General features: G+C 42.4%; 8 protein-coding genes, 7 long non-coding RNA genes and 1 other non-coding gene across 43 annotated transcripts; 7 read left to right on the forward strand and 9 right to left on the reverse strand.

The window, feature by feature from the left end:
• Positions 1 to 21,597: 21,597 nt before the first annotated feature.
• Positions 21,598 to 167,888, forward strand: SLC16A10 (solute carrier family 16 member 10). Of its 3 annotated transcripts, XM_065590257.1 has the most exons (8): positions 22,404 to 22,542; positions 49,293 to 49,548; positions 50,103 to 55,084; positions 92,354 to 92,498; positions 112,864 to 113,302; positions 149,498 to 149,641; positions 154,190 to 154,418; positions 157,843 to 167,888. In XM_065590257.1, exons 3-8 carry the CDS (start codon positions 55,006 to 55,008, stop codon positions 158,076 to 158,078), a joined length of 1,272 nt encoding a protein of 423 aa, XP_065446329.1. In that variant the 5' UTR covers positions 22,404 to 22,542; positions 49,293 to 49,548; positions 50,103 to 55,005; the 3' UTR covers positions 158,079 to 167,888. The 3 variants fall into 3 exon arrangements, with proteins under 3 accessions (XP_005287663.2, XP_065446330.1, XP_065446329.1); XM_065590258.1 differs by lacking the exon at positions 50,103 to 55,084 and having other exon boundaries at positions 22,190 to 22,542; XM_005287606.5 differs by lacking the exons at positions 49,293 to 49,548; positions 50,103 to 55,084 and having other exon boundaries at positions 21,598 to 22,542.
• LOC122174429 (uncharacterized) lies at positions 22,546 to 34,575 on the forward strand. The gene is made up of 2 exons (XR_010600097.1): positions 22,546 to 22,676; positions 29,936 to 34,575. It is a non-coding gene; the product is annotated as an uncharacterized LOC122174429 (long non-coding RNA).
• Positions 167,889 to 179,966: 12,078 nt separating the features above from the next.
• On the forward strand, positions 179,967 to 188,131 carry MFSD4B (major facilitator superfamily domain containing 4B). Of its 6 annotated transcripts, XM_065590252.1 has the most exons (5): positions 180,173 to 180,359; positions 180,764 to 180,810; positions 182,612 to 182,780; positions 184,762 to 184,878; positions 186,067 to 188,131. In XM_065590252.1, exons 1-5 carry the CDS (start codon positions 180,317 to 180,319, stop codon positions 187,299 to 187,301), a joined length of 1,611 nt encoding a protein of 536 aa, XP_065446324.1. In that variant the 5' UTR covers positions 180,173 to 180,316; the 3' UTR covers positions 187,302 to 188,131. The 6 variants fall into 6 exon arrangements, with proteins under 6 accessions (XP_023958226.2, XP_042713632.2, XP_008163153.2 ...); XM_042857698.2 differs by lacking the exon at positions 180,764 to 180,810 and having other exon boundaries at positions 179,972 to 180,251; XM_008164931.4 differs by lacking the exon at positions 180,764 to 180,810 and having other exon boundaries at positions 179,974 to 180,359.
• Positions 188,132 to 198,148: 10,017 nt separating this feature from the next.
• On the reverse strand, positions 198,149 to 439,995 carry REV3L (REV3 like, DNA directed polymerase zeta catalytic subunit). Of its 3 annotated transcripts, XM_005287599.4 has the most exons (32): positions 439,857 to 439,995; positions 335,101 to 335,290; positions 323,757 to 323,831; positions 320,269 to 320,429; positions 313,880 to 313,976; positions 297,523 to 297,617; positions 296,775 to 296,879; positions 295,579 to 295,663; positions 295,343 to 295,491; positions 294,684 to 294,809; positions 289,901 to 290,138; positions 286,984 to 287,126; positions 279,017 to 283,202; positions 276,655 to 277,628; positions 275,938 to 276,020; positions 274,449 to 274,574; positions 268,564 to 268,756; positions 265,932 to 266,043; positions 256,439 to 256,554; positions 254,809 to 254,927; positions 253,915 to 254,033; positions 251,555 to 251,696; positions 246,528 to 246,772; positions 236,185 to 236,293; positions 230,287 to 230,493; positions 228,592 to 228,701; positions 225,927 to 226,041; positions 219,098 to 219,235; positions 217,123 to 217,313; positions 215,820 to 216,066; positions 213,201 to 213,410; positions 198,149 to 199,306 (listed from the first exon to the last, which is right to left on the reverse strand). In XM_005287599.4, exons 1-32 carry the CDS (start codon positions 439,993 to 439,995, stop codon positions 199,166 to 199,168), a joined length of 9,486 nt encoding a protein of 3,161 aa, XP_005287656.2. In that variant the 3' UTR covers positions 198,149 to 199,165. The 3 variants fall into 3 exon arrangements, 2 of the variants coding, with proteins under 2 accessions (XP_005287656.2, XP_023958208.2); XR_010600094.1 differs by lacking the exon at positions 228,592 to 228,701; XM_024102440.3 differs by lacking the exons at positions 335,101 to 335,290; positions 439,857 to 439,995 and adding an exon at positions 325,141 to 325,282.
• LOC135982635 (uncharacterized) lies at positions 424,112 to 432,269 on the reverse strand. Its single transcript, XR_010600098.1, has 2 exons — positions 429,332 to 432,269; positions 424,112 to 426,481 (listed from the first exon to the last, which is right to left on the reverse strand). It is a non-coding gene; the product is annotated as an uncharacterized LOC135982635 (long non-coding RNA).
• A 532-nt stretch (positions 439,996 to 440,527) lies between the features above and the next one.
• Positions 440,528 to 559,639, forward strand: LOC122174430 (uncharacterized). 3 transcript variants are annotated; one of them, XR_010600095.1, is made up of 5 exons: positions 440,528 to 440,644; positions 449,313 to 449,377; positions 478,362 to 478,547; positions 480,690 to 480,860; positions 545,569 to 545,886. It is a non-coding gene; the product is annotated as an uncharacterized LOC122174430 (long non-coding RNA). The 3 variants fall into 3 exon arrangements; XR_006176219.2 differs by lacking the exons at positions 440,528 to 440,644; positions 545,569 to 545,886 and adding an exon at positions 554,921 to 559,639 and having other exon boundaries at positions 441,048 to 449,377; XR_006176218.2 differs by lacking the exon at positions 440,528 to 440,644 and having other exon boundaries at positions 441,048 to 449,377.
• Positions 453,396 to 461,312, reverse strand: LOC122174432 (uncharacterized). Of its 2 annotated transcripts, XR_006176221.2 has the most exons (4): positions 460,912 to 461,312; positions 458,436 to 458,637; positions 457,465 to 457,661; positions 453,396 to 454,711 (listed from the first exon to the last, which is right to left on the reverse strand). It is a non-coding gene; the product is annotated as an uncharacterized LOC122174432 (long non-coding RNA). The 2 variants fall into 2 exon arrangements; XR_010600096.1 differs by lacking the exon at positions 460,912 to 461,312 and having other exon boundaries at positions 458,436 to 458,777.
• On the reverse strand, positions 485,653 to 497,795 carry LOC122174431 (uncharacterized). Its single transcript, XR_006176220.2, has 3 exons — positions 497,148 to 497,795; positions 496,548 to 496,644; positions 485,653 to 490,493 (listed from the first exon to the last, which is right to left on the reverse strand). It is a non-coding gene; the product is annotated as an uncharacterized LOC122174431 (long non-coding RNA).
• Positions 507,069 to 545,662, reverse strand: TRAF3IP2 (TRAF3 interacting protein 2). 8 transcript variants are annotated; one of them, XM_065590255.1, is made up of 12 exons: positions 545,423 to 545,627; positions 545,070 to 545,295; positions 534,833 to 534,919; positions 534,377 to 534,639; positions 533,851 to 534,004; positions 523,672 to 523,861; positions 520,800 to 520,993; positions 519,032 to 519,120; positions 516,839 to 516,907; positions 514,525 to 514,641; positions 513,377 to 513,451; positions 507,069 to 507,663 (listed from the first exon to the last, which is right to left on the reverse strand). In XM_065590255.1, exons 3-12 carry the CDS (start codon positions 534,846 to 534,848, stop codon positions 507,517 to 507,519), a joined length of 1,314 nt encoding a protein of 437 aa, XP_065446327.1. In that variant the 5' UTR covers positions 534,849 to 534,919; positions 545,070 to 545,295; positions 545,423 to 545,627; the 3' UTR covers positions 507,069 to 507,516. The 8 variants fall into 8 exon arrangements, 7 of the variants coding, with proteins under 7 accessions (XP_065446327.1, XP_008163160.1, XP_065446326.1 ...); XM_008164938.4 differs by lacking the exon at positions 545,070 to 545,295 and having other exon boundaries at positions 545,423 to 545,637; XM_065590254.1 differs by having other exon boundaries at positions 533,851 to 534,639.
• Positions 559,640 to 559,672: 33 nt separating the features above from the next.
• On the reverse strand, positions 559,673 to 747,847 carry FYN (FYN proto-oncogene, Src family tyrosine kinase). Of its 6 annotated transcripts, XM_065590250.1 has the most exons (15): positions 747,404 to 747,833; positions 715,785 to 715,982; positions 660,004 to 660,063; positions 605,937 to 606,194; positions 605,277 to 605,373; positions 601,294 to 601,392; positions 600,001 to 600,104; positions 595,946 to 596,095; positions 591,229 to 591,393; positions 590,626 to 590,781; positions 587,237 to 587,416; positions 582,607 to 582,683; positions 582,351 to 582,504; positions 568,926 to 569,057; positions 559,673 to 561,261 (listed from the first exon to the last, which is right to left on the reverse strand). In XM_065590250.1, the coding sequence occupies exons 4-15, from the start codon at positions 606,181 to 606,183 to the stop codon at positions 561,053 to 561,055; spliced, it is 1,770 nt and encodes a 589-aa protein (XP_065446322.1). In that variant the 5' UTR covers positions 606,184 to 606,194; positions 660,004 to 660,063; positions 715,785 to 715,982; positions 747,404 to 747,833; the 3' UTR covers positions 559,673 to 561,052. The 6 variants fall into 6 exon arrangements, 5 of the variants coding, with proteins under 5 accessions (XP_065446322.1, XP_042713635.1, XP_008163162.1 ...); XM_042857701.2 differs by lacking the exon at positions 715,785 to 715,982 and having other exon boundaries at positions 747,404 to 747,832; XM_008164940.4 differs by lacking the exons at positions 591,229 to 591,393; positions 715,785 to 715,982 and having other exon boundaries at positions 747,404 to 747,828.
• Positions 747,848 to 759,560: 11,713 nt separating this feature from the next.
• Positions 759,561 to 810,419, reverse strand: LOC135982041 (uncharacterized). The gene is made up of 4 exons (XR_010599241.1): positions 810,162 to 810,419; positions 806,770 to 806,941; positions 804,967 to 805,006; positions 759,561 to 761,547 (listed from the first exon to the last, which is right to left on the reverse strand). It is a non-coding gene; the product is annotated as an uncharacterized LOC135982041 (long non-coding RNA).
• Positions 810,420 to 849,791: 39,372 nt separating this feature from the next.
• CCN6 (cellular communication network factor 6) lies at positions 849,792 to 861,544 on the forward strand. Of its 3 annotated transcripts, XR_010599580.1 has the most exons (6): positions 849,792 to 849,960; positions 854,541 to 854,835; positions 855,299 to 855,520; positions 858,859 to 858,922; positions 859,580 to 859,773; positions 860,103 to 861,544. XR_010599580.1 is itself a non-coding variant. In XM_008164945.4 (5 exons), exons 1-5 carry the CDS (start codon positions 849,910 to 849,912, stop codon positions 860,382 to 860,384), a joined length of 1,044 nt encoding a protein of 347 aa, XP_008163167.2. In that variant the 5' UTR covers positions 849,796 to 849,909; the 3' UTR covers positions 860,385 to 861,544. The 3 variants fall into 3 exon arrangements, 2 of the variants coding, with proteins under 2 accessions (XP_008163167.2, XP_042713638.2); XM_008164945.4 differs by lacking the exon at positions 858,859 to 858,922 and having other exon boundaries at positions 849,796 to 849,960; XM_042857704.2 differs by lacking the exon at positions 858,859 to 858,922 and having other exon boundaries at positions 849,813 to 849,960; positions 854,552 to 854,812.
• TUBE1 (tubulin epsilon 1) lies at positions 860,956 to 888,099 on the reverse strand. Of its 2 annotated transcripts, XM_005287586.4 has the most exons (12): positions 887,598 to 888,099; positions 887,447 to 887,520; positions 884,670 to 884,722; positions 879,788 to 879,845; positions 879,017 to 879,132; positions 878,287 to 878,408; positions 876,074 to 876,261; positions 873,837 to 874,012; positions 871,186 to 871,326; positions 869,182 to 869,322; positions 865,587 to 865,761; positions 860,956 to 862,728 (listed from the first exon to the last, which is right to left on the reverse strand). In XM_005287586.4, the coding sequence occupies exons 1-12, from the start codon at positions 887,620 to 887,622 to the stop codon at positions 862,570 to 862,572; spliced, it is 1,428 nt and encodes a 475-aa protein (XP_005287643.3). In that variant the 5' UTR covers positions 887,623 to 888,099; the 3' UTR covers positions 860,956 to 862,569. The 2 variants fall into 2 exon arrangements, with proteins under 2 accessions (XP_005287643.3, XP_042713637.2); XM_042857703.2 differs by lacking the exon at positions 871,186 to 871,326 and having other exon boundaries at positions 861,686 to 862,728; positions 887,598 to 888,098.
• On the forward strand, positions 886,967 to 892,711 carry LOC122174433 (uncharacterized). The gene is made up of 2 exons (XR_006176223.2): positions 886,967 to 887,106; positions 889,105 to 892,711. It is a non-coding gene; the product is annotated as an uncharacterized LOC122174433 (long non-coding RNA).
• LAMA4 (laminin subunit alpha 4) lies at positions 892,165 to 1,022,734 on the reverse strand. Its single transcript, XM_008164946.4, has 38 exons — positions 1,022,133 to 1,022,734; positions 990,941 to 991,042; positions 980,535 to 980,659; positions 973,219 to 973,299; positions 968,028 to 968,242; positions 957,199 to 957,285; positions 955,739 to 955,890; positions 955,429 to 955,539; positions 951,196 to 951,307; positions 946,621 to 946,788; positions 945,092 to 945,285; positions 940,883 to 940,999; positions 938,530 to 938,678; positions 936,094 to 936,235; positions 934,162 to 934,258; positions 933,106 to 933,222; positions 931,502 to 931,687; positions 931,020 to 931,159; positions 928,949 to 929,122; positions 926,338 to 926,480; positions 924,296 to 924,458; positions 922,105 to 922,238; positions 920,988 to 921,159; positions 917,985 to 918,116; positions 916,848 to 916,990; positions 913,661 to 913,799; positions 911,503 to 911,640; positions 909,709 to 909,842; positions 907,717 to 907,881; positions 906,282 to 906,435; positions 904,863 to 905,053; positions 902,542 to 902,731; positions 901,553 to 901,708; positions 899,690 to 899,849; positions 897,914 to 898,044; positions 895,397 to 895,490; positions 894,916 to 895,035; positions 892,165 to 892,787 (listed from the first exon to the last, which is right to left on the reverse strand). Exons 1-38 carry the CDS (start codon positions 1,022,331 to 1,022,333, stop codon positions 892,642 to 892,644), a joined length of 5,475 nt encoding a protein of 1,824 aa, XP_008163168.2. The 5' UTR covers positions 1,022,334 to 1,022,734; the 3' UTR covers positions 892,165 to 892,641.
• A 21,529-nt stretch (positions 1,022,735 to 1,044,263) lies between these two features.
• TRNAK-UUU (transfer RNA lysine (anticodon UUU)) lies at positions 1,044,264 to 1,044,337 on the forward strand. Its single transcript has one exon. It is a non-coding gene; the product is annotated as a tRNA-Lys (tRNA).
• Positions 1,044,338 to 1,153,433: the final 109,096 nt, after the last annotated feature.

Raw genomic sequence — 1,153,433 nt, forward strand, 5'->3', positions numbered from 1 at the left:
CTAGCAAACAGTAAGTCTTGGGGAAAAGGTATGTTAAATGTTGGTATATAAGAAGCAAAGCTTTTTGTCAAACTTTGTACTGTGTACAACTATGCCAGAATTTGGTTAGAGCCAGCTGTACCAGACTTATAATGGATTCCAGGAACTAAACTTGAAGATTTTGTTGTTCTATGAAAAAGAGGAACAGGATAAACTTTTCAACCTGATGGGTAGAAAAGCTAGTTTCCATATGTCTTAATTCAATCAAGAAAGCAAATCTGAGTGCAAAGAAAGGACACAAAAATTGTTAATATGTGACTTGAGGAGGGTCGGGGCGATGTTTAGTTGTTAAAGCAAGGGTCTGTAATTTAGGAGGTCTAGGTTCCATTCCTGACTCTGCCGGTGTGACCTTGAACAAGACACCTCACTTTTCTGATGTGTTTTCTCCAACTTTAAAATTTGGATGATGATTGTCTCTGCGTGGCATTTTGGGGTCTTAAAAAGGTGCTACATATAGGAAATTAAAAGTATCACTGTTGTTACCAGTGTTCTGCATAGAGCACAGCTTCAAAAAATAAGCAAACAAACAAACAGGAACACTCTGAGAACAGGCCTTTTAGGCCTTCTCCATACATCATATGCGATATAAAAAGAAGGGCACAGCTGCCCCGCCCTCCGTTTGTTGGTCACCTTAGTGGTCCATGCTACAAAAACATTGTAGCAACACTGTCTTAAGGCATGTTAGTCCTATGATCTTGGGGATCTCAAGAGATTTTGAATGTCTAAAAAATAACTACTCCTATTTATTTGACACATAAGGAATTTGCCACAGAAATTTAATGTCTCAGATGAGGTGCTTCACAGCAAGCTTTGTTGTACTTTTAACTTTTGAGTGTTCCTGTTTGCTTGCCATAGTATATTATAGAAGAATGTCCCCATAGAATTTTAGAACGCAGCTTGTTTTAGTAAAATGTTGGGTTTTTTTTTTTTGCTCCTGCAGATTCAAATCCCAGTGGAGCTCTTAATGAAAGCAAGTGTGGGAATTGTTGCTTCTGTTTACTTAATATAGTCTGAGTCTCCAGTGTGAAGTGCTCATGTGACAAAGTGGCTTGTTGGTTTAGAGTTATGGTTCATTTGTCAGGTATAAGAAATCTAGATCCAGATAATCCCTCTAAGCTCTCTGCCTCAGTTGGCTTACTATTGAGGCTTAGTAGGATTCAAAAAAGAATTAGATATTTATATGAATAATAAGAATATCTGCAGTTGCATTAGGTAGGATTATCATTCATAAGTGATATAAACCCTCTTTCTAAGGACATAACCCCAGACAGTTAGCAGCTGGTTTACAGTGAAACTGGAGCTGGTCAGAAAATGCAATTTCTGTTATACAGGAAATTCCAACCCATGCCCCTTGTCAAGCAAGTGCTACTTAGGTAATGGTGAAGGACTCACTCAGTCCTTCTGTCATACAACAGTTCCACTGGCCTTGATTCACAGAATCAGAGCAACAAAACTTTATTCTTCCTGCCCCAATAACAGAGAAAACTGGGGATCCCACACCAGCCAAAGTAACCACTTTCAGTTGCTGTTGTTTCATGCCAGGCGAGTGGGTGTGCCTATGCAAACAAGATCAGCCCCTGGAGTTCTTTTCCACACTCGCCATAATTCACCACCAGATGTCAGGGTAGAGCTCATCCTGACTCTGCTTACACCTATATTAACCATCAAAACATATATAAGTATATAGCCAGTAAAAAAGACCAGCGTTCAAGGATGCCTGTTGGTTCAGGTTGAAAGTGGTGACATGTGGACTGTGAGTGGTAGAGGGGACATGGTTGAGGTTGAAAATGAGTGCTGAAGTGCAGATGTAGTAGGGGTCTTGAATAATGAAACTGCTAATTTCCTTCCCTTTCATGGTGTGTCTGTATTTGGGCTATGCAATCTGGCAACATTAATTCACATTTTGTGCATGCGTTAATATATGCATGCACATATGGATTAGAATATTTTAAATTTCTCTGGAATTCTGTGTACAACAGCACCTCTCCTGTAGAGATAATGAAAAATCTAGGACTGTACTGGTATCGTACTATTTTTGGACTATGACAACAAAATGAAAAGGATGCTTCTTTCCACTGAAACAATCTGTGATGATATTTCTGTAGCCCCATAAAGGTACATTATGCTTCTCAAACCTGTACAATACATTCTCTGTTTTGAAAAGTTTATGATCTATGTTGATTGAAACAGGATGTGTGAGTTGTAGCAACAAACAGCTGTGGACAAAAGTAGAACAAGAGATAAAACAATAAAATTATAGGGTTGCTTTGGTATGCGGACATCTTGATGGTTCCAGATTATTTATTTTATTTTATTTTATCTTTGGGGGGAAAAGCAGTTACTGTAACCTTGGAAAAATCTCTCTTGTGTACCATCTAGTTACATTTCTTTATCTACCCAAGTTAAAGCATTTTTCAACATTTGATAGTTGCCACTGTTTTTACTGTTTCTACAGAAACATTCTCTTAAGTGTCTTAATGCAAAGAATCTTTCTAAATCTTTCCACTTTGCATGGCTGAAGACTACATTGTTAATAATAAAGTGCAGCTTAAATGGTGAAACTGAAAGCTCAGGCCACTTTTTGACCCCTAGTCAACATATTTAGGCTACCTATGGGTTAGCTCTGTTACTGGAAACTAAGGACTTGTCTACATTAGAAAATGTTGTTGTGTTTAAACAGAACTGAGAACATTCAAGTTAACTGAAATGATGACCTTTTGCAGTCAGTTTAGACTAGAACAAGCTGTGTTTAGCATCATATCAGCTAATCTGTGTTCTGTAAACACAATAATGTTTTCTTATGTAGACAAGTTCTAACGGAGGCAAAGGGTATATATGGTAGCTCTTACACCCCTGAAAACTTGGGTTCAAACATAATTTAGGTTGCAGTTGAAATGAATTTACTCCTGCTTCTACCTAGTATTACTGTTGTATATTTCAAAAGTACAAAAGTTGAAGTTAATTTCCAGAAGAGAAAAGACCAATCAGTTTCCTATGGCATCAACAAAAAATGAATAAAAAACAACAAAATTCCTGGCAAAGTCACAGATCCCAGAAATTATTTTCCTCCTCTCCACTTCTTTTGCCCACTTCCAGAGCAGAACTGACCAACTTCTATCTCCTTCAGTGTTGCTGGTTCAGTTGCTCTGAGTCCCATTTTCTTGCTTTCGTGTTGTACCTGGGATGGAGAAGAATTTAATGTTTCCTATAAATAATTCCTTATTCCCTGGGCTGAAGTCGTCATCTAAGCTTAACCAGTACAATTAGATACAAAAAAAACCCCAAAGCAATCTGAGTCAGAAACAACTCCCAGATCTCCCAGCAGATGGCAGTTATTGCTCTTCTTATTCAATGTTATGAAAAGGAAAGAGATTTGTGTAGACAGACTTTAAGCCAGGGGTGGGCAAAGTCTTTGGCCCGAGGGCCACATCTGGGTATGGAAATTGTATGGTGCGCCATGAATGCTCACAAAATTGGGGGTTGGGTGTGGGACGGGGTGCGGGCTCTGGGATGGGGCTGGATATGAGGGGTTGGAGGTGCAGGAGGGTGCTCTGGGCTGGGACTGAGCGGTTCGGCGGGCAGGAGGGGGATCAGGGCTGGGGCAGGAGCGGGGGTGTTGGAGGGGGTCAGGGGTGCAGGCTCTGGGCAGCTCTTGCCTCAGGCAGCTCCCAGAAGCAGAGGCATGTCCCACTTCCGGTTCCTATGCGGCAGGACGGCCAGGTGGGCTGTGTGCTGCCCCTGCAGCTCCCGTTGGCTGTGGTTCCCAGCCAATGGGAGCTGCAGGGACAGCGTGCAGAGCCCCTTGCCTGCTGCTACGTGTAGGAGCTGGTCAGGGAACGTGCTGCTGCTTCCGGGAGCAGTGTGGAGCGGAGAAAGCTCCCCGGCTGGAGCACCGGAGCGGGGCAAGTCCCAAACACCGCTTCCCAGTGGCAGCTCGAGGGCCGGATTAAAATGTCTGACAGGCCAAATGCACCCCCTGGGCTGTAGTTTGCCCACCCCTGCTTTAAGCCTAGGAAAAATAAGTACAGTAGATCAGAATCATTTATGTTTCTTTTAGATTAAGACACTTCTGAAAATTGAATTCAGCTTCCCTATCGTTCCCGAATAGCTGAGGCTTTGAAATAAATATCACTATTCGTTAAAGAAAACTATGTTACAATACTTATAACAAGGTTAAAAGTCAATTATTCATTCAGTCTTTAACACAACTTGCTATGCTGTGGTACTGCGTGGTACACACTGACTATAATCTCGAGCCCTCTTGCAATATGTTGTAATTTCTGCTTTGCTTCCTCACACTCCCATCATAATGCCACAGTGTTTATAGAATGTATTGAGTGGAGCCGTACATTTCCATTGCATCCTTGAAGGGTCCCAGTATAGTCTTAAACAAAAGCACCTGAAATCAAGATAAATATTGAACTCTTGGGTGCGTGTGAATGTGTCCCATTAACTTAGCTGATTTAGAGGGCAGAATTTAACTCCAGAAATAAACATACCATTCAAGCAAAGCAGTATTACACAATTTGTAGTAAACATATGGAATGGATTGCCAGAGAAGACTGCCAAAATGCATGTCCCAGAGAGAGCTAGATTTGTTGTTGAATGAGGGGAATGATTCAAGGATATGGTGAAAAAGCAGTAAAATGGGAATGAGATTAATCATAAAAGGGATGGCATACTGAGATAATTTCTTTCTTCAGCCTATTTTTTAATTGTTCTTACACTTGAGCTGCTATTTAGAGTGTATGGCAATGATGGTGTTAAAGGAATGCTGTGAATGCATATTATAATTTGTGTAGTTGTGAAAATGTGCAAAATATAATTTAATTCAATAAGATTTTGTAATCAGTACTGGCTCCATAAGGTAGAAATCATAAGGTATGAAAAATTAAGCATGCAAGGGACCCACTTTAAAGTTTCCAACTAAAATGTTGGAATGTATGATGGACTAACAAACTCCAGAATTTAATTATATTTTTAAATCAATACTTGCTTAATGGTCTAGTAATAGCTCCCCCTATGTATAGGGGAAGTCCAAATCTGGGACTACAACTCAGTCTTTAGCCCTCATACTGGCTGAGCCTGAGAGTATAGTAGCAGATGTGTATATTAGGGGTGAAAAGCTTCTTGCCTCACACTCTGGTGACTTTTCTGACTTGAGAGGCATGAACAGGATCGGAAGCAAGCTTAATCTTGCTTTGCTTGGCTGGAAGTTTAGTTGGCCCTGGCATGAGACTGAGGGGTGGAGAGAGTAAAGAAGGAAAAGTGGTAGAGATAGGAATGTGGAGTCCTTCTAAGAAGATAGTGTTTTGTAGTTAGGCGATGAATCTCCCAAACTGCTTACAGTATGTTTTTTGTCTTCCTGTCACATCAATATGACCAAACTAAGTAGAACAAAATTTAATGACAAAACTAATTCCAGATTTGAGAACATGAATCCTAATTATGAATTCTGTTTTGTGAATGCTGTTTATTATTGTAACCTTCACTGTGGATTAGAGTTTTTTTTGTAGCAGAGGCTTGATACCCATGATGGGTATCAAGCCTCTATATCTGAGAAGCTTTTTGTGACTAATCAAGGGCCATCAACATTGAAGGACTCTTCCTTACTGGAACAATGGGTTTTCTATCAGTGGGACCATTGACTTTAAAGCTGATAGGAGTGGAGTGGAGGGTGGAGCTTATGTATAGAGAGCCTGAACCCCCTTCCCCCCCACATCTTGTAGCACATAGGGAAACAGATGACAAAGTTGGTTTTTAAAAGGGGTGCTTCTCTAAGAAAGGGATGCCATTCCACACCCAGAAGCAAGATAGCCAGGCCAACAAGGCTGGAAAGGCTGCCTGGCCTAAGCACTCAAACCAAATCCAGGACTCACAGGGCTGGTGAGATCTGATCAGACGATTGTATTCAGGAGTTTGTTGTTTTCCATGGATCTGTAATGCTCTTGGACTTTGAATTAGGTGTTTATGGATAAGAAATTCTCTTGCTTTACTGCCACTTTGTCCCTGAGAATGTAACTAGGAAACCAGCCCTCCTACATCCAGGTGGACTCTGGGGGCAAGAGGGACATGTCTAAGTAACTGAGGACTCAAACGGGCTGTGGGCTGCTTTTGAGAGACCAGGGCCTAGGTATGGTGATCAGTTTCTACCCAAGCCCAAGGGGCTTAGAATCAGGTGGGATGCAGTGGTTGGATTCAGTCACAACAGACTGGTGTCTAACCAGAGAGCAGAACTGGGCCAGGCTGTAACAGTTGGAGCTCTTAATAAATATCCTTGAGGTCCCAAAACAAAACCAGGTTTGATATTTCCTGATATTGCTAAGCAAATAATGGCTTTTTATAAAAGAAAAAAAATCAACCCTTTCAGTTTGTCCTTGTGTTCATGATATATATATATATATAAAAGAACAAACTCAAGTTTTAAAGAATACTTCAGAGGTAACCTGCAAAGGATCAGTTTTTCGCTGAAAAGTGACTAAAAGCTACATTGTGAAGTTACATATTTTTATCTCAATGGTTCTATATCAAATATGCTCATTTCACAAGTGGAAAAGTTGTTGTTTTTTTTAAGTGCCAGCCTTGAAAACTCAGTCTGGAAACTGAAAGCCAGGCTGCCTTCTTGGCTCATATATCACCAACAATAAAGATTCTGTAATCAAAACATGGGTAACAATTCTGTTAATGATACATGAATCAGAATGAATCAGCAATGCTAACATAAGTCAAAAGTGATTTTAAAATTTATTTTATCCCATAAAACAGATAGGAGACTGAATATGTGCAGGGAAGCAGATCTGTTGAATAAGGGTAGTCTACAGTGCAGCTGGAGGGAGCATGCCTCCCAGCACAGATAGACAGACTTGCGCTAGCTCTGCTCATGCTAGCATGCTTAAAAATAGTAGTGTGGACATTGCAGCATGGGTGGCAGCAAGGACTAGTCACCTAAGCTCAGACCCAGAGTTGAGCTGCCAGTGCCACAATGTCCACACTGCTATTTTTAGTGCATTAGCTCAAGCAGAACTAGTGTGAGTCTGTCTGCCTGGGTGGGAGGCGCGCTCCTAGTTGCAGTGGAGACGTATCTTATAAGGGTGCCATTTTTACTTAGGTTCTGTCTACATTTGAGAAACTTGCACCAACATGTAATACATCAATATAGCTACACTCAGTGGTGAGCTGGAGCCGGTTTGCGCGAACCGGTTGTTAAATTTAGAAGCTGGTTTAGAACTGGTTGTTAAAGGGGTGGGCAAACTCTGGCCCGTGGGCCCATCCTGTCCGGCCCGCCTGAGCTCCCAGCTGGGGAGGGTCCCCCAGCCCCTCCCCCGCCTTCCCCCCTCTCGCAGAGCCTCAGCGTGCCGTGCTGCCCTCGCCAGCGCTGTGGACCACTCCTGGGCAGCTCTGCAGCTCCTGCCGCTTTGAGCGGCATGGTAAGGGGGTGGGTCTGCGAGCTCCAGTGGGTCGCACGGCATCCATACACTCTGCCCTGAGCAGCATGGTAAGGGGGCCGGGCCGGGGCTGGAAGGAGGGGTTGGATAAGGGGCAGGCAGCAGTTGGAGGGGGCGGAGGTTCTGAGGGGGCAGTCAGGAGATGGGGAACGGGGGGGCGTTGGGTAGGCATGGGAGTTCCAGGAGTCTGTCAGGGTGGTGGTGGATGGGGTCGGGGCAGTCAGGAGCCCAGGGAGTGGGGAGAGTTGGGTAGGGGGTGGGGTCCTGGGGGGCAGTTAGGGTAGGGGGGTCTCAGGCTTGTACTCACCGGGCGGCGCTTAATAACCGGTTCCCTACCGGGTCTTCAGTGGCACTTCGGCGGCGGGTCCTTCACTCGCTCCGGGTCTTCAGCAGCGCTGAAGGACCCGCTGCCAAAGTGCCGCCAAAGTCCCAGAGCGAGCGAAGGACCCGCCGCTGAAGTGCCGCTGAAGACCTGGTAGGGAACCGGTTATTATGATTTTGGCAGCTCATCACTGGCTACACTATTACAAAACAGAATGTAAATGGCTATGTGATCTAAAGAGGGGTTTTCACTGGTTCATCTTAATCCAATGAACTGCCCCAAGATAAGCAGTGCAGTATAGTACTTCTATATATTAAGGGTTTACTCTATATTAAGGATCTAGTTACACTGGTGAAAATTACTCTTATGTAGACAGGCCTCAGAGCTTGTCTACATACAATTACCGAGAAGAATGACTAAGACTTTAAATATGCTACACTGAGAGATTAGAAAACGGTTGAAAACTAATAAAATCTTTTTTTTTTTTTTAACCCTGCTAGATTGTGGTGAATTCATATGGGTTCTCTGAAATTATTTTTGATTTCACCCTGACATTTGGGGGTGGAAGGAGAGGAGACTCCATCTTGGTTGCTCGTTGTCTTAGATTCTAATATTTTATAAAATACAAAGAGCCACCTAACTTGTCCATCATATTTTATCCTGGATGATAATTCAGTTGAAAACTACAGAATACAGTTTCCTGTGCCACATCCAGCAGGCTTTTATATTATTGTAACTCATAATTTTTCACTCTCTTGCAGGTCATAAATAACTCAGGAAGATCACCATGGGAGGGGGGGAAGGATAGCTCAGTGGTTTGAGTATTGGCCTGCTAAACCCAGGGTTGTGAGTTCAGTCCTTGAGGGGGCCACTTGAGGATCTGGGGCAAAATCAGTACTTGGTCCTGCTAGTGAAGGCAGGGGGCTGGACTAGATGACATTTCAAGGTCCCTTCCAGTTCTAGGAGATGGGATATCTCCATTTATTAATAATAATAATTATTATTATAACACAGATTGCTTTTTGAAGGATAAAATTAGTCACAAATCATATTTACATTTCCTAGGAGGGTAAGTATAATGAAGCAAGACTGTGGTTTTCTGGGCATGATCCCAATTTATTTGCCACTATAATTATACGCTCTTTGAGTTAGTGTACGTCCTATATTTGTGTGCATGTTTTTTTTGTCCACTGATAAACTGTTGAGTCTGAAGGAATGACATCCCAATTTCAGCTAGATATGACATTGGGACAGTCCTATTAATCTGGTCCTCTGGTAATCCTTATTAGTGAGAACTCTGACAAGAACAATACATTATCTTTCCTAATTGCTATTTCAACCTTTTTAGACAGGAAAATAGATAATGTAGTTAAAGCTACAATTCCTTTTGGAGGTTGACTAGTGTAAATATGTACTGGATTAACACTTTTCACTGTTTCTTTACTAATTTATCTTATTTCAATACCTTTGGGAAAGAGTTTCTCTGTCAGGCTACTGACTGTAGTTTTATGAAAGATACACACTTACATTTGGGTCCCAACCTGAATAAATCTTATGCACATTCTTAACTTTTAAGCAAATGGGACTACTCATGTGCTTAAAGCTAAGCAAGTACATAAATCTCTGTGGAATCAGGGCTTTAGGATGTGACTTGCAGCAAAACAATTTTTTCCCTGTCGTATCAAGAGTTCTTTTTCTGAAAAAATCAAGAGCCATTTGACATACAAGTACCAACCTCCATTTTGTTCACCTCAAAAGCCATAGTATAGTAGTTACAAACAGAATGAAGCATCTCCACATGCTCTTTGCTAATGCATGTAAACTATTTCAAAGTAGCTGAGGTAGAATGGAGTGGTTGTAAAATAATCTACCAATTGTGATGAGTTCAGATTTTCCACTAAATAAAAATAGTGACATTTGAGGGTAAACTCAGTTGGATCACATCTTTTTCAGATTTATTTTTAAAATGACTTGTCATAAATTTGATTTTTCTCTTGTCGTGTCAAATCACATTTTAAATCAATATTTCAGGCTTACAGCCAAGAAAAAGGCTGAAAGCTAGACTTACTATAATTAATGGACAAGGACCACCCTTCTCACACTTTTTTATATATTGATACTGTAGTGAGTCGGTGTGGGGAAGAGCCCATCCGGAGGCCAGAGTGGGCGGAGCTAGGGAGTTCTGAGGGTCGCCTCAGAGGGTCAGGCGGCAACCCGGAAGTACAAAGCCGGGCCCTGAGAACTCAGTCAGGCCTCAGCAGCCGGAGAGACCAGATGTCTCCAGCCTAGCTCGGGGCTGGGAAACCTCCGTGGCCCGGAGTGACCGCCAGGAGCTGCTGGGCCTGCCCTGCGCCCGCTACCCCGAGGAGCCGCCGGGCCTGCCTGGCACCTCCTATCCGGAGGAGCTCCTGGACTTGCCAAATGATCCCTGGCCGGATGAACCCATGGTCCAGGATCCCCCTGAGGCCGACGCCAGCTAGGGTGACCAGACGTCCCGATTTTATCGGGACTGTCCCGATATTTCCTTGTTTGTCCCGCGTCCCGACCGACGTGCGGTTGGGACACTGGACAAACAAGGAAATGCGCCGGAGCCTGGAGCCCGGAAGTGCTCGCGCCCCCCTACCCCGACCCCGCCCCCTCCTCCCCCGATTGGCTCCCTCCCCGAATCCCCGCCTCTTCCCCGGGATCACCATTCCTCCTCCCTCTGCAAGCGCTGGAGGGAGGCCCGGGAGACTATGGGGAAGCGAGACTCAGAGGAAGCGCGGGGCCGGGGTGAGTAAGAGTCCGGCCTGGTCCCCAGCAGGCAGGACTCAGTTGGGTGGTAGGGAGAGGAGGGGAGCGGCCCGCGGGGCCAGGCGGCGGCTGTTCTCACCCCCGGGCAGCGGGACACGGGAGCAGCCGCTGCTGCAGCTCCCACTGCCGCGGGGGGAGGAAGCGGCCATGGCGCTTGGCGGCTGCGGCTCTGGCTCCCCCGAACCCCCCGGGCCGGGGCATGCTGCGGGGACCCAGTAGCGCGCACGCTGCGCCCAGCACAGCCCCTGGCCAATCGCGTCTGGGCTGCTGCCCAGCTGGTGCTATCGCACGGCGGCCCCGGGGTGGAGGCATCAGCAGCCCAGCCCCGTTCGTTCCCCTGCGGGACCCGAGCGGAACGGGGGGGCTGGGGCCTGCTGCCCCCACTCCGGGGCCGCCGCGCGATAGCACCAGCTGGGCAGTAGCCCAGAGGCGCCTGGCCAGGGGCTGGGCTGGGCGCAGCGTGCGCGCTACTGGGTCCCCGCAGCAGGCCCCGGCTCGGGGGGTTCGGGGGCGCCAGAGCCACAGCCGCCAAGCGCCATGGCCGCTTCCTCCCCCCGCGGCAGTGGGAGCTGCAGCAGCGGCTGCTCCCGAGTCCCGCTGCCTGGGGGTGAGAACAGCCACCGCCTGGCCCCACGGGCCGCCTGCCTACTCTCCCTACCACCCAACTGAGTCCTGCCTGCTCGGGACCAGGCCGGACTCTTACTCACCCCGGCCCCGCGCTTCCCCTGAGTCTCGCTTCCCCTGAGTCTCCCGGGCCTCCCTCCAGCGCTTGCGGAGGAAGGTTTTTGTTTGTTTGTTTGTTTTTTGCCCCCCCCCCGCGTTACCCTCCCCCCCCCCCCCCCCCGCGTCCCGATATTTGACTTGGGTGATCTGGTCACCCTAACGCCAGCACCCAGGTAGACCCAGAGGGGGAGTGTGGAAGTAGCCCGGGGGCAGCCGACACCAGTCTGGCTGCAGCACTGCCAGAGCCGATGTCAGTGTGTTGCGGCCAGGATCCCCACTGACGAAGCAGCGGGTGTTCTGCCACTGCTAGGGCCCCGGGCTGGGACGCAGTGGAGTGGGAGGCCTGCATTCCCCCTGCCACGCAACCTGTAGGTGGCAGTCTCCCCCTCTCCCAGGCCTGTTGAGGCTCAGGCCTATTACTGTGGCTCAGCCCTGCCTGAGGGCCTGAGCTCTGCCTCAGCGCTTGTTGCCCCACCCTGACCTAGGACCTAGGCTTAAATACTTTATTTACTGCGGCTCAGCCCTGCCTCAGGGCCTGAGCTCTGCTTCAGCGTTTGTTGCCCCGCACTGACCTAGGGCCTGGGCTCAATACTTTGTTTACTGTTGCTCAACCCTGACTAAGGGTCTGAGCCCTGACCTAACGCTGGTGCCCGCTCTGAGCCGGGTTCGGGTTTCCTGTATCTTTCAGGACTGCAGGGGCTGCCGGGCGAGACCCTGCAGCCAGACAAAGCACTCAAGCCCCAGCAGGTAGTGAGTCGGTGTGGCTCCCCGTCGCCCCGGAGCGGGTCGAGCCCCGGCCAACTCCTGTACAATACATATATTTTTAGAGTCGATTAATGGTATGAAACTCATACCAGCACCAAGATTATATATTACAACCACAAGTTTATAATACATATAGTTTATATTTACATTAGATATGACTGTTGTATGTCCATCTACAACCTTGAAGTATTGGTTGATATATTTAATATCATTAACTTTTTAAAATAATTTCTTGTGTTTTTCCAAAAATAACTGGTATTTCTTTAACAAATACAAAATCTGTCTAATATGTAGTTTGTAGACCCTAGCACATTTTCCACATGAAAGACTTGAGTAACAGTTTTAATATTTGTATTCCCTCATTTAGATATGCGCTCATGTTCATCCACTAAGTAAAAAGTGCTGATGCTGGAAATTATCTAGTGAAATGAGGCCACTAACATCTGCATAGTCCTTGATTTCTACTTACAATAGAACCACCTTTCAAAGTGACAAAGAAGAAATGGATACACCGTTAAAATAAAGTTTAGTTTAATTTTAAAGAGAAATTAGATATTACCAATAAGCAATGGAATAAAAACACTGATTATGTCTATTATTGTTGATTTGTCACTTAGGTAGTATCAATAGTGCTAGTTGCTCTGTGCTGTTTGGACTTCCTGAGATGTGAAAGGTCAGCTGGGCAAAGAACCAACACCCATGGACCTAAACAAGGGTTGCATTGAGATGATTTGACAAGCTGGTCCTCTTCTCTGGTGACTGTCATCTTGGTCTCTAAACTTTTCCTTTAAAACAAAATTAAGTTTTTTGGTTTTTTTTGTTCTTATGGTTGCAAAGATGACCTTCAGAATGTGAAATCTATGTAAATCAATGCAGTGCTAACCAAATCTACAGCCTGAAACAAAAGCTCTGAGAGATATGAACAGCCCCCATTCATCTGAATGAGATGTTAACTTTGAACATTTGTCAACATTTTTAGGTATTTCACTGCTGAGAAAAGGAGATGGTCTATCATGCTATGATAATCTGTACAACATATTCAGAATAGGGTCATCTCATTTTTATGGCACAAGTGAGAAGAGCTTTAGAGACAATAACCACTTTTTTTTCCAGTCTGCCCATGGGTGTACAGGCCCAGTTGACTGATGTATCTCAGCTTTTTTGGTAAAAACAAAGACTTTCTACTATCAGAGGCTTGAACAAAAATAGTTGAATATTTCCTTCAGCTTGGTTTCTAAATGACTGCAACCAAAAAAGTGGCCTTGTACAATGAAAGATTTGTAGGGTCAAGAGTGCTTTTACAGTTAGTACTGTCTCTTTCAGGGAGGGCACACTACAGCCCGCGGGCCAGATCCAGCCTGTCAGGGCGTTTGATCCGGCCTGCGGGATTGCCAGCCCCGTGGCATAGCGAAGCTAAAGCAGGCTCCCTGCCTGTCCTGGCTCCTTGGGGGAGAGGGGGAGCAGAGGGCTCTGTGTGCTGCCCTCACCTGCAGTTCTTCTGCCTCAAGCTACTTCTCAGCAGGAGCCCAGTCTGAAGTATCAGTAAAATGTTCCCTCCCACTGAGAGATACATAAACACCATTCACTGAATGAGGCATTATCTAATGTTGATCTCCTCACAGTTGGTGACGCCACATGTTTTTGTGCATTACCTGTTATCCTGTGTACCTTTGCTATCTGAGTTGGGCCAAATCTTGCTGTTGAATAGGTTCATTACTATCAGTTAAAAACAACTACAAAAAGTCTTAATTTAAAAATTAAGAGGATGCATGACTCTATCTAAGGAACCACACAATTTTGTTGTAGCCCCTTGTCCTCCTTTCACCCCCCTCCCTTACTTTGCTTTTTCTTGTCTATTTGTCAAAAATTTCCCTCAATAAGTACAATACAAATTTAGATTGTAAACTTTGCAGCACCGACTGAGTCTTCTATGTGTTTTGTAAAGAGCCTAACATTTTTCTGGGTTCAGTGAAACAATAATACATATATCTCACATTGCCTGTAGTTCTGTGTATATGTGAAGGTAGAACTGGGTTCTCAAAATGTGTACTCTTCAGAGTTAAAACAAAAAAGAGTCTTTGTGGCACCTTAGAGACTAACAAATTTATTTGGGCATAAGCTTTCGTGGGTTAAAACTCACTTCATCAGATGCATGGAGTGAAAAATACAGTAAGCAGTAGATGGGATTTGCCTTATCAAGTGTGGGGGTCAGTGCTAACGAGGCCAATTCAATTAAGGTGGAAGTGGCCTATTCTCAACAATTGACAAGAAGGTGTGAGTATCAGCAGAGGGAAAATTACTTTTTGTAGTGACCCATCCACTCCCAATCTTTATTCAGACCTAATTTGATGGTGTCCAGTTTGCAAATTAATTCCAGTTCTGCAGTTTCTCATTGAAGTCTGTTTTTGAAGTTTTTTTGTTGAAGAATTGCTTTGCATTCTTTACATTTGTAAAGTGCCATGCATACTTACAACACTCTATACATAAAATGACTTGTCTAAAACCTGTTTTGAAATATCAGTTTCTATATTTACTTATATCGATATGTAAATATTTACTAAATAATGTATATTGGCTGTTCACTGAAGCTTTTCTAACACCAGGAAGAGATTCTGCATGTCAAAGCTTTCACATTATTGATCTGTTTTCAAATAGGAAATTTTCAAACAGGAAAATTAATGAACATTAATAGTGACTTGGCTGGAATTTCAGGTGGGTTTGGGGAAATGCCATTTACAAGATAAAGTTTTGGTGTCCTCATCTCAGTATACTTGTTTAAAAAAGAGAGCTCACGTTTTCCTGATTTGATAGGGATAAACAGTTTGGGCGTATATAATATAGAAAACATATTTCATTCTCCCTGTGGACTCAAGAATATCAAAGTATTTAAAAAAAATCAAACCTATCTTACCAAAACATTATTAAGAAAGATCTAGTTTTTAATTACTGTTAAAATGTATAAATAAGGAGCTACTTATTAAGTCCAATATTATACTTGGTGCTGTACAAGACACAAAATACAGTCAGTCTGCCCCAAAGAGTTTACAATCTAAACAAGACAGACATAAACTGGACAGGATGGACTGTTAAGTATGGAAGAAGGAAAGACTAAATAGCTATTTTCTTGAGTTACATGGAAATGAGTCTTTTGTAAGATGTGATTTATGTCCATGTTTATGATTTGAATTTTGTCCATGTTACATTGTAATAAACAATGTTGTAGTTCTAGTGAGGCATGGTTCAGGTGCTTGGCTACAAGCCCAGAAGTCATGGTTTTGAGACTTGCTTGATATAACGCTACTTCCAGTCCACCCAGCTGTAAGTGGGTACCTGATCCATTGGGTTAGGGGAGTGAAAGGCAGTTGGATGTGGTGCTAGCTACATAACTCCCTTACGTACCACCGGATATGGAAACTGATGTGCCTTAACCTTGTCAGCCCAAAGATCTAAATGCAGCTTCTGGCGGACTTTGATTTTTTTGTTTTGTTTTTCTTTTATTTTTAATAATTCTAGTTTTCCAGGTTGTGGTCTCTTCCCACTCATATTCTCCCTTGGACAATATCTTTTTAGGTCTCAGGCTATCTATTCTCACATGATTTCCTCTTCTACCTCTCCTTCACTTGGCCTGGTCTGCAGGAGGAAATTGTACTGACTTTAACTAAAATGGTTCTAAATTATTTTAACTCCTTTTAAATTCTAACTGTTAAAACAGATTTAGTTAAATCAGTACAATTTTCTTTTGTAGACAAGGTAGTTGCTTCTGTCCCTACTACTTAAGGCTGTTCTTTGTAATGGTTTTTGTTCAGATTTACATTCCTCTTTCTACCTGCTACTTGGGCTGGATTAACCATTAGCTCCAGGTCTCCAACAAGGCTGGCCTTTCCCCATTCCTGTCTTGTCTGAATAATCTCATTCATTTTCACTCTTGGAAAAAAATGCCTTTTTGATAGCAAGAAAATCAACTGAAATGCCAATATTTTTATTTAGAGTTATCGGAATTACAAAAAGCTTAAAAATGATTGAGATCAAACCTGTCAAAACTCAGCTTGCAAAGTAAATTTTCAGCTGAAGTTAGTGACTAAGAATAGTCTAATTCTAGAAGTGCAAAGAGAGGACCACTTTTCACCAACTTGGGACTGCTAGAGAAATACCTGAGATCCTCAGACTTGGAAGAAAGGAGACTTAGTTATTGATAGTTGCTCTTGCGTACATTGTGCTACTGGAACAAAGTTGCCACATAGATCATATTACTACTTCTAGAATGACTTTGTGTCAGATTTTAAGGAAGGGCCTGTATATTCTAACTTCTAACAATATAAATTAAGCAGTATTTTAGACTAAGACAAATAGCAGCAGCCCAGTAAGGTATAGAGGATTGCAGGGTTGAACAATACAAATTATTAGAAAGGTATATTTTTCGTATCTTGATCATGCTTTTAATATGTAGTTTTCTAATATACACGTTAAAATGATGTTACATTGTTAATCTCAGCAGCTCTTCTTTAATTAACAGAATCTTGCTTTTGGAAAATCACCTTCGATAATCACCATAATATAGTGAGGAAGGGAAAGCTAGTTATTTGATATTAATCAGAAGAGCAAATTTACCTAACTACTTGAAAATCTCAGTTATTAAAATAACTAACCAAAGTAAAAATCACACACACATGGTTTTAGAAGGCCTAATATGGAAAATATTTATAATTTCTTTTTAGAGAAAAATATGGGTGTAACCAATGACATTGTTTAAGAGAACAGAAATATGAAACACCAAAATATGAATATCCAATACATTTGTCTGGTTATGTGAAGAAAACTTGGAAAACGAATTATTTTATTTGAGGACTGTCCAAAAATAGAAGAATGTGTTGTGGTCCTTGCCCCAAATTAAACTGAACACGGAGAATTCAGTTCATGGCCCCATTTCAGCAAAACACTTAAATTACATGGGTAATCTGACTACCCACATGCTTAAGGTTAGGCATATGTTTAAATGGTTTGTGGAACAGAGCCTATATAATCAGTCAGTTTAAAGGCCAATCTAGAATTCTGTCCTCACTCATGTGCAACCCAAAACTGATTTCAAATAAATGGGGGAAATAAGGCTATAATTTGATCTAAAAGGAGGATTTCAAAATGCTCTACTTGTTCCTGCCTCATCTATTCAGAGCCAAGTTATGTTATCCCTGAGTGATTTTTTTTAGAAGGGAAGTTGTTAAACAGCTTGTATACAAAGACATAATGCAGGTGCCCCTTTTGTATTATGAATTATTTTGAACAGCTTTAAACCTGCAATAGTTTTTTTCAGTAGAAACTTTAAATTTGTCCCTATCCTTCCTGCTACAGGTTTTTCAGATTTTCAAAGTTTAAAAAAACAGGACATCAGTGTGGCTCCCAAGATGTTAACTATCAGTATCCACAGGGTTTTGGTGGGGGAAGAGAGAAGTTGGCATGAAGGTGAGGAAGAAAAGCACTCTTCCTGGTCAACTACATTCATCCTTTTCAAAATGGAAAAATTAGGACATTTTACTTTAAAGGGCAGGTTTGGAGAAAAGAGTACATATCTTTCTAGGATTTCTTTATTGTTCTTTCTCAGTCTCAGTTACTTCTCTATCTTTTCCATACCTTAATTCACTTACAACCTCAATTCCCTCCATTCATGCAAAACCCTGTCAACCCAACGTGTACACCTTCTGGGACAGATGCCCCCCCAAACCTCTTGCTCTTGACCAGCAACCTGCTCCAGGCTCAGAACCCTTCCTGCTTCCACCCAACCTTGAGATTTGGGAAATCATTCCCCAGGATCAGAACCCTTTCTCTTCCACCTGAATCCACTGCCTTTAGAGTCTGAAATCTCCTGACCCCTCTTCCCAAAATCAGACTCAGAAGAACCCTTCCCTCACACCTGGACCCCACTCCCTCTTACCAAGCCTCCCATAGTTCAGAGTCACTTCTCTTCCTCCCATCCATGTTTTGCCTAGAGAACAAGGAGCTGAGGCAGCAGACACAGACTGGCTGGATGAAGCTGGGAATATTGCAGGGGTTATAATCTGTTTTGAAGGGTCTAATTTGAATTACCATCACAGAAGCCTGTATTCCCTGCTCTGCACTTGTCCCCTTTGCTGCCAGCAGCCTACCTGCTGCTAGGCCTCCTGGTAGGGCTTCAGGCAGGGCCGGCTTTAGGCCGATTCAGCCGATTCGGCTGAATTGGGCCCCGCGCCAAGAGGGCCCCGCGCTGCAGCTGTCCACCCCGCCCCCAGCTCACTTCCCCGGCCCTTCCTCCCCTCCCCTGAACGCCCCGCCCCCTCCCCTGCTTCCCGTGAATCAGAGATTCGCGGGAAGTCTGTAAAGAAGCAGGGGCGGGCCAGCAGCACAAGATAAGCTGGGGTGGGGGTGGGGGTGGTGGGGGCGCGAGAAGGGCTCCAGGGAGGCGCGGCCCGTTCCCGCAGGCCCCAGCGGCTCTGGCCCGGCCCGGTCCCCGCGGCTCGGGTCGGCTCCGGGCCGGTCCCCGCGGCGCGGCTCGGGTCCCGTCCCCCCCCCCCGCGGCGCGGCTCGGGTCTCCCCCCGTCCCCCCCCCCGCGGCGCAGCGCGGCTCCTCCTGTCCCGCAGCGCGGGTCTCCTGTCCCGCGGCCCCCCTGCGGCGCGGGTCTCCCCCCGTCCTGCGGCGCGGCTCGGGTCTCTCTCCCCCCCCGTCCCCCCCGCGGCGCGGCTCGGGTCTCTCTCCCCCCCCGTCCTCCCCGCGGCGCGGCTCAGGTCTCTCTCCCCCCCCGTCCCGGCGTGGCTCGATTCCTGGGGGCGGGGCTTGCAGCAAGCCCCGCTCCCAGGAATCGGGCCCCGCTCTTGCTAAAGCCGGCCCTGGCTTCAGGCCTGCTAATTATCACACATCTTGCATTAAACTATGCATTTGCCAGCCCGGTCATGTCTCACTACAGACCCCCTCAACTGTCACGCTATAGAATTTTCAGCATTTTTTTCTATGGGCCATTAGTGGTCACTGTGACAGAGGAACTGCAGGCAGCAAAATGCTGCCTCTTCCACTGGTGCTGCTCCTTCTGCTGAATCCAAGCCAGCATGCAACCAGACATGCCAAACCCATGAAAAAAATGCAGAAATTGGGCTAGTTTTTGGCTTGTTGCTTGTTTGGCTTGTAGCTTGTTGCTTTTTTTTTTTTTTTTTTTAATCGGCTCCCAGCAAGGGGAGGCAAGAAGGGGCAAAGGGGGGGTGAGAGAGTTGGGGTGCATAGCGGGCCCACCACAATCCCAGACTGCACGCTGTGGGGATCTAGTCACATAGAATGTTTGGGTTCTTAGGGATTGGCTTGTTTTGAAATGGGATTAGCTTGATTTTTTGGCTTATTGTGAAAGTCGGGATGCTTATTTACCGCATGAAAGTTGGCAACTGTGCATGCAGCAGTTGGAAAGAGGAGCCACAGGCTGATGCAGGAGTGCTCAATATCTATAGATATGTAAATAGTTAAGGAGCCAGTGGATGGTGCTCAAGAATACATACAATAGTTCTTGGGTGTTGTAGGGCCGATAAAACTTATCGCGTGCTGCAAATGTTATCCACTAGCAGCATTTTATTCAGCAACTAACAGAGGCATCTGCAGCCAGCTGCTCCAGCTCCCACCAGCAAGGGAGGTTAGTGAGAGAAGAAGGTCCAGGGTAAGGAGGGAAGAGAGACTGGGTTAAGCAGGTGGGGGCAGAGGATGGAGGACAAAGACTAGGGCCAGGTCTACACTAGACTTAAATATGCGTAACTATGCTGCTTGGGGGTGCAAAAAATCCACACCCCGAGCAATGTAGCTATACTGACCTAACCCCCTGTATAGATAGTGCTATGTTGATGGGAGACCTTCTCCGGTCGTCATAGCTAGTGTCTCTCATGGAGGTGGATTAACTACACCGACAAGAGAGCATCTTTACTTAAGTGCTGCAGCGGCGCCAATGCGGCATTTTAAGTGTAGACCTGCCATAGTGTTAGAGCAACAGGTCAACTATTTGCTTATAAGCCCAGCTGTCATATCAGGAGCAACGGCTGTCTCTGCAAAATACCCGCTGCAGCCCTCTGTGCAGCAAGATTATGTGATAAGACAAGGTGGCCAAACCACCAGCCTAGGTGAGACAGACAGGCACTGCTATTTTAGTCTAACATATGCCTCAGAGTGGAGTGCAGGGGGGGAGAGAAGGGGGGTGCTAAGGAAAGAGGTGATAAGTTCAAGTAAAATGTTAAACCGCATCCTGTTATGTATCCATTCCCTTGCCCCTCTCTCAATCTGCATACAATGCCCTTTGAAATGTTCCTTCCGCATATACATATAAGGTATGCATGCTAAGTTGTTTGTTGCTAGGTATAAAAAAAGCTGCTCTGTACTTGTAAGGGGCTCTCTCTCTGGCATTAGCCGAGGAGAGCACCCACTCAGCTGACTGGTCAATAAAAACTTAAAGCCGTCTTCTAGACTCCCGTGCCTCCTTGGGGTAATTGGGCAGCTCCAGGGGGAAACGAGCCCATTTGGCTAACAATAGGTAAGAGTGTGGGCAGCAGAACTGGCAGCAGAGGATGACAGGGAAAAACAAAAGGGGATAGGGTTTAAGTAGGGGAAGCCACTCTGTGTTTTCCTAACCTCCCAGAAGAAACCCTCCCCAGGTTCAATCCATCAACCCCCTCCAAGCAACTTCACATCCTCCCCAGCCCAAACTCTCTCCAGAACTAGCTCTCCTGACCCTCACCATGCTGGCTCCCATGCCCTGCCACCTTCTTGTGAGGTGCAGGCTTCTGCTCTTTTTGCCCCCAATCCTTCCTGGGAGGAAGGTGGGTGAGGGAAGTGAGGTGTAGGAAAATTCCCTGTGTAGGAAATAGTGACACGTTTGCACTAAGGAGAAATATTGCATGCCACGCGTGATGTCACAACATTTTACGTAAGAGCAGGGCCGATGGCCTTGCTGTGGCCAGCCCCAGGCTAGGGAAAAGTGCCAGCTGTCATTGTAGGTCAAGGAAGCCGCGGCACCTGCCAAAGAGGGGCGTGAAACAGTGCTAGTAGTTCCTTTCTTGTGGTCAGCAGGTGGTATAGCACCTTGCAGTACAGAGGCAGCAGTCACGCAGTGTATTGTGGCAGTAGTGCCTACAGTGTGGCTGACCGTAGTGAGGAGTCATAGCCCCGCTCTTTAACAGAGAGGGAAATACTAAGAGGCTGCCTCCTTTCCCCCCAGTCCTGTGCCGTGAAGGAGGCGGGAATCTGGTAGGAAAGGCTAGGGAGGCAGAGTTAGAGAGGATGGGAAGCAGCATGGCGGGCAGAGATACAACTCCTGGGGACAAGAGGGAGAGTCAGAGCGAAGCACGTGCATAGTCACAGAGGCAGCTGTGGCACTTCCTGATTTTCTGAGGGGAGTTGTTGGGTTAGTGTTAAGGGGGCCGTGTCCGTGGCGTTGTTGCTGCGATTTTCCCGGCCCAGGGGCGGTGCATCCTTGACCCTGAGAATTCATGGGGGGTGGGGGGGGGCGAGTAGCCTCCCTCCTGTTAGGCTGCTGGCCTGATTTCTCCCTCCCACCCTGAGGTGAATCCAGCGCCTCCTCGCGGGGGTGGGGGAAGGGCCTCGGGGCTCCCTCTTGCTGCGCGCGAGCGGCAACCGTTAACTCCCAACTCCCCATCTCGCCGCGCGCACACCCCCGCCCCGGGCACTCAGCACAGCAGCCGCCGGAGCCTGTGACACGCAGCGGCCCCGCCCCCACCGTGTCCGGGGAGGGGGCGTGGCCGCGCCCCTGTCCCATCCAATCGGAGACGCGGTAAGGGGGGATATCCTGCTGTCAGACACCCCCTCCCCCGAGAGGTGCCCCTTCAAAATAACCTGGCGAGCCAGGGGCCGGCGTGTGTGAGGGGACGGGGCAGGGAGAGGTTTCGTACCGCCGGGGCTGCACGGTAATAAAGGGGCTTCCCGCTCGGCGCCGCGGGATGTTCCCAGCCGCCCTGCTGGGCTAGCGGGAGCGCAGCAGCCCCTTCAGGCAGCCGGAGGGAAGCCGCCGCTGCCCCTTCTTGTGGGAGGGGGCTGTCGCCTGTCCCCTCGCCCCGGCTGCGTGCGGCTGAGGGAGCCCGCGGGGATGACGCTGAGCGAGAAGCTGGAGACGCAGGGAGTTGGGGGCGCTCCCGACGCTTCTGTTACCCCCTTGCCCTGCCCGGCGCTGCGGGAGCAGCAGGGCGCCCAGGCGGCGGCTGGGGAGCCGAGGCAAGAGAACCGAGAGGGGTGTCCAGGCGGCCAGTCCGCTCTGCTGATGGCGGGTCCCCAGGAGGGGCAGCAGGGGGCCGAGGCCCCTGAGGGCGGCTGGGGCTGGGTGGTGATGCTGGCCGCCATGTGGTGCAACGGTGCGGTGTTCGGCATCCAGAACTCGTGCGGCGTCCTCTTCGTCTCCATGCTGAGAGAGTTCGGCTCGCAGGACGACAAGCAGCTGGTGTTCAAGACAGGTGAGCGGGGAAGCCCCTTTCCCGCCGTGCCCCGTCCTCGCCACTGCCACCCCCCTCCTCGCTGCGCCCCGCCACTACACGCGAACCCCTGTGTGCATGTGAGACGTCTCTGGCAGTCCCCAGGTTATGTGATGGTTAGTGACCACCTATGTGAGAATCAGTATCGGAGGGTGGGTCTGTCTACAGTGTTTGAGCAAAAAAGCTTCTTTCTTTAACGTGTTGTAAAAACCTAGTGTGGGCAGGATAAGGTAAATGTGCAACTTGCCCTGTCTACACTAGGATTGTTAGTTGGCACATTATAAACACCTTTTCCTTAGTGGAGACAGAGAGATGTAATTTGGCAATTTGAATGTCCAAAAATATTCTTCCCTTGAAACAACAGGGAGCAAAATCTTCCATCTTTAGAAGGAGAGAGATTGTACCTTCTGTCCTGGCTCTATAAAATGAGCCTTGGGAGAGCAGGAGTCTGTGTGAGAGGCAGCAGGGAGAAAATTGCTGGAGAAAGGTGTAGGTATCGTAATCTAGACACTTGTCATTATCTTTATTGGAGATTTTTTTGCGTTGGGGGAAAAACATCTATTTCAAATTGTGCTTAGGTGAATGTTATAATTATTTCTCTCACTCTGGCTGATCTAGCAGTGGCAAAACCAACTGATAAATGAATCCAAAACAGTGTATAGCAGTATTTGAAGTATTTTGAGGTTAGGCTTAGGCCTTGTCTATACTGCAGGCACTACAGTGGCATAGCTACCAGAGGTAGACATTTTTGCTGTAGGAACACCAATTTCCCAAGCAATTTCCTCTCACAAGGTCAACAGAAGCATTCTTTCCTTGACCTTGCTGTGTCTGCACCCAGGATTGGGTTGGCATAGCTATGGTTCTCAGGAGGTATAGATTTTTCACAACCCTGGGTGTCATAGCTGTGTCAACCTACATTTTAGGTGTGTAGACCAGGCCTCAGAGGTTGTAAAGGATTTTTTTAAAAAAATTAAATTATGTACCTGATATTGGACTCTGAGATATGCAGGATTTTCATATGAGTCTTACTAAAATCCCAAACGTAAACTTAATTTTAGTAAACACTGAAGAAATGCTAGTGTCAGACACCTCCAATCACATTCTTTCTTAAATCTGCTGTTACTAAACTGAAATGCTCTATATAGAAATGTGCTTTAAAAAAATACTTGAAAGAATAATTGCTTCAAATGAATGTTGGGTTCCTCAGGATCCCCAGTGCTATAACATCACAAACTGAACACACACAGTCTTCTATTTTGACTGTAATGAAATCTGTAGTTGTTTTTGGAATGTCCTTTAAAAGAGAGATCAGTGATAACGTTTCTTGCTTAAATTACCAATGTTGTTACTCTGCTTTACTAAAATAAGTTTTAGCTAATGTAGTAAGAGTCCCACTGAGGAGCAAGCCCTTCAGAATATTCTTGCTGGGTAGAGAGACCCTATGGATCTCTGGCTGAAAGAACTGGCAGTGGTCTGGCTCTCTTGACTTTAGGATTATTTGGGACCAAAACTGGGATGGAGGGAGAGACACGCTTGTATACCCTCCCTTCCACTTTTTTCTTCCTGATTTCAGCATTTAAAAGAAGAAAGCTTTGTGCTAAAACTCATTTGCCTCAATTTTCTTAGCATAGTCTGAAGTGAGTAGGAAAGGCTTGGGGAGTCCAATTAGAAAAGTGCCAGCAGTGAAATGTGAGTTTTAGAATTGAAGTCTAGCCTCCTACTTCTCAGGTCAGCAGTAGTAGGGTGTGAGAATAGGAAGAATTCTGGATATCAAGATATGACTACACAAAGGATAACCCCTTACGCTGGTATGTTTACACTGCAGTTAGACACTTGCTGCTAGCCTGTGCCAACTGACTGGGACTTGCAGGGCTCGGGCTGTAGGGCGGTTTAATTGCAGTATAGATGTTTGGGCTTGGCCTGCAGTCTAGGGCTCTGGGACCCTCCCACCTTACAGGGTCCTAGAGCCTAGGCTCCAGCCCAAGCCCAAATGTCTACACCACAGTTAAACAGCTCCACAGCCTGAGCCCTGTGAGCCCAAGTCATCTGGCATGGGCCAGCCCACAATCTTTTTTTTTTTTTTTAAGTGCCATGTAGATGCAGTCTATGCAGATGGAAGACTTTTTTTGTTTGTTTGGTGTAGGAATACCATTTCCCCCAAACAGTGGTAGCTACATCAATAGAAGTAGTCTTCCTTCAGAATAGCAGTGTCTACACTGGATATTAGGTCAGCATAACTAGATTGGTCAGGGATGTGGTTTTCCCCCCCCCAACCCCTCATAACGTAGCTGTGTTGACCTAACTTTTAAGTGTAGGCCTGGCCTCAGAGGAAGTCAGCATAACCAAGCTGATGCAGCATCCAGATTGCCATAGAAGGGAATTGGAGTCAGGAAAGTCAGATGGTGTTTAAAAGACAGCTTGGGAAAGGGGAAGAGTAACCGAAGAATAAAAATAGTTCCTCTTTTAAAGGGATGGAGAAAATTTAGAATGCTCAAAGACCATGCAAATGTGTACAATATCTAATCACTCTATATAAAGAGACTAGATAAAGTGTAATTCTAAGATGGCATTTAGAAGCTGAGCCTATGGTTAGGTCCTTATGGATTCTGTGACTGTGGAATTTGCAATGGAATTCAGCCCTTCCCACAGAATTGTGATCCAGAATCTCAACTCTTACTTTAATTAATAAAAAATAAATAAATAAAAAAAATCTAGCCCTTATAGTTTCGAAGATAACTTTGAGAATGTGAACTGTGCAACCCAATGCCTGTCTGAGTTTGCAAAGAACCTGAAACAATGGTTCTAAGAGATGTGAACATCCCAAATCATCTCATTTGGAACCTCATGGACTCTGATTGTGTGGCTGTAGAATCTAGCATTTTTCCAAGATTCTACAGAATCAAGCACTTTTGCTGCTACTGGGCACCCAACATCTTGTGTTGTCTCCCTGCCCCGCTGGGACATAGCAAGCAGCAGCTGTTGACCTGCACCTTTTCCCACAAAGTCGAATTAAATGGATTATAGTGCTACCTTACTGTTTCATAGAACCAGGCAAGGGTGGTTGGGTGATGTATGTGCCAAGGAGCCAGAGCTTGAGTTTAGTTTGCAGCCAGGGAGTGAAAGGAGCCAATAGTGCAGGCTGGCCAGTTAGGCTGCCTAGAGAATGCAGCAGCAGCTGAGGCCTGAGGAGGTAAGAAGATGAACAGATTAACTTTCCTCCAGAATTTAGGTGTCTTACCTGCAAAATTTTGTTCCATTGTGCCACAGTTTACATGCACCTTGCTTATAGGGATCAAGAACCTTTCTTAAAGGGACATTGTTAGACTTCACACTGTGACGGGTTGGATCACAGAAACCCCTTTGGAAGCTGCCACCCGATGCGCAAAGACTACCCCTGCTCCTGTTTTCCCTGCCAGCTCAGGACTCCAGCACCCTGTCTTGCTGAGCCAGACACTCCTGTTTGGCTCCAGACACAGATCCAGGGTCTGAATCACTTGTCCCAAAGCTGCAAGTTTACCTGAAAACAGCTCACAGTAGTGTGCTTGTCTTTAGCACTCAGATGCCCAACTCCCAATGAGGTCTAAACCCAGATAAATCCGTTTTACCCTGCATAAAGCTTATGCAGGGCAAACTCATAAATTGTTCGCCCTCTATAACACTGATAGAGAGATATGCACAGTTGTTTGCTCCCCCAGGTATTAATACATACTCTGAGTAAATTACTAAATAAAAAGTGATTTTATTAAATACAGACAGTAGGATTTAAGTGGTTCAAAGTAGTAACAGACAGAACAAAGTAAGTCACCAAGCAAAATAAAATAAAATGCGCAAATCTATGCCTAATCAAACTAAATACAGATAATCTCACCCTCAGAGATGTTTCAGTAAGTTTTTCTCAGACTGGACACCTTCCAGGCCTGGGCACAATTCTTTCCCCTGGTACAGCTCTTGTTGCAGCTCAGGTGGTAGCTAGGGGATTCTTCATGATGGCTTCTCTCTCTCTCTGTTCTCTTCCCCCCTTTATATATCTTTTGCATAAGGCGGGAACTCTTTGTCTCTCTGTGTTTCCACCCCCCCTCACTGGAAAAGCACCAGGTTAAAGATGGATTCCAGTTCAGGTGACATGATCACATGTCACTGCAAGACTTCATTACTCACTTGCCAGCACACACATATACAGGAAGACTCACAGGTAAATACAGCCATCTGCAGACAATGGGAGTCAAGATTCCAAACCATCATTAATGGTCCACACTTTACACAATTACAATAGGCCCTCAGAGTTACATTTTATATTTCTAGTTTTAGATACAAGAGTGGTACATTTATACAAATCAGATGATCACACTCAGTAGATTATAAGCTTTGTAATGGTACCTTACAAGAGACCTTTTGCATGAGGCATATCCCAGTTACTTACATTCACTTATTACCGTATTTTCTCTAAAACTATCTCAGTTACATTATATTGACTTATTATCAAGTTTTTATAAAACCATATAGACTGCACAACGTCACACACACTTCTGATTAAAAGTATGCTAGGTACATAACTTTCAAATAATACCCATTGTTACTATGATTTGAAAGATACTGGTGAAAGTCTTTCAGGTTTTTTAGTATTCCGTGATTTTTTTTTTTTTTTTTCATACAGCACTTTTGTTGTTTTCCTTGTATAATCAGTCACTTTCTCCCTCTGTGTAAAGATCCTTTATAAGCATCAGCGAGATGCAGAAAAATATTATACATTTTCTTTTAAAAATAAAATCAGGGCATACTGTTTAAAGGACACTCTATCAGACAGGAATTTTACAAATACTATTCCATTTAAAAATGCAAGTTGATAGTATCCTTTAAAACGCTCTTTTAAAATAAATCCTTTTCTTCTTCTTGGAAATTGCATGTTATCTGTATGTGGAATGGAAAAGGGGAATGGTAATGGAGTATGGAGGCTCTTAATGCTTAGTCTGTAGTTCAGATCTTTTGCAGGTCTGTAGTGATAAAAAGCAGTTATCTGATGGTTGTTGCTTGACGTAAGTCAAAGGAGTGGAGGATACCAGTCCATCTTGCATTATAAGAGAACACCATTTGGTACCTGTGCTAACATTCATCATAGAGAGATTTGCAAGGTGAATTACCCAGTCACATCTAGGTCTTGTCTACATTAGTGATATTTGACATGCTAACAACTGTTGGAACCTGAAACATACCATGTATCTGCACGGGTGTGCTGTACTTGCTCTGAAAAGACCAACAGTGACATCTGTCACCATGTTGATCAGCACTGGCAGGTTCAGTGCCAGCATAGACAGCAGTGACTGGCATAAGAGTTTCACTGATTTAATTAGTCCTTCTGTGACCATCCACAGTGTATTGGGCGCTGCTTCTGTAGCTCAGCTTGTCCATCTTCTGGTCCAAGGGCAAGATTTCTGAAATCCTTCACTTATACAAATAGCTCTGCACATCCTCTAGATCTCAGTGTGCACTATTTATGAATAGTATTGACTTCTTTGCAACTGCTGTGTGTTAACAAGTCCACCTCAGAATATGTCTCAGAAGAAGACAACATTGTATAAGCGTGCTGCCAGCTGGCCTAAGGCAATGATCCAGGTGCTTGTAAATATCTACCTTAGGTAGGCTCTGTAAGCTGTAACATCCTGGTATACGGCTTTGTGTCTGAACAATTGCACACCTATGGAGGCTGAGATAATGGTGGACAACATCCAGACACTTGAAAATGGGCTGTTGAGGGACCTGCAGGATGGGGAGGAGAATTCCGTCTCCATTGGCCTCTCTGACCTGGGGCCCAGTGATACCTGATAATCTGAAGAGGTCTTGGAATCACAGCAGAGACTTGCAGGCTGGAGAGGACAATGATCCTGGAGGCCAGGGGACGTCTACACAAGGTAACTATTTCACTGATCAGAGTTGGTTTTGTATGCTAGAGGAACAGTTTTCTGGAATCTAATGAAGACTGGAAGTCTCCCCTCCAGTAAAATTTGGCTTCAGTGCCACGGGTGCAAGGAGCAGGTCCTCTTTTTCAAATGCCAGAATATAGAAAATCTCAGGAGAATTGTGTTGTAATAGGTCATGTATTTGGCATGAAGTCTGAGGCTGTGCATTACATTGTACCATTACAATTATACCAATAAAGTAGACCAGTGTACCCATACAGCTATCTGGTTTTATCTTACTGAAATTGTGTTTTAATCCTGCCTTTCTGCTTAATGTATGAAATAAAGGCATGCACATATGTGAGGATAAAATAGTTTCTCTACCACAGGAATTAGCTAGGAATCGTAGCTATGCCCAACCAGCAAATGCAGGAGGGCAGTCCTATAAAGATAACTGTTAAGCTTGGCATAATTTTTCCCCCTGTCACATGTAATAATCTCAAAAAAATGTTTGGTTAAACAAGTGCAATATCTTGTCAATCAAATTAGTGAGTAATGTTAACTCTCACCTGTGCTCACAAAGAAATTTGTCAAGTATCAGAGGGTTAGCCGTGTTTGTTGCTTTTTACAGATCCAGACTAAGAGTCTTATGGCACTTTTATAGAGTCGACTAACAGATGTATTGGGTATTCACCCACGAAAGCTTATGCTCCACTTTGTCAGATGAATGTAGTGGAAATTTCCAGGGGCAGGTATAAATATGCAGGCAAGAATCAGTCTAGCAATAACGAGGTTAGTTCAATCAGGGAGGATGAGGTCCTCTTCTAGCAGCTACCTCAACTGCTAGAAGAGGACCTCATCCTCCCTGATTGAACTAACCTCGTTATCTCTAAACTGACTCTCGCCTGCATATTTGTACCTGCCCCTGGAAACTTCCACTACATTAATCTGATGAAGTGGGTATTCACCCACGAAAGCTTATGCTCCAATACGTCTGTTAGTCTAAAAGGTGCCACAGGACTCTTTGTCGCTTTTTATGAAATTTGTCTCTATCCAGTTCTGGAGCATGTTCTCTGCACTAATCATTGAAAGTATCTCATCTGCAAACTTGTCAACTGTACACCTGCTTGCTTGAATGGGTCTCTCCCTTTCCTTGCTAGAACTTGTATCACACATTTTCCCCCCTCCCCGCCCCCCGGTGCCTGTTAACTGGCAACAAGTAATTCTCGTTTAGCCCATTGGTAGTGTGCATGTGTTCCAACCCTGCTCTGTATGCAGTTTTCCATCTCCCTCAAATCCTGTGCTTTGAGCTAATGTGAAATTTTGGAGATTTCAAGGGCTTCTTTACCATTTTGAATCACAGGACTGAATATCTTGTAATAAGGCACTGAAATTTGAAAGTAAACTATTTTTATTGTATTTCTTGGTATTCCGAGGACTGTCATAAATCCAATATTCTTTTACTTTTTTCCTCATTTCAGAGACCACTTCTGCAACAAAGGTGTAAGTGGGAAATGCTGGCATGTTACATAGAAGGACTTGGGAGCACAAGTGACAGTGTTTGGCAAATCGAAGGACAAGGAGATGAGCCAAAAGAAGATCTGTTCCTCAGCCTTCAGAGGGATGTGAAAAGAAACTGACAGAATTTAAGTTCAAGGATGAAAATTCTACCATTTTTGAATGCCACGGCAGACCTAGATAGGCAGAGAGAATCCATTATGGACTCCATATATCCTGATACAGTAATGGGGGACTGCAAGAGCTCTACTGTAAGGGGGTACATGCAACATCAAAGGCAGCTTGGTCAGTTAACCCATTCATGGGTCCCTGCACCTGTTCAGTATGTTCAGTATTCTTGGCATAGTGCTGTGATATAGGACAGGCGAAGCTCTTATTGAACTGCACAATGTTCACCTGCTCCTTCCTGTAAGGCCCAAAACACTCCATTCCTGCCTGTAAGATGGACATGAATTTCATGCCTCAGTAGGCCAGAAAACAGAATAGAGTTGGTTACTGTAGATGGCCTGCATGTTTGAGAGAAATAATGCCAAATCAATTTTAAGTACAACTGTACTTTTTTTCCTTTTGAAGACCAAAACTGTTTCATTAATCCATTACCTTCCTCAACCAAAACTATAAATTCAGAAAAATACTTCTGTTTCATGAGGTCAAAGCTTATGTGGGAAAATATATTTAGTAGCATAAAATGCATAATTAAATGTTAGCTACTTAGCTGCCTCAGTGAAGTCCATACCCTCCCCCCCAATGTGTTCTGTGGAAGGGTTTAAGTGTATTAACCATTGTCTTACCGTTGTAACATTGTGGTTCACTGTTTGTAACAAGAGTAGGCTTGTGTAACTTTATGGGAACAACTACCATAAAACCCTTTTAACCATTTATTAAATACATAATGTAAAAACTTGTCCGTCTGACATTGACATTAAGGTAATGGAGTGGCTGATATGGAACTCAATTAATAATGAATTAAAGGCGGGTAATATAGTTACTTTCCATGAACCCATAGTAATTGGAATTAAGTCCTATCAAACTATCAACCAAATTTTTAATGGCATCAAAAAGTTAAAGGTAATAGCATTGATCCAATCTATTTAGACTTCTGTCAGGTGTTTGACGTGGTGCTGCATGACATTTTTGATTTTAAACAAATTGGGATACAAAATTAACATGGCACACATTAATGGATTAAAAACTGGCTAACTGATCTGTCACAAAATGTCATTAACGGAATCATCATTGAACGAGTGAGTTTCTAGTGGGGCCATGCAGGGATGGTTCTTGGCTCTATGCTATTTAACATCTAACATATTTTTATCTGTGATCTGCAAGAATACTTAAAATAATCACTGATAAAGTTTGCAAATGACAAGCAATGGGGGGGGGGGGGGTTTAAATCGTCATCTCATTAACATTTTTTTTAGTCCCCTCTAATTTTGCAGTCTCCTTCTAGACCTTATGTGATTAGTATTCTATTCCATGTGATGTTTTCTTCATCTCATTCCTTATGCATCCTAATACCTTGTTTGCTTTTATTTTTTAAAATCACCATTGAGCAGAGATCTTCATTGAGCTGTCTATAGTCAGGCCTAGGTGCATTTTATGAGTTGATAGCTAATTTAGAACCGTGTAAGCTGTATGAGCAGTTAAACTGTCTTCCTCCTCTGTGACTGACTTTGCATTTATCAACTATTTGTATTAGTATAGTGTCTAGGAGCCCTAATAATTTCCATTTTCCAAATTCAGTTGGAGTGTGGAAAGTGAAGCAGAGAGAGCTAGCAACTTGTCAGACCTCACATACTGTAGCAAATAACTGGCAAAATGGGGAATATTGCTTTCTTGACACATCCTGATTCCAACCAAGCTGCTTCTATAAGAGTTCCAGTGCCTAACCACTGTTGTAAATCACGATCTATGCTAATATCTATTTAATTCTATATGAAGCAGCATATCAATACATCATATTCCATAAGTATTAAAGGTGTTTTTCCCCCATGTTTGCTGGTCACCTTGGCCACCTGTATGATCCCATAGAGGTGTGCTTTAACGCAGGATAAAATATTGACATCAGCAGAATACTCAAAACAACCTGGAGTCCTGAAACTTCCTTTTAGTATAGTGCAGAATCACCAAATGATGACTACAAAATACTACATACTTGGGGCGGGGGAAGCTTGTCCATGAACTTTATCTTTATCTGCAAACTATTAAGTATTAACTGTAATAAAAGGTAAATGGGTTTCTCACTACTGCTCAATGCATTACATTGAATGTTAAGGGTCCAAACCGTACAGATAAAATGCATGCATTGACTGGTACAAATTCACTAAAATCTGACCCTTAACAGCACTATGAGCCACTATTGCAAACCCTGAGATGAGAGCTATGTACCAGCAACTCCTGTTAAAGGTGTTGAGCCCTCACAATTCCCAGTAACTCAAGAGAGGTTTAAAAAATATAGAGGTGTAAAATTGTTGAACTGTAATTGATAAACACTGAGGGAAGGCACTTAATCTTTATGGTCCTTTCTATGCTATAGTTACAAATGTCAACACATTATAACAACTTTATTTTGCATGTGTAGATTAGAGCAGTCTGTTATCTCACTGGGCATAGCTGTGTTGTAATTGTAGTGCAGATGGGGGTCCAAAATGATAGATATCTAAATAGGCTTCCAGACTTGTACATTGTGCTAGTAATGTACCAAACTGGTAAGTTCAGTTGGCATTTTAAACTGGTGGATGAGGCTAACGCACACTGTGTGTGTGTAATATATATACATTTTTTTATTTTATTTTTTGGTGTGGGGTGGAGAGATGGGGCACTTGAGTTGGCAACGTGATCCTCCTTCATTGGAAGTGTTGTCATTTTTCTTTAAAGCAAATAGAATTAGATCCAAGAAACTAAACAGCTGCAGTACATATTTTGGAAGGTCATTAGGGAAAACCTATAATGGAGAGGTTTTAAAATTTCTTCTGTTGAGCCATTTGAAAAGAGATCATACTTGAGAATTCCTTTTAAATTTTTTAAAATATTGTTTCTTCCAGCTCCTAAAATCCAAATCATGAAACTTGGGTTCTCTTCTGTTTCATATTGGACTTTTTTGTTTGTTGCTGAAGTAGTGGCTTTGGCCCTTTATACTTTCTATTTTTAAGCATGCACTCATGGGGATAGCTATTTCTGAGAGCATATCTAAAGGTATTCAGTATATTTGCACAGGAAGCCTTTTTTCAGTGAATCTCATATAAGATGATTTTTTTCTTATTCTCAAACCAGAGTCTATTAAAGTTGTTTATACAATTGGGGCTTTAAAATAGTCAGTGGGAAAACTTAACACTGAACTCCAGAGTTAAAAGAAATTAAATCTCCATATTTATAATTTCTGTAACTGCTGGGTGCATGCAGTAGTTTGGAAAATTAAATCAGCCCTAAGAAGTTTTCTGGTGGCTTGAATAAAATGTACAAGCCTGAGATGTGTGTTTTTAATCCTATCAAAACAATCCTAATTCTCACAAATTGAAGTGCAGGTTGCCAACAAATTTATACCTCTATGCTTTTTAAAATCTCATAGACAAAGTACAGCAGTTTAATGAACCTATATACTTTCACACAGTGAGATAGCTGACCCTTAAAAGGGGGCGGGCGGGCGCAGAGTCAGCTAGCTGTAGTGGGAAGGGAGGGATAGGATGCCATGTAGAAGACTGACAAGAGCAGTATTAGGCTGTGTATCCCCAGTCAGTCTTACTCAGTATGCCTTTCCTCTGCTGTTTAGGGTGTGGTGTGGTGTTTTTTTTTTTTTTTTTTTTTTTTTAAACGCTGGCAAGTGCCACATTGTATGCTGTTAATGCTACCCCTGAGATGTAGAATAGCTTTCTATATATTTATAGCATGCCTCTTGAAATGCCCCTCATTTCAAGTGATCTCATTCATCTTATTCTCAAAGTTACCAGTACCACAAACTTCTTGTCCTTGACTTTTCACTTCTAAAAATATTTACAACAGAAATGAGATTTAAAAGATAGTTATACACTGAAGGAATGAGTCCCATGTCAGTGGGAGTTTCCTGCATGAATAACTTTTTTGTGTTCCTTGTCATGTGAAAGATTCAAAATATTTCACATTTGGGCTGTAGTAGGTTGAGAGCTGTGTTACAGCAAACTAACATTTTACTTGGCTTTTAAGTAAATCTTAATGCATTTTTATTGAAACCTTTAAATTTTTTTAATAGAGAAAATCAGAAACATGTTTCTTAAGGAAAATGGGTGTAATGTACTATGTCAACTCTGCTTGTTGTACCCCAAGACTTCTGCTTGTTTTCCAAGCTGATGCTATAGTGCAGTACTGAGGGACCCATAGATACCCAGTTAGCAGGAGTGATCAGTGCACACAATTCCTCCACAGAGATCCCACCCTTGCTGGTCTGGTACCAAGCTCAAAGTCTGATACTGTTTTTCCATTAGATTGTCATCCGTGATTTCAGTTTCTACTGCTCTTTGTAGCTGTTAGTGATCACAAATGTTCTTTGACCTTTATGTGATTTCTGTATTGTGCAATTGTATAATATACACCCTAACTTTTTACATTAAAAAAACTGTAGCAAAATCAATAGAAGAGGGCTTATTCTTAAATCCTTTTAGCTGAACATACTTTCAGTACATTATCAAAATACCTTGAAGTAAATATTTGTTTACTGATTTGATTCTTTTAGTGAGCACTACATTTGGGTATTTTAAAAAAATGAACACTCACGAGAAGCATTTAAAATCTACTAAATGACAATTGTGAAGTAATATTCTTTACCCTATGTATAAAAATTATATGGTATATCTGTGCTGATAACTCCTCAACTGGAGTATTGCAGCCAAGTCTGGGTGCCACATTTCAGGAAAGCTCGAGAGGAGAGCACAAAAATGATTAAAGGCCTAGAAAACAACCTGTAAGGAAAGACTGAAAAAAATTGGTTTGTTTAGTGTGGAGAAGATAGCTGAAAACTGTTGCGTTCCTCCTCAGTCATGTAAAAGGTTGTTACAAGGAGGAGGGTGAAAATTGTTCTCCTTAACCTCTGAGGATAGGACAAGAAGCAACGGGCTTAAATTACAGCCAGAGAGGTTTAGGTTGGACAGTAGGAAAAAATTCCTGACTGTCAGGGTAATTAAGCACTGGACAAATTGCCTAGGGAGGATGTGGAATCTCCATCATTAGAGGTTTTTAAGAACATGTGGGCAAACTTTTTGGCCAAGGGCCACATCTGGGAATAGAAATTGTATGGTGGGCCATGAATGCTCACAAAATTGGGGTTATGGTGCGGGAGGGGGTGGGGGAGTGGGGCGCGGGGTGGTGGTGGTGAGGGCTCTGGAGTGGTGCTGGGGAAGAGGAGTTTGGGGTGTAGGAGGGTGCTCTGGACTGGGATTGATGGGTTTGGAGGGTGGGAGGAGGATCAGGGTTGGTGCAGGGGATTGGGGCATGAGGGGAGGCTCAGGGGTGCAGGCTCTGGGCAGTGCTTACCTCAAGCGATTCCTGAAAGCAATGGCATGTCCCTTCTCCGGCTCCTACGTAGAGGTGTGGCCAGGCGTCTCTTTACACTGCCCTGTCTGCAGGCAGCACCCCTGCAGTTCCCATTGGCTGTGGTTCCTGGCCAATGGGAGCTGCAGGGGTGGTGCTTGCGGTGGGGGTAGCGTGCAGAGCGCAGCCCCCTGGGTGCCCCATGCATAGGAGTCAGAGGGGGGACATGCCACTGCTTCCGGGAGCTGCGTGGAGCATCCCCCAAGGCGTGCCAGAGTGGGGCAAGCCCCAGACCCTACTCCCCAGCGAGAGCTCAAGGGCCGGATTAAAACAGCTGATGGTCTAGATCCATCCTGCAAGCCGTAGTTTGCCCAGCCCTGGGTTAGACAAACACCTGCCAGGAATGGTCTAGTTATTATGTAGTCCTGACTTTAGTGCAGGGGACTGGACTAGATGACCTATTGAGGTCCCTTTCAGTCAAACACTTCTATGATTTTGTGTGCTGCATGATGAGGGTTTGCCTCCCATTGCCAGTCCCTTATGAAAATGACTGTTCTTGCATTTAGAAAAACAACTTAAGAATTTTTGTACCAAGAGATTTTACTATGAACTATTGAGAATCTAGTGGAACTACAAACAAATGCCATGGAAGATAATCTCTGATAACATTTTGCTATAGTAAAGAAGACTGTTGAGAACTGTATTTTGACAGCATTAAACTAGAAATGGTCAACACTTTTGATTATGGTTGTGTGGGTTAAGGAATAAAACTGAGATTGAAATATTGAGTCTTAAAGCCAAGGCATTTGTGCATGATTTACTGGTAAAATGACCTGGAATGTTTCACAACAGAAGCCTGTTTTTACACAGCTTTTCACAGGCTGTATATCCAGCATGTACAAAATTTGACATTAGCCATGTTACTATGTCTAGGAGTATGTTGTACTTCACTCTTCACTTATGGTACATGATAGTAATTCATTTAGTTTCTGTGACTCAGTTGCTGTTGGGGTAGTAAATGCTTCATTTGTCACTAAATCAGGCATGTGGCAACCAATGGCACCATAATATTCAGTGTACTACTGATGGTCCATTTCTAATTTTCCCCTAATATCCAGTGTGTGTTCGGCATCTGGGCTCAGTCCTGCAAAGTGCTGAGTAACAACTGGAGGTGATGAGCACCTTGCTAGATTGAGCCATTCTAGAAAATGATTTCTCTGGTCTTCTAAGATTTTGTTTACTTTTTAGCTAAATTCTTCATGGGCAACTACTTTACTTCTCTCTCCAGCATTGCTTTTGTGTTTTTTGCCTTACACAAATGAAGAGGAAAGGCACCTGATTTTCCACTTGCAACAGCTCTTTCAAGATATCCATTATTGGGTTTTTCTGATCTGTCTGTGTTCAGCTCTGGCCTCTGCCTGCAGTTGAGTTGCCCACAGTGTTCTACACTTTTGCCAGTGCTCAGGCACATTGTAACCAGAGAAGTGGATGAAGATGAAATGTCTCCTTATCATTTTAGTAGTTTTTTCCATTATTCTAATGACAATATATTTTTAAAAATGCTTTAATAAAGGCAAATTGTAATCCATTTCAATCAGAAAGAAAATAAGGTACAAGTAACATTTAATCTAATTAGTGTATCTTCCTACTCTAATTGTGATGACTGTGAGCATCTGGTGGCAACTGAGCATGAACTGTGAAAAAAGTCAAAGCAACCTAATCCCCATTATTTTTGCTCACTGAAGAGGATAAATAAATTACCAGGCACTAATCTTTGGATAATTGCTCTGATTTGAGTTGGAGATCTTAATTCTGATATAAATTAGTTCTGTAAGATTGTAGAACTGTTAAAACTAGTGGACTGTTCAAAAAAGCCTAATAGATGAGTGAATGCCATGAGCCTTCATTTTTGTTCTCATTATAACAGTTATAGTGAAACCCTGGAATCCATGTATTAGAGAGAGATACTACTGTCTTCATTTGAACGTTACCAAAACGACACCAATTTTCAATTGCATTTTACATGCATGATCATAAACCAAAATAGAATATTTTTGGAAAGTTTGAGGGCAAGGCATTTGTGGAATAAGAATCCATAATGAAGTATATTTCAATTCAGTATACAACCCATGCTCAGTGTGGCTCTCTGTCAGACCTGGGTCTTCTAGCTCAGGCAGTGTAGAGACTCATGCTTTTATATTCAGAGGTCCAGACATCTTCTCCAGGGACATTGTTACGTATGGAATTTTCCCAACTTTTTGAGGTTTCACATACCTTAAACAGCTTGGTGTTCAAACTCCACATTTTGTTTTAGTCTGTTCTCAAGGAGAACTGGTGCCTTTGGCTAATTTTGGACACTTTGGCTGTATCTTAAAGTTGTTAGCTGAGGCAGCCTCATGAGGTCCAAGAGGTGTGCCAGCTGTTCACACGTTCCGTAGAATGCTCACAGTTGCAAGTTTCCTAAAGTAAATACTGGAACATTTGGAGTGGTATGGGCAATATTTTGCTTGTAAACACGAGTTGCAGTCTTCATACAGTCTTTATCCATGTGTATTTTAGGATGCTCACACTGTATGCCGTAACTCTGTTGTAAATATTTCCCTGATTCAAATTTATTTACATTTATTGCTGCTACACGTGTCAAGACCAGACTATAAATCATTTCTAAATTACTGACATTCCCATATACACAACTCATGAATCTAGATTTAGTTGAAAATACATATCAAGACCTTTAGGGAAATAGATCTTTCTAAAGGAATATGACTGTAAAAAAACCGGACCCTTTAAAACCTGAAAATTAAGGTGGCAGTTCATGATCTGAAAGTATAGAAATGCACATAAGAGGACCCAAACACTCTGAACTGTTTTGTCAATCAACATTCAAAACTGGGAGATAACTGAATGCCTTAACAGCACTTATCACATCAGTGACACTTAAAAAGCAAACTACTTTCCCCACCCTTTAGTACTTGTGTGCAGAAGTCCTCTTAAAAGAAATCAACTTTAAAAATTGGGCTTATACCTTTGTTTGCTTATTTGTGATATGTATTGATTTCCTGAAAGGTTGTTTTTACATTAAAAATTTGAGTTTAGTTTATTCTGATTTTCCAGGAAAAACAAGGAACTTAGGAATTGCCTTCCTGGAGCAGACCCTCAATCCATCTAGTCCAATAAGAACAAATAAAAATTAGCAGGCTTCCGACACCTGATACCGTGCTAGTGAAACCTTATTTTTAGAGAGGGAGAAAGAGCGCTTTATTCTGATTAAGTAGAACTAATTTGTATTTTTGTCGTCTATATACTTAACTCAAGTGCCTGAAAAACATTTTGGAGAAAAGATACCTTTGTGAAGGAAATTTCTACCCCTTCAATTAAATGGCTGAAGGAGCTTATAATCCATGCTGAACACCTACAAGGAGGCCTTTAGTAAAAGTAGGAAAAATGAAACATTATGTTGCTCAACTTGTTAGTTAATTTAATTATACTCTAAAGTAGTATGTAAACTATGCATTTGGCTTTTGATTGCTGTGACAAACTTCTTTAAATCCATCTGCAGTCATGGGGAGGGGGGTGTTTGGGGGGGGGGGGGAGAGAGGGATCAAGCTTTTAGACCTCTACCTAAAATAGTGACCAAATTCAGGACATTTCTTCATTTCCCTAAATATATGGGGTTTCCCATGTAAGTGTTGAGATAGGGGGCATGGATCAGTGTTGACATTGCGCTTCCTCGTCAGTACCTAGCCTGAGCCAGGGAAGCTAATAATCTGACCAGTGTACCAAATGTGGTGACGAATCCTGGTCACATGCTACCTGAGACACATCACACATATGCTAAGAAGAAGTGTAGAGACTTCAAAGATAACTGCTTGTGTGTATGTGTGTGTGTGCGCACGCACGCTGGGGTTTTTTATTACCAGTTTAAGTCCAGATCTCAGCTGGTGCAAAAAGTCATAGCTCTATTAACTTCAGTTGAGCTATGACAATTTACACAAGGTGGAGATCTGGTCCTGATTCTGTAATTAGACATATTGAATAGAATCTCTATTTTACACTCCAGATTTCTTCTAACAGCACATGGAGAACTCTTACACTACAGTAGAGATCCCCAAACTGTGGGGTGTATGTCCCCACCCCGGAGGCATGGAGGAAAATTTGTGTGTGTGCGTGCAGCTGGGGGGACCAGCCCCCCACAGGGGGTGGGGAGGGAGCACCACCCAGCTCTGCTTCTGACCCTGGCCCTGGCTGCTGGCCCTAGCTTCGGCCCCCTTACCTATGGCTATGTTCCCACCCCTCCCAGAGCTGTGGCCCTGTTCCCAGCCCCTGTTCCGGGCGGGGGGTGGGGGAGGAAGAGCGTGGACAGGGGTAAGTGGGGGGCATGAGTTAAAAAGTTTGGGGACCACTGCCCTAGAGAGAAGAGTAGCCCAACATGAAATGCTACTCCATATTTAATAAAGAAACATTCTTCCTACCTGAGTCTCATGATAATGCTAGAATTTCTTTGTATGACCACCCCTTTGATTCCAAAGGCCAGTGTTGGTTAGTGAAATGTTTTTACAAACCAGTTGTAAAAGTTTTTTACTATATACTCTCAGGCTAGATTTGCAAAAGCAGATTCTTTCTTTGTACATGAATAGGCCCAAGTACACACACAAATAAATAATAGATTATTGCCTTTGAAAGTTACTTTAAGAGCTAGATTTACAAAAGGACTTGGGTGCCTTAATTGCAGAATCAGACGTCACGGGGATTTTCAAAAACCTGCCCTGAAACCTACAGGCACTTAAAATCACTCAGTGCCTCACTTTTTGCAGTAAAAGCTCTCTAGGCATCTATGTTTCTACCTATGTGCACTGCAGCCCCATATCAGGCATCTGGATGCCAGTATGATGCATGAACTAGGGGACGATAGGCAGAGGAATGCCTAACTTGCCTGTGGTAAGGCTTACCAATATAGTAAGCCTGTTCAAACCCCATCTGCTGGGTTGGGCCCCTATAGACAAGTGTACCCAAAATGGAGGAGTACCGCCTCCTTCAACTTTTAGTCCAGTGATTATGGTTCAAACCTCGGATGTGCGAGACTCCTGATTCAGGTCCCTCCATCATCTGAGGGGTAGAAGGGATTTAAACTGGGATCTGCCACTTCTCAGGTGAGTACCCTAACCACTGGGATATTTTTATATGAGCTCCCTTACTCTCTCTTGTTGAATCTGTTCCACTTTGGGTAAATCATGAAATAATCACTTGGGGGTGTGGTGAAGTGAGAGAGAGGGTGCAAGCAAGCATGAGAATGACTCAGTAGGCTGGTGACTGGTGGTTAGAGCACTCACCTGGGAGGTGAGACTCAGAATTCACAAAAAGAACAGGAGTACTTGTGGCACCTTAGAGACTAACGAATTTATTTGAGCATAAGCTTTCGTGGGCTACAGCCCACTTCATCGGATGCATAGAATGGAACACACAGAAGATATTTATACATACAGAGAACATGAAAAGGTGGAAGTAGCCATACCAACTGTAAGAGGCCAATCAATTGAGATGAGCTATCATCAGCAGGAGAAAAAAAACTTTTGGAGAAAAAAACTATCAGCCGTCCCCAGCATAGTCAGTTTCCCCTCACACCTTTTAGTGACTGTCTGGCTCATTTCCTTTTGATGTGGCAACATCTAATTTTGAGTCTTGGACATCATCTCAGCCGGTACATGAGTCCCTGTCTATCCCCTCTCCAAAACCCCCTTCCCTGTACCTTTTTAGAGACCTCTCTCAAGAGTAGTCTCAGACAGCAAGTAGACTCCTAATCCAAATAGGGGTGATAGAGCTGATACCTCCTCACCATGGGGAAGGGCTTTCACTCCAAATATTTCCTAATCCCCAAAAAGACAGGGAGTTGGACAACCATCCTGGATGTCAAGCAGTTGAATATCTTCATCCACCACTCAAAATTCATGATTATTGTAGCCACTATAATTCCCTCCCTGAATGTTAATGACTGTTTTACAGCTCTCAATTTTAAAGGATATTTATCTTCTTATAATGTCCACTCAGTGCACAGGAAATTTCTGTGTTTTATGGTGGGTTCGGCGCACTTCCAGTAGAAGTTGCTCTCCTTCGGCCTTTCAGTGGCTACAAGGACCTTTACAAAGGTTATGGCCATTATAGCAATGCATCTGTGCTGTCACAGCTACTATGTTTCCCTAGGGACTATAGAATTTATAGGAACAGTTTTGGACTTGGTTGTGGGCAGGGCCTACTTGCCACAGGACAGATTCTTTGTGATGAAAGACCTCCATATCCAGCTTTAACTCAGCCCGCTGATGACATTTAGGTCCTGCTTGCTCCTCCTAGGCACACATGACATTGTGCACGTGACCCCCCTTCACGTGGCTTTATCAGAGTGGCCTCCAGGCCTGGCTGAGGAAGGCCTACATTCTGACAGGGACTCCTTGGACAAGAATCTCACTTACTCCCAGCATCCAGGAATCTCTTGTGGTGGGAGAAGAGAGACTGTGGGGGTGGGGTGTCTCTCTCTTTCCACCCCACCGACAAGAACATTTGTTATGGACACTTCTGTTCTATGCTGGGGAGCACACCTGGATCACTGTGTAGCCCAGGGCTCCTCAAGCTTGCAGCAACGTATGGAGTAAGCAAGCTATTCTTGCCTTTCTTCCAATCCATTCATATCCACGTCTGATCGAATAATATGACCACTGTTATATAAACAAACAGGTGAGCCAAAGTCCTCACCGTTCTACAGAGAGGTGGTATAGCTCTGGAATTAGTGGATCTGACATCAGATCACTCTCTCAGCAATGCATCTATCAGGGGTAATTAACTCCCTAGCAGGCACTTTCATGAGAATCATGAGTGGGAGTTCCATTAGTCAGTGACCCAGCAGATATTTCATTTGCAGGGCTTCCTATCTTGGGACTGCTTTGAAACTTAGGCAAACAAGAAGTGCCCAGTTTACTGCTCTTGGAACACATAGGGATGCTGCTTCAGAGGGGATGCCTTCTTAGTGCAATGGTTATTATACCTGTTGATGTATTCCTTCCCTCCCATACCCCTCCAACCACACCTCCCCAGTAAAAAAAGATGGACAAAGCAACAATAATCTTAACTCCTTGGTGGCCAAGGCAATTCTGGTTCACGGTGGCAGATGGCAACTTGTCCATGTATTCACCTATGGATGTTTCTGAATCTGCTGTCACGGAACGGGGTCAGGACCAACCATCCCAACCTGGGATCCCTCCATCTGGCAGCCTGGCTTTTGAATGGGCAATGGACATAGAGAAATCCTGCTTGAAGGAAGTCCAAGCCATCCTTAGTAGCAGGGAGCTCTCAATAAGGAAATGTTCTGCTGTCAAATAGAAGCACTTTCCCTGTGGTGCCATGAGCATCAACTGCTTCTAGAGGAGGCCACTGTTCCCTCTCCTACTCTCATTGAAATCTTTGGACTTCTCACTAAGTTCACTGTGTGTAATTTAGCAGCCGACAGGTGTGGAGGAGCATGTGGTTCGGACTGACACATCGCTTAGGGGAGGATCTATTAATGGAGATTCTCTATGTCCTAGCAAGGAGGAGAGGATGGAAGATGATAAAATACAAGTAAAGTATCGGGGGGTAGCTGTGTTAGTCTGGATCTGTAAAAAGCGACAAAGAGTCCTGTGGCACCTTATAGACTAACAGATGTATTGGAGCATAAGCTTTCGTGGGTGAATACCCACTTCATCAGACGCATGTACGTGTATTCACCCACGAAAGCTTATGCTCCAATACGTCTGTTAGTCTATAAGGTGCCACAGGACTCTGTCGCAAAATACAGGTAGAATCTGATGAAAAATAGTCAAATGGGACTTTTTTCCCATTCAATTACATCATGTAATGGCAGACAGCTAAAAAGTGACAAGTTTTTAAAGTGCTTATATACGAATGCTACAAGTCTAAATAGTATGAGTGAACTAGAGTGCTTTGTATTAAATGATGATATTGATATAATAGGCATCACAGAAACTTGGTGGAATGAGGATAATCAATGGGACACAGTAATACCAGGGTACAAAATATATCGCAAGGACAGAATAGTTTGTGCTGGTGGGGGAGTGGCATTGTATGTGAAAGAAAGTGTAGAATCAAATGAAATAAAAATCTTAAATGAACCAAACTGTACCATAAAATCTCTGGATAGTAATTCTAGGCTTTAATAAGAATATAGCAGTAGGGATATATTACCGACCACCTGACCAGGATGGTGATAGTGGCTGTGAAATGCTCAGGGAGATGAGAGGCTATTAAAATAAAAAACTCAATAGTAATGGGGGATTTCAACTATCCCCATATTGCCTGGGTACATGTCACTTCAGGATGGGGTGCAGAGATAAAGTTTCTTGACACCTTAAATGACTGCTTCTCAGAGCAGCTAGTCCTGGAACCCACAAGGGGAGAGGCAGTTCGTGATTCAGTCCTAAGTGGAGCACAGGATCTGATCCAACAGGTAAATATAGTTGGACCATTTGGTAATAGTGACCGTAATATAATTAAATTTAACATCCCTGTGGTGGGGGAAACACCACAGCAGCCCAATACTGTAGCATTTAATTTCAGAAAGGGGAACTACACAAAAATGAGGAGGTTAGTTAAAGAGAAATTAAAAGGTACAGTGCCAAAAGTGAAATCCCTGCAAGCTGCATGGAAACTTTTTTTAAAGACCCCATAATCGAGGCTCAACTTAAATGTATACCCCAAATTAAAACGCATAGTAAGAACCAGGAAAGTGCCACCATGGCTAAACAGCAAAGTAAAAAACAGTGAGAGGCAAAAAGGCACCCTTTAAACAGTGGAAGTTGAATTCTAGTGAGGAAAATAGAAAGGTGCATCAATTCTGGCAAGTGAAGTGTAAAAATATAATTAGGAAGGCCAAAAAAAAAAAATGAAGAACAGCTAGCCAAAGACTCAGAGTAATAGCAAAACATTTTTAAGTACATCAGAAGCAGGAAGCCTGCTAAGCAAACAGTGGGGCCACTGGGCGATCGAAATGCTAAAGGAGCACTCAAGGACAAAAGGTCATTGCAGAGAAACTAAATTAATTCTTTGCATCAGTCTTCACGGCTGAGGATGTTAGTGAGATTCCCAAACCTGAGCCATTCTTTTTAGGTGACAAAACTGTCATTAGAGGAGGTTTTGGAACAAATTGATAACCTAAACAGTAATAAGTCACCAGGACCAGATGGTATTCACCCAAGAGTTCTGAAGGAACTCAAATGTGAAATTGCAGAACTACTAACTGTAGTCTGTAACCTATCATTTAAATCTGATTCTGTACCAAATGACTGGAGGATAGCTATTGTGATGCCAATTTTTAAAAAGGGCTCCAGAGGTGATCCCAGCAATTACAGGCAAACTGGTTGAAACTATAGTAAAGAACAAAATTGTCAGACACATAGATGAACATAATTTGTTGGGGAAGTCAACATGGTTTTTGTAAAGGGAAATTGTGCCTCACCAATCTACTAGAATTCTTTGGCAGAGTTGAGAGGGGAGTAGCATCTCACCTCTGCCCAGCTACTGCAGTCTGGAGAAGGGGTAATGCCCCTTTGTCATGAATTTGGTATCACGTCATTTTCTGACAAACTTACTCCTGGGGGAATTCTGCACTATGCGCAATGCAGAATTTTGGAGAAATTAATGTTTTTTTCGCAGATTTTCCTTTTCCTGACAGAAATGGGTTGCAGTGCTGCTGGCCACCACTAGGAGGTGCTAGACCTGGCAGAGCCCAGCTCGCACATAGAGGACACTGTGGGGTCGAAAGTGAGGAGTAAAGAGTTCCTAGTAGCTGCAGTTTCCTGCATGCCATGAGGGAAGGAGACGGCAGTGCGCAGGAAACTCCACACAAGCCTGAGACTGAGCATCAGGCTGTTTCTCCCTCTGGATCACTGAACTCTGAGGGATGCGGGGCGGGGGACAAGGCTGGGCTCTAGGGGGTGAGAGAGGTGGGTGTCTGGGCTGTGGGGGGGGTTGCCCTGCGACTGGGTTCTGTGGTGGTAGGAAGGCTGGTGTCTGGCCTGGAGGGAGGGGTCACGGCTGTGCTCTGGCAAGGAGGGATTGTGGGTGTCTGGCCCCCTGGCTGGGCTCTGACGGAGTGGAGAGGGGGCAGAGAAACAGGAACTGGGTTGTCATAGGGTATTTTTAAACTCTCTACTCCTGGGGGAATTTTTGTGTCTTTGTATTGTCACAGACATGCTTACTGACCGGTATTTTGAAATAAATTACCAAAATAATTGAAAATGGTGTGATTATATAGTGGTGTTTGGACACCCAAAATTTGCAGACTTCTTAATTTTTTGGTGCAGAATACCCCAGGAGTACTTACTGCCCTAAATTCTCTCCTTGCTGCAGCTGTTCATAGCTCTGAAGAAACCTCCCTCTTTGCTCTGCCTCTTTCAGCTTAAGCCTTTCTAGGGTTTGTGGTTGATTTGGCGTAGAATCTGTAAATAGGATTATTTCCTCTTTTGGGATTTTAATGGTGGCCTTGTGCATTTGCAGGGTTTAGTTCAGGGATCGGCAACCTTTGGCACGCGGCCCGCCTGGTGTGCCGGGCCGGTTTGTTTACCTGCCGTGTCCGCAGGTTTGGCCGATCATGGCTCCCACTGGCCGCAGTATGCTGCTCCAGGCCAATGGGGGCTGTGGGAAGCGGCGCGGGCTGAGGGATGTGCTGGCCGCTGCTTCCTGCAGCCCCCATTGGCCTGGAGCGATGAACTGCAGCCAGTGGGAGCCGCGATCAGCCGAACCTGCCGACACAGCAGGTAAACAAACCGGTTCGGCCCGCCAGGGTGCTTTCCCTGGTGGGCCGCGTGCCAAAGGTTGCTGATCCCTGGTTTAGTTTGTTAAAAGCTATTTTAAACAGCATGTGGTATGTGACAGGAGAATATCTGCAGTGGCCCCCAGAACACAAGATCCCTCTTACTTCTAGGCCAGTGGTTCCCAAATTGGGGTTCGTGAAATGTTACAGTGGGTTCTCGGGGGGGGGGGGGGGGGGGGAAATGTCCTAATGGTGGACAGAGCCGTCCCTAGGAACTCCGGGCAGCATGGGGCCAGCAACCTGGAGCCCCTGGACTTCCAAGAGCTAAGCAGATCAAAGGAAGAATATCTATCACACCGAGAAGATTTAAACTTCAAGACTCCTTAAAAGAAACGGAGAGGGAGGTGGATATTTTTTGCTGTTTTTAAAATTAAATAGGCGGCTAGTATTGTTTTTAAAATTATTATGAAGAACAAGTTTAAAGCCTTGTTGTAACGTGCGTTGTTTGCCTGGACTGCTCAAGACCTGAATGCTTGTGTAGGAGGAACTCTGAGTTGGCTTCTTAAATACCTTCATGCTGTTTCACATCTGATACTCCTTGATGAAACATAGGAGCCTTGTCTTATAACAGGCTTATTCAAAGTGATACAAGCTACGAAAGTGAGATCTTGGAAAAGTGTTGCTGTTTTCATAATGTAATAAAAATACTGTAATGATTAATAAGATAGAGTATGTAGATGTTCTAGAACCATTATCTGTTTTCAAATGGATGAGGAGAGGGAGGAAGCAATTTTCTGGGAAAATAAGTTACTTGGGATATGAAATGCCCATGACACTTGACTCTTTATTGTATACCCATGACTTTTGTTGTTTCCACCTGTGACTTTTTCCTTGATCAGCCCTATCTATGACCTGTGCGTTAACCTATTATAAGAATTTAATCAGTGCAAAGGTTGTAAGATCTCCCCCCCCTGCTTTTATTAAATGTATTATCAGTGTAGTGGAGGCAGGTTTGATTTTTTTGTAAATCAAAGCAATTTAAATAATTGATTAAAATTAGTTTTACAAAGCCTCAGCCTAATCTGAAAATTTATGCTATTGCAACATTAATTAAAAATATATAATGTAAACTACTGATGCTTATTTAAAAAAAAAGTCTCTACAGGTAGGTTATCTATCTTGAGCTTTTAAATGGCCATTGAAAAAACAAAATACTGAAAATTAAGGCCCTGGTCCTGCAAACATGCTAGTATGGGAGTAACTGCTAATGTGAATAGTCCCATTGATCTCAGTGGAACTCAAGTTTAATTTGGAATACTCATGCTGAAAGTTATGCATGTTGTGATAAACTCAGGACAGACAGCTGCAAGGGCGGGGTAGAAAACAGAGAGGAGGGCATTTTACCCTTCTGGGACTATCAACTGAGGAGGGGTGACTACAGGTCAATCAGGTTCAGCTGAGAAGGGGTTACCAGAGATCAATTAGGATCAGCTGAGAGTTATCTGAGGACAATTAGGATCAGCTGATTCCAACTAAGGGCTGCCTGAGACCTTTTTAAACCCTCCCCTGTTGGGGGAGAAAAGGGGAGAAATCAAGCTGCCAGTAGGCGAGGAGTAGCAAGACAGCAAGCCTCACCAGGAGGGGAGGCTACATCCCCTCCCATAAGGGAGAAAAAAAAACAAGCCTAAAAGACTGACAGAGAAGGGGCAGACTGCCCCCGTGCAGCCAAGAGGGACTGTTTTACCCCAAGCCAGTCTCGCCAAGGCTAAAAACAGCTGAGGCTGGTGAGACCGAGAAGGTGCCTTGCCACAATGTGTATACGTTTGCAGAATCAGGGCCTACAGATTGTTTGGTTTGTTTTAATCAAAACAAACATTTCTGTTTTGGATTTATAAAGTAGCGTACAATTTGTCAATATGAAACAAAACTACAGTACTTAATTGGTAACAATGAAAAAGTTGTTTAGAGTTTTATCCTGAATCCTTCCTGTCCTATCAAATGTCATTTAGGGCATGAACAAACTCTGTCCTCCCTAACTATCCTGTGTCCCTCTGTATGTCCTCTGTTTTGTTAAATTCCATTGAGTCTTCCCTCTGAATACAGTCTGACAGAGGGATACGTTTGGTCAGCCCCTTTTACATATTCCTTCAGCTACCTAATGGCACACCTGCTATGGTAGATGCTCTGGCTTCATTTTTAACGTGTCCCAGATATTTCCATCTCCTCTTCTGGATAACTTTGGAGATAAAGTTTCATTGCATTAACACCATTCAAAATTGTGAACTTTTTATGCACACCATCTCAAACAGTATTAACACATCAATATTAATGTTGTAATTATTTTAAATATAATTAAAATCCATGATCTAGAAATTAAGTCAGTTACTACTGACTCCCATTATTCAAATTCACTGAGCTGTCAGGGCTTTCAGAATTAAAATGCTTGAAGGAAAACCACCTTTTAAACTGTATTTATTCTCATGTGCTTTCTAATGTTTGTGTGCACCAAAACAATGGAAATACTCAGTGAAGACCAGCAGAAGAAGCTGTATCACTTAACAGTTTAGACACTACTTTCCTGACAACATAGTTTTCTCCCAGAGTATGGATTTCAGATTTCCTCCACTGAATAGTTAATAGGACTGTCAAGCAATTAAAAAAATTAATTGCATGATTAAACAATAATAGAATACCACTTATTTAAATATTTTGGATGTTTTCCACATTTTCAAATATATTGATTTCAATTTCAACACAGAATACAAAGTGTACAGTGCTCACTTTATATTTATTTTTTATTATAAATATTTGCACTGTAAAAATAAAAATGGTATTTTTCAATTCACTTAATACAAGTACTGTAGTGCAATCTCTTTATCATGAAAGTTGAACTTACAAATGTAGAATTGTTTTATTTTTGAATGCAGTTATTTTTTGTACAATGTAAAACTTTAGAGTCTAGAAGTCTACTCAGTCCTACTTGTTTGTCTGAGCGATTGGCTAAACAAGTTTGTTTATATGTGCAGGAGACAATGCTGCCCGCTTCTTGTTTACAAAGTCACCTGAAAGTGAGAACAGGCGTTCACATGGCACTGTTGTAGCTGGCGTTGCAAGATATTTACGTGCCAAATGCGCTAAAGATTCATATGTCCCTTGATGCGTCAACCACCATTCCAGAGGACATGCATCCAGGCTGATGATGGGTTCTGCTCAACAATCCAAAGCAGTGCAGACTGACGCATGTTCATTTTGATCATCTGAGTCAGATGCCACCAGCAAAAGGTTGATTTTCTTTTTTGGTGGTTTGGGTTCTGTAGTTTCTGCATCAGTGTGTTACTCTTCTAAGATTTCTGAAAGCATGCTCCACACCTCATCCCTTTCAGATTTTGGAAGGCACTTCAGATTTTTAAATCTTGGGTCAAGTGCTGTAGCTATCTTTAGAAATCTCACATTGGTGCCTTCTTTGCATTTTGTTAAATCTGCAGTGAAAGTGTTCTTAAAATGAACAACATATGCTGGGTCATCCAAAAAGTGTTCCACTGCTTTTTTTTTTTTCATATTTCAAGTAGTATGGTCATCTTCCTATTTATATTTGATAGCTACAAAGTGGTGGTTGCATAACTAATTTAATTATGTAAGCACCAATCACTAGATTGTAACTAGATTCGGATGGGTGGACCCCTGCATCTGCATGAAGCCCTGCATTCATGTCATAGCAGTTTGGGACCATAGATCACCTGATCTCTCCCTTTCCAAGTGTTTTCACTATAAATTTATAATGTGTGAAGAATAGCTATATGTTCTTTGAGTGATGACGTGTGTCCATTTCACTTCAGGAATGGACGTGCCTGAAGCCAGAGATCTTTTTTCTCATAGCAGTACCTTTTGGGACAGTGCATGTGCCTTCCGCGTGATTGTGCTGGTTGCCAATGATATAAAGTTGAGGAGTTGTCCAACCCTTCCTCATTTCCTTCTAACCATCCTTGGTTGGTAGTCAGAATGGGCATGCCTACTCACACAAATCTTTTTTTTTTCTCTTAGGAATTTTTTTTATAAACTTTTGTAAATAGTTAGATTACTTCTTTTAGAATTATTTTAGGTAGTGGCACTTGTTTCTTAAATTTTTTATTTTGATTTTCAGACTTGTACTTAGTGTTGTTGACGCTTGGTACTGCGAGATGCCTAAGTCCCTGGGCTTTAAGCACTGTTCTGGCTGTAATAGGTCAATGCCAGTCAGTGATGCTCACTCCTGTAGACTGAAGTGTTTGGGTGAGGTGCATGTTTGGGATGGGTGCCTAGTTTGCAGCGTGGTCAAGACTAGGACCAAAATATCTAGAGAGGTGAGGCTTTGTTGCATGCTGATGGAAGCAGTCTGGAATCCTCCCTCAGAATCCAGCCATTTGGTATGTGAACCTCATGGACTCTTCTCCATCGTGGAGTACACATCCGGATATTGCTATTTCCCCACATTCAGAAAGAAAGCCTCATTCTTCTTCCTTGGTATCATGCAAGAGACGGAAGAAATCTGATGACCCCCTTGCTACTAAATCTAAGACCTTCCTCATTTAGGAGATCTTGGTCTCCTGTGGGACCTTTCTGGAGAAAGTAGAGTACTAAAGTTAGAGCACCAGCTCCAGTGGGCACTCCCCAGTACAGCATGCTTCCTTGGCTGCTCAAAGTCACTGAAAATGGTGCCCACGTCAGTACCATTCAGACTGACTGCTTTGCTGACACCATCTGCAATGTTTTTGTCACTCCAGCATGTGTCTGTGCATACAGTGCTCTTAGTAGCATATGTGGTGGCTAAAGATTTGCTTTGCCTTTCGGTACCAGATTCTTTGATTATACAGGAGGTAGAGCTATCAGTAGCGTTTACTTCTTTGCAAGCTCTGGCACCATCTACATCCTCTGTGTCGATTCATTCAACTTTGTCTTTGAGGAAGGACTCCATGCATCTGCAACGCTAAATGTTCAGTACCCTCCCTGGGTCAGCCTCTGATCCTTCCCCTCGTACTCACCATGTCTGAATGCAGATCTCAATGGCTGGTTTCTCCTACACTGCCTGGTATTGCACTTTCATGGGCCTCTGACTATTTCTGCTCTTCTTTGGATTCTGAGGTGGAATCTTGCACATCCCAGTCCTATTAAAAGAGGTTATGTAATTCATCCTCCTCCTCATGGAGATCTAGGTCTTGGTACCAATACGCATGCAAGCAGATCCAGAGACCAGGGGCCCTAGGTTACTTTTAACTAAGGCCCAGTACCTTATCAGTGGCTGTTTTGCAACTCATAGGGCATGCCATTAGCTTCCTGTGCTTTCATGATATCTTGCTTGGTTAAGTCACCTCCAAGGAAAGATTCCTGGTGCAGTTCCCATTACTGATAGTTCCAGAGGTTTTACAGCCAGATCCAGATCCAGCTGCTTCAGTCTCATTGCCGCCACCAGTTCAGGACATTGTTATGCAGCCACTCCTGAATATGTGTTCTCTCCTGATGAGGCGACTGTCAGAATCATCATCCTCAATTCAGGGTGATAAGACGTACCAAGAATTATTATAGTGGCTAGTTCTCTTGGAATACAAATTGAGATGGTCCAGGAGAATCCATTTCAATTGGTGGATATCACGTATATTTCAGGACCTGGTAGAGCTACTCTACCAATTAAAGAAGCCATCTTGGATCATACAAAAATGTTGTGGAAGAGATTATGATTGCCACCCACCGCTAAGAGAACAGAGAAGAGTAGATACCAAGTGCCATCCCAGGGTCATGAACATTTCTGTTTGCACCCTACTGCAGGCTCATTGGTGGTGACTGCATTCCATCCCTAAAAATTAAAGAAAACTAGATCTTTTTGGAAGAAACATTTATTCAACGTCAGGGTTACACTCCTGGTAGGATACAAATCACCAGGTTGTCTTGGCTAGATATCATTTCACAATCTGGGACAGTGACTAAATGTGTAGACCAATTGCCAGATGTTAAACAGGAATACCTAAACATGATTAACAAGTGGCAACCTTGGATGATGGTGGCTCTGCATCTAGAGTGATACTTGTGGTTATGATGCAATGCTCCTCATGGGTGTAATCTTCTGGGGTGCCAGTAGAGGTCCAGTTGACAACTGTGTGTCCCTTTTGAGGGTCAGTTTTGTTTTTTAGGGAAAATAGAAAGCACTGAGGAACTAGGATATATCTCGGAGTTTCTCTTTTCCCTCCTTATCCCCCCCACCCCTCAACCCTTTCCTCCCAGCCCTTTTCAGGGACTAATTTCACAAAACTGTTCTTATTTAAGAAGTAAGTTTATCTTAAAATTGGGGGCTATAGAAGAGATACAACCTTAATATCAGGGAAGGGAATTCTATTCCCAGTATTTTCTCAGCCCAAAATGCAAAGGAGGCATCAGACCTTCAAAGCATAAACAAATACATAAATAAATAGACATTTTCACATGATCACTTTAGTTTCCATTATCCCATCTCTAGATCCTGATGACTGGTATGCAGCCCTTGACCTAAAGGAGGCTTACTTCCATGTGGCCATTCACCAGAGGCACAGGAGGTTTCTAAGGTTCTTCATAGCCAACATTCATTATCAGTTCAAAGTCCTCCTTTTTGGTCTGTCTTCAGCACCCCTTGAGTCTTTACTGCAGGGCAGTGGTGGCAGCCCATCTCAGAAAGGCTGGTGCTAACTTCACCTCAGGAGTATGCAGAGGTAGGTCAAGTCATTTTATTGTCCATCTCATCAGCTGGACATACTGACTTAATGTGCCTGGAAATGTCTTGATATCCCAAGATTGGTGGATGGAACCTGTGCCAATATATGTAAAGAGGTCCTTTTTTTTCCCAACTCTGCTCTCAGTGGCTCTGGTCATGGATGCCTCATCCTTGAGTTGGGGAACCCTCTGACCCCCCCCCCCCACCCACTGGGGATACCTCTAGACTCTGGGGATTTGGTCAGATCAAGAACTTTCTCCACATAAATGCTCAATAACTTTGAGCAATTCACCTGGTGTTGCGGGCCTTCCTTCTGCACATCAAGGGAGGCACAAAATGGGTCCTCATGGATGACACTGCTGCTATGTTTTAGTTGAACAGTCTTATGGTTGCCAGGGGGGCTATAGATCTCTGGGTTTGTTGCATCAAAATGCAATTGCACTTAAAGCTTCCCACCTATTAGGTATTCAGAATTGCTTGGTGGATCATCTCAACAGATAATTCAGCAGGAATCACAAATGGCCCCACAGACTGGACATAGTGAGATCCATCTTTCAAACTTGAGGGATGCAACTCAACTGAACAGGAAGTGTCACCTGTTTGTTCCGTGATAGGTCACAGCCTGGGATCTATGTCAGACACTTTCCTATCTTCATGAAAGAAAAAACTAATATATACCTTTCTTCCCAATCATCTGATTTCAAGAGTGTTGTATAAACTCTGGCAAGGTCAGACCCTTATAATGTCCGCTAATAGCATCAGCCTGGCCTCATCAGAATTGGTTCTCAGACCTCCTGAGTCTCTCAATCCAGGATCCTATAACTCTACCTTAGGCCCTGGATGTAATTCTGCAAAACCACAGTCAGATGCTAAATCCCAACCTGTCCTACCTTCACCTGACCGCGTGGATGATCAACGGTTAACACTTTGTGAAACTGAGTGTTCTTTAGAAAGGGCTCTCTATTAGTCCCCTGTGGGTTCACTTGGTTGCTATTTCTGCTTTACATTCTCCTATAAAAGGAAAGCAATTTTTTCTATTCCAATGACGGATTTTTATTTATTTATTTATTTATTGGAAGGGTTTGGAGAGAGCCCATGCCACTACAGGATCTGGATCTAATCTTGTCGGCGCTAATGGATCCATCTTTTGAGCCTATGGCATATTCCCCGTTACATCTCTCCATAAAAGTAGCATTCCCGGTAGCAACAGCTACAAATGTTAGCTACTGACCCCACATGTACAGTTTTCTATAAAGACACAGTCTATTTGAGTCCTCACCCTAAATATCTGACTAAAGTGTCAGATTTCCATCTTAATCAAGCTATCTACTTGCCAACCTTTTTTCCAAAGCCTTGCTCTCGTAGGAATGAGGAAAATGTCCATACTTTGAATGTCCACTGGGCACTGGCCTTTTACTTGGACAGGACTAAACAATTTAAGTTGTCTCCTCAGCTGTTCATTTCCTTTGCTAACAGAATGAAGGGTCATCCAGTCTCCTCTCAGAGAATATCTTTCTGGATTTCATCCTGCATCCTGTTATGCTATTACCTTACTAAAGTTCCTGCATTTGAGAAAGTCTCATTACATTCCACAAGAGCATTGGGTCAGGTAACCATCAGTGATATTTGCAGGGTTGCAGCCTGGTCATCAGTACATACTTTCAGTAGTCATTATGCTATCTCCGAAGCCTCAAGAGATGATGCCAGGGTCGGGACAACTGTGTTGCAGTCCTTGTTCAGGTAGAATCCAAAACTTTCCACCTCATCCACTGCCTAAGGTGGAACGGACATGTGCAGTCACTTAAAGCAAAAACAGTTACTAACCTGTTCTGTAACTTGTTCAAGATATGTTGTACATGTCCATTCCACAACCCACCCTCCTTCCTGTCTACATCGGAGTCTGATGGGATTCTTGCAAGAAGCAACTGAGGGAGGGTTGGCTCCGCCCCTTTATACCTTTGGCTGACCACATGAGCATATAGAGGGCACGTGCACTGCTCTGATGAGTACTGCTATGGGAAAATATGGTGCATTGGGAACGCACACATCTGAAGCGGAATGGACATGTTCAACACATCTCAAAGAACAACAATTACAGAACAGGTAAGTAACTGTTTTTACTACTGTGACGGGTTGGGTCATAGAAACCCCCTTGGGAACTGCCACCTGACGTGCTGGGACTACCTATGAGCCCATTTTCCCTGGCAGCTTGGGACTTCAGTACCTTGCCTGGTTGTGCCAGACATACTAGCCTGCTACACACACAGACCCAGGTCTGAACCGTGTCCCCCACAAGCTGCAGGCTTAACTGAAAACAGCTTAAGAAATTCTCCTGCACCCAGATACCCGGTTTCCAATGGGATCCAAACCCCAAATAAATCCGTTTTACTATGTATAAAGTTTATACAGGGTAACCTCATAAATTGTTCGCCCTCTAGAACACTGATAGAGAGAGATGCACAGCTGTTTGCTCCCCCAGGAATTAATTGCTTGCTCTGGGTTAATTAATAAGTAAAAGTGATTTTATTAAATATAAAAAGTAGGATTTAAGTGGTTCCAAGTAATAACAGACAGAACAAAGTAAATTACCAAGCAAAATAAAATATAACACGCAAGTCTAAGCCTAATACAGAAAGAAACTAAATGCAGGTAAATTTCACACTCAGAGATGTTCCAATAAGCTTCTTTTATGGACTAGACTTCCTCCTAGTCTGAGTCCAGCAATCATTCACACCCCTGTAGTTACTGTCCTTTGTTCCAGCTTCTTTCAGGCATCTCTCTGGGGTGGAGAGGCTATCTTTTGTGCCAGCTGAAGACAAAATTGAGGGGTTTCCCAGGGCCTTATGTAGTCTCTCTTGTGGGTGGAAACCCCTTGTGTTTCCTATGCAGAATCACAGCTACAAGATGGAGTTTTGGAGTCACATGGGTGAATCACATGGGCAAATCGCATGTCCATGCATGACTCAGTTCTTTACAGGCGAACCATTGCTTACATGTTAGTTTGAACGTTCCCAGGAAAGCTCGGATGTGGTTTGGCATCTCTCAAAGTCCATTGTCAGCTTAAGTGTTTCTTGATTGGGCACTTACTGAGAATAGTCTTTTCTCAAGAAGCTGACCAAATGCTTCACTGTGGCTACTTAAAATCAAACAAGTATATAGCCAATATTCATAACTTCGAATAGAAAAATGATACACACCTACAGACAGCATAATTATAACCAGCAAACTACAACCTTTCCATAGATAACCCACTTCTTGGCCTCCTCTGTACAAGACCAGGTGCAACCATGATCTATACGGTCACAGTTCCTGTTAATAACGTCACAACTACATTAAGATCTTGTAGAACTCTTCTCATTTTAGCTGTATTGGCTACATTATCTGTTACAACTTAGTCATGTGAATTTTACAGTTAAAGTATATGAAAGAGAATGTCATTACAAATTGTAGCCAAATCCCATGAATGTGGATGACCCAAACAAGTCTTCCCTTAGCAATTATTGTAGCACTCATAATACTAAATGTCCATACTGTCCAAATATACTCATACGCTCAACAGGTAATTGTTGAAAACATTTAATATTCTCTCCTTAAAACCTGTCAACCAGAAGATGTTCAGCTACTGCAAGCTCTGATGGAAGATTGTAGTCTGTTCAAAGCATTTCAGCTTTTTTGAATGGAGGTTCAATATATCAGAAGGTAATGTTGGTTACAAATATAGCATGGACTGTTTGCTTATCAATTTTGTGTGCTCTTACAATAGAGGACATTAACAAGGTGAAGGAGCTAGTCTTTTTAATGTAGATGAGCTTTTAAACTGTGAAACTTCTTCAGGAAAAAAAGCTCCATGTCAAACTTGAAATCCTGTTAACAATTAGGAAATTAATTAAAAAAGTACAAGACAACCTCTTTTTACATTCTTCTCATAGTTCTTTAGCAATTTAAGACTATCAATATATAATCAGATATAAATTAAAAAAATTCTTTGATTTAAATCCAGTTTTATTAAATAATCACTTTTATCTATGCTGTTCAGAGATGGCATTTTTTAAAAATGCTTTTAGTTACCATTTGGCCTTCGGGAGTACTGTCATCATTTTAACAAATGATGATAAAACAAATATAGCACCCCAGACACATGAGTCTTATTTTTTAGTAAATACTCTTTATTTTACATTCAGACAAGGAAGTATGAAATACAAATATTTGGAAATTCTTTTCCATGTAGCGCTTAGTAGGCTGCAGCCAGAGTAATTCTTGGTGCTGCTTCCAGGGAGCTGGGATATGAGGTCTCTGGCTGGGTGGGAGGTGGAGGGAAGACAGCAGTTCCGGCTCCCTGATGGCATGATGTGAAGGGATGTATGTGAAGGGAATCCTTGCATAATTTTTTCCCCCCAAGAGTGCCTTACTTGAGGTTTTACCATTGGAGAGGATGATCCTTTTTTTGTTCCTAACCCACTTGATACCATGTCGACACTGAAGCCCCACAGTGGCATAGCTGTGGCACTGGAGCATCATCATGTAGATGCTTTCTACATTGACAGAAAGGGTTTCTGTTGATGTAGTTAATCCACCTCTCCAAGGTCTGGTCTACACTGGGGGGGATCTATCTAAGATACCCAACTTCAGCTATGAGAATAGTGTAGCAGAAGTCGACATATCTTAGATCAACTTACCTCCCATCCTCACGGCGCGGGATCGACGGCGCGGCTCCCCGGTCAACTCTGCTTCCGCCTCTCGCCCTGGTGGAGTTCTGGAGTTGACGGGGAGCGCGTTCGGGGATCGATTTATTGTGTCTAGACAAGACGCGATAAATCGATCCCTGATAGATCGATTGCTACCCGCTGATCCAGTGGGCAGTGTGGACGTACCCCAAGAGGCAATACCTTGGTCGATGGGAGAATTTTTTCGTTGATGTAGTCATCTTTACACTGGGTGTTAGGTTAACCCAACTACAATTCTCGGTGTGCAAAATTTTTCACAGCCCAAGCAAGGTGGCTGGCTTGATCTAATTTTTAAGTTTACACTAGCACTGAGACTTGTAAGGTTAGTAATGTCAGCAGAGTGTGGAAACGTATATCTTTTCCATCACACTATTTAGTCACAACTGTCAAGGCAAGATAAGATAGTACCACTTTGTTGTCTTGAGTCTTATTTCTACATTTGGGTGCTTTTTGCTTTCCTGCCCCCTTCAGTTCTTTATTTCATTACTATTCTTAAATACGAAGAATTACGTTTTTCATATATAACTATTTGTTTAAAGCCTTCACTTTCATTGTAGGTTTTCTTTTAGTAATGTCTGAAGACTCTCTAACTTTCGTCTGAAATTGGAGTGAATTGAATCTTTTGAAAGGGAGGAAATAACAGCATTGCCTTGAGCCAAGGACAGTGCTGGCTGGTGCTGTGCAAACTTCATTATGTAGTTTTTGCCAATCAGCCTCACTCCTGACCTGAAACACCCCTGCTGTTTGAGCCAGGGCTTCTTGAGAGGAGATTATTGAGTTTGACTAATTATTATTTAAGAAAAATAACTTATTGTCTTGATTAGTTTAATAATTTGTATTGTAAAGAGTATTAAACTGCTTTCTTTACTGGTAAATTATTACTTTTATTTTAGGTCATTTTTACTGGATTGTATAGTAGGTTATCAGTTAGATAGGGGTTACTTTAGGTTACAAGGGGCATGTTACATTCCAGTGTGTAGTTAATTGGTAGGCACTGCAGGAGGCTTATATTAAGGTTTTGTCAAGAATGCACTAGAACACAACAGCTCTAAATAAACTGTTGCACAAAGCTGTCTGAATCTATATCTTAAGTATAAGAGCGGTCAGAGTAATTAGGAAAATTTGACATTTGGGGGTGAATGAATTAAATCTGACACATGAAAGAAAGTTGAATTTGAGTTGGTTTGAAATACAAATTGCTGAATCAGCATATTGTACTGGGTTGTGGTGATAAACCTTATCTGGTAAAGTTTTTAGTTTTTGTTTTAAGGTGTAGTCAGTATAATTTGAAATTGCTCAGAGCCAAATTGTAGTAGTAAAAAAGGAGTATCTAATTTTCTTGATGTGGCCATGGGTATAGTCTGTCATACTGAAATCTGTCCCTCGGCATGTAATCTAAGGGGTATTTAATTAACACTCATTTAGCATTGTTTTTCCCCAAATTGTATTCCAAAAGATGTATTAACAATGCATTCTAGCAGTAGATTTCCCTTTCTGGCTGCATATGTTCAGGTCCCTATTCTGCGAGGAACTTCCCATCAGTAACTTCTCCATAATGTGTACTTCAGTATTTCTTAGGTTCTTAAGCCTGCTAGGTACCTAGGGCGAAATCATCAGGGCCAAATTCATCCCTGTGTGTGAGGCTTTAACGACTCTATGAAACCTATGCTGACAGAGCCCCCTAGTGTAGATGCAGCCTACACAGCCAGAAGGAGTTTTTACCTCCCCAAATTATCTTAGCTATATTGACAGAAGCACTCTTCCATTGAAAGAACTGCATCTACACTGGGAGTTTTGTCTACTTAGCTATATCATTAAAAAAGCGGGGGGTGTGTGCTTTTTTTTTTTTTTTTTTTCTTAAACATGCCGATACAACTTTAAGTGTAAACCAAGCCTCAGTGGAGATAAGTGCTTAGATCAGGGTGGAGGCCTCTATTATCCTGTGGTTTGGTGGAGGGTTAGCTTAGCCTCAAAAAGAGATTAGAGCAGCCCTGATGGCTTCCCTAGCTTGTGTTTCAGCTGCAGCAGTACTTGTGGGACATTCTGGCAGCTTCAAGGCTGATAACTGGGCCTTAGGAATGCTCTGGCAATGTTCTTGGCACTGAGACATCCTTCAGAGGCAGGTGCAGATCTAACACCACCAAATGTATGCTTATTAGGGGTTCTGTCTATGCGTGGGGGAATAGGTATAAGAACCATTACAGTGGTAAAGGGCCACAATACACTAATGAATTCAGCTGATACAGAAGGGAGGCTTTTTCCTGGGGCCTTGTCATGATAGAAAAGCCCTCTGCTTCATGCTCATTAAAACATGGGTTAAAACAACTGAAGCATTAGCTGGCTGTGTTGTGGCTTGGAGCCTACACTGCAACATGGCCAACTCATGTAGCATCACATGTATTAGTCTGTCTTTTATTGAGCTTTCAGAAGACTTTTCATTTGTGTTAACTGTTAAACCAACTCAGTTGAGCTGAGAAGAAGAGTGACAATACCATACCATGCCACCCTCATTTCTGCGCTGCTGCCTTCAGAGCTGGGCAGTGCTGCCACGAGCGGCAGTGCTGCCACGAGCAGCAGTGCAGAAGCAAGGGTAGCAGCTCCGCAACTCCCCCACTACAATAACCTTGTGACCCCTTCCAACTCCTTTTTGGGTCAGGACCCCTACAATTATAACTCCAGGGAATTTCAGATTTAAATATCTGAAATCATGAAATTTACTATTTTTAAAATCTAGTACTGTGGAACTGACTTGATATTGCTCTCAGCAAAGCTATACTTGTGAATTACTATAGCTATGTACTTTAAATAAATTCTATGAACACTATGTAATCCCCACACCTCCTGGGTGTGGTGTTCTGTTCCATGGTGTTCTAAGTGGCACCAAGACCATTTAGAGAGATATTAATGAGTCTGCTCTACAGCCTTACTAATAAGCTTTCACTTTTGTTTTAAGAAGTTGCATTGTTATTTCAGAGTGGCTTTCTCTGTGTGTGCTTATGTATGTGTTTTAAATCAGTTGCCTCATTTTAATGAACTGGGGCAAGAAACTCCCAGCTCCAACAGTGAATTTTTCTGTGGTCTTGACCAAGTCACTTAACCTCTCTACCTCAGTTACTGTTTCTTCCCCTTATCCTAGGCACTGGGGTTGGGTCTTCCACCCCTTTGTCTGTCTGAGGTGGCACTAAGGTAAGGTCTACTTTGCTTACCATCTTCTTTGATCGATGGATCCATTGCTTCCTTGGCTTTCCTTAGGATCTCTGTCTTACCACCCGTTCCAACTATGCTATCTTCACTAGGTCTCCTGCATTCATTTTCTGCATGTGTCCAATTCAGCAAAGTTATACTTCCTGGATTTTGTCAGTCCCGTCATGGACTTTGCTTCCAATCTAATACTTTCAATTCAAAATCTGTCTCTTCCTGTAACTCCTCTTACATAAAGACTTCTCATCTCAAACACTGTAGGCATTGAACTTGCCATCTATTTATCACCTGTGCTTCTTCACCATACAGCATTGTGAGGCATAGCATTGTTCTGTACAGTTGGGCGTTTAGTCTCAGAGGCATATGCTTGTTGTACACAACCCTGAGATGAATACCACACTCTTCCAGTACTCCCCAGTCTGGACTGTATCTCGTGTTCAAGTTCGCTGCCTTCTGTGACCCAGCTGCCAAGGTATTTGAACTAGTCAGTCTGTAATATGTATTGGACCAAGATAGATTTGCAGCCTTTTTCGCCCAAGACTTTCATCTGGTCCACCATCGCTTCATTAGGTTCAACTGCCTTACCGTTCTTTATTTTCTGGACTGCATTTCTTACCACCTTTTCTGCTATGTCAGGCTCTGGTACCACATTAAGATATCTGACCTAAAGGGGTTTGCCTTATTTGAGAGAGAGAGACAAAGTATTTTTTCCACCTCTCCTTTTTTTGTTCGGGTGTTACTAACAGTCTCCCTGATCATCATTTTACAAATGTTACAGTACCATCCTCTTTTCCTTTTGAGTCTCATAGACTCATAGACTTTAAGGTCAGAAGGGACCATTATGATCATCTAGTCTGACCTCCCGCATGACGCAGGCCACAAAGCCGTCCCAACCCTTTCCCTTTTTCTCATTTTTTGCAGTGCTATAGATCTTTTTGCCAGCCAACTGTAGGTTTTTCACAAGCTTTCAGTATACAAGTTGTCTAGGGCACTCTCTTTGGCCTTCTTCACTTCTTGCTTGGCAGTTTGCTTTGCTTCTTTTTATACATTTTCATTTACACCTGATAGAATAACTTTTTTACTTTTATATGCCATTTTCTTGTTCAGGATTGCTACTTGCACTTCATTGGTCTACCATCACTCCTCTCTTTACCTTCATTTTCCCCATCTTCATCGTTCACAAACCTCTTCCACCACCAGAATCCATATTCTTTTGACATGGTTCCACTTCTCTTCAGCCAATGCCAAATATATTTCTGGACACTTACACCATACTGCTTGTACAGACTTCTCTGCCACATGTCTCCTTAACTTCCCATGCTTGAATCTTGTTTCTTTTGAGCTTAGCTCCTTCCTTGTCCAACACTCTACCACATACTTTGCCACAAAAAGTTTGTGTTGCACCTCTGTCATCTTTCTAGGTATCACTTTTCAGTTCATAACTTAACTCTAATGAGATTTCCTCATCAACATCATATCAATCTGGCTTTTGTATCCACTGCTGATGTATGTAACCAAATGACTCACCTCTTTTGGAACCATGACTATTATCTGTTGACAATACACTTGTTTAGTAGTGCTTTCCTTTCCTCTTTTGTAGTGCTGAGGCTGCATTTTCCTGAACACATTTCATATTCCCTTCTGTTTTTGTCTGTTTGGATTCAGATCACCCAGCACGAACAGCAGTTCCTCAAGGGCTGCTGTGTCTGCTAATATCTGCAAGCCTTTGTGGAAACTCTCCTCTTTTTCATTACTTTCTTGTTGAGGCACATGTGCTGATATTTAACTTGGACTCGTACAACCTCCAGTCTGTCACTTACTCTGATAGCTTCTAACGCAGTCTTCCTAGCTCTCCTCTCACTATCTCTTCAACTTCATCATGCCCCTTTTGTCACCTGCATAGAAGTGTTTGAAATCTAAGTTCAATTTCTTTGTGAAGTTACATGTCCATCATGTTTCCTGTAGTCACAGAACATTCATACCTTTCCATACGATCATATCAGCTACTTCCATATCTTTTCCCTGTCAAACTGGATACATTCAGTGTTGCTGTTTTCATGATATTGGACTTCTTTGGCTGAAAACAGTAATCTGCACAATCTGACTCTTTGCTCGACTGTTAGTCCCCTTGACCCCCTAGAGGACAGTTCAGATGCTGTCTGCCAGAAATCCTGTTGTCCCAGGACTGCTAGGCTTGAGGCAGGAGAACTTCTAGCATAGGGCAGTCCTTCCACTGTTGCATTGACATAGTCACCTTGCACCAATAAGTACTATAGTGTATTGATTGGTGTCCCTGATGTACACTAGAGTGAGAGGGTCTTTTCCCCAGTTAGACTAAGTACATGCCCATTCTCTTCCCACCTTTTTGCCATTGACCTGGTGGACTGCCAAAAGGAGGTGCTGGTGTCATTGTGGCCCAGCACCAGGCTTCATTTAACCCATGGATGGGTGTTTGAGTTTTCCTTCTCCTAGGTAGGCTAAAGGGCCCTACCTATCTGGTTATTCTAAAGGTGCCAGATACCTGCCTTTCACATCCCCACTGGTACGTGAATGGGAGCCTGGCAGTCAGAGGCTATCATAGTTGGTAGCCTTTTTATAGGCATTCTGTGCATTGGGAGCTTATCCTCAGTCCCACACGAGCCATAGTAGCCCTTTTGGGAAGCTCTACCTCAGTTACTACATATTTAAAATTGGGATATTTACTTAACCACCTCACAATGATGGGTTGATTCGTTACTGTAGTCTATACTTTGAAGCTGAGCTGTAGGTATTAATCTAATTATTGTATCTTCTTAGAATTATATACTTGGCAAGTGATATTTTTACCAATTCAATCCTTGTATAGGATATTCAGCTATCTCCTAGGAAATAGTAGAAAACTGCACCAGTAAAAACTTTTATCATTTACATTTTTTCTTTACTTGTTAAGACTCATATTATTTCAATTTATTTTCCCCCATGTGAAATTAAACTCTTTGACCATCAGTTCATATCGTATTTAAAAGAAGAAAAGTTGATTCTAAAGAAATAAAATGGACAAATGAAAATCTTAATTCCAGGAGTTAAGTCCCTTTTTCTAGAGGGGAGTGAGAAAGAGCAAATCATGCTATTTTTTTTCCACACGAAATTCTTATTAAACTAAAAGGGAGTTCTTTGCAATAAGGTAGGATTTGACCCTAGACAATTAAGCACAGCTACTTACTTCAGTTCCTCCTCCTTGCTTGGACAAGGAATATTTTTTCTCCCCTTGTGATTACTGATTACTTTGAAGTTACGCTCATGTCATGGAGAATAGAGCAGGGGATAGAGAAGATCAACCTGGCCCAGACCCTAAAAATCTGCACAGTATTGAAAATGATTTGAGGGAAAAAAAACTTCATTTTAAATGTCCACTTTGTTTGGCATACTACATAGTCCTGGCATAGAACTGCCAGTGTTAAATATAATATCACTATATTTCTCCTTCATTAATTTTGTTGCTTGTATCTTTACATCAAGCCCATACCTTCAGACATCTCATATCAGGGATGTTTGTTTCAACTTTGCAGTTTAAGGTTACATGCTTGTCTTCTTGATGAATGATGCTTTAAAGAGAGTAGTAATATTTGAACAGTTCATCTTTTTACCAAAAAATCCTTTTGATTTAAAACAGTTCCTATTTATCTACTGGCTGTTTTAAATTCCATTTATTATACAAAGTTGTTTAATTCTTGGACTGAATAAATTGTATTGTACCCCTAAAGTTAAAATAAAGATTTTACCTGCTAGCTGTAACTTACGATGTGAAATGAGAGAAATAAGCAATCAAAATCAAATAGTTATACACACATTTTTGAAAATTCTTTTCTAAAATAATTTGGGAGGGCTGAGTTGCTCAGGGGATTGTTAGGATAGGATAAAGAGTTCTTAATGTTGAGACCGCAAATTAAAATCCAAGTTGGCAGTGATCAGAAATTGTTACTATATGATGGTTCGGTGCTTTTCCCAGCAGACTGGTATCCCTGTCACAGACAAATCATTGTGATATCTTGTTGGTAGTCTTATCAGAGAGGTCAAGAATGTAATGAGCTGGAACACTAAACTATCTTGATTTCTAGAGGTGGTCCCACTAGGTCAGGCTTTTGAGGCACATTAGCATGGCAGCATGGGGACTGCTTCTATTTTTAAATATTTTTATATTAGCAATTCACTTAAATTATGAAGCTTCCTTGTCTGAATTTTGAGGTGTACTTTACTCTAGAAATGTGAAAGCCTTAATTTAAAGTGAAAACAGCTTACAACATCTGTGGCAATATGTTTATCTATAAACGTTGAAACTGTAACAAATAAATGAAAACAAAAAATTTAACTTCATCTGCTTTTGGGCAACAACTGATAGAGTATTCTTTTCTCAGTATTCATCTAGTACTGGCACAATTCTAGCCATAATAGTATAAACACAGTGGTAAAAATGCTGGAGGCGGAGCTGCATTTGTGCACAGACCAGAGTTAAAAGAATTCTGTAAAATTCAGTGTACGTGGAAACCCTGGGCAAGAGACTGAGTGCAGTGTTCATGAGGGCTGAATCTACACTAGAAAACCTTGTGAGCATTTTTCTTATTGGCGCTACCAACAGCAGAAGTTGTAATGTGGATGGCATGTCAGCACTTTTACTGCTGGTTTTTTTTTTTTGTATGATGATTAAAACCTCTGTGTCCATTTATATCAGTTTTCATTATTCCTGGCACTAATCCAGTTGTACTCCTACAGAAAAACACTTCCAATTTGCCTTATTTGAAGCAAGGGCATGTGTGGTTGCTATGCAAGAGAAAAAAAGGATCATAAATCCATCTAACAGACATTGTCTAGTGAATGATTCCCATAGTATTGATTAGAACTTCCTAATCTCTTTTGGATATTTTCAGCTAGTTTAGGAAGATAACTGAGCTAGCAGTTTTCTTACTTAATTTTACTAAGAGCCCTAAAACTGTTGTACAGAAATAGTACATAATGACACTGAGCTTGAAATAACTCTTAAAAGCATATTTTCATTCAGTACTTCAGAGAAATATTGCATCCTAAAATAGTGCATTTGGTTATGGTTGTTTTGTTTTGTTTTTTTAAAGTACATATAAAGTACAAGAGTCTTTCGAGTGCAACAATCTCGGAATCTGAAAAGCCCAGGCATTGGTGGAAAAAGGTGGGAGTGACTGAGCCAGCAGCATGATTGGACTCCTTTGGACTCCTGTTTGTTTTAAGAACATAGCAGAACATTTTTTGAGCTTTTGATTAGTTTTTGATGCTAGTGAGATCCTCCAAAGAGCACAAGAAGTGTTCTTGTACATGGATTCTTTCTAATGGCACCTTTTAAAGTAATTTCAGTTAGTTAAATGCTAACAAGGAATCATAGTTTTGGCAAGTGAATAATAATAGATTAATCTAGGTAAAGTGATAAATACTAGCATATTTATGAAATATAAAAGGCACTTGGCAAACTCAGCCAAAAATGAACCCCTTCCAAAACCACTGTTTTTTTATTTGTATGCTTTTTTACAAAATATTCTTCTTTTGCTGAAAGAATATATTCTCTAGATGTAGTCCAATATTTTTGAGAACTGAGTAGACTTAATTTTCCTATGAAAAATAAAAATTAAAACTTCACCATTGCAACATTAACTTAGTATCATGAGGAAAAGCCATTGTAATACTGAACGTATGCTACAGGATTTGTTATGGGTCTATGCAGAATTTGCTGCATCTCAAATACTCCTCTAGTGAAACTGGTAGTTTTGCCTCAAACCAGTTTTTGTTTAAAAAAAAATTACAAAACATATTAGTAGCCATGTTGTCTTATTTTATTAAATCAATAAAGGCCACTTGTTTAGGTTTTAAACATCTTCCTACAGTGTTTGTAGCCCAAATGTCACAGCATGGTGCTAGTTATGAGTAACTGAAAATGAAGTTGTCTAGCAAATAACTATAGACAAACTTTAAACTTAATTCCCCCTCATTGTACAAGCTGAGTAAAGTTTAAAACCTTAAATAGTAAATGAAATTGTGAAAATTGTTAATTTTTAAAATTCTTTGTTTTTAATAGCAACAGAGGGTCCTGTGGCACCTTTAAGACTAACAGATGTATTGGAGCATAAGCTTTCGTGGGTGAATGCCCACTTCGTCAGATGCATGCTCCAATATATCTGTTAGTCTTAAAGGTGCCACAGGACTCTCTGTTGCTTTTTACAAATCCAAAGTAACATGGCTACCCCTTTGATACTTGTTTTTAATAGTGTGTTACTTTATGTATTCTTGAGAGAGTACATATTTTCACACCAATATAACTCAAATATGTGACTCAATTTTTCTCAAGTCCTTACACACTTTCTTTTTTTTTAATGTGGCAGGAAGGCAGTTTCAGCAAAGAAGAATTTTCCAGCAAGGCAGAAGTACATGAAAATGGTGTTTCTTACTTAAAGAAACCCAAACAAATAAGACCTCTCTCAATGTGATGTACATTATAGCTTTTACAAGTTAAAGTTATATACTAAGCATTGCACTAATTTATAATTTTTATTATACGTATTGCAGTAGTGCATAGGAGCCCCAGTCAGGATCAGGGCCCCATTGCGCTAGGCATTGTGCAAACATGTAGTGAAACATGTTCTCTTCCCTGAGAATTTACAGTTTAATTTTAAGACTAGACAGCATAGGCTTAAATGGTGTGAGGGAGAAGGGATAGGTAATTAAAGGGCAATAGTGGTAGGTTCGTGTGGTTGCTTATGCACAAGCTGATGAGTCACGCCTGCAGGTTGTAAACTGTCACATGGTGGCTTTAGATAATGGGTCTATCGCATACACTGTCTTTTCTACTTGCCTTTACTATACTTTCCATAAAAATATATTTTTCTCCACTTTTTTCTATTTATGTGAAAATAGTGAAATTTTTAAAGAACATATTTCTAATATTTAAGTGCTTACAAAGTAAACAGTTAGTATACTCAGGTTATTTGTTCAAATTTTCAAAAGTGGGTGGGTAATGAGACATGTATCGGTCTTTTCATTATTTACGAATTTAAGAGTATAAAACCACATTTGGTTCTCATATAGTCTTTAAAATAAAAGGAAAATGGGAATGATGCACTTAGTACATCCCCATGTTTACATAGACAGATGTATTTCTGGTGACCTGACAAGTTTCTGTTGGGATAGGTTATAATATTTATTAATTGCATTGGTGTATATGTAGCAAATACTTTATTTTTGAAACTAGGTATTTACACAAATAAGGTTTTTAAATAAATAAAATTAAGAATAAAATGTAAGCAATTTGATCAAGCATACCTAACTGGAATAAGTTGATACCATATGATTGAATTGTTTATTTAAAATGTAACTTATCTATCTGAAGCTGATCACTTAATGCATAAAAATTGCATTTATACTTGCAAAGAGAAGACTCTGCCTTAGACTTTAGCATTTAAACTCTAATATTAATACTTGTACATGCAAACATTGAATCTATCTCCCCTTATAAGTATTCTCACACTTCTTATCAAACTGTCTGTACTGGGCTATCTTGATTATCACTTCAAAAGTTTTTTTCTCTTACTTAATTGGCCTCTCAGAGTTGGTAAGACAACTCCCACCTGTTCATGCTCTCTGTATGTGTGTATATATATATCTCCTCAATATATGTTTCACTCTATATGCATCCGAAGAAGTGGGCTGTAGTCCACGAAAGCTTATGCTCTAATAAATTTGTTAGTCTCTAAGGTGCCACATGTACTCCTGTTCTTTTGGCGGATACAGACTAACGCGGCTGCTACTCTGAAACCTGTAAAAAACCTGTTGTTTATCAAACTGACATCTAATATTTTTGAGTTAAACTGTAATGGTCTGGGTTTGAGATAGTCAGATTTGGTAGCTGGAACTGGTGTCAAGAACAGGTATCAAGTGTCGAAGCTGGCCATAGAATTGGGACTAGGGGTAGGGCACTACTGAAACCAGGGTGTGGGGACAGGCTGTGGGTCAAAACCAAGGTCAGAATCCATAGACAAGCCAAATCAGGGTTGTAGGTAGAGTGCAGATGCAGGCCACTAGTTGAAGCTGGGTCGGAGTCAGTCCGAGGGTCTGGGGCTTAGGATGCAGGCACAGGACTGGAGCGGGTCAGTAACAGGGCTGGAGTAGGCCATGGATAGGGCTGAAGTGGGCTGGAATAAGGCTGGGGCAGGAACAGGAACTGGATCCAGGGCTGCAGGCTGGAAGCCTAGGGAGCCTGTAACACCATGAGGCAGCAGCAGGAGGGTTCCTGGCCAAGTAGTGTGCTGTTACACAGACTAACTTGCATCTCTGATGTGGTCAGTGAATAGTTATGCCAGGAGGCATGTGACCTAGGCTTAGGGTTGCTACCCATCCAGGTTTTACCCGGACAGTCAGGTTTTTGGCTTCTGCGTCCAAGTGTTATTTAGGGTTGTCAGGTGCTTGGTTTTCAACCGGACAGATCTGTTGAAAAGGGGACTCAGCAACTCTAAATGGTGCCCAAACCCAATGTCTGGTTACTGTAAGGTGAGGGGAGGTGTCAGGTCATTAGCCTGTGCCAGTCCCTGCTCAGCTGGGGCAGCCTCCTACCTGCAGGCAGGCTCCTTGGGGTGATCCAATGAGTGACTGGGGGTGGAGGTGAGAGGAGCAAGCAGTGGGGGCGGGGCCTCAGGGAAGAGGCAGGGTGGGGCTGCAGTGGAAGAGGCGGAGGAGGGGACAGGGCCTCAGGGGTCCAGTTACCAGCATTTAGAAAAGTGGCAACTGGTGTTGTCAACCCTCCAGGAATTAAAGATTAATCTTTAATTAAAGATTGTTATGTGATGAAACCTCCATGAACACATCCAACCAAAACTGGCAACCCTAGGCCTTGCCTAGGGATAGGCTGCTGCTGCATGCCTGAGAACTGATTCACTGCAGGCTTTGCTTATGTGGGATGAGTCTGTGCAGCTGAGTTGTTGTAGCATGCCTGAGCGATGAGTTACTGCAGGCTCTGTTGGAGGGATGAGTCATGGCAGCTGAGTGAGAAGCTCAGGTCTGGCTGAGGGTTTGCCTCACATCAACATTCCTATCTTTACTTAAACTAACTCTAAGGCTACTGCTCCTGGTGAAATATTGGAAGACACAGTATGTCTTATAATTGTTAGATTTGTATAAGTGTAATCAGAAACAACATTAATATTGGCCTAGAGTAACTTTTTACAGTGCCATTTTTTGTGGGCTCATAGAGAACTCCGACATGAATTTAGTGATTTCACTGCTCCTGAGCCCTGTCTACACTACAAGTGCAACAAGGTTTCAAACATTTCTATCAGATCTAGAGGAAAAAACAGCTGTGTATAACCAGATGTTAACCACGTTTTTGACTTCTCAACTACCACACTAACTCTGTTTATATCAGTGCATCCTGGAAAAATAGGGGCACTCCCCCATAGTAGGCTGTAAAATGCCCTTGAAGACATACTCAGAGAGAGACACCAACAGCACATAGGGGAATAGACTTCACTCTCCTTTTTCACAGAGGAAACCAAAAGTAGTAAGGCTGTCCAAGCACTGGCGTATTGAGGTGGTCCTTTCTACACTGCAAAAACTGTTTTAATATTGAATATTACATATCCATTGTTTCATTAGTAATAACTAATGCTGCTATCAGGCAGCATATTCTGTTCTGTATAGGTTCTTCTACTGCCCTCATCACCATAGTATCTGGGTATTTGCCAGTAGTGCATTAAGCAACATGGTTAACAAAAGTCACATGTGGTTCATTTTCCTTATCATTCTCTACCCAGTGGGGAGATTTTGTGTGCAGTGTAATGTTTTGGCAGCTGTATGTATATTTTTAAAAAGCTATGTCTTTATATTAGTGACGGTGAGGTTGAAGAAGTGCATTTTGTGCTTGTAGAGGAAGGTTGCAAGGTCTGTGGTAGTTTTTTAGTTCCTGTGGGAGTTTGTTCTAAATCTGGGACTAGCACCTGGAGAGCTCTGTCTTCTGCACAGACAAGCTTTAACCATGAGGTGGAAAGTTTCATTGTGGTCCAAGAGCAGAGTTGTCAACCATAATCCTAATCCTTGGCCCTTTAGGTGATCTTTTAGATATTCAGAGCCCAGGCCATTCAGTACCTTGAAGATAAGGACCAAGACCTTGAACTTGGCTTGATTGCTCTATGGGAGCTGATGTAGCAAGTGGAGCATAGGTTTGATGTGCTCTCAGTAGTTTGTTACTGAGGCGGTACATTGCCACATTTTGAATTAGTTGGCATTTCCTTAGGGCTGCTGGCATTATGTCCAGGTTACATTGTCATAGTACAGCTCAGAGGTGATTTGAAAGTGTATGCAACTGAGGCAAAGCGATTGTCCACTAGGATGTGATTGAGTCTCCTAGCCAACTGGAAATGGAAGGTAGGGATCTTTACTGAGTCTGCATAGAGGTCAGTGTTCATTTGATAGCAGCTTGGGCATCACATGCAATTCTGAGCGCCAGGTATCACACCAAACTAGAACCTGAAATCTGATCCTCTTTCTTCAGTCCCACTCTTCATTCTGCATTCTGGGCAAGGACCTCTATTTAGTTGTATAAAGTGAAGTTCATATCTCTGGCACTGTGTAACTCATTTCTTCAGGGTGCAGGAACTGTGGGGAGGAGAATGAATGATGCTGGTTTTGATTAAGAACTGCAAGATTTGGACCTTAATATCTTGTTTATGCCACAACTTTAAGTGTTAATCTGCAGTTTTTTGCTGCACATCAATTAACACTCGTTATCCAAGCTGCAGTAATAGCATGCATGTGGAATGATGTGCCCTCTGTCAATGTGCATCATTGTGTACACATAGTGGCGCTTTGCTACAAACTGAGCGTGTGGCATTCTTGGAAGGTATCCCATGCTCCTTGGCTTCATTGCTGAATAGTGCACATTCTGGGATGTCTTTCGCTGCACATTGTAGGATACATAGCAGAAGCCAGGCTAGCTCAGATTTTTTAAAAAATCCCATGATTCATCTGCCTCCCCCACACCCAGTACTTCATTAATGGCTGGACTAGTGCCATATTTAAAATGCTGCTGGCCAGCATGGACCCAATAATGCTCCACAACATTATGCTGGCAACCTTAAATATGCAGAGGTTGCTTGGGCAGTATTTCAGTATTCAGAGCCAGATGGAATGCGGCTTGGGATTTTGCCTGCCACACCACTGAGCAGATGATGTGACAGTAGCAGGAGGTAATCCAGAAGCAAGAGGGTCTTCAGTGGTGGTGGAACTGGGGGACAAATGAGGAAGAAGAGGACACTGAGGACCTGATAGTAGAAGATGGATAACTGGAGCAGCTTCACAGTGTGCAATGCCATTTCTGGCATCTTCAGCACCCATTGATGGGAAAGGATTGTTCTGCAGACCTGGAATGATCAGCAGTGGTGAGAGAATTTCAAGATGGGGAAAGCAACCTTTCTGGAGATATGTGCTGAACTACCCCTAGAGCTACAGCAGCAGCGTACCAACACACAGTGCCTCGTACCCATGGAAAAGTGGGTCACAATTGCTGTCTGGAAGCTGGCCACCCCAAATGCTATCAGACCATACTGAACCATTTTGGCCCACAGTCATGCAAATGTTTGTTGCCATGGAAGTAGTACTATTGCACCAGGTTGTAAAACTTGGTAATCCTCAGGAGTGTTGATGACTTTGCATGCCTGAGATTTCCAAACTCTATTGAGGCATTTGATGGGACCTATGTGCGCTCCCCCCACCTCAGGACTCATCATTTCTCCATGGTGCTTCAATGCCTTGTTGACCACTGTGGCAGGTTAACAGACATAAATGGTCTGAAAGGGTCTGCAATGCTAGGATCTTTTGGAACTGAGCTCTGTTTAAATTAATGGAGAAAGGACTGTGTGCGCCCGGGAACACTATGGACATGAATAGTGGGAACATTGCTCCAGTTATCCTACAAGACCTGGCTTATCCTCTATTTCTCTGGTTAAGAAAGCTATTTGGAGACTGCTTGGACAGAAGGAAGGAAGGAACTGTTTAACTACTGCCTTAGTAGTTGCAGAGTGACTGCGGAGTATGTATTTGGCCATTTGAAATGGAGCTGGCTCTCTGTTTGTGGAATAGGTTGGAAACTGCAGAAACCTCCTTCCGCCCTCAAGGATGATAGCATCATGTTCTATTTTGCACCATATTTGTGAGTATAAGGGAGAAAACCTTAGGAAGGTGTGGGATGCTGAGGTGCAGAGACTTCCTCAATTGTTTGAGCAGCTAGCAAGGTGTCTAATACAAAATGTAGATAGCTGGGGCAATATTGTCAGGGATGCCTATTGCTCTTATTTTGAGTCTGAGCTCTGAAACTGTGCAGATGTACATCCACACTTACATGCTGATGTTCCCCTCACAGAATCTGCTTCCTCAATCCCAGTCTGGGTTGCCGCCTGGGAATTTGGGTTGGTTGCTGTGGGGGCGGGAATTGGGCTCACCTTCTACTTGGCCAACATCCAGGACCTGAGTCTGGCTTTCTGTGGAGATCTCTTCACTGGCCTCCTCATGCTCATCCCCTGATGAGTCTTGCTGGTCATTCCCAGGGAGAAGGTGACCAGTACGCTCCACAAGTTGTGTGGGTTGGGTGGTCATGTAGTTACATAAGCCTGTCCTGCTCCTCAAAAAATGGACAGGTTACCTGTCCCCTGCTGGATTTTTTTTTTCCTGTTGGCTCTAGTTTTAATGTAAGTGCTCCTGAGCTGTTTGCTCTTTAACTGGCACTCTTCAGCATCTTGGTCATGGCCCCTCATGAACATCTGCCTAGCAATGTTTACCAAAAGAACTTTATTCTGGTGGCTGGCCACGAGAGCTTCCTACACCAATGCTTCTCCTCAGATGCTGATGAGATCCAGAGTACGGTGTGGCTCCGAGCAACTGCTTGAGGCATGTTGTAGGGCTTCTGGAATATTATCACAGCTATTGTGATAAGCTGGAATCCAGGAGTGAATGGACAAAATCACCAGCTCTTAAAAGGGGGGTGGACCCTGAGGAAATCTGGTCAACTTGACCCCAGAGCAAGGGATGGCACACAGGAAAACAGACAGGCCAATAATGGTTGTTCGCAAAGCAATGTGGGATAGCTGTTGGAAGACTGCCAAAGTAGTTCAGGACAACATTGCATTCACATTAACATTAGACTGGACTAACTTGCTTTGCAGCAAATTTAAAGTTCTCAATAAATGCGGAGTCAGTGCACTATATTGTATTGCATCATGTGTACACAAGCACATTCAAAGTGGGTTAACAGGAAAAATTGTGGATTCTCTCTCTCTCTCTGACATGCACACTCTAACACACACATACACAAACCCTAAAACTGCTAGTAGTCAGATTTCAGAGTTTCCTGGGTCATTAGTTAAAAATGTGATTATCTTTATAAACTACCTCAAAGGTAGTCAGCAGAAAACGGTTCTCCCTATGACTCCTAAAGGAAAAACTGATTAAAAGTATTTTTTATCTATTTGTTCCTTGTTTGTTCTTCCTACCACAGCATTTTCAGACTTTAATAGGTGTCAAAGGTCAAACTCAGTTTGTCATGCAATCGAAGTGCATATATTTTGCTGTTAATTATTAAGACTACAGCTTCCTTTGAAGGATCTGAAGGTTCAATATATTTATAATGTGGCACTTGCAATATTATGACCGAGGATGCATTTTAATTTTATGCTTTTATTTTCAGCTGTTTCTAACTTTTTTGGGTGGGAAATTACTACTTGGGATAAATTTTTCATGCTTGTCTGTTCAAAGGCTATTTTTTTTTTTTAAGTTTGTAGAAAATCTGTTCCTCTTTTGAGGTTTTATATTAGGGTTTCTCAGACTTTATTGCAGCACCACCCCCTTCTGACAATAAAAATTATTACATGACCCTGGGAAGGAGGGACTGAAGCCTGAGCCCTCCTAGTCCGGGCGCTGGTGGGGGGCTGAATCTGAAGCTTGAGAGCTTCAGCCCTGAGCACGCAGGACTGTAACCTGAGGCCCCCCCTCCCAGGAATGAAACCCTCAGGCTTTGGCTTCAGCCATGGGCAGAGAGACTTTGGCCAGCCCTGGAAACCCCATTAAGACGGGGTAGTGACCCATTTTGGGGTCTCGACTCACAGTTTGAGAACTGCTATTCTATAGCACAGAAAATATTTTTTCTTAAGAAACTTTCCAGGTGCTTATTTTGTACTCAAACCTTAACAAAATGTTTAAAAGATAAAGCTTGACGTTGATGAAATTCCCCACCATGTTGGCATTGGAGGCTCCAAGACAGAGATTTCTTGGTGATTTAATATCTACAAACAATGATTCTTCTGAATTTGCTTTGGATTTCATGACAATCATGAGAATTACCCCCAGTGGTTGTTGACTAACAGACAGCTGGTAGCACTGAATGTTTGTGTTGGGACTGGGGGCTGTGCAAATGGATATAATACCCATGTTATGGACCAAACATTGGCTTCTACATATTGAGTCTAGTGTACATCTTTCCTATAGGGCAACAGAGCTATTTGATGCCTCACTCTTAGAATTCAACAGAACTAGTGTTTTACTGACTGCTTTAGGGGAGAAATATGGCTTCTCTGACAGACTGCTGTGGATGGCTACAGTGATCCCTTGTACTTACCAGTCAATAGAATGGTCTTTAAATGGTATTCCCCTGGGTTCATTTTTACAGTTCATCTGGGTTTACAATAACTGAAGGTTGGAAGGAAAATGGCTGACATGCTCTTTGTAGAAATCTTGTGCCAAATCTGATTGATTACATAATTATTATTATTATTTTTTTAATTTTTATACAGTGACTGTGCGGGAGCAAAAAAGTTTGCCTTCACTAAAGAAATTCACATGTGCTAACATGAACATAAATGAAGGGCAGGCAAATTATGAAACTGGAGTAGGAGGTGGTTGGTAACTTGTTGGCATATGATCTCCTCTCTCCAGAGACACACCACCTCAAATCTCCAACCAATAAGATTTGTTTGTTTTTTTGATCTCCATCTAATTATTCTGAGTAGTTTGGCCAGTTGCAGATCCATTATCTTCCAAACTTGCTTGTTTGAAGGTCATTGATATGTTGTTCTAGATAGGACCTTTAATTTATTTTATGTTAATTGTAAAATGTATTAAGGAAATAGTATAAATCACATACAGTATTTCCTGATCCATGGCTATAGTACCACTTATTTTGCACATGCATAAAGTGATTGTGAGTCCTTGAAAACTAGGAATGTCCCCATTTTAGGCCCTGTCTATATGTCTAGCTATCTTACAGAATAAGTGTTTTATCACTTGTGTTTACAACCTCCTGCAGATTGGTCACTGGGTGAGTGCTATTAACAGCAGTGCCTCAAAGACCAATGTAGCATCCCCCGTATCTGTAAACATGTTGACAACTTGGCACTTCAGGAGCTCCCTTTGAGCCCCTGGCCCCAAATGACTTCTGAAGCCAGCCTTCTTCTCATATAAATCTAAGTCAATAGGGAGTCAGACTCATTCTGGGTCTGGGCATTGCTGTTAATGGCAACTGAACCGCACAGCCACCATATACGGTCAACTGCTTGCTGTCTTTGAGTTAGGATCTGTACTTTCACCATCTTCCCTGCATTAGGGTGAGCAGGAGAGTGACAGGGAGCAAAGGGGAGCCAATTTCTGAATAGGGAAAATTAGGAAATTAAAAGTGAATGTGATTTTAGTGGTTTAGAGATTGAGAGATCGGGAATGTAGAGAAATGGATGGGGAGAGGAAGGAAGAGCTCAGGAGAAAAGTGTGAAAAAGGCCAAACAAAGATTTTGAAAATGTATGATTGAAAAATCTAGGAGGATGAGAATAGAGGAAACTAAAGTAAGAAAATCAAAGTAATATCGTGCATTGCAATCCACATCCCTACAATCCAGTCTTTTATGACAGGTGTCTCTCACTTTCACTTTGGAAATATTATCCTACACATGTATATTTTCTTCTAGGGTTGGATAGCTTTTCTGGGTAAATAAAAGAATATAATTTTGCATAGTAGAGAATCACTGACAGGTTTAATGAGGTGATTGTTAGTTTTGAAATTTCAACATTTATTTATATTTGAATTAAAGTGCAGTTTATGAATCTCAATGACTGCACTTCTTTGTATTTTTCTTTATAAGGCTGAGGATGTTAGGGAGATTCCCAAACCTGAGCTGGCTTTTGTAGGTGACAAATCTGAGGAACTGTCACGGGTTGAAGTGTCACGAGAGGAGGTTTTGGAATTAATTGAGAAACTTAACATTAACAAGTCACCAGGACCAGATGGCATTCACCCAAGAGTTCTGAAAACTCAAATGTGAAGTTGCAGAACTGTTAACTAAGGTTTGTAACCTGTCCTTTAAATCGGCTTCTGTACCCAATGACTGGAAGTTAGCTAATGTAACGCCAATATTTAAAAAGGGCTCTAGAGGTGATCCCGGCAATTACAGACCAGTAAGTCTAACGTCTGTACCGGGCAAATTAGTCGAAACAATAGCTAAGAATAAAATTGTCCGACACATAGAAAAACATAAACTGTTGAGCAATAGTCAACATGGTTTCTGTAAAGAGAAATCGTGTCTTACTAATCTATTAGAATTCTTTGAAGGGGTCAACAAACATGTGGACAAGGGGGAGCCAGTGGACATAGTGTACTTAGATTTCCAGAAAGCCTTTGACAAGGTCCCTCACCAAAGGCTCTTATGTAAATTAAGCTGCCATGGGATAAAAGGGAAGGTCCTTTCATGGATTGAGAACTGGTTAAAAGACAGGGAACAAAAGGTAGGAATAAATGGTAAATTCTCAGAATGGAGAGGGGTAACTAGTGATGTTCCCCAAGGGTCAGTCCTAGGACCGATCCTATTCAACTTATTCATAAATGATCTGGAGAAAGGGGTAAACAGTGAGGTGGCAAAGTTTGCAGACGATACTAAACTGCTCAAGATAGTTAAAACCAAAGCAGACTGTGAAGAACTTCAAAAAGATCTCACAAAACTAAGTGATTGGGCAACAAAATGGCAAATGAAATTTAATGTGGATAAATGACATTGACAAATTAGAAAATTGGTCTGAAATCAACAAGATGAAATTCAATAAAGACAAGTGCAAAGTTTGCAATTCAGAAGGAAAAATCAAATGCACAACTACAAAATGGTGAGTAACTGGCTAGGCAGTAGTATTGCTGAAAAGGATCTGGGGCTATAGTGGATCACAACTTGAATATGAGTCAACAATGTGATGCAGTTGCAAAATATCATTCTGGAGTGTATTAACAGGAGTGTTGTATTTAAGGCATGGAAGGTGAATGTCCTGCTCTGCTTGGCACTGGTGAGGCCTCAGCTGGAGTACTGTGCCCAGTTCTGGGCATCATACTTCAAGAAAGATTAATGTGGATAAATGTAAAGTAATGTACATTGGAAAAAATAACCCCAACTATACATACAATATGATGGGGGCTAGTTTAGCTACAACTAATCAGGAAAGAGATCTTGGAGTCATCGTGGATAGTTCTCTGAAGACGTCCATGCAGTGTGCAGCGGCAGTCAAAAAAGCAAAAGGATGTTTGGAATCATTAAAAAAGGGATAGAGAATAAGATGGAGAATACCTTATTGCCCTTATATAAATCCATGGTATGCCCACATCTTGAATAATGTGTACAGATGTGGTTTCCTCATCTGAAAAAAGCTATACTGGCATTAGAAAAGGTTCAGAGAAGGACAACTAAAATGATTAGGGGTTTGGAACGGGTCCCATATGAGGAGAGATTAAAGAGGCTAGGACTTTTTAGCTTGGAAAAGAGGAGACTAAGGGGGGATATGATAGAGGTATATAAAATCATGAGTGGTGTGGAGAAAGTGAATAAGGAAAAGTTATTTACTTGTTCCCATAATATAAGAACTAGAGGCCACCAAACGAAATTAATGGGCGGCAGGTTTCAAACAAATAAAAGGAAGTTTTTCTTCACATAGTGCACAGTCAACCTGTGGAACTTCTTGCCTGAGGAGGTTGTGAAGGCAAGGACTATAACAGGGTTTAAAAGAGAACTAGATAAATTCATGGAGATTAAGTCCATTAATGGCTATTAGCCAGGATGGGTAAGGAATGGTGTCTGTTTGTCACCTAGCCTCTGTTTGTCAGAGGGTGGAGATGGATGGCAGGAGAGAGATCACTTGATCATTACCCATTAGGTTCACTCCCACTGGGGCACCTGGTATTGGTCACTGTTGGTAGACGGGATACTGGGCTGGATGGCCCTTTGGTCTGACCCAGTATGGCCATTCTTATGTAAGATGTGGATAAATTGGAGAGAGTCAAGGTGAAAGCAACAAAAATGTAAAAGGTTTAGAAAACTGACCTATGAGGGAATATTTAAAAAAGAACCGGGCATGTTTAGTCTTGAGAAAAGAAGTCAGGGGAGGGAATCCGATAAGCCTTCAAATATGTTCAGGGCTGTTATACAGAGGACAGTGATCATTTGTTCTCCATGTCCACTGAAGGTAGGATAAGAAGTAATGGGCTTAATCTGTGGCAAGGGAGATTTAGGTTAGATATTAGAAAAAACTTTCTAACTATAAGGGTAGTTAAGATCTGGAATAGGTACTAAGGGAAGCTGTGGAATCCTCATCACTGGAAGTGTTTAAGAATAGGTTAGACACAAACCTGTCAAGTATGGTTTATTTGGTCCTGCCTCAGTGCAGGGTGCTGGACTTGATGACCTCTCAAGCTCCCTTTTAGTCCTAGGTTTCTATGATTATATAAGATGCACATTCCAACAAAGTGCATAAAGGATGTTTATTAGAATTGGCTGAAACTCAGGATTTCTGGTTTTCAGGTAACTTTGATATTTTGAATTTTCTTGTGAACTGGAAATTCTGGGGGTTGGGGGAGAGCTTCCAGAAACATAGTGTTTCTGAAATAAAATGTGTACCCTGGGATCCAAGCATCTTCTGACTGACAAGAATATCAGTTTCACTGCTGCGGTTCAAATATCCAGGGCTACCTGCTCGGGAGCCAGCTGGCCCAGCTGCCTGGAAGCCCCGCCAGCAGTCTGCATGGTGAAGCAGTGCTAGAGCCACAGACCCTGGAAGCCCATCCCAGGACTGCCTGGCTACCAGCTCTCTGACAGGGAGCTTGGAAGCCCTGAGACCCTCAGCTGGAGCTGGGGTTCTTGGGGCTTCCAGATTGCCTTCCGTGCATGTGGCAGTCAAGCCCCAGTTAGAGACGGGACTTTCAGGCTCCCAGCTCCACACCATGGCGCCTGAAAGCCCTGGCATGGCAAGGCTGCCTCAGTGCCACAGACCCTGGAAGCCTAGACTCCCCAGTAGTCCACCAGCCAAGCTGGCGGGGAGCCAGGCAGGCTTCCAGTGGATTGCTGCTTGAGATGTGACCAAAATGCATTTAACTGAAACTGTTTTTGCAAAACACTGTGGGTTCAACTAATCTTTTTTGTTGGAAAATTTCCAATCAGCTCTAGTGTTTAATATGGAATCAGGAATTCCATTCATAGTGTATTGCAGGTAAGGGTGTGCTTTGAGTTGTACTGGAAATGGGAGGCTTGAGTCTGGGCTGAATATATTTAGGTCACTGTAACAGAGTGACTTGACCCTTAATGGCTGTTGAGCCCGGAGGGCTAGCAAACCCTGATTACTGAGGAGGCACACCTGGATTGGGACAGATAATTCACTATAAAGAGCAGAAGGGGGGCTGTACTGAAGAAGGAAGCTCAGGAATCTGCAGGAAGTAAGAAAGACTTCTCCAGGGAAGACCCTCATACCAGGGCATTTGAAAACCAAAGCAAGAAACCTGAGGCTTCAGCCAGAGAATGGCCTGCCAATGCAGCAAAGGCCCCAGGCAGGAAGGCTTAGGAGTAGGGTGAATTGGAGACTGTTGGGAGTGAGCAGGCTCCAGCAGAAAGACCTGAGACATGGGGTTTCCCTACTGAGAATACAGGCAGGAAAAGCCTGGGGGTGACCCAAGAAGAGGGTAAAACTGGAGAACTGTATTTTGGAACTTTGAGTTTTATTTTGGAGCTTTATTTATGTGAATAAATTCATACCCCTTAGAAGGGGTGGTGAATGAACTAGAAAAGCCTATGTGGAATTTAAGGATCCCTTTGAGGGAGAAATTGTTAGCAGGGCACTGCAGAGGCACCCCTGGCCCTGATGGGGTGCGTGGGAGGCAGCAGACCACACTACAGTCACCTAGATAAAGAACTTTGTCTCTAGAAAGGTCAGGGGAAAGGAGAGCAAGTTGTGATTGTCAGAATATGGTCTGCCAACCAACCTACTGAACAGTATTAGAACTGGCCTTGGAAGAAGCTGCTTGCTCTTAGAGGTTTTGAGATAATGTTTAAAAAGGGTGAAGGCAAGGGTAAAATGGAAAAATACACTAAATTCTCAACAGTAGAATTAATTTGAAGCTGACATTGTTGACACAAATTCCATAGTAAAGACATGAGAGATTTATACTTTATATCAGCATTCAGTAGATAAACATGAAAGCCCTGAGAATTCATCATAAGGCAAGAGAATGTTTTTGAAACATTATTTTTGCTGGCATGTTAACCTCAATTCGTAGTTGCAAAGCTAGCCAACTATTCCATGTCCTTTTTTTATTAGTGTTAAGTTTGACAAAATTTATGTAAAGTACTTGCAGGACTACCACTAATTCTTTTGAATCCTACACCTCTCATTTTATTTTTTTGAATGTATTCCTTAATTATTGTTGCCTAAGATATTATTGACCTGGTTCTTCTTCGAGTAGTGTCCCTTTGGGGTGCTCCATTTCAGCTGTGTTGTGTTCAGCTGGATTTAAGGGGCATGTGCACCCCAAAATGTAATCAAGCCAATTGCAACCATATTGTGTGCATTCAGCCACCATAAATTAATAAAATAAAACACCACATAGTTAAGGGTTAATTAAAAAATAGACTTTTAAAGGCAAGATTAAACTAGCTGGCAGTTTCTACTAATCAAAATCATTAAATAAAACTAAGAAAAAAAAGTAAATAAAAGAACTTAAGTCTAAGTGCCTCTAATATTAAAACATTATTAAAAAAATAAAGAAGTAATACTCCAATAGGGGTCATTATAACCTATGTGTTTTATAAAAGTGATAAAGAACTAGCTAATACAGTGTATTTTAAAGTCCTCTGAAGCCAGCCTGAAAGATGTTTTTTCTAACACCTTTTCTTCCCAGTGGGTGAGCAACTGGCCACTGCGTACCTGCTGTTAATTACTCAATACTGTTCCACTCTGGGAATGTTAAATATCTGAAATGCTCTAAACATCCTTGAGGAGGCTCATCTCCACCAAGTGTAATATCTGTTGCTCCTTCCACCCCTGTCCGAGCAGAGCAAGAGCTCCAACTGAGAAAATACCTCATGGAGAAAGTCATGAGACCCCTGTCAGATCCAGACCAGGGAAGGAGGAGACAGATCCATCAGTACTGGCAGTACCAACAGGCGTATCATCTTCCTCACCCAATGAGCCAGTTGCCCCATCTTAATCATTCTGACCAGATGACTATAGGCAATATTAAAAACTATTGCAGAGGGTAGTGGCAGAACTTCAGTTCCCATTAGAAGAAGTTCACGTTATGGAGCATAAGCTCTTGGATATCCTGCAGCCCATGTGCCCCAGTCAGGTAGCTCTCCTGGTGAATGAAGCCATTGTGGAACCAGACAGAGTGGTATAGCTGCATCAGAAACATGTGCTTCTATCCCTAAAATATCTGAGAAACATTACTTTGTGCTTGAGAGAGGCAACGTTGGTTCTACCCCCAACTCCCTAGCAGTACAAGCAGCTATGGAAAGATCCAGACAGCAATACTCGAAAAACTCCCCTGTGGAGTAAGGGAGGGAGATGCCTTGATCTTTGAAGAGAAAGGTTTTCACGTCCACCAACCTCCATATCAGAATCTCTAACTACCAAGCCCTGTGAGTGAAGTATGATTTTATGAACTATTCAAAGTTCCTGGAGTTCAGAGACAAACTCCCTCAAGAGGACAGGGACCAATTCCAAGCCTTTGAGGAGGGTAGACTCATGACTAAAACCTCATTGCAAGTCACAGTGGATGCAACTGATATTGCATCAAGAGCTATAGTGACTGCATTAGTAATGCATCAAAAGTGGTGGCTTCACTCTTCAGAGTTCCCCAGGGAGGTTCAGAACACCACTGAGGAATTGTCCTTTGATGAAACCAATCTCTTTAATGAGAAAACAGATGAGTCTTTGCTCTTGTTCAGACTCCAGGACAGCCCTCTGGTCTTTAGACATTTATTCCCTGGCCCCGAAGAGGAAGCATCGTAAACAGGTTGCAGAAGAGGCCTTGGCTTATACACCTTTTTACCCCCACCGACCATACGAACTGCCATGCAAGCATCAGAGTGTGCCACTGCCATGCATCTATTGTGTCTCCTCCCTCCATTTGTGCTGCCTGGTAGTGTGTGAGGCTACATTAACAACAAAAACTGAGGACTCCTAGTTGTTTTTGTGGATACAGACTAACACGGCTACCCCTCTGATACTTGATACATTAACAACAATGTGTTAACCCTTAAGGGCTCAGCCAAGTGCTAGTTCATAATTTAGCGGCAAGGCATTCCCTGGGAAATATCCCACCCTCTGACTCCACCAACTCAAGCAAGCTTCACAATCATCATTGCTGTGTACAGTATTAAATAGTTTGTTTAAAACTTTGTGTGTGTGTGTGTGTGTGTGTGTGTGTATATATATATATATATATATATATATATATATATATATATATATATATATATATATAATATGTCTTTTGTCTGGTGGAAAAAAATTTCCCTGAAACCTACCCCTCCCCCATTTTCATGAATTCTTATGGGGAAATTGGATTCGCTTAACATTATCTTGCTTAAAATAGCATTTTTCAGGAACATAACTACAACATTAAGCGAGGAGTTATTGTACTCTGATTCCTACACATGGGCATGATCCTGAACTTGTCTGCAGCAAAGGGCTACCTCCTTGCAGACAGAATCTATGCCACAAGCAGTCTGATAAACTAAGTCACTCAAATCCATGACCAACAGTCAGGTTTGTCTTTCTTTGCTAGGCCACATAGCCTCCTGCACTTACGTAACACCTTTTACTAGGCTAATTATCTATTGTCTGCAAGCCTGGGTCAGGTCGGTGTATGTGCTAAATGGACACAGCATGAACACTATGGTGATAATTCCCATCAACCTCACTCCCTGGGAAGAGGGAGGAGGGATTGGAGCTGGTACACCGAGAGAGAAGGAGAACCAGATGGGTTAGGAAGCAGTCCAGAGAAGGAGCAGTGTGGGTTGAGAGTGAAAGGACCAGAACTGCTGAGCTAAGGGTCCCTGGACTCAAACCCAGAGTAGAGGGCAGGGCCAGGTGCCCCAGCCAGCCACTGAGGGAGTAGCACCATGGGGTAGTGAGATGGAAGACTGCCTAGGGCTGCTAGGGAGAAGGAACTTTGTTTGCCCAGAGTCACTACCCTTGCTATCACCAGGTCTTTCATTGCCCTGGCAAATTGGATCACAGCAGCCCCCACAGTAGATTTGCCCACTCCAAATTGATTCCCGACTGACCGGTAGCTGTCTGGCGTTGCAAGCTTCCACAGGGCTATCGCCACTCGCTTCTCAACTGTGAGGGCTGCTCTCATCTTGGTATCCTGGCGTTTCAGGGCAGGGGAAAGCAAGTCACAAAGTTCCATGAAAGTGCCCTTACGCATGCGAAAGTTTCGCAGCCACTGGGAATCGTCCCATACCTGCAGCACGATGCGGTCCCACCAGTCTGTGCTTGTTTCCCGGGCCCAGAATTGGCGTTCCACGGTATCAACCTGCCCCAGTAACACCATGATTTCCACATTGCTGGGGCCTGTGCCTTGTGAGAGGTCTATGGCCATGTCAATTTCCTCATCACTCTCGTCGCCGCGCTGCAATCGCCTCCTCGCCTGGTCCGGGTTTCGCCTTGGCATGTTCTGGCTCTGCATATACTCCAGGACAATGCGCGTGGTGTTCATAGTGCTCATAATTGCCGCGGTGATCTGAGCGGGCTCCATGATCCCAGTGCTAGCTATGGCGCCTGGTCAGAAAAAAGGCGCGAAAGTAGTATCTGATGGACCAGGAGAAGGAGGGAGGGAGGGAGGGCCGAGTGACGACATGGCGTACAGGTACAGGAACAGGGAGAAACACAAACAACTGTCACACAGAATGGTGCCCCCAAAGATTAAACTGGAAACCCTGGGCTTAGCAGGCCGTTGATTTCACGGAGGAAGGGGAAGCAAATGAACACAGAACAAATCTATTTTTTACATCTTAAGGTGGCAGCCGACGCTGCAGCATGAGTGACAGCCATACCAATACGACGACGACGGGTACCAATCATAAAATACCATCATCTGCCAAAAGGCAAGGGGCTGCTGCTGTGTAGCAATGCAGCCCCACGTCTGCCAGCCCCACGTCCGCCAGCACCCAGCATCGCCCTCGGCCTCTTCTGGGTGCTTAGCAGACAATACGCAATTGGCAGAAAATAGTATATTATGACTGGTAACCGTCATCATCAAAACAGTAGCATGTCTGCCCAGGTGGCCATGATTGACAGCAATACCAGTATGACGACGATGGGTACCAGTCATAATATACCATCGCCTGGAAGGGGCTGGTGCAATGCAGCACTACGGCTGCCAGCCCCACGGCTATCACTCATGCTACACTGTCTACCGCCAAAAGGCAGTTAGCAGCTGCTGCTGTGTAGCAATGCAGTCCCACGTCTGCCGGCACCCAGAGGACATATGGTGACGGTGAGCTCAGCTGAGCTGAGCGGGCTCCATGCTTGCCGTGGTATGTTGTCTGCACAGGTAACCCAGGTAAATAGGTGCGAATCTATTGTCTGCCGTTGCTGTGACGAGGGGGGAGGGGCCTGACGACATGTACCCAGAACCGCCCGCGACACTGTTTTGCATCATCCGGGCATTGGGATCTCAACCCAGAATTCCAAGGGGCGGCGGAGACTGCGGGAACTGTGGGATAGCTGTGGGATAGCTACCCATAGTGCAATGCTCCGGAAGTCGACGCTAGCCTCGTACTGTGGACGCGGTCTGCCGACTAGAGCACCTAGAGCATTTTATGTGTGGACATACACAATCGGCTGTATACAACCGATTTCAATAAAACCGGCTTCTATAAATTCGAACTAATTTCGTAGTGTAGACATACCCTAAGGAGTTGTTCTGGTATAACTGTACCAGAACAGTTAAAGTGGTACAAGTTGTGTGTGTAGACAAGGCCTTGGAGTTCCAGCAAGTGAATGTCTTTTTGTTTTGATTTTTTGTTATGGCTAATGAAAACATCCACATTAACTTTAGGATTGCATTTAAAACAAACCAAACAAAAAACCTTCCAAACATTTGGAAGGGAATGAACTCCCTCCCCTTTCCTGCTTGTGATATAAAACAACCTCTGACTCATGGAGAGTGGGAAGAAAAAATCTCTATGGATTTATTCTGTAATTTCCCATTTTCAGGTTTCTTGCATGTTCTTCAAAACATCTGGTGCTGGCCACTGCTGGAGACAGGGTTCTCAATTAGATGGACTGTAGATCTGATTTCTAAATGGCAGTTGCTGTTTTCCTATGTCAAGTAAAGAGAATGGAATAGTATGGTTAGTTTCCTAGCAGTAAAACCTCACCAATATCAGTTCTTGTTCTACTAGTGCTGGATGGGTTAATTCAGTAGTTAAATGTTCTCTGTAATATGTTAAATGATTTGTAGCTCACCCAGGCTTTGCACATCTCCTGTTGTCTTGTCCAGGAAGGCAATCTCTTTCTGACTCAGCTTGTAGGGATGCTGGCTACAGACAGTTAAGTTCTCTATTCGAGTTTCCACTACATTCATGTGCAGGCAATAGCAGTTTTGGTGAGACGAACTCTGCTGATTGAATAAATACTCTCTAGTTTGTGGTCATCAGTTAAACTTAACATGATCCAATATGTTTGGCGTTTTAATCCTGAAAAATTCCAGTGAAGAGTGGTAATCTTGACTTCATATGTAATTTTTTTTAAAAAAGACATTTTTGGCAATTCCTCTCCACTCTCCCCTCCCCTGTCTTATAATATCAATTAACATGCATAATTTTCAATGATTTTGGCATTGTGTTTTGTTTTCTTAGGAAGTAGAAGTGGGTGGCAACCTAGGCAGCAGTGACCATGAGATGGTTGAGTTCAGGATCCTGAAGAAAGGAGTAGCAAAATACGGACCCCGGATTTCAGAAAAGCAGACACTCCTTTAGGGAATTGATGGGCAGGATCCCCAGGCAGGCTAATATGAGGAGCAAGGAGTCAAGGAGAGCTGGCTGTATTTTAAAGAAGCCTTATTGAGGGTGCAGGAACAAACCATCCCAAAGTGCAGAAAGAATAGCAAATATGGCAGGCGACCAGCTTGGCTTAACAGTGAAATCTTCGATGAGCTTAAACTCGAAAAAGGAAGCTTACAAGAAGTGGAAATTTGGACAGATGACTAGGGAGGAGTATAAAGATATTGCTAGAGCATGCAGGGGTCTAATCAGGAAGGCCAAGGCACAACTGGAGTTGCAGCTAGAAAGGGATGTGAAGGGTAACAAGAAGGATTTCTACAGGTATGTTAACAACAAGAAGAAGGTCAGGGAAAGTGTGGGACCCTTACTGAATGGGGGAGGCAACATAGTGACAGATGATGTAGAAAAAGCTGAAGTACTTAACACTTTTTTTTGCCTCGGACTTCACAGACAAGGGCAGCTCCCAGACTACTGCACTGGGCAACACAGCATGGGGAGTAGGTGAGCAGGCCTCAGTGGTGAAAGAACAAGTTAAGGACTATTTAGAAAAGCTGGACATGCAACTCCCCATGTGGACACTCTTTGGAAGTGACCTAAACTAATCTGGAAAGAGGGATTCTTACTTTGAAATAAGGGCTTGTCTTCACTACCCGCCCGGATCGGCGGGTAGAAATCGATCTCTCGGGGAATCAATTTATCGCGTCTCATCGGGACGCGATAATCGATCCCCGAATCGACGCGCGTACTCCACCAGCCCAGGTAGGAGTAAGCACCGTCGATGGGGGAGCCACGGCGGTCGATTTGCCTCCGTCCTCACTGTGGGGTAAGTCGGATCAGATGCGTCGAATTCAGCTACGCTATTCCCGTAGCTGAATTTGCGTATCTGAAATCGATCCCCCCCTCCCCCCCATAGTGTAGACGTAGCCTAAGTATGTCCACAACAGGAGTTATAGTGGTACAATTATAGTGGCATAATTATGTTGGTAAATTTTCCCATGTGGACAAACCCTAAGTATCCATCCTCCATGGGCTCTATGCTCTTTTGTTCTAGATTGGCAGCAATGTTTTTTATGTGTTAATTGTCCTCACTCCAGGTGTTAACCGATGGGCCCTGCTGATCAGCTTCTTTCCCTTCCTCCCAGCGCCTCCCACCCGCTGCAATCAGCTGTTCAGCAGCATGCAGGAGGCGCTGGGGGCAGGGAAGGGGAGGAGCAGGGGCAGGAAGAGGTGGAGGGAGGGAGGGGTGCACTCGGGGTAGGGGGCAGAGCAGGAAGAGGCAGGGCTGGGAGAAGGGTGGAGTGGGGTGGGGCTAGGGTAGAGCAGAGGTCGAGCACCCCTGGGAACTCAGTCTGTGCCTCTGGTTCTGAACATTTCAGACCCTTTTATTCTAGAACAGCGTTTGAGACCTAATCATGTGAGGTGAGTTCATTGCTGTCTTGGAGTAGAAAATCACAAGTTAAAGAAGAGGCATGGAGCAGAGAGTAAACTATGGCGCAGAGTGAGCTAAGAAAGTTACCTTGGAAGAAAGTCAAGCAATTAAGTTTGAATGCTAGATTGATCTCTGGGGGGAAAAATTGCAAAAAATGTTTGTAGGTTGATTGTATTACTGGTGCAGGTAACATCCAATTTTACTTAACATATTAAATTTATCCAGCTTTCAATTTCTGCCACTTTTAAGGTACATGTTGAAATATTAACTATAGAGGACTGGAGAAGGGCAAGGTTAATGCCTGTCTTTAAAAGGGGAACAAAGTGGACCTGGGGAATTATATGCCAGTCAGCCTAATTTTGATACCTGGAAAGATACTGGAACAATTACTAAACAATCAATTTGTAAGCACCTAGAAAATAATAGGGTGATAGATAATGGCCAACATGGATTTGTCAAGAATAAATCATGCAAATGTCTTTCTTTGACAGGTTTATTGGCCTAGTGCTGAGGTCCACAAAGTGTGGGGTGTGCCCCCCTCAGGGGTGTGGAGGAATGTCTGGTGGGCATGGCAGGGCATGGCCAGGCCCCACGGGGGGCGGGGAGGGAGCGCCACCCAGCCCCTCCCCGCCCCGCCCCCAATTCTGCTCTGGTCCTGCCCCCAGCTGCGCCCCCGGCTCCTGGCCCTGTGCCTGGCCCTGTCCTCAACCTCAGCATGACTCTGCTCCTGGCCTGGGGGCAAGGCTGGGAACGGAGCCTCACCTTGCCGCAGGCCCGGCTGTCAGCTCCGCTCCTGCCCCCAGCCTCGGCCCCTGGCCGTGGCCCCATTCCCGGACCCACCCCCAGCTGCAGTCCCAGCCTTGGCCCCCTTACCCTGGTACATGTCTTAGAATCATAGAATATCTGGGTTGGAAGGGACCTCAAGAGGTCATCTAGTCCAACCCCCTGCTCAAAGCAGGACCAATTCCCAACTAAATCATCCCAGCCAGGGCTTTGTCAAGCCGGGCCTTAAAAACCTCCAAGGAAGGAGACTCCACCACCTCCCTAGGTAACTCATTCCAGTGTTTCACCACCCTCCTAGTGAAATAGTTTTTCCTAATATCCAACCTGGACCTTCCCCACTGCATCTTGAGACCATTGCTCCTTGTTCTGTCATCTGCCACCACTGAGAACAGCCGAGCTCCATCCTCTTTGGAACCCCCCTTCAGGTAGTTGAAGGCTGCTATCAAATCCCCCCTCATTCTTCTCTTCTGCAGACTAAACAATCCCAGTTCCCTCAGCCTCTCCTCATAAGTCATGTGCTCCAGACCCCTAATCATTTTTGTTGCCCTCCGTTGGACTCTTTCCAATTTTTCCACATCCTTCTTGTAGTGTGGGGCCCAAAACTGGACACAGTATTCCAGATGAGGCCTCACCAATGTCGAATAAAGGGGAACGATCACGTTCCTCGATCTGCTGGCAATGCCCCTACTTATACAGCCCAAAATGCCGTTAGCCTTCTTGGCAACAAGAGCACACTGTTGACTCATATCCAGCTTCTCGTCCACTGTGACCCCTAGGTCCTTTTCTGCAGAACTGCTACCTAGCCATTCGGTCCCTAGTCTGTAGCAGTGCATGGGATTCTTCCGTCCTAAGTGCAGGACTCTGCACTTGTCCTTGTTGAACCTCATCAGGTTTTTTTTGGCCCAATCCTCTAATTTGTCTAGGTCCCTCTGTATCCGATCCCTACCCTCTAGTGTATCTACCACACCTCCTAGTTTAGTGTCATCTGCTAACTTGCTGAGAGTGCAGTCCACACTATCCTCCAGATCATTAATAAAGATATTAAACAAAACCGGCCCCAGGACCGACCCTTGGGGCACTCCGCTTGAAACCGGCTGCCAACTAGACATGGAGCCATTGATCACTACCCGTTGAGCCCGACGATCTAGCCAGCTTTCTATCCACCTTACAGTCCATTCATCCAGCCCATACTTCTTTAACTTGGCGGCAAGAATACTGTGGGAGACCGTATCAAAAGCTCTTCCCCACCTCCCCCCCCCACACTCACGGCCCCACTCCTGGCTCCAGCTCTGGAGGGGAAAAGGGGGCCGGGAAAGGGGGAATGAGACCCTCAAAAGTTTGGGGACTGCTGGTCTAGTGGATAGGGAGAAGCCATAATATGTTTTATCTTTATTTTCATAAGGCGTGTGAGACAGTCCCACATGATGTTAGGGAAATGTAGTCTAGATGAAATTACTATAAGGTACCCACCGTAACAGGTTGAAAGACAGGACTCAAAGAGTAATTGTCAATGGTTTGCTGTCAGACTGCGAGGGCATATCTAGTGTGGCCCTGCAGGGGTCTGTTCTGGGTCTGGTACAATTAAATATTTTCATTAATGACTTGGATATTGAGGTGAAGAGTATGCTTCTAAAATTTGAAGATGACACCCAGCTAGGAGGGATTGCAAGCACTTTGAAGGCCTGGATTAGAATTCAAAACAATCCTGACAAATTAGAGAATTGGTCTGAATTCAATACAATGAAATTAAGTGAAGTGCAAAGTACTTCACTTGGGACGGAAAAATCAAATGCACAGCTACAAAATGGAGAACAACTGCCTAGGCAGTAGTACTGCTGACTAGGCTCTGGGGGTTATAGCAGATCACCTGTTGAACATGAGCCAACAATATGATGTGGTTGCCAAAAAGGCTAATATCTTTGAGACACAAAGGTGGGTGAGGTCATATATTTTATTGTACCAACTTCTGTTAATGAGAGAGACAAGCTTTCAGGTATGTTTGGTCTTGAGAAAAGAAGACTGAAGAGGGCCTTGTCTACAGTCTTCAAATATGTTAAGGACTGTTACCAAGGGGATGGTGATCAATTTTTTTTTTCATGTCAACTAAAGGAAGTACAAGAGGAAATCAGATTAATCTGCAGCAAGGGACATTTAGGTTAGAATGTTAGGGACGATTAAGTTAGAATTATAGTTAGAAATAGTTAAGTATCGGAATAGGTTGCAGGTTGTAGAATCCCCGTCACTTAAAGTATTTTAAGGTGAGGTTAGACACACACTGCCAGAGATGATCTAGGTGTATGCTGGTCCCCCGGGGGAGGGGGGGAAGGGGTAGACTAGATGACCTCTTGACACAAGCACCAACTTTTCCTTTTTGCTGGGGGTGCTCAACCCTTGCTTCGCCATGAGGCCCTGCCCCCACTCCGCCCCTTCCCTCAAGGCTTTGCCCTTGTCCCACCTCTTCCTGCCCCCATTCCCCGAGGCTCCCACTCAACCGCCTCTTTGCCCTCCCCCAATCCCCTCCCTAAGCCACCAAACAGCTGTTTGGCAGTGGCACCCCCTATCAGCTTCTTTGGTGGCGGGACAGTCCCTATCAGCTGCTGGGCAGTGGTGGCAGCGCCCCCGCCATCAGCTGATGAGTGGGGACAAGGACCAGCTGTGGCCGGTGGATGCTGAGCACCCACTATTTTTTTCCATGGGTGCTCCAGCCTGGAGCACTGACAGAGTTGCGCCTATGCCTCTTGAGGTCTCTTCCAGCCCTGTATTTCTTTCATTCTATTTTTGCCATATGCTTCCATGTTGTTTCCATTAAAACAAAACTATTACAATCTGTTCTCACATCATATAATTGAAAGCTTGAATCAATCTCTTATTCCTAATGCCAACCCTGTGTTTTCTGCAGCCTGGGTGAGTTCCCTGTCCATGGGAATGATTTTCTTCTGCTCTCCCTTAGTCAGTGTATTCACAGACATATTTGGTTGTCGAATAATAGCCGTTGTTGGAGCTGCAGTGGGGTTTGTTGGACTTCTTTTAAGCTCTTTTGTAAGGTAAGAATTCTGCTTTCTTCCTTTGATATTATATCTATGATGGCAGGTACTCTTGCTATATTCACTGTCATAAATGAATATTTTGTGCTCAGTTATGTGTAACCTATGCCAATTCAGTGTGTTGCTTGTCCTCCTCAAGTAGTGGCTATGCTAAACAGAGGTTCATGAGTCTGCTGCTGGCTTTGAACCAGCACAGCAGGACCTATTAGGTCGGGCACTAGAGGCTCATGCTTTAAGATCCAGAGGTCCCAATTTCACTTCTCACTGCCAATGACCCATAGCCATAGCATTATGTATGATAAACATTACAGATTGTAAAAAGCAACAGAGGGTCCTGTGGCACCTTTGAGACTAACAGAAGTACTGGGAGCATAAGCTTTCGTGGGTAAGAACCTCACTTCTTCAGATGCAAGACTTGCATCTGAAGAAGTGAGGTTCTTACCCACGAAAGCTTATGCTCCCAGTACTTCTGTTAGTCTCAAAGGTGCCACAGGACCCTCTGTTGCTTTTTACAGATTCAGACTAACACGGCTACCCCTCTGATACATTACAGATTGTGCAACTCTACTATCTGGGTGCAAGGAAACTTGTTTTATTCTTTCATAAACTACGTTGTTTGACATTATCAGACATAAATCTTCCTCCTTTTACATGGTTAAATTTGTAAATACTACCAAATAAATTAAAGCAAAACTGTTGAAACATTTTAGTAAATTAAAAAAGCCTGAAAACTTTTGTTTTAAGGTTCTGCAATTAACTTTAACTCTGATCCTGTATCAACTCATCCTCTATCCAGAAACTTCCTTTCTCTCAACCATCAAGTCTAATCTATAATTTTTCTCTTGACTCCAAAACTTCATCTCATATGTTAAATATACAGATCCAAGTAACTCCTCATTTTAGCCACAGACCCTCCTTCAGACTACCTGAAGTTTGTGGCAAAATGTGAATATCTTTACCAGTATAGACCTTTTAATACTTACACAGTACTTTTCATATTAAACATTTTACCAACATTAACATACAGTACAGAAGCAATACTGTTCCCCATCATTCCTGTGTGAAAGTGTTAACCAATTCTACTCCATCCACCCTCTTTGGCTCTAGAAAGCTCACTGTATTTACATCATTCATTTCCCCTTTGAATCGAAGACCTTATCTCTCTTCCCCCCCACCTCCCCACACACACTTTTATCCATCCTCACATTGCTTGCTGATGCCAGAGTGACATGATCACCAGAATATGCTGAGGCACATACATCGAATCTATTACTTTTTCACTCCTATGCAGTGTAGTTGTAACTGTGTTGGTCCCAGAATATTAGAGAGACAACGTGGGTGAGGACAGTAATGTTGGTCCAATAAAAGAGATTACCTCACCTACTTCGTCTCTTTTTCACTTGTTAACAGATACGAAAAGTTTGTAGAGTTGTAATATTTACACTAGTTCTTCATTAAGTAAAGGTGAAGAGAACACACAGGGTCAGTTAAGGTTATTTTTAGCAACTCAGAGGGCCGCTGTCAACTTAAAAATTAGATTTTAAAATACATTTTTATTTTCTATTGACAACACTTCAGAAATATCAGTGAAATTTGTCTTCAAATTGGATTTATTTTTCTAAAATTTTACAACCTGTTTTCATTTGATGAATCACAAGAAATTGAAGAGCATTTGGCACATGGTATTTGTTATGTAAATTAGCACAAGCGTATCTTGTATCATGTTCGTGAACTGGTATGGAACCTGCATGTACTCAAGGTCTCCCTAATCTCCACACATTGTGCCCCTCACAATACCATATGGTTGACCAACAAACCAGTCATGAAGCACTTCTCTTCTGCAGAAGGGGCCTTTGATTCACCCTGAATCTCATTCCCCTGAAGCGATTATATGGTCTAGTGCAGCCTTTCTCAAACTCAGGTCCATGGACCCCTGGGGTCTCTGAGGGTACTCCAGGGGGTCCATGGGCCCTGCTGATCAACTCCTCCTCCTCCCTCTATCTCCCAGAGGCTACTGAAGCCAAACCGGGAGATTTTAGGTGCTAAAAGTCTGGTGGGGCTAAGGCAGGCTTCCTGCCTACCCTGGCTCCATGCCACACTTGGAAGTGGCTGGCACGTCCCTGTGGCCCTTGGGGGGAGCCAGGGGGTCTCTGTGCACTGCCCCTGCCCCGAGTGCTGACTCCTCAGCTCCCATTGGCGGGAACTGCAGCCAATGTGAGCTGTGGGGACGGTGCCTGCAGGCAGGGGCAGCACACAGAGACCCTCTGGCCCCCCGCCTAGGAGCTGCTGACAGAGAGATGTGCCGGTCGTTTTCAGGAGCCGCCTGAGGTAAGCGCCACCTGGCCAGAGCCCTCACTCCTTCTTGCACCCCAACCCTTCCCCAGCCCAGAGCCTGCACCCCGAACCTCCTCCTGTGCCCAAACTCCCTCCCACACCCCAACTCCCCTGCCCCAGCCTGGTGAAAGTGAGTGAGGTGGAGGAGAGCGAGCGACAGAGGGAGGGGAGATGGAGTGAGTGGGAGTTGGGAAGAGGTGGGGTGGGGCTGGAGCTTGGGAGAAAGGATGGAGTGGGGGCCAGGCCTGGGGCTGAGTGGGGGGAGCTTGGGGGTCCCTGAAAAATTTTACATCAAAATGGGGGTCCTCGGGTTGCTAAAGTTTGAGAACCGCTGGTCTAGTATATGCACACTGGGGGATTGAGAAACTGGGAACCAGTTCTTTCTCATACACCACTAGGAAAGGGGGCCCAGGGAACCAAATCACTTCTTTTAATTCCTTCCAGGGAAAAAGGTGTGGGGCTCATAAATAGGGTGACCAGATGTCCTGATTTTATAGGGACAGTCCTGATTTTTTGGGGCTTTGTCTTATATAGGTGCCTATTATCCCCCCCCCCCATCCCGATTTTCCACACTAGCTGTTTGGTCACCCTACTCATAAATAATTCTGTTTCTCTTAATTATCCTGACTCCACAACCACCTAAACAGGTAGGGAGATATTCAAGAGCCAGATTGCAGGAGGAGCTTGATACATTAGTGATACCATGTGCTCTCTGACACTTGCAGGAGGGGCATACTCTTATTGGCTATGCTCTTTGTGCTCCTAGGTTGGTGATTATATATGTTCTGGAAATGTTTATTATTTTTAACAACAAAACAAAAGATCCCCTCAGGGCTGCCCAGAGGGGGGGCAAGTGGGGCAATTTGCCCCAGGCCCCGGGCCTTACAGGATCCCCCACGAGAATATAGTATTCTATAGTATTGCAACTTTTTTTTATGGAAGGGGCCCCCGAAATTGCTTTGCCCCAGGCCCCCTGAATCCTCTGGGCGGCCCTGGATCCCCTTAGGTTTAAAGTAAACAACAAAACACACAAAAGGTCCTGTGGCACCTTTAAGACTAACAGAAAGGTGCCACAGGACCCTCTGTTGCTCTTTACAGATTCAGACTAACACCGCTACCCCTCTGATACTTAACAAAACACACAGTTTCCCAAGTCAGTTAACTAATAAATTAAGCTGTCAGTGTGGCTTAAGATCCAAATGTTTAGTTTAACATATTTTATTAGATATTCTGGGGTAGATTTTCAAAGGTCTCTCTCTCACTGAAAGTCAATGGGAATGAGGTACCTGTGGTTTGTGTCTTTGTAAATCTTCCCTCAATACTGTGTTAATTTGATATGTATTCCTAATCATAATTCCATTTTAATTAAGCATTTTTGGGTCCAGGAATGCGTTGTTACTTTCCTCTGAAACCAGATACATTTCCTCTCTGTATTTCCTTGGTATCCATTGCGACTTAAAGATGGAAGAAGCAGGTGGAAGGAAGTGAATTTTTAAAGATATCGAATTAGCTTACTTGAACTTTGCTTTAATACTGTTCTTCAGTCTGTAAAATGACTTATGCCTATGATCTAATCAAAAAGTAGATGAAGGCATAGTTTAGATGTAGAAAAGTACAGTATGCATTTGCTCTAAAAATAAACTTCATGCAGCCAATCAATGTGGCTATGATTGTGTTACATCTGTTATTTTTAATATGAAACCTATCCACTAAGAGGCAAAGATGTAGGAAGTGTGCATGTAGGAGAAATATTTTACTATATGTATGTTGTGTGCATTTAACGCTTTCAAAGGAAACTAATGCTGGAGATATGATTTATCATTTACAAAAGTGGTTCTGGTTTGTCATGATCAGATTATACCCTTTCTGATGCTTATTAGTTTCTCTTTCTTTTATTTTTCACTGATTGATGGTCATAAAAGCTAATCAGTCTTGCTTGTTTACTCTTTTGTCTTATTTTGCTGCTGTTGATCCCCTTTCATAAAATATGGGTCATAAATTGATCTGCAGAGCTTAGAACAGCAAACTTCTTATGGGGGTAGTACATTGTGCAAGTATTCCCTCCTATACACTCTCTTCTCACCCCCCCCCACCTCAGGTACATTATTAGTCAAATAGAATTTTTTGAGACGTTCTGCAGTTCCATAGAATGTTTACAGAGGTATAAAGAAGAACAGGAGTACTTGTGGCACCTTAGAGACTAACAAATTTATTAGAGCATAAGCTTTCGTGGACTACAGCCCACTTCTTCGGTGCATCCGAAGAAGTGGGCTGTAGTCCACGAAAGCTTATGCTTTAATAAATTTGTTAGTCTCTAAGGTGCCACAAGTACTCCTGTTCTTCTTTTTGCGAATACAGACTAATACGGCTGCTACTCTGAAACCTACAGAGGTATACTGTGGCAAGAAGGAGGTGACACAGGCAGCTTTCTGTCCTACGATGAAAAACAACTCAGTGTTTATGCACTTATATTATTTGGAAAAAAACTCCTAGGTACTGTTACAATGAACCCATTTATTAGTAAAGACTTAAAATATATTTTTAATTGCTAAAATTTTGTTCAGTAATGGAACGCAACTAGGGCTGTGTACAATGGGATTATAGAGCTTTGCAAATGGTCACATAATTTACCTGTTTTAGCCAATATGCTTCATATATCCACAAAACTGATTCTTCAAGTAGTGTCCCTATGGGTGCTCCATTCTAGATGAGCCTGCACCCCCCTGCAACTTTGATTGTAGATTTTTCAGAGCAGTGTCTGTTAAGTCTGTGCATGCGAGTTACTCAGTCTTATGCTCCGAGCTCTTGTGATATAGCACTGCCTCGGCGAACAGCCCTCAGTTCCTTCTCAACTGCCTCGGCTTGAGACGGAGCCTCAGTCTGTGCCGAGTTTTACCTCAACTGTGTCCCCTTAGCTCTTTTAATAGTTAGTTTATTATAGTTGTTCCTAGTGGTATTTAGTAGTTAGTACTTAGTAGTTTTAGTTGTAGTAGTTTTAAAAAACAAAACACCTTTTTATATATAGCTAATAGATAAACTCTGAAACTTTCTTTACTGGAAGGGCATGCCCAGTTCCCCAAGTTTCAAATGTTGCCTGTTGTTCTGGGAGGCAATCCTGGTGAATGATGAACACTCCCAGTGCATCTGTTGCCTCAGGGATTCTCATATTTCCCAAAAGTGCCACTTCTATCTGGCATTAAAATCTAGAGCCAGAAAAAATAGGGAGATCAAACGTCAACTCCTCATGATGGAGAGCTCACTGTGCCCTGCCTCTGACCCTGGGCAGGGGACTTCCTCCCCCCATACGCTGGTCTCCAGGTAAGTTCACTGCCTCCACTATCTCCCCATCATACTCGTTGAGTGCATCTAAGAGAGAGACCCAAAATTCCTCTCAAAAGACTTCCCAAGACTTCTCTCAAGTTCTCCATGACACTTCACCACCATAGAGTGATTGGAAGAAGAGGATTCTTATGAAGATCTTTCCTCGGTCTCCCCAATATCTGTGCAATGCTCTTTTCTCCATTCATATAGAGATTCTTTTCCAGAGGTCTCTGAGGAGATTGATATCACTCATGAGAGATGGCTATAACCACCATTTCACTGGTATGAACACCCATGGATGCCTCCACTCATGCCATATGCACCACCTCCTCAGTCATACTGGGATCATTGGATGACCTATTACTAGCAATTCTCTAGGGCCTTGAGCACCACCCATCACAGAGATAGACAACCTTCATCACCCTCCCTCTCTAGGAAACTGGAATCTCTGGAAGAAATCTTTGTGGAACTGGAAGGTAGGGCTGATGAAGGTGTCTCTCCGCTGGCCAGCATCTCTTCTTCATCCCTGGCTGAAGCAGTTACGCCACATCCTCCATCCCTGGCAGACAATTGCAAGTAGTTTCAGGACCTTGTTAAGAGACAAGGAGGTCAAAGAATCACATCATAAGCTGCTTGACATCCTTCATACAGCTTCATGTACCCGCATTGCCTTGCCTGTTAATGAGGCCCTACTGGACCCTGCAAAGGTTATCTAGCACACCCCAGCCACAATTCCATCTACATGCAAGAGAGCAGATAAGAAATATTATGTTCTGTCTATGAACTCCGAATTTTTATCCTCTCATCCCTCTCCTAACTCTTTGGTGGCTGATGCAGTTAACAAACATGGGAGGCAGTACTGCACTAAATCCGCACCTTATAACAAGGATCATAAGTGCCTGGTCCTGTTTTGTAGAAAATCATACTCATCAGCTACTTTACAATTCAAAATAGTCAACTATCAGGCTTTAATGGCAAAATTCAGTCATACAAATTATACCAAGCAGAACGCATTTATTGAGCATCTGCCAGCAGAACATAGAGAGCAATTCCAGGCAATTATTGAAGAAGGCAGCTGCTTGCCAGGACATCTCTGCAAATCTTCCTTGATGCTGCTGATACTGCTGCTCACTTGATTTCTACATTGGTATTATGAGGAGGGCCTCCTGGCTCCAGCTTTCAGGATTTCCAAAGGAGGTCCACAATACAGTCGAGGACTTCCCCTTTGATGGTACTAAACTATTTGCTGATGACATGGACAAATCTCTGCACACATTAAAGGACTCCAGGGCTACTTTATGTTCTCTTGGGATATATACACCTGCCCACAAGAGAAAGTTTTGTAAGTCCCAGATGGCCCAGAGATTTTGTCTCGCCCAATCTCGATCACCCAAAGGTCATACTAACCGCAATGCAAGAAACAGAGGTTCTAGAGAAGAAAATCTTTTGACCTTGCAGCTTTCCACCTCCAAGCACCATTCTTACCAGCTACATCGATTCACCTGCCTTCCTCTGTTCAGCGACTGCCTTTACCACTTATAGTGGGCTTGGGAGTCCATCACTATGGACAAGTGGGTTTTGGAGATCACCTCCACAGGGTACTCCATGCACTTTACCTCTCTTCTGCCTGTTAACCCCCCTTCCCTGTCCCTCCTCAGGGACCCCATTCATGAGAACCTGCTATAACAGGAAATACTCTTTTCTACTGTTGGGTGCTATAAAACCAGTTTCCATACAGTACAGAAGAGAGGGGTTTTATTCCAGATATTTCCTGGTTCCAAAAAAGAATGGCAGTTGGAGACCCATCCTAGATTTAAGGCTACTGAACACCTTTGAGGGCAAAAAAATTCAAAATGGTGATGCTCACAGCAATAATTCTGTCACTGGACCAAGGGAATTGGTTCTCATCCCTCAGCGTTCAGGATGCACATTTCCATATAGCGATCCACCCATCCCACAAAAGATACCTACGTTTCACTGTCTGTCAGGACCATTTTCGGTACAGTGTGCTCCCTTTTGGCCTATAATCTGCCCCAGGGATCTTTTCAAAGGTCATGCTAGTAGTAGTGGCGCACCTCCGCAGAAAAAGAATTCTGGTGTTCCTTTACCTTGACTTCTGAAAGGTTACTCCCTGGACGTAATTTCATGGCAATTTGCAAAGCCACCTCAAACCCTGTGCAAAAGTTAAAATTTATACACGCTCAGCTTGATTCAGTAGTAGCAAGAGCCCACCTCCCAATGCACAGATTCAGGCCCTATCCAGCGTAGTCAACATAATCCAGATCAGCCCTCAAACCCTGGTCAAGAACGATCTTCAGCAGTAGGGGCATATGGCAGTTAGTACTTTTTATTATACACCATGCAAGACTGCTAATGTGATGTCTTCAAGGGTGGCTCAAGACTGTTTATTCATTGAACAGACACAGTCTAACTACACTACTTTCCATACCCACTAGGGCTGTCGATTAACCACAGTTAACTCACATGATTAATTAAAAAAAATTAATCACAGTTTTAATTGCACTATTAAGCAATAGAATACCAAGTGAAATTTTATTAAATATTTTTAGATATTTTTCTACATTTTCAAATATATTGATTTCAATTACAACACCGAATACAAAGTGTACAGTGCTCACTCTATATTATTATTTTTGATTACTAATATTTGCACTGTAAAGAACATAAAATAAATAGTATTTTTCAATTCACCTTATACAAGTACTGTAGTGCAATCTCTTTATTGTGAAAGTGCAATTTACAAATGTAAATTTTTTTTGTTACATAACTGCACTCAAAAAAACTTTAGAGCCTATAAGTCCACTCAGTCCTACTTCTTGTTCAGCCAGTCATGAAGACAAACAACAGGTTTCACTGCTCTACAGCCAAAATGCTTCTGAAATAAATGTAGTCAAACTTTACTAATTCTGGGTCACTGAGAACGAAAATGATGCTTAAAATTGTTGATTGGCTCTAGTTTTCAAGATATGCTATTGGGTCAGTATATACAACCCTTGACTTGGGAATGGTGAAAGATAAGTGAGTTATAAAGGGAAGGGATCTCAATTTAAACCAGAAATGACTAAAATACATCTTTGACTGGATCTATGAATAAATCTATTACTGGGTTTGGACAGTACTTGCTTTTTAGGCAAAACAATGAATGATGCAATCTGCAGCTGGTATTGCATCATACATGATATGAATTGCATCATGTTATTCCTAGAAGTCATGGATGATGCAATCATAACGAAGCTTACATCACTCTGCTGAACAAATTGCCCTATATCCGCTCTAGAAATCATACAGTGTCGTGCTCTCTTAATTGTCAGTGTTTGATTTTGCAAAGGGACACATTTCTGTTTAGCCAAAGTGAGCAGAGATGCCTCATACTTGTGTGAACAGTGCAGATAACTTCTGCTATGTTTGTGGTGAAGTGACTTTTGCATCACAAAAGTGCAGTATAACCACTATGGTTAAGAAAGCCTATCACCTTTCTTTTGGCTGCAAAACTGGAGATCAGGACAAGAGGTAGGCCCCACACATATGCTGCAACACTTGTGCTACAAATCTTCGCCAGTGGTTGAACAGGAAAAGGAAATCTATGCCTTTTGCAGTGCCAATGATTTGGAGAGAGCCAAACAGATCATACCAGCAATTGTTACTTCTGCAGTTGGGAAGGGTGTGTCAAAGAAGAAAAAGTGGACTGTGCATTATCCCAACATTCCATCAGCTATACGCCCAGTACCTCACGGAGAAGGACTGCTGGTTCCTGATGCACCAGAATCATTTTCACTTGAGTCAGATGAGGAAGAGGAAGAGGATGAAACTTCTGGTCCTGAACCATCAATGGCACAGGACCCACATTTTCTCCCATCCTCCTCCTCTGAACCACACCTCAGAACACAAGGTGAACTGAATGACCTTGTCAGGGATTTGGAACTACCCAAGAGTAAGGCAGAGCTGTTGGGCTCCAGACTACAGCAGTGGAATCTCCTGGCAGGTGATGTTAGGGTTTCCATGTTCCATGACCGTCAAAAGGATCTTGTCCCATTCTTCTTCATGGAAGGTGATCTTGTAGCCTGCAACAACATCGATGGTGTGATGGCAGCCCTCAACATCGTTCACGATCCAGATGCGTGGAGACTGTTCATTGATTCATCGAAGACGAGTCTTAAAGCTGTTTTACTGCATAATGGCAATGTTTTGCCATCAATTCCAGTTGGTCATGCAGGCCATATGAAGGAAACCTATGACAACATGAAACAACTTTTGAGGTGCATAAACTATGACCAACATCAGTGGCAGCTTTGTGGCGATTTGAAGGTTGTTGCTCTCTTGCTTGGTCTGCAGACTGGATACACAAAGTACTGCTGTTTTCTCTGCGAATGGGATAGTCGTGCAAGAGATTCCCACTACATCAAGAAAGATTGGCCACTCCAACAGTCATTGGAGCCTGGGAGGAAAAGTGTTCAGCATCCACCACTTGTTGAATCAAGGAAGATTTTCTTACCACCCTTACACATCAAGCTGGGTCTGATGAAGAACTTTGTCAAGGCCATTGACAAAACACAAGCAGCTTTCAAGTACCTCCGTGGAAAATTTCCAAGGTTAAGTGAAGCTAAGATAAAGGAAGGTGTCTTTGTTGGTCCTCAGATTTGTGAACTTCTTCGAGATGATGCATTTGACCATGCACTGCGTGGCAAGGAAAAGACGGCATGGAAAGCTTTCCAGTTAGTGGCAATAAATTTTCTCGGAAACAACAAGGCAGACAACTACAGGTTGGTGGAAAACCTCTTCAAGGCATACAAAAGCCTTGGTTGCAACATGTCACTAAAGATACATTTTTTGCACTCTCATCTAGATTTTTTTCCACCAAACTGCGGAGCAGTGAGCGACGAGCACGGCGAGCGATTTCACCAGGACATTGCAACAATGGAGAAATGCTATCAGGGCAAATGGAACGCATTGATGCTTGCAGACTATTGCTGGACAGTGACAAGAGATGGTCCATTTAATGAATACAAGAGACAAGCTAAGAAGCGCCGAGTAGACACTGAATAGGACTAAACTATGTACATAATAGTTTTTTGCCTTTTGTTTCATAATAAATTTTATTTATATAACCCTTTTGCTGATTTTTAAAGTGTTACATAAACAGGACAGGTGAAATATTATCCTGTAAAGCAACCATAAACACATGAAAAGACCTAGGCTTACAATTTATGATTAAAACTCTACTATCTACACAATATACATAGACATAAAATATAAAAACTTAAATATCCTAGAAACAGTAGCCAATCAGTTGTTTTAATTGTCATATTTGAATTCAGCACATCAAAATACATAATAAATAGCATATTTTATCTCTGAAGCAGACGACTTCTCAAAAATTGTAGACCAGTGTTTTTTACATAATTCTACATTTGTAAATTCAGCTTTCATGTTAGATTGCACTACAGTACTTGCAACGGGGGAATTGAAAAATACAATTTCTTTTATTTTTTACAGTGCAAATATTTTTAATCAAAAATAAATATAAACTTAGCACTGTACACTTTGTACTCTGTGTTGTAATTGAAATCAATATATTTGAAAATGTAGAAAACATCCAAAAATATTTAAATAAATGGTATTCTATTAACAGCGCGATTAATCACAATTAATGTTTTTAATTGCTTGACAGCTCCAATACCCACCTTCGTAAAGAAATCTCTCAATTGATGGAAATAGCCTCACAATGTTTGTGCACGAGTCCTTTTCACCTGCCCTCCCCGAGCAGTTATCATAATAACAGATGCATCCCTCTTGGGGTGGGGAGCTCATCTAGACACCCACATGTGTCTAGATGGACCAGGGCAGTTGGGTGCCTCAAGAAACCACTCTGCACATCAACCTTCTGGAAATCAGGGCAGTCAGATATGCCTGTCTCCAGTTTCTGCCGTTAATCAGAGACAAGCCACATAAAGGTCATGATGGACCATGTCATGCATGTTCTATATGAACCAGCAAGGAGGGGGTAAGATTCCCCTCCCTCTGCACAAAGGCTGTCAAGCTTTGGAATTAGTGCATAAGAACATAAGAATGGCCATACTGGGTCAGACCAAAGGTCCATCCAGCCCAGTATGCTGTCTGCCGACAGTGGCCAATGCCAGGTGCCCCAGAGGGAGTGAACCTAAGAGGTAATGATCTAGTGATCTCTCTTCTGCCATCCATCTCCACCCTCTGACAAACAGAGGCTAGGGACACCATACACAATCTGATTGTCATCATAGTAGCTTACCTTCTAGGAGTTCAAAATGTGATCACAGACACACTCATCAGGCTCTTCTCTCAAAACCAGTAGTGGGAGATAGATTCCACCATACTTCACCACATATTCCGGCAATGGGGCATTCCTCAAATAGTCCTGGTCACTATGGCAATAAACAAGAAATGCACCCAGTTCTGCTCCAGAGTGCAAGCTGGGTCACTGATCCTTGGGGGATACCTTTCACCTTCTGTGCTCGTTGGGTCTACTATACCAGTGGTTTTCAAACTGCGGGTTGGGTCGTGGAATGTAAGGCACTGGGTCGCGGCGGCTCTGGTCAGCACTGCCGACCGGGCCATTAAAAGCCCCATCGGTGGGGCTGCCTGGCTAAGACAAGTTAGTCCCTACCTGTTCTGACACTGCACTGTGCCCTGGAAGCAGCCAGCAGCAGGTCCAGCTCCTATGTGGGGGGGGCCATAGGGCTCCGCGTGCTGCCCCGAGCACCGGCTCCGCACTCCGCCCCTGCCCCGAGCACCGGCTCTGCACTCCCATTGGCCAGTTCCTGGCCAATGGGAGTTGGGGCTGATGTGTGCCTGCAGGCCTCTGCCTAGGAGCCGGACCTGGCTTTGTCCTTTCTTATTTTGAGTAGAATTTTGCCACTCTTGGGTCGCCTCACGGTCCGCAGTGCTAGGACAGGCAGGAAGCCTGCTTTTGCACCTCTGCTGCACCGCTGACTGGGAGCCACCTGAGGTAAGCCTGTGCCCCAAACTCGTGCCCCAATTCCCTGCCCCACCTGAGGCCCCCTGAAACGCAGAGTCCCTGTATCCCAAATCCCCCATCCCCGAGTCCCCTCCCACACTGCAAACACGTCATTCCTGGCCCCACCCCACAGCCCTCATCCCCGCACCGCAACCTCCTCACTTAGCCCTGAGTCCCTCCCAAACCCCTCATCCCGAGCTCCGTTGGGTTGCGGGCATCAACAATTTTCTTCAACTGGGTCACCAGGAAAAAAGTTTGAAACCCACTAGTATATGCATTTCTCCAACTCCTCTAATATCCAAAATTCTACTCAAAATAAGAAAGGACAAAGCCAGAGTTATTTTAACAGTCCCAACCTGGCCTAGGCAAACATAGTGTCCTTATCTGATACATCTGGCCGTTTATTCCCCAATCACTCTCTAGGCCATTCCTCATCTCCTCTCCCAGGAAGATGGGAAGATCCTTTACTGCAATCTCTGAGTTTTTTTGCCTCAAAGTGTGGCTTGTTGATGGTTCATGAGATTAGAAACAACCTATTCAGAGGAAGTAAAAATATTCTGGGGGAGGGGGAATTCTGTGCAACTGCACACACGCAGAATTTATGTGCCATGCAGAATTTCCCACTCCCCCCGCAGAAAATACATTCTGCTGGAAAGGTGCTGTAGTTGTTCCTTTTGCCCACCAGGGGCTGCTGTGGCACCGGAACAGAGAGCCGCTGCTCTCAGGCTGGAGCAGCCCCAGCTGCGGATAGGGAAGAGAGAGAAGTTGTGTTCCTCACAACATCCTGCCTGTGGGGCCAGGTCAGGAGGCACAGGATGTGGAGGAATGACAATATGGGGTTGCTGGAGTGGGGATCAGAGACGTGAGTTCAGAATGGCTAGTGGGGGGAACAGACTAGGGTGGGGACTGAATGGAAGCAGGAACACATGAGGACAGGGTGAAGGGGTGCAGGAACACTTGAGGATGGGAGAGGGGTGTAGGGCCACATGGGAGACAGGAGAGAAGGTGTGCAGGGACATATGGGGGGAGAGGGTGGTTCAGTGGGAGCAGAAGGGAGGGGGCCCAGGGCCACATGGGGAGGGGATGGCTGAGTGGGGGCGCAGAGACACATGTGGGGAGGAGGCAGCTGAGTGGGGACCCAGAGACACATGAGGACAGGGGATGCAGGTATATATGGGGCTGGGGAGAAGGAGTGGCTGAGTGGGAGTGCAAGGACAGATAGGGACAGGAGCAGATGGGCCTGACTGTAAGAGAGAGGCTTGGGGTCATCCAGGGTCTGCATGATGGAGGCTCCCTAACAATTCCTCCCTGTCCCAAAATACCTGTTCCATACTTCTCCCACCTACACCCAATAACCCTTCAAGTTCACACTCATGCTCCTTCCCAGCAATTACTTCCCTCTCCCATAGCTCCTCCCTTACCCCTGACTCCCCTAAGCCTTTGCAGTGCTTCTGAAGGGTTCAGGAAATACATTTCTGTATTGTAGTTTAAATGAATTAATATGCCTAGTAAGGAATTTTTGTCAAAAAACATTTCCTGAATCTTTTTTGTTGTCTGCATCATTACAGACATAGTTGCTGACAGGTATTTTGAAATAAATTACCAAAACAATTGGAACTGGCATGATTATATTGTGTTATTTTGACAAATAAAATATGCAGAATTTTTCAGAATTTTAAAATATTTTGTGCAGAATTTTTATTTATTTTTGTACAGCATTCCCACAGGAGTATAAAAAAAAAGGTGCTATTACACAGCAGAAAACAGTCTACACACTACACCCCCACTTACAAAAATGGACAAGATTTGCCTGCTGGTATGACTTCAAACACATTCCACCCGTAGTCTCATCACCATCAGGTGCATTAGACTACACCCTAGAACTTAAAAACTTGGGGCTGTCATTGAGTTCCACTGGAGTACACATGGTGGCCATCATGGCTTTCCATTCTCCAATAGACAGTTATTCTGTATTTTCCCACCCAATGATGATGAGGTTCCTCAGGGAGCTCAGAAATCTCTTTCCACTAGTCAAACATCCTAGTCCAGTTTGGGACCTCAATCTGGTTTTTAAATGCCTACAAGATCTCAGTTTGAATCGATGGCTACCTGCTCCCACCTACATTTGTTGATGAAAACAGCATTTCTGGTAGTCATCATGTCAGCTTGACATGTTGAGGAAATATGTGCCCTTATGGCATATCCCCCTTCCACAGCACTTTTCAAAGACAAGGACACATTACAACCACACCAAAAATACCTTCCTAGCTCCATATTAATCAACTCATTCATCTCCCAATTTTCTACCCTAAACCTCACCTAGATAAAGAGGAGGCCCAGTTGCACCCATTTGATGACCGGCACAGTTGCACCCATTTGATGTCAGCCTTCTATCTTGATAATATTAATCCTTTCAGAAAGACTCAAAATTATTTATTTCAATTGCAGACAGATGAAAAGGGTCTGCTGTGTCTAAACAAAGTCTTTCCAATTAGATTTTCAACTGCATTAGTTGTAGCTACCAGTGTTGTAGTCTCTAAGGACTCTGACATACGAACTCACTCTACGAGGTCTATTTCCACTTCTACAGCCCTTCTCATAAATGTTCCCATTACTGAAATATGTAGAGCCGCAATGGAGGCCTCTATACGTACCATTGCTGAGCACTATGCAATAACTCATGACTTGGTTTCCAATGCTGCATTTGGCTCTGAGTTGAGTCGAGTATTGACAAAAATATGGCAAAGCCACCTCCTCCTTAAAGGGAACTGCTCAGTAGTCACCTAGAATGGAGCACCCTTAGGGACACTACTTGAAGAAGAAGAAGAAATGCTTACTCATGTAGTGTAGTAACTGGCTCTTTGAGATGCGTGTCTCTATGGGAGCTTCACTTAAGGTGATCAAATGTCCTGATTTTATAGGAACAGTCCAGATTTTTGGGTCTTTTCCTATTGCCCCCCAACCCCTGTCCCGATTTTTCACATTTGTTGTCTGGTCCCCCTGCTTCACTACCCATCCTCCTTCCCCTCAGCTTTGGAGTTCTCTGCTATGAAGCCATGTGGTAGAGAAGGAACTGAGGGCAGTTCACCCTCACAGTGCTATATAACAGCACAGAGTATGAGACTGAGTAAGATGCATGTGGAGGCCAAATGGACACTGCTATGAGAAATCCCTGCTCAAAGATGCGGGGGCACAACGGCACCTAGAATGGAGCAGCCTTAGGGGCACACATCTCAAAGAACCACAGTTACTTCATAGAGTGAGTAACCATTTCTTCTCTTCTCTTTTCTATCATCTAGCTCCTCATATTAGTGTTCACTACTATTTTGCCTTCCTTTTTCATGTTTGTGAGACTGTTACCCATAGGAGGGTACTCAGTAGATTCTTGCTGCTTAGGGTGACCATATTTCCCAAAGGGAAATAGGACAGCACACGGGACTGGTCTGAGCTGCTCGCCCGAGCCCTCCTCCCCACATGGGGCTGGCGTCGTTGCTTGCCCCCCAGGCAAGGCTGGCGTTGCTGCTCACTTGAGCCTTGCCCGCCCTCCCTGTGCGAGGCTGATGCTGATGTTGCTGCTTGTTCGAGCCCTGCCTGCCTGAGCCCTGCCGCCCCACCTGCATGGGGCTGGTGTTGCAGCTTGCTAGAGCCCTGCATGTACTGAACCCTGCCCCTCCCCCCACGCGGGGCTGATATTGGCATAGCTGCTCGCTCGAGCCCTGCATGCCACCTACCTTCCCCCCCTGCGCAGAACTGGTATCTCCCTTTCATCCCTCACCTGTTCCACTTCAAGTCACTTTTTTGACAAAAGTGGGCATTTGTTCGATTTGCTCTTGTCAACTGAGCAAATGAGACAAATGCCAACTTTTGCTATAAGTCAGGATGGCCAGGACAGAGCTTAAAAAAAGGACTGTCCTATCCAAAACGGGACGTATGGTCACCCTACTGCTGCTGCCCTTTAAAAGGACAGAGTGGGAGGCAGAGGGAAGAGACCCTTTTTGATTCAGGATACCAGGAAAAGCAGTAAGGATAAGAGCAACTGGATAGTAAATAGTAAGACTGATTCATTTTTATGACCATCAATCAGTACTTAAGAGTTTTTTTTTCTGAATAGTTTAATTAATGCATAACATGGAGCTGTTTTTCATCTTAGAACAGAAAGCTGCCCTGTGTCACCTCTTTCTTGCCAGAGTATATCTCTGCAAACATTCCTTGGAAATGCAGAATTTCTGTTTGACTAATAAGGTACTTTAGGTGGGGAAAAGTGAGAGTGTGTGTGTGCAGAGAGGGAATACTTGCACAATTTACTACCCATAATAAAAAGTTTGCTGCTCTAAGTTCTGCAGATCAATCTGTGACCCATATTGCAGGAAAGGTAACCAACAGCAGCAAGATAAGAAGAAATAGTAAACAAATAAGACATGATTGGTTTTTATGACCATCAATCAGTGAAAAATAACTGAGAAAATAATTAAAGAGAAAGTAATAAAGCACCGAAAGGGGTATAATCTGATAATGACAAACCAGAACCACTTTTGCAAATGGTAAATCATATCTCCAGCGTGAGATTCCTTTGGAAGAGTTAACAAATACACACAACATACATATAGTAAAACATTTCTGCTACATGCACACATTTTAAATTTTTGCCTCTTCATGGATAGGTTTCATATTTAAAAGAACAGATGTAACACAATCAGTAAATTATAGCCACGTTTAATGGCTGCATGTCATTTCGTTTTTTTAGAGCAAATACATACTGTACTTTTCTACTACTAAATTATGCCTTGGTCTACTTTTTGATTAGATCGTAGGCATGAGTCATTTTACAGACTGAAGAACAGTATTAGTTCTAAGATACCGCATAGAACACCAGGCCCTGAATACATCTATTTAGAAAAGATTAGGCTGCCATCTTTTGGCAGAAGGAAAGGAACAAAAAACTTTATTAACAAACACAGATAAGATGTATTGTGCCATCGGACTCTCCTGTTTGATTTTAATATAATAATTCCAAGACCCATAGTCCTCAGAGTATATTAATGCTTTTTGCAGGCCAGTACTATCCCAACTGTAGTTGTCCTCTTATGGCTTACACCTTTTATCCTAGTCTAGGTATTTTAAAAACACGTTAGCCAATGTGTTTTAACTAATACATTCTAAAATTCTAGGGTTCACTGCCACTGGGTTTCATATTTTAAAATACAATTTGCTCTGTCTGCACTATAGTTTTTAAAAGTTTTACTTAAAATGTGTTAATGAACTGTTTTGTAAAATGCATCTTTCATCCTTGTCTAGACAACCTCCTGAAATAAGAGCTTGGTACTTGACTTCTAACAGAGAGTACTTGACTCCCTAACAGAATTCTAATGCGGAATTCACTATTGTAATCTCTCCTCTGCAGGGTGGAAAAAAAATCAATGATTTAAAAAAATAAATAAAAAAAATCAGATTTTTTTTAATTTAAGTTGGATTTTTTGGATAGGGTTTTTTTCTTCGAAAAGCATTTTATCTAAAGATAGATACATTATAGCTCAAAGATATCTCATCATGTAATAGGGATTATAAATTCTAATTCTATAGTATGAGACAATATATTCATGTAATGTTTAAGAAAATTTTTGTAAATGAGTTCCAATAGTTCATGGATTAGGGACCCAATTTTATGGGGTTCCACAGGCTTCTGTATAGATTAATTTAGGTTAATCTTTGTATCTACCCAATGGGACTCTGCTCAGTCTAGAAGATACCATCAGAGATGCTCAGTTTTGCAGTCCTCAAACTGTGGATTTGTGTCTACAGACATGCTTGTTAACAGCACAAATGTTTTAAATAAATAAATAATAACAGAGAAATAACAGACCTCAACTCTATTGTCCCACTGCAAATTTGTGTACAGAGAGTCAATCCCTTACCTTTCTCTAAAAGAACAAAGTTTCAAAAAGTTCAATGAATTAGAAGATTGTTGGGGGCGGAATAGATCTGGACAAGGAGAAGAAGTCTGGAGATAAATGTGAGAAGCGAAGGACATATGTTTGTTTTGTTAAAATATTATATGTTTGCGATTGAAGAAAAAAATCCAGAATACTTAATGTTGTTGTTTTAGTTAAATAAAACCATTTAAATGTCTGTCTGCTGATGTTCTCCTCCTAATACAGCATGGCAAGAAAATCCTCCAAATACTAATGATTAACCTGTTGAATTGGAGATAGTTCACCTCCCAATGACTTCATAAATATATGCTTCAATTACCTTTGGTAAATGAAATAACCAAACATTCATTCATTTTCTGATATAGCTGTAAAACTAATCTGAAAAGTTTTCAAAATAAATCACTGTTTAAAAATGTATAGTGTGTACCTTTTAAAAATGAAACCTACATCTATCTCTGCGTTGTGAAGAATATGTATTAAGGTTATAACAATCAACAAGAATGCTCTTTTATGTAGAAAACCATGATTAAATCGAGTCTTCCTGACTAGTGATTTAAATCAATTTAATTTAAATCAAATCCACCCTGCTCCTCTGTGTTGCAGCTGTCTCAATCTCCTGGAGATGAAAATATATTTTCATTACTTTGCTTGTATTCTCTTTATTAATTATATCCATATTCTCTGGTGCATGAATCTTTTTGGTGGCAGCCTAATCTTACTTGTGTAGCAAGAGAATGGCTCTGTTCTCACTTCATTGTATTTTGTGGTGGAAATCTCTGCCACAAGGAACAAACCATAGTGCTGCTCGTTCCTAATATAAACTGGAGTAAGATTGTCGTTCTCTTTTAATAGATTTTTCCCATTACTTTTTTTGGCCTGTACTATACCTGTATATGTAAATATAAATGCTGGAAAACACTGATGTAGAAAAGTGAAATAACTTTGAATATTTTGTTATGGTTAAAGGGATGTTGTCAGGTGAAAAATCATACTTAACAAAATCTGACCAGTTATACATAACCCATTATACTAAAATTTGAAATAATTTTCTAGTTTTATTCCTCACAATTAATAGTGTTCATTTACTTCTTTCATTATTGTACTTTCCTTGTGGACCATAAAAATAGACATCCGGTTCACTTTTTGGCCCTCAAGCATTCTCATAATGTTGCAAAGTTTGGGTTGCAAACATAGTAGGGAAATGCTTAAATCCAAACAAAATAGTATTTTCATTGGATTTAAAAACAAATAAACCACAGATGTTACTGAACTTATGTTTTGGGTCTAACTTGACCTGAGAATATCTCTTAAAGAATATTAAGTGTACTTTCAATCAGATCTGGTCAATGAAAGATTATGAAATATTCTCTGATTTTCCCACTTAACTATTGTGTGCTTGAGTTGATAGAATTTACTTCTACGTAAATAAGTATAAACTATATTACACCTCTATCCCGATATAACGCTGTCCTTGGGAGCCAAAAAATCTTACCGTGTTATAGGTGAAACCGCGTTATATCGAACTTGCTTTGATCCGCTGGAGAGCGCAGCCCCGCCCCCCCCCCCCCCCGAGCACTGCTTTACTGCATTATATCCGAATTCATGTTATATCGGGTCGCATTATATCGGGGTAGAGGTGTAATATTTTATTCTGCAATCACATATTTGGAAGATTAACTCTTTTATATGTTACTGTTGAATATGAGCATTCACAATGTTGCATGTAACATACTAATGCAATTTTCAACCTTTTTTTCTTTTCATATAGCACCATTGAACCTCTGTATTTCACCTATGGAATCTTATTTGCCTGTGGTTGTTCATTTGCATACCAGCCATCCTTGGTCATTCTGGGGCACTATTTCAAGAAGCGCCTTGGACTAGTGAATGGCATCGTCACTGCTGGCAGCAGCTTGTTCACTGTGTCACTGCCTTTCCTTTTAAGAGTGTTGATTGATTCAGTTGGCCTGTACAACACTTTAAGGGTCCTGTGCATCCTTATGTTTGTTCTTTTCCTGGCTGGCTTCACTTACAAACCCCTCATTTCCAGTGCAAGTGACAAAGAGGGTGGAAAGAAGGGCATGTTGAGATTTCCTCCTGCAAAGAAGATTTTCAGTTTCTCCATTTTCAAGGTTACGGGTTATCGAATCTGGGCTTTTGGAATCCCTGCTGCACTTTTTGGATACTTTGTGCCTTATGTTCACTTGGTAAGTGCACATCTTTTACTATGTTTAGTTTATTTAAAAAATCTATTCCCTTTATATTCTGAAAATCACTGGTATTAGGAATATCTAACACCAAAGTTGTACTGTGGAGGATCACGTGGCTTGTGTTCTAATGTTGTCTGCAATTAGGAGACATTCTAGCTGTCAATCTTTACACTCTCTTAGTCTGGAGCCAGTTTAATTTTTAGTTCCTTATTTTCTCCCCTGAGGTTGTATAGAGGGGGAAAAGGAAAAGTATTTTAACTGCACAAGAAAGCCTCTGAGTAGTATTCTGTTTCACTTCAAATGAATTTTGTACTATTGACTGAACAAAATTGTTTAGTTTTTTTTAAGGCCCTGAACAGTAAACTTTGCCAATTACACTGTATATTTATGTATCATTTGAGTGAGGATAGTGACTGGATGTTGCATATTAGAGTTCAGAGCAGTACTGAGAATATACTTTAGAATATACAAATATTATGCTTTGGATTTATTGGATACTTTAATAAAAAACACTCCTGCAGATAACAAAATAGGGAGATTTTGATCATGAATGTAATGAAAGAATTAAAATATATTGCTGAAAAAGGTTGATTTCTAGTCCATGCTTAATTTCCCATTTTGATTGATATGTCAGCAGTATTATTAACTAGAGCTTTGCTAAAAATTTGCACTGCCAGTACATCAATTTTTTAATAATTATTTGCTAGTTTTGTTAGAAGTAAAATATTTGGGCTATATCTTGCCTTTCCCTTTGAAATTTCGTAATAATAAATATGAAAAAGGAAATTCCAAATTTCTTATAACTCCAGTAATAACATTCCATTCTCATTTTCATGGGTTTATAACTGCCAGGGTTAGTGCTCCATTAGGATAGTTCCTATCTCTACAATAACTAATAGAACCTGGAGCTATGGTGCCATAGAAGCTGTCCGTCATCTACGTCTTGTGCATGTACTTCAGTTACTTTGTCTCTACAGCAAAAAAAATTACTGCTCTTTCACTTTCTTCTCCGCCTACAAAGTTCTTACTCTAATGATATTTGGTGCAACTTGGAGGCACCTTATATGAACTTCATCCAACTGGCCAAGCATCACATTTCTTAGTGAGTTATTTTTGAGCAGCTTCCTAACTGGGGCTGTCGAGCCTGAAGTGATGGACTTGCAAAGCAAAGGACTTAGGCCTGTTCTACACTTAAAAAAAATTAGATTCACCTAGCTGCCATGCTCAGGGCTGCGAAAAAATTCTAACTTCTAGTGCAGACATGGGTAGGTTGATGAAATAGTGGGTAGGTCGATGAAATTTCTGTTGACATAGCTACCACCTCTCAGAGAGATGGATTAACTACACTTTGGAAGAACCCTTCCGTCGATGTTGGAAGCATATGCATTACAGCGGCATAGGTTCAGTGCCGTAGGTATGCCACTGTAGCATCTGTAGTGTAGGCATATCTTTAAAAAAAATGAATCAGAAGGGATGAATTGATTATTCCATTCCACAGCCTCTTCAGCAAATTCACACTAAGAATGTTTGATAAAGAGCAGCCACTACTAGGTTTGCCATCTATCATGGAAAAAATCAGGATTGCTTCAGTTTTCATTAATTTGTCTGACATAAGTAAGTAACTTGATGCAAAAAGAGTTTTATTTAAAATATGCCTATATACAACATAGTGGGTGACAAATTATGATGTCATGATGTTGTACCACTTTGTGGCAGTGAATGCATCAAGTACATGAAATGATTCTGCATGAAAAATGTCACTGCTGGTATTAAATTAATGTATTATAAGCAGGCAATTATTTGAATTTTTGATTGACCAAAAATTGTGACTTGTTTTTGGTTACTTCGTTATAATTGTATTATTAGTGGTTTTACTGTGTGCCTATTTTTATGTAGACTGTATTTCTTCAAAATAGTGAGTAAATCCTTTTTTTAAACAAATCCCCATGTAGTGTAATTGCAGACTAGATACCACATCAGGCAGAAATAGTGAGGCACTGGACTTCTGTTCGCTTTGAGTTTTCCAGCTGCTCCAGTAAATGACAGCGCTCAAGAGGCAAGCAAAATAAATTTTAAAAAAATCTAATTTGATGCCTTCCTTGTATGTGTGAGGAACTAGCAATAACCAAATACATGAAAATTACTAAACACACCTTAAAACTTCTTCAGAATTCTGAAAGACAAAGCTAACATATCTGCCATCACTAAGGTAAATTGGGTTATACAAAATACAGGCAAAAATTATGACAATCCGTTAACTAGCCAAAAGTACTGCATAAGAGATTCTCAGCTCTATTAGGATGCTTGTAAATGGGTGTTGCTTGGGCCCAAGATTTGATTGAACCCACAAGTAGAGTTGGGGGGGAAAAGAGACAGCTTACTGATTTAAAATAGTTTATTCTGTTTATTATGTGCTTTCATATATATAGATGGTCGGCTTTTGCAGTATGGTCTCTTCTTTATCATATAGGGGTAAATTATGGCTCAAACTGAGGGATAGGGATCCAGTATAAAAAAGCAACTTGTGATCTATGCTGCTGTTAATGGTATTATACTTTCTGTTGATGCCTTGGAAAGAGTTATGTAAAGGTAGGTATAAAATGTAAGATTTATAAAATGATCTTGAAATGGCAATATCAAGGGTTTCCTCCCATGTGATATCCTAAAACCCAATATTTGGATCTTTTGTACAAATATCTAGAAACATACCCTGCCTTAATTTAACATCAGTATTAAAATGCTATGAATTTCAATAGGTTTGGTCAATCTACCACATTTGGGGGGAAACTTCTCCATTTCTGAGGAATTTACACTATCAGAATAACTGACAAATGATCCAGAGAAAAAAATCCAAGCATTCTTTTAATAGAGTTTTCATAAAATCCTTAATTTGTTGTACTCTCTGCTTTGCCTGTAAACCTGCAAGGAAAATCAGTCCTAAACAGCATCCAACACTTGGAAGCAATCGTTCCATTCCAGTGCAAAACAAATTCTTTCTTTTTTTACTTAACAGATTGTTACTGAAAGAAATGGGGAAGTCTTCTGCCTGTTTTACACTTTTCTCCTTTAAACATCTGGATTAAGGAAACAAAATTTTGGATGGAAATCTGTATCTTAAATTATTATTTATATTGTATTAGCACCCAGAGGCTCCAATAGGGATCAAGGCCCCATTTATAGTAGGTGCTTTGCAAAGACACAGTCCCATCCCTGTAGAATTTACAGTGTAAGGCAAGATGTGACAAATGAATCACAAACAATGGGAGGCGAGGGGAGGGAGCAGTATAGTCTATATAACTGTGACTTATTACTGTATAGGTATTTTTATGGATCTTATCAATGTAATATCTGTTTACCTACATGCAAAATTTGATGGTTCTGAATTAAACACTTCAATTGATGATCACTAGCATTTCAGAAAACCTGGCATTCAAACACCATAGTTGATTAATCTCTGGTTCTAGTCATGTTAGAAGCAAAGAAAGTCAGGAGGAAGCAAGCCAGCAATAAATATATTGTTATGCTAAAATCTTAATGTTTTGTGAATAAGCAATGCTATATCCATTGTAAAAGCAGTGTAATACGTATGCTTTCAGGATCGGTAAACTTTTCTAAACCTTGGGCTTGGATCATTGATCAGAAACAGAGTGTTTTAATATGTACCTGAAAGAGTACCCATTTGTGAAAGATATATTTTATGATAATTATTTTACATATAAGCCTAAAGGACTCCTCCATTCCCAATAACTCTTTTGACCAAATCCAAATGTTGTAACATCACAAGATACACACGTGCAGTCTTTTGATCCCCCTGGAGTTAAATGGATGGTCAATTTATGAATATCTGTCTGTTTAAATAATCCCTAACAAACATGGATCAGTTTAAAATATGTGCTAGTAAGAATTATAGAAAAAATGATTTGCAGATTTACGTACTTGCCTGGGTTAGTGCTGTCACTTTCTGCAGAATACACCTCTACCTCGATATAACGCGACCCGATATAACACAAATTCGGATATAACGCGGTAAAGCAGTGCTCCGAGGGGGGGTGGGACTGTGCACTCCGGTGGATCAAAGCAAGTTCAATATAACGCGGTTTCACCTATAACACGGTAAGATTTTTTGGCTCCCGAGGACAGCGTTATATCGCGGTAGAGGTGTATAAGGTTTTGTTTTAAAAAAAAATGTTTCTAGCTCATCTGGTTAAGAAAATAACCTTCCAAACACAAATCAAGGTTAAGTTGATGCAATGCCATCTTTTTAAGTCTGCATGCACATAGTGTAGTGCTTTTGCTTCTAAGAGCTTCCACAAGCTGCAGCAGAATGAAAACTGACTACAGTTTTGTGAGTTTACAGCTGTCATTCAAATCCTTCTGGCCAGCAATGAAACTAAGAAGAATGAGGTCAATTTCATTTTGCTGTATTGTTGGAGATCGAGACACAAACAGCGGATAAGACACAGGAATTATTACTAAGGCTACATTTTAGTCATGGGTATTTTTAGTAGAAGTCATGGACAGGTCACAAGCAGTAAACAAAAATTCACAGCCTGTGACCTGTCCAGGACTTCTACTATATACCCCTGACTAAATCTTGGGGGGGGGGGGGCAGCTATGGGGTGCGCTGCAGATGCTGGGGGGAGGGAAGGGAGTGCAGCCTGGCACCTCTGCTGGTGCTGGGGGTGGGGTAGCGGGGTTGGCAGGCAGGGCTGTTCTTACCCATACGCAAAGTACACAGCTGCATAGGGTACCGGAAAATGTGGGCCTGGAAACCAGGAAATCTGGTGCCCTGCGCAGCTGTGTGCTGCTCCAGCCCCTGCTCTGGCTCTTCCCCAGGCCCCCCGCCCTGCTCCACCCCGCTACGCCCCAGCCCCAGCCCCAGCCCCACCCCCACTCCACTGAGCTCTGCAGCAGGGCTGGGCCTGCACTCACCAGTGGCAGGAAATGCAGTGACCCAGACCCAGCAGCGCTGCCGGTGAGTGCTGGGGGGTGGTTCCCCCGCTGCCCCCCCAAGCAAGCCCGCCCCCTCCCAAGGAGGCCTGCGGCCAGCCCCCCTGCAGAGGCCTCCCCCCCCTCTGTGGGGGGGAGTTGGAAGGCTGTGTAAAGCCCCAGAATTGCTAGGAAAGGCCCTGCTGCAAGGCTCCCTACCCGGCTCTGTGCCTCCCTGGAATTGGTGACATCCCCCTCCCTCAGATGGTAGGCAGAGGTGTGGCCAGGCAGCTCTGCGTGCTGCCTCCACCCCAAGAAACACAGCCAATAGGAGCTGGGGGGTGGCCCCTGCAGGCGGGGGAATCGTGCAGAGACCCCTGGCCGTGCCTCCACCTAGGAGCAGGGGGAGGGGATGTCACCGCTTCAAGGGAGCCCCCCCCCAAACTCCTGCTGGGGCAAGGGGGGCACAGTGGTCCGAGACTGCCCCAGCAACAGCTGGTGCGGCTGGTGCAGGGACTGCCTGAGCTGTTCAGGCGGCCCCCAGGCCAGGCTCATCAGCTGCTGCAGAAGTCATGGAGGGCACAGAAAATCTGTGATTTCCATGACTTCCATGACAAACTTGCAGCCTGAATTATTATTAGGGATAGGAACTTAAAAATGGGTTGGGGAATGGTTATAGTAACAGAACACCCCCCCCCCCTTGCAGGAGCAAATTGAGAGGCATAGAGCACTGTGGATAACCCACACACTCAACAGCCTAGGGGGGAGTGGAGGGGAAGAGCAGTTAAGCAGCAGCAAATCCCACACACTCTGGCAGCCAAGAGATGCTAGTAGGAAATTGAAGAAATGCTCCTTCTCTCTTCCAGCGGCCAGAGAGAGGTGGGGAGAGTGGCTTCAAATTATCTGACGACTTCTAACCTGAGGCTAATACAAAAAATGGGGAGTTCACAAGCAGAGTGTAAGACTAACACCCTGAAACAAATCTCAGCATCTTCCCTTTTCCCAACAGTTGGAGGGATATGGAGGCTGGCTTCTTACCTTGATGTTGCCCCTGAAAAGGGTTTCCATCCCAGCTTCACCCCATGTTTTGTATCCATCTGTGGCTAGTAGGGTTAGTCCTTTGGTTATTGGGTATCAGTAAAATTTCCTAGCCCTTTGTTTGGATGCATGGATTGTCATGTTGGGCAAGAGAGAGAGAGATGATGGGATAAATTAGAAATGAGAAGTATGTTACTGAGATAAGTGTTGGGGGAGAAATGGAAAAAGGAGAGGGAAATCTATGTCAGGAGATAGAGAATGCAATGTAGGGAAAAGAAAAGAGGAGTAGTAGAGAAAATTGCAGAAAAATCTGTGTTGCTGTCTAATACAGGATGAAAGACAAGTGAAGTAAAGACAGGCAAAGCAGTTTTAACAAAGGCAAGGGATGGATTAAGTAGGGCTGGTCAAACAGTACTGCATAATTATCTGATGAAACTCGCTGGTATTTGTCAGATAGTTTATTTGATAATTTGTTGTGGTATCCAAAATTATATTCAGCAAATGCATCACATTAATGCTAGTAGAATTTGTCAAATACATTTAATTAATAGTTTACAAGCCCTTATATTTAAACTCTTATACTGTCAACCAATTTACTATTTAAAGTTACAATTAATTACAGTGCATAGCTGTTTTATGTCTTTAAATTAAATGGGACATGGCTTTGGGATGAGGTGTGGTGACAAAAGTCCAAATGTAAGTATAAAAGAGTGACTTTGACAGAGGGGTGGAAGGTGAGGTGGAGAGGAATGATAAATTCTAATAGGATCATAGAAGAAACAAGAGGGAGAACAGTGGAGAATCTGCTCAAGATCTTAGCTGTCTATTCACAAATGCAAAGAGTATGGGGAATAAACAGGAATAACTGGAATTCTTAGTACACAAGCAAAATTATTACTTAATTGGCACCACAGAGGTTTGGTGGGATAAATATTATGGCTGGAATATTGATATAGAGGAGTATAGCTTGATCAGGAAGGACAGACAGAGGAAAAGGGAGAAAGTGTTGCGTTGTACTAGAATGTATGAACTTGTTCCGAGGTCCAGAAGGAGCTCTGAGGAAGGCCAGTTGCATGTGTCTGAATGAAGATAAAAGGGGAAAAAATCGGGGGCAACATCATGTTAGATGTCTAGTAGAAACAACCAAAACAGGAGGATGAAGGTGGATGAAGCATTTCTAGGAAAAATAACACATATTCAAAACACAAGACCTAGAAGACTTTAACTACCAAAATATCTGTTGGAAAAATAATACAGCAAAACACAGAAAGTCTAGTATGTTCATGAAAAGTGTTGCGGGGGAGGGAGAAGAGACAACTTCTTGTTTCAGAAGGTGGAAGAAGAAACCAGGAGGGCAGCCATTTTAGACTTGATTCTGACTAACAGAGAGAAATTGGTAGCGAACTGAATGAGGAGGGCAACTTGGGTGAAAGTGATCCTGAAATCTTCAAGCTTCATGAGTCTAAGGCCTGGTCTACACTGTAGGGGAGGGGGGAGAATCGATCTAAGTTACGCAACTTCAGCTACGTGAATAACGTAGCTGAAATCAACGTACTCAGACCTACTCACCATGGTGTTTTCACTGCGGTGAGTTGACTGCTGCCGCTCCCCCGTCGACTCTGCCTGCGCCTCTCCCGGTGGTGGAGTACAGAAGTGGATGGGAGAGCGTTCGGGGGTCGATTTTATTGCGTCTAGACTAGATGTGATAAATTGACCCCTGCTGAATCGATCACTGCCTGCCAATCCGGCGGGTAGTGTAGACATACCCTAAGGAAAGGAAGGAATGAGAACAGTAGAATGAGGACAGTGAACTTCAAAAAAGCCTCAACAAACTTAGATAACTAGTAGGTAAGGTTACGTGGGAAGAAAATCTAAGGGATAAAGGAGTTCAGGAGAGTTGTCAGTCTCAAGATGTTTCCTGAATAATTAATGATGTTCTTGCTAGACCTAATAGGAAGACAGCATCATTTCAAATAGCTGCATTTATTTATTTGTATTACCACAATGCCTAGGAGCCCTAATTATGGACCAGGACCCCATTGTGCTAGGCGCTGAGCGAACAAACAGAACAAAAAGTTGATCTCTCCCTGCCCAAAGAGCTTATAATCCAACTATAAGACAAGAGACAGCAGATGGATTCAGATAGACAGATGGGAGAGTACAAGGAACTAATGAGACGATCAGCATGATTACTGATGCACTGATACCATAGCATTGTATGCATTGTTTAGTCTGTTGTCTTCTGGAAGATACTGGAATCATATCTCATTGCATGGGCTATTTAATCAATTACTTTCCTGTTCTGCTCAAGCATTTTCAACAACAACAATTGGATCCTATGTCAGAGACCTAGTTTAATTTCTTCTTTGAGTGATTGCTCATGTCCATTCGACAGTAGGTGTGTGTGCTCGCCCCGTGCACCGGTACCGGGCGTTTTTCCCTTAGCAGTACCCGTAGGGGAGCGCCCCTAGCAACCCCCAGAGTAGCGCCACCATGGCGCAGTATAAGGGGCGCTGCGCACTTCCCAACCCCCAGTTCCTTTTTGCCGCCAGTGACGGTGCTTTGGAACTGCTGTGCTCCAGCTCTTCTCTATAGCCTTCCCTGTTTGGACTGTTGTTTAGTTCTGTGGCTAGTTAGTACCTGTAGTTTTAAAAGTATGTGTGTGTGTGTATATGTATATATATAGAAGAGCTTGTAATAACTGCGCCTGGGTCAGGGCATGCCCCAGGCTTTAAGTCGTGCGGCACTTGTAAACGGCCTATGCCCCCCTGCACACTAGTTGCTTACGCTGTCTTGGAGAAACCCACGTCAGCGACCGCTGCAAAATTTGCAGATTGTTTAAGCCCTGGACTAAGAAGGAGCGAGATATACAGCTCTGAGCCATATTGATGAAGTTGGCCCTGACCCCGATACCGCTGCACCGCTCCGAGTTGGCACCGAGCACTGTAGCATCGGTGCGCGGCGACCCAGTGGTGCCTTCCACCAGCCGGCACCGCTCCCCATCTACAGGATGCTCTAAGAAGACGAAGAAGCGATCTTCTCCGTCAAGACACCGGAACAACGCTGGGGGCAAGCTTAGACCTGCACTGGGCAGCTCTCGATCCCCCTTGCCCTTGCGGCCTCTGACTCGGGTAGAGCAGAGTAGCCCAGCCCACTCTGAGCTGACCTCCTCGGATGCCAGTGGCCACATACAGGTGCCCTCCATGCCGGAGGCCCTACAGGTGGCTCGAGACATAATGTCTCTTCCGATACCAGCTGCATCGACCCCAGCAGCTCCCCGGTCCAGAGGCAAACCAGCGCTAGGACCACCGCAGTCGCCACCCGGGCGGTACCGCTTACAGTCGCGGGAAGGATCCCGACGCCACTCTTCACCGAATGACCACCCCGCTTGCAGCTCGCACCAGTCTCTGCTGACCTCCACCCAATTGTCTGGCTGGGTGTCGAGCAACAGGGACTCGAGGCACCGCTCCACATCTAGGGAGCGCAGGCCTCAAGGTCAGAGCACGCCCTGCCAGGACTAGGACTGACAGCACCGGAGGTTGCCAACTCTGAGAAGCCGGCATAGCCCCTTGTGGTACGGATGTCGACGCTGCTGGCACTCTTCGTCCCCGTTGTGGTCCCTGGCACGGCTCGGCTCCCGCAGCCCCAGGCGTAGATCGCCGGCAACCGGCCGCCACAGATCTGCCTGACGGAGCTGTTTGCGGAGCAGCCGCTACAGATGGTATTCCTGCTCCTGTATACCGGACTCACGGTCTCGGGCCCGGCACCGCTCACGGCACCACTACTCATCCCCATCCCTGGATAGTGGTCATTCGTGCACCAGCCCAGCCTCCACTCAGAGCCGGCAGTGGACCAGATGAGTCCGGCGGGGCAGCCTGCTCCGACAGTGCTGCAGCAAATGCAATGGCACCAGGCTCCTTGGCCAGTGTCCTGGTACCAGTGGACCCCATGGGCCCCGATGCAGACCCCGCAGGTGGCTCGCTCGGTAGCCAGGGCGTCAGACAGACCATTAGCCTCCATCTCTTAACCCCCCAGGAGGGGGTCAGCGGAGCGCTTCTCCCTGGCCCCGCATTCAGAAGGGGACCAGGCGCTGGGGACTACACAGCTGTTTGTTGCCATTGCTGAACAAATGAAGGGTCGGCGATCTCTACTCAGTGGCTCTCCAGCTGGATCACTTCATGTATCTGTACTTGTTATGATCTGGTGGGAGTTTCCCCACCACCAATTGTAAGAGCGCACTCAACAAGTGCGCAAGCCTCGTCAGCCACCTTTCTAGCTCACATCCCTATTCAGGACATTTGTAGAGCTGCAACATGGTCATCGGTGCACAGGTTCACCTCGCATTATACGATTGTCTCCCAGGCCAGGCGGACGCCGGGTTTGGCAGAGCAGTGCTCCATCCCGAGTGTCTGTGAACTCCTAACCACCTCCAACAGGTATAGCTTGGGAATCATCTACCGTGGAATGCACATGAGCAATCACTCAAAGAAGAAAAGACAGTTACCTTTTCTATAACTGGTGTTCTTTGAGATGTGTTACTCATGTCCATTCCACATCCCACCCTCCTTCCCCACTGTCGGAGTTTTCTGGCAAGAAGGAACTGGGGATGGGGGGAGCGCGCCGCGCCCCATATACCGTGCCATGGTGGCGCCACTCCAGGGGTCGCTAGGGGCGCTCCCCTACAGGTATTGCTAAGGGAAAAAATTACGGCACCGGTGCACATGGCGAACACGCACACCTATTGTGGAACGGACATGAGCAACACATCTCGAAGAACACCAGTTACGGAAAAGGTAACTGTCTTTTCTTAATTATCTTTAACCTCTGGCTCCAGAACTACGGGACAGGAAGGCACTTTGACAGATTGGATTGAGATTACATTTCCTGTAGATCCAGCCTTCAGTCTTCCACTTCATTTCCAGCAATGTTACCCTCAACATGATTCTGGTGCATTGGCTTAGTGCTGCTCTTCAGTACCACAGACCCCACACTATATCATGCACTCCTAAAGTGTAAACTGAAGATGCCTATGCATAACTTGTTAGAGATGATGGGATCATAGAACAAGATGATATAGCTGGCTGTAGCCTTTCTGATTGCTGCTATGTTGGCCAGACTGATCTTAAGAATCAGAGAAACCATTCTTACAGTTCTTAGTAACCCAGATTATCATGAATGTATCTCCCAAACTTGTCCCAGAATTTACCTCCTCTTTTTTGAATTAGGCTTGCCTCCTCCTTCACATGTACTCTAAATTTCATCATCCTAAAGAAATATTAAATTACATAAGACGAGAAAGTGGTTTAATAACTGAACATTTGAAAACAGAATTAAGAGCCTTAAGACATCAATTGCTAAATGGGTAAAACTATATACCAAGGAAAGTTACTTAAAATGTCAGTCTATGGAAATATATTTGAGAATACACTAGTAGATCAGTGTTGGAGAGCACCACATTAACAGTATAGGTTTTGCCCTCTATTACTAGACATAATGCAGATGCTTCCTTTGGTCAAAGAGGTCATTTAAGATTCAGATTTTTCTATTTTACTTTTCTCTACCCTTGAGCTCATACTGCTTGCTTATCCACATCCCTAACATAATTGCTAAATAGGTTAAGATACTGTACAAGCATACAAGAAAGAGTAGTATCTTGTTTGTATATCCATCAAACCAAAGGATACTGCCTTCTGTTTGTTATAGAATTGTTACTATTATTAATAATGTCAAATATTTTTTAAAATTATATACTTGGAAAATTCTACTGGAATACAGGCTTGAGACTTGGACAAATGACAGCTTGTAGTGGTGCCAAAACTCTTGAGCTTCTTCTGTTGTCACGGATGGCCAGCAATAACCCTAACGTAGCCTCCAGACTGCTAGTTGTACAAGCCCCAAGAAAACAAATCTACAGGTAAAATCACTTGCTTAGCAAAGTGAATTGCTGTATATCTGTTTTTTTTTCTTCTACATGTTCTGATTTCTGTCAAAAAGGAGGATCCAGGGTGTGAAACTAGCAGTAAGAAACAAAAGAGAAGCTTATTGCAGTATAGTCAATAATAGACTTAGCCAAGTCTTTAAAAGTTTGTCAGAAAGATTCTAGGTACAGTATTAAGTCTACTAGCCAAAGACTGCTATGACCAGGTAAGGGAGCCTATCAGTTGTCCATGGTAAGAAGACCTAATCCCTACCCCAACTACTAAATTTAAATAAGTAAAAGGCAGATGATGTGCTAGCTAGCATTTCTACCAAAGTGCTGTCCATGCTCAGGAATTCATGTCTTATATCAGCCAGTGCTTGGGAGAGCTGGTGAATTTGAAACAGACACAGGTACCTGTTATTGAAAAGGAGATTTTTCTTTCTCCACCTCACTTCCTATCCAGATCAAATATACAAGTGGATTTTTCAAGCCCTAGATATGTTTTTTACAGGGTTGGGGTACTAATAACTTTTAAAAACAATTGATATCATGCACTTTAACATTATTGCAAGCTATTTTACAGGGAATTGATAGTTCGAGGATTACTATTGGAATAAATACACCTTTAATCCTCTAGGTTCCCATTTCAAAGGCAGCCTAAATCAGTAGTGACTGAAAGCAGTTTCTCATCTAATGATTGTTCAGAACCCAATGGGAAATTAATTTAGCTGTTCAATTTTCAGCAGCCAATTGTCCACATCAGAAAAGCCCTACTCTTAGCACTAATTGACTTTTCTTATTGGCAGTCTTTGCATAGACCAAGGACTGACTAAGCATGGAAACTGAACTACTCTCGCCTGTGGAAATAGTTCCTACTGATTAGGGATTAGGGACATTTATGGGGAGGTGTGTTTAATCCCTGTGACATTTCTTTGCGTTGTACTTCTTCTATTGATAAATAAATGAGTTTGTTCTCCAAGTCTGCCAGTCCATCACTAAAATTCTCATCTCTCTTCCTCCCCCTCCCCAAAAAGCAGGTAGGAGTAACTCCCCCACCCAGTGTCATCCTTGTTGTCTTTTTAAAAAAAATAATTTATCTTACTTTAGGTAAAATGTGAGGTAATAGCAGTGAAAGCAGATATGTAGCATTCTACATTGTCTATAAAATGCTGCTCTTAGTTTTTAGTCCTTGGTGTAGTCATGTGAAATAGCATATTGCTTTGAATTGATGCTGCATGCTGCAGCTGCACTTTTTGAGGTATGACCAATATGAAGGCACTGTTAACTATTAAAGATAGTCCTGATAGACAGAGCTTCCCACTCGTATAGCATCTGTCTCTGTCCAGCTGTTTCAAAGAAATTTAGAGCTACTGAAGATGCTGTTTAGAATTCTGCCAGGGAAACGTTTCTGACTTCAATGATAGTATTATTTGTGGTAGATGTTTCTGTGAAGGTGTATGGCCCATTATAGTAGCAACCACACCATAGTGTCAACATTTGTTCAGAGCGACTATCAGCCGATGCAGAGAGCATAGGGGAGATTCACAATAATTAAGTCTATGATTTAGTCATGGGTATTTTTAGTAAAAGTCATGGACAAGTCACAGGCAATAAACAAAAATTCATGGCCCATGACCTGTCCCATGACTTATATTATAAATACCCCCTGACTAATTTTTGGGGGGCCACTGCTGCAGGGAGGAAAAGCCAGGAGGCCACTGCTGGTGGAGGGCAGGGCCAGCTGCTGCTCTGGCCACCTTGGGGATGGCTACTGTGTGTGTGTGTGGGTGCCAATGGCTGCTCCGGCCGCCCCGGGACCACTGCTGGACGGGGGGAAAGGGGAGAATGGGACGGGGGACGACACAGCTGCTTGGGCGGTCCCTGGAGCCGCCTGAGCAGCAGCTGGCTGCAGGAGCTGCTCCAGCAGCGGCCAGTGTGGCTGTCCCCAGGGCCACCTGAGTAGCTGGCCCCAGAGCCAGCTGCTTGGGTGGCCATGGGGTCAGCCACACTGGCTGCTGCAGAAGTCACAGAGGTCATGGAAAGTCATGGAATCCATGACTTCTGCGACCTCTGTGACAGATACAGTGCCCTAATGATAATGCCATCTTTACACTGCTGTTAAAATACTTCATTGTCTATAGTGCTCTCACAGGTTCCAACTTTTTACCTAAAATATTGACGTGTTGCTAGAAGCTTTTAAAGTAACTCTGTAGAATTAGCAGATCACTTGAAAATAATGGGTAAGTTGCAGGTTCAGTTTAACATTGGCTGTTAATAAATGCTTTTACTTTCTAATGACTGTCTCTCCCTTCTAGTACAACAAAGTGTTTAAAACTTTTCAGTTCATGTCTTGAATGCAGGCTTGGTAATTTCTGAGAGAGTTCAACTGCAAATATTGCATACTTAAAATAATAATGCATAAAGCATTTTTCCAAATGCCATTATAAGAACATAAAAACATAAGAATGGCTGTACTGGGTCAGACCAAAGGTCCATCCAGCCCAGTATCCTGTCTACCGACAGTGGTCAATGCCAGGTGCCCCAGAGGGAATGAACCTAACAGGTAATGATCAAGTGATCTCTCTCCTGCCATCCATCACCACCCTCTGACAAACAGAGGCTAGGGACACTATTCCTTACCTATCCTGGCTAATAGCCATTAATGGACTTAACCTCCATGAATTTATCCAGTTCTCTTTTAAACCCTGTTATAGTCCTAGCCTTCACAACTTCCTCAGGCAAGGAATTCCACAGGTTGACTGTGCACTGTGTGAAGAAGGAACTTCCTTTTATTTATTTTAAACCTGCTGTCCATTAATTTCATTTGGTGGCCAATAGTTCTTATATTATGGGAACAAGTAAATAACTTTTCCTTATTCAATAAATAACTTCTTTCCTTATATTAATAATTTCAAAAATATTTGTTTCCATTTTACAGAAGGTGAAACTGAAGTAGAATTCATGACTTATGTTGCACACTTGGTTTGTAAAAAATGTCTGGTAAATAGTGCCATTAAACTATATCTTGATATTATTTATCTTCCTAGTTCAGTTAACTTTGTTCCACAAGAGCTCAGAATTTTATTCTGTAAATTTATTTCAGAGAAAAGGTTACTCTTAAAAGATGCTTTCATTTCTGTTAGAAAAAGGCTAGACTTAGTGTTTAAATGCAGCTGCAGAATTGCCTTACACAAATCAATCTTCTATACATTTTTCAGAAAATAGCTGGTGTCTGTCAAAAAGTTGTTTGAGACTCCACACCACTGCTATTCTTTACAGAAATGGAAAATTGTAAAATAACCCCACTAAGAACAACTTTCAGTATTCCTTTACTACTCAAATATTAATTCCACTGTGTAAGACTTTTTGTGAACCAACAATGTTACTGCACAAATGTACTTTAAAACAAGTCCAGAAGCTATATACATTTTTGTGTGAAACAGATATCCTTTATCTATTGATTCAGTGGCTTGTCTAGATTATTTCTGCCTTTTAAAAAAAACTTAATAAACCTGTAGTCTCTGTCATCCTGTTCATTCCCTTGACTCCTGTTCAAGGAGTTGTACATTTTTTAATTTTTTTTTTTAGTTTTCCTGCATCATTCATTTTCTTGGTACCCATGACTTCTTTTCTTTGAGAGGCTCTACAACCAGCCTCTTTCCTAGAAAGTACAATATGAAGATACATTTCAAATGTTGTTCAGTACTCATAGGTGATTGTATGTTAAACAGCTATATCTTCATATTGTAGGTAATTTGAAAAAGTTAAAACCACTCAGATTTTTCCACAAGCATGGCTGTCAAATATAAGCGCTATTCTCTTTCTTTCTCATCTGCTTTATCTACCACATTTCAGTCTCACACAAAGTTCTGACAAGGGCTTTAGTGTTATACACTTCCAGTATGGTTATATGGCTATTTCTAATGGACCAGCTCTTCAATGGCTCCTATGCTTTACTTGCTTTTCTAATCTTTGATTTATCTCCCTTCAGATTTCAACATCTGCTCCAATTTGATTGCCCAGGTTAGTGAAATTTACCCCCTTTGTCCAGTTCTGTAACTATCCTGCATACTTATTCCTGCCCCAGTATTCATCAGTGTTGACCTGGCAATGTTTGTTCTTGGTTAGTTTGGCTACTTTTCTTTTGAAAGTCACACATTCTCTGTATTTTATTAAGGTGAAGTAGAAAAACTTAAGGAAATAAAATTCAGTTCCTACAAAATATTTCCTCCATATTAGTAATTTTTATGAAAGTACAGTTAAACTATAGTCTCCGTACAAGCAACAGAAGAGAAGAAAAGTCACAAATGCAAAAAGTATAAAACTCAAAGGTAAATCCAATGATTGGATCCTACAAAAATGGAAGTAAACAAAAGTCAGTGGAAAGAAGTAACCATTTATTTTAGGTTGTGGATGTACCCAGGTGTATAAAACAAGCAGATGTCTAAGGATAAGAGTAAATTCATCTTCATCAGGCATGCAGGATCAACAAATCAGAAGGTGTCAGTTCTGTTAATTATCAACTATTTCACTGCTGTGGAACTAGACATACTGAAGTTAATGTATTGTGATTTCATTTATTAAGGTTTCTCTGACCACATACTTTTAAAAAATGTTTTGATAATATAAGCCACTGATAGAAGATTGATTAGCAAGCGGTGTATACAATTTCAAGACCTGGAACTAAAGTGTAAAAGTGTGTGCTCTTATTTTTCACAAAATACTATACAAAAGGTGTTAGCTCTAACCTAGGTTTTTGGGTGCTTAATCTAAACAATTTTCCCATATTCTTTAAAAAAAAAAAAGAGAGAGAGAGAGAGAGAAATAGCCCATGAGGAAGTTTTCAAAATACATTTTTATGAAAAAGCTGATATTTGCATTTTCTTATGCTTTTTTTGGTCTTATGATGTGTGAATGCAAAGTTTTACATTTTAAAAAAAGTATTTCCTTCCCTTTTTATTTCCTCCCCATGAGTCTTTGAAAACTGGAAAGCACAGCTGACTTGTCTTCATTTATCTTCATACTTAATTAGATTATTGTCATTGCCAAAATTGAGCTTAGATCATTATTGACTTCAGGCTTGTTTCTGGTGCTTATCAAGGATCTTTGGCTACAGCCTTTTACAGGAATTAGGAACAAAAATAATACTATTGTGGTGGACATTTGTGCTGATTTCAGTTGTGTGAGATAATTCATGTGGAAAACAAATCCTAAGTAGTAGCATATTAAGTAATGATGGAGAAATTTCAAAAGGTTCAGAGATTTGATTTGGTTCTGAAAAGCGTACAATTTGCTTCTCCAAACAATATAAATCTCTTTGAGTTATGTAACATTAGTCTTGAAATCTCATAAGAACAAGATTTCCTGTAATATCTTTCTACTTCTGATTGGGTCAGAAATCTCACAAGAACATCCTTTTCACCAGTATTTTGGCACTTTGGTTCTGGTTCCAGTGGGAGCTTGAAAGTGCGGAGCTGTGTGAAAATTATAAATATAATAGGAGATGGAAAGGGATGTGGTTAAGATTTGGTTCAAGGTCTGGGTCAGTTTTTATTTTATTTTAGCCAAATAGGTTTGCCCATCTGTTGTGGGGTCCACTCACTGCTGGGGCGCTTCCTCGTGGCTGGTCTGGGGATTAGCTCTTTCCAGGTCCAACATCCCCTTTCTGCCACTCATCCGGCCATCTCTCTCTTGCTTGCGCTCTCTCTCTCTCTGCAACTCGGAGTGCTCTCCTTTTGTGGCTTATCCCTCTGGCCAGGTCACTAAAGTCCTCCTCTTCCGGGGTATCACAGTCTCTCCATACACACTATCTCCAGTAGTCTTCCCATCCAGAGTCCAGACTGTGCCGCTTCCCCCAGTGGCTGGTAGGGGAATCCAGGCCCACCCTCTTCTACGGGTTCCAGCCCAGGGCCCCTACAACCAGCGGCTAGGGTCTACACTGTCTCACACCTTGCTGTTGTTTCTCTGGACTGCTTCCTATGTTGCCTCTAACAGGCTCCTTCTCCACCCTCCTCTGAAAATGCTCTTCCCTCTGGGCCAATGCTCTTTCCCCTTCTCTCCCTAGGCTCAGAGAGAATAACTGCAGACCTCTTTCCTCCCGTCCCTTTCTGCTGCCAGCTTCATACTAGCCTAGCCTGTTGCTTCTCAGCTGGCTCCCATCATCATTCAGGGGATTATTTAGGCCATGTGATTCCCCTCAGCCTCATTAACCCTTTCAAAGCTACTGTGGTGTGAACACCCCATCACACCATCTATGATTTGTATGTCTTCGGTACTCATATGGCCCTTATTACATAGTATCAGACCACCTCACAATTTTTAATGTATCCACACTACACTCTTGTGAGTTGGAGAAGTACTATCATTCTCATTTTACAGACAGGGAACTGAGGCTCAGAAAGACTAAGCGACTTGTTCAGGGTTGCACAGGAAGTTTATGGTGGAGCAGGGGCCTGAACCCAGATCTCCCAAGTCTGAAGCTAGTGCCCTAAGTATTGGACCATCATTCTTCTCCTTGATCGACTATACAAGTGTAACAATAAATTGATCAGATTGAGTAGGAAACTACAGACTCATTCTACAAATATAGGTAGTAGGAAGTCTTTTAAATTCCTCTTACAAAAAAGGTATATGCAACATAAAATCAAAGATTAAAAATTTAGAGCATAAACTTCTGAAATTATTGCAAGCAATGAAATATTACAAATGGACAGGTTTACATGTTTTGGATTAACTTTGTTCGCAAACAATTTATGGGCTTGTCAACACAAATATATAGTTTGCAGCAAGCTGGGGTGTGAATCTACTTTATTCCAGCCTGCCACACTCACTGACTAACTGTGTAGATCCTGTTGAAATGCAGTAACAGTTACTTAATGTGCTTTGATGTAGTTCCATTTCAAAGTGAGATAGATCAAAGCACACTAACGTACTGCTATTGCACATCAGCAGGATCCACATGGACACTGAGGCTTGGTCTACACTAAACCCCCAAATCGAACTAAGGTACGCAACTTCAGCTACGTGAATAACGTAGCTGAAGTCGACGTACCTTAGTTCGAACTTACCGCCGTCCAGACCCGGCAGGCAGGCTCCCCCGTCGACTCCGCGTACTCCTCGCGGCGAGCAGGATTACCGGAGTCGACGGGGAGCACTTCTGAGTTCGATTTATCGCGTCCAGACTAGACGCGATAAATCGAACCCAGAAGTTCAATTGCCTGCCGCCGAACCAGCGCGGTAAGTATAGACAAGCCCTTAGTGTGCAACTGACTAGTGTGGGATAGATTTACAGTGAACTAAAACTTTGTGTAGACAAGCCCTAAGTAACTAAATTCTTATAAAAGGAGGAGGATGTAGAACTGTCAAATATGAATACCCAAAAGAGTGCTAAGCAAAATAAAGCACACAACAGAAGAAAAGTTGTGAGGTTGGTTTCATACTGAAAAGGGAAGAATCTGTGGGAATTAGAGGAAAATAACAACAGTGCACCATTTTCCTGGCCTAGAAGCAATGCAGGAAAATGAGTTGACCCCTAAACCAGTGCCAAGTGAACTTCTTTTATTGAGCTAGTTGACTGCCATTGTGTTCACCTACATAGAAAAGATTAATTGTGGTTACAGAAGAGACAAATGTGATCTCTGGCATAACACAGGCCATGTAATTTCACACAGCAATTCCCGTATCAAATCCAATAACTTGATTCTTCTTTGAGTGATGGTCCCTATGTGTATTCCAAACGTGGGTGTGCATGCGCGCCATGCACTCGACTCCAGAATTGTTTCTTACCAGTGTCTGTTGACCCACACGTGCATAGTGTGTCTCCTCTTGCTTGCAGCCGAGGGTATAATAGGTAGTGTGAGTTGATAGCTCTCCAGTTCCCTTTTGCTGCTGCATGGCCTGAGTCAGAACTCTCTGTTCCTTCATGCTCTTAGTTTTTCCTGAGAGTGACTTACTTCTGCTTCAGTGTACATAGTTATCTATAGTCTTCTCTATTGTTAGTTAGCTAAGTTAGTATAGTTTCTTTTCCCTGTCTGGGAGCCTGTATCTTCCCCCTTTGCCCCAGGGCCTATGCCCCAGATCCCAGGTTTTAAAAACTGTCTCCTGCCTGTGCTCATTCTCTGTGAATGACAAGGACCAACAGTGTCTCTACAGGGTCGACAAGGCACACATCATGGCTCACTGCTCCATCGGCAAGTCCTTTCTGCTCCGCACCCAGGATGCCCACAAACACTGCCTCATGGAAGAAGCCACCTGGAGGAAGCCATGAAACCAAGGCCAAACTCTGATCTAGGCCTGGGAAACTCTCCTCTACAGCACCGTGCATGCCCCAATGGTATCAAGGACAAGTCCCAGTATGAGAATAAAAAACACTCTCACGGGCACAAGAGCAGATCCCCACCGTGGACTGCTCCCAAGTGTATCGTTTCCTCCCTGAGACAGCATTCTTTCTCTCAATAGTACTGGTCTGATCCTGTAAGGACCTACTGACTACTAAGTCCATGGAGGCACCAGATTTGATGGTACTGACCCCTCACACTCCAAGACAGAGTAAGACTTATACCTCTTTGGAGAATATCTTCGCCCTGCCATGCCAACAATCTCCTCTGCTTTTGGGTCCAGTCCTTTTGAGGGGCATTTAAACACCAGAGGAGGAATCCACCTTGAGGAGAAAGAGCTACTCCCCTTCTCCATCCACAAGTTGGAGTATCCATCCACTGGCATTGACAGTACTACCTATGGAACCAGATCTGACCTTTTCATCGGGTGAATCAGATGTCTAGGACACACCATCATATTCACAAAGGGAGGTTAGTTGGACTGGATTTCTAGACTGTCTTAGACCTGTCCTCTGCCTAAACAGGATTATCATCTGTGGAACCACTGAAGTGCCCCTATCCACAACCAGTTTTCATCATACTGGTACTATTGGGGCCCATGGGATCCTTCTGCATGGCACCCTGGATCTGTGTGAGAGTCTCACCAGCCCTCTTTGCCTAGATAATAGGAAACAGCTCTGCCAGAGTATATGGAGGAGGAAGACATTGAGCTGGATCCTTCGGTACTGACAGTATCTACAGGCTTTTCATCCTCGTGTGATGAGGCAAGCACTCTATCTTCGCCATCCCCGCCTGTTGACCACAGGCAATACCAAGAACTCTTGTGGAGGCTGGCAGCTAAACTCCAGATCCTGCTTGAGGAGATCCATGATAATGCAACATAAGCTCCCGGACATCCTGCAGCCCGACACACCCCTACCCTCAAAAGGACTGAGAGACGATACTTTGTGCCTGTGAAAAGTGCAGAAGTTTTGTTCACCCACCCTGTCCCCAAATCCCTAGTAGTATAAGCAGCCAATAAAAGATCCAGCAACAACACCATAAGACCACAACTGCAGACAAGTGTTCTAAACACCGTAACCTGCTGGCGAGGAAAGTATTTGCATCCACTATGCTCCAGTTTAGAATAATAAATTAGTCCTGTTAGCTAAGTATTATTTTATGAACTAGTCCAAGTTCTTGGAGTTTAAAGATAAAATTCCTCAGGAGGATAGGGCTCAATTCCAAGCCCTTAATAAAGAGGGTATACTCGTGGCCAAAACTTTGCTCCAAGCTGCAGTGGACACAGCCAATGTCGTATGTCAAGCTGTAGCGACCATAATAGTAATGCAATATGAATCATGGCTTTGCTCTTCAGGGTTCCCCAGAGAGGTTCAGAATACTATTGAGGATTTGCCCTTTGACAAGACCGATTCTTTTAATGAGAATACAGATGAGTCTTTGCATTCATTAAAAGACTCTAGGACAACTCTTCACTTCCTGGGCCTTTATACCCTGGACCCAAAAGAGGAAATATCACAAACAGGTGTATAAATGAAGGCCTCTCCCAGAGTCTTTCTTCCGCCAACAACCATACGAACCACTGTGCAAGCATCAGAAGTTTCAAAGACCGAGGTATGCAGCCTCGTCCACCTCAACATCAACCAGCCAACCTCATTCACCACCCAATGGTTACTTTTGACAGGACGCTCAAGAGTTGCAAACCATCACTGATGCCATCCCCAACTCTTCCTGAATCTTTGATGGCTGCCTGCTATATTTCCTCCACAAATGGAGGGCTATAACAATGGACAAGTGGGTAATTGATATCATCCTCTTCGGCTGCACTGTCAAGTTTCTTTACCCAGCTCCCCTCAGTTTTATAGTAGACATGGTGAGCTTTAGAATTGCGAGGCTCACATCTGTGAGTGTTGCAAGATCTGTAGGTCGTTCAAGCCTCGGATGAAGCGAGAATGTGATATCCGACTCCGGGCCCTTCTTATGGAGTCGGCACTGGCCCCGGCACCGACCCATCAACCCAACCCAGCGCCGGGCACCGCTTCTTTGGTGCGCAGTGAGGCCCCATCTACCAGTCAGCACCGCTCCCTGACTAAGAAGCAAGGGAAGACACAGCGGCACCGAGACAAGGATAGGGGTGAGGCCAGACCCGAGTTGGGCAGCCCACGATCCTCATCGGGACCTAGACCTCCGACTCGAGTTGAGTGGAGTAGTCCGGTCCAATCCGTGTGGGCCTCTCCTGAAGTGAGGATGCCTTCGATGCCGGAGGCAGCCCAGGCCGCGCGCGACATCCTCGCCCTACCGGTGCCGGGAGCGTCACCTCAGTCGGGCCCCCGGTCCCGAGGGAAACCGCCCTTGGGCGCACAGCAGCCCTCCCCGGGTTGAATGACCTGCCCGAAGCCCGCGGCAAACTTCCACCCCGTGGGCCGGGTCTCCTGGGAGCGAGTTGGACTCTTCTGTTTGGAGGGACCGCAGGCACCAGGACAAGAGGCGACGCCGCTCCTCTTCTAGTCGGAGTGAGAGGAGCAGGTCTCGACGCCGACGGCACCGGCTCTCATACTGCAGCGCCTGCCGCGATAGAAGCCGCACTCAGAGTGCATCACGGGAATCCCTGGCACTGCGGCGTCGTAGCCGCGGTCACCAACGAGAGTGAAGAGACAGTACCTCTGACATTTACCTCTCCTCATCGTCGAGATCGAAATCTCGGGGCCGGAGACGTCATGGCCGGGACCGGTCCAGCCGATCGTACAGCACCGTGCGCTCGTCGATGACCTTGGCGTCAGCGCCCAGCCGCCCCTCTCCGGCCCGCACCGCACGGCAGGAGCAAGAGGCCCCACACGACTTAGTGGCAGGGGGCACCCTGGCAAGGACAATGGTGCCAGTGGGCACCGTGGCCCCAGGCGCCCGCACTGGCGAGACCCCGTTCCATGGCTGGGGCCTCTCAGGTCCATTCGGCGTCTCCGCCTCGGCACCGTGACCAGTCCACGGACACCGAACCACCGGCACCGACCCCGGGACCGGACCTGGGGTTCGACCCAACGGTGCCGCCGGACATTGTAGACACGGCGCCAGCTGCCTCCTCGGCACCAGACGAGTCCATTGCGGCGCCACCTCCTGTCTCTCAGGAAGACTTTAAGGCTCATCAGGAGCTCCTTAGACGGGTGGCATCAAACCTCCAGCTCCAGGCCGAGGAGATGGAGGAGCCCTCAGACACCTTGTTTAATGTCCTGACCTCTTCGGCACCGGGCCGTGTGGCCCTTCCTCTGCACCAAGGGGTGGCCAATATTTCTACCGGACTTTGGCAGACTTTGGCCTCCCGGGGGCCTATTTCTAAGAAGGCCGAACGAAAGTATTTTGTGCCCGCAAAGGGGCACGAATACCTCTATACCCACCCGGGCCCGAACTCTCTGGTGGTAGAGTCCGTTCGCCACCGGCAGAGGCATGGCCAGCCCACGCCTAACCCCAAGGACAAGGACGCTAGGAGACTTGACACCTTTGGAAAAAAGATTTATTCCTCGGCAAGTTTCCAGCTCAGAGTGGCTAACCACCAGGCGCTGCTGAGCCGATGATTTTAATCTGTGGGGGTCCCTCCCAAAGTTTGAACCCCTCCTCCAGGACAAGGACAAGAGGGAGTTCCGGGCCTTGGTTGACGAGGGTGCGGCGGCAGCCAAGGCAGCTCTCCAGGCGGCTTTGGATGCGGCGGACACAGCGGCCCGTTCGAAGGCTTCTGCCATCTCCATGCGATGGGCTGTCGCTGTCAGGGCTGTCCATGGAGTCCCAGTCCATCATGCAGGACCTGCTGTTCGATGGGAAGGCCCTGTTTGCAGACCAGACCGACACTCGTCTGCACGGGATGAAGGACTCCCGCACCACCCTGCAGACGCTAGGCCTGTATGTCCTGCCCGCCAAGGACAAGCCCAGACCTCAGCTCCCCCAATTCGGGGCAGATACGAGCCCCCCCCTAAAAGGCAGAGGGAGCGGAGGCGTAGGTCCCAGCGCCAATCCCGTTCGGCCCCACATCCTGGCCCCCCGAAGGGCAAGAGGCCAGGGAAGAGGCGTTTTTGACTCGTTGCGGGGGGTCACTGGGCCTGTTGCCAAGGAAGCCCCCCAGTTAATAAAGTTGAGTTTTGTCAACCATTTATCTGCCTTCCGGCTCCAATGGTCCGGTATACCGTCAGGCCGATGGGTCCTCAGCACCATCTCCCAAGGGTACAGGTTGCAGTTCGTTTCACCCCCTCCACACCATCCTCCGTCCAGGGAGCTGCCCGGGGACCCGGAACATGCCCTCCTCCTAAGCCGGGAGGTAGCGCGCCTCCTCGCCCTGGGGGCTGTGGAGAGAGTACCTCGGGAATTTCAGGGCAAAGGGTTTTACTCCAGGTATTTCCTGATCCCGAAGGCAAAGGGCGGGCTCAGGCCCATCCTTGATCTGCGGAATCTCAACCAGTTCCTAGTTCGTTGCAAGTTCCGCATGGTGTCCCTGGCCTCTATTATTCCATCTCTAGACCCAGGGGATTGGTTCACGGCCCTGGACCTCCAGGATGCGTATTTTCACATCCATATTTTCGAGGGTCACAGGCACTTCCTCCGTTTCCTGGTGGGTCAGGACCATTACCAGTTTACAGTTCTTCCCTTTGGCCTTTCTACGGCCCCCAGGGTCTTTACAAAATGCATGGCGGTGGTGGCGGCCCACCTCAGGAGGAAGGGGCTGCAGATCTTCCCCGACCTGGATAACTGACTGCTCAAGGGCAAGTCTCGATCTCAGGTGCAGGAGCAGATGAACTTCCTGCTAGACATCTGCGCGGCTCTAGGCCTAGTGGTAAACGAGGAGAAATCCACGTTACTCCCGGTTCAGCACATACACTTCATAGGGGCGCTGTTTGACTCCCGGGTGGCCATGACCTCCCTCCCATGGGACTGATTCGAGGCACTCAAAGGTCTCATCGCCTCAGTCACGGCCTTCCCAGTAACTACGACACGGGTGTGCCTCAAAATACTGGGCCATATGGCAGCATGCACCTATGTGGTGCGACATGCCAGGCTCAGGATGAGGCCCCTCCAACTCTGGCTGGCCTCCCGGTATTCCCAGGACAGGGATGGCCTGGACAAGGTCATCACGTTGCCAACCACGATGGTGGCAGACCTGCAATGGTGGTCCCTCCAGAGCAACATGCTTCGGGGTATCCCCTTTTGAGAACCCCCTCCCTCACTAGATCTGGTGTCGGATGCCTCGGATCTGGGATGGGGAGCCTATGTGGGAGGCTTCCGGACCCAGGGCATGTGGTCTCACGAGGAACTGGCCCTGCACATAAATGTCAGGGAGCTCAGGGCCGTGCGCCAGGCGTGCGTGGCCTTCCACCAGCACATAGAGGGGAAGGTGGTCAGAGTCCTCACGGACAATACGAATGCAATGTATTATGTCAACAGACAAGGGGGCACGCGTTCCGTGCCTTGTGCCAGGAAGCCCAGCTCCTGTGGGAGTTCTGTATAGCCCACGACATCCTACTGAGGGCTTTTTACCTGCCCAGCAAGAGCAACACGCTCACGGATCACCTGAGCAGGGTCTTCTTCCAACAGCACGAGTGGTCCCTGCACAGGGAGGTGGCCAGGTGCCTCTTCCTAGAGTGGGGTACTCCCCAGGTAGACCTGTTCGCCACCGCCCAGAATCGCCTGTGTCCACGATTCTGCTCCAGGGCGGGAGAGGGCGAGGGTGCGATATCAGACACGTTCCTGCTCCCATGGTCGGGGCCCCTGTTTTACGCCTTCCTGCCCTTCCCCCGATAGGCAGGGTCCTACACAAGGTGAAGTCAGACGGATTATCCTCATAGCCCCGGACTGGACCTGTCAGCATTGGTACGGGACCCTACTGCAACTCTTAGCGGCCCCCCCACGCAGGCTGCCGCTCTGCCCGGACCTCCTCTCTCAGGAGGAAGGACGTCTCCTCCACCCCAACCTGGCCGCGCTCCACTTGACAGCGTGGCTGCTCCGTGTTTGAATGAGGAGGAAGGCAGGTGTTCTGAGGATGTGAGACAGGTCCTCCTGGAAAGTAGGAAACCGTCCACATGTCGAACCTACCTGGCCAACTGGTATCGGTTCTCCATGTGGGTGAGGGAGAGGGGCTCCTCTTCCGCGTCTATCCAGCTCGTCCTCGATTACCTACTGTTCCTTAGGACCCAAGGGCTGGCGCCCTCCTCGGTCAGGGTGCACCTGGCGGCCATTTTGGCTTTCCACCCCCCGGTGCAGGGCCACTCGGTGTTTTCACATCACATGACGTCCCGGTTTCTAAAAGGGTTAGGTCGGGTATTCCCCTACTCTAGAACCCCAGTCCCGCTCTGGGACCTGAACCTAGTGCTCTCCCGCCTCACAGGGCCCCCCTTGGGCCACGTGTTCTTGGTCCCACTTATCGTGGAAAGTGGCGTTCCTGGTGGCTGTCACCACAGCCTGCCGGGTCTCTGAGCTCAGGGCCCTGACCTCCGAGCCCCCATACATGGTCTTCCATAAGGACAAGGTTCAGCTCCGCCCTCACCCTGTCTTTTTGCCGAAGGTAGTCTAGGCTTTCCACATGGATCAGGATATTTTCCTACCAGTCCTCTGTCCTAAGCCCCATTCCTCTAATAAGGAACACCGCCTGCACATGTTAGATGTGCGCAGAGCGCTAGCTTTTTACCTAGACAGAACCAGTCCATTTAAGAAGTCCCCCCAGCTGTTCATTGCATCAGCCGAGCGCATGAGGGGGCGACCGGTCTCCAGCCAGCAGATCTCCCGCTGGATCACCTCGTGCATTCGCACGTGTTACGACCTGGCAGGGGTGCCCCCGCCTCCTATAGTGAAGGCTCATTCGACGAGAGCTCAGGCTTCATCAGCGGCCTATGTGGCTCACGTCCCTATTCAGGACATATGTAGGGCTGCTACATGGTCCTCTGTCCACACCTTCTCCTCGCACTATGTGATCGTCTCCCAAACGCGGGATGATGCAGGGTTTGGTAGGGCGGTACTCCGCCCGGGTAATCCTTAAAATTTAAACCTCCTACCTACCTCCATCAGGTATCACTTGGAGTCACCTATAGTGCAATACACATGAACAATCACTCGAAGAAGAAAGGACAGTTACCTGTTCCATAACTGGCATTCTTCGAGATGTGTTGCTCAGGTGTATTCCACATCCCACCCTCCTTCCCCTCTGTCGGAGTTGTCTGGCAAGAAGGAACTGAGGGTGAGGGGAGCATGCAGCCAACCTTTAAGGCGCAATATACAGGCGCCACTCCAGGGGTCGCAGCGGTGCTCCCCCAGTATGGGTACTGCTAAGGGAAAAACTTCCGGCACCGGTGCACGTGGCGAGCACGCACACCTATAGTGGAATACACCTGAGCAACACATCTCGAAGAACGCCAGTTACGGGACTGGTAACTGTCCTTTCATTTGAGTCTACATTTTATAAAGCAGTGAGCAAGCAACCAGGGAGCCTTGCAAGAGACCTTTTGCATAAAGCATATTCCAGTTATATTAGAGTCATTATATTCATATACTCATTAGCATATTTCCATAAAACACATGGAGTGCAATGTCACAATTATAACATTTACAGTTACTCTAAATGTTAACATGTCCTATTGATCTCTGAATTAACAGAATATAGCGACAGACAGGAACCATTTGGTTAGATTGTCAGCCTCTAACAATATATATGTAAATACAAAAAATACAATCATTATCTACTAATATGTTTCTAAAGGTTGAATCTGGGTTAGTTAGCCTGCTAGTGCTTCACTCCTTCTGGCTCAATGTCACACCTCCATTGTCTACAGTCCTGGTTTCAGTCTGTTTACTTGCCAGACAGAGACAGCATGGATACCAAGGTGCCAATCTTTGCCAGTGTCCTATCTTCCTTGCCTGATGGACAAACATGAAACACATTCATGCCAGAGTCCCTTTCCTCCCATGTACACCCAACACAACCATAACTATGAGTGCATCCTTCATATGCTGGAGAGCCCACATGGGTGACCACACAACACAACGTGCATGGACACCTTAGGAGGCCAGGATGCATATCAGTCTCTTGAAACTAAGAGCAGTCAGTAAGCCTGCAATGGATTTCTCTCTCAGATCGTCCTGACATGTCCAGATAACATCAGAGAACATGATGGCTGTCTTTTATATAAACAAACAAATGAGGACTGAAATCTCTTCCTCTCTGTGTAGAGACGATTCAATTATGGAACTAGTGTATCTGGAACCACATCACACACTTGGGAACATACCTCCCAGGTGCATAAAACTCACTAGTGGATAATCTCTCAGTAGGCACTTTTTTTTACTGACCATGAGTGGGAGATGCACAATTCAGTGTTAAATGAAATCTTCACTTATTGGAAACACTATTTTGGGACTTGTTCATCTCAGTGATGAACAAGATGTTCAACATCTACTGCTCCACAGCAGCACTAAATTGGGACTCCAAGAGAAATGCTCTTCTGCTGTCCTGGACAGACCACCTGAGCTACGCTTTTTCTCCCACCCACTGGTACTCCAGGTCCTGCAGAAGATTCCTCATGACAAAGCCTGAGTCATTCTCATTGCACCCAAATGGCCTTGACAATTCTGGTTTACGGACCTCGTACAAATATCAGCCTGTTCTCCTGTAGGCATCCGACCCTTCCCCAATCTACTAACTCAGTAGAATAGTGGATCAGACATCCCAACCCTGACTCTTTCACCTCATGGCATAGTATTTGGATGGGTTCAGACTTAGAGCATTCATGTTCAAGGGCCATTCAAACTATTCTCAATCACAGCAGAAAAGACTCCACCAGAAAATGCTACCTAGTTAAAAGGAGGCATTTCTCCACCTGTACGCAACAAAACCAGTTATACCCAGAGACAGCAGGTATTCCTGCTATTCTAAACTACCTCCTCATTCTCAAGACATCAGGCCTTTCTGTTAGCTTGTTGTGGGTCCATCTAGCAGCAATTAGTACCTTTCACCCTAGGGTAGAGGGCTATTTATTCTGTTTTGACACACCTGATAACTAGATTCCTTAAGGGCTTCACTAGGACCTTCCCACCATGGTGAAGTCAATGCAGTGGGGCCTCAATCTCATACTCTCAATACTTAACCAAGCCACCCATTGAAATACTGACCATACATTCAATGTCCCGTCTTCCGCATTGCCATCACATCAGTCAGGAGGGTGTATGAGTTTCAGGCACTTATAACTGATCCACCATACACTACTTTTCAAAAAAAGAATGTATCCCTTCAGTTCTACCTGAAACTTATCCCTGAGGTAATTTCAGAGTCCTGTATGAAGCAATCAATTCAGTTACTGGTTTTGTTTCCAAAACCTCATGCCTCTTGTGAGGAGAGGAGGCATCATTCTCTTGATGTCAAATGAGCTTTGGCATTCTATCTGCAACAAAGAAAAGCAATTAGAAAAATGCCTAGATTTGTTGCCTTAGTAGTACAAACTCAGGGACAAGCGACATCTGCTGAGAGACTCTCTCTGTGGATTTCTGGCTGTATATTCCTTTGCTATTAGTTGGCACGTCTCTCTCCCCAAGATGTGCTGAAGGCCCATTACATTACAGCACAGTTTACTTCAGTAGTATCTCCATGAGAAGTGCCTGTGCTGGATGTCTGTAAGGCGATAGCCTGGAGTTCTATCCACACCTTCACAAAGCATTAAGCTTTAGTCCAAGCCTCTTCTGCAGATGCAGCCTTTGGAATGGTAGTACTACTGACATCTATAACATCTGCATCCTCACTCCCCCTGCTATTTGTCTACTGCTTACCAGTCAGCTACGTGTGGAATACACCTAGGGACCAGCACTAAAAGAAGAAATGGAAATTACTTACTTGTCACTGGATGTTCTTTGAGATGTGTGGTCCCTGTCTGTATTCCACTACCTGCCCTCCTTCCCCTCTGCTTCAGATCATGACTGGATTTGCAGTAGCGAAGCAACAAGAGATCAAGCCACACTTCACTTCATATCCTTTGTGCTGAACACGAGGAGCTCCAGGGCACAAGCCTGGACCAGTTGATGCTGCTTGCAAGATTTCTGGTCTCAGGCACATGATGCATATGTGTCTCCCAACGAAAGATGTGTGGAGTTCAGATTGGGATCACACATTGAAAAATCTCCAGTTACAGGTAAGTAACCTCCATTTCCCTGATCTCAAGTCATTTAGGTTTTTAAAAAGAGTGTTGTGACGGGGTGGATCACAGAAACCCCCTTGGGAGCTGCCCCCCAATGTACCAAGACTACCTCTGTTCCTGTTTTCCCTGCCAGTTCAGGACTCCAGCACCCTGTCTTGCTGAGCCAGACGCTCCCGTCTGCTCCAACACAGACCCAGGGTCTGAATCACTTGTCCCAAAGCTGCAAGTTTACCTGAAAACAGCTCACAAAAGTGTGCTTGTCTTTAGCACTCAGATGCCCAACTCCCAATGGGATCTAAACCCAAATAAATCCGTTTTACCCTGTATAAAGCTTATACAGGGCAAACTCATAAATTGTTCGATCTCTATAACACTGATAGAGAGATATGCACAACTGTTTGCTCCCCCAGGTATTAATACATACTCTGAGTAAATTACTAAATAAAAAGTGATTTTATTAAATACAGAAAGTAGGATTTAAGTGGTTCCAAGTAGTAACAGACAGAACAAAGTAAATCACCAAGCAAAATAAAATAAAATGCGCAAATCTATGTCTAATCAAACTAAATACAGATAAGTTCCTCACCAGTTCCAGAATGCTCCCTTTTACAGGCTAATCTCCTTTTAGCCTGGGTCCAGCAATCACGCACACCCCCTGTAGTTACTGTCCTTTGTTCCAGTTTCCTTCAAGTATCGTGGCGGGGATGGAGAGGCTCCTTCTTTAGCCAGCTGAAGACAAAATGGAGGGGTTTTCCACAGGTTTAAATAGACTTTCTCTTGTGGGTGGAGACCCCACTCCTCACTCCTATGCAAAGTCCAGCTCCAAGATGGAGTTCTGGAGTCACCTGGGCAAGTCACATGTCTCTGCATGACTCAGTCTTTACAGGCCGAAGCCATTGTCCACATGGTATCTTGTATGTCTCCAGGAAGACTTCTTATGTGGATTGGAGCATTCCAAGATGCATTGTTCCCCAAGTGCTTCCTGATCAGGTACTTAACCTTGCGAATTCCTTCCTAAAGAAACTGACCAAATGCCTCACAAACTTACTTAGAAACCAAGCAAGTATACAACCCATATTCTTAACCTCAAGTAGAAAATGATATATGTGTACAAATAGGATGAATAGATATAGTAGACCATAACCTTTACGGAGATATGTTACATGGCACAGACAGCACAAAACATATTCCAGTTATGTCATACATACATTTATAAGCACACACACACACACCGCATAAAGCCTTATGGGGTACACTGTCTCACTTCCCTGATCTCAAGTCATTTAGGTTTTTAAAAAGAGTGTAGACAAACATCTGTCAGGGATGGTCTAGGTACACTTGTTCCTACCTCTGCGTGTGGATGGGGTGGGTGGGGATGGATTAGATGACCTCTTAGGGACCCTTCCAGCCCTACATTTCTATGATTCTTGTAGCTCTTGTTCTGAACCCTTTTTAATATGTCCACATTCCTTTTGAAGTGTGGATACAAAAACTTCACAGTGTATTCCAATAATGGTCTCTTTAATGCTATATACCAGGGATCAGCAGCCTTTGGCACACAGCCCACCAGGATAAGCACCCTGGCGGGCCAGCCTGGTTTGTTTACCTGCCACATCCGCAGGTTCGGCCAATTGCAGCTCCCACTGGCCACGGTTCGCCGCTCCAGGCCAATGGGGGCAGCAGGAAGCGACGGCCGGCACATCTCTCGGCCCGTGCTGCTTCCCACTTACCTTGGCGGGTCGCATGCCAAAGGTTGCCGATCCCTGCTATATACCGTGGTATTAACACCTCCCTACTTTTACTCAATGTTATCTTGCTTATACAGCCAAGGATCATATTTGCTTTCTTAGCCACTGCATGCTGTTAGGAGCTCAAGTTCAATTGGCTATCCACCAGGACCCCTAAGTCCTTTTCTGTGTGACTGCTTTCCAAATTGGGATGCCGTCTTGTAAACATAACCTGTGTTCTTTGTTGCTAAATAGTAGACCTTGCATTTAGCTGTATTAAAATACATTGTCCAAGTGAGCCTAGTTTACCGTGCAATCCAGATTACTCTGTAGAACTGACCTTTCCTTATTATTTACCGCTCCTCCAAATTTTGTGTCTTCTGCAAATTTTAATTTCTTTCAGATCATTTGATACAAATATTGAATAACATTGTGCCAAGAACTGACAATTGTTTGAGTGGACCCCCACTAGATATACACCAACTGGATGGTGATATCCCATTGTGTCTTCTGATTGTGGCTGTCTTCTGCCACAATCAGGTTTCCCCAGTACTCTACCATCTCCTACAGTCTTGTTCCATGACACAGACTGTAAATGTTGGATTTTCATGTGTATGTGTATGTTGTAACATGTTGGCAGCAAACTTTGTAAAATATTTTTTAAAATGTATTACGTGTCTCCTTATGATTCCCCCCCCCCCCCCCATTTCCATCCCTTGACTCCATTGTTCATTCCTTTTTGTGTATATCTTGGTGTAAATTTTGCTTTCTGTTTCAACTTTTGTTTTAATCTAATTTTTCTAAGTTTAATAATTTCTAAAATTCTTAGTTTCCTCTTCAGATTATTCTTCTGATCACTCATTTCTCTTCAAGAACTTTTTCTGACTCTGTGACATACTGGGGCACAATCCAGACTAGTGAGGGGCATTGTCACCCCTGCCCTGCAACTTTTGGTGCCTTACAATGTCTTGCTGTAGTAGCTCCCATCTGGGCTGCTCACAAACAGCCTTCAAGCATGCAAGCCACACCCTGGATATCTGTGTGTGACTGCGGCCTACCAGCTACGTCCTGACTCTTGCCAACCTGGGTTATACTGCAGGATGACCCCAACGCACACCCCAGTCCCAGATCTTCTACCAGGAATGTATGTCGTGTACTGTCCAGCCCTCTCCTGAACACTACAAATATATTAAGTTCATTATTCCTTTAAGAGACTAATATGCCAGTTTGTTATCTTAAATAGTTACCAAGACATTTCAATCTAAAAATGGTGGATTAGATAAAACAGTAAAAAAAAAGTTTAATAACGACAAAGAGAGAGATTTTGAGTAGAAATAATTAAGCATAAAAGTCAGAAATGGTTACAAGAAAAATAAAGATAAAATGCTTACTAGTGCCTAACTTAACAAACTATATTAGATTCAAGCAAAGTTTCTCACCACATGCTGCAGCAGATTATTGACCAAATTAATTTTCCTAACATCCTGGAGAAGTAGGTATTCTCATTTTATAAATGGGGAAACTGAGGCATTTTCCAATGTCAGATTGTGTATCCAAGTAACAAGATAGAAAAAAAGTTGGTGTCAGAACCATGTTCACAGCTGCTGATTCCTAGGCCTGTATTCAGACCACAACTTTTTTTTCTATCCATGCTTTTCCTCATGTGTGTCTGTCCTTAATCCATGTTCATTCAATCTTCTCTATACTATTCTCCATATTGTTCCATTTTTCCCATTCAGAAATTATCTTCAATCCAGTAGGATTTTACTCTTGCTGCAGAAGTCTGGGGACAGAGAGTGCCTCTTGTGTCTCCTGCACAATAGATGTGTGGTCTTTCTGGATCCTCTCACCCACTTGCTGCAAGGCACCCCACTCTGACTAATCAGTGTTGCCAACTCTTGTGATATTTTTGAAAGACTCATGATATGTGGCATTTTTTCTTAACGCCCCAGCTCCTTGAGTCAAGTCATTATGTGAAAATATCATCTTTAAGTAAGTTTTTAGCCCTCATGATTGAGAAATAAAGCTTGAAACTGTGACCAGAGTATATTGTGAAGGCTCAGAGACTAGACGGTAAATAAAAAGAACCCAAAACTTATTTTTAAGCCAATCTCCTGATTTTTTTTAAGTCCTGACTGTCACGCTGTCTGGAGTGGCTCACGACTGAGAGTGCCTACCTCAGGGCAGACATCCCAAACTGGTGGTGTGTTTTATAATTAGATTTCACCAAGCCAGGGACAAATATGAACTCCTGGGTCACTGTAACAATCTTACCATGGAGCCACAGACAGTCCCTTTAGACTCTCCAGTCCATCTTGCCACCCAGACAAACTGGACTTTGTGATAAAATGGTTACTTACATAAAAAATGACATCACATTTAGGTTGTTTCCAGTCCCAAGAAACCAGTCACTTTCCCCAGATCAATTGGTACGCTAGATCAGTGGTTCACAAACTGTGGGTCATGACTCCATTTTAATGGGGTCGCCAGGGTGGGCTTAGACTTGCTGGGTCCTGGAGCCTAAGCCAAAGCCCGAACCCCACCACCCAGGACCGAAGCCTGAGCCCCACCACCTGGATGCACCCTTTGGCTTCAGCCCTGGGCAGCGGGGCTCAGGTTACAGGCCCCTTGCCTGAGGCTGAAGCCCTTTGGCTTTGCATCCTCCTGCCCAGGGTGGTGGGGCTTGGGGTTTGGCTTCACCACCGAAGGCAGCGGGGCTCAGGCAGGCTCAGGCTTTGGTCCTCCATATGTCGTAATTTTTGTTGTCCGAAGGGGGTCACGGTGCAATGAAGTTTGAGAACCCCTGCACTAGCTTTTACACCAAAGACAATGCTGGTAGCCAGTTCTGTAGTAAACTAAGTAAAGGTTTATTAGCTAAGAAAAGGAAACGAGAGTTATTGAGAGGTTAAAGAAGGTAAAATATATGCACAAGTGAGTCACAGTTTGTAATTCCAAATGCTGGAAGTTATGTAATAAACTGCCAGTTTTTCAAAAGTCTTTTCAAGGTACACAGATTGTCTCTGGGGATCTCCACTTTGTATCAGGTACACTTCCCTGTAAGAGTCCAATCAGCACAGAGATGCAGGATCTTTCCTTGAATCCACACTTAGAGCTTCTCACTGAAAACAAGCTGACAGAGTCACTACCCACGTGGGCTTTTCCTTTGATGATGGAGTGAGGAATGAATTTTGAGTCTTTGACCTCCGATCATCACACATGATGACCACTTGCTTAAAAATTAACACTTTTCTGTTAAAGTTCTTTATTTGCATTCCACAAGGCTTCTTTCTTGTTTGATGGGTTATTTAGTTACAGGGGTGTATACAATGTAAATGTTTGCTACTGTGTTATAACGGGGATACAGATAAGTGAAAACAATGCAAGTAACATCCCACTAGTTTTCATGAAGTTTAAACACCAAAGGCTCTTATACATTTAACAAGCACTTTGATCTATATACTAATACACAAGTGAATTGGCCTGGGGCTCTGGCATGAGCTGGCACCTGGTCTGCCAGCATCACACTGATTCATGACTTTTGAAAGGGTTGGAATTAGAAATACTACTAATACAGCAGGGGTCTCTTATGTCTACAATCTCCACTCTGCTCTCAGCCAATTGGCAAGGACAGCTCCTGTCTCAGAGAAAAGAGCATTGTGGTGATATTCCCCAACTGTGCTTTACGTTCAGACCTGACAGTGTGAGCAATACTGACCAGGGAAGCAACGAGTTCTTTGGGAGTATAGGTCCTGGATCCCCAAGTTCACCTTTTGCTTTGTTGGGTCAAGCAAGCCTTGTAATTGAATAACTGTGAATAGAATAGAACTGACCAGCACCCTTTTAAATAATTTCTATTGTCAATATCTCATGTGGCATTGATCAAACAGTTAAAAAAAATTATTTATCATCCCTCCAAAACAGAATTGGTGAACTTTTTGAGAATTAAAACATGGTTGAAAGCAGTATGTATGTATATGTGGGGGGAGGGAGAGTTATAAATTGTTTTTCAAAGATTTCTTATTCTTATAATTCTATTTCCACAACATTTTCTCTGCCCGTCCCCCTCTTTTTCTTTTTCTTTTTTTAAACAGATGAAACATGTAAAAGAGAGGCTTGGTGAAAATGTACAAGAAGAGGTGCTTCTGCTGTGTCTTGGTATCACTTCAGGAGTCGGCCGATTGATCTTCGGCAGAGTTGCAGACTATATTCCTGGTGCAAAAAAAGTTTATTTACAGGTACAGCTTCTGCATGATGATTCAGTGGACTAACTGTCAGCTTTGTGTACCTTTTATTATTTTGCTAGTTAATATTTTTGGCAATAAGATCCGAGCTGGTGATTAAAGCTATGCAAAACCATTCATTTTCATTTTAAATATACAGTATGTGTGCAATGAAAGTCACAAATGAGGTGCACATGTTTGCTGCTACTAACAAATGTAAATTTTTGCTGCAGGAAAATTGCAGACTTGCCCTATTGTGAAATGCAATTTTCATGAGAAATTTCAGAGAAAAAACACTTCTTTTTCTGTGAAATAGCAAGACTTTTGTGCATTCCAAAACTGACTATGGTTTTTGCCTTCCTGAAACCAGAATTGTCCACTAGTTTCTCCAGCATTTTTTTGAGTACAACTCTAGTGGCGACACATGAAGTCGTGTGCCCCTCATAATAACTTGTGTGATTGCATGAAACCTTACTTTTTTGAGGCAAATGTCACTGTTTTTGGTATGAGATCTTCCTGCTGTATGCATTACTTTTCCTCTGAGTTAGAGAGCATTTCAAAGCAGGCAGCTTGTCTGCCCTGCCAACTAGAAGAGGGCACTATACTTACAGGAAAATGCATTTGTCTAGATACATAATAGAAAACTACCTAGAAAATGTTACGTGATTCCTTTTTATTTAAAACAGCTTTTAATGTCACATACACATGTAATGTAAATGTATCTGGACAAATGATAATCTTGGGAAAACATGCAAGATTCAGGCTTTTTAGCACAGTGTATTCTTACTAGTAGCTGAAAGCTCATGCTGTTGAACAGGTGTAATTCATAAAGACATGAATGATTTTTTTTTTAAAGCCAAAAATGGCTGAGAACTTAAAAATTGAATGGTAACAGACCACGAATCCCAGTGATGATTGAACCTGGAGATATTCTAAACAAGAAGATCTCCCAGCCTGCTCGTAGGTGTTTCTCCATCACTTCGCACTCTGTGCTGACGTTTTAGGCTTCAGAATAACATTCCAGGCTTCAGAATGATATTCCTGGAATCCTTTTTTATAGATTAAACCATTCAGATCCTTGAAAGTTTGGTTTGCAAGGGAGTTTATGAACTACACCCTACAATTTGGTCTGCAGGAACTGGAAGTGAACAAAATTCCTTTAAGTTTTTTAAATTCAAACCTTTAGGAAGAATGTATATGCAGTTACCAATACCAGGGTCCTCCAGGACTAAGTGCATGAGTCTCTAAAGCTTAGAACCCCTTTTTACCTTTGTTTTTGAAGGAGAAGGAGCTGGTGATCTACCTCAGTCTTTCCTCCTAGAGGCAGGTGGCCATAGATCTCATGCTGTTTGGAGATTTTAAGTGGCCGCTTCCTTCCCAGTAGCGTGCTCAGGGGGGCAGAAGTTACGGGAACGGATGCCTTTGTGAGCCCTTTGATGAAGGTTTCTGAGGGAACAGGATGTGCTAAGGACCCTTGCTTTTAATAGTGAGAAAACTCTTCTGTTGCTAGCTGGTTCTGTTGAGCTGAAGTTCAGAGACATGCTGTAATCTATTTAGCATAGTAGCTAGAGAACTGTTTTGGGGTTCCCTAACAACTACATGCTAGAAAACATACCCTATAATACCTAGGGTATGGATGCTAGAGAAGGGTTTCCTAGTCATACTGCACTAAAGAGTCAACTAGTGTCATTTGGCAGCAAGTTATGTTTTCCCTATTCCTTAATGTCCTATTCCCATGCTAATAAGACCTTGTAGATATGTACCTTAAAGACCCCAATGGAGGAAGTGGCTGTTTGTCATCCCCAAAAACCCCAAGGAAGTGGCAAAAGGAGCCACTTGGCCCATGCAGAAAGGACAAGGAAGCGTATTACTGCCCCTCAAGCCTACAAAGACACCTAAATTTGGGGAGAGAGTGGAGGCTCACAGGTTTTCCAGCTGTGCAAACAATTTTGTTTCATATTCATGAACAAAGTTTTTTGAAAGCCTTGGAAAATATGAGTAGGTTTGAGGTCTAATGCAAATATTTTGCACAGCTGTAGTTCTGAAGGGTTTTTAGGTAGTATTAACTACTTCAAAAAAGAATGGGAAGAGAAACTTATTCAGAAATAACAAGAGAGACATCTAATGGATTTTAATTGCACTGCATTCAATGGACAGTGCTGCTGTGGAAGACTGCCTTTCTGTAGATGGACAGATCTTCGTTACCATGGCTATGTACGTTTACTCACATTTAAGAGATTCAAATGGGGAGGATGAAGGAACAACCGAACATATTTTTGGACTGATTTCTAACCTACTGTAACACTTAGGAGATTTTATTATTGCTATGAGCAGAAAAGAAAAGTTGCACGTAGTTTAAAAGGCACCACAATCTTATCTCTTCATCTGATAGTTGTCAAACTTGCAATAATACTCATTAAGTTCTGTAGCTGAATCATTTACTTTGAAGCATCAGTTGTTACTCCAAGATTTCCTTTTCTTTAGATGGCTAGGGTAAAAACTCTGACATTCTCTTCCAGAACATAGATTTTACTAATTAAATGACTACGGATCTTCTGTTTCAACTAATTTAAAGAGAGGAGACAGGTATGCTCTCTCTGTCTCATTAAGCCAGTTTCCTGCATCTGTCTCTTCTGCCTCAAAGCAGAACTTTTAAGAGGGGAAGTGAGTATTCACCGTCTCTCCAAAGTGGTATGCTAGTTTTTGAAACAGTCCACCAGTAAATTCAGCATTCCTTCATCCTTCACATTTGTATCTCTTAATTGAGATAGTAGATATGGATAATCATGGTAATTGAGATTTCTTTGGCTACAAAAAGACAGGCAGTATTTTACAACAGTATTATCCATAATGTGTACAATGTGCCAGTATCTAACATCTTCAGTAACTCTAGTTATGAATTAAATGGTTGACTAATGCAACTAGATATCTACTTTCCACTAAGATTCTACCATCTGGAAATGATTTACAAGGATTCTCCTTTACAAATTTTTAGCTATCTGCTACATTTTCTTTATCCTTCTTTAGGAAGTTGCTTTGTTTTGTAGAAGTTTGCTTCCTAAACAAGTTGTTTGGTTCCATGACAATGCAACCTGAGTCTTTTAGCCTATCAGAGTTAGTGTTTTATTTTCACTTCTGCTTTAACTACAGCAAGCAAAATACACTTGAGTATAACCCTAACTGTAAGATCAACCAGTGTGTGTTTATGGTTTTGTTTTTTATTTTGTTTTATTTTGGGGGGAGGGGCAGGACACCTGGAACTTGAGGTCTATTTTGGGTAGTGGGAGACAAAAAGAAGAGATATAAAGCTTTCTGAATCTATCTTTCCACCATGGGCTAGTTATTTGCCCTTGGCTCTATGTAAAATGTATTTCCACACTATAACTTTTCCAATTAACCGTGATTGTGATAAGGGATTCTTATCCTATTCTGTGTTTCTCAGCCTTTTACTATTTAACTATTAAATGTCACAGATAAGATGGATTAATCTTTGTCTATACTTGAATGATTGGTTAATCTGAACTTTGTCTAAAATGGTCACTGTTTTTTCCTCGTCCAATGGAAGTTGCTTTGGAACACAACCTAGAGGCTTATTGACAATGTTTTTATGTAACCACAGCTTTTATAGGAGCAAAATTGGACTGCTTTTAGAAGAGCAATATTGGACTACATCAGCAGTCCTCTGCTTACACTCAGCCATGATTCTATCTCCTAAAGAGGTGATCTAGTACTAGAATTTGCCAGACCTATTTTTGCCACTGTTTTAGTTAAACCTGCTGAAAAACAAGTCTAATTGAAGCAGTGGCAAAAATTAATCTGGCCAGCAATGTCTTGTCTACACTTTGGCTCCCAAGAGTTCTGCAGAAGTGGCCTTAGAACTAGTGGGAATTCTTTTGTAAATTTCCCTAGTGTAAACATTGCCTAAAAAGTCTTCTGTGGTTTATGGGACATAACAGGATTGGGAAATGCTCCTCCATGAAAAACTCTTTCCTCTGTTCTGGCATTTCTATGAAAAGTACTGATCTCTGCAGATAATTCGCAACACCCCAATTCCCTGAATACGCTACATCATGTTACAATGCCTGAAAGAAATTTATACTCCTGGTGGAATTATGCACCGCTGCGCAATGCAGAATTTGCACAGAAATTAATGTTCTATGCAGAATATCCTTTCCCCCCACACAAATGGGTTGCAGAGCTGTTAGCTGCTGCTAGAGCTGCTGGACCTGGCAGAGCCCAGCTCTCCAGCTCGCAAATAGAAGACACTGCCAGGATGGGGAGGAGGAGCTGGATAGTTCCCAGCAGCTGCAGATTTTTTAAAAATGTCGATGTGCATGGAAACTGAGTCATCCATCATTACTGTGGAGTAAGTAGTAGAAACTTTGGCAGGAAGCAAGGAACTGTTTTGTGGTTCTTTTTGTTTTTTTGGTTTTTTTTTATACAATAAATATAGGTAACCAATTTAATTCCTCACAGTTGTTATGAAGCCTGCATTTACTCCCTATTTTACAACTTTCATTGATTTGATGTGATTTTTTTTTTAACTTTTTTGACATTGTCTAGGTGATATCATTCTTCTTAATTGGCCTGATGTCCATGATGATTCCACTGTGCAATTCCTTGGGAAGTCTCATTGCTGTCTGCCTCTTCATGGGTCTGTTTGATGGCTGCTTCATTTGTATCATGGCTCCTATTGCCTTTGAACTAGTTGGTGCACAGGATGTCTCCCAGGCCATAGGATTCCTGTTAGGACTCATGTCAGTACCTATGATAGTTGGTCCACCCATTGCAGGTAAATGTTGGGACAGTCTGTAGTCTGTTTATCTAACATTGATCTATTTACATTAAATTTGATTTCTCAAATATTTATTTTCTGAATTCAAGATGAGATACAAGCTTTTAAGATGAGACAAATGCTGAAGGTTAGTTGTGTATCATTTTGTTTGCTCTAAAATGTATGGTAGGGTATCTTCTTTCCCTGGATTATTGATTTACCTTTAGTTTTCCTAGTTTACTTTTGTCCTTGAATTCTTATTTGTCCTTGGTATCTTCAAACACATAGGTATAACAGTTTGCCCTCTCAAAAGGAAACACAGGCTTTCAGGTTGGATTTAATGATCTGATATTTTCCCCATTTCTGAGTGTACAAGCCATAACCTGTAGTCCTCTGATCATATGTGCAACCAACTTAGAGTGCGTCTACACTGCACACCATTGATAGCAGCATATAGGGTCTGTATAACTACCTGCTACAGTGAAAGACAGGCTCCATCCACATTGTGATGTGTAGCTATATGTGTCGGTGAAAGGCTTTGGCGGGGGGAAGCAGTGGGGAAAGGTTTTGCAGTGGGGAACTGCCAGATTCTTTCCCTGCTGTCTCCCACTGCCAGAACCTTTCCCCTCTGCTGGAGTCTTTCATTGTGACAGGGAAAGGCTCCTGCAATGGGCAGGCAATGGGTAACTATCCTGCTAAAAATAGCATTGTAGACAGGAGAAGGCACTGCTTGGGTGAGTAGGATACATACTCAAAGGGTTCAGGCGTGGCCTTATTGTACCCACCTAAGCTGTGCCTCACAATCTACATTGCTGTTTATACCTGTGCTAGAGGGGCATGTTATGTGTGTACTGTACACATCGCTGAAAGGAAGGTGCAGTGTAGACATACTTTTAGAGACTATAAGCAATTTTCACTGTTTTCTGAAATTTCCATATGCATATGTGAGGAGAGAGGCTGCAGTTCACTTAATTGCTTCTTAAAAACAAAAGTATTGGCTCCAAAGGGTATGTCTACACGGCAATAAAATACTCACAGCTGGGTGTGTTTTACTGCAGTGTAAACATACCCAAAGAGTCTAGTTCCTGGGTAGTAGAATGGTTGGCATAACGCACATCCTTGCAGATGGGGTTTTAAAGTTTGTGTGTGGTATAAAAAGGGTAATGTTGTTTAGGCTGTATAGGTCTGAAAAGAACACAAGTTCCCCAGAAAAATAAAATCTTATATTGTTCCTTTTTATACAGTCTTTAGCATTCATTCATTTTGCTTGCACTCAATCTGATTGGGGCCTTTGTATGCTACTATAATATCAATATTTAATAATAATTAAAAAGGTTGACTAGTAGGATGTAATTTAATTGAGAACTATTGTAGGATAATAATAAACAAATATTTAAACTAGACTAAATTAAAATTTTGCTCAAATTACTTTAATCAAACTATCATTGATATTTAGGGCATGTCTACACTTACCTCTGGAGCGATCAATCCAACGGGGGTCGATTTATTGCGTCTCGTGAAGACATGATAAATCGACCGCCGAGCGCTCTCCCGTCGACTCCGGTACTCCACCAGAATGAGAAGCGTAAGTGGAGTTGACGGGGCAGCAGTTGACCTACCGCAGTGAGGACACTGCGGTAAGTAGCTCTAAGTCCGTCGGCTTCAGCTACACTATTTTTGTAGCTGAAGTTGCGTGACTTAGACTGACTTAGCTCGCTGCCCTCTCCCTTGCCCCATCTCCCCCCGTGTAGACCAGGCCTTATGTAGCCTGCTAACATCATTCTATTACTACATATGTTTTTTAAATCTTTGCCTGCGTTAAAAAATTTAGTTTACTTTTATGACAGAAATGACATTAATTGTAGTGCAAGATACCTCATTCTAAGGCCAAAAGAAGCGAAATATGATTTTACACTTGGACATATTTTTCAAGATTAAAATGTTAGTTTTTGTTCAGTAAAATGTACTAATAAACAAAATGTTCATTATACTTTTTAATATTCACTTTTACAATTTCAGCATTTATTTGTTTCTTTGTGAAAGTAAAGATTATGACTTTTAGGGTGAAGGTTTCTCTCTAGAGAGAAGTCAACTTATTTTAATCTTTCTATTTCTAAATTATGTCCCATTAGGTGAGTAATGCAGGACAACAAACTTCAGTGTTTTTTCCCGTGATACACAATATAAACATGACAATCTTTGGGAAAGGGTTTGTAGCTCAGAGGGCACATGATTCCCAGGTTTAGCCTAGGAGCAAACAGATAGACCAGAAGAAAAAGATTATCCTGTGACTTAAGGCACTGAGGTGCAGGAGACCTAGAATCTTGTCCTGTGATCTGTCACAGATATCCTATATGATGTTGGGCAAATCACTTAAGCCAGAATTTGGAGAATTTCTAGTGGGCTCCCATAGCAATTGATTCTCAGCCAAAGATTGTTTAATATTTTTATATCTGGAAGAAAATATAAAATCATTGTTGATAGTTTGCAGATGATACAGATTGGTGAGCTGCCAAATAATGACAAAGGCAGTGGTACAGATTGATCTGGATTGCTTGGTAAATTGAGTGCAATCAAATGCATATTAATCTAGCCAAATGCAGATAATACATCTAGGAACAAAGAATTTAGGCACTATTTACATAATTGGAGGAGTATATCTTAGAAAGCATTGACCATGACAAGAATCACGGGGCCATTGCTGAAAACCAGCTGATTGTGAGCTCCAAATATGGTGCTCTGCTAACCTGATCTTTGGATGTAACAGTATGGAAATACTGAGCAGCATTAGGAAGGCGATATTAACTCTTTTTATGTGGCGGTGGTTATACCACTGCTGAAATAATGTATCCAGGTCTGGTGTCAACACTTTAATGGGATATTGAATAGTTGGAGAGGATTCACAAAAGAGCCACAAGCATGATTTGTCATCTGGAAAGCTCACTTTACAAAGCAAGACTGAAGGAGTGCAATCTGTTTAGCATATGTGATGTAATGTTTAAGAGCCAGTTTGATCAAAGACTGTTACCACCTGCAGAGGGAGACAATATCTTATTTAATTTATCAGACAAAGACATAACAAGATTCAGTGGCTAGAAGTTTAAATCAAAAGTTCAAAATGGAAATAAGATGCATGGTTTTAACAGTGAGGGTAATTAACCATTAGAACAGATTTTCAAGGGTAAATTCTTCATCACTTGGAGTCTTTAAATCATGACTGGATCTTGTTCTAAAAGATATGCCCTAGTTCAGCCACCTGTTATTGGACTAGATAAATAAATCATTAGGTGAAATTGTATACCTGTGCTATGCTAGAGGCCAGACTAGATGATCATAAATAGTTCCTTCTAGCCTTAAAGTCTCTGAATCTATGAATAAGCATGCTTTGAATAAAACCGCAGCAGCTACATTACATATTAGTGATAATTCTCTATTTCCCCAGGTATACTGCGTGACTACCTAGGTACCTATGATGTAGCATTTTACCTGGCTGGAGTTCCCCCCATGATTGGAGGAATTATATTATCTTTCATCCCATGGGTTCACGAAAAGAAGAAGGCAAAAGAGAAAGAAAAAGCTGTTGATGAAGAAACAACTAAGAAAATGCTGGAAAATGAAAGCACTTCAGCCTCTGGCACAGCAGAAAAGCCCAGTAAAGAATCTGAATCTGTTATTTGATGCTTTATCTTTCCACTGGACTAAATTAATTTTTACAGGAGCTAGATAAGAATTCTGGCTTTGAGTTGAAAATAGCATATTATTTTTAATGGAATGTGTGCTCAGATTGCAGAACAAAACTGCTAAGCGCTAAGAATCTTTTGTACCACTGAGTAGCTTTCTTAGGAGTCCCTGAGTCTAGTTTCAATCCATATTTTTATAGCATTTGAGGTTTTATAGTATCAGTGTGCACCTGCTAGTGATTCTGCGTTTAAGGAGATTATTGTTCTAATCTATCAGAGCATGCTTCTGGAAGTGTGAAAGCTGTTTAGTTTGATTCATTGGCCCTTCCAGGATGGCTTCAATAATTTTAGTCCATCAAGTAGAGGCAAATTCTTGTGTTGTTTTCCTGGAATTTCTAGTACCTCTTATGACTGACTTTTGTTTTAATTTCTTATGCCATTTTAACACTTTTTAAAATTCTATATTATGATAATGAATAGTCATCTTTTTTTGATCCTCTAAACTCTAATCCTTGCTGAAATTATCTTGCTTTGGGAGCTAAATTATTTAACAGATCCTCAGTTTTACTTTCTCTTAATACTCCAACCTGTTTCATTTGCTTAAACCTACTCTGGATCACTTTTACCTTTATTTCTCAGTAGCCTGAACATAGAACATTTTAGGATAAGTTTGTGATAATAAATATATTAAACACTCAAAAAGTGAAGGGTATGAACTCACACAAGCAAATAAATTCAGAATTAAGGCTGTTAAACCATTATTAAGTCATCCTTTGTCCCCAGTGCTACAGTGAATCTAGTTCTTTTTCAGTTAAACGTCAGAATAGCTTAGTCTTAAAACCATACGAAGTGCAATACTTGGGTACAAGACCATGAGATAGACAAAGCCCGAATTCTGAATTTCTGTGGTTTTTTTCAGGATTTGACTCTTCAAAAAACAACAAAAAGACATCTTTAAGGGATACATTTTAAGTGTGCAATACGATCAATTGTTCATACCAATAAATGGAAATATATTATACATAAGAGCTATTAAAGCAACATTAAACAAATTGGGAAGAGATTTTGCACTAAGTGAATATGCAGCTTTATTATGGGCCTTTAAAATTTTGCACATGTGATCCAACTCCATCTTTTCAAGAAATTGTAGAGAAACTGTTTGCATGCACGATTCCTTATCCTTAACATATCTCTTATTACTTGTGTACTCGTAGGTATTATATATAGTTTGTCAAACCCATACTTCTGAAACATCTATTTTTCTGAAAATTATTTAAAAAAAATATAAACAAAACAGAGTGCTTTTCAGTTTATCATGATTACGCTTGCAAATATATTGTCTCTGGATTTGCATTGACAATGCAATGGAACACTTAAATAGATATTCATTACCCAGGCACACTCATCGCCATCTATTTTAGTTTTCCTGTGTTAGGTGTGCCTTAACAAACAAGCTATTAAGTGTTATCTGTTGAAAATGTTACAAAAAAATTCCATTGAAAGTAATTACATAAGCATCCTAATTATTAAGAGACAGATTCTGTAACCCTTATTCACAATTGCTTAGTATTATTGATTCATTTCAGTTTCTACTCAACATGAGCAAGGCTGTCAGAATCTGGCATTAAAATGAGAAATGGTAAAATGATATTTATACCCTTGGGAAAGATTTTCAGAAATGCCTAAGAAATTTAAGACTCTAAATGGGACTTGGGCTCCTAAATCTCTCACGTACTTCTGAAAATCTCCTTTCATTGTAAGTAATGTTGCTAGTTCAAATTCCCACGATTCTTTCATTACAGAAATTACATTAGCAATCACATTATTCTTGTTCTTGTGTTTCCTTCCAGGCAATATCATTCAATATTGCATATTTTCATTACAGTACACACTGATAATGCATAGAAACCTACGTGGAAACCATTGTATTCATTTCAGTTGACTTTGAAATGAAAAATTAATATTTATCACAGTGCTGACAGTTTCAAAAATTGACACAAAAGTGGGGTAATGGTAAATAATGCTAAAGAGTGATCCAAATCACTCTGCAGAGTGGGGTCATTTGAAAAACATGTTTTAATACAAGCAAACGCAAGGTCATACATCTAGGAACAAAGAATGTGTGTCACTATTACAGGATGACATGACTGCATTTTGGAAAGTAATTACTCTGAAAAGGACTTGAGAGTTGTGATGAACTGAATGTGAGACGTGGTGACTAAGAGCTAAAATCGTCTTGGAATGTATAAATGGGAATATTGAGTAAAAATAGAGAGGTGGCATTAGTTATGTGGATAGCATTAGATTGATCATTGTTGGTATACTGAATCCAGTTCTGGTATTCACATTTTAAAAAGAATGTTGAAAAATGGGAAAAGCTACTTAGATAGGCATGAAGTCACTTTCTTTTGAAAGCTTATCCAACCTCTGGCAAGATAAACAATAGCAATCGTCTCCCTTTCACATGTATTCACTGTTGTACATGATCTGGGCATACGGATTTTGAAATTCCCAACTGAGATTCTGGATATCAGACAGCCGATGCATTCAGTACTTGAATGTTGTAGCTTTGGCTTATAGAAATCGGTTTGCTCATTAGGTACTCAGATACTACAATGATAGGCATGGTATAAGAATCTAATTGTAATAGATTTATGACTTTGGTTCCAGAATCAAACACAGGATGTATGCAATGGAATGTAGAAGAACATTTTCAAATGCAATTTTTTGTCTGAACACCCAGTAGTTGAGGAAATTTAATTTAGATCCTTATTTTTTAATAATGATATAAGTATAGCATCATTATAATTCCACATAGTGTTTTTATTAGGTAATCTTGGCTGACATTTTCAATATGCCTTTTATTCTTATATACGAAAGGTGTCAAAACATTTTTAAGAATTTCAGAATTGTGCATAGTAATCTTAGACTGGCTATATTTTATACTACTGTGCATGCTAATATTGAAGACACTGACAAGTGTCTTTGTAAACATATTTTGTGTATTATTTTGACACCAATTAACATTCATATTGCTAGCATTAACTCCATGCTTTCTAAATCTGATTAGTTAGAAACATAAGGATTGAATGTCTCTTGTTATTCATGGTGCTAAAATAATTGTAATCAAAATCTCAATTACTCAGAATAAAGTAGAGTAACTGTAGTTCATAAGTGGCCCTATTTAGTATCATGGGTATCCTTGTAGATCACCTTATGTTTTCATATGATATACTCCTGTCTCATATGTTTGCATTTGTGAATAGAAAAAAACCTTATTGCTTAATTACCTATTTACAGTAGTATTCTGATTAGATATGCTCCATTTAACTTGGATTTATATTTAATTTTAAATTAATACATGGTGCAGCCTCTGACTCACTTTAATCCCACTGGGTAAATTTTAAAATCACCTTGAATGGTTTAGGAGCCTAAGTCATTAACTTTCATTTAGGCACTTTTTTTTTTTTTTTACCCACTATCAATATTTTCCCTCCTATGATTTAATAGGGTTTTACAAAACATACCAGTTATATGATGGGAAGGTTGTATGTAAAAAAGAGACAAGTAAAATTAGACTACGGGAGACACTGTTGTAAACTAGCAAATTATGATGGAATAACCTTCCCTAACATTTTTAGGATTTCTGCACATTTTGATGCATAAAGTAAAGCTGCTGTTAAACTGTCAAAGTACTGTTTATCACCCAACCAGTACTTTAATCTTGGCTGGCTTTGGCAGTACAAAAGAGAAAGTATTTCCTCATGAATAACTTTTAATAAATCATAGAAATTAATTTAGACCTTTCCTCAGTATTAGGGATATAAATTTTCCCCTTAACAAACACGGCTCTTGAAGGTAATAAAAGGAAAAACCAATTCTGCATTCATGCTGGCGTTGTCACCTGGACTGAAGGAATCTTTCTATTCTCCCAGCCTGATAGCAACCTAGTCTCCAAGTGTAAAATTTTCAAAAGTTCAATGGGACATAGGCTCCTAAATCACTAGGCATGTTTTTGAAATTTTTACTGTTTTCTTTTAAAACTCCCAGGCAGTGAGACATTAATCAGAGCAGCACTCTCCACTCACATGTACCAGGTGAAGTGGGATTATCACCATTGATGCACCAAGAGCTGACACTAGGTGTCACTGGCATTGCCAGATCCTCTCTATTTCCAATTAGGGGAAGACAAATTAACTGGACCCTTTCCTCCTACCTCCCACGTCAATCACACTGATAGGGTTGGTGGAAGATTAAAATGAACTAATGAGAACTACCATCACATGGGATGAGAAATGCCCCTTAACGGCATTCAGTAGCAGTACAGACAAGGTACTGTGAATATAACAATTCCATGTCTTTGTCCCCAGTTATGGTCCATAATCTAAGCTTTTATTTTAAAAAATTGTTTCTACTTCTTATGCTTACAAAGAGAACACTGTAGATGTGAACTGAGTGTAAACCAAAGTAGTATTGTCTTCCTGACTCTGCAGATGACCTGAAACAATAATTCTAAGCAATGTGTACTGCCCCATGTATCTCAGTGATTTTGAAGCCTATTACCATTTCAGTGTCAGCATTTCCTCCATTTCACTGAAATATCTAGCTAATTTTCTTATACACAATCCTGAACTACATGATGCCAAAAGCCCCAACTATTCCATACCCAGATGCCAAATCTCCATCTTCTGCCTTTCAGTTTCTAAGACGCAGCTTATACATTATGGATACAAAAATCTCTAGCATACTGAAAAACGATAGTGTGGGGACAATGTACATTTTAATATCAAAATAATTAGCAGGGGATACTCTTCTGATCATGATAATCATCATATTTAATTTATTTTAACATCTCCGTTTTTAATTTAAATGAAGGTGCTGCAGAATTTCCAGTCTGCAGCAGAGTCCAAACACTTTGCTGTTAAGTAGATTTTATTCTGTTTGCTTGGTTTTGTTTCATTCCTTTTCAGAGAAAAGCCTCAAACCTTTTGATACCAAAGATACTTCTCCATTTTTGGGGAGGGGTCTGGAGAAGAGAGTCTTTTCTTTTTGACACATTGAAGAATTTCAGATGCTCATGTCCCATGCTACAAGCCTGTGGATTGGCAGTGACTGTGAGTACCAGAAGTGTGAGCATCATGAACATGAATTGTCCCGAGGCTCTTCAGTATTGCATTTATCATGAATTTGAATAATTCCTGTGTAAGTAACCATTGGTAGAAGCTGATGCTTTTTGGTACAATATAGTTCAAACTACAAATTGTGGTGCATGTTTCTGAAACTTTGACCAGACTTCCTCATGTCTGTGTTTTGAAACTTGAATTGAAATATCCTTTAAGCTAAATCCCAGCCACTAAACATTGCACATCCATATGCTTTGGCTTAACGCTATACATTCAGCCTATCCCTCCTAATGCACAGATTTATGGTAAACTCCGGAATAGTCCCTGTCCAATATTTTTACATTATAAACCAGTTACATAAAGAAAGAACTTTTAGAAGTTTATTTAGCTTTGTATTGAACCAAAGATCTGTAAATATGAAAGATATCTTATTTTAAATAGCTTATGCAATTTCAACTCATGTATATTTATAAAAAATATTTAAATCTATTTTTCAATATTGCTGTGGGCAGTACTGCTTTCAGTAGTTATGTATGACATTGCTTGATGACAACTGCTAAACTTAAACAAATGCAAAACAAATTTCACTCTTATTTCTACAATATAAAAATATTGTACTACTAGACAGTTGTAAAATTGGAAAACCATTGAAAATTACAGTTTCTATGTATATTATCAATTATGGACTACATCATAAATATTGATATAGTGTGCTAGAAGTTTTAAAAGGGATTGATCCAAAAGATAGTTGTATACCCTTTGGAACAGCAGGACAGAAATGAGTAGTCTTGGCAGAGCTGTGTGGTAAAGCCTGTACAGTGTCTAACCACACCAGGCCTGGCTCAAAGCCAGCACTCAGGTCCCTCATTTTCATGATAACCAATTTCAGGCAAAACTACATAAAACACTTACTTTTTTAAAAGTTCAACAGAAGATAAAATGAAAATAAATAAAAGTTCCCCAAATGCAAGAAACCCATGAAACCTCCTACTGGTATCATTTCCCTTGTATTTCTTTCAGTAAGTCTTTTTTGTAGTTGAATTTATCATGCAAGCTAATGAACAAGAAGATTAATACATAGGCTTCTAATAAAATATAATTTGTTTTGTACATGATTTTTAACATCACTTAAATGAATCCCTTTTATGTAAAGCGTTAATTGTCACATTTTCCTATAAATATTCAAAAATAAGCTGCAGAAATCTGATGTTTAGGTCTTCTGATCTAACATATATCAAAAAGGCAAACTGGGTGTGAACAGCCAGATTTAAATGTCATTTTACCTCGTATTTGCTGTAGCTAAACATGTTCTTTCTTGTTTATATGCATTCATTCCCTCAGACTATCCCAAACTGGGGCTGTAAAAACGAGTTGCTTAGCACCCTCTTTGGAAGCAGTATTATGTTGCTAGAGTCCAGAACTACATCCACTTGCTGTTATATCCCAGCACAGACTTCTGCAGTGAGCAACTCAGAGGGTTACAAAATATATGTAGATCCCAGTGAATGCTTTTCCTCATGATAGCATTAAAAAAAAAAAAAGCCCTCTCTGAAAGCCTGATTCTGAAACCCTTTTACTCCATTCAGTAGTACCTTACTCCACAAACAGTCCCATAGTACTTAATGGGAGTAACATAGACAATGCTAGGCCCTGAGTGAGTGGCTAGCTGAGTTTACTTCTGTCCGTAGCATAAATAAAACCTACTTTTAAATAGAAGGCGTACAAGCAAAAACATTAGATACATTTTGCACATGTTGTAATGCTTGAATGATGCTGGGAATTTGAACTAGCACGGTAACTAAATAATTTTTGCATGGTGTCAAGTATCAGGGGGTAGCCGTGTTAGTCTGTATCCACAAAACAACAAGGAGTCCGGTGGCACCTTAAAGACTAACAGCTTTATTTGGGCATAAGCTTTTGTGGGTAAAAAACCCACTTCTTCAGATGCATGGAGTGAAAATTACAGATGCAGACATTATTATACTGACACCAAAAGCTTATGCCCAAATAAAGCTGTTAGTCTTTAAGGTGCCACCGGACTCCTTGTTGTTTTTTTAAATAATTTTTGCCTTATTGATAATCGTGGTTTCAAAATCATTTTTTAAAAGGCCTGCCAACCACTGTTGGCAATGATTGAAAAGTGTGTGAGAGTAGACTCGGCTGGCAGTCCTTATCATGACGATTTGTTTATTTGGAAAGGTCTGCCAGTTAACTCAAGTAGCAATGAAACACACTGTCAGTGCCACTTGACCTATTGCTTCCATCAGCAAGAAATCAGTGACAATGTACTTTGCAGAAACATTTTCCTAGACTCACATGGTTAGTGCATTTCTCTGTGTGCTAGATAATGACTACTGTATTCAGCCTTCAAAAAATGCTTCTAAACTGCAGATATGAATTTCAGTATTTTTGCAACCAAGCAGGACACATTTCATGGTTAAACATACTAATACATTCAACATATACACAGAAGGATGCTTCATCAATGACTTCCACTGGGATCTTCCAGAACGCTTAACATTCCTTTTAGGGATGACTACTGAATCTGAATCTATCAAAATTAGATGTTGGAAAATCTCTTGCCCCTAGAAAGAAAGGAGATGTAGTAGTCAGATGCTGAAAAAATGAATGTCTGCTGACTTTATTACTGAACAGCAAAAAGTTAGTAGAAGTTAGTATTTATTTTTATTTACTTGTGATTGGTCATGTTCTTCACCAGATGCTCTAACTGGCCAATTATTAAAGGGACATAGTCAAATATATTTTAATAATTTAGTAATATTTTTGTACTTTTTCTATTTTTTTGAATACTGCTTAGAATATTGAAAGTTATATTGCTTCCCCTACTAGCTTAATATTTCTCCTTTGTATTCCCGTTCCTAGTTCATGAAATATAAGCAGACATGGAAATAGGTGATTTCCTCTTTTTGATGGAAACATTGTTGATGTCAGCAAGTTTTAAGGAAAAGGGATTGTGAATTAACAGTGCTGTTTCTCCTGATGCGGAACCAGAACAAAAAACTTTTTGTAGGTCAGGGATTATTTTTTTTACTAATTTTTAATTTTTCAGCAACAAAAATAGCAGATTAAAAATAGACTCTCCAGAGGTTTTTTACCTGCTATAAGAATTTTGAAATACATTGTATCGAATTTTGGGCATGAACATGAACATCCACTTAAATCCTTTGCGACTTATTGTCAACACTAATCTTGATAAACTCTTCCACTGTTTACATAAAAAGTAATTCCAAAATGAGACTATTATAGCTTTAGTAAGTAAATGTGTATAAGTTTCTTAGCAACCCAACTGTTGACCTAAAGATACTCTTTGCCAGTGCATTGACAAAAATGTCAATCTGATTTTATTAATTTCTTTGCCTAATTTATTTTTATATGAAAATGTTTATGCACATAAACAATGCCAAAATAATGAATTCCAAGAAAGCCTTTAGTAAGCATCATGTGAATCAAAACTCAGGGCTACAGAATAACTTTTTTTAGTCAAATAATGTGAAATTATACCTTTGCTATGTTATAGTTTTAAGTGCTTTTGCTATTTTTACATAACATTTTGGATAGGTTTCCCCCCTAAATTTTCAAAAGCGTTCACATCTAGGCCCATAAATGCAATGGCCAAAATTCTGAAAATCTGGCAACTTTATTTAGGTGCCTGTCACATGAGCTCTTTTGAAAATCTAGCTCTCAGTCTCCATCATTAAATCATTTAATATCTTATGACTTTTAACCAGTTAAAGTATTTAATGTTAAAAGTGCATAAGTGTATTCACATATGCTAACTGCATGTAAAAGACCATGGAGGTAAGTTAAAAAAGTTTTGATAAACTGTTAATCTTTTTTCCCCTCCATGCATATGGACACCTCTCATCATTTATGAGTGAAATTTATGTGTACCTGGAAGGATGAATGGACCCTTTAAAAATCAAACAACTTTAATTTGAAGATACTTCCATTTTTAAATGAAACTGTCAAAGTGTTGGGATAAAATGTTGTCTTGTTTAAACATCTGTCTAATGTGAACTGTAAGGTGTACATCTCCAGTATATGTAAAAAATTATTTTAATATTCCTTTAGCATGTATCCAAAAGGGTACATCTGGTATAAAACAAATTGACAATATTACTGAATAGGACAATGGCTTTGGTTTTATTTTCAGCATAAACTGGTATAACACTGAAGTTGTAGTGGCTATCAGAGACATGAACATTTTGATATTACTTTATCTGAGAACTGAGTTATTCCTTTATTTCTTTTCTATCCTCAAAAATTAGAAAAGAAAATATGTTTGTTTTGAGCGCGCACGTGTACATTCAGAGCATGCTGTACACCCAAACTCTCTGGCTCTGCTTTTCTTTCTCCAGAATATGAAGGTACTGGCAGAAATGTTTAAATGTAGATTTCTGTGCTGAGTGATATCGCTGCTCTTGATCTTACTTGGTATTTTAGAATTTTCCTCTTTACATTTTAGTGCATTTTATTAAGTTTTTAAGGCCATGATTCTTACGTTATCCATTTTGTAATATGCAATTGAATGTAGAAGAAATAAATCACTTTAGCAAAATGAACTGTTTTAACCATTTGGGGTTGACAGACTCCTACAATGAAAAAATGTGAAACCTCTCCTCCTCATCCGAAAAAATTGCAATAAATTTTTTTAATGCAAACTGCATACGCTTGTGTGGTTATATGTGTCTATATGTAAAATTCCTCAGAAAATGAAATTCAAATAGAGGAATAATACTCTACACAAGAAGCATAAAGTGGTAATTTAAAAATGAACACAGCATACTGAACTATAGTCTTATAGAGGGAGGGTAGCATATCCGGAGTACAACACTGATCCAAAGAATGTCATTGGCTCATCGTTTCATAAGTTCAGAATCAAATTCAAAACTGCTGGGGGCGAGGGCGGATGCTCTAGTCACTTGAATATGGAGTCATACCCTCTTTCTCTCCCTCTGGCAGGTGGCCTCTGAGCACGCTTGCCAGATCAGGCCCTGCATGCAAGTTAGGCATCTGAATGCCTATCTTCTCCCTATTTGTGAATCACTCTGGGGATTAGGTGGGAAATAGGTGTCCGGATGCCTAAAATGAGGCAGCAGGCAGAAGCAGAAACATAGGCACCAAGGGAACTTTTAACCAGAAAACAGGCACTGAGTTTTGGTGCCTACCAGTTCAGCAGGAGTTTTGTGGGTCACAGAGGAGCCAAAACTGAGACCAAAGGGCCCAAGTCTGGAGTTTGGGCACCTATATATATTTTGTGGATCTGGGCCATAAAGTTCAAATGATCTGACTAAAACTTTCCTTCCCCCTCAGCTTACTCTCTGCTGACTTGTCATATTTCCCTAGTTCTCCAGTTTCCACAAGTTTTCCATCTTAGAAAGGATGTGGATTTTAAATGTAAAAACAAAACAACAACAAAAACCTGTCTGACTTTTACACAATATAGAGAAACAAACAAGTGCACACCTAACTTTATTTTTCCTTTCTAGGTCACCTTTAATAGAAAAGTTTGTTAACCATGCCATATGGCACCCATCCCCACCCAAAGCAGTACATACTTTTCCTCCTGACTCTGAATGTGAATAGGAATAGCATGACTATGCTGTAACCTTTATGCAATCTAATAAATTCTTGTCTGAACTGATATTTTTTCCTCCCTTTATAGTCCGCATACTGCTAGCAGATAAGCAGAGCATTTTCTATGATCTTGGGACTCCTTGACCCAATCTTGCAGCCATTGAAGCAAATGGGAGTTTTGCCATTGTCTTCAATAGGATGAAGATTTGCCTCTGACTGTACTAGTCCAATGTATATATAAATTGTAGCATGATCAGAAACAGTAACTGGGAATATTTATGAAATTATGTAAACATATGGGAAATAAGGTGTGTGAATAATATTAATGACAATATAATGGATGTCATTTAATAAAGGAATTAAGTAATTCTTATGTCAGAGAACGTTCCTTAATCATTGTAGGTATAAAAAAGTATTCCTCAACCTTCATTATTATTTTTTTCCTTTAGTTCCCATTAGGATATATAACTGAGAAAGGAGAATGGCATACCCTGCCAGAATAGGATTCTTAAACATTAAAGAACAGATAGAGTAAAATATGCTAATTATAAATACCATGTTACCAGTGGTCAGATATGCTGATAGGTAACCTAGAAAGGTAAAATGTGTTCTAATTAGGATACCTATCCCTGTGGCATGGGATATGTGACACCTTGGCACCCCAATATTCACCACTGTCATGTAATTAGGATATGTTTTGTACAAAGTATGCCTTGTGAGGTATCATTCTAAAAGTCTTGATCTGCTAGATGTTAATATCTCGTTGGATTTTATGTGCTATCGTATGTGAAGTTACCAAGTTTGGCTTATATGTGTTACTGAAACATGTTGTGAGGTTGAAAACACCCACAAGCAGCCTTTTAGGTACAACAGTAAAAAGGCCAAACAATGTTAATGGCTTATTGAGGAAATGCACGCAAGCACAAGGAGGAGTCCTTGTGGCACCTTAGAGACTAACAAATTTATTTGGGCATAAGCTTTCGTGGGCTATCACCCACTTCAGCAGATGCATGGATTGGAAAATACAGTAAGCAGGTATAAATATAGACCACATGAAAAGATGGGAGTTGTCTTACCACGTGAGGGGGTCAGTGCTAACAACACCAATACAATTAGGGTGGATGTGGCCCATTCCAAACAGTTGACAAGAAGGGGTGAATATCAACAGAGGGAAAATTATTTTTTGTAGTGACCCAGCCACTCCTAATCTTTATTCAGGCCTAATTTGATGGTGTCAAGTTTGCAAATTAATTCAAGATCTGCAGTTTCTCGCTGAAGTCTGTTTTTGAAGTTTTTTTGTTGAAGAATGGCGACTTTTAAGTCTGTTATTGAGTGTCCAGGGAGATTGAAGTGCTCTCCTAGTTGTTTTTGAATGTTACAATTCTTGATGTCTGATTTGTGTCCATTTATTCTTTTGTGTAGAGACTGTCCGGTTTGGCCATTGTACATGGCAGAGGGGCATGATGGCATATATCACATTGGTAGATGTGCAGGTGAATCTTGGGAGATAGGCCAGTCCTCACTTACAGACAGCCCCCCAACCTGAAGCAAATACCCACCAGCAACTACACACCACACAACAGAAACATTAACTCAGGAACCAACCCCTGCAACAAACCCCGTTGCCAACTCTGTCCGCATATATATTCAAGGGACACCATCATAGGATCTAACCACATGAGCCACACCATCAAGGGCTCATTCACCTGCACATCTACCAATGTGATATATGCCATCATGTGCCAGCAATGCCCCCTGCCATGTACATGCCCCTCTAACCCAAATCTCTCTTGATGCAGATTAATGCCATTACTTCTTGTCGTAGCTTCAGAAGACAAGGAGAACTGATCACTGCCCTCTTTGTAACAGCCCTTATCATATTTGAAGACTGTTACCTGGTCCTCCTTCAGTTGCCTTTTGTCAAGATTAAACGTGCCAAGTTTTTCTACCTTTCCTCATAGGTCTGGTTTTCAAAACCTTTTATCATTTTTGTTGCTCTTCTCTGGACTCTCTACAATTTGTCCATATATTTTTTTTAAAGCATGGCACCTGGAATTGGACACAGTACTCCAGTTAAGGCCTCACCGGTGGTGAGGAAAGATGGACAATTACCTCCTGTCTTACCTATGACGTTCCTTTTAATACACCCCAGAATGATTAGCCTTTTTTGTGACTGCATCACATTGTTGACTCATATATTCAATTTGTGATCCACCCAGATACTTTTCAGCAATACTACCGCCTACCCAGTTATTTTCCATTTTGAGGCTGTGCCTTTGATTCCCCCTTCCTAAGTTTAGTACTTTGCACTTGTTTTTATTGAATTTCATCTTGTTAATTTCAGACCAATTCTCTAATTTGTCAAGGTTATTTGTTTGAAATTTTAATCCTGTCCTCCAAAGTGCTTGCAACCCCTCCCAGCTTGGTGCCATCTGCAGATTTTTATAAGCATATTGTCCACTCCTTCTCCAAGTCATTAATGAAAATACTGAAAAGTACCAGAACAAGGACGGACCCTGGCGGAACCCCACTAGCTATGCCCTCCCAGTTTGACAGCGAACCATTGATAACTCCTCTTTGATTACAGTCTTTCAACCAGTTGTGCATCCACCTTGTCATACGTTCATCTAGACCACATTTCCCTAGTTTGCTTATGAGGACATCATGTGGGACTATGTCAAAAGTCTTACTGAAATCAAGGTATATCATGTCTATTGCTTCCTCCCTATCCACTAGGCCAGTAACCTAGAAGAAAGAGCGTAAATGTGGAACTCTCACTGTAGGAGAGAAGGCTGGCCAGGGCCAGACTTTGCCTAGCAAATTTACTGGAGGAAAAGGAAGAGTTTGTTTATGTTGCTTCATTCTTGTTTTGAACTTTGAGTGCCTGGAAGGGGTAGAACTGTAAATTACCAAGCTGGAGAGTTAAGTCTGTGCAACCCAGAATACAGTGGAGGTTGGGTGAAGCAGTGAAAATCAGCAAGGAAACACGCTGAGTGGCTGCAGCACAACATAATGCCAGAAATGGGGTGCTCTGGTAAGAACATGCTATAAAACATGGTGGAGAATATGGGCAGGCAATTGACCACTGGAATTGAGGGGAAATGGAAGCCAGTGAGTATTGACTGATGTTCCACCCAGTTTGGGTAACTTGGAAAGATGGAGGAGATGACATGCCTGCTGGTGATGATGCAGCGGCAGCAAGAACAGCAGCAACACACCCAGACCCTGCTCCTGTAATTGATGGAAAGCCTGTAGAAACAGCAAGCAGCACAATTTACTGCTCAGCAGTGGTGGTAGGAGGCCCAGCAACAGGAGTGGTTGTGGAAGCAGCTGGGCTGAAAAGCTCCGGGGACTTCAGTTGGTATTGGAGAGGGTAGTTCAAGCTGTCTGGTAATGCTGGAGCCAGAGAATGACCAGGAGGCCTTCCTCTGTATCTTTGAATGAGTGGTCAGTGCATTGGGAAGAGTCTACCTGGGTGGCTCTGACGGGCGAGGCACAGGCAGTCTACTGAGTGGTGAGCAACAAGCAGGCAAACTCCTAGCCTGTGGTGAAGGCTGATCTCTTGGATAGACTGAAACTGTCTCTGAAGCATACAGCACCATTTCTGGGATGAACTCTTCCCATGGAGAGCATAACCACAGGTAGTTGCTCAGAGATTATGGGACCTCGCTGCCTGGTAGTTATGCCCAGAGACTAGTTCCATAGAGAAAATCACAGACCAGGTGATTCTAGACCAAGTTCTTGAAGGTTCTACTGATGGGAGCCTACAGCTGAGGAAGGCAAGCCCAAACTGCCTCGGCAGGTGAGGCTGTTGAGTGGGCAAAGCCTATTTTGAGGCCAAAGGAGCTGAATGATGTGGCAGACCAAGTGATTCACTCTGGAAGAGGGGCTACCCCAATCTGGGGCATCACAAGGAAACTCTCAAATAGAGAGGGTCCAAAGTATCCCAAACAGGGGGATGTGCAGAAGCTACCCAGGGCCCTGGTGAGTCCCACACTCTGGGGGCAGGCGAGAAGTCCAGTAGTGTGCTTCAGATGAAGTACACCTGGGGATATTAGGTGAGAATGCCAGATAATGGAGTGTGATTACCTGGGTGGTTGTTACAGCCACATTTTTGTCCTGGGTCCTCCCTGAATGGCATTGGGACCTAGCCATATGTGATACTGCTCGGGCTGGGAGGTGGAAAGCCTTGTGGACTGAGGTTGTGGGCACACCACTGTCCAGGAAAATGAGGTTTTGGTGGAGAAGATGGATTGGCATGTCCATGTACACTGCCTGTGTGTATATGTTATTGACATGGGTCTATCTCAAAGAGGGGGTTGAGCAGGAGGTACAGAGCTGGAGAGGATGGTTACATGTCAGGATTGTAAAGGATCTTCTGTGGCTGGTGATGTTTCAGTGGCTAGAGTAAACCCACACAATGAACCTAACTGTGCAGTACTGCACTGTGTGGGAAATCTGCTGGGCTTCAGCTGGTGATCAGCTTAAGCCCTGGAACCCGAAGACTGATTGCTTGAAGGGAAAGTTAAAATCCCTGTGACTGCAATGAAGTATCTGGGTTACTCCCTTCTAGGATAAGTTTGTTAGTCTGATATGATAAAAAGGTCAATGGACCAAGGATTTTCCAGAGGTATAAAGAAAAATCATAGCTCGTGAGGCAGCCCTCCATGTTACTGATGAGGTCCCTCTTTCCCATTGTAATAGGGATCCCTCAGAAGCCATGCTGCCGTTAGGTAGCCACTTGTATCCTAACAGCGTCCTTTGCCCCATCCCTGCAGTGTGGATGGCCAGGAGAGTGGGTACTATACAATACGCACACACACACACCGGAATTAATGATGATAGTTAGCATTTAACTCTAATTCTGAAGGATTTCTGGTCCATGGATTAAAACTATTTACCTCTCTTGCTGCTCTTAAATTTATTGCTCTAGCTCAAATTGTACAGGTCTGTGCTGTAGATTTAAAGTTCCTCCTGGGTCCAAGACTGCTGATGGCTCATGCACAGGGAGGATGGCAATGTAGTTCTGTATGATGAAATTAATTTTCTCAGTTTGCTTAAAAAAACCCAAAACCTAGGAAATTACATACAAGAACCATTAGAACATTCAACCTGTAAAGCCAAGCTCTCAGAAGTTCGGAAATGCCAGAATTAAGGTAGCCTGTGCGATCTTACTTTAACCCCCCCCTTATGTGTATGTGTTATGGTGCAGACTTTAATTACATGAGCACATACCATTTGTTCTATAATACCTCTCTATCTTATGCAGTGCCCAGGCCAGACAGTGAATGAGACAGAAGGTTGCAAGAAGAGAAGGGGCATTTTCTTGTACCTAACACTGGACTGTGTCCCAGAAGAGGGGTTCTGCTTCTACCTCTTGACACTAACTGATGTTTGTCAAAATGATAACATCTATGGGCAGAAGAGGCTGGATTAAAGTTACACAAATAGGAAATGCCAGAACTAACACTAACTTTTGAGCGCTTGACTTTGCAACCTTTATGCTCTTTTAACATAGGTGAGGTGTGGGGTTTTTTTTTTGTATGTTGTATGATAAAAGCAAGAAATCATCTATACTGTATTTATTTGTATTGTGCTTGTACCTACAGGCCCTAGCCTCACTGTGCTAGATGCTATAAACATACAACAAAGCTGCTGTCCTTGCCCTGAAGAGCTTGTGATCTAAATACAAGACAAGAGATAATGGATATAGTAAACAGCTGTAACACTGAGACCGTAAAACTTATGGTGTAAAGAGGAGTAAGCCGAGGAAAGGCACAATCCTGCAGGTACTCACCAGCATAACATAAAAAAGAACTACAAAAATATCAAAACATAAGAGGTCCTGCTAGAGAAGTAATGTAATGCCCTGATTTACAAAGGGCATTGGTGCTGGCTATAGCACAATGTGGAGGTGATTCAAAAGGTAATTTCCTTTAGCTTTCCAATCAGATATAGGAAAACCTGTCTTGAATAGTCACAAGGGTCTGTGGCCTATTGGTATAGGTGGAACAAAACTTTACTACAATACACTGGGAATACTTTCTGGTGGTCTCAAGGTAGGATACTGGATAAAAAGGTTGGTCTCAGACAAGTTTTACTGTATCAAATTTGACCTATGGGGCTGTCATAAATTATGTAACTCATTTGGGGTATGTCTTTAATCTTGTGAATTTGGTCCATTATTTACAAAGTGTTACAAGGGGTGGGAAGGTCTTGAAAATTTTTCTTAAAGGTTATGTAATTTATGGACAGCCCCTGTGACCTTTGGCAGTGTGGACTGCCAGTCAAGGACTGAATAAGGAGGAAGAGCTCTATTCTCATGCAGAACAGAGCTGTGGCATACTGGATGGTATAGAGAAGCCTTTACTGCCACTGTCTCTGCTAGAAAATAAAAATTGTAAGGAAAGCTCCTATAGAATGAGGTGAGCAATAAATAATATTTATATGGCCATGGAAGCTCCTCAAATACATTCTGGAAGGATTTAGTAATGGGGAAGCTAAATATATTGGGTGGGATTATTTTATTGGAATTTGGCTCTAGGACAGAATATATTGGGTGGGATTATTTTATTGGAATTTGGCTCTAGGACACCTGGCAGGTGCGACCACCAGAAACATAATATGACACTTAACATAGGAAACAAAGACCAGTTTGTTAAGTAATCTGAGACTGAGTACAAGAGTCATTTCTCAAGTTATTATTAGCACAACAGTTTAATAAAATAAACTGTAACCTTTTTTGTCTCCATTCCAGTTTGCATAAAATAATATTGAAAGTATAAATTAGCTGAATATGGTAGCCTATTGTTCAAAAAGTCAATACAATAAAATAAAACCACACAACTAAAGTATTTGAATCTGAAAGGATATTCTGCCACATTCACTTCAGGTTATCTGGGTTTTGGACTCTCCTATCGAGGAAAGAAAATGAGGCAAGATTTTAAGGAATTAACGTTGTTTGAGGATTAGAAAGCCTTTTTTCCAGAAATGGTGGCACCTGTAGCTTCCTCAGACTTCAAATGAAGCGGTGGATGCTCAGCCCCTCTAAGAAACATAAAGCTATAAATTGATGTACTGTTAAGGCTTGATTTTCAAAGCTATCCAGACAATCACATCTAAATTGAATGAACAACTAGCGAGACTGCGTGTGCAAGCAGAGTATTTCTACACACAGATTCATATTTGCTTATTTGCAAGTACTCAGTTTGCACACAATCATTGATAATCGTATGCACAATGTGCTATGCTATGTTAGCATCTATAGTTGTGAAAATCAGGCCTTCAATGCCCTATGTTATATTCAAACATAATACCATTGCCTAAGGGGAAGTTATTCAGGAATAAGGTAAGATGTACATTTAAAACACTATTGCTAGCTGGAAGAACTCCCTGTGTGGACTCTTATTATGGAAGCTATTCTACTGTGTTATTCTATAGCTATAATGGAAAACTGTAGTTATTTAGAAACAGCTATGCCAGTCAATTTCCCCATGTACACAAGCCCTAAGAGAGAGACAAATCTTTCAGACACTGTTATTCAAAAGCTCACTCTCTGTACAGGTAAAATATATATCAAATTATGGCAGTTTAGATTAGGGCTAGGTGTTTCCATACCTGAGCGTGTGGGAACCTCCCTTTCTGTAAATATACACTATATAATATCTCTGTGTGTGCATGCTCTTGTAGAGAGTTAGTGTGTTTAGTTCCTAATATGAAGTTTAAGACTTTGGAATGCAGACTTGTACTCAGAATAACTGTAGGTACAGTGTGGTCCAAAATGGTATTTGCTGGGTTAATCAGGGTGAGCACATGAAAGGGGGAGATGTTATATTTACTTTAGCTCACAAACGGTATATGCAAGCCACTGGAATACAAGGAAGCCAAGTAACTACATCACTTGTAATCTTTCCTTATAAACTGAATGTAATTCTACTGTAAACAGTGGCTTTCAAAGTATTCAGGAATAATTCAGTCAGAAAACTGTTGATTTTTTTCCCTCCAGTAGTCTCTGTTCACAACCCCTTATGGTTCTGTTCTATAATAGTTTCCATTATAACTCCATTTCCAGCCATATAACTGTCTGAAATGTACACCTTTCATACTGAAATTTTCCGAACCAAAGGGTAAATAATTATTTAACCAAAGGGTAAATAATTCTAGAAAGTTTGAGGGGGAAAAATGTTTAATTTGTTTTTGAGTGAGATTAGAGTGAAAAAAGATACTTTCCCCATTACAAAACATGATCTCTTTTTTTTTTTGTAAATAACTTGATAGTTGAAATAGCTGAGAACCAAGAGTTGAAATTAGGCATGGAAATTGGCTTCCCTAAGGAGGGCTTTTAAGGGTTCTGATGGAAAAAAATGGTTTTAATTTACTGGACTATGAGCCTCTGGAAATCACACTGTTTGAACACGTCATAGATCTTGCATGAAGTGTTGTTGTAGCCATGTTACAGTATATTAGAGAGATAAGGTGGGTGAAGTAATATTTTTTTATTGGACCAGCTTCTGTTGGTGAGAGAGACAAGCTTTCCAGCTTACACAGAGCTGATGTGGCAGCTATGTAAATGCATATTTAAGTTTATCCCTGTTCAGCAAAGGACTAAAACCCTATTGACTTTAAGGGGACTTGAAAGTGTGTCCTCAACAGTTAATTATGTGTTTGTGGACTTTGTGGAAGTGGTGCTTTATTGAATCTGTCTATTGCACACCTTTTCAGTGAAACTCCCTTCTTATTCCCATTTATGGGTAAGGTAAGAAAGGCACAGAACTGGCACTGCTAACATTTTGGAAAGAGTCCATGAATTTTGGTTGCTTTATTGTTTAAGAGCTCTGCTGCTGCCATGCCTCTCGAGTGTCTCAGCAGCTGTGTCTAAAGCACTGAGCAGCTGGAACACTCAATTATTTTAGCTACTAGTGAGTGCTCATTACTGCTAAAAACAAGTCCTAGGTGTTGTAAATTAGGCACACACAATGAGTAAGTGCTCTTGGAAAACTTATGCCTGTCAGTGACTTGCCCAACCCACTTCCCAAAGGAAGTTTGTGCCAGGGTTAGGAACAGAGCTTGGAGCAGGGCTCCTCAACAATTACAGGTGGGGGCTGTTACCTATCTGCAAAATGACAGGTTTCAGAGTAGCAACTGTGTTAGTCTGTATCTGCAAAAAGAACAGGAGTACTTGTGGCACCTTAGAGACTAACACATTTATTTGAGCATAAGCTTTCGTGGGCTACAGCCCACTTCATCAGATGTACAGAATGGAACATATAGTAAGAAGATATATATACATACAGAGAACATGAAAAAGTGGAAGTAGCCATACCAACTGTAAGAGGCTAATTAATTAAGATGAGCTACTGTGAGCCCCTCGCGCACAGTAGGGGGCAGGAGAAAAAATTTTTTTTGTGGTGATGATCAAGATGGCCCATTTTAGACAGTTGACAAGAAGGTGTGAGGATACTTAACATGGGGAAATAGATTCAATATGTGTAATGACCCAGCCACTCCCAGTCTCTATTCAAACCCAAGTGAATGGTATCTAGTTTGCACATTAATTCAAGCTCAGCAGTTTCTCATTGGAGTCTGTTTTTGAAGCTTTTCTGTTGCAAAATTGCCACCTTTAATTCTGTTACTGAGTGACCAGAGAGGTTGAAGTGTTCTCCTACTGGTTTTTGAATGTTATGATTCCTGATGTCAGATTTGTGTCCATTTATTCTTTTGCGTAGAGACTGTCTGGTTTGGCCAATGTACATGGCAGAGGGGCATTGCTGGCACATGATGGCATATATCACATTGGTAGATATGCAGGTGAAGGAGCCCCTGATGGTGTGGCTAATGTGATTAGATCCTATGATGGTGTCATTTGAATAAATATGTGGACAGAGTTGGCATTGGGCTTTGTTGCAAGGATAGGTTCCTGGGTTCGTGTTTTTGTTGTGTGGTTGCTGGTGAGTATTTGCTTCAGGTTGGGAGGCTGTCTGTAAGCGAGGACTGCTCTGTCTCCCAAGATTTGTGAGAGTGAGGGATCATCTTTCAGGATAGGTTGTAGATCTTTGATGATGTGCTGGAGAGGTTTTAGTTGAGGGCTGAAGGTGATGGCTAGTGGCGTTTTGTTATTTTCTTTGTTGGGCCTGTCCTGTAGTAGATGACGTCTGTGTACTCTTCTGGCTCTGTCAATCAGTTTTTTTCACTTCAGAAGGTGGGTATTGTAGTTTTAAGAAGGCTTGATAGAGATCTTGTAGGTGTTTGTCTCTGTCTGAGGGATTGGAGAAAATGTGTTTGTATCTTAAAGCTTGGCTGTAGAAAATGGATCGTGTGTTGTGGCCTGGATGGAAGCTGGAGGCATGTAGGTAAGTATAGCGGTCAGTAGGTTTCTGGTATAGGGTGGTGTTTATGTGACCATTGCTTATTAGCACAGTAGTGTCAAGGAAATGGACCGCTTGTGTGGACTGGTCCAGGCTGAGGTTGATGGTGGGATGGAAATTGTTGAAATCATGGTGGAATTCCTCAAGGGCTTGTTTTCCATGGGTCCAGATGATGAAGATGTCATCAATGTAGTGCAAATAGAGTAGGTACTTTAGGGGACGAGAGTAGGGGCCTTACCCTGCAGCAAGCACACACTAGGGCTTGCCCCTCGCGCACAGTAGGGGGCGGGTAAGCGAGACAGGGGCCGAGACTCCCCTCCTCGGCCAGCAGGCTCAGCTGAGGCCTTTGGTGTCATTGCACCGTGGTGCTTTGTCTGGCACATGGGCAGGGCCGGCTCTGGCTTTTTTGCCGCCCCAGGCAAAAAAGCCGCCGGCCGCCCCCGCCCCACCCTGCGTGGGGGGGGGGGGGGAGGAAGGCAGGCAACCGGAGCCTGGGGGGGAGGGCGGCGAGAGCGCCGCCACGGGCGGGGCGGTACAATGCCGGCCGCTGCCAGTCCGCCCCCGAGGTTGCCAGGGTGGCCAGGTGCACAGTCACGTGCCTCGCGCACGGCCGCTGTTTTGGGTGGTTTGTGCTCACGTGCCCACAAAGCGAAAACGAGGTTGGTGAATAGGGAGGGGTGGGCGAATCTGCCGCCATTTTGTACCCGGGCCAAGCGCCCTCCCGGGTCCCCCGGCTGCCAGGCAACGTCCATACGCGGGCAGCGACTGCGAGCCAGTCACCGCCTCTCAGCTCCCGGCGTGCACCGCGTCTCCCCGCCCCACCTACCGCGGTGCACGCTGGGAGTTGTAGTCCCTGGCTCGTTCCGCGCGTCACGTTAGTGGAGACGCCGGTGTCTCGGTGTCTGCGGCCCGTGGGGGCGGGGCCGTCCCGGCCCGCTCCCCGCACTCGGAGCCATGGCCGGCGCCGGCAGGAAGAAGCAGGTTCGCTTCGCCCGGCCGGAGGCGGAGGACACGCGGCGGGGCGGCGAGGGGCCGGCGGCGGCGGCGGAGCAGAGTCTCCTCCCGGAGCCCGCGCCGCGGCCTGAGGTGATCGTAGCCGGCGGCGGCGGCGGCAGGAGCCGGGGCGGGGAGGGAGCGGCGCTGCTGCTGCGATGGTGCATCTCCGGGGTGCTGTGCTCCGCCTTCCTGGGCCTGGTGAGCGGGGCTGGGCCCGGGCTGGAGCTCCCCTTCCGCCTTGCGGGCACCGACGGCCCGGGGGAGCCCCTGTGCTGGGGGTGGACCTGGTGAAGGTGATGGTTTGACGCAGCCCCTTCTCCCGCGGGGCTAGTGAGAACAGGACCTGCAGTACTGGGGCAGAGCAATGGTCCCTCTAGCCCCATATCTGGTCTCTGACGGGGCCGCGGCCAGCTGCTTCAGCGAGGACCCGAACAGGGTAATTAGTGATAGAGCCACCCCCTGTTGTCCAGTCCCAGCTACTGATACATGGAGGTTTAGGGATACCCAGAGCATGGGGCTGCATCTCTGACTATCTTGGCTAATTGCTATTGCTGGACCTATGCTCCATGAATGTATGTATTTTTTTTTTACCCCTGTTATAGTTTTGGCCTTTGCAACATCCCCTGGCAACGAGTTCCACAGGATACCGGTGGGCTGTGTGAAGAAATACTACCTTATGTTTGTTTTAAATCTGCTATCTATTAATTTCATTGGGTGACCCCTGGTTCTTGTGTTATGTAGAGGGATAAATAACACTGCTTTATTCATTCTCTCCACACCATTCAGATAGTAATAAACTAATGAGTCAGCACAGAGAGTATTGATAGAGCCCTAGGGTTCAAATCAGCCATGTGGGCTTCCTGGTAATTTCTAGATAGTTTCACCTGCCTGTGAGACAAACCAAGCCCAAAATACTATCTCAGCTGCTTGAGGAGTAATGTTTCTGTAGCATTGGATTGTATAAGAACCTTTATTTTGCACAGCATTGAGCACACTGCTGGTACTGAAATGATGACTGTCCCAGACAGCTAAGTTTTCCTTTGGTATTGTTCTCACGATGAGGTACTGTGAAACTCACTTGGGTGCGCCACAAGCTTATTCCAAAGGTGACTGCAAGCGAAACTTAAATTTCACTTGGTGCTTTTCACACAGTTAAAAGAAAACGTGTATGTAAATTTAGAGATGATCTCGCTAGAACAGATTTGGATTACATCAAGTGATATTTTAATATTTATTATTCATTAGTAAGGCTAAGATTTTGTCCTGGATATTTTTAGTAAAAGTCAGGGACAGGTCACGGGCAAAAAAGAAAAATTAATGGAAGCCATGACTTGTCCCTGACTTTTACTAAAAATATCCGGGACAAAATGGGGATCTGCGTATCCCCAAACCACCTGAAGTGGGGCAGCTGTGCAGGGGACTGCGGGGTACCCCTACTACCTGCAGCTCTGGGGGTTGTCCACTGCCTATGGAGGCTGAGAGCTGTGGGGTGCCCCCGGCTCCCATGTCACCCCCACAGGGGCCAGAGGCTCATGGTGAGCCGGGAGCCCGGGGGTTCCCCCGCCACGGCTGGGAGTTCCCATGCTGCCTCCACTGCCTGCGAGCTTGGGGGTTCCCCGCCACCCCGGATGGCCGCCAGAGGCAGCAGGGGTATCCACAGCTCCTGGCCCTGTGGGCGGCGGGGGACCGTGCAGCTCCCAATTGCTGAAGTCATGGAGGTCGCTGGAAGTCACGGAGTCTTGTGACTTCCACGACCTCCGGGACTAAATTGTAGCCTTACTCATTAGAAGTATTACCATGGTACCTAGGAGTCATAGTCCAGGACCAGAACTCAATTGTGCTGTACAAAAACAGACAAAAAGACTATCCCTGCCTTGAAGAGCTTGCTGTGTAAGGCTGTGTCTATACTGCCGCTTTCAGCGCTAAAACTTTAGTCGTTCAGGGGTGTGAAAAAACACCCCCCTGAGTGACAAATGGTTTAGAGCTTAAAAGCGCCAGTATAGACAGCGCTCTATCACCGGGAGCCACACTCCTGGTGATAAAGCTACCACCCCTCGTTTGGGGTGGTTATTTTTTATCGCCGGGAGAGGTCTCCCCCAGTGATAAATCGTGACTACACTGCCCACCTCACAGCGCTGCTGTGAGACATACCCTAAGTAACCTGCCAACCTATTTCGGGCTTGTCTTAGGTGAAATTCCTTACCTAGCTGTAAGTTAAATTGATAACTGGCACTCTGAAACCAAAATAAGAGTGCCCCCAACATAAGACTGCATTGTTTAACTAAATCAGTTTCTAAAGTGACTTAATTAAAATGGTATAATTTTTGTTTGCAGACAAAGTCTTAGTAACATAATATGAACTATATCATTTCTTGCTGCTGGTGAGAGTTTATTTTGTTAACCTTCTGCCCTCTAAAATGAACAAACAAAAGATCCTCACTGTTTTTCAGGGTATGAGCATTGCTATCCTGGGACCTACATTTCAAGATTTGGCTGCAAATGTGAATAAAAATGTCAGTGATATTTACTACATTTTTGTGGGTCGTTCTCTGGGGTACCTTGGTGGTTCAGTGATTGGAGGGATTATCTTTGACTGCATGAACCCTCATCTCCTCTTGGGTAAGTGTACTCAAAATAATTCTTTTGTATGTGACGAATGTATAGCTTGATGAATCTCTAATATCTTTATTAAGTGTCATAACCTGCACTATTTCCAGAGGGCTTGGTATAGTAACAAATTGTGAAAGTTGTGTTCAAAAATATATCTCAAGCCAGCTTTCATCTCCCTTATCTTGGTGTGTCATGCAAGTATCCTGTTGGCCTTTACCCCGGAGTCTTGCACGATGAAAGTTGCATGTATACTATCACCAGCATTGTCATACTCCTTTAAAAATATTGTACACTGCTGCAGGAGTGATGTAATTTAAAAACTATGAAATTCTGTTTCTAGTTGTCAGTTTCATTCCTGTCTCCTTTTATTGCAAAAGACCACATCTATCTCTATCAGAACTGAATAAAAGATGCCTTTTGCTGAAACAAAGAGAAGCAGAGTTGGATTTTTTTTTCTATGTCAAATGGCTGGTTCTGAGAATATTTATATAAAACAAATCAAATTTGAAAATGGCCACATCACAAGCTACATGAGAAAAATGAGAGAAGCTCAGCTGAGACTCGCGTTTGATCACCTGTAGTGCTGTCAGTGATACCATTTCACACAGTTGAGTTACAACTTCTACAAAAAAAAAAATGTTGCAAACTCAACCTCTGTTAAAATACACTGCACCCGCTAAAATTGTTCGCCTGTTCCATTAAACCCTGACATGCACAAAATTTATAAATAAAGTCTATTACCAATCTTCTGCTTCTCATTGATTCTCATTTATCTGTCAGACAGGAGGCAAGTAAGTAATCTGAAGACAAATTTATCTGAAACAGAGATTTCTGAACTAATAAAGCAAAATCTTTCATGCTTATTATATTCAAAAGTAAGGTGAACTGATGGCAAGCTCTAAACACAGTTATCTGTAGAACTATTTCTTAGGTTTTGCCTTAATTTTTCATGTGTTGTCAATTTGAGAAATAATTCGCATGCTTTCAATTTTCAATTGGATAAGCAATGGAGAAAAGATCGCATCTCATAGGTTGACTAAGTTTAAATTTAATAAATTCTGTTAACAGAGCTTATTCTTTTTGAAACTCTACAATGAATTAGGAGCCTATTTATGATGTGGGCATATAACTTACTAATGTTAATGGAAGCTAAACTTGTGCATTGAGAGTAATTGGAGAAAATAGAAGAACAGGAGTACTTGTGGCACCTTAGAGACTAACAAATTTATTAGAGCATAAGCTTTCGTGGACTACAGCCCACTTCTTCGGATGCATCCGAAGAAGTGGGCTGTAGTCCACGAAAGCTTATGCTCTAATAAATTTGTTAGTCTCTAAGGTGCCACAAGTACTCCTGTTCTTCTTTTTGCGGATACAGACTAACACGGCTGTTACTCTGAAACCTGGAGAAAATAGTTCAGTTGAGAACTTCCTAGTGTGATCACTAGAGCTGGTCAGAGGATGACATTTCAGTTTTGTGAAGAATTTGACACTTGAAAATTTGACTTTGTTTTGAATTGAAATGAAACTGAAAATTTTTGAAATCTTCCAATCTAAAATAAGCTGTGCTCTGTGATCAAAATGTCTTGGTTTGACAGAACCAGAATGTTTCATTTTGGTTTTTATTTTATATTACTATCTAGTAATACGAAATAATTTTTTTTAAACAGTCACTTCAAAATGAAAAACTAAAACCTTTTGTTCCAAAAATCTCAAAACATCCCATTTTACATTGTCAGAACTTTTTTTCAGTTTTTCTCAAAAAGTAAATTTTGCTCAAATTAGGCTCGATTTTGTGAAGTATTTTGATTTTAACAGGCAATTTCTGAGGAAAAAATGGTTTCATCTAAGTCTTTTCAACCAGCTGTCATGAACACTAATTCAGTCTATCATAAAACACAGATTTAATTATAATAAATTGACTGTTTTGGATCTCTGTAGAAGTCATGCTGAAAACTGGAGCTTCAGTATGGATTTTGGATTACCTTTATAGGGTTAACCATGTTGGGAACAGCAGTTGGTCTTTATGCCATACCATGGTGTAAGAAAGCGCTATTGTTAACTGCCCTGATGTCAGTCATTGGCACTTCCATGGGTGTTCTAGACACAGGTAAGTGAACTGATCCTCTTCCTGCTGCAGGAAGTCCTGTGGATTGAATGAGTCATTGGGAGTCTGTCAACTCCCTTTGTATCTATCTGAGAGAATTGTTCGCACTCATGAGGTGCTAGAGATCCACAAGAGCTGAGTTTATGCTCATCATTAGGACTTCCAGTTTGTGTGGCAAGCATGTTGTGTTGTCAGTATAGGCTTAGGGCCTGCTAAAATACTTAAATTTCGCTTAGTGAAGGAGGAGGAATATGTATGTTTTGTTTTCTAGCATGCATGGTATATGTATGCTAAACTAAATTTGTGTTCATATCCATTGTCACTTGCCGTTAAAGTTACTCTCTCTCGCTGTTACTACAGTAACATCATCCATACTGAAGACAGTAAGAGCAGTTTTTTTCCTGAGTGTGATGCAAATGGTGAGGTAAATGCCAGGCTGGAATAATCTCTAGAATGAATCTGTTGGTGTATCCCTGACTGTATGTGGGATGGCATGGAAAGATTGCCAAGTACACCTTTATCCCGATATAACGCTGTCCTCGGGAGCCAAAAAATCTTACCACGTTATAGGTAAAACTGTGTTATATTGAACTTGCTTTAATCCGCCAGCGTGCGCAGCCCCGCTCTCCCGGAGCGCTGCTTTATCGTGTTATATCGGGTCGCGTTATATCGGGGTAGAGGTATATTCCTCAATTAACTACTTATTCAACCCATTTGTGTGACTGAGTGAGTGAGCAGCTCTAATGCAAATTTGATGCTATCTGTTGAGAAGAGAGCCTAGGACTGAGTGTCACAAACAGCCTAGGATCTTCTGTCAAAGATTTATCTGAGCTTTATCTGGAATGCCATAATAGTGCCAAATGGAACACTGTTTGAAATGAGCTAGTTCTTGTTCTTGAGATAAAAAGGTAAAAAAAATGGCATGTGCAGTGGAACCTTCTACTGCTTAATTTTTATAAGCAGAGTTTCACTCTAGCTAGATTTGCAGTTTGCACATTTCATGCCCTGAAAAAGGTAATGACCTTTGATTCCATATATTATAAAATAAGTTCTTTATAATCTGCTTCCACTGTAGATTGTTCTGACAGATTGTCTAGATATATATTAACTAAATAACTGATTGGGAAGAAACCATACGGTATCTTAAGTTTCCGTATTAAATAAATGGATCCTCATTTCTTTAATCTGCAGGTGGAAATGTCCTTGCATTGAATGTATGGAGAGCAGAGGTTGGACCACATATGCAGGCCTTACACTTCAGTTTTGCACTGGGTGCCTTTGTGGCCCCAATCCTGACAAAAATGGCATTGGGCAGCTTCATATCTCCTAAAGTCCAAACAGAAGATGAAAATACAAACCATTCTGTTCTGAGTGATATACCTAACACACGGTCTGGATCAGCAATGAAACTGCATTCTAATGTGAGCTTTATGTGGTCCTACATTGTCATAGGGACCTATATTTTGATAGTTTCTATGTTGTTTGTTGTTCTGTATTCAAGGACCGGCTCAGCACGAGATAAAGCAAAAGCTTCTCTGCAGAAATGCCAAATTGCCAAATACCACTATGCCCTTCTCATTCTCCTTTTCCTTTTCTTCTTTTGCTATGTAGGAGCAGAGGTCACCTATGGCTCTTACATTTTCAATTATGCAGAGGTTTATGCAGACATGAAAGAAAGTGAAGCAGCTGGTTTGAACTCCCTTTTTTGGGGAGCATTTGCAGCTTGCAGAGGACTGGCCATCTGTTTTGCTACCTGTTTCTACCCTGGTACTATGATTCTGCTGAGTGTCATAGGTTCCACTGTCTCTTCTCTGTTCCTGGCACTGTTGAGTAAGCATCCAATTTCGCTCTGGGTTGGGACAGCAGTGTATGGTGCTTCAATGGCTACCATCTTTCCCAGTGGCATTTCCTGGATTGAACAGTACACCACCATACAAGGAAAGTCTGCTTCTCTCTTTGTAGTTGGTGCTGCCTTGGGGGAGATGTGCTTTCCAGCAGTAGTTGGGTTTCTTGAAGGAAAACTTCACAATGTCCCTGTGATGATGTATGCTGCATTGGGAACATCTGTAATGACAGCAGTACTATTTCCTGTGATGTATAAATTAGCCACTTCTCCCAGTGAGAGTAAGTTAAAAGATGGTGGTGGGAGCGAAGACCAGAAAGCTTTGTTGTCCAACTTTGAACTTAATGAAGATGAGGAAGATGAAGAGGATGCAGGAGAATGGAATGAAGCAGACTTCGAAGTAATTGAAATGAATGATACAGTGAGAAACTCTGTGGTAGAGACATCTCAAAAGATCCCAGGGGAATCCCCAGCTAAAGTGTCCATGCAGCCACATTCAAATATATTTAGTTCTTCTCCAGTGATTGCTCTTAGCTCCCCAGGGAGAAAGCAATTCAATACAGACAGAGAGAAGAATGATTAAAGTAAAATCTAGACTGCTTACTTGAAATGACTGCCTGGCTTCTGTAAGGTAATAAACAATCAAATTAGCTGTGATTCAGAATTTTAATAGTGGTACAAAGCCAAGTGTTTCCACCTCTGTGCTTGCCAAATCCCAGTTTATGCTTATTCATTTTAGTCTGCAACCATGCATCCTGGAGTGAAAAAGAATAGTAAAGAGGGAGTCCATGGTAATATGATCAGGTGTTGTGTCATGGAACTAAAAGCAATTTAGACTAAACGTATGGGAAACATTTCTTAAATGTGAGGCTCTAAACAATTTCTCAAAGAAAGTGGTGGGCACCCTAATGTAACTTAAAGTGATACTGGTCAGAGTATTTTAACCATATTTTTAGAACTATCCTGCATTGCCAGGAATAGACCAGGACACACAGCGATCTTAATTGATCACCCTCATACAAATCAGAGAAGAACCTTGAACTTCTTGAATCTAGTGAAGGGGATATTTCCATGGCACTTAAAGTCTAGTATGTAACATAAACCATGACATTACTGGTAAGTTAAACAACAAGGTGTCGGTTGTGTCCTTGTCCTTTTGGGAAAGTGGAAAAGTTGATAGCCCAACAGCTTTAGTTAATGGATGTATTGTTGACCTTGACTGGGAATTTCCTGGTTTTGTCATTTTTATGTAATGTTGTTTAAACATAGATTTCTGTGTTTAGTTGATTTTAAATCATGGAAACATCAAATGTGTTACACTGGAATAAAATATTTATTTAGGGAGGTTTTTAAAAATGTGTATTATGTACTCTTTCCAAGGTTGCTTTGAAGAATAAAACGATTTGTCACACATCTGCATTTTTTTATTTTGAGAGGGTGGAGATAGAGGACAAAGGAGTTTTAAAAGGTAGTTGTGCTGATCTGCTATAATTTTTAATTCTTGATTGTTGAGCCATTATTAGCTACTCTTTAATCAGTGGTTGATGATAAACTACTGGTATCACAGGCAGTATACACAGTAGTGTAATTACTTTGCATATACCAAAGCTAAATTTCAAAGGCAATTTTACCTTTTTAGTAACCAATAACCCCTAATCCATAGTATTGACGGAAGCCCTTAACTCTCAAACCAAATTGTTCAAACAAAAGTTTTAAAGATATGTTCTGGCTTTCCCTGAAGTTAATAGCAAAAATCCAGTGGGAGAATACATATCTTTTCAAAGCGAAATGTACAAAACTGTGTAAAGCTTAGCCTGTGGCATACTTCAATAGCTGTTTACTTACCTCTGGAAAATTAATAGGTTACAATTACTAATGAAACTTTCCCTTTTCTAACAGCCACAGTATTGAGTGCAATCCAAGTTCTGAAAGGTACCAGAAGGTGACCTGTAACTGCTTCTTTTGTGCAAGTTGGACTGGTGCCCTCTGCTTTTTACGCTGGTAACATTGTAATGTTTCAGATACTTTGAGATAATGTATTTGGATGCTGCCTTAAGAGAAGGTCCATGTTTTGCACAGATGAGGTACAGTGGAGTGTTTCATGTAGTATTTATCAACATCTTGGGTGTGTAAGATTGGAAATACCATGCTGGGGGAGGGAGGAAACGCTGAGTGCTAGCAAATAAATAAATCACCATAATGCCAAGAACAGACAAATATAGAAAGTGTTGCTTAGAATTAATTTGGAGCCTTCCATTTAATGCAGTCCGTCTATTTGAAAACCCAGATTTTGAAGGCAGCTTTCTCTGAGGCTGCATGATCAAAACTTGCTTTTTGTATTGCTTATTGGATAGTTAAGACTTTTGCTGGTAATTTACTTTCGTAGTATGGGTTGCAGTTTGTTTATTTACATTTGGAGCGTTTCTGTTATGTGGTACTGGATCTTTTTCTTAGACGTTTGGGTTTATGACTGACTGCTTCCCCTCTTCTCCTCCTTCCCCTCCCCAACAAATTTCACTTTCCGCTGAAATCTGAGGGGAAGAAATAGAGCAAGACCTAGCCATACTGGAAAACTTTTGCAGTTTATGGTAAGAGACAATGAAATCTTGAAGACACTTCCCCCTCCCCACTACACCATAACGTTAGTGTAAATGCCAGTGTATTGCCTGTTTTCCTGCAAAAGAGGGGAGCGGGATAAGATAATTGGATACTGACAGAAGACACATTTTAATAACGGACTGGTTCTGCACCTTGAGTTGTCTGTTCAGAAGGGTATATTTTACCTACCTGGGTCTGTGAGTGAACACTGGTAGGTAATCTGACTAGGGTTTTTTTTTTTTTTAAATTCATATCTTCATAGCTTCTGTTGTAGTATCACACCTGCTATATCAATGCATTGCTAAACTTGGATTATGCTGTTTCAGTTGTTGCATGAAAGCTCTCTCCTTCTCTTACTTAACAGTGTAATGCTTGTAAATATTTAAGGACCATATTCTATCCTTGGATACATATGGCTGCCCATAAAGTCAATGGAAGCAGCTCTCCATATGCATTTACAGTATTAGAGTTTGAAATGCAGATCAGTATAGAAAATAACAGCTGAACTGCAATGGTAGAGATCTTGGCTTAAATAAGGAAGTCTAGGATAAGCTTTTGTGTCATATTCTGAAATGCTATTGAAATTCTACACTAATAAAGCACTTACCATTTAATACTATTTATGCATAATAATTGGAAAGCATGAATACTCTGTGCAACATGTGTGCATGGATGGCAAAAATCCCACAAATGACTTTGAAAACAAGCATATTAACAAAGGTGGTGAGTCTCTCATACGTCGTGCTTTTTTCCAGACTTTTTACAAAGGGGTGTAATAATAGATCTATTGTTGCTGCAGGATCCTGAACAGAAATGGTTACAGCAACAGCAAACCTGACAGTCAGGCTGTCCATGCATGTGTGTTGTTTGAAACAAAACAGGCTTGACTACCTTTTAGAGGCGTTTTAGACTTTTTTTTGTCAATCAACTGGGTTTTTACTAAAAGTGTCACTCAAGCTTTAACCATTACTGGTTTTAAAGAGGAGCTTTTACTTGACATAAAATCTAAACACATGATGATGATGAATCATCAGTTCTATTTTTTTTTTTTTTTTATAAACACTGTTTGGTGTATCCTCTTGCAAGAAAGTGCAGGCTTTGGACACTAAGTCTAGAGCATCTCTTTTGGCATCTCCATTCTTTACAGCCAGTGATCTTGTAGCCAGAGGAAAAATTTTGAAACCCTTCTGACGAACATGTGTATTTTTAAAAAAACATTTAAACTGAATAGGAATCAAGAATTTCATTCCTCTCTCCCATCAACATTAGAACAAGCATGAAACAAAGCAGTAGGGCCAGTGCTGGGAGACTGGAAGGCTAAATTAACTTTTTTTTTTATTTTTGTGCTAAGGGAGGGATAAAGTGAGGATGAGGAAGACAAAAAGAAAAGGCAATTTGTAATACTGAAGAGGGAGGTAATGTAAGCAAGGTCATTCCCAAGCATGTCTAATCAGTTTATAGACTAGTAGTGAAAATGAAATCCAAGCTCCATGGAGAAACTTGGGCTCCGTAATCTGAAACTTACTTTGTTTATGATCATAGCTGCTTTCTTCACAGTGTAGCGAGATTACATAACGAGGTTTTATTTCAAGTTCACTGTATAAATTTCTGCATGATGCATGCACCTAAATAATACTTTATATATATTTATAATATATATCATATAAATAATCAGAGGGTTCCCCTGTGATACAATACAAGAGTGGCAATGTGTAACGCTTTTCCTCAGTCACCGGACAATTGATGGAAAAGTTGAAACTAAGAGATGTGATATATGGACAAAAAAACCAAATCTGTAGTGTAGGTCATCAACTGCTTTGACTAATGTCATGTGGATATCTAGAATCAAGTTATATATTTAAAAATTACTTAGTAATAAGCTTGTCTGTAAGCCATTCCTAAAACGTTGAGATTGGCTGCTAGCACCCAGTGAAATGTTTTGCGGTATTTTTATTGCGCGATCACCTTCTCTTCAAATTTGAGCGTTTTAGTTATTGTGCAATGAAAACATTAACTAAAATGGTGATGGTAAGTACTTGCACAACAGCCAGCTTTCCCTCACTACCCCCTTTTCAACAACTGTATTTAAATGTATCTAGGCAGATTTGTACATCAGGTACATACTGTTAAATGTAAAATATACTAAAGAAAGACCAGCCAGGATGTATGTCAGTTTAGATTGATTAAGAAACTATGGTAATTAGTGGCATGCTGCATTAGAATATCACAAGTTTCCTCTGCTGTCATCTTAAGATCCAACAACTATATGAAAGTTGCAGCCTTATGTCAGTCACTCTGTTGGGGGATTTCTGGGCTTTTTGTTAGGTGGAAAACACAAGTTACTGATGTTTACTTAAATTCAAGTAACTTTAGTATATTTGAATGTTAAAAGCTTCCTGGTTAAACTGCAATACCTAAGTGCCTTCTTTGTCATTTATTCAGTCAGTAAGTGTTTAATTAGGACTTTAGTTGTGAATTTGATCAGAAGCTTAAGAGACAAAGTATTTTATACTAGAAACAACCAGTGTTCTTCATATTTGTATTGGTTAACTTGATTATTTGGCAATACAGTTGTCATTTTAAGAAACCCTTAAGTGTCAGTGATCATCTTTAAATAGTACAACATTCAGTTATAGGCTTGGGGAAGCTGTTATGCTCAATGATAGCTAACTGAATTAATAGCAGTTGCTTATGTCATTGAGAATCACTGGTACAGACTGAAGAAAGAGGAAAACACTATAAACATTTGCACATCAGTGCAATAAGATCTGTCCCCTTCCTACATAGTTAAGGTGGACAGCTGCAGCAAATTGTCATCTATTAGTATGTTTTCATTTAGCCTGAAGATTGGCAATGTCCATTTAAAAAAACAGAATGCAATACTGTTTAAGATGAAGCATTTAAATGGTAAGGAACAATGTGAAGGTATTTTTGGTATTTGCACTTTTATCCCATAAATGAGACCGCACAAAGGTAGTATTCTCAAGTAGGCAACAGTTCTTGGTGGTTTTTCTGTAATTCCAGTCTTGCTGTTGCTACTGCTTATGCAATGATCTACACTTAAATTAATTCAGTTTTTTCCATACTTTTACCCTTTTGTGTATGGTGGGTTTTTTGATTTAATAGATTTAGGTTGAAAACTGCTTGATGTTTACATGACTGTGTAATGTGAAGTTTATTGGATAAACTGTTTCTTGAATGTAATAAATTACTCCTGTTTGTAAATTAGAGCATCTTTTTACAATAAAACTTGTACTGTGTTTCTGAAAGCTAGTCAGGCTTTACATTTCCAATAAATAAAGGCCTATGACCTGTTTCTAGTAAAGTAGAAATAGTTACCATTTCCAACAGAAGCCTCCCAGTTTTGAAATTTCCACTTCTTTTTTCCCCTCTCCTTCCATTCCCACCCCCCTCAGACTAATAGAAGAAAAAATGGTTTAAAGAAAACTAGTTTTTGTTATTGAGACACCTTTTTCTCCTGTACAGGCAGAAACATGGTAAGTTTTAAACAAAAATTAGTAATTGTTTAAGAATGCTTTGAGGTCCCCCAAAATCCACAGTTGTGTGGTAATGAAAGGAGTTGGTTAAAAAGGGTAGCAATAAAAACAATGAGTTAAGAACTGAGTGCAAATAGATGTTAACCAATCAACCTCTAAAATTATCAGTCATCAATCATGATGCAGAAATGAGACAAGCTATGCGAGGTAATATCTTTTATTAGACCAACTTCTCTATAATATCCTGGGACCAGCATGACAACACTGCATCCATGATACAGAAGTAGGCCATCAGTAATTAGGGAGGATGTTAAATGCTTTTAAATCAGCACAGCTTGATAACTTGCACGAAAGAGTACTAAATTGTGGCAAAGTTCTGTTCTTCTTTGAGTGTGCATGTGCTCTTAAGATACTGCAGCCATAACTATTTGGATGATGCTTTTACTGTCTGTACTGATCAAAGCTTCTAAGATGAAGTCTGACACTCCAACATACTGAAGTAATTCATAGTCAGTGGGCTTCTCAAGAAATGTGACAAAAGTGAGAATTCTTTGTAATATTTTTATGAACTAGCCATATGACTTTGTATCCACTCTCTCACTACCTTGAGGGGGAAAGAATTCTTTCCCTGGGAGAGGTGTTTGAGACATACAGCTATGAGGACTGGCTGGAATCAACACATTTGAATGGAAGACCCTACCCAGACAGTGGAAACCTCCATGACTGAAGATTGACTCCTACAGCATATTATTTCCTTAAATGTAGACAAGGTTGAAGATTGGAGATGGAAAAGGGCTGTGATAAGAAGATTCTCAAACATGATGGACTCTTGCTTAAGCTTACCTTTCTCATGCTAATGGAAGGACTCTTCAATGCTGTACACCAGTTGACTATTGAAAAGACTTCTTGGTGCCACTGCAAATACTAAGGAAAGTGCATTATGCTCTCTGCTGGTAATTTCACTCTCAGGACTCCAACTTCAGTCAGACTTGCTGCAGAGAAGCAGTGGTTGTTGGAGCCCAAAGGCTTCATCTCTGAGTTGTGCCCACAGGTCTCCTGTGTGGCTCCTTGCGGTCCAGCAAACTGAAGGGGGGAATCCTAGGCAGTTGTTTACAGGCTAGGGTATAGCCCCAGCCCCTGTAAATCCATGGCAGAGCAGGTGCTGAGACTTTGCAGGTTTTAAAAAGGGTAAATGGAATGCTCCAGGTACCCTATAGGTCACTCAGCCTGACATCAATCCTTGGCACACTCAGTGATTACTGCCTGTGTACCTTCCAAATTAAATGTTGGTAGCATAATTAATGCCAGTTAAGATGGGCTTTATGGAAAATAGTCTTGTCAAACTCTGTTTGGATGAGATCACAAGTTTGGTTGATACAGAGAGGGATAACATAATATACTTGAACTTCTAAGGCATTTGATTTAATCCTACATATTCAGATAAAAAAAGCACTATACAAAAAATCAATATAGCCCATATCCAGTAGAGTGGGGCAAACCCAGGCATGCAAGGTTTTAGTACAGCCACATGGAAAGTCATACATTTAAGAAAAGAAAACGCTTACCACATAAAGATGGAATGCACTGATAGAAAAAGGGTAATAAATATCCAGTTGAACATGAGGGCCTGGTACAATATTGTATCTAAGCAGATGAATATCAAACAGGAATATAGAGAAAGTATTATCTCTGTATATGAAACCATTACTAGACTACTTCTGGTGTCCATATTTCAAAAGGGGCCTATGAGAATGATTTGTTTACTGGAAAACATACTTTATAGTAAGTGCGAAGATGCTCAATTTAATTTAAGAGAAGGTGACCTGATCATGGTCCTACAAGTAGCTACATGGGCATGAGATTTCCAATAGAGGATGGCTCTTTACCAGAAAAAGGCATAATGAAATTCAACAGTTGGAAGATAAAGCTAGACTAATTTGGAGTAGAAACAAGGTGCAGAGTTTTAGTACTGATGCTAATTAACCAGTGGAAGAACTTGCCTAGGGAAGTGGTAGACTCTCCACCACCCAAAGATCTTAATTTAAGACTGATTCAAAAAATCATGAGGTATGAAATTTCTCAAAGTTTCTTGTCAAATTATTAAAAGGTTAATGCCTCCCCCAATGGAATTTAGAGGTAGTCCAGTATTGTTGCTGGAGGCACTACAACTAAGCTCTGCCCTTCAGCTCAGACCACCTGTTCTTCCACTGCCAGAGAAACAACCAATTACTAGCATTGATAATGTAAATTAATCTTAAAACAATATGTTGGTCTTCCTTTAGAAATAAAATTAAATTTAAAGTCTGGTTATTTACCAGGTGACCAGTATGCACTGAATTTGGAGAGATGCTGCTAACAGAAAGAAAGAGACATCTCATTCTGCTGCACAGCTTCTCTCCTCATTCACTAATAATGGTAAGTAGCAAGGAATGAATCCCAGAAGTAGGGGGTGAAAGGATAAGTAGAGTTTAATTATTATAGTAGGCAGGAATGGAAGTTCCCCTCAATATAAAGCAAGAACTTTATAAACCATGTGGGAACCAATCCACTAACAGTTTTCTACCAAAGGCTGTCGTTGCAATGCAAACATACTTGTAGATCTTCCTCTGATGAGGCTCATATATCCCTGCTCCCCACCCAGGCATTCCTGTGAATAGTTTCCCATACCTAGCATGCCAACTGGTGCAAAACTTTACATCTTGTGTGCAGCAACTTTGAGGGCTCTTTCAAGGGGGGGGGGGGGGAATATAGGTGCAGTTGCTCTGAAACAGCAACAGCTGGTATGGCTGGTACTCATGTTTCTAAAGGGCTTAGTTGTAGGACTCCAGCCAAGCCTCCTGGAGAAACTCGAGTGTAGCTGAGATCACCAGAACTTTGGGATTATTATTACATTTCTATCACAACAGCAGAGAGCGATCAGGTGCGACGGGCACTGCACAAAGAGACAGTCTTGCCCCAGAGGGCATTTTGTTTCCCCTCACACCTGAAATGCAAATTTGACCAGATCTATACATGAAATATCCTGGTCAAGTTCTCTCTGAGACCTGTGTGTCACAGGTCAATGGAGAATCCATGCTGAACTATCTCTCTCTTCCGATGCCCACACTATCTGTAGGTGTTCCTGGTTGGGAATGTAGGAGTTTCTGCTTCAAGAGGTTTGTTATTTTTTGCATGTACAATGTGGAGTCCTTGGCTCTCTATCAAGTCCAAAATACCTTATAGGCCACTGGAGGACTTCAACTCTTCTTTTTCCTCTTTTCTGTATTCTTTATGTGAGCTGTTTTGAAAGACAACAGATTTTTCTCTGCCCAGGACATTATTTCCATTGCTCCCGAGAAGCTTTGATCTCTGGTTACGGAAAAGAGATAAATACTCATGCCTCAGTCGTAAGCCAGTAGGAGGTAGGGGGAGACTTCTTCTGCAAGTACCATAATTGCCTGCTATATGTTTCACCTTTCACCGTTGACTGGTGCAGCTGGTACTGGCCACTGTCATAGACAGGATACTGGGCTCAATGGACCACTACTTCAATCTCGTGGTTTCTTTTTTCTTTCTCTCTTTTTTTTAAAAAGATGTCAAAATGAACTAAAAGTACGATTACTATGATATTTTTTGAAAGTCTGTTGTCCAAGTATGCTTACTTCCATAATGGGTCTACGGTGAAAGCTGGGTTGGCTTTCAACATATTGTTTGTACTTCCCTGCACACGAGGCATTTGAATGTGCGCTGAGAATGACCCTCATTTTGTATTGCATCACATGCATGATTCTATGTCCTCAGGTGGAATTTCTGCAGGTGCATTTTGAGAAACCCAATCAATAGTGAAACTAATGCATGGCACCAGCAAGCCCAGCCCCTTGAGATAATTGGACTGCTGATGCCCTTCAGGAAATGATTGATACAATGAAATTTTGGATCTTCAACATTATGGCCAGAGCCATGCCTGTTTTGACCTCTGGGAGAATAATTCTCTGCATTGGGATCAAAAGCTCCTTTTGCTTTTTGGAGAACTGATAGCTATGAATTCTTTCAGGCAGCTGTTGAGTTAAGAATGGCTCTTTTTCTCTGGACAGTCCTGATGAGGGACCTGATAACAGTCTTCAAATATGTTAAGGGCTGTTAAAAAGAGGATGGTGATCAATTATTCTCCAGGTCCACTAAAGGCAAGACAAGAAGTTTTAATCTGTGGCAAGGGAGATTTAGGTTAGATATGAAAAAACTTTGTAACTTTAAGGATTTGACTCTAAGCCCCATTTCTTGGCAGGGGTGAGGGCCAAATGACTGGAACAGGCAAGTCATAATTCACTCTCTGTAGCCTGTAAATGCTACTTCATGAAGGGAACACCACTTCGATTTAAACCAGATGTTTCTAGGACAGCTCTGCCATGCCAGAGTCGGGGAAGAGGAGTCAGTCAGGGAGGTACTACAGTAGCAGATCCAGGTGGTTGAAACCATCATTCTGCTATTTACCCAATCAGAAAGAAGGAGAAGAAAGATTGTAAATTGCAACTGTATGAAAATGAATAAAAATAAAGGTTTTAAAACAAAATGGTTAGGAGAAACTGAACCACCAACTTGTTCCACCACAGGAGATAGAAAATATCATGGCCTGAGCTGAAGGATTGAATCTTAGTCCTGGAGCCTCCATCAACACCAGTGGACTACCTCCAAATTCCATTGGTGGAGGATATTAACCATTAGTAATGAATGTAAGGAGAAGTTGTGCAACAGAATGGATATCTTTCTAAAACACTGAGTTATAGGACAAATAGAAGTTATGGGCGAGATGCCTGGATTACAAGTTGATATTTGGTGACCTGTATTATACAGGTGATCAGACTAGATGCTAATAATTGTCCTTTATAGTCTTAAAATCTATCAATCTATGACTTTCCTAAGCAAGCATCTCCATAACCAAGTACTGTTTAGGATCAGAGACTTCCAATGAAACAATTTTACAATATTTTGCTTCTAACAGCTTCCTGTCTCTGCAATACTTGTAAATAATGTACTCTTCATTGCTGATTTTATGATAGACCTTGAAAAAAAGATGACAATGAGGATTTGTGAACAGCCGCTTTTCTTTCTTGAGTTTTGAGCTGATTTTTCTCCCAGATAGCTAAAATATTAAAACCAAAGGCTCTGCTTGTTACCCTGTGATAGGTAGATTGACCCATGAGAATAGCAACTGTATGAAACAATATTACTGTTTTGACCCAGTGGAAGAAAGACAAGTCTGCTAATTAGCTGGTTTCCCTCATTCAGCACATGCATGCTATTGAATGAAGCGATGACTTGGACTGCAAATGTGTTAAGTTTAAAAAATGCATATAGATTTACCATAGCTCATATTTTATTCAATTTTAATATGGTTTCCATTATTAACTTCTAAAACAAAATGATTTCCAGTTTAGAAAACAATGCACTGACCACATAATTCCTTTTTCATTTTATACAGTTATACAAATATTCTAAATACACGTTTTGTCAAGATGATGGCAAATAAGATTTAACTGTACAGTACACGAGGAAAGAAAATATTTTAAGCATATTTAGAAGCAATAGAAATGTCTATACAAAAGAAGCAAAAATGGAATAAAATTTCTTATATTTAAAGTATTGCAACAGTCCCACAGGTTTGTAACAAAAATGTCTTTGCACAGTTCCTCACAATGCCCCATTAATAGCTAAAGCAAGACAGCAATTTATAGAAAATAATGTTTAAAAATGCTACACAATACTACTGTTTGCACAGTTTGATCAAAATAACAAATCTACTTGGAATCAAGCAAAACTTAGGAGGAAATATACCAACAAACTTTAAAATTATCTGTATAAAATTCATTGCACATTATTTTACTCAGTTGTTTGAAAAGTAAAAAAGTGTATTTACAAAATATTTCGCAGACAAAATTATAAAGTGAATGAATAATATATCTATAAGTAACACGTCTTGATACTGACTGTTCAAGAACACACACTAATGGTTTCATTGTTTCAAGAGGTTTTTCAGTGCTCCTTCCACAGCAAACCACTGGGAAGTAAACTTGACTTCTACTTTGAAATGGATTTACAAGATGTTACACATAGCTATTTCAACATCTGCATTATAAAACAGTATGTTAAAAAGGTGAAAGAATGAAGGAATTTGTACATCTTAAAAAGTGAATAGATCAGTAAGTGTATTTCTCATTTAGTTAAGATAATTGTTCCATTATTCTTCAGATAGTAAACCAACAGCTAAAATGGAAATCTTGGACTAGATGAACATTGAAAAAGCACCATGCACAACAGTTTTAGTGTAGTAAACACTGAAAAAAAATAGCACCTGGAATCTTGTAACACAGATCATTTAAAACTGGTCGAGTAGTTGTCGGAGATATGGTGCCTTTGATAACTCTCGGCTCACTCTGGATAGCTTGAAAAGTACTGGACAGTTCAGAGAAACACACTGGATCTGTCGATCAAAGCAACCTGTACAGTTCTTGCATATCTAGATATATTAAAAAAAGAAAACAGCTTCTTTTAAATTACATTTCATAATAGAGGACTATTATAAATCAAGCATAAATAAGACTCAGATGAATCTTTTCCTTTTAAGTGAATTTAGTTCCAATTACCAGCCTAAAGTCCAATCAACAGAACAGGTAAAGCTCTGTCAGTGACAGATGCCCCACAACATTGTTCAATTTTGAGCAGAGGGATCAAGTGACAATTGCAGTCCCAATGCTACCATACTGTCTCTTCTGAAACGGTCCAAATGTCAATTGTGACAGTGGTGTCTGGGATGTGGGCATCATCCAGTGTGAACTGGACTGAGACCAACAACTAGTTACACAGCTCATTTTCAGTCTCATTTCCCAAATTTTACTACCATCTGGTGGTAAATGGGAGAAATCAGTCAAATACATTACAAATTACTTTCAAAATATTAGGATATGATTATCGTAATGACTAAAAATTGCTCTTTAACAGTGGGGACTTAAACAAAATCAAAGGTATTTCAAGCCATGATTATATGTAAACAAGTATCTACCCTTTTTAATGTTTTGCTGCGTGAATTACTTATGTAATTGAGATATTTGGTTGAACAAAGCTGTAGCAATAGGGGCAAACTGCCATGGTACAGCCATGCGATCTCTAATGCTCCAATTGCAAATCTTAACACACTCACCACTCTGTTCCTTTTAGTTCTAACCCCTTGTCCTTTTCTGCCCTTCTGAAGATCTCCTAAACCTGTTTCCAATTACACTTCAGTTTCCTTTTACATTTGATCCTTACTGCATTCACATCTGACTCTGCATAGTTTAAACAACTTTAAAAATCAAAGGGAAGCAACTTCCTCCATTCCTAAAAATCTGTTCAACTCCGTGTCTCCAGTATCATCAAGCCCAAGCAGTAAAAAATATTGTGACTTAGCACCCCCACACCCATGAAATTCTAAAAAATAATAAATGTGGGTTCTTTTTATTTGTCTTCTGGTTTTTAAGCCTCTAGAATTAATGTTTAAAGCTTTTATCTATAACCTCAAGAGCTAAAAACTTAAAATTTTGTTTTAAAAAAAGCTGAGATTCTCACATAATCACAGGACTCCAGGAGGTGGGGCTTAAGCAAAACACCAAATATTGCAAGACTCACAATAAAATCTCAAAAGTTGGTAAAACTGGGTCTACTACAATTAAACAGTGATAGCAGCAGGTGGGACAAAGTGATGAGCCCCTGTATTACTTGGTTCTGAATTCTCCCAGAAGTCAATTAAGTGCTTCTACACAGAACATACAGAGGACTAGATTTTTCACTCAATCCTATTGGAACTGAGAACCAGCAACCCACTCAGGCAAGTATGCATTAGTGCTCAAGTTCTGAGGAAGGGAAGGTAAAACTACTACAGAAACAGCTGTAAATTAGCTGACTCAGGACATTCTTAATGTGATTTTCAAATACAGCATTCATGTGAATCCTTAGAGACCATGACATGAACTTAAGTTAGATCCTGTTTGTTCTAGACCTTCAACTGTATTAAATAGTTTTTAAGATGGTCCACACTAGTTCTTTATAAACACAATTTAATTGAACTGTGGGCAAGGGACCAAACTGTTTAAAAAGTATTAAAGCCCGTTTCTAAATTCAGTTTAAGTATAGTTTGGATCCAGGCAAATGGTTTTTAAACTGAGTTTTATAAATTAGGCTAAGGTAGTTAAGATTCAGTGGAGCTCAGTTTTGCTGCTAGCTTTGCTATATGTTTGTACCCTAGTGCTCAACTTTCAGCGCCTACAGACCTTTATGGTTAAAGTAAAAGGAATGCTCTCAAATAGGTACAAAATACCGTCAAGGACCTTCCCTTCAAGGGAACCCAGGTTGTTTAGTGATGCCATAGAAGAGTCCCATCATTCTCTTAAAGACTCCCACCAGACATAATAATTGTCTTTCCCTACCTGAATGATTGGCTCCTGAAAGGTCACTCATTTCTCAAGGTAGAGACAGCAACCAGCATAGTCCTACCTCTGTTCCTTCCACTCATTCGGCCTCCACCTTGTTGACTAATGTATGCTGGCTAGCATATAAATGTATATGCACACCCATATATCTAAGTATGCATTAGGCACTAATAACATTAAGCACAAATACTATAACAGTGATGTAGCCTAAACTGGCTTATACCATAATCCTGTTCACTTATGCTCAGTATCCTATAACTCCTTGCATTAGCTGAAGTAAACTTTGGCTTAAGTAAATAGGAAAACTGTCAGCATGAGGACATAGAACAGGGGTGGCCAAACTTCTGACCCACTGAGTTGCATACGACAATCTTCAGAAGTTCAAGAGCTGGGGTGTGCCTGCCGGGGCTCAGGGTTTCAGCCCCGCTCCTGCTGAAGCCCCAAGCCCCAGCAGGAGTGCACCACTGAGCTGAAGCCCTGAGCCCCTCCTCCCTGCTAGGCAGAAGTCCCTACCCTGAGGTCCCAAGCTCTCCCCCACCTCCCACTCCCAGTCTGGTAGGTGGAGAATGGGGGGAGGGGGCTCCATTAGCTGCACTCTGTAAAAGATCTGCATGTGGCTCATGAGCCATGGTTTGGCTCCCCCTGACATATAATTATTTCCTCATAGCAACAGATAAGGAGTTACCGTCACAAACCTATTTATCCTGATATAAGCCTACGTGGTATCTTCACTCCCCTTAGTACCTAGAATGCATGTGCTCAGAACAAAAGAAAAAGGGGTACACCAAGGTACCAGAAACAAACAAGGTAAAAAGCTGATTAATTGAATCCAATTCCAAGTGACGTATCTAGTACCTTTTACTAGTAAACAAAGTAAGCTTTAGGGATGTAACTTTGAAGAGCACACCTTCTGCGTATGGTGAACCTAACACTGCTGCATAGGACTTCTCTTTGGAGACTGGTATCATATAGAACCTTTTTCCTGTACCATATTAATAAACCTGACTGACATCAGTTATTTGGTTTCTTGAGTATATTTCATAACAAAGTGTGGCCAAACAATTCAGTATATAATTTATCAACAGCCTCAACACGGGAAAGTCTACCTTCACACCGACTCAACAATTAGACTTCACTGGGGCCATTCTGGACTTCTCCGCTGCAAGAGTATACTTGCTCAAGGACATACTTTGGATGGGAGCCTCCCAGGGCATGCCGGAGGACTGTAGCCAAGAAGCTTAGTACATGACTACTGCTGTAGCCATGGAACGTACAGCTACATCGGTGACATCAAGCTAAGCCTGGAGAGATGCCTTGGCAATTGTCTGGCCTTCTGTTAGGAGGGCTTGAAATTGTTCCCTTTGATCCTGTGGCGGGTTTTCAATAGAAGATAAAAACTTTGAATAGTTTGTAAAATCATATTTTGCCATCAGAGCTCATTAATTGGCTACCCTGAACTGCAGAGACGCTGAAGAGTAGTTCTTGTGCTCCAGAAGGTCCAGTCTTTTTACCTCTTTGTCAGAAGGCATTGAGTGGGGTCAATGTTGCTTGTTCCAGTCATTAAGGGCCTCAACAACCAGGAAGTTGAGTGTAGTGTGGGAGAAAAAAATACTCCAAGCCTTTAGGTGGGATGTAGTATTTTTTGTCAACACACTTACAGCTATGCACTATAGTAGCTGAAATTTGCTATACTGTACTTACTGGGGACAACAGAGCATTTAATTTTTGCCCTGAGGGTATGTCTGAAGAATGTCTAACAGGGAATGGTGGGGTTCTTGTATCTCCTCCAATTAAATTTGTAAGGTCTTTGCTATATGTTTCATAAGGTCTTGAAAGGCACTGACATCACCGGCGTAAGACAGTGGGGGAGGCATGACAGTCTCATCTGGTAAGGCAGATTTGTGGGAAGAGAAGGTTACTTACTGTAGCTGGAGGTTCTTTGAGATGTGTGGTCCTTATCTAGATTCCAAACGTGGGTGTGCATGCGTGCCATGCACTGTAACTGTTCATAGTAGTGTCCGTCGACCTGCATGTATGTTTTGCGTTAGCCACTAGGCATATCAGAGGCTTTAAGAGGCTGTGCGGATCGACGCTGCTCCAGTTCCCTCTTACCAGCCTGGAGCAGAGGGGATGGAGAGCAGGACTGGAATCCAGATAGGGACCACACATCTCAAAGAACCTCCAGTTACAGTAAGTAACCTTCTCTTCTTTGAGTGATGGTCCCTATGTGGATTCCAAACGTGGGAGAATAGTGAGCAGTACTCAGTGTGTGTGTGGGGGGTGGGGGATGCACAAAGGCTCTCCAGAAGTAACAGTCTGAAGGACAGCTTGGCCAACAGCTGCATCTGCAGCAGGAGCAAGGGCATAATGGTCGGTAAAGTTAGGGATGGAGGACCAAGTGGTCACCCGGCAAATGTCCTGCCAGGGGATGTATGCAAGGAAAGCCGACATGGCGGCATGAGCCTGCATGGAGTGGGCTGTGACCCCTGGTGGGGGAGGGGATGCCAGAGAGCATGTAACAGTCTGCAATGCAGTGGGAGAGACATTGCATGGAAAGAGCATGGTCGTGACAGTGTTTGGTGATGGTGATGAAGAGACGAGCGGAGGTGCGGAAGGTATGGATGCGCTGGAGGTTAAAGGCTAGCGCCCAATGTACATTGAGGGAGTGCAGCGTGCATTCCCTGGTGGAGGCATGTGGTTTAGGATAGATGATAGGTAAGTGTATGCACTGGTTGAGGTGGAATGAGGAGACCAATTTGGGATGAAGGCATAGGGAGACAGTGAAGGGCGGGTCTGCCATCATGGCTGCCAGTTCGCTGACACGTCATGCAGAGGTGATGGCAACCAAGAAGATCATCTTCATAGAGGTGAGCAAGGGAGCAGGTCAACAGGGATTCAAAGGGTGGCTTAGTGATGGTGGAGAGAAAAAGATTGAGGTTCCAGGCAGGGGCAGGTTTCCACACCAAGGGAAAAGCATTGAGGAGACTGCGGAGGAAGTGGGTGGCAGCTGGATGCGTGAAAATGGAGAACCCATCTACAGGTGGAAGGAAGGCACTGACTGCCACTAGGTGGACGCGAATGGAGGAGTGAGCAAGGCCTGAGTGACGGAGCTGGAAAAGGTAATCCAGGAGAACCGGAATGGAGACGGAGTCCGGGGAAAGGTTGTGGCAGTACGCCCAGGGACTAAAGCAGCGCTACTTGGTGTGGTAGCAAGTATGGGTAGATTGGACATCTACTGTGCATGCGGACGTCACGTACGGGGGCAGAACATGCAGCATCTATGCATGAGCCTCATCCGAATAGCATGCGTGAATTGGAGAGGACCAGGGTTGGGGTGTTCAAGGCGGCCGTGGGCTTGCGTAAGGAGATCAGGGAGCAGGGGAAGGTCAATCAGGGAATGAGTGGAGGGAGGGATGAAGGAGGTCTGGAAACTAATACTGGCGGGGCCAAGCAGGGGCCACAAGAAGAACCATCGCCTGATCCCGGCAAATTTTGTGCAGGACCTAGGGGAGCAGGGGAATGGGCAGGAAAGTGTAATGGAGCTTGTTGGTACAGGGAACGAGAAGGGCATCTCCCTGTGAGCTGGACCCAGGGCTCCCCCAGAGTAGAAGAGGGGAAGTTTGTGATTGGTCATTGTGATGAAGAGGTCCCTTTGAGGTGTGCCCGACTAGCAAAAGATGGAGGGGAGCGTGGGGTTGTGGAATTCCCACTCATGATTCACATGGAAGGAGTGACTGGTCCGTAAGGGAGTTGCTCACACTTGGAAGATGTACAGCATGGAGAGAGATGTCATGCCGGAGGCACCAGTTCCAAAGGAGGATGGCCTCCACGCAGAGGGACTGGCTCCGCCCTGCTTGTTGACATAGATGACAGCCACCATGTTGTTGGATAACACTTAAGATATGGCAGTCATGGAGAAGTGTCAGAAAGGCCCAGCAAGCAAAGTGGATGGTACGTGATCTTGCCCCAACTGTAGGTGAACAGGGCCAGATAACCACCAAAAGTAATCGGTAGTGGAATCAGAAGAACGGAGTAGGGTTCGTGGTTCTTGTGTAAAGAGTCAAAAGCTTTGTCTGGGGGTTCGTTGCAGAAGGGAAGACGTGGCTGAGATAGAGGCAGTGGAATGTCGTGGATGATGCAAGCGAGGACGGAGGTGAGAGGGCTCAGGTTGGCGCTGTGGATAGGGCTGATAGGAGGTGTGGGGATGGAGTTGGAAAGACGACCAGTGCTACCTGCAGGTAGGGGCAGGGTTATAGAGGCCCAGCAATTGAAGGGTGACCTGAGAATCCTTAAGGGAATAGAGGGATTCATCAGTTTTATCACTGAAGAACTTTGGTTGTCAAAAAGGAGGTCCTCAAGTGTAGTTTGGACCTCCTTCGGGAAACCGCTGGACTGCAGCCAGGAGTCATGGTGGAGGACTAGTACGGAAGCCAGTGAGCAGAAGGCGGTATCAGCAGCATCGACCATGGCCTGAAGGGCCACCTTGGCGACTAATTTTCCCTCCTCTGTGAGGCATTGGAAATCCTGATGCTTATCAGGGGTCAGGAAGGCTTGGAAGTCTGCAATCTGAGTATAGGAAAGAAAGTCGTATTTTGCAAGAATGGCCTAGTAACTGGCAATGTGGAACTGGAGGCCCGCAGAGGAACTTCTTAGCTGTCTAGTCTGGGGGCGGGGTGTGTGGAACGAAGAGGGTGCTGGAGGGCACGTTCCGTGGCCACCTAGACCACCAAGGAATTTGGAGGAAGGTGGGACAAGAAGGAGTTCGTACCCTTAGCTGGCACAAAGTGTCTACACTCAGTCTGTTTTGGACTGGGGGGGTGCAGGAGGCTGGAGTGTGCCAAACTGCTTGTGCCAGGTGGAGGATGGCACCGTGTATTGGCAAGGCAATGCGGGAGGGACCAGGGGGCTGCAGAATGACCAAGAACTGATCATGGGGGTCCTGTACATCTTCCACAGGGAAGTTGAGGACAGCGGCCATGTGGCAGACAAGGTCCTGGTACTGGGCATGGTCATCCAGAGGGGAAAGGGAAGGTGGGATGTACGCATCATCAGGTGATGAAGAAGTGCCAGCAGGGACCAAGGGAATCAACGATGCCAGCGGTACGGAGGGTGCTGGGAGAGCTGAAGCGTCGCGGGGATCCTCACAGGCAGAAGGTGGATTGACGGGAGGTGAAGACTGGTGGTGGTGTGGGTGTGAAGAGAGTCTTTGGCTGCAGTACGGGTCCCAGTGTACCAGTATGGCCAAGTGTAGGGGTTGCCAGGCATTGGCAGTCCCTGCAGGTAGGCAAGCCACAGATTGGCCACTGGGCCATAGTGAGACAGATAGGGTTGGCAGCGGGGATCTGGGCTGTAGGAACAGGCTGGTGAGAAGGCTGGGTCCTGTTGGGAGGACCAGTCAGACTTTGAAAATGGATCTGGTAGGGGTGGGACTGCCAGTGCCAGCAGAGCCATCAGTGTGGAGTGGAACAAAGGAGGGTGGTCCACAAGCAGGAGAGGTTCCACGGCCGGAGATGGAGGACTGAGAACCTGTGGTGCAGAGAGCTGAGGGGAGCCAGCGAAAGGCAGCAGTAGTTCGACTGTTGGTGTTGGGGGGAAAGTGTCCCGGAGTGCACAGGACCAGGTGGTCCCAGTGGTGTGGACGGCACTGGAGGTGACAGCGGCTGGGCGGACACCATGGCCGGTGTTGTTGCAGCTCGATGTTTGGATTTATGCTCTGAACAAGGCTTCTTCAGAGCAGAAGCCTCAGAGTCAATGCGCGACTTCTCACCCAACTTGGTGCAGCTCGGGAAAGGCCAGGAGAATCACCCACCGTTGGTGCCAGTCTGCTTTCCAATGGCTCTGCCAGTGCCAGATCCGAAGGGGTAAGTGGCCACATCGCTTCTTCCATAAGGAACTTAGGGAGACGAAGCTCCCAGGCCTGGGACAGAAAGGATCGGCAGATGGAGCAGCGAGCGGTAATATGGGCTTTGTCCAAGCAGTAAAGGCAGCATTGGTGTTCGTCGCTTACAAAGAAGGAGTGAGGGCATGAAACAGTAGTTAAAACCAGCTTGTCCGGGCATAGTTCCTGGCTGGGGGAGAGAGTCCCACAAGGGAACAAGTCCAAAGGGTAACAACTATCTAAAAAACGGACAACTAACTACAACTATGAAAAAGAACTATGTACAAGGCAAAAAGGCGAAAAACACAGTACTTCTAGCAAGATAGGAGCACCGAGGAACAGGGGTTCCGACTCTGGCCATGTGGCAGTAAGAAGGAACTGGAGCAGCGTTGACCCATGCAGCCTCTTAAAGCTTCGGACACACCACGTGGCTGACGGACGATACATACGTGGGACAATGGACACTACTATGAACAGTTCCGGCTCTGGTGCACAGCACGCATGTGCACCCACGTTTGGAATCCACATGGGACCATCACTCGAAGAAGGAGGGGTTTCTTCTTCCTCAGTTGGCTCTTGCTCCTCTGTAAGGTCTTCTGTGGAGCAGGACCCAAAGGCAGCGGTTGTTGCTCCTCACGTGCCCTCTTATGAGATGGGATCCTGTAGAACTGTTTGCCATAAGAGACCCATGGGTTTCAATAAGCCCAATGATGGGCATAAGTGAAGGGGACAGGGTCCCAAGATCCTTGCCATGGTTGCCAGGTGTCTTTTCTGCTGGGATTTTCCTCTTCAGGATGTCCTTCAAGGATGGGAGGCTGGAAGGTGGAGGAATCTTGTACGAACACCTTGGAAACCTCCCATATCTACTGGAGGAGCAAGTGGTGCTGGTACCATGGTCAAGTCGGCACCAGGGCCCAAAAGGCATCTTGTAATTGCATCAGTACAGAGGTCGGTAGTTGGATGGTAGGCTGGTAGGCTGAAGGATATTGCATTGGTACTGGTCAAAAATGTCTCTCTCTACCCTTAAAGAGTTTGTGTGGGGCTAATGACAGTGTTGGTACTGGAGGACAAGTCACCTCTGAAGATGGTAGGCTCAGAGGGTAAGCAAGCTCTAGGAAGTGAGTTGGTACCAGCAGAGTGTGTCCTTCAGTACCCCTCAGTAACGGTGATTCAGGGTCCCTCAAGGTTCTCATGGAACAGAGCCTGGACAGTACCGGTGACCTGGGTAGGGACCTTCAAAGGGCAGTATGTCAGGTAGTACTGGAGATGGTACTGAAGAGTGATCGGTGTGCTCTTCAAGAGTTCTTCATAGCTCTTCATGGCTATAGAAGACGGTACCAACAACAATTTCGGGTTGGTTCTGGAGTCCTTGTGTATTGAAGGGACTAGGTCTGGGGTCCGTGCCACTCTATATCATTTACCCAATGTCTTCTCAGTATGTGGTGGGTGTGATAAATGAAGCGGGGGGGATAGCTCCCTTTTATGGACACTGACAGTGAGTGTGACAGAATGTACTCATGTGTCCACCCTAATGTTCCCTCAATTTTTTTCCATCCATGTGTGGAATAAATTTGGTTATGTGCACCACCAGTAGAAACAAAAAACCTAGATATTATATTTTTAATAACTTAAATAGGGATAATTACTCCAGCCAGGACAGGTTAGGCATTTTAGAACTCACTACTCAAAGAATTAAATTTAAGTATAAGAGAAATAAAAATTCTGAAATGCATAGACCAGTCAAAACACTAAAATAACACACTTTGAAAGAATAAAATTACAGAGAATATATGTGCATTGCAGGAAGTACCAAGAAGTAACAACAGTAATACAAGTATGTGTTGGAAGGTGAGTGTGACACAGAGAATGTGTGTGTTTGACGCAGTGTTTGTGTGTGCGTACGTGACTGTGTGTGACACAGAGACAGTGTGTAACAGAGAGTGTGACAGAGACTGTGTGTGTGTGTGACACGGACACACAGACAGTGTGTGTGCTGGCTGCTGGGAAAGTTTCTGAGAGATGCCCTGCGTGGTCTCTTTAAGACACTCACTGAAAGCTCTCCTGCTCTGTCCTGAGCCCTGATATCTCTCCTCCCCTGCTCTGCAGAGATGGGATACATGGGCAGGGGGGGATTGAGGGAGAGAGAATGTGTGAGAGACTGTGAGCTGGCTGCTGGGAAAATCTCAGAAACAGACCACTGTCTCTTTAAGAAAGGCACGCAGCCACTCTGAGTCCTGAGCCAGGCTGTCCCCCCGTCTCTCCCCTGCTCTGCGGAGATCAGGTACAGGGGCGGGGATTAGAACACTCTGACATCAGCACCCTCCTCCCCCATGCCCCCTGCACAGCCAGCAGGGTGGTCCCGAAAGCCACTGCAGGATGGTGCAACGTGGCGGGAGGGGCACCTGAACACATGCTGCTGGCTGTGCGCGCTCTCCTAATCAGCTGGGTGGCAACTCACAGGGAACACGGGTCCACACCCCACACACTATTGTGATAATCTGTGTACAAAGTATGCTGTGTGAGGTATCATTTGAACACTCATAATTTGCTGGTCATTATTGTCCTAATAAAATATGTGTGGCAACATTGTATATGAAGTTATAAGATTCCACTGAATTGTATTATTAACACATGTTCCAAACTGAGGTTGACAAAGAGGTCTGTCTCAAAGAAAGGAGGCTGGAAGGTGGAGGAATCTTGTACAAATACCTTGGAAACCTCCCATATCTACTGGAGGAGCAAGTGATGCTGGTACCGTGGTCTCTGTGTGTGCTCTGCTTAATTTGAATGTAAGCTGTAAACAGAGTCATCAAGTAAGAAGGGAAACAAAGGACCTTTAAACAGGTAAGGAAAAAGCAGCAGGGAACATCCTTCCATATAGACCCTGTCTCCTGAATCTCAGATGAAAGTATTTTTCAAGAGGAGGACTGACAATATAAAAAGGAGGTACAAACACACAAAGACACCCCCCTCTCTCTCCGTGCCCATCATGTTCACAGCCCCCAAAGGAAGCATTTGTTGAACTTTGGGAGAAGGGGTCCTGACCTAAGAAGTCTGGTCAGTCAGACTGCTGAAAGCATATGGTGAGAAACTTTACTTGAATCTGATAGAGTTTAAGTTAGGGACCAGTAGCATTTTACCTTTATTTTCTTGTAACCATTTCTGACTTTTATGTCTCATTACTTGTATTAATTAAAATCTCTCATAAACTTGTTTGATCTAATCCAATGTGTTTAAATTGAAGTGTCTGGGAAAGTCCATTTCGGGTGGTAAGCAGTGTGCATATTATTTCTATTAAATTAACAACAGATTTTATATAAAGTTGCATTGGCCAGAAGGGATGAACATACATTTCTGGGGAAAAAGCTAAGACTGGGAGTGTGTTGGGGTCACCTGGCTGTATAACGAAGGCTGGTAATAGCTAAGATGTGGCTGGCCGGCTGCAGCCGACATACAGACCTAGCAGGGACTGACTTGCATGCTGGAGGCGGTTTGTGAGCAGTCCTGGCTGGAGAGAGGGCAGGAGTGACACAACTACTCCTTAGTAGGACTGCATCCTGGTATGTCACAGCATGGTCTTCTTAGCCAGTGCTGTGGTCTCCATATCAGTGGGGATGGGAGCCTCAGCGGTACCTTTATGAGGATGCGTTTCTCTTCTTTCATCCCATTCTGGAGAAAGAGGTCGTTTCTTCTTTGAGGGCCTCAATCTGGGTAGTCAATAGGCAGACCGCTTGCCAAATCTTTTGGTAAAGTCAGATGCTTTTGAGCAGGCCCTGAAATCTTTTTATTTACTTATCATTATTCTTATTTTTATATTATTATTATTTTCTCTGGAGTCTGGTCTTTGACCAAGAAATCTGGACTTTGACCAAAAAATAACTGTCTAATCCCTGGCCTAGATGATTCTGGAAGTCCCCCAATGTCTTTGTTTACTGTCACAGCGGAAACAGTTGTTGGGGCTCTCTGAGCAGCCGGCTCCAAAGGATAGGGAGGTAAATTGGATCTTGCAGCTCTCAGAGATCACTGCATCCACAGGAGTTTAGTCTGTCCTGCCTCAATTTCTTAGATCTGTTTTCAAAACCTGAGCAGATCTTACATTTGGAGGGGATGAGAGTCTCTCCCAGGAAACGGAGGCAGCTTGAATGACTGTCACTGTGGGGGAAAGACTTATGGCAGATCTGGCAGGGTTTGAAGCCCAGGGTGTTATACATAACCTGTTCCTGAGGCTGTGGATCAAGGCCCAAGAAAACAAAAGGGCCCAGAGCAGGCAAAGGAAAAAAGGGAACTGCCCCCTCCCCCAAACACAAACTGTGCTAAGTAACACAAAAAAAAACCCAACCAAAAAACCAAAAAAAACCCCAAAAAACCCAAAACCCAAAACAAACAAAACACACCCCTCCCCCCAACAAATAAGCAAGATAGGTAGCAAGCTGCACCGCTAGCTGTTGGACACTGTGATGCTCCATCTCAAGCTGCAGGTGGTGGGTCTGCCCCTCCCTATATACTCTGTTACCAGGGCATAAAGCGTCTAGGGCACAGGCATGGACCCATGGACACTGCTGCTGAAAATCTCCAATGTGTGTGCACATCCAGGCCTGGAGCACCCATGGAGACACTACTAGACAAAGTGGGTTTTACATTGCTTTCTGAAAGCTCTTGAGATTTGTGATCATTCTGGGAATGAGCTGCACATTCCTGGGCTAGTCTCTGAGGAAGCTCTGCTTCCCGCCCACAAACCTAATTCGATTAGAAGTCCCATTGTTCCAGTCAAGTAATGATCACACAGGGTGAAATGGCCCAGAGGGAGTTTGAGTGAATCCCATAGTGAGCTTTGATGATGACTGAATCTTGACTTTGAACAAGCTTTCCTTGGGAACTCAGGGAAGACAATGTAGCACTGGGGTGATGCGTTCTTGGCAGCATGTGCTGTTGGGTATGCAGGTTGCTGAATGCTAAACCAATCAGAGCTTAAACAGTCAGCAATTATATTGATCTCTGATCCCAACCCTAGGGGATGCTAACAGTCGGACTCCCTCTTCGCCCATTCTGTGCCCTTTGATCTATGGCAAAGATCCTGACGACACAGGGCAGCAACAGTTGAGTTGATTTTGTAACGGACACTGCTGCTGCCACCACACATGTATTTCATTATCCCTATTTGAAACAGAAACATAGCTGTTCTATGATAAAACCATAACTCGTTAACAAACAGCTCAGGGACTCCAAACCATTCTCAAATATATAATTCCCCCATTACAACTCTGTGCACTGCTCCTAAATCCCAGTGCCAGAACATATCAATAAATGTTTAAATTACACTCTGTATTTTTTTTGATAAGTTAGACAGAGTGGAACTACCTGCTTTACTGACTGTACCTACAAACTGAATGTTTAGTTTCATCCAAGAACCTTTACCTTGAGATTTAAATCAAGCAACAGTCTCATTGGGATATAGGAGCTTTTTGTGACACCTTCCCATTATTTCTAAACAGGAAGATGATGATTAGTGCCCCCCACAGATTTACTTAGCCCCTTCCCATATCCCTGTCAGCCTCAGATATGTATTGTTTTTCTGACACGCAAACACTTCTTGTTGCTATTTGAAGTAAAACTGGAAATTAATCAGTTATTTTGGTACAAAATGCCTGTGTTTTGGATGGGTCTCCATAACTTTTGCCATTTTCACCACAAAAAAAATTCTAACATTCATGATCTTTTGCTAAGAAGAATGGAGATGAAAGACAAACATCTTGTTCTAAGCATTTTTTTCAGTGTTGTGCAATGCCAGGTGACTATAGTGCCAGATGCTATATAAAAATATTAGACAAAGATACAAATATAGGAAGATAGCACCCAGTATGATGCAGCTGGACTGTGCTTTCTGTTTCAATTTAGTTTCAGAACTACTGAGTATTTTAATATTAAAGGGCACCCACTAAAATGTTGCCCTGTGATGATCTTTACCCTCAGGGAAAAAGTTCAGCCACTTTTTAAGTTAATTCTGCGTCTCTGTATTGTGGGCAGCTGACTAAATGGTCAATGACAAAATACTGTGTCTACTTTATTCCTACCTTGACCAGTTGTTCCTGCTTACGCTCCAACTCTCGGATTTCTTGGCTGAGAATCACCGCCACATGCTGTGGCTGGCTTCTGCATTTACTACAGATCCCATGCTGTGTCAGTTCATCACACACAGGACAGTGTAAGGTAGTGAAATACTGGGAGATTGTGCCTTTTCGGCCTTCCAGCTCGGTGCGGGCAGTGGAGGCAGCTCTCTGGATCTATAAAAAAATTTGAGAGAGGAGGAACTCTTAAGTCGGCTGCTATATTTATGCCTGAGTCATTCATCAGATTTTTAAGGTGTATAAATTTAACAGGATCTGCAGAGCTTGGGCTCATGTGTTAGTTATTATCAAGAACTAAGTCTCTCCATCTGAAGTATATGACTTATGTCTAAGTGCTTCAATATGTGGTAAGCTACATATACAGAGACCACCCATACACTCTGAGCTGTTTCACAGCCAAGCTCAGCATGAGGCAACAGCAGAAAGAATCAGTAACAGAATTACATGCTAGACATATTCCTAGACAGGAGGAACTCATCTTGCCAACCTACAGTCACAAATCGGTTTAGCTGGTATTTTGAAAAGGTTTTTCTTAGGTGCTGGTCTAACTCATTTCTGAGTACGCCCATGGTTGCAGTTTCAATTGTTCTCATTTCACATATTAGAGACAGGGAAATTTTAGGCCCCAAATGTAACACAGTGAACAGAAGTTAACAGTTTTTTTCCTCTTCAGTGTTCCACCTCTCTTCCACCAAGTTTAGTTTCCAAGTACTAATGCAATTCCCCGTCTCACACTTTTCATGTCCATTCACTGGTGATTTTAGCCCAAACACCTAGGCATACATTAAGAAAAAAGAAGTCTCTAGGATCCACCAAAATGTCAGGTTTACTCTTAAATATTAGGGTTGCTGTCCAATTCCTGGCAGAGTCTTCCACCTAGCCCTCTTCCCCATGCCCTGGACAGACTTTTCCTCCTACTCTAGCCCTCACCCCAGACCAACTTTTATTGAGCTTGGCCCTCGCCTCCTCCCCTCACTGCATACACATACCTCTCCCCTCTCAAGGTACTTCACCCAGCTCCACAGCCTTGAAGAAAGTAAGCACTCTGCATACAAGGCTCACCGGCACTGCCTCTGCCTCCTCTCATCTAAATACTGCCACAAAACTTTTCTTGAGCTTTTAATCCATCACTATGGAGATAGGGAGCTCTTGAGAGCTGTGTTGTCCAGTATTCAATAGGGTGGGATACGGGGAGGTAGCGTGTACAGGTGATTCTTGTAGTGAATGTACCAAAAAGCCAGAAGAGAACATTGTCTACCACATGGTAGGAAAAACTAGAACATAATGAAAAAACAAGGGGAATTTTGAGGTTTCTGGTCATGGCAGGGTCTGATCTCTGGGGTACACAACAAAGGTGTAAAATGCACCAGGTTCCACAAAGCGGTGAAGAGCAGCCAGTTGTTATAAGAATGAAGAACCTCCCCACTACCCAGAGAGAGCACTGGGAAAGGGACAAGTTTCCCAGGGACTTGGCACTGTGGAGCCACAAGTTCTACTGGAGCAATCTCTTGAAGGTACACCTCTACCCCAATATAACACGAATTTGGATATAGTGTGGTAAAGCAGTGCTCCGGGGGTGGGGCGGGGCTGCGCACTCCAGCGGATCAAAGCAAGTTCGATATAATGCGGTTTCACCTATAACACGGTAAGATTTTTTGGCTCCCAAGGACAGCGTTATATGGTGGTAGAGGTGTATAGCTTGTGTGACTCTCACGGTGGATTGATCAGGACATGGGAAAGAAGCAGAAGTGAAAGTACAGCTTGTACAGTCATTATTAGCATAAAAACAAAACAACTGACATTTTTAATAATGATTCTATTGAGTGACAATTAAACAATACAACACATTACGGTGGGGTGCCGGTCTCTCCATAGTTAAGGGTAAAGCTAACTTTTTGAATAAGCACAATTTTTTACCCTCCTTATCTTCAGCAAAAACAAAACAATCCACCCAACATTTCACTTACTACATCTCAACCCAGGGTAGATTTTCCCCCCTGAATATTCCTGGGCAAATCACAGAGTTTCAGAGACATCAGGGTTTAAAATTTCCTGTCATTCACTTTTTAAATATTTTCCTGCTATTTTTGGTGCATCATCTCTCCTAAACATATTGATGTAGAAATATAAGCTTTCCTTTTCCAAGAGAGCCAGATAAGTACATGGGCCTTTCATAGGGTTTGAGTGGATGCATGCAGGCATTAGAGAGAAAATTAAAAGATGAATGCAAATGCAAAACCAGATCCATATCCAGATATGTTAACAAAGAACACATGTAGTATATACTTAGATTCTTTGGAATTAATTTTGGAAAAGACCAGGAAACACAGCTGATGATATGGATAGGACCAACCTTGAATATAAGAGCTGCAACGGAAACTAATTTTACTAAGCGAAAGAACTGCAGAGGGTTTAAGTGATTTAATTTATACACTCAGGCACCAAATTATTACCTTGCAAAATAAATCACCCCTGCTGTTACCTCACATAGAGCTCTTTGTTTAAAAAAGAGTAATCAAATTCAAGTACCACCCAGATACAATGAGTATTATCTGACACACTTACTCTTGGCAATTCATGATACCAGCTGAAAACATCTATGCCAATTAGCGAGAAAATTCTAGCCAGGGGTGGAAGAATTTGTTTGGTGATGTAGTACGTGGCATTCAACCTCAGGTTGGTATCTTGTAGGACCTCAATGGGCCGCCTCACCAGTTGAATAAGAGGCAATCCTGGCATGCCATACACAATGACATAGGGTACTCTTTCCCCAACTCGAGGCTCAGAACGACGGTCATATGCAAGCATCCTCCTGTTTAAAAAAAAAAAAAGTCTTCACAATGTATCTTAAAATTAAATACTAGCAAGTGAAACAAATAGGTATTTAAATCAGGGCATCCAAACTTGACCCAACTGAAGGTCATATCGACAGCTCTCCCGAAGTCTGAGTTCTGCCCCTAACAAGCATAAAAAGGAGCACGCTGCAAGCTGTCTTGACCTTTAAGACAGAGGTATGTTCCACATGGAATACAGGTCGTAGCAAACTATGCTCCATCTTGATCCAAACAGCCCCACCTCCAGAAGTAACAGGAGGGTGGCCACAGGTCATATTTGGTTTACAGGTCACCTTTTGACTACCCCTAAGTTAAAGGAACACTTTATAAAAGAGCAGCCACTACATTAAAATGAGCACAAATGACCAGAGTGCAAAGGACTTTATATTCTTGAGCTAAGAGCACAGTTTTATTTTTTGGTATCCATTTTAATTTACTAGGAAAAATATGGCCATAAGTTTAAGAAATTTTGTACTGAATATAAGGAAAAATTCAAGTGATTGGCAAAATATGTTGAACCGGTTCATATGCAGCTGACCTTTTATTGTCAAAAAATCAGTATGATGAAGTACACGCTAAAAACAAGCGGGATTGCTGTTTAATATCACAAACTATGGCAGAAGAGAGGCTTAACAGTATTAAAATGAGAGAATTCACTAGCAACATTTTTTCTACAAAATTAATCTACTGCCAATGAGAGGCACCAAATGACCTCCAAGATCGAAGTCCTTTATACACAGAACAGTCAGTAACAGCATAGGTTTCACTATTCTGCCTTGACAGTAGGCCTTGTTCTTGACCTTGAGTGATAATCTCTAGTAGGAAGGAAGAAACTGGGTTTCCATGATTATTCAATCCTTGATCTCTCTCTTCGGAGACACCCAACTAGGGCTAGTACTAATTGCTATGGTCGTCTGTGATGTAGACATATGCTCTCTGAGAAGTGGGCTGAGAACCACAACCAGACGCACAAAAGATTAAGGAAACAGGTGTCTGATAAATCCACAATTAGCACTTTTAGGCTTCTCATTTACCTTGTAATTTCTAGGGCTGGTACACAGGCTCCAGGTCTGTAACTGGAACTCCCTCTGTATTCCTTTGCAAAGATGAAATCTTGCATGCTGGCTTTGCCTTCTAGTAATTTCATGCATTGATTCTGAACATACTGTTTGATCTGACTTATGTCACGTGTTTCAAATAGCAGCTTGATAGAACGCTCAAGTATCTTCAAAACAAAAGGAGAGATATGAAAAATCTGTATTTTCTCGTTCAACATTAGTAAAAGGAATTTAAGTTATATAAAGAAATATTTTATAATATATCAGGGGTAGGCAACCTATAGCACACGTGCCAAAGGCGGCATGTGAGCTGATTTTCAGTGGCACTCACATTGCCCGGGTCCTGGCCACCAGTCCAGGGGGGTCTCTGCATTTTAATTTAATTTTAAATGAAGCTTCTTAAACATTTTAAAAACTTTATTTACTTCACATACAACAATAGTTTAGTTATACATTATAGACTTATAGAAAGAGACCTAAAAACATTGAAATGTATTACTGGCATGCAAAACCTTAAATTAAGAGTGAATAAATGAAGACTTGACACACCACTTCTGAAAGGTTGCTGACCCTTGTAATATATATTCAGTATAAATTCAAAAACATACATTTGTTTAAAAAAAGTACCAATTTTTGTTTTTCTCTAAGATACCCCTGAGTATCTTCCATCTCTTTATTTGTATTTTACAAAGCAAAGAAAACCTTAAAAAGAGCACTGTATATGGAATTTATATGGCAAATGCCACTACACTATATAGAAAGATTTTTCTTAATTTTGAAATAGAATATTACGTATGACACCTTTCAGTATCCTCCTCCACTCTTCAAAGGTGCTAAATAAATGCACCATACGAAAAGCTGTTTCTCAATTTATTTGAGGTTAACAATATTTTCCATACTACTTGTTCCTTTCTCGCAACACATATTTTTCTAATGAAAGAATTATCTATCACTTACAGAGTCATCAGCAAGGAGTATGTTGTGGGAACAACATAAAAAATAACTGATGTTTTGGAGTTCAGCAAAAGTAGGTCAGCAGAAAGATTAACAAAAATGTTCACAGGGTGCTAGACAATATTACAAGTATTCTGTTGGAAGTGGCTACATAAAACATAATTGTTTCCATTCTAGTACCCCATTTTTAGTCATTCAACTTTTTGGCATTTTCACCTTTCAGGCTCACATTTTCCATGCCTTGTCTCTGCCTGAAGGTGATTTTTTTCCCCAACAGTTGAAGAGTTTTTGAGTATGGATAGAGTGAAAAAGATATTCTCCCACTTTAAAAATACTCTTGCCACCTTTTTCTGAGTAGCTCTACAGAAAAAACAGCTTGGGTTAAAAGATAAAATATGGCACAGAAATAGCCCTTACTGAGGAGGGCTTTTTTACTTTAAAAAAATAAAAAAACAAATTCAGAATAGACAAATAAGAAAGGACACCCTCAGCATGAACTCTTGGCTAAACTAGCTGTGTAGTGAGAAGTGTGGTAGAATAGCTACTATTTGGCAGAGACACCAGAGGGTGGTAGAATCCCTCATGAACACCTTGAAAGGTGCAAAGCATTTGAGACAGGCTCCTGATCACCTTGGAAGGGGAGAAGTTCCAAGGACAGCCTTCTGCAGACATTGTAAGGACCTGAGGGAAGGATCATATGTGCTCTAATGAGTTAATGCAATAAAGAAGTTTTGCATAGTGTAAGGTGCTAAAGGACTGTGTGCTGGTTTTGTGGGATGTTGCAGTGTCCTGTAATACCATGTAGCAGTCCTCAGTTCAGTTCAGAAATCCAGGTCTTGCACTACTCGTGCAATGTAGAAAACCCCGAAGAACAAAGACAGATCTTGTCTCCAGAGTTAGAATTTTTACGGGGGCATGTATTGAAATGATTTTTGAGGACTGCAGTGGCACAACATACTGTATTTGTAAAACTTGAAAGAATTTATGTGTATTTTACCTTGGAAACAGCAGGACAAGAATCTCTTCGAACTGTCTCTATGCCTTTTGCATCAAATACTGGGTCCTTTTGGTCCAGTGCTTCATACATGTATCCCACATACCTCTTCTTGGTTTGCAAGACACAAGGCAAATACACCTGTAGTGTTAAAAACATGTAGCCTCTTTATACTGTTATTCATTGGCAGCATAACAGGATTGCATGTTTAGAGGTTTTTCTAAGGAAATGTTAATTTTGACTTTTTTACCTTTTGTTTCCTCACAAACACAAATAAAAAGTAAGTTAAAGGAACATTAAAGGTCCACAGGAAAAGCGTAGGTTCAGACGGTCATTCCACACTTAACTAACCTTATACTCTATCTATATATTGCCACATGTGATATGCAAACTGAGGATCCTGTAATATTCAGGCACACAAAGTCACATACAGTCTAACAGTGACAGCCATCACTCTGAATTCTTTTGCCATTCTAAGTCATAAGGAAAAGTTATTTACCTTACAGTAACTTAAGTTCTTTGAGATGTGTGGTCCTTATCGGTATTCCATTGTGGGGTGCTGAGACTGGAAGATTTTTCATTAGCAGTATCTTTTGGTCTGTGCTTGTGCCCTACACCTTCTCATGCACGACACCAAGGGCATAAGGGGAAGCGCAGACTGACTGACTGACTCTCCAGTTCTTCTCTACTGTAAATCACCTTAGGAAAGGGGCCGTAGGAGAGGGGAAGAAGGGTGGGTAGTGGAATACACATAGGAACCACACATCTCAGAAGAACTCCAGGTGCTCTACAAGGTAAGTTATCTTCCTTTCTTCTTCAAGTGATGTGTATTCCACTGTGGGTAATTCACAAGCAGTACTCACAGAGGAGGAGAGTGCACAGGCTGCATGGATGCTGTATTGAAGGATGCATCTGCTGAAGAACCTGGTACGAGGACAAAAAGTCTAGTAAAGCTATGCATAGAACCCCACACTGCGGCTCTACAGATCTCCAGGAGGTGAACAGCCTGAATAAAAGCCACCGAGGTAGCTTCTGCTCTGGTCAAGTGGGCCTTCACACCACGAGGGACAGCGTTTATGTAAGCTCATAGTAAAGTGGGATGCAACCCGAAATCCATTGAGAAAGTTTCTGTGAAAAGATTGCTTTCCCCTTCATCCACTCAGCAATGGAAAGGAATAGTCCAGGAGATTTCCCAAAGGGTTTTGTCTCTGCAGGTAGAAAGCTAAGTTAAGGCTTGATGGATATCCAGAAAATGGAGCTTCCTGTCTTCTCTGGTGATGTAAGGCTTTAGGTAGAAAAAAGGTACATATCTGAGCTGATTAAAGTGGAATTCTGAGGGAAACTTTGGAATGAACTTGGGGTGTAACCTCCAAAAAACCTTATTCTTATGGAAGACCACGTAGGGAAGGTCTGCCATAAGGGCCTCAAACTCACCTACTCTTCTGGCAGAAGTGACTGCTGTCATGAAGGCACCTTCATAAACAGATGAAGAAGGGAGCATGAGGCTAGAGCAGGGGTTCTCAAACTTCATTGCTCTGTGATCCCCTTCTGACAAGAAAAATTACTACACGATCCCAGGAGGAGGTACTGAAGCCTGAGTCCACCTGATTCCCACTGACCCGGGTGGGGGAGCCAAAGCCAAAGCCTGAGCTCCACTGCCCTGGGCAGCGTAGGTGTCAAAGCTGAAGGCCAAGGGCTTCAGCCCCAGCCAGGGGGCTGTAACCTGAGCCCCGCTGCCCTGGGCTGAATCCCTCAGGCTTTGGCCCTGGGTGGTGGCGCTTGGGATTCAGCCCTGAGCCCCAGTAAGTCTAAGCCAGCCCTGGCAACTCCATTAAAATGGGGTTGCGACTATGGGGTCCCGACCCACAGTTGGAGAGCCGCTTGGCTAGAGGTTTGAATGGAGTATTCACGAGTGCTGACAATACTAGACGGAGATCCCAAGTTGGCATTGGTTTTAGTACCAGATGAAACATTCTGTCAAGGCCTTTCAAAAATCTCACAGTTGTAGGGTGGGTGAAGAGCACAGTTTCCCACTGGAGGATGGAAGGCATTAATTGCTGCCAGATGTACACACAGCAAGCTGAGAGATAGACTCAACTTCTTTAGAGAAAGGAGTAGTCCAAGAGGGTAGAGATTCTCATGAATCTTCTAAAGGTATCTAATGACATTGGCACCAAAGGAAAATCCACTTAGTAGCATAACATTCCCTCATAGAGATTTTCCTGCTAAAACTGAGGATGGAGTGTATCATCTACAAACATGTCCTCTCTAAGCTTGTCATACATCCAAATACCAAACAGGGAAAGGTATGCTGGGTTGGGATTGGTGGTCTTTTATTGTCCTGAGTCAGTAAGTTCAGATGCTGGATGCATGGATGTGAGGCCATCTGCACAATGCTTGTGAACCAAAACCAAAACTACTTCTGCCACCAGGGTAACTGACAGTTTGTCCTGCTTGATTTTCCTCATGGTAAGAAGGGAATGGGTGGGGAAGCATACATCAGGGGCTCTAACCACTATACTAGGAATGGGTCCCCGAGCTGCTTGGGAACAGTAGTTTGGGTATTTCTTGTTCTCTTGGGACATGAAGAAATCCCCACTGCTGGAAAATACAATGTAACACCAAGTTGTGACGTTTCTACTCATGGTCTCTGTAGAAGTGCTACTGAGGCTGTCCACCAAGGTGTGCATTGCTCCTGGGAGATGCACTGCCAGGAGGGTAATCTGGTGTTGCATACACTAATTCCAGAGTCTGATCGCCACTGTGCAAAGAAGCAGACTTTGATACTCCCAGTTTGTAGATGTAGTATACAGTAGTCAAATTGTCTGACATAACCTGAATGTGTAGCCATGTGATTTAGTAGGACCACACTGTTGTCTGAGGGCTCAATCAAAGTTGGTTGATGAGGTCCCTGAGAGCTTGGAATCTGTGGAGTAAGTATACTTTGGCTGTAATTGAATCCAAAGTTACTCCAATAAAGATTATAGTTTGCATGGGTACTAACGTGGACTTTTCTAGGTTTACTTGGAGTCCTAAGGATTGAAGGAGGCTGAGAGAGAAAGGACCACCGACTGTCCTAGTATGACCGACATATGTGCAGCTAGTTATCAAAGTAGGGAAATACTGGGGTGCCATGGTGACACAGGTATGCCACCACCATGGATGGCACCTTTGTGAAAACCCTTGGGGCTGTCAAGAGACCGAAGGGAAGCACTTTGCATTGATAATTGGTCTAGGTCCACTGTAAAGTGCAGGAATCTCCTGTTCGCTGGATGAATGTCTATGTGGAAAAAGGCATCTTTCAAATCAAGAGCTGCAAACCAGTCATCTTTGTTTAGAGAGGGGATTATTGAGGCCAGGGTGATCATTCTGAATCTTGAATGGCATATGAAGATATTCAATTGTCTGAGATCCAGACTGGGTTTCCAGCCTCCCTTCTTTTTAGGGATGAAGAAATATCTTGAATAAAAGCCCGTCCCGCTCTACTATAGTGAGAGTAGGGAGTCTGCGCCTCCTATCTGAGAGTCCCTTGTGACATGGGTCCTTCAAGAGGGACAGGGGGATTTTTTTTTTTTTAAAGGGATGTACAGAAATTCTATTTTATAGCCAGTGTTGACCATCTCTGGTACCCATCTGTCCGATGTGATATGATGCCACACTGGGGAGAAACGGGCCAGATGGTCACCAATGGTGTTGGGGGAACTGGTTGGCAGCTCTCAAAGGTCCCATCAAAAATGTCTTTGTGGGAGCCTGGGACTGGGAAGAGAACAATGGAGGGATGTTCTGTCTGTTGCACTACACTCTCTGGCATTTCCTGGCTGTTCCACTACACCAGGCTCATAGGCCGTCTGGTGGTAATAGGGTTGAGGAGCAACATGTTGTTTGCATGGAGGCAGTTTTGAGTATTTTCTCTGAGGTGCTGGAGTGTATATACCTAAGTGGAGGGTTGCACAAGAGTCCTTACGGGTATGCAGTGACTCATCCATTTTGTCACCGAACAGGTTGTTGCCCTCTAAGAGGAGGTTCTCCACAGGAGTTTGAACTTCCTTTGGAAACCCAGAGGATTGAAGCCATGAAGCTTGTCTTGTGATGATCAAAGTTGCCATGGAATGAGGAACTGTGTCCTTGACTGAAGCTTGCAGGGATGATCTATCTATCAGCTTACCCTAGTTGATGATGGCCTGGAATTGTGGTCTAAATTCCTGGGGTAGTTTGTCAGTGAATACAGAAAAATTATAATGAATAAAATCATATTTAGACACCAAGGCTAAGAATTCACAAAGTGGAAACGTATGCTAGCTGAGGTGAAATTCTTTCTTATGAAGAGGTCCATCTTTTAGTGTCCTTGTCAGAGGGAGTACAGTCTGTTATGTTCAGTGATGGCCTGACATACTAGGGAGTTCAGGGGGCGAAAACAAGTATTCTACCCCTTTAGACAGGTCAAAGTACTTCTTCCCCATCCTTTTTGGAATGGGGCGCAAAAGTAGGTATGGGATGCCAGATTATTTTGACCAGCACTAATATGACCTCATTGATTGGAAGTGCCATCTTGCTAGGACCTGCAGTCAGGAGGATATTCAGCAACTTGTGAATTATGTATTGAACTTCCTCCAGGGGAAACTCCACTGCATCCATGATTTTCCTCAGGAGGTCCTGAAACGGTTTATAGTCTTTGGATGGCGATGGTGAGGCCACTGCTACTGCATTGTCAGGAGATGAGGACAAAAGTGCTGCAGAAGCGAGTAGGTCCATTTGCTCAGGTTGTTCTTCTGCCTCATAGTGCTCCTAAGAGGGCTGGGGGTTCTCTTCTATGAGGTAACCTCTGTCTGAACTCCTTCTCTGATCCCCTGAAATTGGGAGGTCTCAAATACAGATCCCGGGAACCCCAATAGGGCCAGTGAGAGGGATCATATGGATAAGGAGGTATCCCCAGGGGGAAGAGTACTGTTGGTCCTGAGCCAGGCAGTGTGTTCTATGGGAGTAAGACGACGCCTAGGAAACTCTGGAACCCTTGTCGGGGCTGATCTCATGTCATGGTATGGTCAGTGAAACCACTGACTTCAGTCTCATCCTCACTGGAGGAGTATGAGTCCTCAGATTCCACAGGCCTTGTAACTCTAGGCTGATTGACCATACTGGTGAATGATGAACTGACACCGCAGACACCACTAGTAGTCACCTTATCAGTGAGTATTGGTGACGGTGGATCAGAATACATAGCCAAATTGTTGAGGATAGAACACCATTGTTGAGGATAGAACATCGAGCCATAGAGGATGGAGGGGGGGAGGGGATTCTGCATTTTGGCAGAGCCAACAGTGCCAATTTAGGTCACACGATGAGCGTTGGTACCACTGAATCCTTTTCCTTGCTGATGGACTCTACTGTTGGTTCAGTTGATGACTGCTCCCTTCTTTGCCTTGCTAGTGATAGGGCTGGGCCAGCTCCTTTGGTGATTGGTGGTTTTGGAACACTCTTGGCTCCCCATGAGCCAAGTTGGATCAGTGCTCCCCATGAGCTCCTGACATATCCATACTGGAGCATGGAGTCTCATCAGATTTGGAGGACATAAGGGAGAAAGTCTTCTTCTTAGATAAGGACTAGAGAGAGAATTTCTCTCACTTTTCATGTGATTGCTTGCTCTTACCCTCCTCCCATCTGCTCTGCCTGCTAGAGTCCTTATAGCTCTGCCCTCTGATGTTCCAGAGCTAGGGAGCACTGTGCTTGGTGGGGCACTTCTCGGCACCTCTGGCCGATGTACAGTGGGTCATCAGACCCCGGGTCGGACTAGGGCCTCATCCAGCACTCCATCAGATATCTTCTGAGCTGGAACTCACAAGAGTGCTGGGTTTGGAGCCGAAAGGAACAACAAATATTGCACTTGGAGGGAATGTGGGACTACCCAAGCAGTATAAGCAAATGTCATGGAAGTCACTCACTGGGAACAACGGGGGGGGGGGGGGGGGAGGCTGCACAGGGCTTGAAGTGGGGATCTTGGGCATTCTAGGTACCCCAAATGATAGAGGAAACCCCATACTAATTATCTACAAAAGGTCAACTACAGAAAAAAACCTGAATTTGAGGCAGGAATGCTAGCAAAGCTGTGGACACCACAGGGGTTTGGTCTGAGACTTGGGTGGTAGAAAGGAACTGGAGAGGCAATTGGCCCATGCTTTCCCTTACGTCCTCAGTTTGGAGCACAAGAAGATGCAGGGCACAGGCATGGACAAACAGACACTGCTAATGAAAAAATCTTCCAGTTTCAGTTGCAAGGACCACGTGCGCACCCCACAGTGGACTACATATAGGGATCATCACTTGAAGAACCACCAGACTCTCAATATTGTTTTATTGAATTGTGCTGCCTCTCCCTCTCTAAAAATAAATTAGTTTAAAATACTAAATGAAAAGACAATCTCAACAATATAGTGGCACTTGAACTGATTTAACCCTTACCATTCACCATGTCAATACAAGTGAAGGAGACACATTTATGAAAACAACAAACTTTTACTAAAGACAGTCTCCACTGCTCTTTTGGACGTGCAATAATATTAGAATTATTTTGATTCACAGTGCGTTCAGGAACCTGTTCTCTGTGGGTGATTGGGATCAATATGTCTACATTTTCTCTGCAGACTTCCTCTGACAACTGCAGGACAACGAAATGCAGCTGAAAGGACTGCTGGCTGTACACTCAAAGAAACACCCACGATTCTGTTAAGTCACTGATCAAAATCGAAACCTTATTGATCAGCTGACCCCCTAACATGTTTAAAGAGATAACATTTTCTATCCAGACATTTGGGGTAAAGTGTATTTTCCCTTTTACCTTTTCAAATTTCAGTTTTACTGGTTTTGGGTTGGTAGCTGTTACAGCTTCAGCAATTTCTTGGCCAATCTTGAAAGACTGCTCCTTAGTGGCTCCTTTCAACAGTACAAACATGCTAAAAAGATAAAAGTAGAAATAGGAAGTAAGGACACCATTACTTCAATATATATCCTGGAATGGGTTTACAAGCTATAATACATTTGCCAGTATCTTGACTGGGAAACAGGGACATATGTGGTTGACAAAATTCATTGAGATTGTCCACCAGTCTACTCAGTGACACATCCTCGACTTCTCACAGCAACCCCATCCCCTCCAGCTTTCTTTACTTCATTTTCTTGCTTATCTCTCCCCCCCGCCCCCCGGTGGCCTATGCATCCCAGTTCATCCACTGAATAGATTTTTACATTTCTGGGTCCAAGACATGCAACCCAGCCCCAAGTCCCATGACATCAGGGACACAAGATTCTATGCTGTATCTGGGATCTGAAAGTGCTAGGCTGTGGGCGGTTGAGCTAGAAAATTCTATATGGAGGAGGGATAAAGAATATAAATGATACTAAGCAGTTTATTCAGTATAAATTTAGTAGAGAAGTGGCTGTGCAGAAGGGGTCAAATTGGAATGGCACTTGATGGCTTGGTGAGCTGGTTCTCATTTGGAGGAGGAGATTTGGTGCTCCGGAACTTCAGCTTTTAAAAAAAATATTGAATCTCTAAGTCCTTATGGCTGTGAAGATAACCAGATAAAAATCTGTACACCAAATGCAAACTGATGCAATAATATCTGCAGACAACCTGAAACAAGAACTGAGCAGTGTGAATAGTCACCCTTGCTCAATCCACAATTCATGCATCTAATTTTGGCTTCTTATTTCAGTGGGCAGAACTTCAGAGGGAATAAAACCTTTTATCTCCATCTGATCCTTCCTATACAGATCACAAATCACCAGAATCCAGAAAAAGCAAACCATTAGGAATAGTACCAGATTACAGTTTGAATCCTATTGCCATTACAAATATACTGTTTTTAAAAAAACTATGTAAGTACAGTACTAGATAGATATGTTTGTAGCAGACATTGTCTAGAGTCACTGTAGACCTTCCATCTAAGGAGAAAGACCGTATCAAAAAGTAGTGTATGCTCTAATTACAGGAAATGTGCATACTACCTTTAGAGACCAGAATACACCAATAAATATATGCATAAAATAAAGAATCCCCACAATAACAAGTTAACTCGTGTCTCACACCTGCCTACCATGGGTAAATGAAAAGGATTTTCTTCCTTGCTGACAGTGCCCCTATTTCTCATTAATTTGGAGGCAAAAAAGCACCCAAAGCTTTTTATTAAAAAATAAATAAATCAGGAAAATAATAAATGTACTTTAAGTTACTCCAGACAACGGAATGGAGAACTTCACAGCCTGCTGGACCAGACCTATTTCTCACCATCACTTGCATAGTTCAAGCACCTGTGGTCAGGTCACTACGGCTAAAAGTTCGTCGAGCTTGAGAAACCCCCTAAGTCTTGAGAATAGGTAGGGTGTGCATGTCTTTACAAACACTGGATAGGTGAAACTTGCCTAAATCTGCTTAAATGCCTTTGCAAAGGGAAACACTTTTTGCAGTGGGCCTTCTATGTATAAAATTACCAATATCGACGAGAAGACATGTAGTGAAATGCATGGAAGATTTGGGATCTCTATTTCTTAGCACTGAAACCTGAACAGCTGATACCATATTACTAAAGGACTAGTCATACCACAGGGTTAAAGATAATTTTTCAATGGCTAAAGTTACTGTGATCATGAGCACTAAACAGAACAGGAGAAGATTAGACACTTTTTATGTACCAGGCTGTAGTTATCTTCAGTAATTGGAAGAGTTCTCTCCTCTTGCTCATTTTCACTGTTAAAATGAACAAAGGTCCTGAGCAGAGTGTTGTCATTATTTTATATAAGAAAAGCTCCTTGTCCCACTCTCTGTAAAATTACCATAATGATCTTTGGCATGTTGAGAGGTTTAATGGTCAATTTTTCTTTATTGAAAGCCAGCCAGAAAATGTATTAGTATAACAATTAGTTATGAAGTGCAAGTTGGTTTCATTTTAAAATAGAGTGCAAATACTTCATCCAGGGCCAACATTAGACTAAGATCACAGACGCACTCACCAAAGGCACCTGGTTCAAAAGGGGCAGCTCTGACCTGGCCACACCCCCATCACACCAGTTAAGAAATATATTAGCAGGGCACTGGTCCCTTTAAGAGTGTGTACCCTCCACCCCTGCACTAACAGCAGTGGTTGGGAGTCAAACAGCAACCACCAAACAGTTTTTGACGGACTGGTGGGATAGAAGGGGGTCTCTATCCCTATTAGCAGCAGCTTGGGAGCTGCCATGGTAGCCCAGCTGACCCTATCTGACAGCTTTGCAAAGGGGGAGAGCCAGCCCAGGCTCCACAAAAGTAACTTAACAGTCTGAACTGAAATATGTATTGAACTGTATGTTTAATGCAACAGGCAAATATAATTTATTAAAACAGAAAAACAGATCCATGGAGACCTGCTGTAAGCTTTTGAATGCAAATCATGGTGATAGCTTCCTTTGTGACGTGGAAAGGAAGAAAACCATTTCACATAGCATCAGAAGCAGCAGCTATTAATTACCTGTCAGTATCGCCATATACAACCCGAGCGCCCCATTTTTTCGTATCATTCACCAGTTTTATAGCTCGCTCCAAGGTCTCTCTGGCTTTATGGACAATACTATCCCCAATCTGCAAATAAAGATACACTGAAAATCTTTCCTGCTGTGCTACTGCATTCAAAACAACCCGTGTAAATCAGCATCACTCTGAATCCATCTCTGCATTAACATCATCATGCAAAGTAAACAACTGCATTTGCTGGTTTAAAAAAAATCAACAATAGAAGGAAAATTCTGAAAACTGATTTACCGTAAACATAAATCTACAAAACAGGGAAGAATTCAGGAAAGAGCAACAAAAATGATTATGGTGGTGGAGGGATTAATTTAGAAGGAAAGATTACATCTTTAGCTTACCTAAATAAGTGAAGGGCAGTTATAACCAGCTACAGATATTTAAAAGGTTCAAGTACCAAGGAAGAGGATTGCTTAGAATGCTCTCTGAGGCTCCAGCTAGGAGCACTGGGATAAAATTGTGCTAAGGAAAATGTAGACTGGATATCAGGAAAAACCTTGCAGGAATTGCTATTCATAGTTTAATAAATCTCCCTAATGAAGTGGTGAAAGTCCCATCTCTTGAGTCATTTAAAACTAGACTATGCACCTGAGAATGTACTGTATGGAGCAAATGTGCATTAACAAAGAGATGGACATGATGACCTACAAGGTCTTTTTCTTTCTCATTTCAATTATTCATTAAAAGCAGAGGCTACTTGGACAGACACAAACGTATCAGGTTTCAGTTTCTAATGGAAGTAAATGATGAAAATGCTGCTGTTGTCAACTTCTTTCCTGTACACAGAAAATATATTCATTTTGATCACAAGGTTTCCTTTTTCCTTTTTATTAATTCATGCTTTAAGAGTAAACCAAGTGATATATTATCTCCTTAATATTACATACCATTCTTAGCTTTGTAAGTGCATGTTGAGGAACAGTTACACTCACAAGGGTGTGATTCTAGCCCTTACTCGGCCAAAACTCCCCACTGAAATCATTTAGGAGTTTTCTTGAGTAAGGGTCTTCAGGGTAAGGTCCTAAATGTCTAATTAAGGTACATATGTAACTTTATTTGTAAGACATTGTGCGGTAAACAAACCAGCAGAATAAATTTCAATTTATTTTAATGAAGGCTGAAATAAGTTAATATGGAATGTACATAATTTGTTACATTATTACTTATTCAAAAATCAGGAGAAAGCACATTTGTTCCATACAGTCTACATTTTCCTTAGCACAATTATATCCCAGTACTCCTAGCTGTAACCTCTGTGAGCATTCTAAGCAATCCTCCCCCTTCCTTGGTACTTAAACCTTTCAGTTTACTCTAGTTTTTGGATTGTACTGGTTGTTGTTTTTTTAAAAGGACTGAAACAGCTACATTGAATTGTTTTACTTTGATGGTTGGAACTCTAGTCCAATCCATCTTTATGAAAATACTAATTCTAAGTAGTTTATCACTACAAAATGGATTTCAAAATATTAAGCTCACAACTGAAACCAAGGTTTTTTTTGGTACTTTAAGAGAAAAAACAGCATTTATGGTAGCATTTAGATTAAATGCATGTTTCAAACAATGACATTACATTATCTCGTGCTGCTTTAACAACAGTCTCTTTCCTAAATCCCTTTTGCATTTTATCTGCATCCCTTACCTCTATACATGGCATTCTTCCAGAAAAGTTAGCAGAAGTATAACCAAATGTGACATTAGCTATCAGTTTAAGACCCAGCTGACGTGCCTCAAGCATTCGAGTGATAGCTTTGTCATGCTTGTAAGCCTTTATTGACTGCTTCACCATTATCCTGGTCTTCAAAATTTCTTCCAACATTCTTGGCAACACACCCTTTCTTACTGAAGGCTACCGAAAAAGGAATGAAGAGAAACAAAATGTTTAAAGATTTCAGAGTGGTAGCCGTATTAGTCTGTGGCACCTTAGAGACGAACACATTTATTTGGGCATAAGCTTTCGTGGGCTAAAACCCACTTCCTCAGATGCATGGAGTGGAAAATACAGTAGGAAGATATATATATACACACAGAAAACATGAAAAGATGGAGGTTGCCATACCAACTCTAACGAGACAAATCAATTAAGGTGGGCTATTATCAGCAAGAGAAAAAAACTTTTGTATGGCAACCCCCATCTTTTCATGTTCTCTGTAATATCTATATCTATATCTATATATCTTCCTACTGTATTTTTCACTCCATGCATCTGAGGAAGTGGGTTTTAGCCCACGAAAGCTTATGCCCAAATAATTTTTTTAGCCTCTAAAATGCTTAAAAAAAGCCAACTGAAACAGAATGCAGGAATTAGTAGTTAGCCTTTGACATGAATATACATTAATAGTGAGGTGTTCTAGCAATCAGTACTTTGGCTGGCTTTGTCAATATACTTAATCTGAAAGGGAAGCAAAGTTTGTGAGGGCAGCGTTAATGTTATTTTTCTGAATTTGCAATGGACAATGTGATATTGTGCACTTGTACATATATTTAAAAGATTGTAATAACTGGGATAGGATTTGACTATTTTACTACCTTTCTTTATTTGTTGACATTTAAATATTCAGGATTTTTTTAAACTGTAATATTCCTTGGAATACTTACCTTTTAACTTAAAGTTTTTGTTTTACATTAAATATTTTTCTTGGTGACAAGCTGAAACAGTTTGGGGCCATGAATGTACATTAGCTATAGTCAGCTGGGTCTACACATGACATAAAATGAAAACAGTGGAATTCAAACTAATTATCTTCATCTCCAAAAGCACAGGCTTTTCTGAGCAGCAGTAGCAGAAAAAATGGTACCCAGCTTTTGTAACTGTTGTTCTTCAAGATGTGTTGCTCATGTCCATTCCATTGAACGTGTGCGTGCGCCCATGTGCGCGGTCTTCTGAGACTTTTGCCTTAGCGGTATCCGTAGGGATGGCTATGCGCCCTCTAGAGTGCTGCGCTCATGGTGCGGTATATTAGATGCCTCCGTCCCTACGCCCACTTGGTTCCTTCTTGCCGACAACTCTGACAGAGGGGTAGGAGGCCGGGTAATGGAATGGACATGAGCAACACACCTAGAACAGTTACGAAAGGTGGGTAACTTTTTTCTTATTCGAGTGCTTGCTCATGTCGATTCCATTGTGGTTGACTCACAGGCAGAATCCTCAGAGGTGGGCTTAGAGTTCACAGCTTTGCTGATTGGAGCATTGCTCTGCCAAAACCAGTGTCATCTCGAGCTTGCTGGGTCAGCCCATAGTGCACAGCGAACGTGTGAACGGACGACCAGGTCGCAACCCGACAAATTTCTTGGATTGGCACCTGAGCGAGGAAGGCTGTCGAGGAAGCCTTCATCCTAGTTGAGTGAGCCATCATGACAGCTGGTGAGGGCACCTTTGCTAGCTCTTAACAGTAGCAGATACAGGCCGTGATCCAGGACGAGAGTCTCTGGGCTGACTCCTGTCAATGACAGCCACGAACAACTGCGTTGACTTATGGAACAGCTTTGTTCTATCAATGTAGAAGGCCAGAGCCTGCCTGATGTCCAGCGTATGCGGCCTGCGCTCCTCATCTGTTGCATGAGGCTTCGGACATAGGACCCGTAAGTAAATATCTTGGCCTGTGTGGAAGTGGGAAATGACCTTGGGCAGAAAGGTTGGGTACGGACACAATTGGACTTTGTCCCATAAGAAGACTGTATAAGGTGGCTCCGACATAAGCGCCCTGATATCAGACACCCGACAGGCCGAAGTTATAGCGACCAAGAAGGCGACCTTCCAGGAGAGAACCAGAGGGAGCAGGACGCCAAGGGCTCAAAGGGGGGACCCATGAGCCTTGACAATACAAGATTCAGGTCCCAAGGAGAGACTGGGTCCCTGACATGTGGGTAAAGATGCTCTGGACCTTTCAGGAACTCTGCCGTCATGAGATTGCCAAAGACCGACTTGCCTTGAAAAGGAGGGTGGAATGAGGAAATGGCTGCCAAGTGTACCTTGACCGAGGACGACAAGCCCTGGAGCTTGAGGTGGAGCAGATAGTCCAGGATGTCCTGCAGCGAGGCCTCCTCTGCACAAATGAGCCAATCCGAGGCCCAAAATGTGAAGTGTTTCCACTTTGTCACATAGGTAGCCCTGGTGGAGGACTTCCTGCTTCCCAACAGAACCCACTGGACACTAGCAGAGCACTGCCGCTCCTCCCCACTCAGCCACGCAGCAGCCAGGCTGTCAAGTGCAGCACCTCCAGGAGCGACCATTTGTGGCAAGACTAGAAGGACCTGCTGAGGTGATTTGCCAGGATGTTCCTGGTTCCAGGCAGATGGGCCACTACCTGGAAGATGATGTGCTGTACACAGGAGTCCCAGAGGCTGAGCACTTCCCGACAAAGGGCCAAGGACCTGGCTACACCCTGCCTGTTGATGTAATACATCACGGCCGTATCGTCTGTGAGGACCTGAATCGCCTTCCCCTTCAGATGGGGCAAGACCGCTCTGAGTTCCCTGATGTTGATGTGCAAGGCTAAGTCGTGCTGCAGGCAACATCCCTAGGTGTTGAGCTCTCCCAGGTGGGCCCCCCACCCTAGATCTGATGTGTCCGAGACCAAATTGAGCAAAGGAGATGGGGTCACAAAGGGAATGCCTTGCAACACCAACTCGGGGTCCCACCACCAGTCTAAAGAAAGTGGGACATTGCTCGGCATCGTGACCACTCGGTCCAGAGGGTGCCTGCTGGGAATGTAAACCGAGACCAGCCATGTTTGTAGGGGCCTCAGATGAAGTTGGGCATGGCTGACCACATATGTACATGCGGCCATGTGGCCCAACAGTTACAGGCACGTATGGGCCATGATGAACGGGTGGGCCTTTATGTGGGAGATTAAGTCTGCCACGGCCCGAAACCGTGCCTCCAGAAGGAAGACCCTGGCTTGCGTGGAGTCGTGAACTTCCCCGATAAACTCTATACATTGTACTGGCGTTAACGTGGACTTCTCTATGTTTATCAACAGGCCTAGGCTGAGACAGGTGGAGCGAACCAGATCGAGGCCTCTTTGCACCCAGCCAGTTGTCGAGATACAGGAACAGATGGATCCCACGCCGCCTGAGGTAAGCCGCTACTGGTGCCATGCACTTGGTGAACACTCTTGTGGCCGACGATAGGCCAAAAGTGAGTGCTGTGAACTGGAAATGGCGCCCTCCAACTATAAAACGGAGGAAACGCCTATGTCCCGGGAATATGGAAACATGGAAATAAGCATCCTGCAAGTCGAGAGCGGTGTACCAGTCTCCCGGATCCAGGGAAGGAATAATGGAAGCACGGAAACCATGCGGAACCTCAACTTCTTGAGAGACTTGCTGAGGCACCGCAGGTCCAAGATGGGTCTTAGGCCCCCTTTGGCCTTCAGGATTAGGAAATAACGAGAGCAGAAACCTCTTCCGTGCATGTCCCGAGGAACCTCCTCCACCGCCCCCAGGCACAGGAGCTTTTTGACCTCCTGAATGAAGAATTGCTTGTGAGAGGAGTCTCTGAAGAGGAATGGGGAAGGAGGGGGGGGGGAGAGAGAGGGGTGGCTGTGAACTGTAGGGTATAGACCTGGGATACTATATCCAAGACCCAGTGGTCCGAGGTTACCCTTGACAAGCCCAAGCGGAAAGATTGAAGACAATTCAGGAAGGGGTGGGAGGGAACCTGGGGAACTGACTGAGGTGTTGCTCCCGGGCACACCCTCAAAATGAACGCTTCTGGCCCCCAGGGTGTTTAAAGGGCCCAGGCTTTGCAGGTGAGCAGGAAGAAGAGGGGTGATGCCTGCTGAAGCTACTGTCCCTTCTTCTTACAGAACTCTGGCGGGGCTCCCAAGGTCTTGGTACTGGGGGCAGCTGGAAGGGCTTTCAAGCAGCCTGTGGCTTAGGTATGCCCAACGAATGAAGAGTGGCCTTTGTATCCTTCACCCCATGCAGCCTGGCATCTGTCTGCTCGGAGAAGAGACCAACCCCATTGAATGGGAGGTCTTGGATTGAATTCTGCATCTCTTGAGAGAAGCCTGCCGTTTGTAGCCATGAGCTATGCCTCATCACCACCGCTGACGTGATTACCTGAGCCGCAGAATCCGCTACATCCCAGGCCATTTGTAGGGAGCACCTGGCTGCTGCCGTGCCTTCCTCCATCAGGGTGCCGAACTCCTGGGCTAACCCTCATGGGAGGGACTCCTGGAACTTACGGAGAGTATCCCACAAATTAAAGTTGTACCTACTCAGGAGAGCCTGGTGGTTTGCCAGCTGGAACTGTATGCTGCCGGTAGAATAAATTTTTCTCCCAAAGAGATGCAGTCTTTTGGCCTCTTTGTTCTTGGGAGTAGAGGAGGACTGGAGCTGTTTGTCCTTTTTGTTGGCCGCAGAGATGACCAACGAGCCCAAGGGCGGATGGGTGTATAAACACTCGAACCCTTTAGCCGGGACAAAGTATTTTTTCTCTGCCCTTTTGGAAGTGGGAGGGATAGACGATGGAGTTTGCCACAGGGCCTTGGCAATCTTTAAGACCCCCTTCGTGGATTGGCAATGCGAGGCAGGCGGGGTGGAAGCGGAGAGGATACTGAACAATGAGTCAGTCTGCTCAGCCATCTCCTCTACCTCTAAGCCCAGATTGTCCGCCACTCTCCGGAGCAGAGCCTGATGCTCCTTGAGTCATCGGATGGACTAGTTCTCGAAGGGCTTGCCACCGCCTCGTCTGGGGACGACGACGATGATTGGGTTACTGGAGGAGGATCTGTGGCTTCTTCAGGAGAGGGAAGTTTTGGGATGGGTACCACTTCCTCAACCCCAGCCTCCGAGCGATTAGCATGCACTGAGCCAGGTGCCGTTGGTGGCGTCTGCTGTTGCTCCGAGGTGGCAGCTGAAGATTGCTGGGAAGGGGGCGTAGCCATAACTAGCATTCCCCACGAGCCCCAATAAGGCCACTGGGCTGGTGGCCACTGTCCTTGGTGCCACTGCTGCGATGTTGCGGTCGATGCAGTGTCGGGACCCCAATCACGCTCGTGGGATCTGGGTGAGGGGCTAAACCGAGCTCTCTGGGCCACGGGCAGTAAAAAGGAACTGAGGGGGTGCAGGGACAGTGGTGCCTGAAATGAGCACAGCACTTCAGAGGGCGCCACAGCCGTCCCTATGGATATTGCTAAGACAAAAGTCTCTGATGACCGCGCACACACCTACAATGGAATCAACATAAGCAAGCACTCGAAGAAGAACTGTTACACATAGGTAACTGTGATTCCAGTATGATTAAGAAGTACAAATACATCACTGCACTGCATGAACAGAAATATAATTTCAATAATAGAGGAAATGAGCCTTTACTGAAACCCAATAAAAGTAAAACTGTGCAACTATCATATTTATTTCCTGAATTGTCAAAATACCAATCCTGTGATTTGTACTGGCAAGTGCTGGAAGACGACACACTGACAAACAGAAAATATTTTTTCTCTTGCTAAACCAGCAGTGTGTTTAATCTTGGACTAACCAACAAACTAAAAGTGAAAATGTCGGTCATTGAGCAATGAAATCTCAGTACCTTGACAAAAGCCACTCCATTAGGTGACACTGTGATATCATGCCGAATCTGATAAAGTAAGTCAGGAGGTACTCTGAGGGATGTGCAGCCAAATTTAAACTCATCAAATCTAGTAAAGAAGAAAATTAAATAAGGATACAAAATGATCAATTAATTTACATTCAAAATAATTGAAAGTATGAGTCTACACTAAAATATTGACAGCACCAACACAAATAGTATGGTTACAGCCACAGACTACTATGAACAAGCCTACCACAATTTAAAGTTTTTTAATTACAAGTGACATTCTTTCAAAGCAAAGGAGCAATGTGTGTCCAAATTCTATGCTGAAACTGATTTGTCAATCTGTTCTGCACATATCACCATGGTACTCAGAGGCCAATTTCCCAGAGGCATGTAATCTTGATCTAAACTCAGCTAGAAATTGCACGTGCTTTATTGGGTAATCTATATAATCTTTCTATAAATCGTTTAAGATTTCAAATCGGAAACTTGTAGAGTTGCCAACCCTCCCAGATTGGCCGGGAGTCTCCCGGAATCAGGCTCAATCTCCCGGAGGCTACTGAAGCCAATCCGGGAGATTTTAGGCCACCAAAAGTCCAGCGTCACAGAGGGGCTAAGGCAGGATACCTACCTGCTCTGACTCTGCGCGGCTCCAGGAAGTGGCTGGCATGTCCGGCTCCTAGGCACAGGGGCATCCGGGGGGGTCTCTGCACACTGCCCTTGCCCTGAGCGCCAACTCTGCAGCTCCCATTGGCTGGGAACCACGGCCAATGGGAGCTGCAGCGGCGGTGCCTGCAGGCACGGGCAGTACACGGAGCCACCTGACTGCCCCGAGCCTAGGAGCCAGACATGCTGGTCACTTCCCGGGAGCCACCTGAGGTAAGCGCCACTTGGCTGGAGCCCGAACCCCCTCCTGCATGCACTCCAACCCCCTGTCCCATCCCTGAGATCCATCCCACACCCGAGCCCTCTCCCATATCCAAACTCCCTCTCAGAGCTCGCACTCCTTCCTGCACCCCAACCTCCTGGCCAAGGCTCAGCCTGGAGCCCCCTCTCACACTCCGAACCCCTCGGCCCCATCCCCCAGTCCAGAGCCCACACCCCCTCCCACACCTCAACCCCTTGCCCCAGCCTGGTGAAAGTGAGAGAGAGTGGGGGACAGCGAGCAACGGGGGTGGGGTGGGGTGGTGGCAGGCGGTATGGAGTTAGTGGGGGCAGGGCCTTGGGGAAGGGGCAGGGCAAGGGTGTCTGGGTTGTATGATTAGACAGTTGGCAACCCTAGAAACTTGAGAAACTTTATACTTAAGCCTGGTCATAATTTTAAATAGCTCCCAACTCTTCCAACTATTGTTCCACAAAGATATTTACAATTAAAACAAGCAGCAGTTTTTTTTAAAAATAACTAATCAACAATTTGGTTTCTAAAAAAGGAAATGTACTGTACTGAATAATTAAGTGTGGCCTTAGATTTGGATCATTAAGGTATCAGTAAGGAAAACTACAGCTTTTATACTAAAAGAAAAACAACAACATATTGCCATATATCCTGTACATATAAAGGAGGAAAAAGGGGATACTCACCTTCTCGTAACTGTTCTTCGAGATGTGCTGCTCATATCCATTCCAATTAGGTGTGTGCGCACCGCGTGCACAGTTGTCGGAAAGTTTTTCCCCTAGCAGCACCCGTCGGGTCGGCTGTGGAGCCCCCTGGAGTGGGCACCTTCATGGTGCTCAATACATGACTCTGCCGACCCGGTGCCTCCTCAGTTCCTTCTTGACAGTTACTCCAACAGAGGGGAAGGCGGGTGGGTTTGGAATGGATATGCGCAACACATCTCGAAGAACAACAGTTACGAGAAGGTGAGTAACTGTTTTTTCTTCTTCAAGTGATTGCTCGTATCGATTCCAATTAGGTGACTCCCGCGCCTTACCTAGGCATTGGGGTCGGAGTTATGGAATCGCTGATTGAAGCACCACTCTGCTGAAAGCTGCATCATCTCTGGCATGCCGGATGATGGCATAATGAGAGGTGAACATATGCACTGAGGACCAAGTTGCTGCTCTGCAGATTTCTTGTATTGGGACCTAGGCCAGGAATGCCACTGATGAGGCCTAGGCCCTACTGGAGTGTGCCGTAAGAGCCGGGGCTGGTATTTTGGCCAGCTCGTAGCACGTGTGAATGCATGACGTGATCCAGTAAGATATTCTTTGAGATAGACCGGGAATCCTTTCATTCAGTCTGCCACTGCCATGAACAACTGGTTCGACTTCCTGAATGGCTTAGTGCGCTCAGTGTAGAAGGCTAGTGCTCACTGAACATCCAGGGAGTGCAGCCTCTGCTCATGGCTACTGGCATGAGGCTTAGGATAAAAAACAGGCAGGAAAATGTCCTGACTAGCGTGGAAGTGTGACACAACCTTAGGAAGAAAGGCCAGGTGAAGTCTGAGTTGCACCTTATCCCTGGGGAAAACCATATAAGGTGGGTCTGAGGTAAAGGCCTTTAACTCAGACACCCTCTTTGCTGATGTAATGGCAACCAGAAAGGCTACCTTCCACGACAGATAGAGAAGGGAGCAAGTCACCAGCGGTTCAAATGGGGGCCCCATTAGCTTGGAGAGGACCAGATTAAGGTCCCATGCAGGGACAGGCTGTCTGATCTGGGGACGTAGCCATTCCAGACCCTTGAGGAACTGACCAACCTTAGGGTTGACGAAGACGGAGTATCCAGACGCTCCCAGGTGGAAAGATGAAATAGCAGTGAGGTGTACCTTTATGGAGGATGCTGCCAGGCCTTGCTGTTTCAGATGCAGAAGGTACTCTAAGATGAGAGGTACAGGTGCCTGAAGAGGGGGTGTATGATGCTGGTCACACCAACAAGTAAATTTTTTCCACTTTGCCAGATATGTGGCGCTAGTGGAGGGCTTCCTGCTGCCGAGTAAGACCCTTAGTTACCAGTTCTGAGCACAGAAGCTCCATGAGGTTCAGCCATGAAGCTTCCAAGCCATGAGGTGGAGAGACTGGATGTTGGGGTAATTAAGACAACCGTGGTCCTGGAGTGATCAGGTCGGGGAGGAGAGCCAACATGATCAGGGCAATCACTGACAGTTCCAGGAGCGTGGTGTACCAATGTCGTCCAGGCCACGCTGTTGCCACAAGAATTATCTCTGCCCAGTCCCTGCGGACCTTGAATAGGACCTTGTGCACGAGAGGGAACAGGGGAAAGGCATAGAGCAGGCAGCCTTCCCAGGGTAGCAGGAATGCATCCGTGGCTGAGCCTGGACTGTGTTTCTGGAAGGAGTAGTACATTGGGCACTTTCTGTTGCTCCGGGTGGCGAACAGATCGACCTGGGGAAACCCCCACCTTTGGAAGATGAAGTGTATGATATCCGGCCAGATGGACCACTCGTGATTGTGGAAAGACCTGCTGAGGTGGTCCGCCAGTGCGTTCTGAACTCCTGGTAGATAGGATGCTTCCAGGTGAATGGAGTGGGTTATGCAGAACTCCCACAGCCGGAGGGCTTCCTGACATAGGGGAGAGGACTGGGCTCCACCCTGCTTGTTGATGTAAAACATGGCAGTGATGTTGTCCGTCAGAACTGCTACGCATTGACCTTGTAGTTGGGCCTGAAAGGTCTGGCATGCTAGTCACACTGCCCGCAGGTCCTTGATATTGATATGGAGGGAGAACTCGTCCTGCGACCAAAGGGCCTGTGTTTGGAGGTCTCCCAAATGCACACCCCACCCCAGAGCTGATGCGTCCGTTACTAGGAACAAGGAGGGCTGAGGGCTATTGAAGGGGACTCCTTCGCACACTGTGCGAGGATCGAGCCACCACTGAAGGGACTCAAACACCTGCCCTGGCACCGTGACCACTGAATTCAGGCTGTCGCGTCCTGAGCAATAGGCCAAAGTGAACCACACCTGTAGAGGCCTAAGCCTCAGTCTGGCATGCCAGGTCACGTAAGTGCAGGCTGCCATGTGGCTGAGGAGACTCAGGCATCCCCTTGCTGTAGTGGTGGGGTATTGCCTGAGGCCTTGACTGAGGTCCATCATAGCTTGGAATTGGGACTCTGACAAAAGTGCTCTTGCCCAAACCGAGTCCAACACCGCCCCAATGAATTCTATTCTTTGGGTCAGTGACAAGGCTGACTTGTTCAAGTTGAGGAGGAGACCCAGTCTCTCGAATGTGGATCTGACCAATCGGACTGAGACTCCACCTGTCCCCAGCGTGGCCCCTAAGCAGCCAGTTGTCGAGTATACCTGCACCTGCCTCTGACGGAGGAAAGTGGCCACGACTGACATGCACTCGGTGAACACTCGGGGGGCTGCTGAGAGGCCGAATGGAAGGACCGTAAATTGATAATGTCTGTGGTCGACCACGAATCGTAGGAATCATCTGTGTGCAGGCCGAATAGCTACATGGAAATACGTGTCTTTCATGTCAAGGGCAGTGTACCAGTCTCCCGGACTCAGAGAAGGGATAATTGTGCCCAGGGAGACCATGCAGAACTTCAACTTTACTATGAACTTGTCGAGTCCTCGCAGACCTAGAATGGGTCTGAGACCCCCCCTTGGCTTTGGGGACTAGGAAGTATCAGGAATAGAATCCCTTGCCCCCGAGGAATCTCCTCTACCGCTCTCATGGCGAGGAGTGTCCGCACCTCCTGGATAAGGAATTGCTCGTGAGAAGAGTCCCTGAAGAGAGACAGCCAAGGGTGTTGGGAGGGAGGGTAGGAGCTGAATTGGAGAGACTATCCCACTTCTACTGTACAGAGAACCCAGTGATCCGAAGTTATTTTGGACCAAACACAGTGGATGTGGGACAGACAATTCAAGAAAGATGGGGAAGGATCTGGAATTGTGACTGGTGCGCTGCCCTTGGGTGCACCTTCGAAAGGCCTGCTTTGAACCCGATGATGGTTTAGTCGGGCCCTGGCCCTGCCCAGGCTGGAGGGTTTGAAGGCTTGCGTCTGCCATTCCTGCCCCTTCTCCTATAAAAGCCCTGCCTCGGCCGACAAGGATAGGAGCGCTGCTATTGCTGCTGAGGCTTGAAATGTTTACATTGGGTTTTCATAGATGCTAGGACTGTAAGGGACCTCGAGAGGTCATCGAGTCCAGTCCCCTGCCCTCATGGCAGGACCAAATACTGTCTAGACTATCCCTGATAGACATTTATCTAACCTACTCTTAAATATCTCCAGAGATGGAGATTCCACAACCTCCCGAGGCAATTTATTCCAGTGTTTAACCATCCTGACAGTTAGGACCTTTTTCCTAATGTCCAACCTAAACCTCCCTTGCTGCAGTTTAAGCCCATTGCTTCTTGTTCTATCCTTAGAGGCTAAGGTGAACAAGTTTTCTCCCTCTTCCTTATGACACCCTTTTAGATACCTTAAAACTGTTATCATGTCCCCTCTCAGTCTTCTCTTTTCCAAACTAAACAAACCCAATTCTTTCAGCCTTCATTCATAGGTCATGTTTTCAAGACCTTTAATCATTCTTGTTGCTCTTCTCTGGCCCATCTCCAATTTCTCCACATCTTTCTTGAAATGCGGCGCCCAGAACTGGACACAATACTCCAGCTGAGGCCTAACCAGCGCAGAGTAGAGCAGAAGAATGACTTCTCGTGTCTTGCTCACAACACACCTGTTAATGCATCCCAGAATCATGTTTGCTTTTTTTGCAATAGCATCACACTGTTGACTCATATTTAGCTTGTGGTCCACTATAACCCCTAGATCCCTTTCTGCCATACTCCTTCCTAGACAGTCTCTTCCCATTCTGTATGTGTGAAACTGATTGTTCCTTCCTAAGTGGAGCACTTTGCATTTGTCTTTGTTAAACTTCATCCTGTTTACCTCAGACCATTTCTCCAATTTGTCCAGATCATTTTGAATTATGAACCCATCCTCCAAAGCAGTTGCAATCCCTCCCAGTTTGGTATCATCTGCAAACTTAATAAGCGTACTTTCTATGCCAATATCTAAGTCATTGATGAAGATCTTGAACAGAGCTGGACCCAAAACAGACCCCTGCGGAACCTCACTTGTTATACCTTTCCAGCAAGATTGGGAACCATTAATAACTACTCTCTGAGTACGGTTATCCAGCCAGTTATGCACCCACCTTATAGTAGCTCCATCTAAATTGTATTTGTCTAGTTTATCGATAAGAATATCATGCGAGATCGTATCAAATGCCTTACTAAAGTCTAGGTATACCACATCCACCGCTTCTCCCTTATCCACAAGACTCGTTATCCTATCAAAGAAAGCTATCAGATTGGTTTGACACGATTTGTTCTTTACAAATCCATGCTGGTTATTCCCTATCACCTTACCACTTTCCAAGTGTTTGCAGATGATTTCCTTAATTACTTGCTCCATTATCTTCCCTGGCACAGAAGTTAAACTAACTGGTCTGTTGTTTCCTGGGTTGTTTTTATTTCCCTTTTTATAGATGGGCAGTATGTTTGCCCTTTTCCAGTCTTCTGGAATCTCTCCCGTCTCCCATGATTTTCCAAAGATAATAGCTAGAGACTCAGATACCTCCTCTATTAGCTCCTTGAGTATTCTAGGATGCATTTCATCAGGCCCTGGTGACTTGCAGGCATCTAACTTTTCTAAGTGATTTTTAACTTGTTCTTTAAGTGAGGCCACCTATGATAAAGTCCACAAGAGACAGAAAATATGGTCCTAAAGACGGTCCTTTACAGGCTTGTCTTGATCACCTCCATCATCTCCTCTGTGTTTGGATGCGTCTATTGCCCCTGGAGGATTGATGCCAATGTTTGCTGCAACACATGCACTGTAAATTTCATTCCATTTTTCATGCAATTGTTCAGTGAGAAGAGAAAGAGTGTCTCTTTCAACATCAAGTGTAGTGTCTCAGTGCTGAAGGACCAGATTCTTTTCACTGATGGGGATTAGAATTTTCAGCCACACTGAGGCGAACAGAACACTTTTAATTTTTGACATGTATTTTACTAGTCCAGCAATATCATTTCTGCTTTTAGCAGTCAGGCTCAATTCAGACAACTCATTCTATGTCACTTGTAAGCCTTTTAGGTTCTTGGCAAAAGAATGCACACAATCAATACATGCAGTCCTCCGTGTACTACACATTGAATGGAGTTGATCAGGAACATTGCCGGGGTGTGCATACCCAAGGATTTCATGGTAGTCCTGGAGTCCTTTAGGACTATGCAACCAAGAGTCAGTCTGTTCCACAAGCAGAACTGCCCCATCAAAAGGCAGGTTCTGCCTGGTCTGCTGAACCTCGGGTGGGAGTTCCGAGGCCTGCAGCCATGAGCTACACCTCATGGCGATACCGGAGGACAAGGTGCGTGCCACTGAATCCGCAGCATTCAGTGAGGCCTGTGCCACTGCCTTGCCCTCCTCCACTATCACTCCACACTCCTCCTGGGACTCTGTTGGCTCCAGCTCCTTAAACTTGAGCATCGAGTTCCAGGAGTTGAAGCTGTATCTACTTAGAATTGCCTGCTGGTTGGCAATACTGAGTTGCAACCCTCGCCCCGTGGAATACACTTTGTGCTCAAACAAATCTGGGCGCTTGGCGTCCTTGGACTTAGTTGCTGGGGCTTGTTGTCCCTGCCTCTCCTTTTCATTTACTGCAGCCACCACCAACGAGCAAGGCTGCAGGTGTGTGAAGAGGTATTCGTACCCCTTAGATAGGATGAAAGATTTCCTCTCCACACCCTTCGCGGTGGGAGGGATGGAGGCCGGGGTCTGCCAAATGGTCTTAGCATTGGCCTATATAGTCTTGATGAGGCGTAGAGCCACCCTCGACGGGCCTTCTGGGGCCAGGATGTCAACCCTGAGGTCCTCTGACTCCATCACCTCCTCGGTCTGCAGGCCCATATTTCACACACCCTGCAAAGGAGGTCCTGGTGGGCAAGGCTGTCTATGGGGGGCGGTCCAGATATGGACGTGCCTGAAACCCTAACCCTCTTAGTCTCCATGGGCCTCCTGTCCCGCCTCTCTGCTGGGGCCAACCATACCTGGCTCAGGAACTGGGGTTGGTTCCAGGGGAAGTAGTGTGACCAGTACCTCCTCAGCACCCCTAGGGGTGGGGCAACTGGCTGAGGCCTTCGGCACCCATGGTTCAGAGGCTGCCGAATGCAAACGTTTGGACTGGGCGCCCTGGGCCTGGTGGTACACCCACGGGGTCCAAAATGGCCACTGCGTTAGTCCTTGTCACTGTGCAGGCCATGGTCCTGCCCCCACCTCAGGCTTCCATGGCCTGACCAATGCCGGCCCCGCTCTGAGTATCTAGACCCTGTCTCCGAGTCTGAAGACAGGGACTGGGACCACGATGGACAGGTTGGTGCCGAGCGGAGCTGGACTGGGGGGCTGGAGAGTGGTGTAGTGGGGCTGGGGAGCAGTGCTGCAATCTGGACTGGTACCGAGATCGGTGTTTGTGTGGGGACACTGACTGGGATGACTGCTGCTGGGAGTGGGACCTGCTGCGCAACGGGGATCGGTGTGAGGATCGCCATCATGAGCGCTGGCGCGACCTGGAGCGGTACCGTGAGTGGCGCCTAGACTCCGAGCGGCGCCAAGATCCACTGACAGTGCTGAGGGACGAAGCATTGCCGGTTTGCCTTGAGACAGTGCTACACGTTGTGGTACTGGAGGTTTGGCTTGAAGGACCAGGGATCGCGGTGCCCTCATGGTGATGAGGTCCCTTGCGGCCTCAAAGGTGTCCAGGTGGATAGCAATTCCACCTCCTCAATGACCTGGCTCAGGGAGTCCAACAGCATCGGACTCGACAGTCCCCCTTGTGGGGCCGAAGTTGACGGTGCTGGCTCCAAAGTCTTTGGCCCTGGGTGCTCCTCTCTGGGACATGCCCCATTGGCTGGCTCCAAAGGGGTGGGTCTCTGAGTCGGAGATCCACTCCTCCCCTGCTTCCGGTGCGTTGGGGAATGGGACTGGTGCCGGGTCGATCCCGCTGGTTTCGGTGCCGGTGCTGTGGGTCTCTCCCAGAGTCCTTCCGCATTGCTGCTTTTATCACTGGTGCTGGGTGCTGTGCACTGATGAGCTCAGTGCCCGGTCTTGCCGCACCGATGTAGGTTGCAGTCTAAGTGCCACCTCCATGAGAAGCTGCTTGAGGCGAAAGTCTCGCTCTTTTTTTTTTTTTTCTGGGGCGAAACCCTTTATAAATCCTGCACTTCTCTGCTTGGTGTGCTTCCCTCAAAAACTTTAAGAAAGCGTTGTGGGGGGTCGCCAGTTGGCCTGGGCTTCTTGCAGGGCTTAAACCCTTGGGATTTACGCAGACCCCAAGTCCCAACGGGGAACGCGATCAGGGTGAAGGGGAAGACCCCCAACGGCTATCTGCTGTAACAACCAAAACCACTAAAGCTAAATATAACGAGGCTAGGAAAAACGAGGAGAGCTTGCTAAGCAAGTCACTGCAGTTACAACAACCATCACTGGCAGTAAGAAGGAACTGAGGAAGCGCTGGGTTTGCAAGGTCATATATTAAGCGCCATGAAGGCACCACTCCAGGGGGCTCTATAGCCGACCCGACGGGTGCTGCTATGGGAAAAACTTTCCAACGACTGTGCACACGGTGCACTCACATCTAATTGGAATCAATATGAGCAATCATTTGAAGAAGAATGTTAGTTCAGTTTGGAAAATGTCTAAAGGAATTTAGATATCACATTTTAATTTCTTAGGGTAGGTCTACACTTACCCGATAGTTCGGCGGCGAGCGATCGAACTTCTGGGTTCGACTTATCGCATCTTGTCTGGACGCGATAAGTCGAACCCGGAAGTGCTCGCCGTCGACTGCGGTACTCCAGCTAGACGAGAGGAGTACCGCGGAGTTGACGGGGGAGCCTGCCTGCCGCGTGTGGACCGAGGCAAGTTCGAACTAAGGTCCTTCGAACTTCAGCTACGTTATTCACGTAGCTGAAGTTGCGTACCTTAGTTCGAATTAGGGGGTTAGTGTAGACCTGGCCTTAGACTAAAACCTTTGAATTATAGTGGCAAAAATTTTGTATTTTATAAACACATTCATACTGTTATGGCAAAATACAGGAGACCAACAAGACTATTTCGACTCTGATTCACCCTTAAACAGTCAGAGTCCAATTTTCAAAGATAATTGTTATAGCATAGCACTCATAATTGCATATTTTAAAAAAATTATTGGTGAAACTTAACACGATTTTTTATTGTAACCCTTTGAGATTATATTCACTCTCAACTTCCATGGTCTTCAATGAAAGATGAGGGTTCTCAGCACCTTACAAAAGATGCTCAATTCCTGACAGGATCAAAGTTTATATGAGCAAGAAAAATAAAACTTACTTTCCTAAGTTCTCAATATGTCCCAGGCAGGTTGAAAAACAGTAATTGTATGCTATCACAATAGAAGGATATAATGACTGGAAATCTAGTACAAGAACAGTGTTACTGTAGAAGCGGGACTCTGGCTCCATTATTAAGGGAATACACTGTGGGGCTTTCATTTGAGCTCGCTGCTGGATACTAGGTGTCACAGGGATGTAATTCATTGGTTTAGCAATACGCAGCATCATTGACTCCACACGATACTGAAAAACAAAATGTAATATACAATTATAATTAATATTTCTAAAGTATTATAGCCACATGAATATGCATTTGGGCTGTGCTGCCCTTAAACCAGAGATAGCAAGTTTTGCAAAAGAATATAGTCACACTAATTTTTATTTTTAATGTACACCTTTCTAACATATGTGCCGGAATTCTTTTTGTGTTTCTATGCCTTTTAGGGATAAGTACTGAAACACTGCACTTTTGATGTACATCTACTAGCTGCAAAATGAATGCTCAAATCAATACATGACATACATGTGGTTATGACCACTTCCAGTGTGCAAGTTCTTACCAAGGCTGTATTTTTGTTAGGTTCAAAGACTGTTGTGCAAAAACAACCAAGAGAACATACAATTCTTAACTTGCCATTTTCAACAGAAAATTGTGCAAGAACCTTATTCCATAATGACCAAGAAAATTTAAATGTATTAATGTGATCTGTATCATGTTAATAATTGTATTCCACAAAACAACTTTTACTGTTAGACTTAATAATAAATACTCAGGTTTATGTAGCACTTTATAATGCAAGGTAAGTGTAATTCAGTCTGCTTTACACACACAGAAACAGGCATGGAGCAGTGGTCTCCAAAGTGGGGTGCACGCACCCCAGCAGGTATGCAAGAGGATCCTTGGGGGTGCACGGCAGGAGAAGCGCTTTTTTTTTTCTTTGTCAGGCGGGAGTCCGAATGGCTTATTTATCTATTTATTTATTTATTTTTGCTTCGGCAAAAATGGGCAGGGGGTGCGTGCTCAAAAATTTTTTACTGATAGGGGTGCGCGATCAAAAAAGTTTGGAGACCACTGGCATAGAGAAATGATTTGCCCAAATTCGCTCCTCAGGGTCAGTAGTAGAGCCAGGAATAGAACCCAAGTCAGCCTTCTGACTCGCAGGCCCATTCCTATCCATTGGATCACACTGCCTCCTTTATGCTGCTTGGGGAGCATAGGCAAGATAATAAAGCATGGCAAAGTTGAGTACTTCTACCTTGCCCAAACTAATATGACAACACCACCAGCAGTATGAGACTTATGGACAGGTGTAGGCACTAAGATTTTAAAAAAGAACCTCAGAATTCTCTCTCTATAAAAATGCTCTGAGATCCTTTGAAAGAGTCTATAAAAGTGCAAAGTACTATAATTTTAAGATTTGGATTTATTTAGGAAATGAAGGTTACTTACTTGTAACCAGAGTTCTTCAAGATGACTCTGCACAGTCACGTTTATAGATATCGTAATGCCTACTGGTGCACTTAAAAACTGAGGGATTATCTAATTCGTCTTTGAAAGTTTATTTGGCAGCTATCTCAGCTTACCATATTTTGGTTGAATGTAGATTGCCATTAGTGCTTGATTTGGTTAAGAAATTTATGAAATAATTATGTAATATGCATGCCCTTTTGAGCAATCCTGTCCCTCCTTGGGTTGTTAATTTGGTCTAGTGTGTACTTGTGAAATCATCTTCTGAATCCTTAGCTGAGTGTTGTTTGTATTATTTGTCTATTACGACAGCATTCATTATTGCAATGACATCAGCCAGAAGTGTGAGTGAATTAAATGTCTTGATGGCTGAGCCACCTTTTATTTATAGGCAACCATTGATCCACTGGGTCATGGTGTACATGTAAAAGTCTAGTCTTTTATGTCTTTTCATGAAGATAAGGTGGTTCTGAGGCCTGATCCCATGTTTTTGCCAAGAGAGTTTTCTGAATTTCACATCAATCAGACAATTAATTTGCTGGTATTTTCCCAAAACTGCATACTAAGAAAGGGGAATCTGTTTTACATACTTTGGATTCAAAAAGAGCCCTTGCACATTATTTAAATAGAACTAAAGTTTTTGAAATATCATTTAAATTATTCATGATTTATGCTAACAATCATATGAGTTATTCTGTCTCCTGCAGATTATTTCTAGGTAGATTAAACAATGTCCTGTTAATGTCATACATTAGCAGGTATTCCTGCACCTATGCCAGTATGCTCTCATTCCACCAGAGCAGTGTCTTTTGCTTGCCTTAAGCAAGTCCCTGTTACTGAAATTTGTAGGGTTGCAACCTGCAGTTCTGTATACACTTTTACTAAACATACATTCGATATGGCTTCTAGGGCTGATGATAATTTGGTATAGGGATGCTTCAGTCTCTATTCAGTTAGGACTCTGTTCCCTCCTCCATGTTATTTCCAGCACTGCTTATCAAACTACTCATAAATGGTAGTACTATGCTTAGCCACTGAAAGAAGAAATGATGGTTACTTTGTAACTGGAGTTCTTCATGATGGCTCTGCAAATTCACACTTCCCAACCACCTTCCCCTCTGTCTCAGAGTCCCTTTGTTCTGTGCCTCTGGGTTGGTAGCAGAAGAAACAGATGGTAGAGAGCTCTGTGCCCCCTTATATAGCCTCTTCCTCAAAATGTTCAGAGATGCTGAGGGGACAGGGAGGAGGAAGCAGTGAGCACTCAGAACACACTGCTTAGAGATGTGAAAATATGAAAACCCTTCAGAGGGTATCTGATATAATTTGTTTGCCTTCTTGGAAATAAGCTTGCAAGAGACAAGAATGGACCACACAGTCTTAACAGGCTGCAGCAGACAATCGTGGTTTGGTAATGACACCCTACTCTTGGAGGAAGCCCCAAGAAAACACCAGATGGGAGTTTCCTCCCTAGTTACTGAAGGTAAGTTCAACGTGGACATCATGTGATCCATAAGGTCATGAAACTATAGAGCAGGGATCGGCAACCTTTGGCACATGGCCCGCCAGGGAAATCCGCTGGCGGGCCGGGCCAGTTTATTTACCTGCAGCGTTCGCAGGTTCGGCCAATTGCAGCTCCCACTGCCATTCCAGGCCAATGGGGGCTGTGGGAAGTGGCGTGGGATGTACATCATCCTTTTCTTCAGTTCAGCCATAATCCAAAACCAAGCTACTAACTAACCTATCTATACTTATCTCAAACTATACTAAACAATTAACAAGACACTAAGAATGCAGAAACGGCACCCAATCCAAATGGATCGGTTCACTTGCATCTTTGGCATGTGGTTGGAAGGAACTGAGATGGCAGAGGGCTCTGCACCTCCTTATATAATCTTGATCTGAGCATGTTTGGAGATGCTGACAGGAGGAGGGGGTGCATGAGCGCTCGAAAAGACGCCGCGTGGAGAAGGTTCTACTATTAGGCACCACTAGGCAGAATACCCATAAGAGGGATAATGCAGAGCCACTCAAATAATAATAATATATATACATTTATATGGGAAAATAATACATATAGATAATATAGAGAGGCAAAGTTGATTACTTCTACCTGGCCCAAACTGATATAACAATACCACCAGTAGCATTATAAAGAAGATCCTCATGACCCTCTGAGGGTCTTCCACTCCTACAGCACTTTAGAGGGGACCATTGTGGTGAACAACAGCAGGATATCTTGCTGGTCTGCCCATGCCTTTAGGAATAAGACCTTCTCTGCCTCCTAGTCACCCTCCTCAGTGTAATGTCATCAATAGTTAGAATAGCCTAAAGGGGACACAGAGAAGATTACTATCCAGCCCTTACCCTCGTACCCTGGTGACCCCCCCTCACTCTTCATTTCAGCCCCTTCCCTCCCCAGTCAGGAACAGCCTGAAGTGCAAGCCCCAAGTTGGAGAATGCACATTCTGACTTGGCAACAACCTGGATCTATACAAGTATCACCAAGACACAACTTTAATTGCAAATCCTAAACCAGGGAAGACACATACTGAGGCAGCAACAACCCACACCCATACAACTACTGCCAAGACACAGCATTGGCTGCAAGCCACAAACACTGCCCTTAAGCGCACATGGCTAAGGAGAGCAAGGATCAACATCATCTCCCAAGACTGGGATAAACCTCAGGGGATAGAATTCAGAAATAGCAGATTAATTCAGTGTGCAATAAACTCCCTGTGCAGACGAGCCCTCAGAGTAATGAAATGCCAAAGTTCAAATTGCCTGTGCCAGCTTGACTCTGCCCCAGCACATATACATTACAATACAGTCCTTAATTACATGATTACATAAGATTTTGTTCCTAGACGTCCTCTGCCTCATTCAGCAGCTAGGCTGAAAGGTGTACAGTGGAGATTTCACTGTTCAACATCTGGCCCTCTGCCTCATGTACTACATATTCAACCATTTCACTGATGTTTTCAAGAAACATTTGCTTGACAGTAATAGATTATTGTGTCCTGAACAATTTGTGCACTAAGTAAAATCATGGTTCCTGCAATGTACATCTAACTTAGCTTCTGCAGAGCTCTTCCTCATTAGAATATGTAATTTTGAACATATTTCACACACCTCTGCACATCTAAGAAAGTCCTCTCAACTTTCTTGAGCATGATGAACCATTTTTCTCAACAACTTTTAAAAGAAATGTCACTTTTAGGCTAAGATCAAGCATGGAAAATTTCAGCCCTAAAAGTAACATTAAAGTTATTATAAGCAACAGCAAGAGGTCCTTTAGAATGAATATGTTTGGGCAACTCTAACTGTAGACAACGCTACACAATATGTCTATAAAACAGAATGTTCAATGTGGCCACATTATCGCTGCTTTTGAATTTCCTGACTTTCTTTAATTTAATATTTCAACCACTGTGTTGCACAATGTAATCCTCCATATTTAACAAAAAATAACCGATAACAAAGTATAAATAAGGCACAAAACAAACTTTGCACACAATATTTTCCATTCAAAAAGTGTCAGGAAAGTTCAAACTTACCTGTGAACCTCTCGTTAGTACATGCAAGAACTGAATTCCAAAAAGCCTTGCCATTTCACTTGTTCTACCAATCAAGTCTAGCTGTTCTAACATTTGGAGATTCCCACGGACACGGCTCATGTAGTGATCAACCATTTTCCATCTGTGAAAGCAAACACCTAGGTTATAAACAGCAGGGAGCCAGGAAGTTTGATCAGGAACAAAGATTGCTGTTCTTTTTACTGAAAAAATGTATACTCTGACCAGGTGTTACAGATGGGAAAATGTGTTTCTTGGTTTCCCATGAGACATATTTATAGGATTCTTTCAAAATTGTGACAAAGGCACTCTGACACCCCAATCAGGTGTTAAAGGGCTATCACAGGCTTAAGCAGCCATTCTCCAGCAACAGGAAGGAGTGAATAAGAAATTTACATTTCATCATAGTGACGGTTTAACCCTCACATCCACAAGAGACTTGTCACCTACACCCCAGCGGGGGGTAATCCACAAAAGGGGGAGGGTATAAGAATGGAGGACACACAGAACACAAATGGCTTATCTCCTCCTTCATCTCTGCTCATGACATCAATGACTCTCAAAGAACTGAAATAAGGGGCTGGGGTAGGGGAGTCCCAGACTGAAAGGAGACCCAGCCTGTGAAATTTACTGCAGCGTATGGTGAGAAAAACCCTTGTTTTTTAGTTCATTTAGCTTGTTAAGTTAGGTACTAGCTTGCATTTTACTCTTATTTTCTTTTGTAACACATCCTGACTTTTATGCATCATCACTTGTAATCACTTAAAATCTATCTTTCTGTAATTAATAAACTTATTTTATTATTTTATCTTAACCAGTGTGTTTGGATTTGTGCGTGTGGGAAACTCTGTGTGGGATAACAAGGCTGGTGCATGTATCATTTTCCTTTGATGAAACGATGGACTTTCTATGAGCTTGCATTGTTCAGTAGTGTACTGGACAATACAAGATTCACATTTCTGGAGAACAAGGCTGAGACTAAGAATTTGCAGATGTCGCTGTATATGTAATTCATGAGTAAGGCTGCGAGTTTTTCATGAGTAAGGCAGCTCAGGCAGTCCCTGTGCCTGTCGCACCAGCCGCTGCTGGGGCAGTCTCAGGCCACCGCACCCCCCATCCCCCAGCAGCAGCAGGAATTTTGGTGTGGAAGAGGGCAGGGGGTTGGGGCACGGGACAGGGTGAGGTGGGCTCTGGGCAGCGTTTACCTGGGGGTATTCCCAGAAGTGGCGACATCCCCCTCGCTCAGCTCCTAGACGGAAATGTGGCCAGGCAGCTCTGCATGCTGCCTCTGTCTGCAGGCACTGCCCCCGCACCTCCCATTGGCTGCGGTTCCTAGCCAATAGGAGCTGTGAAGCCGAAGCTCTGGGCGGAAGTAGTGCACAGAGCTGCCTGGCCATGCCTCTGCCTGGGAGCTGAGCAAGGGGGATGACCCTGCTTTTGGGGAGGCGCGGAGTCAGGTAGAGAGCCTCCTGGCCCCGCCAACCCTCCACCCCCAAAGCGCCTCTGGGCCAACTCCCCCTCTTCTCCCCCCCCACTTCAAGATTTATTCAGGGGTATATAGTATATATCAGTAGTTCTCAAACTTTTGTACTGTTGACCCCTTTCACATAGCAAGCCTCTGAGTGCGACCCCCCCCCAAAATTAAAAACACTTTTTAATATATTTAACGCCATTATAAATGCTGGATGAAAAGCAGGGTTTGGGGTGGAGGCTGACAGCTTGTGACCCCCCATGTAATAACCTCATGACCCCCTGAGGGGTCCTGAACCCCCGTTTGAGAACTCCTGGTATATATAGTAGAATTCATGGACAGATCACGTGCTGTGAATTTCTGTTTACTGCCCGTGAGCTGTCCATGACTTTTACTAAAAATACCCATGATTAAAATGTAGCCTTATTCATGGTCAGATCGCTCATGTATTTAGCTGGGAGTAAATGTGCATGCTATAGGCTGTGTGAGCAGACCATGAGTGGATTTTCTTACAACAAAACAGTATAAAAGGCACCCCAGGTTAGAGAATTAAGGGGACACAGTTGTTCAATGATCCAGATTGTACCTTGGGTAATGTCACAACAATGAAAGCTGGAAAGGAGGGATAGCTCATTACAAGTCCTTTGATAAACACTGTATGCTAAGTTAAGTGCTCTATAGGAAGTAACAAAAGACTTTAATACAGCACACCATGCCTGTTCACGTTTCTCAAAGCTGCAACTTGCAATCTTGTTTTGTTTTTTCCACAGTTGCTTTTTTATAAATAATATAGGAAAGCCATACCATACTAAGTTGCGAATCTTGCTTAAAAATATTCTCATAGCAATGGATTCCTCAGATCATTCATTACCTGTAGATATCTGTCTTGTTGTCAAACCAATCAGACAAAACTCGAGAGGTAAATAGAGGAAAACGCTGATGAAGAACATGAAAACCCACATTTTCAAATGTGTAGTTAGTTAGAGTCACCTAGAAAAATACAAAAGACTTGATAATGATCTTATATTTTTATAATGCCTTCCTTTCAGAAGACTCCTAAAGCTTTTCACACACTTTAACAATAAATTTATGAACTACAAATAGGAATTTGTTATCTCTGATGTGCAGTTACCCAGTAGGTAAAATCATAGCAAATATTTAACAGCCCACTGCAACAACACAACTGTTCATGACAGAAAGGGAAGAATAAATATCTTTCTCCAAATGAAAGTACAGGTGGTAAATAGACTGCAATTACCAAATTAGAACTTGCCCAGGAGTGGGTTACAAGAGGGACCTAATGAGAAGGTTAAACGTAATGTAATAGAACAGCAAAACAGTGATGGGGTACGATAGCTCAAAACAGTTCCACAGACTTCAAATATTTCTTTTAGTAAAAGTAGCATACTAGCTATCTTGCTAGGGACCAGTAAGCTGTTCTCGAGACACATCTTGGACACAAAGAAGCAAAAAGAAACACTGTTAAGAAACATTAGTGAAAATCAAAAGGCAAGGACTTCAGTATTTTACATTTCAAAACACATTATATGTCTGTTTCTGAAAATAACGTCTTTTATCTAAAAAGGGATTTTAAAAACTGTACAACAACTTACATGGAAATAAGCACATACTATAGCACAAGTCCCTTCATAAAGTTTCTCAACAAAAGATTCCTTAAAAGTTTATGATTAAAAATAATTAAAAACCAATTTCTCTCTCTTCTAATCTATTTTGAAAATATACATTTTAACTTATTTTACTTTACCTCATTTCTCATCATTCTCCAAAGATTTAGGATAATTCGTCCAACAATATGTATTTCACTCATTGTATCTGACCCATATTCATCTTGCTCAGCTGCAAATCTGTTCTCTTTCTTATCATCTAATGACATGAAAAGAGGATATATTTAGACAATTTATAATATAGTCAACATTACTGCAAGCTATTTCTCTGAGAAGTTCTAGGAGCTTCCTAGGAAAACAGCTTGAATGCATTTAAAATGTGTAGTAGCAGAACTGGAGTTCAAAACCTGAGCATGTGTAGGTATATATATATATATTTTCCATTACTCATTAAAAAAGGTTTTTAGTTACCAAAAAACCCCCAAAATCTTTAAACCAAATTCATGACCCCTTAATTTTTCCTCTAGTATGTATGCCCATTTGAGACTACAGCTTAGTCTAGTTTTATTGAACTGTCCACTGCAAGTCTTTATTCTTAAGGGAAATATATTGGATCAGAGTTGCTGAAATGTTATTTGCATTTGATACTGCAGTATAAAAAGGAGGAACACTCCCTATCCTAAACGGCTTCCCCTTGTGATAAAGTCTTGCACTACTGGGTGGAGGGTCTGAGAGAGGAGTATGCATAAAACCTTTTACACTGTGACAGTGGGAAAGGAGGCATAAGACTTTGCTGGTGCAAAGTAAGGCCTTGGCTACACTTACCCGCTAGTTCGGCGGCTGGCAATCGAACTTCTGGGTTCGACTTATCGCGTCTAGTCTGGACGCGATAAGTCGAACCCGGAAGTGCTCGCCGTCGACTGCGGTACTCCAGCTCGCCGAGAGGAGTACCGCAGAGTCGACGGGGGAGCCTGCCTGCCAAGTGTGGACCAAGGTAAGTTCGAACTAAGGTACTTCGACTTCAGCTACGTTATTCACGTAGCTGAAGTTGCGTACCTTAGTTCGAATTAGGGGGGTAGTGTAGACCAAGCCTAAGAGAAAGGGAGATAGGAAGAAAGATTGCAAAGCTGTATGGAGAAGTATTTTACTCTTGATATTTTAGGCATCATTCTATCATGGGGAGAAAGGCAAAGTGGATGAGGTAATATTTTTTTATTGGACCAACTTCTGCTGATGAGAGAGACAAGCTTTCAAGCTACACAGAGCTCTTCTTCAGCTCTGGGAAAGGTACTCAGTGTGTCACAGCTAAATACAAGATCAAACACATAGTTTTGTATATGTAGTTGGCATATATTCTGAGGGACGATTCAAGATATTACCTCACCCACCTTGTGTCTCTAATATCCTGGGACTGACATGGCTACAACACCACTGTATACATGGGCAGAAAGGGAAAGATGACCTCCTTACTCTCAATTTTTTTGATTCTTTGAAGTGCTGCAGCATCACAGAGGTGTTCAGAGGTAAGCTAAGATCTTTTCCTAATCTTCCCCCAACTTTGGGGCCAAAACCCATTCAACATAAAAAATAAAATAAAATAAACCATCACTGAAGAAAACCCATACTTCCTAATTTTTTTAACTTTTGTGGTTGCACCTATGTACCTGCCTAATAGCAGATATCCACCAAACAAAAAATACATTAAAAGCATATTACCTTTTACCTAATGATATCAGCAGGAGCTGTATTAGTATCTATAATGTAACCCACCTGGTACACGAGAGATCATCTGGCATAAATCAACACTTAGTGCAGCAGCCCTCTGTAAGAGGTAACCCCAGGAATGCATTTGGACTTCATATCCTAACATAATATCTGGGTCATATCTAAAAATGGGAAAAAAGAAAATAAGCTTCATAATATCAATACATTTTTTTGTGGGACAGTGTGGGCTTGATCCTGCTCGTGCTGAAGTCAACAACAAACCCACCAACCATTTCAATGAAAGCTTGGTTTGGTTCTTCATTGACCACACACACAAATCTTGGAGATTTAATAAATAAAATATATTTTATTATAAACAATATTATTGACAGAATAATTGCTAACCTTTGTTTTTTTTAAAAAAAGAAACAAAATAGGGATCTCACCAGTTTTTTGGAAAGCAATATTATGTTGACCATACATGAAATTTGACTAGTGGGACAAGACATAACAATTAAATTGTGGTCCAGTAACTTCAACAAACTTGTTGCGAGCAGTCTGACAGAGTATAAACAGATTAGTATGGCAAAATACTCCTATATTGCTTCCTTGAGAGGAAATTAATCCTGAATCTGTCTGGAATGTTGGTACACTTTTTAGAGTAGAGGAGAGAAGGGTAGTTTTGCAGCTAAAAACACAAAACTAGATTCTCATGAGATCAGAGTTCTATTCCAGGCTCTGCTACAGACTTCTTATATAATCTTGGGCAAGTCTCTTAACCATTCTGTACCTGTTTCCTCATCTGCAAAGCAGAGCTCATTCTCCTACCACTACTACCTATATCTTCTCCTGCAAAACCTCTAGTTCTATAGGAGAAAACATTTTGGATTTTTCTATTAAAAATGCTTGTACGCTTTGCAGTTACCAATGTTTCACTATTATTGTCTTGTATTTTATAATAATTAATCAGAGATCATTTCTAATGGTAAAACTTTATATTGGAAGGCTTGATACTAACTGCCAATTCGGAGAAATTTCTGTGAGTTGTCAAAACTGAAATATGGAAACAGGCATCCAAAAAAATTACAGAAGCAAGTTAATTCCCCGGGTGTGTGTGTCTACTGCCTCTGTTTGCACAGAGAACCACTGGGACTTTTTTTTTTTTTTTAAGCTCCCTCAATTATTTTTGAATAACAATATTTTGTTTCATATGAACCATGAGCCATGACTCATTTTTACTTCAATTGTGAATAACAGTGGGATACTTCAGAAAATTATTGCAAATCCCTTTGAAATTATTAGTCTGAGATAACATCTGAACCTATTAGCTTTGCATCTATCACTTTAGTTGGGCTCTTACACAAATGGATACAAGTTCTACCTGAAATATTCTATACATACTAGTTTGTAAAACTTGTGATCCTCCCTACCTCCTTCTGTACAGTAGTGGCATTGATTTGATTTTGAGACAATTTATTTTACGTTATTATTTTTATTTTAAATTTTCTAACAGTTCAGAGGTGTTCTAAGAGGTAAGCTAAGATCTTTAGCACTTTGGGACAAAAGTTTTTTTGTGTAACATAGCAGTTACAGTTTGCCACTTGTCTTTGATAGCAGAAGGTTCTTTGCTTCTGGACTTAGGAAATGTGGATCAAGATGACTGAATTCTGATCTCTTTTCGAGTTGTGATGACTGGCTTGCAATGAGTGGTAAGAAAATATATCTACTTGGAACTTCTCCCAAGCAAATGGATGATGCTAGCTTAGAGCTCCTTATAGTGACAGAATAACATGCTAAAAGAATTAGTGTCATTTGTTGCTTTAGAGAATGTAACCATCAAGGTTCCAAAATTGTAAATATTTTCCACCTAAGTGGGGAAAAAAAAGATTTCTTTGATGTTCTTAAATAATGATAAATTTAACCTTACAGGGTGACCAACTTTCATATTAATTCTGGCACCTATTTTAGCAGTGGGATTTCCCAATGTGAGAATTGGTTACTCAGTCTAGTAGGTTTTCTTGAACGGACAGAGGGTAATTTGTTAAATTTATTTTCATATTTGAAAAATGGTGTCACATTGTCAAATGTGGGAAGGGCAATAGCTTTCACCCAAATCACCTTGTTATGATAAAGGCAGGCTCCACAGTCAAGCCCTTACTTGAATGAAAGAATTTCCAGGAAATGTCTAAGTGTTGCATTAAGTAATGTTCATGACTCAAGGAGGTTGCCCTTCTCTTTGAGTCAGTACAGAACAGATACCCCCATTAGAAGGCACTGAGCTGCAGAAGAGGCACTCTTCAGTATGAAATATAAGACCAATTTCCTCAGCAATAGTGGTAAATGAAGGTTCTGTCTTCCCTTCTTCAGCAATACTTCTAGTGTAAAAAGTGACAGAATGACAATGGATCTGTTATCTCTCAAATCAAATCAAATCCTTTTTTTGCCTACACAGGTTAAGTGGTAGAAAGATTTTCTACATCACTAACAGAGCTTAATACCGGTAGTTTGTGGAATTCTGATATACTCTTCTTTACTTCCTCTGACAATATTTAAGAGTTTAGCTTCTGTTTATCTTTCAAGAGATTGTGTGTACAGTCAATACCATAGTTTCCTGGCTGGAAGATTATGTTGAGAGATTTACCAGTTTTTCAGTCAGAATAGATATATTAGGAGTCTGGCTCAATATGTGTCATTACTCTGACAACCTCATATTCATTGCACCTTAAACATTCCCTGGGAACAGAAAATTCCTTTCTTCAACAAAGGCAGCCCTACCTACTATTCTTTGGGAAAACAGTCAAGCAATTCCTTTGATTACTAAGGGTAGGTCTACACTTACCCGGTAGTTCGTCGGCGAGCGATCGAACTTCTGGGTTCGACTTATCGCGTCTTGTCTGGACGCGATAAGTCGAACCCGGAAGTGCTCGCCGTCGACTGCGGTTCTCCAGCTAGACGAGAGGAGTACCGCGGAGTTGACGGGGGAGCCTGCCTGCCGTGTGTGGACCGAGGTAAGTTCGAACTAAGGTACTTCAAACTTCAGCTACGTTATTCACGTAGCTGAAATTGCGTACCTTAGTTCGAATTAGGGGGTTAGTGTAGACCTGGCCTAACAGAGATAAAAATGTTGGCTATGATGCTGAAGAAAATTTCTTTCATCGCATTTACAAAGAAAATAACTGAGAAAAAGGGTCATCCATAGCTCATGCTTTAATTGCTCAGTTTTAAATTTCTTTTTCATGCTACCCTTTAATTGGTTTATGTGGGATTTTGTCTTGTAGTTTCCGTTCTCAAAAAGCCCACGGTGTCTTCTTCACTAGTCAAGCAATCTTATTGAGAGACACACTATTTGGGCCAGTTTTTGTACCAGCTAGAAACTAATGAGTTCTAGTAACTGAAAGCTGTTGACTGGGAAAAAAGTGAGTGAGATGGTAGGCATGCAGGCTACATGGTCTGAGGTAGGCCAGTACAGAGTACCTTCTGGCTGATACCATTGGCAAAATAAAAAGAGGGGCATCAAAACTATCTTGGCATGCCATTGCCAATCTTTCTGCAGAGATGGAAAGTAGCATTTGTACTGGCAGGATTTAAACATGCAATATTTGTAACAATCCAATCATCTTGGCTGTAGAGAGAAGAAATATGATCATTTTCCTCTCTAGAGGGAAAGAGTCACTCTGTACTAGTTTTGCTGCTATGTCATCTCCTCTTTCTTTCCATTCTGTAGTAAACATTTATTTTTATTTCAGTGAATTGTTTCTTCTTTTCTTAATGTAAGTTTTTCCTGACTGCTCATTTTCCTCCAGCTAATATAGAGGCAAATGAAGGAAAGAGTGCAGGCCAGACCTACAATACAGACAGAAGAAGGAGTTGTCTAGGGCTGCAAAATATTTAGTGAACAGTAACTGCATAATTGAAAACTCTGGGGAGCTTTTTCCAGTTTTCCTTGGGCAACAAAACTCATAGAGCTGGTACTGGAAAGTAAGAAGGGACTCTTAGAGCAAGATGCTACTGACCCAGGAAAAATTATCTGAGTGAAGTTTATTTTAAGGCAGATGTAGGGGATTTTTCCCCTTGCAACTTGATGTTAAATCTTCTTGACCTCCTGAAATGGTTCTAGGGCACTTATGAGAAACAAAATAAAATATTATGTGTCTAATATGAAAATTTGGTTAATTCAATGTTTATGCAGCCCTTTACATGTAAAAGCACTATGGATAAGACTTAAGTGCTAAGAATTATTGTTGGCAATTATATGGCAAAACCTGCTACAATTTTAAAAAGTGACTTTCCCATACAATCTTCAAGGAGACTGTGTTCTCTTATATCCTGGTATATTATATTTCATATCTTCTCTCAGAAGCCACTCCCTGCTTTCTCACTCTGGGAGAGGGAGAAGGGGAGCAGATGGCTGGTGGAACATGCAGCAGTGAATCCACTGACTCTGTCCATGCTCCTTCTATTCCTGATTTCCTTAGCTCTGTGTCATGCGGAGGAGTATGCATTCCTGTGTAAACTCCCCAAATCCTGCTTCTCCCCCTCTAAGCAGCAGAGCAGCATCTTTTCCATTGTATTTAGGGACCTCTATACCTGCACCAGAGGGGCAGCATTTCCCTTAAATGTGAAAGAAAGATGCCCATAACATTTAATTTCTCTTTCATGGGAATCCACTGCTCCATCAGGCCTGGCAAACTGTTACGTTTTTCCATCCTTTTCAAGTCGTTGAGGCAAAATGGCTCGCAATTTTAGCCTTCCCTTATCTTCTCTAGAAGCCTGTTTTAGAGCATCCTCTAGTGGTTTGCCTATTGAATTGCAGGCACAGCTCTTCCAAGTCTTCTACTTTTGGGTCCTTAGATAAGAAGATCTCTTAGTTCTTTTCAGGTACACTTTTCCAGTTTTCTCCCTCTCCCTGCAGACTAGCCTCCATTTGATAGGAAGATGGTCTATCTGAGTGGGACAGGGATTCCTTTAGCTTAACAGCAGATCCCCAGGCTCCGTATCAGCAGAAGTTGAGCTGTCCCAACAGCAACTCCGAAGAACCTCGAGTTCCTGCACTCGCCTCTCTGTGCTGGTAGATTGTCTTCATTGGTTCCGCAAAGTTGGGGAGGGGCTGCTTTATAGCTGGTATCTGGCTTCTTGGCACATTTTATGCCCAAGTCCTCATTTTTTGACTGAGCATCATCTCCACATCACTGCAGCCAACACAGGACAGGTCAAAGAGGGAATTCTGGGCTCCGTGTGAGTTCCCTCCCACCCCAAGACTGCTCCTAGCACCTCAAGGAGGGCCTTAGTAACTGTGACTCACTCCCACTGAAATTTACTCTTCAGTTTCTCTGAGAATTCACCCTCCCAGGCTGTGTCTGCTCAGAGATAGTTTCCTGTACCTCCTGAATCTCATACCTCATGTTATTCAATATCTCGATAACCTTCTAGAATGAGGAGGATTTGCTGGTTCCCTCTCCTCCCAAGTGCCTCCCTTTACCGGTCTCCACAAAGAGTTAAGCCATGCAGATACCCCGAGTTCTGAGTGCTCCTACTCTCCTCAGACAGCTCATGCTCCAGCAGTCTCTCAGGACAGCTGGAATCTGCAGTAAAAATAAAAACATTTCGCCAAAATCAACTCTTCTGTAACACCCTTAACATGAAGAAACAGGCAGCTGCAGCTCAAACATACGGACACACCATTTTTAGGAGCACCCTTTGAGGTGAAACTTCTCAAGTTTTAGAAAAAATTCTGAAAAAAAATCGATCAAATTTTGATAAAATTATGCCTAGCCAATCCTCATCTAGATCCTAGAATGTGCTTCAGCTCTTTTTGCTATAGCTTTCAGTAATACCAGAGCTGTCAGTGATTTCATCCACTGTGTCCCATCAAGGCCAAGAACTAATAAGAGGGCGTTATGCCAGAGAGGATCCTCTCCAAGGCAACGAAACCATGCCAACTCATGTTTGCCTTCCCCTTGACGGAACGTTCAAGAAATTCTTTGCAACACGGGCTGGTTTCATTTCAGACAGATGAGCTCTCAATATTATGAGAAAAGATCTCTTCAATAACTTTTGAGCACCACTAATCTTTCCATCATTTCCTTTGCCACAAGACCTTGTGAAAACCAAAAGGTATTCTAGATAGTATCTCAAAAACTCGCTCCTTTAGCATAATCTCCCAGTTCTAACAGAAGCAGCTTTGGTTTCTATTCCAACTTCTTTGGGGGTATTCAAAATATCTTGACGTTTTCAGCATAGAAACACTTGTGCTTTATGATTCAGGAGAAACACCCAGGATGTCTTATGCACCATGGGCCTCAAGAAGGCTTATCTTCACATGTCAATATGCCCCATCATTGAAAAATGTCAATGCTTTACCATCAAGGACAACCAATTGCCTTTCAGCCTTTCATCTGCTCCACAGGCATTTACCAAACAGATGGTTATCTTGGTGGTCAATCTGAGATGAGGGTATTCAGATCTACCACTGTGGATGAACTATTGACATAGATGCAATTGTATGAGGCTTCACAGTTGCTGAATTTTCTGGAGTAATACTGGAGATGAATCTGAAACGAGTGCTCTAATTACATCACAAGAGCTCTTAATTCTGCGGACCACTTTTCAAAACTGACATTGGACTAGTGGTGTTGCCTGAAGAAAAAAAAATTCAGGAAAAAAGTTAGGACCTCACTCATTTATTGTTCTTCACTCTACAGGTTTCAACATACTAATGCTTCCAGCTAGTTTTCTGGGTGATGTTCCACCTCCACTCCTTCATAATGGAACTATCAAAATTCATGAAACAGATCTGCTGTCAGTCCCAACCAATAGATGCTGAGCTCCCTCTCTTGCTAGAGACTCCCAGGTCATTTGTTAAGGGCAAACCATTGGCAGATCCAACAGCAATCTGTATGATAAACAACATATTGTTCAGAGGCAAAACTCATATGGGTTTGCATACAACAGAAAGCAAATAGTCCCGTCCCCACACAGGAGTCCTAGCCTGGCACCAATGCCATGGATCTGCAAATGATGGGGAATGCATCAGTCAGCTTTCTTTGATATGTTCTTCCAGAGTTCATAACCAACCATGTGGAAAGTGATGAAACCACTGTGGCTCATTCTCAATCACCAAGGCAGAACAAGAAGCAAAATCCTAAACATAGGTCTGGAAGACTTCTACTGCACATCTGGATGTCTCCCTCAATGTCACATACATCTGGAGGAAGACTAAGAAATAAGCCAGTTGGCTCTGCTGCTGTGGGATGGACCTGGGAACTGTACTATTAAGTCCTTGATTGCTTGGAGATGGTTCTTCCCACAAGTAGATTTGTTTGCTGTCCAATGCACCAGGAAGTTAAAAAATTTTGTTCCTGGCAGCGGCAACTCACAAGCCTACCGAACAGATGTGCTTGTCATTCCCATTGTCAGGTCTCCAGAGTTATGCTCTTCTACAAAGACAGTCAGAAAGATCAACAAGAAGAAACGTGCAGTCATACTGATTATTCCATTTTGGTCCAAAGCTGCTATAGTTCCCCGACTAATGCAAAGGTCAGTATGCCAGCCAGGGACTTTATCAGCTTCTTAGAAATTAATTCATGAAAGTCTTCTATCTCACCCAGATCTTGAATCTCTGAGAGTTGTTCCCTGGATTCTGAACAGTAACGTTTCCTATAATATGATCTGGTTGATTTCCTCCTCAACTCCATGAAATCCTTCATCAGTTGGTCTTACAAGGTCAACAGGAGAATCTGGGATTTGTGGTTCACTAAGCAGAAAAACCCTCTAACACTGGCAACAAAAGACTTTTTGAAATTTTTCCCAGTACTAAGTGTTCTCACTAAAGCTCCCTTTGAGCCCCAAGAGAAAATTCTGTCTGCTAATCTTAGTTCATCTTCCTTTCAGTGATCACGTCAGCAAGAATATTCCCTCTCAAGCACCTTTACTCCCCCCCACTGAAAGTAGTAATTGAGGCTAACCACTGATTTTGCATACAAAAATCTCACAGACTTCCATTTAATCTTATCAATATTCTTATACTCTTTCTGCCCAAAGTCTACACATGCTGAAAGAGAAAACAGATACATACAAAGGATGTTTCTAAATAGTAAAATTCTATTTGCACAGAACTACACATACAGGAAGTTTGATGCCCTACTGGTAGTATACAGGGGAAAGGTGGGACACAGAAGGATAGTGTAAGACATCATAGTCCTTTCTCTCTCTCTATATATATATATGTATGGATTAAGTCTAATCTTCAAGGAATACAAGTTACCTAAAGCCATTTCTGAGGATAAATGCTGACTCCAACAGATGTACTAGCACACTGTGGGCAAAGAGACAGAGCCTCTTATGAAGAGATTTGCCAGGCAAGCTATCTGGTTGTTGGCACATTCCTTCACAAAGCACTACAAAATCAGTATCCTTTCTTCATCCAGTGATGCCTTCAGATGTACAAATGTTGAGTCTTCCATTGGTGATCTTCATGAATAAATCAAAACTTCTAACTGCTGTGATATCTTTGACATGTTGTTTGCATGCTGGCATTTGATTTCTTTTTAAATTTCCTCCCAATTCTTGGGGGATTTTTTTTTTAAACTGCTTGCTACTTCCAGTGGTTTCCCAAGGCAGATGGAGCACCAGATTTCCAAGAAAGATATAGATAAAATTAGTTTCCTTACCTGTAATTTTGTCTTCTCTGAACAGGTATCCGCTGCTCTGTCAGGACCCACCCTATGTTGGTTGCTTTCAGCAACTCTTTTTGTATTCTGGCTTCATGGGGTTGGTCAATGTCATTCTCCTCAGAGGTTTTCTGGTTGGAGAGAGAGAGAATTGCAAATGTACTCTGCCTAGTACACATTTTGTCTTCAGAATGTACTCCAGCCAGATGATTCAGGGTTTAGTCTGCTTATTTTTTCTTGTGACTATGACTTTCGCAGCTTTGGCAGTAGGGCCTTGCGGAGAGATGTGCCTGCAGTTCCAAGGTTACACCACCAGAGGGTGCTGTAAAGCAGGCGTTCAAAACTTGGAAGAGAAAAACCCTGCAGTTTTCCAAGCCTAATAGAGCAAGGGATTCCCATTCAGAGAAGACAAATTTATGGGTAAGGAAACTAGTTTTTATCTACAGGTTATGCTCATCAACCCATATAAATTTCTGTGTGGAAAGTATTTTGCCACAAAGAACCTGCAAAAACGTCTTCCTATCTTGGGGTTTTCTATAGTTCTCATCACCGTAATATTGAATATTTTGAGAGTTCAAGACTGAAATGTGTATACTGGACTCGGGGATTAAGAGGAAAGGTTATACATTTACAGGATTACTTACTGATAGGAGTGTTTAGGTTGGGGGCTTTAACTCAGCTGACTAAAAGGCTCTTATTATATGCCTTGTATAAGAGGGAAGGAAAAACAGATGTTTTTATTCAAGAGACCACCATGCTTGTCCATTCTAGAAATGAGCCTTTGGGGAAAAACAATAACAATCAATATTTGAGAGACGGGCAGGGGCTGAAAGAACTAAATCTGCTGTACCATGCCTGAAAAATAAAAGCAGAACACACAGATATGCTACCTTTGTACAATATTCACTACTTCCTGGAAAAGAGCTTTCTCGTCAGCAGTATAAGTGACTTCTACTCCTGTAATTCCAGATCTTGTGAGCAAAGGGGCCTGGTCTCTGCTACCTAGAAAACAAGTGAAATAATCATTAATTATTAGGACAAACTCCATAACTCCAGTCTCTCTTATTCTTTAAAATAAAAGATACAACTCAAATCCTTTGAACAGAGAAAATCATTTCTGTCTCTACAAAGTACATTCATATCTGTCTTAATATTGATTAAAAACTACTAATACAATTAATCCTTCTCTGGATTATTTTTGTTCTCAAAGGTGGGTTTTAGGCATAAGTTTTCCCTTTTTTCCCTTTGCAAATTGTTCCATAAAGAAGAGAGAATTTTCTAGAAATTCCCAAAGATAAGCAAATTTGATTCAAAGAAAAATGTTAGCATTTTACATCCACAACAGTCAGGCTAAGAACTACACCTCTACCCCGATATAACGTGACCCGATATAACATGAATTCGGATATAATGCAGTAAAGCAGTGCTCTGGGGGACGGGGCTGCGCACTCCGGTGGATCAAAGCAAGTTCGATATAACGCGGTTTCACCTATAACACGGTAAGATTTTTTGGCTCCCAAGGACAGCGTTATATTGAGGTAGAGGTGTATATTTGAAGAAAAATGTTAAAGAACTGTACTGCATCTTATGTTTTATATTCTTTATGCAAAATATCTATTTTAATTAACTACATTACACTTGTTTAGACTGGTTCTTTGCAAAGTGCTTTGAATATGAAAAGCCCTATACAACATAGTACACTTTTTAAAACACCAAAAACCTCCCACTGACTCTAGGAAATAAAAAATAACCAATTAGAGAGGAAGTGGAATGAAGCAGATCAACAATGTGTCTTCAAAATTCCCTTACATAACAGATCATAACATCTCTGATTAAAAACAATGAACTGGAGTTTTAAAAGAAGCTTGATAAAAGATGAATACATTAGACCACATTAGCTCAAAAAAATAAGTCTGTGCATTTTCAGAGTTAATTAGAAATACAGGCTGCCACTTAAAATGCACTAATGTACAATGACGTGCAGCTCAGTCTCCAGTCACTCCTCCAGGAGTTCGACAAGCTCTTCACTAAGAAAACAGCGAGAGCACGTTCCAATAAAAGGAAGAAAGATCATCACAACATTGACATGAACTACCTTTTTTTAATCACTAAATAAATTCTGCAGATCAGTATGTCTGATTTTTCAATATACTTCTAGTCTTATGCACAGAGAGTTTTCTCATAATATTTCAGAGCAGTTCCTAAGGAGCCATGACAGCCTCTCATGACAACTCTCACTCAGTACAATAATGGAGTTAATTAAAAATACTAACGAAGAAACAAATACCAGAATAAGTTACATTAAAAGTAATATTAGGGACTTCACCTAAACCCATAAAATTCCTGCAATATCTTAACAAAGAAGCAGGTGAAGGATGGAACTGTTGCCTTAAGACTAAAATTCCTTTTCATTGGTAGGTTTTAGGCTACGCCTTTATTGTTAGACAGTATTTTGTGGTTTAATATACAGCTCTAATGCCACTTTTTTTTTTTTTTTTTTAATTCCCCAGAATACATCCTAAAAGAAACAGGACTTTTTTTAATAGTCTAAACCAGTGGTACTCAACCTTTAACAGCTGGAGAGCCACTTCACCATTAAATGGAGTTGCAGAGCACCTTAAAATCAAGTACCGACATTGTGATCTTTGTGTCATGATGTTTCCTCAATGTCTGATGATGATGCAGTGTCACATCATCATCATATATTGACACACCATGACACGACACATCATCCCCTCTCCCAGCAGCACTCTCTCTCTTCATCCCCTCCTGGCTGCTGGGAAGAAGGAGTGGCAGTCTCTCCCCGTTCTGCCCCCCGGCTGCTGGGTGGGAGGTGATCTCTACTCTTACCTGTGGGGGGATCCCAGCAGCTCCTTTTCTTTCCCCCTTTGGGAGGGAGAACTTCAGCGACTCCCACACTGCTGGTCCATTTGCTCAGTGCTCCCCGCGCTGCCTGATAGAGTGGAGCGCCGATCAGATGCCTACATTGCGAGAGCCGCCTGTAGGGCCATGAAGAGCCACATCCGGCTCTAGAGCCACAGGTTGAGTATCACTGGTCTAAACAAAGCCAAAAAGGTACAATACAATAAGGGCCCCTGTTCAGATCCTAAAAGGATCAGATAAAACCACAAATATAACCCTTAAGTAAAATATTAAACATACTGTCTTGATTTAACATTTTCTATTTGTAGCTAGCCAGCAATTTCAGCAGGAGACTAAGGCAAATTTTCCTCTTTACACCTTTAGAACACTGCAGGAGCTTGCTCACAAGTACACAAACACAGGTCTACTGCATACATGTATCATATCTGTGGTTTACAATCCATGCGATGGTTCATAGGAAGATATAAGCAGGAAAACTCTACCTATGCTTAATATGGCCTTTCATCCAATACTCACAAGAGGAAATTAAATGTGATAAAACAATACTATAGAACCATATTTGATCATTGCTTGCTAATGCTTCATTTTTACAAGATACAGATTTTGGTAAAGTACTCTAAGAAAAAAAAAAATAGGAACCTTGGCTTGAGATTGTTCTGTCTTTATCAATCACTATAGCACCAGTGATTTCTCTTTTGTCAGTATTTGGCAGTGCTGTGTCAGATGAGATGCAGAAGAATAAAGCACAGATAGGATCAAACTCAGGGTCTGGCTCCAAGTCTCGTCTGGTTCGAGCATGTAACTCCATACTGATTAGTGTAAGGTTTTGGACCTACATTAAAAAAAAACAAAACCCAAGTACAAGTTTATATTTTGTGGCTCTCTTCAAACAATTGAATTTCACACAGTTTTGAAAGAAGCAGATTATTCATACAAATGAAATCATTATAAGCAAGGGTCCAATACATTTATATAAAACTACTTACACATCAGAGGTAAAAAACAGCTGACTAAGCCTACATTTTTAGAATCTGTTTTAAAAAAAATATTAATTGTTTTGTGCAAGGTTACCAGTAGACGACTGTATTTTTAAGTAAACTAACTTGGAATAATTATTACATATTGAATGTTTGTTTTCTAATGGGTACTGTTCTCATGGTCTTAAGTCTTGCTTAAACATTTCAAATAGCAATACCAAGAACATGAAAGTTACATAATCCATAATATTAAATTATAACACTTTTCACTTCCGTATCATTTTCCATCAGAGAATCTCAAACTGCTTTACAAATCTTATTGAATTTAGCCTCAACATTTGTGTGCAACAAAGTTCCACCTCAGCTGGGGAAACAGGCATAGAGAGATTAAGTGACAGAGTCTTAAACAAAATACTCGGGGCCACAAGACCATCCTTCCATTTAGTTGGTCAATGGGCATACAAAAACTTGGTAATTCTACACTATAACATGAATTTAGGGTTATTCCATGTATTTTTTGTATTTTCCATTTTCTCTGCAAAATGACATTTTCATTTTGAAAAAAGAAATGTAGGTATTTGTTAATAAATTCCTTCCTTATCCCATATAGTTGGAAATCTAGCTTTAAAAAAAGAAAAAGCTTAGAAGCTTTAAGGAAGAAAAAAAAAATCCTGTTTTTTCTAGAATGCACAATAGCTAGCATCCAAAAGACTCACAGATTCCCCCTCCTGGTTGAACAAGGAGCGCCCACTGGGGAAGAATATGAGAAGACACAGGTAGTACTCCTTTGTTTTATAACGGAAGGTCATTTCAAGTACAAAAGTCTGTTTGCTTGTTTGCAGATTAAGGGGATAAAAAACTGGGTATGGAAGAATCAGAGGACTTGAGTTGAAGTGACTCTAGCAGGTAGGCGAAGATCAGGACAAGGAAGCAGCAGAGTATTGGACACAAGAGGGACAAGGGAGTAGCAAACGGTTGGAGGTGGTGGGAAGAGGGAAAACTCCAAACACAGTTCTTCCTCTCTTTTCTCAATGCCTTTGAAATTAATGTATCAGGTAATACTTCTTAGTACTTACACACAATGGTTACAGGCTTGGCACTATACATAAATCTGGTCTAAGCAGATACAGCTACAGTATCAGTCTATCAACAGATTCAGGAAAACAGTACATTTGGAATATTTTCTTCAAAACCAAAAACTTAATTTGTAAAAGTGAAAGTTAAAATTAAGCTGAAACTCACTGTGGTTCTACTAGTAATCGGGACAGTGCACTATACTGCTCAGGGTTCCTGCTACTCCCTGAGTCCTACTTCTTGCATCATCAGTCAACAAAGTGGAAGTACTGGGCTTTTTCAGTAAGAAAGAAACAATTTACTGAATCAAAATGGATTGTAGAGTTTTTTTATAATACTTTTTGTGCAGTACTATGTATCTTGCCCTTCTGGTTATGATCCTTCTAAATTTGAAATAAAACAGTTCTGGCTTTCTGAGTAATAATTTAAATGTCAAGTTTAGCCTAAATAGATAATTAGAGTAATTTAGCATCCACCAAATATATTTTATGTATTATTTGATAAGTTTCAAAAGATATTCCCATCAAAATGAGACTGCATGATCTGAAGGTGCAAATAAATGAATATTTGATTTTTTGTTCTTCTTTAGAGCTCAACATAGGAGTTAAAGAGAACAAAACCCAGAAGATTATAGGGAGTTTAGAAACTCTATTGGTGAAGATCTTGGTGACAGGACTGAACATTATCCAAAAGTTTCCACAGAATTTATCAGAGTTTTTGGCAGATTTCTAGTGGCACAGAATCATCAGAGAAGTTATACAGTAAAAGCTCTTTTATCCGGCACTTCACCAACTGGCAAGCTCTATAAACCGGCATTTCTGATCTGCATTGAAAGTCCAGTTTATAGTGCAGTTAGTGTGGGGCCAGTAGGGGGTTGGGGCATGGGAGGGGCTGCGGGGCGTGCTCTGGGAGGGAGTTTGGGTCCGGGAGGGGGCTTGTGGCAGGGGGTTGGGCTTGGGAAGGGTTCGGGGTGCCAGATGGGGCTCACGCTCACCTCTGGGGGCTCCTCGCAAGTGGCTCCCCGTCTTTGCTGTTGCTGGCGGAGGCGCGGCCAGGCAGCTCTGCAGGCCCGCTGCCTCTGTCCCCTGTCCCTGAGGGCTGACTCCGCGGCTCCCAGCCCATTGGCTGGGAACTGAGGCCAATGGGAGCTGCAGGGGTCGGCGCCTGCAGACGGATGCGGAGTGCCTGCTTGCAGAGCTGCCCGGCCGCGCCCCCGTCAGGAGCAGCAGGGACGGGGAACCGCCAGAGGTGAGCGCCCTCCCCATCCAGCACCCTGAGCCCCCTGCCAGACCCCTGCCCCAAGCCCCCTCCCAGACCCAAACTCCCTCCCAGAGTGTGTGCCCTACAGCCCCCCTGCACACCAGTGGCCTAACCGAACAAGTTTTTTGCAAGAATCATGGTAAAGGGGAGTTCTAAAGAGGGATTTGAAGGTAGATAAGGTAGTTTTGTAGATGCTTACAGGGGAATGCCTCCTAAATGTGAGGGACAGCATGAGAGAAAGCACAAAGGTGTTTGTTTGAAAATGTAATAAGTGGGTGATGGAAGCTGGCATCAATGGGTTAATCAGAGGCAAGTGTCGACAGCTCAAGAGCAAATAGGATGCTAGGGAGGGTGGCGATGACTATGAAGGCCCAAAGTCTTCAAAGTGAATACAAGTAGCTTATGTCTGATGCAATGGGGGGAGCAATGAAAGAATGCAAAGAGAGGGATGATATGGTCAAAGTGACAAACTAGGAAAATGATCTTTGCATCAGAATTCTGAATTGATATGAGCAGAGCAAGTCTGCATTTGTCAAGGCCAGATAGTAGGATGTTGCAGTAATCAAGATGCAAGACAAGAGCCTGGATGAGAGTTTTACTTTGTGGATAGATAGGAAAGGTTATAACTTGGAGATGTTATGCAGAAAGAACTGACAAGATTTAAACATAGCCAGGATGAACGGACCTAGAGAGAGGTCTAAATTGAAAATTACGCCCAGGTTACAGGCCTGAGTGACAGGCAGGATGGTGGTGTGGTCCACAGAAATCAAGAAAAGAGCTAGTGGGAGGACTTGGCAGGGAAGATAAAGAGGCTTTGTTTTACCCATGTTGCTCTTGAACTGATGGCTGCACATCCATGAGGAAATGAGAGACAGACCGAGATTTTAGTTTGGACAGAAGACAGATCTGGAGTAGAGAGGTAGATCTGTGAACCATCAGCATACAGCCAGTAGTTGAAGTTGTGTTTAGATAAGAGATTACTATGAGATACTGTGGCAAGGGAGAAGAGAAGGGGACCAAAGACAGAGCCCAGTAGAACCCCCACCGAAAAGTTGGAGGGTGAATGAGGAGGCTACTCTGAAGGACACGCTGAAGGAGTGATTACATTTCAGCCTAAGTGATCATTCAAAAGCATTTTGGCCCAAATTCACAGTAACACTTAAGCACTTTAACTTCATGAGGACTACTCACTTGCTTAAAGTACAGTAACTCCTCACTTAAAGTCGTCCTGGTTACCTTTGTTAGGTTGCTGATCAATTAGGAAACATGCTTATTTAAAGTTGTGTAATGCTCCCTTCTAACATTGTTTGGCAGCCGCTGGCTTCGTCCACTGCTTGCAGGAAGAGCAGCCTGTTGCAGCTAGCTGGTGGGGGCTTGTAACCACGGTGGACCGGCACCCCCCTGTCAGCTCCCCTAAGTTGCCTGTGCTGCAGCCGCCCAGCAGACTATCAATCGGCAATTCAGCTGTCCCTCCCCCCACTGCCATGTACTGTTCCTGCCCTCTGTCTTGGAGCTGCTCCCAGAGACTCCTGCTTGCTATGCAGTGGGGGAAGAAAGGGGGCTAATGTCAGGGTGTCCCCCTCCCCCCTGCTCCCCACTTACCCCTTCTCCCTATAGAGCAGGGAGGGGACACAGACAAAGAGAGACTTGTGTGAGAGACTACATTAACAAAAATGTGTTAACCCTTGAGGGCTCAGCCAAGTGCTAGCTCATCATTTAGTAGCAAGGCATTCCCTGGGAAATATCCCTCCCTCTTCCACCCTCTAACTTCACCACCTCAACCAAGCTTCACAATCATCACAGCCGTGAACAGTATTAAATTGTTTGTTTAAAACGTATACTGTGTGTATATCTATATAATATATAGTTTTTTGTCTGGCAAAAAAAATTTCCCTGGAACCTAACCCCCCCCATTTACATTAATTCTTATGGGGAAATTGGGTTCGCTTAACATCGTTTTGCTTAAAGTCGCATTTTTCAGGTACATAACTACAACATTAAGTGAGGAGTTACTGTATGAAGGGGTGATGGAACCGGGGATGGGGATTAGGGGCAGTCAGCACCCCGGCAGTAGAAATGTTGTGTAAGCGGATCCAAGTTTTTGGACCCACATGTTACACTCCTATACATTCTGGGAAGCAATGTTCCCTGTAAACTGCACACACACACAGGGGGCAGAAGCAAGAGCAGGATGTGGAAGGGCTAGAGTAACTGCTGCAGGGCCTGGGATCAGGCTGGGAAGCAGGTAGGAACTGATGTGATTGGGTCAGGGCTGAGAGCAGCTACCCACAGCAGCTGGTGAGAGACACGTGAACAACTAGAACCCTGCACCACCCTGAGTCTTGAGCTGTTCCTCTCCACCCTGTCCATACAAGTCTCCCCATGCACAGCATACACGCCACTCCTATGTCTCCACCTCCTGCCCCCATTCAAAGTAAGCTTCTGACACCTCTGCATGTATGTCTTATGCTGAATAGGAATCTTTACCCTTTCCTTCTCAGTAAGGGCAATATCAAAAATAAAAATTCAACAGAGGAGTGTGGCCTAGTGGTTAACAGAAAGGATTGAGAGTCAGGCTATGGATATTGTATTCCTGGTTCTGCAACTGCCATCCTTTGTAATCTTGGACTAGCCATAAAAGGAAGACAGTTAACTTAAAAAAAAAAAAAAGTCTGAATTTTTTTCCATTGTCATAACACCTAAGATTACTGTAACTGATAGATTAAACTATTGCCTTTACTCTCTTTTGAGTTTGTTTACTTTGTACATTTGACAGCACTTTGTATATTTTCTGTTAGTCTTTTATAAAGCAATAGATAAGAGGAAAAACAGTTTAAAAACATTAAAAATACCCAGATTAGTGATGGTTTAGGGGGTTATGCAGTATCTAAAACTACTTTTAACTCGTTAGATTTCAAGTTAATAGAAGCCCTTTAAACATCTATAGTTTAGTTTCCTCTATAGGGAAATGGGAATAATAATTACTTTGCCAAAAAAGGTGTTGTGAGACTTAATTCAATACTGTTAAAAGGAAAGAACTTTGAGAGCCTCAGACAGAAGTTACTATAGAAGCTTTATTAAAAATTAGAAATACCAAACCCTGATTAACAAGGATAGAATTCAACAATATTTCTCCCTTCAAACTCCTCCTTCCTTAAATAAAATTATAAAGCATGAATAAAGTTATGAATCTTTGGTGTTGCAGCAAGTTACCTCATGTAAAGCCTTTGCTTCCTGCAGGTTTTGCACACTGACTTTAAAACCGTAAGAGTTGTTTAAAGATGGTCCTTCAATCTGAGAAGTTTCTTTCTTTGGGGCATTGAGAGCAGCAAACTGATTCTATTGAAAGAAATATATGCAGCAAAAAGATGAAAATCTACAGATTAATATATTTACGTTTCATTCTTCAGGTTACTGTTTTCCTATTTAGCAACCTAAAGTTAAAAGCTCCTCTACAACAATTATAAGGAAACTTTCACTTAGCCCTCGTCAACACGACGAGTTAGGATACATCTACACAGCAAAAAAACAAAACAAAACCAAACCCCAGAGCAGCAAGTCTCAGAGCCTGAGTCAACTGACTTGGGCTTGTACCACAGGGATAAAGATAACTGTAGATGTTTGGGCTCGGGCTGGAGCCCAGGTAATAAGACCCCAGCAGGGTCTCAGTACCAGGGTTCCAGACTGAGCCCAAATGTCTACATGGCTATTTTTAGCCTCACAGTACACACCCAGCCAGTTGACCTGAGCTCTGAGACTCACTGACAGTTATTATTTTTATTTTGCTGTGGAGACGTACCCTTAGTGTGTAACAAACCAGGATGTGAATCTACAGTGCAACATCTTGCCACGCACTAACTCACCATGTAGACAAGACCTTATCCTACCTTCTTGTGTCAGTTTCCAATAGGAAACCAAACCAACTGTTGTATCAACTTCCCTTTTTGGTCTAATTTTAATGAAATCTCATAGTGTAACAGAATTTAAAAAAAGGGGCAAGTGCCTCTTCAATTTCAACTTTCAGAAGGTTTCAAAGCCACGAAAAAATACATTATAAAGGGAATTTTGGTCAACATGTGGTACTTATAAACTGAGCAATGAAGTAGTCACTTTTGCATTGATCAAGCCTGTATAATAGATTCATCTAGAAGCACCTATTTACATACTGTATAATTTCATCTCTTGGTTGTGTGTTTGTTTATATATACATGCACTTATTCTCACTATTGTATATTGACACTAAAATTTTAACATTGAAACAACAAATAAAGTTTGTAATGATCAATTTTTTACAAAAAAATCATAAGAATATATAGAAAGAGAGACATTTTAGGATTTGATGTGATCAAATAACATGTTTATCACTTTGCTCTCATTATTCCTTTTGTATTTGTATCCTTATAATTCCTATTTAGTTACCATGATTACTCTGTCTAGTGTGTATGTTTATTACACATGCACACACACAGATAACCATAATTTCCCAGATCACAACAGCAAAAACAAAGCAAAAGCCCATGAAAAATAGACAATTTATTACAGATTCTACAAATTCTAAAAATTGAAAAGGTCAAAATATAAGTACAAGTGAGATAAAGGTACTTGTTTATCTTGACACATGGACTATTTTTGCTTCTGAACTTGAAAGCGCACTTAAATGTAATTTAATAAACATGAATCTTTGTTTCCAATTCTTATTTACCTTCACTTGTGTTGTTAAAAGTACTCTTCGAAGAGTGTCAGAGTTACTACCTCTTCTATGATTCAATTTCTGCATCTTTGGTTCTGTAAAAACATAGAACAAATGCAAATGTCATTTAGTTTCCCCCAAACATTCTCAGAAAACTGAACTACCTACCAGGATACAGAAAATTCTTCTATCTAATATAATGTGCACAAATTGATCACCTCCAGTCCAAAGAACAGCTTTGACAGGCTAGTGTGTTTTACAGACTATATGGCACTGTATAATAAGACAAAAACACATGGTTATCTTGGACAGTCTTAAAATTTAAGATATTTAATATTTATATTCTAATTTCAAAGTAAGTATGTGTTTGAAACATACCAGCGACTTAAGCAAAAAAGACTGAATGACTCAAAAATACTCTACATTTAATTTCAATTATGTTGTTCATGTTTTAACCATCACTTTAGAATTCATATTCTAGCCACAGTACCACAGTTCTTAAGATGTTCTGACACTCAAATCTTAATTCATAATTGAATAATTACTTTCACTGGATAAACGCTTGTGAAATATATCTCTTTAAAAAATAAAAACATGTTTAACTTGCCTTCCCTGTAGAGAGATGGTTATTTTTCAATTATTTCAAAGTATATTAATCTCTTTTCCTATTATTTGCACGAAATGTTTTTGTACTCTTCTTGTTGTACCTGGCTTAATTAATAAATTTACCTGTTGATAAAGGAGTAAAATCAAGTGCTTCAGCTATTCTTTCTTGACATTTTCTCTGTACAATGGGTGTGCTATGTAGGCAAACTGATTCAGAATTTCCAGCATCTTCTCTGACCAGAAGTGGAGATGTGCTGAAGGATGCCCGACCTTCATCTTTGACATGTTTCTGTACATTCTCACTGTGTGCTGTGCCATTTTCTTCCACAGGAGACGAAATTATGTTCTGACTCTGCCAGTCTGCATCTTCTAAACTAGATGGTTTGGAATCTGGGGATGCTGCTTGTTGCCAAGGAGGAAGCACTGGTGAATCTGGTGAACTATAATTGACATAATAATCATCATCCTCTTCTTCTTTATCAAGTTCTATTGCTGAAGGAGCAAGCAGCAATGTCCTGCTTTCAGATGGAGTTTTACTGGGTTCTATGGTATTTGTAGAAATCTGTACAGTATTAATATATTTATCACAAGTTTCCTTGGTCTGTGTTGGTGTAGGATCTGCCTGTGAAACAGGAGCATCTTTTGTAGGCACAATAGGTATGCTGTCTTGCAGGCTAGGTAAACTGAAATTCTTAGCTGTTTTTACCACTTCAGTAGGCTGATCTATAGGCAATGCTATGGACCTGAAATTCTCTGCTGCTTTCTCAGTGTCAACAGACTGATCCTTAGGCAACTTCTTGATATGCTCATACTCTTCTTTGGCATGAAGCCACGTCTGAACCTGTTGGCGACTTGGTGCGCATTTACACGGCATGATGACTATTTTTTTATCTTTGCTAGTTTTATGGCTATTAATTTCTCCTTTGCCAGCAATGGAATGACAATTACGTGGCGGTGAACCTGGTCTAGCACTTTGTGTCATGGCTGAAAATGCAGTCTTCCAGAGGCGTAGTCCTTCCAATGAGAAATCTCCCTCAAACTCATGCAGATCATTTGGAAGTCTAGTTTCTACTGTGAGAAGCCGTCCTCCAATCTCCCTGTAAAGAGAATATTTTAAACTATTATTCTGCCCTAAACTGGAAATCTACTGAGAGTAACTCCTTTCTTTCTTTCTAGTGGAGGGATGGGAGTTTCTGAATCACTCTTGGTGCCCCAAGGATCTCTTCCAAATGCTACCTGCTTTACCTTTTATCTTCCACACTACATATCCTATAACAATCATCAACTTTTCAAAAGAGGAGTGACGTAGTTCCATCCAGACTCTCTCAAACACTCTCCTGAATCAGCAAGAGAAATCACTAAAGGAAATCACTTTTCCCTCAGAGATAGAGCATGCCACCTCCACACAGCTCTCAACTCCTATTAGTTCAAGAATGTGAGAACAAACCGGAGTCTCTAACATCATGGAGAGTTGTTCAGTATAGTATTTTAAACTACTGGAAAGGCCATTTTTCACACGAAAACAAAATTACATTTTAACTGTCGGTAATAATATATTTGCAAAGACAGTAGCTTGATGTTTTGAGGTAGAAAATATTAAAACATGATGTAGTTCCAGGAAGGAAGCAGAAATCCCATTTGGTTAAAGAATCACAGGTGAAGGACCACTAAGCTTTCTGATCCTGATATAAAATGCCAATGAATTTCTGGAAGAAGCAGCTGTTAGTACATTTAGTACAGAATTAGTAAAGGTAACACATGTACAGCTTCAGCATTGTGAGGAAGCATCCCTTAGTACACTGTGAATATATGACCAGTTTCACTACTTACATACATCATAGCATGGTCAACAATTGTCATCAATTAAAGGTATGGGGTATCTATACACTTGTCAGAATTACAGGCAGTCCTCAAGATTAAAACCAGGAAGAGTCCTGATAGCTGTAATCTCTAGAGCAGGAATGGACAACAGGTGGACTGCGGGCCAAATATGGACCACCAGACGCTTTTGAATTGACTACAAACTCTTTTTATTTACTTACTATCATTATTGCTATTGTGGTGTGAAAAATGTTTCTCTGGAGTCTGGACCTTGACTATACCTTGACCAAGAAATTTGGACCTTACAAAAAATAATGGACTATCCCTGCTCTATAGCAAGTCACATGGGCAGATGTCTTCCTTCACCAAAGGAGAAGATAGCAGCTCATTCTTCCTTTGATCAGCAAAATTGGCACAGCAAAATTGGCATGTGGCATTAAAGTGGGTAATGGTAAGGGAAGGACAATTATTTTATTTAACTACAGAGTTAAAACAAAAGCCTTGGAATTTATGTTTATCACTTCAAATCTTTTACATCTGAGAGTGAAAAATTCCTAAATATAGTTAAAATTAGCTTTAGGAATACATGTAGTTAGATTTAACATAATTACAAATATACATACATATAGAAATGCCTTGTAATAAAAGTGTACAGACAAATTACCTTGGCTTTTCTGGTGCATCAGACGGATTGCTGCAAAATGGTTCTTGGTAAATTGTTTCGGCAAGGTCATGATCTAGCAAAGTTGCCATGATTTCTTCACGACTTGGTGGGGACATGAGAGGTTTAAGAATGTGAGCAGTACGAGGCGTAAAACTTCCATTCTTTGACTGTGAGGGAGAACTGGTTGATCTTGGTGAACTATCTGGAGTTGGAGTTAATCCTTCATTGTTTCTTGAAACATACAACTCTAAATCCTCAGAAGCTACATCCACGAGCTCACCATCCGGAGAAGACAATACGGAAGTAAAAGAGGTATTAATTGAACCAAGTGGCTGACATGATTCAAAAGTGGTTTCTTTTCTAGTGCAGCTTTGAATGAAGTCTGAACAGCTTGACTGTGGAAGGCTAAGAAATACCTCTTTATTTACTGGATTTCTATTCAACTTGAATTTCTCATTTACATAGTCCCCTGCCTGTTGCGTACAGAAAATATCTACTGATGAGCTAGTTCGAGACGCTGAAGGATGAACATTGTTTCTCCACTGACCACGGCGATGGTTCTCATTGTTATCCATAGAGGTTTTCTCAAAAAGTTCAGGACTTAGAGCACCAGATGTTATCCATGTACTTGGGTCTGAAGAGCGATGTTTTTCTTCCTCACATTTTTGGCTATTATGACTGAAAAGTTCATTTTCTGCTGTTTGTCCAGGAAAAAGATCCTGAACTGCATCACTCAAAAACTTCTGTGGCAGACTTTGATCTGCTGGGACAAACTGACTTGCAGAGTACAAACTACAAAATCCAGTCTGCCCTATGGTATTAATATCAAAATTGTAATTATGGTCTGGTGACAGGCTGTCTTCAAGTGAGTAACAGCTTTCAAAGCCTGGGTCTGAAAAAAAAATGGGGCTGTCATCAGATATAAAATGGTCAATCTGATTAGTGTTATGCTGGTTTGAAGAATCCACTTTTAAAGATTTGGGAGCTTTTTCTTTAGGTTTTGTATTTCTGGGAGTGCGAGACTTTCTTGATGATGTGACTGACTGTGATCTTTTAATTGCTTTATGCTGTTCAGGAGAGCAAGAAATACTTTTGTTTATCTGAGGGGAAGCTGATAATGGCTCTTGCAAAATACCTGCATGTTGTGCTTTTTGCTGTCTCTTTTGTAGTAACTCTTTTAGAACAGCTAATCCAGACTGTCCTTCACTGAATGCTGATGGGGTCATTACAGTCCTGTTTTCACAGTGGGAGACAGTTTTTGTTTGCGAGATGGTTTCTGACAAAGACCGATGTTTTATTCTTTCAGGTTTAAAATGAGACATATCAAAAATAAATCCTCTCTGTTTTTGCTCCCATTTTAGCTGTTTCACTGGACTCCTTAAAGAAGTTACAAAACAGTTCTTAGGCAACTGAAGAGATCCATGGCTTTCCTCAGATGATTTAAGTATAGAAGAAGCATGTTTTGATGCTTCTGGTAAGCACACAATCTGCTGTTGATTATTGTCTTTACAATGTAAAAAATTAGTGGTATGCAACTGATCTGTCTTCTTTGTATCTAGAAAGCTATGAGTTTCATTTAATTTTCCAACTGATGACAAGTATCTATTCTGTGAATTTATAATCTCTTCTGTCTTTGTAGATGTTTTATCTTTAGAGATACATACATTCTGTGTTACCTGAGATGAGTGGTTAGATGGGTCAAATATATTATTTTGAATCAAACTAGATTCCTTCATTCGAAACACAGCATTTTGACTCTTAGACCTTTGGGAGTTAATTTTTGTTATTTCCCTTCCAGGTATCACAGGAGCAGAAATGACAGATGAATGAAGATTTTCTCTTGGAGTAGACAAACCTTGTAAATCCACAGGCTTATCAGTTTCCAGCAATGGATGAAAACAGCCAGATGAATTTCCTTGTACATCAGCTATTGAGGGGAGCTGTGTTGATGGTAGATGTCCTGTTGAATAGCCAGTCAGAGGAACATCTTTCTGAGTAAGAAGTGGTTGTGAGCTGCCAAAGTTGTGAGTAATTTCAGGCAGATCTTGATGTTTCAGCACAAATTTAACTTCTGCAGCAGAACAAGTATTTCCTTTTTCATCTTTAACTGTCATACGCTTTCTTGACATTTTTTCAGCTATTTTTTGTCTCTGTTTTGTCCTAGGTTTCTTCTTTCCATCATTTGCTGTTTTATTAGTCTGATTAATCTTGTTCCTTTTCTTAGTAGCTACAGTAGCAAATTTCTTCTTACATTTCTTAACCTGAGTTTTTGCTCGACTATTTTTTCCTACAATGGAATTAACAGTCTTGCTGATATACATGTTAGGACTCTTAATAAGTAAAGCTTCTTTGTCTAGTCCATTCATAATTTCTTCTGCTTTTGGATCAGTGGGAGACCAGCAGCGAGGGGGAGATGCATTTACTGGGCTTATGCTTCTCTCAGAGAGAAAACCTAATTTAGACATAACGTCACTATAATGATAGTCACAGTCTTCAGCTTCAGCATTATAAGATGGTGAAGGGGGAGAAAGGATTGCATGAGTTCTTTTTCTGAAAGATAAAGTTCTTTTAATATTTTTACTACTTGCTTTTTGTGGTTTTCCAACTTTTTTCTTAGCTGACTTATGTTTTGCTTTCCTTCTGTGACTTTTCTTTGGTGTTAATGGATAAATAGGATATTTGGTTGCAGGGGAGTCAGGAACGTTTGGCCAAAAGTCCTTTAAAGGTGCAAGCTTTTTATATAGGTTCATCTTTTCTTCTGTAAGTATCACTTGTTCCTCACTAGAGTCTATTTTTCCTATTTTAACAAGCATATTTTTTCTGCCTCTAAATCTATTAATTATAATGTATTTGATAATAACAGGTGGCAGTTTTTTAGAGAGTTTTCTACGTTTTCGAGATTTCTGAGACCCATCCAAACTTTCAACACTTTCTATGGGCTGAGGTAGGCTAATTTTTGAGTTGTGCATGACAAAACTTGATTCACTGTCTTCAGTCTCATAATTTACTTTTCGTTTAGTTCGGAGTGTATATTTATTCCCACATAATCCAAATGACTGCTCTGTTTCCAGGGATCCATCTCTAAATTGGCAGTCAATACAATTAGCATTATTTGTAGGCATTTTGTTTTCAAAAGCACCATGAGGAACTTGAACTAAATCGCTAGGTAATGTACTGTCCTTGTCAGGAATGTTACTGCAAGCATCATCTCGTGGATAGCAGCTTTCCTTCATGGATGCAATATCACTGACACCTGCAGGCTCCTGATGATTGCCAAGACCCAGTTTCTTTTTATTCAGCTTTAACCTGGATTGTCTGTTGCCCTGCTGTAATTTATACGTCACAGGAGCTAATTTTTGTGGTCGGCTGAGACAATTAGAAAGAACCACACTGGGAAAAAACATATAATGTGCTGCTTGTTGACTGAGGCTTGGTTTTTCTGTCTTATGCTCCTGAAATTCTTCATACCTAATTTTAAGTTTATTAAGGCTACCTTCTTCATCAGTGCTACTTTCAACAGAATGCCCTGCAGTTCGATTCCCTCCTGAGCAAGACACCAATTCACAACTTTCTGTTACCGTTGAAGGGAAAAAGCTACCTGTGCTGCTGGATTTTTCATTTGCTTCAGAGGGTATTTTATTTTTGGAGAGGCTTAACTCTGAAAAACTGAATGAGTTTTTACTCAACACACTATCACCAATGTGGCAGCTCATATGCATAAAAGAGGCATCATCTTTTTCTACCTTTCTGATGCTGGTGTATTTCCTACTTGGTATCTGTCTGCTCACCGATGAAATATCTTCTTCATAGTCAAAAATATTATTTTCACATGAAGAAACTGGAAGAATATCCTTATTACTTTCCTTGTGAGAGTTTTCAGAATGGGCGCTATTGCTGAATGATGTTGGACATTTTGCAGCATAAGTGCTTTCTTTTGTGAGAGAATGGACTGAAAGATCAGGTCTTGCTTCAGTGTTTGGTTGTGAAAGCTCTTCTACTAAATCTTCATTATTCAAAACATGGGAAGAAAGGGCACTTGTGTGTTTACACTGAAAAGTAATCTTAGCGGAAGATGGGGGTTCTAGCGTAGTAGCATCTTTGTGAAACATCGAGGTCTTTACGGACATTTTACTTGTTGCAATTATGGAGGAGTGAGTTCGAGAACTTTCATTATTCAAAGGATTGTCTGGAATGGAAGAAAAGCAATTATTTTTACTTTTTTCCCCCCTATTTCAAAATATTCCCCCTATCTTAAGATATTAACCGTTTAAAGATACCTCTATGAAAGGAACTCCCATAAAAAATCCAAATCATATTTTATTTATGGGCAAGATTGTTATGACAATGATTATGGCTACGTTTTAGGCACGGGTATTTTTAGTAAAAGTAGTGGACAGGTCACGGGCAGTAAACAAAAATTCACAGCCTGTGACCTGTTAATGACTTGTACTATAAACCCTGACTAAATCTTGGGTGCTTTGGGGCAGAGGGCAGCCCAGGGGCACTGCGGGGGCTCGGGGTGGAGGTGGGAGTTTGGCGGGGCTGGTAGGCTCCTAGGTGTAGGGGTGGCCAGGGGGCTCCGTGTGCTACCCCCACCCCGAGCGCTGGCTCCACAGCTCCCACTTGCTAGGAGTCACGGCCAATGAGAACTGCAGAGGCGGTGCCTGCAGATGGAGGCAGCATGCAGAGCCACTTGGCCAGGCCTACACATAGGAGCCAAGGGACATGTTGCCACTTCCAGGGAGCCCCCCGAGGTAAGCACTGCCCAGAGCCCTCACCCCCTCCTGCACTCCAACCCCCTGCCTCAGCTCTCTTCCCAGAGGTGAAAGTAGAAATAGGGACTTACCGGTACGGGGCTGGGTTGGGGCTGGCTCTGGCCCCCAGAAGGGCCGGGACCTCGGGCGGAAGGGGCAGGGATGGGGGGGGGGGGAGGGAATCAGAGCCAGCCCCGGCAAGTGCCCTTCCCTCCCCCGCCGGTGTAGCAGCGACAGCCGGGAGCTCCGGCAGCAGTTTAAAGGGCCATGGGCTCGGCCGCTGCTGCCGCCCTGGGCCCTTTAAACTGCTGCCGGAGCCCCCAGCTGCCGCTGCTACCCCAGGGCTCCGGCGGCTATTTAAAGGGCCCGGGGCTCCTCCGCCTCTACCGCCCCGGGCCCTTTAGATAGCCGCCGGAGCCTGCCGGAGCCCTGGGGTAGCAGCGGCAGCCGGGGGCTCCAGCAGCGGTTTAAAGGGCCGTGGCCGTGGAGGTAGCGGGAACCCCTGGCCCTTTAAATAGCTCCCGGAGCCCCACTGCTACTCCAGGGTTCTGGGGACTATTTAAAGGGCCCAGGACCCCCCTGCTTCTACCGCCCCGGCCCATTAAATAGCCCCCGGAGCAGCGGCGGTGGGGCTCCGGTGGCTATTTAAAGGGCCCAGGGCAGTAGAGGCAGCGGGAGCCCCGGCCCTCTAAATAGTCCCCAGAGTATTTAAAGGGCCTTGGGAAGCCGGGCCGCCCCAGTACGGCACACCGGCTCTTGCCGGTACGCCGTACCGGGGTGTACCGGCTTACTTTCACCTCTGCCTCTCCCACACCCAAACTCCTGCTGCTGCTGCTGCAGTGGAAGGGGCACGGTGGCCCAAGACTGCCCAAGCAGCGGCTGGTGCAGGTGGCCCAGGGGCTACCCGAGCTGTTCAGGCAGCCCCTGGGCCAGCTGCACCGGTCACTGCAGAAATCATGGAAGTCCCGGAAAGTCACAGAATCCATGATTTCCATGACCTCCAGGACAGACTCGCAGACTTAGCTATGATGCATATGAGCATGGGGGTTGTCATACCAGATCAGATCATTTAAACAATTAGTTCAGTAGCCATTCTGCCAGTTATCCCTAAATACTATATATATATACACACACACATGCCAAATTTTCAAACCAGTGACAGATTTTAGGCTTCTAAATCTACCTATAGATACCTAAATACAAGTGGCCTGATTTTCAGGAGTGCTGACCTACCAATGCCAGTGATGTCAAGGAAGCTGTACATGCTCACTATCTTTGAAAATCAGGCTTCTTATTAGGATTACTAAATTTAGCACTTGAGACTTAATTTCAGATTTTGAGATTTAGCTATAGTCATTTGCTTTGCTCCTGTTTCAACTTGCATTATTTATTTTCTGTGTCTATCTCCATGCATTACCATAAATCATGGAAACCCAATGAAGGATTTGTTTGATTATTCAGATAAAAAGATAACAATAGGGTAACATTCAAGAGAAGAACGCCAGACAGCTCATCAGCTGAATAATTGAAGAGTTTGCCAAAGGGTCATTATTTACTGTTAAGTAGTAAATACATGGTATACAACCTCTCTCTTACCTGTGATTGTATACTATTACTTTCAAATTTGCAATGCAATGAGGCACCGTCACAACATATTATCATAACCCTTCATGGATTATTTTAAAATATATTTCTAAAATGCAAAATCATTCCAGAAAGGATATGTTTAAAAAGAGTGTTTAAAAACCAAATTATTGCCTCACTGAACACATGCAAATTGCATTAATTGTATAGAGATTTGTGCACATGCATAGGAGGGCAAAATTTGCACCCAAGGGAGGTAATTAGTAAGAATTTCATGATAACCAGCTAGATTTCAGACTAAGAGATACGGTGTTGTAGAGTTTGAATTTAATCTGCAATTTCAAGTTTGTAGTCCATTTAGTATAATTAATACAGTATCTCAAAACTATATTAAAAAAATGTTGATGTAACCATGTTGGTCTCAGAATATGAGACACACAAGCAGGTGAAGTAATATCTTTTACTGGCCCAACTTCTGTTGGTGGAAGGTACAAGGTTTGTGTCACTCTGCTTCTTTCCCCAGACCTGAAGAAGAGCATCTTGAAAACTTGCACCTTCCACCAGCAGAAGTTGGTCCAATAAAAGATATTACCTCACCCACCTTGTCTCTCTCATTAAAGAAAAATGACTACTATTAATTAGAAAAAAAACTAAAGCAAATACTTCATCTTAATATTAGGATCCCTTTGCCACAGAACCAAGTATTTGTTCATGTGTATTTTTTTATATATATATATATATAATAAAAATAATGTGATCTATATATTATCTTTATATAAGTATATTGAACTCTGTGTGTGTGTGTGTGTGTATTTCCTTACCTTGTTCAACATACTTATATAAAGATAATATATAGATCACACTACTAAAAGTAAGTAGAAAATAATATTTAGATATTCTCTTATCATCAAACTCAGACTACCCACACTATGAATTGAGGTCATTTCAGACCTTTTTTAATTTTTGCAGAGGTAATGAGGGTAAGGGGAGAATATTTTTTTTTAAATTCTGAAACTTGAAACTTCTTCCTTGCTAACTTGTTCCTGCTTGCCGTTCCACGGTTTTAAACTCATGCAATTTCAGGATATAGATATGCAATATATTGAATGAAATGCAGGCTGAAAGTGAGTTGCACTGTATTAATTATGGGTGGTATATAACTGAAAAACAGTACATAGGGAGTCTGGATTCTTTCACAAGTTTACTAAATTCAATATACTTACAGTGAAATCCTGGCAGACTTAAACGGTCTCATGAAAGTAGTAATTTCTATATTGAGTATGCATAATAAAAATTTTAAACAGAAAAATCCCTATGGTAACTGGATGAGCTTTACCTTCTCCTTTAAGACTAACAGAAGACCCTCTTTACTCAGACCATAACAAAAAGCAGCAGGGTGGGAGAAGGAAGGTACAGTTGGGAGAATCAGAAGCCTTTTATGAATAATCATCTTATAAGCCAATTTACAGTATTTAAGGGACATTTCCTGCAATGTGTTGAGAGCACCTCCCTCCCACTGACTTGGGAGTTGAAAGCAATCAGATCTTCCAGGATTGGTACATAGATCAGGAAACCACTTATGTTCCAAGAAGTAACTCAATTTTTAAAGTAGTTTTACCATTTACTTACCACCGTTTTCATCTGCAGTTCCATCTAACTGAGGTATAGAGAGATTAGCTAGAAGCAAACTGTTACCACTCCATTCCATTTCTTCTTCTGAAGATGAATCCTCCTCTTCAGTTGAGCTTCTATGCATATTTTTGCTCACTGACCTAAAGAAAATTAAGCAACCCTGATAAGAGCAGGATATTTTAGACTCTGAAAAGAATTATGGTGGAGGTAAGTGGGAATGTCTTTTCAGGGACGAGAGGCAAGGCAAATATATTTGTCAGATATTTCATTGAGACACAAGAATACTGTTCTGTGGTTTTACTGTGATATCCACTACCATAATGGTAGTCAGGAAAATGTAGACAAGATCTGTGGCACCTGAGTGATACTTTGATTTTGTATCATACGGATTCCAATTTGACAGTGCTTAATAGCAACTGAAAGTCTGAAGGAAACTGAGTGGTCTGTGTGAGATGAGCTGGTGCTCTGTCTAGCTTGTGATGCATCTATTTCAGTAATGGCTTGTTGTTGTTTTTTAAATAAGTCACTGAGGCTGCCAAGCTAGTACTTTTCCAGACCTGAAAAAGAGCTCTGTGTAGCTCAAAAGCTTGTTTCTTTCACAAACAGAAGTTGGTCTAATAAAAGATATTACTTTACCCACCTTCTCTCTCTCTACTATCCTAGAACCAACATGGCTACAACAACAATGTAAACAAAATGAGTACTAGCATAGGACAAAAAAAAAAAAAGATGGGTGGAAAAAAGGTTCACCTAAAGTTTAAGAAAGACATTGGGGGAGGGAGCGGAGAATCAGAAAATAAATAACGCAGAAGCTCTGCGTTAGAGATTTTTTTTCTTTAAAATACAGCAATCCATAGTGTTCCATACAGCTAAGCTATTTGGTGGCTCCAAAACAGAACACTAGAAAAACTATTAAGCAATTTAAAATTTTATGAAAATAAAAAGGGATACAAAACCTATCTTAATAGAAATGTTTTTAAAATATTTTATAATTTTGTATACCAGAATGGCATTATGGGTTACTAGCCTGAAAATGTAAATAAATAGTAATTTATAAACTCATAGGAATGCAAAAAAAAAAAAAAAAAAAAGTGAAATCTGTCCACTGAATCATTTTTTGTACTAATATAACAAAGTATTAAGATTAAATACTTTGAAAAGAGTGATGTCCAAAAAAAGGGAAATATTTTTATCCAGTTTTCCTTTTGACAATATTTTGAAGGAGGAAAAAGTAATATCAGATAGGAAAAAAGGCTTTGTGTCCAAAAAGTATGGGAACTGGGAGTCAGGTAATCCAAGTTCTATTCCCATGTCTAATAGAGTTTTTCTGTATGTCATCAGGAAAATCAGTTAATCTCTCCATGCCTCAATTCTTCCATCTTAAAAATGGGGATCTTAATTATTTCCTACCTCAGAAGAGAGTTGTTAGAATTAATATATTAATATTTGTAAAGTGCCTTGAGTTTCTTCAATGGAACTCAAATACTCAAAGACCTGATCAGAATTTGGGTGGAGAAATGCTGGATATAACTTCCTTCGGGGCCTGTCAATACTGACAAAAGAGGTCAATACAGAATGACACAAGGCGCTCCAGGAGTCCTTTATCTTAAAGAATCAGCCTACTGTTCAGGGACGTCCAAACTTTTTGGCCTGAGGGCCGCCATCAGGTTTAGTAAATTGTATGGAGGACCGGTTAGGGGAGGGGGTCGTGGCCTGGCTCCCACCTCCTACCTGCCCCCCCTCCGGGACTCCTGCCCCGTTCCCTGATGGCTCCTCTGGGACCCTTGCCCCATCCACACCCTCCCGCTCCCTGTCCCTGACTGCCCCCGGACCCCAGCCGCCCCATCCAACCCCTCCTCTCATTCCTGATGGCCCCCCCGGGACCCCTGCCCCATCCAACCACCCCTTCTCCCTGTCCCCTGACTGCTCCCTGCCCCCCCATCCAACCTCCCCTCCTTCCTGACTGCCCCCCGGGACCCCTGTCCCCATTCAACCCGTTTCCCCCCCAACCACCATCCACACCCCTGCTCCCTGACCACTACCCCGAACTCCCCTGCCCTCTATCCAACCCCCCCCCCCGTCTCCTACCCCCTTACCGCGCTGCCTGGAGCACCAGGGGCTGGTGGTGCTACAGCCGCGCCGCCCGGCTGGACCCGGGCCACGCTGCCACTGCCACCGTGCAGCACAGAGACCGGGTCAGGCAGGGCTCTGCAGCTGCGTTGCCCCAGGAGCTCACAGCCCTGCCGCCCAGAGCATTGCACCGGCGGCAGAGCGAGCGAGCTGAGGCTGCAGGCGAGGGGGAACAGCGGGGGAGGGGCCGGGGGTGAGCCTTCCGGGCCAGGAGCTCGGGGGCTGGGCAGGACGGTCCCGCGGGCTGTAGTTTGACCACCCCTGCTACTGCTGGTGGTCCAGAAAAGAAGTGTGCACTGTAAGATTTAATCATTGACCTCAAGGTGAATGGGAACACGTGGTGCTATTGTTGGACTGTCAGATCAGTCTTTACAAATGTATTTCCTAAATTGACTCCAGGTACATCAAGTGTCAAACATATACAGTAAGGCTCTAAACTGATTATAATGGAAAGGATGACAGATCAGGAACATAGATACAGGAAAAAGTTACCTTAAAATATGTTCTCAACAGCAAAATTAGAGGCTTGGATACAAAAAACATGCATATAAAACTGATTATCAAGTGTTACCACTTTAAAAGCCATATCCAGCCTGAGAGCTACCCGGATCTCCCAATGCTCAACGGGAGTCCCTTCTGTAAGTCAGAGATAGTGTATGAGTATTTAAGTCACTTCATTTAGAGTTACATATTCACAGGAGTTGAAAACATGAAGTATTTGGGAAAAAGGACAAATATTTCTTTAAAAAAAGGAAAAAGCCTGTTTTCCATGTCAAATACATACCTTCTTTTTTCCCCATGCTCTTCATTGCTGCTATCCCATCTTTGGGACATTAGCAAACTGAGTTCCATCTCTTCCTTTTCAATCTGTGGTTCATTTTCTTCATCATCACTGTTCTGGAGATTTCTGTAGCTTCCAAGAGAATGGTTTTGAGATAACATTCTGTGTCCTCCCATTTGATACCCATCATCCTCCAAGCCAGCCAACAGGTGTATCATGGCCTGATCAGAACTACTGTCCACTGCAAAAAAAAGCCCACACATACATAATTTTTACCTACATTTTATCCTACTTGTAAATGAATGTTTAGTTATAGTTTCTCAGTAAAATAACTTTAAAATACAATTCCTAACCATTTTTAATCAATTAATTAGGTAGTGATGGGAGTTGGTGGAGGCACCAGAAACACAGCTCTCTTCATGGCCACCTTATTTTCCATTTCCCTGTTTTACATCACCCTCCCTCCCTGTCAGGCTCCAATCCTGACAGCCTTATACCTATTCCTTACATTTCTTCCTTCTTGCTCTGGTTATACTAATTTCACTCTCAGCAATGCTCCTTTCTCTCCAATTCCTTCCACCCCCTCACACTTGGTGAAAAAGGCTCTCTCCCTTCATTGCAGCAGTTGAAGTCATCTGCTTTTGCTCTCTTCTCTTCCTAAGTAACTTAACCTCTCTTGCCTAATCAATTCCCAGGCTGCCAACTCCCACTGACTCCAGTTCACATTCAATTCCCTCCTCAAACACTCTTCTCTGCTTTTCCTCCTATACTCGTCTGCACCCTTCACTGTCCAAGATTTTGCCTACTTTTAAAAAAAGCAAAATTGAAAGCATCCAGGAAGAATATTCCTCCTCTCCTTCCACCCCTAATTCCTTCTTTCTATTGAGGAGATCTATTTTCTACTATTTGCCATTAATCCCACAAGCTGTTCCCCTGATCCCATCTTTCTCTGTATATAGAAATATACCTATCTCATAGAACTGGAAGGGACCCCGAAGGGTCATCGAGTCCAGCCCCCTACCTTCACTAGCAGGACCAAGTACTGATTTTTCCCCAGATCCCTAAGTGGCGCCCTCAAGGATTGAACTCACAACCCTGGGTTTAGCAGGCCAATGTTCAAACCACTGAGCTCTCTCTCCTTTCATCCTAGGTTTTCCTCTCTCTCCCATATCTTTACATGTTCTCAATCCTTGGGCTGCTTTGTCTCTGCCTTCAACTAAAGAATCATAAAAATGTAGGGCTGAAAGGAATCTCGAGAGGTCATCTAGTCCAGCCCTCCATAATGTGGCAGGACGAAGTATACTTAGACCAGGGGTTCTCAAACTGGGGGACGGGATGGCTGAGGGGGTCATGAGGTTATTATGTGGGGGGTTGTGAGAGGACAGCCTCCACCCCAAACCCCACTTTGCCCTCCAGCATGGTGGCACTAATGGTGTTAAATATATAAAAAGTGTTTTTAATTTATAAGGGGGGGGTCGCACTCAGAGGCTTGCTATGTGAAAGGGGTCACTAGTACAAAAGTTTGAGAATCACTGACCTAGACCATACCTGACAGGTGCTTGTCTAACCTATCCTTAAAAGCCTTCAATGATGGGGATTCTTCAACCTCTCTTGGTAACCTATTCCAAATACTTAACTATCCTTATAGTTAAAAAAGTGCTGCAGATTAAGCCCATTGCTTCTTGTACTACCTTCAATGGACATGGAAAGCAATGGATCATCATTCTCTCGGTAACAGCTCTTAACGTACTCGAAGACTGTTATCAGGTCCCCATTCAATCTTCTTTTCTCTAGACTATACATACCCAGGTTTTTTCCCTAGCCTTTCCTCATAGATCAGGTTTTCTAAACTTTTCATCATTTTTGTTGCTCTCCTCTGAACTCTTTCCAATTTGTTTACATCTTCCTTAAAGTGTGGCACCCAGAACTGGAAACAGTACTCCAGTTTCAGAGGGTTAGCCGTGTTTGCTGCTTTTACAGATCCAGACTAAGAGTCCTGTGGCACCTTATAGACTAACAGATGTATTGGAACATGAACGTTCATGGGTGAATGCATCCGACGAAGTGGGTATCCACCCACTCCAATACATCTCTTAGTCTATAAGGTGCCACAGGACTCTTTGCTGCTAGTACTCCAGTTGAGGCTTCACTAGTGTCAAATACAGTGGAACAATTCTCTTCTCTCTCTTAGATACGACACTCCTGAAAATACAGCCCAGAATATTAGGCCTTTTCTACACTGCAGAGTTTTGTCAGCAAAAGGCAGCTTCTGGTGGCAAAACATTGAAGGTGTACACACTGCAATGCCACTATTGGCGACAAAATAAAACCACCTTGACGAGAGACAAAGGGCTTTTTGCAGCGAAGTTAAAGTGACAGTGTCAGTATAAACACTGCCATTCGTCCCAAAGAGCGTGCAGATGCTCCCCCAGTATTCCACAATGCCCGCCGTGACTGCTCTGCCTCACAGTTTTGAACTCATCTGTCCTGCAGGCATGTACCCCTCCCCTTTCAAAGCTCTATGAAGTTCTGACAGCTCAGCATGCTGCTCTGCTCTGGGGAAAAAAGAGCAAATCGTTAATGTGGAATGCTGTTGTCTCCTGCACTAGGAACACAGAAGCAGGCAGGCAGGGGCGGGTGTGTGTGTGAGACTGCTGTGCAGAGCCAAGGAGGGAGGTGGGGGCCTGATGTCCAGGGTGTCCCCCTCCCCCTGCCTCAGAACTGGCTGCTTTCAGCAGCTGAGACAGCATATTCACTGTCCCCCCAGCATACACATTCTCTCACATATACCCCACCCACACACACTGTCTCTCCCCCACCACACACTTGCTGTCACACGCTCCCCCACCCACTCCTCCCCACTTCAGTTGAAAAGCGGTTGGCAATCTTAATAGGATACCCATGGAACAATGGGATTAAGAAACCTGCATCACGTGACACTGTACCTGCCCCATGAGGCAGTGCAAACCCTTCCAAAAGCACCCTGTGGCCAATTAAACAGTGGGATAACTACCCACAATGCACTGCTCTCTATATTGATGCAAGAGCTACTACTGTGGATACAATCTGCCGACACAAGAAGCGTAATGTGGACATGAAACAGTGGTTTAATTAAAGCGACATAACTTTTGGCAACAAAACTCTGCAGCCTAGACATAGCCTTAGCCTTAGCCTTTTTTGCAGCTGCACCACTTTGTTGACTCATATTTAGGGCCCCACCAAATTCATGGCCATGAAAAACGCGTCACAGACTGTGAAATCTGGCCTCCCCCCATTAACGATTTAGAGACTCTAATACAGTGTTATACATAGGACCCTACCAAATTCACAGCCATGAAAAACGCGTCATGGACTGTGAAATCTGGTCTTTTGTGTGATTTTACCCAATACTATACAGATTTAAAGGAGGAGACTACCGTTTCTCAAATTGGGGATCCTGATCCAAAAGGGAGTTGCGGGGTGTGTGTGTCAGAAGGTTATTTTAGGTGGGGAGGGTGTCACGGTATTGCCACCCTTAGTTCTGCGCTGCCTTTGTAGCTGGGTGACTATGAAAGCAGCATCCCACCAGAAGCAGCACAGAAGTAAGCGTGACAATACCTTACCATGCCACCCTTACTTCTGTGCTGCTGCCTTCAGAGCTGGGCGGCCAGAGAGTGGTGGCTGCTGACTGAGGGCCCAGCTCTACAGGCAGCAGCGCAGAAGTAAAGGTGGCAATACCATACCATGCCATCCTTACTTCTATGCTGCTGGTGGTGGCAATTCTGCCTTCAGAGCTGGGTTCCCAGACAGCAGCCACCACTCTCCAACTGCCCAGCTTTGAAGGCAGCACCAGCAGCAGCGCAGAATTATGGGTAGCAGTATCACAACCCCCACTTACAATAACCTTGTGATCCCCTCCCCACCTCTACACAACTCCTTTTTGGGTCAGGATCCCTAAAAGTACACCACCTTGAAATTTCAGATTTAAATAGCTGAAATCATGAAATTTGCTATTTTTAAAATCCTATGTCCATGAAATTGACAAAAGTGGACCCTGACCTTGGTAGGGCCCTACTCATATTCAATTTGTGATCCACTATAACCCCCAGATCCTTTTCAGCAGTACTAACATCTAGCCAGTTATTCCCTATTATTTGTAGCTGTGCATTTGACTTCCTTCTTAAGTTCAGTACTTTGCAGATGTCTGTATTGAATTTCATCTTGTTAATTTCAATTCAAATTCCTTTAATTTATCAAGATCCTTTTTTATCCACTTATCTTGGGGAAAAATTCTTCCCATCCCCACCACTTGTCTCTCTGATTACCATCCACCAATACCTCCAGGGAGCCGGTCTGTTAAAGCCAGCCTATGAGAGTTCTCTCTCGCCCCAAACCCAGAGAAAGAGAGCTGAGAAGAGTGTGAGCAATATAGGCAGGGGAGAGAACAGGCCAGCCAGGCCCCCTTTCTCTCTGACCCAAATTTTGGGACTCCAGAATCTCCTCAAGCATCCCCACACCTTTTAGAAACATATGGAACAGGAACTCCTCCCAGCACCTCTAGTTGCTTGACCTGGAAAATGACATTTTGAATTAGAGCAGCAGCAGCAGCAGAGCAGTCTTTACAAACCAGCTGGATTGGTGAGAGATTATAGAAGGCGACACTGGAAGGCAACCTTCTAAACTGCAAACTCCTTGGGTTAAGGAGTCTGCCTTCCTCTGGGTTTGATACAGAACTAAATACACTGAGGGAATGGCAACAGTTGCCCAGTAGCAAAGAATGTATTATTCATGTCCTGGTTATACTCACTGAAAACTGCAGTCTGATTCAGTCTCTGAGACAGTGGATGAAAACTCTGACTATTTTCCATGACGTTTAAAATCGCTTCTTCATTAATAAGCGCATCCTCCTCTTTATTAGTATCCCTATTAGGTTCTTTAAAAAATTAGACAAAACTTGAAGGAGTAATATACATCAGTGTTTCAATATGAAAGCAAAACAATTTCTAAAAATCAGTTTGTGGCTATTAAACATTCAAGTATTTACAAATTATTTTAAAAGACTTCTAAAAAGTTTCTGTGGTTCTATCAACTATGAACATTTTGATCCACAAAATGTCTTTGTGGTGATGAAAATCCTGCAGATTTTGTGACTTGCTTCACATTCTTTGCACTGCTCAGGTAGCACAAAGAAAAACTAGCTCCCCAGTCAGATATGCTACTGACACAGAGAGGACCCAAATGCATGTAGAGAGATGGCATAGCTGGCTCCTAAGTACCCCTGGTGAAGAGTTTACTTTACTAGTGTTACAAGGAGCTAAAGTGAGGGCAAAGGTACTGTTTAGTTCAGGCAGTCTATAACGAAGAGTCAAATCCTGCTCGATTTATTCATACATAAAGTTCCAATGGCCTAAATATGTGAATGTGTAAGGCTTGGTCCCTAAAATTAATGTCACTGAAAATACTCACCTGTGTTCAGCTGCTTATCTTTGTGCACTTCCACCATATTGGCTGGTGAACATGGAACTGCTTTAGGAGAAAGTACCTCTGAATGTAGTGTTAACTCAGCAGAAAACTCCTCTGATCCATTACTGTAGTCCACTGAGCCTGACAATGTTCTATTTAATTTAAAAAAAAAATCTTTAAAATGACTATTCAGGTTAGTACAAAAGGTTATAAATCATGGGAAATGGCTGACTACTTACACAGAGAAGTCACTTTGCTTGAGGATTTCCTTAAGTCTCTTTTGAAAGATTTTTTCACTCTCTGTTGTTGGCACAAATCCACGATCTTTAAGATTTAAAAAAAAAAAAAGGTTTGTTATTTGGAGTTTTTACTCTGATCTATCAACACAAAGTAACTTGTGTATGACTGCTAGGATGATCGCTTATATTAGCAACTCACTAATAATCTTTTGAAAAAATATATTTGCTTAAAACCAGTTCAAATTTGAGTGTTACAACTGTGATCAGAAACCAAAGAAAGACAGTACAACCATAACCAATGCAGCTATTATTCCTGGGGGAATTCTGCGCCACTGCACACGTGCAGAATCAATTAACCGTGCATATTTTTAATTTTTTGTGCAGAAAAAGGCTTCTGCCAGAAAGTTGCTGCAGTTCCACCTTTTGCCCCATCTGAGAACAGTCTCATTCACTGCACAACCTTGATTAATTCTAAGAGTACAGTTTTCCCTGTGCAATTAATTTTTAACCTGACCAAAACAATGTATTTTTCTCCTACCCTGGTTCTGAGAAATAACTACACTGTTTTAACTGAAACTTTGCCAGAAAAAGAAAAAACAGTTTTAGGAAGACACCCATAGCCTGGAAAACATCAGTCCAAATGGGTTGTGTGTGTGTGTGTGGGGGGGGGGTAATGGGGCAATTTGCCCCGGGCCCCACAGGGGCCCCATGAGCCCTGGCCCGGCGGCAGACCGGGTCTTCGGCGGCATTTCGGCGGTGGGTCCTTCAGTGCTGCCGAAGACACGGAGCGACTGAAGGGCCTCCCGCCGCTGAAATGCCGCCGAAGACCCGGACCGCCGCTGGGAGCGTACAAGCGCTGCAGCTCCCCCGCTTTGCCCTAGGCCCCCTGAATCCTCTGGGCGCCCCTGGAATATAGGGTATTATAATGGAAAGTGTCAGGCAACCTTAACTTTATTATACACAGCACAGGCAACAACCTGTGCTGTGTATATTATATTCTGTTAATTAATATGATTTTGAATCAAATTTTAATATTTTAAAATACAAATATTGGATAATGCTCTTTCAATAAAATAATAACAATAAATCTCAAAAAACCTGAAACTTAATACATTAACTTCAGCTCTGTATCCTACTCACCTCTCCTATAAAAATGTTCTATAGACAAACTGCACATCACTGTACACTTCATTTACCTTGTGAATCAGACGGACTAATCTGAGAAGATTCATTCTTCTCTCTCCGGCGCTGCTTTTCATCTTCCCATATAGCTTGCAAACCAGGGTTCCTCCCAATCTGGGCTGGAATATGCCAGAATACATCAAGGAAAGGTTGTCAGGGTGAAGAAACAAATTCTTTAAATAACTCTGACAATGGCATATTGTTCCACTAATAGCTTTGCATCAGTCCGCTGCTGTTCATTGCAAGCCATACCTTGCCTAGACATGCTGGTGTAATGCAAAGTTCCGGCATAATTCCTCTATTTATTCCCTAGTAATCCTTGCTTTTGAAGACTCTTACTACTTAGTTGTGTGGACAAAAGCATAGCTTCTTTTGGCACCCATGCCAATGTTCATTCAGTGGTCATTAAACAAGTTGTGGAAGAACCAAAATAACTGGAATTTTACATCCTTTTCTTACAGGCCAAAAAAGCCTACTGAGCCCCATTACCGAGAGTCTGTGTTGTTCCTGCGATGCTTGGCTATTCTTCTAATCCCCTGCTTTCTCCTCTCTCCAATATCCATTTTATAGTTCTTGTTTATCATAGAGTTTCGTACTGCTGCCCATGACTAGAGTATCTGAGCACCTTATTATTTATATTGCATGCAGTATATCAGATGCCTCAATCAGGGTTTAAGCCTCGTTGTGCTAGGCATTATAATAATATGACAATATAAATCCCTGCCCTGAAGAGCATTACATACAGAATAATTAGCAATTCACCTTCAACATCCAATCGATTCAAAATATCAGCAGCTACTGCATCCACCTCCAATTCGCAGGTACTCTGTGGTTCAACACCATCTAATATTAACGAGCTGCAATAAAATAAATATCACATAGTCAGATGGGTTAATTTGATAATGATTTTTCTTGTGAATTTTTTAAAATAAAACTCTCTCCTTTACTTGGAGTGGCAACCAAAATAGTTGCAGGGAAAAATTACTATGCTAATTCAGTCCACGTAACTATCAATTATTATTGCCATTTACTATAAGTTTTTAAATCAATACACACATACTTATTTCTAATTTGGATACATACAGATGTCCCAATACCGAGATCATTTTTGGGGGAGGAAGCGAAGATGCCATTTCTGAAATACTGTGGCAGTGAGGCTTTTAAATGGATTTCAAATGTGAAAATAACCGGGTACATATTTGAATAGAATTTGCTTTTAACAGGAGAATATTCTTACTGCTAATTTCTTTCTGGGATGCAGATTCCACTGTTGTAGAACAGAGAGTAGCTCCTTTTATATGCAGATTAGGCAGGGGAGCAGCTAGTAAGCAGCTCTCATTTGTCACCTTTCATCTAGAGTAATACTATTCTCTCCATTGCTCTCTCATCAGTTTGGACAGAATCCATGTTGGTGGAATCCAGGACCCAGAAAGGAATTAGCAGTAAGAAAATTCTCCTTTCTGGGTCAGAGTTCTATAGTGCAAAACAAGTAGGGACTGGTTCAGCATTTTCCATTAAGTATAAAGAAAAACAATGCAAAAGATGCCCTATTTCCCAAACCCCACATAAATAAACTGCTTCTCTGGGATAATGTAACAAGAAACAATCAAATAAAAAAAAACTACCAGGGTCCCAAACCAACTAAACAAACTAAGGACTACTAGCTAGGAGAAGGTCTAGTATGAGATCAGGAATGGATCCTGTTATTGCCTGATGGTTTGGACACTGCAGCAGAACATGTCCACTTTCCTGTTGTGCCTTTTATTGAACAGTTCTATTTGGATAAGGCCCCACAAAGCCACTTGCAACTGGAATATGCAGTTCTCCAAGACGCATTGCTTGGGTGAATCCTTTGATGAATGAACCAGTCTACTTGTATATTTTCTTTCTCGGGCACAAAGAGAGCCTCAAACATATTAGCTGTATAGTTGGCATACAAAATACTAAGGGGTAAAGACGTAGAGTTGACAAATAAATTAATCTCTGGACCCATCTCCCAAGAGAAAATATTCTAGGAAGCAAAGGTCATCATTGCTTTACTGAAATGTTCTCTGAAAAATATTTACCTCAGATTCCATCTGTTGAGCTCCACCTTAAAAAACAGCTAGCAGCCTAGAAGGTTCCAGGGAATGTGAACAAAAGCTGGTTCACATACAAACTCCCTTCTGATAAAGTCATACCCAGCTAGCCTATGAGGGAGGGATAGCTCAGTGGTTTGAGCATTGGCCTGCTAAACCCAGGGTTGAGAGTTCAATCCTTGAGGGGCCACTTAGGAATCTGGGGTCAGTACTTGGCCCTGCTAGTGAAGGCAGGGGGCTGGACTCGATGACTTTTCGGGATCCCTTCCAGTTCTATGAGATAAATTAATATATGGAGATATACCTAATATGAAGATCTGCTCTGCTGGGGCCCAATTAAGACAATTTCTTTACAGCAGTTCTTGCTCCCCTCTCCCTGAAACTAAATTCTAGAAAAGGCCTGATTTATCAAGATATAAAACACTGAGGTAGCATCTCTTCCTTATCCTGATTCTATCTGTGTTTTAGAGAAAAAGGAGGGTGAGTCCACCAACAGGTCCTTCCAAATCCAGTGTGGGAGTTCAGCTGGTCTGAGCCCCCCGAAGTGCAAGCTCCCAGGTGAAGGGCATGTAAGCTATGGCCCAGTGCTTTGACAGGTCATCAGAAGTCACTTCAGAATGCAGGCTTGAGCCACAGCAGAGGGGGTTTGCTAAAGTAGGCTGAAGGTGCTTCTAAACCAGTGCAACTTTTTGCCCTCTTCTCTTGTACCCTGAGCTCATGCTACCTCCCTACTCCAAAAATAGCAAGGCCTACAAGTAAAAAAAAACAAAAAAACCCAAGCTTTACTGCTCTAAAAGGCAGAGACTGTAATATGTTCTTTTTCTTAGGAGGCAGGAAAAAGATTGAGGAGAGAAAAGGGGAAGTCTGAAGTTAGCTGAAGGTTATCAAAATGTGAACTTGTCATTGGCTGCTATTGGTCTAATTTTCTTGAGAGAAGCTACACATCTGTTTTGTGCCAGCAGAACTGGGACCCAGAAATAGCACTTCTACACACTTTATGAACTGCTTTGGAATACCTAATCCATGAATTTGTTATCAGCAGCACATTGATTATAGAGGCAACAGTAGTCATTAAGCACTAGTTTCTATAATAAAAGCATTGGAAACCAAATACCTTGCTTTGGGAGGGCTATTTATATAGCAAACAGACATGAAGCTATAGCCACTTTGGCACTGTCACCTATATTCCTCTTCCACTTATGGAGAAATAATCTTGGTTACAATATCACTTATTTCCTTATTTTGGGGAAATATCCTGGGATCTAAAATAGAACTCCATTCAACTCTTCTCTAACTGATGTAAAGACGTATGTTAAACAGCTCATCTGAAAAATGGAATATCCCCTTAATAATATATTGCAGTCTCTACTCTTGGTATGAACCAGACAACCGTTCTAAACCTTTAAAGCCAAATACACCAGTGGACAGGAACCTAGAAAGTGACCCTTAATACAGACTGTTCACCGTTATGCACATGACAACATTATCTCCTATAACTTGGAAGAAATGCATAACTTCCAGTTTTTTTATTTTAAAAAGAACATACAATAGGTAACTCTACAAATACATTTTAAAGAGAGACAGAAGAGTTTCTGCTTTGGTAGCAATATAAAAAGAGAACATCCCAAGCAGGGCCGGCTCCAGGGTTTTGGCCACCCCAAGCAGCCAAACAAAACAAAACAAAAAGCCGCGATCGCGATCTGTGGCGGCAATTTGGCGGAAGGTCCTTTGCTCCGAGCAGGAGTGAGGGACCGTCTGCTGAATTGCCGCCGAACAGCTGGATGTGCCGTCCCTCTCTGAAGTGGCCGCCCCAAGCACCTGCTTGGTAAGCTGGTGCCTGGAGCCGGCCCTGATCCCAAGCATGAACAGATTTCCAAATAACCACAAATTCACTTCCATACAACTTTTAGTAGAAAGTACAGTTAAAGAAATATTTGAGATTTCAGCAATATGAGAAGTTTATCTAGGAATTACAGAAGTGTTCTATAGTTCCCCTTTAAATAGACAGAATCAAACACAAGTTGCAGGTCTATAACTTCTTGTTTCAAATGATGAATTCCTGATGGTGCTAAAAACGATGATTGTCACTCTTCAGATCCACATCAGACCTCAGCATAATTGCCGATTTCATCATTTAAACAATGCTATAATGTTGAAGATAAAAGTAATAATGATAACATTTTCCCTTCATTAATTTTGCTATCCTTTAAAATGAAATATAAATGAATTTGCAATACTGTATCTAAAAGTTTGTCATGCTGATATGAGTACCAGTTAGTATCATTCTCTTTTCTTATGGGGCTATTATGGATGCTAATTAACTAGTTACACCATAGTATTCAAGATTAATGTTTTTCCCCACTGCATTTTTAAATTCAGTTATGAATTGTAGTAAGTACATCAGGACTATTAGTCTTTTCAGAACTTTGTATATCAAATGGAACAGTCAAGTGGCTTGGTATTAATACATTTGGTACAAGTTTAATAAAATGAAGAGGATGGAGGGGAGACTGCATTCTTCGTTTGTGACATACTCAGACCTAGCATCAGTGATTGAAAACCAATTTATTCTTTCATTAACAATGGTTTAAACATCAAAGAAAAAAGCGTATCATAGAATCATAGAATATCAGGGTTGGAAAGGACCTCAGGAGGTCATCTAGTCCAACCCCCTGCTCAAAGCAGGACAAATCCCCAACTAAATCATCCCAGCCAGGGCTTTGTCAAGCCTGACCTTAAAAACCTCTAAGGAAGGAGATTCCACCACCTCCCTAGGTAACCCATTCCAGTGCTTCACCACCCTCCTAGTGAAAAAGTTGTTTCTAATATCCAACCTAAACCTCCTCCACTGCAACTTGAGACCATTACTCCTCGTTCTGTCATCTGGTACCACTGAGAACAGTCTAGATCTAGCCTCTCTGGAACCCCCTTTCAAGTAGTTGAAAGCGGCTATCAAATCCCCCCTCATTCTTCTCTTCTGCAGACTAAACAATCACAGTTCCCTCAGCCTCTCCTCATAAGTCATGTGCTCCAGCCCCCTAATCATTTTTGTTGCTCTCCGTTGGGCTCTTTCCTATTTTTCCACATCCTTCTTGTGGTGTGGGGCCCAAAACTGGACACAGTATTCCAGATGAGGCCTCACCAATGCAGAATAGAAGGGAATGATCATGTCCCTCGATCTGCTGGCAATGCCTCTACTTATACAGCCCAAAATGCCATTAGCCTTCTTGGCAACAAGGGCACATTGTCAACTCATATCCAGCTTCTCATCCATTGTAACCCCTAGGTCCTTTTCTGCAGAACTGCTGCCTAGCTATTCGGTCCCTAGTCTGTAGCAATGCATGGGATTCTTCCGTCCTAAGTGCAGGACTCTGCACTTGTCCTTGTTGAACCTCATCAGATTTCTTTTGGCTCAATCCTCTAACTTGTCTAGGTCCCTCTGTATCCTATCCCTACCCTCCAACATATCTACCATCCCTCCCAGTTTAGTGTCATCTGCAGTAGTATTCCAATCAAATGATTAAAGTTCTTCTGATTGTTAAATTATTTTAAAAAGTAGGAGGGAGATACTTGGTTGTCATATTGTCAGCATCAAAAGGGGTCTGTTTTCATTAGGTTAATTGCTGCTAACAGAAGGGTCAAAAATAATTGTTAAATTATCTCTCCTCCACCCATTCTGGGATGTTGCAACTCTGAGTTTCAAATTATCCCCCAATTCCACATTTTAAATATGCAATCTGATACACACATACATACACACACACACACACACACACACACCCCATTGTGCACATAAACCTCTCAAAGCTATGTATAGTAGCCATCAACATTTTGATTAAGGCAAAATTCACCATACTGCTCTTCTTATCAGGCTTGCTCTATAATTAGCTATAGAAATATCCCTCATCAAAGGCTCTTAAGCAAAGTAAGTAGTCATGGATAAGAGGGAAGGTCCTCTTATGGATCAATAACTGGTTAAAAGATAGGAAACAAAGGGTAGGAATAATTGTTCAGTTTTCTCAGTGGAGAGAGGTAAATAGTGTGGTCACCCAATGATCTGTACTTGAACCAATGCTGTTCAACATATTCATAAGTGATCTGGACAAAAGGGTAAACAGTGAAGTGGCAAAGTTGGCAGACCATACAAAATTACTCAAGATAGTTAAATCCAAAGCTGACTGATAAGAGTTACAAAGGGATCTCACAAAACTGGGTCACTGGGCAACAAAATGGTAGATGAAATTAAATGCTGATAAATGCACATTGGAAAACATAATCCCAACTATACATACAAAATGTTGGGGTCTAAATTTGTTGTTACCATTCAATGAAGAGATCGTGGGGTCATTGTGGATAGTTTTCTGAAAAGATCTATACTTAAGTATAGTGGTAGTCAAAAAGCTAAGAGAATTGTAGGAACCATTAGGAAAGTGACAGATAAGAAGAAAGAAAATATAATGCAACTATATAAATCCATGGTACACCCACACTTTGAATACTGCGTACAGTTCTGATTGCCTCACCTCAAAAAAGATACACTAGAACTGGAAAAAGTACAAAGGGCAACAAAAATTATTAGGGATATGGAACAGTTTCCATATGAGGAGAGATTAAAAAGACTGGGACTGATCATCTTAGAAAAGAGAAGACTAAGGAGGGATATGATGGAGGTCTATAAAATAATGAATTGTGTGCAAAAAGTGAATAGAGAAGTGTTATTTACCCCTTCACATAACACACGAACCAGGGGTCACCCAATGAAATTAACAGGCAGCAGGTTTAAAACAAAGGAAGTACTTTTTCATACAACGCACAGGCAACCTGTTGCCAAAGGATGCTGTGAAGGCCAAAAATATAACTGGATTAAAAATAAAATTAGATAAATCCGTGGAGGATAGGTCTATTCATGGCTATTGGCCAGGCTGGACATGAATGCAACCCCATGTTCTGGGTGTCCCCAAGCCTCTGACTGCCAGAAGGTGGGAGTGGACAAGAGGGGATGGATCACTTGATAATTGCCCTGTTCTGTTCATTCCCTCTGAAGCATCTGGCACTGACCACCACTGCTGGAAGACAGGATACTGGACTAGATGGACCACAGGTCTGACCCAGTATGGCCATTTTTATGTTCATGTTAATATAAGATACTTTCTCACTTAAGGGGCTAGGCACACTTTCTGAAAGATTCTCAAACCCTGTTACTCACGCAGTCTCTAGACTGTAAATCAAACTGGATAGTTTATCACATTACCACTAATCCAGTAAATTGACTATGAAATCTTATGTCAGATATAATTAAATTTTTATGTGGTTAGAAGTGCTTCTTGGTAGCTGAGTGTAACTCTCTAAGAAAATAATACAATTTCTGTTAAAGAGAAAGAACAGGAATTTCAAATTTAAGACTGATGGAAAGGCCCTTCAGAGTTCATAATGATGCAGAAAAGGCAGAATCAATAAATATTACTGTTCTGTATTTGGAAAGAAGCTGGATGGGTGATATATTCACAACTTACAGTGATAAATATTATCTATTCCAAAAGTAACTAGGAAGCACGTTAAACAGAAAATACTAAGGTTAAACATTTTTAAAATATGCAGAAACCAATAATTTGCACCAAGAGTTTTAAAAATTGACTGAGTAACACTCTCATCCACTGATGTTGATATTTAACAAATTTTAGAATACTGAGCTAGCTGCAGAGGACTGGAAAAAACTAATTTTTGCCAATTTTTAATAAGAATAAACAGGATAACTTGTATAACCAGGATGGATGCTTTATATCAGAGTGAATAAATCATTGATTTCAATCCTGATTTAAATCAGGAAGCAGGAAACCTTGATTTACATCATTGCTTTACATCTTGTCTCGCATTTGTACTTTTTAGTTATTTTTCAAGAGGCAAGCATTACAGGGGTCATTCAAGGCAGCAACTAAACACTGCCTGGCCAAATGCATCACAAAGACACATTACTGTGACTCATTGTCAAAATACTTCTTCAAAGCCTCCCTGATTCAAATAGCCCCCCTAATTGCCCTGGTATTGGACTGCTTAAAATCAGCAGCCAACCAATCCATCTCATCACTCTACCCCTAGGTAGAAACATTTCCCCCCTCACTTTGCAAATGTTATGCAATGCACAGTAGGCTGCTATGACCATCGGAATATTTTCCTCAATGAGGTCAAACCTGCCAAAAAGGCAGCGCCAGTGACTTTTTAAATCTGCCAAAGGCACATTCAACAGTCATTCGGTGCCTGTTGTTGAAGCACTCTTTGCTTCTGTCTCGGTTCCCCCTTACTTCCATGAACCATGGGAGCAAGGGGATGGCGGGGTTTCCCAGGATCATTATGAGCATATGCCCATCCCCCATAGCAATCTTCTGGAAAGAAATCCCAGTGTGCAGCTTTCTATACAGTCCAGTGTTCCTAAAGATGCATGCATCTTGAATTTTTCCTGAACAATCTGCATTGATGTCCGTGAAATGGCCCTGGTGATCCACCAGTGCCGGCAAGACCGTGGAGAAGTAGACCTTTCAGTTGATGTATCCATCACAAGATGGTCTGGCGCCAAAATTGGGATATGCATTCAATCTATTGCCCTGCCACGGAATCCCATTGCTGCAAAACCATCAATTATTTCATGCACATTACCCAGAGTTACAGTCCTTCATAGCAGAAGGCGATTAACAGCCCAGCACACTTGCATCACCGCAAACTCCACAGTGGACTTTCTAACCCCAAACTGACTTGTAACTGACTGATAGCAGTCTGGATTTGCTAGCTTCCACACAGCAATCACCACTCGCTTTTCCACTGTGAGGGCAGCCCTCATTCTGGTGGTCCTTGTGCCGCAGGGCAGGGGCGAGTTCTGCACACAGTTCCAGAAAGGTGGCTTTGCGCATCCAAAAGTTCTGCAGCCACTGCTCATCATCCCATACATGCATCACAATGTGATCTCACTACTCAGTGCTTATTTCCCAAGCCCAATACCGACAGTCCACCAAGTGCAGCTGCTCCGTGAATGCCAGCAGCAATCTTGAATTGTTTCTTTCCATTACACAGGGCAGGGCAGGCACCACAGATTCTCTGTTTCCCAGCTCATAAAATACTGCAAGACTAACCATGTTGTGTTCTTAATGCTCATCATCAGACTGGTCAGCAGTTCAGGATCCATGCTTTAAGGCAGAGATCACAGGCGCACAGTTTACAGGGCCATTTAAAAACGGCATGAAACTCAGTCAGAAGCTCATGGAACGATGGGATGGAAAGAACTGCATCATTGGACAATGAACATGTCTGCGTGATGCATTGCGATTCATTCTGAGATCTCCCAGTGGCAGAGGGTGGCAAGTTGCACAGTGGGATAGCTACCCCTGATGCAACGCTCTCTCTGTTGATGCAAGAGCACTGACTGGGGACGGGCTCCGCTGACAAAAGGAGCATTGTGTGGACATGCATAACGGATGTAATTGAAGTGGCATATGATAGTTGACGTAACTTAAGTTGACTTAACTCTGTAGTGTAAACAAGGCATTAGTCATATACTGGAAGAGGAATACAAGTTTTCCTGCTTTTTCAACTCTCAATTACTTTCTTAACTTTAAATAAATTAGTCATTGAACTGAAAGAGTTGAATAAACTGAAAAGAAGAAAATACTTTCTCTGCATCTGCAGAAGAGGCTACTGCTGTCAAAAGCTGACCTTCAAACAACTCCCCTACCTCTCCAAGCTCATCATCAGAAGCAAGCTCCCCACCTACAGACCAGGATACATCCACTCAAAGTGGCCCCAGACCTTGCCAGAATAACAAGCCTGCAGACATATTTCCAATGCTACAATGATCAACACCCCCTTACAACACACCTTTCAAGATCCATGGATCCTAAATCTGCCTATCGTAACATGTGGGTATACCTTATCCAGAGCACTAAAGGCCCCAATAACAACTATTATAGCAACCACACACCACACCATAACAACTCTTACTCAGGAACCAATCCATGCAACAAACCTCGATGCCAACTCTGCCCACATATCTACACCAGCGAAACCATCACAGAACCTAACCAGATCAGCTACAACATCACCGGTTCATTCACCTGCACGTTCACCAATGTTATATATGCCATCATGTGCCAGCAATGCCCCTCTGCTATGTACATCGGCCAAACTGGATAGTCCCTACGTAAAAGGATAAATGGACACAAGTCAGATATTAGGAATGGCAATATACAAAAACCTGTAGGAGAACACTTCAACCTCCCTGGCCACACAATAGCAGATGTAAAAGTAGCCATCTTACAGCAAAAAAACTTCAGGACCAGACTTCAAAGAGAAACTGCTGAGCTTCAGTTCATTTGCAAATTTGACACCACCAGCTCAGGATTAAACAAAGACTGTGAATGGCTAGCTAACAACAAAAGCAGTTTCTCCTCCCTTGGTGTTCACACCTCAACTGTTAGAAGAGGGCCTCACCCTCCCTGATTGAACTAACCTCGTTATCTCCAGACTGATTCTTGCCTGCATATTTATACCTGCCTCTGGAAATTTCCATTACATGCGTCGGACGAAGTGGGTATTCACCCACAAAAGCTTATGCTCCAATACATCTGTTAGTCTTTAAGGTGCCACAAGACTCTTTGTTGCTTTTTACAGATCCAGACTAACATGGCTACCCCTCTGATAAATAACAACTATGTGGGTGAAACCAGACAATCACTACGCTCTTGAATGAACTCACACAGGAAAATGATAAAAGACAAAAAAACATCCTATCACCTGTGGGTGAACACTTTTCACAAAGTGATCACTCTATATCTGACCTATCGGTCCTCATCTTCAAAATAAACCTGCACAACACTTTCAAAAGATGAGCCTGAAGAGCTTAAATTCATAATTCTGCTAGACACTAAAAATCATGGACAGAGCAGAGGCTGGATTTTTGGCTTATTACCACAACCCCTACCTCACCCCCCTTTTTTGTCCTATGACTACAGAGGTATTAACAGGCCACTCCACCTTGAATGCTTCCTTAGAATATGTGCTAACTACCTATGCTAAACAATCTGTTCCACTTTGTATTTAGCTGTGATGCTCAGAGTACCTTTCCCAGGCCGGAAGAAAAGGCTCTGTGTAACTTGAAAGCTTGTCTCTCTGACCAATAGATAGATGTTGGTCCAATAAAAGATATTGCCTCACCTACCTTGTCTCGCTAATATCCTGGGACCAACATCACTGCATAAAAGCTCGTTTAGTACTTCAGCAAACTTTGGTTCCATGTGCTCAGTTAGTGACTTCTACCAGTTCAATGATCTGACTCTTTAAAACTTTGGCAGCAAATATATATTGCTTAATATTTTTTATTTAATTTAAAATATTTTAATAAATTATTGTAAGTTTAGGCCTTAACATAAGTTGTCAATTTCAAATTTAATTTTAAATAGATTTTTGAAAAGAAAAACGCATTTAATTTGAAATTTAAAAAAATCAAATTTTTATTTAAAAAAAATAATCAATTATCTTCCCTGTGAGTAATGATAGGTTGGTTAGCTTGACATTGATCTCAAGAAAAAGCATGGAAAAGTTGATGAGATGTAATTAGTAAAGAATTAAAGGCTGGCAGCATAATTAATGCCAATCAATGCGGTTTTATGGAAAATATATCTTGCCAGACAACCTGAAATTTTTGAGGCGATCACAAGTTTGGTTGACAAATCATATACTTAAACTTCTCTAAGGGATTTGACTTAGTACTGTACAACATTCTGATTAAAAAATTAGAACTATACAAAAATCGATGCAGCACATATTAAATTGATTTAAACTGGCTAACTGATAGTTATTGGAACAATTTACATAGATATGTTTTGGATCTTCAATCACTTGTAGTCTTTAAATCAAGATTGGATGTCCTTCTAAAATGATATACTTTAACTCAACCAGAAGTTCTGGGCTTGATGTAGGTATCACTTGATAAAATTCTATGGCTTGTATTATGCAAGCCAGAATAGATTATTATAATAGTGCCTTCAGGCCTTAAACTCTATGAATCTGAGTGATTGATAGAGTGCTTGATCTTATTATGGATTTTTGTGGCTATTTTCACCAGAAGAATTTTTTTTTAAATGGGAAAATTTTACCATTTACTCTCCTGCTAATCTGAGTGCTCAGAATAACTAAATAATCTCAGCCTAACTAAACTAGAGTCTTGGGAAGAAGGAACATAAAGACAGTAGATGGTAAACCAAGTTGAGGTTAACAAGGAGAAGAGTAGACTCAATTTCAGAATATTTTAAATTTTAAAATGACGGTGTGATGCTGCATTTTACACCATATGGGAGCCAAAATTCATAGGATTAACATTGAGTTTAAATTATGGACAGCAGATAAGCAACAGTTAGGAGATGTTCAGAATTCCCTGATAAATCAAGGTCTCCTGCTATGCCTCAATTTTATTTAAGCACAGCTTTCTAGTCTAAAGCAGTGGATATGTATCATAGACCATTTCCATCTTCTTTATACTTTAATGTATTCATATAGATATAGGGCAGTATACTACATTGGGATTTTAATGGGACACTATAAGCTTTTTTAAGCTCCAAAATATACCGTCCTCCAAAATAAATCCCACTCAACATACCTGGATCATTCTGTGATTAATCGGACTGCCACAGGATTATCACAATTTCTATTAAAACCAATGCTGTAAAACAAATTTTCCAGCTAGTTACACTTCCAGAAAAAGTAGACGTTCAGGGACAATTCCTAGCTATTATCACTTACACAAAGTGCCACCAGCAAGCACTGAAAATGCTCTCTGGTGACTGGTCCAGGACCATTGCTTAGAAAACTTTATTAGATATTAAAGTATTTATAATGGATTGGCAAATTGTTTCTAGTTCTGGCAGGTTTTGAAATATAAGACCTTAACATTTTTCAGCATCTCCTATATCCATTTTTTCCCTCAAAATCTGCAGTATTATTGGTTAATAACAAGACTTAACGAGCGGATTTGTGTCTTTGTGCAAGGGGAACTACTGCAAAGTTTAAAGGCTTCTCAAGGCCATTGCTGCTGTTATTGTGCGCAATTCCTCTTTCCAAGTCCAAGAAACGCTACAACAGCACACCTGAGTTAAGTGGAGAAAATATCAAACTATCTTTTTCTCTCTAAATCAGGTATCTTTATCACATTACATAAATAGGTCTTTGTAGTTCCTGATGAAGAATCTCCTGATGAGGAACTGCTTATTGCATCAACAGCAGCATGGGATTCTAGCAGCCTCTCAAATGACTTTGCCCTTTTACTGCAGTTCCCACTTCTAGAAAATACTAACTTTTTGAATTTTGATGAAATACTGATAAGTTTCAATAGCTGACATTCAATAAATATTTTTTCAGTATCTTTAGCGATATAAATACTTTAGAATACAATTATTCTGATTAATAGAGTGTGAAAGACATAACTTTTTTAAATATTATTTTTGCATAAAGTCCTGGATTTTGAGATTAATGCCTTACCACCATTTGAAATCTAGGTGTTTACATTTTTTAAATGGCATATAGCTTTAGCTTTAGCTGTAATAATTCTCAAGATATACACTGTCAGGTGAGAATTGAAAGTGGAGGTAAGGTATGATAGAAATCAGAGCAGTGTGATTCTTCTGTTTAATATCTCACAAACTATCAGAACTAAAGCTAAAAACTCTTGTTTTTCCAATGGTGTATTGCACTACTTCTCCACCATGGGTTGCAACTCCTGGAGGGGGTGGGGAGTGGGTAAAGAGTCAGCAAAGGCAACAAGGAGGATTGTGAGGCTTTGAACAAATTTTTACAGCTCTAAAGCAAAAGAAATGAAGTTTTGAGAATAACGTCTGTACAACCAAAGCTTCAAAGTTTGTGAGGTCACATTTAGTAGTTGTAGGAGTAGTTGTATTATACCGAGTTACTGAATCATTTTTTACTCTTGCTTTTATAGAAAATGTCAGGGGATTGTGAAAATTTTTGACTTTGTATAAGGGGCCACCAATCTGTAAAGGATGAGAAAGACGGATTTCATTAATATCTGTAGTGGTTAGTGAAATATCAGAAGTTAACGTAGTTACTAGTTCCTTCCACCAGCAGTGCTATTTTGAAATTGGTGAAGGACTTAAAAATAGCAAGCCATTGACCTCAGACCATTGTCATGTTTAATCCTTGGCCAGATGAAAACCCTCAGATTCAATCATCTACACTAAAAAAATCCCTATGGCTGGCTTTACTAACTAAGCAGAAAGCACAAATCTTTTTCTAGGTGAAGATATGCCCCCTGACAGGGTAGATCTGCAAATAAGGGAATAGCAAGACCTGTAATATCTGTATTGGGTTCACATATCATGACCTCCGTTGCCAGTTTGGCGGCATTATTATAGCAAAGCTCTGTCATTTTTATTTCTCTTTAAAAATTTCTGCTTTAAAATGGAAGAAAGAGAAAACTCGTGCACCTAAAATCTGTTCCACCAGAATGAGGAGTACTCTTGAAAAACTACATCTGGAGCAGAAGATTCACTTTTTTTGGCACTTGTGGCCAGCTTCTATAATCTGAAGACCCTCGTGTTTTACATGTCACATTTCTTGGACAGACTGACTGATGACTGAGATCAGTAACTACTGTATTTTGTTTTCCTGTGACACAGAAAACTTGCAGGGCTTTGAGATGCCCTTCCAGGCAATTCAACTTTTTTCTTCCAGAAGTCTCGCTTTCCCTATCACCAACTGCTGATCAGGACTGCCAGTTCCCAGGGTTACTGAACCTCTGATCCCTTTGTAGCCTTCTTGAAGGTACCCCACTTAGGTACCTTCTCAGGCCTCTAACAGTCAACTTTCTCCAGGCAGGATCCCACAATCCTCTCTCTTCAGACCAAGGACTTAGGCTGCAGACTACCGCAATTCACTGCAATTATCTCAGCAGGTCTGACTTTAGTACAGGACTTTTATTTCTGAACCTGCATTTCTGTTCTCTCAGGGGCAATGACAGAGTTAGCCAGTGACCAGCCAACTTTTATAAAGCAAAGTATTATTATTGCAGACTAAAAGAATTACAGCGATAACATCTTAAAAAACAATAAACAGCTTCTGCAAGTGTAGGTTGCCGGGCAGTCATCCGTCTTCCATATGGAGACTGCTAGGATTTAAAGTACTTTACATACTCCGCATGGTCTGCCTCTCTTGGTCACAAGTCTAGTGTCAGTTCTTGGACTGAGGATGAGTGACCCGCTTCCTGAGAAGAGCAGTCTCTTTTTACAGTTTACAGTGCTTTGTATGCAGGCCTATTGAACCAAGTCAAACCAGTATATGCTATTTCCCAGGACAGAGGGTGTAAGGGGAGGGCAGGAGTGACACTTCCACAAAATTGTTACCTGCATTAGGGATGTACGTTAATTATCCGCCCAGTGTTTTTAGTTCCTGCAGGAACTAGTCAGGAATATAATCACTAAATAAAGATATGTATAACATTTATAAAGTTGATATAATAGTCTTTAAATATTCCGTGTGTCCATCACATCTGTCACAAGGACAATGGCCAATGATTTGTCCTGTGATCTGATTAAAATGCATAAGGATGGATGCACAAGGAATAATCTGAATTGGCAGAGAATTTCTGTAAATGCTCTCAATTCTTGAACGTGTGCATTTAATAGATCTGAATAGTTGACAATGCTAGACCCCTAGGTACCACACTTGGGCTGTAGCAAGTGGTTCTCCAAAGTCAAGGAGTGATGGATCCCTGGCACTGAACTTGGTCAGCCAGGACTAATCCCGTGACTGGTGCTACTTAAACCAGGCAACTAGATGCTATAGTGAGTGGATCTCCAAAGTTGATGCTGGATTTACAGATGGCCAGACCTAGTAAACCAAACTCAAAGAGGCTCATACATCAACAGGAATGTGAGGTGGCTCTTCAACTTTTGTGGGTTTAGATGATCTCTGAGGCTCTACAGGCACCTGCCTTTCTTCTCTTCAGAAAAGCTGACTAACTATAGATAAAAATAGTCCTCAAAGGGCAGAAAGAAATAAAAAATGATAAAAGAAATATTGAGAACATCACATATGATTCAAGCTCACTGCACCATAAGCGATTAGAAGGAACTGAAGAATGGTTGACGTCACTCCCTTTATACCCTCAAAATCCTTCGCCCAGTGAGGAGGGAGAGATGAGTGGTACCAGCACAGTCTTCACCAGAAGATTCTGGAAGCTCACACCACAGGTACCTTGATCCATACAAGTAGGAATATGCAGAAGCCACTCAAAGAGGAATGAAAGGAAAGGAATGATCTCAAGCTTTCTGAAAATGTGAGCAGATACAAGACCTGTGAAAAAGTTTAGAAGGTGGCTCAGGGAATGAACCTGCTGTGGTACATTAAATAGCTCTAAGCAGCATGAGGTATTTTCCACTCTCTTTTTCTGTAAACTGTTGCAAACATCTTTACAAGCAACTGACTAAAGACTGGGAAACTCATGGAAGACTAGAAGCGTGCAAGAGACTTTAAAGCTCTGAATGGTTGCTGCTATCTTTAGGAAACAGCAGATAAGTGTAGTTTGATGGTCCACTATTCACATTACTACAGGGGTGATTATAAAAATTTGAATTTATCAATGAAGATGTAAATATTCTCTGAAATAACTTGTTTTTATTTGATCTTTAATCAAATGCCAATAGTTGGAAAGTTTATTTTAAAAATAACTGACATCTGAATTTTACATTTGTATTTCAAGTTTTATACTACAGTGAGTTTTTACAACCAAGTAACAAAATCCTGAAAAAGAGATGATGGTTAAATGAGTCCTCGTCATACAAAACTAAAGTAACACAAAATTATTACCTATGTCGTGACTAATTTTTGCATTCTTTGCACAAAGAAAAATGGCATACTGGGATAATTAAAATTAAACACTGGAATTCAGAGGTCATTCAGGGTGAATATATTTAACTGCCCATAAGTTTCTGTCTTCTCTACACATTAGTGTATTATTATTTTTTAAAAAGTTGTTTAGAAATGCTGACCTTGGTATTTCATCCTCTTCCCATCGAAAAAAAGTTCCAGTAATGGAATTTTCTGGCAAATGATCTTTGTAACATCCAATTCCACCTAAAGTATCACCTAAAAACAGAAACATATAAGGAAGCACGTTAGTTTTACAATACTTTACATTTTTATTTGCACACTTAATTACCCTTTTAAAGTCATAGGTTTGCACTAGCAATACGAATGCTTTGAAAGAAGGAAAGAAATGCTTTACAACATAGGCTTCAAAAAGGAATCACACCACCGTTTACCTTACTGATAATTTCTCTACCTATGAATAGATTCATGTGGACACACACTAAAAAAAGAAAAACAAATATCCACAGCATACAATGAAATCATTAAAATTAAAGTTGTAAACTACTTTTCTTTTTTGCTTTTTAAGTGCACTTCCAGGGAAATTATTTGTCATCTCTGATCTAACCTCCCTAAAGATTCCCAAATGCCTGGGGCCTCAGCCAAGCTCCCAATAGAAATCAGATACCAGATAAAACTCTAAACATTACTTAGCACTTTTTGTCTTTCTTATGCCCTGAACGGAAAGAGAATATACAATGTATTCCAGATGTGGTGTCCATAACAGTAAGTAGAAATCTGCAGTGAAAGCAGATGGTGTCTGACCTGCAGATAAAGAAAGGACTGTATAAGTTTGCTCAGAGGTTTCAGTTTAAGGAATTGTGCTCCAGGGTCAAGCTGGGGGAAGTACCCTCTGAAGATTTACTACCTTCCCTGTGGTCTCCTTCTGGAACTTAACTCTTCAGACGAAGGAACGATGAAGCACACACAGGCAGTGGCACTAGAAGCAACAGTTTTGCTTTTGCTGTTTGACAAAAACAGCAAAAACACACTCTAAAAAGATCAGTCAAGTCTTCCACTTCCACACTAAAGATCAGCTTGAATTTTGGATTTTCTCAACTTTTATTGCCTTGTGGCACACACCAACATTTTTTTTTAATTTAATTTATATCCTTCAACAAGAAAATCTTCCATATTTGTTAACAAAGATCTATTAGTGATCCAGGAGACAAGTATCAGTCCCTTGGGTAAATATATACTTAAATGAATGTAAATACTCTTTTTCTTCTCCAAAATTAGTTGCATGTTCACTGATACTCACCATGCATCATTTAGAGAAACAGCTTCATACATATTTTCACACACACACTCAATAGGACTCAGTAAGCATTTATGTGTTTTAAAGGTATAGTACTGAAACTGCTAAATAAGTATTTAATAAACAAACATTTTACCTGTAGACCAGGTACTAGGAAAAATAGAATTTTATTTTGAAAATGTATTTTCTTGAAACAATAATGGTTTTAAAGCATTCTTGCCCCTACATTTTTTTTTTTAACAACCTCCATTTGCAAATAAATGAAAAAAGTAAGGGCCATTTTCAGTAATAATCCAATCTGAGTCTATTTTTAAGAAGTTATTTGTGAAGATTTAAGGGGACCCCTATAGTCCTCTTGCCACTCCTGGAATAAAGTCTAGCCCTACAGCAGGGGTGGGCAAACTTTTTGGCCGAAGGGCCACATCTGGGTATGGAAATTGTATGGCAGGCCATGAATGCTCACAAAATTGGGGGTTGGGGTGCACAAGGGGGTGAGGGCTCCAGCTGGGGATGCAGGCTCTGGGGTGCAGTAGGGTGGGACCGAGGGGTTTGGAGGGCAGGATGGGGCTCAGGACTGGGGCAGGGGGTTGGGGCGCTGGAGGGGGTCAGAGGTGCAGGCTCTGGGCAGCGCTTACCTCAAGCAGCTCCCGAAAGCAGCGGCATGTCCCCCCTCTGGCTCCTACATGGAGGCATGGCCAGGCGGATCTGCTGTACACTGCCTCGTCTGCAGCTCCCATTGGCCGTGGTTGCTTGGGGCGGGAACAGCATGCGGAGCCCTCTGGCTGCTCCACATGTAGGAGCTGGAAGGGGGACATGCTGCTGCTTCTGGGAACATATATGGAGCGGAGCAAGCCCTGGACCCCACTCCCCGGCAGGAGCTTGAGGGCTGGATTCGGCCCCTGGGCCGTAGTTTGCCCACCCCTGCCTTACAGCGATGTCCGAGAACCCCTAGGGTTCATGGCAAAAGAGGAAACTTAACTGCTGAAGATTCCGAGTCTTCAGCAGGTATGGCGGGGGCACCGTCCCCCTCACTAATACACCCAACTGAGCAGGAGGGAACAGACATGCACCTCCACCCGATATAACGCGGTCCTCAGGAGCCAAAAAATCTCACCGCCTTATAGGTGAGACCGCATTATATTGGGTTCAGGCCAGTACACCGTGCCGGACTGGACGGGCTTCCCCGGCGGTGATTTAAAGGGCCCGCTGCTCCAGCCGCTGCGGGGAGCCCCGATCCCTTTAAATCACCGCCGGGGCTCTGGCAGTGGGGCTCGGGTGGGGATTTAAAGGAGCCTCTGGCCCTTTAAATCACTGCCTGAGCCTGGCTGAGTAGCAGAACTGCCTGTGTAAATCAACCATCTTGGTTTGATTCCCACAAACACAGTTAGGTACAGGACTGATATTGGATTTGCTTCTCCCTGCCAGGACAATCTGTGGTACTGCCCACAGGGGAAGAAGAAACGGGCATGTGCTTCTTTTGGCTACACCCACTCTCCCCTTCCAACCTCTCCTCCATTCAGGAACTAGATCTCTCACACTTAAAGGTGGGAGAGAAATTAACGGGCTAGCCTGACACAGTTGTTTTTTGTTCACCCTTCCAGGTGATAAGACTAAAAATAGCAGACCTGACAAGGAGCTGAGAGGCTAGGCAGAGCCTGTCTGAAGCAAGAGGCAGAGAAAGAGATTAGAGCCCCGAAGACTTGTTTCCACAGGTAATGAAACTGGCCACAACTCTTTGAGCCCACCTACAAGCCAAGTGCGACATCTGAACGTTGTTTTCCTCTCCCCACATTTAGACAAGTAGACCTCTGAAGGGAGGACAGAAGAAGAGAGTGTTCCCTACACCTAAATTCCCCGTAAGCTGTGCAGCCACGGAGCAGGCTACCAAGGGCTGTGCAGGTGGGAAGAGGTGTCCCTCCCCCAGCCCGGCCTAGCCAGCCCTGTCAGAGCTGCCGTGGCCATGGAGAGGTGCCACTCCCCTGGCTCAGCCCAGCCGGAGCTACCACTTCGGGGGGGGGGGGGGGGGGCCTCCCCCGGCCCAGCCCCACCAGAGCTGCCACGGCCGGGGAGAGGTGCCCTTCCCCCAGCCCAGTCCAGCTGGAGCTGCTGGGGAGAGGTGCCTCACACCTGGCCCCAAGAGAGAGGGCTGGAGGGAGTCCTCTCTCCCCGCTGCAGCCCCAGGGCAGCCTGCACCCCAAACCCCTCACCCCCATCGTAGAGCCCACCCCCTCAGCTGGAGCCCCCAACTCCTAGTGATTTTAACAATCCAGGGTACCATTTGTTCCACTTCCACCAGCCTCTCTCTATTTCTGTCTATGTCCCTTGCTCTGCAGAAGTTTCTCAGTGTTTCCCCTTGACTCCGTTTTTTCTGTCATTGGCAGTTCTATCTCAGCAACTGTTTTGTCTTTTTCTTAGCTTCTTTCCTCCCTTCCCATCAGACCCAGTCTTAAAATGCCACATTGAAGGCTGTTCGTTAGTTTCCCACATGATGCAGGAGAGCTTGCTCAGTGTAAAATTGATGGGATTCTGAGCCTCTACTGTACATCCAGGCTACCTCAAGAGGAGACTACTGTCATGGTTTTGTCATTTAAAAATGATGAACCTGAAGGAGAACAGCATGTTGCTTTAATATTGGAAAATGTAGTGGGGTTATCCCCCACATCCCAACCTCCTGCCCCAGCCCTGAGCCCCCTCCCACACCCCGAACCCCTCATCCCTGGCCCCATCCCAGCCTCACCCCCTGCACCTCAACCCTCTGCCCCAGCCCTGAGCCCCCTCCTGCACCCCGAACCCCTCATCCCTGGCCCCATCCCAGCCTCACCCCACTGCACCCCAACCCTCTGCCCCCCAGCCCAGAGCCCCCTCCCACACTCTGAACCCCTTGGCCCCACCGCGCCACACATTACCTCCATATTGGTGCACATAACAAAATGAATTATGCACACGGACGTAAAAATTAGAGGGAACATTGCCCTACACCCTATTTGCCTGCCTCTGTGAGGCTCTTTTGGTATCTTGGGGAGAATGCAAGTACCTGATCCTGCTTCTCCCCTATTCCTCCCAATGACTGGATGTAGGGCCCCATAGATTATTCCCCTTGAAGATCTTTTCATTTTAGCTGAGCTGCAGTCCTCTGACCTCTCACTGCTCCAGACATATAGAACAGCAAGAGGGTGGAATTATTCCTGAGCGTGGAAAGGTTAAGGGTTCCAAGAGCTTTTCAGATACATTTAAAATAAATGGCTGTAAGGGGCTTCATAACAGGGTGTGTCTGCCTGTCTCAGGGTGGATAAAAAGTGATGATTTTTTTTAAGTCAGTTTTTTTATTTAAATAATTTTTTAAAAAATTTTGTTGTTTAAACTATACTTTTTTATTTTTTAAAATAAACTAATTTAAAATTAAATCCAATTTTAATTCAAATATGTTTAGGCCTAAACTCATGAGAATCTCTTAAAACATTTAAATAAAAAATATATATACTGAATCCATGGGCCTCTATCAAAAACTTTTGAGTTAAAGGCTGCTTTTCAATATACAGAAAGAATCGGGGAAAATATCGAACTTTTAACGTCAAGCTTCATAAATATGGCACAATATGTCATGTACTATATTAAAGGCTTGTTTTGTTTAATAAAAAAAAAGTTATTTACTGTTTTGTGTGTTTAATTAAATTCCAGTTACCATCCTAATGCAGCTTGACACAAATCATGAGCAAAAAGTTAGTTACTTTGGGAATGTCTACACTGGAAACTTCAAAGCACTGCCGTGGAAACGCTCCCGCGGCAGTGCTTTGAAGTGCGAGTGTGGTCATGCGCAAGCGCTAGGAGAGAGCTCTCTCAGTGCTCCTGGTAATCCACCTCCATGAGGGGATTAGCTCCCAGCGCTCGTAGCCTGTCTACACTAGCGCTTTAAAGCGCTCAGACAAGCCCTTAGTAAATAAGCAATATATCATTCACCATCTTCTAACATTCTAAAAATGTACATTGAATAAGATTCTGAAAATATTAAGTTATATAACTGCTTAAATAGATAAAGTACCCTCTTCGGTATCAAAACGATGTACCAAATCTAGTGTAGAGGCTCTATTTAGTTGTAAATGAACACATTTTAATAGTTATATTAACCAATGAGACTGCGTCTTTCTTTCAAAAATAACTGAAGTAAAAAGAAACAGTTGATTTAAATCGACACTTTCTACTTGGTGATTTAAAATGCCTTAAATTAAGGCGTGTGTGTGTGTGTGTGTGTAAGTAAAAATAAAAAGGAAACAACAATTTAAAATCATATAGATTACTATTTACCATTTCTATAATAATTTGTAACAATTCCTTTAAACCTTTGTAGCTCTGACAGATAAATACACAACTCTACATTTTTGTTTAAGTAATGCACCAAAAATGGACAGTAGTTATTTTCTAAATCTCAGTCATTTTGTCTCTCCCTTTCTCCCGACCCATCAAAATACTAAAAGCATTTATAACACATCATCAATTAATCATTTGCAAATTATACTTTTATGTCAGAGGAATTTGATGTTACCCAAAAGTACAACATGCCAAACCGATTTTTCAAAAGGAGAGTTAAAAATGTCTCCCTTTCTCAGACATATGTATTTCAAATTTCAACCGGGAGAAAACAGCAGTGGTATAATTAATTAGAAGCACTTTCATTAAAAATGTTGTCAGAGGATAATAACATAACCTAGCTATACCTTTATGAATGTGCCACTACAATAAAGAACAAACCACAAAGGATCTAGGGCACAACTGAAAGAATGAACACCAAAAGTATTTAAACAATGCAATCAAGCAACTAACCTCTACATGAATTCTTCAACTAAAGATAAACTGTGGTACAAGCTGAAAAAGCTTCCCTTATAATTTTGGGCTGGAAAACAGGTGCCTAACTTTTGTGACTTGACATTCAAATCCACATCTGTCATAGGCAGCATATGCCTTGATAGTTATGCAACAGCTCACATGTCTCTAAGTGGCCCTTTCCCCACTCTATTTTGCTCTTTAAATCCAGAAAACATGCACAAATTAGAACGAGAGAAAGCTCAAAGTGAATTTTGATGAAGAAGGCAAAGCTATAAATGAACAATATATAGTACACAGATAATACACAACTGTATTTAAGACAGAGCAAACAATGGCAAAATCAGAAACCTAATGTTGGTTCCATTTGGAAGTAGTGGTTTGAACCTACAAGACAATTATTTATGATTTAGCCTTGAGAAATAAACACCTTACTTCTTCTCTTTGCCTTTCTGAATTTGACAGCAGCCAGGTTTATTAAATTCATTCCATACAGGTTGTAGTCTATAAACAGTTGCAGGAGGTAGGGAATATGAGCTTCATGAGGCTGGTAAAATTTATTCATTATGGCTCCACCTTGTAAAAGCTCACATACTCTAAAGTTAAAAACAAATTGAAACATGTTGAAAAGTTACACCATCTTATTGGGTTTATCAATTAAAATCACAATAAATAATTAAAAGTTCCACAATATATTTGATTTTACTAACATTATAAATGCTGCAAACGTCTACATTTTAACAAATGTCCTTAACAAAACTGGTCTACCCTAATAATAATTCAGTATCTGAAAATAAGCACAGAGGAGCTGTAGCTGTCCAATTATAAAAATCCCTACAGAAGCACATAGCAATAGTTCTGGGGACTGATCCAAGGCCCCCAGAGATCCATGGAAAGCTTTGCATTGACCTCAATGGCCCAAGGACAGTTGGATAACTAAATGTTATTTGTGACTTTGAAAATCTCCCCTGTGGTCCTTTGCCATATTAACAAACAAGTCATAAATGTTTGAAAATTACAAACACTGCATGCGTAATACAGTACTCTAACTTTTTAACAAAGCAACCTTTGTGATGCAGCATATATCTGCAGACATGTATTTTCTTCAAAGATCTGTACATTAAAACAAACATATCTACCTTTGAATAATTACAAACATATGCAATTAATTTATCTGAATGTCAGAATGGTATCTGCATTTGTAAAGGGAATCAGTGTATTTATTTGACTATATAATACAATAAAATGTTATCTAAAAATCAAAACTAGGAAATTAAAGGAAGAAACTATGATAAGATAACATAGTTCAAATACGAATGATTAAAATCTAAAAGTTTCAATATATGGTTCCCACAGCAATTGTAACTCAGCCACATTGCGCATATAGAATATATTAAAACAAACTTAACATCATACGAAAAAGCCTTGCAAAATTCTATTATCCTACTTATTTGGACCAAACAACTTTCTGGACAATCATTAACATAATGATTCTGTGTCAGGCCAATGGTCCATCTACCCCATCTCTGACAGTGGCCAGTGCCAGACGCTTCTGGCAGTTGGAGGTTTAGGGACATCTGGAGCATGGGATTGTATCCTTGACCATCTTAGCTAATAGCTATTGATGAACTATCATATTAGTTTTTTCATAATCATAAATTAGATTTTAGTAAGGTTAACATATGATACAAAATATTACATAGATCCAAAGGATTTCAGTTATGCTATGAACTATAAAGACTGAATTTCCTGTGGTTTGTGCAATTAATCTCTATCTTAAATGTTGCATGAACTGTTCTTTGTATTTAACAAACATGTTACATTACTGATTTATACCAAATTATCTGATTTTTCCAGATCATTTTAAATTCTGTGATTGGATACCAGAATTTAAATCCTTTTAACAAGCATTTTATTGATGAAAATTTACCTCATAGTACTTGAAATATCACTATGTTAAATTCAATCCTGTTTTAACTCCATTGATTTAAACAGAGTTACAACAAGAATGATTTTACCTAATGTACTTAAGTCTGAATAGACAATTAATTGCAGCTACAATTCATGTTTTATTTCCCATGCATAAGCTATTCCTTAAGACTATTCTCATGCTTAAAATCAGGTACATGCTTACATACTTTCCTGAATTGGGGGTAATAATGACTAATATTTAGGCCTGTCAAGCTATTAAAAAAAATTAATCGCGATTAATCATGCAATTTAAAAAAATCACAAGTAATCGTGCAATTAATCACGCTGTTAAACAATAACAGAATACCATTTATTTAAATATTTTTGGATGTTTTCTACATTTTCAAATATATTGATTTCAATTACAACACAGAATACAAAGTGCACAGTGCTCTCTTTATATTTATTTTTGATTACAAATATTTGCACTGTAAAAAACAAAAGAAATAGTACTTTTCAATTCACCTAATACAAATACTGTAGTGCAATCTCTTTATCAGGAAAGTTGAAATTACAAATGTAGAATTATGTACAAAAATAAAACAAGGTAAAACTTTAGAGCCTACAAGTCCACTCAGTCCTACTGCTTGTTCAGCCAATCACTCAAACAAGTTTGTTTACATTTGCAGGAGATAATGCTGCCCGCTTCTCGTTTACAATGTTACCTGAAAGTGAGAACAGACATTCGCATGGCACTGTTGTAGCCGGCATCGCAAGATATTTACGTGCCAGATGCACTAAAGATTCACATGTCCCTTCATGCTTCAACCACCATTCCAGAATACATGCAAACATGCTGAGGACGGGGTCTGCTCGATAACGATCCAAAGCAGTGCAGCAACATGTCCATTTTCATCATCTGAGTCAGTTGCCACCAGCAGAAGGTTGATTTTCTTTTTTGGTGGTTTGGGTTCTGTAGATTCCGCATTGGAGTGTTGCTCTTTTAAAACTTCTGAAAGCATGCTCCACATCTTGTTCCTCTCAGATTTTGGAAGGAACTTCAGATTCTTAAACCTTGGGTCGAGTACTGTAGCTATCTTTAGAAATCTCACATTGGTACCTTCTTTGCGTTTTGTCAAATCTGCAGTGAATGTGTTCTTAAAATGAACAACATGTGCTGGGTCATCATCCAAGACTGCCAAAACATGAAATATATGGCAGAATACAGGTAAAACAGAGCAGGAGACATACAATTCTCCCCCAAGGAATTCAGTCACATGGAAGCATGTCCTCTGGAACAGTGGCCGAAGCATGAAGGGGCATGCGAATGTTTAGCATCTCTTGCACATAAATACCTTGCAACACCGGCTACAAAAGTGCCATGTGAACACCTGTTCTCACTTTTAGGTGACATTGTAAATAAGAAGAGGACAGCATTATCTCCTGTAAAATGTAAACAAACTTGTTTGTCTTAGCGACTGGCTGAACAAGAAGTAGGACTGAATGGACTTGTAGCCTCTAAAGTCTTACATTATTTTGTTTTTGAGTGCAGTTATGTAACAAAAAAAATCTACATTTGTAAGTTGCACTTTCATGATAAAGAGATTGCACTACAGTACTTGTATGAGGAGAACTGAAAAATCCAGTTTCTTTTGTTTATCATTTTTACAGTGCAAATATTTGTAATAAAACAGAATATAAAACGAGCACTGTACACTTTGTATTCTGTGTTGTAATTAAAATCAATATATTTGAAAATGTAGAAAAACTTCCAAAATATTTAATCCATTTCAATTGGTATTCTATTGTTTAACAGTGCAATTAAAACTGCGATTAATTTTTTTAATCGCATGAGTTAACTGTGATTAATCGACAGCCCTACTAATATTGTTATTATCTTAAATGTACATGTTTCTTCCAAATGCAAATACATGGAATAGTCATTTCACCTCCCTTTTTGGTTCATAAGCCACAGTGAACACTGTTGAGAGTTCAATTTTATATAGCCTTACCTTTTCACCATTGAAGGATTGTAAAGATAGATCTTCATAAACTCTCTCTCCTTTTCATGATAACCATAAAAAGGCCTGGAGAGCAATAAAACAAACAAAAAGATTACTGATTATATTGTAGTAATATTTACACTTAAATTCTCTCTCTATTTTATGTTTACCTTTCTCCACTCTAGAAGATAGGTTGGGCATTACACGTCTGGTGTTTTAGTCACAATTTATATATATTTATTTACACTTCCCAAACGAAACACAATCTTTGTTAATTTAGAAGTAAAATTGCTCAACTGCAAACTCCACCAAAGCAATTACTAAAAATTTGGTAAACTGCTAGTTAAGATAATATTTGCACCCAGGACCATCAAAAGCCATGAGTCCGGTCACCCCATTATAATCCAAATGCACTCATCTCAACATCATCTTTCAGTTCCAATGCACAGTCTTCCCTAAGGCATATATCCAATTCCTCAAAATCTTAATTCCAACCTAATATTTTCGTTAGGTACTAATAAAACATTGTAGGTTTCTAAACTGAAAATATGTTGGTCTATAAAATATCGGACTCTTGCTGAGGTCAGGAGTTCCGATGTGTGAGGATGGGGGATTAAGGACATAAAAGAGAAGTGGTGGAAGGGCCATCAATATCCTGACTCCATACCATCCCTAACAGAAATTTCAATCCAACAATCTTGGTCAGGTGGGTCAACCTAGGAATCCTGTTCAGTTTGGCCACAGGAGGTTTGCCAGAGAGAGAGAGAGAGAGAGAAGCTGCCCGCTTTTGTTCTGAAGCACTTTGGATGGCAAATGTCTCCTCCTTCCTGCTTGTTGGGGAAGGGAGAAAGAGAAACAACACTGGGAGCTAGACTGTGGGCTTTTTTGTTCTTTTGACTTGGGGGGAGGTTGGACAAGGAGCCCAGGTAAGATGGAAGACTGAGAATGGATGAGGAGCCCAATGGTGGGGTTGACAGGGACAGAACAGACTGGGACTGGCTAGGCAAGGAGACTGGGGGTAGGATATTAGGATGAGGAGCCCCAAGAGGGAAACTGGGACTGGTAGCCAGGGTGTGCAGGGACTTTGAAAAATAGCTCAGGGCTGGTTGGGTAAGGGATATTGGGACTATGTGAAGAGTCTGGGATGAAAGACTGGAGATTGGGACTGTCTGAGCGATGGGACAGGGAGATTAGGCTAGACAGGAAGAAGCTAGATGGGACGGGGTAGAAGGGATTGTTGGCACAACAGCGCCCTAGTTTCCAGAACCTAAAATTGAACACAAGATTCAACAGTCTCAACATTCCTTTGCTATCAGCAAATAGCTGTGAAACCCACTGGAGAAGTGTATCTCTCTATCCCCTGTAGTGTATGAGCCACGTAAAAGATGCTAACCTACTACTTCTGTCTGTTACTCTGTTAGCTCAAGTGGCAGAGGTCTGTGGGATGGTTCTAAAGGTTCCAATCCTGTTCATGACCCATGTGCATGTCAACCTGATGCCACGTGATGGATTTTTCAGTTTCCTTTTTTTTAAACCTAGAAAATTACATACAACATTAAAAGAACATTAAGATTGCAAAGCTAAGCACTGTGAAGTTAGGAAATGCCTGAATTAAGGTTACCTGTGCACTCTTTATTTGGCCCTATTATGTGTATGCATTGAGATACAGTTTTAGTTACACACTCACATTCTATTTTTCTCTACGGTACTCCTGTCTCATTCAGTGCACAGAATAGATCATGCTCGGGGGATGAATTAGAGTTGTGTAGTGAAGGAGGCTGCTGTCTGTAGGACCCCTGTCTCATTTGTTGCAGAAACTGGGGAAGGTGTGCAGTGAATGAGGTAGGGGACTGCTGGAAGAGAAAGAATGGTCTCCTGGTTAAGGAAGTTGAATGCCACCATGGAAGAACTGGATTCTACTCCTGCCTCTATTACAGTTCTTGTGATGCTAAGCAAGTCACAACTTTGTAAGTGGTCACTAACTGTGTATTCCTCATTTTCTGGGCGCCCAACTTGCGACTCTGGGGTCTGATTTGCAGGAGTCCTCAGCACTCACAACTTCAACTTAAGTCAATGAAGCTGTAAGTGCTTACTTTAGACCTTAGTTCATCCCGTGCTTTGCTGCACATTGGGCTACCCACATTTGCCATCCTTGCCTGTCAACTGCCCTTCTCTCCAAATCTTCCCATTTCATGTTGAGGTGCTTGATGTTGTTCAGAACTGTTCATTTCCATGTTATTCGCGGTCTTCCTCTCTTTCTTGCGTTTTCTGGTTTCCATTCAAGGGTGGTATTTGGTAAGTGTTCTTTTTCCATTCTCAGCACATGTCCCAGCCACTGATGTCTTCTTTTGTAGATTATTTTTGAGAGGGTACCTTGTCCAGTCATTTTTCTGACTTCTTCATTCGTCTTCCTATCTCTATATGTTATGCCCAATACTCTTCTCAGACATTTGTGATGAAATGCATCCAGCTTTTGTGTATCTTTCTTGGTAAATGCCATGTCTCATTGCTATATGTTGTGATGGTGATAATTGCTTTGTACACATTCAGCTGTAAGTGCTACATAATATTAAATACACTGAAAAAGCAGACCCTAGGCATTTCAAATTGGGTACCCAAACTTAGAGGACACTTTTGACCTTAAATGCTCTGTGCCTCTGTTTCCCATCTGTAAAATGGACATAATATCACATCATCTCACAGCGGTGTTGTGCAAATAAATTATTAATGTTTGTGAAGTACTCACCTGAGCATCCACATTGCATTGTAAACCAGGGCTTACAATTGCTGGACCCGGGCTAACATGTCCATACTGCATTATGCAGACCTTCTGACTCGAGTTTGTGGCTTGAGCTACACTGCAAAATGACAGGGCTTGGACCCAAGTTTCAGCAGGACTTGGGCTCTGACTCTCTCCACCCAGTTCCTGAGTGCTTTCTGACCCAAGTCAGACTGATTTGTGCATGGACGGAAGAGCAGTTTGAGTTCAAACCTGAGTCAGAGCCCAGGCTTAGTGTGCAGTGTAGACATATCCTAATAATTCTGTTTTCTGAGCAGGGTGTGAAAACTGTAGGGTAATAATAACTTGGACTACACACTGAACAATGAAAAAACACAAAATCTACAATAGCTGCTCTTTCAGTGAACACCTCTATCCAGTGCACTGAATAAGGCAGGGATCCTGTGGAAGAACTTGTATGTGATCATGTAATTAAATTTTATTGAAGGAATATTAGGACTCTCAGAAACTATACAAAAACCACTCACAACACAAAAGGGCCAGTTTCTTCAAGAACGCAACTGACTTCTTCCAGAAACTCTGAACAACATTAACAACCTTCCTCAGAACACCATCCTTGCCACCATGGATGTTATCTCCCTATCCACCAACATCCCTCACAATGACAGCATCACAACCTGCCTTGAACATCTACAGGTTAATGGACAACATACAGATATCCATCCCAAACACATCTCCAAACTCATACATTTAATCCTCTCACATACAACTTTACATTTAACAACAAACACTTTGTCCAAACAATGTGAACAGCCATCGGTACAAGGATGGCTCCCGAATATGCCAAGCTCTTCAAGGGCCACCTTGAGGAAGAATTTCTGGAAAAATGCACCACAAAACCAATGATATACCTGAGATAAATTGATATTTTCATCCTCTGGACAGATGACCTAACCTACCTCATCCATTTCTACCACAACTTCAACCACCACCATCCATCCCTCAAAGTCTTGCTAGAACACTCCCACAACAGCATCAGCTTCCTGGACACCATGGTCAGCTTCAACAATGGAATTCTACAGACAACTATATACAAGAAACCGACAGATCAACAGACTACCCTCCAAAGATCCAGTAACTGCCCCAGACACAGCAAGAAATCTGTTATCTACAGCCAGGCTCTCAGATATTACAGAATATGCTTCAAGGAGAAAGTCTGGAATACACATCACAATACACTTTAGATTGCCTTCGCCAAACAAGAACATTTCAGAGTAGTAGACCACAGCGTGAAATGGGCCACGCAAATACCCTAAGAGAACATGGTTCAATACAAAAAAACAAAAAAAAAGCCCACCAACCGCACACCTTCAGTTGTCACTTACCACCCCACATTGGAACCCAGACGGGGACTAAGTCCTGAAAGAAATCTTTTCCAAACCACCTCTTTTGGTCTAAAAGCAACCTGCCGACCTCATCATCAGAAGCAAGTTCACCACAGACCAGGACATTTCAACTCAAACAGCACCAGACACTGCCAGAAGAACAGATGTTACTCCTGGGGGAATTCTGCAACTCTGTGCATGCGCAGAATTCATGTCTGGCGCAGATTTTTTTTTCCCCTGCAGAAAATACATTCTGCCCAAGAAGTGCTGCAGTTCTATCTTTCACCCACCAAAGGCCACTGTGGTACCAAAACAGCCAGCAGTGTTGATCATAGCACCCTGTCTGTGGAGCCAGGTTAGGACAGACAGAGTGGGGCACACGGAGCTGCTGTGGGGGTTAGAGACTGAGGTTCAGAAGGGTTAGTGGGGGGACAGAATGGGGGACAGGATGGGGCAAGGGCTCAGGAGCTAGTGGGGTGATAGCATTGAGCCAGGGAGAGAATGGGAGAGGTGCTGCAGTGCCACATGGGAACAGGGGGGAGAAGGGGTTCAGGATCACCTGGGAACAGGGGGTAGGGGGCTGCAGGGACACATGGGGAAGAGAGGCAGATGTGCCTGACTGAATGGGAGAGACTTGGGGTCAGCCAGGGTCAGCTAAAATTGTCTTGGGAAGTAGGGGCTCTCTCAATGACCATAGCTTTGTCCTTTTTGATCTTGGGTATAATCCTGGAGATCAGAGGAATTGGTGCTAAGGCATACAAGAATTTTCAAAACCACGGAAGAAGAAAGGAAGGGCATTCACACTTCCTCTAGAGGAAAAGTCCTTGCACTCGATGTTGTCCCACATGGCAAAGAAGTCTAATGATGGGAGTTCCCAACTGGTGAAATATTAGGTCTAGAATGGATTTCTGCATTTGTGGCAGGTTACCACATTCTTGCTCAGGAAGTCTACCAGGTTTGTGCTGATCCCTAGTAGATGCAGAGCTACCTGAGTCATTCCATGCTGGCACCGTTCCCAGAAGCTGATTGCACTTATAAAAAAAAAAGGGGGGGGGGTGATCAAATGATTCCCTGCTTGTTTCTGTAGTGTGTCGCCAACATGTTGCCCATCAGAATCTACACTATGGCATTTCGGAGGACAGGTAGGAAAGCCATGCAAGCCAGTGTGATGGTTCTCAGCTCCAAGATGTTCATGTAATTTTAGATCATCCTAAGACCACGAACCTTGCATATAAAAGTGATTCAAGTGCGCATCCCATCCTGTCCCAGATGTGTCTGTGACTAGCATCACTGCTGAGGAAGGGACCAAGGAGAGTTGTCCTTTTCTTATGTTCATTGGATATAACCACGACTCGTGTTCCAACAGGATATGAGGCAGGACCGTGACTTGTTTGCTCACAAGATGTCTGGATGGAGAACAGACTTTCTCAGTCAGCACTGCAGAGGCCATAGGCAAAGTCTGTCAAGCAGTGTCACATATGTGCACGTGATCATATTGCCAAGGCTGCGGGGCCCCTGACACATACATACAGTTGTCGTCAATCTTGTCCACAAGTTGTATGCTATCAACTGAAGAGACTGGAACTGGTCCTCTGGTAGGAAACCTTTTACCAGACTAGAGTTGAGCCATGAATTTTACTGTCTGTGCAGTACAAGACACAACTTCTTGGTTCACCAGGAGTTCCAACTGGGAGAACAGGTAGAGGAAGCGATCCAGAGCTGCTTTGGTCTCATCCTGGGACTTGCCTCTGATCAGCCAGTTGTCTAAGTAAAGTAAATATGGATTCCTTGTTTCCTTTGCGTGCTATGGCCAGACACTTGGTAAACACTCTCAGTGCTGTAGGAAGTCCAAAGGGTAGAACACACTATTGATAATGGCTGGGACCCACTCTGAATTTTTGGCATTTCTTGTGGGCTGGATGTGGCGAAGTGGAAGCACACCTCCTGCAAATCTAGAGCCGTGAGCCAGTCTTGAGCTTGGAGTGATGGGATGATGGAGGCAAGTATTACCATTCTGAACTTGAGACAGTGCGTATGTATGTGTTGAATCTTCTCAGGTCTAGGGTAGGATGAAGACCTCTTTTAGTCTTTGGAATAAAGAAATACTGCAGTAGAAGCCTCTTTCCCTATATTCCTAGGGAACTTCCTCTATGGCTCCTAGACAAAGCAAAGAAGCCATTTCAGTTTGTAATAGACTCTTGTTAGAGGGGTCCCTGAAAAGGGACAGTGAAAAGGAGTGCATATGTGGTAGCCACAGGTGATGATCTCCAGCACCTATCTGCCTGCTGTTACAGCAGACCACGCCTGGTGGAATGGGGAAAAGCAGCTTCCAAAAGTCATTCTCTGGGGACTGGTTCCTGTAAAGGCTTTGACTGTTCCATCAAATTTTCTGATGGAGCATCACGGCAAAATGTGGGGCCAAAGCCAAAGAGGGTTAATGCCACTTGTTCTACCGTGGGTGTTTCCTGGCCTGATACTCCATCTGCCTGGGGTAAGATGGGGTATGTGGTCTCTGCTGGTGCAATGATTGAGGGTGGTACACCTTTTGATAGGGTGGGGGAGGGCAAATTCCCAGTGAGCGTAAGGCTGGGAATCTTTCAGTACATGTAGGATGCTATCAGTCAGTTCAATGAGCAGCTCCAAGCCCTCCAAAGTAAAGTCCTTAATCGTGGCTTGTTAGTTGGGAGGGATACTCGAGGCTTGAAGCCATGCATGGTCACCACAATGATCTGGCCACCTGGCCACAGTGTCAAAGACATCCATTACTGCCTGTAGAACTGTCTTGGCCACAAGTTGGCTTTCTTTTATAACACTCAGACTCTAAGGTCAGAAGGGACCATTATGATCATCTAGTCTGACCTCCCGCATGATGCGGGCCACAAAACCTGACCCACCCACTCCTGGAAGAATTCTCTCCCTTGACTTAGCTGTTGAACTCCCCAAATCATTATTTAAAGACTTCAAGTTGCTCAGAATCCTCCAGCAAGCAACCCCTGCCCCATGCTGCGGAGGAAGGCGAAAAACCTCCAGGGCCTCTGCCAATCTACCCTGGAGGAAAATTCCTTCCCGACCCCAAATATGGCGATCAGCTGAACCCCGAGCATGCGGGCAAGATTCTCTAGCCAGACCTTCTGCAAAAGTTCTCTGTAGTAACTTTTAATATCCCATCATTGACCATTGTTATCGACCTATTGAATAAAATCACTGTATCCCATCAAACCATCCCCTCCATAAACTTATCAAGCTTGATCTTAAAGCCAGAGAGGTCTTTCACCCCCACTGTTTCCCTCGGAAGGCTGTTCCAAAACTTCACCCCTCTGATGGTTAGAAACCTTCGTCTAATTTCAAGCCTACACGTTCAGCTCCCCTCTGATTTTGTGAGAGAGCTAAGCCAGGAATGGTGTAATTCTGTCTCATGTTAACAAATCATATTTGGCCAGCAATGCCTGGGAGTTAGCCACCCTCCACTGGAGCAAGGCCAGCGTGTATGACTTTCTTCCAAAAAGATCTTTGTCGTTAGGTGTGTTTTTGGTGGGCCTTGACTTCTCTTGGACACTCAAGGGAACCAAGGTTGGGGTGGATGTAATAGTTCTTGAACCTCCAGGTGGTACCATGTTATAGGGAATTCATGTTTTAGTGGCTGGCATTTGCCGTAAGACTTTTGCCAGATCTAGAAGGCCTTCATTTATGAGAAGAGCAATTCCGGCTGGACCAATGGCCAACAAAATATCAAACAGCTTGTGAGACTTCACAGAGGTGACTGAAGTCTCAGTCTCCAGGGTATCGGTGATATGCACCAGGAGCTCCTGGAAGTCTTTGAAATTGTGCAGTGCCAGTATTGGTGCCAAAGCTATTGCCTCATCTGGGGATGAGGAGTCGTCGTTGGGCAGTGAGAAGTCTCATTCAATTCTGAATTTCCTTCCTCTGTATTCCGGTAACTGAGGTTTTGCTAGCAAAGCCATAGAGAGAAGGAAACCTCCTCCTCTTCTGAGATGGTGGGGACCACATCCTAGAGGCCTGGGAAGATAGGCCTCAATAACTCCAGTAGTGTCGCTATGGCATTCTCTATGGTTATGAAGGACTGGTGAATTGTTGGATGGATCAATACTAGTCCTGGTGTGCCTATGGTTGAGGTCTGTAGAGATATTCCAGCAAAAAGGTATGTCTTGGGGATGGTGAAGAGGAGTCCACCTGAATCATGGGTGGCACCAACTGGTAAAGCACTATCAGTACCGAGGACTGCGTCAATGGTGCTGCATATCTCGGTACCTAACACTCCTCCAGAGCACTCTGAGTCTGTGTTGTTGGTGATGGAGTCAAAATCACTGGGGGTACTTCCAGTACCAGAAGAGCCTGCTGTGCAGCAGTCTGCTCCTTTCTACTCACCTCCCTGTCATACTTGGACATACCAGCTTGTCTCCCAAAGTTTTTCTGTATCCCTCTTTATGGGAGGACACAGAGCTCCTTGTTGAGCTCCTGCCCCCATACTAGATCCAACACTAACTCTCACAGATTGCTCCTGCAGATGGAATTCCAGCCTCACATCCCTCTGGGATGTCAGACTCTCCCAAGCAGAATATCTTCTGTGCCCATCTTTCAGTGGAATCAGTCCACTGCATGACAAACAAGGTTTTCCTGTAGGTTTTGAGTCCACCCTATTTTAAATTTCTATACTGGGGGAGGGTTTTTGTACAGAAGGGTCTGCAAGCAACTTTTGGCTTGACAAGTAAATAAAAGAATAAAAGTCAATCTGAAATATCTCAGAAGATTTTAAGAAGGTTTCTTGAGAAGTTTAGTCCGAGCTAAAGTCCAGTGGGTCGGACGCTAGCTAGGTTCCATCTCACCACAGGTAGTAAGAGGGAACTGAGGGTTGGTTATGGCTGCCCAATCCTTTATGTCCTTGTATGTGAACACAAAAAGGCACAGGATACATGCATGGCCCCAATGGACATCGTTATTCAAAAAATCTGGTCTCTGCATTGAGGTGAGGTGCATCTACTCCCTAAAGTGAGATCCACAATAACACCTACTCAAAGAACTATTGGATTGTTCTTCGTTTCAGACAGGCAACCAGTAGATACAGTCAGTGTTCAAAGATTATCCTTCCTTTAACTCTGACTCTGCCTGCTTGTCTCTTCCACATTTTGAAATGTAGGTAGTAAATATTTACCTTAATTGTCCTTCCTACAGCAAGGAAGGCATGCAAGAACATCTGCAGGGCTTGGATTTGAGAAGGTAAAATTACAGAGCTCTCAGCACCTAAAGCATCTACCATTTGCATTCAGAACCTGGCTTGAAGTTACAACAAAAGAGCTGCCAAGCTGCTAAAGAGAGGGACATGGGATCTGTTACTCTATCCCTGCAGCTTTCTGGCTGTGTTGCAGGATGGAGGAGGAGGACAAAGACAGAATGGTTGTCTTCACTAGATTACTCTGCTTAGTTTTCAATTTTGGTTCCTCCTCTCCAGTGAATAGCTCCAGTGCTTGTCTTCTTCTGCTAATCATATCTTTTGTAAGAAACCAGATATAGGAAAGGATCAGATTAATAGTTTCACTGCTGCTCAAGTTTCTCACAGCAACAGTGGAAGCCAATAATACAGTGATCAGATTTAGTACTGCTGTAGCCTATGTAAGCTCTGAGCAGTAACATAGGCACTGTCTGCAGTCTTCAGAAGGAACCATTGCAATGGTTCACTCTGGGAAGGTTATCTTGATAAGTATAATTGCTATGAACTAGGGACTGCCAAAAGTGCACCCTACTGGCTGGCTAGGCCAGTGTTGAACGCTTTTAAAAATGTCACCCTTTTTTCTAGATGAAAACAGATTTTGCATAAATTGTTTTGTATAAGCGCGTACGTTCATCCAGAAAAGCTTCTTCTTCATCATGGATGAGTAAATTTTTCAATCCCTGGTTACGTGAGTCAAATAAATAGTGAATAAGAGAATCCTTAAATGTTAACATCTGGTAATAATAATCCTAACAATTCTTGGAACAGCAAAAACGTGCACTAAATAAGAAGTAAGCAAACATTGTTGTCCTGGGCCATATGTGCATGTCCTAGGGCCCTGTTTCAAGGCTTGGACTATCTACAGTGTCTGGTGACCAAGCATCACAAGATAATAGAGTGATATTTCCTATAAGAGGGAGCCTGTGCAGTCTGACGGGGAGAAACCTGCAGGATTGCCCCTGCAAGAGACCCATCGTCAGAAGGGATGTGGAAAGGGGCTCTCCATACCAACCGGATGGAAAGACCTGGCTGTAGCAATCTGACATAAAGGACAAAAAAAACCCAGAGTCCTGCATGGATACAAAACTTGTATCTGCATCCGATCTGCTATCCGCAAACATGCTCCGCAGATATCCAGATCTGCAGGGCTCTAGATATAAAATTTGGATCCGAGTCCATCCATGATCCACAAACATGGTCAGCAGATATAAAGCAGACATCTGCAGATTTGCAGGGCTCAACAAAAAAGCAGGAGACCTAAGAGGAAGAGGCTTTCTTTAGGAAACACCAAATAGCAGGACCTAAGTTTTGGTAAGGAACTACTGAAACCAGCAAGAGGTTGAAAGAACTGTAGAGTTTGGAAAAATACTGGCTTTTATTTACAGTAGAGCCTCAGAGTTACGAACATCAGAGTTACGAACTGACTGGTCAACCACACACCTCATTTGGAACTGAAAGTACGCAATCAGGCAGCAGCAGAGATTAAAAAAAAGCAAATACAGTACAATACTGTGTTAAACAAACAACTAAATAATAGAGAAAGTTTTAAATTTTTTTGACAAGGTAAGGAAACTGTTTCTGTGCTTGTTTCACTTAAATTAAGATGGTTAAAGGCAGTACTGTACTGTGTTAAACATAAAGTACTAAAAAAATAAAGGGAAAGCAGCTGCATTTACTCAATGTTGAGTTGTAAATTTTTGAAAGAAACAATAACGTTTTGTTCTGTTATGAACATTTTAGAGTTACAAATAACTTCCATTCCTCAGGTGTTGTAACTAAGAGGTTCTACTGTATGTTGACATTAAATTGTTATTTTACTACAGTTATGTTATTTTAATAAACCAGACCCCAAGAAGGGATGCTGTTAGATGCATATAAGCATGTGTAGTTACTGGTGAGTTCAAGGACAAACTGAGGCAGTGGACCTCCCAATGCCAAACAGGTATGCTGACCCTTCTACATAAACAAAACTAACAATAACATAATGTAAGTTATACTTACATTCCAGATACTAATGACACTTTGAACACATGTTGAACAGTAGAAGATGGATTGCCTAAAGCCACATTGAGTGCTCGGTCAATGCTGAATGCCACCTGACGAAGATAGTGTTCTGACTGCTTCCCATAACCATCATATGGCACGTAGAGATAAGGAAAGATACCATGTAAATGGAGACAAGTCTTCTGACCTAGAAAGAAAAAGAAAGTCAAGCTTAGCAGCTTTTTCATGTAATAACAGATGTAAAAATATTCTGTACAGTCATCCAACTAACACGAATATAAAATCCACATACTTGGGTTACTAGGTGTCCCAAGTGGAACCAAAGCTATAATGTAATGTAAGTTTGGATATGCAGCTTCTACCTGCTTAATAATCGATAAACGGGGTACCTTCTGCTTAAAAAAATAACTTACCAACTGTAAACAGGGGGGCTTTTTAAAAAACTATTTAACTATCAATTGAAATTGTCCTCTACAGTATTGTTCAGCAAGGTAAGATTTCTCAAATGAAGAAGAGAGGCACAAAAAGGCCCAGGGAAAATAAGATGATATTCTTTCTTGAGGAATTATTTTTCCAGGAAGGACTCAGGAAAACTAAAAATAAATTCTCGTATTGACTGTCTCTAAACCTGGTATTTAATTTTTTCCAAAACTACTAGAAAATATTCTGTTGCATTTGATGCAGGGAAAAAAAGACAGCAATACAACCATAAGATGATAAAATCCTATATACACTTCACAATATTAAACAATTAAAAGAAAATCAATCATGATACTGCCAGTAACATGGGGAATGTATTTCCACTGAGATATTTTCACACATATCAAAAATCTATTGAAAACTCTATTTAAATACTCCAGATTTGTGCTCCAAAAACAAGTCCCGGGAAAAGGGACCGCAGGGAAGTCGTACCAGCACACAGTCCCTAATGCCCCTCTCCCAACACCCTGAGTTACCCCCGGGCTGCACACAACCCCCAGTACCTCTCTCCCTGCACCCTGAGCTACCCCCTGCCTGCACATAGCCCAGCTACCCTCCTCCCTGCACCCTGAGTTACCCCCTGCCTGCATATAGCCCAGCTACCCTCCTCTCTGCACCCTCCTGCCTGCGCACAGCCCCTAGCTACCCCCGCCCTGCACCCTAAGCTGTTTTCAAACTTTTTGAGCTAAACCCTCCACCTTTGAGTTATAATTTTGGGTTGCATGCCCCCGCCCCCTCCTCCCCAACCCAGACAGGCTGGGTGGCCTGCTGAGGTGAGTCGGGGGTGGAGGTGCTGCTCCCTCCCTGCACCCCGCCATGCGGAGATGGCTCGAGCCCCACTGGTCCCTGCCCCCCCAAAATAGAAGTCAAACTACACCTATGCCCAAGGCCCCTGCCCCGAGATCCCCCACCCCCACCCCAACCCCGGCAGGCCCTGGAGTTTTTATAGCATGTCGAGGTAGGCCTCACAGAGAAAAAGGTTGAGAACCCCTGCTATAAATGGCTCTACTTTTGCTAACAGGCTGTTATGTCCTATTCCAAAAGAAATTAGCTATAACAACTGAGATATTACCTAACACTGTCTTTCTTAAGTACATTGTGTCAGGGAAGATCAAGTGTGTAATACCCATATCTTAGGAAAGTTTAAGAAGCGAGAGACTATCATATAGGGACAGGACAACAGTGATTTGCATCCTCCATTATGCAATGTTCCATCTTGAACAAACAGTCTCCCATAGTTCCACAGAACTACAACTTGCAATTACAGCTAGCACACCTTTATTTTTAATACACAACTTGCTCATATTTATTTCTAAATGAATAGAAGGAGTTACTGTTTTTATTTAGAAAATAGCAAATCTTTCTAATCTGCTTTATTCCTTCTTCAAATAAGTCATGTGTTGTAACTGCTGCCTGCTAACATCACTAATCTGGCTACTGCAAGCAGAAAATATTTCAAGAATTCAGGCAGTTAACTAGTCACTTTCAATAAGCCACAACCACTTCATTGTTAGTACATGTAGTTACATTATTTTGATGTTTCATTTAAACTACAATAGAATATGATCTACATGAAATATAAGGTAGTACTGGAGATAAGGTTTGTCCAATTTACCTGATACATTAAGCAGTAAAGTAGTTAGTTATGTAAGTGTAAATGGTGCTGGTGGCGGGGGAGAGAGACAGTGAAGAAAGGAAGCCATCCAAGTTAAAAAATGACAAGGAGAAATATTTACTTGTGCTGACAATAGATCTCTACTTCTCCACAGCGGAATACTATAACATGAGCATAGAAGATGTCTGCCAGTGTACCTCTATGCTGTTTTGGAGTTATCACTTACCACTTCTATGGTAAGAAGTAAATTCAGTCCCTGTGCCCATTCATAGATTTTCCCCTCCCTATTGAGACTGCTAATAAAGATTTAAATTAAGGCTAGGTGTGATGTCAGCTTTGAAGTGTAGCTGTACATTCATTAGGAAATGGATGTAGACCAATTATTTGTTTCACACTCTTCTCAGTAGCCATCAGATAACAATTTTGGGAAACTACTGAACTGTGATGGATTTAAATCTATGACCTTCAGGTGAAAAACTCTTTAACCCCTTATTGATTTTTTTTTTAAATTTACATTAACATGATTAGTTCCACTGTTCAGGAATTGTTTTTATGCTGTCAACACATTTATTAAATCAAAGCAAATGCAATACAGAACAGATTAAGTTACATAATGAAGAATGTCAGCTATATACATACATATTCAAGGACCACATTCTGCTGTTACATTGGTGTAACCCTGAGGATCTCCTTTGTAGCAACAGAGCAAAACTGCAACTCTGAGCAGAATTTTGCACACTGCTTATGTATGAAGTGCCTAGATACCACTGTGATTTGTATGCAAAGTACTCAGATGTAAGATGTTCTACGATAGGACTGCAGCAAGATAATATTCAAATGCAATAAGTAAAACCAACATATATTTTATTAGTATTACAATGAAAGGTCTCAATCCCTGGCTCCGGTCAAGATGTGCTCAGAGTACATGAGGCGGTGGGGGCAATGCCACTGATCTTTAGGAATGCCAGGAGCCAGTTTGGCCCTCAGCTTAATTATTATTTGTTTCAGTGTAGTGCATAGGAGCCCTAAGTCATGGACCCGGACTTCATTGTGCTATATGCTCCCTGCCCCAAACAGCTTACATTCTAAACTCATTGCTCCAGCTTTTCCACTGGTCAGCAAATAAGCACCCGGGACACTTGTTCCATCAACTGAGGCCAGGTCTACACTAACCCCCTAATTCGAACTAAGGTACGGAACTTCAGCTACGTGAATAACGTAGCTGAAGTTCAAAGTACCTTAGTTCGAACTTACCTTGGTCCACACTCGGCAGGCAGGCTCCCCCGTCGACTCCGCGGTACTCCTCTCGCTGAGCTGGAGTACCGCAGTCGACGGCGAGCACTTCCGGGTTCGACTTATCGCGTCCAGACTAGACGCGATAAGTCGAACCCAGAAGTTCGATCGCTCGCCGCCGAACTACCGGGTAAGTGTAGCCAAGGCCTGAGAAATGCCTCCTGCAGGCATACCCTTGATATACCCTGTACATGGGAGTTTCCCCATGCTGGGATACTTTATTGACTTTATAGATTGGTATAGAGATTTTGTTTAATATTTTCATCTATATTTAATTCTGCCCATCCTCGGAAACTGTTTGAACATCTTAAAAAAAAGATGTGTTTAACTTCTGATTCATGTATAATGTGCTTATTATTAGTAGTACCACCACAGCAGTGGAAATAGAAACTAAGGAATCTTTTGTGATAGACCCAGACCAGTGGGGTACAGGAGTCTGGTAGAGGGCAAATATACTGTGACTGGGTGAGTAGTTTTCTGTTCCCTGAGTAACCAGATCAGGGGCTGCACTAGAGTAATCAGGAACCTGCTAGAACCAGTTAAGGCAGGCAGGCTAATTAGGACACCTGGTGCCAATTAAGAAGAAGCTGCTAGAATCAATTAAGGCAGGCTAATCAGGGCAGCTGGGTTTTAAAAAGGAACTCACTTCAGTTTGTGGTGCGAGTGTGAGGAACTGGGAGCAAGAGGTGCAAGGAGCTGAGAGTGAGAGGGTGTGTTGCTGGAGGACTGAGAAGCACAAGCGTTATCAGACACCAGGAGGAAGGTGTTTGGAGGAGGCCATGGGGAAGTAGCCCAGGGAGTTGTAACTGTCATGCAGCTGTTACAGGAGGCACTACAGACAGCTGCAGTCCACAGGGTCCTAGGCTGGAACCCGGAGTAGAGGACGGGCCCGGGTTCCCCCCAAACCTCCCAATTGACCTGCACTGTGGGTTCTTCCAGAGGGGAAGGCCTCTGGGCTGTTCCCCAACCCACATGATGAATCTCTGAGGCAAGAAAATCCACCAATAAGTGCAGGACCCACCAAGAAAGAGGAGGAACTTTGTCACACTTTTAAGTGGAAAAACTCACTGCTCTCCATTTTGGGGTAGAGGTAATTATTAATAGGATGTACACAATTGGGGATGCTGCTCATCTATGTGGTTGTAGCTGACCTAGGTTTTAGAAAGGGGTAAAATACATGAGATTCTTTTCACTTAACAGGATAGATCTGCTACAGCTCGCTGACAATATTATTGAACATATTTGCTGCATAAAAGTTATATATTTTCTAAATGAAAAAAATGTAGTGTTGATGTAATATACCTACGACTTCTGAAAGGCATTTGACTTGATAATGCACATTTTGATTAAAAACAATACAAAACTGACATGGCACAGACAAAATGGATTAAAATCTGGCTAACTGACATGTCTCAATATGTAACTGTTAATGGGGAATTATCACTGAGTGTGGTTCTGATGGGGTCCTGCAAGGATTGGCTCTGGGCCCTTACACTCTTTGAAATTATCAGTGTCCTGGAAGAAAACAAACACAATCTAGGACAGGGGTCAGCAACCTATGGCACGCGTGCCAAAGACGGCACACGAGACGATTTTTAATGGCACGCTGCTACCTGCCGGGGGGCGGCCAGGATCCCGGCAGGCAGCAGCGTGCCATTAAAAATCCTGCACGGCCCGTTCTTCTCCGCCCCTCCCGCCGGCATTTGCATATGCTTTCCTGACCTCCGTCACGTACGGTGGGAGGTTGTGTTTCTGGGTTAGCGTGTCCATACCGCTACCTGGTGTCCGTGGAGTCTGAGCGGCCCCAGAAGTGGCCCCGGCAGCGGGGGCAGGAAGAGGGACCCGGCCCCACAGGAGTTGCAGCACCCGCGAGGCCTGTAAGTGGGGAAGGGTCCTGGGTCCCAGCTGCGCCATGTGCCTGCCCGCCCCGAGCATGGCCGGCCCTGCTCCCTGGACTCAGGCAGGCTGCCCCGGGGTTGGAGCCCTAGTGCCGGGATGAGCTCGGCTCTGTACTGGGGCAGGCCGCATCCCACAGCCCGAACCCAAGCCCGGGGGCTGCTTGGGGCCGGCGGCCGGGACCCCAGCAGGCAGCAGCGTGCCATTAAAAATCGGCTCGCGTGCCGTCTTTGGCACGTATGCCATAGGTTGCTGACCCCTGTCCTAGATCCTGGACCCTGGGAACAGCTGGGTCGCGCCTCTTTCCCCACCCCAGGTCATTGGACCCCGCTCCCCTCCGGCATTGAGGGCAGAACCCAGGAGTCCGGAGCCCTAGTCTCCGTTCTGCCCCCCAACCCCTCGAACAACTAGAGCCCAGCTGGAAACCTAGGAATCCAGAGTCCTCGCTCCCAGCACTCCTCCCATGAGCGTCAGACACCAGCCCCTTCCTGGAGCCCAGGAGTCCCAACTCCCACCCCACTCCCCAAGCCACTGCCCTGATCCCTGCACCCCACTCACACACACCCAGCCCTGATCCCTGCACCCCCTCACACACCGCCAGTCCCCTGCCCTGACCCCTGCACCCCCCCCACAACCCCATCCCTGACTTCAGCACCCTGACACATACCCAGCCTCCCCACACCCCATGCCATGACTCCTGCCTCCCCCTCACATGCCCTCTGCCATGACTCTTGCACCCTCCTCACACACCCCCAGCCCCCTGCCCTGACTCTTGCACCCCCCACATCCCCACCCTGAGCACCAAATGGGAGCTGCCCAGGTAAGCACTCCACACCCAAACTTCTGCCCCAACCCTGAGCCCCCTCCCTTATTCTAGCTCCTGGCCAGACCCTACACCCCAACCCCCAGCCTGCTCCTTCACCCCCAGCTCTGTGCTCAGTGCACTCCCACCCTCAGCTCAGTGCAAAGAGAGAGGAAGAGAATGGGCTCAAACCAGGGAGAAGGTAGGTACCCACTCTATGTGGGCAAGGCCGGGACCCCAGACCGGCAGGGGGTTGAGCGGCAGCGGGCTGAGCCACTCAGCCCACTGCCAGTCTGGGGTCCCGGCCTCCGGCCCCGCTCAGTCCGCTGCCGGCCCCCAGTTCTGGCTGCCAGCCCCTTGCCAGCCGGGGTCCCAGCCGCCGGTCCCATTCAGCCTGTTGCTGGCCTAGGTGAATGGAACCCCAGGCTGGCAGCAGACTGAGCGGGCCGGCGGCGTAAGATCAGCATTTTAATTTAATTTTAAATGAAGCTTCTTAAACATTTTGAAAAGCTTGTTTACTTTACATACGACAATAGGTATATTTCTATATAACTAAACTATCACATAGAACTGGAAGGGACCCTGAAAGGTCATCAAGTCCAGCCCCCTGCCTTCACTAGCAGGACCAAGTACTGATTTTGCCCTAGATCCCTAAGTGGCCCCCTCAAGGCTTGAACTCACAACCCTGGGTTTAGCAGGTCAATGCTCAAACTACTGAGCTATCCCTCCCCCCATTTAATATAGACCGAGAGACCTTCTAAAAAACGTTAAAATGTATTACTAGCACGCAAAACCTTAAATTAGAGTGAATAAATGAAGACTTGGCACACCACTTCTGAACGGTAGATCTAGGAGATAACAAAGGTATAACAAGAACCAATGGCTGGAAGTTGAAGATATTCAATTTAGACTAGAAATATGGCATAAGTTTTAAAACAGTGACGGTAATTAACCATTGGAAAACGGTTACCTACCTTTCGTAACTGTTGTTCTTCGAGATGTGTTGCTCGTGTCCATTCCAAGTATGTGTGCGCGCACAACTTGCATAGTCACCAGAAGGTTTTTCTCCTAGCGGTATCTGTCAGGTTGGCTCTGGAGCTCCCTAGAATCGCACCTTCATGGCAGTGTATATAGGTCCCTGCCAACCCGCCGCTTCTTCAGTTCCTTCTTGCTGGATACTCAGAGAGGGGAGGCAGGTGGCTCTTGGAATGGACATAAGCAACACATCTCGAAGAACAACAGTTACAAAAGGTAGGTAATGTTTTTTAATTCTTCGAGTGATTGCTCACATCAATGCCAAGTAAATGACTCCAAAGTAGTCCCTAGGAGGAAGAGTCAGAGTTCACCGAGTCGTAGACTGTAGCACTGTTCTGCCAAATGCAGCATCGTCTCTAGTCTGCTGTGTGATGGCGTAGTGAGATGTAAAGGTGCAAACAGATGACCACATCACCCTCCTGCAGATATCTTGAATAGGAACCTGGGCCAGGAACGCTGCAGACGAAGCTTGCACTCTTATGGAGTGCACCATTAATGCTGGAGCTGGTATCTTTGTTAAGTCGTAGCATTCCCTGATACAGGCCGTTATCCATGAAGAGATTCTTTGGGATGACACTGGGAGCCCCTTCATCTGCTCAGCCATTGCAATAAAGAGCTGTGTTGATTTCTAAGATGGCTTTGTCCGCTTGATATAAAAAGCTAACTCTCATCTGACATCCAGGGAATGGAGCATCCATTCCTGGTTATTAGCATGTGGCTTAGGGAAGAATGCTGGAAGAAAAATGTCCTGATTCGCGTTAAATTGCAAGACCACCTTTGGGAGGAAAACTGGGTGCGGCAACAACTGCACCTTGTCTTTATAAAACACAGTGTAAGGTGGCTCGGACGTCAGGGCCTTGAGCTCAGACACACTCCTGGCTGACGTTATAGCCACTAGGAATGTCATCTTCCAAGGAAAGTAAAGGAGATAGCATGTTGCTAGAGGCTCGAATGGAGGGCCCATCAGCCTTGAGAGAACCAGGCTGAGCACCAGGCTTGCAGGTTGAGCCACCACTGGAGGGACTCGAGGACCTGAGGAGTGAGTGTGACCAGTCTGTCTATGTGGTCTCAGTTTGGCCTGTATACCCAGGCTAGCCAAACCTAAAGGGGACAGAACCGCAGATCTGGCATGCTGTACCACATACGTGCAAGCAGCCATATGCCGGAGTAGTCCCAGGCAATTCCTTGCCGTAGTGGTGGGAAATCTTCTGAGATCCTCTCTGATGGCACTTCATGGTGAGGAAGCAAGATTCCAGGAGGAATGCTCTGGCCTGATTGGAGTCCAGGAGGGCTCTGATGAATTCTATCCTTTGCGTGGGGGTTATGGTTGAATTTGCCATGTTCAGAATGAGCCTGAGCTTGTGGAAGGTCGACCGCTTCAGGCTCACGTGGTCCTCCACTTGGCACAGGAGCAGCCCTTGATTAGCCAGTCATCTAGGTTCAGAAATACTTGCACTTGCTGCTTCCGTAGGAAGGCTGCCATGCACTTGGTGAACACACCTGAGGGGCTGCTGAGAGGCCGAAGGGGAGGACCATGAACTGATAGTGGGTGTTGCTGACCAAGAATCGAAGGAACCATCTGTGGAACAGCATTGTGGACACGTGAAAGTACATGTTCTTCAAGTCGAGGGCAGCGTACCACTCCCCCAGATCCAGGGAGAGAATGATGGAAGCCAGGGAGACCATGCAAAACTTTAACTTCTTCATCAATCTGTTTAGGTTTCGTAGGTCTAAAATAGGCCTGAGCCCATCCTTGGCCTTGGTGATTAGGAAATAATGGGAGTAGAACCCCTGCCCCTGAACTCCAGAGGCACCTCCTCTACCACCCCAAGTTGTAGGAACTAGAAGTTGCTTGTGAGAGGGATGGGGAGGGTGGGTGAGAAGGCGGAAGGAACCAGAATTGGAGAGAATATCCCAATTCTACCGTGCTCAAGACCCATCGATCTGAGGTTATTTGAGCCCAGGCACGGTAGAAATGGAATAGATGATTCACAAAGGGAGGAAAAGGATCCGGTATTTAATCTGGTGCGTTGCCCCGGGGCGTACCTTCAAAAGTTTGGCTTAGAGGCTGAGGACTGCTTTGCTGCACCCTAGTCCTTACCAGAGGAGGACTGAGGGTCTCCTTCTCTTACTCCTGCGCCACTTCCTCTGGGGTGGGGTGGGGGTGGCATATGCAGCCGCAGGACCTTAAGGGTTGCCCACGAGTCCTTCAGGCTGTGGAGCCTACTGTCTGTTTGCGCTGAAAAGAGTCCTGAACAGTCAAAAGGCAAGTCCTGGATGGTGTTTTGGACTTCATGTGGGAGTACCAAGACTTGAAGCCATGAGCTGCGTCTCATGGCTATTGCGGTTGCCATAGTCTGAGTAGCCGAGTCCGTCGAGTCCAGGGAGGCTTGTAAGGAGGCCTTCGAGACTACCTTGCCCTCCTCCAGTTCAGCCGCAAATTCGGAGTGGGAGTCTGCCAGTAGCAGTTCCTGGGACTTGGACAAGGTGTTCCAGGAATTGTAGCAATAGCAGCTCAGGCTCGCCTGCTGGTTGGCTAAGCAAAGCTGGAGCCCCCCGGTAGAATACACCTTTCTACCGAAGAGATCCAGCTTCTTCACCTCTTTAGACTTAGGAGTCGGTCCCGACTATTCCTGTCTCTCTTTCTGGTTGGCTGCCTCCACCACCAGAATACCCAAGCTCTACCCCTGGATAGTTTTAATGAGGGGCAAAGCCACACTCGAAGGGCCTTTAGGGACCAGAATGTCCACCATAGGGTCCGTCTCCTCTGAGACCTCCTCCGCCTGCATGTCGGGGTTTTGAGGCACCCTTCTGAGCAGTTCCTGGTGTGCCCTGGTGTCCATGGCAGGCAGTTTGGTGGAAGTGCCCTCCACCGCTTCAACTGGGGAGAATGAGGATGATGTCCGCGAGGGCAACAGGTCTTCCTGCCCCTCTGGTTTGCAGGGATCCCCCTGTGTCAAGACACCTTGTGCGGTGCCAGGGGTGGTGCTGGTTCCCAGGCCGGTGCCCACCTCAGTACCAGTCCTGGTGCAGGGACCCGCATTGGTCTCGGTGCCAACCTGCGTGCCCATCTCCTGCCCTCGCGGAGGTTTCCTGGGCCAAAGTCACTGATGGAGGGACTTGCGCCTCCAAAAGGGATCTGGACCCCGGCCCTTGGGCTTGGTGGTAAGCCCATAGTGTCCAGAAGGGCCATTGAGCTGGCGCCTGCCATTGCGGAGGCCAGGACATCACGGGTAGAAGTTGCCCTTCTTCCTGCTTTGAGCAGCGCCACGAATGGTGCCGGTTCTGCTGAGAAGCGTATGACTCTGCCTCTGAGTTCCTTGAATAGTCCGACCTCAGCAACCAGGGCAGTGGTACCGAGGCAAAGGAGAGTGGTGCCGCAACATTGTCGGCTTGCCTCTCGAGGCCACAGTGCTCCTCTGTGGCACCAGTATGGGGGACTGCGCCGTCATCGCGATAAGGTTCCTAGCCGCCTCCTAGGTGTCCGGTGTGGAAGGGAGATCTATGTCCTCCTCCTGACACTCCCACACCGGGGAGACCACAAGAACCTGACTCGACGTACCTCCCTGTGAGGCCGGAGTCAATGGTGCCGGCAGAGTCGTAGCCAGAACAGGGTGTCCCGACGTGGGACACACCCCGCTGGTGCCTGCTCGCTCCACTACTTTAGTGGAAGAGCTCCCTCTATCAGTCGTCTTCTTGTGGAGCACTGGCGAATGGGAACAGTGCTGGGCACTCGCACTGGAAGAGGTCTTCGGCACCTGGGAATGGCGGTGCCGACAGTCCCTGGAGCCAGACTCCTTTTCTTGATGCCGTGGCCTCCCTTACCGAGGCTGGCGCGCTCCGCACCAAAGTGCTGGACTTGGGGTCGGACGCCGCCTTGGGATGAAGGGCTGATTCCATAAGGAGCAGTTTCAGCCTAAAGTCCCTTTCTTTTTTGGTCCTTTGTCTCAAGCCTCTGCAGATCTTGCACTTATCTGTTTGGTGTGCCTCTCCCAGACATTTCAGACAGGAGTCATGTGAGAATCACTTTGGCATAGGCTTCAGACAGGACCTGCATGGCTTGAAACTCAGACTGAGACAAGCTCCGGTTTCCGGGAGGGGAAACGTGATGGGGGGGGAGGGGCGGGGAAGGCTTCCACCTGAAACTTACTAAACTAACTATACTATTTACACTACAGTAATTATAAGTTTTTAACTATTTATAGGTAACACTGAACAGAAGTCCACTAGGGGATTGCTTGCTGTTTGCAAGAGAAGCTGCTTCAACGACCGTAACTGGTGGTAAGAAGGAACTGAAGAGGTGGCAGATCGGCAGGGACCTATATACACTGCCATGAAGGTGCGACTCCAGGGGGCTCTACAGCTGACCCGACAGGTACCCACTAGGGAAAAAACCTTCCAGCGACTGTGCAAGCGACACGCACACACCTACCTGGAATCAACATGAGCAAGCACTTGAAAAAAAACAATTTATTAAGGGTTGTGGTAGATTCTCCAACATTGGATATTTTGAAACCAAGGCTGGCTGTTTTTCTAAAGGATAGGGTTCTAGTTCAAATAAATTAATTTGGGGGAAGTTCTATGGCATGTGTTTTGCAGGTCAGACTAGGTGATCACAATGGTACCTTCTAGTCTCAGAATCTATGAAAATAAATCTGGCTTCTACAGTGTTTCATACAAAGTATCATCAAATGCACTATATATATCCTGTGACTGATATGGCAATCTCCTGCAATATCCTTGGAAAATCTTATTGAATACAATTTAAGTATCTTTATTTTCCCCTTAGTGATTCAGCAAGGGAACTCACTCTCAGGTTTTTTGCTCCCTAGGTGTTGACTTTCTTCAGTGGAGACCAGCATCTTTCTCCCTCCTGACCAGGGTATTTCCAGGCTGAACATTTCCCTACCTTCACTGTGTTATTCCCAGAAAAAAACATCTGCCTAAATAGGCCTTCTTACTTTCTGTCTTCAGAGAATAATCACAGTAATAGCCAATAGTTATAAGCTACCACACTGTTCTTTCTAAGTATATTTTATTCTTAAGGTAAAAGCACTAGAGAAAACATTTTTAAAAATCCAACAAAACCTAAATGCATGCTAATAAGGTTAACAGACATCACACTTCTTTCCCACCATATCCACAAGGGTTCTTAGTCAATGTCAGTCCTTCCAACTCTGCCTCATGGACTGGGGCCCTCTCTGGACCAGAGATGCTGTCTATTTGCTGCATCAGAACAAAGCCACTGAGTCATCTTAAACTCAGGATATTTATTCAAAAGTCCTTTCTTTGTCTGTTTGGTCACTGGACAATCCAGAATGGGTCTCTGAACTTTCTCCTGTAACAGCAGACAAAGAATCCCCCATCTCAGGGCAACGCTTCAAAGGCTGACTCTGTAGGTGAGGGGTTGCAATCCCCTACTCTCCAGTAGTTCCTAGGAATTCCACTTCATACATGTTGTTCCAAAAGATCAATCATGTCTGGTACATTATTCAGCATTGTCTTTTGAAGTTCACATTATCTCGCAGAGATCGCATTAATCCTTATCCCACAATAGTACACAAACATGTGCATTTTCAATACAATGGACCCCAAACGTATTAAACATAATTCAATAAGGTTTAACTTAATTCCATAATGTTTGCCTACGATATTGCAGAATATTGTCATATCTGTCACATAGGGTTTGAAGGACTGACTCCTACCAGAGTCCTTGCTGAATTTGGGTGGAAGGAGGTGATCTCTAGTAAGCGTCAGAGAGGTAGCCGTGTTTGTTTGTATCCACAAAAACAACGAGGAGTCCGGTGGCACCTTAAAGACTAATAGATTTATTTGGGCATAAGATTTTGTGGGTAAAAAAAAGTGAAGAAGTGGGTTTTTTGCCCAAATAAATCTGTTAACCTTTAAGGTGCCACCAGACTTCTCGTTGTTTTTCTAGTAAGCTCATTAGTGTGTAGGTTCTTTTATTGGTTTTGATGTTTTCTCTGTAATGCTTTCATCTTCAGGATAACAGTGCTTGCTTAGAAAGAGCTGTGTTGTAACTCATAACAGGGCAATTATGTTGTTTAAAGCCGAGAGAGAGCAAAGTGCAGAGGCTGGCCTGTTTAGGAAGTCTGGCTTGCTGGGAGTAATACTGTGTAGGCAGTGAACTGTGCAGCCTGAGAAAATACCTCATTTGAGAGGGAGATGTGGATCTCTACCCAAGAGAGGTGATAGTTGAGGGACTTAGAGCTTAGAGTGGGTGTGCTTAGCTGTCTAAACTTTCATAGTGACTCTGTTTTGTTTGCATGTACATTAGGATAACATTCATACACGGCTGATATGTTAATATGCATTGTTTTATTTAGCCAAACACCTAATAAGACTTTAAACAAAAGACAACAAAACCAAAGTTATCATTGAAACTAGGTCCAAATAAGAATTTCGGGAAACATGTGTTTTTCAGATTCATGTAATAAATCCAGTTGATGTTTATTAGCTGTAGCCAAAATGAAAGCTGTGACCTTTAAAATGAAAACAGTTTTCATTTTAAAGTCAGTTTTGGCAGGAATGGTGATGTACAGTTTTTTATAGGACATTGACAACCATAAAAACAAAGTTTAAAATAAAATGGAAAACCTATCTTGAATGACAACAAATTATGTTCTCCATACAGTGATGTTGTTAAAAAAAAAAAAAAAAACAGGATAAACTAGGTAATACTTAAAAAAAAAAGGAAGAAGAGACATTATAATCTAAACTCACTTTTGAAAAGCTTTACATTTTCACCACAAATTATATAGACTGTTAACTAAATATAAAACCACCCAATATTACTACTTGTAATGAAACCTAAGAACTGATGCATTTATTTCAACTGCAACTATTAATCAATGAACATAATTTCCCAGTCAAAAATGCCACTTTATAAATCAAACAAACTTTTCTCACATAAAAGTTCACCTCTTTATATGCCTTTCACATCCCCCTTCATACTCCGATGCAAAATTCCAATTGAAAGAAGATTTAAACTACTGTTTACAAGTAGGGAAATCATATGAAATATACACACTGATTTGCATTTTTCTATTTTAATAAAAGAAAGTTTAAGTTACTACTCATCTAAGGCAATTGTTTGTCTAACTGCTGACAACATACGTGGGCCTTATGGAACTATTTGCTTTTAGACTAATTAGTCCTAACTAGGAAGATTGGGAATTTTCTGACAAAACAGAGTTTTCTTGGAAAATGCCAATTTGTCGAATCCAAAATGTTTTGCGGAAACATATTGGGTTTGACAGACATTTGATGAACCCTATGCGGGGGAGGGGGGGGCTCTCATAGCTTCTAGGCTCCCTGCTATGGAACCAAGAGGGTTCTTGGGGCTTCCAGCTGTGAAGCTGGGAGCCTGAAAGCTGTCCACAGCTCCTAAGCAGCCCTACCATTCAGACTGCCTGTGGCCAGGTTGCCCATGTCCCACAAACTGTTAAGCCACCTGCTGTGAAAGTTTTGCAGGGTGGAGAGCCAGCTGGCCCTGGAATCCGGAAGCCCTGAACTCCCCAACCTTGCTGTCCTGGAGCTCAGACCCTGGCAGCTACTGAATGAAATTGATAGGATTCTTGTCAGTTTTTCTGCTGCTATTGTGTGGTAGGCAGTGGTGAAACTGACAAAATTATCTCAATTTCACTCAACAGGTGTCAGGTTCCCAAAGGAGCACCTTTTTGTTTCGGAAACACCATATGTTGATGTTTCTGAAACAAAAGTTTTGGGGTGTTGTTTTTTGTTTTAAATTTCCAGGTCAGAGGATTTTCCAAAAATTTGGTTTTGGTCTGAATCTGAACAAAACCAAATTTTAAAATATCTAAGTTTCCCACAAACCAGAAATTCTGAGTTTTGACCAGCTCTAGTCCTCACTTGTGTACCACTGTATTTAGCTACACTCACTCAGAAAACATAATTTTTATTTGTAAATCATGTTACTATATCTCTGATCCCACCAGTCTTGGAACGTTGAGCCATTTGCTTTTATCTGCTTTCACCAGACAAAAGAGAAGTTAGTGGTCCCCAAACTGGGGGGCATAGAGGAACATTTGGGAGGGCACACGGTGAGATCCAGGCCAGCCCCCGGGGGGGGGAGGGAAGGGAAGGAGTGCCCTCATCCCTGCTCCGCTCTCAGCCATAGCACAGCTCCAGCCGCAGCTCCACTACGCCCCCTATCCAACTCCCCCCCACTCCACAGCTGCAGCTCCACTCTACCCCCAGCCCAGCTCTGCCCTCATTTCCTCTTCACACCCAGGCCATCTCTACGTCTAGCCCCAGCTCCTCCGCCATCCCCAGTTCTGCCCTCAGATCCACCTTAGCCTAAGCTCCTCAGGGAGTCAACTGTAAAGAAAAGGGCTGGGGGGAGGGGCCACAGACAGATTCCATTACTGGTAAGGAGAGGGCAACAGGAAAAGTTTGGGCACCACTGAGATAAATAGTAGTATTAAATTGCACAAAATGTTTTGGTAATGAGTACTCTGGAGCCCAAATTGGAGTGTGGTGTGTCTGGTTTTCATTGTACCAGCTGGCAGATTCTAGCTCTGAAGCTGGCATTGTGGCCATAGAGGATCATATGGGGAATCCACTGGTGGAATAAAGCTGAGATAGAGGCTCCCAAGCCACCCCCACTCCCTGATGCCTGTGTAAGGGGCATGCCCAGGCTTCCCTACATCCAGCTAATCTGTGGCTGACAAACTAATTTCTTGGAGCCTTGGCTACTCTGAGTGATTCAAGGGGACCATCCAGCACACAGTTGGCACAGGACTGAGGGAGCACAAAGACTATCTTTACACAACCTCTGCCCTCCCCTTCCCCTGAGTTGCATCGTGTGTTCCTCAGTCATAGGCAAGGATCTAGGCCCAACTCTCATCCTCATGTGAATTCCCCCAGATGAAGTCTCCCATAGCATTCAAGAGACAAATGCTAAGGAGGATAGTCTGAGAATAATATAACTGGTGCAGGGCTTGAAAAATCCACCAAGTGGATACAAGGGGCATGCAGTTTTTGCAGAATTTAAGCTTTTAATTCTTCCAGCCCTTATGGCTGAAAGATAATCTTCCAAATATGAACTGATGTAGCGAGATCAAGTGTCTTTCTGAGCCCACAAGCAGCTCCAGTGACTGCTACAGCTGCTGCTCACGGCTTTGCCAATCAGAGTACAGTTAACAGGGCGAAGAACAGAATCCTGTAACAGGTCAGGAACCATATACATTTCATGCTATTTCTGCTTGTGAGTAGTATGGATAGAGGCATGTATTGACATAATTCACAGAGGACCACCAACCATAAAAACATAGGCTCCTTACTGGTGAGTTTACTCTCTCTATGCACTGGAAGGATCCCCAGCTTTCTTAGCTGCATTTGGAGAACCAATGAAAACCATGCATTGTCTTTGATAAGGTAGGAGAGAAATACAGTTTGTAGTATCACTCCCTCAGCATATCCTTGATGTCTTTGTGGAAAGGAAACATAATGGGTATTTACTGGGCAGGGCAGAATCTGGGCCTTAATATCCTCTGTGGGTGGTTCAATAAAGTCTACCTTGAACACAACAGCTACAGCAAATGGGATGCTTTTATGTGTTTTATTTTTTAATTGAGGGGGGTAGGCTTTATATCAATAAGAATTAATGTTGTTATGTTAGCTCTAGCATGTCAATTAGACATTTTCTGAATTTCCTCTTTTGGAATTTGCAAGTGTAGACATATAGTTTGATTCTTACGGCCTGTCCAGTGACCGTTCAAAATTCAAAAACTAAAACTACAGCACACCATCAATCCATTTTCCTGCTCAAAAGCCCATCAGTGGCTCAGGAACTGCATGAAGCAGGAAACTGATGAGTGTTGTTCATTAGAAACAGAAAAAGTAAGGTGACTAAAACACCCCTGAGAGCATTACTGGAAGAAAATCTTGAATTAAGTGAGTTAAAAGGTACTGCTTCTTCACTTCATTGAACACTTGCCAAATTATCGTCTATTAACTTAGACCAATGTGCAGATACTGCTGAGTCATTATTTCAAAAGTAATATGGATTTAAAGGCCGTTAAGGGGGATGGAGAGTGGGGGGAAGGGGGCGCAAAAATGAGCTTCTAAGATGCAAAAAAACACACATGAAAAAAGTAACAGAATACTACTTATCCTAGTTCAAATGCTTAAATATCAAACAAATCGAAGTATAGTATTCTGGGTGCCGGAGATAAAAGGTAAAAAACATATACCAATATTTGGAAAATGGCTGCCATATGTATTAATGTTATTTGATCAACACCCATTCTATAATCAATTTACTTTTCTCTTAGAAAAAAAGAGTCTACACATAGCCAGCCATAAACACCAGAGAAGAGCAGTAAAGTTAACTAAAGCTGAAGTCACTAGGATAGAGAACTGCAATCACAGAGCAGCAAAATATGAAGGGAGCTTCCATTTTACGCAGGTGGGGAGAGAAAAATGAGGACTAATGTCTTCTGACCTCTGGAATGCCCAGGCACTCGCAACCAGCTGGTGATATGGTTCAGACAGCACTGGAATGTAAATTGCAAATATGAACACATGATGTGCCAGAGCTACAAAATATGCAGACTAAGGATTATCATAATGGTACCTTTGGAGAAAAACTTTTTCATAATTTAAAACTGGATTCTGCTCAAGCTTTCAAAAAATTATCTTCCTACCTGTTGAGATCAAGCATGGTAAATTTCAACCCAAAATTAAAAAAATAAGGTATTTATGAAAGAGTGAAAATGACTGGAAATAAGTCTGTAATTGCAAAGACTCAGGCTATCAGTGTGTTTTAGTATAAAAAGTGCTAAGCATAAAAGGTCTCTTTCATACTTTTGAAGATATTGTAGAGCCAAAATTTCAATGAATAGAGACCAACTTGAACGTGTAACAATGCACCCCTAATTGCATGTGTAGGCTGGTGCAATTGTAAATGCAGGTATGCAAACATGTAGAGAATTTGGGCACGCTTCCTTAAAAATCTACCTTTATATGCAATTTGGATTTTGAAATCCACTTAATAAAATTAATAGATTCATAGATTATAGGACTGGAAGGGACCTCGAGAGGTCATCGAGTCCAGTCCCCTGCCCGCATGGCAGGACCAAATACTGTCTAGACCATCCCTGATAGACATTTATGACAGTCAAAAGACTATACAGTAGTATATCCTCATGAAACTATCTTGAATTTCATACTCTGTTTATTCCCAAGTATCCAATTTCCTTCTTTACAACATCTCTGAACGGTCTGTAAACCATATCCATGATGTTTTCCTAGTGTCATTAGCTACTCAGTCCCTGTTGGCATCTCTCAATTTCCAATATCTAATCAGGTTAGACCCTACTCTCATTACAATAGGACATAACTGTTTATATGAATTACTCATAACTATTTATTTATTTCCCATCCTATAATCTTTACTGGATATATCACAGCTCCCACTAAATCCAAGTTCTTAAGTTTATATTCCTAGATCAATTTGGAGGTATATTTTGTACTAGCATTTTCTCACATGTATCTTGCTCTTATTCACTTCATATTTGTTGGCATCCTATTTCTGGAACACAACAGAAACTTTAACTCCATATACTCTATTTTAGAATTTAGCAAGATATAGGAAAAGTGCAGTTTGCTATCAGAGAAAAGTTTCAGTGCCTGTCTAGTCTGAAATTTAGCCTGTGCTACCATAGATCAGGGTGATCCCATTATAAGGAGCCAAACTAAGCTACAGGGAAATAGTGTACCAAATGTGTTGCTATAGGTATATGAGCACTTAGTCACATTATATTTAAGTTCTCCCTAGAATTATTGTTTTAATTGTTTGATTATCATCTGTTTTTTGCAGAATGTTAACAACATATCAGGAAAAAAAGCAGCAGCACTCCTGGAAAAAAAACTCATTTTTAGAAAGATTTTTGTTCATATAGAAAGCTCATGCACAAAAACAGTTTAATTTTTAAACTCTGAAATCTATGAAAAACTCTGCATAATTATTTTTCAAACAGAAACACTAGTTGACACAGACAATGTAGTAACAAATTGCATATGGAGGGTATATGCCAACTTTGCTACTGTAGGATGCAGAAGAATCTAGATGCCAACAAGGAAGTTGCTTCCTTTAGCAATAATAGCAAAGCAAAAGGAGACGATAAGAGATGTGTGTGTTCTCAAGAGATTTTTAGGTTCTCTAAGTTAATTACATAACACCCCACTAGATTAACAGTAGGGTTGAAGATGGCAGCTGTAAAGTAGAAACCTGCCTCGCCTAGTCCCTGCAGAGCAAAGATCCTATTAAAACAAGTTCGTAAAAAATAATTCTGCAAATGCATATTTTAAAGAATAACTATGAGAAAAGCAAGTCGTTAAAGGCCAATAAAAATGTGATGCAAAGGTGTTTTTTTTTAAACGTAAACATGACACTTAACATTTCTTCTGGTCTTCACTGCAGTGTTAGCTTGAGGTATAACTAGTGTTGCCTCAACCCAACTCCTCTGTACACAAAAATTTCTAGCTAAAGTTGTGTGTTACTTTAAACTTGATGTAGCTGGCTGGTAAAGGTATGGGTCGAAAGCGCACAAGTGTTGCTGACACCTTCGCTAGTAATGCAGTGGGGATGTAGGTACTCTCTCCATGCTGCTAATACAAACTCTACAGCTCTGGATTCCATGACCACTCTCTCTCTCTCAAACTAGACTAACAGGAGAGGAGTAAACTTGAATGTAGATAACTTGAGCTAACACTGTAGTAAAGATAAGTCCTTAGTATGTCAACTAGAGAGAAAAATATACTTTGAGGCTTAACTGTTTGCTACATCACTCACAGATAGAAATTAGCACTTAATCTTCTAGAGTCCAAAAGACTTTCAAACGTATGTCACATTCACATAAATACTTCAGAATGCCAAATTCAGAAAGTTAAAAATATGAACCTCCATACAAAAACTACTGAAACGAAAACCTCCAACAGGCATTTTATAATTCTAACCAACAAACTTATTCCAAGTCAAATCGCAAACACTATGCTCCTGTAAAATAGGCACAGAAGATTACATTATTGCACCTGTCAGGGGCTTAGCTAGGGATTCCTAGTTTGGGGATTCTGTTTTAACTTTTGGTTTTTATTTTTGGCTACTTTAGAGCCTTGTATCATCCTAAAAACTTATTTGGGGGGGGGGAGGGCATTTGAATTTTGACTGCATAAATTTGAGTAATGAAATATATAATTGTCAATTAAATACTTATAATTTATTTTTAAAGTCTTATATATTTGCATCCTACACTGCCCAAACTGTGTAACCACACAAAAAGCAATGTATTACACTGCCACATGTGACTAAGAAGTTAGCTGTATGAACAGGACAGTGAATAGGACTGAATTGTCTTGAAATTCCCTTGAAAGAAATTTTATCTTTTTCTATTTTTTTGCCCTATGTTTATTTTTTAGGAACCGATTCTTGAAAGACTATGATCAATGTTGTTTGACTGGCTGTTTTACGTGGTTTGACCTGAAAATCAGAATCCCTAGATTTAACATTTGCAAATCCTTTTAATACTCTCGAATAAAAAGCCTTACATGTACTAAGTATTTTTATTAAAAAACACCTTGATAATCAAACTGTTAACACAATATACATATCTCCTCAAAACTATTTTATTAGTATTACCCATTATTATATTATGGTAGTACCCACTTAGACACTTTATGAAAGACAATTGACAGGGTACATGTCACCTCAGGACGGGATGCAGAGATAATGTTTCTTGACACCTTAAATGACTGCTTCTTGGAGCAGCTAGTCCTAGAACCCACCAGAGAGGCAATTCTTGATTTAGTCCTAAGCAGAGCCCAGGATCTGGTCCAAGAGGTGAATATAGCTGGACCGCTTGGTAATAGTGACCATAATATAATTAAATTTAACATCCCTCTGGTGAGGAAAACACCACAGTGGCCCAACAGTGTAGCCTTTAAATTTTAGAAAGGGGGACTACACAAAAAGGAGGAACTTAGTTAAACAGAAATTAAAAGGTACAGTGTCAAAAGTGAAATCCCTGCAAGCTGCATGGAAACTTTTTAAAGACACCATAACAGAGGCTCAACTTAAATGTATACACCAAATTAGAAAACATAGCAAGAGAACAAAAAAAGTGCCACCGTGGCTAAACAACAAAGTAAAGAAGCAGTGAGAGGCAAAAAGGCATCCTTTAAAAAGTGGAAGTTAAATCCTAGTGAGGCAAATAGAAAGGAGCATAAACTCTGGCAAATGAAATGTAAACATATAATTAGGAAGGCCAAAAAAGAATATGAAAAACAGCTAGTCAAAGACTCAAAAAGTAATAGCAACAATTTTTTAAAGTACATCAGAAGCAGGAAGCCTGCTAAACAACCAGTGGGGCCACTGGACAATCGAGATGCTAAAGGAGCACTCAAGGACAATAAGGCCATTAGAGCAACTAAGTAAATTCTTTGTATTGGTCTTCAAGGCTGAGGATGTGAGGGAGATTCCCAAACTTGAGCCATTCTTTTTAAGTGACAAAGATGAGGAACTGTCGCAGATTGAGGTGTCATTAGAGGAGGTTTTGGAAAAAATTGATAAACTAAACAGTAATAAGTCACCAGAACCAGATGGTATTCACCCAAGAGTTCTGAAGGAACTCAAATGTGAAATTGCAGAACTACTAATTGTAGTCTGTAACCTATCATTTAAATCAGCCTCTGTACCAAATGACTGGAGGATAGCTAACGTGATGTCAATTTTTAAAGAGGGCTCCAGAGGTGATCCCAGCAGTCACAGGCCGGTAAGCCTGATTTCAGTACTGGGCAAACTGGTTGAAACTATAGTAAGGAACAAAATTGTCAGACACAGATGAACCTAATTTGTTGGGGAAGAGTTAACGTAGTTTCTGTAAAGGGAAATCACGCCTCACCAATCTACTAGCTGTTTGCCAGAAGCCTCTCTTTGCCACTGTCGGAAGACAGATTACTGGGCTAGAAGGACCTCTGGTCTGACCCAGTAGGGCTGTTCTTATGTTCAGCTAATTGCAATTCCAGATCAATAAAACCCCCAAACTTGCAACACTACTAGCCAATGTAATTGCTTAAAGGAAAAACATTTAATAGAAGAGTATGGGGAAGACTCCTCCATATATTCAAAAAAGAGGGTTTACCTGAAGTATCATATTCTATTAATCTATTTCTCTGTAGACACCCATCTTAAAGAAACTGGGTGTGAAGGGTGCTGCAAAAAAACAGCTACAAGTGGAAGGAATGTGCCATAAGGCTCCTATAACACTAAGACTTGGACCAAGAAGAAGATACAATATAACCCTGGATGGGAGACAAAAAAAACAAACAAAAAAACCCAACCCAGATTCTTGTCTTTTCAAGACCACTATGAAGATCAAGTTCTCAGAATCCCTTGGAAAAAAACTCAGATTTGTGTACAGTTTCTACATTTTAAGACAAGCTCTCCTGAATATTCATGCTCTAGAAGGAAAAACCTCTCAGGTTCCAGAACAAGAGCTCAGGTGTTGTAGGTCTGGGAGTCTGAGGATCCTGAATAGAAATTTACCTCAGTCCAGTCCAAGGATGCTAACACACTTGTAGTAATCTGAGAAACTATGGGTGCGTGGGCCACTAATTTCTGTTAATTGATGGAGGACTCAAATGATTTAGTTCTTATTCTCATGTGTCCAGTTGATATATGCTTAGTCCCTGGACATATAGGTTGTTCGTTAGCTCAAAAACAGGTTGTTTTAATCATTAGACACCTTTTGTTGTGAGCTCCTCAGATCACAGACTGTCCATAATGATGGTTTGGTAAGTATCCAGTATATACAGCAGAATGTAAGTAATTAACAAAACTTCCTACCCCAGGAAGCATAATTTCCCTTGTTTCATTCAGGATTTTAAACCTGCACTTTCTTATCCCAGCTTGGAAGTGTAGAGCTGGGAATGAGCACTCACACTTGAAGCCTCTTGATTGTGTAGTAATGCTCTTTCAACTTGAAAGTGTTGCTGAAGTAGTTTTACACATATGAAACAAAATGGTGTACTCTCCTCCCTTGATGTTAACCTTTTAGTTCAGGATCACAGACTTCTGGATCATCCACTGAATTGGAAACCTGATGGTATGAGCCACTGGACACTCAAAGTTTCTTGGTTGAAAGCTGTTGTCAGGCTCAAAATGTCCAGTTAGGCTCAATTACAAGTTATAAAGGGAAGTTGGAAGGGGAAAAGCTTAATTGCTTTTGGATTCTACCTGCAGAATCCATCTATTTCTGTTTATTGTCACATGTTGATTAGCTGCATGCACTACACTGCTCAGGTGCATTGATAAGAAAAACAACCAGCAGCTATGGTAAAAAGGCAGGCTAATATGCCTACTCTGACCTAAGCAAGGCCAAACAGAAAACAAGTCTTCTGGTACTGATAAACTAGGAGTATGGGCTAGATCCCTCTGTTGCATTCTGTGAAAAAGAAAAAACAGAGTGCAAAGGTAAAAAAAAGGAATTGGACTAGCCCACACTTGAAGGAGTCAGGGGAATGGAGGGTTAACTGGCACCAGTGGGCCAGACCACTCTGCTAACTTACTAAGAAAAAGCCGGTGGAAAGAATAAGAAGAGTTGGAAAATAGCAGGCGAGGCCATGCAGCACAAACCAACATCTAAGAGAGAGAGAGAGAGAGAGAGAGAACAGTGACCGAACACAGAATCCTCAGGTTGCCCTGATGTAATGGTAACTGGTACCAAGTATGGAGAAGATGAGCCATTTGAGCATGGAGGAGGGGGGAGGAAAGGGAGATTGTTTTTTAAAACTGTGGTTTTGGTTTAAAAGCCTGTGGGAGTAAAAGCTGTCCTGAGAGGGAGCAAGGCTGACAGAACCACTGAGGGCAGGGGTTCAAGATACTGACCTCGAACAGGACTAGCTAAGACCCTTCCTGGAACAATTTGGGTAAAAAATACTAGGTTACCATGGTACTCTGAAAGGGGTGATGGTGGTTGGGGTCCTGTGCCATGGGTTTTTCCTGTCCCTCCGATTTACCAGTCTCCTGGAGACACACCTGGATGCCATATTACCCCAGTACAAACAGAAAAAAGCAGCCAAGGACCTCTTGTTTGTTACATCCAAAATCCCAGGTCCTGCTTGTGAATTTCTGTCCCAAGCAGCTTAAGGCAAAGTGAACACTGTTGTAGAATGGAAAGCCAGTGCATTATTGCATAGCCATGCAGTGTGCAGGAACCCCCTTGATCTTAACTGTGGGGTGACCCTACTTCATTGTGTGTTTTCTCCTCAAATACCAGTTTTCCAGCAGACTTCTGTTTTCCAAATATCCTCCCACAACCAGCAGGGCAACGAGGCGAGGGAAAAAAAAATAAAAAAAAATACAGTGCACCCTCGTTATAACACCCTTCATAATAATGAATCTTCAGACATAATGAACCCAGTCCCTGGATCCCAACTCCAGCCCTGGTGCTGCGTCAGGGGCTGGAGGAGCCGTCAGCCCCCATCCCACCTCTCCCCACCCCACGGCAGGTCTCTTTTGCTATAATGAACCTCTGGCTATAATGAACAAATGGCTTGGATCCCTAGGGGCACATTATAGTGAGGGTGTGCTGTAACAGAAAAAGCTCCTGTCTGAAGACAGAGAAAGGAGAAGCCTGGGGAAGCCTCCTGCTTCTTTGAGCAGAGGCAAGACACTGGGGAGTTAGCAATGCAATCAGTTCTTTGAACGCCTCTAACTGCTGGCAGTACACTGGGAAGCGAGAAAGAGAGGATTTAAAAAAAAAAAAAATAGAGGAGTCTCATGCTTGGAAACTTAGGAAGAACAACCCAGTTGTAACAGATGATGGAGGACCAGCTACCCATGAGGAAAAAAAGAAAAAAAAATCTAGATCTTTGTTTATAAAATCCTTCCTGCTGCTTCTTGCCCTGCTTATGTGTGGAGAGAGAATGTTTCTCCTTTCTACTGAACTCTATGAGCGTCCTGTCCAAAGGGTCACCAAATAAATTTGTGTCTTCTGAATTCTGAAGACAAAGTAACTGTTTTGGCCTGGCCATCTCCTGCACCAGGGATAATATCCCTAGCTAAAAATTTGACACAGTTAATGGGGACTTCTGTCTCAAGTGAGTTGCTATACATTTCTTGTGTTAATTAAATTTCACTTCCTCTTCTTTCCATGAATACTGCAAAAGGTGTTGCAAGAATGTATACTTGTATAATTTCTGTTTCAAAGTCCTTCCTCCCCCACACTTCTGAGATCAATCTCTCTATGTGTGGTCAGTCTGATTCTTAAAGGAAGGCCTATCTATTGAAAGGATGCACTCTTATTTTTATTAAGCTATACAATAACTTCAATATCTGGCAATTAAAGTAGCCTTCCCTTACAAGCAGTTCTCCACTTAGCCTTACTTCTCCTTCTTGTAGACACGTGCATTAACTCCTTCTCTTCAGATTGAAAATATTTACCTTTGCTTTTGTTATCTGGTTTATTTTCTGCCTTATCCTTCTTATCGCCTATGGAAGAGTATAGCATTTAGTGAAGACTGGTGCACATACCTTCCAAAGGAGAAAATAGTTTTACCTGTGTTAAACGACCACTCTGAAATGGAGTTGACAGTACAACTTAAGCTGATGATCAACAAGAAATATTAAATAGTAATCAGTGTAACGCCACAGCTCCGGAGCTGCTCCGGGCTCCGCTCCAAAGCCCTGGAAAGGAGTGCAGAATGCCACTCTTGTTGGCGGAGTCAGCTTGTAGATGGAGTGAGGCGTTGCGAGGCAGACTGGATCAAGTTTTGTGATGACCGGTGTCAGAGGAGGAAAGAATCTGCTGCTCCAATTCAGAGCCCTACCTGTGGACGGGACTGTCACTCGCATATCGGACTCAGCAGCCATCAAAGAATGCATTGGCGCATACACCATGCTCTGTAAAGAGTGATGGTATCATTGATGGGTCCAAAAGAAGTATGATCTAGTCCTCTGCCTCTTTGCTTTCAGCTATCCCATGCACAGTTCCAAATGGAGAAAAAGGCACTTAAATTAGCGCAAAATTTTGAATCTTCCAAGTTTGATTTTACATCTGATATTTGTTTGTTTAGATTGTAAACTTTCTTGAGGCACAGACTGCATCATTTAAAGCACCTAGCACTCTGACAGTTAAGAAAAATAATAAAAAGTTAGAACAGAGGTTTTCAAACTGTGGTCCGCGAGCTCCATTCAGGTGGTCCACGGATAGTTCCCTCTAATTAGTGGAGCCGCGCAGGCATGGCTCCATTAATTAGGTGCCTGGACCCTGGAGAAGACACACATGTAAGGTGAGGTGGTGGCCTTGGGGAGAATAGCGGATAGATGGGAGGGGGCAGCAGGGGGGAATTTGGGACATGCAGGGCTGCAGCGGCCAGAGACAGAGGCGACTTTCCCTAGCTCCAGGACTATAGCTGCCAGGGAGAGATGGCCCTGCTTCCCAGCTTCAGCTCTGTGACTGCTGTGGCAGGGGGAGAGACCTCCCTCCTTCCCAGCACCAGCTCAGGGCCTGCCGGGGCGGGAGAGAGAGGGAGAGACCTTCCTCCTTCCCAGCCCCAGCGGGGGAGAGAGGGCATATCCATCGCATTAGAAAGGTAAGACTACTGATATTAAAATACAAGTTGTGTGCTTTTATTTGTAGAACAAAAATAGCGCTTTTATCCAAAGCACTTTACAATAGTTAGCTAACAGTGCAAACAACATTTGGAAAGATCATTAAGTGGTCCGCCGAGACCCTCAGCAATTTTCAAGTGGTCTGCGAAAAAGAAGTTTGAGAACCACTGAGTTAGAATATTTCTATCATGATTACCTTGGTGTTTTTCTGAATCCAGTTAAGCCATGTTTTGCCAATGAAAATTAGTTGTCCATTGAAGAAAATTGTGAGATTCTGTACCTGTGTAGCCATGTTTTTACTTGTTTAGGTTTTTTAAAGTTTAAGATTAGTGAGTAAACAATATTCAGTAGACGTAGTTGGAAAACTTTTGTCAATGTTTTTCAGTGAAATAGTGAAGATATTCAGAAACATTTCTGTAAAATGTATTTATGATTTGAACCAGCTGTAATATAGATAGTCTTATTTGACCTTCTAGCATCAGGTATCTTATTGTAATTTACTAAAACAGGTCAGTCCTTCAAACCCATACTTAAGTGAGTAAAGGTTTTTATCAAATCCATATTACTTACTGGAAATTGATCAAATGCTGAATTCTTTCATCCCTTTTCAATGTGATATGTGTGGATTTAACCATAACATTTCCATCTATTCGAGTGTTCAGTGGGTATTGTATTTATTTCCAGGGGATGTTGAAGATTAACTGTTTTAAAGCATTTTATGACTCTTGGGTGAAAGGTGCTATGTATGTGCAAAATAATATTTGTTTGCTTTAGCAGTGAAAATATAGGAGTATGTTTTTGATTAAAAATAGATTACAGTATGGGGGCGGGAGGGATAGCTCAGTGGTTTGAGCAGTGGCCTGCTAAACCCAGGGTTGTGAGTTCAATCCTTGAGGGGGCCACTTAGGGATCGGGGGCAAAATCAGTTCTTGGTCCTGCTAGTGAAGGCAGGGGGTTGGACTTGATGACCTTTCAGGGTCCCTTCCAGTTCTAGGAGATCGGTATATCTCCATATATTATTTATATTATATTAGTATATTTTATGTACACTTTTAATTTTTTGATTTAGGAAGATGTCTGTCTCCCCTCCTCTCTCTCCCCCCCCCCCTTCACTGAGAAGGGAGATTATAAAGTAGATTTTATTTCAATGTTTTATTTTGGCTCCCACTTAAGTGTTAGTTAACTGGCTTCTTAGTCAAAATATTTGTAGTGGTGATACCCACCACCATCACCTGAAGGAAAAAAAGAGTTTCAGCAGTCTCTTCTTTTAATTTTGTTCTCTCCCAACAGGTTATTTTTTGTTTGTTTCTTGTGTGTTTGTTTATTCCCACACACTTTCTTGTCTTTGTCTATCATGAAGTAAAGTCTTCGAGGCTTCACCCAACTCTTACCCTATTAGCTTTGTAAGACCCCCTACTCCCATTCCAGTAAAAAATCCCTCACTGCAGTGAACTCAGAGGATGCTGTGCATGCTCAGCACCTCTGAAAATTAGCATTAGTCACTAACAATGGAATTTTTTGTCTGTCTTTACAATGACTAATGTTAAAATGCACCCCTCCTCAAATTTCATTTTTAATGCCTTTTTGTGTTCTTATACATTTTGTACAATGTGTAAATTAATGAATTTAGAAGCTGGCTTTCAGTAATACAGCTAGAGTGTTTCTGTTTTATTCTTTACACTTTGTGATACTAACTAAATTCCTACCTTCCTATCTCTTGGTTTATTTTGGAATATGATGTTCCACTTTCTCATCTTGAATCGTGCATCCATCCCCCCTCTTTTCATCTTCTGTAAAGTCTGTCTCTTGGCAGCCCTTGAAGGATTTCATGGCTTTTTGTCTGTTCTAGTCTTTCTTTTTTCAAAGAACGCCGCTCTTTGTAGCACACTTATCTTGGACTCTCTACGTAGTCACTGATTGATAACACAAACTCATTGTTCTAGTTCTTTACTGAATTAGAATGGCAGGATTTTTATGTCTAGATTCTGGATTAAAGCTTTTAGAATTTTCTAACACTGCATAAGAAGCATAGATACAAGTTTGTTTCACGTGTACATCTGTTTTCATGTGGTTGTCTTCGATTTAGCCATTAACCCTCAGACCTGGGATTTAGCTCACGTGGCATGGATCTGTGTTTCATTTGCAACGACATTGTGTTTACAATATGATGTGATGCTGGCAGACCAAGTGCCAGCTCATGCCAAGGTCCCCATGCATCCATAGAATACAGACAAATACATAGCTAGAATCAGTCTGGCTCATCTGTGTGTTAGTATTGTTGAAACAGATATAAGAATTATAAGACTATCAAATGCTTGTGAGTTGCATATATTAATCTCATGTAGAACATCTGTATCCCATATTGTAAGGTAATATTTGAGCATTTGCTTTTGTAAGGCTCTCTAACAGTAAATCACCAGACAGGAGAGAGATATTAACTAGTGTGAAAAGCTGGTCTCTAAGGGAAGGTGTTATGTCCTGCCTGACAAGGATGGCCCATCAACACCAGATGAACTAGAGTGGAACATTAAAGAGAACAAAACTTTGTTGTTTACTCTCCCTCCCTCCCCCTAATCAAGATGAGTCTTGAAAGTGGATTCCTCCCATCAGCTGAGTTTGCAGCTCAGGAAAGAAGAGGGGAAGGAAATAACTGCTCCCCCCCCCCCAATGGAGCAACTGTTTTTATGCTGCTTGGACTCTGAGGGGCAAAGATTACTAGGCACAAGTAAAAGATCCCCAGTGCTTAGCCTGGGTTAGTCCTGAAGGAGACACAGCTTGCTTACTATAGAACAGGTATTGGCAACCTTTGACTCAAGGCCCGTCAGGGAAATCCGCTGGCGGGCTGGGACGCTGCAAGTAAACAAACCGTCCCAGCCCGCCAGCGGATTTCCCTGACATGCCATGTGCCAAAGGTTGCCAATCCATGTTATAGAAGCTTCAATTACTTTTTGAAATTTAAGATTGGAATTCATTTGTGTATATATGTTTACCTGCTTTAACCTTGTAAATAACTCTCTTGTTTCCTTTTCATATATAATAAATGTTTACATAGTTTATAATAGGAGTGGCTACCAGATCTAAAGTGCAATTGACCTGGAGTAAGTGACTGGTCCTTTGGGACTGGGAGTAACCTGAATATTGCTGTGATCCTTGGTATAAGGGACGCTCTATTACACAGATATGCTCACTTGGATGGCAAGACAGATTGGAGTACCCAACCAAAGGGGACTGTCTGTGTCTCCGTAGTTAGGCCGTTATAGTGCTTGAGGAGTTTATACTTGATAATTGGTTGGTGAAATCTAAATATAGAACTCACAGCCAATTTGTGGTTTATTCCCAGGTTCTTAACAGTCTCCTTTGAGATTGCTACTCGTGCTCTTGAGCCACTGCTGTGTTTCTTCTTATTTTGTTTTTTTTAAGGCATTTTCTGAATGTGTGTCTATAAGTATCTGTCACTGATGCATCATCACCATGCACCTACTCTGTTTCCTAGTATTATCTATCCTGCTATTAGTTTAACTCAGGGGTTCTCAAACTGGGGGTCGGGACCCCTCAGGGAGTCGTGAGGTTATTACATGGAGGGATCGCGAGCTGTCAACCTGCACCCCAAACCCTGCTTTGCATCCAGCATTTATAATGGTGTTAAATATATAAAAAAGTGTTTTTAATTTATAAGGGGGGTTGCACTCAGAGGCTTCCTATCTGAAAGGGGTCACCAGTACAAAAGTTTGAGAACCACTGGTTTAACTCTACTGCTTTCAGGACGTTCAAAATTTGAAACTGCTTATTGGCTTCTGCTGCCTTTAAAACAATATCTCAATCCCAAATATAACTGAAAAAGGAAGGGGGAAAAGATGGAAGTATAGTTTCATATTTTAAGATGTGTTGTATATGTCCAAAGTATTTAAAATAGCAAAACAAGAGGGTAATCTGTTTATCCAGCAGTAATACAATGTGCTGCTTTGTGGAAAATCACTACTCGAAATTTGTTTTGTATCCATTCTCTCTCCCTCCCCTCCACCCCTTCACAGGCCAGTAGGGGTATAAAGGCTGCAGAGGCAGCTTGTGGTATGGAGCTCATGTCGCTCTCAAATTGTCTTAAGAGCAATGATTGGCTGTGCAGGGCATGTCCAATCCCCATCAGCCAGGACAGTAGGTATGATTCAGTGATCTGAGAGAGAGGGATGTTTAGGGGAAAATAAGAGGATTCTTGGGGTCCAAGAAATGTTCAGATGATTAGTACCTCCTGCCAGGAGGACTTGGGTAGGAAAACAAAATAACATGTGCAATTATTGATTTTATTAATGTAGGTTATTTTGATTCTTGAGACAGTTATATATTATGATATACCACTTGTCTGGTTTAATGACCCTAATCACATGTATTAATTTATATGCTGCTCTTTTATGTGTAAAATCACTTATCCCTAAGGAGTCACAAGTGGTATGTTTTGCGTGATGTAGCAAAGAATTAAGTGGTGGAGGCGTTACATGTCCAAAGTCTCTAAAACATGCAGAAAACTATATGTGGCAATATTTAAAATATAATTTAAAAGATTATTAATTTGTCTTAATATTTATTAGAACTGGACAAGGATTTTTTGCCTTTTTTTTACTAAGAAGTTGATCTTTTTGAAAATGTTCATACCCCTCCACCCTCCAATTTCCTGACCAGTTCTGTTGCTGGGTGGAATTTTTTGTCTACTTTCATTGAAAAGCATGAAAAAAATTTCAGCCTGTTATAACATATGCAGGAGAAGGAAGTATATTTTGATTGTATACACTGATTACTATTTAATATTTCTTGCCATCTTATTAGAAGAATTTTATGCAAGCATCTGATATGAAAACTGTTTAGTCTTTTGATATGTTTGGTGTAAGCTGTCCATGTTTCTGAGCCATATTGATGAGTGGATAAAACACATCTTATAAATATGGATTTTCCACTTTAGTTGACAATTTATTGTTCCAGGCTCTGTCTTGCAAAAGATCAAAGTTCCTGGCTGCTTTGCCAATTCTACTAGTAAACTCAGCATCAAGATCTACTTTGCTGGTAACAGTAGAGCCAAGGTAGCAAAATTGGTCATCAACATCTAGATGAACACCATCTAAGGTGCCATCTGGAACCAGTTCTGAAGAGCCTTGATGCACGATAGCAGTCTTTTTCAAGCTCATTGCTAGCCCAAAGATTTTGCATAAATCAGAAAACTTAGTAATAAGATGCTGTAGGACATCAACACGATGAGCCACAAGAGCTGCATCATCTGCAAACTACAGATCTTTTATGATGATCTCCTTCACCTTTGTCTTAGCTCTTAGCCTTGCAATGTTAAACAAACCTCCTAGTCTAGTGGTAAGATAGACACCCTCTTGAACATCACAGAACACATATTAAAGCAAGAATGAGAAATAAATATTAAACAATGTAGAAGCCAGTACTCAACCCTGCTTCACTGCACTGATGATGTTAAATGAGTCAGACACTCGGTTTTCATACATTACAATTACCTTCATGCCATCATGTAAGGATTTCACAAGGTTTAGCATTATAGGTACATGGGATAGTTGAAAGCAAAGAGGCAGAGGACTACATTATACTTCTTTTGGAGCCATCAAATCCTATTTAATTGGTTAAAGGAGTCACTGTGGAACAATCTGAGTCACTTAATCCAACACCAAAATCTATAGCAAGGTCTCACCATGTAACCTCATCAGACATACTCAAACTATTTAATAGTTTGGACAACCTATTACCATATTGTCTGTGGACAGCTCACCCTCATTAACAATTGCATTGTCTGTCTCCCCACACATCTGTGATAGTTTGACATCAATATGGCAATGACAGTCATGTGGCAACTACAACTGCTTGCATGGAAAAATAATATTAAGAAACTTAAAAAAAAACCACTTTATTTAATGTAGTAAGTGTTTTGTCCGTTTTAGACAAAAAGTCTGCAGTGAAAAGCCTGAACACCTGTACAAGCAGCTAGAAGAAAGGAGGAGCAGCCAATACTAGGGGCTTGTCTTCACTAAGGAGTAAATTGGTGCTGCTGCGATCGATGCAGCAGGCATCGATGCAGCAGGTCTAGTGAAGACGCCATAAGTCAATGGGAGAGCGATCTCCCATGGACTTCAGAACTCCACCTCCCCGAGAGGCAGAAGCTATGTCGACAGGAGAACATCTCCCGTCAACACAGCGTGGTGCAGACACCACTGTAAGCCGATCTAAGCTACATTGACTTAATTTACGTACCTTAAGTAACTGAACTAGATCGTGTAACTTAGATCGACTTACCTCGTTAGTGTAGACCAGGCCTTAGTGACCAACGAACTCTCTGCAGACCAGTAACAAGTGCTCCATGGAGTAGAGACCGCGTTTGGGAACCTTTGCTTTGCAGAGCTCTTTTTCTCTATTAGTCCAAGAATCAAAGGATCAGGGATAGGTATAAAACCTATGTCTCTTATATGGTAGGGCAGAACAAACCTAGCTTTTTTAAAATAATGTTAATTTCCAGGTATGTGGCTTATTTTATTTCCATGTAAAAGGGGGGTGGGGTTAGCGAAGTCTTTCCATATTCTAGTTTACACACAGGTTAAATCATGGAAATGACCAAAAACAATTAAGTTATTTTGGGCTGAATTTTTTCAGTCTATCTTTAATGACAGAAATGTAGTATATGAAATAGTTACCAAAACTGATGAATTAGGGAAAAATTATCATGTATAGGACCCTACCAAATCCACGGCCATGAAAAATGTGTCACACACCGTGAAATCTGGTCTTTTGTGTACCCTATACCAGTGTTCTCAATCTATTTATCATTGTGGGCCCTATGCGGCCCACAAAGTGTTACCTTGGCTGCAGATTGAGAATCTTACTTAACCCCCTCTCCCCCACACACAAACCCTTATGCTTAGCACCCTCTGCCCAGAAACCCCTCCACAGAGTGGGGCCAGGAGCAGAGAGCTTGGTGTGGGCCATGGGGCAGCTGGGAGCCCGCTGGGTGACAGGGCAGCCGGGAAGACCGGAACCCGCAGCCTTTGGTCCCAACCCAAAACAGGGTTATGGGGGGGTCCCAAGGTTATTGTAGAGGGGGTCGCGGTATTGCCACCTTTACCTCTGCACTGTCTTCAGAGCTGGGTGGCCAGAGAGTGGCAGCTGCTGGCCAGGCACCCAGCTCTAAAGGCAGCACCTCACCAGCAGCTGTGCAGAAGTAAGGGTGGCAATACCATACCGTTCCACCCTTACTTCTGTGCTGCTGCCTTCAGATCTGGGCAGCCAGGAAGTGGTGGCTGCTGGCTGAGGACCTAGCTATGAAGGCAGTAGCGCAGAAGTAAGGTTGGCAATAGCATACCATACCATCCTTACTTCTGCGCTGCTGGGCTCCTGGCCAGCAGCCACCACTCTCTGGTCACCCAGCTCTGAAGGCAGTGCTACCACCAGCAGCAGCAGAGAAGTAAGGGTGGCAATACCATGACCCCCATACAATAACATTACATTCCCCCCACCCCCACCCCAGGTCCCCTTTTGGGTCAGGACTCCTACACAGGGCTGCCGGGGGGGGGGGGAGAAGGGGGCAAGTGGGGCAATTTGCCCCAGGCCCCGCAGGGGCCCCCACGAGAATGTTGGCGACTCCCCCATGCCTCCGCCTTCTCCCATCCCCCGGTGCCTCAGTACGCTGCGTCCAGGAGCGGCCCTGGACACCACTGCAGCGGCATGGCTCGGACGGGACGTGAGCTCCTGCCGCTCGGAGACGCGTGGTAAGGAGGCGGGGCTGCAAGCTCCAGTGGGCCGAGCGGCAAGAACTCCTGGACGCGGCTTGCTGAGGCTCTGGGAGAGAGGGGAGGCGGCATGGTAAGCCCCTCTGAGCCAGGCACCCCCCAACCCCCAGCTCCGAGCCCAGCCCCTCTGAGCCAGGCACCCCCTGACCCCATCCCCCCCCCATCCCTGACCCCCAGCTCCGAGCCCAACCCCTCTGAGCCGGGCACCCCCTGACCCCATTCCCTCCCCAACCCTGACCCCCAGCTCCGAGCCCAGCCCCTCTGAGCCAGGCACCCCCCCGACCCCATCCCCCTCCAGCCCTGACCCCCAGCTCCGAGCCCAGCCCCTCTGAGCTGGGCACCCCCCAACCCAGAGCCCAGCTCCCCACCCAGCCCTGGGCAACAGTAGCGCCACCCCCAGGCAGAGACAGCCCATTGGCACCAACCATCACCATCACCCAGCGACAGCCCATTATGTAATTGCAAATGTATACATACCATTAAAGCATTTAATGTTTTTAAATAATGTATTTTGTGTATTTTCAAATTATTAAAAATTAATTTTTGAATGTATTTCACTGGTTATCTTTTACATTTCCACACAAAGCAAACCATATATGTTACTATAGTATTGCAACTTTTTTTTATGGAAGGGGCCCCTAAAATTGCTTTGCCCCAGGCCCCCTGAATCCTCTGGGCGGCCCTGCTCCTACAATCACAACACCATGAAATATGAAATTTAAATATCTGAAATCATGACATTTACAATTTTTGAAATCCTATGACTGTGAAATTGCCCAAAATGGACCATGAATTTGGTAGGGCCCTACTTATAGGAGACATTAGGTTTCGTGTTTTCCATATACATGATTAATTATGGCATCTCAATACATTACAGCAAATACTGTTGCTAAGAGAAAATCTTAACGGCTACTTTGCAGACAAAACAGATCCTTTACAAATTAAGGCTCCGGATCCTACAAAGAATAGCATGTGCTTAACTTATGTGCTGTGAGTTGTTCCACTGAAGCCAATGCTGGGGAAAGTTAAGCATGTGCCTAAGGGCTTGTCTACACTGTCAAGTTTCTGCGCTGAAAAGCAGCTTTTTGTGCTCAAACTAGAGACGTGTACCAAGCCAATTTGTGTGCAGAAACTCCTCAGTTGTAGCGCTGCAAAAAAACCACCTCGACGAGAGTCATAAGGCTATTTGCGCAGAGGCTCCAGCGCTCTATTGCCAGTGTACACACTTGATTGCTTTCTGCGCTGTAACTGGCCTCTGGAGCTGTCCCATAATGCCTCAAGTTACCACTCTGCTCATTGTTTTGAACTCGGCTGCCCTGAAAACATGCACCCCTCCCCTTTCAACATACCATTTCTGACAGCCATTGCGTGCTGTGCTGATCTGCTCAGGGACACAAAGCAAACCATTAATGTGGAATGCTCGTGCTGTTGAACAGAGGCAGGTGTTTGTGTGTGTGTGTGAGAGAGAGAGAGAAAAATTGCCTCAGGACTGGTTGCTTCCTGCAGCTGTCTGAACTTACAAGACAGTGTCCTGACAGTCTATCTGTCCCCCAAAACACACACACTCTCTCCCCCCCCCATACACACACACAGACACAGACACACACACTCTCTCCTTCCCCCACCCCCCATCCCCACTTCAGTTAAAAGCAGCTGGCAATGTAGTAGGATACCCATGGAACAATGGGATTGGGAAACCTGCATCATGTGACGCTATGTCTGCCCCATAAGACATTGTAAACCCCTCCCAAAACACTCTGCAGCCAATTGCACAGTGGGATAGCTACCACAATGCACTGCTGTCTTTGCCGTTGCAAGAGCTGCTAATGTGGATGCGTTCCAGCGTCACAAGGAGCACAGTGTGGACACACACCAGTGGTTTAATTTCAATGTTTTAATAAAAGTGGTATAATTTGTGGTGCAGAAACTTGCCAGTGTACACAGATCCTAGGTCTTTGCAGGATCAGGGTCTAACTGGATCTTCAATGTTGATACTTGTCAGTGCCTGGTTATGTCTGATCCATTGGCATTTTTGAGACCAGGCAGCTTAATGGTTAGAAAATTATTCCCTGCCTCTGTTCAAGATTTACCTTATTCAAGTGAGGATACGAGCAACTCTCTTTGCAAAATACAGCAGACTCCTAAAAAAAAAAATATCTTTCCCATTTCTTAATGTCTTCAATCCATTCTCTTATCTATAAAATACTATTAAATGTGTCTCCTGTAGAACATTAATGGCCTCTAACTCATGTTAATGCAGTCAGGGACTAATCAAAATAACAGGTTTCAGAGTAGCAGCCGTGTTAGTCTGTATCCGCAAAAAGAAGAACAGGAGTACTTGTGGCACCTTAGAGACTAACAAATTTATTAGAGCATAAGCTTTCGTGGACTACAGCCCACTTCTTCGGATGCATATGCATATGCATCCGAAGAAGTGGGCTGTAGTCCACGAAAGCTTATGCTCTAAGGCATCCGAAGAAGTGGGCTGTAGTCCACGAAAGCTTATGCTCTAATAAATTTGTTAGTCTCTAAGGTGCCACAAGTACTCCTGTTCTTCTTTAATCAAAATAAGGCATAATTTGCCTTCCTGAAAGCTGAATATATCAACCATGTTAGCAATACTCTCTCAGTGGCAGATAAAACAAGGACGGAAGTTTTACTTTTAAGTTTGTATCTGATACCTCAGTTACACCAATTGAAAACTAATGACTATTTCCCCTTTTGCTCTTGACTGACAGATAGCATTAATAAAGCAAAAGTTGCCAAGAGGAGAAGCAGCTTAATATCACCTCCTACATCGCCTAACTTTTAAATCCATTTTAACAATGAAGGTTATTTGTATAATTACAAATGGTAACAGAACACAGAGATTTTTAACCTGAATATGTAGGAACAACAAAGTTTAACTGAAATTTCACCAAATACTTTGAAATGTCAAGAATTCAGGATGGGCATTCCAACATAATATAAATGAAACATGGAATGTAAATTAACATGCAAAATTACCATTTCTACACCCTTAGTTTCACTAGGCCAGAACAGATAGAATCCTACTTGCTAATCCTTGAACTTTGGGCATTAGATAGAATTTTTTTTCTAATCTGGACTATAAAAACAACTCTAAGAACTCTGGGACCAAAAGCCTGATCCACTGAAGTAAAGTACCTACTTATTACATTCAGGTAGGGAGGAATGAAGATCAGACCAAGAAAAAAATCACTCCTCTACACTTGCTTTGCATCATCTGACCTTTGAAAACAATTATGGCTGGTTGAATGTTTTTTCATAGGTAGCTGGGCTTTCTGACTCAACTCACCTAAAAGACCTCTGAAATGATCTTTTCCATTGTGTGAAAGTGGTTATCCAAAAGCACAAATAATTTAGCCTATAGGCCTGAAAGACTTAATTACAGATGGAGCTGGCATCTAAACCTATAATTAAAGTTGCCTAACACTTTCATGACAAGTGGGTATAACTTTGTCAAAAACTTTCCTGGTGTCTGCCTCGGGCTGATTTTATTTATTTATTTAACGTTTAGGTTAAAATGGTTCAGCCATTTCTAAGAACAAGACTAGGGGGAAATATGTTGTTTTACCCACATTAAAAAATTCTTAACATCATTTTGAGAAGCTCTAGCAGTTCAAGGCTTTGGAGCAGAGACTTGAAATTTGGCAGGGATGTGCCTTTTGCCATTGCTGTGCTGGCTGGACTGCACAGGTACCAAACCCACAGACTGACTGAGCCTGCTCCGTTACAATGCTGCAGGGGCACAGCAGGATTTTTCCTGTAATTGTTCCTCCCAGCTGCTAGAGACCACTGTAGAACTGAGCACCAGAACCAAGAGTGGGGAAACTGTCTCTCTTATGTTCTCAGTGGCCCTATGCTGGTGTGCAAGCAGCATGGAGAAGGAAGAAACTGCTTAGCTAATGCTTGAAGACCTGAGGGGGAAAATAGGGTCAGGAACAGAGGGAGAAAATGGGCAAGAGAAGAGTGGCAGAATGGGGTTCGGACAGAAGAGGTACAGAGGAAAACAGGTACGGGAGGACAGAAGCAGAAGAAGCCAGGAGCAGGCTGGCTTAGGGTTACCAGATAGCAACTGTGAAAAAACGGGATGGGGGGGGGTAACAGGTGCCTAGATAAGAAAAAGTCTCCAAAAATGGGACTGTCCCTTTAAAAATGGGACATCTGGTCACCATAGGCTGGCTGGAACTAGGGCAGAAAAGAATTTATAACTATTAGACCACACTCCTTAACAGAACATGGAATTGAACCCAAAATTCCCTACTCTTTACATTCTTCTGTTGTCAGCAAATCTGGTCATTAGTGGTAGCGGTGGGAAGACTATGCTGTGGATCTAGATGTCCAGCCCTGCCATGTCATACTGTATGCAGTTGAACTGGAAAATATCTGCCAGTCTCCAAGGCATCCATGGTATCCATTTTTAAAAAATTTCCATAAAGCTGCGGAGGAAAGAAAACCGCACAGCACATCAGTTTTTCACTTTACTATGGCTCCGCCATTCCTGATACTTTTCTTCTCCATTTCCAACCAAGCGCTACAAGCAGAGACACAGATTTTACATGCCAAAAATGAGTTTAAATATTTAATTTCTGTCCCTCGCCCCCCCCAAAAAATACTGAAAAATTAATGCTGAATTTAGTAGAACTGAGGGCCATTAGCCTTAAGCCCTAAATATTTGAATTCAAGATGTTGTTTCTAGTATTTACAAAAGTGGCTGACATGAAATGTAAACAGAAAGATCATTCTTTTAGAAAAAGGAACTCAACTGCAACTTTAAGGCTATGTCTACACAGCAAAGAAAAATCTGCAGTTGGCCCATGCCAGCCAGCTCAGGTTCATGGGGCTCAGTCTGAGGGGCTGTTTCACTGTTGTGTGGACTTCCAGGCTCAGGCTGAAGCCCGGGCTCTAGGACCCTGCGATGAGCAACAGCAATTAAACAGCCCCACAGCCCAAGTGCCGCAATCCCAAGTTGGCTGGCCCAGGCCAGCCGCAGGTTTTTCTTTGCTATGTAGACATTCCCTAAAATGTTCAACATATTTAAAGGAAGAAAGAAAGAATTCCAGCACTGTCACATACTTAAAACAGGGGAAAGAGATTTAGACAATAAGTACAAAAACACAAATATAATTTATGCTTGGTCTTTCTATAGCTCTCCTTTATTTGTTCAGGAATGTTTGGTTGAAATAAGTTCTGCAAATATCTGAAACCACCAACATGCCAGTTAAGCATCTTGTTGTAAAATACGATATATTTAGATCAGACTGTAGCCATACTTGAGGTCATAGTCTCAATTTAACCAGTCATAGTAAGGTTTTACTATTTATTGTTAAAACTAAATACTCATCACAGACCCACTTATTGTATAAACAGCTATTTTACAATAGCCTTTGCAAACAGACATAGGAGATGCGTACCAAAGGAGGAGGGGGAATCTACAAAGAGAATCCTCTTCCAAGACACAACTATCCTTCCAGATCAACTAAGGGCTTGTCTTCACATACACTGGTGCAGCTGCGCTGCTTTAGTGAAGATGGTACTACACCGACAGGAGAGCTTCTCATGTCAGCATAGTTAATCCACCTCCCTGTGAGGTGGTAGCTGTGTTGACGGGAGAAGCTCTCCCATCAACATAGTGCTGTCTACACAGGGCGTTCAGTCACCCCTGAGCATCACAGTTGTACCAATATAGGTCGAAAGTGTAGACCTGGCCTAAGCAACTCAGTGTTTAAAGCAAGCAGTTTTTAAGACCAACATAATTTTAGAGTAATCACACTGCCTACTGGAAGCCAAATGCAATTATTTTAAAATAGAAGTGGGAATGCAATATTCTACTTCTAATCCAGTACAGAGTTTTAGCACTACAATTTTACATCTTTTGCTATATGTTTATCAAATGATGTAGGCAGAGAGAATAAATGAATAGTCAATCAATGTGGAAAGATGTGCATATACGTTTCAAGGATATGGAATCATTACATACTAGAAATTAGCAAATTGAATCAATGTTTCTAAGTCACTTGAAGCAGGTGTCCTGAAAGGAATACATGGGTTTAAAATGGAAACAATGAAAAATTTAATTGCTCTCAAAATTAATACAAACTTGGAAAAAAGTGTATATAGTTCTACAGTGTCTCTCAAAAACAATCTAGTTACTGCCATTTTTCGAATGAGTGCTTAATATAAAAAACCCTAAACAATTAAAATAAATGCATGTGAAAGAGTTCTGAAATAAATTAGTGTATTGCTATAAATTGAAAAACTGATCCCATGCTGCAGAATTATAGAATCAAACAGACATATATGAACAAAACAGCCAACAGCTACTGGATCAGAACTAAAAGTTATCCAGTAACTGAAATAGTGGAAACCAAAGCAGTGTAATTCCAATAATCCCAACTGAGGATTCAAAAGAGACAGATCATTATGGCTAACCCTTCCAAAAGATGCCAATTTCTTAGGGCTTGTCTACATTGCATTGCAGTGCACACTATGGAGGTGAGAAATGCAGAGTGCACCAAAGTGCTGCGATCTAACTGCCATATGTGGACATTGCCTTACACGAAAGGACAGTTACCTGTTCCGTAACGGGCGTTCTTCGAGATGTGTTGCTCCTGTCTATTCCACAGTAGGTGTGCGTGCTCGCCACGTGCACCGGTGCTGGAAGTTTTTCCCTTAGCAGTACCCATACTGGGGGAGCACCGCTGCGACCCCTGGAGTGGTGCCGACATATCGCGCCATAAAGGGGGGCTGCATGCTCCCCCCCACCCTCAGTTCCTTTTTGCCAGACAACTCCGACAGAGGGGAAGGAGGGTGGGATGTGGAATAGACAGGAGCAACACATCTCGAAGAACGCCAGTTACGGAACAGGTAACTGTCCTTTCTTCTTCGAGTGATTGCTCCTGTGTATTTCACAGTAGGTGACTCCAAGCTATACCTAACGGAGGTGGGTAGGAGTTCTAAATGATAAGTGTTAAGGGTTACCCGGGCGGAGCACCGCCCTACCAAACCCGGTGTTATCCCTTGCTTGGGAGACGATCGCACAGTGCGATGAAAAAGTGTGGACAGAGGACCGCGTAGCAGCCCTGCAGATGTCCTGAATAAGGACATGAGCCATATAGGCAGCCGACGAGGCCTGAGCTCTCGTCGAGTGCGCCTTGACAATAGGAGGTGGTGGAACCCCAGCCAGGTCATAACACGTGCGTATGCACGAAGTGATCCAGCAGGAGATCCGCTGGGTGGAAACTGGTTGCCCTCTCATGTGCTCGGCCATAGCAATGAAAAGCTGAGGGGATTTCCGGAATGGCCTTATTCGGTCTAAGTAAAAGACCAGCGCTCTCCGCACATCTAGCATGTGTAGGCGTCGTTCCTCATTGGAGGAATGGGGCTTAGGACACAGGACTGGCAGAAAAATGTCCTGGTCCATATGAAACGCGGAGACCACCTTCGGCAGGAAGGCCGGGTGCAGGCGAAGCTGGACCTTCCCCTTATGGAAAACAGTGTATGGGGGTTCAGAGGTCAGTGCCCTAATCTCCGACACCCTGCAGGCTGAGGTGATAGCCACCAAAAACGCCAATTTCTCCGATAAATGGGACCAAGAGCACATGGCCAGGGGTTCAAAGGGTGGCCCCGTGAGGCGCAACAGTACCAGGTTCAGGTCCCACGGTGGGACCGGGGGTCTAGCATAAGGGAACGCTCTGTCCAAACCCTTTAAAAACCTGGAAGTCATATGGTGGGAGAACACGGACTGTCCCGCCACCGGAGGGTGGAAGGCCAAGATGTCCGCCAGGTGCACCCTGATCGAGGAGGGGGCCAGCCCTTGGGTCCTAAGGGACAGGAGATAGTCCAGGACCAGCTGGAGCGGAGCCGACGCAGGGGAAGAACCTCTCTCCCTCGCCCATATGGAGAACTGATGCCACTTAGCCAGGTAGGACCTCCGTATGGATGGCTTCCTGCTCTCAAACAGGACCCGTCTAACAGCCTCAGTACACCTCCCCTCCTCCGCATCTAGCCACGGAGCAGCCACGCTGTCAGGTGGAGCGGGGCCAGGTTGGGATGGAGGAGACGACCTCCCTCCTGGGAGAGGCGGTCCGGGCGGCAGCGGCAGCCTGCGAGGGGGGGCCACCAATAATTGCAGTAGGGTTCCATACCAGTGTTGACGGGCCCAATCCGAGGCTATCAGGATAATCCTTGCCCCGTCTGATTTCACCTTCTGTAGGACCCTGCCTATGAGGGGGAAAGGCGGGAAGGCGTACATCAGGGGCCCCGACCAATTGAGCAGGAACGCGTCCATCATGGCCCCGTCCGAGGCATCTGACACTAAATCTAGTGAGGGAGGGGGCTCTCGGAAGGGGATACCCCGGAGCATGTTGCTCGGGAGGGACCACCATTGCAGGTCTGTCACCACCATCGGTGGCACCGTGATGACCTTGTCCAGGCCATCCCTGGCCTGGGAGTACCGGGAGGCCAACCAGAATTGGAGGGGCCGCATCCAGAGCCTGGCATGTCGCACCACCGAGGTGCATGCGGCCATGTGGCCGAGGATTTGAAGGCACACCCAAGCCGTGGTCACTGGGAAGGCCGTGACCGAGGCGATGAGGCCTTTAAGCGCCTCGAACCTGTCCCTTGGAAGGGAGGCCGTGGCCGCCTGGGAATCTAACAGCGCTCTTATGAATTCTATGCGCTGGACCAGTACTAACGTGGATTTCTCCTCGTTTACCACTAGGCTTAGCAGGTGTGTAGCAGGAAGGATATCTGCTGCTGCACCTGGGACCGGGACTTGTCCTTGAGCAGCCAGTCGTCCAGGTAGGGAAAGATCTGCAGCCCTCTCCTCCTGAGGTGGGCCGCTACCATCGCCATACACTTCGTGAAGACCCTGGGAGCTGTCGAGAGGCCAAAGGGGAGGACTGTAAACTGGTAGTGGTCCTGACCCACCAGGAAACGGAGGAAGCGCCTGTGACCCTCAAAAACGTGGATGTGAAAGTACGCATCCTGGAGGTCCAGTGCTACAAACCAATCCCCTGGGTCTAGGGAGGGAATAACAGAGGCTAGGGACACCATGCGGAATTTGCAGCCTACCAAGAACTGGTTGAGCTTCCGCAGATCGAGGATGGGCCGAAGCTCGCCCTTCGCCTTCGGGATGAGGAAATACCTGGAATAGAATCCCTTGCCCCGGAATTCCCAAGGTACCCTCTCCACGGCTCCCAGGGAGAGGAAGCGCTGTAACTCCTGATCTAGAAGGAGCGCATGTTCTGGGTCCTCCGCCGACTCCCTGGCCGGAGGGCAATTGGGAGGGGGTTAAAGAAACTGCAACCTGTACCCCAGGGATATAGTGTTGCGGACCCAGCGGTGCGTAGTAATACGGAACCATTGCAGACTGAAGGCAAGTACACGATTGGCAAACCTGAACTTTATTAACTGTGGGGGGGGGGGGGTTAACCTGGCAACAGACCTGGCGACCCCCCGCAAGCAGTCAAAAACGCCGCTTCCCCAGCCTCCTGGCCTTAGGGGGCCCCGGAAGAGGGGCCGAACAGGATTGGTGTTGTGACCGGCGCCTCTGCTCCCGCTGCTTCTTAGGCAGGGGCTCATATCTGCCCCGAGCCTGTGGAGCGGAGGTGTGAGGCCTGGGCTTGTCCTTGGCCGGCGGGACGTACAGGCCCAGCGTCTGCAGGGTGGTACAGGAGTCTGTCATCCCGTGCAGACGGGTGTCTGTTTGATCAGCAAACAGGGCCCAACCGTCGAATGGAAGGTCCTGCATGATCGACTGAGACTCAGCCGATAGACCAGAGAGCGAAAGCCAGGACGCTCTTCCCATTGAACGAGCGGCCGTGTCCGCCGCATCGGAGGCCGCCTGGAGCGCTGCTTTAGCCACCGCTGTACCTTCATCAGTCAGAGCCCAAAACTCCTTCCTGTCTTTCTCATGGAGGGAGGGCTCTAACTTGGGAAGGGATCCTCAAAGGTTAAAATCATATCTGCTCAAGAGTGCCTGGTGGTTGGCCACTCTGAGCTGAAAACTCGCAGACGAATAAACCTTTCTTCCAAAGGAGTCCAGCCTGCGAGCATCTTTGTCCTTAGGGGTGGGAGCGGGTTGGCCGTGTCTCTCCCGGTGGTTAACGGACTCCACCACTAGAGAGTTTGGAGCTGGGTGAGAGTAGAGATACTCGTGCCCCTTTGTGGGCATAAAGTACTTCCATTCAGCCTTTTTGGAAATAGGGCCGAGGGATGCAGGAGTCTGCCAGAGGCCAGTAGTGATATTGGCCACCCCTTGATGGAGGGGGAGGGCCATGTGTCCCGGCGTCGAGGAGGTAAGGACATTGAACAACGTGTCCGATGGTTCCTCCATCTCCTCAGCCTGGAGCTGGAGGTTTGATGCTACCCTCCTGAGAAGCTCCTGGTGGGCCTTGAAATCCTCCTGAGAGACCGGAGGAAGGGCAGCCACAGAACATTCAGTGCCGAGGAGGTCGGTGCCACGGTGTTGTCGGCACCCGGCGGTACCGGTAGCTCGACGTCCTGACCCTGGGCCCGAGTCAGTGCCGGAGGGTCGGTGCCCACTGCCTCATCACGGTCCATTGGCTGGGCTCGGGACGCTCCCGCCACGGAGTGGGGTCCCGGCGGTGCCGGTGCCTGGGGCCACGGTGCCCACTGGCACCACTGTCCCTGCCAGGGAATGGCCTGGCCCCTGGGACGCAAGGGCCGGCTGGTCCTGCGGTACCGAACGCCTCGAGGATGGGCGGCTGCGTGCCGAGGCGGAGGTCCGGGACAAATGCACGGTGCCGTACGAACGGCTGGAGCAGTCCTGAACATGACGTCTCTGGCCCCTGGAGGAGGACAGGTAGGAGTCGGGAGTGCTGTCTCTGTATTCCCTCCGGCGCCCAAGACTATGATGCCTCGGTGCCTGGGACTCCCGTGACAAACGCCGAGCGTGGCACCTTCCACGGTGGGTGTCGGAGTATGAACGTCTGTGCCGCCGCCGCCGAGACCTGTCCCTGCGGGCAAGGCTCGAAGAGGAGCAGCGACGTCTTTTAGTGCCACCCCTATGGTCTCCCAGAGAGGAGGAGGTAAGCTCACTCACAGACAACCCTGCTCGCGGCGTGGAGGCGCGCCTTGGTCCGTGGTTCGGCCCTTCAACGCGGGACGGTGCCTCGACCTCGGAGATGCCCGGAGAAGGTTGATGGGCATTCAGCGGTGGCTTCCCACGGGATCGGGGGCCCGACTGAGGCGGCGCTCCCAACACCGGAAGTGTCAATGTCGTACGCGGCCTGAGCTGCCTCCGGCGTCGAAGGCATTCTCACCTCTGGCGAGGCGTGCGTGGACAGCACCGGACTACTCCGCTCCACCCGAGTCGGAGGTCTCTGTCCTGATGGGGATCGTGGACTGCCCAACGCAGGTCTGGCCTCACCCTGTTCTTTCTCACAGCGCCTTTGAGTCTTCCCTTGCTTCTGAGCGGGGGAGCGGTGCCGGCTCGTCGGTGCGCAGCGAGGCGCTGACGCGGTACCGGGCACGGAATCCGGACGGCGCACCAGAAGCGCTTCGCTACCCGCCGAAGATGAGGTGCCCTGCGCTGGATTGGCTCGATGCGCTGGTGCCGGGGCCAATGCCGACTCCATTATGAGAGCTCGGAGTCGGATCTCATGCTCCTTCTTTGTTCGCAGCTTGAAGGAACAGCAAATCTTACACCTCTCACTAAGGTGAGCCTCGCCCAGACAGCGAAGACACTGGATGTGGGGATCGCTTCTGGGCATAGAGTTGCGACAATTCTCGCACAACTTGAAGCCTGGGTCACGGGGCATGCCCCGAGCCAGGCACCAACAAAAGAAAGTTCAGCAAAAAATTTCAGTGAGACCGGACGCCACTAAGGCTATAAACGCTGCAACCAAGGCTGGAGCACAAAGTTCCGACTACCTTCACTGGCGGCAAGAAGGAACTGAGGGTGGGGGGAGCACGCAGCCCCCTTTATGGCGCGATATGTCGGCGCCACTCCAGGGATCGCAGCGGTGCTCCCCCACTATGGATGCTGCTAAGGGGAAAACTTCCGGCACCGGTGCACGTGGCGAGCACGCACACCTACTGTGGAATACACAGCAGCAATCACTCGAAGAAGAATGAAAAGGTACCTAGCTCGCATTAACATAGTTCTCTTTCAAACAGGAATATGTTAACACAAACTAGCTCTCTTTTAGTTTGTGTCAGCAGCATACACAGAGGGCAGTTAGACAGCAACACTTTGGTGCACTCTGCAATCCACACTCCTATTGCCTTAGACATGCAAAAGAGAACAAGCCCCATTAACAATACTTGTAAGAAGTTTGTTAACAATGACTTGCCATGTGACAGGCTTATGTTTTCCTTCAGAAACAACTGAGATTAATCAACTAATAATTAACATCCATACTCAATTGGAAGGCATATATATTTAGAGATATGTATTACAAAATATACATTGGAAAACCAAGTATCTTTATTCCTGTTAAGCAAGAACCTTTTCTTAATCTCATTTGCAGCTCAATAACTATCAAAAGTAGATAAATCTAATACTAATCTAACTAAGGGAGTCAGAAGGGCTTGTCTACATGAGAAAGTTGCACAAGCGTAACTCTCCTTTCTCCAGTAGAAGCTGCCTTATATTAGTTTCATTTGCAGTTTATATTGAGACAATTAAAACAAATAAACTTAATTATTCAGTGGGAGTTATATTGCCTAGGGAATTATACTGCCTAGGGAAGTAATGGAATCTCCTTCACTGGAGGTTTTCAAGAAGAGGCTGGATAGTCATCTGTCTTGGATGGTTAATCCTGCATCTTGGCAAGCGTTAGACTAGCTGACCCTTGCTAACCCTGTGGTTCTATGATACTGGTGTTAGGGCAATGCAGACCATTTCAATATAACAACAGCGATTCTATTAGTCCTCCCACTGCTATTCCCAGTGCATTGGTTCACGTCTGAAGTGATCTGTCTGGTTGCCTGCCCACACTCATCTGCGCCAGGTTGATACAGATTAGATATCCTCCTTCCATTTAAATACCACTTGCAAATAAAGACCTTTTGGCATCTGCGCCTTTTCTTTCCTTTTTTTTTTTTAAGTACTTGGACCCTAAAACAACTGCCACACTATGTTTTGTCCTTCCATGAGGTCATGTAAACAGGTTTCTGGACTTCCTTGCCCTCTGAGGAGAGGAGCACAGCCAGTCTCATCTCCTCAGTAGTCATCGTAATGTTAAATTTACCTGTGGCTATCAGAGCAAATAAAGATGATGGGCTTCCAGTGACAGAGCAAAGCCAAAGAGCTGTGCAGAGCCATAAAAATACAAGGGAGAGCACCACCATCTCTAGCAACTTGCCTGTTCACATGCACCTCCAATTATTTTTGCCCAGGAGGCCACCACTAATCCCTGGTTTGTGAGGGACAGTCTGAAGGCTGAAAGGCCAGCAGTACATACCTGAGTCAAATCACACCTCTTCTATGCGCCAGAGAACCAACTGGATAACCAAGAAGCAACAGAAAATGATGATGAGGGGACCTCATCCAGTAAGTTTTTGGTGTTATACTTAATCAATATGTCTTATTTATGCAGGTATGGAGGAGTTTGGGGAATTTTCTTCTATATTCTGATTGCATGCTGCGTGCCTGTTTGCAGTCAGGTGGCTTTAACTATAGGAGAGAACACAAGTGTCTATCTCTATGCAGCACCTTACATATCTGACAAGTCACCATTCTTCCTCCCTACCACCTTTCTCTATTAAACTGAGCTCTAAAAACACCTGAATACCCAATACTCACCACATCCCACCACAGATAGGTTAGTCTCAGCACCACCACCACATGGCCAGGCACAAAACAGATGTGCTAATGGCCAGAAATGGTAAGACAGCCACCACATCATATTAGAAACTTGTTTATTGATACAGAAAAAGTGGAAGTATATCACTGACAAAGGCATTTAGCTACAATTTGATCATTGCCCTGATATAACATTTCAAGCACTGCATTGCATTTATCACAGAAGAAAAGGTATCTGAGGTTATACAACTATCACTGCAATCATGTCAAACATTGGAATGGGGGTACATAACAGTTTACACATGCACTGCATTGAAGACTACAGACGGTACATATTTTACAACTGTGAAACATGCTATTTATTTTAAGGTGTACTTTTTGCACATCAGGTGGCATAATAGCAGCACATTTGGAACAGACAGTAGTCAAATCTGGTGCACAGGTTACAAGACAAAGCAAGTTTCCTGGGGCCATATAACTGAGATTTCCTTCTATTCTAGCAATCTCTCTGGTGAAACCATCCTGGTAAACAACAGAGCTACATATCTCTGCATAGCTGGCCCCTCATCCTCTTAAACCTTAGGGTGAATATCCTCCAAAGTTGGGAAGCTCTGCTAACTTGCAACTGCAGTTACTAATGTTCCCTATGTGATCTATCAAGCCCCCTACCCCAAGCACCCATCAAAAAAGGAATTAGAAAAGATACACTACACCAAAGCATAGCATCCCATTTTTCTGGGAATTAATTAAAAAGCTGCTAACCAAGACAGAGGTTCAAGACTGATAGGATATTTAGGAAAAGAAATTTTGAAAATGGGGGAAACTGGTGAAAAGAACATTTTTTTCCTGTTGCCATGGTGGCCACATTTGCCATTACAAGTTACACTAAGGCTCCTCTGTTTTATAGCACCTGCCTTTATATGCCTGCTACAGAGAGGGTTGCTATCTACTGCTGAACTCCTTGCCAATTTTGGCAGAAGAAAAAAAGATTGAGGAGGAAATATTCAGTAAATTCAGTTTGGATCTCTGCAGTCTGCCAAGTCGACAGATGAATGGAGAAAACTGTTCATTGCCCATAATAAGCAGGAGAGAAGAAAAAAAAGACAGGGAGCAAAGATGGAAGCTGGCAAGGAAATAAATAGAGCAAACAGAAAAAAAGATAGGGAAATGAAGTAGAAGATACTGGATATGAAAAAGTGGCAGGCTACTTCGGTAAAGACTGCTGTAACTAATTTCTCTCATATCCCAACTCCATCAAAACCAGGTACTGCATCCTGTGGAAACAAAGTATTGGGAGCCCAGTGTCACTCTCACAACCAAAAGGGAGAGATTGTTCTCCCCTCTTCCCCTCCTTCCCCCGCAATTCCATGCCCCAAGATAAAGAATACTTATGAACATGATAAATCCTTACAATGTACCTTGCCACAGGAGCGCAAAACTGCCTCAGCACTTAGGTTGTGTTTGGGAGGATGACAAAGAGGGGGCTGCTTCTGTTTGTGTTTTTTTAGGCATGCCATATTTTGCTAAGGAAACTGTTTCTGGTTGTTTCAGGTCCTGGCTTTGACTTGCTGTGAATGTGGCCTGCATGTCCCTGCTAAACATACCATGTAGAGGAAGACACCTGGAGTGAGATGTGTCTGTTGGTGGAGTCCTTCAGGAAGCAGGTAAAAGAGCCGGAGGCAGCATAGCGTGCAGGAGCATGAGGACTTCATTGACAGGATGGAGGATGCTAGGTGACTAGAAAAGGCTACAGGGGCACCAGAGAATGAAGGAAAACCAGCTGCTCTGTAGGGAAGAGACTGGCTGCTGGCAGGCCTCCACCCTTCACCTAGGACTCTTTTCCATCCAAGAACTTGTATGTTGTACTGGCAACAGGAGGAAAGGAGCACACCCCAATAGCTTATGAAGAGGAGCCATCTGCCCCCAATGCTGGGAGGCTCACAGCCATGACCTCCAAGAGGAGGCAGCGAAGGGTTGTGGTGGTTGGGGACTCCTTTCTGAGGAGTATGGGGCATCCATGTGCTGACTTGACCTCATGTCCCGGGAAGTGTGCTGCTTGCCAGGAGCCTGCATCAGAGATATTACAGAAAGGTTGCCAATGCTCATCGATCCCTCTGACCCCTATCCCATTCTGCTCATCCATGTGGACACTATTGATATTGCCAGGTATGACTCTGAGCAGATCAGCAATGACTACAGGGCTCTGATAGTGAGGGTGAAGGAGTCAGGGGTGCAGGTTGTGTTCTCGTTCATCTTTCTGGCTAACGGCCCAGGCAGGAACATGCACATCCTAGAGATTAATGCATCGCTGCTCAGATGATGTCAATGGGAGGACTTTGGCTTCCTCAACCATGTTCTGCTGTTCTGCTAGGAGGACTGCTGGGAAGAGCTGGGGTCCAACTGATCAAGAAGATCATCATCTTTGGAAACCCACTCGCCAATCTAGTGAGGAGGGTGTTAAACAAGATTAAAGAGGGCAGATGACAAAAGTCCACAGGAAGGTATGTAAAAAGATGAGATTATCAGAGGGCTAGATGTTGGGAGGGGGAGGGAGGAAATGGAAAATTATAATAAGGGTCATAGGAACAAGAGGGAAAACAGTAGGGGGAAATCTACTCAACATCTTAGATATCTATTAACAAATGCAGGCAACACGGGAAATAAACAAGAAAAACTGGAAAAAACAGTTACTGTTCAATAACTGTTCTTTGAGATGTGTTGCATTTGTCTATTCCATTTTGTGTGTCTGTGCACTAGTCCACCGAGCACTTTTACCCATAGTAGCACCCGTTGGGATGGCACATGCGACCTCTGCATGCTTGTGCTACCAGTCTAAAGTATGAAGGGAAGCAGCTCCCCCAATCAGTTCTTTCACAACAGAAGGCAGTATCTGGAGTGACTCCAACGCAAAGGATAAAGTAGGTGGGTCATGGAATGGACATGTTCTTCGAGATACACTGCACAGCAATTACCGAACAGGCACATAACAGTTTTTTGTCCTTCAAGTGCTTGCACATGTCCATTCCATTTTATGTGACTCAGAAACAGTTCCAGATGGAGGAAGGTATCAGAGTCCACCGAAATAAGCACTGCAGCACTACTCTCCCATACTAAGTATCATCTCTAGAGGCCTGGGAGTGTGTGTAATGGGCAGTGAACATATGAACCAAAGACCAAGTGACAGCTGTGCAAATGTCAGTGATGGGATCATGACTCAGGAAAGCTGCTGGAGCTTGCAGTGTGTGTTAAAACTCTGGGGAAGAGGTACTGTAGCAATGCTATAGCACAAATGAATGCAGGAGGAGATCTAGGAAGATATCTTCTCAGAGGTAACAGGTTTTCTTCATTCTATCAGCAACACAGTCAAAAAACTTGAGGATTATTCTAAACTCCTTAGTTCTCTTCAGGTAAAATACCAGTGCCCTGCAGACAGCCAAAACATGAAGTTTCTTCTCAACTTTGTGAGAATGGGGTTTCAGAACAAAGTTTAGTTAAGTATACAGTCTCGTTCATATAAAATCTAAAACCATGTAAGAAAGAAATTTGGGGGGAGGACACAAGCCAACTTTGTCCATGCAAGAGACCGTATAAGCAGAGTCAGCCATCAAAGCCTGAAGCTCCATAATTCCGTAATAGCTACTAAGAATGCTACCTTCATTGAGAGATGAGACAAGAAGCACGTAGTCATAGGTTCACAAGGGAGTCCCATTAGCACCAAGAGAACTAAATTTAGATCACAGAATGGCACTGGATCGCTAATAGATGGAAAAAGTCTGTCCTAACCTTTCAGGAACCTAACAGTCTTCCCATCTTCCATCTATAGGAGCATGGAATGCTGAGATGGCAGCCAAGTGAACCCGCAGGGAACTGATCAAAAGGCCACTTTTTATTAGGTGAAGCAAATAATTCCAAATAAACTGAACAGAAGCCCCTGAAAGGGAGATATCCTTCTGCTGGGACCACATTGAAAACATCTTCCATTTCATGAGGTAAGTGTAGTTGGTGGTGGACTTTCTGCTATTCCAAAGAACATTCTGTACTGCAATAGAAAAGACTGTTACCCACCTTTCCGTAACTGTTGTTCTTCAAGATGTGTTGCTCATGTCCATTCCATTCTAGGGTTGTGTGTGCCCATATGCGCGGTCATCGGAGATTTTTGCTTTTGCAGTATCCATAGGCCTAGCCGTGGCTCTCCCTTGAGTGTCATGCGCTGGTATATCAGGCGTCGCTGGCCCTACACTCTCTCGGTTCTTTCTTGCCGAAAACTCCGACAGAGGGACAGGAGGGTGGTAATGGAACGGATATAAGCAACACATCTTAAAGAACAACAGTTACAAAAAGGTGGGTAACCATCTTTTCTTCTTTGAGTGCTTGCTCATGTCAAATTGATTCTAGGTAACTCACAAGCAGTATCAATGGAGGTGGGCTCAGAGTTCACCGTCTTGCAGCTTGCAGCACTGCTCTGCCAAAGCCAGCGTCATCTCGAGCTTGCTGGGTCAGCGCATAATGAGACACGAATGTGTGGATGGACAACCAGGTAGCAGCCCGACAGATCTCTTAGATCAGTGCCTGTGCCAGGAAGGTTGCCAATGATACCTGTGCCCTAGTCGAGTGTGCCGTCACGATAACCGGAGGAGGCACCTGAACCAGCTCATAACAGTAGCAGATGCAGGCTGTGATCCAGGACGAAATCCTCTGAGCAGACACTGGGCGACCTTTCATCCTGTCTGCCACTGCAACGAACAACTGCTATGACTTACAGAGCAGCTTTGTTCTATCTATGTAGAAGGCCAGCGCCCTCCGGATGTCGAGGGAGGAGAGGAGGGAAGAGGGGGGGGAGGGGAGAGGGAACCCTGCATTCCTCATCTGATGCATGAGGCTTTGGAAAGAAGACCGGTAAGTATATGTCCTGGCCAGTATGAAACTGGGAAATGACCTTAGGCAGAAATGCTGGGTGTGGACGCAGCTGGACCTTGTCCTTGTAGAGGACTGTATAGGGCAGCTCCGAGGTGAGCGTCCTGATCTCAGACACCCTCCAGGCCAATGTTATCACGACCAGGAACGAAGCCTTCCAAGAGAGAGCAGGAAGCCAAAGGCTCAAAGGGAGACCTCATGAGCCTTGGCAGCACAAGATTCATGGGGAGAGACCAGGTCCCAGACGTGCAGATAGAGGTGCTCCAGACCCTTTAAAAACCATACTGTCATATGATGGATGAAGATAGACCTGCCTTGGAATGGAGGATGGAATGCCGAAATGGCAGCCAGGTGGACCTTGATCAAAGAGAGGGACAAACCGTGGAGCTTGAGGTGCAGCAAATAATCCAAGATGTTCTGCAGCAGGGCCTGTTTGGCCCAGGTACGCCACTCTAAGGCACAACACATGAACCTTTTCTTCTTGGCTGGGTAGGTCGCCCTGATGGAGCGTTTCCAGCTGCCAGCAAGACCTGCTGAACATGGGTCGAGCATGCCTGTTTGTCCACGCTTAGCCACGCAGTAGTCAAGCCGTCTGGTGCAGCACTGCCAGGTTTGGGTGCAACAGGCTGCCATGATTCTGGGACAGCAGATCCAGCCGAAGCAGCAGCTGTAGTGGGGCAACTGCCGAAAGGCTCAGCAACGTACCGAACCAGTGCTGGCGAGGCCATGTGGGGGGCTACCAGGATAATCTTTGCTCTGTCTTGCTTGACTTTCACAAGGACCCAGTGAATTAACAGCACATGGGTGCACAATCTTCTCATGGTTTGTTTTATTTGAATATCGTTATCAATAAAAAAAATCTTAAATTGTTTATTTGCAAACTTACAGGTAACTTTAATTAAATATATTTCAGTAGTTTAGGGGGAAAAAAATCATATTTTTAAGTTAATCTCCCCACAGAAACTTCAAGGATTCACATTACACAATTATGCAAATGTCTCCTAAAGATTTATTCTTTAACAATCACTTCTGGAAGGTGGGCAGTCACAACCTCCTACTACATTAAATAAAGAGATAATACATTTACTAAATTGACACACAAGAGGTCCTGTCTACCCTAGGACACTGAAAACAGAGTTATTAAGAAGTTAATTATTACATTTAGCTCCTCAGCTCCTTATTCCCAAAATATAAGCATTAGGCTTCCCTGACCCTGGCACCCCAGGTGGTAGTAACAATGATTAAATGGTTACTTGTGTCTGATTGCTCAAGTGAGCTGAAAGTCTCTCCACCTCTTCTTACCAGTCATCACTGAGAGCCTCACCTTTGCTCTCATACAATAAGTACTGGTAACATGTGGCACTCAGAAGCCTCAAGTCATTTCATGAGACACTTCTATCTCCCCTTCAGCTATCCAAATGCACAGACATTGTAGTGCTATTCAGAGTGAAGTTAAATAGTTTCTTTCTCCTGTCCAAATTTCCTATGCAAAGGTTCATAACACGGGGCAGCAGAAGGCTAGACTGCCTAAAATGACAGTTGGTACCTCAATGCCATTGATGTGCATATGTGACTGGGAGCAAAAGCATCTGCACTCTACAGCCATGCACACCTCCATCATGAACAGCTCCTCCCGGAGATTTTCCAACACCAAACTGGTTACCCACTGACTGGTCGGAACAGGAGGTGGCAAACTTCTAGATGTCAACTGCCATGTGTTCTCCACAGAGGGGGACTCTCCTTTTGGTTGTCTGGCACTGCAAGGGCCGCACAGGCTTTCAGGAAAGTGGCTTTCCACACTCTTAAGTTCTGCAGTCACTGCTGGTCATCAACAGGTCTGAATTACTATCCTGTTCCACCAGTCCATGCTCATTGGATGGGCCTAGAAGCAGCACTTCACTGAATTAAAATACTCAAAGAACAGGTCATACAGGAGCATCTGCTTACAATCCTACTTTGCTTCCTGGAATAGGTGCATAAATATCATACTGGCTATGGTCATCTGCAGTGTGATTCAGGAATGTCTGGCAGAGTGAAATCCACTGCAACAGTATCATGCTATTCATATCAAGGATAGACTGGATCTCAGCATTCATCGGTATATCTATGTTAGCAGACATCTATGTAAATGGAACAGACTAGCAAGAACCAGATAAGTTATGTAAAACAACAGGAGGACTCAAGGGAGTTTGACCTCAAAGTCCCACAGTTTCTCTGGGTTAGCATCCCACATTATCCAAAATAAGCATAGTCTAGTAGCAGCACTTAGCACCGGGGATATCCACCCAAAGTGCAATGCTCTTCTACCAATAAAGCTCTATGTTATGTAAAACATAATGATGTACAAGCAAAGTGGTTTAAACCAGTTCACACACAGTTGTGTAGTTTCACAACATCTTTCATTAGATTAAATAGATTTTAAGGCCAGAAGGAACCATCTGATCTTCTGTTCTCATGTATAACACAGACCATGAAATTTCATCCAGTTACTCCTGTACTGAGTCCAATAACTTGTGTTTGACTAAAACAAACTCCAGAAAGACAGTTTTTGTTTTTTTTAAACGTCAAGCAATGGAGAATCTACCACTTCCTTTGGTCATATGTTTCAATAGTTTATTACCTTCACTGTTAAAAATTTGTACCTTTTTTTCTAATTTGAATTTGTCGGTCTAATTTGAATTTAACTTCCTGACATTGGTTTTTGTTCTGCCTTTCTCTGCTAAAGAGCTCTTTAGCACCTAGTATTTTTTCCCTGTGAACGTACTTATGCACCATAATCAAGTTATCTCACCATATCTTTTTGATATAGTAAACAGATTGAGATTCTTAAAACTCTCACTGTAAAGTATTTTTCCTTGTCCTCCAATCATTTTTGTGACTCTTTTCCTGCACCCTCTTGTTTTTCAAACATCCTTTTAAAAACGTGGATACCAGAACTGTACACAGAATTCCTGTATCAGACTCACCAATGCTGAATACAAAGGAAAGCTATCTCCTTACACTCTGTTTATACATAAAGAATTGCTTAGCCCTTTTTGCTGCAGCATCACACTGGAAGTTCATGTTCAGTTACTTGTCCTCTATGTCCCCTAAATCCTTTTCAGTCACTGCTTTCAAGGACACAATACCCCATGCTGTAAGTATGGCCTGCATCTGTGTTCCCTCTAAGCTGTGTGGTCGGGCGACCGCACAGGAGTGATTCAAGTGCCACACACTTGATTAGCAGATCCGCATACATCCTGCCAGCAGTGTGTGTTCAGGTGTCCTTCCCCCTGCTGCTTTGCAGCCACATTGCTCCTACTCTCTGCGTTGGAGCCCCTGCTGCTCCTGGGACCCTCCTGCTGGCTGTGCAGAGCAGGGGGAAGTGGGGTGCTGATGCCAGGGTGTTCCCCTTTCCCCGCCCCTGTACCCCATCTCAGCAGAGCAGAGGAGAGGAGACAGGGGTCGGGACTTGGAGCAGGAGAGGGTCTGAGGTCTGACCAAACCTCCGAGTGGTAAGTGAGTGCCTTAAAGAGACAGCGCACGGTCTCTCTCAGAGACTTCCCCAGCAGCCAGCACACACATTCTGTCTCTCTCTCTCACACACACACACACACACACACACACACTCTCCCCCTCTCCCCCCTGCTCATGTACCCCATCTCCACAGGGCAGGGCAGGGCAGGGCAGGGGAGACAGGGCTCAGGAGAAGCAGGAGAACTTTCAGTGAGAGTGCCGTAAAGAGGCGCAGGGCGTCTCTCAGAAACTTCCCCAGCAGCCAGCACACACACAGTCTTTCACACTCACCTCCAAACACATACTTGTGTTATTGTTATTTGTTGTTACTTCTTGGTATTTCCTGCAATGCACATATATTTTCTGTAATTTTATTCTTTCAAAGTGTGTTATTTTAGTTTTTTTGACTGGTCTATGCATTTCATAATTTTTATTTCTCTCTTATACTTACATTTAATTCTTTGACTAGTGAGTTCTAAAATGCCTATCCTGTCCGGGCTGGAGTAATTATCCCTATGGTAATTTTTAAAAAAATATATATTACCATATATACTCGTTCATAAGCCAAATTTTTTTTAGTAAAAAAGGGAAGCACCAGAGAAGGGGGTCGGCTTATGAACGGGTATAGAGACGGAGAGGTGGGACACAGCCCCTCCCCCCAACAGAGAGCAAGGAGAGGCAGCAGAGCCAGAAGGGAAGAGGCGGGGCCAGAGTCTCTCCGCTTCTGGCCATGCTGCTCTCCCCCCTGCCTCCAAAGCAGCTGCAGCTCCAGGGCTGGCAGGCTGCAGCCGTGCCGCTCGGCCCCACCCTCCAGAGCGGGCTGTGGCTGTGCCGCCTGGCCCGCCGGAGCACACTGCGGCCATGCCGCCCGGCCCAGCCCACTGGAACATGCTGCGGCTGAGCCACCTGGTCTGGCCTACCAGAGCAGGCTGCGGCCGCGCCGCCCAGCCTGCCGGAACAGCTCCAGCCAGGCCGGAGACATCCTCCCCTGGCCCTCCCCAGATAAGGTGGGAAGGGATGGGATGGGGAGAGTGTGGGTGTCCCAGGCTAGGGGTTGGGTCATGTGGGGGGTGGTCACAGGGGTTACTCCCCTGACCCCCAGCTTCTCCCCCCCAAAATTTTTTCCCACCAGTTGCTGTCCTGGCCCATCAGGGTAAGCAGCTGGCCCGCCGGGACACTTTGTTTACTTAGGTTTACCTCCGTGCCTACAGACACTCGAGGTAAACAAACCATCTTGGCCACCAGCGGCTTATCCTTATGGTCCGGGAGCCAAAGTTTGCTGACCCCTGAATTATAGGGTCAGCTTATGAACGGGTCATAAAAAAACATTTCCATTTTTACTTATCCATCTTGGGGGGGTCGGCTTATAAACGAACTGGCTTATGATCGAGTATACACAGTATATCTAGGATTTTTGTTTCTACTGGTGGCGCACATCCGCACATTACCTCGGTGCACGTAACAGAATTTGTTCTGCACGTGGATGGAAAAAATTAGAGGGAACATTGGCCTGCATTCTTTGTTCCTAGATGTAGGACCTTGCATTTGACTACATTAAAACACATTTTGTTTTAATAGCCCAGCTTACCAAGCAATCCACATCACTCTGTAAAATTGTTCTGTCATTATTATTTATCGTTCCTCCAATCATTGTGTTATCTGCAGATTTTATCAGCAATGATTTTATATTGCATCTATATAAACTACACTGGTGCAATTTTCTTATATAGACTACCTTAGTCATGAGACATTTTTCACAGCAACAAATACTGAGGTAATATCCAACAGCTTCTCATGGGAAACAACATTTACTCCATCAGAAGAAGAGCTTTCACTTTCTTCCAATGTATATAGACACAGAGGGAAAAAACCCTGTCTCAAGCCTGAAACGCCAATTTGTATTCTGAAACATGTATTATTACTATAATTATGACATATAACATCCTTACCATTAAAATGCCTGGATTCAAAATGTTACCAGAAAGTTTCCACCGTGAATTTCACCCATTGCAGTGATAATTTTTTTACCACCAAACACCTCCTCTTTGCCATCTACTCGGAGAAAGTTACTTAGTTTAATATTAGCACAGTTTAAAACGAATGTTGGTGATCACTAACCCAGAGACCAGGCAATGTGCTCAGAAAAAAAGTGTCATGGAAAAAAATTTGAAAAGAAATAACAATGTAGAAAAGCTGAACAAGAACATGCATTAACTCTGATATCATACATGGGGGCTTTACCTATGTAAAGCCATTTTAGCAATATTGCTCCAAGAAGACAGTCAACATCAAATTTTAAAACGTTGAACTGTCAAGAATCTAATAATCATCAGCTCAATGAAAAAAGAAAAATAAAAGGGCTTATTCACTAAACAAGGGCTTCACTGCATGCCATTTAGGTATTTGGACTAGGGCTGTCAATTAATCGCAGTTAACTCACATGATTAACTAAAAAAAAAAAAAAAAAAATCAATCGCCAATAAAAAATTAATCGCGATTAATCTTTTGTTTAACAGTGCGATTAAAACTGCTAATGCCAATAAAAATATATCAAATATTTTGGATGTTTTTCTACATTTTCATATATGTTGTATTTTGTGTTGTAACTGAAATCAAAGTGTATTATTTTTATTACAAATATTTGCACTGTAAAATGATAAGAAATAGTATTTTGCAAGTAACCTCATACAAATACTGTGGTGCAATTTTTGTCGTGAAAGTGGAACTTACAAATGTAGATTTTTTTTTATTACATAACTGCACTCAAAAACAAAACAATGTAAAACTTCAGAGCCTACAAGTCCACTCATCCTACTGCTTGTTCAGCCAATTGCTAAGACGAACAGGAGATAATGCTGCCCTCTTCTTATTTACAATGTCACCAGAAAGGAGAACAGACATTTGCGTGGCACTTTTGTAGCCGGCATTGCAAGGTATTTACGTGCCAGATATGCTAAGCATTCGCATGCCCCTTCATGCTTCGGCCACCATTCTAGAGGACATGCTTCCATGCTGGTGACGCTCATTAAAAAAAATAATGTGTTAATTAAATTAATGACTGAACTCCTTGGGGGAGAATTGTACGTCCCCTGCTCTGTTTTACCAACATTCTGCCATATATTTCATGTTATAGCAGTCTCGGGTGATGACCCAGCACATGTTCATTTTAAGAACTCTTTCACTGCAGATTTGACAAAATGCAAAGAAGGTACCAATATGAGATTTCTAAGGATACATACAGCACTCAACCCAAGGTTTAAGACTCTGAAGTGCCTTCCAAAATCTGAGAGGGATGAGATGTGGAGCATACTTTCAGAAGTCTTAAAAGAGCAACACTCTGATGCAGAAACTACAGAACCCAAACCACGAAAAAAGAAAATCAACCTTCTGCTGGTGGCATCTGACTCAGATAATGAAAATGAACATGCGTCAGTCCACACTGCTTTGGATTGTTATCGAGCAGAACCTGTCATCAGCATGGACACATGTCCCCTGGAATGGTGGTTGAAGCATGAAAGGACATAGGAATCTTTAGTGTATCTGGCATGTAAATATCTTGTGACACCGACTACAACAGTGCCATGAGAACACCTGTTCTCACTTTGAGGTGACATTGTAAACAAGAAGTGGGCAGCATTATCTCCTGCAAATGTAAACAAACTTGTTTGTCTGAGCGATTGGCTGAACAAGAAGTACGACTGAGTGGACTTACAGGCTCTAAAATTTTACATTGTTTTATTTTTGAATGCAGTTTTTTTTGTACATAATTCTACATTTGTAAGTTCAACTTTCATGAGAAAGAGATTGCACTATAGTACTTGTATTAGGTGAACTGAAAAATACTGTTTCTTTTGTTTTTTTACAGTGCAAATACTTGTAATCAAAAATAAATATAAAATGAGCACTGTACACTTTGTATTCTGTGTTGTAATTGAAATCAATATATTAAAATGTAAAAAACATCCAAAAATGTTTAAATAAATAGTATTCTATTATTCTTTAACAGTGCGATGAATCTTTTTAATCGCGCGATTAATCGCGATGAATCTTTTTAATCGCTTGACAGCCTTAATTTGGATAGCAATGGTTGTGTTTAAAATTTTATTTTAAAAGAGCACTGCCAAATTCCTAGCCTTAAAGGTCAGTAATTTTTACATTTATGTTGAAATTATCCTTGTTAAAAAATCTTTAACATTCATTATACGACAGAAAACAACAAATGCAAGTCTGTTAAGGGTATGCTCTGCATCTTAAACAAGTTGTTAAATGTCGACAATCAAATATAACTTAATCTGAACTAAGCAAATGCTATTAAGTGTTGGATGTTTGTCTTTGTTCCATGATTGAAGATTTAATCACATACTGGTTTAATAGCAAGTCTCCTGTCAAACTTAAATACTACTGACTTCTAAGGATTATTTGAGTGCAACAGCTGTTGTGTGTCATCACGGGCAACTACAATACAAATCTGGAAACTGCACTAGAGTCCTCTCTAATTTTACCTGATTAAAACTGTGGCCTGTCATCCAGATCTTAGTATTCAACTGACAATTACCTGTGTCCACTGTATTTTTCAGGCAAGTCATAAGTCATTCCTGATCTACTAACTAGCCACGATTGAGAAAATATTGTTTCATGAGAACATAAACAAACCCTGTACCCTGTGTCTTAAATGTTTAATATTCAATAAATTGTAAAACATTTGCTGATTTTTCAATATTCTGAACTCTAGCAACTAAGAATTTTGACCATCATGATACAGAAATGTTTGCAATATAAAAGTCAAACCCAGTGTTTTTTCACATTTATTTTGCCATCAGGCATAAAAAACTAAAGAGTCAGAACACCACATTACGCATTACCAACTGAAGTGTGCCATCTCAGCAACCAACCCAAAAAACATGGCAGCAGCAGTGTGCCATAGTGCTCCAGATCCAGTAGTTTTCTATTTAGATTCTCTCCTTGAAAGAATTTGCTTTTAGGACAATCTCTTCTCCCTCATGTGGTACTGCCAACCCCAAGTTTACAAAAAACATGACTTTTTTAAATTGTGGGTCTTTTCATTGGACATCTAGTTTCTGAGCCTATATAGTTCACATTTTCTAGATTTCCTCCATAACTATGAAGACTGGGAATAGTGTTTTTGGTCTTGTTGTTTTCAATGAAAGTAGAGATTCTCATGTAATTACTTGAGCCCAGGACCTGGGGCTTTAAAATAGAACATCAAATACTGTGAGAATTGAGCTCTGTTGCCATAGAATGGGGAGAGAGATTTCGTTTTTACTTAAAACAAAATTATGTATCTAAAATTCTTTAAAAAAAAATCAAATGTAAACCATACTATATTCTACCCAGACAAATTCTATACTATCTAGATGTTTTCAATCTAGATGTTTTACTATCTAGATTATTTAGATGAATTATCTATATGTATTTAATATTCTTAACAAGATTATTGTATCTCTAAGATCTTAACATGACAGAGCACTTTCTGAAACAAGAAATATGCTAATAAGGATGTGTCTATATTTGAGCTGGGAGGTGTGATACCCACACTAGCACTACTTGAGCTAATGCCTCAAAATAGCAGTGTCTACGATGACACAGGCAGCATATCAGACAAGCAGCACAAATATGCCCTGAGCGTGTCTGGCGGGATTGTACTCTGAGCTGCTAACCTGAACAGCCACTTGTGCTGCTGTGAACACACTGCTATTTTTAAGCATTAACGCAAGCACAGCTAGCTCAAGTATGTCTACCAGAGCTGGGAATCACGCCTCTCAGCTCAACTGTACACATACCCTCAGAGACAATCTCATAGATACTGAATATTTTCTGGCTACTCACGCTTTTAAATTTACAAAAAATCCTACACCTATCTCTCCAAGTCAGATAGCAAGGCCTCATGTTCATAAGAACATAAAAATGGGTCAGACCAATGGTCCATCTAGTCCAGTATCCTGTCTTCTACCAGTGGCCAATGCCAGATGCTTCAAAGGGGATGAATAGAATAAGGTGATCATCAAGTATTCCATCCCTTGTCACCCAGCTTCAACAGCTGGCAGTCAGAGGCTTAAGGATACCCAGAGCATGGGGTTGCATCCCTGACCATCTTGACTAATAGTCATTGCTGGACCTACCCTCATGAACTTAACTAATTCTTTTTCAAACCCAGTTATATTTTTGCAACATCCTCTAGCAACAAGTTCCACATGATGACTATACGTTGAGTGAAGAAGTACTTTCTTTTGTTTGTTTTAAACTAGCTGCCTATTAATTTCATTGAGTGCCCGCTGGTTCTTGTGTTATGTGAAGGGGTAAATAAAACTTCCATATTCTCTTTATCCACATCAGTAAAGATTTTATAGACCTCTATCATAGGCCCCCTTAGTCATCTCTTTTCCAAGTTGAAAAGTCCCAGTCTTTTTAATTTCTCTTCATACAGAAACTGTTCCATGCCCTTAATCATTGTTGTTGCCTTTTTCAGTACTTTTTGCCTTTCTAATGCATCTTTTTTGAGACAGAGCAACCAGAACTGCACATGGTATTCAAAGCATAGGCGTACCATGGATTTATACAGTGGCATGATATTTACTGTCTTATTAGCTATCAATTTCCTTATGATTCCTAACATTCTGTTAGCTTTTTTGACTGCCGCTGCACGTTGAGTGGATGTTTTCAGAGAACTATCCATACTGACTCCAAGAGCTTTTTCTTGAGTGGTAACAGCTAATTTAGACACCATCATTTTGTATGTATACTTGGGATTATGTTTTCCAATATGCCTTACTTTGCATTTATCAACACTGAATTTCATCTGCCATTTTCTTGCTCAGTCACCCAATTTTATGAAATCTCTTTGTAACTTTTCACAGTCTGCTTTGGACTTAACTATCTTGACTAATTTTGTCTTGTCTGCAAACTTTGCCACCTCACTATTTGCCCCATTTTCCAAATTGGTGAGGTATGATTTCCCTTTACAAAAACTATGTTGACTCTCCCCAGCAAATCGTGATCATCTATGTGTCTAATTCTGTTCTTTACTGTAGTTTCACTTAATTTGCTCAGTACTGAAGTTAGGTTTACGGGCCTGTAATTGCCGGGATCGCTTCTGGAGTCTTTTTATAAAAACTGACAGATTAGCAATGCTCCAGTTATCTGGTACAGAAGCTGATTTAAGTGATAGCTAAGCCCCTTCATTTTCAGTTTAAACCGATTTTTGCCAAAAAATTCCTGGGTTTTACGGAAGTATTATTCCATTTTTTCAGATTTTCACCCTACTTTTGTATCATTCAAATATTTGAAAAATAACTTGTTTTATTAGGAAAACAATATATTGCATGAGATATATGTATTACGATAATACATTAGTCTGTGTGTATATGCAAAACTGCCCGTTGAAGTAAGGCTATGTATTAGTCTAGAAGATAAACAGGCACATGCTATGAAGTGGCGTGTGCATCTGAACGTACCAATGAATCTCATGCCCACCACGTATACATTTGCAGCTGTTAGCAGATAATGGTTTAAACATTTGACACACTAAAATGGGAAGAAAAGAAAATCTGGATCAGACTACGATTTCAGAACACAAGGAAGTATTCGAAAGTTAAAAAAAAAAAACAGGAGAAAAGGATGAAGCTAAGTGTATGCGCTATAAATAGTGTGGCCCAATTATTAAATGTAAATATTTATAGGCTAATAGTTCTAAGTCTACAACCTTAAACAGTTTATTCAAATGAAAAGTTTTATATCTAATCCCCAAATATATTGTTTTCTTAAACTCAGGAGGTGGCATTGTGATTTGAGTTCTGTTTTAGTTCTTCAGCAAACCACATTGATGAACGGAATTCAAAGGATTAATTGACTGAATACCTTTTTCCCCATCTATCCGTCCACCAAAAATAACCCCAATATGTACGCAGAAAAATTATTAATTTTTTTTGCACTGATTTTCACCTGTTTTTGTTGTGGTGGCAAAAAACACTGACAGATTCCCAGGGAAAAATAAATAAAATAAAAACTGAAAATGAAGGGCCCTAGTGATAGGTTACATATATCAGTTAGTATTTCTGCAATTTCTTATATGAGTTCCTTCCGAACTCTTGGCCAGAATACCATCTGGTCCTTTACTGGAAAAAATGACTATATTTAGCAAGTCAAAGTTTATACATCTCCAATGGAAGTATCCTAAATTAACACTATGTTATTACATGAAAACTTTCTCAAACTTTTGAAAACAGACACATTTCAGAAAAATAAAACTAATTATGACTACCCTTCAAACTCTTGTCACGTGTTGTGTAAGGTGTACGCACACCAGGGAGGGATAGCTCAGTGGTTTGGGCATTGGCCTGCTAAACCCAGGGTTGTGAGTTCAATCCTTGAGGGGGCCACTTAGTGATCTGGGGGGAAAAAGAAAAAAAAAATCTGTCAGGGACAGTACTTGGTCCTGCTAGTGAAGGGAGGGGACTGGACTTGATGACCTTTCAAGGTCCTTCCAGTTCTATGAGATAGGAATATCTCCATATATTATTTTTTTATTTTATTATTAAAGGCAGGGCCTCACTCCTTTATTTGAAATTATTTTAAAAGTATATAAATATATATATGTATGTGTGCATCTGTGCTTACACAAACACACACTTTAAGTAAATAAATACTTAGTAAACATGTTTTGAAGTAGTTTATTTTAGTGGCCTCTAGTGTACTGGCTTCTCATCCCGGGGCTCATAGAAGAAACAGAGGAGTGTTTGCTCAGATTTTTCCTTCACAGACTCTATTCCTTCAACAGCTGATGCTGGATTATGACAGTGATCATCTTCCCAACTGCGGCAGATCTATTTGGAAAGAATGGTAGACTCTAGCAACAGGTCAGAGGTTACTGGAAACAATATGGGGAAACAATGATTGGTAACCTTCTGATCGTCAGGGGAGTGACTGCCCTAAATAGCCTTGAAAAGTACTTTCTTCCCACTGACATACATCCATATTCTCCCTAAAACTTTTTATCCCAGGGTATAGGAAAACTGTAAGGAAGCCATCATTTAAGCCCTTCTCAGAGATGTCCTTGTTTAATTTTCCAGTGATATGTTTTCACTGCATTTAACCTAAATCTGGACGCCCAGGCTAGCTTATGCCAGATGAGAGTGTCCACACTGCAAAGCCACACTGGCGCAATACCTGAGTTGCTGTATAACAGGTGCTGTACTCAAATATGTGAAGCACAAGGACTTCTGGGGCATCGCCCAGTGTTCTCAGCACAGCACTAAAATGAGCTGCTCTATCAACTGTTTTGCAATTGATTGTGGGAGAACTTATCTATTCTTCCCAGGCCACTGTATGGAAGTGGTCTTACTCCACCAACTCAGTAAACCAAATCACTTCTGTCTTAGCATGCTCTAGAGTTCTGTCCACGGCTACAGTGACATGACAAAGCATGGCGCCAACTCAGGATGATTACCTATCCCAGATGTTGGCATTAGGGCAACTTATTTTAGCAACAGGAGGCAGATGCAAGACATGAGAGCATTTCAGCAGAGACCTGTTGCCTGAGAAGACAGTGGCAGGTGTTTCTGATGAGACCACACTGGCTGCATGTGGACATGCAGAAGTAGGGACAGCTGATGCAGGTTTTAATAGCTGTAGAGTCTCTCCCACCCCATGATGATAGGCAGCTCTGGGGCAGGACCATGAGCACAGTCTGGTGGACTACATTGTCACATAGACTTGATATGACCAGCAGTGGGTCCAAAATTTCGTAATGAGAAAGGCCATCTTCCTGAAGCTGTGCAAAGAGCTACGCTCAGCCCTTCAGCACCAGGATACACAGATGAGAGAGACCATACCAGTCCAGAAACAGGAAGCTGGCTATCCAACTACTACAGGATGGTGGTCAGTTTGATTTTGGCAAGTCAAATGTCAGTGCTGTGGTGATGGAGGCTTGCAAGGCAATTATTGCTATTTGTTCATGGGTGGTGAAGATTCCTACTGTCCCCAAATAGCAGGCTTTGAGTGGATGGAGTTCCCAAACTGTGTTGGGGCCATCTACTGTGCCCACTGTCTCCTCCCTCTTCCTCATCACCTGAATGGGTAGAGGACAAAGTTCCACTTGTGCAGAAGCAGTTGGCAAAATGTGGTGCCACAGCACTAACTTCCCTCAGCCCCTGTTATCTATTCTACTCCAGCAACAAGGGAAGGAGCCAAGGCCTGGTCCATACTTGAATCTAGTTTATTTTTTGTGATGCTTCATTATTTAGTATTACTATATATTATGATGTTGCTGTTTCTTTTTGGATTTATTGTATTTAAATATTTGCCAAAGGTTTCTAATGTTTTATAAATCTAAAAAAATGAAATACAAACTTGTGATTAGTTTCAACTGAGCAGCTGATGGTCAGTAACCAACATCAGCCCCAAGTAGACAAGGAAAATTGAAATTTGCACCTGTTTAACTTAACCTAGTTTCAAGCAGGGGTAAATGTAACTGGTTCAAATCACTGTTTTTCCTTATCTACAGTTATTTCCACAAGTACAATTACATTGATAGCTGAATTCCAAAGTATACACAGAGCCCAAGGTGTTGGACTGAGGTCTGGTATACTAGAAAGAGACCTGGTCCTGACAGTTGTGTAAACAACAGGTGCAGCTAAACCAAAGCTGTACGTGCTTTATCTACACTTGTAGCTAAACCATATTCAGCAGTGGTTCAGCTTCACCCATCCTGACAACCACTGTCAACACCAGGCAATTTTCCTAGTGTAAATAAACCCAGAGCACATATGCTGGAGCAGCTGTTATTGCCCACCTCTCTCCCCTCATTGTTTGGGCTGACCAGCTATCAGTGAGAAGAATGACTCCATGCCCAATCCCACGTTACACCCATCCCTTCCCAGATGTTGGGTTGGAGTCATTATAGTGGGAGTGGAAGAAAGAATGAAAAAAAGGAACTACTCTGGAGGGAAGGGAGAATGACTATGGCAACAACAACAAAAGTGAAGGAATCCCGTTAAAGTTCTGGCAGCATATCACCATGCCCTCTTTTTTCCCCCTCCCATGGATGTATTGTATTTGCCCCCAGTTGCATGTTGTGCTTACCTTCCTTCAAAGAGTTGGACATGACTAAATTTGGAGTTAGTTAATTCTGCTCCTGAGCTAGCTAGGGGGAAAAAAAAAAACCAAACAAACACTCTGTAGAGCTAGTCTAAATTTTCAGAATCTCAAGTTTAACCAACAAAAGCCCTAGATTTTTTAAATGATAGCTTTAAAGGTGGTTCACAATCCCAAAAATTATCTAATGCATCTTTCTCCCTTCTACCTCACCAAAGGACTGGCCTACCATATCTACATGTTGCCAGAACATCACAGAATCTTTTTTTTTTTAAATCTCAGATGCTCTCCAAATAGAGATAGCTGGCCATCATAATTTTTGTTACAGGTGTTGATGTACAGGAAGTAAAGAACCAATCTACCAGATGCCAGGTGGAGTCTTTAGGGCTGACAGGAAGAAGAAGAAAAAAAAAGAGAAGCTTTCAAGCCACACAGAGCTCTTCTTCAAGTCTAGGAAAGATCATCAGAATGTCATAGCTAAATACAAGGTGGAACAGATTGTTAAGCATAAGCATTTTAACCTATGTTGCAAGAGACCATTCAAGGTGAAGTGGGCAATTAACGCTTCCACAGCCAAAGGACAAAAGGAGATTAGTGCAATATAGATTGTTGTAATGAGACATAAAACCAGTGTCTCGGTTGTGTCCATAATTGTTAGTGTTCTAAACTGAAAAGTGACTTTTAAAAAAAAGACAACCAATGGGTTTTTTGTTTGTGTCTCAGTTAAGCTACTTTAAGCTTGTTCACCTTGCAAGTAAAAAGATGGAGTTTTTTGAGTGCTATACCATGAAGACTCTTTCAGTAAGTAGTACATAGAGTACAAGTATACCGAGAGAGACTATTTTCTCTGCTGGCTGCAATACTTGACCTTTGCCCTCAGACCAAACGTCACATCAAAAGATGTGTATAATTGTCTGCACAACTAGATAGCCTGTCATCTGTTTCACCCCTCCCCACCCTCAGTGTCTTTTCTTAAGATGCTGTGGAAAAGCCATGATTTTCCACACTTGTGTTCTCAGCACAGAGTAAGGAGAATTATCCCTAAGAATCAGAAACATTCAGTTCTGGTGCATAAGTCAAAAGTATATGGTTACTCAGCTAGTGTGTCACAGCTACAATATCTTCCTCGTGTCTTGTTCATTTTTTTTCTGCTGCTCCCAAGAACAATGTGAAGACATGCAGCAGAGATCTTGTTCAGCTTTGCAAGAGGTTATTCACAACCCAAGTCCTAACACAGAAATGGCTCAGGGCACTTTATTTACTGTTTCCAGACCACAGAGGTCAATCACCAATCCACCAAATTGACTTACAAGTCTACTTTGTAAATCTTGGTTTTCATCTCTCCCTGGGCAGACAGTACACAGAGATAGGAAGCTTTGTTCTTCCCAAGACAGAAGAATGTCTCTCTGGGATAAGGATGATGATCTTCTTTCTAGTTATTTTTGAAAACCCCAGAAGACATGTTTGAGTCTCTACCATGTCACTACCAGGAAAATCTGTTATCCACAGAAGGAACACTGTTCCAGCCCTCAGTGGATCATTTTATTCCAGCTGGTGGATGCTGAGCTCTCTCTCTCGCTTACCAATATCCATTCCCTGAACTGACTGAGGAGGATACCTTCAAAAATATGTTTCTCTGTACTCACTGGTTGTGAGAGTGAAAAATATACAATCAGAGCTAGATTTCTGCCAATGGATGAGATAGGGTGAGATTTGATGGAGATACCTGGAATTATTGGATCAGTCTCACGTGAACTCTGGATCACTGAACCATACCTGTGTAGATCAGAATTTCCCAATGGGCAACAATCAGAACTGAATTTTTGTTTCTGTGACCCCACTTGTTTTCCTTTATGGCCATCTTTTATTAACATTTTTCTGAGCTGATATCTTGTACCTGATAATATTCATTCTTAGCCCAGATCTACTATTCACTTCCCTGTCACAATGTGCCTGTCCTCAATTTAAGGTACTTCAGGAACCATACCACTCTGTTTGCTTCAGTATTCTCTCTGTACAGAACTCTGATTTGAAAAATTGTCCAGGAAAAGATATGTGGATTTTTTCCTTCTTCCGTAAAGCAAGTATTATTGCTACCATGATCCTGGAAGAGATGCTGGGAGCACATCAAGTTAAATTATAATGATCTAAATTAGGAAAAGAAAAACCTGCCATTCATTTGCAAAAAACAGAAATAATCTGTGGGACAGTCAAAACGTGAAGGTAAGTCTCCTTTAGGACTTTCAGATGGCACCTTGGCTTTGTTTGTCCTTGATTCTCTGAGGTTAGAAATAGAATGGGGAGTGAGTTATATTGAGCAGAAGTAGATAGGAGTTTTCAATCATATCATGGCATTTCTATCATTGCTGTGACTGAGATTAGGGCAAACCTGTTTGTGTAATTCGGCTACAGGTAACTCTTTTGTTCATAAACTGCAACAACATGGCACCAACTGGGCTTGTTGGGAGTCATGCAGATAGCTAAAGCAACAGAGGGCAGCTACTGACCTCACCTTAGCACCCTGCACTTGTTCTACCTACCACATGCAAAGAGGTATTTTCTCCTATTGTACTTCAGAGATTGCTTCAACTTGCCATATGACTTGAATTGCTTTTTACAGTCTGGGTCAGCAGACATGATTTAAGTCAACTTTTCCAATGATTCTGAATAGCCTCAGCTTTCCCTAAAGTTTCTCACTGTATTGTTAAGATAACTGGAAATTGATACTTGAGGTTATATGTTCAGACAAATCAAAGTCCTATGTATATACATGAAACAGATTTGTATCCCACTATCTTTTTCAGAGAGAAGTTCTTAGGAAATGGGAATTTTATGTTGAGAGGAGAACCACACCAACAATATTGTCTACCCATGTTAGCACTGCTTGTGAAAGCATGTGGAGGCACTTAGGGTGTCTGATCACAGTTCATATTTATTTATTTTTTGCTGGCCTGATGCCACCTGAGAGTTTTCATACCCAAAGGAGGGGAACTGAGGTGATGCCTGTCTGGACTTGCACTAGACTGCCCGTGAAGGGCCTACAGAGCGAAGAGGCCACTCTTTCAGGTAAAAATCTCCGAAGTTAGAATTGCCAAGTCCCTGACCACCTGGGAAAATATCACTATTGAAGGGAAATGTGGATATCAGGTTAAATTTGCAATGGAACCTTCTGGCCTTAGAAAATAGAGGCTCAGGGAGGGCTAGAAATAAATAAAGGGTGGGACAAGCCAAGAAGCCATTTACTGCCTGATTGTTCTTCCAAAGCTGGGCTGCTGGCCTTTTCAACCTTCCACAGCCATCTCCTGAAAGTAGAGAAGGTGCAGTCAGTGGAAGGGTGGAGGTGAAGGTGAGGGATGGCCTGGTAACCTGAAACAGAACCTGGGAACAATAACCTGGACATTAAGGCATGATGACCAACAGCTGGAAATGACAGTCCAATAGTTAGGACACAGCAATCCACAGCAGCAGCTGGTAACAACAGCTAAATACTTCCCAGTCTTTTAGAGTGGTAGGAAATCTCCATCACTTTATTACATCTTCCCAGGGCACATGAGGAGGGATATAGAACTATAGCTTGTCTAGGGCAGTTGCACACCTCTTATGCATAATTTCACAACACTCAGTACACTCTGCCTGAAAGTCTATCCTCTGTGTTTTTTTCTGAAATATATTTTATTATTTGATGCTCTCACTCTGATTTGGAGTGCTGGCCTTCCTCCCCACTAAGGAAGAAGAAGTGTGTGTGTGTGTGTGTGTGTGTGTGTGCGCGCACACCTACCTAGAGGAATAAGCACAGGTCTGTTTTTTCTGCACTTATCTGCCATATTGCACTTTGTTATGGGAGCCAAATTTAGGATTATCTGCCTTACTGCATTCCATGAAGGTGAGCAAAGGAAATAGCACTGATTTTGTATACTCAGTTGTTTCCCATTTGGGAGTTTTCCCCTAATAATCCTGCTTCAGAGAGTGGAGTGAAATCAGGCTCAGATCATTCCAAAACCACTTCAAGTAACTAGCATTCTCCTTCTTCTCATAAGGCTGGATTTATTTGTCTCCTCACTTCCACATGGTCCCATTCTGAGTCTCTCAAGGAAGTTAATGGCTGGGGCTCAAGAATGAGCTCCCCAGAAATGCTACCCCTATTACATTGGATCCAGATGGGTCTGTGTTTCTCCTGGAGGTCTCCGTCTGGGATTTGAGTAAGGAATTCTCTGTGGAAGGGTTATGCTAAAAAAGTGGCCCCAAGGTAAGGGAGGTGGGTCTGAAGGCGCCTTATCCCACCGCATTGGTAATGTCCACGCTGTGCCCAATGACCTCCATCCATGAGCAAGTGGAGAGGGAGGAAGAGGCTGAGTTCCACACAAAGGTGTGGCTGCTGGTGCAGGCTATAGGGACTTAGGCAGGATCTTCCTTTTGACATGTTGCCCGTTCATGGATTGCTCCCCTGCCTTGTAGCTAGATCTTTTCCAATCCTGCCTGTGGAAGAGGGTGGAGGCAAACCCACCCAGACTGAGCTGCACCTTATCCAGCAGAGGCACCCTATCTAAGTCTGCCTGGCTCTTTTCCTGTTTGGGGAGTAGAGCTGAGGTGACCACACACAGACTGGGCTGTGAGGGAAAACACCTCTGCCTACAGAGCCAACCAAGCTCTCCAGTGAGACACTTGATAAGGGGGTAAAGCAGGAGACACAGACCCTTCTGTATCTCTTTTTTTCAGCCTAGCTCTCTCCATGTCATGACCAGGGCATGGGCAGTCTGACCCAATGATCAAAGCAGATGTCAGGAGACAGCTGAATCAGTTACCAGGAGTTCAGAGTCCAAGGCAAGCCAGAGGGCAAAATCAAGAGTCAGGTGTCAGGAGGCAGGCAGGGTCAGCTTACCAGGAGATCAGTAGCAAGAAGCAGGAGAAGCAGTCCTAAGCAGGGAGATCCCAGTTGCATGGACAACTTCCTGTTCCTGTGCTGGTTATATAGAAAAGCTGTGAACCAGTCAGGACCCCCAGAGTTCTGCCAATTGGATTCCAGAACTGGAGTCCTCTGTCAGTGTTCAGCTTCTATTCTGGCAATGGTTAACTGGTCATTGGGTGGTAGGTTGAAACTTACTAGCTCCTAAGAGCCCCGTGGACCTGTGTTCAAGACTCGCAGGTCCTGACACTCCCTGCAGCTGTTTGCCATTGCAAACAACTCAGAATGGGAAGCAGACCTAAGTGAAAAACTTCCTCAAGAGGCTAACACAACCTGGGACTTGGACAGATTATTGAACAAAGTATTTAATTATTTTTAGTTTAAAATTTTAAAATAAAGTTTGGAATTTCCCTCAGAAAAGCTCTGCAACATGGAGGTCACATTAAGCCACTGCCTGCTGTGAAGGCAAATAAAAGAAGGGAAACTTTAAGGGGCAAGGCATTCCCCTGCTGCCAGTGACTTACAGGTTTATTTTTGTCACCAAGCTGAAAGCAGGCTGAAGTACCCCCTGTTGCCCTTATCAAGATGAAGAATTCCTCTTTCCAATATGCATTACCTTGCATTTGTCAACATTTAATTTCATTTGCCATGGTGTTGTCCATACACCTAACTTTCTCAGGTGCCTCTAAAATTCCTCAGTCTTCTACTGTCTTCAGTAATCAAAATAATTGCATTATATGCAAGTTTCCTTTATAGCTTCAGCCTTTTGAAAACTAAATCAGCGATTTTCCTTTATACATTATTTTATTGCACATTCAAAGAATTCTAAGAGATTAGTGATGCACAATTTTCCTATGCAGACGTTCTACTAGTTAGTCCCCATGACCTAGAAGTTTTAGAATGCTACTTCTAATGATCATTTCAATAAACTTGCCAGGTATGAAAATGAGGTTTACTGGCCTAACTCCCAATATATCAAGTCAATCCCTTTTTAAAAAATAGGCACAATATTTCCAACCTACTAATCCTCCAGTACAGTAATGGAATTCAGTGAAAGACTGCATGTTTTAACAGCTGTCACTGTATGCTTAAATTCCTTCAGAACATCTGTATTATCTGGTCTTGGTGACTCAATGCTCCTTAATTTTATCCATTTGATCCAGCACCTCTTCTTTTGACACCTCAATCCCTGATAGTACCTCATCTTTATTGCCAGAAAAGAGTAGGTATCTCCTACCAACATTCTGTGGTAAAGAATGATGTGAATGGCTGTCCAAGCTCTAGTTTCAAAGTTATGACTATTCTATTTCCCCCCCTTATCTCTCTCACTCCTCCTTTCGCTTCATTCCTTATGCTCATTCATTAACACCAGCTTTCCACCACAAACTCACCTTTCCATACTCTCTCTTTTTCGTTCCCCAGACTGAGAGAGAATTTAGTGGAGAGGCAGCAATAATGAATGGTGAGGTAGGGAATGGAAGAGGAAGGATGGGGAATGAGTGAATGAAGAGGTAGACAATGTGTGGGGAAGGGATTCAGAGAGACTATGCTCAGATTTTAAGCCTGCGCTCAGGCAGCCATTCATAAAACAGATGGGGGGAAAGGGGTAGAAAAAGACCAGGACCTAGGATTGAGGAAACTTGGATTCAATCCCTGGCTCTGTCACAAACTTCCTACAAGACCATGGGCAAATCATTTACACTGTGACTCAAGTCCCCTACTTGCTAAATACTTCCCTAGCTCACAGGGGTGCTAGGAGAATAAGTTAACTAGTAATTATTATTTAACTTTATTACAGAAGTGCCCGGAAGCCTCAACTAAGATTAGGGCACCATTGTGGTAGGCACTATACAAACACATAATAAGTCAGTTCCTGCCCTTGGGAGTTCACAATCTACATAGATCAGTAGTTCTCAAACTTATTTGATTGCCCCCCCCCCTTTGTCTGTAGTCATTTATCTCCCTTCCCCTCTCCCTCCCCCCCCTTCCCCCTCCCCCCCCCCCCCCCCCCCCCCCAAGTCTATATACCTCCACCCAGCTCTGAAGGCAGAGCATAGAGCAGCGGATGCTGGCCAAATGTCCAGCTCTGAAGTACAGTGCCGTGCCAGCAGCAGCACAGAAGTAAGGATGGCAATGTGAAAAGTGATATTTGTCAATATTACTTTTCATAGCAGACTTAGCGCCCTATTGCCACCCTTACTTCTGTGCTGATGCTGCCACCCCAGGGCTGACAGCCAGAGCTCCACTGACTCCAGATGAGGGATTTTGGGGTGGGGAGAAGGAAGCCTGATTGAAGGAAGGCTGCATCCCAGTAGGGAATGAGGGGAGGGGAGGAGAGCTTGAGCCCTAGGGCTCCAGGTGTCCCTTTTATCCCCACCTCCTGGGTGTGCACAGCTCTTCTGCATGAGCCCCAGCCACCCAGGGCTGACAGACAGAGCTCTTAAAATTTTTTGTAAAAAGGCAGCATACAGCTCGCGCCTCCCTTGACACGTTCCCGCCCATAGTTTGAGAACTGCTGACATAGACAAAACAGAGTGGGAGAAAAGAAGTACTATTATCCCCAAAGATATTAAAAGGACTTGTCCAAGGTTACTTAAGAAGTGAAAAAGCTAGGCCTTGAAATCAGCAATGCATGACTGTACAGTGCCTTAACCACAAGACCATTCTTTGTCTCAATGTTATGGTGGGCCTCTAGATACTACAGTGATGGACGCCATGACCAGGAACAAATGTTCATGTTTTGGATCATATGTTTGTGCAATGTCCAGATTAGCACTTACAATCATGTTAGTTAACTTGAGTTAACTCGCAATCAGTTAACTTGAGTTACAACACAACCAAAAACTAATCCAGACAAAAGTACAGAAAGACTGAAATATCTTCTCTTGACAACGGAACAAGATTATAAGAAAAATTCCATCTGCACACTCGGAAAACAACTTCATGGCATCTCACAGTCTATGAGTAGTCTTAAACCTGTGTTGAGGAGGAGGGATAAAGAGAATTAAATCTTGCAGGATTCCAAATGCAAGAGACCATGATGACTTTCTGGGATGTAACTCAGAAGAACAAGCGGATCCAGCAAAGTGCTACATTTTGGGGCAGGGAGGGGGAGGGGTGGACGACAGAAGGTTTAGAATCATTGTGACACTGGCAGACCAGGTGTCAGTTCTTGCCAAGGCTTTAGGCTTCAGCTGAGTACAGACAAATTCACGGTTGGAAACTAATTTGTATGTTAGTATGATTACAATGGGTATAGGACTTATAACAATGTGTTTAGATTTTTTGAAATGCTTGTAAGTTGCTGCATGCATTAATCTCACTTATAAATATCTTTATCACATGCTACAAGGTAATATTTAAGTTTTTGTTTTGTATCTGTACAAAAAATGTTTGCTCTGAAACTGTGAACCCAGTCAGGGGATATCATCTCCTGCCATTAAGCCAGCCTATCAAAACTAAATGGAGCATGGTGGGACATCACAATACAAAGACTTTGTTAACTGCACCTTCACGCCCACGAAGAGGCTATGTATAAAAGGGCTCGTCCCATCAGCTTAAATTCTGGAAGAAAAAAAAAATAGCTGACAAGAAAATGTTTCATCTTTAGCTGTCTGGATTTTCACAGTGCCAGAGCTAAGAAACAGAAATCGAGATCTCCACCGTCAACCTGAGTTAATCTTAAAAGACATTCAGAGCTGACAGATTACTACAACTGTCAACTTTTGAAACCATAGTAATTTATTTGAGTATACAGTAGAACCTCAGAATTATGAACGTCTCGGGAATGAAGGCTGTTCGTAACTCTGAAATGTTTGTAACTCTGAACAAAACGTTTTGGTTGTTCTTTCAAAAGTTTACAACTGAACAGTGACTTAATACAGCTTTGAAACTTTACTATGAAGAAGAAAATGCTGCTTTTAACCATCTTAATTTAAATGAAACAAACACAGAAACAGTTTCCTTGCTTTGTCAAAAAAAAGTTAAATTTTCCTTTTTTTTTTTTTAAGTAGTTTACATTTAACATAGCACTGTACTGTGTTTGTTTTTGCCTCTGCTGCTGCCTGATTGCGTACTTCCGGTTCCAAATGAGGTGTGTGGTTGACTGGTCAGTTCGTAACTCTGGTGTTCGCAACTCTAAGGTTCTAGTGTATGTTTGCCTGCTTTAACCATGTAAAAACTCTCATTTCTTTTCTTTATTAATAAATCCTTAGATAGTTTACTGTAGTACTGGCTACAAGCATTGTCTTTAGTATGAGATCTAAGATACATATTGAACTGGGGTAAGTGACTGGTCTCTTGGGACTGGGAGCAACCTGAATGTTTTGTGATCTTTGATGTATAGCAACCATCTATCACTAAATCCAGCTTGCCTGCGTGACAAGATAGATTGGAATTCCCAAGGGAACTGTCTGTCATTCCATGATAAGACTGTTATAGTGCTTTAGGAGCTAACATTTGTTACTGGGTTGGTGAAATCTAATTATAGAACATACAACCAGTTTGGAATTTCTGCCCTGCTTCTTGACAGTCTGTCCTGAGACTGGCACTCATGGTCATGAGCCATTCCAGACAGCATGACAATCATCATCAACAGTACAAAAGGTTGCTGGGAAATCTAATTCTAGGAAAGGCAATTTGCTTTTTCTGGAAGGCCAAGAGGTTTCTCATCAATGCCAGGTGCACTGTCCTACTCTGAAGCTGGATTGTTAGGGTTCTAGGACGGCACTTGAAACTATTTGCCTTTACACACCATTAATTTTTGCAGAATAAAAAACCTTTTTAAACAAAATAATTAAGTTTCTAGTCCTTTGACTGTAAAGATAACCTTCCAAATGAGAATCAACATTGTCTTCTTAAGTCTGGAGAAGAAATGCTCCTCTGCCTCTTCTGCTGCTGTTCATAGATTACTCCTGAGGGAATTCTGCTCCACTGCGTGGGGACAGAACACATGTCCCACGCAGAAAAATGACATTCTAGCAGGAAAGCAAAGGGAAGACACAAAACCGTTCATGTGCCCCTCCCCGGCTGGGCAGGTGTGTTGTTTTGGGCGCCCGCAGCAGCCAACGAAGAGTTAAATCACTGCAGGGGGCAGGGCAGGGCTGGGGACACCCCAGGTCAAACCCATCCAGGGCCGGATCAGACCCACCCCCCATCCATTTGTGCATCCAGACCCTCCCGCCAAGTCTCACCTCCCCCACACCCAAACCCACCCCACCGAATCACCCACATCCAAACCCCCACTTCACTGAGCTTTATCCCCTACATCTGGAACCCCGCTGCACTCAGACACCCCTGCTGAACTGCACCCCCCTACATCCGGCCCTGGGGCTTGGGATGCGCCAGGCTCAGCTGCTAGTCCCAGCTGCGCTGGGGGAGGAGAGCATTTCCCATGTACAGAGTGGCTGGGGTCAGGTCAGATCCACCCACAGAAACCTCCCCTGGCTCCACACCCTGCTTTCTGTCCCTGGGCTGGTCCACACTAAGCCCCCACTTCGAACTAAGATACGCAACTTCAGCTACGTTATTCACGTAGCTGAAGTCGAACTATCTATCTTAGTTCAAACTTACCCCGGGTCCACACGCGGCAGGCAGGCTCCCCCGTCGACTCCGCGTACTCCTCTCGCCGAGCAGGAGTACCGGCGTCGACGGCGAGCACTTCCGGGATCGATCCCAGAAGATCGATTGCTTACCCGGAGGTAAGTATAGACGTATCCCCTATTGCTCCTCAGTCGCTGGGAGAGCGGTCACAGTACAGGGAGCTGCTCCCCCTTCTGCCCAAGCCAAACCTTCCACCAAGCCTCACCTCCCACACCCAGAACCCCACACTAAGCCCCCCACATCCAAACCCCCACCCTGGCCACACCCAGCCCCCTCCATCAGCCCCTCCCCTGCATCCGAACCCCCACCCCTTCACCCAGACTGCCCCCTGCCCCTGGACACACACCCACACTGAGCCCCACCCCTTTGCATCCAGAGCTCCACACCTACACCAAGACAACTCCCCGAGCCCCCTGCACTCAAACCCCCACCCCGATGAGCCCCACCGCCTATGCACCTGGAACACCCTGATGAACCCCCTGCACCCAGAGCCCCCTGCCAAGCCCCACATCCTCCCAGCTAAACCCCAAACACCTTCACCTGGACCCCCCTGTAGAGTCCCATTGCCTCTGCACCTGGAACCCCCTCAACGAGCCCCTGTGCATCCAGATCCCTCCCCCACCCAGATGCCCCAGTGAGCCACCCGCACCCAGATTGCACCACACAGAGCCCTCTCATCCCACACCTGGATCCTTTCAGGCCAAGCCTGCCTGCCCACATCTGGTGCACCTGACACGGAGGGGCAGGGCCCGGGGTGTTTCTAGGGCAGGCCCAGCCCTTGTGCTGTGTCAGAGTCAGGTGCCGCCGAGTCCATGTCTGGGGTGGGGTTGGGGGGAGCTTCATAGTGATCTCCCACCTCTGTGCAGTCAATGGCCTGTGCTCCCCACTGCCATGCTGGAGCCTCCACATTTATTTATTGACAAATAAAATTTGCAGAATTTTTAAAAATTGGCACAGAATTCCCTCAGGAGTAAAAGATGCTCTCCAAGCAGCACTCACTCCAAACCCATGTGGCTGTAACAACCACACTCAAATACTTCTGACAAAGACACGCTTATCATTTTCCAACAAGACTGTTTGCCAAGTTTCCCTGTCTAGGACTTTCTTTTTTAAACAAAAGGAACAGTGTTAGTCAAACCATGTTAAAGATTATCCTTAAAATCGTTTGTTAATATAGGTGGAAATGTACTTGTATGGAAACGAGACAAAACATGCTACACTGTTACCATGTTTAAAAACTGTTTCACACTATATTACATGTCATTGTGTCTACAGGAGCTAAAAAAGCTAGGAAAGGAAACTACTATGGCTTCTTCGCTATTTCAAACAAGTAATTAGCAACTGTTATTGCAAGAGCTCTGTTGACTCTTATGATGCAACAATAAGATGGTGTAGCAAGCTCAAGTTGATATATAAATATAGCCATATTAATTTAAGTCCCATTCAAAAGACATGGTGGAAAAGATTAGCCAAGTGGAAAAAAACAAATTCAACATGAAAAATACTAGGCCAACAAAAAACTTTTAAGAGTGAGGTTCATCTAGTTAAGAAAAGACAGTCTTACACAGAGTTATTTTAGAAAGCCACACCATGCTCATCACTGAAAAACATGCACTACATCAAAAGGAGACCTTAAAATAAATATCTAATAAGCAGAGTGCTTTCAATTCATGTAAATATGCCAAGAGGTCTTTGGGCATGTGGTGCTCAGGAATTAAAAATGTTTTCTACACAAGACAATAATAATCAAGGTATAATAGACTGTTCATTATTATTATTTGTGATACAATAGTGGCTTGAGGCCCCCCCCCCCATCGAAGACTGGAGTCCCATTGTGCACTGAGCAAAGACAGAACAAAAATCCCTAACCCAAAGAGCTTCATATTTTATTGTTGGTCAACATTACCTTAGAAATGTTATTTAAGGATGAGTTGTAACCACTGTATGGAAATAGTTAATCTGTATCATTATCCTGAACACAAAAAAGAACAAGTTTAAAAAAGCATCGTCTATGTATTGCTAAGAACTCCCTGCCTGCATATTTCTTAAATTGTGAAGTACCTTAGAAAGCTGTCTGGGAGGTACCGGCTACAACAAAATGACAAGGTTCTTTCAATTTTCCAGAGTGAGTGAAAGAAATTTAATTCCAGAAAGGCAAGCAGGGGAACCCTAACAAGTAAATACTTAAGTGTTTAATCATCAATCTGAAAGTAATTTAGAAACAGGCAAGAAGGGGAAAACACTTTATCCCATGCCACCATCCTTCACTTAGAGATCTAGAGGTAGGATCCTACCAAAATTCATGGCCATGAAAAATGCATCACGAACCATGAAATCTGGTCCTCCCCCCCAAATTTGGTCTTTTGTGTGTTTTTACCTTATACTATACGGATTTCATGGGGGAGACCAGCATTTCTCAAATTGGGGGTCCTGACCCAAAAGGGAGTTGCAGGGAGTCTCAAGGTTATTTAGGGGGAAGGGAGGGGGTCGCAGTAATTACTTCGGTTCTGCCTTCAGAGCTGGGTGGCTGGAGAGCAGCGGCTGTTGGCCGGGCGCCCAGCTCTGAAGGCATTGCCCCATCAGCAGCAGCACAGAAGTAAGGGTGACAGTACCATACCATGCCCTTCTTCCTTCCTTCTGCATTGCTGCTGATGGCGGCTCTGCCTTCAGAGCTGGGCTCCCAGACAGCAGCCGCAGCTCTCCAGCTGCCGAGCTCTGAAGGCAGCACCACCGCCAGGAGTGCAGAAGTAACAGTAGCAGTACTGCAACCTCCCCTCCCCACATAATAAACTTGCGACCCCCCCCACACACACACAATTCCTTTTTGGGTCAGGACCCTACAATTACACCATCATGAAATTTCAGATTTAAATAGCTGAAATCATGAAATTTACATTTTTTAAAATCTCATGACCGTGAAATTGATCAAAATGGACAATGAATTTGGTAGGGCCCTATCTAAAGCCACATAATCCGGAATGCCTGCTCTTACAATATTGCTTTAAAAGTGCAGCTGCTCAAATTTGCATGAAGTTTTATAGCACAAAATAACATTTTGGTAAGGAGGTGCTTGGAATGTTTGTGTGTAATATACTACAACGAACAGGATGTTGTAGGAAGGATTGTCTTGTAATTAAGGCACCTGACTGAGTCTCAAGAGACCTGGGTTAAATTCCAGGCTCTCCCAGACTTCCTGGGTGACCTTGTCCAAGTCACTTAATCTCGCTGAGTATGTCTGCACTGCAATTAGACACCCACTGCTGGCCCATGCCAGCTGACTCAGGCTGATGGGGCTCAGGCTGCAGGGCTGTTTAACTGCAGTGTAGAGTTCCAGGCTCGAGCAGCAGGCCAAGCTCTGGGCCCTCCCGACTCACAAGGTCTTAAAGCCCAGGCTCCAGCCCGAGCCCAGAAGTCTACACTGCAATTAAACAACCCCACAGCCTGAGCCCCATGAGCCTGAGTTAGCTGGCATGGCCCAGCCATGGGTTTTTAATTGCAGGGTAGACATACCCTCTGTTCCTCAGTTCCACGTCTGTAAAATAGAAATCATTTCTCTAGCTCACAAGGGTGTTATAAGAATAAATTCATTCATTAAATGTATAAGAGACACTTAAATACTATGGAAATTATGGTCATATGAGAAGCTATTACAATATAACCCTTTACATATAAAGGCCTTCTAGAATAGCTCAAAACCTCGAGGAACAATTTCAAATAAAGGGAAGAACAAGTCAGAGAGCTTTGTAAAGGCAGTGTACCTAATTTCCAACCCAAGAACATAGTGGGATACATTCAGCACTACCCTAAAAAGCTAGCCTGACTGCATTCTTATCCTGTACAACCCAGCAACAGTATAACCCATTTTATGGTAAATTTCAATTAGCCAGAATTGAAAGTAATTACCACCATTTAGATACAAGTTTGGTGGGTTCAGATGTGTCAGGTCTTTTTGTTGGGTTATTTTTATGAAGGGGTTGGGCTCTCTGATTCTGGCATTGGTAGTTTGTTATGGGGGTTATAAATTTTGTAACTTCTGTATGAAATTGTGTATTTTAATCAGCTCTCAGACTTTGGGATGAAAACTAAAAAACAAAAGTCAAAATTATTCAGTATAATCCTAATCAAAAAATCCAAATTATATGACTGCATGAACATGAAAGACAGCACTACCTAATAGTCATTGTCACAAAGAACCTTCCTAATAACTTGAAAAGTCTTATCGGGGCTCCAACCCCAAGATTCTAGTCGCTCAAGTATGTAGCTCCCATTGACACAGAGTTAAATATACACCGCTACCTCGATATAATGCAACCCGATATAACACGAATTTGGATATAACACGGTAAAGCAGTGCTCCGGGGGGGCGGGGCTGCACACTCCGGTGGATCAAAGCAAGTTCAATATAATGCGGTTTCACCTATAACACGGTAAGATTTTCTCGCTCACGAGGACAGCATTATAACGAGGTAGAGGTGTACATATGAAGACTTCCATGAGAGTTGTGGTTGCTGACTACCTCTGAAAAAAAATCAGACTCTGAGCTTCTAGAATCATACTAAACATTTGGACAGTCAATGGAACTACACTTATTTACATCAACTGAGGGTCTGTCCATTGAGGTGTACATAAAAATAGTCTCCAAACCATCAAGAATTTTACCTGCTAACAAAGAATGCCTTAAATACAAAAGGATGGGCCATTTAGAAATGGTCTCATCCTTAAGACTGTTTTAATGCAGTTTCTTGTTATTGCTGCTGTTTAATATCAAGGGATCAAGATTTCTCAGTACAAACGACAAAAACAAATATCTGTTCTCCCACTGGAAAAACCAAGAAAATTAGACCCATTTCTAAATAAGTATTAATGTATTTCTCTTCTTGTCTTTAGGGTGAAGAGCTCATTTTCCTTTCCTTTCCATTTTGTACCTTTAGAGTTTGTGGATTTTAAATATAGACAGTGTGTCCCCCTCTCTCACGTCAGGCTAGTTCTTCAATAATAAACCTGAAAGTGTGGAATTTTGCTCACTATTTTCCATACTGTACACTATATGTTACATTAAATTATTTATCAGGAGGTTGTTTATTTACATTATAACTGTTTTGTTTTACACTCTTCTTAGTTTATATTCGACCTTCTACAATTAACAAAAAATTCCACCCATTACAATTCCCTTTGGGCATAAAGTCTTTTGTCCAAGTCTAGATCCCATTACCTGGAAATAACACTAAACTTGCACAGCAATGATAAATGCAAATGTTCGTGAGAAACAAGAAAACCAGTCTCATTCTTTTTTTTAGATCTGAAATTAAGTATAAAGTTCAGGAACGACAAACAATGGTGTCCAATTGCAACTGAGCAATTTGGAAAGTGTTTGCATTTCCTGAATAGGAAAGGAGCCACTGATTCCACTATGCAACTGCAAAGACAGTCAGAAACAGCAGCAGTTTTCACCACAGACATGACTGTGTTATATTCCTGACCGTCAACTCAGAATTTAACATACTAAACAAGGAACTACCCCAACTCAGATTTGCTTCTAATTTTAAGATGAGCATATACAGAAACTATTTGCCAGAAAAACAACTGCTTCATGCTGTTGGCTCCTTATCCTTTTATCTGGCTGTTCTCCAATATCAACTGAGAGGTTTCCCTGTTCCAAATGCTGGTAGCTAGTGAAACATGGGTCGATGAACAAAACACTTTCCTCCTTGTAAGAGTGTAATGTACCATTATGAGGGATTCTGTTGATCATCAGAGATCATCATAAAATATCCACAATGAACTAGTTTCTTAGACCTTCTACTCCTTTAGATATGTAACCATTTTCCTTATGTTTAATCTTCTGAATTAAGAATACCAGGCTGATCAATGATTACACCTTTACACGGAGTGCCTGGAGAGGGATGCATTTTAAACTTAATGGAAAAGCCCCAATTCTAGCATCTAAACAAAGCCACCAGAGAGCATAGTTCTTCTTTAAAGCCCATACTAGTAATTTTCAGTACACTAATGAAAGGTTTTAAGCTCCCACTCTACAGAGCAAAAAACCCAACCACATTTTATTTATGGACTGTACAAGAACTACTTTACTTCAGAACCTGATTTAATCATGACAATTTCTCTCAAAAGAACAGTTGCGTTTGAGAAGCAATATGTACAAATAACTAAACTTGGCAATGCAAGAGTAGCCAAGGTGGTTTTATTAAAATAAGTAGTTAAATCCAATCTAGTCCAAGCACAGTATTTGGGGGTGTTATGAAAATATCCTACTTTTTAAATAAATAATCTATATTGTGGGAACACACAGAGACCCCATATAGATCAGAGCCCACTATTTTTGGTGATATAAAAATAGGACGCTGGTAGACTAGGTGCCAGCTCCTGCCAAGGCTGTAGGCCTCAGTTGAGCACTGACAAATTCATAGCTGGAAACCAGACCAGCTCATCTGCATGTTAGTATTGTTCAAGATAGGTGTTAGACTTGTAAGGATGTGTTTAGACTCTATAAAATGCTTTTAAATTGCTGCATGCATTAATCTTACTTGTAATGTCTGTATCCCCTGCTATAAGGTAACATGTAACTTTTGCTTTACAACTGTAAAAATGCCTGTTCTGAACTTATAAACTCAGGCAGGAGGATGGTTCCCTACCCATCAAGGACCACTATCAAAACTAAGTGAGCCATTGTGAAGCATCACAATATAAAGACTGGGCTAATGGCACTCTGACACCCGTGAAGGTTCTATGTGCAAGGAAGCTTGTTCCACCAGCTTGAATTCTGGAAAAAGGAAATAAAGATAACGGACATGAAAATTCTTCAACTCTTTGTTGTTTGGATTCTCACAGGGCTGGAGCTAGGAAACAAAAGCAGAGATCTCCAGGGTCAATCTGTCAGTGCTGACAGATTACTACAACTCTGTCATCTTTTGAAACTATAGACTCTAACTCAAGGGTCTCAAACTCAGATGACCCCGAGGGCCGCATGAGGACTAGTGCATTGGCCCAAGGGCCACATCACTGAACTCCCCCTCTCCCCCCGCTGCCTCTGGCCCCGGCCCCACTCCACCCCTTCCAATTAGGCCCTACCCCTGCCCCACCTCTTCCTACCACTTCCCTGCCCCATTCCAGTCCCTTCCCTGAACTCCCCACCCCAACGCTGCCCCCAGGGGGTGCAGAAAGGGTGCAGGGTACAGCGGGGGCTGAGGGCAAGGAGGGGAGGTGCAGAAGGTGTGCAGGGTGCTCAGGGCAGGGAGTTGGTGTGTGGGGTACAAGAGGGGTGCGGCAGGGGGGCAGGGTGCAGCAGGTGGCTCAGGGCAGGGAGTGCAGGAGGGGTGTGGGATGTGGCAGAGGGCTCAGGGCAGGGAATTGGTGTGCAGGCGGGGTGTGGGGAACAAGAGGGGTGCGGCAGGGGGTCGGGGTGCAGGTGGCTCAGGGCAGGGAGTTGGGGGTGCAGGAGGGGTGCGGGATGTGGCAAGGTGCTCAGGGCAGGGAGTTGGGGGTGCAGGAGGGGTTCAGGGTGTGAGCTCCAGCCTGGTGCCGCTTACCTAGAGTGGCTCTGGGGTGGTAGCGGCGCTCACTGGGGCCAGAGCAGGCTCCCTGCCTGCCTTGGCCCCGGCTCCGTGCTGCTCCGTTCTAGGAAGCAGCTGGAACCATGTCCCTGCAGCCCCTGGGGGAGAGGGAGGGGCTCAGGCTTCCCTGCTTGTGCAGCTCTTGCCGCTCTTCTAGGTACCTCCCACGAAGCTCCCATTGGCCACAGTTCCCTATTTCCAGCCAATGGGAGCTGTGGGAGGCGGTACCTGGAAGGAGGCAATGCCAGAGGGGTAGGGGGGAGGGGCACGCGCGGGGAGCTTGGCGGGCGACACACAAGAGCCCTATGGGCCGTGTGTTTGAGACCCCTGCTCTAACTCATGTGTGTGTATGTTCCCTGCTTTAGCTGTAAATAACTCATTTCTTTTTCCTAGTTAATAAATCCTTAGTGAGTTTTCTATAGGATTGGCTAAAGCAGTGTCTATGGTGGGAGATCTAAGGTACAAACTGATCTGGGGTAAGAGACTCATCTCTTGGGACGGGGAAATAACCTGAATATTTTGTGATCTTTGATGTAAGTGATCATTTATCACTAAGTCCAGCTTGCCTGGGTAGATAGACTGGACTGTCCAAGGGGTCTGTCTGTGACACCATGGCAAGACTGTTATAGTACTTTAGGAGTTCACATTTGTTACTGAGTTGGTGAAATCTAATTATAGAAGATACCACCCGTTTGGGGCATATGCCCTGAGGTTGGCACTCAGGGTTGTGAACCTCTCCAAAACAGCATGGCAATAAACACATATGAAGACTTGGGTGAAATCCTGGCCCATCTCATTTAAATGCAGTCAGGATTTCACACACAGGCCTGGTCTACATTTAAAAATTAGATCAATCTAGCTACGATGCTCAGAGCTGTGAGAAATTTCACACCCAGACATCCATCGTAAGGTTGACCTAACCCCTCACTTAGATGCAACTAGGCCAACAGAAGAATTCTTCTCTCAACCTAGATTGTTGTATTTTAAAGTACTGTACACCAATTGCGGGATTTGCCTAACTCCTGTCAGTGTATTACCATAACATATGAGATACCTTCTTCTAGCATTTGTGAGCCACTGCCAGTCAGTGGATCATGTGTAATGAGAAAAGCCCAAGTTACAGTCTTAGAGATTCACTCTATGACTTCACTCTCTGCTTCTGTTCTATTTCCATCCATGTTATAGCTCCACAACTTTATCTTCCACATGTTTATTCGCAGCATGTGCCCTACTTCCAAAATACCGAATCCTTAAACACTAGGAGGTAAGGATGAGCAATGCTATCATTCACTCTTTAGAAACTAGAGAATTCAATTGCATAATTAAATTAACTGATTTATCAGGAGTAGGATCAAATTAAAAGTTTCATTGCCAGCAGGTTTACATGGGGGAGAATAAAATTGGGAAAACATCAGAGGCTACTATTTGGAGTACGTCACAGAAATAGTTATGTACCTAAATTTCTATACATCTCAGGCTTAGATAAAATCTGTGAGAGACTATTAATGAGAGGGATTGGAACTGGGGCAGATTTATGGCTGACATACAACCTAGTCTCTCAAGGAATGACTGCATCCTCAGGAGAGCACCTTCCCTTTGGTGCAGATAATCTGGTTTGCAATGCAAAAGTCTCAAACCTACTGCTACTTCACGCATGACCTACAGTAGGCCTTGGACTCCATCCTCCTTTCCTCTCCCCCAAAGTAGTGCTTTGTCTGGCATACAACCATGAAATATGGATGTTTCTCTTCGGTCTTTATTGATACAATGGAGTTACTAAATACCGGGCACTACAGATTTTGAGTTCCCCATATATATAGTTTTATGGCCCTGATCCTCCACTCACTCATTCACAAAGTTATGCACATGAATAAGGAATTGCCGGATCAAAGCCATGAACTGGAGAATATTTGAGAGAAGACTGTAGTTTTCCCAGAGTTCTCACCTTGGCACAGTTCTGGGCACTGGAAAGGGAAAAACTGACAAACCCTCTACCCCAACAGGGGACACAACGACTAAGGCTAAGATTTTGTCATAGTTATTTTTAGTAAAAGTCACGGACAAGTCACGGGCAATAAACAAAAATTCACAGAAGCCGTGACCTGTCTGTGACTTTTGCTGCTCTGGCTCCATGGTTTCCCCTGCCATCATGGTGGCTGGGAGCTGTGGGTTCCCCCTTCACCCACTCCCAAAGAGAAAACGGGACACCCCCAGCCACTCACTTGAGGTATCCCTCTTCCCCTCTCCCCACACAAGGCTGTCGCCCATTGCTGGAACCCTGTCACCTGTTGCTAGAACCTTGCCAGGGCCCTACTGGCTGCCAGCTCCAGAGTCCTGCAGCCCCTGGGGCTAAAGCAGCAGAGAATGTCATGGAGGTCTCTGGAAGTCATGGATTCCGTGACTTCCATGATGTCTGTGATATAAACATAGCCTTAACTATGACCTATGTGGCACCTTCCCTTTCCCAAGTCATGTGAGTATTGGGGGGGGAGGGGGGGATTCCAGGGAACAGTCTATACCCCAGTTGACAAAAAAAAACAGAAGCCAGAAGGAAAGGACACAAACAGCCTCAACTGGTACTGCTGCAAGGACCACTGGACAATGACAAAGGCAGTGGTTTCTGACTCGCGACATTCTCTCCTGGGCTGACTGGCTGTTGGTTCCAACTCTATTCTCCAGTCTCTTCACTTCAGGCTCACACTACATGCCTTATATGCTCCTTTACGCCCCCCTTTCCCATGCCTGGTTCCCCTTATGAACCCCGTCCTTTCAATATGTCATCTCCCTTCCATTGTAATTAAGCGAATCCCCTCCTAACAAAATCCCACCCAAAAAATCTCAGAGCTAACACGATGTTTAGAGGCCATCACTTTGTTCACTCTGCTTATTTATTGTATCCCTTTCCTCTATCCTTTTTCTGCCTTGTCTATTTAAGTTGTAAGTTCTTTGGGGCAGGGACTGTCTACTACTCTCTTAAAAGTACCTAAAACAATGGGGCCCAATTCTCACTGGGTCCCACGGCAATACTGTAATAAAAATCAATAATACAGATGAAAAATCATTTGTTTCTTTTGTTAGGCTTCCAACTTTTGGCACCAGCTCATCAAAATTCTGGCTACCAGCATATGTAGTTGTAAATGCTTCAGAGATCCTATTACTCCCTCCCCATCCAACCTGCAACTTTTTTTTAAACACTATATTCAAGATTTAGAAATTCAACTTCTAAATACAATAGGTAGACAAGATAGGTGAAATAATATATTTTATTGAAGAGGAGCTATTTGTAGCTTGAAAGCTTGTCTCTTTCACCAACAGAAGTTGGTCTAATCAAATATTACCTCACCACCTTGTGTTTAATATTCTGGGACCGACATAGCTGCAATACTAAATACACTAGGGTCATCTTTACATAAGAATTAAGTATTTTCTACTTAAAATTTTAGAGCAGGTTGCATTCTTGTAACAGAAGTTAAACAAAAACTATAGTATCAGACTGTTAGAAAAATACCATTTTTAAAGCTTGTCTGGAAAATGTGAGTCCACAAATTTCTTTCCAAATCATATATTAGTAAAAAGAATGGATTGAATTACTGTGGCAAGTTAAATTATTTTATTCACAACATATGCTTTTTTTTTTTTTTTTTTTTAAGTCTGGAAAGTATTGTAGTGTTTTAAAACTACATTTCTTATACAAACTATTTGATTTTTGTGAGTCAAATTATGGCTATATTTTTAATGTTGTTTCTGTGTTTGTATTGAGTCTAAAATCCACCCTCAAACGATGCAGAGCATACAGATCCAAGTATTTTGAGATTTATTACCTTTATATATTCATGCTATATTTGAGAGCATAACCAGCTCATACGATCATGTGTATAGTAGTAGAGTGAACTTTCCTCTCTTTTATCCCTAGAACAGTACTGCTCCAGAGCAGCATTTCCCAAACACTTAAAGCTTTTGTAATTGGTACTCTGGGCTCCTCCTTTCTACATTAAGGGCCAATCCTGTTTCCAGTGATGTCAAATGAAAAACTCCCATTTAACTGAATTTGTCCCATTTTGAATCTATGAAACAGAAGTTTGAAGCTGGTAACGTTCCCTTGTGGATTAGAGCTGACCGGGAAATGGCAGGTATTTGCTTGTGTAGCTGATGTTTTTATGTGGTAACTTGTGGCTCAAACAGATTAGAAACCATTGTTGTAGAGTTAGTTGCTAGTTTAAACATTTTCTGGTAGTGATATTTCTACCTATCTGAATTATTTTTAGAGTCATTCTCTAGGCTTGCCTATATGAACCTTCAGTTCATAGCAAGTTGGGGTGCAAATCTACTGCACATTAGCTTGTCACATGCTAAGTGTCCATGTGGATGTTGATGATGTACACCAGTGGCTTTGATCTACTGTGCTTTGAAACAGGAGTAGTTCCAAATGCATTAGGGAACTACTGATGTGAAGCAGCAGAGTCCAAATCAGACATTAGTGCACAGCAGGCAAGTGTGAGGTAGATTTACATCCCAGTTTGCTGCAAACTAAGTTTTTGTGTAGACAAGTCCTTTATTAACCCAATTTAAAGTAATTTTTTATAACATTTCAAAAAAATGTAACAACCAGATACACCACCCATAAGCCTGTCATATAGTGCACTTTAATTAAAGATGTTTTCACACATATGGTGTCAAAATAATCCTGTTTTTTTTTTTTTTCAGATAGGTTATTCCTATGAGTAGAGGGAAAGTTCTTCCATAATGAACAGACTTTGGGGGAGTAGAGTTGTGCTAAAAAAATACTTTCTAGCTTCTCTGACAATTCTATGACAACACATTTTTATTTACCAATTCCTGTTTAACTATTTAACTCTCTGAATATTAGATATTTTATTTCCAATGAACACTGAGAATGATTTATTACAAGCCTTGTTATAATCTGTGTATTAAGCTCTAAGCAACTTCAGTTATAATGTGAACAAACTGCCTATTGTCAGCTGTGCTTAATTGGGCAGGACTAGAATAGTGTTAGGATCAGATACTACTTGCCTTTCTTAAGAAAGTAATCCCAATGAAAACACTTGTATTTATAAGGCATGATCTGTAAAATGGGGAAATTGAGGTAGTACGGATAAGAGTTTTCAACACAGTGGCAGAGCCAAGAAAAGAACCCAGATCTCCTAATTCCTAGTCTTGTGCTTTAGGCCACACTTCCTCCAGCCAACCATCACAAAAGTCAACAAGACTACCAAGAGAGAAGGTAAGTAGGATGTGGCCAAAGGTTTTCTCCACAACTCCTAAGGGAAATAAGTGCTCTCACCAATACTATAGCAGCCCCTACTTAAGTGCAAGGAAACAGCATCCTGATGGAGACCCTAGTTCTTGACCTTGGCTGTAATCAGGTGGACAGGGATGAGCTCTTGTTGGAGTCCTTTCAGACAGGAAGCACCTTTAGTAAAAAAAAAAAAATAAATAAAAGTGTGGTCCACCCCCAACATAAAGCCATGAGATTAAAGACGCTACTCTTTTTTTCCTCCCCTTGCCTAGAGTTTTGATCAAACCACCAAGAAAGAGTTCTACTAAAAGTCTGGGAGGAGTGAAAGGGGACAAGTGAATAAGCAAATGAATATAAGTAAGAAGCACCCTTGTGATGAAGGAATATTAATTTTAGGATGAATCCTGCTCCCATTTTAGTTAATGGTAGGGTTGCCAACTTTCTAATCGCACAAAACCAAACACCCCTGCCCTGCCCCTTCTCTGAGGCCCCCCACTTACTCCATCCTCCACTTCCCCACTCCCTCTTCCCCTCAATCACTTTCACGGGGCTGGAGAAGGGGTGTTGGCGCCAGCTGGGGGTGGAGGCTCTGGGGTGGGGATGAGGGGTTCGGGGTGTGGGAGAGAGCTCCAGGCTGGGGCAGGCAGTTGGGGTGTGGGGGGGATGACAACTTTGGCTGGGGATACAGGCTCTGGGGTGGGGGCAGGGATGAGGGGTTTGAGGTGCAGGAGGGGGCTCAGGGCTGGGGCCGAGGGGCTCAGAGTGCAGGAATCATAGAATCATAGTTGGAAGGGACCTCAGGAGGTCATCTAGTCCACCCCTTGCTCAAAGCAGGACCAATCTCCAGACAGATTTTTGCCCCAGATCCCTAAATGGCCCCCTCAAGAACTGAACTCTCAACCCTGGGTTTAGCAGGCCAATGCTGAAACCACTGAGCTATCCCTCCTCCCACTGAGTGTCTTGTCTTATACTTAGATTGTAAGCTCTTTGGGGAAGGGACCATCTGTTTATTATATGTTCATACACCAACTAGAACAATGGGTGCCTGGTCCATGACTAGGGCTCCTAGGTGCACTGGTATACAAATGAAGAAAAAGATTAGACTATATAGTGCCTGATCTGGCTCCCACTGAAATCTCTGGAAAAGCCTTCCACTTATATCATAACATATAATAAAATTTGTTATTGTAGCCTTGTGCACAAATTCAACACTATTTTATACATGTATTTACATGCCACTGTAAAAATCAGAAAGTCAAACCAGCTGCCATCAAAGCATGCAGCACAATAAACAAACTCGGTGCCAAAACAGTCAGCAGTCCATGTGCCCAAATGACATATTCAATTATTGCTGGGTATCCATCCCTCTGTTCTCCTTGGCCTTTCTGGCATGTTTTGCACATGCAGGCCATGACTGAACAGGAGTCAATGAATGCATAGGATACATTGGTTCATTCCATGTACTAGAGTTCATTGCCTGTGACATGGTCCAGACACCTCCTGAATTGTCCAAAGAATGCATACTCTGCAGGCTGTAGAGCAAGAGATGATGATGGCACTGGAGCCTCATAGCTATGGGCCTAAAGTAATCACTCAAAAAGCTTTTTCTGCAGCTCTTACTCCCTCAAGAATCTGTCTGCCAATTTCTCCTCATGCTGTACAGATTCTGTCTCTCTTTCCACCCTTTGTGCATCTTATATATTTGACATTCCTTTTGGTTCTTCTGGAACTCTATCTCCCAATCAGTTTTATCTAGCTGCTCTCTCATCAGCCTATCCCAGAGACTCTTTCTCTTTGCTCAGGCTAGATTGGTCCAAACTCCCAGGTTCCTGGTGCCATGTGTTTGCCTTGTGGAGGTGGAAGGGCCTTGGAAAAAGAATGAGAGTACATTATTGTCTGAGCAAGACAAAAGTTATATTTCCAGCCCTGTGAAAGGGACTGCTTTAATTCAAGGTCAAAGGATAACACTTTTTATTAATGGGGTGTATTCACAGAGAAAACGCCGTCGACTTCAGATATCCTTTGGAGCAGCACTGAAAACCATCACTCATCACAGTAAGACTCTCATAAAAAATTCATTTGAAATAATTTTTATATCCCTTCATTTTCTCAAGGTGGAGGTTGGGAGGAGCCTTATGAGTGGTCTAGGTACTATCTATGGTTTTTCAATCCCATCAAGAAGGGCAAGCTGGAGAACATTAATATTCTGGAGGTACCCGAGGGGAATTGTGAAATTTTGTTCCAGGCCAACAAAGGACAGCCACCTTTGTACGCTAAGGAGATATTCAGGCACCTAGTGACCAATCAGCACATCTCGGAATGGAGGGTGCTTGTGAGTTACAGAGGCAGCCCTAATAAGTATGCCCTGCCCCAGAGCACAGCAGACTGTATGGAGTTCTTACTCTGTGAGAATTTCGCTTTCATCACCAGCCACCAATGGGTGACAATTTGCTGTAAAAAATCAACAAGATGCTGATTTAACATGGAAACACAGTACAGCCTCCTTACAAGCACCCTGCATCCACACACAGACCCAACTCGCTACTAGCAATGGAGACTCAACACAAATCGCCACCCTCCGCTGTAACTTGGACTCGTATACTAAAGCTAGTAATGGACCAATTAAACACTCTGGTTTTGTTTTGACTCATAATAGCCACTTTTTAAAAACTCAGTTCACAGGCGGTCTGGGACAGTGCAGGTGTGGCTGATTTATAAGGCGCACTATATTACACGAGCAGGGTATGTGAGGTTGTTCATTGTAGAACCCCAACCCATATTTATAACAATAATTTAGCAACTACTAAAGATTTCATGATAACTGCTTGTTTAACTTTTTCCTCTTTTTGTGGTGTCCATTTTGAAGCCGACATGGCGTCAGGGGGAAGGCGCTAGGGGAATAGCGTGAGTTCCACCCTGAACAGAAGCACACCAAAACCACAACTTATGTTAATAACTTAAAAGGCCCATAAGCCAAAAATCTCTCCCATCCATTAACAGAAACAAATGGTGGCAGAAACTTACCAGACTCCAGCTTCAGCGCTTGTTCTCATACCAGTTCTGCAGTGGACTGCTCCTCAGGACCATTCCCAAACAACTCTTCCAAATATGGACCCAGGATGTGCTGCAGTTGCTCCAGCAGCATAGTCTCCATCCCTCCATCCCATAGTCTCCCCAGTTACCAGCAGCACTAGGGTCACTTATTGCCCTTCATTCGACAACTGACTCTCTCCTCTTGCTGTGCCTGTGATGGGGGCAGAGAGGTTGTAAGGGTAATATCCCTGCTCAGCAGATTGTCATGCACCACTGTGGGCTCAGGCTCAGTACTTGCTACAGTTCTTTCTACCAGACTGATTTCCTCATAAAAGAGGCAGGAAAACAGAGTTCCCAGAAGTTCCATTAGCATCCTTGACTTTGCAGTTCTGTCTTCAGATGCTTGAGTTACTCTCTGTATTGTTCTGCTGTCCAGTCGATCCCAATGCTACCAGGCCCTCAGATATAGTTTTGTAGACATAATCATTTCTTATGCTCTTACAGAAGTTGAACACCTTGCTTGCCTCACACCAGAGGTTAACCAGAATCCATCTATGTTCCTCTAACCAGCAAACAGCATGCAGGATGACTTCTTAGTGCTGGCCATGCTATTGCACATCCACATAGACTGTTTCCAGTTGAGCAGTCCGCATGAAAATGAAGGGTTAAACACAGAGCAGTTGCATTTGAACCAGGCAGTTTCTTTCTGTTCTTGGGAAGCGTGTGGGAAGTTTTGGAAATAAGGGCTGGGAAGGACAGATTCAGAGGACAGTGTCGGTTGACTCTCCAGATCCAAGTCTGGCAACTGAGACCAGAGCTGCGTCCACACTGAAAAATGCCCAAGCTTTGATCCACATCACAGTGGGACTTGAGCTCTGACCCATCCCTCCTATCAGCATCAGCAGGCCTGAGTCCAGAAGGGTTCCTGGACTGAGTCAGACTAATTGCGAACTGCAGCGGGGTTTGGACTTAAACCTGAGTCAGAGCCTAGGCTTATTGTGCTGTGTAGATATACCCTCAGTGGTGAATAAGTCTCCTGGAAATTTCAAAACGCATTAAAAATTACTTCTTTCTATCACGATACTTACATGTCTCATCATTGTGCCAAGAATTAATCTGAGAACAACCAAATTAAACCGAAGTCTGAATGTAAACAAAAGTTTGAACTGTACCACTCTCCTGCCCAATTTCATTCTGGAGGCTCAAACACCAAAACCACGTCTTGGGCATTCCCAATGCTTTTATAAAATTGCCGGCCAGAAGAAAAGGAGTAAGAAAAGAGGAAAGAAACATGGATGGGATAATGTATGTATTTAACAGATCTGATCTGCTGATCCATGTTCTATTATAGTAAATGCTAACTTATAGAGCACTTTTTGTCTACAGATCTCAAAGTGCTTTACAAAGATGGGCAAAGTATACAATTTCCCCTTCTGTGGAGACAGAAGTGCTGAGTTTAAGTGATTTGTCCAAGGTCACAGAGCAATTAAATGAGAGCTGGAACAGAACATACACTTTCTGACTTCTAGGGCTTGCCTATACAAACAAGTAGACTGTGGCAAGGTAGCGTGTGAATCTACACGGCACTAGCCTGCCGTGGTCTAATTGTCCATGTGCACTCCGCTGATGCACAATAGTTTGTTAGAGTGCTCTTTGAAACAGGACTAGTTCAAAGCACATTAACAAACTGTTAATATGCATCAGGATCCACACCCTATTTTACTGAGTTCTAATTCTTCAAGTAGGCAAGCCCTTAGACTCTCATACAATCCAATGGACCACACACTACTATCCTTATATTTTACTGGATATTTTTATACTTTAAAAAAAAAATCAGCTCTATCCCTTGAAATAAATTCTATTAAAAACACCCATGGATGCAAAACAAGTTGTCAACACTGCTTCTGCCACTTTTTCAGATTCATAGAATGAAGTCAGAATTATTTTTCCTTTTAACCCGATTAAACTATTGAGATGTTATCTGAAAACATAGTAAAAACCTGATGCATCCATGACAAGTTATTCATAACTATAAATAGGCCTTAAAAAAATTCAATTCACCCCTGGAGAGAGGAACTTGCCCTGGCAAACAAGGGGCTTTAACATCAATTTCTGTAGATTTCAAGCTTTCATTTATTAGCTCTTATAGTTGCAGAGATACCCTTTAAAAAGTCAAACGCAGCAGCATCTTTCCAAGTCTACAAGCAGCTTCACTGTCTCTACTGTTACTCAGAGTTTCCCCAAACATCAGGAGAATAAGATTAAAAAGACTCTGGCCTGCTTCTGTACCACTATTCATTCTCTAGACAGCAGTGAAACGTCATGGACTATATCCATTTCAGGCTTATTCAGAAAAAGGCAGGCATTAGAGTTACCCGTGGTGGAAGACTGAAAGGACAGACAGATGCTAGGAAATGAACACCAGCTACCCCAAACCTCCTGGCTGCAGCAAGGAGAAGGGGATAGCCTTGTACAGACCATCTCTCGCTTTAGGACAGCTCCCATTGGCCGGGGAACAGCGAACCGCAGCCACTGGGAACTGCGAGTGGCCGTGCCTGCGGATGATTAGTGTAAACCAGAGGTTCCCAAACTTATTTGGCCTACCACCCCCTTTTCAGAAAAAAAATTACTCAGCGCCCCCCTTTTCAGAAAAAAAATTACTCAGCACCCCCCTAGAAATCTACCTTCCTTAAGCGAACAAACAAAGATGCAGTGACAAATTTGCGTTCTTTTATGTATCTATATTTCTACCTACGTCTTACAATATAGTAAAGAAAGATGTGTTATTAGAATATCGCCCACGACATCAGGTATACAGTGGTTTTTGCGTAAGACGGCAAAAGACAACCAAACTAAAATACTAATGAAACTAATAAACTGGGTTTTAGATATATGTATTTGATATTAAATTGTCAAATATCAAACTAAATTTATCAAGAAATAATTAATTTAAAAAAAATCAATATGCAATTAAAAATCAGTTATAGTTTTAATTTAGTTTGCCCTTATTTAAATAATTGTTCCTTATTAACACACGCCTTATTTACCAATTGACACAGATGATTCGATAGATATAAATAAATGTTAATAGTTAACAGTTTTTTTCGATTTCATTCCCCTGTTTTCGTTAATATTGTAATAAAAAATATGACAAATATATTGACTGTACACTTCAAATAGTACTGTACCGACACAAGCCTGCTACGATTTTATTATTAGTAAGCACTAGAGACACAGAAACGTACGGTAGATATGTAAGAAAATGTATAAAAATACTCACGTGTAAATTGCTGTTTTATTGAAACAACAATAATACAATTTGCTTTGTATGTGATCCATAATCCGTAAAGATCGAAGGTACCGAATGTGAATAAAAATTTTTAAATACTTATTGTACTATTGTTAACTGCTTTTTACACCATTCAGAAACAATCTAAATTAGATTTCATACGTCGCCTATTTATAGTATCGTATTGTAAACAAGTCATTACACGCACATATTCCTGCCGATGCATGCTGGACTTCCCGACAATGCGCGACATGCTCGCCTGCCAATACTTGCTTGTTAAGAGCTGTTGGCGGACTTGACACCTGATCGGTTATAATTTGTGAATTTATTTGGAAAATAAAGTAATCACTACAACTTTAACTCTATGTTACACAACAGATGAAACATGTACGAACGGTTTTTCAAAATTTTCTTATATTCTCTTCTTTCTTTATGCTTCCACCGCCCCCTTATTTTTATTCAATGCCCCCCAATTGCACCTGAGGCTACTACTGCCCCCCTGGATCGTTCCAGCGCCCCCCAGGAGGCAGTATCGCCCACTTTGGGAACCTCTGGTGTAAACAAACTGTCTCGCAGGCCGCCAGCGGATTACCCTGACGGGCTGCAGGTTGCCCACCACTGCTTTAGGACACGACAGAAAAGATAAAAAGTTTCTTCTCCCTTGCAACACTTTTAGGGAGGAAGGGAGACAGATATTTAAATTTTAGGAAGCCTGATAACTAGAAGCTGATTGGTAGATGAAGGACCTAGGCAGGTTTCAAGACATAACCTTGATTGAAATCCTAGTGCCTTTCCCCTTCCCAACAGATGAAAGGCTTCAGGACCCTGGTCTTTTCAATCAGTGCTTTGGTCCTAGCCCTTGGACAGTAGGGCCCTTACTTTCATATTCTGTATATCGACCTCTGATTTGCAGGTTTGGTCCCCTAGCTAGCAGGCAACTGGAAAAATTTTAAAGCACCAATTCTGAAGTTTTAGGCATGATAAAAGCATGTTCTACTCCTGGGGAAATTCTGCGCCAAAAATTTAAAAATTTAATGCACAATATTTTAAAATTCTGCATATTTTATTTGTCTAAATTAAGCAATATAATCACACTGGTTTCAATTATTTTTGTAATTTCTTTAAACTACAATACAATGGATGGAGAATGGGAGTGGGGAGCGTTGGAGGAAATCCCCAAACCCCTTTGTCTAATAATGATGTAGCTAGGTTTGACCCTATATTTCTAGTTATTAGTCAACAAATACATCTCTACTCCGACATAAAGCGACCCGATATAACATGAATTCGGATATAATGCAGTAAAGCAGCGCTACGGGGGGGCGGGCCTGCACACTCCAGCGGATCAAAGCAAGTTCAATAGAACGCGGTTTCACCTATAACGTGGAATTTTTGGCTCCCGAGGACAGAGTTATATCGGGGTAGAGGTGTATATGGAGCCATATGCTCAGTGTTACATCATAGGCAACTGAAGAGCAAGTGATGGCTGGGGAATCAAACACACGTTTTATATTGGCCATTGACCATCTCCAGAAAGGTAACAAACAGTTCATGGAGCATATTTTGATAAGAATTTTTTTCAGTCCAAAAATTTAGACTAGTTCTAATCACTAAAGCACAATAAGCATTTATAAGGCCATCCTGTCCCTTTACACCACTCTGACAATGTAAAGGAGCCTTAAAACATTTATACCTGTTTTATACTCCTGTGAGAATTCACAAAGACAATGGGAACAATTCACTAAGTAGGCATGCTGTTACATTCTGCTCTGCCTGAGGGGACAGAGCCTGCCCTACCCCTACCTCCTCAGAAACATTCTAAAGCCCTGCCCCTCCATGCTGAGTGTGCCATAATAGCGAGCAAGAGGGACAGAGTATCACTCTCGCTCACACTAATGACAACCCAGCCCAGCTCTCCTCTCCACCCCCTGTGGTGATTTACACCTCTACCAGCTGCCCCAGACACCTGCACCAACCTGCCTGAGCTGCTGTGGAGGAGCACATGACTGCTCTTGTGGCTTCCCTTTGCTTACCCATCAGAAGTATTTTTTCCTGCGCGTACGCAAAAAAAAAAATCTGTGGAGGACATTAATTCTGCGCATGCGCAGTGACGCAGAATTCCCCCAGGAGTAACAATGTCCATCTATAATACTGAAAAATCAATGAAATTTTGTTTAGCAGTTCTATTTTACTTGATGAATAAAGTAACTAGTGTTATGAAACTTAATACCCATTCAATCTTAAAAGTTCTCTCAAAGTAGCCCTTCTTACATCCAAGAATCCGTATGATCTCAAAATATAACAAAAGCAGTTAAAACCATGAAAAAGTGCTACTTTCATTATACTTCCAATATAGCAACTCGTGTCAACAGATATGCAAGTCAGCTTTAAGCACCAATGAGTGTTAAAATGGAACAACTGGAAGCGAAGGTGTACTTACATAAATGAAGATACTTTAACTATGGTTCACCTTCGGTTTGATGAAAACAGATAGATATGGCGAAAAAAGAAAATAGACTCATTCTCTTTGCTTTGGCTTGAACACATTAAGGTTCTGATTCCTAACCTTTTAAACTCTTTTCTTGATTTAGGACCTGCAACAGGGTCGGCACCTGCCTCTCGCAAGTACCCCCTCTGTTTAGGTGTGTCTGCATCCTTTCAGTTCTTTTCAGCGGGGCGGCAACCACTTCTTGGGAGCGCCCCCCTCCGACCGATGGATCCCTCGCCGGGTTTTCAGCAACTCAGTCCTCAGGGTGAGCCATCTATACCTGTCCCCGTAGCCCTTCCCAGGCTCCAGTCCTCAGTATGACCAACGGGGCCCCTAAATATCCTAACTGGCCAGCTTACATGTGGAGGTTCCTGCCCTGGGGTGGAACAGCACCATCAGGGCTTCCTCCCTTGGGGCTCTTTGCTTGCCCTTTAGTCCTCTGACCCTGGCTCGCCAGCTAGGTCAGTTGGGTGTGTGTGGTGGGGGGAACAGTTCCACAAACAGTCTGTTCCCTGGGCCTGTCTTCAGTGACTCCTGGCAGCAAGCCAGAAGCTATTCCCTTGCTATCCCGATCCCTGCCAGCAACTACCTGCCTTAGCCCTTGCAGCTAGCCAGGGGTACTTCTTGGTCTCCCAGTCCCTGCTAGCAGACTGATCTCGCCAGACCCTTTCAACTCCTTTTATATGCGCCTGCTGGGCTCCCATTGGCTGCTACCTGTAGCCTCTCTGATTGACTGTTTCCTCTGCAGCCACTCTAGCCTGCTTGGAGGACCTCTCCACGACTCCTTTCCTAGGATGGGTGTGGCTAGACCCCCAGACCCTTTGGGCCCAGTCCACCCCATCACAGGACCCAAAAATATTACCATGTTCACCCAGAGGAAATGAGCTCAAGATCTACCCTTCAAATGTCCACAGCAATGGACCCATAAATCCATTTTTAAAAGCATGTAAAGGGGCAGTACTTTTTACCAGAAAGTGTCTATGGGCACAAACTTTTTTACCTCTATGAGCAATTTGCCCCTATTATATATATTATAGTTTGTGTGAAGACTGGCAAAACGATCAATTCATGATACACAACTATGAATGAAACCATGTACAGCAATATAGAATTCCTTCCTCACTCATCTGGCTGTTTGAACACAATCTCCTGTCAGAAGAGAAGGGCATACAGCCAGATCCCACCAACACCCACAGCTACTAGACGATCCAAAATGTGGTGCTGCTAGGACTCCAACTTCTAGAATCTAAATGACTGATTGGTATATGAAAATGGCTTAATCTCCACTGGCTCAGCAGGTGGGCCTTGGAGCCTCCTTTTGAACCCAAGACTCTTAATTAGCTGCACAGTATGATTGTTTCATTTTAAACATACTAAGATTAACGTATCGACAACCAAACTAAAGGTGCAAGCTGTCTATACAAGCATAGTGGCTAGGTGCTATGCACAGTGTTGCAACTTGGGACTTTTTCTACCTGGCTGGCAAGAATATACATTTACCTTAATTAGAAGGGCTGATTTCCTTCATGCAAGCTTATAAAAAAAACCCAAGCATTACTGTTGCTTAAGACTTGAGCTGTAGGTGTGTGCCACTATCTTAGAAGGCCCTCAGAAAAATCATTTTTTTTTTTTTTTTTTTTACATCCATGCTAACATCATGGGTAAATGTTCAAATTCCATTGGATATGCATGGCCGCCAAGTCCCTCCCCCAAACTTCTATAATTTTTTCAACAGTGGGGAGGCAAAAGCGGGCATCTCCACTTCTGCCTCCTCACTGAGGCTGCAGCTGCTCACGGAGGGTTAGCAAACTAGTCCCATCTCAGAGGGATGTGGCGGAGCAGTCCTATTCCATGGAGTTGATGTGGGGGAGTGGCAGGGTGACAAAAGCCACCTGGATGAGCAATGAGAGCCAACTCAGTGAGCAAATGAACCAAATGACACAAGCCAGTCTAGCCCAGCCTGATCCAGGGCAGGGATCAGCTTGCTCCATACTCAGCTTCAGGCCTCTACTGCTGTTTCGTGTCCAGCCAGAGAAGAGAGGGGAGCCATACTGACAACAAGGCAATTTGGAAGCCCTGGCTGGCCCCCACAGCAGCCCTCACAGGCCCATAGGAGACACTGAAGCACCAGCTAGCAAGGAGCTCAGACTGAGATCCATCCCCTGCACAAAGCCACCACTGCACGGAACACAAAGTGTGTGAGGGAACCCTGTCCCAGTGGGGAAGATCAAGGAGTGAGGGCTGGAACCCAGTTTCAGCTCCTCATCAGCCAGTACTACAGTGTCTCCTACAGGCCTGCAGGGGCCTCTGTGAGGCGGGCCGGGTCCAGGCTCCTAAAGGCTGCATTGTCAGTGCCACCTCTTCCCACCCGCACCCTCCCCTCCTAGCTTGTTAGGAAGTAGCAGTGGTGGCCTGGGTCAGAGCTGGCCCACTAACCTACCCCTGCCCCCATCACCACCACCATGAACAGCCACAGCCTCAGTGGGATGCTTCTACCTCCCAGCTGGGCCTTACTTATACACCAGAATAGAAGTCAGTTTACTGATTCTGAATCACATACAGCAATGCATTAGTCAACTTCAAAGTCGAATTTTCTCCCCTTTAAAAAAAGAAGTCATATTTCTAAAAGATGAAATAAAATCTCATTTCATGATAGTTCCACTGTAAACAGTTTCAGAGTTTACTACGCCAAGTCATTTAAATATATTAACGTTGACAGAGAGGTGCTAACAATTGCTTACTTCCAACAACACTTAATTAAAAGAACCTGAATTCCATCTGTTTTTACCATTTAAAGACAAGCAGAACTACAAAATGTATTTCTCAAGTCTTATCAGCAAAAATTATTAAAAGAATGGAAAAGAAAAATAAAGGCAAGCTACTCTTTGTGCTAAAAAGTAACACGGAAATAATAAATAATTAAAGCACCCTTCTTCTGCAGAAGCCAGAGGAAAGTCACCATTAACCAAGCTGAATTAGAAAAAGTTCTGCTATGCAAACACATAGCAAAGTTTATGTCAGAGAAGCAAAAGGATTTCCCAGTATGCTCTGAGTCACTGGACAAAGTGAAGTAGTCTACTGATTACTTTCCATGCCATACTCCTGATATAGCAGATCCTCAACATCATCTTAAAGAAACTATATCAGTCTTCTCTTATGCATTTAAAAAAATAGTAAGCCTGTTCCTTCCAGACAACCTAAGGCTCTAAATTTATGAATAGTGAAACAATTACTCATAGGATTACATAATTACTTTCTCAAAGAAGCTTCCCTCTATCATATGTAGTTTGAAAACTATTGAAATGTACAGCATTTAACAGATTTTGTTATGGGGGAAAATATGAAGCACTGAATGTATGCAAAATGCAAATTACAACAGAAGAGGTGTCGCTATTTTATATCAGCTTATTTTTGTGTTAATTCAACCTATCTACTTTAAAAATTTTAGCTTTAGGTGCATCAGTTTGCATCTGCTTCAATCACCTTACCTTCCTCTGCACCTGAAGAGTGCGCAGAAAAGATAACACTGAAATTCCAAATATGAATAAAGATTGCTATACTATACTAATGGGGGAAAAGACACCTTTATTGTGCACTTTTACTGCAGTTTCTGCCCTCCCTAATGATAAGAGTGTACATTAAATACTCTACTTATAGCACACATCTTTAAAACACACAAATACCTTAGTTCCCAAGGTCAGTATCATAGAACACAAACATTTCAATGTTCTCTAATATTTGTAACAACTGATGAAAAGGAGGCCTTTTTTCATAGTCAATGTTTACTGAAAACTTGCAATAAAGGTTATCCATATTTAGAAAAATATGTTATTGGTAAAGAGAATGTTGGTATTTGGGGGATATACCTTGGAATTGCCATGCTTCTTATCGATTTAAACAATAAGAAGTATAGCTGAAGGGGTAATGAAGAATAAATAGAATGTTACATTAGGAAGTCGCAGGGGCCAACATGTGGCTAGTGGTTAGGACGTTCCCTTCTGCAGTGCAGCACTATTGCCTATTGGTCTGAGCAATTTACAATATACTAGCGTAACAGCAACATAAAAACAACCACTTCACAAGTCTTGTTGCAGAAGTCCCACGTATAGAACTCTGTATTAGGAATCCGTTTAAAGATACAGTACTTATAAATTAACTCAGTATGCACCCCCTCAAAGACACGTATGATTTTTTTTCTTCTATCCATTCACACACAAACGCTGCATCTCTTTCTTTAAAGAGGCAAGCCCCAACACCTCACGGCCTGGGTTACGTACAAATCCCTCTATCCGGAGCAGAGCAGATCCACTGTGTTTTTACAGCTGCGCTTAGTTGTGGTTCACGAGCTACGACCGAGCCTATGTGGGGGCAGCTTCCCCTGTGAGCGGCGCGAATGTAGCGATTTCCTACTCTCGCCGGGCACAAGCCTCTCTGCTCATCCTCGCACCTGCAGATCCCGATCCTGCTCTCAGCGCCCCCTCCCCACCAGCCATGGAGCCTGCAGGGAGCCGCGGTCTATGGAGACCCTGCGGTCCCCACCGGCTCCAGGCAGGTATCACCCCACGCAGCAGCAGCCAGTTCCCGCGGGGTCCCGTCGGGGGAGGGGCGAGGCCGGCGGCGGCAGGTGAGGCACACGCCGCAGCATGCTGGGGCTGAATCACAAAGCGAGCCCTGTGGGGGGCTGGTCCCCGGGCCTAGCGCCGGCGGGGGCTCCGCAGAGGCAGCCGGGGGTCCCTTACCTGCAGGGGTGGCGCCGAAGACTCTCACCACGGGCACCTTCTTGGCCTGGGCCTCTCTGAAGCGGGACTGGCCGGGGTCCAGGCCGGGCAGCGGGCTGCCCATGTAGTAGTCGGCGGTCACGAGCCTCACTGAGAACATGTTCGTCGCCGCCGAGAGCGACCCACGCACTGAGCGAGCGCGGAGCCCACACGGCTCCCCCGCCACCGCCGCAGCAGCGAGCGCAGCCCCCTCCCTCCCGCCGCTCCCCGCCCGCGCGCACACAGACACACGCGCGCACTGAGCAGCCCGAACTGGCTCTAGAAGAGCCTGGCCGGCCGCGAGCGCCTCATGGGCAGAGCAGTCCCTTCCCTCGGCAGCGCGGACGCCTTGGCGGCGGTGCCTCCTCGGCTCCAGCTGTTGTTGCCATGATGATGATGTCACGGACGCAACCACTGGGGGGGGGGGAGAAGGGGGCGGGCGGGGGGAATGTGTTTCTCCCCTTCTGCGCTTCAGCACAGGGTGTTTTTTCCGCTCCCTGGGCAGTGGAAGCCGTGCGGTATCGGTTTATCGACAATCGACCCTAGCGGCTAGGTGACGCTACGGAGTGCCGAGTCATGGATCGGGCTGGGGACTCCTGGGCTAGGATTGGGTTAGGCTGGGTCGGGCCGCCATTTTGGATGCTGAGGCGTCTCGCTGCGGGAAGGTGAGTCGCCGCCCGCTGCTGGGGGAAGGGGCAGTCTCGTGCCGCTGTCACGCACGAGACTGAGGAGGGGAGAAGAAGGAAGAAAGGGGGAGTGGGAGTTCTCAGGTAACGTTTCTCTCGTCGCGTGCGCCCCCTTTGGCTGTAACGGTCACTGCGCGCGGCCCGCGGGAGAGGGAGGAGAGGAAGCGAGCGCAATTCTCAGCCTATAAAAGAGCGGCGGCGGCTGGTGAACGTGCTGCTGGCGGCGGGGAGGAGTCGTGGTGCGGCTGCTGCTGCACGCTGCGGAGGCTGGGCCTCGGCGCCACTGCCAGCCCGGACGCGGCGTTTCCTGCCCCACAGCCCGCTCCGGACGCGCGTTCGCCGCCTCTACGGCAGCCAGTGGCCCGGCTGCAGCCCGCGGAGGGCTGTTGTCAGGCACCGCTGCCGTTAGCGGGGGACCCTTGGGGAGCGGCTCCCTTTGCGCCGCGCGCCTCGGTCTCCTTGCGGTGGAATGATTGCAGGGCGGCCCCACAGCTCCCCGACCTCCCCAGCGCCTCCCCCGGCAATCAGCCGCCCACCCCGCGCCTGAGGGGCCAGGCGCCAGCCCCACTGAGCTCCCCAGGAACCTCCTCCCAGCGAGGAATCCAGCCCTAGGGAGCAGCCTTCCTCAGTGGGAAAGAGACACGGTGCTGACAGCCCACCGAGTGAAACCCTCATAATCATGAGATTGGCTTAAAATCATGACATATTTTTTCCTTAATAAAGTCAGCGCTCGTTTTATTTGCCTTCTGGTTCCTGAGCCCTTAGGCTGGGTCCGGCCCTAATTAAGGCTAGAAATATAGGTCTTTTATAAATAAATAAATAAACGCTGAGATTTTCATTCAATCGCTGTTTCCTAGTTGGGGCCTTAGGAAAAACACCAAATATCACAAGAGCTGACAGCCCTGAGGATCCTCCTGTAAAAAGGCTATGTGTTTCATAGACCTATTCTAGTTTTGTTTGGTAAATGTGTAGATTGAAAGATACAGCAAATGTACAAATCTATAAAATCAGACATAAATCCAGTATGTAAAACATATGCTTTCCACTGAACCTGTGTATGTTTTGGTTTTAGATTTAAACAAAAAGCAGAGCAGGCAATTCCTACTCTTCATTTACTCTCTGAAGTTCACACATCTTGGGTGGATTTTTCAGTCTATTTCTCTATTTGTTGTCTCACTGGGTCAATTTGTTTTCTCTGGGTCACTTTTGTTCCTTTATCTCATTTTCACATAAACCAAAGAAAAAGGTAATGCTACTCAAATTTTCCCATAGTCACAAAGAAATGGGATAGATCTGTCTGGCACACACAATTAATTGACATTAAGAAATTTGATACTTAATTCTGAGATCTAATAAGAATTTAACACACAATTGAGGTGCAGGGCCCATTTCTGTAAGAGCTCTTTGTTTGCTGGGACATCTTTTTAACTATGAGGACTAGAAACGTTTCTTTTTAAGGAAGCTTAAATTCCACAAAAACTGACAGTCACCAGGAAAGTACTAGTGAAACGTCACCAAGTACCAGCTCAGTCTGACCCAGTTTTCATCTTCCTGTTATTGTTCTTTGAACAAATTTTATCCTGCTCCCTATTAACTACTAACTTTTCCTCATTTCCTCCCCTCCACTCACAGGGGGCCTGCAGTCATCACTACACTTTCTTCATTTACTTCTTTCTGAGCCCCTGCTGTCTTCCTGTTAATCTGGCTGATCTTTGCTTTGAGTATCCATCTCATTGAGTATCCTTGCCATCTTTTCCTAACTCAGTGATGGCTTTGAGAGCTAGGCTTCTTTACTTCATCTAACAAGGAACATGAAAGCAGCCAACAGTGTACTCTGAATCTGGAAGAATCGTCGGAAAACTGAGGCTAGGTCTACACTACGGGGGGGGTTGACCTAAGATACGCAACTTCAGCTATGTGAATAGCGTAGCTGAAGTTGCGTATTTTAGATCGATTTACCTGGCTGTGAGGACTGCGGCGAGTCGACCACTGCCACGCTTCCGTCGACTCTGCTTCTGCCTCTTGCCGCAGTGGATTTCTGGAGTCGACGGCAGAGCGATCAGGGATCGATTTTATTACGTCTTCACTAGACGCGATAAGTTGATCTCCAATAGATCGATTGCTACCTGCCAATCCGGCGGATAGTGAAGACGTGCCCTGAGAAAGCAGGACTAGAACAAGAGTAGTGGACACCTAATCTGGAGAAAATTTCCTGTCCAAATGAGCTGTTTTATCCTCAGACTGAAACTGCTATGAATTGCCTTCAGAAGAATTAAGTGACTAGTTTCTTATCCAGTTTTTAAGAGTTTGCTTAAAGTTTTAGTCTCCTAGCCCTACAAAACATTCTACAATTAGCAATTTATCTGCAACTCCCAGACCTGATGAGTTCCACCTTCTCAGATTCAGAGCACTCTTCTCTCTATTTTCATTTTACTTGTGCATTTAAGTGAAGAAGTTAGCCTCAAGGCCATCACTGACGCAGGAGCTCGTTTACAGGGATCCGAGATCCATGAGTACCTGTGACAGCCCTGTCAACCAGCAGCAGATGCAAGATCTATTCCTGGACTTCTGAATTTCAGCTTTATGTGCCTGGACAGTCTCCAATATATGATATACTCATGTTAGTTGAAGTGTATCCTCTAGTTCCTGAAAATTCTGACATCCCAGAGCAGTCACTTCCAAATGGTAACATCGTGATTGGAGAAGCCTCTGCCAACTCCCCATTTTAACCCCATTCTCTAAATGATATATTCTCCCAAATGCCATCTCCAGTTTTCCAATCTAAAGCAAGCCATCTCCTTTGCATGCTGTTCCAGAGTTACCATCTACAGTTGCTAGGCAGCAGCTGTGCTCCTGACCAACATCCACATATTTGTGTGAAAATAATGAAACTTGAATATACAACTGCCACTAATCAAATACTATTAAACAGCTACAATAAATTAATATTAGTATTAGAAATAATAGTATCGACTGTCACCGTAACTAGCTAACTACTGTCTTAAAAGATAGAATATACTCAACAGAAGAAAATAAATGTAGCTGTTTATTTTTATATTTGAACAAAAAACAGGTCAGGCAGTAATTCACCTCTTCTTTTTCCCAATTAGTATTATGTACTTTATAAAAAATCTATAACTGCAGTTCACAATAGAATACTTGTCTAAACTGATTATGCCATCCAGAAATTCAGTCTGGAAAAAACTGGCCTACACTTACAATGTAGGTTGACATAGCGATGTCACTCAGAGGTGTGCAAAATCCACATTATTGAGCAATATAGCTATGCAGACCCAACTCCCAGCGTAGATACAGCTAGGTGCATAGATACATCACTCAGGGAAATGGTGTTCCTACATTGGCAGAAAAATCCCTTCGGTCACTGTGTCTATACTATGGGGATATACCAGCATAGGTATGAAACCATGTCTATGCCGGTATAGCCCCCATAGCATAGAAATACCCTATGATCTCCCTCGTTCAGTCCTTTACTTCATTAAGAGCTTGATCTTGCACATCCAGCAAAGCTCCCACTTATTTCAGTGGTGAAAGATCAGGCCCTAAAGACGGGTAAAATTTTCAAAAAATCTAAGTGATTTGGGAGCTTAGGCCTATACCCACAAAGGAACTTAGGTGTTGCAATGTCCAGTGAGCTCTGGGATATTCTGATGTAGGTCTCCTCAGTCTCTTCTGTTGAAGCTGTTCCACTTTATATAAATAATTCAATATGCATTGGGCCAGAGTGAGTGAGAATGACTCTTAAGATCTGATAGATAGGACATTCACTTGAAAGGTGGGAAACCAGGTTCAAATCCTTTCTCTTCAGGTGGGGGGAACCAGTGTCTTCCCATCTCCTGGGTAAGTTCCCATACCACTGGGCTAATGGTTACCACTGCCATTGCCTCTCTTCCCCCCTTGCCCATTTTGTGTGGAATTAATTATGCTTTCAGAATGCTCCTGATCAGACCTTGCAAGCAAAATGGGCATTGCCCTGCCTATCTTGAAGACTACACCGGGGCTTAGGGGTGGCCTCTCGACAGGCACCTAGACAGAGGCAATGTGTGCACATCCAGCATCAAAAGCTTAGGCATCTAAGGCCTGGTCTACACTAGGAGGTTATGTCGAATTTAGCAGCGTTAAATTGAATTAACCCTGCACCCGTCCACACAACGAAGCCATTTAGTTCGACATAGAGGTCTCTTAAATTTGATTTCTGTACTCCTCCCCAACGAGGGGAGTAGCGCTAAATTCGACATGGCCATGTCGAATTAGGGTAGGTGTGGATGGAAATCGATGCTAATAGCTCCGGGAGCTATCTCACAGTGCACCACTCTGTTGACGCTCTGGACAGCAGTCCGAGCTCGGATGCTCTGAGCAGCCACACAGGAAAAGCCCCGGGAAAATTTGAATTCCTTTTCCTGTCTGGGCAGTTTGAATCTCATTTCCTGTTTGGACATCGTGGCGAGCTCAGCAGCACTGGCAACGATGCAGAGGTGACCATGCAATCTCAGAATAGAAAGAGGGCCCCAGCATGGACTGATCGGGAAGTCTTGGATCTGATCGCTGTGTGGGGTGATGAGTCCGTGCTTTCGGAGCTGCGATCGAAAAGACGGAATGCAGAGATCTACGAGAAGATCTCAAAAGCCATGACAGAGAGAGGGTACAGCCGGGATGCAACGCAGTGCCGCGTGAAAATCAAGGAGCTGAGACAAGCATACCAGAAGACCAAAGAGTCAAACGGACTCTCCGGATCCCTGCCCCAGACATGCCGTTTCTACAAGGCACTGCATTCCATTCTAGGTGCGGCCGCCACCACTACCCCACCACTGACCGTGGACTCTAGGGATGGGATATTGTCGACGGCCGCTTCCTCGGAGATGTTAGCGGACGGGGAAGATGAGGAAGGTGAGAAGGCTCTCATTCCCAAAAATTTGATAAGTCCTTTCCTTCCCGCCTCACCCAAGCCCCCGTCCCAGTTTCATCCCCTAACTATGTAGTTGCTAATAAAAGATACGTTTCTGTTAATTACTGTTTCCATCATGTTCTTTTAGGGGAGAGTGTGTTTGAAGGGGGAAGGGGGCTGGTAATTGGAGAGGACAGTCACCTTTACCAGGGTACAGACACGGGGGCAGGTTCAGCAGAAGGTCACACACACATTGCAGTCACTAGTCACCCTGGTCAGTCTGGGAGGTGGTTTTCATGTTCGGGGGGGGGGGGGTGTCATGTGACTTTGTGGCGGGGGAGGGCGGATAGAGATCTTATGCAGCGGTCCTTATCCTGGATCACAGAGCCACGCAGCAGGGGATCTGTAACCGTCCTCCCCCGCCACAAAGTCAAATAGCCCCCACACACAGAGTCCCGAAAAGGAGGGGTGGCAGGCTCCGTTGAAACAACCAGTCCACCACTGCGGACCACTCAAGGAGCAGGAGCCTGTCATTCCTCGAGTTTAGAAGCGTTCTTTCCATCACTACGCCCGCTCCCCACCACAGTCTGCGTCCCAGTTTCAACACTTTACCACGAAATCCGTAGTAAAGAAAATGGTGTTCATTAACAAAGTTCCATTTCTTTTATTTTTAAACATGTGTTGGAAGGGCGGGGGACAGGGTGAACGGGGTATGTAGCTGGAGAGGATAGTCAACAGTAAGTGGGTAAAGAAACGGGGGCAGGTTCAGCTTCTCTTTAGACAAACTTAATAGTCACAGGTTACCCTGGTCACTGAGGAACCTAGCTTTCAAAGCCTCCCGGATGCACAGCGCGTCCCGCTGGGCTCTTCTAATCGCACGGCTGTCTGGCTGGGCGTAATCAGCGGCCAGGCTATTGGCCTCAACCTCCCACCCCACCATAAAGGTCTCCCCCTTGCTCTCACAGAGATTGTGGAGCACACAGCAAGCTGCAATAACAATGGGGATATTGGTTTCGCTGAGATCAGAGCGAGTCAGTAAGCTTCTCCATCTCCCCTTGAGACGTCCAAAAGCACACTCCACCACCATTCTGCACTTGCTCAGACGGTAGTTGAAGAGTTCTTTTTCAGTGTCCAGGGCGCCTGTATAGGGCTTCATGAGCCAGGGCATTAGCGGGTAGGCTGGGTCCCCGAGGATCACTATAGGCATCTCCACATTCCCAACAGTTATTTTCTGGTTCGGGAAGTAAATACCTTCCTGCAGCCGTCTAAACAGACCAGAGTTCCTGAAAACACAAGCGTCATGAACCTTGCCCGGCCATCCTACGTTGATGTTTGTAAAACGTCCCCTATGGTCCACTAGTGCTTGCAGCACCATTGAAAAGTAGCCCTTTCGGTTAATGTACTGGCTGGCCTGGTGGTCTGGTCCCAGGATAGGGATGTGAGTTCCATCTATAGCCCCACCGCAGTTTGGGAATCCCATCGCGGTGAAGCCATCTATGATGACCTGGACGTTTCCAAGGGTCACTACCTTTGACAGCAGTAGCTCAACGATTGCGTTGGCTACTTGCATCACAGCAACCCCCACGGTAGATTTGCTGACGCCAAAGTGATTCGCAACTGACCGGTAGCTGTCTGGTGTTGCAAGCTTCCAGAGGGCCATGGCCAACCGCCTCTGGACAGTCAGGGCTGCTCGCATCCGAGTGTCCTTGTGCTTCAGGGCAGGGGACAGCAACTCACAAAGTTCCAGGAAAGTTCCCTTACGCATACAAAAGTTTCGCAGCCACTGTGATTCATCTCAGACCTGCAGCACTATGCGGTCCCACCAGTCCGTGCTTGTTTCCCGGGCCCAGAATCGCCGTTCCACAGCATCAGCATGACCCATTGCCACCATGATGTTCATGGCGCGGGGTCACGTGCTTTGTGAGAGGTCTGTGCCACCACTCTCAGACTTCATGTCCTCACCGCGCTGCCGTAGCCTCCTCGCCCAATTTCTCAGCATCTGCCTCTGGAAAAGGTGGATGATAAAGTGTGAGGTGTTGACAACGGCCATAACTGCAGCGATGGTTGCAGCAGGCTCCATGCTCGCAGTGCTGTGGCATCCGCGCTGTCACTCACCAGAAAAGTGCGCGAACTGATTGCCCGCCGGCGCTTTCAGGGAGGGAGGGCGGGAGTGACGGTTGGAGGAGGACAGTTACCCAAAACCACCCTCGACACATTTTTTTCCCCAGCAGGCATTGGGGGCTCGACCCAGAATTCCAATGAGCAGTGGGGACTGCGGGAACTGTGGGATAGCTCCCCACAGTGCACCGCTTCCAATGTCGATGCTTACCCCATTAGTGTGGACTCACAAAGTCGAATTACTGTCCTTAGTGTGGATACACACGTTCGACTTTGTAATATCGATTCCACATATTCGATTTAAGTACAATTGAACTACTCTCGTAGTGTAGACATACCCTAAGGGACTTTTATAGTGAAAATGTAGCCTCTGGGGGATTATAAGTGCCTCCAGAGTTAGGCAGCAGCTGAGTGGAGGTTCTGAGGATCTCAGTGGTGTCTAAGTAGTGCCTAAAGTGGGATTATGGCCTTGTCTACACTTGAAATACTACATCGGCACAGCTACACTGCTACAACTGTGTCACTATAGTGCTTCAGTGTAGACTCTACCACTGATGGGAGGGGTTTTCCCATCGACAATCCACCTCCCCAAAAGGCAGTAACTATGTCGATGGAAGAACTCTTCTGTCAACCTAGCGCTATCTAATCTGGGGGTTAGAACAGTTTAACTACAATGCTCAGGGTGTGGATTTTTCACGCACCTGAATGACATATTTAAGACGACTTAATTTACTAGTATAGGCCAGGCCTTAGATGCCTATGTGCTTTTGGGGATTAAACCCTAAATCTTATTTTCAAAAGTGACATAAACACTTAGGAACCTAAGTCCTAAGAGAGTCTTAGGCCTCATTTTCAAGAGACTTAAGATGGTCTACACTACTCTGAAAACGCTTCAGCAGCACGAGCTGCACTGCAGCAGCTGCACCACTGTAATGTTTAAGTGAGACACTATCTATGCCGATGGAAGGACTTCTCCAGTCAGCGTAGGTTCTCCACCTCCCTGAGCGGCAGTAGTTCCTAGTGCATTAGGGATTAGGTTGGTTTAAATGTGTCATTCAGGACTGTGGATTTTTCACACCTCTGAGCGATGTAGTTATACCAACCTAATTTCCTAGTGCAGACCATCTTAAGTCTCTTGAAAATGTGATTTAGGCTCCTAATTTGCTTAGGTAGTTCTGAAGATTTTATCCTGTTACTAGACCCTGACATACACAAATCTAGAGACAATAAGATCAGGTACCTCACCTGATCTCAGCAGTCAAGCTATTATATGGAGAGAGGGCCCATATATGCTAGGAAATTGACTGTTGAGAATGGATTTCAGCAGTGAGTTTCTGCTGGAGATTCTTTAACTGCTGGAAACAATTTAGCTGTCATTATAGACAGGACAAAATGGTTTTCAACTCTATAATAGAAAACATTATAGAGATTGGTGGACCATGGTATACGTGGCTGTAAAGCGTCCTCTCCGCAATATTAATACAACCATGTCAGGGGACCAGGACGCTACACAGTTTTATGCCCTATAGACACAAACACAGTTTTAAAGGGTTTTTTGTTGTGTGTATAAACACATTGTTTAGGTACACACATACTTTTATGCACATGTGAATATTTGTGTTTGCTTGGATTTGCACTTAGCAATGTTAACTCTAATTCCAAAATAAAGTAAGTTGAATTTAAAGTATATGATCCACAAGAGTAACAGTTCTTTTTCTTCAACATTTTCAGGTCTTATCTCTGCTGACCCTTCAAACATCCATGTCAATGAACCTGCATGCAGGAAAAACACATAAGTATTCAAGAAAATATCATCACCTGAACGGAAAAAATGAAGAATGAAACATTTTTAAAATGCATAACTATCACACATAATTTCTCCTTTTATTTAGAAGTAGGGCTGTCAATTAATTACAGTTAACTCGTGATTAACTAAAAAAAATTAATTGCGATTAAAAAAACTAATCGTGATTAATTGCAGTTTTAATTACACTGTTAATAGAATACTAATTTAAATTTATTAAATATTTTGGATTTTTTTTACCTTTTCATATATATTGATTTCAGTTACAACTCAGAATACAAAGTATATATTATTTTTGATTACTAATATTAACACTGCTAAAGAAATAGTATTTTTCAATTCACCTCATACAAGTACTGTAGTGCAATTTCTTTGTCATGAAAGTGCAACTTACAAATGTAGGAGTTTTTGTTACATAACTGCACTCGAAAACAAAACAATGTAAAACTTTAGAGCATACAAGTCGACTCAGTCCTACTTGTTCAGCCAATCACTAAGACAAATAAGTTTGTGTACATTTACAGGAGATAATGCTGCCCTCTTCTTATTTACAATGTCACCAGAAAGTGAAAACAGGTATTTGCATGGCACTTTTGTAGCCAGCATTGCAAGGTATTTATGTGCCAGATATGCCAACATACATATACCCATTCATGCTTTAGCCACCATTCCAGAGGACATACTTCCATGCTGATGACGCTTGTTAACAAAAAATGTGTTAATTAAATTTGTTGCTGAATTCTTTGGGGGAGAATTGTATGTCCCCTGCTCTGTTTTACCCGCATTCTACAATATATTTCATGTTATAGCAGTCCCAGATGATGACCCAGCACATGTTCATTTTAAGAACACTTTCACTGCAGATTTGACAAAACGCAAAGAAAGTACCAATGTGAGATTTCTAAAGATAGCTAAAGCGCTTGACCCAAGGTTTAAGAATCTGAAGTGCCTTCCAAAATCTGAGTGGGATGAGATGTGGAGCATACTTTCAGAAGTCTTAAAAGAGCAACACTCTGATGCGGAAACGACAGAACCCGAACCACCAAAAAATAAAATCAACCTTCTGCTGGTGGCATCTGACTCAGATAATGAAAATGAACATGCATCAGTCCACACTGCTTTGGATTGTTATCGAGCAGAACCTGTCAGCAGCATGGACGCATGTCCCCTGGAATGGTGATTGAAGCATGAAAGGACATTTTAATCTTTAGTATCTGGCATGTAAATATCTTGTGACACTGGCTACCACAGTGCCATGAGAACACCTGTTCTCACTTTGAGGTGACATTGTAAACAAGAAGCGGGCAGCAATATCTCCTGCAAATGTAAACAAACTTGTTTGTCTGAGCAATTGGCTGAACAAGAAGTAAGACTGAGCGGACTTGCAGGCTCTAAAATTTTACATTGTTTTATTTTTGAATGCAGTTTTTTTGTACATAATTCTACATTTGTAAGTTCAGCTTTCATTAGAAAGAGACTGCACTATAGTATTAGGTGAATTAAAAAATTCTATTTATTTTGTTTTTTACAGTGCAAATACTTGTAATCAAAAATAAATATAAAATGAGCACGGTACACTTTGTATTCTGTGTTGTAATTGAAATCAATATATAAAAATGTAGAAAACATCCAAAAATATTTAAATAAATGTTATTCTATTATTGTTTAACAGTGCAATTAATTGCACAATTAATTGCGCTTAATTTTTTAAATTGTGCAATTATTTCCATTTTTTTTTTTTACTCACTTGATGGACCTATTTAGAAGCATGTGACTTTCAGGCACGTCTTGGTATGGTATGAGGGAAATGGTTGTTATAGTAAACTAGAGGGAAAAGATCCTAAATTATTATACATTAATGCATATATTTTAAGCCCAGTATAGCAAGAATGCATTCATTTTAATTAGGGAATAGCTAACAATGTAGTGACACCAGTATGTAGGGACTGAGTGGGTTAGAATGAGTGATGAATAAAACTTAGATTAAGTTAAATTGAGTAAGTGCATGTTAGATAGTTGAGACAGTCGTCACTGGTGGTAGATGATAGAAAAAATCTTCAGACTACTAGGTGGGTGACAAAGCCAAGTCAGAGTAATATAATTAGATAGCTAATATCTGCTCTGTGTGGCTTGTTCTTTCTCCCATCATCTTGCTGTGGAAAAGTGTGACGGCGTGAGGTTTTATTAATTTTTTTAAATATAAATTATATGCACACTGTGCTACGTGTTTATATAATGCAGGCAAAGTCAAAGAATTGTGCCTTTTGTTGGGAATAGGAAATAGGCATATGCTAGTTCATTCCAATGTCTTGTTCTCCTGCACAGACAAGCACTTATCCTTTTGGTGAACAGTTTCATTGTATCTGTGGTGTGAAATTGTCCGGTGGTCATCGTCCTGGAGCTTTAGGTGGTATTTTAGGTATTCTGGGCCCAGGTCATTGAGAATCTTGAAGACAAGGGTCAAGACCTTGCATTTGACACGGTATTCTGTAGAATGCCAGTTTAGTGAGTAGAGGACTGGTTTCCCTGTGCTTGTAGCTGGTGTTACTGAGGAGATGTGCTACTTTACCTCTACTAGTTGTTGTTTCCTGAGGGAAGATGGTTTCATGCCCAGGTCTGCAGCACTATTTGACCCTATATCAGCATCAACCATCAACCCTTCCCAATATAATTATCTATTCTTAAGTCTCTATATTTATATAATTATATACAAACGTGTGTGTGTTCAGTGTATACACAGACACACACCTTTTGAAAACGGATAGTTCTTCATAAAATTGTCTGTAGAAGAACGTTATTCCTCAGCCTATGCTAAAGAAGAAACTTTTAGTTACATTGATTAATAGCAAAAATTGAACATTAATCCTAAAAAATTCTTCAAATGTAGCCTGTGCAGGAGATTTCAAATGATTTTTTTTAAGCATGTGGGAAATTTGAAGACTCTCCTTTAATGTGTTAGTAAAATAATTTGGGACAAAAAATGGACTGACGTAAGGTGCTAAATTTCTTAAAGAACCCATTTTAATTAATTTTAACCCCCTGAACTAATGAATGGATTTAATTGTACAATCTCAGAAAAATCATTCTGAAATTTTGGTGTGAATACTTGCTATTCTTCATACGTAATACAGTGATTGAATCTCTACTTTAAGTGCAAAACTCAAACTAAACTATGGACGTGTGACTTGTGCTTCCATAATATATATATATATATATATATAATACAAATAATTCACACATATGCACACTACATATATGCTCTACTCTGCGCTGATTAGGCCTCAACTGGGCGTCACATTTCAGGAAAGATGTGGACAAATTGGAGAAAGTCCAGAGAAGAGCAATAAAAATGATTAAAGGTCTAGAAATTGGGTTTGTTTAGTCTGGAAAAGAGAAGACTGAGAGGGGACATGATAACAGTTTTCAAATGCATAAAAGGTTGTTACAAGAAGGACGGAGAAAAATTGTTGTTCTTAATCTCGGAGGTTAGGACAAGAAGCAATGGGCTTAAATTGTAGCAAAGGAGGTTTAGGTTGGACATTAGGAAAAGCTTCCTAACTATCAGGGTGGTTAAGCACTGCAATATATTGCCTAGGGAGGTTGTGGAATCTCCACCATTGGAGACTTTTAAGAGCAGGTTAGACAAACACCTGTCAGGGATGGTCTAGATCAGTGGTTCCCAAACTTGTTCCGCCGCTTGTGCAGGGAAAGCCCTGGCGGGCCAGGCCGGTACTTCCCTCGGCCTGCGCCGCTTCCAGCACCTCCCATTGGCCTAGAGCAGTGAACTGCGGCCACTGGGAGTCGCGATTGGCCAAACCTACGGACGTGGCAGGTAAACAAACCGGCCCGGCCCGTCAAGGGCTTTTCCTGAACAAGCGGCAGAACAAGTTTGGGAACCAGAGGTCTAGAGCAGTGGTCTCCAAAGTGGGGTGCAGAAGAGGATCTTGGGGGGTGCGCAGCAGGAGGAGCTTTTTTTTGGCTTTGTGTCAGTTCGAGCGGGAGGCTTTTTTTTTTTTTTTTTGCTTTGGCAAAATTGGTAGAGCCGGCGCGGCAGGGGGTGCACAATCAAAAAAATTTGGAGACCACTGGTCTAGATAATACTTAGTCCTGCCATGAGTGCAGGGGACTGGACTAGATGACCTCTCGAGGTCCCTTCCAATCCTATGATTCTACATTAAAAAAACTACATTAAAAGAGCAATAGGCTTTCAAGGCCAAGCACTCAAAAGTTAGGAAACATCAGAATTAAGGTTGCCTGTTCAACCACCCCATTCTAGCCTACCCCCATTCCTCACTCCTCTGCAACTAGTATGGCTGCTGCTGTCTCGTCCTCCACACTGCCTGAGAACCAGCAAGGGTACCACTGAACACACAGGGAGAGGCTATCTGCACTCAGTTCCTCGACCCAGCATCACAGTGTCCCATGGAAGCCTGGAGGAAGAATTACAGGGAAATCCTGCGCAGCCTCTGCAACTCTGGGATAGAGCACACCCAATCACTTTCGGTACGTCTTCACTTACCGGAGGGTCCGGCGGCAGGCAATCGATGTTCTGGGATCGATTTATTGCGTCTGGTTAAGACGCGATAAATCGATCCCGGATCGATCCTGGAAGTGCTCGCCGTCGACGCTGGTACTCCAGCTCGCCGAGAGGAGTACGCGGCATCGACGGGGGAGCCTTCCTGCCGCGTCTGGACCCGCGGTAAGTTCGGACTAAGGTACTTAGAATTCAGCTACGTTATTAACGTAGCTGAATTTGCGTACCTTAGTCCGAAGTGGGGGCTTAGTGGGGACCAGGCCTTTGTGGGGATGGTGCATGCACAGTCCAGTTTTTCCAAAGTACGGATGTGCTAGAACTTTTCAACAAAATAGTCTTAAGAATTGTTTTAACACATGGACCAAACAAAATATATTTTTCCTATCTTGTTTTCAGAAATGGCTGAACCATTTTAGCTGAAACTATCCAAAATTACTCAGTTTGACATCCGACATGGAAAAACTCAGCCTAAAAGTTAATATTTGGCAATCTTATAAGAAACTGAATACAGGGTCTTATAATGGAAAGCATCAGGCACTTTGATTATTGGCTCTGCCTATAAATCACATAAGTTCATATTCTGTGTATATATATTTATTAATTGCTGGTTTTATAATAATAAATATGTCTGTTTACAAAAAAACACGTTTCTATGAATTAGCAAGTTGGGTAATGATGGATGAAAAGGGATACATTTTAGACACCACTTTCTTCATACAGCCTGGTCTGTTGGAGAGACGAGGAGATATGTTGCTTGATCTGGTATGTTCAGTTGTGCCTATCCTTCCTCTCCTGCACCAGGCAAAGTGAAAGGAACACTTATTAAATCTGTAGACTCCAAAGAAACATATGTTACTCTAGAGAGTCAGGTTGAGAGTCACTGTTAGAGCAAAAACTTAGAATCACAGAATATTAGATATGGAAAATACCTAGCAGGTCCTTAGTCCATCCCCCTTCAAGCATTGGTGCTTCAAGTACATGCACTCATATGTTGTGTTATCTGGTTTTAAGCTTCTAAGACTTCTGTCATTTTCCTTGGGAAAACATCCCAGAATCTAACACACAGAAATTTTTCCTAATATTCTGACTATATTTTCCCTTTCCTAATTACTCTTACTTATGCATCCTTGTACCTCCCTAAATAATTCTTCTTCCTTGGTGTTTACACCTTTCACATTTTTGCAGAGCAGCTGAATTTTCTGAAATGGTATCATGAAACCTTTAGTCATTACTCTGCCAAGCTGTACTTACTTAGCTTTCTAATCTTTCCTCATGAGTCAGTCGCTCCAAATATTTTTTGTTACTTTTATCTGAACTCCTTCCAGTTTGCAGAGATATTTTTGGTAAAGTGCCCAGAACCTAGTGCAGAATTCCAGGTATGATCATACCAGAACCATATCCAGCGGAACTGCTACCTTCCTGCTCCATGACATGGTACTTGTAAGAGCTTGTCTACAATGGCACCAGTAGTGCCATGGAGCTGGGCCCATGCTCAGAAGGGGCCCCGGCCTGCTCTGCTTGCACTGTGCCTTGAGACCCCGCCAGTCCGCTGGCTCTCCCCCCACCCCTTGCTCCTCTCGCCCTACTTGTCGGCCAGCCAAGGGCTCCTCTCCACCCCCTAGCCCGACCCGCCAGCTTTTCTCTGGCTCCTGGCCAGACCCCAGTGCACCTCCGGCTCCAGGCAGTCTCTGCTTCCCACCAACTTTTAGGCTCCACCTGTCTCCCTGGAGCTGAGCCGCCTGGGACTGATGCAGAAGCCTGGCCACTCTCGGTCAGTTGGGGGGAGGGGGAGACACTGTGGGGGGCTTGGCTGGGCCCCTCAAGCAAGTGGGTCCTGATGGAGCCTGAGCAGGGCAGGCCCTGGCCTGGCTGATCACGCCACTCCCAAGGGGCCAGAGTGATTCCCTGGCCAGCCCTGGCAGCTCAGCCCGACAGACACAGTTGCCTCCCAGCAGGGCCGGTGAGTGGGGCCAGGAGGCAGGGTGCGTGGGAGTGGGTCTCTGGAGGGCCTGGGGTGGGTGCTGCGCTGTGAGGGGGCAGGGAAGATCTCTGTGTGTTGGGGCACTAGGGAGTGGGTGTTCTGTGTGGGGTCCTGGGAAGTTGTGGTGTTGTGCAAGGCGCTGTGCATTTGTGGCAGGGCCGGGGGTGGGGGGGTGCTGGGCATAGCGGGTCTGGGGGGGAGCTTTGGCCATAGGGAATCGGGGTAGGGGGTGTTCTGGTGTTGGGCAGGGGAGCTATGTGTCACCGCATGGGCCCACCCCTGAGGGGAAGGGGCATGCTTGCAGCACAGGGCCGGGTGGGCCATTGTGCGTCTGGCAACTGCCGGTTTGTAAATAGTGCCCTTGCACTGGGCTGGGCAGATGGGGGCTGCCCCTGCCATGCCATATGGCCCCTGGCTGGTCCCTCGCTCTGGGGACTGAGTCCCCCACGCCATGCTCCATTGCCCCCATGGGGGGCCCACAAATATGTTTGGCACCAGGCCCACAAAAGGTTAATCCGGCCCTGCTTGTCTATACTGTGATTTAGTGTGTCGCAAGCAAAGCATTCTAGCCTGCTGTATATTAAGTGGCTATGAGGACCATGCTGCCACACACTAAAGGTTTCATTGTACACTTTGATCTACTTGCTCTTTGAAATTTCAGTAGATGGAAGTGCACTATGGAACTTTTAGTGTGCAGCAGCATGGTCACTTAGTGCACGGCAGGCTAGCTAGAGTGCTGTAGACTCACACTCCGGCTTGCTAAATCATTGTATACACAAGCGCTAAGTATGCAGCTCAAAACTGCGTTGGTCTTTTTGGTGACACCACATTTCAAACTTATGTGTAATTTGCTGTTCATTATTATCCATAGGGTTTTTTCAACATTTTGGCTTTCATATTAATCCCTCCCATTGAATTAGTGTTAGAAATTATTTTTGTTATAGCTTGTGTTTTTCTGAGCCGAATCTCATTTTGTTGTTTTCTGTCTATGTTTTTAACAACTCTATGATATTTTGTACTATATTACTATCTTCAGTGGTGTCTGCAACATGATTTCTTCCAGACCAGTAAAGATGGCAAGTGAAACAAGGCTTCACACCAATGCCTGTAGCACTCCACAAATAGCTACAAGGCTGTATATCATTACCCTTGCTTATTGTTCTTCAGTCAGCTTTCAGTTTACATTAATTTTCTCAATTTGAGTGATCTTCAGAGTAAGGTTTCATGAGATGCTGCTTAAATTCAAACATATAATATCTACACCAAGCATTTTATATTTTTTTTTAAAAGAAGCAAGCTCATCTGATAAGATCTGTTCTTTATAAACCCAGATTGTTTACTACCTAGGATTATGTTATCCTTTAGGGTCAACATTTTCAAACATGGCTGGCCTAAAGCTAGGTCCAGTTTAGGTGCCCAAGTTAGTGGCATTATCTGGATGTCTAAAAAGAGATTTAGCTTAGTTTTGGCACCTGGGTTTGAAAATGTGGTTTGGATGTTCAGAGTTTCCATTTTTTATTAAGAATATAAATTAGAAGCAAGATATTTGGAGCATGAATCATACCTTTGTTTGTGCTTGAATAGCACCTAGCACAGTGGGTTATTGATCCAGCAAGGGGCCTTTGGATGTTACCGAAGTACAAATAATAATAATTGCCAATACAAGTTGTCTTATCTTTTTTGAAGATAGGCACCACATTTGTTTCTCGCCATTCTTATAGCACCTCCTTTGTTCTTCATAAGTTTTTCCAAACTAATAGCCTGCAAGAGAGTGAGAAAGCGTGACTGTTTAGTGAGAAACCTCTTTGAGAAGCTAAGGGTACATTTACAACACAAAAACAAAAAACAACCCCCCCCCACTGGAGCAAATCTCAGAGCTGGGGTCTATAGACTAAGATATATGTTATTGAGCTAAAAATAGCAGTGTAAACATTCCAGTGTGGGGTGTAAGACACACACACGCACACAAACATCTGGTTTCAGAGCGTGAGTGCCACGAGTGAAAACATCTACACAGCTATTTTTAGCGCTGTAGCGTGAGCCCCACAAGCCCAAATCTGTATACCTGGGCTCTGAGACTCAGCACTGCCACGGGAGTTGTTTTTGCAGTGTAGTCATACCCTGAGTAGTGTATACGAGGTAACATTGCCACAGGTGACAAGTTATCTAAGGATTTGCTCTCCATTGTCCAAATCTTCTTTTTAATATATAGTAAGGGGAGAGAAAGAGGATGAAGTGCATGCATTTGAATAACTACAAATGCATCTATCCAAATCTGAACATATCCAGAGTTGTAGAGTGGAAAGGGTCATCTGTTGGTTAGAGCTGGGCAGAACTGAAAGTCTGGACTGCTAGATTCTGTCCCTATCTCTGAGAGGAGAATGTCGTCTAGCAGTTGAAGCAGCAGATATTGTAATCAAGCACACACAGTAGACATTCATTCTGAAAGCAGTGCAGTTAAGTGAGACTTTGTCTGTTATATTGGGTTCTTCTCCTATGTCTGTCTTTAACTATCTCTTGCAACCTCTCACTTACCTTACTTGCAAAACCGATTATTTATATATAGATACAGCTCTCAGAGTTAAGAGTGCTGGTACTCATCCATAGGGAAGAATAGGGAAGGGATGTGCTCTGATATAATTTAGAAATAGCTTCTTAGATGGTTCCCAGAGTGAAGGAAGCTTTCCAAGAAGTGATCACATTCTCACACTCAGGCAACTTTGAACACATTCTTTATCTTTAAAAGGAAACAGAACAGAATCAGTCAGTAAATCAAATGAAGTCCTGGTCTTGTCTGCTGTAATCTTGTAGTGCAAAAACATATTGTTGTAAAATCAGGCGTTAGGGCTGGACATTTGAAACAGGAACTGTCATGGCTGAAACTGTTTTTGTGTTTAGAGAATAGTGGGTAAAAGATCATATGTTTTATAAGATAAGACAATACCTTTTCCATACTTCATGCCTTTTCTTTATTATTCTCTAAAGACAGCTGTTGTGGTGACTGTTCTGTGGAATCTTTAGATACATAGCAATAGGTAGATCATATTTCATTTATTGTGTACAGTAATACCCTCTCCTATAATCACTGCACACTTTCTTTTCGTGTTTATTTTATTTATAAAAATAGAGATTGTGTAGTTTGCCAAAAAATCCCCATCTCATTTTAATTGTTGTCTGTATGCAATGAAATATCTAAAGAGTAAATGTTCCTGCTGCAACTTTGTAGAACTGCTAGTATCAGTTTCCATGGTTGATAAACAGAGCCATCTATCACCTCTGCCAACACTATGATTTGGTCAGTTCCCTAGTTCCAACTTCCTCTCCCTTCCACAGAATTGTTATCTGCATAGAAATATTCAGAAACAGATGGGTGCGTTTTTAGTAATATATATAATTTAGAAATCTATTCAACAAAATAAGAGGCTATTTCAGAGGAACATTCTAAACAATCCATGTTTCCCAGCTTCAGGGTCATATACTGAGGTTTTATACGGATTTAGCTTTCAGTAACAAGCTGAAACTATTATGATGGGGGTTTTTTTTATGTTAAATGGTTTATTTTAGAAGTAAATTCTACTCAACTGGAGAGGGGAAACAGCAGTAACTGTTAAAATGCCATTAAGGGCACCTTCTGAAAACAACCTTTGTCCTTATATTCTGAGGACGTGGGGGGAGTTGAGGGGGCATGATAAGGGCACAACAACTCTGTAAACTTTCTACTTTTTGTTCCAGTAGTGTTATATTTTTCTATGTCAAATATGAACTAAAACAGATTGTTGGTTAGTTTTTTCCTATTTGATTTTAATGTATATTATCACAAAATAGCTTGTTAAAAGAACGTTATTAAGGTTGCAAAATCAAGCACTCAGAAGTTAGAAAACACCAGAATTAAGATTATTTCTGCAACCATAATTTGGCCCCCTTATGCATATACATTATGATACAGTCTCCAATTACAGGATCACATACTATTTTTTTCCACAGGACCCCCTACCTTATTCAGTTCATAGGATAGACCAGTGATTCTCAACCAGGGATCCGGGGCCCCCCTGGGGGGGCCGCAAATGGGTTTTGGGGGGGCCACCAAGCAGGGTCAGTGTTAGACTCACTGGGGCCCAAGGCAGAAAGCCGAAGCTCTACCATGTGGGGCTGAAACCTGGGGCTCTGAACCCTGCCACCTGGGGCTGAAGTCGAAGCCTGAGCAACCTAGCTTTGCGGGGCCCCCTGTGGTGTGAGGCCCAGGGCAATAGCCTTACTTGCTACCCCCTAATGCCAGCTCTGGCTTTTATATGCAGAAAAAAGTTGTGGCATAGCTGGGCAGTGGAGTTTTTTATAACATGTGCGGGGGGGGGTGAGGGGGCTCAGAAAGAAAAAGGTAGACAGTGCTGTCTTACTGAGCAGTTGTTCAATATTTTGTTTTCTCCTCATTGTTCACTGTGTGGGTCTATGGCTTATTTACTGCATACTATTCAAACCCTGTTTTGAAGACAGATTTATTAATTTCCTCAGGGGGTCTGTCTATGCCCCACATCACTCTAGTATCTGAGTGCTTCACAGATATTAATTAATTAATCTTCAGAACACTGCTGTGAAGTGAGAGGGTATTATTTAACCACACTTTACAGATGGGGAATTAAGACACTGTGCGATTAAGATCAAAAAGTGTCCACTAATTTTGGGTGCACAATTTGAAATACCTAGAACCTGATTTTTTTCAGCATTATAGAGTTCTTTATATGTCCAAGCACAGCTCCTATTGACTTCAGTTGCAGCTATGAGCATTCAGCACTTCTGCAAGTCAGACTTCAGGGTATCAAGTCAGGCACCCACTGAATGAGCATGCACAATTAGTGACCACCTGTGAAAGGTTTGGTTTAAGTGACTTGCTTACTATCACACAGGAACTCCAGTGGCAGAAACAGGAATTAGATTCAGATTTCCATGGCAACATTCAACTGCCTTAACCATGAGACCTGCTTTGATCTTCCTGCCTCATTCATTATACACCTACCAGCTTCTGCAACAGATGAGGCAGGGTCTTGCAGACAACAGTTTATAGCACAACACTGATTCATCCCCGGAGAAGGCCATCTGTGCCCTGAATGAGGCGGAGTCCTGTAGAAAAAATAGTATGTGATCATATAAGTAAAGACTGTATCAGAATGCATATGCACAAAGGGGCCAAGTTAAGATTGCACAGGCAACTTTAGTCAGATCAGTACTAGAAGCTGTGATGGGATGGAACGTGCTCAGTGCTCATGGAGTCAGGAAATTTTATCTGTTAAATCAGAGGTCCCCAAACTGTGGGGTGCGGGAGAAACATTCAGAGATGTGTGGTGGGGCCGGGCCAGCCCCCACAGGGGGTGAGGAGGAAGTGCCACTGAGCCCTGCGCCACACCCAGCTCTGATCAGGCCCCGCCCCTAGCCATGACCCAGTCACAGCTCTGCACCTGGCCCTGCCCCAGACTCACCCCCCAGCTGCAGCCCTAGCCTCGGCCCCTTACCCCAGTCCATGTCCCCCTCCCCTCCAGCTGCGGCTCCAGGGAGAGGGGAGGAGGCATGGACAGAGGGAAGGGGGGGCGAGACCACTGTGTTAAATAGTAAGCAATTTCTACTGGCACAGTCAAACACAGAATGCGGTCCTGGTCTAGCACTAAGGCTCATATGCACTATGGTAATACAGATAATAAATAATAATAATAATAATGCGATGTTTTATATTTCCATTGAGTAAGGTCTGAAGCAGTATGTTTGTGTAATTCTCCACATCCTTGATATGACAGAAATGGGAAAACTGTGGTGCCACCAACATTCCCTGTAAACTGCACACACGTGTGGCTGTGCAGCAATCTCCCATATACTGTGCATGTCACAAACCATGCCTCTCACAACTTCCTCTGTCTCTGGGACAGGGCTAGTGACTCCATGCTGCTGGGGATGGAGATGAGAGCGGGACCTGAGGGGCGGAACAGCTGCAGAGGCACTCTGGATCAGGCCAGGGATCGGGTAGGATTGGAACTGGGGTGATCGAGCTGGGACTGGGAAGCAACTACCCATGGCAAGACAGTCACAAACCATTAGGACCCTGCTTCCCAGCCTGGAGCCAGCTGCGCCACCCCCAGCCATGTCTCTGTAGCTCACCTTGCAGAGCACCCACCCCAACATGTCCTATCCCTTACTTGCCCAGCCGCCCAATTCTCCCCGTGGGCACAGGTTCAGCCCTAGCACGGTGGCTGTGTCACACAGCGGCTCCCTGCAGTGGAAGCATTTGGCCCCCCCAGATGGGGTCCTGGTCATACCCTCCTCCTCCTAGGCTGAGCTGGGGCAAGTTCAGTCCTGGCTCGGGGGCCGGGGTGATCCCAAGTGTCAGGAGCTGGTCAGCCAGTGGCTCCCCTGCTTCCTCTTACAACTGTACATCCTGCCAGACATTTCACTCTGATTGAGTTAGGGCATCAGTGTAAGGATCTGAGGTCAGGGCTGGAGTTAAATCAGAGGCATACAGAGAGCCTGATCCTGACACAACTACTCCTGACTCACTAAGTCTCATTTATAAGTCCGTGGGAATACGTGGGAGAGTAAAAGTTTTCAGAATCAGGCTCAGGAACAGTAAAATGGAAAAAAAAATTCAGGGATCATGTGGGTGTAAACGAGGGCAGAATTTGGATCACAATGGGCCAGATTTTCAAAAAAGATAAGCTTCCAAATGAGTGGCAAGACTCCCACTGAGAGCTGCTGGATTCTGAGCTCTTTGAAAATCTGGCCACTTAACTTAGGTGCTTAAATGGGAATGATTGAGCACTGAGGTCTTTTGAAAATGTGGCTTTGGATGTCCATCAGGACTGGTATCAGAGGGGTAGCTGTGTTAGTCTGGATCTGTAAAAAGCAACAGAGAGTCTTGTGGCACCTTTAAGACTAACAGATGTATTAGAGCATAAGCTTTTGTGGGTGAATGCCCACTTCATCGGATGCACTCAATGAAGTTTGGTGTTCTGACATTAAAAGTTTGGAAAATTAGAACTGAAATAAACCAGAGCCTGGTTGATGGGGGAGGAAATGTATTACAAACATTTATGAAAGCAAAAGTATGAAATATAAAAAAATTAAGCTATTAATTACAAGTCAGGTTTGATAAAATGCAGCAAGAAACATGATTTGGTTTCTGACGCCTACCCTCTCTGCAATTTAAATTGTTAGATTTGGTTTTACTGCTGGAGATGTGTCAAAGTGTACATACATAGAAATGCCAGAAAAATATACTCCAGATCATGAAACCTTCAGAAATAAACCACTGACTGTAGCCTGCCAGTAATCCAGCAAGGGAGTCTTAACTTTTTATTTTCTAAATGAATTAATTATAGATTAATTTGAAAAATAGGACATGCTCTGCTTTAAAAAGAAAAATGCAAGATTAGAATGATCAGCAAATAGGGTGACCAGACAGCAAGTGAGAAAAATCGGGACAGGGGGTGGGGGATAATAGATGCCTATATAAGAAAAAGCCCCCAAAATTAGGACTGTCCCTATAAAATTGGGACATCGTCACCCTATCGGCAAATGCTCCCAATGGTCAGCTCAAGAGGGACATTCAGCACAAAGTTAATTTAAATGCTCACGTGAGTTTTCATTCATATGTGGCATGACCTTGCTAAGATATTTTCTTCTCAGTGCACATATACAGTTGTAGCAGTACAGTGACAAGTTAACTCAGTGTAAGAAGACTTTTAAAAAAATAATAAAGGAGAAGGATAAAAATGTAATGCTCAGTGGAGTTTGTAGCCTGTTCAGTGCAAAGAAAATTGAGAAGGGTACATTGGTTGCCATAAGAGCTATGTAAAAGAACAAGTCGAGTGGAATTGTAGCATGGAAACATTTGGCAATTGACTTAAAAGAAAAAAGGGTGGCCAGGTTTGGGGCCCAATCCTACTACCTTACTTACACAAATAGTCCTTAGCTATGTAAGTAGTCCTATTGAAGCCAGTGTGATTTCAATGAATGAATAAGGGGTGCAGGCTCAGGCACTTAAACATAACAACTGTGCTTTAGGCATCCTTAACCAAGGACTTCATGAGCTAGATCCTTGGTTGGGTGAAGGCAGCTTCTCCTGAAACAAAAGTGCCATAAGACTGCCGACCTGACCTCACACTCTTGGAGGATCTCCCCAGCATAGTGGGATGCTTGACTGACACAGTCACTGTAGCATCTCCTACAATATGTCCACCCCTCACCCCCTCAGGTGGTGCCAGAAGCATTACCAGAGGGGAAAGAGGGTTGCGGTGTCCCTATGTTCTGACAAATTTTATCTCTGAGAACAGCCCTTTGGGCAGCCAGTGCAAGTTAGAGCAAGCTGAAGACTGCTCTAAATTTCAGCACGGCACTGGCCCAGCACCAGATTGGCTTAGGATCAAGGGGCAACAAAGATGGGCTTCATAAACAGTGGATATAATAGGCCAACGCAGCCACTGCCAACCTGCCACTGGACGCCTGGGCTGTGGTGGTCCGCCTGCACTCTGCCTCTTCCCATCGCTGCTCCAACCCTTCCCCAAGGACCTCAACACCTGCCGCTGTCTGTCTGAGTCCCTCCTCTCCTCCACTCCACTCCCCCCCTCCAGAGGTACCCGCTGCTCCCCATGTATCTCCTCTCCTCCACCCTCCCATCGCCCACAAGCCCCTGCCATTCATCGCATCCCTGTGGGCAGTGGGGGCCTTGCAGGGAATGGGGGTGGAGAAGAGGAGGAACATGGTGAGTGGCGGAGGCCTTGCGGGAGAAGAGGAGGAACACAATGAGCGGTGGGGGTGGGGCCTGGAGCGGGGGCAGGGATGCAAGCAGAAGAGGCAGGGCCTCGGGCGGAAGAGGCGGAATAGAGAGCTAGTCTTCCCAAGGGGAAGCTTTACCCGCTGCCCATGTTGGGCTTCTCTATCCCACCGTCTAAACTGCACCAAGCTCTCCTTAGAACTGGAGTTGAGAAGAGTTCAGAAGATCTTGTGTGTCCACTTGCGTTCAGCTGGTCAAGTAAAGGTCCAAATCTTCCACTGATTTGAACCTTGTTTAATCATTTACCCATGTGCAAAGTGCAAGTAAAAATGTTATCTAACAAGAGTAGAAGTGTTTTATACTCACTTTGCACAGGTGAAAATGACAACACAAACTGCAAACCTGTAGAAAATCAGGTCAGTGCATTTTATAGTATATCAAATAAAGTTTCTGATCCTGTGAACGCTGCTACATGTGAGCAACTTGTAGCTTCAGTGGGACTACTCATTTGCGTAATCGAACTGATAGGTATCCTGTGTAGTCATATTTTAGATTATTGTCCTTTTCTGTATTATTGCTACAATTCATGTGCCTCTGATGTTACCCTTTGTTCCATATGGGTGATTTACTGAATCTGAAATTGAATACGTTTATATTTAATGGCTTGCACTCCATTCCCATGCCTGTCCAGCACCAAGCCCTTAGAAAGGCATGTCATACAGCATATTTTAAAATGTCAGCACAGCAGAATAGTAGGACACAGAATTTAAGTACAAAGGGTCACAAGGCTTCAGAGGATGTGTGCTGCATGTGCATAGGTATATTCAAGTGGTTAACGGCAGTGGAAAATGTTTTGTGGTTTTTCATTATTTGCATCAAGCTGTCCTCACCTCTTAGATGTTAGAGTGGGTAAATAAAAACCATTATTTTTGCTTGCTCTTCATTAGCATTACCAGACTTAACCGATTCTGCGGGACTACACTTATGCTCACATTTAAAAAAAAAGACTGTTAATCAAAGCAGATTTCAAAGTAAAGCTGTGTGAAAATCTTGGCCTAAAATCTTTTCCCCTCCCCCCTGAAAAATGCAGATTCAAGTCAACGCAAACATTTTAGTAATGTGTGTTGATGTCAGCAAATTGGTTCTGTGGGAAAAAATCAGAAATGTTAGGTAAGGTTCACAAAACAGAGAAGAAGATAGTGGTGATGGTATATGTCCCCGTGGTTAGTCCACTCAGCTGGCTTGTAGAAAACCAGGGTCAAGTCCCTGCTCCAGAGTGCCCTTAATCATCAGTGTACTGGGTATTTCAGGGTGTCCTCTTTCAAATCGCTCCTATTGAAGCTATTCCACTCTGTATAAATAATTATGTATTCACTGGAGCAAGGACTGGAACCCATGTTCCCTTTGCTCTCCATGGTGAATGCCCTAACCATTGGGTTATTACAGTCACACTTACTGGCTCAATGAATATTTAATTATTTATACAAAATGGATCAGCTTCAATAGGAGAGACTGACAGTGCTTTCCCCACTCCTTATCACTGGTACATAATAGTCTAGTGCAGAGATCAGCAACCTTTGGCACATGGCCCATCAGGGAAATCCACTGGCAGAAATCCGGGATGGTTTGTTTACCTGCAGTATCCTCAGGTTCGGCCAATCGCAGCTCCCACTGGCCACAGTTCGCCATTCCAAGCCAATGGGAGCTGCGGGAAGCGACGTGGGCCGACGGATGTGCTGGCCACCGCTTCCCACAGCCCCCGTTGGTCTAGAATGGCGAACGGCGGCAAGTGGGAGCTTCGATTGGCCAAACCTGTGGACGCTGTAGGCAAACAAACTGTCTTGGATTTCTGCCACGGATTTCCCTGACAGGCCGCGTCAAAGGTTGCCGATCCCTGGTCTAGTGGTTAGAGCATTCAGGCTGTGGGATACCTGGGTTCAAGTCTCTGCTGCAGAACAAGGTTTGGAACTTGGGTTTCCCCCATTTTAGGTGAGTGCTCTGGCTATTGGGCATAAGGGGGCATTATCACCACTATCTTCTCAGTTTTGTGACTGTAGCCAGGTGTTTCCAAATTTCATTAGCTTTTTATTAAAAGAAACAGTGAAAAGTTCCTGAAATCAAAACAAAATGTTTAATTGCGGGTTTCTTTCCTGACTTTCCTATTTGTCAAAAATTTCCACAAATGTTTGATTCACGTTGACCCCACACAAAAAAAATTCCCCAATTTTTTGGACCTGTCAGCAATCAAAAAATCAGTTATCCACACAGCACTACTTTATAGTATTAATGACCCACAGCATTTTGATTTAAAATGGCAGTTCAATGATTTTAATGTTTTGCATATTTGCTAGCTCAAAACAGAACTGGTCATTATGTCAGGCATAAAATGTTTTTGGGGCGCTATTTCGTAGTGTGGGATAACAAAGACAAAATGATATACAAAATTAGATTGTTAAAGTTATACAATTATTTTGACAAAGTGGTAGAATAATCATTTTTATTTTTAGAATTATATTAGAATGCTTTAAATACACTCAAATAAATATTATATTTGCATCATGACCTACAGTATTTTAATAAATGTGGATTGAAATATGCCCTTCCTTAAGAAAGCCCATGGAAGAGGCCTGAGGGGGAAACCTTGCTAGATGTGGATGTTGCCAGCACAGAGTGCCCGAGGCAAAGCAACAGTGGGGTTCGTTGCCCGGTGTGCTTCGCGCCAATAAACACACCAGGGGGAGAAGAAAACAAAGTTTATTTGGGATCCCAAAGTGGTGCAAGGAGACTGGCAAGTCTCAAATCAAGCACATTAACAGGAACAGTTTTTCTTCTTTTATACATTTTGCAGTTAAGCCTCACCCCCTCCCTTTCTCCCCCCCATTCCTCCCTCTACCCCTCCCGTCCCTGGTAATAGTTAAGTCATTCTTGGCAGCTATAAGCCTAGCTTGTTAGTAACTTCTTTAAACCGTTATCTTGTCCTTTTTCCCTTCAGCCAGAAACATGCAGGCCTCATTATTACTGCTTGAGCAGGGGGTTGCACACAGATAACTGGTTGCTTACATATTCCAATTGCACCTGGCTTTTGAGGTTGATTAGAGTTTAAACATGGAAGGATAGAGTTTGGTTCACTTAGGCCTTGTGCAGGAAGGCTTCATTGACACTTAGTGGCCTTCCACCCTCCCGAGTTACCTAGGGTGAGGCTTAATGACGTCAACATGGAGTTTCCTCTAAATTTGACCCTTGTAAGAATCAGGACATTGCCTCCCTATAGAAGAAACAGAGGTTTGGCCTCCAAAACCTCTTAGATCAGAGGCGGGCAAACTTTTTGTCCTGAGGGCTGCATCGGGTTTCGTAAATTGTATGGAGGGCCGGTTAGGGGAGGGGGTCGTGGCCCAGCCCTCCGCCCCTCCCACCCCGGGACTCCTGCCCCATCCAACCCCCATGTCCCTGACTGCCCCCGGACCCCCGCTGCCCCATCCAACCCCTCCTCTCATTCCTGACGGACCCCCGGGACCCCTGCCCCATCCAACCACCCCTTTCCCCTGTCCCCTGACTGCCCCTGATTGCGCCCTGCTGCCCCATCCAACCTCCCCTCCTTCCTGACTGCCCCCCCAGGACCCCTGCCCCCCATTCAACCCCCTGTTTCCCCCCGACCCCTATCCACAACCCCTGCCCCCGACCACCACCCTGAACTCCCCTGCCCTCTATCCAACCCCCCCTGCACCCTGCCCCCTTACCGCGCTGCCTGGAGCACCAGTGGCTGGCGGCGCTACAGCCGCGCCGCCTGGCTGGAGCCGGGCCACGCTGCCGCCGCCACTACCACCACTCAGCACAGAGCACCGGGTCAGGCTGGGCTCTGCAGCTGCGCTGCCCCAGGAGCTCACAGCCCCGCCGCCCAGAGCATTGCGCCGGCGGCGGAGCGAGCGAGCTGAGGCTGCGGGGGAGAGGGGACAGCAGGGGATGGGTCGGGGGCTAGCATCCTGGGCCAGGAGTTCCAGGGCCAGACAGGACAGTCCCACTGTGGATGTGGCCCACGGGCCATAGTTTGCCCACCCCGTCTTAGATATTAAGGGAATCTGCTAGCAATGCAGGGCCATCTGCATGGAGCCTCCTGTGCCTCTTCACTGGGTCCTGGCTCCTTGTGCCTCAGCCACAGCTTCTGGACAGCACAGCTCCTATGGAGATGCACTATCAACTCAGCCAGGAACTGCCCGAGAAAGCCCCCTTAACTTCCAAAGAACGTTAATATAGCCTATAGCTCTATGTGAACTTTCATGGGCGATTTCTGAATGTCTCCATGCATAGAACTAGACATGCAGTTCTCAAACTAATTGCACAAAACTGAACACCCTTGCCCTGCCCCTTCCCCGAGGCCTCGTCCCTTCTCTGAGGCCCCGCCCCCACTCACTCCAGCCCCCCTCCCTCCATCGCTCGCTCTCCCCCACCCTCACTCACTTTCACTGGGCTGGGGCAAGGGTTGTGATGCAGGAGGAGGTGAGGGCTCCGGCTGGGGGTGCAGGCTCTGGGGTAGCACTGGGGATGAGGTATTTGGGGTGCAGGAGGGGGCTCAGGGCTGGGGTAAGGAGTTGGGGTTTGAGTGGGGTGCAGGATACAGGCTCTGGGAGGGGGCTCAGGGCTGGGGCAGAGGCCTAGGGTGCAGGAGGGGGTTCCAACCTGGGGCAGGGAATTCGGGGTGTGGGCTCCGGCCGGATGGTGCTTACTTCAGGCGGCGCCTGGTTGGCAGCGCAGCAGGGCTAAGGCAGGCTTCCCTATCCTTCCCTGGCTCTGCACTGCTCCCCGAAGCAGCCAGCATGTCTGGCCCCTGGGTGGAACCAGGTGGCTCTGCATGGTGTGCCCTTTTTTCCTTTTTTTTTAATTTAAAGAGCTCTGGCTGTCATCCCCGAGTGGCTGGGGCTCGTGCAGAAGGGCCATGCACACCCGGGAGGTGGGGATAAAGGGGAAAGCTGGAGCCCCGCCACCTGGGCTCAGGCTCTCCTTCCCCTCCCACAATCCCTCTTCTGGAAGCAGCGGGGCTCTGGCTGTCAGCCCCGGGGTGGCAGCAGCAGCCCAGAAGTAAGGGTGACAACGGGGCACTATCTGCTGTGAAAAGTGATATTGACAAATATCACTTTTCACATTGCCACCCTTACTTCTGTGTTGCTGCAGGTGCGACACTGCTTTCAGAGGTGGGTGATAGTATATGTACTTGGGGCGGGGGGGCATAAACGACTACAGACACAAAAATGGGGGCCGAATTAAATAAGTTTGAGAACTAATGAACTAGAGAATACAATCCTCTCCCTTGTTACCTTGCAACTGGCATTTTTAAAATATTGATTCTCATTCACCTTTATTATGCCGTACTAGTATTGGACACATTTGTGACAGAAATGCCATTCCTAACATTTCTTCTTTCTACATTCCAGGATCATAAGGCCCATTTACCATAACTCTATTCACTTGTCAAGCACTGATACCTTGCAATGTTGTATTAAGTATTTAAAAACTTTTTTGAATATATCAATAGTTGCAGTTTCACTTCTGCCTTTCGTAGCCTGCTAAAGGTTCTTTATATAGTATACCCTGATTTTAATTAATCACCATGGCCCAATCGTGCAACGCACTGAGCACCCTGGACACCCATTGAAGACCATCAGGCCTTCGGTGATGAGTCTTTTTTTAGCTTCAGTTTATATCCTCTTGTTTTTGAGCTAGTGATCTTCCTGAATGCTTTTTGTGGCATCTACCTTCTTTATTTCTCTCTCTAGTGGGTTGGAGGTCATCCCTCCTCCTCAGGCTTGGAGGGAGGTGACTCCGCATCACTACATCACAGCGGTCAAAGTCTATCAGCAGGGGAATTAGCATATCACCAGTCCATGGCCCTGGCCCGTTGGGCAGAGCCTGTCAACAATCAGTCCTTAGCCTAGCCTCATGGCTGGGGCAGACAGCATGTACAGTCAGGGCTCTGGGCCCCATGGTGGGCCAGAGCAGGAGGAAGTCTTCAGCCCAAAGCCAACTGGCTAGGGCAGGCAGCAAGTACAATCTGGCGCTCTGGGCAGGGCAGGGCAGAGCAAGGAGCAGTCTTTAGCTAGCCACCTTCTGGCTAGGGCAGGCAGCAATCAACATAGCCAGGACCATGATCCTCTGGGTGGGACAGGGTAATAGGCAGTCTTTAGCCCAGCGCTCTGGTCGGGGCAGACAGCAATCAATAGAGTCAGGGCTCTGCAGTGGTGCTGAAACAATTTTTATAGTGGGGGTGCTGAAGGCGGAATCCATGTATTTGGATTGTTATTACTACTTCAAGCCAGGTGGTGCAGCAGCACCCCTAGTTCCAGCCCTATGGGGCTCTGACCCTCTGGGTCTAATCTAATGCCCAGCAAATGGCAGACAAACACAGGTTGTTTGACCTAAGGTGGGGAGGCTGCCACCCAACGGGTGGGATTGGCAGCAGGGGGTAAGGGGCCTGGGGTCCACACTACTCCACTGGGTCCCAGCCCAAGGCCCTAACAGTGGTGGAGGATCCCACCACTGGGTCAGCAGGGATCCTGCTGAAACACAATGACTCACACTCTGACAGCAAAACTGGACTAAAAACTGGTTTCCCTGGGCTACTTCCTACCACAGTCCAGGGATAGGGCTCCGTAGTCCACGGGTCCTCCATCTCCTCAGGGTACTTGGCAGCTGGCAGTCCTAGCGGCCCCTCAGGGTACTCATCAGGTGGCAGTCCTGGCAGCTCCTCGGGGTTCTCCTCCAGGAGCAGGGGTTGGTTCATCTCAGTCCCTGCTCAAGGGCCAGCAGCAAAGTGGAGGCATCTGACTCTTTCTCTGGTTCTCTCTCAAGTGAGCTGATCCAGGCTTTGCCTCTTATACTTCTTGTCCCACCTATTGTTTCTGGTGCAAGGAGCAGATCCGGCCTGGCTCCAACCACCAGGGGGCGGCGAGTGGTCCTTCCCTGTCCCCGGGATCAGAGGGAGGCTACTCCGCCTCACTACATTCTTAAATTTTATTTTCCTAAATCCAGATGCAGAGCCAGATCTTCTATTTTTGCACACCCAAAACTCTCACTGACTTGAATGAGAGTTTTGGGAACACAAAGCATGCACATTCAGACTGCTGAATCCACAGTTTGCATATGCCTGTTGTTTTTCACTGGCCTTGTTTGTAACCCACAGTCAGAAATTGGAAAAGTTAATTGAACTAGTGAATCTAAAACAAAATTTTATTAGTTTTTCAATTCAGATTTGTAAGTAGCTAATTTTATTTAATGTATTAAAATAGAAAAAAAAAAGACATTGGGGATATATCACAAATATTTTGGTCCAGATCCTAGCCCATGCTCTGGCTCCTTTGTGTTACCAGAGTATCACAAAGGGCCTAGAACAGGGGCGGGCAAACTTTTTGCCCTGAAGGCCACATCGGTTTCCAAAATTGTATGGAGGGCTGGTTAGGGGAGGCTGTGCCTCCCCAAACAGCCAGGCGTGACCTGGCCCCCACCCCTATCCAACCCCCGCTGTTCCCTGTCCCCTGATGGCGCTCCCGGGACGCCTACCCCATCCACCACCCCTGCTCCCTTCTCCCTGACCGCTCCCGGAACCCCTGCCCCTGACTGCCCCCTGCCGCCCCATCCAACCCCTCCTCTCATTCCTGACTGCCCCCCCAGGACCCCTGCCCCCATTCAACCCCCCTGTTCTCCACCCTCTGACCCCCCCGACCCCTATCCACACCCCCGCCCCCGATAACCCTCTCGAACTCCCCTGCCCTCTATCCAACCCCCTGCACCTTGACCTCTTACCACGCTGCCTGGAGCACCGGTGTCTGGTGGCGCTCCAGCTGCGCTGCCCAGAGCACCGGGTCAGGCGCGGCTCTACAGCTGTGCTGCCCAGCTGCCCAGAGCATTGCGCCGACCGCGCAGTGAGCTGAGGCTGCGGGGGAGGGGAGACCACAGGGGAGGGGCCGGGGGCTAGCCCCCTGGGCCAGGAGCTCAGGGGCTGGGCAGGAGGGTCCCGTGGGCCAGATGTGGCCCACAGGCCATAGTTTGCCCACCTCTGGCCTAGAAAGTGTTAGCGTTCCCCCAAGATCTCTTCCACTTGGTTCCTAGGGTTACCATATCTATTAAATAAAAAAAGAGGACTCTCCACAGGCCCTGGCCCCGCCCATTTCCCCACACACCCAGCCCCGCCCCAACTCCGCCCCTTCCCCACCCTAACTCCGCCCCCTCCTCCCTCCCACTCCCAGCCACGGGGAAAGGGCTGCCCGAGCGCTACCGGCTTCACGGTTTGCCGGGCAGCCCCCAGACCCTGCACCCCCAGCCGGCGCTTGCCCAGCGCAGCTGGAGCCCGGGAGGGGAAGCTCCCAGCCGGGGGCGCAGGGTCTGGAGGCTGCCCTGCAAACCATGAAGCCGGTAGCACTTGGGCTTCGGGCAGCCCCCTTGCCTCCGGACCCTGCGCCCCCAGCCGGGCACTTCCCCTCCCGGGCTCCGGCGGTGCAGGGTCCGGAGGCATGGGGGCTGCCCGAGCGCTACCGGCTTCGGGCAGCCCCCATGCCCGGCTTTTAAACAGAGCCAAAGAGTCAGGGGAGGAGCAGAGCTGCCGCGGCTGGAGGCTCTGCTCCTCCCCTGACTCTTCGGCTCTGTTTAAGAGCCGGTCTGCCCGAGCGCTAACGGCTTCGGGCAGCCCCCATGCCTTCGGACCCTGCGCCCCCGTCCGGGCACTTCCCCTCCTGGGCTCCGGCGGCACAGGGTCCGGAGGTATAGGGGCTGCCCAAAGCCCGTAGTGCTCGGCTCTTAAACAGAGCCGAAGAGTCAGGGAGGAGCAGAGCCGCCGCGGCTGGAGGCTCTGCTCCTCCCCTAACTCTTCGGCTCTGTTTAAGAGCCGAGCTGCCCCAGCGCTACCGGCTTCAGGCAGCCCCCGTGCCTCCGGACCCTGCGCCGCCGGAGCCCGGGAGGGGAAGTGCCCGGCCGGCGGCTGGGGTCCGGAGGCAAGGGGGCTGCCTGAAGCCCATAGCGCTCGGGCAGCTCGGCTCTTAAACAGAGCCGAAGAGTCAGGGGAGGAGCAGAGCCGCCATTTTCCCGGACATGTTCGGCTTTTTGGCAATTCCCCCCGGACGGGGGTTTGAGTGCCGAAAAGCCGGACATGTCCGGGAAAAAGAGGACGTATGGTAACCTTATTGGTTCCTCAAGAACTCAGTTTGACTCCAGTCTTGTCACTCAGGTTCTTTTATTTGGCATACAGCAAAGCTACACTGTGTCGATTAGATTCAAGTGTAGAGGGTGGGTATAGAGCGTACCACACATCCAAAGTTACACAGCAAAACTTTACCTTACATCCATTTTTACTAACACTAATAACACATGCATTCTTAACTATACATTGTATCGTATGCTTCATGATTGGCTTGGTTATTTTTTAGGAACCAATCCCTGGACAGCATGCTCTGTCCATGTATAACCTGATTTTTACATTTCAGGTTTATCTTGTCCGTTGACCCAAGCTCCAGGGTGTTCCTGCTTATCTTAGCTAGCAACAGACATCCTGACTCCAGCATACTGCTTGTTAAGCCACTATTAACAACTTAACCTTTCATACCATGCTGAGGAAGAAATGAGGTCTTACTTATGTCAAGTTACTTATGCCCAGCCAGGCCTACAGAAAGTTGCCTTATAAGAGCAGCTAAGGGAAATCCCCATCTATAATCGGACTCCCCCATCATAGGGTGAGTGTTGGGGCATGATGGGGATTCTATTTCAGTGATCCTTGCCTAGCATAATAGCCCCGAGGGGATTGTTACAAGTTGCTAGAATTTAAAGTAGCCTGAATAGAGTTCTAGTGCAGCTGAGGATCTGGCCCTTTTTGTGGTGGTAAGAAAAATCCATATTTGGAAATATGCATAATTTCAATGCATAGTTGCTCACTCACATGTGGGAAATAAAAAGATGTATTAGTGGCAACATACATTTTTATCTGCAGAGAATATAGTATTCCATATTTATTATAATAATTAACAATGTGAGTAATTGCTCTATGTTGTATCATGAGTTTGTTTACAGACTAATGATAATCTTGATATCCTTAAAAGTAAGACTGAACTCAAGATTTAAGTATGTATTAAGTATGAGCAACACATGCCATCATAGGTAAATTAAATATATCATTGGCCATGTAAAGACTGCAGGAACAGGCCCTAAAAGTAAAAAGTGTAGTGCTTTAGCAGCTTCTGCTCATATAACTGCAGCAACTTAAACTAACAGTCTGAGCTCTAGTGGAAAAACATTTTTTTCAGAAACAAAACACTTTGTTCTTATGTTTTTAATTGAGTGATAGAAAAATACTTCTGTGTGGTCATTCTTGCTAAGAGAGTCAAACCCACAAAATTTTCCATTTTGCACTGTTTCTTTCTTTCTTGGCTAGAAGATGCCTTTATGAACTGGATTTATAAACTATTAGTCTGAGGGGATAAAATGTTTTCTAGAGAGGTTCATCCAGCAGTATACTAGAGCTTCAAGGAATGCCTCCTAACTATGTTTGTTTTTCAAAAGATAAAACCTGCTAGTTAATTGAAGCAGAGCCAAATTCACTGCAGGTAATACTTTGGGGAAATCAATAGTATTACTCCAGAGATTAGTTTGGCCCGTAGTTTTTGGAATATGTCTTATTGTGGTCTCTCGAAATAAGGTTGTTTATAGGTAGACGTTACATGATTCTCAACTTTTTGTGTGGAAAAATTATGAAAAGAATAGACAATACAGTATTTTTACTAAGCCATTTGAGAACACATCTCTGGCTATGCATTCAGGACTAAATAAGGAGCAAGTTCTGTACTAAAAATAGAAACTGAGGTTGGTCCAGCTGCAGCATGAGTTGTAATCCTTGTAGATTTAAGGGGGGGATGGTTGGTTCATGTGAGGACATCCTAATATGGAGACCCAAAATCACCTTTTTCTTGTTCCTAGAAGGCCCTCATATCCTACCTGATATCTTACACTTTGCTGCCTGTTAGCAGAATTGTAACTAATTACTACAGCAGTTTGTTTGATCTATTACTTCACAGATAGAAAAATATTTTTTAAGATTTTAGGGAAAATTATGGCTTGTTTTATGTAGGCTTGCTTGTGTGGAGGACATGGGGAAAAGGGCAGAGAGAGACTTACTGGTACCTTCACAAGAACGGGGCAGAATATGTACCTGCCACTCCCTTGAACATTATGCTAGCATGCCTGCCAATACTCCAGGTATCCAAGAGGGCATAGTCAGCCAACTGGGATGTTTGGACAGGTCTTTAACTTTAACCCTCTCCACAAATGCTGCTGTTGGCAGCAGGCACAACGGAATTGGTGATGCTCCTCCTTTTGGGAACAGCCATAAGGAGCACTGCAGAATGCATTGCTTGTCCACTGATCTCCTAGCTGTCCTACCATGCTGTGTCAGCAGCATGATTCAGAGACTCTCAAATTACCTTGCCATATATTCCCCGATACTTATTGAATGGTTACTGTGTGCTGGTTCTGTTTGGGAAACATAACCATTAAATGTTTGGGTTATAATCAAGTCCCTGTGGACTCCAGTGCAGAGTAAGCTTGATCTAAATTTTGCGGCATTCCAGACTGGAGATGCTGCATTAGCTTCAGATAGTTCATTAAAATCTACATGTAAAAATGTAAGTATGTGAAAATGAATTCAATCAGAAGCGTGTCCCTGCCACTATTTTAATTTGATATTAAATTCAATTTTACACTGTTCCTACGTTTTTAATTTTCAGTGAGCTGCAGAATTTTATATTGAAAATAATATGTAACATGTATGTATTTTGACATGTTGATTACAGAATTTGTCAAGGGGAAACTGAAATTTTGGTAATGGAGTAGGGGACAGTTGGACAGGAGTGCCATTTGGGGAGGGCTGGGGCACCTGCCCCCCTTTCCGAGTTTCATAGCACATTTGGGTGAACTTTGCAGCAGGAGGAAAAATGCTGCCCTCCCCCACACCTCCCCGCTGCCCTGCTTTGCTGCCCTCTGCAGCTGTGCTGCTCCTGCCCCCTGCCATGGAGCCACCAGTGCTTCACTGCTTGGGACCAGGAGCCTGCCTCCTGATCTGCTGTGCAGATCTGGATGGGAGCTGATATTGGGGTGTCCCTCTATCTCTTCCTGTGTGCTCAGTCTCTACTAAGGTGGGGTGGGAGGGACCGAGAGCCTGTCTGTGCTGCTGCCTCTGGCTCAGGAGTGAGTGCTGCTGCTGTACTGAGCAAGCATTCAGGCTCCTGAGTGTTTGGCTTAAAGAGACAGCATGCTGACACACTCAGGCTGGGTCTACACTACCCGCCTGAATCGGCGGGTAGAAATCGACCTCTCGGGGATCGATTTATCGCGTCCCGTTGGGACGCAACAATCAATCCCCGAATCAACGCTCTTACTCCACCAGCGGAGGTGGGAGTAAGCGCCGTCGATGGGAAGCCGCAGAGGTCGATTTTGCCGCCGTCCCTACAGCGGGGTAAGTCGACTGCGATACGTCGAATTCAGCTACGCTATTCGCGTAGCTGAATTTGCGTATCTTAAATCAACACCCCCCTGTAGTGAAGATGTAGCCTCAAGCACACACAGAGTCTTCCACATACACTCCCCCAACACACACTCTTTAACACGCTCCCCCAAACACATTCTCTCTCTCTCTCTCTCACACACACACACACCACACACACACACACACACACAGAGTCTCCCTCACACACTCCCCCCAACACATACACACTTGTATTATTATTATTGTTGTTGTTATTTCTTGGTACTTACAGTCAAAATGTGCAATGCACATCTATTCTCTGTAATTTTATTCTTTCAAAGTTTGTTAAGGTTTACAGTACTGTTATTTTAGTTACAGTAGTTAAATTTAGTTTTTTGACTCATCTGTGAATTTCATTACTTTATTTCTCTTTTATGCTTAAATGTAATTCTTTGAGTAGTGAGTTCTAAAATACCTAACCTGTCCTGGCTTGGGTAATTATCATAATTACTTTTATTACCATATTGTGCTTTGTCATTCATTATTTAAAAGTGGTACAATCAAATAATAGTATCCTTCTAGAATGTAAATTTAGCTTGTACTCATCCTAGCAGTGCCAATTTAAAAAAAAATTATCTAAACACATAACTTTAGACACTGTGCAACTCAAGATTGCTTATTTTCAAATTGTATTTTAGTTATAGGTGTAAAATAACTTAAAATTTGTATGAAAATAAATGTGGTTCCAAGTCTGATACTAATAGTAATGATGGAGTCAAATGTTAGTGAGTTACATACATAATTGTGATCAGCAAACATAAATGCCAAAATAATTAGAAAAATAAATTCCCGTTCTTAATAAAAGAGAAAAAAGCTTAATCGCATATTTTAAAATTAAATAAGTATATGTTTAGTGGAGTGACTAAAACAATTGACTAAAATAGAGGCAGTAACACAGAGTGTGTCTGTTAGAGAAATAAGCAAATTTTAAGCAGATTTTATTTATTTTTATTTATCTCTACTAAAGATAGTGTACAAAGTATCAAACCTATGTTTCTAATATGTTTCTAATATCTGTGTTAAAGCCCCAGAACTGATATCTCCAGGCTTGGGATTGGGAATATTTTGCTGTATTAAATCTCCTGATTGTTCTAAATTTAATATAAATATAAAATATGGCTTTAATTCGTGTTTGTATATTTTTTCTTTCTTTATATAGGAATTAGGTACAGTGCTCCTGTCAGCTAATTTCTAAGTTATTATCTGCAAAAAAATTAGAGTTTTCACGTGCCTCCGTAGCTCCTGGAATCACAGTTAAAGTCCCTTCTCCCCAAAAATCTGAAATGGCGCTCCTGCAGTTGGACCTTTTGACATCTGGGAAAGTGTGGAAAGACAGTTTAAATTTGTGAGTAAACGTATTGATCATCATCATCATCATTTAATAGTTAATATTGTTGACAGTGAAATAACTATCATTATGCTTTGCACACACAACTGGTACTGGTTTAACTAAAATCAATTAAGTTATTGACTTCAACTAAATTGAGATAAGCGTGTCTACTTAGGAGTTTGTACTAGTTTAAATAAGGGCTTGTTAACACACATTTTTTGTATCACTGTCTTGGTTTGAAACCAGCATAGTTAAAATAGGGTTACCATATTTCCACAAGCAAAAAAGAGGAAAAAAGCCCCGCTCTAGCCCCGCCCCTGCCCCACCCCCATCCACTCCCTCCCACTTCTCACCCCCTGATTGCCCCCCTCAGAACCTCCAATTCCCCCCCCCCCCGCTCCTTGTCCCCTGACTGCCCCCTCCTGGGACCCCTGCCACTAACTGCCCCCTAGGAGCCCACCCCCTATCTAAGCCGCCCTGCTTCTTGTCCCCTGACTGCCCCCTCCTGAGAACCCCCTACGACCCTACCTGTCCCCTGACTGCTCCAACCCTTATCCACACCCCCACCCCATATTCACACCCCAGCCCCCAGACAGACCCCCGGGGACTCCCATGCCCTATCCAACTGCTCCCCGCCCCCTGACAGCCCCCCCAGACCCATCTAACCCCCCCTGCTCCCTGTCCCTGACTGTCCCAACCCCTCTCCACACCCCTGCCCCTCTGACAGCCCCCCCCCCAAACTCCCGACCCATTCCACCCCCCCTCCCTGTCCCCTGACCAGGGTCGGCTTTAAAGAGCCCAGGAATCGGGCTGTGCTCTGGCCGGGGTTGCGGGGCTTGGGGCTGGGCTGGCGCGCTCAGCTGGAACTGGGGCCGGCGGTGCTGGGGCCGGGCCCGGGCCGGGGTTGCAGGGCTTGGGGCTGGGCTGGTGCGCTCAGCTGGAACCGGGGCTGGAGCCGGGCCGGGGGTGCTGGGGCCAGAGCCGGGCCCGGGCCGGGGTGCTGGGGCCGGATCCAGGGCCGCCGCCCTGGGGCCGGAACCGCTGGGGCCCGAGCTGGGCCGGAGCCACTGGGGCCACCGGGCGCCGCTCGGCCAGGGCCACGCCTCCCCGGAGCTCTCCTCCTCGCGCCCCCCCCCGCCCCAGCTTACCTGCTGCTGCCTCCCGCTTGCCCCTGCTTCTTTTCACACTTCCCGCAAAGATCTGATTCTCAGGAAGCAGGGGAGGGGGAGGAGCAGGTGGGCGGAGCGTTCAGGGGAGTGGAGGAGGGGGAAGACAGCTGTGGGGCCGGACAGCATGGTAAGGCTGCAGGGGATGGGGGGAGCTGGGAAGAGGCTTTGGGTGTTCAGCGGCGCTTGGCCGCTGCTTTTCTGTCTATTAATAGCCGACTGGGGGGAAATCCCGGACATTTTTAGATTTTTAAAAATCCCTCCCGGACGGCTATTTATAGACCGAAAAGCCGGACATGTCCGGGGAAATCTGGACATATGGTAGCCCTATAAGTTAAAACCCAAACTACCAAAATAGTTAAATCAGTATAAAAACTGTGTAGACCAGACATAAATAAATTTTAAAATGGACTTTGGTGAAATGTAAGTTGTGTGTACACACAATGGCTTAATTTTCAAAGTTAATACCCTATTAAAATGAGTGGAGCAGTTCACATCTTTCAATGCTATTATTCCAGGCTGTCTGTTGGTTTAGGCAGACATCACTACATCAATTTATGATGAGTTCATGGTTTTCTTTGCCATGACAAGGGCTAGAAAAATTGTTTTTTAAATGAAAGCTTGGGCCTTGTCTGTGTTAAAAGTTGCATCGTCTAAGGATGTTTTTCTAAATTGATTTAGTTAAAGAGTACAAAGCCCTTTGTGGGCACACTTAACATTATTTAAACCTGGCTTAGATCACTTTAGTTTAACCAATTTAAAAACACTGTTAGTTAAGCCAATGCAATTTTTAGTATAGACAAAACTTTCGATTTTGGAGCACAATTCTACAGCAAATTCCACTTTCTCAGAATTGCAGAGTACATAGACTATGCTCATAGATATCATTTCAGCAGTTTCACTCATTTCCTAAACTTGTACATGAGGATTATGAAACATGGCAAACAAGAGCCAGCTGACAACTACATTTATTACTTTTTTTCCTTTTTAGAACCTAATCACAAGATCTTCCCTTATCTCTGTGTACCATATGGTAGTCATGGACAGCAGCCAAAAGTCTGTCTTCATCAAATGGCTTATTATTTAAAAGAACAATGTGGCATTAAGGCAACTCATCTTCCATTATTTAAAACATATTCAAAATGCCACTAGTACCATGCAGGTAAGTACAATGTATGATACACTATTGAGTGATGAGGGTTGTGCTATTACAGAAATGATAGGAGATAACACTGACATTAATATCAGGATAAGTAAGTCATTGGTTCCAACTGGATTCCTATTTTTACTGTTAATTTTTAAGTTAATAAAACATAGGCCTTAATTCTGCAAATGCAAGTAGTCTCAGTGGAACTAATGGGAGTAAATGGTTGGTAGGGCTTTCAGGATCTGGCCAAACTTAATGATGAAAGAGATGGGGGGGTGGTTAAAAAAAGTATATAGGAAAAACACCCTTTTGGGTATGAATTAGCTCTAGTGCAAAAATGGTTTCTTAGCAATGAGTTACTTCTTATTATTTGTATTCTGATAGTGCACAATCTGCTAGGCATGTTCTAAGCACACAGGAAAGTACAGTTGCTCTCCTGAACCAATAGTAATCTAAAAAGCAAACAACATATGAATGTCAGGGAAGAGGGAGACAATCAGAACATGTACAGGTGTATACTTTTTAAAAAATGTGAACTAGGGGGTCACACTCTTTATAGCTTCTGTAGGCGGAGCCTATTGCACACAACAGGGGCTACATGCATTCCTCCATCTCCCTACCCCAAGCTCTTTGTGTGCAACCCTCCCATCCGCCCCTATTTCAGGGACTCCTTGAAACTTATCCCACCTCACCCCCCTCATGCTTTGGGCTCTGTGTGTCCCTCATCTCCCCACAGTTAAAGCTCTGTGTGCCCCCATCCTCCTCTCTGCCATATGCCAGGGTTCCCCAATTCCCCCTTCTGCCAGGGTTCTGTGTGCCCCTGATTCCCACCTTCCCCTGTGTGCCAGAGGCTTTGTGTTCCCCACAGTCTCCTCCCATGTTAGGGGCTGCATGTGTGTTCCCAAGTCCTCCATTCCCCAGCCCCATGTCAGGCGCTCTGTGTCCGTCCCCCCAGTCATTATTTTTCTTTCTGTTGGGGAGATACCTTGAACGAGTTATCAAAATGTTAATCTCTATTGCGAGCATAGATCAAAATTAGAAGGGGTATTGTTATGCTGGAAGCCATTAATAAGTGCCATCAACCAGTTGTTTTATATATAGACAAGTGAAGAGGTGCATGAAGCTCTGGCTGTGCCAGTCAGGTGGCAGGTGCTCCCTATGTCCCCCATTTGTCCCCTTTTGATTTTCCCCAAAATCAAAAGGGTTCAGGCCATTGATGTCTGGGAACATTCTCTGAAATTTAGGAATTGATCAGATGTGGTGTTCAAAGGTTATTATGTTACATACACTGAAACAGATAAATGCCATCAAGCTGAGCACAAGGTCTTCACAAGCTTGGTCAATAAATAAATATGCTTCAGTTACCTCCCACTGCCTATCACTCTGAGATATGGCTAAAGATTTGTGCTGATATTCAGACTTCATTCACTGCATCGGACAGAAAACAAACATGTCTCCCTGAAGATATAATAGCAAGACCCAAGCTTAAATTGTCAGCCTTAATTTGATTGTTATTACTCTTATATATTTAAATAATCTTATAATGAGACACAACTTCGTTTAGCCCAAGTCGAAGGAGTGACTTTTAGTTTCCAAATATTTAGGGTGGGGGGAATCTACCACTGAGTTTCTTGGAAGTTAAAGGGGAGAGGAGGAATTAGCAATGATTGAAGCATTTAATAAATATTAATGAATTCAATAATCAAAACCCCTTTTTACTGATGGAGAAAGTGAGGCACAGAAAGGGTAACTGATTTTCACAGGGTCACAGAGGAAGTCTGTTGTGGGGCCTCTTGTCTCCCATTCTTGTGTTTTAACCACAAGACTATCTTTCTTCCCATTTTTACACTAAAATACCTTCAAGACAGAGTGAATTCCCCTTGCTGCTCTGAAACATCAGGTAACTGACAAACACGTAAGTGGAAACAGGTGGCCTCTACACTGTCAAATAACCACATACAACAAAAAGATTTATTTTCTTGTGGGAATTCAGTGGCTTGGAGGATTGGTAACGGGGTGTGGAATAGATCTTGTCGCTATCCAGCCCAGATTGGTAGTGACTAAAACTTATTATCTTCTGGTGGCTGTTTGGTGGCCTCTGTAAAATGAATTGGTGGTCTCAGTCCAGTTTCCAATGGACAAGTATCCACACCATAAAATCTACCAACATAGTTAGCCAGCTCAGTAGAGACCAAGGACTGATCGGGGATGGAGACCAAACTATTCTCTCATTGCTAGAAGTGATCCCACTAAGTGTTCTGCACTGCAGGCTTACCACATGTTTTATATAAGTTTTAGCCCAGACACTGGTACCATCCATCCACACATGAAACCTCAGACATGTGCTTATATGCCTTTTGAATAAATGCTCACATGCGTGACTGGGGGTGTGGGTTAAAGCAGGTTTTGCTTTAAGGTGTGTTCCTACCCACCCACTTTGCAGTGAGGATGCAGCTAAATCGTGTGTTGCTAAGCTTGTGTTTAGATAGTCCTCCAATGGCTTCCCAAATTCCTGGAGCCTGTCTGTTCCAGCCCTTCTAACTACTTACGGTACTTCCCACTCACATCCTATGCACTGAAAGCCACGTATGTGCCTGTTTATATACATCAGCATTTACCCCTTGATTCTATGCCACCTTCTCTATTTCCTGCCCAGCTCAGCCCATCTGTGCAAAACAACATTACAAGCTGCCTACCCAGTGTGCTGCTAGCTGACCAGAGGAGCTCACCAGGTGTCTCATTAACCTCTGGTTTGAGTACAGCAGGGAGTGTGATTTTTAGGAGAAGCAGCCAAAATCTGCATTAGTATGAGACCACCTTGAAGAGACTGGTGGAGGTGGGGATCAGTTGGACTGGTATTCAGTGCAGGGGGCACGTCGAACATATAAAAACCCTCTGTCACAAGGCTAGGGACAGCAATGTCTGTGCTATATCTGTTCTGCTGATAAACAAGGGACTTCAGTCTCCAGGACTGTGAATGTGAAGCCTTCCACAAGCAATGAATCCACATCCAAATTGTAAAAAAGTAAAAGTTTTCATTTCAATTTTGAAGATTATTCCAGGGATGCAGAGTAGCTGCAGGAGATTTCTGGACAAATAAGTTCAGCCTGAGGCAGAATGAACTTTTTCTGCTGATTCCTCATGCAGTTGATGGGGGGATGATGGCATCCCTCAGCTTTTCCCACCTGTTCCCATTCATACACTCAGTGGTTCTGGGCTGCTGCCCCCTTTCTACACAGAAAGGGTGACATCTGCATAGAGGATCATCTCTACTAATGAATCTCCAGGGCACTCTATGGCCTCAAATTCAGGATCTTAGTATTTGTATGCTTTTTGGGGATGTGACTGTATCTGTCATTTGTAAATAAAGCACAGTGCACACTTATGGTGTTATAAAAATGATGTTGTAATAATAATAATTAATAATAAATGAAACTCAGCATTAGAATTTGGCTTACCACCTTTAAATGAGCTAACTTGTGAAATCAAGATTATGACAGACTATGCATTTTGTTCCAAGAAGGGTGATATTTTGTCATAAAGGACTTTTTACCAGAAAATTTACACAGCAAGATATCTTACTAAGCTTAGATACAGTATTCAAACCACACTGGAGTCTGAAGTGTTGGAGATGTGCCATGTCATCTGGCGGAACCTATATTATTTCTTGGGATTCCCCAGTGCAGTCAGAGCTAAATCACTTCTTTGGTAATGTAAGAACTTCCAGCCATACAGCGATTGCAACATGCAAAAGCCAAAAGAAAAAGAGTAAGAAAGAAGAGCAGAAAGCAACTGATGAACAGAATTAATTTAGAACAACATGGCATAAACTATTGCATTCTTTTGACTGTTGCCCTTAGACTCCAAAACTTAAAAGTAGCACAAGGAAACATGATGGTTATTAGGAAAAGAATTTACAAAGATACCAACAAACTAATGTTTTAGACTCATGGGGTTGTCAGGAGTTCGGTTTTCAACTGGAAAATCTGTTAGAAAAGGGGACCTGGCAGTGTCCAGTCAGCACTGCTGACCAGACACTAAAAGGCCAGTTACCAAAGTAACTGCCATCAGCATCCCCACTGCTGGAAGACCAGCAGCTGCTCAGCTGCTGATGGAGAGTTTCAGTGGCAGCTACAGCAGGCTTCTTGCAACCTAGGGAGGCAGCTCCAGCTGAGGAGGGGGCCAGCCTGGGACTGGGGAAGGGGAGCACCCGCAGGTTTGCACCGGCGCTGCGAGCAGAGCAGGCGAGGGGAAGGCAAACTCTGAGCATGCTGCAGGAAAGAAGGGGGCAGCCTGCTACCTGTGGGGTGCGGATGTCGGGAGAGGGGCCGTTTGGAGAGCAGCCTCTGGCCCCACTCCACTCGCCCCCCCGCCAGCTGCAGAGGGGCCTGGGCTTCGCGTGCTGCACGGGGCTACTTCCCCTGAAGGGCCGGGCCGGGCTGCCAATCCAAGCTCCACGCATAGCAAGATCACTGCCCAGGTAGGAGCCGCTCCCTAGGAACTCGGGCCCCCGCATCTTCCAGGTGACAGAAGTTGGCAGACTCCAGCACTTTGCAGCCAGTTTGCCCTAGCCCACTGCTGAGGGAGCCCTGGAGCCGGGGCCCCAAGAGCCCCTCACTGTAGGGTGTGGAGGCACCAGGATCGGCGGCTCGTTAAACCCCTTGGGAGAAGCAAGGTGACCTCAGAACCAATATTTCCATGTACCTTTTTTTGAGCCAGTCAGGGTGGGAGGGAAGGTATTAGAGCAGGGGGACTGGGAGCCAGGATACCTGGGTTCCATCCTCTGCTCTGGGAAAGGAGCGGGGGAAGTGGGTTAGAGTAGGGGAGCTGGGACGGACTCCTGAGCTCTATTCTTGGCTCAGAGAAGTGAAAGGTGTTTTGTGGTTAGAGCGGGGATGGGGATGGAAGTCAGGATTCCTGGGTTCTGTTCCCAGCTCTTCCCCAGACTTCGTGTGTGACTTGAGTGAGTAGCTTATGGAGAGAGCCTCCCCCCGTGCAGGTAACTAGAGGGGTGGGAAGAGTACAGTGGTCCTTGGGCGGGGTGCAGGGCAGGTGGGGGGGAGAGGAGTGAGCAGAGGGTGGGACTTTGGGGGAGGGGTGGAGCAAGAGGTAGGCCTCTAGGTAGGGGGCAAAGCAGGGGCGTCCAGTTTTCAGAAATTGGAAAGTTGGCAACCCTCATATGAAATTGTTCAGTTCTATTACTGCATACAACAATAAAACACAAGGTTCCCCTTAACTTTGCACTCACCCAAATCTTCACTCTCATCTCCTCTACTGCCTCAGATTTGCTACCTATCACCCATGTCTATCTCCTTACATATATCATTTGCTCACTCCGATTTTTGTGCCTTCTTTCATGCCACTTTTTTATGTTTAGAGGAGGCTTCTAGTTGGTGTGCACTAAAATCCCTTTTTCTCTTCCTTTAAAATCTTCTGAAAATCTGTATGGTCCATGAAGCATTCCATTTATTATTCCCATACACCATTCTGAGTTTATATAGTGCCATATTGCGTTGTATTGTACTAGCTCACACTATCACCTGTATGTTCTGTGGGTAAGAACCTGTTTCATTTCTCATCATCAGGTTAAATTTTGCATCTCATTGAGGCTGAAGGTAGCCACCTCAAATAAAAACTACAAATGGTGCAATGCGTACCAACCCATTTATTAGGCAACAAAGGCTGGTGTGAGCACATCACATCAGCACACCACGAACTCCATTGGAACCCTGTTTATTTCCAGATTACATTCAAACAAAACACACACAAACATCTGACTGCACCCTGCATAGTTACACCATGACTCTCTTTGCTGCCAATTCATCCATTGGAATCTCTTCTGGGTACAATCTCTTCTTGTTACCTCTTGTGTGCAGTGGCAAGTTGTAAAGCTATTCGCAGACTCTCTCCTAAGAATGAGTTTATGTTATGGAAAGGTTGGAGAACAACAAAGATAGAGACTAAATTACAATGATCCTTTCCAGAAGACCCATAGGTATGTCAAAAACTAGGTACCAAATTCAGACCTCCACCGAAGTCAGTGGAACTGCATCTGTTGATACAAAGTCTGAATTTGTCAGAATAGGTCAAACTTTACCACTTGATATACCCTTTAATTTCAACGGGAGAGCAGCATGTACGTACGAGCACAGAATTAATTTTTATTTAATTTTAAAATGATCAAATCCAAATGTTATTCTTCCCTTGCCAGCTCTGTGTAGGGATAAAGTGCCATCTTACATATTTATTTTCTTGGAGTGATTCCCAGAAGAATTGTGCTCTGCTCTTTTCTGCCCATATATCACTATCTTTATTTTAAGCTGTATACCCTATGGTTTCAATCCCTGGAGATAGTCCTGTTTAGGAAATATCTAGACAATATTTAGTATATGTGAAAGTGTGACAGTGCCAAAAAGAATCTACTATGGGATACCCCAAAGTGACCAAATTCCAGGTTTCAGAATGAACAACAGGCTAGTTAATTTCCATGTTTTACTTTTGGCTATAGAGCTTCCTCACTTACTACTTTGTGAAGAGACATTGTCAAGGTTACCAGGCCCAGAACAACAACACTTAACACTCATATAGTGCTTTTTGTCTACTGAGTATTAAAACATGAATAAAGTAAACCTCATAATGCACTTTTGAAGTAGTATTATTGCTAAGAAAGAGTCCAAAAGAATAGCAACAGCATATAGAATTACTGGCCTAGTGGATGGGAGGAAATAGTAGATGTAAATATCTTGATTTTAGTAAGGCTTTTGACACAGTCCCACATGATATTCTCATAAGCCAACTAGGGAAATGTGATCTAGATGAAATTATGATAAGGTAGATGCACAACTGGTTGAAAGACTGTACTCAAAGAGGAGTTATCAATGATTCGCTGTCAATCTGGAAAGACATATCCAGTGGGGTCTCACAGGGGTCAGCCCTGGGTCTGGTATTCCCCAGTATTTTCCTTAATGACTTGGATAATGGAGTGGAGAGTATGCTTATAAAATTTGTGGATGACACCAAGATGGGAGGTGTTGCAAGGACTTTGGATGACAGGATTAGAATTCAAAATGACCTTGACAAACTGGAAAATTGGGCTGAAATCAAAAAGATGAAATTCAGTAAAGACAAGTGCAAAGTACTTGCCTTAGGAAGGAAAAAATCAAGTGCACAACTACAAAATGTCTAAAAACGGGCCAGGCGATAGTATGGCTGAAAAGGATCTCGGTTGTATAATGCTTCACAAATTGCATATGAGTCAACAATGAAACGTAGTTTTGAAAAACACTAATATAATTCAGGAGTGTATGGTTAAAAATACTGGGAATGAAAAAAGAAGGCTGAGGGGAGACTTGATAACAGTTAAGGACTGTTCTAAAGAGGATGGTCCTACCTGTAGTGGACATGGAGAACAAATAGTAATAGGCTTAATCTGCAGCAAGGGACATCTGGATGAGATATTAGGAAAAACTTTCTAACAATAAGCATAGTTAACCTCTGGAATAACCTCTGGCTTCCAAGGGTGATTGTGGAATCCCCATCATGCACGTTTTTAAGAAAAGGTTGAACAAACACCTGTCAGGGATGGTCCAGGTTTGGATGGTCCTGCCTCAGTAAAAGGGGCTGGACTTGATGACTTCTTGAGGTACCGTCCAGTCCTACATTTCTATGATTATGCTATGTTGTAATAGGGAGCAACCTCCGTAATATCCTCATTTTACAACTGGGGAAATTGAGACTCAGTAAGATTTAAGCCCACATTTTCAAAAGGGTCCACTAATTCTGGGGGCCCAATTTGAGAGAACAAGTGTCTAAAGATGTGCATGTAAAGCTTGAGGCATCCAAAATGTGCAGAAAAAATAACTTGGACAAGACCACAGAGTTGGAATCAGCGTCAGAGCTGGGATTAGAACTCAGTAATTCCTGGGTCAGATCACATCTTTCTCTCAAAATGTGACCCACTGGTCCTCACCCTTATATTTGTCTTGCTAAACTCATGAACAGTAATTTTATATGGCTGTTTTGAGGATAGGTTTGGCTGCAAGAACATAGCTACCAAAAATGCTTCCTTGATTGTTTTAAAAAAGAAAAACAAAACCCTCCTACAACCCAACAGCAGGCCCAACGTCTCTAAGTAACCTGTGACACCAAACTAAAGAGTCTCTGCAATAGAGGGGTAACATTTGGGAAAGGAATAAAGTACAGTTTCAAAACTTCATAATTTAGTAAGAACTATGAAACAACATCTTCCATAAGATCGTCCTTTTAAAGTGGAAACAATGACATTCAGGGGCCAAGTTTACATTAGATTATAGAATTAAAGTTTATTTCTTCTCTTAAGAGTCATTCTAACAGCATTGTGAAATTCCACAGTTATTGTGTCGCCCTGATTTCATATCAAATTTGCTTAGTTGACAATTAAGATGTTTTTTCTAACTGCTAGCCTTGCAAACTCATCCTGGGCAGCAAAAGAATCAAGCTGGGTCCCTTCTTTCTCATATATCATTATCACTGGAGACCACATTATGTTTTTATTTAATTTTGTGCAAGCCGATTGTCTTCATATTATTTCTTCAGTTACACCTGTGCAATCCCATTAATCTTCAATGTTCAGGTGGAATTGAAGAAATAACATGACCTGCAGGAACTCTATGACTGGTAATTAGTGTCTGGGAAAGTTAAAATCCATCATGATTCTCAAATCCCAGGTTTAGTTTGTAGGGCTGGGAGTCAGAATTTTTTTTTTTTTTTTTTTGGTAAGCGGAGCACATTTGCTAAGAATTCAGTGAGACACAACAAACGTGGAACCCTGTAAAGCTTTAAAATATTCTGATGGGTAGGTCAGAAAGTCAGTTTTTTTGAAAACTTGGATTATACTAAAGTTCTGATCCATCTAACAAATCGAGTTTTCTTCTGTGACTCAGTCACCCATTGCTGGTCATTCCTTCCATATGTAAAACTGAGGAATATCCCATCTTCATCCCGTCTTATCTATACAACAGCATTTGGGTATTGTGAACAGCATTGTGCCCATAGCATGCTTATAAAACCTCTTGTGTCCACGCACGACTGCTTTCAAGGACACACAGCTGTTCACATCACAGCTGTGATTGCAGTTGCTCTGAGCAAGGCTAAGCACTGTTTCATCAGCTACTGAGTCATTCTGCACCACTGTAGTTCCAGAGTAGGTAGGAAATGCAAGGTGCAAGGAGTTCACCGAGTGTGATCGCACATTGCTCTCACTCTCCCTTCAGTGACAGTAGTCAGGTAAGAGCACTCACTCTGTTGCCTGTCAAGCCACTCACCTACTGGCTGCATGCAGGCCTGAGAGCATATGACATGGTATTCTGCGTTATCAGCTCTGCTTTGTTCCTACACTTCTGGCATCCCAACCCCCAAAGCAGCAAAAGACATGAAAAAACAATGCAAAATAAACTACTTTATATGTTTTCAAAATATGCATTTGTGACCTGAACAATTATTTTTAAGATATTCACCTAAACATCATAAAGAACAACAACAACAACAACAAAATCATTGGTTAGTCAGTATAGACACTGAGAGACCTGGACATACAAAGGATTCACTTTTTTGGGAGTTGGCATGGCTGTCCATATGCCATCTCAGCAGCATTTCCCAAAATCCTGAGATCTGGAAAAGGAAAAAAAATCTTATTAGTTAATCCATACATAGGAAGGTAAACCCTGCCCTTCCCTGCTTTCAGCCCTCAAAGCAAATCCACATACCTCACTAGTGCACCAGTCCACACATCTCTCACAACCCCTGCGCGGACCATACCCAAAGATGTCAGCAGCATGTGCAGCTGAAGCTGTTGACTTTTCACCATGACACATGCAAGTGTCAGGGCATAGCCTCTTCCCTTTGATGCATGTGCAGATTATTGTACAACACAGAACAGTTTAAAGCAGTTTGTGACTAGGTATCTGGGATGGACCACACTGAGAATGCCATATCAGGGCAGACTGCAAGAATTAGGCAGACAATCCCCCAAAACGGGTTGTTTATAATTAGATTCACCAACAAAAGTGCTTCTGTAGTACCACACTGGTTAACCAGAAGCCAAACACAATCCCCCCCTTCCAGCTGTTGGCTCCTATCCAGACAAACAGGTCTAAAATAGTGAGGGGTTATTGAAAGCCTAATTCACCATATGTGAGGTTCTTACTAATCCCAAAGGATCAGAAACTTATCTCAGGTCAATATGTATTTCAGCTCTTTTCCAAATATCATGCTGTCAGCCAATCCTTAGTAAACTAACTAAAGATTTATTAATAAAAGAAAAGAAGAGAGTTATAAATGGTTAATAGATTATATACATACAAATAATTGCAAAGTCCTTATATCAGGTCTGTAGCAGTGATGGAATAGACTGCTGGCTTGCAAATGTCTCTTTGGTAACTTCCAAAAGATTGGAAGGTCCACTGTCCATAGTTCAAGATACTCCTTTTAGTTGTATATCCACAGTCCAGAGAATTAGAACAGGAGAGAGACAAAATGGAGGTGTCTTGGCTATCTTTTTTATATCCTTTGCCATGTGCATGGAAATGTACTGTCCCAAACAAAGTCCACAGCCCCGTGTATGGAAATATACTTGCACAAGATGGAGTAGTTCAGGGTCACATGAGCATATCACATGCCCTTTCATGTTTTGCGGAATCACAGGGGGTGGCCATTGGCTAATTGCTGTCTGGGGCATCCACAGGAAGACCTACTAGACAGGATGAGTTTCATCAATGGCCCACTGTGAGAGCTGAGTGTTCTTAATGGGCCATCAATACATGGCTGTCTAGCCCTGGCGTAAATCTATATGGGTGGGGAGGTGTCACCCAGGAATACAACACGGGTTTAAGATAAATATACATAGCCAGTATTCATAATATCAGATACAAAGATGATACATGCATATAAACAGAATAATCATACCTAGCAAATCGTAACTTTTCCATTGATATATCAGTGGTTCTCAACTAGGGAGTAGACAGAGGTCTTCCAGGGGGTATTGAACTCACCTGTACTTGCATCTGAAGAAGTGAGGTTCTTACCCACGAAAGCTTATGCTCCCAATACTTCAGTTAGTCTTAAAGGTGCCACAGGACCCTCTGTTGCTTTTTACAGATTCAGACTAACACGGCTACCCCTCTGATACTGAACTCACCTATATTAATGTTTCTCAACGTGGGGGTTGCGATTCCCCGGGCAGGTGGTGGACAACTTTAGGTAGATTGCAAGTGCAGGGCTGACATTAGGGGTGGCAAGCAGGGCAATTGCCTGGGGCCCTGCACCGCGGAGGGCACCACAAAGCTAAGTTACATGCTTCTGCTCCAGGCGGTGGGGCTCAGACTTCAGACAAGGCTCACAAGTGAAAAACTGGAAATGTAAGTACAATATTTATATTCTAAATTACTTATTTTATAACTATATGGTAAAAATAAGAAAGTTAGCAATTTTTCAGTAATAGTGTCCTGCAACACTTTTGTATTTTTATGTCTGATTTTGTAAGCAAGTAGATTTTAAGTGAGGTGACACTTGGGGTACGCAAGATAAATCAGCCTCCTGACAGGGGTACAGTAGTTTGGAAAGGTTGAGAACCTTTGCCTTACATGACATACTTTGTACAATACGTATGGAAATTGTGTAATAGTGGTAACAACAGTGATATAAATCGGTGGTTCTCAACCAGCCTATGAGGGGGCTACAAGCAGGTTTGGAGGGGGGACTGCCAAAATAAACCAGAGAGCAGGGCCGGCGTTAGATTTGCTGGGGCCCAGGGCAGAAAGCTGGCGCCTCAGCCTCGCTGCTGAAGCCAAAGCCCGAGTAACTTTATTTCACGGGGGCCCTTGTGGTGTGGGACCCTGGGCAGTTGCCCTACTTGCTACCCCCTAACACTGGCCCTGACTTTTAATCTACTAGATATGCAGAAAAACAGTTGTGGCACAGATGGGCCGTGGAGCCTTTATAGCATGTTGGGGGCGGGGGGAAGGAGGGACCTCAGAAAGAAAAAGGTTGAGAACCCAGGATATAAATGGTCACCTTTCTTATAGACAGCATCAACCAGTTATTGGAATCAATCAAAAATGTGAAAAACTGCAAATATATATTATCCATTGTAAAAGGAATGAGTGGACACTGTGCCGTGTCAGATCGCAAGGCTCTTAGGGTCATGTAACCCTGATTTATGTCAGAATACTGGGATCAGGAAATAATGATGCGTCTCTTGCCAACGCTCCTTTGTGTCACACATTTATTTTATGTCACATACATTATGCATGTATTTCTGGGAGCTATGCTGGGAATTGTGAGAGAGGTGCAGTGCTGGGTGTGGGTGCAGTGCACTCTGTTACCCTTAAAAATAGGATGGCAGCTGTGAATGCATTGCACCAGGGGTTCTCAAACGCTGGGTTGGCACCCCCAAGTGGGTCACAATCCCATTTTAATGGGGTCGCCATGGCTGGTGTTAAATTTGCTGGGGCCCAGGGCCGAAGCCCAAGTCCAAGCCCAAGCCCCACTGCCTGAGGCTGAAGCTGAAGCCTGAGTCCCATCACTCAGGGCTAAGGTTACATGCACCCCTCCCAGGACAGAAGCCCTTGATCTTCAGCTTTGGCCCCCCGCCCTGGGCAGTGGACCACGGGCGGCGGGGCTGTCGGGGTCCGTCTTCAGTCCCAACTCCGGGGGTCGCGTAGTAATTTTTATTGTCAGAAGGGGGTCACGGTGCAATGACGTTTGAGAACCGCTACATTGCACCATTGTAGCTTGTACTAGTTCAATCACACTAGTAAAAATTGCAATAGTGCAATTCTCTAGAGTTATTAAAGGTTCTCAGACTGAGCATTAGAAGCATTGTGAATGTAGAGGGGCATGGGCAGGACAAAGCATATCAGATATTGCTGTGTTAAAATGACCATGGGTTCTACAGCCATGAGTTGGGAAGGGCTTCTTATTAATGAGTTGACCTTTGATCTCACAAATGTAACACTTATGTTGTGGGTGAAATACATTTCATACCAGAAGCCTTTTAAATTATTTTTTGTTTAAAAAACAAAAACTGACCTTATAACACTGAATTTGTGCTCAGTTTTTTTCAACAGAAATGAAGCATTTAGAAACATGAATAAATGTTTCACTAGGAAATCTTTTTGCAAATTGGTATTTTTTGAGAAATGAGATCTGGATGTCCTAATGAAGTGTTAAGTCATGGGAGGAAAACTGCACTGGACGGAACTGGATTTCATACTCAGAATATTTTAGTTGGGGTCAGCACAGAAAATCTTATAACATTGGTGTGTTGTATAGTGTGGAAGGAGAAGAATCCTTTGAATTGCGTGATCTTTTCATTCACGTAATCAGTTTGTTATGCACACAGTGATGCCATGGGACTCGGCATTTTAGCTGCTGGGTTTCTCACTGGCAGCATCTGAAGAAGTTCATTATATGCATTTATCACATGATGCACTTCATCAAACAAATGGAACTGGGAGAATAAGTCTTTCTAACAAGATTCTTCAGAGCTCCCTTATAAACCATTTACTGATATACTCTTCCTTGGTCAGGATACAGTGAAGTTCCTTGTCCTGCAGCATATGACACAGGAAGTTCATTATCCCCCATCCAAATTAGATACAGAGAAAGGAAGCCCACACACAAAAAAGAACCACTTACAAAGAAGCAACAGATAATTTGCAAATGCTTTTAGTAAGGAATCTCAAATCAATATATAGTTGGATTAAAAACTCTTCAGGAGAATGGCCTTGTCATCTTATTTTGTTCTGTAAAGTGCCATGCATAACGATGGTGCTATGCAACTAATTTCTGCTACACACTAGTGATACTGAAGAAAATTAACTAATACAAGCATATAAAAAATAAAGGAGTCAAAACTGGAGTTACAGTTATGTATGCTGTTAAATGATACTTACTTTGGGTTGCCAAGAAATCCTTTTAAAGCCTGCTGAATCCTGGTATGTGGTAAGGTTTGAGGTACTTAAACTCCTGCGTGACAAGCTAAATATGCCTACGCACGCTACTTGTGTTTGTACAAGCTGCATCTCTTTATTTTCAATGTACATAGACACTACTCAGTTCACATTCAGATCAGGTAGCATGATTGCTGTTGTGCATCCTTTGATGAACTCAGCTCAGTGTGCAATATCCTAGGTAACGTGCAGAACACTTGCTGAGCTCGCCAACTGATGTAACCTCAGTGTCTGCATTGATGTAATCAGTATCTTTCTGATAAAGATAACTGTAACTTCTTCACACTGCCAGTGTCCTCTCTAAGTTACCTTTCTATATGCTGGCTTTTTAAAGTTTGGATGAATATACTACTCATGAAAGTTAGGGGACTAACAGGGTCTTGGCTCAACAATAATGCAGTGATGCTCTATGCAGGCTTCCCCACCACAGCCTGATAAGCAACACTTCCTGCTTTCCCTATCTTAAAACTTTCTGAGCAGATTAAACTATGATTTTTGTGGTGTGGACAAATAGGGAGTAGGATCAGAGGCTAGATACTCAAACCTGGGTCTCCAGATTAACAGTTCTGTGTACAGGAAATTGCCATTGCAACAAGGGACATCAATCAGTTCAAGAGGAAAGTAGATAAAACATTAAAGAAGGGGAATGTGTGCGGTTGAGAAATATAGGCAAATGGAACCAAAAAGGAAGCAGACATGATGGGCCGCCTGTTTTTTCTCTGTTGTAGCTTGGATGAATGAGGCTGCAGTTCTTGACACTCACTCTATGGCTCAGATGTTTATTTGAGTGATCGAGTGAAACCTTTGTCTCTGGTGCCAGTTCCCAAACTGGCCAGGATTTTCAGTCTCACATATTAGTTTTTCCTATTCCCAGCCAGTTGTGTAAAGGAATGGGAATATTCTCAACTTGATGCATGGGTTTAGTGTTTAATTAGTGTTACTGGAAGGTACGGAACTAATGTTATGTGTTTTCAATAGTGAATATTTCTAATTAAAACGTGTCATACCAGGGCAGCTAATCCTCATACTGTCATAGGTCTATACTTTATAAGTCTCTAGTTTATTGCTATACCAATATAAACATCTTTATACCAGTAAAACTGTGTCTGCTCTAGGGCATTGCACTGCTTTACCTAAACCGATATAGCAGTACAATAACTGTGTAGGCAAGCTCTAAGAAAATACCCCTTTTCCATTGCATTCCTCTTCCCTTCAGGAGTGGTGAACACTAAATTCCTTCTTTTTCCTCCTTCCACTATGTAGTAAGGATTAATATACACATCCTGGGCATCTCTGCCCCTTTGCCCCATGTGGCCAATACCCCATTCCTGTATAATATCCTTACTCTCTCTCACCTCTTCAACATGAGCCATATAGCCATCTTCTCAGTTACCACTATGGCTGTTTGAAGAGACTGCCTCACCCCTCTGAAAGGCAGCCAGCCTTGGTGTTGTCCATATACCTGTACTGCCTGACTCCATGATAAGAAGTGCTCTATATATTGGACCACACTCGTTGAAAGCCAGTATTGAGTGTCTGTGCTTATTAGTGATAGGGATAGTCTGGCTTCCTTAAAGAAGACAAGTTGCCAGTGACCCTAAAACATGATGAGTCCTTGGTCAAGAAACTATTACTTGTGAATAACAACCTTGAAATTAGTGCTTAGTCTCTGCTCTACATCTCTTTTCGAGGAAGTGTTAAAGAGTTCACTCACGGCAAGCACCGCCCAGTGGCCGAGCATACTGTGGCAGGTTCTCTTCTTTCCTGGTGCCCCTCTGTTGATGGTCCCTCTGGTCCTGTGGTCAGGGATGCTGGAACAATTATAGTGGGGGTGCTGAGAGCCATTGAACCAAACTATAAACCCTGTATATGATGGAAACCACTTCAAGCCAGGAGTTGTTGCCACACCTCCCGCACGCCTAGTTTCAGCACCTATGTCTGCGGTGGTCCATCCCTTCTGTGACTCAGCCCTCAGGCAGGTCACATGTTTATGTCTGCCCCTTTTGGGATATATAGACTGCAGCAATGGGGTTGCCCTCTGAGTTAGGTGAGATGGCTCCCCCCCAGGTTGAGTTCTCAGGATCTTGACCCTTCTGTCCTTAGGGCCTTCTCTCCTCTGGACTCTCCAAATCAGGGGAAGGCTTTGACCTTTGGCACCCTCTATAGGGGAATCTGGGCTTACCCTCGCCACTAGGTTCCAACACAGGACCCAGTGTAAAGCAGCTAAGTCTTGCACCAAAGTGTTATAAAGCTGTCTCCTGGATCACTTCCCACCAGTCCCTTCTTTCCCAATGGGTATAGTGTCATTGAATACCTGGAATCAAAGATAAAGTTTCAGGCCTTCTGAGAATCACCAGTCTCTTCCCTGTGTGCTCCTGCAGTGCTCTTCTTCCCAGGCTCTCAGGGTGTAGATCAGTTCACCTCCACTGTCTGCAGCCTACTGAACTGGCTTGTTCTCTTTTTGAGCTCCTCTTGCAAGCTGTGCATACTTTGGAGATGTGGTGGGTGGGTCCCAGAGTAGCCATTTAACCCTTTCCTTACTGCTATGAGGGGTTGTATACCCCATCCCAGGAAAGTTATAGAGCAGGAAGTTGTTGTGATAAGTTTTGTGTGTGTGTCATGTGCACTGAGAAATTAACTGGTCAATAACTCATTTCACATCGGCCACCATACAGCCATCAGATTGTAATGACTTTTGGTCACTACCAACCTGGGCTGGATTAAGTGAGGTGGCCTAAAAATGAAATGCTCTTTAACGTATCATCTCCCCCATACCCAATATCAGACTTTTTAAAAGTGTTTCTTATTAAATCTCTTCAACTTATCAAAAGCACTTGGAAGACTGCAGGCTTTTTCATAGCACACTTCAGCACTCAGTCTCTTGCTTAAACTCTCAAGGCTGAAATTTTTACATCACTGTGATGCCTCTCACCCAGATATGGCAGTCTCAAAGCATTATATTTAGCAGACTTTAACATGATGAAAATAGTATGGATGCATCACAGCAACTATGTGTCAGTCCAAGTAAAAGTAATAGTTAGCTCTAACAAACCCCATCAATGCTGCTGTTTTTGGGATGAGCTACTTTAAAAAAAGAAAAAAAGTCAAGCTCCAAAGAATAAAAATATTTAAGTATATTAATTCAAAATAAATTAGCCGTGTTGTGGGTAGTCTACAACAACATTGTCCTCAAACAAAAAATACTTCTGTTCCCAGTGGGCAGAGAAAATGTGCTACAACCTGCTGGCAATAATTGTTTCAATGCAAATGTAGTGCTTGGTTCTGTTCTCTTTATGGTCATTGCATTAGTTAGACAAGACAAGTGTCTTCAGAAGAGGTGAATAAGATTTCAGAGAGATCTTAGAAAGTTAAGCATAAGTATTTGTGAAGTTCCCATTTATCACTGTAACAATGACTGTCTAGAAGGGACCTGTTACAACACAGTAGGCTGCTGACGTGGTTTAAATAGAGGGCTGTCTTGCAGTGGAGATAGTGCTGAACCATATTTTAACCACATTCCTGACTTATACAACAGACTTGAATTTACAAAGACCTGGAGCATGATTTAGGAAGCTGTTAGGGTTCCATCTATGCTGCAAATCCAGTTTGTGCCAGTGCTACTGTATTATGAAAGCATTATCCTACAATAGTTACAATATCAATTTAAACTGGAAACTTCAAAAGGAGCTGTCTTTAGAAAGCTGGTTACATTTCCCAAACAACAGCCTTTGGTTATTAAACAATGGCAGACTCCTCCAGGTAACCAGACTCCTCTAAGTGAAGGGAGAAAAAAGTCTATACCTTTTGTAATAAAGCCAGGGGATGAAACATGGATGTTTATTTTGAAAGATAACATACACCTGTTCTGTCTGTTGAGTGCTAGGTAACTATTGGAGGCTCATTTTCATCTGTTACCATGGTAAACTCTTTGCACTTCAAGGCCTTACAGCTTTGTTTCCTTTCAAGATGAGGTACTTGCCCTAGCTTTTCCAGAAGCTTTAACCCAATAACATGGAAGTGTGATAATAATAGTAATTTCTCTTCTCCCTCCATCAATATGTCTCATTTGTGTAGCACTGACCTATGGACTGTTTTTCCTTTGAACTCCTTTTTGAAGTTTGCTGCTGCCTGTAGTAGTCATCCTTATTAACATTCCTGGTTCTCCTTTGCCTTCACCCAGTTTCCAGATAGAGAGATAAGGAAGGGCAGGCTGCTAACAATGGTGCTTTTCAGGCAAGCTGCTCTAATGAGCAGGCTTGGTAGTTTATCTTGCTGTCTGTCCAGGCAGGTTACAGGATCTTTGCTTCTTTGTTTTGTTAAATGGTACAAAAGAAACCTGGAAGGTTAAAAAGCCTATGGGGGAAACTGGCAGTTATGGGAAGGACCATCAACAAGAATTTTCGAATACTTTTTCATATGAGCTCTTATTGGCTTGGCTTTTTATCAGAATGGCTGTAAAGTATCCTCACTGGAGATTAGCTATGGAATAGAACCACTGCACTAAGATTTTGTTAAGTGCTGATGACTTGTATCAAAGGCTCATCCCAGTAGTGTAATTTGAGTTTCTTGAAACTTATAACAGGAGAAGAGAGTTACTTCTTTCACAGCTAATTTTATTTATACTCTTATACTACACCCATCACCAGGTTAAATTGGTAGCAAATAAGCCCTCATGTCTTCATCTATATCTTGATTACAGGGACAATGCATACTCCCCCCCTCTCCCCATGAATCCTACTAGCTGGTCTGATAAGCAAACTCAGACATAAAACAGTTGTAAATGTTTAAGAGGCGCCTTTCATCCCCTTCATTACCTGTATCTCAGCTTCTGCTAGGCAATAATGCCAGACTCTTGGGAAATGTACTTATTTACATATGGAATGGCTATATATGTTACTATGCTATTTACATATATAGTTAATAATTTACTTAGACTTTGGCTGCAAATAAACTTTTAATGCTTGCTCTCATTCATTTTTCTTCCCTTCTATGTCTCAGTCTTTTGTCCTCTAACCCATATCCTTTATATTATTTAATGTAAAATGTTTAATTTTTAAATAGTCTCAGTATATTTTGTCTGTCTTTTCCTTTCCTCTTATCTGCTGTTTCTTTCTCTTACTTTTCTTTATCCTTTCTATTCTTTCATTGTTTTTCTCCTCCTTTCTCTCCCTTTTCACAAGTCCTACCATTTCTCTATATTAATAAATATCTTTAAGGGGGTGTGATGAATTGGGACTGTTCTTAATGTGGTATGTGGTCTTTGAATGCTGAGTGGGGAGTGTTGGCTGGGAAGGCAGGGGAGTGTGGCTAGGATGGTCTGCATTGTGGGATGGGAGACTGGCCGGGAGGGAGAATACCTGAGGATGTAACATGAGAACCCAGGAAGGGGTTAGAGGCCAGGTGACACCTTGGCCCGGGAAACTGAACAAAGGGGAGGGGGAGGAGATGGTGGAGAGAGAGAGTTGGGGGCTGGCTGGAGGAATGGCTGGGAGGCAGACGGGGCTCTGACCTCCCAAGGGGGCTGTGGTGCCCTGGGACCCCAAGATGCACCTAATTGTGGGGGGGGGTCCTGTTGTCTGTGTCTGCAAGACCTGTCTTGGACTGTATTCCTGTTGTCTGAATAAACCTTCTGCTTTACTGGCTGGCTGAGAGTCATGGTGAATCGCAGGAAGCCGGGGGTGCAGGGCCTTGTGTCCCCCCACACTCCGTGACAGGGGGACTGCTCACAAGCTGTTTCCTCATCACAATGCCCTCATCATCGTGGTTTGTATCCTTCTAGAATGCTCTAACTAATTTAAAGATCAACAAAGCTTGGGAATTGTTATTTGAAACGGAATCAATGAGAAAATGTCTGAATAAAGGGATTGAGCTCCTTGTGCTTCCTAGACCCTGATCCTTTCTGCCTCTCCCCAATGGTATTGTTTCCAGTAAGATATTATTTTAATACATTTTAAGGACAGAAAAGACCATTATGATCATCTGGTCTGACCTCCTGGCATAAAACAGGCCATAGAATTTCACCCAAGATCAACAAATTGTGGCTGAACTGGAGAATGTCTTTTAGAAAGACATCTAGTCTTGTTTTAAAGACGCCAAGGGTATGTCTACACTGCAATGTAAGATCAACTTTAGAAAAACTTGAGTTAGCCAACTCCAAGTTTGTTAACCTAGGCCTGGAGTGTCTACACACATTTGTAACTCCATGTTAGGAACTGTCGAACCCTGGGTCCCAACCTGAGGCTATAGTGTCTACATTGCACCCACACCCCAGACTTCCTAGCACCCTCCCAAAATGTGGCTGCTCTAGCCCTTTGTTAGTAGTGCAGTGTGGGAAAGCTTGACTGTCCCCCAAACGTGACTGTTCAGAGGCCAAAGAAAGTCAGCCCATGGAATTGTGGGATACTTTTGGTGGATTCCCAGTGCACAAATCCAGTGGGACTGCATCTATACTCCAAAGCTATAAGGCTTGAGCCCTGGATCCTGGTTTGACTCAAGCTCAGACCCTCCACCCCTGTTGGTACCTGGGACCCTGGGTCCGAGCCCTGGGTTAGTACGACTTGTGTGTAGATGGAAGACAGTTTAGGCTTGAGCCTGAATTTGAACCCTGGGTTTACATTGCAGTATAGACATACCCTGAGGATATATCTACACTGCAATTAAACACCCACGGCTGACCCAGGTCAGCTGACTCAGGCTTGAACCTAGCCTCTGGGGCCTCCCCCCTGACAGGGGTCTCCTGTGAACCCAGGCTCCAGTCCAAGCCTGAATGCCTATACTGCAACTTTATAGCCCTGCAGCCCAATCCCTGTGAACCCGAGTCAGCAGACACAGGCCAGCAGCACGTTTCATTGCAGTGTAGATGTACCACAAATGATGAAGAATCTACCACCACCTCAGTGATCTGTTCTAATTGTCAAGATACAAATTTTTAACAGTTATTTCCATTTTTAAATTACCGGGCTTCAGCTGCCTGCAACTGAATCTTGTTATGCTTTTATCTGCTAGTTTAAGGAATCCTGTAATAGCAGATAATGGGAGTATCTTATTTCCCCCTTAACCTAGTGTGACGTTGCACTCTATATGATTTTATGAAAGTATGCTGATGAGTATGAATATAATGAAACTGGAATATGCTTCATGCAAAAGGTCTCGTGTAAGGTATCATTACAAAGCTTATAATCTACTGAGTGTGGTCATCCTATTTGTATAAATGTGTCACTCTTGTATCTAAAACTAGAAATATAAAATATAACTCTGAGGGCCTATTGTAATTATGCAAAGTGTGGGCCATTAATGTGGTTTGGAACCTTGATGGCTCCTATTAACCAGGACAATTGTCTGTAGATGGCTCTGTTTTACTTGTGAGTCTTCCTGTATACTGTGTACTGGCAAGTGGGTAATGAAGTCTTACAGTGACATGTGATCATGTCACCTGAACTAGTGCTTTTCCATTGAGAAATGGGGGGTGGGAACTCAGAGGGAGAAAGGATTCCCACCTTATGCAAAAGATATATAAGTGGATAGAACAGAGAAAAGTGGGGAGCCATCATGAGAAATCCCCTAGGTACCACCTGAGCTGGAACAAGGGCTGTACCAGGTGAAAGGATTGTGCCCAGACTAGGAAGGCGTCCAGTCTGTGAAATAAACTTATTGAAACATCTCTGAGGTGAGATTTTATCTATATTCAGATTTATTACTGTATTAGGCTTAGATTTGCATGTTTTATTTTATTTTACTTGGTAATTCACTTTGTTCTGTCTGTTACTACTTGGAACCATTTAAATCCTACTTTCTGTATTTAATAAAATCACTTTTTACTTATTAATTAACCCAGAGTATGTATTAATACCTGGGGGAGGGGGGCAAACATTTGTGCATATCTCTCTATCAGTGTTATGGGGTGGGGGCAGGGAGCTGCCGCAGGGCTCGGGGAGTGGGTGGAGCAGAGGTGGGGAGCAGCTGCACGGCTCCCCAGGAAGGGGGGGGGGGAAGCTGCCATGGGGGAGGCCCCTCAGGGCGGAGGGGGGGGAGCTGCCGTGGGGGAGGTGCCTCAGGGTGGGGGGGAGTGGGGAGCTGCCGCAGGGCTTGGGGAGGGGGTGGAGCAGAGGTGAGTTGGGGTGGGGAGCTGCCGCACGGCTTCCCGGGCCAGGGGGGAGTGGGGGGCTGCCGCGGGGAGAGAGGCGCGCCTCAGGGTGGAGGGGAGAATGGGGAACTGCCATGGGGGGGGCGCCTCAGGGTGGAGGGGGGGTGGGGAGCTGCCTCGGGGGAGCCCTCAGGGCGGGGGGGGGGAGCTGCCACAGGGCTCGGGGAGGGGGGAGGGGGGAAGGGCGCAAGGTGGAAGTTTCGCCTAGGGCGTGAAACATCCTTGCACTGACCCTGCACTTAGTTAGATAGAATTCTTTATGTAAGAGCCCCTACAAAGAAAATCTGCTTTAGATATATTTGCATTACAGGCCCTCATCTTGCAGCTCCATTTCGGACTGCTTCTCATGCACACAGCAAGGCAGGCCCTGCCAATCTGCATCTCCTTGGAAGGGCAATTAAATATTTTGCCCAGTGTGAAAGGAATATCAGCTTTTTGGTTAAACAGATTTCATTGTTAGTCTGCCCAAAAGCTTTTGTGAAGCTAATTTTGGAAATCACGCTATAATATTGAATAATAAACTTGAGGAGGATCATGCAAAAGTATTTGCATGTCTATAGCTAGGGTTCCATGTCTGTTTTTGTTGATCTCATATTAGGTAGATTCTCTAGGTGCCAACCCTCCATATTTTCTTAGACTATTTTATGGCTCACTAAGTCTTACAAGTGGTGGGATTGTAAAGTTGTGTCTCTGGGCTAGCACAGCGTTGCAGAATAGCGACTGTTCTTTGTCACGTTCTTAGAGTCATATACTTTAAGGTCAGAAAGGACCATTATGATCGTCTAGTCTGACCTGCATAACGCAAGCCAAAGAATCTCACCCACCCATTCCTGTAATAAACCCCTAACCTATGTCTGAAATCATGGTTTAAAGACTTCAAGGTGCAGAGAATCCTCCAGCAAGTGACCCGTTCCCCACGCTGCAGAGGAAGGCGAAAAACCCCCAGGGCCTCTGCCAATCTGCCCTGGAGGAAAATTCCTTCCCGACCCCAAATATGGCTATCAGCTAAACCCTGAGCATGTGGGCAAGACTCACCAGCCAGACACCCAGGAAAGAATTCTCTGTAGTAAGATCTCAGATCCCATTCCATCTAACATCCCATCACAGGCCATTGGGCGTATTTACCGCTAATAGTCAAAGATCAATTAATTGCCAAAATTAGGCTATCCCATCATACCATCCCCTCCATAAACTTGTCAAGCTTAGTCTTGAAGCCAGATATCTCTTTTGCCCCCACTGCTCCCTTTGGAAGGCTGTTCCAGAACTTCACTCCTCTGATGGTTAGAAACCTTCGTCTAACTTCAAGTCTAAACTTCCTGATGGCCAGTTTATATTCATTTGTTCTTGTGTCCACATTGGTACTGAGGTTAAATAGTTCCTCTCCCTCCCTGGTATTTATCCTTCTGATATATTTATAGAAAGCAATCATATCTCCCCTCAGCCTTCTTTTGGTTAGGCTAAACAAGCCAAGCTCTTTGAGTCTGTTTTCATAAGACAGGTTTTCCATTCCTCGGACCATCCTAGTAGCCCTTCTCTGTACCTGTTCCAGTTTGAATTCATCCTTCTTAAACATGCACACAGTATTCCAGATGAGGTCTCACCAGTGCCTTGTATAACAGTACTAACACTTCCTTATTTCTACTGGAAATACCTCGCCTGATGCATCCCAAGACCGCATTAGCTTTTTTCATGGCCATATCACATTAGTGGTTCATAGTCATCCTGTGATCAACCAATACTCTGAGGTCCTTCTCCTCCTCTGTTACTTCCAACTGATGAGTCCCCAACTTCTAACAAAAATTCTTATTATTAATCCCTAAATGCATGACCTTGCACTTTTCACTATTAAATTTCATACTATTACTCCAGTTTACAAGGTCATCCAGATCTTCCTGTATGATATCCCAGTCCTTCTCTGTATTGGCAATACCTCCCAGCTTTGCGTCATCCGCAAACTTTATTAGCACACTCCCACTTTTTGTGCCAAGGTCAGTAATAAAAAGATTAAATAAGATTGGTCTCAAAATCAATCCCTGAGGAACTCCACTAGTAACCTCCTTCCAGCCTGACAGTTCACCTTTCAGTATGACCCGTTGTAGTCTCCCCTTTAACCAGTTCCTTTTCTACCTTAAAATTTTCATATTGATCCCCATCTTTTCCAATTTAAGTAATAATTCCCCATGTGGGGGAATCAATCGAGGTAAATTAGATTCACTGCGTTTCCTTTGTCTAAAAAACCTGTTACCTTCTCAAAGAAGGAGATCAGGTTGGTTTGGCACAATCTACCTTTTGTAAAAATGTTCTTGTTGTAATAAGGGTTAAAGAGCAGCAGCAAAGCTAAAGCCCACTGTAAAAATATTGTAGCATTCTATGGTAATAACTAAAAACATATTAAGCTGTAGTGTTGTGGAATATTATTGTAGAATACAGTAGGTGTTTGTTAGGGACTATACTGTAAGAGAGTAGCACTTTAGTGACTTGGGATCTAAAAGGGCTCTGTCATGCTGGCTGGTGTGGCTCATGTCCATGAGTGTCAACCTTAGAGCAGACTGTCAAAAAGCAGGGTGGAAATCCCAAACTGGTTCTATGTTTCTATAATAAGATTTCACCAACTCAATAACAGGTGTGAACTCCTAAAGTGCTACAGCACTCTTACCATGGAGACAGCCCCCTTGGGCATTCCAGTCTAACTTGCCACCCAGGCAAGCTGGACTATGTGATAGATGATCACTTACACCAAAAATCACAACAATATTCAGGTTACTCCCAGTCCCAAAAGGACCAGTCACTTACCCCAGGCCAATTATATTCAGATCTCAAACTGAAGACAATGCCTGTAGCCAGTCCTGTAATAAACTAACTAAAGATTTATTAACTAAGAAAAGAAATGAGAGTTATTTACAGGGTTAAAACATGAAATACACACACACAAAAACATACATATACTTACAGCCTTAAAATTAAAAAAGGTAACATAAGCTTCTACAATAAGCACCTGTGTATATCCTTTAGGGCTGACCCATGCCAAGCAGCACAGGGATCTCTTGCTTAGGTTTAGAAATCTTTGCCCCTCGGAGTCCAGACAGCATGAAAGAGACCAGTGTCTCCCTGTCAGAGATTTTTATCTCCTTCACCTCAGATTCCAAACTAATGAGATGAGTTCAAGTGCAGGCCTTCCCTTCCTGGGGGGGACTGAGGAATGCAATCAACAAGGTCTCTGTCCTTTGATGCTACACAATGGCTCATTTGGCTTCAGTGGGACATCTTGTGTGCAGGATGAGCACTATACCTTAATTAATGCTTCTTTTCCTGTTTGGTGAGTTATACAATTACAGAGGTTTACAGTGAAAACACTCAATATAACTTTATACCGTTGGCTACAGAGGTTATAAGTGAGATCAATACATGCAGCATCCTACACTGTTCATAAGGTCTAGACACCAAACCCACTCTTATAACATTAATATCTACTTTAACTGTATCTTCCATTGTTGTATGCAGTGTTGTTGTAGCCATGTTGTTCTGAGGACATTACAGAGACAAGGCGGATGAGGTAATATCTTTTATTGGATCAACTTCTGTTGGTGGGAGGGACAAGCTTTCGAGCTACACAGAGCTCTTCTTCAAGTCTGGAAAAAGTACTCAAAAGCGTCAGAGCTAAATACAAGATCTAACAGCGTTCAATACATGCTATGCTAAACTACCTGTTCAATCTTGAATTTAGCTGTGACACTCTGATTACGTTTCCCAGATATGAAGAAGAGCTCTGTATAGCTCAAAAGCTTGTCTCTCTCACCAACAGAAGTTGGTCCAATAAAAGGTATTACCTCACTCACCTTGTCTCTCTATTTTAACTATACTAACTCACAGGTAAGCCAGACTGGTTTCCATCTTTGCATGGTTCAGTGAGGCCTGAGGTCTTGCCATGAGCTGGCACGTGGTCTGCCAGAGTCACAAACTCTCTTATCAAATACAGTGCAAGATAATCTGTTTGAGTAAAAGCTGTATTACTGAACAGTCGCCAGTCCTTTAAGGTTGCTCCCAAAACACCATAAAGCCTCATTTATTTCTCCCCAGCAATAAATAAAACAGTTTTACAAAAAGCAAATATAGTTTATTGTCTATTCCATTGTTTGAGAGCACTGTAATATACAAGAACATCTGGATAACAACAAAAGAAACACTCAGTAAACAGGAAGGCGGAATTGTTTTACACTAATTGCAACATCATTTACAGTAATTACATGCTGTGTGGCAGACTAGTAAAGGAATATTAGAAACATCAATAAAAAATAAAATTGGACATTTTTTCCATTTGCAACGTGTTTAAGAATCGAGAGAGGAATTATGTCTGCTCAGCTTCAGAAAGAGTTGTTTGATGCCGTGGAAAAGTGAGGGAGCTGAGTGTGAATTACCCAAGACAACTTCTTTAGCAGAAAGAGAATCTTCCATCACCAGTAAGGGCCACCTGGAAAAGTCCTGGCTCCCTGCCAACATCAGCCTTTTACAATTACTTGTCATGCACTTTCTGTAAAACTGTTCATAATGGCACAACCTGGAGTGTAGGCAAAGGTCCTACTGGAGGAGCAACATATTCTTCTTCTCTCAGTAACCGCAACAAGATGTTGTTCTTATTTTTTGGCCAGCTATAAATGTGAGTGTTCTGAAGCCAGGTAGGCACATGTTCCTGCAAATGAGAAAAAACAAACCAAAACCATAACCACATAAAATCCCCTGACTGCATATCACTTTCTTGCAGAAACCTCCCAGCAGTGCTATTAGACTCTGCCATACAACCGTCACTGTGTCTCTACTATGGCCATTTCCCACAACACTGACAAGTAATTAGTCACACTTGGATTTTTATTTATTTTTTGAAACAGGTTGAGTCTATGTATTGCTCAGCTGCATAACTCATCACAAAAAACACATGTGTATAACATTTTTATATTAGCATACTATGGCGCTAACCATCATTCATGTTTTAATTTACTTTTCACTGATATCAGTAACTATTAGACCAGGGGTCGGCAACGTTCGGCACGCGGCTTGCCAGGGTAAGCACCCTGGCGGGCCGGGCCAATTTATTTACCTGCTGACGCGGTAGGTTCGGCCGATCGTGGCCCCCACTGGCCGAGGTTTGCCATCCCGGGCCAATGGGGGCGGCGAGAAGCCGCGGCCAGCACATCGCTTGCCCACGCCTCTTCTTGCCGCCCCCATTGGCCCGGGACGGTGAACCGCGGCCAGTGGGGGCCGCGATCGGCCAAACCTGCCGCGTCAGCAGGTAAATAAACTGGCCCGGCCCGCCAGGGTGCTTACCCTGGCAAGCCGCGTGCCGAACGTTGCCGACCTCTGTATTAGACAAATGCCTAAAATGGTCATCACCATAGTATCCAGGCACTATGAACATTTATATAGTGCCACATATTTACATGGTGCTTAATGAACGAAGAGTAAAAATTTCCCCCAGATGGAAGGATGGAAACTGATTATTTAGAACAACAGGTTTGCATATGACTCATGAGAAGTATTAATAAAGTCAACACACTGACTGAGTTTTGTTGGGGTTTTTTCACTCTAGCATTTTGTTTGCCCTCTGATTTTACAAGGTTCATCTGATAGCAGATTGATCTTCTTACAGCCCTTGGTTATCAGGGAATATATAGCAAAACATACCAAAACTACTGTGGACTTTCAAATGCTTTGTGTGTGTTAGCACACAGAAAATCACTGGCTAACATTCCACTGGCATACTGTAAAGGTTATGTTTGTTGTTATTTATAAAACAAATCAATAAAACATATACATATCTATTACTTGTCTATTCTCATTTAGAACATGGGATGAAAATTAATAAGTAACTAAATTCTCCGTTTTGATCCATTGCCTAGCGATACATAGTGTTCTAAACAGCACATTGTTTGGGCATTCGTGTAAGGAATTAAATACTTAATATTTTACCTAAATCACTGAGGTTACCATTCTGTTGGCTTAATGCAAGGGCTGAATCAGCTGCCAGATCTGAGAGCTGGCAAGACCCAGGTTCCCTGTAGTATTATACAAGTAGAGGCTGGAAAAGCCCACTCAGTCTTTGGCTTAAGCTGTTTGTCACAATTTCTTCTCCCTTCAGTATTTATTTAGTTTCATAGTGAAAACTATCTAGACCATTTGGCTCCTTGGTGGTGAACTTTATTCCATATACGAGCAGTTCTCAAATCTTTTCTTATAGGAAACTACTTACTAAGTTCCAGACCCTATAATGTATTATTACCCTTCCAAGCATTGATCCCTTCACCTTCTCATGACAATTGCAGTAATACTGTGCTTGATTACATGAAAAATTATTACCAGGACAGTATAAAGGAAGCAAAATAAAAATGAACTTGGTTTAATATGATGAGTGTGGCTTCCTGTTTACATCATTGCACTTCGCATCTATACTGTTTATTCCCTCTCTACAGGTGTCAGGTTTACATACATTGGTACCCACACCTCCCCATACTTCCTACAGCCCTCCCACTGTATAATCTATACAGGTCACTTTACAGTTTGGTTCTTTCCTGCAGTACATTCACTCCCCTACAATTGTTGTGTCATTAGCATAGGGTTACCATATTTCAGCAAGAAAAAAAGAGGACGGGAGGAGCCCCGCCCTAGCCCCGCCCCTGCCCCTCCCACTTCCCGCCCCCCCAGAACCCCCAACCCTCCCCCCGTTCCTTGTCCCCTGACTGCCCCCTCCTGGGACCCCTGCCCCTAACTGCCCCCCAGGACTCCACTCCCTATCTAAGCCTCCCTGCCTCTTGTCCCCTGACTGCCCCAACCCTTATCCACACCCCCACCCCCAGACAGACCCCTGGGACTCCCACGCCCCATCCAACCACTCCCCACCCCCTGACAGCCCCCCCCAGAACTCCCAACCCATCTAAACCCCTCTGCTCCCTGTCCCCTGACTGCTCCGATCCATCTCCCCACCCCTGCCACCTGACAGCCCCCCCCAGAACTCCCAAACACTCCCCCCCTGCTCCTTGTCCCCTGACTGCCCCCTCCTGGGACCCCTGCTCCTAACTGCCCTCCAGAACCCCACCCCCTACCTAAGACTCCCTGTTCCTTGTCCCCTAACTGCCCCCTCCTAAGACCCCCCCCCAACTGCCCCCCAGGACCCTACCCCCTACCTGTACCCTGACTGCCCAAAACTTTCTCCACTCCCCCCAAAAAGCCCCCCCCCGTTTCTTGACCTCCACCTCCAGAACCTTCCTGCCCCCTGACCTCCTTACCCTGCTGCTCAGAACAGAGTGTTGGGCTCTGTGCAGCCGAGCCGGACACGTGGCTGAGCTCTCCAGCACAACAAAACTTGGTCCCTGGCCCTGCACAACAAAACCCGGTCTGGCCCTGCACAGTGCTGCCGGACTGGGCTGCAAGGGAGCTGCTGGCTCAGAATGCAGGGCGGATCTGGCTCCTCTACAGCTGCTCCGGAGTCCAGCCCGGGACTTCCCTGCAGCCCTCCCAGCCACTCGCTCTGCTAATCCCGGACATTGTGAGTGCTTTACAAATTCCCCCCGGACGCTATTTTTAGCACACAAAAGGAGGACATGTCCGGGGAAATCCGGACGTATGGTAACCCTACATTAGCAAATTTTATGAAGATTGATCTCACCCCAGAGAAACATGAAATAAAGACTACAGTCACAAAGGCTGTAGAGATGGTCCTAAATTTGTAGTTTAATTGAGAAAGGCACCTCTCGAAAACCTAAGAATGTCCTAGACTGGGTTACAATTAGCAGGAAGTGTCATTGCTTGAAGACAGATGTTTCACCACTCTGACAGGGACAGCTCAGCAGGCACCTGGAAACTCTCCTTGGCTAACTCCTTGAGAACCACTGCCATATGCTAGCTAGTCTCACAATACACAAAGTTCAGCCAAAATTAGTTTAAGTGTGCTATTCTTGTGTCTGGCATTAGGCCCAAATAGACCTGTAGCATCCATCTTGTCTATTCACTTCTGAATCTTGTACCATTCTTAGGGTATGTTTACACTTCAAACTGAAGGTCTAAATTCCAGCCCAAGGAGACATACCCACAGTAGCTTTGATCAAGCTAGCATGCTAAAAATAGAGTGTAGCTGCAGCAATGCACGCAGCAGGAGGGGCTAACCACCCTGAGTCCATACCTGGCTTCTTGGAGGGGTACATACTTGAGGTGTCTAGTCCCTCCAGCTGCTCATGACACACGGTCACACTCTGTTTTTAGCATGGTAGTTAAATCAGAGCTAGTGTGAGTATGTCTCCTCAAGCTCGAAAATACACCTTCAGCTCAAAGTATAGACATACCTTAATCTCATTTTTTTAAAATAATACTACAGTATTCTCTTAAATCTTTTTGAATTACTAAAATCTCAAATTCTGCATATATACTAGCTCTCAAAGACTGACAAAAGTTAGGATTAACTCTGCCTTATGGGTATGGGTAGAGCTTTAAAGGCTGTAGATACATGGATAAATAGAAAGAAAACTCAAAGCAATATGCTGTCCTTGATCTGCCCAGAATTCCCACTAATGTCAACCAGGCCCTAAGCTTTAAAAAATTCGAAAGCAGGTGCAGGAACGCCTTCATTCCCATGATTTCACTTTTCTTTCCATTTGAAGAGAAATGCTACTTTGGAAACTTTATGATCTAAAGGTAAAATACTATAGCACCATTCATCCTGAAGGCTCCCAAACGCTTCACAAACTAGAGTCAATTTTTCAAAACTTTGGTGCTTCAAAGTTAGGTGCCTAAATCTATATTTAGGGACCTAAATAAATTATTTGTGTCCACAGATGCTGGGCACACACATCTTCCACTGATGTCCATGCTAGATATAAGTTTCAGCATCTCTAAAAATCAAGCCATTTATTTTGTTGCCTAAATATAGATTTAGGAGTCTAACATTAGGTAGCCAAGTAAATATAAAAGAATCCTTCCATCCACCATTGAAATGCAGAAACCACATGGATCTAATGTGTAGAGCACTGCGCGGAAAAAAAAAAGTATATCCACAGATATGGATATCTGCGGATATAAATTGGTATCTGCGGAGCTGCAGCGGCGAAAGCAGCATGTCGGGTTGCCACTACCAAGAGCCACTGCCCCGCGCTGGCATCTCTTCCGGTGTGGCTGTACCACTCCCAGCCCCACCCACTGGGACTCTGTGCCCAGGCAAAGCTGCTGGTGAGCCTGGTGCCCACCCCAGTGGGTGGGGCTGGGGGCGGTACAGCCACACAGGAGGCGCTGCCGGCAAGGGGCGCTAACTCTTGGGAGCGGCAGTCCGACATGCTGCTGCTTTTGCCGCTGCGGTTCCCGGTAGTGCCCTGCAGCTCCGCGGATAGCGATTTATATCCGTGCATATCTGCATCTGCGGATATAAATTTTGTATGCATGCAGAGCTCTACTCATGTGACAGCTGTTGACAGGCACAACCAAACTGCAGGATAAAACATTTTAGAACAGGAAGTGAAGATGAATACCATATCCATTTGTAATTTCAGCAGGAGTATGTAATTACCCATCTAGAACTTGGAAAAGACAATGTATTTGATATTTCTACTGTCGCAAAAATGTGAGGGAGGTCAGTAAGAATCACATGCGGGAAGGACTTTGATTTTACATCTTATTTCCTATTTTCAAATGAATCTTCAAAAATCAGCAGTGAGGACAGGTGAAACTGCAGGTCTTGCAAAACCTTGTAGTTTGTTTGATGGGCCCACCACAGCTCACATGATGACCTACGATAACTTAGTATTTATTAAGTATCAGAGGGGTAGCCATGTTAGTCTGGATCTGTAAAAAGCAACGAAGAGTCCTGTGGCACCTTATAGTCTTACAGATGTATTGGAGCGTCTGACGAAGTGGGTATTCACCCACGAAAGCTTATGCTCCAATACATCTGTAAGACTATAATGTGCCACAGTACTCTTTGTTGCTTAGTATTTTATTGTTTCTTTGATTTTACTTTCTTAAAAAAAATTGGAAAAACCTCAGTTCCCCATGATCATAAATCTCTCCCATCAAACCCATCAGCATTATCTCGGGGTAAACTGGCAATATAATAAGGTGCAAATATAAGAAGCTTGCTTGCCAGATAACTTATCTCAAACTCAATTAAATTCATTTACTACTCAGGAGAATTTGATTCTGTTTTAGTTATTACACTTATTAAGACCAAATATATCATGTTAACATACTGATTAATGCTATGGTATATGTTTTATTTGTACATAAAAATGAGGACCATTTGAGTAAAATATTGCTCAGGAAATTATTAACCAGCTCTTATAAAGCGCCAAGAAAATGAGTCTTTTTATTCCATTTTGCACATTGACCAAAAATAATACATGATTAATTATATAACAATTTGTTTTTACCTTCTTAGCATTTGGGAAGAGCACAGGAATGAATCTAAAGTTCATGCTTCCTTGTTGGATAAACTCAATCTGCATCTAAAAGAGAACAAATGTGACATTTAATTGAAAAGATTAATCTTATAAAGTTAATTTTTCTGTACACATGTCCAGACTCCTACACATATAGAACATTCACTGCTTATTCAAACTACTCTTCTGTTAAGATATTTGACCTATGGCTAGTCAACCTTCACTTCTAATTACACCAAGCATCATCTGTTTGGCATATTTATATGACTTCTCTTTATACAGAAATAAGAGACACAGGAAAGGATTCTTCAAAGCTTTATTGGCTATTTGCCAGTTATTCAGAACCAAATTATTATATTTTTTGGTTGCACCGAGTAATCCTGTCAAATAAATCTAGAATTGCTTAAGTATGACTTGATAAGAACTGCTATTCAGTTTACAAAGTGGTGAAAGCATTAATTTTAATATTTTCACAATTTGGGTCAATTCTGTGTCCTGGCAAGGATGCTAACTAAACCCCTGTCACATGTAGACTCGGGTTTAATCTGACTTAGGTTCTGATGGAAGTGGTGAGAACTGGAAGTGTTGCCAGGATACTGGGCTTAGCTCCCAAGTGGGGGATGGGTTACCTTTGTATTAGCTCGTTCTGGCTGATCAGTGGAGAGCTTTGGAGAGAAGTATTTTGAGAAGTTTAAATAGGAGGTTAGTTGTGGCAATGTGAGGCCTATAAGGTTATGACATGAGCTCTACAGGGAGCTGACAAGGGAGGAAGAAGCGGGGTGAATTACAGGGAGGAAGGTCAGACAGCATTATATCAGATCATGCTGGGGGAAGGGGCGTGGGAGACCACGTAAAGGGTTTAAGATGATGAACTGGAATATCAAAAAATCCAATTTCATAAAACCACAAAGAATATGGAAGAATAAGGCACACATGATTAAAAGGGTGTTGTATTAATCTTGAACTGCATTTCCTAGCCAGTGATCCTGGGTACAGGATATTGACTAGATGGGAGGCCTTAATGTGAGCACCACAAAAAAAAAAAAAAAAAAAAAGAACATCCATTTGGAGAAAGATTTGCTTTTAAGAGGAAATGATGCAGATTCCTTTTAAAATGGCAAACGCGTGCCCTCACTTACCATCCTGTGGATGTATTTAGTATGTAAGCCATGCTCATCCCTGTCCAGCTGGGATTCAGCCCCTTCAACATCCTGTTTGTATTTTGGACTGATTGCTATGATTATCATCACCATCTTCTGTTAGGGAGAAAAGCACTCATATGAAATTGTGAAATGCACTATGTTTGATAGAGGCTGCTTGGAAACCTGCCAGTTTGTATTTTAAGTGCTCTTGATGTTCTTGGCAAATATCAGAGGATCTCATTCATTCTGGCAAGTGAAATACTGTGAAACTCATCCACACTCTCTCCTCTCTCTTTCTTGCAATTGCTACTTTTACATATAAAACACCTAAATGTCCAGGGATAAGATCAACAGATATTAGTGTTGACTAATTTACAGTTGAAACCACATTAATAAAAAGTAACTTATGTGTAATATAGTTATACCCAGATTTTCAAAAGTGCACATGCTACTACAGTTGTCACTGGGGTCCACACCTGGGATCTTCAGTACCAAAAGTACAGTCCCCTGTCACCTACCACTTGAGCTCCTTCAACTGGGAGAAAGTAGAATACTGTATAGTTGTTGGGGCCAGATACTACAAGGAGTCATGGTAACTTGCACTGGACCAACATATTACATATTTGCTTTTTCACATACCTGGCTTGCATGCACACACTGCCAGATGTGTGCGCACATGTTGGGGATTGGCATGTACCTATGCACACACATGTCCGCACACCCATATTTCTTGCCTAGACTTTCAAAATGTGGGCCTGTCTTCAAGGATCTCAAAGCACTCTGCAACCAGTAATGAATTAAACCTCACAACACCCCTGTTAGGTAGGTAAGCATTACTAACTCCATTTTATGGATGGGGAAGTTGAGGCACAGAGAGGCTAATTGTCTTGACCAAGGTGACATAGTGAGTTAGATGCACAGAGAGTGCACAAACAAATACCCTGTGAAAGAAAGAATGAATCCAAGAAATCCAATGCATTAAGCTGATAGAAATGATAGAAATTAATGCGGTGCTTTCTACTCTGTCAGTGGGTATCTGTCTTTGTTTTTGTTTAAAACAATGATTTGGCTTGATCCCAACAGGGACTGAGGACCCAGAACTCCCATGAATTTCAGAGGAAGTTGTAGATGCTGAAGACTCTCAATATCAGGCCATAAGTTGTAGCATTGTAGTCTTGGCTTTGAAGCAAGCTGCACTTTAGTTTACCTTTACACAGCACATTTATCCATAAAGGCCCCAGCTTCACAAAGTGCTTTACAGACATAGTAATATACAAACTATATATGGGGAACAGGATCACTGCATTCCCCACTGAAATGCAGCTGCCTTTGGGATGAAACAAAGTAATGGCCTTAGCCATGCTTAGAAACACTATACAGTAATTTAGGGCAATATGTGAGGAACAACATATCCAATTGAAACTTCAGACAGAACTTAACTACCAGAGTTCGAGATTGGCTGAAATGCCACAGTTAACACCCCAGCTTGTAGAGAAAGAGCTTTGGGATGTTTAACAAGCAGAAGGAATCGAGATTGTGGTTTTATGTTTCATTACATGCCTCTTTTGCTTGTTTTAGTCTAGAACAGGATGAGGGTACAATCATTTTCTTTTAAATCACAAATCCTAAATTAAGCTATTGATCTATATGTGTTCTATCAATGGAAAACAAATCACCAGTGGATTGGCTAAGGGAGATGTAATGTTCCCCAAAGCTAAGATAGATTAAAAGCAAAGCAGGGCAAAACAACTTCATGCAAATACCCATCTAGCTACTTGTGTTGTGGACCTATTGTTGTACAAAAATGCAGCATCATATTTCACATTCTCTTGTAGAAGCAATGCTGCACCAAATACCCCCAGGTTGGGGACAATGAGAGCATAGGCAGGGAGTGAATGCTCATGAGTCTGGAGCAGGAAAGTTGGAAAGGTTCTTGGGGAGAGAGGGTTGACCACTGGTAGCAGGCAGGCAGATAGGGAGATCAAATCAATCAGCCTTGGGGGGAGGGAGAATGTCATGCTAGGCCTGAGGGAACAGACAAGGAGAAAACTTGTGATGTGGGGAGAGGCAGAGATGGATGAAAAACTTGGTGGAGTGTGGTGGGGGCAAAGAGAACTGAGGAAAAAGAAACAAATTTACTCGTGTTCACTCCACTGTTTAATGAAGGAAGACAAACTCATTCTCAGAGCTGTATGTTCAGTGTAGGTGTGTGCACCTCACATTTTGGTTCTGGTCCCTCACTACTTAAGTATCAACCTTGTGCCATCTCTGTGGGAAAATATCCAGACAAGATTAGATTGTCTTTACGTACATCACCTAGGTAGCGTTCCATCCACTTAATGATGTCAATGCCTCGTACTGTGTCCTCAAATATATCAATCTGTAAGAGAAGGAGAGTTGGAGATTATTACTTCCCCACTGTTTAGCTGCAGGTCCTGAGGGTTGTGAAGATGGGACAGGGACAGGAGAGTTTCCTGGAACATTTGTAAAAAGTTTACCAAACAAATTTTAAAGTCAAATAGTGTACTTAAAGATTCAGAGTCTTAAGTGTTCGCTATTCCTAGGTGAAAGACAGATTAGCATTTACATATCAAAATCATTGCCTTTTTTTTACTTTAATGAAGCTACTTATTACATGCTTTCAGAAAGTCCCAATCAAAGACAGTTATAGTTCAAACCAGAGTGAAACTCCATACAAATTGATGACACTATCCAAAAGTGCTAGTTGGTGTTGAAAATTTAAATCATGATTTTGAGCAGGGGCGGCTCTATGTTTCATGCCTGCAGGAGGTCCGCCGGTCCCACGGCTTCGGCATACCCGCCGCCGAATTGCCGCCGAAAGCTGCGGGATCGGCGGACCTCCCGCAGGCATGCCGCCAAAGGCAGCCTGACTGCCGCCCTCATGGTGACCGGCAGGCCTCCCCCCGTGGCTTGCCGCCCCAGGCACCTGCTTGGTGTGCTGGTGCCTGGAGCCACCCCTAGTTTTGAGAATATTCCTGAAGTGCCTAGTCTGTTCCTCCGCTTCTGTGGCTGTTGAATCTCCCATTTACTGCCCCTACCCCAACCCTTCAAAACCAAACACACACAACACTCTCTCACCCACAGCACACCCCAACCCCCCCAAAAAATTTGCCATTATTTCCCTAAGTTGGCATCATTGCAAAGAATGCATGAATTTATGTCCAAGACTATTTATCAGAAAAGATCCACAGCTTTCTTCCTGCAAAATTTTACAATGAATATCTGAGCGTGGCTCCACACTGTGCTGATCAGCAAGGCTATTGCTATTAGAAGCAGCAATCCAGGCTGCAAAGAGTGCCGAAGGGCAGGGGGCTTCATTGTAATGAATATGATCAGCCTCAATCAACTCTCTGCAAGGTTCATGAGCTCCATAAATTGACAGTCTATGACACTGGTTAATGAAGTACATGTTAACAATTCCAAGGTTTTGGTAGTCTCTGTTTTTCTCTTCTTTAAAAATAATGAGTGAATATATTTGGGTACCTGCTTTGATACCATTTTTCTACATTTGTTACTCTGTCTCCAGAGGTGATATCAACAGTCTTCATATTAATTGGTCATATTTAGAATCAAACTACTATAAATAAGCATAGCTTGAGCCTCTGGAAAAAAGGCTTTGATTCAAGAAAGCAAGCAAGCACATGCTTAACTTCCATTAAGTCCTATTAAGCTTGAAGCCATGTGCTTAAGTGCTTTCCTGAATTGGGGCCAAAGAGTGGAGGTGGGAGAATCAGACAGCTTATGTTCTTGAAATAAGAACAAATGAGTCAAAATTGGCTTCTCTGGATATCAAGTCCTGGAACCTTTGTGGATGATGCTTGTAGAGGTGAGAATTGTGTTAAAGAAAACCCATGAACAGTTAAATGAAAACCTGGATGGCATGTAGGATTGACGGTGGAACACAGAGCCTTTCACACCTCTAAGTCATTGGCTTGAATCCTCCCTAGATATGTAGTGACCAAAAGATCTCACTATCTTATGGTTGTTTCAGTAACCAATGTGAAATATCTGGTGGTTTTTGGTCTTTGTCTGATTTCTAGTGCACAGATGTCCACATCTGAAAAAAACACCTACAAAATTAGCTGTCTCTGCAAAAAGTCCGTGGTTTGGACTGAACGAACATGAAAACCGGATTGATTTTTCCTGCCCAGAGATGGTCAGTCCTAATCAAGGGAGAGGCACATTGATGGAGTAGCACGTGAAAGCTCATATTGATGTCCGCCCTGTACCAAGTTATCAAGAAATGTCTCAAGGACTGTCAGTCTAGCACCTTTCAGAAGCATGAAATTCACTTTTAAAAAGTCAACAAATGAAAATGTGGATAATCTAATCTAAACTTTTCATCTAAAACCCATTTCTCTTTTACCATTCCCTGAATCTACAACATTTAGTGATGCATAGAAAAACATACACCTCTCTATTTAAAAAAATTCTCTCTTTTCTCCTTTATCTGAAAATCATTCTTTCCAGAAGGAATACTCACTGCAGTTTGAAATCCATTTACAAGCAGAAAGTTCACAAATTTCATGACCTCCATAGCTGCATCCACAGAATAGGTTATAAAAACCTTACCTAAGAGAGACATTCATATAAATAAGTGATGAGTCAAAACAGATGATTCAAAGAAAAGGAGACAGTTTCATAACTTTACTTGCTCAGTTGTGAAGTCAGTGAGAGGGAGCTGTGCCTTGTACATTTGACCACTGTGACCAATTAAAGAGTCAGAGAATCATAAATTTTGAGGCCAGAAGAGACTATTACGATACTCTAAGCTAACCTCCTGCAATAACACTGGCTATAGGATTTCACCCAGTAATTCCTGCATCAAGGCCATAACTACTGGTTGAGCTAGAGCATATCCAAAAGTGATATTGATAGTCTAGTTCAGCCCTCAGGCACAATGACATAATGGCTGTAATATGGGATTTTGAAGGTAGATATAAAGATATAAAGTGGTGGAAAATGTAAAGCTCCTATTGAGATGTGGAAGGATCTCACCAGAAATATATATCACCTGTCAATCAATCAACACAATGTTTAAAAGGACACTGACCATTTAAAATCCTAACTTTTCCTTGAAAGAGACATTGGAAGACCATTACAGCACTATTTATAAAAAATGGTATTGTTCTTTTTATTCATAGCCCTGGATCAGGGTTGGTGTGGCGTTTACCACTTCAGCAGGAGTGCTGGGAGGCACAATACGGCTTCTGTGCCACTCCTTTAGAGAGTGCAGTGTGCACTCCTCTGTGTGGGCTGCATTAATTCATTCAGAGTGGGGATTGAAACCATGGCCTGACTGCCTTTCTATCTGCTTGGGGTAGATAGCGCCACTAGAGCACTGTATGGACACCAGTGTGCCAACCTCTCAGCCTTAAATACCTGCACAGGAGCTTAGCCATAATCTGGTCCTAAGTACTGTGAGATAAATAGGATCCGGAGATAGGATTCAAGGATTTGTGTGGCTCATGTGCAGGAAGCAGATTCTCTAGAAATGCTCTGAATTGTATCTATTGCACTGAAATGTCAGGGATTAGAGAACTGAGTAGATTTTTAAAATCTCTATGATTCTTTTAGGAAGTGTTTGGTGATTTCAGTTCCAGCCCCAGATACACAAACTGGGAAAACTCAAAAATATATATATTAAAAAAAAAAAAAGCCATGTAAGAGATGATCATGATTAAGTCAGCTAGTCCCCCATCTGTAAAACGTGGATAATAGCACTATATAATACTAAGTAACATTATTATTATTCTGATAAGGGTTTGCTTTGTAGAAATAGGTGAAGATTCTGAAGGAGGAGGTGGTTCTCATCTTTTCCTTAACTGATCCAACCATCGCTATAGAACAGTCTCTATGCTTTGATTGCTATTATTTCATTATTAAGAACTATAGTGCCTCCTACTTCACAGGGACATCTATTTTAGCAAGAAATCAGCTGGTCCATGAAAATAATCCAAAAAGTGTTTATTTTCTAAAAAACATAATGTCAAGTAATTAATGAGAATTATGTTAATTTGTTTCCAGTTCCAAGAGAATAATTTGTTACACCAAACACAAACACATTCAGGACCTGATGATGTTTAGTGCAAAAAGTCTAGTTCATGTTAAATGTTTTCTTTCTTTGTTGTCTTTGTGTTCTTATGTTGTTTACATTTTTTGTTGCTAAGCATGTAAAGCTGACAGGCTGATGATCACAGACAGCTTTTGAAATAATAAAACCTGACAGAAGAAAATTGCTAACAACTTACGCAACTCTTCTGGCAAATTGCTTGTTCTCAGAGTTCCCCTGGCTGCAGGGTTACTAAGAGGTCTTGGGACAGCAGCTGGGGGCAGAAAATTGTTAACCTGAGGTACGAAGTCAGAAGTACACTGGTAAGCATCATCTTGGGCACATGCCGTGGGTGGCAGCCCTCCATTGGGTAGCTGGTTGTAGAACTGGTTTCTAAAAGAAAAAACAAATGGTGATTTCTTATATATATACACACACACGCAAACATAAAATCTGAGTTCTGTTAAAGACAAACAAATGATTCGTTTTAATAGCAAAGAGAGACTTGGCTTATCAAATATTTACCAAATAAGAACCTAGGACTGAAAATCTGAATTTAAGAGAGATTTTGAAAAGTCACCACTGGCTCAGCTTTTCCTCAGATCTATTTGGGTGTCTTTGGATATGCGTTTCCACTGATACTTCTTGGCTGGAAGTCTACCACGCTGATGTAGTTTATTGCAACGGAAGCACTGACCACAGCAGGTGAATGTAAGAGAAAGGCTGGATCCTTTCATACTTGAAAGCAGCTAATTTGTAAATAAAGGAAGCAAAAAGTATTTTTGGATGAGAAGGGTTAAACTTTCCAAATGGTGCTGGTCTGTGCATACAGTTCTATACATGTGAATATTTGACCATCAAAGTTGCACCTATATAGTCTATAGCCACTACCTAGAAGGTGATATGTGAAAAGAAGCAATGGGTTTAAACTGCAGCAAGGGAGGTCTAGGTTGGACATTAGGAAAAAGTTCCTAACTGTCAGGGTGGTTAAACACTGGAATAAATTGCCTAGGGAGGTTGTGGAATCTCCATCTCTGGAGATATTTAAGAGTAGGTTAGATAAATGTCTATCAGGGATGGTCTAGACAGTATTTGGTCCTGCCGTGTGGGCAGGGGACTGGACTCGGTGACCTCTCGAGGTCCCTTCCAGTCCTAGAATCTATGAATCTATGAATCTATAAAAACTCTTAGGCCTCCGGGACTCAGATGGAGTCTGACCAGAGACATTGGCCTAAGAATCGAAGTCTGAGGTACCCAAACTACAACTCCCATGAGACACCGTGACAGCATTTCCAAACTGAAATATTTTGGTTACGGACCAAAGATCAAAATTGTGAAAAAAAAAAAATTGTATGTGACCAGTTATAATGGATGCGATTGAGGTTTCCATGTTAGAGACTTGTGTTCTGGGCCTGCAGTGATCTTGTATAATGTTTCTAACTAGTTATTTAAAAAAAAAAGAGGGGTAGGGGGAGAGTTTTCAGCAGTTCTTTCCCAGCTGTGTTCTTGGCTGGGGTTTATGGCCTTAGAACACTCACTCTCTCTCTCATTTTTCCCCCTTGTCCCTGCATGTGAATGACAACATTCTGGCTACAACGTATTTTTTGTTGTCAAATTAAAACTTGGTGGATTTGCTTTGGCACCCATTTTCTGTTATGGGTAAAAAGTTATAAGATACTCTATAGATAATCACTATCAATGTATAACTTGTATTCTAGGAATCAGTGCAAAGGAGCAGCAATGTGGCCAAAAGATGTTTTGGATTTATTGCAAAAAGGGTGCAAAGGAAAATGAGACATGCTCCAGAAAAAATCAGTCACAAAAACTCCTATTTTCCACAGCTGCTTACAAACTTTCCAGAACTTCAAATTGACAAATAAATGTCCATTTTTATCACCCATTTTTAAAATTTGACTGAAACGCTCTCAAAGACACTAGATATTCACCATTTTTTCCACTGACAAGTTGAAAATCTCTAATGCAAACTTAATTTGCTACTGCATCTCACTTCGCTCATTATTGCTCTTAATTCTCTGGAGGCAGAGAATGCTATGTAGCCACCACCAGGACTCCAGAGTTCTGTTGCTAGTTCAATTTCTTGCCACAGCCAAGCCACATAGCTGAATATTTTCAAAAATGAATGCCTAAAGTTAATGCACCTTAATTCATACTTCAGCACCTAACTAAAGGTGGCCTGATTTTCAAAGGTGCTGAGTGCCTGCAGCTCACACTGAAGGTAACTTTAGGCAATCAAGTTTGAAAAAAATTCTACCTCATGTTCCCTATCTCTTAAATGAGGATAGCGCATTATATAGCACATTGGGGTTCTGGTCCATGACTAGGGCCCCCAGGAGCTATAGTAGTAGTAATAATAATAACAATAACAATTACAATAATAACAATAATAATACTAATAATAAATAATAAAGACGATGTGAAGCCTAATGAATGAATGTTTGCAAAGTTCTATGAGATCCTCAGATGAAAAGTGCTAGACATTCTATATTTTATTATGTCATGAGAAGTCCATGAACATGCTGGAAGTGTTCATTTAGATAGCTATCAGAATTAAACAAGATTTTCTCTCTTTTCCTCTGAGCTACAGAAGAGATAAGGATGAACTTATTTGTTGCAAATCACTGAGGAATTCAAGACTGGCATATCATAAAACTGGAGGCTAAAGAATGTAACCTCATTGATCTTTGTTCATAAACAGGGTGGGGAGAGGAAGAGTTCTGAAGTTTCAACTAAGATATTTCCAGCTCCTCTTCCTTTTAATCTTCAAGTATTTACACTTATGCACACTTCAGAGTGGAGCAGACACTGGAATAATATTTCAGATAACTGGCTTTGAAGTTCTGGTACCTCACAAAGTCTGTATTTTGCTATGTCCGAGGCCCCGTTGCATGGGAGATAGCAAATAAACTTAACAAATCTCCAAACCAACCTTTCCATACACATGCCAACAAGAAACACTAACATTACAGGCTTTACAAATACTGGTTCCAAACTCCAACAAAACTGTTCTAGAATTTTCAAAGTTTGTGTCCCAATTCTCAAAGCAAACTTACGGAAATCGTGGGCGTACTGGAGAGGAGCATTCTCTTTGTGGAACTCTTTCTCCATTGCATTTAGGAGCACGAGGATTTGAATAGTTATGGATTACTTGCTGGGCAGGATGGATGACTCTCATGCAAGGTCCAGGAACAGGAGGCAGTGGTTGCGAGGGATTTGCGAAATGTTGGTAGGGAGTCCTACCATCTAAGAAATTAATAAAATAAACACAAGGATCTCATCAATTTACTTTTGACTAACTGGAAGTTTTCATATTTCAAACACAACCTGCTTCATTTCTAGGAAAGTTCAAGCTGCCATCAGTAGCAGGTTTAAGAAACATTTTACAGAACAAAGTTCCATGCTTGAACAAATAATGGGGTTCAGCTTTCCACGGTGGGTTGGAATGTTGACAATTAAATGGTGTGAGTTGGTCTTCATCCATATTTAACATGCTTGACTTTTTTGGGGCTATAACCTGAGAAAATGAATCATCTCAACAGTCTCATGAAAGCAGAAGAAAAATCCTGGAACAAATCAGTTTGCAACACTGAGGCTAAACAGACTGAAATTATTGTAAATGAAAAGAGAAAAATTATCTTTCATTTTGTTACTTCATTCTGAATGAATTTGCTGTCTGTCTAACAGTAACCTCTTAAGGCCTTGAGGCTGGTTCTATTGCTATCCTAAAGGAAGTTAACGTGACAATCCTTGCTAAAATAACTTCTTTGCAAAAATGCTATTGGTTTTTTGATGCGCCCATCATAGTATCTATTAATTATTATATTATTATTATTATTTGTATTACGATAGCACCTAGTCATAGACCAGGAGCCCATTGTGCTAGGTGCTGTTCAAAAACAAAACAAAAAGATGGTTCCTGCCTCACAGAGCTTACAATTGAAGTATAAGACAAAAGACAATGGGTGGATACAGACACAAGGGGGAGTACAAGGAGACAATCGATAGGTTACCGTGCACTGAGAACACAGCCTAACTCTTCTCAAGTTTTTTGTGGGCACCACAGAACAGGGGAGGTTTTAATGAGGGATCTGAAGGAGGATGGTAAGTTAATTCCATAAACATCTGCAAAATTATTGCCTTCTAACACATTACATGTGCAGCTGTACAAGCAGTAGATCACAACAAGAGTGGGGGCACAGATGAAGGCCTCTCATTAGAAAGTATTGGTATCCAATCTTCATTGGAGGTGATCTACACAGCCACCCAAGTTTTCATTTTTCAGTTGTGACATTAAGACCTTAGATTTTATTTTTATTGCATTTTGGGGTCTCCAAACTTTTTTGTTCACTTTCTGTGCCGGGGCTGAATGACAATTAGCAGAGCAGGGCACAGCAAAGAAGCACGCAGGCAACTGATAGTAAAGGCAATGAATGCCAGGACACTGCACTACTGTGTGTCATTCCATAGTCTTTCCTCTTTAAGGGTCAAGCATAGCTGGGCAGAGGGGACCACAGACCTAACTGGAGTGGGGAAACTGAACCAAGGCTGTACATTTGAAGAGCTGTGTTGTTGCTGATAAACAGGAAGTAGCTTCTATTGAGCTGCAAGAGGAACAGATGGGGAAAGAGCATCCCACGTCAGGTTCATTGCCAGGAATGGCTCCCTGGCCTAGTGGTGGCACTGGCAGCCACATGCCCTCACCCAACTCATCTCTAGACTTTCACACGTGTAATGGCTGTTTTGGTCTATGCAAAGTATAGTTTAGGCATAAGCTGAAATAGAAAGCAATGGAAGCAACTTGCATCATGGGCAGGGGAAACTGAGTCCATTGCTTCAGTCTCTCTGTTTGTGGACTCCCTAAGATGACACTGCATCAGTTCCCAGTCAGGAGGGAATTATCAGGACTGGAAAATTATTATTTTTTACTAAATTAAAGCTTAAATTATGCAGAAGCAGATGGGACAGGAGTGAAGTGCTAGACATGTTGACAACTCTTGCTATTTTATCACGATTCTTGTGATATTTGGTGGTTTTTTTCAAAACCCTGATATCCTGGAGACATATTATAACATGACAATCTCAGTTTTCATTAAAAAAAAATCAAAGTTTCTAGCCATTGTGCTCACAGAGAAAAGCTTAAAAATGTGACCCAAAAGGCTCAATCACCAGAGGCAAATAAAAATAATCCAGTAGTTACTATTTTTAAAATCTTGCGATTTTTAATCCAAACTTGTGATTTTGGAGTATTTGGGGTGGGCAATACTACTCTAGTAGGTCATATTGGCTCCAACTGACAATTGGACCCTTGTTTGAATCGTATTTGGAGTTCTGTGGGATATTTGTTTATAAATATGAGATTAAAACCCACAAGTAATTGGTGTGTTTGTTAATAAAAGTACTTGATGTTCTTTACATTAGTTCTCTTTTTATTTACATTTGTTTAGTTTAGAACTACACGCTATTTAGAGTCACTATTTCAGTGTCACAAAGCTAAATACTCTATTTTTTCAGCAACTAAATAATGAATGCTTGTATTGCCTCTCATTATGATAAACTCAAGGTAACTTCCTTCCATAGTAAAATGTTAACAGAAACAAAAAACATGGTTATAAACAATTGCCATTTATGGTATTGCCTATTCCAGATGTTAAAAAAGCCAAGGCCCCAAAAATCATGAGAAGGGCTTAAACACAGTGACATTTTTAGACAATCTTTTTGTTTGCCTTCTGGGATTTGAGCCTTTAGAGTACAATGGAATCATGCTTTCAAGCTTTTCTTTTCAGCCACGAGGGCTAGACACTTAAAAAAAATCAGTTATTGCAAGACTTCTGATAAAATTATGAGAGTTGGCAACATTCTATTTATTTGTACCACAGTGGGTCTCCCCCTGCCCCGCCGTCCAATTAGCTGTGTCACTGCTGGGTATGGTTTGAAAAAGCCTGGGGTAATGCAAAATGAAAGTAAACATGTTTTGGGGGATGTTGCTTGTAGCCAGCTCTAGGGGGACAGGCAATGCTGTGTGAGGGATTGGGCTGGCTTAAAGGATTTTAAGACAACATTGTCTCACTTCTTTCATTTGGATACTCCTGATGCTATAATAAATGGAGGTTACTTACTTGTAACACAGAGGGACAATCCCTTGAAGAAGAAATAGAGGTTACTTACCTGTAACTGGAGGTTCTTCAAGGGGTGCGATCCCTATCTGGATATTCCACATGTAGGACACACGCATGTATCTGTATCCAGATTTTTTTTTTTTTTTGCAAGTGGTGTCCTTTGGCCTGTATGTGTGCCACTGTTCACCTCGTGCTCTGAACTGAGGGCATAAAAGGTGGTGAGGGCCGATGCCTCTCCAGTTTCCCATTCATACCTCAGTTAAAACAGTCCGCAGCAGAGGGGACAGAGGGCAGGTAGTGGAATATAGATAGGGACCACACATCTCGAAGAACCTCCAGTTAAGGTAAGTAACCTCTATTTCTTCTTCAAGTGATTGTCCCTCTGTGTATTACACATGTGGGAGTGTAACAATCAGTAGTCAGACTGCAGGTTGGTGCAAGGATCCAGAAGTGATAACTAACTGTAGTGCTGCTATCCCCACAGCTGTATCCACAGTTGACGACTGGATCAGAGTGCAGTGTCTCATAAAGGTATGAAGAGAGTTCCAAATAGCTGCCTTACATATCTCTAGGAGAGGTACATCTCTCAGTTATGCAGCTGAAGTAGCTTACTCTCTAGTGGAATGAACCCTCACCCCCCCGGAGGGGGAATATGAGCTAGTTGGCAACTGTGACTCAATGCATAGGTGTATTCACACCCTGTACACTATTGTAATAATCTTTGTATAAAATATGCTGCGTGAGGTATCATTTGTATTTTAAAGAATCCTTATTGAGGTTGCGGGAACAAACCATCCCGATGCGTAGAAAGAATAGTAAATATGGCAGGCGCCCAGCTTGGCTAAACAGTGAAATCCTTGCTGATCTTAAACACAAAAAAGAAGTTTACAAGAAGTGGAAGATTGGACAAATGACCAGGGAGGAGTATAAAAATATTACTCAGGCATGCAGGAGTGAAATCAGGAAGGCCAAATCATACTTGGAGTTGTGGCTAGCAAGGTATGTTAAGAGTAACAAGAAGGGTTTCTACATGTATGTTAGCAACAAGAAGGAGGTCAGGGAAAGTGTGGGCCCCTTACTGAATGGGGGAGAAAACCTAGTGACAGAGGATGTGGAAAAAGCTAAGGTACTCAATGCTTTTTTTGCCTCTGTCTTCACAAACAAGGTCAGCTCCCAGACTACTGCACTGGGCAGCACAGTATGGGGAGGAGGTGACGAGCCCTCTGTGGAGAAAGAAGTGGTTCAGGACTATTTAGAAAAGCTGGACGAGCACAAGTCCATGGGGCCGGATGCAATGCATCCGAGGGTGCTAAAGGAGTTGGTGGATGTGATTGCAGAGCCATTGGCCATTATCTTTGAAAACTCATGACGATTGGGGGAGGTCCCGGATGACTGGAAAAAGGCTAATGTAGTGCCCATCTTTAAAAAAGGGAAGGAGGAGGATCTGGGGAACTACAGGCCAGTCAGCTTCACCTCAGTCCCTGGAAAAATCATGGAGAAGGTCCTCAAGGAATCAATTTTGAAGCACTTCGAGGAGAGGAAAGTGATCAGGAACAGTCAGCATGGATTCACCAAGAGCAAGTCATGCCTGACTAACCTAATTGCCTTCTGGCTCTGTGGATGAGGGGAAAGCAGTGGACGTGTTATTCCTTGACTTTAGCAAGCTTTTGATACGGTCTCCCACAGTATTCTTGCAAGCAAGTTAAAGAAGTATGGGCTAGATGAATGGACTATAAGGTGGATAGAAAGCTGGCTAGATCATCAGGCTCAACGGGTAGTGATCAATGGCTCCACGTCTAGCTGGCAGCCAATATCAAGCAGAGTGCCCCAAGGATTGGTCCTGGGGCCAGTTTTGTTCAATATCTTCATTAATGATCTGGAGGATGGCATGGATTGTACCCTCAGCAAGTTCACAGATGACACTAAACTGGGAGGAGCGGTAGATACGCTGGAGGGTAGGGATAGGGTACAGAGGGACCTAGACAAATTAGAGGATTGGGCCAAAAGAAATCTGCTTAGGTTCAACAAGGACAAGTACAGAGTCCTGCACTTAGGATGGAAGAATCCCATGCACTGCTACAGACTAGGGACCAAGTGGCTAGGCAGCAGTTCCGCAGAAAAGGACCTAGGGGTTACAGTGGACGAGAAGCTGGATATGAGTCAACAGTGTGCCCTTGTTGCCAAGAAGGCTAATGGCATTTTGGGCTGTATAAGTAGGAGCATTGCCAGCAGATCGAGGGACATGATCATCCCCCTCTATTCGGCATTGGTGAGGCCTCATCTGGAGTACTGTGTCCAGTTTTGGGCTCCACACTACAAGAAGGATGTGGCAAAATTAGAAAGAGTCCAGCGGAGGGCAACAAAAATGATTAGGGGGCTGGAGCACATGATTTATGAGGAGAGGCTGAGGGAACTGGGATTATTTAGTCTGAAGAAGAGAAGAATGAGGGGGATTTGATAGCTGCTTTCAGCTACCTGAAAGGGGGTTCCAAAGAGGATGGATCTAGACTCTTCTCAATGGTAGCAGATGACAGAACAAGGAGTAATGGTCTCAAGTTGCAGTGTGGGAGGTTTAGGTTGGATATTAGGAAAAACGTTTTCACTAGGAGGGTGGTGAAGCACTGGAATAGGCTACCTAGGGAGGTGGTGGAATCTCCTTCCTTAGAGGTTTTTAAGGTCAGGCTTGACAAAGCCCTGGCTGGGATGATTTAGTTGGGGATTGGTCCTGCTTTGAGTAGGGAGTTGGACTAGATGACCTCCTGAGGTCCCTTCCAAACCTGATATGCTATGATTCTATGATTTGAAAACTAACAACTCACTGGTCAATAATATCATGGTGAAATGTGTAGCAATATAATATGTGAACTTATGAACATAAGCTAAAATTATGTCTGAGATGTGTTTATCAGACAAGTTTGGGGAGGGGGTAAACCTGTTTTCAGAGACAAAGGACAAGCTAATGCCTCTAGCCAGATGTCATCATAGCTGATTGGCAATCACTGGTCAAGTGACCATTCTCTGGCAGTGAAGCGGGGCAGGAACAGATCGACCCATATTTTAGCAAGCAATACTGTGGAACTTCTTTCACCACAAGAATCCATGTCTCCATCCTCACAAAAGGAAGGAAATTTATGTAGTGGTAACCCTCAGGAAAATGCATTTCAAAGGGTGACTGGACTATAAAAATCAGAGACAAAAACACCCCAGAAATTCTCTTTCTTTCTCTCCCTATCTCCCTTTCACCTAAAATGACAAAGGAACCAACCTTTGGACTTTGGGAGGGGTTCTGATCTGAGAATTTGGTCAGCCCTGTTGCTGGGACTATGTGATAAGGATTTTACCTTGAACTAAATCTGGTTTGTTACATTTTAGTTACTAGAAAGTGTTTTATCTTTATTTCTCTTATAACCATTTCTGACTTGTACTTGTACTCACTTAAAATCTCTCTCTTTGTAGTTAGATTTACTTGTTTTATTCTTTAAACACGGCATTGGATTAGTTTTGATTAAACTGAATTGTTTTGGTAACTCCAGTTAAAGTAGCAAACTGTTGTATACTGACCCCTTACAGGGGCAACAGAACTTTAATATCTGCACTGTCCAGTAGAAGGCTGGACAGCGCAGAACATATGTTTTGGGGAAATTTGGGGGCTGTCTGTCTGTTGGGGTCACCCTGCAGGTAATAACCAAGGCTCCTGGAATCCAGAGAATGGCTGGTGTGTTGTTGATAGGGCGCTGGGATCAGAGCTTCTGGGCCAGGGCGGTAGCTATACACAGAACTGAAGGCATGATCTGTATGCTGTTTGCCTGTTTCTGAGTGGCCCACTTGGGAGCTACAACAGCAAAGCATTGTGAGGCACCAAAGCTGCAGGGCAAATGGTGACAACTCCCCTCTGGTCTGGATTGCACCCCGGAATGTGATAATATCAAAGGGTAATACAACCAAAGATCCATTTTGAAAATCTCTGTGTCAATATAGCTTGACCCCTTGACCTCTGATATGGAAACAAATAGCTTAGGTTTCTCTCTTAACATCCTTTGTTACTTGCAGATAAAAGGTCAAAGCCCTTCAGATGTCTAGAGAATGTCTAGAGATTCTACAAGATGCCGTTACTTAGCAAAATGGAAGTGGCTGGGTTCTTGGATCTATAAACCTCCTGTCTCTTGTGCGGTGGCTCCTGAGGACAGATCTTGGATGGTACTCTGCAGCTCTCTAGGGAAATCTGGGGATTGTAACCACAAGTATCTCCTCATAACAATTATCAGAGGGAGTAGCCTTTGGGTGCTGTTGTTTGGACTGCTCTATAGACAACTGCACCACCAAAGAGTTAAGTGGTAGGTGAGAGGACAAAAACTCTCCCCCTTTGGGTGGAACAAGGCAATACTTCTTGGCCCTCTTAGGGGTAGGAGCACAAGAAGCAGGAGTGTGACAAACTTCTTTTACTGGGTCGATGATGGCCTAGTTGATGGGGAGGACAACTTGACTGGCTGCAGAATGTCTAGTAAACTGAGCTGAGGCTCCTGGACTTCCTCAAGCTGAATCTGTAGCTCTGGAACCACCCTGTGCATGAGCTTGTGGTATTGTTTAAAGTTGTCTGGAGGAGATGGAGTAACCCCCTTTCCAGTGAAGATGACAAGAGTGCTCCTGGAATTGTTGGATCTGGCTCATCTTTCCCTTTTGAATATTCTGACAGGACCGGTTGCAGGTGTCTGGGCAATGACAAATAGGACTCCTGCACCGATTCTTGGTATCTAGGGTAGGATTTTTGCTGTCTCCAATATTAACAGTAAGATGGATCAACTGGCAGAAGAGGACTCCATGGCATAAGGATACCCCAGAACCCCAGTCTTCTGGGACTCGTCTTGTGCTACCTCTGCCTGATGCAGCAGAGACTCCTGCGGGGCCTCAGAATCATCAGAAGAGGAAGCTGGATCCCTTATCTCCAGTGGAACCGACAGTACCAATGGTTGTGCCTCAAGATGGGATGGGAGAACAACTCTGCCTCACCAGAATTACCTTCCTCTGGTGTCCTGGAATAGAGATGGTCCTGAAGGAAGGGGTGAATGCGGATAGGGAAGAGCAAAGATGTTCTCTGGGGAGATGTAAGTCTCTGATTGCCCATTGGTGGAGTCATTGGAATCGGAGTCTCTCTGGTCACTGTGGTGGTTGGCTCCCTCCATGGCCATGTTGCTACCGGTACTGCATCAGCTCTAGAAGTGGATGGGAGCACCAGGAACTCTTTATCCTGACCCTCCACCATCAGAGCAGATGTTGGAAGTGTCAGATCTGTACCTTTGTGTACCTCCTTCTCCTGTCAAAAAGATTTACTCGGGCCTAAATCCTTAGCACCTACGTGCACTGGCTCTCCTGACTTTGTTGGGGTCGGGAAGGGATCTTTTCTCTTTGAGACAGTTTTATGGGAGTGCCATTTGCTCTCCTCTGAGCCCTTCTCCTTAGGCTTAACAGTCTTAGCCTCTGTTCCCGAGCTCATGCTCAGAGGGGTGCTGCCCTCTTGATAAGACTGATGTATAGTTGGGGGGTTGCCCCTGGCTTGTATCTGATTAGGGCTTCATTGCCTTCTTTGTGAAAAATGCTTTTTGAGTCTCGGGTCCAGACCCTCACAAGTTCTGGGGGAAAAGAGCAGCAGATGCGGCACTTGGCAGAAATATGAGCCTCCCCCAGGCAGTAGAAGTAACACTGATGTTCGTTGCTCGCTGAAAAGGAGTGAGGGCAGGAAACACAGTCTTTGAACTTCAGGACCCAGGGTGTAACCCCAGACTTCTTGGGGGGAGAAGTCCCCCAGAGAGGGGGGAAGGGGAAGGGAAGAAAGTGGGGCAAAACACAATCTAGCTATACTATGTATACTATACTATAAGAACTACTACAACTACTAAAACTAACTATATAAGATATCTTACAGCAATGTTACAGTAAAAAAGGAACCAAGGACACCAAAACTTCCAACTGAAGTCACACGGCGACAAGACAAAGCTGGAGAAGTGTCAGCCTGCACCACCTTTTATAACCCCAGTTTGGAACATGAGGAATCTATGGCACATGTGTGGGCCAATGGACATTGCCTGCAAAAAATTCTGGACTTGTGCATGTGCGTATACCATATGTGGAATACACATAGGGATCACCATTCAAAGAAGAAACATTACTTATCACAATCACAGTAGAATCACGTATCCATGGTTTCTGACATCAAGTGCATCATATAATGAATATGTAAAGTAACAGTCCTTGGGCGAATAGCTTTGCTGAGAGGATTTCTTTGACATCAAAAGCAGTTTTACTGTTCTTTCATGAATGGCAGATAGCAGGTGCTCAGGGCTAGATTACAGCCTGTGAACACAATACACTATATTGTTATTGTCTAGAAAATACATAATAGAATGCAGTAAGTGCAAAGCCTTATTGTGGGCTGTGATTGCCCAATAATCATTTGAAATTTAGAAAGCTGTCAGGAGGTGATTTATGCTGCACTGTGCATGTAACAGGAGGATCACAGTTGCCAGCTTCTTGGTCCCGACCAAATCCATTCCAACCATTTGATGTTTGTCCTTTGGATGTGATTGAAATATTGCTTTGATTTCTCTGTGGGGATCTCCCCCTAGTTCACATTTTAAAACAAACTGTACCCGTTCTGTTAGTGTACAGCTGCACACAATGTGTGTGTGTGGAGGAGGTAGGGAGGGACGAAGGGAAGAAGCAAGGGGATATTACGAATTTAGCTCTTCTTCTCCAGAAAATTAAGTGATGCAAGGAGGAGAGAAATGACCAGAAAATAAAACAGCAGCAAGGAAATTGGAACACAAAATGCATGACTGGGAAAGAATAACTTCTCTGCAGTAGCACCAGCTGTGTTCTGATGAGTGAACTTTGAGGCCTAGCACTGATTTATTTGAATTGAAGGTTCCGCCTTAGCGAATTCACTGACATCATGCTAACATTTAGGAAGATAAAGGGGTTGGCAAAAGGTGTTAGAAAACAATAGATGCATCCTGTGAAGAAAGTACAGTAGGAATACCAACTTATTAAAATATAGTTTGGATCTAAGAGGGCGATACCATAGAAAAGCATATTAAATGCTGGTCAATTACATTAACTTACATGGATTTTGGTGGTGTGGATCAACTGGACAATGGTATCTGAGGTTCCAGTGAGCTTGTGGAGAAACATTATGGTGCAGCATTTGTTGGTATACAGGATACTGCTGAGGTTCAATTCTGAGAAACTCTCTGGATATTAATGGTCCTGGAAGGTCCTGGGGGTTAAACACAGATGTAAGTGGTAACGGAGGTTCTAACTGTCTGATGCCCATGACATCCCAAAGCTGAGAATCATATCCGGTGTCTACAGTTGGCAGGTCGAATGGTGCTCTGTTATTTGATGGCTGATGTGACTGTAAATTCTCTTGGCTTTTGTCATCAAGTGAATTCTGTGAAACATCAGAAAAACTTTTGTTTGATTTACTAGAGTCATGTCCAGTGTCAGGAGAATCAGTTGAAAGCTGAGATCTCAATAGCTTATTTGTTTTCTCCATAGCTAAAAGATGAGACTGAGGTGGGAGCATCCCAGCCTCTGATTCAGTGGAAGCACAGGAAGGCACATCTTTTCCAGAATCCTGATATCTTACCCAAAGACTGCTGTCATAATCCTCCATCGCTTCATTGTGTGGTTCAGGCTGATGATAGTTTGCAAGCTCTGAGGATTTACATAAATGTGACTGATCAGCCAAGGAATTTTGAGACATTTGAGTTGGATATGGTCCTAAAGGTACCAAATTCTCCATATTTTCAACTGAAGGTTTCAAAGCCTCTTCTAGTGAATGTTCTGGAAATGGGGACCAGAATGCAGATTCATCAACTTCAACTGGTATGCTTCGACTCATCACAGTGCCTGAAAAGAGAAGAACAAACAATATAAAACTATCAGGTCATGGTTAATTCTTGGAGTCACTATAAAGACAAACTTATATCTTCAATGTTATGATTCAAGACCACAAAGTGAAAGATCAACAATAAGAATACGTCACAGCTTGGTTGACTTTTGATGAAGAAACAAATGCATTGAGCAATAGCCTTGGACTAACCTGCAATGGAGGCCATTTTGAGTTTTTGTGAAGACTGTGGAAATATGAATCACCTTTCTTAATTTGGTGCCAGGATTTTCTAACAAACTGGAAAACAAGAAAAATTATCCCCTTTGAAACAGTGCAGTTTCATACAGTTAAAAATCCAGAAATAATGACTTTGTATCAGAGATTAACCAGGAATACTGATTAAAGTTCTGAGAATCACATTTCAGAAAACAGAGAAATTTAAGGGTGTTTCTGGTACTTTGTGTTCGTTCCTGCTGAGTCTGGAAGGACAGCCTGTCTTGTGTTATTTCTAGACAGAAAGTTTAGGGTATTCTGATCTGGGGATTTGGTTCAGCTTGCTCCAGAGATGGGACGAACTGCAGGTTTTGGATCCAGACCTGATAATGAGGCCCCACCTTGCTGCCCATGGTCTACACTCTCCTTCTCAGCCAAACTGAAGAACTTTGAGTCCTGAGCCAAACTTAATGATGAAAGCCAGTCTCCGACTGCTGGCTCTTATTTCATCCAAAGCAGTTCATCCATTTGGTTATTACATTGATACTGTTAACTCAGGTTACTGGGAGTTTACAGATATTTTGAAAAGTTTGTTGTTCTTTAAGGTTCCCTTTTTCTGATGATGTAATAACCTAGACTGAATGGCCCAGGTTATATGGAATTTCAGATGCCCTTCTAGAATTCAATAGGGATCCAAATTGTAAGTCATCATTTATGGTGTTGCCAGTAAAACTGTTCCAGCCAAATTACTCTCCTAATGTTTTAATATAGCATTGTCATTACAGTAGCATTATAGTAGCAGCCAGGTCCAAAGCATGCATTGTAACTATACCAACTTTGGGAAATTAGAACTACATGCCCCATTACACAAAACATTCTTTCTATGCTCAACCTAAAGTTATCTGAAAAAAGTACTGATTCTTGGATAGCAGGACCACTCTCAATTGGCCTCTAATATTTCAGAGTGGCCTCAATAGGCTTTCTTTGAAATTATAATGTAAATAAGAAGTCAAATGAAGCTATGTAAGCCAACAGCTTATAAAAGGCTGCAACAGCCAACAACCTAATAGATAATTGGCTGTTACGGGCAAATTCTATATACAGTTCTGGCACCCGCAGGGCTTCCAATGGATAGGGTGAGGAAATAGGGTGATATGAACCACCTCCTTTACAGTTTTACTTCTGTCCTATTGGAAGAAGCCAAAAACCAAACTAGGACAATCAATAAACAGGGGTGGCTCTATGTTTTTTGCCGCCTCAAGCCCGGCAGTCAGGCGTTCCGGTTGCCGTGAGGGCGGGAGTCAGGCAACCTTTGGCAGCATGCCTGTGGGAGGTATGCCGGTCCCGCGGATTTGGCAGCGTTTCTGCGGGTGATCTGCCGGTCCCGCATCTTTGGCATACCCGCCGCCGAATTACCGCTGAAGCTGTGGGACCGGCGGACCTCCCGCAGGCATGCTGCTGAAGGCTGCCTGTCTCCCGCCCTCAAGGCGACTGGAACACCGGCCCCCCACGCCTTGCCACCCCAGACATGCGCTTGCTGCGCTGGTGCCACCCCTGTCAATAAAGATGAATGGGACAAGAACTCATAGCAAAGCAAACGGCAACATCTGCCAACAACGGAATTTGCTTTAAAGCCTTAATAATCATAAGCATACAATATTAAAGAGCTTCTAGTAAACCAAGAAGAAATTTACTTCAGTTACAATATTCAGTAACAAGTACCTTAAATAGAAATGTACTGCAGTTACAATATTTAGTAAAAAGTACATAAAGAGTATGTTCCACTGAACAAAGAATTCAAAACAGTCAAGCAAGATCATTGAGAAATATCATGTTCTGTGTCTGACTGAGAAATGTCTCAACTCCATTCTGGTTTCAGTAGCTCTTTCTCCAAAAATGTGTACCTTTAATTTGAAGAAGTAAAAACATACTCTTTATAGTTAATTCTTGGTCAAACTGGGAAAGAAAAATTGCCAATTCCAGTTCATCTGCTCTAAAATGTCCCCACAAGTCTTGTTCTTTTGCAGTAGCATAAAGGAAATAATACAATGTAAAAACTGAAATAAATCCAATTTGACTTTCCTCAGAGGAAAATCGTTGCTAAAGGGACGTACACGTAGCAAGAGTTCTGGCAGATTTCAGCTCGTTTAACTTTCACATCTTCAAACCCAGCCACTTCAGAGAGTATATATAGCTTATTAAGGTGGTAGGAGCTAATGTGATAAAATCTTCACAAGGCATAGCCACAAGGAAGACCCCAAAATGGAGATTTTAGGCCAGATCCTTAAGTGCTTTGTGGCCAGTGTGTAATACTACTGTATTACATAGGCCAAACCCTACTTGTACCCTCCATGTTGATCAGTTCTCTGTAACTGTGATCCTGAAACAGCATAGAGCCAGTGACGTGACACATATGTCACACAGCAAAACCACCTCTGGCACAGTGAGGTTTCAGGTTGTGGTTCTCTGAAAAGGAGATGTGGCCAGGCAAAACTATTCTCCACAACTCCTAGGCTGTACGTCTAGAGAAAGGGTTTCTCCAAAGTGTATCTTCAGGTTTTTCTACACAGGGTAATTTACCACCATAGTTACATAAATAGTTTATAATTATACCAGTATAACTACGCTGGTAAATTTCCCAATGTAGACAAGCCCTCAGAGCAGTTATTGGGAAGCACTAACACACAGCACATGTAGCTGCTTTGTCAGATACTCAGACACAGGCCAGAGAACAAAGTGGAGTGCTGACTAGACTCCTTTTTATTGCAGGCATCCATGCTTGAAATCCTGACAGTAAGCTCACCAACATCATTCAGTTTTCCTGTGGTTTGTATCCTTTTCCCGTAAGCCATAAACATATGATTGCCACTTTTAGCTGAGTCAGTGTCCTGTGACGGTAATAATGCATGTGACTCTAAAGGGAAAACCTTGAGTTCTCATAGTTGGCACAGGATTAAGATCGGGACTTGCTTTACTCTGTTCTTTGCAATAGTGATGACGTGATAGTTGCCTGGGAAGGTTGGTTATATCAGTGGCTCTCAACCTTTCCAGACTACTGTACCCCTTTCAGAAGTCTGATTTGTTTTGCATGCCCCCAAGTTTCACCTCACTTAAAAAACTACTTGCTTACAAAAATCAGACAAAAATACAAAAGTGTCACCGCACTCTATTACTGAAAAATTGCTTACTTTATTTTTACTGTATAATTATAAAATAAATCAATTGCACTATAAATATTCTGCTTACATTTCAGTATATAGTATAGAGCAGTATAAACAAGTCATTATCTGTATGAAATATTAGTTAGTATTGACTTTGCTAGTGCTTGTTATGTAGCCTGTTGTAAAACTAGGCAAATATCTAGATGAGTTGATGCACCCCCCTGGAAGATCTCTGCACACCTCCAGGGGTACGTGTATTCCTGGTTGAGAACCATGGGGTTATATCACTGCCCCCATCATTCTTGCACTGCGATCGGATGACTTTTCTGGGAATATGGGTTAAGGCCAGGTTTAACAAAGGTATTGAGGCACCTAATGCTGCAGATAGGTGCCTAGTGATATTTACAAAAGTGCCTAAGCAGGCTAGGTGCCAACTCCCATTGAAAGAAATCGCTTGTATGCATATTTAGGCATCTAAATACCTTTGTAAATCTGGCCACAAGGGTCCCCGGCCATGGCGTGCCTGCGTATACTTGCTTTGTGACTGGGGAATTAGTTGGGATGTGTATGATTTGTGGGAAACTTTGGACCAACCCCCAAGTGAAGAAACGACCAGTGTAATGGCATACTTCGCACATGGGTAAAAGCCAGATTAAGGGGCCATAAGGGACATCTCTAGACTTTATTCACATTGCAAACTCTCCTCCCACCATTGAATAGCATCTGTTCTTTCATAAGAAGTTCCCTTTGGTATCCATCTTGGATCATAAAAGGCAATTCTGCATTCAGGGCAGAAGGCTGGGTGTGTGGGGGGTTCAGGGGTCAGGGCAGAAGGCTGGGTGTGTGGGCGGTTCAGGGCAGAGGGCTGGGTGTGTGTGGGGGGGTTCAGGGGTCAGGGCAGAGGGCTGGGGTACTCAGCTTGTGGGGGTGCTCCCAGCCTCCTGCCCTGAACGGCTCATGACAGGGGGCTGGAAGGGATATGCCCTGTTCCACCCCTTCCTCAAGGCCCCGTCCCTACCTCTTCTCTGCCTCCTCTATGGAGTAGGGAGCACACTGCCACTCCTCTCCCTCCCCCTCGCAAGGGTCATCAGCTGATCGGCGCAGAGAAGGAGAGGAAGAGGGGCAGGAAAGCACCACACTGGGGGAATAAGAAGGGGAGGGGGGAAGCTTGGCTGCCGCAGGACCAAGCTTCTGCCTCCTGCCCCCGCAGGGGAGAGCAGTAGGCGGAGGGGCTGAGTGGGGCTGCGGGCCGGGACCCCCCCCCCACACACACCACTCTCCCTTGCGGGGGCAGGAGGCAGAAGCTTGGTCCTGCGGCAGCCAAGCTTCTCCCCTCCCCTTCTTTTTCCCCCAGTGTGGTGCTTTTCTGCCCCTCCTCCTCTCACCGGGCAGGCAGCAGCGTGCCACTCAAAATCGGCTTACATGCCGTGTTTGGCACACATGCCGTAGGTTGCCGACCCCTGGTTTAGGTATACTTGGTCCTGTCTTAGCGCAAGGAGCTGGACTAGATGACCTCTTGAGGTCCCTTCCAGCCCTACATTTCTATGATTCTATCGTCCTCTCTCAGTGGTTTTGGTGGATGAAAGCAGCTTTAAATTGCAGAAGCCCTGTGCAAGAGGCTACCCAAGGGAACCCTATCCACTTTTGGGGTGATGCTGGGCAGCAGGCTCAGTCTGTATTTTGGTGGAAATTTCCAAAAGAAAACCCACATGTGGTTGGCAATGTTGATGATTCAGTAAGTAACATTCTTCCTTCCAAGTCTATACTGAACCAGTGCTTCAGTATGATGTTACTATTCCGCTGGAGGTCCCAGCTTTTGGAAAAGATGTAAAACTGAGAGCTTGATCCTGTTGTTATACATGGCCTCATGCTGTAGATTTTCATGCAATTTCTCTTGACATTTTCTATTTAACATATGCTGAAAGTAGAGCACAAGACAGACAAATAACTTACATGGGCCCCTGTTGTCAAGAACTGAGATAAAGAAGTCCTTCAGCATATCAAAACACCCTCAGCAAACCATGATCTGATTCTTCTTCTAGCACTGAGACAACTGGAGAATGTAGTTTATGACCCAGTCCCATCCTCAAATATATAGACCTATTTTAGGTGGTATTTTCATATTGCCAGAAAGCTCCAAGAATTTAGTATTCCCCCATGATTTATGGTGCCCATATGTCCCGTTTTGGCCAGGACAGTCCCCTTTTTAAGCTCTGTATCGGATGTCACGACTTTTTTTTTTTTTTTTTGGCAAAACTGGGCATTTGTCCCATTTGCTCTTGAGGGGGCTATGGAGGAATGTTCAGGCAAGAGCAAATGGGACAAATGTCCAGTTTTTGCCAAAAAAGTCGTGACGTCCAGGACATTGGCTTGGGTGAGCAGCGACACCAGGCGGCTCAGGCCATACCCACATGGCAGGGCTTGGGCCGGCCTGTGAGCACAGACCATCTCTTACCCGGTGTCCCGTTTTCAGTTTAGGGAACTATGGTCACTCTACCATGGCTATAGTGAAGATTACTGATAACCAGCTTGAATTCTTGCGTGGACTTCTGCAAATTATAAAGTGAGGCCTTTAATAAAGGGAATTAACATTCTAGCAGCAAATTTCATAAAAATAAATGGAAAAAATCCCATTAACAGCCCTTGTCTCCTCTTGTTCCTCCCTCGCTCCATACTCAAAGTTTTATAACATGGGTTATTTTAGTAAATAGCCTTGGAGAGTTTGTCTTAAGTGAGCTGATAGACAGTGGCTCAAGCTCTTGTGACCAAACTCTTCCAAGCTTCCTTGCAACAGTTCCCAGACTGAGAGAAGTTCTTCCATTTCTCCTGCCAGATAAACTGAAAGCTTCAGAGCCAAGGAGTGCTGACTGTGCTGTTGAAACAGTCCTGGACAGCAATGTTCACAATAAAACGACCGCATCATATGCTTGTTCTGGACACAGTTTGCTTTGGATGTCTCTGGTGGGAGTTTCAGGGGAGAAAGTAAGTGGAAAGAAAGGTGGGGAGCAGACACTCACTTTTCCAGGTCAATAGAGCTAGGCCTGAGGTGCAGAATTCAATAGCAGGGCCAAACTCCCTTAACATTCAAGAGAGTTTGTAGCTGGGGGTTAGCTTCAGGCCCAACTTTACAGTTTAAGGATTTCATAATCAACCACAAAGCATTCCATATATTTTCCAATTTTAAGGTCAAGATTCACATCCCCACACAATACCTCCAACTGCCTGGATTTGATTAGACAACTTCTGACAAGGGAAAGGAAGGAACCTGCAACAAAAGAAGGTGCTTGTGCTCTCATTCTTTTTCAGAGGGCTTTGAGAGTTGAAGAGCAATTTGATTAAAGTCATATTTTTGTGTGTTAATCAATAGAAGAGGAAATGTTAGGACAAGGGAGAAACCTCTTCCAGTCTGATATGCAATACATAAATAAAGGGGTGGAAGTTAAACTCATCTGGAAAGGTTTGGAGGTAAATTAACCTTTGCTTCAGCCAGGCACAAGAGGGATGGACAGGAAAGATAGTGCAGTGATTATGAAGTTAGCCTGGGATTCAAAAGACTGGGGTTCTATTCCCCGATCCACCACAGACTTCCTCTGCGACCTTGAGTGAGTCTCAGTCTCTCAGTGCCTACGTTCCCCACCTGTAAAATGGGGATAACTGTATTTCCTAACTCATATGGTGTTGAGAGGATAAATACATTAAGCCTCTGAGATGCTCAGACACTATGGGAATGGGCCATATAAGGCTAAATAGAGAAGTGAAATGCTACAGCTTGCTCTGTAGAAAGATTGGACACAACCTTCCTAAAACTAAGTGCTGCAAACAGGGGAGTCATTTGGGACCTATGATCCAAATGACCAGGGTCAAAGGACAAAATCAAACTGATTGCAGCTCCCACTGGCCGCGGTTCACTGTTCCAGGCCAATGGGGGCTGTGGGAAGCGGCGGCCAGCACATCCCTCGGTCTGTGCCACTTCCCGCAGCCCCCGTTGGCCTGGAACGGCGAATCGCAGCCAGTGGGAGCTGCGATCGGCTGAACTCGCAGACGCTGCAGGTAAACAAACCATCCCGGCCCACCAGCGGATTTCCCTGATGGGCTGCGTGCGGCTGCCAAAGGTTGCCGATCCCTGGTCTAAAACAACAACAACCACGTTATTTAAAATGCTAGTAAATGACAACAACAGGCTTGCATATCACATCAGTAACAAAATGCAAGCTTTTGAAAACAAGGAAATGAATCCTGAACTGCCCACAAAATAAACACACACATGCATATGAACTATAATGAAAAGCATATTTTATCAAAACAACCATAACTTTGACCACTGAATTACTGATTTTAATGTAATTGTGTTTTCTTTATTTCAGTGGCTAAGTGGAATACATTCTCAGCTAACACAGGGCTACATTGGTACCCTTTAGGCACAGCCCAGAAGAGGTGGGAGGTGCATTGCCCCAGGGAAAACACCAAGGCATTCTGGCTTAGAGTCAGAATGCCTCCTGGAGCTTTCCATTGAACAGGGGGTGTGCACACACCACCACCCCACAATGCTGGCTGGTGCACAGGGGGACCAACAGAGCCACAAATCTCCCTAACTCTCCACTCCTCCCTTCCCCTTAAGGGTGGCATGCATCTCCGTGGGGAGTAGCTAGGGTGCTGTCCATGTGCTTTCTTGAGCATAGGACTTGGAATTCTGCCTGGCTCTGATGCTCCACTGAAGAGGTAGCAACACATTGCTTTAGAGCTAGAGGAAGACAAAGATACCAAGTCAGAATTTCAAACCATGGCACTATTATAATGTCATGTAACGTCAAAGGATCTTGATGAATTTTCTTCAAACTTTGCAGAAACAGTCTCCTTTTGCTGCAGAGTAAACATGGCAATTTCCAGGCCAAATCCATTTTCCAAAGTTATGAGGGTGCCAAAATAGGGCTCTATAGTGGAAGCTGGTTTCAAACTTACCTATGGAAATACTGCCACATCTCCTTAATACTATGGGTGCTGAAAAGACAGCAACGTTGTGCGCTGGGTCAACATGAGGCCAACTGTTGGACATTGACATCAGCACAGCACTAGGCAGACATTCCCCCGGTCAGGCTTCCCCCTCAACATGTTTCCTGATAAGGAATGAAGACCCCCTTTGGGTACCCACAGAAGGAGCCATCAGCCCTGGGTAAACACCTACACATAAGCTCCAGCACCTTCTTCCAAGGCATGCAGCCTGCCTTCCAAAGCAAGGCAGCATCATGTAAGAGTTGCTATGGGTCCCCCTTGACTCTTGAAGGCACACAGAACCTAAAGAATTGCAGCTTCCAATGCACCGAGTATAGCAGTATATTGAAGGGCACTCTGGCTGCCATAAGCCAACATCAGAACCACTGTCCCTCAGTTCAACCCTCATACAGACTTCAGCCTGATCACAGCTGCTCCTTAGAGCTCACCAGTGCTGTGTGAAGAGCGGAGGCACATAGGAAACTGACAGGGGAGCAGTGCCTTGGGTCCTAAGAGAGTGAGAGTCCTTTGTGCCAGGCTGCTTGTGCTGGTGCCTGAGTAACTCAGATAAGATGATGCCATAAAAGACCCTGGGTAGATAAACTCTCCTCCGGTTCAAATCCTGCTAGCTCAGAGACTCTCACATTGGAATGGTGTTGTGACCCTGTGCACCAGGTCACAGAGCCACTCACTCAAATTTGGCCCAGTTGCTCCTCTGTTATGCCAGCAGGGAAGGGGCTCTGCTTACACCACCCAGCTCTGGTCGGGGGACAGGGGGTGGGAGTCCGGACCCCCTGGCAAGTTCACGTTCTCAAAAGTGAGAAGGGCACGGCCCCCTCTGTTTCAAAAGTGGGTGGGGAGGGTGAACTCCCCCCTCATCTCTGGCACCCAGCCCTAACACAATAATCAAAGTGCCCTCAGTCCCTCTTTGTACCCAATCCCCACAGTAGGGTAAACTGAAAAACAAGACATTCCCTCCCAAGCACACGACCCTCAGCAGTGCTTGAATTGGCTGAGACACGATTGTGACCTTACGCCATTGTGCTCTGATGCTGCTTAGGATCATGTGATGACTAAGTGTGCCCAGTTCAGCCTCATCCGGCTGAAATTCCTTTTCTTTGATTCAAGACAACAATCTTCAATAGTAGTTTGCAAAACCAAAACAAATTCCCCAAACCAAGAAGTGGCGTGGATAATGCGAAATGTACTCGAGGCCGCATGCTAAACAGCGCTTTGGGGAAATACAAGACAATGAGAGGAAGAACGGAGGTCTTACCAACCTTTCCCCCCTCCTCCAATGACATTTTTTGAGCCTATGGAGCTAGGAAGCATTTTGTTATTTCCTTGCAGATGGCATCAAAGAGTTGGTACAGTCTCTACCTAAGGACTTGTTATTGCTAAGAAGGGTTTGCTGGTTTAGCTAGACCAGCAAACCTGCCTACTATAGATGAAGCTTTTAACTGTCAGTATAGCTCACCCCAGTTCCTTGAGCAAAACAGACTACACCAGCAAAGCATAGTTTTGCTGGCATAACTGAGTCTTACACTACTGCATATATCAGCATAGCTACGTTGGAAAAACATCACCTTCCTGACATTATTATGCTGGTATAAATTTTTAATGTAGATCAGGCCTTAGTCCTTAGAGGAGACCTTAATTTTGCAATACCATGTAATTCCCAGAAACTAGTTGCAGCTGTATTCTGAAAGCGATGTTAACATATCAGTTATACAGCTGATTTTTTAAAATTAATATCAGATCACTTGCAATCTGTTCTGATATTAACATCAGGTTGGAAGTGTTTTATCTTGGTCTATAATCCTATTTCTTCATTAATTTTCCATAATGATTTGCTCTTCAGCCTTTTAGGCAATTCCTAGATTACTGGGAAACAACCCTCATTATGGCCGAGTAGGCAGTGAGGCGTGGGCCTGCGTGGCAGGGAGTGCAAAACCGCTGTCCCAACGGTGCCACAATTCCTCCAGAAGCCCCTGGGGAGCACAGCTGTGTCACCACTCAGAAGAATGCAGGATCCCTGCGTGGGGGGCACAGAGGGGTAGAGGTGAAAGTTCCTTGCAAGTTACCTTCCAGTGGTACACCCGTGCAATGGCCAGCCAGGATCAGGCCCGTCGCTGGCATTTTTCAGACGACTATACAAATGCTTAGGCCCTTAGGACGACATAGAAACACTGCGTATGTCATCCATTTCCAGAGTGTTTACTCACAGACAGTCCTGATCCAAATCTGTAAAGCGAAGCAGCTGAAGCACAGTGAGCTCTTTGCCAAACTCACTGTTTGCTACACTGTTTGCTAAAATGGGCAAAATAAAAAGGAGGTTAGAGCCCAGAAAGAAGAGACAGAAAAACAAGAGGCAAAGTGGGTCAGTGGTTAGTAACAAACAGTGACAGGGAGTAGCAATATCTTTAAGAGCTCTTACCGTGGGGCTAGCAGGGACACACGCTGGACTGACCAAGGGTAGAGAGCGACTGTTGGGCTTTCTCCTGCACACTTTTTTCCTGGGGATCTCTGTTTTCTTTTCTCCCTTTATGCTCCCCTTTCTCTTTCTCTCTCGCTCTCTTTCAGGTAAGTTGCAGAACAGGCTCTGCAGCAGGAAGTAGAACTTGTATGCAAATCACAAATCAGAAGTGGAAAACGTCAGTCTGAAAATCTCTGAGGGGGAGTGAATCAGTAACAGAGGAAAACTACTTTAAAGTTAAAAAGTCCCTTGAAATGTTTCTGTCCTTACAAATCAGGCTGCTGTTTACCCCGCACAGATAAGTAACTGCAGGGGAAACCCAATATGATTTTCAGACATAATATTCATGAGTGGAAAAACTTTCTGATTTTTTTTTTTAAATACTAGAATGTATATTGTCAGTGCCAACAGCTCAAAAATCATGAGTTGGGCCACCAAAAATCACGAGATTGTCTTACAAATCATGTGATTTAAAATGGGTTATTTTTATTTGTGTTCTGGTTCTTGAGTCTTGAAGGTTACACTCAAGTAACATTTTCAAACTTTTCTCCACAACCACGTCTAGGAACATTTGTTGAAAGAAATTAAAGTTGAGATTCTCATGTAGTGACAGAACTCCAGCAGCTGGGACTTTTAATTAAAATATCAAACATGGCAAGAGTTGGCAACATTGCATAGATATTAGAAGCACTTCTGGTATCATCGAGCTTGTCTTCTTGCCAGTCAGGATTTTCTCCACAGTATATTCTCTAGTGCTTTCTCCAATCTAGCTTACATGTCCCCAGGAAACTGGCTTTCACCACTTCCTAGTCCAGTAGATCTCACTGTCAGGCCTATTAGCCTACATTTTCCTTGCTTAATTTCACCCATTCCTCCTACTTATACTCCTAGGTGCCATGTTAATTCATTTCTCCTCTTTGGTGTTTTCACCTTTCCAGTATTTGTAGGCAGCCATCAGGTTCCCCCTGAACTCTAGCTTAGTCAATCTATACATATTTAGCTATCTAAAATCATCCCTCAGAAGTCAACTCCTCCTGCTGCTTGGTTGTTTTTATTGCTCTCTTCTGAACTCCCGCCCATTGATCACTATCTTGGTAAAGAGGCACCCACAACTGAATGCAATATTTCAGATGTGGCCATAGCAGAGAGCAGGGAGGTAACAGAACCTCTGTTTCCTTCCCCTCTCCCCTCCCCCCGGCTCCATGATGCCTTTGCATCAAGTTTCCAGGCACGTCAGTTCTTTGAGTGAGCATTACCTGCCACCTCTTCATAATACAACCCCTAAGTCAGGCAAGTCTTTTCTGCAGCCATGCCACGTTGCAAACTGATGCCTAATTTACTGGCCAGGGGTCTCGTTCAGCATTACTGCTTCTAACCTTATTTTGAAAAGTACAATGGTACTCTACAGTAATAGGTGAAAACACTGTGCCTTATATTAGCAACACTGCCGTGTTTTGGGCTTTTGCTGTAGAATACTGTGGTATATTTCCTGGAGAAGCCCATGTTTCAACCATCCTTCGCTAGACTGAATGGACTTTTTCTGGAGCCCATTATTGCTGTACCTTGATGGGCAGGAAAGATTCCTGCTGAGCATCTTGTAATACTCCCTGTCACACTCCCCTTCCACTAATGGGCTGAGCATGCTGTCTCCCTTAGCTTCCCATATCAGCCTTACACGTGAAAGACGTGTATGGGTCCATAATTGAACCCATATTTCCCCTCTGGGGCATTGCAAAGCAGTAATACTAGGCCACCGGAACAAAGCCAAAATGGCTGATTGCTAATAGTTTCTTCCCTTCTCAGATTAGCATCAGGTCTATGGCTGTTGATGCCCATGGCAAACTGGAAAACACATGCCCTTCACTTCCCACAATCCCTAAACATTTTGCTGCTCCAGGCAACCACCTGTTCTGCCTGTATAATAGAGCCAGCCTTGGATGTGACGAACATTCCTACCAATTAATGTGGCATTAGTAGTGGTGCTATTAGCGTGGCCTTTTAATCAGTTTAAGTTTAAAGCCATCTGTCTGTAACTAAGATGTGGTGTTTTGCTGCATGCCTATTTTTCACAGTGAAAGCCCTTCCTCTGACAGCTGTGAGCTTTGGCATTTTACGGCACTGTTCTGTAGTAAGACTGGGTTTGATCTGAGAACCTTCACAAAGCCATATTTTACAACGTGCAGATTTGATAAGTGCAGCTACAGCGAGGTAATTCTTGGTTGCAGCTGGCTTGCTGGACTAGCTGCAGCATGCGTGCTAAGCACAGACACCCGGTAGGTGTAGGCTCTGGAGTTTCTGGCTGGGCATATCAGTGATGGTGACTCATTCAGGGCAGTTCAGGCAAATACCATATTTACTGATATATAAAGCTAAGCACAATTTCCAGGCAAAACTTTTGGCTTATACACTAATCAAGCAAGGAAAGAGGGGAGCCAGGAGTTCTAATGAGGGGTCCCCTAAGTTACTTCCTATTTAAGGAAGACTCTTCCATAATGTCTTAGCTGAGGAGCACAGGGGCAGTGGGAGAAGAATAAGTTTACATGCAGGACATTTATGTTTGTTAGTGTCTGCAGGGAAGAGAAGAGGATTGGCTTTCTGGGAATTGGTTTATAAGTGAGTATATACGGTAGAGCCTTGCATGTTCATCATCATTGTCTAACTAGGGCAATGAACTGTGAAGGAGACTAAAGAATGTTTATCAATCATTCATGCAGCACATTAACCACTGCTCTGACTCAAGGGCAAGAACTTCAAAGTTATGGCTTTGTGGACATAAATGGCACTGTCTGGGTCCAGACTCTCCATGCTGACCCCTCCCAATCCCAACATCTAGACAGAGTGAACAGGGATTTTCAACAGGTGATATCTAACGTTACTAGCAGTCCTCCCAGCACACCTAAATCCAAAAGCATAAACACCAGGGCTCCCCAACACAAACAGGCATTCAAAGCTGAAAGGGTTCTGAAGTCTGTAACTGTTTTTTGCAAACCTGGTATTTGTAGTTGTCAGATGACAGCCAGCTGCTGAAATGTACAAGGGAAAGTTCTCACTATGAGCTGACAGCTGCCTGCTGGCACCCACAGCCTTTCTGACCCTGCATGTAGGGAAATGAAAATAACTCAGTTTCTGGTGGCCGAGTCATGATTTCACTTCTGTTTCTATGGAAATGGGCATGGACTGGCAGAAGAAAAGGTACATACAGTGTGTGTATATGTGTGCACGCACGCACGTCTGCATAAATACATACATAACACACATAAATGTTTTTAAAAAACATTTTTGAAGGAAATCCACTTAGGTAGTGAAGTTATATTGGAACCCTGCACTTCTCAGGTTACGAAGGGAATCAGACCATTGAAAACAGCATTTTGGCTTCTACGTAAACACTAATTTAGGACTCCGTCTCGTAAACATTTATTACTGGGCACAATGCATAAACCATCGAAGACACTGGGATTACTCAAGGCAGTACATACTTTACCTGGTAGTTCATATTTGCAGGATTGGGCCTAAGGTCATGAATACTTTTATTGTGCACAGTCTTTCTAGGTTTTTTACTATTCAGGAGCCTATTTATAATGGGTAAAGAAGTTTGTGCTTTAGTGCTAATTTTCACTTGTGGGCCACTGAGCCCTAATAGTATTTGATACTTGATGGGGACTGAATAAGCAGGACTCTTATATAATAACAATAAAATAATAAAAATAAAATAAATAATAATAATAAAAGAATAATAAAAGCACAACCCAAAATGTTTCCATCCAAAGGGGAACATCACAAGAATTAATAAATAAAGACTCAAACCCCCCTGCATGGTAGGAAAGTACAATTATCTCCATTTCACAGATGGGGTAACTGATGCCCAGAGGAAGGTATTAACTGCTCTTGTGCAGCTCCCCAGTAGAATACCCCCAACACAAGAGGCCCTCTCTGCTAGAAATGGAGAGATGGTGCCACTGGCTCAATCCTAGCAGGACCATCTAGGGTAGGGAGTCTGTTTGGGGTGGGTGGACATGTGGCAGGGTCTGACCATATGGAACGTGAGGCAAAAGGAGATAGTCACAATCATGGCCACACGTGCAGCAAAAAACATCATTTCATTTTTGGTGCTGCAGCTGATTAGGCGAGTTGAAATGGGGAGGGAAGGGGCAGACACCTGAATTAATATCTGACAGAGTTTTTAAAGTGCTGAAAAAAATTAGATATATTGAACAGAAACCTTCAAAAATCAGCTCCTGATCTCACTCCACTCGGGTGTTAGTACGCCCTGGCCCCAGGCTTGAATGGGAAGAACTGTCCGTGGGCAGAAAGCATCGATACTCTCACCAATGGCATTTATTTGTGTGAAAGTCTTTGTAATACGTGTGCGTCTAGAATCTCTCACCTGAGCAGCAGCAGCAGGAATTCTCTGTTCTGATACTGGTTGTGGAAGTTCTTTATATCTGCACTGTGTACATATTAGAATCAGACGAACACTTTCAATTTTACCCCATGAAAGGATGAAAGGGGCAGAAAACAGCTGAAAGCCTGTCAGAGGGAGAGGAGGTGAACCTAATCAGCACAGCAGTATCCCTCCCCTTATCTTAGATTTTGACATTGTGATTCTGACCGTGGTAGCTACGGTAGCTACACATTGGACCCTCTTTGCTGACTGACGGTTTGGTGCTCTGCAGAGGGCATGGCTGGCAGGGAGGTGGCAGAGCCCTGGATAGCTCACTTTCCACAGCATCAGTAAACCCATGATGAAAAACCCAGGGGTCAATATTGACCTCTCTCTGCAGATTGCCACTCTGAACATGCATCCCCTTTTAGAAGTGGTGTTTGTGATCCAAGCACAGGTGAATGCTCCAAGATCCACAAGTTTGTCCCAGACCTTAGGACATTTAGATGCAGGACTGGAGGACTAGTCTCTGTCCCTTTGTAGCTCGCCAAACCTCACCCACAGGAAGGCAGGATGCTGCAGAAACTTGGTCTGTTTCACTTAATTTGGTCCTTGCAAAGCTTTTTACAAGTGGTGGTATAACCTCACTGAATTTTTTTTTTTAACAAAAACTGCACAAAAGATTATCAGTGCCTGCCAAGGTAATATTATAACTCTAATGGTGAAAACCCCTTTTCCTGAGGGTATACATTGCCATCATCTGTTCTGTCTAGATTGAGAGATTCAATTACATTTGATTCAGCATCTCAGATTAATGAGCACCTGCCCTCTCCTCCCCGAGCCACATCTATTGCCTGTTGCTTTCTAAAGGCCTAATCCTACAGCTTGGAAGTTTTACCATTGACTTCAGTGGAAGCAGGATCATGTCCATAATTCCCATTTGTACAGTATTTCAAGCTGAATGCGACGTGTCATGTTGGACCCTCTGTTCTATAAAATGCATATTCATATTCTAAGAGCAGAACATGACTGGGCTTGATTGACAAGGCAGATAACGGGAAGCCTTTGTATTAGATGTGGCTGGTAGACGACAAGATCTTCAGGATTTGGAATATTTTTCATTTGATGGGAAGAAAATGATACAGTCAAGCATAGTTTCTTTCATTACCACCCTAGTCTGTTTATTCAGAGGACTATTTAGTAACACGTTTTTGCTTCCAACTGATTAACTTTTTAAAGAATAGCAGTCAAGTTATTGAACTTAAAATTAAAATAAAGTAACAATTTGAATTAATAGAGAGAAAATTAATTCACAGAGAGTTTGCGCAGTACCCTTTAGGGTAAATAGGTTTTTAGTTACTTTTCCTAATTCTCCTCTTGGCCACAATATGCCAGGTAATTACCATTTTTGCACTCCCAGGGAAACTGGGACTTCTCTCTTCCCCTTCTGGCTGTTTGAGATTCCTATAGAAATGGTCTTTTAGGCCTTTGCTTTGCTGTTTGCTAGTTATATCCTGGTGTGATACCTAAAAGGAAAAAACACAGTTCCTCTATGTTAATTTATAAGATGCTTCCAATTAATCCTCTCTTAATGATAAAAAACCCTCCTGCCATTTGTTAAAAACTTTCCCCACAGTATTATATATCCTCTTAATTAAGAACAGAAACAAACTAATACCTATTTTATTCCCTCTTGCTTCCAATTAGTCCTCCATTGCTCATTACCCACCAGACACTTGACAATTAACAGAACAAAAATTCCCCAACAACAGGATATATATTTCTTCAGAAATGACATGTCTAGAATAATGAAAGTGACACAGCCTTGGTGTGTAAAGGGGCAAGAGGCAGGAACGTAAAGCCTCCCATGTGGATCAAAGACATATGGAACATATGCAAAGGCTACATAGGTAACATGTCTTTTATACGCTCCATGTATATGAGATCATACAGAGCTGGGTTACAACCCTGCCTAATTTGGAGACACAGGAGCAAAAGAGAGAAATTTGGCTTTCATTTTATAAAAGGGTTCTCTCCCCCCTTGCCCTTGACATTTGCCTTGAAAATGTAAATCAATTGCTTGGTTTGGTAGCTTGTCACTGATTTTTCGTAAAGACCACGGGTTATTCATAGTTCCCCACTAGTCACCCAGAACTGGACTTGGAGGGCTGTGTAAACCATGCACACACCTCCCTCAACTGACTGCATAGCCTCACCCATCTTGAATATCCAAGATCAGTTTCCAGCTCTGGTGCAGTGTTTTCCTGGCTCCTGATAGCAAAACAGCCATCACAAATGACCTCCCAGACAACTGACTGTTGCTCGTGCGGATCCTCTGCTGTGTAGCTAGTGTGACCTGGAGGAGAGGCAGCATGGAATAGGGACCAGGAATCCAGCACTTTCATTCAAGCTTTAAATGATGCCCTCTCTGGTCCTGGGCACGTCACTTATGCTTTCTGCTTAAATGTTCCTACTTGTAAATCTGATCTGTCACAGGTAGAGCCAACAGCAGAGTCAGATATTTAAATGTGTTCGTAAACACCAGCTGTGCGCTAATATTCACCAGAACACACAAAACCTTCTAGGTGCTGGGTGCCTAATGACCCCCAATGCCCTGATTGTTTGCACACTTACCAACATCTTACAAAGTTTGCAAGGGACAATTATGCCCAGACCCCACCACAAGCTGCACTTTTATAGCAGGAGGGGTGGGGGTGGGGGGCGCAATTGGGGCCAAAGATCCCCCTCCACTCGTTCATGATGTAAATTTAGTCCACTAGGTCTGGGGCATATATAAAACAAATCACTTCGCTCAATTTCCCCCAAATCTTCAGACTGAGCCTGTACAGAATAGCGCACCGTGGTGGTCTGAAATTTGTTATATTTCTTGGGGAGGCAGCAAAATATTTGGCAAGCCTGTCCAGTAACGATATATTGAGTCAATTGTATTGCTATGTCAGGGCACTTTTCCCATATTACCCTCCTGCCCCCCAGTAAATGTATAACTTACTGTTATATGGACTTGAGATGCTGATTCGGCAAAGTGGCTGGATGCTTAACTTTAAGCAAATGAGAAGCCTCCATTGATGTGAGACTGCTCACATGCTTAGAGTGAAGGGTGTGCTAGAGTGCTTTGCCGGAGTGCTCAGCACCTTGCAGGACTGAGCCTTGGGGACACAGACACGTCCTTTCCACATGTGGAGCTGTACAGTGGAAGGAGGCGGCATTAGATTTGGATTTATTCTCCATGCAGCCAATAGGGGAAGTGGAGAGTAGCATACACAGTCATTCTTTTTAAGATCTCCCTATATTTTAAAGCTAACCTCACACTCTTTTAATATACTTGTGTGATCAGTTTGGAGTCTCTTGTGAGTATTCTTACCCCTCCCGATGAAAGAAAGAGGGCTAGTGCTCTATTAAGCCAAAATCTGCTTTATTTGATTATAAGCCAGACCTGGCAAGAGAGCAGTGCCATAGATCTTACTATATGTTGACTATTGGAATACAAGTCATTCATGCTTTCACTCCCAATGTAATTTAGAGATCCTACAATCAAGCGGAGTGAGGACAGTCAGAATCCCTCTCTCTAAAGGGAGCATGAGCCAGAGGTTGGGGCCTGACGGATACCCCCTGAGAGAGGAGAGAGAGAAAAAACAAACAACTTTCTACAAAGGAGGAAAAAATCTACATATTAAATCAGACCTGTTTAAAATACTGTTTAGGAAAGTAACAGACAAAACTGAGATAAAAGTGAAGTTCAGCCACACAGGCTGTAGCAGTCACCATCTGAGCCCTTAGTCCCCAATTCTCAGCTGCTTTGAGTCACCTTTCAGTTCTGGGCCCAACTGGGGGGCCCATGGCTGCTCTAACGTAAGCTCAGACACTTGTAGAATAGCTGGAGCATTGTGGCCACACAGTCCTCATGCCACCCCCACCCAGGGTGCACCCTGTAGGCCCTTTATATCAGCTCTGCCCCACCCAGGGATCACTCCTGATGTGGTATTTCCTGGCTGGAGGAATCAGATGGTATAATGGGGCTGGAAGACAGCCTAAACTTGGGGCTTAGTCACAGACATGCGTAGAATTGAAGCGGTCCATAGGCCTTTGGGCAGGCCTGCTGCACAGGGGTGCAGGCCTTTAAGGATCTTGTGAGCAGAAGTGATGATAAACCGTTCAGCAAACTGCACCGAGAGCTACAAACGTGCATTGTACATGGAAGCTGAGAGCAGGGGCTCAGCAGCAACACTGACACCATGAAAAAGCAAACCAGAGCCTTCACTGGTCTGGGACCTTCTCTTTGCTGTGTGTATGTGGGGTGGGAAGTAATCTTATTTCTTTGACCTTCGCTCTTTACACCATTCTGACAGGGCTTAATGCTGAATTATTCCAGAAAATGGGCAGAATGATCAATTCTCTGTCCCGTACCCATATGGCTAACAGTCGTTCAGATTTAGAAAGCACTTTCCCATAGTGAGTCACACTTGCCATTTCCTGCCTTGTCTAAATAATATTCTAGTTAAACAGTGGAGATTGCTACATTCTGGTATGAAAAACTGGAGCACAGACCCACCAACATTGTCATAATCTGATTACATGAATCCCTGGCTGGAGTTAAACACATTGATGCTGCAAGCACAGCTGGTGCTGCAACCTTTAAATCTGTCTGTAAATGACATGATGTACTTTCAACACAGCCTTCAAGCTAGTGACCCATTTTTACCCCCGTAAGGGCAGTCTCCGAATCCACCCTCTTTTCTCCTCTGTCTGCTCCTCCCTGCACACCCATGCCACAGGCCCCAAACTGCAGTTACTCTCCATGGATGGCTGGATGTGCCTCCCTCAGAAGTCTGCTTATATTGCTCTTTGCATCAACCCACCACTACACTGCAGGAGCAGAGCATGCCGCTACCACAACTCTTCTAACCCTCCGTTGTTCTAGGGACAAGAATCAAACACATAAGTACTCGGACACAAAAATTAGAGTCTACTCTGTTGTTAGACTGTCCTCTCCTCTAATCAGTTACTCGTCAGAGTCCATTTTTATGTCTTACAAGTAATTGTTCTCTTGTTTTTCCTAGGATGAATTTCTCAGAGAAAGGGGAAGAATAGGAAGGAATTGATTAGTGTATTTACTGCTTTGAATTTTTAACAACAGCCTCTACCTTTTCTAACACAAATTTGATTTTGTCACTTGCACATATTTTTGCGTACAGATGTGGAGTCCGGTTTGAAGCTCCTTGGAAAAACCAAGGGCCACTAGGTTAGTGACTACTCTACACAGAAACCCTGGCCCCATTCAGGTTAATGAAGAAATTCCCATTGACTTCAATGGTGCCAGGATTTCACCTCATATATTCAATAGAATTCCTTCCCCTCGGTTTGGCTGTGAAAATTTCCAAGGTAACTAGACCTGAGGATTTAGATGGGAGAGATCAAACATCCAATACAGGTGAAATCTCATCTAACATCTGAACCTGCTTTAGTTTGTATAGCTAAACTGTCTCGCTTCCTAAATTAAGATAGTAGGGAGGACTGTTCCAATTAACACTACAGAAATCCTTTCAGTGGTGAATTCCCTGCACGTGAATTAATCACTGGGAATTATAATTGCTTTCTAATGGGACTGTAGAAATGTAACTCTGGAATCACATAGCAAACAGCCTCTAATTATTCTTTTAAGATGGATAGTCCCCTTCCTGTCATGACCTGAGAAAAAGGTAAACATCCTTCCACCTGTACTGTTTGTAACTAACACTCTCTAACCCCCTCTTAATGGTTAATGAGTATAGTACACATATTAAAAGAGGAGTCACTGTGTGATAGCTCTTGTACACTTCCACATTATCTTGATTTTAACCTCTAAGTCCCAATAAGTATTTATACTAATTTAATTATTGCAGTATCTGAGTGCAGGGCAGTTATGTGCTAAACCAACAAATATGAGGCAGTCCTCCATTTACTTTGTAGGTCTGGTGGGTCCATCTTCTTGGCTCTACACTACTTTCAAATTTGTGGACTCCACTAGAGACACCCGCATAGGAATATTCTCCATTTTCAATTATTTTTTTTGATCTATCAGTTAACCAGTTTTTAATCCAATCAATATAGGATACGTTGATTTTCTATAGTGCTAATTTTTTAAAATTCAGAACTTTATGTGGGACTAAGTCAAATGCATTACAGAAGCCTAAGTATGTTATGTCAACACCTTTATCAACCAAATTTATGATCTCATCTTGTAGGAGCTGGATTTTATGAGATTTAATGTATGATTTGATTTCATCCTGTCAGCCACCCTTTTTGAATAGCAGAAAGGAATGACAGACCAGAACAATCCTTATGACTGATTATGGTCACCCTTTTGTTTTAGGATAAGTTATAATGTTTACTATGGTTTCCTATATGTATTACAATATAGGCACTCTAGCTAAATATACATTTCTTTGTTTTAAGGTTTTAGTAAGTAAGAGACAGGATTCTCTATTGTGTCTATGTTAAGTAGATTAGAGGAACATTGAGGGCCTGGGTCTCAATGTAAATTGTCTTGGTTATTGATTATAAAACTTAACAAGGTTTAATTTGCAATGCCTTTTTGCTTGCTATAAAATACTACTGTTTGTATTCTCAATCTGTTTGTGTAGGGTTACCATATGTCCATTTTTTCCCGGACATGTCCGGCTTTTTGGTAATCAAACCCCCGTCCGGGGGGAATTTCCAAAAAGCTGAACATGTCCGGGAAAAAATAGTCCCTGGCTTACCTTAGAGTGGGCGCCGGGGGGCTGCTGTGCTCCCTGACTCCTGGGCTCTGTAAGCGCCGAGCTGCCCAAGCGCTACCAGCTTCGGGCAGCCCCCATGCCTCCAGACCCTGTGCCGCCAGCCGGGCACTTCCCCTCCTGGGCCCCGGGGGCGCAGGGTCCAGAGGCATAGGGACTGCCCGAAGCCGGTAGCGCTCGGGTAGCTCGGCGCTTACAGAGCCCAGGAGTTCAGGGAGCACAGTAGCCGCTGGAGCCCGGGAGGGGAAATGCCCGGCAGGGGGCGCAAAGTCCAGAGGCATTGGGGGCTGCCAGAAGCCCGAGCGCTACTGGCTTCACGGTTTGCCGGGCAGCCTCCCCTCCCAGGCTCTAGCTGCGCTGGGGAAGCGCCGGCCGGGGGCGCAGGGTCTGGGGGCTGCCCGGCAAACCGTGAAGCCAGTAGCGCTTGGGCAGCCCTTTTCGCGTGGCTGGGAGGGAGAAGGAGGAGGAGGAGGAGTTAGGGCGGGGACTTTGGGGAAGGGGTGGAGTTGGGGCAGGGCCAGGGGTGGGAAAGGGGCAGGGCCAGGGCCCCATGGAGTACCCTCTTTTTTTATTTTTTAAATATGGTAACCCTAGTTTGTGTGAATGAGGAATATATGCATCAGGAAAAGATAAGGTGTGAAGGCCATTGTTATAGCCAGAGACAAGGAAGAAGGAGTGAAGAGACTTAAAGGACATCAAAGAACCATCAACATGCATCCATAATGAAGGGCTGATTGGTGACCCTGAGGTAAAAGCTGTCACCCCTAAGGACAATTGATTAAATTGGAACAAAGGACAGGATGACCCTCTCGGAAGTGTATTGGAATGTTTACACCAGTTAAGAAGTAACTGGTAACAAACTGACACAGCAAAATCCATAGGAGAAAATCCTATAAGAACAGGGTGCTTGGCCATGGGACTTTGGGTTTGTCTTGCCACACTCCAGGAGCATCGGATTGCAACCGATAGAGCCCTGCTCCCCTCTGCGACCAATCTGGCTGGCCACTCGATTGATCCAGATTCTGGACTGGTAACTATAAACATCAATGCAGGACTGTGTGCGTATGTGTGTCTGAAAAGCATATGGTAACGGTGGTATTCTCAATAAATGCTGTGCGTATTTACCTTCCTCTATAAAGATCCTGTGTGCTTTGTATGAGCATAACAATCTCATCAAAACACAGCAAAAAGTTTGTTTGACAATACCTATTTCCCACAAAATCATGTTTATTAGCATCAATCATGTTAACATCCTTTACTTCTTTATTGATTGTGTCCCATAACAGCCTTTCCATGATGTTTCCCTGGTTTGATGTCATGCTAACCAGATTATATAGTTATCTAGGTCATCCTAATTATCCTTTCAAAATACTGGCACATTGTCTTTTTTGCCCATACTCTAGAACTTTCCTAATGTTCCAAGGTTTGTTAAAAATCAGCATTAATGGTTGAGAGACTTCCTCGGCTAATTCTTTTAATACTCTTGGATGCAGGCTATCTGATCCTGCAGATTTTAAAACATTGACTGGTGGAAAAGTGTGATTTTTTAAAAATGTAATGGTGTTCCTTTCCAGAAGTTTCAGAACAGTTCTGTGTCTGTCAGTGCCTATTAAAGGACTGTTATTAATTTGTAACTTAAATGTCACCAGCTTGTTTAAATATGTTGCTAATACTTGCTTTGTTTCATGGAGGTAGGAGAGTTTTGTTCTGTTTTAATACTAGCAAGCAGAAGCAGAATAGCTACCAGAGGAAAAGGTCTGAATGTGTCAATCAGCAACTGGAACAGTCTGCATAAAAGTTCTGTGCAGACTAGCCCAGGGCAGCAATGTAGCAGAGTCCAACATGGTGCTCATGGCTTGGCAAGTGACAATCCCAAGATTTAAAAATTAAAAAACAAAAAACAAAAACAAATCAACACAACAATTGTTTCCAACTGGAAATGCATACAAAATCCCAGCCATTCCCAGTGCGTGAATCCCATCCTGTGCGCATGTATTGGGGTACCACAGCTAATAGCACCATGTCCTTAAAAAGAACAGGAAACAAACAGGAAAATGCTTCGTTGTACTTAGTTTGTTAATTGGGGAGCACTATTTAGGATTTGGCTGTGTCAGCAATCAACTGTATCAGAACTCATTGTGCTTTGGCTGGCGTATCAAGATAATTTTTAAACCTCACTTTAAAGATCTCAGCCCTGTAGGTTTTAAGGATGGTGGTGACTGAGGGAGAAAGATGAACATAACTCATTTGGGCAGATTTCTATGAGGAGCCTGGTTAAACAATCCTAAAAATATTCTGTCACCTTGAGTATTCAATTGCTAGAAGGCTAGAAATATCACATGCACAATACACATTACATTAATAGTGCTACAGTTTTTGTGGCAATCACAGCCAAAGTTTTGAGTGATTTTTTTTCACAGAACATTAGCTTGTTTGATAGAAAGCAACATTGCTGTACAGTTTTATACACCAATAAAGGCTAGATTTGTGAGCTGCTTCTTTGAAAGAAACCTTTCAGCCAATGATCAGTATTGCAAACACTGAACAACTCATTCCCTGTATTTCACCAGATTATTGCTTTACTAGCTTAGTAACTGAAAGAAGGCCTATTAAATTAATAGGTGAATATTCAGAATATGACTGTACAACCTAAGAAAGATAAAATATTAAACAATAAAAATTGCATTTCGACCATCAAAATGTATTACTTGACTAAACATGGTTTCAACATCCTTATGCAGTAATAAGACTAACGTTGATCAATTTGTCTATGCATAAAACAATCTTTTCCTGTGACACTTACATGCCCAAATATAAATGACGACATCAAGAGAGCTATTCTAGAATAAATAGCTCTTCCGAACACAGAACTGTGAAATACTCTACATGTTCACCCATCCTTGACATTGAACTCCAGCTGTTTTGAATCATATTAGCTTTGTAGTTTGGACAATGATACCAACAAACAAATGGCCAAGTACACCCCCTATTAAAGGTGATGCCAAAATGGTATTTTTCCCTTCTTCTCTCCATGATTTAAACAAAAGAACAAATATCCAAAGGTAAAATGCTCTCTTTTAATTACTAAATTAAGAAAGTTAAACAGTTTTAAAATGTAAACTTGCAAATAAATCATAACAAAATGTAATTAAGACTTTAAAATTTGCAACTCAGTATTAAAAACTCAATAGAAATAGAAAGGAATTGTTTTTTGGTTAAATGTAAGTCATTCAAGGCTGGTACAAATAGACAGCTGAAAAAGTAATACTTTGTTCTGTGCATCTCCCATGAAATGTAAAGAAGTGCATAGTAATTCCACTGGAGAACTCGCAGACATATAGAAAGTAATTTCATTAGCAGTACAGGACATTTAACACACTTATTTTACAATGGGCAATGTTACACATAAAACAGAAAATCCTAGTTGCATGATAAACAGTTTAGTAGGTGGACATGACTAAAATGCTATGGTTTTAGGATCATTTGAATGTGGTTACAATGTTTATTAAATAAAAGTTTTTGAAACATTTCAGTATACATGTTTGATACAAGAACTTGCAGTTTCAGTCTTCCAGTTCAAAAGGTGATGGTGTGGTTTTTCTTAATTTAAATATCTTCATTTTAATTTGAAGAACAAATCATAACACGCTTGTCAAAGATTGGAAACATTACTGTAAATACAGCACATGATTCCTGAAAGAGCAAAGTTACAACCATCTACAGGTACATAGTCATAAACAAAAAGTGCAATCCAATTGAAAAAATTCATGCTTGGCAAATGCCAAAAATTAGATCACTGGCTTTCAGAATCTCACCAGTGTTTACATGTTTGCAGTAAAATTATCATGTTCTGGGTACTACTGTATCAGCCTGGCTCATTCAATCTGAAATGAGTTTCCTCTGCAACAGAACCCATATACTGTATGTACAGGTATGTATATATATTATATATATATATATATATATATATAAAAAGCAAAAAACAAACACCTGTCCTGATTTTTTTTGTTAAAACATGAAAAAAAAGTTTTAGACAAAGAGGCCACTTTTGGAAAATAATACTTTGAATTGAATTGGGAGGAGACCAGTTAAACTCACATAGGTTTCGCGTTTTTTAAAAAGGAAAGCACAAGGATCAGTTATTGGCACTAAGTTACTATTTACACTGAACAGAGGTTTTGCAGTTTACATAACATCAATACAATGCAGTTTGAGTCTCTGATTAAGAAAAAACAAATGTTTTTCTCCTTGTCATAGAGGACATTCAGATTATTAGGACAAGTGGTCATGGACAAGTTCTGTAGAAGTTCTCAACTTCAGACTCATGTGCATTCTGGTGCTGGAAGATGCTGCACTTTGGCGAAGCCGGTCACTGAGTTGGAAGCTAATGGGCGGCGGGGTGACACCTGATAATGACAGTCGGTGTAGACCAGGAATTTACAAGTTGTCACCAGGCTGATACTGGGGTTCTGTTGCAGTAAAGTAGTCTTCAAGGAAACCCTGCAAATATTCAAAAGTTGGACGTTCTTCTGGGTCTTTTTTCCAGCAGTGGATCATAAGCTCATGCAGGGAGCTGGGACAGTCCTGAGGACATGGCATCCTATAACCACGTTCTACCTGTTCCAAGACTTCACGGTTATTCATACCTACAAAGAGACAATGTGAAATGGTCTCTGTTAAAATACACAGACTTCTCGATGTATAATACATACACTTTTCTCAAGCTTATTCAGTCCTTTTGTAAAAGGAAAACAAAAACAAAAACAGTTCCAGCTTTATAACTACTCCAGTATAAACTGGATCCATTTTCTTCCTAAGCAATGAACTCATCTAAACCACAGATCAGTAAAACGCTGCTCTCAGGAATACCCCCTATACTCCATTTGTATACACTTTGTTACACTCCATTGACTTCAAATGAATTGTCATGAGTGTAACAAAGGGCAGACCGTGGTGATGTGTCAATAGATAGTTGTGCAATCGTCTGTGAAAAGGATTGTTTAGAGTTATTACAGCCTTTTGGTATGCAGAGCTTTTTTTTTCCCTAATCAGAATCCTAAAAGTTTTTTAAAAATATGAAAATTGACTTTTATAAAGGCTCAATTTGAGCTTGCTGAATTTTAAAACAATATTTTTAGTGCTTGCTGGGAATGATGTGGGCAGAATTCAAGAAGAATACCAACAACACTGCTTTTAGACTATCAGATATCACTGACAGCATCGCTAATATTTGTACAGAAGTTTATGGTTATTGGTGACAGATAGTCCCTTGTTCTGCATCTGACTTTGTTCATCCTGTGCTAAATATTAACTGCAGAATTTGCTTTGACAGAAAACTGTAGCGGTTACATATGGGAGTGCAGTTTTAAGGGTATGGGTTAGTGCCAGTGTAGTTTCGAGAACACACCAATGTTCCTTCTATTACTTCCTAGCCAAAAGAGAACAAGTTTGTTCTGATGGAAGAGATGGGTAAAATATAAAAAACAACCCTGCTCGCAAGGAGACCAACTCTCCCTGTAGAGAGACACCTCCTCCATGATCCCGCTCTCGGGCTACAAGATATACTCCCCACTATGTGTTCCACTGCCAGACATCTGCCTTCCTTATCTGTGCCTTGGCTTTCCATTCCTCTCCTCCCCTCCTCCCCCAACAACAGATCATTCCGTTGAATTTTTTTCACCCTAAGTAGTTAAAACATATTAGCAACCTTCACTTCAGCTTAACTAAATTCTTTGATTTTTTCTTGGTTTTGTAATAATTTAAAGGAAAAAGTCCAGTACCTCTGCCATATGGAAGTATTTACCAGAAAATATGTACATTAATTACACCTTAAATGGCAGCTTGGATTCCAGCTTGCTAGTACTGTAACAAGTTTTCTCCCAAGCTATACCTGCAGACTTAGTATCCTTAACCCTGTGGGTCCTGCTGAGAAACTCTGTAGGCATCTCAGACTCTAAACACACTAGGTCAGCCAGACCTTTGGCATATCTTAAAAGTCTGCCACATACCAAATGGCCCTACACATCCAGATGGGCCTCATTTGTCAACATGTAACTTCCAAAATACATGCCACCAGTTTTTGAAAATGGCAAAAAAACCAGTGCTCCACAAGCCCTTCACCAGAAACAAAAGGTGAAGTTTCTAGGTCTCACTGTTTTTGAGACACACCATCAGCGCAGTGAAAATCTGTCATGCAGGCAAAATGTCCATAAGTATTTGTTTCATGCCACCAATGTACATAATACACAAAAGCATAAAGGCAGTTTTTGCCCCAAAGAGATTACAATTGAAAAGACAGGCACGTAAAAGGTGGTATGCCCTGGGAAATACGGAAGCTGGGTGACAAGGTTTTGTGTTTTGAATTACAAATGCCTCTAATTTTTCAAACTCTCATCTGTGAATCAGCTGGGTCAAGTCACCTCACATTTTAGTGTAAAAATCTCTTCAGTGCTTCTTGTCCCTCACAGGCTAAATTATAATTCTTTCAACCTTGAATAAATAAAGTGCCACACATAGGTAAAAAATATTGTTGGTTTACATTCTAGAATTTTTATGTTGGCTGGGTCCCTTCACGTGCAAGGGAAGTACAACACAGATAGCAGCAGCCCCATCATCACTAATTTTCCTCCCAAATGTGAATTAATTAGCATTTTGTTATTCTGGGATATTAGTTCAGTATTTTTATCCAGTGTATTATTTCATGCAGGCCAGTACATGGTGAAACTTGATAGTAGACTATACGCTGTAAGGAAAAGCCTAAGGAGAGAGTGAGGGAGGGGAAGGAGAAACAGTTCTCAACCTCTCTCTTTTTTTTTTTTAAAAACACGTGGGAAAGATTAACAAATTCCATGTACTGTGCTAACTGGAAACATATTGACATTCTCCGTCCACCCCAGAAAATCCAGCTAGAAAACAATGAATCTGGCTATTGCTTGTCATCTTAGTGTTATCCAGAAGAATTCTTCTCACAAAGTCAGACTCAATCAAGCTACCACTGGCATTCATTTCGGAAATTCATATCTCCGCCAATAGCTACAGAATCCATACTTATCCAATCAACTTTACTGTGTTTCAAATGAAATGAGCTATCAATTTAAAAGGGACAGTGCCAAGATAAAAAAAAATCATCTTTGAATCCATGTGTATTACTAGTCAGATATTTGATTTATTGGAATCACTTAAATCATTTTTATTTTGTACTTCTTATGCTGTTTGTTTACTTTCCTACAAAAACTTTTTAATAGGATAAGTGAATCTAGATAGGCCAGTTTCACTGTTTCTTCTACATTAGTACAAGGCTGTTGTATTTCCATTTCTAACAAAGCAGAATATTTAAATGGTTTGTACAGTTCACCTCTCGTCTAAAAAAATCCAACCTTTTAATTTACTTAAACAAATACATACAGTCAGTTGTATCTGTAGTAGGTTTCTAAACCCTTTACAAGTTTTCGCTTACAAAACGTATGTCTGGGAAATAAACTGCTCAATAACATCCTATTTTAGGCAGCAGAAATTTCACTGTCCTGGATTTCAGCTGCATTCAAAATTTTTCTAGAACAAGCATTTGGGCCAGGGAAAACATTTGCCCTTAAGTTCTAAAAGGCAATTTTTCTATTAGCTCCTGATTCCACTATAGGAGTGAGAAAACACATTGCTTTATTGGTGAAGGATGTTGCCATTTTAAGACCACACACCTCTTTCCTGTCTCAGGTTATTAGAGATTTGCATGTGAATCACTAAAGCTGCTGGGAAGCTATACGAATCTGCTGCCCAAAGCTATACAGATCAGAAACAGAGACGCTCTCCCACCTGGTTTACCTAGAAAAGCTCCGACAGAGTTTCTCACTCCCAATCACTTTCCTTTATTTTTGGAGAAAGGGACGGAGTGTCATAAATGGGATTTAAAAGCTCAGTTCTGGCCTGTAGAGAAGTCCCGCTAGCAAACAAAGGGTTTGTTTACACTGGCACTTGACAGCGCTGCAACTTTCTCGCTCAGGAGTGTGAAACCCCCCCGCAAGTTTCAGCGCTGTAAAGTGCCAGTGTAGACAGTGCACCAGCGCTGGGAGCCGTGCTCCCAGCATTGGTAGCTACGCCCCTCGTGTAGGTGGGTTTTTTTTAAGAAGTGCTGGGAGAGCTCTCGCCCAGCTCTCTGCCGCGACTACACAAGCCATGTTAAAGCGCCGCTGCGGCAGCACTTTAACGTTGCCAGTGAAGACGTGCCCAAACTGAGGAAAAGTGCTGCAGGCTGTCTTCCGAGGACTCCCTTGTCAGCCCTGGAGCAGAAGGCAGGATTGAGGGGGGAGGGGCATGCATGCTACAGAGATTGTGGGCAGCACTCAGGGAACAGGTTTCTGTAACTTAGCCCCATAGGGCTGTCTAAATTACAGCAGCAGCCTCTTTAGCCCTAAATCAGGAGGGTGCAGTGATGGCTTTATGCTAGTTTACTCCCCTACTCCTTTTCCCTGGGCTGAGTTTTGTGCTGCGTCTTTTAAAGGCACAGCACATAATCGCACTCTAAATTAAACTGGGATATTTCAGGACACTCATGATTTGTCATATCTTTTCCACAGGTTAATTTAGGTTTCTCTTCCTATGTAGCTCTTACTATGCTGATCCAAAGGGTATCTCTCTTAAATAAAAGCTTTCCCAATTATTGCAGTATACAGCCACGCTGCCTCCTCTGCATGAATTACTTCCCTGTCCCATTAGCCACCCTCTCCACCTTCACATTCCTTCACTATACGTTTCTTCTGAACTACCCATAGAAAGTGAGTTCTAGGTATAGCTGTAACACAACCAACCCCACAGCTAATTTCTCACAATACCTTTTGCGTCTTTTAGACTGTGTCTCACTACTTGCTTAGCATCAATGCGCTTGTACAATACACAAAGTAAAACTATCCCTACTTTGACAATTTTAATCTAAGGCTATGTCTTCACTACCATGGGATAACTAACCCACATAAGCTCACTGCTGTAAAATCTTGCGAAAACAAGGCACTTGAGTTCTACTGTGTGGTACAGTAGGTGAGGTCAACCACAGATGTGAGGAAAAGTGCTGACCTTACCTAGCTACCTAATGGTAAAGACTACGGTGCCTTGTCTCCACTAGGGTTTTACAGCAGGATAGCTAATGCACGTTAGTAAAAAAGCACCTTCTTTGCAGTGAAGACACAGCCATACCCTAAAATCATCAGGGTAAGAACAGTTTAATTTGGGTATTGTACAGTACCCACCTTATTATTGACTCTATATAAACAATAAGGATCCCTCTCTGCTTCATTCGAGGTGCTGCAGGTTTGTAGGCTGAACTGGGTGTTGAACTCCAGTGGTAGACATTGGTGAAGCCAGCTCCTGAGTCCCTTGCATCAATATTTCTTTTTCTCTAGGTGCTCAAAAAACAACCGAACTAGAGAAGCACATCCGGATTGTGTGCGTCTCATACCCTGGTTTACTATACCAAAAATATATACTGAAGTACCTCTGAGAGAAATGCCAATACCAGATCAAACAACTGTATGCTTCAAAGCCAATGTTCTTAGTCAAGGAATTGTGTATATTTATCTCTAAAACGTGATGCCATAGTCACTAAGTAGCATCTGTTAGCTAAAGGTGAAGTACAGTAAATTGCATCATGATGTTGTAATTCTTCACATATCTTTTTCCCAAGTGTGTTATTAAAGGGTTTGAGCAATATGTTTAAATTGCATTTAACTCTGTACAACATAGGAATAAATTTGGCCAACAGCTAAGAAAAACTGACTATTCCCTCAAATGGCTTTGAAACCCTTACTTATGCTATGGGTCAGATTTTAAGAATATGTCCTCTAATAGGCAGAGACATCCACATGTGCTGATAACTACTCAGTTTTTGTGCTGAATGCTATCAACTTTGGGTGTGTGAATGAGGGTGCAAATTTGGAGGCAATTTTGAAAGAGTCCCATCAAAAAGGCCAACTTTCAGTTTTCCAGAAACAAAAGCAGTTGTCGTCTTTGGAAGATGAAACTCAGGCTGAGTCAGCAAAGTTGGCAGGTGGACTGGATAAAAGTTCCAGCTCTGGCCCATCTCAGGGCCTCATTCTTCACTCTGTTACACCAGCATAAAAACCAGGGTAAATCCACAGCAGTCAGTTGCGCTGCACCTCAGTAAAACCAGTGTCAGAGCGAAGGATCAGGCTACTTTTATACTCACATGCCCAAGCTAATATACTGAGCTAGCCACACCCCAAGGAGGACAACCACTGGAAAGGCCAAGAAAGAGGCAGCACCACACTTTCAAACCCCCAAGAAGGAAGAAAATGATCTGTTTTTTAAAAAGGTTTATGTTATCATTTCCTATGTATTTTTTTCCTAAAGCAGAAATAATCCTCATGGCATTAGCCAATATTTTCAAGAACCACTTTGGACATTTTGAGCTAACAGCCAAATGACTGACTCTTCCTCACAGTGAACAGTATCTGATGATGCAAACAGTCCCACTGAAATCCATGGGAGAGTGCCTGTGGATATGTAATTGGTACTATTTGCCGTGAGACATGGTTGCACAATTGGGCCCTTAGCCTTTGTAAACAGAGCTTTGCTATTTTCCAAAGGCCACTCTTGGATGGAATTCTGTACAGGGTTTGATGGCACTGTGGCAGATACTTCTCCAAGTAGAGCATGTACATATGCTGCCATTCCGTGCATGAACATACTAATAGAAATTTTAACACCAGAAGCAGGACAGGCAAGGCAGATGTGCTTGATCAGTGTAGTTGGAATGTGCGGCTGCACTGCCTGATAAAGCAACATTTTAGACAATAATCCTGCTGTACAACAGCCAAAGAATTGTAGCCTCCTACTTCTCAACTGTGGTAAAGAGAAGCAAAATGGAGCACCAGGGTGCTTGATTTGCAGACTGAGGGAGAGAGAATCCCGTACTTCCCATTCATATCCATAATATTTCCCCTTCCTCTGTCCGTCTTCCCTTTTCTGCTCTATGTTGTGCCTTTGGCCAGGAACGGGGAACCACGGCCAATGGGAGCTTTGGGGGAGGTACCGCAGGCGAGGGCAGCACGCGGAGCCCTCTGTCAACCCCAGGGGCCGCAGAGACGTGATGCCGGCCACTTCCAGGAGCGGAGCGGCATGGGGCCAGGGCAGGCAGGGCAGGCAGTCTTAGCCCCACTGCGCACTACTGCCACCCCGGAGCTGCTCTAGGTAAGTGGCGCCGGGCCGGAGCCTGCACTCCGAACCCCTCCTGCATCCTGCACCCCAACCCCCTGCCCTGAGCCCTCCTGCACTCCAAACCCCTCCTGCATCCTGCACCCCAACCCCCTGCCCTGAGCCCTCCTGCACTCCAAACCCCTGCCACACCCCTACTGCACCTCAACCCCCTGCTCTGAGCCCCCTCCTGCACCCCGCACCCCTCCTTCACCCCAATCCCCTGTCCTGAGCCCCCTCGTACACCCCTCACCCCTCCTGTGCCCCAACCCCGTGCCTTGAACCCCTTCCTGCACACCGCACCCCCTCCCACAGCCCTGCACTCCCTCCCGTACCCCAAGCCCCAGCCACAGCCCTATGTTCATGGCCCTGCATGCAATTTCCCCACCCAGATGTGGCCCTCGGGTCAAAAAGTTTGCCCACCCCTGCTCTAGAAGCTGTTTGAGTGAAACTGTCCCTTCTGAAAACATACATAAGCATGTCCATTCATCTCTAATGTAAGTATCACTCCATGGCAGGGTTTCAAAAAGAAAGTAACAGGCCCTCACTTTCCCCTCCCTAGAGAATTTAACCCATTTGTGAACCTGCACTGGACTGGTAGCCACATGTTACATGAATAATTTCTTTCACTTCCATCGGTTTTTATACCCAGGATTGAGATTTAGAAGTATTTTAAAAGAGATTTGGCAACGTCAGGTATCAAAGCTAGAACAACTAGACTGATGTATAAATGGATAAATCCATTCTGTATCTTAACTACTGATGTTAAAAAAAATTGAATGCAAATGCTACTGTGACTTATTTGGGCTAAAATAAAGTATTTTACATTGTCTTTATTATTTTGCTGGAAAAATGATCAATTTAATTGATATTAGTAACAATAAATCAGAATGAAGATAGATTAGATTTACTGTCCAGACACCACCCTTATAATGGCATGGACACATTAGGGCCTCAAATTAGGAAAGTATTTAGGCATATGCACAACTTCAAGCATGTGAGTATAATCCCATCTGAATTCAGTGCAACTACTCATGTGTTAAGTTATGAATGTACTTAAGAACCTTCCTGAATTGAGACCTAGATTAGTATTGTCGACTGCTTTTCTTACCTGGGTATGGCACTCTCCCTTTTGTTACAAGCTCTGTGAGTAATATTCCAAAAGACCATACGTCTGATTTTATTGTGAACCTTCCATACAATGCTGCTTCTGGCGCAGTCCATTTAATGGGGAACTTTGCACCTAATGAAAGAAACAAACAAGTTATGATCAAGATGTGGGCAGTACAGAAGTAACAAATGACGGTTTCATTCTGTGGGTGCTGCAACAGTCAAAGTACTGCATACGGACATTAGCAAATAACTCAGTGGAATATGGTCAAGGCTGTAATGTGTGATTCATGGGTAGAATTTGTGAAGGGAAGGGAAGGCTTAAGAGGGGCTTGTGGGATCATAGAATCATAGAATATCAGGGTTGGAAGAGACCTCAGGAGGTCATCTAGTCCAACCCCCTCCTCAAAGCAGGACCAACCCCAACTAAATCATCCCAGCCAGGGCTTTGTCAAGCCAAGCCTTAAAAACCTCTAAGGATGGAGATTCCACCACCTCCCTAGGTAACCCATTCCAGTGCTTCACCACCCTCCTAGTGAAACAGTGTTTCCTAATATCCAACCTAGACCTCCCCTACTGCAACTTGACACCGTTGCTCCTTGTTCTGTCATCTGCCACCACTGAGAACAGCCGAGCTTAATCCTCTTTGGAACCCCCCTTCAGGTAGTTGAAGGCTGCTATCAAATCCCCCCTCACTCTTCTCTTCTGCAGACTAAATAAGCCCAGTTCCCTCAGCCTCTCCTCGTAAGTCATGTGCCCCAGCCCCCTGCTCATTTTCACTGCCTTCCGCTGGACTCTCTCCAATTTGTCCACATCCTTTCTGTAGTGGGGGGCTCAAAACCGGATGCAATACTCCAGACGTGGCCTCACCAGTGCCGAACAGAGGGGAATAATCACTTCCTTTGGTCTGCTGGCAATGCTCCTACTAATGCAGCCCAATATGCTGTTAGCCTTCTTGGCAACAAGGGCACACTGCTGACTCATATCCAGCTTCTCATCCACTGTAATCTGCAGGTCCTTTTCTGCAGAACTGCTGCCTAGCCACTCGGTCCCTAGTCTGTAGCAGTGCCTGGGATTCTTCAGTCCTAAGTGCAGGACCCTGCACTTGTCCTTGTTGAACCTCATCAGATTTCTTTTGGCCCAATCGTCCAATTTGTCTAGGTCCCTCTGGACCCTATCCCTTCCCTCCAGTCTATCTACCTCTCCCCCCAGCTTAGTGTCATCTGCAAACTTGCTGAGGTGCAATCCATGCCATCCTCCAGGTCATTAATAAAGATGTTGAACAAAACCGGCCCCAGGACCGACCCCTAGGGCACGCTGCTTGATACTGGCTGCCAACTAGATATCGAGCCGTTGATTACTACCCATTGAGCCCGATAATCTAGCCAGCTTTCTATCCACTTTATATTCCATTCATCCAATCCATACTTTTTTAACTTGCTAGCAATACTGTGGGAAACAGTATCAAAAGCTTTGCTAAAGTCAAGGTATATCACATCCACCGCTTTCCCCATATCCACAGAGCCAGTTATCTCATCATAGAAGGCAATCAGGATGGTCAGGCATGACTTGCCCTTGGTGAATCCATGTCAACTGTTCCTGATCACCTTCCTCTCCTCCAAGTGCTTCAAAATGGTTTCCTTGAGGACATGCTCCATGTTTTTTCCAGGGACTGAGGTGAGGCTGTCTCTCTCCCCCAGAGTGCCTGTTAGCATGTTTCTCTTAGAGAAACATTGTCAACAATTTAAACTCAACACTGAGGTTTTATAAAAAAGAAATTTAAAAAACCAACAGAAACTTTTGTGCATGTTTTCTCCCAATAAAAATGTTTTCAATTAACATTTCCCTGCAGCATTCACAACCCAAACATTGCTACGCCATGCTAGTGCATGAGGATAGAAGTGAAATTTATTAGAAAAACACCTTTCTAGACTCACTGTCCAAAGGGAGCAAAAATATAAACAAACAGTAAACCATACATTAAAAAAAATCTAATATGTTACTAGTAACATGCCAGGATTAAAAAAAAATACTGCAAATGAAGTTTCTTTGGATGTGATGTCAGGGCAGAATTTTGGCCTGTGATTTATATCTTGACAGTGTCCTTTTACGTTCTCTGAAAAGTCTGTAGTTATGTGCAGTTCTAATGTGTTCATCCATCATCATAGCATGTAGGAGCCAAGGTGGCAGCAGGGTTGATTTTTTCCCTTTATCAGTGAGTAAAATAATAGGTCTTTAAACATTGATTTATTTGCTTTTCCAATCATTAAAACATTTTTCTACAAAAATGGTGAAGTGTTACTTTTAAAAAAATCTTGCAGTAATAATTAAGTGGCATTACCTTCTTCTGATTCCTAGTGGCCAACACCCTCAAATTGTGAAACATATTGAATTAGTGAGAATTGTTAGCGTTTGCTCATAGAAGTTGTTTATAATATATAAAATATAATAATAATAGAATATAATATATGGAGATATACCTATCTCATAGAACTGGAAGGGACCTTGAAAGGTCATCAAGTCCAGTCCCCTGCCTTCACTAGCAGAACCAATTTTTTTGCCACCGGTTCCCTAAATGGCCCCCTCAAGGATTGACCTCACAACCCTGGGTTTAGCGGGCCAATGCAAAATCACAACTTTGACAAATGACTTCTAGGTAGTTAATTTACTGCACTACTTACAGTAATTTGCTAATACTGTTTTGCTATCTCATTCAGTGATCAGTGCCTTGAATTTTCTCCTGTTCTAAGCAATATGACTTGGGCTCAGAATACAAAGTAGACAAAGTAAATCTTGAGTTCCCTTAATTGGTAAAATGCTAGACATTATTTAAATATATTGTAGGAATAATTTTAAACTCAAGAACTGAATTATTTACAAATTAATACATATTGCTGAAGCAATTGGAACACAGGTTGAGTTGCTTAGGTAAGTCTTGCCAAACTTAAAGACACAGGCCAACATTTTCAAATATGGGAGCCTAAAGTTAGGAACCCTTTTAGATACCCGTATAAACATAGCCTGACTCCACAGTGCTGTGCACCTGCAGCTCCCATTAACTTCAGTGGGACTTGCAGACGCTCAGCATGTCTGAAAGTCAGGCCATTTCATACTTATGTGGGTAAACACAGATCTAGGAGCCTAATTTTAGGCATTCAGGTTTGAAAATTTTGGCTATGAGCACATTCTCTTATGTTATTTCCTTAAGGGACTGGTCTGAGATTACAGAACTTCCTGTCAAAATTTGCAGCGAATCACCTTATCCTCTTCTAAATTATTCCTTAAAATCTATCTTAGTGGTGGTGTCTACAAATCACTGCTGTGTGCAAGGGATCGGAATGGCTGTCTGGACTCCTCATCCTCAGCATTGGCTATAGGAGGCTGGCACCTACCTGGCTTCCCCAATTACTGGCAATGCTGAGGAGTGAGGACTACAAGCCTTGCACAGCTTCCTAGAGAAAGCGTGAAATGCGTATATATAAGGTTTAAATTTTGTATATGTTTGGATTGCTGCTCCAGATGGCCCTGAACTGCTTGAAGATCCACATGTCATGAAGGGCAGGGACTACATTCCATGGTGCTCACGTACATGCAGATGCCAAGGCAGAGGGTCACCACCCTCTGCAAAGTAGTCTTTAGGTCTGGAGGCCTGGACTTTGGGTTATTTATTTCACATATTTAGTTTGTTGATTTTCCTTTTCCTGTTTCACTCTGTAGCTGAACAGTTTCCTGCTCTTGTGTGTCCTGCTAGGATCCAGAGATGGGAATTGTCTGGGTACAGCCCTGGAGGATGGACACCCCACCGGGCTCCTCCACACAGCCCTGTCAATTCCCACTTCATCCTCCTCTTCCCTACCTAATACAGTGTTTCCCCAGGGGATGTACTGGTAGTGGGTGCTGGAGCACCATGGGAAGGTAAGAGGTGGGGAGGGGTTACCTTTCCTGTGTATCCTTTAAAATGTCCCCTCTCCTGACATCCGAGACAGAGAAAGCCAAGTGTAGGGAAATGCTGTTGAGACAACAAATGGACTGTGCCAGGATAACCCCTCAATATCTGGGGATGGGGTGAGACTGGATGTCTGTCTGTAGTGGCTGCTGACTGAATACATTTACTATTTTGTAAATAGGTGGAACATTTATTGTGTTAATAATAATAATACTTTTTTAATGTTGTGTATTTTGCTTTATTTTTTTTGTACCATTTGATGCTGTCAGGGCTGGAGATGAAGACAACGGCTGAGTCCTACCTCGGGTGCTCTTGGGCCTGCAAGGAAGTGGGCAGATGAGTATCCTGACAGATGCTGTGCTCTGAGCTGGCAGAGCCATCACTGAGTGGTGGGGCAGGAGCATTGTGGGATTGCACCGAGAGGCCCAACTATGCTGCTGCAGTTGCGATGCTTGCATTTCCTGTTCACACCAGCACTGCAGTAGTGTAGAGGGCCATGTTGCAGCGACAATGTCTAGCCTGCAATCACAGTGATGGTGTGAAGTGTTTGCTGTACATCACCTTTGTAAGAAGCCGTAGGTGGATAATGTGTTTTTATAGGAGGCTAAGGGATTGCAACACCAAAATGGTGTAGTGTAGACAAGGCTTCTGAGAGCAAGGGGGTGGTTGATCAGCAGTGCTGGTAACCTTGAAGGGGATATGGCCAAGGCCTGGCCTCCCTTTTACAGTGAAAACCAGACAAAACTGCCACTGCTAAATGCACTCCTCCCAATGCCTGCCTATGCCTCACATGGGTACAATGCCTCAAGACACTACAGTTCAGATGCCACCCCAGCACAGTTTTTGATCTAGAAACTGTAACTGAGCCCACAGATTGCAATACATTATTTAAAGTCACAGGCAGGGCTAAGACAGTACATTAAACTAGCCACATTCATGCTGTGAACAAACGTCAGATAAAATATACATTACTGACAAATGTGCTAAGTCGTCTCATGGGCCAGATCCTCATCTGGCATAATATGGTTTATTTCCACTGGTGTGAATGGAACTATGCAGATTTATATCAGAGGGGGATCTGCCTCAGTGGTTTCTGCTGGAACTGTAAGTACTGTGTTTATTAAAAGCTAACAGATCTGTAATGTGACTGACAAACCAATCACTATCTAAATATATTAGGTCAGCACAGTCTGTCCTTACCCAGAAGTCAAGTCTGAATTGATTGCTTTTATCCCCACTTATCAAACCGTTTCTGAATTAATTCTGTGTGAGAGCAGCAATTCTTGTCTGGCTGTGCTGCTTACATCGTGGCCTTCAGACAAACAGCTAGTTCACTGGAGTCAGTGAAGGAAATAAAGTCCATCAGACACATGGATTCTCAGGCCAGTAACTCTATTAAAGAAGGATATTAATAAGAGTCACAGGCCTGGAGGGCCATCCCTAGCCATTTGGGTGCCCTATGCCTCCCTCCCGCAGGGTCTGGGAGGCAGGAGCTGTGGGGAGCCACTTTTGGGGGCCCCTCAGGCCCAGAGTGGCCCAGGGGATTAGTGGGGGGCCAGGAGCAGCCCGCTCCGCTTCCCTCGCCCTGGCCCCAGCTTCCCGCCGGAGTGGTCCTTTCCCCAACCCGAGCGACATGGCTGGGGCCGGGGCAAGGGAAGTGGAGCAGGCTGGGGCTGAGTCTCTCCGCTTTCTGCCACCGGTGAGTGCGGGGGGCCATCCTTTCGCCGCACTCCCTGGCGGTGGGAAGTGGAGCGCCACGGCTGGGAGCTGGCGGAGTAGAGCAGGCTGGGGCTGGGTTGCTCCGCTTCCCGCCGCTGCCGGTGAGTGCAGGGTCACTGGGGGGAGAGGCGAAGTGGGGGCGGAGTAGAGGGGAAGGGTAAGGGGCAGGGTGGGGGGAGTTGTCCACCCCCCAACCCTCCCCCTGGAATGGCTCTGCCCCTTGCAGGGGCGGGGCCAGCCAAGGAATAGGGCTGGTCGCCGGGGCTGGTGCTGCCACGTATGCAGCATGCAGCTGCCTAGGGCACCATGAAATTTGGGGCAATTTGGTGCCCCAAATTTCATGGTGCCCTACGCAGCTGCGAATGCTTGGTATGCCTAAGGACGGCCCTGCAGGCCTGTTACTAAACTCCTTGGATTTCTGGGCAGGATGAGGGAGAAAAGGGTGTCTCCAATCTAGACTGTGTCAGGATCAGAAGGACAGTAAGCCCAATTTAATTCTCCTTTTCCCCAAGCTGCTTTTCATGACAGGAGTATGGTGAGGAGCTGGGTGGAACTCCCAGAATGTATTTTCTCATGCTAAGGAAATCCCTCCAGGCTTTGTTTTGTATTTTTAAATTTAAAACCATAAGAAAAAGAAACAAACAAAATCCGACAATTGAAACTGTGTCCCCACTGTCCCAAAGCTGCTGCTGCTGTATCACTGCACCCTATGCTGAAACAAACTTACTACATGTCACCAACGACAAGCACTGGGCTTGGCAGAGGACACTACCTTTCTTGAGAAAACAAGACTCTGAGGGTATACTTTTTTTTTTTTTTTAAAAAGCTAAAACGATAAACCATGGAAACTATTAGGTCAACTATTAGAGAATTTAGTTCAATGTTAAGTAGCATTTGGGGCTGGAAAGGGAAAGCCACAGAGATAAAAAATGTTGAAGCAAGCACGTAACAGGAAACAAGTCAGTTTTGGTAGACGACTTTGAGTGACAAATGCTGTGTGGGAGGACCGGAGCCAAAAGCGTACTATTAAATCTTGTTTGCTGAGACAAGTAATATGAAATTATGAGCCTGGTAAAACGTTAAAAACGAGAACAAGGTCCTTACCCCATCTCACCTGGGGAAATGGGTCACAGGGGAACTCCAAGTTCTTAACAGAGCTCTGTCTCCCCTACTCTGAACCCCACAGCCTCTTGAACTGGTCACTCTCCTGTCAGTTGAGGTCAATTGAATGGGGTTTCCTTTGAAACCCATCAGTGTTTTTTTCTCAAACACTCAGGGTTTGCTGTTGAGAAAAACGAGTCATTATTCCTTTCCTTCCATGCTACTGCTGGCCCTGGAAATAGGAGATGAAGAACAGGAACCAAACCTTGGATGTTCTGTACCGTAGTATAGTCAATTGCAAACAACGTAGTTTGGTTAGTTGGAGAACCAGGTGCCAGTTCTCTACAAAGGACTGACAGAGCACAAAGAAAACTCCCATTTCAAGAAAAATCAGATACACCAGAGTATTGAGACAAAAATGTATCTGAGAGTTCACAAACAGACATACACGAGCTACAAAAATAGCTCTAGGTGGTCTGGAAGGCATCAGAAAAATCCTTATTGTTTCATCAGTGTTGGAGTAGCATTACCACAAGTGCTGCCAATATATGCAATAGACACATGGACTGGAAAATAAATCCCATTTTACAAAGGACATTTTAAATTTGTTTCAGCTGCTCCTGCTTGTAATAGGAAACACTCCTTCCTAGCAGCTTTCCCAAGCAGTCATGCCATGTGCTGGCTAAGGCTCTACATCACTGATCTGGTTCAAAGTTCAATGGGAACAATGCCCTATGGGAAGTCTCGGGTAGGAAGTGATGCAAGGACTCTGACTCACTGGTCTGCAGGAGAGGAGGCGGCAGTAGGGAGATAATTAACTCTGAAGCTTGCCTTACAAGGCTGACACAAGCCGTGCCATTTAAGACAACTATGCAGAAAAATTAGACTGTGACCCGGAGGAAAGTGATACAATGGCAACTAGCAAAGAGGAGGCAATAGCCTTTCAAATGAGTGTCATTTTAATATACAATTTCTTTCCTTTGATTATTCACTTATGTACTAGAAAAAGCAAGATTTATTTTTTTGACAACAAAGCAAGACAAGAGAAGCCAAATGTTCACTAGAAGCCAAATGATCTTTTCCATATATTCAATGGCAGTACATAGTTTCTAGTCACACTCTTTAAATCACACTGGGTGTGACCATCTGTTTCCTTCTTGATGATTGCTGAGAAATGGTGGATGCATGGACCTAACCGCTTGCTATTTACCTTTCATAAATCATGAGCAGTCAGGCCTCTCTGCTTAAATCCCAAATAAAAATAAACTTTCTGGTCAACAAAATGTTATCACCAGCTGAGAAAGATTCATCTGGACCAAGAATCCCACATGCTAAACCACTGGGGCTTAGATCGTCCCCATCTGTTTCCTCTCAAAATATTTACATGGATCTAAAAGTAACATTTTTTGGGGAGAGGGCAAAGAAATACCCTCCCACCCCGCAAAAAAAAAACCAAACAAAATTAGCTCCCAGAGAAAAGTGGAGAGGAGAGTGTGACCTAAGCTACTTTATTTTAAACTTTAATCTTCGGATTTCACATGGCCCAGCACTTCCTTTCTCCAAAAGGAACTGACAATCTAACTCCCCCCCCTTTCCACTTCTGTGTGTAAAAATCACCACAGAGGCAGTAGCCGTCAAGATAAACAGAGCAGTCCCCAGATACATGCCCTTATAGGATTAGACTGATAGGTCATGGGAAACATGCACAGGCAGCACAACTTCTTTGTGCTACTATGACCCCCACCATATTAGAGCTCAAAACTGAGTTAAGAAACCATGATTAAATTAAATTTAAATCAGATTCCAGGCAAAAGTGTTAGCTTATGAAGGGATTTTAAACCTGTTTCTAAGTCCCTAGGTTCATACTGGTTACTCAAATTGTATTAGAAACCAGGGTAATTGGAACTGAGCAAAACTGAGTCTATACCAGGCATGGCCAAAGGGCGGCTGGTGAGCAGCATGTGGCTCTTTGACAGGTCAACTGTGGCTCTCAGAGCTTGGGGCTTCACTCTGCGGGGGCGGGGGATTTGAACTGGTGCTTGCAGCTTCAGCTCCACTGTGGGAATGGGGTGGGGGTGGTGTGAAGGTTCAGGGTTTCACCCTGCAGCGGGGTGAGCCAGAGCTCACCGCTTCAGCTCCATGGGGGTGGGGCGCTGATGCTCAGGACTTCAGTCCTGCAGGAGGCAGTGCTTAGGGCTTCGGCCCTGCAGGAGGAGGCGAGCCGGTGCTGAGGGTTTCAGCCCTGCAGGTGGCACCTAGGCTCCGGCTTCAGCTGCACATGCTCATTGTAACAGGAAATTGCATTACTGTATTGCTGTGCAGACCTCCAGTGCTGTGATCTCTCTGCATGCTGCACACTACAGGCTGTGTTTACTGTTCATAAGTCGCATTTGAATAGTTTTAGATTTAAGTGTTAACCCTACGTTAATTTTGTGGAGAACAACGACATCTTCAAACTGTAAGAAATGCAAGTATGAAGAAGAAAACCGAAGTTTTCAGCCAGAATGGGAGGAAGATTTTGCATTCGCTAGTTAAGTTGGCAAACCCCTGTGCCTTATCTGCAATGCATCACGCTCTCTCTACAAAGCAAGCAACTTGAAATGTCACTATGAAATGACTCTCAATAACTTTTCATCTAAGTACCCTCCTGGATCAGAATTAAGGAAAAACAAGCTAACCATATTAAAATTACACCTCAACAGTCAACAGACACTACTTTCTGCGTTCAGTAAGGAAGCTGACAACGACTGAAGCTAGTTTTGTTATGGCATGGAATATCGCTCTTGAGAAACATCCGTATTGTGATGGAGAATTTGTTAAGAAAAATATCGGTTGCAATTTTAGATCCAAGTAATACAAAACCTCAACAACTAATACAGCAAATTCCAATTTCACGCCATATTACAGAGAGGTGGATCTCCCAGATCAGTGCAGATGTTGCAAGCTACATGCAAAATGATCTAAAGAATTCTCTAGCATTCAGCCTAGTTGTCGATGAATCCACAGATATTCAAGATAAATCAAACTAGTGATATTATGTTTGCTATGTTTCCGCAGATGTAATTGTGAAAGAAGAAATGTTGGACTTAGTGGCACTAAAAGAAACAACCCGTGATGTTGACATAAATAATGCACTTGACAAAGCATTGACAAATGCTGATGTACCACTGGATAAACTAGCCAGTGTTGCAACGGATGGAGCAACTGCAATGGTGGGAAAAAAAGTAGGCCTTATTGGACTCTTGAAAACTGATCTCAAATTTCTGGAGTTTCTGCCTGTTCATTGCATCATCCACCGTGAACATATCACCGGCAGACACTTCAAGTACGAAAATGTTATGAAAATAGTCTTAGAAACTCAATTTCATCTGCTCAAATGGGAAGACTCATCAACAGTTCAAAAATTTCATTGAAGAGCAGGATCTTGAAGACAAACCTAACAACATCTCTTTCTACTGTATTGTGAGGTATCAACCAACAATGTCTTAAATAGATTTGTGGAACTGTTGGAACCTATCAGTGCTTTCCTTGAAGAAAAGGAAAAGTCCTATCCACAACTGGAAGATGAGTAATGGATGCAGGATCTGATGTTTTTCACGGATATTATGGACCATCTGCAAACTCTCAACTTGGCACTCCAAGGGAAGGATAAGATTATTTCTGACCTTACTCAGACAGTCTTCAGCTTCCAGAATAAGTTAAAGCTTCTGCAAAGAGACAGTGTCAAGGGGCTTCAACCATTTTCCCCATCTCAAGAGTATGTTAAACACATTCCCTGAAATCATAGAAGATCACAAACTTGAGGAATATAGAGGTAAATTACAAGGACTGCTTGATGATTTTCAGGCCAGGTTTGAAGACTTGCAGAAGCTGAGATCCTGCTTTGCCTTTCTTGTAAGCCCATTCACAGTTGATGTGATCAATGACGGCTGTCCAATTCCCAAAACAATGATTACAGAAACATCTACTGTAGAAAAGGAACTACCGGAACTCCAGGAAGACCAGGCTCTAAAGACGATGCATAAATCACAGTCTACAATTGAGTTCTGGAAGCAAGTTCCAGGAACTAAGTATCCTCAACTCAAGAATACTAGTGTGCGACTCATTTCAATTTTTGGCACAAGATACTGCCGTGAATCGCTGTACTCTGTGATGAAGTTCATAAAAATCGAAACATTGTGTAGTCCTTACAAATCAACATCTGACTGAGCGTCTCCGTGCCATGCTGACAATGTATCAACCAGATTTCCAAAGACTTAGGACCAGGATGGAGACCCACAAGGCCTCTAGCTCTAGCAGTAATTAGCCATGATACAGTAAGTAGGATGCTAATATTTTTTAAAATGCATGTGTAAAGGTTGTGCGTGTCTTGCGGCTCTCGAACTTCTGAAGATTATCGTATACGGCTCAGAGGGTCAGTAAGTTTGGCCACCCCTGGTATATACGGTTGCCAAGCTCAGCCAAAATTTACTTTAGAGCAGGATATAGAAGCATTAGCAAAACTAGGAAACCCTTTATACAAGATCTATCTAGAAACCTTCAGCACAGTGCTACCTGGAGTGATCCTGGGACAGTGCAGTTCATGCATCTTCTCTTGCTCAGGGTTCTGCTCTAAGGCACAATCTATATATAAGTATGGCACAGGAGAGGAAGCTGCGGCATCGAAAGGGTAAGCGACTTGCACACTATCACACAATAAGTTTGTGCTGGACACACAGAACTCAGGCATGTATCCTAACCACAGTCCATTCTCTCGCCCCAACTTAACATACTTGCTTGTCTTCACCAGTCCAAACAATCTTTACTCTCTCTGAGTCCAAACTTTTCCCATCCTAACTTTCATCACTTTTTATTATCCTTTAAAAATCGAAGATTATCCACAACATAAATAAAACGAGGGCACGTGGGGCTTCCAGGGATTTCTAATATATGAAAAGAGCTAAGCTATTCTAGGAGATGTAACCCAGAAAGGAAACAGGACATCCAAGGATTTCCTATGAATTCTAAGCTCAGAAAATGTTGTCCAGCAATGTTGCCTAGTAAAACAAATAGTTAGTCATGTCAAAATATACAGTGGGAGCTTTCCAAAGAGGGAAAAAAGTGGTAGTGAAACAAAAAGGAGATCATACATTTTTTTTACGGTGCATTTTTTCCCAAGCTATTTTATGGGCTGGATCCTACTATCTTTACTCAAGCACACCTCTCACACTTCACATATGGGACAGGCTGGAGGGAGTGTACCCTGTATACTGGAATGTGCACTTACAGTTCAAATCAGCATTAGTTAACTCTCTGCATCGGTACTTATCACAGTTTCTTTAAAAGCTCAGTCAGAAAAAGAGAGGCTCTCCCTGTAAGCTGATCTCTCATACCGCTCTCAAATAAGTGGAAAGACACAGTAAGCAACTGTTAGCACTAGTTTGAGTGTAGGCTGGTTAGGGTGCCACATTTCTGCAAACAAGTGCAGCTGACAACAGCTGAAAGAAATTTATAGGGATCTGAATGGCATGGTGGCTTTTGCTCTCACTGAAATATGCAGCACTCTGTGAACTCTTTGGCTCATTTGGTGAACATTTCAGAGCCAGAAAGCAAAAGAAAACTCTTTGCTAAAACAGAGACAGATTCCATACTAGAACAGGGACATTTGGTTAAGATAAAAGCTCTTAATGGGTTATGAAGTATTTAAACCGCCCTACTTTTTGATGACTTATAATATGGTTTAACAAAAGGCCCAAGGGTTAATGGAGTTCAAATATCTGGAGTGGTATTTATTGACATATATTGGGCAAGTACTGCCACTGGACAGACCAAAACTTGCAAACTTGAACACACACTGAAAAATTAGGAATGATTAGTAAAGAATTACTGAGTAGTAAGTGTGTGTGCGTGTGTGTGTGTGTCATGGCTCAGCATGAACATAGGATTTTTAAAAAGGTGCCTTTAAAGGAAGTGCAATAAGGGTTGCTATAAAAACTTACCATCTCAAAGGGTATTGTATATCAGTGGTTGCTCATGCCCAGCAATCTGTGTGGCAGTGGAGAATGGTTTTCATACTAAAAAAACCCCTAAAAGTTCCCAAAGAAAATAATGTTCCTAGACACACAGCTGTATTAAAGAACGAGTACTTGATTAAAGTAACTTACTCCAATGGACTAAAATGGATTAAAAATCAAGAAAAATGAAGTCCAACACAGCAATATTTACCATGGTTAGTGCACACAGGAAGAAAAAATTATTTCATTAGATATGTATATGAACGTATGCCTCAGCTTACACACATATATATTGCTTAGTGCTGTAGGTTTTTTGTTGTTGTTCTTCAGCTTTCCTTGTGAAGATGGGGAGACTAGGGGTGGGGAGGGGAGGAGTTCTCGGTCTGATAGGGCACATGGATGATATTGTTTTCAGTTGAGGGATGGCCAGAATTAGCTAGAGAAATCACAGTTAAGCAATTATTCATTCCTCCTCTCCTGGGCTTTATGTACTACCTCAGCAAAGCTCCCAGCCCTCTATCAGGATTAGGAATTAAAACATGGATTAATATTTGTTTTATAGAAGGTCAAATCCTGAACTTGAAGCAACTTCTTGGTATTTTAGCATGTTTTTTTCTTCATCTGTTTCAAAAACCATATTCAAGGTTACATTTGCTACTGCTCCCACCTTGTCTCGCTGTGTATTCGTTGTCTTCAATCAATCTTGCTAATCCAAAGTCAGCAATCTTGCATATTAGGCCATTCCCCACCAGGATATTTGCAGATCGCAGGTCTCTGTGTATATAATTCATTCGCTCAATGTACGCCATCCCTCCAGCAACCTGTTAGAAGCACAGCTCTCAATAGGCGTGATTTAAAAGTGAAGCCCTACACAGTTGCGGTACAAAACACACACAACTAATTGCTTATAAATTAAAACATACCTGTGCTGCCATGTCCACTAAATTCGGTAACTTTAAGGCTCTTCCTTCTCCATCTTTTAAGAAGTCTAGCAAACTCCCTGCAAATGCAAAAGATAACACTAAGAAAACAAGGTTATTAATGAGGAGGGAGGGATTCAGTTTAGTACACAGTATTTAATAGCAATATTTTTGGTTGAAATGACACTGTGTCAAGTTTCCAGAATTAAGGGAATATTTCAAAAACAGGGCAACTCCCACTTACAGATACATATTAATTGCAAATCAATTCTTGATAAGATGCTACTACTGCTTCACTATATTCTCCTATATATTTGTGGAAGATTATGTAACTAGACCAAAAAAAAAAAAAAAGGAAAAAAAACCCAGTTGTCATGGGTGTCAGGTATCAAAGGCCGGAGTAGGCTGAGCCTCCCCAAACAACTCTGTGTGGCCCCGCCCATACTCCGCCCCCAGACTCCTTCCTGCTTCTCGCGGCGCTCTGCTGCGGCTTTTCCCCCATGGCCCGGGCCCTGGGGGAAGACTCTGGGTGGCTGGAGATGGTGCTAGCGCCACCTGCTTGGTGCTCCAGGGCTGGAGGCACGTGTGTGTGTGTGTGTGAGAGAGAGAGTGAGAGAGAGTGAGAGAGCGCATGCAAGCGCGCTGGTGGCCGGAGATGAGGTGGGGTGGTGGGCTCTGGTGGGGGAAGGGGGTAGGCTGGGTGGGGCCTCGGGCAGAAGGGCCAGGCCGGGCGCTAGCCTCCCTGAGCCCCTGGTTCACCCGTGCCAGTTGTTTTAAATTTTCCTGAATGTTACTGACAAAATACATATGTCTAACTTTTCATGTATGTGCTAATATTCTTTGGAACAACATACCCACTGCTCTGTAAAGACCTGATCTAGCTGAAAACATCCACACAATTCCAAGATAGGATGAATAGTAAGTGGCCAATATGGCTCTCTTAGGAGCTCTTTAGTGATCTGAAAATCCAAAAGGAGTCCCAGAGGCATGGACATGAGCATCCTGGAAATGAATACAATGGCTGCAAATATGGTGTCAACAGGAGAGTTGCTGCTTTCTTGGCCATAGGATGCTGATCCAGGAGAGAGGACTGTTGGGAAGCGATGGGGTCCACCTGAGAGCACCTGCGCACACTGACTCGGCAACAGAATGAGGAGGGCTTTACATCACGTTCAAAGGGGGCAAGTTGACAAAAGCCCCCAGAAAGGTTTTTAAAAAGGTGAGCGTAACAGAGGGCTAAACATTGGGAGAGAAATTGAAACGTCAATAGGGGTCATCAGAGCAACCCTGAGAAATTGAAGAATTGGTCTGAAATCAAAAAGATGAAATTCAATAAAGACAAATGCAAAGTATTACACTTAAAAAGAAAAAAATATCAAATGCACAAATATAAAATGAGGAATAACTGGCTAGGCAGTAGTACTGGTGAAAAAGATCTGGGGTGTTTTGTGCATAACAAATTGAATGAGAGTCAACAACATCATGTAGTTGTGAAATCTGTTAATACACCTCAGGATATTAGCCTGAGTGTCATATGTAAAACACAGCAGGTAATTGTCTCACTCTACTAGGCACTAGTGAGGCCTCAGCTGGAGTACTGTCTCCTGTTCTGGGCTTCACATTTTAAGAAAGTTGTGGACAAACTAGAGAATGTCCAGAGGAGAGCAAACATGATAAAAGGTTTAGACCTATGAAGAAAGGTTAAATTTTTTTGGCATGATTAGTCTTGAGAAAAGAAGTCTGACGGGGCACCCGATAACAGTTTTCAAACATGTTAAGGGCCGTTACAAACAGGACAGTGAGCAGTTGTTCTCTGTGTCCACTGGAGATAAGACAAGAAGTAATCAGCTTAAATTTGCAGCAAGGGAGAGTTAGAAAGTTTTTCCCAATATCTAATCTAACTATGAAGATAGTTAAGTTCTGGAATAGGCTTCCAAGGGAGATTGTGGAATCCTTGCAATTGAAGTTTTTTAAGAACAGGTTACACAAATACCTGTCAGGGATGCTCTAGGTATACTTGGCCCTGCCTCAGTGTGGGGGAGCCGTACTACATGACCTCTCAAGATCCCTTCCAGCTTTACATTTCTATTCTAAGCCATGCAATCCCTGGAAAGTCTCAGATCCTAGTTCAACCTATTCCAAGAGAAATGTCAGGCTGCAGCCTAACAGGCCTACAAGCCTAGCATTCACAGAGGCTAATTTTCCTTAGAAGATAGAAATCAACAGCGCATCTTTTTAAAGTAATATATAATAAGACATTACATTTAAAAGACTGAATTATGCACTTGTTGAAGACAAAGTGGTGTTGAACAGAGGAATGACTAGAGGCAGTGATTAAAGCAGATTGAAACAGGAGAGGGAGCTCACACCGCACCTGCTAAATTGTCTGGGAGTGCTGCTTACTCAAGCTAGGGGAGAAAGTGGGAGTGGAACACAGAGACCTATTGGTGCCAACTGGCAAAGGGATCACTGTTCTTTACAAGCTACTCCTGTCTCAGGCCTGATAAATTCACTACTCCAAATTCACTTTCATGGTGTTTATCTATAAAGGGTGGCATGTGAGGTCTCTACTGAGACCTTGTAAATTATGGATCATGATTGAGTGATAATATGTATGGGTAATATTTATTGAATAATATAACTATACTGAAAATTATGCCCCTATGGTCTTGGAGTGAAAGTGAGTCATCAAAGAATCATATGTCTCAGTGATGGCCCATTCATGTGGCCCATTCATGTCATCCCTCTCTGGCTGGCCAATAATGTAATGTATTGCTTGGTTTTCTACCTTTGCAACCAACACAGAAAAGTCAATGGAAAACCATCAAAGATAAACTGTAAACATTGAAACCACTTGGCAGTGAAAAGGAATGATGAGACACCAAGGGGAATGAATACAGATAAACTGATTCAGTGCATCACAGGGGAAGAAAGACACTCTGATTCCATTCACTGAGGAGATACCTTGATGAGCGGAGGTGCTTCATGAAAGACTATTAGCCCCATGGAGCTAGGACCCAAATGCTGCAGAAGACTGAACTACAGAGTGAGAATCTACTTTATTAGTAATTTACTTTTCCTATTAATAAGTGTAGGCCCTAGTTCATGTTTTATGATTTTGTTTCATATGTAACCGGTTGTTTCCACCACTCACACTTGTGTCTATTTGAATCTCCATTCTCTCAAATAAATTGCCTTTTGTTTTACTATAATTGAACTCAAGTGCTGCATGTGACACAGAATGGTGGGCTAAGGCAAAGCGGGTAAACTGGGGTACATTGTTCCATTGGGAACAGAAGTCCTGGGATCTCTGTGTGTATCCAGTGATTAGGGGCTGAATGCCCCAGGGGGACACTTTGAAGGGATCCTGGGCAGGGGCAAAGGGTTGGTACAGCCCAGAGGAGAGTGCTTGTGTAGCTGACAGGCTGGTTGTGTTAGGGAGCTGACATCCAGCTGCCACAGGCAAGACTCCCTTGCACTGACAGGATGTGGCAACAAGGTGACTCTCAGCCCTGGGTGCCCCAAGAAGCATATCAGGGAGTTCCCCTTTGCTTTCAGCAGAGTAGGGAGAACCATGCCTTCCTGCTCTCACACCTTAACCCTGAATAGGGATGGGAAACCATCTTTGTTTAAAAGCATTTAAGTAAAGAAATTGATTTAATAAATATAGGGAGAGGACAGAAGATTAGGAGTTTCCCCCTGGTTAAATCTTCAACCAAAGCCCCGAACCAAAGGTCCAAAATGGTACAGTCAAAACTGATGGAAAGTCTGAGCCAAAACAGGCTTCATCTTTCAGAAACATTTCTAGAACAGAGAGTTTTCAAGAAAAGCACGTGCTTGGCACTGAGCCTTTAATCATAATAATTTGCCAGGAAAATAAAAATCAACTCCAAATAGATTAAAAGAAACCACTAAAAAAACTGTAAAAGGTATCCTCCATTGTACAATGAAATTCCCTTTAGAACTTGTTCCTTTATTTGGTTCATTTACTTTCCCAAAACAAACGCATCTTTTGGTCTTCCCCTCAGCACTGGTGCAACATTTGACTGACAAGCTAGCTAAAAGTTTTCCCTAGTTCATTTTACTAGATTGTTACCATAGTTAAGTAGCTAAAAGTGTATGTACATATACTTTACAATGATATATAGAGCAGCCTGAAAATTAAGCTGTCTTCTGAGGGCAGTGTGTCCCCTACAAGGCTCAGCACTGCCACAGGAAAAAAAAATCTCAGACTGACAACATGAACACCGACAAGAGATTCAATATGAACATGCTGGTGCCAGGTAGAGTTAGGATATCCTGAAGCAATATAAAGCATAGTTCAATGGTAAAACTTTTGAAACTCCTGTTATCAAGGAGGATAAGATGATATTTTAACTGGAACACTTGTGCTGTACCTGGCTGTTTAACTTTTTTTCAAGCTGTGTGTGACTTGTACAGAAACCATATAAACATTTTCAATTCTTGGGGCCCAATTCAGACCTGGGGTAATAATCTGTGCCTACTTATGCCTAGGACTGAATTTGGCCCAACATTCTTTACACTGTGCACGCACACCCACCCATCCACGGGTGCTTGAACATACAAAAAGACTTGTTATTGATAAGGACCAAGGTCAGCAGCATTGTTTCACCTTTATTCATGTACTCGGTGACAATATAGATGGGCTCTTCAGACACCACAGCATAAAGCTGGACTAGCTTGTCATGCTTTAGCTTCTTCATGATCTGAGCTTCCTCTAGGAAGGATTCTGGGGACATTGTGCCAGGCTTCAGAGTCTTTATTGCCACTTTAGTATTTCCGTTCCATGTACCTACAACCAATCCATAGATATTTTGTTAAGTTAAACATCCTTCTGTCTGGAAAAGAAAACTAACACCTAATTTAAGTGCAGAGTAATTTACAAGGACACCAATATTATTTTTAAAACTGCTTTACTCTTTTTTGTTTACATTTCTTCCTATCAATTTAGTCCTTTTTCGTTATGACAAAGTATTATTTTTCATTACCAATACAGGGACTGATCTCTCCATCCTTACTCAGGCTCTGACATCAGTGCAAGTTTTGCTTGAGTAAGGAATTCAGGATTGAGCTCCTGATGTTGAAATTTACACTTATTTTCCTGCTCATATATGACAGTGTCAGTGATGTCAGTACAGCTTCAGGAATAGGGCTGGCTAGTTCACTACTGCTACATACATTGTCAGAAATAGATACCGACAGAAACTAGTCTGTTACACAGAATCCTTGTAATTACAGGAGTCAGCAAGGAAGGAAACAAAGGCAAATGCTTAATTTTTTTAAACACAGAAATTAGTGGTGCAGGCTCTCCAGACTCGTTCTGCACTGAACACTGACTGTGAAAGTGGCACCATGGGGTTCCATGATCATTGTGTCTCAATAATTTCACATAAAATTTGATCCCTTTATAGAGTTGTTTTTGTGCCTTATTGAACACCACCAAACGACTTAGGTAGACAATTATACTGGGTGAAATTCACTCTGTGTGTGTGGGCAGCAAAAGACCTACATGGTATTTAAGTCCCACTTAAACCTTCAAAATAGGGCAAAAGTAGGACTGATGTGGTGCTGGTACTTTGTTAGGGGTGAATTTTACCCACAATTAGTAAGTAGCAGTGATCAGTCCAAGTGAATAGTATGAATAACCCAAAGGCGAAAATGTTTGCACGTAGTGTTTGCAGAATTATGACTAAATTAGTAAAAATCAAAGCCTGCTTATGTTCAATTTGAAAAAAAAATTGCATGTGTGGGGGAAGACTGCTGAGTTTTTTAAATAAATTGTTCTCTCTGACTACTTGAGTAAACTCTTCTTATTAGTAATCCTGGCTCAGCAGAGTAGCACGTCTCAGTTACATCTTAGCTGCACTTGAAATGCAACCCAGATAAGGTAGTGAAATGCAAGCTGGAAAGAACACTGCTTGACTTTTAGATTTCAGGAAGAATGTTGTAGGGTTGGCAGAAAACGTTACCATTTGTAAAATGGAGTACATTTTATATGGAGTCATTGAGAAACAGAACCACACAGTGCCATTTACAGAGTCACTTCGCGGAATAACCGCACATTTTAAAACACCATGAACATGCACACTAAGGATGGAATCCTAGCCCCATGAAAGTCAATGGAAGTTTTGCCATTGATATCAATGAAGCCAGAATTTTATTCCAACTTCATGCAAAATTAATTGCATATTATCTATTTACTCTTGACTTATTAAACTATCCCAAGACTCATTCTATCAACCTTTAGGATTTGAACGGTTTGTGTTTCCACTGTAAAAATACTTTATCTTCTGTAAATTTCTCCATTTAAAAAAAATCAAAATAAAAAGGTTGTTTAAAAATCCCTAAAACCTTACTAAAATTTTCATTGAAATAGTTATAATTTTTTTTTACTATGATTCGGTATTTTTATCTGCTATTGAGACCACCACTAGCAGTAACTTTCATTACTGGAGATCTGCTTATGTACAGTATTTTGTCTATAGCTGGCTGGCTATTATTAAAATACATTATTAATAGCAAAACCTGAGTAATTTGTTTTAGTATTTAACCAGCTCTAATTTTATGCTGCTTCAGGGTCTATCATAGATTATTACCACACATTACTTCCTCGTTATTATAGACATATTATTTTTCTTAATTGTGCTTGCATTTCTGTCTGTCTGCTAGCTGCACTGTTCAAAACTATGACTGCAGTATATTTAAGTACACCTCTACCCCCATATAACGGTGTCCTTGGGAGCCAAAAAATCTTACCGCGTTATAGGTGAAACCACATTATATCGAACTTGCTTTGATCCGCCAGAGCGTGCAGCCCCGCCCCCCTGGAGCGCTGCTTTACCATGTTATATCGGGTCGCGTTACATGGGGGGTAGAGGTGTACTTGTATTTGGGACACTTCTTATTATATTTGCTGTTAGGGTGACCAGACAGCAAATGTGAAAAATCAGGACAGGGTGTGTGGGGGGGTAATAGGAGCCTATTTAAGAAAAAGACCCCAAAATCGGGACTGCACCATTCCCACAATCAAAGCAGCTGCAAAGTCCCAGTTTAACCAATTAGTTGAGCTGGATTTACAGCTGCTGTGGGTCACTGCAGCAGTACAAAATAGCTAGCCCACACTGGTCCTACTGGCCCATGATTCTTAGGTAATATCATTGCTAATGATGATGTCGTCTTAACATACTGGAAATCTTTTTTATTGGTTTTGATAGGGCTGTGTAGAGTATCATTTAGTGCAAAAACTAACTCACTACTTATAAAATAGCTGTGGTGCTGTATTTTGCTGCTGCTAAGATTTAAAAGTGTACAAATATTTTTTTAAATTATTATTTTATAATCAATAAAAATTGAAGACCAGGTAGAAGGGATTAACTGGGCAAGTGGTAGGAGCAGGGGCACGGCCACTGAATTTACAACTTGCAAAAATCCCTTGGTTTCAAAGCAGCTGTACAGGTCATGACTATGTCCTCCCAATCCCCAGATTTCTTTACTCAGAGGTTATGAACTGCAAACTAAACTAGCAAAGTCAACGACTGGGAAAGCTATTTTGGCAAAATCAGCTATCCCCATATTCACTCTTATTTTTAAAACAGGGAAAGTGACTGTTTTAGGGCCTGATCCTGTAAACAGTTCCCTGTGTGAGGAACTTTACATATGTATGTGTTTTCAGGGTAAGCTGCTTAATTAACAGTTGTGCTTTACACATTCAGTGTCACTTCTATTTCATTATCTTAGTTATTTAGTCATATGAGTAAATTTAAAGCAATTAATAAAATTTAAAGTAATAAATCCCTTATACCAGTAAATGTGAAGGGAAAAAAGTGAACACAATGTTTGCCATAGGGTGATCATAACAGTCAGTCTGATCACATCAACAGATATAAGGTAATACTTCAAACAATTTGATTGTTTTGCTTAAAAATCTCTATTCAAACGGTTTATTTCTTTTAAGATGGCCTTAAAAGATCCATCCAAAACAAAACATATTCTCTGCCTTACCACGCCACACTTCAGCGAAACACCCCTGACCAAGCTTCTGTTCCAGAAATAATGAATCACGTGCAACTTCCCATGCATCTTTAGCCAATCCGACGGTTTGTGGAGTATGATTCGAAGCAATCACAGTTAAGTTAAAACACAAACCATCAGCTTTCTCTATAGGAAAGGAAATTAATAAAAATACTTATAATCCAAAATTATGCATGCATTCAGAAAGATGGAAGGTGATTTGTCCTTCACTGCCATGTTAAGTTTTTGCAAACACTCATATTTGAAACTGAAGGTAGGGAGTTTATGCCAGCTTGCTAAAAGACCCTTTTTATAATTAAGATTAGAACGTGAGCTTTGATGTATTAGTAAGGCTAGGGTAATTTGTCAAAACTGAAACCTTGCGAAATAACATATGATATCAGTTTTCTTTTGCCATAAATTACTTCAGATGTTTGAAACTAAAAATGTTCAAAGTCAAAGACATGTCTAAGACATCTTTCCAAATTAAAAAACAATTTTTTTTCTCTGGACACTTAACATTTTGACTTCCACCTTCCATCTTGTAATTCCCAAACAGGAAGACTATTTTAAAATAATAGTTTCACTCCATACCCATCCATACTTCCCCAAACTGCCCATTTCCCAGTCTCTTGATCAACTGTAGGGATTCTCGTGGAATTTCCCAGACATCTTTGGTTTTGACAGATAGATCAGTAAGCCTTGGCATTCCTTTATGACAGGGGACTACTAAGCGGCAGCAAAGACCCGCAGCTCTCTCTGACGAAGCAGAAATGCAGCAAACAGCAAAGAGGAAAGAAAAAAGTTTGACACATGAAACAAAAATAGTAAGCATAAAAACAATGCTACTTACAACAGCTGTTAGTAGCATAACAAAGCATCTTTGAAGATTAGAAATTGAACACTGGAACATATTCACTTGCGACAGAACAGGAAATATTTTAGTACCTGCTTCTACACTCTTGAACTGAAGCTGATTGCCAATTGTTTTCTTACTTGAGGTAATGCCCTGGTATACTAACTTAGGATTTGTTCCCAATACTGCAATAATGCATGTTCATAATTAATTGGTGCAGTATAGATTAATATATTTATTTAAAAATACCCAATGGTAACCCATAAACTGGTTTATTTATACACTTCACGTGAAATTGAATTACAAAAAAATTAGTAAAGATTGTTTCCGTTTTTCTGAAAACCATTGAATGACAAAAAATTGGCAGGCACTTTATGGCATTGTAGGTTTTTGTATTGCATTCAGCTCTGTGTGATGGCCACCATATTGGCAAACACAACAGGGAAAGAACTGTGAACCTCTAGACCTACAAGCACGAGCTAACAGACGTATTGGAGCATAAGCTTTCGTGGGTGAATACCCACTTCCGAAGTGGGTATTTGCCCACGAAAGCTTATGCTCCAATATGTCTGTTAGTCTATAAGGTGCTACAGGACTCTTTGTTGCTTTTTACAGATCCAGACTAACACAGCTACCCCTCTGATACTTAAGCATGAGCTGTTATAGCTTCAACTATAGCTCTGTAGACAGAGGCTGTAACAACCCATGTGCTCTGTAGATCAACCTACCCACTGGTAGGTTACATCTGCTCCTTTTTGGACAGATTAACACTACTCCTCATTGTAACCTCACTGAAAACTGACTAGCAGCAGACAGGATTGGAACAGGAATGACTCCAATTCATACAATTTTAGGCTCCCTATTCTATTATTATTAATCATTATGATTTATATATTGCTGTAAAGGCACATTGCACTTCCCAAAACAGATCGGACAAGAAGGATCCCTGACCAGATTACATTTACACGTTAACACAGAGACAATAGAACAGGGCAAGGTAGTAGATCACTATTAAACTTAAATTTTCATTCACTTTTGCAACATTCCCTTCTAGGCAGATGAGAAGTTTGTGCACCAGAATGAAATGGGAGGGGTAGAGGCAAAACAAAGCTCTGCCTTCTCAGCTGAAACATCATGGGATAGCAGGAGCTCTCTTTAGGTAGCTGAAGTGGTTTTGCAGAAAACGAAAGGAGAAAGTTTGTACCTCTTTTAGCAAACCATCAAAGACTGCAAATCAGGGAACCTGAGCCAGCAAGTCAGCCTGTTCATTTGGAAGCACCTCCACTGGGAAGGTTAGAATAATGGCTACTCAATAAGTGTTTCTTTAGATGTTTGGAAGCCTCTGCATGAGCTTGGGTGGCTGCAACAGGGAATTTAGGGATCTCATGGTCTTCTGCTCTCCTTTAATAGAGAGGAACCTGTCAGTGCCAGCATCAAAGACATATTTGCTGCTCCAAGGAAACAGACACCGAATGCCTAAGAATAGACCAGACCCACTTTTTCCATGAATAGCCCGTCACTCCGAATGTTATGGCATGGGTGACTGGAATTCAAGTGCCCTGTTAGTGGAAAGTCTGGCTGACTTTAGGCCATCCTGAGTAAGAGCTGGTATTATCTTAGTACCCTTGATCCCTTAGGTTTATCCATGAAACTCAAGGTATTGTACCAGGGATGAGAAGAAATGCCTTGGACCTAAGGGTCCAAGTAGTTATCGTTGTTTAGTGTAAAATCACCTTGAGCATAAGTTATAACCACTCTCTCAGGTAGGCCCATCAGGAAGAAGGAAGAAGAGAAAGCAGGGCAGGGCAGGAATATGGCACACAGAAAACAGAGCATGGATATAACATACAGAAAAAACCCCATGAAAGCTTTTCTTAAAACATGCACTGTTCAAAAAACTTTCATAAAATACATTTGAGTCACTTATTATGAAAAGCTAACACAAGAATTTTCTTAAAAATACATGCTTCTATTTTAAAATATGCCTATTGAAAAGTATGTTGACCTTTTACATAAATATTAGTCAGCGTGTTCAGAGCTTAGGCCTTTAAGTAATAAGTATTGTATATACAATTTGAAGCTAATCATGGAAGATGAAACAATGCATCTTGCACTGCTGGCTAGAGGAAAAAGGTACAATTTCATTAATTATTATGCAATGAAAAGATGTTGAAGGACAGATGAAATATAACCTCCCTCCCAAATGAAGTACTGCAGGAATCATCTTCACTTTTTTTTTTTTGAATCAGCCATTAGTATTTTATATAAATAAAATATGGAGAGTGCTGTATATGTAACACTCAGTGGAAAAATATAGGCAATATAGTATACATAAATGTATACGGAAGTATGAGTACACATTTCAGGTAAATTATTTCTCTCTGTCTTTAATGACACTTTCAGGCAGTCAAAAATTAACATGGAGCACTCCTTGCTCCATACTTTGCTGTAACCTGCTATATATCAGCACTTGCTAATGCTGAGTAAATTCAGGCACTAAAATGTGAGAATTAAATTCAGCAGCTCTGTTGGCTTACAAATGTAACTTTGGCAAAAACTTTTACCACAATAAAATATTACCTTTAATAAGCTCTGCATCAATCCCATGTAACATTTTTGGCCAAATCAACTCAAAGTGCTTTAAACTGGTTTCTTCAGTTGCTTGTTAGTACTAGTGACCAATTGGTACAAATTAATGTTGTCAATGTCAAAAGGTTGTGCAGGATGTGGAATGATTATATGCTTTTTAATTAAAGTGCATGGTGCTGAAACAAGCCAATTAAGAGTAATTTAGAGAAGTATGTGGCTCACTTTTGTGCCTTGTGCCAGCTAGGGGGTGGCCCTTCACAATTATTGCCCATCTTGCCATGCCTGAGGGTCACATTTAATATTGGTGATTACAAACCTTAGGGGAAACAGATTCTTTCTGTATTAAAAGCATGGCATAGCCTGAGAGGGATAGATAATGAGATAGGAGAGCCTTTCACCTTGCTGAATTAAATCCAGTCTAGGAAGGTGGTGCCAGAAAGTTGTTACTATTTAACATCTGTCAGATGGCCTGTGTAAAATGAGTTTGTGGTCTCAATCCACTTTCCATTAAAAAGTGGTGACAACAGAACGCATCACCACAACAATTAATTAGCAGAGGCATGTTGGTAGTTTTGCATGGGGGTCAAGGACTGAATGGGCATGGAGACTGTACTATTTTCCCACCCCACCGTTCAGGCAGAGTGGCAGGGTTGTGTGGGGAAGGCTACACTACAGCTGTTCACGAGCTACCTGGTCTGCAGCTAAACAGAGGACTTGTGCCCTAAATACACACAAACACAGAGTATGATATTCAAAAGGACTCCATGTTGGCTCCACTCTGCTTCTAAGGGCCCATCTACCCAAACCATTAGTTTTCAGCAAGCTGGGGAATTAATCTACACCACACTAGCCTGCCAAGGACCAACTGTCCACCTGCACGCTGCTGACATGCATTAACAGCTCATCAGTTCCCTTTGATCTAGTCCTCTTAGAAATGGGACTAGATCAAAGTGCACTAACGAACTTGTTAACGTGCATCAGCCCTGGACAGACAGTTTGCAGCATGTGGGGTGGATTCACATCCCACTTTGCTATGAACTAAACGTTTGTGTAGACAAGCCCTTAGCCAGTGGGAATTTTAACACTGATTTCAATAAGAGAAGAGCTAGGCCAATGCTGAGTACTTCTGAAAAAAAGTGCACCCTTATTAATTTTTTCTACAAAAAGAAAAGTATTTACCTTTAAAAAAACTGAATTGGCATTATGTGCAGTAGCAACACTGGTTAAAGCCAATCAGAAAATAAAGCAAAAAAGTGATGAAATGGGAAGCGGCTAAATTACAAAGGGAGTCAAAACGTCAGATCTGAATGACCCCGTGCTCTTATAGATTCTGAATCAAAATACTGATCTGATTTTGCTGTTGACCACTAACTCAGTTATAGATATGAATTTTGTTGTTCAAGCTCATCTGTAGTCTAAACCCTGGTAATTGCAAAATTCTTTTTGTTCAGAGAACAAGATGTATCCAGTGCAAATAAGTGAGTTTAAAAAATAATGATTGAAATGCCATGTACCAAGCAGGAATTATTTGGATAATTGTATCACTAGGAAGTTCCCCATAGCCCTGTCCCATAGTTATGCAGTTCACAAAGTACGTAACTTAGATGAGTGCACAAATGCGCTTTGGGGATTTTAGAAAGTAAAAATAACAGGAGAACAGATGAAATTTCACTGCCTATGTACCTTATGAATGGTGTGTAAAACTGCTTATAAATAATGGGAAAGGGATAATAAAGATGCACTGCAGTGAATGAGTCACTTAATAAAAAGACTCCTTAGGACATCTTACAGAGAGAGGCGAGGTCAACAGCAAACATTTTTGTTTTGCAACAGCTGAAAGAATCAGATATTTATCTGCAAAGTTACCTGAATAATGCTGAACTAGCTGCTGAAGAGTTTCAAACTGTGCCCTAGTTGTGATATAATATCCGCCACTGTCAAGTTTACGAATCTTATAATGTTTGACATGGTCTCCTTTCATATCATCCCAATCACGAATAGACAGGGAATAGGCACCTGTTCAAAGTCAGGAGAACAAAAAAAAGTATAAGCAGTCGTTTTTAGGCAATTTTAAAAAAAAAGTGTCAGTCACTTATTATTAGTGAAAATAGACACTGCACAGAAATAGCAAATATTGTACACCTCTACCCAATATAACTCTGTCCTCAGGAGCTAAAAAATCTTACCGAGTTATATCAAACTTGCTTTGATCTGCCAGAGCGCGCAGCCCCGCTCCCCTGGAGTGCTGCTTTACCGCGTTATATCCGAATTCGTGTTATATCGGATCGCGTTATACCAGGGTAGAGGGGTACTTTAAATAAGAACTAGTGAGCCTAACAAATTTACAGTGAGTGCCATTAATCTCTTAGGCCCAGATTATCATTTACACAAAGTCCCCTTTACACTGGCCTAGCAGAAATGAGGGGCCTTTGTGTAAATGAGAATTTATGTCTTAATATTTACTCGTTGAGGTTGTTAAATTTACTTTCCCAATTTTAAGTGTCAGGTTACACTGCAAATACTGTGGTTTAGGTAAATGGCAAAATATGGTAAATGTCGAGATTTTCATGGCACCTGCTGGAGACAGTGCTTTTCATCCAGAAGAATCTCAAATTGCTTTTCAAACATTAACAACCAATTAATAAACTTTAAATGCAGCAATCACTTTGTCCACTACTGCAGTGCAGCCATCTTGGAGAGAGAAAACATGGCAACATTAAGCAAGAACACAGACATGCAAGAATGATGCCCATTGACCATGTCTCTCCAAATCCACAGTAGGACTCTAGGCATTAGACAGAATGGAAAGCAGACATACAAATCTGTCCTCTCCCTTATCAGAGGTGACAACATATCCTACGGCATGAACCAGTTTTCTGACTAAAAGATTAGTGACTTCAGAACTGAAGGCGCTGAGATGATGCATCTTTATTGAAAGCTTAAAGGAGACTTTGTCCGCACAGAATTGATTCAAGCTCATGAGAACCTGCACTGTAATAAACTCTATTGTTCTGGTGCCATTTTTCCTCCTCATAAATGAAGAGGCAATCAGGAATATGCTGGTGGAAGCTGCCCTTTTTTATAGTTTCAGTCTGCCCAATACATGGGATGGGTCACTACAGCCTCCAGGCTTGATGAAAAACAATACTGATTGGCTGTCCATTAGAACTAATTGTACCTTTTGGGATAACCTATAGATTAACTCCTTTCAGCAGTATCACTGGCAAAATGGTGCTTAAAAGCAGCTATGCAACCAGCTTTTCTGCTGGAAAGTATCTCCCCAGCTCCAACCTGGAGACAAGTGCAAGGAGGAGTCAGATATAGAATTTAAAAATTCCTTTGGTCATATTGGATTGCAACAGACTTCCTGTGAGCTGTTCACCACAGATTTCAGCTCCAGTGAGCAAGACCCTCATAGGGCACATCTGCACTGCAAAGAAAAACTTGAGGTGCCGAGTCTCAGAGCCCAGATCAATTGGCTTAGGCTGAGGGGCTAAAAGTAGCAGTATAGACATTCCTGCTCAGGCTGGAGCCTGGCCTCAGAGACTCTCACTATCACTGAGTTTTGAGAATGTCAACGTTGCTATTTTTAGCTCTGCAGCCCGAGCTAATTGACTTGGGCTCTGGGACTTGGTACAGCAGGCTTTTCTTTGCAGTGTAGACACACCCTGAGCCTGCTGCAAGAGCTCTCAAACTCCTGTTATTCATCCTTTAGGATTAGGAAAAACACCACCTGGAAAACTGCCGATGTTTATATACATTTGATTCTGTTTTGTAAGAGAAGGAGACATACTCAGGAGGAGAAAAAGATTTTTGTTAGCATGGAGCAAAAATTGTATATTTAGGAGCTTATTTTTCTGAAGAGATTTCCCTATTGAGATAAATACATCTCTACAAGTTGAGTTCAGAGATTCTTTTTTAAAACAGTTTGGGGGCCAGGGGAATAAACCTGCTCTCAAGCTATGCTTTGTAATGACATTTTTACCTCAGAGTCCTACTCATGCAAGCTTTCCAGGCATAGTTCTTTACCTAGATATTAGGCTTTTGTAAGACTTGCACCACTGGCAACATCTGTATTCTCCTTAGTCACACTCACTATCTGATTAGTATTTTAGATTCTTTAGAAAAATGTAAACATAGTCTTAGGCTCCAGTCCTGCAATCGGATCTGTGTGTACAGCCCCTTGTGGAGTCCCACTGACCTCAGATCCAATGGAAGGACTGGAGAATCTTCATGTATTTCATTGATCAGTAACCTACAGTGTACTTTACTAACTGGGCAATAAGGGACAAATACACACATAGATGTATGGATAAATATTACATATACACAAGCATACATTTATGAACTTTAAAAAAAAAAAAAAACCACATAAAACAAACAGCATGGAGGAGGGGAGAATGATCATACAGACAAGTAGTGATGACATGTCTGGGGAGTCAGGCATTGAAAGGATGAGATGACAGGTTTGATTTATTTATTTTCAAAGTGGGGGGAGTGGGAAAGCTTGACCAAAGAGTGTTAAACTCACTGCTGAAGTCATCGAGCTTTATACTTTTAACGTGATCCTGGCTGATTCATAGATTTTAAGACCAGAAGAGACCATTATGATCATTTTGTCTGACCATTATAACACAGGCCATAGATTTTCAGTGATTCCTACATCAAGTCCGTAAGTTCTTGTTGAGATAGAGTGCATGAAAGTCTTGATTTAAAGACTCCAAGAGATGGAGAATCCACCACTCCATCCTCCAATATGTTTTATTCTTTGATCTGAATGGCAAGTTGGCTATATTTTCTCTTTCACCATCTTCCTGAGATGCTCCATGGATGAGTCGGGAAATAGAAATGTTGACAATGGACGTGAAATTAAATAAAACAACACAAAACCCCTCCATCTTCAACAGAAGCCTGTCCTGCTGATGTAGAAAGCCTCAACAAAGTCATGCAGCAAAGAAAATGACATTGATGTTATAAGCACATCTCTGACAGTTTTCCCCCATGTTAAGGTGTTTTTGTTTCTCCTAGAAAGCTCTAAGAGAAAAAACAGATTCAGCTAAAGGAAATAGTGTGGATGTTCTGAAAAACTATCATTCTGCAAACAAGGTCAAATAACTGTTGTTCAGAACTATACATAAATCTACTCCTGAAGGGTAGAAGCATGCTTATAACAGTCAAGTTTTCAAACTGTAGCCTAGGGTGTCATGCTCTCCATATTTTAATCAGGAGTCAGTGACATGGAACGTCTAGAAGCTATACGGCTATAGAGACTATGAAGACTGTACCTTGACCCTGGTTGCTACGCTACGGGCACTTGTATCTGGCTGCTACACTAAGGGCAAGCTGCAGCGTAATAGCATGGGAAGCTATCCTTTTGAAGCAACAGAATATCAACTCTGACATTCCATTTGGAATTAGGGGCTCTGAAGGAATTATTTGGCACTTGCACCTGAATTATTAAACAGGATGTATCATATAATGAGAGGTCAGCTTGAAAGATATAAATGGTGCTTCTCTTCTAAGTCCTGTAAACAATCTTAGCTCTACCCACTCATGATGCCAACTCTCCACACAATGCTCCTTCTTTTCACATGCTTTTGAAATACTTGAATTTAAAATTGTTAAAAAATTTCTGTGAAATTAAAATTCTAAAGAGATGAGGAAAGTATGGAGAAACACTACCCCCCCCCAAAACCCCTTACTTATATCCATATGAGAAGGTGAGATTTGAACATTTTAATTGTACAGAAATAAATAATGGTTTTCACTGAATTGAGTTGTAGTGATCACTGCAGTCTGACTAGGTGATATCTTTCTATCTCGGTTTCATTCACAAGAGAATCTTGCTGACTTGTCATAACCATGAGCTACAATTTCTGTCTTACACTTACCATTAATATTCATAGAACTGGCCATCTTACCTTTGGTGGTTTCACTTTCACGGATAAGGAAGGTACCTCGTGGGTTTCCAAATGACAACAGCTGTCTCTCAGCATCTTTTCGGCCAAGTTTGCCAAAGTACCACCTTAAAAACATAAGAGGAGCTAAGAAAAATGCTAGATAGGATGCTCAGTAGGGTCACTCGACTTGCAAAGCTCCAAAATAGTAGATCATTGAAGAAAATTACAGATCCCTCTATTGGATCCATTGTGGTCCTCTTACTTTAGGCTTTACCCTGGAACACAAGTGACAGGTAGTGCCATAGAAAGTCTGAAAGAAATAGCCTCTCTTTGGGTTTGGAAAGGTGATCCACATCCACCTCAAGCCTCTGATAATTGCGGATATACAGTGCTTGCCAGAATTTAGACCATTGCATATAGTGGATAGAATGAATGAAAAAAAGGTTGAACACATTTTAAAATGTGCTGCCACTGGAAAGAGAGCTGCAATCAGACTAACTTCTGAGTCAACAGTATATTTTATATTTTGTTTTAAATTGCAGTATAACAGTTTATTGACCCGTGGCTTCTTGATTATACACCCATTTTATCAAAGGCCAATTTTTCTCTTGCACCAGAGCTAAGAAAAATGAATAGAAAGGGCAGATACAACCTAAGAGCGTACCATTTTTTCATGATTCTGTAGGTACTTATGCTCTAAATGCCATTGTGCTAGATTAATTTCTTTTTTCTTAGCACCCAATAATTTAAATTTGTTTGAAATAAAAAAACTCATTAAAATAAGGCAATTTCACAATATAACTTTTCAAATACTGATTGCTCTAACGGCACAACATGCTGATTATGAAATAAATATAGGTCTAAAATGAAGTTCATGGGTTCTTAAAGTGTCAGTCCACAGAGGCTATAGACCCAGCAAACCATGCTTTATTGCCTGCTATAGACTCTGTGGGCCATCATCCCATATTAAAAATTATGGTTGATACAATCTGCCCTGTTTTATGTAAATTACTTGTTCCTGGGGCACTGGCAAGTTAGTTTGGGCAACTCTGGTCTGAAGCAAGAAACTGGTTAGAACAACAGAACAAGGTCTGCTTCATTTGCTGTGATTTCTTCCGTTTTGTTTTGACATTGAAAAATGGCTGAGTTTGTGCTCCTTTTGTTACTAATTACCTAATTATTTATCAGTGCAGCTGAAAACTGAAATAAAAATGATGTAAGTCTCTTGAAAATCACTACAATCAATCAACTCAAATTCTTAAATCTCCTTCAATTACAGTGTTAATATCTCTTTAAAATGAAAAGGAAACATACTCCTCTGCTTGGATGGAGTCGACTGGAGCCACATAATTACTGGGAATGTAACCAGTTTCTCCTGTTGTCAAGGAACGTGCCTCCCACCAGTCTCCTTCACTGAAGAAATAGAGGTGAGAAAGTCAGAGTGAAAAATACAGTTGCAAAGAAAATTATTTGACTGTTAAAGCATGAAGCTGTAGGTAATGCTAAGAATTAATAACAACTCACATTTTTATCATATAGGCATTTTGGAGAGAGAGAATGTGGTACCATTCTAAGCCAAATTAAGACACTTACCCCATGCACCTATTTACATTTTTTTTTAAATTAGTGTTCAGAAGTATAGTTTTTCAAATTCAGCACAGTGGCATAAATGGCTGTTTATTTCCACTCCAACCACCCTCAGTAAGGGCTGAGTTTGACTTGGAGTGTGGAATAATTGGTGTGGGGCCTCTTGTGAGGACCCTGAAACGAAATATCAGATCCAAACTTTTGGGAAAGTTTGAGTCGCGTCCATCTCTAACCATAATAGGAACATCCACACCTTAAGTGGGATGCATTTGATGGATACTCAAGAATGTAACAAGGCCATTTACTTGCCTTGTTACCCAATCTGCAGCTTGGGATAGCCTCTGAAAATTGAGCTCTGTGTTGCTTCTCCTGGTCACCAACAAAGCTATTTTAAATTATAAATGAGTTGGCTACATTTTCAAATCATTGTGCAAGCCACTTCTCCCAAACCTTTCAAAAGAAAGAAAAACAGGGCCATCTCAGTGCAGTGATTGCCCCCTCCCACACAACTTCAGTTTATATCAATAATAGGCAGATGTATAGCATGAAGACAAGAGATGGCCCTTGAAGAAAATCTGCTGTAATGAAATGCAATAGCTTTAGAAAATATTTATTTCTCAGCTTTTTACAGGTTGGGATGATTCATGGTTTAGTGGTCTGAACACAACATTGGGATCCAGGTACTCCTGACTCTAATTCCATTTCGAACAAAGGCTACCTCTACCCTGCGCCAGAGTGTGGACTACAGGGGAGTGAATCGCAGAGCTCACCAAAGCACTGTAATTGTCCTGTGTGGACACTGCTGGTTCGATCTAAAAGGTACCTAGTTTGCATTAAAATGGCCCTCTTTCAAATAGGACGATGTTATCACAAAGTAGGTATCTTTTTGTTAGCATCAGCAATGTCCACTCGGGGCAGTTAGATCTCAACACTTTGGTGCACTCTACAATTCTCATTCCTGTAGTCCACACTCTGGCACAGTGTAGCCAAACTAAAGATTTCTCTTTGTGGCTTTGGACAGTTTATAAACTCTGTCTCTATTTCCAAATCTGTAAAATGGAGATTTAATTAAATTATACAGAATCAACAACTGTGAACTAAAAACCTTAAAGCTTCCAATAAGCGAACGGGAACTACAGAAATCAAATATGGGCAATGCTGTTTTGAACAAGCATTTAAATTATATGAAGATGAACTATTTTAAAACTATTTCTCTGTGAACTAGTTTCTGAGAGAACTTGTAAAATGCTTCATAAGACAGCTCAGAAAACAGCTGAACTTAGTCAAACAGGAGATGTTCTTTTTCATCTTTTGAGCTATTGATTTGTAATCTTAAAAAAAAATCCATATTCTGTTATTCATTTTATGAGTGTGAGTCCCGCCCCCCCGTCTGTTTTCAGTAGGTTGCAGGCAATCTCATCCATAACACAATCTTTATTCTAGAAATTTTGGTTAACACTAACTTGGGTACCTAAAATGATCCACCTAAATAGAAGTACCTGGTTTTCAGGAGTTGTTGAGCACACACAGATATCACTGACTTCATAGAAGCTGTGGGTGTTCAGCAACTCTGAAAATTGGGCCACTTCTGTTTATGTGCCTAACTTTAGGAAGTCAAAGTTTGAAAATCTTGTCCTGTGTCTCCATATAAAATATTTTTGGGAGATGACAAAAAGCTTTTATTAATAAATACAATTAAAATCCTCTATGAAATTGTTGTTTCTATTATTGCATAACAGAGATGTATTAGTTATTTTTTATTTCCAATGTATTATTGCACGTAAATTCCACTAGATGGAGGTATTTTATCGTATCCATAAATATTACATAGTGTATGTCATAAAATGTTCCAAAAGAGAAAAACATAAATCTTTCTCAATGTGCTGGTGAGGAGGGGAATTAAATTACATTTTATCTCAACCTACATCAAATCCAACATTAATTTTAGGGATCCATGAAATAGCTCAGATAAAGTTTATTACTGACCTGAACTTTCACCCAGAAGATTAACCAGACCTGAACCTCTTTTAGATTGAAAAAGAAATCTGTTCAATTGAAAACAAAACCAACTCATTTTTGTGCACCTGTGTGCTTCATGATTCCAAGCAGCAGCAGAAGAGCACAAAAGGGGCTTATCTTGCATTATATCCAGCCTGAACAGGAACATAACAAAAGTATGAATTCTCACAACAAAGCCTGTTCTTGTAAGCTTTCCATCCTGATTTTCAACATTCCAAGAGTGTGGTTAGATATTGAAGGTTCTGAGCATGTAGGGCCTAATCCTGATGGTTACTGAGCACCCACAACTCCTAAGGCAGTCAACGGGTAGCAGATTTTCTCTCTAGAAAACCTTCCTCCACACAATATGTACCAACATCATAATGCATGCATTGCTACCATTCATGAGTGGGTGGAATCTGTTCTTTTACTCTGTCCTACAATGACGCCAAATAATATAGCTTACTGTGAGCTCCCATTGACTTCATTAAGTGGAATGTTTAAGGAATTTATAATAGACTGATTTTTTTGAGAGTTTCAAGCCATGATATAGCTTGCGGCAAGGCTTCAAGGCTAGGATAGCACCAGGCAATGTGAAAAAAGGGGATAATATAAAATCTTTTGTCAGATTTTTTTTGCAATTGCTAATTTAGAAGTGGAGATGTTTTTAAACTGCTGCTCTCTTTACAAGTCTTAACTGAGGCTTTCGTACTTTCATCTACATCAAAGCTCTCCAGCTGCACAGTTTCATAAAATATTCCACAGAACTACCTGACTCTTTTCATTTTAATGGACACTGGGCCAAACTGAGCCCTGAAGTTATTCTATTAAAGTTGGAGTTACATCAGGGATGAATTTGCCCCGCTGTCATAAAACAGAACGTGATACTGCTTTTGTTCCTTACTGTATACTTTTGGATATTAATCCATTTTTATTTCATTATGACAGCAACATTGCCCACAACAGGTAAAGCTTTCTACAAGTTATTCCAATATAGGATTCATAGTAAACTGCCAGCACAGTAATCTTTTAGAAGCAGATTTTAACCCACAAATGAGTATCTTTTCATGGACAGTAGCTAAAATTCATTTTAAGAAATTGGCTTAAAGTGCAGTCCTACAAACATGACTGTAGAAATGGTGCATTATTACTCAACAGATCTGCTCCCTGTGCATATTCAGAGTTTTAGCATCTTACTGTAGTAACAAAAATGTTATTGCTTTTTACTCCTGTTGGCATAAAGAGCTGGACTGTATTCCTTCTTGTGAATAAAGGTTTTTTTTCTTTCAAATTAAACTCTCATGTAAAATATTGAAGATAATGGAATTGCAGAGGTGTGAACATGGCCTAATTTGGCTTGCAGCACTTTTATTACTGGTGGTGATGCACAGAAGCTTGTGCTCTCGGTTCCAAGATTGAATTTGCTGTGAATTCTAAATTCCATTAGCTATGGAAATCACTGAAAGAGACTCACCATGGAACCTCACGATGCCACTTTTCAAAGAAAAATTGCAGTTTTGGAAATTTCCCCCCATAATAAAGTCTGTAAAAAGCAGTGGAAGACAAGCACAAGACCTAAAAAGCATATTTCTTGAATATATGACATCTTTTCTTTTACTGATTATATAAGTTGATAAACAGAACTGTTGACATTATGTTATCTTTAATTATAAAATAGTAATTGACAAGCATGACACCCCATTAAAACTCACGAGCTGTTAAGTATCTGAAATTTTTCTCCTTTCTGAAAACTTAAGTCATCTTCTGTTCTTGCTTCATAGTCATAAAGCGCCACAAAAAGAGTTACACCTGAAAAAGGAGAAGATATCTGAACACTTTCATTGTGATACCATGAAATGTGTGTGCAAAAGGGCTCAGTTTGGTTTGTAATTACTACAGGTAGTTAGGTTACCCCCACTGCTTACAACTAGTAGCTACTATAAGTTAGTACACCTCTACCTTGATAGAACGCTGTCCTCGGGAGCCAAAAAATCTTACCGTGTTATAGGTGAAACCGTGTTATGTTGAACTTGCTTTGATCCACCAGAGTGCGCAGCCTCGCCCCCCCGGGAGCACTGCTTTACCGCATTATATGCAAATTTGTGTTATATCGGGTGGTGTTATTTCGAGGTAGCGGTGTAGTTATATGGTTGAAATTATGGTTATTTTACTCAGTAACTTCAATGCTTAGTGCAGTTTATTTCAATGATTAAATGTCAGAGGTGAATTTTTCCAAAGTCTTTTCCCTAAGTCAATAGGCTCCTTTAGAGCTCAGAGACTACTCTGAAATTAGTTGTACTTTATACTACATAGATACATTTTTAAACAATGTGCTAAAATATACCATGAAATAAGCTTGTATCGGGACCTACCTGTTCCTCCTCTTGTACGCAAAGTCCCAGTATGAGAAGAGGAATTGACACCCCCAAAGACAGTCAGTCCCTGGCCTCCTGTTGCATGGAAGTTGTTGTAGTTTGGAATTGAAGTCACACCAAAACTAGGGTAGTGCTGTGGAGTGGGATCTGTGCCATAGCGATATCCTGAACTCTGAGTTAAACTGCCGTCCCTCTCGTCTGTCAGTTTTGTTGCTTCTTTATCCTTGCATTGCACACAGCCCATTATCTAAAATCCTACAACAAAGAAAGAAGAAGAGAAACGTGTTTTTACAGTGATGCTTGCTGGACCATAGGCACTACTAGGAACTAAGTTAGGCTGACCAGCTCACCACTCGTGAGCAAAAGTTCAATTTTTGCCAATAAATGTAGATTTGTTTGAGGAGGCTCCTGGGGCACTCTTCTCTTAAATCCATATTTAGGCATCTAAAAAGTGGTTTAATTTTCAAAAGTGCTGAGCACCCAATAACTCCCGACTTCACACAGAGGTAACGCAATGGTGATGCCATTATGTGACAGACAGACATGATGAAGCAGGGTAAGAATGACAGAGGGGACATCAAGCCACCAGACCCTAGAGCTATGGAAGAGAGAACTGGCAACAGAAGAGGCTGAAAAATAAAGCTTTCTTGAGTTCAAATCTGTCCAGACTCCCTTAGTCCATATTATGGCAGCTAGTCCAAGCTGCAGCCCAGCTACCCCTGACTACACTGCTATTTTTAACATACTAGCTTGAGCAGAGCCTGCTTGCACTGGGAAGTATGCTTCTAGCTGCAGTGTAGACATACCCAACAAAGTGGAGAGGGGGCTGCAGAGAACTGGTTATGATTCCCTGATTTAGGGCTGCTTATGGAGTATTAATTGGCCTTATCGGATTGGAGAATCCCATCCGTATTTCAAACTAGTGTTATATTGTTCTTTGATACCCTGGAAATACTTCTTCCTTTAAAAAGATGTCCTTACACAACTGTAAGTGCTACCAAGTCATTTCATTTATTTCTCAAACACTACTTTTGCAGACAGAACCATCATTATTCAAATATAAATCTCATTAAAAGCTTGACATTTCAGTGGGAAATTACATTTTCTTAATTGTTTGGAAATTTTCTCCACAATTTTCATTAAATGATAATAAAGTAGGTTTTATTGAAAAGATGCTCTTGTGGACACTCTATAAACATGCTGCCATTACTGCAACTTTGAACAGTGTGAGGTATTAAGAAACTGGAGAATCTCTCAAGAGGTAAAAGTTTCAGTAGAACAACATTTTTCATTTGAAAACATCTGTGGTCATGCAGAGTTTACTACTTTATAATAAGTGACATTTTTCGTGACATTTTTCATTTTTTAAAAATTTCCCCTTTGACAAAAAGGTTGTTGTCCTCCTTCCTTTCTCTCCCGTGTTTTCCTTTTCCCACTTTGGCATGAAGAAAGGTAGGAAGGCAGAGGAGAAAGAAAAAAGAGAAAGGGTTAACCGAAAAAACGTAAAAAAAAAGTTTTTAACTGGAAAAAAAAAAGTACTTTCTCCCAGCAAATTAAAAAAAAAAAAATCTATGAAGATAATGACTGTTTTTCTACCAGCTCTACTAAATACACACAGATCTTAAGCTGGTATAAATTGAAATGGCTCTATTGAAGTTTGAGAGTTTGTGCATTGATTTATAGCAGCTGATGATCTGGCCCTACCTATTTGATTGGCATGTTCAGTTAGTCAAAGAGAGGAAGTTAAAATTACAAATGCCTTAAAAGTAAAATTATTCATGTGAATAATTCTGAAAGAGTGAATAAATTAGAAAATCATACCACCAATGAATACATGTACAGATCTTCAAGACAAATACTTTTGCATGTTAATCATAAACAAATATTAACAGAGGACCTCTGAACTGTGAGTTCTTTCTCCTGTCCCACTCCAGTGGCTTTTTAGCCTATTTACCCCATTATCTTTTCTTGTTAGTGTGCAGCTTGTGAGTCAGAATTGGGTGCAGAATGAAAAAAGGTCTGATGGAGAGGGCTTTTTCTTTCATTTGTCCTTTTCAGCTCAGTTACAATGTCTAGACAGCTCAAGTATAAAGACTGCCTGATTGTAGTACCTTGTAAAGCGTGACAGAGGGTGTAACATACATGCATCTTTTCAAGCCAAGACTTTGAAAAGTTGTCCATTCCTGGCTCAAAGAAACGAACTAGGCAACAAATTATATCATGCATAGTTACATCTGGGAGAATGCACAAACACATTACTGGAAATGATTCAAGATTACTCCTGGGTTTTCACAGATAACAAATATCTCCATTCAACATCACTACTCTAGTTATATCAATGATTGGACTGCAAGAACTAATCTCCTTCGTTACCACAGAACAGACCCACCAAATGTCAGGATTTTCAGTTTTGTAAGGTTGGAAACATGTTCACTAACGACAGACCTGAGATGACCAAACAAAATCTGGAATGTATTGACACCAAATTCTCAAGAGATCAACATACCACATTGTTCATCCAACACGCTGTGCAATTTTGGTAAATGAACAAGTTTCCATTAGGAAATCCAGTATCTCTCGCACATATAATTTACTGGGTCATGTGGTGATTTCATAATTTGTCATTGGTGTTGTTACAAAAGCAAATAAATGGCTTAATAATGGTGAACTTTTCAAATGCAAACAAGCTGCATATGTTTCTGGTTTGTTTCGAAATATACAATTTCATGAGCAATATAAAAAGTTGATATGTTTTATGAGACATTTTAATGACAATTGAAAATATCTACTGTTGGACTTGCCTCTTTCTTGTCCACGTTAACTATCTAGTAACTCCATTGCAGGATACTTAGTGTTAGCCTACCCAAAGAAATTGTTTTTTTTTCAAGTGGCAGAAACATTCTTGTTGAATAAAAAATACAAAATGAATTCTGTCATTATTATTTACACTATTGTAGCACGTTAAACTTCATTACTTTTGATTAATATCTAATTAGTCTCAATCTTCTTTTATCTACTAAAATAACATTACCACACTTTTTCTTGAAGATTATTGATTCTGAAAACTATTGTAGAGAGAAGCCAAGACTAAAGAACAACAAAAGCCACCTACCACTAGGGCAACATTAAAAATAAAAAGCAACAGAGGGTCCTGTGGCACCTTTAAGACTAACAGAAGTATTACTAACTTCTGTTAGTCTTAAAGGTGCCACAGGACCCTCTGTTGCTTTTTACAGATTCAGACTAACACGGCTACCCCTCTGATATTAAAAATAAAATTATCTATTCACAAATTCTGGTTTTACTACGTGGTGTTTTGTTTCAATATTGAGCTCTTCCCCTTACACCCCTCAGATTATTTTTATGGAATGTGGTAGAGATGTAATAATTAAGATGCATTATAATTTTTGAACTTTAGCAAGTAAAGCATTTTCGGGGGAGGAGGGGAGGATTAATCACACACTTTGCTAGAACTATTTCATTTTTATTGAAAAAGAAAAATAGTTTAACAAATGGGTTAGAAACATTGAAAACGTTAATGATAACAAAAATACTTGTGTAAGTTCTTGTGCTTGCTTTCCTCCCACTCTCTACAGCCATACTAATTGTTTCCTGTTAGAAGAGAAGAGCAGCCAAATGAGCTGAATCAGACGTAAGCTGTCTCCTTGCCATGCTACAAAGTTTTGACCAGAAGAGTCAAGAAGCAGGTCAGCGTTATACACAATTACATCTCTCAGTTAATGTCTGCACAGCAGCCCCTGCTTCATGTACATTAAACTAAGGAATATATTTAGGCTTGGAAGCATTTGATTTTTTGGTAAATGTTGATAAACACGGATTTCACTGTACTCATACAAACTGACTAAAAAATATTTCCAATCAATAATTGTTGAAATTTACAGATAGGCAAAGAAAAATGCTGCTTGAGAACTTATTAGAGTTTGACTGAGGATAAAATTTTGACATATGATGACGTGTGTTTTAACAGTTATAAAGCTTTAATTTTTTGAATCTCAGCGTCTACTGTCATTAAATAATTATCTCACCTAGATTTTTAAATTTTCACAGTTGCAGGAAAAAATGAATAAAAATTGAAAACATGCTTAAAATAAACTGATATCAATTTAAATAATAATAATAAATAATAAAATAATAATGATAATTGAATTCTGCCACGACTAAATATGTTTCATATGTAAGTAAAACACTATGGGATATTTGTTTATACCAGAAGTATTCTGACCACATGAGGTTGAGGCATGAGGTTGAAGTGTTGCTTATCACACAGTACATCCGATTTAGGAAAACATCCCTATTCAGGACATCACTTACGCACGTATTTAAGTCTCAATGAAGTCACTGAAACTGAAGTATATACCAAAAGTGAAGCACATGCATTCCACTATGGAAATGACTTGCCTCAGTGCTTATGTTCTGGGGCCTCATTGTGGAGAGCTTCCACTATTTTAGTGGTGGTAGCAGTTATTACTATACCCTAACTGAATTTGATTCATTAGGAACACAGACTGAGTTGTACATGTTAGGTTCCACAGTAGAGGCAGAAACCCCATTTCTTCAAGGGACAGCTATTAGCCAACTCCTTACCAGGAAGGGATGGGGCTTTAGGATGTGATCATACAGTTCAATACTGCAATGGTTTCATTGTTCCCTATTCAGTGGAGCTTTTCCTTTAGTTTCTGAAGTCCAAAGGAAAGGGAACACCAGAGAAATTTCTGTAATATCTTTCACTAAGGCACAAAGGGGTCTTAAAGAAGAAGTTTAATACTTCTTGCTTCTCAAACTACACCAAAGCCGACAAACCATAGCCTACTCTAGTTCCCGTACCTAAAAATCATCAGGAAGAAGTGGCTGGGACCAAGTCTGGAGTGGACATTTACCATGAATGTATTTCTTCAGGCTATTAAAATCTTTATGAAGAGTCTTACAGCCCTCTACTGCAATTCTAAATTCTGGAGACTATACCACAATCTGCTACTCTTAAAATAATGTTCTAGTTGCAAATGCAGCTTTCATTAGAACTGAGGAAGTACTAGATGAAGGAAGATAAGGAGCAGCTCATAGGTCTATTGATGCCATGCCCCTAGGGTGACCAGACAGCAAGTGTGACAAATCGGGATGGCGGTGTGGGGGGTAATAGGAGCCTATATAAGAAAAGACCCAAAAATTGGGACTGTCCCTATAAAATTGGGACATCTGGTCACCCTGCATGCCCCTTACACTCAAATCTATTGCCATGGTGACAGACCCCTACAGCTCAAAACTGAAGCTATTCAATGGGACAAAGACACTGAGATGCAGCAGGGACACATTCTTCCTCTCTCCTGTTTGGTTTTTTATTTTGGCAACTAGAGTTGACCACAAAATAAATTCCTTGGAGAATTTCTTTCAATGGAGAAGGTGAAAAGGCAGGAGGGAGTAAATGATTAACATAACTGCTTATTTTAATTAACTTTTAGAGGCTGATTGGAAATTATGAACAGGGAAACTGGAGAAAGGGCTCTCGGGTTCTAGTGAAGGCCAACTACATAGGAAAAATGAAAATCTGGGCTTTTACTCAGTTTATATAAATGTCCTCATTAACCCAGCCAAAGGCAGCATACAAACACAGAAGTTTAAAAATTTTCCCTCAAGGATATCCTCTTGATATTTGCAGTTTTGCTGAAAGTATCCCAGAATGCATCATTCTGTGACATCAAAGATACCAAATTGAATGAGTTATAGTAGACTTCTCATATACAGAAGGTCACATTCTGGGTTATTGTCCTTCCTGGTTTACTGACAAAGTAGGATTTTTGTCAAGAAGAATTAAAGTAATTTTTAAAAAGTAACCTCAGTCTTTTTGTGTGTGGCATACCACATGCAATCTGGTTCAAGGGGATAAACAAACATTGACATTTGCACTTCATTTAATTCATTCTGCCTTAATTCATCTTTCGGGCCCATTGCAGACTAAAAGTAATGGCCTCAATTTTTAAGAGCAATAAATGATTGTGTGCCTCAATTTTCGGGAATCCAGCTTGACGTGATTTTCAGAAAGTCCTGAGCATCAACTCTGACAATCTTTAAACAGTTGATTCAAGTTGGACACCAAACACAAGGTGTTCAAAGTTGGCCTGAATCTTCAAAAGTGGCTAATCCTTGTAGTACATAAGAACGGCTATACTGGGTCAGACCAAAGGTCCATCTAGCCCAATATCCTGTCTTCTGACAGTGGCCAATGCCAGGTGCCCCAGAGACAATGAACAGAACAAGTAATCATCAAGTGATCCATCCTCTGTCGCCCATTCCCAGCTTCTGGCAAACAGAGATTATGGCCACAATCCTTGCCCATCCTAGCTAATAGCCATTGATGGACCTATCCTCCAGGAACTAATCTAGTTCTTTTTTGAACTGCGTTATAGCGTTGGCCTTCACAACATCCCTGGCAAGGAGTTCCACAGGTTGACAATGCATTGTGTGAAAAAATACTTCCTTTTGTTTGTTTTAAACCTGCTGCCTATTAATTTCATTTGGTGACCCCTAATTCTTGTGTTATGAGAAGAAGTAAATAACACTTCCTTATCTACTTTCTCCACACCAGTCATGATTTTATAGACCTCGATCAGATTCCCCCTTAGGTGTCTTATCCAAGCTGAAAAGTCCCAGTCTTATTAATCTCTCTTTATACAGCAGCCGTTCCATACCCCTAATCATTGTTGTTGCCCTTTTCTGAACCTTTTCCAAGTCCAATATATCTATTTTGAGATGGGGTGACCACATCTGCACGCGGTATTCAAGATGTAGATGTACCATGGATTTATATAGAGGCAATATGATATTTTCTGTCTTATTATCTAACCCTTTCTTAATGATTCCCAACATTCGCTTTTTTGACCATTGCTGCACATTGAGTGGATGTTTTCAGAGAACTACCCACAATGATTCCAAGATCTCTTTCTTGAGTGGTAGCAGCTAATTTAGACCCCATCATTTTATATGTATAGTTGGGATTATGTTTTTCCATGTGCATTACTTTGCATTTATCAATATTGAATTTCATCTGCCATTTTGTTGCCCAGTCACCCAGTTTTGAGAGATCCTTTTGTAGCTCTTCACAGTCTGCCTGGGACTTAAATATCGTGAGAAGTTTTGTATCATCTGCAAATTTTGCCACCTCACTGTTTACCCCTTTTTCCAGATCCTTTATGAATAGAATGGGCCCAGTACAGACCCCTGGGGGACACCACTATTTACCTCTCTCCATTCTGAAAACTGACCATTTATTCCAACCCTTTGTTTATTATCTTTTAACCAGTTACCAATCCATGAGAGAACCTTCCCTCTTATCCCATGACAGCTTCCTTTGCTTAAGAGCCTTTGGTGAGGGACCTTGTCAAAGGCTTTCTGAAAATCTAAAAACACTATGTCCACTGGATCCCCCTCGTCCACATGCTTGCTGATCCCCTCAAAGAATTTTAGTAGATTGGTAGTATCCTTAGCTTGCTCCACTCATTCAGTTTTCTTACATTTACTCTGGTATTCACAGTAGTAACTTTTTTTTTTTTAATCTTGAACGTTTTTTTTTTTTTTAAGTTCTAAACCAGCATAATATATGCAACATAATGGGTTAACTCTCACTACTTTTTTTTTTTAATTCTCCAAAGTTTACTGAAGACCACCTTCATTTTGGTTCTATCAGTGATTCTACAATTTGCAGGAATTAGAGAATACATCATGAAGATGCCCTGCAAATATTAAAATTTAACACCTTTGAACACCATCTACTGTTTCTCAATCTTTTAGAAGGCGTTTTATTATCCATTTATTTTTATACCTGACAGGATCATTGGCAAGCGCCCAATCTTCTGTGACTTTTTAAAGTGTCTGTGACTTGATAATGAGATTTTTAAAGGATACATAGAAAATTAAACAGATATATTGATATTTCTGAGCAAAAGGCCATACATGCCATGGTCAAAACCTTACTGTGCAACAATGAAAAATCAGTGAAGGTGTTTAAACAACAGATTCATGAGAGAAACAGGAACAATAAAAGATCTAGCTGCATGAATTTGATTTTTAAAAGAGCTGTCCTTTAAAGCTCCATCCCCAGGATTTACTGAGTTGTATGAGCACAAAGTTTCAGCATTTTATAATTACCTACTTGCTCGAAGCAACTATGAGTCTCAGTAGCATGAATAAGCTGATAACAAGTGACAATTCACATCTATTGGAGGTACTGCTGGAAGATGTGTCCTAAATGAATTCCTACAGCTGCAGTATGCTGGCCCAAAGCAAAGGTCATTTGATGAGCTGAGTGCTCCTATTATTCTCAGTTGTCTATAAGGAACTCCTGAAAGTTTAATATGAAGGAATTTTCTAAAATGAAGCCAAGGAACATTTTAGGAGAATGAGAAGCTCCTACTACCCCCAACCAGCAGAACTGGTTTCTGAGCTTCAGGGTGCCAAATCCATTGTCATTCTTTGACACTTGAACGGTGGCAAAAGTTGAATCCCCCAGAGAAAACATGGTAAACTGTTGGTATATACATAATACAAGAGAAAGCTAATAATACTAAGGCCTGGTCTACACTAACCCCCCAATTCGAACTAAGATACGCAACTTCAGCTACCTGAATAACGTAGCTGAAGTTCGAAGTACCTTAGTTCGAACTTACCTCGGTCCAGACGTGGCAGGCAGGCTCCCCCTTCGACTTTGCAGTACTCCTCTCGCCGAGCTGGAGTACCGCAGTCGACGACGAGCACTTCCGGGTTCGACTTATCTCGTCCAGACAAGACACGATAAGTCGAACCCAGAAGTTCGATTTGCTTGCCGCCGAACTACCGGGTAAGTGTAGACCTACCCTTAGTTTGCATCATATGCCCTGTAGAGGACTATGGCCTTGCTTGACTGCTTACCTTCTTCCTTTAATGGCATTTTCTCTGTCTCTCATGCCTGACTTTAGTTGTGCCATGTATTTCTGTCCCTGGTCAGCCAGCACTGGAGCCCAGAGATTGGAGAGGATGCATGTATATGAGATAGGTCCTGGGACAAAATGCTACCTGACTGGCCCTCTCTGCCAGAGCGATCAATAGCAGAGATGTCCATGAATACAGATTGGTGGCAACCGAATCAAAGGAGGAACGATTTAGATGATGGTCTGAGAAATATATGTATCTTCCTAATGTTGTATTCAGTGGCGCACCTCTCAGATTCCTGTATTGTTTTAAAGTAAGACTCCAAGGCTATATTCACCATCAGCAAGAGAGGAACAGGAAAGTCAGTGTTCCATCTTGACAGTAGTGGCAAAAACTGACTTCACTTGCTGTGCTTATTTAAGGAACAGTTGTTGTGGTGGAACTGGCCTGTTGCCGAAGGGTTGGAGGTCACCTGGCAAATCCACAAGAAAACACATTAGCACAAAGCATCTGTTTGAGCAGGCGTAATCAAAAACTCCCCAATGCAACAAATGAAAGAAGAGGAGGCTCACCCTCCAAAACTCCAACAAAAGACCACTTTGCCACTTTTTCTAGTTTCTATAGCGTTTCCTTGCCAGATGAGTTTGTGAATGTTATGGTCTCATCTTTTTTAGAAACAGTGAATTCTTTTTCATTCTCTATAGCATGCCAGTTTCAGTCAAAACTGCAGAGTCTTAAAGGAACAGTAACTGGAGTCAAACCTTGTAGATTGTTCTGGGTAGTTGTAGTTTTACTTGATTTATTAAAAGCAAGCACCACTGAAATCCACAGCTCAGAAGGTCTGTAAGTTAGACATGTTCTGCTGCATTGTTCAGAATCCAAGCTTATAAATTGTAATTTTTTTCTTAAAGAAAAGAGGATTTACGTATAGCTACCCTGGCAAAGAATGCCTTCAGTCTTTAAATGAGTGCACTACTTCAGTACGAGGCAGACTTAGTCTAGAGATGAGAATTTCTTTCCTTTATTCTAATGAGTTTTAAAGCCTTATTTAAGGGTTAACACCAATAACTAAGCAAAGTAAACACACTGCTTATTGTATGACATTTTAATTTAAATAATGAATAGAACTCTGGGTGAAATGTTGGTTTAGAGTGTGAAGACACATGTAACAAAAATATCCAAGTTACATTCTAACTATACCCAGCTGTCTGTGCCACTCAGTACGCTGGGCTTAAGAAGGTGGGTGGACAGTGTACAGGAACATTTTGAGCCACTGATTCTAAGGGCTTGTCTACACTTGAAATGCTACAGCAGCACCGCTGTAACACTTTGGCATAGACTCTACCTATGCCGATGAGAGGATTTTCCCATCAACATAGATAATCCACCTCCCTGAAATGTGGTAGCTAGGCTGAGGGAAGAATTCTTCTATCAACCTAGCTCTGTCTATGCTGGGGTTAGGTTGGTTTAATTACGTCGCTCAGGGGTGTGGATTTTTCACACCTCTGTGGGAGGTAACTGGATTGACCTACCTTTTTAGTGTAGGCCAGGCCTAACTTTTAATGTACATTTTAAAAATACTCCTCTTTCCCACTCAACATGCATAGTTGACCTTCAAAAGAACAACCATTAAAAAGGGCAGAATCATTTAATCTCAGAAATAAGTGAAATTGGGGTTCCTACTGATTATTCTCCCCCCCCCCATCAGGAAATAGAAAGATGATTGGAGGTATTTGCCCCTTTGATTTTTTTTTCTTTGCAGATTCACCCTGTTCTGAATTTTTCTCCGTTCTTATTTTTTAGAAACTTCAGGATTAATAAGAGTTTAATTCAATTCATGTGAACTAGTTTGCTTCTTTATAATGTACAAGAGGCAGACAGAAAGATTTTCTTCCCCGCAGAATGTTTTTTTCTGATTGCCTTTTTAACATGAGAAATTCAGGTGTCCCCTATCCTGTTTCTCATGGAAGGCTCTTTGATTGAAGCATTAATAGGATATGACATCAAGGAAACCATGCAAGCTGACACCTGACAGAGAGGTGATTTTTATATTCAGATAATTTAAAACTCTTATTGTTTTTGTTCACACCTATTTGGCTCAAATGCCTGAATAGTTAGCATAAAAACTCTTTTGTTAGGGATTCAGCACCTATCCCCTTTCACCTTGAGATCGAGAGCTCAGTCTATGTATTTAGGTCCTTCAAGGGTAAGCCCTAGAAAATCCCATGTGAAGACCAGATATGACATCCTTTGGGGGAAAAACATCAGTACAGAGCTTTTAAGCTTTTTAATTATAAATACTCTCTCTTTCTCCTACCCACCCAATCATGAAGCAGCCGAAGAACATAGTAGACAGTGAAGACCACAGGAATGATGTGCTGTCTATGCCCAGTTGCATTCTGCACTAACTACAATTTCAAGATTGATTAAAGGTGCAGCCCTATGACCTCAAGGTGATAAAGACCTGCATTAACCATAACAAGGTCTGTATCTGAAAGAAAAGTTTACAGTACATACCAGTAACACACTGGAACAATGACTCTGTCTACACTGAAATGCAGAAACAGTTTAGTACTTCTCTAGCAATAATTATATTTAAAACTCAGCTACTACTCTTGTGGTTTCAAGTCTCCAGAAAACAGTTTTTGTGTCTTTATAGTAACAATTACATTTAAAGATTTGAGCCTGGCCTGGTGTTTTAACCATACCACCAAACTATTGTAAAACATTTAATTTGCAAAAGTTTTCAGGTAACATGAGTTACACCCTGTTTCCTTGATCACTGGCTTAAAATGGATATGCATGGTTCATGGAGATGAGACACATAGTTCAAGCCATTTTAATTGACATTTTCAGAACTGGAAAAACAGTGAAAGAAGAGTTTAAGGCTTACAGTGAAAGACTACTGCCCGTCGATTCAAAGCGTGATCGGTGGTTGAATGTGGAAATGACAGATTGTATCTTATGCAGTGTAGTTGTAGCCATGCCGCGTCCAGGAAATGAGAGACAAGTCAGGTGAGGGTAGTATCTTTTATAGGATTGGGACCAACTTCTGTTGGTGAGAGACAAGCTTTTGAGCCACACAGAGCTCCGTGTGGCTTGAAAGCTTCTCTCTCCCACCAACAGAAGTTGATCAAATAAAAGATATTATCTCATCCACCTTGTCTCTCTAGCAGGGGTGGCTCTATGTATTTTGCCGCCCCAAGCATGGCAGTCAGGTGGCTTTCGACGGCGCGCCTGCTGGAGGTCCGCAGGTCCCACGGCTTTGGCGTACCCGCCGCCAAATTTCCGCTGAAGCCACGGGACTGGCGGACCTCCCGCAGGCATGCCGCCGAAGGCTCCCTGACTGCTGCCCCCACAGCGACCGGCAGGCTGCCCCCCCGCAGCTTGCCACCCCAGGCATGCGCTTGGTGTGCTGGTGCCTGGAGCTGCCCCTGCTCTCTAGAATCTTAGTCTACACTGAATGTTTTCTTGAGGTCTGCCTCCAGCCCACTATTACCTGCACAGTTCCACTAGGAGGACTGCAACGGTGGGAGTGCTAGTGTACACGATCTGCTTGTGCTTCCAGTCCTGTCTCAGTTAGACTAGTGGTTCTCAATCCTCTTTTGGTGTGTGACCTGCAAAATGGCCAAGAAGTCATCCCACAAACCATCACATCCCACAATTTTTGCAGCTGCAAAAAATGATGCATTTCACCTGAACATTTTCAGCCATTTTGTGCAGGGGGAGGGTGTGTGCTACAAGGTGTGGGAGCCAGTGGATGGGGCTGCTTCTCCTTCACTTCTCTCCTGCACAGTGCTCAGCTCCAAAGGCTAGCAAGTGCCACTAAGCCTGACCCAAAACTCCTTGAAGCACTGATTCCCCTGCACTAGAGTTGAGAAAGAAGCTGTTCTGGGATTGGGTGATAGGCAGGAGGGGCACAGCAGGGATGGAGGCAGCAGCCACAGCAGCAGGAGGAAATAAGAAACTGCTTCCCCTTCCAGGTTTCTACTGAGCTCTAGTGACCCAGGGATTTTGACGCTTGGGTTTCCTGTGTCGTGACCCCCATTATCTGAGCAATACCAGCCTAAATCTGCACAGGATGCTGCAGCATGAAAGCTGACCATGCTTATTTAGTTTTCACCGTTGCTACTAGGAACCTGAGGGGCAGCATCGGAACTGACAAGAAATCAGATCAATTTAACTCTCCTGAAACTTCTGAAAGCATGAGCAGCAACAGGGGAAGGCTCACATAGGCACAAGTGCTGGTGGTGACAGAACAGACCCCATGTTCACATCCTATGCACTATGGTAATAATGTTTGTATAAGGTAGGCCTTGTGAGGTATCATTTAAAAAACTCAATTTTCTGATTATTAATATCACGGCAAAATGCATGTGGCAGCGTTATATGTCAAGTTATAAACATAAGCTGAGAACATGACTAAAAGTATGTTTTCCAGATAAGTGTGAAGTGACCAAACGGTTCCTCAGAGACAAAGGGTAAGCTCAGCCAGGTGTAACTAAGGCTGATGCACCATTACCTGCTAAGTGGCCATTTTGGGGCAGGAAAAGGGGCCAGGGGTTAAAAGAAAAAGTCTACATTTTAGCAAAGAAAAAGGATAGAGTTCCCTTCTACACAGCCTGCTCGTCACCTTGCTCCCAGCTGGAAATGCTTCTCAAAGGGGGAGGACAGGACTACAAAAAGGAAGGGGCAGAAACCCCAAGACATCTCTCCCTGCCCATCCCATTGACTGTACCTGAAGAAACTCTCGAGGAGGGGTCCTGACCTGAGAGTTTGGTCAGTAACCTGCTGCAGCATGTGGTAAGAAAACTTTGTTTTGAATCCAATATAGTTTGCTAAGTTAGGCACCTGTAAGCATTTTATCTTTATTTTTTCTTGTAACCATTTCTGGTTTTTGTGTCTCATTCCTTGTACTCACTTAAAAAAAATCTCTCTTAGTAGTTAATAAACTTGTTTTATTGTTTTATCTAATCCAGTGTGTTTAAGTCGAAGTGTCTGGGTAACTCCATTTGGGGTACCAAGTTGTGTGCATATTATTCCCTTTAAGGAATAACCGACTTAATATATTTGTACTGTCCAGGACATACATTTCTGGGGAAAATCTGGGACTGGGATTGTGTTGGGGTCACCCTGTGGTAAATTTTAAGGCTGGTAAGAGGCACGGTGTGGCTGGCTGGCTACAGCATACACAGACATAGCTGGGAGTGACTTACATGCTGGAGGCTGTTTCTGAGCAGTCCAGATTGGAGGCTACAGCAGCAAAGCATTGTAAAGGGCACCCCCATAGGGGTGACACAGCTATTCAGTCTGGACTGAACCCTAGTATGTCACCGTGGTGGGGGAGGCAAGTGTATCCCCCTCCTCAGTTTATTATCCAGTCAGCATCCCCACCCCACATGACTGCAGGACTCCCACATTCTCATTTCTGGCTCTTAATTTCACAATCTTCCCTGTTGTTTAGGTGCTTGTGTTTCTGCGGGAGTGGAGAGTTCCATGAGGGAGGAGGATGACCCACCAATAAGAAGCAGGAAAAAGACCCCATCAGTCATCTCGCAGCAGCTGGTTGGCTCTGGGTTGAGGAGCACAGACAGAGGAGATGGGCCATCAAATTGATCAAGTACTAGCCAGAGGGTGTGAAAAATGGATGCCCTGCTATCCCCACAAGCAAGATCTATGGACAGCAGCCTGACCGGCAGCCCAGCACCTTGCTTTTCCAGATGGTTAGAAGGAAATTTTGTCTTTTCACCCATGCACTGCTCCTGCCTCCAATTTAGTCCTCAGTTTATTAGGTATTTGGTAAATTGTTTTAAAGCCCTGTGTGTGAGCCTTTGGGCAAATGTGGGAGAGGTTCATGGGGTTAGTTAGTTTCAGGAGCCCAAAATGAGTTTGTGTATTTCATGGATCAGTGGGAGCTGTGTGTTCCACATTGCACTAATTAGAGGATGTGAGTGTTACAGCCCCTAACTACAGAGCCTGGCTCTTTAAATTGTAAAGATTTAGGCTTTTAGCTCTGGCAGTCCCCACTTCAATCCCTGATGTGTCAGCCAAGATAGTGTCTGTCACATTTGCAGGGATGGCAGTTAAACAACAACACAAACACCTGAGGCAATGTGATCTGGAGTCATTTTAAGACAGTATATTGGGTCTCCTCCCTGACATAGGTTTGATATAAGTGCCTAGAAACTGCACTTTAGATGTCTGCACCCACAAGGTTACACCACTGTCAAACTGCTGAAAATATCTCTGAAGATCCAGATAACTGAATGGGATGGAGGATGGCTGCTCAGCCCAACCTGCGAGATTATCAAGATTGGCCACAAAGAGCTCTCCAACTGTCCAAAGACGATCCTTGTTGGGGACTGTACGCTAATAAGATTGTAAAAAAACATTCTGCAAGGGACAAGTGGACAATAGGATGGTGTGCTGTCCTCCCAGAGCCAAGACACAAGATCCAGCTGCAAGACTGGATAGGCTTCTGAAGTTGGCAAACAAGGCTTCACTGGTGGTGATGTACATCAGTACTAATGACTGCTTCACAGGATTATAGGCTAGTTCAGGCAACTTGGAAGGCTCCTGAAGGAGAAAAATGTCCAAGTGATCTTCTCAAAGATCCTTTCTGCTCTGCAATGGACAACAGAAGATTCTGGAAGTGAACTGCTGGCTCGGTAAGTGGTGGAGGGTAGACTGTTTTGGTTCACTGGAATACTGGTCCACCTTCTATGGGGAGAGAGGTCTGTACAGTTTGGAAGGTCTCCGACTCAGTAGAATGGGAACCAATCTTCTAGGGGACAGGTACTAGATTAGTCAGGAGGGCATTAAAGTAAAAACCAAAAGGGGAGGGTGAAAAAAAGAAAACAAATGAGTGTTTATTTAGCACAAAATCAAGATGTTAAGCACAAATGAATAAAGGCACCGAAGGATGTAACAAGAAGAAATTCTTTAATTGCCTGTATACTAATGCTAGGAACCTGGGTAACAAACAAGAGAAATTGTAATAGCTCATTTATGAGCATAAATCCAGCCTAATTGGTTACTGAAACCTGGTGGGAAGATTCACTGATTATAATATATTTTGAAAAGAGAAAGTAGGCAAAAGGGGAGGGAAAGTGGCGCACTGTCAAAAATGGCAGAGGCAAGTTGGAAGCAAATGATCTTTTGCACTTGGAAAAAATCCAGATGATGTATTTAATATCACTCTGAGTTACCATTGGAACGGAAACAGCAGCTACTCAAATTAGACATTTTAAAATCAGCAGATCGGGATACTTTGCATCGAAGAGTTATAGGAGAGTTGGCTGAAGAGCTCTCTGGATTGTAAATGTTAATTTTCAGTAAGCGTTGGAACACTGGGGAAGTTCCAGAGGATTGGAAGAAAGCTAATGTGCCATTTTAAAAAAGGATCAGTGGGATACCTCAAGTAATTATAGGCTGTCAGCCTGACTCCCATCCTCGGCAAAATAATGGAATGGGTAATATGGGACTCAGTTAATAAAGAATTAAAGAAGGGCAATATAATTTAGGGGAAAAATGGAAAATAGATCCTGTCAAACTAACTTGATTTTTTTTTAAATGAAATTACAAGCTTGAAGGCATTTGACCTGGTGTTGCACGGCATTTTGATTAAAATATTAAATTACAAAATCAACATGGCACACATTAAATGGATTACAACAGGCTAACTGATAGGCCTCAAAATGTAACTGTAAACAAGGAATCATTATCAAGCAGGTGGCTTTCTGGTGGGGTCCTGCAGTGACTGGTTCTGGCTATATGCTATTTAACATTTTTATCAATGACCTAGAAGAAGATATAAAATTGTTACTTATAAAATTTGTGGATGACAAAGTTTGGGGAGCGATAAATAATGAAGAGGACAGGTAACTAACCGAGCAATCTGGATTGTTTGGTAAGCTAGAAACAATTCAAGAATTTGCATTTCAATACGGCCAAATATAAGGTCATACATCTAAGAACAAAGAATGCAGGCCATACTTACAGAATGGGGGATTATTTCCTGGGAAGTAGTAACTTTTTGGCATCATGTGGATAAATCATCTGAACATAAGTGACTGGATGTATAGACAGGGGAATATTACCTTTGTATTTGGCACTGGTGTGACTTCTGGAATACTGTGTCCAGTTCTGGTGTCAACAATTCAAGAAGGATGTTGATAAATTGGAGTGAATTCAGAAAAGAGCCATGAAAGTGACTAAAGGATTGGAAAACATGATTGCCAATGAAAGTCTCACAGAGCTGAATCTGTTAAGGGGTGACTTGATCACAGGCTACAAGTAACGACATGGGGTTAATCAATCTAGTAGACTAAGCTATTGTAAGTTGAAGCTAGACAAATGCAGACTTGAAATAAAAGGTGCACATTTTTAAACAGAAAGGGTAATTAACTGTTGGAACAATTTACTAAAGATCGTGGTGTATTTGCCATCACTAGAAATTTTAAAATTGAAATTGAATATTTTCCTAAAGATATGCTCTAGTTCAGCCACAACTATTGAGCTTGAAGGAGCAAGAATTATTTCAGGGAAGTCCAGTGGCCTGTATTATACAGGAAGTCAACTTCAGGGATCATAATGGTTTTCTGGCTTTAAAAATCTTGCACCACCAGAGTTAGTGTTCCACTAAAGCCCTCTCTTGGACAACTGTGAATACCTCTCATCTCTCCTGCTCACTGTGTATGAAAGCCCACTAAGGCAGTAGTTTTCAACCTGTTTTCATTTATGGACCCCTACAAAATTTCGAATGGAAGTGCGGACCCCTTTGGAAATCTTAGGCAGTCATATCACTTTTCTCTACACCCTGTTGAGGCAGTTAAGTGATGCCAAAAAAGCTCTCAGCTGTAAAGTCCCAGGGTTGAATTCTAGCAGGTGGGCTGTAAGTCTTAGGGTGGAATTCTCAGTGGAGGGCCCTTGCTATTGAATTTGTTCCCTCATGCAGTCTGCCAATACTTAAATTTGGTGATTTTTAAGGACAAAGTACAAGCTCCTGTTCACTTTGTCTTTCTGAATTTGGGCTCACAGCCAGAGGGTCTTAATCCCATCAATGAGCAGGGGTGGTAAGGGCTGGGGGCAGGGACTGTTGATTGATCTGTGCCAATTGTTGACACCAGATCATTTTAAATTTCTGGAATGAACCTACTTACCACAATTGATTGCTTCAATACAAAAATTCTGTAAATAAAACAAATGGAATAATCTAATTTACTTGAGCTAAAATTTGATTCATACGTTCCATTCCAGAGATTCAAAAAGCATTATTTCATATAAACATTTCATTATATTTAGTCAGTCTCAATTTGTCAGGTTCATTAAAAGGGGAGAATGTGTTTGACACTTTCAGTCACTTTGGAAAAAGATGTCTGCTAAAATACAGCATGTGTCAATTAATAAAAAATACCACTGTACTGTTGCAGAAACATCAAAGTAGTATCCCAATTAAACACAAAATTATTGTCATGGAAAATTTCTGCTACAAAAAGTAAAACTCTGCACACTTGCTAAGCTACAGCAGTAAATGTGGTCACAGTTTTAGGAAGAATGGAAAAACTGTGTAAGCGTGATGACGGTGAACAATCTCTCCTATATCTTGAACAACTATCAACAAGTTTCTTGAGACACAAATTGTGCCATTGGCGATTCTTTTTCAATACTTTTGTTAAGCTTATGTCAGTTTCAGCAGACTGTAAAATGGATCAGATCACAGCCTCAGAACTACTGACAGAATTGTGCTGTATAACAATGGCACAGTGACTATGTTGTATTTAGGTGTATGTCAAGAGGATGCTTTTCTGATTGTTGGATCCCCGCACTGTGCATTTTTATCTCAGTGATCTTTGTTCACCCAGGATCTCTCCCTTTTCCCTGGGTGACTTCCACTCCCTCAGTATAGCCCAGGTGATTCAATGTCCTGTTATACAGGAGTATAATTCTGTGTTCTACAGATTTGTTATTCATGTTAAATGATGTATTATTTGCACCTAGATACCACAGAATAGGTAGGATAGAAAAATTGAATTTACTGCAAGAGACCATGTGGTCCTGGTAAATTTCCTAATCATACATGCATGAGATCTGCACAGAAACACTATTTTTAAAGAGCTCTAAAATACCGTAGAAATTATAAATTCCATATAATAAAAAATAACCCCTGCCTTAAGATAATTCTTGAATCCCAGACACAGAGAGAAAGGAAATTAAATGGGGCATGCAAGACTAACCTTTGTAATACAATCAGACTAGACTGAGAATAACTATGGAAGCTAATGCAATGAAGTCCAAAAGTTGCTATTCTGCAAATCTCAAGAGGCAACAATGACCTTAGGCTGGCTGCAGTTTCTGCCCCAATTCTAGTTTAGCATATTCCAGTCTGACCCTCAAGTGACAATGCTGCTGAAGACCATACTAAGATACAAATACAAGCAATTGTTTTGACATAATTCTTTCCGATGCAAGCAGATCCAATCTGTTGATGTAACAGAAGGACTAAAAGGCTTTATCTACACCCAATTAAAAACATATCTTAGCAGGACTAGAACGACAATGTTAATTCAGTTGTTTAAGAAAGGGAGAATTAACACTATGTTGCGTATCAGTACACAATCATAAAACCACATTCCCACACAAACAAAAAGTATCTAATATACAAGTAGTATTTGTTTTGTACCTTGGATTAATGAATCTCATGAACTACTATGAAAGTGGCCCTTTCCCCATATTATGCTAGAGAGAGTTATTAATTATGACCCCCTGCCTGCCCTTCCAAAAATCCCTCTGTCCTTGTTATGTTCAAGGGACTGCAAGAATGAGCCAAAGCCACTTTCATTAGTATGATCAGTATCAAACACTGTGTCAACACTGGTTTATATAAATGGGCTTTAAATACCTCTTAAGGCCATGTAGATAGTATGCCAACTCACAGCATGTCAGAGCAATGCAGGCAACTCTACTATTGTGATGAGATCACTGAATTTAAGATGTAAATCTTTACATATCTAACTGAAATATACTAAATGAATAATTCAAGGAAGCTAATATGAAAAACATGATCCTTGCATTTATCTATTGTTTCATTTGCTCCAGCTTCAATTTTCATAAACAAACCAATGGCATATATATTCAGATTTGTGTATTATGGTGGGATATCGATAGCCCAACTCTGAACTTTGCTACTTCTGTAGTTATCTGCACAAATTCTCAAAGTTAAACTTGTGAAGTTATCTGTACCACTTCCACCTAGAGTTGCCAACTTTCTAATCGCACAAAACCAAACACCCTTACCCAACCCCTTCTCCAAGTCCCTCTCGCTCACTCCATTTCCTCCTCTCTCTGTTGCTTGCTCTCCCCACCCCCCACTCATTTCTATGGGGCTGGGTCAGGGGCTAGGGATGCAGGAGGGGGTAAGGGCTCTGGCTGGGGGTGTGGGCTCCAGGCTGGGGCCAGAAAAGAGGAGTTTAGGATGGGGGAGGGAGCTCCGGGCTGGGGTAGGGGGTTGGAGTATGGGCTCTGGGGTGGGGCTGGGGATGAGGGGTTTGGAGTGCAGGAGGGAGCTCTAGACTGGGAGGGTGGGGGAAGTGGAGCCGAGAGGTTCGGAGTATGGGAGGGGGCTCCGGGCTGAGGCAGGGAGTTGGGGTGTAGGTTCTGGGGTGGGGCCAGAAATGAGGGGTTCAGGAGGGGGCTCTGGGCAGGGGCAGGAGTGCAGGGGGGGTTGTGGGGGTGCAGGCTCCAGGAGGGAGTTTGGGTGCGGGAGGGGGCTCAGTGCTGGGGCAAGGGTTTGGGAGAGGGTGAGGGCTCCGGGTGGGAGTTTGGGTGTGGGAGGGGGCTCCAGGCTGGGGCAGGGGGGTGGGGCACAGGAAGGGGTGAGGGCTCCAGGCGGTGATTACTTCGGGGGGCTCCCTGGAAGCTATCTAATCAGCATATCAGAATACACACACACAAAATCAAATCCAGCTCTCTCTTGTTTCTTGAACTTCTCAAACTGCCTCCTTATAATAAAGGAAATTTCCAGTGCATCTTGTACACTTGCTCAAAATGTTATAAATGATTCAGAGACATGGTTAAAACATGATTTAGTTTAATCTATATTGTGAACATATATAGGTTTTACCAATGTTAGGGGACAATGGAATTAACATGGGTCCCTCAACATGGTCAACTTTTCAGTACAGTCAGGAACAGCAATAGCATCTTTAGTGTAGACAGGACATAACTGTGTTATAACAATAGTTTATGGTTTGTTATAGGCCAATCTTACTGAAAATGGGCCAAAATAAAGTATCCACCACCATAAAACTAACACAAGAAAATAAAAGATGGCAGTTTATTTCAGGTAAATTTTTAGATGCTAAAATCCAAAAGCAAAGAAAGATAAAATCTCCAAACTAGAGCTGTGCAAGTATTATTACATTTCTATGAAGACACTTTTGTGTGAGATAGGTTTTTTTTTTAGCATTCTTGTTCCTTGCCCCAACATTAGTAGTTATGATAGCCACAGCTGATGTGTCATTAGGCTATTCATACACACTGTTATTTCATACCAGCACTAGCACTTGAGGTTTGAGGTGTATGGAAGTGTTTTTCACATGCTTTAAATTCTCCCAACTAAATATTAATCTGCTATGACTTTCAATTTGCAAGTGACACCTTAGTATCCATTGGATAGCAAAGATTACTGCAGCACTTTTACAACAGGAAATGTTATACTTACAGGAAATAATGCAGGAAAGAAAAGTGATCTAATTTCTATTCTATTCCGCGATTGTAACTTCCTTCTGTAATGTGTAGTGTTGAGAATTTTGTTCCAGAACACAGATATTGTTCCAGGCCAAGATTTTACACACTTAGCCTAAAAATCATGTCTGCAGCTAAACAGTATGCCAAACATCCTTTTGTGTCACATTCCCCTTTGGGTAAGGAATTTAGATAAGTGACTAAAACTTCTCATATAAGGTATTACAATTTTGAGTGGTAGTGTTGGTATCAAATGGATAAACATTTAACAATGAACATATACTCTTAATTCACAGGTATTTGTTGTAATGTTCAAAGCAGAAATAATTTTAAAAGCCTTCTAGGTGATCCTAGAATTCTAGATAGTAAGAAAAATTCAATCATTCTCCCAATTCCCAATGCTTTTATGCAGGATTGGACCCACCTACTGTGTCTACAAAACCATCATTACTATAATGATTGTACAACTTTGTTTTTGTTTCTGTACAACCATTTTTTGTACAGGAAACCAGATGCATGTTTTAAGTCAACTTTCCACTTAAGTTTTGTTTTTATTCTTAGCCCATTTTGTTATTGTGACAGACAATATTAGTAAATGATAAATGGTAAGTGAGCACATGCAACGGCCTACAGCTCTCTCTCTCTCTCCTGTCTACAAGTTAATTGTCAAAGATGGTTTCCACTCTACTTCTGGGCAAAAATAAGCATATGCCAGGTTGCTTTAACTTGGAATTTTGAGCTACAAATGAATTTTGCAAGCTGATCAACCAATGTTTTAAGTCCTTGAAATATCACAACACACACAAAGATACAATATTTTGCAAAATGAGCTGGTGAAAGATTTTGTACAAAACTAAGTGAAAAATGTTTTAATCAACTGTTCAGCTGGAGGCATTACACAGACCTTTCAGGTACTCCTCATTTGAAATGTAAAATGAAACATTCACACTCTATTGGGGGGCTGACTGCAGCTTGCACCTGTCCACTGGTTCAGTGTACAGGCTCCTCCTTCAGAAGAGAAGTGGGTAGGATTATGGGAGAACCCTAGGGCATAGATTTCCCCTCTCCCATTAAGAAGAGGAATCACCCATCTAATTTCCTGAAATACTAAAACCATTTATACCATATCTCACCTTAATTTACACACCTGAAGTGCTTAAATGGCATTTTAAGATGCCTATAAACCAACACAGGATTTGACCCATTAAACATAGGATGCGGGGGGAAGGGGGGCACCTTGTAATTTTAAGTATATCATGATGGCTTCTGTAAGTGAGATGAATTGGACAGAATGCAATTACAGGATGTGAATTAGTGCTTTTGGATATTTAAACTTCAACTCAACAAGCTGTTTAAACACACAGGTAACTTTAAGAATGCGAATAGTCCCAACTGCTTCACTAGCTTGCTGAATTGGGACTTTGGAGGAAAAAGGCAGAATGTGGCTTTGACTATGCTGCGAGAGTGCATCGCTTTCACAAAATCAGTTTCAAAACAGATTTAGTTAAACCAGTGGACATCCATAATATAGCCATACTAAACCAGTCAAGTCCTTGCTTTTATTGATTTAGCTTGTGCTGTAAGTTACTAACTTAAGTTAAATTGATATAAACAATAATTCAAGTGCATCTACATTAGATGTTTGCACTGGTTTAAACAGATCGGTTTTTAAATCAATTTAGTTAACACAGCACACTTTACTAGTATAGACAAGGTCTGTGCTAATTTTTTTAGGAGCATCAACTGCCTCATGATTCTGTTAAATCTCCTACCACTGAGCTTTAAAAAAAAAATCTTCCATCTAAAGGATGGAATGAGTTTCTGCCTTTTGTCAATACCTGTGTATGTCTTTACATTACAAAATTGTATGGTCTTCAGTGTAGTTTTCTTGAACCATGAAAAATGACACTATATTTTTCTTCGTGGTTATTCTGCAGAGTACAGTTTAAAATGCCATCATGAGAGAAGTTAAACAGAACAGTTCCTGACTTTCCTCAGGTTCCCACTAGTGCATTTTGTACTTTTGTGCTCTTGTTCTTGTGTAAGTTCAGCATTGCTTCTAACTATGCTACTGTTTTTTTTAAAGTGATACATATTAGTTAATCTGTTTTCTCTGTAAAGTCTTTTTGAATTCTTTGAAGGGGACAGGAAGGATGTGGGCTCCTTTTCATATTCAAATCAGGCAAATTAGTCTTTGCTTAGTTCCTACAATGCACTGCTTATTTTGCACTTAAACATGAGAAAGGTGGAGGAAAAATTACATTCTAGGTAGGCTAAATATCTCATTTGGCCTGCTCTCAATCTTATTTCAGAAGGAGATAACTTGGGGAGAGTAATGTTATAATTCATTATGTAAAATATGATTAAATAGTTCGCATAAATGGAAAGCGTCCAAGTGGTTTTGGATATATTACACTTGAGAAATGGTTTGAAGACTTCAAGCTGAATATGGAAACCATATTTACACCCGCTAAAATTATCATCAACCTCTCACCCACTCCCTCCAACCACCATTTTATAAATACACCAGCATAACAGAAACATGGTAGGCACTTCACAGGCAAGTAGAACAGTTAAGTCCCTGCCTTTTCAGAATATAAACTCTGAGTAGACACTATGCAGCCAAGAGATAAGACACAACAAAAAGCAGGTGAGTGAGTGGTGAAATATAGCTAGTTTTGTTAACATTTGCTTCAAGGGAGGGCTAGGGTTTACATGTTTCATGGAAGAAGCATGTTTTAAGGAGGGAGCTCACCTCAGGACAAAATGCAGAGACAAAATTTCTCGATACTTTAAATGACTGTTTGTCAGAGGGTGGAGATGGATGGCAGGAGAGAGATCACTTGATCATTGCCTGTTAGGTTCACTCCCTCTGGGACACCTGGCATTGGTCACGGTCGGTGGACAGGATACTGGGCTGGATGGACCTTTGGTCTGACCCAGTATGGCTGTTCTTATGTTCTTATGATCTGGAGGAGGAAAGGGCATTTTTGCCAATATGTGAAAGTGTTGCCCTAAGCACAGTTAATCAGCTGGGGTTCTGTGGGTCGTCAGCCTTGCAACCACTGGAGAGACATGCATTTACTGGGAAACATCACACTATTTTTTTTCTTAGAAGGTTTCAAAGAAGAAAAAAAAACAATGTAAAATTCCAAAGCATGCAGCTTTCCCGTGGACTCCCCGGAATGTGTTGAAATCCTTGAAAGATGTTTCTCTTTATTCTGCTTTTCCTTTTCCCCCAATTCTGACCTCACAGCTTACAGAATGACTGCTTTCCTCTTTGCCTGCTTTCTTTCTCACTGTTGATGCCTCTGAGGCTCGTGGCTGGAGCTGGGAGGCTGCTAAAGAGAAGAAAGCAGTCAGAGCACACAGCAGCACTCCAGCCACCTTCCTGTCCAAAGCGCACACACTTGCACTGGCTCCTTGTGCTCTGTTGCTACCTCCTCTCTGTCCGCCAATGTCAATGGCATTTAATTTATTAAAATTCATTATTAGCCACATATACAAAGCCCCTTGCTCATTTGGATCATGGCAAACGTCCAACACAAATTTCTACTAAAATTCTGGGGTTTGCAGTTTGCTGAAGCAAAAAGTTAACGAGACTCTGTCATTGTTGATGTCAGGGCAATGCCAGGGCTCCATCCCCTCACTGGCTCTACGCTTGAATTGGAGCTAGTGTTGCCCTCAGAGGCAATAGGGCCAGGCTTTCTGGCCAGAAAAAATGCGCTCCAAGCTTCAAAGTTTGGGTTTGTGTGATCTGGGCTGTACTGAAGCTGTGGGAGAGAAGAGGCTGCTAGATTAGAGCAGGACATGGTAAGGGTGGCATCCTGAATGGTGATTTGCTCTTCAGTGGGTTGCTAGGTCATAATAGAACAACTGCCATGGAGTATCCTGCAGCATTTGAACCCACTTACAGGAGTGAATGAAGGGGCCTGAAAAGCCATGTTGTAGAGCTGTCTGGAAAGTTCCTGAATAATAACATGCAGATGAAAACCTGCTGGCCTGACCTTATTTCTAGGGGGCAACAATTGCTTTGTGATAATCAGCTTTCCTTTCTGTCTCTGGCATGAGCTTGGTGGCAGATCAGTTCTCCTCACTGAGGCAGCAGTGGGTTTGGAAGGGATGAGGGAAGATGGCAGCCTGTTTCTTCTATTGCAGGAGTGGACAAACTTACTGACCCTCCAAGCCCTGTACGACAATCTTCAGAAGTTCGAGAGCTGGGACACGCCTGCTGGGGCTCCCCTCTCCACTGGGCAGAAGCCCCTACCCCACCACTCCGCTGCAAGACAGAGGTCTCGAGCTCCCCCGAGTCTGGTAGGCAGAAAATGGAAGGGGGGGACTTCCATAAGCCACACTTTAATGGTAAAAGAGCCACATGTGGCTCACCAGCCACAGTTTGGCCAACCCTGCTCTATTACTATGGATGTTTCCCTAGTTTCCATTGCAGTCTGCTAGAAAAAAAATGGATTTGAAGGTGCCACAGAGTTCTTGGAGCCCTGAATACTATGCAAGGAAGTGTACTTACTGCTAGATTTATTACTTCTGTCATTTGCTCTTTCAGATGATGCTGAAGGGAGGATGGGTTATAAATAAAAAAGAATCACCTTTTTCCCAACAGCAGATTAAACACTCAGGAGTTATCACAACACACTGATGTGCCAATAGTTCAAAGCAGTTTCCCTCTCCCTTTGTTGGATGATAAATTCTTCCTCGTGTTCTACTGCTCTTGTTCCATTGCTACACTCAGTCACCATCTGCCCATGATAGACAGTTGCTGCTGCTGTAAGCATTACTAGCCCATGGCAAGAGTAACTGTCAGAGAGGTGGTGACAGAGGAAAACTGACAACTGGCAGCAGGTAAGCAGTTTTGGTATTCTCAGATTATTTCTTTTATTTCTAGAACTGTATTCAGACACCATCCCATCTGTACCAGAATCCCAGAGTGAAATGCCTGAGCTGGAAGGACAACGAGGAGTCCTTGTGGCACCTTAGAGACTAACACATTTATTTGGGCATAAACTTTCATATAACCCACTTCATCAGATGAAAACTTATGCCCAAATAAATTTGTTAGTCTCTAAGGTGCCACAAGGACTCCTTGTTGTTTTTGCTGATACAGAGTAAGACGGCTACCCCTCTGAAACCTGAGCTGGAAGGATGACTGGTTACCGAACAGAAGGGAGAATAAGAGCAGAGTAGATCTGTACAACATGAAGCAAAACCACTCATTTACACAAACTACAAATAGTTGAAAAATACAACTTGAGAAGAAGCTAGCTGTGACATTTTGGGGATCACCCAGACCAGTAAGGGGCTCTGTCACTGCCGCCCTGTAATTTTGGGTGTCTTTATGCTGTGCAGCTTTGGTTCAGATCAATGACATCAGTACCATCCCGCAACCACAAGGGCTCACCCTGGCATCCCCCAGCTTAGTTACTCCTTGCAGGGAGACACCAATAGTCCTGGGTCTCCCCAAATAAGTCCTCCCTGAGGTCTTAATTACCAGAAACTTGGGACCATTCCCCTCTGGTTTGTCACCCCTCTCCCCAAGTTATCAGCTTCACTTTGGTATACACAGTTTGCACAACAGAGAGCTGCTTGGGGGTAAAAACAAACAAAGATTTATTTAACAGAAAAATCACAGATTCAAGGATAAAGCAGTAAGGAATAGCAGATCTACACGTTATACAGAAAACAAACAAAGATGCATCCTCAGGCTTTACACTTTCAAATTAGATCTACTCCCTTTTCTAATATAAACTACCTATTGCCTCTGAACAGTTTCTCAGCGTACTGTATACCCATAGGGAGGGCCTGGCATTTCACAGACAGCACCTGCCAAGTGATTGTCACTCAGTTTCTGGATATATTTCATTTCAAGTCATTTCCCTTTAATAGGGTTTGCAGGATTTCTCCCCTCCATAAGACTATGGTGATTCATGGTTATTCAAAGCAGACAAAATTCCTCCTTGACTTGATAGCCGGGATGTCTCAATGTCTTGACTAATTATAATGGCCCATCATTTGTCGTTTCTCGGGTTGTATGATCTTAGGTGCTTGGAGCTAGTCTCATCTGGCTAGGGAGGCAGCCCCTCTCGGCCTGACTGCCCACTGTCACATTGTGAGGTGGAGCTGAATGTTGCAGCAGAAATTATGAGCACAGCTCTACACATACACAAATACATGAACTCATAACCTCAGTTTGTATACATCTCTCATCAGGACCATCAAGCTCAGAACATTCCAATCTTTCATAAAATACCTCACTTGACATTTTTATACACAATACCACTATACAACCAGCTGATTCTACTGCTTATTCTTTGGTGTTCAGATCTCCTGTTCTCCCCTTGGGGTGTCTAGAATCTGAGTGTCATATTAGTGTGCTGAGAACTTGGCAATAAAACCTTAAATTAAAACCAACCCACACCCCAATGTTTGTAGACAAAAACCCTTTGATTGCCTCCACAGTGCTCCATCTTCCTTGCTAGTTTTGCTAGCATTTTAGAAATCAACCACCATTCAGCTTCTTCTCACTCCAAAGTGGAAAGTATACTCATAGCTGCTGAATGTTCTGAGCATTAAAAATACAAAATCTACTGTTTTACATGCCAGGCTAAACCTCGAGGGGATTTTTCCCCCCAGGAATGGAAGAGAGTAGGGATTCAAGGGTGGGAGTGAAAAGATGGACTGGGGAGAACAGAGTAAGTGGAGATGGAATGGCTTTGGTGAAGACCAAGGGAAGCTGAAGCAGCAGGCAGGTGTCAAAGTCATGTTGGGAATTTAGGGGGGGTAGAGGGGAGAACAGATACAAACTGCCAGCAGCTTGCACACTTATGAACTGCTGCTGTGCCAGTCAGCAGCTATGTGCTGCTCGTTGTGTGCGAGGGGGTCTGTGTATGGTAGAAGAGGTAAGCCTGCAAGGGGAGGGGCTGCTGAGGTAAACCAATAATGAGTGCAAATGCTAAGAAAGCTTTCTGCACATGGCACAATATTATCTAGTAGTTAGAACAGTGGACTGGGAGTCAGGAGACACTGGGTCCTATTCAGAACTCGTCTACTGATTTGCTGGGTGATTTGCAATGTGACCACCCCGTCTCTGGGCCTCAGTTTACCCATTTACAAAATTGGGATACACACCCATCTCTGCACAAAACATTTGGTGAAAGGCACTGTATACTGAGGCTATATCTTCACTGCCCAAAGGGTGGCTTTTTACAGTGAGATAACTAGGGTTTATAGAGGGATAGCTAATGCATATTAGAGGAGATAAGGCACAGGTAGTTCTTACTCTAATACAGCTGGACGAGGTCAACACTAAACCCACCACCTGTGGTTGACCTCACCTACCTATATCATGGTAAAAACTACCTGTGCCTCATCTCCTCTAGGAATTCACAGTGAGGTAACTAACCTGCAGTAGCCACGTCACTGTAAAAATACACCTTTTTTGGTAGTGAAAACATTCACTGATAATGCTTTGCACTTTCAGGGTGAGTGGCCTATAAGTACATTTCCTTAAGAAGTAAAAAAAAAAAATCAAAATTTCATACGAGTGTTTTTTTAAATGGAAAAATAAGGATAATTTTGGAACAAAGCCCTGCTACAGTAAAAAGTTACAATGTACATTATCGGGTGTGCAAAAGAGAAGAGACAGTGAATGCAGCTTTTAGAAAGGCTGTAACTATCTTCAGATGAATAGCTTTCACTAAACCATTTGGATTATCAAAGCACTAACAAAACTTGGTATGACCTTTTGGCAATGCCAATGACATTTAATTTTAATTGATTGTTGCTGTGTGTATACAGCTAATCATACTAATTACCCACGGGTTTTTAAATGATCAGACTACTGATGGGAAACCAGAGTGTGTGTTCATGTATGCACATGTCTGCAGTGTTTCTACTGTGATCTCTGAAGAAAAGATCTCTAGAAATGATTTGAGTGGAACATTTCTGTTCCTGACCATCACTCCAGGGGTACCAAGCAAGCTCAGTCAGCTTTCAAATTGGGATTTCAGGGAAATGGTGAAGGGTTAGTAATGTTTATATTATAGTGTGAAATGTTGCACAGCAGAAAATCAATGCTGACCTTGCATGAAAGAGAGTAGTTACAAAGCATGTACAAATCTAAAATTTATTTGGAAAGATAGCCATGAAGGTATGTCCAGATTTTCTGTGTGAAACCTTTTCGAGACAAATAGAGGAAGGAAAGGGATTAAAAACCCAAACATGTTATTGTACCCTACTTAAGGGCCAAAAAGTTTTTCACTACATGCATAAAGAGAGGTTGCAAAATAAACATGAATCAAAACATCAATGTGTCCAGTACAGTGTCACTAATTCAATTAAACACTACAGATAGTTATATTACTCCTAGTGCATTTGTCAAATACAGACTTACTATCTTCAAAAATAAGAAATTTAGCTATGAATTGCAATGGAAATCAGACACAGAGGAGATTTAGGCCCAATCTTGAAAACACGTACACATGCTTAACTAAGTCCCACTGAGTTCAACTGCATACATATTTGCAGGACTGAGGTCCTACTGGATTATTTATTCCATTTCCCAGAGGGGCAACACAAGATTATTCCCCATTTACAATAGGACTTTAAAAAGGTGAATTAACTGTCTACACTAATGGAAAAGAGATGTTTCAAATCACATTAGCTATCTAAAATAAAATCCCCTTTTCCCCCAGTCTACTCAGACCCACTGAGTTATGCAGGTTATCACTGAGAAGCAAGCAATATCCCAGACAATTTTAGAAGCCTCAAGATGCTACCTAATTTTTTTTCCCTACAAGTCATAATGTCAATTTTAAGAAGAGCTTTCTTAGAAGCTTCAGGCTAGAAGGAAAATGTTGCATCCCATTAGGGGATATAATAGAATGCAGGTGAAGTGTTTTAAGGTTTGTAGTAATACAAAGTATGTGATAAATTGTATCTCCACTTTTTTGGAAATCATAGTAGACTGTAACTACACTACGAGCTAGGGTGTGATTCATCTGCTTGTGTACACATACTCACGCTTGCTCTCCTTGAGCTAGCAGGCGTATAAACAGCAGCATAGCCGTGGTAGCATAGGCTCAGCCATGCTGAGTACATATCCACTGCAGGTTTGCAGTCATCACTGCTCAGCTACACTTCCACTGCCAATACCAGTGCTACTGTAGCTCCATTGCTACTTATAGTCGCGGTAGCTCAATGACAGCTAGCGTGAGTATGTGTACACAAGCAGGGGAATCACATCCCGAGCTCGTAGTTAGCTATAGCTTCAGATACATGTATACTGATATTCCTTCCCTGGGGACTGCACCTTGATGTGGTGGGAATACTTGTGTGTTCCAATGACCCTGAGAGCTATGCTGGTGGGACTGTAATACCTGATAGAGCCACCTGATCAAAGGGTAGAACTAGATGAAAAGCAGCCCACTGGTTCTCCAGGTTGGTGGCTGAGCGATAGGCCAATAACCTATCCTTGTAAAAAAGTTAAATCATCGAAGCACAACAACATAGCCATATCATACTATTTGCTGGAAGACAGGGAGAGGGGAGCCTTGTTTGTGTACAAAGCAATGTCTGATAGTGCAGTAAGGATTCAGATTAAATTATTACATAATAAACATTCACTACTAGCAGCTACTGGAGCCAGCATACACTGACCACTTCCTCCTACAATCTGACAGGGGTATAATCTCTTATAATCCTGACGTATGCCATTTGAACAGGCCAGGAAATACAGATCAGTCTTATCAGTACTCCCATGTGTCACATCCTTATTCCTCCCCCCACAGGAAAGTACTAGTGTGCAAGAACATGTCTACCATCATTCATACTGACAATTCTGTGAAACTCTTGCATAAAAATAGCAGGAGGGGACTGGAAAACATGGGATTTCCACCAGTTTAAACTGTTATGCACTGATGAAGTCACACAGATTTGAATACACCATGATCTACAGCCGCCAGGCTCTGTTGTTCATATGTTACATCTTGAACTGCCATCTTAAAAGCCTTTGCAAAGGACATTTTTATCATGCTCCTTTGAAGAATTCTATAGTTTCCCAACAGTTCCTAAAATAATAAACATAAGATGTGTAACATCCACAAAATTTTTAAGAAAGAATTGTGATGACTTTAATATTTCCAGTTCATCATAGAAAAACAGCTGGTTAGGTCAGAAGTAATTTATTCTTGGGTAAAATACAGAATGCTACTCTGGAGACTACAGCACAATCTAGGTTCCAATAGCGGTGCCCACCACCATAATATTTGAGCACCTCCTCAATAACCAAAAAACCCACTAGCTTAGTTTGATAAGTATCTAGTTTTTGACCCTACTTCCCTTGAGATTGGGAATAGATTTAATCCAACAGCATTGCAGCTAGTTACCGCAACACAGCATATGAATCAAGAAAAAAGTTCACGGCCATAGGCTGGTCTAGAATAGATAATCCTGGAACAAAACTCAATCACAAAATGATCAAACATAATGAAGAGGAGAAAACGATAAAAGAGAAAAGATAGTCAAAGCACACTCCAAGGGGACTGGTCCCCGACTCTCCAGAATTTTCTGGTTGGTTAGTCACATCAGCCTTACAAAGGCATATGAAGTTTGTTGCTGGCATACTAGTGTCACTGGGGAACTGTCCATTAAAGAACCTTAGAAAACTCTACTATTAAATATTTGCTATGGCGCTGGCATCTACTGCATTCACACCACAAATTAAGAGATTGAGAAAGGATTTTATACAGACTACAAGATCTAAACAATTTGCAAGATAGAGTAGAAGAGCAGAAACAATTTCAAGGGGACCATGAAGCCATATCAGAAACTCCCAGGATTTATCCTTGACATATTGGGAAACTGACTATGCTGATGGGCAGCCCCAAAAGGGAAAAAATTAAATGAAAAATGAAAAAAATATAGGGAGTTGTGATGCTGGTCATATTGAAAGTGATACAGCACTCACTATTTATTAGGTAAAGAAGCTTTATACAGCAACCATCTCTAAAGCTTTTGTTGAAACAAGATAGTGGTCTGAGGTATGGCATGCTTGGAATGGCATCAGTCTGCCTCTGACAATGTTTTTCCATGTGAGAGTTAAGGGAGGAGATGGTGATGAGAAATTATGAAGACCTTTTACTAGATTATCTTTATTTATTAAATTAGAAGCAGAATTACACAGAAATATTATTTAATTTGAAAAACACAGAAGTCACACACATGCAATTTTAATGATGGCAACCATTGCTAGATTGCGTACCAAAGGAAAAATATACCTCCTATAATTTTACAGCCCCCGTAGATATTCAGTGAAGTGTCTAGCAACAAAAGTCAATTGGACACTTCTCCATAGAATCTAAGGCCCTGATCCAGCAAACATTTATGTGCAAGCAGTCTACGACAACTCACATGAATACAAATAAGCATGTGTATAAGTGTTTGCAGGTTTGGGACCTAAATGATGGATTTATCTGACAAATGAGAACATAAAAATGTGCCAGAAAAGAAGATGGCAAGGAAGGACAAAAATAGGATTACAACATTATTCTGTTTAAGTACACATGAGCACACAAAACAATATGGAATTGATGGCACATGTGTCCATCGGTACCATCTCTTGGCTTGAATATTACATCCTTTCCCCTCTGAGCTTGGTCTATTTTTCACCTTTGAGATTGTAAGGTTGTTGGGCAGAAACTGTTTTTCTATGCATCAGTACCACACACAGAACACTTCAGCCACTACTGTAATGTAGCATAAATAATAATATAGTTTTTTGTTTCAAGCATGAGTCTATGCTAAACTTTCTGTTTTTGTTTAAGGATTGAAGTAGGTTTCTCTCTCATTTTAGATTAAAAGATTTCTGAAACTCTGGCTTAATATAGTATAGTCTGGAGAGAAAAAAAAAGACTGAATCATAGTCTATCATTTACATCTGTGCATGCTTATCTCCCAACATCATCTAATGACATGCAGAACTGGTAGCTTGATCCAAACCAAACCTCTCTATATAATTAGAAGCTAGTTAGAGGGCAAAACTTAAGACCGTGATTAAAGCAAACCTTAAAAAAGTAAATGTAAATCAATGTTTGGCATTTGTAAGGGTATTTAGCAGATACTAAAATGGGTTTAATTGAATTCTTAAAAGTAGAGTTATAATGTTGCATATTTCTCCCAGAGAAAAAGTAATTTAGCTCATTTTTAAAGTATCACATTTTATCCACTCAACCATTGTTTCTGTGTTCTGATACAGTCAGCCAAACTAACTGCTTACAGCAAGCTATGACAGAGAACTATGAGACGCAAACAGTATCTACCATCTGTCAGTCCACGTGGAATAAATTCAGAGAGATCATTCTGCTTCAGTGACATAGCTGAATTGCAATTATTGGATCTTCTAGCAGCCCCTCTTATTGCAAGTAAAGTTTATGGATTTCAATATTTATTTGGGGGTGGGTTACATGAGAGGAAAGTGAAAAACAATTGGACTATGCATGATAGTAATCAGAATGCTTGTTAGAAAGAGAGTGCAGGTTGTGTCCTAAGACTGCAGAACTAGGTGAAGGAAGGAAGGAAAGAGAATGACTTTAATAAAATACTGCATAAAATAGCAAAACAGGACCGAGTAAGGCCTTGTCTATGCTGGGTATTTGCCCCCATTACAGCAATCGGTATAGCTGTACTGGTGCAACCTTGACTATAAACTTCATTTTACTGTAGTTTTGGTCTTGAGGTAGTCAGTGGGGTTATACTAAAAGACAGGAAATAAACTTCAAACTTGTGGTGAGATGCAGAAGGAACAAAAAGCACTTGACAGGCGTACTCAGTCCAAGGTGTAGGGCAGTCTGTCTGCTTCAGAGACATGTTATTTTCAATTGGCATTTTGGCCAGGTCCACCAGAAAGCAGGGTAATCAGGAACAGGCATAAAAGGAGGAGTGAACCAAACAGTAACAATATTTTACATTTCAGAATACATCCAAGATCTTTATGTATTATAAAGTAAGCAATTTTAGAAAATTGTTAGAGAGGCTTTTACAATATTTGTTTCTGTCCCTCTCACTGTAAAACCTCATGAATGAAACAGAGTAACTGAAGCAAAACAGTAAAAGGTATAATAAAATGAGAAAACACAAGCACATAAATGTTTAAAGCCTCTAAAATTTATTAAATGAAGTCTTCTCTACGTCAGCATGTTGTGAAACACCTTCTCTGGCTAGATACGAACGCTTTAGTATTGGAAAAGCGGGATTCCCAATCCTCTAATGGTGCTTAAAGCTCTAAAAAAACTGAGTTATTACACTGTATACCACTCATTGTTTCTTTGGTTTAGTTATTTTTGGCATCAGTCCAGGACTGCATACAGTAAATCCAAGCCTTGGACTAGTATAATTTTAAAACCAGGCTCTTCCTTTACCCAGTCTGCCACATTTGGTGAGAAACAATGACATTTATACAGTCGGTTCTTTTTTATGCAAGTTTAGTTTAGTTTAGTTTTTGTTTTTAAAAAGGTGGCAGTGGGAAAACCTGGATAACAGATTACAAGGTTAGATGTCACCTGCAAATGGGCAAAGGGCAGGTAAGAAGATCAGCAGGACAAGATAATACCATTTACTGTATGACTATCTAAATATTGCAGTTAATTCCAGGGCTTTCATGGTGATACATACACCATTCACCAATATAGACTAAACTTATTGAGTAAGGATTTGAAACCTTGATTAAATTCATTACTTATTTTATAAATCTTAGACTCCACTTCAGGACATGGCATCAGAGTGATATTCCTTGCCTTACCAAGTTTGTATGGGACAATTCCTTCATAGTCCACAAATGTTAGGGTGGATTGATTTAAATCACCAAGCAAGAAATTTTGATTTAAATATTGATATTGTCTTTTGCAATTGTACTTTAATTATTTTCTTAAGGAAAGATTGATTCTCATTAGTGGGAGACCACTGACACTTTATTTGAAACGAAATACAACCTTTACACTAAATTCGGTGTTTCTCATTGCTAACTAGGATATACTATATCTATACATATTTATATTAAGCAATTATATAGTTTAACTTCTCTATATTCAGAGTCTTAATTTTTACATTTTTATATTAGAAAATAGTGAATGGTGCATTTCCAATTTACTAGATTAATTTTTCACTTGTGATTTCTGCCACATTCTATTTAGATGTAAATTCTAATTAAAATTTGCACAAAGACAGTATTTTTTTATTAAATAAAACTACCTTAAAAGTGCTAGAAACATGAGAGAAAGTTTATCAAAATATGTTTTGCATTTAAACCAAACTGATTTATTATCTATAAATAGTGAATTGAACGGATTGTTTTCAGTCACCATGTCCTTCAAAATTTTAGAACTAATAAACCTCATACCTAGTTTTTATTTATAGATTGGAAGTTGAAAAAAACAGGAAAGCTCATTTTCAACTTCCAACTGGTTTCTTAACTTTGAATGAACTAGTCATTGCACTGAACAAGTTGAAGAAGATGAAATGAAGAACATATGCTCTCACAGAAGAGTCTACTGCTTTCAAAGGCTGGGTTAGCACTTCTATACAGGCAGGTGACTTTCACCAGTTCAGTAGTTTGACCTTCTTTAAACCTTGATAGCAAACATGTACTGCTTATTTTTTTTGTATTTAATTTAAAAGATTTTAATAGATTATAATAAATTTAGACCATAACATAGGTTGAAAATTTCAAATTTTAAAAATTTAAATAGTTGTAAAAATTAGTTTCCTTAAAAATAAACCTATTTAATTTAAACACCAAAATCTGATTATCTTAAACATCAGGATTATTTAAAAAAATTAAAATAATCAATTTTTATCCATCCTGATAAATGGTTGCTACTTGTTTAGTCAGAAGGGTTGCCGCAGAATAATGCAGGATGCTCTAGGCAATATTCCCAGTTCCAGCTGGCCCAAGGAATGAGAGACCAGGCAGGAATCTCATCTTGCTGAAAGTGCAGCCCCATTTGTTTTTTTTTTGTTGTTGTTTTTTAAATGGATACTATGACACAGCTTTTCAGACACTCTGAAAATTTTCACTAACATATTATCTTCACAAACGTTTTCAGTCTCTGTTCCTGGTCATTCTGGATGCCTTCCCAGGTTTTCATTTATCTTTGAGCTCAGCAAACTGATTAATATAAACTTCATGTCCAAGAATACTCAGTCTTGGTCATCTGTAATGAGATCTCTCTCCCTTATCTTCTCCTGAATACATTTTCACAATTCTCATTTCTCACGCCAAAGAAGAGATTACAAACAAACAGAAAAAAGAAAAGAAGAGGAAAAAAGGAAGGATAGTAAGAAAGCTGAAGTAATATAATAGCGGTGTGTTTAGAATGTGTTACGGTGAAAAATATTTGTGCCCACAAATATTACCACACCCTTCTTGCAGAGATATTATGGGACCAAACGCAAGGTCTGTGAATCCCAAAATACATTTCACAAAAGGCACTACTAATCTCTTACAATAAATCCCATAATTAAGTAAACTTTTTTTGGAAAGCTTACATCACAAACTTCTGTGTCTTTCATCTGGTTTCATGGACCTCAACTATGCTGGACTGAAAAAAAAACCCGCTAAAAGATGCTGAGGCTGATTGTCTTTAAGTGGTCAAGAATTCATATGCTGAATTAAGTGGAATTAATACCGACATAAATTAGAGTAATTCAGACAAAACCAAACACCTAAATTAAACTGATGCATTGCTGCAATACTATGAAGTGTAATGCTAAGTTGTCAGAAAGTGACCAATTTTTGGTTGCCTGTACAACATTAACTCTAACCTCATGTGTGGTCTTATTATATGATCATATCTCTTTTCTACAGAAGTATGCCTGATTCAGTACATTAGAGGGATGATGGGTCAGTGAAGGGGAAGCTGTTTACAGGGCCGGCTGCAGGGTTTTTGCCACCCCACGCAGCAAAACAAAAAAACAAAAACAAAAAAGACTGTGATCACGATCTGCAGCACTTTGGCGGCAGCCCTACCGGTGCCGCTTCATTCTTCGGCAGCAGGTCCTTCGAGAGGGAGTGAGGGACCCGCCACTGAATTGCCTCCGAAGAGCTGGACTTGCCACCCCTCTCCATTGGCCGCCCCAAGCACCTGCTTGCTGAGCTGGTGCCTGGAGCCAGCCCTGGCTGTTTAATATTTCTTTTTAAGCTCAGTGTATAGCCTATACCTCATTTATACCATACCACCAAACCTCTAACGAATAAAGACTTCTGCCTCTATCCCCTTTTATAGCAGGCTGTTCTATGGCCTTCATCACCATAGCATATAAACATCTTTTTTTATAGGCAGGGCTGGTAGCACTGCCTACTAAGGTTGTGTGATATTTCCCATTATAAAATCCAGTTTTCAATTGCCTATATTTGTGACAAACTTTAGCCACTTGGGCTGATATTTCCTATGCCGGGTCTCAGCCTCAGGCTGAATTTTGTTTTAAAAATTTTCAGCCAAAATAATTAAGCTGTTTCTGCGAGCAGGGGTGGCTCGAGGCACCAGTGCAACAAGCGTGTGCCTGGGGCAGCAAGTTGCAGGGGGTGGCCTGCGGTCGCTGTGAGGGCGGCAGGTAAGTGGCTTTCAGCAGCATGGCTGCGGGAGGTCCGCCGGTCCCGCAGCTTCAGCGGCAATTCGGCAGCAGGGATGCCGATGGCGCGGCACCGGCGGACCTCCCGCAGCCATGCCGCCGAATCCGCGTGACCAGCTGACTGCCCGCAGGCATGCCACCAAAAGCCGCCTGCCTGCCGTGTTTGGGGTGGCAAAAAACAGAGCCGCCCCTGTCTGCAAGTGACGGTAGGGAAAGTAAGTTTTGCCCATGTTAAAGAATTCTGGCCATCTTTTCTTTGAGAAGCCTTAGCACCTCCATGCTTTGGAGCAGCGACTGAAAATTTGGCAGACGGGTGACCTTTGTGTCAGGGGAGGGCCTTTTGCGGTCTCTGTGAAAATGCCCTCAAATTTGGCCAAGTTATAACTTTTCAGTTTCAATGTGCTCAGTAGTGGTTTGCTAGAGCTTTGATGCTAAATTTGCCAAAGATTTTGTCCACACTGGGCATGCTCCATCCTAGGGCTGAGGAGGACTTTCCCTGCAATTGCAGCACTGGGCTATGCCACTGTGGAACTGATAGCAAGGAGCCTGTCTGTCCTGTGCTCTCAGTGCTTCCCCATGCCCCTCACTCTGTGTTGGCCCCACATGCACATAGGAGAAGGACCAGGCCTTGTGGGGACAGGGAAGGAGGAGGAGGGAAATTAGAACTGGGAACCAGTGGCATGAGGGGAGAAAAAGGAGACGGGAGGGGCAGGGAGACAGATACAAAAGGCAGCCAGGGTGCAAGGGAGAAGTAAATCTGGGTGCTCAAAGAAACTATGAAAAAGAATCATGGGTGGGATAATGAGACTAAATGAGAAGCCCAGGGAACTGCAGGGAGAGAGAGAGGGAGAGAGAGAGAGAGATACCAATCAGACGAGGAACACGGATCCTGGAAGGGTGAGACAGGGACTGGAGTTGGGATGAGAAGCCTGAAGAGCAGAGACCTGGACTAGTTTATATGAGAACGGGACTGGTATGCGGAGCCAGAGATGGTGCAGAGATAGCAACAGATTGGAGGGGATTGGGCCAAAGGGATCAACATTTGGGAGGGGTGGGAGAGGTAAACAGGCAGAAAAGTCTGTGCCCTCACGAGCACATTCCCCTCCTTCTCTCCCAATTTTCACAGTGAAGAAAGGTAAATGGCAAGAATCTGTACTGGGACCTGTGGTGTTCAACATAATCTTAAATGATCTGGAAATACAATACAAAATTACTCAAGACAGTTAAGTCCAAGGCTAACTGTGAAGAGTTACAAAGGGATCTCACTACACTGGGTGACTGGACAACAAAATGGCAGATGAAATTTAAATTTGATAAATGCAAAATAATGCACATTGGAGAACATAATCCCAACTATAAATACAAACTGATGGAGTCTAAATTACTTGTTACCACTCAAAAAAGATCTTGGCGTCCTTTTGGATGGTTCTCTGAAAACATGCTCTCAATGTGCAGCTGCAGTCAAAAAAGCTAGCCAAATGTTAGGAACCATTAGAAAAGGAAGAAATAATAAGACAGAAAATAGAATGCCACTACATTAAATACATGGTACACTCACACCTGGAATATTGAGTTCAATTCTGGTCGTCCTATCTCAAAAATTATATATTGGAATTGGAAAAGGTACAGAAAAGGGCAACAAAAATGATTAGGGGTATGGAACAGCTTCCATCTGAGGACAGATTAATAAGCCTGGGACTTTTCAGCATGGAAAAGAGATGATTAAGGGGATCTGATGGGGGCTATAAAATCATGACTGGTGTGGGGAAAGTAAATAAGGAAGTGTTATTTACTCTCTCTCTTATAACACAAGAACTAGGGGCTACCAAATGAAATGAATAGGCAGCAGGTTTAAAACAAACAAAAGGAAGTATTTCTTTACACAACACACAGTTAACCTGTGGAACTCTGCCAGATGATTTTGTGAAGACCAAGACTATATAATAGGGTTCAAAAAAGAACTAGGTAAATTCATGGAGGATAGGTCCATCAATAGCTATTAGCCGGGATGAGCAGGGATGCAAAACCATGCTGTGAAGTGTCCCTAGCCTCTGTTTGCCAGAAACTGGGAATGGGCAACAGGGGATGGATCACTTGATAATTACTTCTTTTGTTCATTACCTCTGAAGCACCCAGCATTGGTCACTGTTGGAAAATAGGATACTGACCTAGCTAGACCTTTGGTCTGACCTAGTATGGCTATTCTTATGGACTACTACTAATCTACTCCAGAGCAGTAGATCTAAAGGTTCCAAGCCTGCTGATGAACGACGTGAGTATCAATAAGATGCTACATGGCAAAATTTGGGGTTTTTTGTTTCTGTTTTAAAAAAAAAAAAAAAAACCCCACATAGGAAGTTACTTTTACTTACACACAGACACACAGAAACACACACGTTAGGAAAAAAGCTAAATTTAAAGTTGCTTATGCAAACTGTCCTTGTCCTCTTCTCCCATTAAAAGCACCAAATGGAAACACTTATACTACTAACAACTATGGGTGTGCGTGAGCTGTCTCTTTAAACTTGGACGCAGGGCAGATTTGGAGCTGGTTTCAAGTCAACACATTCAGCCAGGACAATTAATACAAAAAAGAGTATAGCAGGTAGTCTGGAGCTAAGAAAAACAAGGAAACAGCAACCTAAATCTCATTACTCAAGGGCAGTGATTACTCTAGAAAAGGACAGAGAAAAACAACAATGAATGATTGAAACAACTAAAGAAATGGCATGTATAACATATCTAGCCTTACAACAACTCAGGTTGGTTTAGACCGCAAGAGACTTTCACACACAGATCTTCCTGGAGAGGTGAAAAAACCTTTAGCCTCCAGAAGGAGATAGCAAAGTGAAGGTTCCTGGAGCACAAATATGAAAAATTTCAGCCCCCAAATTAATTGCTTTCTAAAGTTAAAAGCCAGTAAAAATAGGGTTGAAAAGTACCAGGTCAGCCATAATTATAAAAATAGCTAATGATTAGTGTAGTCTGGCAAGAATAACTTATTACAAAGCTTGTTGGGAAAACTGCAAAATATAGATGACAAGTCAAAAGTTAGAGGGTTATTTTTGCAGGAAAAGCATTGAAACAGCATCCACTCCCAGTTCTTTACAGGGGATATAAACTTGCTCTCTAATACCGAGCAAGATCTTCATATCTGAAGTACTGTCAAAACTAAGTCACCGCTCTTGGGACATTCAGTGCAATTATTTGCAGCTATGAAAGCTATCCTATAAATCAAGTATCTTTACCTGTGAACATCCAGAGTATTGCAGCTTTTCAGAAAGTAAAAAGACAACAAATATACACTATATGTTCAGTGTCTTTTTCAATAACTTGTTATTTCTGAAGCCAATCAGGCACTACACATACATTGCTCTAATTAAAAAAAAGCCTAGTGTAAAGGAATTTGAGCTTCCTATATGGAAAACACATCTGAAGAGTGTGAAATAGGTGAAGACACACATTTTCCATACATCCGTTTCTAGCTATAGTACCTTAAACAGAAGAATATAGTATGACATATTCAGGAAACGTTTGTTTCTTGGGCAAGACCAAGAAATTGCATTTTTTCATATTGCTCAATTTTCTTTCATCCTGTGAGAGCTTCTGTACCAATCCATGTGTGTGCTTTTAGTTCCTTACAACCAGCATTTGGTCCACCCTCTTCTCATCTCCCCTTCACAAACGAGGCTTATTGTCCCACATGGCATGTCTACATTTTGACTTGGAAAGCATATTTCCAGTTCAAGAAGACATATCCACACTAGCTGTAATTGAGCTAGCATGATAAAAATATATTGTAGCCGTGGCTGTGCAAATTGCAGAAGGGGCTAGCTAACCTGATTACGTACCTGTCCAAGATACTAGGTATGTACTTGGGGCAGCTAGCTGCTTGTGCCACCACAGTTACGCTTCTATTTTTAGGGCACTAGCTCTGATCAAATCAGAAATTACACCTCCAGTGCAAAGTGTAGACATACCTGCAGGTCTGTTGTAATAATTAGACTTAAACTTTTACCCTAATTGTGAGCTCAACTGTAAAAAGTATGTGAAAGGTCATGAAGTGTCACAATAACCAATAATAATAAATTTTGATGGGAGAAGGTATGAAAGGAAGATAAAAAGACTAAATTAGTATAAACAAAAAGGGCCTATTGATATGGTTTAAGGACTACGTTAAATCATTCTTGGTAAAAAAAAGAAGATGTTGAACTGGAAATTAATTAATCAGAATTAGCGTGTTGAATATTAGGTCTAATTGGCGGACAGAATAACGAGGGGCTGACCTATGACTCATTTCCCCCCCTTCTTGGGTTCTTAAAGAGACTCTGGGAAAAAAATATTTCAGCAGTGCTCAACGCATCGCAACTCATCTCGACCTCGGGTGGAAGGGGCAGGGGTTAGCCTCCGTGAATGGGGGGTGCATGCGCCAGTCATGCATCTCACCTTCCTTGACCCCAAGACCGAGGGAGCAGAGCAGACTGAAGGATTTTCTTCTTGAGAACAAAGCCTGATGGCCTTGCTCCTGTTTAAGAATTTTGTTTTCCACCTGCAAGTCCTGAAAGTCATCATATCATCATGACATCCCGTCCTCAGCGGTGATGCCTGATTGCCAGCAACACAGAGACGCGTAAAATCCATTCCCTTTTGTATTACTTTCTGCCCCCCTTCTTTCCTCTTATTCCCCCCCACCACACACACACTCAGCTTTTCATTGAATCCTGCAATCAACTGCGTTGCTTCAACACAGTGAGAGGAGACAGCCACAGTCTTGCCCTGTCTAAGCAGAAAAGACGCAGCCAGATGGTATCCCTGACTGGAATGTGAAACAGGGTCCAAGCAACAGGAGTTCTGGTCGGCCTGCCAGGCAACGCATCCATTCGTAACTGACCAGCCATTCAGTGTTCCAAAAACCATGATTGAAAGCTATGTCCCCCACCCTTGTTATATTTTCTCTCTTATACCTTGTGTGTGTCTCTATCTGCTAAAAACAGGAGCGTCTGAGTAAATTAACCCTTTTGTTTTCATCAAAATGGAAATAAGAGATTGATATTTTTCCCTCTAAAAGATGAGAGACTAATAGGTTTTGATTAAATTTGTTTTGCATAATCACTCAATTTCAGTTTCAGTATAAACTGGTTTTGATTTCTTGTTCTTTCTTGTGTTTGATCAAGAAACTTTCAACTTCAGAATAAGCACTTTCGGGTCTTGGCAAAGAAACGAAGTAAACCATCAGCTCTGTAGAAATCTCCCTCCCCCCCATACTTTGTATCACTAAACTTTAACTCTTTTGACCATTGAGGTCAATACAACAGACCTCAACTGAAACTTCAACAGCTGCACGATGTAATGTGGTAACTCTTGATGGGTTGTTTGCAGTGACTGAACATCAGGTGCTCTATATCTGAAAGCATGAGTCTCTACTGCTTGAGCTAAAAAGACATGTCTTTTAAGCCAAGGGCTCCAGTGAACTCATAAATCTCTTTATGGTCCAGACAGCGGTGGACAGAGGCACACACTGTGTAAGCATGGATTACACTTGGAAAAATTAAGTGGGTAAGTACAAAAGGAAGATAACTAATTTTACGCAAGGACGTTGTGCTAATACTTTAAAGGAGAGGTCTGGACTGGTATGAAAGAGACTTAAAACAGAAAATTAATATGCAAAAAGTATTTCCTTCTTCTGTACCAGTCCAGATAGTTGGGCCTTCCATAGTAGTAAATCTACTTGGGAGGGACTAGCATCTGAGGACAGTTTGCAGCACTTTTCTGCTGAAGGCTGCACTAAATGACACAGGTCAAACCTGTAAATGCCTGGCAGATATCTGTACTAACATCCAGGAAGCAGCTTTACAGAATTCTTATCAAAAGAGGCCACTATTCACCCTGCCCAGAAAGATACCATCAGTCTGTTTGAGTGGGTTTTAAATTCATCTGTGACATCCCTCCCAGCATTAAAGTACACTTCTCTAATCAACTCCTTAATCCATTATGAAATTTTTGATTTGGAGACCAGATGACCTTTTCTAGGACCTTGATGCAAGATGACTAACCTCTGAGCCTCTTAGCTCAGCTGCTATGTCAAGATAAATTCAGAGCGCTCTCTTGATGGCCAGCAATGTAGCCTACCCTTCTTGTAATTCAGTGAATTAGAGTGTAGGAGTGGGCAAGGTTATTTCTTTGTTCAAACAAAATGTAGAAACTGTTCATGGTCTAAATTCAGGCAGAGCCCCACAGGCAAACCTATCTTGAGGGAACATATCATATATGGTCTCTTACAAGATACGACCTGAAGTTCCGTGACTTTTTTGCCTGAACAAGTGGCCACAAGAAACACTATAAGGTAAAGCAGATGGAATTTAGGTGAGGGGCTGTGAGAACAACAGAACCCCAGACTTCAGACAGTAGTAGCAACAGAATGGAACTGGCATGCACACACATCCGGATGGGCTTGCAGAAATTCCAGGATGTCTACAACTGTAGACTGCTAGTAGTCTATTTTCATTCTCCTCCATCTCTAAATAGGTCAGGGAAGTAGATTGTTTTCAAAAGTATAGCATACTAGACTTGGCTAGTGGACATCCCCTAAAATTTGAGACTCAGCTACTTAGCAGCCATGCCATAAAAGTCCAAAGTGAGCTGGGGCTGAGGCAAGTTGCCTAAGCAGATGCTCTGTGACCAGCAGTCCGATGGGTCTTTCCATGGACAGATTTACTAGATCAGCGTACCACACTTCCTTGACCAATTTGAGGCAATAAGGAGGAGTTTTCCTGGGGATCTGGCAATCTCAAGGGCCAGGGAAAAAATAAATGAACTCCAAGTTGAAGCTCCAGTTGATTGCTAATATGCCTGTACTGTTTGATAAGGGGTTTTTAACCTTCTGTAAAAGCTCCTTGTCCTTTTGTTTGGACTCTGAGTTGAGCTAACAAGCTCATGACTGACCCCCATTTTCAAGGCATCTGTTCAAAACACCCTGGGATTGATTTCTCATTCTCCAGGCTTATCAGCACCCTGCACCGCCAGGCTAGAAAGGCCGTGCTCTCTCCATGACAACAGGGGACATACTTCAGCTATCTTGTTGCTCCTGGTGCCCCTTTTCTACAGGCCAATCATGCTCTTTGACTCGACTTAGACTGCTGCATTCTTGTTCTTTGAATGGAAATTTACCAGAGCAGTCCAACCACCTAAGTCTGCCGATGGACCATTTCTTTAAAGTCAAGGACCACTGCCCTTAGACTATGGCTTTGCCCAGATGTACTCCCTAGCTCTTGAGGCGTGACATACATCAAACATTAGCATCTTCCAATCCAGGAAGCCCATGGGCACTGTCAAGGCTGTATTCCCACTTTGAACTTTAGGGTACAAATGTAGGGGCCTGCATGAAAACTTCTAAGCTTAACTACCAGTTTAGCTCTGGTCCGCTGCCACCATTCCAAGGCTAATTTCCTCCCCTGGGTAGCCTTGAGAGACCTTCACCAATTCCCTGGTGAATACAGATCCAAACCCCTTGGATCTAAAACAAGGAGAAATTAACCATTCCCCTCCTTCCTCCCACCAACTCCTGGTGAATCAAGATCCAAACCCCTTGGATTTTAAACAAGGAAAAATCAATCAGGTTCTTAAAAAGAAGGTTTTTAATGAAAGAAAAAGGTAAAAATTATCTCTGTAAAATTAGTATGGAAATAACCTTACAGGGTAATCAAACTTAAAGAGCTCAGAGGACTCCCCTCTAGTCTTAGGTTCAAAGTACAGCAAATAAAGATAAACACTCTAGTAAAAGGTACATTTACAAGTTGAGAAAACAAAGGAAAACTAAGATGCCTTGCCTGGCTATTTACTTACAAGTTTGAAATAGGAGAGACTTGTTTAGAAAGATGTGGAGAACCTGGATTGATGTCTGGTCCCTCTCAGTCCCGAGAGCGAACACACTCACAAACAAAGAACACAAACAAAAGCCTTCCCCCCCCCCCAAGATTTGAAAGTATCTTGTCCCCTTATTGGTCCTTTAGGTCAGATGCCAGCCAGGTTACCTGAGCTTCTTAACCCTTTACAGGGAAAAGGATTTTGGAGTCTCTGGCCAGGAGGGATTTTATAGTACTGTACACAGGACAGCTGTTACCCTTTACTTTATAGTTATGACAGGCACGCGTTGGCTTCTTATAGTTTAGCCAGCATTTGACATAAAGCTGGACTTTTATTGGGATCACTAGCTGCTTGTGTTATCCCTCAGGTCTGTCTTCCATTGTGGTAACAAACCACTGCAGAAGTCTCTTGGGGTAGTGAGCTCACGTTATTACTCTGAGGCTCACTACTCTACATCCTGGGGTCTGTGAGCAATTTTAGTTCAATATTCTTAGTCAGCCTTTCCTTGTGCGTGATATAGCTGCAACAGCACATCATACACGGTTCTCAGTACAAAAGCTAAACTGTCATCAGAAAATTGCTTAAAATAAGAAATATCAATATTGTTTAAGTACATCTGTATAGGTTTTAGAACGCATTTAATTTCTTTGCTAAATTCTGATATTAGCAAAATTTCAGCAAATTTTTTGCTATTATTTCTTATCTTTAATAGCAGATGACGCGCTTTGTATTAGGTTACGCAATCTACCTTTAAATCTATATATTGGCTAATCCAGATCTTTTCATACAAAACAAAGGCATATATCCTTTCTTCGGTCAGGGAAAAAAAATCCAGTGTTCTCAGAGCTCATCTTTGAGTTTTAGATTTACATCTCTGTAGGCAATTCTATATTGGAATCTTCCAACAGCAGAGAATGGAGTAGACCTCCTTTGCAACCTGCATGTCCTTTCTTGAAGGGAATCCCTGCCCAATCTCATGTTGAGCCCAATTTGCAGGGAGAGTAGTGGCTCAGTCTTCTGCTGGTGGTGATTCCATGGGAACAAAAAGAGGAGCTGGGCTTCCTGACACCAAGGTTAGGCCCCTCCTAGAGGCAGCTGCAGGGCTGAGGCCTCGTCTACACTAGCCTGTTATTTCAGAATTAGCTGAGTTATTTAAAAAAAAAAATTCCGTCCACATGACCAAACTTTTTTTCGATTTAATTCGATTTCTTTACTCCACTTCGGCAAGTGGGTAGCGCTTAAATCGAGATCGCAATCCCGGGTTAAAGGTATTGTGGACGCAATTCGACGTTATTGGCCTCCGGGAGCTATCCCAGGACGCTCCCTTGTGACCGCTCTGGTCAACACTCTCAACTGCAATGCACTAGGCAGGTGGGCAGGAAAAGCGCCAGGAACTTTTGAATTTCGATTCCTTTTTGGTAACCAGCAGCACAGGTGACCATCAGCACAGTCCACCATCACAGGTGACCATGCAGAGTCCACCATCACAGGAGATCACGCAGTCCCGGATTCACAGATGAGCTCCAGCATGGTCCGAACGGGAGGTACTGGATCTCATCGCATGCTAGGGAGACGAGTCTGTTATGGCAGAACTACGTTCCAAAAAAAGGAACACAAATACCTATGCTAAAGTCTCCAGGGCCATGACAGAAAGAGGCTACTCCAGGGACACAGAGCAGTGTTGTACAAAAATCAAGGAGCTCAGGCAAGCATACCAAAAAGCCAGGGAGGCAAACGGGCACTCTGGGTCCCAGCCCCATACATTCTGCTTTTACCGTGAGCTGCATGCGATTATGGGGGGGTGATGCCACCACTACCCCACCACTGTCCGTGGACACCTGCAAGAGGGGAGTTGCACAGAGCGAGGAGGAAGGGACATTGGAGGACAAAGAGGAGGAGGAGGACAGTGCACAGGCGGCAAGTGGGGAATCTGTTTTCCCCCCTAGCCAGGAACTAATCTTAACGCTAGATCCAAAAGCCTCCCCTCACTCCCAAGGTGGGCTCCTGTTCCATGACCCTGGAGAAGGTACTTCTGGTGAGTGACAACCTGATCGGAGCCACGCGGTGGGGGGTGGGGGAACTCAGCCGCGCTGGGTTGTTCTTGTTTACAGTAAATGGCTCAGCTCATCCCTACTCTGAGCCTGATCGGAGCCACGCGGTGGGGGGGAGAGGAAGGGGAGTTGTTGTGTGCAGTGATCATCCCAGAGAGCCCACAGGCCCTCCTTTTATATGGCAAACACACCAGGCCTTGCTTGCTGTGGGAAAGGGGGCCCAGCAGTTTGAAAGCATTGAAATTAATGTAGAAGAAGCAGAACCCTGCATGCCCCCCCAGGGGCTGCCTGCAAGATGAATTCTGTTGCCTGGCCGTGTGTGATGGCTTACTCATACCAAAAGTGCCCCCTTTGTTCTCTGCAATGTATTTTTTAAAATACTACCCTCTCCTTTTCTCCTCCCGCAGGTGCAAATGTTTCAACACAGCCCCTATCTACTCCATCCCAGAGGCTGGCCCAGACTACAAGGCGGAAAAAACGAACATGGGATGACATGTTCGCTGAGCTCATGCAGTCCTCCCGCACTGATAGGGCCCAGATGAATGCATGGAGGCAAACAATTGCGGAGTCCCGTAAAGCATTACAGGAACACAAAGAGAGGAGGGAGGCGCGCGATGAGAGCTGGCAGAACGCTACGGTCAAGCTCATGGGGGAGCAAACTGACATGCTCCGTTGCACGGTGGATCTAATGCGGGAAAGGCAGCAAGACCACAGACTTCCGCTGCAGCCCCTACATAATCAAACTCCCTCTTCCCCAAGTTCCATAGACTGCTCACTCAGATGCCCAAGAACACAAGGGGGGAGGCTATGGGGACCCACACACTCAACCCCAGAGGATTGCCCAAGCACCAGAAAGCTGGCATGTGCGAACTTTTAATTCGGTTTCTGGACTTGTCCTTCCCTCCTCCACCCCCCCAACCCAACCCTGCCCCCACAGTCTACCTTCTAATTTCTCTCAATGCATTGTGCATCAAATAATAAAGAACAGTTTTTAAACAATTTTGACTTTATTTCTTTTCATATATATAGAGTGCGCGTAACTTCAAGAGAAACAAACAGAACTGTTACACCGTACACTGGCCAGTCATGAAACTTGCTTTCAAAGTTTCTCTGATGCGCAGCGTGCCCCGCTGCGCTCTTCTAGTTGCCCTGTTGTCTGGTTGTGTGAAATTGGCAGCCAGGCGAGTTGCCTCAACCTGCCACCCCGCCATAAGAGTCTCCCCCTTACTCTCAGATATTGTGGAGCACACAACAAGTCGCAATTACAATTGGTATATTGGTTGTGCTGAGATCTAACCGAGTCAGTAAACTGCGCCAGCGCCCTTTCAAACGTCCAAAAGCACATTCTACCCCATTCTGCACTTGCTCAGCCTATAGTTGAACTACTCCTTACTACTGTCCAGGGTGCCTGTGTACTGCTTCATGAGCCATGGCATTAAGGGGTAGGCTGGGTCCCCAAGGATAACTATAGGCACTTCAACATCCCCAAGAGTAATTTTCTGGTCTGGGAAGTAAGTCCCTTCCTGCAGCTGTTTAAACAAACCAGAGTTCCTGAAGATCCAGCGCACTGAAGCCATCCACAGTGGTCTGCACGTTTCCCAAAGTCACTACCCTTGATAGCAGCTGGTCAATGACTGCGTTGGCTACTTGCAGCACAGCAGCCCCTACGGTAGATTTGCCCACTCCAAAGTGATTCCCGACTGACCGGTAGCTGTCGGGAGTTGCAAAGTTCCACAGTGCTATGGCCACTTGCTTCTCAACAGTGAGGGGTGCTCTCATTTTGGTGTCTTTGCGCTTCAGGGCAGGGGACAGCAAGTCACCAAGTTCCATGAAAGTGGCCCTACGCATACAAAAGTTTCGCAGCCACTGGGAATCATCCCAGACCTGCAACACTATGCGATCCCACCAGTCTGTGCTTGTTTCCTGGGCCCAAAATCGGCGTTCCACGGCATGAACCTGGCCCAATGCCACCATGATCTCCCAATCGCCACATGCCGTTCATCTAGGAATGTCTGTGTCCATGTCCTCATCAGTATAGTAGTCGCACTGTCGTCGCTTCCTCGCCTGGTTTTGCAGGTACTGAACATACTGCTGGATAATGCGCCAAGTATTTACAATGGTCAAAACTGCAGCAGAGATCTGAGCGGACTCTATGTTTGCCACGCAATGGTGCCTGCACGGCTAATCCTTGAAAAAGGGCGCAAAATGAGCTGTTCGGTTCAAGATGGCCGATAAAAGGCGGTAAATGGTTGTCTTCTGTAGCTTCCACGGGAGCCCAGGACAGCTTCCACTGCTTTCTCCAGATTGTCTGTGTGCCTCTGTTCACGATGGCCAAGAAACGGCGGGGAATTGTTGCCTTCTGTAGCTTCCACAGGAGCCCAGCACAGACAATCTGGAGAAAGCAGCGGAAGCTGTGCGTCTCTTTTCACGATGGCCGAGGACATTCGAAGTGGGATTCAACATATCAGGAGACAAGCGGTGCACCGTGCTGCACTGTCTGCTGGCAGCATGGCGTCTGCCGTAGCTTTCATGGAGGGAGGAGCGAATGATGGCACACACCCAGAAAAACCCGCGAGAATGTTTTTGCCCCATCATGCACTGGGAGCTTAACCCACAATTCCAATGGGTGGCAGGGACTGCGGCAACTGTGGAATAGCTACCACAGTGCACCGCTCTGACATTCGATGCTAGCCTCGGTAATGTGGATGCACGCCGCCAAATTCTCGCGCTTTAGTGGGGACGTACCCTGAGTCTACTGCTTTGCTGCAGAGCTTCTGAACTTGGGCTGGAGCGAGAGTATTGTAGAAAGACTACATAATGGGCCTGAGGCGAACAAGAAGACTGGGAGAAGAGAAACCTTTCAGGGCTTTTCTCATGAGCATTTCATTCCCTGGGGGTTTGCGGCATTCAACTAGTGTTACTTCCTCCTACCCTCACAACACCCTGTCGGACCTGGGGTCCTTGCAAGCTGTCAGCCAAGCTGCACTCCCACAAGACTGGCATGTGGGATCAAAAACCTGTAGGTAGTTGGTGCCTCATGTGGTGTTGCCGATAGGATGACTAGATTTTGAAAATGACCTGTCTTGTGAGCATGGGGAGGAGAGGGAGGGTGGGCCCAGCACAAAAGGGGGTTAATCATCTCATTGTTACTTTGTGCTCTCCTGTTTGTCAGATCCACCTGTTGTCTCTTGTCTCATGAAAAAATTGTCAGCTCTTGTGGGATGGGATCATCTTTTTACGATTTGTCTGTTATAGTGCCTAGTTTCTTGGTACTATTGCAATACAAATAATACATATATAACACTTAGTATTTATGTTTCATGGCAAACTGTTGGCTGTGGAGAGGGAGGTTCATGTGAAAGAGCTCTGAAAATTGGAGGTGGCCATTCCTTCCTCTTCCAGCTCCTTATTTCTCTTCATCTTCCCTCCTTTCTAAATAGGATCTAGCACAATTTACAGAAAAGGGAGGGAGAGAACAATTTAACCCTTCATTGGTCTTCTTGCTCTTTTCTCCCAGTCCCTTTATTTTCCACAAGTCACATTCCTTTTAAATTAATCTTTTTCAATCTCATCTTATCCATGTCCTACCATATTTTTGCCATTTATTCTCCTCCTCCATTGTTTTTATGCTTGTTTTCTTTTTCCCCTTTCTCACTTTATTCTGTCATTTTACATTCCTCTCTCATTTACTTTACCCTCTTCTTTCTTCCCTCACTTTCACATGCATTTTCCTTTCATCCCTCTTGCACCCACCAATCACACCCACATCTGATGCCAAAACACATTAATTCCTGGAAGGTGGGTGGTTAGGCAGCTGGCTGAATGAAAGGATTAAATGTCCCTAACCACAAACAGGGAGGTGCACGTGGTAAATGGTGGCAATAAATGATTTACTCCAGGGCAGCAAGAGCAGGTATAGATGAGAGGGAGGAAAGAGCCTCTAGGCGTTGGTGGGAGAAGTGCCTGGGGGAAGGCAGGAGGGAGCTGTTCAGTATGGAGGTTTCTGTAGAAGGGACAGCTGCTTGCCTAAGGCGATGTGTGGTCCTAGAAGCCCTGTTCTGAGTACAGTTGAGAGCAAAGGTTATGTCCCTTGCACAGTGGAGAAGTGAATGGGGGTGCTAGCGGAGATGAAGCAAGTAATGCCAGATGGTGCTCCTGAATGATAAGCTAAACTATTGTTAGGCAATGCCACCTATGGCCTAAAGTCAGCAGTACCACTTAAGGTGCTCACAGGTCACATGCAGCTGATGGAAGAAACAGGAAAAACCCTCGTTTTAGTAAACCCAGTTGAAACAGAGAGCCCTTCCTTCACCCAAAACAGCACATGATCACCCTACCTGCCTACTCCCATCTCTCCTTTTTATTTAGTCTAACCAGCCAACATACTGATGTTCTACTTGCTGGGAGACAAACAAATGAAATATAGGAGCTGACAAGGCCATTATGTAATGGTGCCCCTGGCTGGGTCACCCGTGACTGACAACTGAACCTAGGACCTGAACTCAAAGAAATGCAACAGCTCTGTCTCCTTCTGCTGGGCAGGGAGCAACTGTCCCAATAGTTAACTCCCAGGAGTGACTGAGAGATTTCAGTCCAAAGGATTCTCTCTGATTGAAAACACTGTTGCAAAGGAATGTGCCATCTCTACCTGAACTATAACTTTAGTTTTCTACAGTATTACTGTGATGAATATTGCAACCCCATGCAATATCCTTGGGGACCATACCTTATTAAGTTACTGAATGGCTTATGTATCATTGTGGGCCAGACATCATATGCAACTCCAGGGAGGAAGGTTACCACAGTGTCTCTAGGAACCAAAGACAGTGGGGGTGATTAAGGTAAATCACTTAGGTTGTAAATACCTCCAGAGAGGTACCAACTCGTGGGGAGGCTTACATATATTAAGTTTCCAGAGACTAGCAAAGACATAAAAAGGCTGGGTTTAAATGGACTCAGCCTTTTTTCTGAACCAGCAAAATGGACAGAACCTTCTGTCCAAGGAGGGCCCCCAAATATTGCAGAAAGCTTTGGAAAGACTTTGGCCTACTAGGTATCCATAAGACTGATTCCCAGTATGTTTAACATTTTTTTAAATCTTTGCTTTTATTATGTTTTTTTTGTAATGTTTTTACCTTAAGAATAAATGTGTTAGCTTAGAAAGAGCTGTGTGGTAACATGCAACTGCGAGCAATACACTGCTTTTTCTCTAACAGCTATTAATAAAGTGCAGGCGCTGGCAGTCAGGCTGGCTGGCGATATCACAGGGTAAGGCAGGAGTGTATGCAGGCTTAAAACCACCCTCCCCCGATCAAAAGGCAGTTGGACAAGGGTTCCCTGTTCAGAAATAGGGATGGCTGGAGAACTGACTGGGCACTCTGGGAGTGGAGAACAGAGGTGCGTGACACAGGTGTTATCCTGAAACTGTGACAGTTACCATGCACTTTTTGGGGGGGGGGGGGGGGGGGGGGGGGGGGGGGGGGGGGGGGGGAGAAGGACATTATGTCTTTATGATCCCCCGGCTTTAGGTTTTAGCTTAGAGGCTTTTAAGTACTCTATAACAGCTGCAGCACTAAGCAGAAGCCATTCAGCAATTAAACTGTCAAGTGCATTCCTTGCCTTAAGGCCCAGCATGTTTTTTTTTAAAACATATCTCATTATCTCCTGAAAGTCTCCATAACAATAAATAAATAAATAGAATAGAACAGAATCAGCATTAATGACTGTATCTTTGTAAAGTTAGATTTTCCCCAAGCAAGATAAGTTTTCAAACTGGAAATGAAAAAGGTTCAAACAGTTTCCCTCCACAATCATCACTGTAAAACAAAAGCAATAAAGGCAGCACCACTTACCAGAATGTCCCCCCCAACTAAAGTAAGTTGATATTCACCACATTTCTTCTAAAACAGGTCCTGCAAAAAGAGAGAGAGAGAGAAAGCTTAGTGACTGACTTATTTTCACAACTAAAGCAATGTGAATTATATTACAGTACTTTTTCCCACTTGTACCTTTGCCCCCCTCCATTTTTAGGCAAGAGATAATTGGATTTGATCTTTCACAACTCATTTCCGAAATCCATCAGTTCATCACACAAAACATTAAAATGATTACAGAATCCCTTCAGACCTGCTCAGACAGATCACCGTTACTGACTACTGCTTATTCAAGTTTCAGCGATGTAAGGGCAATAATATGCAACAGGTAGCAGCAGCAATGAAAATCTGCCAATTATTTTAATCGCAAAGGTAAAGCAAAGGAATTGATACGTTGTTTTTTACTGCAGTCTGTCCTAAGCTTTTAGTAGATTTGAAATCCACATGTAAGAAAAGAAATATGTCTAGAAAAATCAATCTTTAGATTTTGTTTGTATGTACAATGGAGTGCAATTAGCAAAAGCTTAAAAAAAACTAGACGGACATGTATCAAGACAGATTTCAGGAACAGTTTGAGAAGCATGGCGAGTAACACTGACAATTGCCACTATTTTGCCAAGACTGAGTAAATTTCAGATGACAGCTATTTTTTCTTCCGGCAAATCATTTGAATGACTCTGAGTGTCCACTAGTAGCAATGTCAAAACAATTTAAAAAAACAAAAAACAAAAAACCCACGCTGGAGGAGAGAGAAATTGCATTTTTATTAGTATACAAATTTGGGGGAGAGAGCACAAGCATGGACTCAAAACTGAGGGGAGGGAAAGGACTCTGCCAACAGTACCTGATGGTTTAGTAAGTGGAAATAGACATGTATGTAACTACATGTCAAAAGTTAGTTTCAGGTTTTTCCCCCTACATCAACACAGTAATGATATAAAGCAGTTTTTAAAAAAACCTTTTCAATGTCTTTGTATTAAGAGTGGGGCTAAATATGGAAAAGAGCGAGTTTTCTAGCTCCTTCATTAGGCAGAAAGGCTTCAGAAGTACAAGCACTGACTCCACGTGCATGCATTCTGATAACAGCTGCTTTGTTAGAAGAATTAGACTAAATACCCAAATCATATGGAAAAATGTTTCATCAGAACCAAAAGAGAAGGGAGAAAATATGCTGAGTTTGCAGCCCAAATAGAAAATCTTCTAAGAAATAGAGAGTACGGGTCCAGATTTTCCAGGATAGAGGTGGCTACGGAGTTAAAGCTGACTGAGTAATTTTACAACTTTGCACGAAAGATTTAAGGGCCTGAATTATTGATGCAACAGCATTGCAGAGGTTACAGTGTTGATTATTACACCAGTAACCTTCCCAAAATCATGGCATGCACATGTGTAAGAGGGGAAGCAGAGATGATTTCCTGGGTTGGATTACCTTTTTCAGATCAGATTATATGACTATCTTTACACAGAAGTAGCTGAAGGAATCTATAGTATGGGAAAATCCTGATTAAAAAAAAAAAGCCTCCAAATCTAAAACTCTATCTCTAAATCACAGGGGTTGGACCTACAATGCTCTGGACCAGAATGGGAAGCAGGTCTACAATACCTTAAGTCTAACTGCTCAGAGTTTGATGTTGTACATAAAGATTTGGCATAAAGGACTCTATCAGGAAAACTGAAAATAAAAGTGGAAAATATTTCCTCTGAAGTATTAGGGTCACAAACACTTGTTATGGATCTTGAAAATAAGACGGGGGGCAAGAGCCCATTTCTGTTAGTTTGGTGGTTGAGAGTAAAATGATCACCAAGTTTATAGCTGGGTGGAATTCCTGAAGACACTAGAAAAGATTGCATTGAAATCATTTTCTGAGACTTGGTTAAGACACTTCTAATTCCAGTACAGTCCATTTCCCTCTTAGCTGCTAGGCATTTGGGTTGGGAAAAAAAAGCAATTAAAAAATCTACTTCTACCGCAAAACAATATGGGTAACGTAAGTACCGAGGCAGTTAAAGTTTTAAGAGGAGAAAGGCTTTTGAATGCTCTTGAATAGAGAGTGTCCCAAATTGGGATGTAGGGTATAGTTATCTTTAAAGACAGGTGAGAGAACAAGATGGTTATTTCAGTTCCTTGCTGACTTTACATTATTGCCTCAAAATTATCAGTCAAAGTTTGTTTGAATTTCTTTACATCTATCTTGTATTTTGTCTGAATGAAGCAATTTTATACTTTGTTCTGCTAGAAGTTAAAGCAATCAAACATTTTTAAAACCTCAGAAAGCAGAAATTGGGGCCTTACAACCAAAACCATGAACTTCTCCCTGAAGTAGTGTGGGCTTCTAAGTCTTTCAAGAATTGGCCTTCTTGTCCTAAAGAGAGATGGCCAAAACCCAGGACATCTCTCATATACCAATCCAGTGAACCAATAGTGGCCAGAAACAGAAGTGCAAGGATTCCCTTTATTTGCTAACAGTCAAACAGTAAAGGAAACTAAAATATTACCTCCTATGGTTTGTTATAGAATCATAGAATCATAGAATATCAGAGTTGGAAGGGACCTCAAGAGGTCATCTAGTCCAACCCCCTGCTCAAAGCAGGACCAATTCCCAGCTAAATCATCCCAGCCAGGGCTTTGTCAAGCCGGGCCTTAAAAACCTCCAAGGAAGGAGACTCCACCACCTCCCTAGGTAACGCATTCCAGTGTTTCACCACCCTCCTAGTGAAATAGTTTTTCCTGATATCCAACCTGGACCTCCCCCACCGCAACTTGAGACCATTGCTCCTTGTTCTGTCATCTGCCACCACTGAGAACAGCCGAGCTCCATCCTCTTTGGAACCCCCCTTCAGGTAGTTGAAGGCTGCTATCAAATCCCCCCTCATTCTTCTCTTCTGGAGACTAAACAATCCCAGTTCTCTCAGCCTCTCCTCATAAGTCATGTGCTCCAGACCCCTAATCATTTTTGTTGCCCTCCGCTGGACTCTTTCCAATTTTTCCACATCCTTCTTGTAGTGTGGGGCCCAAAACTGGACACAGTATTCCAGATGAGGCCTCACCAATGTCGAATAAAGGGGAACGATCACGTTCCTCGATCTGCTGGCAATGCCCCTACTTATACAGCCCAAAATGCCGTTAGCCTTCTTGGCAACAAGAGCACACTGTTGACTCATATCCAGCTTCTCGTCCACTGTGACCCCTAGGTCCTTTTCAGCAGAACTGCTACCTAGCCATTCGGTCCCTAGTCTGTAGCAGTGCATGGGATTCTTCCGTCCTAAGTGCAGGACTCTGCACTTAACCTGATGAGGTTCAACAAGGACTTTTTCTGCCCAATCCTCTAATTTGTCTAGGTCCCTCTGTATCCGATCCCTACCCTCTAGTGTATCTACCACGCCTCCTAGTTTAGTGTCATCTGCAAACTTGCTGAGAGTGCAGTCCACACCATCCTCCAGATCATTAATAAAGATATTAAACAAAACCGGCCCCAGGACCGACCCTTGGGGCACTCCACTTGAAACCGGCTGCCAACTAGACATGGAGCCATTGATCACTACCCGTTGAGCCCGACGATCTAGCCAGCTTTCTATCCACCTTACAGTCCATTCATCCAGCCCATACTTCTTTAACTTGGTGGCAAGAATACTGTGGGAGACAGTATCAAAAGCTTTGCTAAAGTCAAGTATAACGTGAATACTACAGAATTCTCACTATAGCCTTGGATACACTTGGCAGCTTGCACACTGCAGGAACTCGATACACTAAGCCCTCCCTCCCTCAGTGGAACTGGACAGTAGGGTGGGAAAACATTTGAGACACAGGCTTGATAGGTCTTTTTGTTTGACCACAGGTAGGAAATCCTATTTACTCATTTGGGCAGAGTATCTTGTTAAAGGTTCACGAAATGAGACATTTTAGCATGCCTCAAAAAGTTCAGGGATTTTGTCAAGTTTTGTTATTTTGGCCTAATTTTGGAAAGTAATGTAATATGCGGCCTGTCTGTCTCTATTTACAGAGGAAACCTGGTGTTTGGGGAGAAGAAACGAAAGAGATGTGTTTCCTATAAAGGGAAGCAACAGTTCTGGTTACACGGACTTTGGAACCAAATGACGGTGCTGTATAGGTGGTTGAACAGTGGCAGGCTGAGCGCACAAAAGGCTTCTCTAATGATAGAAGTAAAATTTCAAGTTTCTGTAATTTAAGCTTAGAACCTACTTAGAGGACCTGTTTGTAGTGCCTGTACAGATAGACACAAACAGAGTTCATAATTCTTTATTCTACTTCAATACCACCAAAACAACAATCCTTTTAATTGAAGACAATCTGAAATAGAATTCTGATATTGTTAATAGTCTCCAATTACTGACAGGCACCTTTGAGAGGAACTAAACAGACATTGGGAGAGGCAGGGACAGAAAAAGGCAATAACTTGAATACAAGGTCTAAGCCATAGATATTTTGGTCTTCTTCCCCGAACAGTGCTATAAGTAGAGCTGGTCAGGAAATGTTGTTTGGTCCTATTACAAGTTTCAAAAAAAGGTTTTCATTAATTTTTCTTCAGAAGTTTTTGGGTTTGTTGAAAATAAAATTCAGCCCCTCTCTCCCCAACACTGAAATTTCAGTTTTGTGATTTTCAATGAAAACTGAAAAATAAATAGAAAATAATAGACATTTCCCTTAGAAGTGTCTTCTTCTGTGTGACAAAAATAAAGGGTTTTTTTGTTTGAAAAAAGTTTCAAATGACAACTTTTGATCAGCTCTAGCCACAAGGAGGCTAGCAAGGGTCAGTGCATACACAGGAAAAGCATAATGTCAAAAGGGGTACTATCACTACTTGTAGGTATGTAATATGGGGAACCCAAGGAAACTTTAGATCCATTCCCTTCGTCACATTGGGAGAAAAGAATAAGGAGGAGATAGGGTATTGTGAACGACACCACACTATTTGAAAGGTAGAGATCCTCTCTTTAATTCACTCATTTTGATTTTTAATGTATCTAAAAATGTACATATGTTAGTGTGCCTTAAAACGACCTTCTTTATATAATATTTTAATTGGAATTATTCCTGACCCATGTCAGTCTCCTCAAAAAAGCAGCAATAAAAAACGTTAGCGCAATCCACACCATCACATTTTGTTTATTCCATCTATTTTTATTTATTTTTTGCCTTTAGGTGTCCCATACCTTTCCCACCATTAAAGTAAAGTAGCAAAAGCTGGATACTAATATAAGATCATGAAAGTATAAAATATAAATAATGAAAGTTACATACACAACAACAATTTAGTTAGCAATGGCATCCAATATAGCTTTTATACATCATTTATACTACCAAACAGTGGAAGCTATTGTATGGATGGAGCTTAGAGACATGTAGAAGTCTGGTATAAAAATCGTTTTTGAAATTATAACATGTTTTATAAAAGACAAAACCTTTTTTATGGCTATAGCCACTGTGATGGTTACAGCTCACATTAGTGATATTTCCTGTTTCATGAGACCACCTTTACTTATCCACACTCAATATTCAACTAGACCTCTGTCATAGAATCATAGAATATCAGAGTTGGAAGGGACCTCAGGAAGTCATCTGTCCAACGCCCCCTGCTCAAAGCAGGACCAATCCCCAGACAGATTTTTACCCCAGTTCCTTAAATGGCCCTCTCAAGGATTAAACTCACAATCCTGGGTTTAGCAGGCCAATGCTCAAACCACAGAGCTATCCCCCCCCAGGGGGATAGTGTGTCATCAATACCAGACACAGAGTTAACTCCAGTATTAACAATGGAGGAAGACGGCTCACTGACTGACATTAAAATCATGCATCTTTTTAGCACGTGGAAAAGCTCCCATCCACTATGAGCTTTGAATCAAGCCCATAGATGGCAAGCTTAACTTTACTCAAATAAATAATAAACCAAAGAAATTAATGATAGCACTCCAGACAAACTCTGAATGTTCCAACTGAAATATATATACATTTTTAATGAAAATCACCACCAGTTGTCGGTTAAGGCAGTGATGCCAATATGATTTTTGTCACTACTGATAATACAGAGACAAGTGGGTGAGGTATTATCATTTATTGGACCACCTTCTGTTGATGAGAGACAAAAGCTTTCAAGCCACACAGACCAAGGGAAGTGGTCCAATAAAAGAGATCCCCTCACCCATCTTGTGTCTCTAACATCCTGGGACTGACACGGCTACAATACACTGCATGCTACTGATAATGGTAGCTGGTTCTTATTAGTGAGAAAAGACTTTTGATGCAAAAACTTTAGAGAGATCCCTCTGGCTTATCTACTGGAGCAGAAGGATGACCTTATTAACCACTGGACTGGGCCTCTGAGGTCTCGGTTCTGGGACAAGTTTCATGTGGGAAGTCATTTAATCCACCTGTGCCTCAGCTCCCCATCTGTAAGAGGGGGATTTAGGAGGGCAGATTTATTCATGTTTGCTCAGATATTACAGTGAGGAGAGTCATAGAAAAGTCTCCAAATAAATACTGACAAAATACTGCCAGTTTCAATGGCTGGGTTGGATCCGGTTAATAAATAGGCATTATTTAGCCTTACTGGCTGCTCAAAACAACCCAGTCAGAATCTCATATATTTTGGTTCTTATCCTGCTACTTCACATGATTACAATTAGGAGGAAAAAAGATGAAAACAGGTACAAGTTTAAAAGTTTCGTTAGCATTGAGAAACCTGGGTCAGTATCTGCAGTTAGTGAAGGTTCTATTGTAAGATTTGGATCTACTGTATAAAGAAAGGTGGCGTTCACTACTGTGCAAAATACTGACGCTAGTGTATTACAGATTTTAGCATTTTAGTTTAGATTTATTATACCTCTCCATAAACTTACATTCTCTATTTTAAATGAGTGGGTTTTTCCGGATCATATATTCATCTATTAAGTATTACCCTCTCTTCAATAGATTGTAATTGGAGGATGTTAGTACAAATTTTGCTCCACCTTTCCTAGACACACTGGGGTCTCCGTGCTATCCTAGTGACATTGGTATCCCCTATGATTTGTACATTGGCCTTCACATGGCGTGCCCAATTTTATTCAGAATTGAGTGATTTTCTGTGTTCATTGCTTTTCCAAAGCCCACCTACTTTATATTTTTAATCCTATTAACAACAAAAGACACTTCTGAAAAAATACAGAATTGAACACAGAAACCACACACAGGGAAATTATACCTAATTCATACAGAAACTGTACAGCTTAAATTCTGCCAACATAAAGCAATCTAGTACCATACAATGCCAAACTATACATAAAGGACTCTTGTTCTGTGAACATCCGAAAGGTTTCCAACAATAAAACTTTTTTTTTTTTTAAATCAAGGAAACGTTTAGGTTACACAGAGAAACAGAGGCATCCCTGTTAGCTTGAAGCCATTCTTTGATAAATGAGGGTTCCAGATGGCAGGCACATAATATGAAAAAGCCCAGTCATCAGGAGGAGGAATCCAGAGGCAGCAAACAGGGAGCTCCTAAGGGAATTGACTCCCCCATTCTTTCCCCGCTGTGACTGACAAAACCCCGGACATCACCAGCCAAATCCATTAAGACTACCCATTGACTTTTGATGACTCTCCTCTCAGTGGGGATGAAATCCAGAAAGAAAGAGGGCAGTGTCTATAAAGCGGGATAAGTAGGGTACCAGCTTCTTTCAGAAATCCAGTGGTTTTCATAGAATCATTTTGCATCAGCAAACTTCAAGACATGAGCAAGGGCAACTGGTCCCTACCATGCCTCAAAGAAAATGGAGAGACAGGAATAGTATGTTTATCTCCAGCACCATCTCCATAGTATCTAAGCTCTGAATGAGCATTCTCATGGTGCAGGCTACATCTTGGAGAAACAGATCTCAGAGTCCCAATTGCAGTTGTGAGGATCCATCACTCTCGCAATAGCAGCAAGTGTTTATGTAGAAAAAAACTTTAGGAAAATACTTAGGTATTTTTAGATGTGTTTAATTCAATGTTTTGTCATTTTAAAGAGTGTAAATCACTTAAATTAATTAAAATAATTATTATTTATTATTAGAAGCATGTGCTGGTCGATAAAGGAATAGATCAGATGTGACAGAAGATTAAAGAACCAAAAAGTGATTTACACTCTTTAAAAATGACAAAACATTGAATTAAACACATCTAAAAATACCTAAGTATTTTCCTAAAGTTTTTTTTTTCTAAAAACAAACAAACAAACAAACAAAAACAAAAAAAACTTATTCCTTTATCGACCAGCACATGCTTCTTTATCACCTGTGCCATATCCGGCATTCCCCGATCCCTGGCCTGCCACTCCCCCTGCATATGCCTCCCTGTATGGAGCTCCTTTCTCCTCCCACACATGCTGCTTGGCTCTCTTCTCCCCTGGATGCTTCCCTCACACTGATGGCTCCAGCCCCATTGGCATTCCTGCTAGTGTTTCAACTGTTGGCGCACATCTCCAGTTCACCTGGTTGTCCAGTCCCTGGCTCCTTTTCCTTCTCCACCTACATGGCAGGAGCTAAGCAGAATCCTTCTTGTGTTCACCTACTTTTACCGTCATCCATTCTCTTTGCAAGGGAGATCCTTGACATGGGCTGAAGCAGCTGGAAGCATGAAAAAACTGTCACTGCCCACTCTCTAGAGACCACTATTTGAGGACTGCTGATCAAGGTGATGTGTGGATACATGGCAGAGAAGGCTGAAATATGTACAAACAATGAAAAACAAAACAAAAATGAATAGATTGGAATGCCTCAGTGTGAATGAAATGGAAGATATTGTAGATTATACAGTACAGAGAAACTGCAATCACAGCCTGTTTCTAACTTCTGCTTTTTGAAGTATGATTAAAAAGGTCTCATACTCTTAAAATCCCCCTGCTATTCATTTTTCCTTGCTTTTTCTAAATGAAAACATATTTTAGCTGTCTTCTTTTTAAAATGATTGATAAGCAATGTAAAGCATACATGGCTCATGCCATCAGAAGTCTGGCTTGGCAATAAGTTTAGGCTATCTCAAGCAATCAAGGGGCTTAAACAGTCTTTAGAAAAAACTATTGGGGTGTTCAATAATATATGCATTTAGACTGGGATATCCTATAGTTTCCAGCTGTTTCTCCCCTTACTTAGTTGCATACTCAAAAATTGTGTACTCCTCAAATAGTAGGAAAAAGATTTTTATTAACTATGGGAAGAGTGCTTATATTTTTACACCCAGGAAATAAGAGTACTATGCAAAACCAGCCAGCCAACTACTTTTTATGAATGAGGCCCACAGTTCTCAAAATAGATCAGAGTATAACTCTCATAGCTGTCTCTTTGGAATGTTGCTGGGATACTGTAGATGCTCACTGAAAAGGACAATACCCTACCACAGTCATCAGGGCATAAAAATAAAGGGCGTTATACCAGTGGTGCATAACTGAGTTGAGCAGTGTTATAAGTATGGTCATTTATTATTGGTATTAAAAAAGCACCTAGGGCCCTCTTATTACCAGTGTATGAGGCACTGTACAAACACAGAGCAAAAGATATTCCCTGCCCTGAACAAGTTATAGTCTAAGGCCTTGATCCGTCAACGAGTTCTGCATGCATGGGACCCTGGTATTCACGCAGAGCTCACTGCAGGATAAATCCCCAATTATGCATTGCTTCCTGCACCCTTCGGATAATTGTTGGGTGCCAGAATTACTAAGAATTTCCAGTAGTCAGGTATGTTCATAATCACTCCAATTTTTAATAATTATTACAATTTATATTTGAGCATTTATTTGGTAAAAAATTCTATCTTACCATAGCAGAATCTCAAAGCACCCTACAAAATATCAAATAATTTTCATGCCAAAGGGGAGGTAAGGCAACACGATCAGTTCCATATGGCTAAACTAAAGCAAAGACGTTAAGGGGCTTGCCTGAAGTCAGAGTAAGTGTGTGTCAGAACTGGAAATAGACTCCAGGAGGCTTAGCTTCTAGTCGCATGCTCAAATACACTAAGCAATCTTGTCTTTCCCTGCTGTAATCCTAACAATGCAAACGGTTACATTTCACAGCATACAAACAGAGAAGTTAGACAGATACAACAGATGCATTGCAACCTTCCAACAATAGTAACACTATTTCTTAGAATTCAGAACGCACATGAAACAGAGAAACAAAACAGGCTGCTCCCAAAAGCAGAGCTGCACAACTCACCCCACCTTACTTAAAGGTGGCTGTTTGGAAAACGGACACCAATCGCAGGCTTGGCTACAGGGGCTCCCAACCCTGCAAGCAGACACAGGTAAAATCCCTGTTCTTAAAGCAACAGCTTGCAATGCCAACACAGTCCTCAATATACCACAAACTGTTTTTCAAAAATTCTTTTAACTAATTCATGCCTCCCATCATGGGTTTCATGATACTGTCCCCCTAGACTCTCTGTCCTGGGGGAAGTAGAACATTTCCCTTATTCAGTGGTGCCAACAACCATATGCAAGTTGCACACGGTTCGTACCATTGGGAGGGGCAGACCTAGGCACCAGGTTCAGCTGCTCCTGGGCAAGCTCGCCCCATCAGGCATGCTCAGTGGCTGCAGCTATCTTATGTTGTATTGGGAGTGACACTGCATCTGTGTAGGCTGGAATGGAAGGTGGGGGATGTGCATGGCATAGACTCAGTTGGTGAGGCACTGGGTCCAGCGACGCTACATGGATTGGTGGTGACCAACTACATCCCACGTTACCCACAAGAAGTGTTGGAAGTATGGTACTGTAATTAAAAAGTTACACGGGACTGCAACAGAATAGGTATGACACATATTTTAAAAAAAAAAACACGTTTCCCATGAAGTCTAAGGAAAAATTAAAAAAAAAGAAAAAAAAAAAGATTATTCTTTTTCTATAAACAACCACCTACACATGCTCATGTTCCATGATGTGGCATATCAGGCACAGTAAGACTCTTGTTGAAAATTAATTTTGTAAAAATGCACAATTTGCAAATTCATTTCTCTGTTAAGGTGCATTCAGCAGAAGAATGTTAGTGTAACAAAAATTACGCAACATGACTAGACCACATAAAAAACCAAATTGTATGCCAGAAACAAGTTAAAAATACATCAGAGTTCATTTTTACTTAAGTGAATTGTTATAGCAGTCTGCTTACGATCTGGCAATATGGGAAAAAGAGTGCTATTAAGCAGGTGGAACTGAACTTGTCAAGATCAAATGAAGATTATTGAAGGAAGCACTTAAAGGGACACTAAAATAATTTTGTCTACATTTGTTTTACCTATTACTGTTTCAAGTACAACTAAGACTATTATAACTGAAAGATTAGAAAAATCATCTATGTTTCAGTTTTACTTTGTCCATTAGACCAGTGGCTCTCAACCAAGGACAGATGTTTTCCAGTGGGTACTCAGCATTTCTCAACCTGGGGGTTGTGATTCATTAGGGGGTCACGGGATGGGTATAGAGGGGATGCAAATGCAGGGCCAGTGTTATGGGGGCAAGCAGACCAGTTGCTTCTGGCCTCATGCAAAGGTAAGTTACATGCTTCAACCCCAGATAGCAGTGGCGGGCTTCAGCCTTGACATCCAATGCTCCGGCTTCAGACAAGGCTCACAAGTGAAAAACAGCAAGACAAATCAGCCTCCTGAAAGGGGTACAGTAGTCTGGAAAGGTTGAGAACCACTGTATCAGACAGTAATTTGTGTATAGCAAGTATCCCTATTTATCATACAGCAATGGAAGTGAGAAAACAGTTTTAAACTAGAAAAAATGTTGTTGTAAAAACTACTGTATCTGGTGTGGTGTGGGGGAAGGACCAGAGGTAGATGTAGTTCTTTAAACTACTTTAAACTTAATTTAAAAAAAATTGTCTAGATTTTGAATTCACCACCATCTTTTAGAGGGAAAAAAACAGTCACAGCTTTTTGAGAGTTTTCATTCCCAATCACAAACCAAAACCCCTATACAAATGCTTCCAAAATACTCAAACAAAATGAAGAAAACAGGAAATTAATTTTTCAGGACAACACACGAAGTACAAATGAAAAGATTTTGCAGTGACATAATGCTTCAGTACAGAATACATGAATGAGACTGTACATTTAGTTTTTCATTATATCCAAAAAATACAGCAGTTCTCCCCTTAAAAGAGAGTCCCAACATGAATTAGAATAATGCAGTCGTACATGTAATCCTAGGATTGTGCTATATTAGTGTAAACATCTGGATGTCAAAGACCTCATTTTGCTGGCAACTGAACTACAGAATCCTATGGGTTAAAATGTCATACTATTTCCCTAATAATCTGCTCTAAAACAACAAACAACAACAGCAGCAGCAGCTCCTCCCTCACTTTTAGTCCATTACATTAAACAGTGAAAAAACAAAAAGTGGCAGCATTAGCACATAAAAATAAAGTTTAAGGGCAGTACTTTACCCTCTAGTAACCCAGAGCAGAATTTGGCCTATTGTTTTCTGCACATTTCAGATGTGTCCTTGGTTTCCTGCTTAACATTCTTTTATTATTACTACATAACTGTATAAAGCAAGTCTTGTCTCTAAGGGCAATACGTTGCTCACATCCTCATAATGGATTCTTGACTCCGGAATTCTGCTCTCCCTATGTTCATATAATTCTTCTCACTGACGTCAATAGGCGCTTCTGCTGTCTTGATATGTGCCAAAATCAGTCAAAATCTATTCGAGTAATTAAGACCTTGTCTCAATTAGACAATATTTCATAAAATTGCCTATTGTTGCTAGCATTGTTTTATCATGTAGCAGTGGGAACTGGCATGTTAGCCACCCTGTCATCTAGACCTGCTCTGAGCATGGTTAGACAATAGCAATTAAAATGCTGATAGGTATTCAACACTAGCGCACCCATCGCCATCTACGTAACTGCACCGGTGTAGAACAAAAGTGGAAAGTTTTAAAGCACAACTGGTGAAGATGTGAGAGCAATGTTTTGCCCTTAGTTTTGTCCCCTTTTCTACATGCTGTGAATTGCAACACTTAAGTCAGCTAACAAATAGTTAACAAACAAACAAAAACATTGTTATAAGGGCAAACTCCTTTTGTGTCCTCAGTTACTGAACTGACCCAGAACACCGGTAAGTTTCCGCTACTTTCAGTTTTGCAGGTTTAATCAAGTTTATGATGAAAGCCATTATTTTTGAAGCATGGCAAAAAACTCTATAATGTACTGTCAATGATTTACAGTACGAGGCAAGGCAAGGCAAAAACAATTGTGCAAAACGTTTATAAGTCCCCTTTGTATTGCTGAAAGTATCTAGTTTGGACTTAAACAGGAAATGTCACATTTGATTTTGACCTAGAATCAAATATGCTCAGCTTCTGAATACAACACACACCATTCATACAGTGTACTGAACATGAATTCCAACTGCAGAATGTGGGATACCAGAAGCAGAAGACATTTGGGAAAGAACATTCAGAATAGAGAAAATGCATTATTTGCAGTAGTGAAGACTTTTTTTTAAATGGAGTCTGAAAGTCTACACACTGTAGAATGTGTCAGTAAAGTCGGTGGAAGTATACACTCACACGTGCACACAAATTCTATGAAGAAAACAGCATAAGCCACCCAAAGTCACATAACGAGGCAAGAATAATGTGTGTGTGTGTGAGTGAGAGAGATCATACATGTAAAATAAAAAGTTCCCCTAAAAATTCTCACGTGCTCTGGAAAATTCTACAGGATACTGACTGAAATCTGCACTCAGTCATGTCATCAGCACAAACTGACTGGATCTTTTAAATTGTTATTTTTAAAAAACAAAATACAATATCTGAAAGTTATTTCTTGAACATTTAGAGTCTGACCTAGCAGAAAGAAGTCTACGGCTTCCCGGGCTATAAGCCCCTATAGGCTCCAGAAGCTGGCTCTGCACCAGGCTAGACTATACAGCAGAACAGCCCTTCATAGCAGGCTGAACTATAAAACAAAACCATACCTATATGCTAGAAAGCTATTAAACAGAAGAAAGAGCTCATTTACTGAGCTTTGTCTCCTGTGATCCCTGCATTCCCATTCATGACCTGTTCCACTTCCCCTCACCTGTATGGGTGATCAGCTAACAATTCCTGTACTACTACTAGTAGGATGTGGTCCCCCCCAAAAAGGAAAAACAAGGTCAGGTTAGCCTATTTGACATCTACACAACAAGCACTTGGTACGTGGGTGGATGAGTATCGCTCCTATTACCACCAGTTTCTTGAGCCACCCACTTAACATTTGTTTGAGTGGGGGGCCTGGTTAATCTCCATCCAAGAATACTGAAGGAACTAGCATATGAAATTGCAAGTCCAATAGCAAGGATTTTTAATTAATCGTAAATTTGGGGGGTCATGCCCTATGAGTGGAGAATTGCTAATATAGTACTTATTTTTAAGAAAGGGGGGGAGAAAGTGATCCAGGAAACAATATGCCGGTTAATTTGACCCCAATTGTATGCAAGGTCTTGGAACAAATTTTGAAACGGAAAATAGTTAAGGACATAGAGATAAATGGTAATTGGGATAAAATACAACATGGTTTTACAAAAGGTAGATTGTGCCAGACCAACCTGAACTCTTTCTTTGAGAAGATAAATGATTTTCTAGACTAGGGGTGGCCAAACCACGGCTTGGGAGCCACATGCGACTCTTTTACAGTTAAAGTGCTGTTCTCTGGCCCCCCATACTCCTCTCATTCTTCACCTACTACACTGTTTGGGGAAGTTTGAGACTTATGCCCTATGGCAGGGTGGTTGCCTGAGGCCCAGCAGGTGAGCCCCCTGGTGCTGAAGCCCCAAGACTCGCTGACCCCACATGGCAGAAGCCCTGAGCCACTACCATACCGCAGGGCTGAAGCCCCAAGCCCCAGCAGGCACGCCCAGCTCTTTAACTTCTGAAGATTGTCGTATACGGCTCAGAGGGTGAGCAAGTTTGGCCACCCCTGTTCTAGACAAAGGAAATGCAGTAGATCGAATCTACCTGGTTTTCAGTAAGGCATTTGATAGTTCCACATGGGAAATTATTAGTTAAATTGAAGAAGATGGGGATTAATATGGGAGCTGAAGGGTGGATAAGGAACTGGTTAAAGGGAAGACTACAGCTGGTCATACTGAAAGGTGAACTGTTAATCTGAGGTAGGTTACTAGAGGATTCCTCAGGGAACTGTCTCAGGACGAATCTCTCAACGTTTTTGTTAACGATCTTGGCACAAAAAGTGGCAGTGTGCTAATCAAATTTGCGGATACAGGCGAGTCTCATCTTACGCTGGGGTTACGTTCTGCTGTCAGCACGTAAAGCGAAAATCGCGTATAGTCAAAATTACATTGAGTGTAATGGCAGACTGAATTGCCCGCACTACAGTGTAGAAGCGCAGAAAGAACTGACAGGAAGGGGATGCAATGCATGACAGTTTGTTAGCAAGAGTCAGGCTAACTCTAACCCTAATAACGCGAGATTTGTAGAAGCGAGGATTGTGTGAGGCGAGTGGGAAAGAACTGTGTGAGAAGTTGTTGCAACCTTGTGTAGATAATGTGTAGAAAATATTGTATGTAGACTAGAGTCAAAACAAGTGAGAAAAATAAGATATCAAGATGGCCTATGTATAAACAAAATGCAGCTGTTGCTTATTATTGTCTGTAATGAAAGGTATAAAGGTTTGCTGTAATTGTTTACCTGTAGAGAGACCTGTTTAGCTCTCTCCCTCTAAGCAATTGTTAGAGAAAATAAAGTATCTGATTTGCTGTACCCAAACAAAAAGTGAGAACTCTGTTATTCTCTGACAACAGGTACAGTATTTAAATTGCAACAGAGAGTCCTGTGGCACCTTTAAGACTAACAGAAGTTAGTTTAAGACTAAGAGTCTTAAAAGTTAAGATTAACTTCTGTTAGTCTTAAAGGTGCCACAGGACTCTCTGTTGCTTTTTACAGATTCAGACTAACACGGCTACCCCTCTGATACTTGAGTATTTAAATTGTTATTTTTCTCTTTTTTTGTTTTTGCCGACCGCGCAAAGCTGAATTCGCGCATGTTAAATGCGTGTAAGATGAGACTCGCCTGTAACAAAGTTGGGAGGTATTGCCAGTACGGAGGAGGACCATACAAAAAGATCTGGACAGCCTTGAAAATTGCAGTAATAGAAATGGAATGAAATTCAATAGTGCAAAGTCATGCACAAGAATTGTTGCTATAAGCTGGGGACATATCATATGGAAGCAACAGAGGAGGAGAAAGAGCTGGGTGTACTGGTTGATCACAGGATGACTGAGCCACCACTATGATGCGGCCATGAAAAAGGTTAAGCCAAGACTAGGGTGCATCAAATGAGGTATTTCTAGTAGAGACATGGAAGTGTCATTATACAAGGCACTGCTGAGTCCTCATCTGGAGTACTGTGTGCAATTCTGGTTTCCTGTGTTTAAGAAAAAGGAATTCAAACTGGAAGAGGTGCAGAGAAGGGCTTCTAGGATAATCAGAGGAACTGAAAACCCACCTTACAAGAGGAGACTCAAAGAGCTTTACTTTTGTTTAGCCTAATGAAACAAAGGCTGAGGGGAGATAGGATTGCTCTCTATAAATACATCAAAGGGATAAATACCAGGGAGGGAGAGGAGTTATTTAAGTTAAGCACCAATGTGTACACAAGAACAAATGGATATAAACTGGCCATCAACATGTTTAGGCTTGAAATTAGATGACAGTTTCTAACCATCAGAGGAATGAAGTTCTGGAGCAGCCTCCCAAAGGGCATACTGGGGACTAAAACCTAACTGGCTTCAAGACAGACCTTGTTACGTTTATGGAGAGAACGGTATGATGAGACAGCCTATAATGGCATGTAGCCCATCTGCGACTGCTAATAGCAAATATCCACAACATCCAGAGACACGACACTAGATGGGGAGGGCTCTGAGTTATTACAAAGAATTCTTTCCCACGTGTCTGGCTGGAGGGTCTTGCCCACATGCTCAGAGTCCAACTGATCACCATATTTGTGGTTGGAAAGGAATTTTCCCCCACATCATACTGGCAAGAGACCCTGGGTTTGTTTGGGTTTTTTTGCCCTCTGAATCACTTGAGGTTTAAACTAGAGTAAATGGTGGATTCTCTGTAACTTGAAGTCTTTAAACCATGATTTGAGGACTTCAGTAACTCAGCCAGAGGTTCTGGGGTTATTATAGGACCGTGTGGGTGAGTTTCTGTGGCCTACAATGGGCTGGAGGTCAGACTAGATGACCAAGATGGTCTCTTCTGGCCTTAAAGTTTATGAGTCTAGGAGGAGATCTCCTTTACCATCTGTATGAGCTCCAAAACATTACAGTTAGCCAGAAAGTGCCTTTTTGCCCTGTTAAAAATTCTTCTACATAGTTGACTGACTGGCAGAATGTGGATGGGAAATGCACTGAGCGTGCTCAGTACATCTCTCAAAACAAACACATGCATCAGGATTGTCCAATGCAGGAATATGTTTAAATGGAATCTAATTTCATTTCTGAAAAGAGAGTTTAAGGTGATTTCTTAGTGCCTGAACAGGCATAGTGCAGCTACTGGTGGTGAGGTGTATAGGGCTATGTCTGCACTGCAATGTAAGCCCAGAGTGAGTGGGACTGGGGTCAGCTGATCCAGGTTAGAGAACCCAGGACTTGAGCATCTACACTGATGATTAGCCCTACATTAAGAATCTTTTAACTTGGGCTCAAACCGGGGGCTCTGGTGTCCACACGGCAACATTCAGACCTGAGGCAAACTAACCATATCACAGGATTCCTCCTGACATGTGGCGGTTCTAGCCCTTTGGTGCAATGTGGGAAAACCTGACTGCCCATCCTGCGTGTTCTGGGAAGTTTGAACAGCACACCAACACAGCCTGCTGATCAACATGGAGGAGACCCCTTTTCAAGAGCTTCTCTTGCTTGCACTTTCACTCTTGTGTCAGGGATTGGGCAGAGCTTCTGCGAGGTGCTGGTGGATGTTTTGGTGGTGTTTTCTGACCCACCAAAGGCACCTGACAGAGCTTATGGCCACCACCCAGGCATGACAGATTTGCACTGGCTGATGCTTCTCAGTACTCTTGGTATACCTGCCGACGCCCCCTACGTAGGCTGGTGCTTTCGGCGCAGGGCCACAAGGACAGGGTGGGGGAATCACAATGTCATGCAGATGTCAGATGACCAGCAGTGGGTCCAGAACTTTCACATGAAGACATCTACATTTCTGGAGCTTTGTGAGCAGTTTGACCCAACACTCCAGCATAAAGACACATGCATGCAGCCACCATTGCTGGTCCAAAAGTGGGTTGCTATAGCTGTCTGGAAGCTGGCTACACCAAACTGCTATTGTCTGCTGCCAATCAGTTTGATGTAGGAAAGTCGACTGTGGATAAAGTGATGGTGGCAGAGGTTTCTGAGGCAATCAGGTGGGTGGTTTTCACAACATGGCAGGCATAAAAGATATTCCTGAGATGACTGCTGGCTTGGAGAGAGTAGGGTTTCCAAACTGCATTGGGGACACTGATGAGACTCAAGTGCCCACAGATTGTCCTCCTTTGTACTAATCCATTTTTATGCAGGCCTTTGTGCATCACAGAGGTTGATTTATGAATGTCAATGTAGGCTGCCTGGGAAAGTTCACAATGCCAGGGTTTTCCACCTATCAGGAGTCTACATTCATGGACAATCTGGGATACTATTCCCACCAAATGTAACTGTCAAAGTTACAGAGTTACTGTCGCCGCCAATATTCTGGGGGACCCCGCATAGTCCCTTTTGCCTTGGCTTATAAAACCATACCCTGACTTCAGAGGCTGGCAAAAAAGTTTAATTACACTCAGCTGGTGTAGAATGATTGTGAATGTGTTTTGGAAAACTGAAATCCTGTTGGAGGTGTTGACAGATCCATTTGGATTCCAGTGTGATTAATACTTCCACATCACTGTGGCTTGCTGCGCTCTTTGTAATCTTTGTGAAGTCAGAGGTGAGCCATTTCCTCTTGAGGACCTATGACAGCGAGGGGCTACTGAATCGGTATGCTTAACTAGAAAGTGCCCGTACCACAGCTGGAGCTGGATGCACCCGAGCAAGAAAAATCAGGGATTTTTTGTGCTCTCACATTATGGACTTCCATAGTCCAATGGAAGAGGTGGAATAGTACCTTTATGAATGTGCTTGTGGGGGGATGGGGCTTGATTGCCATGCAATCTGCTTGTGAATGATCTGATTATTTATGAAATGGGGGTTGGGTGGGGGATGTTTCACATTATGAATTTATATAAGAAAGTGACTCAAATGTGGATTGCTGTACCCAACTGTATAGAGGAATAGTGTTCAGATACTAATTCCCAATTGTTCCTGATCATGTGCTTAGCTTTATTTCAAATACAGATTGTATGATGAGATTCAGTGATAGCAACAAAAACTTTATTGATGACATAAAAAGCTTTATTTATAAACATGTATTAAAACAGCACAACATTCACCCACTGCCAGGCAGACCTGCTGCCATTAACTCATCAAAACACCAGTTACAACAGAACCTTTCCTAAGCAAAACAAAAAACAAAATGCATGATGTGCAAACTGTGAAACCATGTACACAACAGAAATTCCATACCATTGCATGTCCCCCATTCTCCTTTCCCTTCTTCCCCCATTTTCCTTGCAGTTGGTGCTAGGGGCGAGAGGGGAAGACATCCACAGGAGAGGGAGTCAAGGTGGAGGACTGCATGGGACTAAGTGGCTCTGCCCAGCCACTTATGAGGCATAGTTGCATGGGCCACCCAGACATGGAGTTTTCCAAGCTGTTTGTGGTCTGAGGTACATTGCAGGGGACTCAGGCTGTGCTGTGGGAGAGGGAGCAGGAGCCGGTACTCTTGCAGCAGTGATTGATATGAGTCGCTCCAACAGTTCTCTTTGCTGAGCTCTGTCTTTTTCCCCTAGCTGCCGTTCCTGTTCCAGGAACTGTGAAATAAGTGACTGCTCATGTGCTGAAACCCTGTCCTCAAGCTGTGCAGCCTGAGCCTTTCCTCTTGCCATAAATCCCTCCACTTCTGGTACCGGACCTGCTTGTTGGCCCTGTCAAGAACTTCAACCATATCTTCATCATGGAAATGCTTTCTCTTGGAATGGTCCATGAAGGTACATTGGGCCAGGCTTGTACTGCACTGTGGAGATATTAGGGCCAGCAGAGGTTGAGAGGCCTGGAACAGGACAAGGCACACTGGGTTGTTGTCTCAAATAGCTCAGTGAAGGAGCACAGAAATAATTCTTGTGGAATTTCAAGGACATAAAATGTTACTTTACAAAAATGAATTTCAATATATTGTGACAGGGATGTTGCAGTCCACAGAAGCTGCCTGCACACAGCCTGGTTAGTCACAGTGAAAGAAGTGCAGAGATAATGGTAAATTAAAAACTCAAAGCTGTTTGTTTTCTAAAAATTGCAGAACTATTGGGGGTGGGGTGGGAGGGGGTGGCCAGTGGCCTTACTACAAGCTCTTTTCCCATCATTTCCGGCCTTTCACACTTTGAAGGACATAACTGTTCTTGTGGTGCCTGATTGGCAAAAGGGAGAGGTTATTCAGGGAAATTATGGGAAACCTGCAGTATATGCAGCTGAAGTATTCAAATGTATAGTGACTGAACAGTACATATATGAGTGGAGTGGCTGGTCAGCTACCAACGTGAACCTGGAAAATACAGAATATCAGGGTTGGAAGGGACCTTAGGAGGTCATCTAGTCCAACCCCCTGCTCAAAGCAGGACCAATCCCCAGACAGATTTTTGCCCCAGATCCCTAAATGGCCCCCTCAAGGATTGAACTCACACCCCTAGGTTTAGCAGACTAATGCTCAAACCACTGAGCTATGCCCTTCCCTGAAATGTGACTACCTATCTATCTGGAGTTCCTGCTTCAGTAATAGTTTGCAGCTATCAGCACCCAGAATTGAATCAGAATTAATGAAGGAATCAATAGGATGCTGTGTTAGCGTCTATATAGCTTAGCTGGTTATGGCAGTATGCAGTTCTGCATGTTTGCATGGCCTTCCTCCTCTCCGCCCCCAGCACATTTCCGGACAAAAATTCAAACCCCTGTTGTACTTGGGACAAATGATTTTTTTAATTTATGGACTGCATCTAACTGAAATGGACTAGATTTATAAATTGAACACATTTCTCTATCCCCTCTCCTTCCCGCCCCTGAATTTACTGTTTCCAAACAGCTTGATAGACGGTTGAGTGGTTACAGAGCAGCGAACTTAAAAGTAATGCCAATGTAAGGTTATTTTTAAAAAGCAGGAATGACCCTAGTAAAAATCTGTCTCTCTCCAATAACACCACACCTTAAAGGTGGTCTTTACGGTTTGCATTTCCTGGCTGCCATTGTACTCCATGTGGTGGGGGGAATGGAGAGGAGGGACACTAAGGCTCTAGGATACAATCTGCCATTAGCGGATACATGCTGTTAATCAGCGCTTCTCATAACTTTCGCTTTGGTTCATAGAGTGGAAATCCCTCCTGTTACTGTAACAACAAAACTTTATAATGGTTCCAGAAACTTACTGGGCTCAGGGGTGGTTTCTGTGTCTGCTGCAGGCACCAGAGCAGGCTGTTCCTAAGGAGGTACATCAAACAGCTCCTCTAAGTATGGACCCAGAATGTGCTGCTGCTCTCCTCCTGTTCCAAAGCCTGCTCTGGGGCTCGTTTCATCAACAGAACGACTTCATGAGCCTTACTCGGCACCCGCTGCTGGCTCCTATGAGACCCCATGCTGGATTCTGGGGCCAGCAGGGCACCATCCCTGACCACGTCATCATGTACCATTATTGGGTGCAGTGCCCAGCACCCGGTCAAACTCCAAAAAAAAATAATGGGCATGATGTTGGCAAATTGCATGAAGTGTGGTTCTGGTCCCTGTTTTTTCTGTACTTGCTCTTGAGCAGCTTAATCTGCTCCCTGTGCTGGTCACCAGTCCAGTAAATATGAAAAGATGCCAGTTTCTTCGCTATTTGCTGGTATGTGCAGTCATTGCTGAAACTTTTGCTAAAATGCACAGTTTAAAAAAAGGCATATTCTGGTTAGTCTCCATTGCAAACACAGAAGGCTCTTTGGTGGGGTGTTTGCAACTTGGTGGTCAGAAGACAATGGAAGGGTTAATGCTGACTCTCTGAGCTGCTGCTGTACGCCAAGGGGAGGTTGCTTCTGTTTTCACTGGAGCGGACTGAAGATTCTTAGGAGAGAAGAAGTTGGCCCGTGGAACTGGGACTGGACTCCCAGGATCCCAGTCAAGAGGGGCTGTGTCTACACTGCAAAGCAAAAGGGCTTGAACCCTTATCATAGCTTAACTCTTGCTCAGACCCTCCAGGGTCCTGGGGCACTGGGTCCAAGCCCTGGGCTAGCATGATTTGTGTGTAGATGAAAGGCGGGGGTTAGACTTAAGCTTGATTCTGAGCCCAGGCTTATTTTGCGGTGTAGACATACCCTAGGTGGACACGAGAGAGGTCATAGATGAAGGGGAAAGCAAAGAGGCAGCCTTGCATAGTAAGGGGAATTCAAAGCCAGGAATGTCATAGTCAGCAGATCTTACATTGCCCCAGCAGCTACAGAGGCTTTTATCTCCTGGGTAAGAGCCTTTTGATTTTAGGATTCACAAGTGATCATTTATAAACCCAGTGAGTCTTTCGAGATTTAAATAGCTACAGCTTCTGAGAAAGGCTAATTGGGCACATTTACAGAGAAAAGTGGCAAGATATACTACAATGCAATTTAATTTTTAAATCTCGGCTAACAGACCTAAGCAAATTGTGCTCTAGTGGACCAAAAAAAAAAAAAAAAAAAATCCAACCAGTGTTGCTTTTACTATTAACAATGGAAAGAACTCTTTACAAAGATCAATTCTATGATTACAACAACAATTTGATAGTTTTAGTATATAGATTTCACCCTCAACTCTTCTTTTGGGGCACAGGAGGGCAGGACGGGAGAAGTGCTGATGTCCAAACAGGCACGTACTAATCTGACAGGGACATACTAAGTATTTTGTAGGATTGGAACAAAACCCCTTTTGTAGGTTTCATTAGTGAAAGAATTTATGTTAACACAGTGAGTTATTTATAGCAACTTTCCATAGACCTCAACTGTCCCTTGGTTCCTGTCCTTAGAAAGCTGCGTTTCATAATTTGAGAAATCCTCTTTTAATCTAGAAGAATGGGAAGGGATGGGGGGCTGCAATTCCATGATGCATACCCCACCACTTCCAATTATACCAGATATAGGGTCTCACTGTACTATCAACACAACTGCACAATGTTTGAGCACAGATACAGACCATCACCATTCTTTTGCAGATTTAAATCGTGAGGAGTGAGTTGCAGCGCGCTCTCTCTCTATATATATATATATTATATCAGAGCTGCTCATTTAGAACTTTCAATGCTATTATGTTAATTCTAGTGACACATACTGGATTAACGAAAATTATCATGCCCCTCTCCGGCGCCCAAACCACACACACTAAGTTAAGGCTGTAGGTAACACTAAAACAAACATGCACTACAGTAAAATCCATAAGCATTTAAAGTATGGAAACAAACTGTGATGGGAAAATAGATACGTGTTCAAATGTCCTCAATACCTCTCAAATAAATGCACATTCTGAAAACCACCTTAACTTTTCCCCCATATGCCTTTCCCAACTACAAAACAGCCTCCCCCTTATATCTACTCACCTTGTACCATATGCATTTTGAATGTAAAAAGTATAAATACTCTCACAAACCACTATCAACCCACTTCACAGATCATCTTCCACTTCACATGGCAACTGCTGGCCAAAGAAACACCAACATCTGACGTGTTACCCTAAATATACAAACTGAAATCCACCATTCCTCAGCCTGAACTCAAAACTATGATTAAGAAACTACACATACAGTAATTCATTTTTCACTGTGTGTGTCAGAAATACCATTATTTCTTCATCCATAAGGGGGCAGAAGACCTAGTCCAGGGCCGCCTGGGGTGGGGGGCGCAAGTGGGGCAATTTGCCCCAGGCCCCGGGCCCCACAGGGGCCCCCATAAGAATGTCGGAGGCTCCCCCCCCCCGCCTCTGCCTTCCCCCCATGCCCTGGCGCCTCAGTGCGCCGCGTCCAGGAGCGGCCCTGGACAGCGCTGCAGCAGCGTGGCTCGGGCGGGGCCTGAGGTCCTCCTGCTCAGAACTGCATGGTAATGGGACGGGGCTGCGAGCTCTGGCAGGCCGAGCGGCAGGAGTTCCTGGACGCGGCTCGCTGAGGCTCTGGGCGAGGGGGTGGTGGAGGTAAGCAGCATAGTAAGCCCCTCTGAGCCGGGCACCCCCCGACCCCATCCATCCCCAGCCCTGACTGCCAGCTCCGAGCCCAGCCCCTCTGAGCCCCCAACCCAGAGCCCAGCTCCCCACCCAGCCCTGGGCAACAGTAGCGCCACCCCCAGGCAGCGACAGCCCATTGGCACCAACCATCACCATCACCCAGTGACAGCCCATTGTGTAATTGCAAATGTATACATACCATTAAAGCATTTAATGTTTTTAAATAATGTATTTCGTGTATTTTCAAATTATTAAAAATTAATTTTTGAATGTATTTCACTGGTTATTTTTTACATTTCCAAATACATGTTACTATAGTATTGCAGCTTTTTTTTTATGGAAGGGGACCCCAAAATTGCTTTGCCCCAGGCCCCCTGAATCCTCTGGGCGGCCCTGACCTAGTCTACCCGCCTCCACTCTAAGGATTAAAAATGGCATAACACCTTTTCTATTCACTCCTAAATGAGAGTCCAAGGTCCCATCTTCCAGATTCAGACTACTTTTTCATCTTTAACCAAAGACATGCTGAACAGAAGTGGCTAGCCCTCATGGCATCCCATTCATCAAATCAGGCTAGCAAATACAATAGTTAGTTATGAAGGAGACAAAGGAGCTGACTTGTTTGCAGAATGCATTATGCTCCGATTTCGCAGTCAAGAATTTAAAATATTACTCAAGTTATAGTTATAAGTGTATCCTTGTGAAACGGGTGGTGAGAAGGTTATAGGACAGAATCAAGACTGTTTTTAGAATAATCTACATAATATTTTATGCATGTATAAACTGTAAGTTACAGCGTGCAACTTGCTAAATGCAGGCAGCCATCGACGCCCATGAAGTCAACTTTAATGTAAAGTTATTTCCACAGGAGCGGAAGCGCTCAGCATCCTACAGGACGGGGCCCTTAGATAAGCTATTTGGGGCAGCGATCTGGCACAGCTGTATTTTTTGTAAGCATTCAAAATAATTAATAACGGAAGAAGCCCAACATTCCTTGTGCATTCAGTTTCCCATTGGGGTCAAAAGTGAATTCTGAGCACACAAGAGCCTGAACCTGCAAGAAGCTGACTGAACTCAACTCCCACCTCACATCAATGAGAGGGGAGGGCACAGCAGGATGGGGCCCAACAAATAATAAGCTCCTATTTTGAGGTAGGGAACAATAAAATATTCTACAAAAAAAGTTACTTTGCATAGAGAAAATGTTAATTAATTAGTAATAAAAGCCATTGTCAAAATGTATTGTCAGCTTATTTTACAATATGTGATTTTCTTTTCTTAGTCCTCCATGTAGAGAAGCAACGGACACTGGTTGGTAATGAGCATACTTATCCAACTTTTAAATACTACTGTAGAGTCAGCTTCTAGATTAAATTGAAACTAGCCCTCCGCCCTCCCCACCCACCCCAAATCCTAAATTTGGAGGGGGAGAGTGTTATTTGGAAATAACACTTCTATCATACTACTTTCTCCTCCTCTCCTTCCACTTCTCCCTTGACTTGACAGTTTTCCACCCACTGTCTATCCTAAGATTTTCTCTACAGTGTTTATTTTTTGCTATCCAAGCATGATGAATCGCTCCCACAAGTTTGCCCACAAGATGAACAGCCAGGAAAGAGCTGTGTCAATTACAGGTGCACATCATTTCCTACAAAAGCAACGGTCTTGTTGAAAGTCAGGCCCATATTTAAACATACTGCATTATCATCAATATACAAGAAGTGAAAAAATAAAATACAATAAAGCTCCCCCCAAAAAAACAACTGCCCACCACACACACCGCAAGAGAGAAGTTGCTGTCCTAATCACACCTTCTGTGCCTAAGGAGACAAGGTGGGCAAGATAATATCTTGTATTGGATCTACTTCTGTTGGAGAGAGAAATTTTCGAGCTTACACGGACCTCTTCTTTAGGTCTGGTAAACATACTCAGAGCATCTAGGCACCTCTGTGCCTAGGCATTTCTCCAAAACAAGAGCTGATCTTCCCCAACTGGAGTCCATGAGAATTCTGCCATTGTCTTCAATACAAGCAAGGTTAGGTACATAAGACTTGATTCGGGGAGGTGCGAAGTGTGTGCAGTGCTCACTGAAACCAATTAGTTTCAATACTAATGACCTGCTAGGCTCAAGCTCATAATAGGCAAGTGAAGAAACTATGCTTTATATGCATGCTATACCTCTAGGATGGAAAACTTTTTGGGGGGAGATGGAAGGCGGAAGAAGAGTCAGCTTGGTTTTGTTTCTTGTAAGACTACACTTAACCTCTCCCCCCTTTAAAAACGAAACAAAATCTGAAACTTTTCCTATGCATCTTAAAGTGCAGTTGCACTCCGAAAAGTTACTAAAATGGCACGGTGGGGTTCCATATTTACAGTTTCTTCTATTTCCACATCCAAAAAGATCAGCTTATAAAATGGATGCAATTACAAGAAATGGAATTGCAAAAAAAAAAAAAAAAAAAAAGCAACTAAGGATTCAAGAGTTAAGTTGGTTATTTCTCTAATTCTACCTCATCACTGGTAATAAAAAGATTCCCCAGGCCAAGCAGACCCTCACATCTGTGCTATTCCATTTTGTCCTCAGTGACATGTATGAATTTATGCCTTCTCTTGCAAATGCCTCAAGAACTGAAATTTAGTTTGTTGATGTTGAAGAAAGTAGAATCCATCATACTCTATTGTCTCTGCAATACTATGAATAAAAAGCATCACATTTTAGGACTTTGAACACATAGCAAGTTTTCTGTTGAGTAGAGTGGTCATTTTTGTAATCATAATTCTAAGATCCACACCAAGAATAGATTCCATGATTTCTCCAAAAATTTGCAGCTTGTCCTTCAGACCCTGAACTACATTGTCATAGAATGACAAATCAACCATGCAATAAATTCTAGCATAGTTAGACCGTCTATCCTTCCAACCTCTCAATCACATTTCTTGGTGGTAAAAGTCTACTTAAGTGTACCAACAATGTCTACATTACATTCACGACGTTTGTGGTGGATTCTCCCTCGCTTGAAGTCTTTCAGTCAACACTGGATGTCTTCTTAAAAGAATACGCTAGCTCAAAACAGAAGTTCTACGCTTCATGCAGGAATCACTGATGAAAATCTGCATTACTGGTCTATGTAATGCAGGAGGGCAGACAACATAAATATAATGGTATTTCTGGCCTTAAAGTCTCTGTGGCAATGTGAAATCTGAACCTACATTAAAATCTAATATAAATCACACTGAAAAACTGAAGAAAGCTTTAAAAGATATGCCTCATATTTTAATCTATAGCTATCAGAGGACAATATTAAATAGAAATCAACTAATTACCACTTTACACTTCAGAGACAGACTTATTTTCAAGTCAACCTGTTGTCCAAGACCATTTTAGTATTTGATGTTTAATTTTATAATGAAAATTAGATTGATATGAGTAAATTTGTTTAGAATGTGCAGATTACTACATTTGATATTTACTTTTAAAAGAGAACTTAAAATTCATAATATACTGAGTCCCTTATAATACATTTTTTCCTTTTATTTATAATATTTAATGCTCTCAAAATTGCCTAAAAAGGTTCCTCTTTTATATATCTTAAAATGAAATTAAAAAAATAATTTCTCCTCACCCACTATTTCCAAAAGGCTAGAGGAGAACCATTTGAGGCACTTTATTTACTCTAATTGCAAAGTATCAGAGACTACACAGAACAATAGGCACTGGAAGCTTGTATGTGGGTGTGCACTGGGTTTATGCAACAGTCATAGAAGATACAATAAAAATACCTAAGGTAGAACAGTTCAAATGATACTTTAATAATCCCTATTACAAATCAAGAGGTGGGGATCGGGCAAATCTTTTAGATTCATGAATATCAATACAGCCATTGTGATTCTCACACTTTTCACAGTTGACTCAGATAAAACCAAAATACAATGGCAATTGTAACAAATACCATGCAAACTTCAACGCGTGTTTACACAGTAAAAATATTGTGATTCCTGTACTCCCTAAAGAATTTTAATCAGAAAGAGTGCATAAGATTAGGACAAATCTGCTCCAATGCAACATCCTCTCTTCTTCACTGCGTTAGATACTTTGTGTACTTGACAGGGAGCAGGACCTAATGTATATATTTAGACCACAGACCAATGGGACTCTTTGGTCCCAAACATATGAGTCCCTGGCTACGTGTGTAGAGAAGTCTCCCTTCCATGTTCATACATGACCTTCTCATCCCTCAGCATGGCATGCTTGTATCTATATTGCCGTTGGCTCCCAATTAATACCTGGGATGTGTTTGAGGGAATCAGAGCAATTAATGCTACTTGAAACTGTTCCCTGTTTTTTACATTTTGCCTATGTTTTGGCAGGGGAGGGTGAAGGAAGAGAGAGAGAGAAAAGAGATCATGTTGTGCAGATCAGCTCTTCCTTGGCTCCCTACCCATCCTGCCTTCCAGCCCTTCCACTTCTCCCAGATGGCTCATGATGAGATATGCATGGTTTTTTTGAAGTTGGATTCTGCTATGGAGTGGAGCATGCCCCTCATACACCCACTAGGTTTTTCTTTATTGATGCAATTTTGTTCCTGCCCATGCTGCACAGAAGGCTACAATGACCTGGGTTATTTATTCTGTAGTTTAATGTTGATCTGTGGTAAGCATTCTGAAAGCAGATTCCCAAGAGAATATTACCCAAAGGTAAATAGCACTGGCTCTGTGTTTCGTGACAGCTTCCCCTTAACACTTCCCTAAAAAAAAATCACAAAAATTAACAGCTATCAGTGCCAGTTCTTCACTTTTATTTTTCAAAACTAATGCTATTCTTGGTCCATAGTGAAGCAAAAAAGGAAACTATTTCTTTTTAAAAAGCACGTTAAATTCAAACCAGCTCAACCAATATGTAACATGGGAGAGAGGGGAGAAATTGGACTGAATCATAGCAACTATTGGTTTCATAATGGTAATTGCTGACATTCTTAACAGGCATTTGTATAACCAAAATAGAATTCCTGCAGGGTCTTTCTTCCCTCTTGGCTGAAGCATTTCCATGTACTCACCCACACTTTGGCACTGCAGTACTCAATACACTGTCAGTGAGTGCCCATTACAGATCATCTCTGTAATGCTTTTTTATTTTACAATATATTAATTGTGCCTGCTCTGCCGCCTGATTGTAAAATACATTGGCAAACAACTGTACCTCAATGAATAAAAAGTTTGTTTAACCAAAGAGTAGTTGGAGTTGCTTGACACTGGGGATGAATATACCAATACACCAGCTGATGTATCTTGCAAAGCTGGCTGTACTACGTCTTCTGCACTTACTTGTATGTGCAAAACATAATAAACTACTACTCCGGAAGCCTGCAATTTATCCAAGCAAGATTTTCTCGTTAACTCAAAATAAGTCCTTTTAGATTGTAGTGGATTTAACTTGTCTACCTGTCCCTCAGTTTAAATAAGTCAAAGCATTTTCACAGCTCAATCTTCAGAAGGTGTTTATGGGAGTAAAAAGGGGGGGGGCTATATTCTGCATAAACATTCAAAAATATAAACTCTTGCTAGTATTTATTTAATATGAAACTGTAGACTGATGTAAAAGCCCACATATAGTATTAAATGTAAAATTATGACTAATGCTGTTTGCCATTTGTACTGAAACCTGTGTGAAATCTGATGAACAACTTTAATCTCAAGGATTAAATTTCTGCAAAATGTCAGAGTACTGAAGCCATTTTAAACCAAATCCTCTGTGCTATTAATGTCTTCAACTCTGCAACACTGATTCTATGATTTTAAATATGTATATGATAAATATAGCAATCAGTTGTGCACATTTTCCCGTCTCCTATAGATTTTTACATCATTTGTATTTTAGTGCTTGTGAATTTAAGCCTGCTGTGCCAGCAAATTCAAAAAGTTTCTGCCAGAGTCCTAATGCATTTTGCATCCAGAAATCACAGTTATTGGTGTGAATGGTTACAAGGAGCAGACTCTTCAGTAGGGCAAAAACTGATGCTTTATACTGAAAGACCAAAACTACTAAAAAGATATACCAATGTAGAAGCTCTGCAGAAGCAAGAGGCCCAATTCTGCTTTCTACAAATGTTAATGGCAAAACTTCCTAATGATTTTTATGAGTCAGGCTCAGCCTCAGGAAGTGAATAAACCACCCCAGGCTCACAGATTTTTCTCCAGCTCCCCACCTTTTCATAACAGCAAAATTAATTACAAGCACCACATTTAGAAATCATAACCACTTTATTTCAAGAACACTGTACATACAAAAAAAAAAAAGGTACAGTTAAATGCCTAAACTGTCCTCTAACTCCCATCTGTGCCTTTGAAAATCTCCTAAATAAAAGGGAACATTTGAATAGACAAGAGACCCAACTTATATTCAAACTAATTTTAGATTTTCAAGAAGCTCTCTTTTTACAAATCAAGTTGTTTTCAGTTTCTAAGCCAAAGGTAAATTACAGAACCATGAAGTGCAACAGGAACTAAAAAGGTAGCTCAGTGGAGGACACATCAGTTGTAGCTCAATGCTTCATTCCAGTACAAAAGCTTTATATAGGAATTTAAACTACATAGTTAGCCATAGGGTAACCATTTCTTACACTGGTCTACAATTTTTGAGAAGTCGTCTGCTTCAGAGATAAAATGTGCTATTTATTATGTATTTTGATGTGCTGAATTCAAATATGACAATTAAAACAACTGATTGGCTACTGTTTATAAGATATTTAAATTTTTACATTTTATGTCTATGTATATTGTGTAGATAGTAGAGTTTTAATCATAAATTGTAAACCTAGGTCTTTTCATGTGTTTATGGTTGCTTTACATGATAATATTTCACCTGTCCTGTTTATGTAACACTAAAAATCAGCAAAAGGGTTATATCAATAAAATGTATTATGAAACAAAAGGCAAAAAACTATTATGTTTTTTAGTCCTATTCAGTGTCTACTCGGTGCTTCTTGGCTTGTCTCTTGCATTCATTAAATGGAGCATCTCTTGTCACTGTCCAGCAATAGTCTGCAAGCATTGATGGGCTCCATTTGCCCTGATAGCGTTTCTCCATTGTTGCAATGTCCTGGTGAAATCGCTCGCCGTGCTCGTCGCTCACTGCTCCGCAGTTCGGTGGAAAAAAGTCTAGATGAGAGTGCAAAAAATGTATCTTTAGTTACCTGTTGCAACCAAGGCTTTTGTATGCCTTGAAGAGGTTTTCCACCAAGAACCTGTAGTTGTCTGCCTTGTTGTTTCCGAGAAAATTTATTGCCACGCACTGGAAGGCTTTCCATGCCGTCTTTTCCTTGCCACGCAATGCATAGTCAAATGCATCATCTCGAAGTTCACGAATCTGAGGACCAACAAAGACACCTTCCTTTATCTTAGCTTCACTTAACCTTGGAAATTTTCCACGGAGGTACTTGAAAGCTGCTTGTGCTTTGTCAATGGCCTTGACAAAGTTCTTCATCAGACCCAGCTTGATGTGTAAGGGTGGTAACAAAATCTTCCTTGATTCAACAAGTGGTGGATGCTGAACACTTTTCCTCCCAGGCTCCAATGACTGTCGGAGTGGCCAATCTTTCTTGATGTAGTGGGAATCTCTTGCACAACTATACCATTCACAGAGAAAACAGCAGTACTTTGTGTATCCAGTCTGCAGACCAAGCAAGAGAGCAACAACCTTCAAATCGCCACAAAGCTACCACTGATGTTGGTCACAGTTTATGCACCTCAAAAGTTGTTTCATGTTGTCATAGGTTTCCTTCATATGGACTGCATGACCAACTGGAATTGATGGCAAAACATTGCCATTATGCAGTAAAACAGCTTTAAGACTCGTCTTCGATGAATCAATGAACAGTCTCCACTCATCTGGATCGTGAACGATGTTGAGGGCTGCCATCACACCATCAATGTTGTTGCAGGCTACAAGATCACCTTCCATGAAGAAGAATGGGACAAGATCCTTTTGACGGTCATGGAACATGGAAACCCTAACATCAGCTGCCAGGAGATTCCACTGCTGTAGTCTGGAGCCCAACAGCTCTGCCTTACTCTTGGGTAGTTCCAAATCCCTGACAAGGTCATTCAGTTCACCTTGTGTTATGAGGTGTGGTTCAGAGGAGGAGGATGGGAGAAAATGTGGGTCCTGTGACATTGATGGTTCAGGACCAGAAGTTTCATCCTCTTCCTCGTCTGACTCAAGTGAGAATGATTCTGGTACATCAGGAACCGGCAGTCCTTCTCCATGGGGTACTGGGCGTATAGCTGATGGAATGTTTGGATAATGCACAGTCCACTTTTTCTTCTTTGACACACCTTGCCCAACTGGAGGCACCATGCAGAAGTAACAATTACTGGTATGATCTATTGGCTCTCTCCAAATCATTGGCACTGCAAAAGGCATAGATTTCCTTTTCCTGTTCAACCACTGGTGAAGATTTGTTGCACAAGTGTTGCAGCATATGTGTGGGGCCCACCTCTTGTCCTGATCTCCAATTTTGCAGCCAAAAGAAAGGTGATAGGCTTTCTTAACCATAGTGGTTATAATGCGCTTTTGTGATGCAAAAGTCACTTCACCACAAACATAGCAGAAGTTAACTGCACTGTTCACACAAGTACGAGACATCTCTGCTCACTTTGGCTAAACAGAAATGTGTCCCTTTGCAAAATCAAACACTGACAAATAAGAGCACGACACTGTATGATTTCTAGAGCTGATATAGGGCAATCTGTTCAGCAGAGTGATGTAAGCTTCGTTATGATTGCATCATCCATGACTTCTAGGAATAACATGATGCAATTCATATCATGTATGATGCAATACCAGCTTCAGATTGCATCATTCATTGTTTTGCCTAAAAAGCAAGTACTGTCCAAACCCAGTCATAGATTTATTCATAGAGCCAAAGATGTATTTTAGTCATTTCTCGTTTAAATTGAGATCCCTTCCCTTTATAACTCACTTATCCTCCGCCATTCCCAAGTCAAGGGTCGTATATACTGACCCAGTAGCATATCTTGAAAACTAGAGCCAATCAACAATTTTAAGCATCATTTTCGTTCTCAGTGACCCAGAATTAGTAAAGTTTGACTACATTTATTTCAGAAGCATTTTGGCTGTAGAGCAGTGTTATTAGCAGGCAAAGGATATTGTTCTTCAATGGAGATATCTCCTGTGAAAGACTGAAGAGGACAGGATTCAAATTCAAAACAACTGTGACAAATTAGAGAATTGGTCTGAAATCAACAAGATGAAATTCAATGAGGAAAGCAAAGAGTACTGCATTTAGGAAGGGGAAAAAATGCACAACTACAAAATGGGAAATATCTGTCTAGGCTGTAGTACTGCTGAAAAGAATCGCGGGGTTATAGTGGATCACAAATGGAATGAGAGTCAATGTGATGCAGTAGTGAAAAAGGCAAATATTCTGCGGTGTATTAACAGAAGTGCTGTATGTGACGCACAGGAGGTAGTTGTCCTGCTCTACTCAGCATGGGCAAGGCCTCAGCTAGTGATCTGTAGCTTGGGAACTACACTTCAGGAAAGATGAGGATAAATCGTAGGGAGTCTAGAGAAAAGGAACAAAACTGATGAAAGGTTAAGAAAACCTGACCTATGAGGAAAATTAAAAAACTGGGTATGCTTAGTTTTGAGAAAAGATGACTGGGGGTGTAGGGGAGACCTGATAACAGTCTTCAAGTACGTTAAGGACTTCTATAAAGAGGATGGTATTCAATTGTTCCCTATGTCCACTGATGATAGGACAAGCAGTAATGGATTTAATCTGCAGCAAGGGAGATTTAGGTTAGATATTAGGAAAAAATTTCTAACTATAAGGGTAGTTAGGTTCTAGAGTAAACTTCAAGGGAGGTTGTGGGATCCCTGTCATTTCTAGGGTACTATGCAATGTAGCTTAGATTGAGTCATGGTTTGCATGGTTTTCCCTGGTCATTTAAAGGAACACCAGAGATGCTGAATAAAGAAAGAGTGGTGTAGAAACAAAAATCTCTCAACTCAAAATATTTTGCTCATGTAGAATATTTATCCCCATAGTAATAGTAGGTAGTGTTTGCTATGCAGACTGGCCTAATCAGTATTGTAAGCTCCCTTAACCCCTCCCCTCCCCCTTTTTATAAATTTGCTTCCTCAAAGGCATATTCCCCCTGGTTGAGAAAAAAAATAGGATACTCCTCTCTAGGCCTAGTTCTTTTAAGGAGTTCTCTCAAAAAAAATCCTGCAGGTTAAGAATATGTATGCTTTATTTTTGCCCTTGGTCACAGAGGTCAGGTTTACATGTGCTCTTCTTCAGTAGTATATAATCTGAACAGAAATAAACGGTTCAAATACAAAGAGGTCCATACTCCTTATGCAGACTAAACTCCCACTGAGTCTGGGAGTTTTCCCTACATAAAGAGTACAGAATTAGACCCAACATGTCTTCATGCAATTGAATCCCATTAGGGCACCAGAAACGGGGACAAAAACAAGTCTATAGGACTTTGGATACCATATGGCAGGATTGCACCCCACACACTTTTATGTAAGCTTTTTCATGGTCAGGTTGGAGTGGTTGATATTCCAAATCTACTCAGACTATAGGGAAAAAAAAAAACCATACAGAATGATGGACCACTGTGTTACACCAGTTTTCTTCGAACGTTGGTCCACTAAAGTCAGTGGAATAACACGGATATATTGGTGAATTAGGGTCTCCCGTGGCTTGTCTAGTTCTGCAGCTGCACTGCTATAGTGCTTCAGCATAGACACTGCCTGCACCGACGGGAGGAGTTCTCCGATCGGCATAGGCAACCCATCTCCCCGAGAGGCGGTAGCTAGGTCGATGGAAGAATTCTTCCATTGACCGAGTGCTCTCTACACAGGGACTAAGGTCAGTTTAAATACACTGCTCAGGGGGGGTGGATTTTTTTGTCACATCCCTAAGTGAAGTAGCTGAGTTGACCTAATTTTCTAGTATAGGCCAGCCCTCTTTGTAGAACTAGGCCACCACTGTCAGCTGACAAGGAAGTTCAGAACAATGAAATCAGAGACAGGATCAGTTCTTGGTACACGTACACAGAATGTAACACAAAAACATTAACCCAGCCTCACAGCCCTGGGTTCAAAGAACAGCTGACTTTCAAGTGCTTTCTCTCCCTTCTTGTTTCTGGAGCAGTCATATTCTATGGCAATTTCCTGGAGTACAGCATGAGCCCGAGTTGCTGCAAACTCCTGGCTTGCAAGGAGCAGCGTAGGTCCTCTACCCTGCCACACACCACGTTTAGTTTTTCTAAAAGCATTTGTGGTAACATGCTTAACTAAATAAAATAATAATAATAAAAAAGGTGAGCCAATATACATGAAAGCCAGCATAATGGCAAATGTAGGCCTATGTGCTCAACCACTGCACAGAGCAGAGGGATGCAAATCCATAGGAGCAGCAAGGGAAAAGGGAATCATTTAAATATGCTCCTCTCTGTGAAGATGCTGTCTGACCCTTGCACTGTGCAGAAATGCAGCATTGCAAGTATGTTTTTCACTCTAGACTATGGTAGACCCAGGGACAACTTGAAAGAATTTATGTGACTCAGGTAGTGTTGTTAACTCCCAACTCCCCTCTGCAGACCTGCAGAGCACCAGAAAGAGCTAGTGATCATAGACATCAGTAGTTTCCATCTTACTGCCTTGGGTGGGACCATTTGGCTAGAGGGGAGCCTGTAAGCAACCCAGATACAGGCTGTCCAAAAATATTGGTTAGAGCCAGAACCCAGGAGTCAGAGCCAGAGCCAGAAGTTATTAATCAGAACCAAACAGGTCAAAGCCAAAGCTCAGCACTGGAATCAGAAAGCACAAGTCAGAGCCAAGGATCAGGGCTGGAGTCAGAAACTGGGCAAGGGAGCAGGGTGGGAGCAAGGCTGGGAACAAGGCAGGCACAGGAACGACTGCAGCATTGAGCAGCAAGTGACCAGCTGCTGCTGGGCTTAGAGCATGCCTGCTGGTTCCCTCCAGTCAAATCAGGTGGGTCTGCCAATTGGGCAGTTCTGCTGTAGTTCATCTGTGCTCATTAATCTGCCTAGAAACTGAGCTAGCTCGTCCCAGGCTCAGCTGCAGGCCCTCATTCCTGACTGTCCATCTGTGGAGCTGGCCTGCATCCATGGTGTTGAGGACCGAGATTTCTGGCCTCTGATGAACTTTTGGACCTCACCACTTATTCCCTTGCCCTTCCATTAGTCCTGTGGACCAAAGTGTGTGGGAGGGAAGTTAAAGGAGTAGCAAGAATTGTCTTGGTCTTTGCTTTAATTTTTGCATTGTTTCCATCCATATGCTTCTGCATAGAAAGGAGAATGGCCTTTGTATTTTTCTGGATTGCTGGCAGATTGTAAAGATTAGCACCAAATCAGTAATAGTATTAAAAAAATATTTAACTATTCTTATTCTAGACTACCCTCTGTTCTGAAGATAAATTTTTTTTATGAAAGTTTGTTTCAAAATAAAAGCTAAAAAATATGGTCCTTATTAGGATCAGAAAATCTTCAAAAAATAGAAATGGTTGACAAAGGAAGACATTAAATATGCACCCCACATTTACTAAATTTAATCTGCATTCAAAGTACAATCAAAGCACCTATATACAACTGAATAATGATTAGATTTATGCATAAATCTAAATACTGAAGATTGCATATTTTGTAATTTGACTGTCATGGATAACCATGCAATACTCAGGTTGCAAAACATTGATGTCCATCCACTTTCCTCTTCCCCTACAAGTTAACTTGTGGGTGGAAGCAAGCTAGAAGCCATGATGATCCCTGAGTGCTTGGGGATGGGAGAAGAGGATGACTCATCACTGGCAAGGTCAGCATACATGGCTCTGTTTTAAATCTCTGTAGGGACTCTGAGGATTCCCCAGGACATCCCACAGAACATTGTACCAGCCTGCAGTCTCACCACCTCAGCTTGTGACCTTGTCATATTTCAAACCAAGCAGAATCAGATCTGGTTGCTTCTTGAGAATGTGAGTTCCATTGCCGGTGCTGCAAGAAGTGATGCTGGCAATTCACTAAGTAACACTTCTCTGAGTCAGATGCAAGCCTGTACCTCAGCACAGTGCCGGAGGCAGGGACACAGTAGCTGGTAACAGCGCCAATCTCACCTTTCATAAAAGAATAAACAAACCTAACCTTTTCCAATGCTAAAGTAAATGGTAAAATGGTTGATAGGAAAGAAAGTTTGTCTCATTTTTCCTAAAAACCCATGGGTGATTTAGTCCATCCCCCTCCCACTCCATTACAGCCACCCAGAAGTGACCTTTGAGGTTTGAAATCTGCAGTTGTGCATCTTCCCAATATTTGTCTCCTAAGATAGAGGGGCCACCCAGCCTTCAACCAATGGTACTAGGGCTTCTCTCTGTAAGGCAGAAAATAACCTGCAGTTCAGGAGAATGAATACAAATCCCTGTGGTGAAGGAAGTCCGAGAGCCTCCTATTTCCAAGGCTTTAAGAGCTCTCCTATGAAATAATTTTCAAACACTGGCACCTGTGCAGAGGTTCCATCCCAAGTCGCTGAGTGCCGCTTCTCCTGTGGTAGAGGAGGAAGATGTCAGCCTGAATGGCAGCCTGTCTCTTTCCCCACCTCATTTTGAAAGGAGTCAATAATGGGGGGGAGGGATAGCTCAGTGGTTTGAGCATTGGCCTGCTAAACCCAGGGTTGTGAGTTCAAACCTTGAGGGGGCCACTTAGGGATCTGGGGCAAAATCAGTACTTGGTCCTGCTAGTGAAGGCAGGGGGCTGGACTCTATGACCTTTCAAGGTCCCTTCCAGTTCTAGGAGATAGGATATCTCCATTAATTAAAAAAAAATAAATTAAGTGGCTAAACCAGGGGTTAGCAATGTTTGGCACGCGGCTCGCCAGGGTAAGCACCCTGGCGGGCCGGGCCAGTTTATTTACCTGCTGACGTGGCAGGTTCGGCCGATCGCGGCCCCCACAGGCCGCGGTTCGCCATCCCGGGCCAATGGGGGTGGCGGGAAGCGGCGTGGGCGAGGGATGTGCTGGCTGCGGCTTCCTGCCGACCCCATTGGCCTGGGACGGCGAACCGCGGCCTTGGGGGCCGCGATCGGCTGAACCTGCCACGTCAGCAGGTAAATAAACTGGCCCGGCCCGCCAGGGTGCTTACCCTGGCGAGCCGCGTGCCAAAAGTTGCCGACCCCTGGGCTAAACAATCACCAAGATATCCACCCCCAAAATTTTAAGGCCAATTCTGGATGAAAGTGGGGGCATTGTGCTGCAACAGGTGTGGTTTTTCACATAAATTTTTCAAAGTGAAGTAGTCAGCACTTTGTGGCTATTTAAAGATTTCATAACAACTTTCAAGAATAATTGTGTTTGCTCTAATGTCCTGGGGAAATTGTTCTTGCACTGTTCAGCACCTGCTTGTCTAACATTTCCTCTGTGGCTTCACCAAATGAAGAAGTTATTCATAGCCTGCCCTCCTAATAAAGTCCCAGGCTTGTGCAACACCATAGAGGTTTACATTTCAGAGGCATGGGAGTGATCCCCACACACCACTCACACAATCTACAAAGCACTTTGGGATCCTTTTGGATGAAAGGGATTACATAAATAAGGCTGAGAGGTTTAGACAGAACGGCACTGAGACTGGATATGGCCTCTCGAGATCTATTCCAGCCCTACATTTCTAACTAGCCCATCCTCAGCACAGAGGCCGGACTAAGTATACCTAAACCCTCCCTGACAGGTGTTTAACTTATTCTAAAAACCTCCAAGGATAGGAATTCTACAACCTGCCTTGGTAACTTATTCCAGTACTTAACTATCCTTATTGTTAGAAAACTTTTCCTGATAGCTAACCTAAAACTCCCATGCTGACGATTAAGCCCATTGCTTCTTATCTTACCTTCACTGGACATGGAGGACAATTAATCACGGTCTTCTTTGTAACAGTTAACATATTTGAAGTTATTTCTCAAGACTAAACATACCCACTTTTTTAAAAAAAAACCTTTCCTCAAACGATTTTGAAAACCCCGCTTTATCTTTTTGTTGCTCCCCCGGTCTCTCTACAATTTCCAAAATTGGACACAAAACTCCAGCTGAGGCCTCACCAGTGCCAAGTAGAGGGGAACAATTACTTCTCATATATTATATAGGGCACTTCTAGAATATTAGCCTTTTTTTGCATCTACATCATATTGTTGGTTCATATTCAATTTGTGAACCATTATAATCTCCAGATCCTTTCCTACTGCCTAGATGGTTATTCTCATTTGATTTTTCCTTCTTAAGTGCAGTACTTTGCACTTGTCTTTTTTGATTTCATCTTGATTTCAAACTAAATTTTCCAAATTTACAAGGTGGTTTTGAATTCTAATCCTGTCCTCCAAAGTGCTTGCAACCCTCTCTGCTTGGTGTCTGCAAATTTTATAGGCACTCTCTCCACTCTATTATCCAAGTCATTAATTAAAATGTTGATTAGTACCAGACCCAGGACAGACTCTTGTGGGGCCCCACTAACTACATCCTCCCAGTTTACAGTGAGCCACTGATAACTACTGAGAGACGTAGACATCTAAATATCTGGAGGGAAAACCTAAGATTTTCAAAAGTGACCAGTGATTCTGAGTGCCCAATTTGACATGCCAAGGGACATGATTTCCAGATGGTGGATATTCAACACTTTCTGAAAATCAAGCTCCTTTAAGGAGTCTCATTTTGGGCACCCAAAATCAGAGTTACTCCAAATCACTTGTTACTTTTGAAAATGTTAGCAGGAGTCTCAGGGAAAGCTGTTAGAGTAGAAGGTGGTTAGAGAGGGGGAGCAAAATCTGGGGCCAACATGAAACCCAGATGAGGGGACTCATGGACACCTGTAATATGGATAAGAATCAGTATGACAAAGAGCAAAGTAGAATATTTTCCCTGTATATGATTAGTAAGCCTGTCTGGCTTATTAGACATATCTAAGAATAGAATTGTTCTCTCTGCCACCTTAGCACTCCTGGTTACGCAGCTTTCTTGCTGTGCTGGATCAAGAGATTGCTGCATCATGCCACTAAAGGTATCCCTATAGAGAGGGGGAACGTATTGCTGGGTATTCAAGTGTCAGGTTCATTCTACATGGCTTTCACTTAACAAAACTGGCATGATCCTATCTAGATAAAAGATTCTATTTCACCCATTGTTTAAACTGTTGTAACCTTTCTGCCAGGTGGTTAGCAGCAGCAAAAAGACTAGGTTCAATATATCTAGACCCCTCTCAATAGTTAACTACGCCAGCTGAACTTCCCCCCCAGTGACCTGGGAAAACTAAACTCAGCCTCCCTGGGAGCCTGTAACAGGCAGAGCTTCCCCACACACAAGTTCTCTGAAACTGTACAAACAGTTTCCTCCCTTTATTAGAGGAAAGGGAACAGTCAAACCTGGAAAAACACAGCAACAGAATATATATATAAATATAATTTTATACATTCACACCCTCCCCCCCCCCCAAAAAAAAAAAACCCTTTCCAGTAACTTGGCAGTAGTCCACCACTGGCCACGTTCTTCCCCACCCCCGAAAAGAGAGAATGTCCCACAGATAACAGTCCCTTGACAGAACCACCTCACTCACTCCTCTGCACCAATCCTCATTCATGGATTGGAGCAATGAACAGCGATAGTCCCAGTATCTCTGCAGGTCGGTCTCTAGTCCCAAGGGAACTACTTGCCCACTCCTGCCTGGAAACACCACCACCTAACCTAGGTTCGTGGGTCAATTTTATTAAGCCACTGACCAGGCAGGGCCTCACCAGAGTCCACTCAGCTCTTGCTACCATATTGCCATGGAAGGAGAAACAGGAGCACTTAGGACCTTTGAACAGTGTCCTAGCCCTATTTGGAAGTGAGCTCTTTGCCACAAGGTAGAAAAAGTGCTTTATCCTCTCAGAGGTCTTACCCCCCAAAATGCAACTTCATGTATAGTGACAGTGATCTCAAATGTTACTAAAGGACTTGTGGGTAGGTAGCCTATGCAGATGAGGTTCTCTATGGCAACACTCTTCCCTTTCCCCCTCAATAGAGGGAGTACAGAGCTCTTTCCACTCTGCAGTTTCTGGCCATACATACACATGGAGAAAAGAGGTAATTCTCACAGGAAAGAAGAAAGCCACAATTGGAAAGTCACAAGATTACTCTAGAAATAATTCTAAAGGGATGCAGACAGATTCCTGCTTTAATACTGTTTTTGTTACAATGGATGGGGAAAAACTGAGGCTATGTCTACATTACTGCAGTAAGTCGACCTACACTATGCAACCTTGATGTACCTTAGGTCAAGCTACCATGGGGTCTACACAGCATGGGGGTCGATGGGCTTACCTTACTCTTCTCATCGGGGGTAGAGTACGAGCTCGACTGGAGAGCGATCTGCTGTCGATTTGGCGGGTCTTCAGAAGACCCGCTAAATTGACCAGCGATGGCTCGATCTCAGAGCATCAATCCTGGCTGTAATGTAGATGTAGCCAGAGAGAGGGAAAGTTTAGTGAAAGGTGCCAGAATGAGAGTTGTGGGGACAGATGTCCTCCATTTACACACACAAAAAATACAGCACAGGCAAGGGCAGCAGAAGGGCATCCACTTGGAATTAACATATACCTGGAGGGAGCATCTGTAGCAGTGAATGGATAGTTTAAGCCTTCTGTACAAGATGAAACAGCACCACTTCAGCAATCAGCTGGAAGTAGGGTGACCACCTGTCCCAATTTTATAGGCTGTCCTGATAGGTGCCTGTATAAGAGACAGCCCCAAATATTGCCCCCATATCCTCTCCTGATTTTTCACACTTGCTATCTGGTCACCCTCGTTGGGAGCAATTGGTTTAGTGGAATTGATGCCAACTACAGTTTAGCTGTAAGTGCAGACAAGGGCAAATCATGGTCAGCACCAGTTCTGCTAAGCCAATTGCTGAAACAGCATCATTTCCAGCACTGACAAGACCTCAGGTTCTATGATGATTTAATCTTCAACTTCTGTTAAAACTGCCAACAAGAATGGTAATCAGTGCCAACTGTGGGTGTGTTTCTGTGACATCTGTCCACCAGAAGCTGGACGGAAGCTGAAAGCTCAGGTAACAGTCTGAACAGTCCAGGAAATAGCACCCGCAATCTTCAGTAGTACATAAAAAAAACTTCACACGATAATCTGATAGTAGGTAGATTTAAATGGAATTATCTTGAATGTTTTCTGTTAACATTTTTTATACGCCTACCTTATAACGGTCTAAAGAAGAATCCACAGAGTTTTCATATCAAAGATATATTACTTTGAAAATAAACTAATTGAAGGCCAAGTGATAGATACCATCAGTTTTACACTTAAATTTTCTTTACTGAGTTTCCATTTACAGATAAACTTGATAATGCCTTACAGAATAAACATGTTAGAAACCCTTCTCATGTGTAATGAAGGAAGACTAAAGGTAAACAATAAGAACAGGTCCATTTCACCCAGTATACTGTCTTCCGACAGATGACAGTGCCAGGTGCCCCAGAGGGAATGAACAGAACAGGTAATCATCAAGTGATCCATCCCCTGCCGCCCAATCCCAGCCTCTGGCAAGCAGAGGCTAGGGACACCATTTCTGCCCATCTTGGCTAATAGCCATTGATGGACCTATCTTTCATGAATGTATCCAGTTATTTTTTTTAAACTAGATTAAAAAAATAGTTGCAATTAATTGCAGTTTTAATCGCATAGTTAAAAGAATAGTAATTTAGATTTATTATAAATATTTTTGGATGTTTTTCTACATTTTCAAATATACTGATTTAAATTACAACATAAAACAAACTGTACAGTGGACACTATTTTATTATTTTTTATTACAAATATTTGCACTATAAAAAAAGATATAGTATTTTTCAATTCACCTCATACAAGTCCACTCAGTCCTACTTCTTTGTTCAGCCAATTGCTAAGACAAAGAAGTGTGTTTACATTTACAGAAGATAATGCTGCCGCTTCTTATTTACTATGACACTTGAAAGTGAGAACAGGCATTCGTATTGCACTGTTGTAGCCGGCATTGCAAGGTAGTTACATGCCAGATATGCTAAACATTTGTATGCTCCTTCATGCTCTGGCTGGTAGGCGCTAAAGTTTTACATTATTTTGTTTCTAAGTGCAGTTATATAAAAAAAAATATAATTCTACATTTTATCACGAAAGTGCAATTTACGAGAGATTGCACTACAGTACCTGTATGTCCTGCAAGTCACATAGCAAATGATTCAGGATTAGAAACCAAAATCCTCCTGGCTCTCACATCTTTAATTATGAAATCATACAGTTTCAGGTGGAGTTGCTTGTTCACCTTTCAGGGGAACCATTAAAAAAAGCCAATCACGAAGGAAGGAGGAGACTAGGGAGATGTAGTTTCAGAATCCCTGGATTCCTTAAAAATAGAAATGGGTGATATAAACTCATCTCTATTTTGGCCCAATTGGGGCATGAATAAATTCAGTTTGGCCTAGGTAATAAAGCACTTATCTGGTCCTCTCAGCAGTGAGTTGTATCCAGTTAAAGAGATCCCCATGAGAGCCCTGTGTTTCAATTTCATCTTTAATTTTGAGGACCACTGTGCTGGTTGGTCTTGAGATGGATGTGGGAAGTTCTTGTGTGTGAAGAATTAAGCCTCAATAGGAGATTACTAAGACCACCTCATAAAAGGACTGATAACATAGAAATCTTACTGTATTTTCAAGATTTTTGTTTGGTTGCCTAAGCAACCATCAGATATATAGCATCCTCAAAATCAGTGAGTTCTCCAAGTGTCAGATGCAGAAATGTTCAAAGGCATTTGCTCATTTCTCAGTGACAACGTAAACTTTTTACTTCACCCCCAAAAGCTACATTTAAGACTGCATTTAGTTTAACAATGTCTAAAGGTATTTGGAAAGAGGGTACTGAAACAGTTTAGGCTACTCTAACGTGCTGTGTTAATAGAACAATGTCCGATTTTAAATTCTAAAACACTATATTTTAAATTAAATATTCTCACCAAGGATCACATCTAGCATAATTAATGTTTCCTGAATTCTCAAACTGTGAAGTGAATACAGCATTGTTGAAATTTCAAGCCAATTTAGGTACTATTCATCTCAGTTACATCTATTTACTCAACTCTCATATTTTAAGCCATCCCAGTACCCAAACTGCAGCAGTCTAGATTGAATCATGCATCCCAGATATCCAGTACCTTTAATTAATGTTGTATGAAGTCACTATTAACCAGGAAATACTAAACAGGATTTGGGTTATGAGAACTGTTTTGTGCACAGAAAGTCTAATCCTTTTTCTTTAATCCTAGAATTACACAGTATTTTACCCTATCACTTCTGCTATGGGACATTCACACAGCACTGGAGCATAGCACTAGACAGGGTGTGGAAGAACACCCTACCCTCCTATGGATCAGCATCCCTACACTCCTCCATTACATTCCCTGAAAACTTGTTTTCATTATGTTGAACAGATCCACGAGTAAACAAACACTAAAGAAGCCAATTACATATTTTAGCATGTGCTATATTACAGCACTTCCATACAGAATTCCACCAATTAGCAATATGGATCATAGACTGCCTTATCCGACTCAGAACTTTATAATTACACTATTCAGAACAACTGATTTAATAAGATCTTATCTTTATTCACACAGTTGTGATAAGGTGATGTATTTACACAGCCAGGTGATTTTACAGTTAATTATAGAAACAGATTTCTCGAGTCACGTACATTATACAATGTTTTGTGAAGTGAGAGTATCAAAGATTATGAACTTTGATTTTTGTGGGTTACTTGAAGTCTGCTTACTGGAAAACAGATGAACCTGTAATTTGCCAAACTTATTGAACATTTACTGGAATGGTAAGGGATTAAGAAAATATGGCTTTAGCTGATAGAAAGCTGTTGAGTTAAAAATGAAAACAAATTAAGCAATTAACTTTGACCAAGTGGGAATAAACAGTTTAAAAGTTTTGTAAGATAAGCCTTAACAAAATTGGTTTGAATTAGAGATCACACACACACACACACACACACACACACTCTCACTCTTCACGAAGCTGCTGTAGGGTTCAATCCTGCATCTTGTTTTAGCAAATTCCCATTGCCTTTTGGTTTTGACTATAGGATTTTGCCTTAATATAAAAACAGACAATAAGTTGGGCCAACTATATCCTATGAAAACTTTTACTTCTCCTTCAGAACAAACATATCAGACATCAGTAGACTCAGTGGTGAGCTGGAGTCGGTTCGCACTGGTTCGCACGAACCAGTTGTTAAATTTTGAAGCGGTTTTAGAACCGCTTGTTAACTGGCTTCTCTGCGAGGGAAGCTTTGATCGGCTCCGGCTGGAAAGCGTGTAATTCCTCCTCCCGGCCGCCAGAGGGCGCTGCACTGAGGGAGCCATGTGGGCTGCCTCCTGGCCCTGTTGCTGCTGCTGCTCCTCGGACCTCTGGCCCTGGGGCTCCTGCTGCTGCCTGGTGGGTCCCCGGCTGCTCTGCTGGGCTTGGCCTGCGTCCTGCTGCTCCGAGCTGCTGTCCCCGCCGTGTGAGTACCCACCATGCTGCCCACAGCCGCCCCCTGCCCACAGCCACCCCCTGCGCACCCCTTGCCCACAGCCAGCCCCACGTCCACTGGTGCCCTGCAGTTCCCAGGACAGTAACCCTGCACACCTGCTTCAATGAGGAGGGCAGGGAGCCGCTGGGACTCACACATGTGCACACCCTACAGTGACCAGACAGCAAGTGTGAAAAATCGGGACAGGGGATGGGGGGGTAATAGGAGCCTATACAAGAAAAAGACCCAAAAATCGAGACTGTCCCTATAAAATTGGGACATCTGGTCACCCTAGCATACCCCCAGGGAGTGGCAGGGACCCACACATGTGAAACGGAGCTCATTTCTAGTTCAGGCCCATCTTTTTAAAAAAGAACTTTAGGTAGGGTTAGCATACATCCGTATTTTCCCGGAGATGTCAGGCTTTTTGGTTCTTAAATCGCTGTCCGGGCGGAATTTTTAAAATTTAAAAATTCCTCCCAGGAAAATACAGACGTATGGTAACCCTATTGGTACAAAAAATACATACTGTGGCACGTCCCTTAAATCAGAACTTTTTATAGAGAACTGATTGTTAAGATTTTAGCAGCCCATCACTGAATAGACTCAGTAAAAAAGTAAAGTGCAATAAGATTCTAGATACAAAAAAATCATTTGTGACCCTGTTCTAGAGTTCCCTAAGCTGCAGACTGATTTTTTTTCCCTTGATAATTTCCACAGGAAAGGAACTGCCCATCTGCAGCTGAACTCTCAAAAAGCACACCCAAAGACTTCATTTCAAATCTATTTTTCAGCAGCCTGTGAGGTCACTGCATATGTAGGTGCAAACAATATAGACAAAAAGAACAGTTAACTGTCAAAGTACAAATTCCCAAATTAAACCAGATTGAAAATAGCCACGTGTGCTTTCTATACATGCTGCTTTTAAAGAATTGCCAAGGAAAAGTATTATGACACCATGCTGCTTTGAGAAAGTTCTGCTCTAAAGGCCTGATCCAAAACCCAACGAAGTCAAATTGAAATCTTTCTATTCATTTGAACAAGCTTTAGGTCAAGCCCCAAAATTTCTATAATTCTAAAGACTTAAAACAGAATGGCAAAGAATCCAGATTAGGCTCTTAACTAAAACTGGTGGTTTATTATGCTGTCTTGCATTCTGCAATTCTTAAAATTAGCAGTCATGGCTTTATGCTTCAGAATCTGAACTATCATAAAAAGTTTCTAGCCAAATGTGAACTGTGTGTCACTGAGGGTACATCTACACTACAGGGGGGAGTCGATTTAAGATACGCAAATTCAACTACGTGAATAGCGTAGCTGAATTCGACGTATCGCAGCCGACTTACCCCGCTGTGAGGACGGCGGCAAAATCTACTTCTGCGGCTTCCTGTTGACGGCGCTTACTCCCACCTCCGCTGGTGGAGTAAGAGCGTCGATTCGGGGATCGATTGTCGCGTCCCGACGGGACGCGATAAATCGATCCCCGAGAGGTCGATTTCTACCCGCCGATTCAGGCGGATAGTGTAGACCTAGCCTGATACAGTCTTCCTTAATCCTCAGGGTGTTCCTCTGCTTGACATAAAGATGTATACATGTTCTTTCACCTCTAAACACAATCACATACATTCAGGAATTTACCTACTTCTATCACACACTGTTTAGCTTCAGTATGCAGAGCTCACTGCAGTCACCAGGGACTCATTCCATTCCTCCCACAAGTTCCCTGTGTGCCATCCCATCCCTCTCTATTTCAGGAGCTACCTGCAACTCCTGCATGCCAGGGTCTCTGTCTCATGTGTGCATGCACCTATTCTCTTCCCTCCCTGCTCCCACTCAAATCAGTATTCTGTTTGGGAGATGCACCATTCAGAGTGTCAACATGTTGGGAGACTAGAGAGAGAGATGAGATAGGGGTATCGAGTAGGAGTAGAAAGGTTATTTTACCTTTCTATTTGGCACTGGGGTGACTTGCTGGAATACTACATTCAGTTCTGGGGTGTACAATTCAAGAAGGATGTTGATAAATTGGAGCAGGTTCCAAGAAGAGCCACAAATTAGGTCTATAGCTGCTACATTTTTAAAAGAGATAGTATTGGAGAAGAACCTTGGCTACTCTGAGTTAAACTCAGAATTTGAGTTACATTACAAGGGCTTATAATGTTACAAGTTTTTACTCTCTGGGGCATTAATGTAAGTACATGCTCACAACACTCCATCAAGATTCATACTAACGTCTTAGCACTAACTCTTTTGATAATGGCAACAGAGATAACTGAGCCACTGCACCACAAACCTTGAAGCATAAAAAAGGTCCTAAAGTATTTTTAACAGCATGCATCAGTGCTAGACTTAGGATGTTAAATGACACTTAACTTTTATTTCTCCTAGGGTCTACAAGCTGCCATTTTATTTTAGTCTTAAACATAGGTAAAACAAAGCAGAAGTCAATGGTTTGTCTTTGAGTAGGTTTTTCTGCAATTTTCAGCAGTTGTTCACTTATAGCAAGTATCCTAAAAGGTAATTTCTCAGTTGAAAGCAACAGAAAGAGGATGAAACTTCATTTATTAAAATTGATAGAAAAGAAGTCTCAAAATTAAATTCCCTACAATTCCTCTTAATCTCACCTATCAAATTAGTTAAATTTAAAAAAAAAAAAATTATATACACTCATTAACTACGTAGAGTTCAATTAAATTTCATTATACTATCATTCAACATTTCTTTTCATTTAAAAAAATATTTGTCATCTCAGACACATGCAATAGGTAGATGCCTTTAAAAACTAAACCCAAAAAACACACAAATCACACTGAAACCATTTAAAACCTCATTTCTGGAGCAAATAAGGGACTAAACATCCAGTGTACAACAGGAAGCAGTTTCAAAACACATGGCTTAATTAATACAAGAATTACAATTCAAAACATTTTTCATATAAACAGTATGTCATTTCCATTGCAATTACCTACAAAGAGGAAGCAATTCAAATATATCTACTAAAGGCCAGTTTATGTGCCAGTCTTTGGTTTTGGAAAAATTCTGAATGTTTATGTTGCATGAATTAGGGCCAATTCTGCAGTCACTCTGACTAGGGAAATCTCATTAAGTAACTGGAGATTTGCATGTAGGTGGCCTGCAAGGATCAGGCCTTTATTAGTGAAATCCTGGAAAATAAAGATTACATGCCAAAATTATTTTGAATAGAAAATTGATGGTCAAATTCAATTATGAAAAATCCTCCTGGGTTTTGTGTTGTGAAATCTCTTCAAGCCCCCAAAAGATTTTTCAAAGCTTTCACTGACTAGTGCGGATGTCAACAGAATTTTTATTTGAATGTAGCTTTAAACACCAGGCATAGCACACTGAGGTACAAGTTATGATCTTGAGACGCAACTCCATGACGACATGGGTTAAAGAGTTACAGTGTGAAAACATATACAGATTTATTATGGAGCAACAGAGGGTCCTGTGGCACCTTTAAGACTAACAGAAGTATTGGAGCATAAGCTTTCGTGGGTCTTGCATCTGAAGAAGTGAGGTTCTTACCCACGAAAGCTTATGCTCCCAGTACTTCTGTCAGTCTCAAAGGTGCCACAGGACCCTCTGTAGGTGATTCGTTCACCCACGAAAGCTTATGCTCCAATACTTCTGTTAGTCTTAAAGGTGCCACAGGACCCTCTGTTGCTTTTTACAGGTTCAGACTAACACTGCTACCCCTCTGATACTTATTATGGAGCAGTTATTTTGAGTGTGTGCTAGAGTGTAAGGTTCATCTTGCTTCTCAGGAAAGATTTATACTGGAATAACCAGGAGAAAGGACAAGTGAGAGAGCTAATTATCAGACAGTCAAGATTGCCCAGATCACCGCAGCAACAAGAAGAAAATTACAAGTGCTTGAAAATCCTGAGGAATCTCTTAACATACATTTGCTCCTTAGGAATTCATGATTCTTAACACAACCAAGCTAGACAGCACTGTTTTGCTAGCTTTCTTCCACACAATTACACTTCACTACACAGTTTGTATGTTATATAGGAAACACAAGTCTTCCCTTCCAACAAATCATGAAACAGAACACACAGCCTAGTCAACAACAGGTCTTGTTAATTTTCGTTGATTGGCAGCTCTAGCGAAAGATTTAACCTCTGCCTATCCACAGAACAGTCTTGCTCACCTATTGCTCCAATCAAGGTGCCTTCACTTTTACTTGGCGGTACTACTTATAGGCCTCAGAAGATAGTTCACTCTCCATGCCCATTCCATCCTGGGTGGACAATAAAGGTGATAGTTAGGGGCTACATGTCTAGCACCAATCTGACAGATCAACTAACTTCAGATAGCTTTCAGTCACTAACCACCTTAATACTAGAGCTTCATGGAGGATGGAAGTTCTGTCGCACAAAGCATTCAAAGAATTGAAAGTGTGGCTCCGTTCCAAAACCAAACATTTCAAAATTCTCTGTGAAGGAAAATTCCTAAACAAAATGTTTTGGGGTTGACTGAAACACTGTTGAAACAAACTAAAATGTTTCATTTTGTTTTCATTTTTTATTTTGTACTGCAAGCTAACATAATACAAAATAAGAAAACACCAAACAAATGTTTATGCAAAATGAAATATCAAAGCCTGTTTCAACATTGGGGAAAAGTGTTCTGACAATTATCTCCCAATACAGAATTCTGGTAAAATGACTCAATTTCAATGAAAAAAAAATCTGTCAGAAGTAATTAAATTTACAGCTAGATCTGTATGTTGTATCTGTATATTTCCTGCTCCACCTCAATTAATGAAGCTGGTTAAATTAAGAAGAACTCCAGTGTGTTTTTAGAAGAGGCAGAACTCTTCAGTGTAGGAGGAGCTGCCCTCAGTAATGTCAAGATGGACAGTATAGAATTCTAGCAGTTTCACAGACTTCATGCTAGCAAGACTAAAAGCTAATGGTGCCCAGTGAATGTCACTTCACTTAATATTAAGGCTGTCATGCAATTAATCGCACTGTTAAACAATAGAATACCATTTATTTAAATGTTTTTGGATATTTTCTACAATTTTCAAATATACGTATTGCAATTACAACACAGAATACAAAGTGTACAGTGCTCACTTTATATTTATTTAGGATTACAAATATTTGCACTATAAAAAACACAAGGAATAGTATTTTTCAATTCACCTAATAAAAGTACTGTAGTGCAATCTCTTTATCATAAAAGTTGAACTTACAAATGTAGAATTATATACAAAAAATACATTAAAAAATAAAACAAATGTAAAACCTTTGAGCCTACAAGTCCACTAAGTCCCACTACTTGTTCAGCGAATCGCTCAGACAAACAAGTTTGTTTATATTTGCAGGAGATAATGCTGCCCTGCTTCTTGTTTACAATGTCACCTAAAAGTGAGAAATAGGCATTCACATGGCAGTGTTATAGCCGGCGTCACAAGATATTTACATGCTAGATGCACTGAAGATTCATATGGCCCTTCATGCTTCAACCACCACTCCAGAGGCTGTGCATCCATGCTGATGACTGGTTCTGCTTGATAATGATCCAAAGCTGTGCGGACCGATGCATGTTCATTTTCATCATGTGAGTCAGAGGCCACCAGCAGAAGATTGATTTTCTTTTCTGGTGGTTCAAGGTTCTGTAGTTTCCGCATCAGAGTGTTGTTTTTTTAAGACTTCTGGAAGCTTGCTCCACACCTCGTCCCTCTCAGATTTTTGAAGGCACTTCAGATTTTTAAAGCTTGGGTCCAGTGCTGTAGCTTTCTTTAGAAATCTCATACTGGAACCTTCTTTGCATTTTGTCAAATCTGCAGTGATAGTGTTCTGAAAATGAACATGTGCTGGGTCATCATCCAAGACTGCTATAACATGAAATATATGGCAAAATGCAGGTAAAACAGAGCAGGAGACATACAATTCTCCCCCAAGGAATTCAGTCACAAATTTAATTAACCCTTTTTTTTTTTAAATGAGCATCATCAGCATGGAAGCATTTCATCTGGAACAGTGGCTGAAGCATGAAGGGGCATACAAATGTTTAGCATCTCTGGCATGTAAATACCTTGCAATGCCGGCTACAAAAGTGCCATGTGAACGCCTGTTATCACTTTCAAGTGACGTAAATAAGAAGTGAGCAACAGCATCTCCTGTAAATGTAAACAAACTTGTTTGAGCGATTGGCTGAACAAGAAGTAGGACTGAGTGGACTTGTAGCCTCTAAAGTTTTACATTGTTTTGTTTTGAGTGCAGTTATATAACCAAAAAAACCCTATATTTGTCAATTGCACTTTCAGATAAAGAGATTGCACTACAGTACTTGTACAAGGTGAATTGAAAAATACTATTTCTTTTGTTTATCATTTTTACAGTGCAAATATTTGTAATAAAAAATCATATAAAGTGAGCACTGTACACTTTGTATTCTATGTTATTATTAAAATATATTTGAAAATGTAGAAAACCATCCAAAAATATTTAATAAATTTCAATTGGTATTCATTGTTTAGCCGTGTGATTAAGACTGCGATTAATCACAATTAATTTTCTTAATCGTGTTTTTTTTTAGTTAATCATGTGAGTTAACTGCGATTAATCAACATTCCTAGTTAATACAGATAAAATAGTTAACCAATTTCATCTTAAAAATAAAACTGACTTGCCATGATGCAGTTAGTTTGGTGAGCAAGGTTTATACGAATTATGAACTATAATAAAATCAACTAAAAAGGATGCCCCCTTGGAGATTCTATAGGCACATTCTTTTAGCAATCTAAAGTTTCACTTTCAAATTCACAGAAATATCACACCGATAGTTTTCCCCGAAAACACAAAAGCAAAACACCACCATTTTTTGTGTACACCTCTACCCCAATATAACGTGACCCGATATAACACGAATTCGGATATAACACGGTAAAGCAGTGCTCGGGGGGGGGGGGGCTGCGCACTCTGGCGGATCAAAGCAAGTTCGATATAACCTGGTTTCACCTATAACGCAGTAAGATTTTTTGGCTCCCGAGGACAGCGTTATATCGGGATAGAGGTGTACTTCAACAAAGTAATGAAAATTGATAGGAGAGGGAAAGAGAGGGGAGCAGAGAATTCCTGCATAGGTTATTTAGACCTCATACAAATTTATCTAAGCATTGGAAGTCAGGTTAGAAAGCAAAACAATGTACAATCACAGTACTGTCTAGTATGATTATGTATTCTGGAGCTGGTGAGATACATACATAGCAAAGTACAGTTTTGTCATTTTATCAAACAGCTCTCAAACTGCTAAAAATATTTTAACTCCATCCATAAAAATTACAGAGTACAGTTATGTTTGCCCTGTAATTATTTTTAAAGCTAAATAAGCTTCTCTCTGAAGCAGAAAAGTCTTTTTGAAGTTTTGACCACACAGTCTTTATTTATAGGACCATAGGAATTAAAACCTATTCTACCCAGAGCAAGATCATTTTTGGAAGCACTTGGCTTGCTTCTCAATTGTGTATCCATTTAGCAGGCAGTTGTTTATGAAATTCACACAACACTGGAAGGCAATACTGAGAACTAGTAATGAACAGAGAATACTTGGAGTGTTTCCATTTATAAGCAAATGCCTTGATCTAACTTACTGATCCTGTGATTGGTCTGATACAGGTCATTTCCTCTCCACACCACACTATAGTTTAGAAACATTATGAATCAGACAACAGCATCAGAGAAGATGTCTCTACTCTGTTTTGAATATATTTGTATCTTAAACCTCTTACAGTGTTACAGAGGTCTACTACCCCAAATCCCATCTCTGCAGCTCAGACTGTTTAATTGTACTTTCAGTTGCACTTCTGGAATCACAATGAATTCATGGCACCTTAGAGACTAACAAATTTATTAGAGCATAAGCTTTCGTGGACTACAGCCCACTTCTTCGGATGCATCCGAAGAAGTGGGCTGTAGTCCACGAAAGCTTATACTCTAATAAATTTGTTAGTCTCTAAGGTGCCACAAGTACTCCTGTTCTTCTTTTTGCGGATACAGACTAACACGGTTGCTACTCTGAAATGAATTCATGGAGCTCCACAGGTGCACAAAAACTAAGGAAACAAAAGATAAGAACTCAGGTCCAGATAATGCTTTCCTATGGAAAAATCTGCAAGGAGGGGACAGGGTTAAGATAAAAATTGGTAGCCACAGAACCACAGAAGTGGTGTTTGGCCCCAGTGGAGGAAGCAGGGGCTGTATCCAACTGGCTTGTGAATATCTCAAAGTCTTACAGGGTTCTACATTAACTATATCAGGTCCAGCAAGGACCTATAGACGCCTCAACAAAGACGTCTGCTCAATGGACAGCTATGGTCAAAAGTTAATAAGTTGTTACGATACATGGGCAATAGGATGATGAATAACACTATTGTAATGTTTTGGATAAAATCAATCACGTGGACTCCTCTGGAATACTGTGTTTAGTACTGATCACCTCATCTCAAAACAAATATTACAGATTTAGAGGAGCTCCAGAAAAGGGAGATGAGAATGGTCAAGAGCCTGGAAAAACACTCATGAAAAGACTGAAAATTTTTTTTACCTTAAAAAGTAGATGAATATGAGGAGACATGATAAAAATATATACAATGGTGGTTTAGGGAAGATTTGGGGGGTGGAGGGACAGATACTCCTGAACTATGTCATAATACAAGAACAAGAGGACATTCAATGAAATTTTAGAAGTGGCAAATTCATATCTGAGGAGAAAAATACTCGCTCATACAACATGTAATTCGGCTGGAACGATTGCTACAGGAAGTAGCTGAGACCAAGAATTTATAGATTCAAAGAGAGACTGGTTATTTGTATGGACAATAAGAGTATCCAGAGTTAGCATAATTAGTGCTAACAGAACGTTGGAAGGAATATTAAACCCTGTGCTTCAGGGCTTAAAAGTCAGTCTCTAACTATTAAAGATCACAGTGAGATCTGTGGGTGGCGGGGAAGGCAGGTTATCCCACATCTCCCAACTGTGCGGTTCTTACATCTTCCTCTGAAGCAACTGGGGTCAGTCATTGTTGCAGCCAGGATTCAAGATTAGATGGACCTTGGGTTGATCTGTATGGCAATTCTTGTGTTCCTATATCTTGATGTTCACTTACTCATTAAAACCCAGGGGGCATGTTGACAGGAGAGTGGTTCTCCTCTGGCTTGGTCCATTCCCCTCCACATAGCCATATTCCCCCCATCACCAAGCCCCCCACCCAGCCTTATTCTCCACCCCTGTAAAGAAAAACGGACCGAAGTTCAAAACAATAGTGCTTCTACTGGACTGAGGGACACTGCTGCATTACTTCAACTGCCTACCCCAAACTGATGACGTACCAAGAGAGCAGGTTTTCTGCTCCAATCAAGCCCGCCAAAGAAAGTTAGGTATGACATGACCCCAAGTGAGAGCTAAGGTACAAATTTTGTTGAGTAAAAGAAGTTCTCAGCAAGAATGACAGCATGTCTCAAATAGTCTGCACGGTGCAAAGTGCTCTAGCAACACTCTATAGCTCCGCTAAAGAAAAAAAAACTATAGCTAAAAAACAAATTAATCCGCTTGAGTTCAGTACCTTAGATTCAATTAAAAAACAACAAAAACAAAAAACACATAACGAGGAGTCTTGTGGCACCTTAAAGACTAACAGATTTATTTGGACATAAGCTTTCGTGGGTAAAAAACCCACTTCTTCAGATGCATGGAGTGAAAATTACAGATGCAGGCATTATTATACTGACCCCTGAAGAGAAGGGAGTTACCTTACAAGTGGAGAACCAGCGTTGACAGTGCCAATTCAAACAGGGTGGATGTGGTCCACTCCCAATAATTGATGAGGAGGTGTCAATACCAGGAGAGGGAAAGTTACTTTTGTAGTGAGCCAGCCAGTCCCAGGGAGTCTTTAAGGTGCCACCGGACTCCTCGTGGTTTTTGTGGATGCAGTCTAACACGGCTACCTCCTGATTAAAAAAAATTGTTTAAATGTCTAAAACCAAACTACTAGCACAGTAACAGTAGTCTCACCTACACAATATTTATCATTTGTTTTGCCGTGCTTTTATAGTTTGAACATTCATTCCAGCCACCAAGTCTACAAAGACTGCAGTGCGGTGTCTCAGCTTCACTGATTTTCTGCATCATCCTCATACATACAAAACACAAAATCACAACCCCCCTTTATACATATGCAATATGGTGGAAATTTCAGTTTCAAGAGTCAGACAACCGAAGTAGGGTATAGTTCCTAGAGAAACTAACACAGTCCTCTTGTATATATTTATGTTTTCTATTGCTTTTAGCTTTTCACAGCCTTGGTACACACAACATGTGAACAATGTGACCAAAGTACAGTGCATATTGAGAAACTCTGCATTACAAGTAGCCAAAAATCCCTGGTTGGCAAATTTAAAAATATTTTAGCCATCCACCATCTTCCCTTTCAGCTGGCACCAGAGACCTCCATGCTTTTTTGCAGGACTGGTAGTACCATATTCAGGCTACCTAACATTTCCCATTTTATAACTTTGCCAAACTTTAACGATTTGGGTTAAAATTCTTCATGTGAGTGACGGCCCCAGACTAAATTTTTTGGAAAATTGTAGCCAAAAATAGTTCAGCTTCTTCTGAGAATGAGGCTAGGGAAAAATATGATGTTTTGCTCATGATGAAAAAGATCAAGAAGCCTTTTCTTTGAAAAAGCTTTGGTGCCCCCATGCTTTAGAGCAGGGACTTGAAATTTGATGACAGGTGGCGGGAGGAGGTTGCCTTTGTGTCAGGAATGTGCCTGGCATTCCCAAATTTGAGTCCTTGATCTTGCAAACTTAATGTTACTTTCGTGCAGTTTATGTGTTTACTTATAAGTTCAGTAAAACCCAATAGTGAATGCTCTTATAGTGAAACTCCATTTCAAAAGGCAACCAAACCTCTTACCCTGACCATTGTTTCTCAGTACCTTTCCACTTTAGTTTTAAGGGAATGGATGGGGTGAAAGCAAGGGATAGAATTAGGAATCCTGGGTGTATTTCCACTTCAGCCACTGATCATAAAGGGAGGTACTGGACCCACATCTTCCTGCATCCCTAAATTGGGTATACTATCTACATCACAGAGGCACTGTAAGGCTTAATAAATGTTCTTGAAAGGCTCTGAGATTCTGAAATGAAGTGTGAACACTGAAATATTTGTAAGTATTTGTGCAGAAGTTTAAATACTATATACAATGTCTACCACACTTTAGCAGATTTTCATCCACACGTTTTGGCTTTAATTCATTAAGGATTCAAACTATTTGCACAAAATATATTATGCAATGTTCCGCAGCATCTTTGTTTCCATTTGAAAAGGCATAGTCTCACTTTAGTGCACAAGAGAATTAATCAGTAAGCTTCATTTGCCATTAATAGAAACAGTAGCTGTAAAATCCTTAATCAGATTAAGTACTTATAGCATATATATGCTCTTGAGGACTTGTTTCATTCAGTAGACATTTTATGCTTTTAGTGAATCAGATTCAATATGCAAGAATTTTTAGTCACATGCAAAAATATTTGCACATTTCTCCTGTTTTATCTTAAATACATTTAACAATCATTAACTAGTGTAAGCACTTTTCCAGGAGTCTACAGCTCAATGACTGAAGTAGTTCTATCATGTTTCAGTTAGAAAGGAAAATGATTGCAGCACAGCCAACATTTAAAAGTTGTACATGTAAATTTTTAAATCATGGTCACCTGAACAAATATGAAAACCCCCCACAAACCACGTCCCTGCCCAGTTGGCAGATGGTAATTTTTACAGTTAGAGCCAAATCCTGCCTGCACCGGCCTTCCATTTAAGTCAGAGCTAGACTTACGCATTAAGGCCAGAATCTGATGCCTACTCTCTCAGGTAGGAAGATCGTCATTTTTTCTGCATCGCCATAGCAAAGTTTAAATCACAGTAGCAATAAAATATTCTAACCAGAGGTAGCCATAGTTCAAAATTTTGAATGGGGCATTAACTCACTAGTTACTCATAATGCAAGTTAATTAAATGCATTTTTGAAATTTCCCTTCTGTCTTCTGCCATTGTTTCAGAGCTACTCCTGAAGAGCACTATAGAATCTCGGCCCTGGAGCAGCTGCCCCTCACATGGATCCTTCATCTGGAAGAGCTAGGAAGTTAAATTAAAACCTGAGAGGTGGACAGAATTAGAGTGAAGGAAGATTTTTTTAAACTCTAATTGTACTCATTTTTCTGAATGAGCTAGTGTCGCAGTGCTTCTATGGCAGATCCATCCCTGCCTCCAACCATCTCTCTGATCTATTCCATCACTTCTCCCTTCATTCCTTTCCCATCTCCTGAAATAGCAGAATGCCCCCCTCTTTCCTAAAAACAAATGTTTTTGCCTAAAGTTAGTTTATTTTCCAATGGGATTAACTTAAATTTTAGTGTGAAGATATTTAGAAAAAAAATCATTATCTGCCACTCTATAATGGTTAAATTAAGCAAAAGTTTAATGATATTTCACTGTGAGCATTTCATTTAAGGTACATGTATACCATTGGACAGCGATGCTGCTGTGTTAAATGCACGTTTTATTACATTCAATAAATAGCCAGGGCACCTCTTCTACACTTGTGGTTCAGAAAAGCAGGGCTTGCCCTTTTACCCTGTCAACCAACAATTTTGCCCTTTTGTGGGCTATTGACAATTTGAGAGTATAGAAAGAGATCAATTTTCTACAACTAGACAAACTTTCTTTGTAATGGCAGTTTTCCCTCCATCTTAGACTGAAATGCAAGCATCAGCTCTGAACACCGTGGTAAATGAATTTACATATTGATTTGTAAAAATACAACAAATGTCAAATTGCTAAGCTGCTTTAGGTATTAGGAAGTTAGAGATGCAAGGGATCCATTTTAAATGCAAATTTAAAAACATTTCATATTAGCTATTAAATACTTGCAGAAGTTTCAACTTTTCTGTAGTTGTGCAGAACGCTGGCATTGTTTCAATTCAGGTTTTTATCCCTGGAAGCTGCCATCTTGCAGAACACAGAGGAAAGTGGACTGTTTTTATTTGCTCCCCATGCACAGTTCTGACCCCTCCAACATCCCATCAGGTCACATTCCATATGCCAAACAGATGCCACTCCTCCCCAATTCAGGCTGCAATATTGTTCCTGCTATCTGAACATGAATCTCAGAGGACTTCTGTTCTGAATTCGGTGAAGGAGTTCCCTCTTCACCCCACAGCAGCACCCCCTCCCCAGAGCACTTCCCCATTGTCTCATTCTCCTACCCACACCCTACAACCTTACTTTCCTCTATATCTACATACCAAAGAAGTAGTGCAATTGCCAACTTCCATTTCATCTCCCATTGATTGAGTTACACTGCTAAGTCCTCTAACCCCTTTAATCAAACACCTTTTGAAAATGTATCCCCCTAAAGTGGGTAGGAAGAGAGCTGGAACTATTCAAGCATGATTTTCATATTGGTGTAGTATGATTCTGCATGTCGATAGCACTACAACCCTGGATCCCAAAGCATTTTACATACATCAGTTCTCTAAACACTCCTGGAAGACAGACATGGACCCTGTCATTACTTAATTAATGAAAGGTAGAAAGGTGGAACACAACAATTATTTTTAACACAGGAAGTGAAGGTAGAACACAGCAACTCAACATAGGAAGTGAACATAACTTTGTACAGCTGAAGATGCAGGATATACTTAGTGGAACTGGAACCTAACCAGGATCCCAGGTTAATGCCAATATTCTTCACATACGAGAAAAGGGAACATCTAGTTCACTTAGTGAAAGTTTAATACTTACAAGTGCAGCACCTTCATCTTTTTAACAAGATACTCTCCATTTACCCATTACTTAGGAGTTCAATCCATGTCCACCTCTTCTCTTCTCCCTTTTAGCTCAGTCTTGTCTCACTCCATTGCTCTCATCCCTCACTCTTCCTCCTCTGTCCTTATTCAATCTCTCTCCCTTCCAATTTCATTGCTTTTTTCTCAGTCTGGTCTCACCTCTTGTGCTGCCATATAAAGCAGTTTATTACTGTATTTAATTATAATATTGTCAACCAACCTTTAATTCAATGACGTTACTAGGTACCATGCTTTTGTAAAAGCCTTCTTGGCTTCACACCACTTGTTCTTTCCCATTCTAGATTGCTGCATCTTTTGCTTGTTTCAAGCATGTGTTGCTCCCTGCTTCCCCTTTCTTTCACAGCCCTGCCATCTGTCCCACCCTTTGTGTTTTCTGTCTCACCATCCTTCTCCCAAAAGCTCACCCTCAATCTCTATTTGTTTTTAAAAATTCCAACCCCGAACCGCCTTCTCTCCCTCACCCACCCAAGTCAGCCCATGAGATTCTCCCCCGTGTGCTCCAGTTCAGAGAGCTCCTGAGCAGCTCTGCTGCCCAGCTCCCTCTCAGTCTGGAAGATGCTAGAAGGCTACATGGCCTAAAGAAATAAGTGATTTCTAGCGTCTAGATGGTCTCACTTGTTTCTTCTTCAGGGGATGTTGTGAGTGAAGGCCAAAGTATAGAAAAGAAATTAGCATTTTGAAAAGAATTAGCTAAGTTCACGGAAGATAGGTCCATCAATGGCTATTAGCCAAGATGGTCAGGGATGCAACCCCATGCTCTAGGAGTCCCTAAACTTCTGAGTGCTAGAAGTTGGGATTGGATGACTGGGGATGGATAATTTCCCTGTACGGTTCATTCCCTCTGAAGCATCTGGCACTGGCCACTGTTGGAAGATAGGATACAGAGCTAGATGAATCACTGGTCCAACCCAGTATGGCCGTTCTTATGTTCTGTAGGGCCCGAATTCTCTGGTGTGTAGAGTGGTATCCTGGTGTCTTTCATGTCACTGGGTTGCCCAGAACACAGATACAGTGAAACATTCATTCAAACCAGTTTAACAGAAACAGAGAATAGAAGGCTCAGAATATTGGTAAGGGACTATAATCACTTTCACCTTTAGATTGCTGATCTAGCTATGGAGTAAGTTAGTAAGAAATAGATAGGCCCTGTGACAGGATATATTGACCCTTTGAAAATGAACTAGGCCAAAAGCACCCCTCAATTCCTAACTGGTTCTTGAAGTCAATCCAGTACTGGAGTTTGCATTTCAGCAGTTTTGCAGGACCAGCAGGGGTTAAATTTGTGGGTTTTCTTGGCAGGTGGTCCTTAGTATACTGTCTATTAAGCCAACTGGAACCATATTCCTTTGAAGGCGTCTGCAAGCTCTGAAAGGAACCAGTCATCCCACAGTGAGGATTTTAGTCCAGGCAGCTGGAAGGGGCAAGTCCTTCCAAGCTCTGGACTTCCCCCCACCCCAATTAAGACAAAAATATATATTAAAAAGTAACATAAGCAGCTGAGTGAGGGCTCAAGGTAGGGAGGACCATATTTTATATATACACATTTAAAGTTTTAAGAGCCTAAGATTAGAGGCACCACCCAGGAAGTTGGGAAGACTTTAGCAATCAGAGTGTTGTTGTCTTGATTACAGAAGGAGAAACCTGGGCCGTCTGTTACAGGCCTGAAGCCACCATGTTTGGATTTGTCAAACATTATGGGCTATTACTTGAAGCCCATTTCTTCTAGTAGCCAAAAGAATTGGTGATCCCAGTCAAATTCCTAGTGTAAAGTTGTCTGTCATGACACAGGATATTCTTGTTTACAGTGTCAGAACTGCTGTGGTTCTTAACAATAACTCCAGTTCATGGTTCAGGGAATGCTACATTTGCTTAAGAATAAATTAGGATGCTGTGAACTGTAGCAAAAACTCAATCAAAATACAGAGATTCCTAGCTATAGCTTATTCTCTAATTCCTGAAGAAAAGTTGTGAGTAGAGCTGACTGGATGATGATGATTCCATTTCACTGCAATTTTTAAGGTTTCAAAATTTGTTTTTGTTCCACATTAGACCAAAAATAAAACCTTTGGAACATTTTTGTGAAAATGGAATTGTGACAGGGAACTAGAGGTATATGAGCATGGGTATATCACATTCTACTGGTTGTTGGTTGGGGTTAGATGTGGATGAAATTTTTCGATTGAAACGTTTTTGGCAAGAAATGTAGATTTGGTGATCAAAACATTTTGCAAATGTGTGTCAGTTTCACTGAATTATTTCAGTCAAATTCCCAAACCCCATGTTTCATTTCAACATTTTTTCAATTTTTTTATTCAAAATGACTGTTTCAATATTTTCTTTTAGTTTTCTAAAAATAGCATTAAGTGTTATAAAATGCTCAAAATTGAAACAAAAATGTTTTGTTTTGGGTTGAACAAATTCTTGTTCAACCCAAAATAATTTCTTTTCTATTCTAAATTGCCAATGAACTGAAAAATCCATTACTCAGCCAGCTCTAGTTAAGGTACTGGCCTGTGATATGAGAGAGTCAGGTCCCTCCAGCCTTCCCTACAAAAGTTTCATGGAAACAGACATGTCTCAACAAAAAAGCATATTTTGGTGAAAGGGTTCTGACCAGCTCTCCAAGTGTTAGGCAAAATTTCAAATTTGTACATCTGTCTTTTCAGTGCGTTTTGGGCAGTATATTACATGACTCCAGCATCAACACCTTGGCAATCTTGCTTAATAGCATCTTTCTGAGATCTTGATGCAAGCATATTATTTAATAAAAAAAAAATGTATGAAGAATGACTCTAATCTCTCCTTCACACGCTCTTTTAGCAGACAATAAGTCCGTCCAAAATGCATCACAAAATGATTACAGCATTCCCCCGGCACTGCTACAATGAAATAAAGTAATCAGCAGTTAACCAGTATATTAAAACCTATATAAAATAAATGCAAAGATAAAACGTGCAGACTTTTGGGCCCTTTCTGAATTTTGGGTGATGTTTTCTCTAGCTGCAAAGAACAGAGGTTTCATGCAAATAATAGAAGTTTCATGCAATGTCAGTATCTGCAAAAGCCAAAATGATAAATGTTAAGAAAAAAGGAAATGGCAGAAAGTAGATTATAATATCTACATTATAATGGTCACACATAGTGACAATGGAAAAGACTGATGTTCTGTAGTGTCTGCAGGAAATCAGTCATAGGATGTGCCCATTTGAACCTAGGGTATTAACTTCAATTCTACTTACATGCTGAAATCAGCATTCAGACATTTTACAGTTACAGCCATGAAAAACAGGGCACTTTCTAAATGCCGCTATTGATAGTATTTTGAAAGATAGTTTAAATGAAAGCTCCAAACTAATTATTCCTAGACTTAATTAACATAATGCAAACAGTGCCAGCACTAGGCATAAGTGGACTAAGAAATTGCTTAGGCCGCAAGCAGCTCTATTCCATTTTTAAGTATGTGTTGTGTGGGGAGGCCCCCAAAATATTCCTACTTAGGGCCCGCAATGGGCTAACACCAACTCCAATGCAAAAACCTTTAAAATATATATACTGAAATTGTATTTCTTCAGGGTCTGGTTCATTTTGCTCCAATAAGCAAATGGACTACAAAATCCTTAGTGGCTGATACAAAGGCAATTGGATGTATCCAACAACTCAATAGCTACATCAAGAGGCTTTATCGTAACCTTTTCTCCAAGCACAATGTAAACTTTGTTAGCCACAGATCTTCAAAATGTCATCAATAGCAGCCTGGATACATGAAGTCCAGACACAGAGTTGGCTTTTATTAGCTTGAAAATGCTAATTGGCAAAGGGCATGTTTTTCTTCTTACACGGCATAAGGTGTTTTAATCAAACCTCCAGAGATTTCTGATCCAGAAGCTTTTATATGAAACATAAGCAAGTTCTGCAGGCACAATATTATTTTACAGCTTTAAAAATTAATATTTGTACTACAGTAAAACAGTTAAACAAAGCCAACCACAACCCAAGACCACCCCCCCCCCACAAGTTTTAGGGACACAAATGTTACTTTTCCTCACAGTAATTAAACTAAGGCCTTTCAGTAATTAAACTAAGGCCCAGCAGCATGAGAAGTCTGACATGTTTAATTTAAAAAGCACTTGGACACTGGAAAATGTGGTTGGAGAAAATAATGGCAACAGGCAGCTTAAGTTAGTTGCATTTTCCTTCCCCCCCCCTTTTTTTTTTTAAAGCAGGAGTGTAATAGATTGCAGTATTTCCAGCTATTGTGTGAATGCATCTGCACTGTATCTACTTTCTTTAAATTCTACTGGGATAAATGGCAAAAAGCTAAGTATGTTAAATGTGAATTAAAATACAAAAGAGACGCTTTACTGTCATATCACTTATCAAATAAAGACATATTAAATATCTTTTCCACACAGTCTCTGTGTATCCCAAAATCTTGTTCATTTAACAGCACAAGAGCATTTCACAAAACTTCTATTAACTCTGTGATGAGAACCCCAGATATATTTATCTTTTCCCTTTGGACTCTTGTTCTGAGCCACAAAGAAGTCTAACAAATTAGCTGATTATTTGTTTGTTCTTTTATACATATAGACAGACCCAATTCTGTTTCCAAGGAGCACTGCCACTGATTTTAATGGAAGCTGGATTGGATGCTGAATTCCCAATGAAAATTTCACTGAGAATATGTTCAGCTAACGATCAGTGAGACAATCAGGAAAAAAAATAGTGATCATGTAATTAAAGAAGGTATCATAATACATACGCACAAGGCAATCTTAATTCTGGCATTTCCTAACTTGAGTGCTTGACTTTGTTGTTTTTTCCCTATAAGCGACAAGTGTAAATCTGTATATTAATCATTAAAATAATCAGATTAGTTTAGCCATTATATGGGAGTATTTGTCCGTCTTCCCACTTCCCTTTTTGTTAGCCATAGACACATCAAGATAATTTTTAAATATAATCAGTGGAACGGCTGGGATTTGGGATTTATTTTTTTTAAATGGAAGAGTTCTTCAGTAGTTTGATCTTTTGTAGGTGTATATGGTACATATTAAGAGGGGGGAAACCCCAACCCAAAACAAATTAAAAGCTATATAGTTGAAAGAGTACTTTTACATGCAAAAGGTCTCACTAAAAGAAATACCCATTCTAATCAATTCTGATGTCACAGAAACCCTGTTTTAGGTTCAGCTGACTTTTTCACAGCTACAGCTACATCCTGCCTCTTCGGGAGTGCAGAGAAGAAAAGTCTGCAAACACCCACAGAAAGAACAGCACCAAAATTTCCATTCTGAATAGATTACACCAATTGCCCACAAATGGTTTTCTTGTTACACAGAGGCTGGTTTGTCATGTTTGCCACAATTACTGCACGCAACTGCAAATGTTTAGGTTTCACACCTGCCCACTTCCATCAGCAGTTAGCGCTAAGACCTCTGCTTCTCTTTGTCTAGTGAACTACTTCATATGCTAAGCAATATAAAACCTCACTTCTAAATTTTCCCTATTCTAATGTAATTATTCTATTACACACACACACACACACACACACAAAACCAGTGTTAAAAGAACATTAAGTTTGCAAAGTTAAGTGCCAGAATTAAGGTTGCCTGTGCCACCTTGGTTTGGCCCCCTTGCATATTGCATTATGACACAGACTTTAACTGCATGATCACATACTATTTCTACCCACACACACGAGCCCTGCCTCGTTCAGTGCACAGAAGTCAATGATCTGGGGATAAATTGGGGTTCTGTAGTGAAAGAGACTTGCCTGCAAGCCCCCTGCTTTGCCAGTTGCAAAAGTTGGAAAGTGTGTAGTGAAAGAGGCAGGGGACTGCAGCAAGAGAAAGGAAGGTCTCCTAGTTGAGGCAGCTGAAGGCTGTCCTGGGGAACTGGAATCTACCCCGTCTCTGCCACAGAGTTCCTATGCAATTATGGGCATGTCACTTAAATCAAACTTTTCACGGGTGGGCATCAATTGTGAGTTCCTCATATTCTGGGTGCCTCACTTGAGCCCCCCTCTTTGATTTGGAGCAGTGCTGAGCACTCGCAGCTGCCACTGAAGTCAACAGGAGCTGTGTATTGAACATAAACCGTTATACAATCTAAATAGACTGAAACATCAATTCTTAGGGGCATCAAATCGGGCACCCAAAACTAGCGGATCCTTTCAACCTTAATTTCTGTGTCTCAGTTCTCCAACTGTAAAATGGGGATAGTACCACCCCCTTACCTCACAGTGGTGTTGTGAACATGAATTCATTAACGTTTGTGAAGCAAATACTGTAGTGATGAGCACCATAAAAAATATCTATGAAGAAATTAATAGTTCTGTCTTCAGAGCTGGGTTTGAATAGTGTGCAGTAAATAAGGTTGGGGCAACACTTTGAACAACGAGGAAAAAAATATTGAATAGCTGTTCACTAACTAAGCACCATCCATCCTGTGCACTGAACGAGGCAGGTGTCCTGTGGAAAAAATGGAATGTGATCATGTAATTAAAGTCATATCATAATGCATACACACAATAGGGCAGAATAAAGGATGCATGGGCAACCTTAACTCTTGCATTTCCTAAGTTCTGCTTTACTTTGCAACCTTAATAATATTCTTTTAACAATTTTTTTTCTGTTATTTATTAGGTTTTCTAAGACAGCAAACTGAAAAAATCAGGAGCTCCATCATATAGCATCACAGAGATACCTGCATGGTTAATCAGCTGGCTTCATCCCCACCCCAGCCAGCATCCAATCCTAGTCTCTTTCCCAACCCCAGGCTCCTTGTCCAAACTCTCCCTGCCACCACCACCAGGTTCAGGTCTTGTCCCCTCTGTTTCCCTCCCTACTGCCTGTACCCAGCAGGGGAGCTATTGAGAGCACAAGAGATACAGACTTCCTGCTCTCAATACTAGTGCCAGCAACAGCCAAGCCTGCAGCAGCAATTGCAGAGAAAGTCCTCGGCCCCAGGCTGGAGTTTACTTAGTATGGGCAAAATCTTCAGGAAATTAGTTATGAAGCTCTAGCAAGTCTCACTGAACATGTGTGAACTACAATTTTTCAAAGGCATATAACTCAGCCAAATTTGGGCAGATTTTCACAAGGACAGCAAACGGTACATCCCTGACACAAACGTCACCCCCTGCCAAATATCAAGTCCCTGCTTTAAAGACTTTGGGGGAGGCGGCAATCTAGGAGCCTAAGAAATGATCATTAGGATTTAACATGGACAAAAATGTATTTTTCCTCTAGCTTTGTTCTTGGAAACAGCTGAACCATATTGGCTGTATTCCAAGACCAAAAATAAAATAGAAATGCCTTGGGAAGACATGCAGCACAGACAATTTCAGCTCAAATAGTCAAGTCTGGCAAAATTATAAAACTGAAAAATGAGTCTTCTAATAGCTACCTTAATAAAAGGCAGTGCTATCTGCCCCATGTACAATAATCATACCACAGAAATTTAGGAAAGACCTTTTAGGTCATTTAATCCATCTCCCTTCTCCGCCCCCCACCCAATGCTGAATTATTCTTTTAATTCAGTTTTATCAGTGGTTGGTGCAGTCAAGTTTTAAGGTTTCTAAGTTGCAGTGCTTCAATTTTCCTAATATTCAGTCTAGATTTTCCTTATTAGTTCTAGTTTGAGTATTTTCATGCAACCCATGAAGCAAGACTATAAAACTGATCCCAAAATATATGGCCAAGCCACTAGAAAGGCAATGTATACTGGTTCTACTTGTGTATATGCATAATTATAGTTAACATTCAGATGCCTGGGTAGTAGATGACTGAGTTCCATCACACTGAGCTTTATCTACAGCAAAGGCGCGGGGGGGGGGGGGGGCAGAACAACTGGTGTAAGCGTGACTCATCCATTACATGAGTTTCTTATTAAAATAGGAATGAAAAAACTTTAGATCAGCCATAATACATGATTTTGTGCAACTCTAGGCTGCTATTCTCAGAAAAGCAAGATTTATCAATATCTATCCCTGCACCTACCCTCTCCTATTTCAACATTCCTACATGTTTTGTGGTTGCAGACCTGGTCTGAGTAAACACTGCTAGCGTTTACAGTTTCTATATCCAGTACGGCCATAGCAAATATCTATTTAAATCAAACAGATACTTGGTAGAGATATAGGCATGCCAGTCCCCAGAATGCTCCTCCTGCCCAGAGCTATTTCTGAATGCTGCTGATGTCCACATTTGAAGAGTAGACAGAAAGTCTTAACACACAAAAATCTCTCCCAGTGCTATATCAGCACTACTATTTTTTCTTCAGCAGAAGAAGCAAAGAACCATTATAGAAGTAATGATATTCCTGAACACTTAGCCTCAGTGAAGAAAAAGGTAATGTCTACACTAGGAGTGCTCTATTAATATAAGAATAGTGGTATACTAAACTGCTAAATGGCTGGTAATGTGACTGCAGTTTTATATTAGCAAAGCTATGCTTATTTCCACCACCCCCGCCACCAGCTGCGCATGAAACAAGCTACATAGATAAAAGTGAAATTTTGTGGGTATAACTGCATCTACACTTGAGGCTTTTGATGGCACAACTATGTGCATCAGAGATCCCACCTCTTCACACTCCTGCCAGACATAGCTATGCTAACAGAAGACTGTAGCATAGACCAACTTGCTCAAGCTGGTCTTGCTCTAAAGCAAGAGACTTACAGCAATGAATGACAGAGCTGCCCACTTATATGAAGTGGTTGCAACTAATTGATCTGCTTTACAGGAATACTAGCAACCAATACCAATAGACAGTAAAGACCTAAATTTAAACTGATATAACTACATTGGTGGAAACGCTTGTGGGGTCACTTCTTTGTCTATACGAGAGGCTTTTTTAAGGTTAGTTTAAGTTAACTGGGAACAGGTTTAAACTAAACCAAATTTAGCAGCTCAACCTGAAATATGAATATTCACATAGGGGTTTGCACTGGTTTAACTATGTCAGTTTATAAATGAATTTATGTTAAACTGTTACAACTTTCCCATGTAGACAAGGCCCAAGTGAGACAAAAATGTGCTGATTTTTAGCCCACAAAACAACACTTTAGTGAAAGGAAGTGAAGAAACCAGACTACCTCAAGAAAATTGTGAGGCAACAAGCAATTCATTCGCCCCAAAGACAATAATAATATATGTTTTTAAAATGCTGGGTTCCCCCACCCATTGATTAAATTTCAGCAATAGATGGGGAATTTCTTTTTTTGGTTTTCCTTCTGTCCCAAGGGGATTATTTTAGTTGGCAGGCATCAAAGCGTACCCAGTGTGCAAACCAAATCTGAAGAGAGGTGCCACTGCAGCTAAAAATACAGAGCAAACATGAAAGTTTCACCAAATGTGATACTTACGGTTTAAGGACCCAATCCAAGAATCCTATCCAGCAAAGCTAATGGAAGTTTTGCTAAATTAAAATATGCAGGTGGAAATCCCAGCAGAGGCTAGAATTAAAGATTCTGCCCTCCTTGCCTTTCCCTGCAAGGTACAGAATGCCTTTAACTGCCCACTGAAGTCAAATAGGCATCAAGAGTGCCCAGCACCTCAAAAAGACCAGATAATTTCCTAGTTATTTCCTCAATACAACAGTGAAAAACTGCAATTGAATCTTATTTAGAAAATTAATATCCAACCTCTAGGAAGTGAAGGATAAAAGTTGAGACACAACACTATCCTAAAACATTCTGAATATTAACAATGTGACTTAAAGCTGTTCAGGTCTATAACTCCAAATACTATGGGGCCCAATTCTGCTTACATTTAAGTTATCTATAGCAAAAAATCTGTTTTCAGGCACAAAAGTACTGCAGCTGGCTGGTGGAACAAAAAACTGTTAGATTGCTAGATATGCCCAGAAGGCAAACTGCCCAGCACTTCTTTTTGTATCTTTCACTGGTTACTGATAGCAAGGGGGAGGGGAAGTAACAGAACCCTGTTCATTATTATTTTTTTAAAGAGGACAATTTCCCCCATCTGCACACTCATCACGGAGAGACATAAAAGCAGCAAAGAACATACAAATAAGCCCAGTGACAGAGGGACCCTCCACTGACACTGTTTCCTTGTGCATTGACTATGCATAGTTTTTGCAATAACAAGCCCCTACGTTGGGGGTGGAGGGAGGCTTTTTCTTAGAGAGACCTTGAATCCTACTTTTTGTCGGAAATATTTTTTTAATCTACTACAAATTGAGTCATTTGTCATATCTAACATATCCGATTCAGCAAAATTATAGACAATGCACATTCCTGACCATTTCAGTTATGCACATGTTGAAGCTTGTGTGTGCACTTAAACAGTCCAGGCCAGACATTTTGGACGATTTTAAACTTTAGGGGATTTTTGGGGGGGGAGGAGGGGTGTTCAGTGCAGGACTGTACATATTTTTAGTCACTGGGAAAGCAAGAGCAACCTTCTGGGCCCATGGAGAAAAGTCACACCCATGTCCTTTTAAATAATGCATTTGGGTTCACCCCACCTGCTCTTGCTTGACATGCAGCAATGCCCCTGACCTTATCCACTCTTCATAAGCTATTTGCTTGCCAGAGAGTAACAGCTATTTACAGAGAAAGCACTATATTGACCATGAACATCTGCCAACATTAACAACAATATTTGTAGGATCAGCCTCCATTACACCAGTTTATGCATGTGCATTTTCAGAGCAGTATGTTATAAGCCAAGCATGCAGGACTCATTAGCAACAAAATGACTCTAGCAACTAGTTCTCCACACAGTATATTGAAAATGTACATTATATGCTGAACATATCTAAACCTCAAACTGGAAAAACTTCACTTTAATAAAATTTGAATGCCTTGGAGCCTTTACTGGAAGGTGTTAAAGAAAATTACATTGCTCAGTAAAGAAAAAAAAAAGTTGAGCTTTTCGCTGGCAGTTTCTGTATGGGCAGCAGACGCTGAAGGCCAAAAGGCCTGACTTTATGCCATCTTCAGTATTTCATACTCCAAGTGTTCATAGTCATGAGTCAGGCCCCACAAAAAATCATGACATTTTAAGAAACTTTCTTTTAAATCTTCTGATGTTGTAGCATTTGGGGTTTATGTGTTGAAACTTCTCTCTACAATCATTACAGCTAGAAACTTAAGTAAAATGAAAGCGGATACTCAGAGCTAGTAACACACGTTAAAAACAATACAAAAAAACACAAAAAAACCACAAAACCCCACCATCACCAAGTTCATGATAATTGCAAGTTGCCAATACCACCTCTTTCACTACCAGAAAGTACCCAAAGCTGAGTATTTGACGAGTTCTAAGATATCACGCCTCTAAAATATATCCCCCCCACCCCCACTATCATCATGAACAGAGCATCAATAGCAGTTTTCAAGTGCACCAATCTAACCGAAGATCCTTTTTTTCCCCCTGAGATATTTGGGAAGGAGATGATGAGAAGCATATCTAAACTACTAAGAGAACCCAAAATGATTTTAATATAGTCTTTCCAAAGCAACATTACCTTTTCCATTTCAAATAAAGATGTGTGTGTGTGTTATGTGGAGATAAATATAGAGCTTGTTTTTGTACGATTGAAACAATCTCATTCGAGTATCTAATTTCCAATATTAGCAAAAAACAGAGGCAAGTTATAACTTTACACCAAAGCTAGTCAGGTCAAGATTTCCTTTGTCTTATAGGCTAGGTTATTACTATCTTCCTTGTCAGCTCCAAAGCTTGGAGACTTGAACTGGATCTTTCAGAGAAAGCATTCCTACATTCCCAGCATTGCCATCTATCAGAATTTTATCATCAACCTCATGATATCTGTATTTTTGAGCCCCCACCCCACTCTTAGAAGCTTGCTATTACATGAGAATTTCAGCCCTCATAGTTGCAAAGAAAAACCTGAAAATGTGACCAGGGTGCACCCTAAAGGCTCAAAAGCCAGAAGGCAAATAAAGAGAACAACAACTGCACAACACCAAGAAAAGCCACTTATCCTTTTAAAGTCAGTCTCATAATTTCTGAACACTTGGGGTTGGCAATACTGGATCCCAATCCATACAACTTACAAGAGAAAGTGTTTGCAGGAGCAGTGCCTCAGACACTGAAATGAAGTGCTACTACGGCAGGAAAAGGTATGCAGATATAGAACTGGGAGAAATTATTTGGCCAAAACATTTTTTCAGCAAAGTTACAGATTCAGCAACACTGAAATGTTTCATTAATTTGTTTCAGTTTTACTGAATTTTTAGTGTTGAAAGTCACCTTTCATTTTGATATTTTCCCAATGAAATGCTTCTATTTTTCAGTTCAAAATGACTTTTCATTTTAAAGTTTCCTTCAATTTTATTAAAAGTTTTCAAAAATGTTAAAAAGTCATTTTTAAAGTTGGTTTTAATTTCATTTCTGAGAATTGCCAGCAATAAAGTGCATTAAATAAAAATCATTTATGAAAGATCTGTATAAATCCCATCTATTCAGCTTTTCATCCCCCTACCATCCTTTCCAGTCCTCCTTCTCCTGTCAGTTGCCAAAAAAATTTATCCTGCATTCTTTTTAGTTTGTGTACTCTTCAGGGAAAGTCAGGTTTTGTAACTTGTCTAACATTTAGCTTGTGGCAAAACACTGTATTTAATCAGAATATATAAACAAACAGTAATTCTAAAATCCTCCCTATCCTCTTTTCCACACTCTTTCAGCTCATTGACAAACTGTGACTAAGAAACAGTTTTGTATGAAGTTTTTGTGGCAGCTAAGTCAAAGCTTGCATAAGGTGATGGCCCCCTTCATATATCAAACCTATCCCAAACAAACCTTTATGTGATCTAAAGCATTACCCACATACACAGTACACTAAGGCAATTAATAGACTGACTCCCTAAATCAAGATAAGATATCTGACAGAAAATGACTTCCCTGCTCTGGAAGGCCTACTTGCTCTTAAAAGACAGGCATACTCATACAGGAGCAGAGCTTAGAAAGAAACCATGACAATTATTTGGCCCTCTTTAAGGGCTCTTTGGGAGTTTTGCCCCAGTAACAAGTCAAGATAGGGCCCTTGGTCATACTAAATGGCTGAAATTCCAGGTCTTTCCCACACAGTACAGATGTTGATTTAGCCTTTAACTGAGCTATGGCCCACCATACATCAATACTTCCAAATAACCTGAATGAGCTATTTGATTACATTAATCCCCTTATTAAAGGCCCTCATCTTAACTTCTCTGAGGTCCCTTCATTTTATCCTACAGCAACAATTGTACATTGTAAACATATAATTCTCTACTACTGTGTAAAAATAAAATAAAACTCCAACTTTTTATTTTAATCATCGATGAATATAAGTACTTCTACAGTATTATGACCAAGGCCATTTCAAACACTTCTGCCAATTCAAGTACACCTCTACCTCAATATAACGCTGTCCTCGGGAGCCAAAAAAATCTTACCGCGTTATAGGTGAAACGGCGTTATAATCTAACTTGCTTTGATCCGCCAGAGTGCGCAGCCCCGCCCCTGCGGAGCACTCCTTTACCGCATTATATCAGAATTTGCGTTATATCGGGGTAGAGGTGTACGTAGAAGTTCTTTATATTAAAAGATCAGTTGACTAGAGAAAGGCGAGGTGGGCGGGCAAGAGGGATACAAGGACAGAGACAGATTTGCTTGTGGATAGGAGTTGACAGGACTCCTAGAATAGTTCAATCAGGACCACTATGAAGCTGTCAAAGATAATAAGGGGGAGATGCGAAAGGAAAGCAGTGGCAGCAATAGCCAGAAAGGAACAGGGACTCAGAGGAAGTCCCTGGTGGGACAGAAGGTAAGGGAGCTAGAGAGGATATTGATTTCCCCCCTTTCCCTCCCCCAAACCAAAGCCAAGCCAAACATTCCCTTCCCTACAGCTGCATCCTTTCATGCCTGCCTGGGTGTTTTGGGAGAGAAAGAGGTTCTCTCAATACTGAGTAGAAATAGGGAGCAAAGGAGCAAGCAGGCTTTGGGTCCATGACGCACAGCACTGGCTCAGCACAGCTTTCGCCAAATCATTTTTTATAGGACACATGAGGACTAAAGAGGAAGTAGGCATAAAATACCAACTCAGTCTCCTTGTACGGCTCACTCTCTATCCAAGACTCTCTGCAACAGCAGGTCTGTAGCCTCTCATAACTGACCCAGATTAGAAGGATGGTAGTCATCCTCTGACTGGTATTCACTCAGTATGTCAGGAAACCAAATTTTTATGGCACTTAGGAAATACTGCTGCTGAGTAAGGGTTGTATCTTAAATACATTTTTTTCCTGCACTGAATATTGGGATATGTATTTATGTTAGTCAGATAATATAACATATGCTACTAAAGTTTTGAAACCCTTAAAAACCCTCTGATCAATTAGAATCTCAATATATTACTGTACTATCATTCACAATTTGGGACACTGGAACTGCACGCTTGTTAGATGTGAGGATTCAAACTGTTACTGAATGTGACATTTAAAGTGGACTTACTAAGTATCCTATTCAATAACTATCACAGGGATATAAACAGAACACGCACACAATGCCTCTTTTAGTGGATAATGTATTTTCTTCATTATTTTACTAAAAACAATCACCGTGGTACTAAGTTGTTGCCTCAGTTTATATTACTGCATGCTGCAAGAAAACTGCTTAGTGCAAAATGCCAAGGTTGTGTGCAGCACAATATAAAAACCCAAATGTTTCTGGGTGCAAAGTTACTCATTTTAAACAAACAAACACTGGCATGCTATCCGCCCCTTTAAATAGCAAAAGAGTTTTAAAATGCAATAAGAAAAAACTACAAAGTACATGGAGGGACAAGATCCTCAGCTGGAGTCAATTGTTTGAGCTTCAGCAGCTTCAGTGGAGCTATGACAACTTGTACTGTACCATTGGAGGATGTCTCTCAAAATGCCTGTTAAATTTACTAAATTAAAATTTGGGAAGAAAACTGTACGTTCCAGGAAGAACTCCATAATAGGCCTCTGATAAAAACAACACCCTTCTCCATTCTAGAAACAGACCTCAGTTATACTAACATAGTTAAAGAAAAATCACTACATGAACAGTTAAAAGAAAATCTAAAGTAAAATGCATTATTGTAGGTGACATTTTCTTTTAAAGTGACACTTCAATACTTTTTCACTAGAATGCTCTACAAATCACTTTCCATGTGATATTACCATTTCAGTAATCCTAAACTCTAACTTAAATCTGTTATGTTGGTTTGACTGCCATTTCCTCAGTCAAAACAAGTATTGAATATTAATAAACTGATGGCACTATAAGAAGTTTACACTGTCACAAGTTTGGGATGGCCAGATTACTCACATACATGGTGGAACCATTAGCAAGTCTTCCTAAGCAAGCAGAAATAGGAACTCACCCTGCATTGTCACATAGGTTTTGAGAAGAACATGGAACAAAGTAAGCCTCTCTCTGCTTTTTCATCTTTGGAGTACACCAGCAACTATTTTTCAATTATGTCATTGTACAACATTAAATCAATTTACATAATGATTTGAAATTTATACAATTTGTCAAATACAAGAGCACATATATGGCCTACGTCTGCAGAGTTGCATTACTATATGTAGTATGTCAAAAAGTATTCTCCCTCTCATTGTAACATGATTTGAAAGAAGGATGCAATAGTGTTTAGAAATAAAGTCTTATAACTGCAGTGCAGATTCTTACCATGTTATGGTCTTCTGATCACAAGTCTGGGCAGTTGTTAAAGGTGCAACTCCCTATCAGCATTACAGTAATCCCTCCTCCTGGAGGACAGATACACTGAAGTAATTATATGTATTTTTTATGCCTAATACTAGACTTTAAAACAAGTTTTACTATCAGGTAGTGAGTGTCTTCTAAATTTTAACATAACATGCACAATAAGCATACATTTAACCGTCAATCTTTTTTAGGTCACTTCGCTCGTGCAATAAAGTAAGTTTATTCTTTATATATCACCTCCCCTTCCAGGAGTCAGATGTTGGATCACAGTAAAAAAGACAAAACTCACCATTACTTTTGATAAGTGCAGGATTAGGCCTTAAGTTTTGGCTAAAGAACACATTTTTGCTAAGAAACCAATTAATAAACAAAACAAAAACCCCACCAAATAGTTCTACTGAACTATATTAGCCATAAGAGGATTAAATCTAACTTTAGTAAGATGTAGTTTACATGACACATCATTAAACAGTTCACCACAAAGACATAATTTGGCTGGCTTGTTTGACAAATTCTTATGCATGGAAAAAATATATCCCTACAATGGTTTAAATGAGTGCTCAATGAGATCATCATGAATATTATATTCAAGGGCCTTACACCATCCACTATTCAATTAATCATGTGATAGTAAGTATAAAAATTACAAGACGAACTCCAAACAGCAATTCTCACCATCAAAACTAAAAACTGGGTTGAGGGAAAAAATCAAATACAGCCTTTAATATTCTGCCTACTAATGCATAAATCAAGTCACTTAACTCTTGAAAAAGTTTTGTTTTGTAAAGTTTTGGAAACAATAAAAACATTAAACACATCTTTAAATATCATTACATCAACCAGACCGACACCAGAGGGCCTAAAAATAACTTAAAAAGCAAACCCAATCCCCCCACAACCATCTTCTATTTCTACGTCTTATAGGAGAGCCACTGGAGCTGCTCTCAAACTCACACAGAAATAAATTCTCTTATAAACTGGATGCTTTTACTATTCAATACATAGTGACTGAACAGAGATGATGAGGCACACAGTTTTCCTTACATTTTCTTTAATCTGTAATTTCTTTTGTTCGTTTTGGCATCCCTGCTTGGATGTTAGGACTAGACATTCTGCTCCAGTTTTCAGCATGCCAGTAATGCTGGCTTAAGTGAGCAAGGCTGGCAACTCGAGTGCTTGTCCTCTAGTTCCCCTCATTCATAAAAGGTAGAAGGAAAAGAGATTCTTTTTTCATAAGATTGTTCTCCTGAGGGCTTTTTTCTCAGTCAGCCTTTTCATTTAGTTATCTTTACCACCAAGAAAACCCCTAACTCTGGGAGTTTGAAATCAAAGTTAAGCACTAGCATAAAAAAATCTGAAATTTCTCTTAAGTGTTAATAGAGTCGTTATGATACAATATTATATAATGTAACCACATTATGTGCATTATTAATCTAACACATGCCATTTACTCTACATGTGTTGCATCCAGAGTATAGTACATAGCAGTAAGGATGAGTGCGCTTGTTTGGATCCAAACTTGATTTTTTTTTTTTTTTTTTAAAAACACATGAGAGATTTAAAGTACAAAGAGAATGTTGTCTCACAGCTCTGCTTCCTGAGTTCATCCAGGCCCTAGAAGTACCACAAGAAAGGAAATTCCCAATGATTTCTGACCTGAATATCTTGCGAGCAGTACTGGGTTTACAATAGTGCCGGGGCCACACACAGAAGAGGTCCATAACCAGTACTGGGGCAGCCCAGCCTGGGAGCTCTGTTTGGCCAGGCTGCTGAGTGCACCTGGTCCTGGGGCAGCCGCCGTCTGTGCCCCCAGAGGCTTCGGCTGGACTTTGTGGCTGGCAGCTGGATGCAGAGTCATCGTTGCCCGCGGAGGGGAAGCAAGGTGCCCACTGAGCCCCTTTCCCTGCCTGGAATGACCCTGCGAGGCTCTGGTGGCTGAGGGCTGTGGGTCAGCCCCTTGGCTGCGCCCCTTTCTTTGCAAGATGGGTGCCCCTCTGGGTGAGGTGCAGGGAGGACAGCAGGCCCCCGGAAGAGGGGGGACTCAGCAGCCTGGCACGAGCTGGGGGCACTGGCCCTCCAAGTTCACTCCAAACACGGGTGGGACTTGAACGTCCAACTTTCTCGGTGCCCAGGCCTGGTAAGGGGAAAGTGATTACTCACTAGGCACCTCGTGCTATGGTTGGAAGGGTGCCATCTCTCAGCAAGGCACGGGGCCATGTGCCCGCTGGGCACCCATGCACAGTCTGCCTCCCCAGGGTATGGGTGACCTAAGCAAGTTGGTTGGAAGTCCCAGAGACTGTCTGATCTGTTCTGCTCCCCTTCCCCCGGCTTCCCAAACATGCAGCCCCAACCTCCCTGACTCCTGAAAGGAATATTCAGCAAGGGGGACTCAAAGGGATGGGGAATGCTCCTTGTCAGAGAGAGAAAGATGTTCTGATTTGTGCCCTGACATGATCTGTGACCTTTTAAGGAGCAGCGCCATGAGCCTTGGCTTATTTATGGGGAATGAGAAGAGTGTGATTGCTCCTGTAATCATTTTTAATGCAGATGGGTATGATGGAGTTATTATATTCCAACCAGGCATGGAGAGGAGTGTGTTTCCTTTTTCCTCTCTCTGCTGTGTTCCCATGAGCATTTTCTGTTGAGCTCTTGAACTTGCTTTAAAATAACTGTATTTCACTTCATGCTGAATGGCCTGTGCCCAGCATATCTCAAAGATTGCCTGAAACTCCAGGATGAAGATCATGATTTACAACTTCGCTACTCAGGCACAAGATAATTTTCTACCCATAGGGTAAAGCTTGTCTGTGTGGGAGACAGAGCTGTCTCAGGGGCTGGTCCAAGATTGTGGCACGAAACTCTCACAGGAGCTAAGGACCATCACAAACCTCATCACCTTCAGCTGCAAGTGCAAGGGTCTTGTTAGCAGTTTTTACCCACTGTGTTTTATTTTGTATTTTTTCTTTTACAATTTATTTTATTTTTGCCCTAGGGTAAAATTGATGGTACCCTAGTGGCAGCCACCTCCATCTGCAACTGAAACTTGTAAATATTGCAAATAAACCTGTGCAGCTGTGTCAAAGACAACTTCTGTGTCAATCTCCTGTCTTTTACAATCGTTTCCCTTGGGGGCCCACAAATATGTTTGGCACCAGGCCCACAAAAGGTTAATCTGGCACTGCTTGCAAGCAACTCTATTACTTAGATTTCCAAACTAAAAATATTCATAGGGGATTTGGATGAACTGTGGGGTTTAGGAATTCAAGCCGACCCATTGGAGGGTCTCTCAGCACTAGTTACTGTAGATCACTAATGCTAGAATGTAGTAAAACTGATGGACACAAATAGTACCTTCACACTAAGGATCTTAAAACATTTGTAAAATAAGTTAATTTACCCTTTTTTGTAAAGTAGAAAAGATGGAGGCACAGAATTTAAGATGACTGCGCATTGGCCTGCTAAACCCAGGGTTGAGAGTTCAATCCTTGAGGGGGGTATTTAGGGAACTGGGGTAAAAAACTGTCTGGGGATTGGTCCTGCTTTGAGGAGGGGGTTGGACTAGATGACCTCCTGAGGTCCCTTCCAACCCTGATAATATTCTATGAATAGCTGACTGAGGAAAGAAGCAGCCATGTCTCCTAAACACCCTCTCTCTCATTCGAACAAGCAGATAGCAATATATCCCCATCCACTGGGAAAGTAAAAATATAAGACAGAGAACCTGTTTTAGCATGTTAACAGATTAGAGAGTGAGAGACTCCAAGAGGGCCCATCTACAAGATGGACTAAAAACCAGGTAAAATGCCATTAACCTCACCAATTAAAAAAAACAGAGAGAGAGAGACAGACAGACATTATTTGCAGAAGAGTATAACTTGCCTACTGGAAAGGTAGAGGCCTTTATTCCGAGTCTTACACTTACCCATGTAGATGTGGTTATATCAAACCCATTGCTTCTTAGTGAGGTATTTATAAAGAAAAACCCAGCCATAGTTACAAAGTTTCTCACTCTGAACAATAATGGAGTTAATAGCTCTCATCATACCTGCTGTAATCCTCACAGACAAAGTCAATGAGTTACAGTAGCAATGGAAAAAAGAACAGGAGTACTTGTGGCACCTTGGAGACTAACAAATTTATTAGAGCATTTGTTAGTCTCTAAGGTGCCACAAGTACTCCTGTTGTTTTTGCGGAATCAGACTAATGCGGCTGCTACTCTGAAACCTGTCAGTAGCAATGGTGTCAGCCCGATGACAAAACAATATATCTCACCTTCCTGTCTTATGCTAAGTTGTAAAATAATGACCAGCTGAGGACAACTTATGGGGAATTAATTAGTATAAAGCAAAGTCTAGGGAGAATTAATGTGAATCAAAACTGAACATGTAAAATACTGACAACCTTTACTCCACACTTAACGCTGTCCCATGAGTCATAGGATGTCGGCTGATAAGTTCTCAGTATCAACCTTCACTAATATACTTGTGAAAAAATGTTTCCAAAGCAGGAACTACCTTGACAAATGAAGACCTGACAAATGCATACAACACAAAAATGAGTAAGAATGCAAGCATGTCAGAAATATTCAACACATTTTGAACAGTGCTAATTTATTTATTTATTTTATACTAGAGAAAAATTTAAAGTGCTGTAGAATAGCAGAAGCTGCTAAGACTCTCCTTGGGTTTTAAAAAAAGTCTCTTGGCATTTATACTGTACTCCTCACAACAGTATCAAAGGCCTCAGCCTCAATGTTATCAAATTTACCATTAACCCCAATTTTTGCTATCTTGACAGTATGATCTTTTTTATAAAATGCCAAGATGTGCTATGAACAGTGCAGAAACATCTGGTGGCATACTTCATCTTTTTGCAAACCGATATCTTGGAGATCTTTTAAAGAGTAAATATTAAAATACTAAGTTATTTTTGTACAAATAATGGACCACTTAATTAAAAGAAGGGCTTAATATGTCACAAAATTTACTAGTTGATGCACATCTACTCATCTTCTCTTTACTATGATAGTGATTAAAAACATAGACTAATGATATTTTATTCACTCCAATAGTCCAACCACTACATTCATCTTGGGCTAGTGGATTTGCAGAATTTTGCAAGCCTGATTTAGAGCACTCTCTTTAGTGCTATATCTTCACCAACCAACACCAGAAAAGGTGGGTTTGGGGAACTAAAATATTTTATGTGGAGATTTGATTCCTCAAGCTACCCTGTTGCTGAAGTTCAGGTAATATTTATTCATATTTCATAAATGGAAAAAAAATCAAAGCATTTATAAACTGGGTGATTATCTGGAAAACATCACCCTGAATTGCAAATGCATGCTCATACAATATAAAGGTTTGTAACCATGAATTTGGAATAGCACAAGTGGTATAGCTCTAAGTGAATTCTGCAATTTATGGGAACCTGTTTGTGACAAGACTTTTATCACCCCATATACTCTGTAAACATTACACAGAAATATTTGAGAAATTTTCTTTTTCTGAAATGGCACGTAAGCCATAAGCTGCATTTCACATCTTAGTTCGTATTCCTGACAGTTAAGGGGCAAGATCATTGTTGACATAATTGGACTCAACTTCATTGAATGTGGCCCAAAAACCTATGCTTGAACAACAAAAGTTACATTCTTTGAAGTCTTCATCATTCTAAAATAGAAGAGATGCAGTGAAAGTCCCATTTGTCTTTATATTCTAAATCAGTGGTTTTCAACCTGTGGTCATCAGACCCATGGGGGGGTCTGGAGACTATGTCTAAGGGGACTGCGAAAGGTGACTATGAAAATAAAACTTCAGATCCCAGAAAAGATATTCCATTTTCCTGACTGATCAAAAGTATGTGACTAGCCCCACATCCAGGTTTTGACCAGCAAGTGTTGCTGTTACCATAGAAGCCCACAGTTTAGTACCCTTTCTCACGCTGCGTCAAATGCCATGCCAATCGCATGCAACATTTATATTTGACTTCTATTCAGTCCGTTTTCAGTCTAAGACTTCTATGGTAGCCGTCTGCAGACCACAGGCTGAATTTCCATATGAAGTCCGCACCTCCATTCAGAATGTTTTAAGGGTCCGCAAATGAAAAAAGGTTGAAAACTACTCTTCTAAATAGTAATCCAGCTAACAGACGCTTAAAACTTGCTGATTTGAGTTTGCACATAAATGGAAGCTTTGACAAAAATCTATACAAAAATGGACGCCTAAATCTCTCAAATAAGGACTTAGGAAGAGTCTCTGCCATGAAACTGGATTTCCCCCCCCCCCCCTTCCTTTTTTAAAATATAAGGAAAGGGACTTTCTGTGTTGCATCTACATTCTTCAGACATCACCTCTGCATGAGCCTTCCTTTTCTCTGTTGCTGCTTTTCAGCTCCTTGATCTCTTCACCTCTTCATCCAGGTATCTCCTTGGCCTCTGATGCTTCTCCTACCTTTTTTAGGCTCTCACCTACTTCTATGCACATCATGCTGTTACTGTCAGTTCAGCTTCAGAACAATTTTCAGTCACTTCATTACAAGTGACATAATGTTGTCATTTAGCAAAATATTTTTAAAAGGGCTTCTTAAGGCTTTAGAACTCACACTTTGTGAGTCATCTGAAGCATAAGCCCTATGATTCAAGATTAACATAACCTTGTTTTCACAATGAGGGCTCTAGGTTTTAACTAGCGCCCTATATTTTAGCACTAAGCTACAGAGTTTCCTTTACGCTGTCCTACAAAGTTCTTCACAATTTTTTAGGATAGCGTTGGAAAGTGCAAACTGCAATTAGATGATGTGAAGCACTCTCCCCTGGCAACACAGCTCACTGGACATCCACCTGTTTCAGAGATAAGCATGCCACAGAGGAGCAACTTCCTAACCCCACTTTTTCCAGCTCCTTACAACTACTGCATGCCTACAGCATGGAATGGACATGGATTTATGTGGGCTCAAGAGAAGAGGGAGCACATTATGTTGGCTCTTCTCCTCCCTTTCTGCTACTTTGAGGGATTTTTCATCCTCCCTTCTATTTGCTTGCCTCCAGCCCTCACAACTGCAATACATAGTTTATTTTATTGCCTTGGGTCTCAGCATAAAGCATTGTATTTACAATCCTTGGAGCTGCTCTTTGCTTAAAGATATTTTTGTGTAATTCATTTGCTTACCCACAAAAACTCTACAAAGTTATTTGTGTAGCAGAAGAATGTTTTTAGATATAAGGCTTTGCTGGAGTTAATGTCATCCTCTCAGTTTAAAAAAAGTTTTACGCTAAATAAAGATCTTGGGTCCAACTCTGTGCTAGTCCTTTAGTAGTCTCACTCCCCGTGCTAGGCTTCCACGGTGTTTAAGTTAGAGTTCCATCAATATCGAGTGATATAGGTTCCTAGCCTCCCAGTTCTGAAACTCACTTCCTCTCTTATTCTGAAGTTGCCCAAACAGGTTATTTTTGTGAGCCTCATTTTTATGGGGCATTTTTTGGGGGTGGGGGACATACAGCAGGAACGTTGATTAAGGCATGGAATTCAGGGGGCAAAGCTGGTTGGAAAAATTTCAGACCCATTTTCCAATGGAAAGTGGAATTCCATTTAAATTGAAACTCGTCACAAGATTAGTTTCAATTTTGCAGAAGTTTCATTTCGGAACAAAAAAATCAAAATGTTCTGACAACATCAAAACATCTTGTTCCGGCATTTTTGGAATAAAACTTCCCCCCCCCCCCCCCCGAAACTTAACAAAAAATTTGAAATTATACATTATAAAATAAAAAAAGAGTGCAAGCTGAAACAAAAGGTCTCTCAACTGCCCTGAAACAAAAAAAAAAGCTTAGCAATTTTCCTTTGTGCAGAATTTTGAGGGTTTTGTTCTGATTCGAAATGAAGCTAAATTTCAAAACCCTTTGCAAAATGAATTGTCATCCTTCAGCCAGTGCTAGATAGGAGATGGGGTACTTTTCCTTTGCTGCAAGGCCTACTTAGTTTCTGATGTATATGGTCAAAGTTATTAGTTTTGTGTTTATGGCCCCACTCCTGAAGAGACACGATTACCTTTACAAATAAGGTATTCCCACTAACTTTAATGAGACTGCTAGCATGAGTAAAATTAAGCACATACACAAGTGTATAAGAATCTGGTCTTCCATTTGATGTGGTCAGTGTCAATGGCACCTAAGTCAAATACCTCTTGAGGATATGATATGCCTAACTCTACTTGAAACCAACAGCAGTTACAAGCCTACAGAGCTCTGAAGATCTGGACTATACAGTCTAAGATAGATGCTTTTTTGGACAGTTGCTTATAAATGTAAAGTAAAATAACAGCCTTTTTCATAAGTGCGGAGAACTTTTAGTGCCTGCTGACTTCAGTTAGCATTGCAAGTGCTCAGCATCTCTGAAAAATCATGTACTAAATAAATTGCTGACTTGCAACATATAGATCCAAATCCTGCAAACCCTTATTCACCGAACTAGACCTTAATTGCCAGATCTCAATGAGGCTACTGAGGCAAGGGTTGACAGGGTCAAGCCCTATTTTTGTAGCAGTGACTCAATCACTACAGTGAATTTTTGGGGGGCAGAAAGGGAGGCATTATTAGTTCTCTTACTCTTGAAGAAAGATCATAGTAAGAGTACACAGTGTTAAATGCAGAACTGTGATAAGCTGACACATACAATGCTTTGAACATGTAATAATATTTCATGCAGAACTAACTTCTAACAACTGAAAATATAACACTCATGTGAGGTATACACAACATTAAATCACCATGGAGGGACCACGTAGTTTTAACTTTGTCTAACTGAATTTTTATTAGACCATAAATCCAATGCAAATCATATCATGCCGGTGTTCATTTTAATCAAGCCCATAGAGCCACTGGCCCCACAGGTCCTTTTCATGCTATGCTCCACGTTACTCAGATGCTTCATGCAATGTAATTATTGAACAATTACAACTATATTAAGACAACTGATTTTACAACACTCTTTGTATTTTACTCTGAATTTTTATATTAACTGGTTTTGATTTTTAAAAATCTAATATCAGTGTTAACAGAAGTTAAAAATAACCTTTACTTGTAGTTTTCCATTGTACCCATAGTATCTTCTCTGACAGCTCTGCCTAGTATTTTGTTTCATCTCTATATGCAGGTGTCCTTTATTGCCTAATAAGGACTGTATTCAATCAATCTGAAAACTATTTCCCGTTAAGTTATATTAAAGTTTATAATTAAGTAATATCCCTATGCCATTACACACTTTATCAAAAGATAATATAGCATGACTTCAGTTGTGTGTCCAGAGCTGAGGGTGTATAATAGTGTCAAAGTTAATTAACTCACAAAACACACCCCGATGAAGGAAAACATTACTATTGCACAAACATGGTATTGAAATGAGTTCACAAATGGATACTTTTAAAGATATTTTAGCATGAGTGCTTAATTTTAGCATTGGTGCTCACAGAAAAAACCCTCAAGAACAATCTGAATATTCCAGTGAGCTTCTCACATGAGTTTACAGAACAACAGGAATGAAATAAGCTTAGCCCACATAATAACTGAAAAGGCAGCTATTAAGCCACATTACTTTTAATGGAGAAAAAAAACTGGTCACAAACGTAACAAAATATATTAAAAGTGATTTTTTTTTCCCCAAGATGAATCTCGGCAAGACACGTTTTAAAAAATATTCCGATGTAAGTATCATACATAATTGACATCCATTAGGTTCAACTAATCTTTTTTCTTAGAATATGCATTAAGCATTAAAGGTTTGAGTGAATTCTCTGTTATTCCAAGATCTTCTGCACTTCTGGCTTGGATGATTTCAACTGGTGGGCAAGGGTGGGGGGAACAAGAAAACCACTTTTGGTTAACTTTTAAAAAATCACCATTGTTACAAAAACAACTAAAAAGGTTATAACTGAAATATTAAAAAGACATTTCCTCCCTATATATTCCCCACTTAGTTTGCTTTGTTTATTTAACAGAACTTTATATACAGTTATCTCTGTGTGAGTCTGTCACAGCAGATGAGTGAAAACCCATTTTAAAAAAAATTGGAAAATGTGATTGTAAAACCACAAAACTCAGCATGTGAGTGTAGTGCTGGAAACTACTTTCAATTCATTATTGAAATGGTCTTTATTTCAAGTTAACATGTCCCTTTAATTTGCTGTTCTTTATCTATGGGAACTAGACAAAACCCTAACAAACCCACTTCCTCTACAAACATATAAGCAAAAGATCTTCACCTGCAATTGTTCAGAGCATTGGCAAGGGAGTACCAGTTAAAAGATATTTAGAAAACTGGTGAGTATGACAGCCGTTTGGGTGGTTAGAGGAAGGATGTGGGAGGTAAGGAGGCTGCATACAGGCAGGAAAGCGACAAGGTCTCTAAAACCATTTTCAATACTCTGTGTTTCTTACAAACCTGCTCTGTTATTAATCATTCTAAGAAACAGAATGTATCAAAATGACTGATGAAAAACTGCAGTGTGTTCCCTTGCACTTGACAATATTCTTCTCCTTAAGCATCAGCCCCATCTCTCTCTCCCTCCCCAGTCACTACTGAATGGATCAGGCTATTATGTTCTCATTTTAGAATTAAGGAAATCCACATGGAACAGCAGCAAGGCAAGTTATTGAGGCAGTAGAAACCAGATTTCACATAATTAAAGAAACTTTGACTACATATATACTGTAGCTCTGCAGATGCAGCAAAATGTTGGCACCCGTGGTGTGGCATTTGGTATCTTTCACTAATCTAAATGTGGCTGGAAAGGAATTGAGATCAAATCAGCGGCCTCATCTGGGGAGAGAGAAGCCCCAGGGAACAGAGAAAGAAACAAGAAGCAAACCTCCTTTCAAATCCTACCACCCTTGGGCATTTTGTGCCTCTCTTCACTGAAAGAGCCCTTTGTCACACACACAAATCCTATAAAATCTAAGAGGGATAAAGGGTAGTTTTATTTGTTATTCCCCCCGCCCCCTTTTTCTCTCCCCTAAATTGCAGCAAATAAAGCCCTGTGATGTATCTCAGTTACCTCACTTTCTAGCTCAGTAACTAATAAAGCCTCAGCCTGTAGTTCAAGAGTTAAAATGGGGGTGGGGATAGCAATGGGACAAAACCAAAAACATGCAAATGGTCCAAAGCAAGAGAATGGCAGCATGGGTCAGAGCCCAGCTACACATGAGCATTAATTATTAAATGATTACATCATAGTTAGTATTTAGCTCCTCTAGAGCGCTTCAGATCCACAAAACATTAAACAGAAACGTGAATTGATCAAGCCGCACAGCACCACGGGCTCCCCCCAGCAAGCCTGTTATATTCTGCCAGAACTGGCTTACCCTCGCCCATCATCCTCACCATCAGCAGGGTCACAACAATCCACCCCCAGGGCCAACCCCGCAGCACCCGCAAGATCACCAACAATAAAGCTTCGGTTTTTCTTGGGGGGTAAACTACTACTGGAGGAGGAGCCAAAAACAAACGTTTAAGGAAAAATACATAAAACTGATGCAAGGCTTTTGCATCCGCAGCCTCTCCCCCTCCCCTCCTGGCACCGCTCCCCTTGGCAGGGCTCCAGCTGCACGCCCAGGCCAGGGGGCTCGGGGTGGAGGGCACCTGCAGCAGCGTTGCCCTGACCTCTCCCGAGAAAGCCACCCACACAAAGGAAACAACACAGCAGCGGCCGGCGGCGCAGCATCCCCCTCCCCGGGCCGTAGCCGGGGCCCCGGGGGCTTCGCTCCCTTACCTGAAGCTCAGCGCGGGGCTGGCGCGGCGAAGCCAAGCTCACAGCATCCCCCTCGCGGCGGGGGGCCCTCCCCAGGTGACTCCTCCCCGCCCGCCAACGCCGGCTCTTCCAGGGACCACACGGGCGCAGCAAGGAGCGGGGCGAGCTCCGGCGGCTCCGCGCCCAGGCAGCGAAGACCCCGGGAGCCGAGGCAGCGGCGCGCGGGCTGCAGCCGGGGGAAGGAGGGAGACGGGCGCGCAGGGTCGTCGCTCCGACTCGCCGCGTCCTCCCCTCCCGAGCGACAGCGGCGGAGCCCGGCTCCGGCTCGCTCCCCCGCCTGACAGATGGCGCAACCGCAGCCGCGCCCCCGGCCAACTCGCGCTGCTTCGCCGTAGCCGGGTCCCCCCCGCCCCCGCCGCGGGGGCGGCCCGAGACTGGCAGCCCCAGCCGGCCTATAGCGAGGCGCAGCGGTTGGGGGGGCTGCCGCAGTTATTGGCAGGCGGCGGCAGCAGAGGAGGAGCTGGGGTGCGATGGATTAGGTTGGGCGTCCCCGGCTTGCAGCGGGTGGGTGTCTAGGTGGGGCTGGTGCCTTGGAAGAGCTGTAGTATCAGGCACAGCACCCTTCGTTTGCCGGTCGCTCTCCCCTCTGCTCTGCTGTGCTTTGCAATCCCAGCAATTATCCCTTTCAGTAACACACTGGCGCCGAGGCTGGGGGCACCGGATCGATCTCCATTCTGACTAGTGTAGGGGGCAGGTAGCAAAGTTCAGAGAAGGTTGGAGCAGTGGGGCTGAAAGTAGCGGTGCCGCTGCCACACCCTCTGGCTTGAAGTAGTAATAATAAACACCAAATGTATGGTTTCCCTCATCAGCACCTCCACTATCAAAATTGTGCCAGCCACCCTGGGTTGGAGGCTTTAAACCATCCGCTTCTCCCCAGAAAAAAATGCAGGAGCTCGGAACTGGGGGCTTGGATAGGCCCATTGCGGCTTTAATGACCTTCTTCAAATCAAAGCTGGATTCTGGACCCTCATATATGGGGCGGGGGGAGCAAGTAGGAGGGTGTTGGTTAGGGCCCATCCATATTCTAATATTTTGCAATGTGAGGTTACAGTGTTGCCGGCTCTTTATTGCTCACTTGAAATATTTGGTGTTTTTCTCAAAGCACAAGCCCCGGTGTCCTGTGATTATATGAGACTGTCAGTTCCCATTTATTTTTAAAACAAGTCTCTTGCCTCATGGTGGCAGAGGTAAATATTAAATAAATGTATCCTAAAATTCAGAAACAAGAATGAAAAGAAAAATAACATTCTAGTCAAACAAACAAATAAACAATTTAGGACATTTGATGGCTTGGGATTGGCAATATATAAGCAAATACCACCAGTAAAATGTACTGTTCTCACCAGTACTGTGGTTATAACCATTTTCATGTATTGTGATTATTATTAATGGCAAATATTTAGCACTTATATAATGCCTTTCATCCAAGGATCACAAAGCACTTTATAGAGATTGATATTATTAGGTCATGAACTCTTCCGGACAGAGTTTGTGTCTACTTTTATGTCTATACAGCATGTAGCACAGGGCCCCCTTCCCCACTCTGCTCTTGACTTGGGCTTCCAGGAAGTACAGTAGTGTAAATAAACACACAAGAACTTTGTTTTGGTTGAATAAGGACACACTTCATCAACCATGGAAATAACAAATGAAGGGAAAAGTCTCCTGTGTTCCTTGCCACTCCCACATTGCCTCCTACACTGTCACCAACACTCCAACATTCCTTACGGCTTTCACTTCCACCTCCAACACCTATTGAAAAGCAATATGTATCCCAACTTCAAACTCGCATTATAAAGCAAACCCTTAACAGTAACCTCAGATGCTCTTGTTTCAACAGATGAGTACATCTGACTGTCACACATTCCTTATATTTTAGAGGTTATTCTCCCTTAACATTGCTGAGCTCTCCATTAAGATTCTCTGGGTGAGGGGTGAAATACAGAAGTGGGGAAAAAAGAAAACAAGAGATAAGATCTGCAGGAATAACTTATTTTAAATTTGTATTATATTTAATAAGACTACACCCTCTAAATGTTTCCTCTCGGGTTTCTGATATTTAACCCAGTGAAGCATTTGATCTTATTGATTTATGATGTCAAAAGAATTTCTTGATGGAATTATAGTCTTAATATGTTCAATTTAGGGCTTATTTCCTATCAGGCTGCCCACAGCAGTGTGATTACAAGAATATGTCAGCTTCCTGGATTTCTGTAGAGATGTTTTTTGTCTGTTCATTTTAATTTAGGACCTTGGTGTGCACATAAAGTGATTTTGTATGTGGAGCTCCTTTTGAAACCAATGGGAGTCAGTGAGCACAAAGTGTGGGCTATGTTGGGCCACAGTTGGGCAAAAAATTTTGAACAAAACCATTTTTTTTGCCAAAAAATGCAGATTCGGATCAACCAAAACATTTCACAAATTCATGTGGACTCAAACTGATTTTTTTTCAGAACTGCCAGTGAACTGAAAAATCAGTTATTTGCACAACTTTATACAGGGCCTACGGTGTTGTTGCTTAAGTTATAATTTGAATACAGAAGCGTGAACAAACAAACAAAAATTATCAGGATTTTAAGTAACAGTTCAAATTCCTTCCCGGTCTCAATTAAACCAGTACTTAATATGACTTTTCTATATTTAGGCCTGGTATATACTTAAAAGTTTTAAGAGCATAGCTATGAGCTACAAGCATAGTAATGCATATGAAAAAAATAATCACACTCCAATCTATATAGGTAGGCTGGCAAATACTCTAGTGTAGATGCAATTATACTGGCAAAAAAGTCCTTTTGCCAGTAGAGCTTCTGTTGCTCAAGGATCTTTTATACTTTTAAAAAACTCTGTATAAACTTCATTTCTGCTAAGAGAGTTTGGTGGTATAGTTATTCCAGCAAACCCTTTTTTGTGTAGACACAGCCTTAGTTGCAAGCAACAGTCGTAAACATAAAATAAATTTACTTTTACCGAGTTTATAAACATTAACAAGTTGAACTAATATAGAAGAGAAACAAATACAATGAAAAACAGGTAAACAATAGATGCAATCTTAATCTTAAACTCTAAGGGCTATATTGTGGCTCTAAATCAGTGTTAGTGGTAGGGAGAAGTGTGGAGATGCACTGTCTCAGAAATATTGGGTGAAATCCTGGTTCTGTTGAAGTCAATGGCAAAATTCCCATTGATTTCCAGGAGGCCAAGATTTCATTCATTGTACATGAGGCAGGCACAGTGCTTCAGGGGCGTGTGCAAGGGGGGATCAAGCAGGGGTTAGGGGGGCACAGAACTCGTCTGGCCCCGGGCTGGGGCGGGAGATGACAACTGCTTTGGCCCTGGGACTGTGGGGAGAGATCCAAGTCCTCCGGCTGCTAGGGGAGAGTGAGATCCACCGGCTACGGGGGCGGGGGGGAGGAGGGAAGGAGAGCCTGCTCCACAGGCCGGGGTTTGCAGCAGGGAGACCCAGCTCCTCCTGCTGCCCAGAGAGAGTGAGCTCCTCTAGCTGTGGAGGTGGGGGTGGGGAAGAGCCAGCTCTTCCAGCTGTGGGAGTGGGGGGAGAGCCAGCTCCTCTAGCCGCAGAGGGCACAGAAAATGCCCCTCCAAAAGCAGCCAAATTTTTATTCCTATGCATGCCCCTGCTTTGAAAAGTTGCAATGGGTGCTTTTCTTTCCAGTAGCAGTCTCGCTTTGCTGTGCTAGAGCAATGTGGAAGAAGAATAGAACTATGCCCCTGCAAGCTTTGGGGATTCCAGTGAAGCTAGAAATCCCAGGAGCTTGATCTCAGGCAATGCAATGGCAAGGTTTATGCCTGGCCCCTACAAAGTCGTTCAAGGTGAAGCCTTCTTGTGTCCTGTCCCCTAAACCTCCTCCCTTGCGCACTCTGGCAGGGCCCTGCACAATCTTAACTCTCCAAAAGTTAATAGATCTTGGAGACTACAGCAATTAATCAATAGGCCAAATGCCCTCTTCCCCGCGTGGTGTGGAGTGGAGCAAAACACATACCATTTTTTATTTTAATTTGTATTTTAAAAAAGAAGAATGCCTGTCCCAGGCTTTAGGTGCTTATGCTTTGAATTAAAAATACAATTGCATAAAGAAAATAAAACAAAACCAGCAGCTCTTCATCCCAAACCAGAAACCAGCCAACCAGTCAATGAAAACAGACCCAAACAATACCACATCAGCCACAAGCCTGGGTAAATAGATTTGCTTGGCTATGTGCCCCTGAAAGTTAAATGATTTGGGCTAGTACAGCCAAAATGGATGTGGGGGGGATGAGGGGGAGGGTAGTTCCAAAGTTGAAGGCCAGCCAACTGCCTCGTTCTAGCATCCTGAGGAGTTGCTGTGGTAATTCTTTATGGCAACTCCAGACTATCCTAGGGCTATAGAAACCAGCACTATCCCAGTGAGTTGCCTCCCTGCTGAAGTGCCACTACTGGAGAGGGAAGATTTGATGGTGAGTTGCTTCTTGAAATGGTCTAGCTGTCAGAAGCAGGTAGCTGGCCTAATATACACACTCTATTGGTGTTAGCCCCTGGCCTCCACCACTATTGTGAGCTGACATCAAGACATCTACCTTTAGGAGTCATTGGGGAGATCTGACAGGAGTCCTCCAACTTTAGGGTTACCATATTTCAACAATCAAAAAAGAGGATGGGAGGAGCCCCGCCCTAGCCCCGCCCCATCCTGCCCTAGCCCTGCCCCTTCCACTTCCTCCCACTTCCCACTCCCCTCAGAACCCCCAACCCTCCCCCCCCCACTCCTTGTCCCCTGACTGCCCCCTCCTGAGACCCTCCCCCCATCCTAACTGGCCCCCTAGGACTCTACCCCCTATGTGTCCCCTGACTGCCCCAACCCTTATCCACACCCCCACACCCAGACAGACACAAGGGACTCCCACGCCCCATCCAACCACTCCCCACCCCCTGACAGTCCCCCCCCCCAGAACTCCCGATCCATCTAAACCCCTCTGCTCCCTGTCCCCTGACTGTCCCCTCCTGGGACCCCTGCTCCTAACTGCCCTCCAGAACCCCACCCCCTACCTAAGCCTCCCTGTTCCTTGTCCCCTAACTGCCCCTCCTGAGACCCCCCCCCCACCCTAACTGCCCCCCTAGGATCCTACCCCCTACCTGTACCCTGACTGCCCAAAACCTTACACCCCCAACCCCCAGACGCCCCCCCCGAACTCCCGACCCATCCAACCCTGCTCCCTGTCTCTTGACTGCCCCCTCCAGAACCTCCCTGCCCCTTCTCCGACCCCCTGGTCCCCTTACCGTGCCGCTCAGAACAGAGTGCTGTGGAGCGGCGCGCTGGGCAGCAGGGGAGGGGGAGCAGGAGCAGGAGCAGGGGGAGGAGCTCCAGACTGCCGGAGGCCCGAGGCGAACGGCCGGCCGGCGATCTGCGAATGCAGGGAGGGGGAGGGAGGGAGAGAGAGGAGGGGAGTGATCTCAAGTTGCAGGTGAGAGGAGGGGGAAGCGGAGGAGGGGCTCTGGCTGCCAGAGCCCCGTGTGAGTGGCACGATCTGGCCGGCTGTCCTGTCAGCCGCGCACGCTCTGCATGGGGGGGAAATCCGGACATTTACAAATCCCCCCCGGATGCTATTTTTAACTTTAAAAAGCTGGACATGTTCATCAGAATCCGGCCGAATGGTAACCCTATCCAACTTTTATTTATTTCAAAAAGTACAGCTACATAACTTGCACGGCACCTCTCCCTACATGGTTACTTGCACCAAAACCAACAAAATATTCAGGTTGCTTCCAGTCCCAAGAGACCAATCACTTATCCTAAATCAATTGGTACCCTAGAACTTACACCAAAGAAAATGCCTGTAATCAATCCTGTAATAAACTATCTAACTAGGAAAAAGAAATTAGAGTTATTTACAAGCTAAAGCAAGCAAACATGTACACACAAATGAGTTGTCACCTATGATTCCCAAAAATGACAGCGAGATGGTAATCTGTCAATTCAAAATGTCTTTTAGGATGGACTCTGGAGTAACCCCTGGGGGTTGCTGTGAGAGTTCAAACAGCAAAGAGATTAAACGTTTTCTTGTGACCCTGTTTTATTTTTACATTTGGCCCTCCAGTCCATGAGATGAGCTTCCTTGCACATAGCATTTCCAAGGTGTATATGTTTGGTTTCCAGGTGTGAGTTTGTCAGTTCTTAGCTAACACTTGCAGCTGTGGCTACATCTGGTACTTGGTTTACCAGCATCACACCCTGTGTCCTTTATCTTTCTTATACCTATTTCTGCCTTTACACTGTAAGAGCTATACTGTGAGACAAGGGCTTCTATCCATTCTGATTTTAGTTTTGTATATTTTATCAGCTGTAGACTCACATATGGCTTTCCTGGAGGTAGTCTGCAATCCTCTGCAAAGGTTTTTGGGGAGGGCTGCCTTATTTCTTTTGCCTGGCAGTCTCCTTTTGGTAGTCAGACCTGTTCATGATGACAACAGCATCTTTTACACCTGCATTCTGCCATGTATTTCATATTATAGCAGTCTCGGATGATGACCCAGCACGTTAATTTTAAGAACACTTTCATGCAGATTTGACAAAACGCAAAGAAGGTACCAATATGAGATTTCTAAAGATAGCTACAGCACTCAACCCAAGGTTTAAAAATCTGAAGTGCCTTCCAGAATCTGAGAGGGATGAAGCATGCTTTCAGAATGCTTAAAAGAGCAACTCTCTGATGCGAAAACTACAGAACCCGAACCACCAAAAAAGAAAATCAACCTTCAGCTGGTGGTATAAGATATGAAAGAACACGTGTCAGTCTTCACTGCTTTGGATCGTTATCGAGCAGAACCCGTCATCAGCATATTTAAATACATGGTATTCTATTATTGTTTAACAATGCGATTAATCCTGCGGTTAATCATGATTAATTTTTTAAATCACTTGACAGCACTAATTTTTTGGTGCAGAATTTTTAATTTTTTGGTGCAGAATTCCCCCAGGAGTAACTCTCAATAGTACCTCTGTGTATTGTTTCTTTTGCAGCTGCAAATGTGGCCTTGAGGGAACACTTCATTTTTAATACCTATTGTCTTTTTTTTACCCTTAAGTTTATAAAATAAATCTAAATCCACATTTAGACATGTGACTTCCCATCCATAACTTATTTTCCTATGACTCAAAGTTTTGATGTCATTTAGCTTTTCCTTGATTTTCATTTCTGCATCCACATTGTAACTTCAATGATATCTGTAGTTCTAACTTCATGTGCTATAATTTGCCTATCAGATTCCCAACAATCTTCATATATTTGTGTGGCACTTTCATCATTACAATTCCCATTAACTTTGGCCCAGAAAGTTAGGTCCAGTAATTTCATTCATAGTGTAACTCTCATTTAACTAGAAGCTATCTGTAGCATGTGTAGAGGTGTCAAGGTTCCTTCCCCACTCTGAACTATAGGGTACAGATGTGGGGACCTGCATGAGAACCTCTAAGCTTAACTACCAGCTTAGATCTGGTTTTGCTGCCACCACCCAAATTATTTATGAGTCATTTGGGAAACTCTGTCTACCTCCCCCCAGAATATTTCCCTCCCAAGTACTATAACCCTTCCCTGGGTAGCCTTGAGAGACTTTTTCACCAATTTCCTGGTAAACACAGATCCAAACTCTTGGATCTTAAAACAAGGAAAAATCAATCAGGTTCTTAAAAAGAAGGCTTTTAATTAAAGAAAGAAAGGCAAAAATAATCTCTGTAAAATCAGGATGGAAAATAACTTTACAGGGTAATCAGATTCAAAGAGCCCAGAGGAACCCCCTCTAGCCTTAGGTTCAAAGTTACAGCAAACAGAGATAAACCCTCTAGCAAAAGGAACATTTACAAGTTGAGAAAACAAAGATAAACCTAACATGCCTTGCCTGGCTGTTACTTACAAGTTTGAAATATGAGAGACTTGTTCAGAAGATTTGGAGTGTATGGATTGATGTCTGGTCCCTCTTAGTCCCAAGAGCGAGCAACCCCCAAAACAAAGAGCACAAACAAAAGCCTTCCCCACACCAAGATTTGAAAGTATCTTGTCCCCTTATTGGTCCTTTGGGTCAAGTGTCAGTCAGGTTACCTGAGCTTCTTAACCCTTTACAGGTAAAAGGATTTTGGTGTCTCTGGCCAGGAGGGATTTTATAGTATTGTATGCAGGAGGGCTGTTACCCTTCCCTTTATAGTTATGACAAGAGGTGTTGTAATAAATACACCGTATGCAATTTGTAGTTCCTGGGTTTGCATTAAATCTAATTTTGTAAGTTCTGATTTTGATGCTGATCCAAAAGCTTAGCACCCATAGTCAATAGTCAGTCTGATTAAGGCTCTTTACACCATCAGTTTTCTTATCTGCCCCCAATTAGTTCCAGCAAGACTTTTAACCAGGTTAATCCTTTCTGTACATTTATCTTTAACAAAGTCTATATGATGTTTCCAAAGTAATTTAGTATAAAATATTACAACCTTTTAACTATTTCTGTTTTTTCTCCATATAGATACAGTTCACATTCCTTTGTAATTTTCTTTTTTGTAAAGAGCAGCCCTTTGGTTTTGACAATGGAGAACTTGAAACCCCCACATGTTTCCCCAATCAGAGGTCTATCGTAATGTTTTAATGATTCTTTTTTCTGCCACCTCAGTATTTCTGTTCCTACCTCACAGAGCACTATCATATGTGAATAGAATGACACCTACTTGTTTGGGAGATCATTTATCATAAGATTAAATAAGGTCGAGCTTATAACACATCCTTGGGGGTGTACCATTTTTAATATTATAGATAGTCAATATAACTTTCCAAACTTTGACCTGCCTAGTCCTTTTACTCAAAAAATCTGTAATCCACCCATACATTCTTCCCCTTATCCCTAGTGCACCTACTTGGTACAACAAGCCCTCTCTCCATAGCATGCTATATGCCAGGGGTAGCCAACCTGAGCCTGAGAAGAAGCCAGAATGTACCAATAAACATTGCCAAAGAGCCACAGTAATATGTCAGCAGCCCCGCATCCGCTACCCTGCTCCAGCCTCCAGTGCCTACCACCCGCTGCAATTAGCTGTTTTGCAGTGCACAGGAGGCTCTGGTGGGGAGGGGGGAGGAGTGAGGGCAATGCAGGCTCGGGGGAAGGGACAGAGGCCTTGGGGGAAGGGGTGGAGTGGTGGCAGGACCCGGGGCAGAGCAGGGGGTTGAGCAGTGAGCACCCCACAGCACATTGGAAAGTTAGCATCTGCACAGGCACCAACTTTTTTCAGCGCCAGTCGGTGCTCGCACCCCCCGGCCCCGCCCCCACCCCGCACTCCACTCCTGCCCCAAAGTCTCAGCCCCAACTCCGCCCCTCCCTGCCCCTATTGGATCCCTCCCCAAATCCCTGCCCTGGGCCCGCCTCCTCCCCCAAGTGCACCACATTCCCCCTCCTCCCCCTTCCCTCCCAGGCTTGGTGTGCGAAACAGCTGTTTCGTGGTGCCAAGTGCTGGGAGGGAGGGGGGAGAAGCAGGACACAGCTGCATGCTCAGGGGAGGAGGCGGAGCAGAGGCAGAGGTGAGCTGGGGCGGGGGGGGGGGGGGTGGAGAGCTGCCAGTGGGTGCAGAGCACCCACCAATTTTTCCCCGTGGGTGCTCCAGCCCCGGAGCACCCATGGAGTCGGCGCCTATGAGCATCTGTAGCTCCAGTCTCATAGTCAGCACCTATGCAAGGAGCCACATATGCATGCGGCTCTGAAGCCACAGGTTGGCCACCCCGCTATATGCCATTTCAATATCTAGAAGGACAGCTATCTTGAAACCTTTGTTCCTCATATTTTTGGATTTCAGTTTCTAATTTAACAATGTGATCAATGATGCATCTTCCTCTTCTAAAACCACTCTGCACCTTATCTCACAGACTCATTGTCTTTAAGATCAGACGGGACCATCATGATCATCCAAGTTTGACCTCCTGCACATTACAGGCCACAGAACCTCACTCATCCACTCCTGTAATAGATCCATAACCTCTGGCTGAGTTACTGAAGTCCTCAGATCTTGATTTAAAGACTTCAAGTTACAGAAAATGCACCATTTACACTTGTTTAAACCGGCAAGGTTTGTTGGCTTGTTTAAATCCTTACCCCATGCTGCAGAGGAAGGCGAACCCCCACGCAAAGTCTCTGCCAATCTGACCCAGGGAAAAATTCCTTCCCAACCCAAAATATGGTGATCAGTTAGACCCTGAGCATGTGGGTAAGACCCACCAGCCAGATACCTGGGAAAGAATTCTTTGTAGTAACTCAGAGCCCTCAGATGCAGGTTTCTCAATCCCATCATTTCATGGGCATCCTACTAGGTTTCAAGCTGCTTTTCAACTGCCCTGGTAAACTATGAGCCAGACATGTCTGTCAGAAAGCATGGATTCTGCACTGCTCTTCAATATGGTGCTGTGCATTACATAAGGCTATAAGAGGAACTCAGTGAGGGACTATTTGGCCAAGGGAGGCCTTGAAGGAGCATTTTAACAGTGAGCCACAGTAATGTGTGTTGGTGTAGTGTGATGAGCCTGGCATTGTTTGTTTGCACTGTGCTATGAACCTTGTAATGATTGCTGTGTGTGTGTGTGTGTCTGACTATAACAATGCACATGTGCCTATTGCTATTGTCTGTGATGTTAGCAACAGTCACCATGTGATGGTAAATAATAAAGATAATTTCAGTTTCCACAAGTAGGTTTTTATTCCATACCCATGCAAACATACCTGTATAATGCTGAGGTAAACTTCATACATGCAAGGGAAAGTATCTTTAAAGGGGAGGGAAGAGGGAATTCACAAGCACATACACTGATGGGGCTCTCGCAACTGTGTGCCTGTGAGATTGTTTAATCTCCCAGAGGGTGAAGTGCCTTGGGTACTGCTGTGACCCTGGAAGATACATGAAATGTGGGGGGTAGAGGAGAGGAAGAGTGTAGGGAGAGGTCCTGGGATGCTGTTTCTTTTTTAATTAAGCTTTGTGTGATTGGAGAAGATTTCAGCCAGAATTAAAACAAACCTCAAATATTTGAATTTGTTTCACATGGAGATTATTTACATCTTTATCTATTGATTTGTTGTAGAGTGTTGTAACTCACATGCAACACGCTGTAGTATGAGATGTATAGAGAACTCCCTTGTATTTCTCTCCCACTACCTCCCCCAGTGATTTCTCCTTATATCATGACTTGTGCCCCTGTGCAAAGAGGAAAGGATTTGATCCCTTTGCTTATGATTTCTCTGCAGCTACTAGTGCCTATAAGTTCCGTTGGAAATACATTTAGTAGTATAGTACCATTCCAGTACAGAATTGAGGCAATACATTCAAAAGAGCATATCAGAGCAAAAATAACTATAGGTGCAGTGGAAAGACAGATTTTAGGAATTGGAGGCACTGATCCAGTTTTTTTCTGAAACCTGATTGCTTTTGAGACCTCAAACCACCCCACCCCCTCGTGCTTCCTTTGACAGAGGTGAGAGTCCAACAGATACCACTGTGCCTCTGTGATGGTAGAGATCCAAGTCATATTGTCCAGATTACAAAAGCTCATTCCAATTTTGAATATGTGTAATGTAATGGAAATACATGATCTGTCCACATGACACTGACTCACTTTTAATAATGCTGTACATGCTGCAAGTTGTTTAACGTAATATGTTTACTAAAGTAAAGATGTCTTAAAAACTGGATTTTGTTTTAACACAGAAACCTTCCTCAAGAGAAGTAAATCTATTTTCTTTAATGAATAATCAACAGTAGGCCTACAAAAATTGTGCTAATTTCCTGCTCTTCATCAGTAATTTAACCCTGTGCAGTTTACATCTATATGCAAAAGTGAATGCCAGTGGTATCTGTTTTCACTTGTCCAGGGAAAGTTTTAATTCTGTTTCTTTTCATTCTTCCCTAAAACATGCCCTCTTTTTCTACAGCCCGAGGCTAAATATTCTGACCCCCATCCTGAATGCTCCCCCCAACAGCTCCCCCATATACCACCACCTTGGCCCCAGGCCCCACCTTCCCCCACAGCTCCCACCCTGAATGCGCCCCCCACCAGCTCCCCATACATATACCACCATCCTGACCCCAACCCCCTGCTTGTAGAAATGGCACCAGGGTGACTATTTACCTCCCTTGCCTTCTATATGCCTGATTTTTACAAGCTCTTTGATTTTTGCAAGCCCTTTTCCTCCATGCCCTGAGCATTCTGGCAGTAGATATCAAAATTCCTACAGCTGAAGCAGAGCTGTGCCTGCACAGCCTACTCTCCCCACAGACTCAGGAGATCCATCACCTCCCATGTACTCCCGGTGGGAGTGTGTTCGCTGCGTGGAGCTGGCATGCTCAACTGGGCAGTTGCTATGTGAGCTCGCCACACTAAGCAAACAGGAAGAGCAAGTTCAAAACTTCCTGGGGTTTTAAAAGGGGAGGGGTGTTTACTTATGTACCTGGCTGCAAGGCAGCGGAGTTTAAAATGGTGAGCAGAGTGGTCACGGTGTGCATTATGAGACACGTCCTGGAGGCCAGTTAAGTTCATGTAAGCAACACAGTGTCTACACTGCCACTACATTGACCTAATTACGTTGACTTAAGCGCTACACTTCTTGCAGAGGTAGAGTAATTAAGTCAACATAGCAGGCGAATTATGTCGGTGGGAGGGACATTGTAGTGTAGATATTAACATGATTAGGTCGATGTAAGCTGTTTTACATTGACCTAATTCTATAGTGTAGACCAGGTCCAAGCCTTACTAACACTTTATCTTCTATGCTTTATGTTATCTCATCATTGGTCAGTTCTAATGACACGCCATATATTACCCCCTTTGTTCAGTCAAACACTTTGGTAGATGGCAACTTATTTTAACTTTCCCTAGTGTTTTAGTTTTTAGCAGTTTAGCAGTCTGTTCTTTGTTTTTACATTCAACTAAAAAGATCCCCCATCTCGCAACCTCCTGGCTCGTCCTATATCCCTTATGCTTTTTGTAATCCAGTCAGCTACTTTCACAGGGTTAACATCACCTAATCTTATTTCTTTGGCTAGGGAATGTTACAGTTATAACATTTTGATTTATTTCCTTCTGCAGCTTTGCTTTTTTGCCAATATCATCATCATCATCATCATATGCTTCTTCTTTTTCCCCCTACTTTGTATCCAGTCTCCCTCTCTAATAGATTCTTCTTCAGTTTCCAGAGAGACTTGATTTGGGGTCAGAAAAGCTTCCATCTCCCTCAACCCACCCCCAGTCCTTTCAGCCAGCCTCCAGCCCTCAGTTTAGCAGGAGTTGATTTTTGCTGGGAATGTTAACTGCATTCTGCTGACTCACTGAATCAGGTGGATGATTACCCCAGCTGGATTCAAGGGTAGTAGGAATGGCTCCCTAGAGAGAAGAACTAGGGTATGGGTGGAGCATTTCGGATGGAGAACCCCCTAGGAGCAGCCTAGCCAGGGGGAAAAAGTGTTTGAATTGATCTTTCTTATCTTAGTGCAAAATTTCTGTGTTCCTGTAACTAAACCCCTGGAAGGTGTTAGGTATAAAAAAAATGTTGGTGTTGTTCAATATGTTCAATTAGGTATTTTAATAATGTATTTTTGAAGTAATGTTAAGTAAATCAATGGCTTCAATAGAATTTAATATGGAGTATATGAACTATGACCCTGGGACTCCAACTTAGTAAGCAAACTTGTTTACAACTTAGACAATGGAGTCTTCTGGCTCAAACCGGACTGAACCAGCTTTTCCCGCCTTAGAGATTATATAAGATCTTGCTCAGAGCCTGCACAGGGCTGTCCATTCCAGTGGCAGGGCATGCACGGTCCGGTCTTCCTAACACTCCAGAGCTAGAGAGAAGAGTACCTTCTATCCCGCAGCGAGGTTGAGGAAGGAGAGGTCTGTCATCACTATCCCCGCCACAGTGAACCGAATCCACTTTACCTATGGAGGGTCCTGCTTTCCTGGTGTCCATCATCCCAGAGGGTCTGCCCGCCTGCGACGAAATCCAACAGTCGTCGGAACTCCCCAATAGTCCTCCTCGAAGGCTCTAAATCAGCCAGAGAGTAGAAGGTCCTGGGCTTTGCACCTGTATGTTGTGTCCACTGAGCCTAAATCGTAGGAAAGGTTACTGTATTGGGGTTTCATTTATTGTTTTTCTGAATGCCAAGGGAGGTTTTGTGGGTCTGAGCTTCAAGCTCCTAAAACCAGTCACTGAATCACTGTATGGTTAAGTTTGTTTTCTTTCCCCCTCCCCCCCATTTTTCCCAGTTTTCTGTACCTTTACCCTTAATACACTTACCTTTGTTTGCACCATATTACCTTGTCTTTTCTTCATTTTTATTACATCACACAGGGAGGGAGGGATACCCTTATTGTAAGCTAAATCCACCGGTGACAGACACGGAAGGGAGCCAAGTCAGCTCTTCTGAGAAAAGGGGCTTTCCTTTTCTATCTTTCCCCCTACCATTTCTCGAGTATTTTCTCTCTGAAGCCTTACCTTACTCCCCTTGAGGTAACAAAGGGTGGGGGAAGGGGAGTAAGTTTGGACAGTACATAGTGCATAGACTGTTTGAGAGCAAGTTGTGAGAAATTTGAGAGCAAGTTGTGAGAGTTGGTCCCTTCCAACTCTGATATTCTATGATTCTATTCTATGAAATACACACTCACCAATACATATGTAAAACAAAAGAAAAATATTTCCTCTGCTGTTGTTGTTGTGAAGATTTTGGGTTTCCAGTATAAATCCTCATCTTTCTGATTTCAAAGTATATTTAGTTATGGTCATCCATGCTAATATTTATATTCTAATTGTATTGAACACTAAAGAAGACACAAAATGAGATAGCTCTTTCTCCAAAGATCAAAGGCCTCAGTCCTGCAAGCACTTACTCGTATGCTTAACTGTAAGCACTTTGGTGTGAATGGGACTATTTGTGTGATTAAAGTTAAATATGTGTTTAAGTGTTTGTAAGAGTGGACCTAAAACATAGACACAGAGAACACAGGCTGCCCTGGGAAATCCAGGAATCCATTTTTCTTTTTTTAAATCCACCATTTAAAAAAAAGTATAAATCTAGACCTAATATGAAAAGTTGTAATATAGCCTAAAAGTTCACACTAAAGTAAGAATATTTTTTCAAATTATCTTGCTATATTTACTCACAAACATTTTTAATGTCTTTCACTCAGAGCCATTTTTTATGTTTTTACTGATAGTAAATTTAATGATGGCTGGCAACCCGTGGGACAAGAATACTGGAAATGGGAGCAGACTTGTAATTCAGCCAACGAATATATTCATTCTTCATTTGGGACAGTAACATTCCCTGTAACAAAGACGCAAGAAACTCTCAACATATTATATTGTGAATATTTGTAGAAATTAAACAATTATTATGAAACCATTAATGTTGCCTCTTCTAACACCAGTATCCCACTGCTGACACAATAGATGAGTACTTCGCTAAACTGCACAAAATGGCTGACTCATGCAATTGTCCAGTCTTAAAAGATTAACTAATTTGTGATAGATTAGGGACAAAATATGCAGGAAGCTTGAATGGGAATGCGCAGAGATCCCACGCTTACTCTACCAAGAGCTATAGACATAAAAAATAGTGAACAAGCTCACATCCAAATGCAGAGCATCAGTGGAACAGACACAGAGATAATTCGCCAACCAGTACTAGAACATGTGAAAATACAAGGGAAAACATACCAACATTTGTGCAAAAGCAAAATGCACAAATACAAAGCAGAGTAGACAAACAAAATGCAAAGGATGACCTAATGATACTGTAGTGAAAAACATGATAATGGAAAATGCGCTGCATATTTTGGTCAAATGCAATAATTGTGGCAAGAGAAAACATTATGCCAAAACTTGCAGAAAAGAAAAGCAAAGTAAAAAAAAGTACCATATCAAGGAAGGAAGTAGTGATTCAGAAGATGCTGGAATGTAAGGGTATAATTGGAACTTTGTAGGTGAAATCTATCATGACCCACTTATGCCTCAGAAGAAGGTAATTGGTAGATTTTTTTTTCTGCATATCTGTCATTCATTGCCTTTATAGTAATTATAATACACAAGGCCATGCTTTTCATTCAAATAAAAGTTAGAATTAAGAAACCTGAGTGTCTCAGCCTTGAGGGCGTACGGTAAGCCTCACCCAACAGTACTATGGAATATGCAATCAAAATCCAAGTATGAAAGACTATGTAACTACAGTATCAGCAAAGACATGGCTACATAGGGTATGGTGCATATGTGGCTCTATAGTGTGGACTGTGATGGCAGGCTTAGCTAATGCATGGACATGTGTGTGAGCCAGGACATGGGTGCTCAACCAATGTACATGTAACCTTAACAGTAGATCACAGAAGGAACAGAGGCAGACAAATGGCTGATAAATATTGGAACTGACTCTCAAAACACCACACCCGTAGAAGAACCAAGTGCAAGGCAGACTCCTGTCATCACAAGGAAGACCCACACTTGCTCCAAAATTAAACCACTTGCAAGGTGGTGCCTTTGGGCATGGGCAATACTGAGGTACGAAAGAACGACCCTCACAAACCCAGAGGATGGTATCATAGTTGCCTAGCAAGTTAACAGCTAATAAATTAAAAAAGAGTTGGAGTTGTTAAATTATATATGTGATAATATAAACTTTTAGGGGTATAATAAAATGTTAAGTACACCTCTACCCTGATATAAGGCAACTCGATATAACACGAATTCGGATATAACGTGGTATATATCCGGAAGGGCGGGGCTGCGTGCTCCGGCGGATCAAAGCAAGTTCGATATAACGTGGTTTCACCTATAACGCAGTAAGATTTTTTGGCTCCCGAGGACAGAGTTATATCAGGGTAGAGGTGCATGTAAACAGGTTATGGTAGCAAAATTAAACCTGGATGTCTCAAATAAATGACAAAAGAGATGTTACAATAAATAGCTTTCCATTGGGGAAGTTATAGCCTAGTAAGACATAAGGTCATGTCTAGTGGCTTAGAGAACTCTGCTTGCTGGAAGTGCTTGATGAACATGGACAGCATACGTGGAGGAAGGAATAAAGTCTTGGCTCTCTCCTTTGATGCTCACACACAAAAAAGAGATGTGATGTCTTGTAAGTACTTGAGGGCTAGTCAGAAGGAAAGGGGAAATCATCAGGATGGTCAAAAGGCTCCAGTCAGGGATGTAAAAGGAGACATTGAAGTTAGAGTTTCATAAAGTGTAAGGCCAGAAGGGATCACCAGTACATATTATTTGACCTCTGGTACACCTCTACCCCGATATAACGCGACCCGATATAACACAAATTCAGATATAATGCAGTAAAGCAGCGCTGCGGGGGGAGAGGGCTGTGCCCTCCGGAGGATCAAAGCAAGTTCGATATAATGCAGTTTCACCTATAACACAGTAAGATTTTTTGGCTCCCGAGGACAGCGTTATATCGGGGTAGAGGCGTATATCACTGGCCACTAATTTTCATCCCAAAACCCTATATAAAACTTTAGTTAGAACAAAGCATTTCAGCCCTAGGAGGCTACATTGTGTGCCACAGGCAGAGAATGGCAGAGACCAAAATGCCAAGTCAATGGGAATCTTTCCATTGATTTAATTGAAGGCTGAATTAGATGCACATAGCCTGAAAAAGGAAATATCACACTGAATATTAGGAAATAAATTGTTGCAGTGAGTGCAATTAATTCCACACAGGCAGGGAGCAGAATTTGCCCTGATGTGTTTGTCTGTGTACTGTTAGAGTGCTCTGGGATCCTTTGGAATGAGATATTATTATCTTATTACTACTTTATTATTTAGGATTGGATTTATTTAAAGAGAGAGAGAGAGTAAGTAAGTATTCAAACTCCTTCCTCAGGAGTAGCAGGAGTTTAAGGCAAGAAAATCATTGACACTTCAAACAACAACAGTAGAGCTAGCATTCTTTAATGAATTATTTGGTGACATAATATGACAGTACCCAAGAGATTCACACTTTGAAGATTTTTGTTGTTTAAATTTAAAGAAAGGAAATTGAGGTTGGTGACTGAGTTTGAATCTTGAGCCAGGAGGCCCCCTTAATTGTATCTTCAGGGTATATTGCTTTGTTTTGCTTTGAAGCTGGTGAAACTTACTTTGACAATCGTTGATATGGGGGCATTTTAAGGAAATGCTACTAAAACATTTTGGATAGTGAAATATGATTTGCAGTAATTAGTGGTTCAACACCTCAGATATTTAAAGTCTAAAGGCCAGGTCCTCTGCCTCACTATGGCATCTTTGCACTGCTCTGGTGGTGTCATGAAGCCAGATTAACTGACTCCCTTGGAATTCCCCCAAGATAGGGAGACTCCTTGGGTGGTTCAGACCTGGTGTAACCTTTCTAATAATGTACCCCATGATTATAAAAGGACACTGTCAAGTATGGTAAGCCTAAAATGTTACTTATGTCACCCCATCAGTGTGACATACTATAAGAGTGACTGTAAGTGTGACTACTACATTCATTTATACTGTCCTCCTGAACCCATAACTGCTAGCTTTTCTCCCCAAAATGTGCATTGCCAAAGAACAGAGCTGACAAATATAGCTGGGAAACACTACATAAATAATTCTAGGGTGCTCGTTCTCTCTGCAGTCTCATGCATTTATATGAATGTACTGTTTTTCCCCTACCGGGCCTTGTCTGTTCTGTTCTTGTGAGCACTTACTCTTACTGCTTACACTTTCATAGCACTCTGCATCTTCTAAGTGCTACAAAACATGAACTAATCAACCTTCATGAAATGCCTGTGAAATATGGAAGGTAGCAGATTTAAACATACAATAACAATACATAATTCTAAGTGTGCAGCTAATGGGATTCCTGTACATTTCTATTTACTGTGTATTCACAAAAATGGAAAAGACTTACACAACAGGGTGAAGTGATGGCCAAGGTAGACTAAGGAAAATGCTAGGTGCTTCTAGTCCAAAACAGAGCTCATATCATATCAATAAGCCTAAAAATTTATCTGCCTTGACGATATCCCTTTCAAGATGCTAACTGCTGCAACCCTTATTTATGATATGTTTGGGTTTTAACTGTAATAAAAAATCCCATAATTTACATTTTTAAAAGATTCCTGAAATAGAAAATAAATCATAACAATAATAAGAAGTGAGACTTGTAAATGTTATGGATGCTCCTGTCTGGAAAAACTAACTAGCTTCTAATTCTAAACTGTAGGCTGTAAGAATAAAAGAAAATGAACATCAGTTTTGAAAGAGTAATTTTCTCTAGTGCTCTCTTAAGCACAGTTTTCAATATGTCTTAATAGGACATCCCAATCCTTCACTGGACACTCAAATGGGCACTTACACACATAAATGTCTGTTTTCCATGCCTAAGTGCCAAAGTAAGGCACACCTGATACAGTAACTCCTCACTTAATGTTGTAGTTATGATCCTGAAAAATGCGACTTTAAGTGAAACAATGTTAAGCGAATCCAATTTCCTCATAAGAATTGATGTAAATGGGGGGGGGGTTAGGTTCCAGGAAAATTTTTTTCACCAGACAAAAGACTATATATATATATATATACACACACACACACACAGTATAAGTTTTAAACAAACAATTTAATACTGTACACAGCAATGATGATTGTGAAGCTTGGTTGAGGTGGTGAAGTCAGAGGGTGAAAGAGGGTGGGATATTTCCCACTCGGCTGAGCCCTCAAGGGTTAACACATTGTTGTTAATGTAGCCTCACACTCTACAAGGCAGCATGAATGGAGAGAGGGGAGACATCATGGCAGACGGAGATAGAGACACACACCCTGTATGTGTGAGAGAGATGCGCATTTCCCCTTTAAGTACGCTTACCCCACTCTAAGTACATTGTCTTTTTAAGTAGATCAGCAAGTTGAGACAGCAGCTGCTGCCAGCAAGCTCCCTCCATCCTGAGCCCTGTCCTGTCCCCCACCCTGCTCTATGGAGAAGGGGTAAGCATGGGGCAGGAGCAGGGGAGAGGGGGACACCCTGACATTAGTCCCCCTCTCTCCCCCCCTCCCCCCGCACAGCAAGTAGGAGGCTCTCGGGAGTAGCTCCAAGGCAGAGGGCAGGAGCAGTACATGGCAGTGGGGGGAGGGACAGCTGAATTGCTGGCAATTGATAGCCTGCTGGGCGGCTGCCGCATAGGGAACTTAAGGGAGCAAGGAGCTGATAAGGGGGCTGCCGGTCCACCCTGGTTCCAAGCCCCCACTAGAGTAACCAGACAACAAATGTGAAAAATGGGGACAGGGAGTGGGGGGTAATAGGAGCCTATATAAGAAAAAGACCCCAAAATCGGGACTGTCCCTATAAAATCGGGACATCTGGTCACCCTAGCCCCCACCAGCTAGCTCCAACAGGCTGCTCTTCCTGCAAGCAGTGGACAAAGCAGGCAGCTGCCAAACAACGTTATAAGGGAGCATTGCACAACTTTAAATGAGCATGTTCTCTAATTGATCAGCAACGTAACAAAGAAACATCGTTAACCAGGACGGCTTTAAGTGAGGAGTTACTGTACACTCCCTTTGGAAGTAAATGGGCATGTCTTTCCATTGACTAATGGGAGCTGGATTGAATCCCAGCTGCAGGCTTTGGACAGTCTACTAATGAACCACTGTCTGAAAACAGGTTTATGTATAATTCTCAGACTTACTGGGCCATATTCTCATATACACAAAGGACCTGTTAACTTGCCACTGTGTTGTAAAGGGGCCTTAGTATAAATAAGAATCATACTTTTAATAAATGTTATGCTTTGTTTAACTGCGTGTTGGTTCACTTTCCTAGCAATGAACTGAAGGTATTTTTTTTATTCTTGAATGGGCCACAAATTCATACCTCAAGTAATGGAATGGTGTGTAAAAATCTGGTGTCACCATCAAAGTGCAACTACTTTTGAGTTTTACCCTGAAGGTTCAGAAATATCTTAAGTCCCACAGACACATGGAAGGGAGGGAGAAAGTCTAGTATATATGTTATGTGTTTTAAAAAACACTATTTCTCAGCGCAGCAGATGTCTGTAACACAGACAAGGGATTGATCAGTTTCTGAATGGTTTTACTAAACATGTTTAAAATTGAAACCAAAGAACTAGTGACTAACCCTACTGACCTAGTGGATAGGGTTGAAGCAGTAGATGTGATAATCTTGATTTTAGTAGGTGTGGGTGTACCATGGATTTATATAGTAGCATTATGGTATTTTCTGTCTTATTATTTATCCCTTTCCTAATGGTTCCTAACTTTCTGTTAGCTTTTTTGACTGCAGCTGCTCATTGAATGGATGTTTTCAGAAAAACTATCCACAATGACTCCAAGATCTCTTTCTTGAGTGGTAACAGCTAATTTAGACCCCATCAGTTTGTATGAATAGATGGGATTATGTTTTCCAACGTGCATTACTTCGCATTTATTAACATGGAATTTCATCTGCTGTTTGTTGCGCAGTCACCCAGTTTTGTGAGATCCCTTTGTGGTCAGCTTTGAACTTAATTATCGTGAGTAATTTTGTATCAGATGCAAACATTGCCACCTCACTGTTTACCCCTTTTCCCAGATCATTTATGAATATGTGAACAGTACAGGCCCCAGTACAGATCCTTGGGATACCCTTCTATTTGCCTCCTTTCTTACATTTCTATGATTCTATGAACAATAACAAAGAAAGAGGAGTGGCAATGACAGCATCTGCCAATACCCTGTAGAGAAACAACCTTGCCTCTCCCTGAAAATTTAAGCAGTTTCAGACAGACCAGGGATTAGTGCTCTGGAACAGTCATTAATTGCACAAACCCCATAATGGCTGCAATACCTGCTCAACCCCACCCTCCAGTCAGTCATAAGATTGTTAAAAAAGTTTAAGTACTCCTGATAAGAGAGGTTTCTAAAGAAGTATGAATAGTATAGACAAAAACATTGCACAAAGACTGCATAACAACTTGGCTGTCACCCTCGACAGCAGAAACCCAGCCCCAAGGTGATAACCCAGTGGAGGTACCCTGTTATAATTGTCTTCAATGTGTGCATTGTCACAGGAATGAATGGCTAATGACCTCCAGCTAATGGGCACAAAACCCTCACAAAGCTGTGTAGCCCCACAAGTATGTACCAAATATTCCCTTCTGTGCATTTCCAGCAGCTTTATAAGAGGTGAATGTGTCCTTCGGTACAGGTAGATGTCATCCTCTGCCTCCCTGCTGTGCCAAGATGTGTGCACATATGGCATCCCTGATTTCCCTTGTCTTCTGGGAACCAGGAGCAGTGTAAACATGTGAGATCTACCTGCCTGTACAGAGTTTATAAACCAGATATCCTGAGTTCATTCAGGTGAAAACACTCGCCTTTACCCTCACAATTGCTATGCAGTGTGCTGCAGGAGACAATTCTACAAATGGTGTTAGCCACACTGGCATCCAGACAGATATGCAGACAGTGCCAGCAAGCTTTCCGACTACAAACTGCACACTCCATGACCATTCTGCAGCTTCTTAGCTTGTAACTGAATTCTCTTTTTCCACAGTCATTGATGTCTCGATACAGTTTCATGACCAAAGGCAGGAGTGGGTATTTGGGGTCCTGCAAAATAACAGTTGGCAGAGACACACTGTACAGAACCATATTATTTATGGGGACTAAAGTTCCTTCTTTCCCTTCAAGTACAAGCCTGATCTCCTCAGCACCCTGGCATCATGAACTTTTCCAGCATGCCTTGCAGAATGATTGAATAGTAACCTTTTCAATTCACATACTCAGTTGTCCCTTGTGATGGGTAAAGTATTGGGATATGAGTGCCATCAATAGCCCCAGCACAGTTTGAAAACTCCATCCTCTGAAATCCATCTATTATTTCTGGAACTTTTCTTATGGCATCCACCCCTGGATAGATCACAGTGTTAATTGCCTTACAAACCTGCATAACCCTGATACTGGACTTTCCAACCTCAAAATGGTTGCAACAGACCTATGGCTGCCTGGTAGAAGCCAGGTTCAAGAGGGCAATAGTAACCAACTTCTGAACCAGTATGGCTTCCCTGAATTGAATGTTGTGGTGCTGGAGGGTGGGTGAAAGCTTGTACCACAGCTCAAAGCAAGTCTGTTTCTTCATTTGGAAGTTCTGAAGCTACTGCTAGTCATCCCAGATTTGCAAAACAATGAGATCCCACCACATTGTGCTTGTTCTTCTGCACCAGAAGTGATGGTCAACCAAAGGGTATACCATGACAATAGCGGCATTCACCGTGTCTTTACAGTGTGAGCTGAATGAATTGTCATTGAACCTCCAGGTCAGCTGTCTTTGACACATCAGAAAATGCTGCCCAAATTCCATCCAGCATCTCACCAAGTGCCTTCCCCACCCCATAACTATTTGTACCACAACAAGGAGTAGGTGTGGAACCAGATCATAATCCAATTGCTCATGTCTTCCACCTAGTTTGGCAGTGAATAATAGAGAGAGGTAGTGTGATCAGGAACTGCTACCAGCAAATGTGTGAAGGCAGGGGACAGTACCAACAAAACACAGCAAAACAGTTCCTAGAGTGGCTCCTGGTGATGCACAGAACCCCGGGATACTGCCCTGAAATGGTAGCACTACCGTTGTGTACCTACAGCAGCAGTGTGGATGTGGGTATATGCATGTACGCAGTGTTATACCCATGTCCTGCACAGCATATGTGGATTTTAGGAATAGATATGTGGAGCATGAACACGATCCAGTACCTGAGTATATGTGCAAGTGTAGACATAGCCTCAGTATATAGCTTAGGGAGGTTTGATAATTCTTTCATTTGACGTTATATGGATTCATTTTGTAATTTTAAGTTCCAGTCAAAACCAAGAACTCAAAAGCAATGCTTGGATGAAATGGCCAAGTTTTCCTTGGTTTCAGGTTGAAGCCATATGAAACAGCTATGGTGCACATGTTTATGATGAAGCTGTAAATTCCTCCCCAAATCCCATGGAGATTGAGGTTAGCTCAAAAAGCCTAAATTTGTTGAGAATTCACAAACCTGTTGAATTGATCAGAACTGGATTTGGGGCTTGTAGCAATATCTAATTCCAGCTGAGTTTCTCAAGAAGTTATGTTTCTGAATTAAATGTTTGCATATTATTTACCATGGATTTAGTGGCTTTGGATGATAAATAACAGCAGTGAACACTTCACTAATCTATTTCCGTATTGGGCCAGATTTTCATAGATTCATAGATTCATAGATTCTAGGACTGGAAGGGACCTCGAGAGGTCATCGAGTCCAGTCCCCTGCCCGCATGGCAGGACCAAATACTGTCTAGACCATCCCTGATAGACATTTATCTAACCTACTCTTAAATATCTCCAGAGACGGAGATTCCACAACCTCCCTAGACAATTTGTTCCAGTGTTTAACCACCCTGACAGTTAGGAACTTTTTCCTAATGTCCAACCTAGACCTCCCTTGCTGCAGTTTAAACCCATTGTTTCTGGTTCTATCCTTAGAGGCTAAGGTGAACAAGTTCTCTCCCTCCTCCTTATGACACCCTTTTAGATACCTGAAAACTGCTATCATGTCCCCTCTCAGTCTTCTCTTTTCCAAACTAAACAAACCCAATTCTTTCAGCCTTCCTTCATAGGTCATGTTCTCAAGACCTTTAATCATTCTTGTTGCTCTTCTTTGGACCCTCTCCAATTTCTCCACAAACCCTGAGAAACTCAGGGTTGCATGAAGATTTGTGTGAGCAACTGTATCTCTAATATGCCTGGGAAGCTAGTGTGATTAAGTGCACGTAACCATCTGAGTTCCCATTTGTACACACAGTCAGCCAACTTGCACACACAATCATGATAAAAGTACGTATTTGACACTTAAGTCTACACATGTATTCTCTTAATGATTTTGGGGCTTAGATCATTTGAATTTGACATTCACTTGTAAAGCATTTCAGTTCACTGAAATTAAAAGCTGCAGATATTTTTTTCTTTTGTATGGGTTCCTCCATTTGCTTCTGAGTAGAACTGTGAAGTGATTTTGCTCACTTTAGGGATGATTCCAAGAACCAGGCATCTACCATTTGCAGTACTTGGTAGGACCCATAAGTAGCATCAAAAGAGGGGGCTGATTCTGCTCTCACACCAAATGTACTACAACCTAACCCTACTGAATTCAGTGGAACTACTACTGATATACACTAGTAGTGTAACCAAGAACAGAATTTGGCCCTATAAATTCAGAAGGAGACAGGCAGAAGAGTCTCTGGAAATATGTCATCTATTTTCTTTGCTATTTCAGACCTCAGTTTTCTTATCCATTTAAATTCTTCTTTGAGTCTCAACATTTCATCTATAAAATATTTTCATATTACATTTTTTTAATTCTGCCTACTGCTGTTTTCTAAGTGGCGCATCTGATATAGTATTTGGCTTTTTTCCCCTGTCTTCACATTTGTATGTTTCTTATTTTCTTTTCCCTCTGGTTCCTCCTTCTTCCCTCATTTAATCTGGAATTTTATAAACAAGGCCCTCATTGCTTGGAAACTCAGGGCCAATTTCTAGACCAGGGATGTGATAGCAACAGCATGCAGAATGGAAAATTTCACAATTCTATGGCTTCAGAATCCCTAAGTGGCAATGGGATTCAATTCTCCAATGCTTTTCGATTACAGAAGACAGATGCTTTATGCCATGAAAGCTACTGCCAGATAGAAAGCCGAAGAAGGTCCAGCCCTGGATTCTTTTATAGCCTTTTGCTTACCACTGTGGCTTTTCCAACTAAAGGGATTTGAAAACTCTGTATGCTAACAACCCCACCCAAAATAGAACTAGCACTGCTGACATGAAAAGTTGGAAATCTGTTCATGATTTAGCACTAGGGATGGCACTGGAAAATGATGGATGCGGTGTTGAATTTCATTGAACTAATATTCAAGAAGATACAGTAGGTTTATTTAATGGTATTGGAGGAATGTACTAAAGGAGAAGAAATTAACTGGAATTATGACAAGTGCGCTTGTTACTGTTATTCCTGCGAAAAAGAGACTTCTGGTGAAAATCATCATTCTTCCACAGAAGAAACAAATACTCTGAAATCCTCAAGAGTAGCATGGGGAGTGATATGTCGAGACCAAATAATCTAACACATGACCACATCTCTGCTCAGCACTTTCTTTATCTTCAAACGTTTACAGACAATTTATTTTGTTCTTTTTTATATATATTGTCTGTGAGCTTTGTTCAATTTACTAGTGCTGTCTTTTTAGCTTTGAATTACTTTCCAAAAGATGCAGGTTATTTTATAGCACATTCTTAATTCCCTCTCTCTAAACTTCTGAACAATTTATGCACATCCTTTGATCATGCCCTATTCCAAATGCACTATTGTGACAAACTATAAAAACTATTAAGTTTTCATAGAGATATCTCAGAGTAACCTTTTTCCTCTTACATGTCCCATCAAGCTTACTAACCTTGCCAGTAAAATGGTCATTAGTAGCAGCATTGTGTAGAAAACAAATAGTGCTTCAGACTTTGGTATCACTCCTTCTACACCACCACTGTCCTCTAAGGCTAAAACTAAAATATTTAATCAAATCATCTACAACCTTTTACTCAGCACATTTATCAACATATAAACCAAACTCCAAATATTTCTTAACATTGAAGAGGTTCTCTAGCTGAGAGGGAGCTCACTATTATGATTGATAAAATGGCCTCCCCCAGTAAACAATTTCTCATAGGATATTCCTTCCATGGCAGGATGACTCAATTCTGTACCCTTTCCCATTGCTTTCCTTCTTTGTTTCTTACTTTTCCTGTGTCTTCTTTTCGATATACCTATTTTCATCCATAGTACCCAATATTTTCCCCTCCCAATCTTATAATAATGAGGCAAGGCCTACTGGAATCCATTGGGTCTATCTGTACTACTCCAGCCTTGTATGTCAGGTAGGTTCCACCAAGCTGGGACAGGTGCATTCAAATATAAGCCACTTACAACTTAGATATAAAGCTTCTTCCTCTAAGAGAGTGTAGTGAAGCAGAGTGGCTCCCTCTGGACTGGAAAGTGAGGGACCATTACAGTCCTCTTGGTGGGCGGAGCCAAACCTACCCCATCCCTCTCGCTGGAAGTACCAGGCGGGTAGGAAGTATAAAGGGAAGGCTCTGCAGCTCAGTTGGGTGGGAGCCAGTGGAGGAGACGGACACCTCTGCCCTGCTGTGGCACCTGGGAGCTGAATCTGTGCTCTGCCGCATCCTGCCCCCAGAGGAGATGGACCCAGACAAGGAGTTGCCGGGACTATTGTCGGCCATATACCCAGAGGACCCTGAGGACCAGTGGATACCAGAGGTACCAAACCCCGGAGAGGTAGGAAGTAGTCCAGGGGCAGCCAACGACTGTCTGGCTACAGATCTGACTGCTTCCAGGTCGGTGTGTTGCAGCTGTGGCCGATTCCCCCCCCCAGGCCTTGAATGTCCATGCCAGCACTCTAGACTACCTGCCAGGTGCTCAACCCCTATGGGAGCCCCTAGACTGTGTGGGCACTCACCCTGAGCTGAACCCCAAGACTGGGTATGTTTGCTGGCTGCCGGAGCCCCAAGCTTAGGTAAAGCCTGCTCCCTGCTCTGCCCCGTCCCAAGGGCTAGAGCTATTGACTGGGTATGTTTGCTGTCTGCCTTGGCCCGGAGGCTTAGGCTACAGACTGCTACGAGTCTGGCCCCACCCCAGGGGCTAGGGACCCAGATTGTTAATTGGTGTCAGCCCCAGCTGAGGTGCTGCAGGCTAAGGACTATGTTGGGCATTGCCCCACCAAAGGGTGGGGATAGGAGTCCCAGACTATTGATGTGTGTTTGCTTCTGTTAGACGGGCCCAGAACCATAGACTGCGTATGGCTTGGCCCCGCCAGTGCGGCCCGAGTCCGAAGACTACCACCTCTTACAACGAGGCAGAGCAGCCTCCCTCCCCACTGGAGCACGAGGGACCACTACAGAGAGTACTCTGAAAAATTTATCTTATTTATGATTATCATATCTATTACAATAGTAGCTAGGAACCTGAACCAAAGGAGCAGAGACCCATTGTGTTAGACACTGAACAGACAGTACCTGTCAACAAAACTAGGTGTCAGGCAATGATGTCTGTAATAATTTTTGTATGTGTTCTTCATGTCCAGTATGTTGTAGTACAATAAATATACAAATTAAGGGAGCAACTTTAACATTTCCAGAAAAAATGCTATCCACTAGCCTATTAAAGGCTTAGGTCTGATAGATGTTGGCGAAAGTAGAGATGTTACAGGAAATAAATCCATTTGACAAATCTTTGAGACTGAAATTGCAAAATGGGTGTACATCCAAGAGAGATGTGACAGAAGTGCTGTTCTTTTAGGAAACCAGAAACAGCAATAGCAACAAAAACCTGGGCTGTGGGAGCTGTTCTAATCCTGGAGATACTGACAGAACACCAGCATTCCTCCACTACACAGGTCAGAGAAGCAAACACAGATCCTCTCACCGGAGCAGGAACAAGGCTGTTTGTCCAGAAAATATGTACGAGACAGGAACAACCTGGCTACCTGCCTGAAAGAGATTTTTTAATTTTCACGTTTTTAATTAAGGGCCATGCCTTAAAGCAAGTTTTCATTTAATACATAAACTTCATTTACTTTTGTCCCTGCCCAAAGTAAACAGCATGACCACCAGTCATGCTTAATTAAATAATTCTTGCATCTAATACTGTGGCACTAACTTTCTAGTAGTTCCACATGTTTAGTAAATGAGGGGAAAATAGGAAACCAGATGGTCTATACAAGTTTACCATGAAAACATCTGGATCTCAGGTCTTTCCAGCAGGCAAATTTCTAATGACCTCAAATGTTTCCTTCAAAGAAAATAGCTTATTTAGGACCTTTGTGTTCCTAAGAGATCTGCAGGAAGTTCAGATAGGAAAGAAACCTCAATTTATTTTTAGTCATGGACAAAGCTTCCTTCAAAATACTACACATCTCAGTCTAACAATCTGAACGGCTTTTTGGTGCTACGGATTTTCAAAGTACCCTGTGCCTACCTTTATTTTAACAGGAGTATCAGCAGATCTAAAATAACTATATTTCAATACTCTAACCAAGAAAAGTTGTGGTCAGTTGCTGGACAAAATGCAGAGTAAAATGCCTTTGAACCCCTTCATTTTCTGAATGTGCTCATGCCCAGGGCCCAAGAGACTAATGAAGACAGGAACAAGGTCTGACTGGGAAGTCATTCCAATGTCAACATCCGCTATCTGGGGACCTTTATTTCGGAGAAAAGATCTACTCATGAATGTTTATTATGTGGACTGGGTTAAAAGGCGTAGACCTGCTTTATGGTTGAAGAAATCCAAAGATGTCCCACAAACTAAATGCATACAGATATCAACAATCCCCAGAAGGCCACAGTAGTTAGTGCATTTAGAGACAACCCCTACACCAACCCCTGTGGGCATAAACGACCCCAGACATGGTGAAACCAATGCAGTTTTGATGCACAGTGTAGGTATGTAAGGATTTAGGGATCCTACACACAGGTGCATATCCCCTTCCTGCTCCATTGGGATTCCTAAGGAATGGTTGTTTTCAGGGACTATAAGGCAGGACAGGGTGTTCAGCCTCCAGAGGAGAAGGGCTAAGTGGATCCACAGTTATGGAGACCCATCAGCTGTTATCCCCTTGGAACCTGGGGTGTGGAGGGACAAAGGTGGCATGTAGATTTTTTTCAGTCCTGTGAAAGGAGTAATAGTCACAAAATGACAGGTTTCAGAGTAGCAGCTGTGTTATCGGATCCGATGAAGTGCTACTTCAAAAGCTTATGCTCAAAATAAATTTGTTAGTCTCATATACCTGCCCAGTCTCCTCCTCCGCTTTGCCACTTCCCCCGAGGCCTCAGCCCCGCGCTGCCCCGTCTCCCAAGACCTCCTGCCCTCACACTGCCTCTTTCCCCAAAGCCCCACTTGTGCACTTCCTTTTCCCCCCCTAAGGCCCCACCCTCCACTCACTCCTCTCCGCTCTTTCTTCCTGTTGCTCGCCCTTACAGCTGGTAAAAAGTGGGAAGACATAGACTCCCACTTTTAAAAGTGATGGGAGCCCCCTGGCTCCCCCTGTTCCAGCGCCCCTGGTGGGTACCCTCCTCTTTCCTCTATTATAATGTTTCTGAGACAAACAGCATATTGTTTGGCTGCTGTCCTTTTGATCTGAAGGGGGAAATAAAAATCACTCTACAAATGACATTTCTCTCAGATCTGGCAGTTTGGCAATGGTGTGCATTGGGCACATTCCAGCCTCTTCCAAAAATCTTTGTGCCTGCAATGGGTGGCCAAATGTTAAATCAGGTTTAATCATGAGTGTAAGTCCCATGTGTCTTACCTGGACTCACTAACCCAAACTAAGCAAAAGCTGGCTTGGCGTAAGAGGGAGCAACTGCCTTGGAAGTCTCAAGGTCAAATTCATTGGTGAACATAAACAGGGCTGTAAAGTTATAAGCCAGGTGTAATTTGGTCAGAAAAGCATGAGAATAACAAAGTAGTATAACATACACTGATTTAGTGTTAGGTGTGGGCTCATTGTTGAGCCCTGCTATGACCCCTTTGCATCACTCAATCAGCACAAAATCGACAGAGGGGATTCCCCCAGGGTGTGCATGTGGGTGTATAAAGATGGCATAACCAGCCCTATCTATACCTGCCCAGTCCCCACTGTAAAAAACATGCCTGGATCTCACTGTTCTCTGGCATCCCCTGGCTGCTAGATGGACCCTTGGGTGCCATTGCAGCTGAGGGTGTAGTTTAGACTGGGTGCAGCAGAGGGTTGGTTGTACAGGATGGTTAAAGATAAAACAGCTTCTACACACTGTTTTAACTTATGCCCACACCATCCTCAAAGCTCACAATCTCCAAGCCAACCCTGGCAGAAGGGGGCACAACTCCCATTGACATCACTGAAATTGCTCTGACTCTCACCAGCTCTCAGTTTGGTTCATCTTGTGTGTTCACTGAATGCTAGATCAGTGCATGTTAAACTACTATCCTATGGAGTATCATTTACCTAGGTTCCCATACAACCTATACCCAACAATAAGTCACACCATCCATTTATATCACTGATGAATTTGCTCATCCCACGAAAACCACAGCCGCGGCTTAGCCCAAGGCCACTATGGTCCATAAGCAACAGGTCTGTCATGTGAGCCAAAGGGGGCGTTCCCATGATGGGATCAGTAAGAGCAATGCTAAATTTGTTTCAGCTAGAAGGGTCAATCTGCAAGGATCTGTCCATATTTATAGCTTATTGCAAAAGATGGTCTTAAACCTTGTTGTTATATTCAGTCCCTCATCTTCATCTCTTTTTTCCTTGATACTACTATTATACTCAGAGAAGGAACTGTCCCTTGTAAATATTTTGTGTGTTGTTCTTCAGTGCCTGTGACTTTACTCGTGGTTTTATTTTCTGCCACAACGGCTCACTCTTTTGTGTAGCTGTAGCTCTCAGGGGTATGCAAGAATGATCACAATAGCTTGGAGCTCCAGCTCAGCTCTGAGAAATTTCACATCCTAGTCTGTACTAGCAAAATCAGCTAAAATAGGGATTCAATAAGTTGCACAGTCTGGCAGAATATGTTACAATCAAAGCTGGGAGGTTCTAAAGGCTCACACTGCTTTTGTATGTGTTTTAAGGTAGAATTGTGTACTTTTGCAAGTGAAGGCTGCAAATAGTATGGACTGGATACAAGCAAAGCATAGAAAGGGGCTGTAAACAAACCTCTCTAACAACTGTCAGTGCACTTGAATAACCCCTGTTCCAGTATTGAATCATGCCTACCTCCCACTCCACCATCTACCAGCACCCCCAAACAGAAAAAGCTAAAATATCTGGACATTTTTAAGGTGGACTACTAGGGAATCTTTTAGGGACCAGATTAGGGCCACCAAATTAATCTTCATAGCATAATAATCAGCCATGCCCCTTGAACATTGACTGCTGTGTTTCTGTTTCCAACTGGTCGGTTTCTTCCCCAACCTGTCACCCACTGAAGAAATATAATTTTTAGATAGGTCATAGTTTTTCCATTGATAGACTGTGATGTTCACCACCTTTACCAGGACCTCCATAGGAGAGAGGTAAGAATAATATCGGTACCACTATCAGAGTAAAGTGTGATAATAAATATTTCTGCCATAATGGTGGAAGGGTAAAAAAAGGGGCAAGGAAAGGTTGGAAGCTTTGCAGAAAGAGGCCTTCCTCTGATGTCATCTGGGGTGGTGTTGCTGGCAATGGCTCCCTAAGGTTAGGGAATTAGGGTTGTGGAGTTTGTGACCTAAAAATATCAGGAACAGTTCTGGTTTCTAAGAATGATAACAGGCTTCTCCTTTGAATAAATCAAGATGGTATTGCCGCTGGTGTGTTTACGTTGCAGTTTACTTCCTGGACCATCACCATCAGGGGTAATGATGGGTGAATCTCAGCAGGTGTGGAGGTTTGAGTTGGATAAGCACTATAAATTGCATATAGACACCTTGAACCTTATCCAAGCCCCCTGAGTCCAGAGTAGTGGGCTGGGAATTCCATGAGAACAAGCTCTGAAACATAAAATATCAAAGATATATACAATCATAGAAGATAGAGGTGGAGAAGTCCTAGTAAGAGTACAGGATTATTCACAAAGTAATGTTTCTCGCATGTCTAAGTGTTTGCAAGAGTAGGCCAATAATAACAGCAACTATGTTTCTTTATTTCTAATCTGTCAGTGATTCCTCTTCACACTGAAGCCAAAAATACCACTAAAACAAAGACATCTGTTTTATGTTAGATGTCATCTCTAAGGGAAGTTCTAGGTATGAAGATGTAGTTGAATCAGCCCTGTCACCACTTCTGCTTTCAAACCAGATGGAATCAGAAAATGCAGACGTGCCCTGAAAACAAGCAGGTAAATTCCCCCTTCCTTTCCTGCCAACTCCCAGCTTTTGAGAACAATATAGATAAATCCTGGCTCAGAGTTCCATTTTCCTATTTGGATACAACATCCAATTCTGCATTTATAATAGCTGCCTCAATACTCATTTTACATGACATATCCTGATCTGACTGTTCAAATGCTAATTAGTCTCCCTCTGTGTCTTTGCAGAAATGGAAGGGTGGGGAGAATAGTTGAGTGCATCCTAGAGTGAGCCTCTGCACTGCTAGCATGTTCAGCAACAATTTTATTTTGTTTGAAAATGTTCTAAAAATTCATTGGTTACCAGAGAAATAAAGGGATTTGATTTAGGATGTTGGAGTCCAGAAGTGGAAGTGGTCTAGCGATAATACTTAGTCCTCCCATGAGTGCAGGGGACTGGACTAGATGATCTCTCAAGGTCCCTTCCAGTCCTATGACTCTATGATTAATGCTGGCTATGCTATAGATTACAAAGTGTAACTCAGGAAGTGATATTCCACTCTATAGTATGTTGCAAGCTCACCTAGTGGTATAGAGTGTTAGTTAGATGAGTCAATTGCCAGATAGATATAATGTGACCCTTAATTTTATACTTAGTGTGTACATAATACAGTGATAGGCCTGTCAGAAATGCAGATAGATCTTAAATTTGCAAAATCTCCAAAGGAAGGGCCATTTCTTCATTTACTTGAACACCACAAAGCACGATGAGCGCCAAAACCATCAGTCCAATTGGGGGCCCTGGACTCTACAGCGATAGAAATATAAAAATAATTAGATGATAAAAAGAGTATTTTAATTTAACATGTATTTTTACAGCAGTGATGGGAAATGGGTCAGGATTGATGCACGCTTTTTTAACACTGTGGGGGTGATGAGGACATGACTACAAGCCAAAGGACTCCTTGCTGATGTGATCTTGCCAAATGAGAATGAGGTGAATTTGGATGGAAACTACCAAAAAGATTCAATTTACACGTCACTGTTCCTATAGCAGAGCTGCCGTAGTGTTATGTAAGTGCTCGTGAAATTAGGTATAGGTGAGTCACAAGGGTGTGATGTTTTGCAAATCTCTTATTGTATATTGGCTTTGCACAACTAGTTTGAGTTTGTGACCCTTTTTTCTCCGTAAATTAAAGAGTTGCTTTCAATTTAGAAAAATTATATTTGAAACACACATTTCCTGGCCTATGTTATCAGCAACACCTTTGATGATTAAATCTGAGCTATTTTAAAACTCAAATTTATTTTTCTCTGCTTATGCTCTATGCTTTGCTCTCAGCGTGGATAGTGAAAGCCAGTATCACTTTTTTATGGAGAGTTTCTTTGTAAGGGTCTTCATGCTACAATATTTGTGTTGCAAACATTACACAGTAATGGTATTAAAAAAACCTAACAAAACCTTTCGATTATTCTTCAGTTTTGCAAAATGTGGGGCCAAATATGAGTTAACAGTTGCATTTTAAATACATTTTTATGGGAGATTCAGTTATTTGAAATCATGTTTTTCTACCTAAGGGACGCACTTCATCCTGGCCATATCCTGAAGTACCACAAATTTGCTCTAAAGCAGAAACTGAGGATTCCCCCAGCAGGAGGAATCCGGTGCTGGCATAAATCTGGTGTAGCTGGCTTCATGTCAGCCATTCTAGCCCCCTCTGGAGCAGGGTGTATGCCAGGGCTGACTGGGGATGGGCAGGGCCAAGGCATGTGCTTCACTGATCCCTGGATTCAGGCAGGTGGGGCTAACGTGCAATATGCACCTCTGATCCCTGTCTGGCAGAATACCTTCCCTAGGGGACCATGCTAGCCAGTACCAGTTAGAGCAGCGCTAGGACTGCTCTACCTTCTGCTATGAGCTATTCTGGCTTAGAACCGCCTTTGTCTCCTCCACCCCAGCTGCAGCTGGTATATTACGTAGGATTATGCCTTAGGTATTATAGCTAGAACATCTGTAAAAGACTAGGCTGCTGTAAGGGGTGTCATATCCACAGCATACTGTACATGAGAAATTTATATTTATACTAGAATTTCTTTCCCTGTCCTGCTCCTCTTTTCATGGCTTCTCTGCCAGCAGATGCAACATTATTCGCTGTCGATTTTTCTCTTTCCCCCCCTCTACACATCCACAACCTTTCTTACATGGAATGCGGCCCTGGCAGGGGGTCCGAGGAGGGGCCACTTAATTCCCTGGCAGAGTCACCTAGCAGCAAGAGTCCATCAAGGGGCCCTGAAATCAGACAAAAGTGAGTGTTGCCTGTCCCTGCTTAAAATGTTTCTAAGTCATATGAAACAAATAATAAAGTGGAGTTGTTTCTATGTATTTTAAGCAGGGCTTAGTAACTGTGCTGCTAATAAAGTCTCTTACCTTAACTGATTCATAAAAGACAGTATGTCAGTTTATTGTACAATTTAAAATCCAGGCTTTTCATTGAAGATACTAGAAAAATATTACTGAATTGATAACTTGCCTGACACACACCAGCTTGTCTGAGAAGTTTAAGTGAGGCTTCAATCCCTTCAAATTAATCTTATCCACTCTGCTGTTCTCTCAAGATGCACCAATAATATTATTATTAACAGCTGACTCAGGTTTCCACTTCTGGTTTCATTTGATATTTCAACAGCAGGATTTCACATGCTTGATCACAGAATGACCCTCAACCATTTAAATGGTATTGCATTGCTCTTTGAGACCTGATTTTATTCAAATTTACAGAAGTACTCTTAGATGATTTCTTGGCATACATTTACTTCTGAGCCTTGTAGTACTTAAGCATAAAGTACCAAAGACCTTTATCTAGTAGCACATCCTCTGTTCAGCCTTGTAGTTTGGCCTTGCATCCTACCTCTCAGTGTAGCCTTGGTTTTCATTGCTTTACAGATATGAAACAAGATCTATCTTCTGAGGTCATTATAGAGTATGTATGATTTAAGCCTTGCCAGACTGCACCAATATCATGCATTATATCCAAATCTGGATGTCATGTCACTACATGAAATTGAATGCAAATAAAACAGAGGTCTTATTGTTTAAATTCATCAGGGTGGGTGACTGTAGGATGCTGTTTCCCTCCTGTTAATCCTTTTTGACCATGTGGCTCAGCTTTCATCTTTGAGCATGAGAAACCTGAGGTCTTGATTTTCTTGTATATTGGATAGGTATTTACAGGTGTGCAGAGTGCAGAATGTTAGCATTCAGATTTGATAGCATTTTTCACCCACTGTACACAAGTGTAAGTGACTGCACAAGGTGCAGGGTAATGGAGAATGAGTTACATCTTTCAACGGCCACTTTGGAGCTCTGTTAACAACCTTTTTGTCAATTCAGAAATGTTGCAAGGCTTTTCATTTCTTCACACAATAATATATAATCATTATTTCTGGCTGTCCTCTGACCGGTACATTGAATTTCCAACAAAACCATCCTTCACAGCAGCACTTCATTCTCTGATTTTTAATGACTACAGTGACTTTTAGTAAAATAGCACATCAACTTACAGATCCTTTCATGCACCTACAAATCCAACAATGGCAGTTTTCCGGACTACCTCTGCAACTTTGTTATGTTCACAGACATTTTCTTATGCCACTACAAAGAAATATTTATGTCACGTCCATAGTTTTGAACAACTTATTTCAGGTCTTGAATAGCTGGCAGCTTTGATCTGCATCAGGGGCATTAGCTCCTTGTTAGGTTTGGAAAGCTGGTTCTCATTCTGTTTTTAAAAATTGATTTTGATTTGATAGGACCAAACTGGTTTAGTTAAAGTAAGAGCTGCTCTGAACCATCATTCTTCACACAATATGATTAGATCCTTGTTGGAGATTGACATAAACTAAAGGGCTGTGAGTGACACCCAAACTCCTGCCTTTTACCTACAGTGGAGGCCGATGTGGGAGCAGAGTGAGGTCAGCTGGTTTCAGCAGTGTAACTGAGCATGCTCAGTCTGTATGAGCATGCTCAGTACAAGCCAAGCAGCAAATCTGGGGGGGAGGAAGCACCTCACCCCTCACATGCCCCACCATGCATCACCTCTGGGAAGCTTCATTCTAGAGGTCCACTCTGCTCCCCTTCAGGGTTCAGCACAGTGGCTTGTTCCTTCCACCTACGGTCCTATTGGCAGAGGGCAGCCTGGCAGTTCTCTCCTTAATCAAATTGGGGTCCATGGTTCTTTCTGCTGGGCTTGCTGATCTAACAGTTTATGAATGTAAAAAGCACTCTGGGATTTCCCTACAACTGATGCACCAGGGTGTATGACTGGAATGAATGAGAGCCCACCCTCCTTTTCTAGGGATGCAACAGTCCTTGGCTAGTTAACCCCAAAGGAGGGCAGGTGAGGGGAGCCATGGAAGGGAGGGTGTGGGTGTGATGTTATAAATGTAATATAATATCTCATTGAAAGATGACAGGGCCAGAAAGAGTTAATTAACTCAGACTGACCTGACCCATGGGTGAACCTTAAGGACTGGTTAGGAAGATATGTAAATGAATAGAGCTTTGAAATGCAAGTCTGCATTGTTAGAGATCTCAAGGGTAGATATTTGCTCAGGTCTTGTGATGTAAGCAAACAAGTCTTGTCTATTGCTATAACTTTAATTCAAAGATCAAAAAAGGAATATTAACATTTATGATGATACTTGAGTGAAATAGTATTATTGTCTATATGTCTCTTTGAAGGTTGTGGTAACCTGTATCTGAACTGTTTAATGGATAGATTACCCTGTGCTAATTGCCAGGATGTTTGAGAGAAGGTGAATTAAGCCTATTGTTTTCTCAGGCCGAAAGGCTGCTGGAAATGTATAAGAACCCTGGGACATGATCCTACTTCATCTCAGATCTGCTTTGGGTTTCAAGAGGGGGAAACCTTAAACCACAAGGATTGAGATCCCCAGTCACTGACTGGAGTCACCCTGAATATGGACAATGAACTATATCCTATGGACTATTTCTAAGAGGACTTTTGGCAACTACAAGCTCACCTCTGCTATGTATCTGAACCTCAAGAATTGAATTCAAGTCTGTATGTATATTGATCTTTTAACCAACACTCTCTCTCATTTCTTTTTTAATAAATTTTAGTTTAATTAATAAGAATTGGCTATAGCATGTATTTTGGGTAAGATCTAAGTTATCATTGAACCTGGGTATATGGCTGATCCTTTGGGATTGGAAGAACCTTTCCTTTTATATGATGAAGTAAGATTTTCAGTAATCATCATCAGATCTGACAGGTGTGTCAGGACGGAGGTACTTTAAGGGAATTGCATTGTTTGGACTTCTGAGTAACCAGTGAGGTACTACAGGAGCTGTTTTGTGCTGGCTTGGTAAATCTAATTATTGGAATATCCACCAGCGTTTGCGGTTTGTCTGCCCCATTTTGTTTGCAGTTCACCCTGATTGAGTGACCTCAGCTGGCTCCCACGCGCAGCACCGTCACAGTGGGGTTATAGTGTGTGGGAATCCTGTCCTGGGGTTGAAATTGGGGGAAAGGGATGGGAAGGAGCAAAGGGAACAGCTTCTAAACGTTTAAAATCATTTGGACAAATGTCTGAATTTTTGGGTGCTTATCCATGCACTTTCAAAATCTTTCAAGGTTTGCCCGTTGCTCTGATGTGTCCGGGGTAATGCAAAATGCCCATTTTAAATATAGGTGGACACCTGTGGGCTTACTATAAAATCAGTTTCAGCAATGTAGCTAGGAAAATGTTCTAGTTATAGATTGCATGACAGCTTTCTACAGTACTGCTAAGTGACAATGTGATACCGTAGTGCAAGGTGTTAAATTGTTTGGTGCATTCTCGAAGGGAGTCCCACGTTCTGTCTTACAAAAATACCTATTTGTATATCTTCACTTTACTGCCCAGAATAAGATCTACTATGCAGCTATGTGATGGCACCAACTTCCGCAACGGATTTAACTTATTTTCTAAAAACTTTTAAAAGGAGCTTATGCTTGGCTCAGATTTCATTCTCAGCAATTAATCTCTAAAGCTCTTGCATCTACAAACAACAACCAAAAATGAATTAGGAAGCTAGGATTTTGGAGAACATGGTTAGGATTGATTATAGAGAAAAAATCACTTCCTTTGCCTTTATACAAATCTTGTCCCCCACTTGATATAAATTTTTTTCATAGGGGAAGGGAGCCTAGAAAAGGAAGATTTCATTCTCACATTCACCTCAATCCATCTTTGGGTTTTATGTCTTCATCTTATTTTCCTGGAAACTTCCTTCCTTTTCAACCCTCTCTTCCCAGTTTGCCTGTTTCTCATCTCAGGTTTGCTGCTAGCTGCCCTTTCATTCTTGCCTTGGCCCTCTGTTAAAGTTTCTTTTGAAGAAACCCTTTCTGTTATCCTTTCATACTTTCTCCCGTCCTTCTGCTCCTCTGGTTCACCTTTTATGTTTGCTTTGTGTGTCCCAGTTTTCTGCATTTCAAGGTTTCTGTTGTGAGGAGAGGGGTGGAGGAGGAGAACATGGAATTCAGCAGTATACAATGTTAGTTCTTGTCAGTGGCTAAACTGGGCGCAGAATGAACATTTCAATGAGGTGAATGGAGGAGCTGCTGTGCCGGGGAGGAGCCAGCCAGCAGGGCCTCTTCCCATTTGTACTGCCTGAGGGCAGGCAGAAGGGAAGGCAAAGGGAAGAAGAAAGGGGAGCGGGGAAGCCTGTATTCTATCATTCATCAGTTGTTTATCCAGGTAAAGAAACTGGATATTTGCTACCCTAAGCTAGCCAACTGGCCTGGTTCCTGGTTTGACTGAATTAACACAGGGCTTTGTTTTTTGTTTTGTTTTTAAAAACCTTCTAATCCTAGAGTCTTAGCCATTTCTATTAGGAAACTCATTTGGCAGGTTTTGCCCTAGCAATGAATTGTCCCATTGCAAACAGAAAGAGACTCTTCTGCAGTAGGGATCCCTGGGCCTGCAGCTGTGTTATGGAATCCTTGGATAAATGTGTTTCTCAGTGGGGATTGTTAGGGTTCCTGTATATAAGTGTAAAAGAACCCAAACAAACCAGAATCTCCCAAGCTACATAAGTTAAACTAGAACCTGAGTTTAAAGGAATGGTGTTTGGAGAGAGTTAATTAGCCCAGAGATCATTTTTTTATTGACAAAATAGAGCAATAGGGCTAAATTCTGCTCCAAGTCATGCATGTGTAAATCCAGAGTAACTCCATTGAAGCTGAAATTGGAATTACTATGGATTTACACAGGTATAACTCAAAGCAGAGTCTGGCTCCTATCTGGTACATGTACCAGATAACCCCCAGATTGTATACGAGGGGGAGGCTAAAATCTCTCTTTTTTTTGCACCACCATTGCCTGGCCTGGTAGAGAACAATAACATTAGCCAAGTGATGACACACATTAGATATCAAAGAGAGGCTGAGAGCCAAAGCTCCGAGTGCACTGTTTGCTGGACTTCGCATGGGAGTCATTGGCCTGTGACAAGGCAGAGCCTGTCTGTCCTCCAGACTGGAGGTAGAAAGTATGAAAGCAACCATAGGAATAGGAACATTGGACAGAGGATGAAATGAGTCCTCTAAAATTGTCCTCCTCAAGCCCTTTTAAACATTGCTCCTAGAGACATGGTCCTAGCTTGTCACTCTGACCATTTCATCCCTGTTTGTGTCCCCCAACTGACAACACATTACCGGCTGACAATGAATAGGCAGGTGGTGGGCTGAAACCACTGCTTACTCTGCAAAACAGTCCTCCCACTCTACCCACACCCCATTTGGCTGTTTCATTCACTGTTCACATCTTGTCATATACCAAGACTGTGAGCTCCTGCAGACAGGGACCTTCTTTCATTACTTGTTGGTACAGTGCTTAGAGTAATGAGGCCCAGTTCCTTGATTGGGGCCTCAGGTGCTACAATATTATTACTCTTATTTATTTGTATTAAAGCTAATCATGAGAGGCTAGTGAAAGTGAACCCCTCCAGTAACTTTGCTGTGCTCCATTAATACAGTGCTGTTTCTGGGAATGCATCACAATCTAATGGTTTGCACTGCAAATCTTCTGGTGATTTATTTCCCACTGAGAAAGTCAGAGGGTCTGTCACTGGGTAAGTCATGGGACCTTCAGGGCTTTTGTTTTTCTTATGATAGCCTTCCGTCACTCCCAGTTGCCACATACAAGATGCTGCAGGGTCTAAGCTCCCCAGACTGTTCAGACATAGCTATCAGGTAGATATTTAGGTTCCTGGAAAGCATTATACAAATTCACGCTATTGTCACCAAGCTCTGTATAGACAGATCTGTTTCCATAGTAACTAATGTATTTCAACAAGTAGGGAAAAATCATAGAAGAACTTAAAAGGCAAAAGGAAAAAAAAGCCTGACTTAAAAATAAGCAGTGTAAATAAAATACACGATGGTGTGGGATGCTCTAGAGGTTTTATTGTACTTACTTTGAAGACTTGTGATATTCGGGAATTGCCTCATTCCTCATGAGAAATCAGTCATCCCGAAGTCTCGGCAATGAAAACTAAAACTGTATCCCACACCATTTAAATATATAAATTTGTTTTATATTTACTCACATGTGCCTGCATACATTAATGCAAGAACAATGAGTGTTTGGTGTGCATTTTATAATAGACTTGTCATAAACAAAGTTTTATGAACCAGCCTTTGTGGGTGAAAAAACTTGCATTCTTCCTGCATTCTATCTCTGTTCGCAAAGTGCAGCAGGAACAATGTTAAAATGTCACAAATGTAACAGAACTTGGACAGGGCCGCTCTAGGATCTTCTAGTTTGCCTAAATCTGTCACAAGTGCCACCATCAGTGGTTATAAGAAGTTTGCTGCTGCTAGCTTACCTGTTCTCGGATAGGCATTTTATAAAATCACTACCATTAATCCCTCTAGGTTTGAACTAGAGAGAGCACTGAATCAAAGGGATCAGATAAACTAGACAGGGGTCCAGATTCTCTCCCTCCCTCCCCCCTTGCACAGTTCAGAGAACAGGTAAGGTGTTCAGAGGTGCATGATAAATGAATTTATGACATGATGCCACAATTTTTCACCCATCACCGCCACATGCTTTCTATATGCATAGTCCATAGAACACTGTGTTGAGAGAACATTAAGGTTGCACAGTTCCGTGCTCAGAAACCAGAAATTTCCAGTGATAAGGACACATATGTAACTTTGCATCTGCAGATTTGCACCAGCAGTTACAATGTGTGTAGAAGTCTGAATACTTGCATCACTAATTACCTGACTGTAGAGCCAAATCATATAATTAGAGATGAAAACACTTAGATTTGCATCCACAATTCATTTTACAGACGCAAAAATCAGGGCATACATTTTGAAGGTGAAGGTTGCACCCATAAACAGGGTGGACAGGCTTTAGCCTGTCCAAATATATATATATACTGGTATGTGTGTATATATATATATATATATATATATATACACACACATACCTGAGGAGCATAACAACTACAATTCATATTATGTCTGGTAAACAAAGAAATGATCAGGAAATTTGTTGTAGACTGCACAGCCAGAATGAGGTATATAACAAATAAGACAAAAAGAAAAAAAAATCAAAGCAGAGAGCAGTATATGGGCATATATGCAGAGGTTAAACACTGACTGTATTGAGCCCAGTTAGATGAAGATATTCATCCATGCCCAGATCCATATTCTTTGCCTTGTATGAGATTAAATAAATAATAATGAGACATACAATGTACATGCTCATCCATTTCCAACCCCAATACCCAAGCGGGTCAGAATGATAAAATGACACAACACTATTACAATCAGAACAATCCTTTTCCTTAAGGAATAACATTTATAACAGGAAATCATAATAATTTTAATGGAAGCAAAAACTAAATAGGCAGAAAACTCCCCAGGACTGGGGTTCAGTGCTGCCACCTTCCCAAAGGAATTCTCCCCATTCTTTCTCCCCAGCAGCCACTCTTTGCCTGGGCAAGGGGAAGAGGGACAGCTGAAGTGGAGTTAATCTCTTGTTCGGCATGAACTGAGAGCCTTTGCATGCTTTCAAAGGAAGCCTGACAAATAAAAGGAAAACAAAGAACAAGATGGCAACACCCTAATGGGTATACGACAGGGGTTCTCAAACTGGGAGTCGGGACTCCTCAGGGGGTCACGAGGTTATTACATGGGGGGTCGCGAGCTGTCAGCCTCCACCCCAAACCCCACTTTGCATCCAGCATTTATAATGGTGTTAAATATATAAAAAGTGTTTTTAATTTATAAGGCGGGGGGGTCACACTCAGAAGCTTGCTATTTGAAAGGGGTCACTAGTACAAAAGTTTGAGAACCACTGGTATATAAGATATAAAATTCTTGAGACGTCCGCTGTCACTGGTTTCTGGTAGCAACAATAATATGCAGATTCAAATCAGCATGAAGCGTGCATCAGCATGCTACTTCTCAGCAACTCAGAGGCTAATGCATTATGCCCTCAATAAAGAAATTGCACAGACACAAGTGAATATGGAAAATATGATTCATACAGTCTCCAGAGCAAGGGTTCCTCCATTCTTTATTCCTGAAAACTGCAGATCATTATGTGTAACCACATTACTACTAAAACAGCTGACAGGCTAATGCTGTAAATTGTGGTGCAGTGTATAGGAGCTAACTATTAGGCTTCATCTCATTCTAATCTCTCCATATTTTTCTGAACAATGCTGACAGAGTCCTGTGCATGTTAATTCTCGGACACAGAGCTAGAGTTCTTACAGATTTATTCTTAAAGTGAAATGCAGCATTTCTCCCTTTTTTGGATGGGACTCAGATGCCGTACTACAGCTCCCCCTGCTGCCTGCATGCTTCTCAGTAGCTACAGGAAAGAGTCTGTGATTCTCTTTATCCCAGACAGGCCAGCCTGCCATTTTTTACACTACTGTCAATGGGAAACCAAACCACACTGCTATTCGTTGATTAAACATAAGTTTCTGTACCTTGTCAAGAGGAGGTACTGTAGATCAGATGTGTAAGGGAAACTGTAAGCTGCACTACTGGTAAGACATAATTACTGTAGCTTTTGTCCAGCTGTTATGTTAAGAATTAAGACTTCCTGTGTTAATTTGTGGTTAAGCATGAAGTCATAGAAAGAGCAACATAAATGTAGGGTTGGCAGGGACCACAAGAGATTAGCTAGTCCAGCTCCCTGTGCTGATGCAGGATCAAGTAAACCTAGACCCTCCCTGACAGGTTTTTGTTAAAATCCTCCAATGACGGGGATTCCACAATCTCCCCTGGAAGCCTATTCCAGAGCTTAACTACCCTTACAGTTAGAAAGTTTTCCCTAATATCTAACCTAAATCTCCCTTGTTGAAGATTAAGCCCATTACTTCTTGTACTACTTCAACGGACAGGGAGGACAATTGATCACCATCGTCTTTATAACAGTCATTAACTAAACTTTGATCATTTTTGTTGCTCTCCTCTGGACTCTCTCCAATTTGTCCACATCTTTCTTAAAGCATGGTGCCCAGAATTGGACACAGTGCTCCAGCTGAGGCCGCACCAGTGCTGAGTAGAGCAGGAAAGTTGTCTCCCATGCCTTACATATGACACTCCTGTTAATACACCCCAGAATGACATTAGCCTTTTTTGCAACTGTATCACATTGTTGAGTCATATTCAATTTGTGATCATTATAACCCCAGAGCCTTTTCAGCAGTACTACTGCCTAGCCAGTTATTCCCCATTTTGTAGTGCATTTGATTTTTAATTCCTAAGTGTAGTTCTTTGCACTTACCTTTTTTGAATGTTATCTTGTTGATTTCAGACCAATTCTCCAATTTGTCAAGGTTTTTTGAATTCTAATCCTGTCCTCCAGAGTACTTGCAACCCCTTTCAGCTTTATGTCATCTGCAAATTTTATAAGCATACTCTTCACTCCATTATTCAAGTCATTAATTAAAATATTGACTAGCACCAGACCCAGGACTGACCTCTATGGGACCCTACTAGATATGCTCTCCCAATTTGACAGCAAACTGTTGATAACTACTCTTGGAGTACATTATTCAACCAGTTATGCACTCACCTTTTAGTTATTTCATCTAGCCCATATTTCCGTAGTTTGCTTATCAGAATGATAGTATTACTTCTTAATTTGCTTCCTAAGTATAACTGAAAGAATGACTGACTTTATTGAAGATACAATGTTCCTGTCCAAAACATCAGATTTATAATGCAATCATGACTTTGTAATGTCAATAACTTAGTGTTGTACATACAAGCTATACTGACCCACCAGTAGTTTTGATGTCTATTATCAATATTCACATGAGTTCAAAGTCTACTGCACAAATTCTCAGTAACTTTTGAGCTACTCTTCTTGGGTTAGAGTCAGAGTGTTAGTGAACACAGGAAAAGCTAGACATGAGCTCTTGTTCTAGCAACTGGGGAGTTATGCCAGAAGGAGGGAGCTTGGGGGTCGGGGAAGGTTAAATAGTATAAAGCCCCTTAATAGTCAATTCATGGCTCCGTTTTGTTGTCATAGAGGGTCAGAAACCATCATGAAAGCAAATATTTTTGTTTTTATTTTCCACTCACTCTCATGCTAATTTTTAGTGAGAAACTCAGAGTGTGAGGGAAAGTGCAGAAGAAAATCTCTTTGTATTACTTGGTGCTGTAAGTCATTTGTAGCTCTGCCTCAGGACTCAGAGAAGCACTTAAATATTGTGGAGGAAGGTTTAAAGTACTGGGATTCCATTTCCAGCTCTGCCATGGACTTCTTGTGTGATGTTGGGCAAGTCACTTAAAGCTGGATTTTCAGAAGTGATGAGCACCAGAAGCTCCATTGATTTAAATGTGAATGGGAGTTAAATCCTAGCAATGGGTAGGTAGTAGGCTGGGCTTTCTAAGTGCCTTCCTGAGCTGAGGGTAATCTGAGGAGATTGCCTAATTACAGCAGATGAAGTCAGGTGCAGCTAAGCCATAAAATGGGGCTGGCTCTTTTCAAGCCACTTAGGAAAAATGTAGGATGAGTTGTTCAGTAGAAACCAGAAAAGGGAGCTCTGTAGACATATGCGATTTATCTTAGCTCAACTGTCTGGTTTTGATGTTAAATCCATGAAGAGATTCACATTTTAACACCACCTACCCAAACTTAACATTGCAACCCAATAAAGTTTGCAAACATATATTCAAAGGTCAAAGTAGCAGGATATTGGGGGGAAAAAAAACTTCAGTAAGAAAAGAGGTTTTATCATCTAGTAACTAGTTATTGTTATTTTGACCTTTCACTGTGTATTTGTGAGTTTTATTCTGAGGCAATGCTATGTTTAGCTTGGGCACTACAAGTCAGTAGTGAGTGATGATGGAATATGGCACAGGGGAACTGGCTAAATTCCTCAGCTGTTCATTTCCAGACTTTCTGATGTCTGGAGAGAATGGGATTGTGTTTAAATGATTCCAGAGATCTGAGTTTAATTGCCGCAGACTTACTGTGTGACCTAAGGCAAATAACTTAACCTTTCATTGATTCAGTTCCCCATCTGTAAAATGGGGACATCAGTACTTCCTTTCCCCTCCATGTGTCTATCTTGTGTATTTTCATTGTACCTCTTTGGGGCTGGGACCACCTCTTACTATGTGTTTGGAGAGTGCCTAGCACACTGGGACCATGCTTGCATTGGGGGTTCTAGGTGTTACTGCAATACAAATAATTCAGAAAAGGTGTTTTTTTTTTAAAGATGTGAAATTTTGTATACAAAGTGTAATACTGGGTGTGAGGGTCAGGTGATCTCCACTGAAAGGCACCTTCAACCTTACATGTATTTTAATTGAATGAAGATTTTTGTTTATTAATTTCCCGGGTTTTTTATATGAACACCAAACATTTACATTGGTTGGCCTATGAAGTCTGCAGCAGTGGCGCTCTGCTTTGACAGAAAGGATGAGGCTCAATAAAGCAGGCAACATAAGGCAGAGGTGAGGTTGTGTCGGGGGTGGCTTGAGGGCATGTCAGGGTGGAGCTAAACGCTATTAGCTTATCCCAGCTGCAGAGTTTAGAGTAGATCCCCTGATGCTCTAGTGTCCACCAGAGCTGAGCAGCTGGGGATCAGGGACAAGCTGTCCGCTCCCTGTGGTTGCTGTTTAAAGTGGAAAGCCTAGGCTTGGAACTTTAGACAACTAAGTAACAATGCCAAGCACATCCATAAATTGATGCAATAGACTGTCAGCATGGAGTCAGTTTGGGCATAATAATTAATTGTGAAATAGTACACTCCCCTGTTTTACACTCTCCATGTTACACATGCATTGGGGAATTACTGACACCATTCACCTCTTACTGTCGTCATAAATCCTACACCCTTTATGCCAGAGTCTTAGTTTATAGACGGGGGGGACACCATCACATATGGGAAATGTGATAATTCACATAGCTGCCAAAAGCCTTAGACAGAATCAAATCTGTTCCCAAAAGGCCAGCAGTTAATGGCAGATGCTCTCTTAAATTCCGTCTTTTAAAAGCAAGCACATTTTTTAAATGTACTTTTTCATTTATTTTTTCATCAAGATTATACAAACCCTAAGAAAGGTATGAGTATTGCACACTGATTAAATAGCAATCCTGAACTCAGCTATTACAGATCACTTGCCGTGTTCAGAACACTTTACAAACAGTAGCTAATAATTCTCACCACAGCCCTCGGAGGCGGGTAAGCATTACAATCCTCTTTTGCAGATGTCAAAACTGAGACAGCAAGGTTAGTGCTTCTGTTTTTCCATACACAAAAAGCAACCATGTAATTACAGTCAAAATAACTTTATTTTAGGGGGGGGGGGAACCAAAACAAACCAGAAATAAAGTCTGCATGAGAGAGCACAGTGCGAGTCTCCTTTCTAACATGGTGCATTGACTCTGCCTCATAAAATGGCCGCTGTCCCCACAGATAGCAGACTCCTTACAAACGTGAAGGGACAGTGCAGAGAAAATACACTTTCACAGTTACATATTCACATACACCACAGTAACTCGTTCCAAAGTGGTTGGAACTCCTGGAGTATTAATCCTAGCTCCAACACCAACCTCTTTGGAGCAAGTTACTGTGCTAGATACTATTCTGGTGGCATTAAGGGGATTTAAAGTGGGAGGAAATGCCCCCTTGAGAAAATTCCCTGTGCAAAGGTTCTCCCCAGGGTATACAGAGCTGGCATAACTTATAAGGGCTCTATACGAGCCCTGTTCCCAGCCTTCAGTGTGAGGAAGTGATAGGGACACGATTGGACTGTACAGCACAACAGCTGTTCCCTGTGTCTCAGGGACTGTAGGGAGCCCGGGGGACGCTCTAACTTACACCATGGCTGAGCAGGCCCCCAAACAGCCTCAGAAAATGGAGAGCAAAAGAGTGGCTTAAAGCTTTCTACCCCAAGTACAGGAACAGAGTAATTGAGAATTAGTCCCATAGCGTCCATAACGTATTTCTATAGTGGCACCTGATATCAAAGTAACACTGGCAAAAAAGGAAGGTGGCATATAGGCTGGTGCTGAGTCCTCTGCTTACAAAAGCTTATATGGTAAACCTCCCACAACCCCAGAACACTTAATTTCTCAACAGTGAGCATCTTCTCTTTTCAGCAGAGTGATCACCAGGTAAACCTTAATACTGGTACAAACATTACTTCATTTAACATCCCCGAATCAATTGCATATCTCCATCCCAACGCCAAGTAACATTTGGCCAAATGCTGTGTTGAAACTTTTAATGTACAGCTGAGACCCTACTCCCTCAGCTTTACATCACTTCAAAACAACCCTAACCTTTATTAAATACAAATACCAATTACACATTGAGCAAATTTGGGGAAAATCCCAAAGGACACATAGATTCCAAGGCCAGATGGGACCTCTGTGATCATTTAGTCTGATCTCCTGTAAAACACAGGCCTTAGAACAGTGGTGGGCAACCTGCAGCCCATGGGCCGCACGCGGCCTGTCAGGGTAATCCACTGGTGGGCCGCGAGACAGTTTGTTTACATTTCCACGGCCGCCCTGCAGCTTCCAGTGGCTGTGGTTCGCTGTTCCTGACCAATGGGAGCTGCGGGAAGTGGCAGCCCACCACTGCCTTAGAACTTCCCCAAATTAATTACTAGAGCATCTCTTTTAGAAAAACATCCAATCTTCATTTAAAAATAGTCAGAGATGGAGAATCCATCACAGCCCTTTCATTGCTCTCGCTGTTAAAAATTTACACCTATTTCCAGTCTGAATATGTCTAACTTCAACTTCCAACCATTGGATCGTGTTATACTTTCCTCTGCTAGATTGAAATCCCTTTATTAAATGTTAAGGAAGCACAGTAATTCTTCATGGGTCTTGGAAGAAACAATTGTGGGCAGGGTAAACTCAACAAGTCAACATACATTATTGTCTTCTTGATGAACATGTTTAACTCCCACTAACGTACATGGGAGAGATGTACACAGCAAGAGGACTACATGGAATTTAAAAATAACATGGTCAACTAGGAAATAAACCTTTCTGTCTTTTAACCTTATTTGACTCTTTCAATATGCTCCTTAGTGGAATGAGTCACTATGTTCTAGAAAAGAAAATGATGGTATCACACTCCCTCATCTGCTTGTGTTTGCTAAGGAAATCTGCTCCGCAATTAACTGCTCCCAGATGTATATCCTCCAACTATTATATTATTCTGGATGGCATCTTAAAAACCAAGGTCTTGTCTACTTTGCGTAACGCTCATGAGCCAGTATTTCAGTGAATGGCTGGATGGCACACACATGCAAAATATGGACTCAAATCTCAGAATCCCTAGGACTCAGCCATAGAGAGTAGGAACAGGGAAACATACTAAAGAAGGTCTGTGCACACAACTTTAGAGCTATGGAGAAAGTGCTAGGGGTGTGTGTACATGCTCAGTTTAGAGCTAAGCACAGGTGTACACCTACCAAATATAGGAGTGTGGCTGAGTTCAGAAATGCCCAGTCATTGTTCATTAACACACATCATCAGCAAGGTACACCTCATCTTAGTGGTGTCTCCATTTATTCTCTATTATATACTGTTCCTTCAGTGTGAATAGTGCTTTACAAAAATATAAGACACCCCTTCCCAGAAGAATTTACAGTCTAGAGTTATCCTCTGGCTAGAAATCCTAAGGCCATAGTGACTTTGCTCATGGTTATTATTAGTTATTGGTACTGCAGTAGCACCTAAAAGCCCCATTTAGGGATTAGGGCCCCAGTGCTCAGTGCTGTACAAACATTACAAAACGTGGTCTGTGCCCCACAGAGCTTACAATCTAAGTATGAGACAAGAGTCCACAGGTGGATACAGACAGACCAGACGAGGGGAAGCACATGGTAACAATGAGATTGCTATGAACAGGGGGATAAACAGTGGCTAGGGCCGGCTCCAGGCACCAGCGCAGCAAGGGGAAAGGGGCGGCACATCCGGCTCTTCAGCGGCAATTCGGCGGCGGGTCCGTCAGTCCCTCTCGGAGGGAAGGACCTGCCGCTGAATAGCCGCCAAAGAATGAAGCGGTGGTGGTAGAGCTGCCGCCGAAGTGCCGCTGCTTTTTTTTTTTTCGCTGCTTGGGGCGGCAAAAATGCTGGAGCCAGCCCTGCCAGTGGTCCCAGCACAGCAACTGCCTGATGGCTGCTCAGTGTTTTGTGGCAGAGGAATGTTGTAAGGAAGGATTTGAAGGAGTTCAATGAGGGAGCTTTGCAGAGGTTTCCGAGGAGCTCTTTCCCAAGAATAAGAGATGAGAGCACAAAGGTGCTTGTTGGAAAAAATCTACACAATTATTGTTAACATACTAGTCATGGTATAATATGAAATGGTCTTGTCTGTGTAAAGTGCCTGTTCATCATGGTCTGTGCCCCCTTGTTACTTTGTGCAACATCTGTGCAAGTATTAGCTGTCACCCTTCACTTCAGGGTCTCCTGGATCTCAGCGGCACTGCAGGTACGTATTACATGACATACTTGGGAGAAAAGGAGCTACTTATATGTAAATTATCATTAGACTGGAAATATACTGCAATCACTTCTGCAGCTTGACATCTCCCATGGGCAGAATAGAGTGAGGAAAGTGGGAGAAGTCCATCAAAATGAAATTCAGTTTGGAAACAGTCCAAAGGAGCACTTCTGAGGGAATATCATCTCTTAACATTCTCCAGTGCAAGGGAAAAGCCTGGGAAGCAGTCAGACTGAAAAAGACCTCGGAGCGATAACAGACATGGGATAAACTAGACATAAAATTGTAACATGAAATAGCTGCAAAAATTCCAGTGATTTTTTCAGTTGCATACATAAGGACTAAGAGATCATGAGTGTACAGAGGGATGGGGAAAGGTGTGATGAAATAATTTAAAATCTTGTAATGGTATTGACACTGGAGACGTAGAAGAATTCTTCAGGGTGGTACATATGGGAGTGGGGGAGGGAAAATATAGAGGAGTAATGGGATTACATTAACCCAGCGGTTCTTGAACTGTGGGTCAGGACCCCAAAGTGGGTCGTGACTCCATTTTAATGGGGTCACCAGGGCTGGTTTAGACTTGCTGGGGTCTGGGGCTCAAGCCCAAGACCCACTGCCTGGGGCTGAAGCCCAAGGGTTTCAGCCCTGGGTGGCAGGGCTCAGGTTACAAGCTCTTTCCCTGGGGCTGAAGCCTTGGGGCTTCGGCTTTACCCCCCACCCCTGGGGGTGGTGGGACTCAGGCTTTGGCTTTGGCCCCTTCATCCAGTGCAGTGGAGCTCAGGCAGGTTCAGGATTCAGTTCCTCCTTCTGGGGCTAGGTAGTAATTTTTGTTGTCAGAAGGGAGTCGTGGTGCAATGAAGTTTGAGAACCCCTGCAGTAACCAATGAATAATTTAGGCTGAATATCCTGGAAAATCTTCCTGGCAATGAGAGTATTTAGGCTGTGGGATAGTCTGTGAAGCGGTGGCATTTCCATCACTTGAGACATTAAGTCTATTCTGGACAAAACACTAGAAAATATACTGGAAGAAATAGGCCCTGCTTGGTATAGAGCTGAGCCAGATAACATGATGGGTCTTTCCACGTCCAACTTCTAGGATTCCAAGATGTGTACTCTGATGGTAGAGCAGCCTAATGGCAAAACATTTGCCAGTTCAGTTTCCTTCCTTCTGTGCCATTTGACCCATTGAAAGAACAAAACTGTGAAAATGCAGAGAAAAGAATAAAATGATGACACGTAGCAAGGATGTGAAAAGGAGATGGAAAGGAGATGTAGCTGACAAAATACATTGTTGATAACTCTGTTAAGAATCCCTGGGCAGGATGTGTCACACTAAGATATGCAAAAACATCAGAAATCATGAAGCTACAAAGGAAACAAAACAGGAAACATGTCATGAATCATCAGAAAGTGGGCTCTGGACTGCTTACACTGCTGAGTAAAATAAGTAAAATAAATAACCTACTCAGAGAGGAAAATTACGTGTAAATAACATTATAATATTGTGACACAGACTTACACAAGACAGGAGACTGGAAAGTCAAATTGACACTTTGTTCCTGTTCCTGCCTCATCATGACATTGTGGGAAGGAAGAGGTACAGCAGCATAGTATATGTACAAGTGCAGGATGCCTCACTAAATATACAGGCACGGAGTCTAACTAACAAATACATTAAAAAAAGAAAAGAAAAGAAGAAGAAGTCAGAGAGGCCTAGGAAACCACTGGGCAAGTTGAATGAGAAGCAGCTTCTATTCAGGACGGCTGTGACATTATCTGCGCAGGGCTCTGGTATATCAGCTTCCTGATTGCAACCTCCCTCACAAGTTATTCATTGCTCTGTAACTGTGATTGCAAACTTGATAATAAAAGAAAATACATAGCTGCAGACTTTTCACTGTGCTCTGCAGTTTGGGGCCCTAGAGCACTGTTATTTTAAGATTAGTTTTCCTACCCAGGTTGACTGTTGTGTCTTCATTCTGGGCTGGAAAATCTGAAACACCAATTGTTTGAAGAGGACACCGTACAACAGGTGTGGGCAAACTACGGCCCAAGGGCCGCATCTGGCCCTTCAGATGTTTTAATTCGGCCCTTGAGCACCCGCTGGGGACTAGGGTCTGGGGCTTGCCCTGCTCTGGCGCTCCAGCCAGGGAGCAGAAGAGGGAGCAGGGCCTTGACCCGCTTTGCGTGTGCTGTGGTTCTGCGTGGCTCCCAGAAACAGCAGCATGTTCCCCCTCCAGCTCCTACATGTAGGGGTAGCCAGGGCACTCCGCATGCTGCTCCTGCCCCAAGCGCCACCACTGCAGCTCCCATTGGCTGGGAACCAAGGCTGCAGGGAAAGGGCAGCGCGCAGAGCCGCCTGGCCGCGCCTCCACATAGGAGATGGAGAGGGGATATACCGCTGCTTCCAGGAGCTGCTTGAGGTAAGTGCCGCCTGGAGTCTGCACCTCTGACCCCCCCCCCCCGCCGCACCTCAACCCCCTGCCCCAGCCCTGATTCCCCTCCCGCTCTCTGAACCCCTCGGTCCCAGCCCGGAGCAACCTCCCACACCCCCAACCCCTCATGCCCAGCCCCCGTCCAGAGCCCACACCCCCAGTCGGAGCCATCACCCCCCTCCCCGCACCCCAACCCACTGCCCCTGCCTCCTGCTCCCTGAACTTCTCATTTCTGGTGTCACCCCAGAGCCTGCACCCCCAGCCGGAGCCCTGACCCCTTCCTGCACCCCAACTCCCAATTTTGTGAGCATTCATGGCCCACCATACAATTTCGATACCCAGATGTGCCCTTTGGGCCAAAAACTTTGCCCACCCCTGCCGTACAACCTCTGGTGGCATACCAGTAATTGAACTTTGGTTAATAAGGAACTTTGATTAATTGGTGCTCAGTAAGTCAGCGTTATAGTAGATTGGGTGAGCACATTACATAGTGAGATTCACTAATTTTGGATACATTTGATGCAATTAACATTTAAACTGCTCTTTTGTCTTTTAACTTTACTTCTTCATGCATACTACACTCACAGAGAAAGGACTGATGTCCTTTAACTACCCTTGATTTGCAGCAGAACTCCTCTGGAGTTGCATATGGGCTGAAGGTAGTATTTGGCTCTAAATTCTGGCAGTTAATCAATAGGGGCTGGGCTGTGTCTATCATTATGGAGGCAACCAGCTTACTCACTGCTTACCCTCGCACCCCAAAAAGAGAATGAAAATATTACAAATCTGAACAATATACTGACAACAAAAAAACTGTTCAGTCATTTTCAGACCAGTTCATAGAATATCAGGGTTGGAAGAGACCTCAGGAGATCATTTGGTCCAGCCCCCTACTCAAAGCAGGACCAATCCCCAGACAGATTTTTGCCCCAGATCCCTAAATGGGCCCCTCAAGGATTGAACTCACAACCCTGGGTTTAGCAGGCCAATGCTCAAACCACTGAGTTATCCCTCCCCCTGATAGAAGTAGAGAAATAATTTAAAAAACTTCCTCCCCACCAGCTCTCCGAGCATCTTAAGAACACTTGATTTTCTGCTGCACAGATGGTGTTGATGGGAAGGCTTTGGTACATAGGTATCAAAAAGGGTGACCTTAACAGAGGGCTAAATGTTGTGGGATGAGAATGGAAAATTACAATAGGGTGGTTGGAGCAACAAGAGGGAAAAAAGTGGGGAAATCTGCTCAACATCTTAGATGTACATACGCAAATGCAAGGAGCATGGAGAATAAACAAGAAGAACTGGAAGTCTTAGTACACAAGCTCAGTTATGATTTAATTGGCATCATAGAGACCTGGTGGGATAATTTTCATGACTGGAATATTGTTATAGAGGAGTATAGCTTGTTCAGGAAGGACGGGGGGAAAAGGGAGGAGGTATTGCATTGTACATCAAGAATGTACACCCTTGTTCTGAAGTCCAGAAAGAGGTAAGAGGGAGGACATCTGAAAGTCTGTGGCTTACATCATGGTAGGGATATACTAGAGACAACCAAATCAGGAGAAGGAAGTGGATGAAGCATTTCTGGGACAAATAACGGAAATATCCAAAACACAAGATCTGGCGGACTTTAACTATCCAGATATTTGTTGGAAAAGTAATATAGCTAAACACACAATGTCCAATAAGTTCTAGGAATGTGTTGGAGACAACTTATTGTTTCAGAAGGTGCAGGAAGTAATAAGTATGGCAGCCATTTTAGACTTGATTCTGACTAACATGGAGGAATTGGTTGTGAATCTGAAAGTTGAAGGCAATTTGGGTAAAAGATCATGAAATGATAGATTTAAGGAAGGAGTGAGAGCAGCAGAATATGAACAATGGACTTCAAAAAAGCAGACTTCAACAAACTCAGAACTGGTAGGCAAGAGACCATGTGTGGCCCAATCTATGAATCGTATATTAATTATATTGATTACTTAAGAATTCCCAGTTATCACTATGAGGTTTGACAGTTTCTTGTCTCAAGATCAGGCTCAGTATTATAAAAATTATTGTTTAGTTGGGAACCCCGATGAGCACAGTTGCAACACTCACACTTTCGGAACCCTTCTGTATTTGTAATAGTTTATTAATACATTTAACAAAGTTACAAACACTCTAACCCAGCAAGATAAATAGAGAGAATACAGAATGTACATCTGCACATCCATATACTCACACCATCCCTTGCAGAACAACCTGAAATGTTAGCATTGTCTTCCTCATCACCATCATCAGTGGCCATTATCCTGGCATCTCCCAACGGCTACATCTCTCTCTTCTCCCGCACAGAGACTGGGATTCAACTTTTATAATATGTTACACTGTCTAACGCCACTATGTCTAATGCATATTCAGTAGGGGTTTCTCCCCTCTTCCTTATTTGTATTTCATCACCCTACTAATGTTGGGGTGCTCTTTTCCTATAGGTTAGTATATTAAGGATCTCAACTTATTATCATATACATCAATTTGTTGCCATGACACTCTTGTGGTCAGACATCTGCAGATGTTCCCATCCTAAAATATCCAAAAGCTGGTGTTAGCTCAGGATCCTTTGATGGGCTGGTGTCATTATGGACAAAATTCCCCCTCAAATACTCTACTTTTGGTTCCCCAAAACTTAGAGGTGACCATTAGGCCTTTTATCTGTGCCAAAGTTCATTGACCTCAAACCTTATGCTAACTGCTGAAGCCAATGTCTTACGGGACACAGGCCTGTAGATTCCTTGCATTACAGTAACTCCTCACTTAAGGTTGCAGTTATTTCCTGAAAAATGCAACTTTAAGTGAAACAATGTTAAAGGAATCCAATTTTCCCATAAGATTTAATGTAAATGCGGGGGGTTAGGTTCCATTTTTTTTGAGCAGACAAAAGGCATTATATACTGTACAGTATTGTACTGTACTGTGGTTGGGAAGTGCCCCTGGCTTACCTCACACAGGCACAGCCCGCTGCAGGCAAGGACGCTACAAAGCACTTTCGCAGCAGCAGCAGCAACAGCAGTTCCCCGGAGAAGAACAGGTGCCGACTTTGCCGGGGCTGCTCCAGGACCACCTCTTCCCCTTCCCATTCCACTCCAGGCCCATCGCTTCCCATCCCCACTCCACCTCCTCTCTGGAGCACGACGCATCCCTGCTCCTCCCCCCCCGAAAGTCCTAAGCACTACCAAACAGCTGTTTGGCGGCACTTAGGACTTTCTGGGAGGGAGGGGCAGAAGCGGAGATGCGGCGCTTCCCTGCTCCTCCCACTCCTCCCAGAAAGTCCACGTCTCCACTCCTTCCCCTCCCTCCCGGAAAGTCCTAAGTGGGGAAGCGCTGGGAGGGTGGGGGAGGAGGCGGAGAAGCATCAGCGTAGCTAGTGGGGTGCAGGGGAAGCAGCCGCTTCCCCCGCCTTTCCAAAAGCAGCTGGAGGAGTGAGGGGGGCTCAGGCTGGGGGCCTGCAGCATGGCCGGCAGCCGTGGGGGGGCGGCGGGCACGGCTGGAGGAGTGAGGGGGGGGCACAGGGTTGGCACGGCAGGGACGGAGGAGCCATGGGGGGGAGGGGTGGTGCGGCTGGAGGAGGAGCCAAGGGGGGCGTAGCCAGAGGAGGAGCCAAGAGGGGGTGCCTTTTTTATGTTTGCTCCCCCTCCTCTTAGAAGCTGGCTACGCCACTGCGGAGAAGAGGAACTTGTGCAATGCTCCCTTGTAAAGTCTTCACTCCTCCCCCTCCTTCCCAGAAAGTCCTAAGCGGGGAAGCGCTGGGAGGGAGGGGGAGGAGGCAGAGAAGAGGAACTTGTGCAATGTTCCCTTGTAAAGTCGCTGCTCTTCCACAGAATCTTACAAGCAGTGGACAGAGCAGGCAGCCAGATGACGTTATAAGGGAGCATTGCACAACTTTAAACCAGCATGTTCCCTAATTGAGCAGTGATGTAACTTTGAAACAACATTAAGCGGGAGGACGTTAAGTGAGGAGTTACTGTACTATTGAATAAAATAAAATGCTAAAGCTAGCTCTATGGGATACACATGAGAAGAAAATCTAAGGGAAAAAGGAGTTCAGGAGAGCTGGCAGTTTCTCAGAGACAATATTAAAGGTACAACAGCAAACTATATGGATACAAAGGAAAGATTGGCATCTTACCATTCATCCTATGTGGCTTCATCAGGAGCTCTTCAATGACCTAAAAATGAAAAAGAAATCCTATAAATTGTGGAACATGGACAAATTGCTACAGATGAATAAAAAAATAGTGCAAACATGTAGGGACAGAATTTGAAAGGTTAAGGCACAAAATGAGGTATACTAACAAGGGACAAAAAAGGCAATAAGAAGAGATTCTTTAAATATACTAGAGCAAGAGAAAGATGAAAGCAAGTGTAGGCCCATTACTTAGTGAGGAAGGAGAGCTAATAACACATGACCTCAAGAAGGCTGAGGTGTTTAATGCCTATTTTGCTTTAGTCTTCACTAAAAAGGTTAATTGTGACCAGATACTTAACATAATTAACATTAACAACAAGGGGACACAAGCCAGAATAGGGAAAGAACAACCTAAAGAAAATTTGTGGTGTCCCTGTCATTGGAGGTTTATAAGAGCAGGTTAGACAAACACCTGCTAGCACTGGCCTAGGTATACTTGGTCCTCCCTCTGCATGGGGGGCTGGACTAGCTGCCCTCAAGTTCCCTTCCAGTCCTACATTTCTATGATTCTGTACCCGATTATCCCCTTTTCAAATGTATGTTACATGTAATTAAGTAAATTTAATTTTAATTCATGGTTCAGAATGAGGTATGTAACACAGCCTGCCTTGCCTTTTAGCATGTGTTTTTATTATAATTGTGACCTCTAGTGTGCAGATCTTAGGTGTATGTTTGACATTCGGTGCTTACCAATATAGGGCATTTTTTACCTTATGGGAAGGCTGAGGCTGTTCATAGTGGCCTTTTTGTTTATTTTGGACTTTATTGAAAGAAAAGAAAAGAGAGTTTCCTGGCACCTTGACAATCAGTAATACAACAGTAACACCAGGGAATGCCAGAACCACGTCCTGAACCTGGAATAGCCCAAACCTCATGTTGCAAACAATTGTATTTTTTACTTTGATTTGGTTCTGTGAGAAAATTAATAGCTAATATGGCAGCCAATCAGCATTATTATTTTATTTTTGACACTAGATCTGGATTACATATAAATTAATAGATCTGTGTTAGAAAACCAAACCTCAGCTGCATTTCAGAGGAGGGTGAAGTGTCTTGTGTCTAGTCTGTAAAGTGTATTAGGATTCCTTGGAATGAAATGAGCTAATTAAACGTGTTACCATGTACAGGGTGAATGCATTTCCACCACAGGAATTCTCCTGCAGGAAGAAACTAATGATCCATTTCTAGTTCAGTACCCTGTCTCTGACAATGACCAATGCTGGATGTTTCACAAGAAGCTGGTTTCCTTCATGCATAGGAGGCACTCAGATATTAGGGCATTGGCAGTGACAGTGATCCATTTAATGAAGACAAGAATCCATATAGCTGTAAATTGTACTTGACCTGCAGGGTATTTCCTTCCCACCAGAGTGAATTCCATTGAATCACACTGAGCTCCTGCAACAAAACAAACCACCACAACAAAATACCCCTTCCCGCAGAGCGGATTGAATTTTCCAATTTCAGGACTGTCGGTGACCAAAGATCCTGAATTAGCTGTAAATAAATCTGTAGCAGGTTTAGAAAACTAGACAACTCCTCAAAGATTTTTTTAAAATATTGAAGCATAACCTGCCTTGATTATATTTTTGTCAGTCCATGTCAATAGGTATTTCAGTTCAGTAGCTACTGTTTTTAAACATAATCAATGAAAGCCTATAAAAAGGAATGCTAATATATGCAGTCAGAAGTTGAAGTGGTGGCCAACAAGTTTATACATGATTGTAAATATGCAAACCTCACCTATAAATTGGTTTCTGGATAGTGAATGAATGAGAATTCCTGGAGGAGGAGACCAGGATGGCTGGGTGTGTGAAGAAGACACAATTCAATGTAATCTGCTTCTTGCTGGAAAACGTCTAGTATTAACGTTGCTGAACTGTTCCAAAAATAGATGAGCTTCATCATTAGCCTTCTGAGAAATCAAATAGGAGAGGCATCATTACCCAAATGATATCTCTTAAAAAGGGACTTTCACACTGGGTAAACTTAAAAAAGAACATTTAAACAGAAAGCAATTTTCACTGCCTGTAATTTTCTGTATTCCCTTAACACTCATTGAAATAAAAGCCTTCCTCCCTCGCTAGCCCAATTCTCTCTTTTCTTAATCCAAATGTGAAATCGTAAGACTCAGTGTTTATGACAATAGTTTGTTACTGTGGAGACAGTTATATCGTCATACATTTAGCCTTATGATATTGCCTCTCTGGCTGCAAAGACAAACAGGGAAAGAAAATGTGATAGGAATGAGACCTCATTTAACCAGAAATGTCTATTTTAAATCCTTTTGATTACCACATTTGCAGCTTTTAATAACAGGATCTTTAATACAGACTGTGTACCTAATTACATGCTACTTTGTTCTGCCATTTCAATTGCTTTGAATATAACCTTTGAATGTAAGATCTCTTTTTACTGTGGAATGTTTTGGACTCCCTGCATCCTAACATAATACTGTGACAGTTTCTACAATTTCAGGCCATTGTCCTTCAGTGCAGTGTTATTGGGCTCTCTGGTTCGTTTTATAGCTGAAATCTTCAAAAAAAAAAACTTGAAAAAGAAAGATTTATTGTTGTGCAGATGTGAGAGTGAATCCTTTTGGGATTCTAGGACATCTCCTGCAGTTATGTGAAACATGCTGTATATACAGTCCTCTGATTATCTTCAGGATAGCTGAAGACTCTTTTGTGCAGTGAGATTGCTACACATTTGAAATACGTACATATACTGGTGGATCTGTTGCCCCTGACTGCAGTATGCTCTATCTCTCAAGGTTATACACACACACGGATTTGTAACACAGAAAGTGCAGATAGTTATAGAGACTAAACAGCAAAAGGCTTGAAGAGAAACAACAAAACAAAACACTGCCCCCTCCCCACCCAACAAACCTAACTGTTGCTGGTCCCCAGAAGATACAAAACCATAAGTAATTAAGAGTGGCATGTGCAGGCATCTACATATCTTCACCCTGAGTTCTGTGCCTCTGATCATTGAGCCTGTGGGGCTTCCATTGCCACCAACTCAGTTTCCAAGGGTTCAATCCTTCATGCCCGCTGTACACACAAATGGCATTAACTTCCATGGGATTTCTATGTGGTGAAGCATTTTCTGCCTGCGGAGAGTGAGGGGGAGCAGGAGGCAGATTTAGGGCTTGCAGGAAATGGGGTGCAGTAGGATGTTGGTGGTAGGAGGGAGGCTGAGGACAATGATGCAGGTGGGAGATGGGGGGGATAGCATGGCAGCTCCCCCAGCCTGAGGGTAGGGGTTGGTTAGGAAAGTCCCCTTCAAGCAGCCAGGGGAAGGCAGCGTTGCCAACTTTCATAAACTCAGTTGTGGGATTTTGCTGCCTGCAGGAGGAGCTGTTGTGATAACGTGAGCAGCTTCTCCATTCCTGCTTTTTTCAGGGCTGGGCACATGGACAGACCTCTGTGTGAGAGCCTTGGGACTGAGGACACAGACCTGCCCTGCCACTTAGCCCCGCCCTGTGTGTATGGCCCTAGCACTGAGAGAGGGTCCTGGACAGTGGCAGATTACTGCCTGGGCCCACAGGGCCCATGCCCAGGGGCTCCGGCCATTTTGGGCCCCCAGAAAAATCTCCTCCCACTGTGGCCCCAGGGCTGGAGGAGCTCTCACTCTCTGCCGCAGCCCTGGGGTCATGGCCGGGGGCACAGAACTTCTCTGGTCTCAGGGCCGCAGTGGGTGGGGGCAGAAAGGAGCGAGTGGGGGTTGAGGCCACAGGGAAAGAGGCAGAATGGGGCAGGGCCATGGGCAAAACATGGGTGGGGCTGCAGGAGAAGGGGCAGATGGGGTGGGGTCATGGGTGGGGCCACAGACAGAAGGGGTAGAATGGGGGTGGGGCAGCAGTTCTGGTGTGGCCCCTCCTTGCTTCAGCCCAGGGCCCCAGGATACGTTAATCTGCCTCTGGTCCTGGGCAGTGGAAGGCAGGATATGGGAGAGGCAGGGAAGTGTCCTGCTGAGTCCCAGGCAGAGAAATCCCGGGGGCAGCTGGAGGCAGATAACTGTTGCTACTGGGTCAAGACAATGATAGGAAATGGAGGCAGTTCTCACATCTTAGGGGTGAGGAAAGGGTAAGTAAGTCACCATCTGAGCATCCAGGGAGATGCACGTATTTTTGTGAGCATTAAAGGCTGACTTTTTAATCTGAAATTATCACACACATGGGCAGAGGAAGCGAGGGGAGTTAAAAAGTCAAGACAGACTAAAAATCATAATTTGATTTTAAAAAAACCTTACTATTTTTCAGAGTCTCACACCTGGTTTTTGATCTCTTGAGGTTGGCAATACTTGGACTGATTGTCCCACATATCATCACTGCTAAATGGGTGTTTCAGTCTAGCATCAAATAACTCCAGTGATGGCAATTCCACAACTTCACTTGGCAGTTTTTGCTGCTCTTGAAAATTTGTCTCATCATTTTACCCATATTTTCTCCTTTACAGCCTTAGTTTACTACTTCTCATTCCATCCTTGATGACTAGCTAGAATAATAATCTGGGTAATATTTGTAATATCCTTTTATAGATTCAGTATGTATATCTCCCATGGGACTTCTTTTACACCCAGACTCAACTTTCTCAGTTTTATTAATCTTGTCTCACAGGTCTTATTTTCCAAACATTTTATTATTTTTCTTGCTCTCCTCTTAACTTCCTCCATTTTTCTGTACTTTTTGAATTATTCATGGTGCCCCAAAATGAATTGAGATTAAGGTCTAACCAGGGCAGCCTAACATAGAAAAAAACCCTGCTTGTTTTACATTTTACTAATATTCCTATTCATAAAACCCTTAAAGCACCTGTCCCTGTGTGTGACAGTGCTCCACTGATGACTCCGATTCCGGTTATCATCCACTATAGTTCTATGCCAGGTTATGGTATTGAAGCAATATCCCTGCATTCTATATTCATGCATTTGATTTTTCCTTTAGCTAGGACTCATTTCACATCTTTTTTTTTAAAATCTCATTTTATTGACTGCACCTCATTTCTGCAATTTATCAACATCACATTGTGTTTTAAGCTTGGCCTTTAAAGCATCTTGTGATCACTCCGTTTTATTTCATCTCCAAACTGTATTAGTACACCCTGTACTCCAGGAATTAAAGTACTCACAGAGAGAGGACCTGTAGCTCCTTCTACGTTCCCTCTGGGCCTTGCTTATCACCTCCACTCAACTTGACACTGAACCATTAAGAGTTGCAGGGCCGGCTCCAGGCACCAGCCCACCAAGCTTGTGCTTGGGGCGGCACCTGGAGGGGGGCGGCGCGGTGCTCCGGCTCTGGCCACCGGGGGGAGAGCGGAGCCGCGGCGGGCTCGCCGCCCTCCCCCCGGCACTCTGGCCGCCGGGGACAGTGGAGCCGCGGCCGGGGCTCGCTGCCCTCCCCCCGGGGCTCTGGCCGCCCTCCCCTGCCGTGCTGGGGGAGGGGGGGGGCGGCCGAAGGCTTTTTTGCCTGGGGCGGCAAAAAAGCCAGATCCGGCCCTGAAGAGTTGCTGTCGCTATTTGATATTTCAGTCAAATGTGTCTTTCAAGATATATAATAGCCGCTGAATTTTCTTCAGTTGCAATACTATCCCACTGTATCTCTCCAAGTTTTATCTAAACAGTCTACAACAATTTAAAGATAGCACAAAGTGGGCCCTACATGGCAATATTCTCACAGCCTCCCTTCTCTCTGGCATGTTATGTAGGGGTGGCTTGTTCATTGTGTTAAGGGCTTTTATTTGTTGCCTTTTCCCTGCCTTGCCAAAGAAGGAATGAAGGGCTCAATCCTGTTGGTTGCAGAGCACAGTGGAGAAGTGCAAATCCACAGTAAAGGACAGCCCTTACTCCAAATAAAGTGAGAATAGAAGTGGAAATGGGCAGCATGAGAGTTTAAGGAGCAGGTTGAAAATAGTGTGTGTGTTTGTGGGAGGGGGACAAGGGGAAGAGACCATTAGAAAATGGAATTGGGGAGTAGGAACCTGCTTATACATTTCATCCTTGGCCCTGTAAATCCCCACTCTGGGCCTGGCCCAAAAGTCCCAAAGCCCCAACTGCTTTCTGAGGAAACATTTGAGGACAGAGTAACAAGTTCATTCTTTGTTTCTTTTTAAAGATATTGAGAGAAACTCTTATTTCTTCAGCTGCAAACAGAAGATACTTGCCACTCTGCAGGAAGCTCAGATGTCTGGCTAATCCTTGTGCCATGTATGGTTTTCTGTGCCTACTGAAGCCAGATAGCAAAGGCAGAACCCCAAATATGGACGGCTGTAGCCCTCCACTGCATAAAAAGAAATAAACATTGATGTATATAGACACAATATTTGATGATGTGTTATTTGGTGGGACAGACACAAAGAGATGCTACTAACATTCTTGGAAACTTTCTGTCACCAAATGTGGTTTTAGATAGGATAAGAATTGTTGACTGTAAAAAGAAATTAAAAAGAAAGTCTGCTTATCAGTAAGCAGCATGAGCCTGGGGAGATGGTTTGGCAGGAGTTATTAGTATTACACTTCTAGATGATACTATAGTGATCGGTGAGGAATAAATGCAGAAACAGAGTTTGTGCAAATATGCACATAATGGTGCTTTGCTTCATGACTTGTGAGTTTGCCAGTTATCCTTAACACCTGAAAACAGCTTGCTTGTTCCACTTCATGAGTGTTGTTCTTTTTGCATATGCAACAATTAACTAAATAGAAAGGAATTCAGACTGCTGAGTTATTTTCCTAATAACAAATCTTAGCCATGTATAGTTATTTATTTCTCTGTGTTTCTATTACAAGCCTCTGAATAAGTAATCTAAGCAAATGGGCTTTTTTTTCCAGCTCATGAAATTTAAGTTGCATTAAGTATCTCTGCCACAGACTCCTGGCTTTTCCTTTCTATAGTCTTCCTTGAGAGTATAGAGCAAGAAGGATTATGGAAGCCTATAAAGTTGATTCAGATGAAAGAACATCAGAGAAAAAGGGGGGGGGGGGGCAAAGAAGTCTTCATATTAGTGTATCTAATCAGCCATCTGCCAGTGAGAAAGAGAGTTCAGGTAGGTGGTTGTCTCAACAAAATAAAAAGGCAGTTTGTTTGTAGCATCCAAGAAATTTTTAATTTGGTGGAAAGGTTGGTAGACATCTTCACTTGCCAGAAACCATCGCAAAGCTATTAGACAAGATTTGCTAGTCTCTAATGCTGCATATTTTTTTCTCTCTCATATCTTGAAGCTAACAAAAGGGCCTGGAGTCGGAGACCTCACATCTCTTGAGAATGGTTTTAGTGCTGTAGGAAAATACTTAACTCTCTGTAAACTGGAGATATTAACAGATTTCACACAAACTGTTGATCTTATCAAATAGCATATTAAGACAACTCATGTGCTGAGGCTGGGTAACGTGTCCCCTTTGAGTCTATATCCTGACAGTCATCGTTAGAATGAAATACAGTGAAAGGATGAACTTTTCATAAAAGGTGGCAATGTCAAAGATGTTTAGTAAGGAGGCTAATTGAGGCAGTACATTTGCATAGTTTACCAAATTATCAGACCCTCTCTGAACACTTCAACTGGAAAGCATCAGCTTCAGAATACTCCCACCAACTGCAAATAAGACATATGACAAAGCATCAGTTTTTCTGTTTTATATACACCTTTTGGGTCACTGGAACCCAAAACCTGCATTCCGAACTAGCACTCCTTTGTCCTTCTCTCCTTATTAGGACCTCACATAACAAAATCCCATTGCTTTAAAATGAATTTATCTCCAGGGCAGGGGCGTGGCCACACAGAAAATGAGTGTTATTGGTTATGGGAAATTGGCTGCTGCCCTCTCCCCTATGCAGAGTGCAAGAGCAGAGCATTGCCTGTTGTGATTTCCCCAAGTGGGAGTCAGTAGAAGAGAGGAGTTGGTGGTCACTGTAGGTACTTCAGAAGTTGCTTTGGTTGTTCAAAAGGGAATGGTCCTCCTGCAGAGGGCTCCAAGGAGTAACCATTGCACTACAGATGTTCACAGCAATTCATTGCAAGTTGGAGCCTCGAATTTAAAAGAAACATATAAGAAAAACAAAAATGTTACTGATTTTTTAACATTAATCTTAAATTTTATAATACTGGTTAGAAGGCTGGTCATACTGGTCCTTTATTAATAGGGACTAGCATGGATAGTTAAGTTCCTGATGCTATCGACGTTGAGAGCTTGTTGGCAAAGGCTGCAGCTGCTGTTTGTAAAAGAGCACTTACTGCTCTCAGCAGGCAGACTACAGCTGAAACTGACAAGCAAACATTATCATGCTCAGCTTTGGGCTGCTATTTCCATGGAAACAGAAGACTTCATTCTCCTCCTCCTTACATTGTCAGAAGTCATGAGTAACTCATGAGATACTCAATGGAGATACACCAAAGATTCTTATACCTCACCCACCACTGCAGTATCTGAGCCCCTCTCTGGTATCCGAGGCCCTGAGATGAGATTGGCAACAACAAAGGAAGCAGACATTTTAAAAGAACTTCTTGAAACATTATCACATTAGCTATAATGAGGGTAGGTGTTTGAAGCTTTGGGACTAGATCCTCTGTGATGTTGTTATAGCTTCATCAGTGAAAAGGGTCTGAAGAGCTGGTTGCTAAGGAATACCATTGGTGTCAAGGAATTCCTTGGGTAACGTAAAGGTGGCATAACAGCTCTACACTCTTATGTCTCTCCTTTACAACCCCACTGTAGGTGACCCCCACACGTTCCAGGGGTGCCATTGTTCTCAAACTGTTATCAGCTACTAGAATGCCCATTTGGGACTATGAACAGCTTAGTGTAAATTAGACCTACCCAAACTTAGGCAGGGGGCCATACTGGTTTTTGGCCAGACCCAGAATCAGGGAAATGCAAATATGACTCTAAGCTGAGTTGCTAAGAACTGCTGGCTACCAAATGAGCAGTGAAAGTGCAGTTTTGCAAACAGCACCATCAGTCTTCAGGAACAAACAGTTTAATGCAATTACTGTCATTCTGAAGTTGTGGCAGCACCAAAGGGTGTAATTCAGTATATATTTATATATTGCTGGAGTAGGGATAAACAATTACAAAGTGTTTATAGGGTTTACTGAAAGATTATATTTTAAAAAAATTATCCAGTAATAAATGGAAGCACTATTTTATAAGGGATTTTTAGGGGAGGTCATGCGCGGGGCGGTAGGGGGAAAGGAGGGGATGATGAAATCTTCCATAGTCAAGTTACTTGTGTGACAAGATTATGGTTAGTTGTAATGATAAAAACTCATTTTCCAGATAAACGTTACATAATGTTTCCAAACAAACAATAGCACATGACAGGGTGTGCCATGTATGCCAAGAAATGCAGGCAGCTGGCATAACCACACCACTTGAAGTATGATGTTGCTTTCATTTAAAAATTTGACATTATTAAATTATATACGTAAAGGTTCATTTATTTTCACAAAGATCTTGACAATATTTTAATATAAATCTTTTAAATATAGATCTTGAAGTCTGTAATATATAAACAAAATTCAAGTTTTTATTTGCTACTGGATAATCTAGTTTTGTATAATCTCTCAGAGAACTCTATAAAGACCTATAATTATGTATCCCAACTTCAGATGTGTATAAATATTCAGTATATATCCCTTCTGGAGCTGCTACAGTTATATTGACAAAGATTGCATTCCCTCTGGATTTACACATATCTCTACAGACTGGTGATAGATGTATGGAAGAAAAATTCTACTATTTAGATCCAAAATATGTATGATTACCCACCCTATGGGCAGGTGGCGTATGTGTGTATTCGGTGCAAGGAGCTCCTGGCCCTCAGGGACCGTGTATGGGCTTTGGAGACCAGAGTGGCTGAACTGGAGGAGCTAAGGGAGACAGAGAGGTACATAGATGAGACTTTCCGGGACACAGTAGAACGGTCTCACCCCTGATCTGACAGCCTATGTGCTGTTGAGGAGGAGGAAAGTCCCAGGGAAGGAGAGCATCTAATTGGAGCAGAGGGAAACAATCCCATAGTTGGGCCCCTCCTTCCAGATGATGTTCTGATATCCTCTCACACTGAGGATACCTCTCTGGGGGAGGGAACTCCAGCTATTAGGAAGAGACAGGTATTAGTAATGGGTGATTTGATAATTAGAAACATAGATAGTTGGAGAACCGCATGGTGACTTGCCTGCCTGGTGAGAAGGTTGCGGGTCTCTTGAGACATCTAAATAGACTTCTGTGTAGTTCTGGGGAGGAGTCAGTGGTCATGGTACATGTAGGTACCAATGACATAGGGAAGGGTAGGAGAGAGGTCCTGGATGTCAACTTTAGGCTGGTAGGGAAGAGACTGAAATCCAAGACCTCCATGGTAGCATTCTCTGAGATGCTCCCAGTTCCACGCAGAGGGCCAGTTAGACAGGCAGAACTGCAGAGTCTCAATGCGCGGATGAGATGATGATGTAGGGAGGAGGGATTTAGATTTATTAGGAACTGGGGAAACTTTTGGGAAAGAGGGAGCCTATACAGGAAGGATGGGTTTCACCTAAACCAAAATGGAACCAGATTGCTGGCACTTAACATTAAAAAGGTTGTTGAGCAGTTTTTAAACTAAGGGCTGGGGGAAAGCTGACAGGTGCAGAGGAGCACATGGTTCGGACATCCCTTGGGGAGGGGGATCTATGAATAGAGAATCTCTATGTCCTAGTGAGGACGAGAGGATGGAAAATTATAAAATACCGGCAGGGTCTGATCAGAAACAGTCAAATAAAAAAGAGTCTCATTCAATTACATCGTGTAACGGCAGACAGCTAAAAGGAGACAAGTTTTTAAAGTGCTTATATACCAATGCTAGAAGTCTAAATAATAAAATGGGTGAACTAGAGTGCCTCGTATTAAATGAGGATATTGATATAATGGGCATCACAGAAACTTGGTGGAATGAGGATAATCAATGGGCTACAGTAATACCAGGGTACAAAATATATCAGAAGGACAGAACAGGTTGTGCTGGTGGGGGAGTGGCATTATATGCGAAAGAAAGCGTAGAATCAAATGAAGAAAAAATCGTAAATGAATCAAACTGTACCATAGAATCTCTATGGATAGAAATTCCATGCCCTAATAATAAGAATAGAGCGGTAGAGATATATTACCGACCACATGACCGGGATGGTGATAGTGACTGTGAAATGTTCAGGGAGATTAGAGAGGCTATTAAAATAAAAAACTCAATAATAATAATGGGGGATTTTAATTATCCCCATATTGACTGGGTACATGTCACCTCAGGACAGGATACAGAGATAAAGTTTCTTGACACCTTTAATGACTGCTTCTTGGAGTAGCTGGTCCTGGAACCCACCAGAGGAGAGACAATTCTTGATTTAGTCCTAAGTGAAGCACAGGATCTGGTCCAAGAGGTGAATATAGCTGGTAATAGTGACCATAATATAATTAAATTTAGTATCCCTGTGGCAGGAAAAACACCATAGCGACCCAGCACTGTAGCATTTAATTTCAGAAAGGGGAACTACACAAAAATGAGGAGGTTAGTTCAACAGAAATTAAAGGTTATGGTGCCAAAAGTGAAATCTCTGCAAGATTCGTGGAAACTTTTTAAAGACACCATAATAGAGGCTCAACTTAAATGTATATCCCAAATTAAAAAACATAGTAAGAGAATCAAAAAAGAGCCACCGTGGTTAAACAACAAAGTAAAAGAAGCAGTGAGAGGCAAAAAGGCATCCTTTAAAAGTGAAAGTTAAATCCTAGTGAGGAAAATAGAAAGGAGCATAAACATTGGCAAATGATGTGTAAAAATACAACTAGGAAGGCCAAAAAAGAATTTGAGGAACAGTTAGCCAAAGACTCAAAAACTAATAGCAAATTGTTTTTTAAGTACATCAGAAGCAGGAAGCCTGCTAAACAACCAGTGGGGCCACTGAACGATTGCGGTGCTAAAGGAGCACTTAAGGACGATAAGGCCATTGCAGAGAAACTAACTGAATTCTTTGCATCGGTCTTCATGGCTGAAGATGTGAGGGAGATTCCCAAATCTGAGCCATTCTTTTTAGGTGACAGATCTGAGGAACTGTCCCAGATTGAGGTATCATTAGAGGAGGTTTTGGTACAAATTGATAAATTAAACAGCAATAAGTCACCAGGACCAGATGGTATTCACCCAAGTGTTCTGAAGAAACTCAAATGTGAAATTGCAGAACTACTAACTGTAGTCTGTAACCTATCATTTAAATCAGCCTCTGTACCAAATGACTGGAGGATAGCTAATGTCATGCCAATTTTTAAAAAGGGCTCTAGAGGTGATCCCGGCAATTATAGGCCCGTAAGCCTGACTTCAATACCAGGAAAATTGGTTGAAACTATTATAAAGAACAATATTGTCAGACATATAGATGAACATAATTTGTTGAGGAAGAGTCAACATGGTTTTAGGAAAGGGAAATCATGCCTCACCAATCTACTAGAATTCTTTCAGGGAGTCAACAAGCATGTGGACCAAGAGGATCCAGTGGATATAGTGTACTTAGATTTTCAGAAATCCTTTGACAAGGTCCCTCACCAAAGGCTCTTACACAGAGTAAACTGCCATGGGATAAGAGGGAAGGTCTTCTCATGGATTGGTAACTGGTTAAAAGATAGGAAACAAAGGGTAAGTATAAATGGTCAGTTTTCAGAATGGAGAGAGGTAAATAGTGGTTTCCCCCAGGGGTCTGTTCTGGGACCAATCCTATTCAACATATTCATAAATAATCTAGAAAAAGGGGTAAATAGTGAGGTGGCAAAATTTGCAGACGATACAAAATTACTAAAGATAGTTAAGACTCAGGCAGACAGCAAAGAGCTACAAAAGGATCTCTCAAAACTGGGTGACTGGGAAACAAACAGCAGATGAAATTCCATGTTGATAAATGCGAAGTAATGCACATTGGAAAACATAATTCCAACTATACATATAAAATGATGGGGTCTAAATTAGCTGTTATCACTCAAGAAAGAGATCTTGGAGTCATTGTGGATGGTTCTCTGAAAACATCCACTCAATGTGCAGCGGCAGTCAAAAAAGCGAACAGAATGCTGGGAATAATTACAAAAGGGATAGATAATAGGACAGAAAATATCATGTTGCCTCTATATAAATCCATGGTACGCCCACATCTTGAATACTGTGTGCAGATGTGGTCGCCCCATCTCAAAAAAGATATCTTAGAATTGGAAAAGGTTCAGAAAAGGGCAACAAAAATGATTAGGGGTATGAAACGGCTTCCATATGAGGCGAGATTAATAAGACTGGGACTTTTCAGCTTGGAAAAGAGACGGCTAAGGGGAGATATGACCGAGGTCTATAAAATCATGACTGGTGTAGAGAAAGTAGATAAGGAAGTGTCGTTTACTACTTCTCATAACACAAGAACTAGGGGTCACCAAATGAAATTAATAGGTAGCAGGTTTAAAACAAATAAAAGGAAGTATTTCTTCACACAACGCACAGTCAACCTGTAAACTCCTTGCCTAGGATGATCAGCAGGGCCGGCTCCAGGCACCAGCAAAGGAAGCAGGTGCTTGGGGCGGCCAATGGAAAGGGGTGGCACGTCCAGGTCTTTGGCGGCAATTCGGCGGTGGGTCCTTCAGTCCCTCTTGGAGCGAAGGACCCGCCGCTGAAGAATGAAGCAGCACGGTAGAGCTGCTGCCGAAGTGCTGCCGATCACAGCTTTATTTTTATTTTTATTTTTTTTCCGCTTCACCGCTTGGGGCGGCAAAAAAGCTGGAGCCAGATGTCCTGATTTTATAGGGACAGTCCCAATTTTTGGATCCATTTCTTATATAGGCTTCTATTACCACCCACCCCATCCTGATTTTTCACATTTGCTGTCTGGTCTATCCTTACCAGAGGATGTTGTGAAGACCAAGACCATAACAAGGTTCAAAAAAAGAATTAGATGAATTCATGGAGGATAGGTCCATCAATGGCTATTAGCCAGGATGGGCAGGAATGGTGTCCCCATCCTCTGCCAGAAGCTGGGAATGAGCGACAGGGAATGGATCACTTGATTACCTGTTCTGTTCATTCCCTCTGGGGCACCTGGCATTGGCCACTGTCGGAAGACAGGACACTGGGCTAGATGGACCTTTGGTCTGACCCAGTAGGCCACTCTTATGTTCTTAAATAGCCACCATTGCTGCTTTAACCAGGTATATACTGATCTTTCTGTTCATAAGATATTTATACACCCAAGTAGCACAATCTTACTGGATCATTGTGATTTGGCTGCTGTAAGGGAAGCTGTTGCTTCTTTCTATAGTGGAAAGATCTTCAATTCATAATAAAAAAACACATTCCTTCGCTTCTGAAACATCATCTAGTACATGTGAGTCTTACACGACACTGAGGGTTGGCTGAATACATTGTCAACAATAAGTTTTTTTCTAAACTGACAGTGAAAGAAATGCTTTTCTTGTAATGCATGATATGTAGAGTAGGGGGCTGCCTGAATCATGGACATTAGAGACAACACAGACATCGTAGGTCATTTAGTCCATTCTCCCATCAATGCTGGATGGTTCTTTACAGTATATGCTCTCTTGTTTTGTCTAGCCTAGTTTTAAAAGATTCAAAACACTGGGGCTCACAAGTGCTCTGCTTAAACTGACCACTACTAAAATACGTGACTACAACTGTGATTACAGTTGCTATGGGGTCTTATATTGAGTATTCTTCTCTCGGTGTATGTATGCATGGTGCATGCAATAAGAGGTGTGACTACAGAACATTTGGACATATCCGAGCTATCTTTGATCTAGTGATCTTGAATAACAATAACAGTGAAGCTGCGGAAGCACAGGCTGGATATGAATTCAAACAGCTATCCCATGCTGCCATGGCTTCAGTGCTATTGTTATTGGAGCTAGCTAGATCAAAGCTAGCTCAGGTATGTCTACCTGTGTTGCAGTCACACCTCTGACTGCAGCATAGACTTATGTAATGTGTGCCACTACGATAGCTTGGACTGTAGGCTTTCCTTTTCCTTGCTTCATGACACATTCCTTGTCGTCACTGTGCACATGAAAAATGGCTGCCCATTGATCAAAAACGGCATGTGGAATGTCACTAACAAAGAAAAAAGTGTAGAGTTTCCAAGCTAAAAGAGATGTGTTAGTATTTCATTGAAAGCTACAGTATTGCCCAGCTGAAGTCAAGGGAATTGTAGGCATGGGCGTTTGGAGCCCCAGCAGATCCCCTCAGCTTCCAGTAGATCTGATCTACATGTGAAGGGGAGATGTTCTACACAATTAGTTATTTATATTTAATATTGAAATTTATGCACCTCCCCTTTTTAACTGCTTTCATGTTAATGCCTATCCACCAGTGCCGGGAAATACTAGAGAGAGACAGGGCTGTATTTTACCTTCCAATCCTATGGACTTCACATTTCAGGGGAGTTGCATGGTTGTAAAGGAATGCAGACTTCAGCTCACTACATTAAAATAAACTGCGGTAGCCTCAATAAATAGATGCAGAGTCTAATCCTGTAGAGACTTAGGCATGTGGTTATGGGCATAAAGTTAAATATTCTGACTGAAGTCAATGTGCCTTCTTACATGGAGTAAAGATGCTCAGGTACCCAAGTTTCTGCAGGATCAGTCCCTAGATAATTATCTTCAATTGCTTATTTTTCAGACTCAAGTTCTTACTTTTCCAGGGCATTGTTTCACTAGCGGCAACCCTGAGCTAATGTACAAGGGGTCACACTTTATATTTTTAGTTTATAAAGGATTAATAGATGTTTTAGTAAATGACTAATCAATTGTTATGGATTTTTATAGAATCTAGCAGGCCAATAGGTTGCTGCAACCATCGATTATAACCATCTATAATGCCGCATCTTGTTGTACTTCTAACCATCAACAACCCATACTCCTCATGTCTGTAACATGCCAATAACATCTATTAATCATTTATTAACCCTTTAATAAACTCTTTATAGGTAGACTCAATATAAAGTGTGACTGTATATTCTTAGTAAGGCTAGCTCTCTCTCCAGATATTGCTGTTCACCATTAACATCTACCCTGTTTCCCCGAAAATAAGACATCCTCCGAAAATAAGGCCTACTTACAGTTTTGCCTCTCGTTGTAATATAAGGCATCCCCCCGATAATAAGACCTCCCCGATAATAAGGCATCCACCGATAATAAGGCATTTTTCATTTCTGAAAAATAAGACATCCCCTGAAAATAAGACCTAGCGCATCTTTGGGAGCAAAAATTAATATAAGACACTGTCTTATTTTCGGGGAAACAGGGTAGTTGCAGCATATCGTAGGCATATGTCATGAAAACTCCCTGTTCTCTGCTTACATGGACTATGACAAGAGAACTAACAGTTAAAACAGTTGGATTTTCTGATAATCTGAACTGAATTCCCACAGGAAGAAATAAGATCTCTCAATTTGAAATGACTGTCATGTGTGCAGTGAATCCCTGGGCCCCCATTGACTCTGGTTTCAGTGACAGGTGACAGTTGACAGTCACGGGTGTTTGGGAAGGTGTTTGATACTGTAAGGTTATAACAATGCCAGTGTGCATTTATTACCGGGGCTCTGAATAGTGAGCACTCACTGAACGAATATGAGTTATATAGCACTGTTTGTTTATTTCATCTTGCCATCTTCATCTTCTTTATGAGAGAGAAGTGGATCCATGTTTCCCACATGCCAGCCACGGGCTGGTAAGGAGCAGCTGCTGCTTCTTAACAACAATATTCATTTCTGGATCAATTTCAGCATATTTTCATATAATGTATGTGCTATATTCTTCACTTCTTCTTGGGATGGAGTCTTACAGGTAGCTTTGTCATTTTTCAGTTTCACGTAAAAATCTCTGACCAGCGAGCCTGTCAGTGTACAATCAAGTGAATTTATACTAAGAAATGCCAAGAAATCTGAGAACCTTTTTGGCTGATGATCTGCTAGGTGTGGATTTGGAGGCATACAATACCCTGCAGTCTCCAGGGCTGTGATTATCTCTCGGCATTACTAGTGTTAAAGTTAAAATAATGGCGTCAGCTGTGGCTATAGATAGCTGCAGATACTTTGGTAGACCCCTGTCTGGCAGGTTGCTGCAAGACAACTCACTAGTGCATTCAGGAGTTGAGGACCTCTAAAAATACAAGGCAATGGAGAGATGGGGAAAGTAAGCTTCAGCTTCTCTAGATCAGTTTTGTTTGTAGTTTAATGGGGTTTGAGCCTACAAAATCTGGGATTTACATAACTTTCTATTTGGGAGTCAGAAAATATATGTTCATGATGGCATGCTGGAGGTGCAAAATTTTGCTTTTTGGCTCACCAGAAGTAGTTACTGGGGAAACAAACAAACAAACACACATCACCAAGACATTTTGTGGAATCCTGTGTTTTGTCATGTAAAACTTGCCATACACAAATTGGGATTTTTCCACAGCTCTAACTAAAAAAATATTAGCAAATAAATTATTCAGTTAATTTTGTTTGATAAATAGTATTTGAGCAGTTCTACTAAGTAAGATGGAGGGCAGTTAAATAAATTGGAAGGAATTTAACTTGCTAAAAATGGAAAGATTTTTGAAAGATGGCACAGAAATTCACTACAGGGGTAGGTGCCAAAAATATATATAACGGCACTCTGGGAGGTGAAAAAGAGACACAGAATTTCACTCAAGCTGTAATCACACATGAGACATAGACAGCAGTACAGAGAGAGAGAAAGAGAGAGGTTTAGCCTTGGGGAAACAGTGTGTGCTACTGTGAAGAAAAATATCTTGCAGCTTTTTACTTATTTAATTTCAACAGGAATACAAGCAAAACAATTATAATTATTTCTACTGGATTAATGAGTGGATTTACTAATGGACTTCACCTGTATACCCACTGGTGAGTGGAAGTGGAATCTGGCATTTCAGGATCAATTCCTGAAGTGTGTATTTGATCTTAGCCAATAAATCCTACCAGCTGCTCCACATGGGTGGATCCCTATACTAGTGCCATTAACCACTATTTGCTTTAATGGGCTACACATTGATATAAATGTTGACAAACACAGAGCAGCTTGCAGAATTAAGGCCTTAGATAATACAATGGCATTGTGATGGATGTGCTTTGCCTTGGTAACAGGGGCTGCACCTGTGTGAAAAGCCTAACTATGATAAAAGCAAGACCACCATAACTTTCAAATACAAGAATGCATCTGTTAGGTTGCTCAAAATGGCTGTTCATAAATACTGTAATATTTTGGTGTAAGGTATCTGACTGACCTCTCATTTCTGAGGATTACTAAAGATTCTTCTTTTTTAGCCTGCATCATTACCATTCACAGTCAGCATTAACTCTTCACTGCCTGGCATTTCTCACTGAGGCAAATCCCAACCAACTGGGCTATGTATTTTTATTATTACTTAAACCAGATTAATAGAACAAACACATGCTATTTCAATTTGAAACATTTCACAAAACTTTCTATATTGCATTTTTTGAATAGAAGTCCCCTCTCTTCTCATTTTCCCTATTATAGCTGCTCCATTTTTTCTATGCACATTTTGTTTCCATTTCAGTTTGTCCTGTTGTACAATTTATTAATGAGCTAAAGTGCTTTGCAAATGCGGGCAGCAATTTAGTATTTGCTCCACTCTCCATCTCTTCCAAAGAATTATCCTGAATGATTCCTCTCCAGATTATTAGATGGTATTGAAAATGGGAGTCAAACTTTTCTAATTGGGTGCCACATAATGTCACATTGCCATATATCAAGCTGCGTATTTCTTAATGCTGTCTCAGGGGTCAAAACCTAAAGAGCTCAGTCTGCATGCAGCCAGCTAATGCAGAGAGATTAGAGGGATATATTTTGTTAGAAGATTTCTTAAAGAGCAAATCTAGCTACTTTGGTGCTTACAAAACTGTCCTCCTCCCAGCAGAGTCATAGACTTTATATGACAGTTCAACAGTGTTGTCAAGTGTCAAAATATTATCCTGAATCTTGTGATATTTGGTATTTTTCTTAGAGCCTCAACTTCTGGAATCAAGTGATTACATGAATATCTTTTTCACATTAGAAACAAAGTAAGTTTCTAGCCCTCATGGCTGCAGAGAAAAGCCTGAAAACATGAGCCCAGTGCACCCTAAAGTCTCAGAAACCAGAAGAAAGAAAAAGAACCTACATTTCTGATTTTTAAAATTTCATGATTTAAGACAATCTCATGATATTTTGAGGCCTGAATCATGATTTTTGAACACTTTGGATCGGCAATATTGATTCAAATTAATGGAAATGTCATTTCTTCACTCTGTTTGTTACCATGGGACAGGTTCTTTACAGGTGATTTACTATGGAATTCCTTAGCCACATGGGAGATTGATTCATGACCTCACGCAGCATTCTTATAGCTACTCCACCCAAATCTCTAACAGAACCCAATGGCTATTGTTGTCTTTTTGCGGAGAAGAACGGGTGGCTTGCTATCCTCCTCTGGTGTCTTTAGTGGATGCACCATTCTCCCATCTGGTGTATTTGTGGGGCCACCAGGCGAAGCTATTGCCACCCTAAAACAACATAGTTTGCATTTTTATGCTGCCTTTAATGTGAATTTCTCAATGTGCTCTGCAAACACAGGCATTGCCAAACTGGATGAGACCTGTTGTCTATTTAAGTCCAAATGTCAGTAGAAGGAACAAGAAACCTTATTATGGAGTAACCCACTACAGGGGATGGTTGTTCCTTACCCCTTTCAGTTAGCTTGGTTTCCATCTCTCCAAAGTATTCATATGGTTCCCCAATTACCACAGGATCTCAGCATCTCACAATCTTTAATGTGTTTATGCCTCACAACACACGTGGGAGGAAGGGAATTGCTATTATCCCCATTTTACAGATGGGGAACTAAGACACAGAAAGACTAAGTGACATGACCAAGGTCACATAAGTCTGTGGTGGAATAGGGATTTTAAACAGGTCTTCCAAGTGCCTTAATCACTGGACCATCCTTCATCTCTTTAGGATTATGTTCTGAATCATGAGGATTTGTATTCCTTGTAATTTTTTATCTAATTGTGGATGATTCTATAAGTGTTCACACTTCTTCTAAATCCTGCTCAGCTCTTGGCCTTAGTGATATTCTGGGCAATAAATTCTACATGTTAATTGTTCATTATGTAAAAAGAGAATTTCTGTCTAACAGCTTTAACTCTATCTCCTTTCAGTTTCTTTAGCTGTCCCATAATTCTTGTATTAGGATAAGAGTGAATAGGAACGCCCAATTTACCTCCCCCTATACCAATAGTTATTTTTAAATATCTTTATTATCATGTCCTTCTTATGCATCTTCAATCGCTTTAAACTAAACAGGCTCAGCATTTCAATCTCTTCTCCCACAGTACTCTTTCTACGCCTCTAATAATTTTCATCCTCCATCTCTGAACCACTTCTATTTTTGTGGTATCATTTTCCAACATGGGAACCAAAATGGAACAGATTGTTCAGGGCAAGGATGCACTATCAATTTGTATAATAGCCTATTTTCAGTTTTATTTTCTATCCCACTCCTTATGTAGGTCCTTATGCAAGGTGCCTAAATCCTGGTTTTTAAGCTCCACTGCAATTCACAAAACTCCTGCTCATACACACACACAGAGACATGCTGGCTTTGTGGACTCTATTCTAAGACTCCCCTCTCCCCATTTATCATATAGGAGCCTAGGCACCTAAGTCAGGCTTTGTGGATCATGGTGTTGTCCTAGGTGCCTAAAAGTTAGGCATTGCAATGCTTAGTGGTGGATCCTTACAGAGCCAGACCTGACAGTTTTCACAAGTCCTTTTCAGAAGCTTTTTGAAAGCCTACCTGACAGAGTGACTTACCTTGTTAAATCAATACTAGTGGGTATTTCTCTTCTATCTTCCTAAAAGGTGCTAATGGGAGGGCTACCAGACAACTGTGCATGCAACAAACACAGCTGTTTGCCATGGCTAGTTATTTGTTTGTGCTTAGAGGTCCCTGAGAGAAGAACTCATGAAAGGAAAGGAGTTCCATTCTGCCCTCCCCACCCCAAGAACCTGGGTGGGCTCCATTTTAATGCAACAGTCCACACCGCACACAGAAGCCAGACCTCTTTCTCTTCTTCCCTATTTGAGAACCTGGAAAATAAATGGTAGCAACTTTATCTCCCTGCTGTGATTCTGAAGCACTCAACTGCTGCTCCTTGACAAGTACGGCTATTAGACCCAACCCAGCCCAGCTAGAGCCAATTTAGAGACACTCTAAGGTGGTAATCAGCAGCTCCCTGGAACTGAGGCAATAAGGCAACAAGCCTGCTCTATAAGCCCCATGGAAGAAGCAGCCTGTAGTGTGCCTTGTGGTTTACTTCTGCATAGATTTCCTGGGAAGTGCTTAGGCAGAACCAAGGTTCCAGCTTATCTGGAGGTGCAGAGGTTATGATCTGGGGTGGCACCTGTGGAGACCCTGTAGAAGCCCTTTGCTAGTTTACTAGTTTTTTTCTGATAAATGCTTTGTGGCTTTGACACCTTAAATGAAGTTTGTCTGAGTCATCTGTGGCAAGCCTTCTCCAAGCACTCAGCTCGTTGACTTACTCACAATTACTGAGGTGTCCCAGAAAAAAGCCACAAGGCCCTTTCAGGTCCTTGTGAGAAAAGAAAGTCTTTCTTTGAAGAGAAAACACAGCAGTTCTAAAGTGTTATGGTGTGAGTTGCATTACATTTTAGGATACAGCTGACTGTTCCCATGGGGGAACAAGGAGTCCCTCAACAAAATTAGCAGCTGCTGAGTTCTGAATAAAAGGGACTACTTCACACAAGATAGTCCTGTGGACTTCATTGCCACAGGAGTCACCACCTCAAATAGGAAAAACCCCAAATCTACTCTTTCTAAAAAGGGCTAGATAACGGAGTATAAACAGTAAGAGAGAAAGCAGCAGAGGGTCCTGTGGCACCTTTAAGACTAACAGAAGTATTGGGAGCATAAGCTTTCATGGGTAAGAACCTCACTTCTTCAGATGCAAGATGCTTCTTGCATCTGAAGAAGTGAGGTTCTTACCCACGAAAGCTTATGCTCCCAATACTTCTGTTAGCCTTAAAGGTGCCACAGGACCCTCTGATGCTTTTTACAGATTCAGACTAACACGGCTACCCCTCTGATAGTAAGAGAGAAGGTGCATGAGGTACTATCTTTTATTGGACCAACTTCTGTCGAGAGAGAGAAATTGTTGAGCTTACACAGAACTCTTCTCTCACCAACTACACAGGCAATGGCTGCACTTTGTGGTGGGGGAGCCTAATGCCTGCCTGAGGCTTGCAGATTGTGGGGGAGGCAATGCCACCCCTTGTCCCCTAAACTATGCCCATATTAAAATACGGGGGGGGCGGCATGGCCCCCTGGTTCTGGCACCATTGCACGTGGGCCTACTTTTTCAAGTGACTAGTGATTTTGGGCACTCAACTTGATTTTCAGAGGGTGGGTGCGAAACACTTGCTTTAAATCAAACCCTTGGAAACGAGTCTCCATTGGACACCTAAAATCACCAGTCACATTTGAAAATGCAGGCCATGAGCTTTAGGAAAAAGACTAAGAAATTCATCAGTCCTCAGGCTAACCAAATCTCCCCTCATATTACCACTGTAGAGAGAGACATGCTAATGTGTACATTCTATAAGAGTGAAATTCACCTCAGGGAAGAAGGTTAGTGTAAGACCTATGAATCAGTTGGCTCTCAGATGTATTTTCACAGCTTTCATGGAAGTGAGTGTGTATCTGGGGACAGGATTTGGCCCAGGTCAGGTCTCTAAAATCTGAACCCAGTTGTCTTTAATAACCTCTCTATTCAATACAATGACAAACTTCATAATTCAATGCAAATCTTGCCCATCTGGTCCAAATCCTGTTCAGCCAAGGGTTCAAGAGACAATGGCAGGTGTGTTCTTGGTACAACGAATCCAGCCAGCACAGAGCAGGATCCCACAAGGCTGACTAGCCAATATACTCTATGGTGCTCTTTGTTAATCATTGCATTCGGTGCACACTACTGGGGGCAAAGTTCTGCAGCTGTCACTATATGGTATATGCTCAGTACATTTATTGCACAAGCTGCTCCTTAGGCAGAGGCCTATCTTTTAGTGCAGTCTTGCCTTGGATTTTACACACACACACACACACACACACACACACACACACACACACACACACACACACACACACACACACACACACACACACACACACACACACACACACACACACACACAGTCAGGGCTTGCACATTTGAGAACATGGATGAATGAGATTTTCCTGCCTCTTGATTATCTTATTGAGAATCCAGCAAGAGTCAAGCTCAGGAATAAGGTTCTCTGGGACATTTTGAAACAAGACTATTAAAGACTATTGTTGTGGAGGAAACTATTTTGGGATTCATAGATTCATAGACTCTAGGACTGGAAGGGACCTCGAGAGGTCATCGAGTCCAGTCCCCTGCCCACACGGCAGGACTAAATACTGTCTAGACCATCCCTGATAGACATTTATCAAACCTACACTTAAATATCTCCAGAGATGAAAATTCCACAACCTCCCTAAGCAATTTATTCCAATGTTTAACCACCCTGACATTTAGGAACTTTTTCCTAATGTCCAACCTAAACCTCCCTTGCTGCAGTTTAAGCCCATTGCTTCTTGTTCTATCCTTAGAGGCTAAGATGAACACGTTTTTTTATGACACCCTTTTAGATACCTGAAAACTGCTATCATGTCCCCTCTCAGTCTTCTCTTTTCCAAACTAAACAAACCCAATTCTTTCAGCCTTCTTTCATAGGTCATGTTCTCTAGACCTTTAATCATTCTTGTTGCTCTTCTCTGGACCCTCTCCAATTTCTCCAGATCTTTCTTGAAATGCGGTGCCCAGAACTGGACACAATTCTCCAGTTGAGGCCTAACCAGCGCAGAGTAGAGCGGAAGAATGACTTCTCGTGTCTTGCTCACAACACACCTGTTAATGCATCCCAGAATCACTCTTTTTGCAACAGCATCACACTGTTGACTCATATTTAGCTTGTGGTCCACTATAACCCCTAGATCCCTTTCTGCCATACTCCTTCCTAGACAGTCTCTTCCCATTCTGTATGTGTGAAACTGATTGTTCCTTCCTAAGTGGAGCACTTTGCATTTGTCTTTATTAAACTTCATTCTGTTTACCTCAGACCACTTCTCCAATTTGTCCAGATCATTTTGAATTATGACCCTGTCCTCCAAAGCAGTTGCAATCCCTCCCAGTTTGGTATCATCTGCAAACTTAATAAGCGTACTTTCTATACCAATATCTAAGTCGTTGATGAAGATATTGAACAGAGCCAGTACCAAAACAGACCCTTCGGAACCCCACTCCTTATGCCTTTCCAGCAGGATTGGGAACCATTAATAACAACTCTCTGAGTATGGTTATCCAGACAGTTATGCACCCACCTTATAGTAGCCCCATCTAAGTTGTATTTGCCTAGTTTATCAATAAGAATATCATGCAAGACCATATCAAATGCCTTACTAAAGTCTAGGTATACCACATCCACCGGTCCTCCCCTAGCCACAAGGCTCGTTATCCTATCAAAGAAAGTCATCAGATTAGTTTGACATGATTTGTTCTTTACAAATCCATGCTGGCTATTCCCTATCACCTTACCACCTTCCAAATGTTTGCAGATGATTTCCTTAATTACTTGCTCCATTATCATCCCTGGCACAGAAGTTAAACTAACTGGTCTGTTGTTTCCTGGGTCGTTTTTATTTCCCTTTTTGTAGATGGGCACTATGTTTGCCCTTTTCCAGTCTTCTGGAATCTCTCCTGTCTCCCATGATTTCCCAAAGATAATAGCTAGAGGCTCAGATACCTCCTCTGTTAGCTCCTTGAGTATTCTAGGATGCATTTCATCAGGCCCTGGTGACTTGCAGGCATCTAACTTTTCTAAGAGATTTTTAACTTGTTCTTTTTTTATTTTCTCTTCTAAACCTACCCCCTTCCCATTAGCATTCACTATGTTAGGCATTCCTTCAGACTTCTCCGTGAAGACAGAAACAAAGAAGTCATTAAGCATCTCTGCCATTTCCTAGTTTCCTGTTACTGTTAATCCCTCCTCACTGAGCAGTGGGCCTACCCTGTCTTTGGTCTTCCTCTTGCTTCTAATGTATTGACAAAAAGTCTTCTTGTTTCCCTTTATTCCTGTAGCTAGTTTGAGCTCATTTGTGCCTTTGCCTTGCTAATCTTGCCCCTGCATTCCTGTGCTGTTTGCCTATATTCATCCTTTGTAATTTGTCCTAGTTTCCATTGGAAAAGTCTTTCAAGTGTAAACTTTTCCATTGGAAAAGTCTTTCAAGTGTAAACTAGATATGTGATTCTGGCATTTCTGAGACAGCACAGAATACACATGGCTTTATCTGCAGCAGCTTCCTTTAGCTCCCTGGGGTTTTTCACAGAGGAAATTTTTCTACGTTTTCTCACAGAAATGAGAGTTGTAACAGGAAACTGAATGAGTGCCCCACTGTGAATTTATTATCTTCATTTCTAACATTCCAGGTTTATTAGAGTATTTGAGGGGCTATTTTTCAGTTCTCTTTAATTGTAAATCACCTTGAAGAGAACTAAATATTTTTTTCCGTCTGTTCAGAGCAGACTGAATAAGTGCATTCAGAGTAGTTTGGGGTTAGAACATAGGTGCTAGAACTGGGGGTGCTACTGCACCCCCGGGTTTGAAGTGGTTTCCATTATATCCAAGGTTTACAGTTTGGTTCAATGGCTCTCAGCACCACCACTATACAAATTGTTCCAGCACCCCAGGTTAGAATCTGACAGTTCAATAGTTCTACATATTTCTGGGGCTAAAGCTGCCCCCCCATACACTTAGCATCCAGTCTTTCTGACAAGCGTCTGTATTGTTTTCTTTTACTCAATTGTTTTGGGGAGTGGCTTCTTCTCCCCACAAGCTGAGTAGATCCATGATTTCTTGCTGGCTCCAGGCAGGAGTGTGTCTAGTAGCTCTGTGTGTATAGAGCCAGTCTGGTTAGTTGGAACAAACAAAGGTGGGCTGCTAGGATGTCCACCTTGGTGAGCACATCAGGAAAAGACATTTAAAAATACACAGGGACTTGAATGGGGTTGGGGGGGGGGGAGAGGCTTCTAGTCTCTGTGACCCTTGGGCAGTGGAGATCAAAATTTTGACTGAAGTGGCCACTGCTGCAGGGAGAGGGGAACAGTAGGGAAAAGTGCTGGAGCACTGTGAGAGTCAACACATGTAATGAAATGTCTACACTCACACTGCCTCACCCTAAGTAGGTTGACTGTCGCTCAGGTAGGCGGTGTTATGATGTTGCTGAGTGCTTACATTGGTGGGAGACAAAGTGTTGATGCAAATCTACTTATATCAACAGAACTTTGTAGTGTAGACCAGGTTTTAGTGGCATCTCACTCATTGGAGCCCCTCTGCTCCGGCTCCGTGCCCAGCTACTGCTGTTCTCTTCCACACAGACTTGTACCCAGCTGTAACACCCAGCACTCACATCCTGTTCTGCACATGGCTTTATTCACAGTTCCTGGGGGTTTCTCTCTGCAACTAGTTTCCCAGCAGTTCTTGGCTAGCCATGCCCTGATGCTTCCCAAAAGAGACTAGTCATTTCCTGGATCATGGTCCTTCCTTCTGCCTGGCCAAGAGGAAGGGGCTGTGCAGTGGGAAGGGGGTTGATGGGGATCATCGTGTCACCTTATGAAGTTCACAACACTACATAGCCAAATTCCTGCCTCAGATTTATGAGCATGGACTCTTCTTGCCAGCAGGAGGAATTGCATTTGTGTGTCTGAAGAAAAAATTTGGCCCAGAGCAAGACTCAAACTCAAGTTTTTAAGGATGAAGGAGTAGTGCATTGATCCACTGTTATCTAGCCTCCAGTGTTCTGCACCTCCTGGAAAAGAGAGGAGGGAAGTAGCTCTCAAAGACTTTTCAAAATTACACCACTAAGCTGGGGGGTATTGTGAAAATTATGCAGTACCACAGCAAGCTGCAATAGTGGGCTGCTCATGCCACAAGAGGGTTTATGTACAATAAAATGCATGTCAGGGGATCTTTTCCTAATGCTCTTAAATGCTCAACATTCAGTGGAGCTATCCCAGGTTAAATGCTTTTGGATGAACCGTATGTTAATTTAACAAAATTTTTGAGGTAAATGTCAAGTTAGCTGATACTTACTCAAACTCCGTAGTTATTTTAAAATAAACACTTGATTAAAGGACAAACAGCTCGTCAGATTCCCTTTGCCTTTTCCTTATGCTAAATGGTAGTTTCCAGGAGTAACCTTGGAATTTTTTAAACGCCAATAGATGGCAGGACTGTGCCTAATACAAGATAAAGACTTTCTAAAACATGCATTCAAGGGGATCTGCAAAGGAGATTTTAAAAATTGGGCTTGTTCTCTTTTGTATAAAGAAAGCCTCAAAGGATTTTCTTTCTTTAAATTTTTTTTTTCTTTCCTGCTTGCTTCTGTAACCCTTCTGCTAGGCGAAGCTGGCAGCAACAAGGGCCGGGTTCAATATCTAGGGGTTCCTCTTAACAATACAAAACAGAACCAGCCTGAGCCCCCCCGCACAGTAACCAGGGAAAATTTAACACCACCCCTGGTTGCCTCGAGGAGGCAATACTTCCCCACTTGCAAGCGCTGAGTCTGTGTATAGCAAAGAAAACTTTTGCTAAAAGGGAAGAGGAACCCAGCACTAATTTTGGGAAAATACTACAGTCATAATTCAAAAGCATACGACCATGAGCAGGGCTGGCTCCAGCTGACCAAGCACGTGCTTGGGGAAGCACCTTGGGGTGGGGTGGCGCTTGGGTTTTTATTTATTTATTGGTTTGTTGGGGCAGCGCTGGAGAGTTTTTTTTTTTGTTTCCACAGCGCGGCGCTCGGGGGGGCAGGGGCTGGCACGGCGCTCGGGGGGGGGGCAGGGGCTGGCGCGGCACGGCGCTCGGAGGGGGGCGGGGGCTTGGAGCAGTGCTGGGGGGGCAGGGGCTGGCGCGGCACGGTGCTCGGAGGGGAACGGGGGCTTGGCGCTCGGAGGGGGGCGGGGACTGGCACGGCACGGCACGGCACTCGGAGAACGGCGGGTGCTTGGCGTGGTGCTGGGGGGGCGGGGGCTGGCGTGGCGCTTGGAGGAGGGGGCGGGGGCTTGGTGTGATGATGGGGGAGCGGGGGCTGGCACGGGACTTGGAGGGGAGTGGGGGCTTGGTGCTCGGAGGGGAGTGGGGGCTGGCATGGCACGGCGCTCGGAGGAGGGGCGGGGGCTTTGCGTGGCGCTCAGAGGGGGGGCAGGGGCTGGCATGGCACGGCGCTCAGAGGGGGGCGGGGGCTTGGTGCGGTGCTCGGAGGGGGGCGGGGGCTTCGGGCGGCGTGGCGCTTGGAGGAAGCGGGGCTTTGGGCGGCGTGGCGCTCAGGGCTTCGGGTGGCAGGGTGCTCAGGGGGGGCTGGGATTTCGGCGGCGCTGGGGGGTGTTCGGCTGCGCGGCGCTCGTGGGGGGGGTATGGCGGCGTGGCAGTCACGGGGGGGCGGGGTACGGCGGCGCTCCTCTTTTTTGCCTGGGGCGGCAAAAAAGTTAGAGCCGGCCCTGACCATGAGCAAAACACCCACCCCAGGTTATGTTAGGCAGTGTCCTTTGCCACAGTTTCTCACCTTGTGCGAGGAAGTCTGACAGACAAGTGCTCCTCCACTGCAACTGGCTAACAGGTGCCTCCATTCACTCTGTGTCACTGCCTGCTGCCACCATCGTGACAGTTCTGCCATTGAGTGTTCCACTGCCCTATTGCTTCTGCTGCCACCTGCCTCTACTGCACCCTCTGAGATGCCACATCATGAGGTCCCACCACTTCACCCAGCTCTCCATGATCTCAGCAGGTAACGGGGAACTCAGTGTTTGTGCAGGCTGTGCAGTCTCTCACTGAAATGCTGTCCCACACCTGGTCAAAGGCTTAGCACCTAGACCTGGATATCAGTGATTTCAGCTCTAGTAATCAGTTGAGTCTAATTAGCTGTCTTTAAACAGTGGAGAGGGGAAGGGTCAAATGGTCTCTAGGACTCCTTCGATATAGCCCACACCACTAGGAAGCATTATCTTTGAAAACTCTTGGTGATCGGGGGAAGTCTCGGACAATTGGAAAAAGGCAAATATAGTGCCCATCTTTAAAAAAGGGAAGAAGGGGAATCAAGGGAACTACAGACCGGTCAGCCTCACCTCAGTCCCCAGAAAAATGAAGCAGGTCCTCAAGGAATCCATTCTGAAGCACTTGGAGGAGAGGAAGGTGATCAGGAACAGTCAACATGGATTCACCAAGGGCAAGTCATGCCTGACCAACCTGATTGCCTTCTGTGATGAGATAACTGGCTCTGTGGATACGGGGAAAGTGGTGGACATGATATACCTTGACTTTGGCAAAGCTTTTGATATGGTCTCCTATAGTATTCTTGCCAGCAAGTTAAAGAATTATGAATTGGATAAATGGACTATAAGGTGGATAGAAAGCTGGCTAGATCATCAGGTAGTGATCAACGGCTTGATGTCTAGTTGGCAGCCGGTATTAAGCGGCGTGCCCCAGGAGTCGGTCCTGGCACCAGTTTTGTTCAACATCTTCATTAATGATCTGGATGATGGGATGGATTTCACCTCAGCAAGTTTGCAGATGACACTAAGATGAGTGGAGAGGTAGATATGCTGGAGAGTAGGGATAGGATCCAGAGTGACCTAGACAAATTGGAAGATTGGGCAAAAAGAAATCTGATGAGGTTCAACAAGGACAAGTGCAGAGTCCTGCACTTAGGATGGAAGAATCCCATGCACTGCTACAGGCTGGGGACCGACTGGCTAAGCAGCAGTTCTGCAGAAAAGAACCTGGGGATTACAGTGGATGAGAAGCTGGATATAAATCAACAATGTGCCCTGGGATTATTTGATCTGCAGAAGAGAAAAGTGTGTGTGGGGGGGATTTGATAGCAGCCTTCAACTACTTGAAGGTGGGGTTCCAAAGACAGGGCCGGCTCTGGCTTTTTTGCCGCCCCAGGCAAAAAAGCCTGCTGCTGCTCCCGACCCCCCGGCAGGGAGCGCGGCAGGGGAGGGCACCGAGCCCGGCCGCGGCCCCGCTCTCCCCGGCCGGCCGGAGCGCCAGGGGGAGGGTGGCCCCGCTCTCCTCGCCGGCCCTGATTGGCTGCTCCAGCAAGCCTTCCCCCTACTGGTGGGCTCAATAAGCCCTTTCCTGATTAGAGGGTTCTGTGCAGTCTCCCTGGTGCTACTTTCAACCCCTTCTTCTCCCTGTGTGGGGCAGCCGCCCCACCACAGTGACAAAAACCACACCACATCAGATTGCTCCCAGTCCCAAGAGACCAGTCACCCCAGATCAATTGGTACTCTAGATCTTCCACCAAAGACAACGCTGGTAGCCAATTCTATAGTACACTAACTAAAGGTTTATTGGGTAAGAAAAGGAAATGAGTTATTGAGAGGTTAAAGCAGGTAAAATATATGCACAGGTGAGTCACAGTTTGTAATTCCAAATTGTGGCCGTGATGTAATAAACTGCCTGTCTCCCAAAAGTCTTTTCAGATTGCCTCAGGGGATCTTGGCTTTGCATCTGGTACCTTCCCTGTAAGAGTCCAATCAGTACAGAGATGGAGGAACTTTCCTTGAATCCATATTTATAGCTTCTTGTGGCAGAAAACAAGCTGACAGTGTCATTAGTCATGTGGGCTTTTCTTTGATGACAGAGAGTTAGGAATGCATTTTGAGTCTTTGACCTCTGATCATCACACACAATGCCCATTTTTTTCTAAATTAGCACTTTTCTATTAAAGTTCTTCATTTGCACTCCACAAGGCTTCTTTCTCGTTTGATGGGTTATTTACTTACAGGGGTATATACAATGAAAATGTTTGCTACTGTGTTATAACGGGGATACAGATAAGTGAAAACAATGCAAGTAACATCTCACTAATTTTCATAAAGTTTAAACACCAGATACACTCTTATACATTTAACAATCACTTTGATCTATATACTAATACACAAGTGAATTGGCCTGGGGCTCTGACATAAGCTGGCACCCTGTCTGTCAGCATCACAGGGTACCCCTTCAGTCAGGGCCCTTTACTCAATCAGGATAATAACATTTCATTATCTCTGCATTCAAGCTAAGGTTAAAAAATTATATAATACACAAGTTAAGAAAAGAGTGTCTGTACGTGTGGGTATAGTGCTTAGATTATCCACAAATACAAAGTTGTTTTTGAAAGTCATATGATACATATAGTCAGGGCCAGCTCCAGCTTTTCACCCGCCCCAAGTGGCAAAAAAAAAAAAAAAAAGACAAGCGGCAGCACTTCGACAGCAGCTCAATCACGCTGCTTCTTCGGTGGCAGTTCGGTGGCGGGTCCTTCCTCTCTTCCTCTTCGGCAGCAATTCGGCGGCAGCTCAAAGAGGAAGAGAGGGAATGAGGGACCCGCCGCCGAATTGCCGCTGAAGCCCCGAACGTGCTGCCCCGATACCTTTGAATTCACCACCCCAAGCACCTGTTTCCTATGCTGGTGCCTGGAGCCAGCCCCACATATAGTACATAATCAGCAATAACCCAAATTTAGGTGAATAAATTTAAGAATACAGTTTAGATATTAGCATCCAAGTATTCGGGTACATCACTCATAAAAAGTTGTACAGAGATTTGGTTGTGGAAAGCAAAATATATCACTGAGTGAAGATTGTCCCTCAGTAATTGAGAATTAGGTTGGTTGTCCATTTAGAAAATGCAATCCATGAGGAAAGTATTTCAGTTACTTTTCTGACTGCGCTTCTCATCAGCACTCCAGCTCATCCCTCCTGGTACTGTTGATTACTGGTGATGTGTACTATGTAGATGTCCCTTGACCACCTGATGGTATCCGACACCATGAATTGCCACATCAGCCAAGCATAGTGCTGACCAATTCCGCATTCTCTCGGCACTCGCTCGTTACTGGGGTCCCATGTGCCGAAGGCTCCGACAATCAGTGCGTGTGTCTGAACCTGGTAACTCCTAGCTCTCAAGGTTTTGGCCAGAGGGGCATATTTCTCCACCTTTCGAGCTTGAAGGACACTGTGATGTCCACCATGATGATCTTCTTCCGGTCCTCGTTGGTGGTGATGATGTCCGGTTGCAGTTGGCTGTTGGTTCCGGGGATGGTGGAGTTCACAGCAACCTTCTTTATAGGTGGCGGGATGGCTCTGACCAGGCGATCTTGGATGGTGTTGTGTTGCAGCTGCCAGGCTCTGGAATGGGACTTGCAGCTACACAGGACGTGGGGTAGAGTCTTGTTGGCATAGCCGCACTTCCTACATTGCTTGTCCCAATTCCTGTGGCGGATGGCTCCGTTCAGTGGAATGCAGTTGAGCCGGGCCCTGTGGATAAACCTCCAGTCGGCAAATCAGGTGAAGCTGTCCCTGGGGAGGAAGTGGTTGCTGGCATCCCACTTGCACGTCACCTCGAACGCCTTGCTCTGGTCAGGCTTCCGCTTCAGGTTTTCCACATACTGGCAGCGGATGTCATCCTTCAGCGTCCTCTCCAGCATGGTTCTAGCTTTTGGAGTGAGGATTGTATGGTGATTTGTAACCCAAAATCAGCCAAAATTGATCATTTTGGCAAAGTAGTTCCCTCTGCTAAATTCCTAGGGTGAATAGGTGTGTTTATGCAAATAGCCCTGTTCCTGAAGTTCCCACCCATCTAGCTCATCACTAGATGTTGGGGGGATATGGGGAGGGGAGCTCATTCAGACCTTGCTGACATCCTCCCCCAGCTAAGAATTTGTCATCCCGGCAAATCACACTCCATGTTATATCAAGTCCACTAGATTTCCCAAAGTGTCTGAAGAAGCCAACTATGCATGCTACTAGCCTGTGAGCTAAATGTATTGGTTCTTCACTAACTATAGTGGTCTTCATAGGGTACAAACAAGAAAACAGACAAAATTTGGTAGTTTTGGCTAAGTTTCACTTGGAAGTGTTCAGAGAGACCACACAAGCACAGAGATTCTTATGAAATGAAATGAAATGATGGCCACACAATTTTCCATCAGATACAACAAGAAGTTTTCCTTTTAATAGCTCTTCAATTTTTAGAATCATAAGGGCTCATCCTTTGAAACTGGCAGCAGAGAGCAGTTTTCTCCAATAGGGCAGGGGTAGGGAGGGCGGTCTCAAGCTGTAGGAAAATGGGTTGGGATTGGCTCAACACAGCAGTCCTTTCCCAGCTCCTCTGCCCAGCACAGTACACTTGCCCTTCTCCCTATGATAACATTCCCTTGCCACCAGAGGTGAAAGTAAGCTGGTCCAGTCTGGTATGGCGTACTGGTAAGAGCTGGTACACAGCCAACCATACTGGCAGGCCTGCTGATGAGGGGGGCCAAAAGAAGCAGCATCCCCGAGGCCTGGCAATTCAAAAGGGCCCAGGGCTCCTGGCAGTGGCCAGAGCTCCAGGCCCTTTAAATCACCGCCAGAGCCCCAAGACTCCCAGCTGCTGCCACCGCTACCATGGGGCTCCGGCAGTGATTTAATGGGCTCAGGGCTCCTGGATGCCGCTACTGCTACCGCACCAGTGGCTGGAGCCCCAGGCCCTTTAAATGGCCGCTGGAGCCCCTGGGCTCCCGGCCGCTACTGCAAACCCGGGGCTCCGGCGGCGATTTAAAAGGCCCGGGGCTCCGGTCACTGCTGCGATAGTAGTGGTGGCAGCCGGGAGCCCCAGGCACTTTAAATTGCTGCCGGAGCCCCCAGGTAGCGGTAGCAGTGTCTGGGCGCCCTGGGGTAGTGGTGGTGGTGACTAGAAGCCCCAGGCCCTTTACATTGCCGTCAGAGCCCTCGGTGGCATGGGCTGGGCAGCACTGAAGGGCTGGCTGGGGGGAGTCTGGCCCCAACCCCGCACCTTCCGCCAGAGGCCCTGACCCTTCCGGGGGCCCAGAGCCGCCTCCCCACCTTGCTCAGGACCCCAGTCACCCTGCGAACCAGTAAGTCCCTTAAGTAACTTTCACTTCTGCTTGCCACAAGCCCAAGGAAACAGCCTAGCCTGTGTATCAAGGGTTAATGAGCCTCCTCATTTAAAAAAACAAAAAACATTGAAAATTTCCCCTATATGTTGAAGAGTTGAGGTTTTCTTTCAAAGTTACATGGTGCCAAAATAATCTGAAGATAGAATATTTAGGGTGGGTACTTTTTAAAAAGGTTAATAAAATACATGCTAGCCATGAAAAGATACCGGAACTGATGGTTTATTTCTGAGTTGGAAAAAAATACAACCCTTTTTCTATTTCCTCCCTGCCTACGGAAGGTTTGGTTCAAGAATTGGCTGTAGTCTTGTTTTAATTTCCAGCAGGTATGTTTTTAGCTGGCGCACAAACTAAACGTGTAAATAGCCTGGGTGTTTTGGAAGCTACATTGCTATTTCCTTTTATAATTAATAATGGAAACCTTTTGAGATTTATATGAGCCTCTGTAGAAGCTTCACTTGTCTCCTAAAATGCATGATTAGCTGCCATACTAAAACATTCCTCTCAACTGAGAGCAGTTTACTGGACACGCCTAAAGCCTCACTAACTCATGGCTACATGAGAAAGCTGGTTGAGTCAGTGACTGGCTAGTTCATACAAAAAAGTCTTTTCAGGGTTCACAGTGTGATGAGGAAAGCTGCTTCACAGCTTTAGTTACTCCAAATTTACTCTGCACACAGTGCCATTAAAAAAGAATAAGCAGAAACATGGTGATGTGTGCAGAATTAACCAGAACAAGTACACTCTAGGTCATCTTACTGATGTAACCCTTTTTTTCCAAGCCTATTAGTCCCCTAGGGTTTTTTATTATTATTATTCTTAGTTTTGCTTCCTCATTTCCTGGGGTGCATTTGCTGTGCTGTGCTTCTCAGAAGGTACAGTACAAAATCTGCCCCAGACAACTAGGATGGGGCACAGTGTAATTACAGCAGGCATATATAAAATTATTAGTGATCAGCCAATGCTAAAATCAAAAGCTAAGCTTGTTTCATATAATAGGGCACAAAATGAACCTACAAGGCAAAGCTAAAGTGCATCACAGCTGCATTTTTTAAGACTATCTTTTGCATTCTGTTCTGTAAGAGACTGCATAATGTTCTGCAGTGAGGCAAAGAAAAGACCCTTAAATTAAATAAGAGCAAATGTCAGATTGGGTTGAATTAGATTAATTAGATAAGATACAGACTCAATAACAAAGGAGTTTGACCAAATTCAAGAATGACAGAGGCAATTATTCAAAGAGGAAGACCCTGGGGACAGTTTTTTTGTTGTTTGTTCAGCACCTCGCACAATGGGGTCCTGGTCCATGAATAGGCCCTCCTGGGTGCTACGCCAATACAAGCAATAAAAATAATACTAATAAGAGGCATTATAGAGATCCAAAGGGCTGTTAACACATTTATGCAAATTCATCCCTATTGTGTTACAATTAAGTTCTTCATTCATCATTGTCAGCTATCCCTTGATACGAGGATGTCTGCCAGGGGAAAAGTCAATGATGAGACTTAAGATGGCTAAGGAGTCCAATCCGTGTTATACAGGTTTTTCCACATATGTGACAGGTATTTGCTTGGAGAGACACAACTGCTGGCCGGGATGCTGTACCCTTTCCTTCCTCCTCTGCCATTTCTCAGCCTCTTGAGCACGGTGATTCTCTTCAAAACGGGCTGAGGCTTGATGTATGATGTGATGCCATTGCAGTCTATTGCCAGTCAGCTCTTCCCAATTCGTGGGGTCAATGCCTCCCTTAAGATATACTTTCAGGTGTCTTTGCAGCATTTTCTCTGTCCCCTACAGGTCCTCTTACCATGGCTAAGTTGAGAAAAGAGGACTTGCTTCGGAAGATGAATATCAGCCATCCACACACAATGGCCAACCCAGCAAAGTTGATGTTTCATAATCTTCACCTCAACACTGGTGATGTTAGCTGCAGAGAGAATGCTGGCATTGGTGCGATGGTCTTCCTATCTGATACAGAGAATCTTCCTAAGGCAGCAGTGTTGGTACCACTCCGGATGGTTAAAATGGCTTTGGTATGTCACCCATGTCTCACGCTCATAAAGGAGAGTGGCGATGACTACTGCATGGTAGACCAGGATCTTAGTTTCCATCCGCAGATCTCTGTCAATAAAGACACAATGGAGCAACATTCTGAAGGATGCACTGCCACAATGGATCCTATGTGTAAGCAGGGTCTGAATGAATGCTTCCCTGACAGCTAGCTTGGAGGGGAAGAGATTATGGGTGTGTTTATGTAAATACAGTTTGCTCCTGCTCTATCTGCATATTCATCATTTACAGCTGTGTCAAGGGATCAACTTTGGCTGGTGTGGGGTACAAATGACCTTAGTACTGAATGCAGGGGTAGTGAAATATGGTTACCAATGTTGTAATTACTGTAGGAATATAGGAAAGCAGGACTGTGCTTAACCTGTCCCAAATGAGGGGGGCACCCTCAGTTGAAGGAACCTCATTAAGCTGGGGCTCCAATGTCAGAGCCCTGTGAAAGTAAGAGGGGTGGGGACAGGAGTCCCAGTCAGGAGACTGCACCCCCCGCCGAGTCCTCTCTAGACTGGCTTAACCTATTCTTCCCTCCCCCTTCAAAGAATAGAGTTACATAGGCTTCATTAGGAGCCTCTTTTGTTATTTTAATTGCTCAATCAGAGCTGAAAACGGTTCTGGTAGGACTGTGTTTACGGCCTGCTAAGAGCTAAAATCACTTGAGATGGGGCAGTGTTTCTGCCCAGCCTGCAAAAGAGCTGAAAATCACTGAGAGACTGATGTGCAGAGGTCACAGCAGAGAGGCAGAAGGTGACTGACAGTCATCTGGCAAATGAGTGACCAGCAGGGTGGCAGCGAAGAGGCATGATGAGCAGCCAGCAGGGTGGTGTCAGAGAGGTGTGACGGGCAGCGGTAGAGAGGCATGACGAGCAGCCAGCTGAGTGGGCACGGTGACAGTGGTTCTTGCAGAGAGGTGTAACGAGCAACCAGCAGGGTGGCGGCGGCGAGGCGCGACGAGAGCGGTGAACAGCAGAGTGAGTAAGATGCCTCTTTACCCCCACCGAGGGTGGGAGATGAACTCTGCAGCTGCACCTCTGAACTCTGGGTCTGCACTGACCAAGGGCAGCAACTGTGAGTGGGGTGCAGAGAAGGGTCGGGCATGTGAAAGGGACTTTTGGGTTGCCGGACTTAAGAACCTGAGGGGAAAAGGGCACTGCCCAACCTACTTGGTGGTGGGTCTTTTACTCATGGTTTATGTTTATGAACTCTGTTTGCCGTGTTTTCCCAAATTAACTCTGAGTTACTTCCCTCCTTTTATTAAAAGTTTCTTTTCTAAACTTGGACTCTGTGTTTGTGAGTGGAGAAATATTGCCACTTAAAGGTGCCCAGGGTGGGGTGTAATTTTCCCATGTTACTGGGTGGGAGCTTGAGCTGGTTCTGTGTTGTATCGATGAACCCGGCCCTTGTTGCTGCTGACTCCACCTGGCAGAAAGGTTACATATGTTTGCTCTCCACATCAAGATTGGCTGTTTGGGAGAGGTGGCTACCAAGGTAAGGGAAATGCTCAACGTTTTCCAGGAGTTCACCACTGATGACAGTTTGTGGGAGAAGAGGGGCAACTTGTGGTGGGCAGGCTGGTAGAGCACCTTAGTCTTCCCAATTCTGAGGGAGAGTCCCAGCTATGATAGATGCCTGAGAAAAGATCCAGGGTAGATTGCAAGTCAGCCTTGGTGTGCACGAGGATAGCACAGTTGCCAGCATACTGAATGTCGGTAATAACAGTGCTGGTGATCTTAATTTTAGAATGAAGATGCCGCAGGTTGTAGAGCTGGCTGTCCATGCGATACTAAATCCCAATTTCAGAAGAAAGGTGGTCACGAATAAGAATCAAGATCACGACAAGAACGGTTGGGGCAATACCACAGCCTTGCTTAACACCAGTATGGATAGCGAAGGTGTTTGTCTCCAGTCCATTACAGAGGGACAGTGGCAGTCAGCCCATCACGAAGTAGCCTGAGAATGCGAATGAACTTCAATGGACAACCAAACCGAGACTTCACCTTCTATAATGCTTCACGATTGACGGAATCAATAAGTGCCATAAACAATGGCTGGAGTTGTTCTCTGCACTTCTCTTGGCGTGTGCTGCTTGATGACAAGTACAAAATGATTGGTAAAAAAACAGCTTTTGGAAATAGGATGACCAGATAGCAAGTATGAAAAATCGGGACAGAGTGTGGGGGGTAATAGGCACTATATAAGAAAAAAAAAACGAATATAGGGACTGTTCCTATAAAATCGGGACATCTGATCACCCCATTTGGAAATGTAAACCAAGTTATGACAGAAGCACCAGTGCTGAACTATTTTGAGGTTAAGAGCCTAGGCTTTCAGTCAATATGTGCACACATAGCCTGGAATCCATCTTTTCACATGATCAACTAGAAGCATATGCTTCTAATACTTTGGTTAAAACACAAAATAATCTGCTTAGATTGAAAGAGAAATGTTAGCAACTAGTTTTGGTTGTGAGTAGTTTTGTAAATTAGTTTATGGGCAGAAATCAGTTGCGGTACAAACAGACCATTAGCAGCTGGAAACTCTATTATGGAAGCAATTGTGCAAAGCACCACCTAGATGTCAGAAAATGATTTTGTCATTGCAAAAGAGTTGATTCAAGGTGATAAAGGCCTGGGGTGAAATTCTGACCACAAATAAATCAATGGCAATATTCCTATTGACTTCAGTAGAGCCAGATTTGACTCCTGGAAAGGAGCTTCTTGTATAGACATGCTTTCAAAAGTGCCTATTAAAAATGAAAGCAAGGAGCTACAAGAAAAGAAATTTGAAGGAATGAGGATTCAGGTACTACCCATTTCTGAAACAAAATTTTAAAAGCTCAAAAGAGAAACAAAATGACCCAACCTTACAAGAACTTGAGAGAATATTTCTTGATGAATGGCCATTAGGAAAATCTGAGGCACCTTTAACCATAAGAACTTCACGATGAAATCGTGGCATATGATGGGATTCTTCAAAAAGGATATCATGCCATGATACCACACACCTTGAGGTTGGAAATGTTAAGCAGAATCTGCAGTGCTCATCTGAGTAACGACAACAGTAAGAACAGAATTCAAGATGTCCTATTCTGGCCAGGAATTAATTTGCTCTTGGTGCTAATTTATCCAAGGATGAAATTTGCAAATATAGTAAAGTTGTCATTAATGCTGGCTGTGTTTCTTGAGAAAATATCTAAACATCTTTGGAGCATGACTGTCATGAGCAGGGTGGTTTCTTTGCAAAGCCAGAGTTAGTAAACAGTGTGCAGGAAAATTCCAAAGGAGAGCCAAGTGCAATAAGTTAAAATTGCTTAATGTGCTTTTATTTATTCACCTATTTAGTTTTGTGAGTGAGAAGATATACACAGTCAATTTAACTCAGAGAAAAAGGTAGCTTCTTTTTTTGTACACACCAGCATACAAAGAAAGAAGAAACTGTGGTCAAAACTTTCATACATGGGTGCCAAAAATTGGGCCCCCAAGCCCAAATTTAGGCACTTAAATAAGTGGTCTGATTTTCGGAGAAGATGAGTATCTATTGCTCTCACTGAAGTATCAGCACTTCTTAATAGAAGATCACTTATTTTGGGTGATCTGATATTAAATAGGCACCTAAATCTGTAACCTTCAGATGTCCAAGGCTGAAACCATTGGCCTATATTTCTGAAATACACCAGCTACAAGCAATTGTAATTAACAAATTTCAGTAAAAAATATCTTGGCATTTGGCTAAGATCAGGTTCTATACGGAACAGATCAGGTTCTATACGGAACACATCACAGGACACCGCCAGTACCAGGTTGAGTAACTGAAACCGCCGCCCAGGGAAATAACCCACTTCCTTCCCTGACGAACCAATGGATGCACCCCACTCATCTACTTATTCGCTACACAGACACTGAGTTGGACTCTTAATACATTCCATGGGTGGCGTACCCGAGCCCACTTATCCACTGATGCTTTAAAAACTCCCGCACCCCCATCTGGGTCTATGCTGGTTATGTGATATGTATGTATCTCGTGATCCTTGTAAGCGGTACCTGTAATCCCTCATAACTCAAGCCAGACCCCAGATGTACAGTACCTTCCCTCTTAACTTGTGTATATTTAATTTTAAACATTAACTTTAATAAAATTTGTTTACGATCACTAGATACCTGTATTTATGGGACTGTGCTCTGTGATCTAGGAGGACTTTCCCACCTCTATTTATTATGATTTAACAGATTTACATTGCACATCTTACAGAGAGGAACATGCTTTTCAGAATAACAAGCTATATGTATTGTATTTAGGGATCACTTCATACACCACCAAAATACACGCCCTCTGAAATGGAATTATAATGGCACCAGCCTATACAACAGAACAATTTTAGTTCAGGAAATGAAGAATGCCTTATCTAATTGAATCTCCACAGGAGTGTTAGGCAACGAGAATGCAAGCACCCAAACTACAGTGCAGTCAGGACACAGACATTAACAACCTTAACGCTTGTGTAAAATGCCATAGGACCAATAAAGCATAGTCTCTAATGTCATGCCAGGGCACTGACTGAGTCCAGTCTTCATCAGTCAGAAGAATATTAGTTGCGATGCAGGGCCTCCAAGGTAGGCAGATTAAAGAAGGGGGAGCAAATCCAGCATCCCTACAGCTTCAGTGAGAATATGGAAATGTCCTGAGGGAAAAACAATGTTTAGCACTAGATGCAACATTTTGATCTTAGTGCCCTTAATGGTTTCTGGAAAATGCAGAAAAAGGATCCATGTCTCCCACTTTTTGCACAGTCCAAGGAAGGCAGCAGTATCTCCTGTCAATGTAAACAAACTTATTTGTCTTAGTGATTGGCAGAATAAGAAGTAGGACTAAGAGGACTTGTAGGCTCTAAAGTTTTATATTGTTTTGTTTTTGAGTGCAGTTACATAACAAAAAAAATCTGCATTTGTAAGTTACACTTTCATGATAAAGAGATTGCACTATTTCTATTGTTTATCATTTTTACAGTGCATATATTTGTAATAAAAAATCACAATATAAAGTGAGCATGGTACACTTTGTATTCTGTGTTGTATTTGAAATCAATATTGAAAATGTAGAAAAACATTCAAAAATATTTAATAAATTTCAGTTGGTATTCTATTGTTATAAGTGCGATTAATCATGATTAATTTTTTAAATTGTGATTATTTTTTTTGAGTTAATCACGTGACTTAACTGCGATGAATTGACAACCCTAGTTTTTCTATTACAGTGGTTCCCCCCTAGGGGTCTGCAGACTACATGTAAAGGGTCCGCAAAAGGTTATTGTTTTCAACCCGTGGGCCATGGAATGCAAACTATGTCTAAGATTTCCAAAGGAGTCCACACCTCAATTCAAAATTTGATAGGGGTCCGCAAATGAAAAAAGGTTGAAAAAAACCCACTGTTCAATTAGAAACAGAACTGCAAACCTGTTTCTAAGTACTGCCATCCATGGTCAAATAATAGCTACGCGTGATGCTGCTTGACAAGCCATGGCAACCTAATCAAATGAATATGATTTGGCTTTCTACACTACAATTTTCCTGTGCCATGGATCTTGCTTCTGAAATTGAAATATGTCTATTGGTAGAACTAAAGCTCCTCAAAGCCAGTGCCAACTCTAGAGGCACTCAAAACAAAAAGCCACATGGGGCTCCAAGTTGCAAGTGTGCTCTGGGCTCCTTTTGGCCTTCACAGAAAAAAAATATCATTCCTCATTTCTATGCCCTTTCAGCTTAAAAAAGCCCTCAATTGCTGATGTTTAGCTGCCTGTGTTTTTACCCATATGAGACAGTTCTAGGCTCGTGTTTATGCTTGTGTCTTAATAGTAACTTCTCTTCTCTCTAATGTAAATAAAGACAAGATACAATTGTGTTCATACACTGCCTTTGAAGTGAAAGCCTAAAGTTTTCATTTTTCTAAACGAAATCTGCTTTTAGAAAACTCCTATCTCTGATCTCAACTACGCTATTAAAATCTAGTTTTCTTTAGCCTACCAAAAAACTAAGATTGGCCCTGAGCACAGCTGAGCTAGTTGCCAGTAAGATAGTTACCTATGCACCTATCTGGTGATAAAGCATATTATAATAATGTAGTTAGCTTGGCATGGTGGTAGCTGGCCGGAAGGAACAGGCAGAGGAAGGATGAGTCAACCAAGAACCAACCATTGAGGATTTCAGTCAGATTATGAAACGGGAATTTCTTTTGTCTTCCTCGGCCTTGTCTACACTTGAAAGGATTTCCGGTATAGCTATACCAGCAGGCCCCCTAGTGGAAACGCAGCTTATAGCGGCAAAACAATTCTTTTGTTGATATAGCTTGTACCAGTTCTCCAAACAAAATAAACTGTACCAGCAAAAGGATTTGTTGCCAGTATAACTGCATCTACACTACAATATTTTTTTCCCAATATAAACATTTCATAACAACTCAAACTCCTAATCAACAGTATTATCCAGCAGAACTTTTTGAGTATAGACCTGGTCCTACAGAATTTTAGGCAGTCAGGGTGAGCTCCACAAAGGGTACTTACTGTCACAACCAGGATGTGGACATCTGAACTAATGGTCAGAGCAAGAGTCAGGCCAGGGCAGATACCAAGAGGTCAGAGTCCAAGACAGGACTCAGGTGTCAGGAGGCAGGCAGGGTCAGGCGACCAGGGATTCAGCAGTAGCTGCAAGTATTGCAGGAGAAGCAGTCCTAAGCAGGGGAAACCCACCTGCATGGATAACTTCCTGTCCCTGTGCTTGGTTTAAATAGAAGCTGGGAAGCAATCAGGACCCCACAGTGTTCAGCCCATCGGATCCCAGTATTGGAGTCCTCTGTCAGCATTCTGCTTCTATTCTGACAACTGTTAAACAGGTCACCGAGTGGCAGGTTAGAACTTACTAGCTCTCGGGAGCCCTGTACATCAGCATTCAAGAGCCATGGTCCCTGACATGTAGATGGCTAAGTCCCATTTTTAGGCACCACTGCGATCCACAAAACACCTGCTTGGCTTCCACCTAACCCTGTAGGTGCCTAAAATTCACTCAGCGTCTAAGTTTTTGCAGTGAAAGTTCCCTATGCATCTATGTTTCTGCCTCTGAGCACAGGCACTGCTGCTTCCCTCTAGGCACCCAGACACCTAACTCCCAGCCCCAGATCGATACACAAACCGGGGAAAGAGAGACTGTTGGATGCACATGCGTGTGGGGCTAGAGTCAGTAGGCATGCTCAGAGCCTGCTTAACTCTGTACAAAACAGCCAGGTGTGGGAGGACCTCCCTTATAACACAGTAGTTAGGGTATACCCAGGCTGTGGGAGACCCCCTTGTTCAAGTGCCCCCTTTGCCTGCTGAGAAGGGATTTGAACAAGGAGTTGTCACCTTTCAGGTGCATGCCCTACTAACTCGGCTGTGGGATATTCTGATGTAGGTCTCTATTCTAATTCTATTAAATCATTGGATAATTAATATTTAATTGGGCCAGGAAAAAAATCAGAATGACTCTGAAGCCCAGTGGTTAGGGCACTCATCTGAAAGGTGGCAGAACACTGTTCAAATCCTCATCAGGCAGAGGAGGCCTGGAACTGGGAGTCTCCCACATCCTGGGTAAATACCTAAGCACTGGGCTAAAGGCTATAAGTGAGTGTTGCCCTCCTGGCTGTTTTGTATGGAGTTAGGCAGCCCCTGGGCATGGCTACTGGATTGGGTCCCCCCCATACAACTTAGATGGCTATATGCCTATCTTCCCCTGGTTTATATATCCCAAGCAGAGATAGGTGCCTAGCTCTGTCAGAGTGGCAGGGCCTAGGACATACCCCTCTCCTGGGCATCTCTCATTAGGCAGCTCCCTCCACAGTGTGCTGGCTTTTGTGGATCTCATTCTAAGTGTTTTCTCCCCCATTCATTGTATGGGGCACCTAGGTGCTAAACTCAGGCTCTGTGGATCACAGTGTTGTTCCTGTGATTTGCTAGGTGCCTAAAAGTTAGGTGCAGTGACACTCAGCTTCACAATGCCTAATTAGATTACAGTGTAAACACAGTAATTAAAACATTGGCAGCTGGTCTACACAGGGAGATGCACAGATCAGAGTGCCAGTTTCCCCATCTCTATTCCACTAAATAAACAGTGCAATAGCCCCACTAGTATTGTGCATGGTACACTATATAGCATGTACTATAAATGTTGATATTTCCCATCTCTTAGGGTCTGACCCCATTAGGCATTATGCATCATAGAGGATTAGGCCTCTAAATTTGAGGAACACTGCTTGTACTGCTTCAAGAAAATGTATTACTGGGGCTCTGTCCTTTTAAAATGATCATAACGTCCATGCAATAAGGATTTAAATACAAGCTAAAAAAATCCTCCACGCTTCCAGCAGTTAATTTCACCAATCAGAAGTTTGCCCAACTTGACCTCAGTTAAGACAGGAACAACTTTCTGTCGCTGAACAGGGTGTTAAAACATATCCTGGAAAGTGGCTTAAGAAAATGAAAGATCAGTTGAAAGTCTGAGCACGAAACTGGTTATGCACGAAGTGAAGGATTTCAAGTATGAATGTGTGGGTGTTCTTGCATGTGCTGAGGAAAGAAGGATTTGCAGAGGAGACAAGGGAGAGCTTTGTGTACAGTGCTCACTCTGACACAGCTCAGCCTGTTCTCTATCTCTCGCTTTCACTTCTGACTCTACAGGAACATGCAGTGGCTCCTCATTCTCACTCTCCTCACCATCATTTATATGCAACAGGTAAGTTTTCTCAAAATATTTTTTTCTCCCTTGAGCGGTTAAAACTTTTATTTCCTTCATGACAAAATAAAATTCACACAAGAAAATGCTATGTGCAGAATAGGAAGCCATTTTTTACCACCATGTACAATTTTATTTGCAGCTTATTCATTGCACAGTCACAATTTTGACATTTTCCTCTCACTTCAGTTCATTGCTAAAAAAAAATTAAATTCTCAGTGACTTCAACTCTCTCTCTCTCTTTCTGAGTGCAAATTCTTGTCTGACACAATGTAAGTAAACATCTTTCCCTCATTCATATTCCAGGTACATGCACTGATCTGGCTCTAGGGCTCCATGAGCTAGTTTTGCAAATTAGCAAAGAGCTCTGGTGTTATTAAACTGTTTTAACAACAGAGAAATTCTGCTCTATCTATTCCAGTTTCAAAGGCCAATTCCATTAAAAAAATACCTTGTAACTGTGTTCTTTTCCTCTTCTAATGATGAAGTTTAAATCTCCACATGGACAGTTTTCAAAACAATTATACTTTGGTATTAATTTATTTACCTCATACATAATTTGCTTAATCTTAAAAACCAACCAACCAACCACGCATCAAGAGATTTCCACACAATGGTCTCCTTTTTGAATCTGCCCATAGGATTGGCAAAACATGTGCCGTGGGTTTGTGTGATGTGGACACAATTGTTATAATAGGCTAGGGAAGGAAGAATCATAAAATATTTGGTTTGTCAACTTTAAAAATTTAAAGCCTGCTTGTATCCTAACTTGATAGAACGTTGAAGATTTTTTCAAGTAAACAGTGTTATTCAGTGGCAGCAGAGTTAACCCTACCACAGGATGTTTTCTCATGATTTGTTTTTCTTGCTGTGAAGAGTCACACCCAGGGCTGGTGCAAGGATATTTTGCGCCCTAGGCGAAACTTCCACCTTGTGCCCCCCCTCCCCTGTCCAGCCCCCACCTTCCTACAGCCAAGTTCCCCCCAGGGGCCCAGATGTTCACAAAGTGCAGGGGGCACGGGGGTGTGTGTGCGCAAAGAGGGGGGGGGTAGTATGGGGGCTCTTCCAGGGTGTGAATGTGGCAGAGAGGGGTGTGCATGGGATTGTTGCAGGGGGTGGAGGTGGCCAAGAGGTGGAGGAGCGGGGGTGTAGTGCCAAGGAAGAGATTGCACGGAGGCAAAAGGGGCTTGTTGCAGGAGGTGCAGTGGCAGGGAGGGAGTGGCACAAGGGAGAAGTGGGCAGGAGGGGGTTGTTGCAAGGGGCTGGCAAGTGGGGATGTGTCTGCGCCCGGGGTTGTTGCAGGGGGTGCAGTGGCAGGGAGGGAGTGGCACAAGGGAGGAGTAGGCAGGAGGGGGTTGTTGCAAGGGGCTGGTAGGCTGGGAGGTGTCTGTGCCTGGGGTTGTTGCAGGGGGGTGAAGGTGGCACAGAGGGGTTTGCACAAGGGAGGAGTAGTCAGAAGGGAGCTGGAGGGGGGGTCCAGAGGTTGATGCAGGGGTGAAGGTGACTGTGGTGGCTGGGGGTGGAGAGGTGTTGCTGGGTGGAGGTTGCCCAGAGGCAAAAGTGGCAGGACAGGGTGGGTTGTTGGGGCAGAGGGTGCACAGGGGAGAAGGTAGCTGGTTGGTGGGTGTTCGCGGGGGTGGCACTGGCTGGGGGAGGGGTGCCTGGGTTGCTCCCCCCCCACAAACACCATTCCTCAGGCCAGGGACTGGACCTGCCCACCCCCCGGTGCTCCGCAGGCCCATGCGGCTCCCTGCGGCCCGGCTAGGTACCTTGCAGGCGGAGTAGACACCTAGCTTCTCCGCCGGAAGAGCAGAGCATAGCTGCGCCTTCTTCCCTGCGCCGCAGGCTGAGCTGGGCTCTCCGCGGCGGCACAGGCAGCCAACCCCCCTGCGCCCGAGCCTGCTGCCGCCGCTGCTGAGAACCCCGGGGGTGGCGGGGAGCCTGGCTCGGCCCGCGGTGCGGGGAAGAAGGTGCAGCTGCTAGCGCTAGACTCTCCTCTTCCCCACTCCGCCACTGGCTGCTCCCCTGGGGGGAGGGACTGGCCACGCCACGGGCAGCCCCTCTGGAGCCGGGGAGCAGCAGCAGCCTTGTGCTCCGCTGCTTAAAAAAAAGTTTTTGGGGCACTGCTTTTTTGGCACCCCCAACCACTTGGCGCCCTAGGCGTCCACCTAGTCAGCCTAGTGGTTGCACTGGTCCTGCTCACATCTCTGAGTTGTCCTCTCTTTCTTTTTTTTTGTTTTGTTTAGGTAGAGCAGGTTCAAAGCACATTTTGACTTATAATACAAAAGCTTAAATAACTGCATTAATGTAAGCAATATGCAGGAATTCTGTTAAGAGTACACAGATCCATTTTGAGATAAGAGATACTGATTTTAGTCACACAGACAATATCACAGTGTGTAGTTCAGATCCTAGCCAATTTTTTACAAGATAGATAATATTTTGGGGGAAAAGGTTTCAGCAAATGTTGAGCTGTGCTGATGGGAGTTTCCTAAAGTAACCATCCAGTCACTTATACTGATAAATTTTTAAGAGCATCTGTTTACCTCACAAACTTCTTCCAGAGACAGAAACTTTAAAAAGCTTTAATAACTGGCACCAGAAGTACAAACTAAGCTAACTGTATGGCTGGTTGAAAGGTTAACATAAAGCCTTTCCTTAAAAAAAATCAGTTATAAGAGCTAGTGATTTATCATATTACTACTGTACTACGTTTGTGTGGAGAACGAATGAAAATAAATAATGGAATGATTAATAAATGTGGTGTTTTTAAACTGTGCTTGGTACATGGTAGAGCCTATTGTGAGGTATGGCATAATATTTCAGCTCCCATAGTGGTTGATTTTGTGAACAGGTGTGTATCTTAAAAAATAGTTCTAGTCAAGTGACTATGGAAGCTAGATGTTGGAACCCAGTAAAACTTTATAGGTTTGGTGGAATGTTTGAAAAATGATGATCATAGCTAGAAAAATTACTATAAATATGAAAATCACAGGGGAAAAACCTCATTAGGAAGATCCCCTACTCCCTGTGGTGAACTGGAATTCAGTTATGCGGCTGGTTGTTGTGGCATGCAAAGCAGAGTTCTGCAGCAACTTCCAGTTTAAAAATGGGAATTTGTATTGAATTAAATAGGAAAATGAATAATATAACTAGTACAATAGTCTGCTATAGACTGCCAAAGGTTGTTTTTACTGACCAGACAGTACTGCACTGCAGAATTTGTTTGGAGAAAGAGAAGCTGATTGCATTTAGGGGGGGCCTTAGGTACCCAGAAAAATGAGGAAGATGGATCAGGTTTTTGGCACCTACGTGGTAGCTGAGGCTTTTGTCAGTGGGGAATGCCTGTATCTTCTCTTTCCCTGGCTCTTAATGGGCAAGGTTGGAGGTTTCTTTAAGCTACACGGGTGGAGCTGCTAGTACTCCTTGTTCCCAAATCCCTTAGACCATGGGAATTACTAGCCGCTCTATGGATCCTTCCCCCGTATCAATCTATTCACCACTGCTAAATAAGCACATTAAGGTCTAGGTTTTTATTTAAGACCAGTGAAATAGTTACGGTTGACATTTAAATTGTCATTATGTTTTAGCATTAATACGCCATTGAAATAAACAGAAGCAACGTACCGCTCTCAGAAATAGTTTCAGGCTCACTGTAGACTTCAGAAAACAACACTAATGGCTCATTTCTGGAAGGTTCTCTATTCAATCATGGGCTAGAACCAGTTTTCCTTTAAAGTGAAGACTTAAACTCTGAAGCAGGAGCTAGACTGTGTGGAGTATTGTGTAGAATCATGAGACACACAGGACTTTTGCTTTAGGTCACTCAGCCTACCACCTTGCCATCTCAGTGCTGCCGCCAGTCTGTTAAGATCTCTTTCCTACTTAAGCCCTGGATCCTGCAAACACTCATGTGAGTAAATTTATGCACGTGAACAAATTCGTGAAACTCAGTGGAACTGCTCACATGCGTACCTGTTTGCAGGATCAGCACCCTACAACACATTTTTCCTGCCACTAGCACAGCAAAGCCAACACAACAATGGAAAAGTGACCTGCCTTTTGTTCCTTCGCACACCAACAACCCACTTGTCAAGTAAGCTGTGAGTGCCAAATTTTCAAATACTTGCACCAATGTAAGTGGCAGAAAGATCACTTGACTTCCAGATATCAGAGTGAATTTGTAGGGCTGACAGATACAGTCTATAGATTAGGGCTGAGTACATTTGGTATAACTTCATCAACAGTGTGAAACCCTACAACACCAAATTTAAAACCTTCTCCTGACTAACTACACTAAAAGTTTTATTTTGTTGAAAGAAGAGAGATTAATTTTCTTTGAAATAAACGGTAGGTCAGATTCATTGTTGGTGTAACACTCCAAATGTGCTAAGTTAGTGGTGAATTTGGTCCTTTGTTTCTCATGTACTGCCCCAGCGTCTCTCACTTTTTCATCTTGTGAATTTTTACAAAAGCTTTAGTGGCTTTATGAAACTCACTTCTTTCATCCTTACTAAAGTTTATGGTATACTAACCATGCTTAAAGTAACCCAGCCCTCAAAAGTCCAACCATATGTAAGTTTTTCTGCAGGGCACAAGGCAACGGACAACTAGAAGTGAAGCCTGGGGAAAAATCTGCAGAAGCCAGTGAGGTACATCAGCGTAAAGAGTTTTGTCATTGGCCATGCAAATGCCCCCGTGTGCCAACCTGCACCCCTGGAGTGAGCCTGGTAAAGGATGGTTGCGGATGTTGTAAAATCTGTGCCAAGCAGGCTGGAGAGATCTGTAATGAAGCAGATACCTGTGACCCTCACAAAGGACTTTACTGTGATTACTCTGCAGACAGGCCTAGGTATGAAACAGGAGTATGTGCATGTAAGTTACTCTTTCACATCCTATTCTTGAAACTTCAGGGGGTGATAGGCATGGTTCTTTATAGTCTGACTTAAAAGAAAAAAAACCTTTTAGTTTGGGCTGCACAGTTCCTTGCCTGTAAATTACACCAGCCGTACACTCACTCATTTACTGATGTGTAAGTAAGTATTTTTAAGGGTGTCACCGTTACACCATTTTACACATCAGTCAAAGTGGTCCATTAGGTGTATCCACTCTTATTTATGGAAGCATTTGTGACGGGGTTGAAACAAAGCAGCCATTAAGTATAATTTCTCACAGATAATAGTTGTGTTTGGGTGGAAAAGGGCAGAACTCTCCTCTTACATCTGCAGAACTTCATCAATGCCGGTAATTGGATGATCTTGCCTTACCATTTGGTATCCATTAACTGCATTTTATAGCTTGTAGCTGTGTTAGTAATTTTGCTCTTTACCATTTTCAGATATGATAGCAGTAGGATGTGAGCTCAATGGAGTGTATTATGTCAATGGCCAGGCCTTCCAGCCTACCCCACTTTATAAGTGTCTCTGTGTTAGTGGTGCAATTGGATGTACACCTGTATTCACCTCAAAGGCAGCAGCAAGTCAATGTGTCAAGGTCAACGGCAGAAAAAAGTCTGGACATTCCAACTGTGGCCAATCAACAGGCTACAGATTAACGCCAGGTGTGCATGACTAGAATGGTAAACTATTTTCGTACATGATACGTTTTTAAACTACACATTTATTTAAAAAAAAAAAGAACAAATGGTTTGATATTCTATTTACCGACATCTTGTAGACCCTTCTTATCAATAGAAAATGGAGGATTCTATATTTTGGCTCAGACAGCCTGGTTGGTTATTGACAAAATCTCAGCCATTGCAAGGGGGAAAAAACCCAACTTCCTTCTCTATCTTGGATTCAGTCTATAAGAATATGGAGAAATTTATAATTTTCTGGTTTCTAAACTACTCGTAATATTATCAGGTTCAAATTATAAATCGCCATTTCCAGGTTAAATCATTCGTCCTCTGCTTCTAGGATGAGAAGGAGAATAAAACTAAGGGTAGCCCGAGGCTCAAGAACAAACCAGATTCAAGTTTTGCAGATATATAGGAAGGAGCATGCAAACAAGCGAGCCAGCCCAGGCTATAGCAAATTTATACACACATGCTGATGGTTAACCTCACAAAATCTGGAATTCAGTTTGGACAAGCTTCCAAGAAGTTCAAGTGCTTATGCAAGCTATCCTAAAAAATGGAAGCTTATCCTACATCTAAATGATAAATTTGATACTTAGCCCAGGCATGAAGGATAGCAATTCCTTTTTACAGAATTTATCCAAAACTGGGAATAAAACCATACACAGTAGGAAAGGAACTCAGAAAAGCAACTGAGTTCAAATGAATGAATTGCACACTTTTAGAGAAGGTTGTTAATCTAACCAAGGAGAAACGGAACCATCTGGAATATCTGATAACAAATCATTTAAACCAATTAAAATGTATTAATAAACTGGAATTATAATTTTATATACCTGCAAGACAAGATGTTGCGTCTTCCCAGCACGTTAATAAAACAGAAATCTTAAGGTGCATTTTCAATCATTTTTATTGAGAGCGAAGAGCAACTCCAGCCCTTGCTATGAATTCAGGAATTTGAATAAACTGTGAAACACAATGAGAACAACTGCAAAGCAACTGCTTCCCAGTTGGCTTTCACTTCACAGGGCTGAGCATTCCAGTCCCATGTTTGCAGGGGATGGGAAGGATCACTGGTTGCTATACATGCTGAGGGTCCATGCAGTTATTCAGCTCATACAACACCTCTGATAGACTGTCTTTTCCAAAGACACAGGTGAAGGGGAAAGGCAGCTAATTAGAGCAGCATTTTCACCCACAGACTAAGGCTACATCTACACTACAGGGGGGAGTCGATTTAAGATACGCAAATTCAGCTACGTGAATAGCGTAGCTGAATTCGACATATCGCAGCCGACTTACCCCGCTGTGAGGACCGCGGCAAAATCGACCTCCGCGGCTTCCTGTCGACGGCGCTTACTCCCACCTCCTCTGGTGGAGTAAGAGCGTCGATTAGGGGATCGATTGTCGCGTCCCGACGGGACGCGATAAATCAATCCCCGAGAGGTCAATTTCTACCCGCCGATTCAGGCGGGTAGTGTAGATCTAGCCTAAGAGTTTTTTTCACCCAGTCCTGTAGAAAGGTCTGAAAACCCATAGAGAGTTGGCAGGTCTAAATGGACCCAGAAATTGCTTTTAACCCTTTGCCGGCACATCCATAGAAGAATTTTCCCCATTTGTCAAAGCCTTCCTGGATAGAGACCACTCTGTTCTACAGGGCTCAGTGCACTAGGGATTCCATTTCAGGAACCAGGCCTTTAAATGGAACTTTTCTGGCGTTGATTCTGGTTGAATGCAAAGTCAAGTTTGTTTACATGTCCAGTTTTCATGTATTACCATGATGTTACAATATTTGGGTTACAAACTCCTGGCAGATATTTAAATCTAAATAAAAATGTCCTTTGATTTAAAGAAAATGAGCTTTGTGGGTCACATGCCTATCCATCTTCGATTTCAAACCATGATTTTATAGACCCAAGCCAATAATGAAACACTGCAGCGTGACGGACTCAAAAATTAACTTCTGGAATTAAATTTATAGTTAACCCTCAGCACTACCATATGAGGACCTGGGCTATAATCTACTCCTGGAAGAATTCTGTGCACACAATATATTAAAATTTTGCAAATTTTGTCAAAATAATTCTATATAATCACATCCATTTCAATTATTTTGGTAATTGATTTCAAAATACCTGTCAGCAATTAGGTCTGTAACAATACAGACACACACTTAAATTCTCCCAGGAATAGAGAGTTAAAGAAACCCCCATCACAACCCAGTTGTTTCTCTGCACCCTCCCCGCCTAGAGACCAGCCAGTCACACCCTTCCCCCACAAAGGCCAGCTGTGGGCCCCCCAGCCCAGATACTCACATCCCCTATCCTCCTAGAGCCTAGGGATCCAGAGGGAGAAACAGCCTGATGCTAGGTCCTGGGCTTGCATAGAGTTTCCTGCATGCCAACTCCTTCCTTCAGGACATGCTGGGAACTGCAGCTGCTGGGAATCCTCCAGTTCAAAATCCTCCCAGGCTCTGTCAGGTCCAATGGCCCCTAATGGAGGCCAACATCTCTGCAGCCCATTTCTGTGGGGAAAAAAGAAAATTCTGCACACACAACATTAATTTCTGCAAAATTTTGCATTTCGCAATGGCACAGACTCTCCCCAGGAGTAGCTATAATCCTACATCTTGTTTCTTTATGTCCTGGGCTGACAGGGAGGGAAAGTGATACAAAATAGTGCCCCAGCACTAGGTTGAATATTTTCAGTTACTTTAAACTGAACAGAAACACCTTCAGCCACACTTGAACCTGGAAGTAAGAGCTCTTGGAAGAGAAGTACCACTTAGCCTGAATAAACAGAAGGTCTGTACTATGTGGAGGCCTTATTTATTACGTCTGAAGCACCAGAGATGTACATGGCACTTTACAATACCAATTAAGATTGAGACATGACCCAAAGAACAGGGAGACAACATGGAAAGTGAGGAAGATGGAAGGGACAAAAACAAAACAGAGTAGGAATCCTTGGTAGGAGAAATGCTTTTTTCCTTTCAGAGAAAATCTGAAAATTTGTTTAAAAATGATGTTCTCTCATTAACAATGTAATAATCTACAGTTTAAATTCAATTTGTGCATAGTTTGCATGAAGTCATGCAGTGGCTTGCTAGCTCTAAGACTGTTTTAATTATTTCCTCCTTTCTGTTAATGCTGGTAGCAAATGCTAAGCTTAATTTTATTGCTTTTACTGTTCTTTCAGTTTTTCTGCTTTCCTTAAGCATTTTCTGTTTAGCTAATCCCTAAACAAAGACAGTAGCTATATCATACGTAGAAAATGTACTACATATGAGCAATTATGTAACCTCCCTTTATTTATTGCAGATCTGTGCCAGGCTTTTAATCTGCTTCCTGCACTGAGATTTTTAACCTGCTGTCTACCTTCCAGGTACCCTCATAATTCTGCCCTACCCTCTTAACTACATGTGCAGATTTCAAACCCTGTGAGCCCTTCTTGAGTATTTCATCAAGATTTGCCACAGTGATTTTAAATCTTATTTTATACCTTTACCTTTTTGCATTCCTTTTAGGTAGGGGATTAGATTATTAGCACTAATATTTAGAAATGACTGAAAAAAAATCACTTCTGACATAAAAAAAAGAAAAGTTACATATCAAAAGATTTATTTACATGTGTTCATATAACTTTTCACAGCTGCACCTGGTCTGCAGTCTAAGAAGTTTTTAAAATGTGTTCTTCACTACTCTGGATGTTTTACAAAACAGTTCTTCAGAAGGGATTTTGGGTTCCCATAACATTAATCTGGAGGGCCATAGAACATACGAACAGTCATGCTGAGATTTTCAAAGCCATCTCAGAGATTTGGATGTCAAATTCCAATGTTAATGGAAATTGGTGTCCAAATTTCTTAGGCAGCTTTGCACATCTCAACCTCAGCCTTTTAGGTTTAACGAGAGAAACCACATGAACAGAAATCAAATGCTAAATCACTTTTTCAATTAATGCTACTTTAGGCTATTTTTAAAAGTTCTGTGTCTATCTTGCTGTGTTGCAACATGTATAATATATTGCTCTGTCTCTCAGTTTATAGAAGTCTACCGCTTGTTTTGAAGGAGAAGTGCTTAGTACAGGCAACTTCTTGGACACCTTGTTCCAGAACCTGTGGCATAGGTATATCCAACAGAGTGACCAATGAAAACAGTAAATGTGAAATGAGAAAAGAAGAGAGGTTGTGTTTCATTCAACCTTGTCAGACCAATATATTGAAGACTATAAAGGTAAATTGTAGAGCAAAATGGCTTTCCATTATATGTGAGCCTTCCTGAAATACAAGATTGATCTTGTCTTTATCATGTAGCAGTGAACTACAGAAGTATAATTTTAAAGAAAGCCACAAATCTGAGGATCATTACTGGTAGCCTGCTGTTTTATTACTTTAAAAAATAAATCTCAGTTTCTGACTGGTACAAAGAAAAGTAAGACAGCTTAAAAAAAGTAGATAGTGTTTCAAATGTTACTGCTATTTAAATGCATTTAAAAACCTTTGTTGTTTGTTTTTGGCTTTTTTCATGTGAAGTTTCAAGCTTTGCTTTGTTTTACATTTAAGATTCCAAAAGGAAAAACATGTCAGCCAACATTTCAGCCTCCCAAAGCAGAGAAGCTAGCCTTTTCTGGATGCTCAAGCACACAAAGCTACAAACCTACTTTCTGTGGTGTGTGTCTGGACAAGAGATGTTGCATACCTAACAAATCCAAAATGATCATTGTACAGTTTGACTGCCCCAAAGAAAGCTCCTTTAAGTGGAAGATGATGTGGATCACATCTTGTGTTTGTCAGAGGATTTGTAATGATCCAGGAGATATATTTTCGGGACTCAAGTTATTATAACTTACACCATGGACAGCAGCGTATATCATCAGGATGGCAGCATGCTTATAGTTTGAAGAGTTAGCTAAAGAGAAGACCCTTCCACTGAAACCAAACTTGTTGGCATTCTTCTGTTAAATACCCTGAGAACATGGTTTAAGAAGAACATCTATGTACGTAAAACAAGACACTCCAAAAACGTAAGAATTAAATTGTTTGAAGTGTGAGTATACATTTGAGGAACTTCTAGCTAACATAGGGACAGCCATGGAGGGAAAACTTTTGTAATTAAAAAAAAAATCCACAGGAATGGAGGGGTGAGTTTGCTCCATATTTACACAAAAACTCCTAGAAATAGGTGTTTTCCCTCATCCTCAACAAACATGTAGGTTTAAATTAAACATCCAAGTAACTTAAGATTCCTTTTTCTACTAACTTTTTTTGCTGTAATATCTGATCTATCATTCTTGATCCACAAGATATAGCTACACTGACACAGCATTAGAAAAAGAGATTGATCTTTTGTGAGTTAGAAAAAAACAACATTACATATTGTAGCATACAACTACAAATGAATTTTAAGCTCAGATTCAGTTGTGCACCAATTCTTATATTTTACATTTCTCCAAATGCAGTGAATAAAAGAAACATTATATTTGCGCAGGTACAAATGAAAACGTATTTTTCAAGACATAGATTAGTTCACTTCATTCCTAATGAACTATTTTTCTAGATTTTAATTTTAAATGTATACAATTTGCCTTTTCATTATTTTTCCCCACTCATGACATGCTGACAAAAACAAACTTATAAAAGGAACAAACACTACATATACAATGAAAAGTAACCTCCTGATCTTATGCTGGTCCCACTTTCATTTCTGTTCCCTCTTCATGATATTTTGTTTCTTATTTAACCTAGACTGCAAGCTCCTTGGGGTAGGACCATGGGTGAAGTCCTGGCCTCACTGAAGTCTATGGCAAAACTCCCAGTGACTTCAATGAGGATAGGATTTTACCCTATGTCTTTTGTCATAAAGTGCCAAGTACATTTGTAGTGTTCTATAGGTAAGTTGTTTCACCGGAGTGACTTTCAAAATGCTTTCTTCCTAATAAGAATTGCCTCAACAAATATTTGTCTTGTGTATTTCTGGCCTCATACATTAAAAATTAGAACTAATACTATTGTGTCTGGTCATACTGCCACCAGAGCTCTCTTCAAAGAAACTTGTAATTAAAAAAAAAAAAAAAAGTCATTTGATGGGTCCATTTGTAGTTGCTTAATGCAGTTTTAAGACAAAAGAGTCAGGCTAGGCAGACAAATTCTGAATATCCGCATATTTTATTCTGCAAAAATATAAGAGTTGTTATTAAGACAACTGTTTATAAATATAGTCTGATCATAATACAAAAATCTCTAATTATATATTTAAAATATGCTTCTATTTTAATTAGGTTCTTTTAAGACTATAATCTTCGTTCACCAAACAATCCATATCTTAAGTACATATGATCACAGTTATTGGATAAAGAGGCGGCATACTATGCTAGCCTCTTATCCCCATCAGTACATAAACCAACATTAGTGCAATCTACAGTTCATGAAAGGTGAAGCATTATTATACGATATATTAGGATTGTACTTGATGCATTCGTTTTGTCAAATTATTCTTGATATTGCCAGTTTTAATATCAACTTGGAAAATTTTAGTTCAATTACATCTAAATACAATGATGAAGCAACACTCTAAGTTGTGAATAGTGACACACATCACTTAGACCATCATTTTGGAAATAAATTTTCTAGGATATTAGGAACTTCAGAAATGACACACTAGATGCCTTTCATCTCAAAAAAGGAAATGTAGGATTTCCCTTCCCTAGTGTATCTTATACCCAGGGGACTCTGCTCCAAAGCAGGGATCAATTAGCGCAAGTTGGTCCACGGAGTTCACCAACTCCATTTTGGGCTGTTATAATTCCTCCCTTCTCTCCTCCTGGCAGACGTGATCTCTACTTACTCTGCTAGTGTGCAATATATGTTGGTCCCTTTTCCACAGGCTGAGCACCTGATACAACACTCCCAGTCAGCCTGGAGAGGGACAGTACCAGGAACCCTGTGGAATGATTAGTCCTAGGTGCTTCACAACCCATCCAGTTAGCTTAGGCAGTCTGTTGTTCTGCAAATAATAACAATTCTTCCTCTGTTACATAGCTATCTTCAGTCTTGAGGGATATGTTCTAGGCGCACTTTTAGTGGCATCTAGCTGGTTATACTCCTCTATTAGATCTGACAAGGATGATATGGCTTCGGAGAAACAGCTTTGCTCCATCCCATCAATGTGCAAGTAATGGTGAAGGTGAGCCTATAAGAATATACACAGATTAACTATATCCTTTTATGTGCACAAGAAGTTAGATTAATCTAGCTCAATATACATTATTGTTTAGCCTGCCTTGAAAGGGGACAAGCACTATCATAAATAGATTGAAAGATTGTCTAGATTCACTATATCCTTTGCTGAAATGCTACTTAGCAACTTCCTGCTGCAATACTCTGGGGCATGCCCACACTACAGCTGCTTCAGCGACAACTACAGTGCCAGAGCTGTGTTGCTGTAGACTTTCCCCACATTAATGGAAGGGGTTTTTCCACTGATGTAGGTAATCCATCTGTCTGAGAGGTAGTAGCTAGGTTCTTCCGTTGACCTAGCTGCATCTGCACTGGGGGTTAGGTCAACCGTGCGACAGCGCTCAGGGCATGAATTTTTTCACAGCCCTGAGTGATGTTGCTAGGTTGATCTAATTAATCTTTGGGTGAGTAGGAAGGGGATCTTGAACAATACTGTCAACCAGATCAGTCACATGCCTCATCCTCCATCCTGTCTTACTCTAAATAAAGATCATTAAGGAGGCTTGTTCCTTTGTGTGGAAGCTCGTTGAAAGGATTCACCAATACATAGTTAAGAATCTTAGGCTAAGTCTACACTGCACCGTAGTGCAGACTATTGGGTGTGTGAATTGCAGAACATACCAAAGAGTTGCACACTAACTGCCCTGTGTGGATGCTCCTAGCATGAACTTAAAAAAGTACCTAGTTCACGTTAACATAGTCCTAACAGTTAGGGAACACAAACTAGCAGCATCCATATGGGGCAGTTAGTGCGCAACACTTTGGTACACTTTGCAATTCACTCCCCAATAGTTCACACTATGGCACACTGTAGGCAAGCCCTTCGTGTCACTTCTGACCAAGCCCTTTATATTGAAAGCCAGGTGCCAGTTGTGGTTCAGAAGCGTTTTTTCCAGTGCTGCAAGATATCAAGATAGTAATGGAGTAAAGGCAATAAATGCTTTATTATTGTAATTCCTGATTAGTGGAGTTTACAGCAGAGCTTCTCTACTATTTGCCATGAGTAAAAATGCTGCTGCATTCTGAACTAATTGGTTTGACTGACTGTTGGCTGCTTCTGAAGTGGCAGTTGGTCCATAACATTATTATTTTCAAAAGTCTTTAAGGGCCTAAGTCCTGGGTACTTTAGAGACCCCATCTTTGTGACAGGCAAAAGGGCTGCAGCACATAAAGAAGCCCTAACAACCCTGATTCTGTCTGGGAAAGGTGGCCTCCCGAGACTCCCCTTGAAAGGTTTGGTGTAGAATGGGGGTGGGTGGAGCAGTGCTGTATGTTGCAGAAATTCTGGGCAGTGCTGCAGTCCATAGGATAATCTGGGGAAGCTGCTGTAATTTAGACAAGCCCTCAGGGTTGCCTACATTACGCTGAGGGCCTCTCTGGCCCTTGGAGAAGCCCAGGATTGGGAGGGCACAATGACTCCCCCCCGAGGCTAGAAGTTAAGTGCTTATGTTTATCTGCCACCCACCTTTACAGGACCCAACAAAGCAGGCTGGCAGACAATTGTGGCTTTGTTGTAGTGGGCTGCAGTGTCTGGAATTCACTGAAATTAGTGTTTAGCCAGGACTACACTTAAAATGTAGCTAACTACGACCTAGCTACCTGGCTCAGTTATGTGAAAAATTCAAACCCTGAGTGCCATTTTTAAGCTGATTTAACACCCCAGTGTAAATGCTTGGGGACTGGGAGGTGGATAATGTATATTAACAGAAAACCTCCTTCAGTCCACATAGGAAGCATCAACAGCTCTAGCACCTATAGTGTAGACATGCCCTAAGGTTAATCTTCCCACTTTTTAGGATTCCTTTAAAAACATAGAACTTCCAAAGGTGTTTTAGAACAGTGGTTCTCAACTGGGGTACACGTACCCCTGGGGTGTGCAGAGGTCTTCCAGGGGGTGCATCAACTCATCTAGATATGTTATTTTTCAGTAATAGAGCACTGTGACACACTTGTATTTTTATGTCTGATTTTATAAGCAAGTAGTTTTTAAGTGAGGTGTAACTTGTGGGGTACGCAAGACAAATCAGACTCCTGAAAGGGGCACAGTAGTCTGGAAAGGTTGAGAGCCACTGCTTTAGGATATCCTGTTAACTCAATATAGGGTTCTTTTCCTTTCAGTCTTTTCTTGGGTTATCTGCCCAACTTAGTTTTAGTTGTTAACTTAAACACCACCCTCATTTTAGCTAAGGCTATATGTTTGCCACAGCCACGACTTTCATGAAAAAACTGAAGTCTCAGTCTGTGTTACAAGACAGCTTCATTGGATTTTACAAGTTTGATACAGTGAGTTAGAGTACTTGTGTTAAAAACTTAAAGGTTTTTTGATGATCAATAGCACAGGACTTATAATGACAAACATTAAAAAAAACCCTATGAGCGATAACTTAGTTTACGTTTCTCTCTTTTGCTTTGACAAAGCCACAGCTTTTCCAGTTCCTTTGCCATGGCAAACGAAGAGGCTTAATTGAAGTGTTTTTAGGTATATTTAGAAGTGCTACACTTTTGTAGCATGCTCCCAGCTATACTGGTGGGGTGCAATTCAGATATAGGATGTGTTATCAAGACACTCATTCTGGTGCTACAGGAATACTAATAAAAAAAGATAATGCATTGTTTTCGAAAAGATAGGTCCACAACACTGCTTTGCATTCGGCGTGCAAAGTCTATTGTATCTATATTAAAGCACTATCTTCTTTGTTACAGCTTGCACTGAAATTTGCTTTTCTCCTCCACTTCGCAACAAATAAAATTATAGAAGAGACTACTGCTACTTTAAAGTACACTGGAATGTTATGCTGCTTTTCACCGTACCTTTTTCTTGTACAGCTTCATGAATCTGTCTTTGAGCTCTGTAAAGGTCGGTTTCACACAAGTGTTGTTTGCTAATGCCAACAGTGAGTGAGAATGGCCCACAGGAGGTACTGAACATAGGCCAGTTTTCCAACCTTCTTGATTCCATGAGACAAAATGAAGGGAAGGCTTCAACCTGCAATACATAAATTCATAGCTTAAAATAAGCAAGCAAGCAAAGAGGTACAGTACACAGCACAGTGTTAACAGTTCTGTTTACTTTGCTAAAACAAGCAATCTCAAGGGCACCTGCATATAAAATTTCAGGAAGAAAAAAGCCATTATAATTAGCATTTGGCATAACTTTTTTAGACTTTGTAACATGGAATTTGCAGCTTAATTAATGTAACCTTAAAAACCACAGGAGAATGCTAATTTTAATAATAATTTGTTCGTTTATTTTATATTTCAGTATTAAAAATAAAGCTACCTTCAAGGGACCCGTATCATAAGACACTTCACTCAGTTTCCCATAAAAAAGGGAAGCCTAGCTGCAACCAAAACTAGTCAGACAGTGTAATAAGAATATGCTGTCTATGGCATCTATTGTAAGTTTGTTGACATATTATATAGGCTATTTGCTGGTGCTGGGAGAAAGGACTTATCTCCCAGTAACTGTGGTTCTTCAAGATGTGTTGTCCATATGGATTCCACTCTTGGTGCACATGCACAAGATTGGATTCCTTTGTCCATTGTCTTGGGGCTGCCCCGGTGCCTTAGGTGTCCTCACACCTCAGCACCTGAGGTCATAAAGGGCAGAGCAGGCCCAACCATACTTCATTTCTTTTGTCAATAACAAATCCCAGAGGAGGACTCTGTAGTAGAAGGGAAGGAGGACGGGTCCTGGAGTCCATGTGCATAACACATCTCGAAGAATCACAGTTCCTGTAAGGTTAGTAACCATTCTTCCTTCAGTGACTGTCCACACAGATTTCACTCTTGGTGACTGACTGTTTCTTTGGAGATGGGTACTGGAGTCCTACTTTAAAAATGACTACAGGTCAGCCCTACTAAAATGGGCATCTCATCTGGAAGCCTCTACAGTGAATGAGTTGACTGAGCTCCCGGAGGCTGCCTTACATATTTTCAGTAAGGGACATTCCCCAATCCGGTAGCAGAGGCTGACCTAACTCTAGCAGAATGAGTTCTAATGTAGCTAGCTGTTTCCAACTTGGATAGCTTGTACCATGTTTTTATATAGCTGAAGATCCATTTTGATAGGCAGTATCCTCACAGGTTGACCTTTAACCTTCTCAATAGGGTTGGTAGAATTCAATGTTTTTTAAAATAATTTTGACAGATACTGATATTTATTTTCAAGTATTTTTTATTTTTAGTGATTTAAATTATCACAGTTGTACAAAATTATGGGTTTGAAGCATTTTTTAATTTTTAATCACACAATGTTGTAAATTATGGTGGCGGTCAGATTTAATGACAGTAGCCAATGAGATTAAAAAAAAATTAAAGCTTTATAACTGTTAAAACCCAAATTGTCAATATCCCATGTCAAAATATACAAAGTAAATATCATTAATTCAAACTCTAAGAAGTTTTTAAGCATCATTTTTTACTTTGCTTATCTGTAAATTTTGATTATTACTAGGGCTGTCAATTAATCACAGTTAACTCACACGATTAACTCAAAAAAATTAATCACGATTAAAAAAAATTATCGCAATTCATCACAGTTTTTAATCACACTGTTAAACAATAGACCATCAATTGAAATTTATTCTAAATATTTGTGTACTTTTTCCTACATTTTCAAATATATTTGAAAATACCCCTTCATGCTTCGGCCACCATTCCAGAGGACATGTTTCCATGCTGATGACGCTCGTTAAAAAAAAAAAAAAGTGTTAATTAAATTTGTGACTGAACTCCTTGGGGGACAATTGTATGTGTCCTGCTGTTTTACACCTGCATTCTGCCATATATTTCATGTTATATCAGTCTCAGATGACGACCCAGCACATTTGTTTTAAGAATACTTTCACTGCAGATTTGACAAAACACAAAGAAGGTACTAATGTGAGATTTCTACAGCACTCGACTCAAGTTTTAAGAATCTGAAGTGCCTTCCAAAATCTGAGAGGGACAAGATGTGGACCATGCTGTCAGAAGTCTTAAAAGAGCGACCCTATGATGCGGAAACTACAGAACCCGAACCACCAAAAAAGAAAATCAGCCTCTGTTGGTGGCATCTGACTCTGATGACGAAAATGAACATGCGTTGGTCCGCTCTGCTTTGGATCATTGTTGAGCAGAACCCATCATCAGCATGGAAGCATGTCCTCTGGAATGGTGGCCGAAGCATGAAGGGGCATACGAATGTTTAGCATATCTGGCATGTAAATACTGTGCAATGCCAGCTACCAAAGTGCCATGCGAACACCTGTTCTCACTTTCAGGTGACACTGTAAATAAGAAGTGGGCAGCATTATCTCCCATAAACGTAAACAAATCTGTTTGTCTTAGGGATTGGCTGAACAAGAAGTAGGACTGAGTGAACTTGTAGGCTCTAAAGTTTTACACTGTTTTGTTTTTGAGTGAAGTTACGTAACCAAAAAAAAAAAAAGAAAAAAAAAATATCTACATTTGTAAGTTGCACTTTCATGATAAAGAGATTGAACTACAGTATTTATATGAGGGAATTGAAAAATACTTTAAAAAAAATCTTTTTACAGTGCAAATATTTGTAATGAAAAAATAATATAAAGTAAGCACTGTACACTTTGTATTCTGTGTTGTAATTGAAATTCATATATTTAAAAATGTAGAAAAAAATCCAAAATATTTATAATAAATTTCTATTGGTAGTCTATTATTAACAGGGCAATTAAAACTGATTAATCACGATTAGTATTTTTATCTCACGATTAATCGCAATTACTTTTTTTAATCATTTGACAGCCCTAATAATTACCAATGGAAATATTTGTCACCTGGTTTGCATGTATGATGAAATCAATGCTTACCTACATTTATCAATAAAAAAATGAATCCTTCCAAGCCTATCATCAAAGATCACTAGTTTTGCTTCTGAATGATTTTGTCATTTAAGGTAACATAACAATGCCCTTATTATATCAAGCATATGAAGTTTAGCTTCCCCTGGGATTGAGTGAGGCTTGGGGGGAAAAACTGGGAGATGAACTGAACCATTCTCTCAGCACACATCTTTATGACAGGTATATGACAAGAATGGTGAGGTTTTTTGATGGTATGCAGATAACTATTTGGTAATCACTTGATCATAACCACAAACAGATTTGGCTTGGAAAAGGTCCCATGACTCTTAGAAAGGTTCACTACTTACAAAGCTTATTAACAAATTATGTCATTAGGAAGCACAGAATAGTATTTTCAAGCTCTTTCACTCTCTCTGTTGGTCATTAACATTTCCTCTCTCACGTAACTATAACTAAACTTTTCTTTTTTTGCTGAATTTATTGTTTAAACTTTTTGTATGAATAGGGAGCATCTGTGAGCATCTGACAACAGCTTCTGTAATAAGTATTGGGCACAAACAAGCCATACAAATAGATCAAACCTTTCAATGTTTCTGCGAAGGTCTGAAACCTGTACATTTCCTCGAACCAGAAGTGCACAGGCAAGGTACAAGCTATGCTTTGGGTCTGCTTGAATCAACTGGTGGTCTTTGCTGAAAGCATCTGAAAACATTTGATCCAACCTAAATTAAGAAAAAAAAGGCAGTTATCTACTTTTATTAAACATGTTGAAGTTCTTCACTAATCCTATATCTTGTAATTTAAGAGCAACTGAAATTCATCCACTTCCTTGTTATTTTAAAGTATAAATTGGACAGTCAACAAATTTTTTCAAACAATAGTACAAGCTGGGTGGCCTATTTCAACCTACATCCTCTTATGACCACACATTATTTGCTTTTCTTGGCACTCTTTTCTTTGAGCACCTTAGCATATAAATTACACCAAGTTCAGAAATAGTGGATATGGGGGAGTAAGTTACATGCCAGTAACTTGTGTTGAGTATACCAGTCATGTCCCAGACTTGTGATGAATGTACCAGAGTTGATGCAACCTGAATCTCAGTGGGGAAAAGATGGTTCACGTTACAACAGACTAGACTTCCTTAGATTTAGAGAATAGGGATTTTTTTCTCTGAACTTTGCTCTTTCCAATTTGTTTGCTTTATACATTTGAAAGCATTCTGAGTACTGTCAGATTCCCTTTTGTGTGGCTCTTTCACCCAGTAAAAGGGAAGAGGGAAAAAATTAAGAGAAGGAAAATGTGAATGTAAAGCCATAAGTATTTGCAGATAAAACTGAAAGTATTTCAAATTGATTTTTTTTAGAATTAACTAGATTTCAGTGTCCCTTTACATGAACCATCCTTGTTCCCAGACTTGTGTGTGTGTCAAAGGTTCATTACCTTATTTTACAAAAATTCTATGCCTTTAAAAATATATATAGTATGTGTGTGGGGGGGGAACCCACTGAACCACACTTTCAACTTTATTTCTTAAAGAGTTGTTTGGCACTTAAAAAAATTAAAAGGAAATTTTCCCAAAAGTTCAAATTGGACTGGTTTATGTAATCTGTGAAAGGAGAGCCATGGTTGAACAGATCTTATGGGGCCCAAAGATGTAAAGCTCCTCTACTGTAGCATCTGGAAAGTTCATAAAGGAGTGGAGTCTTGGGAAGAGAGGTACAATTATACTTGGGCATAATATTAAGTAGTAGATGGTGGAAAGAAAGTTTAAAGCTTTATGACTGGAAAGTTGAGCATGTGAAGTTTTTAATGTAGATAAAAGACTCCACCTTCACAAGTCCCCTTCATACCTTCTTTCAGTCCCTGTATACTCCTTTAAGCCGCTTTCATGTGCCCCAGGTCCATTGTATACAATTGGTCCCCACTCTGTGTCCTCTTCCACTTACCTTGCCCAGAATCTCTCTATTAAAGAGCTAACATAATGCTACCCTCCATGCATCCCCCATTCCCTACCAACAGTAGGTACATCTCCCAGTCCACTGCATCCTGCTCCATACCCCATCCTGGAATATCATCACTGCATTTCCCCTTAATCTTCCACCCTCGCATTTACCTGTACAGAGACCCTCCACTAGCACTGCACCACCTTCTATCACTGCTCTAATGGTGGGATTTAATTCCTTGGTGGAAGGTAGAAATACCCCATCACCAAGCTCTTAATAATATATGTCTTTGCAGTTCCGTCGCTGATTTCCAAAGAACCCACTAAAAAGGCACTTCTCCGAAAGGCTAACAAAACATATTTTGAGTTTGTAAGCCAAGCCATTGTGGAGATTGAGCTTAAATAAAACACCATTAAGAACATTTTCAAAGTGAATATCAGGGAAATTTTGGAAATACCACAGTGCTTTTAAATTTCTTTTATTTTTTTCCACAGGCTTCCAAAGAAACTTTTATCCTGGGGTTAGATACAGAATATGCAGTTCTCTTTTGTGGAAGTTACAGGAGTTAAAAATAGGGCTTAAACCAGACCTGAGCTATAGCGTAGCCTCCATTACTCCATAACAGTCTATTTCACCTACCTTCTAGAAGGTACATTAACATCAGCCAATGTATACAGAGGAGTCAAGCTGGAAACCAGGTAATGAAGTCGAGGAAAGGGAACCAAATTCATGCTGATTTCATTAAGATCCATATTAAGGGAACCTTCAAACCTGGCAGAGCTAAAAGTTAATAGTACTATTATACAAACAAAATCATTTACTTACAAAAAAATATGTAGAAGCTTGATATGTTACTGTTATATCCATATTTTTTTCCAGTTGTTCCCTAGAACAGAGAACATCATGGAGAAGAAATATAATGCTTGCAGTGTTGTTGAAGCCATGATGGTCTGACGATATAAAAGACACAAAGTGGGTGAGGTGATTTATTTTATTGGACCAACAACTTCTGTTGGTGAAAGAGACCAGCTTTCGAGCACCACCGAGGCAACCTGTTCCATCTTGCACTTAGCTGTGACTCTCTGATTACCTTTCCAAGACTTGAAGGCGACCTCCGTGGAGCTTGAAAGCTTGTCTCTTTCACCAAGAGAAATTGGTCTAATAACAGATATTACCTCACCCAACTTGTTTCTCCCGTGAATTATAATGTCATTTTACCAACTGCAGAATTGGTGAATCAATCACTATCATGAGAGTAACTGGTTTTTCATACATTTGTACCAATATTCTTCATTTCTCTTAAAAAAAGCCCTGAACATTAACACTAAGCACCCACTGTTTACTGGTTAAGGTACTGCTCTATAGCGAAGTGGTTTTTGGCTGAAGATAAGCCTGAGGTGTGATAACTCCCTTAGGCTACGTCTTCACTACCCGCCTGAATCGGTGGGTAGAAATCGATCTCTCAGGGATCGAATTATCGCGTCTCGTTGGGACGCGACAATTGATCCCCGAATCGACGCTTGTACTTCACCAGAGCAGGTAGGAGTAAGCACCGTCGATGGGGGAGCCGCGGAGGTCGATTTGCCACCGTCCTCACAGCAGGATAAGTCGGCTCGGATACGTCGAATTCAGCTACGCTATTTGCGTAGCTGAATTTGCGTATCTTAAATCTACCCCGCCCCTCTCCCCCCCATAGTGAAGACGTAGCCTTAGTAACTAGACATTTCAGGGTTACTGTTGCAGATCATTTCACATAATTGTAAATAGGGATTAGGCAGTAAGGGCTGCTATACTACTAAACACAATGGGGGATTAACAGGTTAGCCATGGTCATTAACTGGAATAAAGAGAATTGGCTAGCAGGAACATGTACAAAAAGTACATGTTTAACAATGTGTGACCGTATAAAGCTACAGGCAATCTATACCTATACATGTACAAGAATCTTCCCACCAATTCATTTCAACCAAAAGAACTGCATTATGCAAATAAACTGATGACAACAAGAATGGAGAGAAGAGAAGAGGAGTTATGCCTCCGTCTCACTGAGTTTACTGCACTGATAACAGCAGCCACAAAAGGAGAGAAAAAAAAAAAAAAAAAACAATGGGCAGAAAAAATAGTAGAGAGGATGCTAATTCTGATGTCACAATCCTAAACAAAATGTTCACAGGGTAGCAGCAGGTGGTGGGAGATGGAGGGCCAGAGACATGGTATGCTCACAGGATGAAAGAGTTAAGAAACCTGGAAACAAAAAAAGTTTTCATGGGTTTAAAAAAAAAAGTGAAAAGTAATCATTAGACATCAGTTTTAGTAACCAAACCTATTTTAATAATGATTTTGCATAAACTCACACATCTTTTGAACCAATCTGTTACAAAAAGTACTCTTAAAGCATTAGTCCCAATTAACTTCAATGGGAGTTCTTATAGTGATTAGTTTTGTATATTAAACAACTAGTGTTTGGGGGTAGCAGGTATATTCAAGAGGTGGTGTATCACTACTTGAGTAATATTTGTTTATACCCTGTCTTGTATTATTAGGTTCCTATTTTTAATAAAGGTGAAATCGCATTTCTGCTGCATAAATATTTTCTTATATTTGAATGTACTTCAATTTGTCTTTTGAAAAATCATTCATGAATAACTTCTCGCTTTTAAATTTATTTAACACCTACTTGACACACAGCGTAAGGGTCCAAGACCTGAACATCTTAAAAAAATTCTACTTGCCTGTGGTGAGTAATCACTTCCTCCAATGGGCGAGTAAATCATTAAAACAAAACAAAAAAAACAAAACTAGATCTTTAGGGCAAACCATGGATGATAAAAAAAAAAGTTTCTTTTGCCAGGAGCAAGTTTTCATTATAGGTTTACAAAGCTAGGCTAGCAAGTTAGAAGAGTATCAATCCTAAGAATTAAGATGACCTCTTTTTTCCATCTGTACCACAGATTCAATAGGAGAAATCCTGAAGTCAGTGGGGTGTCATTGAAGTCAATGAGAGTTTTGCCATTGACTTCAATGGCACAGGATTTCATTCAATATCCCTTTTAGGGTTTCTACAGTAGTTTCCTCATGCTAAAATGTAAGCCACTTTGCCAAATTATCCCCTGAAGTGGGTTCTTTAGACTACTGTTACAAGACTTGAACAGTGCTTATTAACTCTTAATTACAACAGCTGACTAATACCATACTGAGAATGGATCAATATTTTCTCAAGTGCAGTACATCCATTCTGCATACTATCTCTCGCAGCATTACTTGCATAGTGGAATACTCAGTAAGATTACCTTGTCAGGTTCAGCAGCAAGTTGGCCACAATATTGTTCATAGCATCAAATGGCTTCTCCTGTTCAGTTTTGATACCGCCTGCACTTGAGGTTAACAAGCTGTTTTGTTTCACAGTTGATCCTAGCTTTCCAGAATTGGTCATCTGATGAATTTTACTAACTATAGAAAATAAAGACTTGGAGAGAAGACAAATGAAATAATTATTATAAAAAAAAGCTTCCAGGTACTCCTGTGCACAGAGCTTTCAGATTCAATGTCCCTGTTTGTTTCAGTAAAAACTTTAAATCTAAGAACAAAAATTTAAGCACAGTAGCTCAAGTTAACAGTTTGTGCCTTTGAAGTCTGCTTCACTGTTTGGTCATTCGTAATTGACTAATGTATTTTTGAACTGCTTTTCTTCAAATGTGTCAAGAAAATATGAAGCTTAACTCAAACACAAGTTTAATTTTTATTCAAATACAGAAAAACCTGTGTTTCCTAATAAGGTATTTGTTCTCATATTCATATAATTCAAAAGATTTTTTTCAAATTAAAAAATTCATTTTTGCATGGGGGAAAATTTTGTTTATACAACAATAGCCATATATTGAGAATAAGGATCTTAGAAACAAGGGTTTTTGCAATAATTACCTTAAAGCAGACATAGGAATAAAATTCCCTGCTACAGACCATTTCTGTAAGGAAGGGGAAAAGTACTAGGCAATTTTTAAATAAGGATAAAATTTTCAGAAAAAAACCCCCCCAAAGTAACTTAGGACCCTAAGTAGGGTTGCCAGGTGTCCGGTTTCTGACTGGAAAGTCTGGTCGAAAAGGGAATCTGTCAGTGTCCGGTCTGCACTGCTGACTGGACACTAAAAGTCTCATTACTAGAGTAAACGTGATGATCTTCCCGCCCTCTCGGCAGGGAGGCTTAACAGCTGTTTAGTTGCTGATGGAGAGCCTCAGCCGCGGCTACAGGAGGTCTCTCACAGCTCTGACTGAGGAGGGGGCCGGCCCAGGCCTGGGGAGTGCCCACAGGTTCGCACTGGTGCTGCGAGCAGAGTGGGTGAGGGGAGGGCAAGCTTCAAGCACGATGGAGAGGCTGCGGGGCTCGGATGTCAGGAGAGGGGCCGTGCGCAGAGCAGCCCCTGGATCTGCTTGCCCCACTGCCAGCTGCAGAGGGGCCTGGGCTTGGCATGCTGCACTGTACAGGGCCACTTCCCAACAGGCTGGGCTGCTCATCCACGCTCTGTGCACGGCATGATCACTGCCCAGGTAGGAGCCCGGCTGCCCCCAAGCGCTACTCCCTGGGAACTCGGGTGCCCGCACTCTCCAGGAGGCAGAAGTTGACAGGCTCTGGCATGTTGCAGCCACCCTGCCCCAGCCAAAGCCAAGGTAGCCTGGGAGCCAGGGCCCCAAGAGCCCCTCGCTGTGGGGTGCAGAGGAACCAGGAGCAGAGGCTCATTAAACCCTTCAAGAGAAGTGGGGAGACCCTGGAACCAATATTTCTGTGCAAGTTTTCTGGAGCCAGCCAGGGTGAGTGGGTCACGGCTGCTGCTGTGGGGGAGCAGGGGAGGAGGGGGCTACAAACTATGGGGCAAGTTCCCCAGATGGAGGCGACCAACCACCTGCTCCCAGTTCCATGGACCCAGACAGGCAGGGGACACCAGGGCGTGTTTGGAACCGTCCCTTGCCTCAGTGTTGGGGGCCTGGAGGAACTGGTCAGGGGAGCTAGAAGTCAGGACTCCTGGGTTCTCTCCCTGGCTCTGGGAGGGGTGTGGGGGCTAGTGGGTTAGAGCGGGGGTGGGGGCGGGAAGTCAAGAATCTTGGGTTCTATCCTCAGCTCCAAGTTGTGTGACTTGAGTGAGTGGCTTATGGAAAGAGCGCCCACCACAGGTAACTGATGGGGTCGGCAGAGTGCGGTGGTCCCCAGGCTAGGTGCAGGGGAGGGGAGAGGGAGAAGTGACTGGAGGGCAGGATCTTGGAAGAGAGGGTGAAGTAAAGGGCTGGGCCTCAGGGGGAGGTGGAAGGAGCAGAGTGTCCAGTTTTCCGAAATTGGAAAGTTGGCAACCCTAACCCTAAATCTCATTTTCAAAAGTGACTTAAGGAACTTAATAGCCCAAGCCACTTTGGTTCTTTTTGAAAATAAGTTTCAGGATAACATTTTCCTGTTCATCAATACAGACAAGGAAGAAACACTTCCTCTGTAATGTACACCACAAGAGAAATTGACAAGAATATTAATACTCTCTCTTACTTCATTTTCAATTGGCAGCACACAGTCCGCATGCTCATTAAGTTCCTTCATAGCCAGAACACTATTATATGGAGAAGTAATGACATCATCCTCCCCAGAAGGGTAAACTGAAGTAACAAATCTATATACTTCCGGGAACTCATCTTCAAGCACGTTTAGTACAAAAGTACCAAGACCAGATCCTGTCCCTAAGAATAATTAAGAAAAAAGTTACAATTAAAAGAGATAATGCTTAAAACAACATCCTGAATTATTTAAATCCCCTCTGAAACACAGGATTTCTTTGTACATTACAGACCAGATTTTCATAAGTGCTCAGCACTCAGTCATCACAGTGGGAGTTAGTAGAGCTGGACAGGAAAAGGTTTTTCCATCCTGAACTGGGATAAGAATTTGAAAGCTTGAACATTTTCATGAACAAAAAATCTGAAAACAAATTTTTTTGGGTCAACTGAAGAAATGTTGAAACAATTTCTAAACTTTTTTTTCAAAAATATTTTGAAACGGGAAATTTGTCAGTTTAGCAGGGATCCTGGTCAATTTTCCATCACTGACAATTTTAAAATCAAGACTGGATGTTTTTCTAAAATCTGCTGTAGGAATTATTTTGGGGAAGTTTTATGGCCTGTGTTATATTGGAGGTCAGACTTGATGATCTAGATCCCTTCTGGCTTTGGAATCTATGAAAAATGACCCTTTTCTGTAAAAAGTTTGTTTTGATGAACTGGTGTTTTCTGACTGAAAAACTTTTAGTTGAAAAATTCCAGACCAGCTCTTGTACTAAGCTTTTATGAAATACCCTTAAGTGTTAAATCTAGTCTACTCTGGAACATTTCTTGTGATGGGACATGGCTCTTCTTAGCAAGTTATTCTATTGTCTAGCTAACTTTATTAAAAACATAAGGATGGATATTTATAAAAGATGTGGTTTCGGAATCTTTTTAGAACACTCAAATATTGTATCCGATCAGCATGTATCTCTACTTAAGCCTAAAATACAGATTCAAATAGCCCAATAATGCAGGTAAAAGAGCATCTTCAGCTTGTGTGTGTAGATATATCATCCTGGGAAAAGGCAGGGTATCTCCATAATGAGTTTTGTATAATACAGTTTTTGTATGTTTGAGTGTAATTATAGTCAGCGAGATGACTGCAAGTGGTACTTTCTGGTGTTCAAATTTATTTTTCCTTCAGTGACTTTCTTAAGTTTGCTCGGTTTTCAAGTCAGAACATGATTTCCCCCCCTTTCTTTACTGTCAACATTAAGTTCAAATCAGAGACCTGAAAATTAAGTGGTGTATCTTCTGCCTTGGACAGCTAATATTATGGAATCCTAACAGCTGACAATTTTAATTATGAGGCTGGAGGATGAGGAGAATATAACTGCTTTTCTGCAATGCTGAGAGTAATAATAAGCAGGTTCTCTCAAACTAAGCATATTACACTGAAGACACAGCACAAAGATACATGGAAAATAGGGGTTTATTTTCATATTCAGTTTTCAGATCCTACTCATTTAAACTACCTTCTCTTAATGTAACAGCACTGAAGTTGTTCAAGTTTGGTGCGATTATGCTAACACCAACGTTGTCATTGCACAAGGTTACCCTTGGATACATTTACAATATGGTACTAAGAGAACACTTCATTTATGTTGATAATAATAGGTAAAAAAGTTAGAAGAAAGCACTGTGGGAGCAGGATGATCTGACAATCATGGTCCAAACACTCCAAGGGAGAACAGAAAACCACAGATGGAAACAAAAAAATTAAGCTACCTTGTTATCCTCCCTCAAAACCTTCCTTAAAATTCTGCTTTTCTGTGATGCCTACAAAAATACCTTGAAAATCATTAGGCACTGATCTACTTAGACCTACTGCTTATCATGCTAACCAGTATTGTCTCCTTGTGCCCCCCCCACTTGTCTGTCTGTATGCATCTGTTGTCTCTGATCTTATACTTGGATTGTACGCTCTTTGGGGCAGGGACTGTCTTTTTGTTCTGTGTATACAGTGCCTAACAAAAAGGAGGCCTAGGCGCTATGGTAATATTATTACTACTACCAACTTGACTTAAAGAGTCTTTGTTAATTAAAAAAAATCCCTTACCATGTTACCAGTGTCTTATATTATTAAAGTTAAATTTTTTCAAAATCTAGTTCTTTTTTCACTTGTGGCATTTGCAGACATGCTAACCATGAAAAAACACTTACCACCTCCCATTGAATGAATTACAAAAAAACACTGCAGACAGTCGCAGTGTTCTGCAGTCCTCCTCAGCTTTTCTACAATGTGTTCCCGGTACTGATAGCCATACAGTTTATGACCTACAGCCCTGCAAATATGAGAAATAAGAAAATTTAAATTTCCAGCTTTGTACTCTAATTCTTCCTATTCTTGTCTGTACACACAGTATTGTTACAGATGTGCTAACACCTCAGAAAAATTGGAAATTTGTTCGGTTATCTACTTTATTCAGAGTTTCTCCTCCCTTTTTTGTGACTTGGCGTATATACAAAAAGTCAGGATCTGTGTTGCTTGGAAGTCAGAAATTCATCTGCTCCTGTTATTCACTCCTCACTTGGTCTCCATGCAAGTTGCATAATGTCCCAAACTAGATTATGACCTTCAGTGAAGAATGAGCCGCTGGAACAGGAAAATGCCTAAGACAAATGATCCTTTCTTCATGCAAGTAGGCCAAGTAACAAAAAACAGTGAGGGAAGAGAAACACAGAAGAAATGATATATCAGCAGAATGATTCATAAATAAAATGCTTTTCAAGGTTCTCCTCAAGGTGACAGCAACTCTAAGATTTACTATTAATGTGTGTCAGTTCCCCCCGGTGCAAGAGAATCCTCTAGAAAGACATTGTTATCATTTCCCTTTTCAACTGCCATCTATTAGTAGCTAAAATTGCTTTGCGAAGAAGAGTTTATTCTCACCAGTTGTTCCCTGAACCAGAAACATCTGTGATGAGCTGCTTGCTATCAAAGACATCTCTCAATGGCCCCTGCAGAATTTCATTCACTACACCCTCCTCCATGTCAATCAAGAGAGCCTTAGAGAAAGAAAAATTTTAATTTAGTCAGTATGCCACTCTTTGAAATAGTTACACAAAAGGGATACGAGCACTTGCAAGATAAAAGGTATCTTGTTCCTTTAAAGTTTCAGGCATAAATATCTTATTTTAAAAAAGATACACTATGACTGAGAAGCCGACTCTAGAAAAATTCACCTTGATCTCCTTGTCAGAAGACAAAATTTAATGAAGCATTATTTCAGTTATTGCAACTTTTGTTTATGCTGTTCAAAATTTCAAGGGTTAAATGCATAACATGCTGAATACTTAGTAACAAAAAAAACTGGCACAGATTTTCAAAGATATGTTTCCTCTAGAAAACTTATGTTAACTAAGTGGCTCAAATAAAACCCTTTACTGCCCCCTCCAAACAAACGCCAACTATACATGTGATCTACACAATCATTTTCCTAAATTATACATTTCAAATGATTACTGGCGTCTGCCCGCAAAGTGGACTATAATACTGTTACACTAACCTGGGAACTAAGAAATTTCAGTTTTAGTTTGAGAAGCATGTCTGAAATTGTGCATTTAAGACAAAAGATAAACACAGGAAGTTTAAACCATGAGCTCTTTACAGTCAGTCATAAGTATGCAATGTATACAAAATTATCCTTATAAATTGTCTTACTCGTGCTTTTAAAGAGAAGATTTTTCCTTTGTGAATATCAGCACCATCACCACCATTTCTGGAAAAGGGAGAAATGTTTTATAAGATCAGATCCATTATGGAAGTGATACAGTATTGTTAAAATTCTCTTTCCTTCTCATTGATCTCTGCTGTCCAGAGGTTTGACCCAATGCAAAACAATAATGCTCCTCCTCCTCCCCCCCCCCCCCCCACATATACAACACACTCTACTTGCAAAGTCTCAATGGAAATTCCCTAAAATAAAGTCTTTACAGGATCCTATCCCACTGATAATATCTCAAGGACAACTTCACGTGACACTAAGGTGGTCAGTATGAAATATTTACCATCAGGAACATCCCCCTACTCATTGCTGGCGAAGTAGCTGGATTCTAGCCCTGGGTCTGGGAGAGGAGTGTAGTACATAGTGGTTAGGCAAAGGACAACTAGACTGGTTTAATCACTCTGAAATGCAGTATGGTGCAGTGTGTAATATTCGGGGCTGTCAAAAGAAAAACCTGGATCCTGTGCCTGCAGTGACGTTGCATAAGCTCTCAGCTAATTTATTTTTTTAAAAGATGGGCAGGGTAGTGTTTAGCAGCTCTTCACTATCTTCTGTGTTTCATAATCTAGTTAATAATAATAAAGGTAATGAATTTTATGGGAATTTAAATAGCACTCAGAGGTTACTCTCTTTTTTCTCCAGTTCAGGAACTTCCCCCTAGGCTACAGGGGTATACAGGGCACAGTCAAGGAACTATGATGTGATTGGAATAACAGAGACTCGGTGGGGTAACTCACATGTCTGGAGCACTATCATGGATGGGTATAAACTGTTCAGGAAGGACAGGCGGGGAAGAAAAGGTGGAGGAGTTGCACTGCATGCAAGAGATCAGTATGATTGCTCAGAGCTCCAGTATGAAACTGGAGAAAAGCCTGTGGAGTCTTTGGGGTAAGTTTAGAGATGAGAGCAACAAGGGTGGTGGTCATCTGCTATAGACCACCAGACCAGGAGGATGAGGTAGATGAGGCTTTCTTCGGACAACTCACAGAAGTTTCCAGATCACAGGCCCTGGTTCTTATGGGGAACTTCAATCACCCTGACATCTGCTGGGAGAGCAATACAGCAATGCACAGATAATCCAGGAAGTTTTTGGAGAGTGTTGGGGACAACTTCCTGGTGCAAGTGCTGGAGGAATCAACTATAGCCTGTGCTTCTCTTGACCTGCTGCTCACAAACAGGAAAGAACTGGTATGGGAAGTAGAAATGGGTGGCAACCTGGGCAGCAGTGACCATGAGTTGGTCGAGTTCAGGATCCTGACAAAAGGAAGAAAGGAGAGCAGCAGAATATGGACCCTGGACTTCAGAAAAGCAGACTTTGACTCTCTCAGGGAACAGATGGGCAGGATCCCCTGTGAGGCTAATATGAGGGGAAAGGAGTCCAGGAGAGCTGGCTGTATTTACAAAAAAAAAGCAGCCTTATTATGGGCGCAGGAACAAATCATCCCAATGTGCAGAAAGAATAGCAAATATGACAGGCAACCAGCTTGGCTTAACAGTGAAATCTTTGGTGAGCTTAAACACAAAAGGGAAGCTTACAAGAAGTGGAAACTTGGACAGATGACTAGGGAGGAATAAAAAAATATTGCTCGAGGTTGCAGGAGTGTAATCAGGAAGGCCAAAGCACAACTGGAGTTGCAGTTAGCAAGGGACGTGAAGGGTAACAAGAAGGGTTTCTACAGGTATGTTAGCAACAAGCTGGTGGTCAGGGAAAGTGTGGGACACTTACTGAAAGGGTGAAGCAACCTAGCGACAGATGATGTGGGAAAAGCTGAAGTACTCAATGCTTTTTTTGCCTCGGTCTTCACAGACAAGGTCAGCTCTCAGATTGCTACACTGGGCAGCACAGTATGGGGAAGAGGCAAGCAGCCCTCAGTGGTGAAAGAACAGCTTAAGGACTATTTAGAAAAGCTGGACGTGCACAAGTCCATGGGGCTGGATGCAATGCATCCGAGAGTGCTAAGGGAGTTGGCTGCAGGGCCAGCACTTCCACTAGGCGACCCTAGGCAGTTGCCTAGGGCGGCAGGATTTGGGGGGGCGGCATTTTGCTGCCCTCGGCAGAAATTCAGCAGCGGGGGGTCCTTCCGCTCCGGATCTTCAGCGGAAATTTGGTGGCGGGTCCTTCACTTGCTCCGGGACCTGCCGCTGAAGTGCCCCGAAGATGTGGAGCGGAAGGACCCCCGCCGCCGAAGACCCCAGGCCCCCTGAATGCTCAGAGGAGAAGTGCTACTGCCTAGGGCAGCAAAAACCCTGGCGCTGCTCCTGGTTGGCTGATGTGATTGCAGAACCATTGGCCGTTATCTTTGAAAACTCGTGGCGATCGGGGGAGGTCCCGGACAATTAGAAAAAGGCAAATATAGTGCCCATCTTTAAAAAGGGGAAGAAGGAGAATCTGGGGAACAACAGACCTGTCAGCCTCACCTCAGTCCCTGAAAAAATCATGGAGCAGGTCCTCAAGGAATCCATTTTGAAGAATTTGGAGGACAAGAAGGTGATCAGAAACAGTCAACATGGATTCACCAAGGGCAAGTCATGCCTGATCAACCTGATTGCCTTCTATGATAAGATAACTGGCTCTGGATATGGGGAAAGCGGTGGATGTGATATATCTTGGACTTTTGCAAAGCTTTTGATACGGTTTCCCACAATATTCTTGCCAGCAAGTTAAAGTCGTATGGATTGGATGAACGGACTATAAGGTGGATAGAAAGCTGGCTAGATTGTCGGGCTCAACATGTAGTGATCAACGGCTCGATGTCTAGTTGGCAGCTGGTATCAAGCGGAGTGCCCCAGCGGTCAGTCCTGGAGCCGATTTTGTTCAACATCTTCATTAATGATCTGGATGATGGGATGGATTGCACCTCAGCAAGTTCGCAGATGACACTAAGCTGGGGGGAGAGGTAGATAGATAGAGAGTAGGGACAGGGTCCAGAGTGACCTAGACAAATTGGAGACTTGGGCCAAAAGAAATCTGATGAGGTTCAATAAGGACAAGTGCAGAGTTCTGCACTTAGGATGGAAGAATCCCAGGCACTGCAACAGGCTGGGGACCGACTGGCTAAGCAGCAGTTCTGTAGAAAAGGACCTGGGGATTACAGTGGACGAGAAGCTGGATATGAGTCAACAATGTGCCCTCGTTGCCAAGAGGGCTAATGGCATATTGACATTAGTAGGAGCACTGCCAGCAGATCGAGGGAAGTGATTATTCCCCTCTATTCAGCACTGGTGAGGCCACATCTGGAGCGTTGCATCCAGTTTTGGGCCCCCCACTACAGAAAGGATGTGGACAAATTCAAGAGAGTCCAGCACAGGGCAATGAAAATTATTAGGAGGCTCGGGAACATGACTTATGAGGAGAGGCTGAGGGAACAGCGCTTATTTAGTCTGCAGAAGAGAAGAGTGATGGGGAATTTGATAGAAGCCTTCAACTACCTGAAGGGCGGTTCCAAAGAGGTTGGAGCTCGGCTGTTCTCAGTGGTGGCAGATGACAGAACAAGGAGCAATGGTGTCAAGTTGCAGTAGGGGAGGTCTAGGTTGGATATTTGGAAAAACTATTTCACTAGGACAGTGGTGAAGCACTGGAATGGGTTACCTAGGGAGGTGGTGGTAACCCTCCATCCTTAGAGGTTTTTAAGGCTCGGCTTGACAAAGCCCTTGCTGGGACGATTTAGTCGGGGTTGGTCCTGCTTTGAGCAGGGGGCTGGACTAGATGACCTCCTGAGGCTCTTCCAACCGTAATCTATGATCTGATGAGGTACACATTCTCTCCCTTCCCCTCCCTTCCTGAGTGGGTGATGGCATTTATGCTGCAGCAGATTTGTCATCAAACTAAAATCTCATGTGTTCACCTTAACATACATTTTCTGTTATGGCTAAAAAAAAAGTTATAAAGCAGTCTATGGACAAACATATTGATGTATAACTGGTATTCAAGGAATCAGCATATGAGGAAAACAATGTGGCCAAAGCAGCATGCTTTTTCCTTTATGCCCTTTTTGCAAGGAATCTAAGTGAGTCGATCCAAAATTCAAACAGTACTCAAAATTTATTATCTGTATTTTGGTTTTTGCCATTTCAATGAAGTCTTTACAAAATAAAGGTTTAAAGCCACCGTTAAAATTGAACTTTGTAACCCCATCTTAACTATCTTGCAGCTACTGATTCACCATCATATTAGATAGAAAGCTGCTTAATAGTGTTACAACTAAATACCATGCATGGTAAGCAGTACAACTGTTTTATTCCTTTCATTAAGGAATTAGATGCACATGTGTAAGCAGGGAGGAGTAGCGGGGGTGCCAGTATGGTGGGATAGGTGGGTTTGTTTTTCTTTAAATTCTAGCTATGGATTCTAGGGTTCATGCTAGAACAGGTCAAGTAAATTTTTCAAGGCCTGCATAGATTGTGCTTCTTAAATGAATTCCTCTTGCAAGATCCCCAATCAACATGAAAAATCATAATTATAAAGCCTGACATTTAAATATGACTGAGTGGCTGAAACAGAATACATTTTATTTTAAAGGAAGATTAATGTGCAGTTATTAACGGACTGCTTTTTTTTGGTGGGAGGGAGAAGGGGTGAAGGAGGAGGAAAACACTTTCATAGAATTAGAATAGCAAAGGTCTATATCAAAGAGGAGGACAGACACAATGTATGAAAGTACAAGATGTTAGGATCTCTTTCTAGCACAATTAGTAGTTTGACCTGAAACAGATAAAACTGTAGTTTATTCAGGGCAATAGCAAATAGGGATGGCTGACCTACTGAAATCAATTACTCTGATAAATTTCAAATAGGTCTCTTGATACAGCAAAGCTTACCTGGTATCCACATTTCTAAAGAAGCTGCTTAATGCTTCATCATAAATTCCTTTCTAAAAAACAGAAACGTTGCACAAGATAAGATTTAAGTGTGCAATTTTAGAGATTCTCAATGCTATTTATGGCTAACGATGTATAACAGTATTAAGTTAAAAATATACACAGAATTTTAAATTATGAAAGTAAACAATTCATTCAATAAAAAACATTTTATTCAACGCAATATTTAACAAATCACAACCAATATTATATTTTCTTTAATTTTGTGTTTTTGAAGATTTTTGTATTTTATGAAAATACCCAATACATTTATTAATTAGCATTAAAACTGGCTTTGCTGTTTTACATGTTGTATTTGTTATGGTATTATAGCTGATCCATATCCACTGTACAGCTGCCCACTAAACAGTGGGCTGAAAATGAAAGCGTGTTGCTGTATACAATACTAGAAACATAGGATTTGCCATAATGAATCAGTACTAGCTGCTTTGAAGCAAGGTAGCCAAAAGGACTGTCCACCATTATCTTTATTAACACATTGAAATTTTTCTTTAAATAATGTCTATACAGATCTTGCAAATTGGACACATTTCCATTCAGGGGTCCTCAGCATACTAATTACTGGGCCCATTTATCTGTTACTCTGTCCCTGTGCTGAATATAGGACTGGAGAAGGGACCAATGGTGACTTTAGTGCAACTTTATACTCCTTGTATTTTGGATCCTGAAGGGGGCCTACTTGGATAAGTTAGAGAAACCCCAAGGTTGCTCTGATATACACTCTATTTGCTGTTGACATGAGAAGTAGACAATAGTTGGACCACTGCAGTGTTCCAAATCCACACACTACACAGGGACGTGGAAGGGGAGTGGTGTAGAGATGTTTCACTGATTCTATGTCAATTGGGCAAGCCCCCTGAAGTGGGGGATTCCCCAGGGCTTGTCGCTGCCCCTTTAAGCTGCTAAAGCCACATAATTTGTCTGTGGGACAACAGAGAATTGGGCCCCAAGTGTTCTTTATTTATGTATATTCTCAGCTTTTTTCTAGAAAAATCACTGCTGTTGCCTTGACAGCCAAAGAACGAAACACTTATTTTTTGCAGGACTTTGGAGCGGAGCCCGGAGCTGGAGCGCGGAGCAGCTCTGGAGCAGTGGAGCTGCAGGTTTTTGTACGGAGCTGGAACACAGCTCCAAAGCCCTGCAGTATGGTGGCCTGTTGATTTTTTGGCATTACAATTTTTTTGTTCAAGGTCTACATGTGTTTTGATAACTAAATCACTTTCCAGAGCAATGCTCACATACCTTCATAGACTGTACTATTTGTAATGCCAAAAAAACAACAGGCCACCATTCTGCAAATCAATATTAGTACTATACTGAGAAAATATGCACACTCTTTGGCAGTGACTAGATCTGTCAGAGTACCATGGGCTGGAGATGAGTGTATTTGCCATAGGAGAACTGTAGTAATAAAAATAGTTTGCAGGACTTAAAAAGACTTGCACAGGGAGCACATAGGCTTTAGCAGGACTAAAATTGGCAAACGCATTCCCACAGGCACAGAGAAGGATTGATTTAAATCTCAGAACAAGAGTTGGCAGGTCAAAAGTCAATATATGGCAGTGGGGTTATTTCAGTGACCCAGATACATGTGACTGCAGTGAAATATAAACCATGTCTGTCAGCTCCTGGAGGAACCATGCACCATGGAAGATCTTGCTAGGGCTACAGACCAGACCTTATGTGCCCAACACTGGAAAAACCTATGATTGTGATGGAAGGACACCAGAAGGAGGAAGACTGAAAAGGGAACATAGTAACTGCCATACTGGATCAGATTGGGTGAACCAAGGTACATCTAGTCCAGTATCCTGTCTGCAACAGCAGCCAGCATCAGATACTTCAGAGGAAAGTGGAAGAAACCCATAGCGGGACAATGTAGGATAATCAGCTGCATCATGAAAGGCTCCTTACGGGAAACAATTACATAGTACTTGGAAAAGGAAAAGCAGTACTAACTGCTCAGTCCTGGTTGGAGCTGAAAGTTTGTCAGAAAATCATTCCGATGAAAAATGCCCTTTTCACAAAACCATTTTTTTTTTTCAAGAGAAAATTTCAGTTTACCAAAACATTTCTGTATCTCATCAGGAAAAATCAAAAAGGATGGCTCCTGGTTGGGCCTGGAAGGAAACTGACAAGATACATGTGACTGCTGAGCATGTCAGTTTCACTCCGCAGCTGTCTGGGTCCCGGGCCGGGCGCGACTTTGTTCCACGCATTGGGGTTTCCGTCCCAAAGGAAGATTTTTCGGGAGGCGGAGTTCATGGGAAATTTCGAAGCCACTAATTTCCCCCGCGAACTGGGAAGGCGGCGCGTGGGGCGGCTCCAGCGGCGGGGCGGTGCCAGAGCTGTGGGGGGAACTGCTCCTGTCACCCCGGTGAGATTTCAGACCCCCAAGGACTGCGCTACACGGGTCAGGTCAGGGAGTCCCCCGGCGTCCAGCCCAGTAACCCCCAGGCTGCCCCGGCCCCCGGAGGCGGAGACAGACGCTGTGGAAACACCGCGCGGAGCCGCCGCCGGGGGAGGGGGGGACTAACGGGACCGCAGCGGGGAAGTCGCGCTCGGGGCGGGGGTCCCAGGCTCTGCTCAGAATCAGCGGCCGACACTGCGCGCGCGCTCAGGAAGAACCCGGTCGCCGCTCCCCCAGGGAGCGGACACTGCACCGCCCGCGGCCCGGCAGCTGGGGGTGTGTCAGGGCCGCTCCCGGGGGCCGTTACCTTGTTGACGGCGGCGTGTTCCCTCAGCGCCAGGTCCCAGAAGCGGCAGCCGATCTGGTTCCCGCACTGGCCCACTGCAAAGCAGGAGAGACACGGGTCAGCGGGGCTGGGGCGGGCGGAGGATGGGGGTGGGGGGGTCTCACCGGCTTACCCTGCACCACCACCGACTGGGTCATAGTCGCCGCTCCGGGGGCCGTTACTAGGGGCGCGCGGCAGTAGCTGCGGCTCCACCTCCTCCAACCGGCGAGGAGCTGGCCCCGCCTACTCCGAACTAGGCTTCCGAAAGCCCCGCCCCTCGCGTGGCCGGCTCCGGGCGGGTGAGGCTCACGCAAGCTCTTCCAATTGCCAGGTTCGGCGTGGAAGGTACCATGCGCTCTCACGTCCTCGGCGAGGGCGAGGGCGAGCGCATGCGCAACACCTCTCCCCGCCCACTGGCTTGGTCCCCTCGCCTCCCGCAGATGGAACGTTCCGGGCTGGAACACTCAGAGCGCAGGCTGCTACAGATGGGCAAAGGGAGGGTGGAGCCAGATGGGGCCAAGGGCAGCGCAGGCCTTTGGCTTGCAGCCCTCCAGCCTCCCTAGGCTTGGTTGTTGATATTTTGGCTGCTCTCTGACCCTCCCTGGTCATGCGCCTCTTCAGTGGCACGTGCCACTGAATTCAGAAAAAAGGACACGATCAGCAGAAGTCAGAGTGGGGCAGCACAGAGCATGGTGTGGAGGCAGCATGGCTACCTACAGGATTGAAGCTTTCAGTAAAAAAATTAAAGCTCAATCACACAAGTGCTGCACGCTGATTATTGCCACAGTAGGGGTAAGGTTTATAGCCAATTTTCAGCCTCTAGAGATTAAGTAACTCTTCAGTACATGTTGCCACTAAAATTAAAAATTATGGGCTCAGCCGTTGTCCTTCAAACATGTAATATGCAAATACTCATTCCAAACTTGTTTAATTGTAACACCCCACCAGATGTCACAATGTGATGATCATACTCCCAACTCACCAAGGCCTGAATACGGTATTGGCAACCCCAAAATCATGAGTCAGCCTTAGCCCCCCCCCCCCCCCCAATTATAAGATTATCCCCAAAATCATGAGATTAAAAAAATTATATTGTGATTTTTGGTTTTTTTTTATTTTTTAAAAATAGTCCTTCACTTTGGACAAGCCATGGACTAATGTTTAACCATCTAGCAGTCTAATTCTATGTTTCCATCCTCTATATTGTCTTAATACCTCAAACTGCTGATGGTGTAATACTATACTATACTGAGCCTTCTGAACAAACATTTTTTGGATTCCAGGAGCGAATTATTCTGTTGCTAAGATATAAATGAGTTGACAGGCCACTATATCTTAGCTTCATTTTTTTTATAGTGAGTACACTCGAATCCTAGAGATACATTAGATAACAAAAGAAAAATGCAGTTTGTAACTCAAAGACTTTCAGAAATGTAGCAAATTTCTTATCACTGTCACTTTTAACTGCTTAGACCACATGCTGCTGTAGGGAGATAAGTTGGAATTCATAGTAAGCTTGCGATTAGCTTTGCCTCAGGGCTTTGTTCACTTTACAAAGCTGATATTTTATTGGGGTCATTTGCTTTCAGAAGAATTACTACCACACCTTTAACTTCTTTATTTTTCCTTATCTTTTTCAGGATGTTGTCCACTACCTTGACCTCTTAGGAGGATGGAAGACTGCTCAGTGTCTTCAAACAGTGTCCCTTGGGCAGAGAGATGTCAATCACAGATGAACACATATGCTGACTTCTCTGCCTGCAAATCAAGTATGCTGTACAGGAGTGTTACAGTTCCTTGCAGATATTACTCTGAGCACTTAAGTGTCCCAGAAAAACACTTACAAGAATTCCTTCAAAGTTCTCACAATTTCTAGAGAAGCTGGCCAAGACAGCTGAGTTTGCATTAGTACTGGTCTAGGACTCTTCAGGGGCCCAACATGAGAAAAATAGAAATATAGGACCACCTCTTTAGTAGGGTTGCTATGTCCTTGAACCCAGGCAAGTCATTTGCTATGGGGCAAGGTGGGCAGTTGCCCCCCTCCTCTCCCGCCTTCCTGACCTTTCATAGTTCTATTTGCTCCATTATGTCTTCAACTTTTTGCCCCCTCTGTAATGGAATAGAAAATACCTCATTTAAGATAGCCTGAGCATTAAAGGATCTTATGATCAACACATCTGGTGTGTATAAGCAAGCTCTGTGACCAGTCCATATCTGGCACAGAAGTACATAACATGGTTTTAGAAGTGGGAGATGAATCCAAACCTCCATATGGAGACTATAAACTACTTGTAATCCTCATCAGTAGAAAACCCCTGGATCAAGTACTGCTGAGATGGCAACGTCTTTTGCTAAGGTTAGTGCGATGAAACCCAATCGCTAAATATGTTCATGGGAAAAATCCGGTAGTAGCAGATACTCTGTCACAGAGCCTAGCATTGCTGTGACCTACCCGTGAGCTTGAAGATGATGTAAAGGTGTATGTGGATATGGTGGACTCATACAGACCAGTGTTGGAAAAAGAGATTACATCAGCTACAAAAAGAAACCTCGACAGACATGCAACCTCAGGAAGTTCTACGTTACTTTAGGAATGGCTGGCCCAAGTATCTAAAGGACACTAAGCAAGTGGCATGACTCTGAGACTATTTTGCGCACAGGTGCCAGCTTCCTCCGGGCCCCTGGCCCTGCCCCCACCTGCCCTCTTCCTCTAAGCCCCCACTCCCACTCTGCTGCAGGCTCCACCCCCCATCCCTTCTTCCAACCCCCCACTGCCGCCCCGCCTCTTTTCCCTGCTCTGCTTTTGCCCTGCCTCCTTCCCCCCTCTTCCCACCCAGTTCCACCCCCTTCCCAAGTGCATCCCATCCCCACTCTTCTCCCTCTTCCCCAGTGCCTCCTGCATGCTGCAGAACAGCTGAACTTGGCAGATTGGAGGCGCAGGGAGGGAGGGGGAAGAGTTGATCGGTGAGGCCACTGGTGGGTGGGAGGCGCTGGTTCTTGGAAAGGTTGAGGGTCCATACTGGAGATGGTGGCAGAAACTGGGAATGCCAGGGGAACAAATTTCTCCTCCACCTCAGCCATGTAACGATTCCCTGGAATAGACAATACCATCTGGGGCTCCAGTATTTTTTCTTTGCAGGCCTCCTTTCTTTGGGCAGACATGGCCAGGAAGCCAGAGGGGCTGCTGGGTATCAGTATTAGTGTGGAGGTACAAGGCCTTTCATGCAGGTGGTCCTGGACTCCTGCAGGTCTCTGGGGAGGGTAAATCCTGTACCCCCTGATGGGGTAGAAGATTGAGAAGCGAGCCTCATAGAGAATTCCTCCCCAAGACAAGTGGGGGGGGGGGAAGCTCCTGGGCCTATATATTTCAAAAGGAGTAGGATCAGCCCCCCTCAGCTCGATTAGCTTCTGATAAATTAAAGGTGGAGTAAATTGAATATTAACATTTTTGTGAATTCTAATTGAACTGTGTTTTTTGATTCATGAATGAACTTCAGGTAGCAAGATCTGACTAAGCAGGGAAAGCTGTCATCATTCTTTCCTACAAGGCACATTGAAAGAAAAGCCCCATTACACACCCAGGACAATTTTTGTTTATTCCCAGAGCTCAAACACTTCTTTGGAACAGAAGTGAGCTGGAAGAACATTCTGGGTTTCTGCATACAAATAAAATACACAGTAATGAATATGTAACACCTGTCTTTTACCAACATTTAATAAACAATAGTTGGTATATGCCTAGGAGATGCAAGCATCTGTTATTCTTGGCTATACCTGCCTGGAAGCAGCAGACAACCTGAAAAGGAATTTCAGCAACACCAGTGGTGAATCTGCAAAACAGTGAATCTGCTGTTCTTTTCTGTCCTGCATTGGAGGGTTAGAGATTAGCAGGATGGGGAAGGTTTATGGCAGTTGAGAGGATGGTTGGTAGGAGTGGAAATGTCAGGGAGTCGGGTTTTCTAGGGGACCTGAGCAGAATGTGGCACTTGAAGGCAATTGGCTGAGTGCTTATTGGGATCCAGGATGCGCTAGATTACACTAGGCCTAGCAACTGCGGTACTTTTCCTTCTTGCCTCTGAGTAGTGGACCACTGGATGTGCTACCAAGTACTGTGTCAGAGAAAGGTTGGCATACCACACACACCAACGATCTCACAAGGGGGGATTATTACACTTGTGTGATGGTGTTTCTCCAGATGCTTTGGGACTGATTCTTCTCTGGTTTACACAAGTGTAAATCAGGAGTAATTCTGCTGAAGTCAGTGAAATTACTTGTTATACCACTATAATCAGGTCCTGGATCTTTGTGTATTTATATGTGTATATTGGATATATTAAAATTTAGATGAAAAATGTAATAAAAAACTTTAAATTTTGAAAATTTCAATCAGTCCTTACACACACGTGCATGCACACTCTGCTTCCTATGTGAGGCAGTTTGTCCTAATATTGTTTAGTTTATGTAACAACTATTATGTATATTAAAAACAGTAAGTCCTGCTTCACCTCATGCTAGGATTCAAACTTACATGGTGTCAGATGAGAAAATCACTACAAAGGGTTCCACGAATTCACCTGGAAGTAGAAAGAAATGGGTTCTAATTTTTTTATTGTTTCCAAAAATTCTATGGTCAGCATAGTCCCATTTTAGCTGAGCAAAGAATAAATGAGCTCCATGTAAAAGAATCTTGCACACAATTGTTTACACAGTAAGTCTATTATCTAGCTTTATTCTTTAATGCATATTAGCAATTCTTTTCAAGTTAAACCAAAGTTGGTGATCAAGGGCATTTGTATGGTATGGAATGAAATGATTTAAGGTCTCTCTGGAAAGCAACATATTTAAAATCATTTGCCTTTATTCTGTAATCCATCAGCATTTTCATTGACAGCGTGATAGGGCTTGCTACAAAGATACTGTAAGAATTGTAAAACTTGTTCTTGTGGTTTAGTAAGAGCATTGTAGAAATAACATCTCTGTTTATTCTTCATGTCTTTTCTTTGCACACATAGAGATTTCAAGTGAGTGACCCTAGGCATAACAGCTTTATCATATAAAGACCCTTGATATATTTTCATTTCCCCCCAGCATCGGTAATGGAATAGAACATGGTTTCTTTTGCGTGTTTTTTTCCTTCAGTGCTGTAAAGAAGTTTGCAGTGTTGCTGCTGTGCGGTATCAGGCTGTTGGACACGTGTTGATGCTCACAGCACCACTGACCAGAGCTGCTTTACTGAAACTCACTGGCTTTCCATCAATCACAAAGTTACGAATGCAGCCGGTGAAGGAGCTGCGTGTGGTCAGGCTGGACGTTAGAAGGGACTCTGGACGAACCAAAGAAAAAAGGAGAATTAGAACCAATGACGACAGAAGTACCATTTACAACAATTTTAAATAAAGCTGGCTGAAAACTGGGAGAATGATTTTGAAAATATTTTGAAGTTGTTTCTGTATTGCAGGTTTGAAAGTGACCCATTTTCTGCTTCTTGAAACATGGGTCAGGATATTTTTTACTGAAATTATTTAAAAAAAATCAAAATCATTTCTGAAAAAACTTCTTTTACCAAAACCAGGGTTTTCAGTAAGACCAGCTCAAGTTCTAGCAAAATTCCAAGGGACCAAATCTGGCTCTCTGGTACATACAGGCAATCTCAAATATTTGTATTTTGCAGATAGATTTTAAGAGACCCAAAATCAGTAAAACAGTATTAATAATAATACTTACCTTTTTTATAGCGCTTTCCATCAGTAGATCTCAAAGCGGATTACCAAAGAGGTTAGCATCATTAGCCCCATTTTATGGATGGGGAAACTCAGACCTAGAGAGGTGAGGCAACTCACCCAAATGGCCACTGGCAGAATGGTGACTAGACACTAGGTATTCTGAGTCTCAGTGCAGTGTTCTATTCACTAGGGCACCCTATGATATATCTTGGGTGTAGTCAATACAACAAGAAAACTGGAATAAGCCTAATTCTACAGTATGGTTTTGTATGGGGCTATCAATCAATCATGGTTTGTGAAACTGCCTGATTTAGTAGCATGATTATTACAGCTGGTCAGAAAGTGGAAAAATATTCCCCTCATTTTTAATCAAAATTTGTTTGGATGGAAGTTTTCTGATCAGCTCTAGCAACTGCAAGAAAAGTGATTCTTGAGAGCTAATCAGGCTGCCTTGTACTGCGGTTTAGGGCCTTAAATTTGGGCATTGGGTGTTCCTTTGTAGATCTCAGTCTAATTTTGTAATTTCTTGTGCTATAACTAAATATAACCAAACAAAACAGACGCATAAGGGTAAATGTGTTAGCGGATTCCAGTACTATATCTACATTCAGTTTTATGCTTTGTTTGTTGTAGTGAAGTTCATTATTGGATACTTCTTTTCCAAGATGATGATAATATCATGGAGTCAATATGTAATGTCTCGTTAGTATTTTATAGCTAATGCAGAATTGTAAAGTTCTGTTATCACAGGCCAGAACAGCGTTCACAATTACCACATTATATTACATATCTGGGTAGTTTTTGCGATGATTGTTTAGAAGTTCTAAGAAAATTCCAGTTTAGAATTTATGCATAAAGCTGTGGTTTCCTTCCGACTCATTTCCTCCCTCTCACAGTGTGGGATGAATGAGAGCATCACACTCTTAAACTACTAATCCAAGATAAGGAATATAATAATATAATTGTATTGTTAATGCTATTCTTGATTGACGTTCATGGCACAGAGAAATAATGCTACGTGTTACCAAAGAGAAATGCAGATTTTACAGAAAGTGATTTAAAAGTCAAATTACATCCTGATGACTACAGTTTGCATATGAAAGCGCAACAGAATAATGAAAGTAAATATAGTAATCTTGGCCCACACCACACAGATGGTCTGAGTCACAAAGTCACATTAACAGACATCTGTGCATTGGAAATGGACAGAATAAGAATTTTCATGTTGTGTATTCAATGTTCAAGGGAGTTGTTGCTTGGAGGAGTTGGAAGGAGCCTAGCAATGCAAGACCTGGAGACTAAAGCTATGCGGGAACTGGAATTTCTGTCCCATAGAAAATTTCACATCCCCCTCTCCCCCCCCCCCAAAAAGTTCATTCCAAATTGGAACAAAAAAATGGGAAAAGCAATTTTTTTTTTCAGGGCCAGCAAGCCAGCTCTCCAGATGTCCAGCTGGCTCCCCAACTATCTCCCCAGCTGCCTGAAATGTTTAGATTCCATCAAATCAACAGTTTCTGGTAGAAAACTGTTCTTTCAACTCTCCCTAAGCCGTCAAATTTTACTAGGACATTAGGTCAGTTCTTCAAAATTTGGGATTACGTGAGGAAAACAGAGAGCACAGAAGAAGGATGATTTTCACTATCTAGAAGAAAACTAGACATTTCTGTTTCTGTTTTAAACCGTGTTGGCATTCGGGTACAAAGTTATAACAACTCTGACAAGTCTTACCTGGCACACCTCCAACAAACACAGGCTCCCTCTGGTCAACTGCTTTTGGATTTAGAGGTCCTACTACATGGTTTACCTCAGAGTCCACATCCAGCTGCACCACATTAGAGGCTCTAATCACTAGAATGCAAAGCAAAATCTTGTCAAAAAGAGCCCTAATTATAAAATATATCATTTATGCTTTGTATGACATCTGAAGATGTCTATTGGATCTGCTGTACAGTATAGGCTAGATTGTCTATGGCCCTTGTGTAAGCCTCCCTTGGCTTATAGAGTGCAGGCCCAGGATGCACTACTGTCCTTGGGCATGGACTGCTTCTTCCATGCAAATTTGCTTTGGGGACTTTTCATCCCAAATGCTGGTGAGGAGTTGAAGGCATGATCTCTACTCCCTCTGCTCTGGCCTATGAGAATGGACAACCATGGAGGGAGGATCAGGTTCCACCACCCTTCACAGTGGTAAGATCTGAGATTTACTCACCTGCAATTCTGTGCCACATGCCATCACAGAGACTTTGTTTTGGTGTAACTGAGGTTGAAAAGTCTCTGATTCCGTTATTCAGTTTCACTATAACCTGGGGAAAAAAACAATGTAATTCATACTGTAAAATCTTTTCTTTATTCCCCTCCCATCACTTCCGCCCCCCCCCCCTTTTTTTCACCTTGTTGTTGCACTAATGCTTGGTTCCCACTTTAAACATTTATAACTTTAAAAGTGAATGAACCAATTTCCTTTACACTAATTCTTAAAAGATCTTTAAAATGAACCACGTTTCAAGCTTCTAATTTCAGTAGTTTTTACAACATTTGTGTTCTGAACACAGGGAAAGATTTTTGTTTTGTTTTTTACCCTCAGTTAAAAAAGAATATACCTCAACCAATTTCACTCAGATTTCCAGAACTGCTGCCTTATTGATTATTTTTGTATTACTTAGTGCTTACTACACAAACACTTAGTAAGCGATAGTCCCTGCCCTGAAGAACCTACAATCTAAACAGAGAAGACAGACAAAGGGTAGGAGAAAAGAAGTATTGTTCTCTCCGTTGTATAGATGGGGAATCGAAGCATAGAGAGCTTAAGCGAACTGTCTAAGATCACAAAGGACATCTGTGGCAGAGTTAGGAACTGAATCCAATTCTCCTGAGTCCAGTGCCTTAATTGCAAGATCACCTTTCCCCATAAAGATTGCAATAGCAGTTGTGGAGCAGCTCTGTCTGTGGCAGAGTGCAAGATTCCTTCTGAGGACTCACAACTCATGCACATGCAACCCATTTACTTGAGCTGTGCAAAGGTCCAGAAATTGGCCCTTAGGCTATGTCTACACTGCAACTGGAGGTGTATTTGCAGCTCAGGTAGACATACATGTGCTAGCTTTGATCGATCTAGTACACTAAAATAACAGTATAGCCACGGTGGCATGGGCAACGGCTTGGGCTAACTTCCTGAGTACATACCTAAGTTCTTGGATGGGATTGTATGTGGGCAGCTAGCCTGAGCAGCTGTGGTCACACTGCTATTTGTAGTGCACTAGCTCAATCAAAGCTAGCGCATGTATGTCTACCTGAGCTGGAAATTACACCTCAATTGCAGTGTAGATGTACACATATAATAATCACAGGTTGTCCACTGAAAATGATTAAAAGAAATCACTCAACTTTCATTGTAGAGGAAATGCCAGTGATAATTAGGGAACATTTTTATTTTTGTCTGGAGGGTACCAACATAAGAAACCTCAATAAGCCTCATCCTCTTTTTGCTTCCCCTAGGCCTTGGCCAAGTTTATGGGCATCACTAGCAAAATCAAATTCAAAAGGCTTGGGGAAAGGCCTAATAAAGTGGTCAGGTGAGCTGATGGTGGTGAACTAAGATGGGTGATGGGTTTAAAAGTAAGTGAAAAGGGCTGGCCATTCTGGTTTATCTCCTGCAGAAGTGTCTGTCAATAAACAAAACAGAAAGCAATTTTCAAAAAAGAGAGAGCATTGATTATGTGCTTAAAGAAAAATCACATCAGAAGAATATAGCCATTTGCTAAGGGGGTAACTGCAGGACCATTTTGGTGAGGGTCACTTATGCCTTTCCCTACCCCATCTCATCTGTGACTCCCATCTATATTATATGCATAGTAAAGATCACACTGGACCAGTCATGTATAGATCCATATGTTAACAGTGCCATGACAGTGACATCCTATGCAGCTGCAAAAGGCTCAGAGGTTAATGTCCCCTGTTAATTTATAAAGATCAAAACTTATTACAGCTCTATCCTCCATGCCTCAGTTTCCCATCTTAAAAGTGGGAGAAATGATTCTTTCTTTCTCCAAACATTTGTCTGTCTGGGTGCCTCTCTTATTATGGGTATATATTGCATTTAGCACTATACAACCCCAGTTTTGGTTGGGGTCTCCAGGTGTTACTGTAATACAAACAACAAGCAATAATAGCAACAACTGTTTAGAGACTTAAGCCCACTGTTTTCAATTTATAGTTTTCCAGAACCCTGGGGTGGGGGGAGGAGGATGGGGGGCGCTCTGATTATCAGCCCAAGAGTCGTGGGAGCACCCCCTCAACGTGTCTGCTAAAAAAAGATGAGCACAACTCAGATGTCTCTTTTAACATGCAGTAAATAAAAATGTATTAACTCACCAAGAAAATGAAATCAAGTCACCTTCCTTGGAACTGTTATACATTTTTAATATGCAGATGAAAGAGCAGCACCAAAGTGTCAGTGTTCCTCTTCCCTTTCATCTGTACATTAAATATTAATTGTTGCCAATAAAATAATTTGATTTGATATTGGCTGATAAATATTTATGTACATTAATAGAAGTATCTGGGTTGTGCTTAACTGCTTCTTGTTTAATGGGGTAATATATTTAGAGAGAAAGAAGATTCAAGGAATAGTAAATTTGTTAGACAAAAGCTGCATGTAGCACTGAATCCAAGTACACTGTAGAGGGAACTAGGCAGAACAGTGAAGAAAATGTGACCTTCCTTTTACCTGTCCTTGTTTCATGTGCATATTCAGGTACTCCCCATTCACACTGTGACCATGCATTAGGATTCCCGAACTGCTTCGGGGGCGTATTTCCAAAACAACTTCAAATTTCAGGCCTAAACTGAAGGATTCATCTGAGGGGAGAAAAGTGAGCAGTCACACAATGTTATTTCTATACCCAGGCTAATTGTGAAACTGGACATCTACTACATTGTAGCATACAGTTCTAATGCTGACTTCTGGTTTTAATATCGTCATAGATATTTTAGTCTTGAAGATACTTTTTGACAGCAAAAGGGAAAGTAGAAAATTGAGATGTTCTAGGCAATTTTGCCCCCAGGGCATAAGCCTCACCTCATGCAGCCTCCTTGTGTGAAACTGGCTTGGCGTGAAATTCTGCAGTTCTAACTCAGGCCATATCTATGCGTACAACATATCTATGCGTAATACAAGAACTAGGGGTCATCAAATGAAATTAATAGGCAGCAGGTTTTAAAACAAATAAAAGGAAGTTCTTCTTCACGCAGCGCACAGTCAACTTGTGGAACTCCTTACCTGAGAAGGTTGTGAAGGCTAGGACTATAACAGAGTTTAAAAGAGAACTGGATAAATTCATGGTGGTTAAGTCCATTAATGGCTATTAGCCAGGACGGGTAAGGAATGGTGTCCCTAGCCTCTGTCTGTCAGAGGATGGAGATGGATGGCAGGAGAGAGATCACTTGATCATTGCCTGTTAGGTTCACTCCCTCTGGGGCACCTGGCATTGGCCACTGTCGGTAGACAGGATACTGGGCTGGATGGACCTTTGGTCTGACCCGGTACGGCCTTTCTTATGTTCTTATGTACAACGCTGCAGCAGCATAGCTGTACTGATACAACTGTACCTCTGGAGCCCGTCTGGTGAAGATGCTCTATTCCGACGGGAGAGAGCTCTCCCCTTTGCATAAAACCCCACCTCCGCGAGCGGCATAAGCTATGTTGGCGGGAGAAGCTCTCCCGCCGACATAGCGCAGTGCACACGAGTGCTTATGTCGATGTAAATTATGTTGCTCAGGGGAGTGGAATATTCAGACCCCTGAGTGACATACATTTGGCCAACGTAGGCTGCAGTGTAGACATAGCCTCAGGCAGTGGGAGTTTTGCCTGAGTAGAGACTGCAGGATTCAGTAGCACTAACCCCGTCCTCCAAGCCTGTGGCAGGCTGTGGAGCAGATCAGAAACAGCCAGCAACCCCCCTACTATTCTCTTGAGGTGTTGTGGCCCAGCTTCATCCTCTGCTTGCCTAGTGCCTATTGGCACAATTTGTCCATAAGATACTTCCCAGAACAGAATACTGTTCCATAGCCTTAAATAACTTAAACGATTTTGTTATATATACTGCTAACCCACTTCATGACATACAGGAAATCTTTTCATTTGCCTTTTGAGTTAAGTATTATTTAAAAATTCAGGGGCAGATCCTCAGCTGGTATGGATTGTTTTAGCTCCATTGACTCCAATGAGTCTTTAAGAATTTACACTTCCCCATAGCGAAAAGAAATTTGACACTAGTTAACTTGTAAAATATAATTTTTTACATACTGACATTCTCCACACCAACATTAGGTAAAGGATATATCGTGTTGTTGAACTGATGTATCATGACTCCCTGCACAGTGATGATTAAATTTAAAAAATTCTGCAACTAGATAGAGAGATACCCAACTCTCTCATCCACATGTGAAGTACAGTAAATATTCCAGTCTTATTATTGGATAAATTTGTTCAGTTACACATTACCAAGAATTACATATCCTCCTTCTGATGAAAAGTACGTTCCTGCTTCTGATGGGCCTTCAAAGCAAGGAGTCACACTGAACGTCTGAGAAGCAGAAGTGATTGATCTTCCGTTGAGCTGTAAATTGCTGAGACAACCATTAAAACTGTAGACTGAGTTAATCTGAGGAAACAAAGTGAGTGATTATTAAGTAAAATGCTCCTGGAAGGAAAGTAAGGCTTTCGTCTTTCCCTTTTGATTCAGAGCTCCAGCTGGGGTTGTTTATGAACTGTAGGCATCTGTTTCTCTGTTGCACCATTTCTGCATTAGGCAGGGAAAAGGGAAGGGTGGAGGTATGGGAAGGGACTTTAAACTACCTTTGTGCTCCTCTTACTCTGGGTCCTGCCTGTTCCCCGGTGTCAATCAGACCAACCTCAGATAAGAGCTAACTTGTGTTCTCATGGCCTTCTCTGAGCTTTGGAAAACAAAGAATAGATGGAGCACAGCAGCAGGGCTCCAGCCGCACCCTCTTGCCTTTGGGTGAGGACGGGGCTACACTCTCCATGTGTGGCAGAGCTACTACCTTGGTATGTGCACCCAAGAATTCCCCAGGAGGAATCCTTGTTGCTTTGGGTTTTGCTTTGTCAAGTTTTTGCTCTTCAGCATCCTCCAATGTGTCTCCAATATGTAGGGCAGACTCTTGGCCTTCATGTAGCTATGTAAAGCTCTCAGGTATCTGAGACGACACAAGTGAAAATCACTGCCTGCTTAAAACCTTCATAATTGACATGTACATCGCAGACCATTATTCTTTATTGCTGTGACGAACAATCAACAACATGAATGTCTTTGTCCTAGCTTTCCCTTAGTAAGGTCTACACCCACCTACACATCCACCACACGCCCTCCTACCCAAATTACTAAAAGAAACAAATACAAAAAGACTCAAAGCCAAGCTATTGTATTACCATCTGAGAAGGAAGAAAGTGAAGGAGGGCGTGTTATTGATATCTTTAGTTTTTAGAGTGTTAAGGAGGCTCTCCGATACAACCATAGAGATGATATTAGATTAGACAAAACAGACGAATAATCTGGTTATAATCAATGACATGCTGAAAAGAGTTCTCAGGGTACTGCAGCACATTTGGTTCTTTTGCCACTGAATCGGCTGGGGTGATGTATTTTTGCCAGATTGCACTGCCTGTTCCTTTTTTTTGTTTGTCTATGAGGAAGCAGATTTGAATAGATGGCAAAACAAAATTTCCCTATTCCCTCACCCCTGGAAGCCCACACATTCTTTGTATTGTATGTAGAGTTTATCATAGGCAAATGGGAATAATTTTTGTGGGAGCCCCTTGTTAAAATGTTAGCAGCACCTTTCTGGTGTAACTCGACTATCAAATAGTGTGGTTTTGCTGTGTAACTTCTTTAGAAGGAAAACAAATAAGTCCTAATCCTTGTCTGTGGAGAAGCATCTTTGAACCACTCTGCAGATTCAAAGCCCTAAAGTCAGTTTAAATAGCCATGTGAGAGGGATCATCCCATTTTAGAGGGATCTTCTAGTGATGCAGAGCTGGCAGAATGATTCCTATGCCATCTTTTCCATTCAGCCTGCATAATGGGCATGACCAGAGGAAAGGGGTGTGACTGCTACTTCTGTGGTGCTCGGTGATCCTTGACTGCCATAATGATCACCTGGCTGGTTTAAGGTTTTGCTACGGGTCCAGCCCAGTACATCACCAGCCCAGGATCCAGGAACACAGTGGTGGCTTAGACCCACCTTTCACCCCTGCCCCCAATTTGTGCTGTGTGGTCTTCAGCCACACCTGAGGATCGAGGCCAAAATGTATATTAGTAATTTCAGATACAATATGTGTCTATTTTACCTGGATATTTTTTACAGCTTTTCCTGGAGCCACACCCCCTATATAAAGCGGTCCACTGACTTGCCACGTATTATCAACGGAAGGAAGACTTTCTTCCAATACTCGGAGACCATCAATTATCAAACGACCAGTATCTTTTTCCCGAACAAATATCACCTTGAAAGAGAAAATTTATTCAGTGACAATTTAGCTATTGAAGCAGATGATAATGAAACTGCTGAGGAAACATAACTGTATAGCAGAAGGAGATGAGAACATGAGATAATAGCAGGGTATTAGAGAAGATTGTCTGATTCAAAATTTACAAGCTGGCTGCACACTGGCTGTATTTAAACTGTTAATCTTCTCTGTTGGACAACCATCTCCTCCCATATATAAAAGGCTGGCAATGCAACTTTTGTCTTAACATTTTGTTAAACAAAATAGAACATTGTATATAGCCAAGATATTTACAGAGACAAGGTGAGTGAAGTAATATCTTTTTTTGGACCTCACCCACCTTGTCTTTCTAATATTCCAGAACCAGCGTGGCTACAACAATGCAAAGAATATATTTACACATACATATATATGTCTTATATTACATATATTGTTCACATTTAAGGTGCCCTCACTGCCCTCCCAGCTCCTTTGTCTCAATACTGCTTCAGATCACATAACCTTCTCTTCCAGTTCTAAGCCTTTCCAAACCTTGCTTGTCCTCATTGTTCTGATCACCTCCGCCTCTTCCACTTGGCGGATTACTGTAACTGACTAAACTCCTTAGCCCCCCGTTAATGACTTGGCAAAATACTCAGATCTACGTGGTGGATTTTAAAATGTTAGCAGAAATTTCTCAGCATATACGCAAGTGTATGTGGTTATGGACAAAGACTGACATCCCCATGGAAATGAATTGTCAGATTAGAAGATTCTCCGCTATGGTTTCCTGACGCATGTATCATCATATAATATCACCATCATAACATCAATCACTTTCTTCAACTTACATTGTGCCAAAGCCCATCATTGTACTTTTCTTGGCTTTTAATCCTTAGCTTCTGATGACCAACATTAAACATAAAAATCAGCCGGCCATGGGCAACAAAAAGGGTGATGAAGTTGTTTTCCTCTTGATCAGATGCATAAAAGATCATTCCATGGGATGAGTGAGTTTTCAAACTAATGGAGAACTGTGATCTGTCAAATAAAAACATGTCATTTTAGTAACAGAGCAGATGTGATTGAAGTCACCATGCAGAGAAGGGAGAATTGAGATCTGTCCCCTTATGCCAGAGACTGTAGTCCTTGTTTATGCAAATTATGTTTTAGATGTACATTCTATATGGTTATTCGAATAGAAGGCAGAGCTGATACCAAGCAGAGGAAAATCCATCTCACAAAGAACTAATCTTTTGAAAACCAAAACTGAATCCTAGGGAGTGAATAAAATCAATACAGATCAATCACAAAGACGTATATACGCATTTCTTACATGCTGTGACAGAGTGGTGGACTACAGCAGCTAATCCAGCACTCTGATCCCTACAGCTTCCATGAGTTGCCCCGCACACACCTGAATACGGGGGACTGTGCCAAATTGATAGATTGAGGCTAGGCGGGGGAGAGTTAAAAGCTAATTACCTCATTAACTCAGAAGGGACCAAGGCACAGGAAGAAAGTATGAAAAGGGGGCAAGAAAGGGAAAGAGCTGTAGGCTGGTAGAGCCAAGGCCGTAGGAGGTCTCTCCCCTGCTGGGGTCAGAAGCCTTAGAGTCCCAGGATATTCGTAAAGCTGCTGTACAATCTGCAAAGGTGGTGGACATGAATTTTATAAATAAATCACTGTGTGTTTCCCCTGAAGAAAGTCTCCAAATTGTTTGGTTGGAAAGAGGCTGGAGTGGACCATGCCTGCCACATCCCTGCAGTATTAAAATAAAAAGTCTAATTGCCACAGTGCTTAAAATGTCATCTACATTAGGACTCCCAATATGGCAGGGTTGGGAGAGTTAGTATAGTGGAGGCCTGAGTGTTCACTAGTCCGGTCCTTTGTGTTACAGCAGTGGTGGTGCTGAGTTCCTGCTCTCTCGCATTTCTCATTTAGTCCAAGGGTTAGCTTGGCACCGCTCAGGATTTTCTGTCAGATTTGTTGAAATGCTTAATGTCATATACACTCGCCCACAAGGATACATTTTAAAATGTCAAAGTCATGGGTATTTTTAATCAACATTAAAATCATGAAACCTATGACTTCCATACTTCCATGTTACTTTTTAATAAATACATAAACAAATGCAGCATTAGGGAGGAATAGAATTTGGGTTCTCTTTTGTTGTTGTCTGTCTCACATGTACTACATATTGAACTTCAACATCAAGGTTGCAATAGTTGTTTGTAAAATACTGTATTGAAGTAAAACAAATTCAATGGTTTCATTGTGATTCAATAAATGCCATTCTTCCCTCTGAACCAGTGCCCCAGTATGCTTAGGGGCCACTGTGTTGTTGAATCTGATGTTTTTTGCATAAACGTTAAACCAAGATCCTGATCCCTTGTGGTCATAGACTATTATATAGCGCTTTGTGTGAGAGTATGAGCATTAAATATCCTTGCCATGCAGATTGAACTACACTATATAGGGAATTACCTTCATTACCTACAATTGCACTGCTGTTTGAATAGGACATGGTATCCTTTGCTTCATGTGCTAATCCACCATGCAGTGCTGCTAGACAGCTGCCATGTTCCACTGGGGAACTGGGGAAGTGATTGTTATATAAATACGTTCATTTCAGGCCATGCAATTCTCCCTGATGTCATTATTGCTTATGTGTGCAGAGAGAGACTGTGATATAGCCTGTGGTTGGACATGTGCTTATGGAGGGAGTGCATTATGTAAATATATGATATTGTAATAGTATTAATATTGAGTCAAATCCTGCATTTCTTACTCAGGCTAGGCTCCTATGGGCATTTTTGCTGAGTATTGATTGAGTCAGGACTGCAGGCTTTGGCCTAAGTCTTTTTGCATTGTGATATGGGAGGGATGCAGCTGGCTTGCTCAGAGGTTTAATATATTATTATTAGCAGTATTATTGCACTAGCATCCAAATTGCAATAGGTGCCATACAAGCAGTTAGGGAGGCACAATTTCTCAAGACACAAAGCAGATGAAGAGCCCATGAAAGGGATACAGGATATAAGCACAATAACCAAGGTAATAGCAGCAAGTACATCTTGTTAGTTCCAAGTTCTTTCTTTCTTTGTTTCCATGGCTCTTTTCTCTGAGAGTAAATTGTTTTTATTTCTCAGGTCACTGTGTGATGCTTTACCTGTCACTGAAATTCTTTGGTATGTGGTCAAACTCTTGCCGGCTGTTTGCTATTCCTCCAAACTGGTTTGCATGTTCAATTGCCGTGGGGTTCTTGGACAACTGGCAGTCAGGGTCTCTTTGCACACTCATTTCTTGATCTAAATTTTTGAGGCCACTTGCCTTTGAGGTTCTTTCTTTTTCTCTTCCCACCTTCATACAAAGAAAGCCATTAAACAAGTGTTTAAAGTGGATGTGCATATGATGAGCAGAGACAATACTGTTTACCAACTGGCAGATAATATTTTGCATTGCTTATAAAAATATCTAGAGTTGTTGCAAATCTAATCAATATATCTGTCCCCAAATAATTCTATTGTATTTAATTTTCGGCTCCATGCCCACCACTGATGCAAAGAAACACAGAATTTCTAACTGCTTAGCCAACATATAATGGCAATTCAGTTCTTATGAATTTGCCAGCCTGAGCCCCTTGTGGTGGTCTTTCCTCCTTTTAAGGATGTGAGCTCTGCTGCAATTCAGCATAGCATAGGACCTCAATCTCAGAATACTGGATTAAGGTTCTCATTTACATCGATGCAAGTTGATTATAGTAGGTGGAGTTGCATGGATGTAGCTGAGAGCAAAAACTAGCTCACTGCCTTCACTGCCTTAAGACTAAAGAGGAAACAGGAGAGGGAACTTTCTGTCACACTTTTTAGGAGACCTCAGAAATTTTGTTTTCCAATTCTACTAACTAGGAAAGAATGATATGACTGTTCCCTGAAGCTGAGGCAAATGCAGCCCTGTAAATGTCCCGCAGTAGAAAATTTACAGTGGATTGTCCTTTTGTTTGTTATAAAATCAAACAAACCAACAAAAAAAAACCCCCAAACACGCTAACAACCCCAAACAAAAACTAGCAAATTATACAACTGACACCTTTTTGATCCTTTGGCTAAGAGATCAAGTGTAGTATCAATTTAGTATCTAAGTTCTTGTTGGGAGAACTTGCAGAAGGTTGGATTTGATATGTTCTTTCCCATCTATAACTACTATAATACTATGATGCTCTCTGACTTTTACTACATCTTTTTGTATATCTCCTTTCCCCAGCTAATCCATTGGGCTAGGCATAAAGAAGTCATTTTCATTAGCAGGTAAAAGCGTCAGTAGCTTGTAGAGCATTTTAAAAGTTTCCTTTAAAAATGGGTGAAACTATAATGAAAAAAGTCTTTGATGAATCTTGGAATCTGCAAAATGAGATCATCTGTTTGAAATTATGAAATATTCAAAGGGGCCAAGTCCCATCCTCTGTTATTTTTCAGATGTGTCTTGGAACCACAACAATCTGGCCAGCCTAGGATCATGAGGCAGTATATGTGGACTTCTGCAAACTGTAAATTGATTTCAGAATAGTCACAAGTCAGTTAGTGCTAACCTTTTTATTATGTCTTCCTTTGGCTGTTGAAGAGTTCTTTCCTTTCTTATGGAGAAGGGCAACTGGAGGGGAGTCAACAGGGCATCCATAAAGAGAAGTTTGGACCTTCTCAGGGTACCGCTGGAAATCTTCCACTTCAACCTCTCGATCCAACCTGTGTTTCAAAGAGGGGATAATGTTAAGAACAGCTGACTGAGGTGTAGCAAAAATAGCTTTTTAAAAACAGAATTGAAAAATAATTAAAATATCCAAATTAAGCTAGTATAAAATATATAATTTTTTCACTTGTTATCACCAGGACAACCACAGAGATCTTCTTATTACAAGTTAAATTTTAGAGGTCTGCAACTTCAAATCATGGGGAAAAAGTTGGGCTCATTGTATATATAATATTTTGCCAAGAATAAGGGTAGTGCATAGCTGTGCTGACCCAGAAGCAGACTGACCTTGCTCCATTGGGGAAGCAATCTGTGAAGGACCAATTCTGCTCTGCACATTTCCTAGGTGATCTGGCTGACATGCATGGGGGAAATGGAGCTAAAGTTCTACCTCTTCCTACCAGTGCAGGAGGAGGAGTAGCTGTTCTGTTCTGTCCCCTCCTTGGACTGTGACCTGTGGTGGGTGGCTAGTACAGGGCAAGAGGCAATCTTGCTCTAACTGATATACACGTCAGTCCAATTTCCCTGTATGAATCACCGTCTTGATAATCTGATTTTTGGAAAATAAATCTGACTACATTTAAGTTCATAGTTACTAGTGGGTGGGCACACACACCACAAAACACTCTCCCAGCTGGCATTAGTTGGTATCCTTCTAGGCACTCTCAGCAGAGGGGATGAACAACCCTCTCACCCACACACAGATGGTCCTTCGAGGCTAGCACAGTGGTCGGACAATATGTGCAGCTTGCACAGTTTCTGCCTGTCTTATATCTGTGCTATTCATAAACAAAGGATTTCAGTCTGCAGGACTCTCAATCCGGCACCATTAACCAGCAATACATTTCAGAAAAAAAAATCTAAAAAGGAACATTTTGCAAAATGATTTAGATCCACATTTCAACAAGACCAAACTCCCAGCTCTGAGGCCTTGTGAGATACTGTCATATCCTTTTATTACAAAGATAGAGCTGTAAATTACATTATACAAATGTAAATTATTCTGCAAATTATACATTGCACCAAAGGAATTAGCAAGTATGGTAATGGCTGAGTTACCTCAATAGTTATTTCCACTTCAACAGTTTTTTAATGTAGAAGGGCAGTTCTGAGGCATTTCATAGTAAATTAAAGAAAAAGGCCTTTGTAGACATTGGGTAACCCCACAAAATAAGGTAAAAGATTTCATTGTGAAAATAATCAGTTCTCATTGGTATTTATTTTCTATGTTGTCAGACACAGACTGTTTGATGTGTACTGTTGTGGATGTTACATACCTGATGAAGTAGGCATTGCTTATACACCCAGTGAAATTGGCATATTGAGTACTGATGGGAGAGCCACCAAAGTAGAACTTCTTAGCACTTGCAGGCTTTTGCTCTGTTTTGTCTCTAGCTGGATTCTTTTTGCTATGTTTTTTGTCATCTACTATTAGCTCATATCTGCAAAGAGAAATTTTCCTTTTCACAAACTGATTTTGAAAGAGTTTATTCAGAGTTATTACACAGTGTGTTATATGTGCCAATGTTCCCATAATGCTGAACTCAGCGTCTGATTTCCTAAATGGCAATATCAGAAGACAACCTATTTCCTTCCAGGTATGCAATAAATGGCAGTGGGATTAGCCAGTGTGGTAGCTTGGAGTCCAATGGCCAAAAGCTCCACTGAGATCTTTGAGATACTCCTGATATTCAGAAAGCCACAGTACACTATGGCTAAGACTAATTAAACGAATTGATCACTAGTGAAAGGATGGAACACTATATGGGAAAGTGAGATACCATATACACATCATATCATTTTGGTGTTTAAAATGATATTGTATTGCTTAAGGGTAATCAAATCTCATTCTGCAGCATGTAAACTAATTGCAGCAGAAGTCAGGAAAGATTTCACCTTTTTCATGACAGTCTGTCTATATTTGGAGCATCTGATTCAGGATTGGAAGGGTTAGATATTTATTGGTAAATGTTAAAAAGCGTTGATTTCATCATGCACAGACAAACCGACTAAAAAAAGTTTCCATCTATAATAATTGCAATTTACAGATAGACAAAGTAAGAAGAATGCTGCTTGAGAACTTATTAGAATTTGGTTTAAGGATTTTTACTTTGTATATTTTGACATTTGATGTTGACAGTTTGTGTTTCAGCGATTATAAAACTTTAACTTTTTGAATCTCAGTGTTGATTATCATTAAATAATTGTTGTCTGAGCCAGCGATAGTCTGACCCTCCATAATTTTCCAAAACTGTGAACATTTAAATTGATAAAAATAAAAAGGTGCATAAAATAAACATTGATATTATGTCAAAATTATAAAAAAATAAAACATCAAATTCTGCCAATTCTAGATATTGGTCAATATCAAAAGAAGAATACTGGATCAAACAGACCTAAGTTCTGATCTGGTATGACAGATCCTGAGGTCAAAATGCTCATTGCAGTATGTCAGTCCTCATAATGACTATTTCAGGGCTAAAGTTTCAAAATGTGACCCGAGCACACATGTAATTTTAAGAACAATTTTTCTTAAATGCCATAATAAATTGCAGAGATCACACATGAAAACCTCCATTTAATGCACGAAAACGGTGCAGGCGAGAGCACAGAAAGTATGTGTGGAATGTTTTCCTCTCACAGAGTTGCATATGCACATATGAAGACCAGGAGGAAGACTTTTGGATAATTTGGCTTTCAAATTACAAAAGATTTTTTTTGACTTAAAGTACAATGATGAATAAAACCTTCAAGGAAAATGTTTCAAGATTTATAAAAAGTGGATGTCTTGACTCACTCACTGCTGCCGTCAGGAATCTAGCATGTTTTTGTCAATGCTAAAAATATGAACGTGTTTCCCCATATAGCTATATAATGACTTTTTTGAGTAAAGATACCTTGGTTAATTTAAGTTTTTACTTTGTTTTAACTAAGCAAAGCAATCAGCCCTTCTGAAGAATTAATCACATTCGTTTTTTTAAGGTGCTTTTACAGGTGAGTACAAAAAAGTCAATAAAAAAATTTACAAGAATATTTTTTTTCAAAATGTTAGTGAAAAGACCCTTCCATCTCCAGGCCATGATTCAGCCATTTGGATTTTGGGCTTGTGTTTTTTAACTAAAGAAGTGATAATCTCTTGAAATAGGGCATGCTGTGAGAAAAGCTCCTAAAGTAGGGGCTTTAAGCAACATTAAAAGACATTATGTACATAAAAGAGCTACATATCATATACTATATGTGGTAGCATCAAAGATATTGACCAGCTTTACCTTTCTTGTGAGACAGAGGTAATGATAAAATGGGTTTTGCCATCATTGTAGCGTGTCTCTTTTGACTGAACTTCAGTTCCCATAGCATTTAAAACCACAGCACCATCGTTCATAGAAATGGAGAACATATCTGGCTGAAACACAAAGAAAAACTTGTTTCAGGAGCAGGTATAATACAGTAAGCTTTAAAAGTCACATGAGTTTTCCGCTAATATTTATTTTCCCTTTTGCTTGTCAGATGTGTATTATTGCCATTTTCCCCTGGGTTTTAACTGTGTGCAGAGCAGGGCAGGTAAGAAGTGAGATTTCTTTTTATATTAATGAAAGGTTTCAGATTATCACTTCAAAAGTTTTTTTTTCTCTTAATTAATTGGCCTCTCAGAGGTGGTAAGACAACTCCCACCTGTTTATGCTCTCTGTATGTGTGTATATATATCTCCTCAATATATGTTCCATTCTATATGCATCCGAAGAAGTGGGCTGTAGTCCACGAAAGCTTATGCTCTAATAAATTTGTTAGTCTCTAAGGTGCCACAAGTACTCCTGTTCTTCTTTTTATATTAATGTCGCCCTTTAAACCACAATGCTCTGAGGTCTCATACCTGATTATTTCCCCCTTATCTATGGTACAGATTCCGTCAGTTCAGCAATTTAGGGTGTTTACATTCAATTTGTGATTCTGGGTTTCTCTTTTACAGTACTATGGGATATCTGATACTTCAGGCTAGCCACTGTGGTCAGCCCAGCATATTTATGTTCCTTTTCCCCTAATCAGACTGCAAATATGAACTTTGCTTAAACCTGTTTCTTAATTCACAATTGTCTAGAGATATAATTTACTCTGGGAGTGAGGCATTTGGGACTGCAGCCCCAAACAGCAGGGATAATGTATCTATTCCACTGAAACAGGCATCCATACTATTTGTTTTTAAGGATCATACAGTCTGATCTTGGGAGAAGCTAAGTATCTGAACTCCTATTGGAGAAGAGGATACTTGGCATCTCACTAGATTAGGATCTTAATCCTTTGGGTCAAAATCAGAAGTGATGGGTAAGAAAGTGTTGGTTAGCCTGGTTGACTGCAAGGGACTCTTTCTTAGAACTACTTATACTCACTTATCCACTTGTAAGCGAGTTTAAGCCCCATGCTTCCTTCCATTGTGCACTGCAGAGGGGAGCAGTTAGAGCAGCTTGGCTGCTCATGGCTGCAAGGGGCCTTTCCAGCACTGCTCCTTCTCACCACACAGGCATTCTACGGTGGGGGATGAGATAGGGGTGGGGGCGAAGCCAACTTTTTGGCTGATTTGTGTCACCTGAGGAGGGGTCAGACTGTTGCCCCACCAATTTAAACTCAAGGAGTTCTCTGCTTCATCTTCCCTTCCATGTGTATTTCCCTGGGAAGGGAATATTGCCATTATTATTACTATTATTTATACTGTGGTAGGACCTAGGTGCTCAAATCAGGATTGCAGCCCTATTGTGCTAGATGTAGCACAAACACAGAATGAGACACAAGCTACATTTGTACTACACGCACTGTGTTGAATACAGTTATATGCATACGGTCAAATCCTGTAATCTTTAGTTAGGCAAAAATCCTTTTGATGTCAATGGGATTTTGCCCAAATAAAGACTGAAGGATTTGGTCTATTGGGTATAGAATATGAAAATTAGTCCATAAAGAGGTATTTCTAAATTGTGGATTATTTTTTATTTTTAAGAAACAAAGCAGGAAATGATCATGAAATTCTTCATAGTGCCAGTACATTAAAAAAAAAAAAAAAGCATACTCACTCCTTCAGCATAATGGAATAGCAGCCCATTGGGCTGCAAAGTCCGGAAGTTGAAGCCGCTTTCAAACTCATCAAAGAGTGACATTTTTTGGCTGGAGGAAATGTAGCTTTCTCCATTGAAATATGCTCTGCGGGACATCTGCATGCCAAGTCAACAAAGTCACAAGTGTTCTATAGGAAGTATTTTTAACAATAATAAACAATAGTAATAGAAGCCTCCCTTTTTCTTCAGATTCAGCTGGACCAATTTTCATATGAAAAATTCAGACTTGTCCCCTAGGTTTAAACTGATCTAAATGGAGTGGTATGTTTTGAAAACATTAAGAAAGTAAGAACATAAGAGCAGCCATACTGGGTCAGACCAATGGTCCATCTAGCCCAGTATCCCGTCTTCCAATAATAGCCAATGCCAGGTGATTCAGAGGGAATGAACAGAAGAGGCAATCATCGAGTGATCCATCCCCCCATCTTCCACTCCCGGCTTCTGGCAGGCAGAGGCTAGGGACACAGAGCTTGGGGTTGCATTCCTGACCACCTTGGCTAATAGCCATTGAAGGGCCTATCCTCCATGAACTTAGCTAATTTTTTTTTTAACCCCATTATAGTTTTGGCTTTCACAACATGCCCTTGCCACAAGTTCCACAGGTTGACTGTGCATTGTTTGAAGAAGTACTTCCTTTTTTTTTTTTTTAAACCTGCTGCCTGTTAAGTTCATTGGGTGAAATCAACCCTATCTATTGTTTGAAAGAGTAAATAACACTTCCTTATTCATTTTCTCTATGCCCTTCTCTGTAACTTTTCCAATTCTAATATAGCTTTTTTGAGATGGAGCAACGAGAACTGCATACGGTATTCCTGGTGTGGCCGTTCCATGGATTTATATAGAGTCATTATGATATTTACTGTCTTAGTATCCCTTTCCTGTTGGTTCCGAACAGTCTCTTAGATTTTTTTAAACTATGTAAGTCAAATTGTTCTCTATTTCTTCAGAGACTAAGGGCCTCATTCAAAGCCAATTGAACTCAGGGGAAGTGAAGGTCCTAAATTGAATAAACACAGGGATTTCCCCCCTTGCCTACATTCCCTGCCCCATGAGGACTCTGAATCAATGTTTCTCAGTGAAAATATGAAAATAAATACTGACAAGAGTATGTAACAAAGCTATAGGTTCCCCCTGCTTAAGGTGATATCCACCCTAATTCTGTAATGAGTTCTACAAACACAGATTTCTGCTCCTGCATGAAGTCCTACTGATTTCAATGGGGCTCCGCATGGGTGCAGATGTCCACTTGCAGGATCAAGGCCACGTACATTATCTAGATTTACCAGGTTTCTATTATATTGAACAGAATGATACAAGATGGAGGGTCATTTGTACCAATGCCATCCCATTAAGTTTGATGGTGTTGTAGTTGTATTGGTGAAAGCAAGGGAAGAACTGACCCAAAGGTTCCAACGACAATTTTTTCTTCTTTGGAGTTTTTATGTGGACCCCTGAATGGTTTCCTGGCTAGAAAATGCTTTGACATTTTTGTCTGTTCTGATTGGTTCTAATGCACAAGTTGAAATGACTGCCATGTAGCATCATACATTCTCAAACTTGGTTGCCACTCTGCTTACTGAAACAATCCAACAATAAGAAGAAAAGCCGTAGAGAGGGAAAGCCTCTGTATCCACAATGACCTTTGATTTTTCTCCATGAACAGGATCAGCCTAGAAATATTTGCCCATCTGTCAATACTCCTGGGGAAGTAGTACCATAGATGGGTTAGCATTCTGTTGTTCTTTTTCACATTTACCTTCTGTACTCCTCTGCTATCAAGTACTCCTTTTCTAAGAATATTCTCTTTACTTCACGAAACAAAAATGGAGTAAAGAGGGACTATCTGCCCTCAGAATACAGCACATTATGTATTACAGACTGAATCCTGACATCACAACTTTTGAAATATCAGAGAAAACATGACTATTTTGTACTGCAATTCAGCATAAAAGTTGGGAATCATTTCAGTATGCAATTAAAAAATCAAAATCAATGAGTTAAATATAGTTCCTGGGTTGCAGATTTTTCCTTCCCATTATTTGGAATTAATGTCAAGTTGGCGGTCAGATCCATAGCCAAGAGTTTGCCCTGGCCCCATGCCTGGTGTTGTACTTACAAGTGACTCTTCTGGACAGCCATAACTGATTCCCAGGGTTCCTGGCTCCTCTAACAAGTTGAAATCCTTCTTTTGAAACTGGAAACCCTTCATGCAGCCTTTAAAGCCAGTATTTACTGTGAGGTGTGGGCTAAGATTGCTGGAAAACAATGTCAAACAGACTGCAATTAGTTAACCCTAATCCTCACAAAAGTACTTTTCCCCTTTAGTACGAAGCATTCAGAAAACTTGAAAAACACAAACCTCTTGCCCCAGTCAATCCCAATCCAAGCTCTTTATGTATAGCAAATATTTCCCCATGTTTTATATCCTGAAATGTTAAAATACGTCAACACTCATAAATGTTAAGGAGGGAAATTGGTAAGTATGCTGAAGAAACCATGTGGCGAAATCTTGAGAAGTTTAAAATAGCAACTGAAATTAAAGGATGTGGTATTATTTCTATTTTTAAGAAAGAAAAAATACGGGTTTTGAATTTTACCTTATGAACAAATCTATGAAAGTTATGTTTCAGTTTTTTCTTTATGAACTGCCCCAATAGGCAATTCCATTCTCCTCTCAGGAAACAGACAGGACTCAACTGGCAAAACAAATAATACTAACAGAGGTAATGGATTTGGGACCAAATTCTGATCTCACTTACACGCATGAGTCTTTAATTAAATGGTTTCAAGGTGGTAAATGAGAGCAGAATATAGCCTTCAGTAATCCTTTTAATGCCAGGTTTGAGATTGCTGGTACAGCAATCTGTACTGACTACTCTTTCTCACACATATTTTTCTGTTGTGCTCATCATAATAGTATCTGAGCACCTAACATCACTGAATTTATCCTCATAACACCCTTTGGAGGTAGAAAAGTATTATCATCCCCATTTGACAGATGGGTAGCTGAGGCACAAAGAAAGGTGAGGTGACTTGCTGAAGGTCCCATAGAAAGTTTGTGGTGGAGCCAAGAAATGAAACAGGATCTCTTTAGTCCCAGGCCAGTGCCTTAATCACCTTACCATTGTTCCTCTCTTTATTTGTGGATAAAGGCAGAACTTCAGTTGGTATTTGCATAAAGATGTTAGAAGATACTCAGTTACTGGCACATAATGGTGCTATTTCAGAATTACCTCCATCAACTTCCACCAGGTAAACTAAAGACTGACTGTGCTAATAAACCTCAAATGATATGGAGGTTCAGCCTAGCTCAAGTCTGGATGATTATCAGAAATTATTTGTACTTTCTAAATAATAAGCACAAAGTGCCCGCTCTAATCTCCACTGAAGTCAGGGGAACACTCCCATTGTCTTCTGTGGGACTTGGATCACGTCCTAATAAATAGGTTAAGAGGCTGACCCTTACTCATGTGAGTAGTCCCTTTGATTTGTAACTTCAAATAACTACTTGTCTAGTTAAATATCCCTAGCTGAAAAAAGAATGGTCTGAGAATAAAATATGTGAACGTGATTCCAAATGCATTCATTTGAAGACAAGATAACTGACAGAGGAAAAGGCTACTGGAGTGAGTGAAAATATACTGACTTGGAAGAAAATCAAATTACTTCCCTAAGTCTATTAGCTAGTTGCATAGTAACAAATTCAGTAAAATGTAAATCTCCCCAGGAAAATCAAGTAGATGTCAATGGAAGATAAAGATTGAATTCAGATATTGGCTAGGATGGTTGGCTAATATTTTGCAGGAACAAAGGAATTTCCATACCTATCAGAGCAGTGTTCTATCTCGTCTGCTATCCTGCCTCTGACAATGGCTAGTAGTGGAAGGTGTCAGAATCCCCATAGTGGGAAATTATGGAGTTACCTTCCTATAGAGAGTTTCTTCCTAGCCCTCTGTCACAGTGATCGGTTTATTCCTTGAATTATGATGGTTTATATTTATTGGGCCAGATTCTCAGCTGATGTAAATCAGTGTAGCTCAACTGACTTCAATGGAGCTACATCAATTTACACCACCTCTGAATCTGGTCCATTGTATTTTTATCTTATATAATGTAACTGTGGATGTTTTCATTCTCTGTATAAATATCTAATTTTTAGGACTGTCAATTAATCACAGTTAACTCAAATGATTAACTCAAAATAAATTAACTAGATTAAAAAAATTAGTGGTGATTAATCGCAATTTTAACCACACTGTTAAACTATACAAATAGAATACAAATTTAAATTTATGATAAATATTTGTGGATGTTTTTCTACATTTTTCAAATATATTGATTTCAATTACAACACAATATACAAAATGTACCATACTTTATGCATCTAACCAAATCTTCCTTCTGCTGCTGAAATAGGAGCAGAGAGTGTTCATGGTCCTACTCTCCTTCATTTTAGGAAGTAGGACCTGTACTCCCTAATGGGACTATGCTTGGCCTTTGTCCAATGGCTTCAGGAGAAAGAGAAGGCTCCCTGGGATCTCCCCTCACACCTTTGCACATCGATACAGGGACAGCTACATTTGAGCCCACAGATAAATAGAGACTGATTTGAACTAAGGTTTATAGTGGAAAAAATCCCTTTATCTGAAAATGATTGACAGTGAGATATTATATCTGTGTTCATAAGCTAAAGGCATTTTACTCAAAGAAGAACGCTTGTTGAAAGGAAGGGGGGGTTAGCTTTTCCTATGTGTGTATATCTATCTATCTATTTATATATACACACCTCTACCTCGATATAACACTGTTCTCAGGAGCCAAAAGATCTTACTGCATCATAGGTGAAACCGCGTTATATTGAACTTGCTTTGATCCACCGGAGTGCGCAGCCCTGCCCCCCCGGAGCACTGCTTTACCGCGTTATATCTGAATTCGTGTTATATCGGGTTGCGTGATATCGAGGTAGTGGGGTGCGTGTGTGTGTGTGTATAAATATATATATATATATTTGTTTTCATACACTCTTTAAACATTTATTTTTGTCCCAACTGTACTGCAGTTTCTGTTATCTTCTGCTGAGACTCTTCTGGATCACATGACTAATTTCAGCCATCAGCAGAGCTACAGCCATCTTGGATCAATGTACACATGCCAAGTACTTTATACCTAGAGCTCTGAGCAAAATTAAAATGGAGCCTTAGAAGCTGTTTTTCATGAAGGAGCAAAGGTGGTAAACACACCTTCTTGCAAACCATTGTGCAACAATCAGATGAGTACTGATGGAACCTGGACTGTCAACAAACCTGGACTTCAAGATCTCGGAAGGAGCTCCTCCTATGTAGATATCAGTGAATGGCATTGCTTTCTTTTCATTTTCCACACTTTTTATATGTCGTCTGTCCACCACCAAGATCATCTTCTTAGAATTGTGATATATAACAGAAATCTGAAAGGAGAAATGAACAGTTCAACTCCAAATGTCCAAGAATATTGTCTTTTAGAAGTTATCATGCTGGGTTTGCCAAATTGGCATTTTTAATAAAAGGGAGTCTGTAATTATTGTCTATTGTATTTTTAAAATTTAACAATTATTCTATTCAAAAAGAGGCTTGTGAATCAGTGTGGAGCTGACAAGAATGACTAGTAGTGAGCTCATTTCAATATAATGATTTTTCTAATGGCCAAAAACAAACCAAATCCTTCTTTCATTTGCTTGTAAAAAGTTATCACAGGCCAAATTCTATACAGGTGTAAATGGAGCACTTCCATTGACTTGAGTAGAGAATATGTCTTTAAATCTGCTTTTATTGTTGAAATGTAGGGCTTAGTTCTGCTGACACTTACACAAGTTAAATACCACTGTAACTCCACTTATATCAGTAATCAGATTTCCTAATTTGCACCACGTAAGTGAGAGAAGAATCATGCCCTTACAGTTCAGATTTATTACTGTCATTGTCACAGCTATGATGGCTTGAAGCAAATTCTCTGGAACCCCTAATGCAGGTGCAGACTGTCAGTTTTTGAGTTGCTGAGCTGCCTAAATAAGTGTCTATAGTTCCAACATCAATACTGAATTTCATTTGAGTAATTCCTTTTGTACCGAAATGGGAGTTCAACACTTTGTAATACAATAGCTGCTAAAACTGATTGAGTTAAAATAGTGACACCACATATTTGTGGTTGTAGAGAACAATATTTATGAAGTACTTTCCTCTGGATATATAGTTTTATTCTGACTTTTAATACTTTTTAGTATTAGTATCTTTTTTCTGCCCAGTGTTCCTTGCCACTTCATAGCAAAACTGACACATTTGGTATTCTATAAAGTCTGACCCATCATTTTTTGGTTCTTTAATTATAAGAGCAGCAACCTAGCATTATGCTTTATTATTCTTGGTGTGGCTAGCTAAATAAAAATACTTTCACATCAGTTTTACCTCATGGAATTTTGCATCATTTATCTGAGCCTTCTTCATTGAATCTTCAAGAAGCACAGGGGTAGTGCTGAAGCCAAAGTCATAGCGCAGATACAGGAATCCATTCTGCATCGCTAGACTGAAAAACATACTCTGTACAAAACAAACAGCATTAAAGGAAAGTATATAGACATCATTCTTATGCAAGCAATATAGAGATGGATATATAAGATGATTAGAGATGGTTGAACTATTCATTATGAACAATTTATTCACTGAAACTGGCCTTTTACTTATTTGCAAAATTATCATAATTTTCCTGGATTTTTTTTATTCATAAATTGTTTGATAAATAGTATTGATTTGGAATTCTGGTGAACTACTGTTTGAAACATATACTTATTCAGTATCCTGAATTAGGTTTTCAGGCTGTGTGATTGGTCACCAATGCCACATGCTATGGATTCTATTCTATGGCTGGATAACCAAAACTTTATAGTGACAAGGTGGGTGAGGTAATATCTTTTACTGGACCAACTTCTGTTGGTGAGAGAGACAAGCTTTCGAGCTCATACAGAGTAAACTTGAAAGCTTGTTTCTCTCACCAACAGAAGTTGATCCAGTAAAAGATATTACCTCACTCACCCTGTCTCTCTAATGTCCTGGGATCAACACAGCGACACCAACACGGCATACAAACTTTGTAAGCAGAGCAGCACTCAGAGAAATCATTAAGATAGTGAATTTTTCAGGGGAAAAAATGGGGAGCACTTAAGGGAGAGAGAAACACCAGGACACAGAAGGACTAGGAAATCAAGTCATCCTTGATTTCAAGTTCTGTGGCATAGAATTAGATTGATAAACCATATATAAATGTAAGGGAGTACAGTGGACCAATTTACAGCAGCTGGGGATCTGGCCAGATGTTTATTTTTATATTTTTCTAACATTAATATGACAGTCTCTAATGGAGACAAGAGAACATTAAACCTTAAAAAACACTACAAAAGGAACAGGCCAAACTTGTGAATAAAGTAAAAAGAATTACTTATTTTTGTATATTTATGAGCTGTCCACATAGAACACAACAGTGGTAGCTGGTTTTGTACAATCTAACCAAAAATGTCCATCAACAGAACTGGTCTTCAACAGCTTATGTCCAATACGACTATAGTTTCCATCACAGAATACAGAATTACAAAGTATATACAGTACAATTCAGACACAATTTTGGGAATTTCTGCTCAGAAGAAACCAATTACTGGTCTACTACAGAAGAGTTTTTTGTGTAGCAACTGCTGCTTAAAGCAGAGCTGAGGTTACTGGTGGTGTTCAGATGCTGTAGAGCAATCTGCACTGCAGAAATCTCCTCTATAAGTATCCCTGACGGCAACCACTGCCAAGTAAGCGTTTTAATTAGAATGGAATTAATTCATTGCAGTGAAGTCTGTGCACATACTGTATCAACATACATTTTTACATCCTTCTGAGCCAATATTGGCACACAGGGTGGAATCTTCCATTTCTTTCTGTCATTTGCTGCTGCTTGCAACTGTTCTATGGTGTTGAGATAACCTGTTTTACCCTCCTGGCTAAGGGTTCTTCTTAGGGTTTCTCCTGGGTGCCCTTGTTTTCTCACACTGTCTGGTTTCCACTTGACAGCTTCATGGGAGTCTGTGTGTTGGCATCCGGAGTACATGTCCCAAATATGTCCAGCATTTCCTTCTGATTCTAGTGGAAACGAGTTGCTGGTTGGTGATTTCTCAGACTTCTTCATTGGTGACAAAGTCTTTCCAACCAATACCCAGAATCTTTTGTAGGCACTTATTTTGTGAAGCATCTACTTTCTAACTAACATTTTGGTAGATCTCCGGCTTTCACAGCCATATATTAGCACTGAAATGTTGTTTGAATTAAAATGCATCTGTTTTGTTCTGGTGCTGTGTTTCTTTGATTTCCATACAATGTTGGGTTTAGTAAATGTTGTGGGTGCCTTTCTATTCTTGATGTCACTTCTTTCTTGAGGTCTCTGTTAGCCATTATGGTTCTGTTCAGGCAGGTGAACTGTTCTCCTTTCTTGATATTTTTGCCATATCTACACAATAAATTATTTTCTTTTGCTGTACTAAATTATTTTAACTCACACTGGGCTTGCAAGTTTGAGGAAGAGATGCCTCAAGACACAAGTCTGAGTTTATATTCAAAATATTGTAAAGCTTGAAGATGTTTGGATGTGGGTTTTTTGTTCAGATCATTATAGAGTTAGGGGACAATCTTAAACTTCTGAAAATTTGGGGGTGCTTGGATCCACTATTTTGGTTTAGGATAGTCTCTAATTCCAAGTTACAACAGTAACTAACTGTATTGGTTCAATGAAAGATATTACCCCACCCACCTTGTCGATTGCACTGTATAATAGAGTTCAGCCATCTATCTACCAGGAGACAAATGTTTAGAACTTCATGTCAACTACTATATAGTAACATCTGATAGCACGGACAGTGCATTCACATTTAAATAAAAGTAAAAATACTGGGCCTGATTATCTTCACACTTTAAGCAGTTTCATGTTACTGTAACGCCACTGAAGTGCTCATTAAATTTAAATTAATGGAGATATCCCATCTCCTAGAACTGGAAGGGACCTTGAAAGATCATCATGTCCAGCCCCCTGCCTTCACTAGCAGGACCAAGTACTGATTTTGCCCCAGATCCCTAAGTGGCCCCCTCAAGGATTGAACTCACAACCCTGGGTTTAGCAGGCCAATGCTCAAACCACTGAGCTATCCCTCACCCCTCATTATGCCACTGTGGGAGCAGAATTAGGGCCAGTGAGAGTAAATCAGAGAATACGAGTGGCTTTGTACCCAGTACTTCAGGTCCCTCATGATATGTATGCAGAAGGGAACTTTCTCTTCCAAAATGAAATATAAATCATCAACATTTGGGGGTACTGCATAGTAACTGTGCAGAATAGGCAGAAGAGAAACAGGGGACAGTGTGAGAACAGAATTTTATACTCACTCCATTAACCATCAGGAGAATAAGCCCATTGTCTGTTGGTGTTCGAACTTCTATGTCAAAACGAGTCACCTGGCTGAACTTTCCTCTTCTCTCAATGTTCCTCACCAAACCATAGCCAAAGCCATCAAAGAAATAGCTCACAGCTCGGCTCTGAGTGAAGGCCAGCTTATTCCTAGCATGGAAAAGAACACAGAAGCAAGCAAGAATTAGAGACCATCTATCTCAGAGCATTCTTAGCATTATGACCGCGCACTGAAGATCCAGGGAGTTGTGAACATTTGAGTGTCAGAGTTTACAACACTTTCTTGGAATAGTTATATGTTGGAAACTGGAAAGTTTGGAGGCTCATTATTGGATAGGTGTTAGGGCCACAAACCTTCCTGATTATAGGCGGAAGTATTCTTTTTAAGGGTTATCCAACTCCCATAGAATTCAATGGGAATCCAACATGTACTTTAACTGAAGATGGATTGGGTCCTCAATTATGCAAGGAATGTACCCTTCATACACTGTTATAGAGATATGGTGAATAGGGCTTTTCACTCAAAGTACCATCTCTCTTTAAGAGAGATTTGGAAAAAAAAAATCTTATACTCTAGTTGGTCTCTTCAGATTTATTAAAACCTGCATTTATTTCCAATACTAGAGTTTCTTCCTCTCTGAGTATATAGATATACATCAAAATGCAACACAAAACTATAGTTCCTAACTACTGAATGAAGAAACTTCCCATAAATATTTATGGTAAATGAATCGTACAGTTTCCCTTTAAGTGGAACATTTCTCATTCTTGCTGCAAAGGGCTTAAAAAGAAGAAATTTTTTTACGGAATAGTTCAGGGGCATATGGCACTAATGGTTCTGTGTCAGAGGAGTGAATAAGCCATTTGGGACAATTTGTCAAGATGGAAAATAACAAAGAAAATGTACAATTGTAGAACAGATCAAGCCAGTTGGTCTGAACTACAGTTTAAAGTGGTGAGGTTTATTCAGGAAAGGTCAAGTTAATATTATCCTGAGATTCTTCTCTAAAAGGAGGGAAATGAAGCAGCCTTTCAGGTCTGCGAACATTGCAAGCTATCAAAGAACTTCATTCTAACAGTTGAATTTTTCTCTACCTGGCACAAGGTGGCGATACAGTGGTATTCATATTGTAGATGTGCTTGAAATTGTATAAACTGATTATATCATCATTCAGGGTGGCCAATTCCAAGCAGCCAATGAAACCAGGCAGGTTCAAACTGGGAGGGAGCTGTGCAGAGAAGGAAACAAAGGCGAAAGGGTAAAGTCAGCACATGTATTTTATTCAGGGATGCCAAACTCATTTGTTCATAAGATCAATTTTGTTTTGAAGCTCTTAGCGTTAGGCTATGTCTACACTACAGACCTTACAGCAGCGCAGCTGTATGGTCTCCTGTGTAGCTACTCTATGCTGGCAGGAGAGTGCTCTCCTGCCGGCATAATTAAACCACCCACAACGAACAGCGGTAGCTGTTGTCCACACTGTCCACACCAGTGCTTTTGACAGTGAAACTTATGTCAGGGTGTGTTTTTTCACACCCCTGACCGACAAAAGTTTTGCCAACAAAAGTGCTAGTGTAGACAAAGCTTTAGAGACAAGATGGCTGAGGTATAATCTTATATTGGATCAACTTTTGTTGATGAGAGAGACAAGCTTTCCAGCTTACACAGAGCTCTTCCTCAGGTCTGGGAAACCTACTCAGAGTGTCACAGCTAAATACAAGGTGGAACAAATTGTTTAGCATAAGTAGTTAACACATATTTCAAGGGACCATTCCAGGTAAAGTGGCCTGTTAACACCCCTCTGAAAGTAAGTTAGCCAGATATGGGAAGTGGTGTGTCCAAGCATGGGGAAAGACAGTTATGCTGTGTTCTACAAAGGAGTAATGAATAACTGCTGAAGAGAACAAATGCTTAGATAGGACTACTACAAATGAGAACTTCCACCATAATTTTTAAAGACAAGGGGCAAAAGAAGGAGGAGTTAGATTTTAGGGTAGATTGGATCTTGGGTGCTATGTGATACTATAATGATTTTATGACTAATCCTAGATCTATTTTAGTCAGATTACACAATTTATTATCCAAAGACCTGAAGAAGAGCTCTGTGTAACTTGAAAGCTTGTCTCTTTCACCAACAGAAGTTGGTCCAATAAAAGATATTATATCACCCACCTTGTCTCTCTGATATCCAAAGAACAACATTTCATAACAATCTACATGGAAATATCCCCCAGTATTTTGTGTTCATTTCATTTACACCTCATTGTGGTTTAAAGGCCATTTCATACCACAAGAAAGAAAGAAAAAAAAGAGCATGTGAACTCTAGGAGATTCTCTCATATTCATAGAATTTATCTTTGCCAGTAGCTAAAGTTCAGCAGAGATTATTTTAAATAACTCAACAATGATCACTGCAAATGGAATCTAAATTGCCTTATTAGTGAAAGGAAAAAAATCAAGTGATGTAAAAAAATGAAAGTAAAGTTGGCAGAATTAATGCAGCAGTCTTCCAATATTAAAAAAAAAAAAACTACACTGTAGAATAGGCATAGCAGCAGCAAACATTTCTTCAGCACATTATCTGCCAGTTACAACCAGCATTAATTGGCATATCAGTTGGCTTTTTCCACAGTCATATCAGGTCCTCATTAGGATTTAGTCATTCTGCTGAGCCATCTCTGGTGCACAGATTTACATCCCTGAATAGGTATTTACTGATTAAAATCTTTAAGAGTCTGACTTTTAGAAAACGGTTTTTCCAACTAATTTTCACAGAAGTAGCAAACCATTTACGGCTAATATTAGGAACATATGGATTTCTGCACCATGAATTCTATAGGGTGCCTAACTTGAGGCCACTATCAAATTTCAAATAGGCCATCAAACAGCCATCATACAGGGAAGTTTCTATGCCAGACTTGGCACCCAGTGTTGACAGAGTATAGCAGAAAGCACACATTGTTCAAGTGGGCTACTATGTGTCCATCTAGAACAAGAACTATGTATTTTTTCTCTAATTACATGTCAGAAACATTTTACTGTAGCCAAGATGAATCTGATCAGCTTTTCATTGGAGGACATTCTATGTAGATGGTAGCATTAGCCTTGGTCAGTGCTGCACATTCCAGGGAACTTGTTGAAGAATCGTAATGTGGTATGTGACTTAATAAGGATGTTTCCAGTAACCAAACCTTTCCATTAATGACAAGTTTGTAAAGGAAGTCCCAGCAGCATGGGTTTGATTTATTTAAGTTTCAATATATACAGAAGAGTTATTTGATCTACCTTAAAATTTGAAGGCACTCCACCAACATAGAAGACGGTATTTTTGGGCTCCAAATCCAAAAGGGAGTCAGCACCAGGGACCTCTCCTTTTTTGATAAATTTTTCTTCAGCTGTGCTGCTAGGGCTCGGCACAGTTAGAAATATTTTGCCATGCTTTCCCACCCTGTTGAAGGAATTTGGAGAAAAAGAGGGCTGCATAGTCATAACTTTAGCTTGATGGTTAGATATAAGAAACAGGAAAAGATAATTTAAACAAAGTTTTTTTGGTAGTTTAATGTAAGTATTTTCTCCATCAGAAAAGCATCACCCATCTGGTGTTCTGGCTGGGACCAAAGCGAGAAATTACAGAGATTGGAGTGGATTCTCCTTCCACTTACTACTTGAGCCTGCCCTCTTGGAGTCAATGGAATTTCTACTGACTCCAATGGAAGCAGGATTAGACTCTTAGGCTTGTGCCAATGAATAGCTCCATTGACGTTGCACTAGTGGAAAAAATGGTGGAGAACAGATTCAGGCCCAATTGTTTTTTCTGGTGCTCTTGGGACAAATATTTGGGTCAGGTGTAGGATCAGGAAGAAATGGAGAAAAGATGTTGTTAACTATGGAGGAGACATTTCTGTTTTCTAGCTTTTTTTCACCTTTCCTAAAAAAAAAAAAAAAAGCTATATTAGAGCTGTCAATTAATCTCAGTTAACTCACGCGATTAAAAAAAAATCACGATTAATCGCACTGTTAAACAATAGAATACAAATTGAAATGTATTAAATATTTTTGATGTTCTCATTTGCAGTAGCCCTATCTAAGCATTTGTTCTCTTCAGCAATTATTCATTACTCCTTTGTAGAGCACAGCATGGACGCATATCCTCTGGAATGGTGGTTAAAGCATCAAGGGACATATGAATCTTTAGTGCATCTGGCATGTAAAGATCTTGCGACGCCGGCTACAACAGTGCCGTGAGAACACTTGTTCTCACTTTCAGGTGACATTGTAATAAAGAAGTGAGCAGCATCATCTCCCATAAATGTAAACAAACTTGTTTGTCTTAGCAATTGGCTGAACAAGAAGTAGGACTGAGTGGACTTGTAGGCTCTAAAGTTTTACATTGTTTTATTTTTTGAATACAGGTTGTTTTTGTACATAATTCTACATTTGTAAGTTCAACTTTCATGATAAAGAGATTGCACTACAGTACTTGTATTAGGTAAATTGAAAAATACCATTTCTTTTGTTTTTTACAGTGCAAATATTTATAATAAAAATAAATATAAAGTGAGCACTGTACACTTTGTATTCTGTGTTGTAACTGAAATCAATATATTTGAAAGTGTAGAAAAATATTTAAATAAATGGTATTCTATTATTGTTTAATAGCGCAGTTAATCACACAATTATTTTTTTAATCGCTTGACAGCCCTAATATATATATTTCCAGACTGCCTTTTTGTCCAACCGAAGAAAGAAAGTCTTTTTAAAGTCACTGTTAGCCTGAGGTGAGCATCCTCCTTTTTCTCCTGCAATTGTTTTAAAAACTCTGCCCTGCCTTTACTGTGTTTAGAACATCAAATGTGACACATGCCGTATAGAAGTGAAAATAATCAAAAAAAGGTTCTTAACTCATGATATTGTAGTTTTTCAAGGGATCCCTATTCCCATGGAATTCTGAACAAGATTGGCAGGGCTGGCTATCTCATCAGTTTGCTAAAGACCTAGCTAACCAGCCTTGTCATAATCCCATAAGGTAATGTTAGGGCATGTCTTCACTAGCAACGTTAAAGCACTGCTGCGGCAACGTTTTAATGTGTCTGTGTAGTCTTGGCACCAGCCCTGGGAAAGCTATAAAAAACCCACCTCCGTGAGGGGAGTAGCTACCAGTGTTTTTTCACACTCCAGAGCGAGAAAGTTGCAGCGCTGTAAAGTGGCAGTGTAGACAAGGCCTTAGATAGTTAACAGGCACTGGTGAATTTTACTTGGTCACTTGTGAAATTCTCAAACCAAACTGATCTCATAAGAAATAGAGCAGCTCCACATAAACACTTTACCTCTCAACTTTGACGATACTGAAGTAAGCAGGCCAAGAGCTGATTGGCTTGGAGTCCAGTGGTATCTCCACATCTCGACCTCCCAGATTATAAATATACACCAGGTTGTCATTCTTGATCGCAAGACCCATATAATCTTTTGCCTAAAACACCAATGAGTTGGGATGTCAAGACTACTTGATTCACTCGTAATCCAAAAAAGCTAATAAATGTTAGACAGCTTTAGACAAAAGGGAATATTTATGTACAGTTAATAAACTAAAGCACATCTTCCATTAATTATATAATTTCAGTAGATGGTACTGCACAGGACAAAACTGTCCCAAAAAGTATGGTTTCAAATCCGTTGTGGATGAAGTAATTGCCAGGTTAAATATTTCTAAGATATTTTCTGACTGAAATCTATCACATGCTCTTGCATGTGCCTATTGTTTACTAGGCAGTATCAATATAGGAAGTGGCAACAAAGGCTTGTCCAAGGGCATAGATATGATGCACATAATCAGATTTGCTCTCAGTAGGGAATTTCTTAATTTACATGCACTGTACGCAGAAAATCCTTTAAAAAAAAAAGATTAAAGAGAAAAGCCCTTGACTTCACCTTTCCAAACTAGTAGTTGGCCGAGATTGCACATACTTTGTGAGATGTGTCTTTTTTGTTTTTCTTTAACAGTAAAAATTTAACACAGTTGCTTCACAACACTTTTTGATAACGAGAGTGCAAGCCCTTTCTAAGTGTTCAAAAGTAGATATGAGGCGGGTATTCAAAAGCAGCAGCACATGCCACAGGCAAAGAAGCACTCTTATCTCTAAGACCTTTGAACTGCGAGACTTGAAATCTACATTGTCAGCAGTACTGTGTTGATTACATGTGACCCACGAAAGCCAGGAAGACAGAAGTAATTGCTTCAGAGCAATTCAATAACAGTTGAGTGTGGATGGCAAGTGTATGTAAGCGGGGGAATGGTCCCGCTATTGTGGGGAAATTTCCTGACTTCTGCACTACCCCGGTGAGGTGGGCTAGCGAAAGGATCTGAGTCCCCGCTCCCACTTCCTTTACCCAGAGGCCTCCCTGCCCTTGAGGGCTCCCCTTCCACTCTCCTGTCTGGCTGAGTCCTCATAACCCCAACAAGGCTGGGTCCAGGATTCCTGAGGGGCTCGACCCCCAACCCTGCTGTGGTCACCTAGGACAGGGGCTAGGGTGTCCCCACTCCGGGGTACTCTCTCTGCACTGGGCACCTCCCTGACCCACTGATTATTCCATACAATTTAAAGCAAATACAAGTTGTTTAATTAACAATTAATCTAAAGAAAAGAACAAGGAAAAATGGGAAAGGTTAAAGGAAAACACATCACCCTGCTCTGTGGCAGGGAACATCACAAACAACGTCTCTGGAATGTCAGGGCAGGTCACAGTCTGCTTCTTGTAGGTCCCAGGCCTCCTTCTCAGGCCCTGGCCGTGCTGCAGAGACGCTGTGGGTTGGACACTTGCAATGGTGGTGGCCACACACCTCCGGGCTTTGAGTGGTGGGACCCTTCTTCCCAGCGTCAGCCCCCCGTAGGGTTAAGGTCCCCCTCCCAGTCTGGCCTGCAAGGGCCCTTGTCTGGGGGTGTCTTTCTGTGCTGGGCCCTTTGCCCAGGTTCCCCCTTGGCTGGCCCCACTTGCTCACCACACCTGGCTCTGTGGCTGCAGCTCTGCTCCCAGCACAGGATCTGCTCTCCCCGGGCTGCGTCTCTGGCTCTGTGGCTGCACCTCTGCTCCCAGCACAGGATCTGCTCTCCCTGGGCTGCGTCTCTAGGTCTGTGGCTGCAGCTCTGCTCCCAGCACAGGATCTGCTCTCCCTGGGCTGCGTCTCTGGCCTCTCTGGCTCTGCGGCTGCAGCTCTGCCCCCAGCACAGCTCTACTCTGCAGGCTGCTTCTGTGACTCTGCTCCCAGCTCTGACCTGCTTCCTGGCTGCTTGTCTGGCCCCTCTGGCTCTGGTTGCTACAGCTCTGTTTCCAGGGCAGGGCTGCTCTCTCTGGGCTGTGCTCTGGCTTTGGGGCTGCCGCTCTGCTTCCAGCAGCTTAGCTCGGGCCCCTGCTCTCTCCTTAGCTCGGCCCCACTCTGTCTGACTCAGGCCATTCCAGTTCACATGGAGGACGGGACCCTCTCTGGCCTCCTGATTCCCTGATTAGCCTGCCTGCCCTGTCAATCAGGCTGATCTGGAGCATTGGCCTCTCCCCATTGTACCTGGGGACTGTCAGTCTCAGGCTCCTGATTTGCCATCGACCCTTCCCCTTTTAGTGCTGGGAGGTAGCCAACCAAAACACCCCCACTGAGTGTTAGTAAGGGGGCAACAGTCCCCTTACATGTAGTTTACAGCTGCCAGCCTCTGTATCTCAGTACACCGGGAAATGCAATTTGCTACTTGGATAGAATACTTTATTGGAGAGAGGGAAAAATTGCAAGGATAGTTCACTGCATGTCACTAATGACCAGCATCAGTAAAATATTACTGTGGAAATCCCTGATGGTAGGAAATAGAGAAATGTTGCTGAAAAATCCACATACTTATTTCCACTTCTGTCTTTTTTTTTTTCAGAATAAAGTTAATTAGATTATTTTCTTACATTTTTGTTTCCAAGGTACAGAACAAATCTATCTGGAGATGCTGCCAGCTGTGGTTGGTCTTTCTGAAGTTTCATATACAAGCTCATGGAGGTAAAAGCCTTTAAGTCATCTAGGCTCGTCTTTGGATTAACTTCTACAGCTGATCGGCCTTCAAACTTCATAGAGACTTGAACCTGAAGTGGCAAACATACAAAGTTAGAGACGTTCTGTTCTGAGATTCTGCTATGGGGAAATTTGCAAACATACTCCATCAACAGCTTCCTTGACAAATAATGACAAGTGTCTTGTTGAATCAGGGCTATAATATTATTCTGTACACAACAAACTTCTTGCATATTTTAAAAAATTCTTTCCCAATCATTTATTTCTTTGCTTCAGAAATAGACCTAATTCTCCTCTCACTTTCTCTGGTTTAAATCAGGAGTTACCCCACTGAAGTCAATGGAGTTATACTAGTGTAAAAGTGGTATAAATGAGAGGTTAATCAGGCCAAGAGCATTCATTTTAAGATATCTTTAAACATATTTAAAGCAATGTTTTTACATTTTGAAGAACTGTGTATGTTCTTCAAACTAAACTAAAACTAAAACATATTTAAGGAAAAGTCAAATATTGTAGTTCCTGACTGAGTTTTGGTTTTTCGGACCAAATGTAGATAGTTCAATTTAGGTGGACAGTGTTAAAGGGTATACCAGGCCTTTGTGGTTCCCTGCTGGCGGCCCCGCTGATCCATCCGCAGATCTGGGATAACTGACATCTCGCACTTGAGATGGGTGCAGGTATCATTCCGTGTCACATATCTCCTTGCTGGGGGGGTGGTCTCGCATCCCACTTCTAGTACCATGTTTATGGTGGGTTGCACTTACTTCTTTGAGTGCCCCCCCGGTGTCCGGGTACAATACTATCATTTTCTTCAGCTCCCTGCACCCCCCTGCAGGCTATCAGTCAGACTCAGTGGGTCTTTTGTGGCTTGGTCCTGTGGCCAGGTCACACAGTTCAAACCCCTTTCTGGGGTACAACAAACTCAAATAGAAGTTCCTTGCCCTTCAGGGCCAATGATAAATCAAATGGTTTCTTATCCTTCTGAGGCTTAAATCTTTATCCAGAATTAAGCCAGCAGGGTTCCTCGTGCACACGTTCCCTTGATTGTGGCCAGAAATGGGCCCTGGCCTGGACTGGTTCCTTTGGCTGCGGCCTAGGGAGAGTCCCTCCTCACTTCACTGCCAGGAATTGCTTTGCTAGCAGGCAGCTTCTTTTATTTTAGCTTGCTGTGCCTTGATTGGCTGTTGCTGGTGTCCAGCCCTTTTAGCTGCTGGAGGACCAGATCTCAATGGTTCCCCAAATGGCTGGTCCTGGTCTAATGGCTGGTCTAATACTCGCTGCTCTTTTCTGCTCAGAGAACTGTTTCCTGGGGCAGGGTAAAGTAGAGCAGTGATGCTTCCAGCAGGGTGTCACAAAAACCTGGTACACCATTACAGTCAGAATATTCCAACACTGTACAGATGTATTCTTATACTGACTTCTCAGAATTCATCCAAATGCAACTGAATATATCATTTTCATTTTCACCAACTGTTGTTATAAAGTGTTTGCCAGAAAAATCTCTACACTTTTGCTGTTGCAATTAATGTCACCATGGTGTTAGTATAGTACAGATTTTCTTATGTGAAAAAGGCCTTTTTTAACAAAAAGAAATATTGTGAACTCACAATGTTTGTTACTGAAATGATCACAGTTGCTACTGCTTCTAATTAATGTTGGCAATTGAATAATAAACTAATAGTAAATACCATTTTAGCTTTAAATGATTCTGCTGCAGTGACCACCATTATCAAATTGTCTAATTAACATTACCATCATATTTATGATATTCTGCCATGAAGACCATGTTAATTATTTGCCTGTAAAGATTTTAATTGCTACTAGTGTACTGTGCTCATCCAGTTGTTAGGGAGAGATAACATAATATCAAGGTTCAGACCTGGAATCTAGCCCAGGGAAATGGAGTTGTTAGTAAGATGCATTTGATCATTATCACTCATAACCGAATGTCTGATCCGAGTGTTTTACCTTGCTTGCTACACTCCTAGTCTGAGCAATTAGCTCCCTGATTCGTTGAATGCTGGCAGAAATGTTGTTTGCTGGCAACTTTTGGTCTACTGTACGCAGTTTATCCAGGAGCTGAGGGATGACCTCTGTCAGATTCTTCACTGCAATTAGAAAGGAAACTAAAAGCCCAATTCTCCACTGCATAACATTGTTTTTGTACCAGTGGAATTCAATTTGCATTCCCTTCCCTCTCACTAGTATTTGTTTGCATCACCCACCTGTTGACTTTCAATGAGCCTCAAAAAAATGTGAGTCATTTTTCAAGCACGTGTTATCCAGTAGTTAGAGCAAATAGTAATATAATATGCTGTGAGGTGACAGGGAAAGCAACTCATACCATATTCAATGGTGATACATGTCAATCTACATTTACAGTATAGTGCTTGCAATGAATACCTGCTACAGTAACACTGGGTCTCAATGCCATGTTACAGTTAGTATACCTGCATCCCCAGCTGAATCCACAGCACTGTCATAAGCAACTGCATCATGTTTAAAGTTCTGAAGGTTCTCTGACCAGTTCTTCAGATTCTTAGCCATTGGGGTAGTAGTCTGGGTTACTGCCATGGTAGTATTGACAGCCTCTTGAGTAATGAGTTCAGATTGGTCCAAACGCTGTCTAATATCACCTGTAATATGAATAGAGAACGAGCAGTAATAAATACTATTAAAGTGGCCTACTTCTGACTAATGCTTCAGAAAATGAAAATAAGATTAATGCGAGTTTCGCTTCAACTGTGCTTGAGCTTTCCTCACACAGAGGTAAAAAACAAACCTTAGTTTTATTATTTTTTCAAATTATACAGAGAATTTGAAAACCTTCCCTTGCTTGCTGTTATATTAATGAGTAAGATGTACCAAGTGCCCTTGGCTGATCGTTAGACTGTTACATTTTAAGCTTTTCAGTGAGCTTGATTTGTAATGGCTACTATATCCAAGGCCCTGGGACTAGAATGGATTAAAAACATATTTTATTTTCTGTGACATTGTCAAAGACTATGAAATTTTTTTGTTGAATTTTTTTGGTGAACATTTTCAGGTTATTATAGTAAAACAAAAACTGAGAAGTTTTTCACCCCTGACATTCTCTTTCAGTTTTTTTTAAAACAAGAACCCTGAAAATATCAAATAAACCTGAAATTTTCATATGACAACATACTTTTAGTCAAAAAGCCATTTTTCATTGAAAAACGTTTTGATGAAAAATTGTTGCCCAGCTCCACTTGGGATATACATGGCCCTCAGGACATGGTGAAGAACAGCTGGAAATGCCTAATGGATGCTCATGACCTCTATTTATTTCAAGAATTAAGGGAACACCTAGCTAATCATAAATTGCCAGTGGCAGCCCACCAAAGTATTCAATCTGCCAAGTACAATATACACTTGAATTAAATTTTGATTATTAGTGCAGTAGGTCTACAAATTAATGGAGTATCCAGTCTGTAATAAAGTCAAGAATAACGTGATGGACGGCAACCTTTAGTAAACTGGAGTCCAAGACAAGTCACTGCAGCTTCAGATGATAGGATACGTTATCTCATCATGCTATGGAAAGCACCATAGAATGAGCTGTTGCATTGTCATTGTTAATGGGGATTACGTCACGTTACTTTCTTTAAAAATAATGAACAAAAGAGAAAGAACTAACACGTGTCACCTTGTAACTTTTATATTATATCATCATAATTGCAATTTGGGGAGACAAGAAGTGCTCAGCTTTGCCTTGTGAACAGTTTCTGGCTTTGCCTAAATGACTCATGTGATAAGACTTTGATGACTAATGAGATGTCATTCGAAGTAATTATGTGTCCCGTGCACATCAGAAAGACAATGTGTTTACTGCAGGTTATCTTAATTTTCTGCCTTCATCGGGAAGTTCCAGGAATCTTTCCTACATTTTGAATGGGTTAAAGGCAGACTTGTTTATGAAATCTTATTTTTAAAGATTCAGCCAAATGCTGCTTGAGCTAACCAGAGAGGGGATCTTTATTTTAAATTTCATAGTCAGAAAGTAAAGATAAAGTCGATGTATTTATCTTATAACCTTGTTCTATCGATTGAATTTGTTTCCTGGCTTTCATCAAGCGGCTTTTCAGAGCATCCTTTCTGGCAATTGTTCCAGCAATACGGCGAGTAGTGTCCTCAACAGTTAAATCATTACCTGTAAGGACAGAACAGAAGAAACAATTGAACTTTATGATTTCAAAGAGCACTTAAAAAATCTTGTCTTTAGTGTTACTATGCTGCACAGATATACTGCTGTGCATTTAACAAACACTAGTTACTATAGTGTTTACCCTGATTAACTTTAATATCATGCATTCTAGTGATGTTGGTTTCAGGTGATCTAAATTGCTAAGCAATCTTCCAGCTGATGCTCAACGTTCTCCTGGAAGGTTTCAGAGTAGCAGCCGTGTTAGTCTGTATCCGCAAAAAGAACAGGAGTACTTGTGGCACCTTAGAGACTAACAAGAGTCTTCTCAGGAGAATCTGGAAGCTGTTTCCCTATCTTCATTAAAGATCAACTCTCAAAAAGGGCTTTGATAGCCAGTAACTACTTGGGACAGGTGCTAATATATTACAGTACAAACTTCAAGGTGAGTTTTTATGGAAAGCACAAGAACTTGAAAAATAAAAACAGTAATTTCCATTGTTTTTATAGAAGTTCCATTATTTTCATTGAAGAAATTGCCAGAATCTTTTAAATCTTATCTTATTCCTAACTAGATTTGTAGGGTCCAAAACTGCATTCACTTATGCATGAGAGTAAATGAATGTGTTGACCTCTGTGAGACTACTCAGATGAGTAAAGTTACTCAAATGCATAAATGTTTGCAGGATCAGACCCTTAATCTTTTAATACACCTGTAAATGTGCCCACTGTAAATAACAGAAAACTCTCAGCAGCTTGGCACGACACTAGCTATTCAAATCGTACATTTTCCTTTTCTAACACATTGGATTCTAACTTTGATCAATATGTTATTCTGTTGCAGAAGCATTTCCTCCTTAATGATGTGCTTTTGAAATCTCTTTTCATATACAGAGCTATCGTATTACCAGCAAAGTAGTGAAACCAATAGGAAGGATGTATATTTACTGGCATCTGCTGTCTCTTGTAGTTCCTTGGCTTGATTGAGGAGCCTTTCACTTTCATCTTTATGGTAAATGATCTGAGTATCAATTCCAACTACAGCCTACAAATTCATTTCAAAAAAAGGGTCAGAATCTGCTTGATGAAATGTATCTCTTTATTGTGTCTGCTTTTAGATGACATAATATTTCACACAGGCACAAACTACAAAATTGCTGCTGTTCCATTTTCTCTGTTAAAGTAAAAAGTAGGTGTCTGGATGAGAAAAGAGGCTCAAATGCAAATTTTCTATAGGTTGCAACTGAAGTTTAAAGGAATGTATTTCCTCCAGACAGGCAAACTGAATAATAAATCCGCAGTATAGCACAAATATAATCTATATTAGGCAACTAAGATGTGGCCTAACCAATCGTCATGCTATTCAGATTGCAAGACACTATCTCTGAGAAGGAAGAAGTAGCCATTATCAGTTCCCCAGTAGGGAGATCATCCCCTGGCAGGGAGGAAGAATGGAGCAAGCTGTGGGATAAATAGAAGATGCATAAGATGCTTTTTAATTCTGGAACTTGCTTTCATTGAAGTCAATGGCAAAAGTCTCATTGGCTTCAATGGGTACAAAATTGGGCCAAAAAGGAGCGAGACTGAGAGGGTGAATCTTCCAAGATAAGAGAATGGTTGCTTGCTCTTATATGCAGGGGTTGGGGATCTGCTTCATGAACTGCTTACTCCTTCTCCAAAGTTAGGCTCCCTGGGCCATGACACCTGTGGCAATCTCTCCTCGGTGACTCACTGACCAGAGGATGGAGTTCCTTGGATGAGACATAGGTGGTCAGCCTAGTGTATTGAAGGATGAATTTGTAAACTCTGCAGGGCAGGAACAAAGTCCTCCTATATGTTTTGTAAAGCACTGTGCATACTTACAATGCTGTAAAATAACAAATAATAAGTGTTAGAAAGTCTGAATTCAAATATGGCACAAACATGAATGGCAGCTCAGATGTCAAATCTAATTTTCAGCTAAGTTGTTCTTTTGTGCAGTTTTTCTAGGTGAGCCAAGTGAGGCCCATGGGCTTCCCAATAAAATCATGTACTGGATGGCTCAAGGGGCCAATCCAGTGTAAAACTTGCACATTAAAAGTTATTCTACTTGCAGTACACTATAACCTATATTTAATAATGTCTTAAACTTAAGTACTGCTTTACAGCACACAGAATCCCAAAGAGCTTACAAACTATTCAGGCCAAATTCAGTAGTGATATGTAAGTGGATGTAAGTTATAAAGTAGGGTGAACACTACTTAAACATATGCTTTCTTCTGGCTCTTTGGCACGCAAGTTACACCAACTTAGATTCCTTTTCACATCAGTAGAGCAAGTAAATGATAGTTTAAGAGTGTTTAAGTGACTGTATGGGAATCAATGCTAGGGAAATAGGGGCAGATTCAGCAAAGCACTTTATCCTTGAAGTCAATGGGACATATGATTATGCTTAAGAGCTTTGCTTGTAAGGGATGGCACTATGTATATGCTCACATCAAGTATATGCTTAGCCAGCTTTGCCAAATTTGGGTCAGAGTCTAATCACCACCACCTTCTGCATCACTTCTGATCTATCACTTCAACCACTCCTGAGATGCAGCCTCTCTGGGGGCAAAACATGGCAGCCATTTAACAGCACACAGCAATACTACACAACAGTTTAGGACAGGAAGTGAAGAACACTGTATACTTTTGAAACTACAGGGGAAATTTGGGGTAGCAGAAGTAATTAACCAGTTTGGAATTTGATCAGACAAGAGGGATGAAGCCCCCCTCTTGCAAAAATGTTAATTGACAAATGACGAAGAGCTTGGTTTTACTTTATACCCAAGAGCCCAAAGTCATGCTGGGATCCTGATTCAGTGCAAAGCAGACATGAACATTATGAAAACTACTTACATCACTGAGTCTGTGTGTTGTGTTTAACGCCAGTAATGCAGTTTCATTAGCTTCTTCAATATAAGTAGCGATATTTTCATAGACATTTGAGGCATTTAATGCCTTTTGTACCAACCCATTTGTATCAATACTGTGTAAATTCCTGTTAGAAGGACAGAAGGGAAAAAAAGAAAAAATAATTTGTTTACATCTCTTACTTGTAAAATTATGAGACACAGGAACTTTGGTCTAAATACTACTCTCATTTCTGTACATGCCCATTGACTCCCATCTGATTTCCGTGGATTTGCACATGTGTGAGGATGGAATTAGGCCATTTGACTGGAACTTTCAAAAATGCGCAGCAATAGCCTAACTCTGTTCCGACTGAGGTCAATGGAACTTTTACCATTGACTCCAATGAGAGCAGAGAGAGGCCAGCACTGAGTGCTTTTATGAAGACTACCATTTAGGTGTAGTTTACATATTTCAGTTTCATATAATAATTAAGCTAGCTACTAGGTATATCTAACACATCAATGTATGACCTCAATCCTTCAGCTATTAACAACTTTCAATAGGTTTTTACATTTAATGATGAACAAACCCATGAAAATTCAGAGCTTATGTTTGGTTCAGAGAGGAATTCAAAAACACTTTATCCTAACTTTCCAGATTTAGGGCCTAATCTTGCAAACACATACTTTCAATGGGACTACTCTCAGTAATCAAATTAATCATATATGTAAATGATTGACAGATCAGGGCCTTATTGCATCTCCAGACTGGACTCTCTCATAAGATTTCTGAAATGTCTTGCTAAATGTGTCCAAAGACCAAAATGAAACTATACTAAACAAAATAAAGACAAGCAAAGAAAAACAACAAAACCAGAAGGCATGATTTGAAGACAGACTGTTTTAAGGGATTAAACTTTCACTATTGGATAATCTTTCCAACAAATATCATAGTGTCACATTTCCATCAGTACAATCCATAAAGGTTTCCATTTGCTTTGTATTAAATTCCTGATGTCATGTACTAGATAAAGTGCTACCTATCCATTTCATCCTGTCGTGGGGGCACTCTCTTTCAAATGACTTCAATACCATTAATTAGTAGCTCTCATACCTAACATACCAGTTTTTTGTGGGGGTCTGTTCCAGTTTATGTAAAATTATAGACCAAGGGTAAGCAACGAATGGCATGTGTACCAAAGGCGGCATGCAAGCTGATTTTCAGTGGCACTCACACTGCCCAGGTCCTGGCCACCGGTCTGGGGGGCTCTGCATTTTAATTTAATTTTCAATTAAGCTTCTTAAACATTTAAAAAACCTTATTTACTTTACATACAACAGTAGTTTAGTTATATATTATAGACTTATAGAGAGAGACCTTCTAAAAAGTTAAAATGTATGACTGGCATGTGAAACCTTAAATTAGAGTGAATAAATGAAGACTCAGCACACCACTTCTGAAAGGTTGCTGACTCCTGTTATAGACTATGTAATTTTAAGTTTTTGCATTGTATGGTTTTATAATAAGAAACCACCGGTTTTCTGTGTAATTTTTTTCTCTATTTTCATCTCCTATCTAGGGCTTAAGTATATTAAGAAACAACTGTTAAAATGTATTTAAATTAGATACTTGATGAGCAGTGAAGGATTGATACTGCAAACATTTATGCACATGAATACCTTTACTCAATGATACTGAAAGCAGAATTTGGTGAACATGTTTTCTGCAAGTAATCACTTACAACAGTAATTTTTTCACACATAATCACAATTGTAAATAAATCCATAATTCCCATCTGTCTAGAAGTCACTTTTGTATATATTGGTTAAAATCTAAGTATTTATCATCTGTCAACAGAACAAAAAGGCTTGGGACACCTTTAATGTATGCAACTGGACCAATTCACCTTGACACCATCCATTGGTATTTAAATTACTATAGGTATAGTACATTCAGTTTGAGTCAAAACTACAGCATGCCCTACCTCTCAGTGTAGCTGTAAGGCAATTTTTTATGTGAACCATCTTATTCACATGAACCATTTTATTCTTATGAGCTACATTTGCAATCCCCATTTACATTTGCCAGTATCATATTATTTCTCAGTCATCTACTTTATCTATGCCTCTGTTACTTTGGGATTATAAAGAAATGATTGAAAAAATGTATGAATAAAAAACAGAGGGAATTAAAAAAATATTTTTTTCAAAAAAAAAAAAAAAAATCTAAAATATTAAACAAAATATTGACCAGCTCTAGTTAAAAGACTTTCTCACAGATTGTGATATAATCCCTGGCACATATGACCTTACAATGATGTGTATCTATAGTCAGTATATATAATGTCACTATCTTTTTGCTTGTCTGTTTACCCATCTATCTGTGTGACTAGCAGCTCTTAAAATTAGCACAGTACAATCTGCTGTAGTTAAAATTTACCGGTCCAACTCGTCAGCAAGTCTTTGAAGCTCCTGTGCGTGTTCCATAGCCTGCTGCACCAAATCATCACCAAATCGAGACAAATTGGCTAGCTTTTCTTGTAATTCCTTTTTAGCGCCATCTATTTCTGCATAGAACCCCGACACATTCTAAACAAAATATGGAAGGATAGAAAGAATCTGAAAACAGTAACAAAAATATCCTCTTTACTCTTAACAGTACAGGGTTTTTTGGGTATATTAGGTAACATATATTTTAACTATGATATATTTTAACAGATAAAAAAGAGGGAAGTTGAAAAGGAGGCAAAATACAGATGGGGGTCAAGGTGACTGAAAGGGAGGAGTGTGAAGAGTGAGGCCAGGTCTACACTACCCCCCAATTCGAACTAAGGTACGGAACTTCAGCTACGTGAATAACGTAGCTGAAGTTCGAAGTACCTTAGTTCGAACTTACCTTGGTCCACACTCGGCAGGCAGGCTCCCCCGTCGACTCCGCGGTACTCCTCTCGCCGAGCTGGAGTACCGCAGTCGACGGCGAGCACTTCCGGGTTCGACTTATCGCGTCCAGACTAGACGCGATAAGTCGAACCCAGAAGTTCGATTGCCAGCCGCCGAACTAGCGGGTAAGTGTAGCCAAGGCCTGAGAAAAATAAGCCAAAATATCATAAACAGAGGGACAGTGGATAGATACATGGGAATGAACACATTTGAGAGATGGTCATATCTTCCATTACCTTTGCTGATATTAGTGCCACAGTGATTAGCTGAAATCATCTGAAATTGAGGCTTAATAGGTGGGATAAAAGTGACAGATCCTACTCTACTGATCTGCACTTGAAGGGCTCATCCCATCTGGATCCACAGCACAGAATGAGGGATGGGGTAGGCTCATCCACCTCTGTGGCACTGTCCACCTCCCCATACATGTGGAACCTTTGCACTCCCAGCAGATTGTAACCATAAAAGTAATACAGCCTCGGGCTTATTATGTCTTCTGCATAGCCCCTTTGGGGTTCCTAATTGCAGCTTTAGCCATAGGGAAGTCTCCCTGCTAGTGTAGTTCCTACAGATTGAATTCCCTGGGTCCTGCTAGGGTTGCAGACATATTCTGAACCCTTTTCTGCGGAGGGACAAACCTGGGCCCACTGATGGGATTATGTGGGGGAATTCTCATGGAGGTTTCTTTGCAAAAAGCCAGAATCTGTGCCTCTTCTTAAATTAGAAAGAAAAAAATCATGGTTAAAGAATTCTATTTGCAAAGAAACATCTTATAGTGACCGGCTGATTGAACTACTAATAGGTATGGCAGCATGGATTCAGAAGACTGTGACTACCAACAGTTCATGAATGGTTCTTTATAGAGCCACATGTACATATTGTATCACAACACGAAAAAGATTATGCTTACGGCAGGTCACATGTTTTGGGGGGTTTTCTTGTTTTGCTGTGGTGGTAGTGTTGTGTGGGGTTCTTTTCGTTAAACCAGTTTATCAATGAAAAGTGACTTTTCAACCAAAATGAAAAATTTCAGTTTCAATTTTTTTTGTTAAAAATAAAATAAAATAAATAACCAGAATGAAAAATTTCCACCAAAATTTTGGTCAAAAGTTTCCATTTCTATAAAGAATGGAAACTGAATTTTTTGGGGTAAAGTTCTTCAGTGTTTGGTTATCAGAAACCTCTTCTCAGTTTGCTTCAGGTATTCATAAAAAAGACAAACAAATTACAGAAAATATTAAAAAAACCTCTTCTCACAAAAATAATTGGCATTTTCCAACCACCCTCGTCTATTTTCAGCATTGAAACAAAAAGGCTCAACCTTTTTTACACCATGAAACATTAATCCTCACTTCCTCACACCACTGCTCCACAGAGTAATTGACTTTTAAGAGGATTTGTAGATTGGATGTATAAACATCAAATTCCAACAACTGCTTATCTCTAAGTTGAGATTCAGGGTCTTTAACCTGTTCCTGCCTTCTGCCTGAAATGGACAAAGGTGTTTGTGTGGGGCTTTTTCTTTAACAGACAGAATAGTTCTCTGCTCAGTGCATCTTCTGGCCTCTTGACAGGGCATCCCTTGTGAAGTAACTGAGAAATGCATAACAAAAGGCTTAACTAAAATCTATCCCTAATAAGGTGCTGTTAAAATAACAACATTTTTCTATGGCAGTAAAATTTCATTACAAATATTTCGATTGTGGCAGAAATGATTAGGTTTTATTGGAATATTTGTCAGTACTTCAGCAATGCTACATAGAAAGTGTTCTCCAAGTTTGATATTTTGAATACATGACTTGTTAAAAAAAAAAAGCATGGCATTTAAACCGGTCATACAATCAGACACCTACCTTTATCACATCACTTAATTCTACGCTGAATTGTTGTGGCTCAGCTAAAGTATCTATGGCACTTAGCAGAATACTGTTCAGATCATCAGTTTGCTCCTTCACCTTCTCTTGTTGCTTCTGCAGAAAAAAATAAATCCATATTCAGAAATGTTTTGTGCATTGGTAAAATGCAGTGTTAATGTTCTCTGGTATGTTGTTAATATGAACACTACAGTTGTATTGGTAAAATAAATGAACAGATAACATTAATTAAATGGGAAAAAAGCTAAGATCAAGTTTTGCTCACACTTCTCAAGTTGCATATTATAATATGACATTTCAGTTTGCCTTGTCCTCGTGGAGGACTAGGGCCTTTACAGTAACTCCTCACTTAAAGTCGTCCTGGTTAATGTTGTTTTATTGTTACGTTGCTGATCAATTAGGGAATATACTCGTTTAAAGTTGTGCAATGCTCCCTTCTAACGTCATTTGGCAGCCACCTGCTTTGTCTACTGCTTGCAGGAAGAGCAGCCCATTGCAGCTAGCTGGTGGGGGCTTGGAACCAGGGCCCCCCTATCAGCTCCCTGCTCCCCTAAGTTCCCTGTGCAGCAGCTGCCCAGCAGGCTAGCAATTGCAGCTGTCCCTCCCCCCACTGCCATGTGCTGTTCCTGCTCTCTGCCTTGGAGCTGCTCCCTGAGACTCCTGCTTGCTGTGCGGGGGGGGGAGGGGACGGAGGGAAGGAAGAGGGGGGCTAATGTCAGGGTGTCCCCCTCCCCCCTGCTCCTGCACCCCGCTTACCCCATCATCCATAGAGCAGGGGGGACACACCAGGGCTCAGGACGGAGGGAGCTTGCAGCAGCCGCGGTCTCAGCAAGCTGATCTAATTAACAAGGCAGTGTACTTATAGAGGAAATGCGCATTTCTCCCTCCATTCCTGCTGCCTTATAGAGTGAGAGAGTTAACTCTTGAGGGCTCAGCCAATTGCTAGTTCATCATTTAGCAGTAAGGGAAATATCCCACCCTCTGACTCCTCCACCTCAACCAAGCTTCACAATCATCATCACTGTGTACCAGTATTAAATTGTTTGTTTAAAATAACTCTCTGTGTGTGTGTATATATATATGAGTGTGTCTTTTGTCTGGTGAAAAAAATTTCCCTGGAACCTAACCCCATCATTTACATTAATTCTTATGGGGAAATTGGATTTGCTTAACATTGTTTTGCTTAAAGTCACATTTTTCAGGAACATAACTACAACATTGAGTAAGGAGTTACTGTATTTACAAAAATAAATTTCATTGTTTATTGCAGTTTGAGCAATTATTGGAATGAACCACCCTTACTATACCATCAGAACAGTGCTCTTGCAGTACAAAGACAAATTAAATATGGACTTTTCACAGTGGCATGTAGACTAGTTTGGACTGGAAGGTGTTTTACTATGTACAAATTAGAGATCTGTTTTCCATAACAATAATAAAACTAATGTGAATGTTCTCTTTGGTACAGAATCTGCGTTACTTGTGGAAAGTAATGAAACTCAAACAATAGTTAACAGCAAAGAACAATTATGACCACATCCAACATACTTCAGCCTTCACTTCATGAATATGAGATAAGCTGCAGATCTGCTTCTGCACAGTAATTATAAAACAAAGGAAGAGAGGAACAAAGAAGACTCTGTACATGAGAATCCTAAGCTTCTTATAGAGCAATTCACAAAAACCGAATGCCTGATTTTATATTTAATTATTAAAAGAAAACACTGAGTCCTTAGCTACATACTATTTAGCGATAATGAAAGTCAGAAAGGAAGAATAAAATAATGATCTGATTCCCTGCACTGTTCTCCTGGACATTTGGTGCTTCTTTTCTTACAACATCTCAGGTCCACCAGTTCTAATGCATCCCTACAGCTAACACCCTTGGACTGGCCTTAGAAATCTCTTTTTTACCAAGAAACCTTCTCTTTCTGGGAATTCCTGCATCTTATCTTGCCCATTTTATTTAATACCAAATGCTGTGATTTAAAATCTGGTTCCTGTGACCATGTTGTTCCTCTCTTTGATCATCTATGGGTTTTTTTCTTACCTTCGGCATCAAGTTCAAGTTACTCTTGCCAACCCCAAGAGTTCAAAAGCCATGAGTTGGAATAAAAATATTAAAAAAAAAAAAAAGCACACACGACTGGCCTAAAAATCATGAAGTTTAACCCCCCCCCCCAACAAATCATGTTTTTTAGTTGCTGTCTGGTTTTTGAACTCCTCTGTCCACCCCCAATACATGTGTGACAATTAAAGGGTGAAAATTCAACCTTAAACACATACAAACTGGACACACAAATCTGTAGGCAACAGTTCCCTGGTGTGGCTGCTCCCTGCCAAGTTCCTTCCCTGCCTCCCACTGCCCAGAGGCCATGGCCGGTGCAAGGAAGTTTCGCGCCCTAGGCAAAACTTCCACCTTGCGCCCCCCCAGGCCTGCGGCAGCTCCCCGCCCTCCCTCCACCCTGAGGCACTCTCCCCCTCGCGGCAGCTCCTCCCCTGGCTCGGGGAGCCGTGCAGCAGCTCCCCCGCCACCCTGAGGCACTCCCCCGCGGCAGCTCCCCACCCCCCGGCCCAGGGATCCATGCGGCAGCTCTGACCCAGGGGAACCCCTGGGCTGCCGGCGGCACGCTGACCCAGGGGAACACCTGGGCTGCCTGCGGCGGCTCAGACTCCCTCTCCCTCCCAGCGCAGCGGCTGCTGTTTAAAAAAGAAAAAAAAATTGGGGGCGCCACTTTTTGGTGCCCCCAAATCTTGGCGCCCTAGGCAACCGCCTAGTTGGCCTAAATGGTAGCACCGGCCCTGCCAGAGGCCTTGCTATTCCCTGGCTCTTCACTGACAGCTATCTCCTGTCTCTAGCCTGCAGGAGAGGGGTCTTTTACTTCCAATTTCCCCCTTCCTGGACTGTGAGTGAGTGAGGGAGTGAGTGTGAGTGAGTGTGTGTGAAAAATGGGTGTTTGAGGCTGCTGCTGCCCCCAAGACTGGAGGGGGGCAGCAGCCCTGGGCCTGCTCTGCGGTGCTGTTGGGCACAGGGCCACCCCGCTACTGCAGACAGCAGCTACGATGGCCTGCAGCACATTTGCCTCTAGTGGGCAAACTCTGAAACTACAGACAGCTCTCACAAATTCCTGAGCTGCCTGTGTTTTATCGTGAGATTGTGAGAGTTACCCAAAAATGGGCCAAAGCCATCACGCTCGTGATAAAATCATGAATGCTGGCGACACAGACTCTCATCCTGACTCTCAAGGCACCATTCCTGAATACTTTATTTCAACACTGTTCTTTGCACCTCTTCAATGCATGCGCCAAACAGCCTCACTCTCTTTATTCAAATCCCTCTTTAAATAATTTACTATGTATAGAATGTATTTAAAATAATTAAACCCTGACTGCTTGAAATGTGGATCTTCATCTGAATGTGTATGTGTGCGTGTGTGTGTATGTGTACACACCACTGCCTTCTGCTGAATGGAACAAAAACTGCTTCATTTTCGTATAGGACCTATGCTTATAATACTTAAAGGAAATTCTCCTTTAGTTATAGTGAGGGGGCCTTTTGCTTCTGAAACAGGAAGATCTGAGTTGTATCCTGATTATCCCCCTTAAATTAAGAGTAGCCATGTTGTGCAGCGAAGGGTGAGCCTTGAAATCCTTGCCATGGGTTTTTTGCAATGTATCTCAGATATGTTTGAGCTGTCAAGCCTGTGTCTTGGTTAGCTCCCTGGGGCAGAGACCACGTCTTCATCTTCTGTAGCTCTGGACAGCAGCTAACTTTTCTTAGCACTTATGTAGCTTACATCTAGACTAAGAGTGCCAAATTCATGCCGCAGAACGGACCATTACATTTTTCACTGTGGTCCATGGGCCAGGGGTACGAAGTTAGGGTCATATGAGAAAACAGAAGCACAGAAAGGTAGAGAACTTACCTAAGGTGATACACTTTATCAACTGCAGAGCTGGGAATAGAATCCAGGAGTCCTGACTCCCATTTCTGTGTGTTAGCCATTAGACAGCAATCCCTCTGGTGATGATAACATCAAACCACAATACAGAAACTCACACAGTCAAGTTTCTACACTGTCATTTCTGTAGCTACACATTTTTAGAATCCAACATTTAAAATGTCCTTGTCAGTGAAAATGTGTTGCTCACAGACACACTTACAATATACATGCTGCTGCACAGTACCTCATTCTCTTGGAGTTTGGCAGTATTTTCCTGATTTGTATCCTCTGTTTGCCTGACATAGTCACGAGCCTGGTCCAGAGCCTCCTGTAAGTCTGACAGCTTCATGTTATAGTCATTGAGCTGGTCCAATACGATGGGAAACAGAGATCTGGTGTCATTATACCTCAGCTGCCACTCTTCAACCTGCCTTAGTACTGAGAGAAGAGTCAGAGGTTATTGATTAATCTTTCTGAATTCTTTTGTTCTCTCCCTTCACAGCATGAGTTACCAGTCTAGCTACATGTGACTTTCCAAAAAGATCAAGATCAGGGTATGCTCTTTCTGATGGAGTTTACATATACCAGCATCAGACCAACTTTATGACCTGAGTGGCTGTCCTTAATCAGGGAGTCAGTAAAAACACATTTGCTCGCAGGGAACTTGGGTACTGGCCTATGACACTTAGCTAGACTTTATTTCTAACTATTCTTCTGAATGGGGAAAAAAAACTTGTCTCATTTTAACTTCCTTATAAAAATTTCAAATTACAATTATTTACTATAGAAATGGGCAGGATTGTTTTTTGTTTGTTTACAGTCTCAGCTAACTAGTCCATACTTTTATTCTCTGGATGAAAGAGTACTTATTGTCTTACCTTTCAAGGTGCAATATTCCCAAAATTACCTAGGCCAGGTTAGAAATAATAGTGAGCTAACTGATTCACTACAGTGTGACTCCAGTTTTATGCTGGTGAACCCCACGGAAATCAGTGGAGTTATCCCGGCCTAAGTTTGGAGGCACACAGGATGTGTCTACCGCTGGAGGTATAATTTCCAGATATATTTATACTGCCGCTGGAGGTATGATTTCCAGATATATTTACACTGGATCTGATCAAACTAGTGTACTAAAAATAGCAGTGTAGCTGTGGCGACATGGATGGTGGCACGGGTTAGCCACCTTAGTACACACCTATATTCTCGGATGGGATTGTACTCAGTTGGCTGGCCCATGCCCCTACCCACATCATGGTGGCTATTTTTAGCATGCTTGCTTGACCAAAGCTAGTGTGTGTACATTTACCTGTGCTGGAAATTATACCTCCAGCTGTAGTCTAGATTTATTCATAGTGGTGAATTAGGTCCTGTAAGTCTACATAGTCCTCATTCTGACAGATAATGGCTTACTCTAACCTTTCCCATTTTTTCATGTTTTTCCTTTTGCAATCAGCAATCTTGGGAAAGTGGCATGGTGGTATGGCACAATCACCTTTAACTCCTTGTTCAAGCAGTGATTACTTAATCTACTGCAAACTCTAGATGAAGACTTTTAATGGTTTCACAGATTTCATATGCTTGCCATAATAGCATGTGTTTTCTTAAGCCATGAGTAGTCCAACTGGCCAGCCACTACAGTCAGCATCTATGAGCAGATTCTTCACATAGGTTCAACATCGGGTTACCATGGTCTGATTACTACTGGAACATCGCTGCTATACTGTGCCTTTCCACCAGAATAAACACACAAATAGATGGAGACCTAAAACTCACGCTCTTGTGCAGCATCAGCCTCATCATCAGCAAGCAGCCGCTGATTGGTGAAAGGCTTGCGATACTGCATTTCCCTCAGCATCTCCTCTGCCAAGTTCAGCTTCTGAATGATATCTTCAGTGCTCAGCTCATGCTGGATTCCATAGTATTTCATCTTGCTGCTGATTTCTGAGGACAAAGAAACAGAATGTCACTCCAACATAGTTACAGTGAAGTGAATTTTTTTGGAACACTTTCGTCTCTAGGGCCCTGGTTTGAATCCAGTTCAGGTTGATGGTAGGTGAAATGGGGATGACACAGAGTAAAACTGACACGGATAGTTCTATCCACTAACTTCAGAAACAATGTCTTATGAGTTAGTCTATTTACAACATGTTTCAGAGTATGTTTATCAGATTGTCACAAATATTTCCCAGTGCCTACATATTAATACACATTTGGTTTTTCTTTCCTGCTAAACTATTGTTAGCAATCCAAACTTCTACCACAACTCCCCTTAATATGTCAGAACCATTTGGGTGTACATAGCACAAATGATTCTGGGCAATCGACCAGAATGTTTACACATGTCAGTTCAGCCCTTGCCAAGTCTCTGACATAAGTACATACCAAGCACAGCACCAGGGCATCCTATCTCTGTCAGAGAGGGGGAATAACAAATGGTCCATGGAGGCAGAGAAAAAAGGGAGGCATACAAGAGAAGCAGATAAAAATACAAGAGAGAAAGGAGAGAAAGAAAAGGACAGATGGGAGAGACAGCAAAAGGAGAAATGGAAAAAGAGACAGAAAGAAAAGGATGAAAGCTGACAAGTATTAGGTTTCCAAGACATATGGAGGGACATGACAAGATAGGCAGGGTAGGGAGGAATGCAGGGATTATGGGCATGACACTTCTTTGGGCCTACATTAAGCCTTGAGTCCTCTAGAGTGAAGCGCAGTAGCTGTTCAACAGTGCACACCAGCACTACATAATAGGGCAATAAATGAAAAAGATTAAAGCTCACTACCCAAAGTAACTACCCAAGTAATTGAAATAGTAGTTGGCGAACCCAAGTAGTTGGTGTTTGGATAGGACAATTAAGTTGTACTTAACACCACTTCTTTTCAAAAGGTGCCATGGAACTTCTAATACCCACAACTCGTCAGGATCTCAGTTTTAGGTTTCATGTGAAGAAGGGCACTTCCTACTTTAGAATACCCCTCAAAATTTCAGGCACCCATTCAGTACTGGTATAGAGGGAAGAATGTCCCCTATTGCATCATCTAAACTACTTCCCATAGCACAGAGATTTTGCATAAATGTCCTCCACCCAAGTATTGATCTATACCGACCCTGACTGGAAAGGGGATGTTCAAAGGTCAGGTTAAATCAGTGTTTACATATTGGTATCACATGCAATTTTCCGTTTTGGTCTGTCAATGCTTGAATAACGTAAATGTGCTGTAAGATAGAGCTTGGGCCTTTATGGCACAGGAAACAGGGAAACTTTCAAGTATATTTCATTTGTTTTTTATTGCTTCTTGTAGATACAAAAGGAGGAGCTGCAGTTGGTTCAATTTCAGTTTTATGTGTCCATGTGATAGGAAGGTGCCATCAATATTCTGGAATAGAGATAATAATCTCTGACTGGAGTATCTTTCTTCAGTGCAGTTGTGCTTGGGAAGATGCTCACTGTTGTCACTTGTCCCTATTACTGATAATAAAAACTCTTGAAAATGCAAACAGTCTCTTAGTCCCTAAATCAAAAAGTTATTTCTTCATCTGGGAAAGTATAAAATGGCCTATTTGCTCGTTGTAAAGTGTGTATATTTTGGTATATATGTTGCTGGTGAGAATGCTGTTATTGCAATAGTAATACACAAAGATAGATTTTAGAAGTGTTATCTGCATCTCTAGACAGTCAGTTCACAGATGAGTTGGACTCCAAGACAGTAGATGACAGCTTGTCACAACATTTTAATATGAAGAGTCCCCTTGTTGCACTCTGCTAGTTTTGGGAGACCTTAAGCTTGTTATATTCTTTGCCCGATGTGAAACAGTATCACAGTAACAGCTTATGACACTTTGCAGTAGTCAGTCAGGTTACAAACCTGTACTTTTATTCACTAAAGGCAATGTTTTCTTTGGAAGAAAGGAGAAAGAAAGACAAAAATCTAAGTTCCTTTGCAGAAATGCAATATCTGTATCCAAACTAAATTGAAAACTCCACAGCCTGATGACAACAACTGGCTTGGAGTGGAAACCTCTGTCTGTCCCCTTGAATGAGCTTTAGAGGTTATAGTATTCTTTTCCCTTCGGAGATGCCTGCATGAAATTACTCATATGACAGGAATCTTAACAAAACTAAGATTTATTAAAAAATGAGAGAAAATGGAGCTAAACTAAAAGAAACTTTGCTTAATATAATCTAGATTTACATTTCTCATCAGCTAAACTAGATGAGGCATTCTCCACTTAATTTCAGAGAAGAAAAAGAAAAGCAAAGAGCTAAAAGTAATCCTCTGTCTCTGACCACTCTGGTCTGCTTGCCAGCTTTGTGCTGATGTCTAGAGATGAGTCTTTCTTCCTCACCCAACCTCTTTATCAAGCCCCCGTGGAGCTAGGGCGGATAACCCCTGTTTTCCAAAACACTTTTCTCCAGCTATGTACACACATAAAAGGATTTGGACTCTCCACTTTCTCTAAGAGATGGACCATGAAGACACAGAGATCCTTTAACAATGATTAACACCTGTCTTTCAAAGGCTTAAAAACTTAGCATAGATGTCACTTTTCACATGCCACCTTGGCTGGTTGGATCTAGTTTCAGTTACCCCTCTGGTTCAAGCCCTCCAAGCAATTATTTCTTTTGCAGAGGTGGATTACCCTTTTGTTGCACCCTGGGCCAGAGCAAGTGGGGGGCCCCTCCCCACCCCTTCTGCCTGCAGTCCCCTCCCGCCCCCCTCAGTGCTCCTACCAGGGAAATGGCATTGGGGCTTTGAGGGCTTCCCCTGTTCCCAAGCAGGAGCGCCGGATGGGTGGAGTAGGTTAGGGTGCAGGGGGGCCCATTTTTCCAGGGCTCCCCAGTTGGCCGAGGCCCCTGGGCATGGGTCCCGTTGGCCCAGTGGCTAATCTACAACTGTTCTTTTGTCAGGAAATACGACTTGTGGGTAGGGTGACCAGACAGCAAATGTAAAAAATTGTGACATGGAGGAGGGGTAATAGGAGCCTATATAAGAAAAAGACCCAAAAATCGGGACTGTCCCTATAAAATCGGGACATCTGGTCACCCTACTTGTGGGCATGTCCCCAGACTCTCTGTCATAACACCATTTTGAAAACAAAGAAATAGACACAAAATAAGCCAGATTTTCTGCTTTGGCCAAGCTGAATTCAACACAAGAACAGAGGGGAAGGCATCAAAGATGGTTTTAAGCCACCTTTGTGGCTTCCCAATCCCCAGCTGGCTCAGAGCTAGCACTGTCTCCTGATGGAGTTTACAGCAGAATCTGCACTGACTGCCAGTGGCTTCCAAGAGCTGTCATGGTAACCAAGGATTACTGGATTGCAATGATGCTCTGGTTACACTCCCTACATAGGCTCTGAGAGTGTAGGCAAGGGTGTAGTAACCGTTATGGTGTCTCTAGGTCATCCAAGGGCTCTCCTTGCCAGGTTGAATTCCTCCACTGGCTTTATCTGCCACCTTTGTGGCAGATATGCACTGAAAGAAAATGTCATAGTTTCCCTAACAGAACAAAGAGTCTGTCCAATAAAGTTGAATGACTAACCAAAGACTACACATTAAATCAGTGGCAGAGGTGGGATTCGAATTTAGGATGTCCAGTTTCATATTCAATCCACTAGACCATGCTGTCTCCCCAAATCAGAAGCAAAGAAAAACCATGATGAAAAAAAAATAGATTTATAAAATGGGGTGAAATCCTGGCTCCATTGAGGTTAATGACAAAACTCCCACTGCGAGTGGGGCTGGGATTTCACCCTTGGTTTTAAATATTTTGTTATTTTATTGACACAATTCTTCTAAAAATCACAACCATCTTTCCATATAGAAATTGATTCTAGGGACAGATATATTCTACTTTAGTGCTGCCATGATAAAGAACTACAATTCTCTGTAATGGGTCAACATGGGAAAGCTTTTGTTTGTCTCTGTCTACTAAGCTAGTTATATAGCCTCGGTCTCTATAATATATGGGCATCCACTCTGTTTAATCGAGATAAAAAACAACCAACCAACCATACATACATACAAACAAACATACATACAAACTACAGTCTGTATAATCTTTTAATGTTTCACAAAATAATTGATTTCATATGTACTTGACCTGAGATTTAACTTCCTGAGGGAGATGTCAGGAGGGAGAGAAAAGAAGCGCAGCATGCTATAATGGAGGATACCTGACACACTGGTCACAATAGCTTGTTGAGAGAGACAAATTTTCATCCTGGCTTCATATGCTGTTAAAACCTGATGTCTGATGGTTTTATAACAGTACTCCTGTGACATTTCTCAGTGGAGATTTTATTGATATATTCTTGACACTAAACTGAACCAGAACAATTCTATTTACCTTGGATGTTGTCCCTCATATCACCGAGTTGCTGCACAAGTTGAGTAGCGTGGTTAATGGTCGCCATGGTTTCCTTCTGTATCAGTAGGCCTTTGCTTGATGCTTGATTTCCCTTTCAATAAGCCATGCGAGCACAAGATTAGTCATTTTTTAAAATCCACATGCATGTGTGCGGGTGTGCAGTATAAACATAATTTTTGCCTCTTCCCGATGAAAGTATTGTGTAGGTCCCTTCAGAATATAAAATTATATTTAAAAAAGGTGCTTGACATGAAGGGCTGCCTTTTTGGTATTTTGAGAATTGCAGAATAAGAGATTAATATCTAGCCCATATTTCTCCATCATCTACTGCAATCAAATGGTCATAAATTATGTATGTTCATAAGACTCCCATAAAACATTCTGCTGAGTCTCAAGGGGCCTGTTCCTAGGCACCCATCAACACTGCCTGATTTTGTCAGATGTTTGTTTCCCAAATAACGTAAGTGTACGGACAAAAGTCTAATGTGAGACTCAAGGCCAGTTTTAGGAATCTGTCTCTCCTATAGAGAGATTTTGTTCGCGGGAGGACTCCCAATCCTCTCAGCCTCTCCTCCAGTGGATGAGAAGCTGGATATGAGTCAACAGTGCACGCTGGTTGCCAAGAAGGCCAACGGCATATTGGGCTGCATTAGTAGGAGCATTGCCAGCAGATCGAGGGAAGTGATTATTCCCCTCTATTCGGCACTGGTGAGGCCACATCTGGAGTAATGCGTCCAGTTTTGGGGCCCCCACTACAGAAAGAATGTGGACAAATTGGAGAGAGTCCGGTGGAGGGCAATGAAAATTATTAGGGGGCTAGGGCACATGACTTACGAGGAGAGGCTGAGGGAACTGGGCTTATTTAGTCTGCAGAAGAGAAGAGTGAGGGGGGATTTGATAGCAGCCTTCAACTATCTGAAGGGGGTTCCAAAAAGGATCGAGCTAGGCTGTTCTCAGTGGTGGAAGATGACAGAACAAGGAGCAATGGTCTCAAGTTGCAGTGGGGGAGATCTAGATTGGATATTACGAAAAACTATTTCACTAGGAGGGTGGTGAAGCACTGGAAAGGGTTACCTAGGGAAGTGATGGAATCGCCATCCTTAGAGGTTTTTACGGCCCGGCTTGACAAAGCCCTGGCTGGGATGATTTAGTTGAGGTTGGTCCTGCTTTGAGCAGGGGGTTGGACTAAATGACCTCCTGAGGTCTCTTCCAACCCATATCTTCTATGAGTCCCTTCCTCTAAAACTCAGACAGCCAGTAGGTAGCCAATAAGCTCCCCCCAGCAGAGCCACAGTCATCTGTTACATTTGGGACTGCTCTCTAAATAACACTCTCCTGCCACCGTCACAACTTCTTGGGGTCCTCAAAACTGGCTTTCCAGAGAAGCATTGGTTTAAGATTGAGGGCAGAGGGGATATTAAGATTTACTGTTGTATAATCATCATGGTTCCTAAGAAACTTATTGACTTCAGTTGTCCTTAGATTTGATTTCCGTAGGGAGGTCTCAGGATAGAAAATAAAAGAACCGAGCCTATTGCTATGTTGTCTATTGCTGCTAGGTCTTGTATGCTAATCAACATCTCATGATGGATGGTATCAACGTGCTTAGATTCAGAGGTATGCTTTGGCTTGTAATAGAATTAATTCTCACAGGAAAATTAGGATCTGGGTTCAGGTTTGGACTTTGAATCCCCCTCCCAATATTTTTGAAGACTTGTAGCTCCTGGGAAATCAGTTTTCCTGGGTAAATGATGAGTTTGGTTGAAAAAACAACTTTCATTTCTCTGTCCTGTAATTATTAATAATTGTTATTACCCTATTCTGTAATTCTAGCTGCTCTGATTGATCAGCTGTGGCTAGTACTAACATAGCCACATTATCTTGCAAATAGGTGTTTTCACTTGCGAGAGCACCAGGTGGCGCTTTAAACCAGATAGAAGGCTGAAAATAAGCTTGGAAAGAAAAAATGGGTATCAGTTTAGACAATGGGATGGAGCCTGGCTTCAGTGGGGGCAGAACCAGGAGCAATCCTGGGAAATAGAGCAGGAAGGTATTTTTATCTGAATGAAATAAATAGTTGGGTTCATAGTAAGAGTTTAAATTTTTTATAGATTATTTACTTTGCCTTTGAAGGAAGAACACTATATGGGTCACTATACAGATTTATTATCTTCAGGGTTTCTGCTGTTTTGTTTTATTTTGCTGCTAATTGTTGTTTATTTTAAGGCAATAGCCATTCATGCATTTGCATTTAAATAGTTGTCCTTCTTTAATAACCCCCAAATTCTTCTTAGCCAATTACGGTTTTATATATGCATACGCTAAGAATTACAATGGTACAAGCCGAGACTACAATCAGAATGAGAATAGCAGTGATCTCTTTCAGAAGGGAAGCAGCATTTCCTCTAAAATCAATCAGTATTACAGTGTAAACTAAGGATGCTGTTGCTGAACCCACGAATCCCATTGACTTCATGCAGACTTTGGGTAGGATTTCCAAAGTAACCTACAGGAGTTAAATTATATTCTCCAAATTCCCAGCCAAATTCTGCAGGACAGAGCCTTTAAGCTACTTTACCAGAATTGCATCATACTAGGTCACTATAAATCACATTTATTGTACTAAAACCTCACATACATTTTGTGGTTCTGTTCTGTTTGGAGGGTTTAAACCAGAAACCCAGCCATCACTTAGACATTATGAAGTACACTTGCAAAACTTTGAATGGAAGACACAGTACACCCTTGCAAAACCCATTAAAACTAACAAAGGCTCCTACCCTGATTTCCTTTTTAGTGCTTTGAAAAGAGCAGAAAAGTGATGTATATGGAGGAATTACTATGCTGCTATCTCTACTGTGGATCTTGATCTTCTCTCTTCACTAGCAATCACAAGTTCTGATGTAGGAGACTCCTCACAAAGGAGAGGCCCCAATGGAGAAAGCCCACAAGTAAATTAAATCACTTAAAGACTCAGGGGATGCTGAAATCCAATGACCTCAAAACAAATCCAGTGAAGTACCAGTGAAGATGATGGGAAATCCTATTATCCAGATACACTAAAGATGCCCACAAAACCTAAAGCCTCAATCAAGCTACTTTCAAACCACGGAGGGGGATATTTAGACACACTGAGTGATTTCACAGTAATAGGTGAAGGTGAATTGGTTGAATCAGCTGGTCCTTTTGCAAAGTGCAGAGGAACACAAATAACAGTAAATTTAGTCCTGTAGGGGCCTTCCATTAAGTAAGTACTGATCTCCCACCTCCTTACTCCCTCTCTTTCTTCCTGCCTCTGTGTTGTCCTCTGCTTACTTCTGTGCTTGAGTGTAATAAAAAACATTTTTTACTTGCCTGACAGAATTAAGAAGTGAAGCACAGACTCTGGAACTGTGCCATGAACTCTAATTGTATTCTGCTCTCAGTGAAAATATGGTGATATCACTGAAATTATGAAGGATGTCTGTTAATGACTATTTTTAAAAAAGAGAAAGTATTTTGAGCCCCAGCTGTTCTATTAGGAGATTTCATGTTAGTACTCTGTTAGGCTGCAGTAAGTGTGCCCCTTGAAGTGATGGAATGTAACACTAATTTAATGGTTTTGCAATTGAACATAGATAAAATATGTATGATTATAATTGTGTCAAAACATATCTTGAGTGCTGATCAGGTGCCTTTCTCAGCAGGTACCTGAGAAGCCATTTTTAACTGGCAGTTTTGAAACATGCTTTGAAGTATCTAATCAGTGCTAATTTGAATTTTATAAGATCATCTATGTAAAATATCAGAAAGTACACCAGAATTACTTTAATCTTGATTACTTTGCTCAATTATAAAACAGAATTTGAAATGGAAGTTCAGCATGTCTACCTCAGATCAAAAGTGGTGCCAGTTTAGTAAATGTGGCCTCTGTGAGGGACTATGGGCAATATGTGGAGGACAATGAGCCAGATCGAAAGTTTTCTGAAGCCTATTAACTTCAATGAGCTTCAGATCAGGCCCTATATCCTGTGTTTTCAGGGAGACAGACTGGAGAGGTTATTTCCATTTCCAGTTCCAAGAAGCATCCTTCTTTGTTTCAAAAATAAAACAATCTACTGAGGCCCTTTAAAGTTCCTTTCTTGAAACCCTTTTGCCATAATTGGACAAATCGTAGGCTCACATTGGTTCACCTACTCCATCAGGAGTTCATAATGGGAACTGCAGACAAACCTGTTCTTCAAGTGTCTCTATTTCTAAGAGGAGATTGGCCGTTTCAGTCTCAGAATTATCGATGTGGATCTTCCTAAGTACAGAATGATTTTCTTTTGCTGACAGTTTCATCTGTATGAAAAGAGATTTTTTTAAAAATAGTGTTAATTCAACATAGCTGAAAACAAATTTCTCTATAATGAGTATGGTATGGGCAGCACAGGAATTCAACTATGCTGAAAAGGGTTTGAAATGCTTATGGATGGAGCATTAATTTGTAGGTTAATACTAAACTAAAAAATGAAGCCCATCCAAATAGGGCAATCTGTACCTTGAGGAAGGAAACAGTGGAGTTGAGTTCATTCAAGTGTCTGTGAGCAGCAACACCACTGGAAATGCTCAGCAAAATTGATTTGCTTTCATCATTAGAGAGAATTGCTAATCGGATGTCATCAGTCAAATCCCAAATGCATTTATCACAACCTGACAATAAAATAAGATATGGTCATTTTTCTTTTAACTTCAGTTTCAGTTAAATGGAAAACACTCTTCTTCTTAAAGTTTACTTTGTGCCCTTCGTACCACAGGGGATTCTTCTCTTAGTTATTAATGGAGCCCTTAGGAAACCCATTTTTCTTCATTTTAATCCACCCACTTTCAAGGTCCCACAGTTTAACCACCACACTTCCAGCTGAGGACAGCCAGATGAAACTAGTTTGGGAGCCTGTCAAGGCTGCCTGGTAACCAGTGGGAGGGGTAATAAGAGGCATTTCCTGGCTATGCCGTAGGGACTCAGCAATGCTTGTGGCTTACAGAGCAAGAAATCAGGGCCAAAAAGTGAGTTCACACAATTGTTATAACACAGAAACATATTTGCAGTTATAGTGGAATGTATTCTTTGTTCAGTGACTGGCAGTCATCTGCAGAAGCTGAACTCGATTGACAGTTCAGTTAGGAAGTCAATTCTTAAAGGCACAGTACTAGTATATCCGAATTATGGTTAACGAGAGGGCTACCTATAAAACAAAAGGTTCCAACAGCAACTTTCTCTTGGCTGTGTTACACATTCTGTTTACAACAAAAAAGGTTATACTGCCATTAATAAGGTCAGCATTTAACCACAGTGACAACACTGTGGTACTGGAGACACCTGAGTGTCCCCTCTGCATTTTGAATAGGAGATACCTGCAATATCTCAGAAACTTCGTTATGGTATCTCTTGCTGAATACTGATTTTGCAATGGAGACCATTATATACTGACATACATAGGAATTAATGTTCAAGGCAGCTGAGGAAATATTGCTGCTGGAACCAAAAGTTTTGCATTTCCTGTGTTTTTAGATGATAACTTTTAGGGCCAGAGGCCCATATGCTCCAAGGTATTTAGGCACCTAACTCCCATTGATTGGAAAGAAAGTAAAGTACCTAATTCCCTCTGAGGAACTGGGCAAACTTATTTTTAGGTACTGCCCTGAGTAGAAGACATTGTGCCTGAGGGCCCACAGACTCAGCCTTCTGAGTCATTCATAGTGCTTCAGGGTCTCTCTCTAAGGGCTTGTAAGGTGCTGAGCAATCTCCCCCCAGTCCAGCAAAACAATTAAGCCTGTGTTTAACTTTAAGCACTGGACACTACACACACTTAAAGCTAAGTACAGGCTTAAGTGTTTTGTTGGATCCGGGCCAGAGTGCTCAGCATCTTGCAGGATCAAACCTTAATATGTATTTACAGGCTACTAAATACAGTAAGGTTATTCCATTATTTTTATTGGATGCCTTGCTGTTATTCTTACTGATTGTTGGGCAATCCGTGCCTGTAGGGCCCTCTCCTAGACATTCTCCAGTTAGACTGTCACAGGGTCCTCCTCTGCAATTGCACTCTGTGGAAAAAAGGAGATTTGTAGAATCATTTTCAAAGTGTGCATTCTAGAATACTCAAGGAGTTGACTGAGAAGATATCTGAGCCACTCCCTACTCCTGCACTTACTAAATCACTGTTTGTATTACAATAGTGCTCAGGGTATGTCTACACTGCAATTAAAAACCCATAGCTGGCCCGTGCCCACTGACTTGGGTTCGTGGGGCTCGGGCTCAGGGGCTGTTTAATTGTGGAGTAGACATTTTGGCTTGGCTCTAGGACCCCGCAAGGGCCTAGTTCTACTTCTATTTCACTGTAGCCCATACATGGCTTTCTGTGATTTAAATAGTCCTCATATTTATATCCTACTGTGACTATTCAAGAAGTTTTGAGGAAAATTTTTGTAGTATATTAGCAGTAAACATGATGTGGATGAGGCTTTTTTAAAATAACTAACAAAATCATCAAAAGCACAGGACTTGGTGGTGATGGGGGACTTCAACTACCCAGAAATCTGTTGGGAAAATAACACAGCAGGGCACAGATCATTCAACAAGTTCTTGGAATTTATTGGAGACATTTTTTTTATTTCAGAAGGTGGAGAAAGCTACTGGGGGGAGGCTGTTATAGATTTGATTTTGACAAATAGGGAAGAACTGGTTGAGAATTTGAAAGTGGAAGGTAACTTGTGTGAAAGTGATCATGAAATGGTAGAGTTCATGATTCTAAGGAATGGTAGGAGAGAGAACAGCACAATAAAGACAATGGATTTCAAGAAGGCAGAATTTAGCAAACTCAGGGAGCTGGTAGGTAAAATCCCATGGGAAGCAAGTCTAAGGGGAAAAACAATTGAAGACAGTTGGCAGTTTTTCAGAGATATTATTAAGGGAACAAGAGCAAACTATCCCACTGCATAGGAAAGATATGAAGTATGGCAAGAGACCACCCTGGCTTACCCAGGAGATCTTCAATGATCTAAAACTCAGAAAAGAGTCCTACAAAAAGTGGAAACTCGGTCAAATTACAAAGGATGAATATAAACAAGTAACACAAGTATGTAGGGACAAAATTAGAAAAGCCAAGGCACAAAACGAGATCAAACTAGCTAGGAACATAAAAGGAAACAAGAAAACATTCTACAAATGTATTAGAAGCAAGAGGAAGACCAAGGACAGAGTAGGCCTGTTACTCAATGAAAGACAATAACAAGAAAATGTGCAAACGACAGAGGTGCTTAATGACTTCTTTTTTTCCGTTTTCACCAAGAAGGTTGGTGGCGATTGGACGTCTAAAATAGTGAATGCCAGTAAAAATGAGATAGGATCAGAGTCTAAAATAGGGAAAGAACAAGTCAAAAATTACTTAGACAAGTTAGATGTCTTCAAATGACCAGGGCCTGATGAAATGCATTCTAGAATACTCAAGGAGCTGGCTGAGAAGATATCTGAGCCATTAGCAATTATCTTTGAAAAGTCATGGAAGACGGGAGACATTCCAGAAGACTGGAAAAGGGCAAATATAATGCCCATCTATAAAAAAAGGAAATAAGGACAACCTGGGGAATTACAGAACAGTCAGCTTAACTTCTGTACCCGGAAAGATAATGGAGCAAATAATTAAGCAATCAATTTGAAAACACCTAGAAGATAATAAGGTGATAAGTAACAGTCAGCATGGATTTGTCAAGAACAAATCATGTCAAACCAACCTGATAGCTTTCTTTGACAGGGTAACAAGCCTTGTGGATAGTGTGGAAGCGGTAGATGTGGTAATATCCTGACTTTAGTAAGGCTTTTGATACTGTCTCACATGACCTTCTCATAAACAAACTGGGGAAATACAACCTAGATTGAGCTACTATAAGGTGGGTGCATAACTGGTTGGAAAATTGTTCCCAGAGAGTAGTTATCAGTGGTTCACAGTCACGCTGGAAGGCATAATTAAAGTTAAATTAAAGAGTGGGGTCCCGCAGGGATCGGTTCTGGGTCCGGTTCTGTTCAATATCTTCAGCAGTGATTTAGATAATGGCATAGAGAGTATACTTATAAAGTTTGTGGACGATACCAAACTGGGAGGGGTTGCAAGTGCTTTTGAGGATAGGATTAAAATTCAAAATGATCTGGACAAACTGGAGAAATGGTCTGAAGTAAACAGGATGAAATTCAATAAGGACAAATGCAAAGTGCTCCACTTAGGAAGGAACAATCAGTTGCACACATACAAAATGGGAAATGACTGCCTAGAAAGGAGTACTGCAGAAAGGGATCTGGGGGTCATAGTGGATCATAAGCTAAATATGAGTCAACAGTGTAACGCTGTTGCAAAAAAAGCAAACATCATTCTGGGATGTATTAGCAGGAGTATTTTAAGCAAGACACGAGAAGTAATTCTTCCGCTCTACTCCGCGCTGATTAGGCCTCAACTGGAGTACTGTGTCCAGTTCTGGGCGCCACATTTCAGGAAAGATGTGGACAACTTGGAGAAAGTCCAGGGAAGAGCAACAAAAATGATTAAAGGTCTAGAAAACATGACCTATGAGGGAAGATTGAAAAAATTGGGTTTGTTTAGTCTGGAGAAGAGAAGACTGAGGGGGGACATAATAACAGTTTTCAAGTACATAAAAGGTTGTTACAAGGAGGAGGGAGAAAAATTGTACTTCTTAACCTCTGAAAATAGGACAAGAAGCAATGGGTTAAATTGCAGCAAGGGCGTTTTAGGTTGGACATTAGGAAAAACTTCCTAACTGTCAGAGTGGTAAAGCACTGGAATAAATTGCCTAGGGAGGTGGTGGAATCTCCATCATTGGGGATTTTTAAGAGCAGGTTGGACACACACCTGTCAAGGATGGTCTAGATAATACTTAGTCCTGCCTTGAGTGCAGGGGACTGGACTAGGTGACCTCTTGAGATCCCTTCCAGTTCTATGATGGACTATGTTTATGTGCCTGGAAGTATAAAGTCCAAGTAATAGAGACCCAGTAGCTGGCAGAAACAAAGATTACATAGGTTAAAGAAAATCTCACAATGTCTGCAGCCCCATAACAGTTACAGCTGAGAACAGAATAGGCCAAATTCTAATCTCACACTAGTACGAAAGCACGGGGCACAGACTATCCAACAAATTCTTGGACTGCATTGGAGACAACTTTTTATTTCAGAAGGTGGAAAAAGCTACTAGGGGGGAAGCTGTTCTAGACTTGATTTTAACAAATAGGGAGGAACTCGTTGAGAATGTGAAAGTAGAAGGCAGCCTGGGTGAAAGTGATCATGAAATCATAGAGTTTGCAATTCTAACGAAGGGTAGAAGGGAGAACAGCAAAATAGAGACAATGGATTTCAGGAAGGCAGATTTTGGGAAGCTCAGAGAGCTGATAGGTAAGGTCCCATGGGAATCAAGACTGAGGGGAAAAACAACTGAGGAGAGTTGGCAGTTTTTCAAAGGGACACTATTAAGGGCCCAAAAGCAAGCTATTCCGCTGGTTAGGAAAAATAGAAAATGTGGCAAAAGACCATCTTGGCTTAACCATGAGATCTTGCACGATCTAAAAAATAAAAAGGAGTCATATAAAAAATGGAAACTAGGACAGATTACAAAGGAGGAATATAGGCAAACAACACAGGAATGCAGGGGCAAGATTAGAAAGGCAAAGGCCCAAAATGAGCTCAAACTAGCTACAGGAATAAAAGGAAACAAGAAGACTTTTTATCAATACATTAGAAGCAAGAGGAAGACCAAAGACAGGGTAGGCCCACTGCTTAGTGAAGAGGGAGAAACAGTAACAGGAAACTTGGAAATGGCAGAGATGCTTAATGACTTCTTTGTTTCGGTCTTCACCGAGAAGTCTGAAGCAATGCCTAACATAGTGAATGCTAATGGGAAGGGGGTAGGTTTAGCGGATAAAATAAAAAAAGAACAAGTTAAAAATCACTTAGAAAAGTTAGATGCCTGCAAGTCACCCGGGCCTGATGAAATGCATCCTAGAATACTCAAGGAGCTAATAGAGGAGGTATCTGAGCCTCTAGCTATTATCTTTGGAAAGTCATGGGAGACGGGAGAGATTCCAGAAGACTGGAAAAGGGCAAATATAGTGCCCATCTATAAAAAGGGAAATAAAAACAACCCAGGTAACTACAGACCAGTTAGTTTAACTTCTGTGCCAGGGAAGATAATGGAGCAAGTAATTAAGGAAATCATCTGCAAACACTTGGAAGGTGGTAAGGTGATAGGGAACAGCCAGCATGGATTTGTGAAGAACAAATCATGTCAAACCAATCTGATAGCTTTCTTTGATAGAATAACGAGCCTTGTGGATAAGGGTGAAGCGGTGGATGTGGTATACCTAGACTTTAGTAAGGCATTTGATACGGTCTCGCATGATATTCTTATCGATAAACTAGGCAAATACAAATTAGATGGGGCTACTATAAGGTGGGTGCATAACTGGCTGGATAACCGTACTCAGAGAGTTGTTATTAATGGTTCCCAATCCTGCTGGAAAGGCGTAACGAGTGGGGTTCCGCAGGGGTCTGTTTTGGGACCGGCTCTGTTCAATATCTTCATCAACGACTTAGATATTGGCATAGAAAGTACACTTATTAAGTTTGCGGATGATACCAAACTGGGAGGGATGGCAACTACTTTGGAGGACAGGGTCATAATTCAAAATGATCTGGACAAATTGGAGAAATGGTCTGAGTTAAACAGGATGAAGTTTAACAAAGACAAATGCAAAGTGCTCCACTTAGGAAGGAAAAATCAATTTCACACATACAGAATGGGAAAAGACTGTCTAGGAAGGAGTACGGCAGAAAGGGATCTAGGGGTTATAGTGGACCACAAGCTAAATATGAGTCAACAGTGTGATGCTGTTGCAAAAAAAGCAAACATGATTCTGGGATGCATTAACAGGTGTGTTGTGAGCAAGACACGAGAAGTCATTCTTCCGCTCTACTCTGCTCTGGTTAGGCCTCAGCTGGAGTATTGTGTCCAGTTCTGGGCGCCGCATTTTAAAAAAGATGTGGAGAAATTGGAAAGGGTCCAAAGAAGAGCAACAAGAATGATTAAAGGTCTTGAGAACATGACCTATGAAGGAAGGCTGAAAGAACTGGGTTTGTTTAGTTTGGAGAAGAGAAGACTGAGAGGGGACATGATAGCAGTTTACAGGAATCTAAAAGGGTGTCATGAGGAGGAGGGAGAGAACTTGTTCACCTTAGCCTCTAAGGATAGAACCAGAAACAATGGGTTTAAACTGCAGCAAGGGAGGTCTAGGTTGGACATTAGGAAAAAGTTCCTAACTGTCAGGGTGGTTAAACACTGGAATAAATTGCCTAGGGAGGTTGTGGAATCTCCATCTCTGGAGATATTTAAGAGTAGGTTAGATAAATGTCTATCAGGGATGGTCTAGACAGTATTTGGTCCTGCCATGCGGGCAGGGGACTGGACTCGATGACCTCTCGAGGTCCCTTCCAGTCCTATAATCTATGATTCTATGATTCTATGTTTTGATTTCACTTACAGCAGAGGCATTCCAGAGTAACTTCATTAACAACACTGGAGTTATTCTGCTTTCGTACTAGTGTGAGATTAGAATTTGGCCTATTCTGTTCTCAGCTGTAACTGTTATGGGGCTGCAGACATTGTGAGATTTTCTTTAACCTATGTAATCTTTGTTTCTGCCAGCTACTGGGTCTCTATTACTTGGACTTTATACTTCCAGAATTAGGGTTCGAGAAGTCTAGGTTGGGTTAGAGATGTCCAGGCTGAAGGTCTATTATGTAACAGCAACCTTTTCTGTAACAAAATAATGATATCTGAAGAAGCAATGTCTTCTCTGCTTCTATCACAGGATCCAGACTATTCAAAAAAGTACTTAACACTACCAGGTAATAAGAGTGTAAAGGGTAGATTAGTGACCCAAAACCAAATTGGCATCTTCTTTTAACCCATTAACTTTAATTTGTGACTCAAAGGGTTGTAACAAACCGATTTCAAAAGTAATGCTGATCTGTCACTTTTCATCCAGTTGTTTAGTAAATATTGCAATGTTAATGGAGCATTAAACCTTTCAGTACTCTTATGTCTTATTATTGCAGAAAGCTTCTAAAATTAACAATCGCTGAGGGCAATTTGTTTACTGTCTTGCAGTGGATATGACACATGGCTAATGAATGTGTTGAAAAGCAGATAAAACTTTTTAGACTACTATAGACTTTTCTTTTTGCTTTTGCTCTTATGTCAAAAACACTATCTTGCATAGATACAGCATGTTGCTGTTCCCTCTCCTTGCTGATTCACCCTTTCGTGGTTTTCTACATATTTCTCTTCTCTGTATTTTTTTGTTCTATGCACCCTTTGTAGTGTTTTATGTAAGTCATGCATGTATGCTCCGAGTTTATTCAATTGCCTACTCTCTCTCTCTCTCTCTCTCTCTCTCTCTCTCATATTTTTGCATTTCAAGTAAGTTATATTTATTATTTTATGGGCAATATTTCTCCCCAAAGCATTAACTGAACTTACAAGTAAAAATCTAAACCACCTTGAGAACTCCAAGAAATATAATATGAATGTTTTGATCTCAAGCAGTCATTTTCAGATTAATTTAAGTAGAGTTTATATGTGGCATATAAACCATTTATGGATTGCTTGTCTAAATGTTTGTACAGTGTTTCTGTTCACGCAGTATACTCCTGTTAGTGAAATATGCCACGTTACAATTTTTAGCAGCAGTTAAGATAAAATTAGAGCTGTGAATCTCTCCAAAATGAACATTCCAAAAATTTATTCAAGAGTCAGCTGTAAGATGAACTTTTGCAACCAAGAATAAATAAACAGATTCAGATCAAATAAGAATTGACCCAAACTTTGTTCAAGTCTGAATTTTTCTTGAGATTTGGGGAAAAATGTTGCACCATTCTTAATTTTTTTTCCTGGTTTAGTGAGTACTGAAATACTGCAAGAAAAGCTGTTCTTGGAGCGTGAACCATTGGTGGAAAGCCTAACTGATTTACAGTGGACAGACTCTGCATTTAAATCATTTATGTGCAGAAGGCTAGCACAAGATCTGTGCATGATTGAAATCACATTTAAGCCCTATTTTAACAATTTAAATGTTGAAATGTTGTGACCTTTTGACAGAAGGGTGAATTTCACCCTCCATGCATAGTGATCATTTTTAGAGCTAGTCAAAAATTTTCCGATGGAACACTTTTCTGTTGGTAAACACTGATTTTATACAGCTGAAATGTTCTTCAGGAATGTGTTAATTCCATCAGAACTTTGGATGGAAACCAGGCCTGCCTGCTTGCTTGGTTTCCTGCCAGCCCGTAGTCTCCTGGCTCCCTGAGCAGCAAGGGAAGGCTGCTGCTTGGAGAAGGGGGGAATGAACAACCCCAGGAGGCAACTGCCCAAGGAGTAGGGAAGTTGGGAGCTAGTTGCAAAATTCCATTTTGGTTTTCTTGAAATGGATTTTTCAGAATTTTTCCTTTCACAAAATTTTGATTTTTTTTTACTTCTCATCCAAATTCGGGACAATTTTTCCCAAAAAATCACCATCCTCTTGTGGCCAGTGCTAACCATTTTACCCACCACTGAAACTGCATTCATCTGTAGTATGGAAACACTGTAGCTTCTCTTGAACCAACAAGAATACACAATAGTGTTTAGAGTGGAAAGTGAAGAATAAATTATCAGTCAGGGGAAATCTAGGTAGACTGAGTTGAAATGTAGCCAGGCCACTAAGAAAAATCCTATTCTCACAGAAACTGCTACTCGATCTTTAATGACTATGGCATCAATTTTATGTGGCCCCATTGTGCAGGGTGCAGGATAGACATATACAAAGGCATGATTTACAAGCTAATTTTAAACAAGACACAACAAGTGAATTTAACTAACAATAGGAAGACATGGGAAAGGGAAGATGAGAGTAAAAGTAAGAACAACATGGTGTTTACATAAGCTAGCCATGTGCATAACTAGCTGCATAACATAGCCTATTCCAAGACTACTGTCTGTATTGCTTCTCACACTGGCTGGTATTACAGACATTGTTCAGAATTAGTGTAGTAACTAGTTGGTCACTTTCCAATGGACTGAGAGGGTCACCTCTATGAGACTCCCAGCCTCTGCTAAGCAGAGAAGAAATGTAAGGTCAATATTGGACTTGGGACTTTTGAGTGGTGCACAACAAATGGTACATTGCATACATACTGAGTTACTTGTCTAGTATAAATGAAATGTATTTAGCAGCAGTGAGTTTATACTGTTGTGAGTTGGTTATTGGTTGTTTAAATCTTGTTGATGGATGAGAGTGCAACGTTCAATTAAGATAGCTGTAAGAGACAGTTAAGGGGCGACATCTAAAATAAGGAGTCAGTGGAGTCTAGTCAGAAGGTAATTGCAAGTATGAAGAGGGTTCCTCTGGGCAGTTTCTGACCAGGTGGGTGAGTGGGTGGCGACAAGATAAGAAGGGGCGCAGACAAGAAACCGAGAGAGACTCAGAGGCACAAGAAAGCTAAACTAGGGTTACCATTCGTCCGGATTCTCCCGGACATGTCCGGCTTTTTTCAGTTAAAAATAGCGTCCGGGGGGAATTTGTCAATGTCCGGACTTCCCCCCCCCATGCAGAATGTGCAGGGCTTACAGGGCAGCCGGACGGATGGTGCCACTCGCATGGGGCTCCGGCAGCCAGAGCCCTTCCTCCACTTCCCCCCTCCTCTCTCCTGCAACTTGACACCACTCCCCTCCTCTCCCTCCCTCCCCCTGCCCTGCATTCACAGATCGCCGGCCGTCGCCTCGGCCTCCAGCCGTCTGGAGCTCCGACCCTGCTCCCCTCCCCCGCTGTCGAGCGCGCTGCTCTGCAGCACAGTAAGGGGACCGGGGGTCAGAGAAGCGGCAGGGAGGTTCTGGGGGGGGGGTAGTCAAGAGACAGGGAGCAGGGGGAGGGTTGGATGGGTCAGGAGTTCGGGGGGGGGGCTGTCTGGGGGTTGGGGGCGTAAGGTTTTGGGCAGAGTACAGGTGGGGGGGGTCTCAGGAGGGGGCAGTTAGGGTTGGGGGTCTCAGGAGGGGGCAGTTAGGGGACAAGGCACAGGGAGGCTTAGGTAGGGGGTGGGGTTCTAGAGGGCAGTTAGGAGCAGGGGTCCCAGGAGGGGGCAGTCAGGGGACAAGGAGCGGGGGGAGGGTTTGGGAGTTCTGGGGGGGGGCTGTCAGGGGGCAGGAGTGGGGAGAGGGGTCGGAGCAGTAGGGACAGGGAGCAGAGGGGTTTAGATGGGTCGGGAGTTTTTTGGGGGGGCTGTCAGGGGGTGGGGAGTGGTTGGAAGGGGCGTGGGAGTCCCAGGGGTCTGTCTGGGGGTGTGGGTGTGGATAAGGGTTGGGGCAGTCAGGGGACAGGTAGGGGGTAGAGTCCTAGGGGGCCAGTTAGGATGTGGGGAAGGTCTCAGGAGGGGGCAGTCAGGAGACAAGGAGCAGGGAGGCTTAGGTAGGGGGTGGAGTCCTGGGGGGCAGTTAGGGGCAGGGGTCCCAGGAGGGGGCAGTCAGGGGACAAGGCGTGGGAGGGAGGGTTGGGGGTTCTGAGGGGGCAGGAAGTGGGAGGGAGTGGAAGGGATAGGGGCGGGGCTAGGGCAGGACAGGGGCGGGGCTAGGACGGGGCTCCTCCCGTCCTCTTTTTTGATTGTTGAAATATGGTAACCCTAAGCTAAACTGCAGCCTGTAATCATGGTGTGACCTCGGTGAAGCCTAGAGAGAAATTCTGAGTCAGATTGAGCCTGTATGCTAAGAAACCACTCCTTTTGGTTTTTTTGCTTCCTCCTGCATTGGGAGAAGCAGGACTTTGTGCATTCCTTGTGTGGAAGCAGAGAAAGAACTGTCATGCATTGCATCCCCTTCCTGTCAGTTCTTTCTCTGCTTCCACACTTGTAAATAAATAAGATTGCGTCAAAGAAAATACCAGAATCAACCATCAATTTCTATTCCCAACTTTAACAACCTAGAAGGCCCTGAATTTTGACTAGCTGCTCAGGTCAAAATAACTATAGTTAAGACAGTAGTATACTGCCAAAAACTATAGTGAGACATGAGCTTTAGTTTACTGATATATGGTAATCTGTATTTTCACAGTATACATGTATATGGTAGAAAGATCCGTGGTCGTGTCTATCTATGTATGTGACACCAGAGGTCTCAAGCACCAGTCCATTTCTTGATACATATATGTAGCCTACATGACCTATTCAGATTCTGAAAAATCTAAACTATTATTAAAAAAAAATAATAAATTTCTAGCCTTCATGGTTGTAAAGAAAACCTTCTAAACATGATCAGAGAGTAATGAATATAGAATTGTCTTCCTAAGTGTACAAAGAGCTTGAATCAAAGTTTTGACAAGTGTAAATTACCTAGATACTCATTAATCTCATTGAGCATTTAACTCTGAAGCCTAATAATGACATTTTAATGACCAGTGTTATTATAGAACTGCTGATCTTTTTAGTGGAAGAAATGGGGAATGGGACAATCGTGAAGCACTATCTCTGTAGGGAAGGGATAGCTCAGTGGTATGAGCATTGGCCTGCTAAACCCAGGGTTCTGAGTTCAATCCTTGAGGGGCCCATTTAGGGATCTGGGGCAAAAATCTGTCAGGGATGATACTTGGTCCTGCTTGTGAACGCAGGAAACTGGACTCCATGACCTTTCAAGACCCCTTCTAGTTCTATGAGATAGGTATTTCTCTATATAACTACATGATAGCATATATTACTAATACAATACCTGTACAGTTTTTAGCAATTCTGGCATCTCCATAATAGCCAGGAGCACATTGATCACACTTGAATCCTGTAGTATTGCGCAAGCAGTTGCGGCACTGGCCTGTCACTTCATCACAATCCTCGAAGATTAGGTTAGGATCTGAGTTTCCACTGCAGTCACATTTTTTACAAGTGCTTCCAATCAGCAAGGGATTTCCATAGTAACCTGGAGCACACCTGAGAAGAAATGCAAGTCCAAAATAATCATCACATTCCCCTCTGCAGTATCATTTTTCTGTCCTTACTGGGTCACCAGGAATTGATGGTGACATTCTGCAAGTGCTAGTGAACAAAACTTAAATTATGACAGATGTTGTTTTGTAATTCAATCTAAATCTATCTAGGGATTTATAGCTCTGTGGCATTGAGGAACAAGCACTGCATCCAGAACACTCCTAGTTCTTGATTACTTCAGTCCATATTTTTTTGTGTCTGTTTCTTTAGCAGTGAAAATATTTGCTAAAAACAGTGCTTTTTGAATGCATCACAAAACTATCTTGGCAGGTCACTCAGCAATTCTGGTGTTTATTTTATTCACTAACAACTCCGGACTTCATAAACTATCTTGTATTATATGGGAGATGGGCAGAGGAGGTCAGCTTTCATGTTGCAAAAACAAACCAGGGAAGTCCAAATTCAGAGTTCATTTTATCTCTTTTAACTAAGTTCATAGCAGAAAGGATCTCTCTATGATGGGGCAACTGTAGTTTTGCAAAACCTCAGTCAGATTAAGATAAAACCTAAACGAGATGTTAGTCAAATCCACATTTCATTTTATCAGTATGCTACAAACTTCGGAGATTTGGGCAGATGGTTCTGATTTTGGCCTCTCTCTACATTTGTTTGTTTTGGGTTTTTTTGTGAAAGAAGAAAGGAGTTCTGATTCCCTTGAGCTTCCTCATCAGTGCTTTGACTATACTCACACCCTAAACTCCCACAATAAAATCGTACATAAATTGAAAAGTATTTCCATATAATTCAAACTGACTTTAAACTATTTGGCTGCTTGAATTAATTGCCTTTGTCAGTAAAGTGCATGTCCATGTGCATGAACTAGCAGGATAACCTGATAGTAAGAAAAATGGTCTGTCATTTTGGTGACCCAGAGATAAATAGTAAAGCCATGCTCCATGATTATGTGTCACCATAGCTGCGATCTGAATTCAGTTGTAATGATATACAGCCTGATTCGTCTGTCGTCATCATCATCATCAGTGGAGTTCCACTGTTTTCCATGGAGATACTCCCAAATTTAGACTGGTGTGAGGGCAGAATTAGGCCCATAGTCTCTTATACACATGGGCCCAAGTTTGGAGTGAAAAGAAATTGTGTTCAGCTTCAGGAGTTAGGGACAGTATATCATCTGTGCCACTTCTCTGCATCAAAGAGTGGCAGTTTCCTGAAGGAATTTTGCCATGGTATTACCCTCTCAGTTCAATGTTGCTAGTGGAGCACAGGCATTCCATTGGTAAAGATCGGAATGCTGCTATCTAGTCATGTTGAAAGTCTTTTAAAGGCTTTTCACACCCTCAGCTAGTACCAGCTAGTGGAGCTAGTCAATATTTTTCAAATGTCAACAACATTATGAAGTTTGAAATATAAACAGAAAAAATTCCTCTCATTTTTTGACCATCAGTAGATCTGGTTGAATTTTTTTGTATTTTCACATTTTTTCCTTTAAAAAAATAATCTAGTTAGAGGTTTTTCCATGTGGTCACCCATCTACTAGTAACTGTTGTGTGACTACCAAATCGTTTCATATTGGCCATCGAACAAAACGCCAATAAAAACATTTGGACACTGCTAACATGAGCTAGATTTAAATTAATGGCCTCCAGGTAAAAGACTCGGTATGCCATTACCACAGGCCATTCCTTATAATGAAGATGAGGTGCTCAGTTTTTCTTCTCTGAAATACACCATTTAGTTGAAGTGCAGCTTTGTACATGACAGAAATGTGTAAGGCCATGCAGTTTCATTCCCACTGATGTGTTTGAGGGCATGGAGGTAACTGTTGTTTTTTATGACTGTCTTCCTCACTTCTATTAGCCATAGCTTATCAGCTGGAGTAGCTGTTTAAAATGGACAGAAACTTTCAGAGCTGAAAATGCACATGTGTCACTTTCACTTCCCCATGTCACATAATATAGACTTGGATTGCATCCAACTCCTCTAAATGGTTGGCATTGAATGAGAAAAGCAAGGAAACTTGGACAGAAATACACTGTTCCATCTCCTTACTTTATGCCCAAGAAAAGCTCCACAGAAAAGGTCTTCTCCATTCCTGTCATGTCCCGATAAATGACTCTTCACTGCTAAATAAAAATATTTTCATTTCCATCTGAATTTTCAACGTCTCATTGTTGAAATAATGAAGTTAACAAATTCTCTCTCTTTTAACTCCAGGCATTTTTATTTCCTGTGATTATTGGCGGGTAAGATGTTAACTTTCCCTCTACTAACCGTGCCAATGGAACCTTTCTTCTCTGTCCACCATGTATGCCAAAGCACTTTTTCCATAGAGAATCTTGTAATAATTAGAAAATAACAAAAACTGGATTTCATTTGTTACTGCCGTAACGCCTCATTTTTTAAAGCAATGAACAAAAGGATTTCACTCGCTCACAACTTTACACTTGGGGATTGAAAGGTCATTTTCACAATTCCTAGCAAAAGCCTCCATGGTTTCCCAACATTACATGTTGGCAGCTAACTGAAGAATAAGTCAGGCAGTTCTGTGCCAAGCTTTCCAAGCAGAACAAGAAAACCTCTCACACAGAAGCCAGAGGAAATGAGGCAGCTTGCCTCCCAGTGCGCTACAAGAGCACACATGCTGTTACATCCCTTGACGTCTTGCCGCTTACTACCCTGAAGTGCCAGTCACATTCCTTAGGCCTGTACAGAGGGGCCTGATTCCACCTTGGGCCTTTTGAGGTGCTGGGCAGTCCCCAGGGAGCAAGAAAGTAGGCAGGGATCAGTGTGCTCTGCCCCCACTGTACACCATGTCAGGGGCAGGCATGACATGGGCCTAAAGTAACATTTACATGTGATCTTGTGGTAATTTAAAAGTGCCAGATTAGCAACCTTTATCAGTCTTCCATGTATGCACATGTGGTGGAGTCCAAACAGCCCAGCACTGTGCTGGACATGTATCACCAATATAAAGGCTCTCCTATGGGAGAGAGTAGGGGCATGCATAAGTAGGGGGGGAAGCAGAGGCATGGGGTCCCCCAATAATTGGTGGGGGCACAGAACTCCTCTGGCGCCGGGGCCACAGCAGGTGCTGACAGCTCCTCTGGCCCTGTGGCTTTGGGGGGAGAGTGGGTGAGTGAGCTCCTCCAGACCTGGGGCGACAGGGGGAAGAGCGAGTTCCTCTGGTCCTGGGGCCATGGCCGGGGCACAGAACATTCCCCTCTAAAAGTTTCAAATTTTTATTCCTGCACTCTCCCCTGAGGGAATCATTCTCCACGCCAACTGAATCACTAGTCTGACAACTGAGATTACCAATGAAGAATACTAGCTAGTGCTCAGTGAGCGTGTCCTCTAGGAACAGGATGGTGACCGCCATCTCATTTCATCTAGGCCCCATATATAGCCATCAGAAGGTAAAGACTTTTCATTACTGCTGACATTGATTGGACTGGAATTAACAGCCTAGAAGAGAAAAGATTCATACCCCATTAATAATCACTTAACCAACTTGCCCTCACTGACTTGGGCTAACTGCTTTTTTCTTCTTTTCTTCTCCTTTGCCTGCTTTTATCTTTTTCCTCTGGTACACAAAAAGCTGGCCAGTGGCTATTATAAAGCAAATAAAGTAAGTTGACATTATCCTTTTCTGCCACTCTGAATTGAAAAATGTCTGTTACCCTTTTCACAGAACTTCATTCATTTGTAGTCTAGTGTGACATTTTAATAACCAGTGAGAAATCTCACTGAGCTTTTAATTGTCTATATTGTCCTATGTTTGCATATATGACATTCCAGAAGAATAACAGGATATAGCCAGACTGGAAACAAGTTTATTGCATTTTTATGCTCTCCATCTGCAGTAGCTTTACTTGTAAAATTGTAACTTTGGCCACTTTAAAGGTCCAAAAGGTAGCATATTGACAGTTTGAGTTATTTTATTTAGGAGGTATGCTTTTACTTTGTGACGAAATCTCATTTCTTTCCTTGCTCTTTACACACAACTCTCTCCTTTGGATATTTGGTATCCATTTTCTCCTTCATTCATAGTCCAGTTATGCACTGGTTGCACACAATCTTCCATTAGAGTTAATCGACTGAATTCTCTATAACACCAGCTATTTGATTGGGTACAAAGGATGGGGTGGGGAGCCAGAACCAGATGAGGCTCCCATATCCTGTGCTACTCAGCCCCTTTGTAAATGAGAGCAACTTTAACTTATATCCTCAATGATCTTATGCAAGTGGCAGCGTAAAGGGGTCTCCATTGACTTCAATGGAACGTAACGGATTGACGTCACACTTTCATCATGAATAACGGTATCAGAAGCTGGTACTTCACAAGATTTAAATTGTGTTGTACTATATAGCTCTGTTTGTTTGTATACATTGTCATTCTTGATATGTAGTGGCAGAAATCGTTTGAGGACATATAGACAATCTGAAAAGCAAAGCTGGACCAGGGTTGCTCAGTTCACTTTTTACTGAGATGCATCATTTGAAATGCATTCCAAATTTAAATAATAAATATATATCTGCTTGTTAATAATTTGATCAAATATTATGATTTCCTCTCTGGTTCTGAAAAAAATTCATTGGTAGAACTACTTTTTTTTTTTTTTTTTAGGAAGGCGGTTATAGGAGGCATATTGCTAATTTTAAATTCAGCGGTTAGCTGTATCCAACACATTACAATTCTGTTCCTTTGAAGAAGCTGGTTTCATGAAGATAAAATGCAATAACTAGACAAAAAATACAAAATGCAGGTCTTTCTCCTGCACCTGTTGAAGTCAGTGGCAAACTTCTATTGGTTTCAGTGCAAGATCAGGCCCTTAGGCAGACAGACATAATATAATCCACTGAATGTCGAGCACAGAAAAATTCTCCCCAGTGTGTGAAACTCTCTTAAGGGCTTTGGAACACTGGCAAACTTGACCAGTCATCCATACTGCTCGTCTGCTTACCTTTCACAGTTGAGTCCTGCATAGTTTTCTTTACAGACACAGCGCACTACCCCACTTCTTCTGTGACAGGAGACTGCAAAACTAGAATTGCACATAAAAAATATCAATCAGGGTAGCCAATACTTATTAATAGCTATGCAAACATGCTGTATTTTGTGAACATTTGTTATTTATATAACCTTTGGGCCGATCCTACTTAGTGCTGTAGGATCCCACTGAAGTCAATAGGAGCTGAATGTACACTACACCTGGTCTTTTTATTTTCACCTATAAAAACCATGCATACCTATGGCACTATATAAATCGTAAAAAGATACCGACTTCCTTCCTGCAGCCTAGCTCAGACACACATGCTTCTATACATATATTATAAATAAGGAACTTGCATTCTCTGTATAGCTGCAGAGAGTATACAGTTAATCTTATATTTCCTGTGAACTTGTCTCCTCTATTTTATTTCAGAATGTTTAAACTAACATGTTGCTTTTGAAATATGTTGGATCCAGTTCTTTGGGAACTAAAATCTTATATTTAACCACAGGAAAGGTACAGTATAGGCAGCGGCAGTGCAAGTTTCCTTACACAATCCCCTCAGAATGTCTCAAAGGCATCCTATAGGAATCAGAGTAGATCCCCAGGTGGTGTAAATTGGAATAATTCAATTGATTTCCATTGAAGTCAATGGCGCTATGCTGATTTGCACCATCTGGCGATCTACTCTACCACCTCTAGGAGAGAAAAGGCAGATTAGTCTACAAATCCGTTCAACCCTTGACCTCTGCTGAAACTGCCAGCCAGTGTGCCAGTTAGGTCTGCTTGTGGTGGGGGTTCTGTGCCGGGATTTTTAACAGCATGTTATTCTAACATCATGGCTTTCTTTACCCCGTGTGGTCTTTAATTTTCAGGATCTAGTTTCAGTTTCTTAAAATAAACAAATAACCACATTACAATACGCGAAACAAAAATTCTTTAAAATGTGGGTTGGCCCCTAAAAATGACCACAACTTGGTTAGTAAAGACAGGAAAAGTACCAAACCCTACACAATTAAATCAGGGTGATGTGTCTTAGATACAGTTACAGACAAAAAAAGAGCACACAATTTTAAAGACATTCTTAGTTAGTTTAAAAAATATGGAGCTAGATTCTCTTCTGCATTGACACCCATTCAGCATGGGCAGGAAGCAGGAAGGTTGTTGGGGAATCAGTACAGTTCCATGTTTCTTTAACTACATGCTCCTTGGTTCTTGGCCTAATCTTATTCTAATTTATCTTAGTTGGCTATTGTCCCAAAAGTACTATGTGCCAGGTGAGAACTGGCAGAGAGAGCAGAGTACCACAAAGCGTACTTTTCCCAACACACTGCCGTTGCCTGGCTTAGTGAGTGGTTTGTGTAGGAACTGGCTCTGACAGCTTTATGCCAGTTGAGAGCTCCCCTAGCACAGTGAAATTCTCAGCTGAGCATCTGTGGCCAGATTCCATCCCCGTTATGTAGCTCAGGCTATATAAAGGGGCCAGAAGAGGGGATGAGAATCTGGTCCATGTACTTGTCCCAGGAAAAAGCAACATAAAAAGTGTATAAACAGTTCCTTCATTGTTTCTGTTCCCATCAGTATTTCTAAGCTAATGTTTTCCAGAGTAAAGTCAATGATCTGTTTGGAGACATTTAAAATGAGACTCTCTTGATGAAATTCCCAAATTATCTTCTGTAACATTTTGATGTGAACATGCCAAGAAAATTACAATACTTTGGCAATTTCCCCTCTTCCTGTATACAGGCTAATTTCTTAAAACATTTGAAGTTATTACTTTGTGGATTTAAGTTATGAAGTATGACCAAAGTCTTCCTGGGTCTTTATATTTCTTTAGGTTTATTTTTTTTAAAAGGTCATAACATTTCCTGAGGTTTAAAGTTAAGTAACATCTGCTAGAGTCTGGAGAAGCCTCCATCCAATTTTTCCAAAAAGATGTCATTTCACTTAATGGGAACTATTACAAAAGTTCCCAGGATAGCAGATATGAAGATACTCTGGCGAGACAAAAAACTAAAGTCATACAAATGAATCCCAAGAACAACAGGGAATCTAATGATAATGTCAGCTTAGAGATTTGGATGCAGAGTTGGTCTGTTTGTTTGAGTGCTATGAATCAATTTGTTATGTTATTTTTAGGGATAAAACTTCTGTTGAAAAATGGAGTAGCAAGCAATATCGTCTGTATATTCCCTCTTTAAAGCCTTGGTAGCTTCCTGGTGGAGGCGCCTTCTTGTCTTACTATAAACAGAGTAAGAATAAAGGTGAAATGATAAAAAAGAAAAAAAAGGATGTTTCTTTCTGAACCCTGTTGTTTGAGCCTGAAGATTACAGAGCAGGGGTGGGCAAACTTTTTGGCCCGAGGGCCACATCTGGGTGGGGAAATTGTATGCAGGGCCATGATTGTAGGGTTGGGGCAGGGGGTTGGGGTGTGGGAGGGAGTGCGGAGTGTGAGAGGGGGTGCGGTGTGCAGGAAGGGGCTCAGGGCAAGGGGCTGGGGTGCAGCAGGGGTGTGGGGTGCAGCAGGGGGCTCAGGTAAGGGGGTTGGGGTTCAGGATGGATGCGGCAGGGGACTCAGGGCAGGGGGTTAGGGGCTCAGGGCATGGGGTTGGGGTGTGAGGTGCAGGAGGGGTTCGGGGTGCGGGCTCCGGCCTGGTGCCGCTTAAGTCGAGTGGCTCTGGGGTGACAGCAGTGTGCAGCGGGGCTAAGGCAGGCTCCCTGCCTGCCCTGGCCCTGCGCCGCTCCCAGAAGAGGCCAGCATGTCTGGCAGTGGCTCCTGGGGGTGGAGTGGGGCAGGTGGCTCCGCCATGTGCTGCTCTCCCCTGTGGGTACCACCCATGAAGCTCCCATTGGCTGCAGTTCCCGGTTCCTGGCCAATGGGAGTTGTGGGAGACGGTGCCTGCAGGCGAGGGCAGCGCATGGAGCCCTCTGCCCCTGCCCCCACCCCGTCCTCCAGGAGCCACAGAGACTTGGTGCAGGCTACTTCTGGGAGCGGTGCAGGGACAGGGCAGGCAGGGAGCCTGCCTTAGCCTCGCTGCACCACGGGGCTGGCAATCCTGCGGGCCGGATTGAAAGCCTTGATGGGCCGGATCCAGCCCGTGGGCTGTAGTTTGCCTTCCCCTGTTCTAGAGGTCTCACCTGAGATCATGACCCCTGTGTGCTAGGTGCTGTTTATCCAGACAGTCCTTGCCCATTACAGGCAACCAGGATTTAAACACCAATATGGTGTAAAATGGGCTATAATGTTATTACTTTGAGTTCTGGGCTTCATTCACTCTAGTGGTCTGAAATAGGAGAGGAGTTGAGGTAGTGGGGACTGGTATGGAAAGACAATAAGATTTTCATCACCAACAACGATCAGCAATTTTAGGTTAGTGTCTTTAAACTAGATGTGATTGTTCTTCACTCCCTAAAAAAGGTAATTTAGGCTCAGATATAATCCTTTTGGAAAAACTAATGGGACAATGAACAATAAAGCTGCAGCTGAAAGGAAGGTGTGCAGCCAATTAGGAAAAAAATAATATGCTAGTATAAAGGGGAACAAAGGCCAATTAGGCCCTACACAATAAAAAGTAACAGGAGCCAAATGTTAGATATAACATTCCAGTACATACAGAAAGCATTTAAACAGACATTTTGATATAAGGCTGGCAGACATTCCTTTTCTAACAGTATAGTCATTGCTTATTTAGTAAGTATATGGCTTATTTGAGTGGAAATATAGAATCACTAATAATTAGAGCTCAACCGGAATTTTTTGATTAAAGGCTTTTTCATCGGAAAATGTCAATTTGTTGAAACCAAAAAAAAAAAAACATTTCATGGGAACATATTGGTTTCAATGGAAAAAAGTTTCTTGGGTCCAAGATGAAGTTTCAGAGAAAGACCCAAATAGCCTGGTGGTAAGGGTCCCCATCCGGGAGGTTCAAGTCCCTACTTTGCCTGATGTGGAGAAAGGACTTGAACATGGGTTTTCTACAGCTCAGGTGAGCTTCCTAATCACTGGACTATTGGTTATTCTTCTGAGATGGGTCTCTCTCTCTCTCTCTCTCTCTCTCTTAATTTTTGAAAGGTCTCCATTTCATTCAAAATTGGATTGAAAATAACTGGTGAAACTTCATTTTGTGAAAGAGAATTCTTGTTTAGTGGCCAGCCCTACTAATAACTGTCAAGATCATAGGGTATAAACATAACAATTCTGAGAGTAAAGTTTCAGAGCAATTTAAATACTTCTGAAACACTGTAATCACTCACACTAAGAAAAACAACTTTTTAGTTTTGTAGCTTAGGTTTGAAGTAGATTTAGGGGTTATGGTGCACTTAAAAACTTCAGATTTAATTTGGTATTATTTATTAGTAAGTCCTTGTCATATATGATGTGGAAATAGTGTCACAGGTAAAAGCAAAAACAGATTATTATAATATATGGGCTTGCTCCTGCTCCCATGAAGTCAGAGCTAACACTCCCGTTGAGTTCAGTGGAAGCAGGACCACTTCTTACAGCTATTAGTAATTCTGAGGTTTATAAACTTTAGTAGCAAGATCGCACCAAAATGGGAGGATACTTACAGCCCAGGGATGAAATCCTGGCTCCATTGAAGTCAACAGGAGTTTTGTCATTGATTTTAATAGGGACAGAGTTTCACGCAAAGAGCCCAAATGAAAGACACAAGACAATTACTCAGGCAGAAGCGTAGGGCTTGTCTACACAATGAGTTACTGCTCACCAAGTCAAGATATAAATCTACTCTAGCTTGCCATGTAGTAACTTGCTATGTGGCTCCTGCTACAGTGCAGTGAACATCCTGGAGTAGGGTTTAGCGTTCTGCTGCTTGAAAGTGTAATATGCCAAGCTGCATTCTGGGACTATCACTGCACTTCAGCAATGTCTGTGTGGGTGTTATTCCATGATAAGCTGGTGCACTGTAAATTCACTTGCTGTTCAGTAACTCGCCATGTAAACAAACCCTTAAATGCCAAGATTCATCCCCTTAGCATAAATAATGTTTCTGATAACGTCTGTTTCATGTTTCTGTATTTCTGAGGTAAATATAATTTACAGCAATGAAAGTAAAGCATTAAATTTGTATGGAATGGAGATAAATTTAAGTTTGAAATAAGGGACTCCCGAGTAAAGAAGGGCAATTGGGGGAGATTGGGCCAGATCTTCAGCTAGTATAAATCAGTGTAGCTTCAGTGAAGCCGATGGAGTTACATTGATTTACTTCAGCTGGGGTCAGCTTTATATTTCCATGTTCTCCCAGCACAACTTTAATGCATCTCTATTTTATGGTGCCACAGACAAAACATATGCAAAAGGATATCATGCTATCATGTCCTCCAAAAATCTGGATGTTGTTTAAAGAAACATTGCTTGCAAGCTGAAATGGCTGTTGTGTGGCAAACAGCCATATGAAAAAAATTAAATTTCATTTATTGAACAAAGGAGCTGTCAGACCGTTCTGTTTCTACTTATGTGTTCTTGCTATTGTCTCAGTTACTGAAACATGAATAAATAATACACATGTGAACTCATTCACCTGGCTGGCCTTGCATAAATATAGTAAAATGCAGGTGCTCAGACAATTGTGAAGAAAAAATGGACATCCTTTCTCCTCACTCTCTTGGGCATTCTCTCTAATCCAATCAGGGATGCAATTTTTTAGTCATAGCTATTCTTCATCTTGCAGTCCTCATGTGCATATAGCTCTTATGAAACTCACGAAGTGTTTTGTGGGACTGTGAGCTTTGGCCCAGCTGTGATTTTGAGCCTGTGCCTCTGAGCAGCTGAACAAAATGCAAATTTCTCACTTTGAGGCTGTGCTAAAGAGCAGTCCTATAGCATCTGTAAGACGTACCATGAAATAAAGGGAAAGAAATTCAGTGTAGGAAAGGACTAAAACCTTCTGGTTGAAAGTGGAATGGGAAACAAAGAGAAAGTAGCTGGCTCGCTAAAAAGGTCTTCGACCTACAGTGAAATATTTAGAGGTACATCATCCTGTCAGTGTAATGGGATATGCATAGATATCCATTCAGATGGAATACAGTGATAAGTAATGGAATGCTGATTTCTTCTGCTATGACATTGATGTGCTATTAAAGCTCTCTAATAGAAAGCCACATCTTCTCGATAATTGGTATCTCTGAAACCACAGGGAATAATGACTGCTATAAATGTCCTCTTATTGGCCTGGACCTGCATTTTCTGTCAAGCTTCAGAAATTCATATCCAAAAGCAGGCTATGCATTAGTTGAAATTACAGTTACTGTCTGCCTCTTGCACCACTACTGAAGTTGGATGCATTAATTTAAATAACAGATACTGTGCTTACATTAACCAGGCCAAGCTACCATTTGCTTGGGTCTGTGTTATGTTAGGGCAGTGGTGCCCACACTTTTCCTGTCATGTCCCCCTCCGCTTACCAGTAATGGAATCTGCGCTCCCTCCTGCATTACTGCTCAGGTGGCTCAGCAGAGGAGCTAGAGTTGAAGGCAGAGCTGGGGATGGGGAAGGAGCTGGGGCTAGAGGCAGAGCTGGCCTGGGGGCAGAGAGGGAATGAGAGCAGAGCTGGGCTGCGGGAAGAGCAGGGGGATGGAGTGGAGCTGGGGCTGGAGCTAGGCTGGAGGTGGAGCCGAGCTGCATCTGGGGGCGGACTTGGGCTGGGTGGTGCTCCCTCCCCAACTCCCATGGGAGTTGGGCCAAGCCCTGCCGTGCATCCCCCCAAATGTTCTTTGGCATGCCCCACAGTTTGGGGACCACTGTGCTAGGGTTTTCCCCGATCAGTTTCTGCTTTCCAGATGTCATGGGGAATTTTACATATGAAGAGGTATGGCTTTGAGCTTATTAAAGGCCGCACACTGCTGACAACCCTTCTCATTTAAAAGAGAAAGAGCCCAAAGTTGTTCAAATATTTTCTCCCATTTGTGTATACAGCAATCAATGGGAGAGACTGAAAAAAATATTCACACCTTTTAAATAAAATTCCAGTTGCTAGGTTTAATGTTGGTGGCCTGCGATATACAGGAGGTCAGACAAGATGATTGAATGGTCCCTTCTGGCCTTAAACTCTATGACTCTAAATGTTATTTTCCTTTTTTTCACCTTTTCATTTGGTGATAAGTGTAAACAAGTGAAAATGTTCTTGGTTTTCTATGCTTGAGGGTGCATCAGTCTTTCTCTGACCCCCAGTCTAATAAGGTTTATTGTGCCTGGCTCTGAAAGATGAATGCAGAACAGAAAGTATAAGGATCAGCATAAATAAAATAAAACAAAGTGTTTTACATACTTGGCAACTAATGGCAATGGGCAAGGGCAGGGCTGGCAGGATGTGGGCACTCCTCTGACGATGTCCCCAACATAACCATCCAGACATTTTTCACAGTGCTTTCCAGTGGTGTTTCTCTGGCAGTCCTTCAATAAAGAAGAGTGACAAATGTTAAAGGAAGGTGCTACTTAATTCAGGCCTAGTAGATGACTTTGGCAAGTACTCTGCCAAGCAGAACAAGGACTGGTGCCAGGCCTGAACCCTTCAAGGTATTGAGGGATTAAATGAAAAGTGTTTGTAAGTGGCAGCGTATTACAAATGAAAACATTTGGAACAATTCACTGGTCTGCCTGGGAGTGCTGACAAAGTGGCATACAGGATAAAGCTATCACTATAGCATTCACATGTGCAGGCTCCCTGAGCACAAACTCTGCATCATATATCATCAAAGATGTTGCTAGAATTCACAGGTAGTGGACAGGTCTGTCTAAGCTGAAGGCACTAGAAGGAATGCTGAACTTGCCTGGCACCAAAACAAAGTAAAATTTGCCCACTCGTGTATATATAGTGTAATATATAATTACCAATAGATTCCAGTACATATGCCTGCTTGTTGAGAGAGAAAGGGGTTATTCTTTGGACTTGATGACTGAAAGTGAGTATCAGGGAAAATTGCAGGTTATCGGTAATTAATAGGCTGGTGTTTTTGATTTTTTCCCTGAAATGAAATATGCCTGAATGTTAACGGTTATTTACATATTCGGATTGATCCCTACACATTGCCCTTTAAAGATGCTCAGAACAGAGGAAGCAATAATTAGGAGACTGCCATATTCTTTCTTTCTAAGATATGAAAAAAATAGTTCATGAATTTCAAGATTATTTTTCTGGTGGCATTTCTATGGAATACAAAATAATGGAGCAAAAACTCACTCATCTTCTCAAGAAGTGATTTCATCTCCATTGTGCAACACTTATAGGAAGTAATCTCACCCTGCACAATACATTATACACTATACCTCAGCCAGTGCAAGTTATCATGGATCAACTGAAATCAATATAACTTACAGTAGCTGAGGATTTACCCCAAAATATTTTATTATGATTAGAATACTATGCACTTGTATAATACTTTTATCAAAAGATCTCAAAGCACTCTACAACAATTTTAATCCAGCCCTGCCAAATCCCTGTGAGGCAGGGTAAGTATTATTATCTTACTAATTTTACAGATGGGTAAACTGAGGCACAGAAAGGTTACGTGAATTTCCTATGAGCATATTGCAAGGTAGTGAATGCCATAGAGACAACAACAGAATTAATGAATCCAGGCTCTGCATCTTATGCTTTAGCTACAAGATACCATTTCCATTTCGGGTGGTACCCGGAAGTTATCATCAGAATGCTTTTTTCCAGAGAAACATGCTCTACAGTTGAGTTATTTTAAAAGGGATACCCCAAAGAAGATGGGTGCAATTCTCCACTGCCTTGTACCTAGTGATTTTTGTGATGTGTGTGTTAAATGCTCCCAGATCAGATTTCTATGTACACCATTGGTAGTGTTTTACATCCACTTTGCACTGATTTCGTTCAGATGTAAATGACAATACAAAGTGCAAGGCAATGAAGAATCAACTCCACGACATATACTGTATGGAAAAAACTACTTTGTGTATTGGGTTAGTGTAATAGCTTTGTTCCTCTAGAGAACAACGTTCAAAGTTGGCACGTGTTAAAAGAAATGATCTTGGCTCCTCAGCATATTCTCCAGTAGATATTCAATCACATCACAAAATAACTGTGCAGTTAGTGACTGGCAATCTCTGGGATGACAGGCAAGTTGCAGGTGCATTAGCAGAGCTGCAAGAGGAAGCCTGTGCAGTGCCTGCCAAGCAGTATGTTCGGATTTAGCCTAAGCAATCAAGACTGGCTTTTCACAAGCACCAAATTCAGGGAGGATGAGCTTATTCTATCTAATTTTGAACCCACCCAATGCAGTAGTTTTGAAAGGTCATCTTGAACTCATACCTTACCACACTCTTTGTCCAGGAGACTGTGAAAAGAAGAATGAAAGGACAGAAAATGTCTAATACAAAAAAAAATAGTACCAGCATCTCAGCCATTCTCAGTCATGCTTTGTGTCAGATACAGTACAATGAACCTTTACTTGTTGCCATAAACTGATTATGAGGACACTGATAGGTCATTTTCATTTACCCACATCCAGATGTCACCAGCCTCCTCTGACAGCTACTGTTTATATATTAGAGAGAAGCCAGCCTCTTGTGTGAAAGTTACAAATATACTGCATATTTGGCTGACCATTTAGTCTTCCTTCCTTTGATCTTCAGGCGGATGCAGGTTCTGATAAGAGCAGTCCAAATAATTGTAGATTCTGGGTGAGTCCTGGGAGATGGTCTGAGTTAGTTGCTGCACACGTTTTAGCCACAGTTAGTGATATGTAGCCCAACTATTCCAATGTGCGGCAGTTATCATTATTTATTTGTGTAGAGCTATAATTCCACCATGGAGTTTTACAACAGGTAAAATATGGTAAGCAAAAAACAAACAAACAAACAACAAACTAACAGAACCCCTTCCCCCCCAAATCCTACCACCACCACTTTTCCTGAAGATCTTTATATATATATATATATATATATATATATTTATATTTATATATATATATATATATATATATATACACACACACACACCAACAAGTGCAGTGCAGTGCATTTAGCTTTATAGAGTGGAATACTCTGAATAATTTTACAGGAAGGCTTTTCACAAATGGTGTTTGGAGAGAGCTTGGTGTACATTAAATGGAAGGTTGTTGTAAGCATAAGGGATGGCGTGGAGGGGGAGGAGAAAAGTTTAGTCATACTAGAGGAAGCAGGAATGGGTATAAGAGGAAATGAGGAAACAGCTGAAATATGGGGTGCAAGTGGAAGATCTTAAGGCTAGTGCAATTTAAAGAAGTAGTGGAATTTGGCAATATTCACTGAAGAAGTGTTTTTGATTGACTAGAGGAGAGGGATGAGAGAGTGGGAAATCAAAGTCTATTCTCCAATCAAAGAAGAAGAATGGCCTTGTGGTTAAGGCACCAGACTAAGAATCAGGTCTAAATTCAATTCTTGGCTTTGCCACAGACTTTCTGTTTTACTCTCAGCAAGACACTTAACCTCCTTCTGCCTCAATTGTCCATACATCACATGGGTAGTGTGAGGATAAATTCATTGATGTTTTCCAGGTGCTCAGATGCTACAGTGATGAGCCCAGAAAGAAAGCAGGGAATTCAGTGTTAATATTCATATCTGCAGTGTTCCCCTTCTACTGCAAGGGAGATTGTTAGCACACTCTCTCCCCTAATAAACCCATCAGTTGAGTGCTTGGGACATCTGAAGTGTGGCTGTACTCTGAAAAGTGACTATGTAAAAATGGCATGACCTTGTTCAACAGATCTGAACCTTTTGTGTATCCAGGGTCATATTTTTTACTTTAGTGGCAAAAAAGACAGTCTTTGGCTTCTATAGCACCGCAGAGTCAATGCAGATCCTATACATCTTCTGCAGAATTGTTGACTAAGTTAAGTCTGTGAAACCATTGAAGGGAAAGGTGAAACTGGCGATCATAACTGACTCTCACAGCTCAAGCCACGTTTACAGTTAGAAAATACATCTTCTCTCTTTTAAACTGAGCACATCAGACAGAGAAATAACTGTGAGGGCCAATAAACGCTCCATGATGGCACTTCTATGAAGTCACTTTTCTCCGTAGTAACGCACTTTAAATATAGAGGAGAAGAGCACTCCTGGTCCCAGTGCATAAGCACACAAATCTTTGCATGCATACAGAGCTGTATCCCAGCACTGGTTGGGTCACAAATTCTCCAGTGTGGTATTTGGTTACAACCTCTTCAATCCCAACTTCTCTTTCAAATGAAGTTTTAAAAAAACTATTAAAACATGTCTATTGATATTGGTGTTTAATTTTTTTTCATACAGAAGGAGCAAATAGATGGCTTTCAGTTTTGATTAAGAAAATAAATGCAAAACCAGAAAGAGAAAAATAAATTTTCCATGAGACTCTTCTAGACAGTGTGCACTGAATTAAACGCAAAATTGCTGCCTGTCTCTGCAGACAGAGACCTTAGAAGCTTACAGGTGCAGTTCATGGAATACAAAGGCTGAAAAGTTACACAGGTAAATGCACTGCAATTAAGTTTTTTAAAACACTGGTGTTAATTTTTTTTTAAATACTGTAAGTTAAAATTCTAAGCCAAACGTTTTGCATTTTGCCAAGTTAATACAATCTTTTGCTTTTACAAAACCAAAGTCAACCCAGCAGTGTCCCTTAAAGATTATGGGGAAAAATGTAACAGAAGCCATGGTTCCAAAGGCTTCTAAATGAAGACACCCTCTACAGTATGTAATCATTCATGCACCATTTCATCAACAACAAAGTGGCCTGGAGTGTATTTTCCTATGTTAGAAAATCCCCTGATTTCAGTAGGATCAAGAGTATGTGATCAATAAAATTTGAAAGTTGCATCAAGCCACTAGGAATTCAGATAATGATGTCTCAATTTAAAAGAACATTTTCAACAGAGTGTAATAGGAATCATTTTGCTTGCTAAGAGACATGCTGGTAGCAATTATGAACACACATAAATGGCATGTGAACAAATAAATAATATGGCTGCAGTGAGGAAAGGGCTATGAATTTCTGTATATTCTTTAGATTTACTGATTCAACTATAGAGATGGGCTTGAGCTACAATGTTTGGATCCAGATCCAAACTTCCCCAAGATTTTGATGTGTTTGTGTCCACCTACAATGAAGATAGGGAATATTGCCAGCCCCAAGCATTCAAAAACCAGAGGTCAGGCCCAAAGTGTCATGAGAGTGGCTTAAAAATTGTGAGATTTCATTAACAGGAAGCATTGCTGTGGCCAGCCACAGATATGCTATTGCTCCTTCACTGTGAAGAGCAGACTCTCTACAGGCTGCATGTTTGAGAACTGCACTCCTGTGCCTCTGTATAAGGGGGCGGGGGGGGGGGGAAGTGACACACACAAAGATCTGAGTGTGTGATGATCCTTCATCCCATATCAGATGAAGGACCATGTCTGACTGGTCTATTCCTGCAATCAAAAGAGCCATAGGCAGTCCACCAAGCCCTCTCATAGATATGTATTACCTTTGTCTCCCTCATTGTTGGACAGATGAAATCCATCTGTGCAGAAGGAAAAAGATCAGTTGTAAGATGCAAGGTTATTCTTTAAACCAGAAGTATCTATTAAGCTGCAGAACTGTGCCAATTCCCTGTTGCTTTCCTTTATTATTTGATGGATGGATGGAGATCTATTGGCTACTCTCCAGATCTGCCTTGGCTATCATGTGGAACATATTATCCTCAAAGGCAGAGCTGCCAAATCTCTTCCAACCTTTCCAGTCAGCTGTAAACCCAAACACTTAAACATACAAATCATCCAAATGACAACATGCTCTATTGTTAAAGGATCCATAAGAGGGACAAATGGATCTTAGTAACTCTAGCTTCCCATCCCGTGATCATTTTGTTTTTCTAGTTCCTCCAAATGCTTTCTGCCCTAATCACCAGACACCTCGAATGCATGTGGATCAAATGTACAGCACCTAGAAAAAACCAAAGCATAATATTTCTAGCAACAAATCAATACCCCTACAAAGCTTTATCTCCAGACTCTGCTCTTTTTGCACCATGTAGCCTAATATGATCTCTGTGTAAGGAGCTAACCCTAGACTAATGTTTACTTTCCATTACTAAATATATCCTCAGAAAGGTCACTGGCAACTCATTTCAAAAATACCTTTTCTCCACACAGCCCTCCTTGCCACTTCTTAATTCTCCCACCGCTGCTCTACTCTGCTGAAGTCATTGTCAAACTGCTCTACAGGCAGCACTGGCTGGCCTCCTCTCTCCAGTGTTGCACTACTGTGTTTCAGTGTTGTGGGAGAAGCCTGGTTTGTTGAGCAGGAGCTATGAGTCTCCTCCCAAAGTCCACTCACATACTAAACCAAGAGCAACTTGCTTCTGACAAGCTGCAGGTTGACTGTTTCTGATATATTTGCTACTCAGAAAATTTCAGAGCAGATGACCTTCCATAACCATCATAAATTCATGATCAAATATAAAGGAATTTGAAGAATGGATAGGATTCTTTCATTTTACTATCTGCTTTTGCAAATTCCAGTCTCAGTTTACAATGGAGGAGTTTCGTATGACTAGGTCAGCTCCAGGTTAAAGGGTGCTGGTGAAGGAGAGATTTACTCCCCCAAATCCCATGCAATTTAATCTGCAATAAAGCCCAATTGCTTGAGCATACGTTTCACTCTGTCTGCAGCTGCACCCTGTCCCGCCATTATCAGCTACTGTAAATTCATACATGTAGCAACTGATATGTACATGTAAACCAAAACAAAGGTAGAAAGCACTGCTGTAAACTGGTCTCCTCTCTCAGTCAGAACCAAGGAGGTCACAAACAAGAAGCCTTTGACATTTGTTGAGGGCAATATCCTAAAATCAGCACTGAGAATGGGTGTCTCTCTCTGGTCTTGTGCAGACGCATTACCAATGCGTGTGACACAGCTGACAAATGACGTTTTTTGAGATGAAGCATTATTGTGATAACTATACTCTCATATATCATAAATGCAGTTTAGACTATGCTGACTGCTTTCTTTTCTTCTAATTGGGTGTGTTTCTATATTAGAAATAGATTGAGCAACTGCCCAGTTTTAATTAAAGGATCAAATGATTGATCTGTGCACCAATTTTACACTAACCTATATAAAAGCCATTTTCTATAAGCAATTATTCCTTGTCCTTGGATACCTAATGAGTTTGCTGATTTATTGACTGTGTACATTCAGTTCGCTTTTAGAAACTCCGCAGGATTGATTTATACTTTATAAATAAGGTTGAAGGAGATTTAAAAATAGAACCTTAAAATAACATTGTCATGTTTGTAGAAATTAAAAATATTAACACTGCACTTTGGGGCATCATTAATAAGATTTTAATTTTAATTGATTTCAAATTCAGAGCTGAAGTCAATACAAATTCCATTTGGTTTCTATGCACTGGAGGCCACTATCAACAAATTGATTTTTGAGATTTGTATGGTATGCAGGGCCGGCTCCAGGCACCAGCTTAACAAGCAGGTGCTTGAGGCAGCCAAGGGAGAGGGGCGGCACGTACGGCAATTCGGGGACCTGCCGCCGAACTGCCGCCGCCCGCTCGCAGCTTTTTTTTTTTTCCCCAATTGCCGCCGCCGGTCGCGCTTGCAATCGTGGATTTTTTTTTTTTTTTGCTTGGGGCGGCAGAAATGCTGGAGCCGGCCCTGATGGTATGGAACTCTTAAAGCATTTTTATTGAACATGGTCCTTATAATTCATCCTTTTCTGTGCAGCTTTGGTTTTTTTTTCATTTTCACAATAGCCCAGACCATTTATTCAGTTTTTGTACATTAGTTATTATCTCCACTAGAAGAGAAATAATTGTGTTCTGTGATGATATAGTAACACTTGTAGCTACATGACAACATCATTTCCAGGTTGTCTTTCACCATTTGAAGCACAAAACTTCCAAACTTTGTACTTTTCTACATTTTTACAATTATTTGAAGAATTCTTTTTTGGGAGTTGACTTGACAAATTTAAAAACTTTTTGCTACTTTGCTGGATTTTAGTTACATTTCAGACATTCATCTGGGTAAACGTAGTCACATCAGTGACTCATTGTGATTGTACTGTAAAACACCCTCCTACTATCACTTCTTTGAAGCAGGAACCTAGCTGGAGCAGTGGCTCCCTTACTTGGTTATAAATGGGTGAACAAGAACAATAATAAAGGCCCAGATGTATTCACAGAATCTCTTCCTCTGTGAGCTCCTTTCAGACAGTTTTTACACTAAGCTATTTGGATGCAGAGGACCCTGATTCTGCAAACTGTTACTACCAGGTGTGATGCTTACTAACCTTAGTAGCAGTGGAGTAATTTGCCTACCAACTTGTGAGGAACAAAAACCTGCACCCACAATACCATGAGGCCCCGCCGCTATGAGGATCCCAGTAGTATACATTTCCTATTCCTGCATAATCTTTGGCCAGATTTCCTCCTGTGTTGCTCCAGGTTTGACAGCAGCTGTCATTAGCAGGTGCTGTTAGGACCTTGTCCATTATTTAATGGGCATTGGACCTGGCTCTTCATCTCCAAGTTTCCTTGCTCCCATTAACTTCCTCTGTTTTTTCCCCTCACTGTCTCTTCCTCTCTGACCCAAAATCCATTCATTCTTTCCTTCTTCTTGAAACACTCTCACTGCTCTTCTACTCCTCAACCCCATCACTCTCTTCCCTCCCTTCCTTTTTTTTCTCCCACTCCTCTAAGTCTACCAGCCTTCCCTAACTCTCCCCTTCAAACCACCACAGTCTCACAAGTGTCAATATCCCAACAGCCCCTCAGGCCATCTCTTGTCCTTCTCCATGTTCTCCTCCCTTTCCCATTCTCCTCCTTCCCCCAAGGTCTGCTGGCTGAGCTGTACTGAAAGACTTGTGAAATCCTTCAGAGGTTAGCGCCTAGTATTTTTCTCTAGCAGCTGCTCAGTTCAGTGAGTCTAGTTGTCCCATTGGTTGAATAACACATGTGAGCCACAGACATGTTCCCAGATTACTTTCTGCAGCATGTCAACCACTTTATCTGTTTCTTTTCTACCCTTTGCATCTGCCATGCTTTTCACAAACAACAGCAAACCATAAAGCCATTTAATGCCTCAAGGCTTTTGTATTGTTTTGATTTGATTATTTACTCATCTTCCTCTCCAAATCCCAGTGTTTAAAAGTCCCGTGCATGGAGGGTGTGAGTACCTATGTATACATATATCTGGCAGTATCAAGGATATTTTTCATTTAATCTATATTAAAATACTAAAACAATCAATGTTAATAGAAACAGGGCTGGTGAGTAATTCCAATCCTGAACATACAACTGAGGCCAAAGACAGAATAAGTTACCCTACCTTGGTACTGAACATGCTGTAAAGATCCTCTTCCCACTAGCTTATTAATGGTAAGAAACATGTCCTTTTGAACGTCACAGTATATAACTGTAAAACCTGCCAACTCGATAAAAGCTGCATTTATATACAGTAGCATCTTTTAGTGGTGGATCTCAAAGCACTTTCCAAATATAAATTAAGACTCACAACACCCCAGCGAAGTAAGTTGGTATTATTTTCCCATTTTACAGAGAGATACATTGAGGCACAGAGGGGTTAAGTGAATTGCCAAAAGTAGCAGAGTAAGTCAGTGGTAGAGCCAGGAATTAAACCCAGAAATCCTGACTTACAATCCCCTAGACTAACTAGTAGATGTTTGCTATATTGTTTTAATACAGTACGATATAAAGTCTTCCCCTGTTCTGTTGGTATTTGGCTTTAACTTCCTATAATATTTACTGCTTTTATTGTCTGTTAAATGATGGTGGTTTTGCTGCTTTGGCTTTTGTTCCTAAAGCGATACACTACTACTACTAACCCCAATATTCCATATAAGCCGATAATGAGTGAGACAGAGCATATGGTAGGCTACAATGTTACACTGGAATTCAAGCACGTTCTTTCCTCAATGTATTATTTCAAGCGCCTATCATCGTTAGTCAGCAGCAGGAAGCTAGCTACTGTGAATTGTTAGGTAGAGCTGCTATAGATAACACATGTACATACATACTCGGAGATCACATACAACCATAAGCTGTTTGTATGATATACAACACAGTACAGTGAAAGGGAGAGTTAAAATGAATTTATATTGATATGCTTTTCTCAAAATGTATCCCAAAGCCCTTTCTGTGTTGATAAACTGATTAAAATTCTCTCTTTAGGAATCACTTAATCTTTGAGATGAAATGTAACAACTCTTTAGTGGCTCACCCAAATGCTTCACATCAGTTTAGGGCAGGAAGTTCAGAATATTTTGTGTTTGGAAACTACAGAGATAATTTGGGTTGGCAGAATGTAAGTACCTTCATTGAAATCTGGTCAATGATCCTAGCACCCAGAGATCTTTAATGATGACAAGTGATCGTGATTACATCCTTTTAAATGTAATTCAGAAGAAAGCACCTCTGGTAATGCAGTATAACACTATGCTGGTGTATTGGGATCCAGCATTATTGGTGATATAAGAGTCTCAGCTTTTGATTTACCAACACCACAACCTACAGTAGCTTTTATCCACGTGGTGACTTATCCAAGATCAAGAGAGGAGACTCTGCTAAGTTTTTATCTTGTCAATCAAAATATAATTCATGTTTATGGTGAAACGGAAGGCATCCATGAAATGGGGGACCAGCAGAGAGGGTGAGGATGGCACACATGACTTACCTCACAGATTCCAGATCCATCAAGGCACCTGTTTGCATTACCATTACAGTTACAATGGGAACAATCTCCTGAAGCAGTTTGATAAAATCCTTCTTGGCATTTCTGCAATGAAAAAAATCAAAATAAAATATTTTCTACATATATGAATTTTAGAGTCAGGTTTGGCTAATATTCAGAAACAGGCAAGTATTGCAACAGTCAGGTTTCCTCAGAGAACATGACATAACCCCATCAGAATAGACCACACACACTCTGCTGAACACAGGTAGGGTTTTACCTCCTTCTCCTTTAGTCTTTCTTTCTTGTCCTCTCCTCATTAAAATGACAACATCCATTCTTGTTTCCCCAGGTGGCCATGTGATGAGAAACTTGCAGATTCTTATGGTAAATGTGAGGTGCAAATACAGAAGATAAGCTGACAGAGAATGATTGACTCTAAGGTTTTATAAAAATAGGTGTTTTTGAGGAATGTTTTGAAGGAGAGGAGGTGTCTCATTTCACACATACAGGGCCTGATCCAAAAGTCCACTAAAGTCAATTGGAATCTTTCCATTGGCTTCATTAGGGTTTGGATCAGGCCTATAGAGAAGACAGAAATATACCTATGAAGATTAACGTTCCTCTGAACAAGAGCTAGCTGACAATCTTGGAGCGTGGTTTGTATGGAATTCGGCTACTTACGCCAATATCTATCGATGGGGATGACAGCATGCCCAAGCTATACTATGGTCATTCCAGAAAGTAATTCCTGAAAAGACAGCACGGTTCTGGACGTGCCATATAGAAATTCTATGTTAAAGTCAAAAGAGATGTGAAGAAATTAAATGTGCTTTTGTACAGTTTGTATGCTGACTTTCCTGTAAACCCTCAAATATGTGACGACAACTGGGATACACCTATATATAGGATTATTTTGATAAGTATGTTTATTGAAATTGGACATTAATACATATAACATAATTTCATAGAATAGAAATAGTCTAGTATAGCAACATGTTTTAAATATTAATTATAGCAATAAAATTAGATAATCAGTAAAATAAATACTAATGCGAATAACAAAAAAACTCGAAAATGACATAAGTAAGACTATAAAGTGCACAGGGGCTTTGAGTGGGGTGGTCACAATAGAAAGCCAACCTTGACTCAGGGTCTGAGGCCTCAGTGGGGACCCCGTTAACCCTTGTGGCAAAGAATCCCTCTGCACCATTTGTGTGTGGTGTTACGGCCACTGGGGTTGTGTCACTGTGGATCCTGTGGCCCTTCCCTTTGCTTACCTACAACAATGTCCTAGGTGGGACTGTTGTGAAGACCTACTACCTCAGTGGTGTGTCGTGGATGCAGGGGCCCCCAGAATCCCTATAATATTTCCATCATGGATCTTAAAGTGTCTAGTGCTGGCTTTCTGATTAGCTGAAAGCTGTGCTACATACCACATATACTTGTATATAAACAGAAATAGGATATTTGGCCTAAATGTAAAGGAATTTTTCAGAGAGTCACTTATATAAGGATATGTAAAAGACCTTCTCTTCCCCAACCTGAGGGATTAGTGTAAATATGGTAGTTCAGATGGACTGGCATCTCTCTGGAATGACAAATCCTCTTTTTCCACCTGAGGAATGGATGGACCTGAAGGACTTGCTGATTTGCCTACAGTTCTTGCCTGTGTCCTGGACTTAGGCAGTGCTGGCATCATCAGGTGCTGTGGTGCCTTTCTCCTGTTCTCTTATGTAGCAGTGTACTCCCAGAACAGGATTACATGCATGTACACAAGCCTATATGGCTTATGTGTAGGTCAATTACACTTTTAATTTACAGATAATATACCAATATTGATGGTAAACATAGTTAATCATAAAATGTCCACATCCTCAAACCCCAGAAATCTGTTATTTGCTTAAAAAGACAAATGCATATAAATAGTTCATTTGTGATGCTGAACCTCTTTACTTGATTACGGCTGAGCAGTCCTATTAGCTGGTTGTGGTCCCTTTGTTAAGAGAGACTTAAAGAAGAAGATTCAACAATATTCACTAGTCATCCAGGGATAGGATATATTAACTGTTGAGTACGGTAGAAAGGAAGATTATTAAAAAAAATATAAATTCCCCTGAATATATTTTATTCTTCCATTGTTTGGCTTAGATTTAGAAGGACTATCCCTGAGATGATTTTCATAGTCGGGGTGTGCCCAATTTTCATCCGAAGAAGTGGGCTGTAGTCCACGAAAGCTTATGCTCTAATACATTTGTTAGTCTCTAAGGTGCCACAAGTACTCCTGTTCTTCTTTTTGCCAATTTTCATTGAAGATATCATTGGTTGGCTCTCTGCTGCCTTGCAACTTCTGTACATCATTTATGATTTAGTTCATCAATGATTTAGATAATGGCATAGAGAGCACACTTATAAAGTTTGCGGATGAAACCAAGCTGGGAGGGGTTGCAAGTGCTTTGGAGGGTAGGATTAAAATTCAAAATGAACTGGACAAACTGGAGAAATCGTCTGAAGTAAATAGGATGAAATTCAAAAAGGACAAATGCAAAGTACTCCAATTAGTAAGGAGCAATCAGTTGTACACATACAAAATGGGAAATGACTGCCTAGGAAGGAGTACCGCAGAAAGGGATCTGGGGATCATAGTGGATCAAAAGTTAAATATGAGTCCACAGTGTAACACTGTTGCAAAAAAAGCAAACATCATTTGGGACATACTAGCAGGAGTGTTGTAAGCAAGACACAAGAAGTAATTCTTCTGCTCTACTCCACACTGATATGGCCTCAACTGGAGTACTGTGTCCAGGTCTGGGCACCAGATTTCAGGAAACACGTGGACAAATAGGAGAAAGTCCAGAGAAGAGCAAGAAAAATGATTAAAGGTCTAGAAAACATGTCCTATTGCATTTGTTTCGTCTGGAGAAGAGAAGACTGAAAGGGGACATGATAACAGTTTTCAAGTACATGCTGTGAAGGCCAAGACTATAACCGGGTTCAAACAAGAACCAGATAAATTCATGGAGGATAGCCCCATCAATGGCCATAGCCAGGATGGACAGGGATGGTGTTCTAGCCTCTGTTTGTCAGAAGCTGGGAATGGGCGACAGGGGATGGATCTCTTGATGGTACCTGTTCGGTTCATTCCATCTGGGGCACCTGGCATTGGCCACTGTCAGAAGACAGGATACTGGGCTCGATGGACCTTTGGTCTGACCCAGTATGGCCATTCTTATGTTCTTAAAAGGTTGTTACAAGGAGGAAGGAGAAAAATTGTTCTTTTTAACCTCTGAGGATAGGACAAGAAGCAATGGGCTTAAAATGCAGCAAGGGCAGTTTAGGTTGGACAATAGGAAAAACTTCCTATCAGGGTGGTTAAGCACTGGAATAAATTGCCTATGGAGGCTGTGGAATCTCTATCATTGGAGATTTTTAAGAGCAGGTTAGGCAAACATCTGTCAGGGATGGTCAGATAATACTTAGTCCTGCAATGAGTGAAGGGGATTGGACTAGATGACCTCTCAAGGTCCCTTCCAGTCCTATGATTCTATGATTTACCTCTTGTAAAGTGGTTATAAATTGCTAACAAATCAGAAAGGCAGCATTTCACACTCACTTTGCACTGATATAAATGACTACGCAAGATGCAATGCAGTGCAAAATCAGACCTCATCTTTTTGGTGAACTGTGTTGACTTAGCTTAGAATTAGATTTGCTTTACATAGTTCTCTCTTATTTTCCTGGGTTGCTCTGAAATAGGGATCATTTTCTGTTCCTACCTGTGCCTTACTTTCCATTGTCCTACCCATTGCTCCTCATATCCGTTCCCTAAGATGATTCTCCTTGCCATTCCATTAAATGTTCTCGGTGGATAGTAAGAGACAGTAAGAGAACTGCCCTTGTCTTCTATTCCCCTCTCAAGGATACTGGATGAAGTCTTTTATTCTATCAAACTATCTGCTTATTTTAAATTATAATGGTATCTGACGTGATATTGGCAATAGGAAGGCAAGATTTAGACCTGAAACATTAGCCTAGTTCTACCTGAGAGTACTGGAGCTGGTTCTTTGGCAGAGATGAACATAAATGGAAAACTTAGCTGCCTTTACAATTTTTATACACACTGTTAATTTAATAGCTGGGGGGGGGGATCCTTAATACTATGGCTACATAGGGATATCATAAATATTAGACATTTGTATTGCTTCTTTCAGTAGATGAAACCTAACATGAATTTGCAGAATTGGTTTACGATAGACTAAGAATTTCAGCTGGATGATTGAACCACACACCACGGAAAACAGACAATTAGTTTCCAAATTGAAAACAGATTCTTATTACAAAGCCTTTCTTGGCAGTAGTTCTCTCCTCCCATATAGATCTAAGGCATGTTATGTTCTCTAATGTCATTCAGTTGGTGGGAGGTCTTAACTGATAAATTAGTGCCTGTCTGTGACAAGAACTTGGGGGCAGTCCAGACCAGTAAGGGGTTGTGTCACCACTTGCCCTGCAAACCTGGATGCCTCACAGTGCTTTATTGCAGTAGCTCCCAGCCTGGGATGCTCAGAACCAGCCAAAAAGGCATGCAGGTCACACCCTGTGTACTAAACAGCTCTGGTTCAGTAGTTCTGATCCCAGCAGCCTGCCTACAGGCCCACAGCCCCACTCTGGCTTCCACTAGCCTTAGTTACAACTAGCAAAGTACACCAACAGACTCCCAGTCCTGAATTCCCCCCAAACCATGTCCTCTGCAATGTCCAGCCCTCTCCTGGACAGTTCGGAGAAATAATATGGTTAATTTGTTCCTCTAAGACACAAAAGCACATCCCTGCTTGTTAACTTAACTGGGGTAAATACACTGTTTCATTAAACTCAGCACTGAGTTGGTTTATAGTAAAAATAAAACTAATTTATGAAACAATAGGACATAGATTAAGTGATGCCAAGTAAAAGGAATAAAGTTAGAAAAGGTTACAAGCAAATAAAAATGAAAACACATCTAAATGTCTAAAACTTAATCTAAGCAAATAAAAGTGCTTTGTTTAAGATGTTTTCTCACCTATATTCAGTTCTCAGAGACACTGACCCCCCACCCCCTTTGATTAGTGGATCCATCTTTCTCAGTTTGCAAGAGTTCTATTGCCTTGTGTCCATTTAATGATGGATGCCCAAAGATGGCGTGTGTTTGCTTATATCTTCCACAGTTCAATGACTTTGTTTCAAGAGGCAGGATGACCTCATGCTGTTCTTCCCTTCCTGAGGGCTTCTCACCCCCTTGTATGTAAATAGGGCTTCCATTGTTTTAATTCCAGCATGCTTAATTTACATAGGAGACAGATAAATGACTTGCATCTGAAGAAGTGAGGTTCTTACCCACGAAAGCTTATGCTCCCAATACTTCTGTTAGTCTCAAAGGTGCCACAGGACCCTCTGTTGCTTTTTAGATAAATGACTGGAATCTTTCTCCCTGTTTGGCCACAGACTTTAAAACATAATATCATTAAGTATCCATACTTCCTCATAGTGTTAATACATACATTTCACAATGATATTAATCACCAGGCATGTCATTAGCTTTCAGAAAAGACCTCTCTATACCCTGTTATTATACAGTAATATTGTATACAATCAGTTGATTCAATTGCTTATCACTTGAGGTTTAGATCCCCTGTCTTTATAGACCAGCAAACCTTTGAAATGAATTCTTCTGAGAGCTACCCCTCAATCAAAATAAAGTTTATTGAAGCTGTGAGGAAGACGACATGGAGTCTGGTGGTGAAGGAAGTTCCATGTTCTTTCTTCTCCCACTTATTGGCTGAATAGCTTTGTTTAACTAATATGTAAAAATGGACCTTCATTATCTTCGCCTGAAGATCAGGCTGGTCAGAGGATCAACACAATTCTTTGTTTAAGGCAGACTTGTTTACCAACTCCCCCTGACGTGCCTTGTTTAAACACTCTTTAGTCATAATTCAAGCATATATACACAACTCTTAATACCTACCACATACATACATCACACAACAATATTATTGATCAGTAAGTTATTAGTTTTCAAATGATGTCTCACAAAGCATATTCTGTACAAAGATTATTACAATCATGTGCAGGATCTGTCATGTCACACTGTCCATTAGCTTTCTTGCTCTTGTGGTATGCAGAATCATTGTTAGGATATAATGATGACCATGCACATTGCTGAACTGTGTATAAAATTGAGAAGGGAGTCCTACAAGCTATTTACAACTCTCCAACAACGTTAATCACCTTCACACTTATATTAAGCACGTCTGTTGTATCTCTTCACATCATGCTGTAAACGACTACCCTACAATATTGCAACAAATACCCAGCCCCCTAAATTGCCACTCTGCTGCAGTGTACACCCGGGTCACTCAGAAATGTGCAACTGCAGAGGTGATAGAACCAAGCTTCTCCTATTCCAAAAGGATAGTCACCTTCCATTAAACTAAAGGGAACTCTCTCATAGCTGACTAGGGCCTATGAAAGACAGTTCAGCTGTTCTGAATCAATCCTGCAGAGGACAGTGATACACAAAGGGTTACATTTTCAAATATACTTAAATGACTTAGGAGCCTAAGTCCCATTGACTTTCAGTGTGACTTAGGGTACATCTACACTACAGCGGGGAGTCGATTTAAGATACGCAAATTCAGCTACGTGAATAGCGTAGCTGAATTCGACGTATTGCAACCGACTTACCCCGTTGTGAGGACGGCGGCAAAATCGACTTCTGCCGCTTTTTGTCGGCAGCGCTTACTACCACCTCCGCTGGTGGAGTTAGAGCGCTGATTCGGGGATTGATTGTCGCGTCCCGATGGGACGCGATAAATCGATCCCCGAGAGGTCGATTTCTACCCGCCGATTCAGGCGGGTAGTATAGACCAGACCTTAGGCTCCAGAAGGCCTGATTGAAATCAATGGGGGTCAGGCACTGAACCTGCTTAGGTGCTCTTCTAAATCCCATTAGGCACCTATCTGCATCTTTAGGCACCTAAAAATACCTTTGTAAATCTGCCCCCTGAGTGCCTAAGGCTCAGATCTTCAAAGATCAGTGTGAATTAGGATAATTCCTTTAAGGATCTGGGCCTCAGTCATTTTTCAAAATGGGACAAACCCTAAGTCATTTTTCACCATTGTAAGTACAATGCTACTTACCATTGTAAGTACAATGGGCCTGATTCTGCTCTTGCACTGGTTTAAATCAGAAATGGAACTGCATAAATGTGAGAGGAAAATCAGATCCAGATTGTTGACCTTGGAAGGACCAGTTCTAGGCACCAGCAAACCAAGCACATGCTTGGGGCAGCACAATTCCAGGGGTGGCACTCTGGCCACCATTTTTTTTTTTTTTGCTTGTGGCTGCAAAAAACCTTGAGCTGGCCCTGGCCCTTGGATACTGGGAATTTATCAAGCATTCTCCAAGTATTAATTATTATTATATTTTTACTGTCCCCTCCTCCACCGGTGACAATGGAATGATCCATTATATGCTCCAGTGCTTACAGCCAACATCATGTTTATAAAAAGACATGTCAGAATGTTCAGCTAATTGAGTGATCCAATTGGGCTAATGTTTGTGGGTGCATAAAATAATTGTAGAGAAGACATAAACAGGTTTGGAACAAAATCAATTTAGCCTCCCTGAAAAATGTTAAGTATACTCCATGAGTGATGCGAGAAGTGGGTGAGCCATTTCTACCTAATGGCCCTTTTATGAACTTTGGAAACAGTTGGTGGGCCAGAATGTTGGGTCTGCATAACCCATTATATCTTCAGGATTGTGCATTATTGGCTACTGGAGGGGATTTCTTTAGCCCAAGGAACAATATTTTTTTCCAAGTACAAGCTAAAAAATCCAATCCAATATACCCCTCTTACTAAGTCATTTAAAATCTGTAAATCCTGTTTGCATATTTTACATTAATTTTTGCACCTGGTTTTTATTATGACATTTCTCAAAACCAGCTGTAATGCTGCAATATTAGCTCTTCCTGCTGTAGATTGCTATAAAATATGCTGACAGTAGCACTGGAGTTACTTCCTTTCCCCTGCTTTGTCTTATCCCCCTGTTCCCACCGTCTTTGTTGGTGTGGGTGTGGGATTGGGCTGTGGATAGAAGAGAATGTAGAGACATAAGGCATGGTTCTGTTCTCACTTGCATTCATGTAACTACACTGAAATCAGTGCAGTTACTCTGATCTATACCTGTGTAACTGAGAGCAGAATCAGGGCCACATTCCCTTTTCTGAAGCCTCAGTAGCAGTAGTGATGTCATGGCACGGTACATAGGTTTGCTGTGAACATGCCTCTTCTAATTTGTTTCTTTAAAGTGGGAGAGAGATGTAGTTAATTGCTCAGTGTTTTCTAGGTAAGTCTGTGATCAGGTGGCATTTTCCTGAGCTGGTTTTTAGTACACCGCTACCTCGATATAACGCGATCCGATATAACATGAATTCGGATATAACGCGGTAAAGCAGCGCTCCGGGGGGGCGGGGCTGCGCACTCCGGTGGATCAAAGCAAGTTCAATATAACGCGGTTTCACCTATAACGTGGTAAGATTTTTTGGCTCCCGAGGACAGCGTTATATTGAGGTAGAGGTGTATATCTCCCTAAAGCAGGTCCCTCTTGTCAACAGAGTGTCATATAGAGGCAGATAGTGCCTCTCACTATTAGCTCTTTCTATTTATTATTTGTATTCAGGTAGTGCATAGGGGCCCCAATCATGGATCGGGGCCTCCTTGTTCTAGGTGCTGTACAAACACAGAACAAAAAGGTTACATCTCCAAAAAGCTTACAATCCAAATAAAAGATGAGCCACAACAGAGGATGCAACAAATAGAATAGTGAGATAAGCAGTGGTCACAGTCTGCCAGCTGCCTAGCCAGTGCTGAGTTGTATGTAGCTCTTAGTCTGAGGAGTACCTGTCAAACAATCCTGCTGCCACTTCGCAGCTTGGGAGTAGGGCTGAAGGATTTCTTCCTCCCATCCCTGAAGAAGCTACTCAGCATACAGCATGGGTGTTCAAGCACCAGACTGAAGATTAGGCTCTAGAGAATTATCTGCTAGATCCGTACTTCCAAGTGCAATTTAAGGATCACTTTAATTACAGTGTCATATATGGAGGAACAGCTTTTGAGTTCATTAAAACCAGAGCTTTATTTGGCCACAAGCATCTTAAATATATATGAGACTATAAAAAAAATTCTGTCACGGGTCCTAAATATCACAGTTCTGTATGGCGTGGTGATTTTGTTACAAAGGTTTTGTATGCAAAATGCATAGACACTTCAGTTTCTTGCAATAAACACACATTTTAAATCATATTGGAATTATTCCTTAATATGTTAACTTTGTTTTGGAAAGAACTATCAAGATGTCTACATTCCTTAGTGAGTAAGCACACATTGTTATTTGGTGACCCCTTTTCTGCTTCTCTTCTTCCTCTGCTTTGTTAGTCTATGATCCTCTCTCTGGGTGGGAATGTCCATTCACAACGGGCCCTGAGCAGTTCTTAACTTGTAATGAGAGAGATGCTGGGGCTCAAGCAATGATTTAATATTAAATTTTAAACTTGTTATGACTTTGAATGTGCAGTTACCAAAGATAATAATACTGCCATACATTCAGTCATAAAGTGTTTTTTTGAAAGAGTAGCCTACTGTACATACTAGTGTTAGATGTTTACAATCACATACTTTACCAGGACTGTAACCAAGGCGGGGACAGCGGGGCAGCCACCAAGGGCATGAAGCCGGGGGAGGGCCCAGAAAAATAGGGCGAACAAAAAAAACCTGGTAGGGGTTAGAGCTTTACCAGGCCACCCTTACTTCTGCATTGCTACTGGTGGCGGCACTGCCTTCAGAACTGGGTGTCCGGCCAGCAGCCACTGCTCTGGGGCCACTCAGCTCTGAAGGCAGCACTGCTGCCAGAGTGGGTGGCCTGGCATGGTAATGGGACCTGTGGGATCCCAGTCCCGCTGCAGGGTCTACCCCCTACTGTTTTTTTCATCCCCCCATTTTTCCACACATACCCCGGCTTTGTGCTCTGGGTGGCTGCCCTGCTTATCCCACCCTGATTATGGCCCTGATGGACACAACTGTGCTGAGAATTTTAAGTAAAACACATTTCAGGGCAAAAAAATAGAGATTTTTTTACTTTCATAACTGACGCGGCAAGCGGCGAGGTGCCCGGGCTATGAACTGCCAAGCCTACAGATACTGAGGCTCACCCCCAGCAAGCCCTGGCAGAAATTAAGCGCTGGCCCTGAGTAAGAGGCAGCATGTAGCTGCACTACCCAGGAGCAGAGCAGGAACTGCACTGTGACACCGAAGGTCACAATTTGGTCCCTGGTTCTCCCTTTGCTCCAGTTGAGAAGTAAACTGTGCCAGCATCATACCAGGCATGGATTCCTTTGCTCTCAGTGCCAGCTCCATTGTTGTTGGGGTGCCCAAGGTCTGCCTGTTGCCAGCCTGCTCCCTGCCTGGGAGGGTGAGTAGTGGCCTCATGGAGGCTGCTCTCACTTCATGCTGTGACTTGCAGTATGGATAGCTTGTGCAGAGAGGGAAGAGTTACCTTATGCCCTCTTATTCTCCTACATAGTGAACAGGGCAAGCCAGGATCTTGCCGTCTAATATCTGAATGTAAATTTTGAGCTGTTCAGGGCAGATACTGAATCTTGTTTCTGTGACATTCTTAGCATGCTTTTGGGCTGTGAAAATCATTATTGATCATCGTTATTATTTTCTCAAGAATCTTCAGCGTGAGCACAGCACTATACCTCTCCAAAAATGCTTGCAAAAATCAAATCACATTAAGAATTGCAGACCACTGGCAGCAGAAATGTAAATTTCTGCAAGGTGCAGATTTATCAGTGCTTCCATATTTTGAGCAGTCCTAGAAATGGAGTATAAAACTGTAAAGAACTTGATGCATGTGTAACTCCTATTACTTACAGTGGGAAGTTTGCATGCATTGAGGAGATAATATATCCCCAAGTAACAAATATGCCCTTATAGATTTTTGATGCATATTCTGATTATTTGTATTTTCATCTTCATTATCTGACCATCTGTATGATGGGTGGTACAGCATCTGCAGGACCACAAAAAGGGCTTCTAGTTGAGAGGTGGGATGTTAGAACCCAGAGGAACTCATTCAGGGGCTCAAGGGAAGAAGGCAGAGCAGGTATTCCTAATTTCTAAGGAGCATATAAAGCATAATCTGGGAGAGTGGCATCATAAGAACTAATGGCTGGAAGTTAGAGCCAGGCAAATTCAAATTAGAAAGGCACACAGTTTTTTGTTTTGTTTTTAACAATGAGGTTGATTAACCACTGGCACAAACTAGCAAAGCAGGTGGTGGATTCTCCATCTCCTGAAGACTCCCTATCAAAACTATGCTTTCATCACACACACGTCATTGTGCCCAGTACAGGAGTAACTAGATGAAATAATATGACCTGTGTTACAGAGGAGGTCAGACTAGATCACCTAGTGTGATGTTGCGCAGAGGGTAACTTTCTACTCTCTGAAGAGGTTTTCAAAAAACATATGTACTCGTGTTTGGTTTGTTTTTGTTGTGAGCCTTGTTTGGAGTTAGCAGCCCAAAGATCTGAGGCCCTTTTGATGATAGTTTACTTTGCTTTGGCTCTCGTCAGATAAATAAGCTGACCTCTGTCTCCAAAGCAGGATTTTTCCTTCTAGAGTGTCCTGTTTTTTTGTGAGGAGGACTTTGGACTAGGGCTCTGTCAGGCCATCATTTACATTCTGTACATAACCTGCTGTGACAGAGGTGCCACCTGGCATCTACATTTTCTTCAGTGCTGAGAAAGACAGTCAGAAATTCCCTATAATTCACTGGATGCTTACTTTAAACTAAGTAAGTTACTTCAAAGGAGATAGAGCCAAATTTTCAAAAAAGCTAGATTTCTAGCTCCCATTAAACATGATCCAGTTTTTCAGATGTTTTCAAACCCCAGCAACTCCCCATTGTGACACGTGTAGCTAGGTTTTCAAACAAACTATACTACACTTAGCAAATATTGCTTTCCCTGCAGCATGCTTGAATATCTCTGACTATGGAAATAAATCCTCCCCAGCCAAGGGTTAGGGATTTTTTGGGCAAACATTAGCCAGTAACTGAACTTTGTCTAAAATGAGAAATCTCAGGAAGAGTTAAAAAATGCTTAAAAATAGCACCTTTGCTATTTTGAAAATCATCTCACTGTTATAAGTAAATCAGCTCAAGTTACGTGGAACATTTACATGCAGATTAGTGAATAAAGTCATAATAAGCAACTAGTCGTAATACTTCGCACTTTCATCTGAGCTCCTCAAAGTGTTTTGCAATCTACAATGAATTAAGCCCCAAAGTGCAGCTGTGAGAATAGGGACATTGTCCCAATTTTGCAGATGGAGAGACTGAGGTACATAGGGCTTAATTCTCCCATGGAGTAACCCTCATTGACTTAGTATCCTGTGGTAGGAGAATCGCAGCCAGAATGTTTGAAAGGCTTGCCCACTATAAAGTGGTGGCGGATTGCAGTGTAAATGTCTCCAGAGATGGTCACACAGCAAATCCATAGAATCATAGATTATTAGAGTTGGAAAGGACCTCAGAAGGTCATCTAGTCCAACCCCCTGCTCAAAGCAGGACCAATCCCCAACTAAATCCCCACATTCCTAAATGGCCCCCTCAAGGATTGAACTCATAACCCTGGGTTTAGCAGGCCAATGCTCAAAATGACTGAGCTATCCCTTCCCCCATGGTCAAGTGGGGAACAGACCCCAACTCCCACTACAGCCTGCTGGCTCCCAGGCCTGTGCTTTAACCTAGAAGACCATCCTTTTGCTCTTGTTCTAGTAACTTCTATTTTATCAAACTGGAATCATCTTTCTGGAATATACTGCTTTTTTTTTTCTGAGTGAATAAATGAAGTGTTGAGTTGTCCTCATCTAACACGGCATCCTAGCAAATCTACCCCCGGACATCTGGTGGGCACAAAACATTCAGCTTGTCACAGTAGGAAAGTATTAGCTAACAAAGCATTCACTTTAACATCAGACAGATAGGGGACCCTCAGTCTGTTAATTTCTCTCAACCAAGGAGAGAATACAGGCTACACCCTTCCCTCCCCAAACATCCTAGCTCCTGTTTGGTGGTATAAGTAGCCTCCCACAACTTTCAAACATAGATTTTACAGTGTGGGCTCCTGGTCACAGACTCATGGACACCCATTTTCCTGCTCCCTGCTCCCTGTGAGTGAAGCAACAGCCCTTTCAAATTCCCCAGCAGTTTGCTCAGTTCAAAGACATATTTTTTCACAAGCACAAAGCTTTAGTTCTTCTCAGGACTGATGGGAAACATTTTGCAAACAGCAGGAACTGTAATAACACTATGCCCCACAGTTCTGACCTCCTGCGTCCTGTGACCTGAATGAGATGCCCTTACTCAGTGCTGAAAAATAAAATCTGACAGATGTAGAGTACACCTCGTGTGCAACTGGTTTCTAGCTCAGATACAAGCTGCAAGTGTGGCTAGTGAATAGAACAGGGGACTAGATTTCAGCAGTCCTGAGTGCAGGTACAGCACTTGCTGTGTGACCTTGGGCAAGTTACTGAACCATTTAGGTGAAATTCTGGTTTGGGGGGGTGTAGTTGTAATGTCTGACGTATGGTGCTCAAAGGCATTCTGCCTTCATGGGGGTTAGGGGGGGAGGAAGAAACGGCCACCTCAAAGGTAGGGTGTGTGTGTGTGTGGAGTAGGTTTGGGGCACTAGCAGGTATGCAGAGTCCTTACTATAATTGCAACTAGCTGGTAGCTTGCTCTTGGTCCAAGAAACACTACTGGACATGCTAGCCCATCTCCCATGCTCTTAGTCTCCCATCTTGAGCAACAGCATTTGCCTGGTTCTTCTTGCACATGCTGGCTAGGAAAAGTAGGCAAAACGGCTCCCTGTACAGCGTTTCCATTGTAAAGTGCCCCTGCAGAGACAGTCAGAATGTAGCTTTCTATATGTGATTCAGTTTACCAAACTGTAAAATGGGGATTATATTTATTATATTTTTAATGCATGCTATGGTTTATTCCTCGTAAACTACATTAATTGCATGTGTGAATGTCTTGAGCACTACACCATACTGAGCAAGGCACAGAATACAGCCCAGATTTAGAAGCACACACACATTATTCTAGACATCTTTCTACATCAAAAGCGCACTCTGGCTGAGGGACAGATTAATAAATTAACAAACCTTTTCTGGAATGAACTAGATGAGTGGAGAGTAAGACAATGCAATCTCTAGAGCAGGGGGTTTCAAACTTCATTGCATCGCAACCCCCTTCTGACAACAAATATTACTATATGACCCCAGGAGGGGGGACCGAAGCCTGAGCCAAAGCCCGAGTCCTGGCACGGAGGGGCAAAGCTAAAGCCCAAGAGGCCAAAGCCAAAGCCCAAGGGGCTTCAGCCCCAGCAGGGGGCCTGTAATCTGACTGAAACCATGACTGAAACCCTCGGGCTTCGGCCCCGGGCAGTTGGGCTCGGGCTTTGGCTCTGGCCCCTGGTCCCATCAAGTCTAAGCCAGCTCTGGCAACCCCATTAAAATGGAGTCGCAACCCACTTTTGAGTCCCGACCCACAGTTTGAGAACCGCTGCCCTAAAGGACAGTGGACATGGAGGTAAGTAGACATTTTAACAGGAGTCTTAGTAACCTATTGAGGTGTGTGTCAGCAGGTGTTGTGTCTTTGGTCTCTGGGCTATTTGGGGCTATGCTAGGTGACTGTGCAAGACTGGCTTGCAAACATTGTCAAGAAGTAGAACTAGGAGCTAATAAATCACTGAACCCTGCATCAAGTGTTACCCACCTCATCCTTGAAGAGCTTTGCTCACTCACCTCTCACCACTATTACATGTATGAGCATTAGACTTTTCATATAATACCTAAGGCCAGGTCTACACTAACCCCCTAATTCGAACTAAGGTACGGAACTTCAGCTACGTGAATAACGTAGCTGAAGTTCGAAGTACCTTAGTTCGAACTTACCTTGGTCCACACTCGGCAGGCAGGCTCTCCCGTCGACTCCGCGGTACTCCTCTCGCCGAGCTGGAGTACCGCAGTCGGCGGCGAGCACTTCCGGGTTCGACTTATCGCGTCCAGACTAGACGCGATAAGTCGAACCCAGAAGTTCGATCGCTCGCCGCCGAACTACCGGGTAAGTGTAGCCAAGGCCTAAGAATGCTATTTCCTCAATCGACTAACACAGACTTGTAGCGGTTATGAGCGTACAACAACCATCAATTGGGAGACAGGCTTGAGGCCAAGTGTAACACCCTCAAAACTTGGAACCATTGAGATCATAAATGACTGTGTTTAAATTTTTTGTGCCCCCCATGCTCCCAAGACGGGTGGCGCCACTCCATCTTGCCAAAAATGGACACTTTCCATGATTACATCAGGTCTAAGTCTGGTCCAGGGAGGGTAAAGGGTCTGATCATCATGGATATCAAATCTGTGTGATGTGTCTGACTTGGGTTCAAACTTGTCTAAGAAGTGTGTCTCCATTTTGTTCTTTTGGAGTTAAACTATTTCTAGAATGAGTCCTCATACCCTTTACATATAAGCACATGATAACTGTTGTTGTGTTTTGCTGGGGTCATTAATTTTCCTTGTGATATGATGTCTGCTAATCTTTCATTATCTAGTCTGTGCACTTGTGATATCAATTGCAGCTAATTTAATTTATTTGTGCATCGTGTCTTCTAGGTTTCATTTTCCAAAAGTTAGAATGACTTTAAGTTTGCTAAAGAAAGAGAGAAACTTCAATAATAGACTAGGGACCAATTCAGTCCTAGATCTCCGCAAAAGCTTAGTGACTAAGTGAGGGAATAATGGTAATGTTGTGGAGTAAGTGTTGTTATAGGCAGTTTGTTATGACAGGCCCATTTACGTATGGCGAGCCATTAAGTGAATCTGCATTTCCTCAGGGTTCTATTTGTGGCACTCATGCTAGTTTATATTTATAGGTTACCTTTCAGTCCTGTCTGTATTACATGTCTCTCTCGTTGATGACTGGGCTTGAATATCATTTAACTTTCTTAAACTGAATGCCGACAAGATGAAATGGTTGCTGATTGGCAACCATTTCAGGGGAGGCCTCTGTATTTCTCCTGGGTTGTTTCTATTAATGGCTGTCCTGCTTTACTGGTGTTTGGACATTATGCTCATTGGTTGTTGATCTCCTACTGCTCCTCTCCAACTTCCACAGTCCTGCTGCTGCGATATCACTCTCCTTGCTCACTGGATTCCTCTCCATCCATCCTACTGTTCTCTCTGCTCTTTCCTTTCCCCCCTTCCCATCTCTCCTTTTCACTTTGGTCCTACTAACTCATCCATTTCATGACATTCCCTTCATCTCTATCCCATTAATACCCTGCACAAAAACAAATCGTATTAATTTTAAAATTAACATAACAAGCAGTTCAAGATACTCACTGAACAGTTGATTAAACTCATTAACTTGTACCTGTAAACTTGTACCGTACTCTCCCTACCTACTCCCATCTGTTTGCCTTACCATGTTGGGTCAGGTCCTCATCTAGGGCCCCATTCTGTACATATAAATATGGGTGAGATGAATAATTTTATGTACACAGGCAGTCCCATTGAGTTTAGTGAGATTAATCATGTTCACAAGATGCATTAGTGTTTGCAGGTTTGAGGCCTTACTTTGTAAGTTTTGGGAGGGATTAAGAAATAATTTTTATGTCTCAAGTATCTACCATACTCTGAGTGCTAAATATTTAATAACTAAAATGGGTCAAATTATTTTGTCCTTAATCAAGCAAATATTAAGAAATTGGCCCATTGGTTATATCTTCAGCCCCAAGTCATCCTTTGTGCTTTGTATAAACTAAACACACACTTTGTTGAGGTAGTGTGGCCTAGTGGCTAGAGCACTAGACTGCCTCAGGAGATCTGGTTCTAATCTTGGCTCTGCTACTTGTTTCCTGGGTGACCTTAGGCAAGTCACGTCACCTCTCTGTGCCTCAATTTCCCCATCAATAAAGTGTGGAAAATAATATTGACCTTCTTGGTAAAGCACTTTGAGATCAAAGCATTGAGCATATAAGAGCTAGGTATTAATTATTATAGTTTTATGCCCATAGCTCTTTACTATCTCTGGAATATCTCACCCTTCAAGATACAGATCATCTTTAGGAGCCAGTGAGGAATTTTCCCGCTGTTATGAAGTATGTGGAATTGGCACATATATTATATGGAGTTTTCTATTCCCCTGAATTAACAACTACTCATCTTTGATCCAGTCTGGTACATTCTATGGACTCAAGCCTGCAAGCGCTCTTCTAGCAGAACTTCTATTGGCTCCAGTGGGAGTCCTCCACAAAGAGTGCTCACAAGTTTAGTTCCCCTTTTTCTATGTAACTGATGTAACTGAAGGATCTAACCAATGTCCTGATCCAATACCAAGACTTTAATCCACGATATCATAACTTTCCGTTTGGGACTTCTTTAATTCAGTAGTAATCGCAGTTCTGACTAGTTCTTTCCAATGTCTACAGCAAGTACAAAACTTGTCAGCTAAACTGTTCACCAGATCCAGGACCTCGAATCAGCTTAATCCAATGCTGAAAGCACCTCACTGGCTTTCAGTTAGAATAGCAGATCAACTTTAAGATTCTTTTGCTCATTTACGCAGCATTGCTTGGCCTTGCTCCACCTTATTTCAAAGTTCCCTTCTCTTCATACTGTCTAAGGAATAAATTAGACTATAGAAATTGAGGGTCTTTTAAGAGTGACCTTCATCCTTTTTGTTATCCCAGCTTGATAGGCCTGTGAATCTAGCTCAGGTTTAGTTAAGGAAAATATAGAGAGAAAGAATTAAGCAAACACTTAACATTTTGGTCTTAAGTATTTCACTTGAAAACATGGGAATGGGATTGGGGGTTTCCTTTTTTGAATGTTTTGGACCAAATTCTGCTTTCTTCATTGCATAGGCAGCCATCGCCTAGGAAGTGAGGGAAATTAGGATATGGACAAACTTATTCTACACAGAAATCAATGAAGAGAGCAGGTAGCCGTGAACTACAGTTGAAGTATCAGACATTTTGTATTTTATTTTAGTTCAATACAACATTTTAAAGAACTTATTTTTTTCCTTGATAAAACAAATGAGGACTGGGAATTTTAAATGAAGAATAATAATCTGTCCCCAGCCTATGCCTCTCAGAACCAGTGTTCTGCTGACACCCTTTCTGCTTACCTGCCTACCTTCTTCAGCACATGCCTCGTCCCAGCCCTGGTCTGTAGGATGAAGGATTTTGTGATGGATGTTTCAATGAGACATTGCAACTCTAACCAGTTTTTAAGATCTCCTTCCTTCACTTTGATGGCTTTTTTATCGATTTTCAGATTGCATTTAATTTAAGTATAATTTCAGTTAAAGAAGAAATTAATGGGATCCAAGTTAGAAAGTACACCTGTACCCCGATATAACGCTGTCCTTGGGAGCCAAAAAATCGTACCGTATTATAGGTGAAACCATGTTATATTGAACTTGCTTTGATCCACTGGAGTGCGCAGTCCCGCCCCCCCGGAGCGCTGCTTTACCGCGTTATATCCGAATTCGTGTTATATCGGGTCGCGTTATATCAGGGTAGAGGTGTAGTAGTATTTTCAGGCTCCCTCTGGACCTGATTCTGCAGCCCCAATAAAATGAAACTTCCATGGGAGTTTTCCCTCTTTGGATACTGCAATATTAAATCCTGAGGGTATATCTAAACTCAAAAAAGCCACCCATGGCAATGAGTCTCTGAGCCCAAGTCAACTAATTCTGGCTCGTCGGACTTGTGCTACAAGGCAAAAAATGGCAGTGTAGATGTTTCCATGCGGGATGGAGCCTGGGCTCTGAGACCTACCTCCCTTCCCTACTCTCAAAGCCCGAGCTCCAGCCCAAGCAGGAACATTTACACTGCTATTTTTAGCCCCATAATGCAAGCCCCAGTTAGTTGACCTGGTTTCTGAGACTTGATGATGCATTTTTTTTTCAGTGTAGACACTCCCTTAGAAAGCCAGCAACATCCCAGTGTGTTGGCTACAATATAATATCAAAATAACTGCAAAAAGCAATGTGAAGGGCCAGAATCTGCACGGCAGTGTTACTTCATAGTTACACCACTGTGACCAAGAGTAGACACTTGCTCTCAGTGTTTTCATTTCTTCTTCATTGGCGTCAGCTAAATTAATTTGAGTTTCCAAGCTTTACAAACCTGGTGAATTAAAAACAATCAAGCTTGCTTCCCCATTTCCTCTAGGCTCTATTTATAATTTCTATAAGCCTTCATTACCTCTGTTCTACAGTAGCCCATTCTTTGAACTAGAAAAGTCACATTCTAACTATGATTACTGAAGAAATTAATTCTGTATTGACATCATAGCTAGACAGTTAAGTAGCCTTGGTAATAAGACAGTACGGCTGTTAGAGAGTAGTCAGTATGATAAAAGCCACTTTGTTTTAGCCTTCATTTTGGTAAATGTTGGTGAACTGAAATTATATGTAAATTTATTATGTGTGAATTGGTTTCTTTTTAGAAATGTGAACATTTCTGGGAATGACACATTTCCCAGATTTTAGTGTCCAAACCGTTATTGATGGTACATTTTATTTAAAAAAAAAAAAAGAAAAAAAACCCCACCCTATATGCTGTATCTCATTAAATTACTGAACAGTCTCCCTGCATTTTGATCTTTTTCTCTGCTCCATTTATGCTGCAAATTAGGAGCGAACAAAAAGTTTGTAGTGTTTTTTGTCCACAAGACTAGTAATCTGTTCTTATTCCTTTATCTTGACAGGTATCTCAATTCGAATGACATTTAATTAGATTGCAAACTAAAGCATTTACACAAATTACATAAATAGCAAATTACATACATATTGTGTGTTACTTAATTTTCAGAGGTAAACTCACATTTTTTGCCAGGTAAATATTCATCTTGCTAAAGAGAAAGCACTGTCACTGCACAGTTTTTTTTTTTAAAGCTGAATTCTAATCTAAGGTACACAAATGGAAATTGAAGGTCTCCCTAATTAATTTGCTGTGGCACTCAAGCAAAGATGTCCAATAATGGGTTTCCACTTGAGCAGTATTAAGTGCCCATTTGAAAGGTTAAACACAAACCCATAGCTTTCATCATTCTACAGTATTGGAGAGACAAAGTTGTTTTATCTCTGTGAAAATAATGCTAAGAATCATTCATAAGATTCATTAAAAGTAAATTATAACTTTTTTGCTTAGCTCAGCAATCTGAAAGTTCATAAATAAAGGCGCACTTTCATTGACACCAGCAATGTAAAATCCTTTAATCAGAGACAATGAAAAACCACCTCAACCAAAGCCTTCATTCTACTTTAAATAGTAGGACTGATCCTTGGACCTACTGAAGTCAATGGAAGTTTTGTTGTTGATTCCAATGCAGGAAAGTGCTCATAACCATAACACATGTGTTTCAGAGCTCCATTGCCTACCTACCATTGCCAAATGGGAAGCTTTGTGTGTCACATAAAGGGCCCCAACTCATCATGCTCCGCAGAGTTAAAGCTTTCGGAGGGGGGGGGGCAGAAGGGGGTGTTAAAGTAAATTTCTAGCCCTTATGTTTGTGCAGAAAACTCAGTCTGCCTGAGGCACTAGACAGATAATGTCACCGCTGCTCAGAGATTGCCAAGAGTAAAGTTAGCAGTTTTACTGCTGCTATTCAGGATCCTATGAGGAAGTGGGAAAAAGACAATAACTATCTCAATTTCTCTGTTGCTTAATAGAGTTATGAGTCACAGCAGAGGCTGGGAGGGAGTAGGGCTATTCACACATGAATAAAACAGACATGGAGTTTTGTAACAGCTCCTTTTTGTAGTTTGGCCCTTTGGTTCCGGTCATTATAGTTTCCTGTCTTTCATGGTATCCAAGTCTGTCTAAACAAACTGCCTCAGACAGTCTTCAAAGTCCACTGCTCCATCTGTAACACTTCCCCATTGGCTGGTAGACCCAGGCCCACCCTCTACACTGGGTGCCAGCCTAGGGACCCGACAATCAGCAGCTAAGGTCCATGCGGTCTCACCCTTGCTGCTGTTTTCCCTAGGCTTCTTCCTACTCCTTTCGCTCAACTCTGAGCGTGACTGTCAACTCTCTGCCTGCCCTTCTGGGGGCAATGTCAGCTGTCCCAGGCTCTGCAGACCTGGGTTCTAGTCCCATGATTCATGAACTGGGGAAGATAAGTGTTTGGCTACCTAGTTCACAAGCGGGGCTTGACCCAGTAGGTGTACTCAGAGGCTGTCTAACTCCACACCAAAGAGCAGTAGGGTTTTGGGGGGGGAGCACTCACTTGAGAAGGGGCAGATCCCTGTTCAAAACCCTTCTCCTCAGCAGGACTTGAACTGGGAATCTCCTGCATCTCAGGTCTGTACCCTGAGCACTGGGCTAAAGGTTATAAGGGAGGACGTTCTTGTTCTGCCCACTCCCCAGCGGTTTTGTGGAGTTAAGTGGCCTCTGAGAATGCCTACAGGCTCAAGGCCCACATGCGACTTAGATGGCACTTACATTCATGAATCACTCTGGGGTTTAGGCTGGATATAGTTGCTTGGATGCCTAGAGAGAGGCTGCACATGTCCAGCGGCAGAAACATAGGCACAGAGGGAACTTTTGCTGCAACTATGTAGGTGCTAAGCAAGTTTAGGTGCTTACAGGGTTAGCTGGCAGCTGAGTGGGAGTTTTGTGGATTGCAATGGGGCCTAAAAACAGGACTAAAGTCCCTAAGTCCCTTTGTGGATCTGGGCCACTGGGCTTCAGCTCCTGATTCGTAAAATGGGGATAATAGCACTTCCTTACCTCATGTGACATTGTGAGGATAAATAAAGATTATGAAGTGCTCAGATAGTAAAACAACAGGGGCCATACAAGTACCTTGGGTAGATAGAAAGATGGAAGCCCTGCACAATATCCAGGGACAGGACCATGATAAGAAGTCCAGCAGCACCCTTACCTTTCTCAGTAGCTAGGATCTAGCTGATGCCTCCTCTGCTTACCACCTTCTGTATCAGCTATTGACTAGTAGGTTCAGCTTCTAGCTACCGTGGGAATTGCACAGTCATATTGGGGCTTTTGGCAATTGACTACTATTATGGTAATGTGGCAAATGATGCCACTTCTTAAGATGGCTGCCAATGTAACTGACAACTTTGTTTTCAAATGCATTTCATAACTTATTTCATCACACCATGAAGCATGAATCCTGCTTTCTTAACAACGTTTAAATTAGTGGGCTCAGCTGCTATTTCCTTTCAATTATGCTTTCACAGCTCAATTTCCCCAAACATTTTACATTCTAATTTATTGAAAATATTGTCTTGTGATAAAAATCATATATCTATCTACATATATCTATATATAATCTGTTTGTTTATTTGATATTTTCAAGTTAGCAAGCATGGAATTACAAAACAGACCTATGGGACTCTGTAAACCCTTGAGAAAGGTCTGCCTGTGCATATCTCTGTCGTAATGGTACCAGAATAGTTGTAAGTGCTGTAAAGGGAAATGATAATAAAAAGTAAAATGGTCTGATTTAAAGCAACAAAATTATCTATCGTTCTGGTCAAATAATTGTATTTAATTTTGAAAACCTCATCCGTTGCAGATATTTCCAGACTGTTACCCTTCCTCAATCCATATGGAAAACAAAATACCATTCAGTAACACAGGCTGATTTAGAGATGGGGTTGGTTCCAATATAAACAGTTCTTGGCTAGGCATTCTTCATAAAAGTGCGCAGTCATTTTTACCATATAAAGTGGGAAACACAAAGCCTTAACTTAAAAGGCATTCTTTCCCACAAAGGAGAAGAGCTAAAATGTTTTAGCTAGCTTGCAGCCAGCTAAAGATAATTTAATACCAAGCCTCAGCACTAATTTATTTTTTCTACAGCTAGTAAGTATAAAACTTGTTGTAATATATATGCACTGTGGCAAACAGAAATAATGCTAAGTTTGGCAACATAGATGGTCCAGATACCTCTCTTAACAAATGTCCATTTTGTTTCCCTTTAATAAAATACAAGAAAGATGTAAATAATTTTGTGTCATTCTCTTAAAAAAGAAATGAATAACTGAGTCAAATGTTTTTCATATTAGTCCATAGGACAAGCTAGACCTAAAACTACAGTTATCAACTACATACTTACCACCCACACATTTCCAGATGTCTAGGACCACTGAAGCAATATCTATATATAGATATCTATATCTATATCTATATAAATATATAGATATATAGATATATAGATATATATACACACACACACACACACACACACAAGCAATATATATATTCAAAGGCTAATATGCCTAAGAGGCATTTACTGCAGGTATTATTGTATTTACCATGAGAACATTGGATAACTAGAAGGTAAAACCCAAGGAAGGCAACTGAAGGTGACTGAAATTTTATTTAGAGTTGCTTTATTATTTAACCAATAGATAAGATAGCTATTGCAAGGCCTGTAAGCACCAGATGGAAGCCACAGTGCAAAACATTAAAAGACACACACAGTCAAAAATTCTAGTATGAAGGCTACCCCACTAGAGATATAATGAGTTCCTCACTGGCTCAAAGAAAGGGTGAAAGGGAATATCAGGTTCAAAAGTAAACAAACAGCCCCTCAACTAACCTGTTTTCCTTCCCCTGAAAAATAAACAAAATAAAGGAAGGTGCCCATAGAAATCAGGAATAAACCATCATGGACTTGAGGCATGCTCTGAAAGTGATTAGCAAAGGGAATTTAGGGGACCTATGGAGCCCCCACATAGACTCCCCCCATTATTCCACTAGAGGATGGGGGTTTTCCTATGTGTGAAAAACCAAGTAGCCCACCCCAAACCTGGTAGATTCTATGGGATCTGCAGGAGGCCAGATCCTTTGCATGAAGCCCCTGTGACTTCGCCTTCCCTTCCTCCCACCTCCCTGGCAGTATGGTTCTGATGGATCTGTGACCCCAAGGACTCCCCCAGATTCTATAAGTCCCAGGCTGTATTATCTTTTCCAGGGAATCTAAGTGGTACAGAAGGGGAAGATGCATCATGCTCCTCGGAGCCTGCTTGTTCCTGAGCAACCCCAGACTCTACAGTGAGGTTTACACTGGATCTGGAGGAGGGTATACATGGTCCTGAGGAGGTGACAGAGTTCCTCTTCTGCATGGAATGGGGGAGATCCATGAATGGATGGTTCTCTCTGAATGGGCAACTAGATGGTATTGTATGGGCCCTGGGAGGAGTTCCACAAAAAAGCATCATCGACTGAAAAAGCTTTGCCCCTGCTCTAGTCATGACTTAACCTGTGGTCTGACCAGCCCTAACCAGTCATGACTGGCTCGCAGCAAAATCACGCAAAAGAAATTTTCCTGCTCCTTCCCCCTCCCATCCCCTTACCTCTACTAAAAGTGATAGGAATCATAGTAGGGGGAGAATAAGCATACTATGATGTGGAACCAAGGTTTGTAATAGGCTAACTCAACCAAAATGGCAAAAACAATCTAGACACTTTAGCTAAAAATGATCATTGTTAATGCATAAAGAATAGGTTAATCCCATTTAAAACAAAAAATACCTTACATCTTTTGGCTTCTCGGTGTTTAGAAATACTGAGTTAATGATGCAACATCTAGCTATCTATCTGTCCATTCATACCTTCTCCCCTTCAACTTACCAGCTAGTCCTCTTTTTAGCTTCCTGCCTCCCAATCCACTGGGTCCTACCCATCTGACATTCCACCCAATGTGTCACCCTTCCCTTTTGTCTAGGAGCTGTTGCTCCACCACACACTCACTTGCTGGTCTACTTGACACCCCTTCCATCTGATATCTATGGGGAATACCAGCAGAAAGGTCATCCTTGGCTAATTAGTGCAAGGGTATAGGAGTTAAGCGTATATCACAGCTTACAAATCTTAGCTAAAATTGTTGGTTTTGATAGAGTTTGTTACAATAGATTTAGTTTGTTGATTAATTATAGAAACACACTTGGAACTAACATTTTGTTATGTTAAAAGAACCCCATGAAAGTGTTCTTCATCATTTAGGGGCCAATCAGAGTATTTCCACTGACTTCCACCGGCTTTGCAACAAGCCCTCACAAATAACGTTTAATTACTGTTGTGTATAACACATTGTAAGCTGGGAATTGAAATCTGCTTCCATACCTAAATGTGTTTTCCTCCATTGTTTGTTGTAAAGGTCAGATGTGGGATGAGTGCTGGACTTCTGGCACTACTTTTTTGTTTGTTTAAAAAAAAAAACGGAGCCCTGCTGCATTTGTTTTGAGAAAAGAAACATCTAAAGAATTACTTGGATATTTCTAGCAAATATGAACAACAAACACAGATCAAATTTAGTGCATTCTTTCATCAGAAAACAATTCAAATGGCTCAATATATACTGTACATTCAGAATACTAGAATAATTTTTGGTGGTCTTTTGTTGACAAAGAATGAGGCATCAAGAAGAGAGGAGTATAAAGCTGGTGGATTGATAAGGTTACAGCTTGCATTAGAATCAGAATGCCAGATCCAAATACTCCTGAATTTGGGTAGTGTTTATAAATGAACTGGGATCCTGATCCAAATTTTGCAATCAATCTTAATTAAAACCCAGATTAGAATGTCCCTAAACTTTAAGGGGTTTAAAATCTGGATCCAGAATACAATTTGAGCCCACCTCTCCCATCAATATTTAGGCATATTTGTCACAAATCTCTCAGATTAAAGGTATTAGTCATATTTTTACAGCTGTTGAGCAACAAAAATTCCAATTAGAATCATGGCAGCTGTGGTTGCTTGGCACCATTTAAAATCAGGTTATATCACTCTCCCTGACATGCTGATCCTTGTATTGCTTCCCATGCCCATTAATAAAACTAGACCTTTAATTCCTTCTAGTCTTTCCCATGCCCATGAATAAGAGTGGATATAAAACTCCTTTTATTGTTTGCACACCCCTAAATAAGTTTGAGCATTTTACTGGTACTTTCCCAACGTTTGGTTAGCTGCAGTAAAGTTTAGCTCATATTATTTTGCTGGTTACATTTTAAGCACAGACTCTCATTTTCTTGACTAAATTTGAAACACACAACTTTTCCCACTATCCTCTAATTCCATTTGCTTCAGCTTTCCATGATTTAAGGGATTTGGGGCTGGCTGCTTAACTCCTGCAGCTGATTTTTATTAAAACTTTGATGAGAAACTTAAGTTGGAAATGCAAACATCTGCAGTTAAACATCCTCCTCATTAATGGACTTTTCTCAGAACATAACCCTGTTACACCAGGAACACACAGCAGCAAAAAATCCAAATTACCCATTATGGTAGTTAACCTAACATAACCCTTGAGGGTCTGAAATGAAACTCATTACAAGATCTGCTTTTTGCACAGTGAGATGCAGCTCCCACTAGTCAAAAAAATATAAAGATCTTTGTCAGGTTAAAAACCCTTTTGGTCTGTTTCAAATGGATGCATACCAAAAGCAGGGATCAAACTGTGTTTCCGCCAAAACAGTCCCTAAGTCTTTCCATTCCAATTTTTATTGCTGGGAATGGCACTTTTGATTATGGTTACTTTGAAGCCTACATTTTCAAGTTACTAGTGATTTTTGAGTAGCCTGATAAAGGGGCCTGATTTTCAGAGGGGTCCAGCTATTTTTGGTTATCACTTTATAAAAAATCAGACCTCTTTAATTGGGTACCCAAAAATGAAGCATCCAAAATATCATTAGATGCTGCAGTCTGCAGATCAAATTCTAACACATATTCTACTTATTTTTAAAAGATTTGTATTACATGTTGGTAACTAACTACCTCTTCACAGAGCTTAATCCTGATTTTTCATCTTGTCTGGGTTGTTGCTAGAATAGAGATGAGTCCACACAATGCCCCCAGACCTGGAGACCCCAAAATCAGTGTGTGAAATTTGAATCTAGACCAAGGTCTGACTTTTGCAAAAGGTGTCTGACTTTTGTAACTGTCCAAACCATAGCCCCAATCATTCTCAAACACTCATGTATTCAAAAATTGGCTGCTGATTTTGAGGTTTGAATTCTTGGATCTAAGCAGAACCTTTCCAATAAAATATTTTAATTTTTTTATATTTGGCAAAAATAATTCCTGGCCTAAATCCATTAACTTCAGCATAGTTACACAAAAGATTAATTTAGGTCAGTGCAAACTGCTCTCTCTCCATATATCCTCCCTTTCCTGGATTGGGACACTTTTCCCCTCACCTCATTCATGAGCTAGGGAATCTAAAATTCTTGGAAGGTTTGAATAAGCCACTAAAAGCTCTGATACTTTTTAGCGTGTTTTTCATACCTATCTTCCTAACCTGCCTACGAACAGCAATTTCTAGGCTCAGTCTCAGAAACAGAATCCCAGCAACCCTACTTATACTCATGTTTACTTTCCTAATACAAATTCTCCCTACTGATTTTGCTCCTCTCTCTCACCTGGATGCCTTTTGTTAAATTCTTCCCTAGCCCCAACTTTGGAAGGAAATCTCCCATTCTTAGTGCTTGCAAATCTAGCCCACTTCTCTTATTACTTCCAAAGGACCCACTGATTGGTAGTTCATGACCCAATACTTGTCCAAATCAAACCCTTCTAAGAAGATATTGCATTCTTCAAGAAGACATCCTGGATCCTGTACTACGGAAGGACTAATGGCAGAGCTAGCTGTGCCAGCGGGGAGCAACACTATAGAAGCATCTGAACTACAGAGAAAGAAAGGAAGTAGGAAATGGATGGAAAGCCATGTGTAGGAGGGAAAGACCATTATGGTATGAACAACACTGACCAGCATACTAGACTTCTAGGGTACGTCGACACTACAAATTAAGGTGCGATTGAAGCATGGATAAGCATAACCATACTAACTTTAATGTAGCTAGTGTGGATAACAATAGCAGTGAAGAGGCAACAGCATGAGCTTCAGCATAGACTGGCAACCCAAGTACTTACCCATGCTTCCCATGAAGCTTGTACTTCAAGCTGGTTAGCCCACACTGTAGCTCGCAACACTGTATCTTCACTGCTAGCATTACCCATGCTACCTGGATTAACCGGAGCTCTCTGAATGACCTGAACAAAGTTCTAGTCCTCTTCCGGGGAAGTTGTATGTGTTGCATGGGGCTAGGAAGGATGCATAATTGGGGAGGTTTTTTGTAAAAGGACAGCAGAGTACAAAGATATATGGGTACCAGTCCTCGAGGGTCTGTCCAGTTACTGGGATTCAGTACTCTCACATGACATTCAGGTATTTAATATTCTTGTATCAAACATAAAGACCTTTGGGTTCAAATCAGATACACAGGAAGGCTAAAATTCCAACTGGTTCTGAATTTTTCTAAAGCCAGTTCTTCCATTCACCATTAGTTTTTAGGTTACCAAACCAGGAAAAGGAGAAAAGTACAAGGCTAAGGAATATTGACCAGCGTGTTCCCTTGTACCTCAGGCTTTCTTCTGCTTCCCTTCAATTATTCAATAGGTTCATAGTATCACAGTCTCAGCAGAATTTAAGAACAACACAGCAATGTAAACCCAGCCAAAAAAGTATGTATTTTTAGATGTTCCCACCCACTGTATTTCTAATCCTTCATATTTGCCAGTGCATTATCTAAATAAGAATGCTTTGCAGGGCAAACTCTGCATAGTATTAACACCACATGATGAAATGTCATGAATTCATTGTGGTTTAGACCTATATTCTGGCTATATTGTGGTTTGTTTGCTTTGCGGTTAAGTACAGACCTTCACTGGCACCATAGTCTACCAGGATGCATTACGTACAATGATTCTGTGGTTCTTTAACTCTACCTCACAAACCCACCCGCTATATAATTCAGCACTGTTCAGCATGACTAACAGCCTCTGTCTGCTTGGGGGAGTTATAGGCCTGAGCCAATGTTTAGACTAAGGAGTAGACTCAAGCAGGGCTGTGTAAAAGAGTCTCTACTGCGGTTCACACCGATCTGTGGATAAAGAACTCAAGCTCACAAAACGGCTAGTTTTAAAATGCACACTTAGGGAGAAATCCTGTTCCCAAGGCCCAACCTGAATAGTTGGGCTAGTGCTGGGGAAATCTCTGAGGGCTTGAGGGAGGAGTCTTCCCCAATCAGGCTACAGAGAGAAAGAGAGCTGCTCTATGACCTCTACTCCATTCTCAGGACTGGAGTAGTCTTCCCAGCCCTAGCAACCAAATCTAACATGGGGTCACTGGGCAGTGGATCCATGCAGCAGCAGATCTACCTGCCCTGCCCCTAAAGAATGTCTGTACATGGCCACTCAGGGAGTTGCCATGCAGCTGGGCTCTGAAGCACACAGGGCATGTACCTCCATAACGTAGGGGCTGAAACCCAGCTGCCATTCCTCACGATGGAGCCTCAGTGGTTCTGCAAGTAGGGCCCTCTGCACCATTGGACACTAGATCTAGTGTCCACAGAAGTGAGTGGAAAGACTCCCATTCGCTTCAATGAATCAGGCCCTTAGTGCAAAATATTAACTATTTAAAAGATAAAATAAAATAGAACAAATGACACCTTTCCAATATCTTCATCCATGAATGGGGGTGGGGGAGAATGTCTTTCCTAAGCCATGTGCAAACTATCATTCAGCACTTTCCTGGTGTAAAGTCCAATAGGTTAAACGAAGCACACGCAGTCTGGCTTTGTGGAGTCATTCAGTGTGATTATCTGTTAAAAGCTTATGCCCGTTATCCTGTGAAACTCAGTTACAAAACCCATTTGTCTCTTAAATCAAGCATTCATTCAGGGACTTTCCATTTGGTAAGCAACAGGTGGAGATACTGTTTCTCAGTGGCTAATTCCAAGCCCGTGGAGAAGAGATGTACTTCCCACACTATGGAATGTATCCAAGCCCAGGCGAGCTCCCCACTGCCTACATATTAAGCTGGGCGAACTTTAGGTTCAAAACTTTCTCACATAGGTCACGTTTCGCCCCAGAGAAGTAGTGGAGTGGGCAGGCCTTTCCTGAGATTCCTCAGCTGTTTGGAAGCACAATAATGTGGGTGAGGTTTGCGTAATCAAATTTGGCCTTGTACTGAAGCCCTATTGTCCCAGAAGATTTTTTTCCAGGATACTGTACATTTACTTTCATGGTTATTATCATTAGTAATCAAAGCATGGTAAAAACATTTAGTTTCATGACATAAGATATCAGTGTCATAACTGTGATATCAACACAGCTGTGCTTATCTCTCCTTTTTCATTTTCTCTCTCATTTTCTGATGTTACGCTAGAGCAATTACTCTTTCCCTTCCCATGACCTTAGGTGACTTAATTTCCCTCCTACTTTGTATCTCCCACACACGAGACATTGATCTGTCTCTAGTGTGCCTTGAAGTCATTTATTTTCTTCTTAGTTTTTTTTAAATAGTTCAGTTCAGATGCAGCCTTACTGAAATCAGAAGTCTAAAGTAGCTTCAAGAAGCGAAGATTGCAAGAAAATTTACCACAACAAAGTAACTTTAGGATCGTCCTGATTTCTTCTGTCATTAGTCCTACTATCAAACTTTCTGTAATGTTTGAAATCTATGCAGGTGTTTTCTCTGCAGGCAGTTTCCTAAATACCCTTTGATTTATTAACCTTACTCTAACCATAAAAGGAACCTCCATTTCCAGAGCTGGATTTCATGTAAGAGACAAAAGCAAAACTTCTGTAATATGGTAGATTTTTTTTTGGCAAACTCTTTCTGGAAATCCAAGTGAATTTAAATATCCGGTGACTATTGTTGTGACAATTAACCCTTGTAAAATAACTCTGTTTGGACAGGCCTATTTAGTTATGCTGGCAGGAAAGTCAGAGACGTGCTAAGCTAGTACCACTTTATAGTACAGCTGTTTATTCAAAGCAGGCAGGGCATGTGTCTATTTTGAAGTCTGAAATGTCTCTTTTAGCCTGAAATTCAATGTCCAAAATCCCCCCACAAAACTCTACAGTATCACTTGAAGGTTCAAATGATTAAACTAACTTTATCCAGATGGGAATTTCACCACAAGCACATGAAAGGAGAAAGCTCAGACTCTAGAGATAGAATGGAGTTACTGTACCTCAGCAAAAGGCACCCAACTTCCAGTAGCAACTGGCTGCTGCTGCCCTCTGATAACAGCGGATTCTTGATTGCTGACCGCTGAGCTACCTTCAATGTCAAAATGAAAAACGCTGCCCTCGCCTGAGGCAGCGCTGGAGAAGAAACATCCCAAGAAGAATAATATAGGAAAAACAAGGGGCCAGGCTGAGATCAAAGCCATTTCCTCCCCTTACATCCAGTAGTGGTCTTCTAGCTTCTTAGTAATTGTTTACCCACTTCTGCAATCAGCCCCCACCCCCCTTCGTGTAGTAGTGCCTCAGATATTTTAACTTTCTCTCAGCTTTCAGTTTCCAGATGTGGCACTTCAAGGCAGTCTAACCAGATCCTTATTTAAAAAAGAAAAGCTCTTTTGCTTCCTCCCTCGCTCGCAGTCTGTGCCTGTGGCTCCTCTTTTTCCCTAGAGGCTTCAGCTGAATAACATGCAGATGGGCAGTGCTTAAACAGAGAGTGTCAAACACAGATTGTATTCCAGGAAAGCACCACTAGCTCCCCAGCCACCTTATCTCCACTCTGTCAGGATACAGACTGAGTCTGTATTCAGGGCTCTGGCTTCCTTCATATGTTCACATCATTCCTTTTTACCTTTAGATTTGGGATCCTCCCACTCAAACTTTGCCATTCAGAAACTGAGGTCGGACCTTTACTCTCCCTCCCCACCTCCCAGTCTGGACATAATCTGGCTGCTCCAGAATAAGAATCAACTCTCATGATTATTTTTTTTAGCACCTCTAGTTTATTCAGCCAGAGACAGAAAGGTGCCAGATTTATTAAAAACTTTAGAGGCCCCTATTTAGGAGGGGGAGCATTGGCGTGGGCATGGGCAGGGGGATCAAGATTCAGAATGTCCCAAGTGTTAATACGGGCTAGGTGGCTTTTCTATTGATCAAGATTTCATGTTTGTGTGAGCGAATGGAAGATATAGATCTTATTGAAACAGTACAGTCTAATATGCTTAATTGAAAACCCCCCTTTTTCATGAGCCTCACCTCCCATTTTCATGTCTGCTTGTGCAAAAGAATATCATTCACTGCAGTTTTGGAAAACGACTTCATTACTCAAATGCATGAACTTTTATTTACAAAGAGCATCTTGTTTTCCTTTTCAAGAGATGCTTTGTGAGTCCCCAGAAACAAGGCTTTCAGTGTATGAAAGCACATCCACAGCTGACCTCTTGTTTTCTGACTATACTCTCATGAGGACTATGTCAGACTAAGTAACCTTTCCAAGATTTTTGGACAAAGTCCAGATATAATTATATCACTGTGCACCCCCTCACTTAAGGGTCAGTGCTGAATCCATTTGTGACATACTGGGTTCCATAAAGGAATATTGGACTTAATATATTTGTATTGTTCAGGAGAGGGCTGGGCAGTACAGGATATACATTGCTGGGGGAAGATCCAGAACTGCAGATATGTTGGGGTCACTCTGCAGTATAACCAAGGCTGGTGAAAGCCAGGGGGTAGCTGGCAGGCCGCAGTTACACACAGGTTTCAGAGTAACAGCCGTGTTAGTCTGTATCCGCAAAAAGAAGAACAGGAGTACTTGTGGCACCTTAGAGACTAACAAATTTATTAGAGCATAAGCTTTTGTGGACTAGTGGGCTGTAGTCCACGAAAGCTTATGCTCTAATAAATTTGTTAGTCTCTAAGGTGCCACAAGTACTCCTGTTCTTCTTTTTGTAGTTACACACAGACACTCAGGGTACGGCTTGCATTCTGGAAGACTGTTTGTGAGTGGCCCAGGTGGGAGCTACTTCAGCAAGGCATTGTAAGGCACCCAAGGTTGCAGAGCAGGGGTGCCACAGTCCCCCATTGGTCTGAACTGTACCCCAGTATGTCACACCATTATACACCCTGTTCTTCAATGGTTTATAACATAGCTGTCCTAATCACCTCAGACTGAAATTGACTTATCAGGCTTCAACCTGAAAGCAGATTCTTGCCTCCTCTTGTAAATTACTTTAAATATGATCAACTAAGGGCGCTTTCAATAAAGATGTGCGTGATTTCAAGTGCTTTTGGGATTTGGGGACTTTTGCAGGCACATAGGAAGTGAGAGTGGTTGCAGCACAAAGCACTACAGCTGTTCTCAGCTGTGCAGCAGCCATGGGGGAAGATAGCTCTCCTCCCCTCCCCCGCCCAAGAGCAGGCAGAATCCAGGCAGCCCAAAGGTGGCTTTAAGCTACCTTTCATAGACTCATCAATTATGATGATAACACAGTCCATAGAACTTCCTTGAATAAATTCCTATTTGAACTTGTAGGAAATCATGCAATCTTGATTTAAAAGTTGTCAGATATGGAGGATCCACCTCCGTGGTAAATTGTTCCAATGGTTAATTACCCTGACTGTTACAAATTTGTGCCTTATTTCTAATCTGAATGTGTCTAGCTTCAGCTTCCAGCCATTGGATTGCTATAATCTTGTCTGCTAGATTGCAAAGCCCTCGATAACATTTCTCTTTCTCATGTAGGTACTTATAAACTGACCAAGTCATCCCTTAACCTTCTCTTTGATAAGCTAAAGAGATTACGCTACTTGAGTCTATCAATATAAGGTATGTTTTCTAAGCCTTTCATTGTTCTTGTGGCTTTCTCTGAACTCTTTCCAATTTATCAACCTCCTTCTTGAATTGTGGGCACTGGAACTGGACACAACATTCCAGTGGTGTTCATACCAGTGCCAAATACAGAGGTAAAATCCTTATCCACACTCAAAATTCCCCTGTTTATACATCCAAGGTTCGCATTAGCCCTTTTGGCCACAGTGTCACACTGGGAGCTTATGTTCAGTTGACTATCCACCACCCCATCCCCAAATCTTTTTCAGAGTCACTGCTTCTCAGGATACAGTCCCACCATGTTTAAGTTTGGCTTACGTTCTCTCTTCCTGAACATACAGATTTGCATCTGGCTGTATTGAAACACACATTGTTTGCTTGGGTCCAGCTTAGCAGCTTTGTCTTCCTCCCACCTGAATAGTATCTTCTGTGCTGTGTCTCCTGAAAGGTGCAACACACAGTTTTTAGTCCCTTGTATTTTGCTTGTGAGACAGGATGGCTAACAGCCCTTAATTTTCCTGGGAAGTGCTTAGATACTATGGTGATGGGCATTGTAGAAAAGAGAGCGAGAGAGGAGTGTGATGGTATGTTGTGTTGTACTTGCATGCCTGACTAATTTGGGCCTTGATCCTGCAGACATCTATGTGAGTAACTTTCAGCACATGAGTGGTCCTATAGAGTTAAATGCTTAAGTGTTTGCAGGATTGTAGTCTTAATTACATAGAGAATGTGATGGTCTTGGCATAGGTACACTGAATGAAGAATAGCTCCTGCAGAGCCCCAATTAGCATGCTTAGTGCTGCTCCGTCCTTTTATTTAAATAGCCTAGCCAGCTCATTTATTGACAATTAAACCCCCCTGTCTTCATTTACCTACACTAGAGAAAACATGGAAGCTGCTTATATTATAAGTCCTTTGTCAGGGACTATCATTTATTATATGCATGCATAATGGCTAGCAAAGTGGGGCCTTGGCAACTACTGCAATATAATAATGTAAAACATCTGGGACATTTCCAAAAAATCAGAAAACTCCATTTCCAAAACTAGTAAAGGCTGCTAAGTGAAAGCAATGTAGTTACTTATCACATCATTTTGTCATTTGTAAAATGGAAATAAGGACACTCACTTCCTTCTAAAATGCTTTGAGATCTACCGAGGAAAATGCTATATAAGAGCGAGGTATTTTCATCCATCACCAAATCAAAATCCTGTAAGGAAAAAGATGGGTGCTCAGGACTTTCTGAAAACAGGGACTCCTTTAGTGTCTTAAGCTGGCTACCCAAAAACTGAGGCCATACTAATCACTTTTGAAAATCTTGGCCCCTGAATCTAGAAAGGCAAGGAATTAAATAAAGATATCATCACTCTTAGAACTACTCCTACAATAAACAAATTATTCTTATGAAGCATAAAGAAATACATTTCACCACAACACAACAGCTTTAACTCTGACCTAAAATAAATAAATCTCAAAGTATTGAACACTAAGCCAGCCCTTTTGGAAAAGGAATATGACATTTACATATGTTCACATTAATGACACAAATTGATGAGCCTCAAAAGCAAGTCTATCTACATATATAATTTTACTATAAGTTAACCATGTTGTATACTTTCTCTATTGAATTAACTGCACATACACCATTAAAGAAATTGCAATTAGAAGTACTTTACTAAAAAAATTCTGTTAAGTGTATTGATTGGCAATATTTCCCATTTAACAGTATCCCTGCCCCCCCCCAAAAAAAATGTAGATGCTGAAATCGAAGTAACAGAAATTATACATAAAACCCTTATGTCAATCCATGGTTTTGAATTAAAGCTGTGTTGTGATGAAATAAGATTTTTTTTAAAAATGCCGTGTGTTTTATGGAGGCAGTACAAGACTTATGATCTCCTCAGCTAAACTTGAGATGGGCTATAGAATAGATCCCAAGATGCAATTAGGAAATAATAGGAGTACTTGTGGCACCTTAGAGACTAACAAATTTATTAGAGCATAAGCTTTTGTGGACTACAGCCCACTTCTTCGGATGGTCTATATGCATCCGAAGAAGTGGGCTGTAGTCCACGAAAGCTTATGCTCTAATAAATTTGTTAGTCTCTAAGGTGCCACAAGTACTCCTGTTCTTTTTACGGATACAGACTAACACGGCTGCTACTCTGAAACCTGTCATTAGGAAATAATGTCATTCCTTCTCATTTTTCTCCATTATCATCTCTCTCCTTTTCACCCATTTGCATTCTCCTCCTTACCATTGGATTTGGGTTCAGTGAGGCAGATCCTGGGATTAGTGACTTAGAACAATCCAGTTGGGTGCTGTAAAGAGCACACTCCCCCTTGAAGGGGAGAGCAATAGTTGGGGTATTTGTGCTCATAAAGCAGTGAGGAACCAAGCAAGCACGTGTACATGCATTTCCCACATCCCCGTGCTTCAGCCTTGACATCTCTCCTCCTTTGTATTGTTAATTACTGGCATCAGACCCATCTGGCTTATCCTGGACTGCCTTCAACTAATCTTGCAATGGCTTTTTTCTTTCTTGTTATATTGTGTTGCTCTAATTTATTCCCTCTGTAAAACTCTTTGAGTTCAATTAAACATACCCTGGCCTCATGAGCCTGGTGAACATGTCATGCTTTTTTATTACTGAAAATAAAAAGAGAAAGTTGCTTATTGGGTGAGATTTTTCAAGGTCTCTGCTTCAAGTGTGTAATGGGGTAGGAAATAGCAAGAATAATGTGGTTGATGGTGTCTTTTGTGTTAAAAGCATTGTTCTGGGGGAATTGGAAATGAGATACAGAGCCATTTACTACTGGGTCACTCATTTGAAACACCTGATCCATGTCAGTAGTGATTGAAAGTCACTAGGTTTGAAAGGCTGTTCAGTAGTAACATAGGAATTGCCATAGTGCATCAGACCATCAGTAGAATAGCCTAGGTCATGCCACCTCCCCATGCATCCAAGGACATTTTGGAAGTCAGGGATTGCTTGATGCAAGGATGCGCTAACTATGCCCCATTTGTTCCAATGTCCCTTTATGAATCACGGCTGGGAGAGGTGGCAGTGTAGGACAGGCTACTATAGAACTCCCTTAGTTAGGAGGCATCATCAGCTGAAGCAGGTTTAAGGCTGCTTTGTGACAGCAGTGATTAAAGCAGCATTTAGAAGTATGCAAGAGCTGGCCTAAAGTGCATTAGCTGCTATGCTGCAGTGGAAAACAGAAATGTTCTTTTGAAGTGCCTTTGTTACAATGGACCATAAGCCTTTCAGTATGGAATACCAGGGATATGGGGCAGCATATTTGTCTCATACATTTCTATCCATCTAGATTCTTCTGTCCATCACCATGGAATCTGAACTGAATTTTCTTGTCCTTTGGGGGTTGTTGAACCCTTGATATTCTTTTTAGTATTGTTTTGTATTTGCATATGTGGAGAGGACTGTGAACTCATTCTGTCTTAGCTTATTGGTCTTGAAAACTCAGACTGCTTCCCCTGAAAGGCCCAGTAAGCAAAGCAAAGCAAAGGAGTATATTTGGACTATGCTATGACATTTCTATCTCTGACAGCTTAATTTGTTAATGTCAAGTAAGTAGGCACCAAATGAATGCTCATACAGTTTTGTTTACCTGATGAAGGTCACAGGCTAGTATGATGAAATTAGTTGAGCTCATAGATTATGATAGACAGCTGGAGTTTTCCGGGCCTTTTCTAAAGGGCTTAATCAAAGCCATCAGAATAATGGAAGCTTTCTAAGCAAAAAAGGCAGTGAACTAAGCGAGTTAATTAGTTTTTTAAATTATGTTTATTATTATTTTCCTTTTATTGTTGATATTTAATGTCAACTACAAATGAATGTAACAGTACCTTAGTTTGCACCTTAATTAAATGCTTTTCATTTTTCATAATGAGCTGAAAATAATTGTCTGAAACTAAGACCATTAATCCCATAAAACAGTCTCAGTCTCACACTGATCTGTAGAATTTTTACAGCCTGTCTTAACAGCAGAGGTGATTGAAAGTCACTTTTGCAGGTGTGGATACAATTTTTTTACTTTGCATGTTTGTAAACATTAAAAATCAATATAAAATTACAGCACCTGCATTTGACAGAAGGCACCGTACTAACGGGGGCTGATTTTGCTTGTCTGGTGGCAGCAGGGCTGGCTGAGCAGCTGGCCCACATCTTGCTGACAGGAAATGCTGACAACAACAGCTACAAAATTCATCTGTTAAGCTGCTCCACAGTACATCTCGCTGTCTAACGAACTGCATAAGTGTTACCCGGGTTTGCTTGGAATTGAAGAAAAAGAATAATGCGCTTGGGATTCCAGCTACTGAGAGACCTTGTACCAGGGGAAGTTTTATTACAAAGGCATCCTTAGTACATCAGCAGTTCATTTTTACTCTAATGGAGTAACACATGCACACATTACACTGAGTGGGTAATTGTGTCTTTAGTTAAAATAGAGTGATCAGAGATGAGGAGGCATCAGCAGCAGCACCAGGGAGCAGGCACTAAACTACACACCAGCAGATAGCTATAGCAGGGTGAATGGACAGAAATAGAAGAGCCATCTAAGTGTGTATATATTGAACATTGGCTGATTTAGATCCTGAACTGCATGAGCAGACATGCCGCTGTAACCCTCTCCTTAGCAAGCTGTTAGCAATGCAGTTAGATAGTTCCAGATTAAGCCAGTCTTCAACTGTTAGATGTTCACTTTCACAGCTGTGCTAGAATCTGTGCTGCTCTGTCCATCTTCTTTACTAACATGTTAGGTATCTGAATGCCTTCAATACCATGTGGATGGGCACAGTATAATATCCTGAATAGAATAGAATATCCCTGCTAGGCACCTGCAATAAGTATACAAGCCATGTATACAATTGCAGGTAGCCATTTTTGACACAATTACCTTCTCTCACATCTTAGGCAAATACACCTCTACCCCTATATAATGCGACCCGATATAACGCTAATTCGGATATAATGCGGTAAAGCAGTGCTCCAGAGGGGCAGGGTTGCGCACTCCAGCGGATCAAAGCAAGTTTGATATAATGCGGTTAGATTTTTTGGCTCCCGAGGACAGCGTTATATTGAGGTAGAGGTGTATTATCTGAAGTTGAAAAACTATTTCACTTTTAATGAGATACCTAAACTTAACTAGGTAGCCTGGGGAGCTAATTTCCTAAGCAATAGTAAAGTGTACGGCTCAAATGGAATGATTTGATGATAAATAGCAAACATAATGAAATCTCTGTAAGAATCTCTTGACTAAGACAACTACCCTCCTTAGATGGCAATTCATGGTTTACTGGTGCTAAAAATTACAAGCTGTTGCTCTGAGGCCAGATTGTGCCTCTTTCCTGCCCCCCTATATTCTGACTTTCAGATTCAGTCTCCTTTGGAAAATCTGACTCTTAGATACCTGACATTTAGAGATTTTGAAGGTTGTTTTAGATATCCAAGGGAATTTTTCTATTGACTTGAGTAGACTTTGGATCAAACCCTAAATGCTGGTTTGACTAACCTAAGCATATATCTTCGAGAAATTGTGGGGAGGAGGAAATTGGTAGTCACGTCAAAGTGAGTCTTGACATGTTAAGTTTAAAGGATGGATTTTGCATCCAGCCTTTATTGGACCACGTGGGGTGCATATGCGGTGGGTACATTCAACAAGGTGTGATTGTATCATGGGTAGCCAGACCCATGCTAGCTTTACTCTAGCTAGCGTGGGTAAGGAGCAATGAAGACACGGTGGCAGTACAAGCCTCTCAAGAATGCAAAAGCCCTTGCCTCCATGACTTGTCTATTACTGTTACCCACACTAGCTAGAATCAGGGGTTCTCAAACTTCATCGCATCATGACCCCCTTCTGAGAACAAAAATTACTACATGACCCCGGCGGCCCTGAAACCTGAGCCCACGTGAGCCTCAGGCGGGGTCAGGCAAAGCCCAAGTCCCATTGCCACTTTGGGGTCCTGACCCACAGTTTGAAAACTGCTGAGCTGCATTAAAGTAGTGTGGATATGCTAGCCTTAATTTGTAATGTAGACATACCGTACATTGGGAAGATGAATGGGGCGTATTGCCTAATCTTTCTGAAGAGAAACTCTGAAATGGCTTGTAGGACTTACTTAATGTAAAAAACAAAACAAAGCAAAACAAAACATCCCCTCTGACCTAGGACTAAGCATAGGAAATTTCAACAGAGCTTTTGAGGAAAATGTTAAGGTGGGGGAATCTATCAAAAACTGAGCTTTGAACAGAAAGTGTTTTCTCACCTTAATTATTGAGTCACTCTTCCAGCTCCATAATAGAGTTAAGCTCAGTGGCTGGAATAGCAGCCCCATTGTTTGCTCATAGGTTGAGTGGTGGATTCCATCCCCAGCTCCCCCATTCAGTCTCCACACAAAGCTCATTTTCCTCAGACTCTGTGGAGTGAGGCACAAATTTCAACCTAAAGCTTGGGAGGAAAAAGAGATGCTGCAAGGACCAATAGCTTGACAGAAAATTCTTTACTGAAAAAATCAGTTCACCAGTTAAGATGAGTGGCTTAACTGCATGCATATTAAAGCTTTTAAAACTGTATACTGTTTTGAAGTATATTGTCAGAAATTCATCTAATGTTGTAAGCCTTGGTAAATGGATGCATGCTGTAGCTATAATATATCCTGGGGGTTTACAGCATTGCCTTGTGTTCTGGGGCAAATGGGGGATCCAAATGAAGCGTTCACCAGCTAGTCTCACTTTATTAACTCCAGCACATGCTGCATGAACCAGAGCAGTTAATACATTCTTGCTTGCCACCAATTTAATGGTTGAAAATAGTGTCATGTCAAAACTCACAGTGCTGTGACAACAATAAACCCTCTTAAAATCTTGACTCAAATCCCACTGTGGTTTCTAAGACAATCAACTCCTTTTTTTTAGTGGTTACCACTAGTTTCCAAATTCAGTAAATCACTGTTAGCTATAGAAAGTTTCTCACACCTCATCATTAAGGATTATTCTTAGCTAGAGCTGCAAAAGTTTTCTTTCTAGTCCTATATTCTACATTCGTTGTTACCTAGTTGATAAGCACAAAATGACCGGGGATGGATTTATATCCTTTCCTGCTGTGACAGTCTTTCACTGTGGAGTTTCTACACTCCAGAGCTTGTTAGGGTAAGTGGAATGCTTGATTTCGATCACACTGTAGGCTTTTACAATTTTTTCTGTGTAATAGCTGAGTGTTCACAGCAGATTCTGTGGTGGCACATTTGCAGTATCCATAGCAGCCATCACACTAGATTGCATTGGAAAGACTCTCTTATTAGCATTGGATTTGAATGAAAGGATTAGTTGTTCTGTAAATCCCATGAAGTTAAATGAGAGAAATTTGCCCTTTTTGCTGGTTTTGCAGAAAGACTTTTTAAAAAAAGTACTATGGGCCCGATGTTGCATATTCTCAATTTGGGAACTCCTCCTGATATTGGTAAGTAGTAACTCCTACTTGTGGTTGTCATCAAGGTCTCTAATCTCTTTCTGGCCAAATTTCAGGGCTGATACTCCAGCCTCACCCTTCTTGACTTGTCAGCTATCTTTAACAGTGTTGACCATACTACTCCACTTCTTGAAATCCTGTAATCTCTGGGCTTTTGAGACTCCACCCGCTTACCTCTCAGATCACTGCTTCATTGTCTCATTCCATGGGTTTTCCTCTTTTTCCTCCTTCTCTCTTTCTCTTTTGGTGAGGGTCCTCAGGACTCTGTCCTCAGCGTCCTCCTCTTTTCCCTTTACACTCCATCTCTGGGTGATTATACTGCAAACATGTCTTTGACTACCATCTATGCTGATTCATCTCCTTTCATCCAAACTAAAATCTTGGCCTGTCTTTCTGACATCTTGTGGATGTCAGGCCATCAACTGAAACTTAAAATAGTCAAAACCAATCTTGGGATCCTTTCCCTAAACCCTTCCCTTCTCACCCCCCTTCCCCTACTTCTCTACCATGCTGGACAACACAAGCATCCTCCTGTCACTTACACCTGTAATCTTGGCTGTATCTGTCACTTGGCTCTCTCCTTAGACCTGTACATCCAAGAAGCATCTACATTTTGCTGCTTCCTCCTGCACAACATCTCCAAGATCTGACCTTTCTTCTCTGCCCACACTGCCAAAAATTTTGTCTAAGCCCTGATCATCTCACAGCTTGATTGCAGTGGCCTCCTCCCTGCTGGACTTGATACCTGCCATCTTGCCTCCCTCAAATATATTCAAAACATGGCTGATAAGATCACCCACTTGGCTCATTGAGCTGATTATGTCACCCCTGTCTTTTATTCCTGGGGGAATGCTGTGCCGCTGTGCATGCGCAGAATTGAACTTCTGTGAAGAATTTTTTTCCTTCACAGAAAATACATTCTGTCTTGGAGGTGCTGCAGTTTCACCTTTCACCCATCAGAGGCTGCTGTGGTGCCAGAATAGAGAGCAGCCTCTTTCAGGTGGGAGCAGCCCCAGTTGTGGATAGGGAAGCGAAAAGGTTGCCTTCCTCATAGCACCCTGCCTGTGAGGCATGGGATGGGGGGGGCAGCGTGGGACAGATGGGGCTGGTGGGGGTCACAAACTGGGGTTCAGAAGGCATAGTTGGGAGGAAAGAAAGGGACAGGGGCTGAATGAAAATGGGTGTTCAGAGACACATGGGGAGGGGGAGGTGGGTAGCTGAGTGGGGGTGCAGGAACACATAGGGAAGTGGGAGGAGAGGTGGCTGAGTGGAGGTGCGGAAAGATATGGGGACAGGGGGGTGAAGGGACACATGAGGTCAGGGGCAGATGTGCCTGACTGAATGAGAGAAGCTATGGGTCAGACAGGGTCTGCATGGGGAGGCTCCCTAGCAATTCTTCCCCCCCCCCAAAAAACTTGATCCATACTTTCCCACCCATATCCAACAACCCTCCAAGTTCACACCCAGGCTCCTTCCCAGCAATTACTCCCTTCTTCCTCAGCTCCTCCATTACCCCTGACTCCCCTAAGCCTTTGCACTGCTTCTGAGGGGTGGGGGAAATACATTTCTGTATTGTAGTTTAAATGAATTATTACCCACCGATCTGTATTAATATGTCTGGTAAGGAATCCATTTGTCCAAAAATATCTCCTGAATCTTTGTTGTTGTCTTTATTGTTACAGACATACCTTCTGACAGGTATTTTGAAATAAATTACCAAAATAATTAAAACTCGTGTGATTATATTGTGTTATTTTGACAAATAAAATATGCAGAATTTTGCAGAATTTTGGAATACCATGCACAGAATTTTTATTTTTTTGGCACAGAATTCCCCCAGGAGTAGTCTGTAAGTCTCTTCATTGGCTCATCCTTTTCTGATATATCAGACATGAACTTAATCTCTTAGACTGAGCAATTTGGGACAGGACTGCCATTTGTTATATGTTTGCACAGCACCTAGTTCAATGCAGCCCAATCTCGTAGCTTTTAGGCACTATCAAATATATACCTTTAATGACATTAATCATCACCAATATGAGTAGGGTTTTACCATTCCGACCCATTGTAATTAACTTCCACTTCAGCTGAATGTGTTCACAGAAGGAGCTAAGAACTGGGCCTTAGCCACCCAATACAAGTTTCATGAACGTTATGATAAATGAAAAGCATTCATCACTGCTCAGGTAGGAAGGAGGAGCTGACGATCCTGGAAAAAAATTCTGAATTCTAATCCTATCCTCTAAAGTGCTAGTGACCCCTGCCAGGTTGGTATCATCTGCACATTTTATAAGCATACTGTCCACTCCATCTTCCAAGTCATTAGTAAAAATATTGACTAGTATCGGACCTAGGACAGACCCCTGCAGGACCCCATTAGATACGTCCACCCAAATTTGACAGTGAGCCATTGACACCTACTCTTTGAGTACAGTTTTTTCAACCAGTTGTGCATCCACCTTATAGTAATTTTGTCTAGAATACATTTCCTTAGTTTACTTATGTGTGTGTGCATAAACTTATGCTCGCAGATCACAAGTGCAACTTGGATTAAAACCAGAAACAAAGAAATATACCTTACATGCAGTAAGTAAGAAAAGCCATCAAGTATAATAAATAATGTTGGAAGGGGCCTTTAAAATCTCTAGAACTGTCCACATATATTTACCACTGCAGTCTGAACCACAATACAATGACACTTGGTAAGACAAAAATTTTTTTGAAGACCTTTCTCTTAAATTTCATAGTACAGTACATCAGCACACTAGGATGTAGCATAATTGTGATACACTGTGAAACATTTGGTCTTCATAACCTTCCAACTCAAATGTCTACTTGTGTGACAAGGTTCCATATCATTACAATGGGCTACAATACCATACGTATAGGAAAGGCCCAAATATTCACTATTGTTCTTTTCTTATGGTCTCTGTGCTTCTATTTCTTTCTTAATGTCTTTTTTTAAAGATCTCCTAGAACATTTAAAGATGTACAAGGAGATTATAGGGCAACAGAATAGATATTGGTTCTGATCCCATTTCCAAGGAAGTCAATGGGAGTTGACCTTGTCTCTCTAATAGGAGTTTTGTCATTTATGTCACTGTGGGCAAGATCAGGCCCATTGATCAGATGTGTGCATTTATTTTTATTTGAGTCGAAAACTCTTGCATGCTCAAGACAATTGCATATAACCCTGACCTTTGGAAACGGCAGTGCAAACGGAAAAGAGGAAGAGCCAGAGTTGTGAGATAGTAGCTGCTCGCTATTGAGAGCTAAAGAAAAATCAGACTAAAGGCAAAAAAAAGTAAGAACAGACTTTGCAAAGGACTGTTACTGGCTCCACTCAGATTGCACACTCTGGGTTTTCACCCCTGCGTTAATCCAGTCCAGAACCCAGCCCAGAATGAGACACAGCAGTTTGTTCAGGCTCAGAGTGGTTGGCAGCTGTTTTTCTTATACAGTATATTAGACTTACAGTATGTCTGGGTGTGGGATTATATCTTTTCTTCCCTCCACCCAAATGAGCTCACTTTCTTTCTTTCACCAGCACTACTGCTTCATTCCTGTGGAATGGAGTGTGTGTGTGTGTGTGTGTGTGTGTGTGTGTGTGTGTGTGTGTGTGTGTGTGTGAGAGAGAGAAACAGTCAACACATGAAAATGCCCTGGATGTAATGTGTACTTGAAAGTAATTTCACACGTCCGTAAGGACAATGTCTCTTTCAAGGCCTGAATTCTCCACTTGCCATAATCACTGAAATGTTTTCCTATCTTTTTGGTCAGGCATTTTAAAGGGTAACATGTCAAGCCCTGGAATTTAGACCCATTTTTACTGCAGTGATAGTCTCATTTGTTGTTTCTCTCTGCTATCGTAACCAGGGCATCAGAAGAACCTAGGGAATGTAGGTGTTTCATGAAACCCAGGCTGCCACGCATTCAGCGCAAAACCAGGCATAATGAAACATATACATAAGTACTGGCGGGAATTGGCATAGCTTCATTGAAGCCAGTGGAGCTATGCTGATTTACACCAGCTGAGTATCTTGATCATTGTCTGGAGACTGAGGGCTTGTCTACACTGGCACTTTACGGCGCTGCAACTTTCTCACTCAGAGATGTGAAAAAACATGCCCCTGAGCGCAGCAAGTTTCATTGCTGTAAAGCGCCAGTATAGACAGTGCACTGGCGCTGGGAGCTACGCCCTTGCAGCACTTTAACATTGCCAGTGTAGACTAGCCCTGAGAGACATCCCTTTGTTACTACTGCAGGGTGGGGACCAGCCTCAATCACACTCTCTGCACACAGAATACAGAGATTTCACCCCACCTTGCACTACTACAGCCCAAATCAATGTAGCTGCTGTCCTCACTGTTTGGAGGTGGGAAGGGAAACATGCTGAGCCAATCACAGAGATCCCCTGAATGCCAGGGAGCTCTGGAAGGCATTGTGCATCCTAAGGCACAATCATTCATGAACTCCGTATGGTGCAGTTTTGCACCATCCTCAATACAGGCAGTGTGTTAATTCCAGTCTGGCCCTTTCTGCCTCTAATGGGCAAAGATTGATATTGACATAGAAATGCTCCACAGTAATTAGAGTGAAATGCAGAACGCATCTGAGAAGCATTTCCTTAGCTATTTATTTTGTACACAGGCATGGAATGGCAGCAATTTTTGTGGGCTTTGGGACCCAACAATTCTACAGCTATTTTATAGGACATTTGAATATTGGGCTGATGTTTTATAGCAAGACAAACTCAAAGCTTTTTACAATTTGATGAAACAGGTTTGAGCATTTCTTCTGAGTGCGTGTGAGAAGATACCTCTTCTGTTCATGTAAAAAGTAGGGCGTGGGACCGAGTATAGATATTATTTTGCCTCAGTAGCTGCGTACTGTTTTCATTGTTAGAAAGGGCCAGAGTTAATGCTGCAAAATGATTTCCATTGTGACCTCCTCCTTCACACACCCAACTTTCTGTAACATTCAGCTTTTGGGCAGAATCTTTCCATGCTTGGTCTTTGCGAAAAGGTGTTATTTTGGTTGAGTCTTTGGGACTCTGTAGGTGAGGTCTTAGGCTGTAAAGGGGCCATCTGACGTAATTTCCATTCATCCCTGAAGCTTCTTGGAGATAGGACAGGAATGTTTGGTGATGAACAGTCGTGTATGCACTATTCTTACAACTCAGTTTAGGATAGCTCTTCTTTGGAGTGATTCATTTAGACGGCAAGCTCCTTGTTACAAGGACCTGCTCTTATTTGTCTGTCTGATACACTTTTTGGTGCTATATAAATAATAATTTATAAAATCTTTATACACTCATATTGGAGTAACATCTGTCTCTCTGTTCTACCAACCAAAAATATTCTCTCTCACTTTCACACACCCTCACCTCCTAGCAGCTGACATACTCAGCCAAATGACATCTGTTCATGTACTGTACCTTACAGATCCAGCTGGCAAATTATTTCGGGGGGAATGCTGCACCAAAAAAATAAAAATTCTGTGCACAATATTCTAAAATTCTGCATATTTTATTTGTCAAAATAACACAATATAATCACACCAGTTTCAATTATTTTGATAATTTATTTCAAAATACCTTTCAGCAAGTATGTCTGTAACAACACAGACAACAAAAAAGATTCAGGAAATGTTTTTTGACAAATAGATTCCTTCCTAGACATATTAATACTGAACTTTCAGTCATTCATTTAAAATATAATACAGAAATGTATTTCCCCGCCCCTCAGAAGCAGTGCACATGCTTTGTGGAGTAAGGGGTAACGGAGGAGCTGAGGGAGAGGGAAGTAATTGCAGGGAAGGAGCCAGGGTGTGAACTTGGAGGGTTGTTGGGTATGGGTGGGAAAAGTATGGAACAGTTTTTTTGTGAGCGGGAAAGGGAGGAAGGATTGCTAGGGATCCTCCCCCATGCAGATCCCTACACCCCCACTCAGCCACTCCTCACCCTTGTGGCTCTGCACCCCCCTTCCCCTGTCCCCATGTGTCCCTGCACTCCACTCAGCCATCATCCTCCCCCATCCCCATGTGGCCTTGCACTCCTATCCCCCATCTCCATGTGTCCCTGTACCCCCACTCAGCCACCCCCTCCTCCCTGTCCCCATGTACCCCTGCACCCCCACTCCCATTCAGCCCCGGCCATAGTCTATCCCACCCACTAGCCCTTCTGAACCCCAATCTGTGACACCCACGTGCCTCACACTGTCTGTCCCACCCCCTGTATCCCGTACCTCCTGACCTGGCCCCACAAGCAGGGCGCTATGAGGAAGGCAGCCTCTTCTCTTCCCTATCCACAGCTGGGGCTGCTCCTGTCTGGGAACTACTGCTCTCTGCTCTGTTCTGTTGCCACAGTAACCCCTGGTGGGTAAAAGGTGCAATCTCTCTGGCAGAATGTATTTTCTGAGGAGAAAAAAAGTCTTCACGGGAGATGACTTCAACTTGAGCGCAGTGGCACGGAATTCCCTCAGCAGAAGCATATGCTTGAGACAGTGACATGGTACACTCATTGAAAGAATGCCTATTTTCCCTGAAAGAGATTAAAAGATATTTAACATTGACGGTATGCAGTTATCTCTGTATAAACCAACTTTAAACATCTGCAGGGGGAATGAAAAAAGCTTCCGAGAAGCTATAAGACTGAAAAATTAGTCAGCAACACTGGAGCTATTGCTATTTTAAAATGGTGATGGTGATGTTTTGTACTGGAATTTATAATTGAACTTTGCCAAACTAGTGATTTCAGCACATCCCTCAGCCCATGCCACTTCCCCCAGCCCCCATTGGCCTGGAACGGTGAACCACGGCCAGTGAGAGCCGCGATCGGCTGAACCTGCGGATGCTGCAGGTAAACAAACTGTCCTGGCTTGCCAGTGGATTTCCCTGACAGGTCGCTTGCCAAAGGTTGCTGATCCCAGCTGTAGCATGTAAGCTGCTCCCAGCTATGTGAGTGGGCACTCTTGGCCAGCCATTGCTTGGACTGTGCAAGCTTATATGAGTTCGTCAATTTAACAAAGAAATTGATATGTACCAGGCTTTTTATCCCAAGGGGAGTCTCTGACATGCTTCAAACCAAACACACTGCTTCAGGTAGAATAAATAAATTTATTAACTACAAAAGATAGATTTTAAGTGATTATAGGTCAAAGCACAACAAGTCAGATTTGGACAAATGTAATAAAAGCAAAACACATTCTAAGCTGATCTTAGCACTTTCAGTGCCCTTACGAACTTAGATGCTTCTCACCACAGGCTGGCTGGTTGCCCTTCAGCCAGGCTCTCCCCTTTGATCAACGCTTCAGTCGCTTGGTGGTGTTGTTTATAGATGGAGGTGGAAGAGAGAGAGCATGGCAAAGTCTCTCCCTTTTATCATATTCTTTCTTCCCTCTTGGCTTTGTCCCCCACTTCCGAGTCAGGTGAGCATTACCTCATCATAGTCCCAAACTGACCAAGGGAAGGGGGGGTAACTCACTCAAAAGTCCAACAGATCCTTTGTTGGTGCCTAGACAAGTGTCTTTTGTTCCTGTGAGGCAGGGCTGGGTTTGTCTCATACATGCCCTGATGAGGTGTGAACTGCCCCTCTGCTCCTGGAGAGTTTTGCCTGGGTTTATTTTAAGCCATTAGGACACATTTTCAGCCTCATAACTATATACATGAAATTACAACCTATAACATTACTATAACAACAATGCTCAGTGCATCATGAGCATTCTGAAGACACCCGACATGACAAACTTTGCATTGGATATCACGCAATCATATTATGAGGATGAACATGGGGGTGCAGGGTGTTCCTCCGAGGTACAGAGTAGTCATGCCTTATCCTGGAGCTGCCTCCAGTGTAGCAGTCCCACACCCGTGGATGTAGTTTTGAGGGTGGCAGGCATCCTCTTTTCATGTTGGTTTACTTTTTCCTCTTTGGCCAAGAATACCTATCAGCTGATGACTTCTAGCAGAGCATGCAGGTCATAAAAATCAATACTGATATATAATAAAATCTTGGTACAAAGCCTGCTAGACATCAATCTACAAGTATCAAGTAGTGTGACATGTACCACGCATACAGGCACGAATGATACCTGTACATCTCCCCTGCATTATAGACCTTTGTTTATTCAACCCTCTCCCCGTCACCTTGTCTGTAGGCCCAGTCCTAATTCTGGGAACTGGTGGCTTAGTTCCAGATATTTTTTAGCTTATACTTCACCCCAGCATACAGGGCAATTAGCATGCTAGAACAAATTGCTGAATTGGTGCTAGTATATGTGAAAACTTGGCTATGTAACAGGCTACTCTCATCCAGAGGCTCTAGCCAAATAGTCCACAATGTTCCCCAGTCTGAGTCAAGTTGGAAGGATGACCTTGTGGTTAAGTCAGTGGTGTGGGGCTCCAGCAATCTGAGTTCAGATCCTGGCTTTGTCACAGACTTCCTGTGTGACCTTGGGAAAGTTACAAACTACTTGCTTTGTCAGTCATGTCTACTGAGACTGTAAGCTCTACAAGGCAGGGACTTATTCTTAGTATGTATAGATATGTCTACACTGCAATGTAAGCCCAGGGTTAGTAGAACTCAAGATGGCAGATCGTGGGTTTGTTAACATAGGGCTTGAGCATCTCCACTCATCTGTAACCCCAGGTTAGGAATTCTTGAATCCGGGGTCCTAACCTTGGGCTTCAGCACCTACATTGTGTTATGTAGGCCTGATCCTAACCCCCCACATCCCAGACTGCCTGGAGCCCTCCCCAAATGTGGCTGCTCTGGCCCCTTGTTTGTGGTGCAATGTGGAAAAACTTGACTGTCCATAGGACAACGAAAGTCAGCCCATTGGATTGTGGAATACTTTTGACAGACTCTCAGAGCACAAGTCCAGTCAGGCTGTGTCTTCACTGAAAAGCAATAGGACTTGAATACTGGGTCCCAGCTTGACTCAAGCTCATATTCTCCACCCCCTGGAATTCTAGGACACTGGAGTTCAAGCTTTAGGTTTGTACAATTTGTATGTAGATAGACAGGGGGGTTAGGCTTGAGCCTGAGTTCAAACCCTGGGCTTACACTGCAGTGTAGCCAGACCTTCCATGTACATTGCCTAGCACTATGAGGCACTGATTTTGGTTGGAACCTCTAAGTGTTACCATAATATTAATAATAAAATAATCAGCAGCAGTGTTCAGTCACAAGGAGAACTAATGCAAGCATCGTGGAAGACAAGCTCTGCGGGATGCTATTATGAAATTTGCTATTATTCATGTTTTTCCTTCATTTTGTAGTTTCTTATTAAGCCTACAAAAGGGTACTTATTGCATCAACAGTCTATTAATAAGATATAGTATGTTGTGCTTCCCAGTTCCACACACCACATGGGATCAAAGCTGCAGGGAACTGAGAGAATGTTGTGACTCACGCAGTGCGGGCACTTGGTCTCGTAAGGTTTTTATTGTTTGCTTAGAGTTGCTATTGCATATTATGGTATGTGACCATCACCAGCTGTAGTTTGTCTATTCATTTTCTTTCCCTTATGGGGATTTGGAAGGAGGAGATGAGAGGATGTTAGCAGTTTTATTCTTTCCGGTGGGAAATCAAAGAAGGATGATGGAAAATAATAAAGAGGAAAAACAAGAGGCAGAGAGAAACGTTACTTTCCCCCCACACTAACCACTCTTTTCCCATGAAGACCTAGGTCAATCCTTCTTGAGAAAAATATATGGGAGGGGGATTAAGGGGACTAAAGGAGAATAATGATTGAGTGGTTAGGGCCCAAGCCCAGGACTCTGCTACAGACTTCCTGTGTGATTTTTGGCAAGTCACTTAGTCTCTATGTGCATCAGTTCCCCATGGGTAATGGAGAGAATAGCTATTCCCTACCTCACACAGGTGTGGTGAGGATAAATAACTTAAACAGTTTGAGGTGCTCAGATACTACAGTGATGGGGTCCATATAAGCACTTATGGCAAATAGAAAACTCCATGAATTTCCCTTTAATAATTTCAGGATGGAAGGTGTTGTCCCTTCCCCAGAAAATAGGCCAACATTCCATCATCAAGCCCCAGGAATGCCAGGAGGCAAGGACTCGCCACACAGAAGCCTTGTGCCTCTGCATTAGTTTGAGGACCCCTCAGCACTGTTCTAATGAAGCCGATCAGGGCTGCCTCTGGCCATTGCTACAGGGACGGGGTAATATTTTATATTAGACCAATGGCTGTTGGTGAGAGAGACAAGCTTTCAGGCTACACCAAGCTCATCCTTCAACCCCCCTCTCTGTCTCCCAGTAGAGCACTGTGACTCCATGCAGAAGAAGCCCAGGTGAGGATTGAGGGTGGGGGGAAGAGCAGACTTCCAGGCTGTTCTCTTCCTCTCCCTCACCCACAGACTTGCTTCTTAATCCTACATAGAGCCCAACTCCTGTGGAGAGCCAGCCATGGGGTCACAGGAAAATAGGTTGGATGATGGTAGTGCCTAGGAAGCAGCAACTCACACAAAGACACAGGGCAGGGGAGATCCCCGCTGTGATCAAAACCCATATGTGCCCTTTGTTTTTAAAGAAGCAGAAGTACTAGAGCACAGCAAGGGACTGATATTTCTGTAGTCATAGCAGAGGCAGGAGCAATAGGGACAGGTGTGGCAATGGCAGGGAAGTGTAACAGCAGCTACAGTAAATGGGTCCCTTTCCTCCCCATTCCAAACAGGGCCAGCAGAGGCAATAGCTATATTTCTCTCTCTTAAACAAAGGTAGTCTTTACTGTGAAAATCCATTCACTAGCAGTTGATGAGTGGGTTCATTTATTTACCTTTGCAGTGTATGCAGGTGCTTTGCAGTGAGCACTGAAGTCTGCCTGCCACTTCTGGATCGCTCAGGACTAGTAGAAGAGATAGTCATGTGGTTATCCCCAAAGAGAAGCATTTAAATTGCAGCCTGTGTGTTACCAAATGGTGCCATCACTTTGGAGGACAATGGTGATAGTTGTTCAGTGCAGTAGTGTCTAGAGGTCCCATTGTGCTAGCCACTTTAAAATCAAGCAGACACTGTTGATGGGAGGGGCATGCACAATTTAAAGGTTCTGAGGGGGCATGTGACTGCCCCACAGACATTTTCAAACTGTGGGTTGTACCCTTGAGGGGCAATCAGGAACGTTTGGGGGTGAGCGGTGATGACAGGAGACTCGGGCTGGCGATGCCAGGTGCTCAGGCCAGCTCTGCACAGTGGGGCTCTTTCGGGCCAACCCTGCACAGCAGGGCTCAGGGAGGGAGCCCTACCTCCACCCCCTGAGTTACATCAGCAGGCCACCCATCATGTCTGGGTTGCGGGGACAATCAAAAAAATCTTGGGAGACACATGACACTGAATGCCCCCACACACATCGCCTCTGCAAGCAGAAAAGACAGTGTCTGCTCCAGAGAGTCTGCAATCTAGATTTGTGACAAAAAGAAACAGAAAAGGAACCGGTGAAAGGACAAAGAGGTAACAATGAAGCTAGTCCGTTTTTACATAATTAACAATAGGCTCAACTTTCCACCTGTCAAGCATTCTTACATTTGTCTCTTGGTAATGCAATATAGACTTGGTTTATTCCTCAAATGCTGTGGGTAAGTAACATTTTGTAAAATGCAAGTTACATTTGTACAATTTGCAAGCGTATGAAATTTCAGCATCGAGTGATAGCAAATTTGCAAAACATGGCAGCATTTCATATGTTTACAGGTTGGTCATAATTCACAAAATTAAGCAGAAGAGTGTTAGTTTGCCACCATAGCTCCCTGAAGTGAAAGCTAGGAGTTTCACCAAAGCCTAGCAAGAACAGAAGTAGTCTGTTCTTTCAACAGTCTCTGATACCATTAGTCACCTTGAGTAGTACCTTAGGCTCCAATCCTACAAACACACACGATATGAGCAACGTTAATGGGGTTAGAGTGGTGGTGTTTGCCAGGCAGGAGCTATGCAGGAAGGGAAAGGAAATTAGTAGATGGGTATGTGCCCTCCATGGCATGGGTTTGTAAACAGTTGATGGTCAGGACTTCAGCATGTGAGCCTGGCTAGCTCAGTTGGTAGAGCATCAGACTTTTAATCTGAAGGCCCAGGGTTCAAATCCCTGGGCAGCTGGAGAACAGATCCTTTCCTGCTGTGTTTGGGGGGGAGAGAGGATAGCTCAGTGGTTTGAGCATTGACCTGCTAAACCCAGGGTTGTAAATTCAATCCTTGAGGGGGCCATTTAGGGATTAGTCCTGCTTTGAACAGGGGGTTGGACTAGATGACCTCCTGAGGTCCCTTCAAACCCTGATAGTCTATGTCTATAGAAGCAGGTTACCCAGCCCTGCTGCCATTTTGAAAATGTGTTTCAGAGGATAGAATAAAGGGGGACAAACAAGAACTGGCTGAGTGAGGGTGATGGGGTCTGGTGGCTCAGAAAGGATGCAAGCTCACATCTGCCCAAAATGGCAGCAGCCATTGGGTGCCTGGTACAGAAGTTAGCATACCTGTACAGTGTAATAAATATCCATTGTAAAGATAGATACTTACATGCTGATGACCCCTTAAGAGGGTCTTCCTCTTGTGTCCCAGGCTGAGACTGGGCTGGCTTCCTACACAGCCACTCTCAGGTTCTTGAATTCAGAAGTGATCCTGGCTGTACAGACAGAAATCATTTTCCTCTAATGAATTGTGGTCATCCTCAGAGGCCTCAGTCTCCTCTGCAGAGGGAGGGGCACCACTGTCCACAAGGCCATTGGGTTCTGTGGTGCACACGGGCAAAAAAATTCTGTCCAGCTCCTCGTAAAATGGATAGGTCACATAGGCATCACCTAATTTGTATCTGGCATCCCCGGTTTTTTTGCATATGTTCCTAAGCTCTTTATATGGAACTGATCAGCTTCCCATCCATGATCCTTCTCAGCTATGTGCTTAGCAATGTTCTCAAGAGGTTTCTTATTGTGATGATTGGTCACAAGAGTTTGCTGATCATTGCTGTCTCCCCAGATAGTGAAGAGATCAAGAATGTCACCATGGCTCCAAGTGGCTGCAAGAGGCATCGTGTAATGCTGACATACTTGAGCCTGGCCTTATGCCAGTTTTTAAGTGGGGAAGGGGTTATCTGGTCAACTGGACCCCAGAATAGTGGAAGTCACAGAGTTAAACAGACAGGTTGGTCATGGATGCCCACACAACAGTGTGGGACAGCAATTGGAGAACAGCCAGCGTAATGTGCAGAACTATTGCGTGCACATTAACAATAGTCCTCACTAACTCAATTCACAGTAAATGTACTCCATTTTGAAAGTGGAGTACAGAATTCACAGCAAAGAGGGAGTTAGTGCACTTTAAGGGGTTGTGTCATGTGTACACAGGCATTTTCAATGCACATTAGCTTGAGTTACTGTGAACTAAACTCATCATAATAGTCCATTCTTCTGTAATACATAATCCCAATTGAATAGTCCTATGTTCTGACTGCACCTTACTGTAAAAAAAGATAGTAAACCTACTCATTTAACTCCAGAATGTTAAAAGGGAAAGGAATGAAAAAAACAAATCTATTTAAACTAAGAAAATATCAATTATGCCAAATTATATTGTAATACAGCATTAGCTGTAGGATATGATCATTCAGTAATAGTATCTCACAGACATATGGTACCATTACCTAGACTTGCATCTAGAATTGCAGAGAGTGACAGAGAGCCACTTGTATCTAAAATAAGGAGTGGCAGAGAGTAATTTTCTGGCCTAGAAATTAAGCTACACCTCTACCCCAATATAACATGACCCAATATAACACGAATTCGGATAGAACGTGGTAAAGCAGCACTCCAGGGGGGCGGGGCTGCGCACTCCGGTGGATCAAAGCAAGTTCGATATAACGCAGTTTCACCTATAACGCGGTAAGATTTTTTGGCTCCCGAGGACAGCGTTACATCGAGGTAGAGGTGTATCATTGTTTTGTTCTCTGGGCACTGCCAGGAGCAGAAGATGTGTTTTATTTAGCTTAGTTTGTGTCAGAAGGCTGCTGCCACCACTACCAGAGGAGACTGCTGGGGCCTCACACTCTAGTCAGTGCACGTCTCTAGAGCATGGCTTCTGGGTCTGGTATTTGCTGCCTGGGGCAACTCTCCAAAACCAAGGCACTTGAGCCCTTGAGACTCAGCCTGCTTGTTGGATTGGGTCAGGTCACTCATTGTCTTGCCTATTCTGGGGTAACCAAAGACATTTAAACAGAACCAAATCTCTAATGACCTTAGATTAGGTCTCCAGCTCCAACCTGAACTCAATAGTCCTTGCTTGCTCCTTTGCACTCAGGGGCTTGCCTCTCCCCTCCTGAGGGAGTGGGCGAGGAACCCAGGCCCACCCTCTCCTACAGGTTCCAGCTCAGGAACCCTGTGCTTAAACAGCTAGGAACTGCATCTTAGGATTGTTGGCTGCTTTCCTGGGCTGCTTCCTACCTCTTGCCTGCTTGCAGGTGTCGTTCATTGAGCTGTACTCAATGGCTCTCCCTTTGGAAGCCTGACTCCTTGGACAGGTTTCTCCCAGTCCATTGCTGGGAAGTTTTAGAGGCAACTCCCAGTCACTCTGGCAGTCACCTTTCTCTCTAAGTTATAGCCTTTTATCCCAGCTGTTGCCAACTAATCATTGAGTAACAATTGGAGAGGTAATTGCACCATCTATTAGCCGTATATTAACTCTTTTGTGACTGCTACTGTGTGGGGTCTATATACCCCATTACAGGAACGCATGGAGGACAAATTGAAATGGCTTTGGTTTGGATTATAGAACTCTGGTTTGCACTGGCTAATGCAGTTGATTATTCCTCACCATGACTTCACAACTCACCTCTTTCTTGTAGCTTCTGCTATTCGATTGAGTGTTAAAGGTAGACAGAAGTGGGTGAGAGAGGCCATCAATGAAGGAGGCAGTTTTGCTCAAGAAATTTAAAAATTGAGCTCTCCAGAAAAACAAAACATGGCAGATCTTTTACTAGCATTTAGGAGAGAATCGCTTTAGAAAAGAAAGTTGTAATTGAGGAAGATACAGGAATAGATATTGAAGTAAAACAAAACATTTTGTTGCCAGAAGAGCTGCTCAATGGAAACTGCCTTTAAGGCAATTAGTTTGGCATCAAATTCATTACCCATTTTGGCTTGTGTGTCTTGGGGGTAAAGGAAAGTTGGAGGTTGATGAAAACTGCAGAAATCACCAGGGGACTGGATACTTTTCAAAACAAAGCTATAAAGTCCTCTCTGCTTTGACTTGGCTGATGGCCACTAGATGGTTCTCACAAAAGGTCTGACTTTCTCTTAGCTGTATGAGAGTGAAGTCAGCAGAAAGCATTGGATGCCTCACAGAGAAGTCATTCAATGAAAATGGCTCATTTACTTACTATTGTATGGGAGGAAATGCTTATTTCTTTACCTGTAGGCTATTTTAGAGTAAAGAGTTAACTTTATTGAGAAATGTCTAAGAGCAGATGAGTATCTGACAGTGACAAGGCTAATATCAAGCATGTGCAAAAAGAGCAACTGAGTTCCACACAGATACAGACCTTGGGCTAATCCAATCCTTCTACAGCAGACTGGAGTGTAACACACTCTCAGGCAGGCCTTGGCATAAGACCTCCAAGAAAGTTTGAGTCACTAAAAAAAATTGTTTAATAGGGATGAATATAGGCATTTAGACAACGGGTGTTTTGACATTGACTTCAATGTATCAAGCCATTAGAAAATAGACAGCTGATTCCAAGTTCAGAGAGAGATTCTTCACAGCTCAAGTTTGTTGTGGTTATCAAGAATGTAAACTTGTCTTCCATAGTAATAGTGACCCAATACACTACATCTGTGTAAGAGGTATTAGGAAAAGAGCCATTTGCTTTGGTTGATCTTATTTTGTAATATAAGTGTGAGAATTTCATGAAAATGATAGGAGGAATTTTAAAGAAATACTAGAGAAGCTACAAAGATAGCAAGGGTATTTTGGTATTGCTATTTACTAAGGCGATTTGCGAATAATTCCTTGGATCTGAACTGATTGAAGACCACTTCGCATTCCCCTGTCCTTAACATATTCCATCTTTTTTCACCCATGTTGACCAATATTGGCCTTTTGGATTTTTTAGAACTGATCTAGATTTAGTTTACTTGATTTTAAATCTCTCTCATTTACACAAAGGGAAAGCCAAAATATACTCCAAAAGTAGACTTTAACTTTCTTTACCATGAGTGCAGAGAATTTTTTTATTCCTACCCAGGAAACATTAAGAACACCCTCCAACCACAACAAAAATCCAATATTTTTGGTTTCTAGTTTGTATTTTGATTGCTGTGTGGTCAAGAATATAAGATTAGTTAATCATGTGAGTGCAGATATGTTTCTCTCTCTTTGGGAAGTGTACTTTTTTTTTTTTTATGTTCAGCTGTTCCCAAAGTTATAGGAGCACATGGCATCCCGCACTCCACCCAAGATTATAGAAATATTTGAAACCACAGGAAGGCTATGCAGCTGTGCAGGCTTAGATTGCAACTCATTGATTTAATTCAGTTTTGCACGAGCATCAGCCCCAACCATTTTTTTAAAGAGTGGAATTACTAGAGAAAATAGTGGTCTTGTTTTCTAACTATTCACTGCCTACTTAACATGATACATATCCTTCTATGGTTTCCCAGGCTGTCCCAGCTGTCTTCCGTTCTTTTAAATCACACACTTGATTACATTTTGAGATTATTAATGTGAAGAAAAGTTACTTAGGGAGGAACCTGACTTTAATTCATACTGTTGGTTTTAATCTATAAAGCCTTAGAAATATTTACTTTAGAGATTGCTGTCATTTCTGTGCATAGGAAAAGAGGCAAAGTCAGTTGATGAACTTCTATTGATAGCCCCTCTGTTTGCACTGTTGAGGATCAGAGACAGGGCACTTGCAGGGGAGGGTCTTGTGGGCCTCCTTTCCTCAGCAGATTCTGGCTCTTGCAGCCCAGCAAACCTTCAGAGCACAATGCCAGCTTTGTTTCTTCTACCAGGCCTTTACTCATAAGGTCTAAAAGTCGAGGAAGTATTTTCTTTTAATAATGTTTTGACTCTTTGCTTGGTGAATTATGGCTACAGAAATGGTTAGAATCGCTGCCTATTTGAGGTAGTTAAATGTTCATGTTTATCTGTGTGATGTGGCAAATAAATCCCTAAATCTGATTCTCTGCTTTATGAGTAGGTCCCTACCAAATTCACGGTGCATTTTGGTCAATTTCATGATCATAGGATTTTAAAAATAATAAATGTCATGATTTCAGCTATTTAAATCTGAAATTTCATGGTGTTGTAAATGTAGGGGTCCTGACACAAAAAGGGGTAGTGTGTGTGTGTGGGGTCACAAGGTTATTGTAGGGGGGGTTGCAGTGCTGTGACCTTTACTTCTACGCTGCTGCTGGCGGTGGTGCTACCTTCAGAGCTGGGCAGCTAGAAAGCAGCAGCTGCTGGCTGGAAGCCCAGCTCGGAAGGCAGCGCCACTGACAGCAGCAGCACAGAAGTAAGGATGGCATGGTATGGTATTGCTATCCTTACTTCTATACTGCTGCCTGCAGAACTGGACACCTGGCCAGCAGCCACCGCTCTCCGGCCACCCAGCTCTGAAGGCAGTGCGAAGTAAGGGTGGCAATACCATGACCCCTCCCCCACACACAATAGCCTTGCAACCCCCCTGCAACTGCCTTTTGTGTTGGGGATCCCCAGTTTGAGAAATGCTTGTTTCCCCTGTGAAATCTATATTGTTTGAGGTAAAAGTACACAAAAGACCAGATTTTCAGAGTGGAGACCAGATTTCATGGTCTGTGATACATTTTTCATGGCCGTGTATTTGGAAGGGCCCTATTCATTAGTCATTCTGTTTTACCAGCTGCACAAGAGTGTTATATCAGATGGACCCCTCTTGTTTTAAGTCACTAAACAAGATAAAGTAGTAGATCCAGAAGCATGGAAGCAATGCTTGGAAGTAGCCTTGGCTGAAGAGCAGGAAGGTTCTTTAAGATCTAATTACTTGATTTCTGAAGAGTTAGGAGTCAGCTGTATTTCCTGCATCACCTTCTATTGAGGAGGCTATGGAATGACAAGAGTAATCTTTGAAGCAGTGAAAAAAAGATTCTACACATCTTTATCCACCTGTTGGCCACAGAGGGGAGATAATGTGGAAACTGTATAAAATGGTGAAACATGGAGGCACAGAGCTGTCTGCCGCCACAAAACAAAACTCAAATCCACATCCAAACAAAGAGTTATTCTTAAAGGATTAAGTGGAGTTTTGCACAACTGTACTCAATTGGACAGGCCTTAGAGATTTCCAGAAAATCTCACATTTAGAGTAGGTCCTGTCTAGAATCTCGAAATTTGGCATTTTAAGTCCAAGATCATAATATATAATTATTCAATTCATATACACAATGCTTTGAAAAAAAGTAAGTTATGGATGACCACCTGTAACAGTCACAAGTCAATACAAGGATAATTAACTCAACATGGGTGATTGTAACTATGTAAATTGGAACTGCATGTTAGTTATACGAAGTATGGAATACAAGTTTATTTACTGCATGTGAACTGCCTTTAGTGTCTCACTAGAAAATCAAATCATATCTTGAAGCCTTATAAAACATTGATAGAATGAAATTATTTCCATATTTTCATTCTGTATTCTGTTTGTTTGGATTTTGAAGTGTTTCAGCTAAACTCAGACAGAATTTTTATACTGTAGTATTGCATTTACATGCTGTCAGATGAGAACTTCAAAGTCTGAGAAACTTGGAAAGAGACATTTTAATAAACAAAACATAGCCACATTAGTTTAGTAAAGAGGACACAGCAATAAGAAAAAAATGGAAGAAGTTAGTCAATTCAGTGGAGAGGAAGTCTAGTATTACTACCCCTTTGTTAAATTTGTTTATTCAATAAAGGCATTTGTATTTAAGATGTGCCAAATAATTTTACTTGGATTAGAGAATGAATGAATGAAGCTGACATTTCAGAATGCCAGTTCAACATAACTCCTCCCATCCTGAAGAGTAGTGTGTGTATAACTCTAATTCACCTGACTCCCCAGGAACAAATACACTGTAAATACCATGTATTTAGGATGTCACTAAAATATTGTTATGTAACAAGTTATGTAACAGTTTAACTCTTTACATGCCAGTCCTCTATACATATCCAATTAAATACAAGATCATATAGCCTTCCTTTATTTCTTCATCAACTGTGTGATAGCATAGATAGAAGGTAGTAAAATGGATTAATGAACAGGCCCTCTCTTTCATGAATACCTACATTAAAATACTGATCAAGTGATATCATTGTTCTATTTGTCCACATCAGAAAGCTACCACAAAATGTGGTATGATTGTCTAGCATGTTTCAGGTCAGGACTGAGAAGTATCACTTACATCAGAGGTTCTCAAACTGTGGTCCGTGGACTACCAGTGGTCCACGAGTTCCATTCTGGTGGTCCGCGGATAGTTCCCTCTAAGGGACGTGCCTGGGTGGCCACACACGAGAGAATGAAGGGCCACCCACCTAATTAGGTGCCTGGACCCTGGAGAAGATGCACATGTGAGGGGAGGTGGTGGCCTTGGGGTCGGTGGGAGGGGGAAGGGGGGTGAGAAGAGGAGGTGGGAGGAATTTGGGATGTGCAGGGCTGCGGCAGCCAGAGAAAGAGGTGACTTTCCCCAGCTCCAGACCTGTGGCTGCCAGGGAGAGACGGCCCTCCTTCCCAGCCCCAGCTCTGTGGCTGCTGCGGTGGGAGAGAGAGGGAGAGACTCCCCTTCTTCACAGCCCCAGTTTGGGTGCTGCCGTGGTGTGGGAGAGAGGCACATCCATCACGTTAGAAAGGTAAGACTACTGATATTAAAATATGAGTTGTGTGCTTTTATTTGTAGAACAAAAAAATGTTAATTATTATTATTTTTTTTATATAGCGCTTTTATCCAAAGTGCTTTACAATAGTTAGCTAACGGTACAAACAACATTTGGAAAGATCATTAAGTAGTCCGCTGAGACCCTCAGCAATTTTCAAGTGTATATTTTCAGGATTGGAACCACAGTTTGGTGAGGGAATTAGCTAATCATCGACTTATTACATTATTTCCAATCTCTTGAAAAGGCATATTAAACTTGTTGTGCAAAGATTTTAGAAATGCAAATTTGATACCAATGTTCAAAAATGAAGCAAAATAAGTGACCCTGGCAGTTGCCCACTCATGTGTGTCTAGTAAAAAAGATGAAAAATATAATAACTAGTAAAAAAATAGGATACCAGACCATGGATATAAATATTAGAGTTATGAAGAACAAGTGTTACCAGATAAACTCAATAGCTTTCAATAACAGAAGGACAAAGTCAATGGATAAAAAGAATGAAGTAGATGTAATTGTAATGCTGCCTGCAGTGACTCAAGAGCATGAATCCCAACTTCTTGGCAGACTGTTAGGAACCAGGACACAAACCCCACATTGATTAGGAGTTCTATACTTAGCTTTCACCAACCAATTATCAACTGTAAATTCCTCAGGCACTATACCAGCCATAACATGGAGTCACAGACTTGGGGACTCTAATTTATCTCGCCAACCAAGTGTTTGTACCTTTGTCATAGCTGGTCCTTCACAACAAGAATCACAGCACTATACAGGTTACACCAAGTCCCAAAGGACCAGTCACTTATGTAGGTCAACGGCCCCCTAGATCTCATACCAAAAACAATTCTTGTAACCAATCCTGTAATGAACGATACCAAGATTTATTAAATAGGAAAAGGAAACCAGAGAGTTATTTACAAGGTTAAAGCAGGTAAACATATATACACACAAATGTTAAGTTTCAAAAGGTAATAGAAGCCCTGGTCTACACTGGGGGCGGGGGGGAAAAGAGGAAGGAAATCGATCTAAGTTACGCAACTTACGCGCTCTCCCGTCGACTCCTGTACTCCAGCGCCATGAGAAGCGCAAGCAGAGTCGATGGGGGAGTGGCAGCAATTGACTCACCGCGGTGAAGACACCACGGTAAGTTGATCTAAGTACGTAGCTGAAGTCGACGTACTTAGATCAACTTACTGTGGTGTCTACACCGCGGTGAGTCGATTGCTGCCGCTCCCCCATTGACTCTGCTTGCGCCTCTCACGGCGCTGGAGTACAGGAGTCAATGGGAGAGCGCTCGGGGTCGATTTATCGCGTCTAGACTAGATGCGATAAATCGATCGCTACTGGCCGATCCGGCGGGTAGTGAAGACATACCCTAAGTGTCTATAATCAGCAAACTCTATATGTCCTTTAGGGCTAACCCAGGCTAAGCACCTGGGGATCTCTTGCTTATGCTCAGAAACATCTTGCCCCCCCAGAGTCCAAGCAGCATAAAGATAATCAGTTCATTTTTGTTAGAGGTTTTATTCTCTTTCTCCCACATGCTTTTGGCTGCAAAGCTCAGCTGATGGGAGGAGTCCCTTGCATGACTTATCTTCATGGGAAGGAGGCAGAATAGCAATAGAAGTAATTTGTCCTTATGTTGATAGCCAGGGTCCCAGTAATAACTGGATTTTAGTTAAGCATTTGACAGAGCCTCAAAATCAAATCATCTAGGATATGAGTGCTGTCATGTGGAACAAAATCTGGCAGCATGGCCATAAAAAAGTCAGTGAGATCAGCAATGCATCAAATTAGAAAAGGGGTGGGGCATTTGCTTAAACTGGGAGAGAGAGGAACTGCGAACTTTAACCCCAAGGTAAGCGGTGAAGGTAAAGAGACCAGGTGAGAAGAGGTCTAAGGAAGTAGCAGCTAACTGAAGGGAAAAGTGTTTGCTCCAACTTTATAGGGTCCCAGGGTTGGAATCTGAAGAAGTGGGTGGGCCTGGCTTCCCCAACTGGGGAAGTGGCCTATGTCCCACGAAGGGCTATTGGGTGCAAACAGTGAGCATGGAGAAGAACTAAGGGGGAATAGAAATATTTGAGAGCAGCACAATATTAAGGGGAGAAATCTAGGTTGAATATCTGGAAAAAGATTGCTGACAATGAGCTTTATTAGACTTAAATCCCAAGGTAGTCACTTCATTACTTGAAACATTTCACCTAGACTGGACTATGCACCAATAAGTGTGGCTTTGGGAATCATCTTGCACTGACTACGGGCTGGATTACGTTTCTAGGGTTATCCTAGTTAGATAGGAGAATATAGTAAAATCTGCCTTAGAGATCACCTCTGAAGAGAGATCACCTGTCACAAGCGACTATGTGCAGACGGCACGGAACACCACATCTCTCTGGTGTGCAAACCTTTGAAGAGAGACTACCTCTTACAAGTAACCACTTTTGCTAACTCCCATGATGGGTCGCTCTTGGAAGGTTTTACTGTATGTGCATCTACTGCTCTAACCTCACCTGCTTATATATCAGGTTCTTTAACCCTTCCATTTCATGAGAATGAGGTTAATAAGCACCATTTAAGTCACAAAAGAGCGACGGTGCATTGTACTTTTCAGAGTGGCTATATCACAGTAATGTGGTAATAGCACTGCTAACTATTTTCACTAAGGCCAGCTCCCCTGTCATGCTGTGCTAACAGACAGTAGCTACCCATCTCTTTCAGTTTTTGAAATAAGCTTTTACATCCTCCTTGCACCATTTCCCCTGACTATGCAGCATCTGTTTAGCCCTGAAAGCTGATAGAATTGCAGCAGTCACAACTATGTTATCTTCATCCTCTTAAGTGGAATTTGCTAAAAAAAAATCAATTGACTTTTGATTGCACTTGCAGTTTGCTATTTAAAAAGTTTGAGACCAAATAACCAAGCTTAGACAATAAATTGGCTAAAGACTAAGTAGTACAATATAGAAAGAAGATATACATATGGTACCTGTGTCTTGCAGCATGCAGTTCACATTACACAAAAGGTTTGTGCTGAAATTCACCCCGCAAAACTATCATATTTATATTAGAGCTGTTAACAAGCTAAAAGCACTATGCATGTTACCCAAGACTAAAGTTACCAGTCAGCTTTTTCTTTTCTTTTTTTTTATTTTTTTGGTACCAGGGAGTACCTTTCCTTAGCTCTATGTTGGATACCACACTCCAAAACAATTGCCTGTGAAAGTACCTCACAACTTGTACCAGGGCAGAATGTTTATGTATCTAGTGTTTGACATGTTTCCTATATTTCGGTGCCAAAGCTGACTTCAGCTTTGCAGAGTGTTATGGGATACTTAGCATGGGTGTACAGAATTGTGGGAAGAGCATAATACTCAGTTAACATAACTTCCCACCACCTATATTTAATATATTAATGCCATATGGAAAATACCTCTTAATGTGGTGTGTGCAACATATGTTTTGGTGAACAGTTCCCCATTTGGCACTGTGATTATTATAAAGGTAACACCTTTGTTAATTTGATATAGGAAAGAGAGGTAAGAACATTCATGTGAGATTTATAGTGTGTTAGCAAACTGCTTAAATGGCAGTACATAATCAGGACAATTAAAACTAATACTCACTGTAACACAAGCAAAGCTTTAAATGCATCTTCTATCCAAGTATGAAGCATTAATATTTTCAGATCAACATCATGGATAAGGTCACTCAAGGCTTCTTCTGCTTTATGAATGTCATTGGTAATCTGAATAATGTGAGTGTCTTTTTGACTTGATGATGTTTTAAAATTGAAATTTAGTGGATCAATATGTACACTAAAAACTGGTATGTATTTTTCAACTTTATCTTGGTTGAATCCATGATTCCAAGTAAGCCCCATTTTGAAAAACTGGAATAGGCACTATAGCATGACCCATAATGCTACTTACATGAAAAGTAAAACAAATTTGGAGCAGTGACATTATGAATGAGGTCTTCATGTGTAAATTTCTTATAATTCCTTACTATACGATACTATCCATCCATATTATAGGTTATCCGTACCATTGGGCATCAGGAGACATTAGCGGCTAACTTTCTAGGCCAGTGTGGACACACACAGGAATTGTGATGTCAGAAACATTACATCTACACATGTACTGATATCCCTTAGCAGAACAACAAGCCATGTGCGGTGCCTTGCAGATTTGTGTTTGAGTGATACATCAGTAGATGAGTACATCTAGGTGTTCCTTGAAGACATTGTCTTACGGGTAACTTACTGAACGGCGAATAGCCAATGTATTAAATATTGCAGTGTCAGAATCAGATATCGGTAAAGATACCATAAAAGAAATATACATGGAACCTGACACCAAAGCATGATTGTTTTGAATAACATGTGCCTCAGTTAGGATGTGGGGTCACTGACCCCACAATATGAATTATGCCAAAGGAAACTTGTTAACAAGAATCTATGTAGGCACTGAGGACAGTACCATTTAGCTAATTGATCATTATTAACATACTCCCAAAAGAACTGTTATGGAAGTTAACATAACTCCCATAAGTGGTGCAATTAACTTGTTTACCTACACAATTTTCCCTTGCTTGCTTATTTTCTGTGATCAATTCATTAATCTTTTCTAAATAGCTCAACAATGTCATGCGTATTATGCACCATTCCTCAGGATCAGGCCCTCAGTGGGTTTAGAAACGGTTTCTGCTGCATGATGCTTAAAATAATTAACGTGCCTTTTTATATCTTTCATAGCTGCTCTGTTCCAAATGGACATCCCAGATCCAAACAGTCCAGAAATGGAACCAACAACTCTATCTAAGTTTTGGAGTCTACTTCAAAAGATACCAGACTGCAGCATAGTCTCTTGCCTAGCTATTGAGGCTCATGGACATTCCTGATATAATGCTAGTATACTTCCTTGTTAGTTAACGTACAACAGTAATGCACTTGCTCTTACACAATTACCAAATTTAGCCATATTTCAGTGAGATTTAAAACAGTATGTGCACAAACTGTACATTATTAAGCAATATCCCAGGTGACCTATGCAGGGAAAATGGGTTATTACTTTTACTGGTGACTTGGGACTATATAGTTTACCCATGCTAGGATGGATTAAAGGAGTTTGGGTCATTACCATCTGTATTGCCTTTTGTTTTCCAACCCCAGCTCCCCATTCTACAATACATTAACATACCAGCGCTTTCTAAGTTTATATAGATTCATCTCCTTAACTTAAGTCAGGGTTAGTAAAGTTTACTTTCCCCTTCCAATGCCCATAGGTATTCATTTTATTTCCTGAAAACATAACCCCTATGGTTGCAAAGTGACCTAAAACTAGAGTCATTAATTCGCTGGGGCTCCCTTCAGTGTCCCCAAGTCCTTTATCCTGAGGCATGAACATGACTGGGCATTGAAAGGTAACTTCATCCTGTTTGTTTCTTTGGATTACACAAACCACATTTCTGCTGTCAGGCATAATTGTGAGCTCATTTCTCAACTTCAACAGTAGTGGTGTGTACCCATAAAAGCATGATCATCACGCAGTCTCTGGAGGGCAAAGAACTTACTTTTAAACAGCTTATCCATTTTATTTCCAATAACCTGAATTTTATACACAGATGAACTCAGTTTGTCCACAGTGGTAGGAACCAAGCCATTAGTGCCATAAATTATGCTCCTGTACAGCATAAGCCAAAAGTATAACTGGTTTCCCATTTTCCATCACCCATTTGTCAAAGCAGTTTTTTGCCTTCTGTTTTGCCTTGCCCAATTCTTTGGGCACATACAGATGCATGTTTGTTTTTCTGGTACCATGGTGAATCCTTTATCTCTTGGTCTGAACACATGTATCCCAGCCTTCTTCAGTACAACCTTTCTCACCTAGAAGGAGCTGGGCTTGGCTATTATAGGTCCCAGATCCCTCCAACTCCTAGCAGCCTCTGAGAGGATTGGATAATTTGAGCTGATTGGTGTCAGTTTTTTCTTTTCTTCCCATTCACTCTGTCACACAACTGAAAATGGGTTCCTTTAACAGGAAATGTCAGGAAACCTTAATAGGCAGTACTACCAGCCCCTCTGATGCTTCTAGTAATTTATTATCACATGTTTTGCTGTAGTTTATTGCTTATGTTATGGTAGTAATTTAACTACCGGTTCTTTAAAAAACTGTTTCTTTAAAAAAAACCACACCAGTGTAATAAACAACGTGAACACTCAATGTACAGAGGATATATTTATTTTTTTTAAATGTATTGGATTTTTATATATATATATACACACACACACACAGGCTGAACAGGGCACTTGTATACACTTTTGGCTCACCTAATGTAACTTAGGGTATTATCAGTGATATATTTTTTAAGTGCAGCAGTACAATTCAGATATAATCATGCACTTTACCCTGTAAATAAGGTAATCTAAAAATTTCATCTCCCAACTGTTCCCCATTTATATTCCCCCCCACACCATTTTCAAATGTCTGGGGTGGGGAGAAGGAGGAGATAAGCTGCATAATGTGCCCCGAAGTCTTAAGATTTTGGCTATTTTGGACCAAGTGAGGGAGTGAATTCCTAAGTCACAGGCTCCTCCACCAGGGAATTTAACCCTATCCAGGACAGCACTTAGCCCCTTGCTTAAATTGAAGTCAGTTGGACTTAAGCACGTGCTTAAATTTAAGTGTTTTCCTGAATAGGGATGGATTTAAGCACGTTCCTGAATCGGGGCCAGAAAAGGACAGGCCAGCAGCCCTTTTTCATTTATATCAATAACTCCAGCGCAAACTCCTTTGCTGTGGCAGTTGGTTGTGGACTATTGTACAATGATAGATAGCATGTTATTCCGCACAGAACAGGAGGATTTAATTACAGACGGTGTCATTCTAAAATGTTTAGAAATTCAGAAAAGCTTTTAGAAAAAGTCTTTTGCTGCATTTCTTCATCCTTGAGGTGCTGCGGGGAGTTGAATAGAGACCTCTGGTGTTCATTTAATTTATTACATTTACATTTGATTGATGTGATTTTTATGAGCTTTTTTTTGGTTAGGGTTTCACATGCTTTTATGTTCCTTGTGTCTTTATAGGTACACATTAAGTATCACATAAAAAAAATCTCTCAATACCAGCTGGCATAGTTAATAAACCCATAATCTTACCCCTGTTGAACTATATCAAAGCCCTGTAACATCTGGCAAGTTTTAATTTCTATATTATAGTGAGATTTAATTTCAACTACAAAGCCTCCAGATATGGTCATGGCTAGAATTCTTTATCCATAGTTTATTTATGCTGCCTAAACTGTGTTTGGTAGATATGAAAACTGCCAAGATTTCCAGGGCTTTATCCTATCCAATTAGCACTAAAAATAATTGCTAAGTATTGTACAATTTTTTTTTTTTTTGCTTTTAGGTCTGCTAAGGTTGAAAACAAAGATAAGGATTTGCCATTTCTTTCTAATGCTCTTTCCATCTGCTGTACTGCATCTGCATTCTCTGTGGATTAGAAGGTATGTAATCTACCTCTGGTGCAGAGGAAAGCAGCACTATTACAATCAGAAATGTTCAGAAAAAGACTACCTTGTTATACCTGTCTTTATTTCTCAGCCTCTGCTCCTCAGACAGGATTTCTATTCATATACCCTCCCTTTTTTAACAACCCAATATGTAGGGTTTGAGATATTTACAGTGCTCTCCTTAATATAACCAATATTCAACATAGCTATCTTGCAATTTGTGGCAGGCTGGGAAATAAGTCAGAATAAATCCCTGCGGCCCACAAGGGTTACATGTATATTATATTTGGTAATGTTTTCTCCCCTGAGCTGCCCAGCCACCCCTCATTTTGAACAAGAGGGTGTAAGTTCAGCGTGAGTACTGATTGCTGTAGAATGTCAGAGGCTAATACTTTTCCTCTCTGCTAGAACTTAATGGAGCATGTGTGCCTTGCATATTAGTTCATTGAAGGCTACACCAAGTGATATATGATCTGTGTAGGCACTTTCAGACAAGCCATACCATTAATAAAGCTTCCACAGCATCCCCTCAGCTATATGAAAAAGCACTTTGAAAAGACAAGCTAAAACAAGTCATTGGTCTTGCTGAAGGGATGAGTGATAGGCTGCTGGGGGAGGAGAGAAACAGAATAAAATTCAATCTAGTCATTATTTTATCACTATCCTTTATCCTTGGTTCAAGGTTACATATCTTCCAGGGACCTGTGAGATGTCAGGTGGGCACGTCAGCTCACATTTGAAGCCTGTCAAGTACCCTTTTCCCTCCCCTTGAAATCTCTCTCACTATATTAGTGTGATCAAAAAATCTCCCTGAGGGGTAGCAATGAAAGCCCTTCTTTAGGAGTGGATGTTGTCCTATAGCCTCAGAATTTAATAAAAGCAAAGAACCCTATCATGCTGCTTTGGAAACAATAGATCACATATTACCTCAGATGCTGTCAGCAGTAGGTATTGTCTGCGGGACCTGCCTGAGCATATATTATTATATGGTACACACTAAAGATCTATTTCAGAGTAGCAGCCGTGTTAGTCTGTATCTGCAAAAAGAACAGGAGTACTTGTGGCACCTTAGAGACTAACACATTTATTAGAGCATAAGCTTTCGTGGACTACAGCCCACTTCTTTGGATGCATATAGAGTGAAACATATTGAGGAGATATATATACACACACACATATACAGAGAGCATGAACAGATGGGAGTTGTATTACCAACTCTGAGAGGCCAATTAAGTAAGAGAAAAAAAACTTTTGAAGTGATAATCAAGCTAGCCCAGTACAGACAGTTTGATAAGAAGTGTGAGAGTACTTACAAGGGGAGATAGATTCAATGTTTGTAATGGCTCAACCATTCCCAGTCCTTATTCAATCCTGAGTTGATTGTATCTAGTTTGCATATCAATTCCAGCTCAGCAGTCTCTCGTTGGAGTCTGTTTTTGAAGTTTTTCTGTTGTAAAATAGCCACCCGCAGGTCTGTCATAGAATGACCAGACAGGTTAAAGTGTTCTCCCACTGGTTTTTGAGTATTATGATTCCTGATGTCAGATTTGTGTCCATTAATTCTTTTGTGGAGAGACTGTCCGGTTTGGCCAATGTACATGGCAGAGGGGCATTGCTGGCACATGATGGCATATATCACATTGGTAGATGTGCAGGTGAACGAGCCCCTGATGGTATGGCTGATGTGATTAGGTCCTATGATGATGTCACTTGAATAGATGTGGACAGAGTTGGCATCGGGCTTTGTTACAAGGATAGGTTCCTGGGTCAGTGTTTTTGTTCAGTGATGTGTGATTGCTGGTGAGTATTTGCTTTAGGTTGGGGGGGGTTGTCTGTAAGCGAGGACAGGTCTGTCTCCCAAGATCTGTGAGAGTAAAGGGTCATCTTTGAGGATAGGTTGTAGATCTCTGATGATGCGCTGGAGAGGTTTTAGTTGGGGGCTGAAGGTGACAGCTAGTGGTGTTCTGTTATTTTCTTTGTTGGGCCTGTCTTGTAGGAGGTGACTTCTAGGTACTCGTCTGGCTCTGTCAATCTGTTTTTTCACTTCAGCAGGTGGGTATTGTAGTTTTAAGAATGCTTGATAGAGATCTTGTAGATGCTTGTCTCTATCTGAGGGATTGGAGCAAATGCGGTTATATCTTAGAGCTTGGCTGTAGACAATGGATCATGTGGTGTGTCCTGGATGGAAGCTGGAGGCATGTAGGTAAGTGTAGCGGTCAGTAGGTTTCCAGTATAGGGTGGTATTTATGTGACCATCGCTTATTAGCACAGTAGTGTCCAGGAAATGGACCGCTTGTGTGGATTGATCTAGGCTGAGGTTGATGGTGGGATGGAAATTATTGAAATCATGGTGGAATTCCTCAAGGGCTTCTTTTCCATGGGTCCAGATGATGAAGATGTCATCAATGTAACGCAAGTAGAGTAGGGGCGTTAGGGGATGAGAGCTAAGGAAGCGTTGTTCTAAGTCAGCCATAAAAATGTTGGCATACTGTGGGGCCATGCGGGTACCCATAGCAGTGCCGCTGACTTGAGGGTTTATATTGTCCCCAAATGTGAAATAGTTGTGGGTGAGGACAAAGTCACAAAGTTCAGCCACCAGGTTAGCTGTGACATTATCAGGGATACTGTTCCTGATAGCTTGTAGTCCATCTTTGTGTGGAATATTGGTGTAGAGGGCTTCTACGTCCATAGTGGCCAGGATGGTGTTTTCTGGAAGATCACCGATGGATTGTAGTTTCCTCAGGAAGTCAGTGGTGTCTCGAAGGTAGCTGGGAGTGCTGGTAGCGTAGGGTCTGAGGAGAGAGTCCACATAACCAGACAAACCTGATGTTAGGGTGCCAATGCCTGAGATGATGGGGCGTCCAGGATTTCCAGGTTTATGGATCTTGGGTAGCAAAAAGAATACCCCTGGTTGGGGTTCTAGGCATGTGTCTGTACAGATTTGTTCCTGTGCTTTGTCAGGGAGTTTTTTTAGCAGATGGTGTAGTTTCTTTAGGTAATTCTCAGTGGGATCAGAGGATAATGGCCTGTAGAATGTGGTGTTAGAGAGCTGTCTAGCAGATCTATGAAAATCCTAACTAGATGATTCAGTAGGAGGTTTTGGGGGTGAGGTTGAGGTAGCATAATGTATGTTCAGTGACCACTTGACACTTGCTTGAGGGTTTCCATTAAGGGCAAGAAGCCATCCAGGTATGATCAAAACTAATTAGAATTTTCCAAGGTGAATGGAAATTGCTGCAATACTAACCAGGTCTCATGACTCTTAGTCCAGTACCTATCCACCAGGCCATGTTACCACTCCATAATCTTTGAATTAGTGTAGTTTATAAATAAGTTATTCTTAACAATATTACCTTCTTGATTTTTAGCCTATCCATTTGACAAGCACTGATTCCTCCCCCCCCCCATATTTTATGGGGTAGAAGCAGCACATTTTTTTCTCATTTCCTTGTCAGAATCATTGATAGTGTTAAAGTTTTTCTGTGCAGGACTTAACTGGAGAGGGGTTGTTACTTAAACTGAACTCCCTCCGCTGACATAGATTCTATGTGACACAGAATTGGTCCAGCTGTACAGAGGGCTAGAAAGTGGAGATAGTCCCAATTAGGGTTAAGTGGACAAAAGGGCGTAAGAACACTCATATTTCCTAATCAAGATGCAAAATAAGAATAGCCAAACCATCAATAAATATTAAAGTATCTAATTAGAGTAAATGCTCAACTAGGTGTGCAAACTATTTAATAATTTAAAACAAATTTTACTTTAGGTAAAACAGCCAGTAAATCAATCAACCTTGTTTTTAGCTCGATCATGCATTATTTAAGACTTTAAATTACAATATTTCTGAAACAGCTGATTAAAGATTTCATTTTAATAGGTCAGATTACTTTGATGATAATTAATATTGTGCAGCTCAAAGTAGCTACTGGGGGTTTTGAATCTGTAAGTTCCTTCTCTCTGTCTTCCTGCGTAGCCATATTGAACTTTAAATTGACAAAAAGCACATCTGCCACAGACCTAACATGATCTGGATACAGTATTGTTTGGTTTCTTTATGACATCTATAAAATGTGTTTCTCAGAAGGTGCTGACTAGCTCGGGGATTGGTAATGAGTTATGAAGTCTTTCACATCAAGGTGGTCACTTTAAATCCAGCCCAGGTTGATAATGACAGAATATTGTTACCACATAATGCCTGTTCGGTGGTATGTGTGACTGAGCATGAATCCTGAAATGCTCTTTCAGCCTTAAAAGGTCTTGCCTCCAGATCACTGAGGTGCAATGGCAGGACAGGATGGGGAACCTTGTGCACAATGTACTTGTTCTGTGGATAAAAATAAGCCTTCATTCTCCAGGGTGGTCAAGCTGACAGCTTCCATAAGAAACCTTTTATTTTATGTTTTTAAAAGTGCCACTTTCAAAGTTTGTGGCACAAATACAGATTTTAATTTCACAGTCCTGGCTATCCATTCTCAGTGTGATATTTATGATACAAGGATGCAGCAACAAGACTTCTGTTTTCTTCTTCACAGTAGCAGTGGTCTCTGGGCTGGGTCAATTCCGAGCACTCTGAAATAGTTTGTAAGGTTGCCAACATTGTATTTCAACAATAAGGGACTGTTTTCTTAGCACCCCAGCCCCACCTCTCCTCCCAATGTTATTGTTATCATTAATAATAACAACTCACCTACTTTCTCCAGGGGTATTCAATTCAGAAACTCCTGATCTTGTTGTACAGAGATGAAAAAATAAGGGATGTTCCTTATAATAAGGGACTCTTGGCAACCCTACTTATAGCTGACCAGCTGGTGCTAAACTACCATTGGATAATTACACCAATTTACACCCATAGTCTTTAAGGTCATTCCAGAAGACATTATTTAATTTTGGTTGCACAAAGTCCAGAGTGTGAACATTTTGGGGAATGGGATGAGGGTATGCGAGGAAAACAGTTTCACAGACAAGTGATGCTGGAGCTTAGAGTTGTAACCAGCCAGAACTGAGTCATGCTCCTTTACTTGCAAATTGAGTTTTATCATCTTAAGTGTTTGCTAATGAGTTACATTTGGTTTGTGTATGAGCCACATGGGAAGCCTAACAACAGCAACCCACTGTAAATTCTAATCCAGGAGGATATTGTGCTATTCTGGGATGCATCAGAGCATAGCAATCCAAACACATGCACACACTGTGCTGGGGTGCACTCATGAGCTACAGGTCTTCAGCTGGGCCACTATAGTTCAGTCCCCCCTCTGGGGTGCCTCAACGTCCAGGCCACTTCTCCCAGTGGCAGTACCCAGGCCCACCCACTACTCCAGGTCCCAGCCCAGAGACCCTGCAGAGAGCAGTTATCTACTATGTCCGTTTAACTATATTGCACGGCTTCTCTAATTCCCTGGGCCGCAGCCCTATGCCGTCTTCACCCTTACCTCAGGGCCTTGTCCTAATGGAATCCCAGTAACCAGCTCTGGGCTCTTTCTCACTCTCCCCAGCTTCTGGCAGTGCTGCTCCTGTCTTAGGTTCTGTAGCTCCATCAGCCATCCACACTCCTACAGCTCCAGCAAGGAACTGAACTGCCTCTGCTCTGCAGCTCTTATACTAGGCTGCTGGTCCCCGATTGGCTATGTCCCACACAGCCACTCTAGGCAGCTTGGAGGACACTCTCCATTGACTTTTTTTGGGGTGGGGTGTGGCCAGGCCACAAGGCCTCCAGCAGGGGGCCTCAGAGGGTCTGGTATAACCCATCTCTCTCTTACACACACACACACACACACACACACACACCAAGGCAGGCCAGTAGGTTGTCAATTAGACATAATAACAATGAACTGGTTAGGTCAGCAGCAGTCTGAACAAAAAAATAAATAGTCTGAATAGCAGATCAGTAGTAGATGGCATTGAGTAACAGCACACATCAAATGCCATGTACGCGTGTGCAGAGAGCCTAAAACAGGAACATTGAATTCAGGGAGCAGGAACGAGGAAATGGAACAAGAAGCAGGAAGGCATCTTGAATCATCATATACTGGTAACATGAAAAATCACAGAAGCAATGCAGTTTCAAAGTGTCAACTAATTGAAGAAAGTCCCTGTACCATGGTGTGCACTGAAAGCATTTGGGCTGACTGTCAGAACTGAGGTAAAGAAATACATAATGCAAGCTATTTGCCTCTTCACAGCTTCACTCTTCCCTACTAGTGATCCACTGAATGCCGCATAATTCACCATTACTTAAATACAAAGGTGGTGCTGAATCAAGACTTCACTCCTTTTTTTACGTCAATTTCCTCTAGCTGAGACATAGGGGGAGATGATTAGTGGAGGGAACTTAGTAACGAGGGAATCTGCTTTGTTAATGGGATATACTATAAATAGAAATAGGAGAATTTTCTAGCTCTCCTTTTTCGGTGGTTTGTGATACTTTGTGCTTCCAAGAGTTAATCCACAACCTTCCCTGGAAATAAAAGTTTATAGGGAAACTGAGGAGCTGTGCAAGTTTGTTGGGACTAATAATTTTGATAGATTAGACCTGCTCTAGGCTTTTAATAATCATGAGGAAATGTAGCTACTTATTCTATTCATAGATATAAAGGCCAGAAGGGATCATTAGATTGTCTATATATCACAGGCTATATAGTTTCACCCAGATACTCCTGTATTGAGCACAATAACTAATGTTTGACTGAAGTATATCTTCCAGAAATCCAGTCTTGATTCAAAGCAAGATGGAGAATATGCACAACTCATGGCAGTTTGTTCACAGTTTAAAAACGTGTGCTTTATCTAATCTGAATTTGTCTGGTTTAATTTACAGAAATTGATTCTTGTTTGTGCCTTTCTTCACTAGGCTAAAGAACCCTTTAGTACCTGCTATTTTCTCCCTGTGTCAGTGCTTAGATACTAATCAAGCCACCACTTGGTCTTTTTTTCATTCTCACTGTACGGCATTTTTTTCCAGCCCTCATTTCTGTGGTTCTTTTCTACAGCTTCTCCAAATTTTCAATATTCTTTTAAAACATGGGCACCAAAACTATATGCAGGATTCCAGTATCGGTCTCTCCAATGCCAAATGCAGAGGTAAAAATAACTATTCTACTCCTATTCATTACTGCTTTCGTCATACATCAAAGGATTGTATTATCTCTTTTTGCCAAGTATGACCCTGGAAGCTCATGTTCAGTTGATGCACTATGCTCCCTAATTCTTGTAAGATTCAGTATTTTCCAGGATGCAGTCCCCTATTCTGTAGCTATGGTATCTTCTATATCTTCCTCTTGGGAGGAAGAGGAAGTTACCATAGACAATAAAGGGGAAGGAATGCAGATCCGGATAAGTAAAGAACATGTCAGATCTTCTGACCAATTTGAATGAATTCAAACCAGTGGGACCGGATGCTATTCACCTGAGGGTACTGAAGGAATTAGCTGAAGAAATCTTGGTGCCACTAGCAATAATACTTACAAACTCATGGATGACAGGAGTGGTCCCAGAACACTGGAGAAGGGCTAATGTAATGCCCATTTTTAAAAAGGAGAACAAGGAAGAATTGGGGAACTATACACCAGTAAGCCTGACTTCGATACCTGGAAAGCTATTGGAGCAATGTATAAAACATTCATTTTGTGAATACCTGGAGGATGAAGAGGTAATCACTAGCAGCCAGCATGGATTTACCAAGAACAAATCATGCCAAACCAGCTTGATTTCCTTCATTGACAGGGTAACTGATTTGGTTGATAGGGGAAAGGAGGTGGACATAATGTGTCTAGACTTCAGCGAGGCTTTTGAGACAGTCCCGCATGACATTCAGATAAGTAAGCTGGAGAAACGTGGGCTCGACAGAACTGCCATTAAGTGGGGACATAAACCGCAAATGAAGAGTAACTATTAATGGAATGATGTCGGATTGGAGGGAGCTCTCAAGTGGGGGTCCAACAGGATCTGTTCTGGGTCTAAAGTTTGCAGATGATACAAAGCTGGGGGGATTGCCAATATTTTGGAGAATAGAGCTAAAATTAAGAGGGATCTTGACACATTGGAGAACTGGGCTATACACAACAAAGTGAAATTCAACAAAGACCAATATAAGCTGCTACATGTAGAGAAGAAAAACAACAACTGCAGAATGGGGGAAAACTGACTTGGCAGCAGCACTGGCAGTTGTGGTGGATCACTACCTCAACATGAGTCAGCAATGTGATGCTGTTGCAAAAAACAAAACAAAAAACACAAATGCAATTTGCATTAACAGAAGCATAGCATGCAAGTCTTGGGAGGAGATAGTACTGCTTACTGGACGCTTGTTAGGCCTCTGCTGGAATATTGTGTCCAAATTTATAGAAAGGATATAGAGAAACTGGAAAGGATCAAGAAGCGAGCGACAAAGATGATCAAAGGGATGGAATGCAAGCCATATGAGCACAGGCTGAAGGAACTCTGTATGTTTAGTTTGAAAAAGAGTAGACTTAAGGGGGCATATGATAGTGGTCTTCATATACTTGAAAGACTGCCACAAAAAAGGTCAAGAAAAGTTGTTCTCTCTTGCCACAGAGAGTAGGACAAAAGGCAATGGTTGAAACTACAGCATAGCAGATTTAGATCAAATCTCAGGAAAAACTTCCTAAGTGTTAGAACGGTAGGACAATGGAACAGACTGCTTAGGGAGGTTATGGAAGCTTCTTCAAAAGGATGCTGGATAGCCATCTATCTTGGTTGGTTTAGACACAACATATCCTGCATCTTGGCAGAGGATTAGAATAGATAGGTTTAGCAGGAACTGCAAGAGTCAATGATTCTAGGATTCCATCTTGTTGCTGAACAACCTCTTAAATGATCCTAATTTCTAGCTGTGAATACATTATTCTGTTTAGTACAGAAGGGGAGAGTAATCCTGGTTGTACTTCCTCTGTGATGCGACTGGACTAAAGATTATCTTCTAAGCAAAATATATTAGCAGGAGGGTCTCTGCCGATTGCAGTGACTAAAAACAGGATTGGGGACTTCAACAGCAGAGTCCAGGGAAGGGGTAGGGACGGTTTTATGGCCTGCAGCATGCAGGGGGTCAGACCAGATGATCATAATGGTCCCTTCTGACCTTAAAGTCTATGAGTCTATCTGGGTTTCTTTGTTCCCTTTGAAATTTGGCAATTCTGTGTAGCCCTGCTAGGAGTTGCCAGCTCCTGGAGCTCAAAGCCCTCTGACCTCATTTTCCAGACTCCTTCAAGTCTGAGATGGGGACAAAAGGAAGTAAAAACACCTGCTGAAGCCATTAGAAAGCAGTCCACTGGACCAATGACAAGTCTAGCCTGCACAGCTCCCAGTGAAGGGATATCCTGACTTTACATAGTTAGTTTTTAACTTTTGGTCAGAGAGTACCGGCAGGAAGACTCTGCAAAAAACTCCCTATTTTCTCCTCCACCCCAGGCAGTTCTTGCAGGGCTGTAAGATTTAACTGCCTGGACCAGGCAGTTCTATCACTTCAGAAATGAGCATTCTGCAGAGACAGAGAGATGTGACCCAGCACCAGCTACCAAGAGCCAGCCCAGACCACCAGAGGATTCCACAGCAGGGAACTGGTGACCCTGGTTGGAATCAGGAAAGGACTCTGTCCCATGCAGGGGTGAACATAGAACATGGGGACAAGTTTTGTTTCAGCCAGCCAACAAAGGTCAGTGTACCATCCATCCCTAGAAGGTGTCTGTGAGAGATCAGGGGGTTTGAGCAGGGCTGCTGGAACAATTTTTATCGTGGAGGTGCTGATGATGGAAACCAGGTATTTGGTGTTTGTTACTACTGCTTCAAGCAAGGGGGTGTGGCAGCATCCCCAGCACTGCTAGTTCCAGCACCACTGAGTTGGCATGTTAAGAAGTGGGAAATTAGCTTATTAACTCTTTCCTTTCCCAGATCCTATTTTCCTGCTCCCTTTGTTATACTGTTATTTTCGGTGTGTCATTCCCTAGCTGGGGTTTGTTTTATTTACTTTATTATTCCCTTTGTACTGGGCTGTACATTCCTTGCTCATTAGTAGTATAACTAATGTTCTCAAGCGAGCGCATCTCTGTGTACATGGCACAATGAGGAGTCACCTTGGGTGGAAGCACCAGGCATCATACAAGAACCTAGGACCAAACCTGTGTGAAGGAAGGGGAAATACTGGTGATAGCAAGCATCAGGGAGAGAAAGGGAGGAGGCTTAAGCCACACCACATCCAGTCCCCTGCACTTAAGGCAGGACTAAGTATTATCTAGACCAGGAGTGGGCAAACCTTTTGGCCCGAGGGCCACATCTGAGTATGGAAATTGTATGGCGCGCCATGAATGCTCACAAAATTGGGGTTTGGAGTGTGGGAGGGGGTGAGAGCTCTGGGGTGGGGCCAGAAATGAGGAGTTCAGGGTATGGTAGGGAGCTCTGGACTGGGGTAGGGGGTTAGGGTGCAGGGGGGGTGAGGGCTCCAGCTGGGGGTGCAGGCTCTCGGGTGGGGCTAGAGATGAGGAGTTGGGGGTGCAGGAGGGTGCTCTCGGCTGGGACCGAGGGGCTCAGAGGGCAGAAGGGGATCAGGGCTAGGGCAAGGGTCTGGAGTGCAGGAGGGGGTCAGAGGTGCAGGCTGTGGGTGGCACTTACCTCAAGCAGCTCCTGGAAGCAGCGGCATGTCCCCCCTCTGGCTTCTATGCAGAGGCATGGCCAGGCGGCTCCGCACACTGTCCCGTCCGCAGATGCCGCCCCTGCAGCTCCCATTGGCCAGGAACCCCAGCCAATGGGAGCTGCGTGGGCGGCACTTAGGGTGGGGGCAGCATGCAGAGCCCACTGGCTGCCCCTAAGTGTAGGAGCTGGAGGGAGGACATTTGTGGGAGATGTGGGGAGCCACGGCATGTGTGGAGCGGGGGCAAGCCTGGACCCTGCTCCCGGCAAGAGTTCAAGGGCTAGATTAAAATGTCTGAAGGGCCGGTTGTGGCCCCTGGGCCATGGTTTGGTCACCCCTGCTCTAGACCATCCCTGACAGGTGTTTATCTAACCTGCTCTTAAAAATCTTCAGTGATGAAGATTCCACAACCTCCCTAGGCAATTTATTCCCGTGCTTAACTACCTTGACAGTTAGGAAGTTTTCCCTACTATACAACCTAAACTGCCCTTGCTGCAATATAAGCCCATTGCTTCTTGTCCTATCCTCAGAGGTTAAAGAGAACAATTTTTCCTCACTCCTCCTTGTAAGAACCTTTTATGTACTTGAAAACTGTTATGTCCCCTCTCAGTCCTCACTTCTCCAAACTAAACAAACCGAATGTTTTTAATCTTCCCTCATAGGTCTTGTTTTCTAGATCTTTAATCACATTTGTTGCTCTTCTCTGGACTTTCTCCAATTTGTCCACATCTTTCCTGAAATGTAGTTCCCAGAACTAGACAATACTCCAGTTGAGGCCTAATCAGCACAGAGTAGAGCAGAAGAATTACTTCTTATGTCTTGCTTACAACATTCCTACTAATATATCCCAGAATGATTGCTTTTTTTGTAACGATTCATATTTAGCTTGTGATCCACTATTACACCCAGACCCTTTTCCGCAGTACTCCTTCCTAGGCAGTCATTTCCCATTTTGTATGTGTGCAACTGATTGTTCCTTCCTAAATGGAGTACTTTGCAGTTGTCCTTATTGAATTTCAACCTATATACTTCAGACCATTTCTCCAGTTTGTACAGATCATTTTGAATTTTAATCCTATCCTCCAAAGCACTTGCAACCCCTCCCAGCTTGGTATCATCCGCAAACTTTATAAGTGTACTCTCTATGCGATTATCAAAATCGTTGACGAAGATATTTAACAAGAACCGGACCCAGAACTGATCCCTGTGGGACCCCACTTGTTATGCCCTTCCAGATGGACTGTGAACCACTGATAACTACTCTCTGGGAATGGTTTTCAACAAATTATGCACCCACCTTATAGTAGCTCCATATAGGTTGTAGTTCCCTAGTTTGTTGATGAGAAGGTCATATGAGACGGTATCAAAAGCCTTGCTAAAGTCAAGATATACCACATCTACTGCTTCCCCACATCCTCAAGGCTTGTTACTCTGTCAAAGAAAGCTATTAGCTTGGTTTGATATGATTTGTTCTTGAGAAATCCATGCTGACTGTTACTTATCACCTTATTATCTTCTAGGTGTCCGCAAATTGATTGCTTAATTATTTGCTCTATTATCTTTCTGGGTACTGAAGTTAAGCTAACTGTTCTGCAATTCCCTGGGTTGTCCTTATTCCCCCCCTTTATAGATGCCTTATGATGTAACACTGTGCTAGACACTTCATAATCATAATAAAAGCAGATACCAGTCCTGAACAGCCTCATGGTATGAGGCTCTGTACACAGTTTCTGCTCCAAAGTACTTACACTCTAATCTCATACAACTCCTTATTTTAAATAGGTCCGGATTCTATTGCCATCAAAATTAACAGTAGTTTTGCTATTGTTCCTCCTCTATCTTGGTGGGTCCTGCGCTTATTGGATTTTCTTGCCTCAGAGATTCACCATGTGGGTTGGGGAACTGCCCAGAGGCCTTCCCCTCTGGAAGAACCCACAGTCCAGGTCAATTGGGAGGTTTGGGGGGAACCCGGGCCCGCCCTCTACTCCGGGTTCCAGCCCAGGGCCCTGTGGACTGCAGCTGTCTATAGTGCCTCCTATAACAGCTGCATGACAGCTACAACTCCCTGGGCTACTTCCCCATGGCCTCCTCCAAACACCTTCCTTAGTCTCACCACAGGATCTTCCTCCTGGTGTCTGATAATGCTTGTGCTCCTCAGTCCTCCAGCAGCACACCCTCTCACTCTCAGCTCCTTGCACCTCTTACTCTCAGCTCCTCACACTTGCACCTCAAACTGAAGTGAGCTCCTTTTTAAAACCCAGGTGTCCTGATTAGCCTGCCTTAATTGATTCTAGCAGCTTCTTCTTAATTGGCTCCAGGTGTCCTAATTAGCCTGCCTGCCTTAACTGGTTTTAGCAGGTTCCTGATTACTCTAGTGCAGCCCCTGCTCTGGTCACTCAGGGAACAGAAAACTACTCATCCAGTGACCAGTATATTTGCCCTCTACCAGACTCCTGTACCCCACTGGTCTGGGTCTGTCACACTATTGACATCACCAGGCACACTACTCAACTCTTATTCTTTAAAGTTACTTGAACATAACTTTGTGTGTCACTTTTCTGCATCTTTATAGCTTATTATATCAATACATGTAAGTATCTGAATAAAAGAAAGTATTTCATATAAATGTTTGTTAATACTATTTTAAAAATGAATTAAGGTTTATTTCTTCATCTTTCCTTATAGTAACCATATTAAAATACTCAGTAGAAGCAAAGAATACAAATACATCACTAAACTCTTCTGGTAGTGGCCAGCACTACAAGTCCTGTATTGTTGAGAATATTCCAAGATTCTCACACACTGACTGGAGAATTCTCTGAAGTGTGACTTCATTGTTTTCCTTAGGGATTTAGACATGGGAATTTCCACACTGGATCAGATCCATGACCCATCTAATCCAATGTCCTGTTTCTGACAGTGACCGGATGCTTCAGAGGAACGTGCAAGAAACCCCACAGTAGGCAGATATGGAATAATCTGCCCTTTAACCCCCTCATAGTTAGAGATTGATTTAAACACTGAAGCATGAAGTTTTAAACTTCCATGTGTTGCTAATAGAAAAGTACCGATCCCCAAACGCATGGATTTTGTCACGTTCACCAAGTTTTAAAACTCCTGCTAGAAAACTCTTTAATACACATCTGGTTTCTTTAATTGAGTTCCGAATGTCTTTCGTGTAGATTTAGTACCTTTTTGACAAATAGTCACCTCTGAACAAAACTTGTTTTCAAAGATAAATTTTCTGGTTTTCTGGAAATGTGTAGTTTTGTTCATTTCTGTGAGGCACTGGATCCAAAATCTACATTAATACAACATTTCCCTTCTATGGTTCCTGCTTGCTCTCAAAATCTCATGTAACTTAATAGCGAGTGATGTTTAGTGGATATGATTAAAAAAAAGCTTTTGGAGAGAAGTTAGAAGAATCTAATAGTTTTAAATTTCTCAGTGAAGCAAGTCACACAATATGGTCCTTGAAAGTTGTATAGTTATAGAAGCTTTTCAAATTGCTGTACTACATCATATTAAACAGAAGCCATCTGGGATACCTTGGGATTATTATCAGTTTACACTTTTCTGAAATCTAACTGAAGTGAGTGTCAGCCCTCCCACTTAATCCAAAATCAATGCCTGTGTACCTATCTGCTGGCCCATTCCTGCAAGTTCTAACTCACGTGAACAGCCCTTATTCACATTAATAATCCCAATCATCTCAAATGCGTTACTCACATGGGAACAGTTATCTGTGGCCTCGATCCAGAAAAGCACTTAAGCATGGGCCCATGCTTAAGTGCTTTGCTGGATTGGACCCTGAATGGTTAAGGATTCAGTATCAATCACAACATGTTTTTTCTTTAATATCATCTTAACTGAAAATGTTGTAGCTTCCTTCAGCCTTTGCAACTTCACAACAAAGCCTTGATTTCTTCAGAAATATACTAAAAGAAATGTGAACTTAATCAAGCCTTTTGTTAAAGTCACACATGAGTATAAACACTTATTGTAAGTGGATGACCGAAGATAAGTGCAAGACACTATCAGGCACCATTAGTCTGAGTATATATAGCATGTGAGAGCCTTCAAAACAATAAGAGTAGTGACAAAACAATCTCTCTTCCTTCCTTTCCTGGAGAGATAAATACTTGAATAATTAGAATCGTTGTATGCATGAAAGAAACTTATGGGGGTGAGGGGGGAGAGAAGCTACAGTGAAGAAATGAGGTTGGCATTTAGTTCTGAATGCACCGATGTGTGTGGCCATTTTTATCCAATGAGGGCATGAGTTCCATACAGTAGGTCCAACTGCTGTGGAAATTCTTATCCTGCACTCACATGTTTCTTGGTTCTACCAGAATGCAGAGGTCATGGGAAGGCATGGTCATGGAAAGATAAGTGATCTCTCAGGTAGGTAGAGATGACAGTAGGGGAGAGCTTTGACTATCAGGACACTTGAATAGGACTCTGGATTCAATGGGGAGCTAGTGCAGAGGCAGAGAACCAGCATGATGTGCTCATGGTGATTCGTGCTATTTAGCAGACTGGCTATAGCAGTTGAGATATCTCCAGGGTGTGTGGTTTCATTTCTACATAGGAAGAGTTGCATTAAGAGAGCCTGAAGGTTCTGATGGTGTAAGATTCATGCTTCTTGCTAACCACAGATGAAAATGGATTTTTTTGTCACCATCTTTGCGTGCCCAAGTGCAACTAGACAGCCAGACTGTGAGCTGACTTAATCTGTGGGTAAATGCCTTTGATTGTGAATGTTATGGAAGAGAAGAATTCTTCAAAGCACTTTCTTCTTCCTACGGACACCACTTTTGTTTGTCTAGGTGCAGCTTCAGCCCCACAATTAGAAAGATGGGAGATGGTGCTGCTTACATCAGCTGTAAAGAAGATGTCGAAAGTCATCTGTCTATTGCTAGCAGCAGCTTACAGACCTTTCTCCATGTTTCTTCATTGTAAGCCAAAGTTGTGACTGTGCCTATAGTTGCCTTTTTACAAATGCATCATTAAAGGAAAGAGAAACTGAAAACTGAGAGTAAGTGACAGGTGAGCATTACACAAGGACTGATGGATATTTACGAGAAAGAGACAACGGCCCAGGCTCATTTAGGCCTGGGACTCATTTAACCACATGACCTGCCTGTCACATGGCTGCAGCAACTTTCCCGACATGGAGAGCTGAGTGAGGCACGGGTGGGGCTGGGCCCACTACTTCTTAAAGAGCCCAGTGACAAAAGAACATCAACATTCACACAAAGCAATTTTCACTTCATGAAAGTTATAGAGCCGCAAAGGGCAGACAAAGGTTAAGCTGTTGTACTTTACAGTTTCATGAAGTTGTCAACATCAGTTTTCATGTTTCACTTACAGGGCTGGATATTAAACTTCCAGCCTCCTTGAAGGTACCTGCAGTTCATTACCACATGGAGCAGTGTGGGTGTGGCTGTTTACTCAGCGTCCCCTCCTGACCAGAAGTCACTTTACAGGCACTTCCCCCCCCCCATTATCTCCCTCTTACAGGCTCCTTAAGCACTACATCTAGTGTCTGTTGTAGCTCATAGTACTCCTTTCTGGGGCTGGTTTAATATCACAAAGTTCACACAAACCTCGGAGTACTTAATCACAAAATAATACAAAAAACCCTCAATGGGTCCACACTCTAAAGTCCCAAAATCACAATTCACTAGTTCAAATTTAGCTCTGTTTTTTCAACCACATCCAGTGCTCTTTCTTTGTCAGCTCTACCTGAAGCTACCTGATGCATTTTCTGGCTGGATTTTGTGGGGGGGGGGGGAGAGGAGGGAGCTTGCTCATCCACATCGCCAGACACACCCTTGCCGTATCCTGCTGTCTTTTATATTAGATCACCTGTTTCCCCTTCAGTGAGGCTCATCTCATAATCAGGGCTGGCTTACCCCAGGATCTCCAGCCCATTGGCAAGCCACTCTGTTACACAACAGATCATTGTGGCAGCTTTGCACTCACAGTTATTCATGTGAGCAAGTGATATTCAACCATCTTAACTGCCTAGTATGTGGGAGCAATCCGGTTGCTACACCAGCATAAAAAGAGAGACAGGGATGAGGTCAGGCTGAGACTCAGGCCCATGCTTTTCAACAGGAGTGTCCTATTTATCTAGTCTGATATCCACACTTCAGGAGTGACCTAGGGTTACTTATTTTTCCAAAATTGTTCAGCCCCCAGACAGCCATGTGGGTGCACTGACTCAAACAACACATACAGGCAACTTTTATAACTATACTCGTGCAGACCGAAGAGATACAATGAAAGCCTACAGGCAGCAAATGGCAAAGCGCTCTCTAGTTAATGATATGATGTAATGCAATGCAGAGGAATGCTTCTCCTCTGGGCCTACAGCCAGCCAACTAGCTCTAGTGGAATTCATTCACACACCCACACTTACACAAAACCCCTCTATTACTTACTCTGCAACCTAAAAAAAATGAAACTCCTGTTCTAGAAACTGGCAAATCCTTGGTCTGTTCTCCCCAAACCATGAAAAACAAAGTGCAAAATGGATAGTTTCCCTTGAGAACTGGCACTGACAGATTAAAGAGCAATTAAAGTTGAACATTGTTTACATGGGGAAGGAAATGACTGTTTGATTCATGGTAACCATTGAACTTTATAGAGCGGTCTGATTTTTTGGGGAGGAGATGAAGGAATGGTAGAAAGATTCTAGGCAGGGTGTAGATTTTGTTCTGAGCCATAGAAGCTAAGAATGCCCCATGCAGCCTGTCCCAACTTATTTCATATGTAAGGGAATTGAGAATCAGGCAAAGAAGAGCTTTCAAAACTCTTCATAAATCCTTCATCAGGTAAACTGGTTGATACTCAAGGGGTCAGACTGTTCAGTTCAGATAAGCACCTATATGTCTTGATACTTATCACAATCCCTTGAGTCTGCTGTAAATCTCACGTGCAAAGGTCATGTTAAGATATTTTGGGAGTAGTCTGACGCCGTTCAGACGTGCGATACCACAAGAACAGCCTTTCTTGCAGTATTTTGGAATTTTGATTTTTGGTGTAGTAGCACACAAAACTGAAAAGTAATAGAAAACAAAACATTAACCAAACATCGTTGGCTTGCAAAAAGGTTTGGCTTTAGAAAGGGCTAAAGTCTTATTATAATTCAAAGTGGTTTACTGATGCCTACAATAAACCACAGGTTAATCTGACCTTTAGGCTCAGTTGTGCCTGATGATCATTGGCCTGCACTGTGGATAGAACTCAACTGGCCAGCCACCGCTTGAGGAGTTCTGAGAGGGACTGCATCTCAGAAGGCAGAATCCTGCCAAGAAGTCTCAGTTGTTCATGGAGAATGTACATGCTGCTCTATCTAATGGGATAGGTCACTGTCTGGGAGCGAGCCTCTCAGCCTGGGTTGACAGACTTGTGCTAGCACAGCTTGTGCCAGCATGCTAAAAATAGGTGAATAGATGTTGCTTTGGCGTTATGGCTCAGGTTGCAGCTTTGGCTCTCAAGTCTGGGGGCGAGGGGTGGAAAGGGTTTCTCACCTTGCTTTGAAGATGTATTAAATTTGCTGCAAGAAATTAATTTTACAATTAGTTTTTACAACTATGCTCTGGTGGCAAGCATCATCTTCTGGGTTTCCCAGTATATTTTCATTGTATAATTTTGCTCTGTATTTCAGCTTCTTGGGATAAGGATGATGTCTTTCTTTGCTTCTTCTACAGTGCTGGTTGTTATTGATGTTTGACAATCAACCAACAACATCCACATTATATTTTAAAAATTCTATTTGCAAACATCATCTGGATTTTTCTTGGGTGCTTTGACTTTTCCCTCTCTCTGACAGTAGCTTCATAACTTCAAATTGCTCTACAGTATACATCAGAATAAATGCAGTATTTAAAAATAATTAACAATGCTAATAGAGAGGCTATTCAGAAGACATTCGCTCAGTTTGTTTTGTACACACAAGACTTGATTCATAAGTTGAAAATAATTGCACGTGCCCTATGTGACTTGGCAGTCTTTTACTTCACCAAGATACGTAGCCAGGCTACATGACCACATACTGGGTATTGTGAACAAGGCCATTTGACAACTCTATGAACTCCCATCTTTTCACAGCTTCACATTTCAGAACTGAATCTCCAGCCCTGAATGTTGAACTGTGTCAGCAGGCCTTTCTGTACTGCCTATGGAAATCCAATTGGGAGCTTTGTTTGTTGCAAGATTCCACATTTCCTGAAATGTGCTCTTCAGCATAATCCTAATGGGTTCATTCGTGCTCTGAATGATGTGCGCATATACAAGGTGGATTTGCAGGCATTATGTGACCTTAACTTTTTTTTTGGATCTTAATAGTGAGCAGCTCACAGTAAGTCTTATTCATATCTCTTAGAATCTGAAGTATTTTTCTTACTTTCTATGTCTTTTATGTAACAATGATTGTTACACTTGAAATTCTCATCCAACTCTTTTACATGTATTATAAATGAAAGGGCCAAAAAGTAACCCCTGTGGTACCCTATTGGAAGTTTTTTTCAAACAGCATATGCCTTCAGTTGTCATAGTTAGTGGTCCAGCCTTCTAGCCAGTTTGTTATTTTATCCCATTACCTGATCCTTTAGTATTGACCCCACACATCTATAATATAAAACCTTTCGCATAAGAGATTTTGCAAATGGAGGTGAGGGAGTAATATCAGCAATACTTCTGGAGAACTCCTGCAAGAGAATTAAAGAGAGGGTGTCAAGGTTATCATGGTCCTAACACTGACCAGCCACTGGTTTCAGATATTTTAATGAAGTTAATTTAATTTTTCCCATGTGTTCTTTCCTCCCTTTCACCAAAAGAAATATTTGCTATTATATAAAACCCCACCAAAGGGAAACTCTATAACAACAAAGAATTGTGTGCACACAAGGTAGGGAAATAAATTGGATATAAGAAACTGATTTGTTTCAAGCTTCCAAAGACAATGATGAAAATAAAATGAAAAACAAAAAAATAAAACAGCAAATGAAACAAAATCCATGCCCTTTTATCGTGGTGAGAATTTGGAGAATGGGAGAGAACACCACCATATACAGGACCAGATCTGACATTTTACTCCTGGTGAGTAGTATCTTATTCCTGGAATAGTCTCCTTGAAACCAATTAGAGGAGTAACGCACTATTTAACATGCATTGTATTCAGCGGTTGCCATGGAAACAAAGGGATTTATTTGGTTTTTCACTTCTGCACAGGAGGTCATAACAAATTATTGGAACAGGCAGTGGCGACTCCTCCTGAATAAACATCACCTCATCCTTAAGTCACATTCCTGCCTTTTTAACCAAATTTAACGTTCACCTTCTGTTCCATGAATATACAGGGGACAAAATTATTTAGGGCATGATTCAATGCACTGTGAGGTTAATGGAAAAGCTCCCTCCCATAAAGGACATAGAAATCGCGTGGCTCTGCGCACTGCCTCCACCCGCGGGCGCTGCCTCTGTAGCTCCCATTCCTGGCCAATGGGAGTTGCAGAGCCAGTGCTTGCGGTGGGGTAGGATGGGAGCAGCACACAGAGCCCCTATAGCCATTCCTCCACCTAGGAGCAGCAGGGATATGTTGCCGCTTCCGGGAAGCCATGCGGAGCCAGGTAGGGAGCCTGCTGGCCACTCGTCAACCGGACTTTTAATGGATACCAGAAATGCCAGTTTTTAGAGCTTTCTGGTTGGTAAAATGCCGAATAACACAGCTTTTACTGTACTTTTTTTTTTATTTTTTTTTTTTTGAGAATCCAGAACAGCACTCCCACTGTGTCCGTTCTGTCCTGGGGAGACTACGGAAGCAAGGATTGTATGCCAAACTGGAAAAATGCACCTTTGACTATGCCACCATTAATTTTTTGGGGGACATCTCCTCCCTGGAGGCAATCCAGAAGGATCTACAGAAGGTGGAAGCCATCCATAACTGGACAGCACCCCAGATCCTCCGGGAACTTCAGCACTTCCTGGGCTTTTCAATTTTTATATGAAATTTATTGCCAATTAATCTCTCAGTTAACTCCCCTGATCGCCTGCCTCTGCAAAGCTGTGTGATTTCTTGGTTGCCTGAAGCCCAGATTGCTTTTGAACAGATATAGGCCACTTCAGCCCTGATCCTGGCACATCCTGACCTTTCTCATCTGTTTATAATGGAAACAGATGTGTCCAATGTGGCCCTAGGGTGCTACTCTTGCAGCCACTTGGACCTCAATCAGTTCTGCATCCATGTGCATTCTATTCGCAGAAATTTACCCCCACTGAGATGAACTATGAAATTCTGGACAAGTTGCTGCTCACCATAAAAACTGCCTTTGAAGAATGGTGTCACCACTTTGAGAGGGCTTGGCCCCCAGTTCAGGACTTCACTAGCCATAGGAACCCTGAGTACCTCTGCAAGGTCTGAGCATTGAACAGAGGCAGCTAATGTGGGCCTTATTCTTTTCTCGGTTCACCCTGGAATGCAAAATAGGAAAGCCAATGCAAAGAACTGACTTCCGAGCCCCGCTACCTCCTCAAGCTGGTAATTTTGCCAATGCCACAATTCAGTGAGACATGCGATCCCTTATCCTGTCCACCTTCAAAGCAGGCCCACTTGCCCAAGGGACACAGCTTCTGCCATTGAGGACTAAGATGTACCGTTCCATGCAGGAAGGGGTAATGTACTCAGACAAGCACATATGTGCCCCCAACTGATAGGGTGACCAGACAGCAAGTGTGAAAAATCGAGATGGGGTGGGGGGGGGGGGTAATAGGAGCCTATATAAGAAAAAGACCCCAAAATCGGGATTGTCCCTATAAAATCGGGACATCTGGTCACCCTACCAACTGGAGGTGCTATGGCCATGCCATGATGTTCCATTGGTGTGTCACTTTGGACACTGGAAGACTTCCTGTATAGTTGCCTGTTTTTTTCTGATGGTCCTGCATAGAGGCCAAAATCCAAGCATACATGAACTTGAGTGCTGCGCACACAAGAAGACATCCCAAACCTGACCCTTTGGCACCTTAGTACACCTGGAGACTCCAGCTAGACCTTGGTCTGCCATCAGCCTAGACTTTATCCTGGAACTCCCACCATCTGATGGCCACAACATAGTCTTAATGTTTGTGGACCACCTGACCAAGATGGCCCACTTCATCCCTTGCAACCATCTGCCCTGGGCCAAGATTACTGCCCATCTACTACCACACAATGTGGTCTGGATCCACAAGCTCACAGACCACATAGTTTCTGACCAAGGCCCACAATTCATGTCTCACTTCTGGCATAAAAGGTTTATACTATTGGATGTCCGGATATTCATCTCCAGTGCATACTGTCCCCAAACAGATGCGCAAACAGAATGGGTGAACCAAGTACTGGAGCAATATTTGAAGTGCTTGGTAAATTATCACCAAGACAACTGGGCCATACTCCTGCTCTATACAGATTTTTCTTACAACAATGCCAACCATGCCTTTACTGGTTGGAGCCCCTTCTTCACTAATTACTGGTTCCACCCCCATTTCCACCTGGCATTACCAGCAGCCTTCCGGAATGCTGCTGCCGCAGATTGGGTCCAACTGATGCATTTTATTCAGGAATAACTCAAGAACCACCTAGAAGAGGTGAAGAAGGCCTACAAGAGGCATGCGGATCATCGGTGAGAAGAAGACCCAGTGTTTAAGGTAGGCCAGAAGATATGGTTCACAGCCAAACACCTTCAAACCAGGCAACCCTCCCACAAATTGGAGCTCCAGTTCCTGGGATGCTAGCAGATTAATTCTGTTATCTTCGAACTCCAGCATCTCAAAATATACTGAGTTTTTCCTTCTGAAGCTCTACATGGAGAGCCCCTTCCCTGGCCAAATCACATGACTGACTCATCCAGTCAAAATCCAGGGTCATGAGGAATCTGAAGTTCATGCCATCCTTAATGCTGAACAGACGTGTGGCTGCCTGTACTATTTGGTGGACTGGGACGGTTATGGCCCTGAAGGGTGCATTTGGTAGTCAGCCTCCCATATTCACACCCCTGACCTGCTAGAGAAATTGCTCCAGGCTCACTCAGACAAGCCTCAACTGGCACCACCATGAAGGAGAGGGGGAATGATGTAAGAACCTGCAGGGCTAGAACCTGTGATAATGGGGGTTCTGGACCACTAATACCTTCACATCACCACAGGAGGCTTAGGCTATGCGCTCATGGAAGAACATTGTGAGGCTGGGCTTAACAGGAAGTACTGCCAGCAGGACCTGAGTGGCAGCTCCTCTCAGCCCACTGATTGGCTGGTACCAGCACTTAAGCCAGGCAGCCATGATGGGGAGCTGTCTGAGCAACAGTACAGACTGCCTGCCTGCCTCTGCTTCAGGCCCTGAGTATGAGACACCCCAGACTCTGGCTCCTGACTCTGCCTGGCTCCTGATGCCTGACTCTTGGTTTGCCCTCTGGCCTTCTGGCACCTGACTCTCACTCTGACCATTAGCTCTGACTGCTCATGACAAAGTCAGAATTTTTATAGTAATGGTCCCTTCTGGTCTTAAAAATCTATGAATCTGAGTGTATGAGCAGGAGTAAGTCCAGAAATATCTAGTAAACATTGCACTAAAATAATGACAAGACAAGTTGATTTATACAATTGATTTCTTATTATGAGTACACTAGAACAAATGTAGAACACATTCAATGTCCTATCCTAATCCTATTGGTCTTCACTTTCTCACAAACCCTAACCACTGGATTTAGAACATATATTATTTAGCTGTCCATGGAAAAAAATAATTTTCTTTCCCACCAAGTAGGGCAGTGTCTACACAGTGTTTGCACCAATTACAGAAATCAGTCCGTGTCTCCAGTGCAAACACAACTGTACTGATCTAAAGGTGTTTGCACTAGTGTAGCTTCTTTCAATAGATTTAAAAGTCTTTAGGGAAAAAGTTATTTGAACTGATGGTCAGTATTTTTTTTATACAGGTTATGAAATCATAATTTTAGGTTATGATCTTTGTTAACAAGAAAGGGCCCATTTCTGCCTTCAGATCCACCAGTGCAAATCTCCCACATATCTCTGGAAAGAATTGGGCTCCAAGTGGGGATGAGAATATTCTCTCTATATTTATATAGCTTCCTTCCCCCCTGGCCCACCACAATATTTCTCAGCTACACACTTGAAATGGCCTCAGGCAGCCACTACCAAGGAAGAGGTTTTCATTCAGAATGAATGCCATGGATGATATTGGAACAGTCATGGGAGCCTGTAGCGATGTGGGACTCAACCTTGCGGCACCTCCTGCTGGTCATCTCAGGAATTAACTCTTCCAGCCTCTGAAGCACCCTCTGCAGGCCAATGTCCCACTGCTGCTGGCCCCCATGTTCCTCCCAGGACTCTAGTGCCCCTTTAACTGGGTGCTGCCCCCGGCACTACCCCCACAGTTCTGGGTCTCCCCCTCCCAGGGGAACCCCCACACACTATCCCCACTTCACCTCAGTGTTAGGCTACTGCCAGTCCCCATCTAGCCCCCCACTCACTGGGGCAGACTGCAGTGTAAGCCACTCATCATAGGCAAAGGGATTCAGACCTGCTGCCTCTGCCTACCCATAGGCTGCCCCTGCAGCCCAAGTGGCCCATTGGCCTTACCCTAGGCCTACAGCCTGGGGCTTTCCTAGGCCAGAGCTCCCCAGTTCCCTTAGCCTTTCCCCAGCCCTGCTCCACTCTAGGCACTTGGTTAAGATCCCTACAGCCAGGCCCTTCTCTCTCTGAACACAGAGAGAGACTACTGAGCTCCTGGCTCCCAGCCTTTTTATACAGGCCAGCTGTGGCCTGATTGGGGTGTGGCCTAGCTGCGGCAGCTTCCCCAATCAGCCCAACTTTTAGAGCTGCAGCCCTCTTTCAGGGCTGATCTCAAGCCCTTCAGGACCGGAGTGGGTGTCCACCCCGCTACAGAGCCATTGTCTCCTGAAGAAGACCTTAAGAGTTCAGAAAGAAAAAAAGCCATTTACAATGTTTTACCAGTGAACTCTATGGCAAAGGTCTAGCAAACTTGCCAACATTTAGGGAAATGATATAACAAAGGCTTATTACAAATTTCAGTGGAGGGCATGATTCCACAACAGAAACATGTGATGGGGTAGTCAGTTCATCCTGACTCTGTATTGATGATTATGTGAGTATCCAACTCTAAACTTTCTCTGTATCAACTTTCACATGTAAACAGCAGCAATGAGATCCCTAAACAAGAGGCTTGAAGCCTGGCTGAATCAGGTGGAGTGTGAAGTGGAGTCAGGGACTCACCTCATTACAGTAAACACTCCATCTCTCTTGTTCATTGTTCAAAAGCCTTCTCATCTAAAGAAAAGCTCAAAATACTGATACTGAGCAACATTTATCAGAAGAGGAACAGGATGAATACAGACATTTTTCCCAAAGGCTGATGTGCATGGAAGGGCAAAATGTGTGTGGAAAAAAAGAGGCCTGTGTTTATAAAGAACATCTAGTACACTTCAGCTACCACTCTGTTTTTCCTCATTCGGTAATAAGCTACTAGCACATTAAATGGCATAAGAGTGAAACTAGTATCCATCATATTGTCTGTCATACATCGTTGTTGCCAGGGGGAGTCTGTGGGCTGAAATTTAAGTAAAGATGTGCCTGTCAAATCTTTTAAAGACTTACATTTTTGGAGCCACTATGAATTGCCTCAAAGGGCTAAATAATCGGGGAATCCATATATGATCTTATTTTGATACACAGGTTCATTCTGGTGCTTATTAAAATGATAGTGTGCATTTCTAAAACCATTACATGCAAGTCATAATGAAAAGAGAATGTAGACATCTTGTTTAATTTCACATCATGGGAATCAGGAAATTTAATTACATGCATTTCTCTCATTTGTATTTGTTTGGTTATTCACATGAATTTATTTTCCATAGGCTGTTAAACCCCAGTAAAGCAGAATGAGAACAATATTCATTGATTATTACCGTTTAAATTAAATACCAAGTTCCAGGTTATCTAAGCTTGCATTCCAGGCTGCAGTTTGGCAGGAGACACAGAAGATGGCAGTATATAACATAAATTACCCATTTATCAGACATTTTTATTCCCAGCAGTAACTGACAGAAGACAGCAAGATTACCATCAATGGGTATACTCAGTGTTTGTTCTGGTCCACTTAGAGGGAAATAAAAAAGGAGAGACTTCGGTGAAACAGAACAACTTCAAACATAATTCCTGTTTAGTGGATAAGCAATTCTGAATCAGCAAAGTAAACTGGCACTAATTTAACCAATATAGACCCACTGAGAAACAGAGCATTCAGCTTCTCTATACTGCTGTATGCTGAAGATTATGGAATTAGGTTTTCAACATACAGCGTTCATGGGATATTTTATATCAAAAGTTATCACTATTTTGTTTTACATTTAAAATAGCATGAACAAATGTAAATCATCCTGTCAAATAATATTCTTAATTGACTTAATACATTCAAAGCTTGCAACTAAAGGCAATTAGCAAATCAATATTTTTTTCATTTATGCCAATAGTATTATATATTTATTTAAATGTTATATTGATCTCACACTTTTGATGCTTCAACATTTGAAATATCTGGTACAAAACCGATCACCTATAAAACTTCCAAGTCAGCCACATATAAACTGGTTCATAAGCCCAATGATCGATCTCTTCCCCAAAGGACTTATGTTTATATATCCTGGCAAACCAAAGAAGCAAATTCCAAAATGTTCTTGGTTTAAGACCCTTTAAGTCTGCCATCAGCTCCATCTCATTTAAACCATAGAGAGTCCAGCTCACATGCATCCAGTGGTGGCAGGATCTCATGGGCAATGAGATAGTTTAAGTCACTTGGGAATGTGTTACATAAGAGCTGTTGGTTAAAGACATCTTGAAATTCATCTGGAAACTTGTCAGCAGCCTGTGCACAGCATGAAGCTAATTAATAGGCAGGCTAGCTTCCATTTCCAACTGGTCTCAATTTGCAGTCCATGTTCAGTGCATTATTATAGCACTGCTTCATACCATTCTGCAAACACACCCATACCGGGGTGACAGTCACCAGGAAACTCCACGGAGTTCCCTTCACAGTTTCTTATTGATCTTCCATACAGAAGATGGGGACTGGGAAGATGGCAGAGGAGACAGGTAGTGTGATGTCTGAACCACAGAGATCTCCAAAATTCATGGGAAAGAAAACTCTAGTCCTGTGGAGATACCACCACTACTACTAATGCAACCCCCTCACCCCCTTCAGAAACCTCACAATTAAGGGTAAGAAAGATTTGTTGAAAGATTCTGTCTCCCTACAATAGATGTGTAGAGTTAAAGTTCTATCTCTCTTCCTGTCTGCCACTAACTTGGCATGGTTTAAAAGTGAGGAGTATAGTAAAGACAGGTATCATGGTAGGGCAGTGCAGTATTGCCAATCCCAAATGTTCAAAAATCATGAGTCAGACTCACCAAAAAGATGAGATTGGTTTTAAAATCATGAGATTATGTAAAAATAACAGATTTGATCTTTTTTTATTTGTCTTCTGTTTTTTGAGCGTTTATGGTGCACTGGGGTCACATTTTGAAGCTTTCTCCACAGCCACGAGGGCTAGAAACTTCATTTTTCTTTAAGAATGAAGGCTGAAATCATCACATATCCACTGGACTCCAGGAGCTGGGGCTTTAAGGAAAACAATAATTATCATGAGAGTTGGCAACACTGGATGCTAGCATTTGAGTGACTGCACTAATGCCTATGATAAGCTTCTTAGTATGTCCAGTGAGAACTAGATGTTCCCAGAAGCCTGAGCAGAGTAAGAACGAGTAAAGTGCTTGCACAGATAATAAACATGCCCCAGCCAACATGACTTTTGAGCAGAGGTGGGCAATTATGGAGGACATCTAGAGACAATATCACAGAATCCTTCAACATATGTTCCCTATTGGCAATATGTTGATATATTGTATACTCAATGGCTTGAGCCCATTTTGGTTATAAACTATATTCAAGGCACCAAATTAGCAATATCTGTCAGGTTTATTGCTCAAATTTAATAATAGTATAATACAGGAAGAGTGGAATTGTATTGAGCCTGTTTCAGGAAGCTGTCTCATACAGTGCTGTTAAGTCCACCTTAAAAAAAAGCTCCCAAAGTTACACTCCTAAAGCTATTCTTTCTATACCCATCCTGTTTACAAATAAAAAGGTACTGTGTGAGTCATCTGAAACTTGATGTAATCAATCAGCTTTCTTCCTTGTTTTTGTGGTATCATGCTCTACCCTTATCTCTTTGTTCTGAACACGTGCATTCAAGGTACCATGGGGTATGAAGGCATCTTCTAGGCTTGTACCAGGGTAGATCATATATCATGTCCTTTTTCGGTGGGACATTCCACTACTGGCCTGTGAGAGTAATTCCCTGCTGTTGCTATGGTAAAACACTCATATGTCCTGACAGTTTCCCTATCTGTTTAAGCCAAAGCTTACTTCTGCTAATTCAAGATATTATGAGATACTTGACGTGGGAGAACAGAATTGTGAGGAGAGAATAATACATTCAGTTAACATAACTTCCCAACATTTATACTAATACTGTGTCTAACATATGTATTGGCTAACAATATACAGGTAATGTTTTTCTATACCCCATACCTGCAGCCAACGGCTGTACTGTTAGGTTGATTTCAACACATCTATGCTAAAACAATGCAGTCACCATTAAATAGTCACTATTTACCCAGTGTTATTACAAAGCTATTTTCAAACACCAGTCTGTGGGGGTTGTAATTTTTTTTTATGGTGACCACTGTACATGTACAAATAGTAAGCCAAAAATATTTCCACCCAAGGTATTTTCCAATACCATTCTTTCAGAAAATTGTTCAAAACTAAAACTGATAGGAGGAGGTATCATTAGAATGTCAGGCTGAGCACATCAGCAAACAGAAGAGAATGGAAGTAGGCAATGCAAATTGGAGTAAAGCTGTCATCAGTTTTAAGATTTTTGAGGAGTTGTGACTCTCTTCTTTGCTCTCTTATTCATAAAAGATCAAAACTCTTCACTGAACTTACCAGCCCTGCACAATATGTATCTTTGCTATAAAAAAGAGAAACCCGTCAGTGGGACATAATTGTCTCTAATTATTCACAGCCCTACTTTCCATTCATATTTATATTCACCAAAAGCTCTGCTTAGAACGACAAACAAGGGAAAACGGCAGTTGGTTCCCACAATCTAAGGCATAGTCAGCATCATCAGATGAAAACAAAGTAAGAAAAACCACAAAGCTACAGCTGCTACCTTTCAAAAAAGGCACTATATATTTTAAGCAAACACACAATCTACTTGTAGGAATCAGTGAGTAGAGTCTGGTAATAGGGGTGATTATTTGTCTCAGCGGACCCATTGAGAATGAACCTAGCACCTAGGAGGTACTGTTTTGTATTAGGAGCTATGGAAACTGATTTTATTCATGCTCTCCATCACTATACTAGTGGATCAGAATAGTTCACTTAGGCAGCTTCTTGAAGTCAGATATTTTTTCAAAAATGACAATAATATGAAAAGATTCTCCTCCAGAGGGAAGAAAAACCTGCACAGGCCACCTTCCCTACCATCAAAACCCCATCATTGGCCCACCTCAGTAAAAAGGGTCCTAGTGCCAACTATAGCTAATTACTAAATGTGGTTTACACATTTTACACACCAGCACGATGTGTGTTTTTATGTTATTTTATCATTTTTCTTACCTTATCCTAATACAGCACTGCAGTCCACACTATGGGGTGTGAGCTGTAGAATGCTCTAACGTGTCCTAAGTGGGGGAAAAAAGGCACAATCAATCTTTTAACCAATAAGGCAGTACAACAACCTGCCAGGCTGGTTCAAAACTGGCCACTTGGTAACCCTATTTTCTCTTCCCCTTCCTGCCCCCCCTCCCCCACAAAAAAAACAACAACAAAAAACCCAGTGATCTTTGAGGGGATCAAGGATTGGTAAGTGGGTCACAGAGTCTTTCAATTGGTAGTACATGTATTGCAAGTCTACTGTGTACATTTGAGGATGTCTGTTTCTTTTAGAGTCCGATCTCTTCTGTGATTTGGACTACAGACCCTCTGGCTCTGTAAGAGAACAGGCAGTTCCTTCTGGCAGCCATGACAAAGGGTCTCTCCCTAGCTGTGAATTTTATATCTTGTACCTTGACTTAAACTATGTTCTTTCTTACCTAAACCTGGATTTGCTGTGAGTCCATTTTACTGGTGATGCAATAGTACTAGTTTAGTGACTGAAAATCAGTACTGTCTGACAATATTTGGGTTTTCTGTGTGAAAGATATTTTTGTGGTCTCATCTGGTTCCTGGTGGACTGGGTTCCATGTCACAAAAGTCATCTTTACAGTTGGCACTAATTGGCACCTTTGTTGGCAGTATCACAGAGGTCAAAAGTATAATGGGCATGAGGAATGGATTTTTCTTTTACCCTAGATGTGATCCCTCCAGGTCAAGGCTGAGGGGACAAAAAGATCAGGGGCGGTGTGGGGAACTTCCACTGCTATAACTAAAGAGAAGACTTCAGTCTCTAGGACTGAGAATCTGGCTGATTTCAGAAGAAATAGCATGGAATTTAATATACATTTTAATTTCTCTATGTGGGATTAGTTAGGATTTTACTAATATGTAATGTTGGCATTTCAGAGACCTACATCTTTCTCTTAGAAATGGAAAATGAGTGAAATTTTGCTGAATTCATGTTTCTGGAGCATGGCTCAGAGAATAACCCGATTATCGAAAGGCCAGGTTATTGAGGGACTGAAGAAAACAAGTGCAGAGCAGTATAGTGATCACTCAGAAACACTTGCATCAACATGGTTGCCACTGTCACAAGCTTTCAGGAGTAGAAAAATTAACACTATTCCCCATGTCTTTAAAAACAAAAGGAAGAGAAATCAACAAAAAACCTTCAAAAAGTCACAAGTGCACCTAACATAGATTTCTCAGCTTTCAGCAAGGTCTGACTTCTTATGACCTAGTTTAATGCACCCGACACAGTTTGTGAGCCTCCAAAGGGCCAGGCATTATTCTGCTAATAGAGTGTGCTGCTTTAAAACCGGATCTGAAAATTTGGAAGTAGGACAGACAGGAGAAAAGGCTTTGGGCTGATACTGTTGTGAAACTGAGCATCTTCTCATAGCATGAGGAAAATTGTTGAACCCTGCAAGGAGGCATGCAAAGACCTGTCACTGCAGCTGAGTACACATTTTGTTCACATAGGGTTGGTTTGCATTGCTGACTGCCCTTCATGCCAGTTGCTGCACTGCAGCGGTATTCTCTTGAAGTTGTTCCACTGAAACCACAACAGAATGCTTTGATATTCCTTGCAAATGGAGAGCACTATAAATGCAATATCCCCAATGTTCTTGGCATGCTGAGTGGCAGAGGTCCAGTTGAAAATGACCCATGTAAGATGTGTAGAACACATGCTGCTCGTTGTTCATTAATGGGCTGTGCTCTAAGCTTAAATTAGTTACCTTGACAAGCAGTCACTCTAGGTATAAACTAAATAAAATGTGAAGTTCCCTTCTTTATTGGTTAGCTATAAAGCCATAATAATAGATCTATTTGCCTGTGGCACAATGTTTTCCAAGGAAATGTTCAAAGTCCCATGCTTGGCATATTTAAGACTAGCCTAGGGTTACCATACGTCCGGATTTTCCCGGACATGTCCGGCTTTTTGGGCTCCAAATCCCCGTCCGGGGGGAAAGCCCAAAAAAGCTGGACATGTCCGGGAAAATCGGGGGGGCCGGGCCGGGGGCCGGGCCGGGCCGGGCCGGGCTGGGGGTTTGGGGGCCGGGCCGGGCCGGCGGAGCGGGGCCAGGCCGGGTGTTCCGGGGCCGGCCGGCGGTGTGGTGCTTGGCTCGGGGGCTCCGGTGGGGCCGGGCCGGGGGCTCGGGGGCTCCGGCGGGGCCGGGCCCGGGGACTCCGGCGGGGGCTCGGGGGCTCCGGCGGGGCCGGGCCCGGGGCTCGGGGACTCCGGCGGGGGCTTGGGGGCTCCGGCGGGGCCGGGCCCGGGGCTCGGGGACTCCGGCGGGGGCTCGGGGGCTCCGGCGGGGCCGGGCCCGGGGCTCGGGGACTCCGGCGGGGGCTCGGGGGCTCCGGCGGGGCCGGGCCCGGGGCTCGGGGGCTCCGGCGGGGGTTCGGGGGCTCCGGCGGAGCCGGGCCCGGGGCTCGGGGGCTCCGGCGGGGGCTCGGGGGCTCCGGCGGGGCTCGGCCGGGGGCTCAGGCAGTGCCAGGCCGGGCCGGGGGCTCGGGGGACGGGCCGGCGGGGCGGGGGCCGGGCTGGGGACCGGCAGTGCGGTGCCGGGGGCCTGGGGGCCGGGCCGGGGACCGCAGTGCTAGGCGGGCCGGGGGCCGGCACCCCAGGGCCGGGGCCAGCCTGGGCCGCGCCTCCTCCCCCCACACTCCCCCTTACCTGCTTCAGGCTTCCCGCGACTCAAATGTTCGCGGGAAGCAGGGGAGGGGGCAGAGACTTTGTGGAGGGGGCGGGGGCGGGGCTGGGGGCGGGGGCGGGCCCGTGGAGTGTCCTCCTTTGGGAGGCACAAAATATGGTAACCCTAGACTAGCCTGGACAAAACACTAGTAAAAATACACAAGGGGTCAATCCTGCACTGGAATTGAAGACCATTGACTTTGCTGGTCTTTACCATCTCTAGATTCTATATGCCAAATTCCACGCAATTAAAACACAAGCCTTTTCGTTTGAGAGATCTCAACTCAGTGCATGAAAAGAGACAAATACTGAAAGCAGCAGGCTATAAGGAAGCACTAAGGGATAAAATCCATTCTCAAAGACACAGTATTTCATTGTCTTAAAACTCTCAGGAGTTTTGCACTTTCTGTTGGCAGCTGTGTCTGTGCTTAAACTGGGGGAAAAGAGTATTGTTAGATTCTGCCTGACCCTGATCTGACCCCAGTGGCTGCAGTGTTTGCACCCAACCCCAGGATTGACCCCACCCCTTCTTTTCTGGTCCCCTATTTTGCCAAGAATAGCCAATAACTGTCAACATTTCAATATATAACATAAAATTTGCTTCCATTGAATTTGGGCTTTTTGGTTTTGCCTTGTTTCCCTTGCTCCTTATTCCCTGCTCTTTTTCTCTTTTGTCTCTCAATGTTCATTTTTATCTCATTTTTATTTCTTTTCTCTGACCCTTTGTTTTCCCCTCACTCTCCCTTTTCCCCTGATCTTCAGTTTTTCCAGCTTTGTTTCCCTTGAAAGTGTTTTCCTCTATTAATTTCTTCTTCCCACTTTTCCACCCCTCAACACTCCTGTTTCCTTGCCCTGCCTTCCATTCTCCAACCCTCCTCATTTCTTCTCCTTCCCTGATCTCACAGCATTCTTTTCCTCTTCTTCACACCAGTTCTCCATCTTACTCATGCCAATCACAATCCACTTCTTCTCCCTCTATTCTCAACCTTACTTTGTCTATCCTGTCTCATTTTCACTCCCCATCCCTCGTTTCAGCCTTTGTCTCCCTGTTTTTCATAACAAGGTCCCTCTCCCCACCAAAGAGCAAAGACCTCACCATAAGTCACTACTGTGCCCTGTAGAAAGTGGGAGAGACCCAAGGCTATTTCATCAGCCTGGGAACCAACTAGCTGCCTCTTCAGTGTTCCTCACTCTCCTTAAAGAAGGGAGTATCTACCACTGGTGCTCCAAACATACCCTTTTAGGAATGAAGTAACCTATCCTGCTTCTTTTTTTCTCTTTTTGCACCATTCCCAAGCTCCTCCTGCTATCTTTTGATAAGTAGCCATGTTATGTACACAGCATACACACAGAGAAGTTAGATACAACATCCTCTTGCTGGAAGGTGGCAGCGTAACACTACTTTATGTCTTAGAATTCAGAACAATAACACACAAGAACCCAAAAACAGAGAGAGAAAAAAACGGGGTGCTCCCTAAGGCAGTCCCAACTCAGTCCACCTCTCTTTAAGCTGTCTCTTTCCAGAATGACTCTCCTGGTGCATACATATTGCTGCAGAGCGCCTAGCCTGCAAGCAGGACCAGGAACACCGCTCCCATCCCCCAGCCCTTACTGTAAGAGCTTACAATTCTAACACGGACCTCAAATACAACACAACCAGCACTAAAAACAGCATTGTTAATTTACTTCAGGCCTAGAAGAGGACAAGCAGCTTGAATATTTCTTTAGCTTATAATAGGAGCTGCTCTTCATGTGGGAATCAGTTTAGTTTCCAGCATGACATAATTCTCATCAGTGGCCAGTCTCAAGCACTGAGCTGTGTAGAACCTAGGCATGAACAAATCTTGTGGAGGTTGAAGTTCTACAAATTTTGCAAGCTAGATCAAGTTTGTGAGCGGTTCCTCTTGTAATTAAATCCTATTCTTCCCAGTGTGTCTAGTAAAATCATTAGTAAGATACGACATACTATACCAATATAGACAGTTCTGTTCAAATTGACGGAAACTAGGCTATTCTTCTTTCCAAGATAGACTTACCAGTTAGTTATAGCTCAATCTTTCTTGAATTGGTGAGTAATTTAAAAAAAAAATCTGAAAGGTTTGAATGGTACCTTGTGTGTCACTCAGAAAGCAATTTTATATTGAAAAAATGTTGCCAAAAAATGTCAACTGGCCCTACTTATATTGTTTTTGGCTTGCCTCGGTGTAAATAAAGCTATCCAGTTATCTTCAAAATCCAGCCACACATTATTGTTTCAATGAACTCCTGCAGTAGTGAATTCCAATATTTACTGTATAATGCTTTATATATAGATAGATGATAGCTGACCTATGAACCAGACTTTTATAGCTTGCCTATGAGACAAACTCCCTGAGTGTTTTGGGAGGCATGATATGAAGGGGGAAAAAAGCTTGCTAAGAATTATCAGAGAAGATCAGAAAACATTTATCAGGATTGATAAGCAAGGAATATTATTTTAAGCAATGTACTAAACAACAGGCAGCAGACACTTGTTAGTGATATTTAATGGACTTACAGAAAGATATGAGTAAATAGAAGATGTCTGTGTAGTGAGAAATGTATTGGAAAATTTGCTAAAAATATTATCTGTCTGTGAAAAAAAGGAAATATTGAGGATAAAACTGTAAACAACTCCCAGCTGAACACAGAACCAAAACCAGAGAACAGTGCAAAGCGTTAGTCATCAGGCTGCAAAGGGGGTTCCCTGTGTTATGAACTAACAATTATTTAATAAAAATCAGTCAAGCTGGCTGATCTGTAGTCTCTTTAATTACAAAGTTCAAAGCTTGCTAAAACTGGTAACAATATGCAATTTCAAACATTTACAAGCCATTCATTTCCAAGAATGGGCCCTTAATCTCCAATTATGTAACTGCATAATGATGTCTGCCAGATTCACAGTATCCTCTATTTCTGCACAAATATCAGGTAAAGGGGCTGTGAATGGGAGACCTACTGAGATGCAGAAGGGAGTGCTCATCACAGCCCTCCCCTCTGCCAGCCTGCCCAACCTCCCTCCCTGCTGCTGCAAGACACTGCTCCATGGTGGACCTCATTACACTCCATTTTAATTGCATGCGCTTTCCAAAGCCCAGCAGAAGCATGGTAGTTTCATTGTACTTTCAAGCACCCATACAAGAGAAAAGGGCCTCTACCGTTCACTTTATAAATCCCAATGAGGTCAGCTCTAACTCTTTTTCTCTCTGGACTAAGTAATCCCAAATTTATCAACTATATTTGTCACGTGTGTCAGGAGTTTTTCCAATCTCAGCTATATCTCTTTTGAGCAAAGGTGGCCAAAACAGAACCGATGTTTCTCCCACAATCAACTTCATTCATAACAGGCATTTGGAGAATGCTGTTGAAATATTCACACACATTAAAAACAACACTTGAATACTAATGAACAGTAAATTGTACAGTGCTTTGAAACAATGAAACAAGCTTGAACTAGTGTCACACAGTTCAAGTTAAACAAAGGTATCTTTGATTCTTAGCCCTAGGGTGAAGGATTCTTTTATAATTGTCTCCTCTGGCTCTAATTTTCATAGTAAACAGAGAAAGGGCACTTCAGTCTAGTAGGTTTCAATGGGCTAAAATACTTTGCCAGTGTATTCAATATACCTTACATCAAACAGTACATGAGAGATTTTTTAATCTCCTCATCACTATTTTAATACATTCATTTATTCCTAAATGGACAGCTGTGGAATAAGTTTAAAGTTAATTAAATGTTTTTAATGAGATTTTTTTTTTAAGGGTGAACATTCAAGGACCAGTTCTGCACTGTATCACTAGCATCTAGAGTTCATCAGAAAATAATTTTTTCTACGTGAAAAGTTTCAATGAAAAATGTTTTTAAATGAAAATGAGAACTTTTCACAATAATTTTGGTTTAGCTGAAAAGCAATTTTTCTGTTGAAAAAATGTTTTGATGAAAATCTTTTGACAAGCTTAGCTAGCAGTACTCTGGAAGCACAGTGGGTATTAAAATTAAAGGAGAAAATAATCGCAAAGTTAGAAATGTAAACTTAATACAGAAAGAAGAACAGGAGGACTTGTGGCACCTTAGAGACTAACAAATTTATTAGAGCATAAGCTTTCGTGGACTACAGCCCACTTCTTCGGATGCATCCGAAGAAGTGGGCTGTAGTCCACGAAAGCTTATGCTCTAATAAATTTGTTAGTCTCTAAGGTGCCACAAGTCCTCATGTTCTTCTTTTTGCGGATACAGACTAACACGGCTGCTACTCTGAAATCTTAATACAGAGACATTCATAGTTTGTGTTGGGCTCAGATTTCACTGCAGTAAAAGTTGCTCGTGAGTCTGCAATTCAAAGTGTGCACTGTGGCATCCCTAAATCTAACAGGCAAGTATTCAGCAATAGAAGAGCTTGTTTTGGAACTTCTGCCTTCAATTTACTCTGATGTACTTTTGCCTTAAATTGAGAATGGCTGCACTAAGCAAGCTCCAGTGTTACGTTCTCACCTCAGTGAGTCGGGCTTTGAGATGCCTCATCCCCTTAATCTGGTGAAGGGGCTGCTGCAGTCCAGTGTGCTGAGTTGAGAATATACCCCCCGTCCCCAATACTCCACACTCGCCCAACGTTAGAAAGGTTTTAAATGACAAATTGCATTAGTCAACCTTTTCGCGGTTGGCATTTAAAAACTTGTTGCCATGGAATTTCAGATAAAATAAAAATAATGATTTTGTGTGATAGCGCATCGTTACCTGAGACCTGCAATGCTTGAGCAATCCCAGTCCTCATTAAGACAATGACTCTCACAATGTGATAAGATGCTGAAAACAGTGACATTTCATAAGAATATGTCACAGGGAAATGTAAATGTATCAGGGAAGGGTCAGATACTCAAAATGTTGGAAATAATTAAATCCATGGCTTATTACATATGGACTAACTCAGATATTCACTCTTGCTTATCAGGTTTTATCAGAGAAATCAATTTAAGATAGTAGGAAAGAATGGGTAATTCAAAATGAAAGTCAAAGATTATATTAAAAGGAAAGGTTAGCTGGTGTATTTCTAAGAGCAGTCAGTAGCTATTTTTAATTGCTATGTAGGAGTGTCAGGAGGATGGCACGTAGAGAACTCTAATGATTAGAGGAGTATGGACTCAGTTGGGATTTTTAGCCACTGGCTAAGGCAGGGGTTGTTTACAGAGTTGCAAAATGACAGATGAAATATTGGCAGGAATTGTGCTTTCTGGAGTTCTCAGGGGAAGATGTCTGGTGGACCATCCCTTAGCACACCTACCACTTGGGTACCCAACCAGCTCTTCTGTGTGGTGAGGGGTTGAGAAGACCCTGTCTCCACTTCCTTTCTGTCCCTCCCAAGGGATATTAGGAAAGAGCCAGTGAGACCAGGAACTGCAATTGTGCCAAGCCCTTCTGTGGGAGACTGAAATGAGGTGGAAGACCCCTCATGTCCATTGTTGTTCTGTTATAATGCTGTGCATTCATAATCCGCCCTTAATTATCTTAGTAGGTTCTTGTAGAATTACAATTGGGAGCTTTGACTACCACAATTCACAGACTTCTGGAGCTCAGTTTTTTGCCCTAATTTTACTCCATATAAAGTTTCTCTTATTGAAAGTCACCCCCCCCCCCGCCGCCTTTGAAGTGCAATGGATAACTAAACTGTGGGACATCCTGCAGAATGCAGTAAACCTGAGAGATTTGTGGCCGTGTGTGAATTCATGAAGCTTGTACAGGGGATGTATACCACTTGAGTACAGATCAATAGTCACTGCAGGACTCAGAGGATCTGGTGGATCTGTGACTATGTGGATCCATTGGCCAACCCTATTTTCTCCATGGCACTGGGGGATACATGCTCTGTAGATGTTACTGGCAAAGTCTGTTTGACAGGAATGATCAGGAAATCCAAGATCTGATTGATCCTAAGCACAAGGCCTTCTGTGCTTGGCAGAATCACATCAATTACAAACAGAAGCAATACATCCACCATCATCTCAAAGCTGAGGTTCAAAGGAAATCCCATGAAATGAAGAACAAGTGGAGGGAGAACAAAGTGAAGGAGATCCAACAACTCGCTGACACCTATGACGCACAAATTCATAAATGCCACTAAAGCCCTTTATGGTCCCAGCACTGTAGGGATCCTCAGATCCAGGGATGGAGCCAACCTCCTCAGGGACAATGAACTGATCAATGCACAATGGAAGGAATACTTTGGAGATCTCCTGATTTGTGACTCCAATGCTGATGAAAGCATCTTTGACTTAATCTCTCAACACCCTATCAAGGATAACCTCAGAACCCAACCACCATTTGTTGAGGTAAAGACCATCGTTAAATAGAAGAACAACAATAAGGCATCTAGACCTGATGGAATCCCCACCAAAATCTTCAAAAAAGGAGAAGTACTGGCTCACCATCTTCATTTCTTAATCCTCAAGATTTGGAATTAAGAAAAAATCCCAGCTGATTTTAGGGATGCCATGATTGTGACCATCTTCAAGAAAGCAGACAAATTGGATTGTGGAAACTATCGAGGAATTGCCCTGTTGTCCACCTCCGGAAAGATTCTTGCCAGAATTCTCCTCAACTGGCTGCTCCCCTTGGGTGGGGAAATCCTTCCAGAATTGCAATGTGGAGTCTGACCATCTCAAGGTACCACTGACATGATCTTCACTGCCAGCCAACTTCAGGAAAAGTGCCGCAAGCAACATCAACCTCTGTACATGGCCTTCATCGACCTCACAAAAATATTCAACTCCATCAATTGTGAGTGTCTGTGGAGAATTCCCCTTAAATTTGGATGCCTGGCAGAATTTGTTGCTGTCCTCCAATTCCTCCATGACAACATGTCTGTGATGGTCATCAGCAGTGGATCTGAAATGGACCCCTTCCTAGTTAAGACAGGAGTTAAGCAAGGCTGTGTCATCACTCCAACTCTTTTCTCCATCTTCCTTGCTATCATCCTTCTTCTCATCACTGACAAGCTCCCCTCCCGACTTGACATCCAATACAGAATGGATGTCAAGCTCTTCACCCTCATTTGCCTCCGATACAAGACAAAGACTATCACTAAATCAGTCATTGAACTCCAATATGTGGATGACTGTTTCCTGTGTGCCCATTTGGAAGAAGATCGTCAAAAAATACTTGACACTTTCTCTGAGGCCTACAACCAACTCAGCCTCATGCTCAGCTAAAGTACTCTACCAACAGGCACCGAATCATCAGGATCCTGCTCCCATAATTCAGATAAATTAAGAGACCCTGGAGACCGTCGAGCACTTCCTTTACCTTGGGAGCTATCTGTTGTAGAAAACTGACATTGATGAGGAAATGCAACATCGCCTTCAATGCGCCAGCGCAGCTTTAGGACACTTCAGAAAACGTGTCTTTGAAGATTCTGACATCAAGAATCAAACCAAGCTTCTCCTGTGCTAGGCCATTGTTATCCCTGCTCTCTTGTATGCTGCCAAAACGTGGGTCATGTACAGTAGACACCTCAAAGTTCGTGAATGATACCATCAACGGTGCTTCCACAAGATCTTCCGAATCAAGTGGGATGACCGATGCACCAACATCAGTGTTCCATCCCAAGCTGAAACCTCCACACTGAAGCTATGATCATCTACCACCAACTCTATTGGGCTGGTCATGTTCTTCAAATGCCAGAAAATCGACTCCCAAAGCAGATTATGTTCTCACAACTGAGGCAGGCAAAAAAAGCACTTGAAAGACACCCACAAAGCCAATATGAAAAAGTGCAATATTGACATAAACTCATGGGAAACCCAAAGTCTCGAACAACCAAAATAGAAAAGGATCTTGTGGCAAGGATCCCAGGATTTTGAGATTCAACAGAGACAACAGGAAATGGAGAAATGGGAAAGGAAGAGAGAATACGCTGCAGCTCGACTCAACAATCCAGATCCACCCCTTCCATTGGAAAATGTCTGCCCCAATTGTTACAAGATCTATGGATCCTGGATCAGTCTCATTAGCCAGCTGCAGATCCACCAGCGATAACTGGCTATCATTTTATGGAAGACAATCATCCTCAAACTTGCCGACGACTGGCAAAGTGGAGCTGTAGTAATGGTTCCATAGTCACTCCGCAATATGTGTCTGTGGGCTCTATTGCCCTGATGGTTATGGGAACCCCTAGTGCACACTGGTGCAAGAGACCCAGCCATGGTAGAAGGCAAAAGATTTGTTCCATGGAAAATCACATCAGATATAAAGAGAACTTCCTCCTATCCTCTCAGGCCTTTTTTGGCTTAGGATCAGGGCTATTTTCCCTCCAATCTCTTTCCCCATTTCTCAATGTGTTTACATAAACCATAGGGACATTCTTGAATCTTTTTGCTCTATTAAAAAAAGGTATTACAGCAACAAAACAAGAGAATAAAACCTTTGTACACAGAAGCAGCAATCTAAAGCTTCCTTTTGGCTCTCAACACAGAGAGAAATTAAAAAGATCCATCCTGACAACTTTACACCTCAAAAATAAAAACATACATGAGCTTTTTTTTAAACAGATTCTCAAAAAATCTATTGCAATTATTTCTTCATTAGTCTGTACTGAAGTGCCTAAAAGAAAACTAACCTTTTTATTTTCAACTTTTCTAAGACCTCTTGAGCTCTTTGGTTCTCCTCTCACTCCCAGGAACAGATTTTAAACTTATGCACCTGAAGTCAGAATTTCAGAAAAAAATGGCAGGCCCCACAGGGTACCTGATAGCCATAGTAAGTTGTTAGAAAGGTCACCCACACCTCTATTACATAAAACGATAGTGTTGCATATCAGATAGCCAATCCTAGCTATTTTAAACTAAAAGTGCCACAGACAACCTGCTGATATAAAATATAGTGGATAATGCTGCTTTGTACTGTCTATTTCATTAATATCCACAAGAATATGGTTTAAGGGACTCTGAGTTAAGAAGACAGGCAAGTGACATTAGAAATATTTTATATAAAAGTATTACCAACAAATGTCTTCATTTAGAAGCATTTTAAGTTTAACCTACAGAGCCTGATTCAATGAAGTTAACAGGAGTCTACTGACTTCAAATGGGCCTTGGATCAGCTCATCGGCCATGACATACTGGGTTACATGAGTAACACATAAAGCCCAATATGCTTTAGAGGAAGGTGCAACAAACCCAATAGTGGATGATTATGAAATAAGCTGCCCCACAGGGTAAGTTTCTACTTAACCTACCTTAGGCTTGGTCTACACTAAACCCCCAAATCGAACTAAGGTACGCAACCTCAGCTACGTGAATAACGTAGCTGAAGTCGACGTACCTTAGTTCGAACTTACCGCCGTCCAGACCCGGCAGGTAGGCTCCCCCGTCGACTCCGCGTACTCCTCGCGGCGAGCAGGATTACCGGAGTCGACGGGGAGCACTTCTGAGTTCGATTTATCGCGTCCAGACTAGACGCGATAAATCGAACCCAGAAGTTCGATTGCCTGCCGCCGAACCAGCGCGGTACGTATAGACAAGCCCTTAGTGATTGCTTTATGCCCTAAGTTAACTGTTGGACAGAAATCAAAGCACAGCAGCGGATGCAGATATCCCTTTCCCACTATAAGAATACCTTGAGTTCAATTTGAGCTTCAAAAATGGAGCTGCAAAAACTATTCACAGCAAACAATGTGTCAAATTCAGCCCTTTTGTCAAAATGTGAAAGATCAAAATCAAAACTGTGCCTTTAAAAAGCATAAACTTTACTTTTGATTGCTGTATTTTCACTGCTCACTAAAGAATATAACCATCATTTCTATCAATACTTGACTTTTCTGAAAAATTCAGTTCTGTTGTCCTACACATTTCCCTTAAGGGGAAAAAATTGGAGGAAGTTCTATTTGCTCTGCTTGGTTAAAAGATTAATTATTACTTTCCAAATATCTATCTTTTCATGGTGTCAAGTATCAGGGGGTAGCCGTGTTAGTCTGTATCCACAAAAACAACAAGGAGTCTGGTGGCACCTTAAAGACTAGCAGATTTATTTGGGCATAAACTTTCGTGGGTGAAAACCTCTTCTTCAGATGCATAGAGTGAAAGTTACAGATGCAGGCATTATATACTGACACATGGAGAGCAGGGAGTTACTTTGCAAGTGGAGAACCAGTGTTGACAGGGCCAATTCAATCAGGGTGGATGTAGTCCACTCCCAATAATAGATGAGGAGGTGTCAATTCCAGGAGAGGAAAAGCTGCTTCTGTAATGAGCCAGCCACTCCCAGTCCCTATTCAAGCCCAGATTAATGGTATTAAATTTGCAAATGAATTTTAGTTCTGCTGTTTCTCTTTGAAGTCTGTTTCTGAAATTTTTTTGTTTAATGATAGTAACTTTTAAATCTGTAATAGAATGACCAGGGAGAGACTCTCATACAATACCAACCTTAAACACAAACTTCCACGTGGCTGGACTTTACAAAAATGAGACAAGCCAATTACAATGCACACTTCACTTCTCTAGAGAGGAAAAAGGACAGTAAGCTATCTAAACTCCTATCTGCCACAGGGGGCTCAACTCATCTAACAACATTGTCAATCTTTCCAACCACACACTTAGCCCAGCAGAAGAGTCTGTCCTATCTCGGGGACTCTCTTTCTGTCCCACCATCCCCACAGACACAATACAGTTCTGTGGTGATCTGGAAGCCTACTTCCGTCGTCTCCGACTCAAGGAATATTTTCAACGCACCACTGAACAGTGCACTGACCCACAGGAACCCTCCTACCAACACTACAAGAAGAAGAACTCTGCGTGGACTCCTCCTGACGGTCGAAATGACAGACTGGACCTCTACATAGAGTGCTTCCGCAGACGTGCACAGGCTGAAATTGTGGACAAACAACATCACTTGTCCCATAACCTCAGCTGTACAGAACACAATGCCATCCACAGCCTCAGAAACAACTCTGACATTATCATCAAAGGGGCTGACAAAGGAGGTGCTGTAGTCATAATGAACAGGTCGGATTATGAACAGGAGGCTGCCAGGCAACTCTCGAAGACCACATTCTACAGGCCACTATCCTCTGATCCCACTGAGGAATACCAAAAAGAAACTACACCATCTGCTCAAGAAATTCCCAGTTACAGTACGGGAACAAATCTACATGGACACACCCCCAGAACCCCGACCAGGGGTATTCTATCTGCTACCCAAGATCCATAAACCCGGAAAGCCTGGACGCCCCATCATCTCAAACATTGGCACTCTTACAGCAGGATTATCTGGCTATTTGGACTCTCTCCTCAGACCCTACGCTACCAGCACTCCCAGCTATCTTCGAGACACCACCGACTTCCTGAGGAAACTACAATGCATTGGTGTTCTTCCTGAAAACACCATCCTGGCCACCATGGATGTAGAAGCACTTTACACCAATATTCCACATGAGGATGGACTACAAGCTGTCAGGAACAGTATCCCTGATGAGGCCACAGCACGCCTGGTGGCTGAGCTTTGTGACTTTGTGCTCACCCACAACCACTTCAGATTTGGGGACAATTTATACCTTCAAGTCAGTGGCACTGCTATGGGTACCCGCAGGGCCCCACAATATGCCAACATTTTTATGGCTGACTTAGAACAACGCTTCCTCAGCTCTCATCCCCTAGTGTCCCTCCTCTACTTGCGCTACATTGATGACATCTTCATCATATGGACCCACGGAAAGGAGGCCCTTGAAGAATTCCACCTGGACTTCAACAATTTCCACCCCACCATCAACCTCAGCCTGGACCAGTCCACACAAGAGATCCACTTCCTGGACACTACAGTGCAAATAAGTGATGGTCACATAAACACCACCCTATACCGGAAACCTACTGACCGCTATACGTACCTACATGCCTCCAGCTTCCATCCAAGACACATCACATGATCCATTGTCTACAGCCAAGCCCTAAGATACAACCGAATTTGCTCCAACCCCTCAGACAGAGACAAACACCTACAAGATCTTTATCAAGCATTCTTAAAACTACAATACCCACCTGGGGAAGTGAGAAAACAGATTGACAAAGCAAGACGGGTACCCAGAAATAACCTACTACAGGACAGGCCCAACAAGGACAATAACAGAACACCACTGGCCATCACCTACAGCCCCCAGCTAAAACCTCTCCAGCGCATTATCCACGATCTACAACCTATCCTGGAAAATGATCCCTCACTCTCACAGACCTTGGGAGGCAGGCCAGTCCTCGCTTACAGACAACCCCCCAACCTGAAGCAAATACTCACCAGCAACTACACACCACACCACAGAAACACCAACCCAGGAACCAATCCCTGTAGCAAACCTCGTTGCCTACTCTGTCCCCATATCTACTCTGGCGACACCATCAGAGGACTCAACCACATCAGCCACACCATCAAGGGCTCATTCACCTGCACATCCACTAATGTTATATATGCCATCATGTGCCAGCAATGCCCCTCTGCCATGTACATTGGCCAAACCGGACAGTCCCTCCGCAAAAGAATAAATGGACACAAATTGGACATCAGGAATGGTAACATACAAAAGCATATTCTTCATGCCTCCAGCTTCCACCCCGGTCACACCACACGATCCATCGTCTACAGCCAAGCACTGAGGTACAATCGCATCTGCTCCAACCCCTCAGACAGAGACCAACACCTACAAGATCTTCACCAAGCATTCTCAAAACTACGATACCCACACAAGGAAATAAAGAAACAAATCAACAGAGCCAGACGTGTACCCAGAAGCCTCCTGCTACAAGACAGGCCCAGAAGAGAAACCAACAGAACTCCACTGGCCATCACCTACAGTCCTCAGCTTAAACCTCTCCAACGCATCATCAATGATCTACAACCCATCCTGGACAATGATCCCTCACTTTCACAGACCTTGGGAGGCAGGCCAGTCCTCGCCCACAGACAACCTGCCAACCTTAAGCATATTCTCACCAGCAACCACGCACCGCACCATAACAACTCTAACTCAGGAACCAACCCATGCAACAAACCTCGATGCCAACTCTGCCCACATATCTACACCAGCAACACCATCACTGGACCTAACCAGATCAGCTACAACATCACCGGCTCATTCACCTGCACGTCCACCAATGTTATATATGCCATCATATGCCAGCAATGCCCCTCTGCTATGTACATTGGCCAAACTGGACAGTCACTACGCAAGAGGATAAATGGACACAAGTCAGATATCAGGAATGGCAATATACAAAAACCTGTAGGAGAACACTTCAACCTCCCTGGCCACACAATAGCAGATGTAAAGGTTGCCATCTTACAGCAAAAAAACTTCAGGACCAGACTCCAAAGAGAAACTGCTGAGCTCCAGTTCATTTGCAAATTTGACACCATCAGATCAGGATTAAACAAAGACTGTGAATGGCTATCCAACTACAGAAACAGTTTCTCCTCCCTTGGTGTTCACACCTCAACTGCTAGCAGAGCACCTCATCCTCCCTGATTGAACTAACCTCGTTATCTCCACACTGATATATACCTGCCTCTGGAGATTTCCATTACTTGCATCTGAAGAAGTGAGGTTCTTACCCACGAAAGCTTATGCTCCCAGTACTTCTGTTAGTCTCAAAGGTGCCACAGGACCCTCTGTTGCTTTTTACAGATTCAGACTAACACGGCTACCCCTCTGATACTTGACACCATGCAAGGCACTGCATTTAGCCGTATGGAATGGAAATCTATCAACCTCATGAAGAAACTTGCACAAATACAGACAGATATCATCTTCCTTTCCAAATGCAAACAGATGGACATCATACCAAATGGACTGAAGGTGAAAAATCCATTGCTATCTACATACTGCACAGACCACAGTGAGAGATTATGCCATACGTTATCAAAGAAACTGAGGAACCACCTGATCAGCATCCTATACAGCAAACAGAAAAACATCAAGAAAGAGCTCTCCAACCTGGAGACTCTCATAAATAACCAACCCTCCACACAAACGGACTTTACTAAAATAAGACAGGAGATCTACATTACACACTTCACCTCTCTACAAAGGAAAAAGGACCGTAAGCTGTCTAAAATCCTACCTGCCACATGGGGCCACAACAGGGGTACCCCTAAGTCACCCAGCAATATCGTCAATTTATCCAGCTACACACTCAACCCAGCAGAAGAGTCTGTCCTATCTCGGGGACTCTCCTTTTGCCCCAGCACCCCCACGAACATGATACAGTTCTGTGGTGATCTGGAAGCCTACTTTCGCCGCCTCCGACTCAAAGAATACTTTCATGATAACACTGAACAGCGCACTGATACACAGATACCCTCCCACCAACAACACAGGAAGAAGAACTCCACATGGACTCCTCCTGAGGGTCGAAATGACAGTCTGGACCTATACATAGAATGCTTCCGCCGACGTGCACAGGCAGAAATTGTGGAAAAACGACATCGCTTGCCTCATAACCTAAGTCGTGCAGAACGCAATGCCATCCACAGCCTCAGAAACCACCCTGACATTATCATCAAAGAGGCTGATAAAGGAGGTGCTGTTGTCATCATGAACAGGTCTGACTACCAGAAGGAGGCTGCCAGACAACTCTCCAATACCCAATTCTACAGGCCGCTTTCCTCAGATCCCACTGAGGAATACACTAAGAAACTACACCATCTACTCAGGACACTCCCTACACTAACACAGGAACAAATCAACATACCCTTAGAGCCCCGACCGGGGTTATTCTATCTACTACCTAAGATCCACAAACCTGGAAATCCTGGACGCCCCATCATCTCGGGCATTGGCACTCTCACTGAAGGACTGTCTGGATATGTGGACTCCCTACTCAGACCCTACGCCACCAGCACTCCCAGCTATCTCCGTGACACCACAGATTTCCTGAGGAAACTACAATGCATTGGTGACCTCCCAGAAAACACCATCCTAGCCACCATGGATGTAGAGGCTCTCTACACAAACATCCCACATACAGATGGAATACAAGCTGTCAGGAACAGTATCCCTGATGATGACACAGCACAACTTATTGCTGAGCTCTGTGACTTTATCCTCACGCACAATTATTTCAAATTTGGTGACAATATATACCTCCAGACCAGTGGCACCGCTATGGGCACCCGCATGGCCCCACAGTATGCCAACATTTTTATGGCTGACCTGGAACAACGCTTCCTCAGCTCCCGTCCACTCATGCCCCTTCTCTACCTACGCTATATTGATGACATCTTCATCATCTGGACCCATGGGAAGGAGAACCTGGAAGAATTCCACCATGCTTTCAACAGCTTCCACCCCACCATCAACCTCAGCCTGGACCAATCTACACGGGAGGTCCACTTCCTGGACACCACCGTACAAATAAGCGATGGCCACATTAACACCACCCTATACCGAAAACCCACCGACCGCTACGCCTACCTTCATGCCTCCAGCTTCCACCCCGGTCACACCACACGATCCATCGTCTACAGCCAAGCACTGAGGTACAATCGCATCTGCTCCAACCCCTCAGACAGAGACCAACACCTACAAGATCTTCACCAAGCATTCTCAAAACTACGATACCCACACAAGGAAATAAAGAAACAAATCAACAGAGCCAGACGTGTACCCAGAAGCCTCCTGCTACAAGACAGGCCCAGAAGAGAAACCAACAGAACTCCACTGGCCATCACCTACAGTCCTCAGCTTAAACCTCTCCAACGCATCATCAATGATCTACAACCCATCCTGGACAATGATCCCTCACTTTCACAGACCTTGGGAGGCAGGCCAGTCCTCGCCCACAGACAACCTGCCAACCTTAAGCATATTCTCACCAGCAACCACGCACCGCACCATAACAACTCTAACTCAGGAACCAACCCATGCAACAAACCTCGATGCCAACTCTGCCCACATATCTACACCAGCAACACCATCACTGGACCTAACCAGATCAGCTACAACATCACCGGCTCATTCACCTGCACGTCCACCAATGTTATATATGCCATCATATGCCAGCAATGCCCCTCTGCTATGTACATTGGCCAAACTGGATAGTCACTACGCAAGAGGATAAATGGACACAAGTCAGATATCAGGAATGGCAATATACAAAAACCTGTAGGAGAACACTTCAACCTCCCTGGCCACACAATAGCAGATGTAAAGGTTGCCATCTTACAGCAAAAAAACTTCAGGACCAGACTCCAAAGAGAAACTGCTGAGCTCCAGTTCATTTGCAAATTTGACACCATCAGATCAGGATTAAACAAAGACTGTGAATGGCTATCCAACTACAGAAACAGTTTCTCCTCCCTTGGTGTTCACACCTCAACTGCTAGCAGAGCACCTCATCCTCCCTGATTGAACTAACCTCGTTATCTCCACACTGATATATACCTGCCTCTGGAGATTTCCATTACTTGCATCTGAAGAAGTGAGGTTCTTACCCACGAAAGCTTATGCTCCCAGTACTTCTGTTAGTCTCAAAGGTGCCACAGGACCCTCTGTTGCTTTATACAAAAGCCAGTAAGTGAACACTTCAATCTCCCTGGTCATTCTATTACAGATTTAAAAGTCACTATCATTGAACAAAAAAACTTCAGAAACAGACTTCAAAGAAAAACAGCAGAACTAAAATTCATTTGCAAATTTAACACCATTAATCTGGGCTTGAATAGGGACTGGGAGTGGCTGGCTCATTACAGAAGCAGCTTTTCCTCTCCTGGAATTGACACCTCCTCATCTATTATTGGGAGTGGACTACATCCACCCTGATTGAATTGGCCCTGTCAACACTGGTTCTCCACTTGTGAAGTAACTCCCTGCTCTCCATGTGTCAGTATATAATGCCTGCATCTGTAACTTTCACTCTATGCATCTGAAGAAGTGAGGTTTTCACCCACGAAAGCTTATGCCCAAATAAATCTGTTAGTCTTTAAGGTGCCACCAGACTCCTTGTTATCTTTTCATGGCTTTGTCTACAGGAAATAACATTACATTGGAGGATTGCATTTTATTACATTTACATCCATCACGTGATTTCAGTCATTGACTAAATACTTGCACATTGCACCAGCTACCTTGTTTTCCATTATTTCTAAGTGAGAACCTTATTTACCAAAGACAGTCAGTAAAGGCCTCTCCTACTCCTAAAAATCAGTTCCAAGTTGTGTATTTCGCAAATCAGAATTTGTAACATAGTTAGACATAACAGACTAAAGCTTATGCTCTAATAAATTTGTTAGTCTCTAAGGTGCCACAAGTACTCCTGTTCTTCTTTTTGCGGATACAGACTAACACGGCTGCTACTCTGAAACTAACAGGATGTGAATTTTGTTTTACAATGATATACTGCCAAGATTTTTACATCCCTGTATTTATGACATTGTCTATATTTCATTACCCTTTTCCTGATATTTCGCTGCTTCAATTCTACATTTTAACAGAGGTGTCTTCTAGGGAGGAAATTTATGGAATAAGCTTGATTTCTTTTTTCTGCAGCTCTGAACTCTCTAGGCATCTTTTCCATCTCTGTCACTCCTCTTGATGAAATGGATCATCTCCCTCTGCTGTCTGTAGCTCTCCACAATATCTCTGGAGAGTAAAAAAAAATAAAGGTATAAAGCAAAGCTGCTAAAAACAAAACAAAAAAACTCAACTAATTTAAAAATGAATGTGCCCTTTAGAAACCACAACACCTCAGTCTGTTCAGGATGAAGACTCTCCATAATATCTTGGCATGAGCTCATAAATTCATACTTAAGGCCAGAAGAGACCATTGTGATCAAGTAGTCTGACCTCAGTACATCACAGACCACTGAATTTTACCCAGTAATTCCTGCATTATGCCCAGTTACTTGTGGTTGCACTGGAGCATATCGTTTAGAAAAGACACCCAATCTTATCTTAAAAATTAAATGTTGGAGAATGCACCACATCCCTCAGTAGGTTGTTTCAGTGGTTAACTTCCTTTACTGTTATAGATTTGAAGTACAAGATTCTTCTTAGTTGACATCTTCCCCATTTTCTGAGGATGGGCTTGAAGAATGTGGGCTCTTTTTTAACATCCACTTGGAAGCAGCAGCCAGAACTTTTCTCCTCATAGAGCTTCGCATAGCTATCGAAGAGCATATTTTTTCTGGACCATTTGCAGGGAAAAGGCTAACCTTACCTTACTTACTGTGGTTTAGGAATGTACGTTCTGAGTGTCTTTCATTCTGGTTCCTCTTCTTCTTGAAGTACATAGGCAGAATGGAGACTAGAGTGGCAATGAGAGTGTTAGGTAGAACAGGAAGTGTTCTTTAGATCCACAGTAGAGTCCCTGCTCTGGCTACATGCTTTAGGCAGAACAAGAAGTGCTGATTAAAAGAGGTGTGGACTGACCATTTTCAGTGATGTAACATCATTGGCATGACTAGAAGTGGCAGACCACTACTGTTCTATTTCAAAAAAATAAAATACCAGGACATTGCTTCACCTCCTTTCAGCCTCACCTCAAACCTGCTTGCAAATTTAACATTGCCTTGTGGAGTACTGAGATGCCCATCATGGTCCACAGTGTGCCACACTGTACTGCTTCTTCATTAGACTTTGTTCAAAAAGTGTTTCTGTATTAGGCCTTGGCTACACTCGTGGATTCACAGCGCTGCCGCGGCAGCGCTGTGAAGCGCGAGTGTAGTTGCGCCGCCAGCGCTGCGAGAGCTGTCTCGCAGCGCTGCAAGTACTCCACCTCTCCGAGGGGAATAGCTTGCAGCGCTGCGAGCGAGCATGCAGCGCTGCAGGCGCTGATTACACTGGCGCTTTACAGCGCTGCACTTGCTGCGCTCAGGGGGGGTGTTTTTTCACACCCCTGAGCGCAGCAAGTGCAGCGCTGTGAATTGCCAGTGTAGCCAAGGCCTTAGTGAATGAGGGGAAAATGAGCAATGCTTGTTTTTTGCTTGTTTTTACTCATATTAGTGATGTTATAAAATATCCAAAAGCCAATAAACAGTGAAATTGCAATAAAAATGATGGTGCTTGCATTTCAGGACATTTTTAGAGGTTACGGACAAATTCTCAGGCTACAAGCAGATGTTTTTTCAAGTGATCATGTACATTTCAATTAACGAAGAAAAGGACTTGCCAATTTTTTCCTTTCCATCATTTTCTGTCAATATATATCATATATCCTCTTACATGGACAGAATTGTTCATCTAAAACAGTGGTTTTCAAACTGCGGGTCATGACCCAGTACTGGGTCATGGAATGTAAGATATTGAGTTGCAGCGGCTCTGGTCAGAACCGCCGACCGGGCCATTAAAAGTCCCATAGGCGGTGCTGCTTGGCTAAAGCAGATAAGTGACATCCTGCTGCACCCCGGAAGTGGCCAGCAGCAGGACTGGCTCCTAGGCAGGGGGGGCCCATGGGTCTCCGCGTGATGCCCCTGCCCCGAGCACCGGCTCCACACTTATCTGGGGGGAGAGCATCAACAATTTTCTTCAGCTGAGTCACCAGAAAAAAAGGTTGAAAACCACTGATCTAAAATCATTCAGTGGGGGAGTTATAAACTCTAATACTTTCTTTTGTAACTAAACGTAACATTTTATGGAGGCGGATGTGGAACTATATATTGCATCTTAAACCCATAAAAAATTGAATATATCAGGGAATTATATTTTGAAAGCTGGCTCCAGATGCTGGGGACACTAATTTAATATTTAGTTTAAAATTAACATTTTTATAGCGAAAACTTGAAGAAGTTCTTAGTGAATATATTAAAACAAGATATTTTATTTTCTGTTAAACTGGCAGTGCAATTATTCCTTTTAGACATGTTACAAATGCTTCTTATGAGATTGAATGAAATATTACTTTTTCACTTTTAATAAAACTCTAATAAACTTTCTGTGCAGGGCTCAATCCAACACTGCAGTATTTGAGTTCACTTTGCAGTAAGAGTGTTGTAAGATTAGTTATTCCGAATGCACCTGTACATTGGCAGAATGTAGAACGTAAACTCTGAAAGCTCGTAAAGCCTAAGTCACTTTTGAAAATGGGTCTTGGGTGCTTTTAAAATTGTACCCCTGAATCACAAATTTAAAATTAAAAGAACAGGAGTACTTGTGGCACCTTAGAGACTAACAAATTTATTAGAGCATAAGCTTTCGTGGACTACAGCCCACTTCCTTGGATGCATATGAGTAAGTGTGCTGTAGTCCACGAAAGCTTATGCTCTAATAAATGTGTTAGTCTCTAAGGTGCCACAAGTACTCCTGTTCTTTTTGCGGATACAGACTAACACGGCTGCTACTCTGAAACCATATTTAAAATTGAGCATATGCTTCAATGCCATCTTGAACAGGGATGAACTTAAACATATGCTTAAATGTTTTTCTGAATTGGGACCTTTAAGATAACTTCAGAATTAAATTGACATTAAAAAATCTCCAAGCTCAGGGTTCAACTCGGTCCTAGTGTGCTGTCTACACAAGTCTGCCTTCCTAAAGAAAGGCTCTCTTGAATAGCCACTCTAATAACCCTTCCCTTGAAAACCCACGTAAGAGGGAAGAAGAACTGAGCTGAAGTTCTCCCTCGGACCAGGCAATTATTCCTTCATGATATCATGGTGCTACACATTTGTAGTTAACCATCAATGTATGGATCATAAGATTTAGAATGTGCAGAACTCCAAAATACTGTTGAAGTCTTATAGGAAATAGTTAAATATTTTTTGACATTCGTAATTTTGACTAAATGTTTTGGTAAAATTTCCACGATAAAATGGGGGCAAACTTTTTGCAAAAATGTCATTCCATTTTCAAACTATATGAAATAGTGATGGATACGTCTCAGCTTTTTCTTACCTGAAACATATCTGAGCTTTATTGGGGCTGGAAATTTTGATTTTTTTTGTTGTGAGATTTTTAACATGTGGGTTTTGCTGGACTTGAAATACTGTGAGAACAGTTTCTTGTGCCATTTCGGCAATTATACATCCTGCAGCTAGCTGACATTAGGGCCTACAGAAGTATGCAACCAAAAATGAAAGTGCATGTGTAAAAGGTTAAAGAACTGTTTTGAAGTATTTTGCAAAGTTTCAGGTGAGTATCTAATTTATCCACACTGTTTCACTCACCCTCGTTTTATGGTAGGATTTTAAAGTTGTATTTTCATTTTCAGAAAAAATTGACAGCAAGTTTGTCTGGTTAGTGGCTGGTACAAACAAGTTGTTCGTGGTGGCTTTTCCTCTATTAGAGATCCAACACTTTCACCATTCTAGAATCTACAACGCCGACCACTTCCGCTTTGTAATTATTTTTCTGTATTGGTGCTGACAACTTGTTTAGCAAGGAATGGGCATTGACAAAGCAGGGAACAGGAGAGAACCATTCAGAGTGGACTGAGAGGGGGAAAAAAAAGCAGGTTGGAAGAGCAGAAAGTTGGTGAGAACATAACTCCAGGGTACACATTTACCTTCCACATTTATAAAATATTTTCTCAGGAAAAGCCAAGTCAAAGGCAGAGTCAGCTGGAGAACTGGACAATTAACTGCTTTACTACTGCCCCCCAAAATCTGCCGCTCATCTCAAACCAGACTTTAAGAGATCCCCAAAATTATAGTCTAATGACAGTTTGGCATCTAATGTCTCAATTCCACTTTCTACTGCAGAGGTATCTACATCATGCAAAACATCTACATAACTGGGACCATCAGTGGGGGTCTCAGTAGTGGGAACAAAAATTGATCTTTTACCACTCTACATGAAGCTCACCATGCATCCTCTACTGTAAATCCCTCATCCGGTAAATTTATCCATGATGGGCACCATGAGGGCAGACGACTATGTGATGGATTAAACAAGTCTCTAATTAATTATAGATGTGTCACATGATGCAATTTTGTCATGACCTTTTCTATGATTTCCTCTCTGCAAACGCTGGGTGGAGCAATATTGCAGAGAACCGGTAACCATGGTAGAGGAGTAGATTTAAGTGTGCCTGGTGGAATTTAGTTGTACGTCGATCATCTTTGTGTGAGATGAGCAAACCCATACTGGAGCTCAATACTCCACCACTGAATAACAGAGTGCCAAGGCTGAAGTGCATAATGTTTGGGCATTGGCGTCCCATGTCATTCCAGTCAGTTTTCCGAGCAGGTTGTTGCACGTTTTGACCTTAATCGCTGTCTTTGTAAGATGGTCACAATATGTGAGAATTCTATTCAATGTGATGCCTAGATAGACCAGGTATGAATCATACTTTATTCACTGACCATTGAGAACTATGTTCAGTTCTCTGCTTGCTTGTGCATGATGTAAGTGGAAGACACTCAACACAGTCTTACTTCCACTTGGTATCAGGCGCTGAAGACCCAGATCACACACTTCCCTTCTGAGCACCCTAACCTGCAAGCAAGGCTAGGAAACCCCTGACACTTAAAGCAATAGCTTGCAATTTAAATACAGTGTTCTATACACCACAGAGACCCTTTAAATTTCCCTGGTCCAGCTCCACTTGGGCTCGCTGCAAAAGGTTTTCAAGATAAAATTACCTCAAACAAAGAAACAGACCTTTGATAGCAAAAGTCTTTTCCTCCCAGGCATCTCTGCTAGGGTGTAGCCTTCCACCTTCCACCACAACTTGGAGGATAGGTCTCAATATCTCAGTCCTTTCACGCCAGTGCTAGGAGAGACAAGCAGTCCTTCCCCTGCTAGTGAGTTATCCTCTCAGAGAGAGGAGAGGGAGCTTTTTGTGCTCTTTTTCTGCCCTCTCCCTACCCCAGCCCCCACCCCAGTTTTGTCTTGATTGGTTGGATTATTGATTGATTAATTGATTGATTGGGAGAGAGGGGAGCTTTGCCCCACCGTACACTACAAGGCAGGGCCTCCCAGAGGATTCAGGGGGCCTGGGGCATAACAATTTCGGGGGCCCCTTCCATAAAATAAAGTTGCAATACATTCTATAGAATACTATATTCTCGTAGAGGCCCCTGTGGGGCCCGGGCCTGGGGCAAATTGTCCCACTTCTTCCCCCTCCCCTCTGGGCGGCCCTGCTACAAGGATCCTAGAGCCAGGTCCTTAAAGGAAAGACTCCCTGAGACTTGGTCTTCCCCTGGGACTATTCCTCTCTCCCTACATCTGCCCTTGCAGTCCCCAGGGTCTTCATTTGGTTGAGACTGTTTGGAACATGGGTAGCCTGGATCCCATTCCCAGCCCCATCAGATACGTCTTTTCCTTAAAGGGCCAGTATACCCCATTACAAGAATGAAAAAAGTCATAGGCCCAATTCACAAGAAACAGCATATTTCATCTTTCAGACTTATTCAAAAGGTGAAAAGCCAAGCAAAATGAAAACTGACAATATTCAAAAGGGAGTATAGTATAATTGTTGCTACTTTCACTGGGAGGTCGGTAATATGACATCCAGTGGTCAATCGACGACATTGGTATGTTAATGAATTTGCACAAAATACAGAGCATGAAAAACACCAACACTTAACAGAAGCACCACGTGAAGGTTGTTGCTTTTTCCCACAGGGGAGTTTGTTTATACATTAAAAAGGCAAAAAAATAAAAAAAAAAGAAAGAAGAAAAAAAAAAGTAAAGAAGAGATGTAACCTTGAGACTAGGGTCCTGATACAGCAAAGTACTTAAGCACATGCCTAACTTATACACATAGATAGTTTCACTGAGTATAAGGAGACTACTCACATGCTTAAAATTGAGTACATACTTAAGTACCTTGCTGAACTAAGGTCGACAATTCCATAAACATTTAAAACCACACACACACACACACACACACACACACACACACACACGAAATCAGCCTTGGCTAAAGTCTTAATTGCATCAGAAAGCAACAGAGGTGTGATCCTTGCTCTTTCTGGATTATTAATGAATGTTATCAGTTTCCTGTTTAGAGTGTAGTTCAAGTTCAAGCCTAGTTTGCTGGGGTAAGTCACATGGTATTTATGTTGTGTCCCTGACTGGCCCATCTCATCGGACTTAAGCCCGTTTCTCAAACAGAGAGGGAGCATCTTATTTGAACTCTCTGACTCAGCTGGAGAAGTCAGAACGATTTATTTTCTTCTAGTCCCTGTGTCTGACTCTAGCAGGCAGATGCCTAGTATATTATTTATCATCATATTTAAATCCCTCAGTTATTGAGAACTGCCTCCTTAATAATGTATGATATCTTGAATCACAATTATTAATGCCTATGTTGGATGGAAGACATGTCTCCCTGAGTAGAATTCTGTAGTTGCATCAGCACTGAGACTAAACCCTGCTTTTCTTTGCGGTGAGCTAATCAACTATTGCAAATAGCCATCAGCCAAAAGCCTCACATATAGTTTTGCAACAAGGTTCAACCCGGGAAAACTTGTTTTGTTGTATAGTACTGTGAAACTTTCCAAACTTCAGGGCCAGTGAATTTATGTGAACAGGATCTGATAAAATTTCTGAACTGCTTTTTCAACCCAAACTGGAAGGGTTTGCACAGTTCTGCGTGATGCACAAATACTCATAGTAATCGGGTTGATTTATTCAAAGGCCTTGACCTATTCGTTTGGTGATGAATCATGACTGGGCTATCATACTCACTCACCCAGCCTTGACATTGCATTCAGAATTTTCATTATTCTTTCCTAGAGGCATACCCACAAACTTTGTTCTCATGGGTTTTCGCCATGCAAATTCTCATTTGTTGCTATGGGAATTGGGGATCTAAAACACCTAATACTGCACTGACACTCACAGTTAAGGTCAGGAAAGCATTTTTAGGGACTCTTGAATGGCCAGAAATGATGCATAAAGTAACAGTTGGAGATTTTGTTTAAAAAAATGAATCATTTCTTTATTTCAAAACCACTTAAATCTTATGGTCTTACCAAATAATTTATTATTGCCTTTGGGAAGCAGTTCCTGATGTTGCTCTTCAGTTTCTGATTTTACAAGTCTTATCCCTTGTTTCTAGATCATGGAGCTGAGAGGCAGGGCATGATTGGTTATTGCCTCAGATACACATGGAGCAGGGAAGAGGTTGTCATCGATCATTTAATGTGAAGCAAAGAAATCAAATAACAAGACAAACATACAGTTCTGCGGTGATCTGGAAGCCTATTTTTGCCGCCTCCGACTCAAAGAATACTTTCAAGATAACACTGAACAGTGCACTGACACACAGATACTTTCCCACCAACAACACAGGAAGAAGAACTCCACATGGACTCCTCCTGAGGGTCGAAATGACAGTCTGGACCTATACATAGAATGCTTCCGCCGACGTGCACAGGCAGAAATTGTGGAAAAACAACATCGCTTGCCTCATAACCTAAGTCATGCAGAACGCAATGCCATCCACAGCCTCAGAAACCACCCTGACATTATCATCAAAGAGGCTGACAAAGGAGGTGCTGTTGTCATCATGAACAGGTCTGACTACCAGAAGGAGGCTGCCAGACAACTCTCCAATACCAAATTCTACAGGCCACTTTCCTCAGATCCCACTTAGGAATATACTAAGAAACTGCACCATCTACTCAGGACATTCCCTACACTAACACAGGAACAAATCAACATATCCTTAGAGCCCCGACCAGGGCTATTCTATCTACTACCCAAGATCCACAAACCTGGAAATCCTGGACGCCCCATCATCTCTGGAATTAGCACTCTCACTGAAGGACTATCCGGATATGTGGACTCTCTGCTCAGACCCTATGCCACCAGCACTCCCAGCTATCTCCGTGACACCACTGATTTCCTGAGTAAACTACAATGCATTGGTGACCTCCCAGAAAACACCATCCTAGACACCATGGATGTGGAGGCTCTCTACACAAACATCCCACACACAGATGGAATACAAGCTGTCAGGAACAGTATCCCTGATGATGACACAGCACAACTTGTTGCTGAGCTCTGTGACTTTATCCTCACACACAATTATTTCAAATTTGGTGACAATATATACCTCCAGACCAGGGACACCGCCATGGGCACCCGCATGGCCCCACAATATGCCAACATTTTTATGGCTGACCTGGAACAACGCTTCCTCAGCTCTCGTCCACTCATGCCCCTTCTCTACCTATGCTACATTGATGACATCTTCATCATCTGGACCCATGAGAAGGAGACCCTGGAAGAATTCCACCATGATTTCAACAGCTTCCACCCCACCATCAACCTCAGCCTGGACCAATCTACACAGGAGGTCTACTTCCTAGACACCACAGTACAAATAAGCGATGGCCACATTAACACCACCCTATACCGAAAACCCACCGACCGTTACACCTACCTTCATGCCTCCAGCTTCCATCCGGGACACACCACACAATCCATCATCTACAGCCAAGCGCTGAGGTACAACCGCATCTGCTCCAACCCCTCAGACAGAGACCAACACCTACAAGATCTTCACCAAGCATTCTCAAAACTACGATACCCACACAAGGAAATAAGGAAACAAATCAACAGAGTCAGACGTGTACCCAGAAGCCTCCTGTTACAAGACAAGCCCAAGAAAGAAACCAACAGAACTCCACTGGCCATCACCTACAGTCCTCAGCTTAAACCTCTCCAATGCATCATCAGTGATCTACAACCCATCCTAGACAATGATCCCTCACTTTCACAGACCTTGGGAGGCAGGCCAGTCCTTGCCCACAGACAACCCACCAACCTTAAGCATCTTCTCACCAGCAACCATGCACCGCACCATAACAACTCTAACTCAGGAACCAATCCATGCAACAAACCTCAATGCCAACTCTGCCCACATATCTACACCAGCAATACCATCACAGGACCTAATCAGATCAGCTACAACATCACCGGTTCATTCACCTGCACGTCCACCAATGTTATATATGCCATCATGTGCCAGCAATGCCCCTCTGCTATGTACATTGGCCAAACTGGACAGTCACTATGTAAGAGGATAAATGGACACAAGTCAGATATCAGGAATGGCAATATACAAAAACCTGTAGGAGAATACTTCAACCTCCCTGGCCACACACTAGCAGATGTAAAGGTAGCCATCTTACAGCAAAAAAACTTCAGGACCAGACTCCAAAGAGAAACTGCTGAGCTTCAGTTCATTTGCAAATTTGACACCATCAGATCAGGATTAAACAAAGACTGTGAATGGCTAACTACAGAAGTAGTTTCTCCTCCCTTGGTGTTCACACCTCAACTGCTAGCAGAGGACCTCACCCTCCCTGATTGAACTAACCTTGTTATCTCCATACTGATTCTTGCCTGCATATTTATACCTGCCTCTGGAAATTTCCATTACATGCGTCTGACGAAGTGGGCATTTACCCACGAAAGCTTATGCTCCAATACATCTGTTAGTCTTAAAGGTGCCACAGGACCCTCTGTTGCTTAAGACAAACCTATTGTTTTACTTTTTATAAGTATATCAAATGTATATAGGTTGTTGGGCCTGAACACAGGACAGTAAATAACAACAAGCCAAGACAAAGAAGAATCAATAGTGATGTTGTTTTATAAGTGAAGTATTTGTTTTGCCTTAGCAGTTCCTTGTTGGAGTGCCAAACTTCTTTTTTTTCCAGTAAAAGCAATTCAACAGTAGGAAGGCTCAGAACAGTAGGAAACCTCCAAGACACATAACTGATAATTAACACAATCTGTCTCTGTTAAAAAATACAGTATCACCTCAATTTAGGCCCAAACCTATGGTCAATAGAAATGTTGTCATGATATTTTTTATTAATTCCAATAAATGCAATTTTTGGTTTGAATTTAAAGTTTTCTCTCCAGCATTTGCAGCACAAACACTGCAATTGTATGCTAGCACACCACCACCAGACAGTGAAATTATTTTCATTGTCGAAGCCGAGAAAAATAAAATCAACAAGCAGCATTAATGGTCAAAATTAAACTAGACTTTTTTAAAAAAAAATCCTATTTATTTAAATTATTTTAAGGATTGAGTGAACAGCACAAAAAACATTTCCATGAATATTGGTTTGACTTTAAATAGGAATTGGCTATGGCCATGTTCTCATTCTTTTTGTGTTTGCTTCCTTCAAACATTTGTAGGACTGAATTTTACTAATATGAATGATCCTGGAAAACTATTTTTAAGTTCACAAGCTCAAATTGTTGTGGAAAGTGGATTTTAAATTTGCTTTTTGAAAGTCTTCATTTCAGAAACTTAATTATAAAAATTATGTTAATGGAACCAGTGAATAGAAATAATACTTTTTGGACAATCTTAACAGAGCAGTTCAGATTATTAATATAGGGCATCAGGTAGCAAGCCACAGAGTAAATAATTTGAACTAATGAATATATCTAAGAAAATAATGATTGTTCAGAGATGCCACGTGAAGAGACAGAGAAGCAAAATTTGTCAAACAAGTTATTCATTATGAATTTCATTCAACTCTAGTGATAAAGACTGGTAAGTGAAATTTTTAATCAAAATAGAATTTTAAACTTAGCAGTGCCCCTTTAAAGGATGCTTCCTTAATGTTTGTTCCAGCCAAAGAACTACTTGCACCTATTCTCTCTCCTTGAGACATGATGAAGGAAATTCTGGGAAGTATCAGTAGGTACAGAATCCAAGACTTCCAAAAGTGACTATTTATTTTGGGTGCTTCAGTTTTTGAGTGGCCAACTTGAGATGTCTTAAAGGTGCCTCATTTTTTAGAAAGTGCTGATCACCCATCACCTGACAATCAAACCCCTTTAATGGGTCTCAAGTTGAGCACCGAAAAATAGGACCAGATGGTGTCCAAGTGTCCCATAAGTATACAAGATAGGATGGCAGGGACAGATAGGGAACAAGATGCATCACCCTCACACCGCACACTCCACTCCGTTTTCAGACTCTTTGTGGCAACCAGGCATAACTGCAGTCCTTGCACTCCTTGCCCATACACAAGGCACTCGCCAGCAGAGCTAGTGGTATTAGGGTGACCAGACAGCAAGTGTGAAAAATCAGGACAGGGGTGGGGGGTAATAGGAGCCTATATAAGAAAAAGACCCAAAAAATCGGGACTGTCCCTATAAAATCGGGACATCTGGTCACCCTAAGTGGTGTGTACAGAATGGCACCCCTGATGGAGTAGTAGTACCAGTGCTTCCCCTGCATACTGAGGAATTCTGTGAGGATTCTATTTTCTTGAGATACAATTCTTCCCAGAGTTCCCCTTAAGATGGGATGACTGCTCTGCCCCTACTGCAGGACTGATCCTAAAAAATAGCACAATTGAGCCCTTCCTAGAAACTAAAGTAACAGAAAAGTAAGAATTCCTTAAGGTTGGATTACACTACACTCTAAAGGGACTAGCGTGTGGAGTAGAAAATTTGAACCTGCTAGGCCACCACACTTTGAAGTGGTGACCGGAAATTTTGAGAAGTACCCGAGGTCTCGGCTAGGTTATATGGTGTGTGGCTGTGGCTCTGTGTGTCCCCCATAGAGCCTCAGTTCTGTGCAGCTGATTTTGTCTCAGGCTCACAGTGCTCCAGTACAATGGGGAGAAGAGCATGACAGGTACAGGGAGCAGACCTGAGCTCCTCTGTAGCCATATCTCCTAGGATTATTTAATACAACAGCAGTGCCTGAACTGCTTATAGCACGCGACCAGCTGACAATCCATCTCAATCTTTCCTTAGTGAAAGCAACCCCAAAAACAAATTTAAGAAGTCATACCACCGCTAAAACTACCTTCAAATGCTTTGGTTGAAGGCAGTGAATTATTCTTCATAATTACAGAAAAATACCCCACATTGCCACTCCTACCCCCTGAGAAAGCCTCTAGTTCAGACTGAGCAGTCCTTTTTCAATCCCTTTAATTGAGCTGCTCCAATTGTTGTCATGCTCCTGCTAATAAGTATTTTAATCCTTAGTAACTAGTGAGGTGTAAACCTTGAAAGACATCTGAGTTTTCCTGAGAGTGAAGAGCTATTACAGATCATTGTAACTGGAGAACTGTGCTGATTTGACAGAGATGTCATGGCAGGAGTAACTGCATATATGCACAGGGTGGAATGCCAAGGCATCATTGTTGTTACAGGCTTTAGGCTTGATTCACTTCTAGGTTTCCATTGGCAGAAGCTGCATGGAGAGGGGTTGCAGCATGTCACGTATCAACACTTGGGAATCATCTGGGAGCTCCAACATTCAGGGCACCGGAGACACACTTGATTCAGTAAAGCTGATACTGCCAGTTGACTCTTCAGGGAAGGGCTACTCTCTTCTACTCTCTTGTGAAAGAAGCTTCCCCTATTCACATAGGGGTGAATCAATCCCCATTCCTTTAATTTTACCAGAGATGTCTTTGTGCTGAAGTCTGCAGTCGTGATCAAATCGCAATGACAAGTTAACTAAATCATCATTCTTAACATGCCAGAATGCCTTTGCTATTTTGTGTGGTTTTCATGGCATTCAGATCAAAGTGTAACTTATGAATACAAATGTAGCGAATAGAAATGTATAATAAACAGACACCAGCCCAAACCAAAACCTGGGAGCCAGATGCCTTTGAACTTGGTGGAAATTTAGATCCTGATCCAAACATTGCAATGGGGCCAAACCACAATCCCAGATTTTGCCCCCCTCTGCACCCCCTTTGGAAAAGATTGTATCTTAATTGGAACTTTCTAAACAGATCTAAACAGAAGCAAACTTCCCAGTTTGGTATCCTCAGCACGTGGCTCTCCAGGACAATTCACAGATGCTCCTCCTTTGAATGTATATGATATATTTCATTGTTTCAATTTGAAGTTTTCCAAAAGATACTTAAACTAGTGACCACATCCCTCTATAAGAAAAGGATGCTCTCCTGCCTTCCCCGCCCCACCAAATTGAACGCTGGGAATGGCATGTGCAGAGCTTCGTGGAAAAGATCATTAACTCATGTTTTCATTTTTAAAAAGGCAGCTAAGTTGTGGAGACAGGTATATAGATTTATTCATAGAAGCTTTCCAAATCTCAATATATGCTATGGTGAACTTAATTTACTAGAATGCATCACTATGGCTATGTATATATTTTTAACCTGCGCTGTTATTACAAATAAAAAATATGCTGCATTGGCTGTCATAACAATTTGCTAGGCTTCACAGAACATTTTTTTAAAAAGGGGAGATTGATATTGTCGAGATCTCACTGCTAATGAATCAAGCAGATAAAGCAGTGTTCTGCTGATGCTGTTGCTAACAGTATGTGCACAGTATTGGATGTGTCTATAATGATGCAGTTGTAGAGATCCTCTTCTGGTATTTGTAACTTGATATTCCTTTCAGGTAGAGGCAGGAAGTTTATCTGGAAATTTCAAAGGAAATGAAATCAAAATGAAGTACAGAAAGAAAGAAGGAGGCAAAGAGAACTTACTATTTCTGGGCCAGCACTTGAAATTCTTGTTATCTGTGCATCAATATTTGGTTCATGAGGGAATTTAAGAGTGATGATAAGAGTTGTAGATGCTGCTGATAATGGACAGAATAATTTAAGTGTAAACATGCTGTTGTTATGTGCATTAGCTCCCTTAAAAGTAAGTAAAACACAAGCACTCCAGATGTCTTCAACTTAAATTGCAGAAGATATTAATTGGGCACCCTATGACTACCTCAGGTGTGATTCTCTGCTGCCTTGCCCCAGTGCTAAGTGGATGTAAAACACTACCACTCTGACTCAGAGTTACAGGAAGCCCACAGGTCCAGGCTTCATGGATTTCAAAGGCAAACTCTGCCTATTAAGGGAATTGCTTAGCTGAAAAGACTAGACTAGTGCAACTGGTCATTTGCTGGCAAAGGTGCAGTTGACCCTTGATCAGAGTTTTTGAGTTATAGTAGAGAGCCACAGCTAATTAGAGAAACCATGTTGTCAAGTAACACAGTGGCAGTTTCTAGGACTCTGCCTAGTGACAGACACCTCTTTTAAAAGTTTTTTTTTTCTGTCGTGACGGGGGTACCCTCATGCACCAGGTCTCAATGCTACTCACTCAGTTTTGGCTCTGCCACTACCCCATCATGATGGAGGGACCACCGGGCCAAACCTAAGTGGGCATTGGGGCAGCCAGTGCTGCTTCTCCTTGCTGCTGCCATATGGTCGGATTCTGCACCAGGGCTCCCCCCACATCCTACTTCCAGCAGCCCTGGTCCCCTCTGCTCTGCCCACAGGATTCACTCCGCAACAGGCTCAAGACCTGCTACTAGTATGGGGATTGCCCTCATTGAAGAGTCATCCATGAAGGGGGTTTGTGCGTACCATGTGAAAAAAGTCTGAGGAGCCCCTGCAAGATCCAACACAGAGTAAAAAGAAGGGATCTTGGAACTCCATGAAGTCAACCAAAAGGGACAAGGATGCTCATCTAAAATGGATAGAAGGATCCACCATGACCTTCCATGATTTTGCTTGTAGTGAACAGGGCATATGCAAAAATTCTGGCATTTAACAGAACATAAGTATAGGGGGATACTTACTAGTCTTACTAAGGTCACAAGGTCCAGTGCTCTCAGGGGCGTTAATTACTATGCCCAGGCATGTGGAAGGGGACACTATCAGGCATAGTAGACTCAGGTGGGTTTAGTAAGAATTCATCTACTTTAGAGAGAAGAATTTGTTCAGGTCATCTATGTCCCACCATATGCCTTGGCATAGTCCCCCATCAGGTGAGGGGTCAATTGGATTGACTCCTGGTGGGGAATCCCATTTATTGTGTCAGCCTGTTGTCTTGGGGAAGAGGCTGGAGCACCATCCTGTCCTCCTGCAAGCTGGAAAGTGGGGGGAGGGGGGGAAGAGGGGAGAAGAGGCGGAGGCAGGCTGTGGAGCTTGCTTACTACCATGGAAGGGGAAATGCCTTAGACAGCAAGTAGATGAATAAGGCATCAACAAGGATGGTGTCCCCAGTGCTGAGTATTACTCTGATGGGACAGCATATAAAAGGATGGCTCCTGTGCAGGGTCCTTGTATCTACACAACTTCATCAGGCAAACAGGAACAGACAATGGAGCAAGGCTGTGGGCAAGCAGTCACATCAGTGACTAGTAAGTCTGTGTGTTCCAGACTTGAAACTCCCTCATTAGCTTTAGGGCCTTTTGAACCTTTTCCAGTCCTGTCATAGGTCTTATCTTGTCAAGATGTGTAAGTGAGAGGATGGACACTGCAAATGCAATGTTGAGCAGCCGTGACACACAGGGGCGGATTCTGCCATTGCCAAATTTGAGGGTGGCAGTACCCACCTATGCAAGGTGAGCCTAAAGGCTGTGGTGATTGTGAAACTGAGACAGGAGCTTATCTGTGAGTGTGGTGATGCGGAGAGTCAGTGCCATGCAGCTTTTCAGCAGCTCAGTAAAAGGCAGTTAATTTGTTACACACACAGGCTCATACACCACAGCATCACTAAACTGAGCCAGATGGTTTCCTAAAGCCTTGTTTTTGATAATTGGGTCATTTGTTAGTCTCAAACATGATATTATTTAGGAGCCCTTTCAAAAGGGATCCACAGCAAATTACTCTGCATCAGTGCACTGTTGGTGCAGACTCCAGCTTTGTATCTATTCTCATGTTCCGTTCTGACAGTTTTCAGAGAGATTGTCCCTATCCTGTGGCAGTCCTCTGCTCTCTTGATATTTCACTGAAAATGCCTTGCCCTTCTAATGGCTTAATTTCACCTATTACATCATGCCCAAGAGCTGAAAAACAAACATCTCAAGCTAGTTTATTTCAGCCTCCAGATGCAATAGGGTAGGGCAGCATAACAGCAGTATGAAATGCTTAGTAGAGGGATGTGTATGTGTCAGCCCCCTCCCCTTCCTTGATTTTAAAAGCTAGAGTTCTTCCATGGTGGGGATACATGCAGAGCACCTATTAAGTGTTGATTTGTATCATGTAGGGTGGGTAACTTAGATGTCTAAAGCCAAATAATCTGACAGGTAAGCAATACTCGATGTCTGCACACCAGTCCCGATGGACCTGCCCCACTGTGATCTCATTAAAGTAGCATTTAGCTTTCATTAAGACCGAAAGCAAATACAGAAATGGGCTGTCACTCTAAGTCTGTTTTACAACTTTGAGGCCAAATCCTGTTCACTGCACTGGAGGGAGTAAACCCCCTGTAGCCCTTGGAGCATTTTCATGACTGGAGAGCACATGGAAAATGTTCAGGTCACTCATTGTAAAAAGTGTGGTGTTTTTCTATTGTTAAAAATAACTCTGTGATGTCTGTTCAATATCTGGAATTAATGGAATTTATTGTGTTTTATGTTGGGTTCTATTATTTATAGTCATTATTATTAGTTATTTGTATTAGTATGGGGCCAAGATATCCATTCAGAATTGGCACCTCTTGTGGTAGGCGATGTACAAACACCCACTGAAAGTTGGTTCCTGTTCTGAAGAGCTTACAGACTAAGGATTAGATCCTGCAAATGCATGTGTCTTGGTACATTCCTGATTCCAATAGAGCTCCATGCAGGTCCAGGCATTTGTCCTAGTAGATCCATTAGCAGGATCTAGTCTTAAGAAAATATGCAAAAAATGGGTGCAACAAACAATCAAAGTGCAGGAGAAAGAACAAAGAAAACAGTAAGAAGAACACTTATTTACATAGCCCAAATAAGAGAAATATCCTGGGTGAAATTCTGGCCCTACTGAAGTCAATGAATATTTTGACACTGATTTCAAAGGGGCAGGATTTCACCCCAGAAGTCCCCATTGGCCATCTATAGTACCTAGCCATTTTCAGGTGCAGTTTCTCATTGCCATTATGGCAGAAGTGGGTCTTGAAGTGGCCTGTTTGGGAAGGGTGTACCATGTAAAAAAGGTGACATGAAGGAAAAATACAAAGCTACTTGTATTATAGGGATAAGTGGATAAAGGGTGCTGGAGGTTGACATCATTAGTTGAGATGGGGAGGCAGGTGACAAGACAGGAAGGTGCAAAAGCATATAAGTAGCTATATAACTTCTCAAGGGGGGTATTCATCTTTCTAATTTAGAATCCTAACAAAGACTTCAGTTTCTAATTTAGAAATTAGTTGCATCCGAAGAAGTGGGCTGTAGTCCACGAAAGCTTATGCTCTAATACATTTGTTAGTCTCTAAGGTGCCACAAGTACTCCTGTTCTTCTTTTTAATTTAGAATCCTAAGCTTCAGTCACAATTTGGTATCTGACTTTCTGAGAGAACCCATATTGTAAAAACGTCACAATTTTATTAGAATGTAAAAGGTAGGAAAACTAAGAAAAATTAGAATATAACCACAGCAGTGTGTAAACTCTATGTTAATGCTGTACTGAATTTTTAAATATATCGATTTATTTTTATTCATACAGTGCTACTCTCCTAGGCCCTAGACAAGTGCAGTTTATAAACAAATACAAACTCTTGCCAAAATTGTGGCCCAGCTAGCATGGTAGCAATGATGTCAGGGGGTACAAGGCTTTGGAGTAGTGTGCTAAATTCTTATCTCACCAGAAGTATATTTTATAATTCTGTATGCAGGATCCTCTCTCCTGTGTCTTTACAGAACATATTACCTTTACTCAAGGTTCATAAAACCTTTAAAGGGAAGGAGTCCTGCCAATCTTATAGTAAAGGGTTAAGACCCAGGAGTGAAAATCCTGCCAGGTGATATCTCTGGGAAACCAGAACTGCAAGGCGAGTTATTCTCGCTCTTGTTGTTTTGTATATTTTAAAGAATGGTAGGAGGGAGGTATTTGGTGGATGGTGCTGGATGGGGATGTAGCAGGTTTCATTTTTCAGGTCTGCCACAGATGTCCAGGGACACCGTGGGAAAATCATTTAAGTTTTCTCTGGTTTGGTTCCCAGTCTGTAAAAGTGGGGATGATATTTCCGTACCTCATAAAAGAGTTGAGGATATATTCATTACTGTCTCTGAGATGTGCACATACAGAGATGTGGGTCATAACTCATAAGACACATTTTTTAAACATAAAAGCCTCTAGAACTTTTTGGGTTTGTGCTTTTCTCAGCCTGAGTTTAAACTGTAAGTTTTGTTTTGGGGTGGGAAACAGAGGAAAGAATATTGTTCTAAGCTTAAAAAAAATCATAAGTAGAAAACTTTAATTTAGCATAGAAAACCTGTGCTAAAAGGTGTGGCCTGGCATGTCCCCAGAGCACTGGTTCCCAGTCATCAAAGTAGCGTGTGATCAAAATTGATCTCATTTTTGGATCAGCTACTTGCCTTGGGTGGTTCTGTCATCATGGAGGGAAGAAATAAATGTGTTTACACAACTGAATTCTAGTGCACACAGTCCTTCCAGCTGTACAAGGCAGTGGTATGATGCTTTGGGGTTCAGTCCAAACTAGCAAGGGTGTGTGTCCCCACTTGTCCCATAACTCTGCCTTTGAGATTTGGCTAGCTGCCTGCTCACAGAACAATAGCCTCACCCTGGCTTACATCAGCCTGGCTGTTTCTTGCAGGGTGACACCAACAGCCCTTCCAGCCCCAAGTTTCCCTGAAAACCTCTCCCCAGCAGTGTCCAGTCCTTCTTGCTGGAACACTCAAAACCTTATCAAGTTCTCTGCTCCTTTAAAAGACTATACACAGCACCAGCTTGTTAATTTGATTGAGGATTTCACTCTTCACTGTGAACCACTGATCTGAGATGGCTGGGTAATAAAACGAGAGTAAGTTTATTAACAAAGAACAGATGTTTAAGTGATACCAAGTAGAAGGAATTGGTATAGAAATGCTTACAAACTAAAGTAAAAATACACTTCTCAGACTAAAGTAAACCAGCGTCTTTTGTTCAAAGTTGTTTTCTCACCACCATCCTTTTTCCAGCATGCTGCCCAGTCCTTAGCCAGGATCCAACACACAGAGCCAAAAGCGCTGGGTTTCTTTGTCTCCTCAGATAAAGCTACCTTAGGCGTTTTCTCTCCTTCTCTTTATAGTCCAGTGATCCTTTGAAATGTATTCTTCAGAAGCGTAGCCCCAAATAAAGTTCCTTTTCTCTGCTGGGTGTAGATGCCATGCTGTCTGATGTAGATGCTATGTTGGCTTCTCCCCTGCTTATGATTTTTACAATGAAAATGATCATCCTGAAATCTCCAATACAAATGCATACCCCCTGTTTGGTGACACACTTGGCTTAGGGGGCTTGCCCCTTTCCTTTGTCTGAAAAAATCTGTTCATCAGCTTCCCCTGACATGCCTGGTTTAAACACATTTTAGTTACACATATCCAGCACATCTGTATAATTTTTTGTAGGTTAATCATACATACATCATTCAAGAATAGTAACGATAAGAGAGTTATTAGTTTTCCAATGATATATTATATGACGACTTTTAAATAAATATCATTACAACAGTGTGAAGTGTGTGGAGCTGGTCAGAGCCCAAGGCTATGACTACACTGTCTCATTGAGTCAGCATGAGTATAAATAGCAGTGTAGCATGGGTAGCAGTAGTGGAGGCATGGCTGAGCCCTGATGAATATAAATCTGCCTGGACAGTGGGTATGTACTCAGCATGGCTCAATCCGGCATGACTCTGCTGCCACACCCCATGCTACTGTGTCTACACTGTTATTTATACTCATGCTAGTTCGTGTGAGTATGTGTACATGAGCAGGGTAATCACACCTTTAGCTCGTAGTTTAGACACAGCCTGAAAGAGCTTGGCTTATTTAGCCTAGCAAAATGGAGGCTGAGAGGAGATATGATTTCACTCTATAAATACATTGGAGTTGGCGGGGAGGGAGATGGTTAAACATGAGGGAAGGAGAAGAGCTATTTAAGCTAAAGAATAACATTGGCACCAGGAGAAATCGGTATAAACTGGCCATGAATAATTTAGGTTGGAAGTTAAAGGAAGGTTTCTAACCATCAGAGGAGTGAGGTTCTGGAACAGCCTCCCAGTAGGAGTCCTGGGGGCAAACAACCTAACTAATTTTAAGATGGAGCTCGATAAGTTTGTGAACTGGATTATACAACAGGGTTGCATGCAATAGAAGTTCCAGTCTTCTGTCCTGTGTTATTATGAAGAAAAAGAAGGGGCACCTGGGCAGTGAACACTCTAAAAAGGGCACAGAAATGTGTTTTCTTCCCTTGCCTATACCAAGCTTTTCTATAGCTCATCTTCATTTGTTTGAAAATAATGTTTTCTCATGTTAGAGGCAATAGTCCAAAAGACAGCAGCTCCAGGGTACTTTAATTAGAAATAATTTTTAAGTTATCTGAGCTCTCTTTCACTTTTTCAAAATCTGACTTCTCAGAGAAACCTGAAAAAATAGGAGTTTTCATACTGAAGAGTAATTTCTTCAGAAGGTTTAGGCAGCTGAACATAGAGGCTTAGAATGAAAGTGAATAAGATCATCCATATTTCTAGAATTCATACATTCCCACAAAGTATTTTGCATGTGTGTTAAATTAGTTAATATAGATGGGTCTGCTTTTGAGTGCTACATTGCTGGACTTTAATGAAGACAGATGCCAATTAAAGCTGCAGGGATATTTTGTCACTACTGATGCAACTGGTGAGGAAACAATAACAGTAGCAGCAACAAAAACACACACTCTTGTTCACAAGGGAGCTGCTGAAGGGTGGAGCGGGTTTGCCTCATTAAGCTGTTGTCACTAATTTCCATTAAATGGAAAGTTATAGGAAAGAGCAATGGACTAAATTTTTAGCGCTGAACGTGGCAGTGTAGACACAGCCCAAGAAGCCAAGGGCTGAATAGACAGTGAAGGTGTCCGCCAGAGAATCAGTCAAAACAACTCAGTTTTACATTGAACTATTAGGGCACTGTTGCTGTCCAGCTTCCCATACTGCTTATAAACAGAGAATTTCAGTTTTCACTGTTGTCAATCTAGCACCTTTCACCAGAACTAAATTGATTTGAAATAATACATTGGAAAAAAACCCTTAATTTTCAAAAGGGAATATTTGCAGTGTGAAAACTGATAGTTTCAAGTTCAGACTCTAATCCAAATCTGTAACCTTTACCCAGAGTGTAGTTCTCTTGCTCTTTAGTGCATAAATGAATCCATCTGATTTTTTTTTCAGTACAAGCTCAGATGAGTTTCAGATGTTTTCTTAGAGCCAGTCATCTCAAATTTGACCATGAGAAGCAGGAATATAATCTCCCAGAATAAAAAGGACCTTCTTTCATTTCCTTTAGACTTTGAAAAAACACGGTATAGCAAACTGTTTGTAAGGTCTGGGTGTTACTCTTGTCTTACATTTTTTGCCCTCCTTTAAGAATGTTTTCTTACTCAAAGTTTACTGAAGTTCATTGAATGTCTCATGAAAACTGAGACGGTTCATAACATGTAATGTATGAATCCTGTGTAATGGAGCATTTTCTTGAGAAGGCACTAATAAGCAAATAATTCCTCCTGAGACTCCCTCCACTCCACCGTGAAATATCTATATCTATAACTATATATAAACAGACCCATTAAGGATTCCATATTGCAAGGTGCTGAGCAAAGCACTAAAGCCCAGATCCTCAAAGGAATTTAGGCACATATGTCCCAATGGGAGTTAGGTACCTAAATATCTTTGCGTATCTGGGCCTGGACCTAAGCACTTGTATGCTCTCATTGAGATAGTGGCAGTGGTTCCAATTACTTAAATTGGTGCAGAATCAGGATCCATATTAATAAATGTCGGACAATGAAATAAACTGGCTGAAGGAAGGGATTTGCCATACACAGTGCTAGAGATTCCTCACAAGAGAAAATTCCCTAGAGACAATTTTAAAAACCTTCTATTGAATGAGCTAAAAACATTCTAAGGTCCAGTAACAAAGAGTAAACTATATAAATGATTGCAGATCAATGTTACCATTATTGTACCACCAAGATAATACATATTAAAACAAGATAAGGCATATTAGGTAATATAGTTTGAGTGTATATCTTTGAGTATTTTCTATATAACTAGAAAATTCACAGTCTATGTTGGTCAATTTCACAGCCATAGGATTTTAAAAATTATAAATTTCATAATTTCAGCTATTTAAATCTGAAATTTCATGGTGTTGTAATTGTAGGGTCCTGACCCCAAAAGGAGTTGTGTGTGTGTGTAGGGGAGGCACAAGGTTATTATAGGTGGGGTTGTGTTACTGCTACCCTTACTTCTGCACTGCTGCTGGTGGTGGCGCTGCCGTCAGAGCTGGGCAGCTGGAGAGAGGCAGCTGCTGGCCAGGATCCCAGCTTTGAAGGCAGAGCCACCACCAGCAGCAGCGCAGAAGTAAGAGTGGCATGGTATGGTATTGCTACCCTTACTTCTATGCTGCCGCCTGCAGAGCTGGGCCCTCAGTCAGCAGCCACCACTCTCCAGCCACTGAGCTCTGATGGCAGCAACACAGAAGTAAGGGTGGCATGGTATGGTATTGCCACCCTTACTTCTGCACTGCTGCTGGTGGGGCGCTGCCTTCAGAGCCGGGTGTCCGGCCAACAGCCATCACTCTCTGGCCGTCCAGCTCTCATGGCAGTGCAGAAGTAAGGGTGGCAATACCGTGACCCCCCTAAATGACCGTGTGACCCCCCTGCAACTCCATATTGGGTCAGGATTCCAATTTGAGAAATGCTGGTCTCCCCCATGAAATCTGTATAGTACAGGGTAAAAACCACACAAAAGACCAGATTTTACCGTCTGTGATGCATTTTTCATGGCCATGAATTTGGAAGGACCCTATATATAACCAATATAAACTGGAGAAATCTCTGCTTTCCTTCTGAAGCATCTCTAATCTTGCCGGTTAGTCCCTGTTCCTCCTTGCTGTTTGCTGTAAGAGGCTGTAACTGCAGCAGCCTTCCTCCAGACTTGTCAGTCCTGGCAAGTGTTGTGGGAAAGGGCCAATGTAAGTCCTTTCCTCTAAGACAGACCATTAACCTCTTCCTGCCCTGGCTCAGTGTACACCCTACCATGAGCTGATACACAAGAGTAATAAACAGTAAAGACATTTATTTAGCTGAGGCAATGACCTACTTAAGGAAAGGAAAAACATATGTTAAAAGTAGATTATAACCCATCCTCATAGTATTAACACTTTCTATGCTTCCCTTGGTGGGAATTCCAGTGTGGCAGGTTGTTGAGTTTTGCTGTTTCTGGCAATGTTTCATCAATAGATCATATATCGTGCTGTAAATCCACTGGGCTAGAAGAATGTCCATTCATTGAACATGATGCATAGTGAAAAAATGTATACACATGTGCCGAGTGCTGGGTTTCACCAGGGAAAATTGGATTCAGGAGTTGGAGTGAGAAATAAAACAGGAAATGGACTTACTAGCCATCCCTATGATGCTTTGTCACATCAGTGGTTAAACAACAACACATCCGAAGAAGTGGGCTGTAGTCCACGAAAGCTTATGCTCTAATAAATTTGTTAGTCTCTAAGGTGCCACAAGTACTCCTGTTCTTCTTTTAACACATCCTGTGTGTTCCAGCAACAAAAATGGAAATTATCTTTAATATAGTTGGGTTTGAGCTGCAAAATTTGGATCTGGTTTTTCAGGGGATGGGGGTCATCCCGAATTATTATCTAAAGAGCACAGCATATGAACCACACCAAAGACAAATACACTGCCCAATAGAGTTTATAAACTAACCCAGTCTAACAGCTCCCAAGGCAAAAAAGTTACTACTGTTATCATACTGGGGCTGTAGTTGGCCTTGTCTTGCCAAAATATGGGGAATTTCCTAGTGTGGGGGTGAAGTGTTCAACATTCTCCATTACTATATAAAAATGAACCACCAAAACAAAACACTCAAAAAGGCATGGAATAGACAAACTTTGTTCTAAATAATGTATGAACTGATTGAAAACAGATATTGCAATGACTTAGCTTTAGTCTGAGCAACTTATCTTCCAGTTCCGCAGTCCTTTTCCTTGTGATAGTTCCTCTGTGCCACAATTTAATATTGCTTTTGAAGGGTCAAATCTTGCAATCCTTCCTTAGTGCATATTTAATGGGAGCTGTGTCTGAGGAAAGACTGAAAACCCTCAGTCACATGAGCAGTCCTGTTGGGTACAGTATGACAACTCACAGAAGGGCTAAGGCTCAGCCAGGTCCTGAAGGACGTGCCTAAATTTACCAATGTGAAGAGACCCTCTGAGACTAGTTCAGCACATGCTTAAGTACCTTGCTGACTAGGGTGCTAATCATGTGAGTGAGCTTTTGGTGGGTTGGACCCAAGACTCAAATGAATGACATATATACCAAGCACATTATTTTCTCAAATTCCCCATTTTTTATTACTTTTTTTTTCAAATTGAGCACAATTAGAGTTGCAGTGATTGGAAGATTTGGTGTTTCTCTGTTCTCTCTCTCTTGTGTCCAGCAACAGCAGAAATGGTTAGCCTATTAGCTTCTCAGCAAAACCTTTACAAGAAGAAAACTGCAAACTGGACAAAAGCCATATGTCTTTTGACATTTTCCACAGCTCTTTTTTTTCCAGAGCCTTCTTAGCTCTGATGTATTTTTCCTCACAGTTTTTCTGCAGAAGATGCATTTTTATGCCCATAATATGTTCATAGTCTCAATTACATCTACATGTGCCAGGGCAACACACTGAGAAGATCTTGGATGGTCTCTGGTGAGTTATTGCTAGATATTTTTCAGTCCTTTGGAATGGTTTAAAACTCCATGTTACTCTGTTTAAATAAGTCCACTTCAGAGGATGCACCAGACCTTTCTGGACTCCTAACATTCCTTAACCAGATGTTTAACAGTAAAATATTTTCTCAGCTGGATTGGGAAAGCAGTGAAACTGCAGACAGTGGTGGTGGGAATAATCAGCATCAAGGAGACATTTATTTTCTGCTTTCACATGGGAGAATGGGAAAAAAATCTGAAATATGAATCCCTGTCTTGCCCCTAATTTACCTTAATCAATTCCACCTCTAGCATAGCAAATGTAAATTGCAAAACACAGACTACACTGGAATGTAAAAATATGAAACATATTCAGAAATTATTGCAACTCATTCTGCTTCCAATCATATGTTTGTTCTACTTCTGTATGATAAATGAACAATCAGTGTATGTTTGCTTTGACATTTATGAGTGTCAAAAATAAATGTTTTGATTTTTTTTGTGTGTGACTGCTATAAGCTGATGAAACCAAGTGGCTTCAGCCCCAAAACTTGAAAAACTATTTATTAAAAAAAAAAAAAAGAAAAAGAAAAAAAAAGCCATAGGCACTTTGGGAATTCCTGCACTGTTCAATTTTTTCAAAAATACAACACCCCAAATGAAAAGAAATATCTTATTATTTATTTAGATTGCTTTTTATGTAATGAGCTATGATGTAAGTAATTGAATTTGCTACCCAAAAACGTCACTACTGCAGCATTAAGGTTGCTTAGCAGAACGTGGAAGTTGGCAGCTGAAAACTGAAACCTCCAAGAAGCAGGAAATACATAGAACAGGGGTGGCCAAACTTACTCACCCTCCAAGCTACATCAACAATCTTTAGAAGTTCGAGAGCTGGGGTGCGCCTGCCCCGTGAGAGGTGCCTGACAGGGATCAGGGCTTTAGACTTGCTCCTGCTGAAGCCCTGAGCCCTGGCAGGTGCACCCCACAGGGCTGAAGCCCAGAGACCCCCTCCCTGCTGGGCAGAGGCACCTACCCCACCACCCCGCTGCAAGACAGAGGTCCCGAGGACCCCCTCCCCACCATCTGGTAGGTGGAGAATAGGGAGTGGAGGCATGGGGAGGGCTCCACGAGCCACACTTTAATGGTAAAAGAGCCACATGTGGCTTGCAAGCCCCAGTTTGGCCACCCCTGACATAGAACAAAGCTCAGAGGCATTCAAGAAACTGACTCTACACAACCCGGGCAGGCCTTTGCACAGGGGATATTCTTGGTGGGGGAGGGTGGCAATTTCACTTACTTTATTCTGCCAAAGTGGCGTGAGAGGGTTTTCACGTCACGAGACTCAGGTCCCCTAAGTCAGCATGGCCCCTAATGCAGACCTTGTAATAAAATCTACATGGCAAGAGGATGGGTCCAGTCTGGGGGAAGTGGAAGATATCCATATAGGGGACCATGGTTTTTCAGGTAGGGAGGAGTGGGAAGGACAGAGCCAGTTGTGGGCACAGTGAGTGGCTAGTTTGGGGTAGATGGGTCCATCTATAATGATCTTAAAAGCTCCACAGGAATCCAGTGTGGACAGTTCAAGTCTCCCCAGAAAAAAAGTAAGAAACGTGTGGATGTGAACCATGCCCTTCTATTCAAAATAAACTGTATCCTGAAGTGTGTAGCCTCAGCTATTCAGTATGTACCTGTATGGATGACAAACTGTGCTTCTTAAAGGAACCCAAACAAAGCTAAGGCTATATCTCGGATCCATTTTATGATCTAAGATGCCAACTCCCTGTTGTAAACACAAATACTGTTAAGAAATGCAGGCAATCTATCATCGGGGGAATGAAAGCACTGATGCTTGTAGGAAATCACTTTCTCCTTTACTTCTTGCAACAATCAGCGGAACAGTATTGCCTGCATATATTATCCATCATCACTGGCAGTGTAGCAGCAATTATGAGTGATGACACATTTATAGATCTCATCCATTGATGATTAGCTGATGTTAAAATCTCACAAAAATGTATTTAATTTTGCAGATGCTATGAGTTGCTCAGTACTGGCATATATGTCCATTAAAGAGCATTTTTGTCTTACTGAGGATCTGTGAAAAACATCTGGTCAACATTACTGTTATGGGATCTGAGTACTTTCCAATCCCTTTTTTGTAAAAAAAAAAAAAAAAGATAAGGTGAAGAAAATAGTAATTCACCAAAATCATCTTTTCTGTTCTTGGCTACCATTTTGATGTCAGCCTAAACAAAGGAATGAAAATTAGAACCCTTCTAAATTTCACATCCATAGACATATAATGCTTTATAACATAGTTAGTTCTATGTCCAAAAAGAGACATAAGACAGGTTTTTAATTGGATAGGAATGGTATTTTGCTATTTCTAGTACTTAGCATCTGATACACTGTCTCTCCTCTCATTTGTGTCTCCAGCTTTTATCACTGGTAGTATTTAGGTGTCTCTGGTAGGATGTATTAGGTATTAGTACATTTTAGTTCCAGTTCTACTAGTTGTAAATTTACAAACCCAAACACTTTTTTGTTATTGTTTATAGGAATCCTATGTAAGTTATTCATGTCATGCTTCTAAAAATCAAAATTAAACAAACACTTTTTTGAGTACAGTAGATAAGAATTCCAATTTTTTGAGCATGATAGAACGATCCAGCCTTTCCAGATCTGATTTACTGTCCCTTTGGCTCCATTGTCAGTACATCTTTTGCTTGTTCCCTAGCTGTTTGGTTCAGATTTAGGCCATGAATGTAATTTAGTCAGCTTCTTCCTATGTGCTTCTTCCTTATTTTTCTTTTTTCTTTGGCACCAACTAGTACTGTTCTCTGTTTAGAAAGTCAGGAATTGTAATCTTTTCCAGGGCAGCCCCTTAGCATGTGGAAATATTCCAACAGTTCCTAAACTGTGCTCTGTGGAGCACTTGCTGTTGGCTGCAAGCACAGTTTGGGCTCCCTTCATTGTTTCCAGCTGCTCAATTATAAGTTAAAATACATTTATATTTTCCTAATGTTATTTTTCTGTGTAAGTAATTGCTGCAGTTACCAAAGAGATGTTATTTGATCACTTATGGGAAAGGAGATGGTCAACACAGTTGCAAATGGAAGGGAAATTGTTCTGTGTGATTGAGAATGGAAGGGGAAGAGGCAGGCAATAAACAGAGAATGGAAGGGGAGGTGGGCCATGAGACAAACTCCTTATTACAATGCACTCCAGACTACAATATAAGAAAAGGTGAGAACCCCTGAAATATCCCATTGCTAGAAGTTTTCTTGTCACTCTAGAGCTTGAGGGTAAAATCCTGCCCTAGGCTGCACAGGTGATGTGGGGGAGAAGGGGAAAAGATGGTGTAGGGGAGCTTTTTCATTACAATACAAACAGCAGTGGAAGGTCTTCCCCAGTGTTCCAGAGAGTACTCGGAAGAGTGCCCAGCTGTTGTACTGGCCTGTGCATCTTATACCAAATGGGGCATAATTTGCTGGTTAGGGGTCATCTCTAACCACCCAGTAGAGTATATACTGCAGTCAGCAACATGTGTTAATTGTGGGTCACGCTGCTTCTTTTCAGAGTAGCAGCAAAATCTATCTGACAGGGCTTCTCAGTTCAACAAGGACAATTGCAGAGTATTCCACTTAGGAAGGAACAACCAGTTGTACACATGCAAAATGGGAAATAACTGCCTAGGAAAGAGTACTGCGGAAAGGAATCTGGAGTTAGAGTGGATTACAAGCAGAGGTGAAAATAAGCTGGTATGGCATACTGGCAAGAGCCAGTACACAGCCAACCATACCGGCAGGGGGCAGTTTCCCCAGGTGGGCAATTTAAAAGGGCCCTGGGCTCCCAGCAGCGTCTGGAGCATCTGGGCCTTTAAATCGCCATCAAAGCCCCGCTGCCAGAGCCCTGGGGTAGCGGTGGTGGCCGGGAGCCCTGGGCCCTTTAAATCGCCGCCAGAGTCCCGGGGCTCCCGGCCGCCGCTGCAGCTAGTGCTACCATGGGGCTCCAGTGGTGATTTAAAGGGCCCGGGGCTCCTGGCCGCTGCTACCGCAGCTGGAGCCCCGGGCCCTTTTAAATCAGAGCCGGAGCCCTGGGGTAGCGGCAGCGATTTAAAGGGCTCGGAGATTTAAAGCTCCCCCCCTTCCACCTGAGGCTCCAAAATTGTTCTTGTTAATCACTGAGGCAGGGCTGGCTCCAGGGTTTGGGCCGCCCCAAGCAGCCAAAACAAAACAAAATAAAACAAAACAAAACAAAAAAAGCCGCGATTGCGATTGCGATCTGCGGTGGCAATTCAGCGTGAGGTCCTTCGCTCCCAGGCGGAGTGAGGGACCGTCCGCCGAATTGCCGCCGAAAACCTGGACATGCCGCCCTTCTCCGGAGCGGCCGCCCCAAGCACCTGCTTGACAAGCTGGTGCCTGGAGCTGGCCCTGCACTGAGGATAGAACAAGAAGCCTTGGGCTTAGATTGCAGCAAGGGCAGTTTAGGTTGGACATTAGGAAAAACTTTCTGTCAGGTTAGTTAAGCACTGGATCAAATTGTCTAGGAAGGCTGTGGAATCTCCATCACTCGAGGTTTTTAAGAACAGGTTAGACAAACACCTGTCAGGAATGGTCTAGTTATTACTTAGTCCTGCCTTGAGTGCTGGGGACTGGACTGATAACATCTTGAGGTCCCTTCCAGTCCTACACTTCTTTGATGCCATGTCCATCCTAGAGCCATCCTGTAATGCATCTACAGGGTGGATTTGTGCTGCATGTGTGGTCAGATTTGCTCTTCTACTAACACCTACATTCTTGGTAAAGATATGATTTTGCTCTGAATGAGTTATCTCTGCAATGAGCCCATCTTATTCTCATAAGAATACAGATCCTCCCTTGCACTCTCATCGTCCAATATTATAATAAAAATCATGCATACAGTGAAATGAGATTTGATCAACAACTGAGAGACAAAGGAAACAAAATCACTAGTTAGTTTGTAGTTTACCTTTGGAGCAAGAGCTTTTCAGTCTGAGAGATTATTTGCTAGAGTTATTTTAATATGGAACACTTCACGAATATATAAACACATGAAAAATATTCTCATTACTGGCAAAAAAAGGGGGGGAGTCTGTTTCCAATGGATTTAAAAAATGCAAAAAATGTGCCATGGTCACCTCATTTTTGATTATTTTCTGGAATTGGGGAACTGCAGAAAGCTTTGCCCTTCTTCCCCCATGGGTCCTGTGCCAAGTGCAGTTCAATTGGAGCCGAAAGTCATGCCTGAAGTCTGTGGCTAATCTTGGAATTGAAACCAGATCTAACTCCTAGGCCAGTAATTTAACCACTTCCTCCTTGCAAGCTCTCTGTGCCTGAAACTCCCATAGGTTTGCTGAGGTCTTGTTCACTCTTGCACATTCATTTTACAAAAGAATTGCATTTATTTCTTTTCTGTTCTTTCACATTTGGGGACAACGTTCCATTTGTATAGTCTGTATTTCTAAGGGCCAGATCCTGGAACAAAAATACAGAGCTAAGCAGCAGGGCTGTGCAATGGGGATCTACATGGGGCAGGGAGACGGAATCCTTCTCCTCAGGCCATAGATGTGTAGCAAAGCCATTCCTTAGCTGTTTTATAGCTTCAGACTGCCAGATCCACCCTATGTCCAGTGTGCTCACCTTTGCTGGGGGATGATGACTGATAGACCCCCCCCCACGTATTAGGACAGAGAGTTTCCCGATAGGGGGTGCTTAAATATTCATAGATTCCAAGGCCAGAAGGGACCATTGTGATCATCTAGTCTGACCTCACATTTAACACAGGCCATAGAACTTCCCCAAAATAATTCCTAGCGCATATATTTAGAAAAACGTCAAATCTTGATTTTAAAATTATCAGTGCTCAAGAATTCACCATGACGCTTGGTAAATTGTTCAATGGTTAATTATTCTCACTGTTAAAAATGTACACTATGTTTCCAGTCTGAATTTGTCTAGCTTCAACTTCCAGCCACTGGATCATGTTACACCTTTCTCTGCTCAGTTGAGGAGCCCATTATTAAATATTTTTCCCCATATAAATACTTTTTGACTGTGATCAAGTCATCTCTTAAGCTTTTCTTTGTTAAACTAAATAGATTAAGCTCTCAGAGTCTATCACTGTAAGGCAGGTTTTCTAATCCTTTACTCGTTCTCGTGGCTCTTCTCTGACCCCTCTTCAATTTATCAACATCCTTCTTGAATTACGGGCACCAGAACTGGACACAGTATTCCAGCAGCAGTCACAGCAGACTAAAACACAGAGGTAAAATAACCTTTCTACTCCTACTCAAGATTTCCCTGTTTATGCATCCCAGGATTGCATTAGGTCTCTTGTACACAGCATCACACTGGGAGCTCATGTTCAGTTGATTATCCACAACGACCCCCAGATCTTTTTCAGAGTTTTTATGATCATATGCTGATGGACATGGTCATGTGTAGGAATTTAGAGCACTCTACTTACAGGAAGTGCTTCATGGGAGAGAACAGTATATATGGAGGAAGGAATAAATGTCTGACTGTAGCACTGGCTTGGCTTTATCTCTTTTTCATGCTTCATTTATTCCCCTCCCTGCCCCCCAATCCCTGGCTTGCTGTGGTGTAGGGACCCCCCATGTAGCAGAACTCCATGGTGGGGGAGACTCCTGGTGCAAGGGGTCACAGTTCCTGTGCCCTCTTCTCTCTTGTGTAACTGCATTGGTTCCACTGGGTTAGGTCCCTCTGCAGCTATTGAGGAGGATATAGGATTTATCCTTAGAAGCTGAATAATATGTTGAAATTTATCCTTTCAACATACTGCAAAATCCATACTGTAAAACCCTTACCTCTCTGTATTAACAGCAGCTTGTGTTTCTCCTACACAGCACTGCATTGACTGTTGTGATTATCATTATCAGGCTCAGCTTTCGTTTAAGGTAGTTCTGTGCATGTATGGTAGGCTTAATAGGAAAACAGCTACTCAGTGGCCTTGAGTGGCATGGATAAAGGTATTATAACGAGACTGTGGTCTTGAACCTAAGAAATTCACTACCCTTAATCTTATAATCTCCAGTCTTTGGAATGTTCCCATCAGTTTTGTTAGACAAAAGCCTACCCAACGTCTCTGTCCTCTCTGGCAAAGCTGAGCACATATCACTGCTGGACAGTCTGTCAGATTAAATGCTGGTTTGTCAGAAGAGAGAACTCTTTAGACCAGAGAAGAAAAAAAACATTAGCCTGTTTCCAATAAACTGATTGTTAACAGACCATTAAACCATCATAGAGGTGCTACTCCTATTCACTATAGAAGCTAAATGAAGAAGCACCTTTGGCATCTGATATCTCTTATTGCTGAGCTCTATATTCTGTGTTTAGTGCTTCAAGGTTGCTTTAACTATGCCATTGGAGTCTGTTGCTTCACTGTCTTCATCTCTTTTTTGCTGACCAACAGAGAAACATTTATTGATTTAGGTCCGTTGCTTTTGACCCTCAGGGGTATACATGGTACATCAGAATTTTGCACGCTGCCTCTGCTGTTTTTCAATGTCTGCTGAACCACTGAGGGTGCTGAAGTGTTTTAACTAAACAGAAAAATATACAAAAGGAATCTTTAAATGCTGCCTCAATGAGCGATGTATTTCAACAGTAGCAGCAATGGAAATACTACATTGCTGTACAGTGAAATACATGCAGTCCCAGTTGCAATGACAGATCTGTGAAGGGGTATTTTATTCAATCAGCTGATACAACTGTGAACCTCATGATTTCCTCAGCTGACTGCTGAAAAGTGCTTGGGGAGGGACTGAGGAGTGTGCCCTAATCTATCACCACATCACCTCAGGCTTTCATATTGCAATATAGCTAATTATAATGTTTCCTGCAACATGGCATTATTTCACATTTGTTTTACTTGGAGGGAATATAAAAATAGCTTTGAAAACAAAAGCCCTCCACATAAATAATGTCATGCAAAAGCAAGGGGAAAAGGGGAGAGAGAGAGAGAATATTCCCTTTATTACAATGGCTATATTTCTATGTACTGTATGGGAAATGATCAGGTTCTTTTCTGCTGTGCATAGTGTATCATTTTACCCATAGCAGGGTTCTGATATGGAATGTGCAAAACCCAAAAAGAAGTTTGAGTATTATAGGAAAAAAAGCCACTCCAAGAACCCTTTACATCCTTCCAAAAAGACCATTTGTTATGTGATCCTAACCAAATTAAACTTAAAGGGAGCAACTGCACTGCCATGTAGTAACTCACTTGATTTTGTTATGGCAAACGCACACACACACCCATGCTCATGTAATTCTTGGCATTAATGTTCTCATATTTTTCTTTGTTTAATTTGGTTGCAGGGAGTGATCCAATCAAGACAGAGGTTTGGTCTTTTTCTCTAGTGTATTCCTGAACAACCTGAGCATATCAACTGCAGCTTGTCACAAACCTCCCCTGACATTTCAGCCATTCATATGAAACGTCTGTTTAATATGTCTCACTAGAATTCTATCAGACATGCTGTTTTTGGTGAGATAACACGCTTATCCTGAAATATACCAGATTATAAATATCTCCTGGCTCATGGAAGCTACTTAGACAATAATGGAACAATAATGGCTTGGTCTCAGCAGTTCCCACTGTTTATAAAGCTGGCCTTCCTTTTCTCTACTTTCAACACTCCAAGTTTCTTTGAAAGGAAATATTTTTAATCATAGAATCACTGATGACACAAGTGGAAGGAACAAGGTACCTCGTGGATCATCTAAACCAGCCTCTAACATTAACTCAGAAGGGCCCTATAATACTATATTCTTACACCTATGTAACCTTTCCTGAAAACTGCCTAGTGACTGTTCCATAACTACTTCATTAGTCCAGAAGTTTCACTGACAAAAAGGTTTTCCTAATAGCCGAGTGAAATGTACCTATTGCCTATGTTTAGGTTGTAGTATTACCCCTTGTGGAATCTAGTATGAAGCATAATTTTCTCTCTTTTATTAGTTTTTTGACCTTTGCATTGTCATTAGAACTGGTTTTATAAGGAAAAAAATTATCAGAAATATATTCACAAATAAAGGACCTGAATTCGTTCCACTGCTGTTCTTAGGAACGTAGGAATAGCCATCCTGGATTAGACCCTAGGTCCATTTAGTTCACTGTTCTGGCTCTGACAGTGGCCAGTGGAAGTTGTAAGAACCTTGCAGTCAGTAGATGTGGGATAATCTACCTCCCACATTCGTCTCTGATTGTTAAAAAGATTGGCTTAAGTCCTGAAGCACAAGGTTTAATAACCCTTCAAAAACTTATAGTTAATTATGATAACTGGATATTCTTGATATCCATATAATTATCCAATCCCTTTGTTCTTGTGCTATAAGACAGGGAGACCAGGTTTTCATGAAAATGTTCGTAAAGTTTCATAAAGTTGTGCTGGAGGATGTAGTTTATCATTCACTGTTTATTTGTCATCCATCATTCTTCTGGTAAAGTTTCAGTCATTCCTTTGGGATCAGAAAATATATCATGTGACCAATCACATACCATGAATAACATAACATTCAGCCATACTAATGGTGATTACTTATTGCACTAATTATGATGAATCTATTTGCAGAAATTAGGAATCATTCATAAATGTCTAATGACTTGAAAAAGACCTAAATTCATTGAATTTTCAGTTCAACCAGCTGTGGCATCACACTTCCCCTTATGAGTATTTTTATGTTAAACAACTTTAGCCTGACCTGTGTGTTCTATTTCCACATATATTTTATCTCCTAATATAAAACACACACACACACATAACTAAAGTATTTATAGCATCTTCAACATTGCATGGTTCATTTAGTTAATAGAAACATATATGCCAGTTCCAATATAACAACTTAAGGCAATGCTATTTTACAAACACCATCCCATATGATAACACCCCTTCACTCTTCATGAGAAATGTAGCACACATTTTAGTCTGCAAAATCAATTTAAGGAGTGTTCCAGGAGTCAAGAAAAAGAGAAGTAACACCTTCCCACATCTCTTGTCACCCATCAGCAATAACTAAGCTGGCAGGTCAGAATTGCTGATCTTTCTTCTTACTCCTTCTGTCCCGCTTGGCTAGTTCACATAAAAATTTGCTTCTGGAGGTAGATGTCAGCTAAAATATGTTGGACTAGAGCTGTTGTTCTCTTCTATAGTATTAAACTGTACACTCTTTGAAGCACCGAACACAAACTGTGTTTATAAAATGTCACAAATCTATGCCACTATATCAGTGATTTTTGCTAATGGAATAAAAAAAGAGCAAAGGTACCTAAAGATTTTCCAACCATGTGAACTGTGAACTGTTATTGGTTAACAGTTTCTTCATATTCAACATGCATGGATCTGAATCCCTTGCATCTTGGAAGGATGCCTGGGGAACATGTCTTAAAAGCTCTGATCTCGGGCTCCAATTCATGAGCTCATTCGTATTCAACAAACACTTTAGCAAATGCCTTACTGGAAGCATGTGCTCAATGGGACTTAAATCCATCCTTGTTCAGCAAAGCATTTAAGCACATGTCTAACTTTAAGCATGTGCTGAAGTGCTTTGCTGGATAGGGATGGACTTAAGCATGTGTTTACATGCTTTGTTGAACCAGGGCCTCTGTAATACGGGGTTCATTCATCATGCATCAAGATCTATTTTTATCAATCTCAAATTACTCAATCAGTTCTATGCCTTTCTTTTCCATTGGTTTGGGAACATCTTGAATAACAGCCCAACACCTTGGGAAAATGTCCTCAGTATCTAAGGATAAGTTGGTTTTTGAATTTCTTTGCATTTGTTATTCTGTAATAAAGAAATTATAGGAATATTATTTACAGATATGGTAAAACAAATCCTGTATTGATAATATTTGATGTGTTCTAAACTTCCACTTGTCATAATTCTACCATCCATGCCATCATAAGAATGTATGTGCATAGTAATCAGAGCTTTTATTTCATCATGAACTTTATAACACGCCGGTGGACTAACTTCAGGCATACAACAGGAACCGCACAATTTACATATCTCTGAATATAATTTAAATCAGAGAAAGAAAAAGACCTGCCAAAGGAAATAGTAGTGTTTCCTTTTCAAATTTCTCCAAAAAAGAACTGTGTTCCCTGTATGCATTAGTGAACTTAACAACAAAAGGAAAAATAATCAGTCTATACTCACTCAACCATAAAGCATTCTATTATCAGGAGAAATCCAAAAGTCGAATATATTTGGCAATTAATATACACAGCCATTAAGCCAAAATTCATTTAATCTTTGATCTCATTACTGATATGAAAAGGTTATTTAGAAAGGTATGGACAATATATTCCCTTCATAACAAGAACCTGAGAAATACCATTAACATAAAAGTTAAAAAAAGTCTTTGTTTATTTTTTGCAAAATCTACTATTCCTCTTTGACAGCACTGAATTTCTTTTTGACTGAGTTGTCCTCAGTCTTGGTCAGTTGTACTAAACTCACTGGGAATTACCAAGCGGTATGATGCACTTGGTTGGACAATGTAATTATGCATAAATACAGACATGGACTGTGAGGTCTTGAGGTCTGAGAGGTCATGGAATCTTGAGGGCTGAGAGATTTGAAGAGCGAGTCTTTTTCAGTTAAGATACCCACTCTCACGGAGTGTGGGGGAGTCAGGGCCCTGCACCCCTCTTCCTGAGATTCACCGTGACTTTCAGCCAGCCAGTAAAACAGAAGGTTTATTAGATGACAGGAACACAGACCCAAGCAGAGCGTGTAGGTACAACCTGAACCTCTCAATCAAGTCCTTCTGTGGGGTTTAGGGAGCTTAGACCCCAGCTTGGGGTTTCCTGCGCTGCACCACCCAGCCCAAGACTGAAAACAAAAAATCCTCCAGCAGCTCTCTCCCCGCTTCCCCCAGCTTCTCCTCTTCTTGTTCAGTGTCCCGGCCAGAAGATGTCACTTTTCCCAACCCCCCTCTTGGCTCAGGTTACAGCTCAGGTAGCTTCCTTCCCATCCCCAATGTAACTTCCCTGCAACATTCCCAGGTCAAATCCGCCCCGCTCCCTGCTCCGTCTCATCAACATTCCCAGGTCAAATCTGCCCTGCTCCGTCACACCCGCCATACTTCTTTTCCAATACAAACTATTTCTGCACTGTCTGATAAGGCTGAAATTCATCACAAAACTAGAGAGAGTTCCTTTGTACTCAGATTATGCAAAATGTGAACTGTTATGTCTACTTGTGTATTGTTAGACCTGGAGAAATCCCCCATAACACCCTCAAATTCTGCCTCACCTCTATATATGCCCTCATATGCCTAATAAAATAGTGTCTAGAAATACCTAATTCTACCTGGAATCCATTTTAAAGCAGCTAAGATTACTCCCTGACCTGAAGAATAGAATTAAGAGACATACAAAAATCTCTCCCAGTTTAAGGCAAAAAAGCGATAGCAAGTATCCCCATATTTCAAATTGAAATTTCCCCCCAAAACATTGATAGTCATCTTGTGGTCTCACTGGGAAGTTTTGACTGCAGGAGCAGGGCCGGTGCTACTATTTAAGCAAACTAGGCGGTTGCCTAGTGCGCCAAGATTTGGGGGCACCAAAAAGCGGTGCCCCCAATTTTTTTTTACAGCGTTCCTACACCCTTTCCCCGAGCACGTGGTCGCCGCTCCACTTCTCCCGCCTCCCAGGCTTGCAGCACCAATCAGCTGTTTGGCGCCGCAAGCCTGGCAGGGGAGGAGAATTAGAGCGGGGGCGGCGTGCTCGGGGAGGAGGCGGAGCAGAGGTGAGCTGGGGTGGGGAGCTGCCGCACGGCTCCCCGGGCCGGGGGAGGGAGGGAGCTGCCACGGGGGTGCCTCACGGCGGGGGGGGGGAGCTGCTGCAGGACTCCCCACCCCAGCTCACCTCTGCTACGCCCCCTTCCCGAGCATGCCGTCGCTGCTCCACTTTTCCTGCCTTCCAGGCTTGCAGCACCAATCAGCTGTTTGGCGCCGCAAGCCTGGCAGGGGAGGAGAATTAGAGCGGGGGCAGCGTGTTCGGGAGGAGGCGGAGCAGAGGTGAGCTGGGGTGGGGTGCTGCCTCACGGCTCCGGGGGGGGGGAGGAGCTGCAGCGGGGGGGGCACCTCAGGGTGGAGGGAGGAGCGGGGAGCTGCCGCAGGGTGGGGGGAGGGGGCGCGCAAGGTGGACGTTTCGCCTAGTGTGTGAAACTTCCTTGCACCGGCCCTGTGCAGGAGAGGAGTGATTAGGTGAATTTTTAATAGCAGATGTTGATCCTGCTAAGATAGGGTTAAAGGGGTTTGGGGACCTAGAGTGTGGGCTGAGCAGTCCTAAGGCAGGAACCCTAGGAGCAACCAAGCCTGGAAAGAATATTTGAGCTAAACTTCATGAGTTAAGAAAGCCAAACTCCAGGCAGGGAGTGAGTTTTTGATTCTGTACTATATGTGTAGACTTTGTTTGAGATCAGGTGGGAAAGGCACCTATCTGTTCACAGCTACAATCAGTATATATTCCCTCTAGAATAAAGATAAGACTTACTCAAACTAAACACACTATTGGGTAATGACTCAAATGTTGATATTCAGACACTGAGCAGAAGGTTTTCTGGATATATCCACCATGGATAGATGCCATTTATACAGATGATGCAGTTACTCGTTAAGCTGAAGTAGCAGGGGGTTGTGTTTTTAGTGATAAACATCCACATTTGATCCCAGCTGATGCCATTTTACATCTCTGTGTCTGCAGCTACAGTTCTTTACAAATGTAATATAAACATTTCAGGAATTATACTGTTCAGAAGGATATTTTTCACTTTGCTTACGTAGTGGGAAATAAGGGAGATTTATATCTAACATATTTTAAAAGTGATCAAAGTAGGTTGTGTCCATATTGGTGAATTGCACTAAAAATTCATGTAAGTATTGGGAAGAAAACACACTGTGGCACAGCCATACAAAGTTCAGTCTCTCTTTCTCTCCCCTGCTCACCCCTGCCACATGAGGCTTGAGGGACCATAATTTAAAAAAATGGCCATAAGAACTTGCATCCACCTGAATATTGTCATAAACCATGTTCAGAAACTGTGCTACAACCTGTTAGGGAGATTTATTATGTTTTATTCGCTGTCCATTCAGGACACTGAAACTGTGCAAAAAACCTGTTCTCTAAACATTGTTCAGAAGTGATTGTCAGTCACAATTGTGCCAAAACCATGCTTGCCAATCTCACGACTAGCACAGTTCTGGAAACAGCTTTCATGTCTTCCTTTTTTCTCTCTTGCTCATCTCTGGGGGTTGTACTGACTCCAAATTCTAGTTCGCCATAAGATGGAAAAGAAGGTGAAGATCAGGGTAAAAAGTCAAAAGAAGTTAAAACATTGTAATTCTATGCAGAAAGACTGTGCTACTAATGATAGCAGACAACAAAACGTGAATGGCAGAACTTGAACTTCATTAGCACTGCCTGAAGGGAAATTCACTCTGTCTCCTTTCCAGATGTGTGTAATACACCTGCCTGATGATTTTCTAATTTGGATTTGTCATTTCCCCTCTCTTGTACAGCATTGTACACACGTATACAGCAAACACATTAGGAGGTTTAGGCCATATAACTAGTTGTATAATTTGTATCATAGCTTTAAACGATAGCAGCTACAAAAGAAAATAGATTCTCATTTCCAGACCAAGGAATGTAGGATTTTCAATATGAACTAATTTTGGATTAGCAATGTCCATATTGTGAGTAGAGTGGACCTGTTAGGACATTAATATGCCTGTTGCAGACCTCTCTTTCACACCTAGTACTGCTGTTTTCTTGTGCCCAGGTTAATTTAGAAGTCACATACATTGCTTGCCTAATTGTTCTGTCATCTACATGGTATTCGCCAGCTGCAAAAGGTGTAACATATGTACAAATGTGCCATCATCCTTCTACCCTTTCAAAAGCAGTAAATTGCACAAATTAGTAGATCCCACCCTCTGTGTGTGCAGGCACCATCAGTTGTGTGTGTGTGTACGTGTGTGAACTACAGGAGGAAAAAACAATGAAGGTGGCTGTGCTCACCAAGAAAGTGGGCATCTCGCCATGCTGCATAAATATGTGGCAAACTCCCCCCATGTATATGCACGTACCATTGGTGGAAAATGGTGTGTAAAATGAAGTGGCCAGCTTTAAAATCTCCACGACAGTGCTGAGAAACTTGGAAACATTCACAATAGAAGCCAGGTAGAGCTGTTACATAAGCCATATGACCTTTTTTTATATTATGCCATGCTCCATATAATAAAAAGCTGCTCTATGTGTACAGGTGTAACATGTACTAGGAGACTGAGTCATTGTTCTTCTCAAGCAGTTGGTGGTTGAGGTTGATGAGTTTGCTACAGCTGCCAGCAAGGGGACCAAGTTCTTTAGATCAAACAGTAGTGGCTCATGCTTTTAGTTCTGAATGTCACAAGTTCAAACCCTACTGTCAACCCCTGGGACATACAGGGACATTACTCGCACAGATAACTCAGACTTCGCCCAGTATTACATAGAAGCATAGAACCATACAGTTAGAGGGGACTGAAAGGGTCAATCTAATCTAACCCCCTGCTAAGATGCAGGATTTGTTGTGTCTAAACCATCCAAGACAGATGGCTTTTGAAAACTTCCAGTGAAGGAGCTTCCACAACCTCCCCAGGCAGTCTGTTCCATTGTCCTACTGTTCTTACAGTCAGGAAGTTTTTGCTGAGATTTAATCTAAATCTGCTGTGCTGTAGTTTGAACCCATTGCTTCTTGTCCTGCCCTCTGTGGCAAGAGAACAACTTTTCTCCATCTTTTTTATGGAAGCCTTTCAAATATTTGAAGACCACTAGCATATTCCCCACTTAATCTCCTCTTTTCCAAGGTAAACATACCCAGTTCCTTCAGCCTTTGCTCATATGGCTTGCATTCCATCCCTTTGATCAATTTCGTCGCTTGCCTCTGGATCCTTTCCAGTTTCTCTGTCTACATCCTTTCTAGACACTGGTGACCAAAATTGGATACAGTATTCCAGTTGAGGCCTAACCAGCACCGAGTAGAGCGGTACTATCACCTTCTATGACTGGCATGCTATGCCTCTATTAATGCAACCTAAAATTGCAGTTAATTTTTTTGTAACAGCATCGCATTGCTGATTCATTTTGAGGTTGTGATCCATTACACCTCCCGGATCCTTCTCAGCAGTACTGCTGCCAAGCCAGTTTCCCCACATTCTGTATTTGTGTATTTGGTTTTTCTTCCCTAAGTGTAGCTCCTTACATTTGTCTTTGTTGAATTTCATTTTGTTGCCCATAGCTCAGTTCTCCAATTTATCAAGATCTCTCTGAATTTTAGCTGTATTCTCCAAAGTGTTTGCATCCCCGCCCCCAGCTTTGTATTATCTGAAAATTTGACCACTATGCTCTTTCCTCCTACATCCAGGTCATTAATAAAGATGTTAAACAACACCGGACTCAGAACAGATCCCTGTGGAACCCCACTTGAGATCTCCCTCCATTCTGACATCATTCCATTTGTTTGCAATTGTTTAACCAATTATGTATCCACTTAACGGTAGTTCCGCCACATCACTGTACTGCTTGGGTTGGAACTGACGGCAAAGCAGTGAGTTCCGCAGTTGCCATTACTTAGCATGTATCTCCACAGAAGACACTCTGGAGCTTGGATTCTCCATTCCAGTGTCTGGATTTAGCACTCATCGTAGGAGCTGATGACCCTTTCATTGCAGGACAATATTTACAGCACACTCTGCCCAGGAATTAGACCTAGAGTTCTGTTCTTTATGGAAGTTGTAGACCTTAATCCTAGGCAACTGCACTGAGAATGTATCCTTTAGAACCCAATTCTCAAAGGAACTCATTATGTCACAGTATTCAGATTGCTGATTACAAGGTAAGTGCAGTAGATGGTTATAAACCACCATGCCATTGTCTGAGGATATAGCCATCCATGGCAAGTGTTCATCTTAATGGGGTTTTAAGTTAACTAGGAAGAACTGAAGGTGCGTGTCTGTTGGAGTTGCGTAGATGAAGGAGTCATACAAATGCGGCATTCTAAAATTAACAGATGAATTTTACTTCTCTCTGAAGCAGTTTTTGTTCCATGAATGAATATATGGCATCGAGGCATGGAAGGAAGACTCTGACAGTTACACTGGCCTACATATGGCACTTCATTGTACAAAGATGACATGATAGAATCCCTTTAATACAAAGAAAAGATGCTTCTGACTTCAGCTGTGGAGACTTGTACCTGACCACTTGTTTCTGATGATTATGATGGTTCTACCACCTTCAGTGTTTGTAAGGCTCCCTGCATTTTTATGTTTAGTTTCTTCTAACAGCAAAAGTGTTTATATATAGAAATTGTGATAACATCAGAATGTTATCCAGAATGTCTCCTCAGCAACTTATGGACAGGTACTTGGCGTAGAGGCACATGACAATGTTGCTCACCATACACTTGATTTTTAAGATAAAAAGGAAAGGTGGAACATTGATTGAAAAAAACAATAAGCTAACTCCTTTAATTTTTCAAAAATGAAAGATGTTCAGCAGTTTTGAGATTACTTTACTATCTACATCTATTTCCTATTATAGCCAACAATAAAAAGCCTGCCAGATGCTGTGGTGCAGGGGCGGGCAATCTTTTTGGCCTGAGGGCCACATCGGGTTTTGTAAATTGTATGGAGGGCCGGTTCATGTCCTGGCCCCCACCTCCTATCTGCCCCCAACCCGGGACTCCTGCCCCATCCAACCCCCCCTGTTCCCTGATGGCCCCTCTGGGACCCCTGCCCCATCCACACGCCCCCGCTCCCTGTCCCCTGACCGCCCTCAAACCCCCGTCGCCCCATCCAACCCTTCCTCTAATTTCTGACGGCCCCCCCTGGGACTCCTGCCCCATCCAACAACCCCTTCTCCCTGTCCCCTGACTGCCCCCTGCCACCCCATCCAACCCCCACCTCCTTCCTGACTGCCTCCCCCGGGACCCTTGCCCCCATTCAACCCCCTGTTCCTCCCCCAACCACCCCAACCCCTATCCACACCCCTGACCCCTGACCACCACCCCAAACTCCCCTGCCCTCTATCCAACCCCCCCTGCTCCCTGCCCCCTTACCGCACTGCCTGGAGCACCGGTGGCTGGTGGCGCTACAGCCACGCCACCTGGCTGGAGCCAGGCCACACTGCTGCCGCTGCCACTGCACAGCGCAGAGCACTGGGTCAGGCCAGGCTCTGCAGTTGTGCTGCCCCAGGAGCTCACAGCCCCGCCACCCAGAGCATTGCGCTGGCGGTGGAGCGAGCGAGCTGAGGCTGCGGGGGAGGGGGGACAGCAGGGGAGGGGCCGGGGGCTAACCTCCCAGGCCAGGAGCCTGGGCGCCAGGCAGGACAGTCCTGTGGGCCAGATATGGCCCTCGGGCCATAGTTTGCTCACCTCTGCTGTAGTGTGATGTGATTTGGCTTGGTTGTGAAGACCTAATCTCAGTTGATGTCTTGAAGTTGAAGTCACTTCTTTAGACACTGAGAATTAGCATCAGGGAAATCTCTTTTACTTAATCCACTGCACTGATGCAACCACATTATATGTAAGTGGGAGTTCTGTAGAGAATTTACATGCAGAGCACACTGACAAGAGCCTGAAAAATCATTTATGAACTATAATTCTACATGTTTAATAACAGTCTATAAATAAGGCAATGCACAAAATATGTCCATTTCCACAATTTCATTTTAAGGAGTTATTATTCAAGCACTCCAGATCCTTTATAGTGTAATTTTATTTTCAAGTTACACCCAGCAAATTTGCTTCTGTCTATGTTTGAAGCATGAGTTTACATAAATTGCACCACAGCATATTTTTAATGCTATCATTCTACTAAACCAGGAATATGACAAGGGGGCAGGGGAAGAGGACAGACAAAATAGATTGTTTGAATACTGCCAAAGTCTCTTCCTTATCAATGTTTAACATGTCTCAAAGCTTTGCTATCCACCAAGGTCTTTACTTTCCAAGCACTATCTGATGAAATATTTCTC

This window comes from Chrysemys picta, chromosome 3 (assembly GCF_011386835.1).
Source record: "Chrysemys picta bellii isolate R12L10 chromosome 3, ASM1138683v2, whole genome shotgun sequence".
NCBI lineage: Eukaryota > Metazoa > Chordata > Testudines > Emydidae > Chrysemys > Chrysemys picta.

Coding starts and splice junctions, on each gene's coding strand:
- LAMA4 (XM_008164946.4), bottom strand. CDS start 1,022,333: ATGGCTTTGATCTCAGCCTGGCCCCTTGTTTTTCCTATATTATTCTTC. Junction 922,239..924,295: donor GAGTGCCTTCAAATTTTAAG/GTAGATCAAATA, acceptor TTCTCTGCACAG/CTCCCTCCCAGTTTGAACCT. Junction 895,036..895,396: donor CATGTGGCACAGAATTGCAG/GTGAGTAAATCT, acceptor TTTGCATTCTAG/TGATTAGAGCCTCTAATGTG.
- MFSD4B (XM_008164931.4), top strand. CDS start 180,120: ATGGCCGGCGCCGGCAGGAAGAAGCAGGTTCGCTTCGCCCGGCCGGAG. Junction 180,360..182,611: donor GCTCCGCCTTCCTGGGCCTG/GTGAGCGGGGCT, acceptor ACTGTTTTTCAG/GGTATGAGCATTGCTATCCT. Junction 184,879..186,066: donor CATGGGTGTTCTAGACACAG/GTAAGTGAACTG, acceptor TTTAATCTGCAG/GTGGAAATGTCCTTGCATTG.
- FYN (XM_065590250.1), bottom strand. CDS start 606,183: ATGGGCTGTGTGCAATGCAAGGATAAAGAAGCAACAAAACTGACAGAC. Junction 600,105..601,293: donor GACTCCATCCAAGCAGAGGA/GTATGTTTCCTT, acceptor TATGTTTTTAAG/GTGGTACTTTGGCAAACTTG. Junction 569,058..582,350: donor CGAATACACAGCGAGACAAG/GTGGGAGCAGTA, acceptor TTCTTTCATTAG/GTGCAAAGTTCCCCATTAAA.
- REV3L (XM_005287599.4), bottom strand. CDS start 439,995: ATGTTCTCAGTGAGGCTCGTGACCGCCGACTACTACATGGGCAGCCCG. Junction 295,664..296,774: donor TAGTCCGTCTGATTCACAAG/GTAAATGAAGTG, acceptor TAAATCTTAAAG/ATCGTGGATTTGTGCCAACA. Junction 266,044..268,563: donor CAGAACAATCTCAAGCCAAG/GTTCCTATTTTT, acceptor CTTGTTTTCTAG/GTAGCAGAGACCAGGCCCCT.
- TRAF3IP2 (XM_005287592.5), bottom strand. Junction 514,642..516,838: donor TGGAACGCTACCTAGGTGAT/GTACGTAAAGAC, acceptor TCTCCCTAACAG/AAGATGGTGATGATAATCAT. Junction 507,664..513,376: donor TCTTCCCAAATGCTAAGAAG/GTAAAAACAAAT, acceptor TCTCATTTGCAG/GAACATGTGCCTACCTGGCT.
- SLC16A10 (XM_005287606.5), top strand. CDS start 22,182: ATGACGCTGAGCGAGAAGCTGGAGACGCAGGGAGTTGGGGGCGCTCCC. Junction 22,543..92,353: donor GCAGCTGGTGTTCAAGACAG/GTGAGCGGGGAA, acceptor TGTTTTCTGCAG/CCTGGGTGAGTTCCCTGTCC. Junction 149,642..154,189: donor CAAAAAAAGTTTATTTACAG/GTACAGCTTCTG, acceptor GACATTGTCTAG/GTGATATCATTCTTCTTAAT.
- TUBE1 (XM_005287586.4), bottom strand. CDS start 887,622: ATGACCCAGTCGGTGGTGGTGCAGG. Junction 878,409..879,016: donor TCTGGTTCAGGGAACAACTG/GTGAGAATAAAC, acceptor TCATATTTGCAG/GGCTGTAGGTCATAAACTGT. Junction 869,323..871,185: donor GTTAATGTACCTTCTAGAAG/GTAGGTGAAATA, acceptor TTCTTAATTTAG/GTTGGATCAAATGTTTTCAG.
- CCN6 (XM_008164945.4), top strand. CDS start 849,910: ATGCAGTGGCTCCTCATTCTCACTCTCCTCACCATCATTTATATGCAA. Junction 849,961..854,540: donor CCATCATTTATATGCAACAG/GTAAGTTTTCTC, acceptor ACCATATGTAAG/TTTTTCTGCAGGGCACAAGG. Junction 855,521..859,579: donor AGGCTACAGATTAACGCCAG/GTGTGCATGACT, acceptor TCTGTCTCTCAG/TTTATAGAAGTCTACCGCTT.